The sequence below is a fragment of the Heterocephalus glaber genome, unplaced genomic scaffold (genome assembly GCF_053883595.1).
Source record: "Heterocephalus glaber isolate CG9 unplaced genomic scaffold, H.glaber_assembly_v1.0 deba00001532, whole genome shotgun sequence".
NCBI classification, from domain to species: domain Eukaryota; kingdom Metazoa; phylum Chordata; class Mammalia; order Rodentia; family Bathyergidae; genus Heterocephalus; species Heterocephalus glaber.
The window spans coordinates 4,122,228-5,275,660 of record NW_028258330.1 but is presented as its reverse complement, the minus strand read 5'-3'; the positions used below and the strand labels follow the sequence as shown (position 1 = coordinate 5,275,660).

At 43.3% G+C, this 1,153,433-nt stretch overlaps 9 protein-coding genes, 1 long non-coding RNA gene, 2 other non-coding genes and 6 pseudogenes across 34 annotated transcripts; 12 read left to right on the top strand and 6 right to left on the bottom strand.

Annotated features, from left to right (window-relative positions):
• Positions 1 to 14,214: 14,214 nt before the first annotated feature.
• Znf133 (zinc finger protein 133) lies at positions 14,215 to 32,549 on the top strand. 5 transcript variants are annotated; one of them, XM_004840868.3, is made up of 5 exons: positions 14,215 to 14,330; positions 15,708 to 15,780; positions 27,097 to 27,223; positions 27,937 to 28,032; positions 30,633 to 32,549. In XM_004840868.3, exons 3-5 carry the CDS (start codon positions 27,103 to 27,105, stop codon positions 32,375 to 32,377), a joined length of 1,962 nt encoding a protein of 653 aa, XP_004840925.1. In that variant the 5' UTR covers positions 14,215 to 14,330; positions 15,708 to 15,780; positions 27,097 to 27,102; the 3' UTR covers positions 32,378 to 32,549. The 5 variants fall into 5 exon arrangements, with proteins under 5 accessions (XP_004840925.1, XP_004840923.1, XP_004840924.1 ...); XM_004840866.3 differs by having other exon boundaries at positions 30,630 to 32,549; XM_004840867.3 differs by lacking the exon at positions 15,708 to 15,780 and having other exon boundaries at positions 14,287 to 14,330; positions 30,630 to 32,549.
• Positions 32,550 to 44,827: 12,278 nt separating this feature from the next.
• Dzank1 (double zinc ribbon and ankyrin repeat domains 1) lies at positions 44,828 to 99,272 on the bottom strand. Of its 9 annotated transcripts, none has more exons than XM_013070752.3 (20): positions 99,135 to 99,272; positions 96,791 to 96,907; positions 92,873 to 93,026; positions 86,523 to 86,637; positions 85,101 to 85,197; positions 83,132 to 83,259; positions 80,713 to 80,804; positions 78,174 to 78,291; positions 72,290 to 72,403; positions 67,139 to 67,231; positions 62,563 to 62,685; positions 61,666 to 61,830; positions 60,187 to 60,370; positions 58,231 to 58,334; positions 54,635 to 54,709; positions 53,994 to 54,090; positions 53,461 to 53,555; positions 50,990 to 51,070; positions 50,038 to 50,156; positions 44,828 to 45,997 (listed from the first exon to the last, which is right to left on the bottom strand). In XM_013070752.3, the coding sequence occupies exons 2-20, from the start codon at positions 96,897 to 96,899 to the stop codon at positions 45,757 to 45,759; spliced, it is 2,304 nt and encodes a 767-aa protein (XP_012926206.1). In that variant the 5' UTR covers positions 96,900 to 96,907; positions 99,135 to 99,272; the 3' UTR covers positions 44,828 to 45,756. The 9 variants fall into 9 exon arrangements, with proteins under 9 accessions (XP_012926206.1, XP_012926207.1, XP_004840926.1 ...); XM_013070753.3 differs by having other exon boundaries at positions 96,791 to 96,921; positions 99,135 to 99,195; XM_004840869.4 differs by having other exon boundaries at positions 98,742 to 99,138.
• Positions 55,721 to 55,800, top strand: LOC147824627 (small nucleolar RNA U2-19). Its single transcript, XR_015442127.1, has one exon. It is a non-coding gene; the product is annotated as a small nucleolar RNA U2-19 (small nucleolar RNA).
• On the top strand, positions 55,897 to 55,968 carry LOC147824626 (small nucleolar RNA U2-30). Its single transcript, XR_015442090.1, has one exon. It is a non-coding gene; the product is annotated as a small nucleolar RNA U2-30 (small nucleolar RNA).
• Positions 99,273 to 99,502: 230 nt separating the features above from the next.
• Polr3f (RNA polymerase III subunit F) lies at positions 99,503 to 113,066 on the top strand. 2 transcript variants are annotated; one of them, XM_004840876.4, is made up of 9 exons: positions 99,503 to 99,684; positions 100,644 to 100,761; positions 103,803 to 103,870; positions 104,468 to 104,535; positions 106,610 to 106,722; positions 109,489 to 109,632; positions 109,858 to 109,965; positions 111,183 to 111,374; positions 112,591 to 113,066. In XM_004840876.4, the coding sequence occupies exons 1-9, from the start codon at positions 99,623 to 99,625 to the stop codon at positions 112,666 to 112,668; spliced, it is 951 nt and encodes a 316-aa protein (XP_004840933.1). In that variant the 5' UTR covers positions 99,503 to 99,622; the 3' UTR covers positions 112,669 to 113,066. The 2 variants fall into 2 exon arrangements, with proteins under 2 accessions (XP_004840933.1, XP_087045168.1); XM_087189042.1 differs by lacking the exon at positions 99,503 to 99,684 and adding an exon at positions 99,775 to 100,034.
• On the top strand, positions 106,013 to 106,595 carry LOC106009030 (single-stranded DNA-binding protein, mitochondrial pseudogene; annotated as a pseudogene).
• A 2,296-nt stretch (positions 113,067 to 115,362) lies between the features above and the next one.
• Positions 115,363 to 125,222, bottom strand: Rbbp9 (RB binding protein 9, serine hydrolase). The gene is made up of 5 exons (XM_004840877.4): positions 124,508 to 125,222; positions 123,193 to 123,235; positions 122,167 to 122,272; positions 118,891 to 118,976; positions 115,363 to 118,498 (listed from the first exon to the last, which is right to left on the bottom strand). Exons 1-5 carry the CDS (start codon positions 124,814 to 124,816, stop codon positions 118,272 to 118,274), a joined length of 771 nt encoding a protein of 256 aa, XP_004840934.1. The 5' UTR covers positions 124,817 to 125,222; the 3' UTR covers positions 115,363 to 118,271.
• A 69-nt stretch (positions 125,223 to 125,291) lies between these two features.
• Sec23b (SEC23 homolog B, COPII component) lies at positions 125,292 to 158,197 on the top strand. Of its 7 annotated transcripts, none has more exons than XM_087189035.1 (23): positions 125,292 to 125,412; positions 125,655 to 125,775; positions 126,827 to 126,881; positions 128,119 to 128,342; positions 129,829 to 129,886; positions 132,810 to 132,866; positions 134,088 to 134,174; positions 136,156 to 136,392; positions 136,498 to 136,583; positions 138,220 to 138,364; positions 138,885 to 139,043; positions 139,173 to 139,288; positions 143,349 to 143,472; positions 143,772 to 143,852; positions 146,077 to 146,166; positions 147,158 to 147,264; positions 149,158 to 149,311; positions 151,490 to 151,567; positions 152,762 to 152,923; positions 154,126 to 154,212; positions 156,418 to 156,573; positions 156,978 to 157,043; positions 157,783 to 158,197. In XM_087189035.1, the coding sequence occupies exons 4-23, from the start codon at positions 128,119 to 128,121 to the stop codon at positions 157,870 to 157,872; spliced, it is 2,364 nt and encodes a 787-aa protein (XP_087045161.1). In that variant the 5' UTR covers positions 125,292 to 125,412; positions 125,655 to 125,775; positions 126,827 to 126,881; the 3' UTR covers positions 157,873 to 158,197. The 7 variants fall into 7 exon arrangements, with proteins under 7 accessions (XP_087045161.1, XP_087045162.1, XP_087045160.1 ...); XM_087189036.1 differs by having other exon boundaries at positions 128,108 to 128,342; positions 157,783 to 157,953; XM_087189034.1 differs by lacking the exon at positions 126,827 to 126,881 and having other exon boundaries at positions 128,108 to 128,342.
• On the bottom strand, positions 157,967 to 160,899 carry LOC147824625 (uncharacterized). Its single transcript, XR_015442053.1, has 2 exons — positions 160,299 to 160,899; positions 157,967 to 160,217 (listed from the first exon to the last, which is right to left on the bottom strand). It is a non-coding gene; the product is annotated as an uncharacterized LOC147824625 (long non-coding RNA).
• Positions 158,400 to 161,197, top strand: Smim26 (small integral membrane protein 26). Its single transcript, XM_087189044.1, has 2 exons — positions 158,400 to 160,071; positions 160,867 to 161,197. Exons 1-2 carry the CDS (start codon positions 159,954 to 159,956, stop codon positions 161,055 to 161,057), a joined length of 309 nt encoding a protein of 102 aa, XP_087045170.1. The 5' UTR covers positions 158,400 to 159,953; the 3' UTR covers positions 161,058 to 161,197.
• Positions 161,198 to 171,621: 10,424 nt separating this feature from the next.
• On the top strand, positions 171,622 to 296,953 carry Dtd1 (D-aminoacyl-tRNA deacylase 1). Of its 2 annotated transcripts, XM_021255117.2 has the most exons (7): positions 171,683 to 171,777; positions 176,463 to 176,553; positions 177,414 to 177,633; positions 177,742 to 177,977; positions 193,731 to 193,837; positions 279,130 to 279,303; positions 296,429 to 296,953. In XM_021255117.2, the coding sequence occupies exons 3-6, from the start codon at positions 177,425 to 177,427 to the stop codon at positions 279,280 to 279,282; spliced, it is 705 nt and encodes a 234-aa protein (XP_021110776.1). In that variant the 5' UTR covers positions 171,683 to 171,777; positions 176,463 to 176,553; positions 177,414 to 177,424; the 3' UTR covers positions 279,283 to 279,303; positions 296,429 to 296,953. The 2 variants fall into 2 exon arrangements, with proteins under 2 accessions (XP_004840943.1, XP_021110776.1); XM_004840886.3 differs by lacking the exon at positions 177,414 to 177,633 and having other exon boundaries at positions 171,622 to 171,777.
• LOC106009031 (ribosome biogenesis protein NSA2 homolog pseudogene) lies at positions 180,738 to 181,589 on the bottom strand (annotated as a pseudogene).
• On the bottom strand, positions 193,764 to 197,097 carry LOC147824623 (melanoma inhibitory activity protein 2-like; annotated as a pseudogene).
• A 31,832-nt stretch (positions 296,954 to 328,785) lies between the features above and the next one.
• On the top strand, positions 328,786 to 329,263 carry Scp2d1 (SCP2 sterol binding domain containing 1). Its single transcript, XM_004921062.4, is given in 1 exon segment — positions 328,786 to 329,263. A coding segment is annotated over 1 exon segment (375 nt). The 5' UTR covers positions 328,786 to 328,888.
• A 122,074-nt stretch (positions 329,264 to 451,337) lies between these two features.
• LOC101722380 (serine/threonine-protein phosphatase 2A 55 kDa regulatory subunit B alpha isoform pseudogene) lies at positions 451,338 to 452,926 on the bottom strand (annotated as a pseudogene).
• Positions 452,927 to 566,178: 113,252 nt separating this feature from the next.
• LOC101702265 (trinucleotide repeat-containing gene 6A protein-like) lies at positions 566,179 to 585,039 on the top strand (annotated as a pseudogene).
• A 78,605-nt stretch (positions 585,040 to 663,644) lies between these two features.
• Positions 663,645 to 1,151,257, top strand: Slc24a3 (solute carrier family 24 member 3). 3 transcript variants are annotated; one of them, XM_087188635.1, is made up of 18 exons: positions 663,775 to 663,986; positions 740,694 to 740,822; positions 942,866 to 942,983; positions 949,122 to 949,198; positions 1,028,064 to 1,028,138; positions 1,032,274 to 1,032,358; positions 1,032,645 to 1,032,748; positions 1,098,484 to 1,098,558; positions 1,108,378 to 1,108,403; positions 1,112,987 to 1,113,040; positions 1,118,714 to 1,118,847; positions 1,120,966 to 1,121,126; positions 1,121,839 to 1,122,109; positions 1,129,957 to 1,130,123; positions 1,132,426 to 1,132,540; positions 1,133,914 to 1,134,026; positions 1,148,367 to 1,148,432; positions 1,149,395 to 1,151,257. In XM_087188635.1, the coding sequence occupies exons 2-18, from the start codon at positions 740,784 to 740,786 to the stop codon at positions 1,149,542 to 1,149,544; spliced, it is 1,830 nt and encodes a 609-aa protein (XP_087044761.1). In that variant the 5' UTR covers positions 663,775 to 663,986; positions 740,694 to 740,783; the 3' UTR covers positions 1,149,545 to 1,151,257. The 3 variants fall into 3 exon arrangements, with proteins under 3 accessions (XP_004840944.1, XP_087044761.1, XP_087044762.1); XM_087188636.1 differs by lacking the exon at positions 663,775 to 663,986 and adding an exon at positions 696,315 to 696,332; XM_004840887.4 differs by lacking the exon at positions 942,866 to 942,983 and having other exon boundaries at positions 663,645 to 663,986.
• Positions 997,797 to 1,010,367, top strand: LOC106009032 (ataxin-3 pseudogene; annotated as a pseudogene).
• Positions 1,151,258 to 1,153,433: the final 2,176 nt, after the last annotated feature.

Here is a 1,153,433-nt window from a genome sequence, read left to right as displayed (position 1 = left end):
CATTTAATGCTTCTCTTTATTCCTGGTAATTTTCCTTGCTGTAAAATATGTTTTGTCCATCTGTAATCCCAGTACTTGGGAGGCTGAAATAGGAGGATCACTGTGAGTTCAAGGTCAGCCTGGGCTACCTAGTGAGTTCAAGGCCAACATGAACTGCATAGTGAGACCTTGTCTCAAAAAACCAAAAAAACCAAACCAAAACAAAAATATCCAGAAAACAAAAAGCTATTTTGTCTAATATTAATGTAGCTATTCTACTTTCTTTTGATTAGTGATAATGTGGTATATTTCACTCCATCCCTTTACTTTTAATATGTTTGTGTCTTTGTATTTAAAGTGGATTTCTTGTAGAAATCATAGTTATGTCATTTATTTTCATTCATCCTGTCATTCTCTTTCAATTTTTGTGTTTACACCACTCACACTTAAAGTAATAATTGATATAGTTGAATTAATATCTACCTTATTTGCAACTGTTTCCTATTCATTCCTCTTATTCTTTGTCTTTTCTTTTTCTGCCTTCTGTGGTTTTAATTGAGCATTTTATGATTCCATTTTCTTTTTTTCCCATGTTAATAAACTAATTTTGCAAATTTTTTAGTGTCTTCCCTTGTGTTTACATTTAAACTAGTCTAAATTCACTTTCAAATAACAATGTACTACTTCCAGTGTAGGTACCTTATAGCATCTTTTGTAATATATTTGTCCTTTACTTTTTAATGTTAATTCCTAGGGCTTTTTTCCTATGTATATATTTCTTCCCTATGCACATAATGTACTTTAAGAGAAAAATACATACTACTGTTTTTTTTACTTAATACAATGACAACATGAGATAATTTCAAATAAGATTATTCATTCTATTGATAGCTACATACTTATTTCTACTATATAAAAGTAGAATAGAGAAAACACATGAATAATGTATAGGCACCAAAAAGCCTAAATTTTCATATATCAAGAGCAACTTGGCCCTTAGCCTGCTGTATAATTAGTTAGGTGATCTCATTGGGCTATGTTAATATTTTTGAGTGCCTATAAAAATCCTTAATTAAAAGCATTAAAGTAATTATGATACTTATCCCTTAGTTTCTCTTTCTATGTAATGACTCTTAGGGCAGAACATCTTCCTCAGGGCATGATAAAAGATAAAAGAGAGATAATAGTGCAAGATATAAAACATCCAAATAAAGCACATTATGCTGAGTGCAGTAAGTCAGGCACAGAAAGACAAATCCTGTGTGACCTCACCTATGTGGAATGTGAGAAAGTCAAGCTTAGAAAAGCAAAGGGTAGACTGGTGGTAACTGGAGCTGCAGATAGGGGAAATGGGGAGATACTGGTCAAAGGGCACAGAGTTTCGATTAGGATGAATAATCTCCTCAGATCTACTGTGGTGACTACGGTAAATAAAAATGTATTTTATACTTGGAAATAAGATAGAGCAGATCTCAAACTCTTCAACACACACACACACACACACACATACAATAAGTATGTGCAGTGACAGATACGCTCATTAGCTTTGATTTGATCATTTCATGGTGTATACATCTATCAAACACCATGTTATTCACCATAAAAATATATAATTGTGTGTGTTGATTTTATCTTGATAAACTTGGAATAAAATTAAAGAACACATGTAAATTATTAGGTTCCAAACTTAATTTAAAATTTTTTTTTTGAGGCAGAGTCTTGCCAGTGCAGCCCAGGCTGCCTTGAATTCAAAGCAAGCCTCCTGCCTCAGGCTCCCAAGTGCTGGGATTACAGATGTGTGCCACCACACCTGGCTCAAATTTAAAATTTAAGTTTTTATTCTTATCTTAGAATTTTCCTTGGGGAAGTAGCAAGACACCATGAAAAGAGTGACTTTTACACTTAAGCTTAAGCCCTGTCTCTGGCCTGTGGGAAAGGTTCTGAGCCTGTGGTCTCCTCTGCCAGCTGCATGGAGGCTTCCTGGACACGGGTGGCAGGGCACTGCCTGGAGTTGGAATCAGGCATCCCGAGACTCCCAATGGGCAGATCTTGCAGCCGATGCTGATCAAGAGAAGCTCGGCCTGTGGCACTGGTGAGACAAGAGAATAAGAAGTGCATACTCCATCTCTGCCCCCTGCCCTGTTCCTGCAGAGTTCCCGAATCTCCCTCACAGGCAGCACCAGGAGAATTCTGTTCTTTTGTTTCGTTTTGTTTTTGGGGGCAGGATCTCCCTTTGTAGTTCAGGCTGGGCCTGAACTCATTATGTAGCCCAAACTGGCCTCAAACTCCAGGTGATCCTCCTGCCTCAGCCTCCCGAGTGCTGGGATTACAGGTGTGTGCCACCACCCTCGGCTGAGAATTCTCTGTTCTAATGCATGGTCTTTGTCCCTGTAGCTCCTGAGACCTTTGCCATGTTGGGGAGTGATAACATCTGATACAGGCTCTGGAATCCCTGGACATTCCTGGGAGATAGCAGCAGCTTTTGTTCTGCTAAGGTGACTCTGGGGGCTCCTGGGCCTCTGGATGGGGGTGATGGGGGCCGTTGTCAGGGAGCCAGCCATGTGTTTTGAGGGTGGGACTTTCTTGTTGGGACTTTCTTTTTGGCCTTTCCACCCTTCCTTCCCTTCTTTTCTTGCTTTTGTGTGTGTGTGTGTGTATATGTGTTCTGATTTTTGCTTTTTTCAGACAGGGCCTCACTATGCAGTTTAGGATGGCCTTGAACTCACTATATAGCCCAGGCTGAACTTGGGGCCATCCTCCTGCCTCAGCCTCCCAAGTGCTGGGATTACAGGCATACACCACCATGCCCAGCTCCCTCCCCTCCCCTCCCCTCCCCTCTGCTCTCCTCCCTTTCTTTGTTCTCTCTCTGCTGAGGATGGAACTCAGGGCCTTGCACCTGCTAGGCAAGTGCCCTACTTCTGAGCTACATCCCTAGCCTCCAAAGGCTAGGGCTTTCAGCCTCATCCCCCATATATAGACAGACAGACAGACAGACAAACACACACACACCCCTCTGTGGAGGGGAGGGGCGAAGGCCAAGTTGGCCAGTGTAGTGCGTAAGGCCTCTGTAGTAACACCTCCTTTAGCACCCAGAAGGATGGGGAATTCGAGGCTCAGGGAATCCGAATGGGGAGGTCCCTGGAGAGCGAGTCCAGGAGAAGGCGGGGAGCCCCTGCCCTCTCACCATCTCCCTCTCCGTCTCCTCACCTGGCTGCCATCTATACTCGCCTGTCAGCCTTTATCATAAATGGGTAGCAGAAGTCAGGCATCTCCTTCAGCTCAGTGAGCCACTCTAGCAAGCCCAGGAGGGGGTGGCAGGAGCCCATAGCCCAAGCTAATGTGGATGGTGACCAGCACAGGTGACAAGCTACTACCTGTGGCAGTGTCGGAAGAGGGGCAGTCTGGGCGGACTGGCCTGTGGGAAGTGACCCCCCCATGTCCAGGTAGATAGTGTGGGAACTGAATCGGGATGAGGAAAGCACACTCAGGGTGTGTCTGGTGGGGCATGTGTGTAACCTCAGTGCTGTGTCTGGTCCCTGCCCCTTCCTCTCTGAAACTAATCCCTTGGTGTACTTCCTGGCCTTGGCCTCTGCTAACTGAGCCACTGTCCTCTGCCACACCCTCTGCCCTGATGTTCCTACCTGGAAGCCAGGTAACCATGGTGCAAATTCCCTGAGACCATAAGCCACAGGAACCCAGTCCTTTAAGCTGCAGGGGCCGGTATTGTGCCCCAGGGAGGGAACAGCTGACTAATACAGGGACCAATCAGAGGTCAGGTGACAGGAAAGGGCATAGCAGACTAAGAGGACAGTCATTCCTGATGCTAGGGTCCTAGAATCCAGGAGCCTGCAGGGAGAGGAAGGGGCTGGGGCAGGAGACAATAAGGTGAGTTGGACACAGCCATTCAGGCGAAGGTACCCAGATCTGGAGCAGCGGGAAAATGGATATGGGTAGACCTCATGGCCACACAGACTTCGGAGACTGCAGAGCCATTGTGCTTCCAACACAATGGAACAACAGGACAGCATAGGTGACAGGAGCAAGAAAGCTGAGCAGATGGCAGAGAGGATGGCCCTGCGTCAGGCCAGACCAGAAGTCCTCTGTGCTTTGAGGAGCTCAGTTTCATTTGCTTGTTTCGTTGCAGACACATAGATGCTAGCTGTCTCCTCCCAAGAATGACTTCATTCTTAGGACCTGGTGTGGACTTATTCACCACTGGCGTGAGCCCTGATGTCTGCATGTAGGTGACAGTGGTGTGCGGTGTCACAAGGGAAACAGGCAGAAAGGAGACAATTATGAAAAAAGTTGCATTCTTGCTTCTCTCTTGGAAGGACATGTTTAGACCTCATATTACATATGAGTGGGCAGGCTCCACACTGAGCAAAATGAGAGGGGGCAATTCACACCTTGCGTGGTGTATAAATAAATAGTATGAGAAACCTCAGACAGATGGCAGTCATATGCCTTCAGGAAAGCAACATCTTTTTCTAATTTGCAGAAAGATGCTGTCTGGGCTACTAGGAAACGCTCCCCCCATCTCCCGCCGTGATGGGAGGCTGATGTGAAACACAAGAGCAGTGACAGTCCCACCACCTGGAAGTTAGCACAGTCCCCCCAGCCAGTGGCTGCCTCCACACCTCCAGCACTGGCCTGGGACCCAGTCCTGAGCGAGTGCCACAAAAGCTGTGAGGCGTCAGCAGCAGTGCTGCTTTACTGCCAAGCAGCTGGGACAGGTGGAGCAGAAGCCATCTGTGCTCTGGTGCCCCTTGAGGATTCTCATCAACCCCTTATATGAAAAGGTTTTCTTAAGGGAACATCTATCATCATGGACAAATTCTATGTTAATATTGTAAAACTGATTCCAGGGAAGAGATGCTACTCCATCCATCACATGTAAACATTCTGTGTGTGTATGTGTGTGTGTTTATTGCCTGCACCAGCTTGGCAACTGCAAGCTCCTGAGAAGGCAGAAGTCCTGTCTTGCTTATTGCCAGATCCTGAGTGCCTAGAACAATGCCAGGTACATAGTAGCTGCTCAATAAATACTTTTTGGCTGATCAAACACATTTTTCAGCCCTTTTTTTCTCTTGTATTTCTGAGTGAACCCAGGGCCTTTGCACTGAGCTATATCCCTAGCCCTTTTTTTCCCTTATTCCTTTTTGCTTTGTTTTGAAAGGGTGTTGCTAAGTCTCTAAGTTGTATAGATGGGCTCCAACTTGGTATCCTTCTGCCTCAGCCTCCCAAATAGCTGGGATTACAGGCATGCACCACCACATGAGTCTAATTTTTCAGCCTTTTAAACTATGATTTGAAAGAAATGGGAATGAAAGGAAATGAGGAAATGGCCCCACTTACGACTATCATGATAACCATGTTGCCAAGCACAGTTACAATTTATTGAGCAACAACTGTGTGTTCTGATGATTTAAACACAGGGACCTGTGGAACCTGTTGCAGGTTAAGAGATGTCCCCAATGTACCCCAGTTCTAGACTCTGCATGGTCTCCAAAGAGCCCTGCAGCCGCCCCATTCATTTGGTCACTGAGGTCCTTCTGCGCTGACAGACCAAGCAAACTAAGGTCATATTCTCGTCCTTTCAAGACAATGTCTGTTCATTTACCTCATTCAACAGTTGTTTTCTCAATCACCACATTTTGCTAGCAGGAAACCCCTGAGCAGTTATGCAGAGGCCTTGCCCAAGCAGTGTCCCTTGGATGCTACTTGGGTCTCTAAGGTCCACACCTGGTCAGCAACCAGGCTGTCCCAGGCTATGACGCCCCAAATACTTTCAGTGTGCTATTTTTAAAATGCTCATCGTATAGAAGCTTTGATGAGGACAAGGGTTGTGTTTTGCTAGTAGTATAAAACATACAGTAGCTGGGGCCAGGGATTTAGCTTAATTTAGGTTCAAAAGCACAAGATCCTGAGTTCGATCCCCGGTACCCCCCCCCAAAAAATATATACAGTAGCTGGCACATAGTACATGCCCCCAAAATTGAGCAAAGCTGGCAGTGGGGGTTCATGCCTATAATCCCAGTACTCTTGGAGACTGAGCCAGGAGGATCACAAGTTTGAGCCCAGTCTGGGCAATTTAGCAACTTAGCGAGGCCCTGTCTCAAAATATAAAATAGAAGAGCACTGGGGACAAGCTCAGTGTAAAGGCCCTGGGTTCCATTTCTAGCAACAAAACCAAACCAAACCCCTGCTGAGTGAATGGATGAATCCTTGCTCTTAGCACTCTGGGACAATATTGCCCCCCCTCCAAGAGAATGGCTTTTAAAACTCATCTGCATTTTAAAGCAGCGTATTATTATGGAATTCTAATAGTGTCTTTTTCTTTCTTCTTCAATATTATCCATTGTTAGAATAGACCAAAAATTTCAATCTCACAAATATTTGGAGAAATGCAGGGGCCGCAGATCCTCCAGGCATAGCCACTGTCCAGGGACTGCCAGGTTGGACCAGGAGCCGGGACTGCTCCGGGAGCACCTTGTCTCGGGCGGTCCCTGCTGGCATGGGCCGGAAGCGGCGCGCAGGATCCGCCCAGGCTTTACCTGGAGGACCTCAGGTGAAAGGTCAAAGAACAGCCTTCCATCCCGGGAAGGGCCCTGGAGACACACACTACAGATGGGGAAACAGGCCCAGAAGGGTCACCTGGCTTTTCTGTGGTCACACAGCCAGTTAAGTCTGGAGGGGCAAGAAATTGGATTCCTCACCTGTGTCTCCCATCAACGGGGGGTGGGGCTGGGGGGTGGGTGTGCCTCAGTGGTGCTGCGCCTGCTTGGAAGCGCAAGGTCCTGAGTTCAATCCCCGGTACTGAAAAAAGAAAAAAAAAATTAGCAACTAGGTGGTGAACCCTAATTCTAGTCTCTTCCAGCTTTGTGAAAATTAACAGTTAACCATAAATCTGTTGTGCCTGTTTCTTATGATTGATACCCTCAGCTTCATAGCTATATTGGGAACCAGGCACATGTTCAATGCATTTCAAAAAGCATTGCTTTTGGATTTCAGGGTCTCCACTGGCATGGATTTCCTCAAGAACTGGAGAGATCGCCTCTGCCCAGACGTTCCTTTCATAGGTCTCATAGTTTGAAGGCCCCACCTCCAGCCCCCAGTATTTGGGATCAAACCCAGGAATTTGCAAATGCTAGGCAAGCTCCCTACCACTGAGCTACATTCCTTCTTGTTTTTTGTTTTGAGACAGGTTGGCTTTGAACTTGCAGTCCTCCTGCCTCAGCCTCCCAAGTAGCTGAGATTACAGGCATGTGCCAACACCTGAAGGTTTTGAATCTACCAAACAAAACCCACATTAGAGTAAAAATACATTTTCTCATTTTAAAAAGTACAGACACATCTACCATTATGCTATGCTACTGATATTATCAAATGAAATTAAAAATTAAAATAGTAACTGTGCTGGGCATGGTGGCACATGCCAGTAATCCCAGCACTAGGGAGGCTGAGGCAGGAGGATCACCACAATTTCAAGGACAGCCTGGACTACATAGTTCAAGACCAGCTTGAGTTACAGAGGGAGACCCTGTCTCAAAGAAAAAAATAAAAGCTAAAATAGTAACTGTTACATGGTAAACATGTTAGAAATGTTGGCTATTATAATTAAATGATAATAACCACAACAGGTAGGTCAGTCTGCACAGGTAACAGAGTATACCTGGAGGCCCATAACCCTAGGCTGGATGCGAACTGAAACCCTCAATCTCCCATGCTGGGTGGGGGGACATGCTTTTCCTATATAGAATGGTAATTTTTTTTTTTTTGAGACATGATTTCACTATGTAGCTCAGGTTGATCTTGAACTTGCAGGGACCTCCTGCCTCAGCTTCCTTGAGGGCTGGAATTACAGGTGTATGTCACCCTCCCCAGGTTCCCTCCTGCCACCCCTGGCCGCAGGTTACCTTCTCCAAGCTCTCAGGGCTCTTCGCATCTCTGAACAGCTCCATGACACTATGACCAATGGTCACCTCTCACTGTCAACCAAATACTGTGCTTTTTCTTTTTTCTTTTTTTGGTACCAGGGATCAAACTCAGGACCTTGTGGTTGCAAGGCAGGTGGCAGAACCATTGAGCTAAATCCCTGGCCCTGTGCTTTCTCCTTTTAAAGTAGGACCCGACTTGAATGCCTTGTAGCAACAGAGAGAGCGCTGGCATTGGAAATCATAACTTAGAATAGTAAGAATCACAAATGGATGCACGGTCTGAAAGCAACTCCCAGAGATGGTCCGTGGTACCAGGGAAAACTCAGTAACTAACAGTACAAGGCAGAAATTGGGCACCACTGAACATGATGTGTCCTGGGAAGGAACCAACTCCAGTTCCCTAAGGATGGACCAGGGTTGGAAAACCTGAACATAATCATGTGGAGACCGTACACAGACTGGCCCCCCACCAAGAAATGTCCAGCTATACTCCAGATTGTCATAAAAGACAAAACCAAAACAAAAGACAGAAATATTTCATATTCTAGGGACAAGACAACTAACCCCAATCCTGGTCTAGATAGAACCTGTACTCATAGAAGGAAAGGCTATGAAACACATTATCAGGTTGACTGTCAACTTGCAATATAGAGGGGAGGGTATATGAAAGTATTGCATTAAGGTTCAGTGGACTGAACCTGAAATATTTTTTAATATAAAAGTCACTTGCTGCGTGGCATGTTTCTTTAAACAGAGATAAGCCGCACTGTCAGTAACAGACAAGTGATGGCACTGTGTGAGAAGCCACTGGAAGGTTAGCCTGGCAGATGGGTGAGGGGCAGTGAGAAGGGCAGGCATGTATCCCACCCGACAGGTACTGAGTGCTCTCCATGCCAGATGCTCCGACTGCTTCCCAAGCAGTACCACAATATCACTGTTTTCTACTTCATTCCTTTCTTTTGTGTTTCTTTTTACTCTGCTCTTCTAATGTGGGTTGAATACTTTATTTTACTTTTAAACTTTTTCTTTCAATAACAAAGTCATTTAATAGTTAATTTGCTATGGTTAGAGGTCTGGTTTTCATATATAGTGTTATTTTTGTTTCTAATGTAAAACAAAAATGGCCAGAGCTTAAAAGGTTGAGTTTCTTACATGCACCACTAAAACAATTTCTTGAATCATTAATTGAGATGATTTAAGATGCTAGAAAGTAGTGTTTCAATGTGGTCTGCTCCTTAAGGATTGAAAGCTTGCACTCTGGATGGGTCAAATGAATCCACAGAATTGTTATCAGATTGGCTGACAGAGGCTCCACTTTTCAGAGGTCAGGAAAAATTCTTGAATTAGGACCAGAAGATTTGGCCTTCTAGGGTCATTCAGAGTTCATGGTTCTTAACAGACAGAGCTGAAGGAAGACAACACTGTTTGTTTGTTTTTTTGGTATCAGGGATCGAACTCGGGACCTTGTGCTTTCAAGGCAGGCAATGGAACCACTGAGCTAAATCCCCGGCCCAATACTGTTTTATTATCTTCCAAGCAAGGGTGCTATGGAGGGAATATTCCCTTTTTCCTGCCCCTTCTTTTGGTCTTTTTCCTAAAATGATGAGGTGACCACACAAAAGCTCACATTATCAATTCCCAGTTCCATACCCCTATTTGGCTTTCAGTGTTGTTCTCCCAGGATTTCTTTGTGTCCATTAGAGTCACCTCATTTTCCTTTTGATACAAGGTCATCTGTGGTTAGAACTAGTGAGTTGGCAGCTTTGCCAAAGCATTAACACCCTATGAACAATACATGTGGCAGGATCGATTAGGAACAAGGACAAAAAATAACTATCATTTGTAGAGAATCCTCAACCAGCTCCTTATTAGGTCAAACCAAGTCTTCTAACAGAAAATTAAACAGTTGAGTTTCTCCACCTTGGATAACCCATTGGCTTGTTCTTGAACTTTACTAGTCAGAAGCAAGTACCCAAATAGCACCAGACAGGACAGCTAGCTCATAGGTGCCACCTTGTTGGGCCCATGTCTACCCCAAATCAGTTCCTTGTCAGCATTTTTGCAGCACACGACTTAAAGCTTCTCTGTTCTGTTTGTATAGCAGACACAGGTTATGGGTACCTCAGTTGTCATCATAAGGGACAGGTTTCAAGCGTATCCTGTAGGGCCTGGGGAGCGGCTCTGTGTTGGAGCAAGTGGTTGGCCTGCATCAGGCCCAGGGTTCAATCCCTATCGTCTAAAGCAAAACAAAAAAATGTATCCTACTAAATCCACACACTCAAAACTAAGAGAGAAACATGGACACCAAACAATGGAAAGTATACCTATCTCCAACTCCTCTGTGGAGGTCTGTACTTCAACAGCACACTGATGAACGAGGATTAGCGTATTCCCCCTGGCTTGTACCACCAGAGGTTCAGAGCCGCCTGGCAGTGAGACATCTGATTTACAGCCCTGTCATAAATAATGACATAACCCATTGTTCAGGGTCAGAATCCTTTTCTCCAAAAAGATTCCCAAATCCTTTTCTCATATACATTTAACATTTCTAACCTATTAATTTCATTTTACCTCAAAGGTGATTACTGAATGTTATTAACTCTTGAGGAATATTTTTGTGGTGTCAGGCAGAAACATAAATTTTTTTTTGGTACCAGGGATCGAACTCAGGACATTGTGCTTGTGAGGCAGGCACGGTGCCACCGAGCTAAATCCCTGGCCCATACATTAACATTTTTAATGGAATAACCTTATCACAGTTTTTGTAGAATACCCTAATAAAAGATACCTCACTGGTATTCCAGAGAAGGACAAATCCAACTCTCTAAAAAAGTTCCTTATGCATCTGTGACCTTATTGACTCTGAAAAATGAGTTGCCTATGTGAAGATTAGTCTCACGATGGTCGGAAAAATAAATACAAGTTTTGTGACTTAAAGTAGTCACCAAGTGAATTTGTTCTGCTGGCCATGATAGAATAACTGGTACCATACTGCTACTCCCACCATAGATAAAAAGAGAAAGTAGGAGGTCAGGCATTGGACCACAGGTGGCATAAAACTGTGACCTCAAGAGACGGGAAACTCGTAAGTCTCACACTTTCCCGGACATGATATGGGACAGTGGGGCCAAAAATATGGTCCCACTCATGTAAGGAGGCAGAGGACTTGAGGATAGTAAAGCAGATGAAATTTATGGAGTAGATCAAGTTACAGCTGTAGAAAGGTCTATTTCAATCCCTTAAGAAAGGCATCTGATGTGGCTCCTTGTTGTAGTCAGGGTCTGCAAGGAATAAATTTAATACAGGACACATAATTTATAGGATTATTTTATAATATTCACCCAAAAAGTTAAATGCAGAGGAGTGCAAGAGATCTGTCCACACACCAGAGACATGAAGGAGCCAGCCGAGGGCCTGGATCCCACAGCAGTGTCCACAGAAATCCAGCTGGAGGCCTAGAGTCCAAGGCAATGTCCTGCATGAGTATGCCAGAGGAGTAGAGCCCATGGCAATGTCTTACACAAGTCCGTATGGAGGACCTGCACCCAGAAGGCCCAAAGGCCAGTGGAAGCTAGAAAACCTGCACCAGCAGGGTGAAGGATTTATACCACTAGGCTGAGGGATCTACACAGGAGCCAGGAAGTGATGCTCAAGGCAAAGATCAGGGCTCCCCTAACAAGAACAGCAGCTATTCTCAGCAGCAGCGAGGCCCCGAGATCCTCCTCTGATGAGAACCGAGAACGGCCAAGTTTGCATCAGGAAAACCAAGCTTCTCCAAGAAAATCAGCAGCCAATGATCTTCCCCTTCAGTTCTTTTTATGCTGTTGGCAACAATCCTCACAGAGGTCTTCCACATCCAGACCATGCTGATTCAGTTCAGCTGGGCATTCCAAGTTGGCCATTCTTTAATGCACCACACTCCTTCTTCAACCTACCTTTCCATTCATTGTTCATGCATTAGTCACATGTACCTTAATCTCTTGGTAAAATTTATTCTCACCTAGAGACTGCCAAACCCCAAGTGATCACACAGATGAACTCTAAAAGTGCCAGACAAGCCATCAAACTACTGGTGGTGACCATAATTTGCTATCAGAACCTGCTTTCACGTCAATGGTTCAAGAAATCTTCGGAGGAAGAGCTCACTCCCTTGAACTCCTGGATCAGTCAGGAAGAGAGTTCTTTGGTCTCTGTGTAGGTAGGGCCAATGTTCCTATTCCATCAGAAGTAGCTATAGAAGATGGAACTTTTCTTTCTACTCCCCTCAAAGAATTTGAGGGACCGGGGCTCTTGGGGGGAATAGTACAGTTAGAAACAAGATGCTCAGTGAATCACTCCCTTTCCTTCATTCAACTGTAAAAACCACACCACCTTAATGATTATCCATGTTTCTATAATCCTAAAACAGGGAAGTTGTATGAGCCACTTCCCTTCTCTCCATTCAACCATAAGCCAAACACCACCCTAATGATTATCCAGGTTTAAGCTTAGGAGGTCGCAGAAATTTCTGCTATTAGAGAGAAAGACAGTGGGAGGCACCTTGGATCAGTGGTGTCTGACCCTCTAAATACCAGAAGCCTGTGAGTAGTCCCTTTTTTTTTTTTCTCCTTTACACTCGAGTCCTGTTCTTTCGCCCACCAGTCCCTTTTTTCCTTCACCCTTCTCCCTGTTCCTGATACTGTCCCATAATCTTCAATAAATGTAGCTACTTACTACATACTATGAGGTGTACACTTGACAATTTTTGTCATATACAAGAAATCTGGACTATTTTTGGCTCACTCAACACAAGTGTGTCACACTGTCAAAAAAAAATCCTGACATAGCCCAGAGGTTTTTAGCAAAGATTTTACAGCACCTATTTTAAAGATATTAAATGAACAAATAGGGGTGGAATTCCTTGCTGAAAAGCAGAAACTGTGGGGAAAAAAACCTAAGTGTGTTTTTTAGTTTGTTGTTTTAGACAGGGTCTTGCTATGCAGTTCAGTCTGGCCTTGACTCACTATGGAGCCCAGGCAGGCCTTGAACTCAGTGCAGTCTTCCTGTCTCAGTCTCTCAAATGCTAGGATTACAAGCGTATGCCACCACACCCAGCTGAAGTGGTAATTCTAGAACTAAAAATATAATAAACGAAATTTAAAAATTCACCAAATGCATTTAAAATATTGAAGCTGTTAAATAAACTTGAAGACAAATCAATAGAAATAAATTTGACAGGCCGGGGATCTAGCTCAGTGGTTCTGGTGCTTGCCTTGAAAGTGCAAGGTCCCGAGTTCGATCCCCGGTACCAAAAAAAAATATTGAAGAAAACTGGGACAAAGCCTCAAATGGCACAATTATCAAATGGTCTAACATGTGCATCATTGGAGATCTAAAAGCTGAGTGACTTGGTGAGCAAGTCTTGGGTGGAGCAGAGAAAGATGTCAAGGAATGGGCTCTGCAAGACTGGGTACTTTTGGGTCAGAATTGAACTAAATTCATTATGAACAATGCAGCCTAAGGTAAGAGAAAAGAAAAAGATTCATCCTTAAAGAACTAAGAAGGAATTTGAGGTTATTCTCATCTCCTGGCCATGCAGCCATTTCCTTGGCCTTCCTAGAGGATGAAGTGTCATATCACATCACAGTGGATCTGAGGAAAGTGGGTCCCCAGGAGGAAAAGCCCTCCCAGGAATGAAGAAGGGCTTTCCTTGAGCTCCCAAATTGTTGCATAGCCCTCTTCTCGACCAAAATCCTGTACAAAGTTCCACAGAACCAGATCAACAGGTATGACCAGGAGCAGCTCCAAGCCATGGCCTAAGATTGAGGCTTCTGTCTCCAGGAGATGAAGAATATATAACCTGTGATTTCCTTGATTCCAATAAGAGGAAAAAGCATTCAGAGGACCCTCAGAGGGCCTTTGTTTCCAGGCGCGGTCTCAGAAACCCGGTGTACCAGGTGTGAACCCAGAAACCAACCAGATAAAAAGTTAAGTCTGGTCGCCACAGACACCAGATACCCCTGGAAGCCAAAAGCAGCACCCCTCACCCGTCACTTCCGCTCGCGGCAAGGTGGGCCGAAACAGGATGCGGAATTCACTGTGGGAGTCACTGAGGAATGTCTTGGAAGCAGAGGGATTGAGCGAGAAGGTCTCGGCAGAGCGAGGACCTTTACCTAGGTGGCTCCATGTTTTATGAACACGGTTTTAAGAGAAAGGAGATGTACAGTGGCGATTCTCCAGCTGACAGAGCCACGCTACCCAGGAGCATCGCGCTTCGGGTTGCGCCGTGCAACCTGGGAGATGTCGCTCAGGGGCGGAGCATCCTGGGAGGTGTGACTCTGAGCGGAGCATCCTGGGAGGTGTAGTCCCGGCGCCCTCTTGTAGGCGATTCCCCAGCTGGTGACTGGAGCGATTCCTTGTTCTTTGGTGGCGCTGGTGAGTGAAGCTTCAACTCGGGATCCCTGCTGCAGCCATACCCTTTTCTGCCCGGAAAGGAAGGTCCTGAAAGGCTGGTCTGTGGGAAGAGACCGGGGTCGGTGCGGATGCTCAGAGAGGGAAGTATGAGGGGACGCGCCGGCTGCTCGGCCATGCTCTCCCGGATGTCTTATTTCAGAGGTGTAGGCGCGCGTCTCGGGGGAGTTGAGTGAAACTCAGCCGTGAAACTGGGTGGTAGGTGGGTGCCAGCCTCAGGCCTTCTGTCCGAAGATTCTTGTGGGTGGGGACAGGGTCGGCCTAAGTTGAAACTGCGGTTTAGAGAAAGGGGTCGTTCATGCCCTAAGTTACCGGGCTTTGATATTCTCTAGACTGTGCATGGGACTGTTCCTAGGCCCCTGTGTCCCAGAGGTTTGTCAAGTTGGGAGCTGGAAGTCCTTGACCCCAGCTACCCTCAGGTCTTGCTGAGGCAGAGTGGGCAGGGGGAGCTTAGCCGATCAAGCTCAGGTTCGATGGATGTGCAGTGGCCGCAGTGCCTCAATCTTAGAGTCTCAATTTGTCTGGCTGCCCCTGGGTTCCCGCCTTGTAGGAGGAAGCTGAGCTGGGGCCCACTCCCAAGATTTTCCAAGTTCCTGACGACAATCACTGACCACAAAAATCACAGGATTTTAAATCCCACTTTAATGTTTTATTATGGACAAATTTCAGATAGCCAGAAGTAGCTAGAACTCCACAGACTTGTTACCCAGATTAAACACTTAACGACCTCATGACCAATCCTGGTTTATCTCAAAGTGGGCACACACAGAATCCTTAGAACCTTCAAGTCTCTACAGCCACATTTCTACCAGCTGTCACTTAATAGCTCTGTCACCTTGACCAGGATACTGATCTTATTGCACCTTAATGTTTTCATGTATAAAATGATAGGAGCTTCTGCTTCATTGGAATGTTATAAGGATAAAATGAAGTCAATCTCTTCTGGTGCCTGGACCAGTTTCTGCTGTATACTCAGTGCCCAATAGGTCTTACCTTTTGTTTATGGTAACAGGTGCAGAGAGGACCATCTCATGCTCAGTGACAGCAGCTTGTCAGGGCAGCCTGACTACATCCCAGTTATGGGTTGTGGCCCACAATTCTTTCCTTCTATTTTGTGCCAGATGCCGGGGATTTAGCTCAGTGGTTCTGCCACCTGCCTCACAAGCGCAAGGTCCTGAGTTCAATCCCCGGTACCCCCCCCCCCCCAAAAACCCCATATTTTGTGCCAGATTCATTCTTGATGTCTTTAAGAAAAAGGAGGTGCCACCCTATCGGAGCTTGAAGACTTTTGGTGACTTTCCTGAACCTTTTTTTCTTTGGTTCTTATTCTGCTTCCCTTAGCCCCTGGATGCCCAGGGAGGACTGCCTGCTGGGGAAGGGGAGGACTCCCAGGTAGTTGGCTGCTGAGCTTCAGGTGAGTGTCGTTTACCTTTTGCATCCAAATTGAGTAGCTCAGTGTTGACACTGCATATCCTACAGTGTCCTGTCAGGAGATCAGAGCCCCAGCTGGTTCCTCTAGGAAAACTGGCCCAATCTGAGGGTGACATTTTCACAGGGAATATTCTTCAGACCTGCTGCCCCTGTACATTACCTCTCCATCCCTGCCCCAGCATTCCTCTTCTCAGCATTGGCTCAGACTGCTCCTTCACAGGGCTTATTGGAAGCTGTGATTGTCTGTCTGCATTCACTTCCTGTGGCTTTTGTTGCCCTCACTTAACTCTTTCCTGCTAGAATGACATGCAGCAAATCCGGCGACATCATTTCACCTGCAGATACTTCAGTGGGCATCTCTAACACATAAGAATGTATACACAGCCAGGCATGGTGGCACACACCTGTAATCCCAGCACTTGGGAGGCTGAGGCAAGAAGATCATAGTTTGAGGCCAGCCTGGGTTAGATAGTGAGGCTGTCTCAAAAAACCCCCAAAACTGCTGGGGATTTAGCTCAGTGGTGCTGCCGCCTGCCTCGCAAGCACAAGGTCCTGAGTTTGAGCTCCAGTACCCCCCCCAAAAAAAGGAATAGAAAAAAAAAAACCCCAAAACAGAACAAAACAAAAAGGACATATCTACAGTTTTACTTTAACAAACATACAGTTTCAACAGATGCACAATTTCAGTGTTACACCTAACAAAATTATTAGTTCATTAATATTATTTAGTACCTTGTCCAAATTTAGTTTTGACCAATTTTTTTAAAAAAACCTTTTGGCCCTAGTTAGAGCAGCTCTGGTCAGAAGCAGGGGAGGGAGAAGTATCTCAACTCAGCATGATGGTTTCCCCATCTCTGCCTCTCTCTCTTCCTGTTTCTTTGGGCCTTGCTGACCGCTGCAGCTTCTGCCTCATGATGTAAGCTGGACCTCTGAGTTTTCCTTGCCTCCTTGTTCTTTCCTGACTTTCATCCCATTTGATTGGCTCTTGATCCTTCCACCTGTGCATCCTTTGCAATCCCTTTTCCTTCCCTTTGTCTCCATTTCTGCTTTATACATCCTCTTTGCCTTTCCTTTCATTAAAGGTTAAACTCCTTGACAGAATTATCTGTATTTGTTGTCAGTAAGGAATTCTCAGTTCTGCCTACCAAAAAAAATAATCCTTGTCAAGATCACTTTTATTCTCCCTCTGACTAAATGCCACAGTTCTCAATCATATTTTACAGAGTTGCTTACTTCGTCTTTAAAATATCCTTCATATAGTTGCTCTTGGCTTCTGATTTTCCTGGTTGTCTTCCTACCTCATAGGCTGCTCCTCTTCTGTCCTTTTTGCTGGCTCTTTTTCTCTTATGCCTTTGATGGTCCTCTGAAGTTTTTAGACCTCTCATGCTCTCTGGCTGTATTCATGATACAGGTATGGACTTTTGTACAAGTGGCGGTGTTGACTCAAGGCTTTAGACACCAGCTCTCTGCCTACAACCCCACATCCAAGTCTCTTACTGTCTCCCCACATTTCCACTTAGACATCTCATGGGCATCCCAGGCTTTCTCCACCCAGTGGAGCATAGGTAATTCTTTCAAGTGAGGCAGAGACCTGACGACTTCTTCCTTTAGATTGTTTAGCCTTGGAGTTATCCTTGATTCCTTTCTTTTTCTTAGACACTGTCTACAATCAGTAAATTTGGACTTTACCAGTCTCTCAGCCCTGCTGCTTCCTCTGTGGTCCAGGTCACCATTCCACCCGGCTTACAGATCTCAATGAGGCTATAGTCACTTGGGGATTCATTAGGGTTGTATTATGCAAGGTGGTTCCTCTCACTCAGGCACTTCAGTGGGTTGGCTGAAAGGCTGGGGATCACCTGGGACACTGGGACTGACTCGTCACTACATGCTATCTCCAGCAGGGTAGTTGAACTTCTTACCGAGGCTCCCAAGAGTGAGAGTAGTCTAGCCATCTTAAGATTTAAGCCTATATGTGGCACAGTGTTACCTGTTACAGTCACTGCTTAAAGCAGACACAAAGCCAAGGCGACCTGAAGGAACTCCTAGTGGTTAAGTGCAGAATGATTTTTTTATTTATTACTTTTATTTGGTGTTTTGAGTCGGGGTCTTGTTATGTAATTCAGACTGGCCTTGAACTCACTGTGTTACTATGTTCCCTAGTATTTTATTAAGCATTTTGCTTCAGTATTTGTAAAGAATAACTGATCTGTAATTTTCTTGTTTTGGACTGTCATTGAGTTTAGGCCCTGGTCTTTTACTTGATTTATAAAAAGAAAGGGAAAATTTTCTTTATTAGTGCTTAGGACAGTATTTGGAGCATTGCGACTATTAGGTGGAAGGTTTAGTACAATTTCCTTGTGACCATCTATGGTCAGTTTTGGTTATATTTCCTTGGAAATTATTTACTACATCTAGGTGCACAAATTTATTTGTATATATTTGCAATAATTTTTGGTGATTCAGTATTTCCCATTTGTTATTTCTTGTTTTGAATATTTATGTTTCTGGTTTATTGCACTTAGCACAGTATCTTCTGGATTCATCTGTATTATACTGTGTTTCAGAGTTTCCTCCTTTTCAGGCTGAATAGTATTCTATTGTGTGTATATATGTACCACTTTTTGCGTATCCATTCATCTGTTCATGGACACTTGGGTTGTTTCTTTCTGGCTATTGTAATGCTGCTATAAACACAAGTGTACAAATACAGATTTGAGTTATTGCTTCCAGTTCTTTTGGACATATAACCATAAGTGGGATGGTGGGTCACATGATAATTCTATTTTTAATTTTTTGAGGAGCTGGGCATGGTGGCTCTTACCTGTAATCTCAGCACTTTGGGAGGCCAGGGCAGGTGAATCGCAAGTTCAAGCCCAGCCTGGGCAATTTAGTGACTTAGTGACTTAGTGATTTAGTGATTTTAGTGACTTAGCGAGAACTTTCTCAAAGAAAAAAAAGGTGAGGGGGCTGAGGATGTAGCTCAGTGTGAAGGCCCTGGGTTCTGTCCCTAGTACTGTATCATGAAAAGAAAAGAAAACATTGTGGAATTGCTGCACTGTTTTGAGGCTGTCCCCTTTTATAGTCCCACTGTAATAGACAGTAGTTGAGCCACACTTTTGAACAATCTGATGGAATTCTGGTATGTTTAAGTCTAATGATGGTCCTTTTAGTGAATGTCTTGGAGTTATGAGTCAACGTTTCTATCTTATGTCATAGGCCTTTCATATATAGATTCTGGTCATCTGTTTTTAAAATGTTTTCTTGGATTATACTTTAAAATATTTGTTCTGTTTCATTGTTTTTGTTTTTGTAGTAATTATGGAAATATCCACTTTCCAAACTTCTTTCCCTCTGGTCCTTTTTACTTCTTTCTTCACTTTTGTATTCTCTTATTTACTGGCTCTTCTTCAGTTCCCATAATGCTTTCATTTCAGTCTATTCTTCCTTGGATGTCTTGTAATTTAGTCTTAGAAGCAAATTTGAGCAGACAGAAGAAGGAATCAGTGAACCTGAAGATAAAGCAGTTAAAATGAGGTCTGAGGAACACAGACAAAGCCTGAAGGAAAAGTCACAGACTGTAAGGGATCTGCCCCAGACCACCAATTGGACCACCTGTGGGAATACGGAAAAAGGAGAAAAGGAGGGATTGTCTAAAGAAATAATGGACAGAGCTCCCTAGATTTGATGAAAGACATGAATATGAAGATTCAAGCTCAACAAAGTATAAGTGGAAGAAACCTATCCGAGATACATTAGAATCAAAACATCAAAAGCCAGAAACATTCGAGATAATTTTGAAAGCTGTGGCTAGGGATTTAGCTCAGTGGTGCCTCTGCCTGCCTCGCAAGCACAAGATCCTGAGTTCAATCCCTGGTACAAAAAAAACTGTAAGAAAAAAGCAGTCCTATGTACAAAGGCTCCTCAGTGGGATTATCAGCAGATTTCTCATTAGAAATCAGATCAGAAAGCACTGGGTTGATAATATTTAAAGTGCTAAAAGAAGAAAACAAAGCTGCCAAAACAGAACCCTGTATCTGGCAAAACCGAGGGAGAAATGAAGACATTCTCAGATAATCAAAAGCTGATGGAACTTGCTTCCACAGACCTAACCCTGCTTGAAATTTTAACAAGAGTCTTTAAGGTTGAAATGAAAGGGCACCAGTTACTTGAAGCCATATAAAGAAACTTCTCTGCTAAAGGTAAATATGTAGGTGGTAATAACTAACTTTGTTTTCTGCATGCCTCAGGGGACTATTGTATTTTTTTAAAAAAACAACAGTAATCAGTTTGTTTTTTTTTTCCAGTACTGGGGATTGAACTCGGGTCCTTGTGCTTGCGCAGCAGGCGGCGAAACCACTGAGCCAAACCCCCGGCCCCAGTTTTTGTTTTTGACCACACAGTGCACAAAGGTGTGACTTGTGATGTCAGTAAGTGAACAGAGATGAGGAAAGAGCTGTAGATGAACAGAGTTTTTGAATGCTATTGAAGTTCAGCTGATAATAAGTTCAGCAGGCTTTGAACTTTAGAATGTTAAATGTAGTCCTCATCTACTATCTAGAATATATAAAGAACTCTAAAAAAAATAAGACCCCTCAAATTTAAAGACTCAATCCAAAAATGGGCATCTGAAATGAATAGACACTTCTCAGATGAAAAAGTAGAAACAGTAAATAAATATATGAAAAAATGCTTAACATCACTGGTCATTTGTGAAATGCAAATTAAAACAATGCTCCAACTCACTCTGGAAAGAATGGCTGTTATTAAAAATCAACCATATGGGCTGGGGATTTAGCTCAGTGGTTTTGCCGCCTGCTGCGCAAGTGCAAGGACCCAAGTTCAATTCCTAGTACCAAAAAAAAAAAAAAAACCAATAACAAATGCTAGAGGGGCTGAGGGGAAAAAAGAACCCTTTCCACTGTGGTAGGAGTGTAGACTGATGCAACCACTGTGGAACTCAGTGTGGTGATTTCTCAAAAAACTAAAGCTAGAGGTTCCATTTGACCCAGATATTCCCCTTCTTGGTATCTTCCTGAAAGAATTAAAAGCATCATACCACAGTGAGATATGCACAGCAATATAGCAGTACAGTTTGTAATAGCTAAATCTTGGAAACAGCCCAAATGCCTATCAACGAATGGATAAAGAAAATGTGAGGTTTTTTTACACAATGGAAAATTACTCTGGCATAAAGAAGGATGAGCTTCAGACACTTATAGCTGGATGGACAGACTTTGAGACCATACTCTTAAGTGAAATAAATTGGGCACTCATGTTTAAATACCACATTGTTTCTCTGGTATGAGTAATCAAAAGTGGAAATAAGAACTAAAATGTACAATAGATATTGGGAAATGGGAAGAAAATGTATAAATGAGAAGGGGAACAAAGGAGGAGAAAGGGAGAAAGGAAGGGACAAGGGGAAAAACAAAAGAAAATAGAAGCAAAAAATGGAAACAAAGCTTTTGTACGTAGGGAGGGGAGGGGGCTTAAGGGGAGGGGGATGGGAAAAAGGGTGTATCATGTACAGGTGGAAATTCCCCACACTGAGTGTCATCATTATCTAGTCCTAAAATGTACCAATAAGTGTTTTGACATAAAAAAATAAAGTTTCAAACGTGTAAAAAAAAAATGTAGTCCTTGTGATAACCATAAAGATAGCCATAAAATAATAGAAAAGGAAATAACAGAATTTAAAAGTTGTACTAAAAAAAATCAATGAAAGACTGAAAGGATCCCAAGTTCTATTCCCCCCCCCCAAAAAGACTGAAAAGAGACAGTAATACAGAGAATGAAAGTCAAAAAAGCTACAAAACACGTAGAAAACAAACAAAATGTCAGGAATAAATTCTTTCTCACCAGTGATTTATATGTAAATGGATTAAACTCCAATTAGAAGACAGACTTTGGTACAGTAGATTTAAAAAAACAGAAACCTGATTCAACAATATACCATCTACAAGAGATTAACACTAGACACAAAAACATAAAGTTGGGTTTTTTTTGGGTTTTTTGGTACCAAAGATCGAACTCGGGACCTTGCACTTGTGAGGCAGGTGGCAGAACCACTGGGCTAAATCCCCAGCCCAAGACATACAGTTTTAAAGTGAAAACATAGAATAAAATATTTAATACAAATAATAACCAAAGAGAGCGGCATGGCTGTGTAATACCAGGAAAAAACAGACATTACTTTAAAAAAGACTGTAAGTTCCAAGGTCCCAAGTTTGATCCCCGGTACCCCCCCCAAAAAAAAGACTGTAAGTGAAATGATTTACTAATAAAAGACTTAATACAGCAAGAAGACATAAAAAAAATACACATTTAACACACCTAATAATAGACCTGTCAAATGTTTGAAGCAAAACTGACAAAATTGAAGGGATAGACAGTGGTACAATAATAGTTGCAGATTTCAGTATTCTACTCAATAATGGATAGAATAAGACAGAAGTTAAAGCATTAAGAATTTGGACTGCACAATAAACCACCTAGATCTAATACACCTAATGTTCTGCCCAACAAAACCGGGATGCACATATAAGTACACATGGGACATTTGCCAGGTTAAACGATATGTTAGGCTACAAATTAAGTATCAGTGGGTGTTAGGACATTAAATATGGGTCTTATGGTAACCATAAAGAAAATAGCCATAGAATATAGACAAGGAAGTAAAAACAAAATTTAAAGTTGTGTAAAAAAATCAAGTAAAAACAAAAGGAGACAATCATGCAAGAAATTCAGGACAACAGATTAAGATAGATAGTATAGAAAGTATCCTTAACTACAATAAACAAAGTTAGAAACCAATAATTGGGGCCGGGGATTTAGCTCAGTGGTTCCACCGCCTGCCTTGCAAGTGCAAGGACCCGAGTTCGATCCCTGGTACCAAAAAAAGAAAAACAAACCAATAATTGGAGGAAAACTGAAAATTTCACAAATGTATGGAAATTAAGCAATTTACTCTTAACCAATATGTAAAAGAAGAAACCACAAAGGATATTAGAAAATACTTAGGGACAAAGGGAAACAAAAACAGCATACTAAAGCTATGGCATGTGGCAAAAATGTTTAGAGGGAATGTTTAGCTGAAATGCTTACATTAAAAAAGAAAAATGGGCCGGGGATTTAGTTCAGTGGTTCCGCCGCCTGCCTCACAAGCTCAAGGACCCGAGTTCGATCCCTGGTACCAAAAAAAAGAAAAACAAACCAATAATTGGAGGAAAACTGAAAATTTCACAAATGTATGGAAATTAAGCAATTTACTCTTAACCAATGTGTAAAAGAAGAAACCACAAAGGATATTAGAAAATACTTAGGGACAAAGGGAAACAAAAAAAGCATACTAAAGCTATGGCATGTGGCAAAAATGTTTAGAGGGAATGTTTAGCTGAAATGCTTACATTAAAAAAGAAAAATGGGCCGGGGATTTAGTTCAGTGGTTCTGCCGCTTGCCTCACAAGCATAAGGACCGGAGTTCAATCCCTGGTATCAGGAAAAAAAAAAAAAAATTAAAAAAGAAAAAAATCTCCAGGCATCAACCTAATTTTACAGCTTAGAGAAATAGAAAAGGAAGAACAAGTTTATCCCAAAGCTAGCAAAAAGAAGGAAATAACAGACATTTGAACAGAGTTAAATAAAATATTTGAAAAATAATAGAGGAAATTAATGAAACTTAAAATTGTTCCTATGGTTTCTCAAAATTCATAAACCTTCAGCTAGATTGACTAGGGAAACTCAAATTACTAAAATCAGAAATTAAAATGAGGACATTACAACTGATTTTACAGAAATAAAAATAATTGTAAAAGTACTATGAATTATATACCAACAAAATGGGTAATTGGGAAGAAACAGACAAATTTCTAGACACAAAATTCATTAAGACTGAATCATAAAGTGAAGGGAGGGGAAGGGGAAAGGAAAAGAGGGAAAGGAAAAACTATGAGAAAAGAAAAAAAATGGAAATGAAATCTATGTAAATAGGGAAGGGTGCACAGGTAATGGAGAAAAAATAAGAACCAAGATATATCATGTACAGGTACAAGCACCCAGTGATAAATGTAAACGAATTGTATTCCTAAAGTGTACCAATAAAATTAATTAAAAAAAAAAGACTGAATCATGAGAAAATGGAAGTTCTGGCTAAGTCTATAACTAGAACATGCTTGAATTGGTAGCTTGGACTCTGACAAAAGCCCTGGACCTGGTGGCTTTACTGTGAATTATAGCCAATATTTAAAGAACTAACACCAACCCTTAAACGTTTCCAAAAATATTGAAGAGGGAGCACTGCTTACCTCATTCTGTGAGACCAATATTACTCTGGTATCAAAATCAGACAGAGACGCTCTAAGAAACCACAAACATAAGAACAGTTGATGAAAAAAACAACCCCTCAACAAAATACTGAATTCAGCAGCATATGAAAAAAAAATTATACACCATGACCAAGTAGGATTTATTTCTGGAATGTAAGGATAATAATTCACCATAAAAATATCAAATGTAATATATTACATTAACAGATGATGGGGGGAAAAGCACATGATCATCTCACTTGATGTAGAAAAGCACTTTAAAAAATTCATCTTTTAATGAAAAACACTCAACAAACTAGGAATAGAAGGAAACTATCTCAACAGAATAAAGACCATATATGAAAATCTCACAGCTAACATAACTGCAAGGTAAAAGATTGAAAATTCTAAAATCAAGAACAGGAGCCAGGGATTTAGGTCAGTGGTTCCGGCGCCTGCCTCGCAAGCGCAAGGACGGGCGTTCGATCCCTGGTACCGAAAAAAAAAAAAAAAGAACAGGATAATGATGCCCACTTTTGCCACTTATGATCAACAGAGTATTGGAAGTTCTAATCAGATAAAGTAGGTAAGAAGGGGGAGACATCGGAATTGAAATGGAAAAAGTAAAATCTGTTTGCAGATACGATGTTATACATCGAAGACCATAAAGATCACATGCATACACACACACATCTACTAGGATATACAATAGCAACACTTAAAATCAGTTTGTATCTGTACACTAACAATAAATAATCCTAAAAAGAAATGAGAAAAATAGTAATTCCATTTTAGGACCGAAGGAAGAAAATACCACTGAAAAAACTAAAGAAGTCATAAATAAATGGAAGACATCACATGTTTATTGATTGGAAAACCGGCAATACTACCAAACCCATACACAGATTCAGTGTAATCAAAATCCAATGACTGTTGCTTTGCAGAAATAGAAAAATTCATCCTAAAGTTCATAAGGAGTCTCAAGGAGCTTTGAATACTTAAATCATGAAAAAGAACAAAGTCGAAAGACTGACAGTTCCTGATTTCAAACTTTGCTACAAAGCAAGAATAATCCAAACCTTGGTACTGGCATAAAGAGAGACTTACTAGATACCGCTTTGTAGCCATTAGCATAGCTGTTATAGAGAAATAGAAAGCAGTCAATGCTGGTGAGAATGTAGAGAAAGTAGAACCTTTATACATTGCTAATGGAAATGGTATGGAAAACAACACAGAATCGCCACCTGGTCCAATAATTCCTTCCCTGGATATACAGTATACTCATAAGAATTGAAAGTAAAAACTGATATTTATACATCAATGTATGTGGCAGAATTATTCACAATAGCCAGAAGATATGTCCATTGATAAGGAATAGATAAACAATGGATATATATGCAGTGAAATATTGCATGCTTCTGCGCGGATGAGTTTTGGAGAGATGATTGCAAGTGAAATAAGCCAAACAAAAGAACATATATTCCGTGATTCCAATTAGTCACATAGAAGAGCCAAATATATAGAGATGGAAAGTAAAATGGTGGTGACTGGGGCCACCCACTCATTCTCCCCTTTGAGGGGAGAATGGGAAGTTAGTCGAGGTTCCTGCCTTCAGTATGGAAATGCAGAAAGTGTGCTGGAGATGAATAGTTTTCATGGGTATACAACATTGTGAATGCCCTTAATGTCATTGAACTGTGTACTTTAAAATGGTAAAAATAGTAAATTTATGTTCTGTATATTTGTGTTTTAGTCATGGTAAAAATTAAAAACCTTATAGAGGCTGCTGCTCCTTTCCCATATTGTACTAGTAGCTGTGCTTTATCCCTCCAGGGGTCCTCCCTGCCCGCAGTGGCCTCCATGCTTCCTTCGCTAGTAGGACACTCATCTCTGCGCCCCATTGCCTCATCCAGGGTCCCTCCCACTTTCTTCTTCCCTCTGTTCCCTTTCTTTCTCAGACCATGCTCCCAGGCCCAGAGTTATGCTCTATCCCAGTGTGTCCTTCATTCTGAAACAGTGCTGAGGTGATAAAAAGAATAAAACTGGGCAGGGGGACAAGGACAGGTAGAGACAAGTTTCTAGGTTAAATGGCCAAGTTCCCCTGTGAGCACCCAGCATGTGACAGGAAGTTTAATGGACTGTGACCCACGTCTCATGGGTGAGAAAACTGAGGCACTAGTTGGTGGCAGAGGTGGCCTCAAGATACTTGGTTTGAGTGCCTCCCTATACCCTATCTGTCTCTGTCCGGCCCAAGAAGGCTGCGGCTTTGGGATTTGTGAGAAGGATCAGTTGAAGTTTAATCTGTGTATGGAGTAGTAAGAATTTCCATCACCCAAATGCTTCAACGCTATTGATTAGGTTAGGCCAGTGGTGATGAACCTATGGCACTCATGCCACAGCCAGGTATTTGTTATCACTGAAAGCTCTAAAAGGTTCACCATTACTGGGTTAGGCTATTTGATCTTCTTTTTTTTTTGTACGGGGGATCGAACTCAGGTCCTTGTGCTTTCGAAGCAGGCAACAGGCAGCGTAACCACTGAACTAAATCCCCAGCCCTGTTCTTCTGAGTTTGTAAACAGGCCAGGGATTTAGCTCAGTGGTGCTGCCACCTGCCTCACAAGTGCAAGGTCTCAAGTTCGATCCTCAGTACCAAAAGAAAAAAAAAGTAATAAGTTTGTAAACAGAACATATGTTCTAAATGTGTAAAAACAAAACATCTGTTAAGCTTTAATGTTTACTTTCCTTGTGTTGTTTACCCTTCTGCCTAGATTTAAAGTTCCTAAAATTTAAGGGCATTTACTTTTGGTGTGAAGGCCCCAAGCAGCCCACCCAGGATTTTGAATGCCACTGGCTGGGTAGAGACAGGGGCATAAAGGTCTCGGAGGGCATGGTGCCACCTTCACACTCAAGTGCATATCCAGAGGTCTCCTTGCCCCTCACCTGCGCCATGATCCAGGATGGCTCCCTGGTGAGTGGGGCTGTGCTTTGTGTTCTAGGCACACATGGCGTTCAGGGATGTGGCTGTGGATTTCTCCCAGGAGGAGTGGAGCTTGCTGAGTCCTGCTCAGAGGAGCCTGTACAGGGAGGTGATGCTGGAGACCTACAGCCACCTGGTGTCTCTGGGTAAGTGTGCACTCTTGCTGCTGGGAAGTTTGGGTTGTGCGGGCTACCATCTTGCTTTCTGACTTGGACCCTGGGTTGGACTGAAAAGCAAAAATGTTGTGTTCTGTTTTCCTGGGAAGGTCTGAATTTGTAAAGTTGAAAAGGGGTAGGTACATGAGAGCAAGTGAGTAAGCATGTGGGGTGGGGGGAGAAGTACCCTCTATTTCTGGTATTTCTAAGCCATTTTTTTATAGGTCAGGGCTCTTTTCTGGGGTTAACTTCTTTTTTAAAAATTCTTTTATTGGTGTATTTTAGGTATACAATACATTTACATTTCTATAAATTTTTTTTGTGGTACCAGGGATCGAACTTGGGACCTTGTGCTTTCGAGGCAGGCAGCAGAACCACTGAGCTAATTCCCCGGCCAGGGGTTAACTTCTTTAACTGGTAGAGGTGCCTCCCCCCCACCCCAGCATGGACTAGTCAGGGGCTCTTCACTGAGCTTACCTCCCATCTCGGCCTCAGGTCTGTGTTCTACCCTTTGCACTTCCTCACTCAGGTGGGGCTGTGATCCCAGAGCCTACTTTTTTGTTTTTTATTTTTTGTTTCTTTGAGGCAGGGTCTCACTATGTAGCCCAGGCTGGCCTCAAACTTGCAGAAATCCTCCTGCCTCACCATCCAGAGTGCTGGGATTATAGGCATACATTTACCTTGTTTTCTTTTCATGTGAGCAGGAATTCCGTTTTCTAAACCAAAACTCATCACACAGCTGGAGCAGGGGAAAGAAATGTGGCGAGAAGAGAGAAAATGTTCACTGGCCACCTGTCCAGGTGAGTGGAGGAAAGCAGACAAGTGGGACCCAGGCCTGTCAGCAGCTCAGAGAGCTGGGAGAGACATCGACCAGGTGCAGGGAAGGATGCCACTCTCCTGACTCCTTGGCCCTGCATAGCACATTCTGGACCATCATCTTCATTCACAAGAGGGCTCACTGGTGTCTCCTGTTTCTCTCCTCCTCTAGCCTTTTGTCCCCCCTCATTTATGGGTTCCTTTCTCTTGTTGCTGTTACTAAAAAAGATTAACAAGAATATAACAAGAACTAGAGCTAGGGAGAAAAGGCAAAACCCATCAGAGGGAAGGAATACTCAAAAGCCATTTGAGAGACTGAGATGGGATTTACAGTACAGACCAGCTGTTAAAGTTTTTTACACAGGTAACAAGCCCTGAGTGCCTTTTGGTCCCTCTTACACATAACCTAGTAGCCGAAGCTCCTGACTGTGGTTAGCTAGACTTTTCCTTTAGAGCTCTTTGAAGCAAGAGCAATTTCCTTCAGACAGCAGCCATTGAAGTCACTAGGACTTTGATACTTATTTTGTCTTGAACCCAGGGCCTTGTGCATGCTAAGCATGTGCTGTATCATTGAGCTACAGCTTCAGTCCTCAGTTTTTAATTAGAAATTGGATATTCTTGAGTTTTTAAATCTTAAATTTATATCAGCGCTCATTAGTCTCTGTAAACTTATCAGTATGGGAGCACCTGTAGATTTACAATAGTTTATAAACTGCTGGGCATGGTGGTACACGCCTGTAATCCCAGCACTTAGGAGGCTGAGGCAGGAGGATAGTTGCAAGTTCAAAGCCTACTTGAGCTACCTAGTGAGTGCAAGACAAGCTTAAACTGCATACCAAGACCCTGTCTCAAAAAAAAAAAAGTTTATAAATGAATTCATTAATCTGATAATATTTTGTGTTCATTTTCTCAAACTAAATAGTACTAGAGTGTACACATAATGGCATTTTACAACCATCTGAAAAGACTGACCTATGGAAAACTGAAATTTTGTTTTCTTGCTTCTTCTATTATTCTACATAGATGTTAATATTTTTTTTGTACCTGGTATTTAAATCAGAACCTTGTGCTTACGAGGCAGGCATGGTGCCACTGAGCTAAATTAGATGTTAAAATTAACAATTTCTCTGTAATTCTGAGTTCTGCTTCATGTAGATAAAAGCCCTCTGTTTTCCGTGTGGGCAAGAAGTTAGTGTTGGAGGCCTTGGTTCCCACAAGGGTGGGTGGGGGTTATTTCCTCTGTCAAAATCACCGTCACCAAATAACCCAGAATAGACACAGGAATGCCTTCCATGTGCGTGAGCAGATGCGGGTGTCAGTAGCACCCGCTTCTGTCAGATCAAGAGGGAAACAGCCTGCAAGTGGTGTCTGAAACCACCCTCCAGCTCCAGAGTTGCCAGAATCTCAGGGAAGTGTCTGGAATCCCAAGTCAGCTCTAAGTTCTGGAACCTCAAGCAGCCTGGGTTAGAAAATTAGTGAAACAGTCAGGGTTGAGTCACAGATGAGAGAGGGAGCCGCTGGGCCAGCCTCCCCAAGTGGCCCTGAGTACCTGAGCAGGACTTCTGTAGCGCCTGGGTGGGGAGGGAAGGTGGGAGGTGGCAGACTGGATCCAAAGTCCCTCAGATGGAATGTTTAGGATGGAAAATTCTGGAACACAGATGCATACCCAGCTCTAATAAATTTTATCATTCATTGATCTAGAAAAGAATATTTAGGTAGATCCAGTAAGTTTCTCAGATACTAGTTTCTCTCCCTCCTTTATCCCTTCCTTCCTTCCCCCTCTCTCTCCTTCTCTCGTCCTACTTCTCTCTCTCATTGCAGTGCTGGTCATTGAACCTGAGGCCTTGCACATGCTGGACAGTTGCTCTACCACTGAGCTATATCCCTGCCCACCCCCCACCTTATCCACTGATTGCTGGGAAGAATTTGATTTACAGTAATTACAGATGTTAGCAGAGCTTAAAGATTGGACGGAGGCACCAGGAAGGAGCCTCTTTAAGACAGTGGGGGCTGAGGCTGTGTTTGTGTTGTGCACTGCTGCAGGCCCACTGCCTTGTAGAAAGCCTGGCACACAGTCACCCTCACATACACACTTGTTACCTGGTGGCCAGTGCCAGTGCAGGTGTCTTGTGCACTTTCCCTGAGTGCTCTCTTATGCTGCTTCCTACACCAAGGGATTCTCTATCCAATCAGAATGACTGCTGTCAGTTATCCCTTTGTCCCATAGGGACCTGGGTCCTGTTGCTCGACAGCTGTTAGTCCAAATAACAACTTGTGCATGGAGCTTCTGCTGGTGTGTGGTTGTGAGTTAGGAGGTAACAGGAGTGGTGATTTGTAGACTGTTGCATATTTACACACCGGGAGCTGCCTGTGATGCTTTGTAGCCTGTGGTGTGGAGTGGGTTTTCTGGATGCAGTAGCTGATGTAACATGGAGAGATGGGCCAGAAGGGAAGTCTTGGTTGGATCTCACCTAACTTTCAGGCTCTTGAAGAACAGGATTGAGTCTCACCACTGTTTAGGCAGAATCGCTGGGGCTGCCCTCAGAAGCCTTCATTCTGACTTGGGCTTTTCTCTCTGCAGCAGAACCAAAGCCGGAACTCCAGCCAGGTCCTTTCTGCCCCCTGGATTTCTCAGCTCAGAAATTCCCTGTGCAGCATGTGCTGTGCAGCCAGCCTCCCTGGCTATTGACGTGCTTGTGCACAGGAAGTCCTGTCCTGCCAGGGGCTCTGTGCCCGGAGGACCTGGAAGACCAGCAGAAGCAGCCGCAAGCCTCACAGGGGTGTGCTTGGAGTGCAGAGGCCGAGAGTGGTTACAGCAAGGGCACCAAGCCTGCCTTTGGGAAGACAAAGAGGAGGACTTTGGGCGTGTTCTCCAGGCCACCGCAGAGACAGCTGGTCAAGGCCCTCCGTGGGGTGGAGATGGAAGCTGGCGCCACTCCGCCGGGGACCCCCGAGGACACAGACAAGTTGCTGAAGAGCATCGAAGTCTTAGGGTTCGGGACGGTCAACTGCAGTGAGTGCGGCCTGGGTTTCAGCAAGATGACCAACCTGTTGAGCCACCAGCGCATCCACTCGGGCGAAAAGCCATACGTGTGTGGGGTGTGTGAGAAGGGCTTCAGCCTGAAGAAGAGCCTGGCTCGGCACCAGAAAGCTCACTCAGGGGAGAAGCCCATCGTGTGCGGCGAGTGTGGCCGGGGCTTCAACCGCAAGTCCACGCTGGTCATCCACGAGCGCACGCACTCGGGCGAGAAGCCGTATGCCTGTGTGGAGTGCGGGCGCGGCTTCAGCCAGAAGTCCAACCTCATCATCCACCAGCGCACGCACTCAGGCGAGAAGCCCTACGTGTGCCGCGAGTGTGGCAAGGGCTTCAGCCAGAAATCAGCCGTGGTCAGGCACCAACGCACGCACCTTGAGGAGAAGACGATCGTATGCGGGGACTGCGGCCTGGGCTTCAGTGACAGGTCCAACCTGATCTCGCACCAGCGCACGCACTCAGGCGAGAAGCCCTACGCATGCAAGGAGTGTGGCCGCTGCTTCCGACAGAGGACCACACTGGTCAACCACCAGCGCACACACTCTAAGGAAAAGCCATACATATGCAGCGTGTGTGGGCACAGCTTTAGCCAGAACTCCACCCTCATCTCGCACCGCAGGACACACACTGGGGAGAAGCCCTTTGTGTGTTCTGTGTGCAGCCGGGGCTTCAGCCTCAAGTCACACCTCAACAGGCACCGCAACATCCACTCTGGGGAGAAGCCCATCGTGTGCAAGGACTGCGGTCGGGGCTTCAGCCAGCAGTCCAACCTCATCCGGCACCAGCGGACACACTCGGGGGAGAAGCCCATGGTGTGCGAGGAGTGTGGACGCGGCTTCAGCCAGAAGTCCAACCTCGTGGCGCACCAGAGGACACACTCAGGGGAAAAGCCGTACGTGTGCCAGGACTGTGACAAAGGCTTCAGCCACCAGGCTGGGCTCATCAGGCACAAAAGGAAGCACTTGAGGGAGAAGCCTTACACGTGCCGGCAGTGTGGACTGGGGTTTGGCAACAAGTCCACTTTAATCACGCATAAGCGGGTCCACTTGGAAGGGAAGCCTTGTGTCTGCAGCGAGTGTGGCCAAGGCTTTATCCAGAAATCCCTCCTGGCTTTACACCAGCTGGCACACAAGGGGAAGACGCCTTACGTGTGCAGAGCCTGCGGGCAAGGCTTTAAGCAGAAGTCTCAGCTGAGCAGGCACAGGAAGACAAAGTGTAGCCACCACAGACTGCCACTCCAGGCCAACTCTGAGGCTGGTTCTGGGCAGGCTTCTGACCTCTTGGATTTACTTTGAGAGTGAAGCTGGTACAGAGGACTAACAGTCAAAATTTTTACACTGCCATGAAATGGAATAGAAAAAGATACTCCGTAAGTGGTCAGAGGACATTGACTTAGTTTACTTTCTCCCCACAAAGTGTTTTCCATGTTTTGTGGCCTTTTGTTCCAATAAACTGCTTCTTTCCAAATCTGGCTGTGTGACCTCACTCACTTGTTTTACAGGGGCCGAGGATTTAGCTCAGTGGTTCCAGTGCCTGCCTCGCAAGCACAAGGACCCAAGTTCAATCTCTGGTACCAAAAAAACAAACAAACAAAAGTGTACGACCTTCACTTGTCTTATAGGACAGAAGGAAGGATACAGATACCTTGTACTCTTGTGTCCACTGTTCCGCAGCAAGCCAGTCCCTTAGCAGACTCAGGACTGAGTCACCCATGCAGGAATTAGACAGCCTGGTTCTTTGTGTGGGAAGAGACTAGGGACTGTGTACAGAGATTTCAGGCAACAGAGGGAATCCCCCAGAAAATGGCTCCCTCCAGTCCTGTTTCATCTTGCAGCCATCTCCTTTCTTGGTCTCTGAGGCAGCTTCCTGTTTTGCTTTTCTCTTAGCTCTCATAGTTCTATGTGGTTACCTTTTCTGAACCATCCCTAATTACCTTTATTGCTTTCCTTAAAGTTTTGCTCCCTGGTCCTCCATCCTGGGGTCCTCTTACCGATACATTGTCCCCAGCACTCCAGGGCCTGGTCATGCAGCTACGACTGCTCAGTTCTTTTTTTTTTTTTCTTTTGGTATCAGGGATCGAACTCAGGTCCTTGCGCTTGTGCAGCAGGCGGGGAAACCACTGAGCTAAACCCCAGGCCCTGCTCAGTTCTTTAGTCTCAGAGTCTTGGGTCTCAGACACACCAATATCAGACACCAAAATGTGAGTAATCACTCATACCATCATATCAGTATACAATAACTATATGGCAATATAGCCATGTATCTTCCTGAGCCTCAAATAATAGGGATAAGACTCTGAAAGCCACACTCCCAAATCAGTCCTGTGATACCAGAGTTTAGGACTTAATCATGTTCCTCAGCATTCCATCCCAGGACCCCATCCCCATGCCAGCCATCCCATTAACTGGTCTAAGGTCCCTTACCCCCATACCCTTGATAGTTTTCCAATTGCAGAACTAAAGATATTTTGCCATATTTAAAGATTCTTAAACCATACCTCTTCAAGTGTGTTCCAGTCCAGAGAGGTTTTATTCAAAATAAGTGGCCTTTAAAGATCATCTCAAAGGTGTGGCTCTAAGACCCTGTTCTTGATTTTTTTTGGTACCGGGGATCAAACTTGGGACCTTGCGCTTGCGAGGCAGGCGGTGAAGTCACTGAGCTAAATCCCCGGCCCTGTAAGACCCTGTTTTAAGACTCTAGGAAGATTTAAGTGTGTTACTCCAGGTTGCACAAAACAGTTTCTGTGACTTTTAAATCCCATAGCACAGTGAAAACCCAAACCAGAGAGGCCTGGCTTGAAGATCTTTGTGGATGTGGTTTTATCTGATGGAATGAACTTCAATAAGAAGCATAGGAAATCCATAAGATTTGCAATCGAGACACCAGTATGGTCTGAAAAGGACAGAAAGTGCCTTCCTTTGTGTGGGAAGGGAGGCAGGCAAGCAAACAGACCATTTCCCATGGAAAAAGGAGAATAACTCAGAATGTAGACACCAAAGCTATGGAGAATCACTGGGGTGGTGGGTGCTGGGCACTAAGTAAAGAGCTCATGGCATGTGCTTGGCTGAATTTCAGAATGTTTTAACTGGCACCTGGTTTGCTTATTTTCCCATTTTTTAAATAGAAACATTTATTGGTCTTATCCTATCCTTGAATCAAGACTAGATATTAGATAATGCATCTTTAGTTTAAAGGTCTTAAAATATATCTACATTTCTACTTGATTTATGGGGCGAGATCCTGAATTCTGGGCCAATGCCATCATGAGACAAGACTTTGGGTAGGTCAGGAGGAGGCATGAGTATTTATTTCACAAGGGACAGACAGGAAGATTGGTGTTCAGAGGGTGAACTATGGAGAGACCCTCCAGAATGGACATGACACTATCAAGTCTTTCCCTCACTGTATGTGCGTCACAGGATGCAGTCTGCTTACCCTACTCCAGGGAATCTGGGCCAGCTTCAATGACTTGGTTGATCAAGAGTTTAAGGGAAGTGGTATTGTGTTCATTTTCTGTCACTGTGACACAATACTTAAGAATAACAAAAGAGGAAAGGTTTATCTTGGCTCACAGTTTTGGAAGTTTCAGCCCACAGCTAGTTGACTGCACTGTTTTTGAGTATGAGGTGAGGTAGCCCATTATGGCAAAAGGGCATAGTGGAAGAACACTGCTCACCTTATGGCACCAGAAAGGGAAAGAGCCAGAGAGGAAGGGGGTGGAGACAAGATGGAGTCCCCAAGGATGTGCCCTTATAACTCACTCCCTTCAGCTAGGCTCCACCTCCTGTTTCCATCACCTACCAATAATGCCATCAGATTATGATCCATCAATGGATACATTCCAGAAGCCCATTGGCTGGCAATCAAGACCCCAGACTTGGCCTTTGGGGGATGTTTTGGATGTAAACCATAATAGACTTGGGGCTGTACAGACTGGTTCATATGAAACCTGACACTTTTTCTTTTTTTTTGGTATGGGGACTGAACTTGGGACCTTGTGCTTGTGAGACAGGTGGCAGCACCACTGAGCTAAATCCCCGGCCCCCTGACACCTTCTATTCTTTGATCCCTGCCACAATGCTGTGGAAATGTTGAGCCATGGAGAAGCCTCATGGTGGTCAGCACCACCTCCAGTCCATTTGAGTTGAGTTGTTGGATATCCTGTCCTGTCAGGCCTGCAGATGACTGAAGCCCCAGCTGACATATGCAGCCATGTGAGAGACTTCAACTGAGAACAATTCTGATGAGCTGTCTGTCAGCTTCCAGAACCATGAGGGATGATGATAATAAAGTTGATGTTCAACCTCTAAATTGTAGGATTGTCTGCAACACAGCAGTAGTTGATTGTAATGCCTTTGTAACCTAGGGCTGATTTTTCTATGACTCAGAATCTCAAAATCATGATGAAAATGGATCAAATTTTTCTACAGAAAAATAAATTGTGCAAGGCAACCCATACCTTCACCCAAAACCTAAACAAGACAAGATGGAGGGAAATAGAAGTGAAGTCTGAAAAATCAACAGTGCAACAGAAGATACTCAAAATATAAGATCAGAAGATGGTAGAATGGTGTGCAGCAGAGGAAGCCTCTCTGAGATTTGGTGTCCTGACATTGGAATATAGTGGCGTGAGGAGGAGGAAAGTGGGTCTCCAGGACCTAAGAAGGATCTGAAGCAAGAATTGAAGTCCATGGGGAGAGCAAAGAGAGAGACTTTAATGAAGAGGAGGGAGATGGCAAGCAGCGCTTCCTCCCACATCCCAGACTCATGATGTGGGAATGGCAGCTCGAACCTGCAGATGTATGGTGACTACTGGCGACCCCAGAGGCCTACACAGAAAAACACACTAGTGGAACAGAGTAGGGGAAACAGCAGACTGCAGTGGCTGGTGAGTTATTTGGGTTCAGACGTCACCAAGGAGAGGGAGATTGGCTGGTAGCCATCTTGGAGAGGGGCCAGCTAAGCTTGGAACTCACAACAGCTAGAGGCCAACTCCATCTAGTGGCTCCCAGTGTCTTGGTGAAGGTGCCAAGTTCAAGTCAGCAGGAGGTCAGGGAGCAGAGTTCAAGTTGGCAGGAGGCACACAAACTATTGGCAGGCTCCAAAAATCCAGCTCCAGCCTCATAGCCAGAAACTAGCTTGAACTTCAGTGGAATTAAAGGTGTAGGCTGGCTGAGATTATTCACTACCCCACCATAAAACTACAGCTGGCTTGCTGGGATTAATCAATTTGGCCCTAGACTCTGTCTACCCATGTAGCAATGGGTACCAATGACAGAAGAGACAAAACTTGAAATGGACTTTTTTTCTCTTCTCTTTTTTCTTCTTTTCTGGTTCTTATTCTTGTTTTGCTTTGTTTTTGCTAGATTATCAGAACATGGTTTCTAGGGGTTTTTTTAGTTATTCTGTTCATTCTTGTTTTTATTTTTCCCTTTTTCTCTCTTGTCTTCTTCACCAGTTTCCCAAAATTTGCACAATCTTCATTTCTCCTCTAGCCTTGCTTCTTTTTTTTTTTGGTACCGGGGTTTGAACTTGGGACCTTGTGGTTGTGAGGCAGGTGGCGGAACTACTGAGCTAAATCCCCGACCCCTGTGTTACACTTTGTATTTATTTGTAATTTTAATTTTAATTTTAATTTTTAGGTACCGGGGATCAAACTCGGGTCCTTGCGCTTGCGAGGCAGGCGGCGATACCACTGAGCTAAATTCCCGGCCCCGTGTTACACTTTTTAAAAGAAGCAATAGCAAAACATATTTTGAGAAGAACAAAGTTGGAGGACTATGCTTCCTAATTTCAAAACTTACCATAAAACAGTAGTCAAGTAATTAGTGGCAATTCTTTAGCATAAGCCCAACATTAGAATTTTCTTCCAAAATTGCCTAGGAAATGTGATTTTTCATCCAAATTTACTCAAAAATTTGCTTTTTACACCTAAACACAAACACAGTTTTCCTTTTAATATGGCCCAATTTTTCATCCAAATTTGCATGATAAGATTTTCTGGATATAATAGCACACTATATTTTTCTTCCAGTGTGGTCTTGAAAATAGGATTTTTTTCATCCTAATTCATTAAACTTTGTAGGCTTTAGGAAATAATTCATATGCCATTTTTTTCCTGAAATGACCTATTAATATGATTTTTTTCAACTAAATTTGCTCAAAATTTTAGGATATGTGTCATAAATTGTATGTCACATCATTTTACAAAATTACCTAGAAATATACTTTTGATACAAAGTCATTCAAACCTTGGACTTAAGGATGCACAAATCCTCTGTCAAATTTCCTGATAGGGTCAAGAAACATGACTCTTGAAATCTAAATTCACATACCTAGTGGGGCTTTTGTTTTTTGGGGGTTTTTTTGGTACTGGGGATTGAACTCAGGTCCTTCCGCTTGAGAGGCAGGTGGCAGAACTACTGAGCTAAATCCCCGGCCCTCCTAGTGGGGCTTTTGGAAAAAACTTATATGCAAGATATTTCTTAAAAAAAAAAAGAAAAAGATATTTCTCCCCAGATTCCCTAGAAATAAGATTTTTCATTCAACTCTGATTAAAGTTGAGGGCTTGTTGAAGCTAGTCCCACATCAGATTTTTCTTTTAAAATATGTAGAAAATATGATTTTTATCCACTCAATAATAGGATTTTTTTTGCCATACATCTTATACAACAATTTTCTTCTAAATGTCCTGAAAATGTGATTTTTTTCAGTCAAATTGGCTCAAATGGTGAAGCTTTTGGACATAATTCCTATGCTAGGCTTTCCTTCCCAAGTAATCTAAAGATGAGAATATATGATCCAAATTTCCTTAAATTGTGATAGGGAGGGGGGTGGTACCTGTGTCAGATTGTTCCTGGTAAATGGCCAAAAAATGTTGTTATTAAAATTTACTAACATGGTGAGATTTTATTTATTTATTTAGGTTTTTTGAGACAAGGTCTCACTATGTAGTTTGGGCTGGCCTTGAACTCACTATGTAGCCCAGGCTGGCCTCTGCCTCTCAGCAACCTCCTGTCTCAGCCTCCTGAGTGCTAGGATCATAGGTGTGTGCCACCACACCTGGCACATTGTAAGATTTACTAGATAAATCCTATGCCAGATGTTCTTCCAAAATGGCCCCCAAATGTGATTTTTTTTGTTTTACAAATCCAGATTTAGACCAACAAGTAGGTTCTTTTTTTGGTACCGGGGATCGAACTTGGGACCTTGTGCTTGTGAGGCAGGCACTGGAACCACTGAGCTAAATCCCTGGCCCTACAAGTAGGTTCTTTTGACCTTAGCCCTATGCTAACATTTCCTTCCCCAAAGTGAATTTTTAGATACAAGTCTAATCCAAATTTTTTCCCCAAAATGATGCAGAAAGATAAGTTTCATGGAAACTGGCCAGAAACATAATTTAAAAAAAAATTCAAAACAATGACAGTCTTTATTTCTACAACTGGTCATGTGGTTTTACGTGGTATTATAACTATGCTATTTTTTTTTTTGGTACTGGGGATAGAACTCGGGACCTTGTGCTTGCAAGGCAGGTGGCGGGACCACTGGCTAAATCCCCGCCCCTATAACTATGTTTTTGTACTATGTAATTTGTATTCCCTTTGCCTTCCATAAGCACCTTGACTATTCGTGGTTATTTGACCAGTGGGGTGACCCATACTTTCATTTCTAAAGAGTTGGGTCATTAGCCATCTTCCCTATATTGGGTGTGATTTTCCATTGTCTTTCAATTACAGGACATGTGAGTACTGAGAAGTATCCCAGAAGACATCATGCATTCCAACTTCCCCTTTATATTCAGATCAGATTGATGTAATAAGGTAAAGTCCTATGGAATGAAGAGATTATCTTCTTTTGGGTTTTTGTTTGTTTGTTTGTTTGTTTTTGTACCAGGGATCAAACTTGGGACCTTGCCATTGTGCAGTAGGCAGCGGAACCACTGAGCTAAATCCCCAGGCCAAGGAATGAAGAGATTATCAATGTCCGTGCAGCCAGATTATGTCATGGGGCAGGAAAAGTTACATAACCCTCATATTAGACAGTGAAAGTATACTTCAGGGCCTGTCAGGTGAAAACAAATTGCTTTTGATGATCTTACGGAGAAAAAAGGTATAGAGAAAAGCAATCAACCAGATTAACAGCTGCATATCAAACAGCAAATGTATGATTTACTCTAGCAAGGTAATGACAGCTGTAATTACAGAGATCACCTGATTAAGTTACAAGAATCCAGTTCCACTCTCCAAATACCATCTCTTTTCTGTCAAATAAGCAAACTTCATAAAGGTGTGTTTAGGAAGCACCACCTTGGCATCTCTGAAGTTCTTGATGATGGACTCATCACTATAGTGATATAGTAATGCTTTAGTTTACTACTTTGATAGAGGCAATTAGAATGGTATACACTTGGTTTTCAATAGAGCCTTTCCCTTACAATAACAGCCCTTACTTTACAAGTCAGATAAAAATTGTGGGAATTCTGATAGTTGTGAGAATTCTGATTGTTGTGAGGATTCTGATAGTGGGTCCAACTCTGTGTTCTTAAACTAGGGAATAACAGGTTCAGGGAAACACCCGGCTGTGTAGAAAAGGACCTATTGCAAAACAACCCTGACTACCTGACCTCAATGAATTCTTACTTTGATAAACCACAGTAGTTAGTGTCAGGTTAGACCCACTATTCAATAATCCCCAATAAATGTGATTATTCCCCTTCTTCAGTGCACACATACCTTATAAATGGCCACAGGTTATTTGGGGGATGGTTACAACTCTCTAGTATATGTATATACATACATTCATATACACACATACTATGTATATAAATATTGAATGAAAGCTGTGTAACAGGGTCTTTCTTTTAGGTGATATAGCTTCCCCCCCACCAAAGGACTTTGGGTCTGTGAAATTATTCATATCTAGGTGTTGGGAGCAATGCTACATAATTTTAGGGAAAAATCATTTGGTTAGCTCAGTTCTCCTGCCTACAGCCCAGCTATGGAATTCCGAGACATAATTCCATTTTGGCCTCCAGTCACAATTGAGACCTCAATGATCCGGTGATGCTCCAGGACAAGAAACATCCTGGGAGCTGAAAACATCCTGGGAGGAACAAACATCTGCTCAGTTCCTCGTTGTTCTTGGATTGTTACATTTTATTTACACAGGATGGACTGAACTCTCTGCAAGTCATATGTTACATTTGTTTCTCCCGATGTACTGAATAAAAGGTGGGGTAAACTGGGGACTTTTGTCTTTGCCGTCCACAGCAGCACTGATCAGACCCAAAGGTCAGCTTCTTAGTCTCATTTTTTTACCTTTCCTGTAATTCGCCTTGTGCTGCCTTGGCTCACAGGAGACTAGGACTTACTGAAGAGGTTCTAGTAACGTCCCCTTTCCCTGTTCCCTACATCTAGGAATAGTCAAGGGGCCATGGCTGTCTGTTGTGATGATTCAAGTCAGACTTTGCTTCACTAAATCTAGAGCTTTTCTGTTTATATGCTGCCCATCACTTTCAATTCTCTTTTTTCTTAGTACCGGGGATCAAACTCAGTACCTTGAACTTGCAAGGGAGGCGGTGGCACCACTGAGCTAAATCCCCGGCCCCCATCACTTTCAATTCTTGGAATACCGAAAATCAAATACCTTTGCCCCAAGGATGGTGGCATACACCTGTAGTCCCAGCACTCAGGAGGCTGAGGCAGGAGGACTGTCACAAGTTCAAGGCCAACCTGAACTACATAGTGAGACTGTTTCAAAAAAAAAAAAAAATCAAATACCCAATAAATGGCAAGGTTCCTATGGTTTGGATTATTCTTATAATTGCTTAGGTGCTGTTGATCATTATAGTAATCAAGGGTTCCTTGTCTTTGTCAATTAAATGCTGCCATTTGACCCTCACAACACCAGGATCTTGTTACTGTATTCTGTTGAATTCAGAGAGCCCAGTAGTTCACACTGTCACTTTTGGCTCACAGAGAACAGTCACCTCAGGACTCATTAAGGATGCCAGGGCTACCTTCACAAATGCATTTCCCACCACCTTAGTGAAAGTAGAAACACTCAGGGAGTGGACAAGCAGGAAAATCCACTCTGACAGCCTTCCTTGTCCTTTGGATACTACCTTAGCAGCAGCTTTTCATCCTCAGCACTAACGATACTTGGGGTTGTATTACTCGTTTTCTGGGATGGCTGACCTATGCATTGCAGTATAATCAGCAGCGTCCCAGGTCTCTACACACTAGATGCCAGTCTCTCTGATGTCCCTCACCCAGGGTAACATCCAAAAATGTCTCTACATATTACACTCAGGTATATGTCCCTCAGGAATAAGACTACCCAGGATGAGATTTTCTTAGAAAATGATGTTTCAACTGACAAAGGAGTCTCAGTAAAATATAGGGGTTCAGGGACAGGACCCATTTCATTGATATCTGTTCATAGGTTTCTATCCCAATTGTCAGGCTCCTTTCAGAAACATAATTTTGATCATAATTTCATGTCATGCTTTCCTTCCAGAATGATGTTAATTTTTTAAAATCCAAATTTCCTAAAACTTGGGGCAGGAACAGTGGACATGAGCTCACCATGCTTTTTCCTGAAATGAACCCAAAATGCAGGTTGTTATCAATATTCATTCCATTATGGATTTTTTTTGTACATAAACCCAAAGGCATTTTTCCCAAAGTAACTGAGCAACATGATTATTCATTCAAATTGGCTCAGACTATCGATTATTTTGGGTCTTTATTCCAGATTATTCTTCCAAGATAGACTTTTTAAAAATCAAAAGTCTGGGCCGGGGATTTAGCTCAGTGGTTTCGCTGCCTGCTGCACAACCACAAGGACCCGAGTTCAATCCCCGGTACCAGAAAAAAAAAAAAAAATCAAAATTCTCATATGTTTGTTATTTTGTTGTTGTTCAATGATTTTTAAATCCTGGTACAGTGAATTACTGTTTAAATTGGGATACTATTTAAATAGTGAATTACTAGTGAAAAAAATACACATGAATCCATACACCATTTTCCAACATAAAGGACTCTTCTCTCCAAGATTGACCAAAGGCTCTCAATAGTTGTTTGTTTTTTCTATACTTGGGATTAACCCAGGGCCTTCACACTGAGCTATGTCTCCAGCCTTTAAAATTTTTTAAAATTGGAGACAGGTTCTCACCAAGTCACTAAGTTGCCCAGGCTGGGCTCAAATTCACAATCTGCCTGCCTCAGCCTCCCAGAGTGCTGGGGCTCTCAGTTGTAATTAAAATTAATTTTAATTTTAGTTTTTATTAGTACATGTTTGCAGTACATAATTATTACATTCACTGTGAAGAGTTGATATATGTACATAGTGCATCTTTTTTTAACATATCCTTCCCCTCCCCTTCAATAGTTTTAAACTTACTAGTTTAGTCTGTTACCTGTTGCTATAACAAAATACCAGAAACCAGATAATTTATAAAGCATAGTCTGTCTTATGGTTCTCAGTCTGGGAAGTACAAGAGCATGGGGCTGGGTTCTGGTGACGGCCTTGTTGCCTTGTTGCTGAATCATAACGTGGTGTGGGGTATCATGTGGTGAGACAGGAAGTGTGAGAGCATGGGCTCTTCCTCTTCTTAGGAAGCCACTAATGCCATCTTGGCACCCCTGACCTCATCTAACCTTAATCACCCCCCAAAGTCCCCACCTGCAGGCAAGATCAACTTATCAATTCGGGAGTTAAGTTTTCAACTTGTGAACTTTTGGGGGACACATTCAAATCACAGCACTCACCAGCAAAGCTTTATGATTTTTCCAATAATAAATATGCACCTTCTGTTCATACTCTTGACCCCGGGGGATGACATCAGGCAGCAGGACAGGAACTGTCCCAATGTCCCTGCCCTTTGGTGATCTCTCTATATGAAAAGTCATACACTTGCTTGTACAGACTGCAGTGATTGGGGTGGGGTGAGAAAATGACACAAAGTACAAATAACAAAATAGTCAGATTCCACCCTGCTATCTGCTGTGTGCCCTGGAGAATGGAGAACCAGGGGAATTAACTAAGCATTTACTCAGGCCCAGAAAGACAACTCTTCACCAAGCAGCCCTGCTTGGACTGGCTGGAAAGGAAGGCATCACCTCTCTACTGGGGGTTTCTGGGGCCAACCACAACTTCCTATGGACCCGAGAGGATGTAACAGGGGCTCCAGCTCCTGAACTGTTGTGCCTGTGAATGTCTGGGTCACTTGGGGCTTTTCAGAGCACCCTAAGAGTGTGCCCACATTCTGAATTAAGACAGCACTGGCCAAGGGTCTGGAAAGCATTCTGATTCTAGGGCATGTAAAGACCTTTTCCAAATCATTAAGAACAAATAAGGAACCAAACTTGCCAATAAACACAGGGGAAGTTTCTCACCTCAAGGGAAGATAGGAATGGAGCCTTGTGGTGACATGGGACAGGACACAAAGCAGGGACTCCCCCTCTGAAATTAGTGGCTGGGCATCGGGAAGAGATGGCAGTGGGTTCAGATCCAGGGAAGACAGTGGTCTTTGTCACCAGCACTGGACGGTCAGCTGACTGCTGTCCCCTACTTGGCAAACATGGTGCTGGCTTGGTGCCAAACACCACCTGCAGGGCCTGGCTGGGCCAGAGCAGTGACCCTGCAGCTCCCACCGGTGTCCGCCTTCAGCTCCCTCACAACCTGGATCAGGCATCTGTGCAGCCCCCTCTGGGCAGGGCCAGCTGGAGGGAGTATGGAAAGCAAAGTCACCAGTGCCCCCAGATCGCACAGAGGGGCCACAAAAGCACTGTGCGACGCTGACACCAAGAAGGGCAATCTTCATTTGTAAGCACCTGCTGCAAGACTCCTGGCCTCCAGGATGGACATCCCCATTTATCTGCACTGATCCCCACTTCACACCCACCTGTACTGCCTGACTTTGGGCTTGGGTCACACTTGGGGCCCTGCCCCACCAGAGGGTCTCGTCCCTTTAGCAAATCCTTTTCCATGTCACTCATCACGGCTCTGCCCCTACCCCAAGCACTGACACACTGTCATAGGAAAAGAAAGCTTCACAAAGGACAAGAAAATAACATGACTTTTGAAATTGGAAAGGCCTGACCTTAAAATGTGTTTGATTTTCTTGAAACACATAGTTCAGTATTTATAAAGTCCTTTATGTGGCCCTGTGGAATTTCATCAGCAAGTGCGTTCCTGCATCTTGCTTGCTTAGTGAGGCTTGACTGTGCCCAAAGGAAATTTGGCGGTGATGTGTGTGGCTGTGGGCGTTAGAGAAAGGAGGAGCCCCACTATGAGATGTCCCTGGTCCAGCTGGTGGGCACTGGGGGCCTTTTGGGCTCAAGGTGGGAACAGAAAACCCAAGGGACATTGACAAGCCTGGAGGGGATTGTCCCTGGAGCCCACAGGCCCATCCTTCTCTGGGGAAATCCTGGACTCCATCACCTCCCCCTGCACTCAACCCTGCGGATCCCAGGCCTGCAGGATGTGAGAGTAGTGTCAGGGCCACACCAAGCTGCAGGACACTGAGCTGTGGGTGGGCCTTCCTTCCTTCTGAATCCCACAGCTTTTCCCTCAGTCTGGCCCTAAAGGGAACCATGACTGTGGGCAAGGTGGTTCCAGCTGCACAGCCAGATCAGATGATCATGCTTCCCGGTCCTTCCTGACGCTGCCCACCCATACAGTAGCTCCTCACACAGGTGACCCAGGGCTCTGCTCTGAGGACACCGAAGCACCAGCACAGGTCAAGGCAACAGCAACCACCACCAGGTCTGTTGTTTATTGTCCTGAATGAACTATTCTAAATGAACAAATGCCCTGTTTACATCAGTAGAACAATTCCAAGGCTCTACTACTACAGCATTGCAACCTAGATTGAAATCATGACCTCAAGAAAACAGTAAAAGTCATGCATTCCTGCAAATGGTTTTACTGAAGCTGGGCTGCCAGCCAGCAACAAATGATGGTAACCAATGAGTTCAATGTAGAAATTTAAAGTTCAATCTTTACATACTAATTTGAGGCCACCTACAAGATGCACAGCAGTGTGCAATTTGCTGCTATTGTGTTAATGAGGGGAAAGAACACATGTATGTTATACATGCACTGTGCGTGGCCCATGACATGTGTCCTATGTGTTTTTATCCAACCCTAGGATGATACAGCCAGCCCTGGGCTCTCTGGTGCCCCTGAGGAGGGAGGGATGGGAGGGAGACTGCTCCACAGACTACTTTATACCTTTCAGCTCTGAACCATCTGCAATTATTATCTATTGAAAAATAAATTAAAAATTAAAAGTGAAATTCCCTCCAAAAACCCCAGCAATAAACCATTAAAAAGTATGCATTAAGTTCATCACATTCCAAGGTATATTGGGAGCAGCCCACATGGTACAAATGGCTTCTACTAATCAAAAAATAAAAAGATTTTTTTTTTTCATTACTGAGGATTGAACCCAGGGCCTTCACACTGAGCTGTATCTCCTGCCTTTTTTATTATTCTGAGACAGGGTCTTGCAAAGTCACCAAGCTGCCCAGGCTGGGCTCAAACTTGATGTCTTCCTCTTCCTGCCTCAACCTCCTAGAACACTGGGATTACAAGCATGCATCACCATGCCCAGCTCTAAAGAAAGAAAAAGAATCTTAAGAATTTCTCTCCAGCTCAGTTCCCAATCTCAGATGCACACTTCAGAAACAGGACAGCCAGTGCTGAGTGGCTCCTTCTGTGAGGACCAGCAGCTGCCTTGGGCCTGACAGTCATCTGGGCTGCAGCTCTCAGGCTGGCTGAGCTGGTCCCCCAGCTCCTGGCTGAACTTAGCATCAAAGAGCAAGGTGACGTGGTGGTCCTCCCTTTCCAGAGCCAGGTTGTGGGCTGTCTGGCCTCGAGTGTCCACCTTCTGGAGGCTCGTGCTGTACCTGTGAAGGAAACCAGCAAACAGAAAGCCCTGAAGGGCTCCGCATAGGATTCTGAGTGCCTGATTCCTCCCTGCCTCGGAGGTCAGTCAGCACCTCCCAGCTGGGTCTCCCCAGCCTCCCTAGGAGGCCACCATGACTGTGGACCTGTGTGATTTCAACTGGCAGGCCCAGCATCAGTTCCCACTGCACCAAAATCCTACAACCTACAGCCAAATGTGGGCACACTCTCAGGGTGCTCTGAAAAGCCCCGAGTGACCTGGACATTCACAGGCACAGCAGTTCAGGAGCTGAGGCCCCTATAACAACATCTTCTCGGGTCCATACCAGGTCGCAGTGGCCCCAGAAACCCCTAGTACAGTGGTGACGCCCTCCTTTCCAGCCAGGCCAAGCAGGGCTGCTTGGTGAAGAGCTGTCCTTCTGGGCCTGTATAAATCCTTAGCAATATCAGACCAGCAAGTTCGATGTGACCAAAGGGGTCTTGGTTTTACTCACTGACCTATTTAACCAGGGAAACCCTCTCGAGCGTCCCCCCACCCCTTCCCTTGGAGAATACCGTGATGTGGTCAGCTTTGATACACAATGGAGTGCAAAAGTCTAGAAATATTCATTTTTTAATATGAGAAATCCACAGAAGTCTGGTTTGTAGCTGACTTAGTAAATGCTGATAAGTTTGGGAAATGTACTGAACATGGAGACATCTCTAGCCCAGAGCTCTTGGGCACCATCTGCACAGGGACTTGGTATGGGCAGCTCCTGCTTCTGTGTGGGGAGAGCAGTGTGCTTTCAGTGAGTTTGCCCGGCATGATGGGAAGATCAACCCAGCAGGCTGGCCTTCGAGGTCAGGGCAAGTGCATCTGGCTGTTTCTGCAGCTTTCCTGCTAAGGTCTGACCTGGTGAGGGAGACTTTGATGGCTGAAATGGAGGATGGGTTGGTATGTGAATCAGTAAAAGGCTCCTGAATCTGAGGTAGCAGGAGAGAGGGAAGGCATGAACCATGACTGGAAATAGCAACGAAGTAGGCAACTGAAGGCTGTGCTCTCCCAACCCACCATCTGCCTTTGGTACCCCCAACCCCAACACCTGCAGCCTAAGTTTATTCCAGTAGAGAAAGGGCATGGTGGCCTCCTCTCTGAAGAGTATGAGGTGAGCCCTTCCATTTCCCAGAATCCCCTGGTCCTAGCCTGGGAGTGGCGCCATCTCCCACAGAGCTCCTGGTTGACAGGCTCCACTGGGGTTTGGAGCTCCAACTCATCCAGCCCATTCCCCTTCCTCAAATATGGCAGACAATAAAGGGTCCTAGAGGTCTCAGAAAAATCTGCAACATCAAAGAGAAAAGCAAGCTAAACAAGAAATTTTTTTAAAAGACAAAAACCTAACTGGTCTCCTCAGAATGATTTAAGACAATATCACAAAAATACGAGCACATAAAAAGGAAGAAAACAGAACAAAAGGGAGCTCTTAGAAAGGGAAAATGGGACTGCTGAAATAAAAATTACTCAGTGGGAGGGATGAACAATTAAGTTAGGAGAATCTTTTAAAATATAGAAAGAGAGAGATGAAAAATACGGGCAAAAGGAAAACAAAGAAGACACAAGCAATCAATTCAAGAGCCCACCCTCCAACTAGTAGCTCCAGAAGGAAAAAACAGAAAGAGTGGAGGGGAGAAAAGATATCAAAGGGATGATAGAAAAAAACTGTCCTGAGCTGAAGAAAAACATGACTTTTTAGACTGAAAGGACTGGGTGAATAAAAAAATCTATAAATACACTTGTGAAATTTAACACCAAGGGTAAATGCTTCCAGAAAGAACAAACAAACAGCTCACAAAGGAACAAGAATTTGCAATAGAATTTTCATGGCTTATCCTGGATGGTAGAAATCAATACAGCAAGGATTTCCAAGGATCGAGGAAAAATTAGTTTGAACACAGAAATAACAGACAAGTTATTCATCAAGTGTCTCTGAAGCCAGAGATGCAGCTCTGTGTAGTGTGCTTACCTAGCAGGTGTGAGGTCCCGGGTGTAGTTCTCAGTGCTACAATCAAAAACCTCAGAAAGTTTATATTCATTCTCTCTCTCTGGATCAAACTCAGGGCTTCACACGTTAGGCAAGCACTTTACCACCCATAGTCCCATGCATCCTTTCTGAAAAAGCAGCTTGAGGACACACTCTTGCTTGATGGGAGTCAAAACCAAGAAAGAGATGGATGCCAATGAAAAGAAATCCCAAGAGAAAAAAAAAAAGAAAAAGAAAAAGAAATCCCATGAGAACAACTGTGCAGTCAGCAAGAAAAGCTGCCAGGTCAAATCTGTGTAGAATGTGTACTCTGAAAAGAAGGTTTCTAAAACGAATGGCACTTAAAAAGAAAGAAAGCAGATGGGATTGTGGATGTGAAGGCATGTTCTTTTCCAAACTGTGGTTGAGGGGAAGGATTCAGAAACTCCAGGAAAATCAAAGACTTAGAAAAATTGCACAAATAGCTGGGAGTGGTGGCACATATCTGTAATTCCAGCACTTGGGAGGCCAAGGCAGGAGGATCACCATGAATTCAAGGCCAGCCTGGGCTACATAGTGAGTTCAAGGCTGGTATGAACTACATGGTAAGACCCTGTCTCAAAAACCAACCCCCCTAAAAAACATAGAAAACCCCCAAAACAAAACCCAAAACAACAACCACAAAACTGCACAAATTGTTCTTGGTTTGAGAAAGAAAATGAAATGTGACATACTTCTGAATGACTTGTAGAGTGTATGGAGAATCTGACATTTCTGCTAAGAAAATTTTACTTTGAGCAGCCTAAGGATCATGAACAATCTTACACCAAGAAAATAAAAACCCAGCACACCACTTGGTTTTGCAATGAAAGTATTTATAGTCCTATTACAATGCAATTGGCCTTGGTTGCTTTTGAATTGTTGCAACCAGCCTATGGACAAAGGATAGAAGTTTATTATGTTAACACGAGTGGAGACAACTGGGTCAGCCTTGTAGACGCTAACTGTGTGCTAGTGAAAGTTGTGAGGTGCGGTGAGAAGGGAAGAAGCGGTAATGGTAGGGCGTACTATCCTTCTTTTGCCCACAAAGCAGCCAAGAGCTCCCACTGAAAAGTGATAGTCGAAATACAGCACACAATCAAAACATGAAGGCAAGGCAGAAATGACCAGGTGAGGGCAGCAAGCAAATCATCATCCCTCAAGCAGAAATCAGCAGAGGACGAGCTAAATCCGGAGTCCGGATTAGGTGTGTTGTAGTGATGGAAATACACCCGTTATTATTGGCTCCCTGCAAAGTTTAAACATTTAAATGTAGCTGTTTCTGTCTCTGGAGATAAGGAAGTCGGGGCAGCAGAGGGTGGCTACATCCTCCCACAGGATCTGATTTTTTTTTTTATCATGTGCACACTTTACTTTGATAAAATTAAAGTTATTTGGTATGTATGAATTATTTTCAGGAAACATAATTTTAAAAATCTTTCTGCCAGATGTATCATAAATAATCTCGCTCTAGACCAAAATGGAACATGCTGCTAGGGAACAACTTCGCTGCTACTACTCTGTATCTAAGCAAGTCTGTCCTGACTACTTCCAGCCCTGGTTGGGCCAGGTGCTTAGCAGTGTTTTCTGACCTCGCCCTCTGTTCTGCCACCTTTATTTTCTTGTAGCACTTGGCATTCTCTGAATTAGATTCTTGGCACTACAAACAAACAAAAACCTCAGAAAGTTTATATTCTCTCTCTCTTTCCGCCACACACACCTCTGTCTCTTGTCTCTTTCTCCAGTGAGTTAACAAAATGTATCACCATTTATAAAGTATAAAAGTGACTAAATTAGGCAACCCAGCAGGCCATTTAAAAATTTTTGTTTGACCCGGCCAGGAAAACAGAAGCTGCAAAGCTGGTGTAAAGGAAGAAGTTGATCAGAATGGCTGAGGGTTCAGTGGGCAGGGGAGGTGGCTCAGAGTCCACCACAGAGCCCTAGGCCGAGCTCCACCACAGGGGGCCCAGCTGTCCCTCCCACAGTGCAGTTCACATTTCACTTACAGCCCCCACTGCTGGTCCACATCCACTCCTCTCCCAGTGAGAACTGGAATGGCTTCCTGGTGCTTATTTAAGGCAGCAGCAGATCGGCCCGTGCTGTCACTGCAGTCAGGATCTGTATCCTGCAGCACATGGGGAAGGAGGAGCTTGCTACAAAACCCTGACCAAAGAAGCCTCCTGTTACTACCCTATTAAGCATAACACAGGTCCTGTAAAGAAATGACAGAGCCGGGAGTCGGGATTTAGCTCAGTGGTTCCGCCACCTGCCTCGAAAGCATAAAGTCCCGAGTTCAATCCCTGGTACCGCCCCCCCCCCCCCCACAACAAAAAAAAGAATGACAGAGCCAGACCAGAGGGTGCATGCCTGTAATCCTAGCACTCTGGGAGGCTGAGGCAAGAGGATGGGAAGTTTGAGCCCAGGCCAGGCAACTTAGCAACTTAGTGAGACCTTGTCTCTAAATAACAAAAAAAATTGGGGAAGTAGCTCAGTGTGAAGACCTTGGGTTCAATCCCCAGTACTGGGGAGAAAAAAAAAGGGAAGGAAAGAAAAAAGAAAGAAAAGAGAGGAAACTAGGTTGACTTTAGGTCAAAGGAGAGGAGAACCAGGAACTTTAAGACCCAACTTTACTGTAATGGACCCAGCTGCCAAGGCCAGAGGAGAGAGGTCCCTGCATCAGCAGGGGCGCCACCCTGAGCACTTTGGTTTCTTTGGGAAAGTAGGTTGAAGGTCACATGGGGTCATGGACCAGGGACTCTCTGTCCAGCCTTGTGCCTGTTACTTGGGCTCATCCGTGCTTGTCCAACTACTTTCTTTGCTATTAAAACCAAAAACGGTAATATATTACTGCAAAGCTTTTGACGAGCCATTCTCAAGGTGGACTACAGGGGTGGGGCTCCACCGTCTGGCCTGGGTTTCCTGCTCCGGCTTCTGGCTGTGGCTATGCTCAGGGCTCACCTTGTCCAGCAGCTGTTCAAGCACAGAGACTCTTTTGTCCCCTGCCAGGCCCACTTCTTCCACCCGATGTCTGCTTCTAGGCTGCAGGATTACAGAACAAGTTACTTCCACCACTCCCAAAGCCCATGCCAATGAGTCCAAGGGCAACACTTAAGGCCAGCCCTTCCTCTCCAAGCTCAGTGCAGCACTGACCACACTGGGGGACGAGTGTGAGAGCACACACATGTGTCTGTGTATGAGTGTTGTGTGTGTGTGTGCACATGGTCTTCAAGGGCCAGCAGCACAAACATCCATATCTAACATCAACCTTGCTGGTCTCCAAAACCTTGCCTTGGGCACAGGTCTGCGCTGACCTTGTTGTATGACTGTGAGAGACCTTACAGACACCCAGGAACCCCACTGCAGCTTCATTAAGCACGTTTCAGGAAAAGCAGCCAGGTGAACCCTAAAATGGACTGTTCAGTGCCCACGGCCCGCCTGTGTGTGACCATTTGGAACATGTGCTCCCCTGAGAAGTGAGTGATTCGACAGCCAGCCTCTTGCTCAGAGAAAAGAGCTCTCATTTATTTATCACCACAAGTCTGAAGAATTTTCTATTTTCTATTTTTCTTTCCTATTTTTAAGATGCTCTGAATTCTTCTTTATATATAGTTTTTCTGTGGGATTTCAAATGCTGGAAGGGTGAAGGAAACAGTCCACAAAGTAGGACGCATTCCTTTCTGTAATATTCTGCCCTCGGTCCCCAAGACAACTGCGGTGGTCACAGAACCAGCACTGCCCAGGTGTTGAGTAGAGAGACAATCCACTCCTTCTGCTCCTGTGAGTCCATGTTGTGGGTCCCCCCATTCTCTGCCCCTGCTCTCTGAACACAAGCTCCCCTACTTCTAATCCCTAAGGCTCCAGGAAGGGCAGGGGGGCTCTTTATACCAGTTGTGTCCCTTATGGGAAAATGTGTAGCATGTCAGCTTCATGAAGTTGAGATATCTCTATCTTCGGCTCATGTTTTCTTTTCACCATCTAAAACCACGACTGGAGTATGTGTGCTCAAAAGTAACCACTGAATTAGTGAATGAACCTCAGCCCCTAATGCAAATGAGAAAGTAAAGGGCCCATAAGGGGACTCAGGTCACATTGGTGGAAATGGGAGGAATCTCAAAGCTGTAAACTGCTAAATTCGGGGAGCTCTAACTGGATAAAGAAAATGTGGTTTTTTTATTAGAATGGTGTACTACTCAGCCATAAAAAATGAGAAATTAGAGATATTTATAGCTAAATGGATGCACATTGAGGCGATACTCTTAAGTGAAATAAACAGGACACGTGTAAATACCGAATAGTTTCTCTAGTGTGAGAAACTGAAAGTGTAAATAAGGACTAAAAGGTGTAATAGATAATGTGAAATAGGAGGAAAAGGAGCAAAATGGAGGGGGAAGTGTGGGGGGTGGGGAAAGGAAAGAAGGGAATGGAATTAATATGAGAAAATGAAAAAATGGAAACAAAGTCTTTGTAAATAGGGAGGGATGGAGGGGTTGAAGGGAGGGGAGGGGAAGGGGTAAAAATAAGGACCAAGATGGATTATGTAAAGGTGCAAATTTCCAATGATGAATGTCATTATATTGTATACCTAAAATGTACCAATAAAATAATAGTTAAAAAAATTCGGGGAGCTCTAAACTTCTCTTTACTCATTACAATATTTCAAACTGGGAGAAAGTGGAAAAGCATACAGAATCATATGCCTTTGAATGTGAAACAGTTCTAAAGTCTTCCTCCCAAATCGAGTGGTGCTGATGGACATAGGTGTGTTATTATTAGAGGATAATTGTGAGTAGCTGAGATCGAGGGTGTCTGTCTCCTTCACTCCCATGTGACAAGGGAGGAGGCTCATGCTCTCTGCTTAAGCCCTGAAAGGACAGGTTCACCCAGCGAGGGCTCCTACTGGGGCCCAAGGAGGGAGAAAGGCCAAACCCAGACCCTGAAATCACTGGGTAACGAGAGCGTGTCACAGCACCAACACCCTGGCCACCAGAGTTAGGACCCTCACACTGGCAATGCAGGAGACCCAGATGCTTTCTTTGCCAAATGCCTCCGGGGAAGCCTGTCCCACAGAAGCACTGTCCACCCACACAGGGACTTTGGGCCCTCACACCCGAGCCAGGCGCAGGTGCTAATCTAACCAGCCCTTCACTTGTCAAATGACCAGGCAACCAAGGACCCAACCAAATGCAAGACAGAGAGAGGCAGGCAGACAAGGCTGACCCCAGGATAAACAGGCGGACCAGGAAGCTGATGAGACACCAACTCTAATTCACAATCTGGGGATATTTTAAAGGATTCTGCTCCCATGAAATACAAATATGCCATTATAAGAAATGAACAGATAACAGAAATATTCCATTTAGAAAATATCAAAGTAAATAGAAAACGACAGTCTGGAGGAACAAGCCACCAAGGCCAAGGAGCACACGTACCCTCGGCTGCTCTTTCTTTATGTGAAAGTTTTTGGTTTTGATGTTCCTCATCCTCTTGACCTCAGAGTCTGAGGGACTCTGGCTGTAGTCACTCACTGAAATGACAGAGACAAGAACCACAATAGTCCCTCCCCACTCCCCCCCCATAAGGAGCTACTGCCACACCCCTTGAAGGTCAGAGGGACAAAGTGGCCTTTATGGAACCTTGCACTGGACCTGGCTGGCAGAGGGACTCCTGAGCCACCCCCCTGTCCAGGAGCCAGCATGTGAGGGGGAGGATGGACACAGAAGAGACTTCAACTTTCAGGCTTCGAAGGGCCCATGGCCCTCACCCCACCATGACTGTCCCCAACCCCATGAAGGTTTCAAACATCCCACCTCTGACTTTAGAGAAGCCAGACAAAGGAAATTTCTGGGAGGTGACAGTGAGATTCGTGATACGGCTGGAAAGTTGGTAGCAACTCTCTGCTATCCTGGGACATCTGTGAGTCTCTGGCCTATGGCTGGAAAATCTCTGGGAGGGCAGGACTCACCCAAGCTGGACCTGCTGCCGTAGAGGCCATCACCACCCTCGGTGATACTGCTGAGAAAGCGGTTGCTTAAGTCCATTGCTTTGCTGAGGTACAGGTTCTGACAGGGAGAAGAAATCCAAGCACAGGCTGAAGAGGCGACTGTGTCTCCATGGGAAGAAGAGGCTTCCTGCTGACCTGGTCCTTCCTGGGGGCCCAGGCCTGGGCTGCCCTCCTGCCTCCTCCCTCCCCAGGCCACGTGGCCTTCCGCCTCCTCCTCAGCTCCTCAGCTGCCCTCCATGGGCTCTCTCTGCCATGGTATCCCAACAGGCCTCTGCCAGTCACCATCACCCCATGCCTGAAGAGCTGTGTCCCTCTCCTGGGATCCTGTCAGTGTCCTGGAGTCAGGGTAGCATGTGGGGGAGTTCTATGGCCTCAGTGAGATTCCTGGTTCTGTCACCTACTAGCTTAGTGGCCTAGGAGGAAGCAGGTTCCTTAATTTCTCCAAGCCTCAGTTTCCTCACTTATGAAGTGGTCGTGCCTGTAGTCACATTTCATAGTACTGTACTGGGACACTGTTCCTTTCTATTGATGACACAGAAGTGTTTCCACAGTTCCCAAGTTGAGTCCATTCACAAATGAGTAAATTCTGAGGCTCTCCTTACCTTGTTGGAGACTTGAATATAATTCAGCCTGATGCTAACTTCACAGCCATCTTCATGGACAGTGGCAGAGATGAGCTTTTAGAAGAATTTTAAAGAGAATTCACAACTGTGGGTACTTGGACTCATTGACTTGCACCATAGTCCAGAAGATCTGAGATGTTAAGTTCTAACTTTAATCAAATTTCTTTTCTCTCTTTCCTCAACACAGACTTTCTTTCCGTTTTTTTTTTTTTTTTGGTACCGGGGATCGAACTCGGGACCTTGCACTTGCAAGGTAGGTGCCGGAACCACTGAGCTAAATCTCCGGCTCCTTTTTTTTTTTTTAAATGGTAATGGGACTCAAACCTAGGGAGCACTGAGCTACCTCTCCAGCCCTTTTGATTTTTTTCATCAAATATTAACACAAAAGAAGGTAAGATAAGAGAAACAGGGGAACAAATACTTGATCAAATAAATAGAAAATATTCAAGGCCAGCCTGAACTACATAGGGAGAGCCTGTCTCAAAACAAACAAACAAACAAACAAAAAGATAAGTAGAAAACAAAGAACAAGCCAGTAATCTTAGCTACTTGGGAGGCTGAGGTAGGAGGATCTCAGGTTTGAGACCAGTCTGGGAAACTTAGTGAGACCCTATTCAAATAAAAATTTTAGGCCGGGGATTTAGCTCAGTGGTTTCACTGCCTGCTGCGCAAGCACAAGGACCCGAGTTTGATGCCCAGTACCAAAAAAATAAAATTAACAAAATAAAAATAAAAATTTTAGAAAAGGGCTGGAGGCACTCCAGTGGTGTATTAGCACGTGGCACTTATAGAAAAGGACTGGAGATGTAGCTCAGTGGTACAGCACTTGCCTAGCATGCACAAGGTCCTGGATTCAACATACACACATACACATACACATACACACACACACACACACACACACACACACACACAGCTGGGTGTGGTGGCACATCTCCATAATCCCAGCACACAGGAGGCTGAGGCAGAAGGGTTATGAGCCCAAGGTCAGGCTGAGCTACACAGCGAGACCCCCCATCTCAAAATATAAATAAATATTCTCTGAGATCTGCTCTTACTGAAGTGGATCAAGGATGAAAATAGCCAAATGTGAGCATCAGAAGACCTCCCAGTCTCCCTGATGCATGGTCTCTATAGTTCTGGGAAGCAAGTCTGTACAATAAAACAGTAAGGGCTATGTCCAATGTGTGTGTGTGTGTGTGTGTGTGTGTGTGTGTGTGTCTGTCTGTCTAATCATTTCTGAGTAATGATAAGAAAAGGTTTTACTACTGTCCTTTGTAATTATAAAGGTTTTTATACTTGACCTGAGCTCAGAATTAAATAAACAAACAAACAAACAAATAAATAAGGGCCAGGGATTTAGCTCAGTGGCACCACGCCTGCCTTGCAAGCACAAGGTCCTGAATTTGATTCCTGGTGGGGGGGGACAACAACAAGGAAAAGAAAAGAGAAAAATGGCAGACCCATATTTAGCCATATCTATAATTCCACTATTATAACTGACCAAAATACTTCAATCAAAGGATAGATTTTCAGACTGCATTAGAAAATTTACACGTTCTTCAAGAGACAAACTATAATCTTTTTTTTTTTTTTGGTACCGGGGATTCAACTCAGGACCTTGTGCTTTCGAGGCAGGCGTGGTGCCACTGAGCTATATCCCTGGCCCGTGAGACAGACTTTAATCAAACCATGAGACTGGATGTCATCACCTTGGAAAAAGTGACCTGTTAATTGAGGGGGGCAGGCCTTGGCACCAAAGGACAGTTGTCATAACTAAAGGACAATATCACAGCTGAGCAGCTTTCTCTGTAACGGGTAGAATGAGTTTAGACTCAAACAGAGGAGGGCCGGGGATTTAGCTCAGTGGTTCCGCCACCTGCCTTGAAAGCACGAGGTCCCAAGTTTGATCCCCGGTACCAAAAAAAAAAAAAAAAAGCTATGAACAGAGGGTAGATCATGTTTTCAAGAAGGGTCAGATAATAAATATTTGAGATCTTGTGGGCCATGAATTCTCTATCACAAAATTTAATATTGTGTTGTATACAAAGCAGCCACAGATAACATATCAATGAATGGCTGTAGCTCTGGTCCAGTTTTATTTTGTAAAACTGAGCAGCAGGTCAGATTTGTCCCAGAGGGCAGAGCTTGCAGACCTCCAAATGAGACTGAAGAATTTATAAAGTGCCAAAACCACTTACCAAAGGAAACGGAGCAATACTTGAAAATTAGGCAGTTTTTGTGGCCCAGTGTGGTGGTACACACCTGTAATCCCAGTACTTGGAAGGCTGAGGGAGGAGGATCGCCATGAGTTGGAGGCCAGCCTGAGCTACACAGTGAGTTCATGGCCAGCCTGAACTACATAGTGAGGCCCCGTCTCAAAAATAAAAAACAAAAAACACAAAGCAAAAAACCCAACCAAACAAAAACCCTCAAAAAGAAAAGAAAAGTAGGCAGTTTTGATGACCTATTTGGTAGCAGAGGAGTGGATAGCTGATTTGAAAAGGTTCCTTTAGGTCTTGGGACAAACAGAGGCAAGGTTTGCACATTGCATTGTGTTCTCATGATGGTGATGCAGTGCTAAACGAAGGGCACGGGGCTTGGGATCTGATGGATCCACTTTGAATCTGAATCCTCTGAGACCCAGCAGGGCAAATGCAGCCAGGTCACCAAACCTCTCTGGGCCTCAATGATCCTGGGTGTCACATAAGGCTTGTTCTGCACACCCACTGCTATGCAGAATGCCTTGCCACTGATTATGTTCACAGGCTCACATGGCCTCGGCTGGGAAGACTGACATGGGTAGAGGTAGTGGGAAGCTTGGGGGCCAGAAACATGTAAAGTCTGGCACTAATCTGCCTGGCCCCTGAGCTGGGATGACTTGAGGACTGGGTGCAGCTCGGGCCATACACAGGCCCCCTCATGTGGCTGCCCCAGGAGGCTTGTGCTTCTCTCAGCAGGGAGACTGGGCTACAGGACCTGCTGGAGGTGGGGGTGCTGAGCAAGAGAACCCACATGGCCTGGTGTGACCAAGCCCACAAGCCCCATAGCATCTCTCCCACCATGCTCTATTAGTTGACCAGTCACAAACCCATTCAGATTCATGGGGACATTTGCTTGAAGGGCAGACTGTCAAAGAATCTATGGTTATTTTTAATAAAAATGGCCACAAAGGTAATACTCTTGCTTTGCAGGGTTGCTATGAGGACTGGGCTGATGGACACAATGCTGTTACAGGTGCACTGCAGGATGGAAACTCTTACACTCAAATACTAGTGCTGTTAGATATTAACACAGCATGTGTTTTAAATGTACAGTGCAGCTGCACTAAATGTTTTGGGGTTTTTTAGCTCCAGCCATTGGGATTTCTGCCATATTATGTGGTACTGAAAGCATGAGATGTTCAGGATCTTCCTATCTTAGGGTGGGTGCCACAGAAGCAGACCCTGAGACAGTCATCAAGAGTCCATGATTATCAGGGCAGACAGCGAGGAAGGGCAGAGGGCAGAGCAGGAAACGCAAGAAGTCAAGCAAGCCCCGAAGGAAGCCAGACCCCTGGGTGGCCTCTCACCTACCTTCCCCATCCTGGGCTCTGAGACCAGGGCCCGGAACTCAGGGTTGTTCTGAGTGTAGGACCGGAGGTGAGCAGAGATGTGATCCAACTGTTTTCTCCAGTATCCTAAAAAAAAAAAAAAGAGAACCCAGACATACAGATAATTCTCCTGAGTCTGAGAAAAAGATGGGTCATGTGGGACATCCACTCTCAAGGAGGCTATTTTCCTTTCCCAAACCTTGCCATGCTTTTTCCTTATTGAATCTCACTTGTGCACCAGAATTTGTTCCATCCTCCCCTCTCCAGCTTCTTATTATACATGATGAGTCGTAGAATATTGGAAGATTGCAAAAGAATATACTTTGACTGCCACACATGAAACCCTTCTTTTTCTATTATTCTTTCACATTTAACTTATATAATTTTTGAATATACACTTTGGGTTTGGCAAATGTATACATCCCGATTAACATACAGAACATTTTCATCACTCCAAACAATCTCCTATGTCCCTTTATGGTCTGCAAGGGGCTTGGACACATTTGGCTTAGTTGCCACTGAAGGATGGAAGGCACCACACGAGGCCAGATGCTGGCTTCTTGTGTGCTAGTGGATGTTGCAGAGGCCTTGGGTGCTGCACACACTGGTGGTGTGGGTCAAGAGCCATGGAAAGGATGGGCCATCAGCTGACCACACACCATACACCACATTTTGTAACCCATACTACACAGTGCTGGATTCTCAGTGGAAGTAGAAGCAGAAGTCTTCCATCTTCGGGCCTAATCCCAGAACTGTCACGTTGTCTCCTTTACTATTTCCTATGGGTAAAGCAAGCTACAAGGCCAGTCCATATCCCAAAGGAGGGGAAACAGCCATGCCTTAAGGCCAGGAGGGATGGGATCTACCACAGCACTGATGGAATTACAGGTGTGCGCCACCATGCCTGGTTAGGGAAATATTAATTAGAAGAATAATGAGATGTCACTTTGTACCCACAAGGATGACAATAATGAAAAAGTCAGATCATTACAAGTGACAGCAAAGATGCGGAGATGTCAGAGCCTTCATGCACTGTTAGTCAGGATGGAAAATAGTACAGAAGCTGGAACACAGCCCAGAAGTTCCTCAGAAAGTTCAACATAAGGTTACCATGTAACCCAGCAACTGTACTCCTGTGCATGACCCCAGGAGAAACGGAAACAGCTACAGAAAAGCAGATGCTCACAGCAGCACGATTTGTAAGAGTCAAGAGGTGGGAACAAGTCCCATGTCCACCAACTGATGGGTGGATAGATGGGATGGCATGGATTCATGCGTCATCTTCTATGGGCATAGAAAGAAAATGAAGTACTGGGCCTGCTGCAGCATGAATGAAGCAGAACACTGCACTGGGTGGGAGAAGCCAGCTACAGAGGGTCACCTATTACTCGTTTCCATCTGAGGGCAATGTCTAGAAGAGGCATAGCCCTGAAGCCCTAAAGACAGAGTGGGTTTGTGGTTCCAGGCCACGGGAGGTGGGACATGGGCAGTGACACTTAAAGAGCATGGTCACTTCTGGGGGGTACACAAGTGTTCAGGAGCTAGTGGTGCTGGCCGAAGGGTGCTGTTGATGGAATTCACATCACTGAATCGTACAGTTTCTAATGGTTGACATGGCAGCTTTCATAGTGTGTGGATTCTTTCTCAATTGAAAGACAGGAGCTGGGGTGGTGACAGCCATGGTGTAGACTCAGCACATGTCTACTGTGTGGACAGGGCGAAAGGGCTCCACGTGTGCTCTGTGATTGGCGAGCTAGACACAGGGTTACGAGTTAAAATATCAGAGTGTTGAGGGCTCAAGGAAGAGCCCAATTCTTCACACAAAGAAAATGACTTGAAAAGGGAAATGTAAGGGACTTATCTCCTGCACGTACATAAACACTCACTAAGGAGAGACACGCGGGTCTCCTGGCCCAGAGGAGGCCTCGCTGGGCCTCACCTCTGCCTGGGCTGATGGCCATGAGTGGGGGCATGCGGCCACGTGTCTCCACCTCCGGCTCCTTCAAGGCCAGCTGCCTGCCAGACGGGTAGAAGAGGCCCACGGTCTGGGTGCCCACATGCTTCTTAGGCCCAGCATCAGCGCTGGGCAGAGGGACAGTTAGGGGTTGCCAAGCATATCGGGGCTAGAATGAGGCAGAAAACAGTTTTTTAAAATTAGGATATCATTTAGTTAATCATCCACCTCCATTTTACTCATGCAAAGGGATTCTAATCAGAAAGAAAAGCACCTCCAAAACTCTGTTCTTTCAAAGACATCCCTGCCCCAACTTCCTGGCTTCCATTTTTTTCCTGGCAATTCTCAGCCTGATCCATGAAGCCAGCCCCTTTTCTTTGTTCATTTATTGTCTCAAATTCCTCTCCTGCCCAGAGCCTAGGCCATATCTATCCTCTCAGTTCCACAATCCAATGGAACATAGACTTCCCTCTGCAACTACTCAACACCTGATATTTAACTACTGGGCACCAACATTTTCTCTGGTATACTCTTGCATAGGGATCTGGGGGCCTGAGAGGATCACCATGTAAGGTTGTATAGGCTGTATACTGTACAATGTCACGTATTCTAAAGAGGTGCCATTCACATGCTGGACAAGGTATATATTTGCATATTAGTACAATTTTTCTGGGAGAGGTAAGAAAATGTCTAACAAATTTCATGTACTATAATCAATTTCCAATAGATGGCAGTCAAGTGTCTGGAGAAAAGACCACCTTTGCTTCATTTACACAAAGGCATCATACGGGCTAGTAGTGGTCCCAGGAATCTTCTAATCTGGGTCACAAAGGCCATGAACTCCCTAAAACTGTGTGGAAGGTGCTGAGCACATGAGCATTCCCTCCAGTAACTGTTAGCTTTCAATTCTTTTAATACAGAGATAAGAAGAAACCTGGAAAATCTTTATGGAGATTAGAAAATTCATAAAGGCTGGGAGGAAGCTGGATGTTAGAGCTCAAGTGCTTGTGCCCATGACCGTGTGACGTTTTCCTCAAGCTCTGCCCAGGTGCTGTAAACAGCCAAGAGCAATCGTCAGTACATGAAGTAAGCTTTCTGCACTACAGAAGAGCAGTGGAAAGGTCACAAGACGCAACCAGTACAACTCAAGGGAGGTACATTCTATCTTTGAGATCCACTCAACAACACTACTGCCATTCTGCCTGTTGCCTGCAAACACTAGTCAACTTTAATCTACAACAGCCAAATGTATACTTACTTAGATCTTCGATTTTTGAAGAAATTTGCATGTTTAAAGCCTAAATTGATTGAGTGTAGCCACATACACATCTAGTTGAAAGTTCATGAGGACAGCCTAAAGAGTCTGGCTCTCTTGCCCTGGGCTGCTGAGTCAGGGGTCTGTGTGCAGAAATTCAGAGCAGTGCCCTCCCCTGGCACCAGTTCTGACCACAGTGGAAACCTCACCTGAGAAGTGGGGTGCGGCTCCCCAGCTAGGACAGTCGGGCTGCCATCCAGGCTCTGTCTTGCCATGGAGTTCACACAAACGCCACAGGTAGCACAGAATTGAGCAGATGGGTGATTGCTGGCCCCACATTTAGGGCAGATGGAGTGGCTAGCAGAAAGGCCAAGCTAGAGGAGAGAGGACATTTTTGTATTAGAGCTATAATTTGCCCACAAAAATTTTTTTTATACCATACTAGCCAAAACAACATGTGCCCATGCCCTTTGACCCAGCAACACCACCTTCCAGAATTCATGCTATGTGTGGACAAGTACTCAAAGAAATATATTCTGGGGCATCTCTTAGAGCAGTAGAGTTTCAGAGGAAATAACAGGAAATAACCTATGTGTCCAGCAATAGGGGATGGGTGACCTAAAGGCATCATGGTTTGTACACACAGACATGGGATATTATGACGCTACTGGAAAGAATGAAGACATGTTGCTGGAGGAAAAGGATTGGATCCTTGTTTATGGTAACACCAGCTCATTTATAAATGTACTAATAACGAGCAGAGCAACTCAGAAACTGAGTGGTAGCCATTACTTCTGGGGAACGGAACAGTGGAGCTAGATGAGAAGGGAGATAATCCCTCCTCTAAACCTTTTGAAGGTACTCAGACAAATAAACATATAACTTTCCATGTTTTGTTTAAAAGGTAGGGAAAACACGAGTCATAAAAGAACAAATGTCAATGGTCAATAAATGAGTACAACAATTTAACCTCAAAGAAATGTGAGTCGAAATGGCAATGATAGACAGTGCTCAGTGTAAGAGAATCTGTCATCTGTCTCCAAGCTCACAGTGGCCACAAGAGAAGAGCCTGGCCTCCTGCAGGAAGGGGGTGCTGCACTACCCACCTTGGCTCCACACCAGTCGCAGAAGATTGCCTCCCCGAGGTTGTGGCAGCCACATCTGCACCAGGAAGTGGTCTCCCCTTTCTGGGTCAGCAGAGGGGGTGCTTTCTCGCCACTGTTCCAGGACTGGTGAACAAAGTGGCATAGATAGGCAGGATCAACCCCATATTCTCACACTCCCACCCAATCCAACAAAGGAATAAACAATGCAAGCCCCCAAACAATGCAAGCCCCCAAACAATGCAAGCCCAGGAATATAGAAATTTTTTTGCCAAAGAATAAATCTATGGTGCTCTTCACCATTTCATGAATTAATTCACACACTCCTTTACAGATCACAGGAAATCACAGACACGGAGAGTCTTCAATCTCTTGCATGTCAAAGGCAGTGAGCCTGCTGTTGATGTCACAGAGGAACAGCAGTGCATGGAGAACTCGACTACCTACCATACCCTAATGGAGGGTTAGCCTCTGTCCTTTGGGTTCTGGTTTCTGTGGGAAATGTGGGTTTATTTTTTACCCCTGACACATGAAAAGAATTTTCTTATTTTGGAAGGGAGACCAAATTGTTTCATGAGGACCTCTGAGACTGCTGGGTAGGCTTGGATTGGATCTTTGCTCCTGCCACATAATCCCATTTGCCTAGGAAGATATTTCCCCATTTCCCAAGTGTGGACAACATTTGAGAGTGATAGCTGCCTGGTCACCTACCATGTGCTGGTGCCATTCTGAGCACTGTCCCTATACGCTCTTGTTAACCTGACAGCAATCTGTAAGATGAGTGTCATCACTGTCCCATTTTACAAAGTGGGGGCACAAAGGGGTGAGACCCAAGATTTAAGCCTAGGTCCCTGACATGAAAAGCCTTACTGTCATCCAGCATCGTACATAGCCCCATCACTGTGACAGCTCCTCGCAGGCCTGTGGACGACTGATCACAAGTAAGCACCCAGGGGCCAGGGATTTAGCTCAGTGGTTCCAGCGATTGCTAACCAAATGCAAGGTCCCAAGTTCAATCCCTGGTACCAAAAAAAAGACCTAAAAAAACCCCCAAGTTGCCGGGGATTTAGCTCAGTGGTCTCACTGCCTGCTGCGCAAGTGCAAGGACCCGAGTTCAATCTCCAGTACCAACAAAACAAAACAAAACAAAACCAAAAAAAAAGCTTTTGGGCCGGGGATTTGGCTCAGTGGTTCCGGTGCCTGCCTCGCAAACGCAAGGTCCCAAGTTCGATCCTCAGTACCAAAAAAAAAAAAAAACCCAAGTAAGCACCGGGGACATGGGACACAGGCTCAGTCTTCATGCATCAGTGCCCTGCCCTGACATCATGTCTGGTAGACCCTGATTTCTTCAAAAGGAAGACTGTAAGTTCACATCTGGCATGGTGACATGTGGGAGTCATTCAGATATTTACTGAATCAATGAATAATTGATTTAGTTGATGGCCGGAGGGTATGGCCACATATCCAGTGTATCATGCTAAAAAAGTAAACTCAGGGAAAACATCTTCTCAGGACAAATTTTCTTTTCTTTCTTTCTTTCTTTTTTTTTTTTTTTTTTTTGAGACAAGATCTTGCTTTGTGTTCAGGAGGCTGGCCCTGAACTCACTTTGTAGCCCAGGCTGGCCTTGAACTCGTGGAGATCCTCTTGCCTCTGCCTCCTGAGTGCTAGGATTACAGGTGTGTGCCACTACACCTGGCCACTGGACAAATTTTCTTTTCAGATGCCCAGTTCAGAGGCTGTATTTGACCAGCTGTATCCTGTATGGCATCAGGGCGCTCTGTTACCCTAAAACAAACTATTCCAGAAAGAAGCCATGTAAGCCCCTAACATCCACAGCCTGGGGAATTCTGTGCAATTAGAGCTATTTTCATTTCAATCAGTTTAGTGTTAAATGGGATTTTGATATAAAACTGGCTGACCTGGATTTCTAAAACAAAGCTGTTAAAGCTGTCATTGAAAGGCATCTAATATAGGTTCTAATATAACATTGCTTTAAAGAAAGAAAAGTTATCTTACCCCATCATATTAATGCTGCACAACAAAGAAAAGACGTAAATCTATCAAATTGAACATGCACTGTTGCTTCTATGACACTATAATAAATACATTCTAACATCTAAATTCTCATAAATCATTCAGATACAATTTTTTAAAATTCAATTTTGAGATTGTTCCTAAAACATTTTGTTGATAGAAGAGACCTAGAAACAAATATATCACTGATAGTTAATAACATCGATTTAAATTTTTAACCATTTATATAAGCCCAGAGCCTGAGAAAGGGTATCTGAGAAAATAAATATTTTTCTTGTCAATTTACGTAAACTTAACACCAAGAGGACCTTGTACTTGCCAGGCAGGCGAGGTACCACGGAGCTAAATCCCTGGCCCTATTCTTTCTTGTACTTTAGAAAACAATATTGGGAAATTTCATGGTGGAAGAATGATAAAGGGGCCAAGGATTTAGCTCAGTGGTTCCGGTGCCTGCCTCGAAAGCGTAAGGTCCCAAGTTTGATCCCTGGTACCAAAAAAAAAAAAAGATATAAAGTCTCAAAACATAGTTCTAGATAACTATCAATAAGAGAGTACCTGAAAATTATACCAGTATATCCATACTGAGGAATGCTATTCAGTGATCAAAATTGTTTAAAAATATATTAATATATGCAATAACATAAGTGAACCTCAAAAATATTCTGCTAAGTTAAAGAAACAACACACATACAACTACACACTTCTATAAAAGACAAAACTAAAAAAAAAGACAAAACTATAGTGTCAAAAGAGATGAGTATTTTCTGGGGCTAGGGATTGGGGGGGCTCGACTGCAAAGGGGCATGAGGAAACTTTTTAATGTGAATTAATTGTTCAGTATCTTCACTGTTGCTGTGGTTAAAATAATTATATATAATTATGTGTTAGGCAGCTTTCCACCACTGCGACAAAATTCCTGAGCTAATCAGTTCATAAGGAGGAAAGGTTTGTTTGGGCTCATGATTTCCAAAGTTTCAGTCCATGGTTACCTGCCCCTGCTGGTTTGGGAGGCAAATTACAACATGGTCAGAGTACACAGTGGAGGAATCCCACTCACCTCATGTGGTCAGGAGGCAAAGAGAGAAACAAGAGGGTCCAGGCCCACTATCCCCTCAGTGGCGTGCCCGAGTGACATAACTTCCTTCCATAAGGTCCTGTCCCTTGAAGGTCCCACCATCTCCCAATAGCACCATAGGCTGGGAACCAAGCCCTTACCACTTGGACCTTCAGGGACACTTCCAAGCCATAACAATTACCAACATTCATCAAACTTGACAATTAAGATAGGTGAATTGAACGGTATATAATTATACCTCATTAAAGCTGGGAACAAAAATAGTTCCTCAAATCAACTGGTCTCACACTGTCAATGATGAGACACAACTTAGAAAGGTATTGAGTGCAGCTCCCTTGTTATGGGTTGAAATGAAACCTGTCTTTTGACATCCTCACCCTCTGTGGCTCATAGAGCGATCATATTTGGAAACAGTCTTTACAGAGGTGGTCAGATAAGGATGTGCTAATTAGGATTGGCCCTAACCCAGTATGAGTGGGGTCCTCACAGAAAAGAGAAATCATAGCACACAGGCAGATACACACGGAAGGAAAGTGATGTGGAGTCCCACATGCGACAGCAAAGGTAGGGACAGGAGTGATGCGCCCAGGAGCCACGAGAAGCATGCAGCCACCAGATGGGAGGACAGTGTCCTGGGTCAGTTCCTTCAGAGGGTGGGAGCCCCGTGACACCTCGATTTCAGACTCTGGCCTTCAGGACTGTGGGACAGCAAGTTCCTGCCATCTTTAGCCACCTAGTTGGTGGCAGCTTGTTTCAGCAGCCGAGAAACACATCTTCTCTGGTCTGATTCTAATCAGGCTGACCACACTAATCATCACACAGAGTACAGTTTCCTGAGGAATCTTTGAGATGAAAACAACCCATAGTCAAAAATACACACAGTGGCCCTCACGAAGCAAGGCCCTTTCTTCTAAGTTAACCAGTAAATGTGACTTCTGAATACTTTTAGGCTGAGGCAAGAGTTACAGTACCTGGAAGTAATTTTCAATCTCATGACAAACATTTTATAAACATGAAGTAAATCATCAAAACTGAACCCATAAACAGTATATACAGTGTGTATTCTGTCTTTCATTTCAACACTCAAAGTGGACTGGCGGGAAACCTAAGAAATAGGTGACTATGCTGCTCTTAACTTCCAAAAGCAGCAGCCAGCAGGCACACACCATATGGACACGGCATATGTATGGGTCCATATCTCACTGGCTACACCAGCCACCAGGCAAAGTTCTTAAGAAATGGTAAGAAAGCATCAATTTTACTGAAGCCTCTTGAAGTTAGGACTTTGCAGACAGTCTATAGTGATGGATGTATAAAGCCCTCTGTACACACAGAATCCTGCTCTCTCATGGTTATCACAAGAAGTTTCTTTTTCCTTTGGTCCTCCTCCCTGCACTGAAGATCATTTCTCCATTAACACTGAACATCAGCAGCCACGAAATCATGCTTGGCACACACAGGCCACCTACCTCTTGTGGCGAAGGCAGGGCCCCCTCGCAGGTGACACAGTATCTCAGGTGAGCAGGATTCCCCGTGCCACAGGAGCGGCAGATCACCTTCTCCTTTCAGCAGAGAACGAGAAACACAACACAACTGAGCAAATGCTGGTGCAGCGAACCCCCTCTCAGCATCTTTTCAGCCACCAGCCGGTTCCAGCCCCACGACACCCACACCCTGTGCTGTGGGCTGGTTTCAGAATTATTACAACATAAATAGTGTCAGGAAAATGAACACAGTTTTGAATGAAACAAAATCACAGACAAACTTAAAACAGTACTCATTTGATCTTTAGAGGGCAATCTGAAAGTTTTGCCCAGATTTTGTCTAGGCGCCCACCCCAGCTGACATGGGGCACTCAATAGGCAGTAGGCTCACCACTTCATGGCTTCAACAGGAACTGGAGACTCAAGATCAGCAAGAGCTATCTGTGTATTTGGACTGGGGTTTGTGTGAAATGTGCATTTAGGTTTGTTCTGTAGTTTCTCACTTAGAAATGGAAGAAGTGCAAGATTGTCTTAGAAGGGGATTGGTAAGTGGAACTTTCTTCGTTAGGAACCTGGTATTAAATTGCAACAGAGAGAGAGGGGGAGGGAGGGGGAGGGGGAGGGAGAGGGAGAGAGAGAAATACCCTAGTCTAAAGAGTTCAGCTATGAGAAGTTTTCTAACACTCATCGTCACTGGGATATTCTCTACTCTGAGGACACCGTCTTTTCAATTTTCTATGACTAACAATGCTCACATTTTCTACTCCAGGACCATGGTCCCCAGCCCTGAAGCTGACAGAGTGTCCTGAAGCCAGTACAGGTAAAGAGGATGATCAAGAAAAAGCAAGCCTAGTGACTGGGTTTTTATCTCTAGTACCACCAGGTATTGGATGTCCAAGGGTTTCCAGGTCTGGTTAACTCTGTTTCCTAGAAAATTCCAGGCTTGCTAGGGATCTGTAGCAGCTCAGGAAAACAGTTTTTAACACAGGTAAATCCTAAAGGGCACAGGCCCACTTACTGCTAGACAGCATGGTGGAGAATCACAGTCCTGTTCCCCATGGTTCCTGGCTCTTCCTGGGTCCCGAACTCTTTAGTTACTTAAAGTCAGCATATCATAAGCTGCAAGTACCAGGTCTCTTCTGTGAGATTTGGGGAGCAAGCTGCCTGGAGATGTTGCCTCGGACAAGATCTGGTGAAACTCAATGAGAAATGAGACAAATTTCCTGCCCTTGTGTTAAAAAAAAGTGCTGACCAAACAAAAATTATCTCATTGTTTGCTGCAGAAAATCCTTCCTCTAGGAAGAGAAGATGAAGCCCCCAAAACTGCTCACTTATCAAGTTCAACACTTTCCTTTGAGACCCTCACCTTGAAATCCAAACCTTGAAAATGGAGGCTTTGGCCAATCCAAACTCTGCCTGATCCCAGCCCTGACTACAAAACCATTTAGTTTTCATTTTAAGTAGTGAACTTTATTGTATAGAAAATGCTAGGCTCATAGTAGAATGGAGCAGAAATTATAGAAGCTTCCCATAAACCTTTGTCACCACACTTGTCCAGCCTCCCTCACCATAGATGTGAGCACCACAGTGCAGCTGTGTGACAGTCAACCATCCTGCAGGAACAGCTCATTACTCCTCACCATCCCCAGTTTATACTGGGGGCTGTTTGTACAAAACTCTTTTAAAATCATCTCATTCCAGCAATAAATCCCTATACTCCCCTGAAAGAGTGGCTGCTATCAAGAAATCAACCAATAACAAATGCTGGCAGGGGTGTGGAGAGAAAGGATCCCTTCTCTATTGTTGGTGGGAGTGTAGACTGGTGCAACCATTGTGGAAATCAGTATGGAGATACCTCAAAGAACTAGGGCTAGAGGTCCCATTTGACCCAGGTATTCCCCTACTGGGTATCTTCCCCAAAGAATTAAAAGAATCATACCATGATGATATATGTGCACCCATTTTTATAGTGGCACAGTTTGTAATAGCTAAAGCTTAGAAACAGCCCAAGTGCTCATCAACTGGAAACTGGATAAAGAAGATGTGGGTTTTTTCTTTTTTTATAAAATGGAGTACTACTCAGCCATAAAGAACAAGAAGGTAGAGATGTTTATAGCTAAATGGATGCATATTGAGGCCATACTCTTAAGTGAAATAAATAGGACACACATGTGTAAATACCGAATAGTTTCTCTAGTGTGAGAAACTGAAAGTATAAATAAGGACTAAAAGGATTAATAATGAATAATTGATACTTTGAAACAGGAAATGGTCCAAAGGGGTAGGGGTGGTGGGAGGAGATGGGGAAAGGGAAGAATGGAAAGGAAAAATTATGAGAATCAGAAAAAAAATGGAAATGAAGTCTATGTAAATAGGGAAGGGTGGAGGGGGTGAAGGGCGCACAGGTAATGGGGAAAAAAATAAGAACCAAGATACATCATGTACAGGTACAAGCACCCAATGATAAATGGAAACGTACTGTATACCTAAAATGTACCAATAAAAGAATTTAAGCAAAAAAAAAAAAATCCCTATACTCTTCCCTATCATCTCTTTTCTAATCTACTACAAAGACTCTCAAAGTAGTGATCTGCTTCACTGCATTGGGCTTACTAAACATAGTTTTCTTGGTCAACAGATTTTTCTGTGGTTTTTGTGGTGGCTTTTGACACCATGCCGTGATTTACTTCTTCCCAGAACAGTGACCATGACCTCCACTTAGAAATCAATGGTATCAGCTGGGCATGGTGGCACACGGCTGTAATCCCAGCTCTCAGGAAGCTGAGGCAGGAGGAGTTCAAGGCCAGCCTGGACTACACAGTCCAGGGTCTCAAAAAAACAAAGAAATCATTGCTATCACAGCCCACTGCCTCAAGACTTGCAGATATTCATGGGGATGATGTGACATCGAGGTTACCATCTGATGGCCTTAGTGAAGATGCTAAAAAGCTATGATGAGGACTTTTAGGAAAAGTCAATGCCCTTATTTGCCATCTCATCCACGGCATTTGCAGCATTCAGTATTATGGAGTTGAATGGTTCTAAGCAATTTATGGCAGTAGAACCCACTTAGTCAATGGGGTAAAACTTCTTTATGAAAGATTTGGAAGATGAAGTAATTGTCAAAATCCCAAGTACTAAGCTTTAAGTGACACAATAATTTGAGGAAGGATGTTGGGAACCAACTAATAGGTCACTCAGAATTAATCTGCCTAGAACATCTCTTCTTCGCTGCTGACCCTCCCACAAACACACACACGGGCCACTTCTCCCTATCCTGGAAGAAGAGGGCCCCTCCTGGGTTTAATGGTATTAATCAACATAGAAGTCTTGTGTTTAGCCTCAATGTAGGATTTACAACAAATTAAAGGGGAAAACTACTTATACCTTTGTATTTCTCTGCCTGCCTACAATATGGGAGGAAATACAGATTTCAAATATTGAAGATAGCATGATACCTATTGAATTTAGGACACAGCTAACACACCTATTCTTCCTGTTTTGAATATCTCAAGGTGTAAATGTATTGACAAAAGTTGGTTCTGTTGAGATTGACACAAAATCCAAAATGCCAGTGGCTTAAGCCAGAGAGAAGTTGATCTCTCTCTCTCCCCTTATGAGAAGTCTGGAGACAGGCTTCCAGGCCTGTTGGGTAACTTCCCTGGGGTAGCTTTTAAAGTTGCTTAAAACTGAAATAGTCATCTAACAAAAAGCTTAGTCAATTTTCATCCACTTGACTTTGACTCAACCAGTTCTGCAGAAACTCATTTCTGAAGGTTTAGATGGCTTAGGACACTAGCAAACTTTTCATAGTGAAGGGAGCTTGGAGAGGGAAGAGAAAATGGACTTGTCTTTTTTCGCAACAGTTTGCCTATCCAGAATCTACAAGGTCTTTTTAGGAGTGTCTGTTATGGTTTAGGTAGGAAGTGTCCCCTGAAGAGTCATAAATTATTGAGGGCTTGATCCCCAATGCAGCAACATTTAGAGATGGGTCCTGGAGAGGTGACTGCATTATGAGGGCTCTAATTGCACCCATGGATTAATCCACTGAAGAGTTCATAGCTGAAGGGGCTGCTGGCAGGAGGGGGTGGTCACTGGGGATGTGTCTTTGGAGGGTGCATCTTTTCCTTAGCCCCTTCTCTGTATGTCTCTCTCTGTCTCTTTTTTTTCTCTTTCTCTCTCTTCCTCCTCACTCCTCCTCTGTACTTCCTGGCTGCCATGAAGTGAGCAGCTTTCCTCCACCATGCCCTTCCACCATGATGCTCTGGCAAGGAGCTAAATGACCATGGACTGAAACTCTGAAACCACGAGCCAAAATAAGCTTTTCCTTTCAGTTATTTTCTCAGGAATTTTGTCACAGCAGCAGAAAGCTGATTAACACAGTGTTATCTTCTAACTGTCCATTAATTCCACGCATTTCCCTTATAGCTAAAAACTCTTCCATTTTTACCCTTTAATTGAATCTATTTTATCTTCTAGTGACCTTTACTTGGGGAGAAGGAAGGTGGATGGGACTATAACTGAAAAATTGAGAAAAAAGTTTTATGCTCAATGATTCTATAAGAAAAATATTTCACAGTATCTGTCTAGCAACATTTTTTAATTGTATGTGGCAAAGTGTGAAGTTGTCTTCCATGCAATTAATTCTAATCACTTTTTATAGATAGTAGGGACCTATAATCAAATAAAGCAAACAAAAACAAGAAACCACTTTTTTTTTTATACCAGGGATCAAACTTGGGTCCTTGTGGTTGCGAGGCAGGCGGCAGAACCACTGAGCTAAATCCCCGGCCCATGAAACCACTTTTAAGATAAGCATGAAACCACTTTAAGATAAGTCAATATTAATTGCAAGATTGAAGTTTAAATAAGCAAAAAACTGTCTAAGTCAGCTGTAGTGTAATTTGTCTTCCAAATTCATGTTCAGGGAATATATTTCTAAGTATCTCTCTTAATATTATAGATCCTATTGGCAAGTTAAACACTTGGGCAATATGCTTTCCCAAAAATTTGATGGATTTTGTTATAGCTGTTAGCTTACCAATTGTTAGCTCGTTCCACCAGTGGAAGAAAGACATTCTAACAGTACTTTCTATGCATTTCATTACTGTTTTTTTACAGAATCACTTTCATTACCTTCAAGTGGAGGCTGGCCTGGGGCTGCAGCTGTAGAGCAAGTGGAGCCTCGCACACCACACAGATGGGGGTGTTCATGGGCACCACGTTTCCACATTCTGCACACGAGCCCATCTGTGCAAGGGAAAAGGCCGGGTTTATCTCAGGATGCAAAAATGGAAGGGATGAGTAGGTTTTGGAAGGTCAGGTTTCATTTTCTTGTGTAAAACAAATTTAAAATAATGACCTTTATTATCATTTTACTCCTATTAAGAGTAAAAATGTGTTTATTGTACCAAAGTATTAAAAAAGAAAAACGTCAATAGGAGATTAACTCACAACACAGCGGAGTAAGGAGGTGGATAAGTCCTCTCCCCAAAGAGTAATCATAAAGTTGTAGAAAGCCGTATACAGCCAACCATGGTGGCACCCTGGGAGTCAAAGGTGGACAATAAACTGCAAAGTCCTTGAAGATGGCAGCACTCCAGCTAAGAGCACTAAAGTCTGTGTGGCTCTTGCATAGGGCCTCGTCCCCTGCACCCCCAGCTCCATCTGGGTGGCAGCTCTGGGAAAGGACAGGCTGTGAAGAGTGCAGTTCTGTGGCTGCCGGTGGACAGGGCTTCTGCCATCTGGAGCCCTGTTAAGACTGTCGCCTCAAAAATTAAAAAAAAAAAGATCATGTCCTCAGTGGCAGCCAGCAGCGAGGATCAGGGCTTCCCCCAGCCTGAGATTCCAGTCCTGGGCACAGTGATCAATGGGTCTGGAAATGCCCAAGGGTCTACAGGGCATGCAGGAGGTGACTAACTAGGAGCTGAATATGCCCAGATGTCCTCAGGTAACTGAGGCAGCATAAACCAGCATGGCCCCAGTCACCCCGATGCCCCGGCTGAGCACGTGGAGGGCAGGGCAGCTCGGGAAAAAGCAACAGTTTGGGCAAACTTGGACTCAGTCTGACATGTGAGGTCCCACCCAGCCCACATAGGCCCATCAGCAGGCAGCGGGGTGCGCAGTGCTGGAGCACAATTTCTCCCCAGACTTCAGGTGGACACTAAGATATACAGACCCAAGGGTATCTCTAGGGCTAAATATAAAAACCAGAAAAACCTCCTAACATTGTGGGGGAGACAGACAGTGAATATTTAATTCAAGTAAACAAAAAAACAAAACAACAATCCTAGAGAAGAAAGTCAGAATCCAGTGTGAGAAACTGAATGTGGAAATAAGGACTGAAATGTATAATGGATATTGGGAAGTGGGAAGAAAGTGTTCAAATGGGAAGGGGAACAAGAGAGGAGGGAGGGAGAAAGGAAGGAAGCGACAAGAAAAAAAGTGAAAATAGAAGGAAAAATTCGAAACAAAGCTTTTGTACATAGGGAGGGGAGGGGGCTTGAAGGGGGTAAGAAAAGTCAGAATCCAGAGTTGGGACAGTTTATTACCTAGCTGTCCAGCAATGCAGAAAAATACTTAAGGGACATGCAGAAAAACAGGAAAGTGTGGCCCACGCTAAGGAGAACTGTCAAAAGAAATGGTCTAAGTAACCTCAGATATTAAATTGAGTAGACAAAGATTCCAAAGCAGCAGGCCAGGGATTTAGCTCAGTGGTGCCACCGCCTGCCTCGCAAGTGCAAGGTCCTGAGTTTGATCCCCGGTACTAAAAAAAAAAAAAAAGATTCCAAAGCGGCTATTATAAAAAATATTCAAAGAGCTAAAGGAAATTATGTTTTAAAAATTAAAGAAAGTATGATGACAAGATTTGATAAATGTGGAATCTCAATAAAAAGATAGAAATTATTTTAAAAAGAACTATGGCTGAGATGCTGTATCTCAGTGGTAAAGCACTTGCCTGGCCTGCATGAGGCCCTGGGTTTAATCCCCAGTACAGGGGTGGTGGTACATGCCTGTAATCCCAGGACTCTGGGAGACTGAGCCAGGAGGACTGCAAGTTCAAGCCTAGCCTGGGTAACAGCAATTTGGCAAAACCTGTCTCAAACAAAACAAAACAAACCTAATTCAAAACATTAAAACCTGGTATTGAAAAAGTAAAATGACTGGAAAGAAAAAACCTCCTTAGAGGGTCTCAAGAGTAGATCAGAGACAAGAGGAGAGAATCAGTGACTTGAATAGAATTCAACAGAAATTATCCAATATGACAACAGAAAGAAAAAAGATTGAAGAAAATGAGCAGACCGCCAAACACCTGTGGGATGACACCAAACATGATATACATTTTGTTTTTCTTTTCTTTGTTTTTTTTTTGAGACAGGATCTCACTGTGTAGCCCAGGCTGGCCTCAAACTCATAGCAATCCTCTTCCCTCAGCCTCCTGAATGCTAGGATTACAGGCATGTGCCACCATACCCAGCTAAGCATACATAATAGAGAGAAAGAGGCAGAAAAAGAATTTAAAGAAACAATGCCTGAAAACTTACCACATTGGAAGAAAAACATTAATTTATAGATCAAATAAATTCAATCACTCTCCCCCAAAAATAAACCCAAAGAGAGCCACAGGTTAATACATTATAATCACTATGTTGATTTTTTTTTTTTTGGTACTGGGGATTGAACTCAGGACCCTGTGCTTGCCAGGCAGGTGGCAGTGCCACTGAGCTACATCCCCGGCTCAATTTTATTTATTTATTTATTTATTTGAGCCAGGGACTCACTAAGTACTTCAGGCTGTCCTTGAACTATGTATCTCAGGCTGGCCTCCGTGATTCTCCTGCCTTAGCCTTCTGGGATTGCAGGTATGCACCACCACATCCAGCTGATGAGTGTTGAAGATAATGAGAAAATCTTGAAAACAGCAAGAGAAAAACTACTTATTACATCACTGGGCCGGGGATTTAGCTCAGTGGTGTCATGACTGCCTCACAAGCACAAGGTTCTGAGTTTGATCCCCAGTACCAGAAAACAAACAAAAAAATAAAACAGAAAGAATTCTGTGTCCAGCAAACTACCATTCAAAAATGAAGGGAAAGTAAATATTCTCAGATAAACAAAGCAGAGAAATGGCAGGTAGACATGTCTTATGAGAAGAAAGTGACAACTGATGAGAATCTGAGCTCATAGGAAGAAATAAAGGACTAGATATAATAAATATGAGCATAAACACAAATGGATCCATAGACTTTTTTTTCACATGATATGAGCTTGTATAACTACATTTTTTCAGTTTGTAACATATATACTATATATATTATGTATTACATTATATTACATACATTTATTTACATTCATATTATATCTATGTTATATAAAAGATATGAAAAGAGAGGATAGGGAGATATATTGGGGAAAATTTTTTTATTCTACTGGAATTAAGTTGAATTATTCTACTTTGATAAATTAAGGTTCATATTGTAATCCCTAGAACACCAGATAACTTTAAAAATAGTTTTAAAGAAATCAATGGAGAAATTAAAATGTCACCCTAAAAATTACTTAGCACAAAAGAAAGCAGTGAAAGGGGAAACAGAGAAACCAAACATTTTTTTAAAGACACAAAACAAATAGAAAACAAATAGCAAACTGCCATCTGTTAATTTTACCACGTAAGTAGTGACACTGAGGGACCAGATGGGACACCACACACAAAGAGCAAAGACTGTTGGTGTGGATTAAAAAGCAAGACTCAGCCACATAGCTTGGACTCAAAGACACAAATGGAAGGAGAGAAAAATACAGAAAAAGGCATGCAATGCAAGCAATAACCATAAGAATGCTGAAGTGGCTAGTAGATATTAGGGAGCAATGAACTTTAAGACAAGAAATATTTCTAAAGATAGAGACATTTTATGATGATAAAAGGGCCAATAAATCATGAAGGGATAGTAGTTACTAGTGTAGAAGAACTGTGTTAGATAATTCAGGCTGCTGAAATAAAATGCCAAAAACTGTGTGGCTTATAAATAAAAGAAATTTTTTTCTCATGGGTTTTGAAGGCTGGGAAGTTGGAGGTCAAGGAGCCAGGAAATTTGGTGTCGGGTGAGCACCCCCTCTCAGGCTCTCTACTTCACAGGCAGTGCCTTCTATGCAGCTGTGTCCTCACAGGTGGGAGGACGGACAGTCTCCCTTGGCCCCCAGCCCTCCACATTGGGGATGGAGCCCAGGGCCTTCACACTGAGCAGCATCCCCAGCCTTTTCTCACCCTTGGGCTTTTTTTTTGAGACAGGGTCTCGCTGTGTAATCAGGCTGATCTTGAACTCACTATGTAGTCCAGGCTGGTCTTGAACTCAGGACAATCCTCCTGCCTCAGCCTCCCAAGTGCTGGGATTACAGGCATGAACCATCATGCCCAGACTTTTTTTTTGGACACAGGGTTTGTTATGTTGCCTGGCTGGGCTTAAACTTGTGATTTCCTTCCCTCAGCTTCCCAGCATACTGGGATTACAGGTGTGTGCCACTATGCCAGGCTTCTCTGCTAACTAACTACAAAATTATTAGTATGGTAACATCAATTATTACCTATACTTAATCAGCCAAAGCCTTTAAATTTAAATATACTGATCTATAACTTCTTTGAACAAAATTATATATTTTATGGATATATAGATATAAAGTAGTAAATATTTTTATCCGTATTTAATTCTAGAATCTATTTCCTTACTGTATCCAGGTTATGAGCAAAAATATCAAATTGGTGGAAACATTTACTTATTCATGAATGTCTCATTAAAACAATAAGATTTCAAGGGCCTGGGGTGTAGCTCAGCGGTTCCAGCACCTGCCTCACAAGTGCAAGGTCCCAAGTTCAATCCCTGGTACCAAAAATAAAACAATAAGATTTCAAGGTCTTCTTGAGTCTGAGTCTTTGTAATTTCACACAAAAGAAATGGCATTGTAAGTCGTCCTCCTGCCCTGCCTTTTTTTTTCAGTACTGGTGATTGAACCTAGGGCCTTTGCACTAACCTAAAATCTCTAGCCTTTCTTTACTTTATGTTATTTTTTTGAGACAAGCTCTTGCTGACCAAAACAGAATTGAATTTGAAACAGCCAAAGTTTTTTGTTTTTTTCGTTTTTTGTCTTCAGATAATATCTTTTCACTTGTGAGCAAGAGTCACAAGAAGGCCTGAGGTCAGCCTTCCTCATGGGGCAGCTGGAGCTCTCTCTTGGCCTTCAGAGTAGGTTCCTTCCGAGAACAGTTGGGACAAAAGGCAGGCGCTAGAGGCCACCTTCTATGTTTTCGTGTATCCTCTCATTCCGACTCAGGTGTGGTGGTTGTAGGAGTGAATTCAGCAAGGTGCTTCAGGCAGAGGTGGGTGGTAGAGGCCTGAGCCCCTCCTGGCTCTCAGATTCCCACTCCCATTCCCTTTCTCATCACAGCTGGAGGAGCATTTTCCGTGGTCTTTGGTCTGGCCAGCTGTAGCCACCACACGGGAGGCGTGGGGAAGAACCATGCAGGGCCCTCTACTCCTTCTTAGAGCTGCTTTCTCAGGGATGAAGCTTCAGAGTCAGCAGATGAGGGCAAAGGGCCCTTGCCTTGCTTCTGAAGGAGAGCAGTGTGGTTTTCCAGTTGCAGCCCTGTGCAGCTATTCTTCTGCAAGCCAGAGCTCAAGAGACTGTGTGGCTGGAAGTAATAAGAGCATCCCCCAGAGGACACCTTCTGAAGACTCACAGCAGGACCTCCCACCAGGTGGGGAAAATTCCCGATTGTGCATTCTGGGATCAAACTTGCAATCCTCCTGCCTCAGTCTCCCAGAATGCTGACATTACACATGTGTACCACCATGCCCAGCTAGTTTTTTCATTCTTAAGGAGGAATCTGGATAGTAAGAGATTAATCTGCTTGTAATTCTTTCCGCAAGTATTTGTTTGTGGTTCATGTGCACCAGGCACTGTGTTATTGCCCAGGTAAAGATGAAGAAAACCAACGAAAGATATTCATAAGAATTTTGTGGCTCACCTGCGCTCCTTCAGGGGGTGGAAGACGACAGCCAAATATGGATGGGACAGGAGCACCACACTCGTGACAGAATCTAGCGAAAGGATCCGATGGGCGGGGGGCCAGGCAGTGGGCACACCTGCAACAAAACGGGTTCCTGACTGGCCAGGTGCGGATGCCCCACATTAAGACTGTGAAATCTCAAAGTGTTCAGATGGTTTAAAAAAATGAAACAAAACACAAGCAACCACCCTGCGGCTAGGGAGCAAGTTCAAGGCAGGAAAGGACTTCCCGAGCTGCTTCAGGTGGAACAGACTGTGGAAAAGTGTGTTCGCAGCCCTGGGGAGCAGCTGAGGGGAATTCGTGGCAATGTGTCTTTTACTGTAATAGAATTTTATTTAAATACACACTGTATTTTTTTATATGTCCTCTTACCAAGACAAAATTGAATTTGAAATGTCCAAAGTATGTAAGAAAAATCTCTCAATATTTGGAAATTTAACAAAAGACTTTGGACTAACCCACAAGACAAAAACAAATAACAAGGGTAATTAGAAATGGTTTGAACCAAATGAACATATCAAAATATGGCTGCTGCAGGTGAAGCTATACCCATAGGGAAATGTGTATCTCTAAATATCTAAACAGTATTAGAAAATAAGAAAGGTGAAAGGCTGCAAGTCAATGACTTAATCTCCAAATTAAAAAACTAAAAAAAAGCCCCAGTGGGCATTTGTAAAAGTTGAAAGGCTGATTTTAGAATTTATTTGAAAATGAGAAGGACCTAAAATAACCAAAACAAGTTGTTTTTTGTTTTTACAAGAACAAAGCTGGATGATTTACAATCCTTGATTTTAAAGCTTATTATAAAGCTACAGTAATCAAAACAGTATAGTAGTGAATAAATACAAGGAACACCAATGGAATAGAAGCCAGGATCTAGACTCAAGCACATATTGTCAATGAGTCTCAAATATTCTAAAACTAATCAACAAAGAAAAATAGTCTTTTAAAGAAAATCTACTAGAACAATTTGGTGTCCATATACATAAATATGACCCTTATTCATATGTGAAAATAAACTAAAAGTAAACCACAGATCTAAATATAAGAGATATAATTATAAAACTTAGCTGGATGTGGTGGCGCACACCACAGGATGCTGAGGTAGGAGGATCGCTGTGAGTTCGAGGACAGCCTGGACTACAAAATGAGACCCTGCTCAAAAAAAAAAAAAAAAAAATCCAACTACAAAACTTCTAGGAAAGGACATAAGAGAAAACTTCAGTTCATTTGAAAAACATCTTGGGTTTGGGAAAGAGTTCTTGAATACAAGAAACTAAGAGTGAAGTGTAAAAGAACACAAATAAATTAGGTTTCATCAAAATGAACAGCCAGGGCCAGGGATTTAGCTCGGGGTTTCTCCACCTGCTGCGCAAGCGCAAGGACCCCAGTTCGATCACTGGTACCAAAAAAACCAAACAACAACAACAACAACAAAAAACCCAAAATGAACAGCCAAAGACTGGAGAGAAATATTTGTGAAACATATCCGACATGTACAACTATAATAAAAAGACATATGACCCAAGTTTTTAAAGGGGAAAATTTTTGATCAGACATTTTAACAAAGCAGATGCATGGAAGGCAAATAAGCACATAAAAGATACTTAGCATCCTGGAAAATGGGGAAATATAAATTTAAAAAACCACAACAAAGACCATTATGATCTCACAAGAATGACCAAAATTTTAAAAAGTGTTGATGAGGATGTAGAGAAACAGGAATTCTCAAACACTGCTGACAAGAATGTAAAAATGGTACCACTACTTTGGAAAACAAATTAATGGCTTTTTAACAAGTTAGATATATATCTATCATGTGACCCTGTCACCCTCCTTCAAAGGATTTATTATCCCAAGGGAAATGAAGGCATGGGGGCCATGGTGACTTGAACCTGGACACAACACACAGCTTCAGGGAGTGAGTGGCAAACAAACTGCAACGTATACAATGGAAACCCGGCAAGACTCAGACTAGCCAGGCAATGAAAGCAGAGACATTTGATACAAGCAACAACACAAATGACTCGAGAAATAATTAAGCTGAGTCAAAAACGAGCACAGACTGAATTACTCCATTTATATACAGAATCAAGTGCTCACTTCAGCAGCACATATACTGAAAAACAGATTCAAATGTAAACTACAGTGGAGTGACAAGAGCAGGTCAACAGTCGCCTGGGCCTAGGGAGGGGTGAGAGGGTACAGGGTAGAAACTTCTGGAAGGATGAATCTGTTCATTTGTGGTGATAGATTTATATATGCATGCACTGAACTTTTTTTTTTTTTTAAAGACAGGGTCTCCCTATGTAGTCCAGGCTGGCCTTGAACTTACTATGTAGTCCAGGTTGGCTTCAATCCTCCTGCCTCAGCCTCCTGAGTGCTGGGATCACAGGCCTGCACCACCATGCCTGGCTGTTATGTCCCATTTTTAAGTTCTCTTTGACTGCAATGTCTCTCTGTTGGGTTTAGGCAAAGTAAAGAGGGTGATACATACTTGAGAAAGTCTGTCTGCCTTTGGATTCTCATGATCTCCGTGCTTGTCAAACTCTTCTGGCCTGGTATGTGTGCAAAACCAGGCGACTGAAACTAAGAATACAGATTGATATAAATACAGACATCGGGCCAGGGATTTAGCTCAGTGGTTCTGCCACCTGCTTCTCAAGCACAAGGTTCTGAGTTCAATCCCTGGTACCAATAAATAAATAAATAAATAAATAAATAAATAAATACAGACATAACCTCAGTGTAAGTTGGTAATGGGTGTGGGAGAGTAAAATCTCATTAAAAATTCATTTTAATGTTCATTGCATAATTCCCAGCATTCATCTTTTTCAAACCCATAATGGGGAAGGATCTAAATATGACTCCAGTATCCAATTTAAAGTGCTATTCATAATCAGATATGTATATTTCATTAAAAAGGAAGGTTTACCAAAAAAGACAACTGAACTTACCATCAGACAGATCAGATTTTATTGGGTTTTTTTTCAGATCAGATTTTAGAAGTGAAGAACCTAAGTTAGCATCCATTTTTATTGGATTACATTTCTGAGAAAAAGTCAAAGGACTCATTTAGAAGAACAAGTACAACAACTACCTGCTGCTGTCCAGAGACACTTAATTTACGTGAATCCATTTTTATATTTGAGCTTTCACTTTGTCCCAGGGACTGCGCTAGATTCAGGGAGGGGGACTAAGATAAATATTATGTGGTCTCTGCCCACAAGGAGCTGGACTCGTGTCCTGTGTGCAAAATAACAGAAACAGGGGGCTCAGCAGGGCCCCACACTTGGGTGGAGTCCCAGAGGAGCCTAGGAAAGGGAACAATTGCTCCACTTGCCCTAGGGAGGAGGGCTTTTTGGGTGGTAACAATGGAAGTGTGCCTGGGAGAGTAAAGAAAAGTTAAGCAACTGGCAGGACAGAAATTCCCAAGGGTACTATGGCAGGGCAGGGCAGCGCACAGCCCAAACTGAGACTCAGATGGCTTGATATGGTCCAGAGGTCCCAGTGGCAGGAGAATGGCATGGAAAGACAGGTGAAGGAACATGGAGGGGAAGAGCTAACCCAGAGGGAGGGTCCGGTGGCTGTGACATGTGCGTGGCGTGTTGTAGTCATCATCAATGTGACATTCACAATGAACCCTATGAGATAGATCGTATTATTTCCATCTTATTTTTTAAAACATCTTATTTTGATATAATGTCAAACTCACAGGGAAGTTGCAAGGATAGTATAACTATCTCCTGTCCAGCCAGCCTGAGCAATTGTTGATGTTTATATTTTTCTACATTTTCCTGCATCTTCTATCTGTGAATCATGTGAGAATAAGCTACAGTCACCTGATGTCTCTTTGCTCCTAGCCACTTAAGAGTGTGCATTCCCCAAGAACAAGGCCACCCTTCTACACAAGAGGGTATCGAAGCCAGGAAAGCTAACTCTCTAACCCACAGCTGGACCTCACTGACTGCACCAAGGATGTACTTTACAGCTGTGTTTTTCCCAGGCCATGCTACTACTACATTTTGCATTTGGTTGTCACGTCCCTTTTGTTACCTTGGTCATGCATTTTGGCACAAACCGCAGAGAGGACTTTTGTGCCCACCTCAATGTGCTCCCCATTTTTGAGCTGAGGGTGCCAAGGCAAAGAAATCCTCGAATGAGTTCCTATAACAGCACATGTAGTGAACTCAGGTTGACCTGTCTGCTGTAGGTTCCTGGTCTACCCCAATGCCTGGGTGCTGAGCTTAGGGTGTTAAGCTTTATTCTGTGGGTGATGGGGAGCCTTTGGAGGTTTTTAAAATTGCTTTTGTGTTACATCTAATAGTCCATACCAGAAGCTGAAAACTGGTGATCTATTGGCTAGGTATAGTGTGCCACTGAGTTTTTTTTGGCTCATATACCATGTACACTGGCTCCCACCATGTTTCAGAGGTTGACTTAGTTTCCCAAATTTTAAATTGGGTTAGTTACTGAGCATAATGGTGCAGGTTTCTGGCTTCTCATGCAAATCCATCCACTGTGGCAACCCTGAGCCTGCAGTCCTTCTTGCTGGTGGGCATCTGGGGCCAAAGAGAGTAAGTGATGTCTTTAGCCAATCTCCACATCATCAAAGGATCCACAACCATGCTTCCTTCTTGATTCTCTGGCTTTTCTTCCTCTACATAACCTCTAAGTGGAGGATTTTGTCTGGTGCCACCTTCTTTTCATTTTGTTTCCTTGATTACTACCTGCCTACCCACGACCCCAGCAAAGTGTCAGTTCTGTGACTATGGAGACACAGCATCCTAGCACTGGAGTGGGGGGTGGGGGTGGGGTGCGGGCACATGGTCAAGAGGCTGCCTTACAGCCTTTCCTGGGAAGCATTATAGGCATGGGAGGTATTCTGGTACCCAAAGAGCTTCCTTATAAGTTACCTGGGACTGGTGGGTGAGCAGCCTAGAACTTGATCCTTCACAGTGAGCTGAGATTTCCAATGGACTCTTTGAGAAACGAAGATCTCTCAGAGCTTTCAGAAGTGTAGATCTTTCGCCTACCTTGAGGTCTACAATTACATTAAAAACATTGCTCTGTGAACGTCTGTAATTACATAAAATCATGTGAATTTGTCTTCAACGTTGGAAACCTTTCAATAGGGGGCCAGTGTCAAAACATTCTTTCCCAAGAAGTAACATTCTATAAATGGCCCCCTCCCCAACTCAGTGAAGTAGACCTGAGAAAGACATAATAAGCCCAGGCTCAGAAATTAATCTTCCCTGCTACATTCTAGAGCATTTCACGCCAATCTGGGAAAACAGTGATCCACCTGAAAGATTAGCAGGAACATTATTTCTCAAAAGAACACACTGAGCTGAAAAATGTCATAGCAACTTCCTCTTTGAGTAACTACTGCTTACTTACTGGGAAATCTAGTTCTCTAAAATCAGAGGGCATCAGAAACTTCGGTGTTTGAAATCACATTGGTAAGAGCAAAATATAGGCAACTTATAGGTGGTACGTGCCTATAATCCCAGCACTCTGAGAGGGCAAGGCAGGACGGTTGCAAGTTCAAACACAACCTAGACAATTTAATAACTTACCAAATCCTTCCTGAAAGAGAAAGAAAGAGAGAGGAAGGAAGGAAGCAAGAAATAAAGAAAGGAAAGGAAAGGAAAGGAAGGAAGGAAGGAAGACAACCAACTCCCTGACTTTCAAAATCTAAGTCTCTCTGACATAGGGAAGTAGCCTCAGTTTCCAACCCTGGTGCCGAGTGTCCATACAAAGGTTTCTGAACAAAACACTGCATATCTATCTCAGCAGTCTCCAAGGTGACAGAATTTTAGTCCACACCTGATGTTGATCCCTTTACACAGAGCCCAGCCTTGCTTTAAGAATATCAAAACTCTGCTTTAATTCATATTTTATCCAAACCCCACCCTTCCTTCAAACTCTACAACTCTTGTCCTTTCCTTTGTTTGGTGAGACATCCCATGGTCACCTGAAAATGACCTCCCTCAACGTCACGAATCAATATGTCTAGTTTGCCAGGCATGGTGGCAAATGTTTGTAATCCCAGAACTCAGGATGTGGGACTGTATGATTCCAAATTCAATTACTCCCCTAGCCTCTATTGTATTTAAAAATTAATGGTTAAAATGTGCTTGCTAGTTCTGGGATAATAGATAAAATCTGTAGCAAAACAAAGTTCCTAAGTAAATTACTCAACCCCTTGTTTGTCTGGAGAACGAATGTTCCTGGGCCCACTGTCGGGAGAACAATCCATCAATGTGTCTGCCAACCATCAGTACGTGACGGTCGTGACCATATGGTCGTGACCATTACTGTGTATGTCTGCTGACCATCAGTAAGTGACAGTCGACTACTAACCTTTGTTCCTTTTTTTTTGTACATCTACGTGTTAAACTCCCCCTCAACCCCCTATAAAACAGCCTCGGACTCTGAGCCGGTTGCCTCTCTAAGCTATTTTGCTTTGGGAGCGCCGTCTGGCCAGACTAATAAAGGTCTGTTTTATTTTCCAACTTGTCCGGTGTGTTCCTTCCTGGGTGTTCGTCGCTGCAGTCAGCTCCTCGGAGCGTTTGGTAAGGCCCTCGGTCTTACAAGGAGGCTGAGGCAGGAGGATTGCCATGAGTTCAAACTCAGCCTGGACTACATCAAGAGACCCTGTCTCAAAAAGTAAAAGAAAAAAAAAAAATCTAACTTTCTTGGACTGTTTGTTTATCCCTCATGGCATTAATCTGTTAGCTAGGACTGCGCCAAAATTCAAATTCTAGCCCACTTTCTGGCTCCAGGGTTTCTTATTCCAACACTTATGCAGATAAGCACACACGCAGTGACCACACACAAAACTTGTTTGGTGGGTCTTATCTTTGTTCTATCACATCATACCTGAAAACTTTCGAAGGTTAACATTCCAACCAGGTTTATTTTCAGCATTCTTACATTTCTTTCTTACTTTTGGTCCAACAAATCCATTTTTTAATTCCTAGGAACAGAAAGATGTGTGTCACTTGAAACTCATTTTGAATGCAAGGACTAAAACTTGCATGACAGGCAACATCACAGTGCATGTTCACTTGAAGGGGTGAACAGTAGTTTTCACAAAGTGCCTTTTTTCATGCTACACTGGAAACACAGCTTTGTCTCTGGGCTGTCTGCTTAGCTGCCCGTCTGCGTGGCAGTCCCTCCCCAAAGTCAAGCAGAGACAGAGGAGGCAGGGACTCCAATGTATGGCAGGGTACTGCAATTGGGGAGGCAGTAATATCAGGGGTCTGTCAGATCCAGGCAAAAGGTGGTGTGGGGTTAGACCAAGACAGGACTTGTTATGCGACCTGTCCACATGGTTCTTAAACACCTTCCTCCCTGGGCTTTCTTCCCATGGACTTTGACCCCTGGCAGATTCGAACCTGAGTGCCTGCTGATGTGTGGGTGTGGCCTCTGTGGCTTGCTCCGCCTCTACAACACTCCAGGCCCACTTCACCGCTGCACCCACTGCCTTGGTCCCTCAGCCTCCTCTCTGGGACCAGGACCACTGGGGGGCTTAAAGGACACCCCAAGGACTTCCTCTGTTGCTCCCCCATGACTGAGGCCTCTTGGCTGGTGACTACCCACAAGCCAGCCCTCCCTGGGCCCTGCTACCTGGCTCTGTCTCACTGTTGCCAATGACCCAGTGACTGAAGTGCCAATTGTCCCTCTCAGGTCAAATGGACTCTCCAAAGAGTCCAGGATTTGCGAATGTTTGGGCATAAAGAGTTCAACATAATAGAAGTCAAGGCCAAGTGGGGCTTCTGCTCGCCTGAGGAATCCATTCCCCAAGTATAAACCCACCACCTTTTCCCGCCTGGTCCTGAGCAAATTCTTCTTGATGCCCGGAAGGACTGGCAGGGAGCCGGTCAACACATGTGAAGAGCAATTTTCAAAGGGGAATTACGGGTGCAGTAGCAGAGTGCAGCACACAGTTTAATTTAGCTGCAGTTTAAACCGTGGGGTGCAGGGTCACAGATGAAGCATGAAAAGCTGACTGAGGATGGGAATGGATCCCTTGGGAGGCAGGCTAGAGGTTTCTGCTTTCTTTGGTAGGTAAGGAAGAGTCCCGGAAGCACAGGGCATGGAAATGATACTGGGTAGGGATTCTAGGCTCCAGGAATTCAGACGATGCAGCAGGGGTGACTAAAGGCTAGGGGATCGTGAGGATACCGCACAATGGTTCACATTGACATTAGTTCTAAGGACCTGACTGCGAGGAGCGGTGACGTGAGGACAGGGAAGACCTTCCCACTGAGAGGGAAGGGTCCAATTTTCATGACTTGCCTGCTTTGAAGAGCCTTTGAGAACATTTTCAACTCTGTCTCCAGAAGAGGCTGGGCTTGGTGGTTCATAGTCTACTTGGAACACCTTTGTGACAATTCCACTCTGTCTGTTGTCTCTGAAAGTTATTTTAGAAGGAGGAGGAGGAGAAGGAGAGGGGAGGGGAAAGAAGGAAGGAAAGAAGTGAAGGAAGGGAGGAAGAAAAGAAAAATCTGTGTTATACAATGCTTCAGAGATAAAGATGGCTGAAAATGGAATACTATGCCTCATTAGGTCATATTTGCTCTTGAAACTAAACATATTTGAACAAAAGAAAAAAAAGAGGCTAGCAATTAAGATGATTCTACTTAGGGCTGGGGATTTAGCTCAGTGGTTCGGCTGCCTGCCTTGCAAGCATAAGGTCCTGAGTTCTGTCCCAGGTACCAAAAAAAAAAAATGATTCTATTTAAAATTCCTTAGCCTAGCCACTAAATTTACTATATTTTAAAATAAATTGGTGCTATCAAGACATGATTTTTTATTGCTATGTAACGAATGACCCCAAAATGTAGGGCCTTAAAGCACCAAGCTGAGAGCCTGGCTGAATAATCTCAGTCAATCTCTCTTTCTCTCTTCCTCCCCTGGCCCTGAGTATGTCTCGCTGGTCACTTCCAGCCAGTGGTTCTGCTGGATCTGCCCAGCACCTAACACTTTTTAATTTCAGTTATCTTCTCTCTCCAGTGCCTTTGCTTTGTTCTTAACATTTTATCTGTTTCACTCGCAATTTCTCAGATTTCTTACGAGCCCATTACTTATGCCTTAAGATGTCTGAAGCTTTAATAAGTGTCCCAAATGGCTTAAAATTCTTAATGTAAATTCTTAGGAATGCATACACATTGATTGCAAAACAACTGTGAAATGTTTAACATTAAACATACAAGTCTTAAGCTATGTTTTAGAATATGGAGGAAAAAATTCTCAGAAATACCCAACTCATCTACACAACCACTACTTACCTATGAGTGATGACACTGATGATATAAAATGCTAGGCTTCCCTGTGCTCAGTGGACAGGTGCATTTTTGGTGGCTGGAGTGACACCCCCCCCCCCAGGTGGCTGAATACTGGGAAGCACTTCGTAAAGAAAATACAACTAAATTCACGGATTCGTCACTCTGGATACACACATAGATGATCTTCTTCATGAATTGCTTGCTCAACTCATTCACTGCAGGAGCGGCCTAATGTCCTGCTCACCTGTGGTCCCAAGGGCCACCTGTCCTGGTCAGCATGCTTCGCTGACATCACCGACACCTCCCAAGGATCATTTGGACACCAGGTGGCAGAGAGCTCCCTGAATGTGCGCTTCCAGCCCCACTCTGAGCTGGTGACAAGTACAAGCTGCTCCTTCCTCACTGCCTCTACTCCTTCAAAGCTGGGTTCTCTCCCCCATCACATCTGGCCTATCCTTGGGGACCCAGCTAAGGCCTCACTCATGGGCTGTGTCCCAGCCAAGAACACCCCAGGGACCACTACTGCTAAGTAGCAGGATTTCATCCAGTTACAATCATGAAAGGATTCGGCTTGGAACTGTAGTTACAAATCCTATTCAGAGCCCACATTTCATTTGAAATACACACAAACTTTTGTTAGGGCTGGAATCAGAGGCCTTAAATGTGTATCTTAGAGAGGACCAACATAAAGTACATTTAAAACAAGTTTGTACAGTTCTAGCCTCACAAAGCTTACTATCTCCACAATAAAATGCCAGAATTACAGAATGACTCCATGGAAGTTATAAAGCTAGATCTATGGGAATCCCACAACTTGGTCTAGATCAGGTTTTCTCAACCTGCTGAAAAGTACTGAATTTGGGGCTAGATATTTGGTGTCACAGCAGCTGTCCTGTGTTTTGTAAAACAGCAGCACACCTGGCCTCTACCAGCTAGATGTCACTAGCACACTACCGCCCCTAGTTGTGACAACCAAAATGTTTCCAGAAGTTACCAAACATCCCCTGGCCGGGGGTGGTGGTGGGGGGGAGATTCCCCTCATTTGGACCACTTCTGTAGGAACAGGCAGGGATGAATGGAAACCATTTACTCACCCACACAGAAACGTGGCCAGTAGAACCCTTGCCCTTTGAGTTGGGTCACACGCAGCTATCTTTTAGCCCTGTCCTAAGATTTCGAATAATAACAAACAGCAACAGGGGGATTTAGCTCAGTGGTTTCGCCGCCTGCTGCGCAAGCGGAAGGATCTGAGTTCGATCCCCGACACCAAAAAAACAAAAAAACAAACAGCAACAGTAACAGCCCCAATAAGGGTGAGCCCGGATGGCCTATTAAACGTCATCATAGGGCCGGGGATTTGGCTCAGTGGTTTCCGCCGCCTGCTGCGCAAGCGCAAGGACCCAAGTTCGATCCCCAGTACTGAGAAAAAAAAAAAAAAGTCATCACAGATCTCCATGACAGCTGCCAAATTCTAATAACCTCATTCAACAAGTGGGGAAAGTGGGAGTTGAAGATCATGTAGTTCACTCGAGGTTGCAGAGTGGACTATGGAGCTAGGATTAAAATCCAGATCTGCAGGTCTCTGGTCCTGTCCTCCTTCTACACTGCCAGCCACCCCAACCCTCCAAACAGTTTTCTTCTCGCTTTTGTGGCTTCCCCTGGGGCGTCTCCCCCATAGCACAGCAGGTACTTCGCTGCCTCCTTGGATGTGCGTTTACACAACAAACTTGAACTGGGACCCCTAGTAGGGAGTTCTTATTTTCAGGCACACTGCATATCCCAAGGGACTACAGACAGGTGCCTGATAGTTTTCCTTTACTGTTGCAAAACTGGTTCTGCTGAAGATAATAATTCTCCTCAGAGGACTCTGAGTCCCCCAGCTAACCATCTTCAGTTCAAAGCACTTCTGACCTCTGGCTGGCTTAATTTCTTATGACCCCTATTTAAGGTCAGAGAGAGGGCAGCCTGCACATTCATTCCTGACACACTGCAAAATGCTATTAAAAAAATAAACAATTTTATTGAAGTAAAATTTACATACCACACAATTTACAAACTTAAAGTGCAGGATTCAATAGATTTTCACACCTGGAAAGAGTTGGAGAACTATAACCACAGTCAAACTTGGGTCATTTTTATTACTGAAAATTGAAACACTACCTACCAGCTGACATCTCTCGATCCTGCCCTCTGAACTCTAGGCAACCACTGAGCTACTACTCCCTATTTTCATAGATTTTCTTTTTCTGCGAATTTTTTTTTCCAAAATAGACCACACTCATAACAACAATAAAGACCTTGACACATCCAAAGAAATGTAAATCCTGGAGAGTAAGCTCTCACATCATATTGGAGAACAAAAGAAACATACTTAGAATATGATAACTTTTTTCTTTCTTTCCCCTTTCCTATTAAATTTTTCATATAAAGGAAACCATACTGTGTTTAAACTGTGTGTCTGGTTTACTTCACTTAAACTTATGGTCTCAAGGTGCACCCTTTTTCCTACAAATGCCTCGTTTGTCTTTCTTAACAGTACAGTGGTACTCCATTGTGTGTAAATATCACATTTTCTTTAGCCATTCATCTGTTGATGGATATAGAGGCTGCTTCCAAGATTTAGTAAGATGCATAATGGTATTATACTGAAAAAGGACATTGCTGATCACAAAGGAGGCTTCTAAAGCAAGGCAAAGGACACCTGTAACCCCAACACTCTGGGAGGCTGAGGCAGGAGGCTTTCCAGTTCAAACTAGCCTGGGCAACTTAGTGACTTAGTGAGACCCTGTCTCAAAATTTAAAGAGATGAAATAAAATAAAGGGCTGGTGATGTAGCTCAGTGTAAAGGCCCTGGGTTCAATCCCCAGTACAAAAAAAAAGCAAGACAGAAATCAGAGAGTATATAGACCTTGGACCAGATCATGGATATGAGCCATCCACAACTGACAACTTTGTCCCCTTCCTGAGATGCTCCCAAGTTCCTGGCCACTTGTCACCTGTGCCCCTTTCTGACCATTCTCTGATGTGAAATTCATATGTCCATGTCCATACACAGATGCACACATGTAACTACATGAAATCACACATATGACAATGCTTTTATTCCTTTCTTTCCATCCTAGAACTTGACAGTTTAATAAAAATATATTTCCAAAAAGCTGTCAGCCAAAATTCTATAAATGGAAACATTTTCCTATCATTTCATGTTGGTTGTGGTCAAAACTGGCTGCATATTGGCATCACCAAGTCCCACCCAAGAGACTGTTGCTTCATTGGTCTGGGAGTGGCCAGGATGAGCACCAAGCACAGCTCCCTGTGTGGCTCTAATGTGCACCTGGGCTTGGGAGGTGCAATTAGGGGCCAACATACCATGCCCTCCTGCACCCAGGCCCTGAGAATCCCTTCCCACTCTTAATTGTGCATGTGGCCGTGTGACATGCTATGGCAAGGAAGCAAATATAACGCAAGCAGACACTGGAGAAACATCTGTGGGCTTGGCCTTTCTCCTGCTGCTTTTGGAGCTGAGGTAGGATGGCCCACTAGAGACGGCATGTGCAGCCAGCACCTAACACCAGCCATGCAAGTCAAGCTTTCCTAGACCATCCAATGCACAATGAGCCAAAATGTGACCACAGCCACATCAACGATCCTGGGCAAGACCAGCAGAAGAGCTACCCTGCTGAATGCAACCTCCTGACACTGACACCCACAACATAATGAGCAAACGTAATGGCTGTCCCTGGGAGACACAAGTTTTTGAGTCATTTGTTACGCAGCACTAGCTAACTGGTTCAGCTGCCAAGGTTGAGCAGCACTCGGTCTATGATAATTTCAGTATCCTTTATTTACTATTTATTTAATTATTTAGTATTACAAAAGGGATACTCCCCATTAAAGTTTGGAAGCTGTTAAAATTAACAAGAAGCAAATAACAAACATACATGGTATTATCACAGAGACAATGACGGCTAAAGTTTGGCATGTTCTCTTCCAGTCTTTACACTATGCATTGTAAAACATGGTTAGAGGGCCGAGGATTTAGCTCAGTGGTTACGGTGCCTGCCTTGTAAGTGCAAGGTCCCGAGTTTGATCCCCGGTACCAAAAAAACCCAACCCCCCCCCAAAAACTATGGTTACAGTACTATAGTGATATACACTTGTATCCTCAATTTTTCACTTATCATAAACATTTTCTTACATCATTCAAAATTTCATGACCATAATTTCTGCTCTTAGTAGGTTAATGACCTTCAATCATTAACAGTCTCATCTAAAGTCCTTTGTAACCTTATTGGAGAAACTACTTTGCCAGGCATGGTGGGACAGGCCTGTAATCCCAGCACTCTGAAAGGGGGAGCCAGGAGGATTGCAATTTTAAGTCCAGCCTGGGCAACTTAGGCCCTGTTCCAAAAAAAGAATAGTACACGTGAAAGCCCTGGGCTCAATCTCCAGTACCACATAATAATAGTAATAATGATGATGATGATAGAAATTCCTATATTTAGTAAAAATAATTACAATATGTATATAAAGGGTTTTAAAAATTATTATTTTTAGATGCCAAATATAAAAATCATCTTTGGTACACAAGTTGCCAATCTCTCCAAAAAGCCATGCAGCAGTTCAGCCAGCAGGGGGAGCCTGGGGTGTCTTTTGAACGTACCTGAGCCAGCCAGGTACTGTATTTGGTTTGGGGCTTAAACATGTTCTTCAAAAGTGGTCAAACCTGTTTTGCTGAACAAAGCGATTCTTGTATCACAGCCACAAGACTTACTTAACATTTGAGGTTTGGGTATTTTTTTTTTGCTCCCTCACAACAGATAATGGTTTTCTGGTTAAGTGGTTTTGCTATATTAGTAAATGTGAGTCCCTGAGTAGAGAAGACAGGATATAGTTTTAAAATTTGCTAATGTCCACCAAGTTGAAATGACAGTAGCTCTGAAGGTCAGTGAAATCAGTACAAAAAGGTTTAGAGACTGACGGTGGTGGCTGTGGGACACAGGAACTTGGGGAATACCAGAATCCCTCACTCAACATGGTGCCCTTATCGGACCCAGTGAAGCTCTTCAAAGGTCCCAATCCAGAAGGTCTCTTCCTTCCCCAAAACCCAATATGGAATGTGAAATAAAAACATTATTAATATAACACTTCATACAGCGGTACACTTAGGATTTGAGTATTTTACAGTATACCTCAACAAAAGGCAAATAAAACACAAAAGTTACATACATATGATGAAATTAAGATAACTTTTATCATTAGTGCCCTTCTAATGCAGCACTGATTCTCACAGAAAGAAACAAAATTAGAACACAATGTTACTATATTATAAACCAGTTTTACACTGAGTTCTTAACTTACTTAGACACTGCAATAGCTTTAACTTGTATTTTTCCATCAGGCAGAGTAATAGGTTTTGTATACTTAAATGTATTATTTTCACCATAACCAATTTTCTTCAGAAATTCAGGTTTACTGCCATCCAGGGTGTAATATATGTTGACATCCGGGGTGTCTGAAAAATCCAAAAGAAAAAACTAAAGTAGCAAGCCATTAAGTAAGCCTATAGACTATTTATTCCAGGAGATTTTATATACGTTGTAGAAGCAACAACTAACAAAAATCCTGTTCTTTCTCTAAATTAGCACAGTGTTACAGGAAAGAGCTCACTTCATCTGCATACACGAGGTGGGTTCTATTTCATACCTAATTTATAGGTGAGGTAAGTGAATCCCTGAGAGATTAACAGGCTTGCTAAATAACAGAGTTGTGGTTTGACTTCTACTAGGTTGGATCTTTTGTCCAAGCTCCTAAACCTCTGAGCTCTTTGTTTCATCCATAGGCACTGGTATAAATCAAATAGGAGTCAATTTTGAACAACAGAAAACAGAAGCTAGCCGGGGATTTAGCTCAGTGGTTCCACCACCTGCCTCGCAAGCACAAGGACCCGAGTTCGATCCCCGGTACCAAAAAGAAAAGAAAACAGAAGTTAATTTTTAAATCATCTCTTTGTTTTATTTTGGGGTGCTAGGGATTGAACCCAGGGCTTCACGCATGCTTGGCAAGGACTTTTTTTTAATTTTGTTTTTTTTGAAAAAGGGTCTCGCTATGCAGTTCAGGTTGGCCTTGAACTTACTATGTAGCCCAGGCTGGGCATATTCTGCCTCAGCCACCTGGCTTTTAGGCAAGCACTCTTATCACCAAGCTACAACCTTAGCCCTGGGCATTTCGTTAAAAAATGCTGTTATATTTTATGCGGACTTGATAAATGATTCCTGTACTAGAAAAATTTTTATTTTATTTATTTATTTTTTGAGACAGGGTCTTGCTGTGTAGTTCAGGGTGGTCTTGAACTCACTATGTAACCCAGGCTGGCCTTGAACTCACAGTGATCTTCCTGCCTCAGCATCTTAAGTGGCATGCCCCACCAAGCCCAGCTAGAAAAAATTTTCAATGCAATAAATTCATATGATTCAAAATTCAAAAGGTTAAAAAGGCCTATACAGGCTGTACACAGGATTTAGCTCAGTGGCACTGATACCAAAAAAACAAACAAACAAAAAAGGCTATGCAATAAAAGCTCTCCCTGCCAGCCTCCACACTAGCTATCAAGAGGCAACCAACAGTATCTTCAGCACCCTTCAATATTTTATATTCATGTAAACATGGAAGCACATATTCTTATTTACCCTTTTTATACCAGTGCTGGCCCTGTTCCACACATTCCTGTTTTCATTCAACAGTATGTCTTGGATACTGTCCTATTCTGATAACATAAAAAGCTTCCACATTCTTTGTTACAAGTGCATTGCATTCTCTTATTTAAACAAATAGTAATTTAACCAATTCACTACAACAGATATTTAGGCCATTTTCTTTTTCCTTCCCTGCCTCTCTCCATTCCTCTATTCTTCTTCCCTCCCTCCCACTCTTCCTTTTTGCAATTATAAGCATTATAATTAATAATCTTGTAAGTATGTTATAAAGCAAATATGTAGAAATAGTACTGCTGAGTTAAAACATATGTCCATTTGTTTTTTGTTTTTTGTTTGTTTGACAAGGTATTGCTATATTGCTCAGGCTGGCCTCAAACTCAAATTCTCCTGCCTCAGCCTCCCGAACAGCTGGGACTGTAAGGACACATCATCAGCCTAGATTTCCATTTATAATTTTAATTAATATCTCCAAGCTGCCCTCCATGGGTGATTAAGCAATTTATACTGTTACTAGCAATGCGTAAAGTGCTTGTTTAATTACAACCTCCAACAGACAATGTGGAACCAATATTTCTTTAAATTTTGTTAATTTTCAAAGTTTAAAAAGTAGTACCTTGTAGTTTCAACCCACCTTTGTTGCTTTTTTTTTTAATATGGTGCTGGGGATCAAACTCAGATCCCTGTGCATACTAGGCATGTGCTCTACCACTGAGCTACATCCCCAGCCACTTTTCTTGTATTTTGATAAGATTTAAATTCATTTAACAAATATTTCCTGAGTACCTATCATGTGCCAGACTCTGTTCTGGGGACCGGAGACACACAAATGACCCAGGTCCCTGCTTCCATTTCAGGAAGGTCATAAAAACAGTAAATGAATAAACAGGTAGATACAGTTTGTCAGATGGTGGTTAAGTGCCCTGGAATGAATTAAGCAGGGCATAAGACTACCCAGTCAGCAAGTGAAAGAACAGCTAGAAGCTATCTCTTCAATTATATGACAGACATTTCTATTTCCTTTCTTATAAAATGTCTTTTCACAGCCTTTGTCCATTTTTCTATAGGGTTAGTTTCCTTTTTGGTATTGAATTGTGGAACCTCTTTATTTATTTGACATTTACTTGTTAAAGAACTTGGATACTCTGTCATTCATATCATCACTTGTCAGTAGTCACCTAACTTCTCTTCAGAGCTATGGGTACCTGTGTTAAAATTTTTATTTTGACGTATGATTTTTTTTTTTTTTTTGTACTGGTTATCGAACATGGGTCCTTGCGCTTGTGCAGCAGGCAGTGAAACCACTGAGCTAAATCCCCGGCCCTGACATATGATTTTTAAAAACCATATTAGCTTTTAAGACAAAGGAGGACATAGTATAGTGCAGTGTTGGCGAACCTGTGGCATGCATGCTGCAGGCGTAACACAGAGCCCTCTCTGTCAGCATGAGAGCTAAGTCACCCCAACATTGCCCCATCAGTGGGGCACTGGTTAACAGTGCACAAAAGCATGCTAAATCCACCCTTTCACCTTACAATAAAAATCTGTTTGTATCATCAAAAGCTCTGTTATTGTGTTTTTCTTTTAAGACAAAAGATGTTAATGTAGGAGTTGTTTTTTCTAAATTAAAACCTCAGTATTCAGGTTTAATTGCAGTGTTGGCACTTTGCGATAAATAGGGTTTGGGGTAGCAGGTTGGGCACTCAGTGGCTAAAAGGTTTGTCGTCACTGGTGTAGCGTAACATACTCTTCCCTGGAAATTCTTGGTCTAGGAAGTACAGGGTCATACTACAAATGCAGATAAGTCGTCTGCATACATTTCAGTTATTAACATATAAAATTGGAATCTGTAAGTCTTTTCATACAAATATTTGTCCATGTTTTATTTATGAACGTTTACTATGCTAATTACATATGTATATATACATGTATGTACATATAAACTCATACAAATACATTTAAGAGTTTAAAGAATATTACCAGGAAATATATTCAGTACTTTATTTTTGCAATAATAGTTAAGATTTGTTTTACTAAACGTTATACCCTGAGCACTTCACATATATACCAACTCATTTAATCTTCACAATGGCTCTAAGTGGTAAATATGATCGTTCTCATCTCACTGTGAGAAAACTGAGTTTCAGAAAGACTATGTCATGTGCCAGAGGTCACTAGAAGTTGTCAAAGCTTGGATTCAGACTCTAGCCTGCTACATGTTAGCATATTAGCCTATATTAATAGGACAAATTTATTATTCCAGAAAATACTGATCATCTTGAGAAAGAGTAGGGAAGGAAATAGACATCTTACCTTGGCGGAGTAAAGACAGTGCTTCAGCTATGCACCCGCACAGATGAAAGTTTAGTCAAAGCTAACCATTTTTATCTGAAGATATGCCATTCTATAAGCCATCAAAGAGCAACACTGTTTCAAATTGTGGAAGTTTTACAACTGCCTAAATCCTGATTATTGAAAACATGCAAAGAGATCAAGCAGCAACCACATGAACACAGAGTGTTACAAGGTTATTTTTAAAACAATTTCAAATACCTGAGATTCCTACCTGATTTCATTTCCAAAAGAGTATTATTATCAATTTCATGGTTCGCTTTTCCAGGCTGAGGTATTCGCAGTGGTATGATCTGAGGGACACACACTGAACCAGCCGTCATGTTCGCTCCTGAAATCAAAAGACTATATAAAAATAAATGCCATCATATAAAAACTGAAGAGCTGAAGCTCATTTAAATGCAGCAAAAGGGCTGGGGATTTAGCTCAGTGGTTCCAGTGCCTGCCTTGCAAGTGCAAAGTCCTGAGTTCAATCCCCGGTACAAAAAAAAAAAAAAAAGGATGTATTAAATGCAGAACTAGTAAAATCTAAAGACAACATTGCTACTATGCTACCTGCAAATATCAGCATTTTTTTTTTTGAGACAGGGTCTTGCTCCGTAATTCAGGCTATCCCTATGTAGCCCAGGCTGGCCTTGAACTCGAGGTAATCCTCCTGCCTCACCTTCCCGAGTGCTGGGATTACAGGTGTGTGCCACCACACCTGGCTTATCAGCCTATTTTTAATTGAAATAATTATTATATTTCAGCTGCATTTTTGCTGATGAGGTCTTATGAGGGGATTTATCTAAACATCTCACTTTTTAAGCAAGAAGCAGGAATGATGGACCAAGGAGTTATTTTAAGTGACTAACACAGCCAGGCATGGTGATGCATGACTGTCATCCTTGCAATTGGGAGGCTGAAGCAGGAGGATCGCTGTGTGTTCGAGACTAGGCTGGGCTACATAGTGAGTTCAAGGCCAGCCTGGACTGCATAGTGAGACCCTGTCTCAAAAAACAAAAATAAATAAATAAATGACTAACACAGAACAGAGACCATCACTTCCTGACCTCAGTTTCCCTTAGAAAATTGAAACCCTTTCTTGCCTCTGATTAATGTTCATCTCTTTTGACCTCAGGACAAGTAATCACACAGGATGAACAGAAGCAACTTTGTATGCAGCATGAAATGTTACTTTATTTTAAGATTTATTAACATTAATTAATTTTGGGGGGGGTTTTTTGAGACAGGGTCTTGCTTTGTAGTGGAGGCTCCTCTTGAACTCACTATGTAGCCCAGGCTGTCTTTAAACTCATGACAATCCACCTGCCTCAGCCTCTCAAGTGCTGGGATTACAGGTGTGTGTCACCATGTCTGGCTCCCAGACCCTTTATTAACATTTTTTTATTTTTTATTTTGAGAGAGGCTCTCACTAAGTTGCTAAATTGCCCAGGCTGGGCTGGAACTTTTCCTTCTTCCTTTCTTTCTTTTCTTTTTTGGTACCAGGGATCGAACTTGGGACCTTGTGCTTGCATGGCAGGCACCAGAACCACTGAGCTAAATCCCTGGCCCTTCTTTCTTTCTTTTGAGGCAGGGTCTCTCCCTTTGTAGTTCAGGCTGGCCCTGAACTCACTATGTAGCCTAGGCTGGCCTCGAACTCAGTGATCTTCTTGCCTCAGCCTCCCGAGTGCTGGGATTACACGTGTGTGCCACCACACCTGCCTATTTATTTCTTTTGAGACAGGACCTTGCTAAGTAGTCCAGGCTTGCCTTGAACTCATGATGATCTTCCTGTTTCAGCCTCCTGAGTACTGGGATTACAGATGTCTAGCCACCCATCTAGGCTAGAATTTTTGAGCCTCCTGCCTCAACCTCCTAGAGTGTTGGAATTACGGGCTTGCACCACCCTAACTGGCTATAGTCTACTTTGTGGACATTTTATTATTTACAATTTCCACTTACCTGTATAAACTTATTTATGAATTTGTTTGGGCATTTAGGCTATTTCTAGCGTCTTTTTGGTACTGGTTGTGGCAATGCTAATGCTGCTGCTCTGCACATTCTGGGGCGGGGGGAGTTGAGCTTCCCCAGATGAAGGGAAGAATACAAAGTGCAGATATTGACCGTGCAGCACCAGGGCCCAAGCGATTGTAGCCAGTCGTGGGAGGACTTGTCATACTCACATTTCCATTCAAGTGGGAGGAGTTACAATAGAAATACTTGAAAATTATAAATAAACATAGAGAACAATTCGCGCGTGGGAATTCGTAGCTGCCCTTGAGAGGTCGGGGTGGCCAGTTGTCCTCAAGCAAAGGGGAGAAAAAAGCCGACTGGAGAGGCACACTGCAAATGCAGCCAACAACACCCCTCCCCCACCTCCCAGCTCTCTCCACCCAGACGCAGAATCCTGTCCGGTCCTCCTTCTCTCCTCCCCCGCCCATCAGAGACAATAGAGGACACCACCATCCTTTGGTTGGCGCGATGGAGGCCCTTCTCCTTCTCCCACAGAGGAGATCGACATCTGGACCCTCAAAGCATCCCCGCCATGGCCCCCGATCCCGCCACCAGCCCCTCACCTCTAGCTTTCTCTTTCGCCGCCACCAGGGTTACCAGAGACGTTGCGAGGCGCACCACGCCCGCTGGGCAGATGATTGGTGGAAAATCAGCTTCCTAGCAACTAGCCCCGCCCTCTCCGCCGAGCCGGGTGACTGGTACCCTCCCGGAGTTACTTCCAGTTGGCTTTGCTGTGGGGAACCAAGAATATGCCTTCACAGAGGTTGGAAAGCGCTGAAAGGTGCCGTCTGTATTCAGGATGACGGAACAGGGTTCTTTGTCCGACAGGCATTGCTATTCCGACCACGAATAAGAAGCTGTAGCGGCGCCAGAAAGTGGCGCGGGGCAGGCATAGCTTGGCCGCCTAAGGCAGACAGGCAAGGAAGGACCGGCTGCGACTCGAGAAGGAAGCCCCTATGTCCCTGACCCGGCGCTCTCTCCCAGGGCTCCTGTTGTTCTGTGGCTGGCTTCCCGGCGAGTCTCTCCTTCCGGGGCCAGGGACTGCGCCGTCATGGCTGAGGTGAAGGTGAAGGTGCAGCCGCCCGACGCGGTTCCGGTCGAAATAGAAAATAGGTGAGCTATGGAGGCTCTGGTCGAGATTCAGGACCCCTGCAGGCGCCCTGTCATTTGGGCTGCGGACCATTTCTTTAGGGGTTCTTAGAAGAGGCTGGATGAGCACGCGGGACAGTGATTCTGGTCACGCTTCCCCACTCCTCAGAGAGCGGAACTCTAAGTAATGTTCAAAACGGGTTTGACAGCTCGCAGTTTTACCCCGGAACCTAGAAGTTGTGATGTTGCACTTCCCTCGGTATTAAGGCAGTCAGTTGCCCGACGGAAGACTTACGTTTTCCCTGTAGAACTTGTGGACACACGTAGTAGTCCAGGATTTTCTGTAACTCCCACAACAGAACGTTTGGATGAAGGTAGGGTGCAGTTTGTGATTACAAAGCAACAGTACGCCAAATGGTTTAGGTGGACTGTTGAAGTCAGGATTCTAGGGGCACCTAAAGCCTCTCTCAATTTTATAATGCACCGCTATTTCTAGGTTATAATAGTCTTAAAATAGTCCAAATTTCTCATGCTGACATGAATAACATATTTATTAATCATAAGACAAGATTTGGACTTGTTTGGTAGGCATAATCCCCCAGACAGGCCCCAGTTATGGTGAGTTATCACAATAAATTTGGCCTCCCACCAGAAATGTCCACATTTACCTTCTGCTTACAGACTTATGGCTTAACTTTGTTTTACATATTCCAGCTGATAAAATTGAAGTCTTTTCTGTTTTTATGAGACTTTGCTCTAATTTCAAGTTCATATTTGTGAGGAATAGAAAAATTCTCTTTAAACAACACTAAGAAAAGCATATTCCTCAGTTTTTAATGTGTTTTGGTTCAGAACTGTCATAGAAAGCCAGATTGTCTGCCAAATGTGGAAAAATGCACAATTTCAAACTCTCTGCTTGTATTTTTCCTTTACTACCCCTTGAAACAAGAAAGCATGAATATTATTAAAACCTTTGTTTCTAGGATCATAGAACTATGTCACCAGTTTCCTCATGGAATCACAGACCAAGTAATTCAGAATGAAATGCCTCATATAGAAGCCCAACAGCGGGCAGTGGCCATCAATAGACTCTTGTCCATGGTAAGGAAAATCCAACTGGTTTAACATGCAGTAATTACTTATTATAATTGTCATTGCCTCCCATTATGTAGTTGTGATGGTTAATTTAATTTGTTTTTATTTATTTAATTAATTAATTAATTAATGTTTGGCACTGGGAATCAAACTCAGGACCTTGCACTTGCAAGGCAGGCATAGTGCCACTGAGCTAAATCCCTGGCTCCTAATTTTATTTGTTAACTTGACTGGAGCTGGGATTCCCAGATGTCTGGCTAAACATTTCTAGGAATGTTCTGGAAGAGATTAGCATTTGAATTGGTGAACTAACTGAGGCAGATGGTCCTCCTTGATGTAAGTGGGCATCATCCAGTTCTCTGAGGGCCTCAATAGAACAAAAAGGCAGAGGAAGGGTCAGCCTACTCTCTACTTGTTTGAGCTGGGACATAAGTCTTCTGCCATCACTACTCATGGTACTTACGGTCTTTAGATTCTGATTGGAATCTACACCACTGGCTCTTTGCTTCTCAGGGATTTGAACTATACCACTGACTTTCTCAAGTCTCCGGCTTGCAGAAAGCAGATCATAGGACTTCTCAGCCTTCATAATTACATGAACTGCAAATGTAAAATAAGTCTCTTTCTAGTGAGAGATGTGTGTGTGCGCGCGCGCATGTGTGCACCTGTGTATTCTTTTTCTCTGAAGAACCCTAATGCACTAGCCATAAAACTAGGAAGTGTTTACACTGTAGTTGTGTCTAGTAAGATGTCACCAAGAATCAGCTTAGACTTCCTGAATTAAAAAAAGAAATACTTAGGGGCTGGGGATTTAGCTCAGTGGCATTGTGCCTGCCTTGCAAGCGCAAGGTCCTCAGTTTGATTCCTGGTACCAAAAAAAACAAAAAGAAAGAAATAATTATTACTGTTGTTTTTTATTAACCTAATTGTTGGGTAGGAGCACCCAGGGATAGTCTGTTCTTACCTTCTTTTTGCTTCCTGCTACTGGTATTGGAGCATTCTGTGTAATATAGCTCCCCTCTGATTTATCTGAGTCATCACAGAGTCTGTTTATTAGGGTATCCTTCTCCACAGTGTCACTGAGTTTTCATTTCAGAAGCAGCAGTTCTGAGCCTCTGGGTGGAAGTGCAGCTCTCAGCCCCTACACACATCCAGTAGGAGTTTTCAGAGAAGCCCTTCTCCTTACTCTTACCTGTTCTGTCCTCCTTAAGAACCTGGGGCCCTAATGCCATTTTCCTCCAACTTTACAAAACACCCCACCTACTAGTACTGTACTTCATGCAGTAAATCTTCTTTCTTCTTTGTTTCTCTCATTGTCAAAATTCCCATTTCTTGAGAGCATTTCCATTTGTAGGCCACGTGGTATCTGTCACATATTCTCTGCCTTTGTGTCCAGGAAGCCACCCAGAGACCCCAGGTGGGCCATAGGTATCTCGTACCTTACTACTCCTATCTCTTTAAATGCCCAACAGATAGAGTGGAAGTTGGTTATGTGCTTCCCTTTTAGAATTTGGTTTCTGAAGGCTGGAGTTGTGGCTCAGCATAGGTGAGGCCCTGGGTTTGATTCCCAGAATGGCAAAAAACCAAAAATTATGTGTTTCCTCCCAAATGACCTATCATATAGCACCTGGTACAGTACAGGTGTTCAGTACGTGTTTGTAGGCAGAGTAAATGACCAAGCAGAACCTCTGAATTAAGCTTTGTGGTCCCACATTGCCATTGGTAGAGGTGACAGAGGGAGAGAGTTGCAGTTTATCCAGTATGTAAATCACTCTTCAAGTCTTTAGTCTTCCTGGTCTAACACATGGGGACAGGGACCTCTCAGCCATTTGGGTTCTCCTAAGGTGAGAGCCACTGAAACTCAGAAGCATGGCAGAGCATACTTCATCTTGCTTTTGGCTCATTGTATAAAAATAATATTACTCCAGGGCTTTTATCCATTGGTTGACCTCTGTGCCTAATTTTCATGTAATAAAATAAAAATTATATGCATCAGTAAATGTAACTACTTATAATTTTATTATTGTGTTATTGAATATTTATGCATGTTTAGTTGTTTAGCCTTATCTGACATTTTTATTTAAACAGACTATATATATTACATACATGTTTTTATTTTACTTTAGTTTTTGGTCATTTGAGACAAGGTCTTGTTAGGTAGCCCAGGCTGGCCTCAAACTCATGATCCTCCTGCTTCAGCCTCCTGACTTCTGGGATTATAGATGTATGACACTATACACAGCTTAAACAAATTATGTTTTAATTTTTATTATGTTTATTTCCTTACATATTGTCTTAGTTATTTTTCTCTTATTGCTGAGACAAAATACCTAATACCCAAAGTTAAAAGAGGAAAGGTTAACTTTTGCTCACTGTTTGTAGAGGTTTCAGTCCATAGTCAGCTGGCTCCAAGGCAGGGTGGCACAGCAGAGGGGCATCACAGGAGAAACAGTTCATGACAGGCAGAAGGCAGCAATTAGCAAGTGACAAGCAAAAAGCAGCAACCCTCTTTTTGCTCCTTATGTCCTATTTTAAGGTGGGTAGCCCTCACATCCAGGGTGGGGTAGTCTTAATCCTAGCATTGCACCATGAATCAACCCCAGCATCACATCCTGGATCCCAGACTCACACACCCTAAATCCAGCCACCAAAAAGCCCCGCCTATGACCACATGAGGTTTTAGGGGGACATGTGGATACAAGCTATAACACATATGTCATTTGGATCGGAATGTAGATTTTTGTTATTTTAAAACTCCTTTAAACTTTTTTCATGTATTGATCGTATAACCAAACCAGGATCTAGCATGTAAGAAGTTGTTAGTATTGATACTTTGAAATATTTTGAGATAAGTAGTTAAGTTTTGCAAAGTACATTGTATGTGATATATAGGCAAAAACTTCAGTTTCGGGTCATGAAACTAACAAATGTGGGAGGTAGACTATTTTAGTCTCCATAATAAAAATATTAATGCATTAATATCTGATGTTGCAATTAATATATCTCCAAAATAATTGACTTCTATATTCTATTATTAAAATCCTTAGGGTCAGTTGGATCTCTTAAGGAGTAATACAGGCCTTTTATACAGAATAAAGGACTCTCAGAATGCTGGGTAAGCATCTGCTTTTTTTAATTTTAAGAAAATTTTAATTATCACAAAAGTAATGTATGTGTTAGAAAAAAGCTGGTAGGAAACTGTGTAATGTAAATGTGTCCTGTATATCCTCCCTGCTTCCTGTCACATATTCCATTTCCCAGCATACCCTCTCTTAGTAATGTAGTGTATGTCCTTTTATCTAGATACATAGACATATAAATACTCATGGATGATTACATATGTATATATAAATCTCTTTTCCTTTCTTTTTGTTTAAACAAAAATGGGATCATGCTATCCATACTGTTTGTAACTTGCTTTTTTTCACTTATTGTATCTTGGACATCTTTTCATGTTGGTACATACAGCTCTGTCTTTTTTTTTTTTTTTTTTTGGTACCGGGGATCGAACTCGGATCCTCCCGCTTGCAAAGCAGGCGGCGGAACCACTGAGCTAAATCCCCGGCCCCTAGCTCTGTCTTATTTTTAAGGTAAGCCTGTTTAGTAAATAAGTCAGTGTGATGGCCTTGTCTGCTAATTTATTTAAATAGTCATGTAGATTATTAGATTAATCTATACCCTTTTCCTTCTTAACTCTTTTATTCCCCTGCAGTAAAATGAAAGGATCAGATAACCAGGAAAAACTAGTATATCAGATCATAGAGGATGCGGGAAATAAAGGTAAGCCTGTGAAGGATGAAGCGGATGAAGTTTAGCGTGTAGAGTGTCCTGCTGTCATTCATGTGAAAAGGAGGGAGGGAGGGAACAGAGTGAATACCTCTAAAATGGGTAGGCTTGAAGGATACTCAAGGGTGTCACCATTTTGTGGTCAGAGATGGGAAGAAACCTCTGAATTCTGAGCCACATGAATGAATTATCTTTTCAAAACTTAGATTCTTTTTTAATTGTCATTTTTTAGCTATATGACTGTCTCCATCCATTTTCTGTTGCTATCTAGTTAAATACTACAGATAAGGTAATTTTATAAAGAAAAGAAATTTACTTGTTACTGTTCTGGAGGCTGAGAGGTCCAGAGTCCCAGGACCACATCTAGTTAGAGCCTTCTTACCTTACCGGTGGGACTGCTGTGTAGAGTCCCAGGGCAGCACAGGGCATCACACGGTGAGACAGCAAGCTCGCCATCAAGAGCTCATTTGGTGAACACAACTCTTGACTTGGTAATGTGGTAGCACATGGGTGGGTAACCCAGTCACCTCCCATAGGTCTCCCCTCTCAAGTGCCACTAACATAAGGCTTTGGGGATTAGGTTTCCAACACACGAAATTTGAGGGATACATTTGAGCCATAGCAGTGATTTGGATGAGTTACTTAAATTTTGTGAACCTCCATTTCTTCATCTTGGTGTGGATAATAATAACTCCGATTCCTGCAAGAACCAGGATGACCTATAATGCAGCATGGCAGTATCTTGACCCATGTTCCTCAGCAGCTCTATCTCCCTAACCCTCTTGATGAACCGTGCCAAGACTGCAAATATTACTAGTTGTGGCACACATCTGTAATCTCAGCACTCTGGGAGGTTGAAGGATATGGATCACAAGTTTGAGTCCAGTCTGGGCAATTTAGGGATTTAGTGAGACCATCTCAGAGTAGGAAAAGGGGTGAGGATGTAGCTCAGGGTGAAGGCCCTTGGTTCAATTACCAGTACTGGGGAAAAAAAAACAAAAACCTTTTTGTCAAAGGATTTGCCGTCAGCTTTATTTTGGTAGTTTGGGAATGAGGCATAGCTGTAGGAATAAAAATAGGAAAAAGGGGAAGAAGGAACCTAGACAGTGGGGAATTTTGGTGTTTCCTCCGCCTCTCCTACATTATCAGGTGGAAGAGCCACCTTTGAGAAAGGGCACCTGGCCATCCCCGCAGCAAGGCAGGGAAAGCCAGAGTTTTCGGCGCTGCTCAGTCTTTGCTGATGGGAATAAGGCAGCATTTTTTTTTCACAGTAACACATTTCAGATTTAAGCCCCTTAATAGCACTAATATTTATTGAGCCTTACCATGTGTTAGGAACTATTTTAGAACTTTAGAATATTATGTACTTCAGTTCATGAACTTGACTCCATGATTCTGGTCACAAACTGAGTTGGACAAGAACCAAGTCAAATTCAATGGGGGAAGAGCCCAAAGATTAGGTTGTTAAAAAAAAGAAAATAGGAGCCATGGTTTTTGTAGACCTGTGCTTTGTCAGTGTGTAAGACATGAGTCTGAAGTAGCCAGCAGTTTGGTTCTTGAAAGATCTCTGAATCAGGTGCAGTTGCTTGGGTGAGTGGGTCAGGACCCTGTCATGAGACTGGTGGAAGGAAAAAATCCAGTCACTGTATTTTCTCTAGCAACAAATGAGATGTGGCGATTAGGGGACAATGAAGCATACCAAATAGGTGATGTCAGTCAAAAGATGACACGGCACTGAATACCAGTGTTTTGGTCATGTCTTAGAGATATAGTATATCAGCATGTGAGAAACGGGTCTTGAATTTTTGTGGAAGGGAAAGTAGACTATGATGAATACATGAATAAGAATAATGTGAGGTGACAAGCCACAACTATCATAGCTAATAACATTATCTTTTTGAGTGACCAGAAAAAAGAAAAGGAATGAATGGATATTCTTTGGCCATTGTTTGATACAATCTCATTTCCAATCTTTATAGTTTTAAGGACAAGAATTAAAATGATAATTTATTAAAAGAAAAGAAAAATCTATAAACACTATAGTTTAACTTACTTTACTTTGTTATAGGAATATGGAGCAGAGATATTCGATATAAAAGTAACTTGCCATTAACAGAAATCAACAAAATTCTAAAGAATTTGGAAAGTAAAAAACTTATCAAAGCTGTTAAGTCCGTAGCGGTGAGTAGCTTTCTGTTTCTTCCCCCCAAATATTCACTTGTTTTTCCAAGTGTATTTCAAATTTTATTCTTTGACTTATGTTGTGATTTAAACATAATTCCAGCACTTGGGAGACTGAGGCTGGAGAATCTCGAGTTTTAGGCCAGCCTAAGTGGCTATATACTGAGTTCAAGCCTGAACTACATAGTGAGGTCTTGTCTCAAGAAAGGAAAGAAGTAGCCAGGCGTGGTAGCGCACAATGTAATCCTAGCACGCGGGAGGTTAAGGCAGGAGGATTGCCATGAGTTCAAGGCAAGTCTGGGCTACATAGTGAGTTCAAAGCCAGTTCAAACTACATAGAGAGACCCTGTCTCGAAAGAAAAAAAAGGAAGGAGAAAGGGAGGGAACAAGAAAGAAAAAAAGAAGGAATGATTTGTATAACTAAAGGCAAAAGGAAATGTCCATAGCATTGCAGTTGAGTTGATGAAGGTCTTTCCATGAGGAGTCTGGTTAATCATTGTGATATTGCTATATTGTACATAATGCACTGAAATTAAACATTTATGTAAATGATGGCAGGTGTGGGCTGCAGTGCAATTGAGAAACAGGTTAAAGGTCCCCTTCAAGACTGCCCTCCCTTTCACCACCAGTCACAACTTCAGTCCACCCACACTTTGACCATCTGGCTGTGAATTTGGGTATTCCAGTGACCCCTTTGGGCTTGATAATTTGCTAGAGCAACTCACGGAATTCAAGAGAGAACCATACTTCTCATGATGCTACTATTATAAAGGACACAAAGAAGCAGCGAACTGAAGATGGGAGGGTTCCAATATGAGGCTTCTGTATCTTGAGGATATATTGATATATAATTACCAACCATGGTAGCTGTCTTAGTTACTTTCTCATTCCTGAGATAAAATACCCAACACCCACAACTTAAAGGAAGAGAGGTTTATTTTGGCTCATGTTTTCAGTCATCAGCCAAATTTATGGTTGGTTGGCTCTAAGGAAGGAAGGGATTGGTGGAAGGGCTGCAAAGGAAAGCTATTCATATCATGGTGGCCAGGAGGCAGAGAGCAAAAGGGGGAGCTGGGAAGGGAGATGCACCCTTCCAGGTCACACCCCTGATGACGCCTCTTCCAAACAGACCCCACCTCCTAACGGAAAGTCAGCTGTAAACCCCCATGAGTCAGTCACCTTCCAAAAGCCCTGCCTGTGAGCACATGAGGCCTTTGGGGGACTGTAATAGAAGCTCCCCCAAGCTGTGATAGAGTTTTTGTTGGGGTTTCATTACATAGACATGGTTGATTGTATTCTTGGCCACATGACTGAATTCAAACTTTAAATCTCTTCCCCTCAAGAGGTTAGACTAATATCACATGAGTAATATCACATGATTCAAAGCTCCAACCCACTAATTGCATGGACAGCTGCCATCCCGAAGCTACTTAGAGGTCCATCAGGATCCACCTTATTAACATAAACCCAGATGTGGTCCAAGGGACCTACCATGAATAACAAGGGTCCTCTTTTTGGGAAGTTCCAAAAATGTAGAGATTGCTTTCAGGAATGGGGAGAAAGGCTAACGAATTCCTTATGAAAAAACAGTGAGATTCAGGTTTCTCACTGTTGGGGTACAAAATTATGGATAAACAAGGGAGGAGGTTAGGATGATCATATGGAATGGATTACAGTTGAGAACATCAGTATGAAATCATAGTTGGTTTAGTGCAGGTAGTTCCTGTAGAAATATTTATGATATATACGTATATATACAGGAGTTGGTATGTACACAAATGTCTTTATCCTGTCAGCTGAGATGGCCTGGAAGCAGCAGGACCCAGGAGCCGTAAACATACCTAGCACTCAAGTCTTGCTTTCTAGTGCCATTCTCCAATAGAGCGAGCCAGAGCTCCTTGGAGTAATGGCTGATTCCAGGACTTAGGAAATACAAAACCTGCTCCTGACATATGGTCACACAAGAAAGTTGTACACATGCACGCACACACACATGGATGCACAATGTTGGAGGCATGTCCAAGGCATACAAGAACCAACTGAAAAACTTCCAATGCCCAAAACTGAAACAGTTGGAATAACAAAGTAGTATTGGATTGGAATTCATACTATAAAATAAATATCATGAGTCCATACAGATATTAAATGAGAAATTGTCACAACTAAAAGGACCATAAGACGAGATGGCAACTGCTTGTAATGTAGTATCCTGGGTGGGGTCCTGGAGCAGAATAAGGTTGTCAGGGAAAAACTCATGAAATCTAGATATAGCATGGGCTTCAGCTGATAATGCTGGGTCAAAGTGGGTACAGTGGGAGAGCCTGTAGTCCTTACACCCAGGTTATCTTGAGTCCAGGGGTTAGAGACCAGCTTGGAAAATACAGTAAGATGCCACCTTAAAAAGAAAAGAAGCCAAGCATGGTGGTGCATGCTGGTAATCCCAGGACTCAGGAGAGCTAAGGCAGGATGATTGCCATGAGTTCGAGGCCAGCCTAGGCTACATAGTGAGTTCAAGGCCAGCCTGAATTACAGAGCAAGACCCTGTCTCAAAAAAAAAAAAAAAGATTTATGTATCACTAATTGTAACAGGTATACCATACTAATTCAAGATGTTAATAATAGAGGAAACAGAAAGTCTATAGGAACTCTCTATCTTTGCAATAATTCATTCATCTAAAACTGTTGTAAAATATAAAGTTTATTTTTAAAAAAAACCTTTTTTTGGAAACTGCCATAAACACACTAACTGTACATATTCTTTCCTAGGCCTCCAAAAAGAAAGTATATATGCTGTATAACCTGCAGCCAGACCGGTCTGTGACTGGTGGGGCCTGGTACAGTGACCAGGATTTTGAATCTGAATTTGTAGAGGTGCTTAACCAACAGTGCTTTAAATTCCTACAATCCAAGGTGAGGCATAACTGAGGAAATGTCACAAGTCCTTTTTAAAAAGTTTCTTCATAGAAGATATTTAGTCTTATATATCATATTTTGTAAGATTGAATCTAAAATGCGGAAATTGGTCATTTTTACTGAACACAGTAGTTCTGCTGCTGATTTGGCTCTATATAAATTGCATTCAGAAAGCACTCATCAGTATTCTTGCTTAGATCTCCTATATTTCAACCCCTACAGGCAGAAACAGCTCGAGAAAGCAAACAGAATCCAGTGATTCAGAGAAATAGTTCATTTGCCTCATCACATGAAGTGTGGAAATATATCTGTGAATTGGGGATCAGTAAGGTCAGAGCTTGCCTTCATACCTTTTCAGATAAAACTTACTCTTCAGCATGAGGATGTAGTTCACAATGTGTTCCTGTCATGTTTGACCCAGACCCTTCTCCTGTGATGGCCATGAGCACTCCTCAGAACCTGCTCAGGGGACAACACTATCCATTGGGCACTGTCTAGTCTGTTCTCAAGCTGGGGACACAGGCAGTGGAGTGCAGGCTTGGCTGCACAGTTTACCACCCAGAGTCAGGACACCTCCTCGGGGAATTTAGCAAGTGTGCAAAACAGCAGGCACCTTGTCAGTTGTCATCACCTGCATTTTCTTCCTTAGGAGACGTAAGTGATGTCATCGGCATGACCCTTTGAGGGTCTGCACAAAGGACAGTGATGTTTGTCATACTCAGCAGGACTCAGGTGGCCCTTGGACAGGTCATCTTCACTGCCTGGGCCCCAGATTTCTCTCTTACAATGAACTAGGAACTTTGACGATTTGGATTTTGTTGTTGGTTTATTGCTTTTTTTTGGTTGAGCTTTGGTTTTGTGTGTGTGTGTGTGTGTGTGTGTGTGTGTGTGTTACTAGGGACTGAATCCAAAATCTTGATACTGAGCTACATTCTCAGCCCTTTTGTTTTTTTGGTAAATAGGTTCTCACTAAGTGGCTGCCTCAGCCTCCAGAGTGCTGGGATTGCAGATGTGCAACATCATGCCTGGCAAGAACCTATTTGTTGTCTAGACTATCTTTCTGCTCAGGCATTTTAAGACTTTGCATCAAATTCTTATCAAAGATGTGTTACTTTAGGGGTGGGTGTGGTGGCTACTCAGTTACCCAAGCTACTCAGGATTCTGGGGCAGCAGAATTACAAATTCAAGACCAGCTGGGCAACTTTGCATGAGCTGCACTCAAACTAAAAAGGGTTGGTGATGTAGCTCAGTGGTAGGACACTTATCTAGCATGTGTGAGGTCCTGGATTCAATACTCACCTCTGCAAAAAACAGAAAAAGCTACTTTAGGATGGTGAAGACATCAGATAAGGCTCAGAGGTTAGACTTCTGTCCCTAGCATTTTGGTGGTTTGTGCTGATTTGGACCATTGTTACCCTCTGTGTACTTTCTATTACTCCTCTCCAGCACCATGTTTCCTCATGTCTCCAAGGAGTTGTGTTTATAACACCCCCCCAAAGGGTATCCCCTCATGCATTTTGTGTCCTTTCTAATGTATCGCTTTTTAGGTAGAGTTGTCCATGGAGGACATAGAAACCATCTTGAATACCCTCATTTATGATGGGAAAGTAGAGATGACAATCATTGCTGCAAAGGAAGGCACAGTTGGCAGTGTAGACGGACACATGAAACTATACAGGGCAGTCAGTCCAATCATCGCACCCACAGGCTTGGTCCGGTCACCCTGCGGACTCTGCCCGGTAAGTTCAGTGACTTCACTTTACCCTTGGGTACCACCAGGCACAGATGCCACCTAAAGAAACAGAGCAAGCATGCCCCAGTTTTCCAGACTTGCGGGGTTGACCAAGAGCTGCTAAAACTTCCACATAAACTTGATGAACAGATCTTTAGAAAAAAAAAATCATTGCCTTACATCTTTAATGGGATAATCAGGTTAAGGATAGTTGTATTTTCTGCTCTTCATCCTGAAATGCACTTTTTTTTTTTTTTTGTACCAGGGATTGAACTTGGGACCTTGTGCTTTCAAGGCAGGCAGTGGAACCACTGAGCTAAATCCCTGGCCCTGAAATGTACTTTTTGATCAGGGCTAATCATTTAATCTAAGTAGGGAAGGAATTGAGATTTTTGGAGAACTTATCATGTGTCAGGCTAATCAAAGATTTTCATATGTGGTCTCATTAAGTCCTCATGTCTTTGAAGCTAGTGGTGTTACTTTCCCTAATGCAGGGACTTGGGGCAAGGGATATAGCTCGGTGGCATGCCACATGCTTACTTTCAAACTAAGAGTAAGGACTTTTTTTTTTTTTTATATCGGTCATGGAAGTAATGTCTTTTCTCAGTATGCCTTGGCATTTTCTTTCATACATGTCCAGGGAGTTGATTAGCACCAAGTGTGAGTTGTAGGGCTGGAGATTTAGCTCAGTGGTTCCGTCGCCTGCCTCAAAAGCACAAGTCCCAAGTTCTGTCCTCGGTACCAAAAAACAAACAAACCAACCAAGTGTGAGCTGTAGGTACTGAAGTCACTGCAGAGAATTAGAAACTCTTAGGCTGCTCATTTGGGCTGGATATTGCTATACTGACCCCTGCTTGTATGCCTAAGTGCTCTATGTCCTGGTTTTAACTTCTGGGTAAAAGGCTTAACATTGTGGGAATTGTGACCAGAATCGTGGATGGGGATGAAGGTAGCTAAACATGAGCATTCAGCTAGTTATCATTAAGTCATTCGAATGTATAGGTCTCCCTCTTGCATTGCTCTGCTACGTGCTGTGGCCATGTTCATCTTAATGCTCTGTAAACTAACTACGTGATTGCAGAGCAGGCCCAATTACAGTATGTGAGTATTAAACATAGCCCTAATCCCTTTCAGTTTGCAAATAGATGTTTGGGTCTTGAATAGCTGGGTCAGGTTGGACATAAACTTTTATTTATTTATTTTTAACTTTTTTTTTTTTAAAGGTCTTTGATGACTGCCATGAAGGCGGTGAGATTTCACCCTCTAATTGTATTTACATGACAGAGTGGCTTGAATTTTAATAAAGAGCTGTGAACTTTACTGACATTTTGCAAATGAGGATACTTCATGAACAAGTAATTGAATTCATAATGGAACTTCAAATTTCCTTGAAAACATACTTCACAATAATGGATACAGACTTGCTGTTGTGAAGGTTTTTTCTCCTTTACTTTATGAAGACTAAATTTGTATTGGTGGAATAGCCACCAGAAAATGGGACAGACCAGGCTTGTGGAGAAGCCCACTCTGAAGCACTGGAGGGTCTCATCCTTTGATGTCTCAAGATTTTGGAGGACTCAAAGAAAAGGAAGCCAAATGTTTACCAAGCACTATGGTAATGGCTAGAGCACAAAAATGTTCATTTTAAGGTTAATTTGTTAAAAGTTTTGATTGGAAACATTCATCTGATTCACTCTCACCATTTGTGTTTTCTTTTCTCAGTGGTTTATGATGGCAGGAATATAGCAGAGCTGGGAATGTACACAGACTTGGTACATGCACTGGGGAGTGGAACATCCTTTTCTACATGCTGTTAGTCCCTTTTTATGCAGTATTTCTTTCAGGACTATGCTGCCATACTCACCTTGATCCCAAATGGTGACTGTTTATATTTTCAGTGCAGGGTATATTTTCAGTGCACAAATATTAATGATCGTTTTCATCCTCAAGGGAGTATTTTCACTCTTCCTCTATTGTTAAAGGCTTGTTTCATTCTGTGTCTCAATTATATTCTCCCTAGAATTTCTCTTAGATTATTTAGTGTGCAGTGTTTGTCCCATCCCACCACCCCACCCCGAGCAGACATACACCACCACTCCAAATATGAGTGTTGGAACCTGATCTCCAAGGTGGTGGGTTGTTTGTTTATTTATTTATTTATTTTGGTACCGGGGATCGAACTTGGGTCCTTGAGCTTACGCAGCAGGTGGCAAAACCACTGAGCTAAATCCCCGGCCCGAGATTTTTTTTTTGTGGGGTACTGGGGATCGAACTCGGGTCCTTGAGCTTGCAAGGCAGGCAGTGTGTTTATTTTTTGAAACAAGGTCTCGCTATGTAGCCCAGGCTGGCCTTGAACTCCCAGTGATCCTCCTGCCTCAGCCTCCTGAGTGCTGGGATTATAGGTGTGTGCCACCACCAAGGTGATGGTATTGGACATGGGTCCTTTAGGAGGTGATGGGTCATGAGGGTAGAGTCCTCATGAACTGGACGAGTGCCCTTATAAAAGAGACCCAAAGCAGGCATCTTGGTTACATCTGTAATCCCAGCTACTCGGGAGGCTGAGGCAGGAAGATTGTGACTTCAAGGCCAGCCTGGGCAACTTAAGTGTCATAATAAAAAGTGCTGGGGATATAGCTCAGTGATAGAGCACCTCTGGGTGCAGTCCCCAGTGTGGAAATACAGAGAAAATAGGGAGCCATCTGTGACCCAGGAAGTGGCCCCCACCAGACACCAGGTCTGCCAGGGCCTTCATGTTGGACTTCTTGGTCTTCTGAAATGTGAGAAGTAAAATTTTACTGTTGAGAGCCACTTGGCTATGATACTCTGTTATAGCAGACAGGATGGACTATGACAGTGTCTTGTTTAAAATTAAAACAAAAATAGATCAATGCCCTCTGTTTGAGGGGTGGAGTGGGGAGCATTCTCTTACTGTTTTGGATTTCTTTTTCTTATTCTGTTCTAAAATTCATGGTGTGACATGTCAAAGAAGAAAGCCATCGCTGTGCGACAGTCCTTGTTCTAATAGCACATTAGGCTGTTTAATGTACTGTTGCATGGAAAATAGCTGTATGGCTCTTTAGGACCTCAGCTGTTGTTTCTGCATCCATCCCACACTCAGGAGGCTGAGACAGGAGGATTGCCCGGAGTTTGAGGCCACCCTGGACTACATAGCAAGACCCTGTTTCAAAAAACAAGAAAAGTTTTTGTATCCAGCCAAAAGTATGGAACCAACCCAAAAGAATTCACACTTAGTTCCCACTAGGAGGTGAATTCTAACACTAGTTTGGAGGTGCTCTGAATGAACAAACAACATCAGAAGAGTTAGAGATAAAATATTTTGGGATCAGTAAAATAAAATGGAGCTCACTGGCCCATTTTTATCAGAGAAATTCTTTGTTCATTTCTCTAGATGACACTAGTCACAGAGATCATTTAAATATTGGCTGTATATAAGATACAGAAGGATCCAGGAACCAGAAACTACAGGGGCTCACATGGTAATAGCAATGTCCTTTGGGGCCTAGCAAAGAGGCACTGGCTTTATTTAATAAGAAAATTTAATTTGGAGAAGAGTTCTAAGAGGAGAAGGAAATGATTTATGTTTGCATTGTGTCTTGGTGGCCAGTGATTGATTTTTAAAATATAAAATAGTGAAAACAAGAGTATTATTGCCTCACTAGAATAAAGAGACCCTTTGAACTTTTTTCCATAGTATATTTTTTATTCTGAACATCAACTAAAGGAGAAAGCACCTCTGATGTAGTTAAATGCATTATGTATCCTACAGATAAACTGACCAAACAAATTGTGAGTCTCTAGACTCAGGAGAACTCCAAATAGTGAACTAGCAAGTGAATCCCTAACCCTTACAGCAGATTTTCATTCAGTGTTAGATGTTTTGTTCTCCTGAGGGTAGATGCATATTCCCCAGTCTGCTGAGGCCCTTTTGGATGTAATAATAACCCATGGAGAATAACAGAAATCACGAGAGTCCATGATTCTGTGGTTTTTAATGAATACATGGATTCTCACAGGAAACTGATTTAGTTTGGCAATATAATTTTTACAGGCCCAGGATTTTGATGATGATTAAGCAATTTCGTCAAAAAATTTCAAATTGAAAAAAAAAAATTTCAAATTGAGTCACTCCTGCTTTGAATTCTTACTTATAATTAGACAGTGGGTGAGGGGAGGAAGTAACATTGTGTGCTGTGGGCCAGTGCTGCCCAGTAGTTTTCTGCCACAGTGGAAGTGCACTATCTCAGCTGTCCAGGGAGGGAGCCATGAACCAGCAGTGCCTGTTGAGCACCTGAAACACGGCTTGGGTGACTGAACTGAATCTTGCATTTTTTAGCTACCTCTACCTGTGGTTACTGTACTAGGTAGCACAGCTCAACAATCATGCAGGCTTATGTAATTATTGTAGGAATGAAGAATATCAGAATTAGTCTTTTCTCAATTGTATATATTTGGATTTTTTTCCTATGAAAGAAGACAGTAAAGTATTATAAACAGTTGTTTGTGTACATTTATAGTTTTTTAAAGAAATAAAGCAAAGCAATAATACAATTATTAATTTTCAATGATTCAAGTAGAATTAAATTCTGATTATAAGTTTGGTCAAATCAGTGCTAACCAGTCTCTAAGAACATTATTCTACTAATGTATCTAATTTGCTTTTTACTAACTTGTCAAATAAGTTTTGTTCACTTTTAATTATAAAACTATTATATACATGTTCAGTGTAACAAATTCAGATAATCTCCATGTGGATAAAATAAAATGAGGGCATCTATCACACTATACCTACTAAAATTTTCATTCCCCAAGATAATTGCTGTTAAATGTTAGAATGTCTTTTCCAGACTTTGTCTTATCATGTCTAGAAACCAAAAGACTTTGTCTTAAAGTGGCTCTGAATCCCCTGTAAGCATAAACAGTATAGGAAATCACATTTCTGCTTCAGACCCAAATTCTCCAACATCGAGTGTGAATTCACTGGAAATCGAGGTGATATAAAGTAGCCAAAAAAATGTTGTGAATTAAAAAGTTGGTTTTGCTGCCTGCCTCACAAGCGCAAGTTCCTGAGTTTGAGCCCCAGTACCAAAAAAAAAAAGGTGGTTTTGTTTTGAGGTATATGATCAGAAAAAAAAAATCTTGGAATGGTTCAGAGAACTCTTTAGGAAGTTAAGAGGGTGAACTCTGCAGAACAAAACATGACATGGTGCATGCCTGTAATCTCTGCCCTTGGGAGGCTGAAACAGGAGGATTGCCATGAGTTTGAGGCCAGCTTAACCTACAAATCCTTTTCTTTTTTTTTTTTTTTGGTATGGGGCATTGAACTCAGGACCTTGCTCTTGCAAGGCAAGTGTGGTGCCACTGAGCTAAATCCCCAGCCCTAGCTTAAGCTACATAGTTCAAGACCAGCCTGAACTACACAGCAAGACCTTGTCTCAAAAAAAACCCCAACTCTACCCCCCCCCAAAAAACTATGAAGGGTGGAAAGGTATTCTGTTCCTAGTTTTTTTGTTTGTTTTGCTTTTCGGTTTGTTTTATGGTACTGGGGACTGAACTTGGTCGGGGCCTTCACACTGAGCTACATCCCCAGCCCTTTTAAAAATTTTTTATCTTGGCCCGGGGATGTAGCTCAGTGGTTCTCCCGCCTGCCTCACAAGTACAAGTACCCAAGTTCGAGCCTCGGTACCAAAAAATAATTTTTTTTTATCTTGAGGCAGGGTCTTGCTAAATCACTAAATCACACAATCTGGGCTTGAACTTCTGATCCTCCTGCCTCAGCCTCCCAGAGTGCTAGGATTACAGGTGTGTGCCACTATGCAAGAAAGGTTATTTTTTGTTTGTTGGTTTGAGGAGAAAGGCTATTTTTAAAAATACTTAAGAGTAACCATTTCCAAATTGCTGCCATGTATTTAATGCTTTGACATGTTCATTTTGGTATTGTTAGGCTTTTCTTGGTCTTTATACAGAATTATCCAAAAGCACCTGGGTCAGCTAATGCCTGTGGCCATGGTCACAAATGGATGACTTGGATCTTGCCATGTGTGCAAAATTTTTAACTTTTACAGTGTGCTTTCCAACTATTATAATCCATATAGATATGAACTGGGCATAGTTTCTGGACACAAGGATTATAGATACATGTGTATATTCCCCAAGTTAAAAAACCACAGGATGAAGATTTTCCTGGAAAAATCAGAAAATTGGCCAGACCTTGTCACATTTATACTCAGCAACAACTCAAGCAGGGCATGAGCTCTCTGCATGGCCCAGGTCCCATTACTCTTGTCCTGTACCTATCAGTCACTCAGTGGATATTATACAAGGCTGTGCTTCTGCTCCCCGCCTGACTCAGGCACTGCCTGCCTCAGCCTCCTTGTGTGTTGGTCTCTCTCAACCTGTCTGAAGGACCAGGGGGCAGAGGGCAGTGTCACTGGTGAAGGATTTAATATCCTGGGTCCACTGAAACAACAGTAGTGTTCTGAGCTCTAAGCCAATTCTCTGGACCTGTAGTCACATTTCCTTTCCCTAAAGCAGAAAAGTTCTATTTCTATAAGGAAAAGATTACAGCTCTCTAACATTATTTAGTTTAAATCTGGACTGAGATCAGGGAACCTGGGTTCTATTTCTGACTTACTCTCTTCAGATAAGTAAGGACAATTTAACTGTCCTTAGGTCCCTTATCCATGGAAGAAAGACTGCTGTGGTTCATAGCAGTTTGGGAAGATTTACATTCTGCAGAAAATGGAAATGCTGTTTGTTACTTAGTGTGACTGGAAACTTGCATCCTCAGGCACCTCTGAAACCTAACAGTGTTTTATGCCTGGTAACTTAAAGTATCACCACTCGCCCCCTCCACTGGGATGCAGGGTAGCAGGAGCCTTCCTGACTACACAGGCACTTGCAGCATCGACTTAACCACACTGAGCAATTCATGGAACTCTGTGTTCTGAAAGTGACCGCGGTCAGTGAATTTGTATAGCTTGGCCCCCAGCCTATCTGCCACTTCTTGTTGTTCCTTCCAGGGAAGGAAAGGGTCGTCCATGGAGCCGAACTGCACAATGTGAGGGCAGTTGGCCTTGATCTTCTCCCACTGCCAGGGGCGGTTGAAGTATCCTAGGGGGGTAAAAAGAACCTCTCAATGCCCATGGGGAGCCCCTGCCACTCTAGACACCCTACGATACCCAGTGGGGACCCTTGTAGACACAGGACCAGTGCCCTCTTGTGAGTAAGAAGCACCTTTTGTTTGTTTGTGGACACTGATAACAAAGCTCTTGTGGAGAGGGAGTAAATGGCCCAAATAAGACTAGGCTCTAGGGTTCGATTCTAGACTTAGGGCTGAAAAGAGGCCACCATTCATACCTAATATATCCAGAGCTAGGTGGAAAGTATTTCTCCTATGCTATTAATTATTTTCTTCTGCTATCTGAAAGATGGGCCTGTTTTATAACCTGAACAGCCCTCTGTCAGGGGAAGGGCTTTCCTGGGATGTCTGGCTTCAGACTTACCACTTGCGTGCTCATTTTCATCCCCCAAGTCTGTTGTGTATGCAGACACTAACACAATAGCATAGACACGATGTGTCTCTGCATACCTGGAGAGTGAAAAGTGGTGTTAGCCAAGATATGTTCGATCTGATCACCCCAAGTCAACAAACCACACAACTCACTGGATAGAGCTTACCAGAAACATGTGCTATAATCTATTGAGGTTGATGGAAAAATGGCAAGAAGACTGCAGAACTGTAGCCCCAACCACAGCTGTGTGATGAACTCCTGCAGTGTGGGGGTGGGGAGTGCTAGGGATTCAACCCACAGCTTTTGCACTGAGCTGCATCCCCAGTCCCTTTTTAAATTTTTTATTTTGAGACAAGGTTTCACTAAACTGCTAAGGTGCTCAGACTGGGCTTGACCTTGTGAACCTCCTGCTTCAGCCTCCCACAGTATTAGGATTACAGGTGTGGGCCAGCTAAACTCCTACTCATTTTTCAAGGTAACCCAGACCTCTTCTGCATTCCTTTCCAAAAGAAGAAAAATAGGCCCAGGGATTTAGCTCAGTGGTTTCACCGCCTGCTGTGCAAGTGCAAGGACCCAAGTTAGATCCTTGGTACCAAAAAAAAAAAAAAAAAAAAAGAAAAATATATGTAACCATTTTTTCTATGTGCATCCTTCCACCTTTAATGTGCATTGGTGTTACTTAGTTGACATGCAGATTCCCAGGCTAAGCTCCACAGCATCAGATTCAGAGGGGTTGGGGCCCAGGAATCTGCATTTTAAGGCATGCCATCTTCCCTAACCCAGGTGACTAATGCAAGTGGTCTGGGAACCATTTTTTAAAAAATATATTTTAGGGGCTGGGGATTTAGCTCAGTGGTTTTGCCACCTGCTGCGCAAGTGTAAGGACTTGAGTTTGATCCCCAGTACCAAAAAAAAAAAAATATATATATATATATATATTTTTTTTTTATTTTATCCCTTCGCCCCTCAAGCCCCCTCCCCTCCCTATGTACAGAACCTTTGTTTCCATTTTTTCCTTCTATTTTCACTTTTTTCTTGTCCTTTCCTTCCTTTCTCCCTCCCTCCTCCCTTGTTCCTCTTCCCATTTGAACATTCTCTGAAGGCCATATTTGAAGAAACAGTGAAATGCCAGAAATGAACCTGTACTACTTGTGTTATGCGACGTCTGTGTCTCCCCTGATCCGTCAGCTCCTTACAGGCAGGTGTGATTGATCTTAGTCCCTGGTCCCCAGTATGCTGCCCAGCAAGTGGTACCCAGCCAACTATCTGAAGATATTACCTCCCTCAGCAAAGACCAGGCTAAGGAAAGATGTGGAACTGGGATATTTTCACGAGGCTTCTGTGCCAGGAAACACTTTGGGTTGGCATTTTGTTCTTGGGGTTAAACTTTTATTCTCAACTCTTTAAACTTGAAAAATATCAAAATTACAGCAAAGTTGAGAGACCAAAAAGTACCTAGATTCATTAAATTTTCCACAGCTCACTCTTGCTTTAGTATTTACCTCCCAAGAACAGAAGACTGTTCTCTTACATAAACACAATACTATTATTATAGTCAGTAAATTTAACATCGACATCATAATATTATCTGTATCCCCCCCCCCCAATTATACCAACAATGTCCTTTAAAACTGGTTTTGCAATCCTAGGTCCAATTAAGGACCATGTACCCATTTGATTTTCATGGCTTTACAGTCACTTTTCCATTTTTTACAAAATGACACTGGCATTGTTTAATATGAGCTGAAGCCAGTTGTTCTGTGCACTACCCCCTAATCTGGATTTGTTTTTCCTCATAATTAGACTGAGATTAAACATTCTCAGCAAGAATGCTCCCTAGGTGGTAGCATGTCCTTCCCACTCCATCCCTCCATGGACACAAGGTTTTTTTTTTTGGTACTGGGGATCAAACTTGGGACCTTGCACTTGCAAGGCAGGTGCCGGAACCACTGAGCTAAATCCCCGGCCCCAGACACGAGGTTATTGATGAGGTTAGGTGTGGTCACTTAAGGTCATCTCTAAGGCACTCCCCATTGTAAAGGCACAGTTTCCCTTTGTGATTCATAAGAAATGAGGGGGGGGGAAGTTCCCTTACAACCTTACACTGTAGGTTCCCCTACAACCTTACACTGATAGTTTTGCACCTGTTTTTCTCCTTGCCTCCTTAATTTTAGAGGTCAGATCTTAGAAAGTTGTGCCAACCCTGCACTAAATTCAGGGGTCTTATAAAGAAGACAAATCTTCATGGATAATATATTTTTTTTTTGGTGCCGGGGATCAAACTCAGGACCTTGTGCTTTCGAGGCAGGCAGCAGAGCCACTGGGCTAAATCCCTGGCTCAAGAAGGCAAATCTTTACCAGTGGGTGACTTGAGAATAAAATCAGCCTTCAGTTGGGACAAACTGCAGCAATAAAGGGATCTCTTTATTTTCCAGATAAGCCCTGGTGCCTTATTAACATCTAGCACACCAGGACTGTACCATAATTGAGCAACACTGTACTCCAAGGTGTTACTATTACCATAGCTTTGATCATGCAGCTGAAAAATTATAGAATTTGGCAAGATTCCCTAGCATGCAGGTCATTGATACCCTGAGTGACCACTTAGGATCAGCGGCCATACAAATAAAACTGTTATCCTTTGTCATCCAGTGTAGAGAATATGGGAGAACCCAATCCCAACAGGCCAGCTCTGCCAGCAAATCCCCTGCTCCCGAGCTATAGAAGGAGACACAACGCTCTAATGAAGAGCACCCCTGAATTCTACAGACCTGTGGGGGTGGGGGGTGGGGAAGGTTTGCAGTAGGTAGAGGTAACAGCCCCTACTGCCAACAAATACTTATGGAGCATCTGACATATGCCAGACTCTCTTCTAGGCCCTAGGGTTTCATTCTCAGAGAAAACAAAGTCCATCTTCATAAAGCTTACATTCTACTGGCAGGAGAAAGACAGGAAATAAAAAGGGTTTTGGATGATGGAAAGTACTAGAGATAAAGGGGCCGGAGCCAACTGTTTCATTTGGAGTGATGGGTAACCTTGGCTAGGAGGAGAGAAAGGAGTGGGTAGAGACAGCAGAGCCTAGTAATGGGAAGCTGCTGGGATTTGAAAAGGATCACTGCATCCAAGTTTAAGCAATCAATACTTTTTTCAACCCACTAACCAAACCAGGAAGGAATTAAGCCAGATCATGTTACCACCGCTGAAGTCAGTACTGGAAACTTAAGGTAAGCCGGGGCTCACAAAGCAGGCAGTCCCAGCAGCACGCACCTCATGGCTGCGATGGCCCCAGAGCTGTGGCCTATGACGATGGTCTTCTCATCACACTGCAGCTCCGTCTCCATGAAGGGCAGCCAGATGCTCTCCCGGGCTGTAACTGAGGTTCAGGGTAAGATAGTGTCATTCGACAGGGACAATTTCAGCCTAATATTCCCCCACTTTTCTAACAGACAACTTGACTGATTGGCTGCTCCCAGCTTTTAAATGGTACAGCTGTGCAATTGTGATGGGGCTGTTTTAACAGAGCCTGAGGTTTACATGTTGCCAGTTGAAAGACCTAAGTCTATAGTTTGAGTAAATAGTTTTGCTTTTTCTTTGTTTTTCTATGTTCTTGTTTTAAAAATACTGAGGGAATTAAAAAAATATAATTCAGAAGTTTTAATGTAAACTTGCAAACTTAAAAACTCTTGAAACATTCTAAAATATATGTATTACATGTTTTCCAGAGATAATTCATAAGCATACCCAGAACAAAAGGAACATTATTACATTTTTAAATATTTGGGTCTCAAACTGTAAGGTTGTATCATATCTCTAACTGAACTGGAACACCTACAGATTTCGCCTGAAAAGTATACCTCTAAAAGAGAAAATTAAGTTGCTTACAAAGTTTAAAATTAACTTTTACCAAGCCCAGGTGTTTTTCTTGATGCTTACTAGCATTTTCTATGTTTTCTGGTTTATACCCTCCTCCCAAAGCTACTTGCCTCATTCATTCTTAGGTATATATTTATCTTTGGCTTCTCTACTATGATATTTCTGATCTCTACCCTGCCCCTCCAAATGGTGAGATCAAAACCTAACAAAGTGAGGCTATTTAAAAACAAGTTTAGGGTCGATCACAGTGGTGCATATCTGTAATCCCAGCACTTGGAAGGTTGAAGCAGGAGGATTGCTGCTAGTTCAAGATTAGCGTGAGCTACCTAGTGAGTTTGAGGCCAGCCTGAACTACAAAGCAAGACTCTGCCTCAAAAAATATAACAAATAAAATAAAATAAAAACAAGTTTAAAACTTACTTGGGTCAGGCATGTTTTTGGCCAAACACTGGAAACCAGGTATCTATAGTACAAGAGGGGGAAAAAAGCTATAATAAAAAGCTTAATTGCAACTAATACTTTACTAATATGAAGAGACACCTGATATGACCTTTATCAAATGAATAAGTACTTGATTGTATTACGAAATGAAATGGGTTAAGTAAGAGCTCCAGGATTCCATATGAAGGGCCGGGTATTTAGCTCAGTGGTTTCGCCGCCTGCTGCGCTGCGCAAGCACAAGGACCCGAGTTTGATCCCCGGTACCAAAAAAAAAAAAAAAGGGATTCCATATGAATATACCATCCTTCCTCCTAAACCCTATCTGTATGTATTCCCTTATCTAGTCAGCTTGGTAAATCTCTACAGAGAACTCTACCTGCATTTGCGTATTTGTGTTTATGTCTAATGCACACATCTATAGAGAGAACATAAAGGAAAGTGTTCTCAACAGACTGATTTGACTTGGAACCAAGCCCACTGTGCCCCAGGGAGTCAGTGAACCTTGGTACAGAAATCTGGGCACCCCCTCTCCCTGGACAGTCGCAGAACTGACCTTTTGGTTTGAAGCTCTGCCCATGGTATTGAGCCACACCTTGAAATTCTATTTCTGAGGTCTCCTATTATATTGAATTTATTTACTCGGTTGGATATATTACTCTACTGAAATTCTCTTCTAGGGGTTAACCCAGGAAACAGTCTAACTGCTAGATTATGGAAAAGGGTTTTAAGACAAAATCCAGGTGCACAAGACAACCTGTAATAGGGTACCATCTTGATAAAGTTCATAGCCAAATTAAACAATATATTTTATAGAGTACATACATGAGTTGTAAAAAATAATTTTTAAGAGAAGCAAATGAAAAATAACAGGATGTGTTAGTGATTCATTGCATTATCCTTACTAGAAAGTTCCATGTTTTTTGGTTTATACTCACGTGTTACATACATGCTTTGTATATACCAAGTATTACACATAAAACGTTTTTAAAACTCGGGAGCAGGGAGCACTTAAGATATAAAAATGGAAAGCCCTAAATCTGAACCGGCAGCAAGTCTCTGTAATTCATAGTTCCTTTTACTCTAAAAACTGAGCCCTCAGAAAAGTCTTCTAGGCAGTTTTGGCAACCAGAATCTCAGCCATCAATCCCAGAGTTTGAGACAGAGCAGCAGGAGAGGAAGGGAAACAAGCAGAGCTTCGCTGGAGGCGGGACAGCTACTCACGCTCACTTCAGCCCTCCGTCCCTCCCCGCCTTCCCTCTGCTCCGGGGGGATCTGAGGAATGCCTGAGTCTTACCTGCTCCAGCGCCCTCTTCACCCAGCCGTACCAGCCGTGGGTGGCCACATCCCCGCCTCCGTTCCCGGGCACAATCACTGCCTTGCTGGGAGCGGCCATGAGTGCGCGGACCAGGGATCTGGGAGCAGAGGCACCTCCGGCCCGGCCCACCCGCGGGGACTGGGGAGCCGAGCGCGCGGACTCCGGTTTCCAGGACTCACAGGGCCGCTCCAGGAACGGGGGACGCGTGTGCCTGACGTGACAGGAAGGAGGTTGCCAGAGATCAATCACAATGTGTCTTTTATTGCAATACGTTTTAAACTGAATCATTAACCGATCACACCTCGTACAGTATTGCTTCTTAGGTTTGTATGGTACAGAATGTCTCTACCTCCAAGTAAAATTAACAAGGTGATTTTCTTTAATTTAAATTTTTGTTAGTGCATGTTTGCAGCACAGATGGTTACATTCTTCGTGGTGAACTGCTAGTGTTTGCCCCTTGTAAGACAGTGTGAAACGGCTCTTATGGCTGCAGAAAGTTAGACAAATACGACAGTTCTGTTACTCATCTCCTTGTTTAAGGATGAGAGGGACGGTCACGTAGAGGGACTGCGCTAGTGCTTGTCTCCGTGAGAGCGGGAAGCCATTACAGCAGGTGAGAAGAGGAAATCTTGTCAGGTTAAATCTAACTAGATTTATACCTAACTCACTAGACTAGGAGACTGCGCCCACGAGCAAGTGCGCATGCGTCCCCCTTCCCGGACACTCTCCCCCCCGCCCCTTCCGCACGCTGACGCTCTCTTTCCGGCAGCCTCGGGTTCTTCCGGCGGCACCGCTCCTACGTCCGGGGTTACACGTCATCCTTCTTACTTCCTCGCATCTAAGGCAAGGAGGCTTTCCACTGATGCAAACTGACGTCAAAATGTGTAAGTGCGACCCCTTCAGGAGCTATATCTAGGGAGCGGCCGGGCAGGCGCTGAGGTTTTCTGAAGCTGAAACCTTCAGGGGTTAATTTAAGGAAGCGTGTGTTCTGAGGAAGTGTGGTTTTCAAGTGCGAGGCACTACTGTGTTGCCCTGCTCCAGCATGGCGGCGTGGCTTCTCTAAATGTGTCACTTCCCCTCTTCTGTCCATACGTGATCTCTGACTGGCTCCTCTACGTCTCCGTAGCGTGATGCAATGGGGCACCGACCAATTGGCTGAGAGCTGAGTTGGACTTGGTGGGAGCCAGAGCTGGACTTTTGCATCTGTTCGCGCGGACGGCTCAGGACAGGTGTGAGGCATCGTCCAGGTGAGCCGCGAGCAAGGGCGACAGAGAGCTGAGAACCAAATGCTGGGAGAGTTGGGGTCCTTTGGGGATGAGGCCTTTTCCTGGCAGGGAGGGGAGCCGGAGGGAATTGATGACCCGGGAGTCCGAAATTGAAGTGTCCCACGGCAGTGGACCGGGTCCTGACTTCCCAGCCTCCAGCCGGAAGGACCCACTCCCGTATTATAACAAATGCAGGAGAGGTTTGCTTTGTGACCGGTGGAAGTAGAGCCCGGTCTTTAGACTTCCGACGAGGATTGAACTTTTCTTAATCTTGTCGAAGTGGGGTCTCCGTGTCCCCAAAAGTTACGTCTTGGTGAGATAAGAATGGTTCAGATTTCTCGATGCAAGTTCTACAGTGTCTGTCCAGGGATTTCGTTCAACTCACCAGTTCATTCATTCAGCTATCGCCTTCTCAGATACCCTTTGAAAATTTGGTAAAAGCCATGGACTCATCTCCTTAGAAAAATGTATACATTCTCTCCTGCACACAGTTTCGAATGCAGCTTCAGAAGATTGGTAGACCCTTAAGTTTTCTTTGTGTGCCCATGGTTAAAAATCAGTAGTCTAGGGGCCGAGGATTTAGCTCAGTGGTTTTGCCGCCTGCTTCGAAAGCGCAAGGACCGGAGTTCGATCCCCGGTACCAAAAAACAAACAAAAAAATCAGTAGTCTAGATGAGTGAGAGATGGTGGCAATGATAAGGGAGCAGGTTTTAATATGTAGGTAATTAAGAACTAGTGCCTTTTAATAAGGAACTAGGTTGAGAGGGGAGCAGTCAGGTAATACTTGGTGATAATTGTGGCATTAGAACTTGCTCTCGTTTCCACCTGATTTATCCCGGAACTCTCCAGGAAGTTGCAGAAGCCTCTTTGTGTGCAATGCTTCAGGTTCCTTATTTTGCTGGGAATAACAAATATGGTTTAGAGTTCCAGTTGGACCACGGATTTGAAATTTTCATTGCCTGGGTCCTATGTAGTAGAGTAAATTATTTGCTTTTCTAATCATGTAATATTATTGCCTTAATCCACTTCTCAGAATAACATGGAGACAATTGTTATCCAGCACTGCATGAAGTGGACATGATGACCATGTTAGTATCACAGATTTTCATTTTATTAGTACATGTTTGTGCCACATCATGAACACATTCGTCGTAGGAAGTTGGTACATGTATGGGATACATCTTATTTCTTTTTATTTACGTCCTGTTCTTTTCAGCCCCTTCATCTCTTAGTTCCCTTCCCATTTGCAAAAGATGTATCTCCTTATTTCCTATTATCTTGTATTTTGCTCTTTGATTTATTTATGTTTTGGGTTTCTCACGTTAGCAAAACCATATGATTTTAAAGCTTGTGTGTCTGATATATTTCACTTAACATTATGCTCTCAAGGTGCATGCATTTTCCTACAAATAACTCAAGTTTAACTTTTTCATGGCAGAGTAGTACTGTTTTCATTTTCTTTATTTTTTAAGTACCACATTTTCTTTATTCATGGTTGATGGACATATAGGCCACTTCAATTATCATGAATTTTAAAATTTGCCTTGTTTTCTGCTTTTCTTGAGGGGTTTGTTCCCTTGAATCCCAATAGCTTGGGTGTGTGTAACCTTAGGTTTTAGGACATGTGTAAGAAGTATGAGAATACAGTGAAATTGGGAATCATTTGGGTTTGAAAGCTTGGTCTGAGAACTATTTTATTGACCAGAGCCTTTCAAGACATGAGCACAAGCAACCATGGTGAGGAAAGAGATCCAGGTGAGACTTGGGATAATAAACTGTCCTCTGTCATTTTGATCAGAACTGGTTACCATAATGAACTGGACATTCGGATCAATACATAGTTCTTTTCTCCACAGTTAAAATGGAGAAGGGACAGGACACAAAAAAACATGATTACTTGGAACATAATGTTTAATATAGTATTTACCTTAGTTGAGTAAGGAAGGAATGGTATCAGAGAGGAAGATAGTTAGATGTTGAAACAGGGTTTGAGACTCCCCTTGAGACTCCCCTTGAAGTTGCCTTGACTGAGATGATGTGTGATCCGTGAGGTTTAAAGTAGTATTAAACTGCAAGCCATTAGAGATGGTCACATCATTGTAAAACTCCCACTTCTTTATTTTCTTGAGTGCTAGAGACAAGTACTAAAAGATAAGTGTGAACTAAGTGACTTTTGGGGTCAGCAGAAAGATAGATACTATTATCCTACAATGACAGGTCTTTCCCATGTTGGTATGTAAGAAACACTATAAGACCATCTTCTTTTTCGAGGTTTAGATGAGATTTTCAGGTAAAAGTAAAACTTTAACTTTAGTTCTCTTTTAGATGATGGCAACATATCTGGAGTTCATTCAGCAGAATGAAGAACGTGATGGGGTGCGCTTCAGTTGGAATTTGTGGCCATCCAGCCGTCTGGAGGCCACGCGAATGGTGGTCCCGCTGGCCTGTCTTCTTACTCCTTTGAAGGATCGTCCAGACCTGCCTCCTGTACAGTATGAACCTGTGTTTTGCAGCAGGCCCACCTGCAAAGCTGTCCTCAATCCACTTTGGTATGAATTCTTTTAAAAATATTAAAATGGTGAATACAGTAAGTTACCATCTTTATGCAAGTCATTCAATTTGTGCAAGTTGTCAAATTTGAGATAGATAGTAGTTGATGATGAGATTCTTAGGGGATGTGTGTTCATAGAAATCTCCCTGGCCTGACATTCCAGGTAAAATTAGAATCTTACAGGAATGAGGGGCAGACGTAGAGGGTGAAGATTTGAAAGTCACTGTTTTGGTGATTATTTCTTTGGTTTTGGCTTAACTATAGACTTTATGAGGTGTCTTCTAAAGTATTTTCCAAGAACATTCAAAAAGTTTAGGCTATATTTTCACACTTAACCTGGTGTGATGCTGTGTGGACAGAAGTAGTAGGGAGAAAAAATTTTAACTTAGTAATTTTTTGATATCTGAGATAGTGACCTGTAATATTTTACATACATATGGGTGTTATTGAAAGCCTTTATTTTTATTTTATTTTATTTTTTTTGAAAGCCTTTATTTTTAAAAGTAATTTATTTTTTGAGATGAGAGTCTCACTGTGCTGCCTAGCCTCATCTTGAACTTGTAGGCTCCTGTCTCAGCCTCCTAAGAATTTGGGTCTACAGGAGTGTAACACCGTCAGCTGAAATAATTTTGAAACAGGTGGAGGGTATCAAAGTAAGAGAACATTTTTACATTATTCCCTTTCTTTTATTTAACGTGTCAGTATTAAAACTATTGCTCTGCTTTTAAAATGATAACCACTGCTTAATAATTTTCTGAAAGTAGAAAGGAGCATTAGAATCTTCTATTATTAAAATGTAGAGTTTCTTGTCTTTCTTTTTTTTTCTGTTTTTTTTTTTTTTTTGGCACCAGGGATCTAACTCAGGACTTCGTGCTTGCGAGGCAGGCGGTGGAACCATTGAACTAAATCCCCGGCCCTCTTCTTGGTTTTTTGAGCTGGGTCTCACTATGTAGTTCAGGTTGGTCTTAAACTCACAGCCTCCTTGTGCCTCAGCCTCTCAAGTGTTGGGATTACAGGCATGTGCAACCATGTCAGGCTTGAGATGTATAGTTTAGGGGCTGGGAATTCAGTGGTGCTGTGGCTGCCACACAAGCATGAGGTCCAGAGTTTGATCTCTGGTACCAGAAAAAAAAAGACATTAATACTTGCACATACCTGAACAACAAACATGTTAAAAAATTTAAGAAGACAAGGTTAAGATAACAGGCAAGTCAGTAACCTAAAATGTATGTAAGCCAAGGCATTTAAAAATTAGGGGATTAGAAAAGAGAAAAAAAGACTTACTCATTCTTCATTGCAGCCTTTGATGGAAACTATTGGTGTACTTAATCAGCTAGAATTCTATTTGCAGTGAAATTTTGCAAGCTTTTATCTTATGCACATATATACAAGCACATGTCTGTGATTTATTGAGCTTCAAACTTACATTTGAATGCTTTAAAAATAAAAACAGTACCTCCTGATGGTATTTTTCTTTCTCACAGTCAGGTTGATTATCAAGCAAAACTTTGGGCTTGTAATTTCTGTTTCCAAAGAAACCAGGTATGTGAATTATTTTTTAAAATAGGTTATATGTTTTATTTTAGCTGTACTGTGAAAAAATGATGTGAATGTGAATTTCTGCCCACTCCTGGGCAGCAGTTTCTGCCAACTCAGAGTGATGGCTTTGTTAAGCACAGTATTGCACGCTGAACACTTGGGCCTTTTCTGTTGCATGATTTCATTGTTTGAGTCCTGGTCATTTGTTATGGATGGCTATGGAATTGTCTTCTTGAACATTTTCTGTAGGAAGTAGAGAAAATAGGTCAGTTGTTCGTATTTGAGTTGACTGTGGTATTTTCTAATTGAATGATGGATGTCAGTTTTCATTTCTGATCTTTCTAACTAGGATCCAAGTATAAGTATCAATGTGGAGCCCGTTTTGATTTGGAGAATTTAAAAATTCAAAGAACCTCACGTGACAAAGTGACTTCTCTCTCTCTCTGTTTTTTTGTTGTTTTTTTTTGGTGCTGGGGCTCCAACCTGGACCCTTATTTATACTAAGCACATGCCCTACCATTAAGTGATACCCCAGGTCATAGCTTCACTTTATAACTGTGTCCATGATGGGAATGTTCTAAAACTGGATTGTGGTGATTACTGTACAATTCATTTACTCATTGAATTGTACACTTAAAATGGGTGAATTTTATGGTCTATAAATTATTTCCTAAGTACAGTTGTTAGAGGAAATTAATCACACCAACATGTACACCGTTCTAACAGCTCTTAAGCTATCAATAGGATGTATTTATTCATTCGTCTGATCAGAATTATAATCATTCTCAGATACAGCACGTAAAGACAGTGATGAACAGTATGTAGTTGATGACTGACTATAGGTTCAGACTAGAAGATTTTATTCAGGGTTTATCTCCATAAGGGGCTGGGCAGGTAGCTTAGTGGTAAAGCACATGCTGAGCATGCATGAGGACCTAAGTTTAAGTCTCAGCACTGGGGAAAAAATTTTCTCTGTCAGAGATTCAGAAGTGTATATAACTGAGCATACTGGCACATGTCTGCAATCCCAGCACTCTAGGAGGCTGAGACAGGCAGATCAAAAGTTTTAGCTCAGCCTGGGTGACTCAGACTTAGTGAGACTCTGTCTCAAAATTTTATTTTATTTTATTTTTTTTGGTACTGGGGATTGAACTTGCAACCTTGCGCTTGCGAGGCAGGCGGTAGAACCACTGAGCTAAATCCCTGGCCCTCTGTCTCAAAATTTTAAAGCACCTATCCAGGTGTGGTGGTACATACTTATAATCCCAACACTTGGGAGGCTGAGGCAGGAGGATCCCTGAGTTTGAGGCCAGCCTGGGTTACATAGTGAGACCTTGTCTCAAAGACAAAACAAGGAAGCTGCAATGTGCCATGGATTGGAGGAGCAGGCAGTGGCGGGGAAACCATTCTTTCATACTTTGTTTCAGGTCTTTGTGGAGTGTCTGGTGTGTGTCTGAGGCACTACACTCTGCTTTGGGAAGCGAGGAAGAATTAAGAAGGGTCCTTGCCTGGAGAGGGAGAAGGGGGGTAGTAATTGAATGTGACTGCATGCCAGGTATCTAGGGCAGGTCTTTTCTATATGCCAGTACATTCTGGCTTCGTAAGTACTTGTGGAGGGACTGTTGTCAAAAAATAAAACTCCATGAGGCTATGACATGAAGGAACTTGCCAGAACAGTTTAAAATCACTATACAGTAGACCCTTGACTTACAAACTCAACTCATTCTTGAGGTCTGGTGTTAACTCATGTGGGTCGATTGAAGGCTTAGGCTCCTCTACACAGCCTTCAAAGTCTCTCTCCTGTATACAGGCAGATCTCAGTGTCCTTAGAGAGACATTGGCCCAGGATTTCTCAGTTAACCCCAGCACAGGAAAGGATGTTGTATTGGTCCTTCCAGAACTCTTTTTTGTTTGTTTGTTTGTTTATTTTTGGTACTGGGGATTGAACTCGGGTCCTTGCTCTTGCACAGCAGGCAGCGAAACCACTGAGCTAAATCCCCGGCCCCCTTCCATAACTCTTGAAAGGTTAAATCCATCTATCTGAAAGCACAAGTGGCCAGCATTTGGGTTGTAACTCAAGACTTTGGTTGTAAATTAAAACTAAAATTCTGGTAGTAACCCAAGATATTTGTATGTCATGCCAGTTGTAACTTGAGGGTCCACTGTAATTCAGTATAGTAACAGGAAAGATACAGAGAGGGAAAGATCCACCAACCATTGTCTCTTCCTTAGTAGTTGGAAATGGGAGGTACCTAATCTTTTACTTTGAAGAGATGCTCTAGCATTTAACAGAATCCAACAACCATTTCTGATTTTTTTTTTTTTTACGGGGATCAAACTTGGAATCTTGTGCTTGCGAGGCAGGCAGTAGAACCACTGAGCTAAATCCCTGGCCCCCATTTCTGATTTTTAAAAACTTCCAACAGCCAGGCACAGTGGTGCATGCCCATAATCCTTTCTGAGTTGGAAGCCATCCGGGGCAATTTAGCAACACCCTATCTCAAAAACTAAAAGGGGCTAAGGATGTAGCCCAGCTCTAGAGCACTGGCCTAACATGCAGGAGGCCCTAGGTTCAATCTTCAGTTCCACAGATAAATTAAATTAAAAATAAAAAACAGCCAGGCGTGGTTGCACACGCTGATAATCCTAGCATTTGGGAGGCCGAGGCAGGAGGATCACCATGAGTTCAAGGCCAGCCTGGGCTACATAGTGATTTCAAGGCCAGCCTGAACTTCATAGTGAAACCCTGACTCAGAAACAAAACAACCTTTCCCAAAAGATAAAAAAATGTTTGCACTTTACTACATTCAGAATTGATGTCTGTGTTTAATATCATTTATAAAATTCTAAGGCAGGCTTGCATGCTGGTTAAGAGCTTTATTCAGACTGCTTGGGTTTGATTTTCAGATTTATTTTTTATTTCCAGTGTAAGTTTGGGCAAGTCACTGTTTTGTACATCAATTTCCTCATCTTGAAAATTAAGGTAATGGTATTGTGTGTCCTTGCTGGGCCTGGTGTGAGAATTAAACTGAGTTCAGAATGTAAATGCCTCAGTGGAGTGGTGCACACGTTCTGTGTAAGTGCTTGGTGCTATGTTGTTCCTTCACCTTCACCTGCCCTTTCCCAGGAGCGGCCCAGAGGTCTGTGTGTCACAGGCAGACCTGAGCTTTTGTAGCCCTCCCAGCTGAGCCCTGAGAAATTGAACCCCTCAGTGAGTGGAGAGCAAGCAGATGAGAGGTGACCCCAGGAGAAATGAGGGCGCTCCTGCCCACTCTCCCACCCTCTCTGTAGCGGACACTGGGTGGATGAGCAGCCCTTGCCAAGCGGCTGGGAGTGGCCATGGGACCAACTTTTCCTGTGTGTCTCTCATGCCTTCTTGCTGCACAGATGAAGCCCTACTCTCTGGGAGAAGCCACTGGGCAGTTGTGGCTGGCACAAGGTAGCGCTGTTTTGCTGGCCCTGCTGAAACCCCTCCTGGGGTCCTGACTGCTCCCTCCTGGCCCTGTCCCCCTATAGCTGTCATCTCCTGGCAGGACTTGTGTTTGGTCACTCTGAGCTCATTGGCCTACAGTGAGCCCCTGCTAAACTTGGGGAGAAACACCTAAACTTTTTTTGCGGGGGGGACTGGGGATCAAACTCAGGACCTTGGGATTGTGAGGCAGGCGGCGGAACCACTGAGCTAAATCCCCAGCCCCTAAACTTTTGTCTTTAATAGAAATCTAAGGAGTATTAGAATTAAAATAAGCCCACAACTATGATTTTGAAATGTTTCTACAGAGTTTTTTTTCTAAAAAAGAAAATGTCTATGCCATTATGTTAAGTGCAACTTAACATAGAGTGTCAACTTAAGTAGACAAGTCTAGAGGGAAATATCCCAAGATGTTCATAGTAGCTGCCTCTGAGAGGATTTTTTTCCTTCTGGTTTTCTTTTCCTGAACTTTCCAGTTTTTCTGCATAATCATAACTAATTTATTGATAATGACTAAAATAATAAATCTAACTAAAGGCTTTCATCTTCTATATAGACTGTTGGTGAGACAGGTAAATTTCAGCCTTTAATTTGCAAGACAGTGCTTAAATAGATTCTAATAGTGTGTGTTCACAATTAACAAGTGGTCATAACCATTTTTATCAGTGGAAATGACAAGTGTCACATAAACACCTTTCACCCTGCACAGAACATTGTTCTCCATTCTCTTCACAGTTCCCCCCATCGTATGCAGGCATATCTGAGGTGAACCAGCCTGCCGAGCTCATGCCCCAGTTCTCTACAATTGAGTACGTGGTACAGGTAACTTCTCCATCTTGTGTTTGCCGAACAGTGTTAAAAATTGATTTTCTCTTGAAATCCTTTGAAGACTGTGTCCCTTACCTGTCTGGGGGACTGAAAGCTGTGAGGGCAGCAGATCTTACACATGAGGTTATGGAGTGTAAACTTCTGGTACTGTTTTCAGGTTTTGACGGAAGGCTGTAAAAAGGCGGAACTGACTAAACTCTAAATGTGTCCTCTGCAGCCATGTTGTGTTTGTCTTAGTTGATCAAACTCCATCTTCTTGTTTACTTCATTTTAAAAACTTAGATTTGACCAGGGATTTAGCTCAGTGGTTTTGCCTCCTGTGCAAGCACAAGGACCGGAGTTTGATCCCTGGTACCAAAAAAAAAACCAGATTCATCCTGGACCTCTGCCTTTCACGCTCCAAATCTAATCTAGTAGTTTTTCCCATTGTCTTACTATTTAAAATTTACTTGGAGGGCTGGGGATTTAGCTCAGTGGTTTTGCTGCCTGCTGTGCAAGCGCAAGGACCTGAGTTCGATCCCTGGTACCAAAACAACAACAACAACAAAATTTACTTGGAATCCACCCACCTTTCTCTCTCCACTCCTGCCACCCTGGGCCAGGCAGAACCCTCGCTATTACTTTAGCAGTCTACTAACTGCTCTCCTTAGTTTGAACATTATTGTTTGTATTTTATTATTTTACTTTATTTTTTACATTGCTGAGGATTGAACCCAGGGCCTCATGCATGCTAGGTAAGCACTCTACCACTGAGCCACCTGCTCAGCCCTGCCATTTGTGTTTTATTCTTAAACTTAACTCCTTAAAAATATATGTAGCCTGGCTTGGTGGTACTGCCTGTAATCCCAGCACTCGGGAGTTGGAGGCCAGCCTGGAATATGTAGTGAGTTCAAGCCTAGCCTGAACTACATAGCAAGACCCTGTCTCAAAAAATAAAAAAGCAAGGGGCCGGTGATTTAGTTCAGTGGTTTTGCCGCCTGCTGGGCAAGCGCAAGGACCCGAGTTCGATCTCTGGTACCAAAAAAAATTAAATAAATAAAATAAAATAAAAAAATAAAAAATAAAAAAACAAAAACAAAAAAGCAACCAAAAAACATGTGCCTTTAGTTTTTTAAAATGGCACGCAAGTATTAATACTGCTTGTGTCTGCAAAATGAAGGGGAACAGATAATTTAACTTTTCTTTCTGTGCCTCATGTGTTTTTGCTTATCTACATTTTCTGTATTTTCCTCCTAAAATGAAATGGATTTGTTACATAATAAAAAATTAAAATATTAAAAGAAATATTAAAATATTTCTCTGTTCAGAAACCTCTAGTGGTGGCAATGGCTCCCCTTTTCACCCGGAGTGAAAGCCAGTCTCTTCCTGGTGCTGTGTGTGACCACTCCAACCTCAGTTTTCACTGATGCCCTTGCGCAGCCCCATGGGTGCCTCGACTCTTCAAGCGGCCTGGGTGTTAGCTTTCTCCTCAAGCTGAGCCTCTTTCTCTGCATCTGTACTGCTCCATCCCTCTCCTCCTCCAGACAGTGACTCTTGCTGAGGCTGCTATGACCTCTCTTTACTACATGAACCTGCCCCCTCTGCATTCATGGCAGTCACTGTCCTCAAAAACTCCCTAGCCTGAGAAACTTGCTTCTTGAGACAGTCAGGGATCTGTGTTCTTGCTGTTTACTGAAGTGTTCCAGGACCTGTACTGGGGATTGAATTTAGGACCTTGCAGTTGGGTGACACTGAGCTAAATCCCTGGCCCAATAAATTGTTGGATACAAGTCCTTTTTTTTTGGATGCAAGTTGTTTTGATGCTTAATGTGTTTTAGTGGAATCTGAGCCCAATGAGATAAGCAGAGATTTGTGTAGATATCCTTGCCAGTAAGTGTAGATGAAGATGGCTGTTTTGTATCTGATTTGCTTTAAAAATAGCCAGTTTTGCATAGTATTTGTATACTGATCATCCTGCTTTCTCCTTTGCCTGAAGCGAGGTCCTCGGTCCCCTCTGATCTTCCTCTATGTGGTGGACACGTGCCTGGAGGAAGATGACCTTCAGGCCCTCAAAGAGTCCCTGCAGATGTCCCTGAGTCTCCTTCCTCTGGAGGCCCTGGTGGGCCTCATCACTTTTGGGAGGATGGTGCAGGTTCATGAGCTGAGCTGTGAAGGAATCTCCAAAAGTTATGTCTTCCGCGGGACCAAGGATTTAACCGCAAAGCAAATACAGGTTTGTGCCTTGTTCCTACAGAAGCAGGAGCAAGGCTATATCTTAACAATGTAACCAGTCCTTAACTTTTACTTTTCCAGGAAATGAGGTCCTTTTGTTTTTTAGGATATGCTGGGCCTGTCCAAGCCAGCCATGCCCATGCAGCAAACAAGGCCTGCACAGCCTCAGGAGCACCCTTTTGTTTCCAGCAGGTGAGAGATGGGAGCTGCTGTTACACATACTGTAGTGGGTGTGGGGATAGCCCAAGGAGGCAGGAAGAGCAGTTTTAGGCCTAGTCAGTATTTGATGTTTTATCGGAACATTTTTGGGACTTGTACTCAAACATTTCCCTCTTCATGGACACATGGGTGGTTTTTGGTTTTGGTTTTTTCTTGGTTTAATTTTTTTTTTTCTTTTTTGTACCGGGAATCGAACTTGGATCCTTGTGCTTGCGAGGCAGATGGTGGAACCACTGAGCTAAATCCCCAGCCCTAAATTTCTTTTTTTTGTGTGTGCAGTACTGAGGATCAAACTCAGGGCCTTGCAAGTGCAGTGCCACTGAGCTAAATTCCTGGCCCTGTGTTTGTTTATTTTGCAGTATTGGGATTGAACCCAGGTCCTTCACATTGAGCTGCATCCCCAGCTCTTTTTAAATTTTTTATTTTAGGGCTGGGGATTTAGCTCAGTGGTTCTGCCGCCTGCCTCGCAAGCACAAGGGCCCAAGTTCAATCCCTGCACCAAAAAAAAAAAAAATTTTTTTTAATTTTAGGACAGTCTTGCTGAGTGGCTGTGTTGCCCAGGCTGGACTCAAACTTGTAATCCTCCTGTCTCAGCCTCTGGGAGTGCTAGATTATAGGTATATGCTACCATGTTGAGCTTGCCATTGTCTTTTTTTTTTTTTTTGAGACAATCTTGGTCTGCAGTTCAGATAGGCCTTAAACTCACTACGTAGCCTGGGCCTTGAACTCGAAGCAATCCTGCTTCAGCCTCCTGAGTGCTGGGATTATAGGCATGCACCACCACAAGCTCGATTGTCTTTTTTTTTTTTTTTTTGGTATTGGGGATCGAACTTGGGTCCTTGTGCTTGCGGGGCAGGCGGTGGAACCACTGGGCTAAATCCCCGGCCCTCCATTGTCTTTTTTGATCCTTACATAAAACTGGAACTGACAGTTTCTCATTTTGGTGATAAAACAAATTTATAAACATGTACTCACTTCCCTCAGCCCATTGAGTACCTCATTCTCCTCTGAGCTGAGTTAACATTTGGCAGACTTGATAGCTTGCCTCACCTGACATGCTGGGGCTGTCCTCTTACTCTGCCAGTATTATTTGTAAAGCTCAGAGGAAGCAGAAACTAAACCTTTAGCATGATGCCCATTGTCCACAGAAGTGGACCTTCTAAGGACTGAATTCCCCATTAGGCATGGCCTTAGGATTGCTTTGCTACTTAAAATTTAATTAAACTGACTTGTCCATTTTCAAATTGATTTTTTTTTCCCACACTACATGTATAAATTGCCAAATGTTAGGTTAAATTATATTCCTTGGCCAGGTGTGATGATGCATGCCTGTCATCCTACCACTCAGGCTGCCAAGGCAGGAAGACTTGAGTTCATGGTCAGCCTGGGCTCCAAAGTACAATGCATGGTGAGACCCTTTCCATCAGTCAATTAATAAATTAATAAATTTTCTCAAAATTGCCCTGAATTGTTTTGTGTCTATAGTTGGAGGTATGTTTTTTCTACGCTGAATAATTATTTTGTAGAGCAGTTACTATGTGTCAGCAAGAGTAACAGATCAGAGTACTTTATTAACCCACCATTGATGTGTCTACCCCAAACTGTACAGGTTTCTGCAGCCCATTCACAAGATTGACATGACCCTCACAGATCTCCTCGGGGAGCTGCAGAGGGACCCATGGCCGGTCACTCAGGGAAAGAGGCCTCTGCGGTCCACTGGGGTTGCGTTGTCCATTGCCGTTGGCCTGCTGGAGGTAATCCAGGATTTATGGGTGGCCGTGCATGCTGTGCCAGCTTGCTCCTAGAAACTGCATTTATTGGCTTTGTTTGAAAATTTTTCGTGACCTAAGCCATCCCACTGTGCTATGTATCAGGAAGCGCTTTAGTCATTATCCACAGTGAAGGGATCCCTCAAATGCTTTAAAAATGTCAGAAGTTTTCATGGACAAATAAGTGAATTAGAGCAATGGCATGTGCTCACAGTAAATTAATAAAGTGTATAAAGCCTTCAGATTGGGAGAGAGTAAATGCTACTTTCTGCACACTTGCCTGCAGATTCTCATGCAGAGATACCTCATGCTTGATTGCTTGCCCTGGCCTGGGGTATAATATCTCCCATGTTAACAGCTGAAGAGGCCTGGGTGCAACATCCAGCGCACATACCAAGAACAGCTTTAAACAATTCATCTTTGGAGTATTTCTCCAGAGAAAGAAGAAACTGCCCTTGGACATGGGGCTGTTCACATCTAATAATGCTGCTGTTTTCTATTTCAGGGTACTTTTCCAAACACGGGAGCCAGGATCATGCTGTTCACTGGAGGGCCCCCCACGCAGGGGCCTGGCCTGGTGGTGGGAGATGAATTAAAGGTTCCCATTCGTTCCTGGCATGATATTGAGAAAGATAATGCACGGTTCATGAAAAAGGCAACAAAGGTAGGTTTAGGTCTGGGCTTTGCTTGACTTAGCTCAGGGTAAGGTGTGGGCTACTAGAGTGACAGCTGCTGTGCTGTGGTGTAATGATGCCCTTGGCTGAGACCATCCTCTTCTTCCTCCTCTTCACAGCACTATGAGATGCTCGCTAATAGAGCTGCTACAAATGGTCACTGCATTGATATTTATGCTTGTGCCCTTGATCAAACTGGACTTTTGGAGATGAAGTGTTGTACAAATCTTACTGGGTAAGTTAGGAATGGGCATCTGGGCAAAGATTTTTTATTTGCAGTCCTGGGGGTTGAACCCAAGGCTTCATGTATCTAGGTGAGCACATTACTGCTGAGCTGTACCCCGAGCCCAAAAAAGTGTTATATTAAGAAAGGAGAACAAGTACTGGAGCTGTAGGAATGGGTTAGCTTTCAGATGGCTCAGTGGCTGGGGAGAGTGGGTCCCATGGAGGAAGAAGCTGTGATGAGCAGGAGGCCTCAAGGGTTCACTACAAACAGGTTGTATCACAGTAACTTCATTTCTTCCTTAGAGTCATTAGACCTAAATGGAGACCAGGCTAAGCAATCAAGCATGAGGTATCTGGCCTTCAGCAGGCATTTCTTTTGGAGAAGGGACAATAATAGGTTGTGAATGCTGAAACAATTAGGAAAAACTTGACCTGGCCAAGCCACCGTACTTTATAACTAATACTGAGCACATGGTCAGCACCTGACTCAGAGACTCATATTGTACTTGCAGGTCAGAATGCAGAGCAGGACTCTTACCATGTGTGGTGCTTGCACCAGCACCTGGGACGTGACCAGGAATATACTTCTTGGGCCTTATCCAGACCTAGAGTCAGATGCTCTGGGGACCCAGCTTTCCGGAGATTGCGATGCACAGGAAAATAGAAGTAATGCCAATGCCAAGCACTGGTCTGAAGCTGGCTACATAGTAGAGTCACCTGAGGAGTTTTATTTGAGTAGGGTCTCACTGTGTAGTTCAGGCTGGCCTTGAACTCACTGTGTAGCTCAGGCTGGCCTGGAACCCACATGATCCTCCTGCCTCAGCCTCCAATGTGCCAGGATGATAGGTGTGTGTCACGGTGCCTGGCACCTGAAGAACTTTAAAAAGCTGTTCTTGTTTTGAGTCTTGCACCACCTCCCCGCCCCATACTGTCATTTAGATAGTGTCTGGCTTGGCCTGGACATCAACATTTTTAAAAGTTTCTCTAGGGACTCTAACATAGGGTAGAGTTTGGCCACCACACACATCAGCCTCACCTGCAGCTCATTAGAAATTCAGCCTCCTGGTCCACACTGTACCTGCGCTGGAACATCCTGGGTGCCTTCTGTGTCATGGGCACTGTGGTGTCGACCATAGGTCTCCAGCATTAGAGAAGTGAGACAAGGGAAGGAGCCATCCCCTGTGTCCCGCTGAAGAGCCCAGCACCCAGAGGAGCAGTCACGAGCAGTGTCCAGGGCTTGGGCCTGTCCTGACCTTGCCTCCATCCTTTCTCCCAAAGAGCCAACTGAGCACATGACTGGTGGACACACTCTGTTACCTTCTGGAGTGTCCATCATGGAGCAGAAGCACCCAGCAGCTCCTAAGCTCAAGAGAGCCCCCAATGGAAAAGGGAAGGCCCTGGATCTAGTTCTGAAACCATGTTACCACTTAGTCACCCAGTGACCCAAGACCACACCTTTCCAAGCCTCAGATGATGCATCTCGGCTCACCTGGTGGGTGTTGGAAAGGTGATGAAACCACACATGAAAAGACCCCAAATCCATGTGAGCCCCAGTGAGGAAACCATCATGAAGTGTTTGGAGCTAAAGAAAAAAAATGCAGTTGTTGCTCCTCTCCAAAAGAAGTACAGCCTCCTGAGCCTATTCGACCTCCTAAACCATAGCATGCATTTGCTGAAGATCCCAGGTGACTGGCACACATGAAGCAGATGGAGAAATGCTGGCATAGAGATGTGACTGGGCCTGAGGGTTTACATTTTAGCCAGCTTCTGGTCCTCACTGAGGAGGGGAAGAGGTGGAACCCAGGCACTAGGAGCTGTCCTGGAGAGCAGCAGATAAGTTAGGTGATGGGACTAGGGCCCCCGGCTGGAAGTGCATGAGGGAACTTTATTCAGTAAGATGATGAGCTCTTGCGAGGGGCCTCCGGGAGTTCCTGACTTGAAGCACTCAGAGAAGCTCTACTGCATTGGTAAAGTCAAAGATTCAGTTTTGAGGCAGTGGACTAACTTGAGAGGCTTTCCCCGCTGATTTAGCTATTCTCCCGTACCAAAGAGGCAAAGAGGTAACTGGTTGATATGCAGGAACACTCAGCTCAAACTCAGTTTGTCCTCCTTCTGTAACCCTCAAATGTGCAGGGATTTTTTTTCTTTTGTCCTACCAGCAAGTGAGCAGTCAGTTCTTCAGTGGACACCTAGCTGGGCATCTCTAATTTAATTCTGACTCCACCTACCTGGAGATAGTACCAGACCCTACAGATGGAGGGTCAGTCACCAAGACCTCCCCCCAACCTTAGATGCCAGTTGGAAGCCTCATGTTTCACAGCTTTGCTGTAAACCAGGTTCCAACAGCTCCTCCTGGGCTTCAATTAATTTGCTCAGGCAGCTCACAGAACTCACAGAAGCACGCACTTGCGCTTAGCAGTTCATTGTGAAGGATATTACAAAGAATACTGATGAGGATGCGTAAGGGAGGGTGAGGGAAGGTACGCAGCTTCTCCACACTGATGAGGATGCGTAAGGCAGGGTGAGGGAAGGTACGCAGCTTCTACGCACTCCTGCACCTCACCCTTCAGGCCCTCCATACAGTCAGCTACCCACAAGCTCTAACCCTTATCCTTTGGGGTTTTTAGTTGAGATTTTACTGGCTAGGCATGACTGAAGCATGGACAACCAAAAATGTAACTGGACAGAAGTGTGTGAACTAAGGCTAAGACACACAGCGAGCCCTGTCTGCCTGTGATTCTTGGCTTCTGTACCATTCATTCCTCTTGAATGTGCGGCATGCTCCCTTCTGAACCTGTCAGGCAAGGTAGGTCAGAGAATTTCTCCACGGCTAGTGCCAGGACGGAAGAGAGAGGAAGAGTACAGTTTCCATGACCCACTGGAGAAATTGTAGTTTCTGTGACCTGCCTTGGGCAGGATGTGAGAGCCAGGAACCGTGGACAAAAACCAAGATACACGTGTATATTGTGGCACAAATTTGAATTGGCAGGCTTATTGATGAAAGGATACTTTTTCTGTTTTTAACTTTTTTTTTGGAAATAATTACACTCACAGAAATTGTGACTGTTGGGGCCGGGGATTTAGCTCAGTGGTTCTGGTGCCTGCCTCGTAAGTGCAAGGTCCCGAGTTCCATCCCTGGTACCAAAAAAACCCCACCAAAAAACATAAAGAAATTGTGAATGTGATGGGAGTACACAAAGGCCCTCCAGTACTCTTCATGTAGCTTCTCCAACTGGTAGCCTCTTACATGAAATAGTGGTCTGTCAGTACCAGAAACTGACGTGGCACAGTACAGTTAACTGTACTGCAGACTTTATTTGGATTCCCTTAGGTTTTATGTGCAGCCATTTTCCCCTATTTGTTATGTGAGTATATGTAATTCTGTGAGATTTTGTCATCTCTGTAGAGTTGCATAATCAGTACAGTAATCAAAATATAGAACTGTTCTTAAAGATTCTTTGTGTAATGTTTTAGAAATAGTTCTTTCCTAAATACAAATTGAACTTGCCATTTTCCACTGGAGTCAGTAGCACCTTTATGTACATGGCATGTTAGCTTTCTGTCGCTGTGACAAAGTGCTTGACGTGAATCAGCTTAAAGGAGGAAAGATTTATTTTGGCTCCCTTTCAGAGGTTTTAGTCATGGTTGGCTGGCTCCATTGCTTTTAGGTCTACACCAAGGCAGAAACTCCTAGCAGAAAGGGCCGGTGGAGTCAAGCTGCTCACCTCATGGCCATAAGGAAGTAGAGACAGAACGCTGGAGAGGAAGGGCCCAGGGACCTGATGTACCCCTCAAAGGCTCCCCCCAGTGACCCATGACTCCATCCCAGCCTCGCCTCCTGGCAGCCCATCCAGCTGAGCTCAGGAATGGGTTAATCACTGATGAGCAAGATGCCTGGGACCTTGTCTGCCCTCTGAACATTGCTGTACTAGAGGGCTGGCTCTCAAGGCAAGGACCTTGGGGAACACTTCACATTTGAACTATAACACTTGGCTTTTCCTGTTTCTTTAGATTATTGATGACTTCCATACATTTTGCTGCCCACTTTCATTGTCTTTCTTCTCACCCAGAGGCCACATGGTGATGGGAGATTCTTTCAACACCTCCCTCTTCAAGCAGACCTTCCAAAGAATTTTTAGCAAAGATTTTAATGGAGATTTCCGAATGGCTTTTGGTGCTACTTTGGAAGTAAAGGTACGATAGACTTAAAGTGTTGGTGGCATTGGAGAATTGTCATGAGTTCAGTGTTCAGACCACTGGTGACCTCAGCCTGCTGGACACAGGCATGAAAAAGCTGTTCAAGGGTCCTGACAAAATGGCCTAAGGGTTGCTGGTTTCCTGCAGGCACCACTCCACTGGCTTTAATCCAGTCAGGGTTGGAGGGGGGACTGGGTATTAGGAGCAGCACTGTGGCCCAAGAACAGGTAGCCACTGCCCTGGTCACCCTCCCCTCAGCTGTCTCTAACCTTGTGCTCTGCTGTGATTTCTTTCAGACCTCTCGGGAGCTGAAGGTTTCAGGAGCCATTGGTCCATGTGTGTCTCTGAACATGAAGGGACCCTGTGTGTCAGAAAATGTAAGGAAAACCCCATCACCCTGTCCTGGCCTGCAGTGATGCCTTTAGGGTGTCATGGCGTGACAGTCTGTGGTGAGGAAGGAGCACTGAGCTGTCCATCCCTCTGTCTGAAAGATCAGAGGAGGGACTGAGGCCAAGCGAGCTTGTGTGTGGCTGAGGGGCAGAGCTGGCCTGGAGCAGCTCGATCCCAGGCCTCAACCCCACCACCCACATGGGAGTGCTGTGCCCAGGAGCCTTGGGGCTCCCTGTTGCACAAGGCCAGCAGCCAGCAGAACCCTTCAGGAGTGGACCACGGGCTCTGTGCTCGTAGGTGCCAGACAGCAGAGACCGCCGTGGGTTGGATGGGCAGTGGCTGATACACATGCCAACATCTGTGTTCTCTAGTAATAGATTGTGTGACCACAGTTCAGCTGTCATGTGGGAAGAGTGGCTCTGCTGATGGCCGGAGTCCTCTGATCAGCTGCCAGGAGGCCCATCCTTGACCATTTGGGCCCATGCAGCCTCTCCAGGGGGATCTTAGGCTGGGTGACACAAGCATGTCCTTTATCAGTGGTCTTCAGTGGGAGGGCGGACTATAGAGCTGGCTAAGGATTCAGGGCACAGGTCTCCCACTCAGTAGCTGTGTGGCCTGGGCAGAGCGTGTTTATCTGGGAAATGGGGATCACGTCAGTATCTGCCTCACAGCATTGTTTGGAGGAGGAAACGAGGTTGTTCAGATGATGCAGTTGGCGTAGGGCCCAGCACACCATCTGAGGCCTATCTGATTGTCCTTTTCAGGGGTGAATCTAGGATGATGATTTCTCATTCTGTTTTTGTAGTTCTTCCAGCAAGGCATTTAGAGGGTAAATGCTAAAGAAAATAATTTGTGTATTATAGAGAAAATGTTCCAGGGTATAGGAGGATTTGGGTCACCCTGCCTGGTGCCTAATGAAGGCTTGGTAAGATGAGGGAGGGAGGGATGCAAGCTCCTTGACTTCCTGGCATGTTCGTGGGTGTGGCCTGTCACCTTGCAGCAATTGGAAATGCATGCTTCTTGTGGAAAAGGCCTGAAAAAGGGAAGGTGAACAAAAAAAAAAAGGGAAGGTGAGCACCCATGAGTCCATCTACCTTGAGGTCCGGCTTAGGATGCACTGGCAGAGGAGAGTGCCCTCCCCGCTGTGGGATTTCAAAGAAACTCCCCACCTTGTGACTTGGCCACTGTCCTGAGATTGCTGCTCCTGCTGCCAGGTGCATACAGCCCTGAAATGGCTCTGTGGAGACACCAGACAGTGCCCATTGTGCTTAGCTGACCAAGCAGCAGGGTGTGTTCAGAGTGACACAGGTGACTCTCCTAATACAGAAGCACTTTTTTGTTTTGTTTTGTTTTTGGCAGTACTGAAGATTGAACCCACGGCCTTCATACTGAACTACATCATAAGCTTTTTTAAATTTTCATTTTGAGACAGGGACTCTTTAAGTTGCTAAGTTGCCCAGGCTGGTCTCAAATTTATAATCCTCCTGCCTCAGCCTCCCATAAAGTTGGGTTTACAGGCGTGTACCACTGCACCTGGCTGCATGTTACTTTCTAAGCACAGCGTTCTACAGCTTGATGAGATGTAGTGTGTATACTCAGCTTCTCTGTGATGATGGAATGGCTGTTGCAGTCCAGTAATTTCAGTGAGGATTAAAGGTGTTTTCTAGTGACTCTGGAATTCACATTTCATTGAGTCTCATATTTCTCACTGGGAGCTGTTTAATCAATAAAAAGCAGCCTTCATGCTGCTACAATCTCTTGAGTTCTCTCACTGAGAATTTATATATACCTTTTGCATAAAAGCATGGAGTTAGAAACTAATACTTCATATCTAATGTTCTTCAGCTCTTGTTTCTTGTTTTAATAATGATGATAAAAGACGTACATAAAACTTTCAGTCCAAGAAGATAATTCTGTTTCCTACTGTAAGTTTTTGCCCAATCTTGATTTGATTTTGTTGACTTGAGTGTGTATAATATATCTGATATTATGAAGCTTGTTCTGAGTGTCCATATAAAAAGCTTAATTTTAAAGTACTGTTAATGTACTTCTACTCTATAATTGTGCTTTTCTCGGTAAAAAGATTTCACTGAAATTGACATTTTCACATCAAAGATGTTCAGAGTGGCCTGCCCTACTCCTCAGTACCTTTCACCAGCAGTTAAGCACAGGGTCAGTGTTTTGAGTTTTGATTCCTCTCCCCACTCCCAGGAGCTTGGTGTAGGAGGCACGAGTCAGTGGAAGATCTGTGGCCTAGATCCCACGTCTACACTTGGCATCTACTTCGAAGTCGTCAATCAGGTGGGTTGGATTTCTTCTCATGTCTTTATGTCATGGAGTTCTGTTTTCTGATTTATTATAAACCAGAGTTCTCACTTTTTTTTTTCCTTACAAACACATTCTGCTTTAGTATTGTACCAGTCCTGATGCTGGTCTGGCATGATCTTCTTTTAACCCTTCAGGATTTAGGCAGAGTCAGACAGCAAATTACTTCTGTTGCCTTATTGTTGAACTGATCAGGGCATGAGAGAGTCATGGGTTTTACCAGCCATCGCAGTGTTAGGCTTTCCCTGCTATTTCATTATGAAAAATTGTAAGCATATGAATAATAGAATTATGCACTGAATACCCATATATCCACCAACTCAATTTTGTAATCAACATTTTAGGGTAGTACTTTGTTATTTATCTGTTGATTACTCTTAGTTTTTATGCATTTCAAAGTGATTTATGATCACAGGTGTATTTCATCTGCATTTCAACGTGCATGGTGTTCCTTGGAGCTTGGTCTGGTTTGGTTTTTCCCCTCAGTGCTGGTGATGAACCCAGGGCCTTGTGTATGCTAAAAGCATAAACACACACTCTACCTGAGCTACACCCCCAGCACCAGGAGTTCAGTAATAAATGTGATTCTTTCTTTCTTTCCCTCCCTTTCCTTCCTTTCCTTTCCTTCCTTTCCTTCCTTCCTTCCTTCCTTCCTTCCTTCCTCCCTTCCTCCCTTCCTCCCTTCCTCCCTCCCTCCCTCCCTCCCTCCCTCCCTCCCTCCCTTCCTCCCTCTCTTCTCCTCTCCTTTCCTCTCCTCCCCTCCCCTCCCCTCCTCTCCCTCTTTCCTTTCTTTCTTTCGCAGAAGTTAAATACAGTGAACTGTGCACTTCCTAAGTGTACCATTCAAAATGCAGCAAGAACCTCACCATCCTCGCTGTTCGTTGTTTTAGGAGACCCCAGTGGGCTCTGTGGCTGTGTTTAAGTCATGTCTATGACTATAACAGGTGTGTGGCCTCTCGCCCTGCAGCACAATGCCCCAGTCCCCCAAGGAAGCAGAGGTGCCATCCAGTTTGTCACACAATATCAGCATTCCAGCACACTGAAACGCATCCGTGTGACCACCATTGCCCGAAAGTGAGTCACCTGCTTCTTTTCTGTTGAGCCCCTTACTGGTGGTTTTCCTGTGAAGAGATGTTTTAACATCTGTCTGTTGGTCTTTCTCATTCCTTCAAATAGTGCTCCACAGTCCTCCCTGGCTCAGTAGCTTAGAAGAAAGGAGGCAACACTCTTGGCTAACCCAGTTGGGCCTACAGGCGCTTGCCTAGAAGAATTCACTTCCAGTAGGAATATAGTTCATTGCAAGTTGCTTTTCATAGCCTGCTGTGGTGGTACATTCCTGTAATCCCACCCCTCTGTAGGGACTGAGACAGAGGATTACAAATTCAAGGCCAGCCTGGGCAGCTTAACGGGGCTGTCACAAAATAAAAAGAACTGAGGATGTATCTCAGTGAGAAGGTTAGGTTCAATTCCAGGTACCCCTCCAAAAGGTTATTTTTCATTATTTTAAATTATATAAGCAACTGAAATACATCCTCCTTGTTAAAGATTCAGGTAGAATGTAACTGCAGGTGGTCTTCCATATCTGAGAGTTCTATGTCCAAGGGTTCAGCCAACCTTCAATGGAAAACATTTGGAAAAAAAATACAGTGTCTATATAAACATGTACAGATCTTTTTCTTCTTGTTCCTTAAATAAAACAGCATAACCACTATTCACATAGTACTTACACTGCATTAGTTAATACTGGTAATTTAGAGACAATTTGAAGTATGTGGGAGTGTGTTTATAGATTCTTGCAAATGCTGTCCTGTTTTCTGTAAGGGAGTTGAGCACCCATGCATTATGTATCCCAGGGGGAGTGGACCCAATCTCTGTGGACACAGTACAGAGAAGACTGTTTCTCCCCAGAGTGAAGACTGTTTCTCCCCAGAGTAAAGGCTGTTAATTGGTTCAGCCTCACAATCTCATTTCTATGAAGCTCTATACTGTAGGTATTTATTATATACAGATGCAACAGCTTGTCACATTTTATGTGTATATTATCTGTATTTGTATCAGTGTTTACCTGCAACTTGCAAGCCTGTATCTTGTTTATTTTGGTGCTCATGTGGTGTTGGATAGTTTGGATGGCACATATACGAGCACATTTCAAGCCTTGCCTTCCAGCATTGCTGTGTTCACGTATCTAGGTTGTTGCATACATGGTAGTCTCTTTCCAGCCACTTCATAAAAGTGAGACTTAAGTACTACAAAACTGCTCTCCTGAGAACCTCATTTGCGCTCATCCCATAGTGTGAAGCAAGTGCCCTGTGGCTTCATTAACGAAGGATATTTCAGTCTTCACCATGCCAATACAGAGCATTATCTCCCTTTGGTTATGTTTTCCTTTGGTCAGTGAGTTGACTCTTCCTCTTTACTGGCCATATGGATTTCTTTTATGATAGTGTTCACACAGTTTTGTAAAGCCTATTCCTTTTTCTTGTTCCTTGATATGCATAGGCTCTTTATATATTCTGGATATCATTGCTGTGTATATTACACATACCTGTTCCTGGTCTGACTGCTGTCCCTTAGGTTTGTTCATACTATTTTGTTCATCTGGAAGACATGGGAATGTGTGCTAATTGCTTTTTTCCACAGAGAAGGAAGGTCATTTTGGGAGTTTGTAAACATTCAGAGTTTTGTAAGATAGCAGTGAGAAAGGAACATTAGATAGAGACTGCATCTTTGCATGTCCACCATATCTCGTGCACGTGGTGGGAGCTCCTCTGTCATTGCTCCTTTGAGTTCCCAGGTGTCAGAGATCATGTGAGGGTGACTGAGCGGCTGTCAGGCCCCTGTCATCCCTTACCTGTTACATGAATGCAGTCAGATCTATGTCATCATCCGCGGAGGACCAGGATCTGTGCATGTCTGGGTCTCTGATGGCTCCTAAATGGCGCACAGCACTAACTATGGAATTGTCAGTTGGGCAGATGTGCAGAGCCAGCTCCAGCTCATAGAGGCTGCGTTTGACCAGGAGGCTGCAGCGGTCCTGATGGCGAGGCTTGGAGTGTTCCGGGCAGAGTCGGAGGAGGGCCCTGACGTGCTCCGATGGCTGGACCGGCAGCTCATCCGACTGGTAAATTGGGGTTGATAGCACTGGGTTCGGCCTTGTTCGCTGCTTTACCTTGTAGAAAAGAAAATTGTTACTTAAACCAATTATACATCCTGCCAGCAAAAATTTATGCCAAAGTGGATGGGGGCTGGGGATTTAGCTCAGTGGTTCCACGGCCTGCCTCGCAAGCACAAGGACCTGAGTTCAATCCCCAGTACCCAAAAAAAACACAACAAAGTGGATGATCTGAGAGTGATATGACAGACACGTTAATTGTGCCTTTTCCCCTTGAGGGGTGTCATTAGAATAGGTAGGAAGAAACAGCGTACTCAGAACATGGGAGGATGCAGGTCTGCTGGTGTAGGAGTTGCATTAGATGAAGGCTCCCAGCGTGCATTTGTGACCAAAAGCCCCAAAAGAGGACCTGGTGAACTCGGTTCAGCCCTGTATTTGCCCCCTGCCATCTCTTGGAGCTGTTTGTCAGGAAGTGTCAGCATTCCCATCAGAATTTGAAAATTGTTCCTCCAGGATTTCAAAGGGGTGACAGGTGAGCAGAGAGTGAAAGGATTGGCAAAGGCTTCATGTGAGAAGTGAGCCTTGAATTAGACCTTTTTGTACAGAGCAGGGTGATAGGAAAGGGAGGTAGCCATGCCCTTCAACTTGTGCTGGGGACAATGAAGGAATTACTGTCGCAGGGGCTGGCTGGCCGTGAGGAATGGAGGGAAGGAAGGTACACTGGGATTGCAGAATGCCTTAACTTCAGGGAGAGAGGTGGGACAGCGTGAGGTTCCTTAGGGAGGGGTGTGATGTAGGCACAGTGCTCTTGCTCACGCTTAACATTGGCATTCCAAGTGGATTGCAGGGGAAAGGCCAGTGTTATGACGGAGCATTTTACAGGGTCCAGGGAGCTGAGACCAGGTAGTGGCAGTAGAAATGGAGAGAGCAGAAGACTTGGAACTACGAAGTGTGCTAAATGAAAAACTGCTGAAATGACTATATAAAAGTTAAAAAGCAGGGCTGGGGATGTAGTTCAGTGGTTGAGTATTTGCCTGGTATGCACAAGGTCTTGAGTTCAATCCCCAGCACTGGGATCAAAAAAGGGTCAGCATTGTCTCACATTTCAAGTCGGGTAACTGCAAACATTGTGGTAGAAAATGGGGAAGGAGAGAACTTTAATGTGGACAAAGGTGATTTTTTTTTTAATACAGTAGCTTATTTTTGATAGATTGAATGTGATTTTATAAAAATATATACAGAGTTGGCCTGGTGTCTGTAATTGCAGCACTCTGGGATATAGATTTATGTTTATATGGAAAGCAGTCCAGTAATTAAGTGGAAATCCCCACTGGAGCTCAGGCTGGCCCTCAGAACTGGACACCATGAGGAAGATTTGGAGTCATCGGTGTGGTTCTAATGTTCATTTGTTACCAATGCAGCAAGGATGAGAGCAGGGGCCACGAACCCACCTGTGATCACTCCCCAGAGAGGAGTCATGAGGAGAACAAGGAGCCACTGAAGAAGGCAAAGAAGTCTTGGTTGGAGAGATGAGGAGAAATAGGAAAGTAAGGTTTCAGTAATGGAAAGGAGATCAGATTTGGTAGGTAATTCCTAGTGATGGGCTTCTTAACGATGGACAGAGGCCCAGCCCTTGGGAGGCTGAGGTAGGAAGATTGCCATGAGTTCAAGGCCTGACCATGGTGAGTGAGTTCAAGGCCAGCCTGAACTGCACAGTGAGATCCTGTTTCAAAAAAACAATGGACAGCCTAGTCCACTATTGGCCGGAGGAGAGGTGTGGTCAGAATAAAGACAGGAAAGGAAGAGAAAACTATTGTTCAGAGACCTGCCACTGAGAGGAGAAAAAACTGCACTGCAGCAGAACAGAATGTGCATGTCCCTGTACTAATTGCTAGTAGCATGGTCTTGCAGGCTGTCATGCAGGAATGGTGCCTAACAGCCTGGCAGCTATTGGGGGTGGGATGGCCTGGCTGGTGCTGCCTGGGAGCTGCTGGAGATGCAGAGCCGCCAGCTCCTCCTCAGTCTGTTCTTGCTGTTCCAGTCTAGAACTCACAGGAAATGGCAGAGTTAAGGTGGAAACATTAAAGTGGGAACATGGCTCCTAGTCCAGGAGTTTTCCATGTAACACTAACTCAAGTTTTCTTCTCTCTCTCTCTCTTTTTTTTTTTTAATATTTTCTTTCAACAGTGTCAGAAGTTTGGACAATATAACAAAGAAGATCCCACTTCTTTTAGGCTATCAGATGCCTTTTCTCTATATCCTCAGGTGAGAGATGCACATTTCAAGGGCTGGGATGTAGCTTCATGGCAGGGCGCTTGCCTAGCACACATATGGCCCTGAGTTTCATCCCCAGCACCACAAAAGGAAATAGAAAAGAAACAAGCTAATATAAGTGTGAGAGAAATAAACTATTCTCAGGGTAAAATGAAGACTTCTGGGGTTTGAGTCTCAGACTGTAAGTGATGAAGGTCAGTGGGGCTTTGCTTAGTGCTGATTGCTGGGGTTACCTGAGCAGAAGCCATCGAGTACTCAGCACCTTTCTCAGTGCCAGGCCCTGCTCAGCACTTCTCAGATGACCCTAGCATGTTCAGGCACCCGTGTCCCACTGGTTGAGGCCTTGCAGTATTGTGGGAAGAGCCCCACACTGGCCTTGCTCCTGCTAATCATTGATGGCATCCAAGCCCTTATGCATTTTGGTTTCTTCATCTGTGGAAGGGATGAGTTGGTCTGCAGTCTCTTTAAAGCCATGAAACCTATTCTTCCAGAGGGCCCTCCAAAAGCCAGCCCGAGACACAGATAAACTGGGTGCTGCTGGGTCCTCCAGAGCTGAGACTGAAGAGCCAGGTGCAGCGCCCAGTTGAGGTCCTGTGGTACCTGCTGTGGCCATGCATTTGAGGGTGGAAGTCAGAGCAGCTCTACCACGCAGAAAGGGTGAGGCTTTGGGCCTTACTTCTGTACTTCAGTTTCCTCCTCATTGAGAGCTGGGTTTGGGATGAGAACCTGCTGCGCAGGGTCCTGAGTTCAATCCCTGGTACTGAAAAAAAAAAAAAAAAAATTTTAACAGGGCCGGGGATTTAGCTCAGTGGTTCTCCTGCCTGCCTCCCAAGCGCAAGGTCCTGAGTTCGATCTCCAGTACCAAAAAAAAAATTTAACTGTGGTAGAATTTACCATCTTACCCCGTTTGAAGGGTACAGTTGTGTGATGTTAATTATATTCACATTATTGTGCAACAGATGTCCAGAATTAATTCATCTTGCAGAGCTGAAACTCTGCACCCTTTAAACAATGACTCCCCATTTCCCACTCCACCAGCCCCTGCTGCCACCTTCTGCTTCTGTCTCTGTGAACCTGGAGGCCTTTTCAGAGTCTGGGTTCTCCTTTGGAGAAGATCTAAGGCAAGTCTGCTCTCTGGGTACTCACAGTTATATGCGTTTGTCTTTTTCCCCTTTGTGAATGCAGTTCATGTTCCACCTCAGAAGATCGCCCTTTCTCCAGGTGTTTAACAACAGTCCTGATGAGTCGTCCTATTACAGACACCACTTTGCACGGCAGGACCTGACCCAGTCCCTCATCATGATCCAGCCCATCCTCTACTCCTACTCCTTCCATGGCCCGCCAGAGGTGAGGCTAGGCATGCCAACTTCCCTTGGAGCGGCAGCTGCCTGACTGGAGGGTTTTTCTAGAAGCTTCCTCTCAGCAGACCTGGAAAAAAGAGAAAATTGTGAATTTTTGTAGTAATTTAGCATTTCTGACTATTTAAAAAGAATCCATAGGCCGGATTCTTGGTGGTGGATGCCTGTAATCCCAGCACTTGGGTGGCTGAGGCAGGAGGATGGCCATGAGTTGAAGGCCAGCCTGAACTATATAGTGAGACCCTGTCTCAAAAAACCCCCCAAAAATTAAAATAAAAAGAATCCATAGAAAAACTCTAAAGACATATAAAACAATGTTTTTGTGGGACATAGAAGTAGCTACAAAAAACTTTTTTAAATGGGTGCTTTTTTTCCAATGAGTTCACATATTTTGACCAGTAATTACTTCCAAGTCTCACAAAGTGTCTGGAAAAGTACTCCTAGATAAAGAAAAAGCTATGTGCAGAGAAACAATAAATGAAATCCTATAACAGAGAATTATATAACAATCCAAATGCTTAGTAGTGGAGAAATAAGTAATCTAAGAAATACATAATTTATGTAACATAAAATACAGAAGTCCTTATGAGAAAATGTTACATGGAAAGAAAGCAGAATCTTTCCTAAAAGAATATCTGTGTGAAATAGAGCATTGCTCAATTTGCAGGTAAAGTCAATTATGATCTTTACAAAAAAGAGACTTTTCTGAGTTGTGTTTTTTAGAAGACTTCAAAATAATAAACTCTGGAAATAAACTAAAATATCAATATTTGTTATACACGGGTACAAATTTTCTTAAATTTAGTATAAGTTTTATTATTAAAATAAAAATAATAAAATATATTTTGTAGTGAACTTTAAGAACTTGTTATTAAATGCTGCTTGCTCTCAAGTACAGCTAAAGTAGATTTGAGAGAAAGATCAGACTGATAAGATGAATATCTAACACTAAACAGAATATTCAGAATCATTTCTGGGTCCTGGATCACAAGATGCCACTCGCTTCTCTTCCCACCTGGTTGTCAGGGGCCTGTTTCTCCTTGAAATTAAGACTTGGAGCCCCTGGGCTGGGGAGCAGAAGAGGGAGCCCTGTGGTGTAAGGGTTGGTCCACCCCATGGGCCCTGGCGTGGGGCTGCTGTGGCACCTGGGGGAAGGACAAGGACCTATGCCTCTTCTCTCTCTCTCCCTAGCCGGTGCTCTTGGACAGCAGCAGCATTCTAGCTGACAGAATCTTGCTGATGGACACTTTCTTCCAAATTGTCATTTATCTTGGTGAGGTAAGATGACGTTATTGGTTTCTTTCCTGGCTGTTGTTTCTGCTTCCCTGTTACTTGTGATTTTGGGTTTTTCATCATATTTGAAGCAAGAATTCTGTAGTATTTGTATACTTCACAAGAGTAGTACTTGCTGTAAGAAAGTCTCAAGTGGGCCAGGGATTTAGCTCAGTGGTTCCACCGCCTGCCTCACAAGTGCAAGGTCCCAAGTTCAATTCCCGGTACTAGAAAAAAAAAAAAAAAAAAGAAAAAGAAAAAGAAAGTCTCAAGTGGTCCTTTTAAATCACTGTAATTTATTACTTTCTGAAATTGTTAGGTAAACGAGTTTATTCCTCCTCAATAAGCTCATTGTACAGACTGCTGTTCTTAGTGTTCTGTGAGGGGTGGGTTGGAGTCTATAGCTTTTCTCTGGTGGAAGACCCTGGCATAGGGACAGCACACTGGGTCCGTGAGTCCCCAGGGTGGCTATGGGTGGCTTCAGGGAAGAGAAGGTTTCTTTTTTTTCTCAAAGGGGTTTGTGCTCTACAGAGGGAATGGCTCCCCTGAATTTTTGCATTGTTATGAGGGGGGAAAAGTATTCTGTTCTATGCTGGTTTTTTTTTTTTAACCACACTAGAGATTGAACCCAGGGAGTGCTGAGTTATACTCCCAGGCCCTTTTGAAATATTTTTATTTTGAGACAGGATCTTACTAAATTATCCATGCCTTGAATTTGTGATCCTCCTATCAGCCTTCCAAATAGCTGGGATTACAGGCATGCACCACCCTGCCTAGTGGAAAAAAACGTTTTAATTCTCACTGTATTTGGTGACACTCTTTCTTCTGTTGTATGTTCTTTCCATTTAGAAAGCTGCTTTTGGTGATTGATTTGGCTTCCTAGAGTCCAAACAATGCAAATGATTACAAATGTCCTGAAAGAATATAAATTATGTTTTTAAATTTCCTGAGTAACTTAGGAAGTATTAATTTTCAGATACTAGTAGGTGTTTCATAACTTGAAACTCTTAACCTGTCAGCACTTCTGCTGGCCTCTTGCTCACAGACCTGGGCCATCCGGTGACCAGCAGCTGCACCTCCTGGTGACTGAGCTTCATCATTCCTTACTGCACCCCCACCCTGTTCATTTACTTATTTATCAAGCACCTTTTTTGGCCAAGGGAGGAGTTCTAAAGAGGAAGATGAGGTGTTTTTCCATTTGTTTATTTCTTGCTCTTCAGAAGCCCTGAGTCTGCTGGCTGTGGCTGTTCTTGTTGCTGAGGGAACTATGGGCACTTCCTCTGGCAACCAGACAGTCACTCAGAAGATTGAGATGTGGACAATGGTGGCTGGCACTGCTCAGAGGGGAGAGTAGACTGTAGTGGGAGGCCTCTGAGGACAGCCCTCAGGTGCCACAGTCACTGTTCTGATTTGTTTTGGTTTGGTTTTGTGGTACTGGGGATTGAAGCTGGGCCCCTTTGTACTAAGTTAAGTTACATCCCCAACCCTTTTTTGTTTTTTGAGATAGGATTTTACTAAATTGCTAAGTTGCCTAGGCTGGCCCCAAACTTGTGATCCTCCTGCCTCAGCCTCCCAGAATGCCAGGGTTATAGGCGTGCACCATCATACCCGGCTCTTATAGCTTTTCTCTTCCCCTGCCTAGAGAGGAGTAGGGCTGGGGTAGGTCAGTCCCACCCGGCCAGCCTGCCTACCTGCCTGAGGGCAGCAGTGTGGGTGCTGTTGAGTAGACAGAAGGGGGCATGGCTTTATGTTGGCAGCGGCAGATCCTCTCCCTCCAGGTGTGAGGAGTGAGGGACTAGGCTGGGGCTAACAGTGGAAGTGGACTGGAAGAAAGGCCAGGCTCCTTTTTTTTGGTACTGGGGATTGAACTTGGGACCTTGCGCTTGGAAGGCAGGCTGTAGAACCACTGAGCTAAATCCCTGGCCCTGGGCTCCTTTATTAACCAGTTGCTTTGTACTTGGGAAGGGACGAGGGACGAGGCTGCTGGCTGACATCTCTGAAAGGAGCTCCCAGGTGGTGTGCTGGACACCCCCTCTCTGGCCCTCCCTGCCTCTCGTCCTCCCAGCCAGCTCTGCCTTTTGGAATCCCCATGTTGATATGTGACTTCACCAGAACCCATCCTGGGAGGTGGTGCTGGAAGGCCTGGAGCGGGGATGGAGGCCACCATTGTAGCCTCCCCATGACAGTTCTGGTGAGGTTGTTTCTGTGCAGACCATAGCCCAGTGGCAGAAGGCCGGCTACCAGGACATGCCTGAGTACGAGAACTTCAAGCACCTGCTGCAGGCTCCACTGGATGATGCGCAGGAGATCCTGCAGGCACGCTTCCCCATGCCGCGCTATGTCCACACAGAGCATGGCGGCAGCCAGGTGAGCCAGCTGTCCTTGTGTTCAGAGCTGATGGAGGGCTGCGAATCCAAGCAGTCGTCACTGCTACATGTGGTAGAATCATTGGCAGATGGCAGCCTTCTAGCTGTGACTTCTTTTTACATGAATATGTTGGTGTAGAAGGATAGGGCCACCAATGTCCTGGGAGGTTTCAGACGTGGAGAGCTGGTCCGCTTAAGCTAGGGAGGTTCTTGTGTAGTGAAAGATTTCTGATATAGGGGCTGGGGATTTAGCTCAGTGGTTCCGGCACCTGCCTTGAAAGAGCAAGGACCCAAGTTCGATCCCCGGTACCAAAAAAAAAATCTAAAAGATTTCTGATATAGCCAAGAAACCTGATTAAACTAATATTAATGCCACGTTTAACATTTGAACTTCTTTTTTTAAAGGCTCGATTTCTTTTGTCCAAAGTGAACCCATCTCAGACACACAATAACCTGTATGCTTGGGGACAGGTAAGAAATTGTCAGGGATTTGGAAAGGAGGGCAGGCTACATTTTAAAAACTTGTTTTAAAATCCCATCAACCTTGACCCTTTAGTCTTGAGACAGAAGAGTAACTTGGGTAATTTTGCTGAGGGGAAGAAACCTGACTTGTAATGACATATTGAGGTGGGGTGGAGCCGCTGCCCCTGTGGGTCACTGGTGCAGTGTGCAGTGTGGTGAACAGGGTGTGGCTGGGGTGGGACGCGGCCTGCACCTCTGCTCCGCTCCTGGATAGTGGCAGCGGGCAGGCCCCCATCCTCTCCTGCCTAGCACCACACAGCAACTCCTGCCCACTCCTTTCATCTTGGTGGGATGCCTCCTTTAGCTAGTTATTCCCAGTATGTCTCTCCAGTGACTTCTCATTGTTTTCTTGTAATATTTTTTTTAAATGAACTTGTTTTTGAGATAATCGTAAATTATGTGCAGTTGTAGGAAATAATTTAAAAAATGAGATCTCCTGTTACTCTTTCCTCATTTTCCACTAATGGTAACATCCCAATGTTAAGTGACATGGAAAGGTGTATGCTCGAAACTATGTCTGCACAGTGGAGTGGCCTGGTCTCCGGGGACCTCACATTTTAGTTGAGAGTAGCAGTTACCCCGGCAGAGGTGACACCTGTGGATGCTCTGAAGTGGAAGGTGCTAAACAGCTCCTAAATTCTACCCAGCTTCTGGTCTTTGCCGTTGAGCCTCCTCCATTGCATTTCAGGAAACCGGAGCGCCCATCCTGACGGATGACGTCAGCCTGCAGGTGTTCATGGACCATCTGAAGAAGCTGGCCGTGTCCAGTGCCTGTTAGGTGGAGGGCCGGCTGGGATTAAGAAAAACCCTGTTTAGTGTGCTCACTGTTGTTTATAAAGGCTTTGTAACATTCCCTTCACTTTCCTGGCAGCTTCTTTTTTTTTTTTTTTTTTGCCACTGGGGATCAAACTTGGTATCTTTCACTTTCAAGGCAGGTGGGGGAACCACTGAGCTAAATCCCCAGCCCCCTTGGCAGCTTTTAATAAGTAAATCAGAGTAAGTTTTGTATGTAAGTCTGTAGGTTATAATTTATTTGTCTCCCTTGTATACGTCCCTTTTCTGTATCATAAAATTGTAAGGTCATAAACGTTTTAGTGGATGTTTATGTGCCTTTTGTGTCCTAACTTTTTAGTCTCTATGAAATCAGAGATAATGTATTTTGGCAGCTTGTTTCGACTCAAGTATTAAGGATCATAAAGGAAACAACTGGATGAGGAAAGCACTGGCTAAAACAATGCTAATACACATTTGATTCCCTGAGGTCTCCATGTGTCTGTGGGTTAAGTGACTTCCTCAGAAGGCATTTTCTGAACTTAGTACTCACTGTCTAAATATTAGGAAACCAAGGAAAAGTAACACACGTGTGAAGCTCTACTGGGGCCAGAGGTTTGGGGCCTGCCTGAGTAAGTTGCCTGTCCACAGTCCAGCCTGGATGACATCAACAGTGGTTGATGACTTAAGTGACTCCAACACTGACAATGCATCTGTCTTGGGTAAAATAACTTAAACAGGTGCTTTTAAAGAGCAAAAGCCTTAATTTTGAAAATTTTTAAATTAATTTTTAAATTTTATCAGTATTTGCTTTGTGGTTCATGCTTTTTATATTTTAAAAAATCTTTGCTTATCCCAAGATGGCAAAATTTTCTTCTTTGATTTGTTCTAGATTTATAGTTTTTGGGGGGTTTTTTTTGGTACTGGGGATCAAACTCGGGACCTTGCGCTTTCGAGGCAGGAACCGGAACCACTGAGCTAAATCCCTGGCCCCCTAGGTTTATAGTTTTAACTTTACATTTAAGCCAGTGAAGCCTTTAATTTTTGGAGGTGTAGATTTCCGTAGGCAGAACACCAAGTTTTAAAGGCTAGGCAATGGTCAGGCATGCTGGCGCACGCCAGCAATCTCAGCACTCAGGAGGCTGGGGCAAGAGGATCACCGGAAGTTTGAGGCCAGCCTGAATTACATAGTGAGACCCTGTCTCAAAAAACAAAATAAATAAATTAAAAGAAAAAAAAAGGATAAGCAGTGGAAAAGGAGCCCTGAAAGAGACCAAAGAGTAGCGGGAGGAGAGTGGGTTGTCAATGTTAAATGCTTTTTAGCAATTAAGTTTGAGTATGGGTGAAAAAAACAGGCCAATTTACTGAGCCTACTTTGGACCAAGCAACAGCCTCGCTCTCTCAAGTTGCTCAGTTTCTAGGAGCGTGGGTGGATTATACTTTAAGAAATGTGTGAATAAGAAAAGATGAAGGTGCACAGAGTCAAAGATTTTTTTTCGGTTTTCTGACGTGGGCACACTTGGCACGATGAAGATAAAATGAACAATGAAAATAAGCGGGCATGGGGCAGCACTGGGTGTGATTGGTAGGTGAGGCCTCAGCAGGAGGCTGAAGAATGAGACCCAGAGCACAGACGGGGTATTAGCTTTGACTTGAGCTACCCGAAGTTGACCCAGAGTTCCAGATTGGAAAACTGGAAAGATGAGGTGCAGAGAGAGCCACAAATAGCATCTTGGCAAATCCCGTAGGCTGTAAGAGGAAATAGAATTAACGTTTTCAAATACCATCTGGCCTATGTAAGGCAGGCATTGCAGTTATGCAAGTGAGAAGTTAATGCTCAGAAAAGCTGTCAACTGTTCCCCATCACGTGGCGTGCAGGGTGGCCTGCCCTCTGCTTGGCATCCGGTATCCCCAAGATCCTAGCCTCGGAGATGGAGTGGACTACATAATCCAACATGCATCGCGGCAGCCGGACGTGGTCGCTACGTTAGTTCCTCATTGGCGACGGCAGCGGATATCACGACTGACGACCGGAAGGCCTGGCTCCGCCTGCGCTTCGCGAGACTCAGGCTTTCCAGGCGAGACGTCATGCAGCCGCAGCGTGCCGTGTCCGGGTACCGGAAGCTGTCTATGGTCTACGGGCTAGGCAGCTGGACCCTGTTGGGTTCTGTACTTTACTTTTACGGGAAGAAGAGGAAGCTTTCAGGTAGGCCTGTCTGCCGAGACCTTCCTCGGGATCCGCTGCCCTCCGCGAGGTACCCAAGGATCAGGGACGCGACCTCTTGTGCTGTAAATCCTCAGGTCTATTCTACAAAAATGGTCGAGGCGGTTGTTTGCCGCATGTTATGCAATCTGTAAAGAGATGCCAGGAGATGCCCTTTAAATGCTGTCACTTAAACCTTATTTGTTGAATAAGGTCGTCCCCATACTCACAATTGGAAGAATCTGTAAAGTCCGAGATGGAATTTCAGAGACCTTGGAGTTGGCATAAAGAACTGAGGCTGTCATTAGCTCAGGTCGCACATGGCGAGCAACAACTTCGGAACTTTTAGCAGTTGAGGGATATAAAAGTCTTCCCAGTTACTGGGAAAAGGGAACCACAGCGCCATCACTAAGTGCTGGAAATCATACAGAGGGAAGAAAGTTGATGGGTGTGGTTATCGGGCTGAGGGGTGGGGAAGATGGGCGGTAACTGATAGAATTGCAGAACCTCCAGTGGACAAAAGTATTGGAAAGTTAATCGTGTTGCTGGTTGGGCAAATACAAGTTCAAAAAAAGCCGCTGAATTCTATCTTTTAAAGTGAGATAATTGTATGTTAAGTATATTTCAATGAAACATCATGAGTACTGTCAGTGACATTGCAGTATTAAATATCTGGAACATGTCTGTAATGTCATGTTTTTCTTTTTTTAAAGAAAGAAAGTGATAGCTGGCATCTGATACCATAATTTTTAATTTAGTCTATTTCTGAGACTTGAATGATTGGTCTCTTTAATTCAGGTATTCCTTTTCTTTTAGAAGGTTATGAAGTAGAACAAAAGGATCTCCCAAGAAGTGAAATCGCCCCCGAACCCTCGAAAGGGTTTTATGTGGAGACAGTCGTTCTATATAGTGAAGATTATGTTCCACTTTCTGACAGGATCCGTGATTTTGTGAAAAAATGGACTGGTGATTCTGGTTCAGAACCATGATTGGCTGCTGAATTCTAAAAACAAGGACTTTGGCTCAGCATATAAATATGATAGATGCCTTGATTTCTATTTTATGTTTGTGGAAAGCATATATTTATGTTGTGAAATATGAAATAAATATTTCCTTGAAAGAAACTAAACTTACATAGTTCAAGAGGTATTTTCTATATGGGGAAGGGTTGATATGAAATTTCATAGAGGTTCCATAAGCTCAGTTTTTTTGAAACCAATGCATCTGACTTTTTTTGCATGCTGCTATTAAAGCCTTAGTGGTCCCTTTAAAGTTAGTAGCTGGGTGTAGTGGCACACACCTGTAATCCTAGCACTCCAGAGACTGAGGCAGGAGGATGGTGTAACTACAGAGACGCTATCTCAAAAAGGAAAAACAAAAACATTGCAAATAACTGAGCCCCAGATGCCAGCAGCAGAGACCTCAGCTTTCCATGGGACATGAGCGGTAAGAACAGGTCAGTTGGATCAGTTTGGTTGGCATTACGCTGATGAGCAAGAAACAGCACAACAGTGGCCAGGGAATGTTAGAGGAGCTGGTCAGTGGGAACAACAGCATGGCCTCAGGGGAAACGTCATTTCAGAGTCTGGAAAGGGCAAGAGCTGAGGGACCTGTTATGTGGCAGGTGAGATCTGTTTGTTCATCGATCACACCTACGATACACTATTGGACTTCTCTCCCCTGGCACTTACCCAGTACCCATGAACTAACTAGCGGGACTACAGGGGACACTTGGCTTTGCCTTCCCTGAGACTTGGTGGGGTTTATCTGACAGACCACCGAATTGCCCTCCCTCCCATTGAAGGGCAGCCGTCTCTTGGGCTCCGAAGCCATCTCTGTCGAGTGGTGGTGCTTGGACCCTGTAGCCACTTCATATACATCTGGAGCTGACACTGCTGCCTTTCTCATGAGCCTGGTTTTTTGTTTTCTTGGAGAATATTTGGTTTCTGAAATAGTCTGAAGTCCTTCACTCTGGACTTATCTTCCTGTTGTTTTTCTAGTCACCATGTCCTGTCACTTCAGTATCACCCACTGTCACACATCATTTAGTGATGGACACGTTCCTCAAAGCTTATTGCTAGGTGACTTCTCATCACGTGAACGTCATCAAGCTGACTCAGGACACCAGCTGTATGGAACAGACCTGCACTGCTGTTACTGTGCTGGAACACAGTGGTACCTGTGTATCTATGCATACAAAGTACAGTAAATCACCCCATAAAAGGTTTAAAATCAGGTGGCCTGCAGGGTGTGTCGTGTGAATGATGTTTCCTGGTCAGGAAGGTTCACTGGCTGGTTTATCTGAGTTGGAGGCTCGATAAACACTACACTGCAGCTATCCTGAACTCATCAAACTACTTTTCTTCAGTAGTAAATTAGCTTACTGCAACTTTTCTGTTTTACAAATTTAAATTTTTAAAAATTGTTGACATGTAATAACAGGTTTTAACACAAATATGTTGTATAGCTGTATAAAATTATTATTATTATCAGTAGTAGTAGTAGTGCTTAGGATTGAACCCAGGCTTTGACACTGAGCTACACCCCCAGCCCCCCCTTGTTTTTTTTTTAATTTTGAGAGTCTTGCCAAATTGCCTAGGCAGGGCTTGAATTTATAATCTTCCTGCCTCAGCCTCTTGGGTGCTGGATTACAGAAGTATGCCACCATGTCCTGTCCTTGGGTGACTGAGTCCGGAGGATCTGTCTGAATTTAAGACCAGCATGGACCACATAGCAAGACCTTGTCTCAAAAAGCAAAAACAAACAAAAAAAAGAAGTGGCAAAACCCAAGTGCTAATACAGTACACTGGGTTAAACAAAAGGAGGCAGGTGTAGAAAAGTAAACCATATAAGAAGATATGTGTAGGGCCAGGGATTTAGCTCAGTGGTTCTGGCGCCTGCCTCGAAAGTGCAAGGTCCCGAGTTCGATCCCTGGTACCAAAAAAAAAAAAAAGAAGAAGAAGATATGTGTAAAGGAATTTATTTATTTTTTGGTACTGGGGATCAAATTCAGGTCCTTGCGCTTGCCCAGCAGGCGGTGAAACCACTGAGCTAAATCCCCGGCCCAACTCTTTTTTATTTTTTGAGACAGGGTCTCTTTTTTTTTTTTTTTTTTTTTTTGGTACAACCAGGACCTTGTGCTTGCCAAGCAGGCAGGCAGTGGAACCACTGAGCTAAATCCCTGGCCTAAGACAGGGTCTTACTGTGTATCTTGGGCTGGCCTCAGACTTAAGATCCTCCTGCCTCAGCCTCCGAGTGCTGGGGGTACCTTTGGTAGACCTCCACATCTGGCCAAGACCTTCTTGAGCTCCTCTCCATCTCTAGTGTACAGTTATTTCCTCCTGGTGTAGGGTGGGGGTCTTACACCTAAAAGGTTTACCTTTTGCTTGCAAAAAGGAGGTCAGAGCACCCCTCCTGTGCCTGCTGTTATTTGAGTGTCTTTATTTATTTATTTTTTTGGTACCGGGGATCAAACTTGGGACCTTGCACTTGCAAGGCAGGTGGTAGAACCACTGAGCTAAATCACCAGCCCGAGTGTCTTTATTTTTTATTTTTTGAGACAAGGTCTTGCTATGTAGTTCAGGCTGGCCTTGAGTTCACTGTGTAGCCTAGGCTGGCTTCGAACTCCCAATTATCCTCCTGCCTCTGCCTCCCAAGTGCTGGGATTACAAGAGTTCGCCACACACCTGGCCTCAATTTCTTTAGCTCAAAATAATTTTTATGTTCAAGATGGCATCTTTTGGGGAGGTGAATGTGTACTAAACCCTTAGCTACCAGGTTGCTTGGAGTGTGGGGCCCATTTAACCAGCACCTCATGGAGTTTCACTAAACATTATGTTTTCTATAATCCACTTTTTAATTGCAGTTGTGTGTGTGGTGCCAGGAATTGAATCCAGGGCCTTGTGCATGCTAAGCAAGGCCCCTCCCAATAACCTTTACCCCAGCTCTTAATTACATTCTTAACATCCACTATCATTTTTAATTTTCAAGTACTCTTCCTTGCTCTCAGTTCCTTTGTGGTATTCTATTTGTTGGTGAACATATTTCATCATCACCGCAAATATTCCACTTAGTTTTACTGCTTCTTGCACTGTCGCAAGTTCCCCTCTGTTGTTTGTTCTGCCATGTCTCTAGTTGGAGGTATCTGTCTCGAGTCCCCTCTCCGTGGAGAGCAACAGTCTGAAACCCTTTGGCAGCCCAGAGGTGGGTGGGTTAGGACCAGATCAAGGCCAGCTCTCTGATGCAAGGTGGCATGGTAGCTAAGTTCTTAGTGTTGCACCGAGAACTGGAGCTGCTTCATGCTGAAAGGAATGTGGGCAGGGATACTGGGAAGTGTCCGGAACTGAAGGGACGTAGAGGATCTGGCTGGAGAGAGCACAGCAGCAGTGGCTTTCCCAGTGTACAGTGAGGGGCCACTAGATGTCGCAGGGACCATGCTGATACTGCCTGCACTCTGCCTGGGGCCCCTACCAACAAGGAGTCCCTGAAGAGTCTGCTCCGTGGCTTCCCAGAGCAGCCTGCTGTCATTAGTCACCCCTGCATCTCAGTGCTTCTGCAGATACTGGGCTGACATAAGCCTGGGGCCTTGCCTCGAAGGAGGATGGGAAAGTGATTTTCTGACTCTCAAGGTAGAGGTGTCAAATTTTGAGGTCAAATATAGAAAGATGTCAAAGATAGGAAGGAGGTTCACAAAATGCAAGCAGGTGAATACCACGACAACTATCTGCATTGGTAGGTCAGACCCCTGGAGAAGGACTCCTCCCTCCAGCTTCCCACCAGGGGGCTGCCGGGTTGGGGGCCCTCTGGCTTTAGGGAGGCTGGAGATGATGTAGGAGCTCAGGGGGCTTGTTTAGAATTCAGGATTTTCCATTTTCAATCCAGTGTAATTCCCCATCTCTGCTCTGGCCAGCACACCTGGGGCGCCAGAGCAGAAAGCTCCGTCTCCTGAGGAAGTGCAGGCATGAGGGTGGACACGAGCCTGCTGCTGCTTCCGCAGACTCAAATGTCCTCCGTGTACACAGCCACTGCCACCCTCCAGCTCACTCTACCCGTGGCCTCCAGTTTCTGTGCACTGTACATTTCTGGGGTGAAGTGGTGGCTCCTTATGAGTGTGCCCTTCAGCTCTTCGTGTCCCAGCCCTTCCACATTGAAGCCAGCACCACTCTGCCACCTGACTTCTGTTTTGTAGCTTAGTTGTGCTCTAGCGAACACGTTGGTCTGCCTTTGTTGCTGTAACAGTTGAAGTTTGCGTTTATGTATAAAACGTCTCTCTATATATTTTAGAGATTTTTTTCCTTTTTGAGATGGCAGACTTGTTATGTTGCCTAAGTTGACCTTGAACTCCTGGGCTCTAGCGATCCTCCTGCCACCACCTCGAGTAGCTGGGACTCCAGGTGAGACACTGTGCCCAGCTTGTGCATATCCTTAAATATCTCAGAATATGTTTCCTTTCTGTTGAAGACACCTCAGCTCTAGTAGGGAGGATAATGTGGTCAGCAGAAGGGAGTGGAGGGGCTGGTCAAAAGGTGGTTAGGAGGAGTAAGCACTGGGTTTGGTTGCACAGTGTGCTGACTAGTTAATAATACTGTATTGTATTCCAAGAGCTGAAAGAGAAGTTCTAAATAATAATGATAGTAATATATTAATAATAATACTTGCAGTGCTTGGGATCCAACCCAGGGCCTCATGCATGCTAGGCAAGGACTCTACCACCAAGCTTCATCTCCAAGACAGTATTTTAAATGTTCTCACCACAAAGAAATAATTGATATTTTAGGTGATGAACATGTTACTTGGCCTGATTTGAACCATCCTCAACGTATACCTATATCTAACATCATATAACTCATAAATATATACAATTATTATTTGTCAATTAAAAATAAAACAACACTCATTAGTGGTGCCTGTAATTCCAGCTACTGTACTTGGGAGGTTGAGGCAGGAGATTTGAAAGTTCAAAGCCAGCCTGGGCAATTTAACAAGACCCTATCTCCAAATAAAAATAAAAAGGATCTCATCCTTGGAGGTACCAGGACCTGACTGTTTGCTTAGTTATCAGTTCTGCCCTGTAATTGCTGCCTACCACCAAACACCATTTTCTTTTCTTTTGAGGCGCAGGGTCTTTGTAGCCCAGGCTGGCCTCAAACAGTCAGGGAAACTGTTAAAGAGATGAGATTATCTGGAATGTGTGTGTTCGCTGAAGTGACCTTGGCTGCATGCCTTTCTGTATGGAGGTTGGCTACTTCCTGACAAAGGAGTGTACAGAGATAACTGTTAACACCCAAAGGACTGATTGCTTTCAGAGTCCAGCGCAGCCTGAGGATGGTCCTTTCAGCCACGCAGGCCTGTTGGCACCAAGTCACTTTTGTCTAAAGGTAGAAGAATATAAGGAACTGAGAAACCGGGTGTGGCATGGCCTTTTCTCTCTTGCCTGCCCAAGGCTCTGTCTCATGCAAGATCCTTCCCTAGAGGATTCCCTTTCATCTTTCCTGCTGTCCCTTGCCTTGTTGTATGGTAATATTATTTGACTATGTTCTTATCTGCTGTACTTTTATAATAAACTTTTATCATTTAAAAATCATTGTGTAGGCCGGGGATTTAGCTCAGTGGTTCCGCCGCCTGCCTCAAAAGCACAAGGACCCAAGTTTGATCCCTGGTACCAAAACAAAAAAACCCCCAAAAAACAAACAAACAAAAAAAATAAAAATCATTGTGTGGCTCTTCTCTGTTCACGTGGATCCAAACCTCAAATTTCTGCAGCCACATATATGTGACTCCTTTCTGTCAAACAAACTCATGGTGATCCTCCTGCTTCAGCCTCTTGAGTGCTGGGATTTCAGGTGTGCCCTACCACACCTGCCCCTAAACACCATTTTTATTTTTATTTTTTTCAAATGAAAAAATGTACTTTATTCAGGTTAGTCGTTGTTTTCTAGAGGGAAAATCTGTGACTAGGTGGTAAACTATCTTCTCCATTAGATAACCCTTTTAGACCTTCTGATTCTGTCAAAGGTGAAAAAGGTCAGCATACTATGAATAAGAATGCAAATAATTCTTGTCTATAGACGTGTAAATGATTTCTACCAACTGAACTCCTTCCTGCAGCCCAGTTTTGCCTCCCCTTAGCACACTCACTTCAATATTTCTAAATCTGCTCGTGTGACTTTTCTTTGGTCCCCTCTAAAGTGATTTAACACCTCACTCCACTTCTTTATTAATAATTAAATAGAAACCTTAACATATTGTCTTTTTTTATATCTGTGCAGATTGATGACTTTATAAATGTGTTAGCTACCTTTCTCTCTCTCTCTCTCTCTCTCTCTCTCATTGCTGAGACAAGATACCCGACACCCAAAGTTGGAGGGGAAGGGGTTTATTTGGCTTACAGTTTGTGGAGGTTTCAGTGCATAATCGGCCAGCTCCAAGGCAGAGGTGACAAACAGGCCTCGGAGAGGAGAAACAACATGGAGCCAACAAGGTAGCAAAGGTAACGAGAGTTACCAGCATCTTTCTGCCCCTTTTATCTTATTTAGACTACCGGGATTAGGGAGGTGCCAAACTAATATCTCACATGTACTGGTTTAGTAATCACACGCCCTCAGCATCATGCATTCCATATTCAACTACCTCTGAAAAAGAAAAGCCCACCTCAGCATGAGGCTTTGGGGGACATCTAAACACAAACCATAACAATAAATTATCTTCTAACATGACAGAAAGTACCAGCAACTGTGATATTTCAAAATGTCACCAGGCAGGGTCTGGGATAGTCTCCCTATTGAAGAGATGGGGATCTCAACCTGCCCCAGGTAGGTTACTGCCTCTCTTTCTCTTCAGAAAAGCGTTTCAGGATATGTCCACGAGAGGCACCAAAAGATTTATTACCCAGAATCCAAGAACTACACAGTGAGAAAAGAGTATGGAGCTCAAGGGTGAGATACACTGTGGTCTGGGCTAGGGCGTGTTTTTTTGGTGGTGGGGTAGCCTCAGACAGATGACCTGGGACTCCGGTTTTTTGAGTTATTTATCAGTAATTTACCTAGAGTCTATTTCCTTAAGTGATGGAAAAACTATCAATGAGGTTAAAATGCAAACCATTCACACACGTTGGACTGGAGCTATGGTTGGTACTCAATAGTGCTGTTTCTCTGAGAGTGGAAGTCTTTGAAATTTAAGGATTTATAGTATCCAAAGAAAAACACAGGCTAAATTTATTTATTTATTTTTTTGGTACCGGAGATCAAACTCTGGACCTTTCACTTGCTAGGCAGGTGCCAGAACCACTGAGCTAAATCCCTGGCCCCTATGATTTATTGTATCCTTAAGACTCTTAGGAATTTAGGAGTGAGGAGCCTAGAAGGAAAAAAAAAAAAGAGCCCTAGGGGTGAAAACAGCATTGTAATCTTGGGTAACTTTGATAATGTCTTAAAGCTGCAGTTTGTCAAAATCACAATTTTTTTGGTTTTTTTCAGACAGGGTCTTCTATGTAGTTCAGGCTGACCTTGCACTCACTGTGTAGTCCAGGCTGGCAATCCTGCCTCAACCTCCCAAGTGCTGAGATTACAGGGGTGCACCACCACACTCAGCCAAAATTACAATTTTAAAATGAAAATGTCCTTGTCTCATTTCTACCTATCTTTATTTCTTCTATCCTACCTCAAAAACAAACACAAAAGGTATTTATTTAAATTTACTAAAATGGTTAGAAGGTTTTAGGTATCTAGCAATTCTGGCCAATGGTTAATAGCTTCTCTACATTTTATTTTCCTGGTATTGGGGATCGATCTCAGGACCTTGTGCTTGTGAGCCAGGCACAGTGCCACTGAGCTAAATCCCTGGCCCCTCTACATTTTATTTTCAGTGTTTATTTGGCAAATCAATTTTCTTTTACTCATATTACTATTTTTGAAACCTGGTACCAGTGCAGTTTGTGGTCTTTTTCCAAAACAACCTACATGCTAATTTTTAGGTTAAATTTCTACTTTAAAAGATTTTTTTTTTTAAATTTTACTCAGGACCTTGCACTTGTGAGGCAGGCATGGTGCCACTGAGCTAAATCCCCCCATTTGAAGAAATTTAGTAGACATTAAACTATACAAAGATACAAAAATAACATAAAACAACCACTACCTATTATCTAGAGAACTAGCCTTTTAGCTGTTAATATTTTGTAAAATTTTTAGGTCTTTTTTCCACATAAAACATTACAGGTGAAATTTTCCTTCCATGTAATCCCATCACCCATATTCTGCAAGGTAACCAGTATCCTAAATTAGCATCGTTCCAGTTGATTCATCATTCATTTACAAAAGATCTATATCTACTCTCTTTTTTGTTTTTTGGTACCAGGGATCGAACTCGGGACCTTGCGTGGCAGGCGCTGGAACCACTGAGCTAAATCTCCAGCCCTTTATACATTCCCATGCCAATGAACTTTTAGGCTGTTTCCAGGTTTTTTAAAACTATTATAACAATGCTACAATAAACATCTTAACATTGCTCTCTTTGTATACAAATGCCAAGGGTATTTTCTACAAGTGAAACCACAGTGTCTTGAAACATTTTGTTAGTGGCTATACTATCCTAAGATTCACTTGTATTCCTTATTTCCTTCATACCTATCATCTCTTGACAGAATCAAACTTTACAGTTCCTAATCTGATAGTTAAAAAGTGGTTTATGTGGTTCTAATCATGGTTTTAATGTGCACTTCCCGGATGACATGAAAATCTGAGGTATATGTGTATTTAATCATTCACATTTCAATACCCTCAATACATATGAGAACTTCCCCTTAATCAACTGGGATTCAAATTATGCTCTGTTAAGCAACTTCTGTAGTTAACAAAAAATACTGGGCATTTCTTCAAAAGATAGTTATATGCAAGAAAACTCAAGACAGAGGTTCACTTCAGTATATAGCCATGCACTGTATAATGATGTTTTGGTCAACAATGGACCACACATATATCAGCTGTCTAATAAGATTATAATGGACCCGAAAATGCCTATTGTCAGTGACATTGTGCCCATTATAATGTAATACCTAACATCATGCTTAGACTGGGGCTGCAGCTCAGTGGTAGAGCACTCACCTATAGTGTACAGGTGATGGGTTCTTCAGCACTGCGGCAATCACCGTGGCAGCGATGGTAAACACCATTTTTAATAACAACAACAATAAATTCCTTATATATTAACATGAGAACAATGAGTTTACATTCGATGAAGGTTCTGGAAAGTTCCACTGCACACTCCTGAAAGAGTAAGAATGAAGAGCTGGGTGTGATGGATGGTGCATGGCCCAGCTGTGTGGGTCTCGTCTGTCTTTGTTCTGGGTTTCCAGCATGGAGCGTCTCGACCTCTTAGGAGTTGACTGCCTCCCTTTGAAATCTTTGTTCCAGCTACAGCACACGCTGGAGCTCTGCTGGAACTGTTTTTATCAATGGTAACAATTTGGTAAGGTGATAATTGTGCAGCCCTCAGCAGCCTTCTACATGGTTTTCTGTGGTCTATTTCATTCAAATTTCCTAACCCCCCCAAGAAGGGGGTGGGTAAGTATTAATATTCATACTACATAATTCTAGAGTCATACGCCTGTACTATCATGACATGACATGGCTAAGTCAAATGAATAGCTATATAGTTAAACGGCTATTTTAGCAGCACATATTTATTTATCTATTTATTTATTTTTGCCCCACCAGGGATTGAACCCCCGGGCTTTTGCGCTGAGCTCCATCCTCAGCCTCTTTTTATTTTATTTTATTTTTTTGGTACCGGGGATGAACTCGGGTCCTTGTGCTTGTGAGGCAGGCAGCAGAACCACTGAACTAAATCCCCGGGCCCCCTTTTTATTTTTAATATTTTGGTCCTGGGGATCGAACTTGGGACCTTGCGCTTGCGAGGCAGGCGGCGGAACCACTGAGCTAAATCCCCGGCTCCTCCCCTTTTTATTTTTAAATTTTGAGACAGGAGCTAACTAAGTTGCCGAGGGTGGGCTTGAACTTGCGATCCTCCTGCCTTATCCTCCTAGAGTGCTGGGATCACAGGTGTGCAACACCACAGGAGTTGCCACATCTTTTGCATCTGTCTGGCCACGGAGGCAGAAAGGTAAGGGAAGAAGAATTTGGCAGGATCTTGGGGCAGAGTGGGAAGCAGAAAGTAGAAACACAGTTAAGAATAGGTCAGGCCAGGTGGGGTTTAGCGCTGATGGCTCTTAGGGCCGGGGACAAGGAGGGACAAACCAGTGTACAGATCCCAGTAGGTCGAAGGTTTATTTGGGGCCGGTGATGTAGCTTAGGGGCGCTGCGCCTGCCTGGCAAGCGTAAGATCCTGAGTTCAATCCCCGGTTCCGGAAAAAAAACCACCCCAGAATCGGGTAGGTCGAGACAGAGAGAGTAGTCTGGACAGGCTCTGAGGCTCAGCGGAGGCAACCCTGGGGGCAGGGGCGGGGCCTATCTCTGAAGGGCGTGGCGTTCTCAGGTTGCAGATGGGCGTGACCAACAAGCTCGCAGCCAATTAGAGGGCGGGCATGGCCAACGTGGGTGGGGCGCCGGCGTCCGGGTCGCTCGGGCCGCGCACGCGCTTCAGGGTGTACCCGCGCAGAGGGCGCCGGCTTGGAGCCGTCCGCCGTGTAGCCAGCCGCCCGCCCAGCCGCCACCATGAAGGCCGTAGTGCAGCGCGTCACCCGCGCCAGCGTCACAGGTCAGGCTCCGCGTCTACACGCTCTCCAGGTAGCGGCCCGGCCAGGCCCTGAGCACGTGCTGGCCGCTGCGTGTCTGCCTCCTCCTCGGTGCCGATTCGACCACGCGGGTGGCCGAGCCCGCGCGCCCCGCCATCCACCACCCGCCACCCGCCCGTCGCGCTCCGTGAGACCAACGCGGCGCCGATCGTTTCCGGGGCGGTCTCCTCCGCCCCCTCTGCATCTGTCTAAGTTCACGGAGCCCGGTTCCCTATGCATAAAACGCATAGATTCGAGCCTGGCTAGCTGTGTCCACGCAGGGGACCCCCCCCCCCCCGGGACCCTGCAGCCAGGGAACCCCCCCAAAGCAAGCAGAGGGGACATCTCTGTCCCACCCAACCCTGGTCACCCCTTGAACACCCTGGTCTAGTTGCCACTTTCATCAGAGGCCAGAGCCGTACTGTAGCTAATGTGGTTATTCTAGACACCCAGACCCAGGCCTGATAGGTACTGAATGAAACGTTTAAATGACAAGTGTTACATTGTCTTTTAGTCTTTTTCTTTTTTTTTTTTGTACCGGGGATTGAACTCAGGTCTTTGCGCTTGCGTAGCAGGCGGCGAAACCACTGAGCGATTTAAATCCCCGGCCCCCTTTTTCATTTTTTATTGGCAGAATTAACATTGTTTCAAGCCCGGTGTTCTGAATTCAAGCTATTCTAGTGACTGAGGCGAAAAGATTGCTCTGAAATCCAAGAGTTCAAGGCCAGCCTGAGCAACAGAGACCCTTCCTCACAATAAACAGTATATACATGTGTATATATGTGTATATAAATATTTAGAAAACAAAACTCCCTAATGAACCAACTAAAACCATATATTTAGATCTATTTTTCAACCCTGCTTAATGGTTTGTAAGCTGTTCAGGTAACTGGTTTTGGAAATAGTCTTCAGTAAATATTTAAGTTTACAATAGCTGGTGTGGAGATTCTTGCAGTCTCTTTTATTTTTTTCTTTTTCTGGGTTTTGGTACCAGAGCCTTCATCTTTGAGCTACATCCCCTACCCTTTATTTATTTTTAATTTGGGAGACAAGGCCTCACTAAGTGGCCAGGTTGTCCAAGCTGGGCTAGTACTTTAGATCCTTCTGTCTCAGCCTCTCAGAGTGCTGGGATTAACAGGTGTTCAGTCTGCAGTCTGCTTTCCATGGTCATCACCAACGATTTAAGTTTCTGTCCCCTGAACTCTCCATCCAGTGATCTGGAGTATTGAAAACATGTTTTTATTCTGCTGAATAGAGTTTGAGTTCTTTTAATTGATTACTTAGATTGTATGCTTTTAGTTTAAACCAACCAACCTGTGTATTTAAAAAGATAATGTAGGTTGGGAACCATTGGAATTTCAATATTAGAGGGACACTTACGTTATCCAGGGTATCTAGTTGAATTGCAATGAAAGAGATTTTCTGGTTCTTAAAATAGGTGGCTGGATTCACTAAAATGTGACATCATTTGGGTGACATTTTATTTGAGAATCTAAAATAGCACTTCTTATTTTATGATAATGACAGAATACATAATCACACATTTTTATGTGGCATATTTACTTTGTAAACTTGGTCTGACACATTTAATGCTTTAGCATAATTACTGTTAATGTAATTTTTATTTTATTATTTGTGATGCTTGAAATTAAACCCAAGGCTTTGTGTATAGTGCTAGGGAAGTGCTCTACCAGGGAGCTACAGCCCCAGCCCTGTGCTAATCTAATTTAAAAAACTCTATTATAGAGTTTTTTCGAACAAACTCATTTGGCTACATGGAACAAATAACACAATAACTCCCGTGTACCATCACTAAGATTTAACAACAATAGGAAAAAGGCAACCAGGGGTGTTGGGACACACTGTAATCCCAGCACTCAGGAGGCTGAGGCAGGAGGATCACTGTGACTTTGAGGCCAGCCTGAGCTACATAGTGAGACCTTGTCTCAAAACAAAAAAACAAATGGCCTAATTACAGAGCTCATGGATTCTTGAAGAGGTTGTAGAGCTCATGCCACTCATTTATGGAGGAAATGACCAAATAGCTCTTTTCTAGCCTTGTGATCTTTTTGTTGAAAGTGTTTATTTTCAGTTATTTCCCTTGGAAAAGCATTTGTTTATAATAGAAGGCCCCTTTGATCCTAGGAATCCTTCCCCTTGTCCTTGGAGGAGCTACAAGACGAGTCCTCACTCTGGGTCGTGAATAGGCTTTGAGGCAGAATTTATTTCTTAGAAAGATAATAAATTACAAAAATGTTGACGCTCTTTGATGGTGACTCTTTTAAAGACTGTACTCCAAGATGATAATTCTAATTGTAGAAAAAGCTTTATGTTACAGAGATTTTCACCACACTTTGATTTATTGAAGGGAAGATTTTGAAACAAGCCATTTGTCCAGCGAAATGGGTGGCTCATCAGTCAGTGGTGAGGACGTGGCTGTTAAAGCTGTTCAGAGGAAGCTTGTGACATGGAGAAGTTCTTATGCAATAATAAGAGAAAAGATGAGATAGTTTTTATCTCATTATAAAAAATCTATTATTACAGTAGTTGAAAACAAATATGAAGCAAAATCTATGAATACAAAATATCAAAAGGAAATGATTGAAGTATTAAAGTGCTTGCCTTTTTTTCTCTGTTTCTTGTATTTTACAGATTTTCTGTAATGTATATGCATTGTGGGTCTATATGGATGTGGAGATGAACCTCTGTAACTTTTCATTTTTAAAACTTGGGGAAAAACTTAGTATGTTGATTGTGTAAGACAATAATGTTGAAAATAGTGTTGATTTAAAAAAACAAATAAGCCAGGGGAATTTTTTCTTTTCTTTTTTTTTTCAGTTTTTTGAGACTGGGGTCTCTCTGTGTAATTCAGGCTGACCTTGAAGTCACTCTGTAGCCCAGGCTGGCCCCAAACTTGTGGCAATCCTTCTGCCTCAGCCTCCTGAGTGCTGGGATTATAGTGTGTGCTGCTATGCCTGGCTGGCTTTTTTCTAAAGCACAGCAAACAAGTCAAGTAAAGCCAGTTACTTACTGCTTATTTCAGGAAAGATTATTTCTTTTTTTTTTTGGTACCGGGGATCGAACTTGGATCCTTGCGCTTGTGAGGCAGGTGCTGGAACCACTGAGCTAAATCCTCAGCCCCCAGGAAAGATTATTTCTTTTCTAGCTTTAGAGTTGTTGGCTCATACCACAGTAAGTCCAACATAGTCCATTATAAAAAGAGCAGCGCTGAAGAAAATACTAAAAATTTAGCATAACAATGAGGGAATCAAGCTTTGCTGAGATTTCAGGGACAGATTGATGCTGGTATTCCCCTGGGGTCAGACAGCTGAAGGAAGAGGGGCACATGTGGGTGTGTGGCCCTCTGAGGTGTATTTAGGTACATACATATTATCCAGCAGAACAAGCGTCAGGAAGATGGAAGACCCTTCTAGTCCTGCTTGGAATATTAGGTTAGAACATGGTGAAATAAAAAACAACAATAATCTAGTGACATTTGGCAAAATGTTGGCTGAAAAAGAGGAAATTATCAGGATCACCATTTGAAATATGGATTCAGATCCATTATCAGAATGGTGAATTTTATACTTTTTTCTTTGGTACACGGGGATCGAACTCCGGTCCTTGTGCTTGAGAAGCAGGCAGCGAAACCACTGAGCCAGATCCCTGGCCCTAGAATGGTGAATTTTGGCTAAGTGCTCTGTCCACATTTGTGAAATTGTCTGATGATAGGAAGGCGGACACTTGAGTCTAAACACACCCACAAATGCTCCTGTGTGCTCGGAGATGTTTTCTGGACAAGATGACAATTCCAAAAGGTTTGGCGCTCATCGGCTTGGAAGGTGACTACAGTACCAGCCTGGGAAAGGAGGGCAGTGTGCTGAGGAGAGGCCAACACAAAAATCAGGGTTTTTTTTGGTACCAGGGATCAAACTCGGGTCCTTGTGTTTTGTGCAGCAGGCGGTGAGACCACTGAGCTAAATCCCCGGCCCCTGCAAAAATCAGTTTTTAGGTAGAATGTATTTTTTGTTCTCAGTAGTAATTAGGAAGAACAGAATTGTTCTTATGATGCAACCCTTCTCCATGTTGTCACCAGATTTGCTGGTTTCCTAGAAAAGTTGGACCCTCGCCTCTGACAGCTAATCCAAATTCCCTCTGGGAGGAAAGTGCCATTATGCTTTTTACAAACCAGACCCCAGAAAATTTCAGGTGTTTCACCCCAGGTAACAGATGAAAATGTGGTCCTGCAGTCCTGCTCAGTGGTTGCTAACTTTGTAGCTCCCATTCATTCCAGGTATAAAATCAGAATGGAGCTGCATGTGGAGGTGCACACCTGTGATCCCAGCACTCTGAGAGGCTGAGGCAGGAGGATTGCAAGTTTGAGCCTAGCCTGGGCAATTTAGCAACTTTGCAAGACCCTATTTAAAAAAAAAAAAAAAAGGGCTGGGAGGTACAAAGGCCTTGGGTTCAATCCTCAGTACCACCAAAGGAAAAGAAAATTAGAACAGATCGGAATGTTTTGAATCTTACTGCTTGTATGCACTGCCATTCTTGTTTGCTTACAATTGACCTTAAACAGAGAAGTGTGAAGTGAAGTGTGTGCACTGTCAGACTCAGTCCCAAGTTGCTGCAGGGCACTTCTGAGTCAATCTTGTTTGGTTCCTTCCAGTTGGAGGTGAGCAGGTGAGCGCCATCGGCCGGGGCCTCTGTGTGCTGCTGGGTATCTCCCTGGAGGACTCACACAAGGAGCTGGAGCACATGTGAGGGGGGCCCTTGGCTCTGCGTGCGGATGCGGGTGGGGAGGCTGGGATGCGCGTCCCTGTTGCTTTGATCTGTTGCCGAACTCTCTGTAGAGTGTGATCTCCCTGTGTCTCAGATGACACCCAGAAAGGTGGCTGCGAAGTCAGCAGCCAGTGGAGCACAGCTTGGCCTCCATCTCTGTTGCTTCTGAACCTGCAGGCTCACTACCCCCACCTTTCCCCAGTACTGGGACTGAACCTAGGGAGTTTACATTGAGGTACCTCCCCACTTTTAAAATATACATTCCCTGGGCTGGGCTAGAACTTTGCATCCTCCTGCCTCAGCTTCCCAGAGTGCTGGGAGTACTGGCATGCACTACCATGCCTGCCCCCCTTTTCTCTTAATGCAAAAACCAAAGCCCCTGTATAGGGGTTCTTTTTGAAACTTGGGCAGTATGACCTGGGCACTGTGTACACATAGTTCACAGTGGGGCACTGTGTACCCCATTGTTCATTGTTCACACCAGGGAGGCAGCTCCTTGCCCCAGGCTATGCACACTAGAGGAGGCTTGAGCCCAAGGGGAGTTTGCTGCTGTAGCCTGGCTCACTCTCCTTGGGGGATCAGCCCTGCCTGAGTTCGCATGCATCCCTTGTGGTATGTTGGCTTCAGATGCTTGCCACTGTGTACCTAGCCCTTGGTGCCCAGAGCCTGTGATGACCCCACCCAGCTGTCCCTGTGTTGGTGGAGGGATGGGAGTGCCCAGAATTGACCCATCCTGAAGGGCACCAGCATGTCAGAGGGTTAGGATTCAGCTTCTGGGGAGATGCTTCATGGTCCTGAGTCTGACTCATGATTGTGACCTGCCCCACTTCCTTGCCAGGGTGTTGTCCCATGTCAACCACAGTAGGAGAAATGGCCCCATGTTTGGGCAAATCCTCCACCTGGAGGAGCAGGCAGCACAGGTTATCACTGCAAGCCCAGTGCCTTCCAGGAGCTGTGAATAGAGGCGCTACAGGAGCAGAGACCCCAGAGCAGCCTCCTGGGACAGGGCTGCGCCCCAGCGGTGGTACACATGAGTCCTGGCCAAGGTCATGCCTTCCGTGAGTGGTGGCTCCATTCCTTCCCTGGCAGCAAGCTGGGGACAGCTGGGATACATGGAGGGTGGGGCCCTTGTGCTGTTGCTCTCACTGCTCTCTGTTCCCCGACAGGGTCCGAAAGATCTTGAACCTGCGTGTGTTTGAGGACGAGAGCGGCAAGCCCTGGTCCAAGAGTGTGATGGACAAGCAGTACGAGGTGCTGTGTGTCAGCCAGTTCACCCTGCAGTGTGTCCTCAAGGGCAACAAGCCCGACTTCCACCTGGCCATGCCCACCGAGCAGGCCGAGAGCTTCTACAACAGCTTCCTGGAGCAGCTGCGGAAGACTTACCGGCCCGAGCTCATCAAAGGTGGGCTTTGGGGCTGGGGTCCTGGCAAGGCACCCCTGAGATCAACAAGCACCTGGGAGGGAGGTGGGGACATCCTGGCAGAGGGGCAGGGTCCACAGTCACAGCATCTCTGTGTCTGGAAAGTCCTTGTGGATGCTCATTCCCCCTCAGAGCACCATCACAGTGGCCGCTCCTGGACTTAACACACATCCTCGGGGTGCACTGGACACCATTGCCCTCCTTCCCACTGTCCCATTTGGAAATGAGGTACCCAGAGGTGTGTGGCGTCCAGTGTTTCCTTGGTTGCCTAGGCCAGCGCCATCCAGTAGGAGTAGAGTGCAGGCCCTAAATGTGAACCTAATATGTGCTTTAATTTCGAGTAGATGTGTTCCAAAAAGGAAGAGGAAGCAAAGGAAATTAATTTAGAAATGTATTTAGCTTGACTAAATATATACAGAATGTTATGATTTTTACCATGTGATCAGTATAAAGAGTTATGTTATAGTTGACATTATTACTATCTTTTTTTGGCATAAGAGTCACAGCAGAAGTGAGAGGAAGTACAGAGGTGTCACGTTTCACAGCTGATGAACCCATGTAATCACAGCCATCCATACTGTACCTGAGGTCATGTGCAGTGTGTGTATCCTGTGGGCTTGGATATAGTGACAGTGACACACATCTACCAGGACAGTGTCACAGAGTCCCTTCACCGTGCTCCCCTGTCCCCCAAACCCTGGCAAACACTAATCTTTTGACTTTCTCTGTGGTTTAGTTTTCCTAGACTGTCGTGTAGTTGAAAGTATGTGGCCTTTCATGTTGGCTTCTTTCAGTTTTTGTTTTGTTTTTTTAGTGTAGTACTGAGGATTGAACTCAGGGTCTCTGCACTGAGCTACATTTCTAGCCCTTTTGATTTCTAAGACTGGGTCTCATTAAGTTGCTGAGTTGCCCCGTTGGAGTCCAACTTGCTATCCTCCTGCCTCAGCCTCCCAGAGTGCTGGGATTACAGGTGTGCACCAGTTCTTTCACTTACTAACATGCACTTAAAGCTTCTTTATCACTTGATCGCTCCTTTCTTTATAGAACTGATAATATTCCACTGTCTTAGTTGTCCCACAGTGTGTCTATTCATTTACTGCAGGATGTCTTGATTGCTTTCAAGTTTAGGCAATCATGAATGAAGCTTCCATAAATATACACTTGCAGGATTTGTGTGCATGTAACTTTTCACTTCCTTGTGATTGCTAGATCAGATAGTATGGTTTTGTTTTGTTTCTTTTTTTTGGTACTGGGGATCAAACTTGGGACCTGGCGCTTTCAAGGCAGATGCTGGAACCACTGAGCTAAATGCTCGGCCCAGATAGTGTGTTTTGATGTATGAGAAAGTGCCTATTATACCACTTTACATTCTCACCAGCGGTGAATGAGAGTTCCTGATGTGCTTCCCACCCCCTCCAGCCTTTGGTCTTGGCATTGTTTGCAGTTTGGCCTTTTTAAAGATATTGAGGTAGGCCCGTCATGGTGGTGTATGTCTGTAATCCCAGTGCTCGGGAGGCTGAGGCAGGAGGATCGTTGCAAGTTTGAGGCCAGCATGGGCTACATATTGAATTCAAGGCCAGCCTGATCTACATAGCGAGAACTTGTCTCAGAAAAACAAAAACAAAAAGATGTCAAGTGGGATCTCTTTGGGTAGTTTTATTTACATTTCCCCACAATGAATGATGTGGAGCATCTTTTCATCTGCTTATTTGCTATTTGTATATCATTTTGGTGAGGTGTCTGATAAGGTTTTTTGGCCCATTGTTAAAAATTGTATTGTTTGTTTTCTTCTTGCTGAGGTCTTATAGATATATACCAGTCCTATTAGACAAATACTCACTTTGCAAAAGTTTGTTTATAATCAGATCCGTCTTTGGCCAATATTTCCCTCCAGACTGTGGTTTGTCTTTTCATTCTCTAAACAGTGTCATCTGCAGAGCAGAACATTGTAATTTTAGTGAAGACCAGCTCATCAGTTCTTTCTTTCATGAGCTATGCCTTTGGTGTTGTACCTAAGGAGTCATCACCATCTACAGCATCATCTGGTCTTCCCCTCTGTTACCTCCGAGCATTTTTATAGTTTTGCATTTTACTTTTAGATCTATGTGTAGTTGTTGTAAGAAGTGTAAGTTTTGTGTCTAGATGTAGTTTTTGCCTGTGGATGTCCAGTTGTTCCAGCACCATCTGTGGAGCCTCCTTTCTTCATCATATTGGCTTGGCTTCTTTGTCAAAGATCAATTGACTAAGTTTACTTTGGTGAATTTCCAGGCTTCCATTGATCTGTCATTCTTTGCTAATACCACCCTGTCTTAATTACTGTAGCTTTGTAGTCAGTATTGACACCACATAGTGTCAATCTCAGCTTTGTTTTGTTTTTGATAGATACTCTATCAAGTTCAGAAAGTGCACCTCTATTCCTAGTTTATTGTGAGGGTTTTTTTGAGACAGGATCTCATTATGTAGTTGAGGTTGGCCTTGAGCTTGCTATGCAGTCCAGGCTGGCCTCAAACTCACAGTGATCCACCTGCCTCTGCCTCCTGAGTGCTGGGATTTTAGGAGTGTGCCACCATGCCTGGGTGCTATGAGTTTTTATTGTGACTGGGTATTGGATTTTGTCAAATGCTTTTTCTGCATCTACTGATGTGATCATATGATTTTTCTGTCTTTAGCTTGTTGATGTGATCAGTGACATTAAGTGATTTTTAAAAAATGTTTTTACAATTTAATAAATCTCTTGATGACTGCAGTTATGAAAGTTGTAGTAGTATTCACAGTAATGGTGGTTTTCCTGATTGGTCTGTAGTCTTCAATAAGTGTAAGAAGTTATTGTATGAAACATCTGTCAAACCGGTAAGACTGCATTGATGGATCTATCATTCTCAGGACTGTTGGTTACCTGGGCATATTTACCCCAAATAACCTTGTCTTCTTGTGTCACAAGGCCCAAATCACTCACTTTCACTTCCATCTCTGTACCTTTGGTAATAACACCCAAAGTTGTATGTAGTGGTGATGAAGGATTTTTTTCACACCAAGTATTGGGAGGCAAAAGGTGGCTTTAGTTCAGGATGTGTTACATGGGCCTTCTTGAAATGTAAGCCCATTGGCCTAACGAACCTTTCATATTTAGGTGGTTTTCTTGTAAAGCCATCTCCAACAAAGCAGACTTTGGTAACCATCCTCTTCCATGCCTTCTTTTTTCTCTTCCCAGTTTGAATAACTTTTAATACTTCCGTCTCTGCCTGTGCACAAAGTTTGGGCAGAGGGACTTCCCATTTTCCCACCTTTTCTTTTCATTTTTGTTTAATCATGTTGGAAAGTACTTTTGCCCAAGACTGTCCAGCAGATAGGCAGGTACTGCTCCTTGAGGAGTCTTTTTGTCATTCTTTTGTTTGGTGTTTCTCTTTTCATGCATCTTGATAGTCTTAATTTGTATTTTCTTGGCATGGCGCTGTTTATGGTAGAGTTTAGCTTTCAGGCCAATCATTATTTTTGCCTTCTTTGAATGTTCATGAGCCTCTTGAGTTTCCTTCTTTTTCTCATGGTAATGCAAACATTACCCGTAACATTTACAGTGTAATTCAGTATATTCATTTTGTGGTATGATGACAGCTGCAGAGCCACCAGGGCCACCCACAGGCACTTGAAGAAAAGTGTCAACTTTGGGGTCTCTCAGGCACATGAGCTGACTCCTACATTAAGTGATTTTTGAATGTTGAACCAGTCTTGCTTGGTTGTGGTGTATAGTTCTTTTTATATGCTATTTGTCCAGTTTGTGTGTGTGTGGATATGTGTGTATATATTTATTATTATTTTTATTATGTGGTGATACTGAGGAATGAACCCAAGGCTTTTGCATTGAGTTACATACCGAGCCCTTTTTATTTTTATTTTGAAAGAAGGTCTTGCTTAGTTGCTGAGTTGCCCAAGTGGAGCTCAAATTTGTGATCCTCCTGGCTCAGCCTCCCAGAGTGCTAAGATTACAAGCATGTACCACCATGCCCAGCTTTGATTTGCTAATATTTTGTTGAAGATTTTTTCATCTATATTCATGAATGGTATTGGGCTATAGTTTTTTTTTTTTAAGTGTATGTGCTACTGGAGCAAGCACTATAGTTTTTTTTTAAATAATGCTGTTGTCTAATCTTGATATTAGGGTGATTCTGGCTTTATAGCATGAGTTAAGAATACTGTCTTAGCATCTATCTTTTGAAAAAGATGTTTGGTCAAATTTACCTGTGAGCCCATTTGTTTTTAGTGCTTTCTTTTTGAAATGTTAGTAACTTTTGATTAATTTTTTTTTTTGGGTGGTACCAGGAATTGAACTCAGGACCTTGCACTTCATAGGTAGGCACAGTGCCACTGAGCTACATCTTAGCCCCTTTTGATTAATTTTTTAATAGATAAAGGTCCTTTTATTATTTATTTATTTTGAGTTTTTGAGACAGGGTCTTGCTATGTATTTCAGGCTGGTCTTGAACTTACTATGTAGCCCAGGCTGGCCTTGAACTTGGGCGATCCTCTCCTGCCTCAGCCTCCCAAATGCTGGGATTATAGGTGTGCACCACCATGCCCAGTGTAAAGGTCCTTTTAGATGAGATCAGCATATTCAGGGTCCTACAGCCGTTAAGGGCCCTTTTAGATTGTCACTTTCTGTAAGAGTTTTGGCAGCTTATGTTGTCCTAAAAATTGGTTCATTTCATTAGGTTATCCAACTTGTGGGCTTAGACTTGTTCAAGATAATCCCTTATCCTTTTAATACCCTTGCATCTGTACTGATGTCTCATTTTGTTGTTCATGTTAGTAATTTGTGTCTTCTTTTTCTTAGCCTATCTAGTGGCTTATTGGTTTCATTTATATTCTTAAAGAACCAGCTATTGGTTTGATTTACTCTGTTGATTTCCTGCTTTCAGTTTCATCAATTTCTGTTCTAATTTTTAATATTTTTTTCTTCTACTTACTTTGGATTTAATCTGCTCTTTTTTTTCTTAGTTTCCTGAGGAGGAAACTTAAATTACAGATTTTATTTCTTCTTATCTAATGTGTACGTTCTGGGATTACAGGCAACCACCACCACACCTAGCGTGACCTATTAAAGTAGGACGTCTTTTTCAATATCCAACTGCAGTATTTCCTTTTCTTGTCATGTGCTTTTACAGATATCTAATTTTTTTTTTTTTGGTACCGGGGATCGAACTGGGGTCCTTGCACTTGCTCAGTAGGCGGCAAAACCACTGAGCTAAATCCCTGGCCCCAGATATCTAATTCTTGTTGTTAACTTTGCAGTGTTTCAGGTTCTTTAATTTTCTCTCTCTGCATTGAACAAACCCAGACCCTTTTCCCATAGGGCTCTTCTCAGCCGCGGTACTGACAATTACAAGGTGGCCTTGGGGTGCGGTAGCAGAGCCCACCTTGTGGATCCTCTGTTGGTCAGGCTTGCTGCTCTTTGTCCCCTTGGCATTTTCTTTGGGATCTCCCCCTTGCAAAATGTGTCCACTTGTCTCATGGACATGGGGTCCCTGCTAGCTGCACTGTCCTTTGCCAGTGCCTGGTGGCCAGTGTGTTCGCCAGTCCTGGGAATCCAGGGCACTCTGTCGGATCTCCATGCTTCACCCCACTCTTTGTCCTTTTGGTTCCTCCTGCTGCCTCTGCTGTGAACAGTCAGTCTCTTCTCAGATGAGGAATTAAGTTGGTTTCTGTGAGGAATTCTTTTTGCTGAGCCCCAAATCAGTTACTGCCAGCGTTGTCTTCTCTGTTGTCCATGTTGGTGGAATCATCCAGTTTTGAGTAATCTCAGATGTATATTAGAAGGCACTTTAGCTGTGAGCACATTGACCGTTATTATGGAACTCTTGAAAGAAAACAAAACAGCTTTCATCTGAGTCCTTCAGGAGGAGTGTTTTATGTTATTAGGTGCTTTGTGTTCCTAAAAATACCTGTCCCTTTTTGAAATGATATGTATTTTATCCAGGGAATTATAGGGAGTGCCTGGAATAATGTACTGTAGACAATATAATTTTATAATGGATCAGAATCCTCACTCATGGGATGTGATACATCTGATCATTTTTATGAAAAGTCTACATGAATTATGCAGAGTTTTAATCGAAATCTATTTCCAAGTCTTTTGGACTTGCAGAAAGATTACAGTTACATCAACAGTGCATAATTCTTTCTTTTGGCCTTAATTCTTTTGCAGCTTTCGACAGAACAAAATGCATAGCGCATGTTTTGCACGTTTGTTGTCTTTTAGTTAATTTGGGGAGTTTGGCTTGAGCTTCCCTGTGGAGAGCCCTGCTTTGTGGAAGGGATGTTGGAATGTAAGTGAGCTGCTAAATGCTTCTTTTTATTTCGGAATTTTCAAGTCCCCTTCAGTAGCTTTAGAAGTTTAATTAGATTTAACATTTCTTTTCACTTCCTTCTCCTGTCATGACTGAACATTGATTTTACATTTCTATTTAACTTGTTTCTCTTAAGTATTGTTGAAGAGTGAACAGAAGGTCGTTGTCCCTTTCATTCCTCTGTGTTTCCTCATGCCCCAGCCAGCGCCCAGCTGATTAGAGGGATTGCCATTACACTGCCAGCCTGATGTTCCCCATCCCCAGCCAGTACCCACCTGGGCCCAGACACCTGCTTGTTGGCCCTTCTGCTGGTGCCAACCCTACAGTGGCTTGTGTGGCTTTGCCCAGCAGAGTCTGCTGTCCCCGGCTTGCGTAGGGATCAGATCTCTCTGTCCCCGGAGTCAGAGGGAATGGGACACCTGCGCCCAGGCAGGGTGGCTGTGCTTGGGCTTGTGCTGTGTGGTGGGGTGCAGGGCTTTTGTTGGGGCTTCTTGACTCATCAGGCCAAGAGTGTGGTTAATTCTGATGCTCACCTTGTCTGCACCCTCACCTCAGTTAAACAGAGATTGGGGCTGCCAGGGCATAAGTCAGAAGCATCCTCAGGTTCTCTGGCCTCTCCTCCTTCTGTTGTAGTGACCCAGGCACTGGACAGGTCGGCCTTGGAGCAGAGGTCAGGCTGTGTAGGGCCCCCCAGGCTGGGGACTGAATCCCTCACATTCCTGGAAACCCCAGGCAAGCGGGCTGGCAGGTGCCCCTGAGAAGCAGCCCCAGGGCAGGGTGGTTGTCAGTGTGCCTGTGGATGACTTCCTGAGGTAGATGAGGCAGGGGCTAGAGGATGCTGCAGACCTTCCAGGTGTCCAGGGAAGACAGGGATCCCAGCTTCAGCTCACGGGTGGCTGCCTTGGGCCAAAGAAGGGCAGGGACAGATGTGGGTGGAGGAGAAGGAGAAACAGTAACCCTGGAACACTGCTGGCCAGGACAACCTGGTCACTGGGGGCACTGCTGGCTGCTGTGTTTGTAGCAAGGACAACATGAGGCACTGTCCGTGCAGAGACCAGAGAGGCGAGAGAAGAGACAGACTGTAGTGTTAGGAAGCACCTGTATGTGACCCTTCTCAAGCTCTCACTGTGGCCCTTGTGTACCCTCCTCCCTCCCTGCTTGCCTCTCAGATGGCCTTGGTGCCCTCAGCCCCTTCTTCTCTGCCCCACTTCCTTTCTCCTTCCCTTCTCTGGGGTTCCCCTTGGCCAGGCATCTCAGGAAAGCTGTGTTTCCAGCTCAGAACTGGCTTCTAGAGCTAACTTCCTGGAACCTGGAACAGAACAGGACATATAAAGGCTGGTCCCTAAGGCCAGGCCTGGGGAGTGGCGCAGCATGCACTTGCCATCTGCATTGGTCACAGTGGGCCCGTGGGGTACCAAGAGGGGTGTCTTAGTTACTTTTCTCTTATTGCTGAGACAAAATACCTGACACCCAAATTTAAAGGAGAAAGGGTTTATTTAGGTTTCAGTCCATAATTGACTGGCTCCAAGGCAGAGTAGCACATGGGAGAGGGGCATCACAGAGGAGAAACAATTCATGGTGCCCACATGGTAGCAAAAGCAAGATGGGACCTTACAGCATCCCTCTGCCCATTTTATCTTATGTAGACTACCAGGATTAGGGTGGTGCCAAACCAATCAGTGTACTGGTTTAGTAATCACATACCCTGAATCCCAGCATCACACACTCTAGATTCAGCCATCTCTGAAAAAGTCACCTATGACCACAAGGCTTTGTGGGGACATTGAGACCCAAACTATAACCAGGGGACATAGAGGGGAGCTGGGCCCATGCCAGAGAAGGACTGTCACAACATGTGCCAGTCTCTAAGCTCTACAGCTGAGGACCCTGCTACTCTCTGAATGTCCCTCATCCTCTGCCTCTTCTGATCCTTAGGGAATGACTCCTGTGCACAAGGCTCTGCTCTGAATCATATGCACTGGGCCCAGGAAAGTATTTGTTTAGCAAATCAGAAGCTGCTGCGGAATGAAAACGAGCTACCTGTGTGTTCTCTGCGGGGTCTAATGCGTCATGGGAGTCAAAGAGCTAGAGGAGCGTGGGTAGACACTTTGGGGGTGCAGCTTCTGCTCCTCTCCGTGTGGGACATCTGTCACATCCAGGCCTCCTGCAGCTGCGTAACACAGAAGGTGCCAGGAGCCCGAAGCCATGTCTAGTTCCTGCTCTGTGGTTAGCATTTGATTTCTATGGATTTAATTTTCTACTCTTTTTACCACTGAAATCATTTTAGCAGCATGAGTGAACTTTCAGCAGAAGTCTGATTTATAGGCTTTGGCAAAGACTGGGATGCCAGAGTCATTATTTTTAATATCAATTTAGCAAACTGCAACATGGGTCGACATCTTCAGTCTTCCTGAGTGGCCGGATGGGCAAGATGCGTGGGACCAGTACCCTCCTGAAGGAGTTTGCCATGGAGGGAGCCAAGATTGCTGTTGGCCAGTTGGTTGGCATTTCCTGTCCTTCTTTCTTATTCCTTCAGTCTCTTCAGTAGTTTACTTGCTGGCTTTCTTGTTTATTCCTGCAGCTCCCTGTTTTGGCTTTACCCTTCAATTGTCTCCTCTAACTTAGCTTCCATCTTCCCACTTTCGTATTTAATGCCTTCCTTTCCATGATTTCCATGATTTACTTTCTGGGTTCTCCATTGTGGACAGCAGCCTAATCTTACCAGTTCTTCTTTCTGCTCCCTAAAATCCTTGTGTGTCCTGCCTCAGGAGCAGTGTTGGTGCCTGGTGGTGATCTGGTGGCCCTGTGGTGACGGCAGAGTGTCCTGCACATAGGAGGTGCCTATTTTTTTTTTTTTTTTTTTTGTACTGGGGATTGAACTTGGGACCTTGTGCTTGTGAGGCAGGTGGCGGAACCACTGAGCTAAATTCCCAGCCCTGGTTAGTACTTTTTTTTTTTTTTTTTTTTACACTCCTGGGCCTTGTACACACCGCCTTGTTCCCAGTCCTGTTTTATGTGATGTGTGCCCATGGGTCCAGGGACACGAGGACAGGCTCTTTTCAGTGGCTCTGCTGTCCCATCCACCTTCCTTTTCTGCGATAGTTTGGATCTTGAGCATCCCCCAAAGGCCCCCATGTTAAAGGCTGATTCCCCAGCCTGTGCTGCTACTGGAAGTGGAACCTTTAAGAGGTGGAACTTAGTGGGAGGAAGTGAGGTCATGAGGGGGTGTGGCCTTGAAGGGGATATTGGGACCGCACCCCTTCTGGTCTCCCTCTCTGCCTCCCAGCCACCACCATGAGGTGAACAGTTTCTGTCACCACATACTCTATACCTGCTTTGCCTCATTCCAGGCCCAAAAGTAACAGGGCCAACCAACTGTGGACTGAAAGCGTGGGCCATACTAAGCCTTTCCTCATTCTAAGTTGGTTGTCTCAGGTATTTGGTTATATTAAGAGAGAGCTGGCTCACACACTTCCTCTCTGGGCTCCTCCCTCCTTATTTCCTCCATCCTTTTTTTGTCATTTCGTAAGCACTCTGTGTACTTGTGTTCATGAATTATAGACTCAGTTCTTTCTTGCCTTATGGCATCTGTTACAGCAGCTCAGTTTGAGAGAAATAGGACACTACTTTAAAAGACGGTACAAGTGTAGGTGGAAAGAAGTTCCTGTTTGCCACTGTCACAGTCCTAGTATACACGATGGCTGCAGATGAGAGGAAAAGTCTGAACTACTCAGCAGGAAGAATTCAAGGTATTACTGATCCAGGGCCTAGGAATTAAGAAATATTGATAAATTACTTGATTCTTGTTTTATGTTCTTCAAACCAAGGCTTTCCTGAGTCAATGGGTAGTGTAAGTGGTGTAGCCTGAGTCATCCTTTTCTTTTTTGTGTCCTGGCTGAATCCTTCCAGTTTATACTAATCCTTTTCTCCCTCCTTCCTGCCTCCCTTCCCTTCTTTCTTTCTGGGATGGAAGGGCCAAGGGGCCCAGGGCCTTGCATGCGCTAGGTAAATGTTCTTCCACTGTACTACACCACCAGGCCCTGATTAATCGCTTCCAGTGTGGAGTTTTACTGTCACTTGAGTTGAGAGTCAGTCACTTCCTGTGCCACGGCATGCCACCTGTGGGCTTTCCTTACCTCAGTCAGTGACAGTGCCAGCCTTCCAGTGGCTTAGGCTACAAACCTCTCAACTGAGCCAACTAAAATCTTGCATGGAATGTTAAAAAAAATTATATTTTTAACTTTATTTTGAAGTAATTTAGAATTCTGGAAAGGTTTACACAAGGTGTCTACTTCATCTAGCATCCACTGATAACATGCAGTGCAGTTATCAAAGCCAGGATTATAGTGTTGATAACTTACCGTGAATTCAGCTGCAGATGCGATTCAGATTTTGAGGTGGTCCCACCGGTGCCCTTCGCCTGGCTGAGCATCCAGGCCAGAGTCCGTGCTGCCTTTGGTGAGGCCTCTCCTCAGACTCCTCCAGCACTAGGCGGCGCCTCAGGCTCTTCTTGTCTTTCTGCCTAGGCCCCTTTTCTGAGTCACTTACTTATAGGACACCAGGACTCCCCTCGGTGTGGCTGTGATGGCTCTCTGGAGGCTTGTGCCCTGCATTTTGGGCAGGGTGCCCCATAAGTGATCCTTCACCCTTCTCAGTGTAGTATGTTGGGTACAGGATGTAACTATGTCTCGTTCTCTGTGACACTTCTGCCGGCCTCTTTGTCATTGGAATGTGTTGTGTGGCGTTGCTTTGACACTATGCAGATATCCTGGTACTCATCATAAGTCTCCCACTCCTGGGAGCCTCTGTCCCTGGTCTTGGTCTGCAGTTGGAGCCTGGAGATATTTGCTCCATCTTTTCAGTGTCTTGAATTCCTGCTTAAGGAGGGGGAGGATTGTTCGGGGTATTTCAGTCACCCAGCTGTGGGAGAAGGTAGTCCCCATGTGATCTTTTTTTTGGTACTGGGGATTGGACGTGGGTCCTTGCGCTTGCAAGGCAGGCGGCGGAACCACTGAGCTAAATCCCCGGCCCCATGTGATCTTCTTAAAGTTAAAGAAGTGGGCTTCCCTTGCTTATTACCAAGTCAGAGTTTCTTTTTTTGAAATTAGGTCTCACTGAATAGCTCAGGCTGGCCTTGAACTTGTGGCAATCTTCCTGCCTCAGCCTCCCCAGTGCTGAGATTACAGGCATGTGCCAACCACGCTAGGCTTAGAGTTTCATTTTCAGACAGGCAGGAAAGCAAATTTTTTTCCCCCAGTATCTTTTTCAGTAAATGTTAACCCTAATCGTGAACCATGCTGATTAATCCTCTGGTCACTGTCGCCTGTGAGTTACCAAGTGTCCATGTAGAGTTTTGCATTTGTATTCAAAGGAGGGCCTTTGCTTACTTTTTTTTTTATTCATGTCCAATGTTAGTATTAGGGTAATACTGGCTTTGCAGAATAGATCAGAAAGCTTTTAATTTTTTTCTATGGTCTGGACTAATTTAAATGACATAGAATTATTTGCTTTAATAAAACTTGTTAGTAAGGGCCGGGGATTTAGCTCAGTGGTTTTGCCGCCTGCTGCGCAAGCGCAAGGACCCGAGTTCGATCCCCGGTACCAAAAAAAAACAACAAAAACCTTGTTAGTAAAATCCTGTGGGCATGACGTCTTTGGCTGTGGTCAGTTTCCCAGCACCTCTTGGGCCCAGTGGGCACCTAACATTGCCTGTAATCTCCTTCCTGTCTGGATTTTAAAATTTACTGGCAGATGATTTTACAGACTTTTTTTAGTGCCTTAGAGAGACCTGTCTGTCTAGAGTTGTAGCCTTTTCCCACTGAGGTTTAGATATAGTCCCCCTTTTTCTCCTTAGTGTTGAGTGCTTTTTCAGCAAACTGGCTTGAAGTTACTTCATCAAGGCTGGTCATTCCCACATCTCTCATTTCATTGTTTTGCTTTAATCTGTACTTTTCATTCCATCATCTTCACTTTTTATCATGCAGCTTCTTTTCCTGGTTCTTTATTTCATTAGCATTGTAGAATCATTTTTTAACAAGTGAACTCATGACCCAGAGCTTTAGAATTTTTCGATCCCCCTTCCCTGTCTCTCTGGTCCTTTGGCAAATCCTCTCAAGGAACGGGGGACAAGATGGTGCCACTTCTGCTGTAGCTGCCCAGCCCAAGCTGTCATCGTATCTCCTCTGAGCGGCTGTGACAGTCCCTTTCCACCTCCAGTGGGGTCTCCCTCAGACAACCACTCAGCGAGGGAGCTATGTCCGCCCCAGTATAAATGCTGCAGGGAACACGTGGAGTTGGGAAAATGTGAGGGATCACTGGGTCTCACTGCTTCACAGTAATTACAAGCATAGCCGTGTGTGTGTGCCTGTGTGCATGCGTGTGTGCACAGTCTGGAGGAGAGGGCATGTGGCTCTCTGAAGATCATGGCTCTCTCCCCACAGGGGTCAGGAGCAGATGGAGGGTGGCTCCAAGCTTCTCTCTGGCTGTGGCTGCCCCTGCTTATGTTCTCTGTCCCCTGAAGCTGTGACCTGGTCAGAGCCCTGCTGGGAAGCCCTCAAGGCTGCTCTGCTCCGAAGCTAGAGACTGGTTCTCTGGGCTGTTTCGCATCCATGTCAGACCCCAGCCCAGCCCAGGACAGCAGGGGCTGTGCAGCGAGGACAAGTGACAGTCCTAACACAGCAATCTAATACGAATGCCAGTGGCCATCGTGGGCTCTGAATCTCCCGTTATTGTAGCCCCAGGGAGAATAATGGGCCATGGTTCAATTCCGTATCGCTTTTGAGTCTCCAGGAATTGAAGTCTGAAATCAGATCCTGCAGTATGATGACCCAGAAGCCATCTCTCTGGTTGCTTACTTTCTGGGTGTCGATGCCCAGTTGAGTCTGAGTGCATTCAGCAGCTGTATCTGAGCTGTGTCACATATGTGTCCTCATAGGTCCCTTGGGCTTTGGACACTGAGGTATCCTTGCACAGCTCCTTAGCTCCTTGTTAGAAGACCAAGCAGCCTCTGACTGTCTGCAACGTGCTCACAGGCAGACTGAGGCCAGGAGGTGTCTAGAGAGCTCCCACCGACAGAGAAACCCTTGCCTTACATCTCCACAGGGGGCACAAGGGTCTGGTCGCATGGAACCCAGAACCTCAGAACTTAAAGTCAGCTGGGACCTCAGCCCCTCAGAAGTGAGCCTGGTACTGGGCCCATGCGTTAGTTCTGGGTTTGGGATTGAGAACACCCCCAGGTGACAGGTACCTACACTCTCGGGGACCCAGGGAGTATCCCTGGACTCCAGGGCTGGCCTTCCAGCTACCTCCATCCTGACTGTGGAAGGTCCCTGCTTCCTGTGCTGTCCACCTAGGCCTGGCTCTCATGCACCCAGACACTCAGCCTCAGTGCCTGAAGGACCTGTACGGTCCCTGTTTGCTGCCAGACAGATGTGTTTCCAGCCAAGTCCCCAGGGAAGGTTCTTTTCCAGAGTCCCTGGTCTCTGATGAGGGCCAGAGCTGGGCATCTGCTGCCATGTGGGAATCTTTGTCCCCCAGGATGGCTCACGACTCTGGCCAAGTGCTCTGTGAGGCAGGGATGCCAAGGTGCCCTCCTGTTACCATGGAAGTGGTGCCACAGCTGGGGAAAGTGCTGTCCTAGATGTCACTCCCATATCCTTGGCATGACACTGCCCAGCAGTTCGGCAGGGTGCTGGCCTGGCCTTGGCTTGAACCCCAGTGTTAGGGTTACCAGCACTGACCTCTCGGCTCTGTGAGAACTCCAGACAGATGCACAGGTGGAACAGAGGAGAGGGGCGGGGAGAGCTGCCTATAGGGGATGTGCTTGGGCATCGGCCCAAAGCTCCGAGTCCAGAACTGATATCCCCTCTGCCACCCCAGGGGTGAATGAGCCCCAGTAGGTCATGGCCACGCTTTGGAGAGCAGAGGCCGAGAAGCAGTGCTGTGTTTCTTTCCTTCTGCCCATTTTCCCCAGCAGCTTGCCCTGGGTGGTGTTTCCTGAGTCTCCCCTGGTTTGCCCATGTGCTGCCATGGACAGTGGTGGGCATGATGACAATCACTCACGTGCACCCCCATGACTCCCCAGGACCCTGAAGAGGCAGGCAGTCTGGCACTGTCCAGAGGGGCATGGACACCAGCCTTGTCAGGTAAATAGAGAGTCCTATAGTGCTGGGCTAAGTCTCTGGCTAGGGACCCTGGCAGCCACTAGGGGTGCCCGGTTCCCATCTTGTGGGTGCTAGCAGAGGATCCTGCCTACAATGTGGCCATGACCACACTCACCCTGCCATTGTGGGTAGAAGGACCCTGAGACTTGATTAAGCACAACTTGATTATATCAACCTAGGAGCCCAGATGTAGATTTGTAGATAGATTTTTGTCTTTCCTTTTAAAAACTGTTTATTTTCCCTGGCCAGTATAATTTTTATTGGGGACTTCACCCTTTGACCTACACTGGAAAAAAAATGTTACCATTTTAAGACCTCTTAAAACATGTCTTTGGATTTATTGTGGGTACAAATGGAAATTCAGATAATAGTTCTGTTCTTAATTGAAGGAAAACAGGAAAAGAAAATAAATTCTTGCTACTTGGAATGATAAACAGGCTGAAATGTGTGCTGTATATCCTGGCAACAGAAACTCAAGGTCGGAAATAATTCCTTTCCTCCTGAGCCTGCCTTCAGTCTCCTGAGGAGTGCAGTGCTGAAATTTGCTAATTGTAGCTATAATTTTAGCATGCAATTAAACACATGGTTTCCTTTGCAGCTGATGTCTTTTTTAGCTAGTCTGACACAGATCAAATAAAAGCTTTGGATGTGAATGGCCACTTCAGTCTGACAGGAGGTCACTGAAAGTCACCATTCTCTGGGCACATTTGCTCCCCGGTGGGCCTATAAAAATGGTAGAGACAGCTTGGGCGCTTCTGGTACAATTTCCAGGGCCAAGTCCTGTCCTTGGGCCAAAGAAAACCAGCAGTTGGTGTGTGCCTTTGTCTAAGTCCTGAGATTAAGCCAGATCACCAGAGGAAGTGCTCCGGGCAGAGTAGAATCAGAGGTGGAGGGTCATGGTGGTGGGGACAGGGGCTCACAGAGGTCCCTTGGATTGGAGGAGTTGCCTGTGAGGCTGGCCCGAGCCCAGGAGGAGAGTAGCCTGGTTCTCCTGGATGGAGCAGGGACATCCAAGACCTGGTGCTGACACACTGGACCTGCGGTTTGCGTTCCTGCCACCTCACATCCTGTCACCTGTCTCCTGCGGTGTTAGAGGACACCTTGGGGACACAGCAACATCCATGCTGTTTTCTGCTCTTGGATTCTCCTCCCAGGTTTTTGAGTCCTTCAATGTTTTTTGGACAGAGCCCCCTGGGTCTCTGGCTCTGTAACGCTGTGTGTTGTTCTTTCAGATGGCAAATTTGGTGCCTACATGCAGGTGCATATTCAGAACGATGGGCCTGTGACCATAGAGCTGGAGTCTCCGGCTCCCGGCACTGCCACCTCTGACCCAAAACAGGTAAGTCAAGGGCTCGGGCTGTCTCCTAGGTTCTGGTAGCATGTTCTGGCTTTGGTTTAATCCTCAGTTAGCCGTGAAGGAAGCACTTTATTGCTGCTGCTTGCTTTTATTGTAATACCTCTCTTCCCGAGAGTGTGCATCTTCCTGGGCCTGTGGCTGGAGAAAATGTCCTGGCAGAGCCTGGTCCTGGGCTCCTCCTGGTCCTGAGCCAGGTGCTATGTGCCCACCTGCCACTGGGTGGCAGCAGAGCAGCGATCCTGGAGGGCTCTGCCATGCAGGAAGAATGGTTACCTGGAGGGCTTTTGTCCCAGGTGTGGTGGATGCTCCGCCCAAGGATCTTTGTGGATCCTCCTGTTTCTAAACCCATGTCTGACCTGGTTTTATTGCCAACTCTGTAAGCTTTCAGCAAAAAATGTGATTAAAACAGAAAGGAGATGTGTTGGATGTCCTTGTAGCCTGTGTGGTCTCAGCGTGCACGACACACTTTTAAGGGCTTTAATCACTCAGCACCAGGTGGGGGAGCCATAACCGAGGGAGCAGTTCTTGTTTGTGCTTCCCGGCTGAGGTGCTGTACAGAGGGCCATGCCGGACGTGCTGGACCCTTCTGGCGGGGTGATGCACAGAGCTACGTTTTTAAGGGGACCAGAAGCTTTCTCTTCTGTCCCTGACACTTTGTACTGATGTAGAAGTGGGGAGTCTGAGAAGTACTAGATTTCAGGCGTGGCCACTGAGGGTCTTGGAATTAATAATAACATTGAAAACATCACAAATGAACCTGTGTAGTGGCACACATCTGTACTCTCAGGGCTTGGGAGGCTGAGGCAGGAGGATTCCCAAGAGGTAGAGAGCAGCCAGGGTCCCTTCACAGTGGACTTGGCCTTGCTTCCTCCTTGAGGGTTCCTGGGCCTAGGCTGCCCTTGCAGTCCTGTTCCCCAGGGTGCTTTTTCTCTAGGTTTTTCTCCTGCCTCTGGCTATTCCCTCTGGCTTTATTTGATCATTATTCTGTTTTTTGATGTATTATTCTGCTTTAACTCTATTTCAAGAAAAATTTTAATCAAGCCTTTTCATTCTCAGTGTTTTTTCTGGAAATGGTAGTGATGCCTTCCACCTTTGGGATCTGCAGCCTTCTTTCTTTTTTTTGAGATATTTCTTTTTTTTCATGTTTAAATTCTCTCTCTCTTTTTTAAAATTTAAATTCTCTTTATTTACTAAATACTATGCCTGAGAAAGAGCGGAAGTGCAGAAAGTGAGGGAGACTGTGGGAGTGACTCTGAAGGGAGAGCAAAGCTATGGCCCAGCTTCCTGTTGTGGGGCTGGGTGTTGAGTATCAGGCTCCTTGGGAATCTGAGTGGATCCCAGAGGAGCCCCTGCTTTCAGCTTGTGGGGGTTGGGGAAACCTCAGCTCCTGTGGGAAGAGACTGAGGAATAGGCCATGGGGAATAGACGTTTGTCACTGGGAATGCTGGCCGTGGGTCAGGGAGACACCTGAGGGGCCAGTGAAGTGGACATGCTTTGTCTTTGTTTCCTGGAGGAGGCAGAGGAGAAGCAGCAGGACCTTTCAGGACCTGGGCCACTGGGGGCCTTAGAAACGATGGAGCTCCACCTGGAGGAAGGGCAGGAGGAATAAAGGCCTGTGCTGGGGCTTGGGTTTGGGCAGGCAGAGCTGAATGAGGCCCAGGTGAGAGGCTCTGGATGGGCTTCCTGGTCCTGTTGGAGTCTAAGCTGAGCTTACCGGTGGCTCCTCCCACAGTGTCTGAAGAAGGGTGAACAGATCTCTTTTGCAGATGTAGGACGACCCCTAGGGGAGGGACCCTGTGGGGAGCGCTGTCTAGCAGATGCACTCTTTGTGACACTGAGTGTGGCAGGTTCTTTGCCCAAAAGGGGAGCTTTCAGCTCTGCTGCACTGAGGTGTTGTCTGGTGCAAACATTGGCTCTTCTTAAATCCTGGAGCTCTCTCTCAGCCATGTGAGCTGCTACCCAGTTCTCACGGGCCTCTCTCTGCAGGGAGGTGAGCTGCCATTGGTAGAAATGGATGGTCCTCTCCCATTCCTCCTCTAAATCTTGGGCTCGCTTTCTATAGATCTTCAGCTCTTCAGCACCTTGGTCCATCTCCTGCAGGGTGGACAGTTTCTGCTCTTGTTCTGCCCAGGATTTCGCCTGCACTCTCAGTTTCCTGTGGCAGCTCAGGACTGTTTGTTGGTAAACTTGGGTCCTCACTGTGCGCTTTTGCTGAAGCTTCTACCACTCCCTTTCCAGCTGTGTGTTTGCTGACTGCCAAGATGCTCGCTGAGTCTGGAGATGTTGCAGAGACTCCGCCAGTTCTTCTTCAGTTTTCTCAGCCTCCAGGAGTTGAGTGTGAAGTTGATTTCTTTGTTCTTCCATGGTGTTTAGGGAAGCCTTTAACTGAGCACCTTAGACCAGTTTCTCCAAAGCTCTTGTTGGCCAGTGACCTAAGCCAGGACCATTTTCCAGTTGACTCCTCATTTTCTGCTGCCGGTTCCCAGTGTGTGTGATGTCTTCTGGGTGCCTGGGAACCCAGCCTTTTGTGGTGATGAGCAGGTGCTCAGTCAGAGCCTTGATGTGTTTCCCTTTCTCCCAGAGCAGTTGTTCTGCTTGAGCCTGGGAGTCTTGCAGCATGGTCATCTGTGAGGTGAGTTCACTCACCTTCTCTTTCCACCCTTGAGCTTCCTGGAAAAGCTGTGTCTAGTCTTTCTGGAGTTGGGCGTTTTCCCTCAGAGCATCTGTCATTGCTCCCTGCAGACGTTCTTTGCTGATGTTCAACAGTGTGACCTTGGTTTCAGCTATTTCCAATGTGAGTGAGTTGGATTCCTCTGTTAGGGACCGGATCCTTTTGGAAAGCTCTGCCAACCTGAATTGCTGGTATTGAAAACGTCGTGTTTGCTCTTTGAGCTCTTTGAAGAGAAACCTTATCTTCTCTTGAAGTTTGGCTCTGTCCCTGGCCGCCTTCTTATAGGCTGCCTCCCAACGTTGTGCTTCCCTGGCCTCCTCTTCTAGGCGGGGGTCCTTGAGAGCTGCCTCTAAGTCTTTGTGTTCATATTGAACTTGGCTGAGTTTGTCCGAGAGTTGACATTTTTCCCGAATTAGTCCTGCAAGCTGGAGACCAAGCTGTTTTTCTCTCCTCACTGCAAGCCAGCTTCGAATGGAGCCAAAAGTCCTCCATGAAAGTTTGAGAAGAGTCAAAAGACCCACAATGGCTGGCCACTCCATGGCACAAGGCTGCCTGGGCAGTTGGCTCAGCCACTGAGTACTGGCCTAGAATGTTTAGGGTTTGGTCCAGAGCCTGGCAACAGGAGCGGCCCACTGCTGAGCCTGATGTGGGGGTGGAGTGAGGGGCACATCGGGTACAGGCCCTGGCAGGCATCACGGGCTCCCTTTCCCACTGCTGGGGGATCGTCAGGGCTGATATTGTGCTCTCTGTCCTGGAAAAGCACAGGTCCATGCACCTCCGTGAGCCTTTAATTTGCCCTCTCCACCCCACCCCACCCCCTCCCTTTGGTTCCACCTGGGTTGGTGCTGTTGGAAGGTGTGGCACAATCATTTTTCAGACACTTTGGGTATGTGTATCAGTGTCTAAGAAATAAATCTTTCAAAGACATATAGCCTAAAATACTGCCAGACCAAGTATCTCTTCATAAGTCACTGAAATTATCTTGACAAAAAGGAAAAGTTGACCTCATTTCTTCTGCCATCACTAGACATTTTATTCTCAAATTTATCTACATAAACACACCTTGATCTCAGGGCCGTTTCTTGGTTTTTCATATGCCAGACTTTCTTTTGTCTGCTCCCGATCTCTCTATTTATTCTCTTTCCTTCTGTGGCTCATTTTCTCTTTTCCATCCCCTAATTTTTTTTCTTTTGGTATCTCATTCTAAAATGATATTCTCAATCTGTATATCCTCCCTGAGGGATTTAGTCAACTTTCACATTTTTCACCCATCATTTACTATCTCTCACATCTCTGCCTCCATCCAAGGTCACCCCTAAATTCCAGCCCCACATATCTGGCTTCATGTTAAATACCTTCACTGAGGGCCTCAGTCTCTGTATCCCAAACAGAACCCATCTTCCCCTCACCTCCTCTCTCCTCCTTTTTTTTCTTCAAGTCTTTGCCATGGCCTTTGTATTTTTCCTCTTGTCTGGAATGTTCTTTCTATGCAGTTTGTCCTCACCTGGATAACTTTTCTCATTCGTGCAGGTTCACATTAGTTGTTTTTTTTTGAGAAGCTGGTGTGACCTGCCCCTTCTCTAAGCTCCTGCATACCCTGCTCACCTCCAGTCACTGGACACCATAGTGTAGTTTAATCCCTTGTCTCTCTACCATTAGACAGTGTGTTCTTTCAGAGCAAGACTACATGTAAGCACATTCAGCATTCTACCCTCAGGATTTAGCACAGTTCATGCCACATGCTAGGAATTCAGTAAGAATGAAATTTTTTGGCCAGTTGCTTTTAGGTAACCAATGTGACTCCTTCTTTTTGTTTGAGAAGAAATGTACTTACTTAATGTTGAGTGATTTACAATTCTTTATTTTTTTTCTTTCTCCTATTTCTGTTCCCTAACCCCATTCTTCCTCTGTATTTGAAGGTTGTTGTATTGGGACTTATCTAAGTGAAAGGCTTAACTTGCTTATGTTGGTTGGTTTATTTTGAATAAATAACAAAAAAAGAGATAATGATGTCTTTTGTGTGTGTGTAAAACACTTCCCAGTTGTATGAAATTTCATGAGACCAGAATCTTGAGTATGGTGTGAAATGAGAAGCCATCCTCACCAACCCACCAAACTCCCCCTGGAGAACTGCACAATTTTAGGGCTAGAAGTCACGTCAGCAGTAACTGACTCACAGCGTGCTTTGATCCATGGGTACCATGCCTCCAGATCTGTGTTGTCTCCTTGAGAGAGTCTGGGTTGAACTTTGAGACCTCATTTTTCACGTACATATCCTGTAAGGGTCAGCGTGGGCAGCAGCACTCTCAGCAGAGACACCGCAGAAAGGGTGAGCCGCAGAGGTGATACAGGATCTTTGGAATCAACATATACATCTTTCAGTAATGACAGCAGCTTGTCATTTTTCCTAGCAATGTCTCTCTTAATTTCCGGATGGTCTCTAGACTTAGATGTTTCCATGGTGTCCTCTCTTAGAGCCACTCCCAGTTTGAGGGAGATTTTCTTTTTTTTTGAAGGATTATGACTTTATTTGCATTTCCCTGATGATTAGTGATTCTTAAATGTGTCTGCTGGTGATTTGGATGTCTTCTTTGGAGAAATATCTATTCGGGTCTTTGCCGGTCGTTTGGTTTCTTGTCATTACGTAGTTTGGGTTCCTTATGTTTGGGATGTCAGACTTGCTAGGATTTGAATGCGGCTGCTCCTCCAGCATCCCTTATTGGAAGCTTGGTGCTCAGCGTGACAGCGGTAAGAGGTGGTGGCACCACAAGACATGGGGCCTGGTGGAATCCATTGGCCGCTGTATTTGGAAGACACTGAGATCACTCTTGTGGGACCTGAACTAGTTCTGGCGAGCGTGGTGTTACAACATACGTGCCTTGCCACCTTCTGAGTCTGGGCTCCTGTCTTGCCAGTGCTCTTGCCATTGTGATGCGACCACCATGAGAAGATACCAGGGGAGTCCTCACTACAACTGGCACTGCGCTGTGTGAACTTTTAGACTCCAAAACTGTGAACTAGGGAGATTTTCTTTGTTCATTCTAATAAACCAAAGTTAGTTTGTTCCCCACCAATGTGTCCATGGACTTTATTCTTCATCATCTTCAGGACAAGAGCCCGCAGAGGTGATACAGGATCTTTGGAATCAACAGATACATCTTTCAGTAATGACAGCAGCTTGTCATTTTTCCTAGAAATGTCTCTCTTAATTTCCGGATGGTCGCTCATCTCTCGCAGGTCGCTATGGGTGGATGGGTGCCTCGGGACCGCAGACGGCTTCATCTTGCTGATTTCCTGTTCTGTTGGGTTCTCTAAGTTGAAATTCCTAACCGCTCAAGCCACCGCAGCCCCCATGGTCTCTATAACATGATGGACTCAGGTTCTCGACACACCTGCAGCCTTCTTTCAATGATTACCCTGAGTTTTCTTTTTTAGGTTAAAGGGTACAAAGATGCAGTTATCTCAGATAAATACATTTAGAGATGCAGTCTCTAAGTCCTGAGAATTGTAGTGAATGTCATACCGTGCTAAGGTTTTGTTAAGAGAGTAGATTTTAGATACTGTCACTGCTTGCATAAAAAAGGTAATTAATGGCCAGATGTAATGGTGTATGCCTATAACCCCAGCACTTGGGAAGTTGAGGCAGGAGGATTGCCAGCCTGGGCTACATAATGAATTCAAGGCCAGCCTGAACTACGTAGTGAGACCCTGTCTCAACAAAACAAAACAAAAAAATAAGAGACAGGAGTAGGGTTGTAGTTTACTTGCTTGTGGCTGATCACTTCCCTGTGATAACTGTTCAAAGATGTTGTGGATCCCTGAAATATATTAATAAATAAAAAACCCAAACAATTCAAAAAACAAAAGACAAGTAGGCAGTTTTTAGAACTTCTAATAAACATGTTCACTTATTAGTGTAAAAGACTTGTGGCCATTTCTGAATCTGAAGGAGGGTTTCTGTACATCTGCCCAAGTTATCCAATTCCAATTACAAGTATTCGTTTTTTCTGATCCCAGAAATGTGTCCCTTGGCTGTCCAGCAGGTGGCAGTGAGCGGGCAAGGCAGGGCCTTGGTGACCTGCGGTGCTGGCCTCCGCCTGCTGTTCCCTTCCTGTCCTTTCCTGTCCCTTCCCATCCCTTCCTGTCCCTTCCAGCAGAGCTGCTTGGCTGGCTTCTCTGTGGATGGGGAGGGCACAGCCAGGTGCACTTTGCCAATGGATAAACATGTGCTCAGGCCAGGGATTTAGCTCAGTGGTTCCACCGCCTGCCTTGCAAGCACAAGGTCCAGAGTTCGATCCCCGGTACCAAAACAACAACAACAACAACAAACAAAAACGTGTGCTGCCATTAATCACACTTTTAATTCTGAGTGTTTTATTTCCCCATTATATCCCACTGCTGCAATTACAGTGCAGAAAAGTGATTCTTTTGACATATCTCTGCATCATGGAGAAATGATTCTTTTGGACTGCTGTCTTTAGATGTAGGCTCTTTAGACAAGCATACACGTGAGCAGTGTACGCCTGGTGTGGGGTGTGTGGTCTGACAGACTGGGCTGTGGCCTTGAGGATCCTGAGCTCTAGGAAGGTTCGGTCATTGCTGTCACTGCTGGGCTGGGCCAGGCTGGGCTCCTGGGGACCGGGGCTTTCACTGAGCTGCATGATACCAGTGGAGAAGGGCTTCTCGGCTGTCCTTTTCAGGCTTGTATGTCAAATGGGTAGTCTTATTACCCAGGCTCTACTAATGGGCGGGAAGCTGCTGACGGTGTAGACTGGGCCGGGGAGTGACTCGAAGTTCGCCTGTCCTTGCCGGTCTCTGCAAGTGCTCTTGGCCACATTGGCAGCACTCGTGTCACATGGATCGCTGCTGGTGGGTCCCACAGTGGCTCTGACAGGGAAGAAAGCATGTTAGCTTGGGCTGGGTAACCTGAGTGTGGAGGGGTGGCATGTGTGTGACCACAGAGGGGGCTTCTGCCAAGCAGGGTGTTGGCATTTGAGGCCCACCTGCCTGCCGTTGTTGCCATTAATTCTGCTCTTGTTTTAAAACTTTTATTTTATTCATTTTTCTGTGGCACTGGGGATTGAACCCAGGGCCTTTGGATCAAGTTCCATCCCCAATCCTTTTTTATTTTTCGTTTTGAGACAGGGTCTCACTCTGTCACTAAATTGGCCAGGCTACTCAAACTTCTGATCCTCCAGATGCTAGGATGACAGTTGTGTGCCACCACGCCCAGCCTGGTCCCATTCAATTAGTGAGGTTGCAAGCCTCACTAACTGGAAATGCTGGGAGGAGCTAAAAAAACAAACTTCCCAGCACACATTCTTAGTTAGCTCATGCTCATTGAGACCACTGGGATGAGTTGACCCATGAAGATGGGGGCTACTGATCTTACAAAGCCTTCACTTTTACGCTTCCCTGAATAACACCATCGCTTCACCTGTAATCTCTGCTCTTGTGTCATCAGCCAGCAGCCGTCACTGAGCTGGGACCTTGGCCCGTGGGGACCGAGATGTTCCTGGATGAATGGCAAGAACAGCCCTATTCGCTTTCCTCCATTTAGACTTTTCCAGGGATGACACGGCAGCCGGCTTGGTAATGTGTGCTGTGGGGTCTAGGGGATGACTCGGAGGACAGATGAGGGCATGGGTAGGTTCTGCCAGGGAGCCCTGTTGCAGGTGCCTGATGTGCCTTCCACACCGCATGCATCCGTCTGGGAGATGGGGCACCGAGAAGCATACTGAGTGAAGGAAGAAGTAGGGAGCCGCTGCCCAGCTGGGTTACCTTGAGGAAGAACATTTACATGGGTGTCTCTGTTCCCTCGTCTGCTGTTGTTTTCTGCTTGAACCCTGGACTCTCGTTCCCTGATGTTAGTGGCTTTGGCATCAGCATCTCCATGGCCTGACCCAGGCTGTAGCTCTTGACTTCCCAAGGGGTGTTCACCAGTCTGGTTGCTAAAGCAGTACCCAGCTTTGGTCAGTTCCGCCACTCGTACTCAGCCATTTTGTCACAGGCACGTAGTGAACACACGTTGACTAAAGTCTTGTTGTGTTTTTCCTGAGGTGTTACAGTTGTGGTTTATTACGGTTGTGGTTTATATCTGGATGTTCCTCAAAAGCTTCATGTGCTCCAAGGTGGGGCTTCTGAAAGGTGATTGGACCATGGGGTGCCATAGGCCAGTGTGACGCAAGGAGGCAGGGCCTGGTTGGAAGAGGCAGATCAGTGAGGCGTGACCTGGAGGTGTGTTTCCCTCCTTGCTCCTCCCTTCTCTCTCTGATTCCTGTCTGACATGCTTTCCTGCCTCAGAGCCAGCTGACTACGGGCTGAAATGGGAACCAAAATAACCCTCTCCTCTTTCAAGCTGTGGCGTCTGATGTTGTGTCTCAAGTGATGAGGAAAGTGACTAAGACAGTCACTAAAATGTGACAGTGGGCTACTACCAGTTGCTTCTTAGATGCAGTTTTGGTTGTTGCTATTGTTTGGTCCTTGTCATAGCTGGCTGTGTTGGTGATGCAGATTTCAGGACCCAGCCCACTTCCTCAAAGCCTTCCCCTAATACACAGATACACACAGACACACACACACACACACACACACACACACACACACCCTTCTGTCAGGCCCACAGAGTCATGCCTGGTTTCTGATCCTTTTGGACTGTACCTCTGCCCACCTTTGAGTTTGGACAGCAACACCGTCTTCTGGGCCATAGACTGGGTGACTGCTGTCCCTGCTCGGGCAGTCAGAATCCATCCCCTGGTCTGGCAGTGCCTGGTGGGAATGTGGCTCTGCATGCGTAGCTGACTGGTAGGGAAGGTGCCACCCCGGTGCTTCCGGACAGGCTGGCCTCTTCCTCTGGGAGAGCTGCCCAGGGTTGCTTTCATTTTAGCCTTTAATTTGCTTCTGTGCAGACGGTTGTCCGAAGTCAGTGTAGACTTCCCAGGGTGTATGTGATGGCTCGCTGCATGGGGACCCAGTGATTGATTGGTTAGCTGACCTTCGTCTTACCTTTTTAAGCCCATCTTGCATATTAATGAATTTGCAAAAATGGAAGTGTGTTCCCTGCTTTTGGAATTTGGCTGGTAAATTTAAAACTATGAACTGCTCCTCTTCTACCTTTGACATAGGTAACATTCCTAATTTCACCAGAGCAAAACATCTGTTTTGCTTTAAGCCAATTTCTCAGGACATTATTGGGTTAGTGCGTTAAAAGTTTAAGAGCCGGGCTGGGGATTTAGCTCAGTGCTTTGCCCGCCTGCTGCGCAAGTGCAAGGACCTGAGTTAGATCCCCAGTACCAAAAAAAAAAAAAAAAAAGTTTAAGAGCCTTAGGGCCGGGGATTTAGCTCAGTGGTTTTACTGCCTGCTGCGCAAGCACAAGGACCCGAGTTCAATTCCTGGTACCAAAAAAAAAAAATGTTTAAGGGCCTTAAACTTGTGTTTCAGGCATATTCTTATTTTTTTTTAACCTTATAAATTCATTTGTGGGTGTGTTTAAAAAGAACCAACAAACTCCTGGTCCTACTGATTTGACCAGCCAAATATTAGTAGCATCATCCCTCTATGGGTTTATACATTGAGCATAGCAGTAATTCAGTCCTGTGGACTCAAGATTTAAATGAGGAATGCCTAGCTCTTTAGGGAAAGTATTAGGAGCTTCACTGTCCCGCATAATTGAAGAAAAATGTTCTGCCATTCAGTGGTGTTTTGTAGAAAACTTTGTTCAAACATTTGCATCAGTAACAGAGAAAGAAGAATGGTCTAGAAGTGATAAAAGTAAAAACTGTAGCTCTTGCTGTGAGTGTTTTACAGGTCCACCCATAGATGAAACACTCAGCTGCACTGAGATGTTGCCAGGGTGCTGGAGAAGGCATGAATGGGTTTGAATCCTGTCTTCAAGAGGCCAGGATGGGCAAGTGGGGTGCTAATTAGATTGAGGGGCTCTTAGGGGTTCACAGGCTTCCCTGAGCTCATCTTCGGGTTATTTTTGTGTGAGTCCTCTACTGTGTACACAAGTGTGTGTGTGCATATGTGTGCCTTTGCTGGAGAAATGAGAGGGACCTGGGCTTTTGTCACATTCTCTGAGGCCGGAAGCAGCGCAGTACCGGGGTCTGAGGGCAGCTAGGTGCTAGTCCACACAGTCCTCCATTGGAGCTGCTGGGGAAGACTGAGAGCCCTGCATCATGCCATCCAGCCCGAAAGCAGGGCTTCGGGCACCCAGGCTTTCTGAACCAGAGTTCTTGTGTCTGGGTGTGAAGTGAAGATAGCAGCATGTTTGAGCGCTGCCCAGGTTCCCGTGTGCTCTGGGAGTGCACCGCCATCTGGGACCTGCTGGACCAGAGGCCTGGATGTCGCTGTCTTCATCTGCTTCTGTGTCGGTTCCTTCTGGAACGCTCTGCCCTCCTCCCCTCCTCACTGCTGAGGGTCTAAAAATACTTGGCAACCTGTGGCCTTGTAGTGCCCGTGAGCAGGGCGGCTTGGCCTGATTGTTGAGGTCACACGTGAGGCTGTTCTCTCAGTCCTCAGGACCTTCTCAGTCTCCTCTCCTCCACCATTTATGAAAATGTTCTCAGAGCTGGTGCCTGCTCTGCACAATTACAGAAGTGTCAGGAAAAAGCCGAAGGAGCGACAGCACTCAGTGCCTTAGTGACTGGTGACTGGCCCTGCTGTGAGTGACACTGAGTCATGTGCTGCTGCGGCAAGCCAAGCCCGACATGCGGGGACATGAGGAACACTCCATGGCCAGGCAGGTTGCTTGGGCGTGGCCTCTTGACACTTTGGTTGGAAAGTCATTTACAGTTCTCAGTTGCATGGGTTCTGGGCGTGGAGCACCTCACCCGTGTGCTGATGTTTGAAGGGCACCCCAGGGTGACCAGTGCCCTGACCTCTGCATGCGATTGCAATTTAATGAAATGTGTGGATGTCAGGCACCCAGGCAGTTGGCTGATCTGGTTTAATTTTACACTTAAGCCCACACAGACATTGCTAAGGGTTCATATTTGACAGTGTATTATTACCTAGACAGTTTATGGTAAAAGCTTTTCATGGTGAATCAATCCTAGACTGGTTTACTGCGGATCAATTGCTGTTTCTTGAATCAGCATCATTATTTTTTATCCTTAGCATCTCTCATCATCCACCTGGAACGAACTCCTTCTTTGTCTGCTGTTGCATCTTCCCCACCTTTAAGGTCTGTTTTGGACAGTGGCTCCTGCAGGATGTACCCTCTGTGCCAGCTGGGCTGCCTTCTCGCCTCTGACTTTCTGAGGCGTGGGGTGTGAGGGTCCCTGCTGGCAGTGCCTTTGAGCAGAAGCCTGCACCTGTTTGTTTGTTACCTTGTCTGTGTGCTCAGCAATCTGCTCAGCCCTCTGCCCGCGTGCCTAGCACTCTTGTCCAGTCGTCTTTCTGTCCACTCACTTCCCTGGTGCTGGTGTGGTGCCTGCCAGGGGCTGGTCCTGGTGTGGCCCTGGTGCTGAAGGGCACCGGTCCTCAGGGAGCTTGTGGGCTGGTGGGGAAGGTGCTGATTCCAGTGTGGTGTCCATGGCTCGGGCTGAGACATAAGCAGGGCCGGATGCTGAGAAACACTGCTGGGTTAGGCCCCTCAGCTGCAGGGCCCTCCTTCACTCCAGCGGGAAGCCAGTTCAGATGTTTGCCCAGTTTACCTCCAAGACACAGGAAAACTTTAATTATAAAGAGATATTTTAAAAAGTCCAAGAAGCAGCACTTATATTGAATTTGATTTGTGTATACCATTTTAGCTAATTTGTCCCAGAAATTTCTAAATTTAAGTCTTAAGAGCTTGTCAGAGAAGAAAAGATTTATTTTTTGGAAAAGCGTGTTCCCCGGTGTTCCTTGGTCTTGGAAATTATGGGAGGTCATTCTCAGGACTGGGAGGCTGTCTTGGGGCTGTGGGTTGCAGGACAAGGGTCTCATGGGGTCCCCTTCACACCCGATTCCAACAATCCCAGCTATTTTTTCTTGTCAATAGGAAGCACAAAAGCCTACCCTTGTGTGAAGATTCTCCTGTGACTGCTTTCCATAAAGTGGGAAGTCAATTTCCTTTTCCATTTTCAATCATAAAAGTGAAGCCCAGAAGCCGCCCTTTGTGTGTAATGGAAAGATCTGAGCTTGTGGCCCCATTTCCATTTCCACTGCTCCTTCCCAGCCAGAACGCGATCCCCACATCGCATCCCCAGGCGTGGACCGTGGCGGGAGGGCAAAGACTGCTGTTGACCATCGGTGCCGCACTGGGTCAGAGAGCCTTTGGGGAGAAGCGCACTCTCGTACAGTTTCCCTCCAGAATCCAGGCTAGCGCTGGCCTTGCACTCCATGGATTCTTTTTTCCAGGTTTATGTTGTCCCTTTGTCCCCTTCATTTTCTCCTAGGAAGAGTTTCCTATTATTGTGATTATTACTCTAAAAAAATTTCAAGCAAGCATGCATGTATTAACTGGAAAGTACCAATTTAGAAATGCTGTTTTTTAATAGAACGCTTTTATAGTATTCCTGGAGAGAAAAGGTATTTTTATAGAAATAGTTCTGTTCCTGTCTTTTATTTTTCATATGAGCCCTTATAATATTTTATATCAATTTTTGTTACATGTGATATGTAAAAATCAGTATTCTTTAAAATTTTAGCAGTTTAGGGCTGGGGATTTAGCTCAGTGGTTCTGCTGCCTGCCTCGCAAGCACAAGGTCCTGAGTTCAATCCCCATTACCTCCCCCCAAAAATTTTAGCAGTTTAAGATGCACTAAAAATACTTTTAGTTGTAATTTCTCAGAGAGGGCTGAGTCCTGCCAGACGTCATAAAAACATGTTGATCTACTTTTGCACACATCATGGAAAACTTGAATTATCTTGGGTGTATAGACATAAAGGTTTTTTTAATATTATGGGAAAATAAACATAATATAAAACATATCATTTCAGCCTCATGTAAGTATTGGTTCAATGTCATTAGCACATCTATACTGTTGTGTGACCATTGTTACCCTTGTCCATTCCCAGACTCTTGAAATTACACCCATTATTAAAAAGTATCTCCTTTTTTTACCCGCCCCCCCAGCCCCTAGGACCCACCATTTCTCTTTGAATTTGACTATTGTTAAGTATCATATGAATGAAGTCATACGGCATTTGTCCTCCAGTGACAAGCCTTTTTCATTTAGCATAACATTTTCAAGGTTCATTCGTGTCACACCTTCTGTTCATAGCATGCCTCAGAAGTTGCTTCCTTTTAAGGGCCAAATAATACTACATTGTACATATATGCCACATTTTGTTTATCCATCTACCCATCCGTGACCATTGGGTTGATCCACTTTTTAGCTGTTGTGAATATCAGCACACAACTATCTCTTCAAGACCTTCTTTCAATCCTTTTGGGTAAGTACCCTGAAGTGGAATTGCTGAATCATGTGGTAGTTCTTTGTTTAATTTTTCCAGAAACTGCTGATGCTGTATTATTTCCCACAGCGTCTGTACCATTTTGCATTCCCACCACCCATGCCTGTACCGCCCTGTTGGAGATGGTGCCTTTGACAGATCAGGGGAAAAATTGAGTAAGAGGTTAAATTAATTGGAGAGGCTTCAGTTTTATACATAAGCAAATAAAAGTTTCATACAGTGTTAATTAAAAGAACCTCTTGTTTTGAGCATTATTCAAAATTCACAGTATTCTTTTGGTGAAGTTATATTATGGTTTTATTTTATTTTTATTTATTTAGATTTTTTGAGACAGGGCCTTGGTATGTAGTTCAAGCTGGCTTTAAACTCGTGATCCTTTTGCCTCAGCCTCTGAGTGCTGGGATTACAGGTGTGCACCACCATGCGTGGCTGACATGATTTTAAAAAGAAATCATGACTTAGGAAATGACTATGGATGATGCTTCTGTGTTTTATTTACTAATTTAAGATAGCAAGTTGTCTTTGAAGAATGCTTTTGGTTATTAGAATGTTGTGCTATGTAATGATATTCCATTTGATTTTAATTTCAGCAATGACAGAATATGAACCCAGAATTTTAAAGCCTGTAATGTGGTCTAGGAAATGAGGGTCTAGTGGGAATGCTTCCAGTTCAGCATCTTTGTTTTCTGAACAAGGTTGTGAACGTTCTTAAATTAATCTAGATACAAATAGCTGTGATTGCCATGGAATTTATGTGAGTGAAGATAGCTGACCAATGAGTTAACCCATTAGCAGGCCACTCCACCCTCAGATGAACTGGACTAGTTGCTTTATCTGCCTGAATTTGCTTTCTTTTTTTTGTTTTTTTTGCCACTGGGGATCGAACTTGGGTCCTTGCACTTGTGAGGCAGGCAGCAGAACCACTGAGCTAAATCCCTGGCCCTTGAATTTGTTTTCTTCGTGTACTGAGTGTAATGATTTCTGTTTATCACCAGGACAATGGCAGTTTTAACTATGGCCATTTTTCTGAAATACTCATTTTTATAACTTTGTGCTGTTGCAAACTGCAAACCCACATAAGAAGAGAGGACACTAAAACAGAGTGTCACATACTACTTCCCCGGGGCAGTGACTTGGGCACCGCAGGACCTGCACATGTACAGCGTGTTCCATGTGGGTGTCCCTGTGTGGGTGTCCTGTCTGGGTTGGCGACTGAGGCCCCGCCTTCCCCACTGGATGAGCTTTTACTTTGTTCTCATTCATTCTCTAACACAAATAGGCAGTGTGGCAGTAAACATCTGGTGCAGAAGAATTTGCTTTCTTGTGCAGGACAGTGACAGAACAGTGGCAGAACCATCTCAGCGTGAGGAGGCGTGGGAGCTTTTTTTCACCCCCGAGAAGATTTTATCACAGCCTGACAACCTTCAGCACTTTTGCTTTCTTCTCAGAAGTTCCAGGTTAATGATTGTCTGAGTTCAAGTATCTTTATTGGGATTGCCTTAGGAAGTGCCAGCTGAAGGTCATCTCTCCAGGTGCTGCCTGGCTGGGCAGGAGGCTCCTCCAGCTGCTCACCCAGGAGTCCAGCTCCCTCCAGCTCCTGTCACAGCCTCCCTGTCCAGGGCCCAGAAGGCTGGAGAGGCCTCCTGCGTTCTCACCACCCCCTTTGTTCCTGCTCCTGTCTGAGTTGCCCCTTCAGGAGAGATCGGGGATGCTGGGGCCCTTGGAGGCTGGAAGGTGTCACTTGTCAGGGCTGCAGCCCCCACATCACACACCACACACCAGGCATTGGGAGGATCGAAATCGAGCCCCTACCCCACCTGTCTCAGCACTGTCCTTAATTGGGGCCAGGTTAGAACATTGGTACATTCTGGTACCAACTAGTACCAGAGCCCTTCCAGAATGGGTTTGGTGTCATTTAACTTTTAATGGCAGTATTATTTTTTGTTATTGCTTTCCGTGAATTCTGTTTTAAAAACATTTTTATTTTGACCTAAGTTTAGTCATACAAAAAGAGTTGTAAAAATAATGCACACAGTGCCAGTGTCCTCTCACCCAGCTTTGCTCTGTGTTTGCTTGTTGAAGGGTGTAAGCCCATACATATGCACTGGTATGGCGCTCATCTTTGGACCTTATTCCAGTTTTGTTTAAGGCTATTCTCTTTTGACTACAGCCAGAGCTGTTCTTGGGTTCGTGCTGGCTTGTCCCTGTCACTTTTGTGCGAGTTGCTCTGGGACCATCCTGGGATTGCAGCTTGACCCTTTTGTGTGAGGGACACACACCCCAGCCTGGGCCTTGGCATTGCATGAAACTACTTCTCTGTTGATGCTACAAAATCAACCAAACCAAAAAAACAAAAACAAAACAAAAAACCCCAACAACAACCAAAAGAGGGAGTAGCTTTTCTGATTTTAGAAAATAGACACAGAAGCTCCAGTAGCCCTGGAGATTTTGAAGATAAATATGACCTAAAGCTCTATGTTGACCATTACTTTTCCCTGGTCATTCAGTCCTCTGTGGCTGCAGAAAACACCTCATCTTAACTGACTGGGGCACCCACAAGGGTTGGCCACCAAAGGGGTAGATTTAAGTCAGCAAGCGCTTGTCACCTACTGAGGTCTGGAATCCTGGAAAGAAGTGCAAGTGTGTTAGCCACCTGTCACGGTAACCATTGAAACTTGGTGGTCTGGAATGGTAAGTGCGAGTTACCTCAAGGGGTTTTAGGGCACCTAGCTGGGGGCTTATGCTCAGGGCCCCTGTAGAGATGGGAGGCTCCACCCTCAGGACGGCTCATTCACATCACCTGCGGCTTGGAGTCTGGCTTTGGGCAAGAGGCCTTGGGTTGTTTTGCAGTGGCCTCCATGCAGGGCTGCTGGACGTGGCTTGTGAGCTGGCATTTGGCTTCCCCAGGAGGGAGCTGCTCAGAGAGAACAAGGTGGAGGTCACAGTGTCCTTGAGGGCCCAGCTTCGAAGATCACTGCATCATCCCCACAGCGCCCCTTGATTAACTGCTCAGCACCATGCTGTACTCAGGGGCCCATCTTGGACGCTGGCTACCACAGTGGAAGACAGAAAGGTGGAAGCGGAGACTGAATCAGAAGGCTGGGTCCCCTACCGACCCCTGTGTCTTGCAGGGCGGGGATGGAGGAGCCATTTCCTGAGCCATCTGCCCTGCAGTGGGTGTGTGGGGGACTCATGGACTGAGGAGGAGGAGGTCACCTGGGAGATGGGTGAATTGTGTGGTGCATTCTGGGAATGTTAATTATGATCATGGGAAGGGTTTTTAAATGCATGGAGATTTGTTCAGTATTTAAACCTGGATGTGACTGAGGATATTTTTCAAACTGCATATTTTAAGATTGAACTTTATTTCTGTGCTGGGTAAGCACAACAGTGACTGTGAACTCCGTTGTTACATGGAGTTGTACCGCCTACGACCATCACCTGGCCACTCCTGTTCCTGGCCTCCATCTCCCTGTGTGGCTCAGAGTTTCAGTTCTAAAAAACTCCCTCCTCCAGCCCTTTCATTGTGGTGAGGCAAGAGCTCACCTGGGCCTGTTCCCTCATGGGGGTTATTGGGGTGTTCTGAGTGCTCGGCCTGGGAGAACCGGGTAGAAAGTGAATTTACTGTCCTTTGAGGTCATAATGTTCCCAGCAGTGCTGTCTGTCCCTAAATAGGATCAGGCAAAGGCAGTCCTTAGGTAGGAAAGTTTGAATGATCATAAATATTCGGGCCCAGTGTTTTAAAAATAGGTTTTCTTGGTCAATATTGAATTGTCTGCTTACACGAGGTGATTACTGAGCACCCTTCTGCAAGGGAATTTGAGGGAAGAGCATTTTGGGCAGAGGGCATGAAAGGGTATGTGAGTGTATTTGTTTTGTAAAGATTTAACTATAGGTTTAGATGTGCACCCATAGCCAGTCCTTCCTCTGTTTATACTTATTTTTATTTATTTATTTTTTTGGTACTGAGGATCAAACTCAGGACCTTGTGCTTACAAGGCAGGCAGCAGCATCACTGAGCTAAATCTCTGGCCCCCTCTATTTATACTTAATTTCTAATAATTAAAAGCTTGTCATGCTTTATGGCTTTTGCCATAGATAGTAATAGATGAAAATGTGAGTGAAATTGGACTTTCTTTTCTGAAGTGAAAGAATTCTCACCTCTGCTTCACTTCTCCATGGCTGCGGGTGCCGGGTAGCCTGAGCGCAACCCCAGGTGAACACACAGCTAACCTTGTTGGGCAGTAGAGGGAGAAGAAGATCGATAACTTGACGCTTCCCGATACTGATGTTCACACCATCTCCACATCTTTGGCTGAAATTCACGCCCCTCCTGGAATCCAGTTGATCCAGCACTGTATCCAAGTGTGGCTGGACTTCTTCCTGTGGTCTGTCTCTGGTGTCTTAGTCGTTCTGTCAACCTCTGTGCCCATCTCCCACCATTACCACACCATCGTGAGTGCTGTGGTATGGGGTGAGACTTCATCCCAAGCACAGTGTTCCTTCTGTTTCCTCCTCTTAACTTAGATTAGCTGTTCCAGGGCCTGGGCATTTCTGTCTTAGTTTTAGGGAAAGCTTGTCTAAGAGTTTGATAGCAGTTGAATTAAGCCTGTATTCAGTTTGTAGAGGCCTAACTTCTTTACTGTGTTGAGTCTTCTAATCTTTAAGCATTGTAGGTCTCCATTTATGAGACTTTTTTTTACAAAGTACTTATATTTAGAATCTAGAAAGAGCATATACAAATCAGTAGCAAAAACGGCTGAAAAGCCACGTGAAACTGGGAAAAGGCCATTAACAGGCAATTCCCAGAAGTACAAATGGTGGACATTAAGATTTGAGAAGAATTTGGGTGTGGTGGCATACCCCTGTAATCCCAGCACTCTGAGAGGCAGAAGTAGGAGGGCTGCATGTTTGAGCCTAGCAACATAATGAGATCCTGTCTCAAAATAAAAGTTAAAAAGGGCGGGGGCTATAGTTCAGTGCCAAGGCCCTGGGTTTGACACCCAGATTAACATTCCCTTCAGGACTCTTATCTCACGGTTGTTTTTTATTGCTGTCCAGGGCCCAGGAGGGGCTATGGTGCAGGTGGGACCATGCATCTTCCTCTTAGTCCCCTTGGGCACACGGGCTGTAGTGAGACTCAGGAAACGGCAGGTCGTGGTTTCTTGGCAGTGAAGCTTAGTGTTCAGTGTAAGCTGTGTGGGGATCTGCTCCTCGCCCCTGCATGGCTACACAGGCTGCCGCCCTCACAGGCTGGGTGGCTCTTGCCCTTTCCCTTTACCTCCACTCTGCCTCCTCTCTCTGCCCATCCTTCATCCTTCCCACACTTCCTCTACCTGTCCGTCCTTCCTGGCCTTCATCCCTTCGTATTCTTTGAGCATCCACTGTGTTAGGGCTCTGTGCTTGAACTGAGGACGTGAAAGGAGAGCCACCTCTGCCCACAGTTTGCTGCAGGGCCGGAGAAAACACAGCATTTCCAGCCCATTTTGAGCTGCATGCATGTGCATGTGCACACATGAGATATGTGTTTGTACACAGAAGTCCCCCCTTATCCAGGGGGATGCACTCTAGGGCTACAGTGGATGCCTAAAAGCAGGGTGGTATTAACCCTGCACAGTGTAGACTGTGTGTTCTTTTACACACATATACAGGGTGACTCATCCCGGGCAGCACAAGATCTCATCACACTACTTTAGGATAGTGCACCTTGAAAAGCTAAGAATTGTTTTTTTTGGAATTTTCCATTTCATATTTTCGGATCCCAGTTGACCATGGATAACTGAAACCAAGGAAAGTGGAACCACTATGTGTGTGTGTGTCGCGGGGGGTTTACATGGATGGTCCCTGGGGCTGGGTCAGGGGTCTTGGTAGCAGTACCTGGGCTCGCTTCTGTGACTGGCAGGTACTCTGGCCTGCCCTGGCACCTCCAGCAGCAGTCAGGCCATCACTGGGGGGGGGTGCCCCCTGAGCACTGTGGTGATGCCTGGTGGCATGCTGACTGGGGGTCGACCTGGGGCCCCAGCAGGCCCACACCATGTGGCAGTGTCCCTGGGCTGGGCGACAGGACCTCCCCTGTCTCCACACCTACGGGCTGTTCAGACACCACGTCCCATGACAGTGCTGGGGAGGACTCCAGGGGACAGGAGGGAACTGCTGTGAGGCCCTGTGACAGTTAGGTTCCAGGAAAAGCCTGGCTCACCCAACTTGGTTCCACACGTTTCCATCAAACCATGCCCTGAGCTAAAAATGCCACAAGTAGTGTGGGTGACAAAGTGAACTGTCACAGCATTTGGGACTTCATTCTGAGCAGCAGCAGTGTGTGGTGTTTGATGAAGTACCTGTGCTTTGCAGCCTTCTTCGCAAGGGTTATTGTGTAGTCCAGAATTTGCAAAAATGAACTATACAAGTCAGCCTTCATAATCTCCTCAGTAATTGTGAAATGTCTTTACTAAAGGATTCTTGTGCTTTTTGGGGTTTATTCTTAATAATCTTTTCCATGTTACTTGTAAAATGTATCTTTTTATCATCTTACTTTGAAATAATTTGATTTACAGAAGAGGTACAAAGATACTAATGGGACTTTTGTACATTCTCTATATCATTTTCCCTAATGTCTACATCTTTCATGAGCACAGAGCTATTAAAAGTAACATGTTAACCTATAATTCTAGAACTCTGGGAGGCTGAGGCAGGAAGATTTCAGGTTCTAGCCCACCCTGGGCAACTTAGTAAGACTCTGTCCCAAAATAAAAAATAAAAATGGGCTGGGGATGGAGCTCAGTGTGAGGTTCAATCCCCAGTCACACACACATGCACGGAGGAAGTTACCATTGGTACAATACTGCCAACTGTTCAAGGATCAAAGCCAGGGTCCTGTCGGATGATGCCCAAGTTAGTTATTGGAGGATGGGTGATTGCCTGATTGTGGGTACAGCGGAGGATGAAAGAATAAGAGTAAAGAATAAAGAGATAGTTTTTTACTCTGGGGGCCAGGAATTGATCTTAGCTCTATTTTGGCTAAGACCATGGGTTCTGGATTAGTCAGTATTTATGATTATACAAAATAACAAGGGGGTAAAAGCAGATGTAGTTAATAGCAGAATTAATGCACTAATGAGCCAGGCTTAAAAAGGAGGAATGATGTTTTCTTGTGAAGGACAGGTCACAGTTAACAAGCCACCTGTTCTCTCTTGCAGGTCATAGCTAGCAAGCCACCTGCATTATCTTTTGCTAATGTTTGACCTTAGAGAATGGCTGCACAGAGTCATAATTCCTCAACTATAGTGTCAGCTTGCTATTAGAGATGTCACAATCTTATTGATCATTGAGACCTCAGTTGTGACCATTGGCATAGGGAAGTTGTCTGTACACCAGCCAAAGGCTCATTTAGCAAGTCATACTTAGGCCTTGAAATGACTCATAATTTTAATCAATAGCCAAATTCATAAGCCAACTCAATAATATCTAAAGCCTGCTCAGTGCAGTTTCAAGCTGGTCGCCTATAGGGTCCCACATTGCATTTATCATGTCTCTCTGGTCTCCTTCTCAGTCTATTTTTGATAATGTGTAAATCCAAGTTTGCAGAAGTCCTCTGAATGTAGTTTTGTTCCCCAGTTGAAGTCCCCGTGCCCACAACTGTGACCTGGCATCTTCTGCTGGGGGCCTGGTACGTAATGGCCCTGTGGCCCATGGCAGCTGCTGTTCTGATGGTGCACGAGGCATGGCTGTGGTGTTTGATGTGTTTTTCCTTCCTCAAGGAGAAGCTTATCCTGGGTCCCCACTGTTTGCTCAGTTCCAGTTTCCACATGTGGGTGTGTGTACCAGAAGGTGCCTCAGACATTCAGGGAGACCTGCTCCCCACCTGGGACTCCTGGCATGGGGCTCTCTTTTACATGGGTGTCAGCTGTGCCTGGAAGAGCCTGGACCCCACTGTGTAGTCTGAGCACAACAAATTGTACTGCCTCTGGTAGCCTGACTGCCATGGGGTGACCTTCCAGGGCTCTGGGGTACACTAACTGGGGCAGTGGGGGGGCAGGTGTGCAAAGGTAGCTCTTCAGTTTTCACAGCAACTGCAAAGAATTCCTGTGGAGTCTGTGTGGAGTTGATGTTGGGGATAAATAGACAGTGGTGGGAGGTGGGTGGCAGAGGAGGGAGGGCTGTTGTAGTCAAGAGCTTTCTGTAAAGGTGTATTGGTTACCAGGCTCTGGAGCTGTGGCTGATTTTTTGTGTATTTACCTCCACAATCCCAGTGTATGTTCATGTGCACCCCTGTGCATGTGAGACACACACAGACACACACAAACATACACATGAGGGTGCTGCTGGCCGAGAATGTTTCTAGGAGGTAGGCTTTTAGCACTAACCTCTGTGCATCCCGACAGACTGAGGGATGGTTACCATCTTACATTTTCATAGCACATTGTAGAAATTCCAAAACCCACCTTGGGTTCCTTCCTGCTAATTAGACACAGTTTAAATTTCACTGGTGTCTGCATCTACGTCTGCCTTTGTCCCGGGACCTGTCGTGGATGCTAGGCACACTGTGTCTTATGGTCTGCGGGTTTCTTAAGTCTTCCTTTGCTTTTCATGACTCCTGAAGCCTTGAGCTGGCCAGTCACCCTGTATGATATCTTGGCTTCTCTTGTAATCAGATGGGGTTCTGGGTTTTGGAGGAGAGCACCCCAAAAGTGAAGGCCTTCCCATTTCATCATATAGCTAGTGATGTTAACCTTGGTCACCTGCTAATGCAGATGCTGCCTGCGTCTCTCCTCTGTAAGGTTAGTTTTCGCTTTCCCTGCTCTGTCCTTCCAGAGTGAGTCACTAAGTACAGCCCAGCCTCAAAAAGGTTGGAAGGATGATGCCTCATCTCTTCAAGGGAGAAGTATAAGGAGTAATCAAAAAAAAAAACAACAAATGTTTAGAATTATTACAATGAAAAATGCACTGCCATGAATCTCCCTCAAAATATGCCCCCTCGTTTCAAGCACACTTATCCCATCATTCCTGCCACTTTCTGAAGCAGTTCTGGAAGTCCTCTGCCATGTTTTTATGAGTTGTAGTCAAAAATACGTGAATGCTGCTGCTGAGTGCTGTCCAGTGGGAAGGCAGGCTCATAAAAACATCAATGTGTCCTCATCCACCTTATTCATTGTGTGACTTCTGGTTCTTCCTCAAAGTCAAATGACCATGAAAGGTCATTCTGAATTGAGTCAGGACATTGAGGCAGCCATAACACCACAACTAAAGACATGAAAGAGGACTTTCAGAGCTGCTGCAGAAAGTGGCAAGAACAATGGGATAAGTTTTTAAAAAGTTGGTGGGGGGTTGTCAAAGAGTTTCATGACAATGTGTCTTCTGTAATGCTTTTTAAAAATTTAAACACACACACCAGAGTTTTCAGCAACACTGCATATCTACATATGGTATTTATGCAGTGGTAGAATACACAGATAAAATTGATTTTCAGATAAACAAAGATTCTCTGCAATGTTGATCAAATCCGCAGCCTTGTGCGTGCTAGGCAAGTGTTCCACATGAGCTACATCCCCAGCCCAACAAGGAATACTTTTTTAGTGTAGGTCTCTTGTTTGAACTTCACCTTTAACTGGACATCTGTATTTTGTTCAGTCTGGCAACCCTAATTATTTGAAGTTCTTCTGTGAGAAAGATTAGTCTCTTCCCCTCAACATTTAATTTTCAGTATGGTTTCATCATGTTCTTGGTATGGTTTTCTTCCCATTTTCTGTCATTTCTTAGTAGAGTTTGAGATACTTTAGTGATGATACTTTGTGTACTTAATTTTCTTTTAAAGCAACATGGAAAAGAATTTTGTTTGATTCAAAACAGGAAATCATTTGTGTGTGTTTTAATCAAAGGATTTTCTCATTACATGAGCCAAAAGGCACATTAGTTTCCAACCCCTATAAAAGAAACCTAGAGTTGAAGGAAACAAGAGATTCTGCCCAATTTCCAAGTGCAGAGCATGGGAGAGGCAGGGAGGAAAGGCACGGCCATTCCTGGAAGCGGCCCCAGCTAGCAAATGGGTTCCGTCAAACTTGGCAGCGTGAGCGCTGGGGATTGCTTAAGACCCCGACCTGCAGCAGGTGTGAGAGAATTCTAAGTGGATGTGGAAATGAAGGAGGGCAGGGGCAGGGGGATGCTGGGGGAGCTGTGTAGTTTGCTTTTAAAAGAAAACCAGATCCCTTGTGTCCTGGAACCTGGTCAGATGGTGGTGTTTTTCATTAGAGCAGCAGGTTTGAAGCTGTGATTACCCTGAATGTTTGGTCTCTGCAGCTGGTACCCATCAGAAGCAGGTGTTCCAGGAGGCAGATGAGCTTTGAGATGGCCCAGGTCCTCCTGGAGAGGAAGGTGCTGCTGTCAAGGGGCCTCATGGCCTTTCTAGAGCGGAAGCTGATGATGGGGCGGGTGGAGAGGGGGTCTCTGGCTCTTGCCTTCTTACCAGCTCACTTGAGAGGGCTCTTGTCACTTGGGGTTGAGAAGATTCTGCCTGGCACACAGTAGGCACTGTATTGCTTGTTGATGGAAGGAGGACATTCATTCTTTGCCTGTCACATGTTCAGTGATTGTGACTCAGATCCGTCAACCTTACCTGAACTGACCCCCGTCCCCTGTGTTAACAGCTGGGGTCACTTGTCATTCTTACCTAAGTCAGTTTTCCTTTGTACGGAGCCTGACTCCACAGGAAGCCTCCAGCATGCCCCAGGGTGTCCAGCGTTCTCTCTTCCCAGTGCCTGTCCTTTCTCTCCAGCTCTGCCCTGGGTGCTCTTGCTGGTGCTGCGTCTCCAGTGCATGACTCATCACCTGCTCTGCCTTTGTCCTGTCTGTGGGGAATGAACACACCCCGGCATCAACCTGGAATGACCTGCATGTCCCCAATAGGGAATGCTCACGGCTACCAGGATGCCCAGGGTAACTGTTTAAAGTCTGCACATGTGTGTAGTTAATCATTCTGGCTGGGGCTGCCCATTCTTTCTCCTAGGAAAACAAGAAGCATAGCTCTTAGCACAGCTCTCAGAAGGTGTTTCCCCATGACTTTTTTTTGGCTCTTGTGATGTTGTTGAACAGAACAACATATGTTTGTCCATGTGTTTATATTTTTGAGGTCCCAGATGTCTGTAGTACCAGTTTTTATTATCTAGTTTTGAATTATGTTTTGAAACTTAGCACATGTTGGGATATTGCCGTGGAAATGAGTGTGGGGCATTACCTGATCATAGTTGAGTCTGACAGGCTGTCTGGGGTTTTGTGTGTTCTCGGGTTTCTGTTTCTGAGATGTCAGTGTCAAATGCACAAACTGTAAACAATGAAGCCTGTTCTGAAGGGCTCTGAGAAGGAGCAGGAGTTAGGCTCTGGAGGGAAAGCGCCACCTCAGGAGTCACCTCCGGAAGGACAGTGGCTTGGCCCTTGTACAAAGGGAAGGCGGGAGCCAGGCTTTGGGGCTGTCCTTCACTGTCCCCTTGTCTCCTGACCACAGCCACCACTCCTGGGGGACAGGACCCAAACCCCCAGGAGTCCCGGTGAAGGGTCCCCTCAGGCCACATGGTCTTGCTGAGTGAAGCAGGCAGCAGAGTCCTTATCACCTAGGCACAATCTGCACTGCTCTGGTTGCTCTTCTCTCCGAAGAAAACTTGGGCAGCTTGCCTAGCCCTCTTGCAGATTGTCCTGCCTCAGCTTCCTGCAGCTGAGCAGGAGGTTGTCCGGAGGTGTTCTCCTTGGCTGTGATGCTGTTGAGGTGAACACTTTGCAGCTGTGCCCTCCTGTTTTCAGGTATCTCCCTGTGTTCTGTAAGGAGCACTTCTGAGGAGTTTCTCTTTAGTGCATGCAGGAGGTGCCACTTTGAGCATCAAGGAGGGGACTCCACAGAGCTCCAGTTCCAAACTTTACTGCATGTGTAATTCTGCCCGACACCAGGGACAGCATGAGTTCGATGTCGCTACTGGGGTAGTGGGCACAGAGGGCTCTGAGCCGCATCTGTGTGTGTGTGGCAAAGGGTCCCCCAGCTCCCAGGAGCCCTGGGCTGCACTGTGGAGCCACAGCCCTGGAGTCATACGTCTGTGGGCTGCCCTGGGTGCTGGTCCCCTCTGAGAGGTCTCTTCGAACCTGGAGGAAATGGATTCCGCTTCTTGGCATCAGCCTTCGAGTTTTCTCTGCAGAGTTCCTTTTCTTCCCATCGGGTACAGGGTTGTGCTGTCTGCTTGGGCTCCTTGGGTGTCCCTGCTTCCTTGGCCCCTAGCTCATCTGTGACCTCGCTGGTCTGTCCACATCTCAGTGTTGATGAAACATGCACGGCTGACTGGGTTGTGCACGTGCCTTGCTGGACCTGCTTTTAGTGCTTTGCCCACTTCTTGCCCCCCGCCCCTCCCTTGTATGTTAGGTGCAGTGACCCATATTTTTCATCTTTGTGTCACTGCCAAACTTGAGTCCCTGTCCCTTTAACTCTGAGCTGCTCTGGTGGCTCCAGGGTCTGCATCCCAGGGGTTTCTGCACTGAGCTGCTTCATGTGTTTCACCCATTTTGATTGCAGCAGTCCCCTCTGTGAATCCATGTTGACTCCTGTCCCATAGGGTCGGGATCAGATGTCAGCACAGACAGGTCTCCTGCTGCTTGCTGTGGAAGTCCTCAGCCGGTGCACACCCCTTGTCCTCAGCTACCTGGCTGCAGGGGAGCACGCCTGCCCTCCCCTTTCCACCATGGCTATGTCTTGGCTCTGGGCCAGCTGTGTCCTACTTATGTGTGCAGCTGTTTGTGAACACTGTTGTCGCAAAGTGTCATTTCCATGTGACTTCTCGAGCTCATCCCATGCTCTGTAATTATTATATTACCAGCCCTTTACCATGAGAAGCAGAACTTACACATCCATGCAGCACTTATCGTAGTGCACACAGCAGGCAGCTGACAAATACTTGGTTTCTGTTAGAGTCCTAAACAAAGTCATTCCTCTGGATAGAGCGGTGTTGCTGGCGTGAGAACATGGACTGGCTGATTCCCTGTTCACATTCAGTCTTGTTCGGATTATATATTATTTATTTAAATTCATTTTCATTATGGTATAGTTATATAAATACCTTATGAATACTTTAAATTTAATGTGCAGTTTTTTTGTTTTTTTGTTTTTTTTTTGGTTTCAGGAATTGAACTTGGGTCCTTGTGCTTGCGAAGCAGGCAGTGGAACCACTGAGCTAAATCCCTGGCCCAAATTTTTTTTTTTGGTACTGGAAATCGAACTCAGGTCCTCAAGCTTGCCAGGCAGACACTGTGCTGCTGAGCTACATCCCCGGCCTCTCTAGTCTTGTTATTCATGGGTGCAGGAGAACTCCACTTGGAGCTAACCAAGCAGAAGGACAGAAGAGCTAGGAGAGGAGACCTTGTAAGGACACTGATGTCAGGATGGTGGAATCACTGTCATCGTCAGCATTGCCCGTGATAGGAACATGGGAGACTGGTGTGCAAGTGGCATCCACAATTGATGATTTTACATCATTTCTCTTAGTGGTCATCATGTGGGACAACTCTGCAGGTTCTTAGGGGTCTGAATGGTGGGGCTGGGGTCTGCAGCCTCATGGAAATGGGGACTGAGACATGCTTTGTCTCTCCTCAGTCAGCGCCCCTTGAAACTGTGCTGTGTTAATGACCTGGAACCTGCAGGGGATGTGGCTTGCTCCGGAGGTAAAGGATGGTGACAGGAGAGGATGCCTCCTGTGACATTCATAGCTCCCCGCTCATCCTCTAGTATTTGTTTTCTGCTGAGACCTGGATCTCATAACAGTTTAAATCTTATTCTCCTACTTTAGCAGCTGATTTAATTGCAAATACTTTAACAAAACATGTTTAGAGCATTGCATTTGTGAGGAGTCTGGAGTCACGCAGAGGTTCTAATTGATTCCTGTGCAGAGTGAATATAACTCTCCAGTGAAGGGCCTTGTTTTCATTATTTTTCAAGGCCTTTATCTGTTGGAATCAACACAGAACAGCTTAATGTTTTTGGCCAATTGCACTCTGAGTTACAGTGCTTTTTTTAAAGTACTGACTTCATAACCTAGAGGCTGAGGCCAGAGTGAGCCAGATAACTCACTCCTGTCCAGTTTATTGCATGAGGCATTACAGACAGCTCCTCGTGGTCATGTTTTCCTTTTCATAGGCTCTGTCATTGCTTTAATTGGTTGCTGTTAGAGCAGATGTTTTAAAAGGAGTATTTTGGGAATCTCCACACTGATTCCATGGTGGTTACACCAGCCTACACTCCCACCAACAGTGGAGAAGGGTTCCTTTTTCCCCACAGCCCTGCCAGCATTTGTTATTGGTTGATTTCTTGTTTGCTAGGCAGGTGCAGTACCACTGAGCTACATCCCGGGGGCCCTGATTGATTTCTTGGTAACAGCCATTCTTTCTGGAGTGAGACGGAATCTCAGTGTTGTTTAAATTTGAGTCTCCTGAATGGCCAGTTGAACATTTTTTTCATATATTTATTTGCTGTTTCTACTTATTGCATGAGAAGAGTGTCTTCATTTCAAATGCCCATTTTTGGACTGGGTCTTTAAATTTGAGGGGTCTGATTTTTTGGAGTTCTTTGTATATATTCTAGATAGTAGTCCTTTGTCTGAGGCACAGCTGTGAAAAGTTTTTTCCTACACCATTGGTTATCTCTTCACTCTGTTGGTGGTTTCTTTTGCTGTGCAAAACCTTTTTAATAAGATGAGATCTCAGTTGTTGATTCTTTGTGATAGTTCCTGTGCATTTGGGGTTTTGTTCATAAAGTCTGCCTACACCAGTGTCTTCAAGAGTTCTACCTATTTTATCTTCCAGCAGAAGATATTTCTGTGTTAATATTTAGATCTTTGATCCATTTTGATTATAGCTTAGTGCGTGGTGAAAGATATGGGTCTGGTTTTAATGTGGAAAGCCAGTATTTTCAGCACCATTTATTACAGAGGCTATCTTTCTTCTAGTGGAGGTCTTTGGCTCCTTTGTCAAAGATAAGGTGGCTAGGGGTGTTTGGAGTTGTTTCTGCATCTTCTAATCTGTTCCATTAATCCTTGTGATGCCCCCTGCTTTGCCTTTATTGCCCAGAATTGCTTTTGTTATTCTATGTCTCTTCTGGTTCCAAATGAATTTTAGGATTGTTTTCTCTAATTCTGTGAGCTATGCTATTGGTATTTGATTGGGATTGAATTAAATCTGTGTAACAATTTTGGGAGTATGACCATTTTCACTATATTGGCTCTTTCTAGCTAGGAGCAAGGGATATCTTTTTGTTTTCTTTCTTTCTTTTTTTTTTTTTTGGTACTGGGGATCGAACTCAGGTCCTTGCGCTTTTGCAGCAGGTGGTGATCTTTTTGTTTTCTGATATTATCTTTGATCTCCTTTTTCAGAGTACTGTAAATTTCCATGTAAAAGTCTTTTACTTCTAGAAGGAGTATTTGGGCAGGACCGTATTTGCTTCCTTTTTGAATAGTTGTGGGACATTTATGTCTACCTTTTTAAAAAGCTGTGGGCTGGGGGAGAAGAGCAGCCCATGGCCCTCACCAGGGGAAGTGAGGTTGCTGGGGAAAGAGGTTGGGATCAGGAGGCATCACCTGAAAACCCAGGTCAGCATGCAGAAGCCTCCCTGTTGACAGCTGTAGAACATTCAGTAGCCACCCAGAGGTCAAGCCCTGAAGGATGGCTCTTACAGAGGCAAAGCCAGGTTTATGCTGTTCCATGGTAAGCAGAATTAAAAAGAAGATTGTCAGCCTGGTAGAGAGAGCTCAGAGCCAGCAAAGGCCTGTGCAGCCCCAACACCTGTGTAAAGTAGGGAGCTAACTTCAGACCTGGAAATGACGTGATGCTGTTTCACAGGACAGTGCTGCTGATAGGGTGCCTGTAAATAGCTGGTTTTGGTCATTTGAACTTGGAACACAGAAAAGCTTATCCATACTCATTTTAAAAAAAAGGTTTATTTCTATGTTTGGGTCAAAATATACTTCCTAAATTGCTATTTCATACTGTTTGCAGAACAATATTATAACTCAGCATATTGAAGATTTTAGATGTAGAAAAGGTCACTAAGGATGACAGCATTACTTTAACAGTTCTTATTCTTTTTTTTTTTTTTTTTTGGTACCGGAGATCGAACTCGGGTCCTTGCGCTTGCGCAGCAGGCAGCAAAACCACTGAGCTGAATCCCCGGCCCAGTTTTTATTCTTTTGTACTGTTTCAATTCTCTTTTCTCCCCTTTTGAAAATGTGGCTACACGGGGAGACTCAATTGCTTAACCCTAAAGCAGATACTTCCTAAGCCAGCAGAACATCATTGCTGGAAATGGCTGTCCCTGCACTCCCTGCTAATTAATTGATAAATGAGCAGATCTGGGACCCCACCATTGTGATTGTGTGGTCAATGCTCATTCTAGTGAACTGGAAAAAGAATGCAGAATTAATGACTGGCCTCCCTAGGTCCCACAGTCTCTTGCTGCTGCGTCCAGCAGTGAGTGCGTGCTGTCCCCACGCTGGGCTCTGCCTCCTCCTTTTCGTCACCTGGCTGAGCATGGTGAGCTCTTGGTACCTGACAAGCACTCAGTGACTGTCTGTGTTATGGCCAGGTTTGTGTGTGCCGGGAGCAGCTTATCGATGGAGCATCATCGCAATCGCTGACTGCGAGTGGCTGCTCCGTTTGTCCTGTGTGCCTCAGTCTTGAAGCTCTAAGATTGTCTTGGATGTTCGTGTGACTTGTTTGTCTTTTGATGTCTTAAACCATTTGAAAGCAGTTGATCAATCTTTTTTATTTTCTTCTACTTGATACCTACCGAAAACCTTACAGTTAATAAAATGCTGAACTTTTCAGGAATGAAAAGTGCCATAAGTGGAGGCACGTGGCAGAATGTATCTATGAATCATATTTTCTTTTGTGACTCTGTTACTCATTTTTACATTTCATCAAGGGAGTTTGTGGGAGGGACTTAATTCTTACCCAGTTCTTGTTCTTTCTAACTAACATAAAGGGAAAGGTTCCGAGTGATGAAGATTTCTCTTGTCAAGTGTATGATTCTTGCCCTTTTTAGAATAGTGTTGAATTATTCCAGTTGATTAGAAAAATGGTTTCTTTGAAATACTGTCATTGTTCTCAGTCTTTTGGCTATGATCGTGTGAAATACTGTCTGTCATTCATCACCATTAAAAGTGTTTTAACTCTTTAAAACCTGTTCGCCTCTAAAACAACACTGAAACCCTCCCCTACAGAGTGGAGGAGACTGCACTTGTTTCTATTTAGGGAACATGGAAGCATGGAAGTCTTTCTATCAGTGATTACAGTGTGAGGTTGATGGCTGAGTCAGAGAAGAATATTTTTCAGCCAACTGTCCCACTAAGTCACCCCTGCAACATTTATCTGATTAGTTTTACTCATTAAAAAAACTCCAAAAACTTTGTACCTAAAATAAAACCCTCCATTAAGATATTTTTCTATTTAGAATTCAGTTTTAAAACTCTAGTATGATCATTCCACCTGAGAGTCACCTTTTCAAAAATATTGGCCTTGAGCCAGGTGTGGTGGTACACTAGGGAGACTGAGGCAGGAGGATCATCAGGAGTTCGAGGCCAGCTTGGGCTACGTAGTGTATTCAAGGGCAGCCTGCACTACAAAGTGAGACCCTGTCTTAAAAAACAAAACAAACAAACAAGCAAAAAAAAAAATTTGCCTTGATTGGGAGATGATGCCCAATTTCTCTTTTTAAATTATCGGATTAAGCCTGTCAGGTTTGTTTTTTCTCAATTGCATTGATAAATTTTATATAGATTTGTATCAGGTACTTTAGTGATTTTTTTTTACCCCCAATTTACTGTGTTGACTTGAGGATATAAATACACACAGGAACTGCTGCAGTTGAGCTCTGGGCAGTGGTAACTTCACTGACTCACAGGCCCAGCTGTCTTGACTTCCTGTGGTTGCTCACAGTGTTTAAAGTAAGCGACAACCCTGAAATCATTACCAAAAGTTTATGATTTAAAGAAGAAAAAGGAAGAGGGAGAGCGAGGAATAGAAACAATGCTGTTTAAATTACAACCTGCCTGTAACAGTCCCATAGAGGGCAGTTAACCCAGGTCACTTAAAATATGGCCATAATACTGAGAGTTAAAAATAAGTTACTTGGAGAGGACTTCAAGAACAAATATCAGAAAGTCCAAGCGAACTTAAAAGTACATCAAAGGGATCATGGGGTTGCATGCTTAGTTTCAAGTGTTCCTTTGCGGAAGGTCGTTGGTTCTGTGACCCCAGATTGATTTTGAGTCCCCCTTTGGATGAGGCCTGATGCGGTCCCCCTGGGGGATGTGGCGCCCTCCTCTGCTGCCTCTGTTAGTGGGGGAGGGGCCCTAGATTGGTGACAGGCACTGCCCTGGCTGCTCCAGGCGTCCTAGGCCTACAGCTCTGGGAAGAATGTCCTGTGTGGGCCTCACAGGTCTGCGCTTTGGTCAGACCTTGTGCATTGTTGCAGAACAGTTGACCTCCCAGACTGAGTGGTTCAGACAACAATCGAGGTCGTCCACACACACTTCCAGACATTGGTCAGTGGCACAGCCTGTCCTGCCATTGTCCCTGTAAGGTTAGAGATTGACACGGCTGACGGGACAAAGATTCTCTGAGTTCTGCCTGGGGAGCTGCCGGGTGGCTGCGCAGGTGTGATAGAGAGAACTGTGTCCTTGGTGAATGTGTGGTATGGGTGTTTAACTTAGACTTGCTGTCTTTAAATTGATAACACTCAGCCTTGTTTTTACACAGGAGAAAAAAAGATCACCTTTATTTCTACATTACACAATACCAAAATGCATGTAGTCTTTCCTCTATGTAGTTCTTTATTCCTGTGCCTTCTGTAGCATATATGCCCTTCCGTACCTATGTATATATTCCCAAAATGGGATCACACCATACTGTTTCATAACCTACATCTTCCTATGTATGACATTGTGGACACTTTTGCACATCTTCAAATGATCTCTTCCACCCTTGGTTTTAATGGCAGCCTGGTGTTTGGCCATGGTTCATTTACCATGGTTCATTTACGGAATTCACCATGGCTGAGCCTTTGGCACAGGCACTGGCTCTTCCTCTTAGGAGCAGGACTGCAGTGAACTGTGCTGTGGGTTATATCTTGCGCCAATGCAAGGCTGACTCTTGGCATAAAGCCTCAGACCTGGGACTGCTGGGCAGGAAGCACAGACAGCTCAGTGCTTCAGTACTGCTTGTCAACTGCCACCTCCAGGAGGTTTGTACCTTTTTCTTTTTTGAGATGAGATATTGTTCTGTAGTTCAGGCTGAGCTTGAACTTACTGTGTAGCTTAGGCTGCCCTCAAACTTGTGGCAATCCTCCTGCATCAGCTTCCTGAGTGCTGGGATTACAGGCGTGCACCAGCATATCCAGCAGGATGTTTGTACCATTGCTATTGTACCATTGGCAACGTTCACACCATCCCCATCCCCACCTTGGATGCAGTGCATCATTGGGAATCTTTGTCAGTTTGATAGGTGAAAAATGTGGAGTCATAAAGCAGATTTTGACTATCTAGAGTATGCCTCAATTTTTAAAAGAAAGCCAGCTAATTTCTAATTGCCCAGAGAAATGGGGGGAGGTAGGGAAGGAATGGGTCCAGACTGTGTGGCAGCTGCCAGGTGATTCAAGCAGAAACCCAAGCAGCCTCCCCAGTAAGAAGCTGTGTTCTCCACCCCATGCTGTAGCCATTAAATTGGAAAATTGACTGTGTTGTATCTCAGCCCTCATTTCTCTTGGCCCACCCAGAATCTGCAGGTTCTGCTGAGCAGCGAAATAGGCCAGCACAGAGAGCAGAGGCAGAGGGGCTGCGCATCCCTGACAGATCAATTTGTCTTCAGCTTGCTGGAAGCAGTTGTCCTGCCTGTTTCCACGGCTGCCGCTGCCTGTGACCGTGCTGTCTCGGTCCTGTCTGTCCCTGCCTCTGCAGCTGGTTAAGTGTGGGTCCGAGGCTGGCAGGGCTCTGAATTCCAACCTGGGTTCTCGGCTCGAGTGCACAGGCTGAGTCCTTGTGAGCCCTTGGAGCGACCCCATCTCAGGCCCCAGATGGGCAGGAAGGGAGGAGAAGGGAACTGACATTTACTCACATCCAGCTCCTCACCAGCATTCTCTTGGTTTCTTATTACTTTCCCCCACCCTGAAAAAAAGAAAAGAAAGAGGCATTTTGTATATATTATTTTCTTAAAACTTTCTCTTCCATGTGAACTTTATGAGCAAAGGGTTATTTCTTCCTTAGGGCGTTTATTTTCTCTGCCATGACCTTTACAGCTCTTCACAGCTCTTCACAGCCCATGTGCATCGTAAATGGTTTGAGGCTTCAGTGTGTTGTTTCTATAAACCTAAAGAAAACACATGAACTTTTCCATTGAGGGCGTGATAACGTGGCATGTGGTTTCTTTCTCTTTTCGTGGACTGGCGCCCTGCCTGCTGATGCTGTTGCTGAAGACTTCAGGCTGTCTCTGTGCAGCTCTGTGTTATTCAGGGAGCCTTTCAGTGAAGAGATGCTCCTGGTTTATTTTGCTGGCTTTTTCTCTTCCCAGAGCAGTTTCTCTTATTTATGACTACAGACATGGACATGGAGTTGGGGAAGGTGGTGGAACTGGCTATTGTGCCCGAATGCCTACCCTGGGCCCGGTAGAAGCTGGGCAGGGCTGGTGCCGGGGTGGAAATCTGTGCACAGGAACTGCTTCTCCAAGGCTCTTTCCTTGGGTGTCCAGCAAACGCTGATGAATGAAGATGCTTCGCTTTCTAGAGTGTTTGGAACTTTCCACAGATCCATCTCGAAGGTCACCTGCTTCCATTTCACCATGGGGAGGGCAGAGGGCACAGGGGCTGAGCCAGATAACCAGACCTTGAATTGTCTGTTTGCTTTCTTCTCTGCATCCAACCAAACTCGTATCCAAATGTGTCTACAAAGAAAGTTAAAAGTCAGGAACATCCACGCTAGCCAGGTTTATTCCATGATTTGAGAAACAGGATTGCTTTTAAACAGTGAGACCTCAGCTCTCAGTGGGCACACGAGTGTGATCTTGAAGGAGCCATTGCAGCATTGGTTCGAGGTTCTCTGGTGTTAGGGAAATAAATTATAAGTGCAGCCCTTCCTGTGACTTTCCAGAGGTGTCCACGTGGGGACCTTCTGAGTAGGAACATAGAAGAAAGGCCTGGAAAAGTATTTAAAGCTAAGAGGTGCTGGCCCTAACACCAGCAGGGCAGGTAGGACAGCAGGCAAGACAAAAGATGGTGCTGTGTGGTATGGGAGGGGCCTGTCGAGGACAGCCTTGGGTTGATGGGCATCTTGAGAGGGCCTGGGGCCAGGTAGCCATCTGTCTGCCCCTGGGCTAAGCCCAGGCACCTGAACAGGAAGAGAGAGCTGATTTCAAAAGGCTTCTCCTTGAAGGATGGACAGTTGTCACCCCCGCTGGTAAATCAGCTTCTTTGTCCCCATATTGCTGTTTCTTTGGAACTTGCCTCTTGGGGTGAACCACTGCCTGTTTTCCCATGTGCCATCAGAGATGTGGTGGCTCCTGAGTCCGGACATTTGCCATTTCTGGCATCTCACCATAATATCTTTCAAGGAGTTTTCATTTTGAAACTTGATTATATGTGAGACCATATTATAACTGACCTGTGCTAAAAGAGATCTGAAAAGCACATCAGCAGTGAGCTTTTAGGGTTTAAAAGAGGTGTCATCTAAACCCTGGAAGTGGAGATGAAGGTGGCAGTGAGCTGTGTACCCTCAGGGGAGGCACAATTTTCTGCTTTGGTTCCCTGTCATTTCCTGCCCTGCCCCTTGTCTCACCTGTTCCTTGTTCCTGCACAGCCTGCTGTCCCTTTTTCCCTCTCTCCCTGCTCACCCCAAATTCCATGAGACAGAATTGATTTTTCTCCGGTTTGTTTTGGGCTTGAGATCAGTAAGCTGTTCCAGAGCAGGCTCTTCTCCTCACTGGCTGGTTCCTTGGCCTCTTGGGCCTCCTTTCTTCTGCCTTGTTTGTCTAGTTTTCCATAAGGTCGCTTATGAGGAATGGAAGGAAAAATTGGTGAGACTCTGGGCTCCCTATCAGTGAGGGCTCTTGGTAGAGAATTTGCCATTTCTTTGTATTCAGAGTTAAACCCACACTCAGCCACCTCCTTATCCAGGGCTTCCAGGGAGCCAGAAACTTATTTCTGGTTTTCCCAAAACCACACTTTTGAGTTGTAAACCCTTTCTTGATTTGCATTTTCTTTGCATTGAAAGGCCTGTTGCCTGATAACTGTTGCTATGGGAATGATACCTGTGGTTAGTGCTGTTTCCAGTCACCATATCAAAAGCATCAGATGCCTATTTATTCATGGTGTGGAACCAGGGTCTTCCTCTACAGCAAAGGAGAGTGACTGGTGCTAGTCTGTTCTCTTCTGTGTTACTGTAGTCGGGATCTACAAGACACTGACCCAAACTGTGCTAGTGATTTTAATTTGCCAATGGTGTCTTTCATTTTCTAGGCAGTCTTGGAACTTGAGATACTGCTTGTTTTGAAGAACAGATATTAAAGATGAGATTTCAAATAATTACCTTTTTTAGTATGATTTACATGTAATCCTGACCTGTCTGATTGTCAGGGGGAAAGAATAGATATGCTGTTGAGAACTGACCTAATGAGTGTGGCTGTGTTCTGCTTTTAGCTTCTGTCTGGTAGGTAGTGATCTGCACTAGAATATTTGAGGTGCTAGGAACAGGTGTCCTCCTGAACGCTGCTGTGCAGGTTGGTTAGAGAGTTAGGCATGAATAAGCAGGCACGAGCTGAAGCTCAGGGCTCAAGGCAGTCGTGCTACACCTGACTGAGGCTGTTAGGGTTTTTATCTCAATGTCCCCCAAGAGCCTCATGCACTCATGGGCAGGGATTTTGGAAGGTGCTTGAATCATGAAGGTGCTGTGGCTGGATACAGTGCTAGGAGGCAGTGTCTGATGGGAAGAGGCTGAGCAGGGGGCATGGCCTGGAAGGGTGTGCCACCTCCCCAGCTTCTCCTTTCTCTCTGCTTTCTGGGCTCCACACTGGAGCAGGTTTCCTTCCACCATGCTGCTTCTGCCTTGGAGCCGGCCAAGTATGGACTGAAACCTCTAAAAAATTTGAACCAGGGCCAGGGATTTAGCTCAGTGGTTCCGTTGCCTGCTTTGCAAGCGCAAGGATCTGAGTTTGATCCCCGGTACCAAAAAAAAAAAAATTTGAGCCAAAATAAACCTCTTCTTTAATTTGTTGGTGTCGGGTACTGAGTCCCAGCAATGAGAAAGTGACTAAGACAGAGGTGTAGGAGCTGTTACTCACTGGGTGAGCATCCATCCTTCAGAAGTACTGCTCCAGGACTGGTGTATTTAGCATTGCTCAGGAGTTAAACTTCGGACACCTTCCCTAGTGAACGGGGGCCCAGATGTAAGCAGGTTTGTGTACTCTGTTTGTGTAGGGACAAGCAGATATGGGAGCCAGGCTGCATTTTCTGAATACTGTTAATTTCACCGCTGGGAGCCCATTTCTTACAGCTGCAACACGATTTAGCAGATCACTAATTTTACTCCTGGACGCCCACTTCTGACTTTCATTTGGTCATAGCTTGGCCTCTTGCCATACTGTGGATAACCGCAGGCCCTGGCATGGCTGCCCAGGAGCATGGCTTCCTGATTAAAGCTCGAGCTGGCCCTCCTGCTGGGTGATGACCAAGTCCTCAGTATCCCCACTGAATGGGAGGCAGCAAAACAGCCACAGAGCTGCCTTCTTACTGCAGTCTGAGATGAGGTGACCCTGAACCAGTGGAGGCTGGGGCTTGTACCTCCAGGGTCAGAAGTAAGAAGTGCACCTGGTCAGAGTGGGTGATGGATTGAACTTCGGTGTTGTCTTTTTTTTTGTGGGGGAGGGAGATGACAGCACTAGGATTGAACTCGGCCTGAGCTATACTGCTGAGCAGCACTGCACCCCTTGGCAGTGTCAGTTAAATGCTTCCCTGAATTGTTGAGTTTACCTGTCTCACAGGGACAGCTTTCTACACCCAAGAAGTTTGCAGTTGATTCCTGGCCTTCAGATACCACTGCGGACAGGGGTCTCTTGTGAATGTGCATCAGTAGCCATGGGTCTCATAGTGGATTTTCCCTTTGAGGTATTGGGTGTGGAACTCAAGGCCTCATACATGGTAGCCAAGTGCTCTCTCACTGAGCTGCATTTCCAGCCCTTTTCATTTTTAATTAATTAATTAATTAATTAGTCTTTTTGCAACAGTGTTTCTCACTGTAGTTCAGGCTGTCTTTGAATGCACTATGTAGCCCAGGCTGGCGCTGAACTTGTGAGGATCCTCCTGCTTCCTGAGTGCTGGGATTATAAACATGTACCACCATGCTTGGCTTATTTTTATTTTGAGACAGTGTCTGAGTCATCCAGGCTGACCTCCATTTTGTGATCTTTCTGACTCAGCCTCCTAAGTATCTGGGATTACAGATGTGTAACACCCCGCCCAGCTCATGATAAATTTTCAGGGTTTTTTTTTCCATAAAATCAACAAATAACCAGTTGTATGAATTGAGTGTTCTCTCGTCTATATCCCAGTGATTCTCTTTACTTCTTTGCATTAACCAAGAGTTAAATGGCCTGAGGACTGAGCCACATACTTTTACTCAGATTCTCAATCAGGCAGGAGGTGGGTAGAGGTGGACGGTCTGTCATTTCTGGGGACTGGTGCCAGCTGGGCATGCTGAGCCGCTGGGAGATTTGAGACATTTTATAAGCAGTCAGATTATTTATAGTCTGGTTTGCTGACAAGGTGTGCACTTATTTTGAGCATTTTAATATGAAAATCAGAGGTGGCCTTTCACACACATTTTTATGACAAGATGCTGTCTTCCTGGGCCATCGTTAATTGGCCTAGATTCAAGTTCACTTCACTGGAGGTTTTTGGAATCCATAAAGAGTCTTTTTTGGGAGGAAGGTGTTTTGCTGGGAAGTTTTAACATGTGGAAATAAAGCATTATTACCTAGAGGGGAATTGGGGTAAGATGAGAACAGGCTTCTTGCCCTTTGAACAGAGAAAGAAGAAAATAGATCAAGCATTGAAAGAAAGAAAACCCCCCCACCATTTTAGAATTCTGAATCCAATGAAGTTATCCTTAAAAAGTGAAGGATGAAGTCAGGCATGGTGGTGAACACCTATCCTAGGACTCTTGGAGGCTGAGGCAGGGGCATTGCAATTTCAGCCCATCCTAGAGAACTTAATGACTTAGTGAGCATTTGTCTCAAAATTGAAAAAACCCACCAAAACCAAAAACAAAAAACATGAAAAGGGGTGGGGTATAAGTCAGTGTGAAAGCCCTTGATTCACTCTTCAGTATGGGGGAAAAAAGTGAACAAGAAATAAAAGACTGTCACAAAAACAAAAACTGGGGGAATTCACGGCCAGCAGACCTGTTCTGCAAAAAATGTTGAAAGATCTTCATGTGGAAGATGATGTAGGTCAGAAAGTTGGGTCTGCACAAGGAAAGTCAGAATCTCAGAGAAGGAATACAGGAAGATAAAAGGATCTATTTTTCTTATTTTTAATTGACCCAAAAGTTAACTGTTTGTTTAAACCAATTATGGTAATGCTGTCCTAGTGACCATGGCATGTGGGTAATGAAACGAACGGAAGCAGTGTCACAGGGATGGGAGGAAAGAATTAGGGACACAGACGATCCCTGGCTTACAGTGCTTCTGCTGAGCATTTTTTGATTTTATAATGGAGTAAAAGTACTATGCATTCAGTAGAAACCACACTTTGGACTTTGAATTTTGGTGTTTTCCTGGCTAGTGGTTGGTGATGTGCTGTGATTCCCTCTCTCTCAATGCTGGGCAGCAGCCCCAAGCCCCAGCACCCAGCCAGCCACAAGATCACATGGGGACCCAGGTGAGACTCCTCAGTGTTCCGTGTCTTGAAGCCATGGTGCTCAACAGGTTATGCGCATTACATGCATTTTCCACGTATGGTATTTTAGGCTATAGTTGTTATAGGTATTGACCATATAGTGGTATTTGAAAGTAGGCCATATCTATATCTATATCTATTTATCTATATCTATATATCTATTTTCTTTTCTTTTTTTTGGTTCCAGGGTTCGAACTCAGGGCCTTGCACTTGTGAGGCAGGTGCAGTGCCACGGAGCTAAATCCCTGGCCCCTGTCTATATCTATTTTCTATCTGTCTGTCCATCTATCTATCTATCTACCTATGGCGATCACTAAAAAAACTTTTATAAAGAAGTGTGATCCATTGAGAGAGCAAGCACGCATCTGTGAAGGTATGTAGGCCAGCCCTTCCCTTTGTGTGCTTATTTCCTCCCACTTTAGGCAATAGTTGCCTCTTCCAATTCTAGATCACACCACTGCTCTGGGGCGATGAGTGACATGATGTGTGTCCCTTTGTCAGATATTTCTGTAGTCCCTGTTGCTCACTTTTGCACCATGATGAAGTTAAAAAAAAAAAAAAAAAGGAAGTCAAACCCTTGTAAGCCAGTGACTGTCTGTGTGAGGACGAGTAGGCAGTTCTGGACTTCTCTGATGAGAGTTTTTCCATCGGCTGTGAGTGATGGCCTCCTGGTAGAGTGCTATCGGTACATCATGAAACGCTGTCACATCCTGGGCAGCTTTTTTTTGGGCAGTTGAGGGCTGTTCCTAGGGCACTGCCTGTATGGAAATAGGACCTGGTAGCTCTTTAGTTGGTGCCACAATTGGCCCCAGAGGAAAACAGGCCCCCCGATCATGAGCAGATGGAGTAACTCCTTATATTCCTCTGTTAGCATTTTTTTGTGTAAACCATTTCCATTTCATTAGGGACCTCTTCTGGGACCTGCCATCCTTATTTGAGTATTTCTCTGACATTTCCAAGACATTCTGAATATTTCAACTTTCAAGGTTATTTTTTGTCCCACAATTGTGGAGCAATTTTCATTAATACTCAACAGCAAAGCAATAATTGTCTCTCAGAGGAAATATGCCGTACCTCCATGGGTAGACATTTTCTGGCCCAGAATTCCACTGGTTGCTGCTGGATGGGACCCACAGGCTTCTGCCATTTGGCATACCCCAAATACCCCATCTGGCATAACTTCTGCCTTCTGACATACCCCAAATCATCTTCATGTGGAGCACAGGGCCTCCAGGCATTGACTGAGCTGCTGCTTCTTGTAATTCAGACATAGTCGGATGATATTCAGGTTCCATTCAAATGTCACCTTCTTTTTAGTTTCATGATTAGGAGCTAGTAGTGTTCCCAGAGGTGGGCTCTCCATTCTCCAAAATTTGAGCAACTTGATGAGTGCTGGGCTTCTTGCTTGGTTCCCAGGGTAGGTAGTGATACCAATTAATTTTTGTTGCCTCTAGAATGTCACAGGTGGCTCTTTCTGAAGTCATTCTGTTATGGCTTGTATTTAGATGTCCCCCCCAAAGCCTCATGGTTTTTGGAGGTAGCTGAATCTAGAGTGTGTGATCGATTCATAGTGCAGCGTTAGGCCTGAGAGCACTAGGATTAAGGATATGAGTGCTACCCACCGTAATAGTATGAATAAGATAAAAGCAGAAGGAAGATGGCTGTTGAGGTCTCTTGTTGCTTTTGCTGTCTTCCACTGCCATGAACTGTTGCCTCTCTGGCACTGTCCCTTGGAGCCAGCCGATTATGGACTGAAATCTCTACAAACTGTAAGCCAAATAAACCTTTCCCCCTTTAACTTTGAGTGTCAGATATTTTGTCTCAGCAGTGAGAAAAGTAGCTAAGACACATTCCTCAGAACTTTACTGCTTGTATGGCACTTTGAGTGTTTGCTGGATTTATCAGCCAACCTCTGTGAGTTCTGTGTGTCACCACTGCATTTAATTCAGCCCCAGCATGCACTTCACTTTCTGATGGTATCAGCACGGCTTCAGTGTAGAGTGTTCCCACACTCGGATCTTGCCTTAGTACAAATCCCTCCTAGCCAAATCAGAGCAGTAAGTTGGGCCAATTCACATAACTGCAGCAACACAGTAAATGTAAATTAGGATCTTATCCTGGGTAAGGCAAGCTGAGTTGACTCTTTTTTAAGGTAGATATTGAGAAAAACCATTTACAAAACCACTACTGGATACTAGTCTCTTTTAGCTTGTGTTTTTGTTACTATCAGAACCCTATCAGGGACCATTAGAGGTGGTACTACTTCATTTGAGCCTCAGTGACCTGTAAGTATCCAGAGCTATCCACTTTTTTCCCCCTTTAAACAGACCTATTGAATACAACAAAATTCTGCTTACAAAGTGACCTGGATCTGCTGCTTCAAAACATGATCCTTTCTTACTAATATCTTGATAGGCTGGTTAAAAAGCAACTTTGGTTCATTTTTTTTTTTTTTCTTTTTGGTACCGGGGATCGAACTCAGGTCCTTCCACTTGTAAGGCAGGTAGTGGAACCACTCAGCCAAATCCCTGGCCCTTAAAAAGCAACTTTGAAACAAAACAAAAACATGTCCATTGCACATTAAATGAATGGCCGAATGTATTGGCTTTCCTGTCTCTGAGACACAATAGCTGACACCCACAACTTAAAGGAAAGGAGGTTTCATTTAACTCACAGTTTCAGGATATTCATTACACAGTAGGTAGGCTCCAAGGCAGAAACTTCATGGCATAAGAGTGAGGTGGAGTAAAGCTGGGAAGCAGAATGGGGAACAGTGCTGGAGAGATGGGCAAGGGACCATATATAGTACCTGAGGTCACACCTCCACGATCCCTCAGACACACCGAAGAGCACACTTTACTAATCTGCTAGACATTTCTTAATCCAGTGAAGTTGGCATATCAGGACTGAAGGTCACAGTCCACCCCTTGTCATCTTCACACTCAGACACATCAATAAACCATACTTAATCTCCAAATAAGGACATTAGGAAATTAATAATTCAGCCTTTCATAATATAGCTATTTTGCATATTAACTATAAATGCAATAATCCCTTCCCCAAAGTTCCAGCATTTTAAAAAAAAGTCCAGGTCTTTTCTGAGACTCAAAACAAATGAACTTCTGTAAAAATAAAAAAAACAAGTCACATAATGTCAAGGTACAATGGCACAGGGTAAACATTATCTTTGCAAAAGGAAGACGAGAGGAATAGAAAGGAATTGGATCAAAGTAAGACCAAAAAAAGTAGCAGGGAAAACATTAGGTTCTATAGCTCCCTGCCCAGTATCCAGGGCACATGGTGGTGAAATATGAGTTCTAGAGGGCTCAAGTGGCCCCACCCCCATGGCCTTGTTTGTTGCAGCCCATATGGCTTCTCTCTTGACTGGCCCCACTCCTAGGCTGTAGCTTTCCTCAGCAGACATTCCAGGTTCTTGGCATTTTCTGTCTCCACTGCATCTTTGACTTTATTCCCACAGCTTCAAGCACTGCCCTCTTATAGGCTCTTTGCCTGGCCTCCCAGGCCTTCCTTTGAAATCTGAGTGAAAGTCTTCCTGGTCCCACAGTTCTTGCATTCTGCATGCCAGTAAAAATAGCATTATGGCCCCCTTGGACCATGGCTACAGCAGCATCTGAATGCTGGGATGGCTGAGCACAGTGAAATAAATCCCAGGGAACTAATTCTCTAGGAGACTCTTGTTGAATAGGCATCTGGGGATTCTCTTCTCAAATGAAAGGTTTACACTTTCCATTCTGGAGCCTGCAATGTCTGGGGTCTTGCTGATTCCTGAAATGCCCTCCAAGTAGTTTTTTCTCTTGTCCCTCTATAAAAGTACTTGCTTTTTTTTTTTTTTTTTTTAAATGGTGATAATCTCTTTAGCAACTACCCCTCCTTTGACCCCAACATGGCTCCTTCTTGGACAACATTTAAAGTTTGAGACACGTTATTGCTGAGTCAGTAAGTTGCCCAGCTGTGCTCAAACTTGACCCTTTTGCCTCAGCCTCCAAGAATGTTGGAATTATAGATGTGTGCCACCATGCCCAGCTTGTTTCCTAGAATTTGAGGAAGCTTTTCACAGAAGGCTGATTGGATTTCTGCTTCCTTGGTCTTTAAGCAAGGTGTCATCTCACTCTGCTTCTGAGATTGTTCAGTTAGTTATTTCTGCTCTCACCATTTACCAAAAAAGCAATGTGATGTTGGGGGCTGGTTTCAAAGAGAGTAAAACAGAGCATCTTTTTTCTTTTTGGTACTGGGGATCGAACTCAGGTCCTTGAGCTTGCAAGGCAGGCAGCGGAACCACTGAGCTAAACCCAGGCCCAAAACTGAGCATCTTTTAAAATTAGAAAACCTGTGCCATGGCTCCCAGCCCAGAGGAGACCTCCAGATTGGCGCGCCATGGCTCCCAGGCAGGAAGAGGCTTCCGGGTAGGTGTGCCGTGGCTCCCAGCACAGAGGAAGTGAGCTGCGGGTGCCGGGACCCCCCCCCCATGTCAAAATGAGAAGACAGGTAAACAAGCTGCACAACCAGACTTCCAGATCACCTACAGCAACCCTAAAGGGAAATGAGATGGAACACTCTGATATTCAACCACCTGGACTCCCTGAACTAGCAACAAAAGAGGATCTGGAAAAAATGAAATCAGAAATAATTTCTCACATAACAGCAAAGATTGTGCCCACAGTGCAAGACATGATTAATAAATCTAGAGAGGATACAGATAAAAAAATAGAGGATCTGAGGAACATGATGGAATGCCAACACCGGAAACAAATTGAATCCATAAAACAGATTCAGACAGATTTCCAGGAGATTAAAAACTCCATTGAAAGTCTATGCTGCAGAATGAGCCAATGTGAAGACAGAATTTCAGATACAGAAGATAAGATTGAAATTAGTGACCAGGAAAAGAATAAATTCTTTAAAATTGTAAGGGACCATGAGAAATCAAGCCAGCAACTGCTAGATGATGCAAAGAAGAATAACATAAGACTGATTGGAGTCAATGAAGAAAGAGGAGAGAGTGCAGATGACATAAAAAAACTGTTTACAGAAGTGATGGCAGAAACTTCCCAAGCAGGGGAAAAGAATTTGACATACAGATAAGTGAGGCATATGGGACTCCAACTAGCCTTGATAAAAAAAAAATCTGCACATAGGCATATAATTGTTAAGATTCAAGAAACCCAACAGAAGAACAAAATTCTACAAGTAGTTAGAGAAAAGAAACAAATCACATACAAAGGAAAGCCCATCAGAATCACAGCAGACTTCTCAATGCAAACCCTCAAGGCAAGAAGAGCTTGGAATGATGTGTTTCAAGCCCTAAAGGAAAACAACCTCCAACCCAGGTTGATGTATCCTGCAAAACTATCTTTCAAAATTGATGGAGAAATAAGATACTTTCATGACAAAGAGCACCTTAGGAACTTCATGAATACCAAACCAGCACTCCAAAAAATTTTAGACAACATCCTAGGAACAGACAATGAGGATCACAACCCCAGGAAGCCCAGCAGAATGAATCCACCAGGCACAACAAGAAATTAAAAGCAAAGGGGGAGGATCAAACAAAAAGAAAAAGTCATGACAATGATAAGTCAATATGAACCAGTTATAACCATCCATGTTAATGGTCTCAACTCACCAATCAAATGAAATAGACTGGCAGAATGGGTCAAGAAGCAAGATCCAACAATACGCTGCATATAAGAAACACACTTAATTCAAAAAGAAACTCATAGACTGAAAATTAAAGGGTGGAAAACAATACTCCATGCAACGGAAACACAAAAAACGGCAGGAGTAGCTATCCTCTTTGCAGACCAAGTGGATTTCAAACCCACACTGATTAAGAGAGAAAGAAGGACACTATATCCTTGTAAAGGGAACAATCCAAGAGGAGGAGATGAAAATCATAAATATCTATGCACCAAACACTAGTGCACCCAACTATATAAAACAAATACTAATGGACATGAAAAAGCATGTAAGCACTAATACAGTAGTAGTGGGGGGACCTCAGTACCCCATTGTCACAAATAGATAGATCAACTGGACAAAAAACAAGCAATGAAATACTAGAACTCAATCAAACTTTTGAACATATGAACCTAACAGATGTTTACAGAGTGTTCCACTCCACAAAATCAGAATACACATTCTTTTCGGCCACACATGGGTCATTCTCCAAAATAGGCCACATACTCGCTCATAGAACATATTTAGGTAAGTGCAAAGGAACTGAAGTTATCCCCTGTATATTATCAGACCATACTGTGATGAAATTGCAGATCAACAGCAAAAGAAACTGCAAAAACTTCATAAACACCTGGAAATTGGACAGCGCACCTCTGAATAACCAATGGGTCAGAGAGGAAATTAAAGAAGAAATCAGACAGTTCCTTCAAATAAATGACAATGACAGTACAACATATCAGAATATATGGAACACAGTGAAAGCAGTCTTATGAGGGAAATTCATAGCAGTGAGTAATCATATTAGGAAAACAGAGCGAGCCCAATTAAACAACCTGATGCTGAACCTCAAGCTTCTAGAAAGAGAACAGCAGGACAAACCCAAAGCTCATACAAGGGAGGAAATTATAAAGATCAGGGCAGAAATCAATGCAATGGAGACTAAGAAAACAATACAAAAAATCAATGAAGCCAAGAGTTGGTTCTTCGAAAGAATCAACAAAATTGACAAACTCTTACCCAACCTTATCAGAAAAGGGAAAGAAAAGGCCCAAATCTATGCAATTAGGAATGAAAAGGGTGAAATTACAACAGACCTAGCAGAAATCCAGAGGATCATCAGTACCTACCTTGAGAATCTATACGCCAATAAGATAAAATAATTACTCAGATAACAGCAAAGATTTTGCTCATGGTGCAAGACATGATTAATAAATCTAGAGAGGGCACAGATAAAAAAAGAGGATCTGAGGAACATGATGGAATCTCAACATAGGAAACAAATGGAATCCATAAAACAGATGCAGACAGATTTCCAGGAGATTAAAAACTCCATCAAAAGTCTGTGCAGCAGAATGAACCAATGTGAGGGTAGAATTTCAGATATAGAAGAAAAGATTGCAATTAGTGACCAGGAAAAGAAAAATTGCTTTAAAATTGTAAAAGAACACAAGAAATCAATAAATGGTACTGGAGAAATTGGGTTTCAACTTGCCAAAGACTAAAACTAGACCTACGTCTCTCACCATGCACTAAGCTAAAATCAAAATGGATTAAAGATCTAAATATAAAAACAAATGCTGAACTGGCTGCAACAGAGGTTAGGTCGAACTCTTGAAGACATGGGTGTAGGAAAAGACTGAACAAAACCTCAGTTGCCCGTGAACTAGCACAAACAATCAACAAGTGGGATCTCTTTTTACTAAAAAGCTTCTGCACAGCAAGAGAAACCACCAGCGGTGTGAAGAGACAACCCACAATGTGGGAAAAAATCTTCACCTGCTGTTCCTCAGATAAAGGTCTACTATCTCAAATCTATAAAGAACTTAAAAAAATCAGACCTCCCAAATTTAAAGACCCAATCCAAAAATGAGCATCTGAAATGAACAGACAGTTCTCAGACAATGAAGTAGAAATAGCAAATAAAAATACGAAAAAATGTTCAACATCACTGATCATTCGAGAGTCGCAAATGAAAACAACACTGAGATTCCACCTCATCACAGAAAGAATGGCTGCTATCATGAAATCAACCAATAACATGCTGGTGGGGCTGTGGGGAAAGAGGAACCCTGCTCCACTGCTGGTGGGAGTGTAGGTTGGTGCAACCACTGTGGAAATCAGTATGGAGATACCTCAAAGAACTAGGACTGAAAGTCCCATTTGGCCCAGCTATTCCCCTGCTGGGTATCTTCCCCAGAGAATTAAAAGAATCATACCACAGTGATATATGTGCACCCATGTTTATAGCAGCAGAGTTTGTAATAGCTAAAACTTGGACACAGCCCAAATGTCCATCAACTGGAGACTGGATCAAGAAAATGTCTTTTTTATAAAAATAAAATGAAGTACTCCTCAGCCTCCAAAAAGAGAAATTAGAGATATTTGCTAAATGTCTCAATGGATGCACAACTTGCTAAATGGATGCACATTGAGGCGATATTCTTAAGTGAAATAAACAGGACACATATGTGTAAATACTGAATAGTTTCTCTAGTATGAGAAACTGAAAGTGTAAATAAGGACTAAAAGGTATAATAGATAATGTGAAATAGGAAGAAAAGGGGCAAAGGGAAGGGGGAAGTGGGAGGGGTAGGGGAAAGGAAAGAAGGGAATGGAATTAATATGAGAAAATGAAAAAATGGAAACAAAGTCTTTGTAGATAGGGAGGGGTGGAGGGGTTGAAGGGAGGGCGGTGGAATGGGGAAAAAATAAGAACCAAGATGGATTATGTGAAGGTGCAGATTTCCAATGATGAATGTCATTATATTGTACACCTAAAAAGTACCAATAAAAGGATATACAGAAAAAATAAAATAAAATAAAATTAGAAAACCTGCCAGGCATGGTGGCACACAACTGTAATCTCAGCACTTGGGAGGCTGAGGCAGAAGGATTTCTGTGAGCTCAAGGCCAGGCCAAGGTGTGTAGTGAGTTCAGGGCCAGTCTAGAATATATAGTGAGACCTTGTCTCAAAAATCCAAAATAAATAAAATTAAAAAACAAAAAAAATTTGGGAAAGTCCCTACACCAGGTGTTTTAGAGTGAAGCTAAAGTTATATTAGCTCAAGAACGTATTTCCCTGTCCTCAAAAGATGCTTATTCTTAACTCCTGCATCTCTTGAGTACTATTGATTGCTGCTATGCTGTACAGAGTGCTCTGGACACTGAGTGCTTGGGCTTGAGGGTGGGCAGACATCAGGCAAAACATCCTGCCAGACAACATCATCACAGCCTGAATTATGCTGTGCACTGTGAGTGTCACAAGAGGGCGAGTGTAGACTTGGCTGGGTGTTTGGAAAGCTTTCCTGAGAAGGGAAATTGAGCTGAAGTGTAAGGGGTGTCAGCAAGGTGAAGTGGAATGGGAAGGGTGTTTCAGGGAGAAGTAGCAGCTGTGCAAAGGTCCTGAGACAGGTGGACAGGATGGTACTGGGGTTGCCTCATGTCACGTCAGGGGGTTGGTGGTGGTCTTTAGGCATAGCTAAATCCACTTTGGGGCCTGAACAGTTACCTGGGTGTCCAGAGGGCCCCTACCCAGAATAATCTACCTCACTAGGCCAGAGTGCTGCATGTTCTTTGTGCAGCATGCTCCCATTTCATTTTCTTGTGCTAGGTCCTTTAGTAGGAAGCCTTCATGGAAGGGATCTGAGCAAAGGTTTCCTTCCTAGGAAAGTGGTGCCTGCTTGGGGAGCCCACATACTGGGAGGAAAGGCAGTAGGCATGAGAGTGTGTGGGGTGGGAAGATGGGGCTGGGGTCAGGATAGGTGGAGCCAGCAAGGGCTGAGAGGGGGTGACCAAGTGAAAAATCAGAAATTCGGAGCCCTCTCAAAGCGTTACAGACCATTATGGGAATTGAAATTAGAAACATTGTATGAATTTTTAATATTTCTGCTAGGAACAAGACTGTAGCTGATAATGTTTAATGCATGGAGCATAATAGAGAGCAACTCAGCTGCTTTCTGTGGCCTGGTTTTTTTTTTTTTTGGTGCTGGGGATTGAACTCAGGATCTTGTGCTTGCAAGGCAGGCTCAGTACCACTGAGCTAAATCCCCAGCCCTTCCCTGTTTTTTTTCTTCCAGAAGTGGGGTTCTATTTTAGGCCTGTTTTGGGGAAGTTGGTCCTACTGGGAATGAGACCTTCAAGGTAAGAGGTGTCTTTCTGACCTCTGTGCAGAGGGGCGTAGAGTGAAAAGCCATTGCTATGCCCCAGGGTTGTGGATCAAAGGTAGAGGACTTGCCTGGAGGCACAAGGCCATGGGTTGAGTCCTCAGTGGTGCCCCCACCCCAAATCCCCAAAAAATCAGAATAACAAAAGAGTGCTTATTCTTAATGACCTGGCTCCAACCCCCTTTTGTATATTTGTTGTGTGAAATTTGCAGGGGTTATATGCAGCTTGGTATTTATAGATTCTTATACCAGATATTCATAGAATCAACTGGATCTCTGCTAGGGACAGAAAAAGAGAGTGAAATATGTATTAGTCTTTTTGTTTCTTTTTCTTTTTAGCATTCATTTCAGGGGGGCTGCATCTGTGATGGTAGCATGTTCCTTGAGTAAAGTCTTTCTCCACCACTATACACAGATTTATTTACTTGGACAGGGACATGGGAGAGAGCAGGAGTCTTTGTCATTGATAGTATTTTAAATTGACAGTAAAAACCAAAATGACTTCGAGTAAGTTTTATTGTTGTTTCAAAACTGTCTGGACCAGTGCTGGGCAATAGAATTTTCTGTGGAGTTGGAAATATAGCGGTACCTTGGTTCACAAACTTAATTTGTTCTGTGATTTTGGAAAAGATGGCCACATTTGTGCTTGTGTTGGAAAGATGGCCATAGTCATGTTTGTCTGGAGTTTGCAAACAAAAATGAAATTTTGCCAAACACTTCTGTTTGCAAACCAAATTGTTTCCAAACAAGTGTTTGTGAATAAGGTACCACTGTATTCTACTTCTGTCCTGTCCAGTATGTGATTCGCCAGCCTCTTGTGACTGTTGAGCACTTTAAATGCAGTTCACAGGACTGTGGAACCTGAAACTCAGTTTTACTAAGTTTGAATTTAAACAGTCACCTGCAGTGGGTTGGCAGCTCGCATGTCCACCCGTGGCCCACAGTGTTGGGGGGGGGTCTTGTGTCTGTAAAACAGAGCCAGGTTTACGCTGCCACATATCTTTCAGTACCAGTGCAGTGAGCAGAGTGGAAGGTAGAAGATGTGTCTGTGTCAGAACGTGCACCCTCATAAGGTGCAGTGATGGTGAGTAGAGCACTTGTGATGCACCCCAGAAAGTATGAGTCTGGCCCCAAGCTGTGCTGTCCCTCATTAGTCTTCAGCCAGGGTACACACTGGCCTACGCAAGAACCTAGTTGAGGCTTCCCCTTTTCCTGTGTAATTAAGTGTTAACTTGATACCTAAGACAAGGAGTTGGATGTTTGCAGATTCTATGCTTCTTTTGTAAGTGACGGAGGTAATGAGTTGGCTTCTATTGTCCGATATTTCTACTGGCATGCAGATGTTGACCATTTCTATCAGCCACAGACCCTCTGTCTTTGCTTCCTTTGGCCAGTTGCTGGTGGGATGCCTCTCACCTGCAGTACTTGGGCAAGTTGGTGGGGAAGAAGAGGTCATCTCTGGTGACTTCATCTAAGGTTAACTGGTTTCACCAGGGCTAGAGTAGGCCTGATTCACAGGTAGGATCATGCAAGGAAGAGCACAAATGCTCCACTGACTGCTGATCTGGTGGTCTGAGGTCAGTGACTCAAGGGGACAGCTAGAGTTGGAGCCCGCCTGATGCCTGGGGGGCAGTGCTGTGGTTCCTGACGGCTCTGGGCATTGGGCACCACACACGTGGAAGCTACATTTACTTTTATAAACTTGGCTGACAGTGTTCCTGCCAAACAGGGTAGAGCTGCACATGAATTCATCAACACCCTTTCCTACTAAACTGTGTCAGACCTTGATGTCTTGAATGTAGTCTATGCTATGTGTACATTTAGATATTTTTTATAAACATGACATGGATATCAATTAATCTTTTCTTGTTTAATTGGTATCTGAATAACCACGATTCAGATTTTTGATAACTTATAAATTTGGTAACAAAATTAGTGTTCATTAAACTGCATGAATGAACTAGAGCCTTTGGAGGAAATTAACACTCACCAAAAGCCACACTCTGCCCTGGGGACAGGCCTGGGAGTGTGTGGGTCGGGAGCATGGTGGCTGAGAGTCGGGGGGAGTCCAGGGTCTCCCCAAGAGCACGTTGTGGAGCCTGAGCACTTGTGTGAGTGGCCATGAGCTGACTCTACTGACATCCCGGTGGAGAGAAAGCTGGGCAGAAGTGATTTTGCTCAGTTCCTGTAGTCTCCTGGGATTCAGGCACCTCCCTGTGTAAGAATGGCTGGATCAAAGGCAAGGGACCCAAGGATGTCCCATCTCCATCTCAGCGAGGTCTTCCTGGAAAAACAACTGACGCTGTGCTGCTTTAAGAATGTGTTGTGGCAATGTTGGAGGCAAAGTGCTGAAGGACAGGAACCTGGAACCCTGAATATGCTGTAAGAACACAAGGTTGTGCTTGTGTGGCTCAGTGTGTTCTTAGGGTGTGTTTCTGGTGCATAGACATTTGAGCCTCTTACGCTATTGGCTCCTGGGCTGTGTGGCTCGGTGGTGACATGGCTGATTGAGCCTTTAGTGGAAACTACTGGAAGAGGGTGGCTGGCTTATTCCAGGTGGTTGTTTTCAGGTCTCTTTCCCTTAGGTGTGGAGGGAAGATCAGCAATGTGGAAACTGCTGTCAGCAGGTGTGGTTTGTGCTAAAGGTCTAGTAGTGGGTGGCTCAGAGTGGGCAGGCCTAGGGTTGTGATCAGCCAGCAAGATTTCAGCCCTTCCCCTGTGACACGGGGAAGAGAGACAGCTGCCTGTGCCAAGGATGGCATTGTGGGCCACACTGGGCTCCTGGTGGTGGCTTTGCCTTCCCTGGCAGAGGTTTACTTGGGGGATCGCTGCACTTTGGTCTTTGGAAAGTCTTATTATGAGGAGCATCGTTGTAGCTGGAAGGCAACACAAAATTTAAAACTCAAAATCTCTGCTGCTGTTAAGATTTTCTTCTTGTGATAGGGAATATCATCTGGAAGTACCTTCTTTTGGGCTGGGGCTGTAACTCAGCAGCAGAGCGCTTGCCTAGCATGCATGAGACTCCTGGTTCAGACCCAGCGTGGTGAAAATAAATTTTTTTTGGTAATTGACTTCTATACAGGGGGTGGATTGCTCCTAGTTTGGACAACTCAGGGTTTCACAGTAGACTTTGGGGGAAAACAAAGGAAAACTGGGCATTGTTTTTAATGGGTAGAGGTCCCAGTACCTTTAAAAAATGAGATTTGATGCCTTTTTAAAATTTATTTTGTGGTACTAGGGATTGAACCCATGGCCTTTGCATTTAGCTACATCTCTAGCCCTTTTTAAATTTTTTGTTTTGAGATGCGGTTGCTCTGAGTTGCTAAATTACTCAGGCAGGCCTCAAATTTGTGATCCTCCTGCCTCAGCCTCCCAGAGAGTTGGGATTACAGGCATGCGCTGCCACACCAGGCTGAGATGTGCTGCATTGATAATAATGAGGGAGCTACATCCATAGAGCTAGATAAGGAGCTAATCTCTTTTAAAAAAAACACACGCAGAAAATTACTTTTTCTGTCTGTTCTCTGAGGCAGATTAAATGGAGTGCATTTCCAGCAGAACAACACTGTGTGTGGATGATACACCAGGATGCAGTGTGACTCAGTGTCTGTAATTAACCCTGTCCTGTATCCCAGCCTTGAAAGGAGGTGCTGCTGCTGTAATTGAGTTCTTTTTAATCCTTTTAGCAGTGCATTTCCATATTTTAATGGCATGTTCAGAACCCGGCAGGGGAAACGTTTCTGAGTGTTGGCTCCCGGCCCTCAGGTGTGCCCCATGGAGACTCAGGTATGCCCCATGGAGACTCAGGTATGCAGGGCTGACAGCAGTCTGAGCTGGCGAGGGACGTGAGCGGGACCATGGGGCTCAGCTTGTCGCCTTTCACCTGAGTGTTCCTCGCCTTTAAGCAGCTCTGATCTTTTGGAGAAAGAGAGGGAGGCAGCATTGTGCTGGTCCCATCCTGTGCTCCCTGGCACATTATCAGGACTGGAATTCAAGGCGGAGGGACAGATGTGCTGTTGGACAAACACGTGGTAATTTGGGGAAAACCAAGACCTGCTTGATCTTCAGTCAAGTTTCTCTAGTATAAACAGCCTCTTCTCGGTCAAGCAATCTTTAAATGCTTGTTTAATCCACAGGTTGTCATGTAAGTAAAATAACTTGGGATGCCTTTGAGCAGACTGGTGCTCCATGCCCTGCCCTGGACCAGCTTTCCTCTCTGCCCTTGGAGCATCTGTCAGTCTGTGCCCAGCAGCATACATCACAGAAACACGTCAGTCCTTTGGCCTGGGCAGCAGGCAGCGCTGTGACCCCAAGGGCACCAAACCCTGGTTGTCTGGAGGCTGCCAGCACCTCTCTGGGTGGATTGGCAGCTGGGTTCATGGGAGGTTCTTGGGAATCTCGTGCCACAGCCTTCTCATCCTCTGTTGGGGGTGAGTCTTAGAGCTGAGCCTCTTTCTCTCCATGAATGACTTTGGCACAGAAAGGTTTACAGCATGTGATCTCATGTACACATGTGCACACGCACGCGTGCGCGCACACACACACACACACACACATGCACTCAGTGCTGCCTCCTTTTCTTCTCATATCAGCTGAGGCTCAGAGTAGAGGGTCCTAGAACAGAGGCGGGAAAGGCATGCTTCTCAGTGCCCGGCCTGTATCCTTCCCCACAGCATGCTGGTCCTCAGGAAGCTGCTGTCCCGCAGGGCCAAGGGCAGAAAACTCCCAAGCCCTGTTCCTGTCCTGTTGGCCTGCAGGCCTCCTGGGACAGGGCCTTCCTCTGAGTGTCCCTGTGAGGACTGGCATGAGGGTACCATAACAGCTCCAGCCATGTCACTGACTCTGAGTGGGCAGGGCCGGGACTGTGGCCCTCGTACCCAAGGGTGGTCAGGATGTGTCTCTGCCTCTTGACATGTGCCTGGTTCCTGTTGAGATGTGGTGTGGCTGTAAAGGGTGCACTGGATTTCGATGACTTCATACAAAAGAACCTAAGATAGCTCGTTATTAATTTTTGTCTAATATAGTATATTAAAATTTCACCCTTTTACCTAACATGCCTACTACAATATTTACAGCCTCACTTGGTGCCCTTATCCGTGGCTCGTGTTATGTTTCCACTGGACAGTGTTGGTCCAAGGCCCATGGGCTTTAACTGTGTTCTGGGACAGCCTTGTAAACTGGGTGCTTTGACACAAAGCCGCACTTGCTGGCCTCTAGGCCTCATAAAAGGAGAATTTTCTCTCAGGACTCTTAACAGGAAGGTTACAGTAAGGGAAGAGTGAGAGTGTGTGTAGATATATGAGTGTTTGGATATGGGGTTGGGATACGTGTTGGGCTGCGGACTTTGAGATTACAGTGACTTCCATCTTAATTGTGAACGGTACACTCTCCTCTCCCCATCTCTTTCTCCTTTTCTCCAGAGAGTATAAAATGGAAAAACTATACGGAAATTTATTGCTATCATGAAATGTTTTGACCTCGAGAGAGCAAGAATGTATGTTTACTGTGAAAATTTTGTTTAAATAAACATAATTAAATGCAGGAAGGTGGTTTTTGTGATGACTGGCTTATTAGTTACTTTATTTATTCATTCATTTTTTTTGGTGGTACTAGGAATTGAACCAGGGCCTTCATACTGAGCTATATCCCCAGCCCTTTTTAATACTTTATTTCCATACAAGGTCTCACTAGGTTGCCTAGGCTGGGCTTGAACTTGTGACCCTCTCGCCTTAGCCTCCCACAGTGCTGGCATTATAGGTGTGTGCCACCACACCTGCCTTAGTTACTCATTTTAAAGAGAGAAATGTGGTTCAGGAGTTTTCCTCAAATGATATCTGTTGTTTATTTAAAAAGCAACTTCTCTTTGTTCTGATTGATGATATTATGCTATTTTTAAGGTAAATGGAATATATTAGTTGCTGCCTGGGCAGGGAGAGGTCAGTAAGGGAAGAAGAGTGCTTTTCCTGTTAATGGTTAAATTATTTTTCTTAAAAAGTGGAACTTAATTCTCATACAGATATTTGATGAGCAGATAGGGAAGTGTGTGTGTCCCCTTGTGGGGACGAAGCACAGGGCAATAGGTGTGGAGGGGCGGAGATGGGCAGGAACGGAGCGAAGGGTGCGTGGTGAGTGGACGGATGGAGTCATGCCACAGTCTGAGATTTCTGCTTCCACAGCAGTCACTTGCATGTTCTCAGCCTTCTAATATCCAGTTCAACAGGGTCTGGGCCCTACTCCGTGGTAAAGGGCAGTCGCAGAGACCCTTCCCTGGACCAGAGGGTTCCCAGACCAGGCCAGGCAGCACTCAGGCAGCTCGCCATGTCTTGGTCTCCTTCTCAATCCTGGCTACTTTTCTCCACAGAACAGGTCATTTGATCTTTTCTAGTGTTTGTGTTTCCCTAGGGCCTTGGTTACTCTTGTACACTAAGGCAATGCTTCTAAGATTGCACAAGGCCACATTCTTTCCCATCCTCCTTGTCCTCTCCTTGCGTCCTAGCTCAGCTCCTTCCAGATGCTGGCTGTTTCCTCCTGGCTGGGCCTGAGTGCCCCTCAGGGTGTAGAAGGTGCATGCTTAAAGTCCTGCTTCTCTGCCTCTCTGTATTTTACATAGTTGTTTCCATTAGATTTAAAAAAATACTCATGTTGGTGCATCTTAAATCACCATAAAAGTTCCCACTTTCCCACTTTCTATACTTAGTTCCTCACAGACCTGTGCTGACACTTTGGGGCTGCATGGCTCAGAGGGCAGTCTTTCCAGCATGACAGTCAGGGTGAGGATATGATGTTCCCCCTTCCTGTCCCCACCAGAGTGGCTATGGGAACTTAGCCTCTTTCTCCATAGTCTCCATCACTCAAGAAAGCTGTGTAATTAAGTAAATGTGATGAGTTTGTAAGGCAGATACAGTTTTGAGATAGATCCTGTACCTTAGCTCCACCCCCACCCAGTTGGCCACTTCGGAGCCCCTTCTCTGTAAAACATTAGGAGCCATGTTTGCCCTTCAGTAAAAAGTGCTTCTCTTAGACTGTTCAGACTCTTCATCTGCACATGCTTTTCAAGGAAGACTGATGAACATGGTGGGTTATTTCCCAGCCTCTGTTTCTTAAAAGGCTCTCTGAAAAAAACTGTACAATATGTATGATGCCCATTTGCTCAAGGATATTTTTGGTCTTATGGAAGAAGCAACTCCTGTGAAAGGGCATCACCAGACTTTCCTGAGTCATTTCATAAAAATGGACTCATTTACAAGCTACTTTAAAAACAATGGGCTGGGGATTTAGCTCAGTTGTTTTGCAGCCTGCTGCACAAGTGCAAGGACCCAAGTTTGATCCCCGGTATCAAAAAAACCCAAACCCAAAAACAAACAAACAAAATAAAAACAAAGACACCACCCCCCCCAATCCTGTAAGTTTGAAAAAACATTTTCCAAGCCCTAGCCAATTTCCACTTGCTGTAGCCTCATGTACCCATGATGCAGTTTGTAGTGCTGGTGTATAATGGTGTAAATGTCTTCAAAGATTCCCTGGGGAAGCCGAGAGTTGACAAGACGGAGTAGGAGCAGTGGAGAGGATTTAACAAACTGCTTCACACCCATGAGTTAGGGGCCAAGAGGGCAAGATGATTGTGTGTGTGTGTGTGTGTGTGTGCACGCGCGCGCTCAGTGCCTGGAAACCCACTTAGAAAAAGGACAATCTAAAAACTTTAGGCTTTAATTTTGTGTTTTTTTATTCTAGATGTATTAAGGTCAAATACTTAGTCCTCTTGTATTTGAAGATTTGATTACTTTTGAAGGTTCAATGCGATCACTTCTGTCATGAATCGAGCAGCTCTATATGTCCAAATTTGAGGTACTTTTGAGCATGAAGGAGACAATAGGTGTGAACTGCAATTGTCCTGGGCACACAGAACACATGGTTGTCCCTGTCATGAGGATTGGTTTAGATTATTCATCCTAAAATTAGCAGCCTTGCTGGAACTGAAAGATTAAATCTTTCTATTAAACCTGGGTAGATTCAGTCTCATGGACCAAATCTACACTTAGTTTGTATTAATCACTTTCCTGTCATAGAGACACAATATCCAACACACAATTTAAAGAAGGAGAGGTTTATTTTGGCTCACTGTTCTAGAGGGTTCAGTCCATGGTTGGTCGGCTCCAAGGCATAGACAGCATGATGGAAAGGCCTGGTGGAGGAAAGCAGCTCACATCATGGTAACCAGGAAGCAGAAAGAAAAGAAAGAAGTCAAAAACAAGAATATACCCTTCCAGGACACACCCCAGTGACTACCTCCGACCAGGCCCCACCTCCTAACAGTACATTTAGCCATGAACTGAACATAGTCCACTGTGAATATGGAGTACTCTTGACCCAATCACCTTCCTAAAGCCCTACTTCTGAATACATGAGATTTTAAGTGGATATTTTAGATCTAAACCATAACATCAGTCATTTCATAAAAAATACAACTTTCCAGAAAATAAAAATGGCATTACATGTTCAGAAGCTTTTAAACATATTTGATAATTTTCCTTTTATGGACGGTGTTTGAAGATAAGTAGTGACTGTATTTTGTTAAAGACTCACATACAAAATAAGCCACTTGTAGAAAATTACCTCAGAGGTTAATTAATTTCACCTAAATCTTTAATAATCAACTTGTTATATAAGACTGATAATTCTAATAAAGTTTTACCACATGAAACAGAATTTTATTCAGTAATACAACAAGCTTTATAAGATATAAAAGAAAAAGTCAAATTTTAATAGAATTAGCCTTAGAAAAATGACTATAATTAAGACTTGACAATAGCTTATCAGAATACACAGGAAAATGCTCATCATACTGCTTCTGAAATGGCAATCCTTCAGTAAAGGTGGTGCTGATATCCAGTGGCTTGGAATAAGTTATATTTGTTTTGCTTTTAGTCTGGTGCAAGGTAAATTTCCTTCTTATTTTTGCATTTGGAAAAAAGCAGAAGACTCAAGACAGTATTTGAAAAAAAATCATGATTTAATGTCATTTTCTTCTTAGGAGCTGTTCTGGCACAGTCTTCTTTCCAGGTGAGGGGCAGTGTCTGGTTGCCTTGACGGCCTCCCTCCTCCAGTGCATTTCCTCCTTCTGGTCTAGACCTTCATTAGGAGCCAGCCCGAATCCAGCATGCTCTGCAAATCTTTTTCTACCAACTCAAATTTGCCTGGGTTTTCCTTTTTTTAGAGCACTTAGAGACTCAGTTAGTGGGGATCACATCTAGCAGTGATTCATCTGTGTTTTATAGCAAGAAGTTTCGGTTTCCCAAACTTCTCTCTTGTTTATACTTTCTGTGATCATAGTGATTAGCACAGTAAGAAGCCCATAAAACATCCACAGATGCTTGCCTTTATGGCTGAAGGATGCATAGGGCATCTGTTTGATAAGTTCTCTTAGTTTGTTTTGTATTACTATGACAAAATACCTGGGGCCAGATGCTTTATAAGGAAAAAGGTTGCTGGGCATGATGGCACATGCCTGTAATCCCAGCATTCGGGAAGCTGAGGGAGGAGGATTGCTGTGAGTTTCAGGCCAGCCTGAAATACAAAGTGAGACCCTGTCTCAAAAAAAGGAAAAATGTTTACTTAGCTCACAGTTTGGAAAGCTGAAAATCCAGTATTGAGTGGTCCATCTGGCCTCTGGTGAGGGCCTCTGACTGTGTTGGAGTGTGGTGGTGGTGTCACACAGTGGAACCATGTGCAACCATGGTGGTGGCAGGTGTGGAAGAGAGAAGTCACATAGTGAGAGAGGAGGTGGGAGAGGGAGCTGAAAAGGCCAGACTCATGGTAACCTGCTTTCACAGTAAGCAGGCCAGGCCTGTGAGATCCAGCCTTTCCCTCTGGACTGACATAAATCCTTCGGGAGTGGTGGTGTGTAGGGAACAGGGGAAGGGGACATTACCAGAACCTCTGCAGTTAGTCCTGGTCTCCTGCGAGCCACAGCAGCACACGGCGAATTACAGGAAAGGTAGAAAAATGAGACTGAGAAGAAGCTGAGCTTTGTGTCTGATCCGTGCTGCTCTGGGCGGCAAAGACAGAAGCCCCCAGCTTACCACACCTTTTATTCAGTACCTGGTAACAAATGACTTGCAGAGAATTCAGTAGTTCACATTGGGATAAACAAGGTGTAACAAAAGGCTTGCAGAGAGTTCAGTACATCTCGGGTAAACAAGATGTTAACAGTCCAAGAACAACGAGGAACTGAGCAGATGTTTATTCTCCCAGGATGTTTCTTGTCCTGGAGAGTCACAGCATCACTAGATCACTGAAGTCTCAGTTGTGACCGGAGGGCAAACTGGAGTTATTCTGTAGCTGGGCTGTAGGCAAGAGAACTAGGCTAACCAAATGATTTTTCCCTAGAATTATGTAGCATTGCTTCCAACAGTGGTGGTCCCTATGATCTGATCACCTCGCAGAAGGCCCCTCTTACAGGCTCCACACCTGTCACCTGTGACACTGGGGACCACCCTTTGGCTTCAGGATTGGAGTCTTATAAGGAGCACACACCTAGATCCTTCGCATGTGCAGCTCACAGCAGGCTCTGTGCTCCCATGAGAATCCAGTGCTGCTGCTGATCTGACTCACAGTAGGTGGAGCCCAGGCCATGAAGGAGCAGTAGGAGCACAGCTTCCATGCTTGCTGTCACTCACCTCCTGCTGTGAGGTACTGGGCTGTGGCCTGGCGTTTGGGGACCTCTGTTATAGTCCACCCAGAACCACATGAGTCTGCTTTCAGCTGAGGTGTGTGGGAGGCCTAGCTGTCACTAGTTCTCTCGGAGATGGGGGATCTGCGCTCTCTCCCTCACAGCCCGGATCTCCATTTCCTCAGCATTCCCTCTGCTCCTTTGGCCTCTGCCAGCTCTCTTGCTGGAAAGCTACCAGGCCACCCACCGCCAGGCCAGCTGGGCATCCTTTATGGGTCACTCTCTGGATGACTCCTGCTTTGGGCTCCTTTGCCAACTGCTCTGGGCATTTCTGGAACTGTGTCATGTGGTATCTGCCTTTGTAGGTGTACTGAACGATGATGAAAAGCTTTATTTTTAGACAACCATCTTCTTTCCTAAACCTTTTTACTCTCCTAGAATTATCTTCTTGTTCATTCTTCATGGGGTTCCGAAGCTGGTTGGGTCCTTGATTCTGCAGTGGTGTGAATGAGGGGCCCCAGGGGTTGCCATGTTTCCTCTGAAAACGTTTCCCACTGGATGGGCCTGGCAGGTCACAGTGCCCTCAGGGTGGAGGGTTGGTTGAGCTGGCCAGTGTCCTGGGTCCAGAGAGACTGGGTGGTCCCTGGTGCAGGGCTCAGGACTGGAAGGATCCTCTGCCTGAGTACCCATCTCCATCTCCGTCTCTACCATTTGGCTTCGTTCCTCCTCTGTGCAAGCCTCCGATGGTTCTTCTGCACTGGTCCTCCCTGGACCTTCTTGGTCTCATCCTGGTCCTTCATTCCTTCCCCTTGTTTGGAATGAGATTTCTCTCTAGTACAGTTTGACCCATTCTTCAAGGCTGCACCCAACACCATGGAGTGTTTGGCTTTGGCAGGTCATGGTGTTCTCTCCTCCAGGTCAGGTCCTACCTCCCTTCATTGTGCTTCTCGGTGAGGACCTGGAAGCCCTGGTCTGACCAAGGAGCCCCACCCTCAAGCCTGCACCTCAGAAACGAGAGCCTGGGAGGCCTGGTGCCCTCAGAGCTTCACTTCACCTGTCTGCCAGGTGGGACTGGCATTGAGGCCTGGTCTCTGCATGGGCATCACCGGCACAGGGTGGGATAGCTGAGGAAGGCTGCCTGTCATGTGAACCAAGCATGTAACCTCTTGGTTTCCTTCTCTGTGACATCAGAAGCATGTAGTAGACATGTATTTTTGGACCAAATTACTGTCTCGACTTTTCAACTGTCAACCGCTTATACTGTAGGTTTGTTTATTTACCTGTGACCCAAGCGCTGTTTCACTGGGTTTCATGTTCTAACACCTTGCCACAGTGGTCATGCTGAAGCTTCTTTACTGACACGAGGCCCCGTGGCCTGTGCACATGACTTCCTGCTCTGTGGTGGATTCTCTTTTACCTCAGGTGGCTTTTTGTTTTGTTTTTCATTTGCTTGGAGCTGATGTTAGAACTCTGCCATTCCTAGGTATTCTAGTTAGGCCACATGGGTTCTCCTTGGTTCCTCTCCATGTCTCCTGACCATGTCGGCGTCTGTCACAGTGCAGCCCTGATGACAGGGTTAAAGGTCCTGCTTCCTTCAGTGCTGCCCTTGACCAGTGCAGGGCCACCTGCCATTAGCTTTCCTCCAGGTGGGGCATGGTGAGCCTGTCCTTGTGGAGGACTCGGGCTCCTTCTCTCGGTGCCTTTGATGAATCATCCAAGTCCTGGAGACATTTAGAGAATTTTCCCTCAGTGAAACTGTTTCAACCATGCTTGTTTCAGTGGGTGGAACCTTCAGGACCTCAGAGAGAGACTGGTCACCTGGGCATAACATAAACCGACATCTGTTGATGACAAAGTCTGTTCCCTGGAACCCCAGCTCCAGGTCTTTTTGTCCCCAGGTGCCAGCGAAGTTACAGCCCGAAGACTGGGCGGGGCAGAGAGGCTCTGCTGTTTTCCTATCCACCATCGGTCCAGCTATGCCTGTGCCTATCATCCCTGACCCTAGTATTTACTCAAATCCTGTCCCCTCCTGCCTCTCCAGGGCCCGAGCACAGCAAGTTTTGCCTCCGAGCTCACACCCAGAGGACCCTGTTTTGGTAGAGTGCCTGTTTCCCAGGCCACTCCCTTTTCTGGCGCCCCTGCACACCACTGGCTGAGCAGCCTTCCCACCCACAGGAAGTAGGGATCCCCTCTGTACCTCTGCTTCTTGCAGGCCTGTCTACAGCCTGTCCCACAGCTGTTGCTTCAGCCATGCTTGGACATGTGCTGGGCTACAGTGTAATGGGTAGAGAAACATCAGAAGAGGCTACATGCCACCAAGATGCAAAGTAAAGAGGACAGTTTGGTATTTCTATTTTAGTGGAGGGTGGGGAGATGTGGAAACCATTATTTAAAATGAAGCTCTGGGATTTTCTGTGGCTATAATCTATAAAATGATGAGTAGTCAAAAGTTGGCAAAGATGTTTTTTGCTCTCTCCCTGGTTACAAATTCTTTGAACTCTGAAATTGAAAAAGTCCTCCATCCGCTCTGAAGGTTGTGCATCAGGTTGTGATTCAAGGCCTTCTGTTTAGCTCAAACAGCAGGACTTATTTTCCTCACTGCTTTTCCTTGCGGGGGGACTCTGGTGCCGACTCTGGATGTGCAGAGATTCTGGATGCATCTAGAGTCTGTTGTTGGCACTAACTCTTACCTGTCAAGTTTGAAACACAAGTTGAGAAATTTGGGGTTAGACCTCATTTGTTAAGAGTCTGTGCTGAGGAAAGGCCAGTCTTGCTGTGCCCTAGGCTCTTGGGATGTTCAAACTTTTTTTGAGGTGTTTGATGTTCATTAAAACCCAGCATGTTCAGTGTCACCTTCTCTATCCAAGTTCAAAACCATGTATGTTTTCAAGCAAATGTAATCCAAGTCCATCCAAATGTTGACTCAGGGTCTGCACCCTTCCACAACCTCAGAAGTGTTTGGATTCTCTCTTTAAGAAGAGCCTAGATAACATTTCCTCATTTCCCAGTCGGGGGAAATAATGCATTAAGGCTGGGAAAGGAGTTTGAGTTCTGAAATGTATACAGATTCTGGTTGGTGACTGTGGAATCAGTGAGATTCACGGGGGCAGTGTGTCATTATTTACTCCCTCTCCCTGTGACACGCACCACTTCTCATGGGTCTCTGATCAACCCAGCATTGTTTGGTAGGCAGGTGGCCTCATCTAAGATCTGTTTTCTAACCCTGGAAGGTATAGATGTAACCTGCTAGAGATATTTGGGGCTTATTTTTCTTTTTTTTTTCTCTTCTGAAACATTTTTAGAAAAGAGATTTTCCAGTTTTTAAAAAATAATCTGTTAGGGCAACCTATGATTTTGTAAATTTCAACTTAGGTAAAAGGATAGTTTATTATCTATAATGAAACCAGTTTATTTCCTTTCAGGCTTGGAATTTTCAGAGTTCTTGTTACTTTAATCATTCATACTCTGACCTGTGACATCTAAGAGTTTAGGCTAAATGTAATCCTCTAGAAATTTTAAATAAGTAGTTACTATATGTTAAAAACTTCCTTTAAACTGGGAAGAAAATACGGTGTTTGATAGTCCAGGATTTGAAATTCAAAAGGGTAGGGTAGAAATTCATAAGGGGTAGGAGGATGTCGACAAAAGATAGGATTTAGCTAGCATGAGTAGGAAGCATGTTTGTAACCCTCCCAGGAAACAGCCGAAGAAAACCAAATGAAAGGAAGCATCAAGGGACTCAGTTTAAGACTAGAGTTACATTTTAAAAAACCAGTTGTTAACAGTTTATGCTACTCAATCTTGGATTGATTTCATTAAAAATATTCAGAAATAACAATGAGCTTTGAAGGTTCAGGTAATATTTGGTTGCTGAATGTAATTATTTTGGATGAGAAGCTAAAATTAGCTATGAATTGGTACAGGGAAGTTAACTGGAGAGCCACTTCAGATTTCTGGAAACTGTGGTGTGTGAAACCATCAAGTGTTGTGGGCCTTAGTGGCAGCAGCCCTCAGGGGCCACTGTGACAACCCTGAGGCAGCAGTCACCGAAAGTGTTGACATGTGGCAGAGTCCATGATTCTAGGTGAAGGAAAATTTAGGGAGAAATGTTTACAGTTTGGAAAATTTGAACACAGAGCTACCTTTAGTGTGTTGCTTATGTCCAGTCCAGTCTGTAATATCATCTTGGTTGTTGTTGCTGTAGAAAGCCCTGCTTCGCAAAGATAAGATGTTGGAAAAGGAAGCTGGACTTTCAGTGTTTGGTGGCAATCTCAAGATTTATTTTGCCTTGACTAATCCAGAAGGTATGGAGGCTTAAAGCTATCTCAAACGTACTTTTAATGCCGCTGTCACTTGGATTCTCAAGCACCTGATCTCCTAGCATGGACAAACTTGATTCATCTGGCTTACTCACAAAGGGGTTGCAGAATCATTCCTTCCCAGTTCAGGTGTCTTCTGCAGTTAGGAAGTTATGCTCAAACCCTCTTGAAAGCTGAACTAAATGATCATGCACCAGCTGGGAGAAAGAAATGTCTTGCCTCAGTCTTTCACTTAATTCCAGTTTGGCTTTGAATGGATCCACTTTATCTGCCAACTTGAACACAGTTGTCATCACCTCCTGAAGTGACAGATTGAGTTCATTGAGCAGGTTGAATATGTCACATGAGTAAACAAGTTTTGCAACACATTCTGTGTCACTGAAATGTGCTGCCAGGGTTGACTTTTTCTAAAAGAAATCTCTGGAGTGGATCTTGTAACTCAGAAACTTTGGCCAGCGATCTACCTTTAGAAAGCCATCTCACTCACTCTTGTATATAAAAGAAGATGTTGTGTGCTTTTGTTTGTTTTCTCACAGAAATGCATGAACAGAAGTGAGGTAAGGGTGTGTAGCTTGATGTGATTGATACTTTTAATCACATCCTGCAAAATGTCATTCAGCTCAGGTTACCACTTTTGGCTAGGCAGCATTTCTCTGTGCATGACACACCATGTAGACTCACATTCAGTAGCAACCTCTTTGACTGACTAGGGAAACCAGAAAGCTCTCCAGTCATGATAGCCACTCCACCCATTTGTGTGATGACACAGTATGACCAATTCAGTTTTCTTAATATGTAATCATTGAATAGTTCTGCACCAGTGGTGTTGGTTGTACAAAAATACACATAACATCCTCCTGAAAAATATATCGCACAAAAACAAGCATTGTTGCCAACATTGGAAGACTCATCACCCTTGGTATACCACAGTGAGTATCCCACAATGAGTCATTAATCCTTTCTCACAATTGTGCCTTGGTATCCTCTGCTGTTTCAGGTGGTACCTGAAGAAGAACATGTTACTTTTTCAACTGCAACCTCTACTAAAAGTTCAGGATGAATGTGCTTAACAGCAGGCAAGATCAGCTCTTCATCAGTCACAAAGGGCTTCTTAGCTTTAGCAATGCACTTGGCCACTGAGAATGATGCTCTCAGTGCACACACATTTGAGGAAGTGGTCACATTCAGTAACTGCTTCTGTTGTTCATGTTTACTTTTATTGTTATTATTATTTTGAATAACTCGAGGGCCTTGTCTTTTAATGCAAGGTGCTTGGTCTCCATGTGGCAAAGCAATGTTTAAGGTTTCGTGGCTTGGTTGGAGAGCTGGTCACTGCGTATTATACAAAGTGGGCTTGGAGAATGTGAATCACCTGCTGCCATGAACCTGTAATTTATTTATTTATTTTAAAATTAATTTTATTGGTACATTTTAGGTATACAACATAATGACATTCATCATTGGAAATTTGCACCTTTACATAATCTCTCTTGGTTCTTATTTTTTCCTCATTCCCTTGCCCTCCCTTCAACCCCTCTATCCCTCCCTTATTTACAAAGATTTTGTTTCCATTTTTTCATTTTCTCACATTAATTCCATTCCCTTCTTTCCTTTCCCCCACCCCTTCCACTTCCCCTTCCCCTTTGCTCCTTTTCTTCCTATTTCAAATTATCTATTACACCTTTTAGTCCTTATTTACACTTTCAGTTTCTCACGCTAGAGAAACTGTTCAGTATTTACACGTGTGTGTCCTGTTTATTTCACTTAAGAGTATCACCTCAATGTGCATCCATTTAGCAATAAATGTCTCTAATTTCTCATTTTTATGGCTGAGTAGTACTCCATTTTATTAAAAAAACACATTTTCTTCATCCAGTCTCCAGTTGATGGGCAGTTGGGCTGTTTCCAAGTTTTAGCTATCTCAAACTGTGCTGCTATGCACATGGGTGCACATATATCACCATGGTATGATTCTTTTAATTCTTTGGGTAAGATACCCACCAAGGGAATAGCTGGGTCAAATGGGACTTCCAGTCCTGGTTCTTTGAGGTATCTCCATACTGATTTCCACAGTGGTTGCACCAGTCTGCACTCCCACCAGCAGTGGAGCAGGGTTCCTCTTTCCCCACAGCCCCGCCAGCATTTGTTATTGGTTGATTTCATGATATCAGCCATTCTTTCTGTGGTGAGGTGGAATCTCCATGTTGTTTTCATTTGCATCTCTCGAATGACCAGTGATGTTGAACATTTTTTCTTATTTTTATTTGCTATTTCTACTTCATTGTCTGAGAACTGTCTGTTCATTTCAGATGCTCATTTTTGGATTGGGTCTTTAAATTTGGGAGGTCTGATTTTTTTAAGTTCTTTATAGATTTGAGATAGTAGACCTTTATCTGAGGAACAGCAGGTGAAGATTTTTTCCCACATTGTGGGTTGTCTCTTCACACTGCTGGTGGTTTCTCTTGCTGTGCAGAAGCTTTTTAGTAAAAAGAGATCCCACTTGTTGATTGTTTGTGCAGTTCACAGGCAACTGAGGTTTTGTTCATAAAGTCTTTTCCTACACCCATGTCTTCAAGAGTTCGACCTAACCTCTATTCCAGCTGGTTCAGTGTTTCTGTTCTTTTTTTTTTTTTTTTGGTACCAGGGATCAAACTTGGGTCCTTGTGCTTGCAAGGCAGGCGGCAGAACCACTGAGCTAAATCCCCGGCCCATTTCTGTTTTAATATTTGGATCTTTAATCCATTTTGATTTTAGTTTAGTGCATGGTGAGAGATATAGGTCTAATTTTGTTTTTATAGGTCTAGTTTTAATCTTTGGCAAGTTGAAACCCAATTTTTCCAGCACCATTTATTAAAGAGGCTATCTTTCCTCCAGTGAAGGTGTTTGGCTCCTTTGTTGAAGATGAGATGACTGAGTATGTCTGGAGTTGTTTCTGTATCTTCTAATCTGTTCCACTGGTCCTCAGGTCTATTTCTTTGCCAGTACCATGCTGTTTTTATCACAGTAGCTTTGTAGTATAGTTTCAAGTTGTGTGTTGTGATACCCCCTGCCATATCTTTGTTGCCTAGAATTGCTTTTGTTATTCTGGGTCTCTTCCTTGAACCTGTAATTCAAATAGTGCTCTTGGTATTTTCTTTTAAGTGAAACTTTCTTTTTGTTGGTATCTTAGAGTCTTCTGCTGTCTCATTATCGAGTCTTCCTTTTCAAAGCTATCCAGTGACATTTGTTCTTTACTCATTTTGGTGAGGGTTAAGCATGGTTTTACCAAGACTGTGACTGAGACAAATGTACAGTGTGGGAAAGAAGCACAGACAGAAGTGGTAAATAAAGTAACGGTCAGGTGATAGTCAGACTAAAGTAAGTGTCGGATACTGACTTAAAGTAGTCATTAGATGCAGCTGTGCAATTGAAGTACATCATCTCACCATTGTGCAGCCTGCCACCAGGTGCAGCTTACTTGTCAGTTGCTGCTCATTAGTGGGATTTTGATCCAAGCATGCAAGCAACTGATGTGTTTTGATCTCTGCATAGTCAGACATCTCTGCTAATATTCATCTAGATTTGCAGCCACTCCCCAGGGCTGCCATCACTGCCTCAGCTCCATTTCGGCTCTTCAGGATTAGATTCCCACAAGGAACGTGCATCTAGATCTCTGCATGCACAGTTCACTGTAGGATTCTCACTCCTATGAGAATCTAATACTACTGCTGATCCAGCAGAAGGTGGAGCTCAGGCAGTAAAGCAAGCAGTGAGAGTGACTGTAAATACAAAGGAAGCTTCACTCATTTGCCACTGCTCACCCTCATCTCTGAGACACAGTAGCTACACCCACAATGTAAAGGAGAAGAGTTTTAGTTTTGGCTCACAGTTTGTAGAGGTTTCAGTCCATAGTCGACTGGCTCCAAGGCAGGGTAGCATGGCAGAGGGGCATGGCAGAGGAGAGTGGCAGCAGGAAACAGAGAGAGAGAGAGAGAGAGAGAGAGAGAGAGAAAGAGAGAGAGAATATGAATATCAAAGGAGGAATGGGAAAGGGATAAACATCTACACAGTACGTTTCCAGTGACTGCCTCTTTAGACCAGGCCTCCGCTCCCTAACAGCAAGCCAGCCATGAGCACCTATGATCCAGTCACCTTCCAGAAACCTGCCTTGGAGTGCAGGAGGCTTTAGGGGGGCATCTAGATATAAACCATGATGATGGTTTTGTTTTCTGAGCCTGAAACACGTAGGAACAATATCTAAAAACAGAAGATGTAGTTATTAAGTTAGTTAGGAGCCCACCCCTAGTGCCTATCCAAACTGTGTAGAGGAAGGACGTAGAAGGAAGAGAGGGACAGAGAGGCCCCTACGTTTTTGTAGCTTTTCAACACCCAGCAAGCCTTTCTACTAGAAACCAGGCCCAAGGAAGAGCCTGGAGTTTCAGCCAATCGAGTTCCTTCCTCTTGTGGAGAAGCAGAGGTGGAGGATGCAAGGCTGGGAGACAGATGACAGCCCTGCACTCCTATGCACACCACCAGCCCCAATGCCATCTGGGTAATTCTGGCTGAGAAGTAGAGCTGCAGAGAGGGTGGAGAGAAGACACCCCTTGTCCAGGTGGCCTTCAAATTGGAATGTTGGAGGAACATGATGTGAGTTTGAAAGTGGCCTGTGTTTGGGGTGATGTGCTTCTCTGTGTCACCTTGGGCACTGCCTCCTGTCTGCCCCAGTCCTTGCCTGCCAGAGATAAGTGCAGAGACTCTGTTTAGGAGGAAAATTATTGAGCTATCTGGTGCCAAAGCCACCTTCAGCCCTGGCAGCTGCTCAGTGGTCAGGAGTCCCTGATGAAAGTCACACGAACCCAAAGCAGGCTTGTGGGTACTCAGAAAACACACTGGACAGAGGCTGGGCAGGTGGTACAGAACTTGTGTTCACTACATTTTTGTAATTTGTGTGTGATCTGAGGGAGGGGAGTGGTGGTGTTTATTGTCTTCAGCCTTTGAAAATTTTCAGTCCAGAACCTCAGTTTTCCCACCACTGTGCTGGCTGATGTTTTATGAATTGGCCTGAATGGCATGGTCTTAGATTGCTGGAGTTTAACATTTTTAAGAAGAAGAAAGGCAGATCCCACTGGTAAATTATTTACTATAAAGATGCACTATAATAAGTGACCATCACCTTGCAAGTCAGCCATAATTTATGTATCATGTGAACCTAGAATGATTTGGGATCTATAATGGACACTAAATATGACATATACTGTCATTTGTCTTCACATTGGCCTGAGAAATAGAAGGGCTCCCTCTTCTTGCCAGATTTAAAATGTCAGGAACTCTTGTTTCAGTTCAGATGAATGGGGATCAATTTCATTTCTGTGTGAGATTTCCAAGGAGGGAAATCTGTAAGCTGTCAGCAACCTGGTGCAGGCCTTCCCAGCCAGCTGAGCCTCAGTCTACTTCTGAGGTGACGGGGCCTGGCAGGCCCTGTGCTTGCTATTCTTTTTTTTTTTTTTGATGGGGAAATTTTTAAAATTACAAACTTAAGGAAGAAAAGGGGCAAAGGGGAGGGGGAAGTGGGAGGGGTAGGGGAAAGGAAAGAAGGGAATGGAATTAATATGAGAAAATGAAAAAATGGAAACAAAATCTTTGTAAATATGGAGGGATGGAGGGGTTGAAGGGAGGGCAGGGGAAGGGGGAAAAATAAGAACCAAGAGAGATTAGGTAAAGGTGCATATCTCCAATGATTAATGTCATTATATAGTACACCTAAAATGTACCAATAAAAGGATATACAAAAAATAATAAATTACAAACTCAATCCATTTGGTGTATTTCAAAAGATGCAATACTTTTCTTTATTTATCAGTGAAAGAAGTTAAAATTAACTTCAAAAAAGAAATTAGCAAATGGCAAACAAATTTCCTTGAAAGTCACAGTCACACACAGAGTGCATCCTAGAAGACAGGAGGGGCAAGGCAGCTTCCGCCCACTTTCATGAGTTTCATCAAATACTGGATCTACTCAAGGGTGGAGAGATAAAAAAGGCAACTTTCAAAAAGGAGTACATTATTAAATGAGGCATTTACTATACCCCTTCCTAAGAGCACCAGGTAGGGCACATGTCTTTCTAAACTAGATCTAGGAAGTGGAATGTGGAATCAATCCGTCCTCCTCCCCTAAGGGCTGTCCACTGGTTAATGAATTAAAAAAACAAGACTACAAAACAACCCCCCCACACTCTCCTCCAAAAAAGAAGGGGGGAAAAATACTAGGATGTCCCAGATTACTCTCAAGTGGAACCAGGGAGCAGCTTCAGCAATTCGAATTAGTCTGTTACAGAGTCATCACAAGCATGCCTTAGTTTTTAAACAATAACAAAAAAAGTTGTTTTGAAACAACAAAACAAAAACTAGTACTGATCACTTTTCTGACAATCACAATACTCAAAATTAACTAGTACTGGGAGGGCTGGGGGGCATACCTATTGGCCTTGTCTCACACAAGTGCATGTGGGTAGGTGAAGGGCACTTGTCATTATTGCAGAAACGAATTTTAATTTTTAATCTTTAGTTTGATTTAAACATTGCTTTTAGTATGATGCCGACACCAGCTGTGCAGAAAGGGATCCGGAGAGATGTTCATAGCAGCACACACCTGCAGCTCTTCTTCAGTTCTGGAGGTTCCAGGGCAGCCAATATTGCTTCATCAAACATATTCTTTAGGCCTTTGCGTGTGAGTGCAGAACACTCCACATACTTGACAGCCTTCAGATCTCGGGCCAGCTTTTCAGCAGTCTCTGGAGTGATAGGTTTCTGTTTGTTCTTGGCAAGTTTCTCAATAATAGAGAAACTCTGAGATCAATTTGGGTCCCAACAAGCAAGAAAGGAGTCTTTGGACAGTGGTGAGTTATCTCAGGCATCCACTTTTCTTTCACATTTTCAAATGAGGATGGAGAGACCACTGAAAAACAGACTAGAAATACATGTTTGTGGATAACTCAGTGGTCGTTATCTGTCATACTCTTGTCCTAAGAAAAAAATTGAAGAGAAGTCAACAAGTAAACCTCAGTGTCCTTAAAATCCTTTGCTCGCTATTCTTGTGGGATGGATAACATATGGGTTTATATTTTTATTTGTGGTTTATGGGAATATACATGGTACCTCGGTTCACAAACTCAATTCTTTCCACAGTTCTGGTTGCAAACCAAATTGGATGAGAACTGAATCAAATTCAATTGTTAGGTTCAGTGTTGACCTTATGAGGAAGCTTGATTCAGTTCTCATCCAGTTTTTTTTTTTTTGGTACCGGGGATCGAACTCAGGTCCTTGAGCTTGCACAGCAGGCAGCGAAACCACTGAGCTAAATCCCTGGCCCATCTCATCCAGTTTGGTTTGTGACCAGAACCATGGAAAGAATTAGGTTGTGAACCAAGGTACCACTGTAGTTATGAAGCTGTGAGATGTGATTGAAAAATATGGTGTGTGTTTAATTTTTAAAATGTATTACAGTGAAAGACACACTGCTGTGAATCCCTTTGCTTTAAACACACTTAACCCATGGTTCTTGCCACTTTCTGAAGCAGCTCTGGAGGTCTTCTTTCGTGAGTGTCTTTAGTTGTGCTGCAGCTGCCTTGATGTCCCAAATGGATTCAAAACATTTCCCTTTCACGGTTATTTTGACTTTCGGGAGGAGCCAGGAGTTGCACGGTGCTAGATCCAGTGAATGAGGTGCACACTGTTGTGTTTTTACAAGCGTGCCTTTCCATTGGATGGCATTCAGCAGCAGCATTTACTGTATTTTTTACCACAGCTTTTAAAGACACTCAGAAAAGAGGACTTCCAGAACTGCTTCAGAAAGTGGAAAGAATGATGGGATAAGTGTGTTCAAAGTGAAGGGGAGTGTTTTGAGGGAGTTTAATGGCAATGTGTCTATTACTGTAATTCTTTAAAAAAATAATTAAATATTCACCTTATTTTTTGATCACCCAGATATATTCCTTAGCTTCTTTCCTGTTATCAAAGGTTTAAATTAGCTAGTTCCTGTTAGGCAACTCTGGCTCGTTTCTCTAATCTGACAGTGGCCTTTGTTCTGTAAGATGCTTCGGTGTTTTGAGGTCCAGTGGTACTGTGTCCTCACTTTGAACTCTCTAAGGTGCTTCTGGTTTGGCTCACTCTTAGAACCCCATACAAGTGACACTGTTCACAGGTGACTTGCACCTCTGAGGAACATCAGTGCCCCGTGGTATTGCCACAGACTCAGTCTCCCAGGTTTCATTGTGCTTTAGCAGGTGTCTCACAAAAACCTTCAAGAGATTGGCAGCATTTTCTCTGTCCTGCATCTTGATCTGTGTCTGGCATGGTGCTTTATTGTTGAAATTCAGATGGAATTTCTGTGCTGGTTAATCTTAGTTGTTAACTTAAGGGCCTCCTGGACGGGTGATTGCATCATGGGGGTGCTGTATTCCTCAGTGGATTAACCCCCTGATGTTCATAGCGGGTGTGCTGTGGGGAGGTGGGGCCCTGGGAACCCACCTTTGGAAGAGGTATCTTTTGTTGGTGCTCTGCCCTTGTGCTCTGCTTCCCAGATGCTGTAAACTAAGCAGCTTCACTCCACCACACCCTTTCACCATTATGGAACCAGTTGATTATGGACTAAAACCTCTGAAACCATGAGCCAAACTAAACTTCTCTTTTTGTAAGTTGTGAGTATCAGGTATTTTGTCCAGCAATGAGAAAGCTGCCTAGTCACCTTCAGGGTGGTTGCAATAGACTCTGAGCAGTGCTGGGAGCCACCCACCCTCCTTCTCCATCCTCATCTTTAGCCATCCCAGGCTGGTGGCATTGTGGGCGGTTCTAAACAGCTGACATCTTTGTGCGTGGCCCCTTTCATCTGTACTGTTTTGTTGTGCCAGGATATTAGATTGTCCCCAGTTCACTTCTTTGAGATCCCCCCAGGTTCAGGGCTGTAGCTGAATGTTCAGGTGTGGAGTAGGGAGGCCACTGGTATAGACATTCTGTGTGTAATTGATTGAACCTGAAATTTAAACATTCATCTTGACAGTCTGACCTTCCTAGTGACAGCAGAGGCATTTTCTTTTCATGCTTTGTCAAGCCCATTCTTCATCTATTTGTCCAGAAATGTTCCTGATCTTGATTTAATAATTGAAAATCATGCAATTTATTTGTCGACCTCTGAGCTCCATATTGACATTAATTTTCATCTCAGAATGGGACTAGGACAAGTAATCTAACACCATAAATTCAGCAAAGATGAGGGTTGCCAGTGAATGGGTTCTTCTTATCAGGTTTTGACATAACTCAGCCAGTTGGTTACATCGGTGTAAATGTCAGCTGTTGTCACCGAAATATAGGTGCCTTACAATGGACACGAAGAGGCTAAAGATCCTGAAAGTGTTTCTGAGGGAGCCCTCCTAGAGTGACTGGGAATTCTCCTTGTCAGGAATTTGGGCTCCACAGGGACAGTCGATCCTTGGAGAAGTTGATACTATTCCCGATATTTTCTCTTCCTCTCTCCCATGCCTTTTCTTGGGAGACAGAAATCTGCTGCATTGCTCTCCTTCTTGTGCTAATCGATGTCTGCACTGTGTCCTCTCTGTCAGGCCTGGCCCATCATGAGTGCTGTCAAGTTTTCACACCCTCTGCCACCAAGCAACCACTCAGGGCTAACTTCACGTGGTTCCCCAAACACATGCTCTTTCTTTTCAGGATGAAGAGATGCGAATTCTAGTTTTGATTACTGGAACTATTTATTTTCCATAGCAGCACCTCATAGGACACATCGGTCTGTACAGAATTTATATAAACAATCCTCTTTTTATGGCCATTTAGATTGCCACACTTTTTTTCTATTATGAAAGCTGATGCAGTGAACGTTCATTTGCTCGTGTCTTTGTGCTTGGTACCCAGTTATTTCCCACGAGATAAATCCTAGGGGAAATGGCTGGGTCCTAATGTGCATACGCTTGGCGCTTTGAAATGTGCATTGCCAGGTTGTATTCCCAACACACTTCTTGTCACAACACGAATGTTCCCGTCCTCAAACCCACAAAGGCTGTGTGTTGTAATTGTTTAAGTCCTTGTCAATTTGATGAATCATAAATTATATTCCACTGTTTGTGTTTGCATCAATTGACTTGCTAGTGAAGTTGAACTCTTTCCTTCATAAGCTTATTAGGCATTTGCATTTCTTCACATTTTTTTTTTTTTTTTTTTGGTACTAGGGATCGAACTCGGGTCCTTGGACTTTCGAGGCAGGCGGTGGAACCACTGAGCTAAATCCCTGGCCTTCTTCACATTTTTAGCATTTCCTGTGAATTTGGATTTGAGGTTTATATACATTTGATTACTTTTCATTGGGATTGTTATTTCTCATTTAAGAATTAGTTTTAGAATTTGTTTAACTCATTTTTCTAGTTACATTCCTTAACATAATTTCCCTTATACGCTTTCAAGAGGCTGGGGTTCTTTTATGGGTATATAATTTATTAATTTTCTTTTCTTTATTTTTTTGGGTGGTGCTGAGAAGTACTCTTCCTGTGAGTTACACCTCCACCTTATTCATCTGCTTTTTAAGGGTGGGAATGGGTATAATCCTCTCCAGTACTTGCAGGCTTAGGAGTGTCTTGGTTGACACAGAGTGTTGGGGTCACCACCAGCATTCAGACTCTGCCTGGATGATTCGTTGTCCTCATTACAGTCTTCTTTTTGTCCACCCACCTGTCTGGTCATCCTGCAGTCATTGTTGCATCCATTCAGGATGTAGTTGATCATGTTGTACTGTCACCTGGCTGTGTGTGGGCATTGGAAGAGAAGTGGTGTGGAAGAGAAAGGAGGGAACTCGGTGCCAGTCTTATCTGAAATTCCCCCGTGGTTCAGTTCAGTGTATACCTGAGTCTTTTGTTGGCCCATGGAATGTCCTTCAGTAATATCTTTGCTTATTGCTTTTCCTGCATTGGCTTTGATCCCTCCATTTACATTTCTTGTCGTACGGAATTCCTTCATTGAATTTCCAAGCTTCTGCTCTCTTCATTTAGCACTTTTTGCTCTGAATATCAGAAGAATCACATGAACTGATATTTCTGTTATTCACTTTGTTTTCTATAGTATTGGATCCATTAATTTACCTACTGTATGCATTTTCTCTTTATTTAAATAGTAATGTACATAATTCAAAGTCTACAATATTTGAAGGTTTATAATGAAAAATAATCATCAGTTTCTCTGCCCTTTTCCTGTTTCCCACAAGCAGCCATCTTTAATATATTTCAAGCTATTTCTTTAGTTACTTTCTTCTCCATCCCTAAATAATAAATTGTTACTATTTCTGAATTTATTAAAGTTTGACAATTTTTTTTTTTTTTTACTCTAGATGAGGACCTAGCACTGTTCATTCCCGTCCCCCACCATCTTTCTGGTGTTACGCTGTCATTATTTGTCACTGAAGTAAGAAGCAGTATTTATATTGACCTGACTCTGCTAGTCAGCACCAAGCCAAGTTATAGCCTATGATTTTGATCCTGGGAATGTTTGCTTGCCTCTCTTTTCTTGCAGTTCTGCTGAAAGTTCTGCATTTACTTTGCCCTCTCCCAGACCTCTGGTTCCCAGCCTTTTCTTCCTTCTTGTGGACCCCTCCCTCTGCACCCCTCCCTCTGCATCCCTCACCAGCCCCCTGAGTGGTCAGCTACTCTCCTGGCTGTGAACCCCCATCCTGCCTGCATTTGACCACAGCTTCTCCCCCAGCTCGTGCCCACTGCTTTCTAGGTCCCAGTCTTCCTCTTTTCTGGTTTGTAGTTGCTTTGTACACTAAGTCTTCATCCTTCCAAATCTCCTCTCTTGGCATTCATACAGCATGTGTAAACCAATGGGAGAGAACAACACCTACCCTCTTTTCCTTAAGACTGTTACAAATCGAAGAAACATTTTGAATCATTTAAAGAGCACTATTTGTGTAAAATATTTATGAACAGCTTTCTGTTACCAATTAGGCACTGGAATACCCAAACTGGAATTGTTCAAGTGTTTCCTTAAACTTTGCTACAGTTCATGCTTATTAGCCAGATATGTGCCGGCAGTGTGCTAGATGTGGACTAACATGGAAAGTACATGGTGACTAAATTGTTGCTTATTATATTTGCCTCCAGATCTTCTAGGCCTAAAACGTAATCCTTGTACACAGGCCCGGAGGAGGAGGGGGGAGCAGAAGGAGGCAACCAGTTGTCTCCTGTCCTTGCTTCTCTAAGAAGAGAGGCATGGCTGCATCTCTCCTAGAGCTCCTGCAGTTTTATGATGATCCAAATTGCAGGAAAGCCAGGCCAGCTTGGGCACCAGTAGTGTGGGAAATGCAGTTAACACCTCGCTCTCAGTCGGGTTAGAGGTCGGAGTGCAGCAGAACAACAGTCCTGGCCACCGGAATGTGGTGTTTGCCCTTGCCTGTGGGTCAGCAGTGTTCAGTGAATGAGCATAAAAATATCACAAGATTGTACTTAAACTTGCTCAGCTTCCCCTTCAGGTATAGCATTTTTGGTGCCTTACTAAGGAGGGGCTGTAATCCTAAATATCCCCCAGGGAAGGGCAGTAATCCTAAACATCAGCTATAATCTCTGGCATCTAGACATTTGGAGCAGCTTTGGGTTCTGGTCAGCAAAGGCCCAGATGGTAAGTTATGCATCATGAATTATCACATTAAGATGGATTAATTTCAACCCATTGAAAGTACCAGTGGTTTGGGTCTCCCCAGAGTGAGCCAAGGAGGAAGAGGGCCTGAATGGAGTGTAAATGATCCCAGGGTACCTTTGGGGACCTCAGAGCACACATCTGAGAGCTGGCCCTGCACTCAGGCCACACACCCTCCTACAGCCAGGTGGCGCCTTGACAGAGAGGAGCAGGTGCTAGAGGTGAGCACTGTGAGGCTTCCCGGGAAACTGCAGGTACCCTTAGGCCAGGCTAGGAGACATAGGGGCTCTGGCAGTGTCTGTGGCAGGGAGCTAACTCAGAGGACTCAAGGGCAGCTGTACCAACAGGGAACACTCCTGAGCCAACCTTGAACCTCTGTTCTGTCCCACTGGTCCTGCAGCTGGAGCTGGTCCAGTGTGTGCCTGTGCAGCAAGGAGTAACCAGGGCAGACCTGGCTGGGTAAAAGCAACAGAAAGAGTCCAGACTTACCCCCTTCTAGGGTTTGCATGCCTTAGAGGGTTTTTGTAAACAATGTAAATAAAATTAGCATGCACAATTTCAGATGGGGACAGATGCTTTTTTTGCTTGATTTTTAAAAATTGTCACAAAAACCTCAAGCAGAGTTAATAATGTATGAAAATTAGGTACCATGTGTGTGCTTTGCTTGGTAATGTTTTTATTAAGCAGCAGTTGATTTAAAAATAACACAAGGCAACAATTGACATGATGGCAGTCTGCAGTGTGTGGGGAAACATCCTCTGAATGTCCTCAGGTTTTCCATTACACTGGGCCGTTTTTACAAATGGTTTCAGCATGATCACATGATACAAAATTATATCATGCAGTTTGGTCAGACAGACTGTCCAAATATAAATTCCAGTGACTTTTTAAATGAGTCAGTCACCTGGAGAGAGCCTGTGGGAGGAAATTCTTGCTGGTAGGCTCAGTGCCATGGTACATTCAGACTTCCAGCCCCTGAGAGTCCCACCACACCAGTCTTTTGCTGATTGAGGTTTGTCTCCCCCTCTTGCCCATCCCACCCGCTTAGCTGGCCTGGAAGTAGCAGACAGAAATAGGGATAAGAAAAAAGGTTACAGACCCTGAGGGGGCAGGTTCCAGTAGCTCAAGAGATGTCACGTTCTATACACGTGGTCATTTGGTTGGCTGGGAATGTGTCCTCCCCCAGGGTGAGTGAGGGTTGCTGTCCTTTGCTAAATGATTGGTTCCTGAAGATGTCTCAGCACCTGACAGAAGGCCATGGGCTCCTTCCACCCTTCCAGGCCCTTTGTTAGTGATGAAAGGTGGCCTTCCAGAAGCTTCTGTGATCTAACAGAGAGGCTTTGTGAAGTTTAATAATTTAGCCTGCACCCAAGGAGGTTCGTTAGTGACTTAATTTTAATGTATCTTACAGTACACTTTACTTATATGTGCCCTTGAAATCATTAATTATTGAGGAAAACAATTATCTAATGGTGTTTGTGTTTATTTCTGGGGTGAGAGAATGATCACACAGGTAGTGAAGCGGCTTGACAAAGCTGTGGTATTTGCTGCTTGTGGTAGGAGTCATGGAAAGACAGTGAGTGTTGTGGAGAGAAAGTTCTAAAGCCAAGGAAATGGGGAATTGGCTCCTGGATCGGGGTGTTTCACTTTTGGCTGTACATGTGTCCTTACTTCTGCAGGGACCTGCCTGGGTTTGTACCCCTCCACAGTACCCCGGGATGGCCCAGTGGCCACTCCTGATATCACCAATGCCCCTGGTGTGGACTGTGCCCTCAAGGTGACCATGCCTCATGATATTTTAAGAAGAAATTGCGACTTGTGCCAGGACAGTTGCTTGGAATCTCTGCAAAGAGTTGGTCGAGCTTTCTTGTCTACACTACGGTGTATAAAAATCACAGTCACTGGCTTCATGGGTCTTGAGTTTTTCTTTTGTTATTTGCCTTGTTAGAGAGTTTGAGAGTTTGCGTAGATAAAGGATGGAGAAGCCTGGTAGGAAATGATTAGCATTAAAGCAACTCAGTCAGGTACATCCTTGAGCAAGAATAGGGACCTCAGTGGTCCCCAGAAGCCTCCATGCAGGTGAGTGTTTGCTCCCAAAGGAGCCAGGAGTCCCAGGCCCTGATTCTGTGCCCAGGCTGACTGCAGCCTGGATGTGATGTTGAGGGGGTCTCTCCACTCACTGACTTCATCTTGCTCAGAAGCAATCTGGGAATATCTATCTATCTGCTCTTAATTTCTTGGAATCCTAAAGAGAAAGAGTTGCCCATCAGAATCCAAGGATTGTTTATTTCCTAAGTGTGAAGATGGGCTTCAGAGAGCCAAAGTAAAATTTCAAGGGATGCACATGGGCTCTTTGAGGATGGCAGTGCTCTTTTTCTAAGTTGTAGGCTCAAATTAGAGAAAGGATAAGACCTGTGTTGGGTTTTGTAGGACTTATCACAAAAATATGCCATGGGATATCATGCAGCTGTAATTTTTCTCCATCCTTCCCGAGTTAGTTGGAGGCAAGTTTTAAAACAGTCCCACCGTCTCTAAGAGTGGGCCTTATCTGCTTTGTCTGAAGCTATGCACAAAGGGTTTGGTTCTGTGGATCCCTTCAAAGTTCAGTCTATGTCTGATGATGCAGTAGGTCAGGGTGTCCCCCGAGAGTCGGGCAGTGTGATGGGACAGCAGACCCAGGTCCTCTCAGTGGCTCCACTTGTGTCCTTTGAGCCTTGGTAGAGGTCACTGGTTGCTGGGCTCAAAGCCTGTCTGATCTTTTCCAGTGAGGAGACCTTTGGGAACCCGGAGCCCGGCTGCACTTGAAGGGCTGAGCACCCCCATTCATTCGCTGGGATGTTTCCTGTGGCTTGACCATGTCCACAGAAGCCTGGAGTTATTCATCTCATGTCTTCTGTCATTGTCATGCTGGATCATCCCCCAGTGTAAGGGGGTTGGTCAGTCTTTAAAGATGCTAGGGAGTGACGCTATGTGTATGCAGAACAGGGCAGATGACAGCAATGCCATGCTTATTGGCTGCTTTGAGCATCTCTTGGCTCCTCCTCCTCGTCCCTGGGCACAGTATTTGCTGGAAACTAGGCGTAGCCATGGGCATCAGAGTCCTGAAGTCTCTGTTTCTCTTTCTAGTGAATTACTGCCCCCTTAAGACAGAGATCGTCCAGCTCTAAAGGCAGATCCTTCATCTGTTGGTGGTGGCATGCATATCCTCATGCTGTGTGGGTCCCCAAAGTCCCCACCCCCCAGCCGATGGCCAGCCTGCTCTTCCAAACAGCACCAGCCTGTTCATTCATGTCTTCACTCATCCATCTTGTGCTCTGTAGGTGCCACAGTGTGCAGCCACACACGGGTAGGTGTCTGAGGAAGTGGGAACTTGGCACTCTCCCGGCACCCATACCCCATCTGCTGTGTGGCCCTGAGGCTTGGCCCCAGGTCCTTGTGATGGGCCCAGCAGCAGTGCCACCTGACAGGTGCTTCAGCACCTGCCTGTGAGGCCCTAGCATAACTTAGACACTTTCACTGTCTCTCTTTCCAGCTGCCCCATGTGCCTGGGCCTGTGGTTGCTTGGGCTCTCCCTGTGTGGCCCCTGGCCATCTTATCTTCTGCCATCTCTGCATACCATTTTGTGCTCACATGCACTGCACTGCCTCGTGCTCTCTGCCACTGAGTGCCTGGCAGTGAGGCATGTGTCCCAGGAGAATGGGGAATATCCTGGGCCCCCCCGGATTCCTCTGTATTAAGGGGATTGTGACAGTGTCCGTAGGACTCTTCTGGTGCTGAGAACAGGCCTGCCTTATGGTGACTGGGTTTCCAGTTATTTTTCTGGTGGATGGTCAGGTTCTGCACTGTGTCCTTGGTACAGCGGCCATGTAGCTGGTACTCAGTGAATTCCTGTTAAATGTAGTTATTGGGTGAAGGAAGGGAGATCACGTGGCTCCCTGGAGAGAATGTGGGCCCAGTGTCCAGGGCCCTTGGTGATCCCAGCCACTCACACACTATAGATCACCACGCAAGCCTCCCGCCTCACCGTGTCATGTTCTCTGTCAGTGCAGTGGGCTTTCAGCTGCAAGTGCCACAGACTTAAACATTAAGGACTGAGATTGCCTTTCCCAGCAGGAAGCTGATTCACCTGCCCTGGCTCTGCAGGGCACTCCGAAACTGGGGCCCCTGAGAGGCCCCTTCTCACCATTCTGAAGCACTAGGTCCTTGTCCTCACCCAGGACAGGAAAGGGACAGTGTCTCCTTGCACCTGTGCTGTCAGGGAGGGAAGCCTTTCTCCGAAGCTACCCGCAGCCCCCTCAAAGTCCCGCTGGCTCTGCCGTATGACAGGAGGACCATGTGTCACCAGGTTGAAGCAGGAGGCTGCTCGTGCCAGGAGGGAGGGAGGAAGGGGTTGGGAGGTGAATGGGCTGTAGTATAGGAAGTTGACAGTGTCTTCCTGGTGGGATGTTGATGGCACAGCTCTTAGTGGGATCTTAAGAGCCAACAGGATTGCATAGTGGAAATGTGGAGTGTCACCTAGCAGGTGACTCATCCACCCATTGACATCATACCTCTGCAGATACAGGTCTGAAAGCAAATGTGGGTGCCCTGAGGTGGGTGCAGCCTCTCCAGTGTAGCCTCAGTCTCCGCCATGTCCTATTTCGTGATGCATAGATACTGGGCTCTTTTTCCTACCTGCCTGTTCCCTCAAGGCATTGAGGTCTGCAGCAGAGCATAGTAACACCTGTGTTTCACTCGCTTATTCTTTTATTATGCAATTAGACCCTGAGCATCTTCATTAAAAAGAGTCCCTTGTTGGGCTGGGGATTTAGCTCAGTGGAGCAAGCGCAAGGTCCTGAGTTCAATCCCTGGTACCAAAAAAAAGAGTCCCTTCTTAGTGAGTTTAATTGTGAATTGGGGGTTGGTCGTGGGTCTGCCAGTCCTCTTTTGATTGCCCCCGCTTTCCCAGGTTCCAACAGGAGAGGCGCAGGCGGACTGGAGGTTGGTCCCATGGCCTGTGGTTGGATTTTTCCCTAAGGTACTAGAGTTGGCATAGACGGTATCTCCTGTGCAATGTGGACTCTCATCAGTAGACTGAAAAGTGAGCAAACCCCGGAAGTCCCTCGTTACAGTGTTCACAGATCATTCGTTCACAAACTGTAGAGTGTCCTATTCTCTGTTCTCTTCAATGTGCATTTCCTATTACTTTGAGAGCTGTGGACATTCTGCGTGAGTCCAGACACAGTGCCAGTTTTTTGTTGTTGTTCTCTTTCTTCCTTTTTCATTTGTTTTCTCAAAGAAAAAAAATCCAGCTGCTTCCTTGCCTCAAGATACGAATTCTGCCTTCTGGCTGCATTGGATTCCCAGTTTTCAGAGAAAGGCCTCAGTTTCCTGGTTTGGTTTATGGTGTTCTCACAGAGAGCTTTACTTGGTGGCCTGGAGCCCTGGGGCTGAGGTTATTTTAAGATAAATGATGCAGGAGAATCGGCTTCGCAGAGTTGGTGGAAAGGGGGCACACCTGTTGCTTAAAGAGTTACGGTGTGATTTGAAACCTGGGTTTAGGAAGGTGAGGGGACAGAGCTAAGGTGGAGTTCAAAGCCATGTTTGTGGGTGGTGGTGACTGTGTCAGTGCTAGGTCTCGCTGGCGCTGTATGGAGCTCAGAAGCCTCAGGGAAGCCCATATTGTCCGGTGTCTGGAGCCGAGAGGAGGGTGAACCACAAGGGAGGTTTCTTCTGCTCTTGTCACCTGTGATAGTCACATTTCCTGTATTTTACCTCTAATGAGGACAAGCAAAGCAAAATGGAGAGGGTATCTTTTGTTTTTTTTTTGAGAGGGTATCTTTTTAAAACAAAAATCATGCTTTATCCGCATCTGACTTGGAAATTGTTCATGATTATACATGTGTGTGATTGCATCTACACACGTGTAATATTCATGAGTAAAAACACAGAGACTGTCATAAACTGCTTATCACGGTTCGTTGCAGAACGCTGACTCCTGGAGTTTTAAGATTTAAAATAAAAAGACCCTAGGGTCCAGAATGGAATGCCAACTTCATGTTTTCCAAAATAATTAAAAAATTTTCTAAACATTTTAGTAAAATACACATAAAATTCACCATCTGTGCCATTTTTTAGAAGTGTATAGTCTCTATAGTGTTATGTATTTCACATTGTACAGTCAGAGAAAGACATCAAGGAGCTCTGTGCAGTCACTTCCCAGATAGTAAAAATGCTAACTTTTTTGCCATTTTGCCCCAGATCATTCCTACTTAAAGCGCTGCTGCAGGAACTGTTTGTTACCAGGCCATGGTGAGCCAGGGCTGGGCTGGACCTCAGCTACACTGCTCAGCTCGAATTTCATTAGGGGACTCTTTCTGCTGCTGATTGTTTATCAAGCCATTGGGTTGATAAAAAGCAGCAGAACCAGTCTGGTGTATCACTTAGCTCAAAGTCTGTCTGTCACAGAAGCAAGATCTGGCAGGTTGTGTAAAGTGACTCTTTTGGAGACTCTTGTGGAGTAGGGGCCAATAGGGAGAGGCTTGCCCTTTATTAAATTTCTTTTCTTTTCTTTCTCTCTTTCTTTCTCTTTTTGTACCAGGAATCAAACTCAGGGCCTCGTGCTTGCTAGGCAAGTGCTGTGGCACTGAGCTACATTCCCAGCCCTAAATTTCCTTCTTTTCACTTGATTGAGAAAACATTTGTGACTTGGTCTGGGAAGCAGATGGAACAGATGCCTGCTTTGGTCCAAAGAAACCCCATGGATCAAAACATGGCCAGTCTATGGGGTAGGCTCCTCAGCAGGCCTCTCTCAAGCAGCTGTACTGCTGCTCAAGAGTGTAGGATGACCCCAGTTTCTGTCCTTCGTTGAGTCTGTGGTTGCTTTGATCCTGCTGGGGACATTTCCAGGGAAGAAGTAGGCCCTGGCTCTCCAGGGGTTAAATGTCACAGGCATGTCCCTCGGCCAGCAGAAAGTCTGAGCAGGTCCCTATGGCTGGTGGTCTACATGTAGATGCCATGTGCCTGCTGGGAACATGTGCCTGGGTGAGCCAGGCTTCAGCCTCAAAGAACAAACCTGGTAACTGAGACTGTATTCAGTATGCTTAATGTACCTCATTCATGTCCTTCTCCGTTATCTAGCAAATACTGAAGTATTTAGAACATTCTTTAGAAAACAGTAAGTGGGAAGACAACTTGATGTGAGAAAAAGCTATAGAGCCATCCAAGGAAACAGTAATGGGCTAAAAGCTTTGCTATGAATAGAGCTCTTCTACACCTGCAGATCCCCATATCCCCTCTGCTGAGTAGACCAGGATGGGGAGGCCTCCGAGAGGACCAGGCCGGGGGACCAGGCAGTGACAAACTGCACATTAGGCAGTATTGTTCCATTCACTTCTGTTGAAAAGAAGTGGCCCCAAATACCCCAGTCTGCATGCTTCAGTGAAAGCAGCAGAACCGATCTGGTGTATCACTTAGACATCTAATCTAGAAGTACTATTCCTAGCAGTATTGTTCCATTCACTTCTGTTGAACCTGGTCCAGTTGGACAGGAAGTATGCATGTGGCTGTCTGTGCTCAGGGCTCAGGTGGCCATTTGGTCAGTGTCCTTTGTGTTCTTGGCATAGCTGAACTGTGTGGTGTGCCAGGTACCCAGCAAAGGCCTTGTCAGTGGTTTCCTCCTGGGTGGCAACTGATATGCTGGATATCTAGGTATGTGTTCATGCTTGCAAATGGTTTTCTTTTTCTGTTTCTAAATCAGCTATCAAAGTTGGAGAAGCAGCAGCAGAGGAAAGAAAAGATGAGAGCCAAGGGGCCCTCAGAATCCAGCAAAGAGCGCACCACTCCCCGGAAGGAAGACCGTAGTGCCAGCAGTGGGGCAGAGGGTGATGTGTCTTCTGAGCGAGAGCCATAGCCACGAGAGTCGAGGCTGCAGGTGAGAGTCAGGGGAGGAGGAATGAATGGAGGATGGGATGGCTGTTCATGGAGGTGAAGGTCATTTGGTGGGCCATGGTATCCATTGGGATGCAGAGGACGCAGGTGGGTGGGAATGTCGTAGGCCTTGAGATTGCAGAGGGAGGGGGACACACTTGTACCCCCTGCTCCATTGCTGCATTGGCCACAGCTGCTGCAGGGTGACATGTGTGGAGCACCTGAGACACCTGGTCCAGCCCTGTGGCTGTGGATGCTGTCATCACGGTGCCCTCATCCGGTTCTCTTTCTGCAGCTCCCTGCAGGCCATGTCCTCCATAGCCTCCATGCCTCCATTTCCTTCCTCATGCTCTGCTGTCCTTACCTTCCTCCCGCATGCGACAGCCACTGTATTCCTGAAATGGAGCCTTATTTTTCCTCCTTTTCATGGCCAGGCTGTTCTGGGATTCACTGTAGCAGTAAGCCCTGCTCCCTGCTCCCATGGTCTGATCCAGCTACCCCAGGGCGGGGCTGAGGGGGTGGCCTGGTAGCTCCAGGAGTGCAGAGGAGAAGTTATAGTGGGTATAGGGGGAAAGTCATACTGAAAGATGTATGGGAAGTGGCATTGTTTCAGCTTGGTGACCATGTAGGTGTTGGGGGAGGCATTTAGCGTGGTTGGGGATAGGAAGGACACATGGAAAGTGGGGGTTGCTGGTGGTGTCTGTTTGGGCCATGTTATGTTTGAGGCGTTCATTGGTAGCTGAGGCAGTGTCAGTGGTTTCTGGAGCCTGGGTTTAAAGCTAGGAGCGAGGTCTTGAGCACACATTTTGGAGCCTTCAGCTCATAGACACTGGTTCAAACAGCAGACAGGCTCATCCTGGAGGTGCCAGACTGAGAGAGGAGGGTGCTTGCAAGGTGCTTTCTACCTTCTCTTGCCTTCTGAGAGGGAGCGGGGCTGGAAGTCTGTCTGTGGCATGGTCTCTGGGATGTGTGTGGCAAATACTGAGATAAGTGAGTAAAGACTGGGCACAGTGTACCTCTCCCGATGGATAGACAGACTCAGGATGGAGCGAGTCAGCACTGACAGTTTGGAGCTGGCTGGTGGACCCTCCTGTCTGAGTCCCCATCTCTGGGTTCCTCACAGTGTAACCTCGGGGAGGTGACAGCTCTATGGTAACTGGTCTGGTCACACTCTCACAAGAGTGACATGTGGGTCTGGGGGAATCATGTCATGCTGGGCCTCACTGGTCACAGCCACAAGCCCAGCTTTTTCTCCACCTTGATGCTCAGCCCTGAAGCCTTTGATTTTTATTCATGGGCTGAAAACTCTGGTGTGGGTTTGGGAGAGCCATTAAGACATGGTGTTAGGTGTCTAAATGTTAAATATTCACATGCTCATGGTAACATTAAGTGACATTTATTCCTAGCGCTTCCAAAACCTCATGGTGACTCGTGCCTGTCAGTAGTCAGTTCTGTCATCGCAAATGTTGCTGGTGTGACTGACCGATCATCTGTTGGGAAATCCTTAGCACAGAGTGGAACGCATTACCCTAGGACCAAGCAGGCAGAGCAGATCTCAAGTTAGTTGTTCCTTTCTGCTCATTAAGGGAGTAAATCAAGTAGAGCAGCAACTCAGAGGCTCCTCGAGGCCTGATCCTCATCCTATGGTCTCCACCTGACAGTGACCAGGTTATGTGATTTCTGCTTCCTTGGGGTTGCTTCCTCCCCACTTGGGCTTCTGGCCGTCAGCAGTGCTGCTGTGACAGGCGCAAGGTCAGGACCCGGAGCCGCCTGAGAGGGAGTCAGACCGACCCACCCCAGGGTCCGGGAAGCACCTTCTCCAGCAATCACTTATGCCAGAGGCAGCAGCCCCAGAGTCAGGGTGAGGACGGATGTCAGGGCATGGAGGGGGCCTTGTGAGTTGCCCTCAGTTACCTCTGAAACACCTGCCATAAGCCTGCGACCTGGGAGGGGCTATGGTACTCCCGCCTCCCATAATTCAGCCATATTCCGGGGACTCAAAGACCCTGAAGGGGCTGACATAAAGGACACTTGGTACTCCAATTACAAGTTTGCCTTTTTTGTTGCCCCTTCTGATGAAGTGTGTCATCCAGCTGACCACAGAGTCACCACAGATGTTCAGATAGCATTCGAGCTGAGGTGGTGACCGCTGGGAGGTGAACTTGGCACTTTCTGTACTCTGCAGAAACAGCCCCCCTGCCCCGAGGGAGCAGCTTCTTTGGTTTTCTTGAAAGACAGAAAGAGCTCCAGGGAGCCTGGCAGGCCCGAGGGCAGCAGCTTTGAGTTTGCAAGATGTGAGAGGCAGGAAAAGGCAAAAAAGAATGAGAAACTGCATGATCTGGGGCCTATTTTTCTTTGAAAATGAGTCAGAAACCTTCACAGCTCAGAGGACATTCCCAGGAATCGTCAATCCCTATCATGTTACAAACGTTCCTTCTTATTTTATCAAATGGACATCAAGCTGCTAAAATTAACTTGTGGTTTCGTCCTGTGCCACAGTCCTTCCCGCTCCTCACCTTGCTGGGGGATTCAAGGTTCCCCAAGAGGATGTGACCTGGCCGTTTCTGCTCTTGCCCTGCACCAGGCCCGAGGCTCCTGCTTTTGCCCTGCAGTTCCAGGCACTGCCTGCTTCTAGTGTTTACTCAGCTGCTGGAATTGAGGTGCAGGGGAGCGGGCTCCCTACCAGCACCCTACCTTTCTGTTCTCAAACGTCAGCACACTTAGAACCAGAGACGTGTTTTGTGGAAGCTGCCACCTACCTGTTTGCTTTTCTAACTTGACCTTTCTCTGAGCAGCGACATGTGTCATGGTGGAGCACATTTCCTCCTAAGGAGCAGAGCAGTTGAGTGTGTCTGTGCATGCGTGCGTGCGTGTACGTTCTGTTGAAAGGGCCCGTTTACTGCTTCTCCAGCCCGTATAGGTACTGTGTACCCCATGTGGCCATTCAGACCACTTTCCCACACCCACCTGCTGGTATTTTGTGGTGTAAAACTAGCTATGCCTCAGAAGTGTTGTTGTTCTTTTTTTTAGTGCTAGCCTGGAGTTTGTTAAACACACCTTTAACTTGCCTGAGTCCACCTTGGAGTCACACCACACCTCCCAACACCACTTGTTCCCAGCTCACCTCCTGTCCTTGAAAGTGCGGTCACTAATGTCACTTGCCATAATCACTGAGGCCTCGTTGCCACCACCTTACATGGTTCCTTTTTTTTTTTGTAATTAATTTTATTGGTGCATTTTAGGTATACGATATAATGACATTCATCATTGGAAATTTGTACCTTTGCATAATCTCTCTTGGTTCTTATTTTTTCTCCATTCCCCTGCCCTCCCTTCAACCCCTCCATCCCTCCCTATTTACAAAGACTTTGTTTCCATTTTTTCATTTTCTCATATTAATTCTATTCCCTTCTTTCCTTTCCCCCACCCCTTCCACTTCCCCTTCCCCTTTGCTCCTTTTCTTCCTATTTCAAATGATCTATTACACCTTTTAGTCCTTATTTACACTTTCAGTTTCTCACGCTAGAGAAACTGTTCAGTATTTACACATGTGTGTCCTATTTATTTCACTTAAAGAGTATCACCTCAATGTGCATCCATTTAGCAATAAATGTCTCTAATTTCTCATTTTTATGGCTGAGTAGTACTCCATTTTATACAAAAACCACGTTTTCTTTATCCAGTCTCCAGTTGATGGGCAATTGGGCTGCTTCAAAGTTTTGGTTATTGCAAATTGTGCTCCTGTGAACATGGGTGCACATATATCACTGTGGTATGAGTCTTTTAATTCTTTGGGGAAGATCTCCAGCAGGGGAATAGCTGGGCCAAATGGGACTTCCAGTCCTAGTTTTTTGAGGAATCCTTATACTGATTTCCACAGTGGTTGCACCAGTCTACACTCCTACCAGCAGTGGAGCAGGGTTCCTCTTTCCACACAGCCCCGCCAGCATTTGTTATTGGTTGATTTCATGATAGCAGCCATTCTTTCTGTGGTAAGGTGGAATCTCAGTATTGGTTTCATTTGCATCTCTGGAATGACCAGTGATGTTGAACATTTTTTCATATGTTTATTTGCTACTTCTACTTCTTTGTGTGAGAAATGTCTGTTCATTTCAGATGCCCATTTTTGGATTGGGTCTTTAAATTTGGCAGGTCTGATTTTTTAATGTTCTTTATATATTCTAGATAGTAGACCTTTGTCTGAGGAACAGCAGGTGAGGATTTTTTCTCATATTGTTGGTTGTCTCTTCACACTGTTGGTGGCTTCTCTTGCTGTACAGAAGCTTTTTCTTTTCCATTTAGTTTATTGGTACATTTTAGGTATACAATACAATTACATTCATCATTGGGATCTTGTACCTTTACATGATGTATCTTGGTTCTTATTTGAGAAGCTTTTTAGTAAAAGGAGATCCCACTTGTTGATTGTGCTAGTTCATGTGCAACTGAGGTTTTGTTCATAAAATCTTTTCCTACACCAATATCTTCAAGAGTTCTACCTAGCCTCTGTTCCTGCCAGTTCAGCGTTTCTGTTTTAATATTTAGATCTTTAATCCATTTCGATTTTAGTTCAGTGCATGGTGAGAAATATAGGTCTAGTTTTAATCTTTGGCAAGTTGAAACCCAATTTTTCTAGCGCCATTTATTCAAGAGGCTACCTTTCCTCCAGTGAGGGTGTTTGGCTCCTTTGTCGAAGATGAGGTGGCTGAGTGTGTTTGGACTTGTTTCTGCATCTTCTAATCTGTTCCACTGGTCTTCAGGTCTGTTTCTATCACAGTAACTTTGTAGTATAGTTTCAGATTAGGGGTTGTGATACCCCCTTCCATGTCTCTGTTGCCTAGAATTGCTTTTGCTATTCTAGGTGTCTTCTGGTTCCAAATGAATTACTGGATTGTTTTCTCAAGGTCCATGAAGTATGCTGCTGGAATTTCAATTGGGATTGCATTGAATCTATATAGCAGTTTAGGAAGTATGGCCATTTTCACTATGTTGATTCTTCCTACCAGGGAGCAAGGGATGTCTTTCCATTTTCTGATATCATCTTCAGTCTCTCTTTTCAGAGTGCTATAGTTTTCAGAGAAGAGGTCTTTGATTTCGTTAGGTTGATTCCTAGGTTTTTCAGTTTTTTGGATGCTATTGTGAAAGGAATTGTTTGCCCTATTTCTCTCTCAGTGAGTCTGTTGTTTGTGTAGAAGAAAGCTATTGATTTTTGTGTGTTGACCTTGTATCCAGCTACTTTACTGAATTTGGTTATTAAGTCTAGAAGACTTTTGGTGGAGTTCTTGGGGTCTTCTATATAGAGTATCATGTCATCTGCGAATAATGACAATTTGACTTCTTCATTTCCTATCTTTATTCCTTTTATTTCTTTATCTTGTCTAATTGCTGTGTCTAATGTTTCCAAAACTATATTGAACAGGAGTGGTGATAGTGGACATCCTTGCCTTGTTCCTGATTTTATTGTGAAGGGTTTTAGTTTTTGGCCATTTAGTATGATATTGGCTATTGGTTTTTCATAGATGGCTTTTATCAGATTGAAGTAGAGGCCATCTGTTCCAATTATTTGTAGGGTTTTTTGTTTTTTTTTAAACCATAAATGCATGTTGGATTTTGTCAAATGCTTTTTCTGCATCTATTGAGATGATCATATGGTTTTTGTCCTTGGCTGTGCTGATATAGTGTATTACATTGATTGATTTGTGTGTGTTGAACCATCCCTGTATCCCTGGGATGAATCCCACTTGGTCAGGGTGTATGATCTTCTTGATGATCTTGTGCATTCTATTTGCCGGTATCGTTAAGGATTTTTGCATCTATGTTCATTAGTGAGATTGGCCTATAGTTCTCTTTTTCGGTTGGGCCTTTCTCTGCTTTGGGGATTAAGGTGGTGTTTGCTTCCAGGAATGAATTCGGGAGTATTGCTTCCCTTTCAGTTTCATTGAAGAGTTTAAACAGTAGTGACAGTAGTTCCTGTCTTAAATGTCTTCTAAAATTTAGCAGTGAAGCCATCAGGACCCAGGCTTTTCTTAGTTGGGTTTTTAATTACATTTTCAATTTCATTGATTGATGTTGGGTTGTTCAGAATTTTTAGGTCTTCTTTGTTGAACTTTGGTGATTCATATGTACCTAGAATCTATTCATTTCTTCTGTGTTGTCCATCTTATTGGCGTATAGGTTCTGGAAGTAGGTATTGATGATCCTCTGGATTTCTGCTGGTTCTGTTGTAATTTCATCCTTTTCATTCCTAATTCCATGGCTTTGGGCCTTTTCTTTCCTTTTTCTGATAAGGTTGGCTGAGGGTTTGTCAATTTGGTTTATTCTTTAGAAGAACCAACTCTTGGCTTCATTGGTTTTTTTTTGTATTGTTCCCTTAGTCTCCATTGCATTAATTTTTGCTCTGGTCTTTATAATTTCCTCCCTTGTATAAGCTTTGGGGTTGTCCTGCTCTTCTTTTTCTAGAAACTTGAGGTTCAGCATCAGGTTGTTTAATTGGGGTCGCTCCGTTTTCCTAATATGATTACTCACTGCTATGAATTGCCCTTGTAAGACTACTTTCATTGTGTTCCATAGATTCCAATATGTTGTATTGTCATTGTCATTTAATTGAAGGAACTGTCTGATTTCTTCTTTAATTTCCTCTGTGACCCATTGGTTATTCAGAAGTGTGTTGTTCAATTTCCAGGTGTTTATGAAATTCTTGTGGTTTCTTTGGCTGTTGATCTCCAATTTCATCACACTATGGTCTGATAATATACAGGGGATGACTTCAGTTCCTTTGCGCTTACTTAAAGATGTTCTGTGAGCGAGTATGTGGTCTATTTTGGAGAACAACTTGTGTGCAGCTGAAAATATGTATTCTGATTTTCTAGGGTGGAACACTCTGTAAACATTTGTTAAGTTCATTTGTTCGGGAGTTTGATTGAGTTCTAGCATTTCGTTGCTTATTTTTTGTCTAGTTGATCTATCTATTTGTTACAGTGGGGTATTGAAGTCCCCCACTACTATTGTATTAGTGCTTATTTGATTTTTCATGTCAGTGTTTTATATAATTGGGCATACTAGTGTTTGGTGCATAGATATTTATGATTGTCATCTCTTCCTCTTGGATTGTTCCCTTTACAAGGATGTAGTGTCCTTCTTCATCTCTCTTGATCAGTGTTGGTTTGAAATCCACTTGGTCTGCAAAGAGGATAGCTACTCCTGCTTTTTTTTGGGTTCCCTTTGCATGGGGTATTGTTTTCCACCCTTTAACTTTCAGTCTATGACTTTCTTTTTGAATTAAGTGTGTTTCTTGTATGCAGCATATTGTTGAATCTTGTTTCTTGACCCTTTATGTTAGTGTATTTGTTTTCTTTTTTTTTGGGTACTGGGGATTGAACTCAGGTCCTTGTGCTTGCAAGGCAAGTGGAAGAACCACTGAGCTAAATCTCCAGCCCGAGTCTATTTCTTTTGATTGGTGAATTGAGACCATTAACATTGATGGTTATAACTGATACGTATTGACTTATCATTGTCATGACTTTTCCTTTTTGTTGGATTCTCTCCCTTTGCATTTAATTTCTTGTTGTGCCTGATGGATTCATTCTGCTGGGCTTCCCAGGGTTGTGATCCTTGTTGTCTTTTCCTGGGATATTTTCTCAAATTTTTCAGAGTGCTGATTTGGTATTCATGAAGTTCCTAAGGTGCTCTTTGTCATGAAAATATCTTATTTCTCCATCAGTTTTGAAAGATAGTTTTGCAGGGTACATCAGTCTGGGTTGAAAGCTATTTTCCTTTAGGGCCTAAAATGTGTCACTCCAAGCTCTTCTTGCCTTGAGGGCTTTCGTTGAGAAGTCTGCTGTGATTCTGATTGGCTTCCTTTTGTATGTGATTTGTTTCTTTTCTCTAGCTGCTTGTAGAATTGTGTTCTTTTGTTAGGTTTCTGGAATCTTAACTAATATATGCCTATGTTAGATTTTTTTTGATCAGGGTTATTTGGAGTCCTATATGCCTCACTTATCTGTCTGTCAAGTTCTTTTCCCCTGGTTGGGAAGTTTTCTGCCATCACTTCTGTGAACAGTTTTTTTATGTCATCTGCACTCTTCTCCTGTTTCTTCATTGACTCCGATCAGTCTTATGCTATTCTTCTTTGCATCACCTAGCAGCTGCTGGATTGATTTCTTGTGGTCCGTTATTATTTTAAAGAATTTTTTCTTTTCCTGGTCGCTAATTGCAATCTTATCTTCTATATCTGAAATTCTGTCCTCACATTGGTTCATCTTGCTGCGTAACCTTTCAATTGAGTTTTTAATCTCCTAGAAATCTGTTTGCATCTCTTTTATGTATTCCATCATGTTCTTCAGCTCCTCTGTTTTTTTAATCTCTGTCCTGTCTAGATTTATTAATCATGTCTTGCAGTATGGGCACAATTTCTGCTGTTATCTGAGAAATTATTTCTGATTTCAGTTTTTCCAATACTCTTTTGTTGCCAGTTCAGGGAGTCCAGGTGTTTGAGTATCAGATTGTTCCATCTTGTTTCCCTTTGGGGTTGCTTTAGGTGATCTGAGAGTCTGGTTTTGAGACTTGTTTATGTGTCTTCTCACTTCAGTGGGGGGGGGGTGTGCTGCTGGCACCCACTTGGCTCACCTCATTGGTGCTGGGTGTGGTCTGCTCCTTGGCACTGGAGGCAGTAGTATGGTGGCCTGGAAGGCTCATCCTGCATGGTTATTTTCAAGATGAATTAAGTTTAAGAAAAAGTAAAGACATTATTTTGCCTTCCTTTGTCTGATGTCAACTTTTCCTTTCACGCTGTGACTCTGCCATGTTCCTATGCCTAAAGATCTTCATATTTCTTACAGCACATATTTGAGGAAGTTTTTATTTTGTCTTTGTTTTTGAAGAATAATTTAATTGGTAATGAATTCTAAACTTGTAGTTGTCATGGTTGACCTGGTTTTGAAATGGTTAGTAAATATGCTCTTTAATTCCAAGTTACAATTGGACAAGATACAAAACACCACAACAAAACAGGCAGCTGATGCAGGTGTTGTCTCCACCTGACAAAAGCCATGCTATCTCAGAGCAGGTGGAACTACACAAAACAGGCTGGGATGTTCCCAACATAGAGATAACAACTACAATGTGCAGCATCTTTTCAATGCCAAGTCACCTGAAAATATGCATACATCTGCCTCAATTGTTGCATGGACCCAACCAGAAATATTTGCTCTGACCCCTACAGATGATAGACATGCCAGACCTCTCTTCCAAAGCCCTATAAAGCTTCCTGCTTTTTCTTTGTTCAGGTCTTGTGGCCTCTTGCTGTACCTCTTTGTTTTCACTAGCTTGCTCAGGTGATCTCATCCCTCTGCACTGTTTGTTACGGTAGTTTTTTCCTTTCCATACTTAAATATATTATTCCACTTCATTTTTTATTTTATTCATTTTAAGTATGTTTTTGTTTCTAGCTGGCATGTAATTTTACATATTTATGGGGCACAGTATGACATGCATTATTAGATTAGGGTAATTATGTATCTGTCACCTCAGACAGATACCATTTATTTGTGTTGGGAGCATTCAAAATCCTCTTTACTAGTGATTTTGAAATAGTTTTGTCAACTGTAGCTATCCTCCTGTGCTATAAAACCTTAGCAATTATCCCTCCTGTCCAGCTGCACCCCTGTGCCATCCTCCTCCACACCCTTCCCAGGCTTAGGGAGCCACATTCGTTGTCTGCTTTTTTGAGATTGTCTTGAGCTTCTACGTACAGTATAAGTGAGAACATGCCGTGTTTGTTTTTCCCTGCCTGACTTATTTCTCTTAACATAATGTCCTTTAGTTTCATCCATGTTGCTGCAGATGAAAGGATTTCATTCTTTTCACTGCAGAATAATATTCCATTGTGTTGATATACCACATTTTTTATTCATTTGCTGATTCCATATCTTAGCTGTTGTGAATAACTAGAGATAATCCAGGCTACCAGGGAGGCTGAGATTGAGAGTTTGAGGCCAGCCTGGGCAACATAGTAAGATCCTATAACAACAACAAGAACAACAAAAATGACTAGAAATACGGGCTTGAAGATAGGTCACCACAAATATTTATTCCCTAATAAAATTTATTCCCAAAATAAAAGGCAAAGAGAAAAGCAATGGGAAAAGAAAAAGAAATGAGAGAGACAGAGACAGAGACAGAGGGGAAAGGAGAGAAGAATGAAGGGAGGGAGGGACGAGACAAACTCCAATAATTGCAAGGCAGTTGTAAAAGGTGGTGTAAAATAAGTAATAATTGCCAAGAAGAACTTTCCAAACTTAACAGTGGACACCAAAGGACAAACCCAGGAAGTTCAGAGCACACCAAGCAGGTACCACACCAGGCATATCATATTTAAACTGCAGAAAGCCAGAAAGAAAAATTTTAAACAAACTAGGGAATGTGCACACTACTCAGGTTCTGTCACCTTACTAGGCAGGTGATCTTGGTCCTCAGTTTCCTCATCTGTAAAGCAGAGCACTTGCCTCTTGTTCCCTCAGTTTACCCCAGATTTTCTGGCCGCTGGAGTCCCTACAGCTTGAGAAGTGAGAGCAGCGGCACCACGAAAGCCTCAGAGTTTGTCTTCATGTTCTGTCCTGGCAGCTGGCCCTGGTTCTGGCCAGGAATGTGGGCGAGCCCCAGGCTCCCAGAACATAAACCTCTCTCTTCTGAACAGTTTGTGGTAGTAACACACCTGAAAATCAAAGGACGTGGGATCAGAGTCAATGAGATTGTATATGTGAGGGCCCTGTAAAGCTTTGTAGATGTTTGTGATTCCCCAGTGGATCTGATGATATTCATTGACTTGGTTTGTTCCACATCACAGGGTTGTAGTTTACAGATTCAAAACAAAAATCTCTCTACTATTGTTAAGCAAAAGTATGCAAAACCCAGAAGGCAAAATTTGTCCCACTCAAAGACATTCTGTAGCATTGTCAGCATTGACAGTTGGTGTGTGTAGAGGGTGTGACTTTAACATATTCTTTTAATTAGGGCTCAGGCTCTGGAAAGGTGGAAGCAAATATGTAGAAAATAGGTAAATTGCAAATAATTTCTTTCCAATAGTAGAAACAGCTCCAAAGATTATAATTTTGTTGCCCTGTCAAATATTCCCTGGTATTGATGTAACTTTGCAATTTTATTCCAGGAATCTTCTTGCCACTGAATATATATGTATTATATATGTGTATACATGATTTTGCCAGTTGTATCTTCCTTTGAAGTAGCTTTACCATCTTGTTTTCTCCTTAATGAGTTACATAAATCTGTTTCATTGTGTATTTGTATGAGATTCATACTTAACATTTTTAAAAGAATACTTTTGACATTAAAAAGAAGCCAGTGAAAGGGGGCAGGGTGGGGATACCCCATATCGCCTATAGAGGACCAGTGATAATTACAGAGGTCTTCCCATATGAAACTATGCAAAGAAGAAGAGAGTAGTTTGCTTCAAGAAAACAGTCCCATTCACAGTAGCTCCAATAAATGAATAAGTAATTTTGTAACAAACCTGTGAGTGCAGGTGTCTCTTCAGGATATTGGTTTTTCCCATTGATTTTCTCTTGGCATTTTGGTTTGGAAAGTTCATATTGACCTATCTTTAAGCCCACTCATTTTTCCTTCAGCTTTGTGCAGTTTATTGATGAACCCATCAAAGACATTGTACATTTCTTTTATAGTGTTTTTTGTTTCTATTGTTTTCTTTTGCTTTTTTCTTAGAGTTTCTATTTCTTTACTTAAACCTGTTCTTGCATATTGTTTACTTTTTCCACTAGAGCCCTTAATATATTAATCACAATTATTTCAAATTCCCTGTCTGATATTTTTAACATCTGTGTTGGAGATCTGAGTTTTATTCTGATGATAGATTTAGGTTTGCTGAGCTCCTTGAATCTGTAAATTGTTTAACTTTCTTTTCATCCATGCATCTACTCACCCATCCATCTGCTCAATCCATTCACCTGTCCTACTCTCTCTCTCTCTCCATCCATCCATCCATCCATTCATTTTTCTTTCTGCCCATTCTCTTTCCCTTACCTGGAGAAGGTTCCTTTTTCCATATCTTCAGTGTCATGTATCACACTGTCCTTTTGTTAAACATGAGATCGAGCTACTTCCTCAATGATACAGAGCAGGCGTATTATGTTATTTACTAGTAGTGGCTTTGGGTCTTCTCCATGGGCAGACTTGGCTTCACCTCATTTGCCTTATTTATTAGGAAATAAGTTGGCAAGTCACTGGCCATGAGAAGTGACCTTCTTACTGAGGTGTAGAGCTAAGATTACAGGTAACCCAGAGTGTGTTCTCTACAGTAGCCACTAGCTCTATGTGAATATTTGAATGTCAGTTAACTGAAGTTAAATGAAACATAAAGTGTACATTGTCACATTCCCACCTGTGGCTGGTGGCTGCCATACTGGACAGCACTGGTGCAGAAAAGTGCTTTCCCTGTAGAAGGTCCAGTTGGACAGACTGATCTGGAGGGGCTGAGTTAGGCTCTTGAGGCCATCGCCTGAGCCACTCTCAGTTGTGTAAGACTGACGTAGCCAAATACATACAAATATCCATGAACAGTAGGTGGGGATTGAAGTCCAGCCAAAAAGAAAGCCCAGTTGCTCTCAGACTTTATTCCTTGCACTTTCAGTAACACCTTTTTCCCTCTCTGCTTGTTTTGCTGCATCACGCCAAGTTTTCCATTCTTCCCCTGTCCTCAGTCACACGAGGGCCGTGAGCAGGTGCACCAAGGAATGGTGTCTGCCTGGAGCTTGGCGTGGGGCTCTCTGGAGCCTGTAGCACTAGCAGGCCAGAGCAGGTCCCTCCTGACGACACGGACTCCAGCCACTCGTAGGTTCTGCATAGAATAGCCACACTCTTCTAGACACCAATGAGATTCCTGCCTGTGACCTGAAATAAATGATACAAGCTGAGTTCTTGGGCTGTGGTGTTCTGTATGTCTGAAGTTGTGTGCTAGCATCTCATGGTTGCTCCCTGGCCTGCAGCCTGAAGCAGGGCCACTGGAAGCTGACATATTTGAGTCTCAGTCTTGAAATGGGCTGTGAGGGATCCCTTTTTTCTGGTCCTGGGCCGTCCCACTGCAGAAGTTCCTGATGCTTGAAGGCAGGAAAAGAGAACCCCTGGGGAAGCTGGAGGAAGTTGGTGGTTGGTTCTTCCAAGGCTGCAAGTTGTGGTGCTCAGGTATTGGCAGTGCCTCTCACCTGAGTGCCCTGGAGTAGCCCACCTGGCCCACATGCATCTGCAAGTGAAGTCATCTCAGCAGCTCTTGGGCTGGCACATTACCACTCATCCAGGTTCTGAATTTCAAGCCTCAGTGGTCCACCCTTTTCTAGAGAATCATGTGTTCAGCAGCTTGAGCCTTAGTTCTGCTTGGGGCTTCTCCTCTGGCCAGCAACCCAACATCTAAGTTTCTCAGTAGTTAGGATGAAGAAAATGAGAAGGAATATTTAAGAATGAGATCGGAGATGGAGAGCAGCATCACTGACCATGTATTGTGGAGGGCAGTGCTTTCTTTTTTTTTTTTGGTACCTGGGATTGAATGGGGGCAGTGCTTTCAGTTGGTGTCTGCTGCCGGTGAGGCTCCATATGCAGTGTGGGATTTCGTCATTCATGGTACCTGCATCTGCATTAGGGTTAGGCCTGGCCATTGGGCGCTGTTGTAGTCAGGATTTACAAGGGAATAGGTTTAATATAGGACACATAATTTATAGGATTATTTTATAATATTCACTCAAAAAGTCAAATACAGAAGAGTGCAAGAGATCTCTCCACACACTAGAGACCTGAAGAATCCAGCTGAAGGCCTGGCTCCCCACAGTTAATGTCCCGCACAAGTCCAGCTAAAGGCCTAGAGCTCAAAAGCTCAAGGCAGTGTCCTCCATGAGTCTGGCCAGAGGTCTAGAGCCCATGGCAATGTTTCATGCACGACTGTATTGAGGATCTCTGCCAGGAGGCCCAAAGACCAGTGGAAAGCCTGTGCCATCTGGGTGAAGGATTTGTGCCACCAGGCTGAGGGATCTACACTGAAGCCAGGAAGCAATGCTCAAGTCAAAGATCAGAGCTCCCCCCGATGTGAACACAGCCATTCCCTGCGACAGCAAGGACCCAGCTCCTCCTCTGAGGAGAACAGCCAAGTTTGCATGAGAAAAACTAGCTACAGCAAGCTTCTCCAAGAAAATCAACAGCAAATGATCTTCCCCGTCAATTCTCTTTGTATGCTATTGGAATCATTCCTCAGGTGGATCTTCCATGCAGAACCATGCTGATTCAGTTCAGCTGGGCATTCCAGGCTAATCATTAGTTAATCCACCACAGGTGCCTATAGCAGCATGGCTGATTCTCACTTAGTTGGGAGCCCTTCATCTCTTTATCAAGTCCCTCTGTCTGGATGGTCTAGCTTAAAACTTGGAGAATCCTTGGGCCAAAACCTCTCAGGATCCCTTCTAATTGTGTTTATTTAGTAGAGAATTGGGCATCCTAAATCATCCTCATATAAAATTTCTTTTGAGAGCCATTTTTTTTTTTTTTTTTTTTTGGTACCAGAGATCTAACTCGGGTCCTTGCGGTTGCGCAGCAGGCAGTGAGACCACTAAGCTAAATCCCTGGCCCGAAAGCCATTTTTTAATTGCAAAATTAATACTCACCTATAGAAAATTTCAGAAATGCCAAAATACTAAGAGAAGAAAATAAAAATAATCTGCTCTGCATCATTCTAAGTAATCATTATTAACATAATTCTTTTGTAACATTTTTCTAAGCAGATAATTCTGTGTCTTTTCATCTAATTTTATATACTTTAGGACACATTGTACGTATGTCACCTTTTTTCATTAAACAGAATACCATGAATATTTTTATAAGTAATTCATTCTTCTATAGTAAACTTTATAATTTCCATCTGTACAGCAGACATTTGAAACATAAATTCATTATCCCAAAGCATTAAGAATGTAGAATATTGTAGAATAAATAATGGAAGTAAATATAAAAGATAGAAAAATACATTCAATCAGGATCACAAAGCTCATCTTAAATTCCAAAATAAAGATTGTAATTTTAATCTGTGCCAAGAAGATAGGTTCTCCAAGGCCAATGTGGGAAAAAAATTCAGAGTTCGATTTGTTGGCACTGCAGGTGGGCAGAGATATTCATAGGCCACAGGCTCTTACTTCTGAGCCAACATCTCCAGTATAATACAGGAGGAAGTGCGATGTTTCTTTGGTGGAAAACCAGAAATAACTTGTCCCCAGCAATGACACTATCTGCAGTCCACCAGCTGGTATCTTAGATGCCTCTCAGGAAGGTGTGCAGGGCAGTGGAGGGGCATTTTAGAGGGCAAGGAATGTGGAGAGAAATCAGTCCCTTAAGTAGTCACAGGGAGTAGGTGTGGCTCCACCTGGCCTTTCTCGTGTGGGCACTGGGCCTCAATACCATTCTAGACACAGAACTGGCACTTGCATCAGGCCAGTGTTGAGGGTATCAGGAAGCATGATGCAGGAGTGGCATCATGTCAGTGGCCCCGCCATTGTCAGAATTTTTGCCTTTGACTAAAGTCCACCCAAGGTGTAGATGTGAGGGGACAGAGCTGCTCTATTGAGCTTTGGGATTTGGTGTGACTCCTGGATGACAAACACTTGCATCCCAAATTGTGGCACTGTCAGCTGGTTTTTGTTGTAGCCTCAAAATTACAAAGGGAAGCAGGAGACTGTGGGGTACCACTTCTGCTTATACTCAAAGCCCAGGCATCTGAAGGCATGTGAGGACACTTAAGGTCACATCTCCACTCTCAGGGACATGCACATAATGGGCCACGATTATCTAAGAATAACTTAACATACTCAACCACACACGCACAGCATGGACAAGGTCATGCAGCAGGTGTTTAGTTTCACTGTGTCTCAGTAAACTGATAAGGCACTATAATTGCTATGAACTAAAGAACACTGGAACCTTTTAGTAGCTGTATTTTCTGTATTTGCTATGTAGCTATAGTTGCTGTTTTGCTGAAGGAATAGAGACATGCAGCTCTTGAGCTCTGGAGCTGCAGCTCCAACTCTCAGCTCTCATGCTGCCCTGATGTTGATGATTGACTCTCTGTGCTTTGTTCTTATTGGGGGAATTAATTAACTCACTCGTGAAAGACTATATGGGTGAAACAGATCCCTCTCCAGGTGCCTCCTGGGGAGGCTCAGCCTCAGCCTTCACAGAGATATTTACACATTTTATACCAAGAAGCAACCATCCTCTGAGTAGATTAAAAATTATCCTATGAACAAGCCTTTAGTTTCTGTCCCTATGCTTTCCTTAGTGCCTACCTAAAAGGATTTGGAAATGAAGCTTTATATCCATTTTTCAGGGTCTTTATCCCATACATATCTGTCATCTAACTTTGAGCATAAAGTTGATACAACTTTTATTATTTTAATGTCTGTGAGATCGGTACTGATGTTGCCTTTTTGATTCTTCATATTAATAATTTACATCTCTTTTTCTTGGTAAGTCTGGCAAGAGATTTATTACATTTTTTGATCTTTTCATTTCTCTTCCCTTTTTCTGTTTGAAATTTCATTGTTTTCTGCTTCTGCATTTATTCTCTTCTTTCTGCTTGTTTGGGGTTGTATCTTGCATTTATTATTTCAGTTTTTTAATGTGGAAACTAGGATCATTTATTTGATAGTTTTTTTCTTTTCTACTATAAACACAAAATGCTGTGAATGTCCCCAAGCACTGCCTTACGTGAATGCCAAAAATTTTAATATGTTGTATTTTCATTTACTTCAAAATGTTTCTTAATTTGCCTTGTGAGTTTTCTCTGATGCAAAGGTCATGTAGAAATGTGTTCAGATACTTTGGTGTCTTTTTGAGCCCAAAGAATGAAGTGGAATGAATGGAGACTCTTTAGCGAGCAGGTGCTGGGGTCTATACATGGCAGTGTGGCAGATTTTGCATAATGAAATGAAATGTGGAGAAGTGGTTTCTTCATGTGAGCTCAAGAGGATACCTTCAGCTGCTTTTTAAATGCTTGTACTGTATCTGAATAGGATCTGAAGGTGGATTTTGGAATGCTTCTTAGTAAAATGTCTTTTTGTTGCTTCTAGTGCATTGCCATTGGGCAGAACTGAATCCTGAAAAACTCAGGAAGCTGAGCACATACACTGCTTTAAGGATTTGGGACTGAAACATGAGAAGACAGAAGTAAGAATCTGGGAGCCCGAGTAGCCATGCAGAAGCACCAAAGGAACCTACATTTTCTTTCTTTTTTTAAAATTTTTTTAATTATTTTTTTTCCCCTGCATTTTCCATAGCTGCTGTGGTCCGGGATGGGGTGTGTGGTGGGGACTTCCCCAGCTCCCCACAGGAGGCTTTCCTGCTTTGTGCCATGTCTTGGCTTGCCTTTGGGACCAGCCAGCCCAGCATCATTCGTCATTATATCCCCTGTAGGATGCTCTCTGTGTCCATGATGGCCTCCAGCACATCCATGCTGCCCGTGTTCTTCCTGCGTGGGTCATAGCCAGGGCCTGCGGGAGGTGTAGGGAGGGTGGTCCTCAGAAGTCATGTGTCGTATGAGACCTTTGCATCTTGTAAATTTTCTTTTTTCTAAAAATAAATAATAAAACCCTAAATCTGAAGAAACTACTTTATTACCAAACAAATCCTGCTGTGTTTCTGCTGCATGTTGTCTGTAGAAATGTGGGGTGTCCAACTCTGCTCCAAGTATAGCCATGCTTCATTTTAGATAACCTTCTTTCAAGAGGCCTTCTCCCTGTGCCCCATAGGCCTCTGATTCCTGGGTGAGAACTTGTCTGTAGCAGTTTATGCTTCTTGACATTTTACTTGGCTATGGGACAACAGAAAAGGGGTGTGTAGCTGGGAAGGGAATCCAGCTTCAGAGTGGCCAGATCATTTCTACCAAGACCAAGTGTGGCTGCCACACCCTGTCCTTAGGCTAGAGAAAGGCACCCATGTGGGCTGTGCACACGCCCTTCTCCCCTCAGCTGCACAGCTGTGCATTTATCCTGGCCAGCAGGCCTGGAATGTGAAGAACCGTGTGCTGCTGAGGTTGTTTCTCAGGTTAATATTACTGCTAGCAGCACATTGATAAGTGGGCATTTTTGACATTATATATTAAAATATCAACAGAGTTGTCCTCTCCTGAAACATTTGGCTAACTGTAGAGGAGACATCTCTGGTATCTCAGTAATGTTCATGCTATCTACCCATGGCCTTTTTTTTTTTTTTTGGTACTGGGGATTGAACTCAGGACCTTGCGCTTGGGAGGCAGCATGGTGCCTCTGAGCTAAATCCCCAGCCCAACCCATGGCCTTTATAATAATTTGAGTCCCCCTAGGCTAACCCAGTTGTATACTTCACACAAAAACATATTAGAAAGCTTGAAAATAATCTTAAATGGCATCCTCAATGTACACTCAAATATTTGAGATAGGTGAGCATGGTAACTCACATCGCTAATCCTTGACCTTTGGGAGGCTGAGGCAGGAGGATTGCAAGTTGAGCCCAGCCTGGGCAACTTAGCAACTTATAGAGACCCTATCTCTAAATGAATGAATAACTAAACAAAAACAAATAGTTCTGGGGGTATAAAGGTGTGGAAGTCTTAAGTTCAACTACCAGTACCCCCCCCCCCTCCTCCAAATACCCAAATACTTGGAATATAGAGTTGGAAGATTTTCCAGATTGCTTTGTCCAGAGCCAGCACAGTTGTCCAGTGAAATCAATGGTAGTTTGAATCTCCCAGTTTGAAAACATTGTATCCTGGTTCAGATCTGGGTTGGCACTGGGGCCCAGGAAGCTCTCCTGTCTGTTACCTAAGTAACTTAGGTTCCACACAGTGAATTCAAACTCACTGTCAAGTTACTTGAACCTTTTCAAAGCTGTAGTGTTTGGGCTTACTGAACAGATTTGCCCTACATTTTTCTGCCACCCCACATTTTATTTTCCTTAAATTCTTTTATTGGTACATTAAATTCTTTTATCTTTACATTTATCATTGGGTGCTTGTACCTGTACATGATGTATCTTTTTTTTTTTTTTTGGTACCAGGGATTGAACTCAAGTCGTTGTGCTTGCACAGCAGGCAGCGAAAACTGAGCTAAATCCCCAGCCCTACATGATGTATCTTTGTTCTTATTTTTTCTCCATTACCTGTGCACCCTTCACCCCCTCCACCCTTCCCTATTTACATAGACTTCATTTCCATTTTTTTTCCGAGTCTCATAATTTTTTCCTTTCCCTTCTTTCCTTTCCCCTTCCCCTCCCACCACCCCTACCCCTTTGGACCTTTTCTTCCTATTTCAAATTATCAATTATTCATTTTAATCATTTTAATCCTTATTTACACTTTCAGTTTCTCACACTAGAGAAACTATTCGGTATTTACACATGTGTGTCCTATTTATTTCACTTAAGAGTATGGCCTCAATATGCATCCATTTAGCTATAAATGTCTCTAGTTTCTCATTCTTTATGGCTGAGTAGTACTCCATTTTATAAAAAAACCACATCTTCTTTATCCAGTTTCCAGTGGATGGGCACTTGGGCTGTTTCCAAGCTTTCACTATTACAAACTGTGCCACTATAAACATAGGTGCACATATATCACTGTAGTATGATTCTTTTAATTCTTTGGGGTAGATACCCAGCAGGGGAATAGCTGGGTCAAATGGGTCCTCTAGCCCTAGTTCTTTGAGGTATCTCCATGCTGATTTCCACAGTGGTTATATCAGCCTGCACTCTCACCAACAATGGAGAAGGGTTCCTTTCTCCCCACACCCCTGCCAGCATTGTTATTGTTTGATTTCATGATAGCAGCCATTCTTTCTGGGGTGAGTGGAATCTCAGTGTTGTTTTCATCTGCATCTCTCAAATGACCAGTGATGTTGAACATTTTTTCATATATTTATTTGCTGTTTTTACTTCTTTGAGAAATGTCTGTTCATTTCAGACGTCCATTTTTGAATTGGGTCTTTGAATTTGGGGGGGTCTGATTTTTTTCAATTCTTTATATATTCTCGATAGTAGCCCTTTGTATGAGTTACAGCTGCTAAAAATTATTTCCCACATTGTAGGTCATCTCTTAGCTCTGTTGGTGGTTTCTCTTGCAGTGCAGAAGCTTTTTAAAAAGATGAGATCCCAGTTTTTGATTCTTTGTGCTAGTTCCTGTGCTACTGAGATTTTGTTCATAAAGTCTTTTCCTATGCCAGTGTCTTCAAGAGTTCTCCCTAACTTACCTTTGAGCAAGTTTAGTGTTTCTGTCTTAATATTTAGATCTTTAATCCACTTCAATCTTAGTTTAGTGCATGGTGATAGATATGGGTCTAGTTTTAATCTTTGGCAGGTTGAAATCCAATTTTTCCAACACCATTTATTAAATAGGCTATCTTTCCTCCAATGAGGGTGCTTGGCTCCTTTGTCAAAGATGAGGTGACTGAGTATGTCTGGAGTTGTTTCTGCATCTTCTAATCTATTCCACTGATCCTTGTGTCTGTTTCTCTGCCAGTACCATGCTGTTTTTATCACAATAGCTTTGTAGTATAGTTTCAAGTTTTGGATTGTGATACCCCCAGCCATGTCTCTGTTGCCTAGAATTGCTTTTGCTATTCTAGGTCTCTTCTTGTTCCAAATGAATTTTTGGATTGTTTTCCCTAGTTCTGTGAAGTATATTGTTGGAATTTTAATTGGCATTGCATTAAATCTATATAGCAGTTTTGGAAGTATGGCCATTTTCACTATATTGGTTCTTCCTACCCAGGAACAAGGGATATCTTTCCATTTTCTTATATCCTCCTTGATCTCCTTTTTCAGAGTGCTGTAGTTTTCAGTGTAGAGGTCTTTTGCTTCCTTTGTTAGATTGATTCCTAGATATTTCAGTTTTTGGGATGCTATTGTAAAAGGAATTGTTTCCCTAATTTCTCTCTCAGTGAGTCTGTTATTTGTGCATGAGAAGGCTATTGTTTTGTGAGTGTTGACTTTGTATCCAGCTACTCTACCGAATCTGTCAATTAAGTCTAGAAGTCTTTTGGCAGAGTTTTTTGGGTCTTCTATGTAAAGTATCATATCATTAGCAAATAATGACAGTTTAACTTCTTCTTTTCTTATCTTTATTCCATTTATTTCTTTCTCTTTTCTAATTGCTGTGGCTAATGTTTCCAGAACTGTATTGAACAGGAGTGCCACCCCACATTTTATCGCTATCAGTCAATGCTTACTGAGCAGCTGTGGTCCGTCCCTGTCATTAGGGGTGATGGGGATTGCACAGAAGGAAGTAATGTGCTGGACACTTGCATGGCAGAGTGAGACCCACAGCCCTGTTCCTGGATCCCATTTTAAAGGGACACCAAATGCAGTGTGGATAGCAGCCAGGGCCAAGTGGAGCCCCTTGGAAAGAAGAGCTGAGAGAGTTGGGGCTCCTTAGCTTGGGGAGAATATTTCTGAATATTTGAAAACATAGACAAGACAAAGGGTCAGAAACAAAAGTAGCAATGGGTGTGCACTGACAAACACTGGGTTCTAACAACACCGATGCTGGGAACTCATGGCATTGGGTAGAACTTTGGTGCCTTCTTTTGTAAAAGATCTTTTGTTGCAATTAATTGGTTTAAACATCCTCCCTCTCAGTATCCAGGGAACACGGCAAATGTCAGAATGCTCACTACTTTGGTGGCACTGGATTGAAGTAAGTGTTTCCATCACCCTGAAAGTCACTTTCAACTTGTAGGGTCAGAGAAGCAGCAGGGAGAACCCCAAGCCTGGCTCGAGAGGGTTAGAGGTGACCCCAGAACATTGCAGTGACAGCAAAAACAAAGGGAATTTCCACCCTGCTGTAACCTCCTTTTCCAGGTCATTCCCAATTGTTACTGTGGGACTCTGGCTAAAATTAGAATCTGGGTGCTGTTCTGCTCGCAGAGTATAAAATGTACTGTCTTTACATTCCCTCCAAGGTCTCTGACTCCTGATTCTGCTTATTTATAAAGCTTGCTGTTTATTGTCCAGTAAAACATCATTTGAACATGGATGGGAGAAGAGAATCCTACCATGTATGGCTTTTCTGAGAAGCCTTGGCCATGTTTAGGCCCAGCACTTAAAACAGAGCACTATGCTGAGGACTCTGGGAAGCAGGCTCCGCTTAATCTTGCCGTTCCTGGTTTACTTTATAGGAGACCAGGCTCTGTGGCCACACAGCAAATAGACCAAATAAAGGCATCTCCAGAGCCGCCCCTCACGGCTGGTGGTCCAGGGAGGTCGTCTCCCCTAGTAAGCTGGCCCTGGCCATAGATGGGCACCAGTTGGCACATAGAGAAGGTGGTGCTTCGCTGATTCAAATGTAAAGAACAAATAGTTCCACCAACACTCTGCTTCCTCTTGTTAATAACTTAAAGCCAGAGAGATAATCTTTTCTATCATTAATTTGTCATTTTCTGCCCTTTTGTCAGCCAGGCACTTTCAGAATCTTTCATTTGCAATTCTTTGCTGACTTGAGTCCTTTAAAAATAGAGCTAAAGAACCTCAGAAATCATGGACCCTCTGCTTGTTTGTGTTAGGAAAGGAGAGTGAGGTGCTGTTTTCACCCTCTCCCGGGGTCCAGGCAGCAAGGTGTTCAATTTTTGGAGGTTCTGAAAGCCAACCTTAAGTTGGCATTGTGAAATTATCTATTAGTGATAGTACTTTAGATTTTAAATCTAAATTAATACATTAATTTGTATAATATAGTTACTATTTGTAGGGGCCTTAAAATAACTTGCTTTTGATTCTCCCCCAAGGTTGTGTGAATTAGTGGCTTGGTTGAACAGGCAGCAGGTGATGAGCAGCCTGACAAGGAGCTGCTGCTAACAGCCACCTGCAGCGGGGACACAGGTGGCTCCCCAGGGGACAGAGGTGGCCAGGTGACAGAAGGAAGCCAAGGAGGAAGAGGAGGAGGAAGTGACAGGTACAGCTGCCTCAAGGTTTGTGAGAAGTGACATCCAGGTAACTGCCAGGGGGTTGGTAGAGCTGGGTTTGGGGAAAGAGGAGGCACATGGAGGGGCAGGGACAAGTAGGACTTTAGAGGTGAGGTGGCACTGGACTGAGGAGGCGTGGCTAGTCCTACTAACACCCTTTGTCTTTGTCCCATCTCCTCCCATCTATTCCAGGCTGACTATCTTACTTGTCCAGTTTGTCCTCTAAGTGTGATGCTCAAGGAACGGATGCAGCTCTGCCAGTGTGGTGTGACCACAGTCCCTTGACATGGACAGCAGTGTCATGGTCTCAACAGGTCACCAGGGTGTGCAGACTTGGACTGAATCCTGGCCATGTTGTTGAACTGCTGCACAACCTTGGGATGGTTTACTTATCCTTCTGAGCTTCTGCTCCCTCACCTGTCCAATGGGGACATCACCTTCTATGTGGGTCACTTGAGAGCATGCCAGGCTCAGCCTAGGCCCAGACAGGTGTGTGCCCAGTGTTCGTGGTGCTGCTCCCATAGCCTGCAGGCAGTAAACACCCCAAGTTCACTCCATGTAACCCCATCCTCCATAGTGAAGACCCAAAGTGGGGATTTCGTGGTCTTCCTGGTGGGCTCAGCTCGGTCTGTCCATTGAACTGTTTCAGTGTGACATTGCTGTCCCTCTCAGCTGTGTCATTCCTGGACAGTGTTTCTCTGTCTTTCAGTCTTGGCTAAACACAGCACGTGGGTGGGTTGGTCCTTCATTAGCAGTCTTTCAGATCGGTAGCTGCATTACTTATCTAAAATTCAGCCCATATTCCTCCTTCCCACAGTGCCCATTCTTGCTGAAATCAAACCATACTATTTTCACAGCATTTTGGTGATTAATTCAATGATCTTGTCAAAAAATATTAGTACAGCACAAGGCGTTATTTGTGAACTCATCTGGCTTCCAACGATCACTGTGTTCTTTCCCACAGGCTCTCAAGCCATCTGGCCGCTCATCTATTCTAGAATGTTCTTGGGCGGGGGGTGCACATCTAACTGGGCTGTCAGCAGTATCTGCAGCCCATCTTGTTGAAACTGGGATTTTTGACATGTTTAGTTTCCTGATCCCCTTCTTCAGAATATTTTTCAAAGTTTTCAGTGGTAATTCTGTTCTGTGACCACATCATAAGTGAGGGAACCTTGTAAGTCTTGTCACCTACCTTGGAGTTCAAGTCCCCTTCTTTGATGTTTATTTTGCCTGTTTTACAGGAATAAGTTCAGTAACCAGCTTATTTCAGCATGTAACCGTGCCCTAGAGCCAGCCTAACCCTTTGACATTTGTCAGCTCTTGAAACCAGCTCAGCCTTTAGAGAGAGGAAGTAGCAGGAGCTGTGAAGCCGTGACTTCTACCCTGATGCCCAGGTAACCAGTTAGCTGGCTGCAGGGGCTGGCCACTGGCAGCAAGCAGGAGACCCTGAGTTGGGGACGGGATGGGCCTTGTCACTCACAGCAGCCACAGGACTGGCACCAGAGTCATATCCCGAACCAGGTGACACAAGACCAGGTGCCACAGAGGAGTCCTGAGCAGCAGCAGGGGCCTCTCCTGGCTGACATGCAGTCTCCACCCCTTGCTCTGCCACCTGTTTTCCTCCTGTGTGATCAACATGAATTGCTGCTGCATCCAATTTCAACCGTTGTGGCCAGGGAGGTCCTCTGAGCTGTTGAGTGTCATGAATCTTGCCAGGTCCCGAACCGTTTTTTAATGTACCAGTCAGCTTTCCATGGCCTCTACCTAAACACCTGACATCCACAATTGAAAGGAGACAAGGTTATATTGGCTCCGAGTCTCAGTTTTAGTCCATGGCTGGCTGACTCCTCAGGAGAAGCATCATGGCTGAAGGGTGTGGTGGGTGAAGCTGTTCCCTTCAGGGAAACCAGGAAGTGGAGAGGGAGGCAAAGAGCCAGAGGACAGATACACCTTCAAAGTCATCCCCCATGCCCCGCCCCCAGTATCTCCTTCAGCTGGGAATGAATGAATCCACCAGTCAAGTTAGTGCCCTTAGGACCTGGTCACCTGCTGGAAGCCATGCCTCTGAACACAGGAGCCTTTTGGGGGACGTTTCCTATGGAAACTGTAACATCAAAAAAAAGTGGGCTTTGCTCCAGGTGTCATCTCCCTCTGCCACGCCAAGCACAGACTCAGGCTCATTTGAAGGTCTAACATCTGACCCATTTGCCCAGTGCTCCTCCCCTTACGTGTACACCTTCTCTGAACCACTGGAGGGCGTCACCTTCACATTCCAGGGCATAGAAATACCTCTGTGTCTTTCCTGAGACAAGAAATCTCCTCATGCATAACCACTTCATGGTTGTCAGCTTCAAGAACTTTAATGTGGTTTTCTTTGATTTACTATTTGTATTCTACTTTTGTCAGTTAACACAGTATGTCTTTTTTTTGGTACCAGGGATCGAACTCGGGACCTTGCACTTGCGAGGCAGGCAGCGGAACCACTGAGCTAAATCCCTGGCCCCTTCAATATGTCTTTTTTTTTTTTTGGTACCGGGGATCGAACTCAGGTCCTTGCACTTGTGCAGCAGGCGGCAAAATCACTGAGCTAAATCTCCGGCCCCATTCAATATGTCTTTTTAAAAGCATTTTTATCCTTGGGTCCAGGACCTAGGAAGAATCCAGCTGCCTTGCTGTCTTCAGATCGGCCCAGGAGCAGATTGAAAATAATAGCATTCATACAAAGTCTGTTCTCAGATCACAAAGGAATTAAACTAGGATCGATAATAGAACAATATTTGGAAACTTCCCAAATATGTGAAGATTCAAGGACACCCTGCTAACTAATCCATGGACAGAGGAATTCTTGGCAGAAGTTTTTAAATATTTGGTTTTTTTTTTTTTTGGTGCCAGGGATTGAACTCCGGACCTTGTGCTTTCGAGGCAAGCAGTGGAACCACTGAGCTAAATCCCCAGCCCTAAATATTTGGAACTCAATGAAAATGAAAGTATAATTTATTAAATTTTGTGGGATGGAGCAAAAGTTGCTCTTAGAGGAAAATGTATAGCAATAAATGAATAGATTAGAAAAGAAGAAAGAGCTAAAATGAATAATCCAAGTGTCCATTTTAGCAATCTGAAAAAGGAAGAGCAACTTAAACCTAAAGTAGAAGAAAAGAAATTAAAAATATATTCAGTTTCACCCAAAGAAGTGGCTCCACTGTGGTGGTGTGCCACCATCCAGGTGCTCCATGTCCTCACGCTGAAGGCTTACAGTGATCCTACGAGCAAAGCCCTGTTGGGGTCCCCATTTCACAGATGAGACACTGAGGCACAGCTCTGGTTAGTACTTTGCCTAAAGCACACAGGTAGGAAGGGAGGAGTCAGGATTAGAATGCAGCAATTTGGCTCCAGAAAAGGCAGAGCCACCCAGCCCTCTGTCTTCCCCAGGAGGACCCTGCCTGGTCTTCTAGAATGATGTGTGAGGCTGGCAGTGCATAGCAAATAGGAAGATTTCACCATGGCTTGAGCAAGAAATACAGATGCTCTTCTGACCCTGGAGGAGCAGTCATTAAGGTCTGAGAAATCAAATGGGGACACTGCCAGGATATTTGTGGCAGATAAATTCCCTGCAGGAGTCCCTGGGGGATCCCGCCAGGCTCTCCTCCCAGTTTATCTGAAGCTGGGACGAAGGCGACCCTGTCTGGTGAGCTGCAAGGAGAATCTCAAGGACAGCAGCAGAGAGCCCATGTCTTTCAGCATGGTGCAGTGAAATAAGGTGATTTGGATTCAACAAAACTCACAAATCACAGGCCAGGAGGCCCTGGGTGAGGGGGAGGCTGTGACCAGGAGTTGTAGAGGAGGGTGCTGTCACAATGTCTGGTTCTGTGTCCACCACTCTGGAGGGGATCAGATGTCTGTGCCAGCTCCCCCCACCCCACCCATTCCTTTACAGATTTCAGATCCCAAGGAGGAGCTGACTTGCTGGGTCAGGAATGTGTTCTAGGATGGAGAACTACTTGCCTCTCAATTAGGTGGCGGCTGTTACAGAAATGAAGCCCAGGTGGTTCCGCATATCACACTGGAGGGAGTGAGGGACCTGGTCCTCCAAGGGTCAGCCTAGCTCAAGGCAGAGGCCGGAGGCCACATGCGCGTTAGCCTTCTCTGACCCAGGATGCATCACAGCACTGTCACTCTACCTTGTAGTTTCAGGCCTTCGGAGAGCTCTTAACTATCTACCCCACAGGCTGCAAGGACCTTCCCAGAGGAGGCTTTCCCAGTTGCCCTGAGGGGAGCCTGAGACTGGGGTTTGGGGGGTCATGGAAGTGGTTAGGAAAGTATCTGGAGGGGACCTATCACATGGTATGCCCTTCAGTGACGTCGGGTCCCCTCCTGCCTATCTCTTCTTGCTCTCCAGGTGTGAGGCATATCCTGTAACCCAAGTCCTGTAGACTTTGTGTGGCCCGTGGTAACCATCATCTCCTGGTGTTCAGGCTCTTGTAGTCTCCCATTACTGGATCAGGGCTGACCTTTGTGATTACAAGGACACAGTAGCATTAATGGCATGGGAGTCACAGAGCAGGGCAGAGAATGCCTTGCAGTTTCGACTTCCTGCTCCTGGATGGCTGCTACGGGGAGGATGCTCAGGGATCCCCTGGGGAAAGGAACTGGTGACAGCCTTGACTGTCAGTCTTGACAATGAGGTACTGCAATGGCTTGTCCTGCCCCCATACCTGTAGGTGACACAGCACCATCCAGCAGGTGGTCACACTGCCATGACCACACACCGCAGGTCTTCTTGTTACATGAGGAAAAATAAACCAGGATTGGCAAGCTACCACTCATGGACTGGTTGCTTGTTTTTATAAATAAAGTTTTATTAAAACAGCCATGTTCATTTGTTTAAATGTTTGTGGGCTTATTTGCCCCTCTGAGAAAGTGTATCAACCCTTTACCTAAGCAATTACTTTTTTTCCCCTCCCGACTTGCAGCTGAATGCAATAGCTAAGTGGCCTAATCCAAAGGACATTTATTCTTGAAGAACCAAGTCACCCAGTGACATGGAAGCTTGTGGAGAATTTTGTCAGAAAAACCATCGAGCTTTCTGAATTCTGCTCTGACCAAAGATTGGTTTATCCACAGCATTAGCCAGGAAGCCAAATCCATCTTATTGAGTCAGGGGACTTCCATGAAAGAACTTCTTATGGAAATGAGAGATGGTCAAGATAGCAGACACGGGGTGAGGACCAGAGACCTGCAACAGGGGAAGCTGTCCCCTCCAGCAGGGCAGGGAGAGGGAGGAAGCAGTGGCCAAAGCCCATTGGCACCTGGATCTAAATCAGCCTTATTTCTCACTTATAGATCAGGATCTATTAATAATTATGATTCAGGCTGAGGCAGGAGGATCGCAAGTTCAAACCTAGCCTGGACAACTTAGACCCTATCTCAAAATGAAACAAAAATAATTACAAAGGTCTGTGGATGTAGTTCAGTGTGAAGGCCCTGGGTTCGGTCCCCAGTACCATACACACACACCAGATTCAAGGTGCTCTAAGGAAGGATTCAGGTCTTGTTTGAACCAGTTATAGCACAGCAAAATTAGACACTAGAACCATTGCCCAGACTCTTGATACACATCGATCATCTAATTTTGCATGGCAGCTCATGGTCCTGTGTGTCAGTTTGGCATATATGAACTTTTTTTCTTGTGATTTTGTTGCAAGTCCCCAAACCGTGTCTTATCTCATTTTTTAAATCAGATTATTATTTTTTAGCTGAGAGTATCATATCTAATTGAAGGAGAGCTGCCTGAGTTTTTGCTGCATGTTTTCACCCTAAGAGAAGCCTGGAGTGTTCAGACTCTCTTCTGAAGTATAAAATAGCTCTTCTCTGGGGGCTCCAGGTTTTATATTTGATGGGTCAGACCAAAAGGGCCTTGAGAAAGCATCGAACTGAACAGGGTTCCTTCCCTCACCCTCCCTGCTGTCTCCGAGGCCAAGCAAACCCTCTGTGATTTGCAAATGTTGCCTTGCTGGCTCTGTCTGGGGAACATTGATCATATTGCTTGGCAACACACCCAGAACCAGCTTCCTTTTTTGGGTACCAAAACCCTGGCCCAGCTCCAGCCTCAGGTTAAATGTTTCAAAAGAGAGACCCAGCTTACTGGGACAGGCAGTCTGAGGCCTCCCTGGTACACAGCAGCTGCAGAGTGAGCTCCTCTGGCGCCTGTTCACTTGTGCCCTCGTGTCTTTTCAGGTACAAGTGCTGTTTAACAAATTACTTCAAGGTGAAGCTGTTTAAAACAACCATCTTATTATGCTTAATGGATTCAGTTTGTCAGTCATACTAGGGCGATGTCTCTGCTTCCCATGCCAAGGTCTCACCTGGGAAGACACCACTGCTGGGCGGCTCCACAGGTGAGGGCTGGAACTGTCCAGAGGCCTCCTCCATCTCCTGTCCAATACCTGGGCCAGGAGGGCTTGAAGACCAGAAAAGAGCAGCCACCTGTGGCTTCCTGTGTACTGGGCTTCCTTGAAACAGCATGAAAAATTATTACTAGTAGAGGTGACCTGGCCCGTGCCCCAAGATGGCGGCGGCCATGGCGCCCGGAAGGCCGGGGGTGGGGGGTGCGAGCCAACTGATGAGGCAACTCTGGGCGGCTGGCAGGGACAGGACAGGCCGACAACCGGTGAATGGGTGCCCGCCGCTTCTGCGCACCCTGTGGCTGGGGCTGAGCTGAGGCCTCTCCCTCCTCAATTTAGGGCGGAGGCAGCCCGTGCTCCTGGCTCCCTGGCCAGGGTGCTGAGGGAACTCAAAATGTGTCTGCTGGGGGATACAGGGGTAGGTAAATCAAGTATTGTGTGGCGGTTTGTGGAAGACAGTTTTGATCCGAACATCAACCCAACAATAGGGTCATCTTTTATGATTAAGACTATCCAGTACCAAAATGAGCTACATAAATTCCTAATCTAGGATACAGCTGGACAAGAACGATTTTGTGCCTTAGCACCAATTTACTACCAAGGATTGGCTGCAGCTATAATCGTTTATGATACCACAAAAGAAGAGACATTTTCAACATTAAAGAACTGGGTAAAGGAGCTTCGACAGCATGACCCACCTAATATTGTAGTTGCCATTGCAGGAAATAAGTGTGATCTTATCGATGTCAGAGAAGTCATGGAGAGAGATGCTAAGGACTACGCTGACTCCATTCATGCGATTTTTGTAGAAACCAGTGCAAAAAATGTGATAAAAATTATCATTATTAGTCGTCTTGGGGGTTGGTACATGTACATAGCACGTTGTCTTAATTCTTTTTCATTCCCTTCTCCTCCCTTTGCCCTTCCCCTCCCATGTCTTGGTCATCTTCCCTTTTGCAAAAGATCTGTCTCCCTGTTTCCTATTATCTTTTATTTTGCTTTTTATTTGTACTTTGAATTTCTCATACAGAGAAACCATGTGATATTTAAGCTTGTGCATCTGATTTGTTTCATTTAACATTATGGTCTCAAGGTGCAGCCATTTTCCTACAAATCACTCAAGTTTATCCTTCTTTATGGCAGAGTAATGCTTCCATTTTGTATAAATACCACACTTTTTTTATTTATTCATCTGTTTTTTCCAAGATTTAGCTATTGTAAGTTGTGCTACTATAAACATGGGTGTGCATGGATCATTGTAGTATGATGTCTGACTCTTTTGGGAAAATTTCTAGAAGGGCAATACTGGGTTGGCATAGTAGAATTTCTTACAAGGTCATTCGGGCTCCTGGAGCTGGTGTTTCAGTGAACCAGGCAGAAGCTGCATGGCTCTTTTGAATCCAGCCATAGAAGTCACAGTGTCACTTCTGCTGTTGACTGTGGCTCCAAGTAGCTGCAAAGGCTGCACAGGAGAGGGAAAACAGAGCCCACTCTTGAAGGGTGTATCAAAGGATTTTAGTGCCATGTTTTAAAACTTGCATACTTGCAAATGAGGGAATAGTTTCATTTGCCTGGCAGAAAGTGACATAAACTTCAATGCAGTGTTGGTTGGAAAAGATCCCCCCCCCCCCCCGCTGTCCCGACATCCATGTACATAAGCTAGGCTGACCAGAATTTCTAATTGGATGACAGAGGCCAGAGATTGACACCCATACATGTATATCTACCCCATATACATGCATATATATTTGTACCCCATAAATGTGTATAATTATAACTTGTTGATGATGATATTAATAAAAATAAAAATTTAAAAAGACCACAGTGGCTTAAAACAACAGACTTTGATTTCTCCTCACATTTCTGTGGGTTACCAGTCAGGTGGTTTCTCTGCCAGTCTCACCTGGGCTGTGGTTATCTAATGACTAGGCTGGGGCTGGGTCCAAGATGCCCTCTCACATGCCTGGCTACTGGGGGTACCTCTGTTCTGCCCTCAGTCCTCCAGCATGGCTTCCTCATAGCATGGAGGTGTCAGGGCCTCTTGGGAACAAGACTCATGACTCCACATGACATTACTTCAACCAGACCCTATTGGTTAAAATAATTCTCAAAGACAGCCCAGATTCAAGAGGGTAAAGAACTAGACTTCAAAGATGGAGTCTTGATGGGAGGGACAGCAATGCCATTTTGCAAAAGTGCATGGAATCATTTAGGATTCCATGGTAATCATTTCATGGGAATTCCATGGAATCATTCATTCCATGGAATCATTGATTCCATTGAATTCCATGGGAATCCTTGGGAATCATTATGTGAATGACCCACCATAACCTGTCATCTGGTGAACATGAATTAGCCAAGATATAACCCCAGTGGGAAAACCAAGCCTCTTCCTATAGCTCATCCTCTAGTGTTCTTTGGTGGCAAACAACAGAAGCAGATTCTGGCCAATGTGAACAGCATTCCTTTGAAAGGCATTAGAAGGCTCACAGACTTGATGGAATGGTTTTATAATGAGGCTTCAGGAATGACAAGAACAGGCCTCTCTGGGGCTCTTGGAAGCCAGGATTGATGTCAGCCTTTTTATGGAACTACCAGGGGAATGACTTAGTTCCAGCTGATTTTCTTTCTCTCTTTAGCTCTCTTTCTTTTTTGGTCTTGTGTCCTTTGGCTTAAAAGTCAGATTCCCTGGGGGGCCCTGGCCTGACTTGTAGCATGTCCCTACTGCTTGGGTGGGCTGTGGGGGTAGGGTCTTGATTGCTAGGAACACACAGAGGAGGATGAAGCAGTGTCACAGAGAAAAAACCCTAAGGTACTGTGGTAAAAATTAGGAGAGGTGCTAGGCAGGCAAAAATGTCAGCTGTCTACAGATTTCTGTCCATTCCCCGTGGGAGCTTATTTGGATCTTTTGGGCCTGAAAGCAATTTATGAATAAATGACATTATTCCTTCTCAATGCCTCTACATTTCCCCAAGAATGAAAACAATCATTAAAGCATTTTTCCTTCCTTTATCCAAAATGTAATCTTAGATAACTTTTGTCATGCTGGACCTTTTTCTTCAATTAATTTTTTCATTACATTTTGTTTTAATGGCCTCAAAATTCTGTGACAGGTTTTTGGTCACGTAGTTGTCACTAAAAAGTACTGAGTATAAAAATCAATGATTTAAAACTGCCACACACACACACACACACACACACACACACACAAACACACTCTACCCAAATGGTCCAAAAAACAGTTTCCTTTTCTTTTGAAGGCTTTACATGTATTGTTGTCATTAATGAGCCTTTTACTATTAAATTTAAAAGGCCAATGGAGACACAATCCTTAGACTATTCTTCCACCACTGATTAAGACTGGGTGGCAGGTACTGGGAACAATATTCACTTAGCCTCTGACATTTCTGGGCAGACTTGGTGACCTTGCCAGTTCCAGCTGGCTTGTTATCTACACTTTGGTGACAGCCAGGACAACTGTATCACATCACAAACAGCAAAATGACCTAGAGGAAGGTAGTCAGAGAAGTTCTCAATACCCATGGTCTTACCAGGAGTCATATCAATGACAGCGTCACTCAGGAATTTCAGGAGACATTCTGGCTTCTTAGTAGAATGGTGATCAGTTGTCTCCTTTGGCTCAGCAAATCTGCAAGGTGAGGTGAGCCATGTGACAGCTCAGTAGAGGGAGGGACATGGCCGGGACTGATTTGGCCTGAAGGTTCTGGATGGTCACCTGAGCAGCGAAGCCACCTCCCTTCACTGGTAGGTCATTTCCCTGTCACCAACCACGTTGCCAAGATGAACATTTTTGACAGGCATACTCTTGACATTAAAGCTCATGTTGTCCCCATGAAGTGTTTCACTCAAAGCTTCATGCTGCATTTCAACAGAGGTTGCTTCAGCTGTGACACTGATGGAAGCAAAGATGGCTGCCATGTTACGTTTGGGAACAACAGCCTTCACCTGGCCCACAGGGACATTGCCTGCACCTGCAGTACTATAGTCATCCTGGGGATGGACAGAGGGCTCATTAGCTGGAGGATATAATCCGAGCCTCCAGCAGTGTGGTTCCACAGCCTTGCCACCTTCAGGGTGATTTTCCATTCCTTGAGCCAAGGTGCTGTCACCATTCCAACCAGGAAATGGCATGGATGCTCCAGTGTTGGGGTTGGAGCCAGTTGTTTAATGCTGACACTGACTCCTTAACAGTTTCCTCACCTCTCTTCTGGCTGTAGGATGGCTTGGTGGAATCAGTGCTCTTTTTTCACACTCACTGTGTAAGCCTGAAGATTACCTCATAGGTCTACCTGTTCTGGGAGACACTAGCTTCACCTTCACCAATAGCAGCAACAATCAGGACAGCAGTCACCCAGAGATGTTCCTATCTTCATAGATTGAGAGTCTCTGTGTCTTGGGGCATCAGTGATGGTCACATAATACATTTGCTGGCTTCAAATTCCCACAGGGAGATGTTGATGGCAACACCACCCTCGTGGTCAGGTTTCAGGCATCCCAAGATGCAGACCAACTTGGAGGAGCCCTTTCCCATCTCGCCAGCCTACTCAGATTTCCCGATGGTTGTTCTGTCTGTCTGCTCAAACTCGAGAGGATTCTGTTGTCTGCAACTAAACACCAGCCTGGTACAACCACTCAGCAGTTCTCCGACTGCTGTTCTGTGCATGTGTGATGACAGGCTGTCTGCAGGAAAGAGCTGTACCATCTGGCTCTTCCACCAGCCTGGGAGGAGCATACAGACTGCTTTGGTTTCTTGCCAACTTCTATCTAGTTTGCCAGCCCTTTATTGATGCATATATAACACTTAAAAAGATGTTTCAATATCATAATATGTCTTTGGGTGAGGGACAAATTACACACACACTTTTAGGGAACTTTCATTGTAATAAAAAGCATTATTGTCGACCGCATAGTTGTAGATGAAGAACATAAGGAAGTCCTTCCATGGAGACGTTGTGGATCTAAACTAGAAGCACCATCTGCATCTGTAGCTTCAGCTCCATGAATTGTTCCTGTCCTCTCCTCTGGGGCTGAGTGTTGTGTGGGTGGAGCTGTGTCATTGTTGGTCTGGGATAAGTTTCTTCCCATTTCTGAACTGTCATCGAAATGGGGAAGGAGTCAAGGAATAAAGCGGCCCGAGGATAGTTCAATTTCAGGTCCTGTCTGTAATTGATTCTTTATTTTGTCTTGAATTAAGAAGCACATTTAAAGACAAGAGGCATATGGTTAGCAGCTAATTAACAGCCTTGATGGAATTCTTATCAATTCAGGAGATTGTGCTCACTGGAAACCATTGCCAGGTCCCTCTGTGAATAACCTGTGCTCTGTCTTCTTCCTTTCTGACTTCTGAAATATGTTGTGGAACTAAAAAGGGATTTAAGCTTGCACACCAGCTAAGAGGCAAACCTTGTAGGGCTGAAATCTGACTGCAGGACCCTGACTCCACTTTTTCATCTACTGGGAATGTTCTTGTTTTACATTCCAAGGTGCCGTGTTCTCTCCAACATCCAGAGACATCTTTGTTTGTCACTATCAGGGTTTTTTAACAAGAAACTGGGTCCAATGCTGTGTCCACTGGGGTGTGTGGGAGAGGAAGGCAGAGAACAAGGAAAGCTAGAGGGCTGGACATGGTTAGTCATTCATTGCGAAGAATCCAATTTTGCTTCTCCATCTCCTCAGTGGTAAGTGGGACAGTACTTGGATCAGGTGCCTGGAGCAGGACACAGTCATGCTGAACAGGTGAGTGCTGAACAGGTACATAATGAACAGGACTATACCAAACAGGTATATGCCAAAGAGGAGCATGTGTAAGGTGTGCACTGAACAGGTGTGTGCCGAGCAGGTGCATGCTGAAAAGTGTGTGCTGAACAGACGCATGCTGAAGAGCTCAGCTCAAAACATCTCATACCCTCTGCCTCTTTAAAAGTAAACACAAGAATTTCATTTATCATCTTGTGCTCCACTCTTGAGGATTCCAGAAATAGAAATTGTATGTACATTTATTATATATCAATATATTTTCACACATTTAAAACACTCATGTAACTATCACCCAAGAATCAGAATTACCACCCCCCCTAGAAGCTAGGTGGGCTTTGTTTTGGTCTGACTTCCTTTGCTCTAAATCTGAAGGACTGAGAACATTCTAATATTTGTCTTTTGTGAAAATATGCAGGTACTTCTTGATAGATGTGGCTTCTTTTTTTTTGGTACCGGGGGTCATCGAACTCAGGTCCTTGCTCTTGCAAGGCAGGAACTGAGCTAAATCCCTGGCCCAATATACAAGTACTTCTCTTGGATATATTTCTAGAAATATCCTTTAAAGCCCATTGTTGCCACTTCTAGAGATAAACCCAGTAAAAATATCCAGTGACCAAAACTACTGAAGATTGTTTTCCAGGGTGGGACCATTTGCTGTGTCTGCATTCACTGGCAGCATTATGAGAACTCCATGTTCCCACCCTCTTTGCCTCCCAATATTTCGGAAAAGGGAAAAAGCTCCCACTATGTAAATGATAAGTATTCTCACACATGTACACAGCATGCACTGGCCAAAATCAGAGTAATCAGCATTTCCATCTCCCTTTCCTCTCTTTGTTTGGAGCTTTGAGCTCCTCTCACTAGTTCCTGATAAAAAGTATAATAAGTTGTTGTGAACTCTGATTTCCCCATGGTGCTGCAGAGCTGCAAAGCTATTCCTGCCATCTCACTGTGTTTTAGCAGCTGTTATCCACAGATTTCCTCCCTGCCCACCCTCCCAAACCCTAGTGATCACGGTTCTGTGATCAGATCAACCTTTAAATGACACATTAATAAAAAAAGAAAGTGCAGATCATTTCTTCCTTCCCTCTTAGAAATCCTAATACAGGGATCCAGCTGCTTGACCACCAGCCCCATCCCCACTTCCCCTGCCCTCTCCCCGAGTGAGCGGCTGGTCCAACAAGACCCACAAGAGGTGCTCCGGCTGGAGAGGGAAGCAAGTGTCCCAACAGAAGCGGCAGGTCAGGACATTCCCATCTTGGAAGAATAAATTTCTGAGATTCCAAAAACTAAAACAACTTCCAATCAAGCATCTCAGCTTGGAAAAGAAAGCAAAAGTTATTTCTTTCTGACATACTGGAAGACAGGGTCAGTAGTCAGGGGATTCAGAAGCTGAATGCGTCTGTATCAGAGGAGAAGTCCTTCAGAGCACTACAGTGGTGAATGGCAGATTGTAGCAAAGAATCTGGAAACTTTCCAGAGAATTCTATCAGCAACAGACATCATTCTGATAGGGCTCCTTCTTACTTATACTTTAGGAATGAAAATTGAGCATACTAAAATGTAGCTTCTCTGTGGAAAGAGACAGGATACTATAAGTTTTAAATCTTCCAAACAATTTCTGTTGAAGCAAATTATCTCTTTCCTTTTGGACCTATCTTCCCTTCCTAGCTTGATAGCAATTATTTATCAGGTGTGTATTGAGTTCGCAGGTCTTGGTATGAATATGCAGCCCCATTTTAGTCTTTGGCCCCAGAAAGAAGGAGGACTTGTGTCATGGAAAACGTGCATGTTTTAAAACACTGCAGTCGAAGATGCAATCTGACTCAAAATCAACATTTTGAAGAAAAAAAAGAAGAAAAAAAAGAAAGATGTAAATACAACTCAATGGCTTTATTTGCCAAAGCAAAATTGTTAAGAGTAGAGTACATTTCTAGATTTTCTGCTTTCTAGAAGTTGACTTTTATTCTTTTCTGGAGGGGCATAATGGAAGGAAATTCTGATATGCTCTTCCCATTTTCAGTACAAATAAATATATACCTAAATAAACCCACCAGAATTTGGGCATGCTTGTCAATAAAAAGGAAACACTCATGTATTTAAAAATGCAAAGTCTTTTCCAGGCCATTTCCCATGGTGGTAGAGTTACAGACACCAGGGATCAAAGATGCTTTGTTATGTCTCAAGATTTTTTTTCCTCTTGAAACATTAGGAAATGATTAGAAATATTCTGAATCAGGCAAAAGACACTTTCCCCAAGAAATCATTGACAGCATCTTTCCATTTTCCATCCTGGGACCCTCTGTGGCCAATTCTCACAACTCAGTCCTTATCCCACACTTGACTGCTTTCAAAGTTAAGAGCACAAAGATAACTTGGTATAGTAAGGGAACAAAGAATGTATTATGTAGTAACCACTTTGAATTATTTCTGCAATAAAATTGATTGCATTGTGTCTTAAAAAATACCAATAGAGGGAGAAATTGATGCCCCATATAATTGAAAAGGGAAGTTTAAAAAAATACATCAATGTTATTATTTCATTTTGAAAAAGTTCAAAATCAGCTGGAGTCTTTTTGGGTGCAATACCTCCTTATAAGCAGGAGGATGATTTATGATCTAACTTTAGAAACTTGAGATGCACTTGAAGTTTCACCCAGCTCTGTGGGGGAAAAGTCTGCAGACAAGACATTCCCTGCACCAAAATGGTGATAAAGCACCAATTAGTGGCTGCGGCATGAAGTGGGAGTGTTTAACCTTTCAGGCATGCCAACAATGTGTTCCTTAATTCGAAAACAGGGTACAAAGTGTTAGCGAGTAGAGAACAGTAATCATTCATCATTCAACTTGACATATCTCTTTTACAGCAGAGGCAAGAGAAGGGATCCTCTCTGCTCCATTTATTCTGGCTTTTGTCTAACTTCTCTGAAAAAGGACCTGGTGCTCTAATGAGGGGTACCAGACACTGAAAATACCTGGAGATCAGGAAAAAAATATGCTGACAGCTTTCCCTAGGAGAAGCCCACCTTCCTCTGAGCTGCTTGGAGCAATTTATGTGCATTACCCAGCAGCAAGCCTTATTATCCCTCTTTGCAAATGGTAGAAAAGTGTTGCAGGAAGACTCAAAAAGCTCACTTGAGGCTACAAGAGAAGCCAATGCTCTGCTGAAAATAGAAACCGAGAGCTCTGGGAAACTCAGCCTGAGAGCATCCTTTAATCTCTGGACCTTTTTGTGTCTTTTTAGACAATAACCCTTTCCCTGAAAGACTTCTTTTCCTAATGACAGGACTGCTGACTCTCCCTCCAGAATGTTGTAAAAAGGTGATATTTAACTGAGGAAATTGAAACTCTAATTGGCCTCTCCTAAAGCAGGAAAATAAGTGCTTCACATTCCTTCTCTTGGCCAGATGTTTGTAGCTGTCCCTCTGGGATTCTACCCTGAGGAACGCTGAAGAGGCGAGCAGCCCGCTTGAGTCGGTCTGCTTACACTCTCAAGATTTGTTTTTGGTGCATGGTGGAAGCCATGGAGAGTTCATCAAGCAGACAGAGGTTTCAGGAAGGAGATTTGGGCTTGTATCACCAAACTTTGGGATGACAGCTGTCCCTGCATCTCTTGTCGTGATAAATTAGCAGCTTGAGGTGAACCGTCCATTTTTTAATCTAGGTTAATTTGTGTTAGTTGTGTTATTTGATTTGGGCAATGGAATTTTAGCAGAGATGACAGGAGCAAAGTCTTGCAATGATGTACTTGTGTGTGTAGGATGTCTTCTGCTATTGTGTTATAACCATCACCATGAGAAGACCATGGCCTGGAAACCTGCTGGTCAGAGGAGGATGAGAAACACATGGAGCCTGCATAGACCCCCCCCTGAGCCCAGCCTCAATGAGCCAACAACCAGCCACCCTAAATGCATAAGTAAAAATAGTAATTTGCTGTTGTGAGCCACTGAGTTCTGTGGTAGTTTGTTATGCAGCACAAAATGTTACAACTGACTGATACAGTACCACTGAAAGAGAATAAGTAGAGGAGGATCTACCTTAGTGTGCTTGCAAGCGTGTCCAGCTTGGGGCAACACATGGCAAGCAGCCAGCAATGCTGAGAAATTAAACTCAACAAAGTGATTGTATTTCATATCTTAAAGAATAGGGTGAACTATATTAAATGTTGTGAATGCCCAAACTGCCTACTAATACCTTACTTTTAATTGACAGTAAGTTTTTCATTCTTTTTGTATGCTTTTCCAATGACGTCTTTACCATCGTTTCCCCAATATGTTGGCATCTATCTGGGACATTATCCTAGCTGAACAGTATACCACCACCTAGATTCTACAGTTAACACTTTGTCTTTTCACATGTCTACCTATCCATCCTTTTATTCATCCATCAATCCATCCTATTTTTTTATACATTTCAAAATAAACTCCAGATGTTGGTACACTTCACCTTGACAATAAATTTTGAGACATGCATATACTCATCATTGCAAGAAGTTTTCTCAGGCGCCCTCCCAGTCCAATCTACCTTCCTACCCCAAAGTACTTCTGATTTTTTTCTACTTCACACTAGTTTTTCATTTGTGAACTTCATACAAACAGAATTATGTACTACATAGTCTTTTGTGTCTATTTCCTTCCATTAGCATAATATTTTTGAGATTCACTTATGATTTTCTGTAAGGGTCCTCAATTTTAAATGAATAATTTGGACAAGAATTTTGCAGACTTTGATACAGCAATCAGCTTTAAATAATATACTTGAAGTAAATAGCCTCTGAAACAGGGATCTCTTCCCTTGTCTGACAGAGACCTTGACCTCGACTTCTGGTGTTCATGTCTCCACTTCGCCTTGTTTAGGGTTAATGCATCTTTCAAAACTGCGGAGGTAACTTACTGATATTTGTCTCACGGGCACAATGCTTTTGATTTACTGAGTTCAGTTAGATGCAGGGGTTGACCAAGCTCTTAGGATTAATTGCATCTGGCTTTTCCCCGAGGGGTCGTCCGTAGTGTATACTTCACAGGCTTCAGACTACTGTGTCCCAGCTGAGGGTCCACGGGGGCGACTGAAGACTTGCAAGTTGGCCTCACTTTGTTCTGGTTGGGTAATCAGAGTTCATAGCAGTGCATGGGAAAAATTAAAAAGGTAAAGTCACATATACCTCCAGAAGAGTTAAGTGCCAGTGCTCCACCACTTTATTTCCTAGGTGTAGCTTGAGGTTTTAGCCACTGAAAGCAGTACTATGGCTTTGTACTGTAACCTAGCTGAGTTGGAACTACGTTTCCCAGAACCGCCAATCCGCAGACTTCTGGCATTGGCGAGGACCGCGCGACCTCGCGAGCCTCCGAAAGCGTAAGTGACGCCGTGCTACTTTCTCTGTATCTTGGAGGGTCTCTGCGGAGACCGGCGAGAGCTACAGCTCACAGGATTGTCATTGCTCAGTGGTGGTTGCTGGTCTTTGGGCTGTGGGTCTTCTCCTTCAGCTTTCTGGGCTTCTGTTCGCCAGCTCCACCGTCAACTTCCTGCCCACTGGGCCACCTGCCCTGTAAACCTCCGCCTCGCCCAGACAAATGAGCCGGAGTTGGCCCTGCAGCGCATGCAGAGGCTCAGACCCTAAAACAAACCCATATTCGGTGTCATTCATAATGCTGTGTCTCCCAGTATCCCCCGTGGCTACACCCAGCGAGGCCATGTCCCAGCACGGAGGATGTCCAGCGTTCACTGCTGACTTCTCCCTTTTCCTCTAGACGTCCCAGTTCGGTCCACATTCCTCCTTTGAAGTCAGGTAAAGGGGAAAATGGAAGCCCGGCCTCAAGGTGCTCTTGATGAACCTAAGCCAGCCCTGTTAAGGGGCGTGGGATGCAGTCCAAGCCAATGAGATGGGGGAGAAAGCGTGAAAAACAAATAGGCCATCCCAATAGAGACAAGTGTGGGAGAAAATGATTCTTTTCTACTCTGACTGTTGCCTCAAAGGATTGCAGCCATCCTGCAATCCGGGAAGATGCAGGTTGGCCTTAGTGTGACATGCAGGTGGCACCACAGGAGATGGAAAAGAGGACCTGAAATCTTTGAAGACTCATTGAGCCACCTGAAGAACCAACCTTCTAATAGCTTACTGGTTGCTCGGCATACCCCATGGGTGCTACCCATCTAGCCCTGCCTCAAGAACTCCTGTGTGTGAGATAAAAATTCACTTTACTTTGTAAGCCATTTGAGTTGTGGCTGTCTTAGGTGTTGGTAGCTGAAATTATCCTGAAGGTTATGGGGCAGTAAAAGAATGTACCTTTGTTTCTGACAACAGTTAAAAGAATTCTAAAACATGTTCTGGTTAATGTCATTGTCACTGGAAAAGTATATTGTTTGCATTAGAAAATTTGTGTGTCAATTTTGTTTGTTCAAAATCTGTTTCATTAGTTTATGGGCAAGTGTAACTTACACATTTTACCTAAGAAAAGATTACCAGTTGGGCTTGTGTATATATAAGGTATTCAGTGACAAACATAACTCTTCTATTTTAGGTAGCCTTGTGTCTTTGGGCCTTTCTTTGGTTTTATCCTAAAATACAAGCCCCCTTACATGGGCCAGGTTCCTCCAGTGATACATTTTGGATGAGGAAGGAGAGAGTGATCTGTTTTACAAGTTTTAAAGTCTAAGTAAGTTACTGGGGTTTTAAGAATATATTTATATATGAGTTGGTGCAGTTTAATGACTTTTCCATAAATAAATGTTCAGCCCTTGGCAGTGTAAGTGTAGTAGATTAATTGCATGATGGGTTCCAACTTTTCACTCCCTATATCTACCCTGTGCTGTGTAGCTCAGCACAGCAGTGCCCACCCACTGTGACACTTGGATTGTCCTGTGATGTTCTTTGGCCACTAGGTGTGAGCGGAGGTATAAAAAAGCACTGGCTAGTTGGAATTGTTTGCTTGTGTCTCTGGCTTCACTATGCCAGTGTGCTGAGGGTAGCCTGTGAGAGGACAAGTGTTCTCTCATAGTTTATAGGTAACTCCCAGAGGTGAGTTAGCCCAGAAGGGAAGAGGAGAATCACCCAACGGAACCCAGCCTAAATCACTGACCCATTCACGTATGAGCTAAATAAATGCTTATTGTTTTAAGTTCTGAGTTTGGGGATTTTTTTTTTTTGTGCAGTGTTATTGTGGCAATTGATACCTAAGATATCTTTTACCTACCCATCAGGGAAATTTTGAGATAGGCTGTAAGAAGGAATTAAGTGTGTTGGCTCTATGAGCAGTCAGTCACACCTTCTAGAATTTTGTTCGGAATTTACCCAGGAGTCATCGACTTGGGCATGCTCTCCTATTCAGGGATAAATGCAGAATTGTATATGTCTTTTAGGCCTTTGTCTATGGCCAAAAATGGGAGATCCCACCATGGAAACTCTCACCGTGGAGAATCTCACCATGGAAGCAGATCTCTGTTCTATGTGTCATAGTCACAAGTGAGTTATTGGAAGTTTTAGGAATGTACTTTTATATTAGTTGTGTATGATTCAATCAAGACTGAGTCAGCAGGCACCAGATGTCTGTGTAAAATTCCTACTGTGGTTGAGACTGTTGTTTCCCATGATGCTGATGGGAAATCATATGTGACAAAATTTAAATTAATTGCAGTTGAATGAAACTAAAAATCCAGCTCCCCAGTCACACTATCCATGTAGCAAATGCCCAGTGACCCCATGACTTGTGGCCACTGCTTTGAAAAACATAGATACAGAATGTTTGCATTATCCCAGAAAATCCTTTGAATAGTGCTGTTCTGAGTGCGTTTGTGAAGACTTCTTCACATATTTTTTTTCTGTCTGAACGTCTAGTTTCCACTGACTAGTTAGTTTTGACAGCCTCTCACTCTGGGAGAAATGATTTATTGTTTGCTAGGTTATTTTTCAAAACTCAAGCTAGCCTGTTTTGATGCCTATTGCATCCAGTGTTCTCTCAGTTTATAGATCATGAAGGTGCCATTGAAGTGAAGTCTTTATTTATTTCTTCAAGTATATCTACAGAGGAAATATCCAACCATTAGGGCAGTGTAAGGCCAGTACAGGGACCGAGGGCAGTGAGAGAATCCCCATGTTGAGCTGTAAAACTCCAGCTGAACCTTCAGGGGAATATGAGAAGAAAAGGAAGCACAAAAAGGAAATACTGGGCCAAACCAGGGAATGCCCATGTCCCACTGGGCAAGGTTCCCCTGTGTTTATCTTCCACCTCAACTCAGCTGGAGCTAGGATTGGGGGGAGGTTCTCTGGTTTCTCTGGGGTACTCTCTGGTTTCCTCAAGGAAGAAATTCCCCCATATAAATTTCTTCCTACACCATCTTGGCCTCTCTTTGCCTCTTTACTCACTTGGGTGGGTGACTTTTTGGAGAGATGAATTTGGAAGTGTAAACCAAGCTCCTCTGTGTCCTTAGCTTTCTCTTTAAAAGGCTAAGTATTACTGGATTACAGACTACGTTTTATTTATTTGGGTAGCTTCCACCTTTTGGGTATTGTGAAAAATGCTGCTATGAACACGAGTTCATGTAAACCTGTTTGAGACCCACTTTTAACCCTTGGGACTGTGTGCCTAGAGCAGGACTGCAGGGCCAGAGGCTGCACACTGTGTGATGTTTAGAGGAGCCACTTCTCTCTTTCCACAGTGGCCTCACATTTTGCACACCCGCCAGCAATGCCAGGGGCTGCAGTTCCTCCTCATCCTCCCCACACTTGCTTCTGTATTTGCCTGGTACTCAGCAGGTCTACAAGATGCTTAGCGGTGTCCTGCACAACAGACACTTAGCAAACAGAATTAAAGGAATGGGCAGAAAGGCATTCTTAGGGTATTTGAAACTCACATTGTCTAGATTCTTGCACAATTCCTAGGGAAATCAGGTGAAGAAAAGATCTCAGGTTCTGGGACATTTCCTCAGGAAAGAGGTCACCTGGCCCGTGGGAAGGGGCCCTCAGGGCTCAGGCCAGTGGTCACAGGAGCTGTGGGGGTGTGGACCCTGCCTATCTGCAGCAAGCAGCTTCTGTTTTCAGTGCCAGCTAATTGCTGCCAGATGGTGAAGCAGGGCCAAGGTTATGGTCCTTCCCATGGGTAAGAAAAGACAGAAATTTGGATCCTAACAAGTGACATCTCTCCCTTTTTGGACATCAGCAGTGGTGGTAGATTGCACTGTGGGGTCTGTCCTCCTCCCCTCCCTGCCACTTGCCTGTCATGGCCTCATGCTGGGTGGAGGGTGCTTTCTCTGCCTTTGACTGTGGGCTCAGCTTTGAGAATCTGTTTTGCCACTGGTCTAGGAGCAAGAATGGTGGTGACCCAGTGTGCTGCTGCCACCACTAAGGGAGGACACCCCCAGCTGGCCCCCTGGCCCCAGAGACACGTGTCCCAGGAGAGCCACCCAGCCCATCTCAGCCCAGGCCAGCTGACCCTGGCCATTGTGTAGCCCTGTGGGAAACAAAAGTGTTTTGCATTGAAGGAATCTGATCACCACCATGCTAGGCTGGCCAGAGACCGCTTTAAATCCCTTCCCCCGCTGTGCTTTTACACCTGCTTCAGGTGTATCATCATGGGTTGAGAAGGTCCAGTCAGCACAGCTACACCCTACAACTCTTATTCAGCCCTGCTTTTGACAAGCAACCACAACTCCTTATGCATTCTCACGTCTTATCCCTGGCAGGTAGTCACAAGTCCTTTTCACTGAACTCTGCCCCTGGAAAGTTCATCGTGGCCTTTTCCTTTCATAGCCCCCCTTTATGCTCAGGACCTTCTAGAAGACCCCATAGCCTATACGAGAGCGATCCAGTCTGGTCTCCAGTGCCAGGGCAGTGCCACTCAGGTTTGTTCTGAAATAAACCTGTCCCGTTGAGCTCATACCTTGGTTTCTTTTCCTCCTTTTTTCCTAACACATGTCACATGCTGCTGAAATTTTGTGGGCTTTGTTTCACTGCACAATGTAGCAAGAGTTAATTAATATAAGAAGTCACTAAAAAGTTAAAACTGCATCTCTGTCTAATCATGGCCCTTCTGATGAGGGTGAAAGGCAGCTCATTGCACAGCTCACCCTTGGGGTGTGAGGGAATTAGATCCAGGATCCCTCGAAGGTACCCAAACCCACTGTGCTCGAGCCCTTATTGAAAATGGCACAGTGGGCGGTAACCTACTCATAGCCTTCCGTACGCTTCACATGTTACTTCCAGTACCTACTGCAGTGTAAATAGTGCTTATACTGTATTGTTTAAGGAATAATGAAAAAAGTCTGTATGTGATCAGTAGGATTAGAAAATATTTGCAGTATTGGCTGAAGTGTGGGGTGTGGAACCTGCAGATATGGAGGGCCGACTGTGCTTCTGATTTGCATTCCCCCAAGGATGTCCAAGCAGCTTTCCTTGTGCTTATTGGCCGTTCCTACTGGGATTCCTTTGGAGGTAGAAACACCTATCTATTAAAGATAGAAACTCACAAAGGGAACAAACATCCTGTGTCTTTAAAGAAGGATAAATTTTGCGTCTTAATCCATAATGACAGTTCATCAACAAACATTCCAAAAGCACCAGATGAAACAAAATTCATGACTGAATTGTTCAAACCCATAAACTCTCAGATGCACTGTCACTAGCTGTGTGTCTCTAGCGAGTTACCTGGCCTCGTGATTTCCTCATTTTTAAAATGGGAACCATGTTATTAACTATATTAGACTATCATAAACATTTTACTATAGTGCTTGAAGATTGTTGCTGCTCAGTAAATATTATTCACAACATTATTAGTATTAATAATAGTTGATGCAGCTGTTACATCAATTTTTTTTTTTTTGGTACCAGCAATCGAACTCGGGACCTTCCGCTTGCGAGGCAGGCGGTGGAACCACTGAGCTAAATCCCCAGCCCCCTGTTACATCAATATTAAAAAAACTGTAAAAAAGCATAATCTTATATTCACACAAAATTTTGCACAAGAATGCTTATAGCAGCTTTAGTCATAATTGCTGAAACTTGGAAGCAATTAAAATGTCCCTCAGGAGGTGAACAAAGTGTTGTATAAGCATATTATGGACTATTATTTAGTAATTAAAAAGACCCATCAAGATGTGGAAAGACACAGAGGAAACTTAAGTGCGTACTGCTAAGTGAAGGAAGCCACTCTGAAAAGGCTGCACGATTCTAACCATATGACATTTTGGAAAGGGCAAAACTGTTAACAGTAAAAAGAGCAGTGGTTGCCAGGGGTTAGTAGGGAGCGAGGGATGAATAATTACAGCACAGAAGATTTTTAGGGCAATGAAACTATTCTGTATGACATTGCATTGGTGGCTACATGACATTCTGCGTTTGGCAAAGAACATGGAATCAGAGAGCCCTCATGTGAAGTATAGACTATGGTTAATAATGAGTCAACACCGGCACATCGTAATGAGTGAACCCCATTAATGTAAGCTGTTAATAAGGAAGAATTAAGCAAAAAGAAAAGGAGTATTTGAGAACTTTCTGATCAGTTTTTCTGCAAACCTAAAACTGCTCTAAAGAATAGTCTGTTAAAAAATGGAGAAAAAAAGCATAAGAGAAAAATTTTGCGTGAGAGTATTTAAAATCAATTTCTCCTTAGCTTGTACCATGTTGTTTCTAAAATGCGTGTGTAACTGTTTGTGATTGTAGACATGTTTATAAATTGTTAACTTTAGCTTGAGGACAATCATACGATTGTTTTTATCTTCTAACTTGGGAGAGCATGACAGTGTGTGCATGGGCATGTCACTCCTCCCGGACTGCACCTCACGTCAAGTGTTAATGAGCTGTGGAATCACTTGGTTATTGTGAAGGTGCAGACAGTAGTTTAGCAGGTTTGAGATGGGGCCCGAGATTCAATATTTCTAACCAGGCCCAAGGGTGCCACTGTTGCTGCTTCAGACTGTGTTTTAAGTAGCAAATGTATAAACAGAGGCACCTGAGTGTGTGGTCTCACCCGGGTGGGGTCATCTCAGCCAGTTCCTCCACTGACTGTGTCTGTCCATCTCTTGTGTGGAAAGATGACACCTGGCTATTTCAGGACCAAAGGTTTTTCCCACCAGACCTGACTTGCAAGCCCAGTCATTGTGTCTTCAGTACTTGATGTGACTAGCGAGGACCACATAATGCTGAGCACCAAACCATGCCACAGCTCAGGTGCTTAGAAGACCTGAATTGATTTCCATTGGTCTGCAGGGCAGTTGCTGCTGGATGATCCAGGTTGGGCACGGTGGGACTGGGTCTCCTCCTCCGTGCTCCAGCAGCTGCCTAGAGACCCCAGTGCAGGACCTTCTGAATACTCAAGATAGGACAATTCTGTCCTCAAGGAAAAGCAGGTCAGGTGCTAGGAGGGCTCAGATTTCTCTGGTGCTTGCTCTTCCCAAACTCCCTGGGGAACTACCTGCTGTCTTCATCTTAAATTCTCTGTCCAGATGTTGTCCACACCTGGTGGACTCGAAGTATGAACTTGGTTTTGGATGCCGTTGGCTTTTGTTCTTTGCCAGATGCTGATAATCCCACCTCATCCTTCACTGTGAATGTGCCAAAGCCTTTTTTATTCTTCTGCATTCATCCCACAGACAACAAAGCCGGCAGCAACTCCATTTAGCCCAGCTTCTCTTACAGGTGAGAGCAGTTCTGTGTTGGAAAGAACACAGTGGCTGACCCAACTGAGTGCCCAGTGGCCAAGTCTTCAACAATTTGAGTAAGAAAATTAACAATGATAGAAACAGGCTACAACCCATGGAATAAAATAAATATCTACAAGCTATACTGAGATAAGTAGTTGAACAAATAGAGTTGAGAGAGAAGGGGCAGTTCTTTCTTACAGCAGAATTCCAATTATTAAATTTCCAGAGAGTGATGGGAATGTAAAATATTTCGCGTGACCACTTGATACGTATCACAGCTTGCAGGTATGGACCATGGATGGAAGCAAAAATGAGCAGGCCAAAGATGATGCAGAACACATGTTTGTACAGGTCTCAGGGAACATCCTTTCCTATTTGCAGAAGCAGCCACAATAATTGCATTGGAGAAATCTGGTGGACACCTGTGTGATATTTCTACCCTCAATGCATAACCTCAGCTAACCATGAGAAAATGACAGGCTCAAAACAAAGCTAGTGTATGAATAACTGACACATATTCTCCCAGAGGGCGAAGGTCAAAATATGCAGACTGAAGAGCTCTCCCAGACTGCAGGGCACCAAAAGACACACTGCTAAAAGCAATGTGAAATCTGGATTGTGGACCAGAAAATGGACACTGGAGGGGCAACTGACGAATCTGCATATTGCCTCTAGATCAATTAATAGCACTGAGCTGGTATTAATTTCTCAGAGGAGATCACCATCCCATGGTTGCTACAGTGTTTGTATTTGGGGAGCTAGGTGCAGGTTATACATATACTAATTTTACAAACTTTTTGCAAAGCTAAAAGTATTTCAAAGTGAGAAATGAAAAGTAATAATGTGTTCTAGATCATCTGCTTCTGTTCAGATCTGGTTATATGACTTACTAGCTGCATGAATTGGGGGAAGCCACCTCATTTCTTCTTCCCTCAGTTTCCTCATCTGTAAAATGGGAATAAAATAGTACCCACCTCAAAGGGTTATAAGGAAAATTAAATGTGTTGATATATGTACAGTTCTTAGAACTCAGTACCTGGGCTCAGAGCAAGGGCTCTGAATTACATGTAATTGTCAAAATTATATAATTATTATCTTCTGCTGAGCCTAGTGTTATTTCTCCCTCTCCCTCTTTTCTCTCTCCTTCTCTCCCTCTCCTCTTCTCCCCTCCCTCCTTCTCTTTTTCCCTCTCCCTCTGGGAGGCTTCTGACATAGGTCCTGGTGCTGATTTTGTCTCCCTCTGCCAGCATTCTGATAAGACCAAATCAAGCATCAGATTTGTGCCTCAAGGATTATTTACTTTTAAAGCAACTGAAATAAGTTTTCCCTGTTAGAGTTGTGGCCTGGGAGATGCCTGCCTCGGAAAGACAATGTTCAGATGACCAAAGCAACCTGTGGGGCCCATTTCCCTCCTCCCTGTGGGAGGCTGCAGACCTTTTGGGTCTGTTGGGTCAACCGCCCTCGTTGGTTTCAGGTATGTGCATGTGTGCATGTATGTATCTGTCTCACAATGAACTGTCCCAGCCCTCATCTTGTGGCATATTTTAGGATTTGTTGGTCAATAAGACTGCAGCACACACACCAGCTTCAGTCTCTGCTTGGGCCTTGCCTTTGATGTCACAATCTGACTGTGTCTGTTAATCTGGCCACAGCTGCTCACAGACTAGAGCAGCAAGGTCAAGAGGACCAGTGAAGTATGATGTAGAGGAGGACAGACCATCCTTCCAAAAGTAAAGCTGGGAATAGACTCAAGGCGGGCCAGTTCAAGACTCCAGGTTCAGCTCGGGAAGTGGCCATGCCACCCACTGTGAACCTGTCAGGACTGCAGAGCTTCCCTATGCTAGAGGACATCAGCCATTACATCAAAGACATGGGTGCCCAGCTGGTGAAGAAAGTCAGTGCCATCTTTCAGCTGGACATCACTAAGGATGGGAAGACCATTCTGCAGTGCACCATTGACCTGAAGAACAGAGCTGGGGACATGTATCCAGGACCCGCAGGGCTCCTGGCAGACACTGTCTTCACAATCCCAGAGTCTGTCTTTATGGAGTTAGTTTTGGGGAAAATGAACCTGTAGAAAGCTTTCTTGGCTGGCATGTTCAAAGTGAGTGGCAAAGTTCTCCTCAGCCAGAAGCTGGAGAGGGTTTTCAAAGATTGGGCTAAGTTTTAAGCATGCAAAAACACGAAGGAAAAGAGCAATACTTCTCTCTGATGATAATATCGAATGGAAATCATGCTTAAAATGAAGATTAAAGTAAAGAGAACCTGATATTTTAAACTCAAATTCTTCCTACTCATATGTGATTAATTTTCCTGCTGCTGTATATGTTTGTGGTGAGAGCTGTGGAGCAGTAAAGAGCATTGGAGTGCATCACCTCAGATCTTGGTCTTTTAATTTCCCTAGCTCCATTTATTTTTTAATGTAACAATGAAGCCACATGTAGTCGGATGGGTAATTCTGTTAGTTGTATTTAAGTGCTCTGATGATTGAGTTCCCAAGAATTGTCAATTTTCCAAGTTTGATGCTTTGGGGAAAAGTGATTCATCGTGCAAATCTGCATGCCACCAGTAAGTTGGGGGAGGCGGGCTGCAGGGCTTTTAGTGGGTAGAATCCAGGTAGAGGGCAGCGTACCTGGTGCATTATAACTTCTGATGAAGCCAACTCTAGGAAAGTTGAAAGGTGATCTAAGCCAGTGGTTCTTAGATTGGGGCATGTGCCGGAGTCACCTGGAAGGTTGGTTCAGGTTCAAACTGACCGGGACCACCTCACATTCTCCACTCATTAAAATGCCTACTGCTGCAGCATTCCCTGGAGATGTTGATGAGACCAGCCTGCTGCTTGACTTCATGCAAAGCCATCAGTGTTGGCCACAGTTGTTCTCCTTGAGACCAGTGAGATGCTGCTCCTATTTGCAGGATCTCCTGGAGACAGATTACAAGGCCTTCTGTGAGTCATTTCTACAATATTGATGCTACTGGGAGGTTGTGTATGGAGGATTTTATAAAAACTGGAGGGATTTTCCCTCCTGGGATCTCTCTTTACCTATTGTGTGGGAGGCCACACTCTTAATGGGTAAGTGTGTGTGTGTCACTGGTTCCTATGTGGTCTGAGGGTAATTTTTGATCTTGTAGGTTAAATATGACAGCACAGACACTCCAAAACTCACAGGAGAGTTGTATCCAAACTGCTGTGCTGAGATGTCTGCCTACTGTCTTAGTCAGTTTTCAGTTGCTATGACAAAATACCCAAGACTGAGTAATTTACAAGGAGTTTATTTGGCTCATGGTTTTGGAGGCTGGGAAGTCCAAGACCCTGGGGATCTGACGAGGCCTTCTTGCTGTACCCTAACATGGCAGAGGGTGTCACACAGCCAGACTCACACCAGCTCAGGTCTCTCTTCTTCTAAAGCCACTAATGATCTGGTGGGGCCACAACCTCATGACCTCTCTGAACTCTGATTATTGCCTGAAGGCCCCACCTCCAAATACTGTTAACATATTGTGGGGATTAAGTTTCTAACACATGAACTTTTGGGGGGACACATTCAAACCAGCACCTACCAAATTATCCAGCCATTCCACTCATAGATATTTTCATAAGGCAGATGAGAGCCATATACACAAATACAGAACCTGGTATGATGTCCATCCATAGGGGAACTGGTGAACAGGCTATGGTGCTCATACCATGGAATACTTCTCAGCAATAAAAAAACATTAATATACATGCAACAAAGTGGAAAAAAGTCAAAATAATTATGCCAAGTGAAAGGCACCAGAAAAAACCAAACAGATACTATATGATTCTATTTATAAATATTAGAAAAAGCAAACAATAGTGACAGAGAAAAGATCAATGGTTGCCAGGAGACAGAACAAGGAGGTAAAAAAGATGGGGGGGGTGTTGTTAGGAATGGCATTGAGGAAACTTGGGGTGATGAATAGATTTATTATCTTGATTGTGGTGAAGTTTACAAGTATATGTATAGGTCAGATCATCAAACTGGACATTTGCTACATACACATGCCATTCATTTTGTGTTAGTGTGGGAGAATGAAGCTGTCTTGAAAACCTCCAGTCTGCTCAAAGCAAGGGCTACACGCGATTATGTTCCAGGGAGGACCTGTGCTCAAGAGTTCCTAAGTGCATTGTGGGTTGGTTTCCCAAGCCTACAGACTTGTGTGGCCCTGCTGGGACTTCCTGGGGTCTCCGTATTAGAAACAGGTAGGGTGAGGGCTTGTCATTCACACAACAGCATCTTCTCCCATGGTCACTCTACTCCATGGTGAGACATCGCCAAGGTTGGTAGTGGAGCTGGTGTGCTTTCTGTGTCTCTCCCCATGGGAGCCTTGAATTTGATGACCTGTGGGGTGTGCCTGCCATGCCCCTCACCGGGCAGCTGTGGCGATCCTAGGGCCTCCCCCTGACTGTGAGTATTGGTTGGGTTTTTAGCTCCTCAGGCCCTGGCTGCTCTGCTCAAGGTGCATTTATGAGCATCCAGCAGGGGGCAGGGCAGGTGATTGGGGCGTTGTGCTCTTATCTCTTTTAGGGGCAATAGCTCACCCAAGCCCTTGCTCCCAAGGACCCTGCTCAGACCTCGAGTCACCATAGCCTCTGTTAACTGGCCTTGAGACAGGGTTGCTTGGAGGCAGGGTATGGACCTAGCAAAAGGTGTTACCTAGGGTCACTCCTGGGCTAGCATCTGACCCATTCTGACGGGGGAAAAAATAGTGGTCTCAACCAGTCAGATTCCTTTCTTAGGAAGTTGGAATTGGGAAAAAGAGAGACTGAGCTACAAGCAAGCGGGGGGGATGGAAGCTAAGGCTGTGAGGGGCCTCAGGCTGTGGGGAGGGGGCCCCATGGCAGAGCTGAGGGGAGGTGTACAGGAGCTTGAGCAAGCAGAGCAAGCTGGTCAACCTAGGGAAATGGGACAGACAGCAAGCCCTGCTCAGTGAAAGGAAGCAAACCTCAAAGGCTGAGGTGCCATAGGTGAGGGGCGCTGGGAGGGCTCAGATTTTGCTGTAGTTTGGAGCTCAGGGTTACCACCCACATCTGCACTGTCACAGCAGTTACTGAGCTGCTTTCTGCTTGGCTTCCTCTTCTGGAAATTGCTGAAGAAGCCTAGCAGTGACCAAGGCCTGCTGGGAGGCACTATCCTAGGAGGGCTCCATAAATGGGAGCTCCTGGGTTGGGGGGACTCTTGCTGGCTCCCTATTGCCTCCCAGCAAGTCCACACCAGGGATTTGCACACCCCATTCCAGGGACCTCTCTGCCCACTGTCTTCTTCTACTCAGTTGGTGCCCTTGGAGGCCACACCTGGCTCAGGGCACACATTGGCCTTGTGTTGGGTCTGCCCAAATCCAGGCAGCACAGTGACTGTATGGTTTAACTGAGGCCATAAAACTGGGATTTGTAGATTCTCTTGGAAAACAGGAGTTTGGGTCATGCTGTACCCACGTTCTTTCTAGGCACTAGCCTGACTGGGGGTGAGACGGGCTCTCTGGACAGATTTAGATCACACTCAGCATCCTGGACCCTGAGGCTGTGTTTTGGGGGCCACCTGTCACGGGGCCACACTGCTGCTTTCTCAGCTGGCCTGCCTTAAAGGGCCCTGTGGGGATTTGTGTCTATGACTGCTGCTCCCCACAGTTAAGTGGTCTTTCTCTTCCCCTCACTGGAGAGCCCTGTGTTGATTTTCTCTGGTTGTACAAATTACTGCCAACTTAATCTCTTAAAACAATACCCATTCACCCATTATCTCTCAGTGTCTGTGGGGCAGAAGTCTGGTGGGCTCTTCTGGAATCTCATCTCTAATGCTTCTGGCCTCAGGCACTTGGCCTGGCTGAGCTTTCTCCTGGGACTTGAGTAAGAATCAGCCCCAAGCTCACTTGGGTTTTGGCTTTTCACGAGCATGGGCCTGAGATCCCTGCTTCCTTGGTGGGTGTCAGCCAAGGATGCACCCTCAGCCCCTCACAGCTCTCACATTCTTAATCAGGTCGCTTCTCCAGCTGGGAAGCCAGCCGTGGTGTATCGGTCCTTTCCCTGGCTCTGAATCTCTCTGAATTCTTCTGTTTCCATCTTCTGGCTCTAAAGGACTTGCATGGTTACACAGATAATCCAGGATCATCCCCTCTTTCAATGGCATCTGATTAGGAACCTTAATTATGTCTTTAAAGGTCGTTTGGACACAGAAGGTAATGCCATGGCTCCACCCCCAGTTCACACATTGAACCGCTAACTCCCTCTTTGGAGGTGGAGGCTTTGGGAGCGTTAGAGGAGGTCCTAGCGTTAGAGGGTGAGCCCTGTCTGTGTGATAAATCCTTAGAAGAAGATGAAGAGACTCAGCTACTAGAGCTCCGCCCTTCCTTACCACTGTGAGGCTGCAGCAGGAAGGCGCTGTCTGTAAACTAGGGAGGGAGCCTCCCCAGACTTGAGCACGCAGACACCCCTATCCCAAACTTCTCAATTTTCAGAGCAGTGAAGGAAAAATATCTCTTGTTTAAGCTGCCAAATCCAACTCATTTTGCTGTAGTAGCCTGGACTAAGGCAGGTGAGGTATTCATGGTTGAGAACCTGGAGCAGAGCCCAGGCCTGGGGTTTGGGATGTAGACTCCTGGAGGTCATTCTTCTACCTGCTCCTGGACTCCGCCACCTAAATCCTGCCACACTTTCATGAAGCTGCCCATGGGTCCATCGTCCATCGTCATCTTCTCCCACAATGTATGTGCCCTTCTTTTTCCAGCCCTGGGTTCTGACTGTGTGGGGTCACCCCATCTGGGCCAAATGAACATCTGGTTTGCTGAGGACCATTCTGGTTGACACCATCATCTTGATTTGAATTAACAGTGCCTTCTTCTTCAGCAGAGCTGCAGAGTCTCAGTGTGGATGGAAGTGTCCCAGTGTGCACGGCAGGCTGGCCGGCTCCCTCTGCACCTTCTAGGGCTGGTAGGTCCTGAGAGCAACAGACACTTGGGGTTCTTCCTGGTGCACCTTGGCTCATTCTCTCCATATCTGAGAGCCACTGTCGACTTCACAGATGTCTGTGGAATGAATGAACAAACGTTTTAACATTAAAAAATGCACATGAGAAAAAATTCAAACAGTACAAAAGAGCATGCAGAGAAAATTCAATTCTTCATCCTTCCTCCACTTCTCCCCAGTTTTCTCCCCAAGGCTCCCCCCAACTGCCAGCTTCTTGCATTCCTTCCAGATCTGCACACAGCACATTGTCCATGTGGGCATGGCCAGGCTCCCTTTTGTGCTGCTCGCTTTCCCACAGGGATGGAAGCTGACCACCTTGCATGAGTCCCTCCAGAGGGTGGCACATGGGTCTGCAATTCAAAGGTGGCCCTGAAGGTCAAGGGGCCTGACTTTGTCCAGTGGAGACCCTGCCTGTGTTGTTTAGAAGAAATCTGTTTTACGAGTGAAGGTGCAGAATGAAACCCTCTTCTTCCATGGTGGGATCTACTTCCCTCCCTGTGTCCTCTGGTCCTCAGTGTTGCAGGAACCAGGGGCTGGGCTGGGGCTGGGATAGCAGCTGAGGAGCAGGGGATGGTGGGAGTCAGAGTACTTGGGCCCAAGATTTATGTGAGCCCCTCCTGGTGGGCTCCCATTTGCCCACGGCCTGACAGAGTGCTGTGGGGTAGTGGTTGGGTAGGGGGCACTGAGTGCTTCCCCTGTGGGGCCTTGAGGGTAGCCTGACCTCTCCCCTGGCTTTAAAGCAGGAGCCAACAGACAGTGGCACAGGGTCTGCCAAAGGCTGGCACTGGGCAGGAGGGTGTGTCCTGCAGTGGATGCCAAGTCCATTAACAAGAATCTCTAGTTTCCTGTAGCCAGGAAGATTTCATTTATTTGCAAGAAACAGGGAAGGATAGGAAATGTATTCTGATAAAGGAGGATCACTTTTCTATTAGAGTTACGGGAGGCTTCCAGGAAGCTGTCTCTTTCCCCAGCTCCTTGGTTTTACCTGTGTGTTAATGAGACTCACGCTTACTTTTGTACTCCTACCAGGGGCAGAGGAGGGAAATCAGCCCAAGTGGATGTCTGGTGTGGACAGGAAGCATGTGGTCAGCTCATCTGTCAGCATCCTTGGAGGAGGATGACCTCCTGGCCTGTTTGCAGCCGGCTCTGCACCTCTAGAGGTACGCAATGTGTTCTGTGGAGAGGACCTGGGAAGCAGTGAGGGCCAGGCCCAGTGCAAATGGGAATCACTGTATCAGTTGGGTAGATAACTCACCTGGCACTATCCTTCACGTGCCAGGCCCCAAGCTCTCATGGGTGCCATGGAACTTCACCCCTGACACAGCTCAACACTGGAAGGCAAGCACTGAAGCTTGGACCTGATTGGGACAAGGAGTAGGGGCAGAGCTGGGCCAGCTGCCCAGGACACCATGCCATTCCCCTCTGATCAGGATTAGATGTGCTTTGTGCCCCCAGAGGATGGACCAAGCTGCTTATGGTCCTGTGGGGTCTCTTTAGGGTGTCCTGGCCTGCTGGAGGCCACCCCAAGATTCTGAGCCAGGAATTCCCTATTCCCAACAGGAATTGGAGCAGCACTGTCTCCACTCCCATGGGGACCCAATCACACCTGCTTAGGCTTGAGACCCAGAGGAGCACCAGCCCTGAGCACAGTGTTCTCTCTCTGCAGCTTCTGCCCTAAAGTGGACTTTGGATTCTTCCTCTGAGCAGCCCAGTTTCACCTGCTCATTGGCTGACTGACCAATGCATCCATTCACCTAATAGATGTTTATCAGGCAAGATATCACTTGTAATTGGCAGGGCTGGTGTGACACTGGGGTTCACCTCTTAGCTGTGAGGCTGGGATTGGCCCTGAATTCTGAGTGTCCTGCCGTCTCCCTTACCATCCTCGTTATTAAGTTTCTGGAAACCACTCCTGCTTCTGGCGGCTGGTGGCAAATTGAGGTTCCTCCACTCCTGGGCAACGCATTTCCACATGGGGGCTGTTGGGGAGATGAACAACAAACATTAAATAACCAGGTGAGGAAGCTTCAGAAAGGGAAGAATGTGGCTGGAAGGTCCTGGGGGATCAAGGAGGGGGTCCCTACTTAACTCCAGCTGGAATGTCCTCCCCATCCTGAGGTTTTATGAGGTGGGCCCAGGCAGAGTCTGAAGAGGTGGCTGGGTCTTGAAGGAAGTGCTCCTGTGAGTGGATTAATCCACTCATGAATTAGAGGATTCATGGGTTCTAGGGGGAGTGGTTGTGCTGTAGATTGCACCCTGCTAGCCTACTCGCTCATCATGTGATGCCCTCTTACCACTCAGACTCCCAGCCCAAAAGAAGGACCTCATGATGGGCCTCTCGATCTTTGAATTCCCAGCCTTTAGAACCATGAGCCCAATGAAACTTTATTCTTTATAAATCTCTCAGCCTGTGATTTTCAGTTACAGCAACAGAAAACAGACTAAGATGGGGACTGCCTACCTCTGATGTTCTACAGGCAGACCCAGGGCAAAGACACCAGTGCCACAGTCAGTGTGTGTCGAGTGACATGGGACTCAGGCAGGTGACACAGGGTTTGTTGTCAAGCAGGGCACTGCTGTGGGTGACCCAGGCTCAGCCCCACAGGGCAATCAGGGAGACAGTGTAGAACATGTCTCAGGGGAAAAGGAAGTTGCCATTTGAAGCCAATTCCTGTCATCCTTTAGTTGAGGGCTGGGCCAGGCACTGGGACTTTGATACCTGGTTGTACTGGGTCCTGAGGCAATGGCTGGAAGTCAGGCAGAGAGGACAAGGGCTACAGTAGGATCAGGCCAGGGCTCCACCTGCCCTACCAGAGGCAGGACAAGGGGCATGGACTGCAACTCTGGAACCATGCTGCCTGGGGCTGGGTCTCACCCCTTGGGCATTTCCTACCTATGGGACTTGGGGAAAGTTGTTTCATTTCTTTATTATTTATTCCTTAAACTTTTTATTGAAGATTAACACAGGGAAGGAGAAGTGTAAAAATCCTGAGTGCCTCTCAATACACTTTCACACAGCTGTGTAACTACCTCTTGGCTTAGGGAAGATGACGTGACTGGTACCCCATCCAGGTATGATCCCCTCAAAGGTAACCACCATGATGACTCTCGGTCTGGCACGGGAGATTTTAGTTTTGCCGAGTTTGTGTTTCATGGGGTGGAACTGCGTAGCACGCGTGCTCTGTTATGGAGTCTGGTCTGTCTACTCCACATCTGTGGCTGACATTAATCCACAGGGTTGTGCAGGTTACACCACATTTGTTTTATTGCTAAGTGCTGTTTCCTTGTCTTTTGGGTTGTTTCCAGTTTGGGGCAGTTTGAAACACTGCTGCTGTGAACCTTCTTAAATATCTGGGTGGCGAAAGTCTCACTAGATCACTTATATTTGTGAGTGTCTTCCCCATGTTTGCAGGGACAGCAGCGACATGGCATTGTGTACACAGCCGCTGCTCCATAAACATCTTTGTGGTGGGACCAGAACCAAGGCCAGGGCAGAGGCAGTCATAGCCACACCGGGCTTTGGCATCTGACCTGCTCGGGGATCTGGGACCTTGGACCCTACTTTCTGGATGTCGGAAGGAAACTCCATAGGCCGAGGAGGTTGAGAAAAGGAGCCTGGGAGGGATTTCTGGAGTGGGCTGTGAACACACGGGGACAAATGCCTGAGCTTCACTTCGTCAGGAGATCCCTCAAGTGTCTGCTGAGGGTCCTCATTTACTTTTCTTTCTTTTTTTTTTTAAAATTAAATTCTTTTATTGGTACATTGTAGGTATACAACACAATTACATTTCCCATTGGGAATTGTACCTTTACATAATGCATCTTCGTTCTTATTTTTTCCCCATTCCTAGCCCTCCCTTCACCCCCTCCACCCTTCCCTATTTACAAAGACTTTATTTCCATTTTTTCCATTTCTCATCATTTTTCCTTTCCCTTCTTTCCTTTCCCCTGCCCCTCCCACTACCCCTACCCCTTTGGACCTTTTCTTCCTATTTTACATTATCAATTATTCATTCTAATCATTGGTACATTTTAGGTATACAATATAATGACATTCATCATTGGAAATTTGCACCTTTACATAGTCTCTCTTGGTTCTTATTTTTCACCCTTGCCCAGCCCTCATTTACTTTTCTTTAGGAGAAAAACAAATTCTTCCAGACCTGCGACTTGACTAATCACAAGGAACATCTGTGGCCTCCTAAAAATATCTGCATGGTGCCATTTTGTGGAGCACAATATTTAGATAGCCGGTAGTGTAATTAAATCGATGTTTAGTTAACTCCTAGAAACAGCTGGAGGCTCCCAGAGCCCAGGATGAGATTTATGGGCAGCCTGAGTGGTGGGCTGGGAGCCGTTCTGCAGGCTCTTGGTCAGGGTGGGCGGGCTGGAGAGGCCAGAGAGGGGGATGTGAGGGACCAAGGAAACAGTGGCAGAGGACTTACTCAGGGCCGATGAATGAGGGTTATTCCCATGCTTGCCTGGCAGCCCTGGAGCGTTAGTTCCTACAGGGAGAAGGTTTCCCATAACCAGTTTGAAAGAGCTGTGTCTCAAAGGATTTGTTTTGTTGTCCTGTAGCCCAGGAGGTGACATGGGGTGAGGGGATAGTTTCCTAAAGATGCTCACTCAGTCTCTGGAGCACTCTGGATGCTGGTGGGGATTTTAGCCAGTGCTGGGCTTCCTCTTCCTCCTTACCAACAAAGAAAAGAACAGATTGGAAGCCATGTTCAGGCACAGGGTCTCAGGCCTTTTCAGTTGAGCAGATTCTCATTTGAGCCCCCAGATGTCTAGGAAGCTGGACGTAGCCCATGGGGCAGGGCCAACGGTAAGTCTCCTCTGGAGCCTGGGATGCCACTGACATATTGGGGCCTCTATGGGGATCCAGGTGCCAGCTTGGTGGGGTGGCATAGAGAGAGAATCCGAGTCTGGGGTCAGGGAGGAAGACCAGGGTGACACCTTGCCCTGCCCTCTCTTTTTTGGAATCTTGATGTTTGTATGAGGAAGAGGGACAGCCCATCAGTGTTGCCAGCCCCTAAACATTCATTCATTCATTCATTCATTCATTCTGTGATCATTACCCAGCACTTTCTGCCTAAGGCATCTACTTGGCCCTATGCTATGTCTAAGGGAGGAAATGGTGAGCCCAGTGGTTTCTCCCCCACCCCCGACCTGGCCACACAGTGATAAGGCTCGGAAGGGACATCCCAGAGGGTCTTTGTAGACTGAGTTGAGGTTGGCACAGACTTCCTGAAGAATGAGGTCAGAGCAATGAGCGGGAGATGACCTGAAGTGAGGCAGACGTGAGACCAGTCCAGGCAGGGGAAACAGTGTGTGCAAATGCCCTGTGGCTGGCAGAGCAGGATGAGTTCCAGGGCCGAAGATGAGCCTGGGGGATTGGGGAGCAGGGATCCTGTACAGGACAGTGGCAGAAAGGTGGAGGGTACAGGAGGAACCAGACGTGGCCTTTTAGACTGGGGCAAGACTTGGTGATCATCTTTGTGCCAGGAAACACCTGTGAAGGTCTGAACCCCATGTTGCCTCTGTCTTATTCTGGAAGAGAAGGTTGAGTGGGCAATGGTACTTTCCACTTGGGGTCCAAAGACCATTAAAGCTGGAATTGCCAAAATGTTTAGGGTGTTTTCCCTATTTGAAATCTGTGACCCCAGTCTCCTTCAGGCCCTGATGGTGACCATGATGGAGGTGGCTTTGTGACATTGCTGAAAGGACAATGATGAAAGACCTAAACCCATGACCTTGCTCCAGGGAACCAAGTGCATCATGTCAGTGTCTTCCAGGCAACAGCCAAATGGTCCATAAGGAGACATAAGGGGAGAAAGGGCCAAGGGAAGAAGGAAGGCTGCCATCTTGTGTCTCTTGGGGCTGCCATCTTGCTCCATGACTGAAGGCCCCAAATCTGTACTTAAGTTGCTGGGCAGTGATGCCATGGGCAGGGTGGGCACATGGAGTTGTGAGAAATGTGCTGGCGGATCAAAGGATGTGGTGGCATTCCAGTTCTGAGGCCGACTAGATCTGTGACACTGTCCTTGCCTCTTTAATGGGCTCTTCTCCTCCACAATGGTGAACACCATTTCCTTTGGCTATTTATGTTCTAAACATTGGTTGTTATTTGGGAGTTGACAGAGAAAGGGGAGGTCAGAGTAAGTAGTGGCAATTGGGGCACAATTGCTTGGCATTATAGTCATAGCTTTCCACTTATCACTGTATTTTTTGTTACTTATGCTCCTGAGGTTATTCCCACCAGGGTGAATACCTACACAGGTTTTGGCTTCAGAAAGGTGATGGTACTTCCTCCCACTTCCAACCCAGATAACTAAAAATCTAAAAATTGTACTAAGGTACAAGTCAGGTGGAAGACAGAGTTTGGGTGTTTTCTCCATCATGACCAGCTTCATGTCTATTTTGAAATGTTATTATACATAGTTGTGACCATTTTTAATGTGAGTTTTAATGATACGACTCTGGAATAGTTTAATATGAAATCATAACCAGATTTCACTTTATGCCCCCAAAGTAAAATAGGATCCCAAGAAATTAAAGATTATTCAGAATTGTGAGGGTTAAAAGTTATTAAGATCAACTGATTTGTGAGCTGTGTAGAAGCTCCTACCCAGGGGCTGGGAAAAGGAGAAAAACCCCACCAGCATTTGTGTGAACACCATGGCAAGGTCAGTCCTGACCTCTGTGAGCTGGGATTTACACAGTCTTCAGGAAAGCATCTCTCCAATAAATACAACTGACATGCAGCACATTATGTTGGAAAAAAACCCGGGGCACCTTTGACTTGTGTGTGGCCATGGTAGGTATTTGCTCTGCCCCCTGAGTCATTTAGAAGAAGAAAGGGAAAAGTCTTATCCCAGGGCACGAGGTCAAGGTAGGTCAGGATTTGAAAACAGACCTGTTGGACTCCAAACATCTTGCAGCAAGAGATTTATTGGCTCTGATCTCGTGTCACAAATTATTTTTTTAAAAAATAAAAGAACCAGACAGGGTTTTCAAACTATCTAGTCCAGGGATTGCTTTTTAGAGTTGAATAAACTGAAACCCAGAAAAGAAGGATCTGAAGGTGGACCTGAGCCCTGTTTCAAGCCAGCAGGAGATGACTTCCTGCATTGGTCCATTTTTTGTTGCTAATAACAAAGTGCCACAGACTGGGCGAGTTATAAAGAAAACAGGTTTATTTTGGATCACAGTTCCAGTCCAGTGGGAGGCATGACATCTCCTGATGGCTCCTTGCTGCCTGAGTTCTAAAGCATCATGAGCAAATCTGTCTCATCCCCCTTCTTATAAAGCCACCAGGCTTTCTTCACAGGGTCCACTCTGCTGTCCCCATCCTAACTACCTCTGCAAGGCAACACTTCTAAATACTCAAGTCAAATGAAGTTTTCTTCTGCTGGGGTCTCATAGACGTAAGAAGTCCTGCCACCTTCCCCTGGGTGTAGACAGACCATGCAGGAACACCAGACAGACACTTGGGATGTCCAGATTCTCAGTGAGGAGTCCCTGGAGATGGCCACAGACACTGCACTCCTCTGTAAATTTGGGGAGATCTCAAGTCAGGAGCACCTCGTGAGTCCCAGTTATCCTGTAGATCTATGAGCAAAACCATGACTGTTCCTGTTTTAAACCATGTTGTGGGTTGTTCCTTATGCCCTAATTATTACCTGGAAGACCAAGGCTGCTGTTTCTATCAAGGGAGGAAATGCACCACAGAGGCAAGTTGCAGCTCCTCCAACTTGCCACCCACGGTGACCCTGGGTCAATCCTATGACCCTCTGAGCATCTCCACCTGTAAGAACGGGGGTTGTGGGGCCAGGGATTTAGCTCAGTGGTTTCACCGCCTGCTGCGCAAGTGCAAGGACCTGAGTTCGATTCCTGGTACCCCCCCCCCCCAAAGAATGGGGGTTGTGTTCCCTGCCTCAGGTGGTCATTGCCAAAGTCAGCACCTAGCACCAGGCCTGGATGGTAACAGGACAGCAATCAGTATTGATGGAATAAGTAACTATTACTGTGAATCAGGCTCCCAGAGAGTGAGAGCAATGGGGGTGAAGATGAGCTGGCGAGACAATGGGGGCCCCAAAATGGGCAGATGGAATGGCACACAGTACTGTACTCCAGCCAGCATACAAGTGGTTGCCGAATGTGCATGTGTGTGGACATGTGTATGTGTGTGCAGGTGTGTATGTGTGTGTGCATTCAAATGTTCCTTTAACAAGGAAGCAGACACTTTCTGAAGCCTTGGCTGCTGTGTGTGGAACCTATCTCCTTGGGTGCTCAGGGGAACTCTTGTTTGCAGATCTTTATTTCATGAAGTTGTAGAGACATGCTACATACAGCTTGTTGGGGGTGTGGTTTTAGGCAGGCTATACAAGCCGAGGCCACTGAATCAGTGTAGTCTGCTTCTGGATCCTGTAGCCAGCTTGCTTGGGCTTCTACCCCATCTTAGCAACTTGAAGGAGCTTCCTTTCCAGTGAGCTTTTTATTAACAAGCAATATCCACAGTGCAGAGGCTGCACACGGCTGAGTGCATGGCTTGGTGAATTCCCCTAAATGGAAAACAACACAAATGTATCTTCACAAACCAGGTCTCAGGGGAAGAAAGTGGACATTCTCAGCATCCCAGGTACTCCCTATATGCCCCTTCTCTGTCCTTACCTCACCCACCACCCAGGACAGCCACAATCTCAAAATAACATAGTTTACTCTCCCCGGTTTGCTTGTAATTAATTAGAATCTTGCACTCTGCGTGCCTCTGTGTCTAAATTCTTCAGCCTGTCATTGTATCTGTGGATTTATGTATTCTTCTTTTCTTTTGAGGCAGGGTCTTGAATTCATGTATTCTTGCATACTGTATTCTGAGCCCTGCATTCCCTAGGCTGCATCATATCTTGTTTTATGAATACACCACTCTGTTGGAAAAGCGAACTGCCTTGTTTTCCCTCTGCTCTCACACACAATCAACACAAGACTCCTGTGACCTCAAAATGTATGGGGATTTCTCTTCACCAGCAAGCAATCAGCAATCAGCAAGCAATTCTGCATAACAGACACCAGCTGAGTGTTCTCTAGTTCAGTTCTGAAACCACCTCCCTGGATCTAGCACCAGTCCCACAGGCCAGGAGTGCCATTCCCCAAGACTGCCCTACCCCTTGTAAATCCTGGTGTCTTAGTCTCTTTCCTCATCGCTAAGACACAATACTGAACACCCACACTTAAAGCAGGAGAGGCTTATTTTGGCTCATGTTTCACTCCATGCTTGGGCAGCTCCAAAGAAGAAACAGCATAGCTGAGGGACCTGGTGGAGAAAAAGCTGTTCATGTCATGGCAGCCAGGAAGCAGAGAGCAAAGGGGAGCCAGGAAGGGAGGTGCACCTTTCCAGGTCACAGCCCCAGTGACAGGTCTCTTCCAAACAGACTCTACCTTCTAACAGCAAGTCAGCTGTAGCACTGCGTAGTCCAGTCACCTTCAAAAGCTCCACCTTTGAGTACTTGAGGCTCTTGGGAGATATCTAAATATGAACCATAACACCCCGGTAGTTTTTCCTATGATTCTGATGAACCAGCTATAAATTAGGATTTCTACAACACCCTCTTCAGGTGCTACTGATTTGCTGGATTGGTCCACAGAATCAGGGATATTACAAAGGGCATCACAAGGGAATCAGATGAAGAGGCAGGTGGGGCAAGATAGTCCTTGTCCTCTCTAGGTGTGCCACCCTTCAGCTATTCTCAGGCTCCCTGAATGCTGTCCTTCTGGGCTTTTAATGGAGATTTCACTGCATGGACGTGATTGCCAATAGCCTGGGTGGGGAGACCCAGCAAGGTGGTTTCTTTTCTTCATTCTTCTTGGCTTCTCTGTGCAGCCTTCCATCCTCCAGGCTTCAGGGTGGGGGCAGGACCCTCTGGGATGTGGAGGGTCTTGTGATCTCCTATCAGACCAGGCAGGTCAGGGAATTTCCCTATGGAAGCTAAAGGCAGCGCAAAATTAGGGTTTCCCCCCACCAAGGAGGGAGTTCCAAGCCAGGAGTTGTGGATGAAAACACACACGTATGATAAATCGCAATCACTGTTTATCCACTCTACTGTTGATGCATAGTCTCTACATTTGTTTCCCTTGACCCTATCTTCCCAGAAGGTGGCTTATTTAATTTTGTCCCAAATCCATAGATTGAAAGTTGCCTAGTTTGGCCACTTGTACTTGTAACCCCTCTGCCTAAGCTTCATAAGTAGTTTGGATTATAGGAATGTACCCTAGAAGGAAGATACTTTTGCAAGTTCGTATCCATTCCCCTCTGGTTTGCTCACACTGCTTCGTATCCTCACTACATAGATATAGATAGATATAGACAGATGTAGATGTAGATATAGATATAGAAAATAGATACAGCGGCCTCCTGCTCTCGGTGACCTACCGATAGCAGTGGTGGGTTGAGAAGTTTCTCTTGGGCTTTCCTGACTGCCAAGGTTGAAATCCCACCCACAGAACAAGCTTCCATTTCTACTGGTAAGAACCAAGCACCCTGGAAAGCATTCTGCCGCTTTTATTCCCCAGGGAGAAAAAAGGAACAGGCTTTTACTGAGAATAGATCTGCATCAGGAATCCAGCCATGCTTGGCATCTGAAGGTGGAGGTTTTCATTCAAGAGGGCAGAGACAGAAAAGTGCTCCAAAGCAAGAGCGGGAACCTTGGGCCAGGGATTTAGCTCAGTGGTTCCACCGCCTGCCTTGCAAGCGCAAGGTCCCGTTTGATCCTTTGTACACCAACCGCCCCCCCCCCAAAAAGAGAGGCAACCTTGACATGAACTCAGTGTGCTCAGGATTCTGCCTATTGCTGGCCACTGTGAGTGGAGTAAGAGCTGAGATTTGGGAGCTTAATGGCACCTGATCCTAAAGCGCAGTGCACCTTAATTTCATGTCTTATAGGAACTAATCACGTTACAATTAAAACCATGGCTTTCTGCTTTCTGAATTATTTTATTAACTCATTAGAATTTTTTTTTCTTTTTTTGTGCTGGGGATTGAACTCAAGTCCTTGCGCTTGTGCAGCAGGTGGCGAAACCACTGAGCTAAATCCCCCGCCCTAGAATTTTTGTTTTTCCTTTTTTTGGGGGTAGTTTTATTTTACTGGTACATTTTAGATATACATAATGATCACATTCGTCATAGGGAATTTGTACCTGTAATGACATATCTTGTTTCTTTTTTCCCCCATTCACCTCTCCTCCCTTCAACCTCTCTTCCCCTTCTTATTTACAAAAGCTTTATTTCCATTTTTTCTTCTATTCTCTTTCTTTTCTTGTCCCTTCCTTCCTTTCCTTCTCCCCTTTCCCTTGTTCCCCTTCCCATTTGAATATTTTCTTCCATTTCTCAACATCTATTACACATATACACCAGAGAAACAATGTAGTAGTTAAACATGGGTGTCTGATTTATTTCACTTAAGAATGTGGTCTCAAGGAGCATCCATTTAGCTAGAAATGTCTCAAGCTTATCCTTTTTATGGCAGAAAAGTATTCCACTGAGTAAAAATTGCATCTTCTCTGTCTGTTCATTGGTTGATGGGCATTTGGGTTGTTTCCAAGATTTATCTGTTACAAACTGTGCTAGCAACATGGGAATACATATATTGCTGTGCGATGATATTTTTAATTCCTTTGGGATGATACCAAGAAGGGGAATATCTGGGTCAAATGGAACCTCTAGTTTTAGTTTTTTGAGGAACCTTCACACTGATTTCCACAGTGGTTGTACCAATCTACACTTCCACCAACAATGGAGAAGAGTTCTTTTTTTCCCACAGCCCCGTCAGCTTTTGTTATTGGTTGATTTCTTTCTTTTTTTTTTTGGTACTGGGGATTGAACTGAGGATCCTGAGCTTGTGGGGCTGGTGGCAGAACCACTGAGCTGAATCCCTGGCCCGGTTGATTTCTTGATAACAGCCATTCTTTCTGGAGTAAGATGGAATTCGTGTTGTTTTAATTTGCATCTCTCAAATGACCAGTGATGTTGAACATTTTTTCATATATTTATTTGCCATTTCTACTTCATCTGAGAAGTGTGTCTTCATTTCAGATGCTGATTTTTGGATTGGGCTTTAAATTTGGGGAAGGGATCTGATTTTTTTGAGTTCTTTATATATTTTAGATATTAGTCCTTTGTCAGAGGAACAGCCGGCAAATTTTTTCTCACACTAGGGGTGGTCTCTTCACTCTGTTGGTGGTTTCTCTTGCTGTGCAAAAGCTTTTTAATAAGATGTGATCCCCGTTGTTGATTCTTCGTGATATTTCCTATGTGATTGGGGTTGTGTTCATAAAGTCTTGCCTATACCTATGTCTTCAAGAGTTCCACCTATTCTATCTTCCAGCATATTTAGTGTTTGTTTTAATATATATATTTTATTTTTTAATTTTTAATATATATATTTATTGGTACATTTTAGGTATAAAATACATTTACATTTATCATTGGGTGTTTGTACCAGAACATGATGTATCTTAGTTTTTATTTTTTCTCCCATTACCTGTGCACCCTTCACCCCCTCCACCCTTTCCTATTTACACAGAGTTTGATTCCATTTTTTTTCTCATAAATTTTTTTCCCCTTCTTCCCTTTCCCCTTTTCCTTCCACCATCCCCAAACCCTTGGACCTTTTCTTATTTCAAATTATCAATTATTCATTTAAATCATTTTCATCCTTATTTACACTTTCAATTTCTTACACTAGAGAAACTATTCGGTATTTACACATGTGTGTCCTATTTATTTCACTTAAGAGTATGGCCTCCATATGCAGCCATTTAGCTATAAATGTCTCTAGTTTCTCATTCTTTATGGCTGAGTAGTACTCCATTTTATAAAAAACCCCACATCTTCTTTATCCAGTTTCCAGTTGATGGGCACTTGGGCTGTTTCCAAGCTTTAGCTATTACAAACTGTGCCGCTATAAACATAGGTGCACATATATCACTGTGGTGTGATTCTTTTAATTCTTTGGGGGAAGAGTCCCAGTAGGGGAATAGCTGGGTCAAATGGGACCTGTAGTCCTAGTTCTTTGAGGTGTCTCCATACTGATTTCCACAGTGCTTGCACCAATCTACATTCCCACCAACAATGGAGAAGGGATCCTTTCTCTCCACATCCCTGCCAGCATTTGTTATTGGTTGATTTCTTGATAGCAGCCATTCTTTGTGGAGTGAGGTGGAATCTCAGTGTTATTTTCATCTGCATCTCTCAAATGACCAGTGATGTTGAACATTTTTTCATATATTTATTTGCTGTTTTTACTTCTTTGTCTGAGAAATGTCTGTTCATTTCAGATGCCCATTTTTGAATTGGGTCTTTGAATTTGAGGGGTCTGATTTTTTTCAATTCTTTATATATTCCTGATAGTAGACCTTTGTCTGAGGTACAGCTGCTAAATATTTCTTCCCATATCATAGGTTGTCTCTTAGCTCTGTTGGTGGTTTCTCTTGTAGTGCAGAAGCTTTTTCATACAATGAGATTCCAGTTGTTGTTTCTTTGTGCTAGCTCCCGTGCTACTGAAGATTTGTTCATAAAGTCTTTTCCTATCCCAATGTCATCAAGAGTTCTACCTAACTTATCTTCCAGCAAGTTTAGTGTTTCTGTCTAGATATTTAGATCTTTAATCCACTTTGGTCTTAGTTTAGTGCACGGTGATAGATATGGGTCTAGTTTTAATCTCTGACAGGTTGAAATCCAGTTTTTCCAACACTATTTATTAAATAGGCTATCTTTCCTCCAATGAGGGTGGTTGGCTCCTTTGTCAAAGATGAGGTGACAGAGTATGTCTGGAGTTGCTTCTGCATCTTCTAATCTATTCCACTGATCTTCGGGTCTGTTTCTTTGCCAGTACCACACTGTTTTTATCACAGTAGTTTTGTAGTATAGTTTCAAGTTGGGGATTGTGATGCCCCCAGCCATGTCTCTGTTGCCTAGAATTGCTTTTGCTATTCTAGGTCTCTTCTTGTTCCAAATGAATTTTTGGATTGTTTTCTCTAGTCCTGTGAAGTATATTGTTGGAATTGCAATTGGCATTGCACTGAATCTATATAGCAGTTTTGGAAGTATGGCCATTTTCACTATATTGGTTCTTCCTGCCCAGGAACAAGGGATAGCTTTCCATTTTCTTACATCCTCTTCAATCTCCTTCTTCAGAGTGCTGTAGTTTTCAGTGTAGAGGTCTTTTGCTTCCTTTGTTAGGTTGATTTCTAGATATTTCATTTTTTTAGATGCTATTGTAAAAGGAATTATTTCCAGAATTTCTCTCTCAGTGGGTCTGCTATTTGCGTATAAGAAGACTATTGTTTTTTGAGTGTTGACCTTGTATCCAGGTACTCTACTGAATCTGTCAATTAGGTCTAGAAGACTTTTGGCTGAGTTTTTTGGGTCTTCTATGTAAAGTATCATATCATGAGCAAATAATGACAGTTTCACTTCTTCCTTTCCTATCTTTATTCCTTTTATTTCTTTCTCTTGTCTAATTGCTATGGCTAATGTTTCCAGAACAATATTGAACAGGAGTGGTGATAGTGGGCATTCTTGTCTTGTTCCTGATTTTAGCATGAAATTTTTCAGTTTTTGACCATTTAGTATGATGTTGGCTGTTGGCTTTTCATAGATAGCCTTAATCAGGTTGAGATAAAGAGCTCCTATTCCAATTTTCTGTAGCGTTTTTATCATGAATGGGTATTGGATTTTGTCAAATACTTTTTCTGCATCTATTGAGATGATCATGTGGTTTTTGTCCTTGACTCTGTTAATATAGTATATTACATTTATTGATTTATGGATATTGAACCATCTTTGCATCCCTGGGATAAATCCGACTTGGTCAGGGTGTATGATCTTCTTGATGACACTCTGTGTTCTGTTTGCCAGTATCTTGTTGGGGATTTTTGCATCTATGTTCATTAGGGAGATTGGTCTGTAGTTCTCTTTTGGGGTTGGGTCTTTCCCTGGTTTTGGAATCAAAGTAACACTTGCTTCCAGGAATGAATTTGGAAGCCTTGCTTCCCTTTCAATTTCCTTGATGAGTTTAAAGAGTAATGGCGATAGTTCTTCTTTAAATGTCTTGTAGAATTCAGCAGTGAAGCCATCAGGACCTGGGCTTTTCTTTGTTGGTAAGTTTTTAAATTACATTTTCAATTTCACCCATTGTTATTGGGGTGTTTAGAATTTCTATATCTTCTTCATTTAATTTTGGCAATTCGTATGTCTCTAGGAATCTATCCATTTCTTCTGTGTTTTCCATTTTATTAGAGTACAGGTTCTCAAAGTAGGTATTGATGATTCTCTGGATTTCTGCTGGATTTGCTGTGGCTTCACCTTTTTCATTCTTAATTGCATGGATTTGAGCCTTTTCTTTCCTTTTTTGATAAGTTTGCCTAAAGGTTTTTCAATTTTATTTATTCTTTCAAAAAACCAACTCTTTGATTCATTGATTTGTTGTATCGTTCTCTTAGTCTCCATTGCATTGATTTCTGCTCAGATCTTTATAATTTCCTTTCTTGTATGAGCTTTGGGTTTGTTATGCTCTTCTTTTTCTAGGAGCTTGAGGTTCTGCATTAAGTTATTTAGCTGAGTTCTCTCTGTTGTCCTAATATGGGCATTCACTGCTATGAATTTCCCACATAGAACTGCTTTCATTGTGTCCCACAGATTCCTGTATGTTGTACTGGCATTATCATTTACTTGTAGAAACTGTCTAATTTCTTCTTTAATTTCCTCTGTCACCCATTGGTTGTTCAGGAGAGTGTTGTTAAATTTCCATGTGTTTGTGGGTATTTTGCAGTTTCTTATGTTACTGATCTCCAATTGTATTGCACTATGGTCTGATAATATACAGGGGATCACTTGAATTCTTTTACATTTACTTAGATATGTTCCATGAGCTGGCATGTGATCACATTTTTTGGAGAATGACCCATGTGCAGCTGAAAAGAATGTGTATTCTGATTTTGTGGGGTGGAACACTCTGTAAACATTGATTAAGTCCATTTGTTCAATAGGTTCGTTTAGTTCTAGAATTTCATTGTTAATATTTTTTCTAGTTGATCTGTCTATTTGTGACAGAGGGGTGTTGAGGTCCCCCACTACAACTGTATTAGTGCTTATTTGGTTTTTCATATCCATTAATATTTGCTTTGTATAGTTGGGAGCATTCGTATTTGTTGCATATATATTTAGGATTGTCATCTCTTCCTCTTGGATTGTTCCTTTCACAAGGATGTAGTGACCATCTTTGTCTCTCTTAATTAGTTTTGGTTTGAAATCTACTTTGCCTGCAAATAAGATTGCTACACCTGCTTTTTTCTGGGATCCTGTCACGTGGAGAACTGTTTTCCATCCTTTTACTTTCAGTCTATGGATTTTCTTTTGAGTTAGATGTGTTTCTTGTATACAGCATATTGCTGGGTTTTGCCTCTTAATCCATTCTGTCAGTCTGTTTCTTTTGATTGGTGAATTGAGGCCATTAACATTGATAGTTATAATTGACAGATATTGACTCATCCTTGTCATGATGTTTTACTCTTGTTGGCTCTTTTATTTCTTATCCCCCCCCCCTTTCACTTTAGTGTCTTACCTTGCATGGTGCCTTCTCTCTGCTGGGCCTCATGGAGTTGTGACCTTCATTGTCTTTTTCTAGGATATTGCTTAAAATTGTTTGGAGTGCTGGTTCGGTGTTCATGAAATTTCTCAGGTGTTCTTTGTCATGGAAGTATCTAATTTCCCCATTGATTTTGAAAGATAATTTTGCCTGATACAACAGTCTAGGTTGGAAGTTATTTTCTTTTAGGGCTTGAAATACTTCACTCCAGGCTGTCCTTGATTTGAGGGTTTGTGTTGAGAAATCTGCCATGATTCTCATGGGCTTTCCTTTGTAGGTGATTTGTTTCTTTTCTCTAACTGCGTGTAGAATTTTGTTCTTCTGTTGGGTTTCTGGGATCTTGAGTATTATATGTCTAGGTGTAGATTTTTTTTGGTCATGGCTGGTTGGAGTTCTGTATGCCTCACTTATCTGTATGTCCAATTCTCTAACTCTGTCTGGGAAGTTTTCTACTATTACTTCTGTGAACAGTTTTTTTTTTTTTATGTCAGTTGTACTTTCTCCTGTTTTTTCGTGGACTCCTATGAGTCTTATGTTGTTCTTCTTTGCATCATCGAGCAGCTGTTGGATTGATTTCTCATGGTCCCTTACTATCTTTAAGAAATCTCTGTTTTAGATGCAAATGAAAACAATGCTGAGATTCCATTTCACTCCAGAAAGAATGGTTGCTATCATGAAATCAACCAATTACAAATGGTGGCGGGGCTGTGGGGAAAGAGGAACCCTGCTCCACTGCTGGTGGGAGTGTAGACTGGTGCAACCACTGTGGAAATCAGTATGGAGATACCTCAAAGAACTAGGACTGGAAGTCCCATTTGACCCTGCTATTCCACTGCTGGGGATCTTCCCCAAAGAATTAAAAGAATCATACCACAGTGATATATGTGCGCCCATGTTCATAGCAGCGCAGTTTGTAATAGCTAAAACTTGGAAATAGCCCAAATGGCCATCAACTGGAGACTGGATCAAGAAAATGTGTTTTTTTATAAATGGAGTACTACTCAGCCATAAAAAATGAGAAATTAGAGACATTTATAGCTAAGTGGATGCACATTGAGGCAATACTCTTAAGTGAAATAAATAGGACACACATGTGTAAATACCGAATAGTTTCTCTGGTGTGAGAAACTGAAAGTGTAAATAAGGACTAAATGTATAATAGGTCATGTGAAATAGGAAGAAAAGGGGCAAAGGGGAAGGAAGTGGGAGGGCTAGGGGAAAGGATAGAAGGGAATGGGATTAATATGAGAAAATGGAAAAATAGGAACAAAATCTTTGTAAATAGGGAGGACTGGAGGGGTTGAAGGGATGGCTGTGCAAGGGTGAAAAATAAGAACCAAGAGAGACTATGTAAAGGTGCAAATTTCCAATGATGAATGTCATTATATTGTACACCTAAAATGTACCAATGATTAGAATGAATAATTGATAATGTAAAATAGGAAGAAAAGGTCCAAGGGGTAGGGGTAATGGTAGGGTCAGGGGAAAGGAAAGAAGGGAAAGGAAAAATGATGAGAAATGGAAAAAATGGAAATAAAGTCTTTGTAAATAGGGAAGGGTAGAGGGGGTGAAGGGAGGGCTAGGAATGTGGAAAAAATAAGAACCAAGATGCATTATGTAAAGGTACAATTCCCAATGACAAATGTAATTGTGTTGTATACCTACAATGTACCAATAAAAGAATTTAATACAAAAAAAAAAAGAAATCTCTGTTTTCATGGTCCTTAACTGCTATCTTGTCTTCTATATCTGATATTCTGTCTTCAGATTCTCTTAATCTGCTCTGCATGCTTTCAATGGAGTTTTTAATCTCCTGGATATCTGTTTGAATCTGTTTGATGAATTCCATTTCTTTCTTATGTTGGGCAATCATGTTTTCCATTTCTTTCTTATGCTGGGCATTCATGGCTTCCAGCATGTTTCTGATCTCATCTATTTTCTTATCTGTTTCTGCTCTAGAGCTTCTAATCTTATCTTTTACTCTGCTCACCATGTTTGTATTTATCTGGGAGATTATTTCTGTTTTGAAATTTTCTAGAGCCTCATGCATCTGCTTTGTTACTTCCTATGCTATCAGTTCAGGGTGTCCAAGTGGTTGCTTATCAGACTGTTCCACCTCATTTCCCCCAGAATTTCCTTTTTGTGGCATGGAAGCCTGTGTTTGTGCCTTGCTTAAGTGTCTTCTCATTTTTGTTTTTGATACTGTCCTTGGTTTAATTCCTGGGTTGATATTTCAAGATTGCTTAATGTGGGTATCTTTGTTGCTTGTGTTTAAAACCCTTGTGGAATGATTGCTTTTCAGAGGTGTCTTCCAGATATAGCGTGTGTTTGGGTTTTGAGACTCTAATGACTCTGAAGCTATTATATTTTTCTTATACTAGGAAGGAAAACTAATTAGATCAATCACAACATGTTAGCCCAAATGACATAGTCAGCAATACCATAGCATCAAGCACAGCTTAGAAAATGACAATCTGTGGTAGTTATTAATCTATCACTTTTAACTATGTGAGTTAAATTAAAACCGAGGACTAACCCAACATAAGTTTATAATGAATAAACTCTTCAATGTAGCATCTTTCCCCTTCAGGGTGGGGGGTCTAAAAGGAGTTGGGGAGGGAGGGACAGGTAGAAAGAACAGGTAAGATTAGCGGTGAGGCCAGAAGACACAGAAAGATCACACAAACTCTAAGAAGTTGTTAAAGGCAAGAGAAAATGGCAGAATGAAAGAACAAAGATGTGAATAGAATCACCTAACAGCAACAGGGAGGCTAGATACCAAATTTACTTTCCTTTAAACCTAATGATAATCAAGAGAAGGAAAAAGAGAAGAAAAGAACATTAAGGGAGAAATCCAAATTCAGTGCAGAAAGGAACAAATGGGGAGATGAGGGGCAGTGTGGGACAGTGAAAGAATGACAGAGAGAGAAAGAAAAGATAAAAGAAAGAAAAGAAAGAAAAGTAAAACTTTGAAGAGAGAAAAAAATAAAAATTAAGAATTAAAAATAAGAAAAAAAAATTTGTTTTCTTTTTTGCAAATAGCAATAGAAATTATGGGCCTCCTTCAGAGTATGTCTCTGCTGTCACAATAGGCAATGTAGGAGTCCCTGTGCATATACAAGTCAATGAGTCTCAGCAAGCCAGCAGCAGACCAAGTACAGTGGTCTGATGTGCCTTTATTGTAGAGATTCTCTTTACTTTTCTGCTGAGCTTCAGTTTTCTTCGAGGAGCCTGAGAAGCCCTCTTTCTGTTACTACCTTCTGCTCTATCTTGTGGCGCTCAGGACAAGGGTCTTTATAATCTCCTGTGCCTCTGTAGTGTGGGACCAGGTAGCAGAAAAGCCAGAAGGCAGGCGGCGCACGGTGGGGGGGGGCGGGATGGGGACTGAGCGTTGGAGGCACCCGCGCTGCTAAGCCGACCTCACCGTGCCATGGGCATGGCCTGGGACAGCCACAGGAGCTTCAAGCTGCTTGTCTTGTCTCACCTGGCTGGTCGTCGCAGCTTAGAGAGTGTCGGGTCTTGTTTTAATATTTAGATCTTTGATCCATTTCAATTATAATTGAGTCAAAGATAAGGTGGCTGAGTGTATTTGGAGTTGTTTCTGCATCTTCTAATCTGTTCCATTGATCCTTGGGTCTTTTTGTTTGTTTGTTTGTTTGTTGCTAGTATCATGCTGTTTTTATCATAGTAGCTTTGTAGTGTAATTTCAAGTCAGGGATTGTAATGCCCTCTCCTTGCCTTTGTTGCCCAGAATTGCTTTTTCTCTTCTAGCTCTCCTTTGGTTCCAAATGAATTTTAGGATTGTTTTCTCTAATTCTATGAGATATGTTATTGGTATTTTGACCAAGATTGCATTAAATCTGTGTAACAATTTTTGGAGTATGGCCATTTTTACTATATTGGTTTTTCCTACCCAAGAACAAGGGATGTTTTTCCATTTTTCTGATATCCCTTTGATCTCCTTTTTCAGAGTGCTGTAGTTTTCAATGTAAAGTTCTTACTTCCTGCATTAGATTGATTCCTAGGTATTTCATTTTTTTGGATGCTATTCTGAAAGCTGTTGTTTCCCTAAAATCTCTCTCAGTGAGTTTATTATTTGTGTACAGAAGGGCTATTGATTTTTGAGTGTTGACTTTGTAACCAGCTATGCTACTGAATTTGGTTATTAAATTTAGAAGTCTTTTGGTGGAGTTTTTGAGGTATTCTCTGTACAGTATCATATCATCACAAATAATGATAATTTGTCTTCTTCCTTTCCTATCCTTATTCCTTTTATTTTCTTATCTTGTCTAATTGCTCTGGCTAGTGTTTCCAGAACTATATTGAACAGGAGTGGTGATAATGGACATTCTTGTCTTGTTCCTGATTTTAGAGTGAAAGATTTCAGATTTTGACCATTTAGTATGGTGTTGACTGTTAATTTCTCACAGATGGCTTTTATCAGATTGAGATAAAGACCATCTTTTCTAATTTTCTGTAGGTTTTTAAAAAAAATCATGAATGGGTGTTGGACTTTGTCAAATGCTTTTTCTGTATCTATTGAGTTGATCATAAAATCATGAGTGATTTTTGTCTTTGGCTTTGTTGAAATGGTATTAATTTGCATATGTTGAACCATCCCTGCATACTTGGGATAAGACCTACTTTGTCATTGTTTATAATTTTTTTGATGATTTTTTTTGCATTCTATTTGCCATTCATTAGGGAGATTGGCCTGTAGTTCTCTTTTTTGGTTGGATCCTTCTCTGGTTTTGATATCAGGATAATGCTTGTTTCCAGGAATGAATTTGGGAGTATTGCTCCCCTTTCAGTTTCATTAAAGAGTTTGAGAAGTACTGGTATTAGGTCTTCTCTAAATTTCTTGTAGAATTCAGCAGTGAATCCATCCAGACCTAGGATTTTCTTTGTTGATAGGTTTTTAATTAAATCTTCAATTTCATTGACTGATATTGGTTTATTTAGAATTTTTATATCTTCTTAATTCAGCTTTAGTAATTCATATATATCTAGGAATCTGTCCATTTCTTCTGTGTTTTCCATCTTATTAGAATACAGGTTCTTGAGGTAGGTATTGATGATCTGGATTTCTGCAGGATTTGTTGTGATTTTACCCTTTTCATTCCTAATTGCATGGATTTGAGTCTTTCCTTTCCTTTTTTTTTCCTGGTACTGGGGACCAAATTCTGGACCTTGTGGTTGCCAGGCAGGTGCTGTGCCACTGAGCTACATCCTTGGACTTCCTTTTCTTTTTTTTTTTGGATAAGTTCGGCTAAGGGTTTGTCAATTTTATTTAATCTTTCAAAGAACCAACCCTTCAATTCATTGATTCTTTGAATTTTTTAAAGTTTCCATTGCATTAATTTCTGCTCTGATCTTTATATTTTCCTTCCTTGTATAAGGTTTGGGCTTGACTTGCTCTTCTTTTTTTAGAAGCTTGAGGTTCAACATTAAGTTGTTTATTTAAGCTCACTCTGTTTTTCTGATATGGGAATTCACCACTATAAATTTCCCTCATAAGACTGCTTTCATTGTGTCTCATAAATTCTAATGTGCTGTATTGGCATTATTGTTTAATTGTAGAAACAATTTCTTCTCTAATTTCATCTGTGATCAGTTGGTTTTTTTCAGCAGGGTATTATTTAATTTCCATATGTTTATGAAGTTTTTGTGGTTTCTTTTGGCATTGATTTCCAATTTCATTCCCCTATGGTCTGATAACATGGATGGGATAATTTCAATTCCTTTGCGTTTACTGAAGCATGTTTGATGGGGTAGTATATATATATATTGGAGAACATCCTGTGTGCAGCTAAGAAGAATGTATATTCTGATGTTGTGGAGTGGAACACCCTGTAGACATCTACTAAGTTGATTTGTTCAAAAGTTTGGTTCAGTTCTGGTATTTCTTTGTTGATATTTTGTCTAATTGATCTATTTGTGACAGCAGGGTATTAAAATTCCCCATTACAACTGTATTAGTGCTTATTTGATATTTCATATCTGCTAATATTTGTTTTATATAACTGGGTGCACTGATATTTGGTATATATATATATAATTTTCATCTTTTCTTCTTGGATTGTTTCCTTTTCAAGAATGTAGTGACCTTCTTTGTCTCTCTTAATCAGTCTTGGCTTGAAATCCACTTTGTCTACAAATAGAATAGCTACATTTGCTTTTTTCTGGATTCCTGTTGCATGGAGTATTTTCATCCTTTGACCTTCAGTCTTTGAATTTCTTTTTGAATTGTGTTTCTTTTATGCAACATATTGTTGGATCTTGCTTCTTGATCTCTTCTGCCAATCTTTTTCTTTTGATTGGTAAATTGAGACCATTTACATTGATGATTATAACTTATCCTCTTCATGTTATTTTTCCGTAATTGGTCCCCCTTTCACTTTTTCCCCTGATGTTTATTTGCTTGCCTTGCCTGGTGGGTTCATTCTGTTGGTTTGTGGAGTTGTAGTCCTCTATCTCTTTGTAGAATGTCCTTCAGAACATTTTGGAGTGCTAGTTTGGTGGTCATGAATTTCTTCAGGTGTTCTTTGACATGGAAGTATCTTATTTCTTCATCAATTTTGAAAGATTTTTGTGGGGTACATCCATCTGGGCTGGAGGTTTTGGGGCTTGAAATACTTCACTCCTAGCTTTCCTTGACTTGAGGATTTGTGTTGAGAAGTGTGCTGTGATTCAGATGGATTTTCCTTTATAGGTGATTTGTTTCTTTTCTCTAACGGCTTTTAATGTTCTGTTCTTGTGTTGAATTTCTGGAATTTGACTGTTATATGCCTTGGTGTAGATTTTTTGATCATGGCTAATTAGAGTTTTACATGCCTCACTTATCTATGTTAAATTCTTTTTCCATGCTTGGAAAGGTTTTGCCATTACTTCTGTGAACAGGTTTTTAAAAAAAATGTAATTTGCACTATCTCCTGCTTTTTCATTCACTCTGATCAATATTATGTTCTTCTTTGCATCATATAGCAGCTGTTGGATTGGTTTTTCCTGGTCCCTTGTTATTTTTAAGAAATCTTTCTTGTCATGATTGCTAACCACAGTTTTGTCTTCTATATCTGATATTCTGTCCTCATAGTGGCTCATTCTGGTGCATATACTTTCAGTGGAATTTTTAAACTTCTGGATATCTCATTGAATCTGTTTCATGGATTTCATTTCTTTCCTATGTTGAGTGTTCATGGTTTCCATCATTTTCCTAAGCTCTTGCTTTTAAAAATCTGTATCTGCTCTAGAGTCATTAACCATGTCCTTCATTGTGGTCACCATCTCTGGGATTATCTGAGAAATTATTTTTGATTTTATTTTTTTTAGAGCCTCATTCATCTGCTTTGTTACTTCCAGTTTTATCACTTTGGAAAATGTAGGTGGGTAGCTTTCCAATTGTTCTGCCTCATTGCCTTTGGTGAGCTTTATTGAGCTGGAAGTCTGGGCTTGCATCTTACTTTCATGTCTTCTCATTTTCTCTTTCTTTTTTTAGTTTAATTCTTGGGTTTATGCTTTTAAATTGCACATGGCAGGTAGCTTTAATGCTAGTATTGAGAACTTTTGGGAAATGACTACTTCTCAGAGATGTTTTCCAGGTGTAGCTGGCTTTTGGATTTTGAGTCTGTTGCAAGATCCTACTGATTCAATTTTTTGAGGATAAAAAGTTGCTGCCTATTTGGCCTAGCCTCGTGTTCTTTGGCACTGGCCTGTAGTATTGTTTATGACCCCCAGGCAATCTCAGTCTTTGCATACCAGGAAGAACAACTGATTGGAACAATTTGTCACCTTGGCTAGTCCAATCACTAATAACAATAGCATCAAAGACAGTATAGAAAATGAAAAACTGTGGTGACTATTAATTTGTCATCTTTAACCATATGGACTATATTTGTGGCTATATAACAAAATCTAAAACAAGCCAGAGAATTGTATATAGTAAATATGACCTCACTATGTCAATTTTTCCCTCAGGGGAGAAAATTAAAAGGAATTGGAGAAAATAGAAAAATAGAAGAAGAGGAAGAGATTAGAAGCAAGGTTGGATGATGAACATGAACTTTGGGAAACTGGTGAAGAAGACAGGAGCGAAAGAGAGAAGAAAGAAATAAAAACAAGAACAGAGCAAGATCTGCATCAGGAATCCAGCAGTGTTGGTGTCTTCTTCTTCTTCTTTTTTGTTTTTTGGTACCGGGGATCAAACTCGGGTCCTTTTGCTTGTGCAGCAGGTGGTGAAACCACGGAGCTAAATCCCCAGCCCCCAGCAGTGTTGGTATCTGAAGGTGAAGGTTTTTATTCAAGAGGGCAGAGACATAAAAGTGCCCTACAGCAAGAGAGGGAACCTTAACATGAACTAAATGGGCCTAGGAGTCTGCCTGTCACTGGCTATTGTGATTGGAGTAAGAACTGAGATCTGGGAGCTTAATGGCACCTGATTCTACAGTGCACCACAATTTCATATCTCACAAGGAAGTAATCACATTACAATTAAAACTATGGCATTCTGCTTTCTGTAGTATTTTATTAACTCATTTGAAAAGGCATTTTCAGGTTTACTTAGGTGAAGATTTTTTATCAGAGAGTACTCTTGGGTGAACACGGAAGGAAAAAACAGGGAGAAAAAAATGCCTTAATACATTTTAAATGTCTCGCTGATGATCTGATGTTTTTGATTTGCCTTTGGCTCCAAGTCACTGATGTGTGAGGTTCCTCCACTCCCCAGACAATGTTACCTTGGTGTCAACAAGAGCAGTGATCATGCTTTCTCATTCTTTAAATTTGTTTTAATTGACAAACTATAACTGTATTTATGAGGCACAATGTGATGTTATGATACATGTGTATGTTATGGAATAAGTAAGGTTAATTAACATATTCATTACTGCACATAATTTTCAGTTTTTCTGGTGACAACATTTAAAATCTAATCTTGGAGTGATTTTGAAACAATGCATTGTTAATTATGGTCACCATTCTGTGGAATAGGTCACTAAAGCTTATTTGTATCTTTGATCAGCATTTCCCCTTTTCCTACCCACCTGCTGCCCTCCACCTCTCCAGAACCACCATTCTACTCTCCATTGCATCTGTTTGATTTTTGAAATCCTTGCAAAAACTGGAACCATCAGCTCCGAGTTGTGGCTCTGGCTTTGCCAGCGTGGAATCCTAGCTGACTCTTGCTTCTGGAGGGCTTGGGAACATATATTTCATGTTCCTCTCATCCTCATGTCAATCAGCACTGGCTCCTGGATTTCCACCCATATTGCTGATACCTACAAGGATTTATCAAATATATGATGACTATTTAATTTAAAAAATCTCTTATTACAGTAAAAGACACATTGCCAAGAACTACAGGATAAATACTTTTGAAGCAAGGGAGAATATTTTGGGAGGGGATTAAACCCACAAAGTATAACACTGGGGCCCACAAACACATCCCTTACATTTTTATTTCATTTTATTTTATTTTTTGAGACGGGGTCTTGCTATATAGTCCAGGCTAGCCTTGAACTCACTGTGTAGTGCAGGCTGGCCTCAAACTCTCGGCAATTCTCCTACCTCAGCCTGTGCTGGGATGACAGGTTTGTGTCACCACCCCTGGCATCCCTTATTTTCTACTGTGAATTTTTACTTTAGCATAATAGTAGCTGGCTGTGTGTCTCAGTACCTTTGCCTGAGGTTTACATGCTTGGTACAGTGAAGAGCACTGTGTGTGCAAGTGTGCAAAAGTGTCAAACTGGAATTTTCACCCTAAAGATGCTCTCTCTAACAGGTTTTGCATGTTTACCTGAGCACCACAGAGGGTATAATGCACTCATACTATCCAAGTATTTGTTTTTTAAAAAAGTTTTCTTTTGATTTTTCTGGTAGAAGTAGCCCAATTCAGTACAATCGTACATGAAAATCCAGATTTTCAAGTTTTGGAGGAAGTCAGAAGTGAATCATCAGATTAGTCATGCATAGGTGATGATGATCCATTATGGTAAAATACATGCTTTCATAACAAAAGAGTGGTGTGGGTGTATGATGATGATGATGATGATAATGATTATGACTTTGGCATTGGCCATGTGAGCCAAAGTTCCTGTGACAATGAAATGGAGTAAGAATCGACTAATACCGACACAGAGAATGCAGACCTCTTTGATTCTAATGAAGAAATCAGCAATGTGAGTGCATATTTGACTAGTTGAAATGTTGCAATATGGTCATGCAATCAAATGGAATGATCCAATGTTAGTACTAGGTCCAAAAATATAGTGAGGATCTTGGCAGGGTGAAACCTATTGGACAGAATGCCAGCACTGCCATTCAGTGTTGGAAATTGTAACAGATGAAATGCTACAAGATGTTGTGAAATACACAAAGGCTAAAATGTGAGTAAAACGTTCTATATGCACCCATATCCATATTAAAAAATGTTGTATTATGACACCTCACTAGCTGAACTGAAAGCATTCATAAGTCTGCTGTACTTAGCAGGAATTTCTCATGGTAACTGCAGGAATGTGAAAGACTTATGGATAAGCAAAGGTCAAAATATGGCATAAAAATTTATGCCTTGTAGATATGAAGACTTATTATCCTTTCAATTTAGAAATTTACCCTGGAATTGATGCTGTGAACAGACTTGTTGCTCTCATCTCCCAAAGTAATTAGAATGTTTGTGCCATTCAACAATTGGTTTACCAGTTTCCAATTGATGTTACATTTGCTAACAGAGCACAAATTGACCAGTGTAGGAACTGTATGCAGGAACAAAGCAGAAATTCCAAATGAAATGTTGCAATTTTGAAACAGAGAATTGTATAGTACAATCTTTGGATTTCAGAAAGGTTTACATTGGCCTCAGAAATGGCAAAGAAAAACAAACTGGTATGGCTGATGTCAACATTGCACCATGATGGAAATATTGATAGGGAAACTTTGACAAAACAGAAACCTGAGATGGAAACTTTCTACAACAAAACCAAAGGCAGACTAGATGTTGATGATGAGTTATGCAGGAACTATCATGTCACTCAAAACACAAAGCATTGGTTAATGTTTGTTTGTGTTTTACTCAATCCTGAACATGTGTGGCATAAATAGTTTGATAGTTTACAAAGAAAATAACAAGTTCAAAATAGCACAGAGAAATTTTCTTAGAGGATTGGGACTGGAACTCATAAGAGATCATTTATAGCAGAGAAAAAACAAAATGTTTCGGCCCAGGGAACTACCCAAAAGTATTGTGGAGCACACTGAGGAGCTGATAGGTGAACAGGCAAGCACAGCATCCCAGAGACCTACTATAACAACAGGAAAACAAAAAAAGATGTCAACTGTGCCCTATAAGAAAGAACAGGAAAACAAAACATATGTGCTATTAGTGTGATACTTTTTTATGGAACATGCAATTTTCATATGTGAAGACTGCTTTGGGTGTGACAGTTGAAGCAAAGATTATTTTTGTTGTAGAGTTCTATTGGTGTTTTTACTGTAGTTCAATAGGTTTTTATTTCTGATGTTATCTCAGGTTTTGTAAGTAAGTATACAACTGATGTAAAAATGTTGATGTCTAGTATAAGCACTCAATATACATTTAATATTTTATTTTATTGATACTGTGTTTTCCTGCTAAGTCTGTGTTGTAGAACATAACAGGAATCTCCTGACAAAACAGGAAAAGAAGAAAGGTGACAAGAACGGCCTGTCACATAGGAAAGGAAAGCTAAGCACATGTGCTGCCGGTGTAAGTGAGATGTGTGCATGGAATATGCAGTTGTCATGTGTGAAGACTGCCTTAGGTATGACAATCGAAGCAAAGATTATTTTTGTTGTAGACTTCTATTGATATTTTCATTGTAGTTCACATAGATTTTTAAATTTCTTTTTCTTTTTTAGATTTTTAAAATTTCTGATGTTATCTTTTAGTTTTGTTTTTTTTCCACTACCAGGGATCAAACTCAGGACCTTGTGCTTGCAAGGCAGGTGCAGTGCCACTGAACTAAATCCCCAGCCCTATCTTTTAGGTTTTGTAAGCAAGTACACATCTGTGAAAATGTTGATGTTTATTCTAAACATGCAATACATATTAATAATACATTATTTTATTGTTATTTTATGTTTCTATTAACTACCCATTGTATAATATAGTAAGAACCTTCTGAAAAAATAGTAAGACCAGAGAGATGTCAAGTATGTTCTACAAAATGGTCAGGAAAGAAAAACACATGTGCTATCAGTGTAGGTGATACATGTGTATGGAACATGCTGTTCTCATGTGTGAGGACTGCCTTAGGTGGGATAATTGAAATAAAGAGTTTTTTTTGTAAAGTGCTATTGATATTTTCATTGTAGTTTATTTTTTTGAACATCAGTTAAACTTTTATTGGCTCTAAATGGAACAGTATTTTGAAAATCCTCATAGCCCATGGGCTCAATATTAGGGAAGTCACTGTGACATTGCAGCTTCAGTGACCTGATGCTTCATTGTAGTTTATATAGGAATTTATTTCTGTTGTTCTTTTTTAGACTTTGTGCATCAAAGAAGAGTTGATGTTGAAAATTTTGATGCTTTTTAAATAAACACTCAATAAATATTAAAAATTCAATGCTTTATTTTTCTGATTTTTCCTGTTAAGTACTCATTGTTTAATATAGTAAAACTCATAAAATTAAAATTAATAATTCATCAATAGAAATATTCTAAAGAATAAACTTAGGTGTGAGGGACTTTATGACAAAATTATTTTTTCCCCTTCCCCTGCCCTCCCTTTACCCCTTCCACCCTTCCCTATTTGCAGACTTTGTTTCCAATTTTTTTCCTTTTCTCGTATTTTTTCTTTTCCCTTCTTTCCTTTCTGGATTTCTTCTTCTTCTTCTTCTTCTTCTTCTTCTTCTTCTTCTTCTTCTTCTTCTTCTTCTTCTTCTTCTTCTTCTTCTTCTTCTTCTTCTTCTTCTTCTCCTTCTCCTTCTCCTTCTCCTTCTTCCTCTCCCTCTCCCTCTCCCTCTCCCTCTCCCTCTCCCTCTCCCTCTCCCTCTCCCTCTCCCTCTCCCTCTCCCTCTCCCCCTCCCTCTCCCTCTCCCTCTCCCTCTCCTCCTCCTCCTCCTCCTCCTTCTTCTTCTGTACCAGGGATCAAACTCGGGTCCTTGCACTTGCACAGCAGGTGGCGAAACCACTGAGCTAAATCCCCAGCCTGACAAAATTAATATTATGCTTTGCATTAATAGCAGTGTGTAATAATTTTTTTTTTGGTACTGATATTGAACTCGGGACCTTGCACTTGCAAGGCAGGTGACAGCATCACTGAGCTAAATCCCTGACCCATAAATTTTTAATTTAAACATTTACTGTATTTTTGACCAGCCCATTGATCAACCATTTATAGCAATTTCTGTCAAAGAAAAGTATGATGCTGTGTTCTCATTTACCATATTCCTCAGATCTGGCACCATGCAAATTCTGCCTCTTCCCTGAAGTTGAAATGACCATAAAAGGTAAATGTTTGGAATGGATTCAGGACATTGAGGCAGCCACAACAGTGTAGCCAGAGATACTCTTGAAAGAGGGCTTCCAGACCTGCTTCAGAAACTGGCAAGAATGATTGGATAAGTGTGATCAAAGTGAGAGAGAATTTTGAGTGGGATTAATAGGAATATATCTTTTATATAAAAATTAAACATTCACCTCATTTTCTTTTTTTTTCCAGTAAGTTCATTGGTACATTTTAGGTATAAATACAGTTACATTCATCATTGGGATCTTGTTCCCTTTACATGACGCATCTTGGTTCTTATTTTTTCCCCATTCCCCTGCCCTCCCTTCACCCCCTCCACCCTTCCCTATTTACAAAGAACAGTTTTTCCTTTTCTCATATTTTTTTCTTTTCCCTTCTTTCCTTTCCCCTACCCCTCCCACTTCCCCTACTCCTTTAGACCTTTTCTTCCTATTACACAATATCAATTATACATTTTGATCTCTATTTACACTTTTGGTTTTTCACACCAGAGAAACTATTCAGTATTTACACGTGTGTCCTATTTATTTCACTTAAGTGTATGGCCTCAATGTGCACCCACTTAGCTATAAATGTCTCTAGTTTCTCACTCTTTATGGCTGAGTAGTACTCCATTTTATAAAAAACCACATCTTTTTATCCAGTCTCCAGTTGATGGGCAATTGGACTGTTTCCAAGCTTTAGCTATTACAAATTGTGCTGCCATAAACATAGGTGAGCATATATCACTGTGGTATGATTCTTTTAATTCTTTTGGGAAGACACCCAGGAAAGGAATAGCTGGGTTAAATGGGACTTCTAATCCTAGTTGTTTGAGGTATTTCCATATTGATTTCCACAGTGGTTGCACCAGTTTGTACTCCCACCAACAATGAAGAAGGGTTCCTTTCTCCCCACAACCCTGCCAGCATTTGTTATTGGTTGATTTCTTGATAGCAGCCATTCTTTCTGGGGTGAGGTGGAATCTCAGTGTTGTTTTCATCTACATCTGTCGAATGACCAGTGATGTTGAACATTTTTTCATATGTTTATTTGCTACTTCTTCTTTGTGTGAGAAATATCTGTTCATTTCAGATGTCCATTTTTGAATTGGGTCTTTATATTTGGGAGGTCTGATTTTTTTGAGTTCTTTATATATTCTAGATAGTAGACCTTTGTCTGAGGAACAGCTGGTAAAAAAATTTTCCCACATTGTAGGTTGTCTCTTAGCTCTGTTGGTGGTTTCTTTTGCAGTGCAGAAGCTTTTTAAAAAGATGAGAGCCCAGTTGTTGATTCTTTGTGCTAGTTCCTGTGCTACTGAGGATTTGTTCATAAAACCTTTTCCTACACCAATGTCTTCAAGAGTTCTACCTAACTTACCTTCCAGCAAGTTTAGTGTTTCTATCCTAATATTTAGATCTTTAATCCACTTGGACTCTAGTTTAGTGCATGGTGAAAGATAGGGTTCTGGCTTTAATCTTTGGCAAGTTGAAATCCAGTTTTTCCAACACCATTTATTAAGAGGCTATATTTCCTCTAGTGAGGATGTTTGGCTCCTTTGTCAAAGATGAGGTGGCTGAGTATGTCTGGAGTTGTTTTTGCATCTTCTAATCTATTCCACTGATCCTTGGGTCTGTTTCTTTGCCAATACCATGGTGGTTTTTTTTTTTTAATCACAGTGGCTTTGTAGTATAGTTTCAAGTTGGGGATTGTGATACCCCCAGCCATGTCTCTGTTGCCTAGAACTGCTTTTGCTATTCTAGGTCTCTTCTGGTGCCAAATGAATTTTTGGATTGTTTTCTCTAGTTCTGTGAAATATACTGTTGGGATTTCAATTAGGATTACATTGAATCTGTATAGCAGTTTTGGAAGTATGGCCATTTTCACTATATTGGTTCTTCTTACCCAGGAACAAGAGATGTCTTTCCTTTTCTTATATCCTCTTTGATCTCTTTTTTCAGAGTGTTGTAGTTCTCAATGTAGAGGTCTTTTGCTTCCTTCGCTAGATTGATTCCTAGATATTTTCTTTTTTTCTTTTTTTTTGGTTCTGGGGATTGAGCTCGGGTCCTTGTGCTTGCGTAGCAGGCGGCAAAACCACTGAGCTAAATCCCTGGTCCCTCCTAGATATTTTCTGATCACACCATGTATTCTTTGGGGTTTGATGCTGGTGCTTTGATATTTGAGCTTGTCCAGGCAACAGTAACCATGTCATGCTCACTTCCTAGAGGAAGTGGTTCAAAGGAACCCTTAATAAGGAGCTACATCCCAATTTAAAAGGTGCTAAGGCACGTTGGAATCAGCGTGAGCTCATGACCCTACAGCTGCAGCAGTTGAGCTCTGCCATTCCCTGACCATGACCTTCCAGAAGCCCACTGCCTCCTCACACATTGTAGCCTGTGTCTAAACTCTTGACTTTTCAGTTTTCTGAAAATACTGTATTAAGTCTGATTACATCACTTTATTCCCCATTCCTCTCCAAAGTAAACCAAACAACAAAGCGCAATGGTTTTTCTGGGGGAAAAGGAAGGAGTAGCATCAGTGTTCAGATGATAGAGAGCTGTGGACACATTCACAATCTGTTAGTCAGGAAACCAGTCTGCAATGAAATGATCCTGAAAGGGCCAAGCCAGGCTGTCTTCTGTCTCTGCAATTTGTCCTCATCACACTTACCTCTTGGTAGGCTGTGCCATGGGTCTGGACTGATGGAAACAGCCTGCGGAGGAGATGCACAAAGGCTGAATTTCCTGCTGAATTTTCCCGATTTGCTCAGGGCTGAGCTCCAGCAATCGCAGGCAGAAGGCTTGTTCTTCATGGCTCCTCCTTGAAGGGCTGCCCTAAAGACCCCATAAAAAGGTTTGGTTCTACAGAGGTTTTTTAGAAAAAGCTTCAGGTAGCTCCCCAGCAGAACTTCACTCTTTGTTGTTAATAGCTTAGGTTTGTGGCTTTTCTATTCAAGGACAGAGTCTGTATCTATCCCTTTGGTTATGACCTTTGATTTGCTTTAGCCAGTAGCTGTAGAGGATAGTGAGGTTTGGGGTCTGCCTCCAGCATGTAGGTATGCCAGGACTTGCTTGCTGGACAAACACACTAGAGCTGAGCCATCCCTGTTGAGGGCCATATGTATGATGGTTCCCAGACAAGATCAGCAAAGTGCACTTGCCCTGATGGACGACAGGATGGAGTATCGAGCTGAGACCAGAAAATCACCTTGCTGAGCCCAGCTCAAATTTCTGACTCAGCATTGTGAGGGAGATAAATTGTATTAGAGAAATTTGTTACAGAGTATGCCAGCTTTCTGTTACTGTCACAAAATACCCGAGTGATTATTTTAGAAGGCAGAAAGTTTTGTTTTTGTCTCATAGTTTCAGAGAATTCAGCCCAGAGACATTGGCCCCATGGCCTTTTGACCTGGGGCAAAGCAGAACATCACGATGGGGATCATGTGATGGACCAAACTGCTCTCCTCATGGTGCCCAAAAGCAAAGAGAGAGACAAAAAAAGACTAGAGTCCCTGTCCTTGTCCCTTTCAAGGGCACATCTCCATGACCTAAATTTCTTCTGCTAAGCTCCAGGTCCTAAAAGTTCCACCCCCTCCCAGTAGTGCCAGTATGGCAACCAACCCTTTGATATAGGAGCTCTGGGGGACACTTAGCCAAAGCATAGCACAGAGCGATAGATAATTGACCATGTCATTTGAGTGATCCAGCAATTTATTCCAGGCATAGTGGATGGGTAGCACCTGTGGTCACAGCAGACAGCTCACAAGTCTGTATCACTAACCTTAATTCTCATAGGTAGCAGCAAAGGAAAACTGATTTGTCAATGAACTTAGGAACAGAGGAAAGCTGAAAGTTACTTCTGGCTCCAGTGTCTATTTCTGAGCTAAAGACCAAAATTAGTGGCTTGTCTGATCGCTCCTTTATCATCTCTCCTTTCTCTATCCCAACTCCCCTGTTTTTCCAAGGAAGCTGCTGCTCCCTGCCTCAGGTTTGCCTGTATTGCAAAGCCAATGTTTCTTCATCAAAGGCAGACTCCAGAAGCAAAAATTTCTGTGTCCTGACTATTTAGCTGGCTTCCAAGCCACTCAGGAAGCAGTGGGGTCTTGCCTCTATGTTGCTCTAAGTGGGAAATTAGCAAACACAATGTAGTAAAATTGCCCCAAATTGGAAGAATTATGGTGCGGATGTGAGATGGACAGGAGCAAAAATGGTAACCAGGAACAATGGCAGGCAATAAATGGAAAGAAATGAGAACTGCCTTGGTGACACCCAGGGCTGTGTCTGTCTTGCTGTTCTGTCTTCACCACATTCTCTCCCAGGCTGATTTTGTTTACCAAACATTTGCCACAGGCTGTCTGGCACCCTGTTCCCAGCCATGGGTTGAATAAACTCATTCTGGGATGTGCAGGCCCACAGTTCTCAGTACCAAGGTGGCATGAACCCAGGCTGACTCAGACTGGCCTGTACCATCTCTACCAGGGACTTGATGCTCTTGGAAGTCACATCCTGTGTCCACAGGGTGTTCTTAGCACCCATATGAGGGCACAGGATGGCTTAGGCTGGTGTTTCCCAGCCTGCAGTTGATTAGACTGGTGACCATGCAAACTTCTTTCTAGCCTCAATCCTGAGAGAGAGAGAGAGAGAGAGAGAGAGAGAGAGAGAGAGAGAGAGAGAGAGAGAGAGAGAGAGAGAGAGAGACAGAGACAGAGACAGAGACAGAGACAGAGAGACAGAGACAAAGATGGGGTGGGGGGTGGGGGGAGACGAGGGAATCTGCAGTCATGGTTGCCACAAAGAGGAGGGAATTGGGAGGCAGGCAGGAGAAGTTTTCTTCTTACTGAGTGTCTATATTTGGGAAGTTCTGAACTCAATGACTTTTAAAAGTCAGAATTAGACTCCTCAAGATATAATTATTCATAGGCTAATAGTAATTTTGTGGTGAGGCCTGGGATTTGGGAGAGCTGTCTGACTTGCTCTGGGACAGGCTGAGGAATCAAGAAGTATGCAGGACAAGGATTTTGAGATCATTCCCGCTGCTCTCCAGAGGAGCTGGCCAGCCCTTATCCTCTGGGAGGGCACAAGTAAGTATGCCAGGGCTTTTCATGGATGAGGTGGTAGAGAAGTGGCTTATCATATAGATGTACACTCTTTGCTTAACAGAGAGAATGCATGTGCTAAATTTGATATTTGTATTTCTTATTTGTCTTTTTTCCTTTTAGTGTAGTAAAATTTGATATTTTTTCCCATTAAGTTTATTGGTACATTTTCGGTATAAAATATAGTTGCATTCATCATTGGGATCTTGTACAATTACAGGAGTATCTTGGTTCTTATTTTTTCCCCCTTCCATTGCCCTCCCTTCACCCCCTCCACCCTGCCCTATTTGCAAAGACCTTGTTTCCATTTTTTTTCCTCTTTTCATATTTTTTCCTTTCCCTTTTTTCCCTTCCCCTACCCCTCCCAATTCCCCTGGTCTTTTAGACCTTTTCTTCCTGTTACACAATATCAGTTATACATTTTAAAAATTATAATATTAAGATCTAGGAGACATTACCACAGATTTTACAGAATTTAAAAGGATATAGAAAGCATATTACAAAAATCTTTTTTGAAATAAATTTGACAACTTCTAAGAAGTACCTTGGAAGACAAATTAATGAAACTAACTCTGGAGGAAATATAAAATTTGAATAGCACCTATTAAAGAAAGTATATTCCTAGCTTGAAAACCTACCTATATGACAACAGCAGGCTCATATACATTTTAACTGATAAATTATATCAAACATTTAAAGCAGAAAAAAGAAGGAGCACTTCTCCCCTCATTTTAGGAAATCAGCATGGTGCTAATCCTAAAACTGGATAAAGATAATAGAAGAAAAAAGTATGAACATAGATAGAAATTTATTTAGCAAAACAAATTCTTAGAAGTCAGACTGGCAGTATGTAGAAAGTGGTTTTGTTATAGGGATGGCAGTGTTGGTTCAGCATTGGAAGATCCACCCCCAAAAGTCATCATTTTAACAGAGGAAAGGAAAAAGCCATATGATCCTGTCACTAGTTGGAGAAAAAGTATTGGACTAAATTCTACAGCTGTTCATGGTAAAAGCTATCAGGAGCCTAGAAGTAGAACAGAAACTTCTCAACAGATTAAAGACATGTACTCCGTACTTCCAGCGAGAACGCCTTATATGAATGGAGAAGATACAATGCTTTCTCCTTAAGGTGGGGAACAAGGGCAGATATGCTTACTCTTTATCTGTCCATTAAACTTTGAAACCTAGTCCCCACCAAAATAGTCTGGCAATAAAATGACACAACTAGGATAGGATTGGCATGGCAGAAGCAAAATCTTTATATGTAGATGAAATGATCATCTACAGAGAAAATACTGAGAAATCTCTAGGAGCCCCTAGAACTTGTACTAGAATTTAGCAGGATTAGAAAACACAAGGTATATATAAAAATTCAGGTCTGTGTATACTTGCTATAAATGAAGAATTGGATATTGAAATTTAAAAGTTAAGTAGGAGTACAAAGGACCTAGAAAAGTAAAAAGAAAAAGAAAAAAACTGTGTTGGAAGAAATTTAGTGCCTAATTTTAAGACTTCCTCTAAAGTTACAGTAATCAAGGCAGTGTTGGTGTAAGGAAAGACATATAGATCATTTGAATAAAACAGAGAATCTAAAAATAGAACCACACATATATGGTCCACCGAGTTTTGAAAGATTATTTAACATTAGCATTTTATAGAATATAAACTCAATTCAAGAGCCAAGGAAAAGATAGTGTTTTCACCAAATGGCACTAGAACACCTGGTATCTGTGTATAAAAACTTAACCTCAACCCTTTTTTTCCATACATGAAAATAACTTGAAGGGATCTATGAACCTAAATAAGAAAGCCTAAAAGTATAAAACTTTAAGAAGAAATTATAAGGGAAAATGTTTATGAATTTAGGGTAGGCAAGAACTTCCTAGGATACAAAAAACATGATGTGTAAAGGAAAAAAGTTGATAAATGAGATTCTATCAAAATTTAGAACTTTAAATGACATCATTAAAATGAAAAGTAGTCCTTAAACAGACCATATTTACAATACATATAACCTATGACCAGAACATATAAAGAATTCTTAGAGCTCATTAATAGACAACCCAATTAAAATGTAGACATAAGAAGATGATAAATAGCCAGTATAGCACAAGGAATGGTGTGCAACTCTAGAATCAGAAAAATACTAATCAGTACAATAATAAGATTGAATTATACACTCATTAGGGAGATGAAGTTAAAAGTTTTAAAAGCCTTATTATGACTTTTTCTTTTTGTTGGATTCTCCCCCTTTGCGTTTAATTTGTCAGGCCCAATGGATTCATTCTGCTGGGTTTCCTGGGGTTGTGATCCTCATTGTCTTTTCCTAGGGTATTGTCTAAAATTTCTTGCAGTGCTGGTTTGGTATTCATGAAGTTCCTGAGGTGCTCTTTATCATGAAACTATCTTATTTCTCCATCAATTTTGAAAGATAGTTTTGCAGGGTACATCAATCTGGGTTGGAGGCTGTTTTCCTTTAGGGCTTGAAATACATCACTCCAAGCTCTTCTTGCCTTGAGGGTTTGCATTGAGAAGTCTGCTCTGATTCTGATGGGCTTTCCTTTGTATGTGATTTGTTTCTTTTCTCTCACTGCTTGTAGAATTTTGTTCTTCTGTTGGATTTCTGGAATCCTATGTGTAGATATTTTTTGATTAAGGCTAGGTGTATTCCTGTATGCCTCACTTATCTGTATGTCAAGTTCTTTCCCCCTCCTTGGGAAGTTTTCTGCCATCACTTCTGTGAACAGTTTTTTTATGTCATCTGCACTCTCCCCTCTTTCTTCATCGACTCCAATCAGTCTTATGTTATTCTTCTTTGCATTGTCTAGCAGCTGCTGGATTGATTTCTCGTGTTCCCTTACAATTTTAAAGCACTTTTTCTTTTCCTGGTCACTAATTGCAATCTTATCCTCTATATGTGAAATTCTATCCTCACATTGGTTCATTCTGCTGTGTAGACTTTCGATGGAGTTTTTAATCTCTTGGAAATCTGTTTGTATCTGTTTTATGGATTCCATTTGTTTCCTATATTGGGATTCCATCATGTTCCTTAGATCCTCTATTTTTTATCTGTGTCCTCTCTAGATTTATTAATCATGTCTTGCACCATGAGCAAAATCTTTGCTGTTATCTGAGTAATTATTTCTGATTTCATTTTTCCCAGATCCTCTTTTGTTGCCAGTTCAGAGAGTCCAAGTGGTTGAGTATCAGATTGTTCCATCTTGTTTCCCTTTGGGGTTTCTCTGGGTGATCCAGAAGTCTGTTTTTGAGACTTGTTTATGTGTCTTCTCATTTCCATGGGAGGGAGTGCTTGTGGCACCCACTCGGCTCACCTTCTCTGCCCTAGGAGCTTGGGATGGCGGAGGGGGAGCTTCCTTCTTGGTGCTGGGACTGGCTGAGCTTCTCTGCTCTAGGAGCCTGGGATGGAGGTGGGGAGCTTCCTTCCAGGTGCTGGGACCAGCTGAGCTTCTCTGCCCTAGGAGCCTGGGATCTAAAATTTGATTTTTAAAGGCTCAATATATGTTGACTATTATTTTTATGTGTAGGTTACACCTAATTGGCAGTGCCAATTAATAGAAAACAGGTTAGTTGAATTACCTTTAAATATTATAGCTACCAACTAATGGTCTTTCCTTATGTTGCATATTTTTTTCCTTGATTGAATTTGACTTTTTTTTTTTTTTTTTGGCACAGGGGATCACAACCTTGTGCTTGCGAGGCAGGCAGCGGGACTGCTGAGCTCAATCCCTGGCCTCTTGAATTTGATTTTTAACTTTGAATCTATGAGTATATTTTTGCCATTTGGAAAACTTAAATTTTATGTAATGAGCATTTTCTTTCATAATTTCCTCTTTGAATGTAAAAAGAAAAATTTCCATGCAAGATTTTGTGGATCTCTACTAATTCTATTTTAGTTTTATCTTTTATATCCGGCCTTTTAAGGCAGCTGGAATTTATTTTGGGGCCTACTGTAAGGTAGGTCCCTAACTTTTTTTTAGGAAATAGTATTTAGATGCTTGGATGGGGCCGCAGTTCTAAGTCCGGGTGGACACCAGGAAGAAGTCAGGCTCAAACATGGTTGGGATCTTGAGTCAAATTAAACTCTGTGCTGCACTGAGCCAGAGCACCCTCTGGGGTGGAGGTCAGGGCATTCAGCTGTTAACTAACAATATGCTTGGGGGCCGGAGATTTAGCTCAGTGGTTCTGTCGCCTGCCTCACAAGCACAAGGACCTGAGTTTGATCCCCGGTACCAAAAAAAAAAAAAAAAAGAAACAATATGCTGCCTCTCCAGACCATTCCACTAGACCAAGTCCTCAGAGAAAAGTTCTAGGCAGGGTGGCTGTAAGTTTCCCACCATCTAGGACAAATTTGAGGGTAAAAACGGGTGCCTTTAATCATTACACAGAACTGCTGGCATAAAATGGAATTTTCCCAGGCAAAGCAGAATGTTTTCTGCCTGCCTACAAAGGATGGGCTTTCCTTCCTCTAAGGACTGAAGATTGACGTCTTTTCCTTTCAGAGAGAGTTGCACTTGGCCACTCAAGTCCCTGGAGCTTGTATCTGGGCAAAAGACCACTGGCCAAGCCAGAGTCTTCGACAAGAAATATGTCCCTTTCTAGAGTGGATACAGGAATAGGAGGGAATTGAAGAAGACTCAACCTGTATCCATTAGGGTATATGTTATACACATTATTTTGTACAAAACAGAGACTTAAATGGGTTAGGAGTTATTTTCAGAGGAGTTGATAGCATTTCAAAGAGCCAGTTTGCACAATTGTGGATCTCTGCTAGTTCTGAATGTGGCAATTAATTTCTCAGGACCAAAATGGCCTCATTTTTCAGAGAAAGGATGTTCTGATTGGTTTTTTAAAGACAAGTGATAACTGTGAAGATTTCCTTGCCTGTCTCTCCCTGTTTCAGTACCAGAGCATGGCAGTAGCAAGCGTAGGGACTTGTAGGAAATTCAAACACTATCATAGCCAGCTGTTGGCTCTCAGGGTGGGAGCAATATGTGTGCTTTAGTTTTTCTGCAGGAGGTCGCTGCCAATCGCTCTATATGTGTGTCACTGTCCCCGCAGCTTCACTTTATGAGAACCTGGGGTGGGTGATGACTTGGGACTTTGACTAGGATGTAAATGAAACCAAATTCATGCTCTGGGAGCAGGTTCCTGCTTTTAAAGTCAATCCCATATCATTTACAACACCTTTTTGAGTGAATCAGAATAAGCAGGGCGAAATTTTTCACTTCAGTTTACTCAGTGCAAAAGTGGATGTAGAGGTTCTGTTTTCTATCCCAAGATACACTGGTCAGGGTGTACTTTTTACTCCAAAGGGTACACCTGGAAAGTGAGTACCATATAAAGAGGTAAACACTGCAAAAAAGGTCAAGAACAAACACTCCTATTGGTTTTCTGTGGTTGGTGTGACAAATCATCACAACCTTAATGGCTTTAAGTAATATACATTTATTCTTTTATCCATGATCTTAAGGATGACTTCCCCTGAGAATGGGTGCCTAGAAGGAGGGTGAAGGAGGCTCTGTTGTAGCCAAAGCACAGGATGCCCTCATGTCTCCTTGCAGTGGGTGTGGGCTGGTTACTAGTTAATCAAAAGTTACTAGTTCAATCTCATCTCTATAAACTGGAGAGGACTTGCCTGTTTTGTGAGTGACATCATCTTCCTTCTCTAGATATGTTCAGCCAGATGCACCAACTCCTGAGTTAGTCTTGAACCAGGGCATGCATGTTCACTAGGTTTCTCTGCAAGCTGAGCCAGAGGGGTCCTCTTCTTGGGGAGTCTAGTTGAGTCTTTGGGGGACCCACTGTGGTTCTGCCTTTCCCTCCACCCTCTTCTGCTCCCTCCCTTCTCTTCTACAAGAGTGAACCCCCCAAGAAGACCCCCTAAAAGGTCTCCTGCAAGGTCACCCATCCTAGTCTGCTTTGGAGGGACTCTGACCCCGTATAGTGACATCACTTATGACATCAAATGCTAAAAACAACCCTCAGCAGGGTGAACTTAGATTGGATTTGTGGGAGGATAGGAATTTTCTGCTCGACAGACAGCCCTTTTTTAGTGACAGTTCCAAGAAGTGTCTGATGTTGTTAAGTGTTCCGGGAGAGTGCCAGCTCACATTTCCCAGTGACATCTCCATTCAGTAGGCGAGAGTTTTTGTTTCTTTTTAAATTAAGGTATACTTTATATAGCAAAACGCACAGATTTTAAATGTACGGTTCCATGAGTTTTGACAAATGTACACGCCTGTGTAATCAACACCCTCATCATGATAGAAAACATCTCCCTCACTCTAGGGAATGTTCTTGTGCCTTTTCCCAGCCAATCCCTTTACACCCTCCTCGGGACAAACCTATTCCAATTTCTGTCCCCACAGCCTTCTGTGGCTACTTCTAGAATTACACACACATGGAATCATTTGGCATGGGCTCTGTGTATCTGGCTTGTGTCACTTAGCAGAATGACTTTGGGAGTCATCTATGTGACTGTATGTCTTCTTAGTTTTGTCTTTGTGTTGTTCTATGTACCAATGTTTATCCATTTTCCTATTGATGAATATTTGGGCCAGTTTTATCTTTGGCCTCTAATAAACGCCCAGGTGTAAGTATCTGTGAGAGCTTATGAAGAGATACACTCATGTGGACATAAAAAACAATGCCATTTCTTCTACATAACAAAGAGTAGAATTGGCAGGCTATAGGTAAATGTGTGTTTAACTCTAGAATATACTACCAGTTGTCCAAAGAAGCTTTATTTATTTATCTATTTATTTATCTTTCCTGGAGTAAGAGTTTGACTGTCTCTTAACTCATATTTAGAAAATGTTAGACTACATGGGAATATGGGAATTTCTCATGCTTTTTAATGAAATACTTGTGGTATTAGGTGAGGAGAAAATCATACTTCAGAAATGGGGAGTATAGGTTAAGGCAGCCAAACAAGCACCCACAAGGGTCATGCTTATCCTAAAGTTCATAGAAACCTGCATTCTCTGTGGTGTATCTGAAATTTAAAAATTTTTTGAAAGAAACCACCGTGGAGTTCAATGGATGCACCACTGACTTAATACAGCATTCTTCCGTGGTGGCTTTGAGGTCCTTTCCTCCTTCCTCTTGCTGCTCTGAGCTGTGTTGTGGGAGATTTAAGGATGTTCTAGAGAAGCAGAGGGCTAGCCACTCCCTGTGCTTTGCAGATTGCAACTTAGGTGCAGAGCAGTGAAGTGGCTTCTCTGAGATCACACAGCTATGTAGCAAAACAGACAATTACTAGGGCCCATTTCCTTAACCAGCCTTCAAGAAAAATGAAATCACACAGAGCAAAAACCCACGATCACTCTTCTTTGTCCCTCGAGTGGGAGCAATGGGAGATTAGCTAAATGCCCCAGCCTTTGTCAAGGGGAATTTGTGATGCTTTAGGCCTCCAGCTTGCCCCTGGTGACGGGGCAATTGCTATCAGATCCTCAAAGGAAAGGGGCCTTAATTTTCCAGGAGAAACTTCCACCTTTTACTTTAGCAGCCTCAGGATGCAGGCAGGCATACAGAAAATCCACATGGACAGAGCTGTTAGTGTACCAAAGGGGACGCCAGCAAGTGGCGATAGGGATTAGAAACACAAGCATCAGATTGTAGGAAACTGCCCAGAAATAGCAGCCTCCTCCAAACCCCTGACAGGGAGATTAGCTCGGAAGGGGAGAAGATGACAATGATGCCGGGAGATGTTTGGCTCCGTGTTCTGCCTGTTGGCAGAACGAGCATCTCTTCTTCCTGTTTGATGTGGGAGGTTAGCGAGGGGCTAGCCAGGCCCACATAGTGGATCTGCTGTGCATGGGCTGTGAGCTGATCCTGAGATGTTGGCTCCCGACACTGACGCTTGGCAGACTGAGACCCAGGGTACAGAGGTTGGTGCCATGGTGGGATGGCTTCCTCCCGAGGGTCTCAGCATGGTGGGAGGAGTCAGAGATCTGAATCCAGTTGTTGAACTTGCTATGAATCAGCTGTGGGCAAGTCTCTGCCTCACTGGAGGTCTTCCCTCATATGTAAAAGATTGTTCCCTCTTTCTCTCTCTCTCTTCCTTCCTTCCTTCCTTTCTCTTTCTTTCTTTCTTTCTTTCTTTCTTTCTTTCTTTCTTTCTTTCTTTCTTTCTTTCTCTCTTTCTTTCTTTCTTTCTTGTTTTGAGACAGGGTCTCACTATGCAGTCCAGGCTGGCCTTGAATTCACTATGTAGCCCAGCTGGGCTACAGCTTGCAGTGATCCTCCTGCCTCAGCTTCCTGAATGCTGGGATCACAGGCATGTGCCACCGTACCTGGCTATTCTTTCTTTTTCTCTTGATCCCAAAGCAACAATTAGGCACTTAATTCTGCACTCAGCATGAGGAGAAGCTTCTAGGATACAGAGTGAGAAAGGTTGGATTCTTATTCACAGGACACGGGAAAGGTTGCTTTCAGTGCTATTCTGTCTCAGCTGCATCTCATCTGTTCTTGCATTTGATTTCCTAGTACCTTCCAATAAAGAGGCAGAGTCTGATTCCCTAACTCTTGACTCTGGATTAGAGCACATGTCTTGCTTGGAACTGTGAAGTGAGTTGGAAGTAACAGTGTGCCAGTTCTGAGCCTAGGTCTTAAGAGGGCTTGACGTGTTTCCTCTTCATATCTCCGATACTGCCTTGAGAAGACATGCCAGGGTCAGCCTATTGGATCTGGGAGGAGGACCAGGGACATGTGACTGGAGCCATGCAGTGGAGGCTATCCTGCGTCAGCCGAACTTGGACAGAGATGCAAGCCAAGCCCAGATTAGCAGAGCCCATTCTTGGCCAAGGTGTTTGTTACCCACCATGGTGGTGACCGTGGCTGCTGGAGAGAGGTCAGGCAATCAGACAGTTTGGTTTAGAGGGATAAATACTCTGTTAGAAGTGAGCAGGGAAGAAAGGAGGAGGAGTGCAGCTATGCAAGTGCAGAGACCGGCTAAGCCCTGGATCACGAGAAACCAAGTCAGATGGGGTGGAGAGAAGGATAGTGGATTAGACTGAAGATCAAACGCTGGAAGCTTGAGTTTTTTCTCGTATGACTCACAGTTGTACAGTTGGCCTTTTGTATCAGCAGGTTGCACGTTCAAACTTCAATGACTGCAGATTGAAGATATTAACTAAAAACCGTAAAATCACAACAATAAAATACAATAGAAATAGCAATATACAGTGTAGCAATTATTTAACTAACGTTTCCATGGCCTTAGGTATTACAGGTAATCTAGAGATGCTGGAAAGACTGTTTGAGGATGCATGCTGGTTCTGTGTAAAACTGCACCGTTCTATGTCAATTGCTTCAGCCTCTTTGGCTTTTGATATCCACAGGGGTCTGCTGTGTGCAGACAGAGAGACAACTGTACTTTTCAGCTTGCACAGTGTTTTAGAAATTTTAAATTAGTTGCCAACATTTTTAAATGGGAAGATTTTTAATTAGAATCCACTTTGTTGTCTAGAAAGATGGGACAATCTGCTGATGCCAGTCTGAGGCTGGTCACAGATGTGCTTTAGAGGGACATGTCCTCTTTGCTGTGTCTCCTGGCCACTCCACTCCTCTCATTCATGAAGTGTCCTTCTTTCTTCTGCAGACATCTGAGGCTTCAGGTTCCGGAGAGGAGGACCCTCTGCAGCCCCTGCTGCTTCCATCAATAATCCCTTTCACTCCATCCAGCTGAGGCCACCTCAGCAACTGTGCTTCTCCTGATGACTGCATTTTTTAATTTTCAAGAGTTTGAATCAGTCTTTCGTTAGGCATCTGTTCTTTTTTATCTTTTTAAATTAAAATTTAATTTTGAGGTAACTAGATTCATATACAAATGGTAAGAAATAATAGAGAGATCTCATGTACCCTTTCTCTAGCTTTCCTTAATGACAACATTTTGCAAAACTACAGTACAATAATACAAGAAGAACATGGACATTGAGACATCTTACCGGCCATCTTGTTTAGATTGTCCTACTTTTCCTTGTACGTGTGTGGGTTTGTGTGTGTGTGTGCATATTTAGTTCTATGTCATCTTATCACGCATGGAGGTTTGTGTATTCACAAATGACACAGGACATTCCCACTTCCACAAAGATCCCTGATGTAGTCACAGCCATTTCCCCAGTGTTCTACCCTTCCTCACAGCCTTACCCTTTTCTCCATCTCTGTAGTTGAGTTGTAGAATGTGTAAGTTTGGGTTGGTTGTTTCGTCATTTGCTATCTTTTGCTTATTTCCTATTTGCATGGAATGTTTTTCATCCCTTTATCTTTGCTTTTTACTTGGGGAAGTAAATGAATTCCTGAAGACAGCATACTGTGTATACTGTGGATCTTGTTGTTTTTTAGTCTCTCCTGCCAAATTCTGTCTTTTTACAGTAGAGTTTAATTCGTTTGTACTTAAAGTATTACTGATTAGAAGGGATTTATTTCTGTCAGTTTATTATGCATTTTCTATATGCTTTATAGCTTTTTGTCTCTCATTTTCTAAATTGCTGTCTTTGCATTAATTGCCTTTTATAAAAAGGTTTTTGAGACAGTGTCTTGCCATGTAGTATAAGCTGGCCTTGAACTCACTATGTAACCCAGCCTGGGCTCAAACTTGCAATCCTCCTACCTTAGCCTCCTGAGTGCTGGAATTACAGGCATGTGCCACCACATTTCGTTGTTTTTATGGTGATAAACTTTGATTCTGTTTTAATTCCCCCTAGGTGCACATTTCTTGTGGGAATCTAATCTTGACAAAGGTGAGGTGGAGCTGAGGTGCCGATGCCAGCTGTGGGGAGTGTGGCTGCAAATCTAGATGAACATTAGCAGAGAGGTCTGACTGCACGGAGACCATAACACATCATTGTTTGCATGCTCAGATCAAAACCTCATTAATGAGCAGCAAGTGACAATTAAGCTGCATCTTGTGGCAGCTTTAAGTCAGAATCCAACACTTTAGTCTGCCTTTAGCCACCCATTACTTTATTTACCACTTCTGTCTATGCTTCTTTCCCATACTGCACACTTGTCTCAGTTAGTCTCATTAAACCTACAGCTAGCTCTCACCTAAATGAGTAAAAATCAAATGTTTCTGGAGAGGTTTTTGAAGAGAGGAAAAGGCCCAGTGATGAGATAGCAGAAGACTCTAAGACACCAACAAAAACAAAGCTGTATTTAAGAGAAAATATCAACAGTTCTACTTAAATCACAGGTTCATTGTAACAGGTGATTCACATTTTCCAATCCCATTTTGTATAATACATGGTGACTGGCTCTCGAACCAAGCCATGAAACCTTCAACTGCTTCACCACACGGAGACCAAGCACCCTGTCTTGAAAGACAAGCTTTTGAGTTTTTTTTTCTTTTAAAAAAAAGAGCTGCAGAAAAAAAAGTGAACACAAAAAGCAGAGATGATTGTTAAAGGCCATCACTTCCTCAAATGTGTCTGCATTGAGAGCATCATTCTTAGTGGCCAACTGCATTGCTAAAGCTAAGAAGCCTTGTATGACTGGTGAAGAGCTGATCCTATCTGTGACTAAGGAAATCTGTCCTGAACTTTAGGAGAGGCTGTAGTTCAAAAGGCGGTGTGTGTTCCTCTTTCACCTGGCACCATGACTAGACACACTGATGAAACAGCAAAGGATATTGAGACACAGCTGTTAGAGAGGATTAATTACTCACTGTGGTATACAATCCAGGTTGATGAGCTTACCCATGTGGATAACAAGGCAACAGTGCTTGTTTTCGTGACATACTTTTCAGGAGGATGCCTAGGGATATAGTATGTGCACTTTTGTTGCCAACCAGAAGTACCGCTTCAGAACTATTCAAGTCTTTGAATGACTGTATATCAGGAAAACTGAATTGGTTGTTCTATGTCAGTATAGGCATAGACAGAATAGCTGCCGTGACTGGATGTCTTTATGGTTTCACTACTTGAGTCAAAGGGATTGCTTCTGAATGTGAGTCTATGCACTGTGTCATACATAGAGAAATAGTGACTAGGCAGATGTCACCTGATCTTAACAACATTTTGCAGGATGTGAGTAATATTTTCAACCACATAAATATGCCTGCCCTTAACTCATGTCTGTTCATGCAGCTCTGCGAAGAGATGGAGGCAGAGCACACATGTCTTCTCTTGTACACAGAAGTGAGACGGCCTTTGAAAGGTAGATCACTGGCCAGAGGTTTTGACTTACAAGAGCCACTCCTGAGATTTCTTTTAGAAAAACAGACACCATTGGCAGTACATTTCAGTGACATAGAATGGGCCACAAAACTTATGCGACATATTAGAGCCTCTAAATGAACTCAATCTATCACTTCAGAGGAGAATGACAACAGTGTCAAAGTTAGCAGATAAAGTGGATGCCTTCATAGCAAAATGGAAATTATGGGGGCAATGATTGAAGATTGGTATTTTTTGACATGTTTCAATTAGTGAAAATTGTGAAAGAGACTGATCCAGGGACTTCTTTCTTCCAGCTGGTGCATAATCACCTATCTCAGCTTTCAAGAGGGATTGAGCCTTACTTCCCAACCATGAAAGACCCCTAATCTGGGAAGGAATGGATCGGTGACCTATTTGTGAATAAGGCAGATGAATCAACTTTGTCTATGCTAGAAGGGAATCAGCTGCTTGAGATTGCAAATAGTGGTGGCCTTAAAAGTATGTCTGAGACAACTTCAAGCCACCATATGTTTCACATTAAAGCCAAGATGGAATATTTTGATATTGCCATGAAAGTACTGAAAATCCTGCATCCATTCCAATACCCTATCTTTGTGAAGCAGGATTTTCTACAGAGATAGCCACTATAATGACAGATTATGGAATAGACTGAACATAAGCAATACATTTTGGGTGTCACTGTCTCACATTGCCCCCAGATGAGACCATCTAGTTCTAGGAAAACAAGCTTAAGGCTCCCACTGATTCTACATTATGATGAATTGTATAATTATTTCATTATATATTACAATGTAATAGTAAAAATAAAGTGCTCCAGTCTGTGGGAAAATTGTCTTCCACAAAACTGATCCCTAGTGCCAAAAAGGTTGTGGACTGCTGATTTAGCTTGTTGTAATAGAACCTCATAGCTTCCCCACAGGCTAAGTATTTTGTAATGTTTAGTCATACAAGCCCAATGTCTTTAAATAAGTTATTTTAATTTTGAAATAGTTTCAGACTTAGAGAAAAGTTTCAGTAGTACAAAAGAATTCTTTTACTCTTCACCCAGATATTCTAGATATTGACATTTTTTATTTGTTTAATTATTCATTAGTCTCTGTCTTTGACTTCCTCTCTCTCTGTTTTCCCTGCCCCATACTTAAATACACATTTTCGAAAAAGAAAAATACGTATCCCCAGGACACTCTTAAAAATCAGGAAATTAACATTGATACAATATTGTTGGTTAATCTATAGATTAACTAATTTTGTTCAGCTATAGTACTTTTTTTACAGCAAATTTAAAAAAATTTCATGGGTCAGGACTCCATCCAGAGACATAAATTGCAATTACTTGTCATGTCTGTACTCTCCTTTGGTCTGGAACCTGTCTTCAATCTTTTTGGCTTTCAGATGTTGACACCTTAGGAGAATATAGACCAGTTATTTTGGAGAATATCTTTCAATACAGTTTTTGTTTGATGTTCTTCATGATTAGATTTAGTTGATGAACCTCTGGCAAGAACACCTGGAAATGAGGAGCTTCTTTTTCAGCACATCATACAGGGAGCGAAGTGGCCTTTTGTTCCAAAATAGGTGAAGTTAAGACTGATCATTTTTTTTTGAAGTAAGGAAATCATCAAGTAGAATCTCTATGTTTTCCCATATGAGGGGTCCTGTGCTATACTTGGTGTCATCAATTTCTCTCCAACATTCTTCATGCCCATTACCCATGTTCTTGTGTCTAGGTTATGTGTACATTCAGGGAAGGACTATGCACATGGGTATGGTCACACATAAAGTAATACCTCAGTTCCTGAACACTTCTGTTCATGAATAACTCAGTTTGCAAACAGAAGCATTCATCAAAATTTTGCTTCTGTTCATGAACTCTCCATCGGATGGCAAACATGACTGTGGTCATCTTCCCCACACAAACATGAACACAGCCATCTTCCCCAGAATCGTGGAATGAATTACATTTGTGAACAGAGGTACCACCGTGTCTGAGTCCTGGTCTCTGAAATTGTATTAGGTGAGAATTCTGTTCTCTAGACAAGCTCCTTGGAGGCAGAAGATGCTGGGAAATGAGGATATGATATAGAGACAGGAATATCTCTCAGAAATAGTTTGTTCCACCAAGCTGTGGTATAGACTTATGCTTATAAATCTAGTGGGATCTATGCCTCTTTATGGAGGTTTTAGCTTTTTTGACCACAGGTGAGGTGTCCTGTTTGCTGTGCACATTGTTTTCTAACATGGTACTGCCCACAACTGCACTTAGAAGACTATTATTGTGTCAGTCTGGACAAGTTATTTAAACCCTTACATCTTAATCTCTTCAACTGTGATCCTAATATATACCTTTTAGTGTAATTATGAGGATTAAACCATGTGACTGCTATAGAATGCACCAAGTGCCTGAAACACATGAATGCTTGAGAAATATAATCTATTATTATCATTTTTTTGCAATGCTGGGAATGGAACCCATGGCCTTGCAATGCTAAGTGAGTGCTCTACCACCGAGCTACATGCCCAGCCCTACAGTATTATGCAATGCAGTATTGTTAATAGTAATAACTAAAAAGAAGTCTGCACTGTGAGTCAGGGAATCCATGTGTAAATTCCAGCCTAACCTCTACCTGGCTTTGTGACTTTGGCCAGTCAATCTCTGAGTCTTGATTTGCTGGTCTGTAAATCAAGAATGGTACTATTTTTCCTGGCTACCTCACTGGATCGTCAGAAGAATGAAGTGAGCTAAGGTAATTGAAAGCCACTGCTCTAGTGGAAGGATTATGCAAACATGAGAGGCCTCAGGCAATCTATCTTCTCTACCAGCCTCGCTGTGCATCCAGGAATTTGGTCTGTGACTAAGCCATGGAAGTGGAGCTGGAAATGTACATTGTTTGTGAAACCCACCATGAAAATGACTGGACCCATCGCCATTCCACATTTCTAGGGCAGAAGAGGTGAGCCAATCCCAGCACCCAGGAGGAGGCTCCCCCACTGCCATTCTACTACCCTCAGGGCAGAAGGGGTGAGCTGCGTGGGTGCTAGCAGCACCCTCACCCCACCGTGGAAATGAGAAGACATGTAAACAAGCCTCAAAAACAGAATTCCAGATCACCTACAGCAACCCCAAAGGGAAATGAGATGGAGCACTCTGATACTCAACCACCTGGACTCCCCAAACTGGCAACAAAAGAGGATCTGGGAAAAATGAAATCAGAAATAAATTCTCAGATAACAGCAAAGATTGTGCCCATAGTGCAAGACATGATTAATAAATCTAGAGAGGACACAGATAAAAAAATAGAGGAGCTGAGGAACATGATGGAACCCCAACATAGGAAACAAATGGAATCCATAAAACAGTTACAAACAGATTTCCAGGAGATTAAAAACTCCATCAAAAGTCTACACAGCAGAATGAACCAATGTGAGCACAGAATTTCAGATATAGAAGATAAGATTGCAATTAGTGACCAGGAAAAGAAAAATTTCTTTAAAATTGTAAGGGACCATGAGAAATCAACCTAGCAGCTGCTAGACAATGCAAAGAAGAATAACATAAGACTGATTGGAGTCAATGAAGAAAGAGGAGAGAGTGCAGATGACATAAAAAAACTGTTCACAGAAGTGATGGCAGAAAACTTTCCAAGCAGGAGAAAAGAACTTGACATATAGATAAGTGAGGCATATAGGACTCCAAATAGCCTTGATCAAAAAAAATCTACACATAAGCATATAATTGTTAGGATTCCAGAAATCCAACAGAAGAATAAAATTCTACAAGCAATGAGAGAAAAGAAACAAATCATATGCAAAGGAAAGCCCATCAGAATCACAGCAGACTTCTCAACATAAACCCTCAAGGCAAGAAGAGCTTGGAGTGATGTATTTCAAGTCCTAACGGAAAACATCACTAAACATCAAGTCCTAAAGGAAAACAGCCTCCAACACAGATTGATGTACCCTGCAAAACTATCTTTCAAAATTGATGGAGAAATAAGATACTTTCATGATAAAGAGCACCTCAGGAACTTCATGAATACCAAACCAGCACTCCAAAAAATGTTAGACAATATCCTAGGAACAGACAATGAGGATCACAACCCCAGGAAGCCCAGAAGAATGAATCCGTTGGGCCTGACAAATTAAACGCAAAGGGGGAGAATCCAACAAAAAGAAAAAGTCATAATAAGGCTTTTAAAACTTTTAACTTCATCTCCCTAATGAGTGTATAATTCAATCTTGTTATTGTGCTGATTAGTATTTTTCTGATTCTAGTGTTGCACACCTTTCCTTGTGCTGTATGGGCTATTTATCATCTTCTTGTGTCTACATTTTAATTGGGTTGTCTATTAATGAGCTGTAAGAGTTCTTTATATATTCTGGTCATAAGTTATATGCATTGTAAATATGGTCTGTTTAAGGACTACTTTTCATTTTAATGATGTCATGTAAAGTTCTAAATTTTGATAGATTCTCATTTAACAACTTTTTTCTTTTATACATCATGGTTTTGTATCCTAGGAAGTTCTTGCCTACCCTAAATTCATAAACATTTTCCCTTATAATTTCTTCTTAAAGTTTTATACTTTCAGGCTTTCATATTTAGGTTCATAGATCCCTTCAAGTTATTTTATGTATGGAAATAAAGGGTTGAGGTTAATTTTTTATATACGGATACCAGATGTTCTAGTGCCATTTGGTGAAAACACTATCTTTTCCTTGGCTCTTGAATTGAGTTTATATTCTATAAAATGCTAATGTTAAATAATCTTTCAAAACTCAGTGGACCATATATGTGTGGTTCTATTTCTAGATTCTCTGTTTTATTCAAATGATCTATATGTCTTTCCTTACACCAACACTGCCTTGATTACTGTAACTTTAGAGGAAGCCTTAAAATTAGGTACTAAATGTCTTCCAACACTTTTTTTTGTATTAAATTCTTTTATTGGTACATTGTAGGTATACAACACAATTACATTTCTCATTGGGAATTGTACCTTTGTATAATGAATCTTGGTTCTTATTTTTTCCCCATTCCTAGCCCTCCTTTCATGCCCTCCACCCTTCCCTATTTACAAAGACTTTATTTCCATTCTTTCCATTTCCAACACTGTTTTTTTCTTTTTCTTTTTACTTTTCTAGGTCCTTTGTACTCCTACTTAACTTTTAAATTTCAATATCCAATTCTTCATTTATAGCAAGTATACACAGACCTGAATTTTTATATATACCTTGTGTTTTCTAATCCTGCTAAATTCTAGTACAAGTTCTAGGGGCTCCTAGAGATTTCTCAGTATTTTCTCTGTAGATGATCATTTCATCTACATATAAAGATTTTGCTTCTGCCATGCCAATCCTATCCTAGTTGTGTCATTTTATTGCCAGACTATTTTGGTGGGGACTAGGTTTCAAAGTTTAATGGACAGATAAAGAGTAAGCATATCTGCCCTTGTTCCCCACCTTAAGGAGAAAGCATTGTATCTTCTCCATTCATATAAGGCGTTCTCGCTGGAAGTATGGAGTACATGTCTTTAATCTGTTGAGAAGTTTCTGTTCTACTTCTAGGCTCCTGATAGCTTTTACCATGAACAGCTGTAGAATTTAGTCCAATACTTTTTCTCCAACTAGTGACAGGATCATATGGCTTTTTCCTTTCCTCTGTTAAAATGATGACTTTTGGGGGTGGATCTTCTAATGCTGAACCAACACTGCCATCCCTATAACAAAACCACTTTCTACATACTGCCAGTCTGACTTCTAAGAGTTTGTTTTGTTAAATAAATTTCTATCTATGTTCATACTTTTTTCTTCTATTATCTTTATCCAGTTTTAGGATTAGCACCATGCTGATTTCCTAAAATGAGGGGAGAAGTGTTCCTTCTTTTTTCTGCTTTAATTGTTTGATACAATTTATCAGTTAAAATGTTTATGAGCCTGCTGTTGTCATATAGGTAGGTTTTCAAGCTAGGAATATACTTTCTTTAATAGGTGCTATTCAAATTTTATATTTCCTCCAGAGTTAGTTTCATTAATTTGTCTTCCAAGGTACTTCTTAGAAGTTGTGAAATTTATTTCAAGACAGATTTTTGTAATATGCTTTCTATAGCCTTTTAAATTCTGCAAAATGTGTGGTAATGTCTCCTAGATCTTGATATTGTAATTTAAAAATGTATAACTGATATTGTGTAACAGGAAGAAAAGGTCTAAAGGAGTAGGGGAAGTGGGAGGGGTAGGGGAAAGGAAAAAAGGGAAAAGAAAAAATATGAGAAAAGGAAAAAAGGGAAACAAGGTCTTTGCAAATAGGGAAGGTTTGAGGGGTTGAAGGGAGGGCAGAGGAAGGGAAAAAAAAAAGAACCAAGATACTCATGTAATGGTACAAGATCCCAATGGTGAATGTAACTGTATTTTATACCTAAAATGTATCAATAAACTTAATGGGAAATAATGTATACATACTTTAGGAAAAGAAAAACAGTATGATGTTTTATAACAGATGGTGTTACCCTCACAAGAAGGACCTTAGAGGATATCTTATATTGCAGAAAACCTACTACACTGCCGGCCCTTAGAGAAGAAATTAAAATGCATGTGCAGCAATCTTAACAACCAAGGTTACCCAAGCAGTGGTTCACCATTCAAATAAATGTCTGGAAGGTGATGGCCACCACTTTGAGCACCTCCTTGTAATTGTAGAGGCCAAAGGTAACTTGTTTTAATCTCATGATGTCTCAATAAATTTGGTATTAAAATATTTATACAGGTTTTTATTTTCCTGATGTATACATTTTTTGTGGACTCTGTATATATATCTTTCTTCTTAAAGTGGGGTTCTTGTGTACAAAATATGTTGGATCTGTTTTTCTTTTTTTTGGTACCGGGGATCAAACTTGGGACCTTGCGCTTGTGAGGCAGGTGGCAGAACCACTGAGCTAAATACCTGGCCCCTGTTGGATCATTTTTTAAAAAAAGCATTTCTAACAATCTTCGTCTTTAATTTGTATATTCAAGCCATTATTATTCAAAGGGATTATTGATAGAATTGTACCAAGATCTACCATATTTGTACTGTTTTCTATCACCACAGATTAATTTTTCCTGATCTTTAATTTTATATAAGTATGTAGTCTTTTAAAAATATTTAAAAACTTTAATTGACATAATGCTTTTAATATTTCAGTACATGTTTATGATGGCTAACTGGTACATCTATCACCTCAAACATTTATCATTTCTTTGTGTTGGGAACATTCAAAATCCTCTCTGACAAACTCTTTTAAAATATACAGTTAAATGTTGTCAACTATAGTTAACCAACTGTGGTGTAGAACATTCCAAGTTATTTCTCCTATGCAGCTGCACCCTGTACCTCTTAATTATTTTCTCTGCAGCTTCCCTAACCATTTCTCAGCCTCTGGTAGCAACTGTTCTACCCTCTGTACAGTGTTTTGTGCTTGGGATTGTGTGCTCGATATAATGCTTTTTATATTCTTCTCTGTTGTCGTATGTACTGTTCTGTAGTTCTTTTTTGCTGCAGATTAGTATTGCATTGTATGGATGTACTATGTTTCATGCCCCTACTGATGGATGCTGGAGTTATTTCCAGGCTTGGGGTATCAGGAGTAAAGCTGCTCTGAAGATTCCTGCACTTACCCTTTGGCACATCCACATGCTCACACCCCTAGAAGTGGAACTGTAGGCTTTGATGGATCATCAGTCCTCACGATTCATGAATTCTGTATTTGTGAGTCAGCCAATTTGATAAAATAGATTTGTAGCCTCAAAAATCAATGCTTGTGGCACTTTTGCTGTCATTTGTGGACATGTGCAGAAGGGTGGAAAATTGAGCTGCTGATATGATGTGAACTTTCCTAGCTGAGGTCAAACAAGGCAGCACTGGGCCTTCTCCTTTCAAACTGTGAACAAACATCCTTCTATGGTGCATTTAGTGCCATTCTTTTGCACCGTTTGATGACCTTGCTGCTTAAAAGGCCCCCCAGTGGAGTCCTTGAATGCTGTGTGGTATCCTTGAGTGCAAAATGGTTGGATGCTCCTTTTGGGGAAAATGTGTTAAGGGAGCTTCATCCAGTCATGAGTTCTAGTGCTTTTGGCCGTGGTTTAGTGTTAATGGATCAACAATATATATTAAATAAAATGTCTTTAACACACACACAAAACAAGGTTATATGTGATTGGTGACCAAAATCTTGTGACTAAAGCTGGCAGGAGCCCAGACCTGTATTTCCCCTAGGAGAAGTGGTTCAATATTCCCTAGGTCATTGCTCACAGTGACTAGATAGAACATAGCTACTGTGAGCCATGGGATCCACCATAAATGCAAGTCTAATAAACACTACCTAACAGTTTGTTAAAGTGGTTGTGCCACCCGGGGAACTCCTAAAACTGCCTCTGTCCAGGTCCCACTCAGAGCAATTAAATTAGCATTTCTGGTGGGGAAAGCCAGGGGCAGGGGCCTTAGGGTTCTTCAGGTGGTCCCATCCCGCACTGATCAAAATACAGGCAGAAGACAGAGCCACTGTCACATAGAGCCTGTATGTACAGCCACCACTTGATTTTACTGGAATGCACACTTTTTGGTTTCTTTTTATTCTGTGTTTTACTCTCTTTATGTATGATTCGTGCTTCTAACAACACAAGCAAAGGGAAAAACAACCATGTTCCCAGAATAGATATGACAAGGACCACCTCCACCCGGGCTGGAACTCTCACTTTTGGCCCTGGGTTCGATTACAAAGAGAGGAACAGGATTGCCTAGCAGGTACACATGCATTTCTCATGCCCTGTGATCTTGAGCAAAGGAGGGAGAAGAAGCCTTGTAACAATCAGAAAGTCACTGCAACGAGGAGACCAAGGCGAGGATTGATTGCCAAGTACAAAAGAACAGCTTTGCGCTATCAGGAAATCAGTGTCTCTACTCACAGCCCAGCAGGGCCAATTTCCATGGTTGTCTGTACAAATTTAGCCAAGAAAATAAAATTTTCACTCTCTCAAGAAGATTTGTTCTATTGAAATTATAGTTTCTAAGGTTATGTGGTGAGTTTCTAAGACCCACCTCTCTATGGTCTCCTTTACCAAGAGAAGCAGGAGCTGCTGATGGCACCCACCTTACCTGGGCTCCAGGGATCAAGAGAAGATTCCTACTTGCAGTATTTGCCCTGGGTTGGAAAACTCTAAGGTTTACCACTCAGGATTGATTAGGAAATTTCTGACGGGTGTCAGAGCTGTCCGGTGGTTCTCAAAGTGATTCCTGGATGAGTAGCATCAGCACTATGTGGGAACTTCTTTGCCCCCTTCACCAAAAAGGTGTTAGATAAAATACAATGAACGTCAGATAAAAAATGATGATTCTTTTTAAAATATACATATGTTCTATACAGTATTTGGGACTAAATACAAAGTACTTAAGGAAAAAGTTTTGTTGTTCAGCTGCAATTATATTTAAGTGGGAATGCTATATTTTTCTTTATAAAGCTGATAACTGCCACTCACTTCTGGCCACCCCTTCACCCCACCACTGGTTCTTGCTCTTCTGGAAGAAGCAACTTGTGAGCAACGAGATCAGCTTGGCTATGGTGTGTGGGGTGGGGATGGAGCCATGTAGCCAGCAGGGTCATCTTTTTCCTCCATCCACCTGCCCACAGCCATGACCTTAGGGATCCTTAGGCCATCAACAGACTCTACCAGTGTGTCCCTAGAACTTCCTTGGTTTTAAAATGGAAACCTGTGCATCCTGGAAGCCCCTCAGCTCTGATTGGTCATTCATGTTTAGGACAAGAAGAGAAAACTCTTTTATGGGAACCAAGGCCCACTACCCCACTAGTGGCCTCTTTTTATGGCAAAAAATTAATTGACAAGTAATAATTGTAGGTATTTGTGGGGTACAATGTAACATTTTGATACATGTATACATTGTGGAGGGATAACCTAACTGACTTTTTTTTTTGTGGTGAAAACTTTTAAACTTGACCCTTTTAGGAATTTTGAAACAGAAAAAAATGTCATTGCTAATCATTGCTGCCTCTTGTTTACAATTCAGAGGGAGGCCAAGGCTTTTGGGTTGTGACTGCTTCTACCTCCCTATGGCTGCATCCTTCCTAGACTCCCTTCATCCTCCACCCCTCTGCCCTCACATCCCACGTCCTCTCTGTCTTTCACAGTAGCACCATGGATGACAGAGGTGATAGATGGGACCAAGGGAAAGTGTATGAGTCACTTTCTCAACACTGGGACACAACATCACAACTGCAACTTAAGGAGAAGTTTCTTTGGCTCACAGTTTTAGAGGGCTCAGTCCACAGCGGGCTGGTTCCAAGGCATTTCAGCGTGGTGGAAGGGGATGGCAGAGGAAAGCTGCTCAACTGTGGCAGCCAGGATGCAGAGAAGGGAAGAGCCAGGGACTGGAATGTACCCTTCCAGGTCACACCTCCAATGACCCATCTCCAACAAGGGCCACACATTCGGCTATGAACTCATCAATGAATGAGTATAGCACCTCCAATTACCTGCTGAAAGCCCCATCTCTGAACACATGAGATTTTTGTGAGACACTTATGGAATCTAAGCCATAAGAATAAATTTGTCTCCTTTTAGGCTAGGAGGAAGCTGAGCTTCAGAAGGATTCTGGGAGGTTATCTGAGGCTTCATTTCTGTGTCCCTGGGACCTAGCTCAGGGCTGTGCACAACAGACCAGTCAATCCCAGGCCCCTGGACTCCCTTCTTCCCAGCAAAAAGTGCACATAGAATAAATATATAATGAGTAGCCTTATGAAAGAGCATTGAATGATGCACCAGCCCCTGGGTCTGTTTTCCTATCTGGCTCATAGAAAGCACTTGACAAATATTCATAGTGTGGGGGTTCTGCCTGCCTAATTATCTGGCCAGCAGCAACACCAGCTCTCAAACATTACTGTGGCAAAGGGTGGCCTGAGGATGTTCAGAAATACCACCCCTTGCCCTTGAATCAGATCCCAAGTGGTGATGGTGGGGAGGAAGATGATAAAGATGATCACCAACATTCTGTGCACTTGCTGTGAGACTTCCCTGATTGAGCCGCCAAATCTAGGACTATTGGGAAGAGAGTTGGTGAGACTTCCTTGTGCATACTGGTTGTTGTCTTGTTTTTGTTGGTTTTGTTTTGGTGCAAAATCTTCTTGTATTGCCCAGACTGGCCTGAAATTCTTGAACTCAAGAGATCCTCCTGGGGACAAAGGGGTTGAAGTGAGGGCAGGGGAATGGGGAAAAATAAGAACCAAGAGAGATTATGTAAAGGTGCAAATTTCCAATGATGAATGTCATTATATTGTATACCTAAAATGTACCAATAAAATTAATTTTTTAAAAAAGAGATCCTCTTTTCTCAGCCACCTGAATAGCTGGGACTGCAGGCTCGTGTCTCTGTGCCTGGCTAGGTCTTGGTTTTTAGATTATTATTGCAGTGATTTTTGCTGTGTAATAAGCTATCCCAAAGCACAGAGGCTTAAAATACTTATCTTTCCTATGATTTTGTGGATCAAGAGTTCAGGAAAGGCTTGGCAGAGCTGTTTAGGTCCCATAGACAAAAGACAGCTGGGGTTGTGGATATGTGGAGGTTCCCAAGCCAACCAAGTTGATAACGAAGCCTGACTATCCCATTTACCCACTCATGGGTAGTGGAGAAACTTTCCCTCTTTAGGACCTTGAACTTTACCTCTTTGACCCCTTCCCCGAGGTCTTGCCTTCCTCAGCGCTCACTGGGGGTGTCCACCCTTCCTGGGGATTGGGTTTGGGGTGGGTACAGCAGTGGGAAGAGCACCACCTGATCTTGGGGAGCAGTTTCTGAGAGACAAAGGCAGCTTCCACCCTGACAACAATAATTTCCTACGTGGAGCTGTGGTTGCTGTAAAACAAGGCCCCTAATGCTGATGTTCCTCCCACGGAGAAGGTCTATGTTTCTTCACCTTGAACCAGGATGCTGTGACTGCTGGACCGAAAGGACACAGTGAAGGGGACACGGTGCCCATTTCTCTCTGTCTTTTGAGATGTCCCCTCTGACTCCAGCTGCCACAATGTGAGGAAGGCCAGTGGAGCAGTACAGGCCTGGAGGAGAGGGAGCAAAGTCACGGGCACAGCTGCCTGTGCTGCCAGCTGGGAACGGAGAGAGTAGTGGCACATTGGCTCCTCTGTCACCAGGGAGCTGGCCGCATGGACCCCATGGGGACTGAGATGAGCTGTATCCCCATACCCTGCCCAGCCTACAGAAGTGTGAGCATTGATAAGGACGACAGATCAATCCTGTCTTTCTCTGCTAGGGCTCACATGCCCAAAGCTGTTCTCTGCTGTCCTAGGGCTGGGACATGGCAGGGGCCAGGAAACTTCGGGTGACAGAGAGAAAGCACAAGTTGTCTTGCAACAGCTGGATGGGAGGACACTTTGAAACTACCCATGCACACTTTATAATTTCCCACCAGATTTTGGCTGCCTTACCCCATAGGCAGAGCACTCAAAGGTAGGTGGAAAATGTGCTTATTACAAAGTAAGGCAAAATAATCAGCCAGCAACGTGTGACTCTAGATAGGAATCACAAGGAGAGTCCATTCGTTGGTGCTCCTTGACCCCAGCAACAAACAATTTAGCATGGATTCATAAATGCATGTGTCCAACGGGGTTTTTCTACTAGCATGCAGGGATTTGGGACATACTTTCTCATATCTTTGCATTCTTTGCTCTAAATCTGCCCGGTAGGTATTCCTTGGCAAGACATCTGTTATAGATACATTTTGGTGATGTGCTTGCAGCTCATGGTGATGTCCTTAAACTCTCCTGCCCCAGACACAAGGGTTAGCTGTAAGAGCCATACTTGCCCCTCATGATCTCACCTCTCAAGGTGAGGTTGATTGGTTTGGGGGCTGTGTGGATATAGGGTAGTGGGTGAGTGTTGAGTCCAAACTGCAATCTGTGCCTCTGGGGTGGAGGGGAGTAGGGAAAGCCAGGAGGCTTGAGGAGAAGGTGCAGCCTGTGCAGAGAGAAGCAGGGGCTGAGGTTGAGGAGGGCCCTGTGGCTTCAGGGCTCCCCAGGGCTCCACCTCCCTGCCGCTATTGCTCAGGGATCCCTGGATCCTAATAATAAGCCTCCTATGTTACATAGGCTGGGTCCATCTTTGCTATTCTCCACCACATTGTAATGTACAGAACTGCTGTCCTGGGGATTGAACCCAGGGCCTTTGCACTGAGCTACATCTCTAGTCCTTTTTTATTTTGAGATAGGATCTCACTAAGTTGCCCTGGCTGGGCTTGAACTTGCAATCCTCCTGCCTCAGCCTCCAAAAGCACTGGAATTACAGGCATACAGTACCATACCTGGCTGCATTTCTTGATTTATTGTTGTAAATGGACCATGAGATGTGATCTGAGTCCACTGTTGCCTATCTTTGCTGAGCCCTCTGTAGAGTACTAGGGAGACAAAAATGAGAAGCAGAAATTGCTATGAATGTGCCTCCATCCACTTGGGCCCTGGGAGTCTGCAGAGAACGTACCATGGGAAGATCTCAGACCCCTCACAGGACAAGGTGCCATGGCAACTGTGGATGCTGGGTGCCTAGAGGATTGAACTTCAGTGCTTTCAGTTCCAAACAAAAGAGAAAATAAAAGTCATCCACATTTGTTTTCTCCTTCAAAGGTCATTTTATTATTGAAAGGAAAATAATAACAGAGTCACAGAATTCATCTTTTATAAAACAGATCTGGGGGCATAGAGTGACATTTTAAGAAGGTGGAGAGGCCCAAAGGGAAACAAAGATGTGAGTAAACTTTGAGGCGATCGAGCTGGAACCTAGTAATGCGTTCACTTAAGATGCCATCAATGCCAATGGCAGCAGTTGAATGATAACTGAATTAATTCACCAAGCATGCAATTATCCTGTGCGGACTACAGACCCCAGTGCTAAGAGGTCACAGGAGCAGTGGGTGTGAGAAATGAGTCTCTGTACATGGAGAGTCCTTTTCCACCAGCTGTTTCAGAACAGATGTGTGCACCTGCCCTCCCCCTGCCAGGACCTGGAGAGGGAGAGTCATGTGAGATGCTGCCTTTGATGGGCTAAAAGTGCATATATCTTGATGGTGGCCATTCCTTCTGGGGTGAGACAGAATCTCAGTGTTGTCTTAATTCTCTAATGGCCAGGAATGGTGAACATTTCTTTATGTATTTATTGGCCATTTGTGTTGGTGAGTTTGTGGGGAAAAAGGAACCCATTTATATTGTTGGTGGAAATGTAAACTAGTGCAACCACTATAGAAACCAGTGTGAAGATTCCTCAAAAAATTGAGGATAGAAATTCTATTTGACCTAGCTATTACCCTTCTAGGTATCTTCCTGCCATACATACCTTTGCTTATAGCAGTACAACTCACAATAGCTAAATCTTGGAAGCTGCCTATGTGTCCATCAATAGATGAATGGATAAAGAAAGTGTGGTATTTACACACAATGGAATACTACTCTGCCATAAAGAAAGATAAACTTGAATCATTTGTAAGAAAATGGTTAGACCTTGAGACCATAATGTTAAATGAAGTAAATCAGACACAGAAGGTTAAATATTGCATGGTTTCTGTTATAGAGAAACCCAAAACATACATAAGGAGCAAAATAAAAGATAGGTAATAGGAAGTAGGGAGATAGATCTTTTGCAAGTGGGATGTGGATCAAGAGATGGAGAAAAGGGGAGAGAAGGAAAGGAAAGGGGATAAAAAAGGAATTAAGATGTGCTATGTACATGTATGAATTCCACATGAGAAATAAAAACATTAGGCACTGCAAACATGCACTAAGAAAAATCAATAGATAAAAGAACTACAAAAAGTTCATATATCAAACAACTAGGTCTGGCACAAAGTGGTGCACTCAGTCCTCAGATAAAGGCTGTCTCTGTGATCCAAGGGAGTGAGGCCCAGGGGTTGGAGTGCTGGGGAGGACTCCACAGAAAAAGTGAGGTTTGGCTGTTCCCCTAATGAGAAAGGAGAGATCCAGGGAGGGAACAAAGCAGCTAAAGGAGTCGGTGACAGACACAGTCATTGCTGCTCAGTGGCTGGCCTGGCAGTGTCCCTGGATGGGGAGCAGGGCTGAACTGTGTTCCCCAGAAGGGAGAATGGCAAGTACGCAGTGTGGTTTTGTAGTTACTTCCTCCAGGAGCTGACACAGTGAGTGGAGGGCTGGAGACTGGAGTTTATGGAAATCCCAGGGATAGAGGGTGTGTGTGTGTGTGTGTGTGTGTGTGTGTGTGTGTGTGTGTGTGTTGCAGAACACTGGGAGAATGCAATGCAGCTGGAGCAAGCCATTGCTTTGACACCAGCCAGTGTGCAAGAAATGGTGTCGAGCTGTGTGCACCCAAGTGAAGAGACAAGGGCAGATGTGACTTAAGAGGGCTCAGAAGAGCTGTCAAAGCTTATGAAGGAGCAAGAGCAGCACTGAAGTGTGGTCCATGGTCTCTCCCTTTGCTCTGGTTGCTCAGGGCAGAGGTTTCCTGCTGCAAGTACTCCAGCTCTCCACCTGAGGGTGCTCTCCCACATGCTGATCAAAGCTGGGTAAACTGGAAGTGAATGCCCCTAATGATGATGATAGTGGATGGGTAAATACCCCCACTCCTTCATGCCTGGCCCAAGGGGACAACTCTGAACTATGTTGTACGCTAGGTCCCACAGGGGTAACCCCGTAGATCCCATATCTCTTCTTGGCTGCCTTCCCTTCCCTGCCTAGATTCCCTACTGCTCTTGTGGGGCTTCCTAGAATCAGCAAATAAGCTTCTTACCTCCAAATTCTCACTTCAGGGTCTGTTTCTGCAGGATTCCAACCTAAGACAAATGATGAAGACCCTCTGTTAGTCTACATCTAGACAGTCTCCATTAGCACCAGACAAATCTGAATCACCTCTCTTTGGATAAGAAACTTCTATTCTTTGCCCCCTGGAGGAGTGGGGCTCCAGATGGTGACCAATTATAGCTGGCTTGCTGTGTGATGTTGCACAGTTCCATGCTGGTTTTGGGTCACCACCCTCCTCTGAGGGTCATGGTTCCTTCGGGTTTCTATCAGCAGGAGTGCACTGTAGGAATCAGCTCTGCCTTGTTGGTAGCTCTGTGGGTAGAAGAGGGTGCATGGTGGCCGGGTGGCATTTAGAGGCAAGGCCAGATCCAGGGATGGGGGATAGGTGGCAGCAAAGTCCTGGTCATATCAGTTGGAACGGCCTCCTTTCTTCAATGTTGGAGATGAATTTCAGGCTCTCCACTTCAGGAATTTGAAAGTCTTTTTCCAATCATGACTGTTTTTGAGCTAGCTGACATCCATACCCTTGAGCCCAGTGCCATACCCTGCCATACTGAAACTGCTCACATAGCCAAGTCTGAACATTTAGAGCCAGCAAAGGGAAGATTCCAGTAAAAGCAAACCAGGGAGGATGTCTAGCTCTTAGAAATCCACTTGTCTGTACACCCAAGACCAATAACTTTTAGTGTATGTGAGTAAAAGTAATTCATTAACTCTCTTTGTCTTTTTTGATTCTTCTATCCTAGCCTGACTCAATTATGGCTCCCTCTAGGGGAAGTCAACGGGGGCTGAGTTGGTTTCAAATAGCTGGTCCCAATGAAGGCAATTTAGTCCACACCAGAGGAACAATCAAACACCAAATGGCATCGAACATGTCAGATGAGTTGGAATTATGGATTTTGAGGATCAAAAAGTAATTCTAAATAACCAGAAGTACTGTTATTACCATCCTTTGGTAACACAGTTGACTGCTGTAAGGCTTATGGAGGCATTTTTCTTAGGCAATTTTAGTTCCGATAATTTTTTGAAGCTTCTTTGTAAGGTCATTGTCAAGCTCAAATCTCAGCTCATTGGAGGATCTAAAACAGACCTTTGTGGCTACAGTCCTCAGTGTGAAATCATCTCTATTTCATGTTCTCTCTGGACCAGTGCTTACTGAGAAGGTGACTTTGAGGACCAAGTTACAGCAGCAACATAAAAAAGGCCCATCTGTAATTAGCTGTCATGACAGGTTAACAGGGTCTTGACAGCTTTTTCCTTCCCAAAGACCCTAGAGGGGTCATAAGTGTCCAGCACCAGCAGTTCCTGTTAGCGGACTGAGAAGAGTTGGGGTCTCCCTATGGTGTGGTGGGAGCCTTTGATGGGAGATGAAAGCTGTTATGTGGGAGAGGAAGGAGGTTGGATAAAGGTACCAAACACAGCTGCAAAACACACCCCTTCTGTACAACATCTCTAAAATTTATGGGCAATCCACGAAGCACATTCATTACAGCTCTGGAAAATTGGATCTGTTGACTTCCTTGGATCTAAAATTATGAGGAAGTCATGGAAGCCAGAAGAGAGATGGACTCAGGTTGAAAGTGGAATTTAATCAAAACACATGCAGTGAATTCTTGACAAGGTGGGAACAGTGCAGTGGTGCTGGGTACTGGCAGAGCTGCAGGAGGGTCCAGGATTGATGCCATGGGTGCAGACAGTGAGAGGGGAACCGTGGGGTGCCCTGTGCAGGTGATCAGTGAGCCCCTGCTGCAACAGCCATGTGGGTTGTTGCTTACCTGTACCAGGCAGAAGCATTTGGCCCCAGGTGGGAGCAGTAAGCGTAGGTACTTAGGAAAGACAGGAAGGGCAGTGTCATAGGTAGCTGCTGACATTAGGGATTGACGAGCTCATGACACATTCAGGACGACACCTTGACATCGCTTATCTAGCAAACACTAAGCATTTTCATCAGATTTGGGGACAAGAGAAAGTACAATTGCCACTGCTACCCGACATTATACTCATGCTCACTGCAATAAGAAGTAGAGATGAGGTGTTTGGAGATGATATGATTACCTAGAAAGATCTAAGAAAATCAAATGACAAGCTATTGAAACTTGGATTTCTATAAAGGGGTCTGATAGAAGACAGAGATGAGGTATTTGGAGATGATAGGATTACCTGGACAGATTTAAGAAAATCAAGTTACGAGTTATTAAAATCTAGATTTCTTAAAGGGGCCTAGTAGAAGATCAATATGAAAAAGTCAAAAGAGTTCTTAAACATTAGCAACAATAAATTAGAAAATGTAATACATAATAGGATTCCTTAGTCATAACAATATAAAACACCTAATAATAAGTGTAATGATTGATGGGTAAGACCTATATGAAAAGAATTATGAATCCTTATGTTTCTCTCAATTCTCACTAAATTAATCCAAAAATATCAATAAGATTTTTTTAAAAAGCTAAGATGAGGAGAATGAGTTGGTCAGCTTCTTTTTGAAAAGAGCACTACAAGTTTTTTGCCTTTTCAGATAGAAGGGTCTATCACAAAGCGACAGCAAATTAATAGCCAAATTACAAGTTGTAAGTATGAAAGTATTAGGAGAAAATGTAGGAACATGTGTTAATAATATTGGGGTAGGAAAACCTTTTTAAATGTGACAAAATGCAAAAGAGATACTTGATAGATTTTGACTGACTACACCAAAATGAAAACTTCTATATACCAAGTGGGAATGTTAAACCAAACATTGCAACATAAATAACCAGAAAATATTTGAGAGTTAAATAATTATAAAATGAATGTGGCTAAATCATAAATTTATCACACACTTCAAAGTCCAGGTAAAGTATCTTGCATTTTGTTTTTCTACGCTGATCTCATCTCCTCTCCCAGGCCTCCATAATTTTGCCTAGTCCATTAAACTTGATATGAACCACTACATCAAGCAGTTTTTTTAGGTTGGTGCCAGCTTATTTGAATAAAATGCCTAGACTTTCTGACTTCTGTTTCTCTCTTCTTCTGCCCTAAGACAGAGCTCGATGTGAGGAAAGGAGGTGGCACATGAAGCCTTTTGACAGTAAGGACAAGTACAGGATTCCTTTGTTGTCTTTTGGATCTTTCGTCAGGTCATGGGCTGGTGGCTGCCTAGGTACAGCTTGTCCTATGCCCCTGATCCACTTTGGTTAGCATCTGTGGTGGAGGCCATGTTGATGTCTTGGGTTCTGGTCCCTCTTCCACGTTGGTCAGTGCTGGTGACCCTTTCTGCTGACCCTGTCCCACTGCTGCACTCCCTGTGGCCCATCTAAATCTACCTGGGTCTCTCAAACCCTGAGACCACCCTGCATCCCTATTGTTATTGGCTCTTTAGTTCATATACTCAGATTTGTTTGGTTCCCACTGACCAAATCAAAGGAGGCTATTTATTTTGGTGGAAAGGAAAAAGGTTTTGTTCAAACATAGCTAAGGGAGATGGAGGAACCGATATGCCTCAAATCACCATCTCAATATGTACAGGTTATGTATAAAGGTCTTGTATAGCAAGGGACAAAAGGGAGAGGGAATTCAATGTGACAACACACATCTTGGGATGGTTTTATTACTCTCATCCATCTTTCACCCTTCGCTTCCCCATGGAAAAGAAATTGGACCTCAACCTCCAGGTGTCAGCATCTGCATACTTCTGTGTTATTTACTATTCTCTTGTTGCTAAGACAAAATACTGGACACCCAAAGTAAAAGAGGAAAGGGTTTATTTAGTTCAGATTCATAGAGGTTTCAGTCCATAATTGGCTGGCTTGAAGTCAGGGTGGCAGAGTGACAACAGTTCATGGTGGATAGACAGTAGCAGCAACAAGGGACTTTAACAGAGTCTTTCTGCCTCTTTTATCTTATCCAGACTACTTAGGGAGGGTTGCACTCACACCCTTAATCCTAGTGCTCTCAGGCCTAGCCCCTCCATCAATCAATCACACACAGTAGATTCAGCCACCTCTGAAAAAAACATGAGACTTTGAGTGAACATCTAAACACAAGCCATAACAGGCATAATCTGTGCATTCATGGGACTGAAGAGAGGAGGGAGTGCTGGTTATGTGCTCAGCAGAGGAAAGTTTGGAGAAGCCACTTATCTCTAAAAGATAAAAACAATCAACTTTTAAAGTTCCATCTTGCTGCGGGGTTACCCTACCACAGTAACCCTTCAGTGAGCTCCTTATCTGTCCCCTCAGGGGCTCCATCCATGCTGCACGGTGAGGAGAGGTGTCAGATAACACACATGATGTCCAGTTAAATGACCATTTCAGATAAAGAACAGGTAACATTTAAGTCCATGTTGCCCGACTCAAATTATTAGCCATATAGACTCTTACTAGGTTTTTTGAACAAAGAATTGAACAAGATGTGTGAAAAAGATAATGAGGTTTTACATTTATTAATGGTAGGAAAATAAGTACACTGTGCAGAATGAGAGTAGGCCACAAAGTTAATGGTGGAGTCTTTTGTAGCTCTCATTCTTCAGCCTGATATCAGAGCTAGGCTGTCCTATTGAAAACCTGCTTAATTTTTTACCAGAAGAATTGAAGATAGCACTTTCTGATTGGGCTCAGGTGCAGGGCTTTTGCACATGTGTCCTGGGTCATTGTGATTGACAGGTCACGCCCATTTGTCTAGCCAATTTTCCTTGCCCTAATCTTCCACCCCAGTTACACTAGAAAAATCATTCATTGTTTTCCTAATTGGACATCCTGTATTATAAAGCTGCCTGGGGGCATTCACCTCAAGGCCCCTCTTCTTCTGCCAGGCTGTCTTCTCAGACATTGGTTTGACTTGGTTGTGTCAGCCAAGGCAGGCTGGGGCCGAGCAGGGGACATGTTCATGCATAGTCAGAAGAGAGGCTGAGGCCCTTCAGCCTCTCCTTTTCCCTCTATTTACACACTTAACTCATTCAATCCAGTGCAATGAAACTAAGACCTACTCCTCTCTACCCAGAATAGAGGGACCCAGTACTCTTCCATTTCTGTCTAGACTAAGGGAAAAAGATAAATACTTAGAAAATCCCTCTCTCTCTCCACAAAGTCTGGATCTAGAGCCCATTAACTTGCTATGAATTCAAGTCCTACTTTGAATGTTGGAAGCTGAACATTAATTCTTGGTTTCATTGCTATGGATAATTCTCAACTTTCTCACTGTTCTCCAACTCCAAAGGCATCTGAATTCCTCAGTCTGATTAGAGGAAAGGCTGGTAGGGATTCATCTTCAAGATGTTAAAGACATGATTTTTATACAAAATAAAGAGAACAGGTGTCAAAGATTTTATTTAGTTCATTAATTATTCAAGAATCCAGTCAGTTGTTAAAGGGATTCAAATCAGAATTTGAGTTACAGAGAGTTATATTCTCTTTGAGACAAAATTCATTTGCATTGCTAAGGACAGGAACCATTTACATCCCTACCAGTTGTCTTCAATTTAAGTGCTACCCCTACAGGCATGTAAAATAGCCTAATCAAGGGAAAGTCATTCAAAGACACACATCTCTGTAGAATCAGATAATCCCTGGAAGGTCCCCTAGGCAATGTGATGCTCAACACTTTACTGAAATGATATCCAGAGATCGCTTTTGTCCATGTGCTAAGTTTTGCATATTTTTTTTCTGAGAAAGTAGAGCCTCAAATTTTTTTTATCTTGTCACAATACTAAAAGATAATTCAAAGACAAAAAAATATAAATGGCCATTAAATATAAGACTAAATGCTCAATATCACAAGCATATACATGGATACATATTAAAATATTAGAGTTTTTACTAGTTAATATCCAGGGTGGGAGAAAAATTGCTGTTTGAACTGTAAATTAGTTATATTGTTTTGGAGTATGATTTAATAGTGTCCACGGAAAATTTAAATGTGTACATCTTTGACCTAGATGATTCTTTTATAGATAAACTCTCTAGAGAAATATGCACAAAAATGCAAATAAACAATTTTGAAATTGTCATTAATTTATTGAGCACCTACTCTGTGCTCAAGATTGGGGTAAATCAGTGACCAAATCAAGTAAAGATTTTTGCTCTTCTAGAACAAGTATTCTCATGGGGGCAGACAGACAGGAAGTGATGGATATGATGAATGTAAATTCTCCAGCGTTTTGGAGAACTGTAAGGGAGAATTCAAAGTGCTGTGAGTGGTTGGAGCTGGAGGTGGGAAAGGGGTGTGGGTATTAAGTAAGTTGGTCCACTAGGCCTCATGGAGAAGGTTAGACTTGAGCAAGCACTTCCAGGTAGTGGGACTGAGTCACCCAGATATTTGGGAGAAATCAAGGGCAGAGTTCTGAAATGGGAATGTGCTTGGCATATTTGAGAAATAGGGAGGAGAATGGTCAACTTGGAGCCAGGACTGAGCAATAGAAATGGAAGCCAGACCTTTTGTCTTTATGTTAATTGCTTCAGGTATTTCATTATAATAATAGAACTAACACAGGGAATTCTTGCTGAGCTGACTTAGGGTTCCTGCTGATGGCAAGCTAGGATGATTGGATATGAGGATTCTTTCTAAACCAATTCTTGTTAACACTGTACAACACAGTCCTGTTAGAAAACAGGCCCAAGGCTGAGGCTTGGTGGAGTAGAAGATTTATAATAATCTGCCTAAGGTTTGGACAAGGAGCAAGTCTTTGTTAACAGATCACAGACATATATTTATTTATCCATTTATGAAAGACAATCACCCTTCTGCCAGCCTCTTTCCATAATATCTCACTGCAAAAAATAGAAAAACTGTTATGAAATAGTAAGGATTATAGAGTCTGAGTAAGCTAATTGTTTTGAGAAAGGTAAACTGAGCAGAAGACAAACTGGCCCTGAAGGAAAGAGGATGAATTTGTGTTAAAGGGTAAGAGTTGTAGAAGGAGAAATGTAATATCTTTTCCCTCACCCATTGTGAAGTTCATGGCTGAGGCCTCCATAACAAAAGCTATATTAACAAGAGAAAGGCCCAACAGGTGTATTTTCTGTGTTAGATATCACAGAAACCTCAGAAATGAAGACTCAAAAGAATAGGGAAATTTCTGAATTTTTTGCTTAGGTTTGATGAAGAATAAATAGCTCTGTGCCTGTGGTCTTTCCTGCAGAAGAATGATTAGACAAAGAGGACATGATTGGATTTTAATAAGCTGGGGTGAAGCAAGGCCTGTCTGTTTTGATTCTTCTTGGTATCTCTGTGTTTGACTCCTTTCTTGGGAGGGTACCTTTCACATGAGGGTTTTATGACCTGCTTTAGAGGAAGATCAGAGAATTCTTTTATATCTTGCTTTGGGAAGAATGTGGGAAAAGGGAAGAGACCCTCTCTGCTTTGGCTGTTTTCTGAAATGTCAGGGTACCTGTGTTAGTCAGCTTCCCATCACTGTGACAAAATCCCTGAGAATAACAACTTAAAGGAGGAAGGGTTTATTTTGGCTCATGGTTTCAGAGGTTTCAGTCGGTGGTCAGCTGGCTCCATTTATTTTATTTTATTTTTTGGGCTCCATTAATTTTAGGCCTATGGCAAGGTAGAAGCATCGTGATGGAGAGTGCACGGCAAAGGAAAGCTGCTCACCTCTTGGCAGCCAAGAAACATAGATGGAGGTAGTCAGGAAGGAAGGGTCTAAGACAAGGTATAGTTGCAAGGGCATACCTCCGTGACCTACTCCCGTCCACTAGGCCCCATTTCTTAAGTGTCTGTCACCTGCCCCTAATGCCATCAATGGATTAATTCACTTATGAAGTTAGACCCCTCACCTTCCAAAAGCATGCCTCTAACATCACTGGATTGGGAACTGAGCCTCCAATACATGAGGCTACTGGGGAATATTTTAGATCCAAACTACAGCAGTACCATATTGTGAGGTGTGGGGTAATGTGTGTCCTGATTCCCATTAGATGTTGGGATTATTATTGGGGTTCCCAAGGAAGCACTTATTTTGACAGATGATGGAGTAGGTAGCCTATACCTACCCCAAAAAGAAGCTAGTTTTGAATATTATGACAAGATGTTAGAGACAAGGTGCTTTATGTTTAAGTTATCGATCTAGTATCAATTAGTTGTGCAGCCTTGAGCAAGTCACTCAAATTTCCAGCCTTTGCTCGACTTTTCAGTGAGGTAGAAGAATGAGTGGAATTGGTCCATTAGTAAGCAACTATGGGTTTTTGGATAAGGTTGTTATAAAATGAGACTGCTTTCTCCTGGTCCTGGGCAGTTTTACCCCACTGCTCCTGGGTACATGTCTGTGCTTTCTTCCATCAAGATGGTGGCTGTCTCTTTGGCATCGCTTTGTGTCTGTGGTCTTTCCTGCAGAGGTTTTCTGGTCACTTCTCCTCATCACTTCAACTTCAAACTCATGAGGTAGTGGAGATTAGTTGTTACCAGGATGGCCCATGGAGCTTGGAAGTTTTGAGTTTGGACAAGGATGAACCTGAGGGAAAGAACATTTTAGTGAGGTTATATGGGCAGCATGATGACCCACATGATGGCAGGTGGGACTTAATGGAGATCCTTTTTCCTCCTTCCCTTCTTTCTCCCATCCCCTTCAGGCCAGCTCCGCACCAGAATTGTGCTGCTTAATTATCTTTGCTGATAAAGATAAGTGGCAATCATTCAGCTCCAGAATGATTGAAAAGAGAAATTGGTGAGTCACTCAGGGACTTTTTCCAAACCTTGCTGAAAACTAAGCTGCATTTTTTATGACTTCTGTGCTCTGCAGAGACTCTAATTTCCCCAGTTGGTGACCATTACCATGCTTTATATAGAACAGTAAAACAACATGGCACATTAACCTTTGCGAATAACACAGTCAGACAGTGCCTTCGTAAGTAGTAGGCTCTGATGCAAACGCGAGAAAATGAGACACAGTTTTAGCACAGATTGCTTTCTATAACTCACCCCCCTGTGGCCTAAGAGTCACTCTGGAGGAGTCATAGACAATGCCAGCTCTGTCTCTGCCTCCTCAGAGTGGGGAGAGGGGCCATCTCAAATGGCTGGAAGGGATAGCAGGCTGTGGTATTTCACAGTCATCAAAGCCTCCTCTGCTGTCTTCTTGCTCTGCCCCACCACTGTTTCTCCCTGGATTGTTGTGATAGCTTCATACTGAGATCCTTGTTTCTACCTCTGCTCTTCAGGTCTGTTTCTAGAATCCAGTAGAATCCTTTGAAAACAAAGTTAGGACACGCCCCTGCTCCCCTATCTTCCTCCAAGTAGGGGACCAAGTCTTTCTAATGCCAGAGGGGCGTAGGCAGGCCTCCACCATACCTCCCTGTCCCCACTCCTGGCCCATACTGCCTTAGGGCTGGCTGTTCCCTCTTCAGAGAATACTCTTCTAGATTTCTGTAGGACTCCCTCCTCTGCCTTCTTCAGGATTTTATTCAAATGCCATCTTGTCACTGGGGTCTTTCTTGATCACTCCATCAGTATTAGTTTTCTTTTGCTGGAAAAAATACCCAACACTCAAAAGTTAAAGAAGAGTTTTGATTTGGCTCATGGTTGAAGGGATTCAGTCCATGGCCAGCTGGCTCTCAGGCAGAAACATCATGGCAGAAGGACATGGTGCAGTAAAGCTGCTTAGTTCATGGCAGCCAGAAAGCAAAGAAGGGCAACAGTGCTAGAGAGAAAGGGACAAGAGGCAAGATATAGAACCCCAGGTCACACCTCCATTATACAAGAATTGTGCTTTCCTAATCCTGTCGGTGGTTCCCAAGCCAATTAACTTGACAGTCCATTTAAAAAATTCCACTAAAGATACAAACATATCCTCCAATTCCCTTTCCTCTTTCCCAGTACTTATCCATATCTAATGTACTATTTTAAAATTTAAAGCAAACAATCCACTGGTTACTGTTGAAAATCACCAGTTTTACATGTAGTATATAAATAAACTAATTAATTAAAAATTATTATTTACTGTTTACCTCCTCCAAGTGGAAGTAAACATAACAAAGATGGGGATTTTTGTCTGCTTTTTTCCTGCCTGCTCTCTGGATTACGCCCTTTAGATCAGTGCTTCTCAGCCCTTCCTCAGCCCAGGAATCACATGGGGATGTTATTTAAGCCTTCTCAGTTTTGGGACAGGATCTGACAATTGCCAGGGGCTGGTGAGGGGCTGGTCTGGGATACAAACTTGGAGCCCATGTGGATCTGTGTCTAGAAGCAGGGCTAGCATTGTTTCCTTTACAAAGCCAAGTTTGAAGGTCCACGGATAAGCTGATCATGTCAGAGTCATTGGGGGAGCTTTAAGTAACAAATTCCTGGGCATCTATTTTGGAGGTTGGGATTCAGTAGGTTAGAAGTGGGACCTGGGAGTCTTGTTTTTAATAAAGCTCACCAGGTGATTCACATATGCAACCAGGATGGGTAAACGTGGATGGAGAGAAAGAAAAAAATCCCTCGCATGTGCAAATGTGATTCTGATTTTGCCAAATTGTCATCTAGTGAGGACAAAATGAAAATCGGTGTCTCAATTGAAAATCAAAAATTTTCCTTTTTCCTCCTCATTTGCATCATTTGGTTGGCCTCCAAAAGTGTAATGATTTCAACAGAGAAAAAAGGAAAATGTGTATAATCATCTTAGACTATCCCCATTCATCACTTAAAATTTCTACTTAGTATTATGGAAATAGCACAAGCATATGGTAAACATTTCAAGCAGTAAACTATGAAATGGAGAGAACTTTTCTTCTATCCTGAGGATCTAGTCTCATTCTTTGGGAGAAGTTGTTGTCAACTGTGTCTTGTGGATATTTCCAGAGAATTCATACACACACACACACACACACACACACTTTTTTCCATTGTAATAAAAGGGAAACATGACCAAATTCTTTGTTACCAGGCTTTTTCTTATTACTGTAGGTCTTGGTTAGCCATGGATGACAGATTGACATCTCCTATTCTACCTGCCTCTCCCATTGAGTAGTGGGATTTATGCTCCTTTGCCTTGAATCTAGGTGGGCTTGGGACTATGTTGGAAGTGACTACCTCCTGAGGCTACATCATAAAAAGCTAGAGAGCTTCTAGCTGGACCTCCTGGAATGTTTCTCATGGAGTCCATCATACTGTGAGAAAGGAGCAAGCTACATAAGGACCTCATGTTTAGGTTTTCTGGCCAACAGCTCTAGCTAGAGTCCCAGCCAACAACCAGGATCAACCTGCAGAAATGGGAGAGAGGGAGCATCCAAGGATTTTAGCCTCCAGCTTTTAGGCTGCTCCCTCAGGGAGCAGAGATGAGCTGTTGGAGCTGAGAAAACAGAGCCCTGAAGATTGGTGCCTGGCATGATGAGCACTGCTGAATTAAAAGGACCTAGAAAGGTTTTAGCAGCTGCCTTAGAAACAGGAGCTTCCTAACTTCTGCTTTCTCCCCCAAGTTCTCTTTGAAGTTCCCTTATCTGACTGAGAAGACTTCTTCTAAAAGAAATACCATTGTCTTAAATTCCCTCCCTAGGCATCACATCAAATAACGAGGAAAGATTCCACAGCAGAAGGCATAAAAGATCTCCACAGCCACACAGACTTTTCATCTCTGAGGATATCTCAGAGGCTTTGCCTACATAACACCACAGTCACCTTCCTTCAAATCCTCCAGGACCCAGAGCCACTTTGTCCGGAGCTGTTATCTGTCCTCTGAGTTCATAATAATCCCCTCAAATATTTATTATCTCTCAATATTTCCTTCATTCCGCCATTTCCTCCTCTCCTATGAGGAAGGAAATATATGTTTCTGAATCCCATTGGGCTATTGGATAATCACTCTGATGCCACTAATAAATCCATATGCCATTCTTTCCTGTAAATCTGCTTCTTGTCAACTAATTTCAGTGAGCTTCCAGAGTTCCCACCCTCCAACTATATTCTGCCCAGAAACTGGAGACAGAATTTCCTTCTCCTACTGAAGTCTGTACAGCAGGAGCTGTGGGAAGATGGCATAACCTGAGTGTCCTTTGTGGTGACCTGGAGCTGGTCATGTTGTGTGAGTTAATCTGGGCTGTGAATTGCTGCTGTACTAAGCAAACTTTCACATCATAGAATTTCACATCATCAATACTTATTTCTTACATTATGGTCCAATGAAGGTCAAGTGGTTCTCTTCTATATCCTGACTCAGGGATCCAATTCCTTTCAGTGTGGCAGCCTTTCTGTCTTCAAAAGCCTCCTTGGTCTCCTTTTCTGTATTCTCCTCATTTATCTGGTATAGGAAGAAAAAGAAGATTGGAGAATCACATGGGAAATGGTATGGCTTAGCCTTAAATGAGTTATGTCACTTTTGTCCACAATTCTTTGGCCAAGACCCAAACATATGGCCCCATTCTAACTACAAGAAGTCCTTTTTTTGTATCCAGGGAGAAAAAAACAAGATTGGAGAGCTCCTGGCCTGTTTCTGCCACAGTGGTGCCTCAGTTTCCTCTCTGTGGATGGGGATAATATCAATATCACCAGATTATTTTAGGCAGAATTATGCACTACATAATACCATGTTAGCCAATAACATATCACATATACTATGGTGGTCCCAGAAGATTATAATGGAGCTGAAAAATTCCAATCTTCAGTATTTATATGGTATTTTTTCTATGTTCAGATATATTTAGATGTGCAAATATTTACTGTGGTGTTACAACTGCCTACAGTATTCAGTACAGTGGCTTGCTGTGCAGGCCCGCAGCCCAGGAGTAATAGGCTGTACCATACACCTGGTGTGTAGTAGGCTGGACCATCTAGGTTCACATAGGCACACTGAGCAGTGCTGGGGCAATGAAAAAATCACCCAATGATGCCTTCTCAGAATACATCACTGTAGCTGAGCTCTGCACGACTGTATTAGGGTGTTTCAGAGAAAGTCTCTGAGATGACGATCACTTTCCATCATCAGTCTGGGGTCTCATGGAAAATGGGCAGTAATAAAGCTTCACCCCTCCCCTGGACAAAGCTAACTACCACTGCCCAAATCCCAGCAATTGCTTCTTCCCCAGTGGGCAGAACAACATGCTACCCAAAGCAGCCCTCCCCTTTCCCCCATGTTATTCAAGCTCAGAGAAAAGACTCTTGGGAGCACAGTTGGCCCCTTATTAGGCAACGTTTAAGAGGGACATTAGGCAGAGAAGCACTTGTGCTTTCTCTCTTGTGTTGGCCTATACTGGTGGCTGCCCAGGCTCTGTTTCCATAGCAGCACATACATTTCATATAAAGGAGGAAGAGGAGAGATTATGGTAAATTAACTGAAAACAAGGAATGGCAGCTCTTTTCCAAGCCTGGCAGCCCACCAGGCTTTTGTGTCCATTTCTTCTATAAAGTACTTAAACTCTGGGGGCCCTCAGTCTTTTTGTTGATAAATAGGAAATGATGATAATACCTGAGATGCCCAGCCAAGCAGTGGTGAGGGTCAGAAAAGGAATCACTCAGAGGGCTTCATACACTACATATGGGGAAGAGGGGAGTGTGGCCTTTCTCCTTTGATTGTTCCAGAAGCAATGGACAGTAGTCTTATCATGCAACTTTAAAAACTCACAGCCATTTTCCTGAAAGTTTCTGAATATGAAATTTGGAAACTATGGCAAAGGAGAATTACAACTCCTGTTTATTAAATAATTTCCACATTGAGCTGATCTATTCCCATAGCGCAGGGTGCCTAGAAGGTCGTGCCTTCCAGTTTGCACTGCAGACAGCCAGGCTCCAGCTTGGTCCTGCTGCTCTTCGCTCTGCTGGTTAAGCAAGAAGCTCAGCACGTGTAGGACATGTGCCAGGGCCTTAAAAATGCCCATTTCCTTTGACCATATAAATTTCCTCCCAAGAATCTTCCCTAAAGACGTCATCCTAAACACAGCTCAGATTTATGGCTAAATATCCAAGGAAGGCTGCTTTAGATTTATTTATAAAAGTAAGAAGTTGAAAATATAGATGTCTGTCATTATGGGTCAGTAAATCACAGAGCATTCAGGCAGTAGAATATTATGTGACATCTAAGAATAATGTTTATGTTATACATTTAATGACATAGAAAATTGCTTATTACATAAATGTTCACAGGATTGTGAATGCCACATATAGTTTTATCTCAACTGTGTTCAAAATTCATAGAATAATGACAGGAAAGAAATAAGCCCAAGTGAGCTATACTGGTTCTGGGCAGTAGAAGTATAAGAAACTTTATTTTCCATGTTTTCTCTCTCACTTTTTCTGTATCTTTGAAACTTTCTACGTGGAGCAAAATTTTAAAAATGAAGTAAAATACTGAACAGAGAGTTCAAAACCCTACAAATTTCAGCTCCAATAAACAATCTATTTTATTTTATTTTATTTTAATTTTTGTGACTCTGGGGATTGAACCCAGGGCCTTCACACTGAGCTATATTTCTAGCCATTTTCTTTTCTTTTTTGAGGCAGTTTTGCTAAGTCTCTTAGGCTGGGCTTGAATTTGAGATCATCTTGTCTCAGCATCCCAGACTGCTGGGATTACAGGCATGCCCCACCATGACTGAAAAAAACTTGTGTGTGTGTGTGTGTGTGTGTGTGTGTGTATGTGTGGTGTCATCGATGGAACTCATGGCCTCACACATGCAAGGCAAGTGTTCCACCACTGAGCTTTACCTTAGCGGGATATTCCCTATCTTAACTTCTTTTGTCTCAGTTAATTAGTTTCATTTGTTCTTCTGTATAAAGCTTACATCGCCATTGATGGAATTCAATTTAAAGCATATGAAAACTGGAGCCACCCATTCAGTGCAGCTTCCTGTGCCAAGGAATCCTAGGAGGAACTAAAGGGAACATGGCTCTTGTATTAAATTCTCACCTTCTTTCACAGGTCAGGGAGCACATGTAAACATTTTTCACAATGTAAGTGCATCTTTTGCAAACAATATGAAAAGAAAAAGAACCACTGTTATGGGTTCAATTACAGTTGCAGCCTGGGCTATAGCTTGTATCGTAAGTGTTCCCCATGGTCCATGTGGCTTACATTCATGTGATTTATATCTAGATATTCCCCAAAGCCTCATGCACTCAAAAAGGGGCTTTTGGAAGGCAATTGGATTATGAGAGCTCACAAATGACTTGCCCTTAGAAGGTGGTGTGTGGTTGGAAGAAGTGTGTCACTGTGGATGTGGCCTGGAAGGGTACATTTCCCTCCAAGACTGCTCTCTCTGCTTCCTGTCTGCCAAGAAGTGAGTTGCTTTCTCTGCCATGCTCATCTGCCATGCCATCTTGCCTTGGGGCCAGCTGACCATGGACTGAAGCCTCTACAAACTGTGAGCCAAAATAAACATTTCCTCTTTCAAGTTGTGGGTTTCAGGTGTTGTGTCCCAGCAATAGGAAAGTGGCTAAGACAGCTTAGTCCCCAGCATAACCCTACTGGGAAGTGGAAAAACTTTTAAGAGAGGGGAACTAGTGAGAGGTCTTTAGGCCACTGGGGGAGTGTCCTCAATGGAAACCTGGTTCCTTCCTCTCAGGTTCACTTCCTGGGCATGTGGTGAACATGTTCCATTCCATGCTCTTGCCATGATGTACAGCCTCACCATGGGCCCGAGAGCAACAGGGCCAACTGATGATGTACTGCAACCTCTACAACTACCATCTAGGTACAGTATGATCTCAGGCATTTTGTTACAGCAATAGAAAGCTGACTAAGACAGCCTTTTAGAGATGACCTACCCTAGACAATTATACCAATATAGAGAGCTGAAGGGTTGCTGAAGATGTAGATTGAGTTTTCTTTAGAACTTGACGACAATCCCTATGCAGGCTCAGGGAGCTTTGCGTGAGTAGCTGAATGTCCCTTGGAGGAGTTTACATGGAGAACAGTCAATGAAACCAGCATATAGCCCAGGTTTCCATCATCTTGTCTCCTTTGTCTGTTCTTGTTGACTGCCTCCAAAGCCCTCTGAAACTTAAGTCACATATGGAAAGACTTCCGAGAAGAAGCCAATAAAGTCTGATGTATATCATTTAGTTTACACATTCATGCCAGAAATAATGGTAGTGATATTATTTGTTTTAAGTTTCAACATTTCACAAGGCCTCACAGAGCCCTTGACAAAGAAGGCCATACAGATATTTACCCTACATCTCCCCTGGTAGGAAACATGAGTTGAGGATTGACTTCTTTTATGAGAAATGGCCTCTAAACTCAAAATAAAATTTGAATTTTTCCTAGGGCTTGGGCTCAGTGAACACTTACAGTGTGTGCTGATCCTAGGAACCTCAGAGATGGCCATGCTTGTTTTAGCCTGTTTTGTGTTATTATAAAAAAAAAACCTGTGCTGGGTACTTTATAAAGAGAAGAGGTAAATTTGGCTCATTGTTTTGGTAGCTGAAAGTCCAAAATTGGGTTGGCCCATCTGGACAGGCCCTGGGGAGGGCCTTCTGGCTGTGTCATAACATGGCAGATGTCCTTGCAAGAGAGGGACACCACATGGTGAGATAGGAATCAGAGAGCAGGAGGGGCCAGGCTCACTGTTGTATAACAACTTAGTCTGACAGGTGCTAAATCAATTCTGCAGAATGAAACCTACGTGGCAAGACTTGCAATCATCTTTTTACAAGCACAGTCAAGGCCCAGCCACCTCCCACTTGCCTTATCCCTCAAAGGTCCCTCTATCTTTCAAGACCATTACACTAGGCACCAAGATTCCAGCAATAAACCTTCAGGGTAACCATGACAACACTCAAAAGACATCTCCATGTCCAGCACATTTTGCTGCTCTCTGATCTTTTCTGGCTAATGTCTGCCTTCATATATCAAGGAAAGCTGATATTTAGTCTATGATGGGATCTTGAACTCTCTGGGGCCAAGAGCAGTTGTTAAGTGGATGGCTTTATGGGGGACAGTCTAGCTTGGAGACACAGCCACCTTTTGGTTGCATTTATAGGACTGTCATTTCCTGGCATCCCTCAGTACGTGGTTATTGGTTCCTAGCATTTGCCTCTGTCCTGTTCTGCCTCCACAAGTAGCTCACCAGCTCCCCTACCTTCCTGGTATCATTCTCAAATTTTTCTTATCTGTTGTACCAGTTCTGGTAAAGAACAAGCCTTTCTCATTTGCAGCCCATATATTAGAACCCTAACCTCGAACCTAAGTTTAGACCTTTTGGGTATCAACTACTTCTAAGTCTGACCACTGCCCTCTCTGGTGGGGGAGTCCACAGAACAGTGGTAAATCTGCTGTTAAATTCTGTATTTCTGGCTCTCAGCTGCTTTTCAAATTTCAGCACACTGATGACCTACCAAAGACAGCTACAGGGAGTTGCTTCCTCCTCAAGAAGAAGCTTGCTAGGGGATTCAGACCCACTCTGTGGGTCCAAGACATGAGGGTAACTAACTCAGATGGCTGATATCTGAGTTGGCGAGGTAAGCCAGGGCAAGTTGAAGAGTGGCCTCCTGGGAGGATTTCCATTGACACTAGCTTGTAGTCACTTTCTGGGAGTGAAACTGAAAGAACAAGATCCAGAAAAAAAAGATAGATCTCCTTGCAAGAAGGGCAGGTAATTCAAGAAAGTAAAACCAAATCACCACGATCCTGTTGCATCCTCTGATGATGAGGGTGGCACTATCAGAGAATCTTCACCAGTACCACAACATGTCATAGTCTTTGGGGAAGCATGTGTACGTTCCCACCTAGAAACACAGAACTTAGATCATCTAAGGTGAATGCCTACCATATGTGGGGGTGCTGGATGGTTTGTCCAGATTGTGTCCTCCCGAAGTAACGTTCTCTTCGTTCTGGCCTGAGTAGGAACATAGCCCTTCCCCTTAGCAATATAATTGAGAAAAGACTGGTATTCAACAAATCTTCTTAAAGGGTCTGGATTATAAAATGGAAATATACACTGAAAGGAACCATAAATTACATAATCTGACTGTAAGATCGAGTTTTTTTTTAAAAAATTTGTTCTTGACTTAGGATGCTCTGCAGAGAATGTACTCTTTTTAGACCATGGCTTGATGCTGCATCAGATACTGAGTAGTCCATGGGTGAATTTTAGCAAGGTCTATGAATTCTCTGATATTGTAATACAATGTTTGGGTGTGTATGTCCATTTTTTTGGAACTAGAGTCCATAGTTTTTCATGAGATTTTCAAAGATGCCTTTTGAATCCTCAAAGGCATCTTAGTCCAATACACTGGGCATCTCAGCTCTTCAAAGCCAAGAGACTACAGGCCAGAGACACTGGCTGGAACTGCTCTCCAGTTTCCTTCCCTGGGTGACTGACTCCAAGAATGATCATCTACTTCAAATGAGCCAAACCACACTGATAACAAAACACAGCTCCACTAGAAATGGTTTCACAATATTTGGGACTGTGTTTTATTACAAGCCAACCTCTTCCTGGCTCTGAAAAAGCTTCCATATAAATCAAAGGTCTTCATTTTATGCTCTAAAACAAGAAACAATTTTGTTAAAAGTCCTCATAGCTTTTCTTCCTGGACTTCAAATGAATTGGGTCTTTGGAGTGTTAAACAAATTTTGTCTTTATAGACACTCAGTGGGGAGAACTTTAATTTTAATATGTTTCATGTTCTCAGAAGTTTAGGACAATTAATATCATGGAAACAATACCATATATAGTCCCAAAGGATAGCTGAAAATATAAAATGATACATTACCTTAATTCTCCCCAATGAATGGCCTCTCATGTTTGCCAGCAAATGTGGCTCATGGGTAATTGGCAAAATCACACAGATTCTCCTCCAGAGAATTCATATTGGGTATTAAGAGATCAGTGACAAAAGGAAAAAAATCCTCATTCTGGCTTGATTAATCAAACTTTGATAGTGACTTTAGTGACTAATGGGATCCTTATAGACAAAAATAACAGTTTACATCCTGGTGTGATAGTGTGAATGTGTCCCCCAAAAGTTTATGCATTGGGGATTTCATGTCCAAATTCATATGTTAATATTTTGGAGGTGGGGCTTTGGGAGGAGATTAGAATGAGATGAGATCATGAAGGTGAGGCCCCCAAGATGGCATTAGCAGCTTTTAAGAAGAGGAAGATGGACCTGAATTAGCATGCTTTCTACATCTTGCCATGTGATGCCCTTCCTGTGTCATGTTTTGCAGTAAGAAGTTCCTTATCAGAAGCCAAACAGATCCCAGTGTCATGATTTTGCATGTCCGGAACTGAAAGCCAAATGAACTTCTATTCTTTATAAATTACCTGGCTTCAAGTATTTTGTTATAGCATCAGAAAACAGGCTCCCAGAGAAAGATGCTACTGTTAGAACTGAGAGGCTAGAGTTCTGGTACTGCACTGGCCATGAGCAAAACGTCCAAACATGGTCTGTCTAGATGACTGCCGAGGTTCTCATCTGTGGAGAGCTCAGCTTTTATTTCTATGAGTCTGTTGACTGTGTAAGTTTGAATGACTGTGATAAAGCTTTGGAGAGAGCACATGACCTTAAATATTGGTAAAAAACCAAGAGACAAGGCTATTTTAATCTGGGTTGAGGTTGTACTAGAGACCTTAAAAAGTCAGATTTTACAAAATTGTGACAGTGAAGATAATTCACTATCCGAGATGTTCATGTGGGAAGTTTCAGATTTATCAGATAACCCTCAATTCCCTGTGTGTCTTTAACTCCATCAAAACAAGCACACAGGGACCAGTCTTCAGAAACAAGAAAATAGTGTGGTCATACTTGTTACTTAGGGTCACAGTTTTCACTTCTCCTCTCATCTCTGCTCAGGTGTGCTCTCCTCTTCCCTCATAGCATTGATCTGAAAGAATAGTCATACATTGGATGATTATGAATGACATTTTGGGCTTATTTTTCTATGAGGATTCAGATTATCTCAGCATCTCTGCTCAGAGACAGGCACAGGTGCCAAGTTAGGGAAATATTACCTTTATAAACAGTTCTACATTGAGACTTGAGTAATGGACTAGCAAAGCAATCTTCACTTGCAGATGTTGGTTGATAGCTGGAGCAATCTCTACCCAATGTGCCAATCATGTTTTGCTCCTCCTCTTTTTTCCTCAACAACCCATTGTTTGCAAAACCTGCAGAAGCCTTGGCCCAGTGTTAATTTGGCAAAAGTTGGGTGTCTCCACCTACAGTGTTTACCAGCAAACTTGGGTTTGAGCTCTAGAAATATTTTTGAAATTTTCAGCAACCTCATTACAACTGTGATCCAAATACTATTAGTATTTCCTAATGGAGCCAAGAAGACAAAAGTAGAGAACAATAAGGAGACATCCCGGTGAAAAATAAAACCCACCATTTTATCACTCTATCACTGAGTTTTGCTTACGTCCAGCCAGTGTACTTAGACATTCTTGACTAGAAAGGTAGTATTTCAAAATGTTTTTGAGTAAAACAATTTCTAGCCAATATTGTCAAACACAAGTGTTGTGCCAATTAAGACACAAATGTAAATCAGATTCAGATATCCTATCCTAAATGAGTTTAGAGGGAAGATGAGTTAATAAATAATAAGGATGTGTAGTGGTTTGGTTTGGGAAATTTGAGAAGGGGGTGCTGAGCCATGGCCCAGGGGTGGAGATGGCCAAACTTGCCCAGATCATTGTAAGCATAGCTTGATTTGAAACCAGGCTGAATGGATAAAGTGGAGCGAGAACTCCTCATGTTTTTGTTATGCTAGGCTGGGACAATGATGACCTTTTTCAAGCTAATAAGTTGGCTGCTGACTCATATGCAGCTTTTGGGCTGTTGGGGCCTAGTGTTCAGAAGGCTCCCAGGAAGCCATGTCCCAGTTGGACTGTCTTTTGAAACTTCTGAGATATTTATTAAACACCTGCTCTGTAACAAAGCTCTACAAGTCATTGCAAGAGGTGAAAGAATTGCTTTTAAGGATCGTAAAGTGTAGAAACAATTGTAGATGTCTTAAGGGAGATTCAAGGAAAAAGAAAATAGATGAAAAAATCTTGGATGAATGTCACTATCTGTTTCTGATAAAGTTTTTTTTATAAACAAATGTTCATAGTAGCTTTTATTAAAAATAAATTTTATTGGTACATTTTAGGTGTACAATATAATGCCATTCATCATTGGATATTTGCACCTTTTCATAATCCATCTTGGTTCTTATTTTTTCCCCATTCCCCTACCCTCCCTTCAACCCCTCCATCCCTCCCTATCTACAAAGACTTTGTTTCCATTTTTTCTTTTTCTCATATTATTTCATTTCCTTTCCCCTATCCCTCCCACTTCCCCTTCCCCTTCGGCCCTTTTCTTCCTATTTCACATTATCTATTATACCTTTTAGTCCTTATTTACACTTTCAGTTTCTCACATTAGAGAAAGTATTCAGTATTTACACGTGTGTCCTGTTTATTTCACTTAAGAGTATTGCCTCAATGTGCATCCATTTAGCTATAAATGTCTCTAATTTCTCATTTTTTATGGCTGAATAGTACTCCATTTTATAAAAAAACCTCCACATTTTCTTTATCCAGTCTCCAGTTGATGGGCAATTGGGCTGCTTCCAAGTTTTAGCCATTACAAATTGTGCTGCTATGAACATGGGTACATATATATCACTGGGGTATGATTTTTTAAATTCTTTGGGGAAGATAGCCAGCAGGGGAATAGTTGGGTCAAATGGGACTTCCAGTCCTAGTTCTTTGAGGTATCTCCATACTGATTTCCACAGTAGTTACACCAGTCTACACTTCCACTAGCAGTGGAGCAGGGTTCCTCTTTCCCCACAGCCCCGCCAGCATTTGTTATTGGTTGATTTCATGATAGCAGCCATTCTTTCTGTGGTGAGGTGGAATCTCAGTGTTGTTTTCATTTGCATCTCTCAAATGACCAGTGATGTTGAACACTTTTTCATATGTTTATTTGCTATTTCTACTTCTTTTTTTTCCTCCCCTATTAAGTTTATTGGTACATTTTACGTGTAAAATACATTTACATACATCATTGGGATCTTGTACCATTACATGAGTCTCTTGGTTCTTATTTTTTCCCCTTTCCCTGCCCTCCCTTCACCCCCTCCACCTTTCCCTATTTGCAAAGATTTTGTTTCCACTTTTTTTCCTTTTCTCATATTTTTTCTTTTCCCTTTTTTCCTTTCCCCTACCCCTCCCACTTCCCCTGCTCCTTTAGACCTTTACATCCTATTACACAATATCAATTATACATTTTTAAAATTGCAATATCAAGATCTAGGAGACACTACCATAGATTTTACAGAATTTAAAAGGATATAGATGGGAAATTCATAGCAGTGAATGCCCATATTAGGACAACAGAGAGAACTCAGTTAAATAACCTAATGCAGAACCTCAAGCTCCTAGAAAAAGAAGAGCATAACAAACCCAAAGCACATACAAGAAAGGAAATTATAAAGATCTGAGCAGAAATCAATGCAATGGAGACTAAGAGAATGATACAAAAAATCAATGAATCAAAGAGCTGTTTTTTTGAAAGAATAAATAAAATGGATAAACCTTTAGCCAACCTTATCAAAAAAGGAAAGAAAAGGCTCAAATCCATGCAATTAAGAATGAAAAAGGTGAGAGAAGCTCAGCCGGTCCCAGCACCTGGAAGGGGGCTCCCTGCCTCCATCCCAGGCTTCTAGGGCAGAGAAGCTCAGCCGGTTCCAGCATCCGGAAGGAAGCTCCCCCACTGCCATCCCAGGCTCCTAGGGCAGAGAAGGTCAGCGGGTCCCAGAACCTGGAAGAAAGCTTCCCTGCTGCCATCCCAAGCTCCTAGGGCAGAGAAGGTGAGCCGCGTGGGTGCCAGAAGCACCCCCTCCCATGGAAATGAGAAGACAAGTAAACAAGTCTCAAAAACAGACTTCTGGATCACCTAGAGCAACCCCAAAGGGAAACGAGATGGAACAATCTGATACTCAACCACCTGGACTTTCTGAACTGGCAACAAAAGAGGATCTGGGAAAAATGAAATCAGAAATAATTACTCAGATAACAGCAAAGATTTTTTTCCCCATTAACTTTATTGGTACATTTTAGGTATACAATACAGTTACATTCATCATTGGGATCTTGTACCATTACATGAGTCTCTCGGTTTTTATTTTTTTTCCCCTTCCCTTGCCCTCCCTTCCCTATTTGCAAAGACCTTGTATCCATTTTCTTCCTCTTCTCATATTTTTTCCTTTCCCATTCTTCCCTTCCCCTACCCCTCCCAATTCTCCTGCTCTTTTAGACCTTTTTATCCTGTTACACAATATCAGTTATACATTTTTAAAATTACAATATTAAGATCTAGATTTTACAGATTTTACAGAATTTAAAAGGATATAGAAAACATATTACAAAAATCTTTTTTGAAATAAATTTGACAACTTCTAAGAAGTACCTCAGAAGACAAATTAATGAAACTAACTCTGGAGGAAATAAAAAATTTGAATAGCACCTATTAAAGAAAGTATATCCCTAGCTTGAAAACCTACCTATATGACAACAGCAGGCTCATATACATTTTAACTGATAAATTATATCAAACAATTAAAGCAGAAAAAAGAAGGAACACTTCTCCCCTCATTTTAGGAAATCAACATTGTGCTAATCCTAAAACTGGATAAAGATAATAGAAGAAAAAAGTATGAACATGGATAGAAATTTATTTAACAAAACAAACTCTTAGAAGTCAGACTGGCAGTATGTAGAAAGTGGTTTTGTTATAGGGATGGCAGTGTTGGTTCAGCATTGGACGATCCACCCCCAAAAGTCATCATTTTAACAGAGGAAAGGAAAAAGCCATATGATCCTGTCACTAGTTGGAGAAAAAGTATTGGACTAAATTCTACAGCTGTTCATGGTAAAAGCTATCAGGAGACTAGAAGTAGAACAGAACCTTCTCAACAGATCAAAGACATGTACTCCATACTTCCAACAAAAACTCCTTCTGTGAATGGAGAAGATACAATGCTTTTTCCCTAAGGTGGGGAACAAGGGCATATATGCCTACTCTTCATCTGTCCATTAGACTTTGAAACATAGGTCTAAACCAAAATAGTCTGGCAATAAAATGACACAACTATGATAGGACTGGCACGGCAGAAGCAAAATCTTTATATGTAGATGAAATGATCATCTATAGAGAAAATACTAAGAAATCTCTAGGAGCCCCTAGAACATGTACTTGAATTTAGCAGGATTAGAAAACACAAGGTATACATAAAAATTCAGGTCTGTGTATATTTGCTATAAATGAAGAACTGGATATTGAACTTTTAAAATTATGTAGGAGTACAAAGGACCCAGAAAAGCCAAAAACAAAAACAAAAGCAGTGTTGGAAGACTTTTAGCACCCAATTTTAAGACTTCTTCTAAAGCTACAGTAATCAAGGGAGTGTTGGTGTAAGGAAAGACATATAGATCGTTTGAATAAAACAGAGAATCTAGAAATAGAACCACACATATATGGTCCACTGAGTTTTGAAAGATTATTTAACATTAGCATTTTATAGAATATAAACTTGATTCAAGAGCTGAGGAAGAGATAGTGTTTGCAGCAAATGGCACTAGAACACCTGGTATCCATATAGAAAAAATTTACCTCGACCCTTTTTTTCCATACATGAAAATAACTTGAAGGGATCTATGAACCTAAATATGAAAGCCTAAAAGTATAAAACTTTAAGAAGAAATTATAAGGGAAAATATTTATGAATTCAGGGTAGGCAAGAACTACCTAGGATACAAAAACCATGATGTATAAAAGAAAAAAAATTGATGAGATTCCATCAAAATTTAGAACTTTAAATGACATCATTAAAATGAAAATTAGTCCTTAAACCAACCATATTTACAATACATACAACCTATAACCAGAATATATAAAGAATTCTTAGAGCTCATTAATAGACAACCCAACTAAAATGTAGACATAAGATGATAAATAGCCAGTATAGCACAAGGAATGGTGTGCAATTCTAGAATCAGAAAAATACTAATCAGTACAATAACAAGATTGAATCAATACACTCATTAGGGAGATGAAGTTAAAAGTTTTAAAAGCCTTGTCATGACTTTTTCTTTTTGTTGGATTCTCACCCTTTGCATTTAATTTGTCACACCCAATGGATTCATTCTGCTGGGTTTTCTGGGGTTGTGATCCTCATTGTCTTTTCCTAGGGTATTGTCTAAAAGGTTTTGGAGTGCCGGTTTGGTATTCATGAAGTTCCTGAGGTGCTCTTTATCATGAAAGTATCTTATTTCTCCATCAATTTTGAAAGATAGTTTTGCAGGGTACATCAATCTGGGTTGGAGGCTGTTTTCCTTTAGGGCTTGGAATACATCACTCCAAGCTCTTCTTGCCTTGAGGGTTTGCATTGAGAAGTCTGCTCTGATTCTGATGGGCTTTCTTTTGTATGTGATTTGTTTCTTTTCTCTCACTGCTTGTAGAATTTTATTCTTCTGTTGGATTTCTGGACTCCTAACTATTATATGCCTATGTGTGGATTTTTTTTGATCAAGGCTATTTGGAGTCCTATATGCCTCACTTATCTGTATGTCAAGTTCTTTTCCCCTCCTTGGAAATTTTTCTGCCATCACTTCTGTGAACAGTTTTTCTATGTCATCTACACTCTCTCCTGTTTCTTCATTGACTCCAATCAGTCCTATGTTATTCTTCTTTGCATCGTCTAGCAGCTTCTGGATTGATTTCTCATGTTCCCTTACAATTTTAAAGCAATTTTTCTTTTCCTCCTCACTAATTGCAATCTTATCTTCTATATGTGAAATTCTATCCTCACATTGGTTCATTCTGCTGTGCAGACTTTCGATGGAGTCTTTAATCTCTTGGAAATCTGTTTGTATCTGTTTTATGGATTTCATTTGTTTCCTATGTTGGGGTTCCATCATGTTCCTCAGCTCCTCTATTTTTTTATCTGTGTCCTCTCTAGATTTATTAATCATGTCTTGCACTATGGGCACAATCTTTGCTGTTATCTGAGAATTTATTTCTGATTTCATTTTTCCCAGATCCTCTTTTGTTGCCAGTTCAGAGAGTCCAGGTGTTTGAGTATCAGAGTGTTCCATCTCCTTTCCCTTTGGGGTTGCTGTAGGTGATCTGGAAGTCTGTTTTTGAGGCTTGTTTATGTGTCTTCTCATTTCCACGGTGGGGGTGGGGTGCTTCTGGTGCCCACGCGGCTCACCTTCTGTGTCCTAGGAGCTTGGGATGGCAGCAGGGGAGCTTCCTTCTGGGTGCTGGGACCAGCTGAGCTTCTCTCCCCTAGGAGCCTGGCATGGAGGTGGGGAACTTCCTTCCAGGTGTTGGGACCGGCTCACCTTCTTGACCCTAGGAGCCTGGGATGGTGTCCTTTCTACTTTTTTGTCTGAGAAATTTCTGTTCATTTCAGATGCCCATTTTTGGATTGGGTATTTAAATTTCAGTGGTCTGACTTTTTAAAGTTATACATTCTAGATAGTAGACCTTTGTCTGAGGGACAGCAGGTGAAAAGTTTTTCCCACATTGTGAGTTGTCTCTTCACACTGTTGGTCATTCCTCTTTCTGTGCAGAAGCTTTTTAGTAAGAAGAGACCCCACTTGTTGATTGTGCTAGTTCATGGGCAACTGAGGTTTTCTTCATATAATATTTTCCTACACCAATGTCTTCAAGAGTTCTACCTAACCTCTGTTCCAGCCGATTGAGCATTTCTGTTTTAATATTTAGCTCTTTAATCCATTTTGATTTTAGTTCAGTGCATGGTGAGAGATATAGGTCTAGTTTTAATCTTTGGCAAGTTGAAACCCAATTTTTCTAGCACCATTTGTTAAAGAAGCTATCTTTCCTCCAGTGAGGATATTTGGTTCCTTTGTTGAAGATGAGATTGTTTCTGCATCTTCTAATCTGTTCCACTGGTCCTCAAGTCTGTTTCTTTGCCAGTACCATGCTGTTTTTATCACAGTAGCTTTGTAGTATAGTTTCAAGTTGGGGGCTGTGATAACCCCTGCCATGTGTCTGTTGCCTAGAATTGCTTTTGCTATTCTAGGTCTCTTCTGATTCCAAATGAATTTTTGGATTGTTTTCTCAAGATCCGTGAAGTATGCTGCTGGAATTTCAATTGGGATTGCATTGAATATATATGGCAGTTTTGGAAGTATCGCCATTTTCACTATTTTGATTCTTCCTACCCAGGAATGAGGGATGTCTTTACATTTTTTGATATCATCTCCAATCTCTCTTGTCAGAGTGCTATAGTTTTCAGAGAAGAGGTCTTTGATTTCTTTAGTTAGGTTGATTCCTAGGTATTTCAGTTTCTTCGATGCTTTTGTGAAAGGAATTTTTTGCCCCATTTCTGTCTCAGTGAGTCTGTTGTTCATGTAGAAGAAAGCTATTTATTTTTGTGTGTTGACCTTGTATCCAGCTATTTTACTGAATTTGGTTATTTAGTCTAGAAGACTTTTGGTAGAATTCTTGGGGTCTTCTATATAGAGTATCAAGTCATCTGTGAATAATGACAATTTGACTTCTTCATTTCCTGTCATTATTCCTTTTATTCCTTTCTCTTGTCTAATTGCTGTGGCTAATGTTTCCAAGACTATATTAAACAGGAGCAGTGATAGTGGACTTCCCTGTCTTGTTCCTGATTTTAGTGTGAAAGGTTTTAGTTTTTGACCATTTAGTATGATATTGGCTATTGGTTTTTCATAGATGGCTTTTATCAGATTGAAGTAGAGACTGTCTATTCCAATTTTTTGCAGAGTTTTTATCATAAATGCATGTTGGATTTTCTCAAATCCTTTTTCTGCATCTATGGAGATGATCATATGGTTTTTGTCCTTGGCTCTATTGATATAGTGTATTACATTGATTGCTTTGTGTATGTTGAGCCATCCCTGCATCCCTGGGATGAATCCTACTTGGTCAGAGTGTATGAGCTTCTTGATGATCTTGTGCATTCTATTTGCCAGTATCTTATTAAGGACTTTTGATTCCATGTTCCTTAGTGAGAGTGGCCCATAGTTCTCTTTTTCGGTTGGGTCTTTCTTTGCTTTGGGGATCAAGGTGATGCTTGCTTCCAGAAATGAATTCAGGAGTATTGCTTCCCTTTCAATGTCACTGAAGAGTTTAAACAGTAGTGGCAGTAGTTCCTCTCTAAATGTCTTGTAGAATTCAGCAGTGAAGCCATCAGTACCCGGGCTTTTCTTAGTTGATAAGTTTTTAATTAAATTTTCAATTTCATTTATTGATATTGGGACATTTAGAATTTTTGTGTCTTCATTATACTTTGGTAATTCACACATATCTAGGAATCTGTCCATTTCTTCTATGTTTTACATCTTATTGGCATATAGGTTCTCAACATAGGTATTGATGATCCTCTGGATGTCTGCTGGGTCCATTGTAATTTCATCCTTTTCATTCCTAATTGCATGGATTTGGGCCTTTTCTGTCCTTTTTTTGGATAAAGTCAGCTAAGGTTGTCAATTTTGTTTATTCTTTCAAAGAACCAACTCTTGCCATCATTGATTTTTTTTGGTATCATTCTGTTAGTGTGCTATGCACTGATTTCTGCTTTGGTCTTTATAATTTACTCCATTGTATGAGCTTTGGGCTGGTCTTCCTCTTCTTTTTCTAGAAGCTTGAGGTTCACCATCAAGTTGTGTAATTGAACTCACTTTGTTTTCCTAATATGAGTATTCACTGCTATGAATTTCCCTTGAAGGACTGCTGTCATTGTGTCCCATAGATTCTAATATGTTGTATTGTCATTATCATTTAATTGAAGGAACTGTCTGATTTCTTCTTTAATTTCCTCTGTGACCCATTGGTTATTCAGAAGTGTGTTGTGCAGTTTCCATGTGTTTATGAAATTCTTGCAGTTTCTTTTGCTACTGATCTCCAATTTCATTTCACTATGGTCTGATAATATACAGGGGAGGAGTTCAATTCCTTTGCAGTTACTTAAACATGTTCTATGAATGAGTATGTGGTCTATTTTAGATAACAACCTGTGTGCAGCTGAAAAGAATGTGTATTCTGATTTGGTGGGGTGGAACACTCTGTAAACATCTGTTGAGTTCATTTGTTCAAGACTTTGATTGAGTTCTAGTATTTCATTGTTTATTTTTTGTCTAGTCGATCTATCTGTTTGTAACAGTGGGGTATTGAGGACCCGAACTACTATTGTATTAGTGCTTATATGACTTTTTTCCATTAAGTTTATTGGTACATTTTAGGTATAAACTACAGTTACATGCATCACTAGGATCTTGTACCATTACATGAGTATCTTTGTTCTTATTTTTTCCCCCTTCCCCTGCCTCCCTTCAACTCCTCCACCCTTCCCTATTTGCAAAGACTTTGTTTCCATTTTTTTCCTTTTCTCATATTCTTTCTTTTCCCTTCTTTCCTTTACCCTACCCCTCCAACTTCCCCTACTCCTTCAGACCTTTTCTTCCTGTTACACAATATACATTATACATTTTTAAAATTACAATATCAAGATGTAGAAGACATTACCACAGATTTTACAGAATTTAAAAGGATATAGAAAACATATTACAAAAATATTTTTTGAAATAAATTGGAAAACTTCTTAGAAGTACCTTGGAAGACAAATTAATGAAACTGACACTGGAGGAAATTTAAAATTTGAATAGCATCTATTAAAGAAAGTATATTCCTAGCTTGAAAACCTACCTATATGACAACAACAGGCTCATATACATTTTAACTGATAAATTATATCAATCATTTAAAGCAGAAAGAAAAAGCCATATGATACTATCAGTAGTTGGAGAAAAAGTATTGGACAAAATTTTGCAGCTGTTCATGGTAAAAGCTATCAGGAGACTAGAAGTAGAATGGAACCTTCTCAACAGATAAAAGACATGTACTCTATACTTCTAGGAAAATGCCTTATACTAATGGAGAAGATACAATGCTTTCTCCTTAAGGTGGGGAACAAGGGCATATATGCCCACTCTTCATCTGTCCATTAAACTTTGAAACATAGGCCCAAACCAAAATAGTCTGGCAATATAATGACATGATTAGGATAGGACTGACAAAGTAGAAGTAAAATCTTTATATGTAGATGAAATGATCATCTACAGAGAAAATACTAAGAAATCTTTAGGATTCCCTAGAACTTGTATTTGAATTTAGCAGGATTAGAAAACACAAGGTATATATAAAAATTCAGGTCTGTGTATACTTGCTATAAATGAAGAATTGGATATTGAAATTTAAAAGTTATGTAGGAGTACAAAGGACTTAGAAAAGTAAAAAGAAAAAGAAAACATTGTTGGAAGACATTTAGTACCTAATTTTAAGACTTTCTCTAAAGCTACAGTAATCAAGGCAGTGTTGGTGTAAGCAAAGACATATAGATCATTTGAATAAAACAGAGAATCTAGAAATAGAACCACACATATATGGTCCGTTGAGTTTTGAAAGATTATTTAATATTAAAATTTTAGAGAACATAAACTCTATTTGTGAGCTGAGGAAAAGATAGTGTTTTCATCAAATGGCACTAGAACACCTGGTATCTGTATATAAAAAAATTAACCTCAACCCTTTATTTCCATACATAAAAATAACTTGAAAGGACCTATGAACCTAAATATGAAAACCTGAAAGTATAAAACTTTAAGAAGAAATTATAAGGGAAAATGTTTATGAATTTAGGGTAGGCAAGAATTTCCTAGGACATAAAAAACATGACGTATAAAAGAAAAAAATTGATAAATGAGATTCCATCAAAATCTAGAACTTTATATGACATCATTAAAAAATGAAAAGTAGGGATGCCGAATTACCCCACTGCAGACAGGCAGGTCTGCCCATGCCCAACCTAGGTCCTGAGTCGCACAGAACACACCAAATCAGCCCGCTGCAGACAGGCAGGTCTTCCCCTGCCCTACTGAGGTCCTGAGTCGCACAGAACATGCTGAATCAGCCCGCTGCAGACAGGCAGGTCTGTGCACTCCCTAACGAGGTCCTGAGTCGTGCAGAAGACACTGAATCACCCCCCTGTAGACAGGCAGCCACCTGATTCCACACTACAAAGATGCAGAGGACACCAGACCACCAGACTAAGGTACTGAGTCCCACTGTTCCCAGCCCAGAGGTAGGAGCTTCTGAGCCATCGTCCCACTGCTCCTGGTCCAGAGGAAGGGGCTTCCCAGTCACCATCCCGCCTGCTGCTCCCAGCCCAGAGGAAAGGGCTTTTGGGCCACCTTCTATCCCGCTGCTCCTGGCCCAGAGGAAGGGGCTTCTGGGCCACCATCCCTCCCATGGCTCCTGGCCCAGAAGGAAGGGCTTCTGAGCAACCATCCCACTGCTCCTGGTCCAGAGGAAGGGATTTCCTGGCCACCATCCCTACTGCTGCTCCCAGCCCCTGTCCCACCTCACCCAGCTCAGAGGAGGTAATCCGTGCAGGCGCTAACAGCCCCCCCACCCCAGTCGAAATGAGAAAACATATAAATAAGTCTCAAAACCAGACTTCCAGATCACCTACAGCAACCCCAAGGGAAATGAGATGGAACACTCTGATACTCAACCACCTGGACCCACTGAACTGGCAACAAAAGGGGATCTGGAAAAAATGAAATCAGGAATAATTTCTCAGATAACAGGAGAAACTGTGACCCTAGTGCAAGATATGATTAATAAATCTAGAGAGGAGCTCAGGAACATGATGGAATCCCAAGATAAGAAACAAATGGAATCCATAAAACAGATGCAAATAGATTTCCAGGACATGAAAAACTCCATTGAAAGTCTACACAGCAGAATGAGCCAATGTGAGGACAGAATTTCAGGTACAGAAGATAAGATTGCAATTAGTGACCAGGAAAAGAAAAATTGCCTCAAAATTATAAGGAAACATGAGAAATCAATCCAGCAGCTGCTAGATGATGCAAAGAAGAATAACATAAGATTGATTGGGCTCAATGAAGAAACAGGAGAGAGTGCAGATGACATAAAAAATCTCTTCACAGAAATAATGGCAGAAAATTTCCCAAGCAGGGGAAAAGAGCTTGACATACAGATAAGTGAGGCATATAGGACTCCAAATAGCCTTGATCAAAAAAATCTACACATAGGCATATAATTATTAAGATTCCAGAAACACAGCAGAAGAATAAAGTTCTACAAGCAGTCAGAGAAAAGAAACAAATCACATACAAAGGAAAGCCCATCAGAATCACAGCAGACTTCTCAACACAAACCATCAAGGCAAGAAGAGCTTGGAGTGACATATTCCAAGCCCTAAAAGAAAACAGCCTCCAACCCAGATTGATGTACCCTGCAAAACTATCTTTCAAAATGGATGGACAAATAACATACTTTCATGACAAAGAGCACCTTAGGAACTTCGTGAATACCAACCCAGCACTCCAAAGAATTTTACACAATATCCTAGGAACAGTCATTGAGGATCACAACCCCAGGAAGCAAAGCAGAATGAACGCATCTGGCATGACAAGAAATTAAATGTAAAGGGGGAGAACCCAACAAAAAGAAAAAGTCATGGCAATGACAAGTCAATACGTTTCAGTTATAACCATCAACATTAATGATCTCAATTCACCAATCAAAAGAAATAGACTGGCAGAATGGGTCAAGAAGCAAAATTCAACAATATGCTGCATACAAGAAACACACTTAATTCAAAAGGAAACTCATAGACTGAAAGTTAAAGGGTGGAAAATAATACTCCATGTGACAGGAACTCGAAAAAAAGCAGGAGTAGCTATCCTCTTTGCAGATCAAGTAGATTTCAAACCAACACTGATTGAGACGAAGAAGGACACTACATCCTTGTAAAGGGAACAATCCAAGAGGAAGAGGTGACAATCATAAATATTTATGCACCAAACACTAGTGCACCCAACTATATAAAACAAATACTAATGGACATGAAAAGTCATATATGCACTAATACAATTGTAGTGGGGGACCTTAACACCCCACTGTCACAAATAGGTCAACTAGACTAAAAATAAGTAATGAAATACTAGAACTCAATCGAACTCTTGAACAAATGAACTTGACAGATGTTTACAGAGTCTTCCACCCCACAAAATCAGAATACACATTCTTCTCAGCTGCACATGGGTCAATCTCCAAAATAGACCACATACTCACACACAGAACATGTTTAAGTGCAAAGGAATTGAAGTTATCCCCTCTATATTATCAGACCATAGTGCGATCCATAGCAAAAGAAACTCAAAAAATTTCATAAACACATGGATATTGGACAACACACTTCTGAATAACCAATGGGTCACAGAGGAAATTACAGAAGAAATCAGACAGTTCCTTCAATTAAATGACAATGACAATACAACATATTGGAATCTATGGGACACAATGGAAGCAGTCTTATGAGGGAAATTCATAGCAGTGAATACACATATTAGGAAAATAGAACGAGCCCAATTAAACAACTTGATGCTGAACCTCAAGCTTCTAGAAAAAGAAGAGCAGGACAACCCCAAAGCTCATAGAAGGGAGGAAATTATAAAGATCAGAGGAGAAATCAATGCAATGGAGACTAAGAGAAGGATACAAAAAATCAATGAAGCCAAGAGTTGGTTCTTTGAAAGAATCAACAAAATTGACAAACCTTTAGCCAACCTTGTCAGAAAAAGGAAAGAAAAGGCCCAAATCCATGCAATTAGGAATGAAAAGGGTGAAATTACAACAGACCCAGCAGAAATCCAGAGGATCATCAATACCTATGTCCAGAACCTATATGCCAATAAGATGGACAACACAGAAGAAATGGACAGATTTCTAGATACATATGAATTACCAAAGTTGAACGAAGAAGACCTAAAAATTCTGAACAACCCAATATCAACCAATGAAATTGAAAATGTAATTAAAAACTTATCAACTAAGAAAAGCCTGGGCCCTGATGGCTTCACTGCTGAATTCTACAAGACATTTAGAGAGGAACTGCTGCCACTACTGTTTAAACTCTTCAATGAAATTGAAAGGGAAGCAATACTCCCAAATTCATTCCTGGAAGCAAGCATCACCTTGATCCCCAAAGCAGAGAAAGACCCAACCAAAAAAGAGAACTATAGGCCAATCTCACTAATGAACATAGATGCAAAAATCCTTAATAAGATAATGGCAAACAGAATGCAGAAGATCATCAAGAAGATCATACACCCTGATCAAGTGGGATTCATCCCAGGGATGCAGGGATGGTTCAATATATGCAAATCAATCAATGTAATACACTATATCAATAGAGCCAAGGACAAAAACCATATGATTATCTCCATAGACGCAGAAAAAGCATTTGACAAAATCCAACATGCATTTATGATAAAAAGCCTACAAAAAATTGGAATAGATGGTCTCTACCTCAAACTGATAGAAGCCATCTATGAAAAACCAACAGCCAATATCATACTAAATGGTCAAAAACTGAAATCCTTCACACTAAAATCAGGAACAAGACAAGGATGTCCACTATCACCACTCTTGTTGAATATAGTTCTGGAAACATTAGCCACAGCAATTAGACAAGAGAAAGAAATAAAGGAATAAAGATAGGAAATGAAGAAGTCAAATTGTCATTATTTGCAGATGACATGATACTCTACATAGAAGACCCCAAGAACTCCACCAAAAGTCTTCTAGACTAAATAACCAAATTCAGTCAAGTAGCTGGTTACAAGGTCAACACACAAAAATCAATAGCTTTCCTCTACACGAATGACAGACTCACTGAGAGAGAAATAGGGCAAACAATTCCTTTCACAATAGCATCCAAAAAAATGAAATACCTAGGAATCATCCTAATGAAAGAAATCAAAGACCTCTTCTCTGGAAACTATGGCACTCTGAAAAGAGAGATTGAAGATGATATCAGAAAATGGACAGACATCCCCTGCTCCTGGGTAGGAAGGATTAATAGAGTGAAAATGGCCATACTCCAAAACTGCTATATAGATTTAATGCAATTCCAATTGTGATCCAAGCAGTATACTTCATAGACCTCGAGAAAACAATCCAAAACTTCATTTAGAACAAGAAGAGACCCAGAATAGCAAAAGCAATTCTAGGTGACAGAGACATGGCAGGGGGTATCACAATCCCCAACTTCAAACTATACTACAAAGCTACTGTGATAAAAACAGCATGGTACTGGCAAAGAAACAGACTTGAGGACCAGTGGAACAGATTAGAAGATGCAGAAACAAAGCCAGACACACTCAGACATCTCATCTTTGATAAAAGAGCCAAACACCCTCACTGGAGGAAAGATAGTCTCTTTAATAAATGGTGCTGGAGAAATTGGGTTTCAACTTGCCAAAGACTAAAACTAGACCTATATCTCTCACCATGCACTAAACTAAAATCAAAATGGATTAAAGATCTAAATATTAAAATAGAAACTCTGAACCAGTTGGAACAGAGGTTAGGTAGAACCCTTGAAGACATCGGTGTAGGAAAAGATTTTATGAACAAAACCTCAGGAGCCCATGAACTAGCATAAACAATCAACAAGTGGGATCTCTTCTTACTAAAAAGCTTCTGCACAGCAAGTGAAACCACCAGCAGTGTGAAGAGACAACCCACAATGTGGGAAAAAATCTTCACCTGCTGTTCCTCAGACAAAGGTCTACTATCTCGAATCTATAAAGAACTTAAAAAGATCAGACCTCCCAAATTTAAAGACCCAATTGAAAAATGGACATCTGAAATGAACAGACATTTCTGAGACAAAGAAGTAGAAACAGCAAATAAATACATGAAAAAATGTTCAACATCACTGGTCATTTGAGAGATGCAAATGAAAACAACACTGAGATTCCACTTCACTCCAGAAAGTATGGCTGGTATCATGAAATCAATCAATAACAAATGCTGGCGGGGCTGTGGGGAAAGAGGAACCCTGCTCCACTGCTGGTGGGAGTGTAGACTGGTGCAACCACTGTGGAAATCAGTATGGAGATACCTCAAAGAACTAGGACTGGAAGTCCCATTTGACCCTGCTATTCCACTGCTGGGGATCTTCCCCAAAGAATTAAAAGAATCATACCACAGTGCTAAATGTGCACCCATGTTCATAGCAGCACAGTTTGTAATAGCTAAAACTTGGAATCAGCCCAAATGCTCATCAACTGGAGACTGGATAAAGAAAATGTTTTTTTTATAAAATGGAGTACTACTCAGCCATAAAAAATGAGAAATTAGAGACATTTATAGCTAAGTGGATGCACATTGAGGCAATACTCTTAAGTGAAATAAATAGGACACACATGTGTAAATACCAAATAGTTTCTCTGGTGTGAGAAACTGAAAGAGTAAATAAAGACTAAATGTATAATAGGTCATGTGAAATAGGAAGAAAAGGGGCAAAGGGGAAGGAAGTGGGAGGGCTAGGGGAAAGGATAGAAGGGAATAGGATTAATATGAGAAAATGGAAAAATAGGAACAAAATCTTTGTAAATAGGGAGGACTGGAGGGGTTGAAGGGAGGGCTGGGCAAGGGCAAAAAACAAGAACCAAGAGAGACTATGTAAAGGTGCAAATTTCCAATGATGAATATCATTATATTGTATACCTAAAATGTACCAATGATTAGAATGAATAATCGATAATGTAAAATAGGAAGAAAAGGTCCAAAGGGGTAGGGGTAGTGGGAGGGACAGGGGAAAGGAAAGAAGGGAAAGGAAAAAATGATGAGAAATGGAAAAAATGGAAATAAAGTCTTTGTAAATAGGGAAGGGTGGAGGGCATGAAGGGAGGGCTAGGAATGGGGAAAAAATAAGAACCAAGATGCATTATGTAAAGGTACAGTTCCCAATGAGAAATGTAATTGTGTTGTATACCTACAATGTACCAATAAAAGAATTTAATACAAAAAAAAGAATAGTAGTCCTTAAAGAGACCATATTTATAATGGATATAACCTGTGACCAGAATATATAAAGAACTTTTACAGCTCATTCATAGACAACCCAATTAAAAAGTGGACGCAGCAAGATGATAAATAGCCAGTACAGCACAAGGAAAGGTGTGCAACACTAGAATCAGAAAAATATTAATTAGCACTATAACAAGATTGAATTATACGCTCATTAGGTAAAAATGTTGTGGTTTTTTTGTTCCAGGGATTGAACTTGGGACTTTGTGCTTGCGAGGCAGGCGCCAGCACCATTGACCTAAATCCCCAGCCCTATACTCATTAGGGAGATGAAGTTCATGACTTTTTCTTTTTGTTGGATTCTCCTCCTTTACATTTAATTTCTTGTCACACCTGATGGATTCATTCTGCTGTGCTTCCTGGGGTTGTGATCCTCTTTGTCTGTTCCTAGGATAGTATCTAAAACTTTTTGGAGTGCTGGCTTGGTATTCATGAAGTTCCTAAGGTGCTCTTTGTCATGGAAGTATCTTATTTCTTCATCAATTTTGAAAGATAGTTTTGCAGGGTACATCAATCTGGGTTGGAAGCTGTTTTCCTTTAGGGCTTGAAATACATCACTCCAAGCTCTTCTTGCCTTGAGGGTTTGCACTGAGAAGTCTGCTGTGATTCTGATGGGCTTTCCTTTGTATGTGATTTGTTTCTTTTCTCTAACTGCTTGTAGAACTTTGTTCTTCTGTTGGGTTTCTGGAATCTTAACTATTATATACCTATGTGTAGATATTTTTTGATCCTGGCTAGTTGGAGTCCTATGTGCCTCACCTATCTGTTTGTCAAGTTCTTTTCCCCTGCTTGGGAAGTTTTCTGCCATCACTTCTGAGAACTGTTTTTTCTTATGTCATCTGCACTCTCTCCTATTTCTTCATTGACTCCAATCAGTCTTATGTTATTCTTCTTTGCATTGTCTAGCAGCTGCTGGATTGATTTCTCGTGGTGCCCTACAATTTCGAAGCAATTTTTCTTTTCCTGGTCACTAACAGCAATCTTATCTTCTGTACCTGAAATTCTGTCCTCACATTGGCTCGTTTTTCTGTGTAGACTTTCAATGGAGTTTTTAATCTCCTGGAAATCTGTTTGCATCTGTTTTATGGATTTCATTTGTTTCCTATGTTGGGATTCCACCATGTTCCTTAGATCCTCTATTTTTTTTTATCTGTGTCCTCTCTAGATTTATTAATCATGTCTTGCACTATGGGCACAATCTGCTGTTAACTGATACATTATTTCTGATTTCATTTTTTCCAGTCCTCTTTCATTGCCAGTTCAGGGAGTCCAGGTGGTTGAGTGTCAGATTGTTCCATCTCATTTCCCTTTAAGTTTGCTTTAGGTGATCTGGAAATCTGGTTTTGAGACTTTTTTATGTGTGTCCTCATTTCAAGGTGGAGGGTGTGCTGCTGGCACCCATACGCTCTGCTCCTAGGCACTGGGGGCAGTGGTACAATGGCCTCGAAGGCTCATCCTCAGTGCTGTGGGCGTTCCTGCCCTTTGGCATGGGGGAAGTGGTATGGTGGCCCGGAAGGCTCACCTCGTCCTTGGCACTGGGGGTGGCTCTGCTCCTTTGCCCCTGTGAAAGTTTTTTGAACTAGGAAGATTAACTGGATTCTTAATTTGATAAAGGTGATTATAGGGGACACTTCCTGTTTTGGGTCACTCTGTGTCTGTTTTTAAATTGGCTTAGGCCTTCACCAACACAGCTCTCCTTGGCTACTGCGACTTGTTCAGGAGTGTACAAAGGACTGTCCTTTGGGTCAGGGTGATGCAGGATATTTCTTCTGATTCCTAGGAAAGCAGCTACTTGGAGGGTTGTTTTCCTTCTGTTGTATCTGAATAAGAAAATATAGAGGCATCTGGTGGCCACCTTGGGATGATGAAGAGAAGGGATCTCAGGTGTAGGCTGAGGAGAGAGATGCTTGGTTGTGTCAGACCTTGCCTGAACCTACTCTGGGACTTCTACTATATGTTATAAGCCAGTTTGAGTTTTGTGTTACTGAAAACAGCTTGCTAACTAATTCAACTCATGCAAATGCCAACCTTAAACCAAGAGGAACCATCACTTTTAATGGAGAAACATAGGAGGCATTAAAGTCAGAAATGAGAAAAGATTGCCACTGTCTTATAATTCAGTATTGTTTTACACATTATAGTCAATGCAGTATGACAGATGATGAATAATTTCTGGAAAGAAGAGTTACAGATAGATATTATGTATAAATCATAAATTTTCTATTTGGATGGAAAACTTAAAAGAGTCAGCTGAGAAACTAAGAGAGTTCAGAAATATGGCAAGAAATCAACTATAGTAAAGAATCTATAATTTCCCTGTACATCAGCAATAGTCAGTTTTAAAATATGATGGAAAATGAGTTAATTCTTAATTGAAACAAATAATACATAGGACTCATTTTATTTTATTTTTTTTTTGTTAAATTCTTTCATTGGTACATTGTAGGTATACAACACAATTACATTTCTCTTTGGGAATTGTACCTTTACATAATGCATCTTGGTTCTTATTTTTTCCCCATTCCTAGCCCTCCCTTCACCCCTTCCATCCTTCCCTATTTACAAAGACTTCATTTCCATTTTTTCCATTTCTCATCATTTTTCCTTCCCCTTCTTTCCTTTCCCCTGCCCCTCCCACTACCTCTACCCCTTTGGACCTTTTCTTCCTATTTTGCATTATCAATTATTCATTCTAATCATTGGTACATTTTAGGTATACAATATGATGACATTCATCATTGGAAATTTGCAACTTTACATAATCTCTCTTGGTTCTTATTTTTCATCCTTGCCTAGCCCTCCTAGGGCTCATATTTTAAAATAATAGCATTTAACAGACAACAAACATTTCAAAGCTATATTGAATAATCCATAATGTTAATGTTAGTCTGCTTATATACTACTGTCAATCCTAACAAAAGTTGTATAATCATTTTTTAAACTCAGGAAGGCAATGAGTTCCAAAAGCTTAAACAGCTGAAAAATTCTTTGTTTCTTAGCTTTTATTTGTCCAGAAATTTATCATAAGAAAATTACTATAGATCTGTTCAAAGACTTAGTTCTGAGGATATTCATGGAGATATCTTCTATAAAAACAGGAAATAATTGAAGTGTAGCACAAAAAAGATTAGGTAAATAAATTCCTTAATGTTAATACACAGTGAAATAGTTTGCAATTTTTAAAAAGATTGTAGACAAGGGTATTTGTTGCTTTGGAAAGGTGTACTGTTATGATGTAAATGAAAACACAGTTTACTAATAAATATGTGTTCAGGGACCTCGTAAAGCAGATGTGACACAACAGCAGGTGGAGATAGGAGGAAGGGATTGGACTGGCATCCTATAGGATATCACATGGTATGGAAGCTACATGTTTGGAATGTGGTGATTCTGAGAGGAAGGGCAGGGAGAGAGAGAGAGTCAAGGGCAGGGAAAGCAACCATTGGCTTATATGTATAATTCTGCCCTGCAGCTCCATGGGTCTTTTTGGTTGGATTTCTTGTGGAAGGAACATGGGATGGAGTTTGTACCATGTCACCATGGATGGGGGGGGAGTGTATTAGTTATCTATTTCTGTGTAACCAATTACTCTCAAGTTAAGTGGCTTTTATCTCACAGCATTTATTATCTCTCACATTCTCTTAGAGTTAGGAATTTGGGGGCCTCTTAGCTGGAATGTGCTGGCTCAGGGGTTCTTGTGTTTCTTACACTTATCAGGGGTGGAAGGACTCTGCTTTCAAGCTCATTCATACGGCTGAAGTTGGGGGAGACTTGCTGTGTGGGTCTTTCCCTCAGGCTGCTTATTACAAGACCTCTACCCTCTTGAGAGAGATCCCAAGACCAAAGCCATAGTCCTTTCTAAGCTAATCTCAGAAGTGACATATTATATTTCTGCCATATGCTGCTGGACACATAGACTAACCCTGCAATGGGGGAGGGAATTACACAAAGGTGTGAATATCAGGAGGTCACCAGGGCCATCTTGGAACCTGTGGGAAGAGGAGAGAGCTGGAGAAGGAAGGGGAGGAAGCTATGGTTACATGATGGCAGAAATTTGGTAATATCACAGGTACTATGTTGAATTAGAAACTTGAGTTTGGAGCTGGTCCTTCAGGGAGCATCTCTAATGTCACCTTTTCTCCTGATTGTGCATAGCCAGGTGAGTCCTCTCCCCTATGTGAGCCTGGGAGATTTGCAATAGCAACAAAAGCTAGATAGACACAGTACTGAAGAGAAGGGAGGAAAGAGAAAGAAGAAGAAAAGATCAAAGCAGAGCCTCAAGGAAAGAGAAATCAGGGTGTGAAGAGCATTGCATGCGGTGACACAGTGAGCTAGGAGCTGAGGGAATTTTTTGAAACTTTTATAGGTAAGAATCCAATCCCTTTAATGTTCTTTTAGAGATACAGACTGTTCTAGACTTCAATGGTATTTTGGCAAAAGCTGATACTTTGACTGGAAGAAACAGAGGACTTATGGTGTGTGTGTGTGTGTGTGTGTGTGTGTGTGTGGCACACAGGTAGGCCATGAATTTGGCTTTGAGCATAAAATCACAGCAAGCACTGTCTTAGTGATTATCTCATTGTTGGAACAAAATACCTGATGTCCATAAGTTAAAGCAGGAAATATTTATTGTGGCTCACAGTTTGTAGAGATTTTCGTCCGTAGTTGGCTGGCTCCAAGGCAGCGCAGCATGGCAGAGGTGAAACAGTCCATGGCATGTCAGGCAAGAAGCAGTGAACAATAAGCCTTCTCTTCGTTTTTTATTCCATTCTGCCTATTGGTTGGTGCCACCCATGCTCAGGGTAGGCCTTCCCATTAGCCACACCCAGAACTATGCTAAATCCATGAGTAGGCTGATCCTGTATCACACACCCATAATCCAGTATTACACACCTATGATCCAGCCACCTCCCAAAAGCCCCACCTATAAGCACATGAGCCTTTGAAGTGGGGGGAACATCTAGATGTAAACTATCATAAGCACCAACAGGAATGCTGTGAGGCATCAAGTCCAACCTGCCTATTTTGCTGATGTGAAAAGTGACATCAGTGCCTTACTGAACTACCTAAGATTACAGGGTCATTGGCCAGTCTCCAGGCTCCTTCCTTCTTGCAGATGCTGAATTTGGGTGTAATCCAGGGCAGATCAGCAAAGAGATGAAAGTGTAACCCTAGGTGTTCCCCTCCAGGATTCTGTTGTCCTTCTACATGGGTCCAATTCAGTGTCTCCCCCACCCTCCTCTGTGTGTCCCTACTTTCATGCCCCATTTGATATTTGGAGACTGTCCTGAGTACCAGTGATGTGAATTTCTCTTCTGGACGGCTTTCCTCTAATTCAAGGTCTGAGAACATGCAAGGATATTAACAGATCAATGCTTTAAAAGCCCAGTTTAATACAAGAAGGAGCAGGTGCTTGATATGTCCTTCAGCCTGAAAACAAGTGAGTCATTGTGCTCCCTGGTGACCAATTTCCTGAGAGATTACCTTGTGAGGACAGATCAATCAGCTTCTGAGGAGATGTCAGGATGTTTTCTCAGACCCTGAGAGTACCAGGGATGGTTTAACTTCCTTATTGTGGACCAAAACTTCTTCATGAATTTCCCACATCATCCAGCTTGAAGGGAAATGTAATAATTCTAGGCAGTTGTGATTCTAGAAGTGTGATGAAAGGTGTATTTCCAGCTGTAGTTTGGGCTGTTGCCTTTTCCTCTCAGGACCCCTGCAAGGCAAGACCATGATGGAGACTGAGTCTGTCTTCACCCCATCTCAGCCCTCCACCCCTTCTTGGACATCTAGGGCTCACTTGCTGTCTGGGTGTGACCTGAGAGTCCTTTGGGTTCACCACCTTCCCTGTCCCCTGGAACATGATAAAGCCTAGACCTCAGCCTCCTGAGGAGGATGAGCAGGATGAGCTGCATGGCTAGGGTCTGGGCTGCTTTTGTCCAGCAGCTGTGCCATGGGGCTGGCTCTGATCGGAAGAGAAGAGTAAGATACAAAGGACAATGAAGTGAGGGTGTTAACTAGTGTGTCTCATTCAAATGGGGGCATTTCTAGCTGAAGCTCAAAGCTCTGTTTTATAAAGGGCTAAAGCAGGAGAACTAACATTCTGATTATGTTTTCCAGCAGGGGATTCCCAATGCTGGGTCTTCTCAGTGCTGGGTCTTACTAATGTTGGGTCTTTCCAATGCTAATCCTTCCCAGTGCTGTGTCTTCCTCATGCTGGGCCTCCCCAAGTTGAGTCTTCCAAACATGTACAGTTTTCAAAACCTAGGAATCTATTAGAACATTGGTTAGAGTGATGGAGCCCACTTTGTGGGTTTGATACATGGTTTACATCAAAGTTCGAAGTAGTTAATTTAAACTACAGTTATACACAACAGTGTAATACTAAGTTGTAAAAGGTCCTAGAAAATGATATACTTATATACCTCCATCACACTTGTAAAATTAAAAGCAACTAGCTGGGAACAGTGTTGCACACCTATAATCCCTGTACTCTGGGAGGCTGAGGCAGGAGGATCACAAGTTAAAGCCATGTGGGGAACTTAGTAACTTAGGGAGACCTTGTTTCAAAAAAAGGGGGATGGGTGCTGGGTATGTAGCTCAGTGTTGAAGGCCCTGGGTTCAGTCACCATTACTGCAGAAAACAAAACAAAAAATATATAGTAATTAAAATAGCACATTTTTAGAAATACATGTGTTAAGATTGTACTCAAAATAAGAAAGTAAATGTTAAAGTCATCATATCACAGAACTACATGTATATCCATGTTTATATCAGCACTATTTATAACAATTAAAGTTTGGAAACAGCATCTATGTCCACCTACAGATGAATAGGTAAAGAAAATGTGATATTTACATACAATGGAGTACTACTCTGTCATAAAGAAGGATAAACTTGAGGCATTCATAGGCAAATGTGTGCAACTTGAGAAAATAATGTTAAGTGAAATAAGAACCTTTAAGAGAACTTGAGAACACAATGTTAAGTGAAATAATTCAGACACACAAGCTTAAATATCACATGGTCTTTCTTATATGAGGAACTGTTTCTCTCTTGCTCTCTTAAGGGAGCAAAATAGAAGACAGGGAGTAGGGAGATCTTTTTCAAATGGATGAGGGAACAGAGACGGAGGCAGGGAGGAGAGGAGGGGGGGAAGGGGATGCAAACAAAGAATTGAAGGGAGAAAGTGATGAAAATAGAGCTTCTGCAATTGGGAAGGGGGCCAAGTTGTGGGGGGAGGGTAAAGGATGGAAAACAAAGCAGAATGAAGATGGGTTGTGCATACGTAGCAACTCCCCATGATGAATGTGATCATTATTTACTGCAGACATGTACTGATACATAAAAGATAATAAATAAAGAAGAAAGTAAGTGTTAATCCTGTGGTTACACTGACTGTAGAAAGATGGGGAGAGGGTGGAGGGAACCACAGGTGTAGATATAAATTGGCAGTATTTTGGATCTTGTGATCATGATATACTCACAGATGTTTATTATGTTATATTCTTAAAATAATATAAATTATGATAATGTAAATTAAAAGGTACAAGGCAATTATAAAAATGAGCTATTGATTTAGTTAACACTCATTTGTATGCCAGGTATTGTTCAAAGCACTTTATAAATAGCATCAATTCACTGAATTCTTAAAATCAGGTGGGGTTATTATCATTTCTGTTTCCATGAAGAAGTAGAGGTACAGAGAGGTAAAGTAAGTAGCCCAACATCACACAGCTGAACCAGGATTCTAATCCAAGCACCACCAGAGTCCTGCTGTCTTAACCACAGTGTTATTGAGTATAATGCTCTTCTGTGAACCTGACATCAAGAAACAGAGAAGAGTACGTTTACTGATGGAGCCAATGTTACAAGAAGCAAGTATGCATGAAGAGGGGAGTGGAGATGCCTGGCCTCAGCCTGGAACAGATATATCAGATGGGGTTCCAATGGTTTCCAATTTGACCTCTAGCAAAGTCTTTCTGGACTGATTCTTCAGGATTTGGAGAGACATTGCAGACTAATGGAGGATAATCTATTGACAGAGTGTGTCTATTTTAAAAAAAATTCTTTTATTGGTTCATTTTAGGTATACAACACATTCACATTTCTCATTGGAAACTTGTACCTTTACATGATGCATCTTGGTTCTTATTTTTTCCCCATTCCTAGCCCTCCCTTCACCCCTTCCACCCTTCCCTATTTACAAAGAATTTGTTTCCATTGTTTTCCATTTCTCATCATTTTTCCTTTCCCTTCTTTCCTTTCCCCTGTCCCTCCCACTACCCCTACCCCTTTGGACCTTTTCTTCCTATTTCACATTGTCAATTATTCATTCTAATCATTGGAACATTTTAGGTATACAATAAAATGACATTCATCATTGGAAATTTGCACCTTTACATAATCTCTCTTGGTTCTTATTTTTCACCCTTCCCTTGTCCTCCCTTCAACCCCTCCATCCCTCCCTATTTACAAAGACTTTGTTTCCATTTTTTCATTTCCTCATATTAATTCCATTCCCTTCTTTCTTTCTTTTTTTTTTTTTTTTGGTACCGGAGATCGAACTCGGGTCCTTGAGCTTGCGCAGCAGGCAGTGAAACCTCTGAGCTAAATCCCTGGCCCCTCCCTTCTTTCTTTTCACCTATCCCTCCCATTTCCCCTTCCCCTTTGCCCCTTTTCTTTCTATTTCACATTATCTATTATACCTTTTAGTTTTTATTTACACTTTCAGTTTCTCTAACACTAGAGAAACTATTTGGTATTTATACATGTGTGTCCTATTTATTTCACTTAAGAGTATCGCCTCAATGTGCATCCATTTAGCTATAAATGTCTCTAATTTCTCATTTTTTATGGCTGAGTAGTACTCCATTTTATAAAAAAACCCCACATTTTCTTTATCCAGTCTCCAGTTGATGGGGATTTGGGCTGTTTCCAAGTTTTAGCTATTACAAACTGTGCTGCTATGAACATGGGTGCACATTTAGCACTGTGGTATGATTCTTTTAATTCTTTGGGGAAGATCCCCAGCAGGGGAATAGCGGGGTCAAATGGAACTTCCAGTCCTAGTTCTTTGAGGTATCTCCATACTGATTTCCACAGTGGTTGCACCAGTCTACACTCCCACCAGCAGTGGAGCAGGGTTCCTCTTTCTCCACAGCCCCGCCAGCATTTGTTATTGATTGATTTCATGATACCAGCCATTCTTTCTGGAGTGAGTTGGAATCTCAGTGTTGTTTTCATTTGCATCTCTCGAATGACCAGTGATGTTGAACAATTTTTTGTGTATTTATTTGCTATTTCTACTTCGTTGTCTGAGAAAAGTCGGTTCATTTCAGATGTCCATTTTTGGATTGGGTCTTTAAATTTGGGAGGTCTGATCTTTTTCAGTTCTTTATAAATTCGAGATAGTAGACCTTTGTCTGAGGAACAGCAGGTGAAGATTTTTTCCCACATTGTGGGTTGTCTCTTCACACTGCTGGTGGTTTCTCTTGCTGTACAGAAGCTTTTTAGTAAGAAGAGATCCCACTTATTGATTGTTTGTGCTAGTTCACGGGCTCCTGAGGTTTTGTTTATAAAATCTTTTCCTACACTAATGTCTTCAAGAGTTCTACCTAACCTCTGTTCCAGGTGATTCAGCATTTCTATTTTAATATTTAGATCTTTAATCCATTTTGATTTTAGTTCAGTGCATGGTGAGAGATATAGGTCTAGTTTTAATCTTTGGCAAGTTGAAATCTAATTTTTCCAGCACCATTTATTAAAGAGACTATCTTTCCTCCAGTCAGGGTGTTTGGCTCTTTTATCAAAGATGAGATGACTGAATGTGTCTGGAATTGTTTCTGCATCTTCTAATCTGTTCCACTGGTCCTCAGGTCTGTTTCATTGCCAGTACCATGCCGTTTTTATCACAGTAGCTTTGTAGTATAGTTTGAAGTTGGGGATTGTGATACCTCCTGCCATGTCTCTGTCACCTAGAATTGCTTTTGCTATTCTGGGTCTCTTCTTGTTCCAAATGAATTTTTGGATTGTTTTCTCGAGGTCCATGAAGTATGCTGCTGGGATCTCAATTGGGATTGCATTGAATCTCTGTAGCAGTTTTGGAAGTATGGCCATTTTCTCTATACTGATGCTTCCTACCCAGGAGCAGGGGATGTCTGTCCATTTTCTGATATCATCTTCAATCTCTCTTTTCAGAGTGCTATAGTTTTCAGAGAAGATTTCTTTCGTTAGGTTGATTCCTAGGTATTTCAGTCTTTTGGATGGTATTGTGAAAGGAATTGTTTGCCCTATTTCTCTCTCAGTGAGTCTGTTGTTTGTGTAGGGGAAAGCTATTGATTTTTGTGTGTTGACCTTGTATCCAGCTACTTGACTGAATTTGGTTATTAAGTCTAGAAGACTTTTGGTGGAGTTCTTGGGGTCTTCTATGTAGAGTATCATGTCACTGCAAATAATGACAATTTGACTTCTTTTCCTATCTTTATTCCTTTTATTTCTTTCTCTTGTCTAGTTGCTGTGGCTGTTTCCAAGACTATATTGAACAGGAGTGGTGATAGTGGACATCCTTGTCTTGTTCCTGATTTGAGTGTGAAGGATTTCAGTTTTTGACCATTTAGTATGATATTGGCTGTTGGTTTTTCATAGATGGCTTCTATCAGTTTGAGGTAGAGACCATCTATTCCAATTTTTTGTAGGCTTTTTGTCATAAATGCATGTTGGATTTTGTCAAATGCTTTTTCTGCGTCTATGGAGATAATCATATGGTTTTTGTCCTTGGCTCTATTGATATAGTGTATTACATTGATTGATTTTCATATATTGAACCATCCCTGCATCCCTGGGATGAATCCCACTTGATCAGGGTGTATGATCTTCTTGATGATCTTCTGCATTCTGTTTGCCATTATCTTATTAAGGTTTTTTGCATCTATGTTCATTAGTGAGATTGGCCTATAGTTCTCTTTTTTGGTTGGGTCTTTCTCTGCTTTAGGGATAAAGGTGATACTTGCTTCCAGGAATGAATTTGGGAGTATTGCTTCCTTTCAATGTCATTGAAGAGTTTAAACAGCAGTGGCAGTAGTTCCTCTCTAAATGTCTTGTACAATTCAGCAGTGAAGCCATCAGGACCTGAGCTTTTCTTAGTTGGTAAGTTTTTAATTATGATTTAAATTTCATTGGTTGATATTGGGTTGTTTAGAATTTTTAGGTCCTCATTCAACTTTGGTAATTCATATGTATCTAGAAATCTGTCCATTTCTTCTGTTTTCCATCTTATTGGCATATAGGTTCTGGAAGTAGATATTGATGATCCTCTGGATTTCTGCTGGGTACATTTTAATGTCACCCTTTTCATTCCTAATTGCATGGATCTGGGCCTTTTCTTTCCTTTTTCTGATGAATTTGGCTTAGGATTTGTCAATTTTGTTTATTCTTTCAAAAAAACAACTCTTGGTTTCATTGATGTTTTGTATCATTCTCTTAGTCTCCATTGCATTGATTTCTCCTCTGATCTTTATAATTTCCTCCCATGTATGAGCTTTGGGTCTGTCCTGCTCTTCTTTTTCTAGAAGCTTGAGGTTCAGCATCAGGTTGTTTAATTGGGCTCGTTCTATTTTCCTAATATGCGTATTCACTGCTATGAATTTCCCTCGTAAGACTGCTTTCATTGTGTCCCATAGATTCCAATATGTTGTATTGTCATTGTCATTTAATTGAAGAAACTGTGTGATTTCTTTAATTTCCTCTGTCACCCATTGGTTGTTCAGAAGTGTGTTGTTCACTTTCCAAGTGTTTATGTAATTTTTGCAGTTTCTTTTGCTATGGATCTCCAATTTCATTGCACTATGGTCTGATAATATACAGGGGATAACTTCAATTCCTTTGCACATGCTTAAACATGTTCTATGAGCGAGTATGTGGTCTATTTTTGAGAATGACCCATGTGCAGCTGAGAAGATTGTGTATTCTGATTTTGTGTTGTAGAACACTCTGTAAACATCTGTTAAGTTCATTTGTTCAAGAGTTTGATTGAGTTCTAGTATTTCATTACTTATTTTTTGTCTAGTTGATCTATCTATTTGTGACAGTGGGGTGTCGAGGTCCCCCACTACAATTGTATTAGTGCATATATGACTTTTCATGTCTGTTAGTATTTGTTTTATGCAGTTGGGCGCACTAGTGTTGGTGCATGGATATTTGTGATTGTCATCTCTTCCTGTTGGATTGTTTCATTTGCAAGGATATAGTGTCCTTCTCTGTGTTTCTTAATCAGTGTTGGTTTGAAATCTACTTGATCTGCAAAGAGGATAGCTATTCCAGCTTTTTCTTGTGTTCCTGTTGCATGCAGTATTGTTTTCCACCCTTTAACTTTCATTCTGTGAGTTTTATTTTGAATTAAGTATGTTTCTTGTATGTAGCATATTGTTGGATTTTTCTTCTTGACCCATTCTGCCAATCTATTTCTTTTGACTGGTGAATTAAAGCCATTAACATTGATGGTTATAACTGGTTCATATTGACTTATCATTGTCATGACTTTTTCTTTTTGTTAGATTCTCCCCCTTTACATTTAATTTCCTGTCATGCCCAATGTGTTCATTCTGCTGTGCTTCCTGCAGTTGTGATCCTCATTGTCTGTTCCTAGGATATTGTGTAAAATTTTTTGGAGTGCTGGTTTGGTATTCAGGAAGTTCCTAAGGTGCTCTTTGTCATCAAAGTGTCTTATTTCTCCATCAATTTTGAAAGATAGTTTTGCAGGGTACATTAATCTGGGTTGAAGGCTGTTTTCCTTTAGGGACTGAAATACATCACTCCAATCTCTTCTTGCCTTGATCGTTTGTGTTGAGAAGTCTGCTGTGATTTTGTGGGCTTTCATTTGTATGTGATTTGTTTCTTTTCTCTAGCTGCTTGTAGAACTTTGTTCTTCTTTTGGGTTTCTGGAATCTTAACTAATATATGCCTATGTGTAGATGTTTTTTTTGATCAAGGCTAGTTGGAGTCCTATATGCCTCTCTTATCTGTCTGTCAAGTTCTTTTCCCCTGCTTGGGAAGTTTTCTGCCATCACTTCTGTGAACAGTTTTATCATGTCATCTGCGCTCTCTCCTGTTTCTTCATTGACTCCAGTCAGTCTTATGTTATTCTTCTTTGCATTGTCTAGCAGCTGCTGGATTGATTTCTCATGGTTCCTTAAAATTTTGAAGCATTTTTTATTTTCCTGCTCACTAATTGCAATCTTACCTTCTATATCTGAAATTCTGTCCTCACATTGGCTCATTCTGCTGTGTAGACTTTCAATGGAGGTTTTGATCTCCTGGAAATCTATTTGCATCTGTTTTATGGATTCTATTTGGTTCCTATGTTGGGATTCCATCATGTTCCTCAGCTCTGCTCTAGATTTATTAATCATGTCTTGCACTATGAACACAATCTCTGCTGTTATCTAAGAACTTATTTCTGATTTCATTTTTTCCAGATCCTCTTTTGTTGCCAGTTCAGGGAGTCCAGGTGGTTGAGTATCAGAGTGTTCCTTCTAATTTTCTTTGGGGTTGCTGTAGGTGATCTGGAAGTCTGGTTTTGAGACTTGTTTAGGTGTCTTGTCATTTTGACCCGGGTAGGGGGTGCTGTTGGCGCCCATGTGGCTCATGTCCTCTGAGCTGGGAGTGGTTGGACAGAACAGTTGCAGAAGCCCCTTCCTCTGGCCAGGAGCAGCAGAACAGATGGTGGCCCGGAAGCCCCTTCCTCTGGGCTGGGAATGCTGGGATGGATGGTGGCCCGGAAGCCCCTTTCTCTGGGGCAGGAGCAGTGGGACCGATGGTGGCTCGGAAGACCCTACCTCTGGCCTGGGAGTGGCGAGATGGACAGTGGCCTGAAAGCCCCTTCCTCTGAGCTTGGAACGGCAGAATGGCAGCTCAGAAGCCCCTTCCTCTGGGCCAGGAGCAGCAGGACAGATGGTGGCCCAGAAGCCCCTTCCTCTGGGCTGGGAGCAGTGGGATTGTTGGTGGCCCAGAAGCCCCCTCCTCTGGGCCAGGTTGTGGCAGGATGGAAGGTGGCCTAGAAGCCTCTTCCTCTGGGCCAGGAGTGGTGGGACGGATAGCGGCCCGAAAGCCCCTTCCTCTGAGCTGGGAGTGGTGGGATGGTGGCTCAGAAGCCCCTTCCTCCTGGCAGGGAGCAGCGGGATGGATCCAGAGTGTATCTTTGAGTTTCCCTCAAGTCGCCTGGCAAGCTGGCTGCTGGTTGGATGAAGTTAATGCCTCTCTCTGTTTTACCTGAAGTCTGATCACCTATTGAGAAAATATTGCCTTTTTAAATTAAATTGTAACATCTCCTGCAATAGAAGTCAATGTTTGTTTGATACTGTACCTGGTGATGCAGTGCAAGTAGGTGTGCAGTTTCTCCATCAGTAGGAAGATCCAGGGTAGAACCTCCTTTTCCTTTAAGTCAGAGGTTGCCAGAGAGTGGTCTCCATGACAGCAGGACCAGCATCCTTTGGGAAATATTTAAAAATGCAAATTCTGGGTCTCACTTGCATTCTATGGAATCTGGAGCTCTGGCGGTGCTGTGAAAGGTTTAACAGCTGGCTCTCTGAAAGAGACACGTCTACACATTTATTATAAATTTGCTGATATATAGGATATGTGACACATAATTTCCAAACAGTAATAAAATATTCAATTCTCTGTACTATAAATTTTACATAGCCAGTTAGTTTCCACAGAGTGCTTTCATTGCTTTTTGCCAAACTTGCGTATTAGAGACAAGCTATGGTTGCTGATGAATGAGCACAGTTCCAACTTGAATGCTGCTTGATGGTTTTGTTTACAGTAAGGAGTAAGAAGAAAATGAAACAAAAGGAAGACATGGAACCATTCTATCATTACGTCAGGATGTCACTTCTTCAGTAGTAAGTGACTTCTGTGCTGAATCAGATCATAGTTTTCAATGTTGTAAAACTCTTTTCTCTTTAACTTCTTTTTAATTTTTTTTTGCTATGCACAATGTATTAGCTGCAGGGTAATCAATCTGTACTACTAAAATTTTCTCCATCATTTTCTTAAGTCTAGACAATTAACAAAATAATGCAGCAAGCCCAGATTTGCAGCATTGGCTCATTTCTGTGGTGTAAATACTCCCGACATGGCCAGTTTAAGGTACAACTTGACACCGCGTAGTGTAGGGGTGGCAAAGAGTAAGTACAGCACCCTGTCCTCCACTGTCTCATCTGACAGACATAACAGGCATGTGTGGGAGAGCAGAAATGTGCACTAAAACAGTACGGAAGTGTTTTAATGTCTTGGTTTTTAGAATAATTCATTTAATCATTTTTTAATGATTTATGTTTTAATGAGGGATGTGTTTCATAACTGGCTTGAAAATTTCTGAAAAAGTAACAGTCAGTGCTGGTGAGTTGCTCTGAGTCTCTCCAAGACATCCTTGGGACTACAAACCTGGGTTTTAACCAGAGCTTTGAATCACTTCTGGGGAATTCTGATCCTGCCTATTTGTGAGAACAGTAACTTTAGCAGATGCTGAGGACAAGAGCCACCTGGTATATACTTTGTATCTGGCCAACTGCACGCTACAGTCAAATGTTTAAGCAAATTCAGATTATTATTATTATTTTTTTTTAGGTAAAGAGTGGGATGTATATAAAGAACAGAGGGATGAGTTAAGTTTTAACTTTGGATCTTTTATTTTTGTTTCTTCCAGATCTGGCCCAGTTTGGGAAACTGTTAATAGATGTCCAAATAAATCTTTGTCTGAATTATGACTCAGTTTATTCTCTTGAAACAAAATGGCACAGCTGCTTAGATGACTTATCTTCTGAGCTCTAATAAACCTGGTTGGTTGATTTATTGCAGATAGGTAACTTAATTAAATATCTTGTAAGCAGTTAGACAGGGCTAGCCCAGGAGGAGCCAACATGGAGGACAGTCAAGGAGCCAACACGGAGGACAGTCAAGACACATTCACTGAAGGCCAGAATTGAAAAAGGAGAGAAACTACACACCCTTGTGCTTCCCCTGGTGATAAATAGCAGTGATTGATATTCTAAATAGGTATCAATCACCTGGATGAGGGGTCACCGTCTTAACCCAGACTCTCCAGGAAATATCCCTGACTCCCACCCTTACTGAAAATCCTTGTATGCTTGCTATGTGTCTTGCCCCCCGATTTGACCCCCATTTAATATTACCTGGGTGACTGTACTTGTAATCTCATTGGTTGGTCATGGTTTTGCCCCACCTCATGCCCACCTTGTAAATTTCCATTGGGTCTTATAGTTTTGTCCCACTTTGTATCTGCCTCACCACATGGCTTTGCTGTATAAAACATCTTTGAAACGTGGACTGGGTGGGCAACCCACTTTCCAGTCCCCCTTCTGTCTCTCTTAGGCAGATGCTTTCTTACTCCCAATAAATTTCTTCTACTCTTTATTTTTGTTTGTTACTGTACCAAAATTTTTATTAAAATTAATTATACATTTTTAACCTTCCATGTATAATTTTTTTTTAGTTCTTTTATTGGTACACTTTAGGTATAGAATTCATTTACATTTATCACTGGGTGCTTGTACCCGTACATGATGCATCTTGGTTCTTTTTTTTTTTTTTCCTCTCCATTCTTTGTCACTTTTATTCAGTAGTAGTTTTTTTTTCTCCTTATTTTCATTGCCAGACATGGCAAGGAGTGATTACAGCCAATTGTTATTAAACATTTGTTAGCAACATACACCCCCTTTACCACTGACCCCAAACTCACTCATTTTGTGTGCTTTCATTCATTTTTCATAATATATCACCACCAAGACTGGGTGGAAGGGGCAAGGGTAAGAGAGATGAGGGGGGACAGTCCAGGAGGCCAGAGAGGAGGAATGCTACAAGCCACAGTAAGAATGAGCTGTATTTAATTTAAAAAAGGGGAAGGGGTGTACCCCACAAATAATACAGTGACGAGGATACACAATTAAATCCCATAGCATGACTGAAGGCGTTCACTGTGTTTGATGTCATCACAATGGAAGGCATAAAAAGTGGAGTAAATCAATGTCGACACAGTCCAATCTAGTCCATTAGGCAAGATGGTGCAAGAAGTCATTTAAATTAAAAGTGCCCCACCCTTACCTAAATGGCTAGCAGACGTGGAAAACACAGTGAGGAAACCACAGAGCTTTCTCCATGTAGCTATAAATGCGTGTTGTCAAATGGCACACTGTCAAACACTGGAAGGGGTGCCGCATGGACCTCTCTCTTATAGGTACGAATGCTAGATTCAACTATCTCAACTAAGCAGGAAGTGGGCTCTTCTGCTAGGAATGCCAACTCTAATTCACTTTGTATTGAAATATATACAGATTGTTTGTAGTAGCTATAGCAGTGATGTTTTCCTTGGGGTGCCAGGCTGTATGAAGGATTTTCTTGTTGAAATCTAGGCTGTCAACACTTATTTCATCTTTCTTTCGCTTGCCGCTTGCACAGACTTTGCGTGGCTTCAAAACCGTGCGAGGCTTATTGTTTTCTCGTGATGTTTCTAGGGTCATATCTTGCTTTGTGTTCCTGTCGAACATTCTGAAGAAATTATTGCAAGATCCCGTCATGACAACACTGTCAGATCCATTCCAACAACATTCAAATTTCTCAAATATGCAGTCATTTTCATACAGTGAACAAAGTTTTCTTCTGAGGCATTCATGCACCTGGTATGTTTCCACAGGCCTGTTTTCCATATTTAAATCCCAAATTTTGACTGACAAATAATCTCTAGTCATCATATAATGACCACTATAGCTGAATTTTACATCAGAAATAGAGGAGATGATTTCGGAAAAAAAAGACTGGTTACTGGGGTCTTCAGGTTCTTCAAACAGTTTAGAGTGCTATCACAGAGGGGCTACGCCCTCATGTCACAGAGCCGAATGGTTCCTTTACTGCTGCTGTACACAAACATGTTACAGCTGTTGGGATGGAATTCTGCAGCTGTGATCACTTCTGTGAGCTCTTCCATGTTGGCAGGTTTGATATCCACAATATTAAAACTCCTGTCTGTAATTTCCAGGTGCCAAAGATTAATCTGCAAATCATCTGCAGATAAGTAAGTTTCATAATCACTACTGATAGAAATGGAGTTGATGTGGTATGTATGAGCATTGGCGAATATTCTTCAAGGACTGGCCTCTACCATTAGGTCCATGGGCCTGAAGACTGGCATTCGTAGTGTAGTAACTGTAGTAGGATCTCTACACCTTCCATCCTCTTCTTTCAAGTTATACCCTTCTAGTCTTTTGTCCCTTTCACTGATTTTCCATAATTTTATTGTTTTATCATTGGTAGACAATAGAAACTGAGCAGCATTTTTCTGGGGTAACCATCTAATTTTGTTGATCTTTTCTTCTATTTCTAAACTTTTCAAGTAGTCAAATTCAGGTTCATGGCTCTGGAAGGTGCTGTAAACATTATATTCTCCTCTGCTATGAGACTGGATTTTGTTCTCCTGCTCCTGTTGAAAGATGACAACTCTACCACCTTTATCTCCTGTTGCTAGTAATTCTCCAGAAGGATTAAATTCTACTGCAGAAATTATATCTGCTTCTGCTACATCGTCATCTACTGCTCCTTTCACCTGAGAAAAACACCACTGGATATCATTCCCTCCTCCAGCTCCTGCCATGTCGCGCTGCAAATGGTGACCCTGCTGGCTGCCTCGGGGTCTCCGCTTCCCGAACTCACCCCCCTCACCTGGGGATGGGGGGGTCGAGGGCGCGGATGGCGGTGGGATGGCACCTGCGGGGGCCGGTCGGCGGAAGGAGGGGCGGGCGGATCGCCAGCGGGATGGTGGGCTTCAACTCTGGGGCTTTCCCGCTCGTGCTCCTTTTGTGGCGGCGGCAGCGGCAGCGGCTACGAAGGCGACGGCGGCGGGGGCCTTGGTTCTTATTTTTTTCCCCATTTCCTGTGCGCCCTTCACCCCCTCCGCCCTTCCCTGTTTACATAGATTTCATCTCCTACTCTTAACCTCCGTTGTTCCTAGAATTCATTCTTCGATTTCAGAGAAGACGAATTCGAGTTTCGGTATCTAGTAGGTTTGGGAGTTACATCTCTTCCCCCTATATCAGATTTACTCAACAAATACTTATTATGCACCTAGGATGTGCCAAGCATCATTCTGGGTGTTGGTGAGATAGCCTGGAACAAGACAGGTAAGTCACCCAATCTCAAGGTCTTTGGAGGAAGAAAGGGCACCACACCAAGTGCATGCGCAAGTAAGCAAGATAACTAGTACTGGAACCACTACAGGCTAACGAAACAAAACAGAAACAAACAGAACAATCAAACAAACCAAACAAAAAACAGAAGGAAATCATGTAGTAGAGGAGGTTGAGTGGGAAGGGGCTATGTTTTTGTTAGCCCCTTCCAGGTGGCAGTTAAGCAAATGGTGAATCCAGCCCCGTAATTACCTGGACAAAGAACATCCAGGCACCAAGGACAACATTGTAAAGGTCTTAAAATGGGAACTGGCTTGATATGTCTCAGGTCTGCCTGGCAAGGAAGTCGATATGGAGGGACAGTGTGCAAAGGCAGGAATGATTGGGGATGTTTGGAAAGGCAGGAAGGCAGGGCCAAATAAGACAGGGCCTTCTGGAGCATGAGAACATTCATATTTGATTCTAAGTGATGGGAAGCTTATGGGAGGCTTAAAGCAGGAAGTGACTGGTACAATTTGAGCTTTACGAAGATCACTAGCTTCTGGAAGGAGGATGGGCTGCAACAAGCCAGACTGGAAGCAAAGACACCACTGGAAGAGTGTTTAAAGGTCTCAAGGACCAGATAACACAGCTCAGAATGGAAATAGCTAGGGTGGGGAAGGTATGGAGGAGGAAGAACAGGAGCACTGGCAGGAGGTTGTGACAAAGTCTTAAAGACACCTTGGGGACCATTAATCCTACCATCTTTAAGCAAAGTAGGCTAGAGTCCTTTGTTTATGCCTACTAATGTCTTCCCCCATTGGGTGATCTACCTTCTTTACAGAATCATGCACACAGGAGGTACCAGGAAGGTGTGTACTAGGAAGGTGGTGGGCTCTTACTTGAGTAGGTGGCTGAGGAGGTGTCACCCAGGTGTCACTTCACAGAGACTAAGAATAGTCCTCTGGCGCTAGCTCCATGAGGAGTTAAGGTGGCTAAGGGTCCACAATGAGTTAAGAATAGAGCTGCTCATTAGCACACTGTGCCTGTGTCTAGGGGGCTGCAGTGACTGCTGCTGTGAGTTAGTACCATCTCACCACGCATGCATTGGGTGGCTGGATCCCCTGCAGGGGCCTGGGAACCTTCACCTTTCCCAAGCAGCCTCAGTCGGCTTAATGGTGCATTTTGCCTGGATTGCCAGGATAATTTTCCAAGGGCTCTGGCCTGTAGGTTGTTTACCCCGTGGTTAAGCGATAAATGCCCTTAGATGGACACAGAATAGGGCCGGGGATTTAGCTTAGTGGTTCCGGTGCCTGCCTCGCAAGCGCAAGGTTCTGAGTTCGATCCCCAGTACCAAAAAAAAAAAAAAGAATAGGAACCATAACAAGAAGAGGGGTAGGGGTGGGGGTAGGGGTGGGGGTGGGGGTGGGGGTGGGGGTGGGGGTGGGCTGGGCGCATGCTCCTCAGCCGGGGGCTGTGGGCGTGCTCAGGGCGCGCCCCCAGCTCCCTGGGCAAGTCGCCTTTGGAGCAGCATGGGCAGAGTCCGCCAGACCCGGACCCTCATCCTGCACTGGGAAGGTCCCGATTTTTTTTTGCGAAGAAACATCACGGAGAGACAGAAGCAAGAATGTGTGTTCCTTTAAGAGCTAACACTATAAAATTCTTAAAAGAAAATATGGGGGAAATCTTTATGGCCTTGAATTTGGCGATGGTTGCTAAAATATGACATTGAAGCGACAAGTAATAAAAAAAATAGATGTACTGAACTTCAAAATTTAAAAAAGTACATCATAGGATACCATCAAGAGAATGAATAGGCAACCCCAGAATGGGAGAAAGTATTTGCATATCATATTCTGTGAAAGGATTAATATCCAATCCAAGTAAAGAACTCCTACAACCCAACAGGAAAAAACCGATCTAATTCAAAAATGACCAAAGGATATGAATAAACTTTCTTCAGAGAACATATACAAATAACCAAAAAGCATTATGAAGACATGCTCAACTTCATTAGAAAAATGCAAATCAAAACTACAGTGAGATACCACTTTGCACACACTATGATGGTTATCTCCTGCTACCAAAAAAAAGGAAAATAATATGGAGAAATTAGAACCCTGCATTGGTGATGGAAATGTAAAATGGTACAGCTACTGTGGAAAACATTTCATGGTTCTTCAAAAAGTTAAAAAGAAGGCCAGTTGTAGTGGATGCTTGTAATCCTAGCATTTGGTAGGCTGAGGCAGGAGGATCGCTGTGAGTTTGTGGTCAGCCTGGGCTACATAGTGAGATTCTGTCTCAAAAAAGAAAAAGTTAAAAAGAATATGACTTAACACGTCTACTACTACATTGTTAAGTATACATCCAAAAGTGATGTGGTATAGAAACTATCTAAATTCCAAAACTTAGTAGTTTAGCTCTTACCTGTTGTCAGAAAAATAGTCCATTTCTGTTGTATTGTTTAACTATCATCATCCCCATTAAACTCAATTGACCATTCGCCTTTGAGGAAGCAGAGAAGATATGATGAGCTTGTGACTTCACAGTTTCTAGAAATGAGTTCTGAAGATTTGGATTTGGTCTTAGTTTTCTCTGCCTCACTTTGAAAAGCTGTTGACATTTATCTCAAACTCTTTGCTTCCACCAATCATCTTTGCAGAATTTAGCCAACAAAGATACATTAAACACTTGCTCTGCGTAAAGCATTGGGAAATATCCTGATTGTTTCTCCATCCTCAGCATGAAGAAAATCTGAGACTTCTGTGATACCCACTAGGGGGCGGGGGAGAAGATTCACAAGGAGTTTTCAGTCTGTTGCTGAGATTGTCTCCCTGATCCATATTTTAAAAATTGTTTAGCATTTGATTTTTATTCACTGATTTTAAAAAAATCCATGAACGCAATATTGTCTCACTTATCTTAGCATTCTCCAAGAATATAGCATTCTAAGTGTTTTCCGTATATGTCTTTAAGTGTCAAGGCAAATTTATTGCCATGAATTCTGTGAGTGCTTGAGGGAGAAGGCTTTCTGCACGTGCTGAAGCAGAGCATCTATATAACACAGACTTTCTTTGATGGCTCATGTTCATCATTATGACCATCAATAATGACTTCATACCCCTTGAAGGGGACGCTATGCTTAATGAATCAGAGCATTGCACCAGTTTCTTCATTCCTCCTTTTCCTCTTTGGAGAACTAGGTCTTCTGATGAGTGTTTTGCATCATTAACACCTACTAATGGCACCCAGGAGTCACTCTTCACAGCTCTATTTCTTTGTAGAAAGTGAGTGCATTTAAGAAGATGGTTCTTAGATGACAGATGTTGTCTAGTAATCTAGTTCCCTAGCCAGCCATTACTGGAAGCAGAAATCTCTGTTTTTCTACCTGTTTGAACAGTGTGCAGTATATGTGACCCGCCCACATTTGCATATCATTTATCAATACAAGCCCTTGTTTTATGAACCACTGGTCCTGGTTCATAGGAACCATCCGGGAAATCAGAGAATACAGAGGTGCCATCTGATGGAATGAGAAAAGTCATATGCCTCCTGGGTCATTCAAGCAGAAGCCGAAGGGAAAAATTGACTTGAGCAGATAAAGACCCCCAATAAATAAAACTATGTCAGTGAGGCCTCTGTCTTCACTGTCCACCACAGGGCCTATGCCACCCTCTCCAAGTCATAAGTCACCTTGGTTGTGTGGTGGTTTAATTTTAATTGTGTCAACTTGACTGGCTTGGGAGCCACCCACAGGATTAGTAAAGCATACTTCTGGGTGTGTCTGAGTGAGTCATGGAAATGTGACCTTGGTACTATATATGGTCTCTGGCCCCTTCCTCTCTGGCTCTGTTCCCCTGCTCTGCTTCCTGGCTGCCATGTAGTAAGCAGCTTTGCTCCACCACATCCTTCTGCCATGAAGTTTCTGCCTTGCAGCCAGCTGACCATGGACTGCATCCCTTGAAGCCTGAGCCAGATCACACCACTCCTCCATTGCATTGTGAGTGTCAGGTATTGTGTCCCAGTGATGGGTGCATGTGATGGGAACTCTGTGACAAACAGGCACAGATGCATCACCCTCAAGTTCTCCCAGAACTGGTTTGTGCAGTAACAAAAACTGGATCCTAGGAGAGGTGACTTGGAATCTTCTAGGGGTGTCATTACCCTGCCACAGGAGGTATTAGCTGCCTTGTTTCAGGGTCTGTGACAAGAAGCATCTGATGCAATCATTTACATTAAGAAATAAATGATGTCTCTCTTCTAGTCCCTGGATTTCTACACTTGGAGGGGGTTTTCCAGTGCATAGTGACGGATGTCTCCATCTTAAGCAGCACATTCACAGCAGTAAAATCACAAGCAGCTTGGAGCCAAGTGCTCTCGACAGGCCAGATACCAGAAATATAGGTGGGACTGTCAAGGCTGCCCTTTGAACTGACAGAAGAGAGATGAACCAGTAGTGTCCACATTTTGTCTACTGTTTGTTTCCTTCCTTTGTGAAAATATGCAATTAATCTGTGTCTATTTATACACAGATGCATGTAATTTTCTTTTTTTTTCCTGGAAAGGTCAAAATTGTCATTGTCTGTGTTGCATCAAACTGATACAGCTCTGGCCCCTTCTGCTGTATTTCTGTGGTAATTGGTGCTTCAACAAATGTGGATGGAATAGGATGAGACCACCTGGGCCAGGTCCAGCTGTTTTTCCAGGTAGAGATGAGTCAAGGCTGCCTTGGGCTGTTGGCTCCGATGTGCAGAGAAGTCCCTGGTCGAAAGACTTTCTATTGTTCCTTGTTTCTCCCTAGGCTCTAGGGACAGGCATGCCCCCTGTCCTGTGGGAGAGATGGTTAGCAAAGCCTTTGAGCTGTGCAAATCATGGAAGTGGGTCTTCCCTGTGCTCCTGACACAAATCATGGAGTCCATTGGTGAGTAGGAGCCCCACTGGTGAGTAAAAGACTGGTGGCCCAGGCTCAGGATGCAGGAGTTTCACAAGGGGTCCTTCAAGGGCCTTATAGTGAGGTTTAAAGAAACAGGAGAGAAGCCTAAAAAAGCAAACAAGACAAAACCAAAACCAAACAGCAAAATAACCAACCAACCGACCAACCACCAACATAAGTTCAAGAATGAATGCCAAACCAACCATTGTCCCACCATAACTCCACCCTCACTCCTGCCATGTGAACAGTTCAATTCATTGCTCATCTCTCTTACATGGAGGGTTTTGGGAAGGGAATGAACACTTGTGGGAGATTGTCAGCACCTGATCCCTTATTAATATGCCTGGAAGATCTCTCCTTCTAGGTGCAGGGACATTTTCATAAAGCACAGTGTCCAGGGAATGCTTTGCAGAGCTTTCTGAACACCATATTTCATTTGTGGAGGGGAAAATTCCTGCATTTAACTTCTACCTCCTAATCTTGGGTTGACAGAAACCAGAAAACTCCTCAATTTCATGTGTTTATTTCCAAACACCCTATCTCAGCCAAGTGTCTGGCTGCTCTGTTCTCTAAATACTGGGCTCCACCATCATGCCTGGTATTTCTTTTCTCTCTCTGTGTGTTGGCTGATGCTTGTGTTTAAAATGCAGGCTTTCAACAAATTGCATTCTGATTGACTGACCTGGATTTCTGCTGGAGAGCGGAACACTAAAGCCAAATGAATTTGATCAAAACTCGCTATGCTGGGTTCTTTTAGTTTCTTTTAGAAGCAGCCTCCAGCATGCTTTATAAGGAGGGTGGAGAATGTTATTTAAGAAGAATGGTACAAGCTAAAATCACAGTAAAGTGGGCCTTAGAATTGAATGAAATCTCGGGCTATTTTGGCTATTCTTCTTTAGAGAGATTCTGTTGAGGCCGTGATTCTAAGTTCATAAAATCATAGGCCTTTAAATGCCTGGAGGTTGTCTTTTGACTTTGTGTTCACCCTGATCTTGGATTTTTAGCTTGAATCTCACACTCATCAATCTCTCTGTCGTGGTTTGAACGTTCCCTCTGAATCAATGGAATCTCTGTGCCATTGTAGCTGTGTGAAGAAGTGGTACTTTAAGAGGTGACTAAATTTTGAGGGTTCTGCCTTCACCAATGGATTCAGGCCATTAACATGTAATGCCCGAGATGTCACGAGACTGGGTTGTTATAAGTCCACCCCTTCTTGTCCTTTCCCTTGAGGGCTTGCACATTCTTCTTCCATGTTCAGACAAAGCACGGAGACACTCACCAGATGCTGGCCCCATGTTCTTGGACTTCCAGCCTCCAGAACCATGAGAAAAATAAACTTTCATGGTTAATAAGTTACCCAGCTCCTGGTGTCCTGTTATAACAGTGGGCAACAGGCTAAGACACCATGTAACTGTGGATCGTGGGATCCAAATTGAAGTGTGGTTCCATGGACTTCATAATGAGACTTGGAAGTGTTGGGAGTAAAGTGGTTTTACCAACCAAAGGGACAGGTTGGCAAAACCTAGGGATTCGTAACTGTTCTCATGGACCCCAGTCTAGGCTATCACCAGTCCAGCCTTCACTGAGCCCAGTGGCTTCTGGATGATTTCTTGGAATCAAGGCATTTCCTCTTCCCGTCCAACAGTACTGCCTTCCCAGCAATTGTCACAAACTTCTCCCCCATATAAACACTTTTATGCTGTCCTTGTTTTTGAAATAAACTTTTGATTTTTATGATAGCTTTCAATTTATGGAGAAAGTACAAAAGAAGAATGCAGTCCCTATATCCTTCAGCTCAGCTGGCCCATCACTAATATTTAATATTAGTGTAGGGCTATTGCCACAGCAAAGAGCCAATACTCGTGTTATCATTGACTAGAGTCTATACCAGTGATGATGAACCTTTTAGAGCTTTCAGTGATAACAAACAGCCAGCTGCAGCACATGTGCCATAGCTTTACTACTACTGGTCTATCCTTTATTTAGTTTTGCTTAGTTTTAACCTAAAATCTTCTTCTGTTGCATGATCCCATCCAGGATACCACATTACACTAAGCAATCACATCTCCTTAGACATTTCTGGGCTGTGACAGTTTTCAGATGTACTTTGGTTTTGATCACCTTGGGAGCTTGGAGTATTGCGACCATGTTCTGTAGGGTGGTCCTCTACTCAGATTTGCCCGATCTTTGTGATCAGACTGGAATGATGTGTCCCTGAAAAGAAGGAAACAGAGGTAAAGTGACATTTTCCTCCAATCATATCAAGGATTTATACTATTGAAGTGACTGGTCACTTTTTTTTTTTCAGTACCAGGGATTGAACTCAGGACCTTGCGCTTGCCAGGCAGGTGGGGCACCACTGAGCTACATTTCCGGCCCTGACTGGTAACTTTTGATGTGCTCCTTCATCACCTGGCTGAGGGAGTGTGTGTGTCAGATCTCTTCACTATACAGTGACTTCCTGTTCCTGTCCCTCTTTGGAAGAGGTCACTGTCGGTATCACCCACTCAGCAAGTGGGGAGCTGTGCACTCTCTCCTTGAGGCAGGAGTACATTACAAATTATTTAGAATTCTGCCCAGAGATTTGTCTCTTCTCCCCTTATTTTAACTTATTCAAATCTTTATTTATATTAGTATGGATTCATGGATATTTACTTGATACTTTTAGCTATAATCCAATACCAGTTTATTTTGTTGCTAAAATTCTTTCAGCTTTGGTTATTGGGAGCACTTTCAACTGGCTCCTTTATCCCTGTCAGTGTGGTTTGGTTTTTGGTTTTTGTATTCCTATTTTCTTGTGGCATAAGATGTTTCTGGTTCATCTTGCATATTTCCCACCCCATTCCTAAAATCAGCCATTTTTCTAAGGAGCCCTGGTTCCCTTTTTATTTACATAGCTACTTAGGTGACCACTGCTTCCTTCTAATCCCTTTATTAATGTTGTTTCACACATTCATAGTACAGTAAGGTTGTTTTATCACTTTCTGTGTTTGAGGCTGGGATCTCTTGACATAATAAATTTTTTTTAAATTGCATATGTCAAGTTTTTGTTCTTTGTGCTGTAAACGTCTATGAGTTTTGGCAAATGCACACAGTTAATGCACACATCACTATTACAGTATTGTGGTCTTCTGAGCTTCTGAATATCGACCTCCCTTCTGAAAGATGCCCATGTTCTCGACTCTGGAAACTACAGGCATATTATCTTACATTGTAGAAGGAACTTTGCAGATGTGATTAAGTTAAGGACATTGAGATGGGGAGATTACCATGGATCATGTGAGTAATTATTCAGTTTTTCCAGGAAAGAGACAGAATTAGTAGCTGGGATTTGATGGAAGCTTGAGGTTGGAGGGATATGAGGAAGGTGCTGTCATCATAGGTATGAAGTCCCTAAAAGCTAAAAAGGGCAAGAAGATAGATTCTACCTTGCAGCTTTCAGAAGGAGTGCAGCTCTGCTAACATGCTAATTTTAGACTTCTAACTACCAGAACTAGGAAAGGGTAATTTTGTGTTGTTCAAAGCCACTAAGTTCATGGCATTCTGTTGCTTAAGCCTATATTCATGTAGAATGGATATAAATATTTAGTACTTGAAAATGAGGTGCTGCTTAGTCACTATCTAAAAATGTGGAAGAAGCTTTGGAATTGAGTAATAGTTAAAGGCTGGAAGAATTTTGAGGACAATGGAAGAAAAAGAACAGGTTTCCTTGGACAGATTGATGGTAGAAATAAAGATGAAAGAGCTGCTAAAGACTCTGCCTGTGACAGCTCAGGAGGATGGGAGGAGCGTGGTTGAGAAAGTATGTATCATCTTGGAGAATTCCTGTATCACTATAAACAGAGAGAAGAAAAGTAAAGATGATCCTGGTGAATACTTAGAAGGGAATGAGAACAGGTTCTTGGAAGTCAGAAGAAAGGATATCTTTGCTACATCGAGGCAAAAAACAGTTGGGCTTTGTTCTATGATTGTGTGGATAGCAGAATTTGAAAGTGATGCTCTTATAGATTTAGCTGAAGCTATTCCCATCAAAGTGTTGAAGATGCAGACTGGTTTCTTCTTTCTGCATATGCAAAATGTGAGAATAAAAAGATAAATTGAGGGTAAAAATGTTAAGCAAAAAGAAACATATATTTGGTAATTTAGGAAATTCTTATCCTATCTGGATTCCAAAAGACACTGGGAGGAAAAGACTTGGTGCCAGAGGAGAGTGCACTGGAGAGAAGCACAACTCTTTGCTGGTATTTCAGAAGGAAGAAGAGAGCGCAGTAAGTCCCACACAGGACTTGCTGAAGAGATTCAGCTGTGACTGATGGGTCTCCCAATCGTCTCAACAGAAGCCAGCAAAATAGAGATGGGATCAGCCAGGAGGAAATCTGGAAGAACCTCTTAACTAGTGGACTGAGTCTCCATGCATACATGGGAAGACCCACAGGTTTTTGTTATGTTTTACTACCAAAAACACCACCAGCCACTAAAACTGTTCTGTTTTGCAGAAATAAAAAACTAACATACCTACCTAATGTACGAGTTTCTTATTTTTATCAGAGTACCTTTTATTGTTGATTCTTTTTTTTTTTTTTTGGTACCGGGGATTGAACTTGGGATCTTGCACTTGCAAGACAGGTGGCGGAACCACTGAGCTAAATCCCCAGCCCTTGTTGATTCATTTTAAAAAGCAGCATTTATACCTAGCTATTTTTTAGTATCCTTCTAGCTAGCTGTGATCATGTTAAGTTCTGGGTGATGGGAAATAAACAGAAGCCATGAGGACTTTTAAAGAATGTTTCCTTCAGGTGAGGAAAGATGGCCAGAATATGCCTCTCTGGCCCTTTCCTTTTTTTATTTCTTGTTGAAATGTATCTAGAATGGCTGGACCTTCAGCAAATATCATGGACCATGAGGATAAGTTATATGAAGAGATTAAGTCATATAATGAATAAAACAGAATAGAGAGAGCGGAAGAATCTATGTTCTTATTATGATTAATATCTAAAATGCCCCCACAGGTGTATATGTTCAGAAGTGGGGCTTTGGGAAGGTGACTAGATCATGAGGTTGCTAAACTCATTAGTGGGTCAAGCCATGAGTGAGTTCATAGCTGAATGTGCTGTTAGGAGGCAGGGCTCAGTTGGAGGAGGTAGGTCACTGGGGGCAACCTTTGGAGGGTATATTTTTCTCTCTGGTTCTCTTTACTGCCCAGTTACTTGAGGCAGCAGCTTTTTCTCTGCCATGCCCCTCAGCCATGATGCTTCTTCCTTGGAGCCAGCAGACTGTGGACTGAAACATCTGAAACCATGAGCCAAAATAAACCCTTCCTATTTTAAGCTGCAGGTGTTTTGTCCCAGCAACTTTCCAGAATAGCTAATACAGTTCTCAACTATTTTAGACCACAATGGTTGTACCCGGTGCAGACCATTAACCTTCAAGATCAGGGTCTGAATAGTTTTCTACTGTTGTGTAACAAATTGCCACAAACATAGCAGTTTAGAACAACACAGATTTATTATATCATAATTTGAGTGGTCAGTTGTCTAGGTCTAGGTTATCTGGGTCTTCTATTGAGGGTCTTGTCAGGCTGAAACTGAAGTGTTCACTGGGGCTGCCTGCTCACTTGAGGCTTTTGCTGTTCTTTCAAGGCCACTGGTTGTTAGTGTAACTCATTTCCTTGTGTTTGTGGGACTTGCGTCCCTATCACCCGGAGGCCACTGTCAGCAATGAAGAGCCACTCTTAGCTTTCTGCTATGGAGTTGCCATAGGCAGCTTGTGATGTGGGTGTTTACTTTCTTTCAAGGCAGCCTTTTTGACTTCTAATCCCTCATGAGTCTACTCTGATGGAGTCTTATATAATCTAACCCAATCAAAGGATTAGATCTCCCCATCTCCTGTTATTCATAGTGCAGGAGAGGGAAATTCTATAAGGAGTGTGCACCGTGGGGTGGGAATCTTTAGATTCATCTTCTGCTTGCTACATGGGACAACAACCAGTGTCTCAAACAGTGCATAGCAAATGGTTGTTTGGGAAGTTGGCTTAATCACCCCAGAAGTGCTCTTTCTGGCTGGTTCTGTTGCTTCCTTGCTACTGGAAGGGAAATTGAGCCAGAGTTATGGAAAGATCAAGAGTTAAGTTCTCGTCATATTTCTGCAGAAGTTTAGGCAATTCAACAAGAATAATGATGAAAACTACTGTCACTAAAATTTACCAACAGCTAAAGCTGTTTACATATATGAACTAATGGGACCTTCATAATAAGTCTACACAGTAGCCACTATCATTTCTCTTTTGGATGGGGAAAAACTGGGGCATAGGGAAGTTAATACCTTATTTAGGCTTAAACAACTAACAAGTAGCAGAGCCAGGTTTTGAAACAAGGCAGTCTGGAGTTCATGTATGTACTTAAAGGAACTCTACTGTGCATACCAATCATCAGAGAATCTTTTTTTTTTCTTTTGAGGCAGGGTTTCCCTTTGTAGTTCAGGCTGGCCCTGAACTCACTATGTAGCCCAGGCTGGCTACACAGCAATCCTCCTGCCTCAGCCTCCAAAGTACTGGGATTACAGATGTGTGCCACCACATCCGGCTCTTCATCAGAGAATCTTGTCAAAATTCAGATTCTAATTCAGAACCTCTCAAGTGAGGTCTGAAATACTACATTTCTAACCATCTCCAGGTGATGAAGGTCCATGGGCCACATTTTGAGTAGCAAGAGTATAAACTACTGGGCTGTGTTGCTTTGGCAACATTTGCTGAGTACATCGATCCCTAGTGTGAATATGCTGGTATAAGGTGTACATACATGAGCCTGCACGGATAGCTTCAAGGTTGGGGGAGGGGCTAAGACTTAAGTACTTACGGGATCATGATGAGGTCTTTGGTTTTTCAGGCAGTGCCAATTCTGGATTTTGTTGTTTTCACCTTCCTCTGGTCCAACGCTAGCAGACACTCTTGAGGTCTGGCCCATTCCCTTGAGTATTCCCAGAAACTGGCTCTTTGCACAGCCTTTGCTGAGGCTTAGATGACAGTATGGACAAGGTAGAGAAGTGTACCCCAAATAGTGCATGTGAAAGTTTATTATACTTCTTACTTATAGACTCAGAACCCGAAGATCACAAGCCTCTGCAGCATTATTTGCAGTACACACCAGGCACTCATCCAATGTCAAGTGACTGCATATTAGTCTTAATCCAGTTGTCAGCAGAGTTTTATGATGGATGCGAATTTAAAATGGTCATTAGTGACTGGGTCTCTATTTTACTGTGTTCTTGGAGGAGGACTTCAAAGGAGGTGCTGGTCATTTTTTTGGGGGGGGGGTTATAAAAGCCCTTTTATAAAGGCATTTTTAAGCAAAACAGAAAAAAATTTTACAAAAGAAAAAAAGATACAGAAAAAGAATAACTTGCTTTGAATGTCCCCAAAGAGAAAAATAAAGGGGACAATGCCAACATGCTCAATGATAAGGGGTTCTTTTTCTTAAGCAAAGGATACACATACTTAAAACAAAGCTCAGGAGCAGACACACAGTCCTGGGAACCTTCAACAAAAGTAATGGAGGAGTTTGTTTTTTCTTTGTCTATGCAGATACATACAGAGACTGGGATATGTAAAAATTAAGTATCACAAAAGACCATCACACAATTCTACCAATGCATGTTGCATCTATAATTCACAAACATGGTCAACAAAATCATGTTCACTTCAACCCTATTTCATTTAAATTAAAGAAAAACCTTTTAAATAAAGTAGTTACATTCAAACTTTAATGGTCACTTTTAAAAAAATTTTGGTACCGGGCATTGAAATTGGGACCTTCCACTTTCGAGGCAGGCGGGAGAACCACTGAGCTAAATCCCTGGCCCTACGTGCTGGTCTTTATGTGTGAGGTTTTTTTTGGGGGGGGTACCGGGGATCGAATTCCGGTCTTTGCGCTTGCGCAGCAGGCAGCGAAACCACTGAGCTAAATCCCCAGCCCAACGTGCTGGTCTTTAACTCATGCTGTCCTGGCAACAGGAGAGTAGCTTGTTTCCCCAGAGTCCTAACAACATTCTGTTGCTATTCTTACTACCCAAAGCAAGCTCGTTATCTTCTGATTTATATCTCACACTCTTCCTGTAGTTCACACAGTTGTTTACTCCTGCATCTTAACTATTCATGGATCAATCACTGTTTGGCACCGACTAAAAGAACTTTATGTGAAAATAGAAATGCCTTACATCCATGCTGTTCAACATGGCCTCCACTGGTCATATGTGGCTAATGAGCCCTAAAAATGTGGCTAGGGCAGTTGGGAAATTGAGTTTTACACTTTACTAAATTTTAATTGAATAGTCACATATAACTCGTGATTACCATATCACAGAGATCTAAACTTAATTCTTTTTTTTTTTTTTTGAGACAGGGTCTCAATATGCATTTCAGGCTGGCCTTGAACTCGTTGTGTAACCCAGGATAGCCTTGAACACACAGTGATTCTCTTCCCTCAGCCTCCCAAGTGCTGTTAATTCTCACATTGATGCCTCAAAACCGACTCTCTCCAAATTAGTTTCCAGCTGACTACTGAATTTTCTTATCTGACTTCAATGACCCAAAAAAGTTTCACCTAGAACTCTTTACTAACCACATCTGAACCCTGACTGCTTGAGTACCTAACCTCATCCACCTGATTGCCTCTGCCTACTATCATTTGATATTTAGAATATTTGAAGGTATGAAGCATACTTTGTACTTGGACCTCTCTAAACCTTTGTCTTCTCTTCCCGTCTGCCTGGAATCCCATGCTTGCTTTTCTGCATTGCCAATTCCTGGTTATTCTTCAAAGCCAGCTCAGACTCTGTGAAGCCTTGCTTTGTTCTCCTAAAAGTGGACCATTTATCTCTCCATGATATTTCATGGATAATGCAGTTAAGAGTACTCATTTCATGGCACTTCAGCAGATGGCTTGTATGACCTGGTCTGGGCTGATAGCTTTAAGGAAGCAACTCTATTTTATTCATGCTTGCATTCTTTATATCTATGTCTAGATCATTTCCTGGTGTGCAATAGATACTCAAAACAGGTGTAATGAATAATCTGAAGGGATGTCACTTGGAAGTTTGCCCTTCTAGGCAATGCAATGAACTCATGGAGAACAGATTAATTCAAAGTTCACATTGCAAGTGGTACTTCTGTCATTTTCAGTGTAACTTGGCCAGGAAAGGAATTATGTTTGGCAGAATCTGTGCTGAAGACTCTGCTTGCCCTGCTCTGGAACAGATGGGAGACAGTGCAGAGCTGAAGATGGAGCATGAGACTGAAAGTCAAGAGAGCCATCTTGCAGCCCTGGCCATGTCACCAGCCTAGCCTCTTTGAGCTCCAGTATTTTTTGCATAGTAGAGCTCTTGGATTTGAGAGTCTTCTCAGCCCCAACTGACTCTGATTCCAATTGTTGCATTCTATATGAGGGATTTCTCTAAAATTCTCCAGCTTCTCAGGAGAAGTGAGAACCATGATGGAAGTAGTGATGGATTAGAAGAACCAGTCCTTTACTGTGGGCAGAAAACCTTGACTTCACCTCATGTGCATGTGCTGTCCTTATCTGTTTGTTAGGTAAAAATCACACCAAAATTTGGCTTGAAACAAGAATTTGTTACTATTTCTTGTGCTTTTGTAGGTTTGCTGGGCAATCTGGGCAGATTTCCTGTGGGATTTCTTGGGCAGTTATAGTCAGATGGTGGCTGGGGCTGCACTTGTCTAGGGGCTACCTAGGCTGGATGTATGAGATGTCTCATTTATATGGCTCACGGTTGATGTAGGCTTTTGGGTGGGGCTGGTATGTGGCCTTTCTGTATGGTTTGGCTACAATTGGCATGACCATTGGGGGAGGGCTGCCCAAGACATTTGGAGTTCACATCTCTTCACAACCTGATTTAATGTTTGTCCTGCTGGATTTTAGTCTTGTTTTGGTTCGATTTCTTTCTTTTTCATATTCCTCCCTTTTGGAGAGGGAATGTTTATCCTACGCTACTGTATGTCAGCAGTATTTAACTTTCTTTTTGAGTTTTACAGGGCCTCACAGCTAAGAGTTTGCCTTGAGTCTCAGAGGAAACTTTGGACTTGGAATTTTCAGCAGTGCTGGAACTCTTAAGACTTTGGTGACTCTTGGAGATGGATTAAATGCATTTTGTGTAATGAGATGGACAGGTGGCTTTTGGGGGCAAGGGGTAAAATGTTATGGTTTACTTCTAAAATGTTCCCCAAATAAAAAAAAATGTTCCCCAAATGTCTCATAGGCTTGGAATGTGATTGGATCATGGGGATGCTATAGCTGAACATGCTGTTAGAAAAATAGGGTTCTGGTTGGAGTTGGATCACTGGGGGAATAAACTGGAAGGATGTATTTTTGTCCCTGGCTTCTCCTCTTTCTGCTCCCTGGTCACCATGACATGAGCAGGTTTCTTTGGCCATGCCTTCCACAGTGACATTTCTTTCCTGGAGCCAGCCAACCATGGACTAACTCTCACTACAAATAATGAGCTATATTAAATCTCTCCTCCTTTAAGTTATGGTGTCTGGTATTTTGTCCCAGCAACGGGAAACTCACTCTTTTGAGAAATGCATTAATCTATTTATAAGGGCTTCATCTTTATGACATAAACGTTTCATTTTATACCTCACTACCCAATGCTGCCACTTTGGAAGTAAGCTTCAGTATGAATTTTGGTGAGGGACAAAACATATTCCAACCAGGGCAGCAGAGCTGGCAGGGGAACTCCCTCTCTCCTAGAAAAGAATGCTTGAGACTTTTGTTAATTTACAAAAAGTTGAAATAGAGTCTCCCTAACTATCCCAGACTAGACTCAAACTCATGATCTTCCTGCCTCAGCCTCCTGAGTGCTGGAATTGCAGACATGCACCCCTGCACCATCACCATTCTTCCTTTGATAAATTTCTAACCAGTCTGTACATCCCTCAGTATTTTGTTAACTTGGAAACTGGGTCTGCAGGCACACTCTGTAGCACTTGTCACATTCTGCCCTGTGGTGTGTCATAAACTGCAAAGGGAGAAACTTGCAGAAAGGCCTTTCTGTAAAATCCTGAGTCACCCTCTTGCGCTGGTGGTTGTCACCCCACCCCTGAACTCTCACCGAGCATAGGACCTGAGTCTTCCTCATCTCTGCATCTTGCTTGGGGATGTACCTGCACACAGGCAGCTCTCAGTGAGCTGGAGGCTGAAGTTGAAGAGCTCCACACTGTCTTGCTGACAGTTTCCTTGGAAATTCGTCCAGGAATCTCTGACTGGTACTAAATTCAGTGCTTTGAAGATGTTTTTCTCCTAAAAGGGAGCAAGCTGTCTTATTGCCTTTGATGGATTGGTGACCAAGCTGGAGGGAGGAGAGGTGATTCATTACAGAGGTCAGGGGATTGGGGAGGGAGAAGCCTGTACTGGCTGTGCCATGGGGGAGCCACCCCAAGTTCGGGCTTGTCATGCTTCTTGCCTGCTTTAATGGGAGTCGTTAAGTCCTGTGGCATGTGGCCCTGATTCTGTCCTCTTAGAAGCACATGAAGATTGGTTGGGGACAATCCAGGTTCAAAATATGTCTTCAATTTGTCATGATTTAATTTTCCTTTTTAGGTACTGCTCTGTGTATGTATATTTTATGTGTCGGATGGAGGCCTGGGAATTAGATAACATGGGGACCATTGGCTGCATGATCACATGTTCTTGGCTCTTTCAGCATTAATGTCAGTGGAAAAAATGCAAAAGCAAAAACTGGTCCCTTTGATGGCCTTCTTTACTCTGTTTCTCCCTCTCCCTTGAATTGTGGGGTTCATCTCTTAAGAATGACCAAGGCAAATGGTTCTTCTTAGTGTAATGGCTCTTGCTTAGTAGAGACTTAGGGGCAACAAGAGTGGTACTTTCTGGATTGACAAAGCCAGACAGTTCTCAGGTCCTGAGATTCTAGTTACGGCATCTGTCTTGAGCCTCAGATAAGGAACTTGGGTCAGGCAGTTTTCTGGAGGTGATTCCATGAAACAGGATGAGACAGAGGAAGGAGAAAGAACCAAACTGAGAGTATGTTGCTCTAAGCAGCACAGCTTGACTTTTCTCAGAATTTGGAGAAGCACACAGAATGTCCCTATGCTGCCATTAGTGTGGCAGCTTCCAGGGTGTAAACGTCCCTGCCACCTGGGTGCTTCTGTGTGGCCTGGAAGGGAATTGCTCTGCTGTGGGCTCTCCTAGGGGCACACAGGAGCACAAGTGATTTTTGCTTGGGGCGGGAAGCTGCCAGTGAGAGGTGCTTTTGAGCCAGCTAGCATCAGGTGGGCTGAGCAGACTTCTGAGACTGTGTCCAACTATGAGGAGTAGTGCGTCCCTAGGACTTACTCTCTGAGAAGCAACAGCAGCAAAGAGATAAGGGGTGAGCTGAACTAATTCCATCATGTTTGGGACAGACTTGTTACCATGCAGAAGAACCATCACTCATGTCTCCTCCTGCCTAAACTTTGACCAAATTAAGGTGTTTTCTCATTTGAGACCAAAAATACTACCCACAGCCTACTATTTGAAGAAAAAAAAATATGCCTGTCCTTGCCTCCCTCATCTCTGCTTTCTTCCTTCCCTCTATATTCTCTCTACTCCTCTCTTTCTTTCATTTTCCTCCCTCTCCTTTCTCTTCTCTTTCATTTTCTTCTTTATCTTCTTTCCCTTTCTTTATTTCCACAGTTACTATTTGTTCAATTTCCAAATATTTAAAGATTTTCAAGACTTCTATCAGTCTCAAAACTTACATATTTCCAGTTTAATTCCACAGGTTAGAGTCCATTGCCTGGAGAATGCATATTTTATATGAAATGAATTATTTTACATTTGCTGTGATTCATTTATGGCCCAGAATATGGTTTTTTTCTTGGTGAATGTTTCATGTGTATTTATAAATAATGTTTATTCTGCTTTTGTTGGATGGAGGTTCTATAAAGTTCAATTAGGTTCAGTTGGCTCATAATGTACAGGTCTCCTGTATCCTTAATTGCCCTTTTATCTACTTTTTATATGGATTACTGAGACAAGAGTGATAATGTCTCCACCTATGATTTTGGATTTGTCTGTTCTCCTTTCCCATTTTTTTAATATATCCTTTTATTGGTACATTTTAGGTCTACAATATAATGACATTCATCATTGGAGATATGCACCTTTACATACTCTCTTGGTTCTTATTTTTTCCCCTTCCCCTCCCCTCCCTTCAACCCCTCTATCCCTCCCTTTTTACAAAGACTTTGTTTCCATTTTTTCATTTTCTCATATTAATTCCATTTCTCATATTAATTTCTCTTCTTTCCTTTCCCCTACCCCCCCACATCACCTTCCCCTTTGCCCCTTTTCTTCCTATTTCACATTATCTATTATATCTTTTAGTCTTTATTTACACTTTCAGTTTCTTACGCTAGAGAAACTATTCGGTATTTACACATGTGAGTCCTGTTTATTTCACTTACAAGTATTGCCTCAATGTGTATCCATTTAGCTATAAATATGTCTAATTTCTCATTTTTTATGGCTGAATAGTACTCCATTTTATTTTTAAAAACCCACATTTTCTTTATCCATTCTCCAGTTGATGGGGATTTGGGCTGTTTCCAAGTTTTAGCTATTACAAACTGTGCTGCTATGAACACGGGTGCACATTTAGCACTGTGGTATAATTCTTTTAATTCTTTGGAGAAGATCCCCAGCAGGGGAATAGCTGGGTCAAATGGGACTTCTAGTCTTAGTTCTTTGAGGTATCTCCATACTGATTTCCACAGTGGTTGCACCAGTCTACACTCCCACCCACCAGCAGTGGGTCAGGGTTCCTCTTTCCCCACAGCCCTGCCAGCATTTGTTATTAGTTGATTTCATGATAGCAGCCATTCTTTCTGGAGTGAGGTGGAATCTCAGCATCGTTTTCATTTGCATCTCTTGAATGATCAGTGATGTTGAACTTTTTTTCATATGTTTATTTGCTATTTCTACTTCTTTGTCTGAGAAATGTCTGTTCATTTCAGATGCCCGTTTTTGGATTGGGTCTTTAAATTAGGGAGGTCTGATTTTTTTGAAGTTCTTTATAGATTCGAGATAGTAGACCTTTGTCTGAGGAACAGCTGGTGAAAATTTTTTCCCCACATTGTGGGTTGTCTCTTCACACTGCTGGTCGTTTCTCTTGCTGTGCAGAAGCTTTTTAATAAGATGAGATCCCACTTGTTGATTGTTTTTCCTAGTTCATGGGCAACTGAGGTTTTGTTCATAAAATCTTTTCCTACCCCAAATGTCTTCAAGGGTTCTACCTAACCTCTGTTCCAGCTGGTTCAGTGTTGCTGTTTTAATATTTAGATCTTTAATCCATTTCAATTTTAGTTTAGTGCATGGTGAGAGATATAGGTCTAGTTTTAGTCTTTGGCAAGTTGAAACCCAATTTCTCCAGCACCATTTATTAAAGAGGCTATCTTTCCTCCAGTGAGGGTGTTTGGCTCCTTCGTCAAAGATGAGGTGGCTGAGTGTGTCTGGCGTTGTTTCTGCATCTTCTAATCTGTTCCACTGGTCTTCAGGTCTGTTTCTTTGCCAGTACCATGCTGTTTTTATCATAGTAGCTTTGTAGTATAGCTTCAAGTTGGAGGTTGTAATACCCCCTGCCATGTCTCTGTTACATAGAATTGCTTTTGCTATTCTGGGTCTCTTTTTGTTCCAAATGAATTTTTGGATTGTTTTCTCAAGGTCCATGAAGTATGCTGATGAGATTTCAATTGGGATTGCATTGAGTCTATATAGCAGTTTTGGAAATATGGCCATTTTCACTATGTTCAGCCTTCCTACCCAGGAACAAGGGATGTCTTTCCATTTTCTGATAGTCCCTTCAATATCTTTTTTCAAAGTGCTATTGTTTTCAGAGAAGAGGTCTTTGATTTCTTTCATTAGGATGATTCCTAGGTATTTCAGTCTTTTGGATGCTATTGTGAAAGGAATTGTTTGTCTTATTTCTCTCTCAGTGAGTCTGTTGTTGGTGTAGAGGAAAGCTATTGATTTTTGTGTGTTGACCTTGTATCCAGCTACTTGACTGAATTTGGTTATTAAGTCTAGAAGACTTTTGGTGGAGTTCTTGGGGTCTTCTATGTAGAGTATCATGTCACTGCAAATAATGACAATTTGACTTCTTTTCCTATCTTTATTCCTTTTATTTCTTTCTCTTGTCTAGTTGTTGTGGCTGTTTCCAAGACTATATTGAACAGGAGTGGTGATAGTGGACATCCTTGTCTTGTGCCTGATTTGAGTGTGAAGGATTTCAGTTTTTGACCATTTAGTATGATATTGGCTGTTGGTTTTTCATAGATGGCTTCTATCAGTTTGAGGTAGAGACCATCTATTCCAATTTTTTGTAGGCTTTTTGTCATAAATGCATGTTGGATTTTGTCAAATGCTTTTTCTGCGTCTATGGAGATAATCATATGGTTTTTGTCCTTGGCTCTATTGATATAGTGTATTACATTGATTGATTTTCATATATTGAACCATCCCTGCATCCCTGGGATGAATCCCACTTGATCAGGGTGTATGATCTTCTTGATGATCTTCTGCATTCTGTTTGCCATTATCTTATTAAGGTTTTTTGCATCTATGTTCATTAGTGAGATTGGCCTATAGTTCTCTTTTTTGGTTGGGTCTTTCTCTGCTTTAGGGATAAAGGTGATACTTGCTTCCAGGAATGAATTTGGGAGTATTGCTTCCTTTCAATGTCATTGAAGAGTTTAAACAGTAGTGGCAGTAGTTCCTCTCTAAATGTCTTGTACAATTCAGCAGTGAAGCCATCAGGACCTGAGCTTTTCTTAGTTGGTAAGTTTTTAATTATGATTTAAATTTCATTGGTTGATATTGGGTTGTTTAGAATTTTTAGGTCTTCCTCATTCAACTTTGGTAATTCATATGTATCTAGAAATCTGTCCATTTCTTCTGTTTTCCATCTTATTGGCATATAGGTTCTGGAAGTAGATATTGATGATCCTCTGGATTTCTGCTGGGTACATTTTAATGTCACCCTTTTCATTCCTAATTGCATGGATCTGGGCCTTTTCTTTCCTTTTTCTGACAAGGTTGGCTAAAGGTTTGTCAATTTTGTTGATTCTTTCGAAGAACCAACTCTTGGCTTCATTGATGTTTTGTATCCTTCTCTTAGTCTCCATTGCATTGATTTCTCCTCTGATCTTTATAATTTCCTCCCTTCTATGAGCTTTGGGGTTGTCCTGCTCTTCTTTTTCTAGAAGCTTGAGGTTCAGCATCAGGTTGTTTAATTGGGCTCGTTCTGTTTTCCTAATATGTGTATTCACTGCTATGAATTTCCCTCATAAGACTGCTTTCATTGTGTCCCATAGATTCCAATATGTTGTATTGTCATTGTCATTTAATTGAAGGAACTGTCTGATTTCTTCTGTAATTTCCTCTGTGACCCATTGGTTATTCAGAAGTGTGTTGTTCGATTTCCATGTGTTTATGAAATTTTTTGAGTTTCTTTTGCTATGGATCTCCAACTTCATTGCACTATGGTCTGATAATATACAGGGGATAACTTCAATTCCTTTGCACTTGCTTAAACATGTTCTATGTGTGAGTATGTGGTCTATTTTTGAGAATGACCCATGTGCAGCTGAGAAGAATGTGTATTCTGATTTTGTGGGGTGGAAGACTCTGTAAACATCTGTTAAGTTCATTTGTTCAAGAGTTCGATTGAGTTCTAGTATTTCATTACTTATTTTTAGTCTAGTTGACCTATTTGTGACAGTGGGGTGTTAAGGTCCCCCACTACAATTGTATTAGTGCATATATGACTTTTCATGTCCATTAGTATTTGTTTTATATAGTTGGGTGCACTAGAGTTTGGTGCATAAATATTTATGTTTGTCATCTCTTCCTCTTGGATTGTTCCCTTTACAAGGATGTAGTGTCCTTCTTCGTCTCTCTTAATCAGTGTTGGTTTGAAATCTACTTGATCTGCAAAGAGGATAGCTATCCTGCTTTTTTTCGGGTTCCTGTCACATGGAGTATTATTTTCCACCCTTTAACTTTCAGTCTATGAGTTTCCTTTTGAATTAAGTGTGTTTCTTGTATGCAGCATATTGTTGAATTTTGCTTCTTGACCCATTCTGCCAGTCTATTTCTTTTGATAGGTGAATTGAGACCATTAACATTGATGGTTATAACTGAAATGTATTGACTTGTCATTGCCATGACTTTTTCTTTTTGTTGGATTCTCCCCCTTTACATTTAATTTCTTGTCATGCCAGATGGGTTCATTCTGCTTTGCTTCCTGGGGTTGTGATCCTCAATGGCTGTTCCTAGTATATTTTCTAAAATTTTTGGAGTGCTGGTTTGGTATTCAGGAAGTTCCTAAGGTGCTCTTTGTCATGAAAGTATGTTATTTGTCCATCAATTTTGAAAGATAGTTTTGCAGGGTAGATCAATCTGGGTTGGAGGCTGTTTTCTTTTAGGGTTTGGAATATGTCACTCCAAGCTCTTCTTGCCTTGATGGTTTGTGTTGAGAAGACTGCTGTGATTCTGATGGGCTTTCCTTTATATGTGATTTGTTTCTTTTTTCTGACTGCTTGTAGAACTTTGTTCTTCTGTTGTGTTTCTGGAATCTTAATAATTATATGCCTATGTGTAGATTTTTTTTGATCAAGGCTATTTGGAGTCCTATATGCCTCACTTATCTGTATGTCAAGCTCTTTTCCCCTGCTTGGGAAATTTTCTGCCATTATTTCTGTGAAGAGATTTTTTATGTCATCTGCACTCTCTCCTGTTTCTTCACTGACTCCAATCAGTTTTATGTTATTCTTCTTTGCATCGTCTAGCAGCTGCTGGATTGATTTCTCATGTTCCCTTATAATTTTGAAGCAATTTTTCTTTTCCTGGTCACTAATTGCAATCTTATCTTCTGTACCTGAAATTCTGTCCTCACATTGGCTCATTCTGCTGTGTAGACTTTCAATGGAGTTTTTCATGTCCTGGAAACCTATTTGCATCTGTTTTATGGATTCCATTTGTTTCCTATGTTGGGATTCCATCATGTTCCTGAGCTCCTCTCTAGATTTATTAATCATGTCTTGCACTAGGGGCACAATTTCTCCTGTTATCTGAGAAATTATTTCTGATTTCATTTTTTCCAGATCCCCTTTTGTTGCCAGTTCAGTGGGTCCAGGTGGTTGAGTATCAGAGTGTTCCATCTCATTTCCCTTTGGGGTTGCTGTAGATGGTCAGGAAGTCTGGTTTTGAGACTTATTTACATGCTTTTTTCATTTCGACTGGGGCGGGGAGCTGTTAGCGCCTGCACGGATTACCTCCTCCGAGCTGGGTGAGGTGGGACAGAGGCCGGGAGCAGTGGTAGGGATGGTGACCCAAAAGCCCTTTCCTGTGGGCTGGGAGCAGCCGGAGGGATGGTGGCCGGGAAACCCCTTCCTCTGGACCAGGAGCAGTGGGATGGTGGCTCAGAAGCCCCTCCCTCTGGGCCAGGAGCTGTGGGAGGGATGGTGGCCCAAAAGCCCTTTCCTCTGGGCTGGGAGCAGCAGGCGGGATGGTGACTGGGAAGCCCCTTCCTCTGGACCAGGAGCACTGGGACAAGGGCTCAGAAGCGCCTACCTCTGGGCCGGGAACAGTGGGACTCAGTACCTTGGTCTGGTGGTCTGGTGTCCTCTGCATCTTTGTAGTGTGGAATCAGGTGGCTGCCTGTCTGCAGCTGGCTGATTCGTCGTGTTCTGTGCCACTCAGGATCTCGGTAGGGCATGGGCAGACCTGCCCATCTGCAGCGGGGTGATTCAGCATCTTCTGTGCGACTCAGGACCTCAGTAGGGCATGGTACTATTGGATTTTTGTATCTATTTTTATACAGTGACCATTGTAGTTTTTTATACATCTTTATTTTATCACAGTCTCCTTCAAATAATATTATGCCATTTTAAGTACAATAAGAATGTCAAACTGATACATTTATGTGTTCTCTCATATTTTGTTATTGTTGGCAGATATTTTACTTATGTATATTTTACTAACCTCGAAATATATTGTTGCTATTTTTTTCTTTAATAGCCAGTGATATTTAAAGTTATTTAAAATAAAATGTTCTTCATATTTTCCCTTTGTTTTACTCTTTTTAAAGTAGATACAAATTTCTTATACTTCTGCCTGAAGAACTTCTTTTAGCATTTCTAGTAATGATAGTCTACTGATAATGAATTCTCTCCATCTTTATGTGTATGAAGAAGTCTTCACTTTGCATTCGATCTGATATGATAGCTACTGCCTTTTAGTACTTTAAAATGATTATTCCACTGTCTATCTGCTTGCATAGTTTTGGATGAAAAGTCTGTTGTAATTACTATGTCTATTCCCCTTTATATGATTTTTTTCTGTCTGCCTTCAAGGTTTTATCTTTGTATTTCAGCAGATTGAATGCATGTGCTTTTGTGTTTGTGTGATATGTTTACATATGTTTTTGTATGTGATATGTTTTACATATGTTTTATGTGTGTGTTTCCTTGTGTTTATGTTTTATTTTTACACTTATCAGGGTAAATTGTGCCTCCTTCATCTGTACATTATAATCTTTTGTTAATTTTAGAATATTCTTGGCCAATATTTCTCAAAAACATTCCTTATTCTCCCTCTTTTCTTCTCTTGGGACTTCAGTTGCATGTATGCTAAACTGCTTGATATTGTCCCACAGATTTTGCATGCTTTGTTCTACTTTTTCATTCTTTTTTTGTGTGTTTCATCATATATAATTTTTACTGACCTACCTTCAAATTCATTGGCAACTTGTTCATCTGGGTCCAGCCTATTATAGCATCATAGAATAAATTCATCTCTGTTATTGTATCTTGTATTTCTAGCATTTACATTTGACCCTTTTTAACTCTTTGCTGAAATTCCGTATTTGCTTATGTATGTTGTTCACTTTTCCCATTAGATTTTAAAAAACATCTTAATCATGAGCATTTTAAAGTCTATGACTGATTGCTCTAAAAGTTAAGCCATCTCTATGTCAGGTTCTGTTGGTGTTTTAGTTTTCCACAATGGATGGTTCTTTCTTATGTTTTTGTGTACCTCAAAAGTTTGTATTGCACCCAACACATTGGACGTAGAAAAAAAAACCCAACAGACTTAAATAAATAGTGTTTACCCAAGAAATGGACAGGCCTCTCTGTCAAGCTGTTAGCATGAGTGATTGAATAAATCTACGCAGTCATTGATTTGGGTTTTGATTTGTTGCTCCTGCCATTTTTTCAATACATTGCAGTCTTCAAATTCCTTCACCAATAGGATGCTGTTGTCTTTGTTTATTGTGGGAATTGGAGTGCTTGAGGGGTTGTTTCAGTGTTGTTGTTCAACCCTAAGCTTTTAGCGATTTCTCCATGCTGTGGCCCTCCCCCATAGCGTTCTCTGTTGCATTTAACTTGGTATTCATGATGGGGCCGGGGATGAGAGTATCTCATATTTCCTACTCAAGCTTTAGACTTAGGCAGAGTCTCTGCACCAGAATCTCAGGGATGGATTTTATTATCATATCTCTCTATGGAAACCAAGTTCTTATTTTGTATCTGTGTTGGGTCTCAATTGGGAATGAGGATTTGTCAATAGAAATCCTCTACTTTGTATTGGTGCAGGATTTTAGGCGGAAGAGCATTTCCTTTCCCAGTCACCAGCTTAACACCTGCTTCATCTCAAGGAAGGGTCTGGGAAGTGGGCAGGTATTGTCCTCATAAACCAGTGGCAGCAGATCACTTCCTCCATGCCTGTGTCACCCACAAGGGCTCATTCCATTCTTCTCTTGCTGCTGGTGAAGGCCCATGGCAAAGAACTTGTGAGCGAGTGTATTTGGGAATCCCAGTAATTCTAAACTGATATGCTGGTGAGGTCTTGACCTTTTAGAATTCACTAACATTTTAGCTGATTTCTAAGAGGAGGGCAGCCCCTCCTCTTCCTGTTCTTTGACAGAGGTAAAACAACTTGAGTGTTCCCTCTCTCCTCAGCAGGGCTTTTCCCTTTGGAAGTTAGGGTGAAAAATTCCTTTGCTTGCCTTGTGAATTCAATAGGAGTGGGCTAAAAGCAGTTATGATTTTATAGATTTCCTGGCTTTTTCCAGGCTTTGTTATAGTAGGAAGAAGTGTCCTTTGTGGCTTCTTCCATTCCAAGTGGACATAGAGCAACTATTATTTGAATGTCAATTATATGAAGAAAAGTGTGGCAAGTCCTACTGGTTGACTCTGCACTGACTTGTCTCTTCTGATAAATTCTCCCTTAGCTGCCAACTCTTTACCCACTTCTTTTGATTTTTGGAAAATCCACTTCCTAGATTTGCCTCTTAGCTTTAAGCACTCAGAATCTTTGGGAAAACTGTGTGCCATCCTAGTTCTGTGCCCAGCCATCTGAGACACCATCACCTAGCCCTAGCCCAGCACCACTAGCCTGGGAGTACACATCTGTTTTGCCACCTAGGTCACTGCAACAGAGTGATCAGGCTGTGATCAGAACAGCCAACTCAGTGACAAAATGGACCAGGTCACGTGTACCTTTTATCTTGGGGCCAATTTATACTCTCCAGTTGTGTCTGGAAGCAAGTCTCCTCAACTCCAGATCTCAATTTTTTTGGCTGTAAAATTAGAGATTGAGCTAAATTCTCTTAGAATGGGTGATCTCCAGACTGTAGTGGGCCAATAATTCTTGGAGTTTTGGAATCTCTATGGACACATGCATTTTTTTCATTCAAGAGGTAGTTAAATGGCAACTACTATCATGCAAAGTTGGGAGAGATGTTCTGTGTTAAGAGTGTTGCTGAGATTTGGAAAGAAGGAAACTGCTGCTGAGCTTCTCTGGTTTCCAGACAGGGTCACTAGCCCTGTGCTACCCCAGGGAGGCTCATGCAGGACAACTCAGACCTCACAGAGCTTATTTCTTTTTTTAAAATTTTATTTTATTGGTACATTTTAGGTATACAATATAATGACATTCATCATTGGAAATTTGCACCTTTACGTAATCTCTCTTGGTTCTTTTTTTTTTTTTTTTGGTGCCAGGGATTGAACTCGGGTTCTTGCGCTTGTGCAGCAGGCGGCAGAACCACTGAGCTAAATCCCCTGCCCCCTCTCTTGGTTCTTATTTTTCCCCCTTCCCCTCCCCTCCCTTCAACCCCTCCATCCCTTCCTTTTTACAAAGACTTTGTTTCCATTTTTTCATTTTCTCATATTAATTCCATTCCCTTCTTTCTTTCAACCCCTCCAACTTCCCTTTCCCCTTTGCCTCTTTTCTTCCTATTTCACATTATCTATTATACCTTTTAGTCTTTATTTACACTTTCAGTTTTTCACACTAGAGAAACTATTCAGTATTTACACGTGTGTCCTGTTTATTTCACTTAAGAGTATTGCCTCAATGTGTATCCGTTTAGCTATAAATATCTCTAATTTCTCATTTTTTATGGCTGAGTAGTACTCCATTTTATAAAAAACTCCACATTTTCTTTATCCATTCTCCAGTTGATGGGCATTTGGGCTGCTTCCAAGTTTTAGCTATATGAATTGTGCTGCTATGAACATGGGTACATATATATCACTGTGGTATGATTCTTTTAATTCTTTGGGGAAGATCCCCAGCAAGGGAATAGCTGGGTCAAATGGGACTTCCAGTCCTAGTTCTTTGAGGTATCTCCATACTGATTTCCACAGTGGTTGCACCAGTCTACACTCCCACCAGCAGTGGAGCAGGGTTCCTCTTTCCCCACAGCCCCACCAGCATGTTATTGGTTGATTTCATGATAGCAGCCATTCTTTCTGTGGTGAGGTGGAATCTCAGCCTTGTTTTCATTTGTTTCTCTTGAATGACCAGTGATGTTGAACATTTTTTTATATGTTTATTTGCTATTTCTACTTCTTTGTCTGAGAAATGTCTGTTCATTTCAGATGCCCATTTTCAGATTGGATCTTTAAATTTGTGAGGTCTGATCTTTTTAAGTTCTTCATAGAGTCAACATAGTAGACTTTCGTCTGAGGAACAGCAGATGAAGACCTTTTCCCACATTGTGTGTTGTCTCTTCACAGTGTTGGTGGTTTCTCTTGCTGTGCAGAAGCTTTTTAATAAGAAGAGATTCCACTTGTTGACTGTTTGTGCTAGTTCATGGGCACCTGAGGTTTTGTTCTTAAAATCTTTCTCTACCCCAGTGTCTTCAAGAGTTCTACCTAACCTCTGTTCCAGGCGATTCAGCATTTCTATTTTAATATTTAGATCCTTAATCCATTTCGATTTTAGTTTACTGCATGGTGAGAGATATAGGTCTAGTTTTAATCTTTGGCAAGTTGAAACCCAATTTCTCCAGCACTATTTATTTAGTAAAAGACTCTATCTTTCCTCCAGTGAGGGTGTTTGACTCCTTTTTCGAAGATGAGATGGCTGAGTGTGTCTGGAGTTGTTTCAGTATCTTCTAATCTCTTCCGCTGGTCCTCAGGTCTGTTTCTTTGCCAGTACCATGCTGTTTTTATCACAGTAACTTTATAGTATAGTTTCAAGTTGGGGATTGTGATACCCCCTGCCATAACAGAGCTTATTTCTTGAACTTCTCCTCAGGTGTCTGCAGGAAGGAATGGTTTTAAGAAAGAGACATCAACTCAAATTAGACTCATGATTGCCTGGTGTCCAGGGCAGAAGAGTTAGGTTTCAAAGAGGATAGAGCTTTTTGGAGTTTTAAGGTCTTCTGCTTTCTTGATTGTGGCAGTTGTTATATGGCTGTGTATGTTTGTTTAAACTTACTGAACTGTATATTATGCATTAAATATGTTGTATGTAAACTATATTCCAATAAAATTGATTTGAAAATTGAAGACCACTGTTTCAGATCAGTGTTTCTCAAATTCTTGAGTATTCATGTTCTTTTTCATTACACTAAAATCTAGATCAGTGTTTAGTTACTTAGAGTTAAAATATATATATATATATATATATATATATATATATATATATGAATATATATCTCTAAGAGATGACATATCTCCAATAGATGGGAGGTAGGGAAGGGGAGGGGACAGAGTAAAAATAAAGAGTATTAAAAAATGCCATGTACACGTACCAATTCCCCATGATTAATGTAATCATTATATACTACAAACATATATTGATAAAAACATTACAAATAAATTAATTATAGAGGGAAAGGGCAGATCAAAACAATGGTAATATAAGGATATGTTTATTATTTTGGATACCAGGATAATAAAACAAGTACGCAAATTCCAACAACTCAGAATTTGTATTTGCATTTTTTCCTTTTTAATTTAATTTGTGTGTATGTGTGTGTGTAAGAATAAAATATTGGTGACACAGTTGAAGTTTCCTTTTGCTACCCTCACTATTTTCTCTCTCTCCATCTCTTTCTCTCTCTCTTTTCTTAGATGCAATAGTTTGAAAGTTTGGTATACAGTCTTCTAGTCCGCTTTTTAGATATCTTTTCACACACACAGACACACACACACATTCTTCCTAAGAATGTTACCTAGTATTATTTTGAATTTTATTTGTAAATTTGTGCAGTAAGTTTTAGAGAACACATATCGTTTTGAAATTTTCTTTTAAAATCAGCAGTATAGTTTTATAGTATAGTATAGTATAGATCTATTCTGAAGTCATTGTTCTTACTGTTATGTGGATTTCCATCCCACTAATGTACCACAACATGACTGTGATCTTTCCTGAACATGTAGCAGGGTTTCTCTAGTTTCTTTAGTTCACCTACAACTAAAATCTGTGGATTACAGAGCTGGGATGTGCTTTTTTATCTACAGAAGTATGTCCCAATTCTCATACAGAGATTCTGATACACATACTTTCTCCTATTTAGTCTAGTGAGAGTCACTACTTTAGAACTTGATTTGGCAAATGGCTTCTTAAAAAGCCAAGAATAAATATTTCAGGTGTTTCTGGCTAAGAATCAAATATTAAGAATATTAAGTAGGAATTCCAGTATCCATTTAAGCTGTAACAAAAATGTGGAAACCTTTTTGTCTTAGTCAATTTTCTGTTGCTCTAACTGAATCACACCAATTGAGTGATTTATAAAGAAGGAAGTTTGCTTGTCTCATGATTCTGGAAGTCCAAAGCTTGGTGCTGGCATTTGAGACCCTTGTTATTGCATCATAGCATGTAGAGGGTGTCACATGGTGGGTCAGACAAACACACAGGCTTAGGTCTCCCCCAGTGTATCATGAGGGCTCTGCCATCCTGACCTCGTGTAGCCCTAAAGATCTCCAAAGATTCCTCTTCCAAATTCATTAACATCTGCACTTGGGGATAAAGTTTCCAACATGTAAGCTCTTGAGGGGCACATTCATATCACAGGGCCATTCATAGCATGCAGATGTGCAAAAATGGCAGCTGACCCCTGAACTTCAGTTTGCTAACCTCTGCCCTATGTAATCTTCTAGTTATGGAATGAATTTAATAATTTATAGGTAGGTGCTGGGGATTTAGCTCAGTGGTTCTAGTGCCTGCCTCGCAAGCGCAAGGTTCCGAGTTCGATCTCCGGTACCAAAAAAAAAAAATTTATCGGTAAATGAACACACATGTTGCTACAGCTACACAGTGCTTTTAGAAGTGTGAGAGATTAGGTTTTTGGCACATACTTTTGTCTGTGGCCAGCTCAGGAGAAGTGGCGTTCCATTTCCTACAAGGCTACTGTTGGTGCTGGTCTTAGAAGCATTGCAGATGACATTGACTGCATCCATCTCTACCCCAAGGTGAACCATGTCTCATTGCCATCGCAGAGGGTGCTGTGCTCCTTCCTTGGCGAGTGGACCCACAGCAGGGGTGCACTGTCCCTAGAAGGTCTTTGGAGGAACACAAGGGTATTGACTCTCCACAGCTCTACTTCAAAGTTGCATTGGCCAGGGTCTCCCCATGGGTCTCAAGGACAAAATGCTGTGAGGTACTTGAAGGCACAGTGGAATGGAGAGCCAAAGAAATGGGCCGAGTTGGGAAAACATGAAGTCAGCAGTTGTCAAAGGTGTTGCCTTCATCTTTCTAAAGATAGGGACAGGATGGGATATAGGAAAGGCTGATATGACAAAATTTACCCATCCCAGGATATTTCTTGAGACTATTAGGAGAAGTAGGATCAACAGACTAGATGACAAGTTTTAAAAAGCTATGTGCATGAGCCCAATGCTGTTGTCTTCCTGTCTTACCATCCTCACTGCCTGTTACTGTCCACTTCTCCAGATTATAAGAGCTCACTTGGCATTTTCCTCCACAAAACATACCCCTTAATCCTGTCTCCATACCATCCATTTGTCAGAAGTCAGAGAAGAAATAAAGACGAATAAAGAGGAGGTACAGTTCACTCAAGTTCTTAAAAACCCAGTACCTATTGAGCCTCTCCCACATCTGTGAGATAGGCTCATGCCACAGCTGGGTGAAGCAACCCTACAGAGAGAAGAGCTGAAACTGTCAGGGATGGTGGAGTAGGTGAGCCTCTGGGCTTCTCTTCTAGAGCTTTCTCCACAAGCCATCTGTCTTGGCAGTGACGTGCTCCAGGCTTGAGTTTCTTCGCTGGCAGAGCTGGTAACCAGGGGCTGTTTTGCTAATCTACTGACTCAAGCACTCTGCTTTTTACCCAGAGAAAATGACTCAATAATGAAATCCCACGATCCCCCGGAGTTCAGATGCTTTGCCACCCACACATAGAAGGCTCAATTAAACTGTTTGTGCCTTGGCCAGTGTTTTCTCAATGGTTTTGTGTAGTATGGAGTTTATCCCCTGCAGAGATGGAGTACCACTGAGAGGGACTTCGAAGGAGGATTCTGTGAATAAACAAAGCTTGCCTGTGAAGCAACCATCCATGCACTTACATACTTAAATTCCAGGTATGGCTGGGAAGAGAAAGTGTCAAGTATTGTTAGGCTCCTGTATTTATTCCCATCTTTATAATATGGACTCATTGGACAGTACCCTCTGGGCTTTGTAGATGCTACTTCCTGAGCCAGAAACACGTTTTTCCTTGATTGGTTCTTGATGTGGCTCTCACAGTGGCTCTGTTGTGTTCTTGCAGCCCCCTGCAGTTCCCCATTACAGGACTTGTCCCAGTGGATTGTAATTGCTCGTGCACTTATCTAAGTGCTCCATTAGATCAAAAATACCTGCCTCATGGCTGTCCTCATGGCCTGGTGCCATGCCTGGACCAGATTAGATGGTGCTGAAATGGCCCTGATGGTGCACAGACTCAGTGGGCAGAGCCCAGGGGAGCATCAAGGTTGGAAAGGCAAGAGCAGTCCCCAGGCCAAGTGGCATGGTGAAGGAGAGGTAGGAGAGGCTGGCAGTCAGGAGCCCAGGACATGGAATCAGCCTTAGAATGAAATTCTTATTGGCTGGTATTCCGGGTGCTGGCTGCAAACCAGGCCAGGTACCCCAACATATTCCCTGGATGTGGCTGAAAAAGAGGAGGGATGGGTGGAATTTCAAGGTGCTGGCTGGGCTAAAGGCTCAAATCCAGGCATGAAGGGTCTTAGATGGCTCTAGAAACTCACCCTGAGGGAGTCCTATGCTTCAGGACACTAGCTAGGGCCTGGGGCACACTGGGATGTGGTTCCAACCTGGAGACTCCCACAACTTGGGCTTGTGAAATGCTGAACACCAAATGACTCGAGTTCACAGCCAGATTCCTCCAGGGTTGGGCCCCTGTGAAGGGAGAAGACACACACAGGAAGGTTGCAGGTCCTGAGAGGAGCTAGAGAGAAGGAAATAAAAAGGCTTCATGAGATTGGGCTCCTCCAGAGCAGAGAGTAGACCCTAGGGCAAGGATTCCAGGGCAAGCAGTGAAGGAAGGAAGTGGAGGGGTGGGGATAAGACAGGGAAGGGAAGACAGACATTTCCCTCTCTTTACCTGTGACTGTGAACAAGCAGCTGGTCCCAAACCCAGCTGGCCCTGTTGTGGCGAGCTCAGAGAAGGGTCCTCACACAGTGGAAGGGTGGAAGTGGACACACATACTCAGGACCTCACATCTCTCAGATCCTTCACAGTGAGGGTCCTGCCCTCTCCCAGGACACAAGCTTAGCCCCAGCCTCTGCATCTGGATCCTGAGGGCCTGTCAGTGGTGGCCACCTAATGAATATTTATTTAATGAAAGAGCCTCCTTGCCATTGCTTTTCAGCTTGGTTGTTGAAATCAAGATGGTACCAGGAACGGTGCTGATCTTCAGGATCTCCCTAAGATACTTTTAGAAACAAAAGGTAAAGGTTTAACATTTCTGTACAGAAAGACAAAAGCTGCTGGGGCTGGGGTTCAGATTGCTCAAAAGGGAGCCAAAGCCCCTCAGGTGGACTTTGGACAAGTCAGTTCAGAACACAGGAGGCCAGCAGGACAACCCAGCAGGTTGCAGTCTCCTGGGGCAGACAGGGAGATGGGAGCTCATGTATGTGTAGCTGGGACAATGTTCCTGCAGCACAGATTTGGTGCTGTACTCTTGTACAGACCAAACCATGTCCCTGCTTGTTTTCCATCTCACCAGAAACTGGTGTGAGCATCCCAGGCTCCCTCAGGTCATGGTTTCCACGTTGGTGGAAAGCCTTTAGGGAGCCTTTCCAAGGCCCAAAAGTTTGAGGCAGATGCACTGTGTTCTGATGGAAACCTGAGGCTTCTTGGATGAGAATGTTTCACCTAAAACATGAAGCTTCAGTTCTTCCAAATTTCAGAGAAGTTGCAGACACAGGATCTTTCTTGATGCATTTCAAAGTGTGTCCAGATAGCCGGTTGGAACAGGCATGTGGCGGCCTGATGCCTGAGGTTTCGCCTGCAGACATCTCTCATGTCCAGTTCAGATGGGACTGGAGGTGTCACCCTGGGAGCTTGATTTCCTAAGGATTGGGCTGCAGATGACTCTCCTTCAGAGGAAATGCTCTGGGCTTCATTTGTGAGATGGTGACACAGCCTTCCTCTGAAGATCCTGGCAGGATTGAGGCCATCCCCCACAGAGCATCCGGGAATGTAACCTGATCTCAGGCCTGGGCTCCATGTTGCATAAGGAGAGCATCTGCTCAGCCTGCTTCCTGCGTGTCTTTGGCTTTAAGTTGAAAGGCCAGGGCCGGAGCCTGTGGGTTCTCTAGCAGGGAGGACTGGAAGAAAAGGGACCTTTTTTGGTCCCTCTCAGAGGTTCTGGCCATTCAGTGGGAGCAGGGCCAAGCAAGGGGGAGGCAGCGGAGCTAGAGGACACCCAGCCGCAGGCTCTGATATTGGCAGCTGGGCAGAAGTTTGCTGTGTTTCCTTCTGCAGGACAGCAGGATCACCCAAAAACCAAGAAGGGGCACTGCAGAGATGAGACTGGGATCCTTTGTCAACCCTAGTGGCACTGTCCATGCCCCATGGTGATCCTCAGGGAGGCAGAGGCACCCACCTCTCTAGTGAAGTGGTTTCCATTTTTGCCCTCGAGGTTATATACCCACCCCAGACCTCATCCTTGAATGTGGCATTTAACTGCCCACATGGTATGTCCACTCAGAGCCCAGTGGGCATCTTATCTGTCACACATCCAGAAACTAGCTCCTGACCTACAGGATCCAGTCCTCCCCTTTCCTGTATAAGTGCAAATCAACCCTTCCCAGAACTCAGACAAAACATTTCTCAGTGGCTCTAGGCCTCTTCCTGATGTTCACACTATACACGAAATCCGTCAGCAGGTCCTGGTGGCCTGACCGTCAGAGTACACCAGGATCTATCCAGTTCTTACTGTCTCCACAGCCACCATCCTGGACTGAGCTGCTGTCACCTCTTGCAGCAGTGTTGAGCAGTCCCATCTACTCATCTACCCCTCAGCCACCCTCTTCAGCACAGCAGCTGGAAACACAGGTCGGTTAGGGCCACTATACAGTGGCTTCTCACTGTGTAAGAATACAATCTCAGTCCTGACTGTCACCTGGCAGATCCTGCATGCTTCTGTCTCTGCCAGCTCTCTGACTTCATTTCCTGACCTTGCTTTGCAAGTTCCTGCCTCAGGACCTTTGTGCTTGCTACACTTCTTGTTCAGCTAACTCCCTTGGAGAAGTCAGATGGTGGCTCCATGATGGCCAACACCTTGGCACTTTGTCCCACTTACTGTGGTTGCTCGCATTTAGCCATGGCTCCCAGTCCTCACTTTTCCAGCAGCACAGATGGGTTCCTCCCATGAGCACCTGCCTCTCCCTACTTAGTGTGCACAGTGCTTCCATGGAACAGGCCAGGAGAATTTGGAAATTCCCCCAGCTTCCATGTCCTTTGTATGGACCAATTTGTAGGCATATTTTACTGGGTTTCCCAGAGTTCCCCAGCAAGACTGAATCTCTGTTGCCCCTGATTATTAGCTGATTTGATTACATCCCTGTGACTTGCTTCCTTTCCTTCCCTGTCTCACTTCCCTGCATTCCTGTGTTTATGGGGGTCACCTTCCAAATAAGTCATTTGCTACCAAGTCAGCATTTCAGAGTCCCCTTCTGGGGATTAAATGGCAGTCACCTGATGACCAGAAACTCAGTATACAAATAACTACTGTAGGTCTGGAAATGTGAAGATAGAGGTTACATAGAGGCCAAGAAAGAGGTGCTATGAGTCCATGTAATCTCTCTCTCTGCTTCCTGACCACCATGAGCAGCTTCCTTGCCACATGCTTTTGCCATGATGTTCTGCCTTCCCACTGGCCTAAAAGTGACAGATCAACCGACTATGGACTGAAACCTCCAAACCATTAGGCAGAACAATCCTTTCCTCATTTTGTGTTGAGTGCCTCAGGTGCTTTGTCACAGTAACAGAAAGCTGACGAGCAGAAGAAGATTTTTGGTAGTGGAAAAGGAGAGATGAGATGAAGAGAGGAATGGCCAGGAGTTGGGCCCCTGTCCAGACTCTTGGAATGTTTGAAACCCACAGTAGGAGATCCAGGGACAAAAGGCTAAAGTAAAGATCTTGTTTTCCCATGGCATGTGTGTAAGGTGCTGAACATGAGTAGCTGTGTTTAGGTGCCAGGCAATAGTGTGCAACACAGAGTGGGAGCATGGAGTCCTGTTCCACTCTGAGAATTTGGGAGCTAGGATTTGAGCAACTCTGGGAGGGGGGACACACATGAGTCTCTGTGCAGAAGACAGACACTGACGGTAGTGGCCAGGGACTGGGATGAAAGCTGCAGCAGAGGAACTGGGGACACCATCTGAGGGATCATCCCCACAGTGTGGGATGAGATTTGGGGGACTTGCTAGCTCATACCCAGACACAGGCTTGGAGCTGAGAGGGACTGACCTGAGTGTCCTCAGGATGTTCAGGAAGGGGTGTCTGGGGACAGTACAGAATTTCAATATACTCTCAGCACCACCATGTTTGGTAAAATGTGATGGCAGATGTGTGTGGCTGAAAAATGAAAGACATGGTGAGGGAATAAGGTGGACATTTTAACTGAGTACCCAAGTTGTTCTGATGCAGATTATCCCCCCAGCCACCCATTGGGAAAAAAACCTTGTTTAGGGCATGTCTGCTACGTGACTCTTATCATCTCTGGGGCTTGTGTGTGCATATCTCCAGAGGAGAACAAGGACAGGAATGTTTGGTGAAATAGGCCATCTGGCTTTGGTGTTGCACCAAGGAACATGGGATATTCTTGAGGACGTCATCTCAGGCCTGAGTCTCTCTGGAAGGTGCTCAGAGCTTCATGGTATGAATTTTTAACAACCTTCATAAGAGACTTTGTAATTCCTTTTGGGAAAATTATCAGACTTCTAAACACTACAGTGTCCAATATATTTTCATTTAAAAGTGTTTTTTTTTTTGTTCCCCACTTAGGGAAATACATGCCTACTTGGAGAATCAAAGAAAAATTTGAACAATCAAATAGAATTAAGTCACCCTACACCCTAATACTCAGATATATTCAATAGTAATGACATATATGAGAAATACATTAAAATAGTGAATTATCAGTGCTTGCATTTCTTCTGTCTTTTTTTTTTCTTTTTAAAAAATTCTTTTATTGGTACATTTTAGGTATACAACACAATTACATTTCTCATTGGGAACTTGTACCTTTACACGATGCATCTTGGTTCTTATTTTTTCCCCATGCACATGGTTGGGAGTGTAGACTGGTGCAACCACTGTGGAAATCAGTATGGAGATACCTCAAAGAACTAGGACTGGAAGTCCCATTTGACCCAGCTATTCCCTGCTAGGTATCTTCCCAAAGAATTAAAAGAATCATATCACAGTGATATATGTGCACCCATGTTCATAGCAGCACAATTCGTAGTAGCTAAAACTTGGAAGCAGCCCAAATGCCCATCAAATGGAGACTGGATAAAGAAAATGTGGGTTTTAAAAAATAAAATGGAGTGCTACTCAGCCATCAAAAATGAGAAATTAGAGACATTTATAGCTAAATGGATGCACATTGAGGAGATACTCTTAAGTGAAATAAACAGGACACACATGTGTAAATACTGAATAGTTTCTCTAGTGTGAGAAACTGAAAGTGTAAGTAAGGACTAAAAGGTATAATAGATAATGTGAACTAGGAAGAAAAGGGGCAAAGGGGAAAGAGAAGTGGGAAGGGTAGAGGAAAGGAAAGAAAGGAATGGAATTAATATGAGAAAAGGAAAAAATGGAAACAAAGTCTTTGTAAATAGGGAGGGATGGAGGAGTTGAAGGGAGGGCAGGGGAAGGGGAAAAATAAGAACCAAGAGAGATTATGTAAAGGTGCAAATTTCCAATGATGAATGTCATTATATTGTAGACCTAAAATATACCAATAAAATAATATTTAAAAAAAGAAGGAAAGAAGGGAGGGAAGAATGCAGGGAGGAGGACTAGAGAAATAAATCTCACAAGGTACCATTTGATCAAGGGTCCATGATTAACTCAGGCCAGTGATACTGAAAGGGCCAGTGCTTCTGCTCCAGAAGGATCACACCACTTAAGAACTTACTAGAAATGCAAATTCTCTGTCTCCATCTGATCCTAGACTTAGCGAGGTTCTGTGAGTGATCCCAGTGGTCCAGGAGGTCCAGATGCCTGCTAACCCTGGAGGACCACTGGCTTAGGCTGACTGATCAGGCTTGCTGCTCTCCGTGCTGGGTACTGGGAGGAGGTGGGGCTGGTGTCCTTCAGGAGCTTCCGAGGTGGAGAGAGGATAAGGAAGTGCTCACAGCAACATGGTTCCATGGAGAATAGTTATACAATCTAGACAAAAGCAAGAGGTCAAAGGAAGAGGGTATTAGGAGCATCTACAGCAAAGAGAAATCAAAAGATGGAGAAAAAAAGAGAGAAAACCCAAAGGAGGTAAAAAGAGGGAAGAAAGAAGTTCTGGCTGGGCCAGAAGCCCAGCTCTGCAAGGCTCTTCCTTGATGGCTCATCAGCTATTTCTCTGCAGTCTGGCCAGCTTACTAACAAGCCCTAGGCATGGAGACAGGCTCTCATTAGCATGGCTGATTTAGTAGGCAAGCGCCAAGAGTGGAAAGCCCAAATCTCCTGGAGGTTTTGAGGTCTCCCTGCAAATGGAAAATTGGAAGCCTAAACATCTCAGTTGGATGCTTTTGCCAGGGCAGGTAGCACCCCACCTGTGGGCACCTCTGCAGGATCAACAGAGAGGCTGTGCCACCCAGGGAGGCTGCAGAGTTTCCATAGCTGTGAACAGCCACTCCTCAGGTCAGATGTGCAGCTTTTCCTAAGCAGGTGTCAATGCAACACATTATGACCCTCCCCTCACCCCATCCAAAGCCACATTTTGTTTGCTTGCATATACAGTGTGTGGTGTTTTTTTGAATCCTCTACCAACTTCCTCTCTTCACTCCCCATTTTGCAGTACATTAGTTACCATGGAAACAGTGAGGCCTCTGTGGGATGGGCAGAGCTTAATTGTCTGTTACAGAAAGTCAGTTCAAGCAGTGGTTGGATATTTTATATAAATATAAATATATATATAATTATGAAACAGGAGTCTAAGGAAATTTTGATGAATTAAGGAACTTTCCAAGGAAATAATACACACATAGAATTTAAAATGCTAGTAATGTGGGACCCACCCTGCATACCACCTGGGCCACACATTATGACTCTCCAAGAAAGAAGGCAATGTTAGGAAAGGGATCCACAGACCAGAATGGAAGGGATGCTGGCATGGCAGATGGGAGATCTGGATTCCTGCCCTGGGCACATCCCCAAGATTATATATTACTCCCTGGGTAACCAGGACAAACTATTTTACTTCTCCAAGACTATTTCCTTATCAGTGAGAAAGTTGAACAAAGGAGTCCTTACAGTGCCTTTCTGTGTGCACATTCTAAGGCCAACTCTGCTTGGTCAGTCTGTTTAAAGGAAGACTACCATCTGGTGGTAAGGGTAAATCAATTCATTCACTGATACATTTATTCATCAATTTCATATATATCCATGTTCAGCCAGACTAACACTGCATGAATTCTGCAAAAAGTTGAGGCATTGAGACTTCTGTTGGACAAGATTTTCGGAGTGAAGAGGTTCAATAGCCTGGAAATATAGTGAGACATAGTGGAAACATGGCCTTGTTTTTCATGGTTAGCTCTTTGATCTCTTAGCCAGATGTACAAACACAAACCGAACCCCAAAGGACAATTCCACAACTCCATCAATCAGGCGCTAAGCCCCAGATGACCAATTCTTGTTTCTACTTCAACAGTCCCATTGAGGCAGTGGGATTTATCTTTCTGAATTACATAATTTTCCTTCTCAACTCAAATGTCCCTGCTGAAAAAACATCAGCTACTCCTGCCAAATTATCCAAAAATTCAGGATTAAAGAGATTAACTTAGTCTAGAAATTTCTCTGAGCAGCATTGAAAATAAACCTATGTACTAAGGACGATGACAAACTTTTTTTGTTGTTGGTAACATGTAGATGAAAACTAAATAGGATCTAGCTTCAAAAAAAAAGCTATGTAATCTTGAAAACAAATAATTTATTTTCTCTTTTCTGTAAGGTAAATTCAGAACTTTCTTTCACCAAGATGATCAAAATTAGGTGCAAATATCCAACTTGAATACTTACAAAGTTGTTAATTTAGACAATTTCTAAGAATCCCATCTATCCACTGCAAATCAACTAATTTCAAAACAACTTTCTTTTTAACCTTCTGGAGTGAGGATAAAACTCAATTTTTTCTAAGAAAAAGAAGAAATGAGTTCAACCACAAAGCCTGGGTTATTTCTCCTAAGTTACTGGGTGAAAGTCAAGGTCCCAGGGTCCTTTGACTTTATGACACTCACACACTTGGATGGGACCTTGTTCTCCCAACACCAAACATTTGAGTGTTTTGAGTGTTTTATAGACCAAACATTTGGATGCTTGGATACATTTTTTCATTTTCCATCTGGAAAAGAATGAACACAGTCTGAGGTTTGTCTCTCAGACTTCCTAGAAGATGACCTAGGATGCCTTAGGAAAGGCAGCAATTCAAACCAGCACAATCTGCAATGGCTGCCCTTGCAATCAGGTTCCTAAGAGGCATCCATCTTAAATAGCTTTGGGCACTGGAAAATAAATGGATGATGAAGAAATATGGACAGAACTGAAAATTTACTTTGAGCCCACTCAGTGCTGGGCACTTTTAGATATAGTAACACAACCTAGGGTACCACTGGGCTCCATTTTATACTGAAGGAAAAATGAAGTTCTATGTGGTGAAATGACTCACTCAAAGTCACAGGGATGGTCAAGATCAGGCATCTTCTCAGGTTCTTGGAAAGACTGCAAATATAGTGTCTGCCACACAGATGTCAACTTTCAACCATTTATTTAGTCACAGACAAAAGTCAAGCCTGAAGAGTTGTGAAAAGCCACTGCTCTCTGCTGCATATACATGATGGGTGTGGTCGCAACACGTGTGGGCCATCTCTTCTCCTGGTCACTCTGCCGTGTCCCCCAACTTCCCTCTAGGTAAGTCAGTGACCCTGACAGATCTCTCTCAAAGCAGTAGAGAGCTGAGTGCTCACAGATGAAAGCCAGACACCATCCTTCATCCCTCACACCAGGCTACACGCGGCTGCTACTTAAACTGAGACGCTTGGATCGAAGGGAAGATCCAAGAGCAAAATTTCCCACATTTAGTGGAAAAACCAATCAACTTGAGCTAATTCACTTTTCCTTTGCTGCCAGCATTGCTGGAAAGAATGGAAAGAGGATCAAAGTGAAGGGGTTGAAAGGAAAGAACAAATGTTTGTACTCAGCAGAGGAACTCACTGTATTCTTCCAGCTCAGGAGTGGACTAATAATTACAGTCGGTCTTCCAGATTTGTGTGTTCCACAACTATGGATTCAACTAAAATTTTATATAAATATATATCTGAGCAAGTACAGACCTTTCTTCTTGTCATTATTCCCTAAGCAATAGTGTATCAACTATTTACATAGAAGCTACATTGTAAAAGGTTTCTTAAGTAATCTAGTAACGACTTAAAGTGTACAGAAGGATGTGTGTAGGTTCTATGCAAAAACTGCATCATTTTCTATAAGGGACTCTAACCCACCTTCAGAGTTTGTTACTCAAGAGGGGTCCTGGTACTGATCCCTGGGGTGCTGAGGGGCAACTGTGCATAAATCCAAGCCAGACAAAGTGCCAGGGCCACACTTAGAATCAATCATAATTAAAGCTAAGCTTCTCCCAATTGGCTGCATTTTCAACATGAACATTTTATTTTCACCCTGATGCACTAAACTGTGACCACTGTCTTTTCTTCACCAAATTCCTCCGTATATTAGTGAGAGGATACGTAGGAGTTAGCATCATGTTTGTAGACAGTGTCTGGCCTGAGCCATTGTGCTTGTCTGGCTGAACTCAGAGAGTTTCTTAAACACAGTTGACCTCTGCCTGCCTAGAGTTCAGAAAGGCTGTGATGAAATGGCTTCCACCATCTTCAGGGACGTCACCAGCATCTAAATGATCAAATGGTACCCATAAGACAGAGCAGCCTTGGGCTTCATCTCTGCTGATTGGATAAGAGCTCAGTTGTGACTCAAACTGAGGCTGCACACACTCCTCCATTCAAGTAGACAGCTTGTAATCATGAGATAACAGGCATGTCATCTTGCCTCTACAAGTCCATTACTGGAACCATAAAGTGGGGGAAAATGCATCTAACATAATTGTAGCATAGAAAGCAATCAATTAAACCTACAGCCTAGCAAAATGTTAGTTATTCACTGTATTTTCTTGAGTGGAAGAGACCAAGGTAAACTTCAAGAGTAATAGGCTTGATCACAATAACACCACTATTTTTTTTACTTAAATTCTTTTATTGGTACATTTTAGGTATACAACACAATTACATTTCTCATTGGGAACTTGTATCTTTACATGATGCATCTTGGTTCTTATTTTTTTCCCCGTTCCTAGCCCTCCCTTCACCCCCTCCACCCTTCCCTATTTACAAAGACTTTGTTTCCATTATATTCATTTCTCATAATTTTTCCTTTCCCTTCTTTCCTTTCCCCTGTCCCTTCTACTACCCCCACCCCTTTGGACCTTTTCTTCCTATTTGGCATTATCAATTATTCATTCTAATCATTGGTAAATTTTAGGTATACAATATAATGATATTCATCATTGGAAATTTGCACCTTTACATAATCTCTCTTGGTTCTTATTTTTCACCCTTGCCCTGCCCTCCCTTCAATCCCTCCATCTCTCCCTATTTACAAAAACTTGGTTTCCATTTTTCCATTTTCTCATATTAATTCCATTCCCTTCTTTCCTTTCCCTTACCCCTCCCACTTCCCCTTCCCTCTTTGCCCCTTTTCTTCCTATTTCACATTATCTATTGTACCTTTTAGTCCTTATTTACACTTTCAGTTTCTCACACTAGAGAAACTCTTCGGTATTTATACATGTGAACAACACTATTTTTAAAAATTTTATATTATTGGTACAATTTAGGTATACAACATAATGACATTATCTGTCTGTCAAGCTCTTTTCCCCTGCTTGGGAAGTTTTCTGCCGTCACTTCTGTGAACAGTTTTTTTATGTCATCTGCACTCTCTCCTGTTTCTTCGTGAACGTCAATCAGTCTTATGTTATTTTCTTTGCATTGTCTAGCAGCTGCTGGATTGATTTCTCATGGTCCCTTACAATTTTGAAGCAATTTTTCTTTTCCTGGTCACTAATTGCAATCTTATCTTCTGTATCTGAAATTCTGTGCTCACATTGGCTTATTCTGCTGTGTAGGTTTTCAGTGGAGTTTTTAATCTCCTGGAAATCTGTTTGTATCTGTTTTATGGATTCCATTTGTTTCCTATATTGGGATTCCATCATGTTCCTCATCTCCTCTATTTTTTAAAATCTGTATCCTCTCTAGATTTATTAATTACGTCTTGCACTATGGGCACAATCTCTGCTGTTATCAGAGAAATTATTTCTGATTTCATTTTTTCCAGATCCTCTCCTTTCCCTTTGGGGTTGCTGTAGGTGATCTGGAGGTCTGGTTTTTGAGACTTGTTTACCTGTCTTCTCATTTCAATGGGGAGTGGGTGCTGTTGGCACCCACATGGCTCACCTCCTCTGTCCTGGGAGCAGTGGAACAGCAGCCTGGAAGCCCCTTCCTCTGGGCTGGGAGTGGTGGAATGTTGGCCTGGAAGCCCTTTCCTCTGGGCCGGGAGAGGTGGAAGGGCCCCTTCCTTCTTCTTTTTAGCACATCTGACACCATGCTGCACACACAGTTCATTGTTTTTTAAAAAATATACAACTTTATTGACTTCCTATACTGTAGTCCCTCATTTTAAGTGTTCAGTTCAATGGTTTTTATAGTATATGCACAGATTTGTGCAACCTTCACCACAGTCAATTTTAAAAACACTTTATCAACTCCAAGGAAATCCCATAGCCTTTAGCTATCAACCCTATCCCCCTTATAATTAGCAATTGCTAATCTACTTTCTGTCTCTGTAGATTTTCTGTTCCAGATATTTTATATGAAATGAGCAATGCCGTGTGTGGCCTTTTGTAATGGATTCTTTTACTTAGCATATTGTATTCAAGGTTCATTAATGTTGAGACATGTATCAATACTTAATTCTTTTTGATAGCCAAATAATATTCTATAATATGGTTCTCTAATATTTTGTTTATCCATTCATCAGTTTATGGACGTTTGGTTTGTTATTACATTTTAGGTTTTATGAGTAATGTTGCTACAGACATTTTTGTACAGGTTTATGTTTAGGCATGTTTTCACTTCTTCCAGACATATACCTAGGAGTGGAATTGCTGGGTTTTATAGTGATGACTCTATGTGGTCTATTGCTTTAAACTGCCATTACCATTGGGAACCTTTCTCTGTGGTGAGCTTTCTCAAGTCCTTGTGCAGACCAGCTCTGGGAGGAAGCTCTCATTTGAGGGCAATGTTAATGGGAAAAAGGGTTGTCTTTCTCTCAACAGATTGAGGTGCATGTAAGAGTTCTGGCTCAGGTCAGCCTGGTCACTGTAACCTGAGCTCAGGATGACCAGGGCACAGCCTGGCTTCTGGTTGCTGGGGTCTGCTCTTTGCTGCTGAGGCAAGCTACACCCCTGAGGATGGGGACAGCCAGGGCCCAAGGTCCCCTATGCACACACTGCTTCAGGGAAGCACTTGGAGGAGCAGAGCAGGAAGCCACTGATGCTGAAGTGCAGGGCTGGTCAGAGAGAGGCCAGTGTAGATGTGTGTGGGGGGATAGATCTAAAATTGGAGACAATGTGAGTGCTGTTGAAAAGCACTGGACAGAGATCTATCCATGAGTTAGAATTAAGTGCCAGGCTTCATCTACACACAAAGTTTCTCCAGGACAGTAGCTCTGAGAGATCATTGGGAAGAAATGGGATGCCACCCCTAGACAGCCTAGTTCCATGTGTCTGGGTGAATGTGTGGATTCTTATACACACTGTGCAGGCTTGAGAATTTCTCTTATTGATAGGACAAAATACTCCACACCAGAAACTTAGAGCAAGAAGAGGTTTATTTTGGCTCACATTTCAGTCCATAGTCAGCTGGATCCAAGGCAGGGCAGCATGGGAGAGGGACCTAGCAGAGGAGAGCTGCTCATGGCATGGCAGACAGGAAGGAGAGAGAGAGAGAGAGAGAGAGAGAGAGAGAGAGAGAGAGAGAGAGAGAGAGAGAGAGAGAGAGAGAGAGAGAGAGAGAGAGAGAGAGAAACAAGGGAGAGGGAGAGCCAGGAAGGGAGATATAGCCTTCAGGTCACACCCACAGTGACCCACCTCAGGTCTTCCTCCCAGACCCCACCTCCTAACAGCAAGTCAGCTATAATGTCCCTATGATCCACTTATTCTCTATTATATAATTATCTATTATGGCTTGTATCTAGGTATCCTCCAAAGCCTCACAAGGTCATAGGTGGGGCTTTTCAGAGGTGGCTGGATCTAGAGTGTGATACTGAGATTAAGGGTGTGTAATTACTAAATTAGTCCACTGATTGGTTTGGCATAGTTCTGGGTGTGAATAATAGGAAGGCCCATCCTGAATGTGAGGGTGTGTATCCTGGATAGAATATAAAGAACAGGAAGAGGGCTGCTGTTGTCACTTGCTTCCTTTGTTGTCACTTTGCTGCCTTCCTGCCTTCTGCCTACCATGAGCTGTTCCTCCTTTGGATTCCCCTCTGCCACCCTGCCTTGCAGTCAGCTTACTATGGAATGAAACCTCTACAAACTGTGAGTCACATAAACCTTTCCTTCTTTAACTTTGGGTGTCAGATATTCTGTCTTAACAACAAGAAAAGTAACTAAGACAGTGTCCAAAGGATTGCATGAGGTTTTAGGAAGACATCTAGATACAAACCATAACCAGAATTATTGCCATATGATGGGACCTACATGTGCAGGCACCTACTGCAGGGGTCCCTGCTGTGCCCAGCAGCGGCCAATTCTGCATCTCAAGGCTGTGAGTCAACCAGTGAAGTGGGCCCTACATCTTGATGGGCTTGGGTAACACAGCAGCCCTCATGCTGTCAGAGTAGAGAAATAGCCCAAGTTGTCCAATGGGAGCTTCCTGTGAGGAGCCTGAGCTGGTTAGAGCCAGATTGGACTAGATTAGCTTTGATGACCTTGCTGCAGCTCTTTCATATCAATTTGAGATGTTCCAAGTTCTGAAGTTTCTCAGGGGAGTATTCAAGGCAATCGCTCTCCTGTCTTCTATAAAACCATGTATTATCCCTCCTCCCTGATGAGATGTTCATGGATGTGTCCAGCACTTATTCCTGTTTCATCTGGAGAAAATAGAAATGTGAACAGAGGAAGACTTTGCTCAAAGTAGAAATGAGGTCCCAGGGCATGAAGAACCTGGAAGGAAGAGGGGCAAGGAGGAGAGGACATGGCAAGAGGAAAGAGGGATGTGGACAAAAGAAAGGAGAGGGGAGTAAAAGAAACATAAAGGGAAGGGCAACAAGGAGTGGAAAAGTGGGTATCAAATGGTTCTGGGCTACTCAGAGTTGCCAAGGAAGCTCCTAGCAAAGGAGGAGCTGGCCTCTTTGTCTATTGGGAGGCAATTATCTGCTGTCTCCTCCAAAGCATGGAGCAGATGTAGCTCCAACATTGCCACTGATTGACTGGCCCATGGTGGAAAGTGCTTTGAACCTTGCCTGCCACACACAACATTTATGAGCTGGGAGGCAAAGTGAAAGGAGAGGTGAGTGGGATCCCTGTTTGCTGTGGGAAAAGGCTGCACTAAAACCAGGGTGCAGCCAGTGTTAGAGTTATGGCTGGTGTCTTCCTGAGTCAGGGTGGAGGTGGGTGGCTGCTCTACATGGACAAAGTAATCTTCTGTTAACCTCTCTTCCTATGGATTCGGTTTATGTATCTCCTTCTGGCATTTGATTCATTTCAGGTGAAAAGATGGCTTTCTTGGAATTAGCCTTGGTCTCCGCGTTCATCTCATTAGCACTGACAGCTGATCACCACACATCTCCTTGCCCTTCCCTGGCAGCCATTTGGTCTGCTTGGTTCACCAAGGCCTCAGTATGAATGCTGTTCATTCATTCATTCATTCATTACACACACACACACACAAACATAGACACACACACACACACACACACATACCCTACACACCTCTGTTGGACCAGGCAGTGTAACATTGCTGCTGAGGGGACAATGGTAAACACAGCTCTACTCCTTCAGAGCTTATGGTCTAGTATCAGTTCTCAAGCCCAGTTTCACTTTAATGTCACTTTGAAACACTCCAGCCCAGGCTTCCTCTCTGACTTACTGCATCAGAGTCTCTGAATTGAGGGAGGGTCCAATTTCTAAAGCTTGTCCAGACTCCAAAGGCTCAAAGGCTCCTCCAGAGACACAAAAGAAGCGGGCTTTCTAAGCACGGGTATGACTTCAGTCCTCATAATTTCACCCTGGCCCTGTCATGGGGCATGAAAGTTCACCATTTGACTTCCATCTCTGCCCTGGGTAGCATTTCCTCCCAGCTTCTACAGCTGCTGGACAGCTCCTTCTTCCAGCCACCCAACCCCGCTCCTCCTGCTAGCCCTGGCTTTAACTTCTGGAGCTTTAGTAACACCGTGTCATCCTTTTGTCCTGCAGGTAGAGTGACCTTGAGCTGTCATTAACCCTTGGTGGCTTCTAAGCTGCTCTTCCTCCTTGTGACCTATCTCCTAAATGAATCCCTTCTGTATGAGAAGTCTAGGATGGTTTCTGTTGCCCTGAAGGGACAGAATGAAGTTCTCACTCCCTGTCCATTGGTGCATAGGGAGGCAGCAAGCAAGGGTTCTGGAAAAGGATATCCACATCATTTGAAGCATCCAGAGCAGGATTTAATAGGTGGTCCACAGCCTACTTACATCCAAATCACCTGGGAAGTGACTTCTGGATGACTCCTTTAATGTGCTCAATTGAATTTTCTGGCTGGAGTCAGAAATTATCAACTTGAAGAGATTCTTTCCAAGGTCTGTGTGTGTCCTGCTGCATATAACCATGTGGCTCTAGAGAGCTTCCAATGGCTTGAACCATCAGAGACCCAAGTGTGCTTCTCAGCCTAGGCTCAGCTCTGCTCTAACTCATGCGTTCTCTGAGCAGGGCATGGCCTCTCCCCATGTGGGACAGCTCAATGAGCTACAACAGGGCCATGTTGGTGGAGCAAATGCAACTCTCCAAATATATCATAGTGGTTTTGGAGCCAGGGGAGAGGTTCAGTGCATTAAAGTTGTGTGACTTGTCAGAAAGCAAAGGGCATGGCACCTGGACTCTTCCAGACCTGCTTTAGGCTGCAAGCTCAGGAAACCCTGGGTGAACACTTAACCTCTAGGGATGTTCAGTTTCTTGATAGCCCTTGCTGGTGTAGTAGTCAAGAAGAGCATTGGCACAATAGCCACCACATGTCCAGCACACAGTAGGCACCCTTATCAGAGTGTTGGAGTGGTCTCATTCTTATTCTCCCTTCCTGCTCCAACTTGAGATGAGTGTAGAGCAAGAGAGAGTGAAAACCAAGACCTATGTGAGTTTCTGCTGGCTTCATCACTCCCTCTTCTCTCTCCTTTCATGGTAAGCCAGGGATCCTGCTGCTTGCTGTGGATACTTTCTCTCTGTAAATTCCAATGACAGGTGATATTAACCATTTTTTCCCTTATGTGCTTACTGCTTTTGTAGTTAATCTCTTTTGTGGTTAAGGATTGTACATTTCAAAGCATCTTTCAGGAAATATCATAGGTATCCCATAAATATGGTTTTATTTCAATTACTCCTGCAGCATTGACCATGATCTGACCAGTAGGGTTGAATGTGCCAGGTGTGAGCCCCTGAAGGGGGAGTTCTCGCAGGTACTTTGCCTGCAATAGGAGTAGTTGCCATTAGGTGGTGGTGTGACACCATGGGACACTACTGAAGTTATTTGGAGCCTCAGTATAGGAAACTGATATGAAACTACTATCACCTTGACCTGGTTCAGAAGAAAAAGCTCTTAATAAAAAAACTGCATTATAAAACATTTAGCTAATCACCAGTTAACCGCCTATCCTGTGATTTCTCTGCCTAGTATTTTTTTCTAGCACTTAACATTATATTATATTATATTGTATTTATTATAGTATATATATTTTTGAGACAGGAATCTTGCTATGTTCCCAGGCTGAACTGAAACTCCTGAGTAGCAGGGAGTCTCTTCATCCAGGTTAAAGCAAATTGTTGTATCAACTACTCTCCTACTCTATCTTTTCTGTGGTGATGGAATGAAACCCAGGGCCTTACATGCACTAGGCAAGTGCTTCACCACTGAGCTACAACCTCAGCTCATCCAATACTTGATATTTTAAATGGTGTCTTTTTTTTACCCTTTTCTTTACTTACATTTCATTCAGTCTACAAATAACCCTTGCCATCCTATGATCCTTGACTTTTTCTTAGGATGCTGGCTTGATATCATTTCCTTTTTAGGGTAAGGTGTTTTCTCTCCAGTTTGAACTCTGTGCATTATTCACTAATATTTTGCTTCCTGTGGAACAAATAACTAACTAATACAATAACTGTTATGGTTTGTATCTGGATGTCCCCCCAAAGCCTCATGAGCTCATAGGTAGGGCTTTTCAGAGGTGAATGGATCTAGGAATATGGATTAAGGGTGTGTGATATCTGAATTAGTTTCCTAGTTGGAATAGCATAGTTTTAGGTGTGGCTGGGTGGATTTACTGATGAGGGAAGCCCTACCCTGAATGTGGGTGGCACCAATCAATAGGCTTGTAGACTGGATGTAATATAAAGGGATAGAAACAAGGCAGGCTCACTGCTTCCTCTCTGTCAAGCCATGAACTCTTTCTCTTCTGCCATGCCACTTGCCTTGGAGCCAGCCAACTATGGACTGAAACCTCTACAAACTGTGAGGTAAATAAGCTTCTCTTCCTTTAACTTTGGTTGTCAGGTATTTTGTCTCTCCAATAATAAAAGTAACTAAGACAATAACATTTTTTATTTTCCCTCCAAGGAAATTCTAGAATTTTCCAGTCAGCACACTGCAGCCACTCTCTTTTGGGAGGTTGTTTTACTTTCTTGCTATTGGAACTGAGCAAAATGGAGTAGAGATAGAATTCAAAAACATGTGCAGCCATGGTTCCCTCATGAGGTTCTCAGGAGAACTTCACGCAGATCAGGAACCATTGTAATTGTTTCCCTAAGAACAATTATGAGGTTATGATTACTAGGAAGACCTCTCTGTCCTTCAAAGTGCAGTCTACAAAGTTTAGGTATGTATATGAGAAAGTATGTATATGTATATTGGGGGTAAAGTTCAAGTGCAGAGGTCAATGTCTGCGCCTGGACCCCTTTCCTCATCCCGCTATTCTTGAGCCCTGAAGCCCGAGCTTCTCTGTACTTCTTGGGACCTCACCTCCAAGAATAATATGGTCCCATGCTTGGAAGCACTAATGGCAATAGGATGGTGGCCATTGGAAATGTCTGTCTTTGCAATAGTTCCTGCAGACAAGGGGCAAGGCTAGTAAAAAACACTTATGGGAATAATCCTAGCTGATGACATTGTGTGGCAGCTGGCCTAGGGGTTTTAATGCATTATACCCAAGCCCCCCATGCCCACTGGTTCTGGTTATCTATTGCTATGTAACAAACCATCCCAATACTTAGTGGCTGAAAACAACCACTGTTCTATGATCTCTTAGATTTTGTGGGTCTGTTTAGCCCAGGTTCAGCTGGGCTAGTCTTTTCCACCACAGTCTTCAATTCAGGTTGTTTGGACCTATTTAGCTGGTAGAGGGCCTCCTCTGGAAGGTTCAAGATGGCTTCAAACCATGTCTGGTGCCTTGGCAGAGATGGCTGGGAAGTAGGGCACAGCTGGAGGTAAAACAGAGCATTTCCATGTGGCCTCTCCAACATGGCAGCCTCAGGAAGGTAGGGCTTGTTACATGGGCCCCAGGGCTCCCAGATAGAATGTTTCAAGAAATCCAGAAGGAAGATACAGGTCTTCTGACCTTGTCTTGGAATTCCCAGAACATTACTCTGTTACATTCTCTTGGTCAAGCAAGTCACTGAGAGAAGCAGGATATAAAGAGATCCTGCTATCCATGAGGAGTGGGAAAGAGTCTGGCCATTTTTCTCCTACCTCTTCTGCTTTATATTCACTTTTTTGGTATCATTTATTACCTTCTAACATATTAGATACTTTGCTTATTTCTTAGGTTTTGTACTTACTGTTAATCTAGTAATACCTGAGCAGAAACTCCATGAGGGCAAAGATCATTGTCTATTTCCTTCATGAAAAGACCCTAAAAACATAGAAATCACATGTGGACCACAGTAAGTACTGGACTAACTGTTGAATACTGAATGAATTGTTTCACTTACTCCTCTCATGACCTTCTGAACAGCTAATATTATCTGTTTTAGAGATGAACACATAGAGATTAAAACACTTGTTCAGGCACACAGCTAGTGAATGGTAGAGTCAAGGTTTGAACTTGGGTCTTTCTGATATGTCTTTTTAAAGGTATAACTACATAATTCTATACCAGGAAAAAAATCAACACACAAGAGGGCAGGCAAAGAATGGTAAATGTGGTCTTAACTTCACAACCCATGTCAGTGACTGACCCTGGGTTCATGGTCCTTGAAATGACTTGGGTCACACATTTTCACTGCCTTCTTTTTACACAGAGAAAGCAGATGTTGGAGCGCTGTGGGAAGTTTAATGTGAGATGAGCTTGCTGCTCCTGCTCCAGGCTGCCGGGCACTGAGAGACAGTACAGGACTTTGGACATGGAAAGGTTCTTCAACTGATTGTGATATCAAGCCAGCCTGGTGTGTGAGGAACAAGCAGCTTTCTGTGCTCCTGTTGAATAATCACCTGTAATTTCTGCCCAGCTATATTTAGACATGATCCACGGTCTCCGTGTTTGCCAAGGAGATGACATAACCAAGGGGACAGTGTCTCTGAAGCCACACAAGCAGAGCCTGATGTCTGCAGTCACACCTTTCCCATCCCTCCCCTCCCTCCTCAGTCCACATTTCAAGCTTCCCAGCATCTCCAGGAAGAAGCCAGTATCCCTGGACATCTCAGTGAAGTGACATCATAGGACATTGTCAAATCCAATGAAATCTTTTCCCTGTAAATGTTGGCATTTGGATGCCTGTGATTTCCTTCAGGAGGGAGGGCCAGGATTTGAGCAGGTGTAGACAGTCTCTGTAGCTTATCATATCTTTCTCCTTTCCTCAGCTCTGGGAAGCCCCTCCCCCCACCATGTTCTTTCCTGCCATGCACCCCTGGAGAGGCATGGTCTGAAGTGATATTGCTGTCTGGTGACTCTGGTGGGAAGAGATGTGGCAGAGCAGAGCTGGGTGGTACCAGGTGGCTAATGGGAACCGTGGCCCAGTGGGCTTATGGGAGGTAGTAACACACTATTCTAAGGTGCAGGAGACAGGATCCAGAGAATCAAGGATTGAGAACAAGATTAGATGAAGAAAAAGGAGAAGCTAACCATAGGATCAGGGATGGGAGTAGTTCTGCATCCAGGGCTGGGACCACTCACTCACTCATGGACTCTTTGTCTTGGCAAGAACTTACTAAGTGCCCAATGTTTGCTCAGGACTATGTTGGGCACAGGGAATGCAAGGCTGAACCAAACAATCATGTTCTTAGCATGTGGTGAAATCTCATAGCAGGGGCTGCTGGGAGGCACACAACTGGCAAATGAACATGCAGTCAGGTGTGATGTGTGATGGGAGGGTGGGAGGAGTGTGGGCTGTTACCTCTGACCCCAGGTGAGTCTGGAGGAGCAAGAGGGGACTGTGCTGTACCAAGAGAGAAAGGCATTTGGGAAGGCTGTGAAAGGGACATGCCTGGCACGTTGGAGGAACTAGGTGAAGACCTCCAGAGGCAGCAGGTTCAGCAGGGCTCCTGGCACAGTGAGCCTTTGTAGGATTTTACAGTCCCAGCCAGCACACTGCAGCTCCAACCCTAGCAACATCTGAAATGCATTTTACAGTGTCCAACCACTGGCAGAGGCCTCATTGCTGAGTCTGCACTCCTGCATGACAGGAGGCCTTTCCAGGAAGCCCCTCTGGAGTCCCCTGATGGAACCAGCCCCTCTAGGATGCTACCTGGATGCCACCTATGGAGCCCTGTACCTCCCATGGGTGCCATGGGACTGCTCTCTTGAGGTCTTGGGCATCTTCCATATTTGTATCCTTGGTGCCCAGAGTATGGCAAGGCACACAGTCCATGCCCGAATCAGTAGCTATGCTATGAATGAAAGGTGTCCCAGTTCTGCTGCTGTGTTAGAGACTCTCCAGCCTGAGAGCACCACTTCACCATGCTTACAGACTCTAGGACTCTGGAATCCAGCCGGGGCATAGAGTTATCAGGGAAGAAGAATTCAAGTCTAGGTGAGTCAGCAGCTGGGGGTCTGGCTCAATCAGAGGGTATGTTCCCCTCCTGTGTGACTACAGGCACCAGCTGCTGGCTGGGACTTTGCTGTGGTGCTGATTGAACCTCTCCACGTGGCTAGGGCATGTTCACATCATATGAAGAAGCACCTAGTGATACACTTTTAGGTTGTCGCCTAACAACACACTTTGGGCTGTGGGTCACCAGACCACTGAGATGTGATGCACACTTCTCATGGGAGGAGCAGGCTTTCTGTGGGGCCACGGTCTCTTCAGTTAATTGGAGTGGCTTAGTGTGCTATGCTGTTGGGGCCCCTTCTGGAGGAGCTCCTGGTGCATACAGCTGATGGGAGGAAAGGAGGCTGAGCATCCCCATGTGGACTGAGAGGGATTGGAGTACAGGGGGCCCTTCAGAATGCTGCTGCCCTGGAGCAAGGGAAGAAGCCTGGGTCCAGGCATGGGACAGAGGGAAACATGAAGCCTCTTTCAGTGATAAAATGGCACAGACGGGAGGGCGGTGCTGAGATATTAGCCTCCCCTTGTCACCTCAGGGGACCTTGACCTTACAACCCGAGGCCTGAGACAGGAGCATGTGTGCGTCTTGCAGGCTGAGTTGGGGAGGGGCTCTGTGCTCGGGTCCAGGCCTCGACCTCATTGTCTCCGAGTCAATAAGGGAGAAGTGGCTTTTGGATGAAGAGTGGGAGAGGCTGGAGAGCTCACACTGGCCCTGCATCTGTCTGGGTGCAGGTCCTGCCTGCTGGTCCTCTGAGGGCGGGGCCTTCCCTGGTGCCTTGGAGGCAGAGCTCAGACTGTTCTTTTTTTTTTTTTTTTTTCTTAAATTCTTCTATTGGTACATTTTAGGTATACAATACATCATTGGGTACTTGTACCTGTACATGATGTATCTTGGTTCTTATTTTTTCCCCATTACCTGTGCGCCCTTCCCTATTTACATAGACTTTGTTTCAATTTTTTCCTTTTCTCATAATTTTTCCCTTCCCTTCTTTCCTTTCCTCTTCCCCTCCCACTTCCCCTACACCTTTGGACCTTTTCTTCCTATTTCAAATTATCAATTATTCATTTTAATCATTTTAATCCTTATTTACACTTTCAGTTTCTCACACCAGAGAAACTATTCGGTATTTACACATGTGTGTGCTATTTATTTCACTTAAGAGTATGGCCTCAATATGCATCCATTTAGCTCTAAATATCTCTAGTTTCTCATTCTTTATGGCTGAGTAGTACTCCGTTTTATAAAAACCCCACATCTTCTTTATCCAGTTTCCAGTTGATGGGCACTTGGGATGTTTCCAAGCTTTAGCTATTACAAACTGTGCAGCTATAAACACAGGTGCACATATATCACTGTGATATGCTCTTTTACTTCTTTTGGCAAGAAACCCAACAGAGGAATAGCTGCATCAAATGGGACCTATAGTCCTAGTTCTTTGAGGCATCTCCATATTGATTTCCACAGTGGTTGCACCAGTCTGCACTCCCACTGACAACGAAGAAGGGTTTCTTTCTCCCCACACCCCTGCCAGCATTTGTTATTGGTTGATTTCTTGATAGCAGCCATTCTTTCTGGGGTGAGGTGGAATCTCAGTGTTGTTTTCATCTGCATCTCTCGAATGACCAGTGATGTTGAACATTTTTTCATATATTTATTTGCTGCTTTTGCTTCTTTGTCTGAGAAATATCTGTTCATTTCAGATCCCCATTTTTGAATTGGGTCTTTAAATTTGGGGGGTCTGATTTTTTTCAGTTTTTTATATATTCTAGATAGTAGTCCTTTGTCTGAGGTACAGCTGCTAAAATTTTTTTCCCACATTGTATGTTGTCCCTTAGCTCTGTTGGTGGTTTCTCGTGCAGTGCAGAACCTTTTAATAAGATGAGATCCCACTTGCTGATTCTTTGTGCTAGTTCCCATGCTACTGAGGTTTTGTTCATGAAGTCTTTTCCTATGTCAATGTCTTCAAGAGTTCTACCTAACTTATCTTCTAGCAAGTTTAGTGTTTCTGTTTTAATATTTAGATCTTTAATCCACTTCGATCTTAGTTTAGTGCATGGTGATAGATATGGGTCTAGTTTTAATCTTTGGCAGGTTGAAATCCAGTTTTTCCAACACCATTTATTAAAGAGGCTATTTTTCCTCCAGTGAGGATAGCTGGCTCCTTTGTCAAAGATGAAGTGGCTGAGTATGTCTGCAGTTGTTTCTGCATCTTCTAATCTAGTCCACTGATCTTTGGGTCTGTTTCTTTGCCAGTACCATGCTGCTTTTATCACAGTAGCTTTGTAGTATAGTTTCAAGTTGGGGATTGTGATACCCTCTGCCATATCCCTGTTGCTGGGAATTGCTTTTACTATTCTAGGTCTCTTCTTGTTCCAAATGAATTTTTGGATTGTTTTCTCTAGTTCTGTAAAGTGTATTGTTGGAATTTCAATCAGCATTGCATTAAATCTATATAGCAGTTTTGGAAATATGGCCATTTTCACTATATTGGTTCTTCCTACCCAGGAACAAGGGATATCTTTCCATTTTCTTATGTCCTCTTTGATCTCTTTTTTCAGAGTGCTGTAGTTTTCAGTACAGAGGTATTTTGCTTTCTTTGTTAGATTAATTCCTAGATATTTCATTTTCTTTGGAAGCTATTGTAAAAGGAATTATTTCCCTAATTTCTCTCTCAGTGAGTCTGTTATTTGTGTATAAGAAGGCTATTGTTTTGTGAGTGTTGACCTTGTATGCAGCTACTCTACTGAATTTGGTTATTAAGTCTAGGAGACTTGTGGTGGAGTTCTTGGGGTCTTCTATATAGAGTATCATGTCACTGTAAATAATGACACTTTAACTTCTTCCTTTTTTTTTTGGTCTGGACCGGGGATTGAACTTGGGTCCTTGCGCTTGCGCAGCAGGTGGTAAAACCACTGAGCTAAATCCCCGGCCCTCAATAACTTCTTCCTTTCCTGTCTTTATTCCTTTTATTTCTTTCTCTTTTCTAATTGCTGTGGCTAATATTTCCAGAGCTATATTGAACAGGACTGGTAATAGTGGGCATCCTTGTCTTGTTCTTGATTTTTAGCGTGAAGGTTTTCAGTTTTTGACCTTTTAGTATGATGTTGGCTGTTGGTTTTTCATAGATAGCCTTAATCAGGTAGAGATAAAGACCTTATATTCCAATTTTCTGTAGGGTTTTTATCATGAATGGGTGTTGGATTTTGTTGAATGCTTTTTCTGCATCTATTGAGATGATCATATGGTTTTTGACCTTGGCTCTGTTAATGTCATTTATTGCATTTATTGATTTATGGATGTTGAACCATCCTTGCATCCCTGGGATAAATCCGACTTGGTCAGGGTGTATGATCTTCTTGATGACTGTCTGTATTCTGTTTGCCAGTATCTTGTTGAGGATACAGCCCACGTTTTTTAAGTGAAGCTAAAATTCATCTTTGGCCCTCCCTAGTGTCTATTCCAGGGCAATTTCCTTCCCCACATTAGAAGTGGTCCTGTGAGTGTTCACTGCCCCTCTCTCAGCCCCTGGCCACTGCGGACCAGAGGACTCCAGGTGGCCTGTGCTTGATATTTTGTACATGAGCTGTGTGTCAGCCATTTTTGTGTCTCTGCGAGGAAAGAAGGGACCTGCTTAGCCTCTGCTGGAGGACACCCTGAATCAGCCCTAGGGCGAGTGGGAGGGGTGTTCCCTCCTCCACATCTTGGGTCCTAGGTGGGCAGCACAGGAAGGAGCCTGGCGCTTGCACAGGTGGCCAGCACAATGAGCTGACTTCTTCCTTCAGCCCTGCAATCCTGCTGGGAGGGATAAGTGTCCACCTCCCCAACAGCAGCCAGCAGACTAGCAGAAATACCTCCTTGCACACATGAGGCCTGTTGCAGACTCTGCCTGCCAGGGAAGCATTGGCCAAGCAAACATTCATGCAAAGGGCTGGGGGTCTGGGTATAGGGTACAAAAGCCCTGGGGTCCACATCTTCCTTCAATCCAGGCTTTACCTCTCAATGATCTTCCCCGGCACATAGCCCTTTGTGTCTCAGTCTGCCCATCTGAGGACTGAGGATGATGGTCTACCTACAAGGACCATGGGGAAGATGGAATGAGAGAGTGACAGCCAGGGTTGGGCCTGGGCTAGGGGACAGCAAGTGTCATAATGGCTGGATCCCTTGAGCTCAAAGTTCCACCAAGCAAAGGAGTCTCTAGCCTCACCCTCTTTCAGCCCTTGCTGTTCTTAGCCCCCCAGATCTGTGTTGCCCAGTTGGCAGCCACTAGCCAGGGGTGGGTCTCAAAGATCAATTGATTGGGCTGTAGTCCCAGTATTCTGGGAGGTCGTGGTGGGAGGATTTCAAGTTCAATGCTAACCTGGGCAACTTAGTGACTTAGTGAGAACTTGTCTCAAAAATAAAAAAGAATTTTAAACGGGACGCTGGGCATGCAGCTCAGTGCAAAGGTATGGGTTCCATCTGCAGCCCCACATGCACAAAGAAGATCAGTTGGTTAGGGTTAAAAATTATTTCCTCAGTAGTGTTGATCACAGTTTGAGTGCTCCATGGCCCTGAGTGGCGTGTAGCCCCCACACTGAGCAATGCAGGTATAGGGAGTGGCTGTGGTTATGGAGGGTCCTCCAGACAGTTCTGCCCTGCAGTTCTGAGCTTTTCCTTGCTCTGTAAATGTTCACTCCCCTTTTTCACTCCACACGGTGCTCATGGCCTCCCTCCTCCCTCCCGGCTGAGTCCCATGCACTGGGGGCTTCCATCCTCCAACTCTTCCCATTTCTTCAGAGGGAAGGAGCCACTGAGGCTGTGGCCACTGCTGGTCCCTTGCTGCCTCCCCCAGCCTTCCCCCAGTCAGGCTGTTGCTCTGCTCCAGGTGGTGTGGCTGGTTGCGTGAGGCTCTTCACTTCTATCTGGGCTCGGATCTGCTCTGCCTGGGCAAATTCTGAGTGCTGGCCTGAGAAGGCCAGCTTCCCAGGTGGCTCTGCCCACAGTGGGGCAGAAGTCAAGAAGCTGAGAATAGGCAGGCATATGTGGCTTCTGTCCACAGCCCACTGACCAAGGCAAGGTCCAGCACTGAGCCCAGATCTAGGGGCAGTGAGGCTTCTCTGCCATAGTGGAAAGGACTGCATAATTATAAGGCCAAGGGTGTAGACACAGGGAGGGCAAAGAGCTGGAATGGAGTCCAATACTGGTCAGGAAGTTTAGAACCCTGCTCTCAGCATCTCTGCCCTTTCTTGCCTGGTGGCCAGCTGCGGGTTCACTGGCCTCCCAGATCCTTCCACTGTTAGATGTCATTCTGTGTTCCATGAGAGATTCTTCTTACCCCTCCCTCTGCCCATACTTCCCGTGACTACTGCCATTCCAGCACAGCTTCAAAGATGGTGGTGCCTAAAGTGCAGTTTACTGAGAACTAGCTCTGTGTATCCACCCGAGGAATTTGCCAGCTGACCTAGTACCTGTGTTCTCAGATCCATCAGGCTTTATTGATGGTACCCTGGGCAAGTGAGAGCTGTCTTGGTTGGAGCCGGGGAGAAGAACACTTCTCGTGTGAATCTTGACAAATGCCTGCTGGACAGGGCTCTGCTCCAGCACTCAGGAGGTGTGCATAGGTGCCTACCCCATCATGGCTCACAGTGTCTCCCAGCTCTGGGGCCCCACTTTTTTCTTGTGCAGAGGAGGTGGCCAGGCTAATGGCCCTGATGGCTCTGAGACATTGTGGTCCTGAGTCATCACTCTGCTCCAAAGGGCCTTGTTTTCTGATCACTCTCTACCAACCTTTCCAACCTCTGTTCTCTGCCAAGGGAGCAGAATTCCAGATTCCCTAAAAGAGGTTTTGAGGTCTCCTTTTTCCAGAAGGTATACTGTGGGGATCTGCCTGTGGCCTGGGCCATGCCTAGACATTCCCAACTTGGGATACCATTGCTGTCTGCAGTGGTGGGAGAAGGTGTTGTTAGAACACCAATATCATGTTGCAAACTTAAGTCACACTCAACCAGATACTGATGGCATTCTCAGGGTAATGCAGCACCCAGAGGTGCTGGTTGGCAATGCAGAAATGTGATATTGGTTCCTAGGGCTTCTGCCCACCTCTCCTACACCCACATAAATACCAGAACAATGTGGGCTTTAATTTTCTTCAGAGGAACCCTGTGCTTTTCTTCCCCAGGAATCCAATTGACTAGCATTTATCTAGAATGATTTGCTGTTAGTTTAGAAGTGCATGTTTGAAGACAAGGATGTTTCAGAAAAAGGCCCAGAAATAGCTGGAGAAAATAATCAGTTTGGTTGCTTGCCGGCAACAACAATAGAAGCAGGTGGAGTGATTCATAGCTCCTGGGGAGACTGCTCCCTGCAGGATCCGGCCTGGGCAGCTCTTCTCGGAAGCATTTGCCAGGGTCAGGGCATCTACAAAAGGGCAGCAGCAGATGGAGGAAGAGTTGGAGCGGGAGGTGGGAGAAGGGGCTGAGGATACCAAAGGCTGCAGTTGTGCTGGCTGGGCAGGTGGACACCAGGAGGGTGGTGAATTTCAGACACAGATTGAGGGGGTGGAAGAAGGCCCAGCCTGAGGGGCACCTGACAGAGCTTGGGCTCTCAGAAACTAGCCAATGCCTAAATTCTGAGTGCTACTCAGGTCCCCTTTTAACAGATTCTGTGCCTGGTGCTCCTACTATGTGCAAGACACTAGGCATCCTCGGTGAACATAACCTGGAGGCACCAAGGTTGTTGTGACCATTAATTCAATATGATGCAATTCATGATTGTGCTGATAGAGATCTTGACACATGCTATTGTCTGCTTTCTTCCTCAATGAAACCTCAAAATGTAGATATTTCATTTTCATTTTTATAAGTGACTGCAAGTTTTCTAGTAGCTGCATTAAAAACAGAGAAAAGAAACAGGTGAAATTCATATCAATAAAATATCTGATTGAACCCCAAATATCTAAACTGTTATATGGAATCATTTAGGAATACTAATGAGCTATTTTGCATCTTTTTTTGTGTGTGCATGAAGTCACTGAAATTTGGTGGGTTTTATATTTAACAGTATATCTCAGCCGGAACCAGTTGTACTTCAAGTGCTCAAGGTCACATGTAGACAGCAGTGTCTGTATTGACCAGTGCAGGGCTAGAGACATGCACAGGGTTTCCATGAAAGTGGTGCAGGGGCATGTGACCAGGCCCCATCATCCATTTCAGGTCAGTTTCAAGGGCAAGGAACCACTGAGACTTAGGAAGAGAAATTGCCCTACCAGGTTTAAACACCAGGGGTGCCCTGTTCTTCCAGTGGTTGTGGGTGCATGGGGCAGAGGGGATTCTAGAGGTCAGCCAGGCAGAAGCCAGAACAGCAAGGTGAAAGCAGACTCCTGTAGCTCTGTCATTTGTTGAGGGAACCACCAGCATCTGCCAAAGTGGGGAGGGTTAGATGGTGAGAAGCAGGAGCCGGGTGGTGGCGGCCAAGTTACATTCTGTTGGGGGTTTGTGTTTTAGTAGACAACTCAACAAGCCTCCTAGAAGCTAGATTTGTGGGCCAAGATGGGAAGACAGGCAGAGAGAACATTTAGGGTACGGGATGGTGCTGGGGAAGGAGCAGCCAATTGGTGGTGGAGAGAGAGAGACCAAGGACTGGACTCTGGGATATCTTGGATTTGGGAGGGAGGAGGAGGGAAGCATCTACTAAAGTTGCCAAACTGTGTGATTTTTCTGCTCAAACCAGGCACCCTGGGGTGAAAGAAGATGGTCAGGAATCTGGAGCACACCGTCTCTGTTTTACAAACAGAGGTGCTGATTCAAACTCAAGAGGCAGCTAGAATGGCCCTCAAATCTCCTCCCAGACCTCCCTCTCTTCACCTCCCCCATCCCAGCTGGAACCATCTGCCTCCCTCTGCCCTTGTAGTTCCACTGAATGGGGGCCTTTCTTCCCATTTTTGCCTCTCCCAGTGGCTTTCTATTGCACCAAACACCTGTTCATGTGGGTGACCACCTGGAGGTCCAGCACACCTGTGGTGACAGGAAGATGGTTCCCAGTGCACATGCTCTAGCACTGTCCTGGTCCTCCCAGCTGCAGCTGCTGGTGTTTAATGACAGCCGTGCTTCCACTTGCACCAGAGCACCCCACTGTGCTGCTGAGAGGCCTGGGTTTCTGCTCTGTGAATCTTGCTTTCAGTACTAAGGGGGTCTAGACAGTGGTGGGACTATAAAGTTCCTGAGGCCTTGGCTCTCCAGACCCACGACCACTCTACTTGTGGGCTTAGGAGCTGGGTGTCTGCTGTCATTGGCGCTCTCCTCTGACTCTCTTGGAACTTAGCCACCACAATCCAGCTGGAGGGAAGATTAAAGGAGGAGCCTTTATGTGGAAAATTTACAGGGAGTAAATGGAGGTCGAGATCTGAGCCACCCCTGCTCAGGGCTTGGACACATGAGAGGGGCCATCTTGGTCCTTCAGCCCCCACGCAACTGCCCTGGCCAGCACCCCATGGAGCAGACATGAGCTGTTGCCCCTCAGCCCTGCTTGAGTTCCTATCCTATTGCATCATGTGTTGCTATGTGGAGGCCAATTGGTTGCTGTTTGTGAGCCATGAAGCTTGGGGTGACTTCCCACACAGCAATAACTAACTGATAACAACCCACAGGACCCAAGTGCCTTAGAGCAGGACCTGGCTGGGTTCACTTTGCATTCTCTCCGCTCACCTGGGACTTCTGAAGCTGCTGGAGAAATGCTGGATGCCAGGGAAAGGCCAAAGTAAAAAGCAGAGTGTTGTCCAGGCCAAGTAAAGTCAGAAAGTCTAGATTCATTGTTTAGAAATGTGCTCAGTAAAAACCAAAGCAAAATAGATAAGATTCCCCCTTTACAGATGAGCATCTGCTCTTTTGTTGGTCTCAGCTGACTCTGGCTACTGTTCCCCCCTCTCCCAGCTACCTTGTGCTTCTAGCTTCCAACACAGCCCAGCTGCTGTAAGCAGGGATCAGCAAGGGATAAGTGGCTTCAGGAATCTCTCAGCAAGGGACTCAGGACCAAGCCCTGGTGACCATCACCATGACAACCTGGTTTCCATGGTTCTATCACTAACCTTTCATTGCCAAAGATGACTGGATGAGCCTCAGCTTCTGGGAAGCCAGGAAGAGAGCTGGTGGGAGAAGTTAGGGAAGGAGAGACCCTGGGGGCACCACCCAAGTTTTACAGAGTGACAGGGTCTTTGGGAGCAGCGGGTCCTGACTAGTTACACCTGACCCTTCCTTGGGACATGGGCACAGTTTGTGGACATGGGCTTGGAGCTGCCAAGAAGCATGGCTTTGAGTCCTCTCAGGGGAAACTCCTTCCAGTCCCAATGGCTGCCGCTGCCTCCAGACCCATCCTTAGCCATAGAGGAACAATGCCTAGGGGCTGGGATGACAAGATAGGGGCAGCATCTGCCCTGCCCTCCACTCCCTGCCTTTATGCCAGTGGACAATTGTCCTTTGTCCTTTCCCAGTGGCCCAGAGACATCAGCACTCCCTGATACTTGGCCACTTCTAGGTGCATTCAAAGACCTCTTGGGTCCTGGAGGGCATCAGGTAATGGCCCTCAAAGTGGCTCATGGTGCTGTCCACACGTTCATGACACTTTCATAAGGCAGCACCATCCATGCCCATGGTTTTGTGTTTTACAGAAGTGTCAGTCTGATTGAAACTAGGAAGAAGTGTGTCCATTCCTGCAGAGAAGGAGCTAGAGGACCATGGCAGGGATTGTCCAGCGGCCACGTGTGCTGACTCTGCGCTTCTACAGCCGAGGGAGGGGAAGGAGCTGAAAGGCCCCACAGCTCTTCCACCTGAGCTTCTGCTGTTCCAGTGGTTCTCCAAGTGTGGTGTTCAGAGGAGCAGCACAGCCAGTAAGAAACACACATTCCCAGGCCCCTCTCCAGAGCTGCTGACTTGGAACTGAGGATGAGGCCAGCCAGCTGTGCCCTAAGAAGCCTCGGGGCTTGGGATGGTTGCTTCAGCTTGAGAATAACTGTGCTCTTGTCTCTAAAACATACACAGAGAAGCCTCTGGTCTATGCTTCTTTATCATATTTTTAGTTGATATATAATTGTGCATTTAGGGGTATCGTGTACTCTTTTGATACCTGCATATATTGTGCAGTGATCCAATCAGGGTAATTAGCGTATCAGTCACTTCAAACAGTTACCACTCTTCATGTGGAAATAGTCAAGGCCTTTCTTCTAGCTATTTTGAAATCACCCTACTGTGAACTACAGAACACTGGAATGGAATCCTACCCTCTAAATGTATTTTTGTATCTGATAACCAATCTGTCTGTGTCTCCTCCCCTTCTCAGTGTCTGGTAGCCATCATTTCTTTATTAGTACATGTTTGCAGAACATAATGAATGTATATATTCATCATGAGAAGCTGGTAATATACTTACTACATTTTAATCCCTTTTACTTCCCCTTCCCTCCCTCTTTCCCCTCTCCCTTCATCCCTCCATAAACTTTCTATCTGCAAAAGGTCTCCCTCCCCATTTCCTATCATCTGTCTTTTATTTTGTTCTTTACATTTATTTATACTTTGGGTTTCTTATATGAGAGAAACCACGCGATATTTAAGGTTGTGTATCTATTTCATTTCACTGAGTATTACGGCCTAAAGGTGGATCCATTTTCCTACAAATGACTCAAATTTATCCTTTTTCATGGCTGAGAAATGCTCCAGTACATACATATATATATACTGCATTTTCTTTCTCCACTCATCTGTTGATAGGCATCTCGGCCAGATAACCTCTATCCTACTCTCTTCTTCCATGACATCAACTTTTGTAGCCTCCACATAGGCATGAGAGCATGTGGCATTGTGTTTCTGTGCCTGACTTAACACCATACTGTCCTCCATGGTCATCCACCAGTGGATGAATAGATGAAGAAAAATGTGATATATATGTACATCATAGGGTATTATCAACCATAAGGAAGAAGTAAATTCTGTTGCTTTCAAGCAGGGTCTTCTTTCCTCCACGGTGACATTCTGAGCACAGGGTTCCAGAGCTCTGCATCTTCTGTGGCCCTCACAGCTCCTGGGCAAGGGCTGAATGAACCAGTTACTGGCCCACCCTGTGCCTAGAGCTTTATTGCCAACACTATAACTTAACGTTGGGGGCAGACAGAGTACGGAATGTCTGCTTTGAGATGATGGAGAATCGGGATGAACATTCTCTCCACTCTGCCCCGCACCGCTGGGATTTGGGGTTGGACTCACTCTCTTCCCAGTTACTAACTCCGCCACCACTCACCCCTTCCAAAATTCTGAGCTTGGATGTGAGCCTTGTAGGACTTGCCAGGTCTTGTAAATTTAAAAACCAAATTTAAGAGTTTACCTAAAGGAAGTGGTTAGCTCCATCAGGCCACTTGTGCATTCAGAGACCTGATATCTGTGGAGTCACCGTCCACTGCAGACACAGCAGAGTGTTGTGGGACACTTCTCACATGGCAAGTCAAGGCCATCTGTCTTAGCAGGACCCCTGGAGGTCAGACAGTGGTGCAGGGCACTGTGCCCTCTAGGGTTTAGAATGGGACCACCTCATACCTGCAGTGGCTGCTGCAGATGCTCACAGCAGGGCTGGGAAGACCTTTTGTCCCTGTCACTGTTCTGGGTCTTGGTGCCTGGTTCAACTGATGGCCTGCTGAAGTTGGGGTGGGGGCTGGCAGATTTCCTGTTCTTACTGAAGGACAGGGTCCAATAATTGTTCAGTCAGGAGATGACATGGAAGGGACTTGTGGAAGTTCTGCTGCATAAGTGACTTTACTGAAGGCCCTGGCCCTGCTGGGGCTTCTTCTCTCCTTCTTCTCTGGCCTGTGGCCTGGTCACATGGCAGATGCTGCAATTTCAGGGCCAGCCCTTGTGCCTGAATGCCCCGGTGTATCCCTGGGGTTGGGGGATGCTCCTGTCCTGTGGGACTGAGGGCTGGTGTGTGGAAGGCCAGGTGACAGAGCCACCCTTCTTTTCTTCTCCTTCCTCCCTTCTCCTTCTCTTCCTTCTCCTTCTGCTTCTCCTCCTCCTCCTCCTCCTTACCTTACAAAGACATTTCAGAAAGAGGAGTTCCAGAACTGCTTCAGAAAGTGGCAAAAAACCAGGGTATTTGTGTTCAAATTAAGGCAAAGTATTTTGAGAGGGATTCATGCCAATGTGTCTTTTACTGTAATAATTTTTTTTAAAAAAAATAAATATTCATCATATATTTTGATTGCATCATAAAAGATGACTTCTGCCCCAGTCCTTGGCTCCCTTCTGCCCTCACCTCCTCACTGTCCTGGTCCCTTTGCACTGGCCCTTGGAACACTCCAAGCTCCTCCCTGCCTCAGGGATCCATGCTGCTGTTCTCTGGGCCTCAGGTGTTTGTGCCCATTTTCCATGCCGAGGCCTTGGTGCACTAGAGGCTAAACTTACATGTTCTCTCCCAGAGTCAGTGGCCCTGGGCACTTGCTCTTACTCTTTGCTTAGTTCCATTCCTGGCACTTCTCTCTCCCTGAATCCCTTTCTACATTCCTGAGCATGCTTATTGCCTGTCCTCCTCTTGGGGACCAAATGTACAGAAGAAGGACTGAGTCCAGCTGATTGCATCCTAGGTCCCTGAAATCTCACCCGTGGTTGGTACCCCGTGAATGCTGGCAGACTGAATGCCAAGTTTGGAGGCAGGAGGTGCAGGGACTCAGGTCTGCCTGATGCAGACACCATGCCCCCTTCATGGCCATGCTGGGCAGGGAGGTGAGATTTAGCTGCTGAGAGGCCCAAGGTGGTCTGGAAGCTGGAGTTGACTTTTTTCCTCATCCTCCTTCAGACTAGTTCCATGCATCAACAGATCATTCTAACTGCTGAGTTCTTTGAAAATCATGAAACTGAATCAAAGTGGGGGGGATGACAATCCCTGATTTTGCCGTAAGTTACCTGATCTTAGAGGAGACACTCAATGGCTGTGCAGTGGGCGTCCTACTTAAGATGGTCTGAGTTACGGAGGTGTCAATTGCATTTTGGTGCAAAAGGTGACAGGAAGTCTCATCTTCTCTGGTGATGCCAGGCAGTGGCACAGGGCCCTAGGTTCCTCTCAGCCCAAGATAACAAGGAGAAAGAATTGATGTACTCAGCAGGACGAGTGGCCAAGCTATGCTATTCAGTAGGTTGAGTACAATAAATGCATTTTGGATGTACAATATTTTCAATCTACCATGGGTTTACTGGGCAAGTTGAGGAGCATCTGCATTTCATTTTGTCACATATGTAAGCCGGTGTGTTAGTTTCCAGTGGCTGCTGTAACACCTTACCACAAGCTTGGTGATTTTAAGCACATGTATCCTCTCACAGTTCTGGAGTTGAATCTGAAGTTAGTTTCCCGGGCCTTTGGTCTGGACAGAACCCTCCCACCAAGGGCTGTCGAGGAGAACTGGGCTTTGCATCTTCTAGCTTCTGGTGGCTGCTGGTGTTCCTGGGCTAGAGCCTGTGTCACTTGCATTTTCCACCCTGCACCTTCACCTCTGGGTGTGTTTGTTTTAGAACTGCCTCTGTCTCTTCCCAGGTGGGGTGAGATTGCATTTAGGATCTCCCAGAACAGAAGTATTCTTAACTTCCTCTCCCTGTTTACCATATAAGGTGATACTCACAAGTTCCAGGATTTAGGAGTTGGTTGTATCTTTGAGGCCACTGCAGATGAGAATCTCAATATCTGCTGAGCTCACTGTGAAAGCTGTTGCAGGACCCAAGGAGACTTGGAGTTCTGCATTGAAACTGAGCAATTCCCTTTAAATCTTTGCCCTTCATAGCTTCTAGAAGGACAGAGAGGCAGCACAAAAGTGGGTCCCTGTGGTGATGCTCAGGCTGCTTGCATGTGTGCCACCATGAGATAAGCAGTGACACAGGGAGGATGGCTCTGGCTTCTGTCCTCTGGGCATCTCTGGCCTGACAGCCTCTGTAGGTGTCACAGCCACACTCTGATAGCAGTTGCTTGAATTTGTGGGTGTTTGGCTGTGAAATTGAACAGACAAGACTAAAACAACCTGAGGGCTGTGGCTCTCTCACAGTTTTGCAAGCTCAGCAGAGATAAGCAATTAGCTCTGTGTGCAGAACACTGTTTCCTCTCTGGAAGGAAGACCACAGGATCTGTCCATCAGGAGAAGTCAGGTTCCATGTTTACAGCACACAGCATCCTGCAGGGCAGGGGAGGGAGGTGAGCAGAGGGGATGCTGCAGAGGCTTGTGGGCATGTCCTGGTTCTACCTGGAATCACTCAGGGAGTTTAAAAGCCCCACACCTGAGCCCCACCCTCAGAGCCCAGAACCTCCAATGAAATTGGTCTGGGTGTGGCCTGGGCATCAAGGAGATTTAAAAACTACCCATGACTTTAAAATAGGCTGTTGGAGGCTCTGGTTCGGTTATAGGCTTCACTCAGGTGTGGTGGACAGAATGATCTTAGACCGGAAGTTCAGCCGGATCATTGGATAGGGAGAGAGTCCAATAGAGCTCAGTCCTGGTGAGTTGTGGGCTTCCTTGGGAGTTTTAAACATGTGCACACACTTAAGTACAAAGCAGGAACACCGCAGCCTGCAGAGTTCTCTGGATTTGGGGCTCTGGAGACATGGCTCCTGGGGACAACCTCGGTTTGAATGGGCTTTGTTTCCACCTCCTCCTGGGGCACTGGCAGCTCTCACCTCCACACAGCTCAGTGCTTCTCAGATGGTAAAGTGCAAGTACAGATTCAGGTGGGGACAAGTGCAAATTGAGGGAGGCCGGCTGGAGCGGAGCCCGAGCTTCTGCCTTTCTCATGAGCTCCCAGTGCTGCTGCTGAACCTAGGTGCATTTCCAAAAGCAAGAGTTCAGATGTGGCCCAGCGAGCAGCTCATGAGCACCATGCCCAGGAGCTCCATGGGGCCCTTCCTCGCTGGGACTACAGATTTCTCTTCAAGTGTCAACGCCTCTCCTTATCTTACTTCTAGTCAGTTCTTTATTTTACCCTGCCCATTACTCTTGCCTGGTTTCTCCGAGTGGTACTTCAACTCCCTGGAGCAAGGGGTTCACAAGTATAATCACCTGCAGAGCTGCAAAAACTCCTGATGACTGGGTGCTGACTCCGAGGAGCCAGAGTCAGTGGTCTTAGGTATGGCCTGGGTGTGGAGCCTCTGGCCTAGAGCAGGGCAGAGTCTCCAAGTATGGTCTCAGGGCACCAGCATCCTCAGGTGCTAAGGATGAGTTGATCTGGGGTGGAGAGGAGGGCAGGGTGTAAAGAGAAACAAAAGAATCAAGATTCCATGTGCATATACACTATGAATGCATTTATTATGTGTTGTAAAAATACATTAAGAAAAAAATGCACATTCTCTGACCCTTCCCAGGCTTGCTGAATCAGGAGCTCTGGGGAGAGCCCAGGGTTTGTGGCCCAATGAGGGCCCCTGAGAGATTCTGGTGCACGTGTACTGTGTACTTTGAGAGCCACCTGTCACTTCTGGACCACTGCTGAGAATGGGGAGAGGAAGGGGCCTTGGTGGGGTCTCTCAGGAAACCCAGAGTGAAAGCAGGGGTCCTGAGGAGGCCCCCAGCATCCCACAAAGCTGAGGACCCTGGTGACTCAGAGGCCATGCTTGGGGGCTTGCTGCACTGGTGGCTTCTCAGGCTACCCCACCCCCACCCAGTGCACCAGCTATTTAAAGCCTTGCTGAATAATATTTTCCACCATGTGGCACAGACTTTCCTCGGCTTATCTACAGCTGTCTGGGACCCAAGTCCCTAGGGCAGATCTCTTATCTCTCTGTTTTTTTTCCCCTCCTAATTGAGGCCAAATTGGGTAGAAGTTAGGAGGGAGGGAGGGGAATGGCCTTGAATATTCCCTCCCCTTGCAGTGAAACCTCAGGGCCCACACAGCCTTTCCAGGCCCTCCCTCCATGCAGAAGGGATCACAGGGAAGGCGGATCTGTTGCCAAATGCACACAGCTTATGCAAGGAATCAGAGGGCAGCTGGAAAGGCACCTTGAGATGTCTGAGGTCCAGGGCACCAGCAGGCTCCCAGCAGTGGCCGGCAGATGGGCAAGATGGAGCAGCCTGAGGTAGAGGCCCTCAGAGAGGATGATCTACCCGTAGGCTCACAGACTCAGGCTGTGCCTGGGACCCTGCTTGGAGAAGGAGGTGCACTCTTCAGGCTCCCTGGGCCACCTATGGGGCAGGCTGGTTGGGGGGTGTTGATTCCACAGTATCATCATAATCATTGAGCCTATTCTCGGGGACTCTGGGCTGTCCTGATGGAGCTAAGAGCTGGGCTTTCTTTCCTATTCCCCCCTTGGCCAGATGGGGCTTCCCTTGGACGGTGTAGACCTTGGGGGAGAGCATGCTGGGGAAGTGGCCAGTGGCTTTTCCCCCACGGAAGAAATGTGCTTTGGTCTGGGCAGGCACCTGAGTGCCATGGGCACACAGTGACTGGCCAAAGCTTCCTGGCCAGCTCTGAGTGGACATGACCAGGGACTGTGCTGCATGAGGCAGAAGATCAGCAGTTAAGAACCAGGAGAGAAAACAGCGGTGTAAAATTCACTCACGCCTTGGGAAGTTGGAAACATGGCCACTCTCTGACTCAGTTTCCTCCACTGTAAACTGGAAATACTGATAGTGTATATTTTGTTGTGAGGATTAAATGAGCTACTGTATACAGAGAGTGTAACTCGGTGGTAGGTACAGTGCTTAATAAACAGCATTTTATTTCTGGAGAGGGCTCGGTGAGCTGTGGGCCTTTCTTGGCTCTAGGGAATATTGAGTCTGAAGACAAGAATTGGGCTGGGGGTGGCTGCTCGTGTTGTGATCCCCTGGTGTGATCCTTCCTGGAACAGCTGCCCTGCGGAAGGATTGCGGTGCAGAAATGTGAGAGAGTAATAAGATTAAGGTTTGAGATTCTAAATAAACCTGTGAAGCCCAGGAAGAGTTTCAGAGCCCAAGGCCTGGGGAGCCCCTGCAGGTCTCCCAGGTAGGAGCACTCCTCCTCATGCACCTGTGAGGCTCTGAGCCCGAAGCAAGCCCAAGGAGGGGTGCTAGGATGACTCCTCCATCCTCCCAGAGCCTTTCAGGGTCCCAAGAGGCAGGCAGATTCAGTGGCGAACTCACCAGGGAGGACATGGAGCTTGTGGGTCCCCAACCCAAGCCACTGGGGCAATGACAGCCAGGCTGGGGACACAGCCTAGCAGACACCAGTAACAACAGGTCCTGGCGTGGGCTCGAGATCCTGCTGGTACCTGAATACTCTACCTGGCCACTTCCAGTTCCTGCAGCCACTTTTTAAAAAGCTTCCAGCTGGGCGTGGTGGCAAATGCCTATAATCTCAGCACTCCGGAGGCTGAGGCAGAAGGATTGTTCAATGACAGCTTGCATTATACAGGGAGACTCTGTCTAAAAAACCAAAAGAGAACAAAGCAAAACAAGTAAGCAAACAAATAAAGAACAGTAATAAAAAAAAGCTTCTGCACAGCAAAGGAAAAAACCAGCAGAGCAAAGAGAATCTACAGAATGGGAAGACAGTTTTGTCAACTCCTCCTCCAATAAAGGACTAATATCTAGAATATATAAAGAACTCAAAAACAATTAGATCCTTGAAAATAAAAGATCCAATCAAAAATTGGGCAACTGAAATGAATAGATACTTCTTTAAAGAAGTACAAATGGCCAATAAATACATGAAGAAGGTTCAACATCTCTGGCCATTAGAGAAATGCAAAGTAAAACACTGAGATTCCATCTAACTCCAGAAATGACCATCATCAAAAAATCAATTAATAATAAATGCTGGTGAGGCTGTGGGGGAAAAAGGAACTCATTTAATTTGTTGATGGGAGTGTAAACTAGTTCAGCCACTATAGAAATCAGTATGGTGATTCTTCAAAAAGCTAAAACTAGAAATTCCATTTGACCCAGCTATTTCCCTAAAGACATCATAACACAGTGGTCCATGCATACTCATGTTTATAGCAACACAATTCATAATAGCTAAGTCTTGGAAGTAGCCTGTATGTCCATCAGCAAATGAATGGATAAATAAAATGTAGTATTTATACACAGTGGAGTACCACTCTGCCATAAAGAAGAATGAACTTGAGTCCTTGGTAGGAAAATAAACGCACCTTGAGACAATAATATTAAGTGAAATAAATCAGACACACTAGCTTAAATATCATGTAGTTTGTCTTATATGAGAAGTCCAAAATATAAATAAAGAGCAAAATAACGTATAGATAATAGGAAGTAGGTACATAGACCTTTTGCAAATGGAAGGGGAACTGAGAGATGGAGGGAGGGACAAGGGAGGGGAGAGGAAGGGGATGAAAAAAGAGTTATAATGTGTCATGTCCATGTACCCACTCCACATCATATTGATCATTATGCACTGCAAACACATACTAATAAAAACTGAAAAAGAAAATTTATAGTAATTCAATCATACCATTGTACAAATGAATGGGGTTTTACAGTACCATTTCCACCCACACACATGCAATGCTTCACTTGTATCCACTCCTCCTTACAGCACCCTCTTCCCCTTGACCTCTTCTTCCCTCCCTCTCCCTCCCCTGGACCCCTTTCCCTTCCCTAATAGTCCATCTTCTATTTCCAAGTTACCTTTTTTTTTTTTTTTTTTTAAGTTTCCACATATGAGAGAGGATGTGATACTTATCTTCCTGTGTCTGGCTAATTTTGCTTAACTTGATAACCTCTAGTTCCATTTATTTTTCTACAAATGATATGATTTCATTCTTTATCAGTCACCATTTATAAGCTCCCAAGGGAAATAGAAGGCTAGGGGAAATCCAGATCAAATCTGAAATGAGTGAGTCCACCCTGTCATTAAAACAGATGAAACCTTCTCACCCCCACTGGGAGGAATGGGAGGGTGACATGATTCGATTACATAATTGGGAAGAAGGCTGTGACACTGGTGCTCTTCCTTGGGGCTCTGAATGTCCCTGCTACCTGTCGATCCTCTTCAGGGGTCTCAAAACTCCTTTTCCACCTGGCACTTCCCCTTCCAAAGGTTGCTGCAGACTCCAGCTAGAGGACAGAGAGCGTTTCAAAGATGAGAAGCCATGCATGGAAGAGCGTTTTGTGGTCTAAGAGATGGGTAGTAATACTGCACACTCAGCCTGAAAGAGGGAAACACTAAATGAGGTGGGTGTGGGGGATTATCCTGAGAAGGACCCGCCAGTGCTACTCTGATTGTGCTCAATTTCTCCGTCTCACAAAGACTTGCACATGTCCTGTCATGTGACATCCTGTCACTGGCGATGTACTGCATAAAACAGGTGATTAGGCAGCTCTTGAGCAAGTCGTACTGGCTAATTCCTCTCATCAATAGGCTTTTCACAAAGCCCATGTACACTGCCCTGGGAAGCTTCCAATGGGTGATGGGCTTGACAGCAAACACTAGCCTCTCAAAACCGGGCCTCATGCTATTTAGGATTCATGCTTGCAAATGCAGCTTCACATTCACAGGGGAGGAGGCTGACTGCTATTCTATGCTGGGTTTGGCCATTTAGCATCACACATTCCACTCCCTGGTTGCCCTTACCCATTTGACACAGAGCTGGTTTAGGCTTCCCTCCTCCCTGGAGCACTGCCTCACCCCTTCTGTGCTCTGAGGTACTTCTGGGACTTCACCTGATGGGGGAGATTCATAGAAAGTGTAGGAGAGACAAAGAACTCCAATTTTCAAGTCAGATGAAGGCATCTGCTTTAGTCCCTGCACGCGGTGTATGTGGCCTGGCACACATTAGCTGGGTTTCCTAATCAGCTGGTCAGATGTTTCCTAATGCAAAACCCTGTCCCAAGCAGGGTGGCCTGCTGCACACTGCCAGGGCTCTCTTCACCTTGTCTTCTACGTCATCAGTTTCTGCTGGAGTACACTGGGAATGGTGGCTTGGGAGTCATGAAATGTGGTCGTGCTGGTCACATAGGTAGGTGAGAACAAGCACAGAAAGCTCACAACTGTGTCTATGGGCAGCCTCTGAGGCTGGCTTTGCAGCACCTAGGACATTCAGCCCTTCATCACTATGCTCCTGGCTGGGAGGAATACAGGACTGAATCATCCCAAAGGCCTAATCTTCATGGCACCTTCCAGGGAGGGCTGTGATCTCTGGGGCTATTGGGAAGAAGGAAGTTCTTGGACCACAGAATTGGATCTCAGAGTTGGAGCCTAGGAATGGAAGGCATTCAGGAATTTCAGATGGGAGAGCTGCCATTCTCTCCACCAGCAGACATGGGAAGGAAATGCATGGCCAGCCCTACCACCTCTATGGCAAGGGATGCCGCACAAGGGGAGCTAACATTATCCTTCTCTTGTCTGCTCACTTTCAGTCTGAGATAGTTCAGGGTCCCTAGCTGACTTCCTTATTAATCAGGCTCAATGTGGGTCCCCGGGGTGAAGAAGGTCCATGCATCTTCTTTTCATGGCATGAAAAGACCCTGTATCTGCTCTGGGGCTACCCTCTGGGGAAGTGTGGCTTTGATGTGGGGACCTCAGCTAGACTGGGTGTTAGGGCAGAGATCTGGGCTGGAGCCTCTGTGACTCCTGGCCTCATGCATGCTGCTCACACTACTGGGGCACTCTCCACTATTGGTATCCACAATCTGCTCATTCTTTAGTTTCCAACCAAGCCTCCCTGACTATACAAGTCCTTCTCTGAACTCAGATCTCTTAATGGCTCTACCTTTTTCTCAGTACTAAAACACTTACACACTGTCATACATTTTTAATTCTTTGTGACTATCTTCTCTGTTCCCAGAACCCTATACCAGTGTTTCTATTTAGCCACAATCTCATTTTGTCTCTGTTAAAGGTATTTGGCTATGTCTTTCTCCTCTGGATTATAGGCTACTTGTGAAAGAGGAAACAGTCCTTAGAACCTATATAGTGCCAAGAACACTCCACAAATATTAGCTGCTAGATGAGACATTTGTCTTTAGACCCTTGGCTATAAAATATGATTAAGAGCCCAGCATGGTTACTAACTCTCATTTGTATCCATGGCAGGTCCAGAAATGTCTGGCTAGGCCTCCTTGGGGAAAGACTTATCTGCAGCTGTAGGTAGCATGATCAGCAGGTGATCTTCAGCCACCAAATCCATCAGAGGTGCCTCCAGGACAGAGAGCCACCTCATATGGGGCTAACCTGTCCAGGGGTGATCTATGTGAAGTGACAGAGTGTGTGTGATGAAGACATAAAGGCCTGGCTGTTTCCATGAAACATGGGCAACTTTGAAAGCCATATTCATTCTACAACTCCCTACCAGGCTATTCAGGTCTTTGTTGGACCTGTCTCATGGTTTCTTCTGGGCCTAATCTTGGTTCCTTAGCCCTTCTTTCATAGTTTTGATCCCTAAGAAGGATATGACTCCTCATTTTCTATCTCAGTGACTGTTTCCTCTGTAAAATTAACCATATGTAAATACTTTCCAGGGGACAGAGTTTGATGAAAATTGGTCCCACCATCTATCCTTTTGTGAGTAAATATTGTCAGGAAAACACATGGGGGTGACAAGGTGAGTGACAGCAGCACTAGGAGCTGAAACCTGTTTAGTAACTCCTCCTCACTCCCCAGAGGAGAAGGGATGCTTGAGAAGGATAAAATCCTCTGGGTCCTCTTTTTAATTTTAGGAATTTTCCCCTCCTAATACTTTCCACATGTATCAGTTAGCTATTGCTTAGTAACAAACCAATTCAAAACCCAGTCTTTAGGTGATGATATTCATGTCATCTGGGTGTTTCTTCTTTGCTTAGCTAAACTCTCTCAGGCATATGGATATCTTCTATAGACTGGGTAATGATGTGGCTGATCTTGGCTGGATACTCTCATTTTCTTGGGATCTGCTGGCTATTGACTAGTATTTGGTATTTTCTTTATTGTCTGTCATGCTATGGAATTCTATTCCAGAGTTACTACCATGGCAGAGGCAGGTACAAGAAAGAGTGGAAACTTCAAGGTCTCTTGAGCAATGAACAATCTTTTCTTTCACATTCTCTTGGCCAAATGAAGTCATAGCCAGCCCATATTGGAGAGGTAAGGAAGACACTCCATCCCTTGATGGGAGGAAGCAGCAAAGTCACATTGAAAGTAGAGTACAGAGGATTTTTAGGACAGTGAAAGTACTGTGTATGACACTGCAATGATGGATGATACATGCCATTATAAATTTGCCAAAACTCACAGACACACAGTATCAAGAATGAACCCTAATGTAAACTGTAGACTTTGAGTGATAATGATTTCTCCATGTAGCTTCACTGATTTTAAGAAGTTGTATCAGTCAGTTTTCCCATCACTGGGAAACAGTACCTGACACTCACAACTTGAAGAGAGGTATGATTTGGCTCATGAGTTTCAGGGATTTGCTCCATGGTCAGTTGACTCCAAAGCAAAAACATCATGGGAGAAAGGCATGGCAGAGCAAAGATGCTCAGTCCAGTGCTAGACAGCAAAAGGTGAGAGACGAGATAGATCCCCAAGGCCACATCTCTGGAATCCACCCAGACACCAAGAAGTGTGCTCCACCAGTGCCCTGGCAGATCCCAAAGCCAATCACATTGACATCCTGCCCTAACTGCCACATCCTACCCCCTTTCAACTTCATGCCCAAATGCATCTTAAAGCATACTTAATCTTCAAATAAAGACAACACTAAGTTCATAATTCTACCTAACATAATATAACTGTCCTGTGTAAGCTAGGAATGCAACAAACCTTTCTCCCAAATCTCAATAGTTCCAGTATTTTTCAGAAGTTCAATTTGAAGTCTCTTTTGAGACTCAAGGCAAAGTCTTAGCTGTGAACCTTTGTAAAAATCAAAACAAGTTACCCAATCCCAAGATATAATGACACAGGGTAAACATACTAGGAATATAGGAATAGAAAGAAATAGGACCAAAGCAAAACCAAAACCCAGCAGGGTAAACATTATTTCTTGTAGTTTAATATCCAGCAACAAGGGCACATGGTGGTAAGATGTGAGTTCCAGACAGCTTGGCTGACCCCATTCCTATGGCCTTGCTGGTTACAGCCCACATAGCCTACCTCTTGGGCTGGCTCCACTCACAGCCACATCTTTCTTCTGCAGGTGCTGCATGTTCCTGGATTCTCCAATTTCCTGGGGCCTCATTGCACCTTTGGCTCATTTCTATAGCTTCACCCACTCCCTCCCAGGAGCTCCTTTTCTGGCCTCCCAGATTTTCCTTTAAAATCTTTTTTTTTTTTGGTGCTGGGGATCGAATTCAGGAATGTGTATTTGCGAGTTGGGTGGTGGCACCACTGAGCTAAATCCCCGGGCCCTATTCCTTTAAAATTTTTGACGCAGTAGCCACTGGCTTAGCCTGCCAGAGAGGTGAGGACCTCTCACCACTTGCCACATCCATAGCGGCAACCCGCTTAGCGGCACTGGCACCTGCACCCCCCTGCCCCTTTGCCTCTGGCCTCCTGGCTGTGTGGTTAAACTACAAAGACACAGGAGACACCAGACCACCATACTTGGTAAATTGGAGGGATCATCACCTCCCACCAGAACCTGGACTATCTTTAGGGGAAGGCAGCTGGAACCTGCAGTAGAACCTTGCAGAGTTTAAGTCTGCAGGAGGACAGGGAACTCAACTTGGGACTTGCAGCCAGAAATCTGCCTGAATCTCACAGCTCTGTGACTGGCTTGCTGTGACTCATTGACTTATATCTGCATACTGCTGCCCATGTTGTCTACTGTGACAGCAGAGACATACCCTGAAGGAAGCCCTTCATTTTTATTTTTTATTTCTTATTTGCAATTTTTTCTCTTATTTCTAATGTTTAATTTTTACTTTTTTCTACTCTTTTCAGATTTTTATTTTTCTCTTTTTTTCTCCCCCCCCCCCAAGTTCTGTCTCACACTGTTCTTCATCTCCCTTTTTGTTCCTGTTCTGGCCCTAAATCAGATTTCTTCTTTATTTTTCTTTTCTTCTCTTTTTCCTTCTCTTGATGTCATTAGTTTTAAAGGAAAGTAAAAAGTTTCTAGCCTCCCTGTTGCTCTTAGGTTGTTCTGTTCTCATCTTTGTTCTTTTGTTCTGTCTTTTTCTCTTGTCTTCAACAGTTTCTTAGAGTTTGTGTGATCTTCCTTTGTCCTCTGGCCTCACTGCTAACCTTTCCCTATCCTTCTACCTACCTATCCCTCCCTCCCTGACTCCCTCTAATTCCCCATCCCAAAGGGTAAAGTTGCTATATTGAAGAGTTTCTTCACTATAAACATATGTTGGGCTGGCCCTCAATTTTGATTTAATTCACATAGTTAAAGGTGATAGATTAATAACTACCACAAATTGTTATTTTCTAAGATGTAGTCAATGCTATGGTGTTGCTGATTATATCACTTGGGCTAAGGTGTTGTGATTAATCTAATCAGCTGTCCTTCATTGTATAATGAGAATGAGATAGCCTCAGAGCCATTAGAGACTCAAAACCTAAAGATCAGCTATCTCTGGAAGACACCTCTGAGAAGCAATCATTCCATAAAGGTTCTAATTACAAGCAACAAAGATACTTACAATACGCAATTTCAAAGTATCAACCCAGGAATTAAACCAAGGACAGTACCAAAAACAAAAAAATGAGAAGACATTTAAGCAAGGCATAAACTCAGACTTCCACCTCACCAAGGGTAAATTCTGAGGGACACAAGCTAGAAAAGTCTTATAATCAACCACCTGGACACCCTGAACTGATAGCACAGTAAGTAACAAAACAGACGAATGAGGCCCTAGAAAAATTCAAAACAGAAATAATTTCCCAGATAACTACAGAGATGATGAACAGAGTGAAAGACATGATTAGAGGCTCTAGAAGAGAAACAGATTAAAAAAAAAAATAGATGAGCTCAGAAACATGCTGGAAGCCATGAATGCCCAGCATAAAAAGAAATGGAAACCATGATCTCCCAAAGAAATGGAATCCATGAAACAGATTCAAACAGATATCCAGGAGATTAAAAACTCAATTGAAAGTATGCACAGCAGATTAAGGGAATGTGAAGATAGAATATCAGATATAGAAGACAGGATTGAGGTTAATGACCATGAAAACAGAGATTTCTTCAAAATAGTAAGGGATCATGAGAAATCAATCCAGCAGCTGCTAGATGATGCAAAGAATAACATAAGACTGATAGGAATCCATGAAAAAGCAGGAGAAAGTACAACTGACATAAAAAACTGTTCATAGAAGTAATAGTAGAAAACTTCCAAGACAGAGGTAGAGAATTGGACATACAGATAAGTGAGGCATATAGAACTCCAACTAGCCATGATAAAAAAATCTACACCTAGACATATAATAGTGAAGATCTCAGAAACCCAACAGAGGAACAAAATCCTACAAGCAGTTAGAGAAAAGAAACAAATCACCTACAAAGGAAAGCCCATCAGAATCACAGAAGACTTCTCAACACAAGCCCTCAAGTCAAGGAGAGCCTGGAGTGAAGTATTTCAAGGCCTAAAAGAAAATAACTTCCAGCCTAGACTGTTGTAGCCTGCAAAATTATCTTTCAAAATCAATGGGGAAATTAGATACTTCCATGACAAAGAACACCTGAGAAATTTCATGAACACCAAACCAGCACTCTGAGCAATTCTAAACAGTATCCTATGTAGGGAACAGGGAAAGGGGACGTTACTAGAACCTCTGCAGTAAGTCCTAGTCTCCTGTGAGCCACGGCAGCACAAGGAGAATTACAGGAAAGGAAGAAAAATGAGACTGAGAAGAAGCTGAGCTTTGGGTCTGATCAGTGTTGCTCTGGGATGCAAAGTTGAAAGCCCCCAGCTTACCACACCTTTTATTCCGTACATCGGGAGAAACAAATGTAACAAATGACTTGCGGAGAGTTCAGTACATTCACATAAACAAGACGTAACAATCCAAGAACAATGAGGAACTGAGTAGATGAACATTTTGTTCCTCCCAGGATGTCTTCAGCTGGTGTAATCTTGTCCTGGAGGATCACAGCATCACCGGATCATTGAGGTCTCAGTTGTGACTGGAGGCCAAAATGGAATTATGTCTCAGAATTCCATAGCTGGGCTGTAGGCAGGAGAACTAGGCTAACCAAATGATTTTTCCCTAAAATTAGGTAGCATTGTTCCAGACAATCCTAGAAAAAGACAATGAAGGTCACAACTCCATGAGGCCCAACAGAGGTGAGGCCACCAGGCAAGGCAAGAAACTAAAGGGAAAGGGGGAAAAATAAAATATAAAAGAGCCAACAATAGTAAAACATCATGATAAGGATGAGTCAATATCTATCAATTATAACCATTAATGTTAATGGCTTCCATTCACCAACCAAAAGAATTAGACTGGCAGAATGGATTAAGAAGCATAATCCAACAATATAGTATATACAAGAAACACACCTAACTCAAAATAAATTCATAGACTGAAAGTAAAAGGATGGAAAACAGTTATCTATGCGACAGGAACCTGAAAAAGCAGGGGTAGCAATCTTATTTGCAGACAAAGTAGATTTCAAACCAAAACTAATTAAGAGAGACAAAGAAGGTCACTACATCCTTGTGAAGGGAACAATCCAAGAGGAAGAGATGACAATCATAAATACATATGCACCAAATACGAATGCCTCCCACTATACAAAACAAATATTAATGGACATGAAAAACCAAATAAGCACTAATACAATTGTACTGGGGGACCTCAATACCCCACTATCACAGATAGACAGATCATCTAGACAAAAAATTAACAATGAAATTCTAGAACTGAACCAAGCTATTGAACAAATGGACTTAATAGATGTTTACAGAGTGTTCCACCCCACAAAATTAGAACACACATTCTTTTTGGCTGTACACAGATCATTCTCCAAAAGAGACCACATGCTAGCTCATAGGACATGTCTAAGTAAATGTAAAAGAATTGAAGTTACCCCTTGTATATTATCAGACCATAGTGTAATAAAATTGGAGATCAATAACTTGAGAAACCACAAAACCCCCAGAAACACATGGAAATTGAATAACACCCTCCTGAGCAACCAATGGGTCACAAAGAAATTACAGTAGAAATTAGACAGTTTCTACAAGTAAATGATAAAGCCAGTGTAACATACAGGAATCTATGGGACACAATGAAAGCAGTTCTACGTGGGAAATTCATAGCAGTGAATGCCCATATTAGGAAAACAGAGAGAACACAAATTAACGACCTAATGCAGAACCTCAAGCTCCTAGAAAAAGAAGAGCATAACAAACCCAAAGCTCATACAAGAGAGGAAATTATAAAGATCAGAGCAGAAATCAATGCAATGGAGACTAAGAGAATGATACAAAAAATTAATGAATCAAAGAGTTGGTTTTTGGAAATAATAAATAAAATCAATAAATCTTTAGCCAACCTTATCAAAAAAAGGAAAGAAAAGGCTCAACTCCATGAAATTAAGAATGAAAAAAGTGAAGTGACAACAGACCCAGCAGAAATCCAGAGGATCATCAATATCTACTTTGAGAACCTGTTCTCTAATAAAATGGAAAACATAGAAGAAATGGACAGATTCCTAGATACATACGAATTGCCAAAGTTAAATGAAGAAGATGTAGAGATTCTAAACACCCCAATTACAATGAGTGAAATTGAAAATGTAATAAAAAATTTACCAACAGTGAAAAGCCCAGGTCCTGATGGCTTCACTGCTGAATTCTACAAGACATTTAAAGAAGGGCTATCACCATTACTCTTTAAACTCATCAAGGAAATTGAAAGGGAAGCAATACTTCCAACTTCATTCCTGGAAGCAAGTGTGACTTTGATTCCAAATCCAGGGAATGACCCAACCAAAAAAGAAAACTACAGGCCAATCTCCCTAATGAACATAGATGCAAAAATCCTCAACAAGATACTGGCGAACAGAATACAGAGGGTCATCAAGAAGATCATATACCCTGACCAAGTCGGATTTATCCCAGGGATGCAAAGATGGTTCAACATCCATAAATCAATAAATGTAATACACTATATTAACAGGTCAAGGACAAAAACCATATGATCATCTCAATAGATGCAGAAAAGGCATTTGACAAAATCCAGCACCCATTCATCATAAAAACACTGTAGAAAATTGGAATAGAAGGTCTTTATCTCTACCTGATTAAGCCTATCTATGAAAAACCAACAGCCAACATCATACTAAATGGTTACAAACTGAAAACTTTAATGCTAAAATCAGGAACAAGACAAGGATGTCCACTATCACCACTCCTGTTCAATATAGTTCTGGAAACAATAGCCACAGCTGTTAGAAAAGAGAAAGAAATAAAAGGAATAAAGATAGGAAAGGAAGAAGCTAAACTTTCATTATTTGCTGACAATATGATACTTTATACAGAAGACCCAAAAAACTCTGCCAAAAGACTTCTAGACTTAATTGACAGATTCAGTAGAGTAGCTGGATACAAAGTCAACACTCACAAAACAATAGCCTTCTTATACACAAATAACAGACTCACTGAGAGAGAAATTAGGGAAACAATTCCTTTTACAATAGCATGCAAAGAAAATGAAATATCTAGGAATCAATCTAACAAAGGAAGCAAAAGACCTCTACACTGAAAACTACAGCACTCTGAAGAAGGAGATCAATGAGAATATAAGAAAATGGAAAGAAATGACTTGTTCCTGGGTAGGAAGAACCAATAGAGTGAAAATGGCCATACTTCCAAAACTGCTATACAGATTTAATGCAATGCTGATTGAAATTCCAAGAATATATTTCACAGAACTAGAGAAAATTGAAGGACCCTAGTTAGCAAGACAGACTCCATATTGCTGCTTGACCCACCTGCCTGCCCTTTAGATGAACTCAGAAGGAGAAAGCTTAGAAACCTCCTCCCCTTAGAGAGTCTCTCAGAAACAACAATTAATCAACTATTGTTTTACAAATGTTCTAACAGCAGGACGTTCCGCTTCTGTACCTTTCACTTGCTTTACTAGTTCTATCTCATAGGGGGGCTAAAAACTGTTGGCCTCAAAGGTGTATAAAATATGCTTGTCTCCCCCCAGTTGAGGCTCGAGTCTGATGCTCGGCTAGGGTCCCGGCCAGTAATAAAGTCCTGTGTGGATTTAATATCGGTCTCTGGTTGGTTCTCTCTCACTGGGTGTAACAAAAACAATCCAAAAATTCATTTGGAACCAGAAGAGACCTAGAATAGTAAAAGCAATTCCCGGCAACAGGGACATGGCAGAGGGTATCACAATCCCCAACTTGAAACTATACTACAAAGCTACTGTGATAAAATCAACATGGTACTGGCAAAGAAACAGACCCGAGGATCAGTGGAATAGATTAGAAGATGCAGAAACAACTGCAGACATACTCAGCCACCTCATCTTTGACAAAGGAGCCAATCACCCTCATTGGAGGAAAGATAGCCTATTTAATAAATGGTGTTGGAAAAACTGGATTTCAACCTGCCAAAGATTAAAACTAGACCCATATCTATCACCATGCACTAAACTAAGATCTAAGTGGATTAAAGATCTAAATATTAAAACAGAAACACTAAACTTGCTAGAAGATAAGTTAGGTAGAACTCTTGAAGACATTGACATAGGAAAAGACTTTATGAACAAAACCTCAGTAGCATGGGAACTAGCACAAAGAATCAACAAATGGTATCTCATCTTATTAAAAAGCTTCTGCACTTAAAAAAAAAAAAAGCTTCTGCACTGCAAGAGAAACCACCAACAGAGCTTTTCCCGATTTTGTCAAATGCTTTTTCTGCATCAGTTGAGATGATCATATGGTTTTTGTCCTTGGCTCTATTGATACAGTGTATTACATTTATTGATTTGCATATGTTGAACCATCCCTGCATACCTGGGATGAATCCCACTTGGTCAGGGTGTATGATCTTCTTGAAGGCATCTTTCTTCTTGTTCATGTAGGAAGAACTTGGTTCCTTTTTTATGGTGCTAATTTCTTCAGCAGCCACACTTCCTTTGATCCCAACTTTACACCTGGTTCCCTCTCAGCCAAAATTTAGGTGTTTAAAATTTTTCTGTTTTGGTTTTGACTCCAAATTCTCACTAAAAATCTGGCTAAAAGCAGCCAGCAGTACCTTGCGACAGCCTGAAATGTTGAGCTGCTTTGAAATTTCATCTACCAGATCTTAGTCTACTTTCAATCTCAGTCTCCTGCAAAATCTCAGGACATGGCCAAAGTGCAGATAGATTATACCACAGAATAGCACATATGCCCTCTGGTCCAACTGCCAAATGAAGTCCTCTTTCCCAACTGAAACATCCTGAACTTGGTCTTCTCTGGTTTTGAGCTTTGACCAGTATCATGCATCCAGCTCAGATTACAGGATTCTAAGGCTTCCCTAGCCTCTCTAAACCTTTTCAAATTCCTCCGACAAATCAGTTCCAGAGGCTTCTAAACCAAACGGTCAGGTATAGTCACAATGACACCAATTGGTACCAATTTTCTTTATTAGTCATCTTTCTTACTGATGTCACAATACCTGACACCCACAACTTAATGGAGAAGAAGTTTAATTTGACTCATGGTTTCAGGGATTCAGTCTATGGTCTGCTGGCTTCAAGGCAGGAACATCATGGTGGAAGGGTGTGGTGGAGCAAAGCAGCTTAGCTAATGATAGCTGGAAAGCAGAACCAAGGAACACTGCCAGAGTGGAAGGGCCCAGGAACCAGACATAGATCTCAAGGCCATGCCTCTGGGACCCATTCAGACCCATCCACAAGTATGCTCTATCAATATCTTGGCAGATCTCAAAGTCAATCAAGTTCACACTTCATTTAAACTGCCACAGAAATATATTATTTTTGTAAATAAGTGAGGATGTGTATGTGGCAGGAAAGGAAATATGGAAGCTCGGTATCTTTCATTTACTTTACTGTGAAATTAGGACTATTCTGAAAATAGTCTATTTTTAAAAACCCCCAAACCAAAACAAACACAGGCATGGATACACAGATCCTTTTTTTGAGGATGTTGGATGCAACCAAAGGACCATACCAGATCAGGTATCAAAGTGGCAGTTCTGATTGGTCCCATATATTGTTCCTGGCCCTCCTTACTCACCTGGGTTCTTGGGTTTCATGGGGGAAGGTCTGTGGGAGAGGAACATTTGGGGTCACAATGACTTAGGTGTTCTTGTATTTGTTCACTTTCTATCTTGCTATGTATGCTACACATCCCAGGGTTGCAAGAGGGAGCCTTCCTTCCTATTCTTTCCTTAACACACTCTAGGTACCAGAGAGAAGACCATGAACTTAGGGTCTAGGAGCCTCTTCTACTAGTCTATCAGCCACACTGGAATGCAGATTCAACCATGGCTGTCACCTGCCTTCTAACTTCTGATTGGCTGGAGCAGTCATGTGACTTTACTGAATAATACCTAGTCTGTTCACTCCCACATTCTGTCAGTCACCAGTCTGCTGTACAGTTCCTTGGCAGCATTTCTTACATCTCCTATTGAATAACTCTGTTAAATTCTTCTTCCAAATTTCCCTTACTTTCCTATCAGAGTTGCTAGCCTTGGTGCTATTATGTGAATTCTCTCCCCGTTCCTTTCCCTTTGGAGTCTTTTTTTCTTTCTAATGTTCTGATTTAAACTTTTTTGGCTTTAATTTTTAAATCAACACAAAGTAATATTGACTTTTTTGGCATAGCATTTGAATTCTCTGAAATATAAATCTATAAATGTCAACATACATATAAATGCATGTAACTGCCATTAGAGTTAGGATAGAAAATAGTTCCATCATCCCCCAAAAGTCCTCATTCTACTCTTTCATGATTTCATCCTCCCTCTAACCTTAACCCTGACAGCCATTAATTCATTCTTCACTAGTGTTGTATTTTTGCGAGTATCAAATCTAGTCACTCATTATATAAGCTTTTGAGACTGGCTTTTTTTTACTCATCATAATGGCTTTGAAGTTCATCTACATTAATGCTAGTGTATTACTCAGCTTTTTGTGGTAGGGACAAAATACCTGACATACACACCTTAAGAGAGGAAAAGTTTCTTTTGGGTCTTGATTTCAGAGGCTTTGGTCTGCTGGCTCCAAGGGAAGAACATCATGGCAGAAGGGCATGGTGGGAGGGGGGATGCTGCTCACCTTAGGGCAGCCAGGAGGCAGAGTGAGTGGGAGGAGCCAGAGAGGAAGGAGCTGTGGAAAAAATATAGTGCCCAGGGTCATGGCCATATGACACAGCCCCTTTAATTAGCCCCCACCTCCTAAGGCTTCATACCCTTCCACCAATGCCATCAAATTATGATTTAATCCAATAACAAAGTTAGACCCCTGTTCACTCATCTCTGGAAACACCTACAGACATGCCCAGAAGTGTGCTATACTACTGTCCTAGGTGTTTCTCTATCCAATCAAGTTGACAATCAGGATTAAACAGCACAACTGGTATCAAAAGTTCACTTTTTTTTGATGAGTAGTGTTCCATTAAATAATGTACTACTTTATCCACTCTTTGTGTGGATTTGCTTTCAGTTTTTGTGATTGTGAATGGAAATTCTATAACCATTTGATTATATGTTTTTGTATAAATATATGCTTTTAATTTCTCTAGGACAAATACCTAGGGATTGAATTTCTGGGTCATTTTAGTGCAAGTCTATAAGAAAATTTTATAAGTCCAAACTATTTTCTTGAGCAGCTGGACCATTTATACTTTTCCTTGTAGTGGTGTTCCAAATCCTTGTCAGCACTAGGTATTATCAGCATTTCTTAGAAAAACAACAGCTTTATTGAGATGTAGTTTATTGAGATAACAATTACCCTATTTAAATTATAAAATTCACTGGTTTTTAGCATATTCCTACATATTTGCAATCATCACCAATTTTAGAACATTTCATTGCCTCAAAAAGTAATACTGTATAGTTCTGCTACCAATTCCCCTTAATCTCCATCCTCAACTCTACCCACCAGCCCTAAGCAGTGACTAATTTTCTTCATCTCTATAGGTTTTCCTATTTTGGACATTTTATGAAAAAGCAATTATATAATGGTTCCGCTATTTTGTATTCTGACGGTGCCAGCCGTCACTAGTCGAACAGTACCTGAGAGGAGGGGAGAGGATGAAAGAAAAACACAACCTCTGAGGAAAAGAAAAAGGAGAGAGAGGCGGAGGAGAGACCCCTCTTCCCACTTTATTGCCCTTTATATACCTTTTCCACAACCCCCAACCCCTCCTCTGTACATAATTCAGCGACTAATTATTTTCCAGGGAAAAGGTCAAATGTATCTTTACAACTCCGGGAATAACATTCCCTTGCATTATAGACATTCGAACTCTTTCTATTTAACCACTCTCGTTACAAGTAACCATCCTTGTTTTTGTGCCAGCTGCATATCCAGGATTCATTAGGTTCTCAACAGACTCAGAGGTCTCTCAAGGTTATTTCAACCTTTCGCTCTCCACAGTATTCCTACCAACAGAGTATGAGTGTTCCAATTCTCCACATCCTCAAAGGTTGTCATTATCTGAGTTCTTCATTGGGACCATCCTAAGTTTTGAGAAATGGTATCTCTGCGGTTTTGATTTGTATTTCTCTAATGACTGATGTTTTGATTTGTATTTCTCTAATGACTGATGATATTGAGCCTATTTTTTCTGTTGTCCATTTCTATCATCTTTTGAGGAATATCTGAGTCTTTTGGCTATTTTTAATTAGCTGCATATTTTTTTGATGTCCAGTTGTAAGAATTCGTCATAGATTCTGGATACAAACCCCTTATCAGATATCTGATTTGCAAATATTCTTCCCATTCTATGGGTTGTCTTTTTACTCTATTGAAATGTACTTTGATGTACAAAAGTTTAATTTTGGTGAAATCTAACATATCTATTTGTTTTTATTCTGTTGCCTATGCTTCTAAGAAGAGTTAGAGAAAAATTGGTATTAACTTTCCTTAGACATTTGGTAGAATTCACCAGGGAATCTGTCTAACCCTGGACATTTGTCTTTGTTGGGAAGTTTTCCATTAATTAGTCAAGATCTCTACTTTGTTATGTGTCTCTTCAGATTTTCTATTTCTTTTGAGTCAATTTCAGTAGATCTTGTTTTTCTATGAATTTTTCCATTTCATCTAGGCCATCTAATTTGTTGTACAATTGTTTGTAGGACTCATAATTATTTTAATTTTTGTAATGTTGATAGAAATATCTTCTCTTCCCTATATGATTGAAGTTATTTGAATTTTATCTTTTTTTCTTCTCAGTCTATGTAATATTTTCTTAATTTCTCTTGGTCCTTTCAAAGAAACTAGTTTTGTTTCATTGATTTTCTCTGTTGTCCTTATTCTTTGTTCATTTATCTCCACTTTGGTCATTTTCCTTTCTTTCCTCTCATAGAAGGTTTAATTTACCTTTCTTTTCCCAATTGCCTACTGTGTAAACTTAGGATGAGTTGAGCTCTTTCTTCTTTTTAAAGGTGGCATCATAGCTATGAATTTCCCTCTCACCACCACTTTCACTATATTCCATAAATTATGTATGTTGTGCTTACATTTGCATTTGTTTCCATTTTTTTCTGATTTACCTTGATGTTTCTTCCTTGACTCACTGGTTAAGAGTGTACTATTTAATTTGCATTATTTGTGAATGCAACAGTTTTTCCTTCTATTATCAATTTCTACTTTCATTCTCTTATAGTAAGAAATGATACATTGAATAATTCTAAGCTCTTAAGACTTACTCAGAGCTTTCTCAAGGCTTACTCAGTCTTGTTTTGGGGCCTAATGTATGGTCTTCCTTTCCCAAGTTCTCTTGAGTAAACCACATACTCCACTGTTTTGGGTGGAATGATCAGGGTATGTGCTGTCTAAGTCCTATCTCCATACTGATCTTCTGTCTAGTTGTTCTAGCCATCATCAGAAGTGAGCTATTGAAATCTCCAACTATTACTGTAAAAAGGACTGTTTCTTCTTTCAATTCTATTAAGTTCTGCTTTGTGCCTCTTGAGACTCAGACATTAGTGTGTATATATTTATGATTGTGATAATCTTGATAAACTGATCTATTATTAACATATAATTTCCTTCTTTGTTGTTTTAATTTTACTTTTAACTGTGTGTTTGTGATACATAATTAGATTAATCTTGAGGAATTATATACAGTATATACAATTTTGCAAGCAGATTTATTAGGTAGGCTGGACAGTCCACAGTGGCAGTCTGTGCAGTGGAGAGCCAGAGGGTCCAGCAGCTGCTCAGTTCAAGAAGCTGGGAGCTGCAGGACAAGAGGGGTTGAAGATGCAGGACTACTTCAAGACTGAGGCCTGGACATTCCCCAGAGAGTCACTGATACGAGTCTGTGCTGAAGACTGAAGAAACTGGAATGTGATGTCCACCAGTGATGGGAGCAGAAGGCACACCCTTTCTCATGCACACCAACTTCCCTCTTCTCTCCATTTTATTCCATCCAGACTACAAGTTTATTCACTGGTGCCACCCACAAACAGAGTAGGTTGTCCCCCCTCAGTTTGCTAGTCTGCATGCCAGTCATCTGTGCAAGCACCCCCCAGACACCCAGAAGTGAGCGTCACTGGTTGGCTGGCCTTTCTTAAGCCAGTCAAATTGACATATTACAATTAATGGTCTTACGCTTTAGCCATTTGTCAGGCAAGGTCTTAAACCAAACCTTTACTGAGGAAGATTTATAAAATTGGCAAGATAAAGAATCAGAGGCCTTGTTGGTCACTGAGCATTTTGTACCCCTTTATATAGATAATAGAAGAAAATGAAAATGATGATTAAATACAATCATAGTAATCTGCCCAGTCAACATGGTGGGAGATAGATATTCAGCCAATAATTTTTTGTTGAGTTAAGTTTTTGTTTAAGGAGTATTATTTAGGTTGAGGTTCATTTGTTTTGCATATGGATATCAAATTGACATTTAACAAATGATCATTTAGGGCTGGGGATTTAGCTCAGTGGTTCCGCCACCTGCCTCGCAAGCACAGGGTCCCGAGATCGATCCCCGGTACCGAAAAAAAAAAAAAAAAAGATCATTTTCCTCCATTGGATTTCTTTTGCCCCTTTCTTAAAAATTAGCTGGCCATATTTATGTTGATCTATTTCTGGACTATCATTCTGCTCTACTACCTTAATTACTGTAGCTTTATCAAATGTAAATCTTAGTGTGACTTTTATGCATCTTTGAAAAATCACCTTAGCTATTCTAGTTCCTTTGCTTTTACGTATATAAATATTAGAATTAGCTTGACTATAATTATGAAACATTATTTTAAGATCATGCCTTATAGTACTTAAATTCCATAAGACATAAATTTATTTAAAAATGTATTTGTCTGGGAATTGCACCATCTACATCCCTGGAATAAATTCTCCATGTCATATTTTTAATACAATTATGAATTCAATTTGCCAATGTTTCTTTTACAATGTTTGCCTCTATATTGTATATAAAGTTAATCTAGAGTGTTTTGATTTTTACTTTTTTGGTACATCTTATTTTTCCAGTATGACTAAACTAGTTTCATTGAATGGATTTGAAATGATTCCCATCTTCTTTTTTATAGTCTGGAATAGCTTAACAAAGAAATTATCCATGTTTTTATGTAGACTTTCTGAGTCTCTGCTTGTCTAAAAATATCTTTCTTTTGCCTTGACAGATGATTGATATTGTGGCTGGGTATAGGAGTTTTGGAATATTGTTCTCATTCCATCATCTTTAAGCATTATTCCACAGTCTTACCTCCAGTGTCACACACAAGGTATCTGATGCCAATCTACTTTTTTTTCCATTGTAAGCAATCTGTCATTTCTTTCTATAAGCATGTAATATTTACTTTTCCATGATTAGAATTCAGAAATCTCATCGGGAAATATTGCTAGGGGTCTAGTTTTTTAAAAAAAATATGATTAGTTTACTTACGCTCTGTTGCTTTTTTTTTTTCTGTTGCTTTTTTTAACCTGAAGACTCAAAACTTTTTTCTCCTGACAATTTTTTAAAAGATTTTCTTATTTATTACTTCTCCATCAGTTCCTTTTTCCTCTTTTAATAAACTTTTGGATTTTTTTTTTTTTTTGGTACCGGGAATCAAACTCGGGTCCTTAAGCTTGTGCAGCAGGTGGCGAAACCACTGAGCTAAATCCCAGGCCCTTTAATAAACTTTTATTACTAATGTTCAGATATCCTGGATCTGTCTTCCATATCTCTTTTCTTAATGCTTCATGAATCTCACATCATTTATAAAATACTTCTTCAACTTGACCTTCCAAAATAGTAATTTGGTTCTTAGCAAAGAAGATTCTCTTAGTTAATCTATTGAATTTGTAATTTCAGAAAATAAACTATCCTACTTCTAGAAAATCTTTGTTCTGTGCTAAATTGAATGCCCTTTGGGAGTTCTCATTTGTTTTTCATTTAAATTCACATGCCTCTTCCATTAGCAGTATTTTAATAAGTCATCTACTCTCCTCGTTAAACTTAGTCTTCTCCCTCGGGTTGCTGAATTTCCTTAATTTGGAGGTTCTCAACCCCAGCCACACATGAGAAACACTCTAGGAGGTTTTGAAAATTCCAATGCCTAAGACACAGTGAAACCAATTAGTGAAGAATTTCTGATAGTGAAACTCAGGCATCAATAGCTTTTAAAACTCCCCAGATGATTTCAATAAATCAGCCAAAACTAAGCACTGCTGTCTCAATGGGTTTCATTTATGTCTACTTGTAGCCGTGTTTTCCCTTAGAATTTATACCTGTTATAATGCGGTGTGTCAACTGGCAGATGGCGTAAGAGGTGGAAGTGTTTGCTTGTATGAGGTGGTAGTGGAACACCATTTATGGGTGGAATTTCTTTGTCCTTAGGTCTCTTTGGGGCAAGTGACAATACTTTTACACCCACAGGAACTGGTGACAACATCAATGTGCAGCACTTCCTGGGTCACAACAGTCTATGGACTGGGCAGACCTTGTAAGGACCACAGACCACAAAGGAATCAGGAGTAAGTGAGTGCTTTCTCTCTGAAGGTGATTGTTTGTTGTGCCTTGAAAGTTGTGATATTCCAGATGGAGAGTTGGGAAGGGGAAGTAAACAGCCATAATTCCAGAATCGCCTCTCCCATTCCTGGGCAATTAAAGATATCATCATGATTTGAAATTTTAGAATCATATCACAAATATAAAGAAGTTCATAGCCTCAAATTCAGAACATCAAAAATCTCATGTATATCCATAAAACAGCATGTGTGAATCTCAAATATGCTAGGCAGTAAAAGCTTAAAATTTTTATTACAGTAAAAGACACATTGCCATTAATTCCTCTTAAAATCTTCCCCCTCTCTTTGAGCACACTTATTTCAGTGTTCTTGCCACTTTCTGAAGCAGTTTGGGAAGTCCTCTTTCTTGAGTGTCTTTAGTTGCACTGTTGTGGGTTCCTTAGTGTCCTGAATTAATTCAAAACATGGTAATTTTCATGGTAATTTGGCCAGAAGTCAAATGGTGCCAGATCCAGTGAATAAAGGATGAGGATACACCATAATGCCTTTATTTGATGGAAATTGCTATACATTGCTTCAGAGAGTAGCAAGAGTGATGGGATAAGTGTGTTCAAGGTGAGGGGGGAGATTTTGAGGAAGATTAATGTCAACATGTCATTTACTATGATAAATACTTAAAATTTAAGAGTTCAATGTATCTTGTAATCATACCTCATACAATGCTAAGAAGTCAGACCTAGGCTACCAATAGTATGATTCCATTTACATTCCATTCTGGAAAAGATAAACTATAGGGATGAAAAACAAATCTGTGGTTGCAAGGGGCTCAGAGTAAGGGGAAGGGATTAACCACAAGGGTACGTGAGGAAACTGGGTATGATAGATTCTTTTTATATCTTAATTGTGGTAGTGTTACTGTGGTTCTAGGTGCTATGGACTCCTCCCAGGGGCCCTTTCCAAGCTCTTGTTGTCCCAAAAAAGAATTGGACAAGAAATAAAGTTGCAGAGTTTTACATTTATTAAGTGTGTTAAAGATAGGAGGGAAAGGAAATGTGCTCTGCAGTGTGAGTGTGGGCCAAATAAAGTAGGAAAAGAAATAGAAAGAAATACACTCTGTAGAGGGCAGAGTGGGCTAGTGAAAAGGCTCACAGTGGCCATGAGCTTAATGCCTGCTATCTTTTATATCCCTATTCTGATGTCAGATCTAGGCCAACCTATCGAAAACCTGCTTGATCTTGTGCCAGAAGAACTGAAGATAGAATTCTCTGACTGGTGTCAGGTGCAGGGCTTGGAAGCTGTTCTGTGCATGTGTCCTGGCCTTGATTGACAGGTTATTCCTACTTGCACATCTAGTTTGCCACACCCTAATCTCCTGCCTCAGTGGAGGATGTAATAATTCATATTACATCATATTATAATATGAATCCTTCAAAATTTGTGGAACTGTGGATTAAACCTGGTACATTTTATCCAATATTAATTGTGCCAGAATAAACTCTCTTCAAAAACCAAAATCTCACTGTGCTTCCTGCATTGCACAGAGTGAGCCCTGCAGCTCCCCCATAGCCTCTCAACCTCTTAGCCTTTTTCCACTGTGTTTGCTGTGCCGTGAAATTCCCCTTTAACATGTGTATCTAGGATTAAATGCCACTTCCTCTGGGAAGCCTTCCATTTCCCTGAAAGACTCTCCTTGCTGCTTCTATTCATACAATCATTCATTCTATCACAGTCCTTGTGTGGTGTTGAGCTCCTTGCCTATATGCACATACTCCAAGTTAGACCATGAGATCAATTAAATTGGGGACTCTGTCTTATTATATCATGTGTCCCTATCATCTACTTCTGTTCTAAGTATTGAACAATCTATAACTTGGCAAAGATAAGGTAGCTGCCACCTGGCACATGCACCTTGCACATCAGGAATATGTGTTCTCAGAAAACTTCTTCAAAGGCCCTAAAAAACTCAGGAAATGACTGGGAAATTACTTCCCAAATCCTCACACTAGAGCACAAATGGTTGGCTGTGGAGCTCACAAAGAAGATGGACATGGCTTTGAGTTTTCAAACCAAAAAGTGAACACCTAGAACAAGATATTTTGAGAAGACAGACATGAGTTCCCTGGAAATCCATGGTCCATAACACCTCATCCATTTTTATAGGCACAATCAACAAGAACACATGCTCTATTTGCTTTCTGTGATTGACAATATAATTTCAGAGACTGATGAAAAATGTTTTCATCATGAGAATCAATACTTTTGATTTTGGCTGCTTTTGTGCTGGTCTCTCTCCAGTGGAAATATTCTGGGGAAGATGGGAAGATGTATGGAAACACCCTACCTCCTGGTATTTTAGCTTTCAGAAATCTGCTCATTCTAATCAAATCCTGCATTTATTTTGAAGAACTGGAAGGCAAGAGTATGGAATAAGAGAAGAGAAATGGTAACTTGGAGGCACTTGCTTTAAAGCTCTTTACCTGAACAAATAAGTTCACTTCTGCTTCACAACTGTATCTCTTTTCCTCCAATTCCAAGCCAAGTGTATCTTGTAAAAGCTCTTGGAGTAGTTGGGAAATGACCCATTTTCTGCTTAATCTGTACAACTCTCAGGAAATTCTCCTTCCAGATTAAGGATGGACCTCCTTCACGAGGAGGAAGGGCTCCATCACACTTAGTGGCCAAATTTACTAAAATGTTGTCATCTTAGGCTGTCCCTGCAGGTGGCCAGGAAATGCCACTTTCTCTATTTGTCTTTAACCTAAATTTACTTCCCTTTTTGGTTTAACTCAGTAGTGGAAATTTTCTCTCATTTCAAGTTTTTCCACTCCTTACTTTACGGTTGCATCTAAGATCTGCAGACAGAGGGCCACAGCGTCTGGGGGGGGGGGTAAGGGGGACACATTTCATTCTCAGTTCTTCTCCTTGCTCCACCATGTATCTTATGCCATTTAGCTCTTGGTCCTTGTCTCACGTGGGTTTTTGCCTCCCAGATCACCAATTCTCTCATTTATTCTTCTTTTACCCAATCATGGGGGCCTCTCTCTCCCCTCTGTTGTCATGCAGAGAAAGTTTTGTTCTTCCTGTGATTGTTTCAAGGATCTCCTAGGTTGTCTTGGCCCATCTGCTGAGAAGCCCTTTACAGCATCTCTTTCGTCATTGGAGGCATGGATTGAACCCTTAGGAAATGACTGTTTCTCAGGGATGTCTTCCAGGTGTTGCTGGCTTTGGGGTTTTGAGTCTGTTGCAAGATCCTACCTCTTCAATTTATTGAGGATAAGAAATTGCTGCCTATTTGGACTAGCCCCTGGTTCTTCAGCACTGGCCTATAGTATTGCTTATGAACCTCAGGCAATCTCAGTCTTGACATACCAGAAAGATCAACTGATTACAACAATTATGTCACCTTGGCTAAAGTGCAATCAGCAATAACAACAGCATCAAACATAGCCTAGAAAATGTTAAGCTATAACTATTGATTTGCCACTTTAACTGTATGAAGTCGATTTGTAGTTATATAACAACATGTAAAACAAACCAGAAAATTGTATACTGTAAATATGCCCTCAGTATGGTGATTTTACCCTCAGGAAAGAAAATTCAAAAGGGGTTGGGGTAAAATAAAGAAATAGAAGAAAAGGAAGAGATTAGAAACAAGGCTGGAGGACAAAGGAAGATTATGCAAACTTTGGGGGAGCTGGTGAAGAAGACAGGGAAAGAGAGAAGGAAGAAATAAAAATAGGAACAGAATAAAACAACAACAAAAACTAGAAACAATGATCACGGTTATATAAAAACAAGAACAATCAAGAAAAACAAAAACAAAAACAAAAACAAGAACAGGAAAAAAAAGGACCACTTCAAGGCATATCTCTGCTGTCAGTAGTAGACAAATTGGGCATGCAAAGCCCAGATCCATGTTGATTAATCCTAAAAAGTCAGCCATAGATTTATGGCTGGGTAGTGGATAATCCTAGAAAGCCTGCACCTTTAGTTCTGAAGCTCAGGCTGATTTCTGGCTTTGAGGCTGAAACCTGATTTGTTCAGCCTGCAACACTCTTTGTGTCTCTTTCTGGCTTAAACTCAGCTCCCCAAGGGCTTAAACTTGGCTCTTTGACCTTCTGCCAACTTGAAATCAGTTCTGCCTCACCCTGATGGAGCCAATCCACAGCTGCTATGAGTTCCAAGCTCAATTGGCCTGTCTTCAAAATGGCTACTGGCCAATTGCCCTCTTCTGGAGGATGTTTGAACTCGAATAACTTACCAGCCACTGTAGTACACTGCATCCACTGCTCTGTTCCACTGGTGCATTATTCTGTGGATGCCTCTGGGGTTGCCAGTAGTCACTGTGGGTCTGGGTCTGCAGGTTTGCGCTAGCCCCTCCTATGCTGTGAGTCAGGGCTCAGGGAGAAACTGCCACTTGCCACCTCCTCCTTCTTCTTCGAAATCTCTCTCCATGCTCTCCCCATGGGCTTCAATTTTTGCTTCTGATCCTTGCTAGGTCTTGGGGACCCACTTCCTTCCTTCTTCTCTTCCTCATGTTGCTACATTCCAGCATCTGTACACCAAATCTCAGAGAAGCTCTTTCTCTGTTCGCCACCTCACCATCTTCCTGGAAGATGGAGGCATGGATTGAGTCTGTGGAATTCTGGGGCCTCATAAAAGCGAGCATCGGGACCTTGGCTCCTTGGAGCCCTGGTTGGTACCTTGAACTCCTCATTCAGCTGAATGGACATGGGTGAGCTTTGTCCAAGTCCATTCCTTAGGGAAGTCATGAGATTCTAGGTCTCTAGATGCTACACAAACACATATATGAGGTTGAACGATGTGCAATTGTCAATTTTGTCGGCTAAATTGGTTTAATAATAGTAATTTTGAACTAAATTGAATTAAATACAATAAATATAGCGTGGGATATCCTATCAAATCACAATATACATTTCTCAGTCTATATACCAACTTTGCAAAAGGTTTTGTTGGAATTTTTCTTGCAAAAATTTCCCCCCTTGGTGACCTTTAGTTGTTTTTGTAAACTAATCAGAAGGGTTTGTGTATGTATATTTTAAAGAAATTGTTTCTAAACCATTGAAATGCTTCCTTGGGAGATTGTTTGACAGGTTAGAAAATGTTTCCAAATTTTTAAAGTGTGGAAATAGAGTTTTAATAGCTAACTCACAGGATATGCAGGAAAATCCACAGATGTTGCGGATCTCTTTTACAAATTCTCTCTTCATAGCACACATTTTTTTGAAAAAACATCTTTTCACTTTGTACTTAAATGTCTTTATCTTGAAAGGACAAGTAAGGCACTTCTTTTAAAAAGAAAATGTTAAATAGCAAAGCTGTGACAGTCATTTGCCATCACAGGAAAGGACAGCAAATTTGAAATACTGGTCTTTTTGCAAAAGAAAAATGTGCAATTCATTTTCCAATCTGACAATATTTTCAGTTCTTTGTTGTGACATAACCTACAGATCTTCATGTGGCTCAAAAACATTTCAAAGTCAGTCTTCTTTTATTAGGAAATATTGTAAAAATTCTACTTGATCTTAAAGATCTTTCTTTAATTTTTCAACATAATTGATATCTTGTAGTCCTTGGTTCACTTCTGGATGCAAGGGATTTGTAACGAGCATTTATGAATGATACTCTTTGTAAGTGTATTTCTCAGCTAATACTCTCTAGGTAGCCTTATCTCAGAATTCCTTTTTAACCTCATAAGACCATGTATCTAATAAAAAATCAATTGTTCAGATTATCTTTCCTTGTGTATCTTTATTATAGTGACTCACCAAAAGTACTTCTTTGTGAATTTCGTTATTGAAACCAATCTGGCAAACCTCATAAGCTAAAACTTGTTAGAAACATCTGGACTTGATCTGCTTATAATCTCCCATGCTGCATGCTTGCTCAAATCCTGGTTTCTTCAGCAATTTTTCTGTGAGAATGGCAGTGGTATTTGCTGACCAAGGGATGCATTTCAGTTTGTTGCTGTATCTTCTGTGCATTCTTCTAGTCACTTTTATTGTTGGACAAAGACAAATGCTATTCCAGAGATAAGTGGCTTTTTGTCCAGTGATATGTGGGGTTTTTGGGGAAAGTTTTGTGAAGTACTGGATAGAGACTTCACTGGAAAAATATTTCAGTACTTCTTGTTTTCCATGTTTTTCCAAAAATGTCTTGTTAAACATGATGGCCTCATCCAGCCCTCCTCAACTGAATTAAGCCCTACAAAAAAATGACTGAATAATTTCCCTGGATTCCTCCTTGGAGTACACAGACAGCTAATACTATTCTAGACACACATGGAGATGTTAATTCACCACACTCACTGGATGTTTAAAGTTAGGACTTAATTTCCTGGAATTCCAACTGAAGAGGATTTAAGAAAAAAACATTCCTGTCAAATTCTTTGCATTATGAAATTTCCACCCTTCCTTCAGTATCCCAGGGGATATGGTTGGCATACATATCCATTGGAGACCCCATGCCATCCCATATATTAACTACCAGAAGGTTAAGATTCTTTTCTATGTTTTTGAGTTTAAAAAATACAGGTTTAAGCATTTAGTTAAATATTTTCTTTCCATATCCTAAAGAACTGCCTGTCCTTTCTTGTGGGGTGTGGACATTTCACATTGGAGATCATTATAAAATATCACTGTACCTTCTATAGTCATCAAACCAGTAAAAGTCCTGCATCAAGAACTGAGTAATTTGGCAAGAGAGATGATTATGAAGTCTAATTTATATAAGAGTAAAAGGTTGGATGTCGGGAGCAATGCTACATAATTTTAGGACAAAATCATTTGGTTAGCCTAGTTCTCTTGCCTACAGCCCAGCTATGGAATTCTGAGACATGATTCCATTTTGGCCTCTGATCACAACTGAGACCTCAACGATCCAGTGATGCTGGATTCTCCAGGACAAGAAACATCCTGGGAGCTGAAAACATCCTGGGAGGAACAAACATCTACTCAGTTCCTCATTGTTCTTGGATTGTTACATCTTATTCACGCAGGATGTACTGAACTCTCTGCAAGTCATTTGTTACATTTGTTTCTCCCGATGTACTGAATAAAAGGTGTGGTAAGCTGGGAACTTTCGTCTTTGCCGTCCAGATCAGCACTGATCAGACCCAAAGCTCAGCTTTTTCTCAGTCTCATTTTTCTACCTTTACCTGTAATTTGCCGTGTACTGCTGTGGCTTGCAGGAGACTAGGACTTACCGCAGGGGTTCTGGTAACGTCCCCTTTCCCTGTTCCCTACAGTTGGATACACATGGAATCCCAGGTGGATTGTTCTCTTCGTTATGCAGCATTATTGCAGCAGGACCTGACTGATTTTGAAGAGCACACTCCAGGTAGCTGTAGCTATTAAATTCTTGGTTACAGAATAAAAGCCACATAGGAGAGGACTCAGCCATGCCCAGCTGGATCCAACAGATACAGGGCTGCCCTGCAGACCCATGAGTGCCATTACAATGAAATGACAAACTTTGCACATGAATAGAATAGGGGTCCAGCCTTAAGGACCCCTGCACTCTCTTATTCTAAATCCTATGAAGTGTTAGGAACACAGAGAGACTCAGATGTTCGTAGACCTTCTCCTGGCAATGCTGCCCACAATTACGTGGCTATGCCATGCTCATCAAATATGTTGGTGTGGGGCAACCATGTAATTCTGCAAGCCAGTCCCCAAATCCACCTTATTATCTCTTGTCATTCATGACTTTGGGATGAAAAAAAAACATATATCAGCCAGAGGTTGGGCAGGAGAAGAGTCACTATTAGGTTACAGAAATTAAGGGTTTCTGTAGGAGCTGGGACTTCCATGAATGTTGAAGGACTGAGGAAGCAATGGTCTGAAGGATGCTATGAAGGGTGACAGAAACAGTCACTCACAACTCAGGGCTGTTAAGACTGGGACTCACAGGGATGCCAGAGAAGCCGCCCTGCCTGGTTGCCAATGTGTGAGGCATTCTCATTCTTCATGTTGGACAGAGCTGCTGGGGTTGATGACCTGATTTCCTAAAAGCTGTGGCCTCTGCTTTGCTTCTGTCTTTTCATCTGTGTATTAGGACATATGGCTCCAGGCCCTGGGTAGACTCCTAGTGTTGCCAAGTAAGTAACAGATGATTTAGCCAAAGAGTGGCCTGTTTTGGGGGTTCTGAATCAGTCAGTTATGCTGCGATAATGCTATGTAACAAAGAGAACAACCTATTTCAGACTCCTGGGATTCCATGTGCAGCTAATCTTTTGCTCTTATAAAATTTAGATTTTATAACACCAGCTACTCATAACAAGGGTAAGGAGTGGGAAATCCTGCAGGTTCTCAGATGCTAAGAGGGCAAGAGAGATGGGAGCTCCAAGTCCACACTCCTGGCCTAAAGTCTCACAGGTTCCACAGAGTGCTCATGTCACCCTCCAGTACCATCCTGGGTCCTATGTCTCCTCTTCTGGATTCTGGGTTCCTTGGAGAGGGGCTGTCACATATTTTTGCTTCTTCAATTAACTAGCATTTTTTGCATGCTTTAGCAAAGCATCTGTCCACAGAAGGAATTCAGTGAGTTTTTAAAAAATTAAATTATTTTGAACTGGAAACAAGAAACTGAGAAAGTATTTAACAAGTTACACTAAGCCAGTAAACACCATCCTTCTTTCCCGTTGTTCAGGTTATGCATAGTTTGCAACAGGAATTCTTGCCTTACTCATCAAAGCTGTTTCCTTGAGCGACATGTATCTGGTTTGTCTCCTTGATTTGGGGCAGGGCTCTACTCCAACCAGATGGGAAATCATCTTTCATTTCTTATTTATTTATTTTGAAGATTTTTTTCATGAACTTGCTGTGAGAAATGGAAAGAAGAAAAGAGATTGGGGCTCCACACTCTTGTGGCAGTCCACTCTGAGGTAGCACATGACTTCCCTCTGATCCCATGGCACATTTGCATTTGGGAGAAGCTTTTGTGAGCTTGGTGGCTGGAATTTGCTTTTTCTCTCAACCCCATCCAGTCTGCCTCTCCCAGCTTCTAAAAATATAATCTTATTTTTGCTCTTCTTTCAACTTGAAATGGACGTAGAATGTAGACATCTCATACCATTTACGCTCAGAAGGCTGTCAGCAGAGGCGCTTCAGGAGAGAGTGTGTTTAATCTGGAGAAGGAAATAGAATGTACACACACTCGGCAAACTGAAATGTTTTACACTGGTTCTGGCTCTGGCCACTCCCATGTGTGGTAGCAACTACCCAGAAACAGCCATGAATTCCCTTCACAATTGCTAATGTTTTCCTGCTCCATAGACTCTGGGCCTGGCCAAGTCACCAAATCATCATTGGCTTGGATGGCTGGGTCAGCTTTGTTTGCTGATCCCCAACTTGGGGCAAATATCTCACAGCAAGTTTGCAGAAGAAATGAAACAAAAGTACCAACTTGCTGTGTGTTGGCCTCTTCTCTCACCTGGCCATGCTTGGCCCCCAAAGCCTGGTATGGTTGCTGTCAGGTCTTGTTGCTTCCTGGGGCAGTTTGGCAGTGTTTACCCAGGCTCAATCATCCCTACAAAACATAGCATGGAACATCTGGGCTTCTGCCTCAAGCACGTGTTAGGAGGAATCACTGCCAACCTGGAGGGCAGGGGAGCCTGCTGCCCTGGCTCCAGAGTTGGGCCCATTTTGGGAATGGGGTGGCCCAGTGGAGTCATCTTATATTCTTTGGTGGGTGACTTAAGAGCAAAGAGAGGTCATTTCTACAGGTCCACTGCTCTTCCTTTCCTTACTCCTCTTCCTTATCCTTATCCTCCTTTTCCTATGACATATGTATTAAAAGCTAAAAAGTCCATGAACTCCGGTGCACTGGCAGAGGAATGCTTGGTAAAGCCACTTTGATATACTTATTACCTTTCCACTCTTAGGAATAAAGTCAATAGCAACAACAATTCTACTTTTAGGAGTATCTTAACAATTCTACTCTTAGGAGTAAAGCCAATAGCAACGCACATATTTGTGTATCAAAAGCCATATACTAGAATGGATTTAGTAGCATTATTCACAGTCACTCTGTTATAGTTTAGATCTTGAATGTCCCCCAAGGCCCTTGCATTAAAGGCTTGCTCTGTGCCCATGGACTATGGGGAGGTGGTGGCACCTTTAGGAGGTAGAATCAGCTGGGATAAAGTGACATCATCGGGACCATGCCATCAAAGGAGACATTGGGCCCCACTTTCTCTTCTTCCTCTCTCTTTCCTTCCAGGCTGCTGTGAGGCAAGTAGCTTCTGCACTGTGTGCTCCCACCACGATGAGCTGCCTCATCAGAGGATCCAAGATTCTGGGGCCAACTGACTATGGACTGAACCCTCCAAAACTATGAGTCAAAGCAAACCTTTTCTCTTTTTAAAATTGGTTATGTCAGAAATTTTGTTACCATAATGGAAAGCTGAGTAGCACATGCCCCAAACTGCCTGTGTGCAGTAGAACTGATGAATAATCTGAGCTGTTCTTACTGTCTACAGCTATGAGAATAAATGAACTGCAACCTCATGCCCCAAAGAGTGAATCTCACAACATAACTTTGAACATAAGAAGCAAAGCATGCAAGAATGCATATTTTTGTGCCTGCTCCATTGCACAGAGTTGGAAAACAAGACACATTAGCTTATAGTGTTGGGAGGCAGGATGTGCTGGGACAGGTGAAACTTTAGGGTGGGGCCAAGTCATGGTCTCCTTCTTGTTCCTTTTGTGTAAGTCCATACTCATGTGTGCACATTTCCATGAGAATGCTATAGCCCAACATATGACAAATTAAAATAGAAAGCCCAGTATGACTGAGATTATTTTTCTGCTTCTTTTCCATACATGGGCTGTTGGCCGACAGGGGAAGTGGTAACAAGTACCCCACTTGCTCGTGGTACTTGACAGGATCCTTTAGGTAGGGGGCCTGCCCCAACTTCAGGTCTCAATCTCAGATCCAGACCCCACACTCCCCCTTTTCTAATCCCATCATCACAGATGTATGCTAGCTCCACCTCCACACCTTTTCCTCTCAGGCCATTGTGCCAATGCTGTCTCCTGCAGGGTGGGTGGTGGCAGGGCTGGCTTCTCCAGCACTGGGTTCCTCCTGAGGGTCTCTAAGCTAGAGCGTCTTCTCTCTATATCTCTGCAGTGTCTGAAATCTCCACATTAACTGATTCTTTTAGATTACAGCACTGAATGCTTACTTAAATGTCATGGTTGAAGGGGTGCACCAGTGTGTTTTATAATCCATCCATCCATCACCCTTTCCATGAAGGTGTCTTGTGGGTGAGTTAGTAGCTACCATGCAAGTTGGGTTCATTTACCTTTCTGCTGCAGAGGAAAGCACACACTGGGGAATGGGGCATCTCATAAAGAGGAACTGAGGTGCTTCTTGCAGAATATGGGCTTCTTGGGAGATTCTCAGATGGTTTGGGGGAGTGGAGGCTGGCTCTGGGTTGGTGTTATTAGGAAGTATAAGTGTTTGATGTTGAGAGTATCTGAGTGATTGTTATCTAGGCAGCAGGAGAATTAAAATGGGGCTAAAGTTGCCACTGGTAAAGAAACAGAGGATGATTATTAGTTAATTTTGTGGTTGCAGAGTGTCCTTATCCCTAATTAGGTTTAGACATAATTATAGAGGGGTCCTATTTCTGTCTTGTTTCACCCTGGTCACCAAGTGTCCTTGTCTGAATATTATTTATATTCTAAGAAAGTTATTTACATTTAGTCAGTTGGGAGCATTACAACTTGCTTATTGTTTGGTGTCAGCTGGCATGGATATTTTTAAACACACATACATACACACACACACACACACACACACACTATACTATATTCATATTCACATGCATACTGTCAGGTGAAAAAAAGCAGAAAACCAAGACTAGACCAGGCCACAACAAGCCTTTATTGCAAGGATGATCTGCTGGGCTGTCTTGGAACAAAGGAGAGACAAAAGCAGTATGACCGGGACAGGGAGTGCTTCTTATAGGAGCTGGGGTGGGGTTAAAGTGAGGTAGTGGCTAGGAACTGGAGGAGCCTGTGACATCACTAGTTGCTAGGAGGGGAGCAAGTATTAGGTTACTCTTTTGGTGGGAATAGGGGCATGCTGGGAAGAAGGAGGTTGTCCTTTGGTGGGAGAAGCCATTTTGGTGTGGCTTTAGGTAGGGAGCAGAGCATTATGGAAAGATGGCAGCTATTATATGAAAGCACACCAAGTCACAGTGGGGTGCCTGGGGACAAGGTGAGCACATACATGATTGACCCCTATGGTCATCCAGCCATGATGAGGCAGGGACAGGTAGCTTGGCTATTATTGGTGGCAGAGCAGCCCAACACCTGAGCGTGGCTCTGACAGCTGTTCTCTGCTTCCCAGTGCTGGGTTCATGCTCTGTAGATGGCCAGTGAGAGTCAGTAGACTCAAAGGAAATCATGTCAAAGTTCTTCATCAATACCTAACCAACAGGAAGAAATCCAGTCAGGCATTAGAGTGATCTGAAGGACAAGTAGGCCTGACATTGATGACAGTGGAGGAATGCTGCTCACTCACTTGTCCCTCTCTGTCTCTTTCAGGAAGACTGCTCCAATGGAGGGGAGTCACATGACCCAAGCTAGCCAATCAGTTTCTTTTGGCCAGAGAACTTGCCTTTCATTTGTCTCTGTTTGGTGTTAAAAATGGATGCCATTAAACAAGAGGCTAGACTCCTGTCCCTACATGTTGAGAGGAGATAAGGCCAGATCTCAGTGAGAGAGAATGCAAATGTCCAGAGAGAAAGAGGTGAGAAGCCATGTATCCTCTAGAAGAGTCTGTCAAAGAATTAGGTACAGACTTGTCACTCTGATTCCCAAATAAGGTGAAGGAAGGTTGTGATTGTCTATTCCTCAGGACTCATGAGCAAGCAAGAGTGATTTCTAAACTAGGGGCAAGAGGAAATCTGGAGACTGTGATTCTCACAGTGTGGTCCTCAGAGCAGTGGCTACAACAGCACCTGAGAACTTATCAGACATGCAAATTATCAGTGGTACCTGAGATCCAGAGGATCAGAAACTCCAGGGTGGGGCCTGAAAATCTGAATTATACCAATATTCCAGGTGATTCTCATGTCCCTCAAGGGTTGGTAGGGGCTCTTTTGATGCAAGTATAGAGGGAGTCCTCTGAGAAAGCTCACATAACTGTTTACTCCTTACTTTACAGCATAGTTTATAGTCAGTCTCTTTCCTCCATCTACTTGTCTTGAGGATAAAAAGCCATGACAAGCATCATTTAAGAAGCTACAATGGGGGATTTCCCCTTTGGGTTTCCATTACACCTGGGTTCTTTTGTGGTGTCAAAGCTAAATAAAGTTATAGACAAATCTGCAAGCAAAAGCGTTTGATTTAAGACTAAGAAAAATATTGGGATTGCAATCCTGGACATGTGGAGACAGGATGCCCTCCAGTATTTCTGAAGAGCAAAGGAAAGTTGGGGTTTCGGGTGGAGGAAGGAAGAAAAAACTACACAAGCTGTTTTGAAAGCAAGTTTGTCAGTTTTAGCAATACCTCACATCAGCTGGTAAGCCCTGAACAGTGAATGGGGCAGCTAGTCCTAATGTCACAGTGGACAGTTTCATCATCGGTTACTGGGTAAAGTTAGTTTTCTTAAAAATCACAGCAGGCCATCTCTTTGAATAGGCCTAGAGGGCAATTCCTGGAGCCATCCTTGATGACAGGAGCATTCTGCTCCATGGCCTCTTGGCTCTGTTTTAGATAGGTATAACAAGAATGCTTTCATTTCTGTGCTTGATTTTACTTGTGTTTTTTCCAGTCTTCTCCTAGACTCTCACAGACCTGTGAGGATACCACCCATCTTCAGGCTTTTGTCAGAGCCTAGTACCTCTCCTTTCTGCTTATGTAAACTCAAGTGGGCTCTGACTCTTGTGTGCCTACGCCTTTAAGGTGATAGACAAGTCTGCTGGGAAGGGGAGGGTGCCTGTGGGGAATGGTCTCACTCATCTTTGAGTTACTCTTAGGCACTTTGCAAAGTACTTCAAGGTCTGCCCAGGCTGTGTCCCTGGGGTTTCCACAGTTAGGAAGAAGATACACAGAAATGGAGTTGATTAGTTGGTAGGGTAAGTGAATTTCTTGATGGTCTTAGGAAATTACAGGTTATTCAAAATAGAAAATTGTTTTTACTTTTTTTTACTTGCCAAGTTTTCCAGTGCTTTGGACTTATTTAAATTCCTCAAGGGTTTTCAAGACTACCTCAGACTTGTCACCTACTACGTGCCCAACCCAACAGTCTTCCTTCTCCTTCTAGAAACTGCTGGCTAAGCAGCTATTCATCCAACATCACTGTTTTTCTGCACAAAGCTCTTTTTTGGGGGGGAGAGGGATATCCAGGGTCAAAGCACAAAACAGCCTTATTTCACAGTAAACAAATACACAAAACCTCCACTTCAATTCTTTTTGTGAAAACATAGGTGTCACCATTTATATGAACATCAAACAAAAATGAAAACAAAAAATTTAAATACAAAGCTCACAAAATATGTACATGATACAGAAAAATATGTACATATGTACATATACAGAAGAGTATAAAACAATATTAACAGAAATTTTAAAAAATCTACTATAGATAATGGAGATATTTTGTGTTCATTTATTACAAAATTTAATATTGGTAAGATGTGTATTTTTATCAGCTTTGGGATTGCATTGAATCTGTAAGTTCAATGCAATACCAATGAAAAACCCAGCAAGCTATTTTGTGGATGTTGACAAACTGATTTTAAAGCTTAAAGGGGAAGGCAAAAGACCCAGTGTTTAATGTAAACTTTAGATTGGTGAAGGAGGAGAATGTTGGAGGCTGACACTATCTGACTTTCAAGGTTTGCTAAAAAGCTACAAGAAAGTGTGGCATTGGTGAAAGAATAGACGTATATATCAATGGGATAGAATAGAAAGCCTAGAAATAGTCCTGCACAAATATACTCAAGTGATAGTTGGCAAAGTTAATACAATGGCACAAAGACAGTCTTTTTGGCAATTTATGTTGGAACAATTGGATATCTGTATAATAAGGAAAAAAATCTAGACATAGTCTCTACACTGTTTATAAAAATTAACTCAAAACAAATTAAAGACCTAAATGTAAAACACAAAACCATGAAACTTCTAGAAGAAAACAAAAAAAAAGTTTGTTTTTAGATAAAATACCAAAAGAATGAATCCATGGAAGAAAACATCAGTAAGTTGAACTTTATTGTAATTAAAAATTTCTGTTCTGCAAAAGACATTGTTAAGAGACTGTAAAGACAAACTGCAGACTGTGAGAAAGTCTTTGCAAAACAAATATCTGGTAAAAGACTTGCATCCAAAATGTAAAAAGAACCCATAAATGTTAACAATAAGAAAATAAGCATCTTCATTTGAAAATGAGTAAAAGATTTGAAGAGTCCTCATCAAAGAAGATTCACAGATGGGCAAATAAGCATGTGAAAATATGCTCAGCATCATATGGCTTTAGGGATTGCAAATTAAAATAACAATTAAATACCACTACACACCTGTTAGAATGGCTAAAATCCAAAAACTTGACAATACTAAATGTTAGCAGAGACGTGGCACAATAGAAATTGTCATTCATTACTGGTGGGGATGCAAAATGGTACAGCCACTTTAAAGGCAATTTGGCAGTTTCTTAAAAAGCTAAACATAGTCTTTCCATATGATTTCACAATTATGATCCTTGGTGTTTACTCAAATGAGTTGAAAACTGATGTCCACACAAAACCTGCACATGAATATTTATAGTAGATTTATGCATAATTGCCCCAAATTGGAAGTAACCCAGATATCCTGCAGTAGGTGTGTGAATAAACAAATCATGGTTCACCCTTGCAATGAGTTATCATTCAAGTACTGAAAAGAGAGAGAGGACTCTCCAGTGCATATTACTGAATGTAAGTCTGAGAAGGCCATATACCGTATGATTCCAACCCTGGGACATTCTTGAAGAGAAAAACTACAGAGACATAGTGTTTGCTACGAGTTCAGGGAGAGAGGGGTGGATGAACAGGTAAAGCACAGGGAATCATTAGGCAGTGGAACAGTCCTTTGTGGCACTGTAGCAGCAGATACTTTCCATCAACATCATGCATTGGCTCTAACACATACAACTTACAGCACAAAGAATGAATCTGTGCAAATTAAACAAAACACATTTTGAGTTTCAAAGTCTCTCTGCATTCACTTGGAATGTTTTGGAATGTTGTCTACATTGTCTAGGTTGTTCTTTTGGGGGCCTGCTTCTGCCTTTGCCCTCCATTCTATCTACTGCATGCTCACCAGGTCTGCCACTGAGTCCCCACCTGCTCTGTTTCGTAGTCCAGTAGTTCACTCTGGGCCAGCTGGGCCATCTCTGGAGCTCAGCATGTAGGGCTCTGTCATATTGAGTGAGTTGGAGGGGACAGAGGAACATCACTGGATCTCATGAAGGTAGGAACTAGGGCTGGATGACCACTTGGACTGTGACCCTCATTATGTCACTGGCCCAGATATGGCTATACCTGGAGTTTTGTCTTTGTAAGGGATGAGCCTCTCCCTCAGGACAGATGGAGAAATCCAGAGACAGATTCATTAGATAGAAATGGAACACTTCTAATTTATCAAGGCAAGAATCAAGGAATGGCTAGAAAAAATGTTTGAGGAAGCTTTACAACTAGAGTTTGTTGAGTATTTGTGAAGAAGAGACTTTGGGGGAATTAGGAAGAGAATCCAGCTAGTTCACAGACCAGGGAGCATGCCTCTTGTAGACCCTGGGTACTCATCTGCCGCCTCACCTCTCTCACCAGGTAAGGGTCTCAGCTGGGGTGTCAGCTGTAACATTTCCTGCCTACTTGCCATGGTCTGAATGTGACCCCAATAATTCATGTGTTTGAACACAATATAACAGGGTTGGGAGGTAGGGCTCTGCCCTCATGAATGGATTAATGCCTCTATAGGTAGGGCGTTTGTTTGGGAGTGAGTTCACTCCCTTCTGTCCTGCTGTGTGAGGACACTGCCTTTGTCCCTTTTTGTCCTTCTGCCTCCTGCCATGTGAGGATGTAGCAAGACAGTTCTCCTCAGATACCAGCACCCTGACCTTGGACTTTCCAGCCTCCAGACGTGTGAGAAAACAAATTTCTCTTCTTATAAATTTCCCAGCCTCTGGTATTTTATTCTGTTATAGAAGCATGGAATGGATAAAGCCATTGCTAAAGTCTAGCCAGTTTCTGCAGCTAGAGACAACTCAGCCCAGGAGGCCTTCGCTGAGCACAGGTTGCCTTCAGGCTACCTGCGGGGCTGCAGGCAACACTGACTGAGGCCCCTGCTCTAGGGTTTTGTTCTATGAAGCCAGCTGGGTTGAGCCACTCCATGGCATACCATGGCTCTCTTTGTTGAGCCATTCTTCAGTTTAGTGAGCTCTCCATGCCTCTTCCAAAATTTGATCTTCCACTTGCTTTACTTAAACTTGGTTTCTTTTCAATTTCAGAGTGAGCTGATGCACTGTTTTTACTCTCCCAGCCCTCTCCTGTCTCTCACCCCACTGGCATCATCATTTAAAGACAGGTGGCCTTTGCTAAGGTAGTCACATCCTGGTGCCAGGGCAGAGGCACCAGGTGATGTGTCACAAGGCCTAAAGACTTCAATTCCCAAGTGCCAGGTGGCCCTGCTCACTCCTGACGTATAGCCCCAGATGCGGTGAGGCCAAGATTGTCTCTGAGCTCTGGGGTTTCCCACAGGGACCTTCCTATTTAGCAAAATCCTCCCTTGAATGTTGTTTTCTGGAATTTTCAATAGCTAAGTGAATTTGTGCAGAAATGAACACATTTCTGGGATAGGAAGAGTTGGTTAGTCTTACAGAGCGGAATTAGGACATACTTAACATGCAAATATGAAGAAAGAGAAGTTTTCATCCACAGCATCCTTTTCTCTATTTTCAGGTGAGCAGCTGGACTAGACAACACTCATGATGTTGATTTTCAAGAGCTGGATGACACAGAGGTGGCCACTCATCATGGCATCATCATTAGTTGTATTCCTTCAAGCTGCTAAAACAAAAATGCCAGAGACTTGACGGGGCCCAGAGGTCTGCATGGTTGAGTTCTGGCAAGGGCTCTCTTCCAGATTGCAAATGGCTGTGTTCTCATTCTATTTTTTTTCCAGTATTGGGAATTGAACTCAAGACTTTGTGTTTACCAGGCAGGTGTGATGCCACCGAGCTAAATCCCCGGCCTTGGCTGTGTTCTCATTACATCCTCCCATGGTGGACAGAGAGGAAGTGAGCACTCTCCTGCTCTTTTAAGGGTGCTTATCCAATTGTGAGGACTCCCCTTGTCACCTCGTTAGCTCTCTAAGGTCCCAGCTCTATCACACTGAGGATTAGAACTCAGCATAAGAACTGTTGTGGGCCACATATATTCAGTCCATAGCACTGGTTACAGTAAGGAGAACACAAAGGTAGATGTAGCTAGTCTTACATTAAACAAAATGTATTCCATTATTTTTAATTGAATCATGATGGTTAGTAGTTTCAAAATAATTTAGTTTCAAAATTGAAAGTTTACAACATTTAGCTAATCCTATAATTTATTTTCAACTTACTAGTAGCATCACTCACTCAAAGTAGGATTTGTTGAGGGGGTTTTGCTGATGGGATCATTTATCATGGTGTGAAGGGCAGAAAAAGCCACAGAGGTAGTACAGCACACCAGGGTTAGAAAGCACGAGTGTTGTGATCCACACTTGGCAAAGGGAGCAGCAGTTTCTAGAAAGTGGAAGGAGAGGGTTCTGTGGGAAGAGCCACCTCTAAAGGGGGTATGACCTTCCACGGAAAAATGTAGCCAGTCTGAGGAGAAGGTGCCCAAGGAGACCCAGGAGTAAATATTCCACTGTATTCCTTTCTTTCTGCTAAGCTTTTGTTGAGTTACCCCTGCTAGAAGAATGCAGTGGACAAGAGGCCACTGGATGTGATACAGGCAGGGCAATCTCCTGAGCAGAGACCCTGGTGAAGCTGTGGTATGGTCTGACTGCTTACACCCTTCCCTCAGATTCATGTTTGAGATCTTAACCCCAAATGTCATAGTGTTAGGAGGTTGGGCACTTAGTATTAGGAAGCACTCAGGTCATGAGAGTGAAGCCTTCAGGAATGGGATTAATGCTCTTATCACAGGGACCCAGTAGAACTCTCTTACCCTCTTTCTCTTTCACAGGAACACAATTAAAAAGATGCCATCTATGAACCGGTAAGAGCGCCCTCACCAGACACCTGGTCTGCCAGCATTGATCTTGGACTTCTAAACTCCAAAACTGAGAATAGTAAGTGTTGTTTAAGTCACCCAGGGTATGGAATTTTTGTTGTACCAGATTCAGTGAGATTATGGAGCCGAAAACCTCCTGTCACCTAGTGATTCCCTGGTCATTGTAATGTCATAGAGCAATGCATTACTTATGCATTTGTGGTGGTGCTGGGGTGACCACACTGATTGCACTGCAAATTGAATAAAAGACTAGCAATTATGTACAGTACGGTTCATAATGTACATAATGATCATTATGCTAATGGGCCACTGCATTGCTGTTTGTGTATTTACTATAACATGGGGTGTGTGTGTGTGTGTGTGTAACTGGGGGTTATATCTCAGGTCTTTGCACTAAGCTATACCCCTTGCCCTTATGTTACTTTTTATTTTGAAATGAGTCTCACCATGTCACTAAGTTGCCCAGGCTGGGTTTGAATTTGTGATCCTTCTGCCTCAACCTCCCAGAGTGCTGAGATTATAGGCCTGCACTACCATGCCTGGCTTATACTACCCTTTTTATTGGTATTTTGGGGGTGCACTCCTTCTACTTATAAAGATGTTTACTATAACAGTGTGCCACATTACATTGGATACAACCCCAAACATCTCATATCCATGGCGTCTCTTGCTCCAAGTGGCCACATTGAGTGACTGACTCATGCTGCCTAGGTTTGTGTAAGTTCACTCTATGATGCACACACAACAACCAGATCACCCAGTGGAGCACTTATGTTTCACTATCCTTCTGAGAAACAGGACTATTGTTTAGCTGGTCAATTAATCAGCCCTGGAGCTGCCTTCTCTGAACTTCCTGTTATGTGAGATCATCAGTGCCCTTTGTTGTAGGCACTTATTTTATTGTTGCAGGCACTTGTTTACCTATGCAAAAATATTCCTCCACATCCCTGGATAAAAGAATACAATTTTGTTCTTCTGAGAGGAGACCCTCTGTCCTTGGGAGAGGTGGGCTCAGTTTCTACCATAAGGATATTAATTGTCCAGTGGATGGAAACAGAGGCCTTCGGGAGGGCTCTGGGAAATGCTCTTCTTCCTAACAAGAAAGAATCAGGTGGGCACAAAGATTTTGCCCCCTGCTACCTCTTGGAAACAGCCATATCAGGCTGGTAGGGAGGTAGCTGGTAACAAAATAGAACTGTAGAAGAACATCATGGAGCTTCTGAGCTGACCCTTGTACCACCTGCACTTAGGGTTTTCAGTTAAAGTCATTTAGTACTCTGATTTGCAGACACAGGTTAGGCATTTCCCTGCTAGAGATTATGTTGTACTCAGGCTTAGTCTAGGACTGTGGTGGGTGGCAGGGGGCTAGTAGATTTCAAGAGTGATGCAGATTAGTTTTCCAGTCCAAATGAAGAGGATGCATAGCATAATTTTTAGAGGTGGGGAATTGAAATGAACCAGACTACCCAACGAAGTGAGGGGAAACTATTCCCTCATCAGTGGCTTTGTAAGGCTCTGAAGCCCAAAGCAGTCTGGGACTGGGCATTGCCCTGGGATGTGGCCTTGTGTAGGAAAGATGTCCCAGATGACCACTGGAGTGAAAAAGGACAGGGGGACAGAGATTTCAGCCAGCCAGGGTAGGCCCTGGGAACCTCAAGATCAGGGTGCTCCATCAGGAATGGTGGGAGAGAGGCAGGTGCTGTTCAAGAGGACAGACAGGGCTATCTTTGGCAAACGGAAGTGGAGAATGTGGCAATTAATTTCAGTGATTGGCTGGTGAAGGAGGTCATAGGTTGCTATATCACTGAGGTGTGCAGCCCAGGTTGTACCACCAGACTAGGGTGGCTTGGGAAAATGGTGGGTGCTGCTGTGTTTATCCTCCCTCACATGTCCCCAGTAGGTTTGACCCACCTGGAAGTCAGCACTACTCTACATTTATCTGATTTCCATGTATGGGAATCAAATACTTGTTTTCAAAATTTAATTCAGCAGATGTTTGCTGAGCCCATATTCTGCCCCAGGCAGCTTGTGAGGCACTGGGGAGAGGGAATGAACATGTGTTGAAAGGAGGCTTGTAGGAGTCTACGTGAGCCACCTGTAACCCTTGGTGAGTAGTGGATTGTGTACTCAGAGGGGCTTTGAAGCTGACCTGTGCCAACTACTGGAGGGCAGAAAAAGAGACCCTTCTGCAGGAGCTGTACCCCACTCAATGGCTTTGCTGGAGCTGGAGACCACCCTGGAGGGACCCAGGACCCAAGAGGTAGGCAGGGATCCAGAGCTGCAGCTTGTGATGATTTCTGATCCTGTGCTTGGGGTTGGCTTGATTTTGTTTTTGATTTCCTTCCCAAGACATTCCTAAATTGGAACATCACTCTATTGTGCTAATTGTGACAGCGTGAGACCTCTGTCAAATAACTGCAGTGCCTGTGCTCTGGGGTTTGGAGCCCTTTGAGCTGTAAAGTGTGTTCTTTTACATTAACGAACACCTTTCGCCAACCTAAAATGCACCAGGGGTTCCCAAGAAAATGGAAAAAGTGGTTTCTCCTAAGTAATCCCTTCTCCCCACCCTTAATTTGGTTTGGGATAATTACAAAATGACTGAGTTTTCCCTAACTGAGGGAGATAGTGGGTGCAGTCTACTCCACCCATGGGCCAGAGCTTCAGATTGTACCAGTTTCTCAGTCCTTGGGGAACTGGGGTTGAATAATTAAATGGTGCTGGGTATTGAGAAGTAGCCATATGCCTTTAGCTCATTCTCATGATCTCATCCTTTTACATTTATTAACCTCTAGGCATGGTTGCTCCATAATGAACAGAAAATCTTGTCTTTGGTTTGCTTTTTGTGCGGCTTTACATGGTTCCCATCTGAAGTGGAGTGAGCCCAAGTTTGCCACCAGGGAGCAGCTGGTGGAGATGTCTGGAGCACCTTCACAGTGTAGGGGACAGAGCCAGAGCAAATTAAAAATCTCTGTCTTCTTTAAGTGAGGACTTGCAACTAATGTGCTAACTAAACTTTCTGTGGAATCGTTCATATAAGTGACTTGCTGTGTTTTTTTGGAATCACATCCTAAATATTAAAAAAATTCCAAAGCAATACCCATAATTGAGCACTTTTTATCTCCAAGCATTAGTTCCATCCCCAAGTAACGGTGTTTGGGAGACGTGGACATCAGTTGGTTAAGAGCCCAGGGCTGTGGACTCAAACTGCTGGACTAGGCATCCATGCAGGGCATAGGGGAATGTGAACATTTGAGTAAAACCTTCAGTTTATTTCTTCAGTCAGAAATGTTTTTCAGTTGGAAATCACCTCATATTTTTAGAGGAAGCGACAGACATGTGCAAAGTGTAGATAGAAAAAATTTTACTATGATTGCTAAAGAATTTCTCATGGAAAGCCATTTCCAGTAGAAAGTGGTGTTGTGTGGTCAGGTTTTGGACAAGAAAAATGAAATACACTGTTGGCTGAGATAAAATCAACCTCACGGAGAACAAAGCAGAAATACATTTATTTAGGGCTTATCAGGACTGCAATCCAGGAGAGACAAAATTCAGGCTGTCTTGAAAATGTGTTTGAAGTTTTAGAAGACAGTGGCCATTTCTATACCTTCAACTGTGAAGGAGACCATTAATTACATCTCTCATTTGTCAAGAACTGGGATTGGAGCTGCAAAGGTCAGACTGTCTTGTAAGAAAGGATTGGGTGCAGTCTCAGGAAGCAAGGGAATGGCTCCATTTGTGGCTGGAAAGCCTGGTGAATTTCATTTTGTTCAGCGGGGGTCACAAGGTCACCATGCACCCAGGTGCCTGTGCAGCAGTGTGTGTGCTTGGGACCCGTATAACAAGGCCTCTTGACTCCTCTGTAAATGCTGCACCAAAGCAGCTGCGCTTCACTTTCTGGAGGGGGCAGAAGAGGAAAGACAGATCAGTCCCAATCCTTGTATGCCCCATTGTGATCATCTTGTGGGATGGTGTCGGGAGCTTGAATGGTGCAGAGTGGCCCCATGAAGCCCTGGCCTGCCCTGAGCTGGCCAGTCCTGCCAGCTGTTGATGAATGTGTTCCTGTTGTGGTTGGAAATAGGGCGACGTCCTTGACCACTTGACCATGACAGCTGGTGTGGTCAGGAGCACAGAGGTGCCTCCTGCCCACCCTGCTGCCCTTCAGGCCTGGCCTCTTCCTCCGTTCTCCATAATGGGAAGGCAAAGGAAGGACTGGCTGACTCGGCAGGAAATAGGCCAGGCCCACCCTGATGCCATCTCTCCAGGTATGGGAGAGGCACCAGAAGTGTCAGCTGCTGACTTGGTCCAGGTAGTTTTTCTTTGCAGTGCTTGGTACTTCTCCTTTGCAATGGTTGGGGGATTCTTTTGTTTGAATCTTTCCTTTTTCTGTAGGGGTATAACATAGATTAAATCCCTAAAATACACTTAGGAGAATCTGGATCAATAAAATTTTACATGTGCAACCAGCACCCAGATTGGAATTCCAACTCTGTGAGTATCCCCGAAACCTCTCCCTGCTCCCCACCCTCTCAACCCTCCCCACAGGGAACTACCATTCTCACCTCTGTCCCCATCAGTTCACTTCTGTTCTGGAAGTCGTGTAGATAAAATCACACATGCACACTCTTGGGCCTGGCTTCTGTGCTGCCATGAATAACACTCATGTAAGTCTTTCATTCAGCATGGACTCCTGCTCTTGGGTTCTTACTAAGAATGGAGTCACTGGTCCAGAGGTTTGAAGAATTCAGTGTAATTCAGTTAAGCATGTGGGAGGTGGCAGAACACATACCACTTAGCTATGAATAAAACTGTGCATCCCAGGGTCAACCAATGGCAGGGCTAAGTGGATACTCACTCACCTCAAGGACAGGTGGTCACTGAAGGCTGGCTTTGAGCCTTTGCTCTGCCACTTTCCAGCTATGTCACTTGGGTAAGAGTATGAAAGCCTACTCTACCTCAGTTTCCTCATCTGTAAAATGTTCATAAAGTTGATGATGCTACTTCCTGCCTGCAAGTGTACCTATTTCACACTCTCTCCTCTATATGGCAAAATAATTCAACATAACTCTGTAGTGGTTAAAATAGTCACTGAGGGCTGGGAGGGTAGCTTAATGGTAGAGCTCTGTTTGCCTAGCATGTGTAAGGCCCTGGGTTTCATCCCCACAACTGAAAAAAAAAATTATACATCCCTTCTCTTGTTCTTTAGTTTTAAACCAATCAGCAATTTAAAAAGAAGAATTAAAGTACAGTTTTGAAGGTATCATTAGAATATGGTGAAATATTTCATGTATAAACTTAAATTTTCACTCATCAAACAAAATCAGGACACCTCCCATGGGTGCTCCAGCTGTGTCCTGTTCTTGACAAGGCCTGAGCTGTTGCCAGTCATTCTAGGTGTTTCACCTCCATGCAGGCATTGGAGGCCCAACCTGAGTCCCAAGGCCCAAGCAGGAGGAAGGATTCCAAGCTACAGTGAGCTTACTCTGGGAGCACATCCATGCTGTTGAGTGCACACGTGACAGAGGCCAACTCTGTTACTGAGAATTCTCCAAATTAACTTCCATTTAGAATGTAATATTTATTAAAGGGGACATCATGAAAACATACCAAATTGAAGCTTGGTTGTAAGTCACTACAAGGCAGCAATAACTACAGCTATTATTTTGAACGTCGTCTAATGTTTGAGGAGAAATGTTTTATTGCTGATGATATTTAGTAAAAAAGATGAAATCTCATTGGTATTATTACCCTATTGAGATACTCTCCTGATCATGCATCTGCTTATTTTCCCCACCCAGGCAGAGTTCTCCTACTTTCCCACTCAGCTCTGGGGCTTCTGAGGGACATTGAGTCATTGTCAGAGATTTACTGAGCCCAGCCAGTATGGGCACCACACTGACAGGGAGGACAGGGGTGAATACAGCAGAGTCCTAGACCTCTCAGAGCTTACACTGCAGAGTAGGAAGGGGAGGAGAGACCATAAAAAAATAAAAAAATGAACAAGTAATCCTACTATGCACACTGAGTGATGGATGTGTGAACACTGCCAAGCAGGACAGAGAGGGGGGTGACCACATTGTAGGGATGGTCAGAAGAAGTAATGTAGGAGGCCATGTATTGTTCAGCAGTGAAGGAGTGGGCCACATAGATACCAGGTAAACATGAAGTGCCTGGGCCCTGGCAGGAGGCCTTTGTGAGTGGCCAGGGCAAGAGGGGAGAGGAGCAAGCAATGTGGTTGTGGAAACAGGGGTGGCCATAGCAGGGGCCGTGAGCACAGTGGAGACACTGAGTGCCACCGAGGAAGATAGGAGCTCACCAAGGCTCTGATTTAAGCAGAGGAAAGACCAGCTCTGAATGCCTAGATTCTGCTAGAATCACTGTGGCTACTGTGCTGGAGATAGATTTCTAGTAGGTCAGGAATAAAGGTGTGGCAGTTAGTGTGGAATATCAACCTGATTGGCTTTGGGATCCATCTGAGGACTTGGGGAGCACCCTTCTGGGGATCTAGATGGATCTTAGAGGCATGAACTTGGGGTCTTTGTCTGGTCCCTGGCCCCTTTCTCTTTGGCACTGTTCCCTTGCACTGCTTCCCAGCCCTCATGAACTGAGCCACGTTGGTCCACCACACCCTTCCACCATGAAGTTCCTGTCTTGGAGCCAGTTGACCAGGGAGTGAATCCCCTTAAAACCTGAGCCATATTTAACCTCTCTTCCTTTAAGTTGTGGGCTTTGGGCTTTGTGTTCAGCAGTGGGAAAGCTGCCTGATATAGAATGGCAAGAGCAGAAACAAGAGAGCAGCCCAGGAACCCAAGTGAGAGAAGATGGCCTTGGTTACAGAGGAAAGAGAAGGCTGGATTTGTGCTGGAATAGATGGTATGGGTATGTGTGTGTGTGTGTGTGTGTGTGTGTGTGTGTGTGTGTGTGTGTGTGTGTGTGAAGGATGACCAGCTCTAAGAGCTTTGGCCTGGGCCCCATAGACTGCATTAAAGAATGCTTGGGAGCAGTGGGTTTACAAAGAATCCCACATTCAGTCTGCCATGCCTGGTTGGAAGGGCCTGTGATCACACCAGAGGGGATGAGGAGGACCCTGGGGCTGAGTGAGTGTGCAGTGCCCTGAATTCCGTGTTCTCTGCAAACCTGTATGTTGAGATCCTACCCTGCAGTGTGATGGTACTTGGAGGTGGCACCTTGGGAGGTGATGAGGTCATGAGAGTCAAGCACCATGAGTGGCATCAGTATCCTCTGCATGTGAGGGGACAACTAAGTTAGAAGTCTGTATTGCACCAGAGGGTCCTCACCAGAACCTGGCCTTTCCAGCACCCTAATTTTGAGCTTCTACCTCCAGAACTGTGAGAAATAAATGTCTGTTGTTTAAGCCACCAAGTCTCTGGTACTTTGCTACAGCAGGTCAAACAGACTAAGATGAGCACATTCAGTGGGTTAGGACAGTGGGGAAGAGCCAGTTGTGGAAACTTACAACAGAGAAGACAGAGGGCTGGAGGAAACAAGTGCTTCCAGCAGAAGGAGGGGACAAGGAATCTAGAAGGATGGAGGTGGGGAGGTGCCCTTGGGATTGCTGAGGATTAAACAAATTGATGGGCTTGAGACAGGGACTAGGCTCTGCAAGCTCTCAATGCTAGTAATAACCACTATTGCCAATATTAAGCACCACATTTAATTGTTTTAGTATTAATGTTTTAACAATTATCCTTACAAAGATATTAGTATTTACAACCCTGGGGCAACAGGGGGATGGTGGTTCTCCAAGAGCCGATAAAATCTTTCTACATGTTGAGCAGGAGAGAAGAATACTGATTTCTTCTTTAGCCTTACTATTTCTAGAGTCATGTTGCACATGCTCCATTCTAGAAGCAGCAGTTGCTCTGACTAGAACTTGTTTCCTGCCTTGCTGGGATGCTGTTTATCTCTTCTTTGTCCTCTTTCCTGACTGCACCATATGGGGCCATTCCTATGTCCTTTCATGCTTCTGCAGTGAATGGAGTGATGAGGTACCTACCCTCATGAACTACAAAAGCCACTTGTCTCTTTCTACTCTTGGTCCACTTCTTCTCAGCTCTGATTTTTCCTGCCAGATGAGTAAGTTCACTTACTTGAGGACCACATGTATGGCCTTTGCAAAAATACCCAGATGTCTATGACCCGAGAGTCTGGCAGTCTTACTTTGCTGAGAAATTGCTCTTGGTGTCTCATACTTGGGCCCCCCATCCTATAGGTAGGGAGAGTGGACATTCAGGTGGTCACTTATATCTACCAATCAGAAGCATCTGGCAGAATCTTAGTGTGAGGGTGTGATGGGCATTGTTGCCCTTTTTTCTTAAACCATACATGTCACCTCACTTGGCTTTGCCTGTTCCCACCTGGTCTCTGGCCACTGCCATGACAGCAGCTCCATAGGGTGCATTTTTAGGACAAAGAAGATAGATAAAAGTCTAGTCCACCTGGAGTCTTTGGGCCAACCTGGAGGAAGGTGTGGTAGCCTGAACTCTTGAGTATAGTCATTCAAGATGAGCCAAGGCTTCCAGGGTAATGATGAGCTGGCTATGATAGATATTTGTTATTCAAGTCAGAAAGACAGGACTTTTGATTACTCTGAACTCAGTGTTGCAATAAAGAGAAGCTTTGGGTTATTCCTCATGTGTGTTTCCTGTGTACTGAATGAGGCTCTAAGACACCTGGCCCCCACAGGCTGGCTCACATCCTATTTGGATATTGAATAATCATTTGCCAGCACTCAGGCCTGTCCTGCTCAGCTTCTGTGACAGAATTTCTGGGATGGATGGATTATAAGCACAGAAAGTTATTTCTCACTATTCTGGAGCCTGGGATGTCCAAGGTCAAGGTGCTGGCTGGTTGGTGTTCAATGAGGATGTTCTTCCTGGTTCATAGATGGCCATTTTCTTGCTATGTCTTTACATGGTGGTAAGGATGAAGGAGCCCTCTAGGTTCTCTTTCACAAAGACACTAATCCATCCATGAATGCTCTAACCTCATGACCTAATCCCTTTCCAGACCCTCACCTCCAAACACCATCATGTTGGGAATTGGTTTGTACCATAGGGATTGATAAGGAGAGGGCATTTTGTCAATAGCAGTGTCCAAAGCCAAACTTCCTGTCATTCCCATCCCAGAAGTTCTTTCCTGTAATGTGCCCTGTCTCAGTAAAGACAATGTCATTCTTCTATTAGTTCAAATTTTGAGCCTTTATCACTTCCCTCATATACTAAAATATAAATCCAGAATCTGATCATTTCTGAAATTCTCTGCCTACAGCCTGGATCTGAACTACCTTTGTTGGTCACCTGGAATTTTCAGGAGTTTCATAACTGATCTCACAGCTTCCCTGCTTACCCCTGCTCCCCACTCCCTTTTGTCATTTCTCCACCCAGCAGCCAGGGTGATCTGTTTTATCATAACAGTTCTACTCCCTGCTCAAGCCCTCTGATTGAGCCCATCATGCTCAGGCAACATCCTGATCTTGAGGCCCTGTGTGATCTGGCCTGGTTACTCCTCAGCTCTTACCCATCCTTTTCTCTGTCCTTTTCCCAGTGCCACACTAGCCACCTTGGCCTCCTTGATGTCCCTAGAGCAGGATGGGCACAGCTCAGTCTCAGGATCTTTTCTTCCACCAACTCTCCTTGCTAGAGGAGCTCTTCTCAAATACTCATGTGGCTGCTCACTCTGTCTCTTCTGTGTCACCTTCTTGGTAAGGGTTTACCTTGATACTGATGAGAAAGAGGGTGGGGGAGAAAGAGAGCAACTAAAGAATGACATTTCATTTATTTGGGAATAAGCAGGGAGCATTGCAATGTAGACCAGCACATCAAGGGCCCTGGATATTTTCAAGGGGGATTGGGTAAAGGGAAGCTTTTGAAGACAAAATGAGAAAGATTAAATGTTGTTTTGAAACAATAATTCTTGGCCACAGGATCAAAAGTTAATCCAAGGTTGAACCATTACTGGACACACACATTTGGAAAAGTGTTCTTATGCTTGGTTATGGTCCTGCAGGAGTCTTCTGTGATAGTTCTTGTTATCAAACACGTGTATGAGATTCCCTGCCTCAACACCTCCCTGTTTTATTTATTTCATTTTATTTTTAGGATGCTTTGATACAAGTGACTCCATTTTGCTTCTGACAATTCTCATACCACCTAGTGTACAGTTCAGTTTCCTGTCCCCCTGCTCCTTACCCTTTCAGCCCCTCCACCTCCCCTGTTTTGTTTCTCTCTATGTGACTCCTCCCCTGGAGTGCAAAAAAGTGATTAACCACGTGGACCTGAGGTAGGCCAAGTACATGCATAACTTGACTGTTATATCATAGCTGAGTGATGGAAGACACAGATCTGACTGCCAGTATCCTTGGCCTTCACAGTTGACTGAACATCATGTACATGATACATGACACAAAATAGGCTCAAAGGACTCATTTCTAATCTCTTGATGAGAACTATTTTCAAAGAGAAACTTATTCTTCACTTAGACTTTTGATACTTAGGGTACAAGTGGAGCTACTGGTGACTACTTGACCATTATGCAACAAGATGGTGTGACAAGATGATACAAGGATCACCAAAGGCCAAAAGGACAGGACAAGATGGCAACAGGATGAGGAAGAGCTTCTCCCAGGCACAAGTGGTAGCTGGGAGTCCATGGTCCAGAAAACCTGGCTTCTCCTAAAGCAGTGATGTCAAAATAACAAGACTGGATATGGTTTAATTAGACATTTCAAAACTTCTTACACATGCTGAGCCATTTTTACAGAAGGCAGGTTCAGTGTGAGATTTGAGGGAAAAACTATGCAACTGTTGATGCTGCCTTATTGCTTTTAACAGCAAAACCTGGTAAAATATAAATATCCTCCAACCATAAAATGAGAGGCTGAGTTATGGCATGTCCATGCATGAGCAAGTCATGTAGCCTTTAAAAATCATATTTCAAACAACTTTTAGAACAGTGGAAAATGCTCATGATATAATGTTGATACAAATTTATATAAACAGTGTAATTCTAATGGTGTGTTTTAAAAGTCTCTAGAGATAAAAGAGATTGGAATGAAATATAACAACACATAATAATGTGTTTCTCTGGATGGTGAGATCATGATTCATTTTAATTTTCTTTTTATTCTCATTGAATTTTTCCAAAGATTTTTTACTTTCATGATCAGAAGAAAAAGCAATTTTTAAAGATAAGAAAAAAGAAGCAGAGTGCTTTATTAGCATTTGGATCTGCAATGTCTCCTAAAGGCTCATTTATTAAAGACTGGGTCCCCTGTATGGTGCTATTGGGAGGTTCTAGGACCTTTGAGAGGTGGGGCTTAGTAGGAGGCCTTTAAGGCATTGTAGGCATGTCTCCAAGGGAGGGGATAGCAGGACCTGACTCCTTCCTGTTCTCTTTTGTTTCCTGGCCAGAAAATGAGTGGTTTTGCTCCATCGTGTTTTCTTGTCACGATGTGCTGCCATGCTACAAGCCTAAAGCTGTGGGACCAACCAGCTTTGATCTAGAGGCTCTGGGACCATGAGTTAAAATAACACCTCTCTCTTCATAAGCTGATCATCTTAATTATCTTGTGATAGTCACAGAAAACCGATGAGCATATCACTAATCATCAGGTTGAAACTTTCCTTAAAATTAAACTATCCTTTCCACATAAAGGCCCAGAAAGCATTCATTCCATTATGAATTAGAGTTGCCCCTGTATCTGTGTCCATCTTCTTTGTTGGTCCTGGGCTCCTGGATGGCAGAGCCCAAATTGAGGTCCTTGCTGATGATCCCTGTAGTGCCCTGAGTGGGACACGTCTGCCACCTGGTATGTACTTAGCAGGTTGAATTGCAAGTGTGTGGTCCAAGTCTGGCACTAATAGCTGCAAGAAGAGAAATGAAGAGATGAAAGGAGGCAAGAATTCACCCTAAGGAAGGTGCTTTCCAGGTGGAGTGCATGGATATTCTGCTTTGCCTCTCTGTGCCTCATTTTACTCATTTGTAAAGTAGGACTAACAACCATCATCTCCTCATGGCACTGAGTGAGGTTATATGGCTTAGCAGAGGTAAAGTGCTCTCAACAGCTCGGGGCATGTGGAAAGTGCTGGAGAAGCTGCAGTTCTGTTAGATGCTCTTGCACAGGCATCACCTTCTGGTAGAGCCTGTCAGCCCCAGCCGGGACCAGGCTCAGTAGCTGTGCAGCTGTGGCTGCGTTTGGCTCCTCCATCTCCTCCCACATTCTACTTTTTATCTGCTTGTTTGCAAACTTCTTTCCCCTGTGGAATCATAAACCCCCTGAATTGGGGAATTTATTAAACTTTATATTCCCTTCGATACATGGCACCTGGCAGGTACTAAATAAAACATTTAATTAACTTAAAATAATGTGTTTGTTTTTCTTCCCAGGTGCCCTGCTTTTTCTTTTTAAATCACAACATTCCTTAAACTCCAATGGAAATGCATTCTGCACCATATAACACCAGTTCTGAGGGAGTCAGCCTCGGCTTCATCCTCAAGGCAGGACTTTGGAAACGGAGCCAGAGGAGAGGGCTTCTGCTCATGGCTCACAGCTGGGCAGCAGTGACCACACCCTAGAGCCCAACCCTCAGGGGGACCCTCATAGCTATCCCTACAGACACTGATCATAAGTGCTTCCTCTTTCCAATCACCTTTGGGTGGATGCCCCTCTGTGGGTACAGCTCCTGGGCCCTCAGCAAATGTTCCAATGGATGCAGATTTACCGGTCATAAACTTAAGCCGGCCCTGGGCTGGACACACTTTCAGCCCATGCCTTGCCAGGTAGGTAGGGAGAATCACAGGATACATTCCAGAGCCAGAGGGAAACAGTGACCTTTCTTCCGGTCCTGAGGGAGGTACCCAGGAAGTTAAGGCCAGCCCCAAATTCTAATTCTGTCTTGCTGAGTCACTTGCCTTATTAGCTTAGGCAACTCCATTAACTTGGTCCTTCTGAATGCCACCCTCAGGCCCAGGGAGAAGCCAGTGGGTTATGACCTCCCTTTCCTGCAGCAAGGTGGGAAGTCATGGGAAATGACCCCTGCATTTTTCAAACATAAATGGTAATTGACAATAACCAGTTGCTTGGTTGATTTAGGAGCCTCTGGAGAAGGCTTCCTGTTTAACCTGTGAATAAGGCACTCCGAGTGTGATCGTGAGGTTGCTGTCATTCATCCTGGCATGGGAGCATGTGTTTGCTGGTGCCTGACTCATGGGCTGAGTTCGCCTGCCACCGGATGTCACAAATAATGTTGCTATTCAAAAGAGGAGGGATGTTAGCAGCAGGGCTCAAAAATGATTTTTTTTAAAAATTAAAAACCTTATTTATGTGTCTTCCTGAATATTCCAAGCCCTTCCAGGAGGAGACACAGTGATCTCTGTTTAGCTGGTGAGGTGGAGGAAACAAAAACCACATTATGTGTAATACCCCTGAAGCCAAATTACAATATTTACCTCTGCGTGTTAACTTGACATGCATAATTATCTACACTTAGAACAGAAAATGGAAGAAAAGGTTCAATGAGCAGCCACCTGTGTGTGGTGAATAATGTTGTTCCAACAGACACAAAAGTTGTGGGGGAGGATCCAGGAATGGGGGGAGGAAGTGGAGTTCTTGAGCATCCTTTGGAGAGAGAGGAAGGAGTGAGTAGGAGGGAGTCGCTGTGGGTGTTGGCCATACTCCAGAGGCATGGCTGGGAGCAGAAAGTCCCTTTGTGTGCCTCATCAAGGGTGGTAAGACATCCTTCAGCAATCAGATTGTCATTTCCCCCTCTGATGTCCCAAGGGTTCCTGTATCAAAGATCAGGATAAAGAAGCAACAAGGCAGCGCGGCAAGCTCAGGGCACATCCAGACTCCTGAGGCAAAGAATTAAGGGTCATTCTATGAAGGGCCCCCTTTGGTCTTTGTGGCTGACTCCAGATTGCCAAGGACACATGGAGACCCAGCAGTAAGGTACACATATTCCAGCTCTTGCCTTGGTATCACCTCCCCCATTCCCATAGTTTGGAGAGCTCTGATGCCTCTTCTGATTTTCCCTATGGAACGGAGCCAAACTCCCTTGGGCACACTGGCCACCTGCTTCCCCCTTTCCATTCCCTACCAGGTTTTCCAGGAATACTTCCTAATATATGACTTTCACATGAACCCATGTACCATTAAGGGTGGGCTAAGAAAAATTCCCATGTGCCAAACAGAGGATTCTACTGCTCCAGCTGCAACTGATTGGCCCAAGGAGAAGGTTCCTGCCTAAAGCAAACTGTTGAGGGGTTGGCTGAAGAGGTCTGTTTAACAGTACTGGTCCTAAATGCCAATTGATTATGCCAATCACAACCTCTCCTGCTCAGTTCAAACCCAGACATATGGTCGGCAACCCCAAGAGAAGCAGAAGCAGCAATGGCGAGTAGTCATCGCACCAACATAGCGAAGCCATGTTGGCCAATGGAGCAAAGACAATCTTTACACTGTTTGAGCTTGTTTCACCCCAGAGAGCCTGCCTTCTGCATGTCCATCCAGTCTGCTGAGGCCTGGCCCCTTTTCTTTGAACTTTGCACAACCTGCCCTTCTTTCACACCATTGACCAGTGTTGCTGCATTCATCAGTCAATTTCGTGTTACTGCAGCAGAATCCCTGAGGCAGCTGACTTATGAGGAGAAAAGGGTTATTTAGCTCATGGTTCTGGAGGTTCCAGTCCCAGACCAGGCAGCCCCATTGCTCTGAGTTCTGGTGATTGTTCCAGCTGGCAATGGTGGGAGGTGTGTACCAGTGTGAATGATTCACAGTATAACTCAGGAAGCAGAGAGAAAGAGAGAAGGCATGGGTGGGGTCCCAGAGCCGCCCTGGAGGCACATCCTCAGTGACCTAAAGGCCTCCCATAAGGCCCCACTCCCCTAAAAGTCTATGCTTTTCTCAGTAGCATCACATAGAGGACCAAGCTTCATGAATGGGACCTTGGGGGCCATCATCCCTCTCCAAACTATGGCAATGACCATGTTCCCATGTTCCTGTTCCTTGCAACCTTACAGAAGCTTAAGAATACAGAAAAGAACACAGAAACAATAATCCCCACATAATTCTAAAGCCCAGAAACTGTACCTTAGCCTACCTCTATTAATATTGTTAACCATATATACCTGTGTGTATATATTACATACAGTTGGGTCTATAAATTATATATCATGAGAATTCCCCATGTCCAGAAAAGTAGAAGTCCATGAGTGACATACTACAAAGGATTTCATTTCAGGCTAGACCACAGTTTATTGACCTAATCCCCTATTGGGTAATTACGTTGCTTCTAATATTTTACTGGTGTAAATATTACTGTGATGGCCCTCCTTATACATAAATCTTATTCTTCATCTCTAAATAGTAAAATTATCACTGGGTCTTGGGGGACAGATTTCTTACAAGCCTCCATATAGTAGGGTCCAAATTCCCATATTTGGCCACATATTGAGGTTTGCTGAGGAGCTTCAGAAAGTACTGTCTTAGTTACTTTTTTAGTCACTGGGACACAATAGCCAACACCCCTAATTTAAAGGAGGAAAGGTTTATTTTGGCTCACGGTTATAGTCTGTAGTAGGCTAGCTCCAAGAAGACTACACGGCAAAGGGGCCTGGCAGAGAAGAACTGCTCACATCATGGTGGCAGGAAAGCAGAGCATGAAGGGAGCAGCCAGGAAGGGAAATAAACCCTTCTAAGCCATGCCCCAGTGACCCACTTCTTCCACTACACTCCATCTTCTAATAGCAACCCCTATAATCCAGTCACCCCTATAATCCATGGTATAAACCATAATGGGTTCTCCACCCCAGAGATTGTGGGTAATGGGGGCTAAGGGGTGGCTGAGTTTAGAATTTTACAATTTTTGGGAAAGTTTCATGGGATTCTACAAGAAATGGGACTCTTTATGCTACATTATTTTGAGGGTTGCTTTCCCTGTTAGGTTTGGGGAGACTTTAGCTGTGTTGGGATCCTATCACCCCTTTGCTAATGGTGGCCCACTGCCTGATGACACTTGGATATCAACCTGCGTGGTCAGAGTTGTCCAGGGGGAAGTGGCTTTGGCCTTGTGCTTTCCATTGCCTTTCCCCCTTCTCTCCCAGAGTTTTTCAACTTCTTTCAGTCTTTAGATTTCTTATTGTGAAGCAGCTGGCCATACAAAGCAAGTGATTTGTAGGATAGGAGAGAAGTTCACAATGTTTCACTTTTCATAATAGACTGTCATCCTCTCACATAGCTATAAACAGAAAACAAAAGAGCGATAGCCACACCCAAAATATCTGCAGCCAGAAGACCTACACACCAAGGCAGTAGCAGCATATATCTCTAGAAGAAGACATTTAGTTTCTTGCATTTTTACTAGTGTGTAAATGACTGATATTCAACTCTGGTTTGGAATACATTTTTACAATTTGATATTGCCTCAAGATATTCCACCAAGACAGTGCCCTCAGAGAGCTATGAAGTTTTGCTTCTCTATCCTTATTTCATAACTTATCTTATCACTTGAAAGACAAACCCTGGAGGCAGAGAATCTCAAATTCCAACAAAACGAAGAGATTAAACTCTGCGTTGTCTGTTTGGAAGCTAATAATGCTGTCTTCCTCCCATGAGGCAAAGGACAAAAGCTGGGGACATGGTCTCCTAAAAGCAAATGAGGCTCTGGTACCCAGCTAGTGTTTGTCAAGCCTTAGGCCTTGGCAAATCTTGGGTGCCATCTTGAACTACAGGCTGTAGTTTTCTTGCAGACTTGCTTCCTGGTTCTGCAGTTTTCAGCTGTTGGCAGGGTCTGTTCCGGGCTCACGGACACTCCCATGACCCAACTGTTGAGCATGATTCCTACCTCCGGAATGGACGTATATAGCTCCTGAGGACGGACTCTTAAATATCCAGGAATTGCAAATCAGTTGTTTAACACCACCATTATTATAAATTAAAGTTTGTAAATCTATGGTTAAATGCATTATATTAAAACAAAGGTAAATATCATCACTCCTCACTTCCATGCTATTTTGCTACCTTTTTCTGTTTTGTATGATCTCAAGGTTATGAGGATCCATTGCTTGTGTGTGTGTGTGTGTGTGTGTGTGATACTGTTTTATGGTGTGCTGTAAACTGTGGAATCACTTTTGCAGCTTGGCCTTGGCCTCAATGGGAGTGTTTAGACCACAGGAATAGGAAATGTTGCACATCAAGGTTTTTACTCTTTTCCCCTAGAAAGCCAAGTGTGAAGCATTTGCCAGAACGTTGCTCATTTTGTCCCCCGAAAAGTCTGGAGATGTCTCTGTCACATTTTGTGTTAGGGGGTGCTACTGCCATCTCATAGGTGGAGGCCACGAGTGCTGATAAACACCCCACAGTGTACATAGCTGCCCCACAAGAAGTTGTCCAGTGCCAGGTGTCATTAATGTGCTCCTAAGGAGTCCTGAGCTAAGCAGACCAGATCACACCAGGTCAGCCTGCTTTGCCCTCAGCCTTCGAGCAGGGACAGAAGGACCATCAATGAGGATGAAGGATGGCAGGGCAGCACCAAGCTCCACTTCATCATTGTCCCGCTGGGCAGAGCAGAGTTGATTCTCCTCTAGGGGAAACTTCAAGGAGCACAAATGTCACTCATCGCTCAGTCCTAGCTCCACACTCTCTCCATCCTTTCCCAAAGAAAGGTGCTTGAGCTTTGAGGGTGGGTCCATTCCTTTTGCCAGAACCAGAAAAAAGATGAGTATGTTCCAAACTCCCAGAGCAGAAATCCCACTGAGTATGGTGCTTCCTGGTGGAGAGATTATTGTTGGGGGCTGGTCAGATAACCTTGCTGGGCAGCTGCATGGATATGGTGACATTGCTGGCATTGTACTTGGTGACACAGTCACCTGAGGGCTGTCACTTGGGTATGGACAAGTTCACACTTAAGAGGATCATCTGAAGAACTGATCCCGATCCCTCAGAGATCTCGTCACTGAAATGTAATCCATATTTTAACCTTGGACGCAGGTTTTTAAATCACAGTGCCAAGCATGTGACCTATGTGACACACTGTAGGTGCTTACGAAATACCTGAAGGAGGAGGAGGGGAGGGAACCGAGTCCGACCAGAGGCGGCCGCTAGGAGGAAGGCTGGGCTCAGGGCTCCCCAGGTTCCTCACACTGGCCACCCGCGGGGCGCGGGAGGCTGAGACCTCCGGGAGATTTCCGGGGGTGCCACGCGCCTCGCAGGGGAACGGTTGTCAAGGTCCTGCCAGGTCTGCGGTCCCAGTTGCTAGGGCCTCCCTCTTGGGGCGGCCGGCAGCGGCGCCCCCGGAAGGGGTTTCCGAGCGGGAAACTTCCGGTCTGGGGTCTGCGGCGGTGGCGGTGGCGGTGGCGGCGGGCGGCAGCGGGTCGGTATAGAAAATGGCATTGGTGTAGCGGCTCGGGCTTCTCCCCGCGGCGCTGCGGAGGGCTTGAGGCTCGCGAGCCTCGTTCACCGCGCCCCACTTGCTCGTGCACTTTACACACATGAGAGAACTGGAAGCTAAAGCTACCAAAGACGTACAAAGAAATCTTAGCAGGGCCAAAATCTATGCAAGATGGTTGGTGTGGTGAGGATATGCTATTGCCTGGAAATCGCCCTGATGGCTGGGAAGAGGAAGAGGATGTAGAAGTTGGAATGTGGGATAGTAACTCATCTCAAGAGCTTAACTCATCTTTAAATTGGCCACCATATACCAAGAAAATGTCATCGAAGGGAATGATGAAAGGTGGAAACAAGCAAGAAGAAGCATGGATAAATCCATTTGTTAAACGGTTTTCAAATATCAGTTTTTCGAGAGACTCACCGGAAGAAAATATACAGAGCAATAAGATGGACCTTTACAAGACAAACAAATGGAGATAGATAAACATAGCTTAAATATTGGTGATTACAATGGAACGGTTGGGAAAGGCCCAGGTTCTTGGTCTCAGATTTCCAAAGTCTTCCATGGCACGCAATCCTTATTTTGATAAGGATGGCATTGTAGCAGATGAATCCCAAAACATGCAGTTTATGTCCAGTTAAAGCATGAAGATTCCCCCTTCAAATAGTGCACTACCTAACCAGGCCCTTGGCTCCAGAGCAGGGCTGGGTATGCAAAACTTGAATTCTGTTAGAACGGCAATCCCAGTATGTTTGGTGTTGGAAACATAGCAGCACAACCCCGGGGCATGCAGCAGCCTCCAGCACAACCTCTCAGTTCATCTCAGCCTAATCTCCATGCTTATGTGCTTCCTCCATTACTCTCCCCTCAGGTAGCTGTGCTGAACTAGGTATCCCAACTAAACCACCTTTCTCAGATCTCCCAGTTACAGTGATTGTTAGCGCAGCAGCAAAGGATGCAGAGTCAGAGAAGCGTGCCTTCCGGTAACCGGCAGCAGCAAGACCAGCAGGGTCGACCTCTTAATGTGCAGCAGCAAATGATGCAGCAGTCTCGTCAACTTGATCCAAACCTGTTGGTGAAGCAGCAGACTCCGCTGTCTCAGCAGCAGTGGCTCCATCAGCCAGCCATGAAGTCATTCCTGGACAATGTCATGCCCCACATTACACCGGAGCTGCAAAAAGGGCCATCACCAATAAATGCTTTCAGCAACTTTCCTATAGGAAAACTCAAACTTGAATGTAAATATGAACAGTATTTAAGAGCCACAGTCAAGACTAAGGAAGTGGACTACAGTGGACAGCATTTCTGTGAACACATCTTTGGATCAAAACTCCAGCAAACATGGTACTATTTCAAGTGGCTTCAGGCTGGAAGAATCTCCATTTGTTCCCTATGACTTTGTGAACAGCAGTACTTCAGCCAGTCCTCCAGGCGCCATAGGAGATGGCTGGCCATGTGCCAAATCACCTAATGGCTCAAGCAGAGTTAATTGGCCACCAGAATTTCACCCTGGTGAACCATGGAAAGGTTATCCAAACATTGACCCAGAAACTGACCCTTACGTCACTCCTGCAGTGTCATAAACAATCTTTAGGGGCCGGGGATTTAGCTCAGTAGTTTCACCACCTGCTGCTCAAGCGCAAGGACCTGAGTTCGATCCCCAGCACCACAACAAAACAAAACAAAACAAAACAAAACCCCAAAAAACAATCTTCAATTAATACTGTTCGGGAAGTTGACCACCTCAGGGACAGAAACAGTGGGTCATCCTCATCCTTGAACACCATGCTGCCTTCAACTAGTGCCTGGTCATCCATTTGTGCCTCCAACTACAGCATTCCCCTCAGCAGTACAGCACAAAGCACTTCAGCCAGAAGTAGTGATTCCAAATTGACATGGTCTCCTGGTTCAGTTACAAACACCTCTCTGGCTCAAGACCTGCAGAAGGTTCCTCTGCCACTTAAAAAAAATCACTGCTCCTTCCCACCCACCTCTGGAACTGACTGGTCAGAAGCCACCTTTGTCTACGTGGGATAATTCTCCCCTTCTCATAGGTGGAGAATGGGGAAGTTCTGACACCAGATACACCCAAGGTTCCAGCTGAGGTGAGAGCAGCTCAGGGAGAATAACAAATTGGCTTGTTCTGAAAAACCTTACACCTCAGATTGAAGGCGCCACCTTGCGTACCCTGTCCATGCAGCATGGCCCGCTGATAACATTCCACCTGAACCTCCTGCACGGAAATGCTCTGGTCTGTTACAGTTCGAAAGAAGAGGTAGTGAAGGCACAAAAGTCTCTGCACATGTGTGTACTGGGGAACACTAATATTTTTGCTGAGTTTGCCAGTGAAGAGATCAGTCGTTTCTTTGCACAGAGTCAGTCCCTGACCCCTTCTCCTGGCTGGCAGTCTCTTCGGTCCAGCCAGAGCTGGCTGGGCTCCCTGGACTGTTCCCACTCATTCTCCAGCAGGACCCATCTCAGTCAATGGAATGGTGCTGGGCTGTTGGGAACTAACTGTGGAGGCCTTCATGGCACTTCCCTCTGGGGGACCCAAAAGCCTGTGGGGTCCCCCAAGCAGCAATGACCCCCGGGGAATTAGCAGCCCATCCCCCATTAATGCTTTTCTTTCTGTTGACCACCTGGGTGGAGGTGGAGAGTCCATGTAACGCCTTAGGTGTAGCCTCCACCTGTGACCTCAAGACTCAAAGGAAAGGAGCACTATGCCACCTGCAGCCAGGGCCACCTGTGGGAACAGCCCTTTTCTGCACATTCTCCACTTTGTTTTCCCTGAAACATATTAGTTTGAATACTTGAATCATGCAGACCAATATTATAATGTGAAAGGTATCTATCTACACTCCCAAGTGGCGCCATACATGCTAACTGTATAGAGTGAGCTCACTTGTGCATACTCATCATGTTTCGGCTTTGGATTCATTCACTCCCCCTGTTTTTGCAAAACCATTTTTTGGGCTGATAACGTATGAGCTTTTACCTTTGCACTGAATGATGTTCTCCATCTAATGGGCAATATGGCGGGCAGCTGTTCCAGTGTAAATGTTTACTCAAGGGTGTTCTAAAAGGTGTGCGCTCTACTATGCCTTGATGTTGCCTACCTTTATCACGGTATCGAGGAGTTTAAAAGATCAAGTGATGATACTGACTTAGGATTATTAATGAAAATACTGCACCAGTTTTTTCATGTTGTAAAACTAAAGAATCTCGCTCTGCAGTTTGAAAAACTGTGGCCACAGCTGTGACTTGCAGCCCACCTGCCACCCAGGACAGGCCCTGCACTTTGAATAGGCTTTCCATTTTGTTTTGAAGGTTTCCATGTTGAACCTTCTTGTATACAGATTTTTTGAGAAAAAGTGTTTACTCTTCCATCATTTAAAAAAATTTAAAAGACAAAGAAAAATGGAGGATGATTTTAAAGGTGCTTTCTCTCTCTGGGAAAAAGGAGCAGCATTTGGCCATGTTCTTTCGTTTTTCTATTCCTGTCCTAAATCAAAGAGCATGGTTCTCAAGAAAACCAGTTGCCTAGTTAAAAAAAAAAATCCCCTTGTAGTTTCTTATAGGAAAAGAAGGAAACCCCCACTTTTAGCACTGATACTACATATTGCTCTGTTAAAAGAATTTTCTCTGCCACAGAAAAAGAAAAAACAAAAAAAATGCTTAAAGCTGGAGTTTGACATTCTGCTTTCAGATGCTGTCTTTTTATTAGTGATGATGGTTTGCTAATAATCAATAGGTAATAGTTTTTTGTAACCCATTAAGTGGCTCTCTGTTTCTGCTCTCGTGACTGTGTTAATGTCTAACTGTTGTACCTTAAAACCAAAATCAGTTAACTATGCATACTGTAACCAAGGTATTGGGCTTACAGAATTGTTTGTTGTACAAAGAAAATTCTAAATGTTGTTGAAAACTAATGAGTTACACCATTTTAAAATTTCTTTCCTCCCTCTTTCATCACTCACAAATGGTATTATAATGCTTGCTTAGGCAGAGACTAAACAAAGGTAAAAATTTTAATAGTACAGAATTTGCCATCACTTCATTGCCTTGATTCTAACCGTCTGTGTCCTAAGATGCAAAAGAAGTCAGTGGCTTTTAACCATTTACAAATAGAATGTGATTATAAAATGTACAGTTTGGTTGTGTTTGAATTATGAAATTTTCTTCAGATATAATAAACCACGACTTTTTGGCTGCTCAACATTAATTGTCTCTTTTTTGTGAATTTATTTGCAGGCTCTTCTTTATAGTGAAAGTTTGTAAGTTGCTATGTATGAGGTTCTCATAGAGCAACCAGTTAAAAATCTAAGCAAATATTTGAACATTTTATCTGAACTCATCTGCAATTTCACCCTGAGATAATGTGAGAAGAATGGGAAACTGTAGCTTGCTCCTTTCTGTCCTCTGAGCATCTTTGGGCTCTTGCTGCCCACAAACTCTGTGACTTCATCTTCCCCACCATTTGTGCCCATCTCAAGCCTCAGCCAGACCGCCTGGACCTGGAGCTTGCGAGCTGATGGTGTGCTAGTGCTAACTCAGACCTCTGTCACACAGTGGGGACACATGCCCTGACAACATTAGTCCACGTGGGGTCAGGCAGCGCCTGTGTTGTGTTGCAGTGTGTGACTCCAGACCATGCTCCGGCTTGTAGGGTGTGAGCTAATGTTATCGGACACCTTCCTAGAAATAAATGTTCAATGCATTCAGTGTATATTGACTTCCATACTGGTTTTTCCAAAAACCAAATGTAGCTTTGAAAAACCATGTCTGGAGATGTTTGGATCTAACGTTAAGCTGATGACTTTGGGGCTTTGAGTAGTATATAATGACTTCAAAACTGCATTACTTGTATTGTTAAAGTGTTTGAGAGGTTTTTGCGCTTGTTATGTGGAAATAAAGTGTTTTATTTTAAAAAAAGAGAAATACCTGAAGGAATGAGTGAATAAGCGAATGAGTGATGAGTGAATGAATAAGGTCCAGAGATATAAAGTGACTTTCCAGGAGTCACACAGTGAAATAGCACAGCAATTTCCCTTCTTTCCCCCTCTTTTCCATTATGTTTCATTTGGGTTGATCCCATTCTTGGGGCTCTAACGTCCTCTTCCCAGCTGGATCTGTGTAGGGGCCTCTCTTTCCAGGTAGACCCCGAGGGCAAGTGGATGCTGGGACCACAGCACAGGAGCTCAGCCTAGGACTTGCACACAGTAGGAGATCAACAACATAGGCGTCAACCCTGTGTGTCCTGGGTCTTGGAGCTGATGCCCAGGGCTCTGTGTGGCTCCACTCATTGAGCTGCTCCGAGTCAGCCTGCAAGTTTTTGCTCTTGTTGGTGCCTTCTAATCTGTGGCTTGTAATTAGTTTCCTCAAAATTTCCACAGGGAAGAAATTGAGAAATCAAAACCAAAACAAATGTGTACATACAGAGTTGATTCTCAATATTCAAGTTGAGTTCTATAAAGTCACTGAAAACACTGAATTAGTCAGTACTGAGGAAATACCTGGCTAGGTTCGTGAGACCCTCTGGCCACAACACAGCCCTCCAGACCCCTGAACAGGCAGGGAGAATAGGGTCTGCATCCCAACATTTTGGTCCAACCCTGGTCCTCCTTGGGACATTTTAAATTTGTGAGTCTGCAAATCAAGCCAGTATGAGTCACCTTTTACTTTTCCCCTTTCATATGGACTAGTCCTGATTAATTTGTCCATTTAGTAAAAAATACTTTTTACTGTGTTCTAAAAATGAAATACAACTGATGCTGTTTTATTCCAAGAACAGGAAGCTCTGTAGTTAATGAGGCTTTTACATAAGAAAGCTTTTATGAAAACACCCTCTCTGACTACAAACACACAGAGATACTCATTGGGCAGCAACTCTATTTCAGGCATTAGAGCAGGCTTTGGTGGGAGCAGGCTTTGCATATGATGGTCTAAACCTTCAAAGACCATGGGTTAAACTCATTTCAACTTTTAATAAATTTTTCCATGTGACAAAGAAAAACTAATTTTCTTCCTACCATTTGTTTTGCTTAGCTCTTGCTATGATAATGCTGCAGTGAAAACCAAGCAAAAGTTCTGGTGGTGTACAATAGCAATGAGTACACAGGATGGGGACTCTGAAAGTCTCTCCTGGGCTCATGCTCAGGGCTGGGCTTGGCTGGTGTTCAGCTGATCTAGACCGGCTTGGAGTGGTGGCTGGGATTCTTGCTTTGTGTGCAGAGATTGGTTGAGATGGCTCAGCAATAGGCTACAACAGCGAGAGAGTCTGTTCCACATATCTCTTACCTCTTAGACCAGTGGACTCTCATGTGATGGCAGAGCTGCAGCATAGGACAATTTATGGGGCCTTCAAGGACCTAGTCTCCTTTCCAGTTCCTTCTGTGAGCTAAAGCAAGCTGCCTGGACAAGCCTAAAATTGAGGGGGCAAGAAAACAATGTCTTCTTTAGTGGAAGAGATTATAAACCTATGTAGCAAAACATATGAATGCAGAGAGGGCTGAAGAAGGGAAGCTAGTAATGCAATTCACTGCATCATTCATTGCTCTTAAGCCTCCTTCTAGAAATCCACTCCAGCTGAACAATAGACAGGATCACTCAGAGATGGCATCTACATCTTTAGGTTGTTTAGCTGAACTCATGACCTCGCCCTGGCTTTCCCCTCTCCTGGCCTTGCTTTTCTCAAATGGGATATGTGGCTGGAGATATCTGTCTGTGGCTGGGCCTGGAAAGCTGGAATTGATATCTTTATAATGTGCTGTCATTGTGAGCTCTCTGGAGGGGAGGCTCAGCTCCTTCCAAGTTGCACTCTACAAATTGCTAAGTCCCAGAGAAGCAAAATATTAATGGATAAATGCATTAGGTAGGAGGTGATCTTGAATTTGTGTGCTTGGTCCCCAAACCATCCTAGGAAACTCTTTGATTCAGGCTAATTTTTATCATTCTTTGGGTGGGAGTGTGTTCTGGTAAGAGGATTGGACAAGCTATGTTATTTCCTATAATGCCTTGCTAGAAACAGATTGATTTTTTTCTTCATGTAAAGTATGATACTTCCCTTCCATTAAACAAATTAAAATGCTTAGGTCAGGAAGGCTACACAAAGGAGCAGTGGCGTGCTGATAAATGTTTAACAACCAGTTCTCTGGAAGAAAAAGCCTGATCTGTTGCATTTGCCAATTTCTGTGTGTAAATCCTCCCACCATGGCTTAAGGATTCCAACCCCATGATGTCTCCCAGTGGAGAATTGGGAAGAGATGCACCCATAAGAGCCTGCTCCTCCCTACTGAGCTGGAATACTTGGGGTTTGTTTGTTGAGTGTTTCCCAGGGGAGAGGTGACAGCATGTGTGTCCCACTTAGACTTTCTCAGAAGGTAAAGTCAGAGCAGGATGAATCAAGGTGAATCCAGGGTACCAATGGGAAGAGATTTGTCTGAAATCAGGCAGTTTAATAATGATGATGACATTGTCTATTCTTTACCCTGTAGTGACTAATCAGCTGCTAAAGTATTTGGCTCAGTACTCCACAGCCCACTGACACAATTACTCCTCACACAATCCTATGAGGTGTGTTCTATTGGAGAATCTGAGGCATAGTTAAATAGCACCACCCTGGTCAAATAGTGAAGTCAACATTCAAATCCAGGCATTTCAGCACAGAGTCCTGGTGTGAAGACATGAACATATCCTGGCATTCTCTCACTATCAGAAAAATAAAAATCGATACCAGTCCCTCCTGTTTCTTCTTGTATGTGTCCTTGTCATTCTATTAGGTGGCCCTTATCTATGTCCTCCATTGGCAAATGAATATGTCTCATGCAAGACTGAGGAGCAAGCATCACCTTCCCCAAAATGTGGTGTGTTCCACTCAGGCTAGGACAGCAGTGAGCCTGGCTTGTACCCACTCACAAAAGCTGTTTGGCAAACCTTCCAGAATCCTGCAAGCTGTTATTAAAAGTTTAGTTGCATAAACTTACAACTATTGCATTAACAGTAAAGAGAATATATACATATATACATCAGTCATCTCTCCCTAAGGATTTTACTATACTCCGTTCCCTTGGGAAACCTGTGTCCAGGGCATCGGTACAGTGGAGGCACCTATGTGGTAGTGACCACTGAGCTTCTCCTTCCAACTACATGCTCAGTGACAGAAGAGTGGTAGCTTGAAGCTATCCATGGCAGGAATATTTCGACTTGGAAATCAGTAACAGCTTCAAAGCAGGGCTTGATTTATTATTTTGTAGATTTGCTAAACTTAAAAAGATGATGGAGAAAATGTTGCTAATGCAGGTTCAACTTAAAAGTGTGCCATGGATTCCACCGCTCCCAGGGCAGAGGAGGTGAGCCAATCCCAGCACCCAGGAGGAGCTCCCCAGCCACCATTCCACTGCTCCCAGGGGAGAGGAGGTGAGCTATGCAGGAGCCAGCAGCACCCCCATCCCCGTGGAAATGAGAAGACACATAAACAAACCCCCAAAACATACTTCCACATCACCTACAGCAATCCCAAAGGGAAAGGAGATGGAACACTCTGATACTCAGCCATCTGGACTCCCTGAACTGGTAACAAAAGAGAATCTGGAAAAAATGAAATCAGAAATAATTTCTCAGATAACAGCAGATTGTGCCCATAGTGCAAGACATGATTAATAAATCTAGAGAGGACACAGATAAAAAAATAGAGGATCTGAGGAACATGATGGAATCCCAACATAGGAAACAAATGGAATCCATAAAACAGATACAAACAAATTTCCAGGAGATTAAAAATTCCACCAAAAGTCTATGCAGCAGAATGAACCAACGTGAGGACAGAATTTCAGATATAGAAGATAAGATTGCAATTGGTGACCAGGAGAAGAAAAATTGCTTCAAAATTGTAAGGGACCATGAGAAATCAATCCAGCAGCTGCTAGACAATGCAAAGAAGAATAACATAAGACTGATTGGAGTCAAGAAAGAAAGAGGAGAGAGTGCAGATGACATAAAAAACTGTTCACAGAAGTGATGGCAGAAAACTTCCCAAGCACGGGAAAAGAACTTGACAGACAGATAAGTGAGGCATATAGGACTACACCTAGCCTTGATCAAAAAAAATCTACACATAGGCATATAATAGTTAGGATTCCAGAAATCCAACAGAAGAACAAAATTCTACAAGCAGTGAGAGAAAAGAAACTAATCACATACAAAGGAAAGCCCATCAGAATCACAGCAGACTTCTCAACACAAACCTTTAAGGCAAGAAGATCTTGGAATGACATATTCCAAGCCCTAAAGGAAAACAGCCTCCAACCCAGATTGAGGTACCCTGTAAAACTATCTTTCAAACTTGATGGAGAAATAAGATACTTTCATGATAAAGAGCACCTTGGGAACTTTTGAATACCAAACCTGCACTCCAAAAAATTTTAGAGAATATCCTAGGAACAGACAATTGAGGATCACAACCAGAGGAAGCCCAGCAGAATGAATCCATTGGGCATGACAAATTAAACACAAAGGAGGAGAATCCAACAAAAAGAAAAAGTCATGACAAGGCTTTTAAAACTTTTGACTTCATCTCCCTAATGAGTGTATAATTCAATCTTGTTATTGTACTGATTAGTATTTTTCTGATTCTAGAGTTGCACACCTTTCCTTGTGCTATACTGGCTATTTATCATCTTCTTGTGTCTATTTTTTAATTGGATTGTCTATTAATGAGCTGTAAGAGTTCTTTATATATTTTGGTCATAGAGGTTATATGCTTTGTAAACATGGTCTGTTTAAGGACTACTTTTCATTTTAATGATGTCATTTAAAGTTCTAAATTTTGATGGAATCTCATTTATCAATTATTTTCTTTTATACCTCATGTTTTTTGTATCCTAGGAAGTTCTTGCCTACCCTAAATTCATAAACATTTTCCCTTATAATTTCTTCTGAAAGTTTTATAGTTTTAGTCTTTCATATTTAGGTTCATAGATCCTTTCAAGTTATTTTCATGTATGGAAATAAAGAGTTGAGGTTAATTTTTTATATACAGATATCAGGTGTTCTAGTGCCATTTGCTGAAAACACTATCTTTTCCCCTGCTCTTGAATTGAGTTTATGTTCTATAAAATGCTACTGTTCAATAATCTTTCAAAATTCAGTGGACTATATATGTGTGGTTTTATTTCTAGTTTCTCTGTTTTATTCCAATGATCTATATGGCTTTCCTTACACCAACACTGCCTTGATTACTGTAGCTTTAGAAGAAGTCTTAAAATTGGGTGCTAAAAGTCTTCCAACACTGCTTTTTTCTTTTTCTTTTTACTTTTCCCGGTCCTTTGTACTCCTACATAACTTTTAAATTTCAATATCCAATTCTTCATTGAGTATGCACAGACCTGAATTTTCATATATACCTTGTGTTTTCTAATCCTGCTAAATTCAAATACAAGTTCTAGGGGCTCCTGGAGATTTCTTAGTATTTTTTCTGTAGATGATCATTTCATCTACATATAAAGATTTTTCTTCTACCTTGCCAATCCTATGCTATTTGTTTATTTTTATTGCCAGACTATTTTGGTTTAGGCCTATGTTTCAAAGTTTAATGGACAGATGAAGAGTAGGCATATGTGCCCTTGTTCCCCACCTTAGGGAGAAAGCATTGTATCTTCTCCATTCATATAAGGCATTTTTGCTGGAAGTATGGAGTACATGTCTTTGATCTGTTGAGAAGGTTCTGTTCTACTTCTAGGCTCCTGATAGCTTTTACCATGAACAGCTGTAGAATTTAGTCCAATACTTTTTTTTCCCCACTAGTGACAGGATCATATGGCTTTTTCCTTTCCTCTGTTAAAATGATGACTTTTGGGGGTGGATCTTCCAATGCTGAACTAACACTGCCATCCCTATAACAAAACCACTTTCTACATACTTCCAGATCTGACTTCTAATTGTTTTGTTAAACAAATTTTTATCAATGTTCATACTTTTTTCTTCTATTATCTCTATCCAGTTTTAGTATTAGCACAATGTTGAGTTCCTAAAATGAGGGGAGAAGTGTTCCTTCTTTTTTCTGCTTTAATTATTTGATATAATTTATCAGTGAAAATGTTTATGAGCCTGTTGTTGTCATATAGGTAGGTTTTCAAGCTAGGAATATACTTTCTTTAATAGGTGCTATTCAAATTTTATATTTCCTCCAGAGTTAGTTTCATTAATTTGTCTTCCAAGGTACTTCTTAGAAGTTGTCAAATTTATTCCAAAACAGATTTTTGTAATATGCTGTCTATATCCTTTTAAATTCTGTAAAATCTGTGGTAATGTCTTCTAGATCTTGAGATTGTAATTTAAAAAATGTATAATTGATATTGTGTAACAGGAAGAAAAGGTCTAAAAGAGCAGGGGAATTGGGAAGGGTAGGGGAAGGGAAAAAAGGGAAAGGAAAAAATATGAAAAGAGGAAAAAAAAATGGAAACAAGTTCTTTGCAAATAGGGAAGGGTGGGGGTGATGAAGGGAGGGCAGGAAAATTGGAAAAAAAAAAAGAACCATGATACTCCTGTAATTGTACAAGATCCCAATGATGAATGTAACTGTATTTCATACCTAAAATGTTCCAATAACCTTAATGGGAAAAAAATAAAAGTGTGCCATGTTTGTACTTGCTACATCATGAATAGCACAAAAGTTACACATTTCACCAATATTTGAAAACTATTATTCACTTTAGTGGAGGCTCCCATATTCTCGATGAACAAGTGACATTTCAATAAGCAGCTTTGGGGGCACTTTTTGTATCACTTTTGTCTGATTTGTCAACAAAAACATCAACTAACATCCCAGATGAAACTATATTCCTATTGGCTGCTCACAGATACAAGAAGTAGACAAAAAGCAATGAAAGAAATTTTCATTTTCAGCCAAGATTTATTCTCAACTAAAAAAAAATGGATAGAACATATAAAATTGGTTCTCAAAACATTGCCCACTAGGAAAAACAAGGAACAAATGAATCGAGATCCACAATCACCCCAGATCAATGCTAAAGTCAAAGTTTCAAGGCAGCCAGGCAGAGGAGGAGCTGGTATAGGGCTGGAGACAGAGGAACCTAGTAAAATCCCTGAGCCAAGGACATGGAGCTGGAAATGTAGAGATGCTAAGGCAGCTGCAGCATCACAGCAGTATATCAGAGGGGATACTCTTCTGACATTGTCCCCTGCATTTCTCAGAGTCCTTATCAGTGTTATAGCTGGGTATTCTCTGATCTCCAGCCATCTCTGTCAGGTTAAAGCCTGCAGAGTAAGTAATTGTCACAGACCTTCTGCATGTTGGAATGATGGACTAAAATAGAGAAGTGTGTAGCTTGAAATGCCCCCTTGTACACTGTAAACTACAGTGAGAGATCAGATTTGTGTATCATTGGACATTCTGTTAAACTTACTCACCTGGACAATGAAAGAGCTGGACTTGATTATTTGCATAACATTTGTGATGCAGCACCATGAAAGGCAAGGAGGCAGCAGCATGTGCTACTTTGCAATGCACCTTTCTCTTCTACAGATACAAAATGCAGGTGTCTCTGTAAAGACATCAGTGGCCATCAGCCTGAGCTATGCAGTGGAAGCTGAAGTTGTTATGTCCTTTGGATTCAGAGTTACGGACAAGTGGACAGAATTATTATTTCTTTATTGTATAATTATTTAAAATCATGTGTTCAGAATTGTGATGAGGAAGTTAGTGGGCTGATCAGCAGGCAGGGTGGGCTGTGCAGGGAAGGACTCAAGCACTCAGATTGGGAGCAGAGAATCCTGGTGCTGCAGCATCGGAGCACAGAGAGAGAAAGGTGGCCTCTGTCATTTCCCTAGAGGTTACTCTAGATGGCTGCTGCTAGAAATCATCCTATACCAAGTGCAGGCATCAAAGCCACAGAGACACACTCAACATAGAATAAATACTACTGTTATTGCTACTGAACTACTTTTAACCTGGGACTAACTATATTTGTGTCACCTGTGCCCTGGGGCCTTTGCATATGTCATCTACATAGGAGCTAGAGGCTGCTTCAGGTGCAAAACACAGGCTCAGAAAATTATTTCCTAAGATCTCCCCATAGTGTCTGTCTGACTCCAAAACTTGCATTTTTGACATTCATATTACAGAATGGTTCTTAGGGAACGGTACCATTAACCATCAGTGTCCACAGTGTGCTTGACTGTTGAACACTTACGTCAATGGATACAATAGTTTGTGTGCTCAAACCACCCTGCTGTGTAGGTGAGCGGTTTTTCCATTTGCCCATTGTGAATATAATAATACCCGCCCCACAGGGCTGCTGCTGGGTTTGGATGAGATACTCATGAGCTAAAGCACAGCTGCACTCACTGTTGCTGGGACTACTGTTGCCACAAACAGACCCGGGGCCAAGGAATCCTCCCACAGCAGCCCCTGAACTCTGTATGAGGTGTGGGCATGGTGAGGATTGAGGATCCTTGGGCAAATGTGCTGGCAGTTGGCAGCATCTTCTACAGCCACATTTCCAAGCCCTGTCGGGTGATGCAGGTGGCAGGCGACAATTCTGAGAGGTGTGTGGACACCTCTGAGGATATGCAACAGTGTCGGAGAGGGAAATCCTTGGGAAGACTCTGCTTCTCACGGAGCTAATAGGCTGGGTGGGGTGGGGGCCTTTTCAGCGTGGGGTGTTTGTGGCAGAGCATCCTCTCCATCCCCGCAGAGGGCTGGCCCTGCCCGCCCTCCACCGCCAGAACATGGCACCATCTCCCTCCATCTCCTCCACTGCATTCTCAACATCATGTCTTTTGGCCATGTTATGTTAGGGGTGAGATGATTCAGTTAAAATTTATGTGGAGAAACTTGCAACACTGAGGTGCTAAAACACCTCAATAGGGAACCCCAGCTATTTTAACTCAAAAATAATAATGCTTTAGCTATTGAGAATTCTCTACAGTGGATTATACTTGGCCTTCCTCTGCTACACAAGCATGTCACTCAGCCACAATGTTTGCAATCTGCCATGAAGTACTGTGCATGGTCACACAATACCTGCGATACTATGATTCATTTTGGCCCAGGCAGGGGTTCATTCCCTGGGTATCTTTAATGGCCTCTGAACCAAAGGAGGGCCTGGGGAGCATCTATTGCCCCAAATCCATTTCTTTCTTAATTTTTAAAATTTAAAGTTAAGAGTGCAAAATAATTTTACAATGAGCAGAATGATAAATGCCTGAGACCCTGTACCATCCAGCCTAAAAACTGGGATGTTGTGCTTCCTCTGGGCCCCTCCTGACCCTGTACCTGACCCTCATTCAGATGTAACCACTCCTTTGTGTTTGCAGCCATCTTGGTTTTATTTATAGTTTTATTACATATATATGCTCCACCCATCAATATGTCTAGTTCTGCATGCCTTTCAATTTTAAAATTTGATTCATACTCTATATTTGTTCTGGGATATGCTTTTCTCTCAACACTGATTGTGAGCTTCTCTCATTTTGTTCTGAGTTTGGGTAACTCATTTCCAAAGTTTGCTACCTATACCATCCATTATCTAATCTATAGTTTTTGTTTATTATTTTTTCTTGCATTTTTGAGGTTGTTTTTCTTTTCTTTTCTTTTGAAGTTTGATTAGATTGGAGGTTTGTTTTAATCATTTCATGTGTACTATATGTCTTAGTCTGTTTTCCATTGCTATAACACAATAACTGGGTCTGGATAATGTTTAAAGAAAAGAAGTTTGTTTAACTCACAGTTGTGGAGGCTGAAAGGTCAAACAGCATGACACCACCTTTGGGGAGTCTCCCTCTGCCCTGTGCTATGTCACATCATGATGGTAGCATCTTGCTAAAGGTGCATGTGACTGCAATCAGATGGAGAGACAGGAAGCTGGGAGACTTGGGAGGGACCACTCTTGCTCTTTGATAACAATTGCTTTCGTAGGAACTAGCAGAGTCCCAGGAGAAGTACCTTAACCCACTTCAAGGTAATGCTCCCAATAACCTCATTTCCTGCCACTAAACTCAGCCTCTTAAAAGATCTACCACCTCCAACATGGCCACACTGAGAACCAAGCTTCCAACAGAGGAAGGCTTGGGAACAAACTCAAGGTGTTCCAAATCATAGGATGGTGCCAATGTTAACACATTTTCTGAATTAAAAAATATCTGAAATTAATCAATATTTAAAATTTCTTCCAGTGGAAGAGTGGACTTTAACCAAGTGACTGCTCATCCTAACGTCTGAGATACATTTAATTTTTAGTATGTTAATTTAATCCCATTTTTAAGCCCTTCAGATTTTAAAAACTGCATTGCTTTATGGAAAGTTTGATTTGATTTATCCATGTTTTCATTGTCCACTCATCTTTTTTATATTCCATACCTTCCTTCTGGAATCATCTGCCCAAGGCATATCCTTTGGAATTTCTTTCAGGAAATGTTTATTAGTCTGTGTGCCCATATGGGTCTGAAAATGTCTTTATTTTGAACTTATTCTTAAAATACAGTTTCGCTACATGTACAATCCTATGCTGATTTTTCCTCAGCATACTGAAATGTTTTTTGTTATATTTTGACTTACTAGTTGATGATGTGGAGTGAAACCTGATTGCAATCATCTTTGTAGGTGACCTGCCTTTTCTCCCTGTGTGATTTAATATTCTACTTTGACACTTCTACATCTTCACTATTGTGCATGACTTTCTTGCTTCTAATTCTGCTTGGAATTTACTACTATTCCTTGGTTTTCTTCATGACTTTTGGAAATATTCAGCTATGATATTTTCAAATATAGCTTCTCCCTCATCTCCTGCAACAGGACTGAATGTATTTTAAAGTAATTGGGGCACTTGCACTGGGCACAGAATTAAGGAGCAGCCAAAGTCCAGAACTAAAGATATATTGTATTTCAATATAATATATTAGAAACAAAAACTTATGCAAACAAAACTCATGGAAAACAAAGTAGCAAAATTTTGAATAAAGACAGAATCTGGCAGTGCCATGTTGAGGCATTTGGAGCCTAAAGCAAAAGGGAAAATGTGCTCGGATGATTTTTTTCTTTATCGTTAATTCTTTTCTAGAATTAAAGTTCCTGAAAAATATCAAAAACTGAAAGTCTTTATATTAAAACTTGAAATTATTTTAAGTTTAAATACTTTATACCAAAGTCAGAATTTATTGTAAGTTTACATTCCTGGTTTTAATGGAAGTGAACTCATCAAAATATTTTCATGAAAACCATTAACCATTGAAAATACATAAAATCTTGTATATAGGGTGTACACTTTCCCTTTCTGGATGGTAGGATCTCTTTCTAGTGTTAGTTTCCATTGAAGAAGGTTATTTTTTAGGTAACAATGCAATGATATGCATTGTTAGTTAGATGATTTGTCCAAGACCATTCAGCTGGTTACAGGCAAAGCTGGGCCCGGAATCCTTATCTCTTACTTCTCAGCGGAGCTTTTCCAATTATACCCCACTTCCTGGGAACCACATTCTCACCTTATGACCAAACTGCAGGAGGTGAAGATGTATCAGGATCTGGAGGCTGGGAAACTATTGGAGAAGTGACAAACCCACCAGCTAACCTGGGCCATTTCTGGGGCTGTGACAACTGGGCCGGTGCTTGTGCTATGTCTCTGTTTCTCAGGCTCATCAAGGGCACTGCACAGGACACCAGGCCGGTCTTTGTGGCTCACTGTCACATGCTGAAATACTGGAGATGAGACAGCGCGAAGGTGGCTAGATCTGTATACTTGGTTGCTGAACCCAATCTTACACTAGATTGTAGTTTAAATAAACTTATGACATAGGTCACAGGTGTAAGAAGTGTTTCTAAGAGTTAACTCTAAAATTGAAACTATCCTACCCACTATCTTCTCTTTTTCTGTGAGTCCTATTGTTTCATTTTGGTAGCGAATGGCTGGTCTGGCTGGTGTTCCCTGGCAGAATTAGCTTAGCTGGAGAATGACTGGCAGGTATGGATCTCCTACTGCTGATGAGAAGCAACAACAGCTTTACTGGCTATAAATGTGATCCCTAAGGCTGAGGTGTCCCCAAATCTGTCTGACCCGAGAGCAATGGTCTGTTATTTCTTGGTTGCTAAACTTATCCATACGTATATGTGTGTGGGGTGGAATGGTGTTACGTGTGACTGTGTAGTGTGTATGTGGTATGTGAGACATGTCGTATGTGTGGCACGTGACTCTGCGGTGTCTGTATGATGTGGCATCTGTATGATGTACGTGCCTGTATGATGTGGTGTGTGACTGTGCAGTGTGTGGTATGTGTGTATGGTAAAGAGGAAGTCACCTCTGAACTGATGTTCTCAGACCCTCCATTACAGGGCTTCAGAGATGCTGATAAGAAATTTAACTATTAGACTTCTCAGCACTTGATTCTATGAAAATATTTTTCCCTCACGAGTCACGGGGCTTTCACACACTCCTCAGCGATGTCTCCTGTGGTCACTGATGGATGTATCACAGATAATCAGAATTTGCTTGAGCTAGGAAGTGGTTCACCATTGTACCACATACTGGAAAGAAAGCTCCACTAACCCCAAGACCCAGGATAATAATGCTTCATCTTTTATTTTTTCAATGAGAGGTTAATACTTATGGGTGTGTTAAGAATTCATATAACAGTTGAGGTGGCCAGAAGAAGATATTTCTAAACAGAGAAAAAGTCAGACAGTGCTTAAACATCTGTCCTGGACACAGGGCCAAAATTTAGACAAACCACTCTAAATCTGATCAAGTTCAACCCTCTTATTCCTTCTATGGTTAAAGTCAATAGGTCTTCCAAAACAAGCTCCCATTGTCTAAGATTTTATACTGTTGGTGAAAAACAAGCAAACACATTTTCCCTCTACTCTCTTGCCTTACAAAGAAGAGAACCACCAGCCCACGGCCGAAATTGCCTTAGAGAATTTCTAGACCTCTTGAAAAGCTAACCTGTGGCCCCAGTAGGAACCTGGCTGGGAAGACTTGAGTGATTTGTGCTCCACATAGCTGCTGTGGTTCATACCCGGGTCCCCACATTGGCCCTTCAGCATGATGAGGAGGTACCCAGCAGTCTTGCCAACACTGAAAACAGGTACATTGTCTACCTTCCCTACTCCTTACCAAGTTTAGAGCTGGATTTCCAAATACTCAATTGAAAAAAGTCTAGCTACATATTCTCCAATGCTATTCTCTCTGGCCCTTTGTGTCTATTTAGATTTTTGTAAAATCTAATATTCAGGTCCTTTGCAGAACCAGCTACTTTTCAGTACTCAGCTGTCACCCAGGGTTAGAGGGTCCATTGGTAAACACCACAGCTATAGGATGATTCATTACCAAATAAAGTCTTGTTGGACATCACTGGTCACCATAGCACGTACTATTCTCACCTGTGTCAGGCAGTGGAAACAATGTTCTTGAAGTTCTAATTCTCTGGCTTCAAGTTCTTACTACATTGTTGCTGTCTTTTCATGTTTTAAAATTTTGATATTTTTATAAATTGTATGTTTTCTTACTAAGTTATTATAATGCCTCTTGTTCCCTTCTGGTCCACATTCACACACATTCAAACAAAAGTTCCCTGATCTGTGATGGCCTTGGCCCTTCAACTGCTTTAGCAAGAATCATAATTTTATTGTCCCCGATTGCTCTTTGTATAGCATGCATCCCACAGCCAGTTTGGATGGTGTTGGCTGAGTCTCCATGTCCTTACACTTGTTCTTATTCTTGTTGTATAAATACCCAGGGTGAGGCCTGCCAGTTGGCAGTGGGTATCCAGGGCTGACAGCAAACAGGTGCAGTCCTCAGCTGGATGGCCACATGATGCTGGGAAAGGAGGGCAGCTCCCGGGCTTGCTAATGCTGGTAACTGAGTTCCAACTGCCTATATTGTGCAGGCAAATTAAAAGATGTGTCAGGGGCTTCTGAAAATGCTCTGGTGGTGATTCCAACAAAGGACAATCAAATCCATTTTTACTCCTCTCATTGAGAGGTGAGGGTTTAAGTCTCATCTCCTTGAACTTGGCTGAGGTCCTTGATAGTTTTCTATTGCTATGTAACAAATCACCAACAACTTAGCCACTTCAAACAGCACTCACGCTCTGTATAGGTCAGAAGCCCTGTATGGCCTCTCTAGGTTCTCTGATTAGGGTGTCACAAGGATAAAAGCAAGATATTGGCCAGCATTAATTCTGGTCTGGAGGCTCTGGTTTTTCCCCATGACAGTAACTTGTTATGTAACAATAGTAACTGGAACAAAAAAATTACCATTTTTCTCTCCCTGCACCTATGGAAGGGGTGGGATGCTAATCACATACCTCACTCCCTAGAAGTTCTGTATCAGTCAGCTTTCTCATTAATGATACTCAATACCTGACACATACAACTTCAAGGAGGACACATACAACTTCAATTTAGCTGATGGTTTCAGGGTATTCAGTCCATGGTCACAGCCTCCAAGGCAGAAACATCATGATGGGAGAGCATGGCAGAGCAAAGCTGCTCAGCTTATGGGGGCCATGAAGCAGAGCAGAATAGTGCCGGAGAGGAAGAGGCCAGGGACCAGACACAGACTGCAAGGCCACATCTCCATGACCCACCCAGACATATCCAGTAATGTCCTTTACTAATCTGTTAGGTGCTTCTTAATTTGAAGAAGTTGACATATCAGGATTAATGGGCATAAGTTCCAATATGTGAGGAGCCAAATTCACTTGAAATTATCTATTATTTATACTTCCCCTGTGCCAGACACTAGAAGTGCTGGGAATGTGGCTACTGTGTAGGAGGCAACATCTCCCCACATGGAGATTAGTGGTTAGTGAGGGGAAACCCACACATGTAAGTGTTAAAGACAATTTTGAGTAATAGCAACTCTTATAAGGAAATAGAACAGTGTGGTGTGTCCAGACCAAGGGTGGTTGAGGAGATGGTGAACCCTCCTTCCGATGATGAAGGCCTGCCTGAAGAGGTGGTAGCTAAAACTGAATTATAGTCACTTCTGCACTTACGTTTGTTTTGAAATATGGATTTGTTCCAATATGATTGATAGATTAGGAAACAAGTGTATTTACTTATGCGTGATTTCTTCTGCAAAAACACAAGGTAAATGCAGCAATTGGCAGCCAGGGAACCAAGCTGTTTAAGAACACACAAAAGACACACAAGGACCTCAGACTTCTTCCAGCTCTCTCAGCTCACATGCATCCCGATAGACCCATGCACACTCCATGACAGGACTTTTGTCTCATGCAGGTGGCTTCCACTATTCCGTGAGCAATAGTTCACAAGGTGCAGCTCCTTGGATGTCTGCTTCCACAAGCAAATGGATCAGGGCCAAGTCTCATTCACTGTCAGGTTGATCTATTTCTTGTCCGTGCCTGAGTAAAAATTCTGCTATCATTTTTATTAGCTTCTTTTTTTTTTGAGATGGGGTCTCACTGTGCTGCCCAGTCTGGGCTCTAATTCACAACCCTCTTGCCTCAGCCTCTCCACTAGCTGGGATTATAGGCACATGCCATCTCACCTAGCTGGTCCTTACCTTTTTAAGATAAGAACATTTTTCTGTCTTCATTTTCCCAATCAGCTCTGTGGGTTTGGTCACATGATTTTGCATAGCAGGATGTTTTTAGGAACACAGAAGTCATGTTGTAAGAGATCTAACTGTAGAAGATACTTTCAGCACCTAAGAGCACTGTCCCTGAGACAGAAATGAGCTACATATGCCTGAGGAACAATGTGACCCCTTGACACAGGAGAAAGGACCTGGGAGGAATTGGTGAGAAGCAGCCAGAAGGCCTATGCCACTGGGTCCTTGTCGTCAGGTGTTTGGATGGAACACGGTGGATGCAGTCAAAGATCACCTGGTAAGGATAGCCTGGACTGAAGAGGAGCCGGAGGTGGGGACAGGTCTGTCAGCAGCTTGTCCCCAAGGTTGCCCCTGTGGAGGGGCCACCAGAAGTCCCCCCTGGAAGCAGGAGGAGAGGAGATAGGTTTTCTTCATTCTGTTAAGTTCACTTCTTTTGTGTGGCACCAGGGCCTCAGAGGCTGACTGGGAGAAATTTGGTGAGTTCTGACAGGCATAGTCATGATGATCTACTCACCCTCTTCTCCCAGAGGGGTACTGTGTGCTAGGTCACATTGTGGTATTACATGGGAGTGTGTTCATCATGGGACAGCTGGAATGGAAACCATGTTTAATTTTGAATACCCCATTGATACATTTCATCTGACTTCACATTTATTGATAAAGAATAGACATTCATATGAGATCAAGGGAAGAAAATGGAAATGAAGATGCATGAGTAATATACTCAAGAACACAGAAAGTTCTAGAAAATGGCTGAAGAACAAGGCCCTCAAGATGGGATACAATGATCAGTTCCAAGAATGGGCTGGGCTTTCTCTCTCTTCTTCTTCCTTCTTTTCCCCTCCGCCCTCTTTATTCACTTCTGTTATTTTTATCCTGCATTATTTTCCAACCTGCATCCTCTATGGTTACTTTCTCATAACTTTGATGTGCAAAAATGGCTCCAAGTGGCTCCCCTGTACTCAACTGCCCATTGGCACCCACAACTGACCAAAAACTGCCTTTTTGTCTCATAGTTTTAAATCCTAGAACAAGAAAACATTGGTTTCCTCCAATCATTCTTTTGAACTGGAGCACATGAAGCATAAGTTGGCCAATCAATTGCCCTTGGGACAGATGTCCACCATGGCTTAACCACCTATGATACAGAGATCAGATAGGGTGACAGGGCAAGAGGCTCACTCACTTGGGGTGCATGAATGGAGGCCTCATTATTGGTGTGTATTCAGGGTGGGAATAAATTGGCATCTTTAAGACAACTTCTGTTCAGTTCATAGAATGTAATATTTAATCAGCTCTGGGATGCTTGAGAACCTGGTCTCCCTTATGAGCTTTGTTCCTGTTGGCCCATCTGTCAAGCAGTCACTATTTGACCTGCCTCCTTCAACAATTTCTCCTTGAGAAGATCAAAAGAAGCAATGTCTGTGATGGTGCTTTAAGTATGAAATGTCAACCTGAGTGTCCAGTGATAGGAAATTGATTAAATAAGTCATGACAGAACTGTGCAATGGAACACCAGCCCACCAATAAAATGCAGCTGTAGCAGATTATTTATGTGGCAAGATGTTTAATCTCTTGCTAAATGGAAAAAGTGTACACACATTATGGTTTATTTATGAGCATGCAGAAACACATATATTTTCTCTTCTTTGGCAAAATACTCACTTAAATAGCAGTGGTGGAACCTGGATGGTAATTGATAATTTGAAATTTTATCCTATTTGTTGAGCTATAATTTCTAAATTTTCTTCAATAAGTATTTATCATTTTTATAATAAGGAAAAGAAAAAAGGTTGTTTTAAAATATAATGTAATGCAAAGCTATAATTTCCTTAAGAATAGACTACTGGTGTTTTAAAATCCCACCACACTAAGCATGTGTAAGGGACTCACTAAATCATCTTGCACTCCCGGGAAGTTACATGCAAATACCCAAGTGTCTCTGCCTGTGTCTGTAACTGTGGAGATGAGGTTACCTGCTGCCCTGCTGTGAAGGCTTTCTGGAGCTGTGCTTACCAGGAGGCAGTGGTGACCCCAGGATGTACGATCTGTGAGCAAGGAAATGAGGCAGAGAGTGGAAGAAGCCAACAGCCCATGTGTGTTGAGCATGCTGCTGGGGTATAAGGGGCTTCGAGTATATGGGCTTCACCTGCAGAGACCTCTGAAAGAGAGGCCGAATGTCAGAGCAGTTCTCCTTGAGGAGGGAGGAAGTGGGGTGCACCTCATCCACTTCCATCAGCTGTTGTTGCATTCAGACTCCTTCCAGGGGTTCCTAACTTCCTGGCACTTCCAGCCTCCTTTGCCTGGGGTGAGAGATGAGAGAAAGCATTTGGTTTGGCAAAGACCTATAAGCTCTTGCAGTTGGAAGGCACTGATTGGGTTGACACCCACAAAAGTGATGAGTATCCAGGGAACAGGGGCCAGCAGTGTCCTTTGCCATGGCATTCTGCCTTTTATGATACATGTGCCCACTCCACCCTGATTTTACCCACAGTTCTACCCTGGTGGGCCTAGGACTGTGGCAGGAAGAGGTCAAGGATGCTCCATCTGTGGTAGGTCCAACCTGGAACCCTAGCTATGGCTGGGCTTTGGGCTACCCCATCTCCCACTTGAGCGACTGTCCCTGCTCACTCTGAGAATGTTCAAGATAAAAGTTGTGAAGTCTAGCCTTCAACGTTAACCTACTATGGATAGGAAAACCGAAGAATGTACCATTAACACGTGAATCAGAACTCAGAGATGATGATTTTGGCAAACTCTTTTTGTTTTTATGATGCTCTTGAGCTCTTCTGCATACAAGGCAGAATTCCATCAATCTGACAAGTTTATAAAACCCCTCAAAACTCATTTTATAGTGTGTTTGCAATTCCTCCAGCTGAGTTATTTATTGGTGATTTGTCCTTTCTTTTTGATGCTTTTCTTTCTGAGCTGGGGCTTATCTTCCCCAAAATAGGATTGCTAACTTCTTGGGGTACCTGTGTCCACTGTTTGTTAGCAGGGGAAATAAATATTTAATTATACCAAGCAGGTAGTAACAAAGTTATGAAACTTAGGGGCTTTAGTAGAATCACAGACTTTTAGAACTAGAATCTCAACCCTTTCATTTTATGGTTCAGAAAACTGAGGCCCAAGGTCATCTAACCAGTTCAAGGTAGAACTGGATGGATGGAACCCCCACAGCCTCTTCCCATGAAGTGCTTTCCTGAAGGGTTGATTGTCAACCTGTTCCGGCTGGTGGGGAAATGATGGTGGTTCTATAAATGGGCGATTCACACCAATTGTCGGGTCAGGCAGTTTCCTGTGATGGAATTTGATGGAATCTTTTCTCCCCGGCCTCTGAGAGCTTAGTGGTAATGCCACCCCCTGAGGTTTTCTGGGCCTTTTAGTGTCCTAGATTCCAGATTGATCAGGACTTTCTCCTTCAGAAAAGACTGACCAGTTACTTCAGAATATTGCCAATCAGCTACAACAGGTTGTTATGGGTGCCTAAGCTATTTTTGGAGTGTCAGGAACAGAGAGAAGTGATGGCTGGAAGCCAGCACACTTAAATTCTCTGGTTTGATACCTTTTCCACTCCCATGGGGGCAATTCTGAGGATGAATTAAATCATGTGCATAAAGAACCTGCTCCGTGGTAAGCTTTACTTTATTAGGGATTAAGTGTTCTGAAGAGAAATGAGGAACTGGCTTCTTGGAGGATTGAAGCAGGACTTCAGCTGAAGGTGAAATACAACCTGCTCGAGCTCCCTGCTGCCTGGTGGAGGAGGAAGAGCCTTAGCACTGGCCAGGATAGACAGGCATCTGATCTGAAGCTACTACTTCTGAGGTAGGAGGAGAGCAAATTTTATGCCTGGATTTTCAAAGTCAAAGCCCCTGAAAAGTGGCACAGTAAGGCTAAAGGAACAGGGCTTTGTCCCTCCTTAGTCCTACACCAGCACCCTGTGGACTGAGTTTCAGATGAGGACTGCTCTCCCTTGCCTCCACCTCCCTCCCTTTCCAGCATCAAATCAAGTCCTTGTGTTCCATGTCCTTCACTGGGGAGAGTCCAGCTCCTCCCTCTGGCCAACACCCAGCATCCAGGGCTCAGTTTGGTTTGACTCCTTTTGAGCCTGGCTTCTGTCACACAGAGTCAACCCTAGCCACATGTAGTCCTCTCTCACCCACATGGGATCTCTAGACCCAGCCTCAGTGACACCCTCTGGTCTTTGTGGCAAGAGAAAGTTTCTACCTCTCTCCCCAGACTGCTGTTCACAGCCTGAAACTGAAGAGCAAGAGCTGGGAAGTGACTGGTCCAAGGTCAGGTGTCTGCTGGTGGGAGAAGCCAGAATTTAAACTCATGTCTAATCTGTCCTCAAGTTCATATTCCTCCACCTTACTTTAGGTAATAAGTTGTAACACTTGTGGTTACAAAGAAGGGGACTGCACATCAAACATCTTTGACTTAGTGTTTTTAAAATGTATAATTGCCATAAAATGTGGGCTGACTCAGGGCACAAGTGGCCTGCAAGGGAGAAAGTAGAAATGATTGAAACCAGCAGGTAGACCTCAGATGACAATAGCACAAGGATCTCACTACTACCATCTTTTCCAAAGACAAGATAAGCACTTTCATGTTCCTGGGTTCCATCTTACAGAAGAGAATGAGAGGAACTGAATTTAAAGATGCAATCATTCATCTGGATGAGACTGTAATACACTAACTAAAGGAGACTGTCAACTCCAAAGAAATAGTTGTTATTTATTGTCAAGGATATTTCCCATTTGCTGTATGGAAGGGACATGGTGGATCCTTAGGGAGATTACATTTTTGTTGTTATTGAGAAAGCTACACTTTCTTTGCCTGTCTGAATGTGGAGTGTGTTAATTTATGGCTTTGTATGTGTTATTTAGGTGAACTGAGACTCCATACTGAGAAATGGGTCTCATGTTTCCTCTTGACTGGCCTAAGGTATGTAGTCAAAGAGTTGCTCTTCATTAGATCTCTCCCTGGAGTTCTGATGTAGTGACTTCAGGGACAGGACTTCTTTATTTATTTAATTTTTCTTAAGAGTAGGAAAAATTTATTGGGAGGAAGAAAGCTTCTGCCTAAGACAGATAGAAGGGTGACCAGAAAGTGGGTTGCTCACCCACCCCACTTTTCAAGGATGTTTTATACAGCAAAGCCATGTAGTGAGGAGGGTACAAAGTGGGACAAAACTGTAAGACCCAGTGGAAATTTACAAGGTGGGCATGAGGTGGGCCAAAACCATGACCAACCAGTGAGATTACAAGTACAGTCACCCAGGTAATATTAAATGAGTGTCAAATGGGGGAGCAAGTCACGTAGCAAGCATACAAGGATTTTCAGTAAGGGTGGGTCAGGGATATTTGCTGGAGAGGCTGGGTTAAGACCTTGGCCCCCCATCCAAGTGATTGATACCTGTTTAGAATATCAATCACTGCTATTCATCCTACATGGGTGTGCTAGTTTCTCTCCTTTTACAATTCTGGCCTTCAGTGAATATGTCTTCACTGTCCTCCATGTTGGCTCCTCATGGGATGGCCCTGTCTAACTGCCTATACGATATCTAATTAACTTACCTATCTACAATACTTTGGGATACAGGCTTTAACACTGCCTACCCAAGAACAATTAGAAAGACAACATTGGTGTCAAAAATCATAAGATCCAGGCTAAATGAGTCTTCCTATTGTTATCCTTTTTAGCCAAAGTCTGCATTTTTGACATTATAAAGTGCTTTTTCCTATGACTTTTATGATATAACATCCTGGTTTTCTCTTTTTAAATTATTAAACAAACAAACAAACAAACAAACACCAAGGAAGACATTTGTGTGATCTACTTGTGGGGAAGGACTTCTCAAATCAGATGCACCAAGTGTGAGCCTTGAGATGAAAATGAGGGCCATGGATGGCTGCACGGGTGCTTCATTACCCAGCTCCAGAGAGGCCCTTTACAGGCAGGCTCCACCAGATATGTACAGCCAGATGGAGGCACTGGATATCATTTTATAAGCAGCTTTCAAACCCATCATCATTTGCATTCCACATATCTTCCAAAATGTTGTTGTGGAAGCCTTTGTGAAAAGCTTTGCTGAAATGAAGATTTACTATGTCTGTGATATTCCCCTGACCAACTTACTGATCTAGTTGTACTACCAAACAGAAACTGGGTTACAGTTTGTCCGAGTTTGTTCTTAGTGAATTCATGTCAGTTACATGACCACTACATGTTCTTTTCTTGTTGTTTTGGGAGTTTTTTGTTTGTATTTTGAGACAGGGTTTCACTATGTAGTCCAGGCTGGCCTTGAATTTGAGATCTTCCTGCCGCAACCTCCCCAGTAATGGGGAGGCTCGTACCACCATGCCTGGCTTCACTACATGCCTTTTAAATGTTTGCCAAGCATTTAATAACCCATTCTAGACTTCCTGGTGATAACTCTCAACCTTTACAGTTTGCAATTTATTTTTCTTTTTAACAGTATGTCAAAAAGCCTTTCATTTTATACTTCAAATTCTCTAATAAAAACTAATGATTACCATGAAATCTTTTTTTTTGTATTAAATTCTTTTATTGGTACATTGTAGGTATACAACACAATTACATTTCTCATTGGGAACTGTACCTTTACATAATGCATCTTGGTTCTTATTTCTTCCCCATTCCTAGCCCTCCCTTCACGCCCTCCACCCTTCCCTATTTACAAAGACTTTATTTCCATTTTTTCCATTTCTCATCATTTTTCCTTTCCCTTCTTTCCTTTCCCCTGCCCCTCCCACTACCCCTACCCCTTTGGACCTTTTCTTCCTATTTTACATTATCGATTATTCATTCTAATCATCGGTACATTTTAGGTGTACAATATAATGACATTCATCATTGGAAATTTGCACCTTTACATAATGTCTCTTGGTTCTTATTTTTCACCCTTGCCCAGCCCTCCCTTCAACCCCTCCATTCCTCCCTATTTACAAGATTTTGTTCCTATTTTTCCATTTTCTCATATTAATCCCATTCCCTTCTATCCTTTCCCCTAGCCCTCCCACTTCCTTCCCCTTTGCCCCTTTTCTTCCTATTTCACATGACCTATTATACATTTAGTCCTTATTTACACTTTCAGTTTCTCACACCAGAGAAACTATTCGGTATTTACACATGTGTGTCCTATTTATTTCACTTAAGAGTATTGCCTCAATGTGCATCCACTTAGCTATAAATGTCTCTAATTTCTCATTTTTTATGGCTGAGTAGTACTCCATTTTATTAAAAAAACCACATTTTCTTTATCCAGTCTCCAGTTGATGGGCATTTGGGCTGTTTCCAAGTTTTAGCTATTACAAACTGTGCTGCTATGAACATGGGTGCACATACATCACTGTGGTATGATTCTTTTAATTCTTTGGGGAAGATCTCCAGCAGTGGAATAGCGGGGTCAAATGGGACTTCCAGTCCTAGTTCTTTGAGGTATCTCCATACTGATTTCCACAGTGCTTGCACCAGTCTACACTCCCACCAGCAATGGAGCAGGGTTCCTCTTTCCCCACAGCCCCGCCAGCATTTGTTATTGGTTGATTTCATGATAGCAGCCATTCTTTCTGGAGTGAGGTAGAATCTCAGCGTTGTTTTCATTTGCATCTCTCGAATGACCAGTGATGTTGAACATTTTTTCAGATTACCATGAAATCTTTATTTCTTATTTTCAGGATGTTTTAGCCCTTTCAATTTCCAGATGGTGTACTTCTTTCTGAAAATCAGAACCTTTGATCATTCCCAAACTCCAGCTATTGCTTACCTTCCTTGACCATTCTCAGGGGTTGGTATAGATTTCCGGTCTGCATCCTTCTCTTGGAAGCTCATTTTGGGTCCAGGCACTGAAATAACTCTGAGGCAACATTCTCTCTGACGTTTTATTAACTCGAGGCTGTCATACCCTGTGCCTGTTTCCTCTCAATTTTGCACTCTAAAATTAGGAAAATAAAATATGCTCATCATAAAATGATTCAAATATTACAGAAACCTATAAAAAGCCCCCTTCCTAGTCAATCCTAATGAATGTCCAGTGTGAACAGATTGGAATATGTCCTGTAGATATTTCTCGTGCTCTGATAGATATTCTTACATAGTTTTAAATCGAGACCCCTGCCCTTATATTGTGCTGTGACTTGGTTTCTTCACCTAACAATCTGATTAACATTGTTCCTTGAGTGTCACACAGCTCAATCTGTTTTAAGTAAGTACAAGGTATTGCTTTGTATACACTGCAAAACAATCCACCTGTATAGCTTTACATATGTCCTCTTTTTTGCTTAAAAATGAAACTTTTATTGTAGATAATTGTGGACTCATTTGCAATTGAAAGAAATAGAGCCATTTGCTGTACACTTTACTCAGTTTCCCTCTGTGGTAACATCTGGCAAACTATAGTGTCCTGTGAGAGCCAGGTCATAGGTGTTGGTACAGTCAAGGTATGCAACAGTCCTACCACCACCACATTTGTCTTCCTGGCCCTTCATTTTTCCACCTGCCCTCTCTAGAGATCAAAGGGGAAACTGCAGGTGACAGCTGACTGTCTCAGGGAGACACAGAAAGGGCTCTGCTCTGTCTCAGTCATGCTGCCATCTTGACATGGCAGTGGGTGCTTTATGACCACCTTCCCCTTTCATTCATCTTCACACACATTGACTACACGGGTAGGCTAAACAAACAACCATTGCTATTTTACACATTCAGAGACCTTGTGTGACCTGCCTCATACCTTAAGACTAGTTAGAGATGGGATGAGGCTGAAACATATGTCTCCTCTGAAGCCCACTGCTTATTACACCATATACATCAAACGTGGTAGGAGAATTGAGCCAACTGAGAAAACCACGGTTAGCATGGAGTGAGCAGTGTTAGCTCCCGTGGGTTTTCATATGGTGAGACAGAGAGAATGAAGTTTCTCTGCATGATTCTGGAAGCAGCGGGATTTCTGCTGATGCAGCGGAGACAGCTGAGATACACACACACACACTTCCATCCCTAAATGGAAGTCTGGCTTCTGAGCCCTGCTTGTGTGTTGGGATCACTTGGAGTGCTTTAAAAAAATAATCACCCCAAGGCCTCAAATGACAGGTAGTCTGACTCAGTTGTCTAGGACTGGAAAGTATCTCAGATGATTTTTTTTTTTTGTACCCAGGATCGAACTCAGGACCTTGTGCTTGTGAGGCAGGCGGTGGCACCACTGAGCTAAATCCCCGGCCTCAATGATTTGTTTTTTTGCGACAAGGTCTCACTATGCATTTCAGGCTGGCCTTGAACTCACTATGTAGTCCAGGCTGGTCTTGAACTCATGGCAACCCTCCTGCCTCAGCCTCCTGAGTGCTGGGATTACAGGTGTCCACCACCACACCTGGCTCAGATGATTCTAACATGCAGTTAGCATGAAGAACCATGGAGTGGGAAGGTAACCTGAGCTGTGAGCGAAGTCAAGCGTTGCCCAGTTTCCAGGAAGGAACACTGCCCTCTTCCCGAACATCTGCTCATCAGAAAGGTTTCTGATTCCTCAATCACCAAAAAAACCTCCACCCGGTGCAGAACCACTATTCAGATTTCTATCAGCTGTCCTGGCAGGTAATGGACCCTTTAGCAATCAGCACACAAGAGAGGAGCAGGAAACAAAGAATCCTCTCTTTGAAAAGAGGGAGCAAAATAAAAAGGAAGTACAGCAGAGTAGAACCTCAGAATTTGCTCCTAAGGGAAATTTCTCAGAGAAGTGTGACTTGATCCTTTGAGGAGAAAATTGCCGCTGGTCTCTAGGAGAGTCCGGGCCACTACTGGGCAGTCTTTCCAGGGAAGGGGACACTTGTCACCCCAGGGCCTCTAGATTCCTGTTGACCCCAGACTAGCCTTCAGGGATGAAGTAGTTCAGCCCACAGCCTGGCTCTGCTTCTAGTGCTGGAGCAGGGACCCTGGCTCCCATACTGTACTCCAAACCTCAGAAGCGCTTTCAGGAAACTCATATTCACTCAGAGGACATCTGTCTTTTGACAAGGAGCCAACTCTTGGAGGGCACCACAGAGTGGGCTGAAGAAACCATCTTTAAAGAAAGTTTTGTATTCTTTTCACCTATATTGGAAATCATTGAGCAATTCTCAGACCCTATTCACTCTAGGTGAAAGGTCACTTACAAGAAAATAATGTAGAGCCGGCGATTTAGTGTAGACCCCTGCCTCAAAAGTACAAGGTCCCAAGTTTGATCCCCAGTACCAAAAAAAAAAAAAAGAAGAAAAAAAGAAAAAGAAAATAACAGAATTTAAAATATAACCTATAATTTTTTTAAAAGTTTCATTTTATTCATATTTTAAAGATGGAGTCTCCCCATTCCTGTACCTCCTTTTTCTCTTCCTTCCATTCCTCCACTTCTCCCTCCAGCTCTACCACTGAGCTACATCTTCAGCCCTTTTATATTTATTTATTTTCGAGACAGGGTCTCGCCATGTGGTTCAGGCTGGCCTTGGGCTCACTCTTAACCCAGGTTGGCCTTGAACTCACAGCAATGCTCCTGCCTCAGCCTCCCAGTGCTGGGATTTCAGGTGTTCACCATCATGACTGGCTCATCCATGATTTCTGATTTACACAGCATAAAAGCCCATGTGAGGATGGTGAAGGCTGGGTTGGTGGTGGGAGTGGGTTTTCAGCCTCCCAGATGCACATGAGAATGAGGGAGATGAGGCTACAAAGTGAGAGTTCAGGATCTTTTCCAGAACAAAAGGGTCAATGTTGGAAAGTGACTCCCCAGCTTGACTCAGGGCCTGGGACTCGTCTGAGACGAGGGAAATTGTGCTGGTGACCTCTTGGTGTCTGTCTTCTGGTTGTATTTCCCTCTGACTTGAGATGTGAAGGCCATCACACGGTGCTTTGTTTCCTTGGACGGGTTTCTTTCAGACGGATCCTGCCTGGCTGCCTGTGACCCGAGTGTCCCCTTGGTCCAGAGAACCCAGACAACCTTGTCTTGCAAGTGGTGGTGGCACCCGTGACAGCTCCAACTCCCTGTGCTTCTAGCCCCTCCATCTAGGCAGATCTCAGTCTCCTACATTTAGACTCCAGCAGCTAAAGCACCAGCATCTGGCTCAGATTCCTGGGATGCTTAGGTATTCCCAGGCCCCCCAGGCTCTGTTTCACTAGCAGGTCGCCTGAGGCAGGCCTGAAGTCTTCCATAGCTTGGCTGCCCTTCATTCTGGGAGCTTGTGCTGGTCTACCTGACTGCAGGAACCCAGTGCCTGTGGGACAGCACCTGGTGGGCTGGGAAAATCCAGGACCTCTTTATATCAAGATCTGTCAAGGACCACAGATTGTGCTGTTTGAAGGCAGGAGGATAGTTCTAGTTTCACAAGTCTATGACTGGTTGATATCACAGCTTAAAAGAAAAAAATTAATATTAATTTAGCTCTTGAAAGTTAAAAGTATATAAATAACACACAAGTACTTATATTGGCCAGATGAGGCATTAGGGCCTTGTGGTGACTGCAGGAAAAGGATCACATGTCTCAACAATATTTATATGTATTTTCAAAAAGAAAGAAAGATACTTTTCTCACAAAACAAAAGTGACCAAAGTAGCTTTCAGGCCACCTTTCTGCAGCCTCACTTTTACCGCTAATATTCCCAAAATTTTCGAGTTTTTCATGTGGAAATAATTTTTAAAATTACTTCTTGTTAGAAAAGAATTTCTTCTCTTTTTATATTTTTCCTTTTATGATCCATTTTGGAGCTCCAAGCAGGAGCTATTAGAACCCCAGATTACCTTAGGAAAGAATCATTTAATATGAAAATTTTGTCAAAAGAGAGGTGAGTTCACAGACTAAAATTTCAGTCTAGCATTTTCATTTACCAGTGAGACTTCTTTATATGTATTAAGTTAGATTGTTCCCCTGTTGATCTCTAGAAGCAATAAAAAACAGAAAGAGAATGGCCAAGAAAAACATTAGAATTGTGTATAAAAGTCTCTCGAGATCAAGAGACCACTTGCAAATATCAGCAACCTGCTTCCCCACCCAGGTTGCCTGAAGCTCCATGGGTTGTCAGGGCCCTGGTTTCAAACTACCAAAAAATGGACACAACGAGTCCTCCTCATTTTAGGGAGAAAGTTAGACATCTGGATACTGGGAAGGGAAATTGTATCTTTTTAGGTGCAGTCATGAGTCCTTTAGTTGAGGTAGGGAACGTGTATAGAAGATATATGTGGATGCTGCACAGCCAAAGAGGTGGACTATACCAGTTACAAAGCTATGGTTTCAGTTCCCAACTCGCCCTGCCATACTGGGCTTTATGGGCAGGGACTCATTTCTGTTCTGCCAGCTTCTCTCCATCAGTAGGGGCATAAGTGGAAGACCACCAGGTTGGAGTAGGATGGGTCTGCTCATTCCTGTTTCCTTCTTGTTCCCACCTACTTCTCCACAATAGCAACAACAGTTTGTTCATATAGTAAAGGCTGAGTCTGGTTTGCAGTTTCCACAACATTCACAAAACCAGGCTTATCACATCCCTCTTCCAGTCACAAACATCAGCTGTCAGTGCTCCTCCTCAGAGGCCTCCATCCAGCCCCACAGGACCCTCCTCTGAGCTCAGACACCATCTCCTGATGTCCCTCCTCTGTGGTATGAGTTTTACCTGTGTGGGACCCCTCCTTAAGCATCTGTGTTCCATCAATTCCAACTACTTCTCTGGGACCCTCCAGTCCATGGGTGGTCACTGCTACCCGTACTTCTGCTTCCATGGCTCTTTCATGTTCTCCTTCAACACCAAGGTAACAATCCTTTGTACTAAGTTGCCTCAGTTTGGTTTCTGTCTCCTTACAGGACAATGATAGACCAGATGAACATTCAGGGTAAAGGAGAGATGAGCCATGCAGAATTGCTTATAGTTATAATGCTGTATGTGTCTACACCTACAGACATCTAGCTGAACTATAATCCATTGTTAGGGGTTCTGATGAGTATTTCCCTGCCTTGTCCACAACCTCAAATGGCCAACTAATTTCTGCCTTATGAGAATACCTTCTAATCTGCCCAACATTTGGGCATGACAGCATGGCTCCAGAAAGGCAGGGCATTCTTCTAGCCATCCTTGCATAAGATGTCTTCCCCAGCAATGTGCTGCATCCATTGTACACCTCTTCCCTGGGTGTTAAAGTGTGATATCTTTCAGGAAAAAACACTACCTCTGCTGGCAAGAGTGTGAGTTTGCTCCCTGCCTCTCACAAGGCAATTACACCTGAACAAAGTAGGCCCAAGTCTGCATACACTGGGCTAGCTTTTATAACTCTAAGGGGTATATAACCACACAGAAGTTATTTGTCTTCCTAGCTCAGTTAATTTTTGATTTTGTCTTCAGTATGAGGCACAAACAGACCTCTCCCCACTACCAATTCCTCCTAGCCTGCTCAGAGAAAGCTACACATAACTCCATAAATGAAGCAGTAATATGGGGCTGTTTAAATCCATTCTAGGAACATACACATTTCTCCCAGGAAAGGCTTTGCTAGAACACATGTCAACTTTATATTCCCCCAAAGAACATTTATCTCTCTTTTCCCACATCAACACTTAAGTTAACAGCGACGGGGGCCCTTGATTAATATATTCCCAGTTTATGTTGACCTTCTCCTAAGAATAAAATCAAATAGTACTCCTGAGTCAGAGGATGCCTGAGACCTTTAAACCACTTTTTAAGGGTTGTTGGGGGTGGGGTGGGGGAAGTGTTATTCTCAAAACTGGCTGCAGTTTGAGCAACTTAGCTTAGGATAAAGGCATAATTCCTTTCAAGAATAGTCATAGTGAGTGTTTAGGTTAAATAGTGTCCTACACACACCAAAAAAGTTTGTGTACACCTGGAACCTCATAATGTGACTTTATTTGAAAACAGGGTCTTTGCAGATGTAGTTACTTAAGATGAGGTAATCCTGAATAGGGTGGGTCCTAATCCAGTGATGATGCCCTTGTGAAAAGAGAAAACAAGGAGAACAAACACCCTGTGACAATGGAGGCAGAGAGGTCTGATGCACTTGCTAGCTAAAGAATGCCAAGGGTTGCTGGCAACCACCCAGACCTGGAAGAGGCAAGGGAAGATCTATCTCTAAAACACAGAAGCCATTTGACTCTAGCGACTCCTTGATATTGGATTTTTAGCCTCCAAAACTGTTAGAGAATAAATTCTATTGTTATAAGCCATTCAGTTTATGGTGATTTGTTATAGAAGCCCTGGGGAGCTAATACAGTGTGTTCTCTTCTCCCACCACCTGTGTGCTTTATTATTTTGCCCTGTCCTGTCTTCCAACACAGGTGTCAGTCTCATCTTGGTGCTTGAGCAGAAGTTAAATTTTGGAACAAGAGAATTTCAGTTTCTCTCCAGATAATTGGAGATAATCGGTCTGCTCATTGCCAAGAAATGACCTTTAAGAAAACCATAAAATACATCGTATAAATCGAAAAAGTATGTAATGTGTATGTACATTTTAAAGAATAATGATTATTTTATAAAAGCTAAAACTTGCCTTTGAACCCCTGGAGTTGCCTATTCATCCTTCCCTGATGCATCTCTCCATCTTCTGCCACAAATGTCAATCATTTTCCTGCTCTCTCTTTTAAAGCTTCATCATGTACATGTGCTTTTGATTTTTTTTTTTTTTTTTTTGGTACCAGGGATCAAACTCAGGTCCTTGCACTTGTGAGGCAGGCGGTGGAACCACTGAGCTAAATCCCCGGCCCTAATGTACATGTGTTTTTAAAAACAATATATAACTTTTTTGGAACTTTATTAAATCAATCATATCATGCTTTAGGCATTTCTTTTTCTTTCTTTCCTTCCTTCTTTCTTTCAGTACTAGGGATTGAACACAGGACAATCATAGTGACCTATATTCCTAGCCCTTTTTAAATGTTCTATTTTGAGAGAGAGTCTTGCTAAGTTATTAATTTGATCAGGCCGGACTGTAACTTGGGATCTTCCTGTCTCAGCCTCCCAGAGTGCTGGGATTATAGGCGTGCACTACCACCATCTGGCTCTTTAGACAACCTTTTAAAAGTTTTTCTCTTTTCCTACTCAACATTATCTATCTTTAAAAAAATTCATCTATTCTGATATTTAACTGCAATTATTTCCACTTTTTTCCTGCTGCATTATGGAGTATACAAACTCATTGATTCAGTCTACTTTCAATAGACAGTATTGTTATTCCTAGATTTCTGATTGCTGATACAATGATACAAAAAATTGTGCATTTACTGATGACATCTTTTTATTTTTAGACAAAGTGTGGCAAATTTGTTAGAGAAGAAATGCTGTCATTATATATATAAATTGTATGTAAATATAAATTTTAAAATTTATGTATATATAAGTTTTTAAAATTGTGTATATGGAGACTGTGTTCTTCTTAATGACAAATTATTTTCCAGAATAATTTAAGTGTATTATTCTCCACAACTAGGTATGAGCATTCTTCTTCAAATCCTCACTAACACCTGGTATTGTCAGACCTTTTAATTCATATTTTTCATTTGCATTTCTCTGATTCCTACTGAATCTGAAGATGTTTCTGATGTGTATGAGTTTTTTGCTTTTATTCCTTGTCTTAATCAGTTTGGGCTCTTATAGTGAACTATCATAGACAAAGTGGCTTATAAACAATAGAAATTAATTTTCTCCTGGTTTGTGGACCGAGATCCAGGTGCACGCATGGTCAGTTCCTGGTGAGGGTTGTCTTCTGGGAGTGCCAACCGCTGACTTTTCATTGTATTCTTTCTTGGCAGAAAGCAAGGAGAAGTTTCTCTGGGATCCCTTTTGTGAAGTTCCCTAATCCCATCCAGAAGGCTCTACCCTCATGACACAATCACCTCTCAAACTCTGTCTCCTTAGACCAGCACAGTGGGGATTAGAATTTCAACATACTGACTTGGGGGAACACACACATTCGCTCATTGCATTTCTTTTAGAAGTATCTGCTCTTGTCTACTAATTTTCTTAATATGTTATTTATTTTTCTTATAGATTTGTAAAAGATAATTACAAATCTTTTATTTTTAATTAATTTTATTGGTACATTTTAGATATGTATAATGATAACATTCATCATAGGGAATTTGTACCTGTACACGGTATATCTTAATTCTTTTTTTCCATTCTCTTCCCCTCCCTCCAGTCCCTCTTCCCCTCATTATTTACAAAGCTTTGTTTTCATTTTTCCTTCTATTCATTAATAAATCTTTTACTCAAATTCTTTGTGTTGTGGATGGGAAGCAGTTATCTTCCAATTTGTGGTCTGCCTTTTCATTTATTGGAATCTTTAATTGTACACAAATTTTGAATTAAGATTTTTTTCTCTTATTTTCCCTTTCTGGACTTGCTTAAATGATTTTTATTCTCTAGAAGAAGATTTTGAAGGCCTGGGTCACATCCCAGGAGCCTATAGTCTGATTTTTAGCACAATTTGTGTTGGAAAGTTCTATGTAAACTCGGCGTTGGTTCAATAATTTCATTAATAACTTCTCTAATATTTGTCTAATCTTGTGTTCCAGGCATACATCCACCCTAGTTATGTCAGTGTTCATGCCTTGACTCCCTGTGTACCTCTGGTCATATTGAAATTGGACTTTCCCCCTTCCCTGTCCTTATCTGGCTCTGCCATTCAAGGTGTGCTTCTCTTTGGCTTTGGGTTTGTGCAGAAGTAAAATTGTCTATTCCTTGAATGTGCAGGTGAATCCTGCTGTAAAACTGAGTCTGATATTTTATTTATGGAAAAGTTTACATTAACTGTTGAGTTTTACTAGTTAATATTACATCATTCAGATTTTTCTATTTATTCTCTGAGCAGCAAGCTTTGCTAAATTATGAATTTCAAAGAATGTGTCTATTTCCTCCAAATGTATTGGTATAGTGATAACATTCTTTAAATAAATCCTTTTCCTGTTTATAGCATTTAGTGAAGGACTTTTTTCATTACTTTACCACTTACCTACCTTCCTATCTTCCTCTGTCCTATCTTTTCCCTTCCTTTCTCTTTCTACTTGTCTTTTCTTTTGATCACTCTTGCCAGAGATTTGTGAATTTTGCTAATCTGGTTTTAAAAACCCTATTCTTGACATAGTCAATCATCTAAGTAATATCTTTGTTTTGTATTTCATTTATTTGGATTCTTTAGGGTTTATTTCCATTTTATTTAATTTTATTGGTCTCTTACTTATTTCTTAAATTGAATGCTTTGCTCTTTTCAGCATTACTACTTATGAAATATGTGTTTTTCAAGGTCATGAATTTATAAATGCCATTCTACCACTTTTATGATAGCCTGAGTTTTAATATGCAATATTTTATTATCTTTTATTAAATATTTTCTAATTTTCATTTATTCTTTGACTTCTGGGTTATCTAATAAATGCATATTATTTACAGATCAAATGGGATAATTTCTTATTCAAATCTCATCTTATCAGTTGTTAGTACTTGGTGTAATAATTATTCAAAGAGTTATGGTAAAATCTAATAGTGTAAGAATGGATAAATGGCTAAAAATGTTAAGTTTAGTATTATGCTTTTAGGTGCTTACAAGTTTAAAATTGTTATATCTTCCGGGTGAACTGATATTTCTACCTATATATTATGATACCTCAGCTATGAAACTATTTCATCTGAGAGTAATATACCTAATTAGTTCTCTTATGATTAGTGTTTCCTTGGTATATCTCTTCCATTTGTTTGCATCTTTAACTTTTCTATATGTTTATGTGTTAGATGTATCATTTACACAATATGTAACTGGATTAAAACAGTAAAAAATTTCTCTGGAAAATTCATTTACATTGATCATGATCATTGTGATTGATTTTGAGTTAACAGGAACTTACATTTTAAATAAAAGTGTCAAAATATTTATTTTAGACTTCAGTCATTCTCAGTAGTTTTAAATGAAGCTATGGGTCCTATGTGCAAAGCATCTTCTTAAAATATTTTGTTGAATTATACACTCATATACTCAAATAGGAAAGTAATACAATTTAATGTGCTACTTCTATACCTTGAGTTAGGTATGTGATACGAAAAATACCAAGAGGTCCTTTTTACCTTTGACTGCATGGCTTTATTAAGAGACTTTTGGGCTTCTCCTAGCTGCACACATATTGATCTGCTGAAGAAATACCCAAAAGGAAATGCAATAAGGAAGGACCTGTGCAATTGACAACAGAACATACATTCTGAAGACTGGGAACAGACGAGCTCACAAGCACGCACACTGTCCAGTGTGTGTTCAAAAAGTGACAGAGCCAAGGGTCATGAGAAACAATCACTGGCTGGAAGCAGCAGATAAACTGAGCCATGCTCACCAGTCTCCAGCCATGGGCAGATGGAGCTAGAAGAGACTGTGCACCTGCCTTGTCAGGTGCTAACAGGACACATTCACTCCAGGTACAGGGCAGCCACTATCTGCTTACAAGCCTGCTTGGCAAGAAAGGAAAGCTTTAACATTGTGTTTTACGTAGAAGGAACCACTGACCACACTGGTTACTTGCAGAGAAGATAGTTAACTTGTTGGAGACTGCTGAAAAGTTACAGAAATGGTACACCATCATGAAAGTGGACACTAAAAAAAATGATACCTGTTGTAGAGATCTTCATATTATTCTAGTTCAAATATATACTGAAATGGAAGGTGCTCATAGACAGTCAGGAACAACACTGCTATCCTTTGGCCAGTTCTATCGTTACTGTTTCTCTATTCATGCTAAAGGACCACTCTGTCTCCAGGAATTTTGTGATATAGCAAGTGTATGTAAAAATAATATTGAAATTCATATGTGTGCCTTTATATCTAAACTCTAAATATATTTTAAATGTATCTTCTTATGGAGAGCATAACACTCAGTTCCACTAACCCATCCTTTACTTTTCTACTATAAATTTTTACTTTAGCATAATAGTACCCATCTGTGAATCTCAGTACCTTTCCCTGAGGGATTCAGGCAGCAACCTTCATATTTACTCACTTGGTAGGATGAACAGCAAGGTGTGTACATGTGAGCAAAAGTGTCAAGCTGGGATTTGCACCCACATTATGTCCCATCTAATAGGTTTTGTGTATGTTTATCTGAGCACCACAGAGGTTATAATACACCCATACCACTCTAGGATTTGTATTTTTCCCACATTATGATTTATTCTCTAAAATACTTCATTAAAGAGTTCAATGATTTGCACTCAGAAGTTATACAGCCAAGAGGCAACCAAGTGTAATACAAAGAATTGGTCTGAAATCTTTGCAGTGAAGGCCATACAGTCTCTTGCTCCAGGGAAATAAGAACAAAAATAATTAAAAAAACAAGTAGATCCCTAAGCTCCAGAAATCTCGGTAGAAAAAAACATCAACAGTTAGTGAAATTGTAGTTGTTGCCATATCATGAAAAACAGATCTTATGCAAAATATTAAAATTAATACCCAGGACTTCTTTTGTATAGATGGTTTTTATTATAAACAGTAAAATACATTTAACCTCTTAACTATAAACCTTTAATGTGGAAAGGGTATCTAACATGAATTGTTTCAATATTATGAAGCAAAAAAGCTTAAGAACCTCACAGTGGAAACAATCCAACACTGACAAACTCTAGCGATCAAAGACACTTTCCTTTAGAGTAAAACAAGAACAATTCATAAATACAGGAAAAATGTCCTAGCTGTGGGTATTATGGGACAAGCCAACTTTCCAGACCAAAAGGCACTCACAGCTAGGGGTGAAACGGACTCCGAACTGAGCCAGGAAGTTGGGCTGGTTCCTTACAACAGTGGTTGCCTACTATCCAGTGGCAGAAGGACAGAGGAAACAGTGGGCAGGAAGCACCCATTCTCTCTACTTCCTGCTCATTTGCATGTACCGGCCACCCTTATTATTGCTTTGGTCAAGCAAGTGGAAGGCAGATCTGTTCCTGCTCAGAGCTGTCAGTCACCTCTCTATGCAAAGCTGCCCTGCGGATGACCCAGACTTAGTACTTTACCTGAGAGCCACTGGCCCCACATTTCCATGAGGCCACCATGACCACACACTTCCAGACTGCTTCCTGACTATGCCCTGGTCAGGATGGACTCTGACAGAGCCCATGGAGTTTCCATTGGCTGACTTCTGAACCCCCTTGACAAGGCAAAAGGAGCTCATATATCTCTATTTCTGGACTTGCTGGGAGCATGAGGGAATGTGCAGAGAGTAAGGCTTCTTCACTCCAAAACCACTGAGCCTACTTCAATGTGATACTGGGCTTCACCAGATGTATTCTTGTGCACTGAGCCGCTCCACCCATTTTGGGGGTTTAAAATTTTTGTTCATTTTCTTTAATGGCAGGTAAGGATTTGTTTTTTAAAAAGTTTTCTTTTGATTCTTCTGGTAGAAGTAGCATAATTCAATACAATGGCACATGAAAAAACAGATTTGCAAGTTTTGGAAGAGGTCAAAAGTGAATCATCAGACTATTCATGGATGGATGGATGATGATGATCCATTATGTTAAAATACATGTTTTTATAACAGAAGAGTGGTGTGAATGTATGATGATGATGATGACGATGATTTTGATGTTGGCCATGTGAGCCAAAGTTCCTGTGACAGTGAAATGGAGCAAGAATCAATTGATACAGACACAGGGAATGCAGACCTCCTTGATTCAGATGATGAAGAAAATCGCAATGTGAGTATATATTTGACTATTTGAAATGTGGCAAAATAGTCACACAACCAAGTGGAATGATCCAGTGTTAGAACTAGGTCTGAAAATATAGTGAGAGTTTTGGCAGGGGTTAAACCTATTGGACAAAATGTCAGCACTGCCATTCAATGTTGGAAATTGTAACAGATTAAATGCCACAAGATGCTGTGAAATACACAAAGGCTGAAATACAAGTAAAATGTTCTGTATGCACTAATAGGTATATTAAAAATGCTTATATTATGACACCTCACTAGCTGAACTGGAAGCATTCATAGATCTGCTGGACTTAGCAGGGATTTCTCATGGTAATTGCAGGAATGTAAAAGACTTATGGAAAAGTGATGGGTCAAAATACGACATAAAAATTTATGCCCTTGTAGATGTGAAGGCTTATGCTTTCAATTTAGAAATTTATCCTGGAACTCAGCCATCAGGTCCTTATTTCTATAGTAATAAACTGAATGATGCTGTGAACAGACTTGTTGCTCCCATCTCCCAAACTAGTTGGAATGATTGTGACATTTGACAAATGGTTTACCAGTTTCCAATTGGTGTTACATTTGCTAGCACATCACAAGGTGACCAGCGCAGGAACTGTACACAGAAACAAAGCAGAAATTCTAAATGAAATGAGACAATTTCAAAACAGAGAATAGTATAGTAAAATCTTTGGATTTCAGAAAGATTAACATTGGGTTCATATATGGCAAAGAAAAACTGGTACTGCTGATGTCAACATTGCACCACGATAGAAATATTGATAGGGAAATCTTGACAAAATGGAAGCCTGAGATGGAAACTTTCTACAAAACCAAAGACAGAGTAGATGTTAATGAGTTATGTAGCAGCTCTGATGTCACTCAAAACACAAAGCATTGGGCAATGGTTGTGTTTTACTTGATCCTAAACATGTGTGGCACAAATAGTTTGATAGTTTACAAAGAAAATAACAAGTGCAAAATATCACAGAGAAATTTTCTTAGAGGATTGGGACTACAACTCATAAGAGATAATTTACAGCAGAGGAAAAACAAAATGTTTCTGCCCAGGGAAGAAATTGTGGAGTACGCTGGTGAGCTGACAGATTAGCAGGCTGGCACAGCATCCCAAGGACCTACTATGACAACAGGAAAACCAAAAAGATGTTGACTGTGCCCAATAGGAAAGGCCAGGAAAAAAACATATGTGCTATCTGTGTATGCAATACTTGTGTTTGGAACACGCAATTTTCATGTGTAGAGATTGCTTTGGGTGTGACAGTTGAAGCAAACATTTTTTTTAATAGGGTTCTATTGGTATTTTCATTGTAGTTCACATAGGTTTTTATTTCTGATATTATCTTTTAGGTTTTGTAAGCAAATAAACAGCTGATGTGAAAATGTTGATGTTTATTATAAATGCACAATACATATTAATAATACTTTATTTTGTTAATGTTTTATATTCTTGTTAACTACACATTGTATAACATAATAAGAACCTCCTGATAAAACACCAAGACCAATGAGATGTCAAGTATGTCCTACAAAAAAGCAAAACACATGTGCTGTCAGTGTAAGTGATAGTTGTGTATGGAATGTGCTATTGTCATGTGTGAAGACTGCCTTAGGTGTGATAATTGAAATAAAGATTTTGTTTGATGTTGAAAATTTTGATGCTTTTTTTATAAACTCAATAAATATTAAAAATTCAATATTTTATTTTTGTGATTTTTTTTCCTGTTAAGTACTTATTGTTTATAAGTACTTATTATCCTGTTAAGTACTTATTGTTTAAGTACTTATAAAATTCATAAAATTAAATCTGATAATTAATCAATAGAAATATTCTAAAGAATAAACATGAGTGTGACACACCCATCTTTATGACCCTTTATGACAAAATTAGTGTTATGCTCTGCTTAAAGCAGAGAAAGCTTCTGAGTTTGTTACATTGTTTCAATAACATTTTTATCACTTTTGTCAAAATCTTGAAGTTCAGGAGTTGAAAGGAAAAGAAAACTTAATAATACAGTTACAATATCATGTACAATGATAGATCCAGCAAGTTTTTTACTTGTCGATTAACAATGAGCATTGATTTAATATCACAAATGCAGAGTATAGTGGGCACAGTACATTCTGGCTGGTGATGTTCCAGAGGTATGATATCAACCTTTTAAAATGTGACCATTCATCTGGGTGAGGTGGCACTTGCCTGTAATCCCAGCACTCTGGGAGGCTGAGGCAGGAAGATTACAAGTTCCAACCCAGCCTGGGTAAATTATCAACTTAACAAGAGACCCTGTCTCAAAATAAAAAATAGAAAATGGACTTCAAATTTAGCTCAGTGTAAAGGTCATAGCATCAATCCCAAGTACAAAAAAACCCCTGACTATTTAAAATTCTACTGAACAAAATTATAATGATAACTGAATTTCTTTTTGTAGCACTTCAGATTTATTTTTGTATGACAAAATTTCGTTCTGAAAATGATGATATTTGCTTCTTGCCTTGGTTTTAGCCAAATGCTGATTTAATATCCAGCTGTACTGACTTTGGCCAGGTGTATGTTTTGGTGTTCTTCTGTCCTCATATACCTGGAAAGAATAAGTGAGGGAGTAAAGCAAACCCTGGTTATCTACCTGTTCCTTTTCAACATCCTCCAAGTTGTGAGTTTGGCTAGGACAGTGGAAGTTATCTTTTTTAAAAAATTCATTAAGTTTATTGGTACATTTTAGGTATATATTATGATGTCATTCATCATTGGGAATTTGTACCTTTACATGATATATCTTGGTTCTTATTTTTTTCTCCATTCCCCTGCCCTCCCTTCAACCCCTCCACTCCTTCCTATTTACAAAGACGTTGTTTCCATTTTTTCCTTTTCTTAAATTTATTCCTTTCCCTTCTTTCCTTTCCTCTACCCCTCCCACTTCCCCTTCCCCTTTGGATCTTTTCTTCCTATTTCACATTATCTATTATACATTTCGATCCACATTTACACTTTCAGTTTCTTACACCAGAGAAACTGTTCGGTATTTACACATGTGTGTCCTATTTATTTCACTGAAGAGTATGGGCTCAATATGCAGCCATTTAGCTATAAATGTCTCTAGTTTCCCATTCTTTATGGCTGAGTAGTACTCCGTTTTATAAAAAAAATCCCACATCTTCTTTATCCAGTCTCCAGTTGATGGACAATTGGGCTGTTTCCAAGTTTTAGCTATTACAAACTGTGCTGCTATAAACATAGGTGCACATATATCACTGTGGTATGATTTTTAAAACTCTTTTGGGAAGATAACCAATAAGAGAATAGCTGGGTCAAATGGGACCTCTAATCCTAGTTTTTTGAGGTATCTCTATACTGATTTCCATAGTGTTTGCACCAGTCTACACCACGCCAACAATGGAGAAGTATTCCTTTTCCTCGACAATCCCCCCAGCACTTGTTATTGGTTGATTTCTTGATAGCAGCCATTCTTTCTGGAGTGAGGTGGAATCACAGTGTTGTTTTCATTTGCATCTTTCGAATGACCAGTGATGTTGAACATTTTTTCATTATGTTTATTTGCTGCTTCTACTTCTTTGTCTGAGAAAATTTAGGAATGAAAAGGGTGAGATTAGAACAGACCCAACAGAAATCCAGAGGATCATCAATACCTACTTCGAGAACCTATAGGCCAATAAGATGGAAAACACAGAAGAAATGGACAGATTTCTAGATACATATGAATTACCAAAGTTGAACATAGAAGACCTAAAAATTCTAAACAACCCAATATCAATCAACAAAATTGAAAACATAATTAAAAACTTACCAATGAAGAAAAGCCCGGGCCCTGATAGCTCTAGAAGACATTTACAGAGCTATTGCCACTACTGTTTAAACTCTTCAATGAAATTGAAAGGGAAGCAGTACTCCCAAATTAATTCCTGGAAGCAAGCATCACCTTGATCCCCAAAGCAGAGAAAGATCCAACCAAAAAAGAGAACTATAGGCCAATCTCCCTAGTGAAAATGGATGCAAAAATCCTCAATAAGATACTGGCAAACAGAACGCAGAAGATCATCAAGAAGATCATACATCCTGACCAAGTGGGATTCATCCCAGGGATGCAGGGATGATTCAACATACCCAAATCAATAAATGTGATACACTATGTCAACAGAGCAAAAGACAAAAACCACACGATCATCTCAATAGATGCAGAAAAAGCATTCAACAAAACCCAACATCAATTCATGACAAAAACCTTACAGAAAATTGGAATAAATGGTCTTTATCTCAATCTGATAAAAGTCATCTATGAAAAACCAACAGCCAACAGCATACTAAATGGTCAAAAAATGAAATCCTTCATGCTAAAATCAGAAGTCATGTTAAATTGAAAATATCAACAAATCAACAGATTTGTTGAAAACTATATTTTCCCTTAAACACCCGTTCTTTTTAGAAATGAGCATTGATTGCCTACCCCACTAACTTCTAAGTGTGTTTGGGTCTTGACTCATTGGGTCATTCTTGTGAACTCCCCAAAATTTGTTGGAATCCACTTCACTTCCATTGCTCAGTGGAATTGCACACTACCAAAGATACAGGATTCACTGAAGTCATGAAAGTGATATTGGGGAACTTCTGGGGCACCAGCGAGACACTTGACAAATGCAGGCCTGGCCATGTGCATCGGGTTAAGAGGGGAGGAATGGGAAGCTGGCCAGATGGACAATAGAAGGCACCCATCAGTAAAGATGGATTTTGATAGCAAAAGAAGACTAGGGACCTCAGAAAGCTGCCGATGCTATAAAATGTTTATTTAAAAAATCTTATCTCTTTACTAAGATAAAACATGATATAATACAACTGAAATAATAGATATTTATTGAATACTTATGTTGAAGACACTATTTTAAATATTTTTCATACATTAATTTAATTTTCCTCACAGCAATTCTGCCAGGGAGCTGCATTATTATTCTGATTTTATATATGAATGAACCGAGTTCAAGAAAGATCAAGTAAGTTATCCAAGATCACACAAATAATTAATGATTTAACTGGCGAGTCGATGCTATTTTAACAATTTCATTGACAAATTTAGACCTTAGAAGTAGCATGGATAGCCATTTTAAGAACTGGTACACTGTTATAATTATAAAGAAATTTAAGAAATTCTGACACTTTTATACACTTTAAATGTGCAGGCTCTGTTCCAAAGGTTTTGTACATCTTATTTAACCTTCAGAGCTCTATGAGGAAGAACTATTATTATCCCATTTTAAGGACAAGGAAACAGACTCCAAGAGGTTGAGGATTTTCTCAGATAAACACAGCTGGCAGGTGGTGAAGTTAGGATTTAATATAAGGCAGCTGGCTCTAGACTGCTCTGAAATTACACTCTGGTGCTGTTTCTCAGAGAGCAATATATTCACTCATAATACACATGTGAATGTATACATGTAATATAGACACAGGAGTAGGTTATATACAGATATAGACATAGGCTGTGAAACAGGCTGGATTTTCAACCTCATTAACATGGGAGTCACTTAGTAAAGCATATTTCTGGGTGTGTCTGGTTGGGTCATGGAGGGATGGCTTTAGGTACTGTGTTAGCCCCTTCTTCTCTGATGCTGTTCCCTACTTTGCTTCCCAGCCACCATGAAATGAGCATGAACTTCAGCCACACCCCTCTTCCACGGTGTTCTGCCTTGGGGCCAACCATAGACCGAACTCTCTGAAACCGTGAGACAATTCTCTTTCAAGTTATAAGTGTTGGTTATTTTGTACAAACAGTAAGAAAATGACTAATACAGGTAGATAAACATATTTTCATGTTGCATCTTTAAGATAAAGAACAAATTGGCTATTTCTTTTCATTCTTTGCTAGGACATGTTCATCTGTTTCAGGAAGAATGATTTCATTCTTTGAGGGTAAGGGCCAGCCAGATTGGGTTATCCAAGGACAGGCTGCTCATAGAAACTGTGTTAGTTCTGTTTCTACACTATTGTCTGCTCCAGGGAAATTACCTACAGAAGGGCCACTTGGGATCCTCCTACTCTGAGATGTACTTACCCAATGTTAGAAAGTTGTCATTAGAAGGTGTTTTCATCTGTAAGGTGGGAAAGAACTTCAGGAACTGTTAGGGAATCATCAGTGGATTCTGATCTAATGGAATTTTTTCCTCTTATACGATATACAGTGGTACCTCAGCTCATGAACTTAATTCTTTCTACAATTCTGGTCACAAACTGAACTGGACGAGAAGCAGATCAAATTTCCTCATAAGGTCAACATTGAACCTAACCATTGAGTTTGACTCAGTTCTCATCCAATTCGGTTTGCAACCAAAACTGTGGAAAGAATTGTTTGTGAACCGAGGTACCACTGTATATTTTTTCACTGTATATATATTTTCAATTTTAAATTTAGATAGAATTCATATATTATAAATTCACTTTAGCAAAGTGCACATTTGAGTGATTTCTAGTATATTCACAAAGATATGGCAACATCACTGCCACCTAATTCTAGAACATATCATCAACCCCAAAATAAAGTTCAGCCTCATTAGCATTCACTTCCTATTCTCCTCTTCTCTATGTCTCTGCAACTATGAATCTATTTGTATAGAGCTGAATTTAGTGAAATGTACAATACATGGCCTTTTGTGTGTGGCTTCTTTTTTTTTCATTAAGTTTATTGGTACATTTTAGGTATAAAATGGAGTTACATTCATCATTAGGATCTTGTACCTTTATAGGATGTATCTTGGTTCTTATTTTTTCCCCTTCCCCTGCCCTCCTTCACCGGCTCTACCCTTCCCTATTTGCAAAGCCTTTGTTTCCATTTTTTTCTTTTCTTATATTTTTTCTTTTCCCTTTTTTCCTTTACCCTACCCCTCCCAATTCCCTGCTCCTTTAGACCTTTTCTTCCTATTACACAATATCAATTATACATTTTTAAAATTATAATATCAATATCTAGGAGACATTACCACAGATTTTACAGAATTTAAAAGGATATAGAGAGCATGTCACAAAAATATTTTTTGAAATAAATTTGACAACTCCTAAGAAGTACCTTGGAAGACAAATTAATGAAACTAACTCTGGAGGAAATATAAAATTTGAATAACACCTATTAAAGAAAGTATATTCCTAGCTTGAAAACCTACCTATGTGACAACAGCAGGATTATATACATTTTAATTGATAAATTATATCAAACATTTAAAGCAGAAAAAAGAAGGAACACTTCTCCCTTCGTTTTAGGAAATCAACATTATGCTAATACTAAAACTGGATAAAGATAATAGAAGAAAAAAGCATGAACATAGATAGAAATTTGTTTAACAAAAGAAACTGTTAGAAGTCAGATCTGACAGTATGTAGAAAGTGGTTTTATTATAGGGATGGCAGTGTTGGTTCAGCATTGGAAGATCCACCCCCAAAAGTCATCATTTTAACAGGAAAGGAAAAAGTCGTACGATCCCATCACTAGTTGGAGAAAAAGTATTGGACTAAATTCTACAGCTGTTCATGGTAAAAGCTATCAGTAGACTAGAAGTAGAACAGAACCTTCTCAATGGATAAGACATGTACTCCATACATCCAGCAAAAACGCCTTATATGAATGGAGAAGATAAAATGCTTTCTCCTTAAGGTGGGGAACAAGGGCAGATATGCCTACTCTTCATCTGTCCATTAAACTTTGAAACATAGGCCCCAAACAAAATAGTCTGGCAATAAAAATAAACAAATAGCATAGGATTGGCAAGGTAGAAGCAAAATCTTTATATGTAGATGAAATGATGATCTACAGAGAAAATACTAAGAAATCTCTAGGAGCCCCTAGAACTTGTATTTGAATTTAGCAGGATTAGAAAACACAAAGTATATATAAAAATTCAGGTCTTTGTATACTTGCTATAAATGAAGAATTGGATATTGAAATTTAAAAGTTAAGTAGGAGTACAAAGGACCTAGAAAAGTAAAAAAGAAAAAAAAACAGTGTTGGAAGGCATTTAGTACCTAATTTTAAGACTTCCTCTAAAGCTACCGTAATCAAGGCAGCGTTAGTGTAAAGAAAGACATATAGATCATTGGAATAAAACAGAGAATCTAGAAATAGAATGTGTGTGGCTTCTTTCACTTAGTATCTTTCCAAGATTTATCCATGTTGTAGCATGTATAAATACTTCAGTACATTTTATTGCTGTTAATATTGCATGGTATGGGTATGCTAATTTTGCTTATCCATTCATCAGCTCATATGCAATTGAGTTATTGCTGCTTTTTTTGGTGATATGGATAGTGCATCTATGAACATTCATGTGCAAGATTTTATATAAGCCCAGGAATTAAATTTCTGAGTTGCAGGATATCTCTATATTTAATATTTTGAGGAACAGGCAAACTGCTTTCCAAAGCAGTTGAACCTTTTAACATGACCACCAGCAGTATAAAAGGATTCCAGCTTTTCTACATCCTCATCCACAGTTACCATCTGTATCTTGCTTATTTCCATCCCATGGACATGAAGTTGTACCACATGGTGGGTTTGATTTGCATTTCCATAAGAGCTAATGATATTAAATATCTCTGCTTGTGCTTACTCACCATTAGAATATTTTCTTTCAAGAAATGTCCACTCAAAATTGATCTGTTTTAGAGGAGCTGTCTTTTAGTGTTGAACTGTAAGGGTTCTTTATATATTATGAACATTAGTCTCTCATTGGTTATGTGGCTTGCAAATATTTTCTTTCATTCTGTGGGTTGTCTTTTTTTTTTTTGCTTTCTTTTCACTCTTTGCTAGGAAATGTTCTTGAAAATGCACCCTTTGAAGCACAACACTTTTCATTTTGATGAAATCCAATAAATCAGGTTTTGTACAGCTGTACTTTGGGTGTTATATCTAAGAAACGATTGACTAATTCAAATTTAGAAAGACTTATGGCTATTCTTTCTTTAAAAATGCTATCATTTTAGAGCTTACATTTAGGTCTTTGATTCATTTGGAATTAATTTATTTATATGCTGAAGGATTTGGTTCCAGATTCATTCTCTTTCAGGTAGATACATAATTATCCCAGTTCCATTCATTGCAGATGAAATACATTGATGTTTCCCATTGAATTTTCTTGGCACATTATCAAAAACTGATCCACCAAAAATATGTGAATTTATTTCAGGGCCCTCAATTATATTGCACTGATTTACATATCTATCAATGTGTCAATATCACACAGTATGATTATTGCAGCTTTTAAAATAAATTTTGAAATGAGGAAATGTAAGTTCTTCAACTTTGCTCTTTTCAAGTTTGTTTTGGCTATTTTGATCCATCTTATTGTCATGTGATTCTTAAAACATAGACCTCAATTTTTATAAGTTATAGATCCATAGCAAAATTCAGTAGAAGACAGAGAATTCCCATATATGGCCTATTCTTACTTACATTCAGCCTCTCTATCAAAATCTTGTGGCAGTGTAGTAGATTAGTTACATGCGATGAACCTATATTGACACATCATTATCATCCAAAGTCCAGAGTTTACATTAGGATTCACTCTAGGTGTTGTATGCTCCATGAATTTTGATAAATGTGTAGTGACATGTGTCCACTATTATAGTGTCAAAATATTTTCTTTGCTGTAAAAATCATCTGTGCTCCATCTCTCCACCTCCCTCTGCCCCAACTCATGACAACCACTAATCATTTCACTGTCTCCATAGTTTTGTCTTTTCTAGAATGTCATATATTTGAAATTACAAAGTATGCAGCTTTTTCAGATTGACTCCTTTCACTTAGGAATATATATTAAATGCTCTTCCATGTCTTCTGATGACCCAATCACTCATTTCCTTCTGTGCTGACTAATATTTCATTCTCTGGAAGAACCACTATTCAGCAGAACTAAAGAACATCTTGCTTGCTTTTAAATTTTGACAGTTGTGACTAAAGCTGCTATAAAACCTTCATGTATAGGTTTTGTGTAAACATCAATTTTCAACCCATTTGGGTAAATATAAAAGTGTGCAATTGCTGGGTCCTATGGAAGAGTATATTTAATGGTATATAAAGCTGCTAAACTGTCTTCTAAAGTGGCCACACCATTTTGTACTTCAATCATGAATGAATGAGAGTTCCGGTTGCTCCTCATGTTCTTCAACACTTAGTATTGTCAGATTTTTTACTTTTAGCCACTGCAATTTATAAATGGTAAATCTTTGTTGTTTTAATGTGCCATTGTCTAATGACAAATGATGGTGAGCACATTTTTATGTGCATATTTGCCATCTGTATATCTTCTTTGGTGAGGTGTCTGTTTGGGTTTATCACCCATTTCTTAATCTGATTGTTTATTTTCTTATTGTTGAGTTTTGAAAGTTGCTTGTGTATTTCAGACAGTAGTTACCAGATACATCCTATACTTATATGTCTTGTTTTCTTCTTCTGACAATGTCTTTCACAGATCAGAAGTTTTTCATTTTAATGAAGTTCATCTTATCACTTATTTCTTTCACAAATCATACCTTTGGTAATATATATATATATAAAGGCATCATTCCCAAGGTCACCTTGATTTTTCTCTAGTGTTATCTTCTAGGAGTTTTACACTTTTGCATTTTACATAGAAGTAATTACTATGGTTTGAATGTTCCCTCCAACTGTACAGTTAAAATTTGTTGCTGTACCAGTACCAAGAGGCAGGACTTTTAAAAAGCTGAATAGGTCCTGAGGACTCTATAATTGAATACTGTTGTCATGGTAACCTGTTAACTGTCACAGGAGCAAATTAATGATCATGAGAGTGGGTTCCTGATAAGAGGATGAGTTTGTCCAGTTGAGATATTCTCTATTTCATGTGGTCCCTTGTGCTTCTGACACAGGACAATGTGGTAGGAAGGACCTCAGCAGATGACAGTGACCTGCTTTTGCACTTAGCTTCCAGAACCATAAGCCAAATAAACCTCTGTGGCAGCAATGGCAAGCCTTTTAGAGCTTTCAATGGTAAACATCCCACTGAAGTACGTGTGCCATAGGTTCATCACCACAGCTCTATGTTTTATAATTTACTTAGTCTATGATATTCAGGAATAGCAGCAGGACACATACTAAAATAGTAATGATGGGATTTGAGTTAATTTTTGTGAAAAGTCTGTGTCCAGATTCACTTATCTGCAAGGGGATGTCCAATTGTTCCATGTACTGAAAAAACTATTCTTTGTCCATTGACTTGCCTTTCTTCTTTCGCTGAAGATCTGTTGTTCTATTTATGTGGATCTATTTCTAGTCTCCTTATTCCTTTCCATTGATCTGTTTGTCTGTTCTTTTATGAATACCATACTCTTAATTATTATAGGACTATATTATGTCTTATAGTCAGGTATCAACCGTCCTCTGACTTTGTTGTCTGTCAATATTGTGTTGGCAGTTCTGGGATTTTTTTTGACTTTCTAAAGTGTTTCAGAATCAGTTCTTTCATATTCACAGGAGAATTTTCTAGAATTTACATTGATATTGATTTGAAACTATAGATCAGCTTAGGGAGAACAGGCATCATGAGAATATTTAATCTTCCTATCCATATTAGGTGCATATACATTTCTCTACGACTTTTGATCTGTAGAAGTCTTTATTTAAAAGTGAATTTCTTACATGCAATGCATAGGTGGTTCTTGCTTTTTGATCCACTCAAACAATGTCTGTCTTGCCATTGGTGTATTTAGCAGACCATTGACATTTGAAGTGACTATTGATATAAGTGGATTAATATCTATCCTGTCATATTAATTAATGTTTTCTGTTAATTTTTTATTCTTTATTTATAATTTCTTGTCTTCCATTTATCTGCCTCTTGAGGTTGTATTTGAGCATTTTATATTATTTCATTTCCTTCCCTTTCTTAGAATATCAGTGATACTTCATTTTTTACTGGTTGTCTTATAGTTTGAAATATTCATTCAGAAGTAAGTCTGCATTAGTCAGCTTTCCATCACTGGGACAAGATATCTGTTATATACAACTTGAAGGAATAAAGATTTATTTTGGCTCATGGTTTCAGAGGTTTCAGTACATGGTTGGCTGGTTCCAATGCAGGAACATTATGGCAGGGGGGCACAGTGGAGGGGAGAGAGAGAGAGAGAGAGAGAGAGAGAGAGAGAGAGAGAGAGAGGAAGCTGATAAAGAGATTACTCCTTAAAGACACTCCCCCAGAGACCTACTTCCTTCAAATAGGCCCCACCTTCTAATATCTCATTCTGCCAATGACTGTGGTTAGTGCCCTCAGTGCAGGAACCTTTTAGGGGGCATTTTTGATGCAAACAATAACAAAACCTAAGTCCTCTTTCAGATAACACTATATTTTTTTCGTGGGCCATGCAAATACCTTATAATTACAAAGTATTCATATTTCCTCCCTCCTGTCCTTGTATCATTAATGTCACTCAGTTTAGTTGTACATAAACACACATAAGAATAAGTATTTTTGGCCAGAGATTTAGCTCAGTGGTTCCGCCACCTGCCTTGCAAGAGAATATGTGTTTTTACTATAAAAGTATATATAGTAATATACCGTCCCTGTTATTATTCCATTATAATCTTTGTTTTTATGATGTCAACAGAAATATCACTTTGACATTCCTGATTTTAATAATTTGAGTCATTTTTTTCCCCGTGTGAGCCTAGCTAAAGGTTAGTCAATTTGGTTGATGTTTTCAAAGAATCAACTTTTGGTCTCATTGACTTTTCTCTATTCTCATTTCTCTTATTTCTACTCCAGTCTTTATTTTCTCCTTCCTTCTCCTAGCTTGGGTGTAATTTGCTCTTCTTTTTTGCATCTGTTATTGAAGAAGGGTGTAGAAATCCCTAAATATTATTTTGAGTTGTCTGTTTCTCTGTTAAGTTATGCCATTTCTTGCTTCATGAATTTTGAGGCTCAATTGTTGTTAGGTACATATATGTTTGTAATCATATTTTCTTTCTTTTTTTTTTTTTTTTTGGTACTGGGGATCAAACTCGGGTCTTTGCTCTTGCGAGGCAGGCAGCAGAACCACTGAGCTAAATCCCCGGCCCATAATCATATTTTCTTGATGGCCTGGCACTTTTATCATTATAAAATGTTCTTTGTCTTTAGAAACAATTTTTGTTGTAAAGTCTACTTTATTTGGTGTTACTATAGCCACTCAGTTCTCTTTTGGTTGCTGTTGGCTGGGATATTTTTTTCCAGCCTATTAACACCCAGTCTATGTCTTTGAATCTAAAGTGCACACCTTGTGCATAGCACGTGATTCAGTCGTGCTTTTTTCATCTTTTCTGTAAATTTCTCTTTGAATTAGTGTGTGATCTATTTCCATTTAATAATATTAAGCAATAAATTAGGATTACATTTACCATTTTGCTATTTTTATTTTTATTTTACTTTTTGGTACTGGAGATCAAACTCAGTACCTTGCGCTTGTGAGGCAGGCAACAGCACCACTGAACTAAATCCCTGGCCATAATTTTATTTTTTATTAGTACATATTTGCACTACATAATGAATACGTTTGTTTTCTATGTGACTTTCATAATTTTTTGTTCTATTTTTCCATTGTTGGTTTATTTTGTGTTAAGTAAAAATTTTCATAGGGCATTATTTTAATTATCTTGTTACTTGTTTTATAAATTTTAAAAAGTTATTTTTTACTAAATTTTGGGGGGGATTAGTGTAAGCATTATAACAGTGTGTTTCAGATTAACACCTCCATAATTGCTGTAGTGTATAAAATTTTCACTTTTGAACACCATTCCTTCTCTGTTTTATCCTGTCATTGACATAAAAATCACACCTTTATACAATGAATACCCATCAACACAGATTTGTAATTATAGCTTTATGCATTTAAAAAAAATTGGATAGTATCAAAAAGCTATAGAGAGAAAACACATTTACACTATTTTTAAATATAACTACATAGTGACCTTTACCAGTGACCTTTACCTTTATTTCTTCATGTGGATTTGAGTTATGCCCAAGTATCTTTTTCATTTCAGCCTGATAGACTCTCTTTAATATTTCTATGCTTGATATTAGCCAAAAGCCCGAGAAGCGATCTCTCTTTAATATTTCTTTTAAAATTTTTATTATGATTATTTGAGATATATAATAATATTGTGGGATAGACTGATACCAAAATGATTCCTATATTGAAGCAAATTAACATTTATTAACTCACATGGTAGCTCTATTGTGAGAAGAACAGCCAAAATGAATTTATTTAACAAAAATTCTAAACATAGTCTGATTTTAATTATTGCAATCCTCATGTTGTACACTAGTTCTCTAGACATTTTCATCCTGTATCTCTGCTATTTTACATCCTTTGACCTACATCCTCCCCCCAGTAACAGCACAGTTTAAATCTTACAAATTGCATTTTCTGAAAATTTCCACTTAATATTTTCAGGCCATGGTTGACCATGAGTAACTAAAACTGTGGAAAGCAAAACCATGGCTAAAGGAGGAATGCTGCCCAACATTCTCTGTTTCCATTCATCCATTTATGGACACTTAAGTTGTTCACATATCTTGGCAATTGTGAATAATGCTGGCTCTCTGTGAGGTAGCAATTTCATCTTTGAGTATATAGTCAGAAGAGAGATTGCTCTAATTTTAATTTTTTTATGAACTCCTCAAACTGTGTTCTAGAATGGCCATACCAACTGACATTCCCACCGACAGTGTGCTAGGGTAGGGTTCACCTTTCTCCACACAGTTCTTATCTGTTGTCTTTTTTATAATAGCCATGCTCATATGCATGAAGTGATACATCATAGTCACTTTGGTTTGCATTTCCCTGATGATTAGTTATGAGGAACACCTTGTTATATACTGTTGGCCATTTTACATCTATTTTGGAGAAATATCTGTATAGGACCTTTGCCCAGTTTTTTAAAAAGCAGCTTGTCTTTCTGCAAAATTGCAAGAGTTCTTTATGCATTTGGATATTAACTCCTTATTGGATATGGGGTTTGGAATTTTTTTCCCAGTCTGGACATTGCTTTTTCATATTATTGGTTGTTTCCTTTGATGTGCAGAAAACTTTTAGTTTGTTGTAGTTTCATTTATTTATTTTCGCTCTTGTATCCCAAGCTTTTGGTGGAATATCATAAAGGCCAATTTCAAAGACCACTCCCTCTATGTTTTCTTCCAGGATTTATTTGGTTGTGGGTTTTTTACATCTAGATTGTTTTTCAATTTTAAGTGGACTTTTACGTATAATGGGAGCTGACAGACCAAGGTTTTATTTTTCATGTGTAAATCCAGTTTTCACAGCACCATTCATTAAAAAGACTGTGCTTTACTTATTGTGCTCTATCAATGCCTCTGTCAAAAATTAGTTGGCTGTGTATGTTAGAATTTATTTCTGGGCTTTCTATTCTGTTCCATTGGTCTGTGTTTTTGTTTTTATACCAGCACCATACTGTTTTAGTTATTATTGCTTTGCAATATACAGTAATACCTTGGTTCACAAATGCTTCTCTTTGTGAAAAATTCAGCGTGTGAACACAAATGTTCAGCAAACTTTTGCTTCCATTTGCAAACTCCTCATCAGGTGACAAACATGACCATGGCCATCTTCCCCAGGACCATTGAATGAATTAAGTTTGTGAACGGAAGTACTACTGTTGTTTTAAATCAGAAAACATGAAGCTTCCATCTTTACTTTTTTCCCATAGTATTGCTTTGTTTATTTGGGACTTTTGTTGTTAGTTCCAAACAAAGTTCAGGATTATTTATCTACTTTTTTGAAGAATGTCATTGCAATTTTAACAGGCATGGCATTACATCTGCATATTGCTTCAGGTAGCATGGACATTTTAACAATATTAATTCTTCTCATCCATGAATATGGGATATCATTGGATTTATTTTTATCTTAATTTCCTTCATCAATGTTTTATAGTTTTTAGTGTACAATTTTTTTTATCTCTGTTAAATTGATTTCTGTTTTATATTTTTGATGCCATCATAAGTGGGATTGTTTTCTTGATTTCTTTTTTAGTTAGATTATTTGTGTTTATAAACACTATTGACTTTGGTATGTTGATTTTGTATCCTTCAAATTTACCTCATTCATTTACCAGTTCTAATAAGTTTTTGTGTGTATGTGTGTGTTGGAATCGTTGGGCTTTCTACAAAGCCCAAATCTGAAAATAGAGATGATTTTACTTTTTCCTATAAAAATTGAACACTTCTTATCTCCCACCCCCTTTTGGGGGCCTGATTGGCTCTTGCTAAAACACCTAATGTTCTGCTGAATAGAATTGTTGAGAGTGGCATCTGCCTTCACTGGGTTTTAGTGGGAAAACTTTCAGCTGCTGCTCATTGATTGTGATGTAGCTGAGAGCCTTTCACAATGGTCTTGTGTTGAAAAATTATACTTCTATACTTAAAGTAAGCATTTTTATCGATAAGAGAAGAAGAATTTAGTGAAATGATTTTTCTGTATCCATGGAGAAAGTCATGTGGTTTTAATTTCTCAAAATGTGAAGTACCACAGTGACTGATAGATTTGTATGTTTTCAATGAGAATCAGAGAGCAGAAATACATCCCACTTGGTCATGATGTATAATATTTTAAAAATTAATTTTATCGGTACATTTTAGGTATACAATATAATGACATTTATCATTGGAGGTTTGCACCTTTACATAATCTCTCTTGGTTCTTATTTTTTCCCCATTCCCCTGCCCTCCCTTCAGCCTCCTCCATCCCTCCCTATTTACAAAGACTTTGTTTCCATTTTTTCATTTTCTCATAATTCCATTATCTTCTTTCCTTTCCCCTACCCCTCCCACTTCCACTTTCCCCCTTTTCTTCCTATTACACATTATCTATTATACCTTTTAGTCCTTATTTACACTTTCAGTTTCCCACACTTTCAGTTTTCCAAACTACTCAGTATATACAAATGTGTCCTATTTGTTATACTTAAGAGTATTGCCTCAATGTGCATCCATTTAGCTATAAATGTCTCTAATTTCTCATTTTTTATGGCTGAGTAGTACTCCATTTTATAAAAACACCACATTTTCTCTATCCATTCTCCAGTTGATGGGCATTTGGGCTGCTTCTAAGTTTTAGATATTACAAATTGTGCCACTATGAACATGGGTGCACATATATCACTGTGCTATGATTCTTTTAATTCTTTGGGAAAGATACCCAGCAGGGGAATAACTGGGTCAAATGGCACTTCCAGTCCTAGCTCTTTGAGGTATCTCCATACTGATTTCCATAGTGGTTGCACCAATCTACCCTCCCACCAGCAGTGGAGCAGTGTTCCTCTTTCCCCACAGCCCCGCCAGCACGTTATTGGTTGCTTTCTTGATAGCAGCCATTCTTTCTGAGATGAATCTCAGAAAAATCTCAGTGTTGTTTTCATTTGCATCTCTCAAATCACCAGTGATGTTGAAAATTTTTCATATGTTTATTTGCTATTTCTTCTTCTTTGTGTGAGAAATGTTTGTTCATTTCAGATGCCCATTTTTGGTTTGGGTCTTTAAATTTGGGAGGTCTGATTTTTTAAAATTTGTTTACAAATTTGAGATAGTAGACTTTTGTCTGAGGGACTGCTGGTGAAAATTTTTTCCCATATTGTGGGCTGTCTTTTCACACTGCTGGTGGTTTCTCTTGCTGTGCAGAAGTTTTTTAGTAAGAAGAGATCCCACTTGTTGATTGTTTGTGCTAGTTCACGGGCAACTGAGGTTGTGTTCATAAAATCTTTTCCTACACCAATGTCTTCAAGAGTTCTACCTAACCTCTGTTCCAGGCGATTCAGCATTTCTATTTTAATATTTAGATCCTTAATCCATTTCGATTTTAGTTTAGGGCATGGTGAGAGATACAGGTCTACTTTTAGTCTTTGGCAAGTTGAAGCCGAATTTTTCCAGCCCCATTTATTGAAGAGGCTAACTTTCCTCCAGTGAAGGTGTTTGGCTCCTTTGTCAAAGATGAGGTGGCTGAGTGTGTCTGGCGTTGTTTCTGCATCTTCTAATCAGTTCCACTGGTCCTCAGGTCTGTTTCTTTGCCAGTATCATGCTGTTTTTATCACAGTAGCTTTGTAGTATAGTTTCAAGGTGGGGGTTGTGATACCCCCTGCCATGTCTCTGTTAACTAAATTGCTTTTGCTATTCTGGGTCTCTTCTTGTTCTAAATGAATTTTTGGATTGTTTTCTCAAGGTCCATGAAGTATGCTGCTGGGATTTCAATTGGGATTGCACTGAATCTATATAGCAGTTTTGAAAGTATAGCCATTTTTACTATGTTGATCCTTCCTACCCAGCAGCAAGGGATGTCTTTCCATTTTCTGACATCATCTTCAATCTCTCTTTTCAAAGTGCTATAGTTTTCAGAGAAGAGGTCTTTGATTTCTTTTGATAGGGTGATTCCTAGGTATTTCAGTTTTTTGGATGCTATTGTGAAAGGACTTGTTTGCCCTATTGCTCTCTCAGTGAGTCTGTCATTCGTGTATTGTCATTCGTGAAAGCTATTGATTTTTGTGTGTTGATGTTGTATCTAGCTACTTGACTGAATTTGGTTATTAAGTCTAGAAGACTTTTGGTGGAGTTCTTGGGGTCTTCTATATAGAGTATCATGTCATCTTCAAATAATGACAGTTTGACTTCTTCATTTCCTATCTTTATTCCTTTTATTTCTTTCTCTTGTCTAATTGCTGTGGCTAATGTCTCCAAAACTATATTGAACAAGAATGGTGATAGTGGACATCCTTGTCTTGTTCCTGATTTTAGTGTGAAGGATTTCAGTTTTTGACCATTTAGTATGATATTGGCTGTTGGTTTTTCATAGATGACTTTTATCAGACTGAGGTAGAGACCATCTATATGAAATTTTTTAGGGTTTTTATCATAAATGCATGTTGGATGTTGTCAAATGCTTTTTCTGAATCTATGGAGATAATCATATGGTTTTGTCCTTGGCTCTACTAATATATTGTGTTACATTGATTGCTTTGGGTATGTTAAACCATCCCTGCATCCCTGGGATGAATCCCACTTGGTCAGGGTGTATGACCTTCTTGCTGATCTTCTGCATTTTATTTGCCAGGATCTTATTAAGGATTTTTGCATCTATGTTCATTGGTGAGATTGGCCTATAGTTCTCTTTTTTGGTTGGGTCTTTCTCTGCTTTGGGGATCAAGGTGATGCTTGTTTCCAGGAATGAATTTTGGAGTATTGCTTCCCTTTCAATTTCACTGATGAGTTTAAATAGTAGTGGCAGTAGTTCCTTTCTAAATGTCTTGTAGATTTCAGTGGTGAAGTCATCAGGACCCAGCATTTTCTTAGTTGGTATGTTTTTAATTATGTTTTCAATTTCTTTGATATTGGGTTGCTTAGAATTTCTAGGTCTTCTTCATTCAACTTCGGTAATTCATATGTGTCTAGGAATCTGTCCATTTCTTCTGTTTTCCATCTTATTGGCATATAGGTTTTTGAAGTAGGTATTGATCATTCTCTGGATTTCTGCTGGGTCCATTGTAATTTCATCCTTTTCATTCCTAATTGCATGCATTTGGGCCTTTTCTTTCCTTTTTCTGATAAGGTTGGCTAAGGGTTTGTCAATTTTGTTTATTCTTTCGAAGAACCAACAGTTGCCTTCATTGATTTTTTAATTGTTTTCTTAGTCTCCATTGAATTGATTTCTGCTCTGGTCTTTATAATTTCTTTCTTTCTATGGCCTATGGCCTTTGGGTTTGTCCTGCCCTTCTTCTTCTAGAAGCCTGAGGTTCAGCATCAGGTTGTTTAATTGGGCTCAATCTGTTTTCCTAATATGTGCATTCACAGCTATGAATTTCCCTCGTAAGACTGCTTTCATTGTGTCCCATAGATTCCAATATGTTGTATTGTCATTGTCATTTAATTGTAGGAACTGTCTGCTTTGTTCTTTAATTTCCTCTGTGACCCATTGGTTATTCAGAAGTGTGTTGTTCAATTTCCATTTGGTTTATGTAATTTTTGTGGTTTCTTTTGCTATTGATCTGCAATTTTATCACACTATTGTCTGATAATATACATGGGATAACTTCAATTCCTTTGCACTTACCTAAATATGTTCTATGAGCTAGTATGTGGTCTGTTTTGGAGAACAACTCATGTACAGCTCAACAGACTGTGCATTCTTATTTTGTGGGGTAGAACACTCTGTAAATATCTGCTAAGTTCATTTGTTCAAGAGTTTGATTGAGTTCTCATATTTCATTACTTATTTTTTGTCTAGTTGATCTATTTGTGACAATGGGGTATTGAGTTCCCCCACTACTATTGTATTAGTGCTTATATGATTTTTCATGTCTATTAATATTTGTTTTATATAGTTGGGTGCATTAGTGTTTGGTGCATAGATATTTATGATTGTCATCTCTTCCTCTTGGATTGTTCCCTTTACAAGGATGTAGTGTCCTTCTTTGTCTCTCTTAATCAGTGTTGGTTTGAAATCCACTTGGTCTGCAAAGAGGATAGCTACTCCTGCTTTTTTCTGGTTCCTCTCACATGGAGTATTGCTTTCCACCCTTTAACTTTCAGTCTGTGAGTTTCTTTTTGAATTAAGTGTGTTTCTTGCTTGAAGCATATTGTTAGATCTTCCTTCTTGACTCATTCTGCCAGTCTATTTCTTTTGATTGGTGAGTTGAGACCATTAACATTGATGGATATAACTGATACGTATTAACTTATCATTGTCATGGCTTTTTCTTTTTGTTGGTTTCTTCCCCTTTGCTTTTAATTTCTTGTTGCACCCAGTGGATTCATTCTGGTGTGCTTCCTGGGGTTGTGTTCCTCATTGTCTTTTCCTAGGATTTTATCTGAAGTTTTTTGGAGTGCTGGTTTGGTATTCATGAAGTTCTTAAGGTGCTCTTTGTCATGAAAATATCCTATTTCTCCATCAATTTTGAAAGATAGTTTTGCAGGGTACATCAGTCTGGGTTGGAGGCTGTTTTCCTTTAGGGCTTAAAATACATCACTCCAAGCTCTTCTTGCCTTGAGGATCTGCTGTGATTTTGATGAGCTTACCTTTGTATTTGATTTTTTTTGTTTTCTCTAACTGCTTGTAGAACTTTGTTCTTTTGTTGGGTTTCTGGAATCTTAACAATTATATGCCTATGTGTAGATTTTTTTTGATTAAGGCTAGTTGGAGTCCTATATGCCTCACTTATCTGTATGTCAAGTTCTTTTCCTCTGCATGGGAAGTTTTCTGCCATCCCTTCTGTGAGCAGTTTTTTATGTCATCTGCACTCTCTCCTGTTTCTTCATTGACTCCAATTAGTCTTATATTATTCTTCTTTGCATCGTCTAGCAGCTGCTGGATTGATTTCTCGTGGTCTCTTAAAATTTTGAAGCAATTTTTCTTTTCCTGGTCACTAATTGCAATCTTATCTTCTATATCTGAAATTCTGTCCTCACATTGGCTCATTCTGCTGCCATAGACTTTCAATGGCATTTTGAATCTCCTGGAAATCTGTTTATATCTGTTTTATGGATTCCATTTGTTTCCTATGTTGGGATTCCATCATGTTCCTTAGCTCCTCTATTTTTTAATCTGTGTCCTCTCTAGATTTATTAATCATGTCTTGCACTATGGCCACAATCTCTGCTGTTATCTGAGAAATTATTTCTGATTTTATTTTTACATATCCTCTTTTGTTGCCAATTCAGGGATTCCAGGTGTTTGAGTATCAGATTGTTTCATCTCATTTACCTTTGGTGTTGCTTTAGGTGATCTGGAAGTCTGGTTTTGTGACTTGTTTATGTGTCTTCTCATTTCAATGGGGTGGGGGTGGGGAGAGGTGTGGGAGGGGTGTGTGCTGCTGATGACCACGTGGCTCACCTTCTCAGCACTGGGAGCAGTTGTATGGAAGCCTGGAAGGTTCACCTCCTCTGGACTGGGGGCAGCCCTGCTCCTCAGTGCTCGGGGTGGTGGTATGGTGGTCCATAAGGATCACATCTTCTGTGCTGGAGCTGCTCTGTTCCTCAGCTGATGTATAATATTTTTGATAGAATGTTGAATTCATTCACTAATATTTTATTGAAGATACTTGCATCAGTGTTCATCAGAAATATTGGGCTACAGTTTTCTTTTCTTGTGGTATTTTTGTCTGGGTTGCGTGATGCTGACATCATAAAATGTATTTGGAAGTGTCTCCTCTGGGTCTATTTTTTGGAAGAGGTTAAGAAATATTGATAATAATGATTGAATACTTGGTAGATTTCTTCAGTAAAGCCATCTGCTCTTGGCTTCCTTTGTTAAATGATCTATAATTGTTTGTTAATTTCTTTATAAGTTATTTGTCTATGTAACTTTTTAATTTTTACCTGATTTAGCCTTGGTAGGTCATATTTTTTTCATTTTCCCCAAGTTATCTAATTTGCTGGCACATAATTTTCCACAGTAGTTCCTCAGGATTGTTTTTTTTTTTTTTCATTTCTGAAGTGTCTATTGAAATGTTTCCACTTTCTTTTTCTTTTTTTTTTTTCCCCCATTAAGTTTATTGGTACATTTTTGGTATAAAATACAGTTACATTCATCATTGGGATCTTGTACCACTACATGAGTCTCTTGGTTCTCGTTTTTTTCCCCTTCCCTTGCCCTCCCTTCACCCCCTCCACCCTTCCCTATTTGCAAAGACTTTGTTTCCATTTTTTTCCTCTTCTCATATTTTTTCCTTTCCCTTTTTTCCCTTCCCCTACCCCTCCCAATTCTCCTGCTCTTTTAGACCTTTTCTTCCTGTTACACAATATCAGTTATACATTTTTTAAATTACAATATTAAGATCTAGATTTTACAGATTTTACAGAATTTAAAAGGATATAGAAAGCATATTTCAAAAATCTGTTTTGAAATAAATTTGACAACTTCTAAGAAGTAACTTGGAAGACAAATTAATGAAACTAACTCTGGAGGAAATATAAAATTTGAATAGCACCTATTAAAGAAAGTATATTCCTAGCTTGAAAACCTACCTATATGACAACAGCAGGCTCATAAACGTTTTAACTGATAAATTATATCAAATAATTAAAGCAGAGAAAAGAAGGAACACTTCTCCCCTCATTTTAGGAAATCAACATTGTGCTAATCCTAAAACTGGATAAAGATAATAGAAGAAAAAAGTGTGAACATAGATAGAAATTTGTTTAACAAAACAAACTATTGGAAGTCAGATCTGGCAGGATGTAAAAAGTGGTTTTGTTATAGGGATGGCAGTGTTGGTTCAGCATTGGAAGATCCACCCCCAAAAGTCATCATTTTAGCAGAGGAAAGGAAAAAGCCATATGATCCTGTCACTAGTTGGAGAAAAAGTATTGGACTAAATTCTACAGTTGTTCATGGTAAAAGCTATCAGGAGACTAGAAGTAGAACAGAACCTTCTCAACAGATTAAAGACATGTACTCCATACTTCCAGTGAGAATGGCTTATATAAATGGAGAAGATACAATGCTTTCTCCTTAAGGTGGGGAACAAGGGCAGATATGCTTACTCTTTATCTGTCCATTAAACTTTGAAACCTAGTCCCCACCAAAATAGTCTGGCAATAAAATGACACAACTAGGATAGGATCGGCACAGCAGAAGTAAAATATTTATATGTAGATGAAATGATGATCTACAGAGAAAATACTAAGAAATCTCTAGGAGCCCCTAGAACTTGTATTTGAATTTAGCAGGATTAGAAAATAAAAGGTAAATATAAAAATTGAGGTCTGTGTATACTTGCTGTAAGTGAAGAATTGGATATTGAAATTTAAAAGTTATGTAGGAGTACAAAGGACCTAGAAAAGTTAAAAACAAAAAGAAAAACAAAAACAGTGTTGGAAGACATTTAGTACCTAATTTTAAGACTTCTTCTAAAGCTACAGTAATCAAGGCAGTGTTGATATAAGGAGAGACATATAGACCATTGGAATAAAACAGAGAATCTGGAAATAGAACCACACATATATGGTCCACTGAGTTTTGAAAGATTATTTAATATTAGCATTTTATAGAATATAAACTCAATTCAAGAGCCGAGGAAGAGATAGTGTTTTCAGCAAATGGCATTAGAACACCTGGTACCCATCTATAAAAAATTAACCTCAACCCTTTTTTTCCATACATGAAAATAACTTGAAGGGATCTATGAACCTAAATAAGAAAGCCCAAAAGTATAAAACTTTAAGAAGAAATTATAAGGCAAAATATTTATGAATTCAGGGTAGGCAAGAACTACCTAGGATACAAAAAACATGATGTATAAAAGAAAAAAATTGATAAATGAGATTCCATCAAAATTTAGAACTTTAAATGACATCATTAAAATGAAATGTAGTCCTTAAACAGACCATATTTACAATGCATATAACCTATGACCAGAACATATAAAGAATTCTTAGAGCTCATTAATAGACAACCCAGTTAAAATGTAGACATAAGAAGATGATAAATAGCCAGTATAGCACAAGGAATGGTGTGCAACTCTAGAATCAGAAAAATACTAATCAGTACAATAACAAGATTGAATTATACACTCATTAGGGAGATGAAGTCAAAAGTTTTAAAAGCCTTGTCATGACTTTTTCTTTTTGTTGGATTCTCCCCCTTTGTGTTTAATTTGTCATGCCCAATGGATTCATTCTGCTGGGTTTCCTGGGGTTGTGATCCTCATTGTCTTTTCCTAGGGTATTGTCTAAAATTTTTTGGAGTGCTGGTTTGATATTCATGAAGTTCCTGAGGTGCTCTTTATCATGAAAGTATCTTATTTCTCCATCAATTTTGAAAGATAATTTTGCAGGGTACATCAATCTGAGTTGGAGGCTGTTTTCCTTTAGGGCTTGGAATACATCACTCCAAGCTCTTCTTGCCTTGAGGGTTTGCACTGAGAAGTCTGCTGTGATTCTGATGGGCTTTCCTTTGTATGTGATTAGTTTCTTTTCTCTCACTGCTTGTAGAATTTTGTTCTTCTGTTGGATTTCTGGAATCCTAACTATTATATGCCTATGTGTAGATTTTTTTTGATCAAGGCTAGGTGTAGTCGTATATGCCTCACTTATCTGTCTGTCAAGTTCTTTTCCCGTGCCTGGGAAGTTTTCTGCCATCACTTCTGTGAACAGTTTTTTATGTCATCTGCACTCTCTCCTCTTTCTTCATTGACTCCAATCAGTGTTATGTTATTCTTCTTTGCATTGTCTAGCAGCTGCTGGATTGATTTCTTGTGTTCCTTTATAATTTCAAAGCAATATTTCTTTTCCTCCTCACTAATTGCAATCTTTTCTTCTATATCTGAAATTCTATCCTCACATTGGTTCATTCTGCTGCACAGACTTTCGATGGAGCTTTTAATCTCCTGGAAATCTGTTTGTATCTGTTTTATGGATTCCATTTGTTTCCTATGTTGGGATTCCATCATGTTCCTCAGATCCTCTATTTTTTAATCTGTGTCCTCTCTAGAGTTATTAATCATGTCTTGCACCATGAGTAAAATCTTTGCTGTTATCTGAGTAATTATTTCTGATTTCATTTTTCCCAGATCCTCTTCTGTTGCCAGTTCAGAGAATCCACGTGGTTGAATATCAGTGTTCCATCTCATTTCCCTTTGGGGTTGCTGTAGGTGATCCAGAACTCTGTTTTTGAGGCTTGTTTATGTGTTTCCTCATTTCCACAGGTCGGGGGAGGGTGCTTCTCTCACCCAAGCAGCTCACCTTCTCTGCCCTAGGAGCTTGGGATGGCAGCTGGCGAGCCTTCTTCTGGGTTCTGGGACCGGCTCAGCCTCTCTGCCCCAGGAGCCTGGGATGGCGGCAGGGGAGCCGCTCCTCTGGGCGTTGGGACTGGCTGAGGTTCTCTGCCCTAGGAGCCTGGGGTGCTTCCTTCCAGGTGCTGGGACTGGCTCACCCTCTGCCCTAGGAGCCTTGGATGGAGGTGGGGAGCTTCCTTCTGGGTGCTGGGACCAGCTGAAGTTCTGTCTATGCTTTATGTAGTGCAAAAGGGAAATGGCAATAAATGACACAATTTGAGTATTTTCTGAAATAATGTATAGTCAGCATTGTCCTGCACATCTGAAAGTGAATTGGTTCAGGTAACTGTAAACAAGAATGGAAGGAGAAAAGCATGTCTTCACACAAGCTAGTAATTATAACTTTGTGTTTCAGTTGGTTCTTTAGAACTGACTGGTGCTTATGGCTCTGCCTCAGCCAGGACCAGAAGCCCAGCCATCCCGGCAGGCCTTTTGAGCCCTTGTCAGGACTAAATATCTAAATATTAAAACACAAACACTAAACTTGCTAGAAGATAAGTTATGTAGAACTCTAGAATACATTGGCACAGGAAAAAACTTTATCAACAAAACCTCAGTAGCATGGGAACTTGCACAATGAATCAACAACTGGGATCTCATCTTATTAAAAAGCTTCTGCACTGCAACAGGAACCACCAACAAAGATAAGAGATAACCTACAATGTGGGGAAAAAATTTTAGGAGCTGTTCCTCAGACAAAGGACTACTATCTAGAATATATAAAGTACTAAAAAAACCAGAGAGCCCAAATTTAAAGACCCAGTTCAAAAATGGTCATCTGAAATGCACAGATTTCTCAGACAAAGAAGTAAAAGCGTCAAGTAAACATATGAAAAAATGTTCAACATCATTGGTAATTTGAGAGATGTAGATGAAAACAACACTGAGATTCCACTCACTCCAGAAAGAATGGCTGCTGTCAAAAAATCAACCAATAAGAAATGCTGCCGGGGGTGTGGGGAGAAAGGAACCCTTCTCCATTGTAGGTGTGAGTGCAGACTTTTGCAACCACTGTGGAAATCAGTATGGAGATAACTCAAAGAACTAGGACTAGAGGTCCCATTTGCCCAGAGATTCCCCTGCTGGGTATCTTCCCCAAAGAATTAAAAGAATCATACCACAGAGATATATGTGCACCCATGTTTATAGCCGCACAGTTCTTAATTGCTAAATCTTGGAAACAGTCCAAGTGCACATCAACCTGAAACTGGATAAGGAAGATGTGTGTGTTTGTTTTTTTTTTTATAAAATGGAGTCCTAGTCAGCCATAAAGAATGAGAAACTAGAGACATTTATAGCTAAATGGCTGCATATTGAGGCCATACTCTGAAGTGAAATAAATAGGACACACATGTGTAAATACTGAACAGTTTCTCTAGTGTGAGAAACTGAAAGTGTAAATAAGGATTAAAATGATTAAAACAAATAATTGATAATTTAAAATAGGAAGAAAAGGTCCAAAGGGGTAGAGGAAGGAGAAAGGAAAGAAGGGAAAGAAAAAATTATGAGAAAAGAAAAAAAATGGAAACATAGTCTAGGTAAATATGGAAAGGTGGAGGGGGTGATGGGCACACAGGTAATGGGGAAAAAGTAAGAACCAAGATACATCATGTACAGGTACAAACACCCAATGATAAATTTAAATGTATTGTATACCTAAAAATGTACCAATAAAAGAATTTAAGCAAGAAAAGGAAATTCCCTTTTCATTTTTTTAATCATTCTGTGTCCAGGAGTGTAATGTTTAATTCCCATGTTTGTAAATTTTCCAAGATTCCTCCTGTTATTGATTTCTACCTTCATACTGTTGTGGTTGAGAAGAGTACTAGACATTATTGCAATCTTCTTGAATTTGTCTAGACTTATTTTGTGTCCTAATATATGGTCCATCCTGGAGAACATTCCATGAATGCTGGAAAAGAGTTTTACTCTGCTGCTATTGAATGGAATATATGTGTTCATGTGGTTCATACAGGATAAAGTGTAGTTGAGTTCCAATAGATTCTTATTAATTTCTTGTCTTGGTTCCATTGTTGAAAGTAGGTTATAAGATCTCCTACCATTATTGTTTTGCTATCTGTTTTTTCTTCCAAATCCATGGATATTTGCTTCATATATGTAGGTGTTCTGATATTGGGTGTATCTAGATTTACAATTATTCTGGCCTCTGAATGGATTGACCCCTTTATCATCAAATAATGCCCTTGTTTATCACAAAAGTTTTGACTTGAGCTTCATTTTATCTAAATATAGCCACCCTGGTCTCTACTGATTACTATCTTCATGGAATGTCTTCCACTTTTGGCCTATTGGGTCTTTATTGCTAAAGTGTTTCTCCTGTAGGTAGCACGTGGTTGGATCTTGTTTATTATTCATTCCACCATTTTTTTTTCTTTTGGTTGGAAAGCTTGATCCATTTAGATTTAACTTTATTGATAGATAAGGGTTATCCTGCCATTTTGTTGTTTTCTGGTTGTTTTATAGATATTTCATTCCACTTTTTTGTTGATTTTTATGATTCGGTGGTTTTCTGTGGTGTCCCGCCGCCCCCATTTATATATCTGTTGCAGTCTTTTCCTTTGTGGTTATCATGGGGCTGACATTACATATTTCATAGTTATAATAGACTATTTTAAGCTGATAATAACCTAACTTCAGTCACATACACATGGTCTACACTAGTGCTGGCAAACCTTTTAGAGCTTTCAACGATACAGAGCCTGCTGTGGCACATGCACCACAAGTTCACCAGTGCTCTAGATTTTCTTCTCACTGCAATTTACATTTTTGTTGACACAAATTACATTTTTAAAATATTGTGTATTCCTTAACACCTTTTTGGCTTTTAACCTTCATGCTAGAGATTTGAAAGGTTTGCAAATCACCATTTTCATCATGAATTATTCTGAATTTGACTATGAATTTACCTCTAGCACTGAGTTTTATACTTTCACAATAGTAATTACCCTCCTTTCCTTCTCAGAGCTGAGGCAGCCCCTCCCAGGACATGAGCACTGTGACCATCCCAGCAGCCCTTTCTTTTTTCTCCCTTTTGCACAAAGCCTCAAGTCATGAGAATCAGTTTAGGACTCTTGCAGGTCTTTCCTGAGCCTATGCAGAGATGTGGGCATTTACCCTACATGTGTATGTGGTGGTCTATAGTCTCATGAATTTAGATGTTTTCAAAGCTCCCCATGGATTTCTCTTTAGGTTTTGCTTTTAAATTTTTGGTTAGTTTACTGTTTGTTCTGTGATTCCTGCCTCAGGCATGATGTTAAACATTTGTTGCTGATTATTTCCAACAAATCCCCAAGGGTAAAAAGGCTATTTGCATAGGCTGAGCTCTGAGACATGTTGAATGAAAAAGTCTTTCAGAGAACCATCAGACACATCCAGTAATGACAGTCTGCCTCTTCCCCTGGTCACTTGGCTGCTGGTTTTGTGAAAGAGGGCTACTGGTTGTCAAGGCTACCATGGAGCACGGAGGCAGGAGAGGGAACAGGGCAAGCTAAAAGGGCATACAACTCACTGTTCTTACTCAGTCTTAGCTATTTTTTTCTTGAATCAATGCTCCCCAGACTGATGGAGATCTTTGGTTGATTTTTGGCGTCCTGAAAAAATTGATTCTGACTGCTCTTCCCCAGTATTCTCATTGCAGGTATGGAGGGAGAGGGTTTTGGACAGGTTCCTTCTACCATCAGCAGAAGGTCCTGGAACTCTGAACAGCCTAAGGTAAAGTGTCTGTGTGAGATTTTGCCATATGATAGAACACTTCAGCAATCATGTCATGGGTGATAGCTGCTATATGAGGAATTCACAAAGATCAGGAGCATTCATGCCTGCGGTCCATACGGAGGTCAGTAATTTATCCTTCTCAGAAGCTGAAATTCTCTTATAGCTGCACATCACTGTGAATGATGATGTGGTAGTTCTTTTTCTTAGAGGAAGAAAAAACTGATGTTGTTATAAATGAAGGAAATGAAGGTACCTAGAAGTTGTGATATCCTCTTAGTTCTGCATCTCTGTGGGAAAGCCAGACTTAGCTCCTAGTTCCTTGAGCTTTGGTGGAATATTTGCCAATTGTGCTGGGACCAGAGCTTGTTGCTCAGAAGGGAATTAAAGGGTCAGCTGGGTGAGCAAGGAGCCCTTGTTGTACCCTCGGTGCTTTTGAGGTTTCTCTTAAACACAAAGAGGGCATGACGCTCATATTAAGAACAAAACATTTTTGAACTAGGACATTTTGAAATCTCAAGGCATTTAAAGAATAACACTTAATAGATCCGACCAAATATTTCTCATGAAAAACACTGCCAGTAATCAAATTAAAAATTGCATCTACCAAAGGAATTTGTTAATGCTAATAAACAAATTGGATATTAATAATGCAATGTGTTTTAGTAAAATAACTGTCTCTGCTTGATTATTGCACTTTATTAAAAGTGAATTTGGTGTGTAGATAATTGTGTGGTTATTCCATTCCCAATGGAATCCTAATTCTTTTAAAGACACAACTTAAAGTTTTATAATACTTGAGTCTTTGAGTGGTAGATTTCAGATATATAGATAGGAAATCTCATCTGTACTTGGACTACCAAGAGAATGTGGAAACACAGAGCCTTTTATTTCCTCTTTCCATGACTTCTTGTTATTGTTTAAGCACAGATTCCTTGAATTCTTAGCCTATAAAGAAGAGCTTTTCACAGAATCATAGAAGACTTACATACACTTGAGTCTCCTCTTATAGTCAGCCACAACTTCAGGAAAATACAAGGAATTTTTATAAAACTGTTGAATTTCCCCGTGATCATTGCCACAGAAATATCCATTAACAGATGTTAAAATTACTGGGTGAATTTTTGAGGAGAAACAATAAGATGTGCATAGTTCCAAAGTATCCACCTCAACTGTTAACTCCAAAGGATAAGGTTAATATCACCAGTAATAAGGCATAGCATTGATGTCATGGATCCCTGGGTAGAAGACACTGAAAAGGACATTTCCTTGCCAAAAAGGCATAATCTCAGGCAAATCATGGGGAAATGTCCAACAGACCTAAATCAAGGGCCATTCTATGAAATAAATGCTGTATGTTTTAAGAGTGTCAAAAGTCATGAAAGGGAAGAAAAGATTGAGAATTGTCACAGATTGGCCAAAATAAGGAGAAATAATAACTAAATGTGGGATCCTTGATAGAACACTGGGATAGAAAAAAAGATATCAGGAAAAAAGGGACTTTTTTTCTGGTGCTGGGAATAGAATCCAGGGCATTGCACATGCTAGGCAAGTGTTGTTTATCACCGAGCCATGCTCTTTAAATAAGGTCTGCAGTTTAGTTAGTGATATTGTACCTATGTTAATCCCATAGCTCTGTTATAAGGGGGTAGATGCAAACCTTCGTACAATTTTTTGCCACTTTTTGTATCATCAGTGTCCTGGTACCATTGGTGAATATTCCACCAACGCTCAACAAAAAGTTGACGCTCAAAACAAAAAGTTCAACAAAAATGGTTGCATCCACTTAATAACACCTTATTTTTCATTCCTCTAACAATTTTGTCATCTTAATTTAAAAAACTTGATATTTTTGGATATAGTATTGCAATGAAAACATGACTAATGGAGACTAAGGGCAAGAACACTGCTAACAAAAGGATTATGCCAAGGCCAGATTCAACTCTCATATTCTCATGATACTTTCTCAAAATTTGAGTTATACCTAATTTTGTGTTTTAGATTCATTATACACTGATGCTGTTACCGAACCTATGCAACTTACAATAAATGTGGGATTTAACTTCGAAGTTTTTCTTTTGAGTAGTATGTGAAATAGAAGGACTTTACTAGAACTCATAGTTTACTATTTTATGCAATAGCTGGAATTCTTACTCCACAGGAGCATAGGAATTCATAGCTTATTGGTTAGCTTGAATACTTAAACTCTGGAGACTTGGATTTGTTGGTTTTTCATATTTAAGAGATGTTTAAATTCAAATGAGTTATGGAAAGGTGGAAAGATAAAATGGTGCATGTAAACTTGAGTGTTGTCATGGGTAGTTGGCCATAGAAATAGGTGATTGATGCCCTGGTTTGGTTGTCACTAAAGTGTGTCTCCAAAGGTTCCTATGCTGGGAGCCTGGTCCTGTGTAGTGGTGTTGAGGTGGAGGAACTTTTAAGAGGGAGGTAGACTATGAGGGCACCACCCCATAACAGATTACTCCTGGGAGTTCTCACTCTTATAGGACTAGATTAGTATTATGAGGACAGGTTGTTAAAAAGGATGCACCACCCCTAATGTACTTGGCTGCTTTTTACCTAGCTATGTTGTGACACACCCAGGGGACCCTCATTAGGATGGTATCATGCTGTTTAGACCCTCCAGCCACCAGAATTGTGAACCAAATAAACTTCTTTATAAGTTATCTGGTCTCAGGTGTTTTGTTATAACACAAAATAACCTAAGAGAGTTATGAAATCCTAGTCATCTTGTCTATGGAAGTACCAACCAAACCTATGCTTCTTTATCGCCAGTGTGGACAGGAATATTCTGAGGGTTTCAGAAAAAGATGCTGAATTGGCAGGCCCGTGTTGAGACCAAGATTCTGCATTTGTAACAAGTTCTCCAGTGACACCAATAACTGTTGGTCCCTATTGCTCTTGGGACAACATTTTGAGTAGTAAGGATGTAAATTACCAGAGAAGAAGTGCTGTAGATGACTCCTGACTACCTCAGGTGTAATTTTAAACAAATGAATATTTACATACTAAAGACAGTATGGTGCACCAGTGAAAAAAATTCTGGGGACAAGAAGTGCTGTATGTGACACCACTCGTCCCTTGAATAACATCCTTAGGTTGCCTGAGATGTAACATGAAGAAAAGAGGTTGTGGATTCAGGCTAGGATTAGGTTGAACAAGAGAAGGGTAGGTGGAAACACGTCAGGCATACAGAAATCCCCCAGAAGGGTGTTTGCCACTGCCACCAGGGGGCGCCTCTCCACAGCCTTTCCCTGGCGGCAGCACTGAGTTGTTCAGTCCTGGGCCGATGGCACCTGCTGGGGCACATGGGGTCAGGAAATGAGCCAGCACAGCAGGAGGGGGCACATTCAGTCCCTTTAGGTCTCTGTGGTGATGAGGACTTAGCGATGGCTCATGTGTTTACAGTTCTTGGGTCGTTACAGCAGACAGCTGAGTTGGGTTGGAATTAGAGCGGATTCTGCAGTCTGATATGATTTGTTTGCTGGGATTCTCCTCCTCTGGATAATGCAGGGGACTGGCGTTTCCTTTGAAAGTTCTATATTTTCAAAATCTGTCCTTGCTGCAAATGTCCTACTGAAGAAGGGTTATCAGCTGTTCCCATCATCTTTGAGGAGACTGAGGCACAGGGAGAAGGGACCTCAGCTGAGACCTGTGGCCCAGTGAGAATCCCAAGTCCAGCCTCCTGCTGCAGCCAGCTCTGCTGAGCCCTGGGAAAGGAGGCTCTGGCACAAAGCTGCAGGCCTAGGGCTGGGAGGCAGCACCCTGGACGGCAGGCCTGGAGGCTGACCCTGCTCGGAGGGCTGAGGTCACACTGCACCGTCTCCCAGAAGTCAGATGTCAGCCACACTGCACACAATCAAGCTCCTCTCCAAAGTCTTTATTTTTTAAACTGAAAAGTGGGACACACTGATGGAACAAAAATAATTTAAAAAACTATAGTAGAGTATTAAATAAAAAGTGGAAACCCCTCTTTACTTCTTGCTCTCTACCCAAGTCCTACAACCCCACCTCCAGGAGAAGCCATTGCTGACCATTTAAAAAGCTTTAGAGGAAGAAAATTAAGTATCTGTAATTTGAGGAGTTTGTTCATTATATTACTATCATATATATGAAGAGAGAGCGCTAGAGGGAGAGGTGATTTTCCTGAACTTCACCAAATAGGATTACACAATTCATAGTGCACCTTCCTTTTTTTAAACTTAAGGTATATCATGACTATTGAGGTTTTGAAATTTTAAAATGTTAAAAATGTCATATTACAGCGACCCATGCATACCTATGTTTATAGCAGCACAACTCACAATAGCTAAATCTTGGAAGCAGCCTATATGTCCAGCAACAGAAGAATGGATAAAAAAAGTGTGGTATTTACACACGATGGAGTACTACTGTGCCACACAGAAAGATAAACTTGAGTCATTTGTAGGTAAAACAGATGCACCTTGGGACCATAATGTTAAGTGAAATAAATAAGGCATACAAGCTTAACTACCACATGGTTTCTTTTATATGTGAAACCCAAAATATAAATAAAGAGCAAAATAAAAGATAAGTAATAGGAAATAGGGCCATAGACCTTTTTCAAGTGGGAAGGGGATCCAGAGATGGAGGGTGGGGGGAGGGAAGGAAGGGAAAGGTGATGAAAAAGAATTAAGATGTATGATGTACATGTACCAATTCCACACTGGGGATGTGGTCATTATGTTCTGCAGGCTATACCAATAAAAATAAAAATTGGTCCTTATTTACACTTTGTTTCTCACACCAGAGAAACTATTCGGTATTTATTCATGTGTGTTCTATTTATTTACTTAAGAGTATCGCCTCAATGTGCATCCACTTAGCTATAAATATCTTTAATTTCTCATTTTTTATGGCTGAGTAGTACTCCACTTTATTAAAAAAACACATTTTCTTTATTCAGTCTCCAGTTGATGGCCATTTGGGCTGTTTCCAAGTTTTAGCTATTACAAACTGTGCTACTGTGAACATGGGCGCACATATATCACTGTGGTATGATTCTTTTAATTCTTTGGGGAAGATCCCCAGCAGTGGAATAGTGGGGTCAAATGGGACTTCCAGTCCTAGTTCTTTGAGGTATCTCCATACTGATTTCCACAGTGGTTGCACCAGTCTACACTCCCACCAGCAGTGCAGCAGTGTTCCTCTTTCCCCACAGCCCCGCCAGCATTTGTTATTGGTGGATTTCATGATAGCAGCCATTCTTTCTGGAGTGAAGTGGAATCTCAGCGTTGTTTTCATTTGCATCTCTCGAATGACCAGTGATGTATAATAGGTAACGTGAAACAGGAAGAAAAGGGGCAAAGGGGAAGGAAGTGGGAGGGCTAGGGGAAAGGATAGAAAGGAATGGGATTAATATGAGAAAATGGAAAAATAGGAACAAAATCTTTGTAAATAGGGAGGACTGGAGGGGTTGAAGGGAGGGCTGGGCAAGGGTGAAAAAATAAGAACCAAGAGAGACCATGTAAAGGTGCAAATTTCCAATGATGAATGTCATTATATTGTATACCTAAAACGTACCAATGATTAGAATGAATAATCGATAATGCAAAATAGGAAGAAAAGGTCCAAAGGGGTAGGGGTAGTGGGAGGGGCAGGGGAAAGGAAAGAAGGGAAAGGAAAAATGATGAGAAATGGAAAAAATGGAAATAAAGTCTTTGTAAATAGGGAAGGGTGGAGGGCATGAAGGGAGGGCTAGGAATGGGGAAAAAATAAGAACCAAGATACATTATGTAAAGGTACAATTCCCAATGAGAAATGTAAGTGTGTTGTATACCTACAATGTACCAATAAAAGAATTTAATTAAAAAAAACACAAAAAAATTGGAGGAAAAAATAAAGATCAGTTTATTATTTGCAAAAAGATGAAAAATTTTAACTTGATTAAAAACATGGAATTTATAAGCCTAATATTAACAAAATATGTGAACACAAATAAGCCCTGTGGCCCTTCCTGGCTCCTCTGAAATCCTGCATACCCAGGTGGAGGTGGCTACAGTAGAGCCAGAGGTGTTTGAGAACTTTCTGAATGATCCCGATAGTATGAGTGAATTGCTCAAATCGTGAATTCTTAACTTTGTATTCTGAGAATAAAAACATTTTAGTCTATTATTCCTGTGATTCTAAATTATTTTTTACAGAAGTTATTTTTTTTAAAAAAACAACACTACTTATGCATAGTGGTACTCAGGAGGCTGAGGCTGTAATCTCAGCACTCAGGAGGCTGAGGCAGAAGAATTGCCACGAGTTCAAGGCCAGCCTTGGGTACAATAGTGAGTTCAAGGCCAGCATGAACTAGAGAGACTCTGTCTCAAAAAAACAAAAAAAAAAACCCAAAAAAGTATTCATGCAAAACAAGAGATGTAGAAATATCTACAGGGTGTATTGTGTACTCTTTATTTCTTCAAAGCACCCAAAACAAATCAGTTGAACATATTGACAAATAAGAACCAGGTGTTATACTTTTCCTTTTTAGATTGCTTCTCCTACCCCCAGGATTCATCCAAAACACATGCCAACTTGCTCTTTTCTCAAGAACAACAGGTCTCAAACCTTAACATGGAAGAATCCCTGGGAGCTGGCCAGTAGTGCAGCATAGCAAGTCTCCTCATCCCATGTGCTTGGTGGGGCTGGGATGGATGTTTCTGCAGATACCTTTCATGCCCGGCAAAGTCGGGTCAAAATAAACTGTCAGGCTGGTGTGCATCTTTCTGGATGATGCCCGCTCTACTTCTTCTCCTTTACAAGACAAAGGGGTGGAAGGAATGCCCAGAACATGGGTTGAACTGCCATTTTCCATTACAGACTACTGCAAACGTTTCTGCATGTCATGGGAATTCCTCCAGCTTGTCTCAAGTTTCTCAGTGTCCCTGTCATCCTGCAGTCATAACCACCACTACCACCACCCAGCCTCTCCTTAAGTGGGGAAACCCGTTTGTGGAGCAGCCCAGGACTGTTTCAGTTTCAGCTGGAGTTCCTTATAAAATGGGCCAATCTGGGAGGTCATTCATTTGTCTCTGATCCAGATGCAATGGTTTGATTATTCTTGGCTTACACTAAACTTGGAAGAGAACTGAAGCATCAGGTAGAAAGAAACATACACCTACACAGAATGAAAAAGAAGAAACCTAGCCACATGTGCTGGTGTACATGCTGAGCCAAAACAGACGCTATTTACCTTCAGATCAAGGGCAAGCAACCATGACCTAGAGCCAGAGGGGAGGGAAGAGTTAGTTAGGTTGGGGGATTATTGCCTGGGAGCAGACTGGCACAAGGAGACATGGGGCAAGCAGGAAGTGTTCTGTCTTGATTTGGAACTTACTTGGTAGGGTGTGTACACAAACACAAAGCCACTGAGCTGAACGCTTAAGCTGTGTGTGTTATGCTCTATGCATACTGTATCTCAGTGAATATTTTTTAGAATATAGTGGGGAATATGACAATAGTCCACCAGGAAAAAAAATCTGTCATGTCCATGCAGGGAGTCAAAAATCACTAAACAAATGCACACAGTTGGGCAGACGAAAATTAAAAGCCGGGAACTACTATGAGACAAGCAGTTTCTTTGAATTACAGTCATAACCTGCACACCCAAACTAACTTGCTCCTGCCCTATTGGTGCTTTCAAAGGGTTTGGGATGTGGAGTGTGGACTCACTGCAGAGTAGGGACAGGTTTTTTGTCCTGTAAAGTGCTGCCCTGGCAGGAATGTCCAAAGAAGTAGTCTTATGGGGTCTGTGATAACAACAGGGGCGGGGATGGGAGCATGTTTGGTCTTGCTTGGTAATGTGGGGTTTCTGCAGATCTCTGTGAGGATGTGTGTGTAAGGGACTCACCTGGAGGTAGCCGAGCACCCATCAATACCATCGATGTGACAGCTTCCTGAGACTATGTTGGGGTTACAAGATGACAGGAGGCCTGGCTGTGAAGGGGGTGCAGCATGCGAGGTCTGTCCCAGAAATGGTCCATGGAAGGACTGCTTCCTTTTGTCCTTCCAACTGGCTGCGTTGCTCTTAGTGGGCCTAAAGGCTTCCCATGGACACCCAGTGGCCCTTATTTGCTTGGACCTCATCTTACGGAGCAGTCATGGCAAGCAAGCGGCTTCTGTGATTTTCTGCTCCTCCCCCTGGCCCCTTCCAACCCAGCAGCTTGTCTGTATGCCACACTGGCAGCATTTGGTGTTATGGAGACACAACCTCGCTTTGTTGTGAAAACTACTGTCCTGTCTGGGCACTGTGGGCAAGGCAGGCAGGAGAGCTGGAAAGATGAAGGGATGGCCCAGGTAAGGGCCCACTCACTGGAGTAGGAAGGCTTGGCCAGCACTGAGTCAGTGATGTGGTCATGGGGGCCCTTTGGATTTTTGTTACAAAGTCAGGGCTGGGAAAAAGAGGAACCACACTGATGCCTCACATCAAGCCCCACAACCTCTGAACAGGAGATGGACACTAATAATGGGGCAGGGACAGTGAGCCCACCACCCAGCCAACTGTGGAGGTGCCCTTCAAACACCCCTGTGTCCTTCCTGGAAGGCTGAAGGTGCCTTACCTCCAGGGTGATATCATTCTCAGACTTTCTCTGATCCTTACTGGAATCTTCTTAAGGACACCTGCACAAATTTGGACCAAATGCACACAGATGGAGGAATAAAAGGCAGCAGCCGCCTCAGGGCCTGTGAATATCCTGAGAGGGGAAGCTCATGCACAGTCTTCATCCTGGCTCCTGCATCCCGCTTCCAAAGTCCAGTCTCTGGCAGCATTTCCTGGACTAGGTGGGGCAGAAGCACAGTTTCCTTTGGTAGAGGAGCTTCTACACTTGCTTTTCTGTGCCTCTGGACGCTTGGCAGAGGTGACACGACATGACAATTCCCATGGGGGTTCCAGCCTGGACACATTCATCTGTGCTTGAGTCCTCCTTACTACCTGGTGACCTAAGCAAAGGGACACCACCCAGGCACCGTGGGAAGGTGCTCCGCATGTCTGGAAGGATAGGAGTTAAGTGTGGGACATACACAAGAAACAAGTCCTCCACTCTTGCTGGGTGGAATGGGAAGGGAACGATCTGCTGGTCCCTTCTGTGTCCCCACTGTCCCCAGCTGCTGTCCAGGACATTTGGGAGGCTGTAGCGAAGAAGGTCATCCACACACTGGGGCAAATTTTGACCTTAAGCCTGGGAAACCTGTACAGAGGTTGCCTTCCCCCTCCGCTCCCTAGAGCCAGGAGCCAGATTCCCCAATCTGATGAGATTCCTTGTGGTCACCCAGACAACTGGGTTCCAGGGGTTCCTTTTTGAACAAGACCTTTGTTTTCGGCCCCATCACAAGGGCCCCTCAGGGCTGTATGTGTCACCCAGCCAGCAGTCCTGAGGGGCACCTGGAAGACCAGGGAAGGCAGGGGAGGGGCAGTGCCTGGGAGGACAGAGCACCTTCTGGGGGGTTGGGAGAGGCTGGCAGGTCTCCAGGGCACCCAGCCTTGGAGGTAGAAGGAGGTGGAGGCAGGAGGAGGACTGGGAACTGTGGAATGCGGGGGCAGGGGCTCTCATCTCAAGGTCAATAGGCGATGCTCTCCCCAGGTTGGCCAGGGACCCTCGGTCCACCTCTCCTAGGGATCCTGGTAGTGGCCATTGCCCTCAACCACAGCCCTGGGCTCGGTCCAGCACATCAGGGTGCCAAGTGTGAGCCTGGGCCAGAGAGGAGAGCCAGGACACCCCTGGGGAGCCAACAGCCTGGCGCGCAGGGGGATCCCCACAAGGGGGCAGAGGGGAACCCCGGAGGCCGGCAGGAGGAGGCCCGCGCAGGCAGCCCAGCACACACTCGCGGGGCCCTCACTCTGGGCGGCGAGGGGGAGGGGGCTCACGAGACCCTGGGTTTCTCCCAAAGTTTCGGGCGAATCCTTTTCCGCGCACATCTAGCTCCCGCGCCGGAGTGTGTCCGTCCCGAGTAGGCCCCCTGCGCCGCCCCCTTCCTCGGGTACTGGAGGCCTACGGGATCGCGCACGGGGCCGAGTCCTGGGCACTGCCCACCGCCCGTGCGTCCCCCGCCGCCCGCCGGGCGCGAGCAGCCGCGCTCACCAGCGCTCCGCCCGCTCCGTGTTCCGGGCCCGGTGCTCCCGGCCCCGTGCGCGGACCGGGGAGCAGGCAGGAGGCCCGGCGCCACGGTCCCGCAGCCCGCGAGGCCGGAGCCCCCTGCCGTTCCTCCCGCTCCTCCTCCTCCTCCCCCTGCTCCTGCTGCCGCCGCCCCAGGCCGAGCGTGGGAGCCATGGCGCGCACGGAGGCGGCGCAGGACCCCGAGCGCAGGGAGGCGGCGACGCGGGCGCGCGGCGAGCAGGAGGCGGAGGCGGCGGAGGCGGTGGAGGCGGCGGAGGAGGGCTGGGAGGAGGCACCGGGCAACGGCAACGGAGAGGGCGACTGCAGCGAGCAGGGCGCGCCGGGGGAGGCGGCGGCGGCCGGGGGGGCGCGCGGCGAGGACGAGGACGCGCGGGTGCCGCGCGCAGGGCTGCCTCGCGTCGCCGTCCCCGCCGCGGCTGCTCGAGACAGCAGGCGCCGCCGCCGCCTGAGCAGGAGGAGGAGGAGGATGCCGCCGGGCAAGGAGGACCGCGCGCGCCCGGGTCGCCGCCGCCGCCGCGGGGACCTTCTGCTGAGCCAGCTGTGCTTCCTGGCCTCGGTGGCGCTGCTGCTCTGGTCGCTGTCGAGCCTGCGGGAGCGGAAGGGTGAGTGCGCGTCGCGGGGGCAAGGGGCTGCAGGGCTTCGGGGCCACCATCAGGGCTGGGCCAGGCGGGGGACCCGGTACCAGAGGAGGATCCCCTAGCGCCGCGAGTGGAGAAGCGGGCGGGCTTGGACGCCGGGCTGCCCTGGGAACCTCTACCTGTCTGTGTCTCTGCCTGGGTCTCCCTTTCCCTCAGGTTGGAGGGATCTGAGGTGACGGTGCTGGGAACACTTAGCCAACACCAGCACCCCCCCCCCCCCGGGCCAGGAGTGAAGTTGTGGCGCTCAGATGCAGCACCTGTGCAGGTGACCACCTGTGCACTCCGGTGTGAAAGGCTGGTGGGGCACCTTGTTCCTTGTTCCCATGTGTTGTCCCTGTGGAACAGGCAGGGTGAGAGGGTTAGAAAGCTCCTTGCCCCCTGCCTTTCCAGAGCAGGTGTCAGGAACTTTGGGTGGGAAAAAAGTGTGAGCGGGAACAGCCTGGGTTTAGCGTGGGCTTGTTCTGAAACTGCCTGAGCGAAGAGAGCTGGGAAGACCTGGACCGCGTGCCTGGCGCTCCGGGTGGACTCGCTTCTGTGCACGGAATGACTGGGACCGGGTGACCCGTCACTCAGTCTCTCCGTCCACTGTGTGGCTGGTCCTCTCCCTGCTCTTTCACACACAACTTGGGTCTTATCTCTGCCCTTGGCCTTTCCTGAGCTGAAATAGACCTTGTGCAGAGACATGTTCAGAACAGTTGTCCGCTAAAAACATTTCAGATTCTGCATGCAGCTGTCTAAAAGAGCCAAGGGAAGACTTGTAAAATGGTTTTCTATCCTAGCCTTCTAAAGGGCCAGGGTTTGTGGGCAAAGAGCTACACCCATGGTGAAAAAAAAAACAGTTATGATGTGTGCTGTGGTGTTAGGAGGGACATCGATCCGACCCAAGGTGTTGTGATGTGCAGGACAGCGGCATTTTAATTCTGATGGTGACATATTTAAAGGTGCCATCAATCAAAAAAGGGATCTCCTCGAATTGGCCACTGCTGTACCTCACGGTGGAACTGGACGGTCATTCAGATCTTCCCAGACCTCTCCACAGACTTCATCATATATGGTAATGAGACAGAGACCGTGTCAGTCCTCAGTGAAGCCCCGGGTGGGCTCCTCTCTCTCTCCAGGGCTTCTGAATCTCATATCTTCTGGCCTAAGGCTGTGATATCAGAAGGGGGCTGTGCCTGGGTGGAGAAGCAGGACCTTACTCCAAGGGCAGACTTGGACCCGACGGGCAGCTGGCTGCTGGGGGAGGCTCCCTAGGAGTGCTCTCAGTTTCCCTGAGCAGAGAACCCAACAGTTGACAGTGACTGCCGTCTCTGGCTGGGGGCATTTTTCCAGCACACTGGGCTCCAAGTCACAGGGTTCCCACCACTTTCTGGGATATAAAAGACATCATTCGGGATGGAGATCATCACCCACCAGTGAAGTCAGTCAGTGGCAGGGGACTGCCTGCCCCTTTCTGGGAAGATGGGTTACCTGGTGGGTGGGGGGGAGTGTCAGATACTCTGCAAACTTGAAGCCTGGTGACTGGACTGTCATTTTGGAATGGTTTCCCTGGCAGTGACATTTCTGTTCAGGTGCCACCAACTCAGATTTAGTTCCATAGCATATCCCTTTTTTTCATCCCTACTGCTTCCACCCATATTCTCTTCCTCCCTGCCTCCTTCTTTCCATCAGTGTCCGGTTTAGGAAAACCCCTGACCACCTGAAAGATCTAGTGGGGAAAAGCTGATGGTGCTAAGGAGGATGTCCGGCAGCCTCAGTTTCCCCCGGCATGACTTGTTAATTGTAATTAAATCTCTAATCATCTTTTCTTCTAGTAGATATGTATGGTTTCCATACACTATGCACAGCAGCAGTTTGCAGCAAGGCCAGTTTTCAAGATAATTTTTAGCAGATTAATGCATGTGAATCTGCAAATGATGACATTTTTGCTCAGGAAATAGTTATGCAGCATACAGCATACATAAACGTTCAAATAGTGACTCTTATTCTGGAAACTCAGGGGGCCACTGACTGAACTTAGTGGTCCTTTCAGTATGGTAAAAAGTTCAGAATTTAGCCTTGTTTTAAAGACATTGTGACAGAGAGGCTGAGTGATTGGCTTAAAGTCACACAGCAGTTGAGGAATAGAGGAAAAAACTAACCTGAAGTTAGGCTCTTTGTTCCCACCTCTGTTTCCTAGTATTTGTGCCTCCTTTAGCTTTGTAATATTTAAATAATTCCGGGGGTACCCGCATAATAATCAAGGGTAACATTATCATTTATTCATCGTAAAATCCATTCAGTGATTATTAAAGATAACTTTTCAGAAGCTTGTTTTCTAACCCATATAGATCTTTCTCTCTTTTTTTCCTATAAAAAGGACAGTTCTTTTACCAAATCAAACAGAGATGTGTGTCAGTTATGCTCTATAATGTTGTCTAGCGTTTCTAATCATATGGGATAGGAAATCCCTTTCTTGGCTTCTAACCAAACTCAGATTTGGTTATATACAGAAAAGATTTCAATATTTGCCTGCCATATAGGAAAGAATCTGTACTGACTTTTTCTGCCGAGATGGAACATGAGGGTTGTTTAATTTAGATCAGAAAGGGTTAGTTCTGGAATCAAGAAAAATCTTACTTCTGACAACAACGGAAGCAACAATAATAACTAGAATTTGATGGACTCTAAAGCGCCTGGCAATGTGCTAATTATTTGGACTCATTTGCATTGCTTTATTTTCTCTACAAATGCTGTATCCCAGAGGGTGAGCTTTTAGCGTTGGGAGAAGACAAGACTGGGGGGCCCTGTTCAGTTGTTGTGGGTGAAGATCTCATTTTTGATCTCTGTTTTCAGAGCCAATTGAAGTAAGGTGTTAGATTTGCTAATGAGGGTATTCTTTTATTTTTGCAATGATAATGGATTGTTTTTGTATGTTTTGAGTGGTTTAAAGTGTTTGATTTTTCTGTGATGTAAACTACCTGGCCATCTCTTTCCAGGAGTGGTGTGGACGGAGCCTTGGGGTTCTAACTTAGGAGGAATTTCAGACATCCTTTCTAGAAGTCCTCAGGAGGGTAAACAGTGACTGAGAAAGAAAACAATGGACATGCATAGATATACTTATTTGTGGTGTTTTCTGTGCCAGTTATTATTGCTGTGTAACAAATCACCCCAAAACTGAGTGGTATGAAGAATCCATTAACTTTTGCTCCTGGGTGCTTTGGGTCAGGCACTTGGGGCGTCTTGGCAATGGCTTTGCACCGCTGCATTGTCAGAGGCCTTAGCTGGAAAGGCTGCAGGGCTGGGCGTCTTGACAGCTGGATCCAGAATCATCTGAGGCAACATTACTCCCATGTCTAGGGTTGAGATGGCTGTTGGCCCAGACTGACACATGGCCTCTCCATGTGGTCTGTCCATGTGGCTCCGTTTGAACTTCCTCAGAGCATGGCAGCTGGGTTCTGAGAGCAAGAGTCCCAAGAGAACAAGGTACAAGGTCACGGTATTTTTATGTCCTTGCCTAAGAAGCTTCATAGTGCCACTTACTCTGTTCTTTCCTGGATCAGGTTCACAGCCTGGGACACAGAACCACCACTGTCATGGAGGAGTGTAGAGTCACACAGTCTGAAGGGCATGTGTGATGGGAGATAGGGTAGTGGCTGTTTGTGGAAATCCCAGGATCTGAAAGGACCATGGCTTAGGAGTGATTGGAGATGTGTCCCAAGGTGGTGAATGGTGAATAAGATATAAGAGGTGTATGTATGCAACCTTCATACATTTATGTATTTGAACTCCGCGCCCCCCCCCCCGCCTCCCGCAACACACACACACACACACACACACACACACACACACACATAGGAATGCATATGCCTGCTGTTTTTGAAATGTTTTCTAGTCCTGAAAATACTGCTGCTTGTCTTATATGGCTTGGGGCCCAGAGGTGATACTTGAAGAAGGGTATAGTGGAGGGGCAGACTACAGATTTACATTGCAGATCTGAGAACTCCCCTTTACCCTGGTCATAACCCATATTCGGAGGCCTTAGAGTGAGGCCTGCTGGGGCCTCAGCTGCATGCCCCTGTTCCACTGTCCCTTTTCTGAACCTCACTCTCTGGCCTTCCTTTTGCTTTGCAAGAGGGAACACGTTGGGCCATGTGCAGGTCCCATGGCTGACTCTGGTCCCCACCACAGCTAGTCCTTTGCTTCAGAAAGTCAGTCCTTCACATTTGCAGCTAGCCTTTCATATTGGGGCCCATGCGCTTCTTGACTAGTTCCCTGAGTTGCTCTCTGAATACACTGTATTTTCTCCTTGTGGAATTTACCACAGTTGGCAATTATGATGTATTCAGTCACAGTGTAACATTCCTCTTCCCTGGAGTTGGAGCTCCAGGAGGCCAAGGATCCTGTGAACTGTCCTCACCTCTGTCAACATGTCACCTAGCCCATTGATTATCTGCTTTACCAAATAAACTCAAACTATATTTATTAAGTATACAGACACATTTTTTAAAAGTTTGATTTTTTTTCTTTCTTTCTTTTTCCAACCTGGTTTGAAACTAGCCCACATGTTCTATACCAGACTCTAAGGCTTCGAGGCAAGGTTCAGCATTACTTTTTCTGTGTTCAGATCTGATAAGAAAGGGTAAAAAGTTTGTTAAATATAGAAGCTGTTTTGATTTTCTTTCTCTCTTTTTCTCTGTCTTTCTTTTTATTGAGAATTGAATTCAGGGCTTTCACACTGAGCTATATCCTCAGCCCTTTTTTATTCATTTTGAGATGGGGTTTTGCTAAGTTGCCCAGGCTGTGCTAGAACTTGTGATCCTCCTGCTCCAGAGTCCCAGAGTGCTGGAATTACAGGCATGGACTGCTGGGCCTGGCTAGCTCTCTTGATCATTGCAGTGCAGTGCCTGTGATAAGAACCTGTTTCCACATGTCAGGAACTCATTAGCTGGCACACACGTTATTTTCAGAATTTATAATTCTGCTCTCATTTCCTCAAGTGAGATATTGCCATCCATCCTTCCTGGGCAGCACTGAGCTAAGAGAGGTGCTGTGCTCTGCCTGGTGTCCATTGGTGAAGTGGCGGGATTTGAGCCAGGCCTATCTGCTGGAGTTGCACACCATTGCATTTTGCAGCTGAGGCTGAGGAGGCTGTGAATAAGAGTTGGGGAATCACCCTGCCTTTTCCAGTTATCTGAAGAGTACAGGAGCAACAGAAGGTTGGCTTCCCAGAAGCAGTATTTTAGAAACACATTGCTTTTCAACCTTTTCTATTTTCTGCACAAACATATATAGATGTGTCTCTTCCCTCCTGGCTTTTCTTAGCTGCTCATCAACCCAGATTTTCTCAAAGATTTCCTCTACTTGCGAGCTTTGGATCCTTGTGGGGAGATTTTTTTTACCCTGGAGGGTTGGCAAAGCCAAAAGAATTGCAAAACCAGCTATTTGCTGAGAATTCCAAGGCCTGGTGGAAGTTGGCTGATAGGACAATATTTTGGCAACCCTCTTTTTCTGTAAGGAGATTTCTTTTCCTTGAGAAAAATATACATTTTTGGTGGTGTGTGTGTGTGGGGTCATAGTCTAAAGTCTTCTCTAAGGGGAAACTGAGGAATGGGGAGTTTAGAAAATGTCCTTGGAGTTGAAAAGCTTGTGCTGCCAGGAAGGCAATTTGAGTTTTTCTGGCCTATTCCTGCCTTCGGTTTCTATAGAGCTTGTTTGGCAGTTATTTTTGCTTATTGTTTGTAATAGTTTCAAACAGGGTGTTATCCTGTAGGACTTGAAGATTTGGATTTTAAGGGCTCAGGTGTTGGAAGGTTTTTCTGTGAGCCAAGTGGTGATGGGCCACGCATCTCTTGAGGCTCTGCTGGCCCTTTCTGTCTTTTTTCCTCTTCTGGCCTAGGGTGCAAGGGGGATGTTGGTCTCAGGAGCATCACTGTCCCTTGCTGGCCTCACTGGCCCTGTCCCCACCACTATAAACTGTCCCTTTGTGGGTCCCCAAGAGGGAGATCCTGCCTGGAACCCAAGTGCCAGATGCCTCCATCCATACACTCATTGATCCTGTGGCAGGCTTTATGGCGGTTGCTGGTGTGACCACGGTGCTGGGAAGGACACCAGAGTGTCCATCTTCATGGCTTCGAGAGAACAGAAGTATTGAACAACTACTCTTCAAGCATTCTGAGGGATATGAGTGAAAAATCCAGTGTGGCACGGGGGAGGTTGTGATGATCAGGAGAAGCTGGAACCTGAAAAATAAAAGGAATGAGACCACTAAACAATGGGAAATAAAAGGCAAATGCAGAAATATGGGCAAAAGATACAGACAGACAGTTTACAAAAATGCAACTGCAATGCTCAGTAGACATGAGGAAAAATTTCAACCTTCATTGTCAACAGGGAAACCCAAATTTGAAAATAATGAAATGCCATTTTTCAATATTAGGTTTGCAAAAAATTAAAACGAATTAATTTCAGCTGTTGGTAAAGGTGCTGTACAAACAGCATCTCTTTCACTTTAGAGGAGGAAATAAATTGCTAGGTACTCAGACACTGCAGGGGACCATGATGAGGGCAGCAGATTCGTCTTTTTAGTGCAATTGCTATGTAGATGGAGCTGGAAGGGGTTGTTACCGCACTCAGCTCTGTATATTAGCCACTTGAAAAGGGTGTTGTGAATCCAGGGCAAGTTGTTGCAGCAATGATAAAGATTTACTTGGTAAGTCAGCAAGTCTGAGAAGACGGTGGGCTAGTGGTCTGAAGGACCCTCTTTTTCAGCTCAGATTTTAAACCATCCTTCTGCTGCTGGGTTGGGCCTTAAATGGTAAATAGGGCCTAATTCCAGGATGATGGAGGCTTTTTTTGGCAAAGGATTACAGTGTGGTTGAATACAACATGGCTGTTTTCTTTGAACCCTGTGTGGCGTGTGGTGACAGGATTAAAATGGCCAGATGTTGATTTCTGAGACTTTGGCACAGACTCTCCTTACCTGAACCTACCTGTGGTGCATGGAATGGGTTGGTCATGACCCTTGGAACTCTGGGGTTTGGGGCTTGTGAGGGAACTAGAGGGAACTGGCCTATGTCATTTCTGGAACTGCCCCCACAACTATAAGGTACTTTTAAAAATCACGATACCTAACAAGCATTCCCTGCCTGCCTATAGCCATTTCTTCCTAGGAGAGGGTGAATGAATAAAGTCATGACCCAGTTTGGGGAATTTCTCCTTTTGCAACTTTTGCAACATTTGCAACATTTTCATTTTTCCTTTTATATTTTTGCATTGTTTAATCTTAGCAGAAGTCTTTTTCACTTCAGCAGGCCAATCTGCCCCTGCAATTTGAAGCCATGGAGGACAGGAAAGGACAAAGAGGGGAGGAGGAGCACAAGTGATCAGAGAAGGGAGGTGTCACAAAGTGACATCAGGAAGTCAATAACGCCACTTTTCAGACAGAACACACAGCATTCATTTTTGAATATTTTGATTTTTTGCAAGCTAGTGGAATATCTGTTTGACAGTTGAAAATCAAGATTACCAGCAGTTGTAGCTACAGATGAGGATTTGTTAGTAACTTCCACGAGGGTGAAAATTGGATCTTTGGTGAGCTTGGTGGTTGTTATCTTCTAAGCAAGTTATTATCACCGGGGGAACTTTGACCCTCACGCATGTCTGAGTCCCACCCTGAGAGGTTCTGATGTACAGCTCCAGCATGTAGTGTGGGCATTGGGATTTTTTAAAGTGACATAGATGATACCAATGGGCAGCAGGGTTGAGTGGCCCTGGGTTAGATTAATGTTCCGTGTTTACCTTGTCACAGCCACATAAATGCTCTTAGTCCCTGAGCTGTGAAATGCATTGTGTTTCATTTTCCTGTCCCAAACATAAATTAATATTTGTCTGCTTAGTTTTCTAAGCCTTTTGGACAATTTAAGCCCAAGCTTTCTTCCACTGGCCTGCTCTCCTCTTAATGTGTACAATGTCATTAAGTATTCTTTCCAGTCTTATTCTTATTTTCACCAGATTCTCCTGGGCTGTCCTGGTCTGGACAGGCTGAGGGATGAGCCTGCTGTCCACCTTCCCTCTGGTGACATCCCTTCAGCTCGGTCCTGTGTATTTCTTTCTGTCCTCCATTATCTTCAAATCCCTGCTTCTTGGAAGCCATGCATGCCTCTCTTTTGGCTTATTCCTGAATTTTTGATGCACACTTTTGGGGCCCACATATTCTAGGTGCCTGCTGTGATAGGGAGCATGGGAAGTAAAGATTTGAGCCCTGTTTGAAAATATTCTTGCCCTTCCTGTGAGATAGCTAGGCTGGGTCTGGGATTTAGGTTGAAACATACTTCTCTGGGATTTTGAAGGCAGCGCTTGGATGTCTTCCACCTTCTGGAGATATGTTGGACAAGTCTGGTGCTTTGGTAGCTTTTAATTGTGTTTGGAATCTGTTTTCTCCTTTGAAGAGCTGGTGTGTTGTTTGCTTTGCTCCTAATGTGCTATTTGCTTCTGATGTTAGTTATGTCACAGTTATGTGATTGATGTGGGTCTGTGTTCATCCAATTTCCTGGATCTCTCCCCAAATTCTTTGAATCTGGAAGTGAATGCCTTTCAGGTCCAGGAACTTTCCTTTTGTTGATTTCCTCCTCCTCTGTTCTTGCCTCTGCCTTTCTGGGTGGTCTGTTATTTGCATGTTTGACCTCCTGAATTGATCTACTAGCTTTCTTATTCTTCCAATTTATTTAATCCTTTTGCTCTGATTCCTATAGATTTTCTTAACCATATCTTCCAGCTCTCACACTGTGCTTTTATGTGCTACTGTCGTATTTTCAATTTCCAAGAGCTCTTTTTTCCTCTGCAAGTTATTTTTAATAGCATTCTGTTCTGCTCCATCGATAGAATATTATTTCTTTTATCTTTGAATATACGCACAGTAGTCCTTGAAGTTTTCTTTGCTCTTCATGGACTGTTTTTCCAGGTTGCTGCTGTCCATTCGTTTTGTTCGGTTTTTCATACTATGGGCTTCTCAGATGTCAGGGCATCTCTGTCATCTGCCATCTGCTTGTATTTAGGTGGGAGCCATTGCATGATGATTGGGCACTGAGAAAGAGGGTCTTCTTGATTCCCTGTGTCTCTGGAAGAGGACCTGATGGGGCAGTTTCATTGGGCAATGATGTCCCATGATGTCTCTTGTTTTCCATCTTTATTAAGGTTGGTCACATTTCTCAGAGAAAGGTCATTCAGTGTCCTGCCTAAAGGGGAAAGACCTGTTACTTCGGGGGAATCCAGGGAGAGAAGAAGCTGGTACATTTTTCCTAGTTTCTTCCAGTGTTAACATTTTGCAAAGCTGTAGTGTAATATCATCACCAAGATCATGACATTGTATAAACCACATCTTATTCAGATTCCCCAAGTTTTACTTATGCTCTATGTGTGTGTGCATTTTGTTCTATACAACTGTGCTACTTGTATAGGTTTGTGTATCCCCTGCCACAGTCAAGATACTGGACAAACTATCCCTCCCTCCTGTTTGCTGTCTATATTAGTCATATTCTTATTACTAGGATAAAATATTTGACACTTACAATTTAAGGAGGCAAGGTTCATTTGGCTTGTGGTTTCAATGGCTTTAGTCCATGGTTAACTGGCTCCAAGGCAGAAATAGCATGGTATAAGAGCCTGGTAGAGAGAAGCTGCTCAACCTATGTTAGTCAGGAAGCAGAGAGAGGGTGAAGAGACAGGGTCGTGCTTCAAGTAGCTCAACTCCTAACAGCCCATTCAGCTATGAACTCGTTAATGGATGAATCCACTGATGTGAATTGCACCCCCATGGTCCAAACACCTTTCAAAACCCCATCTCTGAACAAATGAGACTTTAGGGGACATTCTAGATCCAAACCATAATAATCTCTTAGGTCACTCTCCATGTACCATTAGTGCAAAGAGAACAGTCTAGTTAAGTCACTTGTATTACCTATTCCAACAGTAAAGTAAATTAAAAAAATTATAACTTTAAGAATTAAGGAAAGTTTCACCTTCAAGAATATTGCAGTATGCACAAAGGATTCCTTATAAATTAGGCACAGGGAAAGGAGCCTCAAGTCAGTCTATGTTTGTGAAGTTAGGACATGGCAGATTTTCTTAGACAGTTCAGGTTTGGTAACACAAGCCACATCCCAGGTAAAGGCCATGCATGGTCTGTTGGCAGTTTTTTGATGGATAATTGTTTTCTGTCACTTGTACAATGTTTTTGAATGAATGTTCTATGTAAATGGTTCATTCTGGTAGTTTGTTCACTCAGGCAGCTTTGCCGTGTGCTGTGCAGTGTGACCTTCACCTTTACTTGTTTCCTGGATTCTTAGAGAAGGACATATTCTTGGGGTCCACTGAGTCTTAACGTCTCATTTTATGTTGGAGGGAATTGATCTCAAGGGAGGTGGAATTCTGACTCCTTGTTCAGTGAATACTTGTGAAAAAACAGCAGAACATTAAAGTGAGCAAATACATTTAATACAAACCAATTCTTGGTTAAAATCACTTCAAATTCTGAAATGTTTCTAATGTGCTGGAATTTTTCTGGATTTTTTTTTTTTGGATCCGGTGTACATGTGAAAAAATTAGGGACTTGGGGGGACAACTACTCCTTGTAGCAAATAAGAGATTTGTTTGAGGAGAAACACTGGCTGCTGGGACACTCCTGGCTTGGTGTAGGAGAGAGTTTGCATCGTTGTCACCTCATGCAATCCTGAGGATGATTGGGTGTTGTGAAATGAGCGGCTATTGGTTTTTCTTGTCAGGGGTTTTTAAACTTGCGAGTTGTCAACTTTTAAAAAAAATCTCTGCTTTTTTCATGCTGGGTTGTGATCTGAACATCACTTCCAAAGAAAGAAAAGCTTACTAGGGCTTTAACAGCCCAAGGTTTGCAAATCTGATAGTGAAGACCTCTTGATTGGGATTCCACTTTGGTGTCTGAAGTCATGTTGGGGCTGGAGTCAGTAAGTAAACTCACTGCACCTACTTTTAATAAATCTAGGTGATCTCAGGTCAGCTCCAGTATTTTCCAACTTTGTGGTACATTTCCTCCCTTATATGTCAAAATTGATATCATACCATATATAATAACTTAGATCTTGCTTTTATTTTTATTCTGCAGTCCTGGGAGCCATCCCAGGGCATCACACTTGCTAGGGAAGCTCTCTACCACTGAGCCTAAATACACAAATTTTTTAAACATAAAATTAATTTAAAATTTAAAAAGTACATATAATAAAATTTATTGACAGGATACAGAATAGCATCCCACTTCCTGAAACGCCCTCCAAACTGTCCTTTTGTGGGCACACCCTCCCCTCATCCCTGTCCTGCACCTGCTCTCTGCCAATGTACTTTTGTCTTTTTAAGAATGTTTGCCACACAGAATCCTGAAGTCTGTCATCTTTCAAGCTTTATTTCTTTTATTCAGTACCATTCCTCTCAGATTTGTTTCCTGAGTCAGTCAGTGGATCATTTTTTTCAAAGCCGAGTATTAGGCAGTTGCACAGATGTTGAAGTTTATTTATTCACTTACCTGTTGAGAAGCATCTGGGTTGTTTTTAGTTTGGGTAATTATGGGTAGAGGTGTTGTGCATGTTTTCATCTGAGTTTGGTTTGCACTTTTTTTCCCTGACTTTATTGCCCTGGCTGGGACCTTTGGTGCAATGTGGAGATCAAGTGGACCTCCTGCCTTGGCCTCATCTTAGGGAGGCACTTGGTCCTTCACTGTTAGGTATGATGTTTGCTGCAGGTTCTTAGTAAATGACCTTCATCAAGTTGAGCAAGTGCACATCTAGTCTTAGTTTGTGAAAAGGTTTTCCTCCCTCCCTCCCTCTTTTCCTCCCTCCTTCCCTCCCTTCCTCTCTCCCTCCCTCCCTGCTTCCCTCTCTCCTTCTTACTTTTGTTGGTTTGTTCACTCTTTCTTTCTTAATCAGGGATAGCCACTGAAAGTTGTCAAATACTTTTCTTATGTCATCTGAAGTGCACATGTGACACTTCTTCGTTAGACATTACTAAAATGGATCACATGGAATAAGTTTTGAATCTAGACTCAACCTTGATGCCCTGGATAAGCCACTTGATCATAGTATTTTTTTTATATTCTTGGATTTGATCATATTCTATCGAGGACTTTTTCTGTGATCACCTGAAGTATTGATCTGCAGTTTTCTTTTCTTGTACTACCTTTGTCTAGTTTTGCTCTCAGGATAATGCTGGCCCCATAAAGTGAGTTAGGAAGTACATATTCCCTCCTCTTCTGTTTCCTAGAAGAGACTGTTGAGTTGGTGGGCCTTGGCTTTTAGCTTGTAATAGGTATTCTCTATGGCATTAAACTTAAAAAATAATTTGTAATGTTTGCATAATGGTAATGAAAATCACAATATTTCTGTTAGCATCACAGCAAGTGATGTTTATTGGACACTTAGCATTCCTGAGAACACTGTTCCACGTGCCTTATTTGTCCTCATTTCCTTAAGCCAACAACCCTATGGAGGAAGTGCTATTATTTTCTCAATTTTGTATGCAGAGAGCAATAAGATGCAAAGAATAGAAGTAGATTGCTTGAAGTCACAAAGTTTCTATGTGACCAAGTAGGATTTGAATCCAGGTTGCCTGATTTCACAGCCCATGGACTTAACTATTACATCGTATGACTGAGTATATTATAACTTATTTGTTCAGGCTTCCATTTGGAATATTGAGTTTCTTGTGAAGATGTCATTGCCAGTTGCTAACAAATTCTTTAGGCTGGATTCTTATTTATTTATTTATTTTTAAATTTTTTTATTTTTAATTTTTAATCTTTTGGTACTGAAGATCAAACTCGGGACCTTGCGCTTGCGAGGCAGGTGTTGGAACCACTGAGCTAAATCCCCGGCCCCTTATTTTTTAAAAAAATTTATTTTATTGGTACATTTTAGGTATACAGTATAATTATATCCATCATTGGAAATTTGCACCTTTACATAATCTCTCTTGGTTCTTATTTTTCGCCCTTTCACTGCCCTCCCTTCAACCCCTCCATCCCTCCCTATTTACAAAGACTTTGTTTCCATTTTTTCATTTTCTCATATTAATTCCATTCCCTTCTTTCCTTTCCCCTACCCCTCCCACTCCCCTCCTCTTTGCCCCTTTGCTTCCTATTTCACATTATCTGTTATACCTTTTAGTCCTTATTTACACTTTCAGTTTCTCACACTAAGAAAATATTTGGTATTTACACATGTGTGTCCTATTTATTTCACTTAAGAGTATGGCCTCAATGTGCATCCATTTAGCTATAAATGTCTCTAATTTCTCATTTTTTATGGCTGAGTAGTACTCCATTTTATAAAAAAACCCACATTTTCTTTATCCAGTCTCCAGTTGATGGACATTTGGGCTGTTTCGAAGTTTTGGCTATTACAAACTGTGGTGCTATGAACGTGGGTGCACATATATCACTGTGGTATGATTCTTTTAATTCTTTGGGGAAGATACCCAGCAAGGAAATAGCTGGGTCAAATGGGACTTCCAGTTCTAGTTCTTTGAGGTATCTCCATACTGATTGCCATAGTGGTTGCACCAGTCTACATGCCTACCAGCAGTGGAGCAGTGTTCCTTTTTCCACACAGCCCCGACAGCATTTGTTGTTGGTTGATTTCATGATAGCAGCCATTCTTTCTGGACTGAGGTGGAATCTCAGTGTTGTTTTCATTTGCGTCTCTCAAATGACCAGTAATGTTGAACATTTTTTCATATGTTTATTTGCCATGTCTACTTCTTTGTGTGAGAAATGTCTGTTCATTTCAGATGCCCATTTTCTGATTGGGTCTTTAAATTTGGGATGTCTGATTTTTTTGAAGTTCTTTATAGATTCGAGATAGTAGACCTTAGTCTGAAGGAGCACTGGTGCAAATGTTTTCCCACATTATGGGCTGTCTTTTCACACTGTTGGTGGTTTCTCTTGCTGTGCAGAAGCTTTTTAATAAAAAGAGATCCCACTTGTTGATTGTTTGTGCTAGTTCATGGGCAACTGATGTTTTTGTTCATAAAGTCTTTTCTTATACCAGTATCTTCAAGAGTTCTACCTAACCTCTGTTCCAGCAGGTTCAGCGTTTCTATTTTTATATTTAGATCTTTAATCCATTTCGATTTTAGTTTAGTGCATGGTGAGAGATATAGTTCTAGTTTTAGTCTTTGGGAAGGTGAAACCCAATTTACCAGCACCATTTGTTAAAGAGACTATCTTTCCTCCAGCGAAGGTGTTTGGCTCCTTTGTCAAAGATGAGATGGCTGAGTGTGTCTGGAGTTGTTTTTGCATCTTCTAATCTGTTCCACTGGTCTTCAGGTCTGTTTCTTTGCCAGTACCATGCTGTTTTTCTCACAGTAGCTTTGTAGTATAGTTTCAGGTTGGGGGTTGTAATACCCCCTGCCATATCTCTGTTACCTAGAATTGCTTTTGCTATTCTGGGTCTCTTCTTGTTCCAAATGAATTTTTGGATTGTTTTCTCAAGGTCCGTGAAGTATGCTGCTGGGATCTCAATTGGGATTGCATTGAATCTATATAGCAGTTTTGGACATATGGTCATTTTCACTATATTGATTCTTCCTACCCAGGAGCAAGGAATATCTTTCCATTTTCTGATATCAACTTCAATCTCTTTTTTCAGAGTGCTATAGTTTTCAAAGAAGAGGTAATTGATTTCTTTTGTTAGGATGGTTCCTAGGTATTTCAGTTTTTTGGATGCTATTGTGAAAGGACTTGTTTGCCCTATTTCTCTCTCAGTGAGTCTGTTGTTCGTGTAGAGGAAAGCTATTGATTTTTGTGTGTTGACATTGTATCCAGCTACTTGACTGAATTTGGTTATTAAGTCTAGAAGACTTTTGGTGGAGTTCTTGGAGTCTTATATGTAGAGTATCATGTCATCTGCAAATAATGACAATTTGACTTCATTACCTATCTTTATTCTTTTTATTTCTTTCTCTTGTCTAATTGCTGTGGCTAATGTTTCTAAAACTATATTGAACAGGAGTGGTGATAGTGGACATCCTTGTCTTGTTCTTGATTTTAGTGTGAAGGATTTCAGTTTTTGACCATTTAGTATGATATTGGCTGTTGGTTTTTCATAGATGGCTTTTATCAGATTGAGGTAGAGACCGTCTATTCTGATTTTTGGTAGGGTTTTTATCATAAATGCATGTTGGATTTTGTCAAATGCTTTTTCTGCATCTATGGAGATGATCATATGGTTTTTGTCCCTGGCTCTATTGATATAGTGTATTACATTGATTGATTTGTGTGTGTTGAACCATCCCTGCATCCCTGGGATAAATCCCACTTGGTCAGGATATATGAATTTTGTGATGATCTTCTGCATTCTATTTGCCAGAATCTTATTAAGGATTTTTGCGTCTATGTTCATTAGTGAGATTGGCCTATAGTTCTCTTTTTCAGTTGGGTCTTTCTCTGCTTTGGGGATCCAGGTGATGCTTGCTTCCAGGAATGAATTTGGGAGTATTGCTTCCCTTTCAATTTCATTGAAGAGTTTAAACAGTAGTGGCAGCAGTTCCTCTCTAAATGTCTTGTAGAATTCAGCAGTGAAGCCATCAGGGCCCGGGCTTTTCTTAGTTGGGTTTTTAATTACATTTTCAATTTCATTGATTGATATTGGGTTGTTTAGAAGTTTTAGGTCTTCTTCATTCAACTTTGGTAATTCATATGTGTCTAGGAACCTGTCCATTTCTTCTGTGTTTTCCATGTTATTGGTGTATAGGTTCTTGAAGTAGGTATTGATGATTCTCTGGATTTCTGCTGGGTCTGTTGTAATTTCACCCTTTTTATTCCTAATTGCATGGATTTGGGCCTTTTCTTTCCTTTTTCTGACAAGGTTGGCTAAGGGTTTGTCAATTTTGTTGATTCTTTCCAAGAACCAACTCTTGGCTTCATTGATTTTTTTTTTTGTATCGTTCTCTTAGTCTCCATTGCATTGATTTCTCCTCTGATCTTTATAATTTCCTCCCTTGTATGAGCTTTGGGTTTGTCCTGCTCTTCTCTTTCTAGAAGCTTGAGGTGGAGCATCAGGTTGTTTAATTAGGCTCGCTCTGTTTTCCTAATATGAGTATTCACTGCTATGAATTTTCCTCGTAAGACTGCTTTCATTGTGTCCCATAGATTCCAATATGTTGTATTGTCATTGTCATTTATTTGAAGGAACTGTTTGATTTCTTCTTTAATTTCCTCTGTGACCCATTGGTTATTCAGAAGTGTGTTGTTTAATTTCCATGTGTTTATGAAGTTTTCGCAGTTTCTCTTGCTGTTGAGCTCCAGTTTCATCGCACTATGGTCTGATAATATACAGGGGATAACTTCAATTCCTTTGTACTTACCTAAATATGTTCTATGAGCTAGTTTGTGGTCTGTTTGTAGAATGACCTGTGTGCAGCTGAAAAGAATGTGTATTCTCGTTTTGTGGGGTGAAACACGCTGTAAAGATCTGTTAAGTTCATATGTTCAAGAGTTTGATTGAGTTCTAGTATTTCATTGGTTGTTTTTTGTCTAGTTGATCTATCTATTTGTGACAATGGGGTATTGAGTTCCCCCACTACTATTGTATTAGTGCTTATATGGTTTTTCATGTCCATTAGTGTTCATTTTATATAGTTGGGTGCACTAGTGTTTGGTGCATAGATATTTATGATTGTCATCTCTTCCTCTTGGATTGTTCCCTTTACAAGGATGTAGTGTCCTTCTTTGTCTCTCTTAATCAGTGTGAGTTGGAAATCCACTTGATCTGCAGAGAGGATAGCTACTCCTGCTTTTTTCCGGGTTCCCGTTGCATGGAGTATTGATTTCCACCCTTTAACTCTCAGTCTATGAGTTTCTTTTTGAATTAAATGTGTTTCTTTTATGCAGCATATTGTTGGATCTTGCTTCTTGATCCATTCTGCCAGTCTATTTCTTTTGATTGGTGAGTTGAGACCATTAACATTGATGGTTATAACTGATACGTATTGAGTTATCATTGTCATGACTTTTTCTTTTTGTTTGGTCTTCCCACTTTGCTTTTAATTTCTTGTCATGCCCGGTGGATTCATTCTGCTGGGCTTCCTGGGATTGTGATCCTCACTGTCTTTTCCTAGGATTTTGTCTAAAGTTTTTTGGAGTGCTGGTTTGGTATTCATGAAGTTCCTAAGGTGCTCTTTGTCATGAAAGTATCTTGTTTCGCCATCAAGTTTGAAAGATAGTTTTGCAGGGTACATCAATCTGGGTTAGAGATTGTTTTCCTTTAGGGCTTGAAACACATCACTCCAAGCACTTCTTGCCTTGAGGGTTTGCACTGAGAAGTTTGCTGTGATTCTGATGGGCTTTCCTTTGTATGTGATTTGTTTCTTTTCTCTAACTACTTGTAGAATTTTGTTCTACTGTTGGGTTTCTGGAATCTTAACAATTATATGCCTATGTGTAAAGTTTTTTTGATGAAGGTTATTTGGAGTCCTATATGCCTTGCTTATCTGTATGTCAGTTTCTTTCCCCCTGCTTGGGAAGTTTGCTGCCATCACTTCTGTGAACAGTTTTTTTATGTCATCTGCATTCTCTCCTGTTTCTTCATCGAGTCCAATTAGTCTTATGTTATTTTTCTTTGCATTGTCTAGCAGCTTCTGGATTGATTTCTCATGGTCCCTTACAATTTCAGAGAATTTTTTCTTTTCCTAGTCACTAATTGCAGTCTTATCGTCTATATCTGAAATTCTGTCTTCACATTGGCTCATTCTGCTGCATAGACTTTCAATGGAGTTTTTAATCTCCTGGAAATCTGTTTACATCTGTTATATGGATTCCATTTGTTTCCTACATTGGCATTCCGTCATGTTCCTCAGCTCCTCTTTTTTTTTTCAAATCTGTATCCCCTCTAGAGTTATTAATCATGTCTTGCACTATGGGCACAATCTCTGTTGTTATCTGAGAAAGTATTTCTTATTTCATTTTTTCCAGGTCCTCTTTTGTTGCCAGTTCAGGGAGTCCAGGTGGTTGAGTATCAGATTGTTCCATCTCATTTTCCTTTGGGATTGCTTTAGGTGATCTGGAAATCTGGTTCTGAGGCTTGTTTACCTGTCTTCTCATTTTGATGGGGGCGGGGGGGGGGTCATGTTCCTGGTGCCCACGTGGCTCAGGGAGGTCTAATTTTTTAAAGTTCTTTATAGATTCGAGATAGTAGACTTTTGTCTGAGGGACAGCTGGTGAAAATTTTTTTCCCCACATTGTGGTTGTCTCTCCGCACTGCTGGTGGTTTGAAAAGATTCCCCTTGTTGATTGTGCTAGTTCACGGGCAACTGAGGTTTAGATCATAAAATCTTTTCCTACACCAATGTCTTCAAGAGTTCTTCCTAAACTCTCTTCCAGCTGGTTTAGTGTTTCTGTTTTAATATTTAGATCTTTAATCCATTTAGATTTTAGTTTAGTGCATAGTGAGAGATATGGGTCTAGTTTTAGTCTTTGGCAAGTTAAAACCCACTTTTCCCAGCACCATTTATTAAAGAGGCTATCTTTCTTCCAGTGATGGTGTTTGGTACCTTTGTCGAAGATGAGGTAGCTGAGTGTGTCTGGAGTTGCTCCTCCTCTTCTAATCTGTTCCACTGTTCCTCAGGTCTGTTTCTTTGCCAGTTCCATGCTGTTTTTCTCACAGTAGATTTGTAGTATAGTTTCAGGTTGGGGGTTGTGATACCCCCTGCCATGTTTCTGTTACCTGGAATTGATTTTGCTATTCTGGATCTCTTCTTGTTCCAAATGAATTTTTGGGTTGTTTTCTCAAGGTTTGTGAAGTATGCTGCAGGGATTTCAATTGGGATTTCATTGAATCTATATAGCAGTTTTGTAAGTACGGCCATTTTCACTATGTTGATCCTTCCTACCCAGGAGCAAGGGATGTCTTTCCATTTTCTGATATTGTCTTCAATCTCTCTTTTCAGAGTGCTATAGTTTTCAGAGAAGAGGTCTTTGATTTCTTTTGTTAGGTTGATTTCTAGGTATTTCAGTTTTTTGCTTGCTATTGTGAAAGGACTTGTTTGCCCTATTTCTCTCTCAGTGAGTCTTTTGTTTGTGTAGAAGAAAGCTATTGATTTTTGTGTGTTGACTGTGTATCCAGCTACTTTCCAGAATTTGGTTATTAAATCTAGAAGAATTTTTGTGAAGTTCTTGGGGTCTTCTGTGTAGAGTATCATGTCATCTGCAAATAATGACAGTTTGACTTCTTCATTTCCTATTTTTATTCCTTTATTTCTTTCTATTGTCTAATTGCCGTGGAGAATGTTTCCAGAAGTATATTGAACAGCAGTTGTGATAGTGGACATCCTTGTCTTGTTCTTGATTTTAGTATGAAAGATTTCAGTTTTTGACCATTTAGTATGATATTGGCTGTTGGTTTTTCATAAATGGCTTTTATCAGATTGAGGTAGAAACTGTCTATTCCAATTTTTTGTAGGGTTTTTATCATAAATGCATGTTGGATTTTGGCAAATGCTTTTTCTCCATCTATTGAGATGATCATATGGTTTTTGTCCTTGGCTCTATTGATACAGTATATTACATTGATTTGTGTATGTTGGACCATCCTTGCATCCCTGGGATGAATCCCAATTGGTCAGGGTGTATGATCTTCTTGATGATCTTCTGCATTCTGTTTGCCAGTACCTTATTAAGGATCTTTGCATCTATGTTCATTAGTGAGATTGGCCTGTAGTTCTCTTTTTTGGTTGGGTCTTTGTCTGCTTTGGGGATCAAGGTGATGCTTGTTTCCAGGAATGAATTTGGGAGTATTGCTTCCATTTCAATTTCACTGAAGAGTTTAAACAATAATGGCAGTAGTTCCTCTCTAAATGTCTTGTAGAATTCAGCAGTGAAGCCATCAGGACCTGGGCTTTTCTTAATTGGTTAAGTTTTTAATTACATTTTCAATTTCATTGATTGATATTGGGTTGTTTAGAAGTTTTAGGTCTTCTTCATTCAACTTTGGTAATTCATACGTATCTAGGAATCTGTCCATTTCTTCTGTGTTTTCCATTTTGTTGGTGGAAATAGGTATTGATAATTCTCTGGATTTCTGTTGGATCTGTTGTAATTTCACCCTTTTCATTTCTAATTGCATGGATTTGGGCCTTTTCTTTCCTTTTTCTGATAAGGTTGGCTAAGAGTTTGTCAATTTTGTTCATTCTTTTAAAGAACCAACTCTGGCTTCATTGATTTTTTTTATATCGTTTTCTTAGTCTCCATTGCATTGATTTCTCCTCTGATCTTTATAATTTCCTCCCTTGTATGAGCTTTGGGTTTCTCCTGCTCTTCTTTTTCTAGAAGCTTGAGGTTCAGCATCAGGTTGTTTAATTGGTCTCGCTCTGTTTTCCTAATATGTGTATTCACTGCTATGAATTTTCCTCATAAGACTGCTTTCATTGTGTCCCATAGGTTCTGATATGTTGTATTGTCATAGTCATTTAATCGTAGGAACTATCTGATTTCATCTTTAATTTCCTCTGTGACCCATTGGTTATTCAGAAGTGTGTTGTTCAATTTCCATGTGTTTATGAAATTTTTGCTGTTTCTTTTGCTATTTATCTCCAATTTCATTGCACTGTGGTCTGATAATATACAGGGGATACCTTCAATTCCTTTGCACTTATGTAAACACATTTTATGAGTGAGTATGTGTGAGAACGACCCATGTGCAGTTGAAAAGAATGTTTATTCTGATTTTGTGGGGTGAAACACTCTGTAAACATCTGTTACGTCCATTTGTTCAAGAGTTTGATTGAATTCTAGTATTTTGTTGCTTGCTTTTTGTCTAGTTGATCTATCTATTTGTGACATTGGAGTATTGAGGTCCCCCACTACTATTGTATTAGTGCTTATGTGATTTTCCTGTCTGTTAGTATTTGTTTTACATAGTTGGGCGCACTAGTGTTTGGTGCATAGATATTTATGTTTGTCATTTCTTCCTCCTGGATTGTTCCCTTTACAAGTATGCAAGTGTCCTTCTTTGTCTCTCTTAATCAGTGTTGGTTTGAAATCCACTTCGTCTGCAAAGAGGATAGCTACTCCTGCTTTTTTCCAGTCCCTCTCACATGGAGTATTGCTTTCCATCCTTTAACTTTCAGTCTATGTGTTTCTTTTTGAATTAAGTGTTTTTCTTATATGCAGCATATTGTTGGATCTTGCTTTTTGGCCCATTCTGCCAGTCCATTTCTTTTCACTGGTGAGCTGAGACCATTAACATTGATGGTTATAACTGGTTCGTATTGGCTTGTCATTGTCATGACTTTTTCTTTTTGTTGGATTTTCCTCCTTTGTGATTAATTTCTTGTCCTGCTTGATGGATTCATTCTGCTGAGAGGGGTTGTGATCCTTGTTGTCTTTTCCTAGTATATTGTCTAAAATGTTTTGGAGTGCTGGTTTGGTATTCATGAAGTTCCTAAGGTGCCCTTTGTCATGCAAGTATCTTATTTCTCCATCAATTTTGAAAGATAGTTTTGCAGGGTACATCAGTCTGGGTTGGAGGCTGTTTTCCTTTGGGGCTTGCAATACTTCACTCCAAGCTCTTCTTGCCTTGAGGGTTTGTGTTGAGAAGTTTGCTGTGATTCTGATGGGCTTTCTTTTGTATGTGATTTGTTTCTTTTCTCTAATTACTTGTAGAACTTTTCTTCTGTTGGGTTTGTGGAATCTTAACAATTATATGCCTATGTGTAGATTTTTTTTGATCAAGGCTATTTGGAGTCCTATATGCCTCACTTGTCTGTCTTTCAAGTTCTTTTCCCCTCCTTGGGAAGTTTTCTGCCATCACTTCTGTGAACAGTTTTTTTTATGTCATCTGCACTCTCTCCTGTTTCTTCATTGACTCCAATCAGTCTTATGTTATTCTTCTTTGGATCATCTAGCAGCTGCTGGATTGATTTCTCTTGGTCCCTTAAAATTTTGGAGCAATTTTTCTTTTCCTGGTCACTAATTGCAATCTTGTCTTCTATATCTGAAATTCTGTCCTCACACTGACACATTCTGCTGTGTAGATTTTCAATGGAGTTTTTAATCTCCTGGAAATCTGTTTGCATCTGTTTTATGGATTCAAGTTGTTTCCTATGTTGGCATTCCATCATGTTCCTCAGATCCTCTATTTTTTTATCTGTGTCCTCTCTAGATTTATTAATCATGTCTTGCACTATGGGCACAATCTCTGCTGTTATCTGAGAAATCATTTCTTATTTCATTTTTTCCAGATCCTCTTTCGTTGCTAGTTCAGGGAGTCCAGGTTGTTGAGTATCATAGTGTTCAATCTCATTTCCCTTTGGGGTTGCTGTAGGTGATCTGGAAGTCTGGTTCTGAGGATTGTTTACATGTCTTCTTATTTTGACGGTGGAGGGTGTTTGCTGCTGGTGCCGGCGTGGCTCACCTTCTCTGTGCTGGTTGTGGTGGTAAGTTGGCTTGGAAACCTCCTACTTTGCACTCAGAAATGTGGCATATCGACCCGTAAGCCTCCTCTGCCCTGGGAGCTGTAGCACGTCGACCCAGAAGCTTCCTCTGTGCTGGGAGCTGTAGCACATGGACCTGGAAGCCTCTTCTGTGCTGGGATCAGTGGTAGGTTGGCCCAGAAGCCTCCTACTCTGCACTGGGAGCTGTAGCACATTGACCCGCAAGCTACCTCTGTGCTATGCTGGATTCTTAGAAGTGGTATTTCAGGCTTCAGCGCAATTCCATTGTATAAGCTAATGCACATTGCTTGCTGTATCGCCTTCCAGGGTTGTGAACAAATGTGAAATCCCAGTAGCTGTATTTGAGGCTCCTCACTTGAGTTTTCTTGACAGAAGTGAATATTATAATTATTTTATATCTTTTTATTTTTTATTTTCCACTGCTGGGAATTGAACCCTGGGCTTTGCACATGCTAGGCAAATGCTTTACCACTGAGCTACAGCCCAGGCCCTACGTATTTGTAATTCACTTTGATTCCAGAATGGTTCTATCTCATTTCTGTACTTTTCCTTCCTTCTTTATTAGTGAAGCTGAGTATTTGTGCAAATACTTATTGACCACATATATTTCATTGCTTGAGAGAAAGGGTTCTTATCCACTCCCCACTTTTTTCTAAAGGGATAATAATATTGGTAATAGTATTTTCTTAATGATTTATAGGAGCTTCAGATATATTCCACATAGAATCTTTCATCCTTTTTGAAAAAATTGTTTTGGCATACAGATTTTTTGTCTAGTGAAAACTGTATGCCTTTTCCTGGTATTTTTCATTTAGTCTCAGGTCTAGCATTAAAGCTACATATGTGTTCCACATGGTCTTTTGTGTATTTTCCTACTCTTTGTATAGTTTAATTTTTCTAAGAATTGAACTTTTTTTTTGTTTGGAATTTATTTTAACGTGAGATGAAGAAAGAGATGGGGTGGGCAGATCTCACAGCTAATTTGAGCTGTGTTTATTAGAAGTCTTTGGCCACACATTCCTCCTGTCATCTTTGCTCCATACTTATTCTCTGTTGTGCTGGTGGCAACTTTTGTGACATCTATTTTGTTTTGTTTACTCACTAATTAATTGTTGTAGTTTATTAGCATGTTAATTATCTGGTAGGGCAAGACTCTTTCCCTTTTGTTATGAAAATACCTCATTTGCTATTAGCACATGTTTATCTTTCCAGGTGAACTTTAGGATCTCTGTTAATATTCTCTGAAATCCCTCTAGGTTTAGATAAATCTGTAAATAGTTTGTGGGAAAATGGCATTTCACAGAGTTGATTCTTCCTACTCCCAGTGTGCTTCCTCCTTTGATCAAGGTGCTAAAGAAATCAGTTAAGATTCATGATTATATCCCTATCTCTTTCTTGCATTTATTTGTGAATGTTATTCCGGTATTTATTGGTACTATTGTTTTATTACTTATATAATCTTTTAACATATTTCTTCTTTATATTTTATTCTTAAAAGTTTAAAATTACATAATAATAGTAAAAATAAGTTTAAGATACAAACCAATACTATTAAATATTCCAATAAAGTTTTATTATTAAAGAATTTTAAAATTCATACTCTAGCTGAAAAAAGAATTTAACTGATGACCATTGGTTAAATTATTTTTCATTATGCTGTATAACTTTTCTTTTATTTCTAATTTTCTATTTTTTAAAATCAGTCATAGTTAAATGTGGCAAAATGTTTTATTAACACCTATTGAAGTGTTACTGCAACATGATGTGAATAGGTATCTATAGAAACTATTCCTGAAGGAAACCCTAAATAGATATGACCCTTTTAAAATTTTTAATATGGTATTGAATTTGATTTATTTTTAATTTCTATGAAAGTTTTGCTTTTATATTCTTGAGATAAGTTTGCATAGAGTTTCTTTGTTAGATTTTTGGTGTCGGGATTATACTGCCTGCAAAATGAATTGATTTTCATGTTTCTCTATGTTCCAGAATATTTTTGTGAATCATAGAAATTATCTGTAACTTGAGAGTTTGAAAGAGTATGTATAATAACACTGCACACCCTATAGTCTTCTTCGAAAGTAATTTTGAACACACTTCAGTTTCTTCCAGTGATACTTTTCTATGTGGTTAATTCATATTTTCCCAAAGAAGTATCAATTTCATTAAGATTTTAAAAACTAACACAATCAAGCATTTTTTAAATTAAAACTTGTTCTGTAATTGTGATTATATAACCTTTTTTCAGTACTAGCTTACATGTTTCTTCTTTTCCTCAGTTGAACCGGACTATATTTGATTTTATTAAATTATGTTTATTTATTTTATTAATTTATATTTATAAATTTTTCCTTTTTAAGAGTTACTAATTATGGCTTTACTATTTTTAAAAAACCTGTTACTTCCTTTGTTTTATTTTTTGACATGTTGAATTAAGTGATTTATTTATTTTTCTTCTTTTTTGATTGATGTATTTGACTTTGAGGATAGTACAGTCATTCTTGGTGCTTTACAAATAGTTTGTAATTGCAGTTTTATACTTTTCTGCAATTACTTGGGAGATAGGTTCTTTATTTCTAAGTTGTCAAGGTGTTTTTATGTAGGTATTTTTAAATACCTAAGTTTTTATTTTACATTGTCTGGAGAATGTTACCTTTGAATGTAGCTTTTTGTTTGTGTTGTGGTTTATGTTTTGTTGTGTTTGTGTTATGGTTTGTGTCCCCCCACAGCTTCACGTGGTCAGAGGTAGGGCTTTTTCAGAGGTGGCTGAATCTGGAGTGTGTGATGCTGGGATTAAGGGTATGTGATTGCTAAATCAGTTCACTGATTGGTTTGGCATCGCCCTAATCCCAGCTACCTGGATACAATATAAGGGACAGAATGAGACTTGTCTACTCCTTGCTTGCTTGCTTTTGCTGTCTTCTGCTTGCCATGAGCTATTTCTCCTGTGTTGCCCCTCTGCCGTGCTACCCTGCCTTGGAGCTAGCTGATTACAGACTGAAACCTCTACAAACTGAGAGCTAAATAAACCTTTCCTCATTTCACTTTGGGTGTTGGGTATTTTGTCTCGGCAGTGAGAAAAGCACCTATGACAGTTTGTTTTGGTCATTTCTCTTGGGACAAGGAGTATTTGTCATTCAGCTGTCTTCCAGGTCTGCCATCTCCTCCATCACTTCCCTCTGCTTGTCTTTTTCTTTTCATTCTACAGGAATCTCAAATTATTTTTCTCCTCAATGATTTCATTTTCATCACTATTGGCTCTTCTTTCTATTGACCCTTATCCCCAATTATGTTGTTTGCCTTTCTGGTTTTTTTAAGCATTTCAAGACATTTTAACCATGTCTTGTCCACCTATATAGTAGTTAACCTGGATTATAATCTCAGTCTTGCTCTCCAATTATTGATTTTTCTTTTTCATAGACCATTTATTTGGCATGATATTCAGATTACAAATAGGTTCTAAAATTTACTTCGGTTTCCTATAGTAAATTCTCCTTAAAAGAACAGAATTTCTCTTTCTCCTGTTGTGGAGAATTTTCAAGGTTTTTTGCACTATCCAGCTTTGTATGAAGATACCTGGGCCATGCACATGAGCAAACTTTCTTTTCCCTGCGGAGTGAACTGGCCACTCTCACCTGGCCACATCATGTCGGTTATTAGCATTGCTTATGCCAAAGGGCTGATTGACATATGTCTTAGTCACTTTTCTCATGGCTGGCTCAAAATACCCAACACCTGCATATTAAAGGAGGAGAGGCTTATGTTGACTCAGATTTTAAGTTTCAGTCCTTACGTGATTGGGTGGCTCCAGGCAGAAGCAGCTTGGTGGAGGAAAGCTGCTCATGTCATGGCAGACAGGAAGTAGAGAGCAAAGGGCAGAGCCCTGAAGGGAGATATATACTTCTAGGTCACACTTGCAGTGACTGCCTCTTGTGACCAGACACCAATCCAATAACAAACCAGGTGTAATCCAGTTACCTTCCAAACACAGGAGGCTTTGGGGCCATTTTGGGCTTAAACCATAACACTGTGCATGGTCTTTGGCTGACTTCCCAGTGTGAGTGTTGACACTTGTGGGGTTACTCAGCTTGCTTGAGAAGAAATTTGCTCCTGCTGCCTGGTAGTTTAAATATTGAGATGGAGCTTTAGTCATTCTATCTTCCATCATTGGATACCCCTTTTGTTTCTTAAATCTAGAGACAGTGCATGAAAATCTACTACCTGCTGTATATTCCCTTCCCTGGTTCTTACCTTTCCTCTTTTTTCTTAATCTCCAGAAGTCAGTGGTTTCTGGTCTGGTTGAGTTGCATTTCCAGGAATTGGGGTATCTAATGGGTGAGGATAGACAGACATAGTGGTGGGGTTCACTGATTGGTTTGGCATTGCCCTAATCCTGGCTACTCTTGACAGCAGTTTCTATCAGTAGCAGAAGCCTCATATTTCTGAAATAGGGATTCACACAGAGGGATCAGTCTGTATACCCTCCACGGTCCACCTGGCACATCCCAATTAGTATTTCAGGGGCTCATTCACATTCAGCATCTTTTATGTATATTTCCTTCAATGGGAATGTGGGAAAGAGTGAATCACATGCTTTTGCCTAATTACCATAATATCCTAGAATGCCTGTTCAAATTTTAACCTGAAAAATTTCATTTGTTTGCAAAGAAAAAGAAATTTAACTAATGGATAGTGTCAGGAGCAACTGAGTACATCTAATATTTACTAACTTGCTTTTGTCTTCTGCAGGTTTGCACTTCTCATATATGGCTTACTTCGCATAGTTATCTTACAGAACCATGGATTAGGGATTTCTACCCTCCTCATTTTAGTTAAAGTGACTTGCCCCACATCTCTCAGGTAGATTGTGATAGTTTTGAATTTACAACTTCTGAGTAAAAACTCTTAAACTATTTCCTCCATACTAAACATCTCTGAAGGGAGAGATGACTGAACGCTTCTGACAGGGAGTTTGACAAGAAATTACCCCAGTGCTGTAGGCAGAATGATGTCTCCCTCAAAGATGTTTATGCCCTAATCCCTGGAACCTGTGAATTTGTTATGCTGTGTGGCAGTTAAGGGGGAGCTAAAGCTGCAGACAGAGTTGAGGTTGCTGTTCAGCTCACCTTGAGTTGCATCTTACTCTGGGTTCTCATGGTGGTCCCAGTGCAGCCACATGGGTCTTTTTGGGTGAAAGAGGGAGGCAGGAGAAAGAGTTAGCCAGAGAAGGGGACTGGATGACCTATGGAAAGGTCAAGGTGATGTGAATTCTGGTTTGAAGATGGAGGGGGTCATGAGCCCAGGAAGGGGCAGCCTCTAGTGGCTGTAACACACCAGGACATAGATCCTTCTCTGGAGCTTCTAGAAGGGTCAAAGCCCTGCTGACATTTGAATTCGGCCAAGTTAATCACTTTGGGATTCTCAGTTACAGAACTGTAAGATCTGAGGCTGTTCAAGGCCACAAAAACTTAAGGTAGTTTATTATAGCAGCAATGGGAAACTCCGACTCAGTGTATCAGATATTGGTCACTGCCTGACTTTCTGCAAAGCAGACAGCTGGGAAGTCTGGAGTAATGGACTGTGTGTGTCCACCACACAGGGCCTTTATGCCAGCATTCACGTGTTACTGTTTGATGGTTATATATGGGTTTGCTCATTTGGTTGTCACCCTCCCCCAACTAGAATGTAAGGTCCCTTGAGCAGAACCTTGGTCTAGCGCCTTTCTGGCTGTGTGCCCAGTGTCTAGCATAGTGGAGAGGCTCAGCAAATATTTGTTGGATATTTTTGCCAGATAACATTGTCACCACTAACTTACATCTTTACAAACTATATAAGTGATAATAGAAATCGGAAGAAAAAAGAAACTGAGTTAAAATTATTGCAATCAAAATAATAATTTTCAATGTCCCTTTCTAGCGTTCAGTCATATGAAGAATTTTTTTTATGGATATAAATATCCCTCACTGAATGGTAAAAAAGGTGGCCATCACAAAATGAACATAATACTGCATGTTGCATTTTATAAATTGGGTGTTCCATGCTGCATTTTCATCACAATGTATTTTAAATAAAGATAACTATGTTTTTATTGTAATTGCCATTTCATAGGCTGGTTGGCATTCCATTGAATAGATAGGTCATAAATATTTATTGATGTTTATTTAAAGTATCATGGGTTATTTAAGATGTTTTATTACTGTTAATCAGACACTTGGTGTGTGAGTTGGCTACAGATCACTTCAACTCCGCAGGTGTTAGGGTGTTTGCAGCCATCCCCTGTCCTGTGCTAACTGGCCTGGCTGCTGATGCTGCTGGTGGAACTGGAGCGGAACCGGAGTGCGTCCGTGTGTCTGTGTGGAGCTCTGTCACCTGGCGATCTGCTGTGGAGTTTTTGAGTGGCATTTGATTTTTGTTTAAATTTATTCAGAGGGTGAACTCCACCTGGCACCAAGTGTCTCCACCTTGTCTCTTCCACTTGAGTTTGTGCTTCTACCTCAAATTGCTCCTCCACAGAAGTCCAAGGCCCTCTGTCACACACCAAGGTTGATACAGAGCACAGATGGGACAGTGGAGGCCAAGAAGAGCCACCAGCTGGAAGCCGAGGCATAAGGGTGGTTGCTATCAGGCGAAGACATTGCCTTCCACACATCATATGGTGCCCTTCGCTTTTTAAATAGGTGATGTTTTCCTTATCTTCTCTTTTTGACAGTCTCTTGGTTTTCCTACACACTGACTGCTCCTCTGATAACAAAATAAGAAGGAAAAACAAAATTTTAACCCCTGACTTAATTTCACAAGGACAGGGAGAAGTCTGGGCTGGGGGAGGGCATCTCCCCAGGCAGCTGTGATTGCCCAAGCCAGCAGAGTGCAGTGTGTTAAAATGAGCAGAGGTAAGCCGGAAGGAGAAGGAGGTCCACTCTGAGGCATCTCTGGACAGTTGTTTTGCCTAAGATGGCAAGAGCATCATCTTTCCATCTTGAGCCAAGCAAACCATAAACGGATATGTAGGCTCCCAGGGTGCTGTAAATGTCCCTTGGTGGCCTTTTCTTCTTGGGGTTTGCTTTCTAGTACTCAAGTGCATGGGAACTAGGGTATGAAGGAGGGAAAGAAGGAGCAACAGGAAGCACACTTGCTTGGTGTAGAAAGTTCTGAGCATCAGCACGGAATGAGGATCTATTCTAGGAGACACCAGGAATGACGTCTTTTATGTTGATGTTGTGCAGGACTGGTCTGTATTGTTCTGCTACCAGAGGACAGAGAAACTTCATGTTGCTCATGCAGCTTTATAGTTTCTGCCTTAAAAACATTTGTGGATAGGAAACTTGGCTCCCAAGGTCAGGGGCGTTGTCCAGAGCAGGAGTGCAGGACAGTGAGTCTAGAGGCAGGGGCCCTACTTCTGCACCTAGCTTCTGCATGATCTCTTTTGTTCTCAGTTTGCTTATCTATGAAATGTGAGCATTTGTGCTGAACTGTCTTTGCATTAGTAACACTAAATCTCTCTAATTTGATCATTAATTTTAAATCACTAGCCTCTTTGAGGATGTTGGAAATATGCATCCTTCTAAGGCTAATTTACAGCCAGAGCAATACAGTTTTGCTCCCAAGCATGCCCTGAATCATTATTCATTTTTATTTCATAAGAATTACTCTTGTAAATGTGATTTTCTGTTGGTTTCCGAAAGTCATTGAAATTGCACAGCTCGATGGATTTCTTTTGCATGTCATAAATTTCTAGGCATAGTAGAAGTCACTGTTTTCCAAAGAGAGGTCCTTGGAGCATCAGCATCAGCACCCCCTTGTGGTCCCTTGTATGGTTATTAGCAATGTGCAATCTTAGGTCCCACCGCAACCTGCTGGGTCTCTGAGGAGACCCAGAAACTCTGCTTAACAAGGTCTCTTATCACACAGGAAAGTAAAGTTTGAGAAGCATTGCTATGAGTCAGGACACAGGTGCTGAGGTTTTGCCCCATGCATTTGAACAAACACTCTACTCAAGCATACAGATTGACCATTACAGTTTGGAGCCCGACTATTCCCCAAAGGCCATGTGTTGAAGGCTTAGTGACCAGGCTGTAGCCCTCCTGGGAGGGGGTGGGACCTTTAGGAGGTGGAACCTAGTGGAAGGAAGTGAGATCATTGGGGGTGTGCCCTTGGAGGGGATATTTGGGCCCCAGCCACTTCCTGTCTCTTTCTCTGCTTCCCAGCTGCCATGGCCATGAAGTGAGCAATCTCTTCCACCATGGGCTCCCACCATGATGTTCTGTCTCACCACAGGCCCAAAGCAACCAAGGACTGAAACCTCTAATACTATGTGCTGAAATAAGTCTTTCTCCACATAAATTATTTATCTCAGTATTTTTGTCACAGTACTGGAAAGCTGTCTAACATGTTGACTGTACTTCAGACTGACAGGGCCATGTTGGAAATGCTGAGATCAAGACCCTTCTGAGTTAGTGATGCAGCTGTGTCTTTCTTGAGGGCCTAAAGGTATATATAGAGAAGCTGTGGGCCTTCTTAGGGCAGAAAGGAGAGTGAGCCTCCTTTCCTCCTGAAATGGAAGGCCAAACTCCCAGAGTTTTCAGGAATGGTGCCTTTATTGACCTCAGAGAGAGTTGCAGGTGCATGGGATATACTGGGGCACTGGCACGCTAGGAAGACAGCAGGCAGGGCACAGAGGGCTTTTCTGAGAGCTAGGAGGAGGCACAACATTCATGATTTGGCTGCCATCCCTGTTCTGCAGCACTGTTTTGTTGGCTGGCTCTGGGCTGTGACTTCCTGCACTGTGGAGATGATGGGCACCAGTGGGTGCTGCCAGAATTGAGCAGCAATATGAGCTGCTCTTTCTGGAGAGCCCAGCTGGATCTCAGCATTGGTCCAAGGGTTTGTGTTACTGGTTGAATCTGCAGAGTGACCCACAGCGCTGAGGGTGCTTACAGATGTTTGTTAGCATGTGTTTATTAACATGCTTGTGTCCATGCAGCACGCATACATGCACATACACACATGTGCCCTTGTAAGCATAGGTCCCCAGGAGAGGGCATTGTGAAGTTTCTGTGTTTACCCAGCCTTGCTGGCACTTACCTGGAAGATGGTGATCACATAGGACCCACCAGGCATTTCCTCACTGTAAACTTGCTCTCACTGAGCTCAGCATTGCTGTGCAGTTCCTCTTCCCACTCTGACCGCTGTCTCCCCTCAGAGTACTCAGCTCACTTCTTCCATCCTCTGTTGCCTTAAACATTAGCAGGGTGCCACTGGGGCCATCTGATGCAGTGGCACCAGCTCTTACCTGCACAGATGCCCAACATAGTGTGAGGAGGGTGAGACCCTGGCTGGGGACCATTTGGAGAAGGAGCTGCCCTTGCCCATATGAGCCAAGGTGCTGTCCACACAGGGTTTCTGTCTGCACCTGCCTGACCTCTGCTTTGTACAAAACCCAGCCCTTTAATCATTCCTGATGAAAAGCTCCTAGGATTGCCTGTAAACCAGGTCCCCTGAGTATCCACAACTGTGCCAGTATCCAGGAAGCAGGGTCTCTGTTCTTCCTCCTTCACAGTCATCCCAGGTGTCCCTTGGCTCTAGTGTCTCTGCATCTTCCCTCAGGCCCACTTCTTGTCACCTGGCACCTGCATGTTCTCAACCTGTTCTCACCTGTTTGGTTTCTTAGGCCCAAGCTGTTGATGGTTCCAGGCCACCACCCTGGATGGGTTTCCTGACACAGTGCTGTGCGGGTGGAGATTGCATTCGCTTCCTTCCACATGATGTACACAATGGGGCTGGACCTGGCATCCTGCACTTGAGGCCTCCTACATCTAGCTCCAGCCTGTCTCGGAGGGCCCAGCCTGTTCCACAGACTGGAAGGTCAGGATGTGTGTGGAGGACAAGTGAATGTGACAGTGTGCACTCTGGGTGATAGATCACGTAAAGAAAGACTTTCATTCCTTTCAACACTTGTGAAGTGTTCACAGAATGACAGGCTTGCAGATGTTTAATCTGGATCCTCTCTTGGCCTACCTCAACTCCTACGTCCTTGACCCTTTACTGTAGCTATTTGTCAGATTTTCCTTTTCAGACATCTTCATAATTAATTGGATAGAGTTAAGCTGACTTTTATTGGGGAGCAACTCTCTGTTGGTACCATTTGGAGCTACTAGGAACAGTCTTTGTCCTGGAGACACGAAGAGCCCAGTGGGAAGATGATGGGATGTAAACCAAAGGACAGGTGTGAATTCCCCTAAATGTGACTTTGGGGGACACTAGTTCCCACTGGCAGGGTTGTATGCAGCACACACCACAATTGGCTTGTGCATTCATATTTTAACTTTTTAACTTTAAAATTTCAAATCAACAAATAACACTTGGATACATGTAAGATATACAAAGTGATGATTTGATATGTACATTGTATAATGATGACTACTGACGTATTAATGAATACATCCATCGGCACCTTTGGTTACCATTTGTGTTGTGTGTGTGTGTGTGTGTGTGTGTGTGTGTGTGTGTGTGTTGTGAAGACACTTTAAATCTACTCTTTATCAAATTTAATTTAAACTACAGTATTAACTTCTTACCTTGTTGCCCTGGAACTCCACAACTTACTCATCTTAGGAAAACAAGTTTGTGCTGTTTGAATAACCTTTCATTTTCTCCCACCCTTTAGTCCTTAAAATGAACTATTATTGCCAAGTAATTAATAGATTACTTCCTGCTTGTGAAGATAGAAGACATTGCAGATAATGACGGTGTCCTCTTGGAGCACCTCTGTCCCTGTTCCCAATATCTTCACAACTTTCCAGAAGCCAGGCCATAATTAGATGGGTGAGATCTGGTTTATATCCATTTTTGCTTCTTCACAGGCAACATGATCTTTTACTATACTTAGATAGTAGCAGCCTGTGCATTTCAGCCTGCATCTTATGTGAGAAGTTGATCTACCTCCTCCTTTTCAATATCAAAAGGGTCTCCCAGGATATCCCATGTCCCTTCCATCCCCTGGCAGGGAGCCACAATCTCAGTTTCCTGACTTTCCAGCTTCCAGGTCGGTGTAATCAGTGGGGAGTTCAGGAGAAAGAGTACAAGAAGATTCTCTCTGATCCCCTCGCTCCCCTCCCACTCTGCTTCAGGCCATGTTCCTAGCTGTGTGTGTGTGTGTGTGTGTATCTGGGGACAGCCCTGCCCTTCATGACCTGTCCCAGAGCACCCCACCTCTTTTGCCTCTCCCTCCTGGAGATACTAGCAGTTCCCCCCTGTTGCTAATCTCTGGCATGCCTTGACATCCCCTCCAACTGTGCCATCACTTACAAAGTCAGTTCCTTGTATTAAATCCCCTCCATTTGAAACATCTACTCAGACTTCCATTTTCCTCTCTAGCCTTGAGCTCTGCCTCATTCATGTGGATATAACAGAGATTATTTTTCTCTTTTTAGCCCACCCTATCTTGTTGGACATTTGAGTTGTTTTTATTATTTTTCTAATCACAAATAGTGCTAGCATTGAATATTCTTGTAGACAGCCCTTAGTGCATATGTGTAAGGCAGTTCTCTAGTTGACAACAAGCAGTGGTGTCACCAGCTCAGTTATTTACCTTTAACACTGAAGGCTGTTCACATGGGCTCTGGAGCTCAGATGCTTCCACATTCCTGCAGTCCCTGGCAAGTGGCTATGCAGGGAGAAGACATCTAGTAAGTAGCTGTTGACTGAATGGAAAGAATGATATCTGTTTGCAGATGAGAAAGTGTTGCCCTGTTGACCTTAGAGGAAGCACTGTCAGGATTTTTGGCTTTATTTCAAGGCTGCTGACCCTGAACAGAGTACATGTTATTTTGGGGGCCTCCAATCCTAGAGTAGTTGATCTAGAACCAGAGTCTGTTGCTTTCTTCAGTATCAAAGTTTACAGTGAGTGTTGTGGCCAGTGTAAATGGAAAGGTACATTTTCCCTATGACAGGGACCAGGTATATACTGTGGTAAAGAACAGTGCTGAGACTTTGAGGCTGGATGCAGTTATGGATAGTGATTATTATGGGTTAATACCACAAAATATCTCAGGAGGAACCAAGCAGCTGCTGCTTGGAAAGCACAGAGTCCCCTTCCCTCCCTATGAGTTGATAGACACTCCCATTGTGTGCTGGTGTCTTCCACCCCACAAGGTGATTAGACAAGGAAAAATACTTAAAATGAACATCCAGGACACCTTGAAAACTCCACAGTGTGACAGAAACCCCATGGACAGAAAGAAATGCATACTTAGAAAGGAGGGAAGGGGTGTCCTTGAACATTGGATTAGTCTGTTTTCTGTTGCTGTAAGGAAATACCTGAATCTGGATATTTTTATAAAGAAAGAGAGATTTATTTAGCTCACAGTTTTTAAGGCTAAAAGCTCAAACAGCATAGTTCCAGCTCTGGTGAGGGCCTCATGAAATCATGGCAGAAATGAATGCAAAAGGGAGAGACTGCTGAACGGGACAAGAAGCCAGAGAGTATAGAGGGGCTTTGTACTCTTTATAGCAACCCACTCCCACAAATGCTGCAGGAACTACATCCATCCCTTTTGTCTGAGGGCAGTGTCTCTGGTGGCCCAGTGTCTTCTCACTAGTGTCTCATCTCTTAAAGGTCATCTCCCAAGGTCACCACACTGTACTACACCTCTGTCATGTGGACCTTTGGGGGAAAAGCTGCATCTGGACCATAGAGGGGATGGCTGATAGCTCAGTGTCTGCAGGTTTAGCAAGCTCGCTTTTAAAAAAATATTTGAGCTGATAGATTCTTTCTGAACTGTTAGAGAAGCAGCCCAGGCTCCAGACACTTCCAAATTCTGCAATTAAAATTAAAAAGCAAAGTTAATACATAACACTTGGCCTGAAATGTTGATAAATGATTGTCACACAACACGTATGTGATGAGGTCAGACCTCATGAATAGGGGAGTTGGTCCAGTGTGCCTCAGCCCCTCTTCCTGTATTCTTCAGATTTTGAGTTTGAGCACCGTCATATTTTAGGAGCTGCAGGTACTCATTCATTTTCCTTTCCAACGTAAAGCAAATTCCTTTCTGTGGTGGGAAGATGATGGGAGACCAGGAACTGAGCACCTGCTGCAGCTGCGCAGGCAGGCCCAGGTCAGGGTGGCAGCTGCAGCAGTGGTCAGGTCAGGACTGGGTTAGTTGGCAGTGCCATCTGCCACCTGCCTTCATCCACTTTGTCATCTGTAGGTCACCTTGCAAAGGGATTTCGTGAGCATTACCTTCTGAGGAGGCCTGGTGAGGGGCTTGTAATGTCACAGGAAACTGCTCTCAGGGTCAACATCTGTTCATGTCTCATGCAGCTCATCCTAGCAGCAGACACTCAGACACCTACAAGCCAGCAAGGCCAGGCTGGAATTTGGGGTGCAGAGTCAATCCCTCACATTTTCTCTTTGCACAGTACAACGGGCCCTCCAAACCTGTGGATTCCTCATCTGTGGATTCAGCCAACCATGATCAAAAATATTCAGGAAAAAAAATGATGTCTATATTGAACTTGTAGACTTTTTCCTTGTCATCATTCCCTGAACAATAGAGTATAACAACTATTTTATGCATCAGTGTGTTGCATTAGATGATCACAAGTAATATAGAGATGACCTAAAGTATATGGGAGGAAATGCATGGGTTATATGCAAAGTCTGTGACTGTAATGGACTTGTGCATTCATGGATTCTGGTGTGTGCAAAGAGTCCTGGAACCAGGCCCTTGTGAGTATCGAGCAGTGATAGGTGTACTTGCTCTTGTGCGAACACACATGTCATAATCAAATGACAAGTGTTAATGTGTGACTGGTTTCATTTGAGTTGCAGTTTGCCCCAGAGAAAGAACTTGGCAGGGGAGAGGTACCGCTCTCATTGGGCCCCTTGGTTCTGCCTCCTCTTTGCCCCATCCCTTGGCTTCCACCTCGGCTCTGACGGAAGCCTGGGCCTGCATCTTGCTTCCGTTGATTTTATTTTCTGTGGGTTTTACAAGTACCCGAGTCACTGTAACATTTTCCTGCTGCCTTTTCTATTTTCAACCCAAATAGGAAGTGACAAGGATGGCTTCATCACGGCAAGAACATGATTCATTTTGTTACTTTCTTTAAAACTCTTCTTTAAAAAAAACACATCTATAAGTGCATCTAGCATAAGTACTGTATATAGCTTGGTGAAAATTCATAAACTAAACACCACCTAGGGGTGACCATGGTTCCCCCTTCTATGCACATAGATTTGTCCTACCTGTTATTGTAAGTTATTTCAGGGTAATCTGTATATTTTCCTTTGCAGAATGTTAGGTTTGTGCGATTAGTCCAGTTTGGTTGTAGATTGCTCATGATCATTTCCAGTCACTGTTTCATTGTGAGAGTTGGTGAATGCTGGGTGATTTCCAGTAATTGTCTGCTATGAGTCCTGTTGTTCTGCACATGTCTTTCTGTGGTCATGTGGGTGCATTCTGATATAGCCCAGGTCTGGGAGATACCTGTGTTCAACTGCAGTAGATCTTACCAATCAAACTTCCAAAGTGGATGTACCTATTTAATGTGTTACTTAGATTTTAAAGAAAAGTGGGTCATTGACTTTGAAATTCAGTCAGATTTGTTGGGTAGAATGTGCTTACAGGCAAGCCATGGTCCAGAGAGCACCCACCCCCTGGGGAGGAGGTGATCGCCAGTGCCAAGGAATCCCAGCCCCCACCCTTTTCTGGAGTTGGGTCCTGTGGCATACAAGGAGGTAACCAGACCAGAGACACACCATTCACCCAAGGCGTTACTATTATTGATCCTCCTACTCTTCCTCTTTTCCTGCTTCCTCCCACTTCCCTTCATCTTCACACACACACACACACACACACACACACACACACACACCCCTTGTGTGTAGGAGGACCAGCTCCTAAGGTAGTGAGGCAGGCAGGGGAAATCACAGCGTGGAGAAAGGTGATAATTATACCCAAGAAAGTGCGATCTCAGTCTCGAGCTCTTCAGAGAAAAGCTTATTTAAGAGAAGAAAAGAAAAAATAAGAATGAGTCTTTCCAAAATTACCATGTCTGGGCTGCCGGTAAGTGCTGGCTCCTCTCCGTGTTCTTTGAGTAGTGTTGCAAATGTGCTAAGCCAGTGTTAAGCAGTATGGGAAGCGGCAGACAGAAATAACAGGTCAGGGTATCTCCTGAGTAAGGTGTTGCTTTTCTAGCTGCCACCCCTGGGACTGGGGATCCCGCCACTGTCCTCTGTGGGTGGGAGCTTTGAGATGGTGCACAGGGCTCACCCCTCACTGGCTGCACACAGGAGAGACAGGGTGTGGCTGGAGAGGAGGAAATTTCCTTGGGACATTTGTCAACCCACCAGAAGACACTGTCCCTTGGGCAGGTGACTCTTCACTTCTATTCTCCATCCAGGGTGGCAGAGAAGCCTGAACATCTGCAGCAGGCTAGAGTGTGCTCACCATTGATTCAGTCAGTATACCAACCCTGTCACATTGCTTTCACCCCACCGGGGGGGAGGGTGTCACAGGTTTGGGAGTCTGAGATCACATGACATGGAGTAGAGGGGAAAGTTCTGAAAGCCCATCTTGTCCTGTCCACTGGCTGCTGTCCGAAGCCCTCTGTGGAACATTGTTATGGTGGCTGCAGCCTGTTATAGGGCCAATCTCTGCAAGTGGAGGTGTACCCATAGCGACTGTTTCCATCTGTGGGTCCCATGCCCAAGACCTCTGCAGATCTCTGGTTCCCAGCCAGGCCCAGGAACTCCTACCTGCTGGCCTGAGGAGCTCTGTGGGTCTCTCTTGATGACTGTGCCCCCAGAAGCAGAGACTGTGAAGACATTGGTGGGGGGGGTCCACCTGGACACAAAGTGGGTGTCCTGGGAGCACACCCACCTGGCTGGGCACATGCAAGTGGGCAAGGTGGTTTGGATGGGCATTTGTCCCCACCAATGGCTCTTTTTACTTTTGGGCCAAGGACACCCCCTTCTCCTTGACAACTGCATAGCATAGGGCCCAGTTTTTAAATCACTTCTTGGGCTGTGTTGGGCCATGATTGTTGGTATGGAGAGTGTGATTTGGGGCTGACCTGCATCTCTCCATGTTCTCTCTGGATGCCCGCAAACCCAGGGGCCTAATGGAGATGGTCACTTAACATGGTGTGATAAGGATAGCTTCTCACATCCCCTTCTTTTAGTGTCTTCCAAGCATCTACTGTCTTGGGAGAGTCCGTGAACCAATAAAGCCATATTAATAAAGCACTCATCTCTTCCTTTTCCCTGGAAACTCATCATGGACCAACACAACTACCAGTTGGGTCTCTGTTCACCCTGCAATAACTGGTGTGGGCACCTGAGTTTCTATGGTCACTGCCCAAAGCAGAGGCTTGTGGCAATTCTGAGAGCCATCACAGCCCTAGCTGGAGGAGGTCCGAGGGTCTTGTTACATTGCAGTCATCTGCGTCCCCTCTGTACCACATTGTCCATTCACTAGCAGAGCTGGCTCTGAAACAAGCATTTGTATTATAAAGGCAGGCTCCTCTTTCCAGCAGATTTTCAATCCTAGGTTACTGGGAGCTCCAGGGACAGTAAAACAAGGTAGACAAGCTACGTGTGTTTCAGGGAAGCCAGTATGGGTCCTGCAGTACCCAAGGTCCCTTGTGAAGAAACAAATGGAAGAGGAACCATGCACTGCCTCCAAGAGGCATCCTCTTCTGTGGCTGGCAGAGCCTGATTTTTGTGCAGTTGAGTTATTGAGGGAGGAAGCAGACAAAGCCGGGATGGACACTAAGCTGGAGATGTCTTTTCTGCTGGTCTAGCTGATCCCACTGGGAGCTCCAGAGCACTGTGACATCTGACGCGGTCCTATCTTGGCCACAGGGATACACCTTTTGTATCTCTGAGTCTGCCACTCACTAGCCCCTGGCTGCTTCTGGCATGAGTGGAGGGATGTGTGTGGCCTCTCAGGTGAGGCTGCTTCTCTGGATATGGGGTGGCTTCTGGCAGTGGGGTGGTGTTTGAACAGGGAAGGGGCCTTGTGACCAGCCCTGAGCTCCATGCCCCCATGAACTGGCCTACCATGCACCTTTACCTCCCCAGCCTATCCTTGTGAACAGGGCTGCCGTGGACCAGCCCTTTGAATGAGGCCATTAGGACTGGTTGGTGGCCCTGTTTGGACTATGGTTGGTGTAGGGAGAGTAAGCCACCTATGTCCAAGGGCTCCAGGCTGTGAGGGGGCTGGACCTAGAGCCCACCTTCCTGGGGAGGAGTGTGAATCTGTAGAAGACTAGTGTTTGATGGCATCTCTGCCCATCCACGATGTATTCTCACTCAGTCTGCATGCTCTGGGACACCAGTGTTTGTGAGGATACCAAGCAGGGCTGCACAGCTCCTCCGGTGCCCCTGGAATCATGGCTCTGAGCTGTCTAATCTCATCTCACCCTCAGGCCAAGGCCCCTTTCTCAGGTTGTCCTGACCCTTCTTCTGGGCACTCTGTCTCTCCAGTGCTCCAGTCTTTTGCTGGGCTGTTGGTGGGAAGATCATACCAGTTTCATGCCGGCTGGTGTAGGTGTAGAATCGGGACATAGAGTCTGCACATCTGCAGGCCAAGTGAAGAGTCACATTTTTAGCAAAAGCAACCTCTTAAGTCCCAATTGTAGGTCTTCAGGGCTGACTCCTGGAAGATAGAGAAGTGCTTACTGAGCGGGCCCATTGGTGTTTCCCAGGCTGGTATGATGAGTAGGTAAGAGCGGCTTCTAACTAGCAATTTAATGTCTGTGTCAGTGATGCTTCTGGATGACGTTGGCATTTTCAGCTTTGTCCCTCCTTTGCTGAATTGAAGGTCTTCCAGGCTGGAGGATCTGAATCCACGTCAGAGGTTTGGCACACTTGGCTCCCATGAGAGCATTCATCATGAATAGTGAATCAGCATCCTGAGACAGTGGGTCACTTTCCTGCCAAATGGCTGTGCTTTGTGTCTCTGGAAAGAGGTGCTAAGAAGTGAATGTGAAGGGCTTTGGAGATGGTGAATAATAAGTGAACTTGATCCCACGGCAGCAGTGTGTCTGGAGACTAAATGGCTCCCTTTGATTGACCCGGTTATACCTGCAAGGTCCCGGACTGGTGCTTTGGAGAAAGCGATTGGCTTCAGCATATCTCTCTGGGCCTGGATGCTATCAGATTCCCAGCCACAGAGCCCCACTGTACTTTCCCATCCCAAAAGTGAGTTTTGGGTTTTGAGAATAATAACTCAAAAATTTTCCTGCAGAAGGTGAGGTGCAGGGCTGTGTGTGGCATACTGGATCCCAGATCCAGAGAGAAGATTGATTTACAACTCAGAGGGAAGGATGTTGGCATCATCTGGGGCCAGTCTGTGTGGGCCCTGATGGGAGGAAATAAAAACCCTAGTTTTTGTCTGTGTTTCAGCTCCATTCACTCGTTTATGCACTCAGTCGTGGAGCCAGCACCCAGCTGTGGTGGGAAGTCAGGTTTGCTGCTGTTGTGTTGGAGATGTCCCATATAGATTGGAGTTTGATGATAGAGGTTGGAGTACCCAAAACTGTACCAAAAGCAGCTGGAATTGCAGTAAACATTTTCTACACATGATGGTATCTGGAGAAATACCAATCATTTGTCAGTTGTCTTTCTGAATTCATAGGACAAGTTTCCTCACATCTTGATAAATAATAGTTTTCAGAAATTATAAGCCATCACCCTCCTGCAGATATGAAATAAACTTGTGCTAATGAGTTTTTTTAGGTCATTATGAATGAGGAAACTTTTAAGATGTTACACACATGTCAGAGGACAACCCCAAAACCAGACACATTTATAGATTAGGAATATTCAGGTGAATGTACAAATAGAGGAAAAATGGTTTTTTCCCACAGTTGAGGGGAGAAGTTAATTGAATCTGCTCCATAAAATTTGCATTTATAGGTAATTATTTTGTATAGTTATCAATTTACAGTGTTGTAAAATATCTCAAGGGCACTGAAAAGTTAGTCTAAAAGTGTGTACTGTAGAGAATGCGTGATTTTTCTATCAAAGCACAACATATTCTCTATACATAGTCTATACTCAGTAAAATTCAGTATTTTAAGCATTAAACTTACTCAGAAAGTGCCTTTATGTCTCCTTTTTACTATGTAAGTGGCAATAATAAAATTTTTTCATTTTGACTCGTTTTATGTCTATTTTTACTGTATTAAAATGGTGCTATCACTTGAGATAACTTGAAGAGTGGTTTTGGAAAATAACTGGTGAACTTTCCCTGTGTTTTTTCCCAGGACCTATATGAATGAGTAGAAAATATGGCTTGTAAGTACAGGTATTTAATTTATAAGATGTTAAATATATGAGTAATATGAATAACATTAGAATAGTAAATCTGTGAGCCAGAAATGAAGTGGCTCACACAACACAGAAGGTTCTAGAACATAGCTGTTGTGGGGTGGGCAACAAGACTTGTGGGAAAAGAACACATAAGAAACATCTAGATACTTCCAGAACACAATTCCTGAAAAATAATTGGGAATTTCTTCATGCATTATTTTTTAAACTCTGAGAAATTTTAGAGTAATTTGAGCAAAGCTGACATTTTTCAAAATTCAGGAAGACTCCAAGTCTTGGATGCATCTGTCTCATTTGCCTTTCTGGAGTTCATTCTGAAAGGATGTAGTTACCATGAACACTGAAAGGACTTGGGAATTCATCCAAGATTTACTTGCCTTGCTTCTCTCGTTCATCGTGAAATGTTTTTTCTTGGTCTTTGGGCAGCCTGTGCCATTAGCCCTTCTCTCCTGGTGAAAGGCCTTCCTTTGCCTTCCTCAAGCTTCCACACTCCCTGTTTCTAATCACCAGGGCTGTTCTTTCTTACTCTGGCCCCCTCCCACTGGTCCTTGAGGTGCTGCCTCATGCTCAGTGCCCCTGTATCCCAAAGCCTCCTTACCTTACATCCTCCTCCAGGGACTTGTGCAACCTTTGTCCCCAGGACAGTGATCTTACCTCAGACCTCAGGCATGTGGCCAACATTTCCAAACATTGCTGGACTTTTGTACTGATATTCTTACGCATCACACTCAGTATGGCTAGAATGTCAGTAATCACATTTCTTCTGGTGAAATGTACCTCCTTTTTAGACATATTATCACTGCATTTACCAAACACTGTCAATCCTTTCTTCTCAGTATCCTTCTTTCTGACTTTTCCTTTCATTCCATGGACACACCCTAATCCTGACCTTCTCCCTTCATCAGTTTGTCATTGCAATATTTTAATTCAGTCAGGATTCATTTAGTGCTTTGTGTGTGGAGACTGTGAGCCAAACACTGACCCAGCTGCTAATGACCCAGAGCAGAGATGCTCCTGAGAAGACGGACGTCAGACACTTGCACCATTGAGTGTATAATCACAACCAAAGATGAGTGCTAGGAGGAACGTGTCCTGAGAGCACGCAACAGGGAGCCTTAAATTACACGGAGGGCCAAATAAGGCTTCTCTGGGAGAGGGATTGTTGCATGGGGTCAGAGGAATGAGTAGGAGAGGCATTTGTATGTGAAGTTCAGGTGCAGGGGGACAGTTCACCAGGTGAGGACCCTGGTTTTGGCCAAGTTCACAGGTGGCTGAAAGCTTGGTGCCCTGGGAGACTGGGGGTGGAAGACTGTGTGGTAGGGGAAGCAAGTAGGGACAGAATAACTGAGCTGCACTTTGTCAGGTGTTTGTACTCAGGGTGAAGAGGGCTCTCTGAGGAATTTTAAGCCAGGAAGGGGATGACACGAGCAGATAAGTGTTTTCTGAAGGTCACTGTGTTATGGGAAATTCTGGATAATATCATAGCAGAGATGAATTTACAAGGAATTAGGAACTATACTTGGTCTGTAAATAATGAGAAAGAGGAATACCCAAGGAATGTACTGGCACTGACTACTTCATTTTCTTGGTTGGGATTTACCATCTGAATAAATGAGATATATCTTTCAGTGACCACATAAGGACAGAAGTCAAGGCCCAAGGTATAAGTTGGCTGGGCAAGATCAGTTTTTTTTGGTAAATGGATGACTGTGCAACAAATCTACTTTTCACAAAAGAAAATGATGAGAAGTCTGGCCCTTGGATCTGGGGGAGTCTTCTCCAAAAAGATCTTACCATGGACTTTCTCTGAGTTGTTTTTCTCCCTCACACTACTTTCATTGTCCTATAAATCAACACAAAATGTGTCCCACACTGGCCGCCATCTGGGATTCCTACAGGAAACATTGAGGTTTTCTCTGAAATGCTCAGGAAACTCTAAAGAACTTGATATATTTATCTGTACAAATATATAGAAATATATGTATTTAACCATTTTAAAGTTAGATTGTATGAAGCAATAATGACTAAGTAGCATCACTTCAGGTGATCAGAACAAAACATTTTAAGCCTTTGTGTTTTTAGCAAAGAGAGTTGAGGTACTGATTAAAATGTAATTTTATTAAGTCAAATGTGTATATTACAACATAAGGAATTACTCGAATAATAAGAATGGAGAATATGTTTTCCAAACCAAAAGAGGAAAGAATTAGTATATAAAGCCCAGACAATCCAAAGAAGAGAAAAAAGAACAACAAGAAGAAACAGAGGAAGAGAAAAAGCAGGATAAATAAAAGATGCAAAATGAGATGATATAAATAAGATTCAAATAGATGAATATAATGTAATTGGACTAAATTTCGTACGAACAGACAAGCTGGATTATAAAAGGCAGATTTCATCTTCTGTGCTATTTCAAGGAGGTAGATATATGTACAACATGAAGGCACAAATAGTTGAATATAAAAGAAAGGAGACAGATGTAATAGGCAAGCAAAAAGACCGCTGGGTTGGATTGGATATTACTATCCAATAGAGGAGCTTTAAGGGCACAAAAAGTCATTGGGATTGAGAGTGAGTACTTAACAGTGACTGTTATAGTTTACTGTGAAATAGAGCAGTTTAAAACTTGTGAGCACTTAATATCAGTCTCAACAGAAAGCAAAAAAAATGAAGGTATAATATGAAAAAATGAAAAAAATGACAAGTTTATAATGATACTGAGAGATTTTAATACAATTCTCTTTGTAACTGAATTCAGTAATAAAAATCCAATGGAAGATATAGAAAATTTGAACAAAGTTTCAATTTGATGGACATAATACAGCACCTTACTCTGAACAATATGGAATACATATATTTTTTAAAATATATAAAAGTAGAACATATATAAGAATTCACTTGCCAAGCGCCACAGTACAAGCCTGTAATCCCAGTTTCTTAGGAGGCTGAGGCAGAAGGCTTGCATTTGAGACCAGCTTGGGTAACTTAGGAGACCTTGTCTTTAAAAAAAAAAGGTCTTGGGCCGGGGATTTAGTTCAGTGGTTCCAGTGCCTGCTGTGCAAGTGCAAGGTCCTGAGTTCAATCCCCGGTACCAAAAATTAAAAAAATTAAAAAAAGGTCTGGAGATGGAGCTTATTGGTAGAGTGCTTTCTCAGTGCAAGGACTTTCCAGGTCCTGCAAAACTGAATGAATGAGTAAATAAATGAGATGAATGAGTGAATATATGTAAAAAATTCACCTTGTGCCTAGCTATAATGTCTCAAAAAAGTCATTGAATGCATCAGTATCATACTAACTGAATTGACTGACCACAGAGGCATTTATAGCCTTAAGTTATATGCGGATGTTCTGTCATGTCACCCTCTACTGTACAGTCACATTTCACTTAATGATTGGGGCTCATTCTGAGAAGTGATTTCGCCATTGTGGAACATCATGGGGTACTTACTCCAGCCTAGGCAGTGTGGCTTGCTACACACGTATGTGACATATACCAGCAACTGGTGTACTGAGTGCTTTAGGTGGAGGTGACACCATTGTATGTGAACACAGAAAAGGTACAGTGAAAATAAGGTACAAAAGCTAAAAGCAGTGTGCCTGTCTGGGCAGCCCCTACCGTGAGTGGGCTTGCAGGACCGGAAGTTGCCCTGAGCCACTGACTGAGTGGGCTGTGGACATGAAGAATGGCACACTCAGCAGATTTCATCAACACTGCATGCTTAGGTGACACTGAATTTACAAAAAAGTTTTTCTTCCTTCAGTAATAAATTAACCTTAGCTTACTGTAAGTATTTTACTTTATAAACTTTCTGATTTTAAAAAACTGACTCGGAATAACTCTTGGCTTGAAATACAAACACTGCACAGCTGTACAAAAACACTTTCTTTAGATTTTTATTCCATAAACTTTTAAATTTTTAAAAAACTTTTGAAATGTTTTTGTTACAAATGAAGACACAAGCATGCACACTTTCCTTGGCTCACACAGAGGCAGGATGATCAATGTCATTACTGTCCCTTCTATGATTTGTCCCCCTGGAAGGTCTCCAGAGGAAGGTGATGTGTGGAGCAGTCAACTCTGCAACATCAGTGCCACTGGCATCCTCCGGAGGGCACTGCCTGAGGCTGTCTTAGAGTTAACCATTTTTTAAAATAAGTAGGAGTATACTCTAGAACAATGATAAAAGTATAGCATAGCAAACACGTGCAGCAGCCGAAATGGTGCACAATCATGATGAAGTATAAAATGGATGGTGCTTACCTGGCTGCCAGCACATAGGTTTATCTGCACCAGCATTGCCATAGCAGGTGAGTGATGCTTTGTGCTGCGTCTTCACTGTAGACAGCAAGGACATCACTATGCAATAGAAGATTTTGGCTATATTAGAACCTCATAGGACCGCCCTGGGGTGGAAAGTCCTTTGTCTGAAATATAGTTATGTAGTGCATGACTGTATCATATCAACAATAAAGGAAGACCAGAAGTAGTGAACTGTTCATTATAAGAAGTTAGAGGAAAGAATATTAAATGCAAAGAAATGAGAAGAAAGGGAATAAGGTATATGAGTACAATCAGTGAAATAGAAAACAGATACAATCAATAGAGTCAATAGAAAAACATAATCAATATAAGCTGACAGTGAATTTAGTTTTTCCAAAAGAATGATAAAATACATAAACTTGGTCAGCAAAAATGGATAATATTGGGCAAAAAAGTGGAACCACAGACATAGGTATAGAGAGATTAGAAAGAGTAGTCTTTGCGAATAGGAAATCCAGGTAAAACCAACAGTTTTCTAGAAAGGTACAACTGAACAGCATGACCAAAGAGGACATTGAAAATTTAATAATTAAAATTTAGTAATACTGGGGCTGGGAATTTAGCTCAGTGGTGCCACCACCTGCCTCACAAACACAAGGCCCCAAGTTCGATCCCCGGTACCAAAAAAAAAAAAAAAAAATTTAGTAATACTAAAAATTTCAGTCAGTTTAAAATGTTTATTTAAATTTATTGATGTAATTTAGCACATGAACAGGTTAAAAAAACATGGTGATTTCAGTAGACATGGAAAAACATTTTAAAAGTTCAAACCAATTCTTTCTCTTTCTCTCCCTCTCTATCTGTATGTTTGTCTGTGTTTCTACTTTTATTTCTCTCTCTCTGCCAAGCAGGGGTCACAAAGAATATTCACCCAAACATGAAAATAAATATGATTACTAATTAAACATAAAAAGCACTTCCTTTAAATCAGAAATAAGTGATCATTATTATCCTTTCTAGTCAGTATTTTATCTGAGGTCATAGTGAATGTAATAGTCAAAAAATTGAAAATAAAAACATCTCAACATAAATACATTTATATTTACAAATATGATCTTCTAAATAAAAAAGAAAATATGCAACAGATAGTGAAAATTGATAAGAAAGTTCTTCCAGATAAAAGATGCAATAAGCAATATATACCAATCATCTGTAAATAAAAGGCTGAGCTATTTAGAAAGCAGGGCCAGTGCCGGGTGACTGTGTCCCTCAGTGGGCAGACGTCATCATTCAGCCTTCTGAGCGAGGTCCCAGGGTCCACTCCGAGGTCCCAGGGGGCACTCCACTTGTCCTTGCCATAGCTGCTTCCTTACTCACTTTGGTCAGTATTGTTTTGACTAGAACAAAAGGAAAGGGAAAAGGAAAATCTAAATCCAATTTCTGAAATGTCTTCAGCACTTTCTAGTGATCTGTGACTTTCTCAGAACACTCTTGAGGAGGGAAGGGTATAATCCTAAGGTAATAATTTTGTGGCTAAAAATTCAGGGCTCAGAGCCACTGAATGTTCCATTCCTGGCAGCAGGAGATGCTTCCCAGCTCTGTGCAGTATGGAAGCCAGCGGTCACATGTAGCCAGCCAGTCGAGTATCCAGCTGTGGAGTGGAGTTGTGCTCTGAGAGTGAAATACCCATCCAATTCTGAAGACAATATATTTTGTTTACATATGATAATGATATTTTATATATTGGGTTGATTAAAATTATTAGTTATTTTTACAAGTTTTTATACAAATAAAAACTCTACACTTGCGGTCCATTCCTCCCCACATTTACATTTTTGATGTCTTTATATGCTTCTATGTTGCCTGTCTCTTAACATATTAATGTAGTTACTATTTTTGATAGCTTTTTAATCTATATATTAAAGATGTGAATGGTTTATGCACCATGTTCATGGTGTTAGAACATTCTGAATTTGTACAGTTACTGTAACCAGTGAGTTTGATGGATTCTCATGTTTTCTTTTTACTCAATGCCTTATTTGGGGTTGAAGAAGTCCTTTTAGCTAAAATTAGTATAATTTCTTTTAGAAAAAATATTTTTATTTTTTTAATTTCATCAGTACATTTTAGGTATACAATAGAATGACATTCATCATTGGAAATTTGCACCTTTACACAGTCTCTCTTGGTTCTTATTTTTCACCCTTGCCCAGCCCTCCCTTCAACCCCTCCAGTCCTCCCTATTTACAAAGACTTTGTTTCCATTTTTTCATTTTCTCATATTCCATTCTGTCACTGGCAGACAGTTTAAAGCTACGGGTGAGGGTCACCTCTATTTCTCCAGGACAGCAGTGTCTAGGACTGCTGTGTCCGAATTGTGGGGCTTGGGTTTAGGCCCTTATTTCCTCCAGTCTCCCTTTTCTTCTGTCAGGGATTGGCGTCTTCTGTACTGTAGTTGGTTGAGAGCAAGTGAGAAGCCCCATTCTCTCAAAGGATGACTCGGTGCATGGTGGAGGTTTATAAAACTGACCCTGGATTCTTCTGCTTCTTATTTGCCAGTGCATTTTTGTTCCAGAGCATGGCATGAGCCCAAAAATTGAGGTGGGAAAATGGCTTGGAAAAAATTGACCGCACTGCTGCACTGGTGGCATTTGGCTTATTTATTGGAGCCAGAAATCAGAACCAACCTTCAGGCAAAGTTTTGCTGTTTGTCCTCCTATGGGCTTGTACTTTTCTAAAACATTGATTCTGTATGCTCAGCACCCCTTTCACAGTCATACCACAATTGTGCACAGTCCTAAAGATGGACCCTGCATGCTGAAACCGTGATCTTAGCATCAAGAAAAATTGTGATGGTTTTATAAACATTTTTTTGGTCAAATTGTTAAATACTTGTCTTGCAATTGGTTATGAGTATATAATAAAATGCAAAGTAATGACTAGTATTTAGCTAGTACACTTAATTTAGAACATTAGAAATATTGAGAATCAGTGTTTTATTTCTTTGCTTAAAAAAAAAAAGCCCTTCTTAACCCACAGTAGTTTGCACTGTGCTTACAGACTGGAGCAAGCATTCTTTTCGATGCTTTGGCAGTTGTCACACTGCTTTGTTCATTTATCTTTTGTGCTTTGAAATATTCCTAAGACTTCCTTTGGGACATCATTCTTTTTTCCTCATGACTGCTTTCTTCATTTGTGTTGATGAATTTCCCTCCACAACTCCTGTGGCTACAGATCCCGGGCCTCAGGAATTATTCCTACCATTGGCTGTTTCTTCTGCTTAAATTCTGGTCACATCTCATTTCTGAGGACTTTTCATGTCTTTGCTTTGCTGTTCTCTTGTTGGCCATTTTTCTTCTGATTGTCCATCTTATAAAATGTCACCTGGGCTTCATCCCTGAAACACAGGGGAGACACAGCTTCACCAGTTGCTGTCTCATTGGTCGACTAAGTAAGTGATGCAGTGGCCCATTGGGGCTGACTCTGCTGCTCCCTAATTCCAATGTACATGTTATTTGCACAATTTGTGGACACGAGAGCTAGCAAAAGAGTTTGTACCTTTAGCAATTAGTGTATTTAAGAGGCACTGGTATTATTTAACTATGTCATAGGAACTGAAATTAGTGCCTATCAGAACTCTCCAAAGTAAGGACTGCTTGTGCTCTGTGTGCCCAGAAGATTGTTCATGGGGGAGAGACACATCTGCCCCTCGGGTCTTTGTTTCTTGTCCCTTGTCTCATCTGAAGGGATACATTTCCTCATCACATTCCTCAAATGATACCTCGTGGGCATTCCAAGTGTGCAGGGGAGATACTCAGGGTCCAGTGGTCATTAAGTCATTTGATAGCCATGTGCCAGTCTCTGGTCTGGCTTGGGCTCTGTGCTAGGTGCTGGCAAGTTTACTGGCAGCTGAAAGTGCCTGAAATTGCTCTCATTTTTGGTTTTTGGCAGCCAACTTTCCAGCATATTTTCCAAACTGCTGCTTATACAGTTTGCACAAGATTTTACAGCTCCTTCTCACTTGGATGAGTCTGTCTTGGTTGCTGGGTTGCTCCATCCTTCAGCAGCATCAGGTCCCTTGAATGGAACACAGCCCCAGCTAGGTGTGCCAGTTGGGGCAGTCCATTTCTAAATAGAGCAGTCAGCTAATGGACAGCACCTAAGCTTGCATCATTTCTGGTTAATTATTCAAAGCATGTTCCCTCAAAGCCAGTTCCACTTCTCAGCACCTTCTGTCTTCAGGGCTCTGAATTGACTTGGGAATTATGGCTACCACTCTCTGTGGGGTGTGTTATCATTGACTTACACTCAGATGTCTTTGCCTGGAGGCTTAAATTCCACTGAAAAACTACTTTAATCAGAAGAGAGGTGTGGCCAGAAGAAGAGAGAGGTTCATGATCTTAGAGATTTAAAGAAAGTTCTAAGAAATCCTTTTGAGATTCTTTGCTATTAAGTATATTAAATAGTTTTGGCAAAGAATGTATTTGCTTAAGAAATCTAAAACACTTAGGAGAGAGCTCTCTGGCTTCCAGGGTGAAGAGAACCAAACATCTATGGAGCCAGGAGCCCTCAGAAGGCGTCCTACATGAACCTCATAGTAGCTATGTAGGATGGGAACCATTATGTGCACTTAGACAGTTGAGGAAACTAAGACCTAGACAGAAAGTTAAGATACCAAGGAGCTTACATCTGGCATGTGTTGTCAGAGTAGAATTTTAGTTTTTTAGTTTGTCTCGTCCCCAGATCTTTACATGAACCCATGTAGAAGTGATTGTAAATGCCTGGTGTGCTGACCACCACCTTCCTGGTTACACTCATCACTGAGAGCCCTCTTGGTACCCCAGCCTTATGACATGCTGCTGTCTGTGAAGACATTGAGGGTTCTCGGACTAGAAAATCCATGTCACTCCCTGAATGAAAGGCAGGGCAAGCAGAGAGATGGTGGGCAGACTGGCATAGGGAGTCATTGACTACTGGTGGGTAGTGGTAAGATCATTATGGTCACTCCTTGCCATACCATCAGAGATGCCCCTCCCACCTCCTGGCATCTTCCTGTGCCCACTATTTCTGTATTAGGGATGCTTAGAGAAAACTAAAAGTGTTCCCCATGGAGTAGATCCCACACAGGGAAGAACAAACAGGGACTTAGAAATTGAAATCATGTCTGTTTCGCTAGTATCTTGTTTGAGTTTCCCTAAATCAGATATTCATACAAGGACTTGGGTACAGGGAAGTGACCCAGGAAGCAAAAACAGAGGGAGTGTGGTAAAGGGTGTGAAATGGGGAAGTGCACTAATTAATCCAGACAGCCAATTTTAACCATTGCTGTCATCTGTTGAAGTCAGAAGTGGACTCCTGAGCAGGGTACTGCGGTACTTGGCTGTGTGGGGTCATAGAGGGCTAACACTGTGGAACAAGTGCAGAGCCACCCCACAGAGGGTCCCAGAAGCTGAGTGGTTTATCCACCAGATCTGGTCCCCTGTAGGCTAGGTTTGCTCCCTTCCCTCCCATACTGCAGGTGAAACCTATGCTTCTCCATTGCACAGATGCTGGAGATGGCCCTCGGGCAAAGCTGAGAGATACAGGTCTAGAGTAGGGAGGCTGGGGACAGGACACCAAACGGAGGGTGTCCACTGCGGCCACCATCTCTCCTCTGTATCTGGTGCTGTGGGGTGACTTTCCCAGATGGTGGGGAGATTTGAGCAGAGCCCACTTTCATTGCTTTAAAAGATCACCCAGATCTGCCTGCAATAGGCCCTGTGCACCCCCATGGCCCTGCTCCTGGGTTCCATTCTGAGTGGTGGTGTGTTGGAAATTTATGGTAGGGGTTGATTCTATCAAAGACAATGAAGAGTGTTGTGGTAGCTCCTAATAAATTCCTTGTTATCTTTTCCAACCATTTCAGGCCAGCATTGTTCCTCTGGACCCAGCAGGCCACATTAGTTAGGGCAAATGTTACCCCAGACAGCCATGGATGGAAGACAGAGGAGGTGTTGGGGCCAAAATAACTGGTTTTAAAATGGAGCCAAATAGTTTTTTCACAGCAGAAGGGCAGATAGGCAGCAGGGTGAACTCAGATGACCTTTGTACTAGAGAGATTCTCGTGGTGGGGGGGCCCAGAAGTCACTTTGCCACCAAAGCTTGGAAGAAGAAGAAAAAGCTGTGGTGGTGACAGGATAACGATACACTTGCGGTAATGGGCGCTAATTAACCCAGACAGCTGATTTTAATCATTGCTGTCATCTGTTGAAATCAGCTAGCTGACAGAGTGGCTCAGTTTCATCTTTTCCAAGAAGCAGATACTCAAAGCTGTTCTCTTTCCCCTTCCTGCTTCTCTTTTTTTTTGCTTAAAAAATGCCCACACTTGCAATGGGGGTACATTTTCTAAAAGCCCCTTACAGTTGATGCATTCTTTTACATATGACTGTGTCTCACTGGACTCTGTAAACTAGGCAGATGAAAGCTCCGGGGATTTATCATCTAACATCTTTTTTATGGGGCTCCCATGGTAAACTTTCAGTGGTCCAGTGGAACCTCCACTATGGGGAGGGTCAACCCACACTTTGTGCTAAATGTTAAAGGCATGGACAGAAGTGGTGGTGCTTGATTTCCCAAGCCTAAGCAGGAGCTCTGAGTGCATTTAGATTTCTAAAATTATGCAATGCTACTGTGCCTTGTGGAATGAAGCAAGGTCATGTGGCAATATAAGGAGCAGTTCCTGGATCCTTGGGCTTCCCACAGGATTGGGCAATGCTACTACCTTCTTTGTGCTTGTAGGCTGCAGGTGGGAGAGTGCCATTTATAGCCAGTATTGGGCATTGGCCCTGTGGCCTGCAGGCTTGTCTATTCCTGCTTATAGGGTTAAGTGGAAGAGGGGCCAGGCCTAAAATTTCACATCCCTAAAGACTTGCAATCCCAGGCTGCAGGGCATGTTCCTGAATGTCAATCCATGACCCAGCATGTTGAGTGTAAGTGAACTGCCACTCTTGGCCGCGGGGGTTAGCCGTTTCCAGGGCTGTCTCACATCAGGAGAGGCTTGTAATTGTGCTGGACACCAGGGTCTGATGAGGGCCTGTGAGGCACAAGCTGATAAATCCTTTGCCAGGGTCACCTTGGCATAGCCTGCTGCTCCCCTGAGCAGTTAGGACAGAACATCTAGGTTTCTATGTAGCTTGGTGGTCAGGTCTCTGATTGCTTCGCAGCTGCTGACTTTGAGTCACCTGTCTTTGCCTGTGGAATCATGGTGACACACCTTCTGGGTCTTCTGAGGTTGGGGTGCTCCTCCTGTCCTCTTGTCACATCTCCTCACTGAGGAACAACGGGGGACCCAAGCCACTCTGATAGGAAAGGAGCCAGGAAGTGCCAATGAAGGGGCCAGGTCTCCAGGAGCTTCCAGAAGAGGGAGAAATGAGGCATTCATGTGGGAGAGGAGCACAAAATCTGCCATTTTAGGGCCAAACAGAAATGGGGCTGGAATGCAAAGAGAGTGTCACCAAAGAGGAGGTGACTGCAGCTCCCAGTGTGCCCCTGTGCAGCTTAGCCTAAGAGAGTTGCTGCTCACTGAGCGGGCCACTGTGGCCTCTGCCTTTGGCCCATCCAGTGTATCTGGCTGTGTCTGGATCTGATGCTGGTGAGAGGTGGTGGGGTGTGATGGGGACTAAGCAGGAGAGGGGAAAGTTTCTTGGTCCAACACAAGACTTTTACAACACTGTATGCACCGAACATGTCCATACCCATCTCCAGCCAGTACATCACAGTGTGGTCCTGAGGGTGACAGTCTCCAGGCCACCTAGTATCCAGCCAGTCCTGGTGCAGCACCAGCCTGGCAGCTTCTGTGCTGTCATCACCTGGGATGCTCCAGGGGCTCTTGCACAGGTCCTGGGACACCCCTCATCCTCAGGGAGCTGAGGCGGGTACAGAGGGGGTACTCCAATGGGACACCATCCACTCATGCTCACCAGGCTGCCTGCTGCCTTGGGCTGGGGTTCCTGAGAAAGGATTTCAGACAGCAGGTTTGAGTCACGGCTTTGGGGACAAAAGTAGTGAACTCCAGTATCATGGAGTCTGTCATGCCTCAGTGACAAACTCAGCAGCTCTCCTTCCAGTTTAATGAATCCAGACCCTTGTGGCTTGTACAGCAAGTGTGATGACAAGTAATAAAAATGCAGAAGCCAAAGGAAGGAGTTTCTTTGTCTTTCTGACTCATGACTGTAGTCAGGGTGGCCACGAAAATTCTCCGGAGCTGGAAGAAAAGATTCTAAAGGACTCATGCGTGGTCTGGAAAGTGCTTGGATTCCACCAGGAAGGAACAAATTTCATAGGTACTGGGGTCCTGGAGTTTCCCCATGCCTTGAGGGCAGCTTGGTGGTCAGGAACCTGGATCTCAGAGCCATACTCCCTGGGGTCAGTGCTGATTGTGCTGCTAATGGGCTCTGTGACCTTGAGCAGTTGCAATGGTACCTTGGTTCACGAACTTTTCTTTCCACGATTCTGGTCACAAACCAAAGTGGATGAGAACCAAATCAAATTCAATGGTTAGGTGTAATGTTGACCTGATGGGGAAATTTGATTCAGTTCTCGTCCAGTTGGGTTTGTGACCAGAATCGTGGAAAGAACTAGGTTCGTGAACCGAGGCAAAACTGAACTTGACCTCTTTGTAACATGCTTTGTTTCTTTTTAAATGTAGATGATAATAATAATACTCCCCACACAGGGTTTTGAGAACTAAAGCTACTGTGTATAAACCACTTAGAAGACTGCCATAAAAGTGTTAGCAAGTGCAACCAGTTATTCTTATGCTACGTATATGATGGTGGAGTCTGCCCTTTCCCAGAGGTAGTAAATGCCTTTGACTCACTGGATGGGGATCCTTGGGGCAACAGTACTCACAAGGGTTGGAGGTTTATGACTATCATTACCCTGAAGGCCCCCCCCCCCGCCCCTTCGGGTGTGTCTGCATCTCATCTCCATGATTACCCTCTAAAGCAAGGGATGTATGTATGGTCACTCTTCCAGGGGACCTCAGGGAGTAGAGTTACTTAGTCATGGTGACTTGTCAGTTTGACCTTTGCTTCCTGTCTGGTGTGGCTGCTGTTGGGAGCTGGCTCTCCATAGGATGCCAGGTGCTTTCTTTAGGATAATGGTGGCTGGGTTTTCTACCCCTCCCTGGGCCTGTTCTCTAGTGGAAAACAGAATGATGCCCAGCAAAACAGAGTGCTGTTGTGGGAGAAGAATAGACTTCCATGGGTAACTGCTGGATGGATTTTCATCTTCATCCTCTCTGTGTGGCCCAGTGTGTAGGGGAGGAGGAAGCCATGGGATGGGCCCAAGAATTCTTGGGTTCCAGCACAGATGTAGCCTTTGACTGGCATGTGATGACATTGGGAAAGGAAGTATCCTTCTGGGGGTTTAATTTTTTAATTAATTTATTTATTTGGTACCAGGGATCGAACTCGGGACCTTGCGCTTGTGAGGCAGGCAGAGGCGCCACTGAGCTAAATCCCCAGCCCTGGGGCTTTTATTTAGTTTCTTAAGAGAGATAGACTAGAACTGTGGTATGCAGTGCCAGAGCCATGAGCTGCACTTGCTGGAGAGCCTTTGAGAAGCAGCTGCACATCAGATGTGCTGTGAGTGTCAAATGCATAATAGATTTGAAGGCTTAGTACAAAAAAGAATGTAAAATAGTTCACTACTGATTTTCTACCCACATGATGGAATAGTGTTCAGTAACTAAAGGGAATGGAATGATATACCAACACATACTGTAAGATGGATGAACCTTGAAAACTTTATTCTAAGTGAAATAAGCCAGTCACCAAAAACATGATTCCATTCATATAACATGTCCAATAGAGAGGAATCTATAGACATAGAAAGCAGGTTACTGGTGACCTGGGGCTGGACAAGGGTGTAACAGAGAGTGACTGCTAATGGGTACAAAGTGGCTTTCTGCCATGATAAAAATATTTAAGTATTCAAAAAATAAATGATGGCAAAGGTTATATAACTCTGTAAATATATTAAAAACCATTTAATTGTAAACTTTCAAATAGGTAAATTTTATAGTACATAAAGTATGTATCCATAGGGCTGGTAAAATATATTTTATAATTATTACATGTTGAAATAATGTTTTGGGTATGTCAGGTTAAGTAGAATATATTATTAAAACTAATTTCACCTTTTTGTTACTGCTTTTCTAATACGTCTGCTAGAGAGTCAAGAATTGCTTGTCCAGCTCACATTATATTTCTTTTTCTTTCCCATTAAGTTTATTGGTACATTTTAGGTATAAAATACAGTTACATTTATCATTGGGATCTTGTACCATTACATGAGTATCTCGATTCTTATTTTTTTCCCCTTCCCCTGCCCTCCCTTCACCCTCCCACCCTTCCCTACTTGCAGACTTTGTTTCCATTTTTTACTTTTCTCATATTTTTTCTTTTCCCTTTTTTCCTTTCCCCTACCCCTCCCACTTCCCCTGCACCTTTAGACCTTTGCTTCCTGTTACACAATATCAATTATACATTTTAAAAATTATAATATCAAGATCTAGGAGACATTACCACAGATTTTACAGAATTTAAAAGGATATAGAAAGCATATTTCAAAAATCTGTTTTGAAATAAATTTGACAACTTCTAAGAAGTACCTTGGAAGACAAATTAATGAAGCTAACTCTGGAGGAAATATAAAATTTGAATAGCACCTATTAAAGAAAGTATATTCCTAGCTTGAAAACCTACTTATATGACAACAGCAGGCTCATATACATTTTAACTGATAAATTGTATCAAACAATTAAAGCAGAAAAAAGAAGGAACACTTCTCCCCTCATTTTAGGAAATCAACATTGTGCTAATCCTAAAACTGGATAAAGATAATAGAAGAAAAAAGTATGGACATAGATAGAAATTTGTTTAACAAAACAAACTATTAGAAGTCAGATCTGGCAGTATGTAGAAAGTGGTTTTGTTATAGGGATGGCAGTGTTGGTTCAGCATTGGAAGATCCACCCCCAAAAGTCATCATTTTAACAGAGGAAAGGAAAAAGCCATATGATCCTGTCACTAGTTGGAGAAAAAGTATTGGACTAAATTTTACAGCTGTTCATGGTAAAAGCTATCAGGAGACTAGAAGTAGAACAGAACCTTCTCAACAGATTAAAGACATGTACTCCATACTTCCAGCGAGAATGGCTTATATAAATGGAGAAGATACAATGCTTTCTCCTTAAGGTGGGGAACAAGGGCAGATATGCTTACTCTTTATCTGTCCAATAATCTTTGGAACCTAGTCCCCACCAAAATAGTCTGGCAATAAAAATGACACAACTAGGGTAGGATTGGCAAGGTAGAAGCAAAATCTTTATATTTAGATGAAATGATCATCTACAGAGAAAATACTAAGAAATCTCTAGGAGCCCCTAGAACTTGTACTTGAATTTAGCAGGATTAGAAAACACAAGGTATATATAAAAATTCAGGTCTGTGTATACTTGCTATAAATGAAGAATTGGATATTGAAATTTAAAAGTTATGTAGGAGTACAAAGGACCTAGAAAAGTTAAAAAAAAACTGTTGGAAGACATTTAGTACCTAATTTTAAGACTTCTCCTAAAGCTACAGTAATCAAGGCAGTGTTGATGTAAGGAAAGACATATAGATCATTTGAATAAAATAGAGAATCTAGAAATAGAACCACACATATATGGTCCACTGAGTTTTGAAAGATTATTTAACATTAGCATTTTATAGAATATAAACTCAATTCAAGAGCCGAGGAAGAGATAGTGTTTTCAGCAAACGGCACTAGAACACCTGGTATCTGTCTATAAAAAATTAACCTCAACCCTTTATTTCCAAACATGAAAATAACTTGAAAGGATCTATGAACCTAAATATGAAAGCCTAAAAGTATAAAACTTTAAGAAGAAATTATAAGGGAAAATGTTTATGAATTCAGGGTAGGCAAGAACTACCTAGGATACAAAAGACATGATGTATAAAAGAAAAAAATTGATAAATGAGATTCCATCAAAATTTAGAACTTTAAATGACATCATTAAAATGAAAAGTAGTCCTTAAACAGACCATATTTACAATGCATATAACCTATGACCAGAACATATAAAGAATTCTTAGAGCTCATTAATAGACAACCCAATTAAAATGTAGACATAAGAAGATGATAAATAGCCAGTATAGCACAAGAAATGGTGTGCAACTCTAGAATCAGAAAAATACTAATCAGTACAATAATAAGACTGAATTATACACTCATTAGGGAGATGAAGTCAAAAGTTTTAAAAGCCTTGTCATGACTTTTTCTTTTTGTTGGATTCTCCCCCTTTGTGTTTAATTTGTCATGCCCAGTGGATTCATTCTGCTGGGTTTCCTGGGGTTGTGATCCTCATTGTCTTTTCCTAGGGTATTGTCTAAAATTTTTTGGAGTGCCAGTTTGATATTCATGAAGTTCTTGAGGTGCTCTTTATCATGAAAGTATCTTATTTCTCCATCAAGTTTGAAAGATAATTTTGCAGGGTACATCAATCTGGGTTGGAGGCTGTTTTCCTTTAGGGCTTGGAATACATCACTCCAAGCTCTTCTTGCCTTGAGGGTTTACATTGAGAAGTCTGCTGTGATTCTGATGGGCTTTCCTTTGTATGTGATTTGTTTCTTTTCTCTCACTGCTTGTAGAATTTTGTTCTTCTGTTGGATTTCTGGAATCCTATTATATGCCTATGTGTAGATTTTTTTTGATCAAGGCTATTTGGAGTCCTATATGCCTCACTTATCTGTCTGGCAAGTTCTTTTCCCCTCCTTGGAAAGTTTTCTGCCATCACTTCTGTGAAGAGTTTTTTTATGTCATCTACACTCTCTCCTCTTTCTTCATTGACTCCAATCAGTGTTATGTTATTCTTCTTTGCATTGTCTAGCAGCTGCTGGATTGATTTCTCATGTTCCTTTACAATTTTAGAGCAATTTTTCTTTTCCTGGTCACTAATTGCAATCTTTTCTTCTATATCTGAAATTCTATCCTCACATTGGTTCATTCTGCTGTGCAGACTTTCAATGGAGTTTTTAATCTCTTGGAAATCTGTTTGTATCTGTTTTATGGATTCCATTTGTTTCCTATGTTGGGATTCCATCATGTTTCTCAGATCCTCTATTTTTTAATCTGTGTCCTCTCTAGATTTATTAATCATGTCTTGCACCATGAGTAAAATCTTTGCTGTTATCTGAGTAATTATTTCTGATTTCATTTTTCCCAGATCCTCTTTTGTTGCCAGTTCAGAGAGTCCAGGTGGTTGAGTATCAGATTTTTCCATCTTGTTTCCCTTTGAGGTTGCTGTAGATGATCCAGAAGTCTGTTTTTGAGGCTTGTTTACTTCTCATTTCCACGGGGTGGGGAGGGGTTGCTTCTGGCACCTGCACGGCTCACCTTCTCTGCCTTAGGAGCTTGGGATGGTGGTGGGGGTGCTTCCTTCTGGCTTCTGGGACCAGCTCAGCTTTTCTGCCCTAGGAGCTTGGGATGGCGACGGGGGAGCTCTCTTCTGGATTCTGGGACCAGCTCACCTTCTCTGCCCTAGGAGCTTGGGATCAAGTTCACATTATGTTTCTGTTGGACACCACCCTACACCCTGTCCAAGGACCTTCCTGGCTCTAAAATTAGATTCTTCCACAAAAGAATCCTCAGGTTTGGACTTCTGATGACTCATCTGGTATGATGGCTAAAACCCAACTTAAAAAAAAAGGGTTATATTTTTTTAACACCATTTGCAAAAATAGCTTTTTAAAGAGAAATCCTGGAAGGAGTTACAGAGTCATATAAGGTGAGCCCAAGAGCCAGATTGTCACATTCTCCTGTCCCCATGAATCACCCCAACCCATAGATAACCATAGACAGGGCTGTTTAAACAAATGCACTGTCTGATGCTGAACACCATCTTCCTTCATGGACCCTTCTCCTGGAAAGTCAAGATGGGGCTGCTGCTGCTAAGCAGGAGGCCAAGGGGAGTAGGTAACCAGTCCCTGGTGTCCAAAGGGCTCCACACATGCCCATGTAATGGCATGATCTGGGCCTATGTTTCATGAGGTCGAAGAACAAAGTCAAGAACAAAGGAGACAGACCAGAGGAATTTTTATTAAGAAGAGATAAATAGCTACCAATAGTTGGGACCTGGAGGTGAGTAGCCACAAGGACTCTTTCCTAGGAGTTTTTATACCAAAGAATGGCTAGGGCTTAAGAGTACTGTGAATCAAACTGAGGTCAACCTATAGAATTAAAACAATCTTCCTTAAACTAAAAATGGGCCTATGAGGAGTTGAGGCACACAGCAGCCATATGTCTGTGGTTCTTGGGCTCTATTCTATCCAAATGGTTTATTAAAAGAGCAAAGTGAGGGGCCGGGGATTTAGCTCGGTGGTGCCACCGCCTGCCTCACAAGTGCAAGGTTCCGAGTTCGATTCCCGGCACCAAAAAAAAAACCCAAGAAAAACAAAGTGAGAAGGAAAAAATATTTCCCAGGTAGGCAGGAGCAGAAGTTGTCACATTAACCATCTGTCACCTTGCATATTTCCTAACTTGTTACATCCCTGGACTTAATTGTCCACCCAGTTCTTAATAACTCTTGATCTCAGGGTCTTGCTTATCTGACTCAGGCCTGGCCGTCCTGACTGTATCTTGGGCCTGGTCCCTCCCTGGCAGCCTACTACCCTATGCCTAACTTGGCTCTCTATAATACCTGAATTCCTCCTGTCCTGTGTGGTCCAGCTGGAGACTAGGGGAGCCTCTTTTATGAGTATTCTCCCAAATCTAAAGTGTCACCCCAAGTTCCCATGTGTGTGGAGGTTGATTGGATCACAGGGACTATAGCTGACTTGCTGTTAGGTGGTGGGGCCTGGTTGGAGATGGGTCACTGGATGCGTGGCTTGAAAGTGTGCATCTCCCTCCTTGGCTCCTCCTTTCTCTGCTTCCTGGTCGCCATGATGTGAGCAGCTTTCCTCCACCCAGGCCCTTTCACCATGCCATATCTGTCTTGGAGCCAGCTGACTAGGGACCAAGTCCTATAAAAACACCAAGCCAAATAAACCTCCCCTTCTTTAAATTTTGGATGTTGGATATTTGGTCCCAACAACAAGAAAGTGACTAAGACAGAAGCTCAATGTCCAACACAAAGCTCAGCCCTCACTGCCCCTGCAGGAAGGCCTGGAGACCATCTTGGGAAGCATCTGTTTAGTTGAGTCATCTTATAGGAATTACTACTTCTCAAAACCCTATTCTATCTGCTGCCCTTCGTGGGTGCTGTGGTTAAATTCAGAAGTCTAAGTTATGTCCCTTTGCAGAGGCACCTGACCCCTGCAAGATCTGGAGAATGTTGCTATCTATAAAAACCGTATCAAGCAGGGCTGGGGATTTAGCTCAGTGGTTCTGCTGCCTGCCTCACCAAGCACAAGGTCCCGAGTTCGATCCCCAGTACCAAAGAAGCAAAACAAAACAAAACCATATCAAGAGTAAACCTCCCACCAAATTACGGGATATGGTGACTATTTGCACTGTAAGAAGGAGTCTTCCCTCTGCTCCTCCTACCTGTGCCTAAGGCTGGAGAGTCTGGGCCTGAGGCCAGGAGCCCTGGTGCACCTGTGCCGTCTCCAGCACCTGCACATGGGCAGGTCCCTGCATGCACTGATGTTCCTGGACTTTTATCTCCCTTTGTGCTGTTTCATTGAAACACCTGGCACCAGTGCTCATGGTTTTAGGGTGCCCTTCTGGAAGCTAGCACCTGACTCTTGAACTTCTGGTTACTTCATACTCCATGAAATCATCTCACAAAGCTTTTTAGTAAAAGCTGCTTTTAACAGTTTCCCAGGGAGCAAGGCAAAACAAACTTGTCTGGGTCCTGTGGGTCTTTTAAAGTGATAATTAGATACATAGAGGACTAGCACATAGTAGAAACAGTAATGGCGAGGCAGATGTGAATGAGTGCTTGTTTCCTTCCTTGTGGCTTTTCCAGTAAGTATGAGGTTTGCAGAGGTCTCCAGAGCAGGATAGCAGGCACTGAGTGTGTGAGGGATGGTCACGCTCATAAAATCGATGTCTTCCAGATGGAGTCAGAGCAGGTGGAGATACTGGCCACTCTGCATCAGGGCCCTGTCTCTTTCTGGTGACAACTCACTAGAGAAATGATCCAGTTCAACTAGACCACTTTCATCTTATTCTTAGCACAGGGATGGGCCGTGCTTCACAATTAGAGTCAAGTCATCTTTATAATAATCCCGACTTCTCGAGGCAGAGAGAGCTGCTCAGATCACACTCCTCTGCGCCAAGTTATTTAATAGCTGTCCCAGGACAGGACAGGTTTTTGACATGGCTTTGCTACTGAGGGGCCCTCCAGACCCCACTGATGAGAAGCTATGTCCCACTGTGGTTCTGGGAGAGGAGCTGAAGTACAAGTGCAGCTTGAGGGATAGTGCAGGGCTGGGATGTGTGGTCTCCTCCTCCCAGAAGTCTCAGAAGGGATGGCTGCTCCACCTGCTGATGCCACCAGCAGGTCTGCTCCTCAGTGATGGGTTTTTGCAGCGTTTGTGGCCACGGTGTCAGAACTGGTTTACTCAGAGGCCATTAGGACACAGTACACACAATCTTGGAGGCAGAGCCCTGGGGAACAGCTGTGCCAGGCAAGGTTGGAGAACACATGGTGGCCACATGTGTGACCACATCTAGAGGGTACCAGTGTACATGTGAAGCTCGGCCCTGGCCCTGGCTATTGTGCTGATCTTCCTTGATGTTACTCTCAGACAATTCAGGGAGGTGTTATTAATATGAGATGTGATCAGAACATACTGTGAATATTTAAATACAAAAATTTATCACAGGGAAACACACATTACCATTAATCTCCCTCAAAATCCTCCCCATCACTTTAAACATACTTATCCCGTTGTTCTTGCCACTTTCTGAAGCAGTTTAGGACATCCTCTTTCCTGATTGTCTTTAGTTGTGCTCCCCCAGCTGCTTCAATGTCATGAATTGATTCAAAACATCAACCTGTCATGCTCATTTTGACTTTGGGGAAGAGCCAGAAGTCACACTGTGCCAGATCCAGTCAATAAGGTGGATGAGGACAGTGCTATGTTTTTAAGAGCCTGCTTTTCTGTTGGATGACACTGAGCAGCAGCATTCATTGCAGTTTTGATCTTACGTCATAAAGACACTCACAAAAGAGACTTTCAGAACTGCTGCAGAAAGTAGTAAGAACAACGGGATAAGTGTGTTCAAAGTGAGGCGTAGTATTTGCGGGGGGGATTCATGGTACTATGTCTTGTCCTGTAATAAATTTTAACAATTTAAATATCACTGTGTGTTTGATCACACCATGTATGTACTTACTGAGTCTTTGCAATGTTACTTCCTCCCAAAATTTTGTATGAAAGTGTTCAATTGCACAAAAACATCGAAAGAGTTGTACAGTGAACACCCTGACACTCACCTCCTCAGTTCCACCATTAATAATTTCTTGTATTTATAGCTTTTTTTCTTACTATGGTAAAATATCTTTTTGATGCCCCTGTCATATTTTGAAGAAACCTCCAGTGTCTTAGCAGAAGGTCGTGTTAGGCTGAATTTAGTGACCCCTGGAGTGGGATTTGGAAGGTGGGAGCCAGGATGGACTTTGCTGCTCCAAAGCCCATGAACTTGAGATGCACATTTTGGCTCTTCCAGGACAGTTGTCAGGCTGACGTTGGACTCAGTACCCTATGCAGTTTTGTCCAATGCAGAGACCTGACATATAGCTTGTGACCTTTGGCAAGTTGCTGGCTTAGGTTCTCAGCTATTTCTTTTTTATTTTGGAAGTAGGGATAACAGCACTGAACTCATGAAGCATTTGTCATATTAAGTGAGATGTCAAAATGCAATGAAGTTTCCCCAAACTGTGTCTGGCATGAGATAGGCAGACCCAGGATGGATGGCAAATAGTGGGAACATATACCTTTCAGAGTGCCCAGAGTATAATCTCACTGAGGGCAGATGTTACTGAAGTCAGAGTTGCATTGTAGTTGGGAATAACACTAGGAGCAAGAACAAGAATTATTGTAAAGTTAAATAAACCTGAATGGAACACAAAGAACCTGGGAATTTAAAAAGCATTCTCAGTTTACAACCTATGGATTCTTTGTATGAATTTATGAAAACAGCCACTCTGTATGCCTCCATGGAAGAGAATTTTATGGTTTATTGCTTCCTGTGAAGTGTCAAAGTTAAGAGACCACCATCCCCCTCTGAGACCCTTCAGAGAACACCGGTGGGACATCACTGCTGAGGCATCATTTGCAGTGTAGGACGTGGCTACAAGTGCTGTGGCCTCCAAGTTAGGAAACTCCTCTGGCGATGACGGACACGCTGCTCTGACTCAGTGACTTCCTGTTTGTCATCAGAGGAGATAGGCTGTCATCAGAGAAGATGGATCAACTTAGGACATGGATTAAAAGTGTTTCTAATTGGAAAACAAACCAGGGACTCTTGGAAGCATGAGGTAGCAAGGAGAGCCTTTCTATACCACTTCTGATGTCCTCAGCCCCTCAAGAGGCTCAGTACATGCTTCCAGTTGCCTGTGTGTCAAGTGACATCATTCACAGTGCTGTCCTGTCCCCAGTGAACATTCCTGAGGCAAGCAGTCCCCTCCAAGAGATAGATAGTTATTCTGGGAGCTCTGCATCTTTTCTGTCCCATTCACCCTTTTTCTCCTGTGAGGTACAGCTGGCTTTTGGGCTGCCTGGCTGGGGACAAGGTCGGATGTGTGAGTGCCTTCTCCACTCCGCAGACGGTCATGACTTGGCTGCTGTGGGTGATGGATCCTGAGAAGAGGGTGGGGACTTTCTGATGAGAAATCTTCCTGTCCAGGGAGGCTAGTGGACAGAGCAGCTCACATGGTGCAGGGCCAGCTGCTCAGAAGGAGTTTCATGCAGTGGTGGGACTAGATAGGTCAGAAAGTGGGAGGGCAAAATATGAACCAAAGAATGATGTTTGTCATGTCAGTGCTTAATGTCTTCTCAACACAAAGCCTTGATGTGACACAGTACTCATGACGCTTTTTGCCGTCAGAAGCAGAAAACATTTCAAAATGCCTAACTTATTGGGAGATTCACCCACAGATATTTCTGCAAGTAGCACGCACATTAAGGCTGGTGTGATCAGTGGACCAGTGGTCACATTAAGAACCCAGTTTCAATTTTTCCTGTCTCTCTTTCTATGTTAGCTCATCTAAAGATAGCTCTTCTTATGGTGCAAAAATGACTGTGGTGGTTCCAGGCATTGCCCCTTCCACAGAGGAAGGGAACAACATAGGACATTAGCAGTTCTTTCTGAAGAGTGAAAGACCATTCTTTCTAGAAGCTACTTGTGGACATCTCTTTTCATCTCACTGGCTGGACTAGGGTTACTTTCCACTCCTGACCCAGGCCTATTGGCCAGGTCAATCCATTTGCTGATTCTTCCAATGTGTTAAAATAATGGCAGGCCAGCCCTGGTGTTGAGCTGGGATCACACCACTCCTTCTCAGAATTTCCTGCTGTTGCAGTGAGGCTGGATGGGAGGGACGCTGAGGAACAAACAGTGTCCATGATCTCTACCATGGGAACATTTACTAGCCCCTGCCCCATGTCCATGACTTACCTCCCCTCTCACCATCACCTGTCTTTCTCCCTGTCCCTGCATCATGTTGAGAGGAAGTGGAAGAGCCCCAGTGCTTCTCTTTTTATACTTTGGCCCCTGTCTGAGGACTCAGTGTCGTGGCTGGCAGCAGCTGTGATTGACGGGGTGACTCACACAATCCAGAGAGAGTTGCTTCTCCACAGACAAATTGTGAGAAGTGACCTGCCCAGGCTTAGGTGGTATATGGTGGCTGGGAGAGACCTGCCTGCACTAGCCTGGCCCTGTCTGCTCCATGGTGTTCCCACTCCTTGCCTTCCTTTCCCTCTTGGTGGACCTCAGACTTGGGCTGAAAGGAAGAGGGCATTGGTCTTATCTTTCCATTCACCCTCATTCTTCTCTAATTACTCATTTCAGTTTCCGCCTTGGAGAGGTACAAGCAATGGGCCAAAGAGCAGGAGAAGGGGCAGAGGATGGAGGGTCTTTGTGTCAAATGGGAATGGCACTGTCTGCCCCCACCCAGTCCTGTCCTTCTCAGTGTGGAAGAGCAGGAGGATATTTTAGTTCTGGAGTCAGTTTCCATGGTGGGAGGAAGGTACATGGAAGAGGAAAATCTGCATCTCTGTGGCTTGGGACCATCACATTTCCAGCTTGCTTCAAGAGACTCATTTCCAGGAGGAGGCTAAGGTGACCTTCAGTAGCTGACATCATTTGGTGTCCCTCAGGATGTCCCCTCTGCCCTCCTTGGGTTTAAGTCACAGCAGACACTTCCTTGTGAATTCAGACTCCTGCTGTGATGCCAATGTTACTACATCCGTCCTTCTGTCACCTGACCCAGGAACTTCCCCACAGTGAGCACTGGCTTGACTCAGTCCACTACAGCATGGAATTTGGGGAGTTCCTGCTCCCAGGCAGCCCTCAACCGGTGGGAGACAGGAGCTGATCCAGATGTATCTCTGGGCTTCCTGTGGGATGGCGTCCTGATTGTCACCAGCAACCCCTGAAATGCACAGTTCTGTGTCCCTTTCACTCTTCTTCCCCTCAAAATAAACTATTTATGCCCAATGTTTTTCTCAGACCCTGCTTCTGGGGAAAACAAAACCAGGATACCCATCAATGTCAAAAGCACTGTATCACAGTAGAAAGCATCCCTGCATTGCCACCTGGGGCTTTCTGTTGTCTACTGACTCAGCCCTTTGGGGTCTGTGCACGGACTACATTGCCCCACTATCAGTGGCCTGGCTTCTTCCCTGCAGCCTGCACTTGAACCCCTTGTGCCCCACAGCCTCCTTATTCCCAGTTTCCCAATGCTCTTGTGGTTGGGTTGCTTTGATTTAGAAAAGCCATTTGGGAGGCTGCACGCTCACAGGAGAATGAGGGACATTTGTGCCAAGAAAACAAAGGGCTCTGACAGCACAGCTCAGTGGAGACAGAATAAAGGTGGGGAGGTTTCCATTTTGGAGTTTAGTGGACTTTACATGGCTGGGATGAAACAGTGGAAGCACAATCAGCTTCAGGTCTCAGTTTCCTTGTGTGTTGATTGCATTCTTTGACTCTAAGCCTCCGAGTCTCCTACCTCCAGGTTCAAGTCTGGAACAGAGCAAGTGAATGTTTCTCCTGGGAGCTCTGCCATAGATGGCTTGAGTCAGAGACTGGTGCTTCTCTAGACTGTATCATGGCCTTTGATTGGCATGTCAGTCAGCTTTCCATGACTGTAACAAAACACTGGAGATAATTTACAGAAAGGAGAGGTTTGCTTGGGCTCCGTGTTGTGAGGCAGTGTAGAGTGGTGGGGAGCCATGGGGGAGCATGCTCATGTCATGATGGCAGGAAGTGATAGAGAGTAAGGGGGAGAAGAGACAGGGTTCCACCATTCCTTTTTGAGGGCACAACCCCAGTGACCTAAAATATCCTAAAATCTCATCTCCACCACCTTCCAGTAGCACCAGCGTGGGCACTAAAAGCATGAGCCTCTGGGTGACAGTCAAGATGAGCAGTGTAGCAGTTGCCCAAGGCTCCAACTGTGCCTTGCTGGGTGGAGCTTCCTCCCTGAACAGATGGACAGGGTGGTGGAGCGTTACTCCCCAAAGGAAACTCTGAGGTTCAGATTAAGGAAGAAGGGATGCTGAGGACTGGTTAGTATAGGTACCAAACTCTCAGTGTAGTTTGCATTTTGATTTCCCAATAGAGACTTATAGAAGCCTTCCTCTGTGCAAATACTAGTGACCCACAGGGAGAAAAATGATTCAGGAAGCTTATAGTCTCATGGAGGAAATGATACACAGGGATAATGTAGGGCAATCATTGTTCGGAGACCAGTTTCCTGCTCTTTGGAGAAGATCACTGTTCTTCCTCCCTGTTCTCCTTGGTCTCCTCTTCCTCCTTCCCCTTCCTTCTCTCCACCCCTGGGGATCCTGACACTTGACCCTCTGAAGAAACCTGTTCACTAAGGACTAAGTGAAGAAATCACTTTCCATTCTTCTCCCCCGTCTGACCTCCCATGATATTTTCACTCATTGGCATGAGTTAAGAAAAACACAGAGTGAGGGGAATTTCAGCTCTTGCCCTCTTCTGTGATGGTGGAGACAAGGCAGCCCAAGAGGAAACAGCAGACAATTTTGTGCTTGTACTTGGGAATAAATTGGACTGTTTATCCAAGCACAAATGATGGAAATAGCAGTGATTTTGAGAAGCTGGGTAATGCAGTGTGGTCAAATTCTATTCAATTGGAAGCAGAAATGGGACTTTTAAAGAGAACTGAAGGTCCCCAAATTTGTCAGTTTGTTGATGGATGAGATGTGTGAAAAATAAAGACCCAGGGGCTCTGTCTAGAGAGCCCAGGATGAGGCAGATGGTGTCGCTGAGAGGGAAGGGATCACCTGAAGCTGGAGTCTCCAGACTGTCCTGAGGAATGTATATGTATTTAGAAATTATTTATCATTAATTCTGTAATATATTGTGTATGCATAGGTATAATGATATCTAAGCTTTGTACCTCATTATGTGTTTATTCAATATGCATATTTAAAAGAAAGACTGATTCAAACTCCATAAAACCTCAGTCCACCCCAGATTTTTATGCAATGAAACATATATTTAAGACGAAAAACTAATAAGCCATTTCATCATAATCACTTTTTCACAAAATAAAATACGTTGATTTTATTAAAGTATTATGAGTATTATTGTTTATGAGTACTATTTTCTTGAACACATGATTGAATATGTCATGGCTTTTGAAAATGTACCATACTTTGAAAAACATCTATTTGAAGATTTATTTTAGAGTTGTTTATTTTAATATTGAAATTTAATGACTGTCCTGTCTGAAATAGATAATTCACCAAGGTACACAAGTCCAAATGGTTGAAAAGCATCATAAGTATATCTGTTAAATAAGGATATTAATTTTCCCTTTAATTTATCAATTATGCAAAGACCACACCTTTTCTGGTTTCGCTTAATGGATCGTGCAACTTTTCAGATGTTGCATTTACATATTTTTAATAAAATGGGCTCAAAATTCATTTAGACTCCTTGTTTTACAGTGTTTTGAATCATATTACAGAATTTTACTTTCAAGTTTTTAGGTGGAACATAGAAATATTTTCAGAGTCTCTGGATATTTATCATTGCAAGGGAGACAACAACATTTCTTGATATTTGTTTTCAGACAGATCTTTGCATAGGACAAATTTCTCTAGTAAGTCAGTTACTTTATCAGTTGTTAAAATGTCATCTTGAAGGACATGTGTGTGGGGGAGTGGCTGGAGGAGGGGTGAAAATATCTGCTAGGCACAGACTTAGCTGATGGCCACATATCTTCCCAGAAAGCTTAGTATATTTATAGAAGTTGTCTTTTTATAGAGAAATGCATAATCCATTTTTAAGGTCAACAATTTTTAAAATTCTTCGCTAAAAGATAATCAGTGCTCATGGATGCAAAAATGTTTTCAAGGCAATGCCCCCATTTCACTTCAAAATATTGTAAAGAGTTTACTATTTCAGAAAACATTGGTGAATCCATTCAAGTAAACACATGTAAAGTGCTCCATGCTGTGGTATATCGCACAGGCCAAAGAGCTGGAAGACACCCATGTCTCTCCTGTGCTCCTCCTTCAGGCCTCTTCTCTGTCCACAAAAAATCCAGGAGTTGTGAACAGCAGACTTTTAACTGGCAGCCTCTGAAAGGTGATTTCCATTTCAGAGCCAGGGATCCACATCATATCCAGCATGTGCTGGTATAGTTTTTGTTATTAGCCCCATCTTTCCTCTTCACTTCTTTCTTTCCGGATTTGCCTTGAAGTCTGGCCCTGTTATAAGAAATTTCATAGAGATGAGTTGGCTTCCTGCCCTCAAGTCACTCAGGATCATGGAGTGGGTGAGGTATTCGCTACACAGTGTCCCTTGTCATCTAATAAATATTTGGTTCATTTCCCTCTCTCTCATCAGTTGCAGTGGGCATGGTTTAATTGCAATATTTGTTCCTGAATCCTGCATAATGGTTATCCAGACCCAACAGGCTTCTGCTTGTGGTGGGGCTTTGTGTTGGCCCATAGAGTTACTACACAAAGGGAAAAATGTCACTCATACCTTAAACCTCTTTGTCCTGCTTGATGGGACACACGACTGCTCAGAACATCACCTATGTCATTTCTGCCCCTGCCTTTTCACTTCCAAAGAATGGATTCCACTGGGGTTGCTCTATCCTGACCATTTAGAGGTCTCTGGGAGCGCTTGGAGCACTGCAGAATGCATTGCCTGGAAATTTGCAATTTCCTTTCTGAAAAGCAGCCCGGTTGAGGCACAAGTTTGCATGTAGTGACTCAGGCCCTTCCATGTATTTGTGTAAAGATGAGCAATAGTCTTAGTATTTAGAGTGATGCTTGGACCAGCAGCACTGGCATCCACTAGGAATTTGATAGAGATAAAGTCTCAGAGCCCACCCAGAGCTAGTATTACTCAGTATCTGCATTTTCACAAGGTCCCTAGGTTATATGCGTGCATGAATGCTAGGGTTTGAGAAGGCTTTTAGTAGAGCATAACAGAATATCACAGACCTGGTGGCTTAAGCAACAGGATTCTGGAGGCTGAGAGGCTGGGATCAGGCTGTCAGCATTACCAGATTTTGGTGTGGGCAGACTTCTGGGTTGCAGACTGCTGTCTTCTTATTGCATCTTCATGTGGTGGAAAAGATCTAGAGACCTCTCCAGTGTCCCTTTCTAAAGGCACTTGTCCTTTTCAGTGATTATACACTGGTCTCATCACCCAATCACCTCCCTAACACCCCTCCACCTCCTCAGTCCACTTTCCTGGGGGGGTTAGGATTTCAACAGATGAATTCTGAAGGGACAGACATCAATCGATTGAGAGAAGAAGCCCGGTTTTGGATATTGTGGACTGGGGAGGGCTAGGGAAGAGGAGTGGTTTGGAGGGTGAGTCTCTGAGTCTCTCCTTCTCTGTCTTTCTGAAATCTCTGAGGGACTGGAAGGAAACCAGTGCTTGGTCTGTGTTGTTTCCTGCTTCTTCCTCCTGGGTGGATTTTGAGAGCTTGCTTGGCAGAGTGCAGTCTTTCCACAAGGAGCATGTGGCCACATGTACGGAGCGCAGGCCCCACAGCCCCTCTTCACGCACAAAGGGTGGGAATTGCCAGGGGGCCCTCCTGAGACTTGCATTCGGGGTCAGGGGGTCAGCAAGGGGTCCTTTTGAGAGTGGTGCTGCTCACTGGAGCCTGCAGAATGCAGTCGCTGGCCTCGGGCTTATGCAAACCTGACCTCCAACCCCAGGGTGATGGCCCAGGGTGCACAGAGTGGAGGCAGCTGTGTAAACTGCAGGCTGGGTATTTTTAGCCTTGGTACAGAGCACTGAGCCGGCCCAGAGAGCCGGAGGCAGTGACTGTCACCAGCGACTCTGTTGTGTCCTTAACTGAGTTTTCTGGGCCTTCTTTCTTGGGTGATGCCTTAGGCATTCTGTGACTCAGTTTCTACATCTGCAAGTAGGGGGCTATGGCCACAGGTCTGTGAATAACTGGGAACGGTGGGCCTCTCCATCCCAGCGTTCAGCACTGGGGGAGGAGAGGTGCTCCCTCTCAGAGGAGCTGTGGGTCCCGAGAGGCCACTTCCTGGCTTCTGGAGCTCTGGGACAAGGTGGAAAGCTCAGCCCTAGGTTAGGTAGGAGTCAGTTATGGGCTGGGGTCCCCACTGGGCTACAGAAACATGGACACTGCTCCCTGGGGGAGGATGTGGGGAGTTGGCACATCAATGAGGGGCATGGCTGTTGATGTTATCCGTGCCCTGTTGGCTGCCCCGTCTGTCCAGATGTCCCAAGGAGTTAATCCCTCAGCAGAGCCCAGGCAGTCCTACCTCATTGCTGGGCCTGGGATGGGTCAGAAGCCTGTGGGACAAAGTCACACAGGAGATAGGGGGTGGTTTTGAGGTGAAGATGGTAAGCAGGGGCTGTTTGTCAGGGGGCACCCAAGGAGGGCTGCTCCTCATATCAGAAAGCCTTGGGTTCTCCATGCTCCAATCATGGAAAGGAGGGGGGAAGGAGGGAGGGAGACAGAGAGAGAGAGAGAGAGAGAGAGAGAGAGAGAGAGAGAGAGAGCCCACGAGCAGGACAGAGTGAGCACATAGCTCTGTAATGGAAACTTGGCACCCGGCCCCCTTTTCCTCTTGCTTCATGAATGCAGCTTGAGTCTGGCTTGAGAACTGGGTTTTCTCCCCTCCTAGCAGCACCCCACACCATCTCCATGGCCCACTCCCATCTCCCCTTCTTGGAGCCGCAATCATACAGACTGTCCCCCTTTTCAGCCGCCTCACCAACCCCCACCCCTCCCTTTGGCTAATTAGGGCAACATGCAACTTCCAGGGCCTGGCAGAGGAGGAGCCAAGAATGCGGTGGACAGGGGCCAAGTGTTTTTGTTGACATTGCTCAAGTGCAGCTCTGCGGAGCTGCCTCCTTGCTGTAGCAGAGGTCTGAGGGGGGATGAGGGTAGGGTGTGAATGAGGGGAGAGCAAAATGTGGGCACCTCTCCGGGTCCCATTTTCCTTCCCCACCCTCCCAGCTTCCCTGGTGGCCACCCTCTGCCCCTCAGACCTAAGTGCAAGGCTGTCACCCTTCATGCCATGCTGGTGGGACTAAGAAACCTACCCTGAGCAGAGTGCTGTGCACAGAGCTCAGTCTCATTCTTTTCTGGGGGGTGCTGGGCAGGTGTTCTTTCACGGGGTGATGCTCATACTTTGCTGCTGTTCCCAACCGTTTCTGGAGACAGGCCCAGTGAGACAGCCTTCACTTCTAACATATGATAAGGTGCAGATTGTATTATGAATTTACCAACTGTTATCTGGACAATGCAGCCAAGATGCGTTTCATCCCATCCAGATACCTACCAAGCATTTGAACACAGTAGAATAGGTTCAAATCCCTATTCTGCCACTTGCTGCCCATGTGACCTTGGGCAAGTTATTTAACCTCTGTGTGCTTCACTTGCAAAAATGGAGCTAATATGTCCATGTAGGATGATTGTGAAGATGAAGTGCATTGAAGAACAGAAAGCTCTTTGCACGTGATAGACACTGAAGCCATGACAACTGTGAAAGGTGGGGTGGCAGTGGGTTGGCTCAGCTCCTGTGCAGATCACTTCTCCTCTGACTTACCTACCCCAGAGGTGAGTTGGCCCCAGAAACTGTCCCTTCCTATCTCACTGGGAATTGTGTAATGACAGATGAACTAGGTATATTACTGTCAAATTTGTCCTCACTGGGAAAGAGATAAATGTAGGGCACTATTTTTGTCATTCTTGTTTCCCCAGACTCTTGTCTCTGTATTTTTGTATCAGTGGTCAAGTATATTTTTGTTGAGATAAAAGATTGTAGGTTTTGGAATCCAGAGGTGCTCTCTTAATAATCTCTAGTTCCTGAAGATATTGAATCATTATGTAAAAAAATCCTCTAATTTTATGCTACAATAGCTGGCTTTACTTTTACATCTCTTAATTGGTATCAGCTTTTCTCTTAGAATTACAGAATCATGGAAACTTGGCATAAGAAGGAACTTTGGAAGTCACTGGAAGGGATTGCAAATCTTTGGGGTCTTTTAGAACCTTAGAATTTCAGGTCCACAGACTGCTTTTCTCTGGCCCAGATTATGAGTGCAGCAGAATGCTCAGTGTGCCAACCATAGCCTCTGTCTCTCTCTGTAGATACCATGTGGGCTGGCAGATGCCACAGTGCCCTATCCATATCCCTTGTTCTGACCTCTTCAGTCCATACTGGCAACATCCAACTTCTAGAATCTGCATCTCATTGTCCGAGGCCTTTGCTGGTCACTAGAGCTCATTTGCATACCCAAGGGATTGGGGTAGAAACACTAGAGAATTAATGTTCTCTAGGCATGGCTTTCAACCCAGGAGTAGGTAGATAATGTCCCAGCTCCCTCCCCTCTTGGGCGTTGGACATGTGTGTCTACACTGGCTCCTAGAGCTTTCTTTCCAGAGGGGTCAAGGGGGGCTTACTCATTTTGGCAGCTGGCTTGAAGTACTTATTCTCTGCCTGACTTTACTGTTCCCATTCGAGTTCTTCCTAAAATCACCTCCCATATATACCAGCAGTGCCCACATCTTCCTCTCAGGGGCTACTTCTTTGGGGGAACCCAGCCAGAGACAGAAGAAATGCCTTTTCCCACATTTTGAGATAACTCTTGGTAATACGGTGTTATGTTCACATTTGGGACTGCATATTGGAGTTTAAGGCCACTGACATTATTGTTTCTTCATGACTTCTTGATACTTTTTCTTTATTTGGCATCATTCCTAATCATGTGAACCAACTAACTATTCAGGTTAGCCAGACTATACCTATGCCTTGTTTTAACTTTGAATTATCTCCTTGGTATTTTTGTGACAATTTTGGCTAAGCTGATACATGTGGCTACCACATGTTTTTCTGTGTTTCAAAGCCTAAAATTACTGCTTACTATAGTCTGTAGTATTCTTTAAAAAAAAACAACAAAAAACTTGGCAGGTGGTTTCTCCTGGTCAATATGCCTAAGTTATAATTAGATATTTTGTTAATTTTACACCAGAGAGCAGGACTACGTTTGATTGTGAAAGACCTCAGTGCATGAAGTACTACTGGCACTATGTGTGTCCTTTTGGCTTAAGTGAGAAGCCCACAAGCATGTGAGTTTCCAGAAACTCCCAGGAGTCTCACTTTATCCATCTGTGAAATGGGAATGGTGATTTCAGCTTGCACATAGTGAGTTCTTGCATTGAGCCAGTAGTGATTAGGTGTAGGAGTGCCGGTATTTATGTGTCCTCTTTCCCAAGTAGGGCCATGAAGATTAAATTCAATAATAAAGGAGCAACTGTCACCGTCATAGAAATGCAGAAGAGGGTTCAATGTCCTTCAGCTCCACATTGACCACTTCAGAACACCATGTCAATGCGGTTGGGTGCATGTTGTGGCCTTGTGTGAAGTCTGGGCCCACAGATTGGTTCCTTGTCTTGTATTTAGATCTGTTTTCTGACCACAGCTATTCTAGACATCCAGGAGGTCATATGGCCTCATGTCACTTCTTTATTTGGTGCCAAATTGCTACAAAGAGTCGTCTTTGCTGGCTGCCTTCATCTCCCAATGACCCCTGCTGTCCAACTCCGGTTATTGTTTCTCTGCCTTTGTCTTTCTGGATTTCTTCATGGTGGTCAAGACTCTTGATTCCAGTTTCTTGCATTCTTTTTTTGCTTCTCTTGCCTGACACCATGTAGCTTTGTTTGTTCCCTTCCTGTCCTTTGTCAGATTCTTGTACTCTGATCACTCTCTTTCTAGAGGAATGCTGAATTCTCCAAGATTTCTTCTTCATTCCTTCTCACTAGTCATCCTTTCCAGACATTTATGTTTTCATATAGGAAACATAGAAGCATCTGTTTCATGCCTTTCCCTGTTTGCTTATTCCTCTCCTGGTGCTCTCTGCAGCTTAGTTCTCTCTTCTGAGGTACCTTTGCCTACAGGAAGAATAGTTCCCTTCTGATGTTTTGCAGACACTTCCAGCTCAACCTATCCTATACATTGTAGACTGTGTTTCCACTTCAGATGTGCCTTTAGGTTTCTGGCATGTCTATCCCCACAATCAACTCAGGGCCCATCCTCTTAACATGCATTCTGTGGTTGACTTTTTTTTTTCTCTCTTGGTTTTTGGAAACTTGCACAATGGCTCTCCTACCCTATGCTCTGGGAATGGTGAAAGATGTCTTAGCTTGGTGACTCCCAGGAGGGAAAGCCTGACCACATGTTCAGGGGCAAGTGGCTGATTTGGGAGGTGGTTCAAGGACATGCTGGTGGGGGTGGATATGGGTTGGCTGCACCCAGCTCATGTAACAGATGATTGTGCCTGTCTCTTTCCAACTCCATTCTCAATGGTGTCATATTGGTACCTTGAACTTGCCCCCCATGGGATTATTTATACCGTGGAAATACAATAGCTACAAATCTGGAGTGTTTTCTCTTTTTTTTTGTTTTTGGTACCGGGCATTGAACTCGGGTCTTTGTGCTTTTGAGGCAGGCGGTGGAACCACTGAGCTAAATCCCTGGCCCTGGAGTGCTTTCTTACACAGAGAATTGGTGGTTAAGCATTTGTCAGCATGTCATTAGGTGCAGGAAATCAAGGCAAGCCAACAATCTTGAGAAATTGTGCTTTATCAAGAAAGTGGCACTGTAGACAATGAGAGCTTAAATTCACTGGGGAAAACTCTGGAATACACACCTCATTGTCATCCTACTTAAGCTTGTCATTTGTGGAGAGCTACCTCTGTGGGATCAGCAATAGGGGGAGCTCTTATCTGTTAGAGGCAAGAGGGCTTGAAGGGGTCTGGGCAGGGCTGAGTGAACAATGGCAATTAAGGCACTGGGTACCCAGTGTGGGTGAAGACCAAACCTCTGCTGTGAATGATGTGTGGTTATTGTCTTTTTCTCCCCAGAGCTTGACCTCATAGACCTTATAGGAGAAGACAGAAAGTGGATGGTGGGGAGAAAGCTAATGCAGATCAACGACACTTTGGCTTCTGACGATGCGGGACTTTGGAGCAGCAAGAACTGCACAGAACCAGGTAACAATGATGCCAGTAACCAGGCCATGTTTGCCATTTTCTTTGGTTATGGCCAAAGAAGGTCCAGATGCCATGTCTTTTCTTTGGGTTCAAACCCAGAGAGACCGTAAGGACATTTAGTTTTGGAGTGTAAGAAACGTCAAAGTGAGAGCCCACAAAATCATTGAGGTCTATTTCCACCTCTGTATTCTTTTCCCAGTGGAGTTGAGGGGAAGGTAAGTTGCAGTTGGATGTATCCTGATTCTATAGTGATAACAAATGTGGAGCTGGTGCCCACAAATGAGAAAGTGCACCTGGGGCAGGATGGGTGAGGATTTCAGTGACCCTCTTTGCTTTGATTTCTGGGATTCTCTCTGGCTGGTTTTTAATAAGGAGCCTCATTTCTGTCACAGCAAAGAGAATTTGGACCAGATCCTCAACTATGGTGCTGATCTTGGGAAGAGTGAATAGCATTTATGAGTTTGTTGTTATATTTGATATGTACTGTGCCTGTCTTTAGAAAGATATATGGAACATTTTACCACTAGTGTTACTGAACTGAACGTGAAAATAAATTCAAAGAGAATCAAAGAGAAGTAGGAATCACTGGGACCCAGCCCCTCAGTCCTTAGGGAAATGATGAGTCCCCCCTCTGGAGGGATGAAGTGGCTCATGGTTTAGACCAAGCTTGTTCTGGAAAGGACCAACCACTAAATATATTAGGCTTTGCAGAATATATAATAATAGTCTTCTAAAATGTTTCCTTAAAAAATTTGAAGCCATTCTTAACTCACAAGCTGCCCTGAAATCAGCTGTGGGATGCATTGGGTCTTGCTTTACTTTATTTACCACCCTGACTCAAACCCAGAGCTCTCCAGGGCCTCCCTTCTTGCCCTGGTATACACTTGGACCCTGCATTTGCCCCTTCCAAGGACTCAAGAGCACAAGAATATATTGATCTTACATCCAAAGACCTGTCTCAGTTTTAGTGTCATCGTGGATGGACATAAAGTCTTCATTGCATCCCAAAGACCATAGACTTTTGAGTGCAGAAGGTGTTAAGAAGTTGTATGCCTACTCTTTTTTGGAAGGTAGGGTAGAATTGCCCTTCCATGAAGCTGGAAGGAGTCAGAAATTGGTCCTCTTTGTGCCTACCCCCAAACCCTGTATAATTAATATTTCTCAAGTTGGAAAATTCAAATGTTATTGTGGCTGTTATTAAATGTTCAACAGACCTTCTTGAAGGTGAAGCACATGGCAGCTATCTTAGCTAGTAATGAAAATGGCATGGAAGGTCCAAGAGCTCCAGCTGAGGGGCCAGAGCCGTGTATATGCTAGGAAGTATAGAATTTTCCAAGAACTGGTCTGAAAAGCCGGGACAAGGACAGTGCAGGTTCTGTGCCAAGGACCCAACTGGCCGATCTGGTCTTGTTGTCAAACATTTTCAACATCTCTATCCACGTAATAGACTAAAATGTCAGAAGACAAGAAACAGGATTAGTGAGCCCAGTGACCACCTTTGGTATGGAAAGAATGGAGTCAGGTATGATATGGTGATCCACTTTCTGTGTTGGATCTGGCCATAGGCAGAGCTTCTGGGTATTTAATGTGTTGGGATTGTGTTTGGGGAAGGTGAGTGGTGTTGCTCACTGTATTAGAAGATACCTTTCTCAGAGTGACATGTATAGAATCATGAAGTGCATTAAAAGCTACATAATAAAGTCCAAGAGAGGAAATGACTCAGCTTTATAAGGAACAGGAAAATGTTCAGGTCCATAAAAAAGTACAGAGCCTGTGTCTTCTAAGATTGGCAGGGAGAACACATGGAAGAGAGAAGAACAAAAGCTTTAGGAAGGAAACAGAAAGCAGTAAATGAGAGTTCATTCCTTCAGCATAGAGCAGATCCAAAAAGAATATTGAACCATGACAGATGTTCTTGGTTTCCTTATCTGCAGACTGAAAGGGCCTGGGCTTCATTGCTGGGGCCCTTGATTTGGAAGCAAATTCTGGAGGGAAGATGAACATGCTTGAAACAAGAAGAGTCTTGTTAAGTCTTAATATGTCAAAGCCACACCCTTCATGAAGCCTGCTTGGACTTCCTGGACCATGGCAACCATTCCCTTTTCTGAATGCTTGCTATGAAAATCCTCTAGATGCATTGTGCGATGTGGACATTTAATGATGACTGAAACTCAGAATAATTCAAATTAAATAAAATAAAAATTTCGATTCTCAGTTGTACTAGTCACATGTCCAATACCAAGTAGCTACATGTAGCTAGTGGCTACTATACTGGTCTCATTAATTGTAGAACATTTCTGTCAGCACAGATGGGTCTATCGGACAGGCTGGTTTGGAAGATCCAGTTGTCTTGGACACGCTTCCTATCTTTCCAGCTCAGTTGCAAACATCTTAAGGGTGTAGAGTGGACACTGTCCTGGATTTGAATTCCAGCTTAGAAGCTGTGGAACTCTGGGCAACATAATAAGGTCCTCTGAGCCTATCTGCTTCTTTAGACATTGCGATAATCATTCTGACCTTTCACCACTGTGAAAATCGGTAATAAAGTTGTAAAGTATGTACAACTCAGTGCCCCAAGCTTGATAGATCTATAGTAGGAGATGACTCATGAACATCTCACTGTCTGATGGACGTGGGGGGCACCCATCTCCCCACTGTGGATGAATCACACTGCAAGATTCCTAGAGCCATATTTTCCAGCTGCTCTCAACAAGAATGGGCAGAATCAGCCTGTCTGCTTCTGTCCAGACCACATTCAGGTAGTCCAGGTCTCAGCATCAGCTGGGAAGTGAGTTTGATTACCATCTTTCTACACAGCCAAGCTTTGACAGCCTCATGCAGGACCAGCCCCTGCTGGTCATCTGTGTCTAATGATGATGCAGTCCAAAAGTGCCACAAATGAACATAACCCTGTGGTTTGCTGCCCTTCCTAGGATGCTGCCGGAGATCTGCTTCTTAGTTTTGACTGAACTGATGTTGTATGAAAAATAGTTGAGAGCCAAAGTGCTTTGAAAGCTCTGACACACTGTTACAAGTTTGGAGTTAAGTAGATCCCTGTCCCTGGGGAATGTGTGTCAAGACCCCTTGGATGTCTGACATTGCAGGTAATGCTAAACTCTATGTATACTTTAAAAAAAAATACAGATACATCTGTGATAAAGTTTAATTTATAAATTCAGCACAGGAAGAGCTGAACAACTATAACCAATATTAAAATAGAGCACTTAAAACAATATACTGTAATAAAAGCTATATACTACTTATGAATTGTTCATTTCTATAATTTTCCATTTAGCATTTGTAGACCATGGTTGACCACAGGTGAGCATAGGTAACTGAAACCAAGGTTGGCATAACAGTGGATGAGCGGCCACTGTGTTCATCTTCTCTACTTCTAACTGTTGAGTGAGAGGACTGAGTTAGAGTGAGCTAACAGCTGCTCCCTTTGCCATATATCACCCAGTTTCCCATAAGAGGCCCCAAGTCCATTTGTGTTGATTGAATATAATGGTGTCTGCTCTCAGGAGTTTCCATCCATTGCAGGAAGGGAGCCCTGTGGGTACTAGCTCACCCTCTCCTTTCCTATTTGCAGTGATGTCAGCAGCAGAATCTTCCTAACAGGGACCATGGGTCAGGGTCGGGAGTATTTGTCCAGGAACTTGAACACTTAGGGTGCCAGTGTGTGCCATGGTTATGTGAGCTGTAGTGTCAAGACCACAAGCAGGAGTTCATTTAACACTTGTCGTAAAGCACAGCCAGTTTCTACTTGGTGTGTCACAGGGCTCTCTGACTGCATTCCCAGAAGCCCTGGATTTAAATACCACGAGAGGAAGGCTGTAGGTTTGGTGATCGGAGATAGAATTGCCTGTTCTGGTTTTACTTTCTGTTGGGATATGGGGCTGGTTTGCTTCTCAGATATTCATTTCCTCCAGCTACTTTATTCTTTCCATTGCGCAAGTATAATACTTCCAAGAAATTTCAAGAAGAGATTGAAATAAAATTGTACACCAAGGCACCACTCACTTCCCTTCATAACTGCTTGTGTTTGAGATTCCATGCCATACCTTAAGCCTTCTTCTACTTTGTCTCCCAATCCCTGAAGCCAAGAGCCCAGAACACCCATTGTGTGGGCCAGGAGATGCCCAGGTTGGAGGATATAAAACGGCAGCACTGGCTGTAACTGGTGTTACCACAGTGGGATAGACATGCTTTTATAGCAGCTGCTTCTTTAAGGGTATATTGCTTTTTGCATTTTGGATTTTTAAAAAATTGGCATTCTTCCTGTGCCCCTCAAAGACCTTGTTTTAGTGGGAATTTGTGGGTTTTTTTTTTTTATCTCCAGAACTGCGTGAAAAAGACTGACCTCCAGGCTCCAATTTTTTCTACAGTTGTTCTAGCTCTCTGTGAATTTTTAAGTTTGTTTTCTTAGCCTGACACTGCCAATTTCATCTGAAGCCTGGAAACATACTGTTTTTTTGGCAAATAACACTTGAAATTGTTTACTCAGATTACCTATTAAGAGAAATTTAACTTTGAATAAATTTGATCCACAGAAAATTAAGTCAGCTAAATGTAATATTGAGGGTGTGGGGCAACTGTCACAGAAATGAATTCTTTGTGATATTTCTGTGTACACACTGCACAATTTTATTTAAACACTGCACAGTGTGTCTCCAGGAAGATCTATCATTTTTCGGTTTTCAGTTCTTTGATATTTTAAGGAAATGAGCTTTTCCAGAGTACCTCTTTTGAATAAACTTTGGAAGAAGGGAGCTATTTAAAATGATGGCCCTTGGTGTAGGCTTTGCTGTGAGGTTACTCAGACCCCTTGATAGAGGCTCACCTCACTCTGACTGCCTGGCTTAGTTGGGTCCAAGCCTTTGAAGGAGAGGAAGACACCTGAGGCTGTGTTGCAGGACCAAGGGGAGACCAACAGGGTGGTGGCCCTACGGGAACATGGCAAGAGTGCCCACAGATCAAGTGATCACAGGAATGGCCAGAAACCACACAGTCTAGGAGTGAAATGTGAATCATGAGAAAGAAAGGAAGCTAAAGGATCCCTAAGAGAGAAGCAGCATGAGGGTAGATTCAAATAATGAGGATAGCTTTAAACAAGAAGCCAAGCATAGTGGAGCAAGCAGAGAAATCCATTCAAGGCTCTGGCCATGAACAACATGACATTAGGGTTGGCTGCTTTAAACAGGGCCGGGCATGACCAATGTACAAAGTATGAAAGGCCCAACATTCTCATCTTTTATATGAAAATATCAAGGCCCACAACATGTCCAAGATCATGGGATTTATCAGAAGCAAAGTAGGGCCACCCAACTCCCACACGGTAGATATGTAGTGCATGCAAATAATTAGAAAATCTAATGTTCATACCATTTAGAATAGTACTGTCCAATAGAAATAATGTGGATAATAAATGTAATTTTGGATTTTCTAGTAGTTACATTGCAAGAATAAAAAGGAATGGTGACATTAACATTAATAATTTTTTTACCAAACATATGTAAAATATTAGGAATGACAAATTACAGCCATCTTAGTGTGATTCTTACTGGGTTTGAATCCAGGAAAGAACTAGGTTCTTAAAATCCATGCTTTATTTTACTAGCTCACATAACTTTCACTAACTTCTCTTTGCATTCATAATTTTTTTAATGATTCAAATAATAGCAGTTGGCATTCTTAAGTGGAACAAATTAGAAACTAATGTGATCTAAGTTTTAATTGTATCAAACTTTTTACTGAATTAGTTAGATAGGGTAATAGGAGCTGCTGTAACAGATTTGGTGGTTTTATATGAAACAAGCTGCTTTCGTTCTCATGTAGGATTCTGGTCTGCGGTTGGCCCTGTTGCAGGAAGTGGTCCATGAACTCCAGATCTTTTCATCTTTGGGTTTTCCCATCCTCAAACGTGGCTTTGAAGGCTCTGTATTTCTTTGCATTGAGAAGAAAGAACATAGAGGATTGTGGATAGCAGGGTTTTATAGGCTACAAGCTCAATTATGCTTTCATCTCATTGGCCAGAGCCCAGTCACATGACTTCTAACTGCAATGGAGGCTGTAATACATGCATCAGCAAAGTGTGTACAAAAATAAAAAATAAAAATGAAAAAAAGAAAGAAAACAGATTTGGTGAATAGCAAGGTATTTTTCTGCTAGATTAACTTCCCCAAACTTACTTTTTTAAAAGAAGAATTTAACTTTCTTGTATGCTTATCTTATTACAAAGGCAATGTACTCTCTTTATAGAAAAAATCATAACTCCAACTTCTGTCTTCCAATCCTAGCTTTGTCTTTTGACTTACTCAGCACAATTCTTGCCTGGTCGAGGCGACACAATTTGATTCTCTATTCACCTTGGAAGGGTCATCAGGGAGGTCAAAATTGTCCCAGTTGTGCCCATTTGCAAACTGCATCTTTTCCCTGGAAATGCAAGAACCTTGAAGTACTGAATATTTTTGTATAGATGGAGTCTTTGGCAATGGTGTTGAAAAAGTTTGAGTTCTGGAGTAAATCCTAAATCCCAGTTCCATCACATTCAGCCTATATAATATCAGGAGAATTTCCTGAATTCCTTGACCCTCATTTCCACCTTCTGTAAAATGCAGATCAAGATGCCTCCTTACAGGGTTATCTTTAAGTGAAGCAGGCTTTGTAAAGTGGCTGGGTCTTCAATCATTGTGTGCTTAATAAATTGTAACTGGTTTATCTTCGTTACCAGAAATCAATAGATGGTAGACAGATGGGCGCATTTCCAGGAACTTTACCACTCTTCAGGCACATTGGTATGGACAGGATTAGTAAGTTGGTTTTAAGGATAACTAAGTTGTTTTTTAATAGGTCAGCAACAATGAAACATTCTTACTCTGAGCTGAGCAAAGAAGATAGAGGTATTAACCAGGAGGCTTCTCACTAATGAGGTTCTCTGACCTGAAAGGCCACCATGTAGGCAGACAGGATGAAAAAGGGGTAGAAGATTTTCTTCATCATGCTAATGAAGAGTTTAAAAGTCTCAGGCTTTGGGAGGAAAGAGCCAGATGCTATTTACTTCTAGCTTTGACATGCTTTTAGGACTTTTTTACTGAAGCACTTAAAAAAAAATTTTAAAGCCTCTGTTCTTTAAATAGCCCAGGTGGCCTAATCTGATATGTGGCACCTGGAATTTTCTTGAAACACAGGTAAAGGATGATAAACTCTGCTTTTTAATGCAGGCCTTATGTGGGTCTATTTGGAAAGTACTTTAGATTTTCCAAAGTATTTACATTTCATGTTCATTAGCTTATTGGAACAGGTTGGCCCTTGGAACTAATACCTTCAGGCTAGGAACGACTGTATTCCAATGCCCAATTGATAGATAATTTAGATTGAGACCAATATAAGTTGAGTTAAAGAATTGAAAATCCAGAGTCATGAATGTGAAAAGAATTATAGGACTTGATGCATCTAGTGACTTCCAAATCCTTTCTTTCAAGCCAGGGCTCCACAAACAAAAGCTCTTGGCTAAACTGTGCTTGCTGTTTTTGCAAGTAAAGTTTTATTGGAACACAACCACACACATCCATTTTTGGGTTGTCAATGGCTTCTGTTGTCTAGAAGGCAGATGTGAGTAGTTCCAACACAGGGCCTTCAAAGCCTAAAATAGATGCTGTGGCACTTTATGAAAATGTTTAATGTGGCCTCTTGTTCTGGGCTCTGGGACTGGAGTCTTATGTGACCTGGAGGGGAGGTTGAAGCAGGAATTACATCCTTAAGTTCCTCTCTGCTGTCCTGGATCCTTTCTTCAGCTAGTACTGGTGCTGTATTTATTTCTAATATCACCCTGGGTGGGAGGCTGATACAAGTGCCCTCCCCTCCTTGCCTCCTCCATCCAACACACAGTTGAAAACACTTTTCTGTCCATGTTTTGGGAGTCTGTTTCAAATTTCCAACCCCCTAAATATTTAGCACTGCTGTGGTGGGCCACCCTCTTGTTGCAGAACATATGGGGTGCAGACCACCTGTCTAGTACTCAGGGCTCCTAGAATTGCTTCTCTTTTGGATCAGAGAGTAGAGATTCATTGTAGGACTGGCTGCTGCTATACCAGCCCATGCTGGTCTCCCTAGAGCTTTCCTGCAACCATGATAGCCTTCTTGGTCAAGGAGCAAATGCCAGGCCACGTCTCTCATGGCTCACTCATGGCTCAATGCAGGCTGGCACTAGAGCAAAGGCAGGGACACTGTGTACCCTCTTCCCCCAGGTTTAGGCTGCCTTCCCTCACCTTTTTGGGGGTGTGTAGTCAGTCTCTGCAAGTCTGGGCCTCCAGGAGGACATGCTTTGACCTCAGTGATCTCAGGGACCACAGGACCAGCAGTTGCAGTGCCTGGGCTTGTGAGCAATTCTCATTCCCTCACCATGTCTTTGAGCTGTTGGTCAGAGCCTCCAGGAAGAGGCCCCGACATCTAGGATTTTGCAGGTCCTCTAGGACTTGTCAGGTGTGAGGCCACCAGGCTCAGATCATGTGAGGCACCTGAGCAGGGTCTAAACCTAGCCTTCACCCCAGGACAAAAAACTCATTTCTGGGACTGGGAACCGGGCCTCTGAGCTTTCCAAGCCTCCTGGTGCTCTGGCCTAAATGATGGCATCCCCTCAGATTCCTGTGTTGAAATCCGCATCCTCAAGGTGAAAGTATCAGGGAATGAAAGAGGATTAGGTCCTCAAGTGGAGCCTGAATGACAGGGATTATTTCCCTTATGAAAGAGACCTGAGAATACATTCTCACCCCATTCTCCACATGAAGACAGTAACAAGGCAGCATCTATGAACCCAGATTCTGGCCCTCACGAACACGGAATCTACCAGTGCCTTGATCTTGGACTTCCGCCATTCACCACTGTGAGAGATACATTTGTCCTGGTGAGGAGTCACCCAGTCTGAGGTATTCTGTTACTGCAGCCTCAGTGGCTGCAAATGGCAGGTGAAACAGGGAGCAGCCAAGGCTGGGAACCATGGCCTGTGATGCCTGTGTCCCCTATTGTCCCCTCTGTGCTGCCAGGTGAGGGGCAGAGAGCTGGGCCTGAAGCCCATCTTGAGCCCTTCTCCCAGCCCTCCACTAGCAAATACACATGTGCATGCATGCGTGTACACACACACACACACGCACACACACACATCTAAGACACCAAACCTATTTTGCCATAGGCCCCTCATAGGTTCCAGCTTCCTTGGCAGCAGTTATTCATTTTTAGGCTCCATCCTGGGTGCCATGGGTCGTGTTTCTAAGCTCTCTTAGAGACATCAGGGTGGAATTTCACCCCAGCCATGTTTCTAAACCTCTCTGTATTACGTTTGGCAGTTAATGTTTCTGCCTTCTCTTGTCTGCAGATCTTGCCTCTGACTCAGTTTCCTTAATGGTTGCCTTCCTTACCTGCTCAGAAGCTGGATTGGTTGAATTCTGGGCTGAGTGTCCCTGGGACACAGGGCAGGGCCTCAGGGCCCCACTCTGTTCTTGAGCATACGTTCTCAGGCCTGAATGGATTCGGGCTGTTGAGGAGGATAAAGCCCAGTGAGGTTTAGCTTTTTTCCCCCACCAAAGGCTCCTGCAGTTTCTCTAGGCTCCACAAAACAGTGGGGGCTACGGGGAGAGAGAGATTGAGACACTCACTATCTTAGTTAATTTTCTCTCAATGCTGAGACAAAATACCCAGCACCCAAAGTTAAAAGGAGAAAGATTTATTTAGCTCACAGTTTGTAGAGGTTTAAGTCCATAATTGACTGGCTACAAGGCAGGGTGGTTCGTGGCAGAAGGGCAACAAAAAACATGGTGGCAGAAGACAGCAAAAACAACAAAGGAGCTTAACAGTGTCTTTTGGCCACTTTTCTTATTCAGACTACTTAGGGAAGGTGGCACTCCATTCACATCCTTAATCCTAGTGCCCTCCGGCCTAGCATTGCACCAAGAATCAATCACACACTCTAGATTCAGCGACCTTATCGCTTCTTGGCCTTTTGGCTAAGATCAAGTGTAGATTCAGCCACCTCTGGAAAAGCCCCACCTCATCTGCATGAGGCTTTGGGGAGACATCTAAACACAAGCCATAACACACACCAAGTGGGCCTGGGGATGGTCATGGCCTTCCTTGGGGTCAGTAAGCCAATTGCCACCCCTCCAGTTTGTGTACCTGGGGGCAGCCCTAGTGAGGTCCAAGACAAGGCCCATACCTCACCTCAGAGGGTGCACTTATGTAAGAGCACATCTGGTTATCCTGTGGGTGCTATTGAGGTTCCTGAACAATCCATCCGTTGGCTGAAATGTCTGTAATAGAACAATAAAATCTTTAAATTAAAGATTAGCAGCCCTTTTTAGAAGCTGACCCAGAACAAAATAGATTTGGGCTCAGCCCAGGGTCTTATCCATCCCTGTTAAGGCCTTTGTTCTGGAATCTCAGCCTGGGCTCCCTGGGCCACACCACTGGACTGGGGTCAGTAACACTGGGATGAGAAAGAAACGATGACAGGCGAGTGACCTGGGACGGACCACACCACTCTGGGGAGTCAAGACCCAGGGTGCAGAGAGTAGGCTGGCTTCATTAGAGCTTTTGGAGTTCCATCAATAAACAGTGCTCAAAGTACCCGTGGCCTGAGGGTTGTGAGGGAACCTGAAGATAAGGGGTTGCCCACATCTTATAACTGTAACCTACTCTTGTGTAGAGACAGAGTCCCATGGACCTGATACCAGGCACAGGCACAGACATTTAACCTCACAGAGCCCCCCCCTCCTCCCTGTGCAGAGGGGACAGACGGAGTCAGTGGGATAGGTGTGTGAGGAGCCGAGCACTTGGCAAATGCTTGGAGGTTGTATCCTTATTCATGCAGTTGCTTCCTCTCTTTCATTTCAAAGGCACAGAGATTTTCTACTATGGGAGAAGATGTATCTGACAGGTACTAATATCATAAAGGTACAGGTGGAAAGGAGAAATAGTCTTTGTTGTCAAAGCTTCTATGCTGGTCACAAGAACAGCCTTTCGTACCCAAATAGGTCTCCCAATGAATCTTTTATTGGAGAATAGGAATTCTCCTTATGCTGAAATCTTGTTGATTTTCCCTGGGAAAATCTGTAGAAAATCACTGGAGTGTGCAGAATTAGTACCAGTGGATGAAGAAGAGGAATTGAAGAGCTATGAATGAGCAGGTGGAAAAGGAGCAGGGCTCATTCTGTGCTTGGCTCTGTCCTGCCTCCTCTGTTCCGGTGACTATAACAAAATATTACAGACTGCGTAGCTTCCATACAACAGAAATGTGTCTGTCACTCACAATTGTGGAATCTGGAAGTCCACGCACAAGGCACAAGCAGATTCGGTGTCTGGTCAGGGCTCTCTTCCTTGTTAATAGAGGGCACCTTCTCTCTCTGTGATCACATGGTGTAGACTATGAGGCAGCTCCAGATTCTCTTTAACCCAGTTCTACCTGCTGCTGCCTTGAGGGTTAGGATAATGACATGCGAGTTTAGGGGGACATGAGCATTCAGACCACAGCACCCTTCTACCACTGTGGCTGTGGAGGTATGAGTCCACCCTTTGGGTGTCAGTTTGGTCAAATCATCCAAAGAGAGGTGATCGATGTTCCATGGGCATAGAAGCCCTTGTCTCCACTGCCTGCTCTGTTTCAACCACAAATCCTGGGCCAATGTATAAATTGAGTTATTTAATACTGAGTTTAAAGGAAGGGAAGTAGTAACACAGCTGTACTTCTTTTCCTCTCCTGGCCACTTTTATCCGTGGACCCTGGTTCTATGCAGGATAGTGGCCCCTTTGTAGAATCATTTTGTGTTTGTGGCTCAGAAAAGGATGTTTTCTTTAAGGTGTCGAGACCAAACAGCTCAGTGCCTGGTGGCTCTGTGTTCCCTGGGGGTTGGAATCCCTCAGCATTACCATTATAAATCTAGAATCATTGTTCTATCCGTGCCACAATTTTATGTGATGTTTATTTGAAAGTGCATCTTTTCTCTCCCAATTCAAGGAGGTCTTTTTGTCTCACTCTAGCATTTTTAGCATGAACATTTGAAAACAAACAGGAAAATAGAACTTTACAATGAATACCTATAGACCCAACACCAAGGCGCTATAATTTGCGTTTTGTTATGCCTGCTTTATCTCATTTATCTCTATCCAACCATCAATCTGTCCTATTTTAGTGAACTTCAAAGCAATTTTCAGAAATAAGTATGCACTCTTTCATGTACTTTAGTGTGCATATCTGTGTTTATTTCCCCTTCTTTTTGGGTTACATTTTTTGCACAGTGAATGCATATTTAGGTTACATTTCTGCACAGTGCATGTCTTCAGGGTACCATCAGTGAGCTCTGACATAAGAGTACACCTGTACACCCCAGCTTCCTTCATTCTAGGTAATTCTCTCATGTCCTTCCTCAGAAAACTCCCATCCTGGCCAACCTCATCTAAACACTCACCTGATTTCTATCACTGTAGATTAGTTTATGTTTGTTCTAGAACTTTCTGTGCCTGAGTCATATAATCTGTGCTCTTTGATGTAAGCCTTCTTAGAGCACTGTTTTTGGGATTCATCCATGTTTTTCTGCATAGATGTATTCTTGACTATTTGTGTACATACACATACATGTAAATATACATCCATACTCGCAGATAACATATATTCTATGATAAACCTTCCAGGTAAATGTTAATGTGTTAGTTGTGATCCTCTAAGGAAATGTCTGATAGATTTTTGCCCACTTTTCTTAGGTACTTATTGTAGGTCATCTTTCAAAGAGGCTTTTGTGATGTGTGGAAACTTAAAGCTTTTTTTATACTCCTAAACCTGTTAACCACTCTCCAGCTTCTCTCCAAAACAGAGCCATGATCTGGACTCAGAAACTCTGTGGTAACAGGAAGGGAAGGGATGGTGGGAGGAAGAATTTCCCTGAGCCTTCAGGCCTGTAGCCACTCTGGACTCTCTAGGTGTAATCTGCATATTCAACCTTCACTGTGAGAAGCAGGAGCTGAGGAGTGGAGGAAGTGCTCAGCCATCCTACTCTGCTGTGGAAGCTACTTCCTGGGTTAGGAGGCTGGTGTGGCTTCCTCTGTTGCTGAGCAGACTTTGCATTACAATCACAGCACCAGACAGAGAAAACCAGGCTTTCATCAAGCTCCTCACTTGGGGAATGGATGCCTGGTTAAGTGAGGAGACCAGGCCTCCTGCACTAAAGTGGGATTTGTATGTGTTAGGGTCTTTGGAAAGGGTAAGTGCCCTGTTTTCCCAAACAAACTCTGTACCAAAAGGAGCCCTTTGTTGGCATGGGTCCTTTTCATTTTTCATTTCCTACAGGTGATTATGAGTAGGTCACTGGAGATGCATAAATGACATGTGCAGCAATGGCACACACTTGCTGATCATAAATACATTGCTGTACCCATCTACTACTTTGACTTAGTTTTGTTCCTCTAGGAGCAGATACCAGGACAAGGACTAAGCTGAGTTTGGTGTGCTTAGGAGGTGATCCCAGGAAACACCAGTAGGGAGGAGTAGGGCAGTGAAACCAGGAAGAGAAGATGAAGTATCCAACAAATGATGCATCCTTAGCTGGGTACCACTTTGGGCAGCTGGGTGTGATCTGCCCAGGGAACCGCTGGATATAGTGGGGGACACACACTTCAAGGTCCTCCCAGCACAGTGCCTGGGAACTGGGATATTTACAAGGTATAATTGAAATACACAATGAATGTTTAAATTTAAAAAACAATTATTACAGCAAAAGACATATTGCTGTTATTCCCCCGTAAAATCCTCTTCCTTGCTTTGAACACACTTACCCATGGTTCTTGCCACTTTCTGGAGCAGTTCTGGCAGTCTTTTATGAGTGTCATGTTGTGTAGTTGCCTCAATGCCCTGAATCCATTCAAAACACTGACTTTTCACGGTCATTTTAACTTTGGGGAAGAACCAGATGTTGCACAGTGCCAGATCTGGTGAATAAGGTGAATGAGGACACACTGTCATGTTTTTATGAGCCTGCCTTTCTGTTGGATATCACTTAATGGCAACATTCAGTATAGTTCTGATTCCACCTGGTAAAGATACTCATGAAAATTGACTTCTAGAATGGTTTCAGAAAGTGACAAAAATGATGGGATAAGTGTGTTTGAAGAAGGGGGCATATTGAGGGGGATTCATGGCAAGGTGTCTTACTGTAATGCATTTTTAAAGTTTAAACATCAACCCTGTATTTTGATCACACTTTGTATACACTACCCCCCATCAGTCATTAGCCTGGGGCTGCTCCAAGTCTGTGATGTGTGGCACATCCAGCCTGCCCAGCACTCAGGTGACCAGAGCAGTGTCATGACCAGAGACGGTCCTCAGGTCAAGGAGAGCAGGTGCTGGGGACTAGAAGTTGGGCTCATACTTCCCAAAGAGCTAAGGGGGAGGGAAGGGGAGTCAGACACCTTTGGCCATGGCTAACCCCTTCTCCTTCCCAACATTGCTGAGAGGTTGGAACGTTCATCCTAACCCAGAAGACCACATAACTACCGTGCCCCTTCCTGTGCATATCTGTGTTTGCATGCCCAAGTACAGGTACTCACACTCACCCTGTTAGTTTTCACTGCCCCATGGTGCATGTTTGAACAGTGCCCACAGCTTGCCTGGCCACCATGCAGCCAGCTCAGGACTCTGAGAGAGTGCAGTGTCTGTAAAACCAGGGAATGTTTCTTCCTTTCTTGTTCATCTTTTGCCAACTCTGCCCATTCATTTGACTTTTGGAGACCCCAGGGAAGCTCAAAATATGTCAAAATTGCAAGAAAGGAAACAATAAAATCATACCTCAGCTCCTTCTGTGAGAAAATAGAGGCTTTGGTCTCAAGGGTGCCTTCACCAGGGCAGATCTTTTTATTTTGCAATCCACAGAAGTAAAAGAGTTATTTCTAGAAGTAGTGCCAGGGCCTGGGTCTGGAACTTGGGTAAACTTAGTGCAAAGACTTCATTTAGCCTTAACTGGAAGCTGGGAAATGTGATGTTGTCCAAACAGACTCGAGGGCCATATGCTGGCTTTTCTGGCTCTGGAGTTAAAAGGAATGGATCTATAGCCTCAGGCAACTGCTTAATCCCTAACTCACAGGGCTCTACCTTGTGTAAAATGTAGTTCATATTTCATACTAAATCATCTTTCAGAGTGCGCACATATATTAAAAGCAGGGAGCCCCATAGCCCTGGTGTTTAGTTCTTCCATGATTTTGTATTCTTGGCACCGCCCCCCATCCCTAAATGTGGGACACCAGTAGCTTGGTGATGTTCCTCAGATCAAAGCTTGGCAGGATGGGAGGAAATTCCTGGGTTGGGATATGATGTGTAGATCTCCAGAAGCCATGGAGTGAAGTTTCTAGAAGAACGATTGGACCCTGTGGTATTTGTAATGAAGCCCACAGCACTGTGATGTTTCTTTTGATAGGAGGTGGCCTTCCCTCTTCCCTCTTCATTCAGTATGGCTTGCTTCTAACAGAACATGGCAGAAATTGCATGTTGTCCAAAACTGAGTCCTGACAGGCCACAGAGCTATCATGTGGTTTTCTGTTCAGATGCTTGCTCTTGGGCCCCAGCTGCCATGCTAGAGGAAGCCCAGGCAATGGGAAAGCCATGGGTGGGGCTCCAAACAGAAGTCCCAGTGGGGGACCTTGCTCATGCCAGCTTACCTAGGATCTCTCCTGTGTGTGAGATTCCTCCTGGATGGCCCCAGACCTAGCCACTGTCTCACTGTGACTACATGAAGACCCTGAATAGGAGCAGCCTAGATGAGCCTAGTGGTCCATCCAGAACCATGAGAGAAAATGACAATAATGTTTCTTGCTGTTTGTCATGCAGCTGTGGTGACTGATACACACATATCCCCACTGTCACATTGCTGAATGACCTCCAAGCCCAACAGGGCGCCTGCTGTCCCTCTATCCATCTCTTGCTTCCTTCCTCAAGCACATGGATTCACACACTATTACTTCTGGGAAAGAAAAAGAAGTGGAACATCTCTCTGATGCCCAGTCTTCAGTGAGCTGCTATGGTTTGTGGCCTAGGGACAGACACAGGCTTCCAGCTGCTTTGTCCTGACTGGGTTGGGGCTTGAGACCTGCTCTGTACAGTCTTTCGTCCCATAGAGCACATGACAGCAGTAGTGACAGCTACAGACAACAGCCCTCCACATTATTCCATGCTCTGGGCCTGTGGGCCACACTGTGCTCCTAACTTGCTCTTTAGTCATGACCTCCACAACTGAGCCTTGGGCTACAGATGTAGCCAGGGGCAGGTGGATAGTGGTGGTGCCATTGTCCCTTCTAGTGCTGCAGTGCTGTGGAAGGCATGACCCTGGGGGCCCAGCCACGGTCTTTTCTCTTGCTTCCTCCCTTAAACCCCTCCCTGGTTCAGCATAAGAATGGATCTGCTATTTCTCCACTGGCTCTTGGGGAGAAATATGAAAATGCATGTGAAAGAACTTTGAGAATCTGCAAAGATTTTGCCAAAAATGGAAGCTACTGTTGAAGAATTAATGAGCAATTACCAAGTCGGATCGGGCAGGAACAGCACACCTTCACAGCTGCTTTATCTCCTCTTAGCCCAAGTCAGAGCCACAAACTCTCAACACTTGGAAATTTTGAACTTTGATGTAGCTCTGCAGCCCACATAATACCTGAATTTCCTTTGTAGCTTTACCACAAAATGCTCCTCTATCATGTCCTCGAATATCTATGAAGATAGGAAGCTTGTGCCCCACCTTCTTTATTCCCTGGGCAACTGGTATTATTAAAATTGTCTTCTTTTGAAAAGCCAAAGCGATTTTCCTTTTAGTCATTTTGAGTTCTGCAAAGAACATCTTACTGCTTCCCACACAGCACAATTTTGGAGGTCAGCTGATAAGTTCTTCCTGGCTCCAGCTTCTCTCTCTTCATTCTTTCACCTTGTCCTTGCTGTGGAATGGTTTGGAGACCCCTGTCTCCATTACCTTCTGGGCCAAGTGTTCATCTCCTCTTCAGCTCGCAGCCTCCTGTTCCATTTGAACAGCATGTGAAGCAGTTGGTGCTGATTCAGTCCATGCTCAGCTATTAGGTAGAATGGCTCCAGATGCAAACTTGGCATCCCTGGAGTAGAATTTCAACCAATGGGTTCTTTCCAGAGACAGATAAAGAAGCGAGCACTTGTTGAGCATCTTCATGGAGCCAGGCGGGGCCAAGTGCTTCACCTGCAGTGTTTCCTTGATTCTGGTCACGTGTCCATGAGTCAGGCATTCCAGGAGCACCCAGCAAGGGTGGGGCAGAGCTGTAGTTAAAACCTGCATGTGCCAAGTGCTCCTTCCCAGCACCTTCTCCTTCTTAGCACCTGCTTCTCCCTGAGCTACACTTCAGGGAAGAATTTCAAATAGATGCATTATTTTCACAAGTGCTGGGCTTTGCCTTGCAGGTGACAAGCCTGTGTAGGCTGGACCAGGGTGTTTTTGCTCACCATTACGTCTGGAGGGTGTATCACCTGGAATGTGGTAATAGCATCCCAAATACCTGTTGATGTTAAATCTTTGTTGAGTGAATGATGACTGGATGACTGAATCCTTGCAATTTCCTCTTGATGGCTGATGTTTTTCATATTTTATTTTGAAGCAAATAAAATTCATAAAACTATAGAGGAGAATATAATAAACTCCACTGTATTTACTCTGAAGAATTAATAAATATGAACATTTTTATGTAAGTCGAGTATCCTCTTATCCAAAAGGCTTGTGACCAGAAGTATTTCTGATTTGAGATTTAAAAATTTTTAAAAAAATATTTGCATATATAGAGTGAGGTATCTTAGGGATGGACCTCAAATCTAAATATTAAGTTCACGTATGTTTCATATCCATTCTTCTACATGTAGCCTGAAGATAATTTTATACAATATTTTAAATAATTTTGTACATGATACAAAGGTCAGGTGCGGAAATTTCCTCATCTGACAGCATGCCAACACTCAAGAAATTTCAGATTTTGGATTTTCAGATTGGGTGTGTTCAACCTGTATTTGCTTCTAATCTTTTTCCATTTATAAAAATAAAACACTGCAGATCAATTTTGCATCCTTTTTACTTTCCTTTTCAGATCTTCTTCCTCCAGAAGCAACCATTCTCCTTCTTTGAGGATATCTGGGCCGTGTTTAATATTTTTACCTCATGCATAGGGAATTCATAAGTGGTAAATATTTTGGGTGTATTTTAAAATTTATATAAATGTTATTCTGCTGTGTTGATATTCTGCAATGTTTTTCCATATATTTTTGAGATGTATGTGCATACTCTTAATTCATTGTAGTAACTATCTACGATTCCATGGTATCACCTGATGGCCACTTATTTTTCTGTCCCCAGTATTAAACCCATGGGCTGTTTTCAGTGATCTGCTGTGGATGACTAATATAATCATCACTCTAAGTTTTCAAGCAATGAAATTTAGAGCTGGAAGGTAAATGATCTAGTAAAGATGCCACAGTTTGGATTGGTTGCATGGCCAGAGAACAAACCCATACCTTCCATCTCGGCCAGGAGTCTTTCCCCCTTTTCCTTTTTCTTTTTTTCTTTTTGGTACCCGGGATGGAATGCAGGACCTTGGGCTTATGAGGCAGGTGGTGAACCATTGAGATAAATCCTAAATCCCCGGCCCACTTTCCCCGCTTTCAACAGGTGTCTCCTTTCCGGAGAGGAGACACATGGAAGGAAATATGGGATAGCTTTATCTTCTAAGAATTACAGGGAGGGGAATGAGTAGTGTTGGAGTCAAGTGTAAATGTCTAATGCAAAAGAGGTCACTCTCACTTGTTTCCAGGAAGAGAAAAGACTCATGCATGGTCAGGAGTTTTTCCCTGAGCCTGGGTCTTGCCATCTCTGTTGTTGTTAGGCATCAACAACACCTTACCTGGTAACTGCTGACCACTTACTCCTGGCTTCCTGGGTGACCGACAAGATAAGTGACCTCACCACTGCGAAGCTACATTTCACAAAAGCAGCAGGAAGCCATGGGAGACAGGATCTTCTGGCTCAGAGCTTCCAAAATGACCCAACCCCTGGAAGATGGGACCATTTCTGCTTTAAATTAACTTCTTTTTCTTATCCCATTTTGGCTGAATATAATGTCCCCATAGAGCAAGAGTTTAAGCCAGTTGACATCAAAAGAGACTGATCATTTCTTTCCTGCACTCCCTTTAAAATTCAGAGCTGTGAATAAGGTTAATCAGGTTTTACAAAGATAGCCTAGCTTCTGTGACAGTAAAGACCTTCTTTTTCCCTATCAAGGCAGAATCTGGTGTAATGGTGTTTAACCTGGCTCTGTAGCTTCCCTTTGAGAGGACTGGGGGAATTGGCATAGCGTTCCAGTTTCAATTTCCTCGTCTTTCAGGGCTGATCTTGGCCAGGTTTGGCTATGCAGGCCTGTAATCCCAGCTACTTGGGAGGCTGAGGTGGGAGGAGTGTAAGCTAAAGGCCAACCTGGGTGACATAATGAGACCCTGCCTCATGAAAATAAAAGTCTTAATGCAGATGATGTTGACATGTTAACCAGAAGAGTGAGTCTTGGGCTCCTTCTTTGCAGAGATGCTTCCAAGACCTTCTTTCTAATTTCCTATCCATCATTTGTTTGGATTTTTCATTTTCTCTTTTTTTTTTTTTTAGATATTTTTGAATGATGGCATTATTTATCAGGTTTATTTTGCTCTGAGATTCCTTTTGCCCATAGGGCCATATCTACTAGTACTAGGTAAGTGTTGGTTGTATATATTAAATTGAAATATTTAAATGCTAGATGATATATATATATATATTAATTTTTTAAAAATTTGTATTAGTACATATTTGCAGTACATAGTGATTATTTTCCTGGGGGGGGTACATGCACCCCCCCAAGTCCCCTGTCCCCCACATTGTCTGAGCTCCAGCCCATCAGCCCTGGATCCCTCCTTCTTCCTCAGTGTATCCTAGGATACTGTCCTCCACACACCTGCTACATCACCAGTGTGTGCCGTTGTTAGCCATTGGTAAGGTAGTGATTTAATAATAGCCTGCACAAGAGAGAGTGTCACTCAGTGTCTGAGTGAAGTGGGGGTCAGTCCAGGCATTTGGGGTAATTTTATTCTCCCCTTCAGCAAGGTGCAGGCTTTTTAGGGGCTTCCTCTTCAAGGTCAATGTGGGAAGGATCAGGGGGTACCTGTTTCTGTCTACTTGCTGCTGCAGATTCTTTATGACAGACAGATACAGACATCTGTTTGTCCTTAGAAGGACACTGCTTTTCTTCCAGTGCTCTCTCCAGCCAGCTGCCCCGAATTCTTGTGGTGACCCCACCTACCCAGGGTGAGGACATAGAGGTTCATCCTAAGCCGTCTTCTTTTGTATTTTCTTTCTTTTTTTTTTTCCATATCAGGGATCGAATTCAGGACCTTGCACTTGCCAGACAGCCAGGGGTGGCACCACTGAGCTAAAACCCTGGCCCCTGTATTTTTCTTCTTAAAAGAAAATGAATACAAAATATCCTCATGTTGTAGCCAATGGCACAGCACTTTATGAGGGGAAGAAAGTATATAAGAAAATGCTGCTTACGAACAAAAGCAGAGAAAAGGGGTGTTTTGGATTGGGAAAGAGAGGATAATGATGAAGAGTTATTCTTGGTCATCCTCAGTGCCTGACTCCTTCAGTAATCCTTTAAACTTGGAAAGGAGATTTTGGCGTCAACTGAGCTTCAAGACCCAATGGGTTTTTTTCCCCCTCATTAAATGCAAAGTGACAATTGTGTTTCTAAATTTAACTCTTCCTATTGGCTGCTTAGAATATTTGTTCAGGTAAGAGCCATGTGGGTTGTTAGCAGATCTACCCGGAGGATCAACCCTGCCCTGGGCTATCATTTCCCTGGGGAAGGATGCTCCCTTGGGGCCCACAGGTTTATGGCTCTTGGGTGTCACCTTTCTTTCCGTGGGATGATGTATTTCACCACCCCACCCCACCCCAGTTGGAGTTGGTTTCCTTGGCATTCTGTTAGTCTTTCCAGGAGCTAGGGCCCCAATTTCCCTTCAGGGCCATGCCCCCAGTGACCTCACTTCCTCCTACTAGGCTCTGGCTCCTAAAGGTCCTGCCACTTCCCAGCAGTGCTATAGGGCAGTGAGCAGGCAGGCCTTCATGGTCATCCAAGATCCAAACCATAGCACTATTTATGTAATCTTCTTCTAGGTTCTCACACCTGTGCATACCTGTACAGCATTCACCTGACCAGAGGAGCTGGGTTATTTGTACTTGAGGCACCTGAAGCCCAGGAGGATAAAGGACTTGTTGGAAGTGGCATTGCATGTCAAGAGTGGATGCCAGGTGCTGCTGCCCTGGGTGCTGCTGCTGTTCATGCCTAGGGCGTTGATGCTAGGATGGCTTATTGGGATAAACACTATGTCATGCTGCACTTCGTAGCATCTGTACAGGGGTGATGCTCCTGATGACCCTTCACTGACCCTTTCTCTGAGTGTTCCAAGGACTTGAGGCCTCTGAGTCTTCTCTAGGCTGTTCTCCACCCTGGTGAGGTTTGTTTGGGGTTGGGAGAGGGTTCTGAGTGAAATCGTGGAGAGAATGTAAAAGGCATTTTGCCATGTCAGCTGCGTTGACCTGGGATCATGCAGACTAGATTTAGGCCATAACCTTTCCATTAATCAGTTAGATGGGAACATTCATCCTCTCATCTTAGAGTGAAGATGTGAGCCACATCACAGGTTATTATGAAGAGTGAATCAGATAATATTTGTGATCGTGCCTTGTATTTAATAGTGCCAGGTGTACATGAAATGTTCAATCAATTACAGCCTCCTTTAAATCAGGTTTATTTTTTTTCTATGAAAGCATGTATAAATTAGATGATCTTTAAAGACCCTGCTTGCACTAAAAGGAAATGGTTTTATTTGTTAAGGGGAGGCATAAAATTTGTCTTCGTACAGATAGAGAGATTGCATAGGTGAGAAAAGACATAATGTAAGAAAAGCTGATATCTTGTTTGTAAAGACTTTTGCACAGGAGCATGCAAGTGGGGAACCCTTGGGGGGCTTTGATGAGTGCATGTGCCTGCATTAATGCCTTCAAAGACCAGGACTTCTTGGGCTATTTATCAAATGAATGATGCAGTAGGACACAAGATCCAAGCTTCCCTGGGTCCTTAGAGGTGAATAAGAGATAGTTGGGGGCAGGAGGGCACAGCCCTGTGGATGAAGACCTGGCTCTGGGTGGCTCTGCTTGAAGACTCATTGATCCCACTTGAATGAATGAGGACTAACACAAGCTGGAGAGCAGAGGCAGCATGGTGCACGCTACATGGACAACAGCAGCAACTTGGGAGACAAAGCTGGGGTGAGGCTTTCATGGTCCTCTGTGCATGGGAAACTTCAGGCACTACCGCCCGGGAGACACTGAACACTTTCAAGCCTCAGAGCTGCAGGGAGAAACCTGTTTAAGTCTTTGTTTCCTAAGCCAATTTGGTAATAGAATCCTTTTCTGGTAATTTCTTTTTTAAATTTGTATTTTTATTCGTATATGTTTACTGTACTTATTGAGTACGTATTGTAGGGAGCTGGTACATGTATGTAACACATCTTAATTCTTTTTACTTACCATTCCCCTTTCCTTCCCATTCCATCCCTCCATCCTCCTTCCATCTCTTGGTCAGACTTACCATTTACAAAAGATCTATCTCCCTGTTTCTTATTATCTATCTGTAATTTTGCTCTTTATTTCTACTTTGGATTTCTCATACATAGCACAACTCATAATAGCCAAATCTTGGAAGTGACTTATATGTCCATCAGCAGATGAATGGATAAATAAAATGTGGTATTTATACACAATGGAGTACTACTCTGCCATAAAAAAGGACAAATATGAGTCATTTAGGAGGATGGATGCACCTTGAGACCATAATGTTAAGTGAAATGAATCAGATACATAAGCCTAAATATCCCGTGGTTTCCTTTTTATGGTAGGTTTTGTTAACCTTTTAGAAATCTGGGATTTTGAACAACGTGCTTGGGGAAATGTCTTCCAGGATGTGACTTATTGGAAATTATGTTTCTTATTGAAGACATGCATAGACTTCCAACAACTTTCAAATCCATATTGTGGTCCTTGAAATCTCCCTTGGTGCATGCAGGTACAACTTTAGAGGTGCACATTAAGAGCCCCAGGAGTCTGGGAACCAACCTGGAAACCAACCTAGGAACCAATCTGTGGCAGTCAAGCAGAGGCTGGCTTGCTCAAGCTAATGCAGGACTGAAGCACAGTAGCTCCACCTCTTCAATGATTTCCCTTTCTGTGGTATCAGTTGCTTGCAATCAATCACAGTCCAAAACTGTCAAGTGGAAAATTCCAGAAATAAGCAAACTTTATCATGGTGAAAACTCAAGTTGTCTGTATCCATCCTGCCCTGAACATGAATTGTCCCTTTGTCCAATGTATCCACAGTGTATTAGCTACCTGCCTGCTAGACACTTGGCCAACTCAGTTATAAGATCACTGTAATGGCTTTAGAATGCTTGTATTCAAGTCACCCTTATTTGACTTAATAATGCTTCCAAAGCATGGGAATAGTGATGCAGGCAACTCACATAGTTCAAAGAGAAGCTGTAAAGTGCTGCCTTTAAATGAAAATGTGGAAGTTCTTAACTTAAAGAAAAAAAATCACATGGTAAGATCACTAAGATCAATGGTACAATAAGAGATTTGGGGGACTGAGACTACAGTCACATAAATTTTGTTACAATATATTGTATTCTATTTTACTATTAGTTATAGTTGTTAATCTCTTACTCTACCTAATTTGTAAATTAAGCTTTACTATAGATATATATGTATATGCAAAACACAGTATATCTAAGGTTCAGGACTATGTGAGGTTTTGGACTTCCACAGGTGGTCTTGGAAGGTGCCCCCTGTCGTTGCATTTTTCTTGTTCCTGAAATTAGTAGAAATGAAGAAGTTTTGAAAGTGAAATACCATCTTTATTTGCTGTACTTGATCTAATCATCTGTATGATGCAGAGGTTCCTATCCATGAATGGACAGAAGGAACTTAGACAGGAGAGGGTGGATAAGTACCAGGTGAGTCCTTTTCCCCTTCACCCAGGTCACTATTTTTGTACCATAGTAGTCATATTTTACTTCATTGCTATGAGATTTTCTAATCGACTGATTAAAAAATGCTTTGGAAGGAAAGGGTCTTTTTAGAGACTGACCAACTTTGATGTGACCAACTCCTTGGTTTTTAATTTCTTCAACTCTACATATGTCAATATTGCTCAAATCACCCTTGCAAAAATAATACTCCTACTTAGACCCAAAGTGGCTTTATTATGAATTTGTAAAAACCAAAGAGACTTATTTTGTTACAGATTTTGTGAGTCCAGAAACTAAATTTGCAAGTCTATTTTTGCAGTCCTCAGGCCACTAGCTGGGGGAGGTGACATCTATGTGTCTTCCAAGAGCAGGTGTTGGGGATCCAGATCATGCCAAGTCACCTGTCCATTTGCCATGTATTTGGCTGAGGACATAGAAGATAGATTTTAAATTTGATGCACTCTGCAAAACTGTATTGAGCTATTTTTTATTAAAGTGCCTAAAATCAGCTGTGTCGTTTGCAACTCAGGATGGTTGCAAGACTAAACAGGGTTGCAGTCTGGTCTTTATTTCATTGTTAAGGAGACTGTGTTATGACTTAAGTACCTCATTTATCTGGCATCCTGGAGAAATCGTTTCCGCCTAAGTGGCTGCTGCTGATAGTGCAATTCCATGCACATCTAGAAACTCAACAAATGTTTGTTGACTGTGGTTGAATGAAGGAAATGAAACATCTCTTCAAATGCCAGACTATTTAAAAAGAGCGCTAAGTCCTCAACCGATAACTTTCTAAAGTGACTTCTATACATTCTTCCCTTCTGAGTCACAGCACACTGAATGTGCGTTTGACTTTCTTGTGATCAATTAAGCTGTGGTTTTATTGAGGATATGTGTTACTGTACCATCTTGTCATCCAGATTGGGGCCTCCTTTTCTGTTGCCATCAACCCTACTGTCCCTTGTGCTGCTCCCTAGATCTGCCTTTAAAATGTTCACACCCTCTAGACCTCTAAAGACCCACGTGGATAGCAGATACCATGGAAGGATGATGAGCTCAGGCAGACTAGACTTGAAATCTGAGCCCTCCTGTGTTCCAGCTGCAGAATTTGGTCTGAATATGGGATTTTTACTGGGTCCTGCTCTGTGTAGAGGGTTAATTTAAGAGAGTGCTTTGTTGTCCCCTTCTTAGTCATGCGTATGTAGATGTAGAATTGTCATGTAAAGACAAGGGACCCTCCTGTCCACTAAGAGAGCTGGGCTTCTTGCCTCTACCCCCTGTGGGACATGGCCCTGGGAACAACTCTGGGGCATCAGGTGAGGCTAGGTGGCAGAACATCACACTCTGTTACCAGTGTCCTACACCCTGGGTCCTGACTGTGCATAGTGCGGAGAGTCCAGCAGAGACTGAAGAGACTATATTCAGCTCCTTCACTTTGCTTTGGGCATAGCCATGCTGGATACTGGAGGCAGCATGGGGAAGCACTGGCCTGAATGCTTGGGAAGGAGCTGGACCCACCTCCAAGCAACCTCACCTAGGTGTTTTGACCTTAATTGCCCATTTCCAGTTTCTCATTTTCCCACTGCCCCATACAACCTCCTCCTGCCATATTCTTGCTACTCAGTGTGTGGCCTGAGGGCTGGAGGCACCTTGCTGGCTGGGGGTGGGGGGGGGGCTTGTTATCCCTGCAGAGGCCCCACTGCACCTGGATCTGCTGGAGCTAAATGTGAACTTCACGAATCCCAGGTGAGCATGCATGCAACTGACTTGGAAAAGTGCTGGGCTACTGTCTGCTCAGTAAATATTAACTCTCTTCCTTTGTTAATATGGTGTAGGAAATAAAAGTCAGTCAGGCTCTGTGGGAGAGCTTGGGAGTGAGGAGTGAGGAGTGAGGTTTCAGGGCAAGAATTTCCTGAGCATTCTCCTCTCTGCCCAGGATAGTTCTCTGGATGCTCAGGCTTGCTCTGGGGCTGACCTGTTGCCACCTGGAGAGGACATTGGCCACTGGGCCCTATGGGTCCTCCTGGATGTCTGCAGCCACAGAGCCCTAGCTGGAGACAGCCACTGCCTGTGTTGCAATCACTCAGGCAGCACGAGGATAAACACAGCCTGGTGCTGCTTTCTGCTTCCAGTTACATAAGTGCTCTGGAGTCATGCTTTCCAGATGTGGCGTAGGGATACACTGCCCTCTCCTTGCACTACCTGTTTCTTTAGGCACGTTCAGCTTTTCTGGGGAAAGGTCAGAGATGAGCTCTGCAAACCACCAGGATGCTTTTGATCTGGGAAAATGCCTCTTTTGGGCTCATTTTAAATTGTGTTTATTTGCTTTCCTGGAGGCCCTCTGAGTGCTTTCATTTTTCTCTCTCTCTCTATGGAACCAATCTTCCCTCCCTCCCTCTCTCCTTTCCTCCTCCTTTCTTCCCTTCCTCCCTTCCTTCCTTCTTTCAATGGAGAAGCACAATTTTGGCCTTTGAGGCCTCTGTCTTGGTTGCTCACTTGTGTACAGAGCTGAGTTCAGATGAGTGAGGAGAGTGAGCAGGAAGCTGACCCATGCAGGCAAGGAAGGGCTCAGGGCTGCAGCAGAACCCTAAGCTTGCAGAGGGCAGTTTGGGCCTGCAGGGTCCACCCTGGTTCTCACTGTGCTTTGGGTCCTTCCAGGGCCACACAGGGAATCAGGACCAGTCAGTAGCAGGCATCTTCATGTGCCCACGTTCCCTTGCCCCCAGGCAGTCGCCTGGAGAAGAGGATGCTTGGAGATAGGAAGGACACAGTTCCAACCTTCAGAACAGCATGCTGAGGGAGGAACTCATGGGCTCCACTCAGAGCAATAAGCGCTGTGTAAAGGGTGTGCATGCTGGGTATGGCTGGGGTCCCGAGGAGGATGTGTGCAAGGCGTGGGGTGAAGAAAGACAGTGTTGGAGTCAACAAGTGACTCCACAGGAAGAGATTAACTTGGATCTTACCTGGGCCTTCCTTGCAGAAACAGAGGCTGTGAAATCAGTTCAGCTTGTTGGACATCAGCATATTAGCTCTTCTCTTTCTCCTCTGATCAGCAAAGAACTCATTTTGTAGCACTGGCTTCCTCTGCTCATTAAAATCCACCTTTCCTAAGTGTTACACAAAAGAAGTACAGTTGCTGCTGATGTCCTTGTTGGCCCCCAGAGTCCGAGGCTGCCTGTGTTCTATCTGTGCATCAGGACTGTCTTCCTGTGTATTCCCTCTCATTTGTCATGAGCAATGAGTAATTTTGCACTCATTTCCCACTCTCGTTCTCACTCATGTTTTCAACACTGGAATATTGGGTGGAAGCGAGTGTGTCTGAGAACAGGAGCTCTGGAAAAGGACTACATGAGCCCTGGTGGAACTGGATCAGCTAATTAATGGGATGTTTTTTGTTTTGGTTTTTTGAGACAGTGTCTCACTGTGTAGTTCCAGCTGGCCTTGGAGGCACTATGTAGCCCATTATGGTCTCAAACTTATGGTGATCCTCCTGCCTCAGCTTCCCGAGTGTTGGAATTACGGGCATGTGCTGTTATGCTCAGCAAGGGCCGGTGCTTTTACCAGTCTTGGAAGAGTTCTTTAGTAGTGCAAGGCTTGGGGCTCCATCTTCAGCTTTGTTCTTGTGTGTAAGCAAGGGCTGTTGAGTGTGCCAGGTACCGTCAGTGGGTCAGCTGAGGTATGGGAAGGAGTAGAGGAGGAAGGTCCAGGAGTCTGTCCAAAGACTGTAATAAGGGTGCTCAGAACAGCTTAGATGTGCATAGTTTTTATATTTATTTCTTTGATTTTCTAAATTAGAAGAGTCACTTTAGAATACACAGTTGTCTTAGAAAATCCAAGCATAACTGAACTATGTAGAATAAAAATTAAAATCCTTCTTCACTTACACTTTATCTCCTCTGACTGTGCTGCACATGAAGCAAAGCATATTGAGAGGGGACAGAGTCTGATGCTTGGTGACTTCTTTTCCTTCACAGGTATGCATTTTGATCATGCTGACACCAATAAGATGCTCTTTAAACTTTTATTTTGTTACTTGTTAAATGGCTGTCCCTGATTTCTTTCATTTTGTTGTTTTTTATTGCTGACAAGTGTAACAGAGAAGGCCAAGTTTATCTGTGCTTTTGCTTTCAGATCCCAAGCCTTCAGAGGCGTGCTTCTTCAGGCCACTACTATTTGAAGAAGGTTGGATCAGCAATGTGGTAGTTGCCTGAACCTAACCTAAGTTTCTTCCCTGGTGTCCTGGACTCTTGAGTGCTCTCACTTAGGTGAGAGGTGGCCTTTGGGTGCAGGAGGCAGGGAGTAGCCGTGGAAAGTGCTCGAAGCCTACCTGCCTGCTTGCTGCCATCCCCAGTGCCTGCTGGAAGAGTCAGCAGAAGCATGTCGTAACACACCTTGGCATCTTCCAGGCCTTGCCCTGCCATTGCATCTGGACGAGGGTCACTGGCTGGGCAGAGGCTTGAATGTGTCAGATGTGGGATTGACATGCAGTGTCTGAAGTGCACAGAATTGCAAGTTCTACCTTGTCATCTAAAACATGACTTGGATGTTCCGGCATCCCTGTGAATGCCTCAGCATGAAAGTTCTGAAGAAGAAACTTGCTTTGATCTTATGGGTCACTGAGCCAGCATCCTGGTGATCAAGTCCCCAGCTTCTGGGGTGCCCTCATTCTGTCCCAGCTCCAAGAGGTCATCTGCTCTGTTCTTGTTGTTTTTGCAAAGGGTCCTTTGTGTTGCTGACCTGAGACCCACTTATGTTTCAGCCCACACCTGTCTCCGTGGTTAACACAAGACAAGTTGATTTCCTCCGTGTCTGGAAGACCTGTTTGCTGTTCTTTTGCACCACAATAGGAACATGTGCATGGAAGTAGGGAGAAGAGTGTGTGTAGTGGGCCTCAGAGGCCTGAGGATGGGTTTGCTAGAGCACAGTAGTCTTAGGACCAGGTTCCAGGGCTAGAGTCTTGGAGCTCCCCACTTGGATGCATAGAAGGAGTTTATGTCAGGGATTTTCCCTTGAGCACCAAGTAGAAATGACGTGGAATGCTCTGCAAGGAGACTAGGTTTGTGCTACAGCCCTGGGGATCATGAGGTATATGTCTGGGCCCACTGCTCCTGGCCCAGAGGAAGGGGCTTCTGAGCCACCATCCCACTGCTCCTGGACCAGAGGAAGGGGCTTCTGGGCCACCATCCAGCATGTCACTCCTGGCCCAGAGGAAGGAGCTTCCCGGCCACCATCCTTCCTGCCACTCGCAGCCCAGAGGAAAGGGCTTTTGGGCCACCATCCATCCCACCACTCCCAGCCCAGAGGAAGGGGCTTTTGAGCCGCTGTCCCACCTCTCCCAGCTCAGAGGAGGTGAGACACACGGACACCAACAGCACCGCACCCCCCCACCCCCCAGGGTTGAAATGAGAAGACACGTAAATAAGTCTCAAAACCAGACTTCCAGATCACCTACAGCAACTCCAAAGGGAAATGAGATGGAACACTCTGATACTCAACCACCTGGACCCACTGAACTGGCAACAAAAGAGGATCTGGAAAAAATGAAATCAGAAATAATTTCTCAGATAACAGCAGAGATTGTGCTCATAGTGCAAGACATGATTAATAAATCTAGAGAGGAGCTGAGGAACATGATGGAATCCCAACATAGGCAACAAATGGAATCCATAAAACATGCAGACAGATTTCCAGGAGATGAAAAACTCCATTGAAAGTCTACACAGCAGAATGAGCCAATGTGAGGACAGAGTTTCAGATATAGAAGATAAGATTGCAATTAGTGACCAGGAAAAGAAAAATTGCTTCAAAATTATAAGGGAACATGAGAAATCAATCCAGCAGCTGCTAGACGATGCAAAGAAGAATAACATAAGACAGATTGGAGTCAAAGAAGAAACAGGAGAGAGTGCAGGCGACATAAAAAAACTTCACAGAAGTAATGGCAGAAAACTTCCCAAGTAGGGAGAAAGAGTTTGACATACACATAAGTGAGGCATATAGGACTCCAAATAGCCTTGATGAGGTATATGGCTGGGGCAGATGCTCCAAATTCCAGGGCTGTGGGTTCTTCCTGAAAAATGACAGTGCCTCTCCCTCATGGTTGTGGTCACAGGGGTGACATGGTGCTCTGGCGTGTTGGGGATAAGATAAAGACTTAGAGGCAAAGAAAGTGAGCAGGCCTCCCAGGATTTATTTAAGAAGCCAGGACAGAGAGCTGTCTGTACCCATGTTGGGGAATGGGCTATAAAACATTAGCATCTGATTCTTACGTGAGCAGTGGTCCCCTGGGCACGACAGGGGTTCTGTGTTTAATCAAAGGTATAGCTCAGAAGACAGTCAAGTAAAACGTTCCAATTTTGAAAATGTCTAGTGGTTCAGAAACTCTGGGGTTAAGTTCTGACAAGGGGAGCTATAAATCAGCCAGACGCTAAGCCATTTTGAGCTCTTGGGACAGGAGCAGCATTGGGTGGAGGCTGGGTTGGCGAGTGGGGTGCAGAGGTCACCAGAGCTGAGGTGGGTGCCACAGAGGAGGAAATGAGAATGATGTTGGGATCTCTCCCAACTTTCTTTGCAAAATTTAAAAAGCAAGCCCCCTTGATTTCCAAGCATGCTTGTGCATATTCATTAGTGACTGGACTCTCTGGAGTGGAGTCTCTTTGCTGTCACCAAGCTGGGCCTTCATTTCCATGTGCTTACTACTGTGACTCCCCAGTGCCTGCCTGCAGCCACCAAAAGGAGGTAAAGGGGAGAAGAGCACTCAGGGCAAAGAAGCACCATCCTGGGCTACCCTTTACTCCTGTGACCATGAATATTCAAGAATATCTAGGTCCCCAGCCACAAGACAGACCTGCTCACCTGCCCAATGCAAAGGACTCCATGGTGCACACTCTTCCTCCTGTGAGTTGCTGTAGACAGATGCACACACCTTCTGGTCTCTGGATGGGGAGGCTTCATTCTGGGCACCCGAGGTCAACTTGTATGTGCATCTTTCCTGGGAAGTTGAAGCCCTTTGCATAAAGGTGACCTCTGGCATCCATGCCCTGTGGTCCACACAGCTGCATACTTGGCCTTTGGCCACTATGACCTGCTCTGGCTCCCCCTGTCCTCCTCAGAGCTGCCTGGCCAGATGTCAGCTGTTCCCTACTGTGCTCCTTTTCCAAAAGCTTTCTCTGGGAGCCCTAGTTATTCTGCTTCCTGTGTGGCAGGCTGGAAGTGTGGGACCTGAGGACCCAACATAGCCCACGGCTGTGACTGACCCCTCAAGGAGGTGCCTGTCTGTACTGTCCCCTGGAGTTGCCCCACAGGATGAGGTCCCAGTGGTCTGTAGTGGCAAACTGCCTGATTGGCCAGATTTCCCCATCTCAATTCCTTCTTCCTTTATCTTCACTGACCAAATGAATTACTTGCATCCAGCACTGGTCTTGTTGTCTGTTTGTTGGGATCTGAAACCACCATTTTTACAGACGGGCAAGGGTAGACATAAAGGAGAAGTAATTAGCCATGATGACGGGAAGAGACAATCAGAGTGAGACCAGCATCTGGAGAATGTGGGTACCCTTGCAGGAGGAGTGACATGTTCTTGGAACATCACGTTAACTCCTCCTCCCTCCCAGGTCCATTTCCTGAGAGTAGCTGCAGGTGTAAAATCCAGGGTGGGAGCTATCATGTGAGCCTCTGTGTTTAGAGGCTGCAACTCTGCTGGGCCCTGGGTCTCTTGCAGGTTCTGCAGTAGAAGGGAATTGTGGAGAGGGCATCCCTGCCATGCAGCTGAGATACTTGGTATTGGTGGGACGAGAGAGCACAAGGATTCAGAGATGCTCTCGAGGGCCAGGAGAGAGGCTGACAGGTGCTGCAGAGCCCCTCTCCTGCCCATTCCCAGGCCAAGAGCCCACCTGCTATGGGACCGAAGTATCTTTCCAGTTCCGTGCAGAATGGCTGCCACTGTCTAAAATGGTGGGTTTTCTTCTTTGGGGAAGGCATTTTCCTTCTGCATAATTCTTTCCCCTTTTCCAGGGGTCCCAGTCTCAGGGATGTAAGAAATCCTTTGTGCCAAGTGCCAGAACACCCACTTCCTTCTCCCTGTCCATGTTTGCAGGACATCTTTGCCTCTTTCTGCCCTGGATGGTACAGTCAGTTTTCAAGAGTGAGGCTCACCTTCCTTCAGGGGAAGTAGAAATAGAAGACCAAAGTGAGTCTTAAAGAACCGTGGATTCTGCAGCCCCATGAGAACATAGTGGGAAACACCAGGAAGGATCGGGCAGGCTTAATTCTTTGCTACACACACACACACACACACACACACACACACACACACACACGTGTGTTTATTATTTTAAAAGTGTATCTCAAGTAAGCATTTTCCAGCAGAGCTGCTTTATAAATAAACCAGTGCTTCAGGCCTCTTGCTGTTCATAGGCCCTGCCCTTGAAACTTGGGTGTGGCTCTGAGGTTTGATTCCTTACACCCTGAGCTCCTGCCTGTCTCCAACTCGTGCACAGACAGCTCTGCCTCAGGCTCCTCGCCTCCCTTGGTGGCTGTCTTCAGAATCACTAAGGTGGTACCCTCTGTGTATGTGGCTCTTTGAGATGTGTAGGGATGCAGAAATGGGCAAAATAGTCTCCTCACCCTGGAAGGACAGGAGGCTGAAGGGAGAGTATTTACAGCATTCATACAGTTTACATACAGTAGTAGAGCATAAGCACTGACAAGTTGAAGCTGCCCTGGGTTGGAGAGAGTGAGATACTGGCTTCTGTAGTTAGGGGTCACGGGGAGGTGGTAATGGAGGCTGGGGGGACAAGGCAGCTTAGCAGGAGGTTCTAGGTGTTTACCAGATGACGCAGAATAGATTGGTATTTGGGCAACCAGCAAGTCCATACTGGAGTGTAGCAGCCTACTTGTGCCTGTGGATCATGGGGACAGGAGTTACTCCTAAGGGGAAGAATAGCAGAGCTTCCTCTTGCAGACCCCCAAGAGAGTGCTCCCGGGCTGCCTCCCTCTCCAGCCACAGCACAGATGAGAAAAGCTAGGTCCATCATGTGACTGCTCACCTATAATGATGTTTGCTTAAATCTGTTGGCATGTTGGGGCTGCACCTGGAGCCAGACATGCTTAAATACAATCTGGGCCGAAGGAGCTGGTGCCCTGTGTCCTGTGCCGCAGCTGTTCTGTGGCTTTGTTTCAGTTGGGTGCAAACAGGCCAAGCTTTGTCATTTGGAGAAGTAGCGTGCATGTGTTTTTGTTTCAATCAAAATATGGTAATTTACTAACATCATAAAGGTCTAGTTATGAAACTAACATGAGGATGACTGAGTGGAACTTTAAAGATTATTTCTACTTCATTTAGGAGATTGTTCCTCAGTGGCTATTCGGGGGCTCTTGGGTTTGGACATCTGCTCATTTTTCTGGGACAGATATTGTCATTCAGTTGGTTCATGCTATGGTCATTCTGTTTTGGGTGGGCTGACCTTTCTGATACCATGCAATTCTGGCTCTATGCCAGTGTCTTATGCAGACATGTATCACATTTGCTCGATGATATACATGCATGTTACATTACATTACACACACATTATATATAGACAGATGTTTCTGAGAATACAGATATAAGTGTGTTATATATGTATATCATATAGGTGTGTATTGTGTGTATAGTGTGTATAGATATATGTACATCTGTACACATATATGTATATATGTATTATACATAGTTTTCTTATTTTAGGGACAAAAATCATTTGGAAGTAGACAAACTCTTAACTCTTTGGCCCTAAAGACTTCATTATGGTCTCCATACAAAGGTATTACCTTCCCATCCATAAGCACAATACCATTATCATACTCAGTACCATTATCACACTCAAGAAATGAAAAATTTACCTTTAAAATCATACAAATCAGTTCTCTGTCAAGTTAAGACCTGAATATGGAAAGCATGAAGCATTATTACTAGTTTATCATGTGAATGTTACCAAGCCACTAGGTCACTGTTGTGCATCATGCAAGCACTGAGCTGGGCATTAAGGGGGCAAAGGGCATAGAATAGAATGAACTGGTTAAGATGCTAAAAATATGTAAAGAGAAAAAGAAATTTGAAGAAGCTCATGCTACATGATTTCAGCCTTAAAACATCTTGGAAAATGAAAAGCCACTTCTACTGCAGGCTAGGTCATTTAAGATTGTTTAGTTTCTTAGGTTTGTGAGGGATTTGTTGCATTTAAATGTGTTTATAATAATTAAATGTGTATGTTAAGGGACAACTTCCAAAATGTTGAATAAATACAGTTCCATTTCTCATCAAAACTAATGTCAGTAATATCTAATATATACCCACCCACATTCCTGTATCTCTCAGTTGTTCCCAAAAAACTATGATGGTTTTGTTTTTTAAATCTAGACTCCAGTCAAGGCTCCCATGTTACATTTGGTTACATTTTGGAAACAGTGCTCTGTGTTTTTTCCTCCTTACCACTGGTACTTTGGGGAGTCTGGGCCGGTAGACTGGTAGGATGCTGAGCTGCCTCTGTCCCTGTCTCTTCCTGAGTAGGCACAGGTTGAATGTCACTGGTAAGAATTCTGCATCCTTGTGCATGGATCCTTCCCAGTGGATCTCCTCAGGAGCCATGGCAGAAAGTGCATCTTCCTTCTCTCTGTCAGCTTTGGCCACCTGCTTCTGGTGTGTCTGGTGGATTGCTGCCTAGCGATGTGTGACTCTCCTAGTCCTTTCATCCCACAGGGGCTTTAGTACTCACAGATCGCCCTCACTAGATCACTTATTACATCAGGGTTTGCAGAACAGTGGTTTTCCTATTCAGTCACTTTCACATTGGCAGGCATTCCTCCCTAAAAAGATCTCTTCTCTTTGGCTTCAGGGAGTCCTCCTTTCTCCTCCTCCTCCTCTTCTTCTTTTTGTTTTCTTTCTCTTTTTTTTCTACAATGTATTATTGCCATTATTCTTTTGGAGCTCAGATTGTCTCAATTTGGGCCACGAGAACCTGTTCAAGCTGGCGTGTTCCTAGCAGACATTCCAATCTGACTGCACCGTGATGTCACTGCTCGGGTATTTTTTGACTTTCAAAGTCCTGGGATTTCTCTTTATACCCAGCCACCACTTGGTCTTGGTCTATGAAATCCAGTTAGAGGATAGCAATTTTTTTGTGATGATTTAGCATTATTATTATTATTGTTGTTTTATTTTTTTGGTACTGGGGATCGAGCTTGGGATCTTTTGCTTGCGAGGCAGGTGGCAGAACCACTGAGCGAAATCCCTGGCCCAATTTAGCATTATTCTTAAAACCCCACTGTTCCCTTGCATCCATCTATTGGGCACACTCTGGGGACACCATCCACATGCCAGGTTGGCCCAGCAGCTGTGAGCTTCTGGAGCCAGCAAAGCAGGGCTGGGTGAACTTGAACTCTGCCTTCCCTGGGCTGGCCAGGGCAACTCTCCTGTCAGTTGTAGCAGACAAAAAGACAAGAGAGTAGAAAACAGCCCATCCCAGGTGAACAAATTCTCCTTTGAGGATAAATGCAATCTTCTTTATTCTTTAAGCTTTCAAAGTGTTGAGAAGAGAGCTTTATAACAAGCAGAGTGTTAGGCATGAGCAAGTTTAACTATAAATGTGCTAACTGGGGTTAAAGTACAAGCAGCAGCTCTGTGACAGATATGCTTGTGGATGCCCCCACCTGAAATGTTCTAGAATTTTCTAGAACCCAAAGCTTTTACCCTGTGTTATTGTTTTTGTCAGTGGTTATCATGTCTTTTATAATTAAGATATTCTCAGATATGCTCAGTGGAATCAGGCCCCGTGTTGTTGAAGAGGGGAGGCCAGCAGTCAGGCAGCAGTGCCCCATGTGTCTGCTGCTGTCTAATTGTTTTTGCTGCCAGCTTTTCCACCACAAGTCCCACATCCAGTGGGTTCACTTGGAGATTAAGAGGGGAGGTTGAGGCCCAAAGGGGGCTTTTGTTACCATTTACACATTTTATAGAATCTTCTGTCAGAGACGCACTGGAAACCACACTTACCCACAAGAATGATGAAAAGTGAGTGCCTTGTATGCCAAGATGGCAGAAGAGTTAGCCTTAGCTGGAAAAGTGTTCCTTTCCCATGCTTGGTTTTAAGAAAGAACACTTTTTTTGTAGCTGTATAAACCATTTAATTGATGTGATCGTCATTGACATCAGCAGCAGCATTTCATAAAAGTCTATTAAATTAAGAATTTGCTTCCTGTCCTCTTGTAGACTGCAAGAGCACCTACCTGGCAAAGCCACTTGGGGATAAATGAGGCCATACATAACAGAGCTCCCAGCATAGTGCCTGGTACAGCATAAGAGCTCAGGAGACTCTGGGCACAAGTATGAAGTCTGTTTGGTGACCCCAGTGACCTGCCCTTGGAATACTTCAGAATGAAAAATGTTTGTCTTAAGCCATTAAATAATTCTGCTTATTTCAATTATTTGAGATCTCCAGGCTATCTGCTGTGGTGGATGATAAGTTATAAATAGTTGTCAGAGGACAAATTCAACTGTCCTTTACCCTCAATAGAGGAGGAGAAATTAGCCAGTAGTCTGCTTTCCTTGGTGCTCAAAGTCCATCCACCTCAATTTGAAACCATTTTTAACTTTAATATTTTTCTTACGTGCAGGGGGATTGGGCCACAAACACATTATTCTTGTAAAGTATAAACCCTTTGGCATGTATCGTGACATGTTTTTGTTGCTGTAATTGATGAATGGGATATTTAGCTTTTAAGAAACTGACTGAGACACATCAAGAGTTGTTGCAGTGCTGCCTGGGGTCCATCCAGCCTGGGGTCTGCTGTGCTCTGTGACAATGGCTGTGCTGTTTCCTGCTCTCGCCAACCCTACCCTGTGATGATCTGACATCTTTACCCACCTCTAGAGTCAGAGAAAATTGAATTGTTGATTTACAGATGAGATTTCCTTAGGGTCTGTCTATAGAATACTATCAGTTATGCAGCTGGACATGGGGAGAACCAATGATACTACTTTTTTTTCCCCAGAGTTTAATGCAATCTGACGCTTGGATTGGTATTGTGATAGCTGCCCTCCTGGGAATTGACTCTGACTTTTCTTCCGTGAATTAATTCTCATGGTATCTTCCATTTTCAGTCTTCAACCTGAAGTTGACATGGGAGCCAAGGAAGCTTTTCTGTTATGACAGCTCGCAGAGGTGAGGGCAAGGTAGAGCTTTTCTGTTGATGACACCATCCCATTCTTGCTTGTGCTGCTCATTCTCTTTCATTCCTGAAATACTTTGGGAGGCCTTAGGTCAGAGTGGGGCTACCCCATAAAGAGAAGGAATCCAGACTGCAGCCTTGAGTGCTGCCACAGGCAGGTGAGTGGCCCCATCTGGTTCTCAGGGCCCACAAGGATCTCCTCCAGTGCCCTGCCTACCCCTCCTGACCCTCCTTGGAGAGGAAGCAGAGACTAGGGTTGCAGAGATGTTGTTTTTTCTGAGTGTGTTCAAAGAACATAGATTCTCTGCCCAGACAGTCTGGGAAGCAGCAGATGGGATGCTCAGAAGGGATGATGGCGAGTTTCCTTGAGGGGCTATTTGCTAGGAGGGGCAGGATGAGGGAGGCCCGAGGAGATGCTGAAGCCCCACGAGAAGTCATAGTGAGCATTCACTGTGCCTGTACAACAGAGGAAGGAAGACGGGGCCCAGCACTGTGAGTTGTGGGTGCCAAGGATTTTGGAGCAGCTGTAGCTGGGCTAGAACCAGGGGAAGAGGGACCCTGGCCACCCTCTCCCCCAACCCTTTTCTCTCCTGTTGTTCACTTAGGAGCGAAGGACCAGGGAGCCAGGCAGGGTCTGCAGGTCTGCAGAACACAGAAAGGCCACAGGAAGAATTTCCAGCAGAGTTTTCCTTTTTTCTTTACACAGAACAAAGCTTGTTCCCTTTGTTTCATAGATATGTATTCTTTGGAAAGCCAGGAAAAATAAATCCTGCCAATAATTAGATACTGTTTAGAGATTCAATTGAACAAGTCTTTGCACCAGGAAAGAGACCCAGCCTGCCCCTTTCCAGAGGGTTCCCATTCCCTACACTTATTTTGATTAATGTTCCTTTATTTCCTTGATTTTATTTAGAATACCTCATGAATATTTAGCTGCCCAGTCTTGAGTAATTTTGCTCTGTTATGTTGTATCTAAGGGATGAGAATTTCTAAACTCTCTCCTCTTGGGATTGCTGGGGTGGGAGATTAAGGGAACCACCTTGAGCTTCTCCAGCTATTGAGAAGGGTGGTGTTGACTCCCTGTCTCTTCTCACTCCATAGCTAGGCAGAGAGCAACTGAGACACAGGCCAGCTCATTGCCTTGTTCTCAAGCAGGCACCAAGGGAAGGACCTTTGATCCCCCCGTGCACAAATCCCCCCAGATAAAGAAGCTAAGGGTGGAACAACCAAGATGCCATGGATGTCACCTTCACAGGCTTCTATGGTGAAAGACAAGAACAACTTGGTGTGTACCATGCACAGTTGCCCTGCACAGAGTCCCAGGGTAAACTGACACATCATACCTTTCAGACTTGAGTGAAGTCTTCTGTACCTTTGCTCTAGGCAGAGCTTGCTTCAGGACTTATTGTCCTGCTTCAGTATTTATTCCATTGACATGTGGTCTTTATCATCAGAATATCATCAGGATGTCACTGCCTTGGCCTCAGGACCCTCTGCTGTGTTCTGCAGTGGACACTTTTATGGCCTATACCCATATCCTCCTTATTTTGTCCACTTTCTTACAGGTTGTCTAGAAACATGTTTATCCCCTCAGTATATATTTATCAGGCATCCACCATGTTTCACTCATTTAGTGTTCTGGAAAATGAGGACAATGAGGACAAAACCAGAGCCTCTATCCATATGGAGTTTCTATCCAGGCCAAGGGGTAGTAGTAAAGACAAATAATAGACAATAAACTCACCTAAGTGAATATGAAAGATGTTAGAAAGGGTTTGATGATATGGGGAGGAAATGAACAAGGGAAGAAGGAAGAGGAGTTGGGGGAGTATGAAGTGTGTTGCAATTTTCAACCAGGGTAGAAGGCTTTGAAAAGATGATGTTTGAGAAATCTCATAAGAAGAGAGGGAAGGACCCATGGAGATAGTGATATGAATAGGCTTAGGTTTTACGGGATCCATAATATTGAGTTGATAATAAAATGTAGGGAGCAAATGGGCAATTGAGGAGACTATTATAACGATGCGGCTCACAAAGGAGAGGGAGAAGGATCAAATTGTGGATATAAGTTAAAGGCAATGGCAGCATCCTAGAAGGACAGATATGGGTGAGAGAGCCGCAGGGGAAGGGGATGCTTGACTTGAGCCAATGTAGAAGTGGGTGACAGGGCAGTGATGAAAGCATTGCAGAGTGGAGATCAGTTGCTCTGTTTTAGAAATGTTAACTTTGAGACCCGTTTTACACATCTGAGTTGAGAAGGATGACAATGAGTTCACATAATAAGTCAAAACTGGAGCTAGGGACTGGACACTGATGTAGAGGAAAGCTTGGATTTGTAGCCAGAAGTTGGAGGAGTCTCCACAGGAGTGAATGTGGACATAGTGGGACTAAGGACTGAGCCCAGGCACTGCAGGGAGCTAGCAGAGGGCATAGGGGAGCAGGAGAGGTGGTCCCAGAAGCTGGATGCACGGGGATATGGGAGTAAGCAGCCAAGTGCAGGCTGCCGACACATCAGGTGACTCTAGGGCTTTGAGGACATGGATAAGAACCAGCTAGGAGCTGGTAGAAGCAGAATGCTGATTGGAATGGGCCTAAGAGAGAGGAGGAGAAGAGAGACAGACCTGATAGGTCACTATTCTCGAAAGTTTTGCTACAAAAGGGTGAAGAGAAACAACAGAGTAGCTCATAGGAGAAGTGGGAATAAGAAGATATTTTACTTGTTAGAGAAAAAAATAGCATGTCTACATGTTAATAGGATGGCCCTTGTTCCTCTGAATTTATTGACTTTATAGAGTCTTTTGTTTTCTTTTGTTTTTAAATTAACTGATCTTAATCTTTGTCCTTTCCTTCCCATCAGTACAGTAGATCGAAACAGTTATCATTTGGTAAGAAATGCACAATAACGTGTTCGAGTTCGAGTTCCAGTTCATCTCTTCATGGGACTTGTATAAACCATTTGACAGGGCTTATCGAGTACTTTTGTTTTATCACCTTGCTCATCATTGTACTCTAACAGAGTATATAGCTATGGAAGCTATTTTCTGTGTACTGTTTTCTTTGTACGACTGTCATTTGTTCTTTGACTTACAGGACAGTGGAATGTGTTGTGAAATCATTCTTTGAGGAACATATTGGATCTGTTCTTCTGGATTTTATACCCCAGAAATAATTCTTTCCCCTTCATAGCTGAGTACCCAAGTCAGTTAAATTGTGGCTAAAAGCATGTTTATTGGTCCTGAGTGTGCTATTTGTTTCACCTGGTCTAAATAATGAATGGTGAGTGCTATCCTCTTACCTGAACTATTCCAAGGCTAAGGTTTTGCCCTTGTCAGTATGGAGGGACCCTCTGTGGTCTGATATATGTGAAATCTTGCTTGTTTCAGCTTCGAGACCTGTCATGTTACTGCATACCTGATGAGCAGTTGAAATCAGTGTTTTAATCATCTAGAATCTCTAAATATGACTTTAACTGAAAGGGCTTCTTAACATACAGCATGGCCCATTTTATGCTCCATCCATTGTAGCATGAATCCTGGGCTCACACACAGTCTTCCAAGACATGGTTAGGGCTTAGGAAAGAATTGTCTCAGTTGTTTGCAGGAGTAAAGTGCTGGCTGGGTGTCTTTCTGGAAGGTTTCCCTGGGTAGGGCTGGGCTGAGAGCGTGGTTTAGTGTCTGGATCTGAATACACTCAGACTCTGTGGGGCTGTTTTCTCCTTGCCGCTGAAGAGGTTGGGATCACTGCAGACTTGTGCCTTTGCCGGATAGATGACCTCCAACTGTCAAGAGTCTTAAGGGCACCTTTAAAGCAACTAGGATCTGATGAATGTGTTTTCAAATGATTCCCTTTACATAGAAGCCAGTTGGAAGGGGCTCCTTCTGGCCAAATCTAGGAAAGTTTGAAGCACTGAAACATTTGAGGATAGGAATGAAGCATAAACTTTGAAAAACTAAGACCCCACAATCCCATACTTACAGTAAATACATAAATACATTGAGAGCAAGTGGGAGAGGAGGAATTTTGCTGAGTACTGGCTGCTAAATGTGGAAGGGGTGCTGGCCTGGGAAATTCAGTTTCGCAGCCACCACAGTAAAGATTAGGTTAGATAAAAGTCATGGGTACATGCAAAACCTAGGGGAAGGTTTTGATGAAGAGGAGGATACCTGTCTGGTCCCAGTGTCCTCATAGGCAGCAAGAGATAGAAGCTGTAGAGTGACAAATCTGTCAATACTGAGACTAAAATTATCTTGATCAGAGTTAATTTCACCAGTGGTTCTGATGTTCTCCAGATGTGATGCCCAGGAGGGAAGGAACACACAGCCTTCATGAAGCTATGGGAAAGCAGCAGATAACCCTGGATGAGAGCATCCCACGGGAGCAAGGGATCATGTCCTTCAAAAATATCATTGCCATGCAAGAGAACTGCTCCAGATTAGAGGACGCTGGGAGGGAAGGGACAGTTGAATGCCAGAAACTGATTGGATTCTGAACTGGGAAGAAAATGTCCTAATGGACATAACTGAGTCACTTGATAAGTTTTGGATGTGGATGGTAGATTAAAGAAGAGTATCAATGACAAACTTAGCAAAATTGATGAGAGTGCTATTTTTTTTTTAATAAGAGAATGTCCTTATTCTGAGGAGGTAAACATGGAAGTATTTAAGGGTGAAATGTCATGATGCCTTTCACTCTTGGAACATCTCAGGAAAAAATGATATAGATAATTGGAATTTATATAGTTGGATAAACAGAACTATAAAATAATTGGACAGAATATTGACAGTGATGGGTTTATGAGAATTCCATACACTATTGTTTCAGTTTTTCTGTTAGTTTGACGAACTCTCGGGGGTCTTCCTGCCTCAGCCTCCTGAGTGCTGGGCTTACAGATCTGCACCGCCATGCCTGGCTCAAAAAGAACATTTTTGAAAAGCCTCTTTGTTCACTGATGGACGAATTGCCCTGCTCCTACAGGTTTTATTTGGTATCAGGCCTGTGTTGGGTCTCATTTCCTGTGCCACACAGATATGCCTTTCTTGTGCAGCTTCTGTTCAGGGGGCAGGCACCAGAATAAGGGGTCAACAAAGAACAGCCAAAGCATCCTATGGTGGTCAGTTCTCCAGAAAAGAGGATCAAGGTGAGAAGTGGCAAGGTGGCAGGTCCTTCGGATTGGGGCTGTGGGACAGAAATCTGGTGGAGGGAAGAGCTGTCCTGTGCTAACCAGGGAAAATGTTCCAGGTTGGGGACCAGGGCCTGCAAAAGCCCCCATTCAGGACAGATATGGACATGCCCGAGGGACAGAGGAGTATGTTGGGACAGGGACAAATGGTAAGCTTGGGCAGGGTTGGACCATCTGGGTCTTGTCAGTAAGGAGGTTAGGTTTTATTCTGAGTAGGAGAGGGAGCCAGTGGAATGTTGGAAGGATGGGAGTGACTGTAATAAGTTCACATTTCTGAAGATCACCTGGTCATCAGGTGGAGTAGAATCACGTGGGATGCCCAGCAAGAAAGAAGCCACTACTGTGGCCTGAGGTCCAGGCAGCTCTCACTGTATCTCCTCCTCTCGGTGCCAACATCTATACAGTCAGGAAGATTCAAGCAAACTATCTCTTCATTATTTTTTTATACCAAAACCTATCTTGAGTGCAATCAGTCAGTGCCTCTCAGCAGGTCTAAAAATTGACCAGATTTCTTTTTCCACCATTTCTTTGACACATGACAAGAATGACAAAAATGCATCTCTCTCCAATGATTTTGTTGTTGTTGTTCTTGTTGAGCTACTTTCAGGGATGAGTGTTGGGGAAGAATAAATAGAAACCCAGACTATGACTGAATACGCTCAGTTCCACAGAAAGAAAATAAGCCCAGGTTCCAGGGAGGTATTTGGGGCACCACTGGGACCCCTAAAGTAAGACAAGTGGCATTGATCCCATGGATGCTCTGGTGCTACACAAAATATTTTACAGAAAGCAGAGGCTGTGGTTTTCTTGCCTACTCATGGGTCCCACCTCTGCTTCTACCCTGTGTCACCAACTGCCCTTCGAGAACTTGGAGTCTGGACAGTTTAGGGAGTGTGCTCTCAACGGCCTCCTAGTTTCTCCTGCCCCTAGTGTATGTGAGATGTTCTGAAAGATTTCTTCAGTGAGCCAAAGGGGCTGGTAGCAGGTTCTTGTAGCTGGTGGCAGATGTTTTGTTGATGCTCTGTCCTGCCAGAAGATGTGAAGACCAGGGAAGCATGCTTCCAACCTCTGATTCTTCAAAGAGTGGGCAGCAAGTGCCAAACCTTTTCAACTTCTGTGTGTGTGTGTGTGTGTGTGTGTGTGTGTGTGTGTGTGTGTGAGAGAGAGAGAGAGAGAGAGAGAGAGAGAGACTTAGGGGATAGACACTTGGTGTCCCTACAAAGACTTTCAGCAGTGACCACGCAGCATGTGGTGGGTTACAAAGGTTGGTGTCCTTTTGTCTTCCCCGTGGTCTAGTGGCTTCCTGCTCTAACTCATCCCTCCACCACTTCCAAGGTGGCCACATTTGGGCCTGTGGAACAGATTTGCGTGGGGGCTTACACAGCCCTAGCACACTTGGGGGTTTTGGGGGGAAGGTAGAGGATTTAGTCTGTTGCAAATGACAGTGTGGGAAGAGGAGGAGATTGTTTCATCAGAGTGGTTTGTGGCATCAGTAACGACCAAAGAACCAGGAAAGAATGGAATTTTTAAAAAGAGCACATTTTTGTGTGGGAATTTGCATTTTGTTGAGAAAATAATTTATTGATGAATCCAGTCTTGCTCATTTTTTTTCAGTATAAGTAGTTGAAAATGATTGAACATAGTAATTTTTTAAAATGAAAAGGAAGGAAGCAATGTTAATATAACTGTTGCTTATTCTTTTGTCAGTCCTCAGCAGCAGTGATTTATCGTCTAGCACATGTGACTTCATTTTTTTTTGGTACCAGGGATCGAACTTGGGTCCTTGTGCTTGTGAGGCCAGGCGGCATAACCACTGAGCTAAATCCCCAGCTGTGACTTCATTTTTGAATGTAGCCACAGGTTCTTGGACAGGAATGAGGTGTGAGATCACACTGCCTTTTATTGTAAAAGAAGACATCAAACAAGATGGTTGCACAACCCTAGATACATAAAATATCAAATTGCACACCTTCAATTATTGAATTCATGAGATATGACTTGTATCTGAGTAAGTCTGGTAGGAAAAAGACAGCAAAAGAAAAATAGGCAGACAGGTTTGACCATGAAATAATCAAAATTCAAAAGTAACAGGAAATGAAACATACAAATGAGTGATCATTGTCCCCATGGCTATGGTCCATTTATTCTTTTGTTTTGTTTTGTTTCTTGGAGATGAAGTCTCACTATGCAGTCCAGGCTGGCCTTGAACTCAAAACAATCTTCCTGCCTCAGCTTCCCGAGTGCCAGGATTATAGACGTGTGCCACCATGACTTGTCTGATTTTTGAAAACAGTTAAAATGCTTTAAAAGTAGGTTTGGTGATTCAGTGATTGATGAAGAGGACAAATATCAACATAATAAAAACACTAATAAAAGAGTACTAAGAAGCATATAGAAGTTATCTATCTATCTATATCCAGTAAAAAATAAGAGATATTTTTTCTGAGATCTCATCTACACATTCCATAAATGATCATCTTTTTCACTTGTGAAATTAGCTAGCCTTCAAATACCAAGATTCTGTGCCAAAATAAACATTAACACGACTGCCTTAGGATTTGGGAACTACTGATGTAGTTAACTGTCTTAGTCGGGTTCCTCCAAAAGCAAACCTGGGTCAACCCAGTGAAGGCTCCTTGCCCATGATTCCCTTCTATCATTTGTTGGAACTGCCTCTCGGGGTGTTTGTTGGCATTGTTGGCCCAGTCTTGTCAGTATGTGGGCTGATTGTGTCCTTCCAGCCAGAAACCAAGCACTCAGGCAGAGAGTTAGAGTATTAATGCCAGACAGCCTTTGCTGGGTAGCTGTGCAGTGCCCAGAGACATGCACAGAGCAAGACAGCATCTGCCACCTTAGTCTAAATTAGTGCTCCCCAGAGGAGCTTCTCTGATGCTGAATGTGTTCTCTACGCTGTATACCCACACAGCCTGAAATAGGACTAATATGATGAGGACTTGAAATTTTAATTCAAATTAATTTTAATTTAAATGACTGAATGTGGCTACTGTCATGGTCAATGCAAGTCTAATAGAAGGCTAGGAAATGAACTCATTGGTGTTTCATCTCGAACTTGGGTATTAAGAGGACTAGAACAAAGTGAGTGCTGTCTAAGAGCATATCTTCACTGCCTGCTAAATCATCCATCTTTGCATGTCAGCTGGATAGGTATTTAGTTTCTCTACCTGATAGATGGACCTCTATATGCTCAGCAGAGGACAGTGGGGAGTCAATGACCATGTAAAAAAGCTCCATGTTCACTCATCCTCCTGAACTCAGGAAAGAATGATTGCTGGAGTCTTAATCAGTAGGGAATATATTCCTGGAGGGCTACACAGGCACTTGACTTGGGCCTGGTAAATACTCCTCAGGTAAAAATAGCTGCAAAGGAGTCACTGCAGTTACTCATTTTATTCAGTGTCCACTACTGCATGTATTAGTAGGGGATGATATGACTGAAGATATCAGTCAGGTCACTGAGTTAAGAGCATTTGGTAGCCTATTCACACCTGTTTCTGAAAAGTCTGTCAATTATCATTATGAAAAATGAGCAGTGGCATTGTAGAACGTAAGTGACAATTGTATGGGACATCTGACTTATCTCATGGCCTATTTCTCCCTTTCCTCCATCAAGGCAGGCATTGCTAATCAATTATAGTGTTCATTCTCTGGATCCTTCTTAACACTGCATTCCTGGCAACCACTGCCAGTTAACCAAGATGAGTCTGTTCAGTAAGAAGCAATTAGTCATCTTTGTCATTTTATAAAAAATACAGGGTGATTCAGATATAATTTATATGTAAGACATTTAATAGATAATTTATTGTTTCCTAGCTCCAGGGAGTAAGGGTGCTAACATTACAGCATACTTCTCTTCCTCTGGTTCTATTCATTATGCCAGGTCTGGGAAAACTGTTTCTGTAAATGAAATTTTATAGGGCACAGCCACACCCATTCATTTATGTGTGTCCATGACTGGTTTCATGGTAGAATAGCACATTCAAGACTGTGACCAGCAAAGCCTAAATTATTTATTAACTGGCTCTTTATAGAATGAGCTTTTTGACCATGGCCTCAGACTCTTCTTTTGATTTTTGTGTAAGGAGAAAGTCTCTCTTTCTGTTGGCACAGGGAAAAAGATTAGATTAGCCTGTGCCATCCTCCCCTGGCCTGAAGGATCTGGCAAGGCTTATCACTTATGAAACTTCTGATTAGTAAAGTGTGTATGGACTTGCTTTGTGACCACAATGGGAACTTTTAACCCAGAACAGTATAATTAATCATAGAGACTGAACTTCTTAAGTGTGTGAACTTGGGTCAGTTGGTCTTAGATTTACATTTTGAATCTACCACTTATCAAGTCCACTTAACTCCTCTCAGTCTGTTTCCTTATCTTCAATATAAGAATATTAAATTTCAATCTTTGTGCGTGGCCATTGAGATAAAGTGACTGTCAGGATTAAATAAGAACATGGAACAAAAGTGCTTATCTGAGTGCCTTACAAATATTGAAAGTCCATAAATTGTTGTTCTTAAAGCGGTATGTTTTGTTAAATAAAATCTACACTAGGAGAATGAGCTCTTGCTCATAACCAGCTCATATCTGCCGTGTGAGTGTCTCTATTCATGCCTTGGGGATCCTGAGGTATCAGTTAGCTATAGCTGTGTAACAAATCATCCTTAAACTCTGTTGCTTTAAGCAATAAACATTTACTTTGGCTTGTAGGTCCATGGGTCAGCTGGGGGTTATGCTGATCTGAGACAGGCTGAGCTGATGTCATCTGTGATTTTCCATGTGTCTGTGATTGTCTGGGGACTGGCTGGAGTAGGATGGCCTCATGCATCTTGAGGTTGACTGGCTGTTGGCTAGGACTTGTCTCTTGTCTCCCAGTGGATAGCTAAGTGGAGGCAGGGATTGAAAGTGTATGCGGCCTCTCAAAAGCCTATGCTGGCAAAGGCCACACAGCACCACTCCTACTGATCTTCATGGAAAAATCATGTCACAAGGATGGCTTGGGTTTAAGGGATAGCACCACCAAGGGGCAAGAGGAGCAGAGAAATCTGACTGTAAAGAATGAATGAAGAACTGGGGAGAATTTTCCAATTGCCTTTCACATTGGCTTTCACTAAGATGATAAAAAAAAAAGTAAAAAATCCATAGATAACATAGACCTTAACCTTATGAAATATTATAGCCTAGTCTCCAAATATTTTCAGCCACAGCATTTTAGCTTTATAAAAAATGAATATGACATCTTTACCTTTAATGGAAAGAAAATATGAAAAAAAATTTTTTTTGTTTTATTTTGTGACACTGGAGATTGGAGCCAAGGCGTTTGCATTGAACTACTTCCTCGATCTATTTTTAATTTGTATTTAGAGAGAAGGTCTCACTGAATTGTTATGTTGCTCAGGCTGGGCTTGAACTTCTGATCCTCCTGCCTCAACTTCCCAGAGTGCTGGTATTGCAGGTGTATACTCGCATGCCCAGCTAAAATAAAACTTCTTTTTTTGCATTGGGAAGTTCACATGGAAAACCTCAGGCCTCCTCTGCCATGTCATTCTTGCCATGACTGGCCAGCAGAGCCTCTGACATGACAGGATGTCCCTTCAGGTCCGGTGACCCACAGCCTGTGTTTCACATAACAGGTCAGCAAACCTCAGGGCCTGGTGGCTGGCTGCATATCCGCTTTCCCTCTGTGGTGTTTCACCAGCAGCACTGTCTTGGAATCCTTCCTAAAGAAGCCCTAGAGTCCCTTCCTTCTCAGACTTGATGAGACCCCGGGGCTGTACCAGCACGTTATTGGTAGGGCCACTTGCCAAAGGGAAATCGAGGCTGGCCTGCACATCATCTTGGCTCTGGGTCCAAGCACTCCTGGCTGACCTGGTATTTGGGTCTCTGGCTGTTCACCTTCAACCAGGTGTTGGGACTGACTGTTGAGGAGTGGAAGAGTTTGGGTTTTGGAGTAAACCTGGGTCCATAACATGGGCAGGTGACCTTGAGCAGGTGACCTAGAGAGGCTTCGGGTTTACATCAGTACAGTGGGAATGACAGTGGCCCTACAGGATGGGGCTGTGATGATGCCTGGGATTGTGATTGCCATGCCTCATACTTCTGTGCAGGAACAAGCACTCAAGTGATGACAGCTTGTATTATCACCATCATTTATGCGCCCGTCACACTGCAGCATGCCCCACAGCAGTGATTAAGGCTGAGCTACATGGCTGACTCCATCTCTTTAAAGGATTCTCCACTGCCTTTTAAAGGCCAAGCCTGGAAGGCTCAGCCTTAGTGGAAACATCTCTGGGTTTCCACAGAGATGTCATTTTTGATTCACACAGGGACTTTCCATATTTTGAAGGGGATAGCATCTCCTCAGCAAAGGGACACTTGGCAAGCTTCAAAAGAGCTATAAACTTGCTGAATTGTGGAAAGGCATTCTTGGGCACGTTGCTCCCAACAAACTTGACTCTGTTTTTAATTAATTTGAATACTTCCAGAGCTGCGTATTATAGCCTTGCCATCATATTCCCATTTGGAATTCACTGGGCTGTAGCTACAGTTCAGATAATTGAGTTCAGCCCTTGTTCTCATCACGGGGGCCACACTTTAGTTGGAGGGCAATTAGTTCACTTTGGTCTCCAGGTATCTGTTGGTTTTATTTTTTTCCCTCTACTCAGCATCTGTGTGGGTGTTTGTTCTGCAGAAGTACATAAATAAATACCCTCAATGAAGAATCCATGAGAATATTTATTCATAAGCCATCACTGAGTCTATATAACATTTCATAGGAGAACAAAGTGTCATCTCACTTGGTTTGCTGTTCAAAAACTCTGATATTTTCTGTTCTATTAGGAAAAGTAAAAGGAATGGGTTAGGAAAACTAACCCTAAAGTATGTCAGTGTTAGAAGAAACTGAAATTGTTAGAGAATTCTTGGAGTCACATTTCATTTGCTTCCCACATGGTGTTTAAAGCGATTCCACCCTGCTCTACCTGCTGGGTGGCAATGTATTCTTAACCCAGGCTGCAAGTTTCACCAAGCCTGGAGCCCAGCCCTGAAACCTACACAGAGGTGGGGGTGGGGCTAAGCTGCACACAAACTTTGTCACTTGATGCAACTCTGAGTTATTAAAGCTTAGATAAACCATGCTTAGCCAGCAGTATGTTAGGCAGAGGGAAAAAAAGGAGGGATTATAGATGAAATAAAGTGTCCTGCATAATCTCTCAAAGCCTTTCTTCTGAGGGTCTGTGAAGCAAGAGATGCTGGAGAAAGTGGCATTCCCACCAGAATGCCAGGTGACATTCCCAGCACCTGTGCATGTCTGCACAGGTCTCACAGCCTGTCTTCTGTCACCGGGTGGACCTGGTGGTTGGACCAGGTGATTAGATTTTAGGTGGTGCTTGGGCTTGAATTGCATCCCCCAAAGAAGATGTGTTGGCATCCTAGCTCCACCTCAGAATGTGACTTCCTCTGGAGACAGAATTAAGTTAAAATGAGGTCATTAGGGTCATCATTAGCCAGTATAACCGCTGTTCTTAAAAAGGGGGATATTTGGGCATGGAAGAATACACAAAGAGATTGCCATTTGAAGAGGAAGGCATTTATGTAGGTGATATGTTTATAAGCCAAGGAACACCAAAGATTGGCAGCAAACCATCAGAAGCTGGAGAGGCATAAAACAGATCCTCTTCTGTCTTGAAGGAGGAACCAGCATTGCCGACACCTTGGTCTTGGACGTCTGCCTCCAGAACTGGGACACACATGTTTCTCTTGTCACTTGTTCTGTGTGCCATGTAACAGTAGCCCTATTCATACAGGTGGCATCCTGACAGAGGGCAAGATTTCTCTCTGCATTGCTCTGCTGTCCTGTTTAGACCCTCCCACAACCTGTGCAGGTGGAAAAGTGGGGTAGGAGAGAGAAGGGACTGGTGTGGGTGCTAGGAGCTTCCAGGTCCCCCAGGAGAGGGTAGGAACCCCTAAAAACTGAGATGCCTGAGATATGTCTAATTCATACCCAGAAACAGCATGGCTAGCTCTATATTTCTGTCATCTTCCCATCTAGATTTTCTGTTTATAACAAAAATGGTAATAATATCAAAGAAAGTACAGTGGATGGGGTGCCTCCTAGCGGGAGTGGCAGGTCTGTGGGGTCATCTGTGTGCAGACCACATGCCGCATGGAGCAAAGTGGGTCTTAATGAACTCATCTTCAAGGGAACTGAGACGCTGGGGATAAAGTGACACATGGAAGGTGAACAGCAGAAATAGAGATCAAGTTCATGGCTCTTGGATGGTTGGTTGTGTGCTATCCCCACTGAACTGCCCAGTGAGTGTACCAGATACTGGCTAGTGTTGCTCAGCCACTTGAGAAAATACATCCATGGCCCACCCAGAGGGGCAGAATTAATTGGTTTAGGAATTCACTGGGAATGCATCTTTTTTCAGATCTACTAGGTGGAGACACCCCCACCCCCACCCAGTAATAGGACAAACCAACGAGCTATTTTAAGTAGATGCCAACCTTGAGAAGTCACTTTCTTCAGGGGCTCCTGATGATTGCCTGGGAGGTTATTTCTTGAATACTGTTTCCTGGGCCCTGCCTGGGAGTACCAGATCAGAATTTCTACAAGTGGAGTCAGGCATCTGTATTTCACAAACTGTTTGGCAGTCATGTAAGAATCATAATCTATTCAGGAACTGATACATACCCAGTGGAGTGTGCTCTGGAGAGATTCTAGTTAATAAAAGGCTCTTTCCTCTTCCCCTAAAGCCTGTGCCATGTACCCTGGGAATGTGGTCCTCTGCTCACTTAAGATCCCAAAGGCAAATATGATAGTGTCACACTCAAAAGGACGAAGGCCAGAATGTGAAGTCACTGCCCCTTCTTTCAGCAGCTGGGTTCACCTGCAGACACCCAGGGAATCTGATTTGGAATTTAATGATTTTGTAGAAGTCCTTCAAATGGAAGCAGCTTACCATTCCCTACATCCATAGAATACAGCCTCTTTTTTTATTATCTGGTCTTGTTCTGCGTTCTGTGTGGTTGAAGAAACTGAAGCCTTTATAAGAGGTGTGGCTACCTGTCCAGTCCCCGTGAAGGGCAGGTCTAGAGTTGGAGACTCGCAGTGCCAACTGGCATGTCCTTCAGTTGTTTCTCTGTTTCTGACCCTACACACATCTGACTGTGACCCCCTGGCGACACCTGTGCTCTGAGTGCTTCTTAGCAAGTCCAGGGAAGCTTTTCTTGGTCAGGCCCTGTGATAGCACATGGGCACTGTGTCCAACATGATTAAGAACACATCCCACTCTGAGAGCATGACCAGGTTCTAGCAGCGTGTCTGGGGAATGAGGGGCATGGCTTCTCCAGAAGGTGGCACATAGCTCTGGGGAACTCATAGTTCTGCAACCTATAGACATGTACATGAACCTCTGTCGGAGCACGTCATCATTCTGTGTGACAAAGGGACTTTGGAGAGATAGCATGCATGACATAATGACAATGAGCACAACTGTTGGGCTTGGAAGGCTGAGGTCTGAGTTTCGGTTCCACCCCTTTGTTGCATTGGGTGAGTGCATTGGGCTCTCAGGATCTCTATAAGCTTATCTCTGGTATGATATACATTTGGAGTATTTGTGAAGAGTAGATGAGATGGTGAGTATCAAAAACACTTTAAAGTTTTATAAAATATTGGTTATTGGAATGTTAGTATGCATGAGGTCAATATGGAAACTTAAGGTGAGCGCCAGTTTTGATTTGTATCCACAAGAACAGTTAAGTACCAATTTCTGTTTGTGGGTCTGATTTTCTTCTGCCAGTCTTTAAATAATTTCATAATGCAGTGCCCTATACAATGAGTTAAGCTTATTAGCTTTCTGTTCTTCTAGAGCTGAAAATCCAAGTCAGAAAATATTGGCAATGACAAAGAAGACTGGGCCATGGGCCAGAGCAGGTCCATTAGTAAATCAGTCTTTACATCTTTCCCAGGCACTGTGGGAAACTGGTCAGAGCCATGAGACCTACACTCTGTCAGTGTTCCAAAAATTTGGCCCTGGGTACTTGTCATGGCAAATTTCAGCTGAGTTGCCTGTGTTAATCTTTGGACAGATCAGATGTTTAAGATCGTATTCAATTATAATAATCATACATTGGAATATTGGGCAATCATTATAAAATTAGGCTGTTAAATATTAAATGACATGGGAACATATTTATGATAACTGTTTTAGTGCAATATGGAGATATATGTACCAAATGTTGATGTGTTTCGGGTGAAAAAGAAATTATTTTTGTTTTATCTTTGTCCCTGTTGGAGTTTTTAAAGGAAATGCTTATTTTGCCAATGAATGTGGCTTTGCAGAAGAGGTAGCACTTGGGGTGGGTCTTGATGGATGGTATAGGAATTTTAAAAAGTGAAGAGCCTCAAAAATGAGAGTAGCATCTGTGGTGACACAAGGAATGAAAGTCCATGGTCTGTTCGGGCTTGGCAGCAGTTTATGATGGACCAGTCCAGTTGATTGACAGTTACCAAGGCCATGTAACACAGTGACAGAGAGCAGGATGCTTCAATCACATAACCTGAGTTTGATTTTTGGCTCTACCATTCTGTGTGACCTGGGGTAGGTCAGTAATCCACTCTCAGCTTCATCTGTAAACTGCATAATTCTAGGACCTAGATATGAGGGAAGATCAAATGATTTCCTCCTGTGAAGTAGTTAGGCTACTGTGTAGAGTGCAGTGTGAATGTTTAGCAAGTGCTAGTGATGGTACTAGTTAGTCTGCTATATCTCATCATTATGACAGGCATCATGTTGGACCCAGCAGAACCATGCAGCTTTACTTTTTTGAGAGCTGAGGGAGAAAGAGAAATGGTGAGTGGAAAGTAAGAGTTCACTGAGGACAGTGACTTTGTTGGGATGTTTGATATTGTGCAGAAAAGGCAGAACAGAGACCATTGCCCTGGTAGGGTTGGCACTATATGTGAACAGTTCTGTTGTACTCAGAGTGTGAATCGAGTTCTGGCTGCAACAGAGAAAAGGACTAGAGAGAATTGGAAAACACTGTTGGGTGCATTCAATGAAGCCAGATGATGGAGGTAGGGCCTTATTGGGCCAGGTGTTAGATTTCTTAGCCATAAAGGAAAAATGATGAGGATGGGATTTGACAGATGTGGTAGGCTTGGTATGGGGAGACAGGACCTGGGCATGTTTTCTGAAGTCGTTGGGTATTTCCTGTGGACCTCAACCAGTAGTCAGGGTTGATCCAGAGGTATTTTGGACTTACATTTTTCGACAGCATTGGTAATAAGCTCTGTTCCCTGAATTTGGAAAGAATTGTTGTCAATTTTCCTTCTGGGAAGTGGTTTCTGGGTTGAAGAAACAAATGAGTGTGTGTGTGGACACCTCATCCTTTAGTGACTAGGAAGGACAGTGGGTAGTGATGGGAAGAGCAGTGAGCCAAGTCAGTTTTTAAAAGTTTGCCTGCCTCTTAACTTTTCTGAAGTTAAGTTTTGGCGACTACATTATTTTTGAGGCTTAATGATATTGTTGAAATATCCATTTGGCTAGGTTTCTATTGGAACCACAGTTGCATCTCTGAACAGTAGTTGCAGTTATTCTGAGTCAGAGGACACTAGTTATAGTTTTGTTATAGTTATAGTGAGTTATAGTTTTGTTTATGTACATATCATTCTCTTGGGTTGGGTTTCCCAAAAGTTAACTCTGAAACTAGGACTCAAGTTCAACTAGTTTATTTAGGAGATAACCAGGAAGTACGGTAGGGCACTGGGAAGTAATAGGCAAGGGAGGAAGCAAGCAAAGAGTGCAAGACTAAATAGGTCACTTCTATGGGCAGCAGGTGCAGCCCACTGGAGAGCATTGGGGTCTGCAGACAACACTGGTCTTTCCCTCATCAGGGTGAGGATACTGGGGACACTTGTCCATGAACTCTATCCACCATGGTTAATGGTTGCTTCTGGAAAAATCAGCTCCCCAGCAATCTTGTCTTCTCCATACAGTGGACTGAGCCTCACATGTGACCACAGAAAGCCCCCAGATGAAGAGAATCAGGTGCCAAGGGAAGGTGGATGGAACACCCACTGCTCCACATCAAATGAAGGACTGAGCAGTAAAAGTAATGTTGAGAAACTAGGTGCTTTCTCCCCTAGGACAGGAACAAGGCAAGAAAGTTCACTATCATCACTCCTAGTTAATATCCCAGTAGAAACCCTAGCCAATGAAGTAAGTCAAGAAAAGAAATAAAATGTGTACAGACTTGGAAAGAAGAAATAACACTGTTTTCAGATGATATGATTGCTTACAGAAAAATCTCAAAGAATTTACAAAAATACTCCTGGAACTAATAAGGATACAAGGAAACAAGAGACTATTACTTTTCTGGATACCAGCAACAAACAATTAATTTGAAAGTAAAAACACAATACCATTTATATTAACACACACAAAAGGAAATAGTATAAATCTAACAAAATAACATGCAAGACTGATATGAGGAATACTACAAAACTCCTTAAATCGAAGAACTACAGAAATGGAGAAATATTTCCCATGTTTATGAATAGGAAGGTTCAATATTGTTATGATGGCAGTTCTTCCTGACTTGAGATATTGACTCAATGAAATCTCAATCAAAATCCCAGCAAGTTATTCTGTGATGTTAGCAGTGATTTTAAAATTTGGATGCAGAGGCAAAAGACCCAGAATAGACTACTCAGAATTGAAAAAGAATAAAGTCAGAGGACTGACATTGACTTCCGCACTTTCTACAAAGTGAGAGTAGATGAATGAAGTATTGGACCAAGATAGCGAGTGCCAACACTGAGGACAATCCAGATGTCCTTCATAGGTGTGTGGATAAATAAACTATGGAAAATATGTACAAGGGGATGTAATCCAGCCATAAGAAGAAAAGTGCTATTAAGCCATGAAAAGATACAAAAGAACCTTTAATGCATATTGCTAGAGAAATAAGCCAATCTGAAAGGGCTACACACTTATGATTCCAACTATGTGACATGCTGGAAAGAACAAAACTATAGAAACAGTGAAATGATCACTGGCTACCTGGAGTTCCATAGGGAAAGGGGAAGGGAGGGGGAAATAGATGGAGTGTGGAGGAATTTAGGACACAGAAAGTGTTTTGTATGATACTGTAATGGTGAGTATGTGAGCTTATGCACTGATCAAAACCCACAGGGACCAGCAAAAAGCATGAACCCAATGTAAGCTGTGGATCTTAGTTAATAATAATAATCTGTCAATCAAATAATCTTTAATTGTTTGTTACAAATGTGTCTATCCATGCAAGAAGGAGGGAGGAGGATTTGTGAACACTATGAGTTCTGTCCAGCTTTTCTAAGAACGTAAAACTACTATGAAAAGGAAAGTCTAATAAATGAGTAAAATAAAATAGATATTATGGAGTTTTAAAAAATTAATATTTGTGAGTGATTAACTTATAAAATAAATTATAACAGAATTTGGGTTTTCCCATAAGAAAAGAAGAGTCCAGTGTAAGAAATTTCTGTTACAGACATCAGGAATGCTGTGTGTGGGGACATATGCAGTGTAGTGGAAGTCCTTGGGCCTGGGGTCAGCCCTTCATCCTTTCTGACAAGCAGTGGGCTTGAGTCATTGGGGCTGAGTTCAGCCTTTGCATCTGGTGGGGTTGTAGCAAAGGTGAGGGGCACTGGGTAGCACAGTGTGCAGAGCTCCGCTCCCACTGCTCTTGCACTCCCTCCAGACCCCTCATGCTGAACAGAATGCTTAGCTTGGATTCAGTCAAGACTCACACCATCATTGGCTTGTGTTCTGTGGCTGGGCTGCTGATCAATGACAGACAGCTCTTGTGGCAGGTCACAACAAGGTGGTAATTGACCCTCTCTGTCCCTCAGATTTTGCTGGAAGCCAAGGGCTCCCCAACATGGGGCTTGAGTTTCACATTGTGGCACTCCAAGCATTCTTTATGGGCTGGCAAAAGGAGCTTCACACTTCAGATGGGCTTCCAGAGGTGTACTGGGAATTTCCAGATGATTGGAAGTTCCAGAGTGCTCTCAGTGCCTCAGATAGCTTCTGCCACATGTGCAGTGGTGCCTGAAGGGGTAATCCCTCAGTCTCTGGAGGTGAGCAGGCATTGTGCTGGACACTGCAGATACTCAATGTTTCTATTACTGCAGAAATCTCTGCTGCTGGGCAGGACACAGAGAACGTTCTGCCTTTCATGCTAGTTACGCTTTCTATCTCCTCTGTGCATCTTCTCCTTCCTGATCACCCCCCAATTCCAGCCATTGATGTCTGGAAACCATTAGATCAATAGTTACCTTTCAGCAAGTCTGGCACAGTGCCTGATCCCTGCCTACCCAGTGGCTGAATACTCCTCTACTCAGTATCCAGGACCCCAGTCCACCTGGATCACCTTATCACCTCCACTGCCCAAAATGTGCTCTGGAGCACATGGAGTGTCCACATCGACTACTTGCTGTTTTGCAAGCTCCTGGATTCCACAAAAATGTAGGTCTCCTTTCATTTCTCCACTTGTGGAATTATCTCCTATCCTTTCTCTCTGGTCCTGTCAAAATCTCTTCCATTATGTGGCAAGCTTCTCTTTTTTTTTTTTTATTCTTTTATTGGTACATTTTAGGTACACAACACAATTACATTTCTCATTGGTAACTTGTACCTTCATATGATGCATCTTGGTTCTTATTTTTTCCTTCATTCCTAGCCCTCCCTTCACCCCCTCCACCCTTCCCTATTTACAAAGACTTTATTTCCATTTTTTCCATTTCTCATCATTTTTCCTTTTCCTTCTTTCCTTTCCCCTGCCCCTCCCACTGCCCCTATCCCTTTGGAACTTTTCTTCCTATTTTGCATTATCAATTATTCATTCTAATCATTGGTACATTTTAGGTATACAATATAGTGACATTCATCATTGGAAATTTGCACCTTTACATAATCTCTCTTGGTTCCCATCCAACTGAAAAGGAGAACTATAGGCCAATCTCACTAATGAACATAGATGCAAAAATGCTTAATAAGATACTGGCAAATAGAATGCAGAAGATCATCAAGAAGATCATACACCCTGATCAAGTGGGATTCATCTCAGGGATGCAGGGATGGTTCAACATACGCAAATCAATCAATAGAGCCAAGGACCAAAACCATATGATTATCTCCATAGATGCAGAAAAAGCATTTGACAGAATCCAACATGCATTTATGATAAAAACCCTACAAAAAATTAGAATGGATGGTCTCTACCTCAAACTGATAAAAGCCATCTATGAAAAACCAACAGCCAATATCATACTAAATGGTCAAAAACTGAAATCCTTCACACTAAAATCAAGAACAAGAAAGGATGTCCGCTATCACCACTCTTGTTCAATATAGTTTTGGAAACACTAGTCACAGCAATTAGACAAGAGAAAGAAATGAAAGGCATGCTTCTCGATTATCACTTCCTCACGGAAGCCTTCCATAATCACCCCACCAAAGCCAGTTTCTCCCTAGGGAGATGTTCTCATGCTGTAGATTTTGCTGCCATGCCATGCTTAGCACATCCTGCCTTATACGGAATAAGTCTGTGTGTGCTTCCTAGCCTCGCTTCCTCCTTTGGGGACAAGCACCCTGGTCCATCATCTGTGTAGTCCTTTGCCAAGCAGTGCATATGTGGCAAATGATAGAAACTCTCTTTCCAGAAGCAATTTCTAAAGTCACTTTTCTGAGAAGTTCTTTCCCAAACCATGCTAGCACAGAGCCAGTACTCCTGCATTGACTTTGCAGAGGGAAATCTGCGTGACTCTTCTGACACCAATCTCTTATCTCTGTGCCTTCAAGCTACATTTGGCCACACTGGTTGTGTCCTCTTCCAAGGGGTTTGGGCTGTCTGGCTTCCATCCTTCCAGCTATATTGCTTAAGTATCACCCACATCTCCCAGGGCCTGAGCCTGGATGCCTATGCCCGAGTGCTGGTGGTTCTACAACATCAGAAAGGACCACTGTGCTGCACCACAAAGCAAGCCAGAACCTCCCAGGTAATGGACACACCTGTGGACAGCCCCTGAGTGAGGCTAGAGTGTTGGTGCCCTAATGGGAGGAATAGCTCTGTGATTTCTGCAGTTTTCTGGCAAGCCCTGATGCCCATAGCAGCCACTGGCTTCGTAATGTGATAACTCAGCCTTAGCTGTGTCTTCTTCACTCCCCAATAATGACTTGTCTTAAATCTCTAAGTCCTGCCTCTGGAGAACCCACTTGCAGATGGATGGACTACCAATTAATCTTCATTGCTTACATTCTGGCTTCTTTGGTTTCTTCATCCTCTGATTAGCTCTGGTTGGTGTTTTGGCCATACAGTTTGCCACCTGTGATGCACACATCCTTAAGTGCTTAGCTGGAATGATTGTTTCATTCTTGTCCCAAGTTGAATCCTTGTAAATGGCGTGTTCAGCTTGGGACCCAGCAGAATAAGGAACAGGCCTTGAGCACTTGGGCCCGATTGGTGGCCACTCAGAGTTCTGGAAGAACGGTGCCGAGAGTTCTTGGCTGCAGTAGCTCTCCCTTAAGCCAGGGATTACTGAGAGTAAACCGCTCTGCTATTTATTAGGAATGAATTCATAGCCGGGGAGTTTATAAATGAAAAGTGGGAAATACTTTTTTAATGTGAAATTTCATTTTGTCCTGTAGTTGCTAAAAGAAAAAAAAAGAGTATTGGATTAAAATAGAATTTGGTGGAAGAGATCAGTTACTTGCAAAATTACTTTTTCAGATTTATTTCTATCTGAATTGGCTCCTAGTTTTCATTCCTTAGTTCCTTGGCTCTCTTGTTCTCTTTTTTCATTCTTTTCTTTCTGCCTCTCTATTCACCACTATTATGTATGCTACTGTATTTAGAAAATGTTGAGAGTTTTAAAAAAATACACATAATTTCACTGTTTGTGTTCGAATTCATTAGAAGTTTCTAAACAAAAAAGGACAAATATGTAGCATCTGTACTTGTGTCTCCCCTCCTCTATACCTGCCAGACATTAGTAATCAGTCACAGCATCCTTCTCATTCTTGAGCTCCAGGGAGACATTGCCAGTTGCTGGATATTAGCATAGAGGATAAAACTGTTGTGATCAAATGTAAATGATTAGATTGGGGAGACTAGTTGAGGCAGATACTTGATGTCCTATTCTTCTCATTTGTCCTTTGTTATAAGAATGAGGCTGAATGATTACCCCAGGAGACAGGAGGTTTCTTGGACAACTTCTTGAGTTCTGTGGGTAGAGTCATTTGGGAGTATAGATGGTGCTAAGTTTCCGGTCCACTTAAGAGAACTCCAAGAAAGAGTTCTCATCCTGCCAGGCCCTAATTTGAATTTTAGACTTTTACCAATAGGTGTAGGTAGGATTCTTGCCCTTTATCTCTCCTATGGATTTTTTTATTATTATATGTTTGTAATAATCATACTTACATTTTTTCTGGTTCATTTGTACATGTATGTATCATACCTTGCTCATTTTCTATCTCTACCCCCACCCTCTTCTCCTCATCCCTTCCTCATCTCAAAAAGTTTGCCTCCCTGTTTCCTATCATCTCTCCTTTATTTTATGCCCCCACTCATGTAAAAGAAACCATGTGATATTTAACTTTCTATATCTTATTTCACTTGATCTCATAGTCTCAGGATTAATGCCACCTGCTTTCTGCACAATCCAGCACCCTGAGCTCTGTGCCCTTCGGCTCTGAATGCTCTGGTATATGGCTGTGGCAATCTTTGTGCCAGGTAAGCCTTGGCCTCCATGGAGTCTCTTGGGTGGTGGGGTGTCTCCACACATTCACATCTCATCTTGGTCCTCACCAGAAACCTGGCCATGGCACCCACTGGGGTTCTCTGCCATGACTGAGCTGCTACCTCCAATCACAGGAGCCTTTATCTTTTCAGTCTTTGTGGTTCTTCAGACATCCAAATGCGAGATCATTTGCCCCAGAGTAGAAGCTCAGTGTTCCCTCTCTATCTCATCTCCACTCCATTGGTTGGACAGTGTCATGGCCAACCTGTGAGGTGTAGCTGCATTTTCTCCAAGATGAAATTTGTGATGAAACAAAACCTCATCCCTCTAACTTTCTGACAGTTTCTCCCTCCCCAGATTCTCCTACTCCCTTCCCCTCATGTCCTGTCTTGAGAATCAACTTGGCGAACTTCTTCAGTATTTGTTGTGTCACCTATTAGAAGTGATTAAACTTCTCATCAGCCCTCGTGTGTCAATCCCAGCCTCCCCTAAAATTTCTTTCTTGGGGTGACTGCTTGTCAGCATCTTTATACCATTGACACACAGGCTGGAGGTAGGAGTTTGTGTAGCTCTTATCTGTACACCCTTCCCAGGGTGTCAGGAAATGCTCTGTTACCTCAGTTTCCCCAAGGTGTTTGATTTGAGACAGGTGAAACACAATACTATCTGGAGACCCTGTGAGTTTAAGGAAGTATTGAATGTATGGAAAACTCCTTCATATGTGACTCCTTCACAAGTCCCATAGTCAGAAATCACAGCTTCCAGGAATATTCGCCATAGTGTCATTAATGCACCAAGAAGAAAATGGTGCCCTCAGGTTTTGGGTTCCTAAGTGAGATTCCTAAATGCAGAGCCTGAGTCAGGCATTCCTGAACATGTGTTTTATGAGGAAGACCTCTCAGGAAAGACCTGTGAAATGGAGAGAGAAGCAGAATAGGACAGGAAAGGGGCCAAAAAGGAGACATGACAGGCCCAGCCTTGGTGTGACCTATTGTAGACAAGTTAGCTCTGTAGCTTAAATCATACCCCAAGTCAGCCTCCCTGAGTCAAGAGCCCTAGTTTCTGTTTTATATTAATCAGTCAGTGGGTGCCCTGGAGCACAGGGTAAAGGCACAGCCTGCCAGGGGGCTCCACAGATGAAGGCATTTCCACAGAGTTCAAATCTTAGCCATAGCACTTATAGCAGATACAGGATGGTGGCAGCTACCAAAAGAAACCTGGGCCAGCATCAATGGCAGCAGTTGCTCCTTGCTCAGGACAAAGGAAATTGGCACTGATTAAAGGTTGCAGTTTGTAGGTCTTGTATGGAGAGCTTCTACATCCATCTTCTCATTTAATTCTTACAACAACCCGTGAAGACGTCATTATTTTTTCTGATTTTTAAAATTATTTTGTGATTGGGGGCTCAAACCCAGGGCCTAATGCATTCTAGACAAATCACTGAGCTACAGCCCCAGGCTGTTTCTTGGATTTTTAAATGGGGATTCTGAGCCTCAACAGATTCATGAGCTTTCTAAGGTCTGAGAAATAATATCAAGTCAAGAGTCCAAATTTGGACCTCAGTTTTTTATAAAAACTGGATATTGAACAAAGGGCCTTTTGCACTGAGCTATCTCCCCAGCCATTGATTGATTGATTGGTTGATTGAGACACTGTGTCTAAAGTCACTAAGTTGGCCCAGGCTGGAATTGAACTTGTGCTCTTCCTGGCTTAATTTCCCAGAGTGCTGAGGTTATAATTGCAACACTATACCTAGCTCCAAATATCACTTTCTTTGTTTCTCTCTACAAAGCCCTGAATCTGCATTGAACCTCATTGCTAAGTTGCTTCCTGGCCTGGGACCACTGTTTCAACATGGTGTCTTAAGCCCTCAGTGGAGAAGAGTTGTTGTACAGGAATTTCCTATACACTCATCTTTGAAAGCCTGTAAGGCCCTCATTCAGGCCCATTTGCTGTTAGGTTGAGAGTTTAGAAGTCAAATGATTTCTTTGCCAGCTTCCTACAAGATCACAGTAGATTCAGATGCCCAGCTTGGAAGGTAGGTCATCTGCAGGCAGGGCAAGCTGGAGATCTGATGTGAAGGGAGAGACAGTTTAATCACAGCAATTGAAAAAAATTAGCAGTTTTGTGCCCTTCAGCATTGAGAAACCTACAGATTAGCACTCTGATTTAGTAGGTCCCAAGAATGTTATTAGATTACATCCTAGGATTAACTTGAATTGGTCTGCTCATTTTTTCCATCAGACTTTAATTGAATATCTACCATGTGTCACATACCATGCCAAAGATACAAACTATTAAGGCATGGTCCTTGTCCATAAAGGGTCTGCATCTTAAAAACTGCTTGAACACAAAAAGGACAAAGAAGCAACAGAAAAGAGCAAGTGCCTTCCCTGTGCAGGAAGCTTTATCACATTAGCCAGACTAATAAAAATATGTGATCTGATAAGCTCATAGAAGGATGGCAAATGTCATTAGTCCCTGGGGAATTAAAATTAAAACTACCATGAGCTACGACTGCACACTTGCTACTGAGACTCTAATATCTAGTGGTTAGGATTTTGAAATGGTGCAGGCACTTTCAACACCAATTTAGAACTTCTGAAAAGAGAAAACATATACTTATTATCTGAGTCAGCCATTCTGCTTGTATGTATTTAGCCAAGACACATGAAAACACATGGTTATAAAAAGATACAGACATAAGCCAGATACAGGAGCAGGTACTTGTAGTCCTACTTACTCAAGGAGGCTAAGGCAGGAGAATTGCATGAGCACATGAATTCAAGGCCAATGTGGGCAGTAGAGCAAGATCCTGTTTTTTAAAAAAAGAAACTAAATATAAAAGAAGATACACACATGAATGTACATTGCAATTTTGATCATAGTATTCCCAAACTGGAAAAACCCCAGATATCTATCACCTGGTCAGTGCATAAATAAAAAGAAATACTGCCCAGCAACTAAAGCAATGAACTCCTGAAACACACAAGGGTCTCAAAAATAGGATGTGGGATGAAAGAATCCAGACACAGAATACTTTCTACATGACTTTCTTTGTAAGCAATTCTAGAAAATGAAAACCAAGCCATGGGAGCAGAGAGCAGATCAGTGGTCACGTGGGATCAAGTGAGGAAAAAGATCCTAAAGGTGCATAGGGAAACTTTTAGGGGTGACAGAATTGTATACTTTAAATGGCTGCAGTTTAGATAAATTATACCTCAGTAAAGTTGATTTTTCAAAAAGCAGTCAGAAAAATATTTAGCACACAGCATGTGGTCAGTGGATGGTGGATGTACAAAATAGGTAATAGGGGTTTGAGGTGTGGCTTAGTGGTAGAGTGCTTGCCTAGCATGTGTGAGGCCCTGAATTCCATCTCCAGCACCACACATAAATAAATAGAGGGAAGGAGAAGGAGGGAGAGAGGGAGAGAGAGAGACAGAGATGGAGACAGAGGGACAGAGATAGAGACAGAGACAGAGAGGGACAGGGGGACGGCAGAGAGAGAGGACAGAAAGAGACAGAGTGAGAGAGAGAGGGAGAAAGGAAAAGGAAGGAAGCAAGCAATTTTTCTGTTAGTATTTCAGTTATTTTTCTCATAGAAGAAATGTTTGCATTATGCACATTATTTATATTAAAAATAGTGCAAACGGATTCTTTAATGAATGCAACTAAATAAGTGGTTTCAGTCTTGTAACATACATGAATTATAGACCTGGTGAACCCATGCATAGGGGCCCTGTGTTCCAGATTCTTGCCAGCACACTTTTGAGATAGGCTTCACTCCTCACACATGTTACTTCTGGTCCTGTGGGCAGTGGCAAGGGATGGACACTAACTCAGCAACTCTGAGCAGAGAAGGGCCAACTCCACCTCCCTTCTTGGTGGTGGTTACGCAGAAGTTGCGGATAAGGCTGCTTTCTGCAGGAAGTAACTGTGTTCTCTTTTGTGTCTTGGCATCCCGTGACCCTGGTCAGACTTCCAAGGCTGGTCTGCCACACCCAGGCCTGGCAGAGGCAGGACATCTTTCAAGCTTCGAGGCAGGAAGCTGCATGTGGTTCTCATCACTGAATTCCGAGCTCAGCCTTCCTTCACCGCAGTTTCTGCTCTGCTGGGAGGCTCCTCAGAGACTTCATCCTCTAGTGTGGTTCTTGTATTAAATTCATGTCTGAGTTCAGAACACTTCACAAGAGAGCCCCTGATTAAAACCCAATAAAATGAGGTAGAGTGAAGATGATGCGATGAGGAAGAGCACCCGTTCAGAAATAGCTCATCTTAATTCCTGGGCTCTGCATTTTACATGTACTGAGATAAACAAGCGAAGCCTCCCCTTCTTCTGGAGTTGAGATTTGGTTCTCATCTCTGAGGCTGTGGGGGCCCCAGGTACCTTCAGTAGCCACTCCTCCAAACTCTGGGGAATCCCAGGCCCCTCTCTTTTTCCAGAGGTTTGGAACCTCATGACAGTCTGGTGAAAAATTGATTTAAATACATGAAACACCAAGAAGTATTTCAATTTTATTGAAGTAAAGTTATCAGTATAGTGAATAAACAACCTTGTGGTAGAATAATCTATGCACTTCTTTATTAGTACATTTAATAGTGAATTCTGGATGGTCCTACTGTCATTGTGAATTGTTGTGAGCATAAATGCTATTTTGAGATTCCTGCCACACTGTAATATACTTATAAAATACCCAAATGCCATTGGTGAAAATAAAGTCATGACAATTACTAATACTATGGACTGTACGGCCTACATTCACACTGGAAGGAAATGCTACATTTCAGATAAAAGATATGTTTAAAAAATATATTTTATTCATTCAACCTCACAGCCCCCACCCCCAAATTTTATTCTTAGACATCTTTGAGGCCTGTAGATCTCAGGAAGCCCTCAGTTAAGTTCATACTCCTACCACTTGGCATTTCCAGTGAGATGAATCATCTGTCATCCCCTTACCAACAGCATACATCACCTCCTACATTACAAAAATTGTGACAAAATATTTCAGACCTAAAAACACATAAAGAACAGTAGCAAGAATATCCATACACCAAACAACCACCTTACACAGAAACTATTTGCAAATATATTTTGAAATCCCCCATGGAATTTTCACTGCTTACAGTTGCATTCTGTTCCCTATCTCCCAGGGACAACCTCCATCTACAATGGGTGTTTGTAATTTCTATACATAGCTTTATGCTTTTACCACAAGTGTGTGTACCCATAAACACCACCAATTATCTGATGCATGTTTTTAAACATGGTATAAATGATCTGGCACTGTGTCTGTCAGTCTGCAACACACATTTCTTCCCAGGCCTTATCTGTGAGTCCATGCATGGGTCACTAGCTCTTTTCTTCTGTGAGAATTGGATAGATAGCACTGCCAGTATCCTGTCACATGACTATTCTGCATTTTGGTTAGATGTTTTCCTATTGATGGTCATTTGATTATTTCCAGTTTTTCAACATGACAGTGCTCCAGTGGTTATTTTTACAGTGACTCCTGGTTAGGGGCAGTTCTCCAGCAAATGAATGGCTGGATAATAAGTTATGTGCATCCTTAAGTTTCTACAGATTCTACCAAACTGCTCTACAGCATGGTTATATTGGATGATTTACAGTGTCACCAGCAGGACATGAGTTCCTGTGGCTCTACATTGTCCTCAGGACTCAGTATGATCAGACTTCTGACTATCTGCAGGATGATCATGTGCAGTGGCATCTCGGTGTGGTTTTCATTTGCATTCCCCTGCTGACTAGTTATAGTGAAATAAGTGAGAACCCAGCTGGAAAGGGGCTGATTTCCATTTCAAATGATGGGTAAAGCTGTGCAGACATTCCAGTGAGTCCATGGGAGAGGGTTGGACTGGCAGTGGTCTTGGCAACCTGTTCTTCAAACGTTGATTTTGCTAAATGGCCTTGCTAATTATTTTGATGTTGAGGTTTGGTAGCTGTCCACTCCTGTACTTTTAATTGTTACATATCACTTTTTAGTTCAGTTACCACCACTGCAGGTCCAGCTCAGGCACATGTGTCCTCTAGCTCAGCTGACTGGCTGAGGCTGTCCTCCTTCCTGTTGCAAGTGCATCATGTATTTTTCACTTGCATTGCTTCAAGTTCCAATTGTATCTTAGTTACTTTTTCTGGTTGTCAAGACAAAATACCCAATACCCAAAGTTAAAGGAGGAAAGGTTTACTTAGATCACATTTTATACTGGTTTCAGTTCATAGTTGGATGGCTCCAAGGCAGGGTGGGATGGCAGAGGGGCATCACAAAGGAGAAACAGTTCATGGTAGGCAGAAGGTAGCAAAGCAAGCAAGTGACCCAACTACAAGTGACTAGCAGCAAGTCTCTTTCTGTCCCTTTTATTGTACCCAGGCTACCTGCCCTTAGGGCTGATAGCACTCACACCCTTAATCCTAGCACCCTTTCCCCTAGCATTGCACCATGAGTCAATCACACACTCTAGATCCAGCCACCTCTGAAAAAGCCCCTCCTATGATTGCATGAGGCTTTGGGCAGACATCTAACACAAGCTACAACAAGTTGTGACTATTTTATTTAGTATTTCCTGTAATAATCCAGATCAAGGCCATGAGCTCCAATGCCTTAGGCTGAGGGAGGTGATGGATAAGAGGTGAGGTATATGACTTCAAGGTGGCAGCATGGGACAGGTCCTTCCTGAAGTCTGAGATTAGCCACACACCTCTGGCCTGGGTACCATATGCAGGCTCTGGAAGACAGCATGTAACCCTCACCTATCCTTGGGCCACTGAGAAGAGAGCATGGGGTTGAAGGTGACTCTTCAGGTGGGAACTTTCTAGTATTTCAGAAGTCAAGCACTTGATTAGGCCAGAGAGCATCCTCAGGCAGAAAGATGCAGGAAGCTAAGACAGGGATGGAAACTGTCACGGAGTCCCCCAAGTCGGAATTAATACCATTCACTGCAGGGAAAGAGCACGGAAGAATTGGATAGATAGTGCTGAGATGGATGGAGTCAGGGTCTCTATTTGGGGTCTGGCTGAAATCATCTGATATTTGAAACCAGACATATGAATGAGAAAAATCTTAACATCTCAACATGTGGGTGTTTTGACAGTCAACATGGAAAATTCTCAACATCTGAATCTGAATGGCTCAGCATCTGGGCCTGTGAATATCTCAAAACTTCAACTTGCAAATGTCCCAGTATCTCAACATGTGACTATCTTAACACATTAATATGTAAATATCACACCATCAACATCTGAACCTATCTCAAAATCTCAGTGCAGATGTCTCAACATGCAAATTGTACATCTGAACCACATGTGCAAATGCCTCAGTATCTTAATATGTGGATGTTCAACCTCTGAACATGTGAGTGTCCCAACACCTCAACATGCAGTGTCTTGACATCGTAGCCTATGATGTGTTGAGTGTGCAAAGATCCTCCTCTCAAATCCAATTCCTCAGACCCCTACTGGATTTTAGTCCCTCTTATAGAAATTCTGTCCTTTTGCAGATTAGCACTGGACTTCACTTGCAGAGAGATAGCTGGATGAGCTTTGTAACAATCCAGTAGATTTCCATTTATATGGAAATCAGGCTGCTGGTTATCTCAGAAGCTTCCAAATCCTTGTTCTAGTGAAGGCCACCCTGAGGCTCATGCCCTTCCCTGAAATGGCTTTGGAATTACTCCTATGATCCCACCCAGATAATTACAGATAAGATGAGGTCACAGATTAGAAACACACTGTGACTCTTAGAAAATGACAGTTGATTACAATGAGAGAAGGTAACAGTGGGTTCCCTGGGGTTAGGGAAGGCGAGTAGGATTGACTAGGAAGAGGCCCAGGGGACTTTCTGGGTACAGTTATGGTTTGCATCTTGATAGAGCTTTTGTTATCCAGGTGTGTTCTTTTGTCAAAATTCAGGGAATGTCACTTTAGGTGCCTGCATTTCATTGTACATTTTAAAATCATATCTCAACAGAAAAGTACTATAAACAGATATTGATATGCAATGTATGCTAAAATATTTAGGGACAAGTGTGCTGATGTCTGTAATATACTTTTAAATGCATTTTGAAAAGATAGATTGATGGATGCATAGATGGCTAGGTATGTGATAAAACAAGTGTTTTACAATGTCATGGTAGAATCTAGGAAATGAGTAACATTTTTTCATTTTCTTGCATATTTGAAATTTTTCCTTATATTCTCAGAAAAATAAAGTAGGTTGGGAAAACTAATGAGTTCAGGCATTCGGGGCTACCCACATCACAGACTCTGAGAACAGCACCCAGTTATATGTCACTCTCATACTCCATACTCATTAATGTCTTGGGTTATTTTTAGAGATCTTAAATTCTGGTCCATGTGTACTTAAAACAGTAAGAGAAGAACATAATTACTTTTGGAAATTTTCCATTAAAAATCTCTGCATTAAAAAAAAGTTGATTCTTAATTAAGGCTAAGCTTTAGATACCTGGAAAATCCCATTTAAACAAAATCTTGCACTCCCTGGCAGAACAGAGATGTCAGTTCCATTAGCATTTCTAGATAGTGGCCCTTATATCACCTTTTCTGTCATGTGGTTTCACGGTTTTTTTAGGGCATTGTTACATGTGTCATTCTAGGGTTCAGACAAAAGGCTTTTGAATCAGAATCATCTAAATTTGAATTTGAGTTTGACTGGTTGCTGGGTGTGTGACCATGCAAATACTTGATTTGATTTGTTTGGGCTTGGTGCTTTTCTGTGACAAGTGGAAATGCTGATCCCTAAAATATAGGCTTCCTAGGTTCTCAGCCAGGTGGCAGTTTATGCCTCAGCTCATTTCTTGGAGTCCCCATGACAATTCTCTTAAGGGGAGAATAAACACTTCGACATTGTCTTGGGGGCGGAAATGTTTGGAGGGGCTTTTTGAGTCTGCTCTGAACCTGGCCATGTTAGACAGCTTTATGCCTGAGGTTCAGGTTCTAGCTGAGGTTTGCAAGTCTTCTTAAGTTCATCATTCAGAATTGACAACCACATTTGTTTATAGACACTCACATGTAAGGGCATCCTAAAGTAGCTGGAGGACTCAATTTCATGTCTGCAAGTCCACTTCTGTTTCCCCATTAGCCAGTCTCCCCCAAATTCTGCTGGACAGTCAGGAAAGCCAAATGAGGAGGCACAAAGATAAATCCAACTGGAATCCCCCTGGGTCTTGGGGCAAACAGGATGTCATCTCATACTATTGAGCGTGGCAAGTTTCCTTGAAAATTATTCACATCTATTATGGAACAGTAAACATACAGGCTGAAATTACTCAGCAAACTAGCTGTAACCTTGGCAAAAATGGTGCAACTTCTGGGCTTCACTTGTGTCAGCAGGGATGCTTGGATTTGGGCAACCACTGCTAACAATTAAGGTCATACCTTAAGCACCAGCAGATATCATCCCAGCCACAAGCCTTCTGGGTTTGAGGGGGCCACCATTTGCAAATCTTGCTGCTCTTCACTCTCTGTATCCTCTACCTCCCCTTCCTCCCCACCTGGGACCACGTGCTGGTGAGAAGGCTGGAGCCACAGGCTGGGCTGTAGACAATGGGTCTGTGAGCAGCAATGGCCCCCGGTAGGCCCTGGGTCCTTCCAAACAGACTGTCCTTTTCTCCTTCTTTGGCCAAAGCCATAGGGTTTCCACCCAAGCCACTGAAGCATAATTGTATTACAGGTCAGAGTCTCTGCCTGGGACATAGGTGAGCTTTATATTAGACATCTAAGTTATAATGAATGTTCCTGCATCTACTCATCCAGAATTGGCAACCAGCTGTATTTGCAGCATAAAGGAAGGACAAAAAAGCGTTCATTTGGGAATAAAGTCAACTCCTTCAGTGCCCTGTCCATGCTGAGGCAGCGTGTGTCTGGCTGGGGATGCTCATTTGTGGCACTCCATGGCATAACAGGCATGGAAGGAGGAACAGAGTACACTGGGCCCAACCCCAGGAGAGAAGCCAAGGCCAAGGAACACACATCCTCATGGGGCTCATTGTTTTTAAAGCATGCGAGAGAATTACACAGACTGTTTGGAGCCTTAACAATCGCTTATTTTGTATTGAATGTTTTAAAAAAAGCAAAGGATTTTTTCTTTGTGTGTTACATGTATGCCAGGAAAAATAGTTCCTGGAGAATGAAAACAACTCGAGGGTCAGTTTGCAACTTGAGAGGGGCCTTTGGGTCCAGTTGCAAAGGTGCCATTTTCTCAGGAATAATGAGGCTGCATGTCCAGAGAGGAGACAGAGGCAGGCAGTGTGCTTGACACTGAACGGCTTCCTGTCTGCAGCTTCCTGCTCTCTTAGGGGACAGGGAGCTGCAGATGCAGCAAGGACTTTGCCTTTGGCCACAGGGAAGTGCGCTCCTGAATGAGTTAAGCCCTACTCCTACGCTTGGCCTTCTGAGGCCAGGCGTGGTGTCCACACTCGGCTCTAGGTTTCCCCAGAGCAGCTGACGATCACACCAATATGGTGCACCACTCAGAAGCTTCTGGACTGGCTGGAAAACTTACCCAAACCCAGGCTTTTTTGAGCATCACTGTCATCTGCAGGGCAAGAACCTGCCACACTACTTGCTGCAGGGGTGTGCACATGGAAGAGCCGCCGAAGCAATAAAAAGGAGAAAATTCAACTTACAAGTCCCCAGGGCTGCACCTGCTGCCAGCCACAGAACAGAGAGAGGCTGTCAGGGCCCATCTGTGGGCAGGATCCACTAGGGCTGACTCCTCCGTGGGGCCCACTGCTGGGCTGGATGCTGACAGGGTGCTTCCAGGATGCCCTGAACTTGATACCAGAGACAAGCAAGGAGAAGGATGTAGGAGAGAAGAAATAAAGATAAGTGGAAAGGTAGAAAGATAATTTAAAGATTGTACTTTTAAGAAAAACTGCAGCTTCAGGATATAAAATTTACATAGAGCTATTATCCTTCCAGGGAACTCACTCCAAAGAGTTCTAAGGCCTGGATCTGTGTCTTTCCCTCCCCCCGACCCCAGCCTTAAGAAAGTCCACTCTGGAGGGGCAGTGGATCTCAGCTTCAACTGCATATGAATGACCTACATTCACACACAGCCAACCAGAGGGCTACCACTGCCACACTGGGAACCCACATCCTACATTGCCAATCTTGAGAACCAAGCACACATACAAAGCCCCAACCCCTGAGCACAAGCCCTCCCTCTCTCTCTGCCTCTCCCTCGGACCCACGCTGTATTTTCTTGGAGTGTGTACTTTTAACATTCTGCCTAGCAAACTTCTTTATGCCTCTTACTGATGCATCTTAAACATTCTTTTTCTGTGACAGCGAACCAGCTGCCTGCTCTGGATGAGGTGAGCCCAGGGTCCCCATCTCCACTTTGTGGAGCCTGCTTGGTCCCTGCCTGATGACATGCCTATGGACCCCTTCAGCTTGACTTCCTTTTAAGCTGACATCTGGAGACACCAGGAATCAAGGAACAGTCTTGGGGCAGCACCCATCTCCTCTTTTGGCAACTTGTGGAAAATGATTCGAATTTCAGACCCTGTCCAGACCTGTGGAGTCAGGACCTCTAGGGGTGGTCCCTGGAATCTGAGTCCTCACAGGGCCCCTGGGTGAGCCTGGTCACCTCCTGGCTGCAGCTCTCTAACTGTAGTGGAACCTCAGTAGCTATTGCAGGAAGTGGATCCCTGGCTGGGGCTGGCAATCCCATTGTAGAGTTTCTTTAGTCTCTTTTACATTCTACACTCTTTCTATTGGCTTTAGTGAGTTGTCTAGCTGGGAGGGTATTTAGGAAAGTTGGGGCAGTGACCTGGCTAGAATGGGGCAGAAAGGGATTTTTTAAAAAAATTGCTACAAGAAAAGCACAGTTGGGCTGGGGATTTAGCTCAGTGGTTTTGCTGCTTGCTGTGTAAGCGCAAGGACCCAAATTTGATCCCCAGTACCAAAAAAAAAAGCACAGTTATTACTTAAATTGTATGCTACAGATCAACAAAAATGAAGTTTATCTAAGTTTGCTTTTTCTCACGCTTTTCATAAAACTAAGACAATGTCAGTGGTTCACTTCCAAGGCTGTTTTTAGTAATTATTGTCTGTGGAGAGTGATACAGGCTGCACCCCAACCTTGCTGCCCACAGCCCCTGGGAGGCTCCATAAGGCTCATACCCAATAGCAAAGGGCAGTGCTTTTCTGGTTCAGGGCACTACGCTGGGAAAATGAAGGTATTTTTTCTTTCTTTCTGACTTTTTTGTGACATGTGGGCCCAGGTATTATTTATTTTCTGGTTTTTCTCCCTGCCTCCAGGCAAGGACTATATTTAAGCCAATTCAAACTTTACAAATCTTAAAAATAACTCTCCCTTTGCTAACCCCTTCTAGGTTTGGCAGGAACTTCCTTGGAACAGGAAATCCATCTTTCTACCTGCCCACTCCTCGTGATTAACTCACCCCATGATCTTTCCTTACTATTTGAAGCTGTTGTAATACAGTTTGACAAGGTATTTGCTTTTTTGGTGGTGGTAGTTGGGCTCCTGTTTTCTCCCTCCATTGCCAAGGTCCTGATTTTCAATGAGGTAGAAGATTAACTTCTTTACGGGCAAAGCAGTCACCAAGGCCTCTCATAAATATTCACGCCTCAAGTGAGTTCATCTTTATCTAATTGTTCCTAAAAGTTATCCCAGCCTTCAGGAAGTGGAAGTGACTATTTTAAAGAACAACTGTCAGCCAGTAGCATAGGTAAACTGATAATCATCTCCTAAGTGAATTACTTTCACACAGAAGGGAGGCTTCTGGAGGGTTTTCTTTTCGTATGCTTCCTCTATTTAAGGAGTCTTTGAGTACATTTGTAAATTCTGGACTTCTCCTACATCTATCTGTAATAACTAGAACTTATTCTAGAATCCTTTTTCTGGCCCCCAAAACCATTGTAGTAATCAAACTCATCATCCCCTGAAAGGGGCCTTCCCTAAACCAGGCATCTTTCTTCCTGAGACTCTCAGTAATAATAAATGGTCATCTTTAGTCACAGAGAGATCTTTGGTAGAATAAAACTTGTTAGTAAATATTAAGGAAAGCATAGGATTTAGCAGTTGGGCTTCTTACTAAGGGGAAGGGTTCCCTTTGCTGAGAAATGGAAGGTGGAACATTCTCAGAAGGTAGCAGGTGAGTAGAAGAAAGATAAACGTCAAATGGTCTTCCATCCCCACCTTCCACTCCCAGCTGTCTATGTCCCATATCCCATCCCCATCTCTGGGCATCATCATTGTGGGTGTACATGGAGACAGCCCTGAAGGGGCCAACCCCGAGCTCTCTCTCCTTGGAATTCAGTGTACCAGTTGTGATAGAACTTCTAATAGTGACAAATGTCCTCTCCACTATTTGGTAGGATAGCCACCTGCCACTGCATCTACTGCACACTTGACATGGGGAGAATGCAGCTGGTAGACTACATTTTGAGCTTTATTTAATTCATATCTAAAGTGAAATGACCACATATAGCTAGTGGCTGCCATGCTGGATGGCTCAGAGTTAGAGGGAAGAAGTAGAGTTATCTGCACAATGTCCTGTCCTGATGATCCTTTGGTCAGTGGCCACAAAGAACAGATTAGCCCCTTCAAAGGGAACTCTTCAGTCTTAAATCTGGAAGCTAAGGGGAGAAAAGGCAATTGTTTTGTAAAGAAATGGTGATAATTGAAACTTGAAATTTTCACTGAGGTGAAACAGAGCCTTTATTATTAATATATAGGCTTGGGATGAATGTAAAAGACTAAAGAGAAAGGCCTACTTCTTGTTTTTGTTGTTGTTGTTTTTTTTTTAACCCTGTTTTGCCCACTAGGGACAAATGGCAAGTAACTCTTGTGAATGTCCTTGGGAAATGGTGGAGTGCACAGTTTTCTAATAGAGGCCCAGTCTCTGGATCTAGCTGTGGCCTCCCACTTTCAGTCTTACCATCTTGGGGAGCCACCCGTCTTTTGGAAAGGGATGTGATAGAAATGAGAAGCAGTTGACCTTGGTCTTCTTGGCCAGATTCATGCAAGGTTTGATGGGAGTCTCTTGAAACATCACAGACAAAGGCTAAAGTCTCCATAACTCTGTGCCAAGACCATTTGGCCTTAAAGTGTTGACTGTATCATCTGAGGAAGTTCATCCTGTTTGGAATGTTCCTTATCAGTTAACAATCTGCTGCCATCACTGGGTATCTGTTGGGAGGCAGGTCCCATGTTCCATGCTATGAGATTCAAGGAGCCATCATTTATAACCACAGAACATAGCACTATATTGTTGGAAAAATAAACTCTGTGCTCTTGGAATAAATGATAATGAAAGTTATTTTCAAGGTGTTAATTTTAAGGTAAAGAATAGGTTGTGTGTGTGTGTGTGTGTGTACATTTAGCTAACACCTTGGTGGAAATCAGTGGGACATAATTTATGCTAAAGTGATGCTGGGTTATTTTTAACCATCATGGTGGGTGTCTGTCCTGAGAACAGTCTGGTCATTGGTGGTGATGAAGGCCAGCACTAAGATAGATAAGGTATTCAGAGAGGAAATGGGGCAGACAGAGTTAAAAGCAGCAAATTGGGGCAGAACATGGCCCTGAGAATCTGGCATGCTTCTTCTTGTCCTCTGTCTCTGTCATTTTCCTTTCCCGCTGCTGGCTCCCCACCATAGTCCTCTTTTCACATGCCATTGCCCAGGCGTCTCCCACCCCCTTGCAGCCCTCTCAGCCTGGTGCTGCCTGCAGAGCCTGCTGTGTACCCTCTTTTTACCCATTTGGCTGGCATCTCCAGTGGCGGCCTCTGCATTCAACCGAGCTTCAGGTATTGGTCCTCCTTCTGGGGTACTTGGTGGGTCCTTCCCCATTCACTCTGCAGCCCAGACCCATTGGCTTCAACTTTCTTTCTGGAGCAAGTAGCCATGACATCTATTGGCCCTAACACCAACTTTGTGGCCAAGTGCTGTCCTATTTAAAGATGAGCATTACAGAAAAGTTCAGTGTATTCTGAAACAAAAACAGAGTAGGACCCCTCAGTGTCCAGGAGAATTTTCTAGTCCTGACATGTCAAAAGGGCAGGAACCAATTTGAAGGTGTTCTGACTGGCCAAATCTGAAACATTAACATCAAAATAAACAAGGATGGTAACAAGTTATAAGCCACACATTAAAATCAGAATATGAATCCACAATGGAATAAGTGAATAAATAATGGGAATGGGAAAATTCTTTTGAGTAGGAGAAATTATGGAATTTGAAAAATTGCCATTTGGTAACCATTATCATAATACAGTCATGTTCTCCTGTCTTAGCTTTAAGTCACTCTATCAAAATACCCAAGATAAATCTTGTATAAAAAGAAAGATTGTTTTGGCTCATGGAAAAGAGGTTCCAATCTATGGCAGACTCACTGCTTTTAGGTCTCTGGTGGGTGTGCTGATGATCATAGTGGGGACATAAGGCAGGCAGACCATGCACCTCATGGCCAGGAAGCAAAAGAGGAAGAGTCTGAAGTCCCATGATCTCCATCAAAGACACACCCCCAATGGCCTAAGAACTTCTCCTTAGGCTCCACCTCCTGAAGGCTCTACCAACTCCCAGTAGCACCACCTGGGGACCAAGCCTTTCAGATGGACCTTTGGAGGGATGAAGCCATGTATGGATGCAGCCATATACAGATGTCTCAGTCAAAGATGGACTGCATCTCTTATGGTGGTCCCATGAGATTATAATGGAGCTGAAAAATTCCTATCACCTAGTGACACTGTGGACATCATGATGTCATACAAGGTGATGCATCATTCTTGTGTTTGTGGGGCCGGTGGTATAAACAAACCTACCACAATGTTGGTCATATAAAAGTGCAGCAATAGAGTTATATACATTATGTATCACTTGATAATGATAATAAAAGACTGTGTTATTGGATTATGAATTTTCCATCCTATACTTTTATTGTTATTTTAGAGTGTACTCATTTTATTTATAAAATCATTCCCCATTAACCAATATGCCATGCTATGCCATGTTTATCAGGAGGTCATTCAACTATGTCATTTTCTTGTGGTTCGTTCATCATGGCTTTAGGAGCAATAGGATACATTTCTTTATTTTTTTAAATTTTTTTACAAAAATGTTTTGTGGTGCTGGGGATCAAATCCAGAGCTTCATGCATTTGAGGCAAGTGCTCTATCAGTGAACTGCACCTCCAGACTTTAGGCTTCATTTCCTAGAACATATACCTGTCAGAAAGCAGTGCACAGTTGTAATTGTTCCAAGCAAGAACTGTAAATGAATCCTAAATCTAGTAGATAAGTACTTGATGAATGGGGTATTTACATAGTCTCAAAGTCTATCCTGCAGGATACAGATTAATTACAAAGGAAAAGATAGTAACTGCAGTGCAGGAACCTGGCGGACCCTGCCCTGAGTGAGCATTCCAATTAGTGTCACCAGAAAGGGACATATAGGTCCTGTGCCCCTGAAGAAGGGCCAGTGTTGAGCCCTAGGAAAGCCGCAGCACCACTTCTGCGTTTGAAATATGTAACCTGGATACAATTGTGATAAATTGTCAGGCAAACCCAAGTTGAAATGTTCTACCAAATAATCAGCCTGTACTGTTACAAAATGTCAAGAACATCAAAGACAAAGCAAAACTGAGGAAGTGTCCTGGGTAGGAGGAGACAGGATGAGGCAGTGCACCATGTGACTCTTAGTTGAATCCCGGACCACAATTTTTTTCTTTTCCTATGTAAAGCATTAGTGAGATGATGAGCAAAAGGAATAAGGTCTGTAAACTGGATAAACAGTAATGCTGTCCCTGCTAATTTTCATCTTTTGATAATCTTGTGGCGATGTTATGGGAATGTCACTGTTCTTAGATAACACACTAAGATGATTAGGCACACAGGGCCATGCTACCTGGTCAATTGGAAAGGGCACAAACGACCTGTCTAGGTGTAGGTGGAGGAGATTCTCTGTGCCTTTATAGGTTGTGAGTTACCAGGGGATCCACATTTGTCAAGACTCCCGAACTATACGTGAAAACCTAGGCATGTTCCCATTGTAAATTATCCCACAATGAAAAGTTACATCAGAAAATGTTAAACACTTAAAAATTAATTTGGAAATTGCTTAGTATATAAAACCATTGCAGTGGGTATAAATCTTTACACAGTGGCTATTTGGGAATTCTAAGGTAGTTCCTGATCTGAGCACATTGCTATTATTTTATTCTGTAAATTTTGATTTCCTGTTCACATATTTTCCTCACAGCGTTTAGCATCATACAGGACACAGGAAATATTTGTCACTTGTTATTGATGATGGCTGATATCATTGACCTTATTGTACATTCCATCTTATTTGAGATCTGGTGGACAGCAGAGACATTATTGCTTCCTGGGAGGAGTAGAAGGTGACCCCAGGTCAGAACTTTCCAGGCACTCACACCATCTATGGCAACATTTTTCTCCCTTGAGAAATGTTCCTGCCATGAAACAGGCCATGTGAAGAGTGGCAAGATGGTGCCATGGTTCCATGGTATGGAGCTGGACAATTTGTTGATTCAGACTTCACCTTAAGGGACTCTAGCCAGCTTCCTGTCTAGTTTTGCTGAGGTTGGAGAATTTTATTGCTTTATAAGTCATACTCCTGTGCCAGGAATCTTCAGGTTGCTGTCATCCCTCCGCCTCCAAATCAGATGGAGTAAAAATGTCCTTCCAGTCTAGCCCAACAGGAGAAATAGGAGGTGCAAAGACATTGCCATATCTCTGAACCAAGGACTAAAGTTCAGGTCCAGGAAACAGGGTCAAGGTTGCACCATGCAAGTCTCTCTGGATCATGCCTCTAGTTGTTCAAGAAAAGAAACATAGCCCTCACACTGGGCCAGGAGGGAGGTCATGGTGCTGATTCCTGAACTTGAGCACATGTGTGAGTCACTTGGGAAATATTTTGACCCTTGTTTGCAGATGATGAAACAGAAGCTCAGAGATATCAATTTTCTAGAAGCTGGGCTTTCTTTTTCTAGGGCCCCTGCCTGTTGTAATATAGATTTTCTTACATACAGATCTTGAGCAAGGATTTGAATGTAGGTAATCTGTTTGGGTGTGAAGCAGGGAAGAGAAGGAAGCTTGTGGCAGCTGGGCTGCTATTTGCCCTGCTGTGGGTGCTGGAAGACAGTGTAGGACATGCATCTCAGCACTTTCTTATCCCTGGGGTACATAGGAAGTGTTTGCATATCCAGATTCCATTCATTGTAGGTTGAGGGCTGCTGGAGGTTGAGAGGGTGTTAATTTTGGGCACTGTTGCCTCTCACATGTTTGGAGAAGAAAGAGATGCCATTGTTGGGAGCTGGAAAACACTGAGAGGGCAAAGGCTGAAGAGGAGTGAAGCACACCAGCAGTGTCTGCCATGCTGCCTTCCAATGGCTGGACTGTATGGAAGACAGTGCCTTATTCACTTTCCCATTTCTGGGACACGATATCAACACCCACAGCTTAAAGCAGAAGAGGTTTATTTGGCTCATAGTTTCCAGTAGGTTCAGTCCATGGTTGGCTGGCTCTGAGGCAGAAATGACCTTGTGGAAAGATATGGCAGAGGAAAGCTGCTCACCCATGGCAGCCAGGAAGTAAGAGAGAAGGGAGGAGTCGGGGACAAGAATATATCCTTCCAGGTCACACTGCAGTGACCCACCTCCTTCAACCAGGCTCCACATCCTAACAGGACATTCAGCTCCTGAGTTCACCCATGTATGAACCCACTGATGAGTATAATACCACCACCCCTGATGTGATCTAGTCACCTTCCACACACAGGAGACCTTGGGGGGACATATCTAAACCGTAACAGAAAAAGAGTGCTGAGAAGAAAAATAGTACTGTGGACTACACTTTAAACCTGACCTTGGACTAGACACACTCTACCCTGAAAACTCGAGATTGGGCCAACTTAGAAGGCATTGGGAGTGGGGAGGGATGTCACTCCCTTGTTAGTTCCTGAGAGAAGGGTGTCAGTCTCCTGGGGTCACCATTACTGATAAACCCCACCATCCATCACCCAAATGTGGTGCACCCAACCCCTCCCCATCAACAACCCTTACATCCTCCATCCGGGTGAAAGCCTTAGATTGCCAACAGTTTTAGTGACATTTTCCCTGCCTTGGTAGGGGAGGTCCCAGTTAGCATCTCACATCTGAGGGTGGAAGCCCCTGGCCAGATGAAGTCAGCAAAGTCTTCAAACTCCCTGGCTCTGTTCCTCATTGCTAAAGCTGCATTTTCTTGGGATGCTGTAATGTGGGGAGAAGGCACAGAAGTTGAGGAAAGGCAGGAGTGAAGCTGTAAGGAGACCAGAAAGGAAACATTGCGAGCAAGTAAAACATCCTGAAGCACAGGAAGACAGGAACATCCCTCACCCACTGGGCCTCTCATCAGGCCATGTCTGACTCAGCCACATCAGCCCTTTGAGGGCGAGGGATGCTGTCTGCTATAGGAGGACAAGGAGCAAACTGGAAAACATGGGAATAAATGGCTTCAGGGGGAATAATGCTCTCTGGGGACAGGCTTCATGTGTTGTCTGATTGGTTTCTACAAAAACATAAATAATCAAAGTCTTAGAAAATGTCTTGTCTGTTTATTATGAACCAAGTTGTGCTAGAATGAGGAAGTTGAGATTGTTTTGTCTGAGCCTTGCTGATCACCGAGGTTTGCAGAATGAAGGCGCAGGAAGGAGAGTTTCCCTGGGAGAAACTGGAAAATGGAGACAGCTTTCCCTCTACCTGTGCAGCACCAGCGAGCAGAGAAACCAGGAACAAGCAGCACACCCTGTCTTTCTCTTTGGTGCCAGAATTACAAATTTAATCAGATGGCATCAGAGGGCAAATATTTGGACCTGGGTATGGAAAGTTCTTCTGATTCACCATTTCCTGTGGTGGCCCACGGCTGGATGGGACCACAAGGGAAATAAATTACACAGAGAGGGCACATGCCTGTGTTGGTTACTGAAAAAAGAAAAAAATGAAGAAAGAGGAGAAGGAAAGGGAAGAGAGTAGAGGGGAAGGGGGAGGGGAAGGGAAATTTAGCTTTGTGAATTCTTTGGGCCTTTTTATGAATGGGAAATCCTGGCCGTGGCTTTGCTCGGCCCTGTAGGTTGGCTCCCTGTCTTTGCTCTTTTTCTCTTCTCATGGTGTTGTTCTCAGGTCTGGTTTGGGTTTGTTGCTGGTTATGAGTTCCTCAGAGAGGATCTGACTTATACAACCTCATTTCCCCCTGGCAGACCTCAAAGGAGGTCAGGGCTCATCTGGAACCTTCCTTGTCTTACTGGCCAGGGTCGGCTCCAATGTCACTTCCTCTGCAGAGGCAGCACCCTGAGTTCATCTTAAACCAACTGGAAAATAGAACCTGGTTTCCATTCTTAAGGGAAGTGTGGGAGGGACAATGTGCCATATTGGTTTATGATGTCAAAGGCTCGGAAAACCAAAGATGAATGGTACTAAAAAAAAGTTTAAAAAAAGAGAGAGAGAGAAAGGAAAGAGAAAGGAAGAAAAGAGAAAGGAGGGAAAGGGAAAAAGAAGACTCCTACTTCTCAGAGAAAAAGGAGACAAGTCCCAGTGGGAAAAGCCCTGGTGGGAACTCCTGATCATTATCCTCATGTCCAGTACCCCACCTGACTATGGAAAATTATTCCAAGTTTTTGGACCTTGTTTCTTCATTGGAAGAAGAAGAACACTAGACAATGTGATCTCCAAAAGCTAAAAGGAAAACCAAGGAGAATGAGGACAAAATCCTAGGGCCCAGGCAGAGGGCATGGGCTGGACCTGCTGCCAGCCTCAAGAGGTGACTGGGCTGCCCAGGACCCCAGAACTGCCCTGACCCTGAGTTCCATGAGATTCTGTCAACCTCTTGTCTCTAGATCATCTGCCTATCCTTCACTGGGGGCATAAAGCCAATCACTCAGACTGTTCTGGGGTATTGCTTTTACTGGAAGGTTTAGGGGATAGCAATCACTGTACCCAAACAAACAAGGATACATTATCTAGTTAGTGTAAAATATGCTTGAATTTTAAAATAGATACTTCAAAGATAATGGCTAGAGATGGATTTCATGGCTGGATAAGTTTACTTTTAGTCTCTATCAGGGACATCTGGGTAAGAAACCAAGAAAGTGCCCCCTTTATGCCTTGGTGGCCAGAGAAGCCCACTGCCAGCTGAGTCCTCCCCAAACTATACCCTCACCATCTCCATGCCTTTTCTGGGTGTTCTTTTGTCTAGAATGATGATTTCTGATTCTTGAGGGACCCTCAGTTTGTGGAGGATCTGATCGTAGTGGTTATAAATAAGGACTTAGATTTTGCAGAGTAGTTGAAAGCATTCAAGCCCACCCAAAGATAGATGGCAAGACCGTGGATCTCCAGAGCTTTTGGAATCAGGGAAGATCTGGTACCTGCTGGGTGTCATTTTTCTGTCATGAATAGGTTTCTAGATTTGGTAGTTCCTGCTAAGATAGTGACCTGTTTTTAAGCCAAGAGAGTATGAAACTGTGCAATGTGGTAGGGTGAGGTGGGTGGAAGGAGTGTGTCTTTCTGTGGATCCTAGGTTCCTACTAGGGTTAATCACAGATTCTCTGGGGTTCTCCTTAGATTGGATATACTTACTAGATTAATCCAGATTCCTTACCCATGTAATTGCCACCCAGCCATCAATGTCAGCCTCTCACACTAACATGAATAACATCAAATGTCTGTGTTTGAGGTCCTAGTAAAGAAGGGCTTGAGGCTGGAGAAGCATAGAGCTCTGGTTCATCTTGTGATCTGAGGGAAAAGCAAAGAATTTCAGTCATTCTTTGGAAATGGGAGAGTGTTCCAGTTTCTCTGCTTATCCGACCCAAGGATAGAACTCAAATTTCTCCCTGGAGTGGGTTGAGAGAACCTCTTTTGCTTAGCTGGGTGGTCTTTCTGGTCTTGCATGAGTGACAATAACCTCATTAAAATGACATGTTTTTCCTGAGCTGGGCCACTAATGAAGCAGGCTGAATTTGTTCCCCGGAAAGTTAGGTAGAGCAACCTGTCCACCACATGCTCAGTCAAGTGGGATCCCAAGTATTAAGTGGGCCTCCCCTTTGTGCTCCATGATGAGTCATGCAGATGCAAAGCCTGAATCTTTCTCATCTCTCCTAGAGCTTTCACCTGTGATGGTGTCCCAGTCATCGCTGTGGGTGCTACATGGTTAAGGACCTTACAGTGCTTTATAATTTTCCCCATAGTTCACAGTGTAGTTTCACTTCATTCTCACCATAAGCATGTAGGGGAGGTTTGATGGCACTGCTCTCCAGATGGGAACTACAGTGTGGGTCAGAGAAGTTAAGGGATATGTCTGATTAGTAGCAGGATGTGAGATTCAAGGGCCATCATGGCCCTGGCCATTTCCATCACCCATACCCACTGAGTACCTGCATTCCTTTGCCTGAAGGCTTTCTCTGGCCCTTGAATGTGCTTCCCTGCCTTGTAGGGGACCAGAAGTTAGAAGAAGGAATGCTTCCTGTGGCAACCTGTCTTGTAGCAGATGAGAACTGGTGTATAAATACCCCAGCTCCCTCTCCCTTTGGGCAAGATAATGCTAAGACTCAAGGTCAATGGATGCACTTTCTGTTTTCTCAGAATTAAGGGGATTAAACCTGTTTCCTACTGGGACGGGTGACTCCAGGACACATGCTGATGTCTTCTCTTCTCACTTCCTGGTGATACTCCTTCACCTCCCAAAGCAGGGATGTGTATCGAAGTCCCTGCCTCACCATCTGCTTCTGGGAGGACCCAATCTCAAAACCCAGAGTCTTGGGCACTGAGTTTGACTTTTCCTGCCACTATAAAGGTGTTTCCTCAAGGAGAAGCCAGGGGTGATCCTAGGCTGGGGAGAACCTGTCTCAGTACTGTGAAGCAGAGTGCATGGTGAAGCTTCCTAGGTTTCCCTTCTTCCTGTCTTTTATGGGACCAAAAAGAATTATGGCCTGTGATATCCCGCCGACCTCCATAAATAGAAGGTGGCTGACATGGAGATGGGGTGGGCCAAGACCCAGAAGGAATCTCCAGTGTCACAGACTCTGGCCTGGGAAGATAGATGGTCCCTACATAGGTTACAGAGTTCATAAAGTGACTACATTTATTCTGCATCTGGCCTTATGGTACATGAGAGGAGAAAGTGCCGTATCAACTCCACAACAGATGTCGTAAATCATGGGAAGTGTGTCTCAGGCACCTTTGTGCTGAGGCCTGGAAATGAAACCATATGTCAAACCAGCATGCTGGCTGCCTTGGCCCTCATGGCCTGGCCTGTGCCTCTGGCTGTCAGGGTATGGCTGGAAGCCCCTGCTCTGTCCCTAGAGTAGGACCCTGCAGTGCATCTGGAGGCCCTTGGGAATCAGAGAAGCTCAGAAAAGTATGTCAGAATTCCCTGAGAAATATTTTTCACTTCGTGTAGGTGATCTAGAATTTTCTAGGAGAGAGAGGATGAACTTTTAAAATGAGGGTGAAATTCTTATGTCTTTTTAGAAGGTTCTTTGTGTGTCTGGAAAGAGATTGAAATAGAGATGTTGAGGACAGCTTGGCTTTCTTATTTAAAACCAATTGTCAAAGTCTAATTATTTTAACTTAATAAAAGTGTGTGTTTGTGCAAATGTGTGCATATGAGTATGTGAGTGCGAGTATGCACAACAGCATGCGGGTGTGCATAGACCTGTGTGCCGGTGTGGGTGTGCATGCTTAAGTCTATATTAGAAGAAAATGTATGAAAGTGAGACAAAGAGGAAAATTATGATGTTTTGTGGAATATATTGGCTATCTCAACTAATATTTCCTATAATTTTATTAGTTTGGCTTGCAATTTTATTTATTATTAATGAAACTGTCAATTTGGGAATAATGCTTTAGGAGTCAGTCACCCTATTCAACAAGAAACCAGGAAGTGCAAAGACAAGAGGAGCGCTGTGTTCAGGATTGCCACTGACTGCTAGTTCCTGGGAATAATAGTAACATAAAGGTGGGTGGAAGAATTAATTGAAACAATCAGACAAAATGAGACTCTGGAGTACTCTTTCACCTCGCTGTCTCTGCCTCCTCAGCTTGGCTGCTTGGGCAGACTCCAGTTCTCTCGCCCTGCTGGAAGGCTGATTCCAATTCATTATTTCTCCCTCTACCTCATGCAAGCCAAGAGGAAAGGCTACTTCCAGAACCAGAGCAATCCAACTTTTCTGAAAGGTCATTGCCATTTTCTTTGGTAGCTTCCAGCATAGCAGAAACACTTGGATGTCAACCCAGCTCCTTTAACACTGCTTCGAGCTGACTTCATTTGTTTGAGATAAAACTTCCCTCTTGATCCAGGAGCATTCACGGCTGAGTTGGCCATGAGACAGAGGACCTTGTGTTCCTAATTATTTCTGGATGAAAAGTACTGCAGGCAAGTGGAGATTCAGGGCAAGGATGGCCAGGTGGAGCAGTCACCAGTGTGCAGTGAATTGTAGAAATGAAGAGATAATTAAATTAAGAGTGCCAGGTGCAAGCAATGGAAAATAATCATGGGTGTTAATTATGCAGTCCAACCTCACAGTCCCGTGTCAGCACAGGGAATGCCATGGTCTGTCCATCATGGGGCGATTGAAAAGCTGGGGAGAGGCATATTCATGGTTTCTAGAGAATTTGCCAGGGCTGCCTACTTGGGATTCTGGTGAAGCAAGATTGCTTGTTGGTGGCAGTGTGTACATTTTCCCCATTTCCAAGGAGCCAGAGGGGCCATTTTGCTGTGTGTGGATGGCGTGGAGACTCACTTTGGTCCACGTGGGAATTTGAATGTGGTGGAGGTGATGGTTGAGTGTGACCTTTCCAGTTTAGGCACTTCTAGGGGTATTTATTCTCTTTCTGATTTGAACGTGACTTTAGAAAGTGACTTTAGGGCTCAGAGGCCATGTGTCCCTATCATGGAGGGAAAGAGAGAAATAGTAGGCTCATTGTATGTGGATGGCAGCAGAATAATCAGATGAATGGGTGCTGGTCCATGTGTAACACAAGCGAAGTGTGTGAAAGACCTGGATCTCACCTTCCAGCCTGCATGAGTATGTCTGGATAACGTTCTAGGACAGGTTAAACTATGGTGATAGAGGTCAGGTCTGTGGTTGCACAAAGGGAACTTCATATGGTAATGGAGATGTTCTCTTTCCTTCTTAGGTTGAGGGTTACTTGAATGTGAACATTGTTCAGAATTCATCCAATGTGCACTCCAAATCCCTGTGTTTTCTTGCATGTAAATAGCCTTCAATGAAAGACATGTGCAGGCAATTCCCATGGTTTGTTTATAGATGGATTTTGAACCCTGGACATTCTGTCTCAAAGATGATAAGGACAAACCTCCTGTTTGTGGTCCAGCCTCTCCCTGTGTACAGAGCTGTTCAGAAAAGTCTTTCCTTACTCAACAGGAAAATTTGAAAAAAAAAAAAAAAAGGGATGGCAAACTACAGCCCTCTGGCTAAATCTGCTCACCCACATCTTTGTGTGTAAAATCACATTGGGGCACAGCCACCCCCATTAATTTCCATATCTCGGTGGGGCTTTCTTGTCACAGTGACAGCTGATTTGATGTGGCAGAGACACACTGGCCCAGAGGCCAGAAGATTTACTTGGTCCCTTTACAGGACAATTTGCTGACCCTGGGGCTAAAGAATTATTTCTTTTTGGGACTTCTCACTTTAGATCCTTGTGGGTGGAGCCTGCTGCCTGGGACAGAGAAGCCCAGAGCCAGGGACAGCATGTGAGCGTAGTCACAATTGGGATAAGTGGGCACACATGGTTTCCATGGCCCGATGGGGACACACAGCTTGGCCTATATAGAGTTTGAAAAAGAAGTTTCTGGGTCACTGTTGTTGAGTGAGGAGGAATAAATTAGGCCTGGAAGCTATCAGTGGCCAAAACAAGACTCCTGTTTTAAACCCCAAGCTGTTGGCTGTAAATTATCCCTGTGTGGAAAAGAAAACTAAGCTAATTGATTGCGATAAAGTAAATGTGATCTGGTTAAACTTGGTCAACATGGTTGGCTATGTTTGTTAAGTAAATGAAGGAACAAATTGAACCAGTGCAAAAATTCAGGTTTGGATTTGTGGCTCAATGAGTCATCAAGTTGAAGATACTCTGTATTGTTTTTAGAATAAGGTTTAAACATCCCTTCTCTCCTTGACCTTCCACCCAAGATGAATGCTCAGGACCTGGCTGGAAGTCCCTGGAGGGTTTGATAATGAGCAACGAGGTCTCCAAGCTCAGTCTTTCTGCATTTTGCAAGTATTTATTTTCTGCATCACTTTGCTTTTTTATCCCATAGTTTCCGGAATTAAAGAGTTGGGTTTTGGGGAAGAGGGATCAATAGTTGTTTTTTTTTTAATGAAAAGAGTTAAATGTGATTGGTATCACCCAAAGCTTAAGAGGCTGACCCCTGCTCTCCTAAAATTAAAAAAGAAAGAAAGAAAAAAGAGAAAGGCAGGGAGCTAATTATAGGCCCCAAGAAGCCCACCTTGTCAGGGACTTGAAAAGTTCCTAGCAGGGCCTCTGCCCCCTATTAGGCTGTTCCTTAGTGAACTCAGGTTCAGTGGCTGGGAGTAGGTGAGGAATGATTGTTAGAAACGGAAAATTAATGTCTCATGTAGAGCATTTCAGAAAGAAGCCAGTGAATCATGAGTGGTAGGAATGTATCCTGCAGAGCACAAGTGTTGCTGGTCTGCTTTCTGCCCTGGGTTTCTCGGGTAGGGATTCATGGAGTTGGTCAGTTGTATAGGGTCAGAGTCTCCTCTGAGTCTGGCACTGTGCTGGGACTTGGAGCTGCTGCAGGAGCACTCCACGTGTCCCTGCCTTCCTAGAGCTTCTGGTCCCAAGGTGGGGCTGGATCAACCTGTGAGGAGAGGGCTGAGAATGGGGAGGGTAAGGCTGAAAGATGGGGCTGAGGGTGCTGGCTGTGCAGTGATCGTGGTCTTGCTGAGTTCCATACTTAATCCCACCCTCCATGGGGGACCATTTTTGACTTCTTTAGACACATTTTTCTTCTTTTGTGGGGGAGCCCAAGGCTAGCCAGATTGGTGGTGAATCTGAGCGGGGATGTGGTACCTACGCTGGGGACAGGGACTCTGGCCTTGGGGTGGGCTGGGGTGCAGCACACACTCAGACACTTGGGTTACCTGTGCCAGCTGGAAATCTTTCAGGACTGGCCTGATGCACCAGAGAATAGGGCCACTCTCTGCTTGTGCCACATGGTAGTGTCACAAAGAATTAAACCTCTGGGTCACTGCATCTGACAGCAGCAACAACACATGCACACATCAGAACTGTATTTTTTTTCTGTATAGCTTCAGCTATGGTTTTGAGGTTGAGGGAGAAATGATTTTTCATACTTCCATGAGATATTTATGAAGCATTTATTTTATAAGTATCCTTTCAGAATTGCTAATAATAAGCCTGTGATACAGATATAGGTCAATCAGGATTCTCTGTGCCTTCATTCATTCACTCCTTACCTCATCATTATGGAATGCACTGCTGAATGCTAAGCACCATGCTTGCTGCTGGGGAGTAAAGAGTGAGCAAAATAACCCCACCTTTTGCCCACAGGGTACTTACAGTTTAGTAGGGGAGGTAGGTAATCATGAATGACTGTTCAAATATGTGCTTTTAAATTTAGAAAAGTATTGTAAGAGATGTAGTACTATGAGATTACATAACAGGTCCAGAAACAGAGGAAAAAAATGACACTGGGATTGGACTCTACCAGGACAGTATCAATCAGGTGAGGGTTGGGGGAAGCTGTGCAAAGGGCCTGCAGTCTGCAGAGGCAGGGCACATTAGAGGACTTGAAAGAAGACTGCAGGGGTTGGGTCATAGTTCAGTGGGAGAACATATGTTCAATATGCCTAAGGACCTGAGTTCAATCCTCAGTGTCAGAAAATACAGACGAAAACAATGACACACTGCACAGTAGGAGGAAGATGGTGTGTGGTGCAGGATGAAGCTGGGGACATTGGCAGGGACCATGCTGAGCAGGTTCTGTGGGCCCTGACCCCTGGGACGGCAGGAAGAGGTTTCTGGTTGCTATACTGAGTGCACATGAAGAGGAAAACAGTTCCCCCTGCCCCAGCTATCTACTGGTTTGATTTTCTTCTTTCTGTTGTTCTCTGAGTTTGGGACTCTGGGCTGATTTAGTCTTAGGACCTGCTATGGGGTTCTTACTAAGGCATTCTAGGTGCTTACTGAGGCATTCTGGGTGCTTACAGGGGCATTTTGGTTTTTGGTCCCAGAAGGAGAGAGAGAGTGCACACACTAGTAGTGTAACATCATAGTGCTGAAGATGAGCTGGGGTCTCATGTGACTGTATCCTCAGAACTTTGGCCATGAAGCTTCCATTCCTGTTTTAAACCTGCCTTTTCCTGTCATATTCAGATGACATATAAAGGGTTGCCAAGGTAGCAGATCTTCCTGATGCAGCATTGAAGAACAGCTGTTTCCTGTGATCACCAGCCAGGCTCACAGCCATGGGCGCCAATGACCAGGAGCCTAAAGGTAGAGGGGGGAAAGTAGACAAAGTATGAAGGTGCCAAACTTAGAGTCCCCAGCAGATGTGAGCTGCTATTACAATGACTGGTGTTAGCATAATGCCAGTGCCACCAACAGAGATTTCTGCATTGCCCTCTCTCCTTTGTGAAATGCAATGGACCCTCAAGTTATGACCTGCCTGACATATGAACAACTTGGGTTATGACCAAAGTTTTAACTTATGACCAAAGTCTTGGGTTATGACTGGGACCTTTGTGCTTCTAGGTGGTCTCAGATACAGATTTAACTCTTAAAGAGTTCGGGAAGGAACATTACAACATCCTTGCCTGTGTGGAGTTAATTGAGAAATCCTGGGCCAGTATCTCTCTAAGGACACTGAGATCTGCCTGTATACAGGAGAGAGACTCTGAAGGCTGTATAGAGGAGCCTGAGCTCTCACAAATGAATTGAATTCATAAGTCAAGGGTCTACTGGATTCATTCATTCAATTCTTTCAACAGTCATTGAGCACCCACTATACTCTGCATTGGTATAGGTGCTAGGGCATACAGGGAGTCAAAATAAATCCCCAGTCACCATGGCACTCACATTCTGGTTGGAAGAAAAGAATAAATAAATACAAGCTAACAACAAATGCATGTTCTAGTAGATGATGATAAAAGCTGAGAAGAAAATTAAAGCAGGAGGAAGGAATGAGAATGATAGTGTTATGGCTTAGATCTAAAACATCCTCCAAAAGTTCCTGTGTATGAAAGGTGAATGGATCACAGAGTGCCACACTCATCAGTGGATTCATCCATAGACAGACTAAGGCCTGGTTGGTGGTAGTCACTGGAGACATGACCTGGGAGGGTGTTTTCTTGTCCATGGCTTCTCCCTTCTTTCTCTCTGCCTTCTGGCTGCCTTTGGGTGATCAGCTTTCCTTCAGTGTACCCTTCTACCATCCATCTCTGTCTTGAAGCCAGCATACCATGGACTGAACCCTCTGAATCCATGAGCCAAATAAACCCACCCTTCTCTAAGTTGTGGGTATCAGTTATTTGGTTCCAGTGACAGAAAGTGTCTAATACAGATGAATGAGATGGTCCAGGAAGACCTCTCTGGGATGCTGTTGAGCCACTATTTTCTGAATAGGGAAAAGGAAACAAGCAGATGTCTAGAAGCATGGACCAACAGGTGCAAAGGCCCCATGGCAGGAGGCACTCTCAGAATTTGAGAAGTGCTCTCTGGTGTTTTAAAACCACTGACACTTAATTGTAGCAGTGAACCACTCTTCTGGGTGGAGGAGGTAAGCAGCTTGGATAGAATGTTTGGCATCCATTTTGAATTTTCTTTCTTTTCCCTTAAAGGCTCTGATTCCCACCTCTTTCACTGCATCATCACAGCATAAGATTGTAGCCATTTGTGTACAAGGCAGAGGACCCAAAAGAAATGTCTGGATCATGTTAGCAAGTCATGGCCTTATTGTGTCTCCTTCCTGAAATTTTCAAGATTGACAAAAAACTGCATTTATGTAGCCTCATGGGCCCAAAGAGGCAGGTGTCCTGTTAAACATGGAACACAGAAATCAGCAGGAAGGTTGACATGCTAAAGTAGAAGTGGAAGGAAACATATCTTTGGATGATGGGAGCCACTCAAATGGCATTTGCAACGTTTGCTCCACATAGAACAGATGATGTACTGTGCTGCCTACATCCTTTCCGACATTCATGTGGACGTTTGCCATGTGTTGCTTCTCAGCTGGGGCCTGGGAAGCTTTCTTCAGCATGTCAACATCTTGTTAAACATGTCAGCAATTTGTGTGAGTCACTACATGAGAATAAATGTTGTGGATTTGGCTGATGGGTTGGTATTCCAGGGCCTGCAGACGTGGGAGAGAGGCCACTTCTTATCTGGATGGGAATGCAAACTCCAGAAAGAGTCTCCTGCCAGGATGCTGTTTGCACATGCAGGACCCAAGAGCGTGAGAGATTAGAGATTCAGCCACCATTTATGACAATCATGTGATTGATTGAAGCCATCTAGGAATGAGTCTAATTTATTGTAGTGGGAGGAAGAAGAAAATAGTCTTAAAGAGAAAATAAAGCAGGTGAACAATATCCAAGTGATTTAAATTAAGCAGCACCCTCATCTTTTTAGAGGACAATGCCCAGGGCTGTTATCTCTGACCTGGAGGCTTGGTGCGGGCAGTTGTGAGTATGAGTTCACGTGTCCTTCCTGACTTGGGAGATGCCCAAGCCCTGGGTGTAATGAGCAGCACTCTGCTCAGATCTTCTATGCTTTACCAGGTGATGCCCATGCGTCCCAAGGGGATCGGGCCTGGAGAACCAAACTGAACAATGGGAAGGGGAGAACAGCACTTAATTACTGCTTCCCTCTTACCTCTTCATCTTCTCCCACCTAGAAACTGATCTTTGAAACAAATATGGTAGATCAGGGCAGAGCAGGACTCAGGCAGGAGGCTGGATGATGGGTCTGCAGCTTGCCTGAATGCTTCTGGGTATTCACTTGAGGGTGGCTGCCCCATGTCTCTATGGCAAAGCCCACAAAATTATGAGCATTCAAGTCTGTACAATTGGCACTGACTCAGCTGCCAAAACATATTTTTCATCCGTTTGTGACAGAGGCTTCTGTTTAAATAGAGAAGTGAAGAGAGATGATCTCTTTTCAAAGTGATTCCAGCCTGATTCTTGAAGTGCAAGTGGTAGAGTCACCAAGTCTAATTGGAATGAATTGATTTATCCTCTTTGGCAGCCCTGATCAACAGCCTCCCAAGAGGTTAGGCTATAAATGGGAGGCAATCATGGTGATATACATATTTTTCTGGCTGCTGCGTGGCTAATCCAGTCATTTTTCCATAGGTATCACTTCAAATAGCTGATACTCCATTGCAGGTTTTGAATATTTTGTTTAACCCTTTGCTTCAAGAAGAGAAATCTGTTGGCTTTTGAATGCAGTAGAGTTATCAGAAAAGATGTGGGAGGCATGGTGTTTTCTTTAACATTTTTTGTATAGAAGTTATTTGTTTTTCCTTTCCTCTTGGCCAAAAATCCAATGGCCATTTACTCTTTGAAATGGCGTGTTTGTGTGTGTATCTTATATGATCATCCATGTGCATGCACTGATGCTCTGTGTGCTTGTGTCATCCAGCTTCAGGTGCTCATGGCACCCCTTTTGCTTGACCCACTGGGTTGGGGGCTTTATTGGAGTGAGCCTTGGGAAATTCACATGCCTCCCTCATGTGACTACTGATTCCCCCAGTTAAAAACCTCAAGAACTGTTGCTGAACTTGAAAGCTTTCTCCAGGTGTCAATTATTAATTTCTTATGAACTCAGCACTCTGAACTACATAGTGCTTCATCTTCACTTTCCTTCCCCACTGGCCGGCTCTGATGGCTTCATCAGCTTGGAAAGGTATCCTACTCCATCTCTGGACTTCCTGCCCTCAATAGCCTGCTTAAGGCATAGGGATTTGTGGATCAAATGGCAGTTCCAGTTTTAATTTTTTGAGGATGGTTCTTAGTGTTTTCCATAGTGGCTATATTCATTTGTATTCCCACCAACAGTATACAGGAGCTTACTTTTAATTGCATTTTCACCAATATTTATCTTTCTTCTTTATGTTAATAGTCATTCTAACAGGTATAAGATGATATTTCATTGTACTTCTGGTTTGCATTTCCCTTATGACTGATTGAGCATTTTTTCATAAACCCCTTGGCCATTTGTCTTCTTTTGAAAAATGTTTATTCAGAGCCCCTTTCCATTTTAAAATCAGTTTATTTGTTCTTTTGCCGCTGTTTGAATTTCTTATATATTTTAGATATTAACTCCTGGCCAGATATATGATTTGCAAATATCTTCTCCCATTCTATATGTTGTTCCTTCACTCTGTTGATTGTTTCCACAGTTTTTCATTGATGCAGTTCTGTTTATTTTTGCTTCTGTTGCCTATGCTTTTGAGATCATATTTCAGAAAAACCATTGCTCAGACCAATATCAAGAAACTTTTATCCTGTGTTTTCTTCTTGTCATTTTACAATTTCATATCTTACATTTAAGTCTTTAATCCATTTTGTTGACTTTTGTAAGTGCTGTGAGATAAAGGTCCAATTCATTCCTCACCACATGGATATCTAGTTTTCCTAGCACCATTTATGGAAGAGACTGCATGTTCTTGACACCTTAGTTGAAGATCAATTAACTGTAAATGTGTGGACTTATATATTTCTGTGCCTTGTATTGATGTAATGGTCTATATGTCTATTTTTATGCCAGTGCCATGTTTTTCTTATTACCACTAGGGTCGTACTTCCAATTTTGCCTTTACTATCAACATAGCTTTTGGAGTCTTTTGTAGTTTCCTATGAAATTTAAGATTTTTTTATTTTCTTTACTCTTTTCCTCCAGTATTAGGGATTAAATGCAGGGCCTCACATATGCTAAGTAAGTGCTATACCACCGAACTACATCCCCAGACTTTACTATTTGCCGATAGAGTCTCACTGAGTTGCCTAGACTGTTCTCAAATTTGCAATTTTCCTGCCTCAGCCTCCCAAGTAGCTTGGATTTTGTTAGGAATTTTACTGAATCTTTTATTGTTTTTATTAGTATGGACATTTCTATAATATTAATTCTTACAATCCATGAACAAGAGATGCATTTCCATTTGTTTCTTATTCTATATCTTTCATCAGTGTTTTATAGATTTCAGTGTACAGATCTTTCCCTCCTTAAATTTATTCCTAAATATTTTTGATGCTGTTGTGAATGGGTTATTTTCTTGATTTTCCCAGGTAGTCTGTTGTTAGTGTATAGATACACTACTGCTTTCTGTATGATGATTATGTATCCCACAACTGTACTGAATTGATTTATTAGTTATAATAATATTTGATGGAATATTTAAGATTTTTAATGCATAGAGTCATTTCAGCTATAAATAGACAATTTAACATCTTTTCAATTTGGGTGTCTTTCATTTATTTATTTGTTTGTTTATTTATTTATTTTTGCCTAGTTGCTCTGGCTAGAACTTCTAGTGTTCTATTGGATAGTAGTAGTGAGAGCTGACTTGTACATCTCAGGGGCAAAGCTCTCAGTTTCCCCCATTGATTATGATGTTAGCTATGGGTTTCTTCTAAGCAGTCTCCAATATGTTGAGGAAATTTCCTTCTGATCCTAATTTGTTGTTTTTATCATGAAAGCATTTGAATTTTATTAAATGCTTTTTCTACATCTATTGAGATGATCACATGATTCCTATTATTCACTGTGTTAATGTGGTGTATCACAGCAATTGATTTGCATATATTAAACCAACTTTGCATCCCAGGGATAAAGCCCACTTGGTCACGATGCATAATCTTTTTGATGTGTTGTTGAAATCAGTTTGCGAGTATTTTATGGATGATTATTGCAGTTATGTTTATCAGAGATACTGCCCTGAAGTTTTCTTTTCTTGTATTACCTTTGTCTGGCTTTGGTATCAAGGTGATATTGAACTAATAAAAAGTCTAGAAGTATTCTCTCTGGCTCTATTTCTTGAAAGAGTTTAAGGATTGGTATTCATTCTTTGAATGTTAATTAGAATTCAGCTGTGACGGTGTCTGGTCCTAAGCTTTTCTTTATTGGAAGTTTTTTTTCTTCTAATTACTGATTGAATCTTACTCATTGTTGGTCTGTTGAGATTTTACATTTGTTCATGATTCAGTCTTGATAGGTTCTGTGTTTCTAGGTATTTATCCTTTTCTTCTATGTTATCCAATTTGTTGGCATATAAATGCCCATAGTAATCCCTTATGGTCTTTAGTATTTTTGTGGTATCAGTTGTAATGACTCCTGTTATATTTATAATTTTGTTGAGTTTTCTGTCCTTTGTTCTTAGTCTAGCTATGATCTGTCAATTTTGTTTATTTTTCTAAAAAACAACTCTTACTTTCATTGATCTTTTCTATTGCTTTTGTCATCTTTTCTTTTAGTTCTGTTAGGATCTTTATTTCTTTCCTTTTGGTGCATTGGGCTTAGTTTCATCCAATTCCTTGATTGTACAGTTAGGTTATTTCAGAACTTTCTTTTTCCTTATGTAGGTATTCAGTACAGTAAATTTCTTTCATTGAATTACTTTTTTCATGTCATAATTTAGGGAATGTTATATTTCCATTTTCATTTTTCTCAAAATATTTTTGAATTTCTCTTTTGATTTCTCCTTTGACCCATTGGTTGTTCAGAAGTGTGTTGTTTAATTTCCACATATTTGTGAACTTTCCAATTATTTGTTGTTTTGCATTTTTCATTTCATTGTGGTTGGAAAAGATATTTGATATGATTTCAGTCTTCTTGAATTTGTTAATACTTGTTTTGTGGTCTGTCCTTGAGAACATTGTGTGTGTTCTCAAAAAGAATGTGTATTCATTCTGCTGCTATTGAATGGAAAGTTCTGTGCATAGCTGTTAGGTTCATTCAGCCTATAGCAGTGGTGGTGAATCTACCACCATGGTGGATCATGGGCAGCAGGCTGTTTGTTATCATTGAAAACTCTGAAAATTTCACCATCACTGGCCTATCATACTGTTCATGTCTGCAGCTTCTTTATTGATTTCATGTCTTTTTTTTGTACTTGGGATTGAGCCCATGGCCTTTAAATTGAGCTACATCCCCAGACCTTTTTTAATTTTATATTTTGGGATAGTGTCTTGCTAAGTTGCCAAGTTGTCAGTTGCCTGCATTGGGCTTGAACTTGCGATCCTCCTGCCTCAGCCTCCCAAAGTGCTGGAATTACAGACATGGCCCACCATGGGTGTCCTGATTTTCTGTCTTAGTGATCTACCCATTGCTGAAAGTGAGATATTGAAGTTCATCACTACACATTATTGTATTGTGTCTGTTTCTCCATTTGGTTTCATTAATATTTATCTTATATATTTAGGTGCTTCACTGTTTGGTGCATTTTGTTTACAGCTTCTTCTTGCTGAGTTGACCCCTTTATCATTACATATTTACTTTCTTTATCTATGACAGGTTTTTACTTAGAGTCTATTTTATTGGATATAACTATAGCCACTCCTACTCTATTTTAGTTAGAATTTGCATGAAATATCTTTTTTTTTGTTCCTTTACATTCAGCCAATGTGTGTCCTTAGACTTAAAATGAATCTCTTATAGGCAGCATATAGTTGGATTTTTAAAAATTCTATTCAGCCATTCTATATCTTTTGGTAGGAGAATTTAATGTTTCCACCTAAAGTAATTATGCACAAGCTAAGCTTTTCTACTGTTGGTTTGCTACTGATTTTGTTTCATAGTTCCTTTGTTCTGTGCTTTCTATTTTGCTATCTTCCTTTATGAATTTTATTGTGATGTGCTTTGATTCTTTTTTTATCTTTTGACCACAGGTTTTTCTTATGTAAACCAGGAGGTTTACATAAAATATGTAGCTATTGCAATTTATCTTAATCTGACAACAACTTGCCATTGACCACATAATTTTCATATGCTTCCATGTAGTTACTGTTATTTTGTTTCAACTGGAAGACTTTTGTTCAGCATTTTTTGTGGGGCAGATTTAGTAGGGATGAACTCACAGCTTTTGTTTCTAAAAGTCCTTTTTTTCTCAATTTTTGAAGGAAAAGTTTGCTGAATATAGTATTCATGATCGGCAATTCTTTTTTCTATCAACACTTTAAACATACCGTTTCACATTTTCCTGGATCATAAGGTTTCTGCTGAGAAGTCTACTGATAGCCTTTTGGAGGTTCCCTTGTATGTGGCAATTTGCTTTTCTCTCGCTACTTTCAAAATTCTCTGTGATTGTAATGTGTCTTGGTGTAGATCACTACATTTAATCTATTTGAGATTCTCTGTGGAATTCATCGACTTAAATGATTGTTTCTCCTTCCAGATTTTGGGAGTTTTCTGTCATTTCTTTAAATAAATTTTCTACCTTTTTTTCTTTCTTTGCTCGTTCTGGAACTTGTATAATAATATATTGGTTTGTTTTGTTGTGTATTGTAATTCCCATAGGTTTTCTTTACTGTTTTTTATTCATTTTGTTGTTGTTGTAATCATTCCTTGGACTGAATGATTTCAAGTCCACTAATTCTTTTGTTTGACCAGAAAAGCCTATTTTGGCATTTTTTTGGTCCAGTCATTTTGTTTTTTGACTCCAGAATTTCTATATAGTTCTTTTTTTATTATTTTTAGCTCTTTGTTAAACTCATCATCTTTATGTGTGCCTTATTTTCCTGATTTTGTTAGTTGTTTGTTCTCTTGTGTTATATGGAACTTTTTTAAGATGATTAGTTTTGATTCTTTGTCAAGCATTTCATCAATATCTATTTCTTTATGGTCAGTTAATGGTTCTTTATTTTGATCTTTTGATGGTGTCATGTTTCCCGGATTATTCATGTCCTTGTGGTGATATATTGGTATTTAAACATTTGAACAAGTAGGCTCCTATTCTAGACTTCACAGACTGACCTTGGTAGACAAAGCTCTTCATCATTCAGCTGGTTTACAGATTCTGAGCAGGCTATATGGTAGGGTCCATTGGCAGGCTTGGTGCTGGAGTTCTGATCAAGCTGGAGGCCTGGTGGCTGGATCCTTGGAGCCAGCTTGGAAGCTAAATCCCCCTAGGGTCTGGGGCCATGGTGGATAAATTAGCACTGGGACAGGCCTTGAGCCTGGGTCTGCTGGAACCTTCCCATGCCACATTCAATGAGGACAGGTCTATGTGCTGTGTTTACTGGGTCAGGGAGATGTAAAGGCTGGCCTGGATTTTGAAGCCATAGGAACTAGTATGGTTCTGGGTGGGTCTGGAGTCCATATCTGCAGGGGCTGACACATAGACTGTCTCTGCAAATATTAGTCAGATGCCTGAGACCATGGGGGCCTACATACAGTCTGGAGAGGCCTGGAGACTGGGTCTATAGCTGTAGGCCTGGAGCTAGGGCTTGTAGAGGCTGATATTGTACTATGATCCTGGAGCTGGGGGTTGCCAAGGTTAGCTTGGCAGTGGAGCAGGCCTGGACACTGGGTCTGCAGGAGTTTGCCTGGCCTAAAGATGGGCTTGAAGCCTAGGACTATGAGTCTGATCTGGTGTTAAGGAGGTCTGAAGCCTGGGGCTGCAGAGCCATCCTTGAGTTTGGGGTTGTGTGATCTCACCTGGCACTGGGATCCACAGTAATGTAGGATGCTTGATTCATTCTCCTTTCCCCCTATTGAAGGTATCTCTGCCCTGCGTACAGAGCTTGGGGGAGAGGTGACACAGGTGATATGAACCTGTCTTTCTTAACCTCACCACTGGGTCTTTTTCTATGTCTGTGTTACACCAGGTGCTGCAGTCTCTCATCTGGATCCCATAGCTTTTGTGAAGGTATTTTCTTACCTGAATTGTTCAAATTGATGTACTGATGCTTCTGTCAGAGGATGAGCCTGGGAAATTCCTATTCCACTATATTGATGGTGTTACTCTCCTTCTGTTTCTGCATGTTGTACTACATGCTCAGTGACAAATCTAGGAATGAATTTATTTTGTTTATTGCTGAATTTCAGACAGTGTCTGAAATATAGCTCAATAATACTTGTTCAATAGAAATTTTTAATTAATGAGAAATTCTACATTTCAATTATGATTTGTCCTAGATATTCTTTTTCCTCTGAACTTTATTAATGGCCCTGTCTCCAAGTCCTTACATCTCTGCTCTGAGAGTACAGGCTTTTCCTATCACTATTCTGTTATGAGAATTTTCAAAGAGCACCTTATTAAGATGAATTTGGCCATCAGCTGGACCCGTTCATTTCCATCCGTGCCCTACCACTCATTTCCCCATTCATCTAAGCTGGGAAAAAACACCTGTAAAAATAAGGCTGCTCCTTCCAGTGGGGTTGTCTGAATTTGGGTCCTTCAGCCCCATAGATGGGCTCAGTGCAGACAGTGTGGGCCCCCATAGATGGCAATGGCACACCTGCCTGTGAACCTCCAGGGAGAGTCTTCTCCTTTGGTTTCATTTTGTGACAAATGAATACTGATAATCACTAAGGTCACATGTCAATGAATGGCCTTCTCTGTCAGGCCTGGGTGCTGTACTGTGTTTACCCAAGAGAAGCTCTTCCCTAATAAGACTTAAGAAGCCTGCAGGACTAGACGTGCCCTTGACATCTTATCATCATTGCTCACCTGGTATATAATCCTGGGCTGTCCTGTCCTGTTGCTTAACTGATTTGAAGGAACCTTTCTTTCTGCCACCACTGAGGCTCTGTGCTTCTTAGGTTGGACCCCAAATGTGTTTTCCATTCTTTTTATAACACGGTATCCCAGAAAAGCTCCAGGCCACAGTGAATGTATTCGTCAGTGTCTTCTAGAGGATGATAATCAATAGGATACATTATATATATATATATATATATATATATATATATATATATATATGGATTTATTAGATTGGCTCCTACAGTAGGAGGGTAAAGAGTTCCACAGTGGCCTTCAGCAGGCTAGAGAACTGAGGAAACCAGTAGCTGCTCAGTCCAAGAAACCAGAAGCCTCAGAACCAGAAGGACCAAGAATGCAGCCTCAGTCTAAGGTTGAGGCCTAGAAGCCCCCTAGGGAATTGGTGGTGCAATTCAAAGTTCAAAGGTTTTTTTGTTTTTGCAGTACTGGGGATGCCTTACATGTGCTGGGGAAGTGCTCTACCACTGAGCTACATCCTTAACCCTGCCACACAATGTTAGTATAAAAAACCCTAAAGATTCCGCATATATATATACACACACACACAAAGAAAATTGTTAGCTCCAATAAAGAAATTCAGCAAAGTTGCCAGATGTGGAATCAACAAACAAAAATCAGTTGCAGTATTTTAAATGAACAATGAATCTGAAAAAATCTGAAAGAAAAATTGAACTTACAATATTATTAAAAATAAAATACTTAAGAAAAAATTTAATCCAAGGAGGTAAAAGGTTTGTATGCTTAAAACTATAATATATTGCCGAAAGAAATTTTAAAAAGATGTAGATAGATGAAAAGACAAATTGTGTTAATGAATTGGAAAATGTAATATTATTAAGATGCCAGTAGTACACAAAGCAGTCTACATATTTAATATGATCTGTATCAAAATCATAATGAGATTTTTAAAAGACAAAGAAGAATTCCACCCTAAAATTTATATGGAATGTTAAAGATCCCAAAATGCTAAACTGTGAAAGAGAATAAAGTTAGAGGTCTCATACTTACCTGATTTCAAAACTTTTTATAAAAGCTACAGTGATTGAAACACTTTGCTAGTTGTACATATATAAACCAATGGAGGAGAATAGAAAGTTCAAGAAATAAACTCTCACATATATGGCCAAATGATTTTCAACAAGGGTGCCAAAACCATTCAATATTTTTTAAATAATGTTGGGAAAACCTCATATCTACATGTAAAAGAATGAAGTTGTGTCCTTACTTCATACCATATGCAAACATTAACTCAAGATGGATCAAAGACTTATAAATATAAGATATAAATTTATAAAACTCTTAGAATAAAACATAGGAGAAAAATGTCATGGCATTAGATTTAACAATGGTTTCTCAGATATGACACCAAAATCATAGGCAATAAAAGTAGAAATAGATAAATTGGACTACATCAAAATTAAAAACTTCCAGGAATCAAGACACTATAAAAAATATATTTTCAAATTTTATAATCAATGAGAAGTTCCTATCTGGAATACATAAAGAACTTATACCGTTCAAAAGCAAAACAGCCCAAAATATCTAAATTTAAAAATGGGCAAAGGTATTCCATAGACATTTCTCCACATGTGCTCAACCCACCAATGAGTATACGTAAAGATGTTCAACCTCACCAAGCATTAGGGAAATGCAGATCAAAACCACAGTGAGATATCACTTCATGCCTAGTAAGATGACTGCTATATCAAAAAACAGAAAATAACCAATGTTGGTAAGTCTGTGGAGAAATTAGAACACATGCGTACCTTGGGAGGGAATGTCAAATGATCCAGCCACTGTTGAAAATGTTATAATGATTCCTCAGAAAATTAAAAATATAACTTCTTAGGATCTAGGAACTCCACTTCTAGATATATACACAGAGAACCATAAGCAGGGACTCAGACAGGTATCTGTGTACCCACACTATGGTGGCATTATGGACAGTAGCCAAAATGTGGAAGCAGCCCCGGTTGTAGTGATGGATGAAAGATAAATAGGATGTGGGGCATACATGAAATAGAGTATTATTTGGCCTTCAAAAGAAAGAGGATTCTAACACATGCTACAACATGTATGAACCTTGAGGAATAGGCCAACTATAAAAAGACAAATCCTGTTTGATTTCACTTACATGAGATAGTGTTGTTAAATTCATAGAAATACAAAGTAGAATGGTGGTTTTCAAGGGCTGTTCGGAGGGATCCTGGGGAGTTACTGTCTGATGGGCCTATATTTTCAGTTTTGTGAGATGAAAAATTCTGGGAATGAGTTTTGCAACCATGTGCATAAAGTTAACACTCTTGAACTGCACACTTAGACGTGGGTTAAGATAGTAAATATTATTATATGCATTTACCACAATTTTTAAAAAATCATCCATAATCCACAGATGGACCTCTACAATTGTTCTACTGTTCACATTAGATTTGTAGATTTTTATTTTCATTGTGTGCATACATGCACACTTCACACACACACACACACACACACACACACACACACACCCAGCATTGATTCTGTTCACCTGACAGCGTTGGAGCTTGTAGAGAAGTATAAATTACACCAGATGGTCTCTGTACACATGAGCAGAGAGAGAGAGAGAGAGAATCAAATCATTGCAGTGAAACCCAGTGATGCTCTTGTAATTAAGTACTAGAAATCTCTGGAGCCCCAGATTTAGCTCAGTGGTTCTGCCGCAAGGTCCTGAGTTTGATCCCCGGTACCAAAAAAAAAAAAGAAAACTTTAATTTATTTTAAAAAATGTATAATTGATATTGTGTAATAGGAAGAAAAGGTCTAAAGGAGTAGGGGAAGTGGGAGGGGTAGGGGAAAGGAAAGAAGGGAAAAGAAAAAATATGAGAAAAGAAAAAAATGGAAACAGAGTGTAAATAGGAAAGGGTGGAGGGAGTGAAGGGAGGGCAGGGGAATGGGGAAAAAATAAGAACCAAGATACATCATATAAAGGTACAAGATCTCAATGATGAATGTAACTGTATTTTATACCTAAAATGTACCAATAAACTTAATGAAAAAAAAAGAAATGTCAAGAATGACCAGGGCAGAGTGGGATGTCTTTGTAAAGAAGGAGGTGTGTGGGTTGAGTTTTGAAGCATTAGTACAAGTTTTAGAGGCAGAGAGAGAGGATCAAAGCATATTAGGAAGGATACTAACATTGAAAGGCACGGGATCGTGAAATATCTAGATGTGTTTGGGGCAGTGAAGTTCAGTGGCCTGCTGGGCACATTCGGTGGGGGCAAATAGTGGCAAGCCATGAGCCTGTGGGAGAAGTCTGGGGTGAGAGTTGGGGGGGCTTCAGTTTTCTGGCTGTTACCCAGCAGAAGGTTCCTCCTCCCACCCCAAGGTGGTCTTGTTTTTAATGATGAGAATACTTTGGCTGCAACATGACTCAGTAATAACCAGGAATTGGCTGTCGCTGCACAACTCCTATAGTAAACCTGAAGACCACCATTTGAAACTCTGAAGAAGGAAATTGCCCATATCCTGGCTCTCAAAGAGTGGTGCACTCTTTCTGCTGACTTTTAAACCTATGCACTTTAAAATAGATGAAGCATTGAGGTCACAGATGTTACTTATCTTTACCATCTAGAGTGGCATTATCTCATAATGTACTTTAAATTTCTTCATAGCTACATGAAAGAAAAAAATAAAATTGACTTGAATAATATACACTATTTTCCTCATTTTATTATTGAAACAATAGTATTTCAACATGAAACCAATATCTAATCAATGAGGCACTTAAACTCTCTTTTTATACTAAGCCTTCAAAATCTAGTATGTGTTTTTTTGTTAATTAGAGAATACTTCATATTTACAGCACATCTCACCTCAGATGACCTACATTCTGAATATTCAATAACCACCTAAAAAAAAAAAAATAACCCCCTGTTGCCAGTGGCTACCATCTTGTGACCAGGCCTAGAACATGCATCTGGTTTCAATCCAATCATGATACCCATGCGTTTCTCAAATTCTTTGGTTGGAATAAAACATAATTAGCATGAACACCCCTTCTTAAGACTTTGCACTCAGCACAGATCAAATTGCTTCTCTGGCACTTAGGAAGATTTAAGCTGATAGAGTGTGATTTTCACTGACACTTCCTCTTGCCAGGATCATATAGTGTCTAAAAAATATGCGATCATGTCAAATCATGGTAATTAGTGCCAGCAATCAACTCATCAGGGGCATGCATGCAGACTCTAACACCTCCGCTTGCCAGCCTTATGTGTGGATGTTCTTTTGCATTCATCCTAGCCAACAGAACTGAATCCTTCTTCAGGTATATATACTGGCCTGTTAGTGTAGGTGGGATTGAATTTAGACAAGAAATTGGCCTGAAGAGTATATGAGAAAGTGATCATTAACTTCATTAAATGTTGGACATAAACACATGAGCATGTGACAGACACTTTTGTAGCTATATTTGCATATTTGTGTGCATTTCAGCCCAAATCAGTAGTTCTTTCAGTCACAATGTAAGCATCTTCTACTGCTTTTCAAAGTTTTCCTCATTGTATGTTTTGCATATTTTCAGCATACAGATTTGGAACTCTTAAATCATACATTATCTGTTGCTCATTAGCAAAATTTCTTCCGCAAGCCATATGTTATTCTCCTCTTAAAATACAAATGATTTGTTTTCATCATAACCAGTTAGGTTCTTGCCAAAGGTTTAAAATAATCTTTTGAGATGGCGGCTCTTCAGCACAGCTCTCCAATCTTGATTTCAAACTGGTTGGAAACCACAACCATGAGAAAGAAAAACTGAAGGAAAACAAAATCCTAAAAACAACTTACTAAACAACACGTATTTGTTGTCTTCAAAAGAAGGGCTGGTTTTTCCTTATCTTTTATTTCTTAATTCTTTACAAATGCATTTTTTCCAAAATGTAAAGGGACAGATTGTGCTTTTTTAAAAAGTAGTAATTAGATAGTGGAAACAATGGAAAAATTGTAAAGTTTAAGGCTGGCAAAAATAGCCAGACTCTTTGCAGCTATTTGTATAAGTTGGAAACATCTAGAAAGAACATAATTTCGAATCATATATTGAAAAGCCCGCTAATTCTGGATGTAGCCTTATCAAAGCCTAAGGAGGGAGTATTATATTACAAGCTTTGCTCTCTGAGGACTCAGGGCAACTTTTACAGGAAGTGAGATGAATGCAGAAAGTGAGACAACTATAGGAAGTGAGACATTAACAGAAAATAGGAAATTTGGTTGCTCTCCTCAGCCTGGGTAAGGGAGAAAACCACATCATTTTCTTTAAATGCCGTTATAGAAGAGCATTACCTACCTTACTACATTTAGGCATCCTGTATATTTTCTATCTTGGCTTTTTTCTCTTAAATTATGACTTTTTTCTTTTTTACTTGTTTTAGGAATTGGAGCCTTGTCTCTTTTCCCATTGGTGATCTTTTCCTTTTGGCTAAACTTGGAAATCTCCTGACTAATATGTCTATATTACTTGATTGAACTTTAACACCCATGACTTCTTCTTCTTCCTCAAAAGAGCTTGTTGGGATTTTGTTTGGGATTGTGGTAAATATATAAATCCAGTTGGTGGGAACTAACATCTTAACAGAATTGAGTCTTAAAACATCTTAGCACATGAACATGACCTATCTGTCCATTTGGATGGATGTTTGATTTCTCTCAGCAATGTTTTACAATTTTCAGTGTACAAATATTGCCACATCTTTTGCCAGGTTTATCACATTCTTGATGTAAAACTGTGCTGCTTTTACACTTTTTCAGTTTTGATGTTTTAACTTCAGGTTTTGATTTTTCATTGATAACAGTTAAAATACAATAACACAATAGATTTTTGTGCTAATTTTGTATTCTCTGCCTTGTACAACTCATGTGTCATATCTGAGTTTCTCATTTACTAACAATAAAAGGTCATGTCTGCAGATAAACACAGCTTTACATTTTCTGTCCAATCTTATACCTATTCTTTTTCTTGCCTTGTTGCACTGCCTACCACTTCTATAATTTTGAACAGGAGTGCAGAGAATAGATACCCTTGTTTTTCCTCTTATTTGGTGAAAAGGATTTAGTCTTTCACTGTTTAATATGATATAAGCAATAGGTACTTTTGTAGATGCCCTTTGTCAGGTGAAAAATGTCCCCTCCATTCCTAATTTGCTGAAAAATTTTTTTTATCAGAAATGAATATTGGATTTTGTGAAGTGCTTTTAAAGTAACTGTTAAGATGATGCTTGTGTTATTTTATTTGTTTATAGTTTGTTAATCTTGGCCAGAAGCCAGATCTGGGGCATGATTAAATTCCTCTGCTTTGGTTCTCTTACCATCTACCCACATTTCATAAGGCTGTTGTATGAGCATGTGGCTGCCCAATGTCTGGCTGCCAGCACCTGTGCTTTTTGTTTTATAAATTAACATATACTAATTGTACAGATGAGTGGGGTTCACTGTGATATTTCCATACATGCGTATAGCACTGTACCTCTGTGTCTAATAGTTTTCTTTGGCTAGCAAAGCATGTTTAGCCTGTCCAGTAGAAGTCTGAAAGTGTGAAAATTACTCCCTTGCCCTGAAATCACCCTCACTGGAGACCTGTGGGAGCTGGTTTATCAGCATCCTAGTTTCCTTGCCCTAGAAGTGCATGCTGTACCCCACTTTGCAGAATGCCCCACAAGATGAAGCTCTGGTTGTGTGTGGTAGTAATTGGTTTAAACCCCACTTTTATTTATTGCTGCCACATAACTTTTTCATTCCCCTTCTGGTATTCCCAAAAACATTACTTGCCCCTGAATCTTTGTCTTAGTGCCTGCTTCCAGAAGAACCCAAACAAAGCCAGGGACTATGTGGGGACAATTCACAAGCCTTCAGAAGAGCAGAAATCCCTTTTTAATGTAATGTTATGAAAGAGGAAAGAATTACTGCCCGAAAGCTCTAATCTAAAGATTAGAGAGAAGCCTTGAGGGAAATGATCACAAAATAATCAAATTCGTGATGATCTCAGTAGAAATAAGCCAGCAAATGAAGAGTTCAGTCCAGGAAAGCAGATTTGCTTAGATTTTTCTCTCTCCTGCTATTTCTCCCAATCACTATATTTATGTAAGCAAGAAATGGATGCAGATATTGGAACTGTGGCTCAACAGCCTAAATTTGGCTTCAGAAATAAACTAGGCGGGATCTCAGAAAGACAGAAATGATGGGACACTAACCAAGGACTTGCCGTGGACTCCACAGAGTCAGGGTATCTTGGAAACAAGGCCAGGTCCTCAGAGAGAAGGAAAATGAGACAGCCCCATGATGCAGGGGCCACACCGAAAGGGTCAACTTTGAAAGGAAGTTGTTGCCAGCAAAGAGCACAAAGATAATGAAAACAAAGTGGACATTTAAAATCTACTGGGCAGAAGGAAAGATCAGAGAAGCTTATTTCTTTGGCAGATGAAAGCTTTTGAAATCTTTCTCACTCTGTCCTTTCGGAAAAGCTCAGCAGTGAAGACTCGGCTGTAGCGAGTTGCAGTTATGATGCTGGGAAGGAAGGTAAAGCCCAGATAGGGAACAATGTGGTTCAAACTGATCCACAAATATAGATCATGTAGAGCTTAGCAGTGTCCACAACAGTGATGTCCAGAGGGACTTCCTGCCTGGATGGAAGTGGTTCATCTCTGCAGTGTCTGGGACCATCATCCCCGGAGCCCCAGGTGGCTGTTAAACACTCAAAAAGGGACCAGTGGGACTGAAGCACTGAATTTTTACTTTGCTTTCATTTTAATCACTGTAGATGTAATTAGCACTCATGGCTGGAGGCTTTCGTAGCAGACAACCCATGTCTGGAATAGGCACCCCATTGTCATTTGAGGTGTCACAGAGGAGCCACTGGCCAGCCATTTTGAGACATCACATGGGACAGAACTGGAGGTCTGGGAAGAGCCAATGTTGTTTCTTTGTTTTTCAAAGGTGACCCCGGAAACTAGATTTGGCCAACATCTTAAGGTATGTGGAACAGTGCCCCAGAGTGCAGAACTCTTACAGGATACCTATTCCAAGTGTCCGTGGTCACTTGGGAGCTGGGCCATAGTCCCTAATGGAGCTCAAACTTTGTGAGGTTATATTCAGACAATGAGATACTGGGCTGACTAACTGAATGGCATCTCTACTGGAGGCTATCTTTAGGACAGCACAATTGGGGAACATCTTCATGCCTGTTACATTTGTCCTTCCTTCCTTCCTTCCTTCCTTCCTTCTTGAAATAGTTACCAATAAAGCACATGAAATCAGCTGTTGAGACCAGATGGTGAACAATACAGATCCAGTCTGTGTCCTCATCTTTATGGAGAAAGTAATTTAGCAAGAGGAACAGACGTCAGACCAATAATTATATTGCTTTACTTAATTATGACTATAAAAATATTAACAATAGAACAGAGTACAGTGAGAACTAGTAATGGGGCTCAGACTCACCTGAGCACAGCAGGGTAGTCTTCCTGTAGATGTCATTTTAGAACTTAGTGTGGGAGAAATGCTGCAGTAGGTTGGGAGAGAAAGAGCATTCCAGGTTGAGGGAACAGCACATGAGATGGCCCCGGGGATGGAAGGATTTGGAGTATTCCAGGAGCCAAAAGAATACCAATGTACCAGGATGGATTGAAGGGATAATTGTCAGATGGGAGAGCATATGGACGGGAGTCCCCTGTGATTTTTTTTCCCAACATTTATGAAGTGTGATCAAAACCTATGGTGATTGTGTAAATTTTTATAAATCAATTACTATAAAAATATTGCCGTGAATCCTCAGAATCTTCCACCTCACTTCAAGCCCTTATCCCATAGTTCTTGCTACTTCCTGAAGCAGTTCTGGAAATCTTCTTTCCTGAGTGTCTTTCTTGTAGTGTCATGGTTCCCTCAATGTCCTGAATGGATTCAAAACAATTACCTTTCATGGTTATTTTTGACTTTGGGGAAGAATGAGAAGTCACACAGTGCCAGATCTGGTGAATAAGGTGGATAAGGACACAGTATCATGTTTTTGCAAGCCTGCCTTTCTATTGGATAGCACTGGGCATCAGAATTCCCTGCACTTTTTATTATACCTGGTAAAGACACTTAGGAAAGATGACTATAGAAAGTGGCAAAAATGATGGAATTAGTGCATTCATAGCAAGGGTAAGTATTTTGAGGGAGATTCATAGCAATATGTCTTTTACTGTAATAAGTCGTTTTTAATTTAAACATTCTCGGTATTTTTTTTTATCAATCCTTCTATTGCCGGAGGTGGAATCCTTTGGTCATGCACAATAGATAGGTAATTCTCATGATCCAAGGGATAAGGGCAGAGGTGCCCAGCTCTTCTGTACAGTTCCTGACACAAGCGCCTCTGTTGGACTAGAGCCCGGACAGGACACTGCTAGAAAATGCTGCTGGAGTCAACTCTGTTCATTTCGCAGATGAGGAACATGAAGCTCAAGGCAAGTGTGGGACTTGACAAAAGTCACATAGCTGGCTAAGAACAAAGGGAAATTGGCACTTGGTCACCTGGCACCCTTGCCTCACTGAGGAGGAAAAATTCTAAATTTGCTGCCAAGCACTCCATGGCACCTCTTTTAGAATTCATTTCTATCCAGCAAATATTTTTGAGCACCTGCTTTATGTGCTAGGTTCTCTCCTGGGAGCCAAGACTATATCACTTAGCATAGTACCTGTGGATTTTTATGAATTTTTATTCAAACAATGAAATATTGGGCTGGATAAAGTTGATGACCTCTCTAGTCATGAAAAATCCTTAGGTTTTTATGACACCACACTAGAAGGATACATGGTCTTCTGTATAAAAGTGGAAAAATGAATGTTTCATGAGAGCTATTAAGTGTAGATGCTTGGTAAATCCAGCTTTGATGGACATTACCAGGAAAGAAATCACCTGTAGTCTCAGGTGCCTTAGTTTTGCCTACTTCCTTCTCTGCCCATAATCTACTTTGTACCTTTTACTTCTGTTAATAAGAACCATTTATTGGTGATTTGAATGTGGATTTTGATCCAGTTCCATGTAGAGGTCAGTGTGAACAGCATGGTTGTTGATGGGGTCCAAGGGACTGGTCAGGTGAGTTCTGTCCCTGGTATGACTTTACCTCTTGCACTGCATGCTGCCCCTCAAAGAGCGTTGCCATGGCTGGGGACATGAAGAGCTCCTCCATGAAGGCCTATCTCTTCCCCAGTTGAAAAGCAATTCTTCTACCTGGCACCCAAGCAAGATGGACTTGCACTCTTGGTTTTTCCCAAGCCTATTGTTGGTGAAATGATTTTATTTTTAAGTGCCAATTTCATGTCCTCACTCCTCTTTCTTAGGGTAAAACAGAAAGAGGAAGTAGTAGATGCACCCTATGGTGTCCTTCCCCAGTGATCAGTAGCCACTGCCCCAGGTGGCCGTCTGCCCACAGGATGACCTCTTGCTGCAAATCAGGAATTACCCTTGTCTCCCTTAGAAATGCCTAGCTTGTCTGGAGTCATAACTCCAAGGCCCATGCATTCTCCATGGTCCCTGCTCATGGTGTCTCTGGAGGGTCCTCTTCTAGTGTCCTCTCCAATGTGGTGGCTTGAGCAAGTATCTTCTTGTTGGTGTGGCTGACTCCTGGGATGCCCACTGTGGGGCTTCTTCCAGCTGTCCTCTAGGAAACCAGGAACCCAAAGCACTCCCAGCACCAGCACATCAATCTCAGTCTCTTCTCATTGCTTCTGGTAAAGTAAAACTTACAGGCAGAAGAATAAGATCCATGACTGAGAAAACAAAATTCTGATGAACCTCTGCTAGTGGCATCCTGGTTGCCTCAAATTCCTTTTCATTTTGAGACTTGGAATAAACAAATATCCAAAATTCTATTGGCACCCAGACCATGTTTATGGAAGGATTATTGAAAGTAAGAAGGCAAAGAAGCCACTTGGACTTGGTCACGATACTAGAAGCACAATTTCAGCTGTATACACCTTCACAATTGATGTTTTCTCTACATTTTCATTGAAACCCATTCTGACATAAATCACCTAACTCCCAGTACTACATTTGGCATCAGCATGGTTTCCAACCAGGTTAAAACAAAATCACAAAGCCAGAAGAAGCATTTGAAGCATTTAAATTTTATTTCTATGAAGGAAAATTATCAAAAGATGCAGCTGCCTGGGCTAATGGGATTTTACATGCTGGACAGTCTAAAATGAAGATTTAAAAAAATTCTTTGTTTAAAGGGAACTTTAGGTAGAAATAATGAAATGGTTTTAACACATGGTTTTGGAAATGTATTCATGTTTGTTCAGTGAACGATTTCCTGTGCTGAAGGATTGTGTTAATAAATACTCTGTCAGCAAATAGAATTTCAAAAAGGAACCTCTGAAAGTCTGATTTTGAATTGTGTCGTGGAACTTGGTGAAATGTTGTGCCTGCCCTTCCTTCTCATTTGATTGCTTTGCAAAGACCTTGGACTTCAGTCTAAGAGGCTTAACGGACTTCAGTAATATTGGGGTTTCCAACCCAAAGTACTCAGTATTTCAGTAGAACATCTAGTGCTCCTAAATATGTAGTGTGTGTGTGTCTGTGTGTGTGTTTGTGTGTGTGTGTGTGTGTGAAAGAGCTAGAGGAAGTATAATTCACCATTGGTGCCAAATCATACCACATCTGGAAGATTCCATTTTCTTTGAAATTCCACAGTAGTATCCTTGTACTTAAGTATGAGGACAATCGTGAAATTATAGAGCATTAAGTTGCATTAGAATTTGAGAGGATCAGTGTTGAATTTGGAGTTCAATGTTATGGCTTTTCTGCCTCTCTTTTCCTTTAATATCTGTTCAAAGACTAACATAATTGACCTTTAGCTCTTCATCTTGAGGCTCAGCTCAGTTCAGTTCACAAATGCATGTTGAGATCCCATCTATGTTAGTCCAGCATGACCACACAGGATCAGATTCCTACCTTCAAGGCACTTCAAGATAAACACATGTGTCGACATGCTCATTACAGCACAGAGTGACAGTACAGTCAGGAGGGTGGGGACCAGGTATAGGAGCATGACAAAGAAGGGAATGGGATTAGGTACAGGGGCCTGGGGACCCAGCAAGGCTCACAGCTTCCCCATGTCCTCAGTGGCCAGGTCACCTGGGTTGGAATAAGTCAGGGATTAGCCTGGACATCCCAATGCAGGGGTGAGGTTGTATGTATGTTGTAGAAATCTCCCACCTCTGTTAGAAGGTGTTAAGTCACAGCCCCTCCTCCAAGACCTGCTGCAGACACCCCTCATGGATCAGTCATGGGCCTCTTTCCTGTTGATCCTGGATGATGGTGAACCAGGCAGTTTCTCCTGTCTCAATAGGTTGTGGTCAGCAAGACACCTGTGAACAATTACCAGAGGGTCTGTTTCTAGAAACTGAGCAGGAAGGTGGGAACTCTTGTAGTTTGTTGACCCAGGGACATTTGGACATTCAGAAGAGCAGCACTCATTCTTTTCAGAGAGGCCCTGGATGGGTGATGGGAGTGTTGGCCATGCTGAGGGAGCACTGGAGAAACAGTTCTGAGAGGCTGCCCAAGAAGACCAAGGCAAAGAGTGAGCTAGTAGGCTTTTCTGTGAAATAATGGGGGTGGGGTTGTTGGGATCATTGGAAATGCCCTTCAGGTGGAAAGAATTTGTCATTTTTAGTGTCTCTGTGTCCAATGCCACGTCCTCATTTCTGTGTCCCTCCTGGGAGCTGTGGAGGGCAGGCTGTGCTCTAATGGAGCTGTAGTAGCTGCTCCAGGCATTCAGGAGGCCACCTGGCTAGGCAGAGCTTCCTTTCATGTCAGAATCAGAGAAGGGAAAAATAACAACAAAGCTCTGGCTTTAGAAGAGAACACCAGGAACAATGCAACAGACAAAGAGCTTCAAAGAGAATGAACGAATCACAGAAGTATCTATTTTAGAGTTTTTACTTTTGATTAATCTCAGGCATGGAAAGGAAAAAATACTAAACAAGAACAACAACAATAATAGTAATTATCTTTTATATGGGCCGGTTTTCTCCTGTTTCATATACATATTTTCCCTTCCTCCACCATATTGGTTGCTGAATCTTCCATATCTTGGCAAAGAAATGATGACAGTGATGTGTTTCTGTCATGTTGTCTGTGCCTACCCACCCCAACCACAGGAGAATTTAGCAGAAGGTGTTGATGGAACACAGGTCCTCCTACTTCTTTTTCTTTTGGTGGAAGTTGGCCTTCATGGAGGAAGGCTGCTGACAGCTATCGATTTGCTTTAGAAGTCAACTGGTAAAACTGGTTCCTCCTTTGAGCTTTCCTTTCCGTAACACTTAAAAAAAATATTATTTGCAGAGTCACTTCTAAGAGTGGGAGTGAAAGCCAGCTCTTAGTACCTCAAAATAAGTGGGAGGAAAACGTTAAGTACAAGTACTTCAGACATTGGAAATTTTTAAAATATTTTTTGTCTAACTATAAAAGAAATGCATGTTCATTGGAAAAAAACCTCGTTGATATAAAGAAACACTTTAATTACAAAGAAAAAAAACCCAATAATTTTATCACTCAGTTATACTGTGAACATTTGGTACATTTCTTGTCATTTTTATTTATTTATTTATTTATTTTTTGTTTGTTTGTTTTTGGTACCGGGGATCGAACTCGGGACCTTGTGCTTGCACGGCAAGCACCGGAACAACTAAGCTAAATCCCCAGCCCTCTTGTTATTTTTATATTGTTAAAAATTCTTAAGTATGTCTTTTAAAGAATACATAGATTTTGCAATTCACATGAAATTAATATGTGTAATAACTTTCTCCCTTTTTCCATATTAGGGTTGCTTTCAGTTTCTTGCCATAGTGTTCTAATGAGCATCCTTGTGTCAAAATCGGTGGCTCTACTTTTGTCTACTTTTGTGTCACTGGGAGAGATTCCTAGAAGAAAAATGCTGGCCAAAGGATGTTTTCAAAATTTAAGAAATCCTCTTTGTAAGAAGTACATCCATATAATGTGGCAAATAAAATATATTTCACCAAGGAAAAGAGATGGGACTTTGCTATGGTACAGTAGATCCATAGGATTAAAATTTGGTCCCCAGCGTGGAGGTTGGAAGGTGCTATGACACCTTAGAGGTCCTGATGTCACCAGGGATGTACTCTTGGAGGCAGTTCTTGTGCGATCCTTGAGATATCTCAGGGCTGTTAAGAAAGAAGCAAGTCTGGCCCTGTCAGCTCTCCTGCTTCTTGACTCGCTTTGGGAATCATCCTCTATCCACCATCCATCCTGGGTCCCTTACCAGGGCTATTTGGACTTTAGACCTTCAGAACTGTGAACTAAGTAGACTTCTTTTTCTTCCTAGATAGACTATTTCAGGTATATCCTTATGACAATGAAGAGCTGACTTGTAGAACCTTCATGCATTTTCACTTTCATTCAGGGAATATTCACTGAGCTCACTGACTATAAAGGAGACACCATGATGAACGTGATAACTGGGTTTGACTAAAGGGAGAAGACAGTCAAGAACTGCAGAGAATCAGATGTTTTCACTGAGTGTTCAGTTAAGAGTTCAGCACTCCTGGGTGTTGCTATTGAGAAAGACAGGTGAGAAGGGAGCCTTCCACTTCTTTAGGTTATAGATTCACAGAGTCCTTTCACAGTCAGAGCCAGAATGGCAAAGGGACACCTAACTCCAACCTTCTCCATGCAGAGGTCCAGCAGGTGCATAGGCCAGCAGGGGCCTCTGCATGGGCACAGGACACAGAAACTGGCCTGGGGGTTAAGGAAGCAAATACATGAGTATTTGCATGAAAGGGTGGGAGGCAGGATGACCCACCTGATCCAGTGAAATCGAAGGTGTTGGCTTCTGGATGGGACATACACCCTAGAACAAGAACGTTCTGTGTCTGACCAGATCCTCAAACTGGAAAAGGAGCAACTGAGTCAGGAAAATTGCAGCTCAGTTAAATTCAAGTGACTGTTAGAAAAAGGACCCAAGTAGAAAAATGCTTTACACAAATACAGCCAGAAACAACCCAGTAACAAGCTGGGAAATGGTTGCACCAAATTGTGGTGCATGTATAGTGTATAATACTGCACCATCATCTTAAAATCATGGCTGGGAAGAATTCCGATGACCCAGGAAAATCTTGATGGTACTATGTTAATTTTTAAAAATATGAGATTTTAGATATTAACACAGTACATATATGTATATATATAATATTTAATATATATTCATAAAATATCCTAGAATAGAGTGGTCCATATATTAAATTGGTAGTAGGATAATGATTACCTTTCACTTTCTTCTTTTGCTTTTTGAATCTTCCGTATTTTTTAACGATACATGCATTACATCTCTAATCTGAAAAATATGTAGACACCTCTTTGAATGCCAGGATTAAAATGATTTCATTGCACAGACTGTGAACGAGCAGCAGTAAAATAGAGGCATTTGTGAGAAGAAGATTGAAAGGAGCCAAGTAACAAAGCCAGTGCCATACAAGGAGCCCAGAGACTTGATCAAACATTTTCTTAGAGGCTTAGGAAAAATTCTTGTGAAGAAGCAGGAAATGGGGTACCCAGCGGAGAAGCAAACTCCTACCTCAACAAAAAGGCATTAGCCAATGTCCTTGAAGAATCCAACCCACTGCGCAGTTGTAGGCACCAAAAAAGAGGAGAGAAAGAAAGGGGGAAAAAGAAGCAGCCCCTTTACTGCCTATCTCAGGACACGTTTAGAGAAACAGAAAATGTTGTTTGGGGCTGCTGGGTGAGATGAAGGGCACTTGTTGCAAGAAAGGTTCCCACACTGGGTCCCACCCTCGGCCTGGATATGGTCCTTCTTCAAGATCCAGCTTCAACAGAAAGTGTGGGATTGGAAGGGACCATGACTCTGTGCACTGACACCTCTTTCTTTAGCATATATCTTCAGGACCCTATGGTGTCCTCATGACTGACAGGATAATAAAGTCAGTATTTGGGAAATATCAAGGTATATTTGGACTTTTCCTTGGATATCACTGGGCAGACTGATGATCCTTTGTTCCAGTCCTAGGCAGTGGACCTTTTATGTGCTTCAGGCAGCAGGAAGTGAGTTGGGTTTCCCAAGCAGCTGACAACTTTGTCACTGGGAGCAGTCTTGTTTTGATGCATGAGTGAGCTAGGCAAGCTTGATGTGGGAATGATCAGAGGAAAACAAATAGGGAGCAGCAGGATGTCACTTGGGAAGTGTCTCATCTGCTCTCCCTGCAATGCTTGAGCCACCTTTCTGTCACTTCTGATCACGGTGGGTCATGCTTTTGAGAAGCTGAAGCCCATGCTTTCCACTTTGGCTGCCTCCAAGGCAATCACTCTGCAGTACACGCTTGCTGTGGCTGTGGGCATGGGGCCTTGCCTTTCCCTTCCCACTCCCAAAGTAGTATTTGGTGAGCTTCATGATTGTCCCAGGGACTGTCATGGTGAAAGAAATTCACAATCTGAGCTTAAAAAAATGCTCCCAGAGAGCTTCCACCTCCCTCTGTCCTTAGTTTTCCTGTACCATATTTCTAACAGTGATCATGCCCTGTGTTTTAGCCTCTCCACGTGTAACAAGCTGAGAAACTTTCTGAAGCTATTTAACTACAAGATTATTGAGCATAGCACCAGGCAAATTTCGAAGCCCAGTAACTGTAGGACTTTAGTGCATTTGGTCTGAGGATTTATCTCATGCCATTTTTGTGGAATTCATCTAATACATCTTCGTTTCAAACCTAATGACATTAAGTCCCAATGAAATTATTCAGGCAGAGGGAGTGACCCAGACAGAGGAAAAAAAGCTGGGTTGGAGTGGCAAGACAGAGATGAAAATTCCCTGATAAAACCTTCCCATAGGACACAGACAGGAAAATAACGAAGATTGTGACCATTCAATTTCACTCATAGGTGAAAGGTCAAATTGAACAAGCGGAGAAGGAGGAGCAGGAGGAGCAGAAGGAGGAAAAAGAGGAAGAGCAGGAGGAGCAGCAGCAGTAAGAGGAGGAGGAGGAGGAGGAGGAATAGCAGCAGCAGAAGGGGCAACCAAACCCAAAAGCAGCAGTATGTCTGATGTAATGCTTTCAGGATCTTGCACAACACAGTATAAGAAGCTTATTTTCAATGCTTTGGCCTAATGTCTTTCAAGGAAGGAGGAAACGGGCTATTTGCTCATAGCCTGGGTCCCCTGCTCTTCTCCATATGTGAAGCCACAACTGAGCAGCATGCAGGTCATTACCTGGCTGGCTCTTGGCCACAAAGCTCCCAGTAACTGGCCAGTTGATGTTATTTTGTAGGGTTTCTTCTCTTCCATGTATCTCTGTTGGACACACTGGAGTGCTTTCAGGATAAATATAATGAAAATCAGAATTGGAAACAATTAGATGGGAAAGACATCCAAACTGGAGGCTTGACATCAAAGGGCAACATCTTGATATTATTGCTCTAACTAGTCACTAGATGGGACATTCCTGCACTCTACCAGCACCTGAAGTAAGGCTCAGCCTTTGTTCCAGGTCATTGAGAAAGGCCAGTCCCAGATGTCTAGTGCTGGGACTAGAATTTTCACAGCACTGGCCTGAATTTGTGAGTAGTTATATTTTGATTTTAGACCTTTTTCAGAAAACAGAAAGAAAATGGAAAAATGGGAACTTGGGTAACTCTCTGGTTTATGATGTTTTATGGGGTTTTCTTGGGTCAAACCAAGATGCAATGAATACTGGTTTTATAAATAAATAAGTGGTCACAGACATTGGGATTCTTGGTCTCTGTGACACTGGAAAAGAGCAGAAAAATTAAAGAAAAGACTGAAGAGTTAGAAAAGTTTCCCAATTCCTTATTAAGAAAAGAAGTCCTAAGTTCCCAGTGGGCCTTGGAGCTGCCCAGCCTGGTGTCCAGTTCCTTAAAAGTGTTGGTCCAGGAAGGTGGGTCAAATTGAGTGTTCTAGATGCACTCACTGCAACCTGTGTTTGTTTTGGCTTTTGCAAGGTAAAACACACACACACACACACACACACACACACACACACACAGAGGGAGGGAGAGAGAGAGAGAGAGAGAGAGAGGGAGAGAGGGAGAGAGAGACTTGCAGCAAGGACAGGCTTTATTGAGATAAAGAGGGTCACTGCCTGGGAAGTGCCAGAAGTAAGGATAGCAGAGAATGAGGAAGCTGGAAACTATTTTTGGATCAGGTCATCCAGTCCCTGATCACTAGTCTGTCTTGCAGTTGTACAAAGTTCCCTATGCTTTTGAAGCTGAGGGCCTTTAGGTCTGGAATGCTACATTCTATAAAAAGGAATTAAGCCAGGCCAGTTAATTAGGAGTATTGATATTTTTTGAAAGGCTAAGAGTGTGGGGAAGGGTCATAACTCATAGGAAGATGTCCTTCAGACTTTTCGTTATAGACTTTATCAAGGACACCTAGTCATCATGTTTGCCTTGACCTTCAGTCCCACCTTTGTAGCACAGAACGTGTCAGTCAGCTTCCCATTACTATAACCAATACCTGAGAGAACCAAGCTGTAGAGAAAAAAGGTATTTTGCCTCATAGTTTTGGAGGTTCCCATCCATGGTTTGTTGGCCCCATTGCCTTTGGGGCCACTGACCAGATAACATATCCTGGCAGAAGCATGAGGTGGAAATGAACTGCTCAACTCAAGCTGGGGAAGCAGAGAAAGCGAGAAGGGGCTGGGGTCCCACAGTCATCTTCATGGATACATCCTCAGTAACCTAAGGACCTCACACTAGTACCCCCATCTTCAAGGCTCCACCATCCCCCTACAATGCCATCCTGGGGACCATATCTGTAACACTCGAATGCCCAGGATCAAGACTGTGATCCTGACGATGGCATTTGGATTTGCAACCTTCAGAACAGAAGGAAAAACAAAAGTTTCCTTGACATTCTACTTTAGCTCCCTAGATAAGGAGCATCTAGTAAAGCTCTATGCTGGCATTGCATAATGTAAATGCATTGGAAAAAGTCTACTGGAAGCAATCAATAGGTTTGACTTTATAACATGTAAAATTTATCTCCGTGATGCTCACTCATGAACAGGATTAGTGGGCAGGCATCAAGCTGGGAAATGTTTGAGATGCGCATTACATCATGGAATAAAAAGATCAATATTCGTAATATATAAAGAGTTCATACAACTTGATGAGAAAAAACATCAAGACTCACAGTAGATACGCAGGTGACGGACAAACAGATCTCCAAAGAGGAAGCGTAAATGGCAAATCAGCATACAATAGGAAGTCTGGCCTCACTGGTTTTGAACAAAATGCAAATTGAAATAGCAGAGCAATATCTTTTCCCCTGTCAAACTAACAGAGATTCTACAATGGTGGACCAAGAATGGGGACAATGAGGCAAAATGTCCTATGCTATTCTGAGGCATAGCCTTTCTGGAAAATGACCTGTCCATTTGCATCAAGTGCCTTAGAATATGCAGATGCACTTTGACCCAGGAGATTGGCTTCTAGAAATGTATCCAGAGGAGGTCATCAGAGATGTGGGACCTCATTCATACACAAGATGTTAGCAGCAGACAATGGCTTTATTTCAGTGGCCAAAGTGCACCAAACTACAAGAGTAGCTAGTAACATGGCTTATTCATTGCACAGAATACAGAGCCATTAAACAGGACATGTGTGAGGAGTTGTTCATGGCATGGGGAGCTCAACGTAGAACATTAATTTAAAAGAACAAGAAAACGTCGCTCTGTATGTTATTTTACCTATATTTTTTAAAATGGAAAGAGATCAGAAGAAAATTTTCTCAATTGTCAGTTCACTTATCTCAGGGCAGTGAGAATACAGGGAACAAGTATTTCCTTTTTAACTACTTTCCCTCATTTTTCCAGAAAGGGTGCTATTTTTCTTCTTAAAATAGAAAAAAAAAATCCTTCATAAGTGTCCTTAGTCCGGATCAATGACTTTATGGGTTTGGCATTATCTTACAACATGTACTCAATCTGTGGAAAAATAACCCAGAAATTATGTAACACATCATATTATCCTTCTCTTTCTGCCCTGGCTGCCAAAGACCTAAGTCCAAATATAGTGCTTCACCAAAGTGAATAATTATCTTGACTTTGTATTGAGTTTCTCTCTACCTCTCTGTATCATTTTTTGCAATTTGTATTTATCCTTTTACTATAGTATCTTTAGTTGGTAATCACCTCTAGGTCTTCTTCTTTTGAATATAATTAGATTTCATTATAGTTCCTACAGATATACATAGAAAATTTTAGAGTCATTGAAAAGGCAGTGGTTTTGATATGTTTTCCAGCACGGAGTCTAAGGGACATGCTAAAGGACCAGTGGTATTGAGAGTGTGCACCCTGTGTGTTGTCACAGGCTTGCAAGGTGTTCACAATGACATGCCTCTGCTAGTTCTTCATTGTTCCTTGCAGAATATAAACCTCAAAGCTACATCCTTTCATGGCTAGTGTGTTATTTCAGAACTGATGTGCTTTGATTGTGCTATCCATGGTATGGCTGAATGACAGATGCCACACAACAAGGAATTCTGTCTCCATTTACTCTGTGAGGCAAAAGTTTATCACAGCCTCAGTCCGGTCCCCCACATGGCTACCCAAAAGCAGAGAGAGAAACAAATGCTTCAGCCGTACCCATAGCACTCATTTTTCCTGAAGAAAACTTAAACAGGTTGTCTACTTTGCACTTTAAGAAAAAATTAGAGTAAAACAAGTTTTCAACTAACTCTAGGTTCACCAGAATGTATACCTTCAATGTAGTTTGTGCACATCAGTAATATCTCATTAAGGCTTTTTTAAAAAAAAAACCGGTTGACCCTGGTGTTCTGTTTATGGATTTCTTCTTTCTCCTAGGCTAAGGTGCTGAAAATCTGCATGCATTTCAGAAAATTTGTTCTGTCAAATGAATTTTCTTATTATACTCCAATACCAGGAAATAAAACCTAAGCTGTACAATAAACCCACACTCTTACAATTTAATATACCCAAACAATGTCTGAAATTAAAAGAAAACCTGCCAGGCTGTCTGACCTTAGACCTTCTATCCTGTTTTTCCAGAGGTGAAAGGGCATGTCATGGTAGCTGAGCAAGACGTGGGGGCCAGACAGGCCTGGCTTTGACTTTGTCTCTCCCACTGATTAGCTCTCCGAGTTTGGCAGTGATGTTGAAATTCTCCAGGCCCCGGTTTCCTCATTTGAAAACCCACACAATAACAACAGGTAATGTGTTCCATGTCTGTGTTATGCCAAGGGGTGGGCTGGGTGCTTCATATCCATGTGGACTCTTTTCACTACCTCATAGAGGTGTGGTCATGGAGCTCCCATGACAAACAAGGAAGCTGAGGCACAGAACAAAGCACAACAACAACCAAAGCAGACAAATGATTTGCTGAAGTTCACACAGCTTGAAGGTGGCAGAACCAATTTCATTTTAGGAGATTTGGCCCTAGAACCTGAGCTTGTCACCACCCTGCCTTGGCTGGAAGCACTGCCCCAGTGGGTTCCCTGACCTTTAGATAACAAGGCACCGGTGCAGTGACTAATCCCCCTTCACCTGTCAGTCCAGACTGTGCCATCCAGCAAAGTCACCCTTCATGACACTCTTTCTATGAGTTGAGTAATGTTCAAGTTCAGCTAAAATTTCCATTTGATATTTCTCTAAAGGGAGTTTTGAAAACTTTATCACATCTGTGATCAGCTCAAATAAAATGCTTTCAAAGATGTACTTTCTAATAATACTTTACATAGCAAAAGAATGAATATTAACTTATATACCAGAGGTGTGATTGATAGATATTATCATCGATTATCTTGATGGGTCCCAAATACCCTCGCAAATTCCTTAGAAGAGTCAGGCTGAGAGGGACCTGACACACACAAAGGAGATGGTCACATGTAGATGGAGCAGTGGTTAGGGAGATGCTGCCATAAGCCGGGGGATGCCTGAGCTGGAAGAGGCAAGAAAGCATTCTCCTGAGTCCTTGTAGGGAGCTTGGTCCTGCTGACATCTTGATTTTGGACATCTGGCTCATAGAAGTGCAAGAGGATGAATTTCTGTTGTTTTAAGCCACCTGGTTTGTGGTGATTTGTGATCACAGTACTAGGAAACTACTGCAGCACCTCATCCCCTAGCAGACTGAGTGTGTTTCTATTTTTGTCGAGGCCGCCACATGTGCTTCTTCAGGTGATAAAGGATTTGTCCAGGCTCTTCTACAAAATGCCCATCATTTAAAAAATAAGTAGGACAGACTAGAAATTAAAGTGTTCAGATCACATTAGGATGTGGATTCTACAGGGTTTTGCCTGTCCATTTTAGGATCTTTGCTCTGAGTACCCAGAGACCTCCCTTTCAACATCTTTTAGAGTGAGGTGCTGAAAGTTGAGCCCCAAACAGCTCCTTATCCCCATTTTACTGATGCAAACCCTGGGAGATTGAATGGCTAACTCATTTGCCCTTTGACTTAGCTGAGAACTGAAAGAACGTTCTGCAAGGACAAGGTTATCCTATGTAATTATGAAATGTATCACTGTAGCCTCAGAAGGAACCTCCAGATGGTCATTTTGTGTATTAATCAGCTTTCTTGTCTCTGAGACATGATACCCGATGCTCACAATTCAGTTTCAGTCCATTCTGGCTCCAAGGTAGAGACATCATGGTGGAAGGGTGCAGTGGACCAAAGCTGCTTAGTTCATGGCAGCTGGGAAGCAGAGCAAGGGAACAGTGCCAGAGCCCAGTGGGTGAGGAACCAAATATAGCAACCAAGGCAACAACTCCAAAACTACCCAGACACGCCCAGGAATGTACTTTACTAATCTGCTTGGCATTTCTTAATCCAGTGAAGTTGATATGACAGATGAACAGTCACAAGAAGAATTCTATTAATTTCATTGTACCCTCAAATATTTCTTGTCTACCACAAGAGGTATCACTGTGACTGGGCAAGTATGAGGGACTCAGAAGGTGTTATAGTCCCAGCCTCTGTCATTATGGGGTTCATTAGGGAGGTGAGCTTTCTGTACCAAAACAAATCAAAGCAAGCCAGGTGTTTGAATGTGACAAATACACACCAGTTTTGAAGGACAGATCACTCCCTGGGAGTCAGAACCTATTGTATGGCCCAGCTTCACCCCTAACACCTCAGTTGTCCCTAGGCGAGGTTTGTCACTTCTGTGGACCTTTAGATTCCTAGCTGCAGAATAATAGGGCACAGGGAGCTCAGTGATTATCAGGGTCCTTTCTGGCTCTAGATGAGATCCCTGCAATTAGAGTGCCTGAGACTGGGCTGGAACATGACCTCCTTGGATCTCTAGTAAATGAGACTACTTCAGAACCCCTGATAGTCAGTTTGAACCTTTCTAAGAACCCCATATGATCCTTTTGCTGGTTCTGGTTATTTGTGAGCTCATCATCCATGACCCCCTTCTTGAGTCCTCAGGGTCATCATATGTTAGGGTTTGGAAGACAACAGCTCCAGCTTCATAGCAAGTTTTAATGTGTGGCTTACCAGCACCTGAGTCCATTTCTGATGAGTTTGAGTGTTTTCCCTCTACATTTACCTTGGTGGAAGACTTGATCAGCAACATCATAGCACATAGCAACTCTGATCTCAGCCAGTCAGACAGTCAAGTCCACTTGCACTTGGAATTTGATACAAGGACAAGGGAAGGGGAAGAAGGAGGAGGGGCTGGTCTTGGTGACAGCTTCTTCCACTCTCCAGATACAGCAAGTTGCACTGAGGTGTCATGTCCACTCTGCAGGCTGTGACACTGATGCAAATAATGCTATGTGCATTAGACTTGAGACATGGGTGAGGGGAAAAATAGGCGTATGAATGACCTTAAATATTAACAAATTGAATTTTATCCTGAAAACAGTAACAGTGGCCAAAAGGAAGTAACATGATCATATTTGCATATTGTAAGGAGTTCCTTTCTCAACTATATTGAAAATAGATCAGAGACAACTTTGGGTTAAATACAGTACATTGTATATGATTATCTGTGTCCCCTCACAAAACACATGGACATGATAATAATAGAATTAAAAAGACATCAACCTATGAGTACAAAGAGAATGGAGAATGGTGAGCAGAGGAAAGATGTCAACTCAGTTTCACAAGATGTCGAGGGGATGAAGAATGACACCTGATCCCTGCACCAGAGACAGCTGGGTCCCTGCTCCTCAGGATGGGAACCGGGAAGGCAAGTTGATCCATGCTGCAGACCCCTCAACCTGAGAAATCAAGGTTCCAGGGCCCCCTGAAGATGTAGACTTGGGGAAGGGATGAAAACAGAAGAATCTGTTGAATTTTTATTGGGAATAATCGCATAAACGTCTAGATGTCCTCTCTTACTGTGTCACACAGTCAACCAGGCTCACCCTAACTCCAGCAGAAGTCCAGAGGTGCATTCTCTGGGTTGAGTCAGAAACATACTCCTGAGTCCAGTATCAGCCCATGCCATACTACGAAGATGAGAGTAAAACCTCCGTACCAAATGGTGAACCCTGGCTTGGCTCCCAGAAGCGGAAACCAGTCCTACACTATCTAGGCAGGAAATTGGAGGGAATGGGAGAGTCCCACTGAGGGAAACTGATCACCTCAAAAGAAAAGACCAGAGTAATCCCAGCATTGGAAATCTCTGAGAGGTCACTGGATCCCTGTCTGGTCACTCTGCCATGGAGCCCCAGGAGACAGTCTGTTCTTCTGCAAAGACAGAGTTTTCAATAAACCCATCCCTCAAATATGAACCCATCCCTCAAATATGAATGACCAACAAAGGATCATCAGCCAAAGGACCATCAGACCATCAGAAATTGAAATGAAAAGGGAGGACAAAAAGGAATTGGAAGGAGACAGAGATGGTGTGGCATGCACGGAAACATGGAGAAATAATAAGACATAAGTCTTGGGTATATGAGAAGTTACTGCACTGGGAACAAGAGCGGCATGTTATAAAAAAGGCACATTCAGAAAACATAATAGAGCTTTTGGAAATAAAAATAAAATAGCAAAACAAAAAGTTCCATAAAATAGTGGCAACATAAATTTGAAATGTCCTAGAAAATAGAATAAAACTTCAATGAAATGGAATAAAATAGGAGGGAAATTCGAGGTCTGGCCCATGAAATCTAAAATGCAGATAAACAAGTATAATAGAAACAAAACAGAAATAAGAGAAAGTGGAAAGAAAAAAGAAATTATCAAAGAAAAATACAAGAAAATACCCAACTCACAGATATGTGTTAGAAAAGACTCGCTGAGTGTCCATCACAGTAGATTTTAAAAGGTCCTCATCAAAATACTATTTCTCCGTAAAAGAAGCAGAGGTCCCTGGAGAAATGGTTGCTTCTAGGGTAGGGGCTGAAAATGTGCAAGGTGGAACGTTGTGTCAAACCAAACAAGAGCTCAGTTATTGGAGTCTGAGTCATGTCCGCAAAATGCAGGAGCCAATTTGAAGAGATTCCTACTGGCTAAAGGTGTGAGAGCCCAGCATCACTTAGAATAATGACAGTGGTGCACCAGATGTGTTTCAAGCCACGAGTCCATAATGATTCTCTTCAAAACAGAACAAGTAATTGACTACCTTTGGAAGATGTTAGGGATGCAACTCATTATTTTGAAAGCTGGCAAATAAGGAAGAATCAAGTGCTAATTTTGTCTTTCCTGTAAAACTGTGGCCGAGGTGACCATACAGTGTCAGGGAGCAAGTTTCTCTCTATGCAAGTATTTCAGCTAAGATATAAGACATGGAAGCAAAGAAGAACTGTGCTGTGTCGAATACCCTAGGAAAAGGAATGATCCAGGCCAAGGTCCCCGACTGTGGCTCATATCACCAACACTACAATGGATGTTTTGTGTCTCCTGAAGGAACTACATGCCACCACCTTCGAGGTCCTACTGCCAAATCCCCTCTCCTGTTGGCACAGGCCAGGCAATAAAAAGCTAGTTGCTCATGGTCCTGGCTGTTTGAGAAGAAGAGAATATTTAAGGCTGAGGCTCAGTTTACATTTAGTGTGAAGATTAGGGATCCAGCATCAAGACTTTAACAGGTGATTGATATAATATTTAATAGGTGATCCAGGACCTCCAAGAGAAAGTTCCAGAATCTCTGCCTGGAAAGAGTGTTGGAGGATGGATCCAGCCATCCATCTGTAAGGGGAGCAGCTCTTCTGCCCTGAGACCACCCTGGGGAAGGCAACTGCCCTTCCCTTCCCTGGCTCTTCCGTGGAGTGGCCATGTGTATGGCTCCTCTTCTGCCCCCGTAGGCTGACACCAAGGCCACACAGGCTCAGGGACATAGCCATGGGTCTCGTGATACTTAGTTTGGTTTTCTGTAAGAACTAACCTTGAACCAGGGCTTGGTTTATGAAGTGATCCCAGGAAGCAGAGCGAAGGAGTGAGCAGGGGAGATGAGGCTTAGTACCAGAGTCAGGGAAGGAATCACTGTGGTGGGTGGCTGGGGCTCAGTCCCACAGGGACCTCTGGGACACTAAGGAACATGCCTTGGTGTCTCCTATCCAGGACCAGAGCCAGAGTGTCTTTCTCCATAGGAGATGGTCACCCTGGAGTCTTGCTGAGCATGCTCTCTGATCAGTTATCATATGCAGACTGGGTGAGCCCAGGTCTCCCATATTGAGTCCATATGAGGCATGGCTCAGAGCAGAACAGGCCCAACCTGTCCCTGTCACTGGGTTTGCAAACACTGCACTAACTTGCCATTGGGGATTTTGTGGGGAGTGAGAGCAGCTGATTGGTGGCACAGGTATTGTGTGTCAGGAGCAGGCAGGGAGGTGGCCAGGGCTGTGCACCCCAGAAAGAAGTGGGGATGCTTGTGCTCAGTGTGCCAGCAGGGATCCAGCCGCTGACCTGGGCTGTCCTCCTAAGTTCAGCATCTTCTGCAGCCGCCTCTTATACAGGGCTAATTCTGCCCCTGGCCTGGAGGCTGTGGTAAAAATGCTGACAGTAGTTGTTAACTCTGGCTGCAAGTTAAGGTCCCCTGGGGAACTTTAAAACTATGGATGCCTCTGTCCACTCTCCAGAGCAAGGAAGGTAATTGGTCTGCATCCTGGCACAGGGAGCTTTAAAAACCTCCCCAGGTGTTTCTAATGAGCAGCCACCATTTATAAGAAAGTTCTGCAACCTTAGGCAGGAGTCCCTGTGGCAAGCAAGTATTAATTTAGCAATCAGGAAGGAATTTCTCACTTCTGTATGAGACCCCACCCACTGACTCGGGGGAAGGAGACCCCAATGGAGGGATGTGGGAGGAGCCCTTGGGCTTGCAGGGCTCTGGGGAAATGAAAGAGACACATAATTGTAATTTATTAGTGATTGATAAAGTTGAAGCTGGCTTCTCAATCCCACCTGACCACAGACCCTGCGTGCCAGCTGTGCCTCTTCCATTCACCAAGCCTCAGCTTCCCAATTTGTAAAATGGGTATAAGCGAACTCATATGAACTGTGTTCCTAGCATGCACAGGGCAGAAATGTGTGTGGCTCTGGCCCCACATCCAGCTGGACTGGGTCCAAGTTGTAAACAGCATAACAAAGAAGTTTTAGTTTTTTTCTGCTGTGCTGGTCAGTCAGAAACCACGTGAGAGAGACATCTGAAGAAACAAACTCAGGAGAGGGATCTCTCTTCTTCCATCACTTCCTGCTTGGCCCTCTCATCCTCAACCACAGAAATTGCTACCTGCAAGCTGGGTAACACCAGACTCTGTCTGAAAGAGTTGGCGTAGTCATTAGGATTCAAGAAAATGAAGCAGTGCCACTTGCTGACTTCACAGGATACCAAGAATGCACTAAGCAGGACTCCCCCAGAGGTGTTTCTAAGAGGCCTATGCAGCAGGAGGTTTGCAGAATTGTTTGCCTGGTTCCCAAGGGCTCAATTTCTGTTTCAGTGTGCATACTGAGTCGTGTTAATTCTCTGGAACCTGACTTGTTACTAACAGCATTGTCCAGACCTTGAGCCAGGACATTACGAGAAGCAGGAGAGCTGCCCTAAGAGAAGGCGGCATGTTTAGGAAGGTCCCTTCTACCTCCGACAGTAGTTCTGTTCTGTAGACCTTTGGAGGTGCCGGGTCCTAACAGAGCATCACAATCTGAAGACTGCTCTACCTGGGGAGCATACTGGTTAGTGCAGATGTCCAGTCCACATGTTCAGAATGAATTCATTTTGGTGTGTTCATGCAGACACACACATGCATGCATGATACCCATGCACATATGACACATGAATGCAAATGTGTGTGTACACAGTGAGAACTTGTACACAGTCATGTATGCATACATGTACTCACATGTACACATAAGCAGATGTGTGCTCACAGAATCTGTAGTCATGCATGCACACTGTACACACTTGCATACATAAGCAGACATGTGTGCACATAAAACCTGTACACCCTCATGCATGACACATACACACATGCACACATAAGCAGTGTGCACCCATGCACACAGATACATGTATATACACTCACACATGCATGGCTACACACAGAGACACACATGACACATCTTCCTTCTGGTGTTTCCTGTCTTAGTGCGGACATCAAGCTGTCTTCTTGTCTTTGCCAAAATATCTGGTGATTCTTTTTATTCCCTTATTTTTCTGTTCTTTTTACCTTTGTCTAAACAGTAGAAAATATTTTTTTCAAGTTACATGGGCTAACAGAATGAGCCCCTGGCGCAAGGAGACAGTAAAAGCCACAACTGTGGATAGGATGAACACTCACACTGCAGGGGTCCCCAAACTCTGTGTGCTCAGGGAAAGCACTGTGTTTATTTTCCTTTTCTCAGGTTCCAAGTGCACTGGTCACTGTAAATGTGGAGGTCTTTCAACTGAAGAAGCATCTGGAGGCTGAGGAACAATATACTGAGCATATAATGTGAAAGTAGAGCTAACTACTTGTATTAGTCAGTGCTTACTAGAGTCAGATGTAGAAGAGTACAGAACATCTATCTGCTCACTGGAGACCCGAAGGATCCAGTCAAGGTCCTGGAGCCCACAGCAGTGTCCAGTGCAAGTCTGCATCAGGGGCCAAAGGATCCATGACTGAAGTCTGAGGGCTTTGCCTGGGAGGGAGGTTAAAGGGTCAGTGCTAGAAGCCAAAGAGTGCGCCGGCAGACCAAAAGGCTGGTGCTGGAAGCTGAAAAATCTGTGCCAAAAACCAAGAGACAGCACTCAAGGTAAAGGTGATGACCAGCTCCTCTGAAGAGAACATCTGAAGCTCTTCCAAGGAAAACCAGCTGAGATCCTTCCCTCCCATTCTCCTGTCAACAATCCTCCCTAAAGTGAGCCTTCCATGCCCAGAACCATACTGACTCAACTCAGCTGGGCGTTCCCCGTTCAAGTTGACAGTTAATCAGTTAACCGCACTGCTGTTAAGAAGTTGATTTTCTGTCTCCCAACTTTTGGGATCCTGCGTGGACCTGAGAATTTGGGAAGCAGCCAACTCTGTCTGCTTGGCTGCTGTCCCTGAAAGGCCACCCTTCATACTGTCTCATAGCCTGTCCTGGAGTAACCTAAGCAGGATAAAGATCTCCTTAGGAAAAAGTATTTGCCGAAGGCTGGGAGGACTGGAAGCCAGTGGGAATCAGTTCCCAGATGTGCTCTGGTAGGACCTGCCGAGGTTCCCTGGAACTGGGCTCTTATCTGCCATCAGGGACATCCCTTGTTTCTAGTTAAAGATATGGGCCTGTGCGTTCGTGCATGGCTCTAATATCAGAGGAGAACAGCACATTTTCAGAGCCTTACCAAGTCTCTGCTGCTGCATACATAGAATGTAGAGGTAGCCCATCCACAGGAACATGCCAGGGTCCTGCCATTGCCCTGCTCCTCGTGGCTGAATCACACAAATAATGGAAAAGTTCCTCCCTACACTAGTTCCATCACAGTAGACAGCTATCTTTGGATTTTGTTTACATCAGTACAGTCTTTTAAAAATCTTTCCTTGCCTCCCTACTCAGTTTCTAGGATGCATGCTGAGTAGAATGGGCGTGAGCCCAGCCTGGCTGCAATCATTGCCATTGCTGCTAGCTGCCTTCAAAGGCAGATTCTGCATCTGCTGGATCCTGCTTTGCCTCTAACAGCTCCTTTCACACCAACAATATCCACTCACTGGCCTTGTTTCCTGAACTTGGCCGCAGCTACCCATAATGCATAGTGTTAATACTGTGTGTTCTGTATGAGTCTTAGGGCTCCAGGCCAGTGCTCAGGGCATCTTCAGCAGGAGCTGAGAAGTTCTCAGATGAGAACGAGGATGTGGTGAAACTGCGACTTCTGGGTGGCACTGTCTTGCCGCTGGGACTTGCCTACAAATGTTCCTTTGCCTCCAAATGACAGAGCTTCCAGTGTTGCTGGCCAGGGCACCACAGCTCACTGCGTGTGAATTTGCTATTGAGTGGGTGGGGATGGCCCGGACCATCCTTCTCTATATCTTTTTTTTCTTGTCGATTACCTTTTTATATTTTTATTATCATATATTGTCTTATGATGCTTCATATATATTATGTAACACAATTTAACTTTTATATCATAGGATTTTTTCTTTTTTTAGTACATGTTTGCAGCACATGTTTATATTCCTTGTGTGGAGTTACTACATGCATATGACACACCTTAATTTTTTTTTCATCTTTTTCCCCCTCTCTTCCCCATTAATCCACTTCCCATTTGAGAGAGATCTCCTAATTCCTATTATCTATCTTTCATATCATGCTCTTTAGTTATAATTTGAGTTTCTCATATGAGAAAAACCATGCAATTTTTAAGCTTGTGTGTCTGATTTACTTCACTTAATATTATGGTCCCATGGTGTATCTGTTTCCCTACAAATGACTCAAGTTTATCTTTTTTATGGGAGAGTGGTACTCCATTGTGTGTAAACACCACATTTTCTTTATCCATTCATCTGCTTGATAGACATATAGTCCACTCCCAAGATTTAGCTATTTTGAATTGTGTTCCTATACACATGGGTATGCATGGATCAGTGTAATAGTCTATATCTTATAGGTAAAAAAGATGAAGCTCTAGATTGGGGTTCTGAGTTCTTACCTACTTCACCTTCCATTGCTTCCTGGCCAGAAGGTCTTAGGCAAGTCCACATCTGTGTGTGTCTGAGAATGGAACTGTAACCTGCCCTGTCCAGGGAATGGGTGCAGGAAGACTGTACAAGCAATGGTGTCTTCTCACACAGATGTCCCGTGTGCACTTCGGAAGACAGTGGGCAGAAGCACAATAGCCTGGCCAGGGAGCACACACATTGTGATTTTCTCAGCTCCATCAAGCAGGGGATGCTTTCTTCCCAGTTGTAAGTTCTTCTCTTTCCCTCTAGGGTTTCCGTCACCTCCCTCTACTGCTAGGAATTTTAAAAGGGAACATAATTCTGCTTTTTAAAAAATTGAAATAATTTCCCCCGGTGGGCTACAATTACCATCAGGCAGAGTTTCACGTCTCCAAAGTTTACTAAATGCAGGCAGAGAGGAGAACTACACTGACAAAAGCAGGCACCTCCAGGATCTCCCACCATGTTCACCTTTCTCTCTCTTACCATCAAGGAAAGAATGATGTGCTGGATTGACCCTAGTGGTCTGCTGCATTTAACTCCTTTTATGTGCAAACATGGCGGTTTCCATGCTTGATCCCACTGAGAAAAGACAGTGACTCTTTAGGTCAGGGTTAGCAAAGGAGTCTTTGCAGCATGGTGCTGTGACCCTCATTTTCATGGGAGAGGGAGACCTGTGGGGTGCAATGCACACACACCCCTGTTATTCTGTTTCTCCCATGTGCAGGAACTGTTGTCCCTTTGTGATTCTGGTTCAGTCCCGGAGAGAGACACATGCTCATGGAGAAGGCAACAGGAATTGGACTTGAATTTATTGTGTCATTTTAATATGCTGCTCCCTTTCCTTGACAATGAGATTCTTAAAGGATTGCCTTCGAAGCCCTGCTCATCTGCTGAATAAATAATTCCCTGGGCCACGGGCTTCATCCATGGCTCTTCCCAAGGGCTGTTAATCTGCACTCCTTAGCGAGCCTGGTACAGCTACACCATCTTTATTTCTGGCTGACCCATAAAAACCATCTTCAGTGTGGCTGATTACAAGCACGTCATTTGATTTCAAGTTATGTCACCCTAAAGCAGGAGAACATCCTCACAATAAATCTCTCATTTGTAGTCCAGAGCTTTAGTGGGAAAGCCTGTGTGCCAGGAGAGGAGAGAGGGGGTGGCTGTGATTCCTTGGGCTGAGGCAGGCAAGGGCAGGGAGGCAGCTGCTGTCCTAGCTATAAGCAGCCACTCTGCAGGGCACACAGAGGACAGAGGCCCGGGGACAGTGTTGCTGTATTTGGTCCTCTCCGACTCCAGCCCCACACTAGCCCTGTCATTTTGCTGTGTGCTGAGACTCAGCTCTGGTTGGGGTTGGGTACTGGAGCCATTCTGTCCACCAGTACCTGTTCTACAGAACTTGGCTAAAGGAACCCCAGTTTTAGGTGGGGCTCACTGAGAAAAGCAAGGATTGGAGCCCAAAAGATGAGGGATCACAAAAGCTTTGCCTCCATTCAGACCCACATAGTGCGGTGTCCAGCAAGGGTCCTTATTTCAGGAAAGAAAACAGCTGGAGGAGGGAACTTGGAAGAGAAGGCAAAGGAGGGAGAAAGAGAAAGAGAGAAAGGGGGAAAAGCAGAGTGGGAGGGAAATACCCTTCTCCCACTTTATTTGAGTGTAAATTAAAGCCAGAAGTTGTATTGTAGGCTTTTAGAAGCCATTGGGAGTTAATGGGGAAATAGGGCATAAAAACGCAGCTGATCTATGTTAGCAGCCCCTCTCCCTGGAGAGGTCCCTGCCCCAGGTGGCGACCACACACACACACACACACACACACACACACACACACACACACAGGTGCACATGTACAGATACACACAGACACAAGCACACACACACATCCACGTGCATGCACATGTTCACCAGGCAGGTGTACACACTCACATGCACACAGACACACATGCACACTCAGACACTCTTATGCATACACATGTGCAGAACTTAGACACACATATGCACACACAGAGGCACATACACTCAGGGGCATACTCAAGCACACGTGGATACCCACACAGACAGTTGCACCCTACTCCATCCTCTCTGCTTTGAGTGTTGACTTTGGAGGTTGTCTTTGACCTGATCAGAGGTGGGGTTTCCAGAGAGTCATACTTTCCTCCCTCTGCCTGTCCTGAAGGCCCTAGCCCAGCCTGATACCTGTGTTGGAGGTAAAAGGATACTCTCAGCTGGCTTTAGGGTCAGGGCAGTAGAGCAGCCTTTTCCCAGGAGGTGAGGGTGACTGGCTGGCTGGGCAGTGGGAAGGGAGCACTGAGAAGTCTAGTGAGAACTGGAGTGTGTCCTTGGCTCAGCCCTTGTGTGTTGTCCCAAGGTCATCGATTATGTGAGCCTGGGTCCTCTGAGAGGCAGACACCAAGGCAGGATGTGTATGCAGGGATTTTATTAGGGAAATGATTGTAAAGAAAGCAAGAGTGTGTAGAAGGTGGGAGAGGTGGAGGACCATCCATCATCTGACCTTGAATGAAGGAGGGCAGTAGAAAGCAAGGTCGTCTGGAAGTGTCATTTGGACAGCTACAGAGGAGGACATTGGGCTGGACCACCAGAGAGTCACTGAGCACTGGTCTCCTGTCATACTCAGTTGCTGGCTAGGGCATCTCATCATGGGGCCATGGATCTCGTCACCCTGTGATCAGTGGGTGAGGCACACATCACCTACTAGAGGACTCACCAGAGCCTCCCTCCCTGGTGTCCTTGAAACTGCCCTGGGGACACAGAAGAGGTAGATGGAACACAGTGTCCTGCTAAGCTGAAACAGGAAAACAACAATTCATTTAAGAAATAGGTCCATTAAAAAAAAAAAGATAAATTCAGTTCAATAATTATTTGCTAACAAGGTGTTTTCTCTGTGTGAATTCAAGGGGATTTCTCTCCACATCCAGCTGGGTGACACATAGGCACAACTGTGACTGGCACTGAGAAATGTCAGGGCCTAAGCTGCGACAGGGAACCTTGAGCTTAGAAGTGAAAAGACTTTCTGGGTGGTGAGCAGAGCTTTCAACATTGCAAAGGATAATAGAATCGTTTTGTGTTGGGGTCTTAAAAGTGAGGCTTGAGTTCCACCATTTTCAGGTAAGTGGCATGACTCTGAGGGAGACTTTGCAGCCCTGGCTCTCCAAGCTGCCTGAGTCATTTCCCAGCCAAGGGTAGTGCTATGTCACAGGAGGGGGAGAAGCAGAGGTCTTCGCACTGAGGCCAAGGAAATACAGTGATGTCGGTGCAAACACAGTGCTCAGCAAACATTCAACTCCAAGGCAGATATTCTGAGTAGGGTGGATGGTCACCTTTCATCATGGTTACAAAGCCAGACACATACTTATAGGGGATCTTAGCAATCAGCCTAATCAACAGTGGAAATTTCCAGCGTTAAAAATGTTAACCGTCAGTCTGTCATCTATCACAAGAAGCAGTGCCTGAACACTTTCAGAGTATTTGGTGTTTTTTTTTTTTTCTATGACTGTCTTTGCATTGGCCTATTGAGCTTGCTCTCCTTATCCACAGCAGAGGACCCCAGGAAGATTTGGATTCTACCACTCTCTTGCCAGTCTCAAGCCCCAGGATTAAGTAAAACAAATCAATGATGGAAGGGAGTTTTTGGTCAGGAGCCTGGGTCTGTCTGCCCTGGGTGGAAGCACACTTGAGTATTACCTCACGGGACCGCAGCTGTGTGGCCTTGGGGATGCCTTGTCAGCCCTTGGTAGTCAGATACGTTATTTAGCGTGTGTTCACTGAAGCCTCTTAAACACAGATTTCTTGCTGTGAGTTGTAGAAAGTATAAATCCATGTGTTTCAAGCTTCAGATACTTTCTGCAAATGGTGGTGGTCTCAATTATCTGCATCTTAAATAGATGGAGTCTAGTTCCATTCTTCACGTAGCTCCATTAAGAGATAGATGCTTTTATCTGGCACAAGGAGCTGTTTCTCTAGGAAACTCTCCACTCAAGATATAAAGGAACATGTCCTTTCTCCACAATGTGGCATCCAAGGTGCTTCTGTTCTATATGAAGCAATATCACCCATGTCTTATTAGTAAACTGATGATAGATGATCCAGTCCTTGTGCATAAAACATTTATGCTTTATTTTCAGAATATAGAGATTGAAACTGGGTCAAATCACAGAGAGCTCTTCTATAAGCTAATGAGCTTACAAAATCCAGATCCCTGGAAATCCTGCTCACAGTGGTTTTAATGAATATTCCACAGGGAAAATGCACCAAGATTTTTTTTGTTTGGAACAGGCAGTGACTAAACTTTGGTCACTTTAGGTAAAATTTCTCCATTATGTGGACTATTAAACTTGCATTTGCATACCTTTGATTTTTTTTTCCATCACAATGGTTGGATTTTCTCTTTGAAAAGGAAGATAAAGGCAAAGCCACCAGCATTTTTCTGGGCCTTTTGGGGGTGGGCTGTGGCCTTTAGTGGGAATGACTCTAAGTAGAGATACCCACTTGTTTTAAAATATAATGTATCCATTGAAAAATTTGAAGTATGATAAGGCAATAAAGTAAGAGACAGCTACCATTGGAAAGACAACTTGTTACTCACAGGTCCCAAGAGGAGAAACACACAGGGCAGCTTCAGAACATCAGGGGACAGAGGAGGGGCTGTAGGAAAGAGCCTTTATTGTGGTTTCTTTGGAAGGAACAGGTAAGGCAGAAGAGACAGGCTCAGAATTGGGGGGCTTGTATAATTTCTGTGAACTCTGAGGTGATGTGGCCATCCTTAGGTTTTTGATACTTGGCCCTGGGTATGTAAGACAGGTGGATAGTGGCCACAGAACAGAGTATGAGAGCAGTAAAGGAGGCTGTGCATGGACTCAGGATTGGTTGGCTTATATCTGAGAAGTGCACCTCACCCTGGGTAAGTTGTTTGTAGTCATAGGAATGGCTGCCCTGGCAGGGGCAGGGACCCAATGGTCAGAAGACCCTCCAGTTGTCAAAGCATCAGAGCACAGAAAATGAAAGAATTGATTAATACACAGCCCCATATGGAAAGCCTGGTGCTGTATCAAACAAGACAGGTAAAGATTTAGGAACTACAGTTGTGTTCACAGAAATCCCCCCAAAATGGGAGGTTTTCATGGGCAGTAAAACCAAGGAACCATAGAACTTTATCTCCCATGGAGGTCAGTGAACCAGGAATCCATTGGTCCCTCTGGTCACTTCATGCTGAGGGCCTGGGAGGATGCTTCGGTGGAAGCAAATGGCTGGACAAGGTGTGAGGGAAAAGGGACAGTGCTTTGAATACATGAAGGGAACAAATTAGAAAACTTCAGCTCAAGAAAGTTTACATTGCAGGAATAACACTTCAGTTGCTGGATAAGATGGAGAAGTTTGAAGAACTCTGGTCTCTGCTGTTGGCATTGGTTAACAAATGACCTTTTGGTGAAAACTTATCATTTGCTCAGAAGCAACATTTAACTTTCCATAATACCTACAATGTCACATGGTATCTACCATGTCCCTCTTCCTCCACATACTTATAAATAGGCTATACAGGTGCCTCTGGGTGGCTATTCGTTCTTGGCTAATTATAAATGGATCTTATAGAGAGGAGTTTACTGATAGAACTCTCTTTTTTCCTAGAAGGGGGCGGTGCCAATTTAATGCCTGATTAGAAAGCCCTGTGTGCACGAGAAGGAAGCAGTTGACTGCAGAGTTGGGTTGGGGGACCCCTCCCTCCTTTTTGGCATCATAAAGCCAGGCCATCTCTTCCTGCTGTAAGGTACTGAACAGCCAAGAGTTATCTTGCCAACAGCCGAGAGTTATCTTTCCTTTGTAAATCTACACATCTTTCAACACATGCTTTTTGATTATTGGATCTAATTACCCAGCTTTAAATTTTGCCAAAATGATTACAAAATGCTGTCTTGTCTGTTTTGGGACAGTCTGCAATGGAGACAGAACAGGCTTTCTAGTCAGGCAAGCCCAGGTTCAGATTCTGCCTGAGCCATGTACTAGCTGGATGCACTTGGGAAACTCACTGAACTTTCCAGAAGCTGAGTGTCCTCTTCCTACTCCAAAGGGTACTGACTGTGTGAGCACCTGTCATCTCACATGTATGTTATTTACTTTTCTACATCAAAAACCCATGCAAAAACATTTTAATGAAACAGACATTTGTTGGCAGCATTTGTAGTCTATACTAAGTGCAATTTCAAGGAGAAATATTTCATGTGGTCTTCATCTGCCCACCATGAATATTAGAAGTCCAGAATGATCTATGTGGCTGGATGTTGTCACCTCTGGGTGCTGAGCACCTGGTCTGTGTTGTGCAGTTAGCATGAGCTCAGAATCTGCATAGCCAATTGTAGAGCTGTTTCTCTGGTACAGGGTGACCTGGCTAGGCCCCCACCATTGGCAGGCACTGATGCATACATTCAGATCTAAAGGTGACTGTTGTTTGCTCATCTGTCCAGTAAGAGACACTGATAGCTTGCTTTATCTGTGTCAGTGGTTATAGGGGAAACATAGAATAGAGAGAAGCGTTGTCCTACTAGCGTGGCTACATCTTCCATCAGAGCAGACACCCATGCTGGCCCCAACAGTGAACATTCATATTCTTGTTTCTTGGGTCTGCATGTGAAACTCTGTACCAAAGACCTACTGGTGTATCCTTCCCACCATGCTGACCTGTAGTTGGTAAGAGTGGTCTGTGGTCTTCCTCAGTCCAAATACATATGCTAGAGACAATGATAGTTAACACTTCAATGAGTGTGTATGGTGTGCTAGATCCCATTCTGATAGCAGCCCAATCAGTAACCTATGAGGTGAGGGGTATGACTATGTCATGCATTGACACAGTAGCACATGTATTTGCCCAGATGTGGTAGCCAAGGCTGTGAGAAGTCCAGTGCGTGGCCCAGGGTCACATCACACAGTTGGGGAGAGGAAGCAGCAGAGATGGGCATTGGCTGAATCCCCAGGAGCCTTCTGTTTGACCTGTGATTCTTCAAAGGCTGGTAATGGTCTCCTCTGATTTCCTGTTAAAAAGCCAAGCAGAGTTTCAGCTCACGGCCATGGTACTGGGTAGCATTAGGGTTCTCTGGTTCATTCTTCTGCACATCACACATAGCTTGAGGAAGAGAAATTGCTCTGCCTGTCCAGAGGGTCCAGCATGCTCCTGTGAACTCATAGGTCCTGGTACTCACAGGGACCCCTCCAAGAGTGCTTATGACTGGACGCCACAGGAGCCACATGGCCAGCAGAAGCCACTAGAACCGAGGACCTGGGAGATCTTATGGCTGTACCTCTCCTCCTACCTACTGCCTCCCACAGGTGGCTGTGTCAATGGCCACTACTATCCAAAGGGCCGCATCCCCTAGCTCAGCTTCTAGGGATAAAGGGACCCTCTCCTCAAGTTTAGTTAGGAAAATCCCAAGAAGGCTCTGATTGGCATCAGCTCCTTTCCCTGGACCAATCAGAGACCCAGGAAGTGAGGGACCATTTTTGACCCAGCATAGGCTCATGTCTACCTCTGACCTATTACTGCAGCCAAGGGAGTGGGCTCATATCGTAGGACACAAGCCTCATTGGATGGCAGGGCAAGAAGAGGAAGGAAGGAAGAGGGAGCAGTCCAGTCCCAAGGGGATGAAGAGCTGGTAGGCAGAAAAGCAGTGATTCATAAACATAGAAAAGCATCCTCAGAGGGTCCCCAGTGGGGCACAAATGGGGCAGAGTGACACAAATTGGATGGAGTGCTCTGCCCACATGAGTAGGAGGCTTGAGTGTTACGCTCTTGGGGAAAAGAGGAGGGATTAGAGGCTGTGGGTGGGGGGGGAGGTGAGGGAGCAGTGCCTCAGCTCTGCCCATTGTCCTCTGTCATGGGGAAGATGGTTTTCAAGATAGCAGACAGAGGTACCAGGGAGCCGCTGTGCTTCACACCTGTGCATCCAGGTCCTGTCCCCAACCTCCACGTCTTTCCACAGGTATCTAGAGCCCTGCAGTCAGCCGTGCTTGCCTGCCATGGCACAATCCCCGAAAATCCTCACCGTCTCTTCACCATGAATGGTGAAGGTGCACTACTGAGCCCATTGCAGGGAAAAGCTATGTTTTCAGGATGGTGTTCTGGATGTGGGTCCAGGGCCTGGGGAGTATGGTATTTCCTTGTGAGGCACTGGCCTTGGTGCACTGTCTTTGCTCCAGGTGTTGAAGCCAGTGGCTTGTGTTTTGGAGACGGTGACTGAGGGAGGAAAGTGAGTGACATTTGTCAAGTCCGCAGGGTCTGGCACTATGCATGCAGACCTCTGAACATAAAAAAGACTGACCAAGTTAGAATAGGCTGGCTTCTTGCCACTCTAGGAAGGCAAAGTGAACTTTGAAGAGAGACCTTCTTTGTGCACTGTTGTGGTTAGATGGGGAGGGTCCCCCAAAGCCTCATGTGCTCAGAGATGACTTCTGGAAGGTGATGGAATTAAGGGGTTTAAGAGCTGAGTTGCTGTTAGGGCTGGGGTCTGGTGTGAAGTGGCAGTACTGGCAGGGTGCATCTCCCTCCTCGGCTCCTCCCTTCCCTCTCTGCTTCCTGGCCACCCTCCTCTGAGCAGCTTTTCTCTGCCCAGGCCCTTCACCCATACCATTCATGTCTGCCACGGAGCCAGCCAACTATGGACTAAAAACTGAGGCCAAAATAAACCTCTCCTACTTAAAGTTGTGGGTCTCGAGTGTTGTGTTCCAGTAATGAGGAAAGAGACTAAGACGCACAGTCATTGTTTCTGAGTGATGTAGAAAGAAGGCCTTGGAGATCTTCAGTCCTGCTCCCCTGACCCACTAGCTGTTTGGGAAATGGCAGGCAGTGTGGACAGCTCTTGACTCCTTAGCCTCTGTGCCGCATACCCCACATGGCAGGCAGTGTGGACAGCTCATGGCTCCTTGGTCTCTGCATCCTGCATCTCCATACAGTGATTTGTAGTGTTCCTCTCATGGTTGCCTGGCATGCTTTAAATCACACCCAGGGACAAGTGCATGGCCAAGGTTGTGGCTTCCATGTTCTCCCCCAAAATGAGGATTGTAGGCCCTCTCCACTTCCTGTTTACCTGCTGTGTGTTTCCCCACTGCTCCATCTACCTGTCCCCAGGCCTGAGCCCCTGTCACATGGTGCCTACTATCATGTTGGTGGCCCTTTTCCTTGTGGAGCAGTGTGTGGTGTCACTGGGCAGTACCCACCAAGATTCAGGCCTCTCACCCCAGCAATGTTCTTCTCCTGCCAAGGCCTTTCAGGAACACGGTACCAAATCATTGTCTTTGTATTTTGTTCAGTATAATTCTTTTTCCTTCTGTAGAAAACACACACTCTAAACAAAAATCATACATTGTGAAAATAGCCTGTCCACCCCCGCCCCCAAGAGACCCTCACAGAGGTAGATTTGGGAGGTTTCTTAGCTCCCAAATGTATTTGTGACACTCTTTTGAATTATTTATATCTTATGTAAGATAAATTTTATTGGCATATGACTCATCAAGGCCCCACAAAACTGACTGTTAGTAATAGCCTGAATTCACCAAGAACAAACCCAAGCTCATTTCCTTCCAGGGACTTCCAAATCTACCATATTCTTTTAACTCCCCATAAGTTATGTTCATGAAGCCAGAACACTGAGGGGGTTTGCTCTGCATATTGGAGGACTTTGAGTCAGAACAAAGAGCCTTTTGGATTCAGGTTTGATTTGGCAAAGATTTGGGCCCTCCGTGCGCACATGGCTAACTACGGGCAATCAGAAGGAGCTGAATTCCATGACTGATGGCATTTTACTCCTTCTGAAAGAGGAAAAAGAATCAGACCTATCCTGGACAATTGGTCTTTGATGAACATGATTTTGGGCACTGAAAACAATGTAGAATTCGCATTTTTCTTCCTAGCTCAGTAAATGTAATTTATTGTAAAGCTCAGAGATACCAAATGTAAATTTAAGAGCAAAGCCATACCTGGTGCTTTACCATCACCATGCTGGTCCATCTGACCATCCATCAGCCCACTGCCTATCCTATCTTTGTGCTCCAGGCCATCCAGGTAGGAAAGCTGCTGGCAAGTGGGGAGAGAGAAGGAGACTTGAATCCAGAGATCTCTGGCATCTCTGATATTGGCAGCACCTTCAAAGTCCAGTGCCACAGAGCTATAGGAAAATAAGAACCTTGCCCCTCCTGGGTTTCCTCAAGGGCAAACTGCTTCGGCATTGTTAATTGAGCTTTTCAACCTTGAGTCAAGACAGAGCCAGCACAATTGCCTTTTCCTTACTTTTCTAACCAGAAGAGATTTGGTTACTTTGAAAAATCCAGAAATAGTTCCTGGAGGGGAGGCCTGGCTGTTATTCATTAAATCATGAGTAGAATCTCAAGAACTAGAGAAAAGTCCAGGGTTGAGGAACAGTGTCATCAGAGGACAGAGCAGGGAGTAGGGCAGTGTCCGGGACTCCCCAAGCCATCTGAGAAGATGACAGGAAGATGAAGATGCCCTTGGGGGATGGTGCTGGTGTGCTGCCACAGAACAGCCTTGGAGGCATTGGGATGAGAACCCACCATAAAGTAATAAACTGCAAATTGACTTTCAGAATGGCTGTACTATTTTGCATTTTCACCAGCAGTAATTAGGATTCCTATTGCTTTACTTCCTTTTCTGCATTTGGGGCTGTCAGTGTTCTGGATTTGGGCTATTCTTATAGGTGTGTCATCATCATCATTATTTTCCTAATGACATATGACATGAAGCATCCTTGCATATGCATATTTGTGATCTGTCATCCTCTTTGGTAAGGTATCTTTTCAGATCTTTGGCCACTTTTAATTAGATCATTTCCTTATTAGGTTTTAAGAGTTCTTTGCATATTTCACTTACTGTTTCAGTAACTGTTATCAGATATGTTTTACAAATATTTTCTCCCAGTCTGTAGTTTGTCTTTTAATTATCTGAGCAGCATCTTTCATAGAGCAAATTTTACTTTTATTGTCTAATGTATAATTTTTAATTTCTTGTCATTTATGTTTTATCTGAAAAGTCATAACTGATTCCAGATCATCCAGATCTTCTCTTATGTTGTGTTTTAGAGGTTTGTAGTTTTGAATTTTATGTGTGATCCATTTTGAGTAAAATTTTGTTAAATGTTCAGTGTCAGTGTTAGTGTTCATTTATTTCTCTGCATGTGGATGTCTAGTTTTCCCAGAACTGTTTATCCAAAAGACTATCAATACTGTCAAAGCTCAGCTGGCTGAATTGGGAGGGACTGCTCAGAGCCCCATTCCTGATTTTTCACCCACCCCTCACTTCCATGGTTACTGCAGCTTTGTAGTAAGTATGAAGGTTCGATATCAGTCCTCTGCCTTTGTTCTTCTCCATATCATGTTGAATATCCTGGGGGGTTGCCTAACCATATAAACTCTGGAATCACTTTGTTCATATCCATGAAATTGGTTGCTGTAATTTTGATTAAGATTGCATTTTATCCACAGTTTAAATCTGGAAGAACTGGTATTTTAACAATATCAAGTCTTCCTCTCCATGAACATGGAATATGTTTTTGTTGGTGGTATTATTCTTCAGTGACTTCTTTCCTCAGACTTTTGTACTTTTTAAATATAGATCTTCTACATGTTTCATTATATTTTGCCTACGTATTTTATCTTTTCTTTTCCTGGTGACAATATAGACAGCATCATGATTTTACTTTCAAATTCTGGTTATGCATTGTTGAGATATATTGTAAAGCAATGACTCTTGTATCTCTAACCTTGTATTTTATAATCTTGTTACAATTGCTTATTAGTTCCAAAAAGGTTTTATTGTTGTTTTTGATTCTTGGCATTTTCTACATAGATGATCATGTTGTCTATGGGAAAAATAGTTCTTTAATTTTTATATGAGTAATTTGTGTTTCTTTTTTTCTAATTTTTAAAAGTAGCTAGAGTTTGATCATTTTTATTAATCTTTTTAAAAGCCAGCTTTTGCCAATTTTTTGTATTTATTTTTCTACTTTCAATTTTATTGATTTTTGCTCTAAGTTTTATTTCTTTTCTTCTTACTCTGAATCTAATTTGCTTATTTAAAAATTTTCCTAATGTGGAAGCTTAAATTATTGATTTTAGATCTTTCTTCTTTGTTGGTAGATGTGTAATGGTATAAATTTCAACGTAGGCACTATTTTCATTGTATCTCATGGTATTTTTATTTTATTGGAGACATTTTTAAACTATAGAAAATTACAGAGATATTTAACATACCAACAGGAACTGACCATATCAGTGACCTTATATTTGCTATCTTGTCATAATAAAAGCCAGTATAACACAACACACAATGCAGACATTGTCCTCTTGATAAAACCAGTCCTAGTGACCCCTCTCCCACCCTAGGCACAGAGATTATCATGAAGGCACTGTGTTTCATTCCAACCCAATGACCTGTGCTGACCTAGCACTTTGGTTATTCCTGCATCAGTACCAGGGGTCTCAGAAAGCTGGAAAGAAGAGCATCAGAGCATCATTATCTTGGAAGATAGTAGAAGCAGAATTCATAGATATCTACTCCAGAAGGCATGGGCATGTATTTATGCACAATGTAGCTCTCTTTGTTTGAGATCTCCTAGAAACAGATCCATACTCAAGGATTCAAGGGTCAATGGTTGATTTGCCAGTGCAAGTCAAGGAGTGGGAATGTGAGACAAAGAAGGGGAGAATGTGGGGGAAAGTTGCATTGTCAAGGAACTTGCCACTGTAGATGACGGAAGCTTAATCCCTCTGGGAACTTGGGTACACATGAGAAATGAGGAAGCAGGATATTCACCCACAACATCCACAGCCGTGGATAAGAGCAGCTCTGGACACCAACTCAGCTGTCAAGACCAGAAAGAGACTGTAGGCAGAGAGGGCCAGGGGCCAGCAGCCAGAAATTTGGCAGGTGTGCCCTAGAATGAATGGTCAAGGTGAGGGGATGTGGGTGGTCCACCCACAAAGAGCATCTGTTAACACTTCTTGTAAGAAGTTCTTTTTCTGAGATTCAACTTAATAAGGCTAGACAAAGAAAAAGACAGTAAGTGCATCACTCCTACTGACTCTGTGACGCGTGCCAGGCCCTCGAGTATCATTCCCTCCTTGCAAGAGCCTACGAGGAAGCTCTGCTCCCTTTATCCTGGTAGTTCAGGTGAGAGTCTCGGGAGTTGAGCACTCAGCAGGAACATTTGCCAGCACTAGAATTCTGACTCACCTGCCTGGGACTCAGGGCTTTAGGAACTGTGGCTTCAGTAACCCTCAAAAACATCCAGGAAGGAAGAAGCTATGATGGCCCAGAATGCATATTTTGTGCCAATTTTTAGAGGGCAGAGTATAATGAGTTCTGGTAGTCTTTTAATTAAACATTGAAAAGTAGAAGAGGTTGAAAGCAAGCTGCCTCAATGGGAAAGCTAATGTTTACAGATTAGAAAACATGTAAAAGTCTGGAAATCAGGTCTCTTATTAGGTATAATATAATTACTGAATTTCCATTTCCTAGCAATAAGGAAAAAGATGTTAATTCTCTATCCATAGATTGCACATAGGCAAGTCATGGATTTGGTCACTGGCTGAAGTCTGTTGCCAAGGGTAATGTCTGGATCTTTGAATGGAAGCAACTGTTCCAGGAAATTGCTCTGTGAAGGATAGGGTTACTCTTTTTTTTTTTTTGTACCAGGGATTGAACTTGGGTCCTTGCATTTGGACAGCAGGCGGCAAAACCACTGAGCTAAATCCCCGGCCCTAGGGTTACTCTTTTCTGCAGGACTCAGGTGACTTGGAGGAACCATTTGACAGTAAATGTTAGAGAGATAATTCTTTGAGGGGTCTTGGCCCATTCTGCCAGAGTATCTGTCCACAGCTTAAACTAACCTGCTAAAAACAGAGAGCTCAGCTTTGCTGCCAGCCAGCTGTAGGAATTTAGACAATTCCACAGAGCCCTAGATTTACAGCGATTTGGGATAAGGTCCTATTCAGCTTTGTTAATTGCACATGGCGGACACATGAATAAATGAGCAATGAAGCCTTTGCCGAAAGCCCTTCATATGTGCCTACAGCACTCATTGTCAGAGGCAACCCACGTCTACCCCTAGCTCCTGCCGCCTAGGCCAAGTCTGGCACTTCACTGCATGAATTGGGTCAGACACAGGGAGCATATAAATCCACCTGTGGGTCCCAAAGAGCTAGAAGGGCAAGCAGAAAGGACCTTATTGGCTCACTTATGGTAACCATAGGTGGAGTACTAGATAAGACCCCAAATTTGAGTGGCTTAACATCATAGAGGTTTATCACTCCTGCAAAGCTCTAGACAGTATCCTACAGGCACCAGTCCACACAGTGACTCAGGAATCCAGGAGCCTTCCAACTCCCCCAGAGAACAGGCTGAGACCACAGAACTTTGCTCCTGCTAAGGAGATGGGGAAAGGGAGATGGTGGAGGATCATGAGAGAGATTTGAAGGGTCAGACCAGAAGGGCTGCATATCATTGCTGCCTGTGCATTATTGGCCAGAACTTAGCCACATGGCCAAACTGCAAGTGACGTGTGTGCCATGGGGCATGGGTTTTGGTGGAACCATAGCTGACTCTGTCTTAACAGTATGACAGCAGAAATGGGGCCACACAGCCATAATGAGGAGGCATGTATTCAAAGATAAAATTTAGTGGCTATAAATATAAATCCAAGCTTCTATAGAAAGCCTTTCTTCAGAAGCATGGGACAGAGATGGGGCTTCAGTGAATCACATATGTAAGTGGCTATGGGCTTTCCTGGATCTGCATTTAATGTACTGAGGGCTTCATGAGTGTTTACCAAGTGCTTTCTGCGTGGCAGGCTCTGTCCTGGGCTTCTGCCTGGATAATCTCAATTCATTGTCACAGCTGCCTTCTGAGGTTTGCATTCTCCTCATCTCATTTTCCAGATAAAGAACCTTAGAGTCAAGGAGATCAAGGTCACGGGGCTTGAATTTAAATCCCCCTTTCTTGTCTGGATTTCATGTCTTCCTAGAGGAAGGACTCCCCTAACCAGGGGAGTCATCTGGTCCCCTCCGCTCCTGCTAAACAGATGTCCTTTAGATGAATGTGGTTAGTTCTCAGTGCCACCCCCAGAAGATGGTGAGGGACAAGCATGATACCAATCCCTGTCCTAGATGGAAAATGGATGCCAGGTGCTGTTTGGCCTGGAGAATGGGCATGTAGGTGGCCACTGCATCTACTGGAAGAAAAAGAGGACCCAATGGACAAGTTTTCAGAGCCCTGAGTGGAGGACTAGGGGCTAAACAGGGACAGCGATAGCAGGCAATGGTCTGTTCAGCAGAGGAAAGACTTTTAAATTCAGAGATGAGAAGGTGACAGGTTCACCATCAGTGGAAGTATATACTCTGGTGCTTGGCGACGTTTGCTGCTGGTGTTTTGAGGGAATTTAAGCTGATCACTGGAAGGAGGTGAGCTGCTCCAGGGTCCATTTGCTTCTCTGCAAACCTGCTGCACCCATGGAAGAGCTTTGTGTCTACATTTGAGACACCTTGGGCAGAAGAGTAGGAAAGTGAGAGTGACAGGAAGAAAAGAGACAGACAGATTATATAGATAGGTAGATAAGATAGATGACATATACATAGATGATAGATAATAAATAGATGATAAAAAGATAGATAGAGCTTACCATTCCACCTCTTTTATCAGTGGCATTGACCCACTCTTGGGGTGGAGGCTCATGCCTTAAACACATCCCCTAGGTGCCACCTCCCCTGGGAATTAAATTCCCTACATAGGCTTTTTGGAGACAAGTTGCAAACCATAGCTCTGTGCAAATCAGCTTGGCCCAGCACTGGCACCACTCTGTGCTCTCTAAATCCTTGGCATTTGCAGGAGAGCAGGTCTTATGGCCACTCACCACTGTTCTGCTCCTGAAGGGAGGAAACCTAATCTTCCTGGATAGCAAAGGGCAGCTAAGCAGCAGTCACTCATACCTCCACCCTCTAGGTGCAGCCCTGGCTTGGACACATTTAGGGACCCACCCATTTTTTTTCAGGATCCTTTGAAAGCAGAGCTGAGAAACAAGGACTTTGACTGGAGTAGTGCATTAGGGAAGGTGTGGCAGGAAGCAGAAAAATCCAGACACCGTATTGAGTGTGTTCGTGCATAGGCAGGAGGGGCTACGTGGCTTTGGTATTGGGTAGAGTGTCCCTAGGCTGCAGGCAGCTCCCTGAACTCCCAGGGCTGGGCAGCTCCTTCAAGGCTTTGGAGAGAACCATAGGCTGGGAGCACTGCAGGGAGGGCAGGGGGCTTTATCTGGGGATGGGGACTGTGTTACCCAGCCATACTGAAATCAAGGGCTGAAGTATGGTAGCCTCTTGGCTGTGGGAGGAATGAGGCTCTGACACACTTTTCTGGGAGGATCGCTCTGATGGTGTCCTAATGAGGGGGCTTGTGTTGGGAACTGGGAAAAGGCCTTAGCCTCTGGCAGAAAAAGGAAAACTCTTAGGTGTCCCCAGCTGCAGGGCCAAGCCTGGGGGAGCCCCCAACCCATCACTTGGGCCCGGAGCCAAGTGATGCCTTGGAGCCTGGCCATTCCATTGGCCAGAGAGTGTCCAACAGAAGAGGAGAACAAGAATATCCTCATGGCCTGCACCTCGGAGCTGTGGGGAAGCAGAGGAAGACCTAGACCCCATGTGTTGTGTGTCCTCTAATCTGATCCCAGCCCCTCCACTGTTCAGCAGGAGGATCCACCCCTGCCTCGAAGGGCTTCCAGTGAGGCAGTGTTCATTCCAGATACTTTTCATATCGAAACTTTTGGAAAGGAACATTAAGTAGAAAATAAGGGGAAATGAAACACCTCTCTTCTTTATTACTTGTATCCATTCACTCATCCATCCATCCATCCATCCATCCAATAGCTCTTGAACACCTTCACTTTTCCCCAAGAAAAGAGATGAAGGGTCTAGAGCTCAAGGCATTCACAGTGTGGGAAAGAGTCAGAATGTCACTTTGGAAAGAACTAACATGGAGCACCCGTCACAGGTACCAGGAGTCAGTGCTGTGGTTGGAAGAGCTGGGTCCCTACAAGTTAGCATGGGGTCCCCCAGGGGAGCAAACTTCAGGGATGAGATGGTGACCCTCCCACTAAGCAGTAGTGCACTTGCTGCCACTATTCAGACTGCAGCCTTGGGCAATGATCAGACCCAAGATGGCACCCAGTATAACATGGGTTACAGCCATGGCCTTATCACCTCTTCTTCCTGCCCTACCACCAGCAATATTCTCTATGTGGCCCCATCTCCCCAACCTGACAGTTGTATGATGTGCTATTTGTAGTGAGAAAGAGAAGGTGGCAAAGGGAGGGAAATGGGGGTGTGGACAGAGCAAACCCTCCCTCTTATCACATTCTGTCTCACACAGTTGTGTCCAGTTCTTGGGGATGGCGGCCACCTTTCTCTTGACACCACAGTTTCCAGAATGTTTTGTGCAGACTTCAGAGGTCTTCCTAAGGCAAACTGGCTTAGGGGACACATGGTATCATACCTTGGTCCAAACTTTCAAAAGGTGCCCTTTGAAGGGCTGCTTCTGGGGGCCCTCCTAGTTTTCCATTTCTTTGACCCAGTGCTGAATACACAGGTGTGTTCATATGGTAAAAATTCATCAAGCCTGCAATTTAGGACTTGTGCACTTTCTTTATATGTGTGTCATACTTCAGTGAAATTTACAAAACCATTAAAGGAATAAGATGATGTATTTTGTAAATACCCCTTTGCCCAGTGTGGCTTGGCAAGGGGAGTGTAGGGCTAAGTTTCAGCACCCAGTTGCCCCTTCAGCCAGGGTCCTTGTGCACTGTACATCCTACACAGCCAAGCATGGTTCCCCTTCCTTAATGTACTGCATGTCTAGGATACTTCTTGCCATGGTGCTCTCTTGCCTGTGGCTGTCCACTTGGTCCATTTCTCCATGGCTCTGAGCCTCTGTTATCCTCTGAGCAGAGCCCACTCTCTATCTTCTTCACTGCTGGTGACAGCTTTGTTGTGTAACTCAGTGAGTGGTGACTGGTGCAGACTCAAGACTTTTGCTATTTGAACAAATCCCCTGCTTTTACCAGAGCACACAGCAGGTTGGGCCACAGTTCCCTGAGGTTGAGACATTTTTGATGGCTCCAAGTGCAAGTGGGCCTAGCAAATTCCAAAAATCACTGAGAGTCTGCATTTTCAGTTGCTGCTGAGTCACTCTGAACTACCTTCTCCTTGACCCCATTCTTTCTGCAGCTGTTTGTGTCTCCAGTCCTCCCTGCACACCTGTCCCAAAAGTGGACATCACAATCTTGGTCATGCAGTTGGCACCTCAGATTGCAGACTGTCAAAAGAGAATCATCTCTGTTTCTGTTTGATCCCACCAGTGGCACTCAGAAAGGCTCTAGACCCCGGAAAGGGAAAGGAGGAAACATTTACCAAAAGCCTCCCCATTCTTACTGGTCTTCTGGATGAGCCTGGGTCTGCCCACAGGTTAGAAAGCAGAACTCTCTCTGTAGTTGTTTTTGGAAACCCTGACTGCCTCTCTACAGCACAAGAACATAATTCTAAAGAAGGCAGGGAAGCATTGCATGCAGGAGATAACACACTTGGCTATGCCCACAGGGACGCCGGCTCTGTCCAGCTACAGCCCACCATTGGGGGAGCCACTTGGAAGAGATGGTACGCTTTATCAAAGACAGGTAGAATCTTTCAAGGCAGGACTACAATTTCTCAAAAGTTCACATCAATGCCTTTAACTCTTTAAGATATTACAGGGATCCATGCATACCTATGTCTATAGCAGCACAATTCAATAGCTAAATCTGAGAAGAGGCCTAGATGTCCATCAGCAGGTGAATGGATAAAGAAAATGTAGTATTTACATACAGTGGAGTACTCTCTGTCATAAAGAAGGATACACTTGAGTCATTTGTAGGAAAATGGATGCACCTTGAAACCATAATGTTAAGTGAAATAAAACAGATACAAAGCTTAACTATTGCATGGTTTCTTTTATATGATAAACCCAAATAAATGAAAGAGTGAAATAAAAGAGATAATAGGAAACAGGGAGATAGATCTTTTGCAAAAGGAAAGGGGACCAAGAGATAGAGGGAAGTAGAGAGTGGGGAACAGATGGAGATGTAAAAAGAATTAGGCTGTTCCATGTACATTTGCCAACTCCCCACAATGAATGTAATCAGTGTGTACTGCAAATGTGGACTAATAAAAATGTTCACCTTGAGACCTACCGTCTGCCCACCAGTGTCCCACTGTTTGGTCTAATGGTCAGAAGTCATCAGTGAGGAAGTTAAAGGAATGGAAAGCAGGTGGCTAATGTGGGGTTTTAAGATATTGAGGGGGTAGTACTGGGCAGAGGACACTTAGAGAGGAGGGGGATGTCAGGATCGGACTCCTCTGGGACCTCACTGAGCAGGGCTGGGGGATAGCCCACGGGAAGCAGTGGACCCTCCTGGAAGGGGCTGCAGTGAGCAGAGCCCCTGAGAGGGGAGCTGTTTGGCCATGTGCCTGGATCTGGCCCCTGAGAAAGGAAGCTGTGTTGCTGGACCCAGGGAACATCCTGTTAACTGCTGGAGTCCTTTGGGAGCCTGACCAAGTTCTGGAGCGCCTTGACTCCCGGCCCCAAAAGACAGGCTGCCAAGTATCCATGGAGATGTGGGGGGCATTGGCAGAGGGGACCCTGGGGACAGACATGTGGGACAGATTTGGCAAGGTTTGCTATACACCCAGGGCTCTGTCATTGCTGTTGCCACGTGATCCCTCCCCTATAACCCTCACCCCATGGACCAGCTCCCCCATAGCATAGCGGGCACATCAAACACAGACAACTCCTGGAGAGGGCTCTGGGGGCCTGAAAGTATTGCCAGCCTGCACTATCCGCCTTAAGAAAAAAAAATATTAAAACGTAACTGAAGGCTTCATTTACTGCAAGCATTTATTTGGGCAAAAGATTGCTAGCACCACTGACAGGACCATTTTTCTACTTTACAAGCTGCTATCTCCAAATTTTAATGAATTGTTCCTTGTAGCCATGGAAGAGCCTGGTGACAGGACCATCTCAGTTAGGGGCACCTGCCACTCTCCTTCATAGCACATCTGCCAGCTGAATGGCAAGAAGATACCACTTTGATAGCCTTGGGAGCCTGTAACCCTCTGTGCTGCCCCTCATAGGTGAGTGGAGATGCCATTGTTGAGTGATGGACATCTGGCTGTGCAGTGGGTGCACTTAAGGTGGTTAAGCAGCTCTTTCATACTGGTCATTCACTTTCTGTTATCCACAGGGATTCCAGGCAGGTAATTCAGTACAGTTAGGTGGAGAGATCTGGTCTTGATTTCAGCTTAGGACTCACAGGGTCCATGGTAGGATCACTGTCGGCCAGAGAGACTACTGTGCTGTGTTTGGGGTACAGCTGCTCTGTTAGGAGCTGGTTGAAAACTGCTTCAAAAATGTCATTATGGCCTTAGGGTGAGAGGGGGTCCTCTACAATAACATGTCTGTACTTGATCCCAACAAACTCAACATTTTTACAAATAATAGGGAATTAGAAAGTCAAGCCATAAAGAACTCTGGTGAAGACATAAAAAGCATAATTATCACATTTGCGAAAGGCTAACAGGTTATAGTAGTAACCTCAAAGTCTAATGAAGAATCAGGACTCTAAACTGTCTCTACAGCCTGCAGGGCAAAGGAGGAAATTTAATTAGGATAAGTGCAAAGCCCCACATGTGAGTTCCACAAACCAACAACCCAGTACAGGTTGGGTGAACTCTAGCTAAATCCTGCTTTCTTTAGAAAATGCCAGTTTGTTTTAGTTTTGTTGATGTTAGTGTGGTCAGATAAAGTTGGGAATCTGCATTTATAGGGATAATTTCTTTCCTGCCTCTTGCTGTGTATAGCCTTTTTGTGCTCTCCTCCTTGAAGACCTGGTCCTCATAGCTCATGCCCTTTCCCAAGCCAGGCATTTCAAGGACAGTGGAGATGCCATCATTGGCTGATCAACATGTGGCTGGGAGGAGAACAGATTCCCCGGGGCACAATGGGGACCCTGTTAGGAAGAGGGAAGTTAGAGGTGGGTGTCTGGTAGCCAGCCGAGTCATCATCCAAGGATGAACAACACCTACAAGACTCTGCTTCTGTGTCATTTTCTCACATAGCCTGCATAGTGTTGGGTTATCAGTGGGTTGGTGGATGTTACAAAGTTCATTTCTGATCATGTGGTTAGGTAGCTGGATAAACCTAAATGGTGGATGGGATGTGAAATTGTGGTAGAAGTTACCAGTGTGTGCCTGTGTCCCTGCAGCCTAATCAAGAGGTCATCAGTGAATACTTCACATGAATTCCCATAACCACCAAATTCTTGTATTTTTCCCCCTCTGGGTGTTCTCTAGCTTTGCCCAGCCTCCACCTAGAGCAGCTCAAAGTGCCTGGGAATTAGCACACCAGGTGCAATCTAAAGCTAGCAAGAGTTAAGAGGATATAAATGCCTGCTTCCTAGCCTCTCCAGGGAACAGTTCTGAGGTGACTGGGCCTCTCTTTCAACATTGCCCCAGAGGGATTGAGCCCTAGCTGCCTTGAAGGAAACAAGTTCTTGAAGGTACCTGGGACTTGCCACCTCCTTGTCCCCTCTTCTCCTACTCCCTCCCTGCCATGTCTGGGGTCACTTGCCAAACCCACACCTTATCTTGGAGTCACTTTCTAGGGGACCCAAATTAATTCAGAAGCTAAAGAATTAGAACTTCTTGATTGGGACACTAAAATGCTAAGTGTCCGCAGAATATATCATTGCTTCCTTAAGTAACATGTATTAAGTACACACAATGTACAAGGGATTAACTCTAGGTTCTTTTTTTTTTTTTTTTTTTGCAGTACTGGGGGTTGAACCCAGGGCCGGCCTATACACTGAGCTACAGCCCCAGTCTTTGTTTCTTCCTCTCTGTCTCTCTCTCTGTCTCTGAGACAGGATCTCACTAAGTTGCTTAGTTGCCCAGGCTGTGCTTGAACATACAATCCTCCTGCCTCAGTCTCCCAGAGTGCTGAGGATACAGGCATGCACCTTCATGCCCAGCTTGTGTTGATCACATTTATGATGTGGATAACCTGTGAGTTTATGGTTTGGAGGAAGGTGAGGGAGGTTCCTCTTCCCTGGGAGGGCTCCAGGCTGCCTGGCTGCCTAGTAGTGAAATCTCCCTGAATCCACTGTTCTGTACTTCTTCCCCATCTATATCTATAAAACTTTTCCTTAACCTTGAAGGGGAGACCCTTTAGAAAAAGACATTTGGAACACACATTGGGTGGACTTTGAAGAAGCATAGATAGCAAAAGAATGACCTTGAATCACAGGAGCAGACATTCACTCTCCTCCTTAATGCTCCCCCATGGCCCGGGATGGCCAGCATTTCAGTGGCCAGGCTGCCTCCCACGAGTCCCTCCGAGGCCACAGCAGCTCAGAGATCCTCTGTCAGCCCATGGCCCACACTCTGGGCTTGGGAAGGACAGGCTGACAGGGGCGTGGGATTGACTGTGAGTGGTGACCTTGAGCCTCAGGGTAGCTTTGACCTGGGAGTTGATGCAACACCCCAGCCACCGCTGGGCATGGAGTGGTCCCGGGGCTGTGTTCCAGAAGACAAAAGATGGTACTGTGACTGAGTTCAGAACCTCTCTGTTAATGTCTTGGGAGCTTAAGTATTAGTGCTTAAGCTTTCCCTTGGGATTAATGTAAGAGTAGATATGTGGCAGCTATGGTTCCTCTGTGAACTTTCTGATGCTATAAAAGGAAACACTGCAAAGGGCATCCAGAAAAATGTTTGAACCCAAGAAAAAAGTGAAAAGAATAATGTAGTGCTCACCAGCATGCAGCTGTAATGGGAAACCTCAATACAGTATCCCCGGGCCATCAACTGTGCAGCCTCATATTTTATTACCGAAGTCTAGCTACAGTGGGGCAAAGTGCAGGAAGATGGGGTTCTGGTTTCAGCTCAGCACTTAATTTGCTGTGTGACCCAGCAAAAGTCACTTTACCTCTCTGGGCCTCAAGAAAGAATTATACTGGGTCATTTTCAAGCTACATTTTTCTTTTTGCATGACACAAATTCAGACTAAAATAAAAATTATTCATGACCTACCTTTTAAAACTCAAAATGAAATTGTTTTATTGAAATCTATGAAAGAGAATATATGAACTGTTTAAATGGTTTTCTGAACAGAAGAACACCAAAGAAAAAAGTCAATACTGGTTTTTAGCCTTGGAGATATTCATAGCCAGGCATATTTGAGAAGTGAGAGAAGAGGGAAAGTTTCCTAAAGTTCCTGGCCCTGTGTGTCTGGCCATCTCGAGAAGCCAGGCAAACCCTAGCACCCTGACAGCCCAAGCTCACTGCACAGGGCACCAAGACCTGTCCTGACTGAATTGAACTGGATGATTAACATACTTTATTTAGTTGAGTTACTTTTAATCAAAAGTATATTCATGACCCTTTTTTTTTTTGCCATATTGGGTATTGAACCCCAGGGTCTCCACACTGTGCTACCTTCCTAGCCTTTTTTATTTTTTGAGATGTCTCACTAAGTCTCTAAGTTGCCCAGGCTGGGCTAAAACTTGCAATCCTCCTGCCTCAGCCTCCTAAAGTGCTGGGACTACAGGCATGCACCACCACACCTGGCTTCCTTTTAAAAGATATGTAGTGTAACTCTGAAAATCTTGGCCAATCTTGTTATTTCATCAGTGTCTCTAGTCTCCATTCACTGTTTTTCTAACACCCTCTATTCTCCCGTCCAAGTCTTCACCAGATAAAACCATCCAGTATTCATAAATTTCTTGTGGTCTTTTGACCCCTAGTATTAGGAACTGGCTCATTGCTGTTCTTCACATCTTCCACTAGTGGAGAGAGTGGGAACTTGGGCAGACTCCTGACACATTTTTCTTTGAAGTCCTGGGTGCATTGGAGACACCATATAAATGTTTATTGATTTTTATTGCACAGACTGTATTGACAAAATGAAATATTAAATAGAATCTTAGTATTGGGTGGAACTTAGAGGGTGGTTATTTCTCTATCCAAACACAGTGCTTTGCTAAATATTTAATAATATGTGGTCAATGAATATTTCTTTTAATATCATCAGTGTGATGTCTCTTTGGAAACTGAATATTGACTTGGGATCTACAGGTGGCCAGGGAGAGACTTGGGGAAACCTTCAGGTGATTTCCTTCCACCAATATCACTCACCTGTCACCCTGGCACACACCCTGACACAACCAAGCCTGAGACAGCAGCAGCTGCCAGGTGAGCCTGTATTCTACACATTCCTCAGCTCCATCACCTCTCAAACCTCATTTATCTGGCTCTGGGTCACCTAGGGGTGTTGTTAGGAGGAAGATTATGACTCAGTACGTCTGGGGTGAACCCAGGGTTCTCCTGGGCGGGCCAGGTGCTGGGGCATGTCCAGAAAGGCTCAGGGACCTCTCAATTAAAAGCAGCAGGGCCAGGACCGGGGTGCAGAATGTAAGGAGCCACCTGGTGGTGCAGGTGTGTGGCCAGTGTGACACCGAGAGCCAATGCCCCCTTGAATTCTGTGACTTCACTGTGTAAGCGGTCCTGGCCCTGGTAGGAAGGTGTTGGACCAAGGACTGGAGTCTTGTTCTTTGCTTGAGTTGTCCTAGAGACCAGTGCCTGGGGGAGCTGTCTCCGGTGCTGTGTAGCCTGGTGTGCAGTAGGCTGCACTGTATAAGAGTGGGCGATTCTTCCCTATGATGTCCCACAGCTGCAGTATCACCCAAAGCCACATTTTCCCCCGGCCTGTAGCCCTGCCCCTAAATGAGCATGATACCTGCAGGTCAGCATCCCTGGACTGTCCCATGGAGCAGTGCACCAGGCCCTGAGCATGACTAAGGCTTCTCACTAGCACCCACAAAGCCAGGGAGGCCACGTTGGGCAGGTGACGAGGGCAGGCATGGAGGATGACTGTCTATACCTGGGGTTTGGAAATCTAATTCAATTGAGTCACTTTCCCTAGGTTTAAATAGGAGATTCTGTCCTCACGTTGCCTGGTCCCTCTCTTTTAGTGTCTTATCCACCTCCTACCTCTTTGCTGCCCCCAGAGCCTGGCCCATCCCCCTGCTCCACAGGGTCAGGGATGTCCCCACAGGGAGAAGTCATGTTGCTGGCCACTCCAGAGCACCCAGGCAGAGGGAGAAAAGCGAGTTTTATCTGTGGTTTATTACTTATTGACTCGGAAAACTGGCAGCTGTTTGGAAACATAAATCTCTCCTCCTTTACTTGATGAAAATTTTTTAAAAGAGGAGAGAAAAGTATGCCTCTGAGAGGAAGGTGACAACTTGAGGGCTCCTTTCTTGGCCCTCTAACGGTTTCCACCTGAGGATGCCTTGCAGGCTTTCCCAGAGGCCAGGGTTCACCTTGCCCTGCATAAGGGGGAAGCTCATCCAGTGTTCCTTCCCCTGAGCTCCAGCCAGGGTCTTCCTGGCAATAACCAGCTCCACGAGGAAGAGAGAATTGAAAGCAGAGGTCCCGTGAGGACTCCTCCTGGTCCCCGAGCCTGAGCATCCTAGGTGGTGGAAGGACCACATTAGCTATGGTTGCAGGCCAGGACATAACCACCCTCCTTCTGGGCCTCGGTTTCAGTGTCAGCATTTGCATTTATGGTAACTTCGTATGGGAGCCTGGACCAGCCCCCATGTGTAGGGCTTTATTCTTGAAACTTTTGCTCAAATCCAGGTATGGGAAGAAATCTGGGAGGGAAAAACAATGTCAATTTCCTTTATTGTGTAGCACTGGGAAGGCCCTGACCAAAGAAATGCTACCTTAGCCTATTTTGTATTGTGATAACAGAATGCCACCAACTGGGAAAGTTATAAATCATAGAAATGTAGTTGACTTGTGGTTCTAGAAGATGGGAAGTCTAGTGGCATGGATCATGGGATGGTGGGAGGGGAAGTGATCTCCCACAAGACAGAGAGGGAGAGCTCGGGACCTTAGCAGTGGTGTGGAGGAATGAGACAAGGAAGGGAAGGCCGGTGGCATGGTCAGCTTTGCCAAACCTGTGACCTATGTAGGCAGCTGAGGCCCAGTCCCACCTAGGACTCCAGAACACAGAGTGGAATGGGCCTCTGACATCTACCTGGGGGTGAGGAGCCAGAGTATTTGTCCACCCACTGCCATCCCTGGCTGAGTGCTAATTCCCAGGCCCTTGGGTTGCTGTGGGCACAGGTAGAGAGGATGCATGCTTACACAGAGAGACAGAGCAAATGCTGACAGTGTTGGAGAAGTGCATGTCACCCTGCCCTGCAGGAACCTAGGGATCAGGGACAGTGCTGCTCCCTCCTCCTCTCTGCTGTCATCTGACCTGTGTTCTTCATGCAGCCTTGAAGCCCAGCTGCAACCCAGCTCTCAGGGTTGCATGTGATCCCAGTGACCTTCTTCCTTGGACCCTCTCCGTTACACACCTTCCTGCATCCTTGCAGGTAACCTCGCCCCTGTGGCTGACTCAGTGCTGTTGATCAAGGTCCCAGTTTCCCATCCTCCAGGCACATGGCAGGGTGACATTCTCACTCTCTTGAACCCACATGTGGTCATAAGGTGTGTTTTTGGCCAAGGAACGGTGAGCAGAAGCAAAGTATGTTGTCCTTTAAGAACCCAAGGGTGACTCATCACACCCTGCATGGTAGCCTGGATCACCATGGAAGCAGGGTTGGGGTGAACCTTTCCAGGGTAATTTTCATGAGCTCATTGCTCCTGCCAGCCCACACTGTTCACACATGCTGCGTGAACACGAGGTCCATGTGTGCCAAGTGAAGCCACCCAGCTTCCTGGGCTAAATCTTTCTGCAGCAGCATGTCACCTGCCCTGGGTGACATAGCATGGGGTGCTGAGTGCAGAGTTACCTGTCTTCAGGTCATCCCATCTCTTGGTACGGCCCCGGCTGGTTGCAGATTTCTCTCCTTCACTCATCACCCTTGCCTCCTCACTGCTGTAGGTTTCTGTTCCTGTGACAGTGTCTGGATTCCTAGCAGACACCTGGGTGTTCCCTAAAATGAGTATGGAGAAATTCTCCAGGCCATGTCTTTTAGCACTGTCCATCTCCTGGAAAAGTCACTCTTGTTAATTTTCAGGCTAACACCTCTTACCATTGCCTTGAAGAGAAAATAGAAAACACCCCCACATAGAGTTGGGATTCTGTGCAAAGCATCCTATTGTTAACTTGAAGGAATCCTGGATGGATTTCCTACACCACCACTGTGGAGACTTGGACCTGGTGAGAAGACAATGAAACTTTCTCTACAGAGGACCACCTGGTTTCCAAGGGCTGCCCCTTTGTTCACTTAGCAGCATATTAGAAACTCTTTTCTTGCCTATATAAAGAGAAGCCTCCCCATCACCTTCAGGAACAGTGTGCTGTTTACCTGCATGGATGTGCTTTCTTGCCCCAGACTTCTCTTAGGAGGCACTTTGGTGATCACAAGTGTATTCTTGTAACCCTCTTTCCTTGAAGCACATTCCTGAAAGTGTGCTCCCTGGTCCGGTAATCCCATATGAGGATCAAGGTGGTGAGATGGGGTGCACAGGGCTGCTCCCCCTCCTTGCCTGGGTGCAGGTGGACACCACATCCTCTCTGTCAGCTCACCTTTTGGTCTTAGAGCAATGCTATCTGCAGGTGTACATTCACAGATTTGTATAGAGAAAGACTCCCAGAATCCCTGCCCTGAAGCTTCTCTGAGCTGTCATTGTGCTTTTCTACTAGCAAATATCAAGGCAAAGGAGATCTGTTCATGTCCCTTCCATGACTTGTTCTAAGACAGCTCCCCAGGTGAGCAGAGTGTGAATGAGAGCTTGTCCCAGGTGAGGGACATAATGAGAGCTGTGGGCTGGACACTATCATGGCTCCTCCAGGACACGAGGGCAGACAGCCCATCTCACAGCACTGGGCATCTGCCAAGGAGCTGCGTTATGCAAGCAGGAGGCATCCTGTGCCACACGTTTAAGCGAGAAATGCAGGAGAAAAGTGGCCTTGTAGAGATAGCCAGGAAACTGGGCTGCAGGGCTGAGAAAGAAATGAGGAAGAGGTGTGAAGCCTCTCCTGGCCGGGTGGGCTCTGTGGGTTGGGAGTTCAGCATGGGCTGTTCTTTCCTGGCAGCTACCTGGCAGTTCTCCTAAAGATTGCTGGAGACAGCCCAGGTAGGGGAGGGAGGGGATCCTGGCATCTGACACCTTTCCTCCTCAGGATGAAAGCCCTGCTGGAAATAGTGGGCTGTTCACATGGAGCCTATGACCTGTGAGATCCACTGTCACAAGGCCTCTAGCAAGTTAATGGTTTTTATTGACCTTTGAAAAGGTCAATAGGTCCTGTAATGAGGTGCCAGGGAAGGTTCTTCAGCTCAGGGGTTGTCAGGGCCCCTGACCAACTCTGGCTGCTGGTAAAGATGCAGAATCTGTGTCTTAGAGCTGGAGGAGCAAGCATCTGGCTGTGCAGCTTTCTTGGGACTTGCTTGTCCTACTGGGGGCTCCTGAGACCCCAAGGTCAAATGTTTATGTACACCCACAAACACATGCATGTGCCCACACGTACACACAAATGCATGCAGTGCCAGTGTGCATGTGTGCTCGTGTGTGTATGTGTGTGTGCCAGATGTGAGCCCATTCATACACAAGCTCACCAAGGCAGGTCCCAGAAGAGCAAAGAAGTTGGCTGGGGGTGGAATGACCATGCGACATCCTGCATCAGCCTGAGCACACCCAGTCAAGTTCTGTGCTCATTCTTTTCCTCCTGGGGGCTGTTTTGTTAGCCCTTACTATCACTCCAATTAACAAAATCAACAGATTCTACATATACCATGCCTTGGTCTCAGGCATTCACAACTCTCCTTTTTATTAAGCCTTCAGATATACTGAGCCCAAGAGAAACAGGAGTGAGTATGTCCATTATACAAATTGAGACACTAAGGCCCACGAGCATACGATGACGCTCTGCTCAGGAGGTCACAGATTCTGCACAGGCAGTGGACCTTCATGTCTCTGTCCCAGCAGTACTCCCCCAAGAACCTTTGGTGGGTCCCTGCAGGTTGCCAGCTGTGCTGTCTGCTAGAACCTTGAGCAGTGGTGGATATACTCTATGCCCACATGCCCAATACATCAGCAGTGGCCACCTGGGGCTGCCCAGCACTGCACCTGAAATATGGCTAGTGTAACTGAGATCCTAATTTTTAAATTTTACTCCTTAAATTTAGATAGCTGCATGTGGCCAGAGGCTACCATATTGGACAGAACCTGAAGCAGGGGCACATTTTACAGAGCAGACAGCTAGCTCTTCTCTGCTCCCTTCCTCCCTAGTTCCATCCTGGTGGCAAAATCGGGACTGTGGAGAGCTGGGGGCCCTGGTCCAGGTGTCATTCATGGTTGTGGCCCTTTATATAAAGTCTAGTCCTCCAAGACAATTTGCCATTTGTAATAAATTATTGCTAGGAGCTTGGGGATAGTTTTTCCCCATTGAAACCCAGAAACACAAGAGACTCACGCAGTTGCATCTATCCACTGCAGTCCAGTCAGTGAGCAATGAGGTTTAGCTATGATACTTCCTGGGAAAGCCTAAGTTGGTGATGAGCCTGTCATGTTATGGGGCTGTGTGTGTGTGTGATGGATGCACACACGAGTCTGCCGTCTTCTAGGAAAACAGGAAATCTTATCTCTGCAGACCAATGTTCAGTCTCCTCCCCACAGCAAATGACATCAGTATTGCTCAGCGTGTTTCCCTTTTGTCACAGATGTCAGAGAATGTACTGGCAGCATCACTGCCGAACTATACTCCGTGGTTCATCTCTGGGATGTAATAGAATCTCACCCTCCTTCCTCTGGGCTAGCATCTCCACTGCTGGAAGCACATTAGCGTCAACGACAAGCTTTAAAAATACAACACTGGGCCCCAGACTCCATCCCAGGACAATGTAGCCAGAATGTCTTGGTGCAGACTAAGAACTGACATCTTCTAAAGCAATCTAGGAAGTTCCATTGTGTCCCCAGCTTGGATCATCACTCTGGGCAGTCTTCCTCCATGTTCTCCCTCTCTGTCTTACTCATATTTGATCTCCTTATAAGCTGACCAAGGTCTCTTTAGAAGTAGACCAGTACCTGGGGATGGTGGTATGCACTTATAATCCCAGCTACTCAGGGCAGACAGGCTGAGGCAGGAAGGTCACAAGTTTTCAGATCAGTCTGGGCAATTTAGCAAGACCCTATCGTGAAAAAAAAAGTCTAAGTATAATACTAAAATAAAAAAATTATTTTGTTCATTAGAGAAAGTACAAATATTTTTAAATGCATTTTCATTATCTGCATAGAGTTTGGCTTTTCCTAAACACAGGAGGCCAAATGATAAATCAGAACAGAATTTCTGTGCAGAGGGGTGGGGGCTGGGGTGTTTGGGCTTGAGCTGAGAGTAAAGCACAAGCTCTGCTCTGAGGAAGCCTCTCCAGCCCCTTCCATTCCCCTGGAAAGGTAATAAAGCATGTGCATTTGCAGAGCAGGAGCAAGTGTCAGAGTGGTCACAATGATGGAAGGCCTGGTTCCCAGGGCTTGGATAATCATGCAGGAGCTCATGAATCCTTAATGCAAGGCCTATATTTAGGCCAGGGTTCTGAGGACAATAGAAGGCTCCACAGAGATGCTGAACTCTTGGTGCCCTAGCTTCTGCAGGACCAAGACCTATTTAAAGCACAACTCGTCTTCTGATGCATGGAGATTCTGCTGAGCATGTGGAGCTCCCACCTGAAATCAGATAAGACCTCCTACCCAAAAAGTGTTTTAAAATTTATTTTAAAATATGATATGGATTTCCCATTACATGTCAGGCATCGACCTCTGAGCTCACATTCTACTTGGGGTAGACAGACAATATATACTAAAACAAATAATCAGAGTAATTACAGGCTGTGACAATTGTGGTGGAAGAAATAATTGGGGTGCATTTGATGTGTTTTTAATCACAGAAGTGACATGAGCTGATTTGCATTTTGAAAGATCACTGGTTGCTAGATGAGAAGATGGATTGTAGCGGGGACAAAGGCAAAAGCCAGGACACCAATAAGAGGCCACTGCAGTGGTCCAGGTGTGACTGTTAATTATGATCTGTCAAGTTGATGGATTAAGAAATGCCTATGGGATTAGTAAAGCACACTTCTGGATGTGTCTGGGTGTGCCATGGAGGTATGACCTTGGATACTATGTTTGGTTCTTGACCCCTTCATCTCTGACATTGTTCCCCTGCTCTGCTTCTCGGCCACCATAAATTAAGCAACATTGCTCCACTATGCCCTTCTGCCATGATGTTCCTGCCTTGGAGCCAACTGACCATGGACTGAGTCCCCCAAACCATGAGCTTAATTAAACTTCTCCTCCTTTAAATCCTGTCAAGTATTATGTCTGTCTGTGGGAAAGCTCACTAATACACCAATGAAGAGGTGGTGATGATGAAGGAGGTGAAAAGTAGAGGGTAGGTTTGCAACATTGGAGAATGACACAAAAGAACTTACTCATGATTTGGAATGAATAGCAGATAGAAAAGCAAGAAAAACTCCACAGTGTGTGGCTCACTGATGGGAAGGAGTCTTATGCATTTCCTGAGAGAGAAGAACAGGTATGGGTGGAACAGATGAGTGTAGGGGAAATACTGTGTGTACTGTTATCTAAATGATCTAAGTGTGCATGTCACCAAAGTATAGATATTCCCAGAGCTCAAGCCTGGAGATGCTCACTTCAGAGACAGATGCTTATAATTGGTGTTGAAAGCTGGGAGCTGACCTGGAAAGCTGGAGAAGTCACTAGAGGTGTCCTCCAAGCCTTCACCATATGGAATCCAGGAGCAGAAGTTCCAGTGAAGATAACTAAGATGGAGTGGCCAGTGGGGCATAACCTAGAAACCAAAGAAAGAGAGAGTTTCAGTGAGGAGGTGGAGGCCACCAAGGAATGCAAGGTCAGAGAAGCCACCTCAGAGCCCCTGGCACCATGCAGCCTATGGTGACCTTAGCAGGAGTGGCTTGAGTGGGAAGCTCAGGGTGGAAGATGGATCAAATGGGTGGAAGAGTAACTGTGATGAAGTCCTGTAATTGGAGCTTTGCAAGTTTGTCTGAAAACCAAGCGCAGACATGGTACGGTAACCAGGTGTCCAACACTGAACAAGAGAGGGAGTTGCTTGTAAGACAGAGATGTTCTGTAGCATCTTTGTTGGCTGATGGAAATGGTGGCATGGAAAGATGGAGTTCTGTGTGTCAAGGAGAGAAGGAAAGACTTGGAGTAAAGTTGGTGGAACTGATCTCTCTTCAAAAATAGCAAGGATGTTCAAAGGGAAGGGAGAACATAGGCGTGGATACTGGGAACCTGGGGAATTGGTGGGGGAAGAGGGGAGCCTGGTTGCACTTATATTTCCCAAACATAAGGCACAGTGATGACCTGAAGAGAAGACATGTTTGAGAGGAGAGAAGAAAGTATGAACCAGTCATCCCAAAGATCACGGGGCAAACTGACTGAGAAAGTGTGGATTCACCACCGAGGGTGGCTGGGGCCTTTTCTGCATATCAGTGGCCTGGTTAAGGTGAGGCTTGCTAGCTTAGGTGTGTCATCTTCTCTGGTCCCACTCATTATTCAGATGTGGCCCAGTGTAGGGGAGTGATTTGGTTTAATCATACTTTGAAGATTGTCTGCATGGCTATTATGCAAGACAGAGAGGTGGAAGGAAGACCGAGCATTTGAAAATAAGTAATTAGGATCAGTAGAGAGATCTAATGGGCAGCCAGGACAGTGGAGAAACAAAATCTGCTTGTCTGTTGATCAGCAAAACAGATGAATCAATAAAAATAAATGTGAGATATATGCCAATGGAATATTACTCAGCCATAAAGAAGAATGAAATCATGTATTTGTAGGAAAATGGATGACTTTGAAATCATGTTACGTGAAATAGGCCAGACACAGAAAGTTAAATATTGCATGAAACCCGAAATATATAGAGAAAGTAAAATTAAGGAGAGGGGGTGGGAAATTGGGAGGCAGACTTTTTGGAGATGAGGAAAAGAATCAGGGGAAGGAGAAGGGAATGAGAGGAGTAAAAGGCTGGAAAATGATCCTGATGTGATACATACATGCACCCATTCCCCAATACAAATGTAACTGTTTAACATCACAAACATACACTAATAAAAAATTTTTTAAAAAGCAAGGTGTTTGGAACCTAGATGTTGCATGCACTGAAATCATGCATTCTAACAAGAGCCACAGCTTAAGAGGGACAGGGAACAAGATCAGTGGGGTAAGCAGGTCAAGGCTCTGGGTGTTTGTGGCACCACGATTATGACAGGGACAGCAAGGAAGAGGCAGGAAATGAGCCTGAGGGTGAAAGTATGCACCTGGCAGGCAGGAGAGAAGGAGGAGGAGGAGGAAGAGAAAGAGGAGGAGAAGGAAGAGGAGGAGGAGGAGGAGGAAGAAAAAAAAGGTTCTGTAGGCCTGAGTGGCATGAACTTCCAAGGACCCAGGAGTTAAAGAAGAAAAGTTGTGACAAAAATCAATAGCTTTCCTCTACACCAACGACAGACTCACTGAGAGAGAAGTAGGGCAGATAATTCCTTTCACAATAGCATCCAAAAAACTGAAATACCTAGGAATCATCCTAACGAGAGAAATCAAAGACCTCTTCTCTGAAAACTATGGCACTCTGAAAAGAGAGATTGAAGATGATATCAGAAAATGGACAGACATCCCCTGCTCCTGGGTAGGAAGGATTAATATAGTGAAAATGGCCATACTTCCAAAACTGCTATATAGATTTAATACAATTCCAATTGAGATCCCAGCAGCATACTTCATAGACCTCGAGAAAACAATCTAAAAATTCATTTGGAGCAAGAAGAGACCCAGAATAGCAAAAGCAATTCTAGGTAACAGAGACATGGCTGGGGGTATCACAATCCCCAACCTGCAACTATACTACAAAGCTACTGTGATAAAAACAGCATGGTACTGGCAAAGAAACAGACTTGAGGACCAGTGGAACAGATTAGAAGATGCAGAAACCACGCCAGACACACTCAGCCATCTCATCTTCGATAAAGGAGCCAAACATCCTCACTGGAGGAAAGATAACCTCTTTAATAAATGGTGCTGGAAAAATTGGGCTTCAACTTGCCAAAGATTAAAACTTGACCTATATCTCCCACCATGCACTAAACTAAAATCAAAATGGATTAAAGATCTAAATATTAAAATAGAAACTCTGAACCAGTTGGAACAGAGGTTAGGTAGAACCCTTGAAGACATCGGTGTAGGAAAAGATTTTATGAACAAAACCTCAGTTGCCCGTGAACTACCACAAACAATCAACAAATGAATCTCTTCTTATTAAAAAGCTTCTGCACAGCAAGATAAACCACCAGCAGTGTGAAGAGACAACCCACAATGTGGGAAAAAATCTTCACCTGCTCTTCCTCAGATAAAGGTCTATTATCTTGAATCTATAAAGAACTTAAAAAGATCAGACCTCCCAAATTTAAAGACCCAATCGAAAAATGGGCATCTGAAATGAACAGACATTTCTCAGACAAAGAAGCAGAAATAGCAAATAAATACATGAAAAAATGTTCAACATCACTGGTCATTCAAGAGATGCAAATGAAAACAATGCTGAGATTCCACTTCACTCCAGAAAGAATGGCTGCTATCATGAAATCAACCAATAACAAATGCTGGCAGGGCTGTGGGGAAAGAGGAACCCTGCTCCACTGCTGGTGGGAGTGTAGACTGGTGCAAGCACTGTGGAAATCAGTACGGAGATACCTCAAAGAACTAGGACTGGAAGTCCCATTTGACCCTGCTATTCCACTGCTGGGGATCTTCCCCAAAGAATTAAAAGAATCATACCACAGTGATATATGTGCACCCATGTTCATAGCACCACAGTTTGTAATAGCTAAAACTTGGAAACAGCCCAAATGCCCATCAACTGGAGACTGGATAAAGAAAATGTGGTTTTTTAATAAAATGGAGTACTACTCAGCCATAAAAAATGAGAAATTAGAGACATTTATAGCTAAATGGATGCACATTGAGGTGATACTCTTAAGTGAAATAAATAGGACACACATGTATAAATACCAAATAGTTTCTCTGGTGTGAGAAACTGAAAGTGTAAATAAGGACAAAATGTATAATAGGTAATGTGAAATAGGAAGAAAAGGGGCAAAGGGGAAGGAAGTGGGAGGGCTAGGGGAAAGGATAGAAGGGAATGGGATTAATATGAGAAAATGGAAAAATAGGAACAAAATCTTTGTAAATAGGGAGGACTGGAGGGGTTGAAGGGAGGGCTGGGCAAGGGTGAAAAATAAGAAGCAAGAGAGAGTACGTAAAGGTGCAAATTTCCAATGATGAATGTCATTCTATTGTATACCTAAAATGTACCAATGATTAGAATGAATAATCGATAATGTAAAATAGGAAGAAAAGGTCCAAAGGGGTAGGGGTCGTGGGAGGGGCAGGGGAAAGGAAAGAAGGGAAAGGAAAAAATGAGGAGAAATGGAAAAAATGGAAATAAAGTCTTTGTAAATAGGGAAGGGTGGAGGGCGTGAAGGGAGGGCTAGGAATGGGGAAAAATAAGAACCAAGATGCATTATATAAAGGTACAATTCCCAATGAGAAATGTAATTGTGTTGTATACCTACAATGTACCAATAAAAGAATTTAATACAAAAAAAAAAGAAGAAAAATTGTGGTAGCAGCAGTGGTCACCTTGGTAACAATGAAAATGATCAGATGGCTTGAGTTTCTTACCTCCTGGGTTTGGAGCCAGGGCTCTGCTCAGTGCAGAGCAGCATCGTGGAGACCATGTGTCCTCTGCTTGAGAGCTTCAGCCTGGCCTCTGCAGCGCTGCTGTTGGAGCCAAGTAGGCAGACCCAGGTCACTCTTGCCCGGTGCCTTTATCTGAGGACGTCAGGTTCCTGAGGTCCAGCCCAGCTCTGCCCCTGTGTGCCTGGGTGAGTTTGCACTTGTGACTCTACCTCAGTTTACAGATTTGTGCAGTAGGGGAGTAAGTGTTCTTGATTCCCTGAGACCACTCTTGTTCTAGTCTTTTGTGACTTTGTGCGTCCATACCATAGCCATTGTCACAGCCCATCCAAGCGCTTCACCGTGGGCCTCTCCCTGCCCAGGCAGACCCCCACCCCTCCATGTGTCGACAACTGGCCAGCTCACCTCAGTGCTACAGGGTGAAGGCTGTACTAGGTGTGCAGGCCTCCCGACTCTGGGGTCCTGGTCTGTGCCTGGGCCCATCCACCCTTTTCTGTCTTGTCTTCCAGGTAGGGATTCAAGCTAGGGGCTGACATTGAACCCACAAAGGTTGGAGCAAGCATCCTTCCTTTCCTGACTGCTCTACAACAACCTATTGCATCTGGATCCAGATCAGAGACCAGGGGCCCCTTGGGATCCCAAGCAGAGATTAGATCTTAGGGACTCCAGGTGTAGGACTTTGGGGCAGACTTTTCTTCTCTGAGGAGGGGAGGATTGAGCCAGAAGGTCAGACTGCACTCCCAAGTGTCAAGACAAGGCTCTTCTCTCTCCTGAGCAGTATTGGCTCAGATCCTAACACCTGGGCTCCATCACAGTCTGGATATGGTGGTGCATATGCAGTGTTAAGGTTGTGCACTGATCTTTGTGCATACACGCATGCATATAAACAGTGTGTGCACACATGTAGACATGACTACTATTGGCTGATGCTGACAATGACAACACAAGGTGGCAGAAAAGAGACACTGGTGAAGAGACCCACCCATTGCCTCTGTGTCCCCTGTGCAGCCCTTGCCCAGGGAGATCTGGGTTCACCTGGGCTTCACCCTACACTGTGTCCGTCACACTGTGAATGTGACCACTGAATGTTCCCAGAAAGTGCCTCCCATAATGTGCCAGTGTGATCGTTATGGCACCAGTTGCCCCTGGGTATCCATGGACAGGTGCACTACAGAGCAGAGGTAAATGCCCCTCTGAGGTTGGGGAGAGGAGATCAGGCTGGCCCTGGCCTTTGCTCTTGTGACTGCTCACTGTTCTTTACAATTGGATCAGCCCTTCATACGATGTTTTGGTCCACAGGGACTTCTGATTAAAAGATGGATTTTCTAATGAACTTTTATTAATCTAGCAATCTGTCTGGATATTGAATTGTCATTTTTTGCTAATGGAGAAAATGGTTTGGTTTATTTTCCAGAATGATGAAAGTCATTCAATTTAATTAAACTGTCTGAGGAGATTTTCTACTTGTCTTACTCCACATGGGCCAGGAGGGAGCTGGCTGCATACAGCCTGTTGCCGCAGCAGCTGTGGTTCTTAAGCCAGGACAGATTTGGTGTTAGCTACCTGTGAAACTTCTAATGTGGTTTCCAGGACCACCAGCACCAGGATGATGTCCATGTTGTATGGTTTCAAGTAACCAAGAAGGTTCCCCAAGTCCCCAGGGGGCACCCCCACGGCCCTGTGCTAGGCATCCAGAGGATGGTGGGGGAGGCTTTTATGTCCCAGTACAAAAAGACAGCACAGTCTTGAACTCTAAAATAGGACAGAACACCCTAAAGGGAAAATTATTAAAAATCCAGAACTATTAAAGAAAATACTAACCACATTTGGCAGAACATTAACAGAATCATTCCTCATGAGCAAGAAGGATTCTACCCCAGTGATACAGGACTGTCTACCAGTGTTGTGCATCATGAGTCTCTGTGGACAAAAACATTACAGGAAAAATGTTTTTAGAGAGATTTTCAACTTTATTTTATATATAGTATTTGTGAGATAAGATGGGATGCTTTTAGCTATGTTTATATTTTGGAATGATTAAATCAAGCTAATTAACATATGCATCATTTCACATACTTGTTTTGCGTATGATGAGAGGACATTTAAGATCTATTCTCAGCAGATTGTCTCAGCAATTTTCAAGTGTACAATATATTATATTAACTGTTATAGTATTATTATTAGGCAGCATAAATTACAATACCTTTTCACTGACTACAGTCACTAGGCTGTAAAATACAGCTTTAGAACTTCTTCCTCCTGAAAATTTTTACCTTGGACCAACATCTCTCCATCTCCCTAACCCAGCCCTGGAGACTACCACTGTAGCTCTGCTTCTGTGAGCTCAACTTTTGAAAAGCTATTTGATATTGAAGGGAAGTGTACCATCTGGTATCAAAAGACTCTCTGACAACAGGGAGTCCTTAACAGAGGTAACCAAAAAATATGTATGCTCTGTAAAACTCACATCTAAGACATTGCATGAATACTGCAACCACTTTCCTTTTCTTTAACATTTTAAAGATCCTGGTGTGTAGCTGTTATGAATAGAAGGATAACCATTATTTGCAGATAATGTGATTGTATACTTATAAAATCATGAGAATCTATAGGTACTATCTTAAAATTAATAATAAAATTTTAAATGATCAAAGAGAAGATAAATGTGGTGGGCCGCCATACCCACCCCCAGCACCAAGGAGCAGAACTGCCCCCAGTGAGAGGAGGAACCTTCCAGGCCACCATGCCAAGGGCCCCAACAAAGAGGAGCAGAGCTGCTCCCACCACCCAGGAGGTGAGCTGCTCAGGTGCCAGTGGCACACATCCCTTGTCCCCCTGAAATGAAAAGTCATGTAAACAAGTCTCAGAACCAGACTTCCAGATCACCTAAAGCAACCCCAAAGGGGTCTACCTCTACCCAAAGGTAGAAAAATCTGATACTCAACCACCTGGACTCCCTGAACTGGTCATAAAGGTGAATCTGGAAAAAATGAAATCAGAAATAATTTCTCAGTTAACAGCAGAGATTGTGCCCATAGTGCAAGACATGATTAATAAACCTAGAAAGGACACAGATAAAAAAAAAAGATGAGCTGAGGAACAAGATGGAATCAGAACATAAGAAACAAATGGAATCCAAAAAACAGATGCAAACAGATTTCCAGGAGATTAAAAACTCCACTGAACATTTAAGCAGCAGAATGAGCCAATGTGTGGACAGAATTTCAGATATAGAATATAAGATTACAATTCATGACCAGGAAAAGAAAAATTGCTTTAAAATTGTAAGGCACTATGAGGAATAAATCCAGGAGCAGCTGGATGATGCAAAGAATAATAACATAAGACTGATCTGACTCAATGAAGAAACATGAGAGAGTGCAGATCACATAAAAAAACTGTTCACAGAAGTAATGGCAGAAAACCTTTGAAGCAGGGTAAAAGAACTTGACATACAGATGACAGAGGCATATAGGACTCCAACTAGCCTTGATCAAAAAAAATCTACACATAATCATATAATTTTAAGATTCCAGAAACCCGACAGAAGAACAAAGTTCTACAAGCACTTAGAGAAAAGAAACAAACCACATACAAAGGAAAGCCCATCAGAATCACAGCACACTTCTCAACACAAACCATCAAGGCAAGAAGAGCTTGAAGTATTGCAAACTCAAAGGAAAAGAGCCTCCAACCCAGATTGATGTACCCTGCAAAACTATCTTTCAAAATTGATGGAGAAATAAGATACTTTCATGACAAAGAGCACCTTAGGAACTTCATGAATACCAAACCAGCACTCCAAAATATTTTAGACAATATCCTAGGAAAAGACAATGAGGATCACAACCCCAACCCAGCATAATGAATCCATCTGGCATGACAAGAAATTAAACACAAAGGGGGAGAATCCAACAAAAAGAAAAAGTCATGACAATGATAAGTCAATATGAACCAGTTATAACCATCAATGTTAATGGTCTCAATTCACCAATCAAAAGAAATAGACTGGCAGAATGAGTCAAGAAGCAAGAACCAACAATATTCTGCATACAAGAAACACATTTAATTCAAAAAGAAACTCACAGAGTGAAAGTTAAAGGGTAGAAAATGAATGCTCTATGTGACAGAAATGCAAAAAAAAGCAGGAGTACTTATCCTCTTCGAAGATCAAGTGAATTTCAAACCAACACTAATTAAAAGAGACAAAGACACCACATCCTTGTAAAGGGAACAATCCAACAGGAAGAGATGACAATCATAAATATCTATGCACCAAACACTAGTGTACTCAACTAAATAAAACAAATACTAACAGACATGAAAAATCATATAAACACTAATACAATAGTAGTGGGGTACCTCAATATCTCAGTGTCACAAATAGATATATCAACTAGACAAAAAATAAGCAACGAAATACTAGAACTCAATCAAACTCTTGAACAAATGAACTTAACAGATGTTTGCAGATTGTTCCACCCCACCAAATCAGAATACACATTCTTTTCAGCTGCACACTGGTCATTCTCCAAAATAGGCCACATACTAACACATAGAATATGTTTAAGTAAGTGCAAAGGAATTGATGTTATCTGCTCTATATTGTCAGACCATAGTGTGATGAAATTGGAGATCAATTAGCAAAAGAAACTGCAAAAATTTTACAAACACATGGAAAGTGAACAACACACTTCTGAATAACCAATGGGTCACAGAGGAAATTAAAGAAGAAATCAGACAGTTCCTTCAATTAAATGACAATGACAATACAACATATCAGAATCTATGGGACACAATGAAAGCAGTCTTATGAGAGAAATTCATAGCAGTGAATATTCACATTAGGAAAACAGAGCAATCTCAATTAAACAACCTGATGCTAAATCTCAAGCTTATAGAAAAAGAAGAGCAGGACAAACCTGGAGCTCATACAAGGGAGAAAATTATAAAGATCAGAGCAGAAATCAATTCAATGGAGACTAAGAGAATAATACAAAAAAAATCAATGAACCCAAGAGTTGGTTCTTCAAAACAATAAACAAAATTGACAAACCCTTAGCCAACCTTATCAGAAAAAGGAAAGAAAAGGCCAAAATCCATGCAATTAGGAATGAAAAGGGTGACATTAAAATATACCCAGCAGAAATCCAGAGGATCATCAATACATACTTTGAGAACCTATATGCCAATAAGAGGGAAAACACAGAAGAAATGGACAGATTCCTAGATATGTATGAATTACCAAAGTTGAATGAAGAAGATCTAAAAATTCTAAACAATACAATATCAGTCAATGAAGTTGAAAACATAATTAAAAACTTGCCAACTAAGAGAAACTCAGGTCCTGATGGCTTCACTGCTGAATTCTACAAGACATTTAGAGAGGAACTACTGCCACTACTGTTTAAACTCTTCAATGAAATTGAAAGGGAAGCAACACTCCCAAATTCATTCCTGGAAGCAAGCATCACTTTGATCCCCAAAGCAGAGAAAGACCCAACTGAAAAAGAGAGCTATAGGCCAATCTCACTAATGAACATAGATGCAAAAATCCTTAATAAGATTCTGGCAAATAGAATGCAGAAGATCACCAAGATCATACACCCTGACCAGGTGGGGTTCATCCCAGGAATGGAGGGATGGTTCAACATATGCAAATTAATAAATGTAATACATTATATTAGTAGAGCCAAGGACAAATACCATATGATCATCTCAATAGATGCAGAAAAAGCATTTGACAAAATCCAACACACATTTATGATAAAAACCCTACAAAAAATTGGAGTAGACAGTCTCTACCTCAATCTGATAAAAGCCATCTATGAAACAGGAACAGCCAATATCATACTAAATGGTCAAAAACTGAAATCCTTCACACTAAAATCAGGAGCAATACAAGGATGTCCACTATCACCACTCCTGTTCAATATAGTTTTGAAAACATTAGCCACAGCAATTAGACAAGAGAAAGAAATGAAAGGAATAAAGATAGGAAATGAAGTCAAATTGTCATTATTTGCAGATGACATGATACTCTATATAGAAGACCCCAAGAATTCCACCAAAAGTCTTCTAGACTTAATAACCAAACTCAGTAAAGTAGCTGGATACAAGGTCAACACATAAAAATCAATAGCTTTCCTCTACACAAATGACAGACTCACTGAGAGAGAAATAGGGCAAACAATTCCTTTCAAAATAGCATCCAAAAACTGAAATACTTAGGAATCAACCTAACAAAAGAAATCAATGACCTCCTCTCTGAAAACGATAGCACTCTGCAAAGAGAGATTGAAGATGATACTAGAAAATGGAAAGATATCCCTTGCTCCTGGGTAGGAAGACTCAACATAGTGAAAATGGCCATACTTCCAAAACTGCTATATAGATTTAATGCAATCCCAATTGAAATCCTAGCAGCATTCTTCATGGACCTTGAGAAAACAATCCAAAAATTCATTTAGAACAAGAAGAGACCTGGAATATTAAAAGCAATTCTAGGCAACAGAAATATGTCAGGGGGTATCACAACCCCCAACTTGAAACTATACTACAAAGCTACTGTGATGAAAACAGCATGATACTGGCAAAGAAACAGACCTGAGGACCAGTGGAATAGATTAGAAGATGCAGAAACAACTCTAGACACACTCAGCCACCTCATCTTCAACAAAGGAGCCAAACACCCTCACTGGAGGAAAGATAGCCTCTTTAATAAATGGTGCTGGAAAAATTGGGTTTCAACTTGCCAATGATTAAACCTAGACCTATATCTCTTACCATGAACTAAACTAAAATCGAAATGGATTAAAGATCTAAATTTAAAACAGAAACACTGAACCAGCTGGAACAGAGGTTAGATAGAACTCTTGAAGACACTGGTGTAGGAAAAGATTTTATGAACAAAACCTCAGTTGCCCATGAACTAACACAAACAGCAACACGTGGGATCTCTTCTTATTGAAAGCTTCTGTACACCAAGATAAACCACCAATAGTGTGAAGAGACAACCCACAATGTGGGAAGAAGTCTTCACCTGGTGTTCCTCAGACAAAGGTCTACAATCTAGAATCTATAAAAAACTTAAACAAATCAGACCTCCCAAATTTAAAGACCCAATCCAAAAGTGGGCATCTGCATTGAACAGACATTTCTCAGACAAAGAGGTAGAAATGGCAAATAAACATATGAAAAAATGTTCAACATCACTGGTCATTCGAGAAATGCAAATGAAAACAAGGCTGAGATTCCACCTCACTCCAGAAAGAATGGCTGCTATCATGAAATCAGCCAGTACTAAATGGTGAAAAACTGAAAGGGCTGTGGGGAAAGAGGAACACTGTTCCACTGCTGGTGGGAGTGCAGAGTGGTGCAACCACTGTGGAAATCAGTATGGAGATACCTCAAAGAACTAGGACTGGAAGTCCCATTTGACCCAGCTATTCCCTTGCTGGGGATCTTCCCCAAAGAATTAAAAGAATCATACCACAGTGATATATGTGGACATATGCTCATAGCAGCACAATGTGTAACAGCTAAAACTGGGAAACAACCCAATTGCTCATCAACTGGAGACTGGATAAAGAAAATGTGTGTGTGGTTTTTTTAAAATAAAATGGAGTACTACTCAGCCATAAAACATGAGAAATTAGAGACATTCATAGCTAAATGGATGCACATTGAGGCAATACTCTAAGTGAAATAAATAGGACACACATATGTAAATACCAAATAGTTTCTCTAGGGTGAGAAACTTAAAGTGTAAATAAGGACTAAAAGGTATAATAGATAATGTGAAATAGGAAGACAAGGGGCAAAGGGGAAGGGGAAGTGGGAGAGGTAGGGGAAAGGAAAGGGAACGGCATTATTATGAGAAAATGAAAAAATGAAACAAAGTCTTTGTAAATGGGGAGGGGTGGAGGGGTTGAAGGGAGGGCAGGGGAAGGGGGAAAAATAAGAACCAAGAGAAATTATATAAAGGTGCAAATTTCCAATGATGAATGTCATTATATTGTATACCTAAAATGTACCAGTAAAATTAATTTTTAAAAAAAAGAAAATATAAATGTACAGGAAACATAACTCTACCCAATAGTGGCTGTGACTAGTTAGAAGATAGACCAAATCCTTGATTTGGATGATAACAATAAGGAAAAAGCTAATAAAGTAGCTAGAATTGAGTGTATCCAGGTGCAAACTATATAAACTAAACTTTTAACAAGTACCTAAATATATATTAAAGTATTTTAATAATTTGATATTCTTGGGTGGAAGATGGTTTACTTATTTTTAAATCAATTTTCCAATTTAATGTAAAAGTCTAGAAGATCTATTTTTAGATTTACCAAAAGACCTGAAAATATTTTGATGAAAAGCAATGAAGGAACATTTTTCCCTACTCCAGACCGAACTGTTCCTTTTGCACTTTTTAAAAACTACCACAGTAAGTGAGGGAGATGAGTGTTGCAAAGAGATGGCTTAAAACTTCAGAGGATCTGAGCTTATCTATAACAAAGAAGTCAGCCTTGTCTGAGGCAGCAAGGATTGTTTAACAAGGCATGTGGGGAAATTGGCAACTTGTTTCGGAGAATTTAAGTTTGACTTTCCACACCACATTACTCCCACTGCTTGGTCAGTCCCTACCGAGCCCTCTTTCTTGCTGGTGTTGTAGCTGGTTATGTCAGTTTACCCAGAGGTTCATTCTGATGAGCCATTGATATTAATCCAAGATGTTGGTGATTAAAAAATAATAAGTCTGAGCTTGCCTAAGGTGCAAATCCTGGACCTGATTAAGACAGAAGAGGAGCCCTGATGATCTTATTTAGCAAATGACTTTATCTACCCACCCCCTAAGCTGAGCAATATAGAACATTGCCTCAAATGTAAAAGAAAAAGCTATAAAACTGCTAAAATACAATATAGGAGAAAATCTAGGTGACCTTGGATTTGGTGATGAGTTTTTAGATGCAACACCAAAAAAACCCATGATTAATGAAGGGAAAGATTGATAAGTTGAGCTTCATTAAAATTAAAAACTTTTGCTCTGTGAAAGACACCATGAAGAGAATAAAAAGAAAATCCACAAAGTGGGAGAAAAATCTTTGCAAAACATGTAACATGAAGGACTGGCACCCAAATACATAGTTGTACCCACAGAGCAAAGTGAACGCTAAGGACAGTTGCTTCAGAGAAGAAGACTGCTATGATGTTTGGTAGGTTATACATATATCTTCAACTTGTGATGGGTTTATTGATAAGTCAAGGAGCATTTACATAAACTCTACATGTTGTCTACACTGTGTAGTAGAAAACCACTTAGACCTGATGAAAGAGTTAAATTACTAATACTGGGTTTTGTGGGTTTTGAAAATGAATGAAACAATGTGGTTATCATTTCACAAGGGACAGCCCATGCTGGAGGATAAGAAACCCTGCAGAGAAGTGGAACTCACAGGTCCCTGAATATTTCCTCTCCCCTTAGAAGGCCTTCGGGAATCTCATCCGTGCTGCCAGTGAGGAGTCCAGCCATTCCTATTTGTTGCCATCTGTCATCTTGATTATTTCTAGTGATTTCATTTAGTGATCTGAATCCAGAGATTGTCCATCAAAGTCAGGAGCCAGGGGTGACCTTGTATCCCTGCTTCTGACATTGACAAATGGCATGCCCCTCCCCCACCCTCTGGGAGAAATGAAGCACAGGCTTGGGCCTTATTGATTCCCCAGAACAACGGAAGTGTCCTTGGGGCTCTGTTTTTATGTCAGAAGTGGCCTTCCGACCTGAGTCTGGGCTGTAAATCAGCTGACAAAATGTTCCACTGCTGTCGTTCTCAGCGTGGCCCTTTGTGCTGTAGAGTTTTCTTATGTTTGACATGGAGAATATTCTTGGGGTTCAGCTACATCCTCTTGTTGGTGGGGGAAGGAGGCTTTTCCAAACTTTAACCTCAAAGATGTTTTCTGCACAGGGAACAAAAGAACTACTGGCTTGGATTGCTGGTGGCTTGGCTGATCCAGCTCAGAAAGCTGCAGCATGTCCCCTAGATGACCAGGCCCAGTGACATTTCCACCCACAGGAGTCTGGACCTGAGGTCACACTCAAGCAGTGAGCCAACCAAGAGCTTTTATGCTCTGAGAGAACTGTGCCTGAGGGGTAATTCAGGTTCACTGCCCATTAAACTCTGCCCAGCACTTCCCCATTACAGTCCTCTCCTATCCTTCCTCTTTGCTTTCTGTGATTTCAGTTACACACTGTCACATGGAGAATTTCAGAAATAAACAATTCATAAGATTTACACTGAACTCCATTTGAGTGTCCTGAGGCAGTCTGTGCCATTGCTCTGTGCCCCACCTGGGAGGTGAATTGTCCCTCAGTCTGCATATCCATGCAGTGTATCCTCCCACTGAGTCACGTAGCTGCCATCATGGTTAACAAACTGACTGTTGCAGTGTCATGGTGTCTCGGTTCAAGTGTCACTTATTTTTTACTTAACAGTGACCTCAAAGCCCATGAGTAGTGTTGCTGGCAGTTCAGATATTCAAAAGAGAGCTGGGATGTAGTTCCTGTAAGGAAAAAAGGGGAAGTAGAATATTTTGAGAGAAAAAATGCCAGTTACGTGACTTCATTACAGTACATTGCTATATATTTATGACTAGTAATTGTTACTCTCTTACTATTCCAATTATAAATTAAACTTGATCATAGGTGTGTGTGTGTGTTTTTGTGTATATGTGTGTAAGAGAACAGTGTCTGCCCTTGTTGTTTTTGCTACTTTGTGTGCACCATGTTGTCTCTCCTCTGCAATGCCTGTTTGCCATCCCTGCCTTGGAGCCAGCTGATTATGGACTGAAACCTCTGCAAACTGTGAGCCAAATAAACCTTTCTGTCTTTAAAAAAAAGAGAGAGAGAGAGAACAGTGTCTGTAGGGTTCAGTCCCACCCATGGTGGTGGAGACTTCTGTACCTGACCAGCAGCTGTGAATCAAGAGTACTTAGAGGTATTCAGTATCTCAAGTTCATGTGCATCCCCCAACACAGCCCAGCCTCTGGCACCTCATCTCCCAGGGTCATCAGCTCCTGTTATGAATGGTCGGCCTCACTGGCCAGGGCCAGGTCTCCTTGGGGTACAGAATGTCTTTCCTCTCCTAGAAGCCTCCCTGCGGTCTTCCAGTGGCCTCAGTCTTTGAGAATGGTCTCTTCTCCAGGCTGCTACCCTCAGGTCAAACAATAAAATATCCGGAAAGTCACAGCATGGGTTGCCTGAGACTTCTGTGACTGTGGCATAGGCATGTGCAGCCTCTGCTCTGAATCTGCATTGTCATTGTCTCAGCTCCTTTGTCAGGCGTGGCACCTGAGCCCAGCAGATCTACAGGTGACTTTCTGTGCCCTTCACTTAGTTAGCAAGCTTTGCGATTGCTCTGCATCTGTGTTAAGGGGACAGCAGCATCCCTGGGCTTTCCTGACTCTCTCTGGGTGACTCATACAGCTCTTGAGTCCTCCTTCTCACAGTGCAGGAAGAGGACTGTGCTGCTCCTCTCTTACCTGTGGGGTCTGGGCCTGGGAGTGGGTGTTAGTTGCTGCAAAGTGGCTGTGAGGGTGCATGAAGTATGTTGAAAGGGATATTAAACTGATGAGAACAGATATTTATTGAGTGATTACTGCATGCCAGATCTGGTTTTAGCACTTCACTTAGTGTCATGGTGTTTAGTGTTACACCTGGCCTCTATGATGTCTATGAGACCATAGCCACCATTTTGATAAGGAAATCAAGGAATTGCTAGCCTAAGGTTATCCACTTGGTATGTGATGAGCTCCAAGTGGGATTCCAGGAGCCCTGGATTTAGATCTGCCTAAAATTCCATCCTGTGGACTGGAGAAGAATCTGATAGGGATGGATAAGGAGTAGCTGGAGAGCAGAAATCCAAGTCTAAGATGTGGAGCATTCAGGGTCAGGAAATTCCAGAACAATGCAATTTCCTGGTTGGGTGTCTGGAGACATGGTGCCACTCCAAATCCCTGGGAAGGATACAGGACAAGAGCCCATCAGGGCCTGCTAGGTAGGGAGACAAAGTGAGTCTGTTTAGGGACACGTGGAGTCGGTTGGTGGTGAGACAGCTGGGGAAAGTACTCAGGGCACTCCCTGGAGATGTCTGGAAGGTTCAGCCAGCATTTCCCTCCACTGTGGGAGGCTGCTGAGCATTCTGGGGAGTCTTCTCCAACCTCTCTGGAGTGGGTGCTGGGCCGCTGCCTGGCTGTGCCCAGAGCTTCTCTTTCAACCTCTAGGTGCATAATCTTGCTTCTGGACGCAGTGGACACCTCCTCTGGAAAGCCACAGGGTTTCCAAAGTGCACTTGGACAAACTGTCCTCTCACCCCCTCCCCAGCCCTGCCCTCCCCCTCACCGTGCCCACTCCCTGCACACACACTTCCCTCCTGCTCGGTGGGCAAGCACTTCTTCCTCTCACCTGGACTCTGCTGCAGGCACATTGCTTGAGTCTCCATTTCTCTCCCCGCTTAGCAGCCAAAGGATAGTTCACAAGCTCAATTTGATTATGCATCCTCTAACTCAAATGGCAAGAATGGCTTCTCACACTCCTTCTTCCATTGCATGAACACCATGCTGACATCTCCCTATACCTCAGCTTCTCTGGGGTTTCCCCCTCCCAGGAAGTCTGCCTCCAATTACTCTTCCTTCATTTCTACTCCTCCCACCACCCCACCAGGCCAGGGGTGTCACAGTGCTCCTTATATGGGCTCTGGGAATCCCAGAGAGCCTCTTATTGTGCTCATCACTGTCGAGACTTTACATTCATTAGTGAAATTAAATCATCAGTTGCTCCTCAGTACGTAGTAATCTCTCTGCATGCCTAGTGTTTAGCAATCGGGAGGCAAATACAGGTGCTCAACAAATGCTGTCTATCTGGATGATTGGATGGAGAAGCAAAGCAAGCCTGAAAGGGCCTCACTTTCTTTCCCATTTGATGATTGGTCTTGGATCTGACATTGGGAATGTCAGAGCTCCAGGAAGGACTGAAGGCATAGTTTAAAGACACCCCAAGCAATAGAGGCTCGGCTAATGGGAGACTTAAACCAGTGTGCCCTAAATTCAATTGCAGAGTTTAAGATTCAATGTGAATCCCAGCTTAGAAGATAGGAAAGGTGCTGAGCCACAGAAGTGTGCCTAGCATTGCTGTGGTCTTCCTGCCAGCCCAGCTTGGCAGAGCTCACGATCCCTGTTTCCACTGCAGGGATCTTGGCTCTGTGGTGATAAATAACCTACTAATGATTAGCTTGTTCAGTCTAATTAATGACTGCTGAAGCCAGGCAAACCAGGGCCAGTGATCAGTTCTGATTCATTGATCAAACCATCCCTCTGATTACAGACACCAGAAGGCAGTGAGCCACTTGATCACTAGTGCTTCTCCCCCTGCCCACCTCATGGAGGTTGACATTTAGCCAGCATTAGCTCTTTGGCAGAGTTTTGGCTGAGCTTGGCTTTCCACAACAGTGAATAAAGGGAACCCCTTAAAAGAAAGTTCTTTGGAATTGAAACAAATTGAAATTAAATTTGGGCAACAACCAGCCTGGAACACCGGGCGTGGAATTTGACTGTCACATTTTGGGGCTTGTAAGGTTGTGAGTAGTGTGTATGTATATGTGTGTGTGTTAACCAAACCTAAATTTAGGATTTAGAATATTTGGCAAGATTTTTAGGGTAGGTGATATTTTTGTCAAGGATACCAGCTATTTTTCTTGCCCTGAGATTAAATGATGTTTTAGGTGCACACAGGAGCTGTCCTCTTTCCTGTGGACACCAGAGTCATTTCAGGAGAGAAGCTGGCAGGTCTACATCACCAGGAGGCTCAGCCAAGAGCCCCAAGGACTGGGCTTATGTGACCATTGTTTGGGGAGCTGTGAGAGACTGCCATGCTCATAGGCTGGCTTTTCCAAACTGCAAGACGAAGTTGGGTCCACACTGGGAGCACTGGTTTCTAGCTTTCTTCATAGGGCAAAGAGAAGTCTCAGAGTATCATGGGGAACTAAAAGCAAATTCTGTGATGGGCCTGAATATTTGAGAGAGAGGTTTCCTGGGAATGGATGCCCGGCTCGTGTTTAAAGTTTAGCTGGAAATAAAATGACATTAAAACATATACAAGAAAAAGATGGAATCACTGTATAACCCTGCAATTCTAGTTTAGGCTGTCTGTCCAAAAGAATCAAAATCGGGGTGTTTGCTTGCAATGTTCATGACAGCCTCCTTCCCAGTAGGAAGAGGTGAAAGCAAGCCAACTGTGTATCGACAGGTGAATGGACATCGACATCAATAGTAGATATACCCACAATGTGGTATATCTACTCAAGGAATAGTTTTCAGCCTGAAAAAGGAAAGAACTGGGGTTCTAGAACCTCATAACCTTGAGGACATTATGCTCAGTGAAAGACCCAGTTACAAAAAGACCAATACTGTATGATTCATTTGTATGAGGTTTCTAGGGTAGTAAAATTCATAAAGACAGAAAGTAAAATGGGGGTTTCTAGGGGCTCAGGGGGTGGGAATGGAGAGCTGTTGTTTAATGGGAAAAGGCTTTCAACAGTCCAAGATGAACAAGTTCTGGATGATAATCACACAGACAGGGTGAATAGACTTAACATTACTGAACTGTACATTTTAAAATGGTGATTAAGGTAGAAATTTTTGGGTTATGTATACGTTAGCACAACTAAAAAGGAAAATATTTAAAGATAAACCTTAAAAAGTACAGAATGATACTCAGTCACATCAATTATTAGCAGAAGTACAAATTAAAGCTACATTGGGCACCATTTTTCCTGTACCAGTGGCAAAGCTTATAAAGTTACATAATTCAGTGTGTTGGCAAAAATCTTGCACTGCCAGTGGTTGAAAGAAAAAAATTGGATAAGCCCTTTGGATGGGACAGGTGGAACATCTGTAGCCCAGAAAAAATTGACAGCTGCAGTCAAACACAGGCACACCAGGAATATTGTTTAAAATGACCATCAGGCTATGCATATCATGTTTATATTAAACATAAATGAGTTTTGTGTTTAGACTTAGTTGTTTCCCCAACATATCTCATTACATATATGCAAATATTCTAAAATTCAGGAAAATGTAAAATTCGAAACACTTCCAGTTCCAAGCTTTTTGAAAAAAAGGATATCAACATAAATTTAATTTCCATGAAAATCTTTAAAATATGTACAATTAGCCATCAATTACCCATCAATTTCCCTGTCAGGAGGTTACCCTCTAAATATTCTTGTCCAGGTATACAAAGATTCATGCAGAGGATCGGTTGCAGCCCAGCCTGCAGAGCACGTGACAAGCAGCAGGCTAGAAGTCCAACCCCCATCCCCGGGGCAGTGGTTCAATGAGTCAACCTTACACTCGGCCAGTGCACCAGGCGGCTAGATTCATGGGCCCATGTGCAGAGATTTGGGAGATGTGTCAAGTGAAAGTAGCAGCATACAATCCACTGAGTTTAATTAGCTGCCATCTGTGTAAAAAGAAAGGCGGCAGTATGTAGGCCTAAGTGCTTGATATGCATAGGGACACACTCAGGAGACTGAGCAGCCTGCCTGTATCTGGGCCAGGACTGGGTGATGGGGACACCATGCCTTCATCCCTTCAAGGACTACATTTCAAAAGCATGTGTCATTTATTCTGAATAAATACATGCTACTCAAATACACAAACACTTTTGTAGCTCTGGCTGTGATGACAAGCCAGCAACATCAGCCTCCCAGCTACCTGGAGGACTTTCTGATCCACAGCTCTAAAGAGCCAAACCATCCAGCTTCACCAGCTTCCAGATGACACCTGCCCCATCCATCTTCCCCACATTGCTGAAATCTCAACAGAGAGGAAGCAAGCAACCTGCCCCTAGAAGAGAAAGCCCTCTCAAGGAGACAGAGAGGGAGCCCCTCCATGCAGCTGGCACAAGCACTATCTTCCACTCCCTTGTCCCTAAACTTGGGTGCCTTTCACTTGGGGTGGGGGTTATCCCAGGTCATGCGCTATTGAAGACCTTGAATGATATCCTCTGTGGACATTGTTACCTGTGATGAGTCTGGTGCACGCTATCAGGGATGGCTGCAGTATGGGTGTGGGCTGTGGGCAGGTGGAAGAGGTACCGCTCTGTTCCAGGGTGCTGCCCTAGGTTCACTCCCCACCACCTGCCCCCTGCTTCCCTAGCATATCCTTGCCAACCTACAGAAGGAGATTCTCCCCACTAGGCCATGGCACTAATTGGGAGAAGAAATTGTTTTTATTAGTGCAGATTAGTAATACAGAACAGTGAGATTTGTTTTGGTGTATTGGTACATGCATGTAATGTATTTTATTTTCATCCCTGTTACCCCCTTCTGTCTCCTTCCACATCCCCTTTCCCTATCCCTAAAAGTTTACCTTTTAGTTTCCTGTCATGTCTTATTTATTTTTTAATTTATTCATTTGTTATGTGTGGATATAAGAGGAAACATGTACTAACTTTCTGAGACTGGCTTATTTCATTTAACACAATGGTCTTCAATTCCATCCATGTTCCTCAGAATGGTGATTTAGTTATTTATTGCTGAATGATATTTCATTGTATATATATAACATCTTCTATATCCATTCTCTTGTTGATGGGCGTCTAGGCTATTTCCACAGCTTAGCTATTGTGAATTATATTATTATAAAGATGGGTGTTCATGATCACTACCATTTACTGTCTAATTCTTTGGAGATTATACCAAGAAGTGGTAGAGTTGGATCAAATGGAATTTCTAGTTTTAGTTTTTTGAGGAACCTCCATACTGATTTCCATAGTGGTCATACTAGTTTACATTCCCACCAACAATGTAGAAGGGCTCCTTTTTTCACCACATCCTCACCAACATTTGTTGTTTTCTGTATTCTTGATGACAGCCATTCTGACTGGTGTGAGATGGGATCACAGCGTAGCTTTGATTTGCATTTCCCTAATTGCTAAAGATATTGAACATTTTTTAAATACGCTCATTGGTCTTTTGTAGTTCTTTTGAGAAGTATCTATTGAATTTATTTGCTATGATTTCTTTATTTGTTGGGGGATATTTAAGTTCTTTATATATTCTAGATACTAATCCTCTTTCAGGAGAGTAGCTACCACAGATTTCTCTCACATTCTGTATGTTGTCTCTTCACTCTGTTGGTTGTTTCCTTTGCTGCGTCAAAACTTTTTTATTTGATATAGTCTTATTTGTTGATTCTTTATATTATTTCTAAGCTATTGGGGTCACATTAGGAAGTTTTTGCCTGTTCTTATGGCTTCAAGTTTTCCTTGGACAATTTCAGTTTCCATTCTTCTGTTTAGGTCTTTGATCCATTTTGATTTGATCTTAGTACAAGGTGAGAGTTACAGATCTAGTTTCAATCTCTGCACATGGATATCCAATGGGAAAAAGAATTTTAAAAGTTTAAAAAAATCATTATCATAATAAATGAGATTCCTAAATTATAAGAACAGAAAGACAAGCCGGTGTTTGCCAAGGACTAGGAGTTGATGCTAGGATGAATAGCTGCCTTTGTCAAAACCCATAGAACTGTAAACCCAAGATGCTGAATTTTATCAAATGTAAGTTTTTAAGAAGTAAATGAGGATTTCCAAAAGGAAATATCTGCCTGCTAGTGAGATAAATTTGAAAACCAACAGCCCCTCGTTTAAGGGACCATGGTCCCCGGCTCAGCCCACAAGCTTCCTTTATTTGTTTACCTCTCCTTGTCTCCATCCATGGGTCCCACTGCCACATCACAGCAGTGGTTCTTGTCTCCTTGCAGATTCTTTCATGCTTTGTCCATCCAGTGGCTTCAGTGACCAGAAATATTTGAGAACACAGATGATGCAGTGTGGCTCATGTTGTGGCTAAAGCAGAGGACTTGAGTCCTACTGTCTGCCAGATTCCCTAGACCCACAGAATCAATAAAGATGTGGCACTGCATGGGGAGCCTGGAGTTTGGAACCATCAGGCTTGAGTGTAGATGTGGTGAGGTTCTTTCTTCAGCATGGAGCTTTGCCCCTTTGAGTGATGATAGAGGTACTGACACTAGGGTTGGTCAACTCTGAGACTAACTTGCACACAGTTACTTAAATGCCCAAATCTATAAAATGGGGGTAATAATAGTAATACTTTCTTTACAGAAGAGTTTAGAAAATGTATTAGGTAAATACAGAGTGTTAACTATTTCCTTGTAACCTTTCATTGGCATCTCTATGCCCAGTGCATAGGAGATGCTAAATGGACTTTTCTTGAATTGAATTAATGCCCTGTAATATAATAGTGAGAGTCTCAGACTGGAGACCACTGGAAATCTGTGTCTCCTTCCAAGACTGTTTTCTCACCACATTTGTTCTTTTTTCCTCTTCATATCTTAGTTTTCGTATATACAGCTCCTTTTTCCTTAATGCCCTTTGACCAAATCCATTTGGCTTTTCTTTACTGCTGACTATTTTAATAATAATGATAACAACAGTAGCACTTAACAGTTTCTGAACCAAAATATCCTTTGCCTGGTTGAGTAAGTGAGAAGACTGAGGCCTGGAGGAGACATATAGCTTATCTGTTATCCCCAACCTCATACATATTTAGTGGACCCAATGCTTTCTGGAGAACTAAATCCAAGCTTGTTGCACAGTAACCACAGCATGAGAAGACATCAAGAAATTCAATTTTGAGTCAATCACAACCCCTGTACCTGCTCAGTTGGCATGGGTTGAGAAGGTGAAGACATGGGTCTGTAAACCACATCAATTTATGAGGGAATTTACAGGTTAAGCCACAGCTACTCAATTCCAGAAATATTTGCCAATGTCCAGGATATTGATGCTACTTGAAAATCATGAATTTCTCTTCTAAGCCTTCTTAGAATGATGTTCTTTTTTGTTGTCAGATTCCCTATGGAAATTTGGTGCCATATGTTTTTTCCCAATGTGGCTATATATGAGGCATGTTTCCTTCTTCAAATTTGGGATGAATTGGGATGTGATGATGATCACCTCTGTGTATTTATGACACCACATCCAAAATAGATTCTTCCATAATATACCTGTCCCCAAAAGACCAGTGAGAATGATTAACAGAGACTTTCTTGTGCTAGGCAAGAGAAGAATTTGGGAGCCCTGGATAATGTGACTCTCATTATTAGTCTGGCATTTGTCCCACAGTCACAGTTCTGATTATGGGGCCTCAGGTAGTGCTCAGTTCCCTCATCCAGGCCAAGCAGAGTCTGGAAGGCAGGTGCTTTGAAGCCCTGACTTGGATCACTCATCCTGGCATTGCGCTTTGCTCACATCTGAGGATGCTACCTCCCCCTTCCTGTCTGAAACACTTCCATACCTGGTCTGAGAAGTTGGGAAGGGCATCTTTTATACTGCAAAATAAAATAAAAGCAAGGGAACTTCATTAGGGAACTTCCATAAAGAAGCCAGCATGGCACTCCAGCTCCACCCAGCCTAACAGAGCCCTGGAGGAGACACCTTGGGACTCTCAACTCCCCATTACAGGTGTCCCAAGGTTGCATAGTTTTCCTAGAATTCTGATTTCAGAAGTCATGCATGAGTCCAATGGGAAAATTGGCTAAACTGCACTTCAGCCTTTTACCGAGGGACAGAAGTACTTTGTTCAAGCTGCACTTATGGACAGTCTCAGAGCATAGTCCTGGATACTTTCTCATTGCTTCTCTCCTTTTCTACACTCAGGAAAGGAATAGGAAAGCTGTCCTTAGAACTTCAGGTGAGGGTGCATAGCCTAGTATAATCCATATATTCAAAACTGCTGCCTGTAATTTCTTGAACCAGAAGAGCATTATCTCACAATGAGATGGAAAATTACTAAACTGTGAATCCCATTGCAGAGAACAAGAAATGGACAGGTTGCCTGCCATCTCCATATAATTGGCTTGTCTTACTCAGCTTTCCATATGTGTGATAAAACACCTGAGAAAATCTACTTAAAAGGAGAAAAGGTTCATTTTGTCCCCTGGTCAGTTGGCTCCACTGTGCTTTGGGGCTGTGGCAAGAGAGAACAGCATGGCAGGGAGAGTGTGGTAGAGCAAAGCTGCTCAACCTCATGGCAGCCAGGAGGCAAAAGGGGGGAAGGGGGTCCCAATATCCCTTTCAGGCCACGACCACCCACCACCACCACCAATGACCTAACTTCCTCCTACTCAGCCCCACCTCCTAAGGGTTCCACAGCCTCTCAGGAGTGCCTGAGCCTTTGGGAGCCACTTCAGATCAAAAAAGATAGCAGCCTTGTTTCTTCTGTGAGTTTGTATTTTCTCACTGTATATGGATTTCCACATTTCAGGATCCTGAGTTAAGATCACATGTTTTAATGGCAAATATTTCACTTTATTGTAAAAATTATTTTAATTACCATTGCAGGATAAAGCAGCACATGACTCAAGAAATTTAAGTAAAGGATATAGTGATGTATTTGACATGGGTTTGTGTCCTTTATTGCTTGTTCACAATTCACATTTACTAAACATCTGCAATTTGTTGTACACATTTATATTTTTCTCTCTCTTATGGATCTGTTTCCCAATTTAGTTTTTCAAATGAGCTCAAGGGCCTTTGGATGTTCCAGGATACTATCAGCCAGAAGTCATGATTCAGAGCCACCAAGGTCCTTCCTGGTGGGATTTTAACTTCTGTCCAGCTTTCAGGGGCCCTGAGTATCTGTGGGTCCTGAACTGTCTTTGGAACGTGGAAGAAAATCTACACTATGTTCTGAAAAAGATTGGTGCAGAGGGTACTTTATGGCATGTGGTCTTTTTAATTGATGGTCTATGTGTTAGCGTATGGTAGGTGCTCTTTCTCTGGAAGGTGCTTTTCCTTTACTAATAATGGAGTTTGGTGCTGCCTCATTTTCTTTCTGAATCCAGCATTACATCTTGGAGGCATTGTGTAGAAGGAAGTGGAGAGTGTCTTTCAGAGTAGAGAAGGTTCCTGTCCTTGGGTATGTGTGCGTGTGATCCTGAATGGCTTACCTATCTCTGCATTCATAGACTTTCAGGGACACCCAGGAATGGAGGCCTAGGGCTAGCTGAGTGTCCGCAGGCTCACTTTTAGCCCCAGATTGTCCATATGAACACTGTCAGTTCCCCCAAACTGTCCTTCAGACCCCAAAGGCCATATGTCCTCCCATCTGTCACTCTGGATGGTGAGAGATGGAAGTCAGTCTTGAAGCCAGGGTTGCACCTCACCATTGCTCACCCAGAGTTCTTTGGGAATTGAGAATGTGGCTCCTGGCTAACTTCCCCAAACAGAAACTCTTCTCAAGAAATCAGGCAGCTGAATATGCCCCACCCCCCAGCCCCAGCCAGGTCTGCACAGCCTGAGAGAAGCAGACCACAACCTCTGGCTTCTTGCTACCAAACTAGCTGCTTTCCAGGCACAGAGGCACCCAGATGCCCCTCATGTGATCACGTACATAATTAACTACCTTGAAAACCTCCTTTGAGAGCAGTCGCATTTAAAACACTGAAAAAACCTGCTAAAAGACAAGACTTAGGCCTCAAGTGATCGATGCGGAGTTGTTAAGATTAGAGAGGTCAGGGTGAAGATTTCACTGATGCCCCAAATGTTAAAAATAAACATATTCTTCACTTTGATTGATCTGCACCTCAGACCCACTTTCCCGAGGGACATGGAAGGCCTGAACTCTTCTCACGAAGTGGCTGGGATCTGCCTCCAGGGCAGCAGGGGACTGGTCTCCCCACTCCTTGGTCCTTGCTGTCTCTCACGGGTTTTAAAAAAATGCATCTGTAGATTTTATATAGATACGATGACTGGCTTGTGAGGAAACTGTTCTTCTCTCTCCTCCCTCACGGTAATCTCTACAATTGTTCTTTTTTTAAATTCTGATTTTTTAATAGTTTTTCAAATGTTGTGTTATTGTTTTAATTCTTCTGTGTTAGTCAAATTATGGGGTGCAATGTGAAAATTCAGTCCATGTATACAATGAGTAATAGTCAAATCAGAGTAGTTATTTTTGATTAACACATAATAATTCTATATATTTATGGGGTACCATGTGATATTTCAGTAAATGTATATCAGATATACTGATCAAATCAGAGAGGAGAAAGTAAAACTACTTATATATAACTACTATGTATATTTTAAAATATGAAACATTAATAAAATTCAGTTTTGCCTTTTCTCCCTTTCCCACACATCAGGGTCTCATTTTTGGCAGTGATCATTGCAAGTGTGTGAACTAGGCCCTGCGGTCCTTGGGGAGTAGGCCTCACTGACATCCTGACATTTCAACACCAGAATGTGGCACCACTCATCTATTGCCCAGACCCCACCTGAGCTCCCAGGGGCATCCAGGGAGGACAGGGGCGTTTCTCTTCTTTCCCTTTATCTGTGTGCTTCTTGTTCTGACTTTTCCTGGCCACTGCGTTTTCCTGTGCATCACTTCCCCATCCTTGTTAGTTACCTAATCTGTCACTTATCTAGTCAAAAGTGGTTCTTTAGCCAGTCATGATGGTACACACCTGTAATACCAGGACTCTGCAAGGCTGAAGCAGGATGATCTCAATTTCAAGCTCAGCCTAGGCAACTTAGTGATTTAGTGAGGCCCTGTTTCAAAATCAAAATAAAACAAAGGGGCTGGGAAGGTAGTTCAATGTGAAGGCCCTGGAGGAGGAGACACCCTGGGTAGGATTCTCAATTCCCCATTAATCTCCACTACTAGATATAGATAGATAGATAGATAGATAGATAGATAGATAGATAGATAGATAATTACTTCAGATGCTTCTTGCTTCCCTCCCATGCCCTAATCTGTGTGTCTGCCATGCTCCCAAGTGGGTGGAACAGAAGTGCATTTGTCATCCATGCCCCATAGCACAGTAATGACCTCAAACCCTTGTCCTTGTCCTTGACAAAGGCTCTTGTCAAATCCTTGTCCTTGATAAGCAGAGGCAGCATGGGGAACCCTGAGCTCCTGGGAATCCTCAGCAGCTCCTCTCTACTCCCAATCACAGGCTTCCCAGAAGTGGGGCTAAGATGACTGACTGTGTCACTTACAGAGGATTCACTGGTAAGGGGCAGGGGAGGAGAAAGAGAAAGCACTGACTCAGGGCGTGACCACAGTGAGAGTCATGCCCAGGGCAGCTTCACTCTAGTAGGGGACTGTCAGATGTCAGTTCTGCCCATGAGATGTCCCCACTTTGCAGCCACCTGCCTCCATCAGTATTAAGGGCCCCAGGCAGGGGACATCAAGGCCCAGGTTCCTCTGAAAGTGCCCTGGGGCTGTCATTTGAAGGGAGAGGCAGGTGCTGGCTGTTGGAAGCTGATAGCACAGCAAAGAGGGAAGGGTGCAGGTGAAAGTCAGGGGGTGGGTGCTGGAGAGATCCCTCCTTGTCCACTGTGCCCCCATCTGAAAGCCAACAGGGGACATGGGTGATTTGAGGAGGCCTCCAGAGGACAGTCACACATGCCCTCCTTACCCTCAGGCCAGACATGTGCTTTATGGGAAGCAGGATAGTGCTTGGTAGAGAGGGTAGGAGAGGGAAAAACTGGATTTTTAATCTGGTTTTTAATCTTTGAGTTATGTGGTTTTGGGCAAGTTATTTGTGTTTTGGAGTAGAATCTCTACCTCTGTGCAGTAGTGACAGTTACACATTATCTGCCAGGGTGTTTGAAAGGCTGATCAAGACAATCCTGCCTGTTCTGAACCAGAGTCCTGTCTGTGGCCACTGCTCAATGTGTGAGAGGTCTCAGGGTCGCCATCTTGGCCATTCCAAGAGCAAAGAATTCTGGGGATTTACTGATGTAATAGATATCACCCCCTCACTATAATCCTTAGGTCAAAGGTCTAATACTTCAGGTTTCTGGATTTCATGTTTTTATGTTGATCATATCCATACAGTCCCTAGATTAAAATATTATATCCTTCATACTTGCTTAAATTCACTTTCAAAAAACATTTATTTTTTAAAGGTGATTTTATTATCTCTTACTTTAGCAAGATAAATGTTTTTACAATATTTAAGTAACTATTAACATTTTTAAAAAATTGTTTTTGAATGGCCTAATATCATCTCAGGCATCCTGGGAAGCTCATGGAACACAGTGTTTGGAATTTCCTACTATGTAAAGCTGTCCAACTATATCCAGCCATAGTGATGGGGCTTATGTAGCCCTGTAGATTAGGAACAGCTAAGAGTATAGCATTTCTAATCTTTCTAATAACATTTCCTATTTCTGATTGCTGGTATCTGACTAAGGCATGGAATTATTTCTGACCCTGAGGTTGCTTGAGGGGCTGGTGGCTAGCTCTTTAAATTAAATGGTTGGGTCTGGCCTCGTTGCCATGGTGACAGGAATCAGTACAAACTGACCAGGTAACCAGCTTGATGGGGAAGCTTCACAGGTGCCTTTCTCTGCCAGCCATCTCAGTGGTTCTCAGTCCCAGCTGTCATCTCAGATCACACGTCTGATGACCCAGCTTGGAGAAGCCTGAAGCCCAGGGATCCAACACGCATACCTTGGAGGATACACAGGGTGCGATGATACGTAAAAAGGAAGAGTTAAAAAGATAGACAAACAGAGTGAATGCTGCCTGTCTGTTTATAGATGGACAGTATGCAGTACAGAGTAGGCTCTCCAAAGCTTTTGTAGAATGAATAAACCAAGTAGTAAACCCATACTATAGAATAACAATCAGGCATCTTCTCCTCCATGTGCATTGATTGGCTATGCTCGGCACTCTGAGGACCAGCCTTGATACAGTGCAACAGTTTAGCTATGAGAAGTGCTGGCGGAATTCGAGGGAGTGGGCAGCAGATCCGTAAGAGGAAGAGAGTCTGGGCACAGACTCAGGAAAGAGGATGGAGTGCAGCATGGGAACTCGTGTGTGGAAGGTCAGGAAGCTGAGTTAGGGGTGGCTGTTCTGAGGGTAGACCAGGGACAAAACTCTCAGGCCAAACACCAGCTCACCCACTACTTCTTTCACCACAGAGAAAAGCAGTCAGCCCTCCACACCCTAGAAACATGGAAATAAGGCAAATGCTCTAAGTGTGTTCTATGGATAGGCCACTCTGCTCCATATCTGTGGCTCCCCTGGGGGCCTAGCACGGAAGGAAATACTCTCTTTGGCTTGCTTGCTGGACAGTGTAGCTCTTGGCTCTTGCACCCTAGGTCTGGCTTGTTGCATTCCAGGTTAAAATAGCTCATACTCCTTCCCAGCCTCCGTGGAGTGAGAGAGAGCCTGCAGTGGTGAGCTTCCTGGGAGTGAGCTGTCTCTGCTTCTCCACCTCAGCCACCAGGCCTGTGTGTGAGCAGCAGCCATCTGAGTTACCTGAATATCTAGACTCTGGGATTGCCCATCTGCAGGCCTGGCCCACCCAGGTCAGTTCTGCCCCAGGAAAACATTTAGAACATTTTAGTTATTTTTATGCAGGAGAACAGACTCTCCCTCTAGAAGTCAAGTTGGGGGCCCTTCAACAGAGAATCACCCCTCAGTAAGAAGGCTCAGTCTACAAGGGATACACAGTCAGGTAAGCAAACTCTGCAAATTTGGGTGTGTGGGGCATCTCAACAAGGGTGCCCAGTTTCATCCAAACCCATTATCTTGCAAGGGATGAAATCATCTGGGAAAGAAATTTCTTACTAAAATATGCAACTCTCCCCTAGATTCTTCTTTAGTCTTCAAAGGGAGATTTTGGAGATGGAAATCCTCCCTGATTTTAAATATCCCAGAGATGTTTAGGGGGAAGAAAAAGCACAGTTATTCCTCAGTGCCAAATCTGAATTTGGTTCTGTGCTGCCAGTCAGTTTCCAGGGCACACAGCCTAGATGGCAGCTTTGTTCCTGCCCAGAGTTTAGATTGGAACGGGTGCTAGAATGCCTGGTCCAGCTCTGGGCTGCAGTGGAAGGATTAAAGGAGGCAAAGCTTGCAGTGGTCACCCCTAAGTGGCCAGGGACAAACTTCCAGAAGCTGTGTGCATTTTTCCTTTTAAGAGATGCTTGCTCCTTTGAGGACTTGGAGCAATAGCTGCTCAAAGAGTTCGTCCCTAAAGCACAGATTCCAGGGTGAGTTGACTTGTCGGTGGAGAGTTCTCAGGAGAAGCGGGTGAGATTCATAAGGCTCAGCAGAAGGAGGCAGCACACATGAGGCCTTGGGTGAAAACTGGCCTCAGTCTGATCACAGGGCAACTCTGGGACAAGGATAGCACCACAGAGCTGTGCCACAGCCAATAGTGGGGACATCAGCTCATGAAGGGCTTCTGGGCCCGCACAACAGCACCTAGGACAGGGACAGAAAGCCTTGTCGTCCTATTTGGGCTTCACACTTACAGGGACACATTATTCATCCACTGCGAGAGCTCTCTTTGCCATCCAAGCCATACTCCTTAGCAGGCCTGACATGTTTTATGGTGGGATGGGGAGGAGGGTGACTACCTGCGCTGACATAGCTGGTCAGACTTAAATGCCTTCTCCTGCATTCTCCATTGTCGGCCACAGAGGCAGCCACTCAAGTATTCAGCCAGGGTCTTTAAAATGTGTGGGAAGAAGAATGGATTCCATTTGTTTCAAGGCACAACAGTTGCCCTAGGAATGGCAAGGCTGGCTGAAATGTGTGTGGTCCTTATCTCTCATGTGGAAGACTCCCTTCCCCTGCATAGCTTGTCTCATCCCAAGCCAGTCACTTGGACTTCCGACCTCTTCCCTGCTTCTTCCTTTCTGTGATTTGGAAATGGTCAACAAAAATGACAGTATGTTCCGTTCCCAATCCAAGTTGCTATTCTCATCCATCCCACGTGGTCCTAATATCCAAATAAATCCCCCACCAGGCTGGGGTGGGGCACCTTGCTGTCACCTGAGTGGGTATCTGTTTCCAAAAGATGAAGATGTAACCACAAATTCTGCTCTCAGGGCTAACTGGATGTAAGCTTCCCAGGAAAAACAAGATTAAAAAAAAAATGACATGATGAACAAAACCAGAAATGTCAGGAACACATTCAAGCCCAGGAAAAGGCTGGGAGAAGACAGTCCTGCAGCAGCCTCCTGCTCATGGTTCAGACAAGTCAGACATGCCTCTGGGTCACCCAGCTCCCCTCTGCTGGAATAGACAGTGGAAAGTTGGCTGCAAGTAATTGTTTCTGCAGCTTCTGCACTCCCTGCTCATCTCCAGCCCTCCTCCCTTCCCACTGACAGCTTCCCAGAGTAAGTCTTGTCTAGCATCTGTCCATCCTGAACACCAGCCAGCCTCTCTCAGTACAGCAATGACCCACAGGCCTGCAGGAGTCCCCAAACCAAGCATGCTCGGACACCCTTGAAGCTGCTAGGCACTGCACAGGGGTGTGGAGAGCAAGGTGCTGCCCACCACCTACCCACCAGCTTGTACGCCTGGTCTCTGCAGTGATCTAGCACAGGATTCCTTTAGGATGAGCAAGGGAATGTTGGAGGAAGAGGCAGTGACTGTGTGCCTCCTGGGTGAGCTAGCACTAGCATCTGTGAGAAAACGAGGCCAACAGCACCACTGGGAAAACCTGATGGCAGAGCAGGCATTGGGACTAGGGAAGTTAGGAAGTCAGGAAGGGCACTGAAGCAAGCAGAACCTTGGCAGGGCTCCTCAGCTCAGGGGGGCACTAGGTGCAGCCTGGGTGTGAGCTGCTAGGAGTGGAGGTGCCCCAGGGTCACAGTGAGCAATCAGGACATTCAGAAACAATCAGTGCAACAGGACCATTCTTCCTGTTTCTAACTTCATTCTATTGTCACTTGGGATCTTTCACAAACCCTGATACCAATGTTTCTTGCCTCACCCTTGTAAATATTAGAATCCAGCATCCCAGAACCACACACTGTGCAGATGATAACACGTGGCCCAAGCACAGACAGACTCACTGCAAATGTGCCTCATGTTTTTCACTGGGAGGCACATTGGGCACTGGGAGAGGCCAAGGTGATTGTTGGCTTGTTCTCAGCACAGGACAAATGTCAAGACACAGGAGGACATTGCCACCCAGAACTCCTAGCCAGGCCCTTTCAGGGTAGAAGGGCTAGGACCATTTCATCTGAACACCAAGCCTGGGATAGGACAAAGACATTCCCCACAAGGCCTGCAGCAAGACGCAAGACTGCATCCTCTGGTGCCTGCAGCACCATAAAAGGCGAATCAGGAAATCAGCCAAGTCTAGAGTTGGGACCCATTCTAGATTCTAATGCACTGTGAAGTTTCACTGCTCTTACCAATTCTGGGGGAAGTCTTTTCCTTCTGGAGAGAAGCAAAGCTCGCATATACGTAAGCACATGCTTATTTTCTCTGAGCCTAGGGAAATGTGGACCAAGTCACATTTGATGTAGGTTCTGAAGAGGCTTCTGTGGTGGGGAATAGGGCACTTGTCTTAGAAGATCTGGCCCCACGACCACACTTATTTTGTGAATGCACCTTAGTTTCTCACTCTGTGATACACAGAGCTCTTAGGGCTGTGGAGGATCAAGAAGTATAACATCATGGAACAGTGATACATGAACATATTAATAATGAATCCTGTTTCCTGCAGAGCTCAACTGTTTGTTTGAGGAGAAATTCATTAAAGGGCACCCACCACATTAGAGCACAGAGTGGCCCTGCTCCTCTCCCTTCTGCCTACCTCTCTGCTTTCCTCTCCAGCTGGTAGCCTCCCCTGTGATATGTGAGCCAGTCCTTCCACAAGTGTCCACTGGGGCTGACTCACCCTGCCAGCCTTGCCTGCTACTCCGGCATCCGGGCATCCTTTCTTCCCAACCTCATATTACTGCTCTATCTCATCTCTGTTCATAGCTATGGGTTGCTTACAGGGATAGTTATGGAGAAAGTTATCCATCCAGATAGAGGCAGAGGGGGCTGGGGATTTAGCTCAGTGGTTCCATTGCCTGCTTTGCAAGCGCAAGGTCCCAAGTTCAATCCCTGGTACCAAAAAAAAAAAAAAAAAAAAACAAAAAACAGATAGAGGCAGAGAGGCAGACTGCATCTTCCAAAACCACTTCAGTGACTCCTGGACCACGCAGCCTTCCAAAATCTTGGCCTTCCCCCACCAAGGATCTAGAGGTAGTCAGCTCTCCCTCCCCTTCAGACCAGCCAGAACTTAGCAACTTTCCAGTCCAGCAGAAGGCAGTGGAGATGCCTTGCCAGACTTCCCAGGTTAGGTTGTAAAAGGTCGCTACTTCCTCCTGGCTCTGTCTGATAGATGTACGTCACTCTGAGCCACTACATGAGAAATCTCATGCTACAGAGATCATGTGGAAAGAGCCATGGAGAAAGAAACCAAGGAGCCCCAGCTATCCCAGCCCCAAGGTGTCTGAGCCTCGCTAGGCCAGGTGTTGCACTGATGAGTAGGGCTGACCTCTGCGGCACCAGGTCTGGCCACTGCATGGTGGGAGTAGCCCAGTGAAAGCCCTGCCTGAGCCCAGCCTACCCAGAATGTGAGATGTAATAGCAACATGTTAGTGTTGACTTCAAGCACTGTGTCTGGCAATGATTCTTATGCATCAGCAGGTATGTGCAATATGCATGCATGCTGCCTTGGTTCTGGTTGCTGACATGAAGTACTGTATTAGCTGATTTTTTTTTCAGTTTATAATTTTTTTAAAAAATTCTTTTATTGGTACATTGTAGGTATACAACACAATTACATTTCTCATTGGGAATTGTACCTTTACATGATGCATCTTAGTTCTTATTATTTCCCCATTCCTAGCCCTCCCTTCAGGCCCTCCACCCTTCCCTATTTACAATGACTTTATTTCCATTTTTTCCATTTCTCAGCATTTTTCCTTTCCCTTCTTTCCTTTCCCCTGCCCCTCCCACTAACCCTACCCCTTTGGACATTTTCTTCCTATTTTGCATTATCGATTATTCATTCTAATCATTGGTACATTTTAGGTATACAATATAATGACATTCATCGTTGGAAATTTGCACCTTTACATAATCTCTCTTGGTTCTTATTTTTTCCCCTTCCCCTGCCCTCCCTTCAACCCCTCCATTCCTCCCTATTTATAAAGATTTTGTTCCTATTTTTCCATTTTCTCATATTAATCCCATTCCCTTCTATCCTTTCCCCTAGCCCTCCCACTTCTTTCCCCTTTGCCCCTTTTCTTCCTATTTCACATTACCTATTATACATTTTGTCCTTATTTACACTTTCAGTTTCTCACACCAGAGAAACTATTTGGTATTTATACATGTGTGTCCTATTTATTTCACTTAAGAGTATTGCCTCAATGTGCATCCACTTAGCTATAAATGTCTCTAATTTCTCATTTTTTATGGCTGAGTAGTACTCCATTTTATTAAAAAACCACATTTTCTTTATCCAGTCTCCAGTTGATGGGCATTTGGGCTGTTTCCAAGTTTTAGCTATCACAAACTGTGCCTCTATGAACATGGGTGCACATATATCACTGTGGTATGATTCTTTTAATTCTTTGGGGAAGATCCCCAGCAGTAGAATAGCGGGGCCAAATGGGACTTCCAGTCCTAGTTCTTTGAGGTATCTCCATACTGATTTCCACAGTGGTTGCCCCAGTCTACCCTCCCACCAGCAGTGGAGCAGGGTTCCTCTTTCCCCACAGCCCTGCCAGCATTTGTTATTGGTTGATTTCATGATAGCAGCCATTCTTTCTGGAGTGAGGTGGAATCTCAGCATTGTTTTCATTTGCATCTCTCAAATGACCAGTGATGTTGAACATTTTTTCATGTATTTATTTGCTATTTCTATTTCTTTGTCTGAGAAATGTCTGTTCATTTCAGATGCCCATTTTCAGATTGGGTCTTTAAATTTGCGAGGTCTGATCTTTCTAAGTTCTTTATAGATTCGAGATAGTAGACCTTTGTCTGAGGAAAAGCAGGTGAAACCAAAATTTGTTTCTCACAGTCTGGAGGCTGAAAGTCTGAGATCAGGGCACAGTGTTGCCATTTTCAGGTGAGGAACCTCTCCACCTACTTCTGTATCCTGCTGTCGTGGTGGAGACAGAGCAGGGAAGCTAGCTTGCTAGTGATCTCACAAGGGTACTAATCTCCTTCACTAAATTACCTCTCAGAAGCCCATCTCCTAACACCTTCACCCTAGAGTTAGGATTGCAGTACACCATGAGGAAAAAGCATTCAGTCCATTGCATGTGTACTCAGATGCATAGAAGTGCATCCATGTATAAACACGTAGACACACAGGTGTGTGCACATCTTACTATATACATGCAATGTACATGTATGCATGGTTTGGGGCATAGTTTGCCTTCTGTCATCCTTATGTTTGTGGTGTGTGTGTGTGTGTGTGTGTGTGTGTGTATCTGACTTTCCCAACTAAGCTGTACACTCCATGAGGCCAACTCTGTATTGTATATTCCCTTAATATCCTGTGAAGACTTAAAACAAGAGAGCCAATGTAGCATCTGTATCCTGGACTCGAGTTAAATTGATGGTGAAAAGTGTGCACATCTGTGTCCCTGAAAAGTCAATTACAGGATGCAACTGTGACCATAAACTGGAGTAATTCTGACATTGGATCTTTCTCAAAGGAACCCTGTATCCTTGGGAAGAGCCATTTGCCTGAAATTCCTGAGAAGAAGCCACTTGATTTGCTTCTGTGCCATGGACCCAGAGAAAGACAGTGCTGTTCTCTGCAGCCCTCCGGCCAGGGACACTGGACTGCGGCCTCTTAGAAGCTGTGAGGCCTGCCCCTGCTTCCTTGGGCCTGGATCCCTCCAGGATTTGCTGCTAAAGCAGTTCCTGTGCTCCACTCCTCATCTGAGCGTTACCTAGGAGATCAGAAATGTTTATGCAGATCAACCAGTTTGATGGTCTAATCATATCTGTTTGAGCAATGCAAGAAAATTTAAATATTAGGTTCTCTTATCGAATATAATGTTATTTGTATTCAAAAAGTGGCTCAAACATTGAAAGGATCATTTTTTAAAATAATTACTTAAATAGATTTTCTCCATAGATCTATATGAAATGGCCGGAAATTTAATGTTTATGAGAAAAGATCAAAGAAAGTCATGACAAAAAATTTTTCTCCAGTTTTTAAATATCTGCCATGTCATTTTACTCCATCCAATAGGTGAATTTAAACCCAACAGCCAGCCAAGGGATGAGCTACCATCCACCTTCTTCCAGGATGTGATGAACCAGTTCTTAGATGGTGGGGCTGGTGAGGGGATGTTTATTTCTTTGATCAGCCTTTTGCTCATGTGGCCTGAGATGTGTCCTGGTTCATGACAATAAATACATTGTTCTGTGGCCTCTGTCATGACCAAGGTCATTATATCATGGAGTTATGTTGTTCGATCTGTCTTTGCATGATTTTTGTCTCAAAATATTTACACAGATTACTTTAAGGGTTTCTTCTCATCTATTTTCAATCCCAGCAACTCTGCAGTAAAATATAATCCCACAAAGGACACAAAGATACCAGATGACACAAACCCAAAGTTCTGAGGGGACCCCAGGGGTCACTGGCTTGGAAAGGAAGATCTGTTCTCCGATGAAAGAATAACATAATGTGAAAACTTTTCCTCCTACTTTGTTTTGCCATTTTTTTCTTCACCTTGAACACAAATTGTGGTATTTGTTATCTCGGTCTCAATTAACTCAAGAACAAGGCATAATTTTCTTTTACTTTCTTTTGAAAATAAGTGTTTTGCCTTGCAAGTGCAAGGTCCGGAGTTCAATTCCTGGTACAAAAAAAATACGTGTGTGTGTGTGTGTGTGCATGTGTTAACACTTTTATGTGTTTTATGTAATGGCCAGACTTGGTCAAAAAATTTGTTTGCTGCCTGCATTTATTTCCTTTTCATAAAGCTTCACAAATTTGTCTGGACTCGAAAAGCATTTATAAAACACTCACTTTGTATTGCTGTGAATTTCAATTTGCTGACTTCATGTGGGAGATCAAAATCGGACCCTGATGAGGAAACTTGTAAGAGAGCCTTCTGATTCTGAAAGAAACTGGAATATGATTTCCCTCCCTTGGCTGTAACTGGTTTCCAATGTTTTCTTGCCTCAGAACACACATCTGTGCCTAAGAGCCTCCAGCATCACCTGCCAGAGACATCAGAGCTGCCACAGATGCTTGCTTGGAATGGCTTGACCTTGACATATTTATAGCCAAGGGCTTTGGGATGCTATAGTGACCCTTCCTGTAACCTCCTTGTGGTATTCAGTGCTCCTTCTGTCTAATCCTCGGTGTACCATGTACTTTAGCATCAAATGAGGTTACTTCCCAGTCTCCTGTCCTGTCTTGCCAGCCCATCCCAACAAGCTTCATCTTCCCTAGGTTTTTATTTACTGCTGGACCAGACAGTTACTTCATGCTGCATTAGTTCCGCAAAGTCTTAATGTAACTAATAGCAAGCTTTGGAAATCTTCATGTCAATTTGGTTTGTTGCAAATTTTCTTGCAGCAGGCAATGACAATGAATATAATCTGACTTCTAATCAAGGTAGAGTAGATTGTAGTGGATTAATACTCATGTAGATAGAATTATAAACTCAACAAAATAAAGAAGTTACAATGAATTAAAGTTCTGGAAAGTGAGTGGAGCAAGCAGAGGCTGGAGGCAATATGAGCTCTGAAGGAAGGAAGTAACATGGATGAGAGGCTCAGCACTTGGCCTTTCTCCTTAGGAACTCCATGTGTGCAGTCTGTGAGGATCCAAGCTCAAGCAGAAGCCCGGACTTTACTGAGCTGAGGCATCGGAGATTAGAGTCTGAAGCTCCCAGAGCAGCTAGAAATTTCAGGAACCATCAGAATGGAAGGAGTCACAGAGGGGCCCCTTAGGTCTTTGACTGACCCCTGAACGCTGCATGCTTGGGGAAGACTCCAAAAGGCCAGAGGGAGACAACAGCTGGAAGGCTGAATGGCTGAGAGGGAAAACAGGGAGTTCCTAGAGCTAAATGGGCTTGACAAACTGCTTAGACTTTTCATTAAGATCCCGCAAGGACCACATCCAAGACTAAAGGCACTATCAAAAAGGCCAGCTAGAATAAAGCCTGCTGCCACCGCAATGGATGACATTCAGTCATTCCAACAAAGCCAGAAACTTAAAGCCACCCCTAAGAGCCAACCCTCCAGTAATCCAACTTCTTTTTAGAACAAAATCCAAGGCTTTTCAGAAGAAACCAACAAATTCCAGAGTCTCCTCAGTGAACCATCCATGTAGTCAAGTATACAATAAGAAATTACCAGCCACTGATCAAGGAGATGATAAATCTTACTTTTGTCTTACCTGCTCTAAACTGCTCAGTCTTGCTCTGGTAACTGGAAGACAGCACAGTGACCTTCCTAAGATGTTTTCCTTATTTAACTTCTTGTTCTTAGTCTAGGCCTTAAAAGCCTAGTTTGAGACCAAAGCACATTATCAAAGCAAAAGGCACGTAGACTTTTTCATTTAAAACTATAATATACTATCAACAGAGCCCAGTGGTAATCCACAGAAATGGATAAAAGTATTATTTTTTTGTTTGCAGTAATTATGGTCTTCTCTTAATACCTGTATCTGTTCATAATCAGTGACAGATGTTTTCTAAAAGATGGTTTTATGATATTTTGAATCTAGATTTTTGACACTCCAACTTAGTTATCCAACAAAAAAGTCCCGAGTTCAGATCTACACTTAAAAGAATTCCAGGTGTAATTGGTAAATTCTTAAGTGCTTTGATCTAAAACTGCATACAAATGATAAAAAGAGATCTAATATGTGATAACATGAAAGGATAAGTGATTTCCTGAGGGTAACATCTGCATTTGCCTTCAAGGAAGAGCCCAGAGGTTGCCAGTACAAAATTGACAAGTTTGATTTTGCCAGATGAATTACCCAATATTTTATCTTCTTGAAATTTACTATGATTTTTCTTAGATACTTATTTCATTATCACAGACTAGATTTCAAGTTAATATTTTATGAGTAGAAATAACTTAACCCATATTCTTGAATGTATATAGTATTCTTGAGGGATTGTATTGAAACACTTTTAATCTGTTTCTCTCTTTGTGAGTGGGTTAGATTACAGAAAAGATACAGGTCAAAAGAAATGATAGTGTGGATCACTATCACCACAACCAAGGAGTTCCAGCTATTCTAGCATTTTAGAACTTTGTTATAAAAGCGTCAATGTAGAGAAATAAGGAAACATATGTCCCCATTCCCATTCTTATAACCATGGCAGATGTTGTCAATAGATTGAGATGCTCTACCACTCAGACTCAGCCAGTCATTCCCAGTCCACTGAAGAGATAGGAGATGAGACTTGTTTCCCATACCTGAAATGAACAACCATGGAATAACATGGGAAAGAAAGAGAGCAGGTTTTTGAAGGAAGCAGAGAGAAATCTTTGTACCTCTCTCTAGTTCTTTCTGTTACCATCTTCCCATGTATAGGTCAGTAGAACACAAAAGGTTACTTCTAGCTCTGAGATTTTATGATTTAACATTTAAAACTGTCACTGATTTAGAAACTTCCAGTCATTTAGCAAGCACACTTCATCTTTTGTAAAATAAATGCTCAAAGAATAAAAATGTCCAATGTGGATTTCTGTAGGGAATTACTACATAAAAGAACTATTTTAAGCTCATTTTTCCTAAGAAAATGTTGCATGAAGCCTCATCCTTCCCAAGGGCACCGAGGGAATGCACATGTTTTCTAACTATTGTGGGTTCTTGTAAGAAATCATCAAGTGGGCTTCTGTTTGCATCAACTGTTGGTCTGACTTTCTCTGGATCAATAAGCAGACCTAGGAACATAAGCAGTATAGCACCTAGATTGGACCCTAAGGTCATCCATTCAAACATTCTGTCTCTTTGTTGGCACCAAGGGACATTTTGAGGAATAAAGAAGTCCAAGAAAGGCATCCAGTCCTGAACACCACAGGGATATTTACCATAAATATTTTATTTTCTTTAATGAGAATTCATTACTGACATGGTCTTGATCATCCCACAGGAACAACAAATGCAAACTGTGTGCTACAGATCGGTCTCCTATCTGCTGCCATGTCTGAGGCCTGCACACTACATTATTCATGAGATCACTGTGCTTTCTACAGTAGCTGCTGGCTCAGGTACATGAGCAGTACCGATGTCGTGGTTTTTTATTATTGATACAAAAATATGTTTCTAGTTCATCAAATTACATTTCAGTGCTCCGCCAGGCCAAACATCGATGTAACTAATGATCAAGGCTCTTTAGTTCCAAAGAATGCCTGTTCCTTTCCAGGAGAAAAGCTTGTGGGATGATTGTTTAAAATCTCCTGCCAATATGAACATGAGAAAAAGAACTCTAAAGTGGAAAACAAGGAGCTTCTTCTGGGTGTTGGATCAACTTCAGCACCATGAAAAAGGAACAAGGGCAGTTTCCCAATCCGCGTTCAGGGGTTTGTGGTTTCATAATGCTAGCTAGATTGCAGGATGAATCATTTCTCTATAAATGCATGGAATTAAGTCCCCTGAACATTGCCCATAGAGACTATAGCCATTGTTTAGGGGGGAAATTCACCTGAATATGGATGCGTTCTTTGATGGAAAAAACCCCTAATCTTTGTTGAAATAAAGAGGTACAGGAATGCAGAATTCTCAGTTCCCTTGGTCTGAATTTGAGCATGCCAGAAGTAGACTAGGGGGTGGACTCAAGCGTGAAGAGTGTCTTTGGGAGATCCTCTTGGGTTACAGAAGTCAAGAGGTGGATTAGTGAGACAGGGAAGGAAAAGCAGCTCGTTACCAGGGCTGGGAACTCTTAATGTGTAGAGAAACCCTCAGGTTTATCCAAGTGGAGAGGAGGTTGGGGTATTTTTACACCACCCCCCATCAGACTTTGGTTGAAGGCTTCTGTTGGGAGAAAGAGAAGAATTAAGCCTCCAGCATAACCAGCCTGCAATGCACCCTTGCTCAGCTTTGGAACAAACTCTCAAGAAGAGATGTGAGAGCTAGCATATCCTTAGCATGACAATGGGCAGACCCCAGGACTGTGGGTAGAGCACTGATGTCTTAAATGCATGCCTTGTCCGTGTTTTTCCCTCTCCAGTACTTTTTAAAGTCAAGAAGAGCCACCACTTGATAATTACTTACCTGGTTCTAGGCTCTGCATATGTCATAAGCATCTTCACAATTAATCTTTACATAACCACATGAACTGGTGTTGTTTTCATTCTCCCATTTTGCATATTAAGAAAGTAAGACTCAAGAGGTGAAATCAGAACTCATATGTGGTAAAGGAGGAATTCAAATCCACGTCTTTGGGCTCTTATAAAACCATGGTTCCCTGTGGTAAGCAAAAGTTATCTCACAGGCGTTTGTCTGATCCAACTTTTTTCGATGGAGTTGACTAGTAGTACATTTTTGATTGATAGTTGGATAAGGCTCTTCTTTACCATAACTTGTTCTTACATCCTCCTTCATAAAGATATTTTTCCATGATTTTCCTTCCCTTCACTCATTGGCCCATTTGAATCTGAGCTTCTTTTCTGGTTCTTGTGGGGAAAGACTTATGCCCTTAAATACAGAGAAAGGGGAGTTGATTCTACCTTCTAATATGGAGGAATGAATATGCTAGAAAGTCAGATCCCACTTTGATCCTTGCTCCTCAGTTGATATCCATGTAGACTTGGGCTAGTTACTTACCTTCTTTGGGCCTCAAATTACAAATAAGTAATTTGAGGATAAGCTTCATATTATGTAGAACCAATGAAAATGTGAGAAATGCGCACTCCATATAAGTTAGATCTGTCCTTAAATTTAGGGACCTAAACTACTCAGATGATTTTGCAGTGTTATGTGTTCCCTTGCTCCCAATTTAACCTTTCCTGTAATCAGTATCAATTCCTTAGTGATAAAGATTATGGATCCTTTATCTTTCCATAACTTGGATTGAGTGTGGTATCTAGAACACGGTAAGGGCTAACTAAATATGTGCTTTTTGGCACCATATTGATTTGTTAATAAACTTTCCTAAGTAATTAAGACATAATCCTTAGAACCAGATACAGATTCAAAAGATGACTTCGGAGTAGCCTGCAGTTCCCTAGAACACCCAGCATCCTCCTTCTGCATGATAATCTCCATCTTGCCCTCTTGTGTACACTGACATGCCTCTAAATCATTTCCAGAGACAAAACATTAAGAAATTTAAGTTGTACATACTCAAATTGATCACCCGTAATCCTAAAATCTGAAATTCACAACAGTCTCAAATCTGAAGTTTTTTAAGCACCTGCATGGCCCCACAAGTGGAAAATTCCACACCATGAAACTTCATTTCATGCATAATGTAGTTTAAAATACTGTATAAAATTACCTTCAGGGTATGTGTACATGAAACATAAATGGATTTTGTGTTTGAACTTGGGTATCAACTCTAAGATGTCTCTTTACGTATAGGCAGAGTCCAAACAAAATTTCAAAATTTGAAACACTTCTGGTCCCAGTCATTTCTGATAAAGCTGCTCAACCTGCATGGACACAGGTTCTCTTGTGGATAATTTTGTTCAAGGACTTCTGTTATGAAAAATATGTTAACTTCTAAATAAATACTCATTAGGTGACTGTTGTGTGCCACACATTTTGCCATTCACCAAGAGACAGAAGAGTACACACCCTGCTACCTCTGTCCTAGTCTGGTGGAGAAGACAGAAAACTACCAAAATTTGTTCCAAGGTGAGCAAGGCGTTATGTGCAGAAGGCCAAGGATACCAAGGACCGTATAAACTATAGCATCTCTTGCGACAGGCTAGGATGTGCTGGGTAACAAACAACCCTCTCATATCTCAGTGGCTACAAAAACAATGTGTTACTTTTTATGCATCCTGCCTAAAAAAAAAAAGTCAGCATCAAGGTCATGGATTCTAATATGTCATTCAGGGTCCAGATTGATGGAAAATTCATCCTAGCACGTTTATAGGAATAATGAGATGAGAAAATGCAAGATGGCAAGTTAGGCCCTGACTTTCAGAGACAGCTGGCATACGTGTCATTATCCTGACATTTCACTGGCCAAACTAGCTTCATGACCCCACCTAACCATGAAAGGAGTGCAGAACATACGCCTAAGTCTCTGGGACAAAAAGAACTGGAATATTTGTGGAAAACCCTAATAGATGTCAGAGTTGTAATCCAGTTGTTGGGAATTTATTGAAATGCCCCCCCAACCCTATTTCTCAGCTAATAATTCTGCCTTTATATAAAAACTGCCTCCTGAGAGAAAGACCCTCACACTTACATTCGTTTCATTTATTTCATTCTCATGGACCCCTGCCTGGTAGGTGCTAGTGACAGAGAGACAAATGGCAGGGCTTTTGTCCTCAGGGAGCTCACAGTGTCCCAGGACCTGAGGTACATGTGGATAAGCACATGACTACAGTATGGATGGAAATCATTTGATGGGTGCTTTCATGGTACACTAGGTGCAGAAGAAGAATGGGGGAGTCTTTTGGGGAGCCCAGTGAACATGTCACCTGCCAGAGTTCAGAATGTTCCAGGCAGGGAAAGTGGGGACAGCAGGTTTTACTGGGGTGCAGTGGGAGGAGCAGTAAGGCTGATGAAAGTGTCTGAACAGCAATGTGAAGTCACCCATTGATGCAGGGAGGAGTTGGGCAGCATTGGGACCACATGTGGAGGGCAATGCCAAGAGGCCAGTCAATCGATTTGCACTGGGTGCTTTGTCATGGGAAGGTCACTGGGATGAGAGACTGCTGTCCTGATGGCTGCAGCAGCCCAGATTCCTTTGGCTCAGACATGGTGAAGGATCTGTCCTCTTTAGGACCTGCTAGTCTCTGTCCTGGGCTGTTGCTGGATAAACATGCAGTGAGCATGTCTAAAGATGGTATGGGCAGCCCTGCTGCATTTTCCCCCCAAATAAAACAAAACACTTTTCCCTTCTCTGTAAACCTCTGTTTAGACTCATCCAACTTGGCCTCGTGACCACAGCCAGGAGACAGAAGCAGGGCTGCTGATTGCTGTTGCTTTGGAAAGGGGGATCCACTCTGCTCTGGGCTTTGTGATTTCCTTGGGAACTGTACTGATGCTGCTGCTGGCCCCAGGGCTGGTGGAATGAACTAGAAACAAAAGTAGGAGATGAAAGAGAGGGACAGAAAAAGACTTCAAAGATATTTGAGGAAACTCTCAGTGAGGCCAGGCTGCCCCATTCTACCTGAACATGTAACTGTCCCCCAACATGCCACCTGAGCCTAAGCAATGTCCCAATGCCTAAACACAGGAGGCACATGCTACTCACACAATTCCTGTGACTAAACACCATCCTGAAGATGCAGTGGCCAATACAAGGGAAGAAGGAGTTGGCAGTTGGTGGATTTCAGCACCTAGAGCAGTGTGGCCTCTGCACCATGGACTACAGCAGCCCCAGGGAGCATGGTGGCAGGTGCTTCATAGACCACAAGGGTACCTGCAAGGATGGCATCAACACCCCCATTGACACTGAAGGAATTGGGGCTCTGCATGATTGAAGTGAGAATCTTGACCTGGACCTGGCTCCTCACTGTGGTCTCTGATCCAAAGCACAACCAGCTGCCCACAGGAAATGCCACCATCCCCAAGGCAGTGCACACCCTCCCTGCCACCTTAAGAAATGCCCTCAGTTCTTTTGGAGTTGGCATTAGAATGAGTTGGCACCTGCCCCACGGAGGGTGCTGTCTGTCCTCCTGTTCACAGATGAGGGAGCTGAGCCTAGGAATCACTAGGAGGGCCTTCCTATCCAGCACATCACCTGGGCTTCTTATCATCCTCCCGTGGAGATGCATCTGTTCTAAAAATGCAGGGCATTGGAGTATGGGGTCCATGTGGTCTCTGCTCTCCAAGCTCTTCCCAAACCCATGGGCAGCCTGTGGAGCTGATTTGTCCTCCCTGTGCCATCCCTGGGGTCTGCTGTGCTCAGGGTTCTCAGTCACACTGACACATCCAAGGCACCACTGCGTGCACTGTATCATCCCCTGTGCTTGGACCAGAGGGAGCAGTGAGGTGGAACTTCAGAGTTTGTGGTTCCGATGGCCAATAAGCCCATGGAGATCCAAAGAGATGCAGTAACATGTCACCAAGGCTCCCCTGCTACAGTGCTGGGATTGAGCTGCACAGCTGTAGATGAGAACACTTCCCTGTCTGCAGGTTAGGAAGAGGGTCTTCCTGAGAGCCTGACTCCACTAGCACCCCATCTCAGGCTCCCAGCCTCCATGATGCAGCGGGCAGGACCTCCCCCGGCTGCATAGAGGGTTCCTTCATGTCCCGCCTGCGACTGTCTAAGGCCTTCTCTGGCACTTGGGACTTGCTTGTCTTAGCCAGTGCAAGGGCATTATAATGGGCACTGGCCATACCCAAGCCCAGGTAGGTGACAGAAGGAGGATGAAAATGATCAGCAGCTTGGAGCAGAGTCCCTCTGGTCACCCACTGGAGCCCGCAAGCCCTGCTCAGAAAAACATTTTCCATTGCAAACAACAAAGTGCATCAGGTTACAAATGGATACTAATCCTACTGAAATGAAATTGTTGGGATGTTAGAAAACACATTAATAAGATTGTAGTTCTCATGCTTCCACATTAAGCTTTAAGCAGCAGTGAGGGGAGATCAGCTATCATAATGGCAAAGTGGCCAGGGTGAGCTGCAGAGACATAATGGTATGCCAGCCCTCATCTCCACAAATTCTGCATCTATGCATTCTAACAAGTGCAAATGAAAATATTTTTTAAAAATTTCATCTTTACTGAACATGTACAGAATTTTTTTATTGTTATTCCCTAAATGCTACAATATCACAACTACTTACATAGCATTTACATTGTATTAGGTATTACAAATCATCCAGAGATGACTTAAGCACAGGGGAGGATGCGCATAGGTTGTATGAAAATACCATGCCATTTTATATAAAAGACTTGAGTGTGTACAGATTTTGGCCTCCCTCGGGATTCTAGATCCAGGGGTGCCAAAGAACATCTCTAGTGTTAATATGTCCACGGGAGGCCAAATCTTGGGTCCTGCTAACACTACTGTGCTTTGTCCCTTACCTTCTTATTTGAAGAATATGTATGCTAAATTCTGGTTAGAGTTTTGTGAATCTAAAGATGTAATTGTTTTCATCCAAGTTAATGAACTCCATATTAACACTTGGCTCTAAAAGAGGGGCTAGTGACACTGTCCCAGCCTCAGGCACTGAGCACATCGTCCTCTGTACTGAGCTGGTTTTCTTTCTTTATTCTTAGCACTGCACGAATTTCCCAATGACATCTTCACCAATGAGGACAGAAGACAAGGGGCGGTGGTCCTCCATGTGCTCTGTGTAAGTACCCCTCATGCCTCTATCTGGAGGGCTGGCCCCTCGCTCCTGTCCACTCGCCTGATGGAATCCTCTGAGCCATGGTGGGACCATCTCAGAATGCACAAGCTTTTAAAGGCTGCAGGTTGATAAGCTAGATTACATCTGTCTGGACTCTTTCCTTCATATTAATGCCCAAGTGTGGGACCCTGACGTCAAATAGACCTGCTGTCCACTCTTTAGCCTGATGCTCTCTCCACTCACACAGCTCCTCGGGAAGCCCTTTGCCCAGAAGCCTGCCTAATGTGCCATGGTACTTCCTCTTACTGTCCTTTATTTTTCTCCATATGACCTGTATTATATAATCATTCTCTTATCGTCTGGGGACCTCATTCACCCATAAGCCCTATGGAGCAGCAACTCTGTTTTGTATCTAATTTTATTCCCACATCCATTCTTGGCTCAGGGTGGGGACAAACCATTTGCTAAGTTAGTGGATTAAACACAATGGCAACTAGAGTCCTGTCTGCTGTGTCAGCTGATTAGTAAGAGCTTGTTCCCTCCCTTCTGGCCTTGTAATGTCCACCATTGTCCTAGCATCTTCAGACCCAATGGGTCTGAGGTCTTTGATTTTCATTGTCCCCATCTGGAGAGTTTGGGTAGGGTGTTTGATGCATCTAAGGGGCGACTGTGGCACCAGAAAGCTACAGTTGAAGTCTGGACCAGGCACATCCCTGCTTCCCTTCTCTGTGACATTTCCTCCCTCTCAGAGTGCTCCTAATTCCATCCTGGTCATTTATTGCTATGAAACAAGCACCCTCCCACCAGTCACTATTTTATTTTGCTCATGGGTTCTATGTGTCGATTATTCCCAAAGGGAATGATAGGAATGCTGCTCCACACAATCTGTGGCCTTCAATGAACAACTCAGGTATCTAAGCAGCTCTGGTGCTGGAGGATCTCCTTGTAAGAGTGTTCTCCACTTTGGTAGCTGGTGCTTGGCCCAGGTTAATTCAGATGAGACATCAGCCAGATTCCTACCTGTGGCCTCTCCAATGTAGAAGTCAGACTTCTAAGTGGCAGCTTGGGGCTAGGAGAGGGAGGGTTATGGTGAACAAGGAGAATACCTTACAGCCTTGGAAGTCACACAGCATCTTTCCACTGCATTCATTGCAGTCACCCGCCCACCATGATCCAAGGGAGAGGACAGAGAACTCAATTTTTAACGCAGACAGTAGCCAGGCACTCTGGTGCTCTGGGGTCAGGTCGGACATGGCTTTAAGGCTCACTTCTGCTGTTCTTGTATTATGGCTTTTATCTAGATGTCCCACCAAAGCCTCACATGCTCATAGGTTGTGCATTCCAGAGGTGGCTAGATAATGGGTGTGTTACACTGGATCATGGCTGTATGATAACTGGATTAGTCTATCAATTGGTTTAGCATAGTTGTGGGTGATGGAATTAATGAAGAGGGAAGCCCCACCCTGAGTGTAGGTGACACCAACCAATAGGCTTGTAGCCTAGATGGAATATAAAGAGAAAGGAAGGCTGGCTACTGGCTGCCTCCTGCCTGCCACACTATGAATGCTTTCTCCTTGCTATGCCCCTCTGTAATGCCACCCTGCCTTGGAACCTACAATTCTGGACTGAAACCTCTATGAACTATGAGCTAAAGTAAACATTTCCTCCTTAACTTGCAATAAGTTAAGGACCAATAAGAAAAAACCTAAGATGCTTGGCTTGGTGAGTGGCTTCTGGCAAAATGCTTCACCTCTCTGGACCCGTAAGTCATCTGAGCTTGAGTCCCTTTCAGTGAGGGCAGTCAGGCCTGAACTATTTCTTCTCCCCCACTCACCCAGAGAGGGGAAAGCTTGGAATACCTCCTTTTAGCAAAAACATTCTCTAAAAGCACCAAATGATTGAGAACTTTGGAGCCCTCCAAAGTCTCTGCCCTTCTGAGAGTCCCATGCATTGAGCAATCAATATGGTGCCACCTTTGATCCCACACAGACTCCTCTATCCCAAAGCTGAGGGGACCCATGTGCTGAATGGGGTCTGGAATTTCTTGGTAACCATTAGAACTCTGCCACCTCGACATCTGAGATACAATATTTCTGCTCTCAGCACAAATGGTGAGGATGTTCACCTTCCCAGAGTATTCCTATGGCCTGCAGCTGGCCATGCCCATTGACCCCACCTCTACCTCCCTAGCTGCAGACCAAGACCCCTCCATTTCCCTCACTCCTCAGGAGCCTAGGGTCCCCATAAGGCTGCCAGGCTTTCATGGTATAGGTCCAAGCTGTCTAGAAAGCAAAGGAGGCAGTGATGGCAGTGTCATCCCCAGACACCTCCTTTCAATGGTGGACACAACCTGCAGATTGCACTTAGTGGCCCTTACCCTGGTCCTTGCTCTAGAATCCACAGAGCAAGGGATCAGTTCCCATTTCCTTACAGAAACCTGGAGTTCTCCACCCACATAGCCTGGAGCCTGCTTCCAGTCTGTGCAGGCCCCTTCCAAAGCAAGCTTGGACTTGCTGCCTGGGCTCCACATGTGTAAGGGTGGTCCAGAGCAGAGCCAGGTGGAGTGGGAGGCCACTTTTGTGAGCAGACACAAATGTTAGGGTGGACCTGCTGATGCAGCCCAAGGTCATTGAGGAGTGGCTCTAGCAGCATCCTGCCCACTACTGCCTCCTCTGCCAAGCCATAAACCTCACAGGAGATGCCCCTTTGGATGATGTTTAGCACACTGAACATCAAAAGTTGTATGGTGATTTTTTTGTTTGGTACAAGAATGAAGGACTCTTAATCCTCTTCCCCTACCATGTCACTTGGCACATTTAGGATGCTTGGGAATTGCTCAATGAACATCACTTAATGTAAGAACTGCTGCAAGGGCAAATGGTTGGCATTTCAGTGACTGGCAGGAAACAGGTGAATGCATGAGCCAAAATGTCAAGAAGCTAAATATGGACTTCCTTCATGTAGACAGGCAGAAAGCACTTCAGGAGCCCCTGGAGTATGAGAGCAGGGCAGGGCCCTCTGGATGGCCCAGAGATGCCCTCACCCTGTGGTAGCCCAGAGACTTGTGAGGAGAACTAAGTATAGTCCTCATCTGCCATGAATCACTCATGTTCAACCTGCAGTACAAAAACAATAGAAACACAATAAAGCAAAGCAACACGATGCCTCCCAAAAACTCTAACTCCTCAAAAACTGATTGCATGGGCACTGAAATACCGGGAGTCACAGCCAAGGAACTCAAAACCAAGTGGTCAAAATGTTTGAAGAGCTCAAAGCAGGAACATATATGCAAATTCATAAGATATTAAGGGAAATTAAAGGGGTTTATTAAATAGATAAAGGATTATTTTTTGGTATCAGGGATTGAACTAGGGACCTTCCTCTTGCAAGGCAGGCAGCAGAACCACTGAGCTAAATCCCCAGCCCAAGAATTTTAATAATAAAATGTTTGATGTGCTTAAAGAAGAAACAAGCAATAAACTAAATGAGTTAAATAATACAAAATATGAATGACCATTTTGGTAAAAAAAATAGAAATAATGAAAAGAAATCAAATACAGTAGAATCTCAAGATATGGAAAATTTAATGGAATGCATGGGTGGCAGATTTCATTAAGGGAAGAGTACTTGAAGACAAGGGTGATGTTGTAAGGCACACACAAGACACCATAGAAGCTGTATCCAAGAGCTGTTGGATGCATAGCGTACCAGCTGTGGTCTACTACCATGTGCTTTGGAGCTCATAGACAGGAAGGCCAAGGTGGTGCTCCTCTTGGAGGTATACAGGCAGTTTCTGAAGCAGAATGGAAAGAAGGGATCCAGGCAAGAGTGGGAAATCCAACCACACCCAGCACCAAGGATCAGAGACACTCCCAGTGCTGAGGAGTCTTCAGGGCTGCTGTACCACCGCCCCCAGCACTGAGGAGCAGAGCTGCTCCCAGCACTGAGGAGGGGCCTTCCAGGTCACCTTAGCACTGCACAAAGTGCCAAGGAGGTGAACCATGTGGGGACCAGCAGCACACTCCCCCTCCCAGTTGAAATGAGAAGACATAAACAAATCTCAAAACCAGGCTTCCAGATCACCTAAAGCAACCTGAAAGGGAAATAAGATGGAACAAACTGATACTCAACCACCTGTACTCCAAGAACTAGACACAAAAGGGGATCTGGAAAAAATGACATCAGAAATAATTTCTCAGATAATCTCAGGAGAGATTGTACCCATAGTGCAAGACATGATTAATAAATCTAGAGAGGACACAGGTAAACAAAGTAGAGGAGCTGAGGAACATGGTGGAATCCCAACATAGGAAACAAATGGAATCTATAAAACAGATGCAAACAGATTTCTGGGGGATTAAAAACTTCATTAAAAGTTTACACAGCAGAATGAGCCAATGTGAGGACAGAATTTCAGATATAGAAGATAAGATCGCAGTTAGTGACCAGGAAAAGAAAAATCTCTTTAAAATAGTAAGGAACCATGAGAAATCAATCCAGCAGCTGCTAGATGATGCAAAGAATAACATAAGACTGATCTGAACCAATGAAGAAACAGGAGAGAGTGCAGAAGACATAAAAAAAATGTTTACAGAAGTAATGGCAGAAAACTTCCAAAGCAGGGGAAAACACCTTGACTTACAAATGGGTGAGGCATATAGGACTCCAACTAGCCTTGATTTAAAAAAAAAAAGCTACATATAGACATATAATTGTTAATATTCCAGAAACCCGACAGAAGAACAAAATTCTACAAGCAATTAGAGAAAAGAAACAAATCACATACAAAGGAAAGCCCATCAGAATCACAGCACACTTCTCAATGCAAACCCTCAAGGCAAGAAGAGCTTGGAGTGATGTATTCCAAGCTCTAAAGGACAACAGCCTCCAAACCAGATTGATGTACCCTGCAAAACTATTTTTCAAAATTGATGGGGAAATAAGATACTTTCATGACAAAAAACACCTTAGAAACTTCATGAACACCAAACCAGCACTGCAAAACATTTTAGACAATATCCTAGGAAAAGAAAATGACGCTAACAACCCCAGGAAGCACAGCACAATGAATCCATTGGGCATGACAAGAAATTAAACACAAAGGGGGAGAATCCAACAAAAAGAAAAAGTCATGACAATGATAAATCAATATGTATCAGTTATAACCATCAATTCAACAATCAAAAGAAATAGACTGGCAGAATGGGTCAAGAAGCAAGATCCAACAATATGCTACATAGAAGAAATACACTTAATTCAAAAAGAAACTCATAGACTGAAAGTTAAAGGGTGGAAAGCACTCCATGCGACAGGAACCTCAAAAAAATCAGAAGTAGCTATCCTCTTTGCAGATCAAGTGGATTTCAAGCCAACACTGATTAAGAGAGACAAAGAAAGACACTAAAGGGAACAATCCAAGAGGAAAAGATGATAATCATAAATATCAATGTTCCCAACACTAGTGCACCCAACTATATAAAACAAATACTATCGGACATGAAAAATCATATAAACACTAATACAATAGTAGTGGGGTACCTCAATATCTCAGTGTCACAAATAGATATATCAACTAGACAAAAAATAAGCAACAAAATACTAGAACTCAATCAAACTCTTGAACAAATGAACTTAACAGATGTTTACAGAGTGTTCCACCCCACAAAATCAGAATACACATTCTTTTCAGCTGCACATGAGTCATTCTCCAAAATAGACCACATACTCGCTCATAGAACGTGTTTAAGTAAGCGCAAAGGAATTGAAGTTATCCCCTGTACATTTTCAGACCATAATGCAATGGAATTGGAGATCAACAGCAAAAGAAACTTGAAAAATTTCACAAACACATGGAAATTGAACAACACACTTCTGAATAACCAATGGGTAACAGACAAAATTAAAGATGAAATCAGACAATACCTTCAATTAAATAACTATGACAATACAACATATCAGAATCTATGGGACACAATGAAAGCAGTCTTATGAGGGAAATTCGTAGCAGTGAATACACATATTAGGAAAACAGAGCAAGACCAATTAAACAACCTGATGCTGAACCTCAAGCTTCTAGAAAAAGAAGAGCAGGACAACCCCAAAGCTCATACAAGGGAGGAAATTATAAAGATCAGAGCAGAAATCAATGCAATTGAGACTATGAGAATGATACAAAAAAATCAATGAAGCCAGAGTTGGTTCTCAAAAGAATAAACAAAATTGACAAACTCTTAGCCAACCTGATCAGAAAAAGTAAAGAAAAGGCCCAAATCCATGCAATTAGGAATAAAAAGGGTGAAATTACAACGGACCCAGCTGAAATCCAGAGAGAGGATCATCAATACCTTCTTTGAGAACCTATATGTCAATAAGATGGAAAACACAGAAGAAATGGACAGATTCCTAGATATATATGAATTACCAAAGTTGAATGAAGGAAACCTAAAAATTCTAAACAACCCAATATCAATCAATGAAATTAAAAACATTATTAAAAGCTTACCAGCTATGAAAAGCCCCAGTGCTGATGGCTTCCCTGCTGAATTCTATAAGACATTTAGAAAGGAGCTACTGCCACTATTGTTTAAGCTCTTCAATGAAATTGAAAGGGAAGCATACTCCCGAATTCATTCCTGGAAGCAAGCATCACCTTAACCCCCAAAGCAGAGAAAGACCCAAGCAAAAAAGAGAACTATAGGCCAATCTCACTGATGATAATAGATGCAAAAATCCTTAGTAAGATCCTGGCAAACAGAATGCAGAGGATCATCAAGAAGATCATACGCCCTGACCAAGTGGGATTCATCCCAGAGATGGAGGGATGGTTCAACATATGCAAATAAATAAGTGCAATACAGTATATCAATAGAGCCAAGGGCAAAAACCACATGATCATCTCAATAGATGCAGAAAAAGCATTTGACAAAATCCAACATGCACTTATGATAAAAACCCTACAAAAAATTGGAATAGATGGTCTCTACCTCAATCTGATAAAAGCCATCTATGAAAAACCAACAGCCAATATCATACTAAATGGTCAAAAACTGAAATCCTTCACACTAAAATCAGGAACAAGACAAGGATGTCCACTATCACTACTCCTGTTCAATATAGTTTTGAAAACATTAGCCACAGCAATAAGACAAGAGAGAGAAATAAAAGGAATAAAGATAGAAAATGAAGAAGACAAATTGTCATCATTTGCAGATGACATGATGCTCTATATAGAAGACCCCAAGAACTCTACCAAAAATCTTCTAGACTTAATAACCAAACTCAGTAAAGTAGCTGGATACAAGGTCAACACACAAAAATCAATAGCTTTCCTCCACATGAACAGACTCACTGAGAAATAGGGCAAATAATTCCTTTTATAATAGCATCCAAAAAACTAAAATACCTAGGAATCAACCTAACGAAAGAAATCAATGACCTCTTCTCTGAAAACTATAGCACTATTAAAAGAGAGATTGAAGATGATATTAGAAAATGGAAAGGCATCCCTTGCTCCTGGGTAGGAAGGATCAACATAGTGAAAATGGCCATACTTCCAAAACTACTATATAGATTCAATGCAATCCCAATTGAAATCCCAGCAGCGTACTTCATGGACCTTTAGAAAACAATTCAAAAATTCATTTGGAACAAGAAGAGACCTGGAATATTAAAAGCAATTCTAGGCAACAGAGATATGTCAGGGGGTATCACAATCCCCAACTTGCAACTATACTACAAAGCTGTTGTGATAAAAACAGCATGGTACTGGCAAAGAAACAGATCTGAGGACTAGCAAAATAGATTAAAAGATGAAGGAACAACTCCAGAGACATTGAGCCACCTCATCTTCAACAAAGGAGCCAAACACCCTCACTGGAGAAAAGATAGCCTCTTTAATAAATGGTGCTGGAAAAGTTGAGTTTCAATTTGTCAAAGATTAAGACTAGACATATATCTCTCACCATGCACTAAACTAAAATCAAAGTGGATTAAAGATCTAAATATTAAAACAGAAACAGTGAACCAGCTGAAACAGAGGTCAGGTAGAACTCTTGAAGACATTGGTGTAGGAAAAGATTTTATTAACAAAACCTCAGTTGCCCGTGAACTAGGAAAAACAATAAACAAGTGGGATGCCTTCTTACTGAAAAGCTTCTGCACAGCAAGAGAAACCACCAACACTGTGAAAAGACAACCCACAATGGGGGAAAAAATTTTCACCTGCTGTTCCTCAGACAAAGGTCTGCTATCTAGAATCTATAAAGAACTTAAACAAATCAGGCATCCCAAATTGAAAGACCCAATCCAAAAATGGGCATCTGAAATGAACAGACATTTCTCAGATAAAGAATTATAAATAGCAAATAAACATATGAAAAAATGTTCAGCATCACTGGTCATTTGAGAGATGCAAATGAAATCAACACTGAGATTCCACCTCGCTCCAGAAAGAATGGCTGCTAACATATAATCAAGCAAAAACAAATGATGGCAGGGCTGTGGGGAAAGAGGAACACTGCTGCACTACTGGTAGGAGTGTAGACTGGTGCAAGCACTGTGGAAATCAGTATGGATACCTCAAAGAACTAGGACTGGAAGTCCCATTTGATCCAGCTATCCCTCTGCTGGGTGTCTTCCCCAAAGAATTAAAAGAATCATAGCACAGTTATATATGTACACCCATGTTCATTGCAGTACAATTTGTAATAGCTAAAACTTGAAAGCAGCCCAACTGCCCATCAACTGGAGACTGGATAAAGAAAATGTGTGGGTTTTTTTATAAAATGGAGTACTACTCAGCCATAAAAAATGAGAAATTAGAGACATTTATAGCTAAATGGATGCACATTGAGGCGAGAGTCTTAAGTGAAATAAATAGGACACACATGTGTACATACTGAATAGTTTCTCTAGCGTGAGAAACTGAAAGTGTAAATAAGGACTAAAAGGTATAATAGATAATGTGAAAGAGGAAGAAAAGGGGGTAGGGGAAGTGGGAGGTTAGGGGAAAGGAAAGAAGGAAATGGAATTATGAGAAAATGAAAAAATGAAAACAAAGTCTTTTTAAATGGGGAGGGATGGAGACATTGTAGGGAGGTCAGGGGAATGGGGAAAAAATATGAACGAAGAACGATTATGTAAAGAAGCAAATTTCCAATGATGAATGTCATTATATTGTATACCTAAAATGTACCAATAAAATTAATTTTTAATAAAAGAGTGGGGAATCCCATGGTCAAAGCTATAGAGATGTGATGGTTCAGCGGGGATGGGGGGCAGAAAGGAAAAATGTGGTGGTGGAGACTGAAGGAGCATGTAGGGGGAAGAGCGGTGGGATCTCACATTGGGGGGCATCCAAAGGTAACTTAGCTGCCAGGATGAGAGTAGTGGGAAGCAAATCCTGATCTCAATGGCCCTCTGCCATCCTTCCTTGCCTAAGTTTAGAGCTAATCGAGGGCAAACATAGCTAGAGATGACCAGAATTGTCTCCCTAACTGACAATTGGGAATGGCCTGTGCAGTCCATGGGAGAAGGCTCAGGATCATCTGGGCAGGAGATTCTAGAATCCCAGCTGCCCCAAGGAGCTAGGGTCCATCTAGAAGTACACAGGGGTGGTGAACGTCTTCAGGCCATCACTGGGCCTCTGAAGAGTTGGTAGCAAAAGGGATGAATTTCTGCAGAGGATCCTAGTGGATTTGTCCTATCACCCCTGGCTTCTCTGAGAGGCTAGTGGCTGTCCTTTCATGGGGTTAAGTGGCTGTAATCACAGATCACCAGCAGAGCTCCAAGTGCCTTCCAGTCCTGTGCATCCTGAGCTGACTTCTCACCTGAACCTGTGCTCATAGTCTTCCAGACGGGCCCAGGAATTTGCTTTTCACCCAGGCCGGAAGTTTGAGCCTCAGCTGGACACGGATGTGGAAACACAGATGGTTCATTCTTTAAATTCTAAATGTCCAAGCTTGCTTCTATTTTCCTTTCATATGAATGCTTCCCGCTTTTGTGTGTGATTTGTGAAACTCAAAACAGCCATTTCTGGCTCAACTTGTCAAATTCCACAGATATAATTTCCCCTTAGACCTTTCTGTTTTTATGAATTTCAGAATTCCTAAACTCTTAGATTGCACTTAAAAGACAAGTTTCTAGTCCTCTCCTTGTTCTTCATGTGTGAGATCTTTACCAGTGGGAAAATCCATGATTTTTATGATTTTATCAACAATGAATACGCCCAAGAAAGCACACTTGTCTTAGAAATTGCTTTGTATCCCACTTTCATAACATTGAGACATTAAAGCTGGATTTCCTGGTAGTGCAGAATTTCGTACTCCTCATAAACTCATTGAGCCTGCCCCAAAGAGAGGAAGGAGTCAGGTAATTTTCTAGAACTGTGATTTATTCATGATTTATAAATATCTTGCAAAATTTTTCTGATTATCCTGCATGAGATTATCATTTCTCTTCCAGTAAAAGAAGCTTTAAATATTTGAAATTTCTTTCTCAAAATGAGTGTGGGCATCTTTCTATCCTGAAGAGATCAAACTCCATGGCAGGAATATTCTCTCTGTACCTGGTTAGCTTTCAAAAGCATTTTTTCTAAGCTTTGAACTTTTTCTACCCTCTTTTAACGTAATTCCTCTCTTCCAGCAGGCAGGTACTCCTATATGCTTGATGTAACCGTAGTATAAAATAGCACGACCTGAAAATTATTCTCTTTCCTTTAAAAGCAAATTCTCATTAAGTGAGTCTATTTGAGAGAAGGGCTGCTAACTGTCCAGCAACTCGCAACTGTAAATGGATGTACCCAGGAGAGAAACATAAGGGAGAGAGAGGGCTGGGGATGGAGCTCAGTGGGCGAGGCCCTGGGTTTGATTTCCAGCTTTCATATTGTGGGTGAGGCCCTGGATTTGATTCTCAGCATCATAAAAACCAAATAACACACAGCGATTCAAAAAAAAAAACAGTGTCAATAAGTGAGTTTCTGATATGCATCTTCATGTTCTCAAGCCTGGACTTGCTCTGAGAAGTTATTACTGGGGCTGCCACCAGGGCCACCTCAGGTTTCCCAGAACAGCAGAAGGGATGCACAGACCCTGTGGAAGCCCCTGGCCATCTGCCTCACCCAACTGCCCCTTCCAGGGATGTGGACCCCCTTGTCCGCATCTCCAGCTTCACTACACCCTGTGTCCAGCACCATTAGCGACTTGTGTGTAATGATGGAGATGGACTTTTACAGGTGGGTCATTCTGGAAGTCCAGATTCCTGTGCAGGGCCATCAAGCCAGGACTTCCACAGATGGAGGTCCTCCGGGAATGGCAAGGAGAGCCATTGATGTTACTCTTTTTGGTGTCCCCATGTAATGATGTCCAGGGCTTTATCCTAAGGTTAGCCATCTTCCCTGGCCCCCTCAACTCCCATCTACATTTCCATCTTCCTCCTCTAGCTCATGGAGTTTATCTTTTTCAGAAAATGGGGAAACACAATCTATGTCCCGATATTCAAGTTCTCTCTCAGTCCCAGACCAACTTTGGATTTTAAGAATGGGCTGATTTCTGTCTCAAGATCCTACACTGACCTCCTTGCTCCTCAGAGCTGCAGAGGAAACCATTTGGCAGTGGAGGAAGCCCCCGGGATAGAGGCAATGAAGAATGGGGCAGGAGGGAGGCTGTTTGCACAGCATCCTCCCTCTGGTTTGGGGGGTTTGTGGCTCTGTTCCCTATCTCCTTTATGTTGCAGTATCCTCAGCCCAGCAGGGTCCTAAGTGACTTCCAGCCTTCCCCATGCAGCCTTGTTCTCCCTGAAGATGTAAGACCCACTCCCTTCCACCTAGACACCATGTGAACTACACAGCTGCCCTGCCTGCTCTCTACCCACTGCCCTGGTCTATTTCTTCATTCCCCACCCGCCAAGTATCACATTGGCCTAAATCAGCTTTCTCCTCCCTGGCCATGGGTCACCAGCCCACCTGAGTCCCTGGTCAGGTCTTCACCTGTCAGCACTACTGATTCCCACAGTTTCATTGAGAAGCTTGGGGAGCAGGACAGCTCTGGAAGGGAGGATCTCAGCTCTACAACCCAGCCTCCCCTAACCCCAGCAAAAATGAAAGCTAATTGGGGTCCTTTCTTGAAGGAGCTGGAGGCTGGAGGAGCCCACAGCCCAGGAAGTGGGGTCCCTTACTCCCTCTTTCTCTTTACTTTCTGTCCTTGGGCAGGGAAAGGGTTTGGCTCTGGAAGCGGTCTCACTAAACAGATGACTTCCAGTCATCTCTGGAGAATGGTTTCCTTAGATGGGCTCCCCTGGGCCCAGGCTGCTTTTGTGAAGAGCCAAAGAATAAACAAGTTGATGCAGTAGCCAGTCCTTAGGGGCAGAGGGGCTAGGGGCCAGCAAGAGGAGAGGAAGCCCCTTCCCCAGTCCCTACCTCCCCCAGCCCTTTCTACATCCAAGCTCATCACCCCTCTGCCCTAGGGGTGATTCCAGGCTTGCCAAGGTTTGCTTTGGTTTCTTTGGCTCTGAAACTCAACTTTCCCCTCAAAGACCATCCCTGTCCAACTGGGCCTTCTGTGTGGATGGAGCTGCTCTGAGTCTGTGCTGTCCCATATGAGTGTCACCTGTCACAGGCAGCTGTGAGCCTGCAAAGGTGGCTAGTATGACAGAAGCATTGTGTTTTGTTTTATTTTAGTTTAACTAGTGTAAATGTAAATAGCCACATGCATCTGGGGATCCCCTAGAAGGCCTAGGCAAGCATTCCAACTCAGCACCTCAGCTCCTTTCCCTTATGCTGTCCACTGGAAATCAAGAAGCTGACATGGCTAGGAAGAAGGTCACTGGCAGAGGCTCTGCCCCTTCCCTCTGTCCTCTTAAGGGATGGCCTACTCTTGGCCTTGCCAGCAAGCCAGATGCATAGGAGGGGCTGCCCAGATTCCAGGCTTCCAGACAAAGATGTGACATGCTAGGGAGAGGAGGAATGCCCAGGGTAGGAGTCAGAGAATGTGTGAGTTACCAATGTGCACAGTTCTTTGGAACAAGCCCCAGACCTCCTGACCTCAGCTTGCACATCTGGAAAGTGCAGCACATGACAGCAGCTCAGTAAGTGTTAGGTATTTTGCTCTCTGCCTTCTCCCTTCCTCATACCCAAGAAAGGCAGCCATCACAAAGCATCTCCTGTCATGGGAGAGGGCCTAGGCCATTCAGATAGAGCCATCATCCTTAGACACAATATGACTGGTCCCCCCCAAGAGACCCCTCTGCAATGGGCATTTCCATTTGGCCCGGGCCTTGGAGGCAGGGTCTTCCTGGCTGCCATGGGGCTTTGAACTTTTAATTTTTTAAATCAACAAATAATGAGTGTGTCTATTTTAGGTATAATATGATGTTTTGACACACATATACATTTTAGAATGACCAAACCAAGCTAATTAATGTATTTATCACCTCACATACTTAAAACTTTTTGTGTTGGGAATAGTTAAAACCCTCTCTTTGAGACCTAGGCAGGTAGCTCATGGTAGAGCATTTGTATAGCATGCCCAAGGCCCAGGATTCAGTCTCAAAACTGCAAAAATAAATAAGTAAATAAAATTCACTCATTTAGCAATACAAGTTATATAATACATCATTATTAACTATAAACTAGGAAAGGCAGAAGTGAAATTATCTGAGGACATAGATTTAAGACTCCCTGCCTCCATCCCAGGGTCCTAGGGCAGAGAAGGTGAGCCGGTCCCAGCACCCAGAAGGAAGCTCCCTGCCTCCATCCCAGGCTCCTAGGGCAGAGAAGGTGAGCCAGTCCCAGCACCCAGAAGGAAGCTCCCTGCCATCATCCCAGGCTCCTAGGGCAGAGAAGCTGAGCCAGTCCCAGAACATGGAAGGAAGCTCCCCCGCTGCCATCCCAAGCTCCTAGGGCAGAGAAGGTGAGCTACGTGGGTACCAGAAGCACCCCCCCCACCGCCGTGGAAATGAGAAGACACAGAAACAAGCCTCAAAAACAGACTTCCAGATCACCTACAGCAACCCTAAAGGGAAGCAAGATGGAACACTCTGATACTCAACGACCTGGACTCTCTGAACTGGCAACAAAAGAGGATCTGGGAAAAATGAAATCAGAAATAATTACTCAGATAACAGCAAAGATTTTGCTCATGGTGCAAGACATGATTAATAAATCTAGAGAGGACACAGATAAAAAAATAGAGGATCTGAGGAACATGATGGATTCCCAACATAGGAAACAAATGGAATCCATAAAACAGATACAAACAGATTTCCAAGAGATTAAAGACTCCATCGAAAGTCTACACAGCAGAATGAACCAATGTGAGGATAGAATTTCAGATATAGAAGATAAGATTGCAATTAGTGAGGAGGAAAAGAAAAATTGCTTTAAAATTGTAAGGGAACATGAGAAATCAATCCAGCAGCTGCTAGACAATGCAAAGAAGAATAACATAAGACTGATTGGAGTCAATGAAGAAAGAGGAGAGAGTGCAGATGATATAAAAAAAACTGTTCACAGAAGTGATGGCAGAAAACTTCCCAAGGAGGGGAAAAGAACTTGACATACAGATAAGTGAGGCATATAGGACTCCACCTAGCCTTAATCAAAAAATATCTACACATAGGATTCCAGAAATCCAACAGAAGAACAAAATTCTACAAGCAGTGAGAGAAAAGAAACAAATCACATACAAAGGAAAGCCCATCAGAATCACAGCACATTTCTCAATGCAAACCCTCAAGGCAAGAAGAGCTTGGAGTGATGTATTGCAAGCCCTAAAGGAAAACAGCCTCCAACCCAGATTGATGTACCCTGCAAAACTATCTTTCAAAATTGATGGAGAAATAAGATACTTTTATGACAAAGAGCACCTCAGAAACTTCATGAATACCAAACCAGCACTCCAAAAAATTTTAGACAATACCCTAGGAAAAGACAATGAGGATCACAACCCCAGGAAACCCAGCAGAATGAATCCACTGGGCGTGACAAATTAAACACAAAGGGGGAGAATCCAACAAAAAGAAAAAGTCATGACAAGGCTTTTAAAACTTTTGACTTCATCTCCCTAATGAGTGTATAATTCAGTCTTATTATTGTACTGATTAGTATTTTTCTGATTCTAGAGTTGCACACCTTTCCTTGTGCTATACTGGCTATTTATCATCTTCTTATGTCTACATTTTAATTGAGTTGTCTATTAATGAGCTCTAAGAATTCTTTATATATTCTGCTCATAGGTTATATGCATTGTAAATATGGTCTGTTTAAGGACTACTTTTCATTTTAATGATGTCATTTAAAGTTCTAAATTTTGATGGAATCTCATTTATCAATTTTTTTCTTTTATACATCATGTTTTTTGTATCCTAGGTAGTTCTTGCCTACCCTGAATTCATAAATATTTTCCCTTATAATTTCTTCTTAAAGTTTTATACTTTTAGGCTTTCTTATTTAGGTTCATAGATCCCTTCAAGTTATTTTCATGTATGGAAATAAAGGGTTGGGGTTAATTTTTTATACGCAGATACCAGGTGTTCTAGTGCCATTTGCTGAAAACACTATCTCTTCCTCGGCTCTTGAATTGAGTTTATATTCTATAAAATGCTAATGTTAAATAATCTTTCAAAACTCAGTGGACCATATATGTGTGGTTCTATTTCTAGATTCTCTGTTTTATTCCAATGGTCTATATGTCTTTCCTTACACCAACACTGCCTTGATTACTGTAGCTTTAGAAGAAGTCTTAAAATTAGGCACTAAATGTCTTCCAACACTGTTTTTGTTTTTAACTTTTCTAGGTCCTTTGTACTCCTACATAACTTTTAAATTTCAATATCCAATTCTTCATTTATAGCAAGTATACCCAGACCTGAATTTTTATATATACCTTGTGTTTTCTAATCCTGCTAAATTCAAGTACAAGTTCTAGGGGCTCCTAGAGATTTCTTAGTATTTTCTCTGTAGATGATCATTTCATCTACATATAAAGATTTTGCTTCTGCTGTGCCAATCCTATCCTAGTTGTGTCATTTTATTGCCAGACTATTTTGGTGAGGACTAGGTTTCAAAGTTTAATGGACAGATAAAGAGTAAGCATATCTGCCCTTGTTCCCTGCCTTAAGTAGAAAGCATTGTATCTTCTCCATTCATATAAGCCGTTTTTGGAAGAAGTATGGAGTACATGTCTTTAATCTGTTGAGAAGGTTCTGTTCTACTTCTAGTCTCCTGATAGCTTTTACCATGAACAGCTGTAGAATTTAGTCCAATACTTTTTCTCCAACTAGTGACAGGATCATATGGCTTTTTCCTTTCCTCTGTTTAAATGATGACTTTTGGGGGTGGACCTTCCAATGCTGAACCAACACTGCCATCCCTATAACAAAACCACTTTCTACATCCTGCCAGATCTGACTTCCAATAGTTTGTTTTGTTAAACAAATTTCTATGTTCATACTTTTTTCTTCTATTATCTTTATCCAGTTTTAGGATTAGCACAAGGTTGAGTTCCTAAAATGAGGAGAGAAGTGTTCCTTCTTTTTTCTGCTTTAATTGTTTGATATAATTTATCAGTTAAAATGTTTATGAGCCTGCTGTTGTCATATAGGCAGGTTTTCAAGCTAGGAATATACTTTCTTTAATAAGTGCTATTCAAATTTTATATTTCCTCCAGAGTTAGTTTCATTAATTTGTCTTCCAAGTTACTTCTTAGAAGTTGTCAAATTTATTTCAAAAATGATTTTTGTAATATGCTTTCTATATCCTTTTAAATTCTGTAAAATCTGTGGTAATGTCTCCTAGATCTTAATATTGTAATTTTAAAAATGTATAACTGATATTGCATAATAGGAAGAAAAGGTCTAAAAGAGCAGGGGAATTGGGAGGGGTAGGGGAAGGGAAAAAGGGAAAGGAAAAAATATGAGAAGAGGACAAAAATGGAAACAAGGTCTTTGCAAATAGGGAAGGGTGGAGGGGGTGAAGGGAGGGCAAAGGAAGGGGAAAAAAATAAGAACCAAGAGACTCATGTAATGGTACAAGATCCCAATGATGAATGTAACTGTATTTTATACCTAAAATGTACCAATAAAGTTAATGGGGAAAAAAAGAGAAATTATCTGAGGACATGACCTTGTATATAGAAAACCCTAAGAGTAAAGTTTTAAGTTACAAAATCAGTCTACATAAATCAGCAGCATTTCTACACAGTCACAATAAACTATCTGAAAATAAAATTACAAGGATCTCATTTACAATAGCATCAGGAAAACACTTTGGAGTAAATATAATCAAGGGGGCTTTGAGATTTTTAGGGACCTACATGATCTGATCAGAAAGGTCCCAACCACAACTCACTCTCTGGGCAGGCATGTTTAGTTAAGGGATTTCACCCTGGAAGAGAAAAATGATTAGAACAGCTTGTGGAATTTGCTGTTTACTCTTGGAAAAGTGCTGAGCACGTCCTTAATTTGTCAGTGTCAACACAGAGCTAAAACTGGTGTCCAGAGAGGATTAGCACAGAGAGAGTAAATTATTCTGTTTCGACAGGTCTTAAGTCACTCGACCCCTCCTTGGCCCTGAGACTTCATTCAGAGGCTCACAACCATACAGGGGCCCCTCAGGCTCCCTGTGGGCTTGCTGGTGGGTCGACCGCAGCACCCCAAGGCCAGTGTAAAGCGTAACAGTTCCACACACACTCAATGAGTTTTAGGCCTGGCTTTTCCACTTCCTGGCTTGTGGTCACATGCAAGTTGCTTTGGCTTGTTGAGCCTTAGAGTCCTCATCAGTCGCTAGAGACAAACCCAGCACCCCCTTGGCAGGTTGCTTTGAAGGACATCCAAAAGCAGGTATGTAAGGCTCTTGGCGGAGCCTGGCACTGAGCAGGTCATATCCCAGCTGAGCCCCTTAGTACTTCCTACCTGTATATGCCTACCCAGCCTCCACCTGCAGCATCCCCTGTAACACTGGGTTTTTTCCGAATCCCATTCTTCCAGAAGGCAGGGCAGCCCCTACTTGCTAGGAAATCAACAGCCCCAGAATTAGCACTTAGAAGGGATCTGGTGATGGATAACTACCTCTACTTCCTCATGTCTTGGTTGGACTAACTGAAATGCACATTCTACCCTGTCCCCTAGAGTCCTCTGACAGGAGGAAGTTGTAATTGCCACCCCAGTAACCTACTTGATGACATGACCTATTGACTGCCTTTTGTTCCCCAATACATTTCCCATCTCTCTCTCTCTCTCTCTCTTTCTCTCTCTCTCTCTCTCTCTCTCTCTCTCTCTCTCTCTCTCTCTCTCTCTCTGACACCCACTTCCCATTCAGTAACTTGCACCACAGCCTGGACATCAAGTTCCACTTCTGGGCACCAGGCACTACCTACCATGCTCATTGTGCAAATTAGGTGCCCCCCACCCACCAACAACCATGATAGCACAAGAGATGAGGAGTCCTGTGATTGCAGTCCCTTCCTGGCACCCAGAGAAAATGGTGTGGGTGAGCTGACCTGTCATCTCTGATTCATGTCCTGAACCCAAAGCAAGATAGGAAGTATTTCAGGGACTGCACTTTGGAGCAGACGCTTTCAAAGTTAATTTCATCAGGTCCTCAATGGAGGTGATAGAGAGATAATTTCATGTTTTTCCTCATCCTTCCCCTGGAGTATAGAGACTATGTACCTTGCTTAGCTACCAGGTGTTTACATAAGAACACCAGATACCTGCAGCCTTCTGCATGTTCCTCTTCATCTTTATCTAATTATTACCACATCCACCTCTTCCACTCTTCAATATTTTAATTTGTTCTTTTTATTTTTAAATAGTAAATAAACTTACTCATTTATTCCTCTGAGATGGCATGGCCAGTCATCACAGAAAACATATAATACTTATCTACAGACTATTTACAACTTATAAGAATATTTTTCCACTGAAAAAATATAAGTACAAAAACTAAGTCAGCAATGATGTGCTGCCATTTGAATTTATTATATGTCATAGCCCAAAAAACTATTCAGCATTAAATACACAACAACTCAGTCTGGGTAAAATAGTCCATTGAAAGCTCTACTTTATCAGAAAATACCCCCATGTATGTTCAGTGTTGGGGCTTGGTGGTTTTTGCTCTTCGTCAGTATTATAGATTCCTGCCAAGTTTGTTCTCTGGAAAACCTCACTACAAAAGCTATGTTTATCATGCCTGAGACTCCAGGATAAATGTTCTCCAGTGGGAACTTTGGTTTTTATTTTATCTCTCCTTCTCCCTGTTATATACTCTGCCTCACCTCACCTCCCTGATACAACCTAAAGACTTCAGATAGGGGTTTCAAGTTTAACAACAACAACAAAAAAACCTGACCTTACAGCAAAGAAGCTTCTGCACCCTAGGAACCCAAATATGTACCATATTTCAAACTCACCATCCCAGAGGTCATCTTCTCTGCCTCCATAATGTGTGACAGAACAGCCCCATAGCCAGAACCTGCCTCCCCTGGAATCCGGCCCCAGACAAGGGGTCCAGACAGATACTTCCTTTGGGGAAGATCCCAAGAGGTGCTCCTGTGGCCAGGGCAGCTGGAGCTGATCCCACCGGAGAACTGGCCAATAGCAAAGCATATCTGCCTCACATTATCCTAAACAGGGTATAAGAGGACTGGATCATTTATCCATCGACTCCTGCTAAGCATTGGCTGAGGGTTGCTTGGAGTTCTTACCTCCTGCCATTTCTACTTGACTCCACAGTCTTGGAGCCAAGCAGGCCCCAAAGGTCTTATGCAAATAGACAGTCACTGTGGGCTGGGGTGCTTAGGGACATGGGTGCCCCGAGATGAGGACAGGCACCAGTAGCATCTACTATGACACGCACCAGCTCCTGCCCAGGGAGCTGCCCCAGAAGGAGCAGGCCTGCACCTGTGCCCAGACCCTGCAGTTCCTGACCAGTGGTAGCCTCTGGGTATTCTCCCCATCTCTACATCCCCAGGCTTGGAGAATATGATGAGCACTCAGAGGCCACCAGGTCCTCTTGGAGCCCCCTGAGGAAGGTTGCTTGGGCAGACCCTCTGGTAGCTTTCCATGGTGTCCCAACCAACTTAGAAGAGGGGGAGCAGGAGAAGATGTCTTTGCTCCCATCAGTGAGCTGGGGGAGCCTGTGGCATCTGAGTGAAAGTCCAGGCAGACCCTCCTGGGGTGTGCAGCAGCGTCCTGTGGTCCAACCTCTCCCAGACAGCTCTTTTTCCATCCAGCCCCCACATTTCCTGTTCTAGCCCATGAGCCAAGTAGAGTGAGGGTCAAGATGCCTTATCCCAAAGCATTTGTTCCCTTCTGTGTGTTTCTTTCTGCATTCTGGGTCTGACTATGGGCCTGACATGTCTCATTCATTCTGCCATCACTTTGAAGGATTGGTATGAAGGTCAGGAGTGCAAAGGCTAGCTAAGCTATCTCCTACCTGTGTGACCTTTAATTCTGTGGGCCTTAGTTTCTTCATCTGGGTATAGTGATGAGGCTAATAGCCATAAGGATATGTAAGAGAAAGCATTATAACCGAGGCTTAGTCCAGTGCCCAGCACATAATAGGGATGAGAAAACATTAACTCATATTCTGTTCATTGCTTCTACCCCAGAACAACCCCTCATCCACACACCACCCATATAAATGATCTTACTTGGTTCAGTCTATTCCCTCCCAGTCAACACCTGGCTACCCCAGCACCCTATCACCTCCTCATACCTGCTCTAAACTCCCCCCAGCAATCTCCCCACCCTCAGAGGTCAACATGGCCTGTTGGGAGAAGTGTGGATATCTAAGACTGCCTGAGTTCAAATCCTGGCATCACCACTTTTAGGTACATTCCTACCCAAAGCAAAGGCACAAGTTACTTTCCTCCTCTGGGTCTTGTTTTTCCTATGAAATGAGGATAACGCATGTATCTGGTTCATAGGGCTCTCTGGGTGAGGGTTAAATAAATCTGTCCCTGCCAGATGTGAAAAGGAGAGCCAGGCACTTAGTGCAGACTCAGTAATTCTAGTCAGTGTCACCACTATTATTTCAGGGTGTCTCCATACTCCATGTGCCATCTGTTTTTCCAGGGTTTTTTTCCTCTTCACCTGCACACCCATGTATTATGGGTCTTACAAAAACTGATCCTTCGCTCACCAAGAAATCCTAGGGCCTGCCTCCCCTCAGTGTCTGGCTGGAATCCCCTCACCTTTTGTTTCTTAGAATCCCACAAGTCCCGCTAGATTCCATCTCCTCCTAAAGATTCTCAGAAGGAAAAGTGGGGCTTTGTGCCAGCATTCCTCCTTGTGCTAACTCCCACCCCACCATCCTCTGTTCCTCTCCTATGAGATGTCACATCCTCCCCCTAACTGTCTTGGTGTTAGAGAGCTGGGGCCATGCCTGAATCATCTTTATGTCCCCATAATGCCCAGAATGGCCTGCCTCATGGAGGAATTGTTTACCGAATGTGCAGTACCTGAGTAAACAAACCAAGCAGTTATGCTCGATGTCTTGGCTGTTGGTCTGTCCACTTGGCTGGTAAGACCAAGTTATCAGCCAATGTTCCATCAATTGATGGCTCTGGGCTCTCCATCAATCCTAAGTATAACAAGATGGACTTTGGGGGCCAGGGCTTCTTGGAGAAACATGCAATGGGTGAAAAACACAGAACACTGCTGCCTATGGGGCAAGAAAGAGCAAGTCAAAGCAAGCACATGCAAATCATCTACAGCAATGGTGTACCTAATATCTCTGGAAGATGCCTAGGTAGCCTGGCATTGCAAAGACCTACTGACAGTGAGACCTTCTCCTGCAAAGATGTGTCTGTTTCACAATTCAGCAATGACTCAGAGTCCTTTCTGAGCATTTGCACAAAGACACAACAAATGTCAGCCTTAATGAGGATCACAATGTTCTCCAACTTCTATTAAGTTAAATTCTTTCCCTGAAGACCTGGCTTCTAACCACTAAAGAATTATTTCACCAACCAAACCCAGTGTCCCACATATGAAAGGTGCCTAAACATGTTGATTAAGGAGGGGTAGAGGTGAGATTTGGGAATGTGCTTTGGTTTCCTGAGCCCATTGGGCCTGGGATGCATCCAGGTGACAGCACACAGTCCCATTTCCCCCAGACTCCAGAACTCTGCCCAGTAGACGTCCCAGAGGCCACACCCTAAGTGACTCCTCCACTTCCCTGTGATTCCTGTTGCCTCTTTGCCTGTTCATATGTTCTAGAGGACTTTCCAAAATATTTTAAATTTCTGGGACTCTCTTATTCTCATACTTAGAGGAACCTCAAGGACCTCTAAAGTCTTTTGCCTTTCCAATTTGCATAACTTCTTTCTTGAGGAATTTGGAACCAGATCTCCAGGGTCTGGAGGGAGAACATTTGGAATAGACTGTCAATTATCAGTCCCCCCAGCCCCTTATGTTGGGGACCCAAGGTGAGACGAAATGTCCATCTTTATGATGAGCATGTTTGACCTTAACTATCGAAGCCACTCTTTGTCTGAGGGATTTATTTCCTAAGGTTCTCCTCACCATTTCTGCACAGACTCCTAGGAGTTATTTGCCCATAGATTCCTTAATGCAAGCCCTTGTACTCAGAAGTCTCCAAGCATGTATGTAGTTAGGTCCTAATGTAGCCCTCACCATTGAGCCTTTGGTTTGGATGTGTTTTACTGACTCTTGTAACGTGCCCTTGGAATGCTGAAGGATTCCCTGCTGCTTCCCAGAAACAGATTCCAAAGGGAATCATGGAATCTGCCCTGTCAGCTGTTTCATTAGCACTTGGATTGCTGTTGGTTTACACATGCAGGTGGAAGCTTGCAGAATTTCTTTTTCTTTGTTGAGCTTCTTAGAACTGCCTCTCCCTTTGTGTTGAGGATGGCAAGGGCTGGGGGGTTAGGTAGAAGTGTGTTTTGGGTGGTTGACATAACACCTCGCAGCATCTGCAGCTGTGACAGGACAATAGTTGTGGCTGGTGCTGGGCCTTCTTATCCTCTCCTGGATACAGGCCCATAGCCACTTGATTTCCTCGCCTTGAGTTCTGCACAGAATCAACTGGGGAAGAACCCATTACTGCCCCTACAGAGGGCAGACTCTGGAGAGTCATTTTACCCCATCCTCAGATCCAACTCATGGTATTGCAACTCTTGAGGAAACAGTGGGCAATACTTTTTAACATATGAGGCACAACTATTTGATGTGTGATTTGGAATAAATAGATGCACATATGTGTGTGAGGTATATGTATATGTATATGTATGTTTATGAGTGTGTGCACCTCCCTTAGCAACCCAGACAAAACGTTCTGCATTTAAAATGGGTCGATTTAATTAGAAATAGATCTATGAGGTATGAAAGGCAAAAAGGCTTTCATTCTCCCTTTTTATTGTTTAGCCTTCCCATCTCAGTAACTGTCACCACCATGCATTGGGTTGCTCAGGCTGGATTCTAAATCAACCTCGGTTTCCACCTGCTACCCAACTTATCAGCAAGTTCTGTGTCTCCACACCATCATTTCCCCTCTGTCTCCACTGCCCTGGCCCTTGATCAGCCCACTGCGTCTTCCACCTGGACCACTGCAAGAGCTTACAAATTGGTCTCTCCCTCCTGTCCATACTCCATGAAGAAGCCCAAGTGAACTTTAAAATGCACAAGAGAATCTGGACTGTGTGCTCTGGCCTTGACCATCTATCCAGGGTCATTTCCAGCCCCCACTTCCTAACCCTGAGGCCCAGACCTTCTTCCTGTGATTCAATATCCCAAGCCCCTCTTAGGTACTAGACACAGCCCCTTCTTTGATTCCGCCTTGACCCTACCCACTGCTCGCTTGTGTAGTCTCTCACATATGTCCCAATCCTGGCATGTGTGTCCCCTAGTGGGCTTCTTCGATGTTTTACCCTACTCTCTGCTCTGCTGGCAGAGGAATCAGACTTTTCTATACCAAAAATGGCAAAACATGTTCTCTTGTCTCCCTTCCTATAGTAAATAGACAAGTCAGCTCAGAGAGGAATCTGTACAAACTAGAAAGGGCTCAGCATGACTAAAGAGATGATTTACTGTGTCATTTCTTATAAAACTAGTTGGTCCTCATTAAAATAAAAATGTTGGAAGGAATTAAAAAGCTCTTCTGGAATATATTCATATAGACTTGTTTTCCTGATGCTGTTGGCATGGAAACACAGCACAAAGAGGGAAGGAAGGGCTGTCCTGTACCATAAGACATTGTTTTGCATTGTGATGTGTCTAGTAACAAGACACAAAGGAAGTGTACTTGCTGGGCACCAACAGGAAGGACATGCTGCTTTAGATGTCTTCAAATCAGCTGAGTGTGAGGGTCTTTTCGTCTTTGACTTTGGGGAACAGAGAGGAGAGCAAGCTTGTCCATTAAAGGAGAGAATGTTTCTGGGAAGGATATTCAGGTCTTAAGTGTGTTGGTTTCCATGACAGGTCGATGATGGTGGTTCATTCTTTCCCAGAGCCACTACTGACCTGCTCCATGACCTTGAGAAAGTCACTTGCGCTTCGGGGTTCTGGTTTCTTCATCTTTCAGATGAGGAAAATGTTTTCAAGGTCCCTTCTAACTCCAAGCTTCAGGACTGATAAGGCAGAAAAGGAAAGGTTCCTGGGTGTCCTGAAGCCCCCATCCTTGGGCATCTATGGTACTCTGGATTCCCCAGTATGCTCTCCTTCCTAGAATCCTGAAGGTCCTGAAAACACACCAGGAGGCTTGACACTGCTTTGGAAACCCTGTGGCAGGAGCTGGAACCTCAACTTGGGTAGATAGGCCATCGGTGCATCTCCAAGGTTAAATCGAGTCATATGACCAGTGCAGGCAGAGCAAAGCCCAGAGCTGCTCCCTGTAAGGAGCAGGCTTCAGGCACGTGTGTGCGCGTGTGCGCATGCATGCACACACACACACACACACACACACACACACGAGAACATTCGTGGGAAGGAGCAAGCTGCTAGTCCGTAACTGGTTCCAACTGCATGTGGCCCGGCTAACCCACATGCTGCAGTACATCAGTCCCACCTGTCCACAGTCATTAGGATGGGGCTGAGCACAAAGCACACTCCAATGCCCATGGCTCCTCTTTTGTGAGCTCAGCTGCCAGACTCATAGGCCATTGCCCCTGAATTGCATTCCTCAGCCCCCTACCGTGGATGCTGAAAGTATCCAAAGGTTTCCCATAAGTTTGCCCCAAAACAAACAACTGTGTAATTAGGAATTCTTCTCTCCTAGTAAGATGGTTATGAGAGAGTAGGAGAAAGAGAAAGTGGCCTGTGGAAAGATACAGGTACACGCAGCTGTTGGGTTGTTTTGCTCCCAGGCCTTTCAGGGATTAGGAAGTGGCACTGGCTACAGCCTGGTGTGTGGCAGCAAGTGGGCCATTGTCCCTGTACTCCCTCTCCAGGGAAGGTTCCAATCCTTCCACGTGTCTCCAGTCCTCCCCATCCCATAATGGAGGAGACTGAGGCTTTGGGAAGTAACTGGTCCAGGGCTATTAATTGACCAAGGTATATAAATACCTCAGGTTCAGTCATATGGAAAAAGGTTCAGCAAGAGCTTTGAAAATGAGGCTGCCGGTGGGGACAGGGAAGGACATGTGAGCTGTAGTCCTTACCACCTTGGAGCCTGGCCTCTCCCAGAGTGCAGGCTGGGAAACAAGAGACAGTAGCAGAAGTGTGAGTGGCTTTCCAGGCACTGGTGTGGACGTCCCTTGTCCTGAAATGTGACTGTTCTAGTTCTTGTTTTTCAGATGGCTAAACAAGGAAGGTTAACTGACCTGCTCCCTGTGGTGCACTTCTTACTTGTTCCTCCATTCCTCAGGGAAGAAAGTGGGGCACAGAGAAATTGAGTTATTCCCAGGGGGCTTGACCCAAGCCAGGGGTGGTCCCCAAGTTCCTCCAGGGAAGAAATTCCTTCCCCTGACACTGGTTCAGAAGGAAATCCAGACTTGAGCAGCAAGCAGGTTGATGTTCACTTTTCTCAGCCTTTCGACACAGATCTAAGAGCAACTTCCTCTGGCAGAGGACCCAGGGATCTAAGGGTAGAGGTGGGAACATACATGCTCCCAGGCCAATGTCATCTGCCCTTGAGTCTAACACAGAGGTGGCCTGGAACCCATGGATAGGCTCCACTCCATGCAGTCATTAAATTTTGCATAACACCCCAGTCAGGAGCTTTCCAGGGAGCACTCACAACAGCCTTGCTGACCCTTATTATACCAACCATTACCTGAGACACCAGGCAGTGTGTCAGGTGGAGGAGTTCAGTGGTAGATGGTACATGTGGGGCTTACACTCCAGCCAGAAAGATAGGTACATTAGAGACTATTATATAGCAAAAAGGCAGGGATTGCTGAGCCATTGTGTCAAACACTGCCAAGTCCCCTGTGGGCTGTGATTCATTCAAGTCTCTGGCCCTTGGCTGGGCACCATGGCACCCACTTCTCAAATGAGGACCTGAAGGACAGAGGTGGGGTAAATGCCAGGGGTGACATAGCTGAATGGTAGGGATGGGTTGGTATAATAAGGGTTAGTAAGGCTGTTATGAGGATTCTCTGGCAATCCCCTGACAGGGTTGTTCTTAGAAATTTAATGAATGGATGGAGCAGAGACGCTAACCAAGGGACAGACAGATGTCAGGCACAGCCAGTTTGGTCACGCTGACACGTACTGGCTAAACTCCAGTACCACTGTGTAACAAAGTTCCCTAATACTTAGTGGCTTGGAATAATTTAGCAGTCCTATGTCTGACTCCACTGGGCTCAGCTAGGTGGCTCTAGCTGAGGTCCGGCATGCAGGTGCAGTCAGATGATGGCTGGAGCTGGATCATTCCAGGCTCCCTCTGGGGCTGATCATTGTAATGACCTCCTCTTTCTCATGCCCAGAGGCTCAGCACTGCTCTGTTTGACTTCTCCAACAAAGGAGGCTGGGCAGTTTGCACAACAGCTCAGAGCTCCAAGAGCCAGGAAGTGGGGCTTCCAGACTTCTAAAGGGCTACCTCGGATCTGGCCAGTGTCCCTTCTGCCATATTGTACTAGAGAATGGTCCCAGGGTAAGGTCACACTGAGAAGAGCTCCTGGTATACTGTGATAGTATCATGGCCATCATTGCAAAACAGCCCACCAGAGCAGCCTTAGAAGATGAAATGTCTAAAAGGAGCCAGGTGAAGGGGTCAGGGCAGAGTATCCCAGGTAATGAGATCATCTAGGCAAAGACAGGTGAGAGAGGACATGAAACAGGTATGGCTTTACCAGCCTCTCACTGTGGCTGAAGAATTTGGATTAGGATGGACAATGGCAAGAACAGAGGGCAGAGGGGAGAGGCCTAGATTGCGCATCTTAACAGCACTGAATGCCACCAAGGGGACTTAATAAAGTGAGGAATTGATCCAATCACATCTACACTTTAGAAGAATTTTCCTGGTTATGAAATGGAGAATGAGCAGAAAGGGGTCGGTAGACCAGATGCCTTCCCAAGCAGTCCCACACTTCAAGGAGAGGAGCCGCTAGGCTGGACCCCAGCCACAGCTCAGACCTCAGCTCTGCCCTAGCCCTGAGTTCTTATCTGGGAGAGCAAGACTCTATCTGTTATGTTCACTTGTCTGAGGTTCCGGAAGCCTTAGAATAGCACTCGTGATAATTACAGAATCCCCACATGTATTGATGAGAAACAGCTACATAAATAGCACAGCTTGGTATTTAGAAAGTGCCAGTTTTCTGTAAATATAGAATTTGGGAAGTTACTGGCAAGCGGCTCGACCACTCTCTAAAACCAGCAATTGTCCTGTTGTTGCTCTTTCCAAGGGAGGTCATTTCTACCTGTGTCCAGTCCAATGACCTAACCAGGTACAAACTCCAGGGATCTGAGCCCAGGAGCAGGCATGCCCATTCTCCTCTGGAGTACAGATTCTCCTTTCTGACATCCAAAAAAAGAGTCTGGACAATTCCCACCATCTGTGCAGAGATTCCTGACCTCCTCAGTATCTCTGTAGCCTACAGATTGGAAACCAAAGCTCATTTATAGATTTAAATCAGCATGTCCTAAATTATTTTCTCAGACTCTAGTGAAAGAAAGTTGTAGATATTATGTGCAAAATAAGTATTCCTCAAGTATTTGAGAAATGCTAACCTATTTGTTTTCCAATTGAAAAGTTCCTTACACACTTTAGATGTGCTAATTTGGACCATGATTCCACATACAGGAATTATAATAACAGTTTTCAAAGCTTATTGCACAACTATTTTCTACAGAGTATTTTACAGGGGTTTTCCAAGCATCCTTCTGAGAGTAATCATGACTAGCCATCCCCAGGGCTCATTAATTGATCTCAACTCAGCTGTCAGAAAATAGGATTATATCAGTTAGCTTCTTCTGTGTAACAAATAGTTCTAAATTTTAGTCACTTAAACCAATAGTGATTTAATTGGCTCATGGTTCTGTGGGTCTGCAGTTTGAGCTTGGCTCAGCTGTGTGGATCTTCTGGTCATGGTTGACTTTCTCATGTGTCAGTGGCCAGACAGAATGGCTTTGGGCAGCTGGTTATGTGGCAGCTGGGCACTGAGAGCACCTGGGTCACATGCCCCGTCATCCTTATCAGGCCACTCCAGGTTGATCCACATGGCAGGTAGACAGGTTTCCAGGAGATTCACCAGAATCTGTAGGGCGTGTTGAGGCTGGACTCACAGCTAGAACAGCATCTTTTCCACATTCTGTTGGTTAAAGCAGTGCACAAAGCCAAGTAGAAATGAACCTGAGAAACAGTGGCTTCCAAATCTCCCTACAAGAATGTATCAGCTTTTCCATCACTGGCTGTTATGGCTTGTATTTAGATGTCCCCCAAACCCCTATGTACTCTTAAGGGGTGCTTTTGGGAGTGACTGGACCATGGTTGTGTATACTGGATCATGGATATGTGATACTGGATTAGTCTACTGATTGGTTTAGCATAGTTCTGAGTGGTTGGTGGATTTACTGAAGAGGGAAGACCCTCCCTCAATGTGGATGAAACCAACCAATAGGCTTGCAGCCTGGATGGAATAAGAAGGGAAAGAAGGAAGGCACATTGCTTCCTGTCTACCACACCATGAATTGTTTCTTCTCTGTCATACTCCTCCATGCCCCTCCTCTATGATGCCCTGCACTGGAGTCAGCTGACTATGGACTGAAACCTCTATGAACTATGAGCTAAAATAAACCTTACCTCCTTTAAGTTGTGAGTGCCAGGTATTTTGTTCCAGCAATGAGAAAGTAACTAAGTCACTGGGATACAGTACCCAATATGCACAACTTAAAGGAGGAGTGGTTTAATTTGGCTCACAGTAGAGAATTTAGTCTATGGTTGGTAGCAGAAGGGCATAGCAGGGAAAGCTGCTCACCTTATGGGAGCCAGGAAGTGAAAGGGGGACAGGGACAAGAATTTGTGACCTTTCAGGTGACACCTTAGGAACCCACCCCTCCATCTAGGCCCCACCTCTTCTAACAGCACATGAGGTTAGCATCCCCAAGGTCCAATCACCTTTCAAAGCCCCACCTCTGAATACATGAGATTTTAGGGGGTACTTTTAGATCTAAACATAACAAAGAGGGTCTTACAGGGATGGTTTCTTGGGAGCGCAAAGCCAGAAAGCTGTTTGCATAACAAGTGAAAGGTAAAAGGAGTTTTGGACCCACATCTCAGGTGCCAAGACGAGGAGGGGCCACTACAGAATCCTCAGGGTTAAAAGCACCCCTCGGACCACCCCTCAGTGCCCTCTGTGGAAGTGAGTCTAAACTTTTCTCCCCCAATAAATAATATATTCAGAGTCCATCAACCAGCAATAACTAGGAATGCGCTTGTGGTCATATATAGTAAAAGTGTTTTTGTTTATTTGTTCGAGGATGTAGCAGCCAGGCAGAACATGCCCAAAAGAATGTGGGGAGCCTCTCTGTAAAGGACAATTGGCCTTGGGCTGTGTGACTGTGAGGACAGAAGACAGAAGAGGCTCAGATCTGGGCTGGGTGAAGAGGCTGGGTGCTGCCGCACTGTGAGAGTCATTTGGTGACTGGATGTTCCCATAATGTCTATCTCGGACACCCTGAGATTTAAGCAGTGGTGCGTTTGTCAGTGGCAAGATGGCAGCCATAGTCACTTGACAGGCAAGATGCTGGTCATCTTGGGGACAGTTTCAGCTTTGTCCTTGCCCATTCAGACACATCTCCCAGAATCCACTGGGCTGTGTAGAAATATCAAAGTTCTATTGGAAATACTGTGATTTCATCACTTGTGAGGAGTTTGATTTCATTACAGGCCAAGATGGAAGCTGATCAGTAAGAGAAATTAGTATAAATATAGATAGATATAGGTATATTTACCTGTGTAGATACAGATAAATGTTCAACAAAGCTTTCATATCCATAAATACTTTTTAAACCATTGAAAATCAATAAGAAAAAAAACACTGACAATCTCACAGAAAGGAAAGGGCAAAAGATTTGAACTTCATATAAAAGGAAGTTTAAATAGCTAGTAAACTATGGAAAATTGTTCCATGTCACAAGTCATTAGGAAAATCCAAATTAAACCCATGATGCCATACCACAACACACTCACCAGCATGGCTAAGATGAGGCGGGCAGTACCAAGTGTTGACAAAGAGATACAGCAACAGGAAATCTTGTCTGATGCTTGTGGAAATATAAATCTATCACTCTGTAAACCTGTTTGGCAGTAAAGACTAAAACTAGGCAAAGGTCCACTCTACCACCCAGCAGTCCCACTTTCATGTATCAGCAGAAGGACATGTATGCACACTGAATGTGCTAGAATGTCCACAGCAGCCCTGCTCCTAATAGCCACATGCTGGAAACTACCCACCTGTCTGCCATTGATGGCAAGGATAAAGAAACCATGCGGCGCTCACACACTGTTCAACAGTAGTAATGATTAACACAGTGTTAAGCCAGATGCAAATGAGTACGGACTGTGTGATCCACTTGCATTAAAGTACAGAAACAAGAAAAAGAATCAGCAGTGATAGGAGTCAGTGTGTCAGTTGGTATTCTGTTGACCTGAAATAAGTCAAAATGACAATGAAAGGGAACTGTTTTGAATCCATTTAGGATGTTGAGTCGGCCAGGACAGCACAACTAAGGACACTCACACACTTCTCCAAAAAGTGGCAAAAATGGTGAGATAAATGTGTTCAAAGCAAGGAGGAGTATTTTGAGGGGGATTAATGACAATGTGCCTTTCACTGTAATACATTTTTAAAAACTTAAACACCCATTGTATTTTTTTTATCACACCTCCTGTGCCATTTGCAATTTAAAAGGAAGCATCCAATCAGAATCCCTGAGTTACTGGTGACCAGTTCTGCTTCCTGGCCCCTACTTCAGACCTGGGGTGTGAGACACAATGCTAGCGGTCAACCAGGTATAGGGACTTTTCCCACCCTCAGCCTGGCAGGGGTACACAGCCCCGAGCCTCCTTCAGGTTTGTGTAGGACTTTGATGCACCTGGAGACTGTCGCCTGCTGGCCTGCTGGCCACAGACATCTGTCATCGCCACAGTGTGGAACAGCAGGCACCATGGACATGTTGGCTCTTATCACCTGCTTCATTTCAGATTCAAAAATTATAACTTGAACAAGACAGGTGACCTACCAGGTCACACAGAAACCTGGTTAGTGCACAGCTACAGCTGGACCAGAATCTTCCAGATTCCAGAAGTTAGCTTTAAATGGGCACTCAGCAAGTAGTGCTCCTGAAGGGGCTCTCCCTGGCACAACAGGAACCATTTGCAGGCCTAGGGAAGCCCTGGGCTTAGAATCTCCACCTGACCACCTATTTGACATGCAAACGAATTCTTCTATCTCCCTTGAAAATGCAAAAGCTGTTCCTTTACACAAAGATGAAAGTAGGAGGGTCTCAGAGGCCAGCAACATGAATACCCCTGCATTGCACATTCCAGACAGTGAGTGAGGGACAGGGACAGTGCCACAGCCAAGAGCAAACCCCATGTGTGTCACTGGGATGTGTTAAGATGACAGGATGCCTGGCGAGGCTGTCTCCTGACATCCTGCTTCTGAGTCTTAGTCAATGCTGGGTTAATGGGCAAGTTTGCATTTGATTTGCCCAATTTCCAAAATTGTTTTCAGCAGTGGCAAAGGAAGCCTAGAAGGGGGAAGAAACAAACATCTTCAACCTTCCCTGCTTTAATGGGACAGTCCTAGCTTTTGGTTACACCAGCCAAAGATCAACTACAAGTGTTAATGAAAGAAAATCTGTCAGTAACAATGTCACTTTAAGTGTTCTTGGAATGTGTAGACCTTGAAGCAACTTAAAACTCCTCTTTTTGCCATCCATGCTCCTGCTTTTGTGAGACAGCCCTGCCAAGCAGTCCTGGGGCTGTGGGAGAAGGGGGGAGAGGGTGCAGACTAGGTGAGTGGCTGCTTTAAGAGCCCCCACATGTAAAGCTTGCAAATTTTTCTTCATTAAAAGCAACTTTTTGCTTTGTTCTCCTTTTATGGGGAACACATTTTGCTTAAACCTTCCAGCAAAAAGTACCTTTTAGGCTGAAGCCCACGACGGAAGTCTTTTGGACAGAAAAGAACAGTTTGTGTGAAAGACTTCATACTAATAGCAGTGATAATGCTGCCCAAGGAGGCTGCCTTTCAGGACTGTTGGAGCTGCCCTACCATTCCTCCAGCCTGGCTCACATTCTGTGCTCTGAGAATGGAGCTCCAGCCCCACCCAGCCTCTACCCAGTCGCTGCCTGTCCTCGGACTCCAGCATCCCTCCCTTTCTCTCCTATTCCCTGCTTCCTTTTTATGGTCAGGTAAAAAACTTTTTAAAAGCCTCTGTCCAAAATCAGCACTTTCTTCATTGCTCCTCCCAGGCCCACAGCATTAGGTGCAGATTTTCCTGTCCCTGACTAGGTACAGGTGCTGCAGGAAGGGGACTTTGAGGTGTGGCCTAGGAATGTAGAGTCCCTCCTTCAATCCCCCCTGTACCTGGAGTCCCTGACCAGTATCATCTCACAATTAGGAAGAGTCATTTCAAATCAGTCATTTCAAGAGAACTCAATTGATGCTTCTACAATACCTCCATTAAAATACAAAAGTTTTACCTGAGATTTCAAACTTGTTGGCAGAGGGACAGGATGGGCTTTCTAAATGGGTCTTGAGTCAGCCAATCTTGGAGGAATGGGAGCTGTGACTGGGGATCCTGCTCCATGTCCCCCTTCCAAACATCCTCCTGGTTCACGGACCACTAGCTGTCACATCCATTGTGGTCCTACCCTGAGTGGGCCACCAGACCTGCCTGGAGACAGAGGGAGCCCAGGACAGGATAGGGAAAAGCTGTAGCTCCCACCCTCCTGAGTCTATAGTGTAGAAGGATCCCAGCTCATGGCAATACCAAGTGAGTATCCACAACATCCCACCAGCAAAGCATTTCCAAATCACCCAGTTGGGGATAGGTGCAGCCAGGTGGAAGGTGGGCAATCAGGAGGAGAGAGATGGAGGTAAGCAGTGTTCAAGGGCAGTACCCAGAAAGGACCCAACCTGAGCAGGTGTGGGGTTGAGACTGAAGCTGAAGTTGCCCTCTCATCTATTCAGAAATGCTTGAGATTGTGGAGTGGGGAGACCATGCTTGGAAGTGTTTCTTTACTACTGAAGATATTTACAGTTGTCTTCCCTTATCCATGATCTCATTTCCTAAGGTTTCAGTTACTCAAGCTCAGCCATGGTCCAAAAACATTAAATAGAAAATTCCAGACATGGACAATTTGTAGGCTGTAAATACTTACAATAGTAGCATGATGAAATCCCTAGCCATCCTGCTTTTCTCGGGGACAGAAATCACCCCATGTGTGTGCTCCCCATCCACTGGATGCTTAGTAGCCTTCCATGTTATCAGACAGAGTCTCACAATCACTTTGTGCTCATGTTCAAGTATCCCTGATTTTACTTCATCGTGTCCCTGAATGCAAGAGTATGATGCTGGCAAGTTGGATCTGCCAAAGAGAAGCCCTAAAGTGCTCCCATTACATAAAAAGGGAAATGTTCTTGACTTGAGAGAGGAAAGAGTGCATGTAGGGTTTGGAACTGTCCTAGGCTTCAGGCCTCCCCTGGAGGTCTTGGAAGGGGTCCCCTGAGGATAATGGGAGATGACTGTAAATGAGTGATCACTGTGTTTGGAATCAGAATAAGGTACTGGTCATCATTTTGAAAACTAAGCCTCCTGTATCTGGACTTCATCCTCCTCCTGAGAAGCCAGACTTCAGAGAAATCTGCCCCACCAGGGGTGATGAGTTGGTGGGAAACCAAGCCCTGAGCTTCCAGGTAAAATCACTAATGTTTAGCTTTTGAAGTTGCCAAAATTTGTTTTGCCAGTTGTGGCAGTATTGTTCTTATGACCACAAGATAAATGTTCCTGTTTAGATGAAGTCTGGGCTAGGGGGCTGATAGTCCCCACAGAGTGAGGGCTGCTCCCCAAATGAGCCTGAGAAGTGTTTTAGTATCTAGTGTTAGATGATGTCTTCCCTGCTGTAATTGTGTCAGAGTTCAGCCCAGACACTAGCTATACTTGAGGGAAAAATGAAAGCAAAGGTTATTGAGTGGAGGGTTGGGGCAGTAAGGCAGTGTATTAGTCAGCTGTGTGTCACTATCCAAAACTATCCAACACAGGCAACCTATGAAGTGAAGAGAGGTTTATTTTGGCTCATGGTTCAAACAGTTCAAGTCTACAACCTGGTATCCCCAAGCCTGTGGGCTTTTGGTGAGAATGGCTTATCATGACAAGAACACATGTAAGAGCCAGGAAGCAGAGAGAGACCAGGATCCCCAATCTCCTGTCACCTAAGGACCTCCTCCAAGGCCCCACCTCTTAAAGTCTACAGAACCTTTCATCACCATCAGCCTAGTGACCAGGCCTTTATGAATGGACCCTTGGAGGACACAATCCATATTCGGACCATAGCAGACAGGGACAGGTAATGGGAAAGAAGGATGTCACATCCATCAGAGGTGGGCAGTCTGACCCAGTCCTCCTTAGCAGGATGGCCCAAAGGCATTACTAATGTCCTGTGAGTTCAGCATTCTCATCTGTGTAATGGAGAATAATGACACCTACCCAGAGCCTTCAAGAAATGATTGAATTCAACTTTGCATTTAAGGTTCTTAGGATGAGACAAGTAAGTGCTTTTATTATAATTATCCTGACCTTGTTTATTTTTCAAACAACCAGAGAGGTTCATCTCACTGTCTCCATTAAACAGGTTAAAGAGCAGAAGCTCTATGAGATGCAATAGGGCCTCCAGGGTCATCCATCTAGTGAGCAACAGGGCCAGAATGCGACCTCGTGGGTGCCACATCCTCGTTGAGTCATTGCCCCTGGAGGTGGCCTGTCTTGAGGAAAGGGAACAATCAATAGTGGTAGCTTTTTCAGAGCATGAGTGAGTTCTGGTTTTAAATGATGTTTCATGCAGAAGATTGGGCAGCCAAGGACACTAGGCTGTAAATCTGCAGCATTCGTTTGGAGGGTATGTATTGAAGCTCTCAATATACCAAGCCAGGCTGGGTTGGGGATACGCAGATGAATAAAGCCAGCATGGGCTAGAGTGCTGCTGCCACAGGTCCCTCCACAGGACCATGGGGTGGGAGTGATCCACCGCCTGGCAGGAAGGACAGTCTTTACCTAAGGAAGCCAACATCTTGCATCCTGGGATGAACTAGATACCACACTTTGTGGGTAGCATAACTCCAGTAATTGTTAGTCAGGTTGATCAATAAACCAGGTCTCCTAAACCTAGTGTATGTGCTGCACAAAGAAGAGTGAATATCTGAACATCACAACCCAGTCTTGCCTCAGGAGTAGTTGATAGCTGTAAGAATGATGTTTTCTTCTGCATTCCAGAAAATGGGGATGCAATAAGTTGCCCCCTTCAGACAGTGTCCTAAGAGGTCACACATTTATTCCTGGGATTCTGGAACTCTTCATCAGGTGAAGAGTTGGGATGTTACTGAGACTCACAAGAAAGTCAAACTTGTTATGTTACAGCAGCCACACTTCCTCTCCAACCAAAACACATGATCACCCAGTCTGACCACCCACCCAAGTCATATAGTTTACCTCTAGAGGCCTTGGGGCCACTTCTCAAAATCAAAACTACCCTTTAAGGACCTAGTCGGTCACACTGAAAGTTGCTAAAAAAGGGTAAGCTGCAGGCACTAAAAGCAATTCTAAAGGAAAGCAGAGACATTACAGAAATTCTTCCTCAAAGACCCTGAGCAGTGCCCCATTCATCTCTGGCCCTGCAGAAGCCCTTGAGTGATGAATCAGACCAGCAAGGAAGATGGAAGCTTCTTGTTCTCTGTCTTCCTTCTGAGAGTCCAGCTGTCCAGGCATGACACAGCTGTAGAGTCAATAGGAAGCTTAAAAATAAACAAATAGAAGAATAAAAGGACCAACTGACATGCCAGGGTTTGTGCGGAAAGGTGTGTGTGTGGGGTGTCTGCCTGAGTGACTTCTTTCTTGCACCAGACTAAAATTCCTAGGGTTACAGGTAGCAATGGGAGGGGAGGTTGATAAACATAACATCTGTTGCTCTTGTTTGGGCCATTTCTTACCAAAGGACAATAGCAATTAAGCATGCATCTGACAACCACCTGTGCAAAACTCTGATAAAAGCTTGGTCCATATGTCCAAGGACAAGACTTAAATATTGCTGCCTTCACTCTCCCCACTGGATCCAAGATGGCACAGTCAGCAGAATGGACCTAGTACCCTTGTGGAATTGAAGAGCATGAATGAGGTCATTTGAAGGAAGCACTATGAACTTGAACTCTGATGTCAGATTAGCTTCCTTGTCAGGGGTGCTAAGGGGAATTATCGGGAGAATAGAAGCATGGGAAGGGAGTGTAGGTGCTTCCTTCTAGCAACAGACCCAAGCATTAAGGAAGAATTGGTCTGTACAGGCACATTTATGCTCTCATAAAAAGATCTGGTAGAAGAAAGATCTCTTGGGATAACACCATGGACTACTGTTTGCTTTCATTCCTTCCCTAGGCTCCAGGTGGTGGGGAGGAGAGGATGGGTGTATAAGAGAATCATAGGAAGCAGCTTTTGGCTCAAGATGCTCAGCTTGTAGCATGTAGATGGGGAGGTGACACATAATGACATCCTAAAACTGGGTGAGCTCTGTGAGAGCTGATCTGTGTGAGTGAGTAGTTCAGACAGCTTGTGTGGACAATGCAACTCAGGAAGGAAGGCATTCCCAGCATCCATGGGGACACAGTTGTGCCCAGCTCCTGGCCTCTGAATGGCTCCTCTTCTGAGGCCATCCCTGGAGATGGCTGGCCCTGATTCCACACTTGAGCAGGGCCCTTCCCTCTATGCAGATCCTGTTTAATTAAGACCGGATAAAACAGCTGCTTTTTCTGACTCTTGCTCCCATATGGATTTGAAAGGAATCAACTAGGTCAGGCATGCTCTGCAGGCCCTAGGAATAGAGGATGTCAGCAGGTCCCCTGAGGCAGGAGTGGGATTTGGGGGTCTGGGCCCAGCTGCTATGCCAACCCCACACCCTCTGGTGTGTCCACAAAGTCCCCTGCCCACCCCTGGAGGGTACCTTATCCTCTTTCTGTATTGCTCAGGCAAAGGCAGTGATTGTTTAGAGGCATGTAGCTTTCCAGGTTCCTGGAGGAGACAGAAGTAGAAGTTTTGTTCTCTTGTTCACTGATAGCAAATCAATTGAAGTAGAATGCTTTCAAAGCCTTCAATGCCTTTGTTTTTCTTTCTTTCTTTTGAGCATTAGATTATAACCAAATATCATCAACATGTGAAGCAGAGCTGTTTCACAGAGATGGCCCAAAGAACCAGAGAAACCTGCTCCTGACCCCATAATTCTTCACCCTCCCCTCCCCCATCCTCCCAAGGCAGGGCCATGGAATTTGAGGACAGGTGACCACAGATGCTTTCTGGAATCAGGCTAGTGATTTTAAAACTGCTTTCCAGCTTGAAGTCTCTGGATTTTCCATGGCACAGTCACACAGCACTGAAACCCTCTGCCCAGGGGAGCCCATCAGGCCTTATCTCCAAACCTGGTCCCTGTGTTACCTTCTCCTTTTGCTGAAATTGGAGCTGCCCTTTGTGTAGGGCCAGAGCCTAGCAGCCTGGGTCCATCCCTAATATCTACACAGCCTCACAAAATCCTCTGCAGATCTTTCACTCTTGACTCCTCAAAGTGTGGCCATGACAACCAGTAACAGTGTCAGCTATGTGCTGGACAGAATCCAAGGTCTCAGGTTCCACCCAAAATCTACTAGGTCAGAATCCACCTTTCAGCAAGGTCACCAGGAGACATGCATGCATGTGACTGGGGGTACAAGTGACACTCAACTCTGTCTCCTTTTCTTCTCTGCTGCCAGGGACCCCATCTCCTGGGCCACTGCAGTCACCTCCCCTCCAGGTGGGCCATTTTGGGGCATGCAAACTCCAGAGTCCCCATAGAACCTCACCCGTCCCTTCTCTTACCACCTACCCACTCCCTCATTTCTTCAGACTGTTCCTTTGGAAGATTAATCACTGCTCATTGATGAGATCTTAGCTGAGAGGTCTTCTCCCCTCTTCAGCCACCTCAGACCTCCCAGGTCACATCACACGAGCGAGTAGCACTCTGTACCTGTCCTGTGGTAACCACTAGCACAAGGTGTAATTATCCATTCAGTGGGATTATTTGATGATTGTCTTTCTCCCTACCAGTCTTCATCTCTGAGAAGATAGAGACAGTGTCTCTTTCACTCTTCACTCTGCGCCCAGCACCTTTTTGTATGCCCCATAGCACTGAGCTAAGTGAGAGAATACAAGTACAAAAGATGCTGTATGATTCCAGCCATAGGAAATTTCAAGAAAGTACAAAGTAATGAGATTGAAAGTTGTTTCGTTGGTTGTCTGAATATGTGGGAAGTAGTGAGTGTTGGCTGCAAACCATCATGGAGAAGTTTTGGGGGACTGACAGACATGTTCTAGACAGGCTGTGGTGATGGTTACATGATTGCATAAATTTGTTAAAAAGTATAACTGTACAGTCACAGTGGGCAAATCTTATGGTATGTAAATTGCACTTCAACAAAGCTTTTCAGAAACAGATGCAGTACAATACAATGAGCCAGGACCTCAGAGATAACTATAGCTACACAGTTGCTGTCCTAGACCTCTCTCCTCCTTCCAGTGGAGAGCAGTGCATGCTCAACAGCAGCTGGGGAAAATGGCCAGGCCAAAAGCAACTCCCTTCCTCAGCCCCCTGCCCAGAGCTCAGCTCAGATGTAGATCCTGAAACTGCAGTTCCTTTGATGGTGTCCTGGAGCCAGAGCAAGGGAAAGATTCATGAATTCTAATAAGCTCCAGCCCTGGTCATAGCTCTGCCCTCTCTCTAATTAGAGTGGTTTCCTTTGGGCACAGCCCAGAAATCAGGACATCTTTGCAGGTATCACTGCAGACTTTAGCAAAATAGCTAAGTATTGGGAACTATGATGCAGTCCAAGATTTTCACCCCAGCTCATAGGAACTGACTGCCAGTCAAGTTTCATTATTTTGGAATTCCTCTATGGTCATTCTTTCCCCCTCTGAGTGTATGTGACCTCCACAGTCACCATGCAAGAGACTGCAATCCCAGTGTGTGAATTATATGGACCTGGCATAAGAAGTGGTGTTTAAAAGCAAGGCCCACAGTGAGTCCTTCTGTTCCAATGGGCCAGCATCTATCCGGAGTTGTTGGTGCTCCTGTCTTACATCTTTGGAATGGGCTCTGTGCTTCTAGGTAATATCCTTGTCATGAATTAGAAGACTTGGCCTTCAATGTAAGTTCACTGTTTTCCCATACCCTGACACTATAAATAATGGCCTTGGAAAAAATCTGTCATTCATTGGAAATTTTCTTTATTGCTGTTTTTTATAATTGAACAATCATGTATTACATGAGGATCAACTCTAGATGAGTCTAGGTGCTAATTTTGTAGTAATAAATAGATCCTAGGTTAGTTTTCTGTTGCTGTATACAAATTACCACAAGTGCAGAAGCTTAAAGCAATACCTATTTATTATCACAGATGTCAGGCAAAGAGTGGCTGGGTTTTCTGTCCAGGTTCACAGTGATAACATCAATGTATTAGCCATTAATGGAGGACATACTCAGGCCAAATGTCTCTGGCTCTTAGACTCTTTCACCAGGAAGAGTCCAACTTCCTTTGAGGGTTCACCTGACTAGGTCTGAACCACCAATAATAATCTCCCTATTTTAAGGTCAACCAATTAGAGCCTTTAAACTTTAAAATTTCATTCTCAATAGCACCTAGATTAATGTTTGACTAAAGATGGGACAGTGAGTGTACATCAGGAGTCCACCTTAGAATTCTGTCTACCACAAGCCCCGAAGTGTGTCATGGCACCTACATAATGAAGGACTGTCTGTTTCCCACACAGATACTCCAAGGTGGTTCCATGTCAATGCAGTGGAGTTAGCTCATTTCCATAGAGTCAGTGGTGGCACTTCCATTTTTAAGATGTGGCTTCCAAGATCTTCCTGAGCTCTTATAGCCAGCCAGCAAGAGAAACACATGGAGGACCATGATGTAAAATGTCTTAACAGAGTAAGCCTGAGCATGATGCCCATCACTTCTGCCAGCTCATATTTGGTTGGCTGAATTTAGTCACAGCATGGCACCTAACTGAAAGGAATGCCAGGACATGTTATATTTAGCTAGGTAGCTGCCTCTCAGTGAAGTCTTGACACCATGATTAAAGCAGCATCAGATTTTGATGGGTAGCTAAACAGACCTCAACTTCAATGAACTTTAAGGAAACAGTTCAGAATGAGTCCATTTAAACAAGGTGCACATTGCTCTCCAAAGCTATTTTGGCATATCATAACCAGTACCTTAGTTCTGACCAAAGGACAGATGTGATATTGAAAACAAATCAAACATATGTGTTACTCATAACTTAATTGCTCGGTGGGTATACTAGGTTCCTTCTCAAAGCCTTTGACCCTTTTGAAAATTCATATCCACTCCAACTGCTGAGTAGTTGGATGACTGAGATTACTTTAAATGATAGGATGCAGGTGATCAAAATCTGAATTCCAAACATATTCTCAAAATGGAAATCCTATAATTTTCCAAGATGACTACTTTGAACTGTGACATTCTTTTAAATATAGAAGTTCCAGATCTTCTGTTGTTTGAGTCACACTCAATCATTGTTAGTTCTTCTTATCAAGGAAAAGTGTGTTTAGGAGAAATACAAATAAAAGCTTTGAATTGCCAAGACAGGATTTACTAAATATGATCTTGAAATTTTTCTGAGTTACTTTCTCCATGCCAATCTAGATGAAACTCATGAAATACAGCAATTTCCTCCGTTTTCCTACTCATATTTTCTACTGTATGTATTTTTTTTTGTTGTTCTTTAAAAAGACAACAGATTTTAAAAAACTGGGGGAGGGGGACATTTGTCCTACTCATGTGTTGACTGGGAACACAGAACACACATAGTATCCTTGAGCTAAATTGTGTTGTGTCCTATAGAACTTGACACTTTTCTCCAAGGAGGTAAAGGGAGACTGCTGAAAGGGCAGCAGGCAGTAGTTTTGGAAGATTTTCTTTAGTGCATAGAATAAGGCTAATATTCAACCAGAAGTTTTGAAAAAAAAGAATCTTAGCTTTTGACTTATGTAGAACAACATAATCACAATTAGAGAAAGATGATGTTTGGGTGTGTGTATGCATACGTGAATGTGTATATGTGTAGAAGGAAAATGGATTCCTACTTTTTATTTGAATTTCATTTAAACACTAGGATGATGTCATAATGAAATTAGGTTCTTGGCCAATACAATTTCCTTTTGACTTTGATTAAGATTTAACCCCTGTCCTTCTCTCTCTTGCTAAATAGTCTCTTGTACTGTATTGTATGGTGTAGAAAAGTCATCCCTGAGTCTATTTGAGGGAGGAAGTATCTTTAAAGCCGTGACCAATTAAGGAACCATACTGAAAAACATTAAAGAGAGGCCGTAATTAAGAGCAGATGAGGCTTAGGGTGAGAGTGGAAGGTAAAGTAGACCCAGTGAGCAGTAAGGTCTGAGAGAAAATGAGAGTGGGGAGGAGAAAGGAGGCCAGAAGGCAAACAAATAAACTCTGCACTTTGAGAGTTGTGTTTGGTGCCAGGAACAGAAAACCCAAGGAATGGTGCTTGGAGCTCAAAGGTGCCTGTCCTTCTCCAGGAGGGGAATTCAGAGAAGTTCATTGGGGGCTAATGCAGTGCTTTTCATCTTCATGGATGAGGCCAGTCCCTCCATCCTTCCACTTAGCAAAGCTTCTCCTTTGGAAGGTTCGACATGGATGGTCCTCCTATCTTGGTTTTCAAAATGGAGGCTCTATTTCAGATTGAAGGCATTACTGAAGTCAGGACTTTAGGAGAGATAGTCCAGGAAAGCAGGGTGTAGGGTTCAGGATGGAATGGATCAGTCTGAGAATGAAGAGGGGACAGTAGATACCAGTAATGACACAGACTACTATGGGGTGACTATGGAGGTGAGGGCCTGAGGTAGGACAGACAGCAAGACTCTTTGAAAGGGAGAATTCAAGAGACTAAAGAGATCATCAAAAAGTATATTAAAATCTCCAAGCTTAAGAGGAAGTGATATTATTTTAAAATCAATTCTCCCCTCCTCTTCCCCATGCCATGGCTGAATGCCTTTCTGTTGCCTTCCTGATGGGCATAGAAGCATAGATTCCTTATTGGAATTGCCATAAGATGCTATGAGCCTTTTGTTGTCCTTTATGTGTGATTTTCTCCCAGGCTCCTCTGGAGAATACATGGAGGGCACTGTGCTCCCTGGAAAAACTGTGCTCCTCTGGCCCCTGGGGACTAACGTACTCCTATTGCCCACCCTGGGGATACACCCTCCATTCTCCTCCTCTGGGAGTCCTAGGATCAATTTCAAAAGGCTCCTTCATTACCTTTACACTACTTCCCCTCATTTCCTGGGGGACAAAAAAGGCTGATCTCAGCTGTCAGATCCTTTCTGGGCTCAAAATATATAAAAATCTCTCCAAGGCCAAAACATGTGAAAAATAGATAAATAAAAGCAAAACCTTGAAAAGTTGGCTTTTGTTGATTGTGCAAGAAGTGACTCACTTCTTTGCTGCTTGTGCTTTTATTTGCCTGGAAACCATTTTCAATATAGTTACCTTTCACCTCAGAGATTTCACTTTCCTTCAGGATCTACCTTTAGAGAAACATTTTCCCCCTTTTTGAATCTTATTGTTAGTGCATTCCTGGATAAATCGTCCCTCAGAAGAGCCAATCAGGCTCATCCCATTTCTTCTCTGGCTTCATCCAGGAATAGACAGTGAGCTGGTTCTTCTAAGCCTCTGCCTCCAAGACAGGGGAAGAGATATGAACACCTCTTTGTCCACATCCTCACATCTCCAGGACAGCCCTGCTCCTCTTGGTGTGTGTGGGTTAAACTCACCCCGCCATGTTGCTGTCTACCTCCTGCCTGGTAAGGGGGAGACCATCAAAACCTCTTACTGATGCATGTGACTTGTCTTCAGTACTAAATTGTCCAGGTCTTCAGAGTCCAGCTGCTCCTCACAGTGATCTTCTAAGAAGTTTCAAAAGTCAGAGGCATGTTCCCATTTTCTCTCACGTAGGACATCCTTGCCATTACTTTTTTGACAACAGAAACCATGGCTTCCCCGTTTATGATTGCAGCTGCTTCTGTTCACTTTTTCTTGGAAGGTTAAACATTTCTAAAGATCTTTTTTTGCCACAACCCTTGCCCTGTGATTCTCATGGGCCTGACTATCTCAGATGTCAGTTTCTACAAGCAAGAAAAGGATTGTGTGGTACCCTACACCTGCAGCATGCTGCTTCCTCAGAGGAAGGAGGCAAACTTACTAAGATCTACAGATCACAATCAGGAGGAATGCAGCATGGTGGGCACATGCCAAGGGGCACATGCTCAAGGCTTCTAAGAAACAACAATCATCCCAGGATCCTGGTGAGGCTTAGTGATGACCACAAAAGCACATTACTTTAGAGGCCCCTGGAGGTGATTTGACATTTCTTAAATAAACAAAATCAAATCCCAGGAATACTGGTGGATGAGGAATCCCATCATCCATTTCCAATCTGTTCCATAGTTCTCCTTCCATTAGTTAATTTCAACAGTGGGAAAGAAAAATAGTTGCACGGCTAACCAAATTACTCTAAGCAGAATTATAAAATTCTCCTAATTATGCAGAATTATAAAAACCAGTGGTCTAAAGAGATGTAAGGAGACTTGCTTTTATTGTACAGCACAGGTAACCTGCTCCATCCCCTGGGAAAATCAAGTCCCTCTTCAATGGAGCTCAGTTTCTCATCTATAAAATGACTATTATTACTACAGCATAGAGCATCATAAAACCAGGTCTCTTATTTGTTCCAGGGGAAAAGAAAGCCCCCAAATCAGATGACTGGAGGGCTTTATGAATTTCTCTGAGTTTTAAAGGACCTCTGTCCTCTGCATGACAAATATACCATACCAAGGATTTCAAGAAGCAACATTAAGGAAACTGTACTACTTACAATGATTGCAAAAGGACTTGCCATATGTCTTAGTCTGTCCAGGTTGCTATAATAAAATAGATTAGATTGGTTGCTTATAATTGACAGAAATGTATATCTTACATAAATCTGGATCAGTGTATCAGCAGATTTGGTGTCTGGTGAGGGCTTTCTGGTTCAGATACTGGCTTCCAGATGTGTCCTTTCATGGTGGAGGGGGCAAGGCAGGTCTCTAGGGCCTTGTTTAAGGACACTAATGATCTTTTTCTTCTCCTTCTCCTTCTCCTTCTCCTTCTCCTTCTTCTCCTTCTCCTTCTCCTTCTCCTTCTTCTTCCTCTTCTCCTTCTTCTTCTCCTTCTTCTCCTTCTTCTTCTTCTTCCTCCTCCTCCTCCTCCTCTTCTCCTCCTCTTCCTCTTCCTCCTCCTCCTCTTCTTCTTTTCCCTCTTCCTCCTCTTCCTACTTCCTCTCCTTCCCTCCTCCTCCTTCTCTTCCTCCTCCTCCTCCTCCTTCTTCTTTGTTCAACTGTCAGAATTTTACTGAGAACCCACTTGGTTCAAGCTAGCCCCTCTATTGCAAGTCTTCTCAGAACTTAACAGGCTTTCTCCAAACAATTGGGATCACATAGGTTCACAAAACATACCTAAGGAATAGAGCCTTCGTTGTTGAGCTAGTTCTGCATAGGTGATATTTTACTAAAATAAAAGTAAAAAGAAGAAAAACAAGTAGAGGATTATCAAGCCTCTGGCTGAAATGATAATGAAATCTAAGGTCCTTGAGTTCATTGATCAGTTATTATTTGTATTTTAATTATCTATTTTTAGTGTAGAGCAGATAATTATTTTCATTGAACTAACTTGAACCTACACCCAGATCCTCAACTGATACAGCCCCACTAATTTACAATACAGGAGTTTGAACAATTTATGGCGTTAATGGGGATACTCCAAAGAGAATAGTATGCTATTATGTTCAACAGTAATATATATGGCATATTTTAACAACATCTCATCTGGTACAGTGGACCCTTGACTTACAAACTCAATCAGTTCCCAAGGGCTGGTTGTAACTCCAGTTGATTGTAAGTCAATACAGCTGAGATCTGAATGTTTATCTAGGTACATGCTATAGATAATGAGAGGCAGATGAATCTTCCATTAACCTAATTAACCCAAGTTGTTCATATGTCAGGCCAGTCATTAACTTGAAGTTCCTCTGTATAATGGTTGTTTTCATTGGTGTATATTACTGAATAATGATATTCATTTTGGGTTATTGGTACACGCATATAACATATGTATTTTGATTATTTTCATCCCCATATCCCCCTTCCCTAAACTGCTCCCCTCCCCAATTGATTTCCCCATCTCTAAAAGTCTACCTTCTAGTTTCCTGTCATCTCTCATTGACTGATTGAGTGAGTGAGGGAGTGGTGCTTAAATGAAAGAGAACATGTGATATTTACTTTTCTGACAGTGGTTTATTTTGCTTAGCAAGATGGTCTTCAGTTCCATTCATTTTACTGAAAGTGACATGATTTTGTTTTTCTTTATAGCTGAGTAATATTCTGTTGTGTACATATACCACATTTTCTTTATCCATTCATCTATTGGTGAACATTTAGATTGTTTTACAGCCTAGCTATAAACATGGGTATGCATGTGCCACTGTAGTATGCTGTCTGTAATGTATTGGGGAATATTGCAAGGTGTGGTATAGCTGTATCAAATAAATGGTATTTCTATTTTTAGTTTTTTGAGAAATCTTCATTCTGGTTGTATTAGTTTACGTTCCCACCAACGGTATAGGTGGGTTCCATTTTTCCCTGCATCCTCAGCAGCAGTCATTGTTTTTTGTGTTCTTGATGATATCTTTTCTGACTGGAGTGAGATGAAATCTCAATGTAGTTTCAATTTGCATTTTCCTAGTGCCTAAGAATGTTGAACATTTTTTCATATTTTTTTGGCCATTCTTCCTATGAGAAGTCTCTGATTAGTTAATTTGCCCACTTATTGATTGGGTTATGGGGGGGTTGGTATTAAGTGTTTTTGATATATTCTAGATATTAATATTCTATCAGCAGAGTACCTAGCTCCCATTCTGGGGGTTGCCTCTTCATTCTGTTTTGTTGGTACCAGGCATCAAACTTGGGACTTTGCACTTGCAAGGCAGGCAGCGGAACCACTGAGCTAAATCCCCAGCCTGATTCTGTTGTTTCTTTTGCTTATTGCAGAAACCTTTTAATTTGACATTGTCCGATTTATTGATTCTTGATATTACGTCCTGTGCTGTTGTAGTCCTGTTCAGAAAGTCTTTGCCTGTGCCTGTCTTTTGCCTTATGTTTGTTTCTAGTGGTTTCAAAGCTTCTTGTATTAGGTCTAGGTCTTTGATCCATTTTTATTTGATTTTAGTAGAAGGGGAAAGATATGAATCTCATTTCAGTCTTCTGCATATGAATATTCAGTTTTCTCAGCACCATTTGTTAAAAAGGCTGCCTCTTCTCTGGGGTGTTTTTGGCCTTTGTCAGAAATCAGGGGGTATATGCACTTGGTTTGTTTCTGGATCTTCCATTCCCTTGGCGTACATGTCTATTTTTGTGCCAGTGCTATATTGTTATTGTCACTGTGGTTTTGTAGTATAATTTCAAATCTGGGATTGTGATGCCTCCAGCTTTGCTCTTTTTCCTCAGGAATGCTTTGGCTCTTCTAGATCTTTTGTGCTTCCATATGAATTTTAAGATTATTTTTTCTAGTTCTGTGAAGACTATTGTTGGAAATAGGGATCACATTGAATGTGTAGTCACTTTTGGTAATATGACCATTAACAATATTAGTTCTACCAATCCATGAACAAAGAAGGTCTTTTCTTTTTCTGTCTTCTTCAATTTCTTTCTTCAGTGTTCTTTAATTTTCACTGAGAGATCTTCCACCTTCTCAGTTAGGTTGATTCACAGGTATTTTTAAAATAATTGTGAATGGAGTTGTTTCCTGATTTTTTCCCCAGCAGGTTCATTATTGATTTTCAGAAAATATATTCATTTTTGTCTGTTGATTTTGTATCTTGAAACTTTGTTGAATTTATTAGATGTGTGAGGTTTTTAGGTCTTCTGTGTAAAAAAACATCATATTGTCTGAAAATAGGGATAATTTGTAACACTTTTATTTGTTTCTCTTAACTAATTGCCTTGACTTAAAGTCCAAATACTATATTGAAGAATAGGGTGAAAGTAGCTACCCTTGTCTCAATTCTGATTTTAGAAGAAATGTTTTCATTCCCCCTCCCCATTTGATATGATATTTTCTATAGGTCTGTCATATATGGCTTTTCTTAGTTTGAGGAAAGATTATTCTATACCTATTTTCATCAGGGTTTTTACCATAAAGGGATGTTGAATTTTGTTTAAGGTTTTTTCTTCATCTATTAAAATGGTAGTATGGTTTTTTATACTGTACTTGATTCTATTTATGTGGAATATTACATTTACTCATTTATGTATGTTGAAACATCCTTGCATCCCACGGATGAAACCAATTTGGTCATGGTGTATGATCTTTATAATGTGTTGCTGAATTGTGTTTTGCAAGAATCTTATTGAAGTTTTTTGCATCTGCATTCATCAAGGTTTTTGGTCTGCAGTTTCTTTCTTTGTCGAGTCTTTATTTGATTTTCATATAAGGGTAATGATGCCTTCATAGAATTTGGAACATTGTTTTCCTTTCTATTTCATGGACAAGTTTGAAGAGCATTGGTGTTAGTTCTTTAAATGTCTACCAAAATTTAGTAGTAAATTCATCAGTTCCTGGCCTTTTCTTGGTTGGGAGAGTTTTTATCACTATTTCAGTCTCATTGCTTATTACTGATCAATTTAGACTTTTTATATATTTTTGGTTCAATTTTGGTAAGTTGTATGTCTTTAGGAATTTATCCATATCTTCTAGACTTTCCCAATTTATTGAAATATAAGTTTCCAAAATAGTTTCTAATAATCTTCTGGATTTCAGTGGTGTCTGTTATAATTTGGCCTTTTTACTTCTAGTTTGATTCATTTAAATCTTTTCTTTCTTTCTTTTGGTAAGTTTGGCTAAGAGTTTATCAATTTTGTTTATGTTTTCAAATAACTGTCTCTTTGGTTCATTGATCCTTTCTATTGTTCTTTTAGTCTCCATTTCATTAACTTCTTTCTTCTCTGAGCCTTATTATTGCTTCTTTCTTTCTTTCTTTCATTTAGTTTTGAAAAAGGGTCTCACTTTGTAGTACAAGCTGATTTTGAACTCATTATGTCACCCAGACTGGCCTCAAATTTAAGACAGTTCTCCTGCCTCAGCCTTCTGAGTTCTGGGACCATACTTGGTTTGTGTTTTATTTTTTTCCTATACTGAATTTAGGTTTGGTTTATTCTTCTGTTTCTAAGATCTTGAGATGCATCATTAGGTTATTTGGAATTTCTGTTTCTCTGGTATAAACACTGTAGATATAAGTTTCCTTTCTAGAACTGCTTTCATTGTTCCCTGGAAGTTCTAATATGTTGTGTTTCAATCATTGTTTGATTCTAGGAACTTTTTAATATCTCCTTTAATATCTTCAGTAACCTACTGATCATTCAAAAGTGTATTACTTAATCTCCATATGTTTATGGAGTGTCTGTGGTTTCCTTTGCTGTTGGTTTCTAGCTTTATTCAATTCTGATCTGATTGTTTCAATTTCTTGTATTTATTAAGAATTGCTTTATGACCAAAAATGTAGTCTGTTTTAGAGAAAGTTGTATGGGCTTCCGAAAAGAAAGCATATTCTGCTACTGTTAGTTGAACAGTCTGTAGATATCCATTAAGTCCATTTGATCTATCATACAATTTAACTCTGATTCTTTGTTCATTGTCAGTCTAGTTGGCCTGTCCATTTGTAAGAGTGAAGCATTGAAGTCACTCATTATGATTGTGTTGGGATCAAGTAGTATTTCTTTTATAAAATTTGGTGCACTGATATTCAGTGCATATATATTTATAATTGTTATCGCTTCTTGGTAAATTTTTGCCTTAAGCAATATTTATAGCAGTGGCCCTCTTTGTCTTGCCTTGCCTGACTAATTCTAGCTTAAGTCTACTTTATCATATATAAATATAAATATTATTGGTTGGTTTGGAATCCAGGTGCTTGGAGTATCATTTTCCAGCCTTTCACTTTCAGTCTATGTCTTTGCAGGTGTGATGTGTTTCTTACAGGCAACATATAGTGGGGTCTTGGTTTTTGATCCAATCTGTCAGTATGTCTTTTATCTGCAGAGTTAAAAGCATTTATATTAAGTGTTATTATTAAAAAGTATGTTCTAATTCCTACTGTTTTGTTGTTTTTCTAGTGTTTGATTCATTCTTCTTTTTTATTCTTTCATCTACCAGTGAAATATGTTCTTTATCTTGTCCTTGTGGTTGTAACTATCTCTTCTGCCATGTGTAGGATTTTAAGTACCTACTACAATGTTATCATAGTGGCCATGGATTTCTCTTTTTTTAAAAAAAATTTATTTTATTGGTACATTTTAGGTATACAATATAATAACATTCATCATTGGAAATTTGCACCTTTACATAATCTCTCCTGCTTCTTATTTTTTCCCTTTCCCCTGCCCTCCCTTCAACCCCTCCATCCCTCCCTGTTTACAAAGACTTTGTTTTCATTTTCTCATATTAATTCCATTCCCTTCTTTCCTTTCCCCTAATCCTCACACTTCCCCTTCCAATTTGCCCCTCTTCTTCCTATTTCACGTTATCTATTATACTTTTAGTCCTTATTTACACTTTCAGCTTCTCACACTAGAGAAATTATTCAGCATATACATGTGTGTGTCCTATTTATTTTACTTAAGGGTATCGCCTCAATGTGCATCCATTTAATTATAAATGTCTCTGATTTCTCATTTTTTATGGCTGAGTAGTACTCCATTTTATTTAAAAAACCACATTTTCTTTATGCAGTCTTCAGTTGGTGGGGAATTGGGCTACTTCCAAGTTTTAGCTATTACAAATTGTGCTGCTATGTACATGGGTGCACATATATCACTGTGCTATGATTCTTTTAATTCTTTGGGGAAGATACCCAGCAAGGGAAGAACTGGGTCAAATAGGGCTTCTAGTCCTAGTTCTTTGAGGTATCTCCATACTGATTTCCACAGTGGTTGCACCAGTCTACACTCCCACCAGCAGTGGAGCAGGGCTCCTCTTTCCCCACAGCCCTGCCAGCATTTGTTATTGGTTGATTTCCTGATAGCAGCCATTCTTTCTGGGGTGAAGTAGAATCTCAGCATTGTTTTCATTTGCATCTCTCAAATGACAAGTGATGTTGAACATTTTATCATATGTTTATTTGCTTTTTCTACTTCTTTAGCTGAGAAAAGTCCATTTCAGATGCCCATTTTTGGATTGGGTCTTTAAATTTGGGAGGTCTGATTTTTTTAAGTTCTTTATAGATTTGAGATAGTAGACCTTTGTCTGAGGAACAGCAGGTGAAAATGTGGGTTGTCTCTTCACACTGTTGGTGGTTTCTCTTGCTGTGGAGCAGGTCTTTAAAAAGAAGATATCCCACTTGCTGATTGTTTGTGCTAGTTCATGGGCAACTGAGGTTTTGTTCATAAAATCTTTTCCTACACCAGGGTCTTCAAGAGTTCTGCCTAACCTCTGTTCCAGCCAGTTCAGCATTTCTGTTTTAATATTTAGATCTTTAATCCATTTTGATTTTAGTTTAGTGCATGGTGAGAGATATCGGTCTAGTTTTAATCTTTGGCAACCTGAAACCCAATTCTTCCAGCACCATTTATTAAAGAGGCTATCTTTCCTCCAGTGAGGGTGTTTGGCTCCTTTGTCAAAGGTGAGGTGGCTGAGTGTCTCTGGAGTTGCTTCTGCATCTTCTAATCTGTTCCCCTGTTCTTCAGGTCTGTTTCTTTTTCAGTGCCATGCTGTTTTTTATCACAGTAGCTTTGTAGTATAGTTTCAAGGTGGGAGTTGAGACACCCCCTCCCATGTCTTTGCTACCTAGAATTGCTTTTGCTATTCTGGGTCTCTTCTTGTTCCAAATGAATTTTTGGATTATTTTCTCAAGGTCCTTGAAGTATGTTGCTGAGATTTCAATTGGGATTGCATTGAATCTATACAGTAGTTTTGGAAGTATGGCCATGTTCACTATGTTGATCCTTCCTACCCAGGAGCAGGGGATGTCTTTGCATTTTCTGACATCATCTTCAATCTCTCTTTTCAAAGTGCTATAGTTTTCAGAGAAGAGGTCTTCGATTTCTTTTGTGAAGTTATCCCTGGGTATTTCAGTTTATTGGATGCTATTGTGAAAGGAATTGTTTGCCTCATTTCTCGCTCAGTGAGTCTGTTGTTTGTGTACAGAAAAGCTATTGATTTTTGTGTTGACCTTGTATCCAGCTACTTTACTGAATTTGGTTATTAAGCCTAGAAGACTTTTGGTGGAGTTCTTGGGGTCTTCTATATAGAGTATCATGTCATCTGCAAATAATGACAGTTTGACTTCTTCATTTTCTATCTTTACTCCTTTTATTTCTTTCTCTTTTCTAATTGCTGTGGCTAATGTTACCAAAGCTGTATTGAACAGGAGTGGTGATAGTGGACATCCTTGTCTTGTTCCTGATTTGAGTGTGAAGGCTTTCAGTTTTTGACCATTTAGTATGATATTGGCTGTTGGTTTTTCATAGATGGCTTTTATCAGATTGAGGTAGAGACCACCTATTCCAGTTTTTTGTAGGGTTTTTATCATAAATGCATGTTGGATATTGTCAAATGCTTTTTCTGCATCTATGGAGATGATCATATGGTTTTTGTTCCTGTCTCTATTGATATATTATATTACATTTATTGATTTGCATATGTTGAACCATCCCTGCATCCCTGGGATGCATCCCACTTGATCAGGGTGTATGATCTTCTTGATGATCTTCTGCATTCTGTTTGCCAGGATCTTATTGAGAATGTTTGCATCTATGTTCATTAGTGAGATTGGCCTATAGTTCTCTTTTTCACTTGGATCTTTCTCTGCTTTGAGGATCAAGGTGCTGCTTGCTTCCAGGCATGAATTTGGGAGTATTGCTTCCCTTTCAATTTTATTGAAGAGTTTCAACAGTAGTAGCAGTAGTTCCTCTCTAAATATCTTGTAGAATTCAGCAGTGAAGCTGTCAGGACTGGGGCTTCTCTTAGTTGATAAGATTTTAATAATGTTTTTAATTTCCTTGATTGATATTGGGTTGTTTAGAAATTTTAGGTCTTCTTTGTTCAACTTTGGTAATTCATACATATCTAGGAATCTGTCCATTTCTTCTGTGCTTTCCATCTTATTGGCATATAGTTTCTCAAAGTAGGTATTGATGATCCTCTGGATTTTGGCTGGGTCCATTGTAATTTCACTCTTTTCATTCCTAATAGCATGGATTTGGTCCTTTTCTTTCCTTTTTCTGATAAGGTTGGCTAAGGGTTTGTCAATTTTGTTTATTCTTTTGAAGAACCAACTCTTGGCTTCATTAATTTTTTTATCATTCTTTTAGTCTCCAATGCATTGACTTCTGCTCTGATCTTTATAATTTCCTCCCTTGTATGAGCTTTGAGTTTGTCTTGCTCTTCTTTGTCTAGAAGCTTGAGGTTCAGCATCAGGTTGTTTAATTGGGCTCGTTCTGTTTTCCTAATATGTGTAATCACTGCTATGAATTTCCCTCGTAAGACTGCTTTCATTGTGTCCCATAGATTCCGATATGTTGTTTTGTCATTGTCATTTAATTGAAGGAACTGTTTGATTTCTTCTTTAATTTCCTCTGTGACCCATTGGTTATTCAGAAGTGTGTTGTTCATTTTCCTTGTGTTTGTGAAATTTTTCCAGTTTCCTTTGCTGTTGATGTCCAATTTCATCGCACTATGGCCTGATAATATACAGGGGATAGCTTCAATTCCTTTGCACTTACTTAAACATGTTCTATGAGTGAGTATGTGGTCTATTTTGGAGAACGATCCATGTGCAGCTGAAAAGAATCTGTATTCTGCTTTGGTGGGGTGCAACATTCTATAAATGTCTGTTAAATTCATTTGTTCAAGAGTTCGATTGAGTTCTAGTATTTTGTTGCTTGTTTTCTGTCTAGTTGATCTATTTGTGACAGTGGGATATTGAGGTTCCCCACTACTATTGTATTAGTTCTTACGTGATTTTTCATGTCTGTTAGTATTTGTTTTATATAGTCAGGTGCACTAGTGTTTTGTGCATAGATATTTATGATTGTCATCTCTTCCCCTTGGATTGCTCCCTTTGCAATGATGTAGTGTCCTTCTTTGTCTCCCTTAATCAGTGTTGGTTTGAAATCTACTTGATCTGCAAAGAGGATAGCTACTCCTACTTTTTTTCAGGTTCCTGTTGCATAGAATATTGCTTTCCATCCTTTAACTTTCAGTCTATGAGTTTCTTTTTGAATTAAGTGTATTTCTTCTATGTAGCATATTATTGGATCTTTCTTCTTGATCCATTCTGTCAGTCTATTTCTTTTGATTGTTGAATAGAGACCATTAACATTAATGGTTATAACTGGTTCATATTGACTTATCATTGTCATGACTTTTTCTTTTTGATGGATTCTCCCCATTTGTGTTTAATTTCTTATTGTACCTGATGGATTCATTCTGCTTGGTTGGGGTTGTGATCCTCGTCTTTTCCTAGGATATTGTCTAAAATGTTTTGGAGTGCTGGTTTGGTATTCATAAAGTTCCTAAAGTGCTCTATGTCATGAAAGTATCTTATTTCCCCATCAATTTTGAAAGATAGTTTTGCAGGGTACATCAATCTGGGTTGGAGGCTGTTTTCCTTTAGGGTGTGGAATACATCACTCCAAGTTCTTCTTGCCTTGAGGGTTTGCATTGAGAAGTCTGCTGTGATTCTGATGGGCTTTCCTTTGTATAGGATTTGTTTCTTTTCTCTAAGTGCTTGTGTAACTTTATTCTTCTGTTGGGTTTCTGGAATCTTAACAATTATATGCCTATGTGTAGATTTTTGTTGATCAAGGCTAGTTGGAGTCCTATATGCCTCACTCATCTGTATGTCAAGTTCTTTTCCCTTGCTTTGGAGATTTTGTGCCATTACTTCTGTGAACAGTTTTTTTGTGTGTCACCTGCACCCTCTCCTGTTTCTTCATTGACTCCCATCAGTCTTATGTTAGTCTTCTTTGCATCATCTAGCAGCTCCTGCATTATTTTCTCATGGTCCATTAAAATTTTAAAGCAATTTCTCTTTTCCTGGTCACTAATTGCAATCTTATCGTCTATATCTGAAATTCTCTCCTCATGTTGGCTCATTCTGCTGTGTAGACTTTCAGTGGAGTTTTTAATCTCTTGGAAATCTGTTTGCATCTGTTTTACAGATTCCATTTGTTTCTTATGTTGAGATTCCATCATGTTCCTCAGCTCCTCTCTAGATTTATTAATGATGTCTTGCCCTATGGGCACAATCTCTGCTGTTATCTGAGAAATTATTTCTGATTTCTTTTTTTCCAGATCCTGTTTTATTGCCAGTTCAGGGAGTCCAGGTGGTTGAGCATCAGAGTGTTCCATCTCTTTTCCCTTTGGAGTTGCTGTAGGTTATCTGAAAGTCTGGTTTTAAGGCTCGTTTATGTGTCTTCTCATTTTGACGGGGGGTTGAGGGGCGGGGGGGCTGCTCCTGGCATCCACATGAGTCACCTCCTGTGTGGGAGCAGTGTTACATTGGCTTGGAATTCTCTTCCTCTGTATTGGGAGTGTGTGGCGCATAGACCCAGAAGCCTCCAATTAATTTCTTTATACTTAACTGGGAAGTTCTTTATTCATTCTTCAATTTTGAATAATAGTTGTGGGATATAATCATCTACATTGGCAATTGTGTTTTTACAGATTGAAATTTCAGTACATCATTCCAAGCCCTTCTGGCTTTAGGAGTTTCTGCTGATAAATCTGCCAACAATCTGATGAGTTTGCCATTGTAAGTGATGTGATATTTCTCTGCAACTACTTTTAATCCTTTTTGTTCTCATTTCTTGAAGTTTGATTATGACATGTTGTGGAAATGTGCCTTTCTTGTCATGTCTCTTTGGGCTTCTAAATACATTCAATTCCTGAATATCCATCTCATTCCCTACATTTTGGGAATTTTCTACTATACTTTTGGTGAATGGGTTTTCCATACCATTATCTTGTCTTTACACTGCCTTATTTACTCCTTGAAACCAGTAAGTCTTAAATTTGTTCTTTTGGAATTGTAGAAGAGCTCGTGGATGTTTTCATTACTTCTTTTTTATGTATTACTGTATGAATGCTCTAGTTTATCTACCTTGTCTTTAAGCCCTGATATTATTTCTTCTGATTTATCTTGCTTACTGCTGAAGCTTTCAATTAAGATTTTATTTGATGAATTGAGGATTTCATTTCCAGGATTGCTGTTTGGTTCTGTTTCAGAACTCCCTTCTCTTTACTGAACTGCTCATATTCTGTATTATCTTCCATAATTTATTCAGCTGTTTATTTTTATCTTCTTTGAGCTCATTGATCATTTTAACAATCAGTTGTTTAAATTCTTTGTCTAGACTTTCATCCATTTCAATATATGTGAGATCTGTTTTTGGGGAGCTGTGAATATTTGGAGGCATCTTGGTGCTTTATTTTCTCATGATTCTTTTAATTTGTGTGGAAGATTGCAGCTCATTGGGGATGAATATTTCTGTCAATATTGTATTGAGATCTTTTCAGTAAGTGGCTTTCTCTTTGTGATGTGCCCTTGGCTGTTTCTCACCATGAAAGCACCCACTCAATTCAACTTTCAAAGGTTGAGAGAGAATAACTACCAGTAATATCAACATCTAAAGAACCAACTATATATCAACAAGTAGTTTAAAATTTGTTCAAGATATTCACTACTATTTTACCAACCCAAGAAAAGAAAGGAAGAGTAAAAATGTAGGATATGCTAGAAAACAAAAAGAAAAAAGGAATCAAGTTTTAATGATAATATTTACATACAAAAAAAGAAAGAGGGACGGAAGAATGAAAAGAGGAAGGGGAGATTTGAGAGGGAGAAGGTATGACAGGGAAAAGCCAGAAAGCCCCCCTGACACTCAACAAGAAAAAGAAACAAAGTCCAGTATTCCTTCTTATTGTGAGCTTTATAATGGAGACTATTATTTCTCCCAGATTCTAGTGTCAATCACTGTCTGATAAAAGTGGAGGTATGAAAAATCATTTTTTAATAATCCAGAGTTCTCTTTATCCACCTCTGCCTAAGTACAAGAAGCTGTTTAGGGTCTTCTGGAGGCTAAGCTCCACCCCTCTGTGTTGTAGATGAATACACAGGCAGCTCCATCAGTGATGGGATGAATATACACCCACCATCTCAATCTTTTCTGTACCTGGGAATGAGGATGCTGGAGAAACCTGGGATGTTCACCAAATCTCTCTCACACAGTCCATGGACAGGTCTGGACCATGGCCAAACCATGCCATTGGAGGTACACCTGCCCAAAGCCCCACAGTTCACCAAGGCATGCCCTTGGGTATGTGCCTAGCCAGTGTCTTCACACTGCTACATATACTCTGGATGCCTCCAAGCAGAGCTGAGAGGGTTGGGAGCTCAGAGTCTGTGTTGGGATTAAAAACTGTGCACCAGCCTTCTCTTGATCCCTGCTCCAGTGACCCTAGACTCAGATTCCTTCTACCATAATACCCCACATGCCTGAACTCTTTTCTAGCCACAATACTCAAATTGCTATTGTTTCCTGCTTCCTGCCCTTTTCCTCACTAATCCCATTCTTGAGAAATCCTTCCTTATGATGTAATCACCCCCAAAGGCCTCATCTCCTGGCATCATCACAGTGGTAACATATGAATTAGGGAGGAAAAGAGATATACAGTCCATAGCACTGTGGACATTCAATTTTGCTTGTTGGGCTAGGGATGTAGCTTCATGTTAGAGGACTTGCTCCACATGCACAAAGCCCTGGGTTTGACCCCAGCACTAGGAAAGAAAAATAAAAGTTGCCTACTGTTTGTATTCTTCCCAGTGTACTTTAGGCATATGAAAAATACAAAATAAAACTCCTTCTTGCTAACAAAGTGTTCTAGTGGGAAAATTGTTCATGATGTTAATTATCAGCCTGTCTTATTAAATTGTCCTCTCCCCTACCCAATCATCCAAACTAGTGGAGAATTCAATCAGCTGAAGATTTTCACCATTGAGTTAAGTCATTTAATAAGTGTGGGCTTTTTTTCTGGCAAAACCCTAAATAATGATGTTGAATTAAGAAGGAGGCATTGTTTTTAGCTGGAGCATAAAAATGTTGCTGTAGTGGCCAATGTGTTTAAAAAGAAAAGAAGGGGAAGGAACAAAAAGCAGTTTCAGCTTGGCAGCTCAAACGACTCAGATTTGTCACTTCTACAGCAGGTTTATGACACCTGCCTTTGGCAGAGATTCTCACGATTCACTTCCTGTAATTCCTCCTCTGAGTAGGATTTTTTTCTCTTGCTGCACAGATAAGGGTGCATTGCATCCTTTCTGACCTCAAAACCCAAAGTTGTGGAAAAAGAAGTCTAATTAGAAGATAACAACAGGCAATCAATCATTAGGTCTCCAGATGCTTATGAGAGCAGAATATTCCCCACACTTTTCAAATCCCCTTAAAAAAAGTCTTCATTCTTGGTGGCCTAAAATGTTGTGTCTTCTCACAGTCAAACTGCTCTGTGGGCCTGGGCCACATGCTGCCAGTGCAATGCCCCAGGCCCTCCAGGGTGCTTGAGATCATTTCATATAGGGCTGGGGTTCCTGGATGATGCAGAAGTCTGCAGCTCACTGTCTTGTGAAGTTAAACTAGTCATCTTCTTTGCTCTTCTATGATGGTACTGTCTTGACTCCTGTAGGCTTTTGAGGTCTTTTCCACTTCCAAATATTTCTGGGAGCCTCTCTCCCAATTATCAGTCCCCAAGCCAAGATAACTCTGCCTGTCCCATGGGATGCTGGCAATGGTTTGGCCTGGCTCACAAGAACTCAGTATGTGCTTCCCTATCCAACTTGGTCCTGATGATGGCAGCCTAAAATCAGCCATGGCGGTAGTGTTTTCACCATGGAAATTGGCAAACACTATAAATCAGGGCTTTCCCCCTAGAATACCAGTGATTAAACAATTGCCAGCTCGCTCCTGTTTCCATCTGTTGTCATCTCCACTCCCAGCTCAGCAGCCATCTCTAGAGCCCCTTGCCTATTTCCATTTTATTAATTATGGGCTTCTGAAACCCAGACCTGAATGGGATGTTTGAAATATAATCCTATGGAAGTTTAAAAATACTTATGAGCAGTAATCTTTCCCCTTTTCAGTGAAGTCAGAAGCAGAATGAGTATGTATGGGTGCATGATGTGTATGCCCAACAGGTTATGTCCCTAAAGGGACATAACTGAAGCATGACCCAGGGTAGCTGATGGAAGAGAGAAGTAAGGATGTGGATTCCCAGGTTTACCTCTCCCTCATTCCCAGAAGAAACATCAGCCTCTCCGGGTCAGTTTGAGACTCACACGTGTACTCATTTTCTAAACCAGCTTTATTGAGGTAGAATTTCAGACCAAAAATGCACTATTTTAGAAACTTTAAGATAATTTTAAATTTATGGACAAGCTGCAGAATAGTACAGAGAATTCCCATGTACACTTCTCCTAGTTTCACCTAATATTAACAACTTGCATAACCATAGTACAATGATCAGAATAGGAAGTGACTTTGACTCAATGCTATGAATGAATCTATAGACCTTACCAAACTTTATTTTTCCCACTAATCTTTTCTGTTCCAGTGCAGGATCCCACATTGCATTCATTGGTATGTCTCTTTAGTTGCTTCTAATCTGTGATGGATCTGTGGTCTTTCCATATTTTTTGACCTTGTTGATTTTGAAGAGTTTAGGCCAATGATAGTGAACCTTTTAGAGCTTTCATTGTTAACAAACAGCGCTCTGTAGCACATGTGCCATCAGTTCACCATCACTGGTCTAGAGCATTTTGGGTTTTTCTCCTATTTTCTCATGCTTTGAAGTTTGTTTGTAAATTACAGTGATGGGCAATTTTCTATATATCATATCCAGAGTATGTAATGTTGCTATGTTTTATTACTGATGATACTGCACTTCACGCAGCATTGATGCTTTTGAAATCCATACATGTAGTTGTGTGAATGCACTCTGAAAAAAGGGGAGTTTATTCCTGTTTACTATGAGTAGAATTCCACTGTATGGGTATAGTGAAGTTTGCTTGTCCATTCACTGATGACAAACATCTGGCTTGTAGTTAAACTTGCTATGAACATTCACAATAGTGGCTGCAAAGGTTTTATTTCCCTTGGGTAAGTACCTAGTATGGGATGTGAATATTATTTTTAAAAGTACAGTGAATATTTGAATTAAAAATCATTAGATTGAAAGACACATTGCCATTAATTCCCCTCAAAATATTCCCCCTTGCTTTGAACACATGTATCCCATTATTCTTGGTACTTTCTGAAGCAGTTCTGGAAGTCCTCTTTTGTGAGTGTCTTTTTGTGGTTGCCTTAATGTCCTGAATCACTTCAAAAGTTTATGACAATTTCAGTCAAATAAAAACATTACTGTGTCCTCATCCACCTTATTCACTAGATCTGGCACTGTGAGACTTCTGGTTCTTCCTTAAAGTCAGCATCACCCTGAAATAAAGATGGAGTCCATCTTCCACTAGATACAAGGAGGCTCACTTTGTGCTCAGCATTTCCTGAATAAATTTATTCCAAGGAGAATATTTTAGCTCTGTGGTATTATCCTCAATTTCACAACAGCTAGGTGAAGAAGGAAGGATGCGAATGGCAGGAGGAGCTACTAGTAAAGTCTATAACACATTTTTATAGCAGCCTTCTGGACATATGAGTGACAGTGACTTTTTCTCTAGTAAAGTTGTAAGAAATGCCTTGAAAGTTTGGTGTTTGGAACTAATTCTATTTAACAGTCTAGAATGTCAGAGGCTCAGGATTGACCCCATAAATAATTGTATATGCAATTACAGTTAGAAAATTTAAAAAACAGTTTAATTTGAATTCTCTGTTGGCAGGTCTAGAATTAATACCAGATACATACCTTGCACTTTTCTTGACTTGATTAAGGCAGGAAGGTAATTCTATATTTGTTGTTGAGATTGATCTGCCAGATTGTAAAGCTGACCAACTTCTGCAGATGATCAAGGACCAACAGATGCATCAAGCAAAACTTACTGGAGAAGAATTAGCACAACTAAAAGAAGGGAATGATGAGTCAGGAATGTAGATGAAGATGAGCAGGATTTGCAGAGGGCTCTGGCACAAAGTTGTCAGAAAATTGACATGGAGATAAAGAAGCAGATCTCTGCAGGACTATTCACCTCTATTCATGGTAGTCCCAGAAATATATCTCAAAATGGTCCACAGACACCAGGCACAAATCTTACATCAGAAAGAGCTGAGAATCCTACTTGGAAAAGAGAAGAGCAAAGAACCCTACCTGGAAAAGCACCATCAGCAGCAGGCAGATTCACCATGTTGAAGGCCAACCACAAGATCAGTAGTTGGAAATGATCTAGGTCAGTGGCAGGGGGCCTAAGGCATGTGTGCTATAGTGGGTTGTTAGTATCATTGAAAGCTCTAAAAGGTTTGCCATCACTGATCTAAGTGATGCTATGAGAGAAGAAGAGAAGAGAGAAGAAGCTTCAGGCAGCTGTGACTGTATCTTTTGAAACTGTTACAAATAATTTGAAAACAGAAGGGAAAAGTAATACCTTTTAAAAATCATTTAGATATTCGTACTTTCCAATATCGGTCCTGTGTAATTACAGAATAGGATCCATTTTGGTAATGTGTCAAAGAGAACATTGTTCATCAGAGGAAATGTGCAGATATCTTGCAAGCAAAATGGTGAAAAAGTAGAAAATGGGTTAGTTGTAAGACTAAATAAGGATCCTCCAAATGCTAGCCAAAGAGGCAATCAGCAATTAAAGAAATTTAAAATTTAAAAAATCACCATGAAAGATAAATTTTTGAATCAATTCAGGAAATCAAGACAGCAACAACAGTGCAATTAATGACACTCACAAAAGAGGACTTCCAGAATCACTTCAGAAGTTGACAAGAATGATGGGATAAGTGTTTGAAATGAGAGAGATATTTTGAGGGAGACTAATGGCAAATTATTTTTACTGTAATATTTTTAATTCAAACATTTAATACATTATTTGATCACACCTTATTGCCACCAAACTGTTTACTAATGTGGCGACATATTCTAATTAACAACTTTTGAGAGTTCCAGTTGTCCCAATTTTTCATCAACACTTAATATTGTCAGTCTTTTTAATTCTAGTTATTCTAGTATGCTTGTAGAGGTATCTCATTGTGGTTTTTATTTGCATTTCCTTAATGATTAATGATGCTTAATATTTCTTCATGAGCATCTTTCTCATTTATCTTCTTAAGGAAGTGACTATTCAAATATTTTTCCCATTTTAATTAGTTTATTATGTTCCTCATTTTATTATAAATGCTCTTTATTTATATTGAATACAATCAATGTATAAGATATATTTTCAACTATTTTCTCCCAATATGTGGCCTTCTTTTTAATTTTTTAAGCAGTACTTGAAGAACAAAGGTTTTTATGGTTTGGTTTGGTTTCATTTTGTTCATTTTATCAATCTTTTTTCTTCCTTGGTTTTTCCTTTTGTGTGTTCTCCCTAATAAATCTTTGGGAAACACAAGGTCACAAATATTTTCTCACGTGTTTTCTTCTAAAATGACTTTAAAGTGGCAAGAACTCCTACCATCTTTTACCTTTTAATTTCTCTACTTACACCCTTAACTCTAATCCAATAACAAATTCTCTTCCATCCAGTAAGTGTACTGAGAATCATTAACCCTTTGGCCCATGGAAACATGTTTGTAATGGCCACAATAAATTTTTATTCTTTTGGTATAGATGTTCATGTGTTGGCTCCATTAGGGCACTTGCTACTCACACTTACTTTGGGTGTTCCCAAAGTTAAAGGACTTGGATGAAGACAATGGTATGTGTGCTTGGAAATACTTAACTGGTTCTCCCAAAAAAGCAAGTAAACAAAAGCTCTGATTTGTTATATTTGTAAATTTCTAGGATATAAATACTCAAAACGTGGCCAATTTTAAGCTATCAAAGTTACATCAACTGAATTGTAAAACTCCTAACAATTTAATAATTGGGTGCATGATCTGATGCAAGCCTGGCTCCCCCACACCACCAAGTGTAGGTAGCTTATTTGAGGTTTTTCCCAGGAATCAGAAGTGAGAGAGTAAAGAAAATAGGACAAATGGGAAAAAACCAAAAAGGAGGGAATTAGAGATCTGGTTAACAATATGGGCAACTGGACTCAGTCCCACTGTGGATTCTTGGAGAACAGTGTAGATCACAACTTGGAATTGTCCCAGTAGGGGCTGAGAAGGTAGGTTATTGCTTCACTGACTCCTACTTCTGCTATTTTGTGGACAGTTGTCCCTGGGTTGTTAAGCCCTGAGCATGTTCAGACTGCTCTGTGTGGGGGCTGAGGAACATTGCTAGTACTGCTGGGACCTCAGGCCAAAAGCAAGGAGCCACAGAGGAGGTGGGAGGCTGTCTTCAGCTGTCCATTGTCAGATTTGGGCTGAGGTGTACATCTGTTCTACTTAATATGCATTGTTGTTTTAAAACCCTAGATCACCGTAGTCAACAGTATCTCCTATTAGATCCACTGTCAAAGGCATCTGTCTCTACCTGATGCAAATATGCTGAGAAAATGTAACTGAGAAGAGGCACCTTTGTTGTCTGTTAAGCAATGTGTCCTTTATTGGCTGATACCAGCAGATTTAAAGTCTCCATCTGATCAGACCCTAGTGACACACTGACATTTCCTACAGGAACCATGATGTTCAGTCCTCTGTTCAGTTAGTTGACTTTGTTTTTTTTAAGTGAAGGGGAAATTATTCCTTTGTCCATTCCTAAAAAGATAGTAATGTAATGAGTAATAGAATCTAATCAAGCAGTCTCTCCATTCAGGCCGCTTGATGGTTGGAATTATGTGTATTGTGGCACATGAGGGTGGGGGGTGTCTTACAAACCAGCCGATAAGTTGTATTCAGATGTCTTTTTAATCACAGTAGGAACATTTTGCACTCTAACAGCAGTCTACCTTTGTGAGGTATTTCCACTGACTTTTCCTTGCTTGGATATCTGACCTAGTGTTTTTCTGGTTCTGTAAATCAAAGGAAATCTTATCATGACAAATAATAAGACAGTTTCTTATATGCACAAGTCCAGTCTTTCTTGCAGCAAAAGCCAATTGGCCATAGCTCTGTCTTCTCCACTGAGGAAATGTCCCACAGATGTGGAACAGATGGCCCAGATGTAGACAGCAGCTGCTTTTCAGTTGTAATTAACATTGAATCCAGGGGTGGGTTGAATTTACCATTGAGTTGGCCATCCCATTGACCACTGGGGTATCTAAAGTCATGTGTTTATTGGAATGTGAAGCTTGAATTGGATTTCTCTGGATGGGCAACAACTTGTATGAGGCAAAGGGAGAAAAGGAAACCAAGCTCTTTGTCTGGCAAACCATTCCTATGTATCTGCTTCTATGGAAGTGATCTCTGAAGATAGTCAGAGAGAAATAAGCCTGCTGACCTTTTCTTGTGATTTGGTAAAGAAGAGAGTATGAACACTTCACTAAGTCCATTTCTATCCAGTTGGTTCTACTTTTCTAACAAATTGATTAAAATAATAATGACCCTCCCACCAACAATTATGCTATCTAGCAATTACTGAATACACCATTTTAGCTATGTGGCAAGAATTTTGCAAGCATTAGTTTCAAAACAACCATATGAAGTAAATATTATTATTTTTCCAATTTGCAGACAAAACAATAACTAAAGACTTACTGAGGTTTAACTGTTCCCCTGCCTCCCCAAGCTGAGTTATGAACCCAGGTTACCTGATTCCTGCTTCAAAATAAGGCTACCTCATTGCCTCTGCTGCTGTATTCACAGTGGGGAAGAACTGCATGATCAGATAGCAAATTTCTCCCAGTCCTGTTTTATAAGGTGCAAGAGAGAATTGCACAAACTCAAAGATGCCACTGTTTTCCAGCCCCTTACATACTCAAAGGATGCCCTTCTTTTGGTTCTTAGTATGTTCTAGCCCAGCACACCTTTAGATGGCTGCTCAGCTTATTTACAACTCCATTTCTTGCTTTCTCTGAGCCCTGGGGGAGGGACCTCAAAGCATGATTACATTTCACTCCTTCCAGTCCCAGCTCCTAATGTTGGTGTCAACATCTACAAACTCCAGCAAGAGTTGCTCCTTCCCCATTAACCAGGAGAGCATCTCACATTGTTCCTATAAAAGCAGAGAGGGGGGCCAGGGATTTAGTTCAGTGGTTCTACCACCTGCCTCGCAAATGCAAGGTCCTGAGTTCGATCCCCAGTACGGAAAAAAAAAAAAATGCAGAGAGGATTTTTCATAGCACAGTTTGACAGCACCTTTCTCGAGCTCCGATTGATTTTTAAGGGCACACACCAGGTGATCAGGTCACAAAGAGGACACACCAAGACCAAGAGTCATTTCCACTGCCATTTCCCTGGGTTAACCCTGAGTTTCCAGCCAGTCTACATCATCCAGAGGAGAAAGAGCCCATGAGCCAAGCCAAGTTAATTGTCTGACAAGAGTGTTGAATCTCTTCATTAAAAGTCCGTAGTAATCATCTGGTAATTATTTCAATGGATTGTCATTGAAGTGTGAATTCGGAAGTGCTATAATAGGAAGCTTTGGTCTGGCTTGGTTAGCTGTACTAGATCTTAAGTGAGAAAACGAAAGTCAAAGTTGAAACCTCACAGAAGCATGTTAACTTTATTCATTTACAGAGAGCCCCAGACTGGACCCCTGCTCACAGCCATTCAGCTGGTTAGGCCCTGACTTTCATCACCAGGAGGATCCATGTAGCCTGTTACCACTAACATGAATCCCCCACTACTCCAGGAGCATGTGTTGGGGACTAGTTTGGTCCTGTCTGTAGCGTGCATTAGAGACACACAGTTAAGGATATTGTCCCAACCTGAGGAGGTTGCCATGGCTTCCAACTGCTGCCATGCTAGAGTCAGGGCTCCAATCTGCTAGGCCACCCAACCATCACTATAACAAACCAGAACAATGATGCCACTTAGCCTGAGTTTCTACATGACACAAATCCTTCCGTGATTGAACACAGAGTGATCCTCTCCACCGGGAGCAAAAAGACACCTGAAGTAGAAATGAGAAGCATCAGCATCGTCCTGAGCTGGGTGTGGTGACATACACCTGTAATCCCAGCACTCAAAAGGCTGAGGCAGGAGGATCATGAGTACAGGGCTAGCCTAGGCTATATAGCGAAACACTGTCTCAAAAATAAAACAAATAAGGGGCCAGGGATGTAGCTCGATGCTTCCGCCACCTGCCTCAAAAGCGCAAGGTCCCAAGTTCAATCCCTGGTACCAAAAAATAAAAATAAAACAAAACAAAAATCTTCCTGCTATTTGGTATGACCCAGCAATTTCTAGTATATATATTTTAATATATGTTCTGTCCAGCTGAAATTTTAAAATTGAACAGCATCTACTATTTGCCAATGTTAAATAAAATGTTTTACTGTCTAAATATTAAAACTGTAAATTCATTAGTCAAAAGCTGTCTACTTCAGAAGAGTACAAAAGAAACTTGAGAGTAACAGAAAAATGGCGATAAATTTGCAGAATGTTTTTCAGAATGCTATGTTTGTGTGCACAGAAATGAATTACTAAGAACCTTTTATTTCTGTATACACTTTTTTATTAATAGAAGATTTGTTTCATCCTCTTTCCTCCACAGAATAAGTGTTGAGTAAATATTTAGAGAATACGGGTTTGAAGAGGCTCCTGATTATGAGCCTGCTTTGTGTGCACGACTCTCAGGCCAGTCCTGCTCTTGGCTGCTGGCCATGCCTGGCTTCACTTCTACTGTTTGATGTTACCTGGCAGCTGTAGTGCCCATCAGCTCCCAAGGTTGTTTGCAGAGAGAATAACAAGAAAATGACAGGAAGGCAAAGATGCAAACATCTTAATGTCTTTAACTAGCCTGGTATCTTTCAAAGGGACTGTGTTGCACAGTAGCCTTCTCACTCATTGTGCCATGAAAATCCCGAGACTGCTGTGGCCTTCCTTGGAAAGGCTCCAGTTCCTACAGAAGGGTAGGAGGCAGGCCCTTCCCTAGGTTTGAACCAGAGAGTCCTGCCTTTTTGCAGAGTGAGTTTTTGAAACATTAAAGTCCTCCAGGAAAGTTAGCTCCTCCGATTTGTACAACACTTTCTCACAGTAGAAGTCATTGTCCTCATTTTATCCAAAGAACCTGAAACGAACCAGAAGCCCTCAGTGCTGGTAAACAAGCCATCTCCAGTTGTTATACAGAATTTGCAGAACTTCTGGACTATGCCAGCTGGGTTTACAATGAGGGGAAAAGAAGAAGAGTCACCATGAAGTGAGAGAGGAAAAAAGGGAAGAGCAAACCTAGGGAAGCAGGTGAGGTCATGAGACATCTAAAGCCAGGGCCATCATGAGCCACTCCTCCTTTCTTGCTATGAAAGAAAATTAGGGTTAGAACCATGAGCTCTCAATTGGATGGAGATACAAGCAGAGCTGAAGTGCAGCTTGTGCCATTTACTGGCTCTGTCCCTTCGGGCATGTGTTATCTCTGCCTAAGTTTCCATGTCAGAAAAGTAAAGATAACAGGAGTGCTTACCTCATGATGTAGTTAAGAGGATTAAGTTTTAGGAGGTATAAACCCATGATCAATGTTCAACAAATACCAGCAGCAGCATCACCATGGTTATCTTTGTTATCTTCATCATCATCATCATATCACAATCACTATCATCATCACCATCATCATCATCACATGAAACCATTGCTATCACCACCATCACAGTCACCACCATCACCATTACCACCAACATCACCAACACCGTCATCATTATCCTAAAGTTCACCCAGTGGAACCAACAGAGACTTCTGTTCAAGACAGCCTGGACTTGTGCATTTCAATAGCTCTGCATGGCATACAAGACTCTGCCCAAACTGCATATGGCCTGTCCCCCTAGCCTCATCTATCCCTGCTTCCTCAATCACAACGTACACTCCAGCAACAGCGAGTATTTGTAGTTTTCAGCACAAACCATGTTCATTCATGACACCATGCTTTTATTCATGCTGCTCCATTCCCCATTCTTCCCTGACTCGGCTTAATTCCTGTTCATCTTCCCGGACGTGGTGTGTTGGTGACTCCAGTCACCTCACTGTGCTCATCCGTCACTTACTCTGCCATAGTGTTAACAGTACCCACTCTGGTTACCTGTCCAGCAGATATGCCGGTGCTCCATCAGACCCTATGAATCATCTTTGCTGGTTTGCATGTCTATCCAACCACTCTGGTGTGCTTCGCTGCCAATGGATCACACTAGTGACCTTCAAAGAACTCTACTGAGCTGCTGAAACCATTTCTCCAATATGCACTGAGAGTGAAAAGTGCTGGGAATATGCATTTTCTGAGGTGGCCCATAGCCAATGACCAGCTGGTGAAGTAGTGGGAAAACCCAGCTCCTTTTCCTCAAGACAGGTTCTTATCTGGCTTGGATGGAGTCACACAAGCAGGGTTGACATCCAGTTTTTCTGGATGCTCCAGCCCAGGCTGAGGCATCACCTGGCCTCACTCTGCTCCTTCATTTCTTCCCTTTTGTCCTACCTTCCTTGCTACCTCATTGGCCTTCCATTGCATGTGATTCTCACCTGAGGGTCAGTTTTGGGGCATCTAACCACAGTGGCTCCTGGAAAGCAGGTGCCCTTCTTCTTGGATGGCCTCATGTCACCTAAGGAATGATGCCCTTTCTCATTAAACAATATCCTCTTAAATGGGTGGATGGAACAGCTGCTGGGCAGAAGAGAATTCCCCAACTTCTAGCCTAGAGTCTGCCAGGAGTGGGGCCATGTGGTTACAATCAAAGCCTTTGAGGTTGTAAGGCACAGAATTGGATGGATGGTGACTCTGCAGAGGGTATGCTTGCTGCTCCCTCAAACTTCAGTCTACTCACCTGTAAAATGGAGATCCTGTAGCCCAACTCAGAATGTCGGGGTGCAGAGTCCCTCTGTGGGAGGCTCCTGAAGTTCAGGTATGACTCACTCTTTCAGCAGCAGGGAGTTTATTCCTCTTCCCTGCAGTGAGCTGGGAAGGTGTTGGGGACAAAGAAGTGATAAAGGACTCCTGTCTTCATGAATGCATTGCCAAATTAGACCTGAGATAGATTTGTGTCCTTCCTCATCCTTCCACTCCTGGAGCCTTCTGTCCCTCCACCTCCCTTCTCTGTTCTTTCCACCCTGATGTCTTGGTGGTCTTCCCTGCTATCTCCTTTGCCTTCTCCCTCTTCTCTGTCCTACTTTGCATGGGAACACTAGCCTCCAAGGTCAGGGCTCCTGTGTCTGTGCCTCTGGCTTCCCAGCTCACCCAATGGGAGGCAGGACAGGAGGGAAGAAGGCAAGAGGAGAGGAAGGTTGGTTCTTCCTGCTCCCTCCTGGCCCTGCTTCCTGTCTCCTGTGATTGCAGACCTGCTGAGAAGCCCCCTCCCCAGTCAATGCTATGACAATTCTGCTCCTGCTTCTTGTGCCTCAGGCCTAAAGAAAGTAACAGCTCTCCACTGGTGGGAAATTCTAGATGCCTTGACAACCTGCCTTGATTCCCCAAGCCATACTGCAAATCAGCCCTTCATTATCCTCTGCAGTTAGAAAAATTATCTTTGGTTGAACTCTTTTGAATTGTTTCTCTTTGCTTCCTGGACACTTTGGGGAGTGAGTCCTTCTCCTCTATTTTGGACTTGTCCACTGGAGGAGTTCTATAGAGAACATACAGAGGCCTTCCCAGTAGGTTCCTTGGATGCTCTACATGAGAGCCCCTGGTAGTGTTAGGAATGCAGATCCTAGGCCCCTCCCAGATGTGCCAGTTAGGACTTCTGGAAGTGGTGCTGGGGTCTCCATCTGGATGCATTTCCCAGTGATCCAGTGGACATTTTATGCATAGTGACATAGTGACATATATGATCTTTTGTTTACACAGTAGATAAGAGATCTGGTGTCAGGTCTCACAAGTACCTACTTTTGAAGTTTAGTAGTGTGAAGTTTAGTAGTATGAATGACAGTGCAAAGATCTGTGGTTTTGATGGAGAACACTGCCCCAGATCTTGCCAATATGCAATGGCTTCTTGCCTGTGTTTATAGAGGACAGGAGCTGAACTCTAGTTACAAGTTATTGATAACAATGGCACAATGGGGCGACTATAGCTAACAGAGGTGCATAGTACAAGTACATAGTATATCTCAAAATAATTAAAAGGTTGCCTGCCTCACAAGTACAAGGTCCTGAGTTCCATCCCCAATACAAAAAAAAGAAAAAATTAGAAGAGAGGACTTTGAATGTAAAAGTTTAAGGTGATGAATATGCTAATTATCCTCAGGGGATCCTTACCCAATATATACATGCATCATGTTGGGGCTGAGTGGGGCTGTAACTCAGTGGTAGAGCATTTGCCTAGCATGTGGGAGACCCTGGGTTCCATTCCCAGCACAAAAGAAAGGATGAAAGGAAAGAATGAAGGAAGAAAGGAAGGAAGGAAGGGAGGAAGGGAGGGAAAGAAGGAAAGAAAGAAAAGAAATAAAACCAGAACACCACTATAGCAATACATATGTACAAATATTATGTCAATCAATGAATTAATTAATTAATAATAAAAAAACTTGTTGGGAACAAAAATGTAATTTTATCCCCTCCAAATCATCAAGCTGCTCAGTTCTTTCTAACCAGCGGGGATGCTGGGAGCTGCTGGACCCACCCTGAGAGCCGGTCTGCAGGATGAAGGTCTCCACAGCAGGGGAGCTAAAGTCTCAAGCAGACAGTGACAGTTCCCTCCTGAGCTGCCCTGGGCCTGGCTGGGGAGGTGGCTCACCTGGACTCAAACCCCACCTCTGTCACCGGAGTGGCCTGAGCCCAGGTCCTGAACATCCTGTGCCTCTATCCCCACTTGTGAGGCTGGGTAACACCAAGAGTTTCCTCCTGCAGGCCATGAGGGCAGATAGAGGAGGAGGCACTGGCCCATAGGGGAGACCTGTGGCCACTGCAGATCCATGGTTCCCAGACTCCCTCCATTGGTTACAAAGGGAGTTGGAGCTGTCATCCGCCTGGGTGAAGGGAATGACCTCATAGACACAGGAGCCAGGCATGCAGGAAGTGGACAATGTGTGGCAGGCTTTGGGAGTCAGGAGAGTGGAGGGGAAGAGGATGTGAGGGGATCTGGAAGCTTCTTCTTCCACCTGTCTTCCAGGGATGGCAGATCTCTCATTCCCAAGGCTCCAAACGGCGACTCCCGACATGGTAGCTCCAAGAACTCTGGACAGCCATGGATGCAGCTGGGCATCTGTTCTGTTGTTTTGGTGGTGCTGGGGATTGAAGCCTGGGCCTCGAATGTGTCAGGAATTTATCACAGAGCCACATCCCAGCCCACACCTGAGCAATGTGAAACCCCATTAAATAAAATAAGGAAAGAATTCGTGCTCACAGAGCAGGTGCCCTCACATGGACTCCTTTCCTTTAAACTCAAGCCCCTGCAGGACCAACATTTTCAGTTGGCAGTGACCCCAAAGACCTTCACAATCCAACCTTCCAGTGACCATGGCTGGAACTCAGGACAGGGTCCCCTAGACTTAAGAAGGCCGCTTGTTTAGAGTGGCCCATCTCTTCCTCTGCTCATTTCTCTCTTATATTGTCTTGAGCTCTTATAGAAGCGGGCTCTGAGATAAGGACTTGTAGGTGATGTTACTCAGGAGGTGGAAGGAAACATCACTGGGTATAGGAGGTAACTGGGGAAAGGAGCTGCCAGCAAAAGGTGCATGCACAGTGGGTAGAACCCTGGGCTTGTGCATGAAGTGAATCCAGCAGAACACTGTGGCCTCCCCACCCAGAAAGCCAGGGAGCTGGCACTGGCCTGCGGATCTCTGCAGTTCTGGGTGGAGGGAGCCCACCCAGGGTTAATGCCCCAGCACTTCCTGTTGAGAAGAGTCTGACATCAGAAAGTTGGAGGAGCCAGAAATTAATAAGACCTGAAGAATACGGTGGGACAGGGGACACTGATGGCCATTGGCTGCATTCCTCTTCCCTGCGCCCCTCTCAGTCCTCTGTTTCAGAAACCCTGGTCCTGTGATTCTCTTCAGTGACAGAGACCCAGAAGGAGAACCATGAGGCTCCCTGCTCAGTTCCACTCACACCTCCCAGGGCTGTAAGACCCAGAGCCTGTAATGGGAGAAAAGGCTTTTTAAAAAAATACTTTTTAAACAATGCTTTAAAAAGTTTATTTTCCAATCTTTTCTTTTTTTTTTGAGACAGGGTCTTACAGTGCAGATCAGGCTGGCCTTGACCTCACTATGTAGCCAGGCTGGCCTTGAACTCATGATTCTACTGCCTCAGCATCCTGAGTGCTGTGGTTATAGGTGTGTGCCCCCACGCCCAGCTCCAATCTTAATCATACAGTTTCTTGAAACTGTGAAAAAGACATGGTGTGATTGAGATCCCATCCTCTAGGAGATTAGAGCTCTCCCCTCCCAGCCCCAAGTCCTGCAGCCCCTGTCCAGAAATTGCTTCCCTTCCTGGGAGTGGAAGATGGAGTCAGCAGGGCCAATGATGTAGTAAAAGGAGATTATCTGTGAAAACTGCTGACTATAGATGCCACATAAAACACTGGGACTTCATTGGTGCTGCTGACATGCACTTGCCCACACAATTCAGGAGCACTTATGAGTATTGGCTTTCAGGCCAGTCTGTTCTCCTCCATTAAGTCACAGAACACTGTGATTTCTTGTTACCTTGGGTCTTTTTTAGTTTAATCCCCATAACTAAAGTTCTCTAGTTTTATTAGTTCCAATCAACCTTTCACATTGTGTGATGGGACTGTATTTACCTTTCTGAATCTCAGTTCAATAGCCACCTCTTCTAGGAAGCCTTCTTTGACCTTTCTCACTACCTCTGCCCACGAGAGTATCATCTTCTGTGTCCTGTCTTGGTTAGAAAGACAGAGGGCTGTAAGTGGAAATCTCAACTAATGGAGACTGAAAAAATAGGGAGTTCCTTTCTTCACATAATACGAAGTCCAGAGGGAGATGGTTTCAGTATTAGTTTACCTGGAGAACTATGTCCTTGGGTCTTGGTCACCCATAGATGTGGATATGTGTCCTCTTGCTTGTTGTCTTCTGATCATACATTGGCTGCTGCCATTCCATACATCACAACAAGGTAGAGGGAAAGGATGAATTTTAGTTGGATCTGTACTTTATTCTCATTGGCTAACACTGTGTCACATGGCCAGGACTAGTTCTAGGGTGTCTACAAAAGCTGAAGGTGATGTTACTTAGAACAACAGTGGAGTTGTGTCTTCAAGATTTAAAAAAAAAGTGGATGGCTCATGGATAGCGTCTATCACATTACTCTGTCCAGGGATCTTCACATCCTGGGTTAAGGGGAGCCACATATCTTGGGTGCTCCAAAGTGGACCTCAAGTCACTCTCCTTTGTCCAAGGACAGTGTCCTAGACCCTTGCCCCCACCAGTGCATCTAGCTTCAGGTCAACTCCACACATTATTGTTGAGTTAATAGGTAAAGAACTCTTCAAACCCTAAGCCATGCCTGTCTTGGAGTAGAATGGTCTTTGTCTTGGTGGCTTGGGTGTGCCTACCTGAGGCAGGTAGGAGGGGGAACTGAGAAGACAAGAAGGTCTACTTTTCTTCGTGCCTGGTAGTTTTCCGAGCTGGCTCCCTTGGAAGTGCCCCTTCTTTGTAGTTTCACTGTGATGCTTTTGTTGTTTGGGCTGCCTCTGATATCTACAGTCAACATATTTCCACAGTGATATGGGGTAGCAGATGGTCTCACAACCACAGGAAGCAGTAGGGTCTCTGGGTCCAGCTGAATGGCTGAACTTGGACTGGCTTTGGCTGGTTTGAGCTGGGTCATGTTGGAGGGTCAGCTTCTGGTCACCTGATCTCTGGTCACTTCAGCTGGGCTCTGTGCCACACATCTCTACATCCAGCAGGCCAGCCTGGGCATGTCCCCATGGGACATGTGTTGCCATGACGACCGTGTGAGCTGCTGTGCCAAAGCCCCCTTGTCTGCTTGTGCTCATCCCATGCCCTGAAAGCTGCCTAGAAACCACTGGGATCAGTCCACGCTGCGGGCTCCTTAAGGTGGGGGAAGCCACTCAAAGCCACATAATTCACAAGTGTCACATCTCAGACTTCACGTGAGACCTTTCACTAGTCCTAAGCACCCACTGAGGCACCAAGCTGTACCTCCTTCAGCAGCTGCTTGGGCCCAGTCATTGTTACTGAAGCACTTCTTTTGCTAGATGCCAGAGCTGACAACAGCAGCTCCATGAACATTGCTTTCCTGGGAACCCACTCACTTCCTCTAAGTCATTCTGTACAAGTGCCCCAGGACAGGTGGGTTAGGTGTGCAGTGGACACAGCTGCTGTTCTTAAGGAGGAGGGTGGCCAGGTCCATGGGCAGGCAAGTGTGATCAAAAATGTATGTATTACAGTAAAAGACACTGCCATGAGTCCCCCTCAAAATCCTCCCCCTCTCTTTGAACATACTTATCCCACAATTCTTGACACTTTCTGGAGCAGTTCTCGAAATCCTCTTTCCTGAGTATCTTCAGTTGCACTGTTGTGGCTGCCTCAATGTTTGGTACAGGAGATCGAACTCGGGACCTTGCACTTGTGAACCAGGCTCCAGAACCACTGAGATAAATCCCTGGTCCCCAAAACATTTCCTTTTCATGGTCATTTTGACTTTGAGAAAGAGCCAGAAGTCACATGGTGTCAAATCTGGTGAATAAGGTAGATGAGGACAGTGTCATGTTTTTTATGAGCCTGCCTTCCTGTTTGATTGCACTTGGTAGCAACATTAACCATGTTTATAACCAGTAAAGACTCACAAAAGAGGACTTCCAGAAGTGCTTCAGGAAGTGGCAAGAACAATGGGACAAGTGTGTTTGAAGTGAAGGAGAACATTTTGCAGAGGACTCATGACAAAATGTCTTTTACTATAAAACTGTATTTTTTATTTAAATATTCACAGTATATTGTGGCCACCCCTTTCTTGAAAACATGGCTCTTGCTCTGGGCTGCATATAGTCTGTGCCAAAGCAGAGATTCCCTCATGGGAGGCCCTGATGAGTTTCCATGGAGAACCCTCTGTGGTCATGAGACCTGAGCTAAAGTGCCAACCAACCCCTTTCTTCTGTAGACACTACTCAGTCCTTGTGACCAGGATGGGTCCATCATGGCTTGCTTGTCTGCTCCAAGCCTGTGGGGCCTGGATTCCAGGGTGTTTAGGGAAGAAATGCAGCATATGTGGGCCACCCCAGGATTTGGGCTATCTCAGGCATTTTTGAGAATTCAAACCTATCTTGTGTTTTGCAGTGCATCTTATAAAAATGATGATAATAGTAGACTATGAACAGCTGTGAAAAGCAACCCCAAAAGGTGGATGGCTGGTATTCTAAACTGTCCATCCCTCTGCGCAATTAGAGGAGATGGCTCATCAGTAGGTGAGCTAACGATGAAAGAGTGCGGTGGTAGAGTGGCGAGTCAGAAATTACCCGGTGGGGAGAGACAGCTATGTTCTTGACAAGGCCTGGAGAGTCGTGGGATCAAATCTAAGCCCCACCCTCACCCAGTCATGTGTCCCTGGGCAAGTTGCTCCATGCTCTGGGTCAGCTGAGAGATGAGACCCACAGGAGTTGGAAGAATTAAGCAACAGAATCATAAAGTACCCAGAGCAAGCCTGGGATTAGTGACTCAATAAAGAATGGCCAACATTATGATTATCATTAACATCAGTGACATTACCAACCCTCTGGAAACAGGAATGGTGGAATAAGTGTGAAAGTGCCTGACTCTTCAAAATGTCTGTTACAGTTGCACGGATAGTGCCATCAATACCACACTTCCTGTGGCCATCTTAAATTTGGACTTTGTACTTGGTTTTGTTCCTTTGTTCCATTTGTTTGTACAACTTGTTTGTTTGCATTTCCAACGGGAATCTGTTTTCCAGTAAAAGGAAAGAGATTTACAGTGGGGTGTCATAACTACTGTGGCAGCCTGGCTTCTCATGCCAAGAGGGGCACTGCAGCTGGCAAGGAGCCACACTGCTCTACAGGCCTCTGAGGGTCTGCAGCAGTGCCTTGTCAATAGTATCTGATTGACAGTGAGTGTTCCCACTTCTCGTGGCCTTGGGCTGGGTGACGAGTGTGGCTTTCTCCAGATGTCACTGTGGGAAGTACTGAGCATAGCAGATCCATCCCTTTCTCATCGAGACCTGAGCAGTGACACTGGAGTGTTCCATGGATGTTCCAGCCCCAGAATAAGGTCAATACTTAATATGGGAGCACATTCTTGGTGAGATCGCTGATGGACTCCTGCAAGACAGTGGCTATTTCAGAAAGTTGATTGTGTCAGTGACACAGCTTATTTAGGTCTTGGTTAATCCACAGATGTGTAGTTCTGTGTTTCAATTACTGAATTTGGATGTCCTTTCAAGGATAATGCTAAAACCTGTATATTTTTGGATCAGCCAAGCCATAAGGCAAAAGAGGACTTGAGTCCATTCTAATTTGGAAATGTGTTTTCTGGCTTATCCACAAGGGTACAAAACACAGCATTAATTATTTTTAAACTGACATCACAAACAACCCCAGGCAGATGATCTTGTACAGATTATGAATATATCAATCAATACAAATTATTTTTAAGATTGCTCTGCATGCCAAGGCTCCCAGCTCCTGAGAGATAAGTGAGCTATCAAACAGAGCCTTTATCTCTAAGATCTCCATTCACCTACAAAAATTATACAAGAATATGAATTCAGGGTGGAAAAATTAGAAAATATGGATAGCGATTTTAAAATACAGGCAGATTTATCATGAGGAGAAATATGGCTACTATTTTGATAGATGACCTTACAAACTCATATGCAAATATACTTATGTAAGTGAGTGTATGCACATATAAACCTAGACAAGTTAACAAAAAAGAGATAGCCCATATGCTTTTATAACACTTTTTATTTGGCCATGTATTTCTTCATCACTAAATGTGGATTTATATAATCTCCTTTAACAGCGTTTCATGAATCACAGTTTATGTAACCATCCCCTGTGGTACAGTTGGTTAGGTTTTGATAATTTATTACAGACAGCAGTTTGGGAACAAATATACCTATATGCAGATTTGTCTGATGCTTCCACAGAATCAAGTGTTAAAGTGTATACTTGGAATCTTGCAATCTGGTAGAAAAGACAAAACACATACATGTAAAAAGAAAACAACCTCAGAAAAAGGTGGCTGGGAATTAAATTAATGCCACAGTAGAAGGCTTCAGATCATTTCTTGCTTGGGTTGTGATGGGCTTTGTGAAGGTCATTGGTGAGTGACAGAAACTCAACTCAAAACAGCTTAAGTGTCAAAGGCATGTTATTGATCATGAAATTAGAAAGTCAACTTGGTTTCAGACCGAGCTGGGCCTAGGGTTTCATACATATCAGTCAGTGTGTGAGTGTGTGAGTGTATGTGTGTGTGTCAGCTTTGTCTCCTGGCTTGGTTTCTGGCTGTGTGAGCAGCATTCTCAGGCCAGCTTTCTCTCTATAGACCCTCTCTCATAAAGAAAGAGGCTGTCTCCCTACCTTCTCTATTTACCCCTATAAGGCCCCTTAGGCCATCTGCATGAGTCAAGTGCCTGTGCCTTGGGGTGAGGATAAGGGGATGGGACCAAGGGCCCCACTCTGGGGAGCAGTTCTCAACAGAAACAAGTGTGGGAGGTCAGTAATGAAGAGGACATCACTAGCAAGGATGTTAAAAAAGAATCATCCCCAGTAGATGCTTTGGGTTACTAGGCACAGGAAACTCCCGGTGAAACTGGCCTCAACAATTCTGTGGTATGGGAAAAGTCTAGAGGCAGAGTGGACTCTAGCACCATAAGATCAAGGCTCAGTGATGTCATTAAGGGCTCAGGTGCTTTTTGACTCAGTGTCAACTTCATCCCCAAGTTAGATCTCCTTCACTATAACTGCCAGTGGTAATTAGGAACCACAGCTTCCTGTCCACAGCTAGCAGCCCAGGGTCAGAAATGGCTCCCTTTGACAAGGTTGGTTGAATCTTTCCTGCTATCTGATTGGGCAAGCACAGGCCATGTGCTCACCTCTGAACTAGTAGCCATCACCAGTAGGAGTACTACACAATAATAGGCCAGTCACCATTAACTCATGGGAAAAATGGGGTCATCTTCCACATGTGGCATTATGAGTATTTGGATGAACTGGGATCCCTTTAAGAAATACTGAGAAGTGGATATTGGGTGGCCAACCAACAACACTAGAATCCAAAATTTTCTCCACTTCTAGAGAAAGTATGGGATTGAATGAGGTAGAAAGGCCAATACGGCCAGAAGTAGGAGTCCAGAGGGAGGAGAGGTCAGAGCCAAGCAGGATGTGGAAGCAAGTTTACAAAGTCATCCTGCAGGTCCCAGAGAGTAAGAACATTCAGCTGGATGTGTTCATCTATTTATCTTTCTTCCTATCTCTTGTCTTTATCATGCACCAGCCCTGTGCTGCCTTCTGTAGATACAGCAATAATTACAGATTCATATACTCAGAAACTTCTAGCAGAAGAGACTAACAACAGACAGATAAATTTAACATACACTAAAAAATAGGGAAAAAGGCAAGATAAAGGTGGTAGAGAGAAATAGAGGGAAGTTAAGTTGACATTGGAGCAGGGACCTCAGGGGCGTGAGGGAGTGGGCAGCAGGGTCTGGTGAACAGTGTTCTGGGCAGAGGGAACAGCAAGTGCACAGGCCCAAGGCAGCGTCCATAGCACACTTGGGAATGAATGGGTGGCAGGGGCATGGCAGGTACTGAGCAGGAAAGCTGGACTGCAACACATGGACTCTGCAGGCTTCACAAGGACATTGTGCTTACTCTGAGTCAGAGGCTAAGTTCCTGACCACAGAGGACATCACTGAAACAGAAGGTGGCAGAACCCTTACCCCTGGCTCTGCCTGAGTCTAACTAACTCTTCCCTCCTGTCTTCCAGGCCATGTACATGTTCTACGCCCTGGCCATTGTGTGTGATGACTTCTTTGTTCCCTCCTTGGAAAAGATCTGTGAGGTAAGCTCCTCACATTCTGTGCTCTTGTAGGTTCAGCTGCTTCTACAAGGTCTTGGGGTGTCTTAGCCACCAGGCATCTGCACACTGAGAGAGAAAGATGATCTCAGCTCCAAAGCTGCCTCTGTCCACTTAGAGTTTTATGATGCCAGTGGATGGCTGGACGTAGACCTGCAGGCCAGCCTTCCCCACTATATCCAGCCATAAGTGATGCTGCTCCATGGGCCCTTGGGCACTTGGTTCCAGGACCCTTTATGGGGTACCATAGTCCATGGACATCTAAGTCCCATGTATAAGATGGTGTAGTACCTGCAAACAACCTACACATATCCTCCTGTGCACTTTAAATCACCTCCAGGTTACTTATACCAATAGAGTGGAAATGCTACATAGATAGTTCTATTTTCCTTTTGTGGTGCTGAGGATTAGAACCCAGGGCCTTGTACATACTAAGTGAAATGCTTAAACACTGAGCTACATCCCCGGCCCTGTACTGTGTTGTCTAAGGACTAATGACAAAATAAAAATCTATACATGTTCAGTACATATGCAGTTATTTTTCAAATATTTTCCATTCACCTTTGGTGGAACATGCAGGTTCAGCACTCTCAGAGATAGAGGCCCCACTGTACTTGTGTTCTGCTTCCCTGCTTTCTTTTCCTCCTTGTCCTGCCCTTCCTTTCTTATGTCTTCCACCTTCTTCCTCTGTTTCCTTCTGCCCCCACAACCCTCCTTCAGTGACCCGTGGGATGCTAGGGTGAGACCCTCGTTTACCCACACCTCCCAGCCAGCTTCCTCTGTATCACAGAAATGTCCCATGGGAAAGCCCAGAAGACACTGAGATGAGAAACTTGAGCACAGAGGTGAGGAGAGTGTCTGCTTCTCTGTGACATATCATTCCAGCGAATGCAGGGCTGAACAGCACTTCAGTCCCTTTCATCGAAAAATATTCAGCCTATGCAGAGCTCTCTCATTCTCCTGCCTCTTTCATCTCTTTGTAGGTTCTGAAATGTGCTTTCCTTTATGTACAAGCTTTGCATTTGATTTATGTATTTATAATTCAGAATCTTAGTGTTCAGAAGAGTTTTCCCAGACACATTTTCCCACCTGAACCCCAATGTCTTATGCCAGTGATCTTCAAACCTCAAGGCCCTCCTCTCTCCCCCTCCAATTTTGCAGATCTGGGGTGACCACAGAGAAGGGCCAGGGTTTGTGATTCCTCTAAGTTCCTAGGTGATGCTGAGGCTGCTGGTCTGGAAGCCACAGTTAACTTATTGACTTACGCAGCTCTTCCTGCACCCTGGAAGGTGTTGGTTTTCTATGCATATAAATAAATAATCATTGCATGATAACCCCAAAGAGTTCATGGGAGTGAGACCCTCTGTGTGGTGACTGTAGGATAGGGAATGTGAGGTGGTGTCTGAGATACACTATCTACAGGTGTGGAAGCCCCTGTCACAGTGATTCAGCCTAGGATCAGGGTCATCATGTGTCACGGGGGAGGAAGTGTTCAGCACCTGTAATTGGGGTCTGTTGTGACTCTGAAATGCAGGTGTCCCTGAGTGTCCATGAACCATTAGTTCCAGGGCCCTTGTTGATGCCAAAACGTTCAAGTACTCAAGTCCCTTATATAAAATGACCATAGTAATTGCTTGAGAACAACTGTTGAGTAATGCAGATTCCTTTTCCAAATCACCTTTCATAGCTGGAGGTAGAGGCTCATTAGTCTAAAGCAATTACCATGGACATGACTGTGGTAATTGGACATGACTTGCACATACCCTCCTGTGCACACTGAATCTCTCTAGGTGACCTATAATACTGAATACAGTGTGGTGGGTATGTCCTGCTATATTGTTATTGTTCAAAATAACCAGAAAGAATCTGAACATGTTAAGTGTAGACTCAAATTTTTTCTGAATATTTTCCATCTGAAGTTGGTTGAATTCCCCCTTTCCTTTGTGTGAAATGGCAGTCCCTAGGTTTGCACAGCCAGGTCACATTGCAGAACATGTGAAGGTGTCCAGAGAAATCCTGTGAGGTAAACAGATGGATTCGGCTGCCCTGAAGCAAAGGAGGGAGAGGGGCACTTTCGGGACAGCAGCATGGGCACCAATCAGGAAGAAGAAGCGCTTGAAACTCCTAAGGATGGGAGGTAGCAGCTTCAGGCTGGGCAGAGGCTTATGAAGGAAAGATGAAGTTGGATAGAGAGGGAAGGAAGCTTCAGGGAGGTTTCCAGGGCAACAGCATGATTTTCCAAGCAGTGAAAGATGACAATGGACATAGGACGTGGCCCATCCCATTTACAGAAAGCACTGAGCCGCACTCCACCTGGGCCATGTGCTACACAAGTGCTGGGGAGTGAGACAGAGTACAGCATGGTCCTTGCCCCCACCCCACCAAGGTTGTAGCCCACAGAGCAGCTGGAGAAGGATGCAGTCAGCCCGAACATCCACGTGCTCTGCACCCACGCCTGCAATCACAGATGGAAAATGTTCTTTAAAAGTACACTGTTCTGTGTATGTATGGACTTTGTCTAGTCATAATTCCCTAAACAATACAGGAATAGTTATTCACATAGCATTTACACTGGGTTAGGAATTGTAGGAAATCCAGAGACGATGTACAGTATACAAGAGGATATGTGTAGGTTACATGCAGATACTACACCATGTTATGGTAGTAATTTGGGCACATGCAGATTAGGGCATCCATAGGATTCCTGGAACCAGCCCCCTCCATACTGAAGGCTGACTGCACATGGTGGGAGAATGAAATGGTGGGAACTGCAAAGTGCAGAGTGAGATGGAGTCTGCCTCCCGGGGGCCCGGTGTGGGCTGGAAGAGCAGTGCTTGGACTGAAGGTCATGCTGGCAAAGCATCTGAAGAAAGGGTATTTGGTCAGAGAATCTGAGCCCCGAATCAAGAAGAGGAGATCAGGGGCAAGCATCCCCCTTGGGGAGCCCTGGATGTCAGGAACTATTCCCTGCTTAGGAGGGAGCTGGGAAGACTTGCCATGATTGTGTCATGGTGGTTAGAAGTCTCAAGACAAGAAGACCCCCTACCCGGTGATTCTGAGTGCAGTAAGCTGTTGCTGGGGCTGGAACCATTAGGACCGGGAGCGGGGAATGGATGGAGATCTGGAGCAAGAAGAAATCAGTTGGATGGAGAGGGAAACAGGGCCCTTCTGCAGGTCTCCTGACCCAGTGAGACTGGATGCCCAGTATCCCTCACAGCCGCATCTTTCAGAATGGACCCCATGTTGGGGTCTCCTGAGCTCCTCCTGGGAAATTCTGCTGTCCAGGCCACAGCCAAGGGACTCAGGATTCCATATCAAATCACTCGTTTGGGTTCCTGCCACCATCTGTCAGCAGTGCCAGCTGCTCCCACTGTGGCTGAGCCCTGACTGTACCTGAGCAGCTGGAAAGAGGAACCGTGTCCACCAGACTGGCAGTGTCTTCTCTGGGCCTGCAAGAGGGAATTGGCTACTTCCCAGGCCGTAATGGAGGACAGAGAAACTGCCCAGCCCCCAGTGTGTATTCACCTTGTCTTTTTGCAAATCCCCTATTGGTGTAACAACCACAGTGACCTGGAGGGTCCCCTGTGTGACCTCTCTCACCCTTTCCTACTCCATCCCAGGTCCCCAGGCCACTCTGCCACCCAGTGTGTGAAGATCCAGGACAGGGCTGGGGAACTCAGTAGGGTGACCTCAGAGACACCCCAAAGCCTCCACTGGTCACCATGAGGCCTCACTCAGCCCAGGCTCATTGAATTATTCCAAATAATTCAGGATACTCTGCAGGCAGATCTGGATTGTTGGCACCTCCTTTGAAATCAGAGCACAGGCAGCAGGAAGGCAGGAAGGAGGCCCCACTAGGGCCTTGAGCCCACTGTCTATGTGGTCTCATACCACTGCTCCTTGCCTCCCTGTCATCCAGTGGCCCTGGGGGTATTGGAGTTGGGGACCTTGAAGTGTTTTGGGGACCTCTAACTGGTGAGGGCCTGAGGTTCCCTGGAGAAGCACTGAGCTCTATAACATGGAGCCCAGGCCCCCTACTCCCCTTCTCAGGGCGGGGTCATGGTCAGCTCTGTCTCCAGGTGAATCCTCCTCACCTGTGTCTGTCTTTGCTCCTCTGCAGCGTCTGCACCTCAGTGAAGATGTGGCAGGAGCCACATTCATGGCGGCAGGCAGCTCAGCCCCGGAGCTGTTCACATCGGTCATAGGTAGGTGATGAGCTGGGGACCGCTCAACCTCTCCCTGTCTGAGAGAAAAGAGCTCTGAGGACAGATTGTCCCCTGACCAGGACTGTCTGCTTCTATAGGAAATGAGAGTCAAGGGTCCCTACAGGACATCAGCCTCTCCCAGGGCCACTGTTTTATTATAGGGGTGGTTTACCATGCATGAAGGACCCCTGTAGACCTGGGAACAGTGGCACACATGAAGCATCCCCTGGGCCCCCAGGAGACAGAGCAGCCACCACAGTAGGCTGACATTGCATCTATGTTCCAGGTGTCTTCATCACCAAGGGCGACGTGGGCGTGGGCACCATCGTGGGCTCCGCTGTGTTCAATATCCTGTGCATCATTGGTGTCTGTGGGCTCTTTGCAGGGCAGGTAAGACCACTAGCTCCTCCTGGTCTGAGGCAGAGGGTCGTCCTGCTGGAGCACAACTCCCATCAGGGCCCAGCAGTTGGGATCTCACCCCTAGGAGGCTGGACCAGCTTTAACTAGAAACCATCCAGCCACCATATCTGTTCTCCAGGTTGGTGGAATGGAGAATTCCCAGGTCCACATAAATAATTAACCAACCAGAAAGTTATGGGTTACAGATTTGAAAGTGTCAGGCTCATTTTGTGTGATACTGATCCGCACTAGAATGACCTAAAACAATTTTAGAATGGTTTTGCCACAGAGGAAATAAAATAAATGAGAGAGAAAGACAGGAAAAGAGACAGACATTTTTGCTAAAAGCCATTTGCAGCCATCAGTTTAGGATGCGAACTTTCATCCCACAGGGATGGAAGATTTTATTTCTGTGTTTGCTTGAGCTTGCTGGGGAAGTTGGGGGGTGGGCGTTGCAGGCCTGCAGTTTTCCTAAGGAGACTGTTCCACTGCCGGGGGTGTTCTGGGGTCTAAATCCTTAATGATTTCGGGTGTCTGTTTGGGGAAGTTGTGGGGATTTACCCAAAATCACCAAGGTGTGAGGCTGAGCCAGGGGCACAAGGTGTTACAGCAGCTGTGAAGAGGGTGTGAGTTTGCAGTTGTCTGGAGTGCTAGTTTTCTCAGAGGGATTTACTCAGAACAGTGCAGTCCTGAGTCTCTGTCCAAACACCCAAGACTCAGTGTCCTCTAGAAAAGGCAATTCCTAGAAGTTGGCGGAGGTGACTCTACCTGTGATAGTGAGGAGCCTGGCGAGCCTAACACTTGGTCAGCAGCCTCCATGTGGTGGGTGCAGCATCCTGCTGGTTATTGCTGTTCAAGGCAAAGGGCTAGACATGCTCCTGTGTGGCCATGGCTCCTCCACTGCCAGCACCCCATCTCTCTGAGGTGGGCCCCAGGGTCTTCACACAGAGTGTGCTCTGGAACACAGCTCTTGCCCACAGCCACCAGCTCCATGCCCACTGGTTGGTCTGGGCAGCCTGGTGTGTGAGCTGCTTCCAGGCAACAGGTGGAGGGACACGTTGATCTGGTCAGGAATCCACTTCAGGTCCCCAGGTGGACTGGGTCCTTCTGGTGAGAGGGTCCTGGGAAGATGTTTCTGTTCATGATGATGAAGCTCTGCCCGACTCTCTAGGCTGAACATTTTCTATTTTCCAATCCTTTTTGTTCAGTGATCTGTTGTCTAGATTTGTGGGCTCACATTCTTCTGTGAGAATATCAGGATAATTAAATTAAATTTTAAAATTTATTATAGGAAAAGGCACATGACCATTAACTTCCTTCCGCGGAATACTCTCCCTCACTATGCACAAACTTATCCCATGGTTCTTGCCATTTTCAGCAGCAGTTCTGGAAGTTCTCTTTTCTGAGTGTCTACAAAATGTGATCAAAAATACAGTGAATGCTGCTGCCAAATGCCGTTCAACAAAAAGGCAGGCTCATAACAACACGATGCTGCGTCCTCATTCACCTTATTCATTGGATCTGGAGCTGTGCAATTTCTGCCTCCTCTCCAAAGTAAAAATGACCGTGAAAAGTAAACACTTTAAATGGATTCAGGATGTAGTGACAACTATGACAGTGTAACTAAAGATACTCATAAAAGAAGACTTCCATAAGTGCTCCAAAGTGACAAGAACCATGGGATAAGCCAGGCATGGTGGTGCATGCCTGTAATCTAAGCACTCAGGAGGCTGAGGCAGAAGAATTGCCCCAGTTCAAGGCCAGCTTGGACTACCTAGTGAATTCAGGGCCAGCCTGAACAATAAAGTGAGACCCTGTCTCAAAAAGAAAAGAAAAGAACAATGGCATAAGTGTGTTCATAGTGAAGGGGAGGATTTTGAGGGGGATTCGTGGCAATGTGTCTGTTCCCGTGATTTTTTTAAAAGTAAATATTCACCATATTTTTCGATCACACTCCATATGTGGTTAGCACTAAAAACCTGACTCTGCCTTTGCTTTCAGCACTGTTTGTAGGCTCTTGGCTCCCCTCTGCCTGCCTCTCCTCACCACTTTTCTGAGATGAATGTCACACCTGGGCTGTTGCTCTTAGCACTCTCTTAATTAGCATTGTCACCATTACCAGTATGATTATTAGGCTGGCCATTATTAATGTTGTTGTTAGTTCATTAGTCATTGGCACCTGAAGCTTGATTCAACAGCAAGCCCAAAAGGGGCGAGATAATACAAAGAAAGGAAACCAATGGTTGGGCAGTGTCTTATCAGCGTCACAGGAGGAATTTCTGAGGAAGCAGCCTGAGTTGGCATGTGATTTGGAATCAGCAGCAGTGCAGTCATCACTGCCTGATAAGAACACCACCCACATCAGGGCATACAGCTGCTGGACTTGAACTTTAGCAAAGACTGCTTTCTGTCACTTGACCTCTCCAGAAGAGCTCTGCTGGCTTATCTCAAGACCTGAAGGACTATAGAAAGAAGTGGTCTTGAGGGTGCTATGAGAAGCAGCCTCAGGATTCTGGTGCCTGGTCTTTCTTATGACTTTCCTGATCCCATGCCTGCCTGCTTGGAGATTTCTGAGGCCTTCTGCTTCTACTTTTCAGGGTTTTGTAGTATCCTTAAAGTCTTTGCAGAGGAAGCAAAATGATGTGTTGGAAGGAACATGGGCTGGGGAATCAGACTGGCCTGGGGTGGAATCCTGCCTCTGCCCTTTGCCAGCAGAGGGACTTGGAAGAAGCTACTTCAGCTCTCAGCCTGGGTTTCTCCTCTGTAGGATCAGGTCGGTGCCCCATTTCCCTAGCATTGCCATAGGGTTGAGACCTAGCGTGGTGGGGGCATAAGCTGCATGTGGCCCATGGTGGGCCAGTACAAATCAGATCCTGCATCAACTCTCAGGATGCCGGTCCCTGGGGTTCTCACCACCAAATTCTACCCTAGCTCCCTGTGGTACTCTGACCACCATTGGTGAGAGTATCTGACACACAGGGGTGTCCCCGGTTCCCACAAGACACAGGGTAGGACAGACAGGAAAGATGAGGAAGAAGCCCTCCTAAATGGAAATCAAAATGAGGTGTTTAGAGGACTAGCCCAGTGGACTGGTCCCTGTTTCTGTGCTGTCTGATCCGTGTATAGAAAAGAAAAATCAAAGAAATGAAAGCTGGCCTTGCATGTTGAAAAGCCCTCCCTGATGGGGCTGGGATGTGGAATGTTACAGCAAGGATGAAAATTGGGAATCGAAGTGATAAATAAATCCAGTCATGGGTCTCACTCAGCATTATTATTTATGTTGATCTGCACTTTCATTTGGCTGGGAGAATTCCAGGGAAGCACCCGGGGGGGGGGGGGTGCTCTCTCTACTGCATTTCGACATAAAGGGCAGTGCAGGACAAAGTCTGGCGCCCATCTGAAATTAAAGTAATTAAGCTACAAGGTTTGAGCTCCTGTCTCAATTAGGGTTTTGATGAATTCAGTGTAATTAAATGTCTGCTGTATTTGCAGTTTGCAAACATACCCAGTACTTCAGCGTTTGCCTAGGGTGCTTTGGGGAATTTTATGGGACAAAAAGGAAATTGCTTCTTAGAAGGTGGCTTAGAGTGGTTCTTGGCAACCTGGCAAGACATACAGGGCTGTGGTCCTACCAGTTTTCTTTATTTAAGAACAAATAATAAAAGCAACACAGAGAAAAACGCCAAGCTCTCCATGAAACCTACTCATGTAGTCTGCATATTTCGCTGAAATGACTTCATGCCAATTTCATAAAACAATGTGCTTATAAATTTAAATCGACCATTCTGAGCATGCTAAGCTTTAAATACATAACCACAAACAGAGAGTAAACAGTTTAACTGCATCCCAGATTAGGCCTTTCCTATTCCAGTTATTACAGGCGGGCAGATGGCTCCAGTTTATTATCGAGCATTCACACAGCAGCCCTGGCTGCCTCCTCACATGCCTGATGTTCTTTGGCAAGGGCTGGCTCATCTCAGCTGAGTTTGCCAGGAGCATTCTGTCTGCGCTGCAGCAGCACCCAGGGGCTGCACATCTGAGCTGGAACTTGCCTTCCTTTGGGTTTTCCCACAAGGAGACTCTCAGCAAGGGCTCAAGTACAAGTTGTTAACTGAAAGGAGGTCCCAGGAAATGCCCTGAGCATGGAGGAAGTGCGGTAGGGAAGAGAAGGCAGCTAAGACAAGTGTGTCAACAAATAAAGTATCACAACTGGGACTTAATTCATCTGTGGTACCTGGGCGATGCTGTGGCTCATGGGTGTGTATGTGATCTCACATACAGGCTGGGGAGCCACTGACTTCCATCACCCATTGATTAAGGACTCCTCTTAAGGAATGTGATTTCCCCAGCATTCTAACTTGCTGGAAACAGGCAGGGTAGACTTTAGGGCCCAGAGAAAACCTCTGGCAGAGTGAGATAGGGATAGGCCATTGAAAGGCCCTGAAATGGTAAAGGTGAGGAATTAGGAGTGGACCCATAAAGTATTCACTACAAACTCAAGAGCAAGTCTTTAAAATTAGTCACCCATTGGGTCTCATGTTCAACCCCAATGGAGGAGCCATAAACATTAATACGAGGCAAACAAGAGTCTGGTGCCAGAACATCTTGGATTTAGAGAATTACCTCTGGTGTTAAAAATAACAGCTACCAGCCAGGGATATAGCTCAGTGGTTCCACTGCCTGCCTTGCAAGCGCAAGGTCCAGAGTTTGATCCCTGGTACCAAAAACAAACAAACAAACAAACAAAAATAACAGCTACCAGCCGGGTGTAGTTGCACATGCCTGTAATCCAAGCACTTGGAAGGCAGGAGGATCACCCTGAGTTCGAAGCCAATCTGGGCTACACAGTGAGTTCAAGGCCAGCCTGAACTGCATAATGAGACCATGTCTCAACAAACAAACAAAAAATCCAGGTACTGTTTAGTAAGCTTCTCCCATGTGAGACACCACAGTTGATACTCTATAAATATTTGTAGAAATACACCTGCTGAGTTTTAAGGGAGTATTATCCTTACTAACAAGCAAGGAGATGGATTCTGGGGGCCAGAGGTGGATGGAGGTCTATGGAGATGGAAGGCTAGAGTTGAGATGAATGCTTTCCAAATGGGGAACCTATGACTTAACAAGTCCCCAGATGTAAGTATTGCATTCTTATGATTAGCCTGAGACTTTATTGTTCTTTAGAAGTTTGGAGTATGGGATCTGGAACAGACATGTCAGCAAGATGGTAGTGACCCAAGATCCATGAGATGCGAACACTTAGCCCAGCCATGGAGCATCTGGGACCTTCTTTTCTCATCAGATGGCATCTCCCACTGCGGGCTTTGGCTGCTGCCAAACAGATGGAAGAGTTGAGCAGAGCAGGGAACCACATACTACTCAACGTTGCCTTGAACACCTCAACTCCTGGCCTGCTGCTTCCCAGAGTAAACCCAGCACATCACCTAGGGCATCCCAATCCTGGAAGTCACTCAGATTCCAAGAAGGCTGGAGACTGAAGAAGGCAAGGCTGAAAACCACAGCACAACAGGGACCAATCCTAAAAGTCTGGGTTGCAGGCCCACCCTCCTCTGTATAGGCAAGGTGGGTGTGCAGGAGAATGAGTGCCCAGCAAAAGACTCAGGACCAGGTGCGAGACAGGCCTCCTCCAGAATGCAGGATGCTCTGACCCATGGCCCTGAGTGAGTGAAAGCGGGTATGTGGTACAGGGTCAGGTCTGCCTGGCACTGCACCATGAATAGTCCTCTCTCCATGCCGAGCCCTCCAGCTGGCCGTCGAAGCAATCTCCTTGCTGTCCCTTTGCTCTTCCCACCCCTCCCCCAAGGTCATGTTCCATCAGGGCCCCAAACCTGGTCTTCCCCACAGACACTGCTATTCCCAGGCCTGGAGTTCCATTTAGGTCACCACCTGGCTCTGCCCTGCTCCATTTAGATCACCTCTGCATCTTTATCCAAGATCTCTGATAGCTTTGACATTGGCTCACAGAATTTGTTCCTGGCTCGTTCTGCCTCTTTGAACTATCTCTTGAAATTAGATCCAATCTCAGATTCACATCTAGATTAGTTCAGTTTCAGGTAACAAAACACCCCAGCTCTAACTGGCTTCTCATATGTAGCAGATTTTTTGATGTCATTGAAAAATACAGAGCAACGTGAACATCAGCTCTGATTTGATCAGGGCTTTGGCACCATTGTTATTGTCTTGTCGCCTCTGTCCTCCTCAGGCTAGTTTTCTTTTGCAGCAGAACATGGCTGTGGCTGTTTTAGGCCTCATGAATACGTAATGAATACATACCATGCTGGTCAACAAAGAGGAAGAGAACATCTCCTCGCCCACAGCACTTGCCAACTTCCACTTAGCGTCAGCAAATAAAAATGAGCATGGGCCAACTGAGGCCCTCTGACCAAGATTTCTGGTGAAGGAACTAGTTACCCAAGTCCTTAGGTTAATCGGGAATAACCCACCCATTTCTTTCTTCTCCCAGTGATAAGACTTTGATCAGTTCTACCCTGAATGCATGGCTTTTTGTCCCTTATTCTTACTGGAAGCAAAGATAAATGAAAGGGTGAAGCCATTGCGGTATCAGGTTCCTTGATGGCTGCATTCCCTTGGGCCAGTGTCACACAGGTAGTAAAATGCATGCAGATCTCCTGTAGGTCTCTGTGTGAACATAAGCTCTCTCTTCTTTTTCTTTTTTATTTCCTTTTCTTCTCCCGTCCCCTTTTATTTAGAAAATAAACTAGCAGTGAGCTTACTGGGTTGTGTGTCAGGCATGTTTGTAAGAAATGCCAAACCTCTTTTCAAAGTGGCTGAGCCCTTTTCCATCCCACCACAGTCTGTGAGATTCCCATTGTAGACACCCTCACCAGCGAGCACTTGGTGTGGTCAGTTTTACTTTGCTCTGTTTTGCTTTAGTTTTAGCCACTGTAGTGAGCATGAGTCGCACCTTGTCATACTTTTACTATGCTTTTCCTTGACGTGCCATGATGGCGTACATCCTTTCACCTGCCTGTTTGCCATCTTGTTAGGTAAAATGTCTGTTCTGGTCTTTGCCTGTGTGTTAACAGGGCTTCTGCCCTCTTCTTCTCCATTGTCCAGTCTCTAAATCATCACCCTCAACCACTCCTCTGAGTCCTTCTGTCCAATTTGCTTTTATTTTCAAATCAATAGGAAGTAGAGCCATTAGAAATGACTGAGAGTGGTCTTGGTCATGTTTTATTAGTGCTGTTTCTCACATTTGGGTTTGGAGAGAGGTCTCAGCCATAGCACTCCAGTCGTGGAAAGAAAATGAAGAAGTCACTTACCTTGTATCTGGCAAACTCGAGAATGACAGTCACTGAGACCTGAGATGCTTCTTCCTAGAAAAAGGAGACTCTGGCAGCTGGAATGGGCATTGCTTCTGTGCTGTCAAGCCTTGTGTTGCTTCTGGAAAAAGAGTTTCCAGTCACTGCCTATATCCTTAGCACCAACTATCAAAGCACAGTGACCCTAGCCCCACAACCACTGCAGCTGAAGGTCCCCCACAGAGGAGAGAGCCTGTCTTTTAGGAACAATGTCTTTTCCCTCCGGAACACAATGGTCCTGGTGGTGTCTTCTCTCACAGGCAAGCAGGGCTCTTGTGGAAACTCACCATGTTCCCTCAGCCCTCAGTGAGCCCAAGCCAGGCCACCCCTTGGTGACACACAGGGAGTGGTCCAGCCTGTGTACACCCAGGCACCTCACCTCACAGGAGGAGCTGCTGAGTCTAGAGCTGAGGAAGGAACTCAGTGAGGACAAAAGCCAGGGTGGCTGACAGATGCCAGTTTTATTTATGTTTCTCCTTAACCAACACATCTGTGGCACTCATCTTGTGCCCAGCACTGTTCTCACAGCTTTACATACACTACTCAGTCTTGATCCTCAGGTAACTCTCTAGGGAGGAAACTGCAAAAGAGGAAACTGAAGCTCATGGAGATTCGTTGATGTGTCGGTCACAGATGTAGTGAGGCAGAAGACAGCACAGACCTGTGAGTTCTGTCACAAGCCTATCTCCAGGAGCCAATGTAGGTCACATGGCTCATGCATCACTCCTCCCTCTACATCACCATTGTCCCCACTGTCCCTTCGCTGCTAGACACCTCCTCACCACCATAAAGCCCAGGCTTGGAACATCCTTGCTGAGCTCTGTGGAAATCTCAAGGTGGACCCAGGCACCCCTTTGTGCCCAGCACTGGGCACAAAGACTCCAACCTTCAGGCACAGGCAGAACCTATGTACCAACGAGGGGAGGTAAGGAATTCCAGCCATGGCCTTTTAGCTCCACCCCAGAGTCAGTGGAAATGTTCCCATGATGAAGGGAATGGAAAGTCGATCAGGTCATGAACATGTGTGTACAGCAAGAAGGAGCACTCCCTGGTCTTATCTCCTGCCCACCCGCCATGTTGTCATCTACATGGCCACTCCAGGATCTCCATTCTGTGGGTCCAAGCAGCTGCAGTCCAGGTGTCCACAGCACAACCTGGATCCAGCGCCTGAGCCTGAGTTCCCCACACTGTCTTTGCACAATGTCGGTGAAAGGTGGTTTCTCTCTTTGTTGGCTGTGGATTTAAATTCAGGGTAATACTCCATTGTATTCTGGGGGAAAATGTTTGTTAAGGTCCTTCTTTGTGCAGTAAGTCCAATCCTTAATTCAACAAATGTGAGTGCCTACTACGCACCAAGCACTGCTGTAGACACTAGCAGGACTCCAGTGAAAAAATTACATTCTAGAATTTGGATCCAGGATGTTAAATGTTCAATAAGTATGACTGATTGTTGTATACACAGGTTGGTAGGTAGGAGGATGGATGGATGGATGGATACTGAGATAACAACATGGAGGTATAGTAAGATAAAGAGAAGGTATATTGTGTCAGCTGGACATAAATGCTGTGAAAAATAAAAAAAGCATATTGAATGCACCCTTAATGTGAGAGAGAAGATAATAAAAGAGTAGTATCAGTCATTGCTGTTCAGTTGGCCTGTGATAAGAGACAGACTGACTGATATGCTGCCCTTGGCACAGGGCAGGGGAGAATGGATATCTACTCAGAGAGACCTCACAGTGCCTGAAGCCTGGCGCACATATGCTCAGAAGCTATTAATTGGTGCCTAGGTAGTTAGATGAATGCAAGGAGGAATGTCACAACCTGCCATTAGGTACACTGAAAAAGTCCTAGAAGGAAATGCATTGGGCAGTGGGATGGGAATGACTGTCAAGGAAGGTAAAGAAGAGGATTTAGCTCATGGACCAATAGCTGGTCTTCACTGGCACCAGAAGATGGACCCAGTCTCCCAACAAAGAGGCCATTTACCTCATACGTGGCAGAGAGGGTACATTCCTTCTCTGTCCTGAATATGCATGAGCTGCCACTCCTTGGGAGATGAGAATGAAAACCAGCCTCATGTGCTTCATTTGTTTGAGCCTTTTTTCTACAAAATGAAATTGTGGCAGCAGTCAGGGCATGGAAAATAGAATGAGCACATTTGATGCAGTCGCCAGCAGCTGGGAGACCAGGGCTAGGTGCAGCTGGTAGAGTGTCAGACCCCTGGCTCCATCATTTCCAGGTTTTGGTCATTATGCACCAAGCCTTATTTTTCCACTCTCTTTCTCTGTCTTGGATTAATGCAACATGAAGCTTCTAGAAGCATGTGTGCCCTGGCCCATAGCATCTTTTTCTTTCCTTTATAAAAATCAATATACAGCTTTCTTTCTTCTGCTTCCAATTATTATTTATTTTTATTTTAAATTAAAAATGGTTTTTCTATTAACAGCTAATCTTTACTGGGGTCTCACTCAGTTAATATAACATTGTATGTATTAACTTCTTTAATCCTCATATCAACTCCATGGTATAGTTACAATTTTTCTCATTTCACAGATGGAAAAAGCAAGCCAGAGAAGGAGGGAGAGAAACTTGCCCCAGATCACACAGCCAGGAGTAGCAAAGCTGGGATTCAGAGCCAGGCGGGGTGGTCTAGAATGTGGGTTCTTCTCCGAGGCCACATACAAGCCAGGGGAGCAGTGGGCACAGGGGCCCCTGGGGGAAAGTGTAGAGCACATCTCATGGAGCCGGGAAGGGGTTCCCCAAATTGTCATGCAATTCTCCCTGGCCTGGAAGACGACATGCATGGGCTGTCCTTGCCTTTTTATTTTGGAAACTCTGGTAGAAAATGCTGAGCTTGGGTACCAGGTGGCATCGCTGAGTGGAGACCATGACTCAGTCTCCTTTCAGAAACTGAGACTCCATCCCAAGCCATGTGCCTAGATGACGATGACGGGCTGTAGGGGGAATTGGAGTGTAGTGTCCGGGTAAGGGATTTTGAGGCTCCTTCTGATACTTGATACTGCTGCACCGTGATGCTGTGATGTTTTACACACAGGATAGGGGTACTACACCTTCCTGCTGTCCTGGGTAAATAAGGGCTGTCCAGAAGTGATATCCTCAGTCCCTGCTGCCCATGGCTTCTGTCCTTCCTCTTGGGAGCATGGATGCTGCTTCAGGGACAAGGAGGAGAGATGGAGGGCAGTAGCCAGGCCATGGTTAGGTGACCCAGCAGTCAAGGCTCAGACCAGTCCCCGGGGAGAAGTTTGGTTTCCTTCTTAGAAGCACATTTATGGCTTGGCTCATGCTGCCTGGAGGGGGGAACAGGGACCCCTGAAGGGTTAGCTCAGCCTCAGTGCCTTGGGAAAAGCCGTTCACCATGTCAATGTGGGAGATATATGGCTTTCATGCCAGCAGGCCCAATGCCCTGGTCTGCTCAGCCTCATGCTACCCTGGGCTCTGGTTCCAGATCCTCCCAGCCCAGCCTAGATGAGACCCCAGTGCGCCCCCCAGACTTGGATAAACCCGTTTCTTGGGGTTCTCACCTTCATAGCAAGGCCCCAGAGGGCCTCGAAGCCCATGTCCAATGCCACTAAAGAAGAGTCGGCTCTACAGTGGCATGTCCCAAAGACAAGCCAAAATACAGGTTCTTAACTTCTTTGATGATGAGTTAAAAGAATCTTGAGCATCTGTCATCCCTCATAAATAAAAATGGATTTTAATGAAATGTGACTCTACAAGTGTTAGTAGAAGCAAATATTTAAGATGTATGGCTCCAATTCTAGCCCTAGGCAGACAGATTATAAATATTAGTCATCTTATATTAAAATGTCCAAGCTCTGGGCCAAGTCTGTTACATGGTTCTGTAGTTTGAGTGCCCATGTTGACATCCTGACCTCTTTACATCTTGACCGTATGAACTGTGGAAGTTCCATAATCTCACTGTGCCTCAGTTTCCTCATCTGTTAAGAATAGTAGTACTTTCTACCTAATAGGGTTGTCCTGATGCTCACATGTGTCTATATATTCACAAAAAAAGCTGAGCAGATTGTCACCAAAAGGGAAATGTCCATAACTCTAGCTAAGTGGGCATTTCATTTTCTCATCCCGAAGAGAGGGGTGCTATCCTTGTCCCAGCCTGAAGGCTGAGAAAGTGAAGTTTAAAACAGAAGGATGGGGTTGGGGATTTAGCTCAGTGGTTTCACCACCTGTTGCGCAAGCCCAAGGACCCGAGTTCGATCCTTGGTACCAAAAAAAAAGAAATACAATGAAAACAGAAAGGTGAAGCTGGGCATGGTGATGCACATCTGGAATCTGAGCACTCTGGAAGGCTGAGGCAGGAGGACCACAAGTTGGAGCCCAGCCTGGGCAACATAGTGACTTAGAGAGATCCTGTCTTAAAATAAAAACTAAAAAAGGGCTGAGGATGGAGCTCAGTGCAAAGGCCCTGGATTTCATCCCCTGAATTGGGGGTATGGGGGCGGGAGTCAGTCTATCCAGGGTCTTGAAGTGAATAACAGCAAGGCTGAGATCCACACTTAAGTGCACCCAAGCCCTACTCCACCCCTATGCAGAGGACACTGGGTAATGACCATCCTCCCCAAGGCTCCTGGGTTCATGGAGATGGGCTCCTGCCTGGGCCTCTCCAGTATCCCACTTTTCTCACACCCCACATCCTACCTCATCAGGATACTGCTCTCTGCTACACAGCTCCTGCCCTCAACCCACAGCACCCACCCAGACCTGGCTCAGCCTCCACCCCTGTGACAGCTCCCCTGGGGGATGCAGACCCTCTGTTCCCAGCCCTTGCCTAGAGGCCTAGGGTCTGTTCTCAGCCTCTGAGGGTTCCCTCCCAGATATCCCTGGTGCCTTTGGTCCCCCATCTGCTGCTCCATTGTGAGCATACCTAAGCTTGGCTGACAAGAGGTGAGGGAGCCCTGCGGGGCAGTGTGTACCCAGCACAGCAGTCTCCCTGGGTTGGGGTGCGAATTAATGCTCTTCTCAGCTAGCACAATGTGGTCAGGGTCCCATGTGTAGAATCTCATCACTATATGGATGTGTAAATTTAGGTTTTAGTTTAAATAGGACCATCAGAACATGATTAAGAGAGAGTAGATGGTATCCTCATTTTTCACTACTAATAAAAATTGGAATAGTGATGAGAACAGTAGAAGTTATTATTTTAGAAGTTATTATTTCTATACTATTTCAAGGGCTCTGGGCATGGTTGCTATGTTGTTTCCATACACTATTTTATGGGATCCTCTCTAGAAACCCTTGCAGAGAATACTGTTACTACCCCCATTTTATAGATGGGAGAGCAAGAGAGGTAGCTCTAGCAGAGCCAGTGCCAGAGATGGGCTTGGGAGAACTTTTACCCACCCAGGCTCCATAGTGACTTAGCTATGACAGCATCACTTCAAAAATCCCTCTTTCTTCTGCTGCACACTTCAAACCCAAATTTGGCCAGCTCCAGAATCCAAGCTGTGCCACTGTCCTCTGTTTATCCTTGTTTGCAGCACAACTTGTCCCGAATATTTCCTCCTCATAAGCAGCATCATTGGAAGGGTTCTCTGTCTCCAATGTGCAAACTCCCTGTCTCCTGCTCTGTGACACAGAAGCATGCCCCCATGCAGATGGCCCAGGGCACCGTGGGCTCCAACTCTGACTGGTAACAATCAGGAAACTGTGGCTGGTGATCACCTGGAAGGCCAGTTTGCATGCCCTGCCAAACACCCCCTTTCTGCTACTTTGGGGGTGTCCGCCAGCCATGAGTCTGTGCATCCCCACAGCACAGTCCACCTGAGTCGCATTTCTCGGGAGAAGCCTGGCATGTATATGCTGTTACATCCCAGTGAATAAGTCAGGACTCCATCTCTGGGAATGTCCCTCTCTTCCAAGCCCCCAAATGGCACAGCATGGCACCACCCAAGGAATCATACTTCAGACAGTGCAACCCTAAGTGTGATTCAGAAGGAAAGGATCCTTTTGCATAATTAAGTCTCAGGCCTGATTTGGCCAGAGTCAGGCCTTACTCACCAAGTCCTTTCTCCCAGGCTTGAATTTGGAGGGGGTTTTGGCCTGAGACCTCCTGGCCACCCCTACAACATCTTCCCACTGGGCAGATAAACTCAGGGGGCAGGATGGATCCAAACTCTGAAAGCCATCAGAAATCTTTTTTCTTCTGATGGAGGAATTTCCGGCAGCTATGGTAAGCACTCAATCTTTGCAGTTCCAACCTTGTGTACCTTAATCTCGCACATTTTCCAGAGAAAAGAGATGATGTGGAACAGGGTTGGTAGTGGCTATTTCAGGAGTTGTTTGCCTGCTTTATTGAACTTGTATCCTGCAGTCCCACCAGAGATTAATGGGCTTGAGAAATCATCCTGATGCCTTAAGCCTCTGTGAGCCCCAACGCTTGTTCACCCAGTGGGCTGGCTCTTGTCACACCACCTGGCTGTTGTTTGAAAGCAGGAAGTCTTTTCACCATCAGAAGACAGAAGAGGTTCCCTGTAGCTTTTAGAGTTTGGGTACATATTTCCCCTTCAGTCCGTTTTAACTTCTTAAGTTCTCTGTGCACCTTGGAACTAAGTGTGCTGTCACCAGCGTTGAAGCTAGGCAGGCAGTCATCCACTGGAACCCTGTGGCTTCCAATCACCTTTGTCCGTGTGCGCCAGTTCACCCCATGCCCCGTGCCCACAAGAGCAGCTGAGTCACTATCTCTGACATTTCTGGGCTCCACACAGCTCACAGCTCACAGCTCAGTGCTGCAATATCAGGCAAAGCTGAGTCTCCGGGGCCTGTGTGTCCTGACAGATGGCAGAGGTTTTTTGTTTTTTAATTTTTATTTGTATTAGTCCATATTTGCAGTACATAATGTTCGCATTCCTCGAGGGTGGCAGGTACATGTGTAAAACATGTCTTAATTCTTTGTCTATCCTTCCCCTCCAGCTCTGGTCCCCTTCCCACTTGCAAAAGGTCTGTCTCCCTATTTCCTATTATCTACCTTATTTTGCTCTTTATTTCTACTTTGGGTTTCTCATATAAGAGAAAGTATGTGATAGTTAAGCTCGTGTGTCTGATTTATTTCACTTAGCATTGTGTTCTTCAGATCCATCCATCTTCCTACAAATGACTCTTCTTTATGGCACAGTAGTATTCCTTTGTGGATATATACCCCATTTTCATTGTCCACTCATCTGTTGTTGCCCACAGGCCGCTTCCAACATTTAGTGATTATGAGTTGTACTGCTGTAAACATGGATGTGTATAGGTTTTCACATCCCTGGACAGCACCAGCATTTACTCAAGAATGGTTCTAGGGCTCAAGAATGGACAGGCCTCTGTTTTCATGGGGCTTATGTGCTGGCAGAGTTCCGATGGGTGCCCAGTAAGTACCAATAAATCAAGAAGGTAATTTCTGATGGAAGTGGCCCAAAGATAGAAAAATGGATTACAGTGGAGCCTACTGGGATGCGGGGGCAGCATGGGGCTACCAGAAGGCGGAAGCCTGTTGGAGGAGCAAACCTGGAGGCTGAGCCTGACAGGGACAAAGGAGAAGCCAGGTGAAGACCTTGATGCCCCGGGCTCTGTGAACTGCAGTGAAAAGGCCCTGAGGTGGGAATAAAGGATTTGGTTGGGGAAAGAGGCCAGGCCTGCTGAGACACAGAGCCCAGGGGAGAGGCGTGGCCAGGCAGAGCTGGTGTGGACCATGACGGGTTTGGCTGAAAGTAGGACAGTGCTCTTACCACTTTCAGGACTTGGGGCCACTGTCACTCATGAGAAGTCACAGAGTAGGATGGAGTCAGAAATCCAAGTCTTAACCTAGATCTCTCAAAGTGTTGAATGGCTCTAATCCAGACTAAAGGCCCATGGCAAACATCTGCCACATCCCCAGGTGTGAGGCTACCCTGGGCCAGAGCCATGGATGCTCTGAGTGTTGGTTCCAAATGCCCATTGCAGGACCCCAGGGGTTCTTGCAGCACCCACTGCCTCCCTGGACTCTCACTGCCTCCTGTCCTCACTGCAGATGCTCCCTTGCCCCAGCCGTCATCTCAGTCCTGAAAGTCCATGTAGTCCGTGGACCATAACCACACTCTCCTCACTGCTGTACTCCAAATCGCATCCTTTCCCCTTTGTGTTCTCAGCATTCCCCTCTTGCACTGACTATTTTAACTTACTGGTCCTGAGCGCGAGTGTTTGCCACCATCTCCTTCCCTCCCCACTCTACACGGCAACATGGTCTGACCACAGCTATGCTGCCTTGGGACTCAGCAGCTAAACTGAGAAGTCAAGTTCCAGTGCTGAAACACTGGAATTGATTGGACTGTCTGGTGGTTTATCATGAACACAGACTGGAACACTTGAAATCAGGGCTGTCCAGAGAGTGTCCACTTTGTTCTTCTGTCTCTTACAATTAAGTCACCATCTTAACAGGTGTTTCTTTAGAGCTTTCTGTTTACACTGAGTGCCCATCTCTTCCCTGCCTCTGTCCATGGTACCAGTGGAAAGTCTGTAGCTTGGGCCAGACTGGAGCTGGCTTCAGTCTCAATGCAAGGAGCAGACTTTATGGAGGGGGATGTGCTACACAGAAAGCATTGCATACATCTCCTTGCTCATTCCTTATAATCACACTGCAATTTGGAAAACAGGGACATTAGGTCAGTGTGTTGGCCAGTCTCCAAGATGGTGCCCCACAGACCAGACTCCAGCCTCCATTTGGGGAGGGACTTTTTGTCCCCCCACCCCTGAACTAGACAGGGCCAACCCATGTGTCCAGCAACTTGCTCTAGAGGTGGTAGCATGTGGCTTCTGAGGCTGACCATACAAGGGATGTGGCGTCCATCTTCCTCTCTTTGTTGGGCCTCTCTTGCTCTGGGGGAAGTAGCAGCCACATTTGGAGGACAGCCAAGCAGGCCTGTGGAGAGACCTGCAAGAGGAGATAGGGCCTCCTGGCTGCATGAATGACCCAAAACAGAAGTAGATCTTCCAGCTAAGTCATCTTGTCTGTGGCTCTAACCAAGATCTTTACTGCAATTTGTGAGAAAATTGACCCAGAATGACCCCGCCAAGTCACTTCCAAATTCCAATCCTCATTTGCAAGATAGCAAATGTTTATTGTTTGAATTTGCTAAGTTTAGGGACAACTCATTACACAACAATAGATACAGTGTAAGTTTTTCCCATTTGACAAATGAGAAAGCACACTCCAGATAGCAGATATTTGCTAATAAATGAAAGGGCAGGGAATCAAACACACATCTGTCTCCTACAAAAGTGTGTGTTCTCACCTTCCTGCATTGCTACCTGCAGCACTTGACTTTTAACAAGCAAATAATCTCAGGAAAAAGTAATAGTCCACGCTGACTTTGTCTTAACCATTGACTGGTCTGGATGCTGGATGCCCCCTAAGTGGACTGGAATGATCAAAGACCAAGCAGAGATGTGATTGGCACCATTTGTATAAAACATTTGATTGATCTGATTTCATTATAGCTCTGTACTCACCTAAAGCTGTCTGAAATTTATTTTTTTAATTTTTTTAAAATTAATTTTTTGATACATTTAAAGTATACAATATAATGACATTCATCATTGGAGATTTGCACCTTTACATAATCCATCTTGGTTCTTATGTTTTCCCCCTTCCCCTGTCCTCTCTTCAACCCCTGCACCCCCCCATCTACAAAGACTTTGTTTTCATTTTTTCTTTTTCTCATATTCCATTCCATTCTTTCTTATCCCCTATCCCTTCCACTTCCTCCTCCCACTTGCACCTTTTATTCTTATTTCATATTATCCATTATATCTTTTAGTCAATATTTACACTTTTAGTTTCTCACACGAAAGAAACTTCGGTATTTACATATGTGTGTCCTATTTATTTCCCTTAAGAGTATCACCTCAGTGTGCATCCATTTAGCTATAAATGTCTCTAGTTTCTCATTCTTTATGGTTGAGTAGTACTCCATTTTATTAAAAAACACATTTTCTTTATCCAGCCTCCAGTTGATGGGCAATTGTGTTGCTTCCAAGTTTTAGCTATCACAAATTGTGTTGGTATGAACATGGGTGCACATATATCACTGTGGTATGATTCTTTTAATTCTTTGGGGAAGATCCCCAGCAGGGGAATAGCTGGGTCAAATGGGACTTCCAATCCTAGTTCTTTGAGGCATCTCCATATTGATTTCCACAATGGTTGCGTCAGTCTACACTCCCACCAGCAGTGGAGCAGTGTTCCTCTTTCCCCACAGCCCTGCCAGAATTTGTTATTGGTTGATTTCCTAATAGCAGCCATTCTTTCTGGGATGAGGTAGAATCTCAGACTTGTTTTCATTTGCATCTCTCGAATGACCAGTAATGTTGAACATTTTTTCATATGTTTATTTGCTATTTCTACTTCTTTCTCTGAGAAATGTCTGTTCATTTCAGATGCCCATTTCTGGATTGGGTCTTTAAATTTGGGAGGTCTGATATTTTTGAGTTCTTTATAGATTCTAGATGGTAGACCTTTGTCTGAGGGACTGCTGATGAAATTTTTTTCCCCACATTGTGGGTTGTCTCTTCACACTGTGGATAGTTTCTCTTGCTGTGCAGAAGCTTTTTAATAAGAAGAGATCCCACTTGTTGATTGTTTTTGCTAGTTCATGGGCAACTGAGGTTTTGTTCATAAAAATCTTTTCCTATACACCAATGTCTTCAAGAGTTCTACCTAACCTCTGTTCCAGCAAGTTCAGTGTTTCTGTTTTTATATTTAGATCTTTAATCCATTTCGATTTTAGTTTAGTGCATGGTGAGAGATACAGGTCTAGTTTTAGTCTTTGGGAAGTTGAAACCCAATTTACCAGCACCATTTATTAAAGAGACTATCTTTCCTCCAGCGAAGGTGTTTGGCTCCTTTGTCAAAGATGAGATGGCTGAGTGTGTCTGGAGTTGTTTTTGCATCTTCTAATCTGTTCCACTGGTTTTCAGGTCTGTTTCTTTGCCAGTACCATGCTGTTTTTCTCACAGTAGCTTTGTAGTATAGTTTCAAGTTGGGGGTTGTAATACCCCCTGCCATATCTCTGTTACCTAGAATTGCTTTTGCTATTCTGGGTCTCTTCTTGTTCCAAATGAATTTTTGGATTGTTTTCTCAAGGTTTGTGAAGTATGCTGCAGGGATTTCAATTGGGATTGCATTGAATCTATATAGCAGTTTTGGACATATGGTCATTTTCACTATATTGATTCTTCCTACCCAGGAGCAAGGAATATCTTTCCATTTTCTGATATCAACTTCAATCTCTTTTTTCAGAGTGCTATAGTTTTCAAAGAAGAGGTAATTGATTTCTTTCATTAGGATGGTTCCTAGGTATTTCAGTTTTTGGATGCTATTGTGAAAGGAATCGTTTGCCCCCTTTCTCTCTCAGTGAGTCTGTTGTTGGTGTAGAGGAAAGCTATTGATTTTTGTGTGTTGACCTTGTATCCAGCTACTTGACTGAATTTGGTTATTAAGTCTAGAAGACTTTTGGTGGATTTCTTGGGGTCTTCTACATAGAGTATCATGCCATCTGAAAATAATGATAATTTGACTTCATTTCCTATCTTTATTCTTTTTATTTCTTTCTCTTTTCTAATTGCTGTGGCTAATGTTTCCAAAACTATATTGAACAAGAGTAGTGATAGTGGACATCCTTGTCTTGTTCCTGATTTTAGTGTGAAGGATTTCAGTTTTTGACCATTTAGTATGATATTGGCTGTTGGTTTTTCATAGATGGCTTTTATCAGATTGAGGTAGAGACCACCTATTCCAGTTTTCTGTAGGGTTTTTATCATAAATGCATGTTGGATGTTGTCAAATGAGTTTTCTGCATCTATGGAGATGATCATATGGTTTTTGTCCTTGGCTCTGTTGGCATAGTTGTATTACATTGATTGATTTTCATATATTGAACCATCCCTGCATCCCTGGGATGAATCCCACCTGATCAGGGTGTATGATCTTCTTGATGATCTTCTGCATTCTGTTTGCCAGGATCTTATTGAGAATTTTTGCATCTATGTTCATTAGTGAGATTGGCCTATAGTTCTCTTTTTCAGTTGGGTCTTTCTCTGCTTTGGGGATCAAGGTGATGCTTCCAGGAATGAACTGGGGGTATTGCTTCCCTTTCAATTTTATTGAGTTTAAACAGTAGTGGCAGTAGTTACTCTCTAAATGTCTTGTAGAATTCAGTAGTGAAGCCATCAAGACCTGGGCTTTTCTTAGTTGGTAAGTGTTTAATTATATTTTTCATTTCATTGATTGATATTGGGTCATTTAGAATTTTTAGGTCATCTTTGTTCAACTTTGGTGATTCACACATAACTAGGAATCTGTCCATTTCTTCTGTATTTTCCATCTTATTGGGGTATAGATTCTCAAAGTAGGTATTGATGATCCTCTGGATTTCTGCTGGGTCCAGCTGTCTGAAATTTAATGATTTTTTTTGGCATTGTGTTTATTTCCATTTCTCTGTTTTAAGATATTTAAAATCTCACTTAAATCCACTGCTTCAATATTCCATTTTCAGTTAGGACTTCTACAAATATTTCTCCACAAAGGTTTTTCTTTTCTTATTAAATAAAATGTAGCATTGGTGCAGAATACAATACCAACATATAAGTTCCCAAAGCTGACTTGAACTGATTCTCAGGGTTCTTAGTGATTCATATTCACAGCTGTAAGCAGTACCATCCAAGCCTGCCCTACAGACCATCCAGAGCCATAGCGTGTGCTGCCCTCCTTAAAAAAATATTCTGTACAGGGTAGGCTTTCTGACTTCTACCTTGGAGTCTCTGCTTAGTAACCTGAGTTTCCAGCATCTTCCCCACCATGTCACAACCAGTGAATTTTTAAGCTTGAGTTTTTCCCACCAATAAAGCCATTAAACTTGTCAAACCAAAAAGAAATCTAGTAAAATTTAATATCTTTAGAAAGAAAAACCATATTACCTATTAGACTGCTTTTCTGCCCGGTGCAATATGAGGGCAGGAAGAAAAGGCAAGAGGTTAGGAGGAACTTGAAGGCCAGAGTCTGCACCTCGCCCACCCTCCCTGGTGTGACGAGTGTGCCCACCTCGTGAGCCAGCTCTGATGCCTATCCCTGACTTCTGGCCTGGGAATGTCCCCAGCTTGGGTCCCCTGGTATCCCCCCTTCCCAGCTGGATTTGCTCTTTGGCCATGTTGAGCAAGGGCCAAGCAAAAGAAATTTGGCTGGACTGGCCAGCCTCACTGCCTTCCTCTCCTGGGGATGAAGCAGGCCTCTGACAGCATGCCCTACCCTCTCTGCACAGCAGGAACCCCAGAATCCCCTGGGCTGTAGGTGAGGTGCGCCTGCCTGTGTGGGCTTCACATGGACACAACCTCACCTGAATGCATGGGCTTGTCTTCTTCTAGTTGCTGCTTGCTGAGTGCTCATAGCCTTCCAATATGGGTGGCAGTGACTTATATCACGTAAATAACCATCTCTTAGAGGGATGATTCTGGTTGATACTGGCTCAGGCAGTGCCCATAGAAGCAGGAGCAGCAGCAGTTGGGATTGATTTTAATTTTTAGCCCAGGGTGATTCAAAATATTTTGAGGTTGAAACATGGAAACTCAAATTTATTGTTGGTGATTTCGAGCTCCAAAATAGCTCTAGGACCTCTCTCTGTATCTGAATCTGCTTCACAAACGGGATTTATCTGACAGTCTTGATGAGTGAGTTGTTAGAGCCCCCTGAAGTACTCACTCCTCTGTCCACAAATATAAATAGGAGGCATTTGTGTGTCCTTCGTGTGTAGGAGGGAGGTTAGAAGGGCACAGGGACACGTAGAGTGGAGGAGGTAGAGGGACAAAAGCCAAGGACGCTCAGAAACCATAAAGGAGTGGCTGCAGCCTAGAAAGATGTTAGAATCCACAAGATCCAGCCCCTCTTTTTACTGATGACTGAACTGAGGCTCAGAAACAGGACTGGCCTGTGAAAGCCAGAGCCCTGCATCTGTCGGAAGACACCTTGGTTTCCTGTGTTCTGCTTCACGTCCAGTCTCCTTCTGCCATCCCAGTGTGTATGTGGACCTTGTGTCACCACCAGTCAGTCTCAGCTACACTCCTCTGCACCACTCAGGCCTGTCCGTGTGTGTATGGGTGGACATGAAGACTTGGGAGAGAGATCAACAGATGAGTGGACCCCAAGGTTATCTTCAAGGAAGCCACCAGAAATACACCTCAGCTCGGAGACAGTCTCTGAAGCACACAGTGTGCATCTTAGGCTCTTTCTCATCATCACTGGGACAAAACACCTGACACAACTTAATAAGAAGGGTTTATTTTGGCTTATATTTTAGAAGTTTTAGCTCATATTTGCAAACCCAGAAATGGCATGGCAGAAGGATCTGGTGGAAGAAAGTGCTCGGGTCACAGCGACCAGGAAACAGAGAGAAGGGAGGAGCTGAGGAGGAGGGAGATGTACCCTTCCGGGTCATTTCCCCAGTGACCAGCTCTTCTAGCCAGCCCCCACCTAACAGTAAGTCAGCTGTCGCCCCCAAGAGCCCATTACCTTCCCAATCCCTGCCTTTGGGGGACCTTCTCCAACTAAACCTTAACAGCATGGGACTTGCCTCCTTTCCTACCTTGAAAGAGTTGAAACCAGCTCCGTTCAGATTTTAAAAATGCCTTCCTAGAAACAAATCCAGCCACTTGCTCCCACTGGACATCCTTCCCACCTGCTCACACCACCAAATGTTCTTCCTTCAGAAATCCCTCTTTGGTCACCCAAATAGTGACATTCCTTCCTACAGAGCTGCACTTAGTCCTGCCGTTAGATGGGGGTGGGGGGCTCGTCTAATGCCATGACCCCAGCCTCCTTCTCTGGGCCCCCCTTCCTCCCTGGCCTTGACTTGAGTCCCACCTTAGGACTTAGTTTGCAAATGGACATCGGATCCCTCCAGCCCAGATCTCCTGAGACAACCTCTCATTCAGGGTCTAAATCTCAAACTATACTCCCTGCTTGATAACCTGCCCTCCAACCTGAGCTCCCTGTGGGTGTGGAGTGCACCCTGTAGTCTCTGTCACCAGTGTGTGACGTCTCAGTCTCAGGTCAGACTCCACACCTGGCCACTGGCAAGTGTGACCCTTTCTTCCATTGCCCCTTTCTCTACCTGGCCCCTCTTTTCCAAGTTGTGACTCCATCACGTGTGGGGCTGCACTCTCCATGTTCTTACTGAGCCGACATCCCGAATCTCACTCTGGCTGGGCCCCCTTCCATGAGCATGTCCCCATAGCCACCAGCTACCTTTCGCTTGCCCACATCACACAGAGCTGAGCTTCATCTCCTCCCACTGAGTGCGTGCTGTTCTCCCAGCTGGATCACCCTTCCTCATCTCTGCTCAGTCCCTACCGTCTCCCAGTTCTAACAGTGCAGGTCACTTCCTGCAAGAAGTCTTCTCTGGTTTCATCAAGTGACATAATTCTTCACATTCCCATAGCCATTTGCTAGTCTTGCTTTGTTACTCACGCGTGCAGATGACTATCTCTAGTACACCCTGAAACTTATCTGACCCAGATTATTCTTCTGCTGTTTGCTTCCATCCCAAGGATGGCAACCTGGGAAGGAGGGTGTAGAGAAAACAGAGGAGCATGTGAATATTCATTAGCAGTGTGAGAATTTGAAAAGCTTCATGGAATTTGAAGCTACAGGTTGGCGAGTGACTGACAGCCGATGAGCAGCACAGCCGAAGGGTCTCAGCATGAGGTTCTGTAGCACTGGTACATTGGTACTAGTCCATTTGCTGGTGTCTTCTCATATCAGCATTCTCTGTTTTATGAAGAAGACCAGCTAAGTCATAACTTTTCTTTGAAAATTAGCACTTGTTCCACTTTCATATGTGCATTTGTTGCTTCTATAAAATCGCCATGGTGTAGTAAGCTTCTACAAAAAGAATAACAACGTGGTTTTGCTGAGTGAGTGGAAAGAGTATGTGTCATGGAGCCAGGGGGTCTCATTGATCTAAATTCGGTGCTCATTATCTGAGTCACTGCTGTTGGTAGGTTACAGAGGGACAAAAGTTGTCAACACACACAGCATCCACTAATGAACTGACCACTTTAGAGTACAGGCACCCTCATCTATCTTTCCCTGCTTAGCAATAGCATTTCTTCCCATCCGTTTGTCAACCTCTGTGTCCAGCTATGGCTGTTGGTGTTGTAACATCCCATAAAAATGCACACTGGCTGCAAAGTGAGGCTGGAAATCCCAAAAAAGCGAGGATGCCATGCAGCGGGTATGTTGGGGAATGGCATACATCCATGCACCAAGGCGCTAGAGAAGGAAGATCTCACTTGAGGAAGACACAAAGACAAGGACATGGCCACAGCCCTACATCCTTCCAAAGAGAAGGACTAGAACATTAAAGAATCAGGACAGGGACTTGAAAACTCGAGGAAACTTTTGCACTGTTTCCCACAAACTCTTTTTATGACTATATGGAAAATAAAGTATGAAGGCTAGGGAAGGAACGACTGTTATCTTATGCCCTTCTACAATTTATGGGGAAAGATGGCAAGGAACAGTTGATGCTGGGTTCCTCCCTTTCTGATTGTCACAAACAGGGTGTGGTTGCTCTTTGAACCCACATTTTAAGGAAACACTAGGCTTGCATATTTTATTTGGTAAGACAAAAATCTCAGTGCAACCATTTTTCACTTACACAGTTTCCCTCTGTTGCAGGAAGTTCACATGAAGTTATCTTTTCTCCACTAGCTGTCCTTGGGTCTATTATGGTTAGAAAATGGAAGAAGTTTTTCTTTGCAAAAGAGAGTGAGACTAACAGCATTGGTTTGGGGGGTCTTTGTATTGCTGTGGGTCAGGTAGAAGTACTAACATGAACCTCGTTGAGCTTGTCATCAAATTAAATAAGCATTCATTCATCTTGGTCATGAGCACAAATTCTCTATTTGAACTCACAGAGTCAAATTCTGGTTTTGAATTGCTACCAGGGAACTCAGATAGAAAACTGCCCATTCCTTTTCCTTGTAAGCTAGAGACAGTCCATGACTCCAATCCCAACAAAACAAGGAAAATTTGATGCTTTTTTCTTTCTTCCCCTTTTCCTTTTTCTTTTCTCCTCCTCTTCTCTTCTTTCTTTTTCTTCCTCATTCTTCTTGCCATTGTCCTCTTCTTCTCCTTCTTCATTTTCCCTTTTTTTGGTTTATGTTCTGTTCCCCACTCCAAAAATATTATTTCACTTACCCAGAGAGAAGTTGAGATCACACAGCTTCAGTTTCTCTTCTCCAGGCTGTGTAACACTGACATTGACATAAACCATACAGATGATCAGTCCTCTCCTCTTTGGCCCACAGGCCACGGCCCCTAGGCAACACCTGCCCTGCCTTCCAGCCTGGATGGCCATGGAGGGAAATGCAGGAATCTCACAGCATTGGATCTTGGAGCCTTCCAGCCATGTTCAATTTAGCAGTCCCTGGAAGCAGATCTTCAGGCAAAGATTCAAGAGCAGATGATTTATTGGGGACAAGATTCTGGACACTAGGCAGGGATAGGAGATAGGAAGAAAGGAGAGAAAGAAGGTGGCCAGCAGTCTGTGATCAACCAGTTCACTGCTCTGGGAATTGGGGACTCAATCTAGTGAGAGAATTCTGGGAGTTGGCAGGTGAGGTGAAGAAGTTGGGGTGTTTGCACACCAACTCCGGTCAGCCACAGGCGGAAAGTTGTTCGTGATGGTGTGATCCCAGTACAGCTAGCTACCCCTATGCAAGGACAGAGCAGGCTCAGGCAGCCTAAGAATGCTTGGGCAAAGTGGCAGGCCTAGGAGCTGGGGATCCAGCCTGTATGCATGGAAATCATTGAAAGAGACAAGATCAAGGCAGGTCATCAACAAGATACCACCATGTCTCCCACACACCACATTACAGAAACAGGGCAGAGAGCACAGCAACACTCCCCTGTGGTCAGGTAGGAAGGCCCCAGCTTTTAAGGGGCTGGGTTGTGCCACTGTACTAAAATGCTTGGACTGTCAACTCACAAATATAGCAGGTTGGGCTAGGTATGTAGCTTAATGAAAGAATTCTTGGTGAGCATGCACAAGGCCTGGGGTTCTATCCCCAGCACCTCAAAAGAAATGCTTCCAAGAGAAAAGGCTTATTCTAGCTCACTGTTTAGGAGGCTCCAGTACATGGTCAGTTGGCCACTTTGCTTTTGGGCCCTAGGGGAGGTGGCACAGCAAAGTGGGGACATGTGGCAGAGCAGAACCTCTCGATCCTAGCCAGGAAGCAAAAGAGAGGAAGAGGAAAGAGCTCAGGTCCCCCAGTCCCCTTCAAGGGCACTGCCTCTGTCACTTACAACCTCCCCAGCCCTGCTTTCATAGGGCCCACTACTTCCCACTAGGGATCAAGCCTTTGGGGACAGTCAAGTTCCAAACTGTAGAAGGTACTAAACTCCTTTTCAAGAAAAATGTGAGAAAAGGGGAACTGGGGTAGCATGAACAGATCTTGATCTAATTGATGCCATCCCAGAAAGAAGTCTTCAGTGTGATCCCACCAGTTTGCTAAATGCTACAGGTTTGTTAGTTTGGTGGACTAAATTCAAGACAAAAGATGACTGTCATCCAGCCTGTCTACTGCAAGAGGCCTCACTTCTCTGTCTCTCTCATTCATGTGGGGAAGGTTAAAATCTGTCACCAGAATGGTTCTTGGGACAGAGTGGAAAGGAAGTGGCTGCAACCTGTTGAGAGATTCTTTGAAGACTGGACCCAGATGCCACCACTAGGGCTCTGATCCCTCCCTCAGGACTCTCTAGGAGTCCTACTCTCATCAGGAGCCCTGCCTCGAGAGCATCTCCATTTTCATCACCAAAGCCACTGGAGAGATGGATCCAAGTGAGAACAGAGACCTGACTGCAGCAGCGCCTTTAGTCAAGGTCAAAACTCCAAAAGCTTTTGACCTTCAAGAATTGGAGTAAATTATTTCCCTCCAGCTGCCCTTCTACTCAAACCTTCCTCCACAATGGAAATACAGTAGTAAGGAGAGTGTAGGATCTTAGGCATCAAAGGAGACAGTGGGGGACTATTCAGCCCCAATTTTCTTGCAATATAGTATTCCTTGAAGGGGCACTTGGTGCCACTCCAATCAGGCCTGTCCCCAGTTACTTCCCAGTAACTGCTCTCTTGAGTCCCTGAGGACTTCCATATGGCTCAATCCACTGTGATTCCCAGCCCTCTTCTTCTGTGACACAGTACCATTGCATAGTTGCTCACTCCTTCCTGGGAGTGCTCTAATTCCTTGGCCTCTGGTCTCGGGATGACCCAGGCTGTCCTCGACCTCCCGCTGCCCTTCTCAGCCTCTCTGGTTGGTCTTTCTCACCTCCTCTGACTATGTTCAGTCTTCTGACCACTTCACCTTTCTCTCCACACACACCTCCAGGTTGTGGCTTCAAAAACCACCCAGCTGCTGACCACGTTGGTCCTGCCACCTGCAGCTGGCCTTATGTTTGGCTCATGGAAACCTTTGAGAAGCACCCATCTCAGGTGTTGTTCTGGTAAGCACCTGTTCTGTATTGAGGTGTGAGATTCTGTACATTCATCCCTCTCACACTGGCCTTGTTTGTTCTGGTGCAGCCTGTTGTCCTCTTTGTCAGTCTTGATTCCCTCACACAGAGAGAGTTCTCCTCCCTGTTGTGTGTCCACGAATCTGATAAGCACTTGAGAGGGGTGCCACTTTGCACCTATTGAGTGTTTGATGAAGGTTGATCTATCTCAAAAGTATAGATAAGAGTGCTGATGAGAACCAGGCCAGGGCAGGTGGCTCAGCACCTCCCCACACACCAACACTAACCTTCACCTGTACATATACGGCAGCATTGAGAATTAGACACTCAGATTTCTGAGTGTAGGAAGTGAAAGTGACTGACTTTCCTGGTTAATGTGTTCTGAAATGCATCCTAGTGTTGGGGCCGAGGCAGTATTCCCCACAGTATTTCCAGCCCATGGCTTAATGGCACAGGAGCAGTAAGTAGTTTGGGAGACCTAGGCCTTTTCCAATGGATGACTGGCTCCCGGGCTTCTTGACAGCCAGACTTCCTTAAACCTTGGACTAAACCGACTGTGATCAAAAATGCTTCCACCCAGCCAGGGGTGCAATACTCCCCTGACTCTGGTGACCCTCAGAATCTGCAGCCACACAAAAAATCAGATTTTGTACTTTTTGCCATTTCTATAGAATCGAGGAGGTTGGCAAGAATGGCATCTTGAAAAGAATGTGATTGAGAGTGTGATTAAGTGCTGGTGATCTGAAATACCATCTCTGCCGCTTGCTGCCTGTGTGACATTGAGCAGATTAAATTCTCTGTCCATCTGCTTCCTCATTTGGAAGATGGGTAATAACAATCATAGCTTTACCTTGTGGAGCCATTGCACCAGTTAAAGGGGTGAATACATGTGAGGTACTTAGGTGGCACCAAGTGTGTAGTAAGGACTCAGTGAAAATGACCTGTTGTCGTACTCTTGCCAGGAAGCCTCTTTCTCCTGGAACCTACTTCCTGCAGGGGCCAGACAAAGCCTGTCCTCTCCCAGTGCTGCCCCTTAGATCTTTCAACCCCTACTAAAGACCCATTCTGCTCCCTTCTGCTTTTCTCACCCACTTTGCACCTGCTCTGCTGGGCCAGCAGGACTGAGGACAGGGGAGAATGGGTGCAGCTGCACTGCAGCTCTTGCTAACCAGATTTGCAGCCCAAACTGTGGGATTGATCAAGTGTGGCCTGTGACCCTGAGGCCTCTATGAATGCTGTGTGGATTTGGGGTAAAATGCCACCAGCTTTATGGCTGCTGTGGCCTTGTCTCTGCTGCTAGGCAGATCCCTGGCCCAAATCAATCTGCTAGGAACACCGAGGCTGAGAACAAATGATGAGCAAGGTAGAAGGAGCATTTGAGGAAGGTCAAATGAGCCACTGCATTAGCATGTAACAATCCAAACTGAAATTTGCTGGTAGGCTGTGTGTGTGTGTGTGTGTGTGTGTGTGAGCACTCATGCATGTGCTGTGATTACTAAATCTCTTCTGTTTGCTGTCATCCAAGCCATAATCTTTCATTTAAGCCATAATCTTTTAAGCTTTATTTCACAGACTATGTGGTATTTAGCTTCATCCTTGAACAGACCTCTATGGGAGAGAGAATCTTTCCTATCAAGTGATATAATTCCTTTCACAGTTGCTTTTGTTATTGTTTGATTTAATTTTGTTTGTCCTTTTTAACATATATTACACATGCATTCTATTAGGGATGGAGCAGAGTCCAGAAATGTTAAGTGAATGAATTACATGCTATCATCTGTTGGGTGTTCTGGAAGCAAATGTTGAAGCAGAATTTGAGGTGCAGGAAACATTTAGGGATCAATGCCTGTGACAGGAAGGTGGAATCAGGCTGTGATATAGGATCACCAGAGCCCCCACCCACTGCAAAAAGAGTTCCAGAACAAATATTGCCCACATTTGGCTTAGACTTCGAGGATTTTATACCACTGCCTCTCTCAGGGTTGATGTCCTGGGAAGGAAGTGACCTGGCAAGGCCACCTGACAACCACACCCTTCCTGGGCAGCATGCTCAATCCTGGAAAGGATTTGAATGTCACTGCTCCATGCCCACCATATGTACTTCATGGCCCTGTGGAAGGAGCCACCCAGGACCTCAGAGCACTCCTGGGCTCCTGGAAAAGGGACAGCATATTAGGGACAGTGAGACAAAAGGATGGCAACATTTAGTCAAGCAGTTTGACCCTTGTATTTCAAGCCCACTATCTGATGAGACAGCTGACCTAGGCCTGCCCACTGGTAGGCACCGGGACTATGAATGAAAAGTATTGGTGGTCAAAATTGCCCCTAAGAAAAAAAGCTACAGGAAGTGTCCTGTTTAGAGAACACTGCAAAGTCTAGGGGCCATTCAGGGTTTTTGATCATTGATGATGATCATCAGTGCCTTCAGCATCTCCTTCTTCCTTAACATACCTTCAGCCAAGAGCTGAAAACTGGGTCTGTCCAGGGCACTGTGTGGGCAGCGCAGAACTCCTTTTGGTGCCTATTTAAAGAATGAAATGAAGGAAGGTTCAAACCACCGCCAGCATGTGCCTCCAGTCCCCCTAGATGGGAGATCCAGGCACCAATCATCTCTCCCTTGCAGGAGATCCAGGCACCATCATCTCCTCTTTCTTTCATCAGTCTGTATTTGCTGAGTGCCTACCTGTGGTGAACAAAACAGAGGAAGCCTCTGCCATCATGGGTTTTATTTACAGGAGGCCATCATGCCTGGCTCTGTTGGCCAAGTCACATGAATATGCCTCCCACACCCTTCATACCTCACTGTCTTCTGGGACAAATTTCAAAATGAGCCTGACTCCACAGAGCCCCTCTCATGCAGGCCCTTTGGAGTGGTCCACTTCACCTGGACTGTGGAGTTGGATGAAATTTCATTGTAGACAGAGCTGTGGATCATGCCTGGGGCTCCTTGCCAACATCTTTGTCCCTGCCCACTCCTAATGGGTCTCTAAAGCATCAAAGAAGTACTGGGCAACAATCCTCAGCATGGTGGCTGCCATGGACAAGGGGCCAGGCCCTCCTGCCCACTCCTGTCCAGAGAAGATAGGAGTCAGCAGCCCAGGTATCAAAGCAGGGTCCTCAGAGGCGTCCATAGAGCTGGCCTCAGCTTTGGACTCCCTTCCCTTGCACAGGCACACAGAACATGGTCCTTTGTTTCAGGGCAGAGATAGGAAAGCAAATGATGAGGCTGGCTGCAGGAGGGCCGTCCAGTCTCCTCAATGAGGCTTGGAGCCAGGAGCTGACCCGAGGGAAGCTGCTGCCCACAGTCCCGATCCCAGACCTCCCACACATCTACCTATGCCCAGAACCCATGCCCAGCCTGCACACTTTCCACCTGTCACAGCGGCCACGGGATGGAACAGAAAGACGGAGGAGTCCCAGCAGGGTCCTTCCGTCCCAGGTCAGACGGAGCTGCTGTTACATAAAGGTGGAGCATTGAACAAGACAGAATCGCTCTGAGAGCCTTGGGACTTTCCTTTTGATCTCCAGCTTCCAAGCCAGATTCTAGGGAACTTTAAAACTCCCCTCATCCTATTTTAAATGCTGGTGTTTCAAGTTTTAGTTTTCCTTTGGTTTTGGTTTTCCTCTCCTCACTTTGAATTGGCTTCTCCTGCTAGCATTTCCACTGAGCACCTGCTTCACCAAGTTGCTGAGGTTGAGTGCCAGCCTCTTCTACAACATCCAGTACTCATGGTGGGGACCCTATGTCCCAGCCCCAGGAGTGGAACAGGGAGGATGCAGATCAAGGGCAGGCTGCCTATATCCAAGTCCGCATCCTGCCACACTGGCAAGCTAGGGCTCCAAGCTGTGGCCCACAGACTCTAGTGCTGAAAACCAGAACTTTCTTACCCTTCTAGAAGGAGGAAGCCTGAGGTTAAGATGTTACCAGGGTTATCTTATTCCCGAACTCTCTCCTGGCTTGGAAATAGCTGTCTTCCTCATGTTCCTTTCTGTGTCTTCCCTCTGAGTGTCCTAATTTCTGTGTCCTAATCTCTTCTTATAAGGACCAGTGAGATGAGATTAGGGCCACCCATATGACCTCAGTGTTCCTTAATTACCCCTCCCAAGGTCCTGTCTCTAGACACACTCACATTCTGGAGCACTGAGTTAAGATGGCAACATATGAATTTGAGAGAGACACACTTTGGCCAGTAACACCCCTGTACTAATTAGATCATCTTAACCAACTATTTTGTAAGCTTCCTGTGCAGCTGTTTCCTCATCTGAAAAATGGACATAATAATAGTACCTACTTGGTGGTGGTTATTGTAAGGATTAAATGAGTGAATATTGCATTGTGTTGTGGTTCAAGTTTGAAATGGCCCCCAGAGCTTCACATGTTTGGAAGGTGATTGGATCATGGGGGCTTATAGCTGAGTTGTTGTTAGGAGGTGGTGCCTGGTAGGAAGAGGTGGTCACTGTGGGTGTGACCTGTGAAGGATGTGTCTCCCTTGCTGGGTCCTCCCTTTCTCTATTTCCTAATGGCCATGAGGTGAGCAGCTCTCCTCCACCAGGCCTCTCTGCCATGCCATCCGGCCTTGGAGCCAGCTGACTATGAACCAAAACATGAACCAAAATAAACCTCTCTTCCTTTAAGTTCCAGGTGTTGGGTACTGTGCCCCAGTGAAAAGGAAAGTGACTAAGACAGCATGAGTGAAGTAGGAGTTAGAGCAATATTGAGAATTATTTCAGAGGGAAGCTGAACAAATTCTCCACTCATACCTCTTTCTCTTCAGTGATCACAGGAGCAGGGCATGCCCAACCTTGTCCTCAGATCCAGACTGTGTTGGTGGTCAGTTATTGCCCCTGTTGGAGAGTGCCAAATCATCCAGACTCTCACAAACTAACTGTAAAGCCATGGCAGAGTGAGGAGCAGGGCAGGCCAGATCTCACAGCCACCTCCCTAGCCCATCTTCCCACCCCGCTCCTCCCCCATTGTGGTGGATTAAAACACGGCAGCAAATCTCTTCATCCTCCTTCCACCAGAAAATGGCATCTCCTTACCCCTCGTTAATTGTCACCAGCTCAGCAGTTCTCCTCCAGCAGATGCAATGAGTGTTTGTGGCTCCCAGGCCAGGTCACAAAAGGTAGTGTGGCTTTCCCAACTCTGGCTGTCTTGGGATGTAGACCTTTGGGCCCCTACAGCCAGGTTGGAAAGAACTTACCTACATAGAGAGTGGTGCTCATGGATCCTCAGATGTTTCTGCCCCAATTGAAAGTCCCCACCCCAGAAGCCAGACCTAAGAAAGAGCAGTTGCCAAGATCCCTGTCCCCCAATCCTCAAGCCAGCAAGTCATTGGCAACCAGATCAGAGATAAGCTGCCCTCATGTATCTATAGGATCCATGAGCATGAGAGTGACTGTTCACATCACCACATCTTGGATTCATGTGCCACCAGAGATGCTGGAGCACCAGCATAGAAATAGTATCCCCACTTCAGGCAGGCCTTGTGGTTATTGCTCATGGCATCCAAACAGGGAGTGGCTCAAGCCGCACTTTGGTGCCCTGAGTTGTAGATCTAACAGGATGAGCGCTAAGGCTTTCAGTACTTGTGTTTATGTTATTTTAAATTGCCTGAAGGAACTTTTGTCTGTTGGCCACTGGCAGTTGATTGTCTTATAGGCACACCAAGGCTGGTGATGGGATGGCTATGCAGGTGGAAAGTTATGAGTACAAATTAAATGAGGCTAGAGAAGATCTTGATGGGGAGAACAGTTGATCAAAAAAGAAAAGTAGAGTGGAGGCACACCTGTGGGGTTAAGATACTTTATTCTGCTATAAAAAACTCCCCTGGAATCCATCAAAAGGGTCACAGAACTCTCCAGTTCCCCTAAGACCCCCTGACCATTTCCAGAGGAATGAGACCATGTCTTTCCCTGGCTGACTTGCCCCACAACCCCTGGTGTTGGGGCAGCAGCTGGATGTCCCACTGGCCGACCAGCCCAAGGGTCTCTAGGCATAGCCAGGCTATAATCAAGCAAATCCTCCCATGTCATCTTTAATCTTTTTATCGGGCAGCTTCCAGCATGGTAGAAATAAGATTAAATGGTGATTCTTGTCCCTTTGGGATAAAAGAAATGATGATCCAGGAGCCTTAAGAGTGGGTGTGCCATCAATCTTCTTTGAGGGTGGGGAGGTTGAAGAGATCATGACTGCACCTGGGCATCTCAGATTCTAACACAAGACATTCAGCTGTACTCTGCAATGGGAAACCTAATGGACAGTGAGAGATTAGGCATTATTGAGAGAGGGGGGCTACAAGAATGAGAAATGACATTGCCAAACCCTCAGCAGCTCAACCTTAAGGCCTAATGACAAGGCAGAGGTTCACTGGGGAGCAGGCAGCTGAAAGATCCACACCAGCTGTCCTGTGATGTCACAATGATGACAGCTCATTTCATCAGTAGGGAGATGGGATAAAGCTCCAATTGCCTGGCCATTATCTGGACATTATTGGGTCTTCTGCCCTGTGTCTGCAGAGCAGCTGGGTGAATAACTCATTTGTGCTGTACCTGGGAAATGGACATTGAGTGTCTGTTGAAGCCTTCAGCATCAGAAAGGAAAGTAAGGCTTGCTAGGATAGAGGATGCTGCAGCTTTGGCCTTACGTTGACCCTGCCTTCCAAAGAGGAAGAAGGAGCCCATCCATGGTGGGACTGCATTTGCCAGAACAGATATTGGCAAAGCCTGGACATTTCTCAAAGAACCTACACTCTTTGCTTCCTGTAGAATGAAGTACTGTAGCACTGGCTCTGACAAAGATGTCTTACTGGAGAAGTAAAATTTTCTCAGCTGTCTGTTTCTGTCTGGAGTTGGTTTGATGTGAAATACACTGCTTAGATTTTCTGTTCTCTCTCTTTAGTGGCCGAGAGAGTTCATTTTCCAGACCCTGCGCATACATTGTTTAGATGTAACAAAAAGAGGCAAAGAACAGAATGTCTAGCAAGCAAAATAGAAAATTATCAAACTTCTGTCCACAAGGGCCCCTCATAATGGACATCCCCACCAAGGCTTTCTCTTTGGACAGCAGCCACACAGGGTGCTTGTGTAAATTCAGCACTTGATGTTATCAAATCAATAAGTGGATTCAAGTTAGATTTATTTTCCTCAGATCTCTTACCTGAATGGTCACCCCTTTTATTTCCTCACTATTACCCCAAGCTCTTAGACCTAACTGCCTTAGTCTGTATGTTGAGTTAGGGTTTGTTGATTGGTTTGGTTTTAACTACAGATACTTATTATTGTTTACCTAGGAAGAGACCTGGATCTTGAGACTCTTGGTCAGAGTGTGTTGGGCCTTGTCCCTTCAGAAATGTGATCGATCTTCTCAAACATGTGCTTGAGATACTCCTTTTCAGTAAGGTTCACAAGCCTACCTGTGCTCCCTGTGCCTGCTTCCTTCTCTATTGGTGCCTGTTTCATTGCATGTACACGTGAAAGGGGTGATCAAAGTATACAGCAAATATTTCAATTTTAAAAATTTATTACAGTAAAAGACACATTGCCATGCATCTCTCTCAAAATATTCCCCATGGCTTCAAACACACCCATCCCATCATTCTTGCCACTTTCTGCAACAGTTCTGGAAGTCCTCTTATGGGAGTGTCTTTACAAGGTATGATCAAAAACACAGTGAATTCTGCTGCTGAGTACCATCCAGTGGAAAGGTAGGCTTGTCAAAACATGTCACTGTGTTCTCATCCACCTTATTCAGCAGATCTAGCACCATGCAACTTCTGGCTTTTCTTCAAAGTTAAAATGACCATGAAAGGGGAATATTTTTAATTGATTCAGGACATGGAGGTAGCCACAACAGTGCAACTAAAGACTTTCATGAAAGAGGACTTCTAGAACTGCTTCAGAAAGTAACAAAAATGATGGGATACATTTGTTTGAATTTAGGGGAAGTATTTTGAGGGGGATTCATAGCAATGTGTCTTTTACTGTAATAAATTTTAAAATTTAAATATTCCCCATAGTTTACATATATATATATATATATATACATATATATAGCCTCATAGATCACTAAGGATCTTGTTAAAACACAGGTTCTCATTCAGAAGGTCTGGGGTGGGGCCCAGATTCTGTACCTCTCTCCATCCCTGAATGATGCTGCTGCTCCCCACACCCCATGCCACATTGAAGAACAAGGATGTAAGGTGGATTCAGAGTTCCTCCTCCCAGTCTCACCAGCTTCAACATGCCTCCTGTGCTTCCCTTCAGAGCCACTCCTTGCAGCTGCCCTGTATATGGAAGATCATTAAGCCCAGAAATGCCAGATCACCTAGTGGCCAATCCAAACCTGTCACTCTCATCAGACCCTGCCACCAAAAGTCAAAATTATGTTATGCTTCTTCCTTGGTCCTACGTCAGGCAGATGATGGATTCTAAGAAGCTATCCTTGGGAGTTCTTGTGTACTTATAAAACCAAGGATCCAGAAAGAGAACAGGATGAGCAAGCAAGAAGAAAAGTCCTGTGCCAGGGCTCTGAGCCTTCAGGAAATCCAGAGAGGCTAGGCTGGGAGCTGTCAGGAGAGCTGATGCAGAATGGGGAGCTGGAGCTGGGTGCTGAGAAGGTAGGTCAAGAAGGAAGCCATATGGTGACCAGAGAGAACATAGCCTCCTGAGGAGTGAGCCTGTGGCTGTAAGGGGCTAACCGGCTGAGATCTGAAATCCACACAGATTCCAGGGGATGCTGGATAATGTGTGTCTTTGTGAGCTGGTAACCGTGCTTAAAGATACTGCAGTTTCCTTCTTGTAATCAAACCATCCGCTGCCATTCACACCATTTGAGGGTAGGTTTCTGATCAGAAAGTGCTGTAAAGTGAGAAATCTGTTTTGGGGAGCATGGCCCAACATGATTTGCCATCATTCTCGAAGTCTGTGTACAGTTTTGAGAAGGTCATTTAGAACACACCAGGCTTTGGGCTAAACTGGGGAATAGAGTGCCTGGAAATAAACAATATTCCAGCCATGCTGGGTTACTTTACAACCGTGGGGCATAAAGATGAGTTCAGACCAGTTCAGTGGTATTTGTTCATTTTTTATTTTTATTTAGTTTTGTTCTTTTAAACAAGAAAAGGAGGGGCCAGGGATTTAGCTCAGTGGTTCCACCACCTGCCTCACAAGTGCAAGGTCCCGAATTCAATTCCTGGTATCAAAAAACAAAACAAAACAAGAAAAGGAACAAATGCAGTGATGAATTCAGAGTCCTTAAGGGAGCAATGGAAGGGGGTCCACCACATGGTTGGACTCTGGGTCACTTGCCCAGGAGACTTGAAAAGCCCAGTACCACAGGCCCATGTTATAGTTGTGTATTTATTTTGATGTTGACAACTCTCAAACCATCAACCTTTCTCACAATGAGTGGTTCCGGGCCCTTGGAATTTAATGTGCTGAGTGGCAGCATCTGGCATACTCAGGCTGGAAACAAGAGCCACGAAAGGATCATCAACCCTGTGGCTGTTTTTACACTGGCTCCACTTTTCAATAGCTTTAGGTTTTAAATCTGTAATTTTATCAGAGGATCATAATGCCCCCTAGAAGCATGCTTCCCAGAATAATAGCCACTAGACACACATGGCCATTTAATCTAAATTAACTAAAATTAAAAATTCAACCTGGATATGGTGGTGGTGCACACCAGTAATCATAGCCCTTGTGAGGTTAAGGTAGCAGGATTGTGAGTTCAAGGCCAGCATGGGCTACAAAACAAGTTTGAGGGAAGCCTGAGCTAACTAATGAGACAAAAATAAATGAAAAACAAAAAGTTCAGCTCCTCCTTCACTCCAGTTAAGTTCAAGCACTTAGTAACCACACATCGCTATGTTTAGTGACCACTATATTGAATACCACAGTAACAGATCATTTCCATTACCATTTCTAGGATCTAACCACACACCTTGTCCTTTCAGGTATGATTAGAATATGGGGCTCCCTGGATGTGAATCGAACATCTAGGGAATCAGAGCAATTCTGTGTCCCTGGGAAGAAAGACCACACCTGTAGAGCTCCAGGTTGACTGAACTAAATCCCAATAGGTGCAAATGCCTGGTGGCCAGGACATCCTTGGCTACTTAGGAGGAAGATGGGGAGCTGAAAAGCATGCTTTGTTCTCTTTTTCTGAATGAACCTGACAATTCCTGTTATCAGGTGCTAGGACACAGCCTTTGCACTCTCTAAGAGCCAAGGCCTCCAAAAATCTTTTCAAGTCTCACCTCCTATTACTTTTTTTCAAGAAGTTACTTGCTTTTCTCGGGTACCTCTAAGCTCTTGTTTTGAGGAATTTTTACTTGGAACCTGCCTTTCTGCCTTGACTCCTCTCTGATCCTTTGATTGGACTTTTTGGTTGATTTTATCTTCCCTGGGCTACTGATAATCATTTTTTCAAAGTTCTTTAATGACTGGCCAGCAGGCAAGGATACTGCAGTCTAGTATCTTATAACCCAAGTATATGATAGTGCACTATATGGGAAGGATGTTTAGACATGTTGGCTATGCTAAAATAAAGTGGTATGTGTGAGTCCATTTTTGCTGTGCAATAAGTAGCCCCTGAATCTCTCAGTTGCACACAGCAATGCACATTTCTTTCTTACATACCTTTCATTCTGGGGCCAGGTTGAAGTGGAAGCAATTACTCAGTCTTCTCATGATGATGGCAGAAATTCAGAAGGACAAGTGAAATATGCCAGGCTTTTTAATGCTAGGCCTATGATCTGCTCTCATCCCAGTGCCCAAAGTAAGTCACATCACCATGCCCAAAATAAAGGGACTAGAATATCCATTCTGTGTTTTATAGGAAGAATTATAAAGCTACCTGGAATATGATGTGAATCCACCATTGAGTAAAGAATTGGGTCCAGTAGTTCAGCCTGACATTTGTGTTAGACAATTTATCCAGATGTTGTAAAAAGAAAGAGAGCAGGTAATCAATCATATAGCTCACAGTCACGGAGTTCTGACTCCATGAATGAGCTCTGGATAGTATCATTTTTCTACTGGTGTGTAATAAACTATCCCAAAATTCCATGCCTTAAAACAACAACTACCTTAAGTAGTTCATAACTGTGTGGGTCAGCAATTTCAGCTCAATTCAGCGGGATGATCCCTCTGGTGTGGGCTGCTCCTGGCTAGATTTACTTACATATCTCCAGCAGGAAGTCTGTGCCTTGCTCTGTTCAGCAGACTAGCCAGGGCTTGTTCACACCGTGGTGGAAAATTTCCCAGCACAAGAGAGGATGCTCAAGGCCTCTTAGGTCCAAGGCTTGGAACTGGTGCCCACTGCTGCTGCACCTTGTGGCTCAAACCAAACAAGATTTGAGGGAGGTGGGGGAACGTAACCGACCTCTTGATGAGACAAATTTCAAATAATCTCGGGTTATTTTTGCAATCTACTGTGAATCCTGAATATATATTCCGCTATTGGGAATAACATTATAAGGCTTGGTCCCCATCCAGAATTTACTATATGGAGGGAATCTGAGGAGGAAAAATATTAAGTGATGGTAGAGTCAAGAGAAGCAATCTCCATCAGTAACTCTCTGTGTCATAGGACATGATTACATGTCCTGTATTACTTAATGACATAATATTAAAAGTATGCTAACATCATATAACTATTATGATGGCAGCTAGTTATTACTAATCTGCTATCACACCAGCCATCCACTGGATAAATCCACTGGGCTTGGGTTTACTAAGAAAATGACCCTGTTTGTCCATCTTCGATCAGTACCACCTGTCAGTTCTTTTCTAAGGAATGGAGTTGCAGCTGCTACTAACAGCTGTTAGTAGCAGCTGCAACAATAACACTAACCCCAAGTTCCTATAGAGCAATTCCTCATGGGTGCATTGTGTCAAACTACAAACACGCACTGTGTCATGTATCCTTCCAGGGGTATATTTATTCAGAAACAGTTGGCCAAAAGTGAAAGGCCAAGTGGTCACTCCTTAAAATATATATCTCTCCCTGGAGTCCTTGTTATCCACTTCATCCTACCAAGGGTTTTACTGCAACCCTGTCTCTCACTTCTGGCTTGTAAGATCTATCCATCTGGTTCAAGTTGCTTTTGGACTGTTCTTTATTCCTCCTTCACTGATTTCTATTTTTCTTTTTATTTATCGAAAAGAATAATTTGTTCATTTTCCCTTAGTTTTATAGAGCTGGCTATAGCTTTGCAGGACATCTGTTTTTGTTTTGGATATATGTTGGATATAGAATATATTTGGAGATATGTGTGTGTGTGTGTGTGTGTGTGTGTGTGTGTGTCTTTTGCTTTGCACTGGTTTTCTCTGACTCCTTTTCCTCTATGTCAGAGAGAGACAGGGCTGGCAAGTGTGAGTCTGGCGACCCCCTAGACCCCAGACCCACCGGATGTAACATTCCATAAGGAAGAAGGACCTGGGGTTTCCCACTCTGATATCATCTCCACTTGCCAGTGATATGAGCATTTTCACACAGGTTGAGACTATTTCCTTTAATTGGCAGCTGGATAAATTTTTGCTTAAAGCTACTTTAAATTGCTCCTACCTGTGCTAATACACAACCCCTTTTGAAATTCTTACCATTTATCATTACTCAGTTTTTTTACTTGCTCAATAAGTAGGACAGTTAAATATTTCACAAATCACTCAACTGAATATTTATTAAAGGAAGATACTATGATGTTCCTTCCTCCAGTAACTAATGTAGTGGGAAAATTAAAATAATGTTGGTCATGCATGGCTTACCCTTTCCTTCTTTGCTCCTTTTAGCTCATTGTTCCTTTATCCATTTTATCACAATGTTCCTGTCTTTCTGGTATTCACATCCTCAAGCTATTAACCAAATAAACACAAGAGTCAGGGATCTTTATGTCCATAGAAGGCATAGTGGTCTTGGGGTTCTTAAGGGGTTCTTTTCCAGTTTCTCCCCCATGACTCTGAAGCTGTGGGGTCTTTCTGTTGTACACAGCCAGCTCCACTTGGCAGCCTATATTCATATTGAAAAGGGGGAGAGACAATTGAAGGAGCATATTGCTCGTAACTGAGATACTCAAAGCCTTCTCAGTAGAATTGAAGGATTTAGGCTATAAAAACTAATTTCCTTTCACCATATTTATTCTTATTCTTGGTACTTGATGGAGAGAATGCTCACAGGATGTAGCAAGATGACAAGAGTCATTTTCTATAGAATTTTCAGGTTACAGTATAAGCAGAATGCTGGCACTAAGGAATACAGATTTATGAGGAAGTGCTAATAAGCTTAATGCCTCATATGAATCCTGGAGAAGACCTACTTCGAACCCAGAAGGGTAAGACTAAAAAATACTTACTCTTGAAGTAAGTTGTAGAGTTACCCTAAAGATGTTATGTTCAACATAACATAAAGATGTTCAGCATCCTTTTTGGGAGCCAACCACTTTGAACAAAGTACGAAAATAGATGCTTTTGAGAAAAAGATGGGAATTTGGTACTTCTTTTATGTGTAACTTATGTCATAGCTTTGCACAGGAAGGGTTACCCAAAGAATATTCCTGCTCTCCTTCACTCTCTTCTGGAACTTAGGCAAAATTTCTTGCTGTGCTGAAACACAGCAATAACCATTCACTTCCTTTTGGGCTGTCATGAATCTGAACAACACAATTTCAAGTCTTACCAAGAATGGCATATAGTTTTCTAGCTGAATTCTAAAATATTTTTGAGGAGCTTAGTGACTACCATAAGTTGAAAATTCATGCTTTACAATATTAAAATATATTGTCCTACCCTACCCTGAGGATTGAGATTTGATCAATTGGACATTGGGCTTGTTGCTAGGGGTTTGGTCTTGTGAGTTATAGGGGGAATTTTCCAGAATGGCTAGTTTTGGTGAAGTTACCTACTTGAAGGGTAGCTTACACAGATACAGGTGTGAAACCACAGGCTATCAGCTTCAAACCACAAAGCTGCTTGAAAATTTTTTGCTGCTCATAACCACACAGAACCTGCATTTTCCACCCTCTAAGTAGGCCCTGGGTCTTTTAAATCTCTGAAGTGTCCCTTCTGACCCAACAAGAGACACTGATTTAACAGTAGTATATGGACCAGCTCGCTTTTGTGAGAAGCACAGAAATCACTGTTAGCCAAGAGGAAGGGAATAAAGTGGAGGGGGGAGAGGTATAAGGGCAGCTAATAGGAGGATAGATATGATCAAAATAGACACAGTGAACCCCCCCCCCAATAATATAATACTTGGGTGGAAGGCAGGGCAAGGGGATGATGGGGTAAAAATGATCAAAGTATACTATGAGCATGTATGAATCTGCCAAAATAAAATCCATGAATCTATATAACCAAAATGCACTAACAAGAAAAGAAGGAGATGAAAAAAGAAGCTGTGTTTTGTACATGCACCAACTGCCCATGAGGAATGTAATCATTACATACTGCAGACATGGACTCATAAAAAAATTTTGTAAAAGATGTGGAAAAGAAAAAAAGAAAGAAATCACTTGACATAAACAGCACCCAGCTAAGCACAGGCCAAGAAGAGGCACTCTGGGAGAGGAAAGAAATTCTACTGCATTCAGACACTGTACTCTACTCCTCCCAGGACAGCAGGCTGCAACTAGGAGAAAACACAACTCAGGATGGAGAAAAGGACAGAACACATCCAGTGCGTGGCTTTTTGTGATGTTCCTCAAGGGACTGGCTTCTGCCTCACCTGACCCAGAGCACTGAAGGGAACAGAGGGCTGCACACTGTGGATGGCTGAGGAGTCCTGAGAACAAAGTTGGCCTGGCCAGTACCACAGATGACATTGTTATGGGCAGACACCAGGGGGAGCACCTGAGTTGAAAGAGGCAAAGTCCACAAGCTCAGAGAAGACACAGTTCCAGAATTTGAGGGGACTGTGGGATCTCCAGTGGGATCCATAGGCCTAAGTTCTCCCCTAAATGAAGACAGTTGGAGAGGACAGGGGAAAGTGGATATTTGTTCAAATGCCCAAATCACCGCAAAATACAAGACATTAAAAAAAGTAAAACATGGCCCAAGTAGAGGACAAAATAAATTCAGAAATGAGCCCCCAAAGAACTGGAAATCTATGAATTGGCTGAGAAAGAAACAATGACCATCATAAAGATGCTCAATGAGCTAAAGGAGAACCCAGACAGATGCTAAACAAAACCATGAAAATTATGATAAACAAAATGAGAGTATCAACAAAAATAGAAATAAAGAATGAATGAGTGAAAGAAAAAATGAAAACGGTAAACCCGAAGAAATTTTGTAATTGGAGGAACTGAATTGAATAAAAATCAATAGAGAAAATTAACAGCAGACTGGACCAAGGAAAAGAAAGATAGATCATTTGACCCAGTGCTCTGCCAGGCTGAATACTGGAAGTTCAACCCTAGCCTGGGCAACTTAGTGAGACCTTGTCTCAAAATAAAATGTAAAAGGTACTGGGGATGTAGGTCAGTGTGAAGGCCCTGGGTTCAATGATTGATACTGCAAAAGAAAAAAAATCATTTGAAATTATTGAGTTAGAGATAGAAGAGGCAAAGTAACAAAGAAAAATTAGAAAGAGCCTAAGAGATTTAAAGGCACCATCAAGTGGACCAATATTTGCATTATAAATTTTATAGAAGGACAAGAAAGAAAGAGTAGAGAGTGTATTTGAAGAAATAATGATCAAAACCTTCCCAAATTTGAGGAAGGAAATAGACATACAAATGTGAGAATCTCAAAGAATTCAAATATGAGTAACTCAAAGAAACCAAGACCAAGACACATTACTATCAAAAGCCAAAGGAAATAATATTGAAGATGGCAAGAAAAAAAATATTCATCACATACAAGGGAGTACTAGTGAGATGATTAATGGATTTCTCAGCAGAGATCTTGCTGGCCAGAGGGCAGTGGGATTAACTATTCAAATTGCTGAAAGAAAAAAACTGCCAACCAAGAATACTGTGCAGCAAAACTGTCCTTCAGAACTGCAAAAATAAAGACTTTTTGCAGATAAACAAAACTGCTTAAAACTGCTCTACAAGAAATTTAAAGAGAGTCCTTCAAGTTGAAATAGAAGGGTGATAGAGCAACATGAAAGTCTATAAAAACAGGTACCTGTCAGGAAAAGTAAATACATAGATAAATAGGGTCCTGTAGCATTGTAATATTTGTGCATTATTTAATTCTGATAGGCAATTTTAAAGACATAAGCATGAAAACTAACTATAAACTATTGATGAATAGGAAAAGTAGTCTAAGAGACTAATCATACAAAAGACGCTGTGAAAGCCACTTGGTTTTATACACACAAGATGTTCCACTTTGTATAGTAAAGTTATCCAGCTAAGGATGATGAAGACAGAGATTAATTCATTAAACAAAGATAGAAAATAAGATTTAGACAGCTTATGACTTGTAACTTTGTTCAACAGTGATATTAATAGCAGTGAGTTTTGTGAGAAGCAAGCCAAATATTCATGTTGTCCTAGCATGTTTGACTTGAAAGACCTAAATGACTTGAGAATTTGTGGTATCAGCTTCCAGAATCCAAGTCATCTGCCGCTTACACTATCAAGATAACTCTTTGTTTTGAAAGAGGTTCTGTTGGTAAAGATAAACAAGATAGGATCAAGGAGACCATTTGAGAAAGAAAAGGGTCCAAATTCTAGTCCTAGATTGGAATCCCCAACAATAGCACAGTATAACTCTCTCCACGTATCCCCTAGCTCTCTGGTATTCTTTATTACAACAGGATGGCAATTGTCCTTTTCCACTGTATTCAACAATATGTAACTTCATTTTTTTATTTAACTTCATTTTCATAGCTATGACATTAACCAAACTCCACTAAACCAAAAAGATTTTCACAGGATCTAATCAGACTAGACTGGGAAGGACTGACTTGGTACATGTACTGTCCAGGGAGGCATGCCCAGGACAAGAACATCCCCCACAACAGAACAGCAGGGAGAATGATCTCCACAGATGGCACTCTGGAAACAGCCACATGGAACATATGTAGGTCCAGGGGGGAGCTAATTGTGTGGATGGAATGTGTTTAGCTCCTTAGGGTTACAAAGAGATTCCATCAACAACCACTTTCATTATACACAACAGAATCATCAAAACAATGTCTGTATATGTGTGGTCGATGGATATCAGTTATTTTATTATAAAAGGATTGTGAGTGATAAGCAAAGTATTGTTTACAAACTCACTTACAGACATATCCATCATGAAATACTTAAAGCCAAAATATACCAACTCTTTTTATTTTGTTTAAGTTTGTAGAGTAATAACACCTTCTCTCCCTCTATCACATTTTAAGTGCTCAGGGAGAGCAGGGAAATAAATGTTGGGAAGATCATTCTGTGTGATTTAGTGTAGTGTTAGTAAGATTTGTGTAGAGGAGGAGTATGTTAAAATATGAGCTTAAAGAATTTTGCAATTATCTTTCATTCTGTTGTGCTTAATATACTTCTCAGTGAGCAACACAGCAACTGTCTGGTATTACCTTTGTCTCATAATCCAGCATCACAATCTTCTCTAAGACCAAGATTGGATTTCAATCATCTGTGTGTAATTCTAGGCTGTGGATGCTGAGATGATACTCACAGCCACCACACTGGTCCAGGCTGAAGCTCCCTGAGGGTCAGCCTAAGATGATGCAAAGGTTAAAAGCATGGGCTTCAACATGGGTGGATCTTGAAGACATTATAATATCCTGAATGAAATAAACCAAATTCAGGACAAATACTGTAATGACTTCACTTATGAGTGGGCAAATCCAGAGGCAGAGAGTGGAATGGTGGTTGTGAGGGATGGGGAAGAGAGAAAATGGGAAGTCAGTTTCTAATGGGTACAGAGTTTCAGTTCAGGAAGATGAAAAGTTCTAGAGATGGTTGGTGGTGATGGTAATGATGTTAATAGTTATGAGTTTTGTGAAAATAACCAGCCCCTCAAAGAAGCCCAACAATGCAAGTGCACATAGTACATTCGTGCCCACGAAGGGCACATTTGACAATAATCAAGATGATAAATCATGTGCAACATATTTTAACAATTTTTAAGTTTTTAAAAATGTGGGCTTCTGACTGTGACCCTGGATGTCACTCTACCACTCAACAGCAGGATCCAAAGAGTCTCTCTGCTGTCCTAAGCCTCCATCTCCTTTGAAAAATGGAAGTGACCATGGGCACTTTTGCTGGATTGTAAACAACTTAGAAGATGTGGCAGATTTGTTGAAGATACCCTATCCCCACACACAGCCTCAAACTCTGGGATTTGGGTCCCCCTTGACTCAGAATTCAAGGGCATGAAGTTGGGGCTCAATGATACTTATTCCTACACACAGAGTTCCAGGGTGGGTTGGGTGTGTTTGGTCCCTACTGCCTCAATCACCATTTACCACCAACATAGAGGCTTTGATCAGCCCAAATAGATCTCTTATAGACTGAATGTCAGACACCTAAAATCAAGATGGCAGTCAGGTGTGCTCCTTCCGGAAGCTTCATGGGAATCCATTTCCTTGCTTTCAGCTCCAGAGGCAGCCTAGAGTCCTTGATTGTGGCATCTTCCTGTGTCACTTCGGCTCTGCTGCCATCATCCTCTGATCCTCTCTCAAGGAACCAGATTACTTTGAGTACCCAGGATAATCTCCCCATCTCAAGATCCTTAGTTCAGTCCCTCCTGCAAAGAGAATCTGGACATCTAGCTGACTGCACCAGACAATCTGTTTTCTTAGGAGACCACTAGCCAGCCCTGCATGTCATAGCCCTGAGCCCAGTGGCAGGGATAAAGAGTGATTGTGCTAAAGATTAGGCACCCCTGACAACAGACCTGGCTTGTTGAAAGGTTCTGGACACCATCTTAGACAGTGCTTTAAAAGGTATGCATCCTGGCCCTGTAATTCTTTGGGCTGTTTGGATTCAATGACTGGGTCACATTGACTCTGCCAGTGCATAAGTTTATCTTCACAGAGAGGAATAAGCTCCCACAAAACAGAGACTTGCCTTCTATTTTGTTTTTATTAATTAGGGAAAATTTTTTATCTAATGCTTGCAAGCATGGGATTTTGAGTTGTTCAGCTAACTTCATTCCTGGGCAGATGAGTTTAGCAAGTTACAATAATCCTGGGTTGTCCATCCAAGTCTTTAAAGTGGAGATTGCATTGTGTAGCACTGCACTGTATAGCACATTGTGAACCTGGAATCTGAGATCAAGCTGTTGGGAAGTTTTCTGAGATATCTCTCCTGGGTTTATAGATGTCCACCTTTGCCCAGTGTTTTCACTTGATCTTCCTTCTAAATATCTCTGTGTCCTTATCTCCTTTTCTTTTTCTTTCTTTTTTTTTTTTTTTTTTTTTGTACTGGGGATCGAACTCGGGACCTTGCGCTTGCAAGGTTAATCTTCTTTTCCTACAAAGGCAACACTCAAATTAAATTAGGGTCCACTCTAATGACCTCATTTTAACATAATCACTTCTTTAAGACCCTGTCTCCAAATGCAACTGCATTCTGAGCTATTTGGGGTTACAGCTGCAAACTTCAGAGTTTTAGGGGGACACAGTTCAGCCAATAATAACCACCCATCTTAACGACCTCCACAAGAGTAAAATTAATTAAAGCACACAGAGAAAAGTCCCTAGGATGGTGCCTGACATTTCTAAACATTCAACAAATGCTGCTCCTGTTGCTGCTGCTATTGTTTTTAAAGAAAGTTTCCCCATACACCCTCCCACCCCTTTCAATATCTGCTATAAAATAGATCACATGTTTATAAGGCAAAAAAAAAAAAAAAAAAGCTGCCGTGGCCTTCCATTTTCTTTCAAGTTCCCTACTCAGCACTTAATTTTACAGGCATGGCCATTCCTAATACTGAGACATTGCCAACCAAAGGGAAGGCGATTTCAGTCTTTCCCCCCATGACAGTGTTTATATACTATTTAAAGGGAGGCCACCTAGCTCTTTGACGTGCTTATTATCAAGACATTCCTGACTCAGATTTTTCAGTCCAGCAGTCCTGGCTTTGATTTTCACAGACCGTGTTTGATATGGTTAGCTCATTCTCCCTAACTCCTGGGAGCCAGAGTTTTATGAAGCCAGAGTGCATAGAAAAACTGAAATAAAGAATCTCATTTACGGATTTCACTTCCCCAACTAGCACCAGAAATTCTGCCAGGACAACTCTAGTCCTTTTAAGGAGGAAACAAAGAAAACACCCCCACAGAATCTATCAAGAGACTTGTACCAAAATCTTCATGACAGCTTTAATCATAAAACGTCAAAACTGGTAACATCTCGCACATCCACCAACAGATAAACAGGTAACAAATGGGACACTGCTCAGTGATACAAAGGAACAAATCATTGGTACACACAACAACATAGATGGAGCTTCAAACGGTCTGAGTGAAATGTGCAGACACAAAAGAATATATGGTTATGAGTCTACTTTTGTTAACCCTTGGAACAGTGAAAAAATCAACTGTGCTGATAGAAATCAGCTCAGGGGTGGGTGGGGATGGGAGGAGTAGCTGACTGGAAGGTGGCTGGGGACACTTTTCTAGATGACAGAAATGTCTCTGTCATGATTGGGGTGGTAGTTAGATGGTCAAGCAAAACTGTTCATAGGTCAAGGAGGTATATATTTTATATGGGTGGACTTTAATGCCTATAAATTATACTTCAAAACTTTTTATTTAAAAGCCAATCGGTAAGTGAAACATTCAACTAAGATAGAAGAAATTAACCTAATTGTCATCACAAAATGTGTGATTTTTAAAAAGACATTTGAATTTTCGTATTTGTGCCTATGTTGTGTCATAGACACAGCCTATGTTGAAGTCATTGATGGCTGTAAAATTTGCCGGTTTTGAGCAGAAAATTTTTCTCTCTCTCTCCCTCCCTCCCTCCCTCTCTCTCTCTCTCTCTCTCTCTCTCTCTCTCTCTGGATGATTAGTTCTAGAAGACACATTTTCCTCTCCTACCCATAAGCTCATTGAAACAATATCCATGATACATGGGGAAGATGAATCCATCATTACCCAGAGGTCAGGAAGGCATACAGCATTTCCAGAGGATGGAGAAATTGATGCAGAGCCAGAAATCCTCCATCCAGAGCCCACACAGGCTTAGAGAGTTGAGGAGGAGGTGAGGCACATGAAGGCCCCAAGTCACTCAAAGAGATCTTTGCTTTCCCAAGAATGAGATAGGGGAAAGCCACTGTTTGCAAAGCCCATTGTTCTTAATGCACGCATGCATAATATTTCTTTCATTTCAAAATTTTTGGATTGTCCCCTATGTTTTTGCATGGATTCTTACATACTGCTAAGGATCTGGTGTGAGTGAATATTATTGCTCTGGCTGAGAAAGTGGAAATGAAATTGAAACCCACAGTGTATGCCTGATCACCTGGCAGCTTAAGGGCAAGGACAGGGTAACCTCAGGCCTCCATGCTGCACAACCTGGAAACTGGGAAGGATGGGGGACGAGGCTGGAGAACAGCGCCCCCCCATTCTCAGCTTCCTCTGCGCTGTGTCAGCACACTCCTACTTCTGTACTTTACACTCTGCCGTTTGATTACACTTCTGATCCCGTGAACACCTCAGGTACTAACTACTCTCTGTGTCTGTGGTCTTCATTTGCAAGCTGAAAACATCAGCAATACTTTGATAACATTGCCTCTCCCTGTGTTTTGCATAAAATATATTCAGATCTTCAGAAGGGTTTTGTGTTGTTGGTTGTTGATTTGTTGGTTGCCTTGGTCACCCAGTTCCTTTAGCTCTCTGCCTTATTGTTTAGTATAGATCAGGCTTAGATGTGTTTTTGATATATTCCCATGTTTTAATTCTCAGTTCTGTTAATATAGCAGGAATATTTTCCAGGGTGAACAATATGAAATGTGCTTTTGTTCAGTTTGCCCTTGCTGTAGGACTGATTCATGAGCATCACCTGCTCTCCCACCCTGAGTCATAGAAAGTACTTAAAATAGATTGTCTAAAATCAACTGGGGCCAGATGAGCCACAAAGACATAGCAACCAGTATTTTCAGTATATGAAATATTGTGTGCACCCCTTTGTGCATGAGAACATTGTGGCCTGCATCTTCATCTAAGAGGGGATGGATACTTCCCTCCAACCTGGAGCTTCCACCAAATACTCAGAGGGGTTGCGTGAGTCTCCATTCTATGTCAGATTGGCTCCTGATACTGCAACACTCCCTTCTTGGCCAAACAGCAGGAAGAAATCTTAATTTTAAGGGAACACAATCAACACTTCTTGTTCCTTGTTAATGAAACCAGAGAACATTGAGGTTTCCAGAAATATAAAGGGAATTTCTAAATCTATATCCAAGCCTGTGGTCTAACCAGTAGCTAGCCCTCCTATTTTTCTATCCCCTTTGTTTTCACCATCTTAATTTTCTGAGCAGCTGTCACCCAGGATTCCATTGCCAGGTCTCCAACACCTTGGGACATGTCTCCTTCTGCAGCCTGTAGTGTTATGGACACCAAATGCCAGTACAAGCACATATGTAATAGCTGGGACAGGCTTCACTCCACGAAGCTTAAGCTCAAATACTATACATGGTACAATCCACTGTCCAATTTCTGATGCCTGTGATCCATATAAATTTCCCTTTTGTTAACACTTCAAATACAGAGAAGCCATCCCAGAGAGCAAGTCCTACAAGTATGTGTAAGACATTGAAATGATACCTCAAGGTCCAGATTGTCCTTTTAGGTCTTTTAAATGAAAAAAATGAGGAAATGTTTGCCCCCTACATATATCTAATTACTAATCAGAGGGGCATAAATTGTAAAATAAATTCAGCACCACCCTGGGTTGGATTTCTTTATGCTTTCTTTTCAGCAGAGGGAATTTGTAAAGTAACAGGAATATTCTGATGTGGTTCTGTAGCAATGAATTATTTCCCTGGTTTCTTAAGCAGGGTTGGTGCTCAAAATAAATGCATTTCCACCCTCCCCTGTATAAGGGGAGTTTCTTGTTTGCAGCCGCAACACACACATGTGCACAAACATACACACACACATACACACACACACACACACACACACACGCATGCATGCACAGTTGTTCTGTGGCCCAAAGATCCTAGATCCTAGATGCTCCCACACCATTGCATGACTTCCAGACCTGACTTGGGAGAGGGCTGTGGGACTCTCACCAATCTCTTGTTCTTTATATTTTAATTTCATTAATGGGATTCTGGCCCATGAATTCTCTGTCCTCTAAACCAACACTTCTGACAGTATCATGTGCACATACGTGGCCTGGACACTGTATTAAGGTGCAGATTCTGATGCAGTAGGTCTGGACCAAGGCCTGAGAGTTGCATTCCTAACACATCCTCAAGAGACCTGATACTCCTGCCCAGGACCACATGGGGCCAACAGCAGGAGGCCTCTTAGCTGTGGAGAGATCATCTGTTCAGTCCTCCAAGGAATGTCTCCAATTCTGCACTTACCAGTCTCAGACAAAAGAATGAACGTTGTAAGCCATTTTAATCTTCCTGGAAAACTGTATAAATATAGCCAAGTTTCTGTCTATAATGCACAAGAGAGACAGCACACATAATTGAAATCTGCAGATAGTCCCAGACAGGGATTTTGCCATTAGTCTCAACCCCCTGCACCTGAGTTCTTACTGGCATTGCCAAAATGGACAGAAAGCCACATCAACTCCTGTTCCCATTCTAGTGAAGTGAAGGACAATTAAATGACCAAACGCTAGTGTTATAGATTTAGACTAAAATGCCCCCCCAAAGTCTCATGTGTTCAGCAGTAAGGCCTCATCCAAGGAGATGGGACTCAGGGGTATGAACGGGAAGGGTGCATTCTTGTCCCTGGCTCTTCCCTTCTTTCTCTGCTTCCTGGATGCCATGAGGTAAGCAGCTTTTCTCCACCAGGCCCTTCCGTCATGATATTTCTGCCTTGGAGCTAGTTGGTCATGGACCAAAGCTGTGAGCTAAAATAAACCTCTCCTCCTTTAAATTGCATGTTTCAGGTATTTTTCCCCCATGATAGGGAAGTAACTATGACAACGCTACATAATAGTTTTTTCCGATATCTCCAGTCTCTCTCCTCAAGCATCCCTATTTTGGAATGACTAATTCTTCTTACAATAAGAACACACATGTATTGCTATAGCCCCATTATCAATGTTCGGATAACTAGAATTTAATAAATCATCTTCTTGGTAACTTTATACTATTTATTGTATACCTTTTAATACATTATTTTGACAAGAAGGCTGTGGCATAGGAAAGGGTGCTTGGCACAGAAACTGCTTAAGAACCCTCATCACGTGGAACTTTGAAGAAACAACTGTGTTCAGCATTGTCAGTAATAATTAATGTGATCCTTCTAGGTCAGGGATCATAAGTTCATGGTTCTCCAAGGCCTGGGTATGCAGAAAAAATGAGTGAAGTAGTCAGAACCAAGGGAAACAATAACAGTCATAGATGGCAACTGACTCTTGGCTTTGGAGTTGGGGGCCCATGGTAAACTGAAGAACATATGCTCTTCATTTAAAGACGGTGCCTCTGATCAGCTCTGCTGTGACACAAGGTTGTCTGGTCTTCAGAGTTTTCCAAGAAAAGCCAGAAGTCTTGGCATGGTGGATCACTATCTACTGTTCCCTACAATTGTGATATACATGCTGCAAGCTATTTCAATCAACAAGTGACAATGAAAAAATAAAACTTGGACCAAACAACCAGAATAAAATGACACTTGATACCCAGCTTGAGATAATTAGTATTATTTTCCTTTGCCCTAAGAATATTTATTGCAAAATCACTAAACTTCCAACGATGTGCTTATACAAAGAAACACAAAATAGTTATTAATCAATACCCAAAATCTAATAAGTAGGCTCACCAGATTTAGCAAGAAAAATTTAGGACATCCAGTTAAATTTGAATTCAGATAAGCAATGGATATTTTTTAGTATATATCCCATATTTGATATAAATTTATATTTTTAAATTCTCTGATATTTACCTGAAATTCAAAATTAACTAGGCATCCTGTATTTTATCAGTGACCTCACTAATGCACAATCTCCAAGTCATGATGGAGTAGTTAATAGTAAAGTACAAATGGAATATTAACGATGATAACTGACATTGTAGTTGCATTTTTGTTTTGCTTTGATTGAGTAATATTTTTTTTAAATACCACATTTACTCTGAAAAGTGCCCACATGATTCAAATGAAATGCTCAACAACATTTTACATGTGGGCACACCCAAGAATCAACTCCACGATGGAGAAAGAGGACAGTCCTGGCCTCGAGGAGCCCCTGTGTCTTCATCCAGACTCTGCAGTTTCAGGGATCATTATTCCTAACTTGAGACTGCATGAATTACCATGGGCTGCCTTTAAGCCCATGAGGTTGGGTTGTATCTTAGTCAGCTTTCCATCACTGTAATGAAATACCTGAGGTAATCAAAAAGAGGAAAGTTTATTTTGGCTCACAGTTTCAGAGATTTCAGTCCATGGTCTATTGGCCACATTGCTTTGAGGGCTGTAGTGAGGCAGCACATCATGGAGGGAGCCATGGTGGAGCAAAGCTTCTTACCTTATGGTAGGAAAGCAAAAAAGAGAAGGGAAACACTACCACCCTCAAGGCCACACCCTCAGTGACCGATAATCTCTCACCAGACCATGCCTCTTAAAGGTCCTATCACCTCCAATAATGCCAAACTGGAAACAAAGCATTGAATTATGAGGACTTTTGGAAGACTTTAAGATCCAAATTATTTTTAATACTACAAATTTGTGTGTGTGTGTGTGTGTGTGTGTGTGTGTGTGTGTGTGCTTATTCAGATTATTGGATTATTGTGTAAATCCATGTTTTGGGTTAGAGCAGACACTGCTGGCTTCCAACCTCCAGACCTTCATTTCTCTATCTGAAGGGTCTTTCTGGCCACTGAAACCCCTCTGCCCTTGGGATAAGAATATACCAGGAAATTAACACTCCTAGGTACAACCCCAAGTTCTTACTGGGAGTGGTGGTTACCACCACCAGCTCCCTCTCTGCAGAAGGAAGAAATATTCACGTGGTCTCCTAGGGTCCACATGGGACTGAGCCCTGCTGGCTGCCTGGTGTGACTTGCTCCTTAGCTTCCTTCTGCCACCTGCCTACTTCACTCCCCTGCCTTGCACTAATAATGCTTCCCAGAATTACCTCCTCAGATAAACTACTTGCACTTAAAACTGGTCTGTTTCTAAATGAATCCCAGATAATACACTTCATTAAATGAAATTATTCTCAACACACTGCACTTTTCAACAACCCGTATCAAGTAGCTAATACTGCCACGGCTGCACTAGATGTGGCACATCCATGCCAGACAGCAGACACAAACGCCCCTACACCTGGTTCCAATAGTGGGGAGAGGGTCCCAGGGCCACAGCTGGCAATAGTCCTGTGGCCACTTGTCCCTCCAGCGGAGCTAACTCCCTGTGAGTCCCTATGCCTGTGCCAGTCTTCTGAACTCTCAAATTTTGAAGACCTAGCAGGTGGTAAGTTAAGATGAAAGCTATGCATTTAATGTTGCAAGTGATTGAAAAGTCACTTCTGAGGCCCATGTGACCTCCAAGTCATTATGTGACCATGGCTATTGTTCAGCATGCTCAATGAAGAGCCTTTAAGAGCTTGTTCCATGTCTGAGGTCCTGACACAGACTCTTTTTATTTGAATATATCACCAGAAGCAGCTTCTTTACTCATCATCTGTCCCACAAAAAGACCTAGAACTCAAAATGAGTTTTCCTAGAAAAATATAAAATTTAAAATATGAATTTATTCTATGTTCCTGGCTGTAAAGTCCATCCTACTTTACAAAGACATGGTATTGTCTCTGCCTGTAGCCCAGTTCTTCCTGTACATTTTTGACATTTAACTTCTTTTTTTAAATTAAATTATTTTATTGGTACATTGCAGGTATACAACACAATTACATTTCTCATTGGGAATTGTACCTTTACATAATGAATCTTGGTTCTTATTTTTTCCCCATTCCTAGCCCTCACTGCACGCCCTCCGCCCTTCCCTATTTACAAAGACTTTATTTCCATTTTTTCCATTTCTCATCATTTTTCCTTTCCCTTCTTTCCTTTCCCCTGCCCCTCCCACTAACCTTCCCCTTTGGACCTTTTCTACCTATTTTGCATTATCGATTATTCATTCTAATCATTGGTACATTTTAGGTATACAATAGAATGACATTCATCATTGGAAATTTGCACCTTTACATAGTCTCTCTTGGTTCTTATTTTTCACCCTTGCCCAGCCCTCCTTGCAACCCCTCCATTCCTCCCTATTTACAAAGATTTTGTTCCTATTTTTCCATATTCTCATATTAATCCCATTCCCTTCTATCCTTTCCCCCAGCCCTCCTACTTCCTTCCCCTTTGACCCTTTTCTTCCTATTTCACATTACCTATTATACATTTAGTCCTTATTTACACTTTCAGTTTCTCACACCAGAGAAACTATTTGGTATTTACACATGTGTGTGCTATTTATTTCACTTAAGAGTATTGCCTCAATGTGCATCCATTTAGCTATAAATGTCTCTAATTTCTCATTTTTTATGGCTGAGTAGTACTCCATTTTATAAAAAAAACCCCACATTTTCTTTATCCAGTCTCCAGTTGATGGGCATTTGGGCTGTTTCCAAGTTTTAGCTATCACAGACTGTGCTGCTATGAACATGGGTGCACATATATCATTGTGGTATGATTCTTTTAATTCTTTGGGAAAGATCCCCAGCAGTGGAATAGCAGGGTCAAATGGGACTTCCAGTCCTAGTTCTTTGAGGTATCTCCATACTGATTTCCACAGTGCTTGCACCAGTCTACACTCCCACCAGCAGTGGAGCAGGGTTCCTCTTTCCCCACAGACCCGCCAGCAATTGTTATTGGTGGATTTCATGATAGCAGCCATTCTTTCTGGAGTGAAGTGGAATCTCAGTGTTGTTTTCATTTGCATCTCTCAAATGACCAGTGATGTTGAACATTTTTTCATGTATTTATTTGCTATTTCTACTTCTTTGTCTGAGAAATATCTGTTCATTTCAGATGCCCATTTTTGGATTGGGTCTTTAAATTTGGGAGGTCTGATCTTTTTAAGTTCTTTATAGATTCGAGATAGTAGACCTTTATCTGAGGAAGAGCAGGTGAAGATTTTTTCCCACATTGTGGGTTGTCTCTTCACACTGCTGGTGGTTTCTCTTGCTGTGCAGAAGCTTTTTAATAAGAAGAGATCCCATTTGTTGATTGTTTGTGCTAGTTCACGGGCAGCTGAGGTTTTGTTCATAAAATCTTTTCTTACACCGATGTCTTCAAGGGTTCTACCTAACCTCTGTTCCAACTGGTTCAGAGTTTCTATTTTAATATTTAGATCTTGAATCCATTTTGATTTTAGTTTAGTGCATGGTGAGAGATACAGGTCTAGTTTTAATCTTTGGCAAGTTGAAGCCCAATTTTTCCAGCAGCATTTATTAAAGAGGCTATCTTTCCTCCAGTGAGGGTGTTTGGCTCCTTTGTCGAAGATGAGATGGCTGAGTGTGTCTGGCATTGTTTCTGCATCTTCTAATCTGTTCCACTGGTCCTCAAGTCTGTTTCTTTGCCAGTACCATGCTGTTTTTATCACAGTAGCTTTGTAGTATAGTTGCAGGTTGGGGATGGTGATACCCCCTGCCATGTCTCTGTTACCTAGAATTGCTTTTGCTATTCTGGGTCTCTTCTTGTTCCAAATGAATTTTTGGATTGTTTTCTCAAGGTCCATGAAGTATGCTGCTGGGATCTCAATTGGAATTGCATTAAATCTGTATAGCAGTTTTGGAAGTATGGCCATTTTCACTATATTAATCCTTCCTACCCAGGAGCAGGGGATGCCTGTCCATTTTCTGGTATCATCTTCAATCTCTCTTTTCAGAGTGCCGTAGTTTTCAGAGAAGAGGTCTTTGATTTCTTTCATTAGGATGATTCCTAGGTATTTCAGTGTTTTGGATGCTATTGTGAAAGGAATTATTTGCCCTATTTCTCTCTCAGTGAGTCTGTCATTGGTGTAGAGGAAAGCTATTGATTTTTGTGTGTTGACCTTGTAAGCAGCTACTTGACTGAATTTGGTTATTAAGTCTAGAAGACTTTTGGTGGAGTTCTTGGGGTCTTCTATATAGAGTATCATGTCATCTGCAAATAATGACAATTTGACTTCTTCATTACCTATCTTTATTCCTTTTATTTCTTTCTCTTGTCTAATTGCTGTGGTTAATGTTTCCAGAACTATATTCAACAAGAGTGGTGATAGTGGACATCCTTGTCTTGTTCCTGATTTTAATGTGAAGGATTTCAATTTTTGACGATTTAGTATGATATTGGCTGTTGGGTTTTCATAGATGGCTTCTATCAGTTTGAGGTAGAGACCATCTATTCCAATTTTTTGTAGGGTTTTTATCATAAATGCATGTTGGATTTTGTCAAATGCTTTTTCTGCATCTATGGAGATGATCATATGGTTTTTGTCCTTGGCTCTATTTCTATAGTGTATTACATTGATTGATTTTCGTATATTGAACCATCCCTGCATCCCTGGGATGAATCCCACTTGATCAGGGTGTATGATCTTCTTGATGATCTTCTGCATTCTGTTTGCCATTATCTTATTAAGGATTTTTGCATCTATGTTCATTAGTGAGATTGGCCTGTAGTTCTCTTTTTCAGTTGGGTCTTTCTCTGCTTTGGGGATCCAGGTGATGCTTGCTTCCAGGAATGAATTTGGGAATATTGCTTCCCTTTCAATTTCATTGAAGAGTTTAAACAGTAGTGGCAGCAGTTCCTCTCTAAGTGTCTTGTAGAATTCAGCAGTGAAGCCATCAGCACCTGGGCTTTTCTTAGTTGATGAGTTTTTAATTACATTTTCAATTTCATTGGTTGATATTGGGTTGTTCAGAATTTTTAGGTCTTCTTCATTCAACTTTGGTAATTCATGTGTGTCTAGGAATCTGTCCATTTCTTCTGTGTTGTCCATCTTATTGGCATATAGGTTCTGGAAGTAGGTATTGATGATCCTCTGGATTTCTGCTGGGTCCATTGTAATTTCACCCTTTTTCATTCCTAATTGCATGGATTTGGGCCTTTTCTTTCCTTTTTCTTATGAGGTTGGCTAAGAGTTTGTCAATTTTGTTGATTCTTTCAAAGAACCAACTCTTGGCTTCATTGATTTTTTGTATCATTCTCTTAGTCTCCATTGCATTGATTTCTGCTCTGATCTTTATAATTTCCTCCCTTGTATGAGTTTTGGGGTTGTCCCTTTCTTCTTTTTCTAGAAGCTTGAGGTTCAGCATCAGGTTGTTAAATTGGGCTCGTTCTGTTTTCCTAATATGTGTATTCACTGCTATGAATTTCCCTCATAAGACTGCTTTCACTGTGTCCCATAGATTCCAATATGTTGTATTGTCATTGTCATTTAATTGAAGGAACTGTCAGATTTCTTCTTTAATTTCCTCTGTGGCCCATTGGTTATTCAGCAGTGTGTTGTTCAATTTCCACATGGTTATGAAATTTTTCGAGTTTCTTTTGCTATGGATCTGCAATTTCATCGCACTATGGTCTGATAATATACAGGGGATCACTTCAATTCCTTTGCACTTACTTAAACATGTTCTATGTGTGAGTATGTGGTCTATTTTGGAGAATACCCATGTGCAGCTGAGAAGAATGTGTATTCTGATTTTGTGGGGTGGAAGACTCTGTAAACATCTGTTAAGTTCATTTGTTTAAGAGTTCGATTGAGTTCTAGTATTTCATTACTTATTTTTAGTCTAGTTGATCTATCTATTTGTGACAGTGGGGTGTTGAGGTCCCCCACAAAAATTGTATTAGTGCATATATGACTTTTCATGTCCGTTAGTATTTGTTTTATATAGTTGGGTGCACTAGTGTTTGGCGCATGGATATTTATGATTGTCATCTCTTCCTTTTGGATTGTTCCCTTTACAAGGATATAGTGTCCTTCTTCATCTCTCTTAATCAGTGTTGGTTTGAAATCTACTTGATCTGCAAAGAGGATAGATATTCCTGCTTTTTTGGGGGTTCCTATCACATGGAATATTGTTTTCCACCCTTTAACTTTCAGTCTATGAGTTTCCTTTTGAATTAAGTGTTTTTCTTGTATGCAGCATATTGTTGGATTTTGCTTCTTGATCCATTCTGCCAGTCTATTTCTTTTGATTGGTGAATTGAGACCATTAACATTGATGGTTATAACTGAAACGTATTGACTTGTCATTGCCATGAGTTTTTCTTTTGGTTGGGTTCTCCCCATTTACATTTAATTTCTTGTCATGCCAGATGGGTTCATTCTGCTTTGCTTCCTGGGGTTGTGATCCTCAATGTCTGTTCCTAGGATATTGTGTAAAATTCTTTGGAGTGCTGGTTTGGTATTCACAAAGTTTCTAAGGTGCTCTTTGTCATGAAAGTATCTTATTTCTCCATCAATTTTGAAAGATAGTTTTGCAGGGTACATCAATCTGGGTGGAGGCTGTTTTCTTTTAGGGCTTGGAATATGTCACTCCAAGCTCTTCTTGCCTTGATGGTTTGTGTTGAGAAGTCTGCTGTGATTCTGATGGGCTTTCCTTTGTATGTGATTTGTTTCTTTTCTCTCACTGCTTGTAGAACTTTGTTCTTCTGTTGAGTTTCTGGAATCTTAACAATTATATGCCTATGTGTAGATTTTTTTTTTGATCAAGGCTATTTGGAGTCCTATATGCCTCACTTATCTGTATGTCAAGCTCTTTTCCCCTGCTTGGGAAGTTTTCTGCCATTATTTCTGTGAAGAGATTTTTTATGTCATCTGCACTCTCTCCTGTTTCTTCATTGAGCCCAATCAGTCTTATGTTATTCTTCTTTGCATCATCTAGCAGCTGCTGGATTGATTTCTCATGTTCCCTTATAATTTTGAAGCAATTTTTCTTCTCCTGGTCACTAATTGCAATCTTATCTTCTGTATCTGAAATCCTATCCTCACATTGGCTTATTCTGCTGTGTAGACTTTCAGTGGAGTTTTTCATGTCCTGGAAATCTATTTGCATCTGTTTTATGGATTCTATTTGTTTCTTATGTTGGGATTCCATCATGTTCCTGAGCTCCTCTCTAGATTTATTAATCATGTCTTCCACTAGGGGCACAATTTTTCCTGTTATCTGAGAAATTATTTCTGATTTCATTTTTTCCAGATCCCCTTTTGTTGCCAGTTCAGTGGGTCCAGGTGGTTGAGTATCAGAGTGTTCCATCTCATTTCCCTTTGGGGTTTCTGTACGTGATCTGGAAGTCTGGTTTTGAGACTTATATATGTGTTTTCTCATTTCATCTGGGGCGGGGGGCTGTTAGTGCCTGCAGGGATTACTTCCTCTGAGCTGGGAGAAGTGGGACAGGGGCCGGGAGCAGTGGTAGGATTGGTGACCCAAAAGCCCTTTACTGTGAGCTGGGAGCAACAGGATGGATGGTGGCTCAGAAGCCCCTACCTCTGGGCCGGGAGCGGTGGGAGGGATGGTGGCCGGGAAGCCCCTTCCTCTGGGCCAGGAGCAGCGGGACAGAAGGTGGCCCAAAACTCCTTTCCTCTGGGCTGGGAGCAGCAGGAGGGATGGTGACCGGGAAGCCCCTTCCTCTGGACCAGGAGCAGTGGGACTCAGTACCTTGGTCTGGTGATCTGGTGTCCCCTGCGTCTTTGTAGTGTGGAACCAGGTGGCTGCCTGTCTGCAGGGGGGGTGATTTGGAGTCTTCTACGTGACTCAGGACCTCGGTAGGGCGTGCACAGACGTGCCTGTCTGCAGCAGGCTGATTTGGCGTGTTCTGTGCGACTCAGGACCTCGGTAGGGCGTGGGCAGACCTGCCTGTCTGCAGCGGGGTGATTCAGCATCTTCCGCGCGACCGAGGAGATCTTGATTGCTGTGGCTGGGCTGGGTGAGGCAGCTGGACGTAGCTCCTTGACATTTAACTTCTAGAAAACCAGAGCCTTTAGATTCCAGTGGTTTTTTCCCAGTACAGAAGGCCTGTAAATGTGTATTTGAATAATGGATGATGACAGCACCAAGACGTCCCAGGAAGGAGAACCCCATGTCAGGCCCTTGCTTGTCTGAACTACAGTGCCATCAATGTCTTCGGATGGATCTGGGGACACTCAGAGCCCTTTCCTGGCTCCAGATTGTGTGGCTGCATTTCATGAAATGAAAATTGGCTGTAGAGATTGTGTCAGCTCAAAATCTTGGAACAGAACTCATGTTATGATTTCTCAAATCTTTTTTCCATGAAATTTGTGTGAAATAACATTTCTCTGAGATGATAGCAGTTTCATGTCATGTAACTACAGCAGTGTTTTGTCTGTTTCAATAGTTTTTTTTTAAATAAAAGGCAACCTCTCAGAAATGGAGGGTGCTTGTGCCTTTTAAAATGTACCTGCAATGTCAAAGCCCATTATTCATCAGAAAAATTGTCATAAATACTATATTATATATGCACAGTATCTCCATAGGTATTGTGTATATTATTATGTATATAAGATCTATATAGGTTTACCATACATCTCCATATAAAACATAAAGTTTCATCATAAACAATTATTTTTAACCTCCTAGAGAGAGCCAGAATTCCAGAACAGAAGAGAATGTATTTTCCTTTGTTTTAAAACTGTGATTTTTTTTCTGCATTATGCCACTCTGAAGCTAAATGAAATTATGGGAAGGAAACTGAAACTGCATATTCATTAGAGAATGTGTGAAGTACGTTCCAGAAATAGAAACAGAAAAAGAAATATCAAGATGAAATTCCAACTGGGAGGAATTCCTAGAGCTATGGGGGAAAAGCAGACTTTGAGTGTGTGGAGGAGTTTGCCCTGGTGGATGGCTTTTTAGAATCCGCATCATCTGGATTATTGATTGATGAGATCGGGGACAAAGTTACTCACTGTTGATTTCCTCATGGACCCCTCTTCTGGTCTCTGCTTCAGAGTGACTCACCTTTCTTCCTTGTTGTCATTTTACAAAGTGTGACGGAAGATGAGCTGTATTTTCACCACTTGCCAGCAGGTGCCAAGGGCCTCCCACTCTGATACCAACAGGTCCATGTCTGCCAGGACATGTGCCCAGGGTCTCAGTCACATGGTTATAGCCTCCAAATAGACATTTTACATTTTTCAAAAAGATCCTTCACTGAGAAGCAAAGGGAAATGTGTGGACCCCATAGGACGGGGCTATTTGTGTTATAGGAAAGTGAAACATTCAGTTCTCAATGACACAATGTTTGTCTTTGAAAACCAGGTAAATGGATAAGTAGTTCCATTATTTCTTTAACTCAGTCTCTCCTTGAATATATCTATTCCTCCTAGAATATAGCTATGTCCATATTTGTAGTCCTTATGATAATCCTTTTTGCTTTGATTGCTTACCCTGAATCTACTTAATGAAGTTGGTTTTTAAATTTAACCGTGGCCACTACTTTTTTAAATCTTTCAGCATTCAATTATTCCTCTCTTTGGCTATAACCTCTACCATCCTTGCCCTAATGGCTTAAAATAATGGTGAAAAGTAAACCACAAATAAGTGTTTTTCATTGTAACCACCATTGAGGCACTGTGGCATAGTGCATAGACACAGGGTCCTAACACCCAGGCTTCAGGGGTTCAAATCTCACTCCTTCCCCAATACTGGTAATGTGATCTTGGCCAAATCTCTCAATTTTGTATAGCTCAGATTGCTAGCAAATGGGCATAAGCCCAGACTTACTAGGTTGCTGTGAGGATTAAGGAGATTAAATCCCTTTGGCTGCAGGAAGTGTGTTGTGATTAGCAGTGGAATAAGAAAGGTAGGTAGAGTAGGGGAAAGGAAATAAGGGAGTGGAATTAATGTGAGAAAATGAAAAAATGGAAACAAAGTCTTTATAAATAGGGAGGGATGGAGGGGTTGAAGGGAGGGCAGGGGAAGGGGGAAAAAATAAGAACCAAGAGAGATTATGTAAAGGTGCAAATTTCCAATGATGAATGTCATTATATTGTATACCTAAAATGTACCAATAAAATAAAATAAAATGAGAAAGTAGGTGGAAGGGGTCATGAGTTCATAATCAGATCCCTCACTAGAAATCCTGCAGGATTATGAATGATGGAGGTGGGGGGTACCTGTCTTCAAATTCCTTCTAGGGCATTGAAAGAAAATATTCCCTGTTTTGACCCCTTATTTGTGCTTCCGTTCCCACCTTCCCATCTATAGAAGAGAAAACTGGTTTTGCTAATGGTGGACTCTGAATCTGGGCTGAGATTTGATTACAGGCCAGACGTTAAAAATAATTCTCTGTATAATGAGAGAAAATATAGCACTATCCACTCATATCTGACACCTAGATCTATTCTGAGATATATTTCTTGAAGCAGTAGATCTAAGTGGATAGTTATTATACTTCCCTTTCTTATTTTTTATTAAATTTATATACATGCAGAGTTTAAAGAGGCAACCAGTTTTTAAAGCCTTATTATGGAAATCAACCACTGTCCAGTCCCACCAGCAGTTTCTGTGTCACTCGTCTATGGGATTCCTTTCTACTTGTTTGACTTTTGCTTAGTTTGCTCTATAAATGCTTAGACAATAGCTATTTGTTTTTTCAGTTGCAAGAATGTTCCATGACTTCATGGCATGAAGAGAGGGATTCAGGTTTCTTTTTGCTTCATTCAAACTCCATTATTTCCAAACAATTTATCACAGATTTGGTGAGATAGTAGTCTGCTTAATTTATTTTGACTCTGTGACCATGCAAGGGTTCATCTTCTAGGCATAGTTCTATGCTTTTCTTCGTGGTTCATAATTGCATGTTTTATTTGTTTGCTTAGTTTTCTATGTTCTGTTCCTAGAGTTCTCTAACTTCCTCTCTATAGGTTCAAAATTAGCAGACATTCCAGCGATTTTCTTCTTTTGGTATTACTTCTTCTGGAGTCCTCTGCTCCAGTCTGACTAGGTTACCCATTAATCCTACTGCAAAAGTTTCATTTTAGGATGGTCTTCTATCTTCCTTCTACAACCTTCCCTCACCATTATTCTGTACACCTCTTCTAATTATTATTACAGGTTCTAGTCCCTAAGTATTGGGGTTTGTTGTAACATGATGTATGCCCAGTAGTTTATTCTCTTGTGGGGGGAGAGTACATCCTCCAGTAACTTTTTCAGAAAGGGTGCATAGGGGATAAATTTTTTAAAACAACTAAACTTTTATATTTATTCATTTCTCACTCTTAATTAATAAGTTAGTTCAGCATAGAACTCCAGGTTGAAATCATTTTTCTAACTTTGAAGGCATTATCCATTTCCTTCTAGCTTCCAGTACTTGTATCTTTGTTGAGAAATTAAATATCCCTCTGGTTTTGACTGTTTTGATATAAACGTCTTTCTCTCTTCCTTTTTCTCTTGTAGTTTTTAATGACTGTTCTTTGTCCCAATGTTCTGAAAAGTTGTGATTATGTATCTTGCCTAGGTCTTGTTTGTTTGCACACTGTGCCAAATGCTCAGAAGGCTCTTTGACTGAAAATGCAGAAGTCCTTCACTGCTGGGAACTGCTCCTGAACCATTGATTTGATTGTTTCTTCCTCTCTGTTTTCTCCGTTTTCTGGAGCTTCTGTTCTACTGCTGGATCTCTGCTTTTCTGTTACGGTGCAGGATAGAATCAGCAGTAGTTGAGCTAATTGAGATGAAGGAGGGCACTTGGACATTAAATCTTTAAGCGGTCTTCATTTGTTCTGTTTCCAGGCTCATCTTTAGCTCCACTTCCAGAATTTCCCCCACTGCCAGATGGATGACCGATTATTCTTCTGTTTCCTGGCTTCCAAAATTTTGTTGCTGTGATCATCTCTTCTTTTTGGCTTGAGGGTTCATGTCATGTTTTTAAAATTTCCTTTACTGTTCTCTTGTTATAGTACAAGAAAGAACAACGGCAATGGTATATGTTCAATCTGTCTCCTGTAACTAAAAGCCCAAGTGATTGGTTAAAAGAATTCAGAACTGCTATTTGCCACATGTTGTAAGTCAGTTTGTTTGATTATAATAAATTGAATAAATATTCAAGACCTTTTATGACCTGCTGGTAAGTGAATTATTTAGTTTAATCTGTTCCATAGAAGGCGAGTGATGCCTATAGGTTCTGAGAGTTTACAGTACAAGGAGAGAATGATGAAAGAATAGAGAATACTTGCAATGTGTGAGTCCTCCGCAGGGAACCCTGGCATCAGTAACAGCTCTGCAAAAACTAATGGGGTAGAAGTAGAAAACACCTAAGTGTGGGTGTAACACGTGGGAGATTGCAGCAACAGACAGAGCCTGCCTTGTTATCTGTCTGTGGTTCTGTTGAAGTCTCATCTTTCATGATATTTGAGAGCAGAAAGCCTTCTTGTGGTTGGCTTCATGGATGGCAGAGCAAGCAGAGACAGCAGAGGTGCGGAAGGCTGCCCTGTCCTGGGATCCCTCTCCTGTCTGGCACAGTACGTGCCTGTCCTTGGTCTTTCAGAGTGCTGACATTTGCTGTGTCCTTTGTCACTTACTGGGCCAAGGGCAAGGGCAAAGGGCAGGCAGACCAACATCCTGTGGCTGTGGAGTAGTGAGTTCTCTGGGCAAGAGGGGGTGACAGCCCACTGATGGCTGCTGACGTGGCTCTGTGACCCTCCCAGACACCTTCGTACTGGTCCACCCAAGTGGACCTGCTCTGTACACAAAGGAAAATTACTACGTAGCCCTTGAGAAGAGACTTTGAAGGATTTACCAGGAAGTGACTCTTCCTCCCAGGCACCAGTATCCGCCTTGAGTCCCCACCTCATTCAATCTCCCTGCAGGGCCCAGTCTTGGCCCTTGTTTCTTTCTTTCGTTTTGTTTTGTTTTTACTTTTGGTACAGGGATTGAACCCAGGGTCTTTGCACTGAACTCTATCCCCAGCCCTTTTTTATGTTGTATTTTGAGACAGGGCCTCCCTAAGTCACTAAGATGCCCAGACTGGGCTCAGCCTTGCAGTCCTCCTGCCTCATCCTCCCAGAGGGCTGGGATTATAAGTGTGCACCTGGCCTTTTCTGATGAACCCACAGGCCTCTCTCCTGCAGTCACAGCTGCTCTAGCCTTCAGCAGTGTGCCTGTTGGCAAAGCCAGCATCTCTCTAAGGTGATGTCCCAGATGCTAAGAATAACATTTTCTCCCAATCACTGGCCAAATTGATTTAATTCTGGTTAACCAGGGGTCAAGTGCCATCAAGGGCAAGCATACAACAGACATGGGGCAAGGGGGACTACACAGAGCTTCTCTGTGTCCTGGCTGAGAGGGCTTCTCAGGCGTAGGGACGGCAGCAGGCGCCTGAGTCACCCATGGACAAAGTCCTTGGATGTTAGTGACACTGAGGCCGACCTGCAATTGCACCAAGGGTCCTCTCAGCCTTACTCCCTTCCTTGGCCCGCCCCACACCTGGGACATCCTGCCTGCTCAGCGTCATCCTGAGTCATGTGGGGTGGGCAGTGCTCCCTGAGTCTCTCTATTTCCTGTCCTTGCCATCTCCTCCACCGCAATTGAGATTCAGTCCTGCCTTTCTGTCTCAGAGGACCCAGAACAGTCGCCCAGACCACCAATGAACATCTGTGTGTTGGACGTCGGGGCCAGCACAGCCCCATACATAGGAGACCGAGTCTCTGGTTTGTCGCAGTCCACAGACCTCGCCCACACAGCCTGACCCCTGTGTCTCGTTCTGTCTTCTTGTCCCTTTAGGTGGTGGCCCTGTCCTCCTGGTGCCTGCTGAGGGACTCCATCTACTACACGCTCTCTGTGGTCGCGCTCATTGTGGTGAGTCACTGTCCCCTTTCCATCCCCTCCGTGCTCTGGGCCCCAGTGCTATGCACACTGAGTTCCACTCAGGGATTCTGGTGGCAAATGAGCAAGTGTCCATCTATAGGTGGAGGTGGCTCTTTGTTCATCCCATTGTCAGTCACCAGATCCCTACCTGGTTGCTGGGTGCTCTGAACAGGAGTTTCATCCTAGATGGTCAGGGTCCAGAGCATTTGTCACCCTCCCACCCATTCCTTCTCTGCCATGACTCCCTGGCAAGGGTCCCTGGCTTTGGAACTAACTTCTCCCCCTTGTCACTCAGCAGAGCCCTTCTGGGATATCCCCTTTCTCTCCACAGCACCCCCACCATGCCCTCACAGCTGTGATCTTAGCAGTGATGTCTCCCCCGAGGTCCAGCTGGGATAAATAACTCTACTAGGCATCTTCATGGCCTGACTCAACATGCCCTCAACCAAACTCTGGGTGTGTCCCCCAAGACTGAACCCTCTACCTTTAGTTCAGCCCCTATTCCCACCCTAGCTCCGCAGTCTAAAAATTAAGTTGATCTTTTATAACTTCCATTATATCCACTTGGCTTAACTGTCCTGTCAGTTTCTACCTTGTGAAAATCTCCCCAGGTGTTCCCCCATAGCTCTCCACACCCCTAGCCTGAACTGACAGGCAGCTGTCCCTTGGGTCAAGGCAGGTAACAAAGCAGTAACACTGTTGCGACTTGTTTCCCCTAACCCCTTCAGTTCTCAGAGCCATCCAAGTCCCTACCAAGCATGCCTGTGATTGCTCACCCCTTGTCTAACTGACCAGTAGCACCAGTGGAGAAAACCCAAACTCCTTAGCACAGCTACCAGGCCCTCTGAGAAAAGATGGACATCAAGTGTTCCTGGTCCTTGGGCTTTTGGATTTGAACTAGGGCTTGGGGACCAGGCCTTTGGGCTAGGGTTGCAAGTGCACTATTGACTCTTACAGACAGCAGGTCATAGGACTTCCAGCCTCCATAATAACTCAGCTCATACCTTATAATTAACATATTATAGTCTATTAATTCTGTATATCTGGGGAACCCTGATTAATACACCTCCTCCCTAGCTCTAATGGCCTTGGAGAAATCAGTCTCTGGATTTTAGTTGTCTTACCTAAAAGATAGGACTAAACCCACTAGAGGGTCTACTTGCCTGTTTCACAGAGCACTTGCCTGTAATTATTTCCTTGTAACTCTGTACCAACAAGGCAGAGATGACATTTGATACAAGACTTTCCACAAGGAACCAGGCAGGGCATTCAATTTCTGGCACTGGAGATCTTGGTTTACAAATCATCACCACCGTGCCCTGAAAATTGAGATGTACCTGCTCTGCACCTTTTCCTCCAAAGCTCCCAGGTTAAAGCATTGATAACCTGGGTGACCAGAGCCACTTCAAGAGCAGAAGGGCCCAGGACGCTGTGCTGGGACTGAGAACTGTGTGATCTTTTAAAGGCCTGCTTAGGGGACTTAGGACAGGCATGAATGCTGGGTTCCTACTCTCAACTGTTGCCTGTGACAAAGGTCTGAGTCCCATGGCCTTGAGGACTTTTTGCCTCTGCCCAGATGTCCAAAACACTTTCTAGCAGACTTTATCCTGCAGTGGACAGACCCAAGCTGGTCATGAGCCTGCCTGTCTTCTGCCTTTTTAGGAGACATTTGGGTGATTTTGGAAAATTAATTTTTTTTAAGAGACAAGGTGAGGGGATCAAGTAAATGAACAAAACTGTGGACCTTCCTGAATTCCAGAATGGGATGACGACACTCATAAAGAAAAAGTGATGAAGAGCATCAGAGAAGGTCAAGGTCTCCCTGAGCACAGGCTCAGCAACTCAATGACAATGCTGCCCATGCCGGTGGGATGCCTCCCAGACTGGGTGTGAAATAACACATCTTCCATCCCATTGATCAGACCTGTCCAAGATACAGAAATGTCATTGTCGCTAATGACATGTGAAGATGCACAGAGGCTTGGCTCCTAAGGGCTGCAGGTGACGCTCACCGAGCCTGGTCTTGGGGCTGAGCCGCTGCCCCTGCCCTCAGGTGCAGTGCCCAAGTCACAGAGCTGAGCCGGCTGAGCATGAGGCCACCCAGCAGCTCTGCATTTCCTGCAGACAGAACCAAGCTGCAAAGTCAAGGAAGCCTTTGTCATGGCCTAGAGATTTGGACTGTGTATCCGCAGACCCCTTGTCCAAGGTGGGCTTTGTGATTTTGAGGACAGTTGCAGTTCTCTGTTGTTAAGAAACAATGGAAAAGCTCAGGTTTGAGCCCTCTAGGCTAGCTTTTGGTCCTTCTCACTTCGATGGGTGTTCCTCCAACTTCTGTGTGCCCTGGAAGCAGCCACCAAGCCTATTTAAAATGCAGAACCCAAGCCAGGCATGGTGGTACACACTTGTAATCCCTGCACTCTGGGAGTCTGAGGCAGAACAATCTCAAGTTCAATCTGAGCCTGGGCAACCTAGGAAGATCTTGTCTCAAAATAAAAGGCTGGGATGTAGCTTAGTGCAAAGACCCTTGGTTCAATCCCCAAAACCATCAAAAACAAAATCCAAGCGTCCATGGTTAAGCAAAAACCTAGAGCACAGGCTGTAGGTAGGACCCAGGAAATTTCATTTAACCTGCATCTCCCCCAACCCCAGGGGACCAGATTCTGGTAGTGTGACAAGGCTTCTGAGAAACACAGCCTTAAATGTGTCGAAGACCTGCTCCTCGAGGTTGTCCTCTGTGGCTGAGCTGTTACAATTTCAGAGTCAATTTGAGATTCCCAGGGGAAAAGATCGTGGCAGCCCCTTCAGACCCCCCCGAATCCCGACTTGTGTTCATGTGCGGGATCACTGACAGTTAACTGGTGGCCAGAGTCTGGGGGTCATTTTCAACCCAGACAAAAACCCTGCAGAAACACAGTGCTTAGTAAAGTGGCTTTCACAGTGTCCCCACATCCACTCCCTGCCCCAGCCTCAGGCTGCCGCTTGAACACTCTGCAGCTTTTTATCAATATTTCTTATTCTCCTCTTACTATGTTTCCCCAAATGTCACGGTAACAAAATCATGTTCCCTCTGGTTTTCCTTATGTAACACTAAGCTTCTCTATTGGACTCTGCCACTGGCATTTAAAATTCCTTTATTCAAAAGCCCTTACTCCTACCCACAAAATAATCACCAACCTTCCCAATTTATTTAATTTTTAAAGTTTTTTTTTTAATGCTCTCCCCCTTCCATGTCTCTAAAATGTTCAGAAGGCGTGATTATTGGTCCCCTGAGGTTGTACAACAAAGAGCTCATTCACCCACAGAGCAAGTCCCATGTAAGTGGGTTCAGCTGCCGTTTCTATAGATGTCCCTGTCACGAGGCCCCAGAGAGTTGTGCAGAGGAGCCAGGGACAAGCACGGGGCCTGGAGATGCACACAGCAGGGATGCTGAGGCCAGAAGGTGCAGGGCAGCCTGGAGATGCGAAGAGCATCCTTGGTCCCAGGGTCCAGCGCAGACACAGTTGGGGCACATGAATAGGCCAGAAAACACAGCCCCAGGCGTGAGACACAAGTGCGTGTTCTGCAACCAACACAGCGGAACACTGCTCCTTTAGAGATACAAAATGGACTCACTTTGATATGGAGGTTTCACCTAAAGTTTGCTCTATTCTATTTTCTAGTTGATTTGTATTTTTTAAGGAGAAAGCAGAAGAAATTAAGATGGGTCATTGTCTAAAGCAATTAGAGTTTCAAAACATAAGGTGCAGGCCTCTTGTTGCCCTCTCCTATCCCAGCCAAGCGTCCTGCCAGGAAATGTCACCCACACCAGGCCCTGGACATTCTGTGTCCCCTGCGGTGCTTCCCTGAGAGCATCCTCCCCGCAGGCCCACAGATTGATGTCCAGGGGTCACTGCAGCTGCCACACCTTCTCTCCTGCCCTGTGGGCATTTGGGCTCTCTGTCCTGCCCTTTCTCCGAATTCCAGCAGGCCTGTCAGTCCCTTGTATTGAAATGTTACTGTAATTTACATAATCATGTAATTTACATAAATGCAAATGATTTAATACATCACCAGTCTAACAGCTGTCCTCAGAGAAATCCTGTTTTTACCTTTCTCCCTGAGCAGCAAGGGGAGAAATTCCCCAGGGAGCAGAGCCCTGTGGAACAGGCTCCCTGGCACTTGAGCCTCTCTCCAGATGATGGGCCAGAGAGCCCTTGGCCCCAGCTGGGTGGCCCCAGTTGTACTTCCTTTTCTTCCTTTCCCGGCTCGTTGCAGCACCCCGAGGTGAAGGGATCCCACAGAAAGGAAGAGACCAGGCTGGGGTGATGCACCTGCCAGATAGTCAGTGCTTTTCTAGTCACCAGCTTCAAGTTACTATTGCAAAATACCTGAGGCAGTTAGAAAGGAGATTTGCTCCAGTCCAAGGTCCAGTAGCCCCATTGCTCTGGGCCTCTGCCACATCAGGGCAGGAGTGTCTGGTGGCATGTACTGCGCACGTTATGAGCCAAGAACCATGAGAGAAAAGGAGACAAGGTCCCAGTGACCGCAGGACTTCCTGCTAGGCTGCTCCTCTTAAGGATCCCACCTGCCTTCTTACAGGGCTGCCCTAGGGACCTTTGGATCTCCATGGGTCTTTGGGGACACTCATCTATACCATAGCAGCTTCCAGCAGAATTCTGCAGCGATGGAAATGTCCAACTCTGTGCTGGCCATGTGTGGCTGCCAAGCCCTCGAAAAGCAGCTCGTGACACCAAGGAACAGAATCTGTCATTTTATTAATTTTAATCAAGTGACATTGATATAGCCACAGATGGCTACCATATTGGACATGTAGGTCTAGTGAACAAATTCTCCCATAGAAAATATACCTACATTCTCACAGACATTCATAACGTCAACAAGCAGAGACTCAGGATTCAATGGGGCTGAGCCATTCTTGCCTGTGTTCCTTGAACAAGGACCCAGGGGCAGCTGTCTGGAGGACACAGATCACGAGGAGGCACTGCTCAGCTTTGACACGGAAAATGACCTGGAGATCTTATTTGTGTGTGTGCTTGCTTTTGCACTGCCTGGTACAACCTTCATCTTCTGTATCCTAAATTCATTTTCTTAGCCTTGGCTCCCTGTGCCCTGCAATACAGGGTTAGCTTTTGTCAAGCCCTGACTCTAGGTTGTCTTTATTCTCTGCCTGCTTGCAATCACTGCCACCTTCCACCAGCCTGCTAGATGTCCTCAAGTAAGAATTCCCAGATCACCTTCACATGTAAACCACCGCAGTGCAGGTAGCAGACCGCTTTCTAGTATATCCCTCTGATTCCTCTCCTCCAATAAAAGTGCACTGGCCCAGGCAGGCATCTATACCTCCAGTTCCCAGGGGTGAAGAAGTGAGGACTCCAGCCCAATTGAGAGGTTCCCATGCTGCAGAAGGACAGGGTCTTTGGAATGCTGTTTCTATTTTATAAGAAGGAAAGGAAGATGTTCAAGGTTTCATACTCTTGAAAGAAAATAATGGTGTTGATTTTCTCCTATTATTTTCATTGCTTAAAATTCTAGCAGAGCCAGTGATTAGAATACAGGCTATGAAATCTTAAGCTTCGGCAACGCATCCATGCCTGGTTTGTGGTTCTGTCCGACAGTAAGCATGGCATGGGACACTGAGCTAGGCTATCCTTGGCCCCCAGGACACTCCCCGGTGTCTTCTCTCTGCTCTTCTATCTGGAGCAGCCCCTACCTTGCTAGTTCCTACTCTGACATCTGGGATCTCACCTGCCTGGTGTCAGCCTGTCTGCTAGGAAGAGACTAGAGCAGGTACCAGGATTGACAAGCCGATTTCCATGGAACCGAGCCAGTTCTCCAAAGCCTGGAGGAAATGAGTGATGTTTTTCAAATTCATTCCTGTCTGTTCATGGTTAGCCCAGTTACAGGACACATAGAGACCTTAGGGCAAAGCCAAGGATGGCACACCTGCCCGGCCAGCTCAGTGAACCAGGGGCCAGCTCCAGTCAGCATATCCCACATGATCTCCTAGCTGTCTCAGAGCCTGACCCAAACACAATCCCCAGAGCAAAGAAAGAAGAAGGCTTCCCAAGGCCTGCTCTTAGGAGTCACCCTGGGAAAGGCTGGGTCGGTAACAAAGGCCACAGTGGGTTAAGACTCACATGAATGGTGACTTGTCCCCAAGAAGGTACACTGGTGGGTACTGCCCCTAGAACACCACCTTGCCTCTGACAGCAGTAGGTTGGCTGAAAGCTCTCCAGTCAGCCTTGAGGTGCTTGCCCTCCTTCCAGGAGATTTATCAGAGCTTTGAAAACTGATAATGGATTTGAATTTGACTTCATTCCAACTTCACTCAGGAATGGCGGGCTAGGATGTAAGCGCCACCTAGTGGCGACAGTGAGGAACTGGCGTGCAGTCTTCATTTAGCCAAGGGGTGCGAATGGTTTCAGGTTTTCCTATAAACTAGGAATCCTATAAGGGTGATGGGAGTTTTTTCATGTTACAGCTAGAATATAAAAACTGAGGGTTGTGCAGTACTTACTTATCTCAAGAGAATTACATAAAATAAAATATGTAAGGAATAACCCATCACTTCCAACCGTCCCCAGCCTTAAGCAAAAGTAGCTCCTGTCCTTTTCAGTGTGACCATAATGCCTCATCACATGGTCCAGCAATGTCCCCTTGAAGGAAGATTCTGCAATCTGCACCTGTTTCCTCAATTAGAATTCTTTAATTTTTTTGTTATAATTTTTATGAGTGAACCCAGAGCCTTACCCGTGCTGCTGAGCAGCAGCCCCTGCCCGGCTTCCTCCTCCTCATTCACAGCACCACTGAACGCACGGGGGCGGTTCCGGACCCATTGACCGCCCTTCCTCACAAGACCCAAGCTTATTTCCGTATCGATTTTCTCACAGGCCTGATTTTCAGTCCCTTTCACCCATTTTATTGTTTTTGGAGTCCTCTTGTTTCTCTGCACAGTGCTTTCAAAGGGGAGAGACAAACCCACATGGTGTTTGGTCACTGGGCGCGCACAGCTGAGTTCTCGCCTTGTGTCCTTCCTTGCCACTATGTCCCCTGAATGATGAGGCGACTTCACACCACACATGGAGACCACAAGGAAGACTGCACCTGTTGTTGGGACATTTCCAGGTCCCTGCCCTTCCCTTTCCCTTTCTGGCCTCCGGAACCTCACCTCACACCCAGGGCTCCCACACCCGACCTCTCCACCTCAGCACGTGCTGCCCTGTCTTTCACGGGGTGTCTCACCCAGTCTCATCCAGCGTTGCCCACTATCTCTCTGATGTATTGAGCTCCCTGTAAATACTATTCTTGGTTTTGAGTCCTTTGTACAACGAAGCCCATTGTCATTTTTCTTTGATCCGATCACTGCAATAATCAATAACTAAAATCAGGGCTGGTTCACAGAAAGTATAGAAAAAGTACTTTCTCCCAGAGTGAGTGACCTCCCCAAGACTCCTTTGTAGGACCTTGCCCCTGTCTGTGGGAACAATCACACAGAGCAAGGGCATCCTAAAATCTGTGTTCATATCGTATGGCATTGCCTTTCTTCCCAGACAGAAGAAAATTAAATTGCCCTGTCTAATCAACTCTCTCCCAGTATCTTGTATTCTCTTAAGTGGCTATGAATTGATTGTTCCAACTCATCACTAAGACTAATATTGAATTAACTGATTTATAGAAACATTTTCCATCTTAAATAATTTGGCCTGTTCCATTATTTCTTGACAATTATTTTTAAAGCTGATGATAGAAGAGAATGGCAGTGAATGCCTTTGGAGAAATGGACTCCACACCTTCAAACCTAGAGTATTGATTTCTTTAATTATCTTCCCATTCCCATTTGACATTTTCATCCAAATGTCAACTTGTTGAATCTAATGACAAGGATGAGAGGAGTGGAAATGATGAGACCATTGTCTGTTTTCAATGGCTTGTTAGGAGGAACGAGGAATAAATAAACGTGGCTACTTTTTCTTCCTACTCCTTCTCTTTGGACCTCTCAGATAATTGGAGAGTCCTTTTGATGTGACTTGTGAGCTGCCTTTGAGGTGCTGTCTGTATTTCAGGACAGCTGGAGATAATGATGATCACCAGGGACTGAAGCAATGCCCACACTGTGAACGACATTTCCACATCATAATGGACTTTACACAGACTATCCCAGGACAGTCATGAGACAGGTTTCTGAGGGTTCCTTCCTGTGAAGAGACAGCCATTTAATACTGAAAGCAGTCACATTTCATTTCATGAGTGTAGCAAGAGCATTGAGCCATGTCTTGGGCTTCCAGTTGAATGAAATGAGTGTGCCCATTTGGTTTCTACTGGTCATTTGGACAGATAAGTGTGTCGTAAAAACAACACCAAGTTAAGAGCTGGGGCTGAGCTCTAGAACCAGTTCTACAGCAAAGTTGTTTCCTGCAACTTGACTCCTTATATAAATCAAAGGATCAAAATTGAGAAATGCTTTTCTATGATGAAAGGATGAGGGTTTAAGTCAATTAAATCTAATGTATTTTCCATGGGTCCTAACTGATGAGGAGGAAATCTGTTTGGCACCTATATCTCTCACTGCTTCTTACCATCCTTAACCCAAACCCTAACCAAAGGGTAAGCCAGTGGCTCAGGGCATGGGCAGCCAGCAGTGTTCAGCCAGGATCTGCAGGCACTGTTGATGCTGAATTTAATTTTCAGGTTCACCCTTTCTATGTGATGGCAAGGGGTGCTGATCCTCCACTTCTGGCTGGATGTAAATTATTTCCAGGAAGAAGAAAAGCCAATTAAAAGCAAATATTGAAAACACAGATTTTCTAGTGTATACATAAAAACTCTGATGGTGCTAAACAGTGCACTGCTGTGTAGAAACCTCACAGGTGGCATATAAGAAACCAGCCTTTGGGCATGGCCACTGGCCTCCTGCCTCCTCTTCCAGACCTCAGTGCTGTAATGCATCTCACTTTACAAAGCAAGGGAAAAACACTTGCTGTTACTCCACTGTCAGGCAAAAGTTACAGAAAGAGATGGATCATCTGCTGCTTCACTCCTCCATCCCAGTCCCCACCCCGCTCTGCCAATACCACCTTCTCCCAAGCAATAGTGGCTGAAGACTAAACCAGTACGAGGGTTTATTTGTTCTCTAGAGGAATTCTCTAGAGGAATAGATTTCTCTAGAGGAATAATATCAATGGGAAGTATTTGTATAATTACACAAGGAAATTTATTAGGTGGATCACAGGGTCAGAGGCAGAAGAATCCACAATGGCTGTCTGCACCCTGGAGAGCTGGATGATCCAGTAGCAGCTCAGCCCAAGATGAAAGCCATGGAACAAGAGGGATCCAGGGTGCAAAAGCAGTGCAAGGTCTAAAGCCTGGAAGCTCCCTGGTGGGTGAGCTTTGGACACTGAAGAGAATGGAGACATGGAGACTGATGTCCAAAGGCAACAGCAACAAAGGACACACCTGCTTAAGAAGACCGGAGCTCTTCAAATTGGGACACTTCCTCCTTCTTTCCCATTTTTATTCTACCCAGGCTGTTAGTGATGTCACCCACAACTGGGGTGGGTCATCCTGCTCAGTCTGCTGGCCTCCATGTCAATCATCCACAGAGTCACCCAGAATCTGCTAGGGAGATTAGTCTGGTTGACAGCTCACAGTTAATGGTCACCAAGGGAGTAGGCCTACAGGTGCTTCCAGCTCAACCCCAATGCCCAGTGTATCAGCAGCAGCAATGGTGGGCAACACACAATCAAAGCATGGTGCATGTGCACACATATATGTGTGTGTGTGTGATATCTAATCCCTCTTTTTTTTCCGCAGTTCATATATGATGAAAAAGTCTCTTGGTAAGTACCTCTTTTTTCCCCTCTAACAATCTCTTGCGATGTCAGAGCCAAATTATTGAAGGCCAGAGTTAGGATTCAGAAAATAAAGGAAATTGTCCTGATATCTTGGAAAGCTAGAATTTAAGATCTGGGCACGTCAGTGACCTTTAACCCATTAAAGTTCTGCCTGATATTGCAAAAAATTGTTACAGCTCTGAAAATCAGTGATTTTTATAGAAAAAATTCCCAAATTAAACATACAGAAGTATATTTGCATTTTGACCAACTGTCCCTTTTTGAGTTCTGAGCAAGTCAAATGTGTTTGAAATGGAAACAGAAATTGAGTGTGCTGTGCAGTCTTGTTACTTTTTTTGAATATTTGATCTTCAAGAGTCAAATGGTATGAAATAACTTCTTAGGAACAGGAGTGACTCTAGACTTTCATGGTATTACTACAAGCTAAAAATGAGCAAGAGCAAGTGGAGTTCATCTGCCAGCATTTTCAGGCTAACCCTTTGTTCTAACCCTTGTGAGAGGGGGCAGCTCTGTGTTAGAAGACACCTCTGAGGAGGCAGGTGACCTCAGGCCACCTCTGCAAAGATGACTTTCCAGAATCTGAGGATGGCAAATGACATGTCATATGCTAGCTATATGACATGTTTTTGATCTCCCTCTTCTCCATCGAAGAGGGCAGAAGAGGAAAAGCCAGGAGAGTGTCCTTTAAGACACCTGATCTCCACAGCAACTCATAAGAAATACAGAGGTCTTTTTGGAGTAATAGTGACACCCAGAAGTGACCAAGATGCCCGGGAGTGTCCCAGCCCAGAGGTGAGGAGGAGCTTCCTGATATCAGCAGGAACCAGTCACCCAATGGAGTAGTGGCCTTTCCTCCTTACAGCCTTGATGATAGATTGCTGCAGAAACAATTCTGTGCAAAATGGTGGCACAATTAATAAAACTGCTGCTCAGCCTTAGTGATCAGTTAGTGCTGCGGTGCGGCCTGGTGTCCCCAGACCTGCTCGTGATGCCACCCTGAGGACAGTGCAAGCGATGGTCACAGTGGATCTCAGAACTACAATGCAGCTGTTGAGCAGAGAAACACTGAAGAAGGCCATCGCAGGTTGGGGGTACTGTCACGAGGGAGCTCTTCTTCCATCTTAGTGGCATTGTCAGATGAAAGCCTTGGTGAGAAGAGATAATGGCGACCTCATGGGAAGCCCATTTCAGTCGTCACCATAGAAACGTCTTTTAAGGTATCTTAGATGGTACGGGGCAAGAAACAGATATATAGCATCTATTTCCTGTTCATCTTTCAGGGTTTCACGGAGATAAGTGAGCCATACTAGTGTAGGGCCCCAAGCCTGCAGCTGAGGGGGTCTGGATTCTGCAAGGAGACAGGTCACCAGTGCCCTCAGTCTGAGCACCAGGTTCCCACTCCTAGAGTTGAGGAGGACACAGATAAATAAGTTGCAAAGTGTGCCTTAGTCTGCCTGCAGGGTGTTGGAATAATTTATCATTCAGAGCCACAGCTCAATTCTAGGGAAGAGGGGAAGTTGCAGCCCCAGAATAATATCATTCCTGGAGTGCTGGCCTGGCCTGTTGCATAATTGTTGTTATTACATGCATGGGCTGACGGAGAGCATTTTTCACATGAGTGAGGCCGAGAAATTAAAACTGCACCATTGGCCCTTGACTGCTTTGGGACACCCAGGGATCTCAGCTCCTCATTTAAGGAATGCAAAATATATTGAACTTGAAGATATTGTTCACCACTCGCTTCACCTGCCCCCCACCCGGCCAACCCCAAGCAGTAATTTTACTGAAAAGCTGTGCTGCGCATACGGGCTGCTTTCGCTCTTTAAAATCAGAGCTTTCAATCTGTAATGAAAGCACAAGAACATTTCGATAATACCTCAAAACAGCAAATTCTAGTTCTTGTTAGAGACTATTCCAGCATGTCCTAGAAATTTCAGGGCAGGTAATCAGTTCACTCCAAATCTGCAAAGGAAAACTAATTTCAGCTGTGTTTATTTTGAAACAAGAGTGCTTTTCCGGAGGAAATGTGCTTTGCCAAATACAAACATGTTGTCCCTTGGTACATGGTGGGGGCTGGTTCCAGAACCCCCTGCAAATATTAAAATCTGTGAATGCTCAGGTCCTTTATATAAAATGTCCTATTTTTCATATAACCCACGCACACATTCTCCCATATACTTTGATCTCTGGATGATTTGTAATACCTAATACAATGTAAATCCTGTGAAAATAGTTGGAATACTCCATTATTTAGGGGATGGTGACAAGAAAAATTCCTGTACCTGTTCAGTACAAATGCAAAGTTTTTTCAAATATTTTCAACCCATGGTTGGCTGACTCCTCGATTCCTTGGATGTGGGACCCACCATCAAAGAGGGCGGCAGAGAGGACACAAAGACAAGGTATCCCTGTCGTATGTAGTTTAGAGTCCTTTACTGTTCCTGAAGCAGCATTCTTGAGGAGAGCATGTTCAACCCAGACATGGTGTGTTTTTACTGCCAGGCCACAGAGAACCCAGCCACAGTGGATTAAAAGAACAATGGTTTGTTTTCTCACATATCAAGTATCCCAGATGTATATATCACAACACTTCTTCATATCTCTTGGTCTTTCCCTAATGATCCCAACATATCTGCTGTGGTTCCAGCCATTAAACTTGTGTTGAAGACAGAAAGAAGAAAGAAAGAGGGGCACCCTTCCACTTTCCATCTCTCTGATCACTATTAGGTCTTCTTTCTTGACCTAGTAGATGGCCAGGGAAGTTTGAACCACCACTGTAGCCCAATCACTGTTCATTCTCTGAGACTCATCCTTCCTGAGATCAGGGGGTCCCCATTTGCTGCACTGCATAGTGGTGTTCTATTCACAGGCAAGAGGCAAGAGAGTTGCTTTGAGGCTCCTATCCCCAAAGATACTTAAAACAGGAAGCCTGGGGCACAGTTGCCCCAGAGCCAGGCAGGCAACACAGAGTTAAACCTGGCACTGAGCTGGAGGCAGAGGCAGGGGGCTGTCAGGTGATCATGGGGTCACTCTGGGATGCTCCTGGCACTGGGGAGGGGACCAGAGAAGGAGCCCTGAAGAGCATCGGTGACTGAACACTCAGCAAGGCCACAGGAAGCCTGGGTAGGGTAGCACAGAGAGCTGAGGACAGTCAGTATAAGGAGGGTGTGGGGAAACTGAGTCTGTGTACTCACAGGGCAGGGAACCCCATCCCACAGTTATCCCTGAAAAATGGCCAAGGAGAGCGCTGCACCAGCAGGGTGAATGGAGAGAGAATATAAATATACCTGTTTAGAAAGTGCTGGCCATAATTCAATAGGACAATAATTCAATAGGACAATAACATTTCATTGACGTCAATTCACTTTCCAGTGAACTCTCACTGATTCTATTAAAGAACATCATTCTTCAATGATGATCATCATTCTGAACAAAACCTCACTTTTGCCATAAAGTGTAAGCTACATACACATCTCTTTCAGGGGATGGATGATGTTAAATTAGAGACATTCACCAAGTGCAGTGGTGTGCACCCCATCCTGTGAGGAGTTTTGCTATGAGAGAGGCCAAGAACTGTGGCAGAAGTTGAGGGAGGTTGGACACCACACTTGCTTCTTCCCAACCCTGGAAAGCTACCTTACCCTGATAGCTACAGACATGTTTTCAGGGTCGTGGTGGGGACACATTTAAAATTTCCATCCCCAGTCCCCCATGAATAACCATCTGGCTTCTCTCCAACTCTTCTCTTTTATGAATACTACAACAACCAAAATCCTGTCTATATGTGTCCTTTAAACACTGGGCTCAGCATTTCTCTAGGACCAGCTTCTGGACTCAGAATTTGAAGACAGTCAGGAAAACAGAGATGCCCCAAATTTCCTCATGGAAACCCTCTAGTCACCCCCTCTCCAAGCCACAGCTACATCAAGTGGCTAATTCAGTTCTGCAGCTGCAAAGGAGCCTACAGGGAACCGTTCCCTGGGTTTTAGCTGGAAGTTTCTATAACATAAAAGTACTTGAGTTATAAGAAGTTGAAGGCACACGCCAGTGGATTTCTTTATGTTTTTCTGCCTTTCTCTCAACTGTTTCCCCTCTCACTCATTCCTACCTTCCTGCTGCTGACTCCCCACCTCCCTCCTCTCTAAGTCTCTGTCTGTGTGAGTATCTCTCTCCCTCTCTCCTCCCTCATATTGTTCCCACCCCTCCTCTATATCCAACAGTCCCCAGCTGCCCCATCAGTTCCTCCAGTTTCCATTCCCCTTTTGTGAATACACCTGGATAATCCAGGTAAAGGATTAGACTGTGGATGGATTCCTACTCATGGGCCTGTGTGCACCTTTCCAGGGGCTCTTTAGGTGAGCAGATGCCAGAAAGGAAAAAGTGCCTTCTATTTAGATGGGAAGGAGACAGGCTGACCACTGAGAGCTGTCTGTGGCATGGGAACATCTGCGACCAGAAGATGTTGGTGCCCAGCTGCCCAGCTGTCCCAGCCACTCACCCTCTGTCTTCAGAATGGCCAGATGCTGCCTCCCCAGTCATCTTTGTTAACTGTTCCTGGTTTTTTGCAGGTGGGAGTCTCTAGTCCTCGTGCTGATGTATCTCATCTACATTATCATCATGAAGTGAGTACAGGACATCCTTAATTTCCTGTCCCAAATTATCTCCAACAGCCAGAACCACATGAGGACATGAAAGGAGGAGTGTGGGGAGGTGGATGCATGACTGGCATCTCAGTCCCCACCTTCCCAAGCACACTGGGCCCCTGTTGGAATCTCTGTGACTTTGATTGATAACCACAGCAATGACCCTTCCAACCTGGGCCCAGTGCGGGAATCACAGCTTCCAGGTGTCCCTGAGAAGCTCTTTAGAACCCTTGCTCCCTCATAGGGATGGGCAGCCTTGCTTTGGCTTCACCTCTTTCCTAAGAAAAGAGGTGAAGCCAGTGAGTTCCATTTCTATGAAGGGTGAAGGGAGATGGGACTGGAGCTGGTTAAGAGAAGACTAAAACCTTGGAGCATGTGTCTGCAGACTTTCATTCCTCCTGTGGTCTTTGTCATTTATTGCTACAAAACAAATTGCTTCAAAACAGGGGTTTATAACCACAAAGATGTATCCCTTATGCCATTCTGAGAGTTAGGATCCCGGAGCTGCTTAATGGGGGTCCTAGCTCTGGTCTCTCATGAGGTCAGACATCAGCTGGGGCTGTCTCATGTCCCTGACCGCGACCCACAAACATGGCTGACAAGCTGGGAGCTCAGTTTCTCACCATGTGAGCCTCTCCTTAGGTCTACTTGAGTAGTGTCCTACAAAACCAGGGGTTCCAGAGAAAGAAAGCAAGAAGGACCCAGAGACTCCATCTATATGATCTCATCTCAAGTTGTACACCATCACGTTGGCCATATTCACTGAGTACAGGCCATACCTGAGGGCTCTGCATCATCTATTAAAGGTGCATTAGTCACTTGCCTGTCTCTGGGACCAAATACCTAACACCCACATCTTAAAGGAAGAGAGGTTTATTTTGGCTCATGGTTCTCAAAGATTCAGTCCATAGTTGGCTGGTTCCAAGGCAGAAATATCATGGTGGAAGCTGCTCACCCCATGGCAGCCAGAAAGCAGAGAGAGAAGGGAGGATCCAGGGACCAGAATACATCCTTCTAGGTCCCAGCACCAATGACCCATCTCCAAGCAGGCCCCACTTCCCAACAGCAAATTCAGCCAGGAACTCACCAGGGAAATCCACCGATGAACATAGCAGCCTCATGCTCTAATCACCATCCATAAGCCCCACCTCTGAATGCATGAAACTTCTGGGGGACATTTTAGATCTAAACCATAACAGAAGGGAATAAAATGTCAAAATATTTATTGATACAGTTTTAAGCCACCACATCATAAGTCTTCCCTCTCACAGTTGGGACCACTTACTATTTACATCAGGAATATTGCTGATGTGTCTGATATTCTAAGTCAAATGGAAGCAGGTTTTAAACCTCCTGGGATGTGCAGGTGTCACAGATGAGGGGCTTATAAATAATGGTATTCTAAGTCAAATGGGAGCAGGTTTTAAACCTCCTGGGATGTACAGGTGTCACAGATGAGGGGCTTATAAATAATGCAGAGCTGGAGCCACAGCCCCCACAGGAGCTGTTTCTGTGACTGAGTCAACCCTGTGTTCCCCAGCATATGCAGCCACAGGAGTGAGCACATTTCTAGGGTCAGGAAAGCAGGAAACTTTTTGATATAGTCAGTGTGGATGCAATAGGCAGATGCCTGGAGCTGACATATGTTTTCCTTGCTGGTGAGCACTAATTAAAGTTAATTCTGGTCACCAGTGATGAGACTCATTAGAAGCCAGTGTGGACATTGGAAAATATAACCAGTGAGCTGGCTTGACTGGTTCTAGGGTAGGTTCTGACCAGTCTCTGCCCACTGACAAAAGTATGACAGCATCTGCCAGAAGAATTGTCCGATGGCCAAAAGTATGGAGCCCAGCATTTCCCAGAGGACTTGTCCATTGACCAATGTAGACACAACATCAAGGTGTTCTTACTGGACATCACATTTCTAGACTAGGACCTAACATATTCTGGTGTTACCATGAGGAAACTGATGAAGAAACCCTACGTCACACACCATGAAACTAATCACTTTTCACTTAAAGCTTCACCAATCAGTGAGCTCTCAGGAAAACTAGAGTTGGTTCAAACCCTTTCCAAAGTTTCTAGACTCCATAGGAAATAGCTTTAAAGATGGAAGCAACCATCTTACTCCTCTTGTTCGCTTCCAATAGCAGAACTATAGAGAGAATCCATGCCACCGTGGGAAGACCTCAAATAATACACACCGCTTCCTTCAGGGTTTTTATTTAATGATTTTACTTTGTTTTTTTAACTTTTGGGGGCTCTAAGTTGGAGTTCTCAAAGAGTCAAGAGTTCTTTTTACCCCTTCAAGGAGGTAGATCTGCCCATGATTCTGGAAGAATTGTCATATGGTGTCTGCTCTATGCACTACACTGGCCTTGTATTTTGAGTCTGAGTTTTAATTTAAGCTTGTCTTGTCGGGAGTCCTCACAGATGAGTGGTCTCCAAATGCAGATTGGGTGAAGAGACAAGAAAGGTTGAAGAGCTTTGCTAGTTTGCCTCCTCTGGCTCTTGCATCCCTTAACCACGCCTTTTCCCAGCCCGTGGGTGGTTGGCTGGTCAACTGGACATTAATATGACCAGTGAGCACATCCTCTCCTCTTCCCCCAGTCCCACCACATGTGGAAGCTAAAGAGATATATTTCTGCTGAGGCCTCAGCTCTACCATCCTTCCAGCTGCTCAAACCAGCAGGATCCAAATAAAACTGCGAACAGCAGCTACTGCACTCGCAGAATTTTCTACATAAATCCGGGCCCTAAGTTCTAAATTGAAATCTCTGCTCTTTAGCTGTCCCCCTCTGCAATCAGAGGCTGTAATCATTGGGTTTTATAAAATCTGATTTATAAAATTGCATGCTTCACAATAAAGTAGCTTCAGGGTACAAGCACAAAATTTAAAACATTCAATTAAAAATATAAAACAGCAGCAGGGAAAAAAAAGAAAGAAAGAAATAGCATATATTAGAATCATCAGCTGCCTCCTTGGTAGACAGCTTTAAAATGACCTTAATCACCCTGTCTGCAGATCCAAAGGCAATGCTGAATAGGTCACTTAGATAGACCTCTTAAGGAACCGTGGGACATGTGTGGCCTTGGCAAGGATTGAGTTCTGCACTCTTGGGTCTCTTCTTGGGGACTTGTTCCCCAAATGAAGCAGCACAGTCTGGTGGGGAAGGTCAAGTGGTTCACAGACCCCACCCTGCCGCTTACCAGCCAGGGGAACTTGGCCAAGTTATTCAGCGATTTCCATCTCAGGCTCTTCTTCTGCAAAGTAAAATTAATAATAGTTTTTTTTTATAAAGATGGAATGTGACAGGTTGGTTAAGTTAGTCACTGGAATCTGGTTTCAACAGCGCCCTCATTGTATGGTATGAAGATCCTGTGACCTCAACTTCAATAAGAAAATAATAGGCAGTTGTACTTTAAAAAAACCAAAGCCTCTTGCAAGTCAATGTTTTTTGGTTAAATATCGTCAATTATAATTATGAGTGCATTTTAATTGTATAAAATAATGAGTTTCATAACAAAATCTTCATATATGCATATAAAATGCTTTGATCATATCTACCCTCTCTATTACTCTCTCCAGCAAGTCAGTACTTTTGTGGGAAAATGGTTTCTGAGTCCAGATGGCAGAAGCAGGATTTCTCTCTCTCTGTAGCAGGCAAGGCTATTCCCATTGAGCCAAGGAACTGGGGAGACTTTGTCATGAAGGAGAATGGTGAATAGACTCAAAAGTCAACAGCATAGTGTGACAAACCTCAAATGTTCATCATGAGCCCCAGTACCATCAGCCCGTAGTTGCTCCATCCACACCTTGTCTATCCCCTCAATATAATTTAGAAGCCCCAGGCATCATATTAATTTATCCATAAAAACCTCAGCATGTGTTTCTAAAAAAACTCATTTTGAACACAGCCACAATTATTATTATACTTAAAATTAATAATTCCTTAATATCATAAAACTTCCAATCAGTGTTCAAATTTCCATTCATGTCATATTTATTTGCAGTTTTCTTTTGATCTCATTAATGTCATAAATATTTTTAAAAATCAAAATTCAAATGAATTCTACTCATTATAATTGGTTGCACTATGTTTTGATCTCTTTTCATGTGTAAATTCTTGTGTGTGTGTGTGTGTGTGTGTGTGTGTGTGTATGCTTTTCCTTGCAATTTATTCTTTGATGGAGTTTGCTATCTTCCCTGAAGACTTCACATGATTTAGAATTGTTGATTGCACCCCAGGATGTGTGGCACACCCTGCTCCTTTGGCCCCTGTGTTTTCTTCCATGCAGGCCAGACTATGCCCAAGTGGGGGTGAGCCCTGCCATCAGGGGCACACTGATATCACCCTACTCTCTGTGATGTGGGTAGCCAGTGATGGGTGATGCCCATATCCCCTGCTTCCTGAAAGCTGTGAAATAGTGATGCCCTAATTCTGTGCCCACCTGTCAGGAATCATGTGGGTCTTCCAGGATCAGACTGCCCACCCATGTCATGGCCAGCATCCTTTTTAACTACTTTTCTGTTCTTCCTGCCGTGTATGAACCAGCAGTGGCTCTGGGAGTACAGGAAGAAGCTTACAGACAGCTCCTCTGTCTCTCCACGGTGGCTATAGTGTCCTTATAGGCAGCCCACCCCAGAGTGGCACTGACTGAAGAATCAGGCACAAGGATGCAGCTGGAAGAGACCTCAGGAGGCCTCAGGGCAGCAGCAGACAGGACATCACACAGGTTGAGTGATCTTTGAGCTGCTGATTCAGAATGGCTGTGGCTGGCTGCTGTTCCATGGGAGGCTGGAGGTCAAGTTTGGGGAGACTCCCTAGTTGCTGTTCTATGGCCAGTAATCCATGGAATCTTTAGATCTTTGAGCAGGCTGTCTTTGCCCATGAGTTTTCTGGGATTCCCTCTATAAGTAAAATGACCAGAACATTTGCTTGCCAAAAACATCCTAGGAGCTTGTACAAGCCTCTTCCCATCCAACAGCAGTCTGCTGGGGCATATGAGAAACATTGCCCAGGGTTTTCACTCAATTGTTTTGGACAGTGGTAGCCCATAATTTTTTCATAAAGTGGAAATCCAATTGAACTGGGAATTACAGTACAATAGTAGGAGTATCGCAGTCTAAGACCTAGTACCACAAGAAACCTAAGACAAAGACCTAGATAGCCAGCCAGCCTACAACAACTAGACCATGTGGCCCAGCCAGCAGGTGATGGCAGGATGCAACACCTCCTCCTTCTCCTGCCAAGCTGGTCTCTGCCAGCATAGGTCCAGGGAGGAGACATGGCCCCTGGAAGTGGCCACGGAGCTTATTACAGTCCTTCCCTATATACATTCTGAGTGAGGTGGCTCAGCCCCAGCAGTCCTACCATTCACAGGAGGAGTTGGCAAAGAACATAGTGCACCATTATTGGCTTCTCTGAATACAATTTTATTTTCACTTATCACATATCCTTCCATCAGGAAATGTAACCAGCTGTGTATTCTGACAGGAAGTGGGATAGCAAAGTAGGAAGGATCACAACTTAAAGTAAGGGGTCCCATTCCATGCCTGTGGACCAAGAGCTCCAGGGAGCTCTCAGTGGGATTGTGAAACAGAGGCATGGAGAATGCTGATGGGTTCTTTATGCTTACTGATTTGCTCAGATATAATGCATGCATACATCAGTGCTTCGAAAGGAGGACAAAAGGTGCTGGAAACATGGTCAATGGATTGGCCAACAATGCTGAGATTGATGACAACAGCAACTGCGATGCAACTGTGGTGCTACTTAAGAAAGGTAACCAGGAGGGAGGGAGGCAGGGAGGGAGTAAGGGTGGCAGAATGAGTGGATAGATAGGTGCATATGTGGATGAGTGAATAGATGGATGGATGGATGGATGGATGAATTGTTGAGTGGGTGGGTGGGTGGGTGAGTGGATAAGGGGATGGTAGATGGGATGCGGGTGAGAGTATGTGGGATGGATTGGAAGATGGATGGGTGAGTGAGTGGGTGAATGGATGGAGGGATGGGTAGACAGATGGATAGGGGATCCAGCTGACCTTGAGGAAATACTGCCTGTCCAAAGAGAGAGGACACAAAGACATCCAAATTTTCAGTCCTATCATCCTTCTTTTGGCTGCCTTATGGGACATCTCATGGTGATGAGCTGATCAGAAAGTCCTATGGAAAATCTTAGGGAGCTCCATGGAGAGTTTTGGGAAGCTCCATGGAAAATCTTAGGGAGTCCCATGGAGTCTTAGGGAGCATTTCTCCTGGAGGTGACAGGGAAGTGAGGACAGGATGGCTAATGAAAAGATCATGGGTTTTGAGGTGTTAGTTCTGTCACATTTGGGCTGCGTGACCATGAAACAAGTTATTCAACCTCTCTGAGTCTCACTTTTCTCTTCCGAGATTGGGAATTATTATTTCATGAGTAGAGCAGATAAAGTAGGCTCTGTAAATGACAGGTGTTACTAGAACATTACTGCCTATACCCAAATTCACTATCAGGCCGCATTAACTCAGTTTCCAAGCTGGAAAAGGAGATGGAGAATTACCTTTCCTTCCAAAGGTAATCTGATATTCAGTAGTTTCTTACAAAGCAGTGGACACACTAAAGGAGATAATGTGATGCTCTATAATAAATAATATTCTAACATCAAGGAACATAAAAATTTATCATTAACGTTGCCTGGAGTGTGTTTTATATTTCATTTAATTTTTTAAATTCCCCTTGAGGGCCTGGGGCATAGCTTAGTGGTAGAAAGCTTGCCTCATATGCACAAGGCACTGGGTTTGACCCCTGGCACCACAGGAAAAAAAAATCCCCTTGAAATGTGTCCCACATGGTTGCTTTGTAGAAAAAAAAATAAGTTAGAGCATATATAGGTTATTTTCAAATACATCTCCATCTTTAGACTATGTGGCTAATTATTCGATTTTGAAAATGAAATATTTGATATATTTTTCTGAATGATTATGTGCATGTTTAATAACAGACTTCAGCATGATTTTGTACCATTCTACATCATTTAGTTTATTTTCTTTTGGGTGCTTTATAACCACAAAAAGAATACTCCAAAGGAACCAAAGTCAGCTACCTAATATTAGTCAGGATTTCCAATATCATTTCACAGTGTGGTAGCTTAGAAAACAGGAGCAGATGCTGAGAGGGTCTATGGCCAGGTCCTCAAGCCCATGGGCACCAGTGGCCCATTCACAGAGCAGGCACAGGCCTCAGTGGCAATTCACTGCACAGGACCCACCCCAGTTCCCCTTCCGAGTGCTGGGTCTCTGGAGTGACAGCTCAGAGTGTGGCTGACCTTGCCTGGTCACCTCCACTCCTGGCTGGGCTTCAGGACGATGTGTCTGCTCAGCATGACCTCCGCTCCCACCCAAGTCTGTTCTGTAGAATTTGACAACTCAGTATGAACATTGTCGGTATTTATAGGGTATGTAGGGTTAATAAAGGTTATTTGGATTTTTCCCTTGCCCTGGACCTAAGTGGTGGGAAGAGAATCCTTTGAGGACAGAGGGGAATTCTCTTATGTTATTTATTCCTGCCATGTCAAGGAATGATGTTTGAGCTGTTTCAGGCTATTTGAGATGAGCTATTAATAAGACTATGGAAAGGAGATTTTAACTCCTCCAATTTTTTTTCACTGCAATTTTTCTTAGAAAGAATGGGAGGGAAAAAAGGAGGGAGGGAAAGAAGAAGGAGGAAATAAGAATAGAAGGGTGGATGGATGAATAGATGAATGGTGGGTGGGTGGATGGATGGGTGGATGGATGGGTGGATGGATGGATGGATGGCAAGAAGGGAGATGTGAGGTAGAAAGGAAGAGAAGATAAGAAGAATGAATGGTTTTCTCTTTTGTCCTCCTGGCTTCAGTGTTAACTTTTTCATCCCCCTAGCCAATTTCCACCGCAAAGCATCTGTAATCATGGTGGATGAGCTGCTGTCAGCCTATCCACACCAGCTGTCTTTCTCTGAGGCTGGCCTGAGGATCATGATCACAAGCCACTTTCCCCCCAAGACCCGGCTCTCCATGGCCAGTCGCATGCTGATCAATGAGGTATCTGGGAAGGCACAGTGCACTGTCACCAGACAGGAGTGGGGAACCACAGGAAGAAGAGAGATCTCCTCACTTGAAGTGTAACCCCAGAATATCCCTCAGCCCTTCACAACATTTCCTCCCTGCACCAACTCTGCATCCTGGTCCTATCTCTTCCCTCCACACATGAAAGACAAGTTCAGCTGCCAGCTGTCTAGAGAGACTTCCCTGTCCCCTTCAACCAACATATTTCCTTTATTCTTACATTTCACTAAAGCCTCCTAATGTGAGCTTACACAGAAGTCATTACTAGATAAAGGTTACCTTCATTTAAAGTAACCCTAAGTCTTGGACCTTATTTTCCTTTCTCTGGAGCAGCAACCTTATTGATACAATAGCCCATACACAGGGTGTGGCTTTCCCCCATAAGGAGCAAGGGAATTTATCCAATCTAGAGAAGAAAGATAACACCACAGAGCCCAGACATATCCTCGTCATAGGAATTTTCTCTAAAGGGATTTGCAAGCTCTGATGAGTTATAAAAGGTTAATCTTTCTGCCTGCAAGGTTGTCCAAGTTGTTTATTATTTGGGGAATCTTACAACTTGACTCCAGAACCTTCTGGACACATATCCTTGTCTGCAGCCTGGGGAAGATCCCAATGGCCTGTGTCCTGGGTATAAGGTACTTGCAACCCCTCGGCCTGGAGTGAGCATGTTCCTTTCTCTCTCCAGAGACAAAGACTGATCAACAGCAGGGCTTATGCCAATGGGGAATCTGAGGTGGCCATCAAGATCCCAATTAAACACACCATAGAGAATGGGACAGGGCCCAGCAGTGCCCCCGACAGGGGTGTGAATGGGACCCGGAGAGACGATGTTGTCGCCGAGGCTGGGAATGAGACAGAGAATGAGAATGAGGACAACGAGAACAATGAGAATGACGAGGAGGAGGAAGAGGATGATGATGATGACGAAGGACCATACACACCATTCGACCCCCCCTGTAAGAGGTCCTAAATCCAGGTGGGGTGGGAGCTGTTTCCAGGCCACTGAATGCATGGCCTTGACTTGAATGAGCTTTTCACTACTCAGTGTAAAAAAGTCTCTATGTGAATGTAAGCACATTTATATGAAGTTTACAGGTTTGAGGATGACCAAGATGGTGGCATGTGATCATGGTCTGAAATTTGGGCTCTGTGGATGCATTTTATGGGTGAAGGTCCTCTCTTAGCAATTTTGCAAGACCTCTTGGTGCTGAAGAGGAAATTCCCATGACCCCTGTTATCCAGGCACTTTGTTAGGGACAGGGGAACTTTGCTCCCCTTCCCCTGTCCCACAGCTGATGGAGGGCTCAACCTGGGGGCTCTTGCTCAGTTCCCTTTGTCCCCACTTCCTGTCCCTGGCCCCTATTCTCAGGTCCCCCTCTCCCATGATGTGCTATCCACAGGACAGGAGCCACAGGTGATGCAGACCTGGGTAAAAAGCTGGTCTGGGTGTCTTTGCTGGTAAGGCTGGCCAAAAACTCTCCCTAGACCTTGAAAAGAGAAGGCAGACAGACTATAAAAGCTGTCAGGACCTCAGCCACCAGGTCCAGCATGCCCTCTTCCTCTGACTGCTGCACTTGAATGTTCCAGTAATGTTGTCCACCCATTAACAGAATGGTGGACCAGGCCCCAAGAATTCTATCTCTTTACTAAACCATCTAGAAGCTTCTGGTTGTTTCTGGAAAGAGTGCAAAGAGTGCATTCACTGTTGAGTGTGTGAATTACTCACATATGTGAGCTCTTTAGGAAGTCTGGGGAAAGGCTTCAGATGTGCGTGTGCAGAGTCCAACTCCCATACTGTTTTCAGATGCAAGGTGTTCCAGTACTCTGAAAGTACGCCTCTCTGTGACCAGCAGGCTGTTCCTGAGCCTACTCAGGGCTCCAAAGATAGGAACCTCATTAGAAACTTACTAAAATGAATAAGAAAGTACTCAGCCAGACTCCTGTACTCCAGCGAGTTCCCTACTTGCCCAGGCAGTTAAATTGCTGCTTGTTAGTAGGTTATCTTGATAGAAAAAAACTAAACAGTAGTCCCCTTTTCTGTGGTTTTGCTTTCTGTGGTTTCAGTTACCAAAGGTCAGCTGTGATCAACCACATTCTGAAAATATTAACTGGAAAATGATGGAAATAAGCAATGCTTCAGTTTGAAATTGAACACCATTCTGAATAATGTGATGAAGTCTCACACCATCCTGCTCCTTCTCCACCAGGATATGATTGTCCCTTTATCCAGCATGTCCATGCTGTATGTGCTACTGGCCCATTACTCACGTGCTCACCATTGTGACTGCAATGGTGGCACAGCTCTGTGTTTCATTAACTCTTGTTTTCTTAATAATGAATGACCCCAGGGTGCAAGAGTAATGATGCTGGCAATTTTATTACAGTATACTATCAAAATCATTCTATTTTATTACTAGTTATTGCTGTCCATCTCATACTGTGCCTAGTTTATAAATTAAACTGTTCTAAATGTATGGGAGAAACATATATATAAAGATCAGCACTATCCATGGCCTCGGGCCTCCCTGGGGGTCTTGGAACCTGTCCTCCATAGATAAGGGGAACACTCTTATTTATCCATTTGCCACCTTTGGATGTGTTTCTTGGCAGCCTCCTTCCCTTCAGCCAGGTCACGGTGGTCTTAGGGAGTAAATGACCAAATACTGCACTCCTCCTTTGCAAACCCTTGTTTCATTTACTCTTGATGTGTAACAAATTGCTGCAGATTTAGAAGCTTAAAACCACACCCCTGGGCCAGCTCACCATTCTGTAGATCAGAGGTGCAGGTGGGTTCTCAGAGCCTCCCAAGGTCAGAGTCAAGGTGTGGACGGGGCTGTGTTCCTTTCTGGAGGCCCAGGGGAGAAACCATCCCAGACACCCACATCCAGGTTTGTGGCAAAGTTCAGTTCCCTGTGGCCCCATGTTCACTGGGCAGCTCCTTCCCACACCTCCAATCTCTCTGGCTTCCCCTGATGCTTTGAGGGATCCTGTGATTCGTTCAGGCTTCCTGTCTAGTGGCCCTACTCGAAGGCCAGCTGTACCGTGGGACACAGCACAGCCACAGGACTGCAGGCTCCTCCCATTCAAGGATTCTGAGGATCAAGCTGCAGAATCTTGGGGACCCATGTCAGGAACTGTGCCTGCCCTACCCTTGTGTTCAGAGCTCGCCATTGGCTGACCATACTCAAGCTCCAGAAACCCTTAATTTGATGAACTCTTTCACTGACAAAGGAAACACTCATGCCAGCTGAAGAGTCTGTGAGCACCAAGCACCATGTTGGCATCAGGAAAGCCCCACATCCCTAAGGGCACCCATCTTGGCAGACGAGGGAAGACTGCATGAGTGAGACCAGAGGTCAGCTCACATGGGCCTTGGTGGGACAAGGGCCCCTTCCTGTCACTCCTGCCACTTGTTCCTTATTCCCATCCTGGGTGAGAGTAGTGCCAGGGCCCCTGTAGGTGTCAGGTGTGGTCACATGTCACTTAACAACAAGCTTGCTTCTGCATGGCCAGGAGATTCTGCCATGGTGTGCACATTATGGTATGTATTTACACATGATGGCTACAGTGTCACTGGGCCATGTGATCTCATGGGACCACTATCGTATACATGGGCCTTTGTTGACCAGAATATTGTGTGAGGAGCCACTTGTCATGTCTCTGGGAAGAGCCTGCAGACAACAGAGTCCTCACACCCTTGGCCGCATATTCTGGCTTCACATGAGTTGGGGGATGTGGCTGCTGTCATCTGCCCTACTCAGTCCTGCTGCCCAGACATCAGGGGCTTCTGGCCAGCCTCCTGTCCAGGTGTCCTAATGCAGTCCAGACCTGATTCACAAGGCCAGGAGGGCCTGAGAGTCTGCATTTCTAACAAGCTGCAGGAGATGCCGGGACTGCCAGTCCCTGGGCACACTTGCAGTATCGAGGAAGAGAGTCCTGCTGTGACACAATGACCTTCACAGTTCTTCTAGAGGGCAGGAAAGCCCATATCAAAGCCAGGCTCTGGTCCAAAATGAGGGATGGTCTTCCCTGAATGACCGCTCTTCCCCTCATTCACAGCTGAAAAGCTCTGGCCTGGAGCTCACTGTGGGACCAGCGGCTGATGGACAATCAGGACCCTCCAGGGTGTCCAGAGGCTGGGGTGTGTCATGGGCCAGCAGAGGCATCAGGGTGCCAGGAGGGCTGTGGGTGGCTTGGTGGCGAGCGCTTGGCTGACGTGCACACAGCCCTGGGTGCCACCCTGAAAGATGCAGCCCAGGGCACAGACATGGCTCCCCTAGTGCTAAGTTCCTCGGGCTTCTCATGGTGATCCTGCAAGAGGCCTGGGCCACTTGTTTTGTCACCCAGCCACAATGCCAGCTGCAATAAGGACAGGACTGAGGTGGGTGTGATGAGCAAACATGCATGTGGAAATGTGGACACACAGTGTCTATATGTGTACGCACAGGTGTGTGCACAGGAATGTGTACATGAAGCAGCTGTGTACCCGGATGTGCAGCCTGCAGTACTTAATAGACAGATGTTGACGTAGAACATGCACATGTATGTTGGTTTTATGTATTGTGTTTTGTGACATAGGGGATTGAACCCAAGGCCTTTACACTGAGCTCCCTGGGGTGGAGAGGGGCAGAGTATTGCTAAGATGTTAAGCTGCCCAGTCTGGGTTCAAACTTGGGATTCTCCTGCCTCAGTCTCCCAGAATGCTGGTGAGGCATGCACCACCATATCCAGATATATTGTATACATTAAAAATAATATGTTGGTACATAGATCATGTATGCACAGATATTAATGTACCTATGTTTAAAGATGTATATGCTTTATGTATAGGTTTTATACATACAATATGCATATATGTTATATGCACCTATACATACTGTATTTACATTACATATATATACACAAATAGTTATCAATTTTTATCTTTTGAATGAAGAAAGCCTTTCTATTGGCAGACAAAAATGTGGTATAGGTAGACACATTTCCATAAAAAAGACTGGAAGGAAGTCCACCGAAACAAAATTATATTTTTCCCTGGTAGAATTATTTTTTTCTATATTTTCAATTTTAAATGTACATTTTTACCCTCATATAATCACAACAAATACAGATAAATATATATATATATATATATATATATATATATATATATGGCTGTAGGTCTAAAATATTGCACAATTATTTTTTCCTGTCTCCAATTGAATTAAACTTTCTACACAGCAGAATAAGGAACATAATTTAGAGCAAGTCCTTCTGCTCCTTGAAGCCCAGGCATCCACCGAGGAAACTCGCAAGGCCTTGTCTCCTCAGTGCTGACTGACTTCCATAAAGTCACACAGTCACATGGAAAGGCGTTTTGTTTCCTGAATTTGCTGCTGTGTCCCCAGCGCCTGGAGCAGGCCCTGCCACAAAGTGGCAGAGACGCTATGCAAGTGAATGAACCCATCCCGGCAGGCTGTTTGGACCAAATGTTAAGGGAACAAAACACGGAACAATGTCCAGAAGGGCTGCCAACTCTGTCAGAGAGGAAGGAAATTTTTGCCCCTTTGTTCAAGGATGGACAGCAAGATCAGCTAAGCATGGACCTGTGTGCGTGACTAAGCCTGCTCCGAGATCAAGTTTCAAAGGTGCCTTTGTGTGTCACTTGGTTTGCTTCAGGAGTTATATTTGTTTCCTGATGCTTAATGACATATTTCACATAGCACCCATTGAGTTTCTACCTTGGAGGTTGTCACTTGAAAAAAGCCTCACTGTAAAGCAAGCATCTGTGTCGTTTTGATGACACTGGAACTGTGTTTTCCCAGCATCATGTCCTCTGGGGTCAACCTGGAGTATCTGAAGACAGCTGAGGGGGGACCGTGCACGCCTGCCATGATATCTGCTGCTCACATCCAGCAATGTCATTCCCCAAGCTCTTGCAATCCTAGGATCTGCCTTCACCTTCCTCCTCTCTTGTTCTCTGGAGAATATTAAAGAGCTAGGCTGAGGTCATTCCCTTCCTCACATGTGTTCCTTGGAGACCTGGAGTCAGGAGTGCATCTGCAGCCAAACCAAGCCTGTCTCTGCAAGGGTGCTCCCCCAAAGGAGGGAGCAAGGAACCCTAATAGCTCCATGGGCCCCACTTCTGCACCCTACTTTGGGGCTTAGGAATGTGCAGAATTCCCAGGTACATTTGAGATCCAAAGACTTGACCACGTGCTGGATCCTACAGCATTGGCAACCCTTTGGATACAGCTCAATGATGGTGTGAACCAGCTGGACGCAGCCCCCAGTTTCATGGTCCACCCAGCCAGTGCCACACCTCAGATGTAATGAGATACACAGTGGTCAGCAGGGACACTTCCCCTCTCTTAGTAATGTTTTCTCTTTGCTGTAATCTGCCTTTGGTGGTAAGAGGCCCTAGATTCTCTGCAGCAAATGATTTCCTGTGGTTTGTCTGGTCAGGTTGTGTTAATAAAGCCATCACTATTAACATTATTCATATGTGAGTGTGGTTCCCGGTGCCATTCATGACTTCCGGAAGTCATGATGGACAAGCTCATGAAGACTCCTGTTCCCAGAGAGCTCATATTCTAATTGGGTGGGAAGGATAAGCAGGGAAACTGGCAGGTGGAGCCACCTCAGTGGGAGGGAGGCAAGGTTTTACTCTGAGGGCAGTGGAAGTTTCTGGAAGGTTCTAAAACAGTTTCCTTTTTGAGACTCCCTCTCTGGCTGCTGGTAGCAAACACAGATATAGGGCAGGAGTTCCGCTAGGAAGCCAGGTCCTCAGCCAGAAATGGACGGACAACCCAGCCCCAGGAGAGGCCTAGGGACTGAGGTCCATTGGGCAGGTGGCCAGAGGTATCTGTGGTGATGGAAAAAAAAGAATAAATCAGTGATTGAGGATTCAGACTGGAGCACCTTGCAGGCTTAGTGCTCCCACTGCCATGCCAGCATCACTGTGTCACCTTGTTTAAATCTCCCAGCCACAGAGTGGTACTGTGTTCACATTTTGCAGATGAGAATACTGAGGCTTAGCAAGGTTTAAATAGCTGAGCAGCTCAACTCCTAAGCCTCAGGGTGAGGCCCAGGCCCCACAGCTGCTGATGTGAAAGCCCCTCTTTCCCTAGAGACCACCCTGCCTCAGCCATGTGAAGGAAGTGGGGTACGAGCAATGTTAGGTGACATTTCTGCTCTATTTTAAGAAACTATTGATAAGCCATTAAGAGGTAATTTGAAGTAGAACTGGATATTGGTTTAAAATATGAAATAAGTGAAGCCTACACCTGTAATCCCAGAACTCTGTAAGGCTGAAGTGGGAGGATCTTAAGTTCAAGCCCAGCCTGGGCAACTTAACTACTTAGCAAGACCCTGTCTCAAAATGATAATAATAATAAAAGTTTAAAATGGCTGGGGATGTAGCTCTGTGCAAAGGCCCTAGGTTCAATTCCTCATACCATATATATATATATATATATACACACACATAAAATAAACTTCATTAAGCCTTTCATTTATCACTGTATAAAATATAGTGATAAAAATTAGGTCCTTAACTCTGGTGGGAATATAAAATATTTTGATGATTTTGGAAAACTTCAGTTTTTTACAAAGAGGAGTAAACACCCACCCCACCACTCAGCAGTTGTCCCTCTGGTCTTCACCTAGGAGAAATGAAACCATGCCCACAAAAAGACTCTAGAAAAGTGCTGGTGGTGCCTGCAGCAACCCGAATGCCCAGCCCTGGGAGAATGGATCCACACATTGTAGCATATTCATCAGGTAGACTACTACACAGCAATGAAAAGGGATGAATCATTGATACATGAATGTATCTTTAAAAATTATGCTGAATAGGGCCGGGGATTTAGCTCAGTGGTTTCGCCGCCTGCTGCGCAAGCGCAAGGACCCAAGTTCGATCCCTGGTACCAAAAAAAAAAAAAATTATGCTGAATAAAAGAGGGTAAACACATAAATATACTAGACAATTTCATTCACTGGAAGTTGGAGGACAGGAAAATGAATCTGTGGTAGTAGGAAAGAGGTGCAGGGAACTTTCTGGGAGATGGAGATGCTCTGTACCTCAATTGAAGTGGGGAGTACACAGGTGTTTATTTCCAGAGTTAGAGCAAGATGGTCATGAAAGCTAAAGAGAGCTGATATATTTGTCAAATCTGAGGCCACAAGGAACTCGTGACAATATAATCACCAAAATAGGGTTTTCCAGATGGCTCTGGAGCACAACTGCCAGGGGCAGCACAGAGGTGGGGGCGTCGTCACCAGCAGGACCTTCTTGTCCTCAGCAAGCAGGTAGGGAGCCAGGAAGCAATCGCTACTTTGCAAATCCTTGTCAGCATGGGCTGCAAACACAGAACTTCCACTAGACGGCACTGTGTTGGCCGAGGCGTCATGATTTGAACAAACTGCTACCAAACCAGGCCTAGGACAGAGGAAACCCATGGTCTCTCTGGATCCACAGCCCACACTTCAAACCCCACACCCCTTTTGTGTCTTGAGTCTCTTCCTTGTCTTTTCCACCTGCCCACCTGCCAGACCAGCCCCAGCCCTGTGTGACTGAGAAGTGACTCATGCCATTATTTCTGAGACCTAACTAGCAGGTGGGCAGGGATAACTGTTTGGTTCTCTTCAGTTCTTTTGGGTTTGGGGAGTGCTGAGAAGCCCCTTGAAGTCTTTAGGAAAAGACCATATGGTGGGAGCAGTGGGGAAGTGAGCCAGGTAACAAGGCTTAGTTCTGGGGGAAGCAGTCCGGGGACTCACTGAACAAAGATTGGTGCTGATTTTTTCACCTTTTTCATTTTCCCAGCCGGCAAACTGGAAACAGTAAAATGGGCATTCACCTGGCCACTGAGTTTCGTCTTATACTTCACTGTCCCCAACTGCAACAAGCCCCGCTGGGAGAAATGGTTTATGGTGACATTTGCTTCCTCCACGCTGTGGATTGCAGCCTTCTCCTACATGATGGTGTGGATGGTGAGTACGGGGAGGGCCTCGTGGTATTGCTAGATCTCTGTGGAGCAGAAGGCACACTGGACTAGATGGGAATAGGAGTTGAGGCTTTAGTCCAGCAGCTGTATTAGCCAGCTATTGCTGCAATATGCTATGTAACAAATCACCCCTATACTCAGTGGTTTAGAGTCAGAGCATTCATTCTGCTCACGCATCTCCAGGTTGACTGTAATGTGATTAATCATAGCTGGGGCTGGCTATGCAGCTATGCTTCAAGCTACAGGAGGGTTACATTTGACTCAGGCAGCTGGCTGAGTCCATATCTATTCCATGTATTGATTTCCTCTGGCCAAGGGCTGCCTGGGGAATGCTGCTGTCCTGATGTTTGTTCACTGAAATGTAAGAGGGTCACTGGAAACATTAGATGCCCCCAGGTCTTCACATGGGCCTGGCTTGCCTGACCACTGCTCCCATGCATACTCCATCAGCCAAGTCCAGTGTCCATGGCAGGGGACACACACTCCAACCACTCTAGTGGAGGCAGAGCAGAGCCACAGGCTGAGGACATGATAAACTGGGGGTGGTGACCACTATCGCCTTCCCCTATGTGATAGTCAGCTTTTGTCACTGTGACCAAACACCTGAGGAAAACAACTTATAGGAGGAAAAATACACTGTATCCTGATTCATGATTTCAGTGGGTTCAATCCATGATCAGCTGGCTTCAAGGCAGAAACACCAAGGTAGGGGAAAGCTGCTCACCTCATGGCAGCTGAGAAACAGAGAGCCAGAGAGGAAGTGGTGGTGACCAGATATTGTTCCCAAGGTCATGCCCCCATGACCTGTCCCCTTCAGCAAGGCCTTGTCTTCTGGTTCTATTACCTTCCAAGAATGCCATCAATTACGATCTCATCAGTGGATTAATCCACTGGTGAAGAGCCCTCATCACTCAGTTACCTTCCAAAGCCCCACCTCAAACAAACAAGAATGGAAGGGAGGAAATTTTACATCTAAAGCACAGCACCCAATATTTCCGAGTCAATTTCTTCAACGAAGAGGTCATGGGATTGGGTGACTACTTGAAGTCCCTTCTGAGGCTGAAATAACATTTCAATGATTGGCATGAGTTAGGAGGTTATGGCTCAAAAAAGCTCTGCTAAGGTCATTTTAAGAAACCCAGGCATGCACCATGTACTGCCCACTTATGACTATTGCTTTTTAACCGGGGAGCAAGCCAGATTTATTAGACTTGGAGTTGGGGAGAAATTAAAAGCCATGACAAAATTATGCAAATCCAAATTAACCTTGCTTGAGTATTAGACAGAAATGTAATATAAATTCAGGAGAGATAAACTCAGGAGCTAAAAATAGCTCAGAATAGGTTATGTTGGAAGTACAGTAATAGCAAATGTATAAACTTGACACAACAAATTCATACTTATCCCTTGTCTTGACAGCACAGTCAAACCGATTTTTTTAAAAACTGAAATCTTACAGCCAGTAGTTTCTCCGTCATCCTTAGTTCATGAACATTCTATCTGATGCAGCCACTGAGCACTGTCTGACCTGTGCTTGGGGTGAGGACCTGAGTCCTCTGTGTTTTTTCTTTTTGACACCCACTGACCAGAAAACTGGGCTGGCTTCATCTTCAAAAGCCTCCTCGCCCCTGGGGAGCTCTGCTGAGTCCTGAGAAATCACTGATAGTGGGGGAGAAAACAGGCAAAAGGAAGAAGCCTGGGCCAGCCTCTGGGTGACTGATCCCCAAAGTCCAACTCAACCACAAACACCATAATAACAGTGAAAGCGCACATGGCCCATCGGGTTAGAAAGACCTCAGACATCACCTGGTCCCACACCTTTGTCACTCCCAGCAGCCTTCAGCTTGGGCACAGGCCTCCCTGGGCCTCAGTTTCCCCTCTAAAGGATGGAAATAGCATAACATTTACTTGGCAGAGTTATTATGAGAGTTAAAGTAACTAAAACCCATGAACAACACTTTATCCTTAGGCACTTAGTGCCTAAGTGCTAGGCCATCATGAATTTGGATATTCTCCCCCAATATTATCTCTGCCTAGTTCTACTTCTCCTCCTGAGAGCTGCCCACCTGGCTCGTGAGAAGCCAGAAGGCTGCTCTCTGCTGGAAAGGCTAGAGTCCATCACCATAAAATTATCACTGTGTCCCTTGCCTGTATATTAACACAGACAGCAGATGCTGTGCCCAGAGAGGTGCCATAGGCTAGAATCTTTCCTGAGTGTTGGTCATGAGATGCCTGGGCAGGTAGGACTCCCAAGGGCCTCAGTCACTGCCTCTTCTTGCTTCTTCCAGGTCACAATCATTGGCTACACACTGGGGATCCCTGATGTCATCATGGGCATCACCTTTCTGGCCGCTGGAACCAGCGTGCCAGACTGCATGGCCAGCCTCATCGTGGCCAGACAAGGTGGGGCTGCCGGGGACAGCAGGGGAGGGAAGTTGGGAGGGGGCTGTCCTGTCTGTGGGGGGTCCCTACAATTAATGGTGCAGTAGATCACACTTGGAAGGAGGGACAGAGGACCTGTGACCTCAATGCCAAGAGAGTCATAGGCTTCCTAAAGTCAGAAGAGCAAGAAAAGGAGCAAAAGTTTCTATGCACAGAAGGCAGGGGTGTTTACCTGAGCAGTGCCCCCAGCCCCTCTGGTTATATTGGCATCCTTTTACTATTAAGACTAACAAATAGCAATCGCTAATCTTTACTGAGTAAGGCACTGTAGGTGCATCATCTTATTAATATAAACAACAACTCTATGAGATAAAGGCAACTATTCTCTCATTATACAGATAAGAAAACTGAGGCTTAAAACTGAGGTCATACCCAGTACTAAAGGCCCACCCAGCTGCTGTGACCCTCCAAGAGACAATTCCCAGGTCTCTTTCTAGCATAGGCCCCCTCTCCTTCCAACCAGGCTCACTGCTGGCTGTCCAGAGACACATGTGCCCAGGATGGCCTTGCTCTTCTGGTGCTCCTGTCCTTCCCACCAGGTTGAACTGATGCTGGGAGGCATTTTTAAAATTTTTACTGCTGCACATTTGCAGACCATCACAATCCCATTCATCAGGGTGCTACTGTGTGCATGTAACACATCGTTCTGTTTACATCCCCTCCTCCTCCCTCTCTGGGTCCCCTGGAAGGATTTATTTTATGTTTGTCTGTGTTTTGTTTTGTTTTGTTTTTTTGGTACCAGGGATTGAACTTGGGTCCTTGCATTTGCGAGGCAGGTGGTGGAACCACTGAGCTAAATCCCTGGCCCTAAAACTTACCTTTTTTTTTTTTTTTGGTACTGGGGATTGAACTCAGGACCTTGTGCTTGTGAGGCAGGAGGTGGCACCACTGAGCTAAATCCCTAGCAGGATTTATTTTAAACAAACACTGCACAGCTACAGAACCTCACAGTGTCCTCTAGAAATCCTCATGAAACTTTTATATCTCGGTGTCTTCTGGGTGCTGATTACCCAGAAGAAATGAGCATAGTGTGGAAACATCAGGAGGTGGTGCCAAAATGTTTAAGTCAGTGACCGCGTGAGCCACTTTATGGACGCTTTCTAGAGGGACGGCTTATAACTACCAGGCATTTTGGAACCATTTTTGGTCTCCTGAGTCCCCCATGGTGAATCAGAGATGGTGCTTGGAGAAAGGGTCCACAGCTCCATAGGATGTGGGTTGCAGGTTTGAGCATCAGAGTCAGTGTGTGAATTGGTGATGACCACAGCTTGGGGATGTCCCGCAGGGCCCTGGCCTCCTGCATCCTTCACTGGAGCTTCCTCTTGTCCTCACAGGGATGGGGGACATGGCCGTGTCCAACTCCATTGGGAGCAACGTGTTTGATATCCTGATCGGGCTGGGTCTCCCCTGGGCGCTGCAGACACTGGCTGTGGACTATGGATCCTATGTAAGTGACTTCTCCATAGTGTGCCTTAAATCCAGAGCCACATGCACTGTTCTTAGTGGCCTTGGCCACTGGGATTTGGTCTCAGGCCAAAGGATGTGTGGAAATAATAGAACATCAAGGGGGAAACAAGTTCTCCTGCCAAAGTCCTTCCGAAGTCAGGCTCCTGGGGACTTCAGGGCCCCAGCGCAGGGGTGGGAAGATGTTTTCTGTCAAAGGCCAAATAGTAAATATTTTAGGCCTTGGGGACCAGATGGTCTTTGTCACAGCTTAGAACAGGAAGCATAACTGTTTTAATATAGCTTTATTTCTAGAAACTGAAATTTAAATTTTTATAATTTTCACATTTCATGATATATTATGCTTCTTTTGATTCTTTTTTAGCCATTCAAAACTATCCAAACTATTCTAATCATGAGCTATACAAAATCAGTTTGGGGGCCAGATATGGCCCCTGGGTCAGAATTTGCCAGCCCTGGCTTTGGTATCTTTGTGCTTCCTTCATCTTATTACAGGTTAGGTGATGCATATGTGAGAGAAGCTGAAAAGATGTCATCCAATTTGGACACTGAAAGGGTGTCATCTGTAGGGTGATCATAGAATTCCAAATAACCTTGCTAAGTTCTACAAACTAAAGAATGAGACTGTTGTCAATCAGGCTCTTATGACTTGACTCAAATCAACCAAACTTACAAGAGTTTGATTTATAGGCTAGAATATCAATTGAGAATAGTAAGATATATAAGTAACAGGGAGAAGCATATTTATTTGGGAGCAATTTGTTCTCTTTTCCTGAAGAAAAGTCTTGGATGGGAGGTATTTTAGAGATTCCATGACCATCTTCAAGTTTTTTAATTCACCAGGGATATTCTCAGGAACTAACAGCAGGCTAGATTTATGGCTGGGGTTTATTACAGCAAAGTATATGCAGTAAAAGTAGCAGAAAAAGGAAATGTATCAGAAGCCCAGAGAGGAGAAACCACAGAGGAGAAGCCCAGAAGCAAGATGAGGTTTGCAATTGCTGTGCTCCTGGATTATGGGAGATGTGCTTCCTCTCTAGCTATGAACCACAAGGGTATATGTGACATGTCTCTGTCCAGGAAAGCTGCCTGGAGCCTGAGGGTGCTAGGAAGGGGGCTGTTAGGCCAGCACATCTGTATTCATGAATCTCAGAGCCAAGCACAGCCCCAGCCACACCTCACAGAGATTGCAGGCATCTTGGCCACTGGAACAGCATGCCCCATCACCAAGTGTGCAGGAACCATTATCACTGCCCAGTGACTCCAAGAGCTGCACTCTCAGGGCTCTGCCAGGCACCTCCCCACCCTGCCCCGGAGTCAGGCTGCCTCAGCACCATCTGCACAGAGTACAAAGTGCTGTTTGCTGTTTTATTTGCTAGAATAATACTGGTAACTACTCAGACCCTCTGCAAAGTCACTCATTCTGCAGCTGCAGGGACTCTGCCTTGCAGAAGCTCAGGGAGTGGAGCGTGTTCCATCTTGTGGTTCTGCCACCTTGGAGTTCTTCTCTAGCCACTCAGAAAGCAGGGACAAAGGCATTGAAGGCTGTGCAGCTCATTTCATGATGATACCTAGAATCATTTATGTCCTATCTGTCCCCGTCCTATGGTGTAGACAAGTCATATATACCCCACTCTATGCAAGAAGGGATTTGTATCATCAGTCTGGCTGTGTGCCCGTACCAAGGAAGAGAAGCAGACATGGGAAACTAACAGGCTGTCCAGGCTGGCATGTGTGGTTGGGACTGGGATCCAGAGAAGAGGGTCTGTGGGCAACCTGTCACTGAAGCACGAGTGCTGTGGGCATCTACCCCAGCTGGGCCCTATTTCTATCCACACTACCCAGAGGGTACAGGGTAACCCCCCTCCTCTGTCCCACATGCCAGCACACTGACCAGCCCTGGCATGGAAGCTCCTGTTCCTGGGTCACACGTGGACACCTCCCTCCTGTTAGTATATCCTGCCTGTTCTCACTCCAACGGCAATTATTGCCAATGATAACTTTCTCAGGGCTGGCTCACCACTTCTTTAAAATATATGTCATCTTGATGCTCTTCAGCCAATGCTAAAGAAATTTCTTGGGGGTCTTCCTACAACTAGTTAAGCTGGACCTTTACTTTTTATTCTTCTTTCTCTGATAGAAAAAACTCATGTGCTTTATAGAAAATCACAGGAAACTCTTGAGCTGCCTTGCACGGTAGAACTTTTTGTCTTGATGGGAAAGTGCTGAGCTGCACTGGCTGATACGGGAGCCACCAGCCACTTGTGACTCACAAGCACTTGATATGTGCCTGCTGCAAATCAAGAATCAAATGCTTAAATTTTATTTAATTTTAATGACTTTTAAGTTTATATACCCACGTACAGTTGATGGCTGCTTATTGGAACCAGTTCTAGAGGATGACATAAAAACTACCCACAATCTAATCCACAGGTGATTATTGGTAATATTTCAACATGTTTGTGTCTCTTTAGGTTGTTTTAGATAACTGAGATTACACCAGACAGACATTTTGTGCATTGCTTTTCATTATTATGTTAAAAACATTTTCCTTAAAATCTTTATTTTCAAAATTGACCTAATGTTCCAGCATATTCATCTTCCAAAATTTATTTAATCATGTTGTTGCTCTTTTTGAACACTTATGCTGCTTAGGGGTTCTTTTTTTTTCTTTTTCTGTTCTAAGTAACTATGCCTCTGGCATTGTTGTTTATCAATCCATATATTTTAGTTATCTCTAAAAAAAGTACATGAATCTATTTCTACATTGAATTTCAACTGCTTTTGGTCTCCTCTGCCAAAGATTAGAAGGCAGTGGCTAAAACCAGGCAGTAAAAAGATAAAAAATAAACTGTGTCCTAAATAACCCAGAAAATCCAACTCTGGATAACCAAGATTCACCATATATTGTCCAGGAAGGACGGACAGCAGGCACAGGGGATGAGAATCCTATCAGTGCCCTGATGACCCACCCTATTAGGCAGCTTCAGGTCACCAAAACTAAATGCCAGAGGCAACTCACTTATGAAGAGGGAAATGTTGTTTTGGCTCAGAGTTCTGGAGGTTTCAGGCCAAGTTCAGGATCACCATCATTTGGGCTAGTGCTTTGGATGGCAGAGTGAACATGTAGCTTATGAGCCTGGAAGCAGAGAAATAGAAAGGATGACAGGGCTCCCATTGTCCCTTGAAAGGCATAGCCTCAGTGACCCAAAGACCTCCATAAGAGGGGTTCACTATTAAACATCCCCAACACCTCCCAAAAGTTCCACCCAGAGCACTGGGCTTTTGGCACCCAGGGACCTTTGGGGGCACTACCCAAATGCAACCACACCACCATTGAACCTCTCCTTTATTTTGCTCAGATTATAGGGTACGGTCATGAAAGGCAAAATCAGAAAATTTCCAAAACAAAGCTAGACTCATCCAAGAAGTAAGCCAGATCCTGTAGCCAACTTTGACACCCTCCTGACTGAACATGGCCCCCAGGCCTGAAATTCCAATGCAGTTAGATGCACTGTCTTCACAAATAGCCCCCTAGCAGTCTACCCTCTGTCCTCTTTCCAACATTCTCCCTATACTCTCTAAGGGACAGAACATTAAACATGACTCTTGTGTCAGTAATTCCTACAGCTATAAAAACATGCCCTCTCCAGGTCACACCATCAAGTGACAGAGTGACATCAAGAGATAAAAATTCAGGCCCCATGAGATGTTTGGTCCATGTTCATATTCCATCTGACCATGACATAATTGAGTCACTCTGGTCATTTTGCTGGAATTGTACAAAAACCACATCTACCCCTGTAATTGGAGCTCTCCTTTACCCTTGATACAGAGAGGGAACACAGGAGAAGCAGCCATTCCATGAAGGGTGCTGTGGCACACATGAGGGTCATCTAATGGGAGATCTTGGTTGGGAAATTTTACACAAAGTATGTTATGTTGTATTTGCATCTGAATTTTGTAGTTTATGTCACCAGTGCAAGAGAGCGCTTCATTTTCTTCCAGAGAGACAAGCATCCATTGTAGATCTCTCTTTTGAAAGCAGAAACTTGAGTTTATAATCAATCAGTAGTTCATGAATCTTGATTTCACTGTATCCATGGTAGGAGGTCAGGGAACAGTTCCTTCTTCTCCACATAAAAATCCAGCTATTCCTGTGCCTTCTGTTGAAAAGGAGATTTTACTTTGAACTTTAAAAATTCAAAGGAAAAGCCTCTGCTTAACTCAATTTTTTGGTATAGGAACCATAGGAAGTCATGATGGTGTTTTTATTAAAACTGTGTATTCCAGAACCTATATTTCCTAAGTAGGGGTCACTTTTGATATTTTGGAAGTTAGTACCCTGAGTCAGGACATGAATGTAAATGAGTAAGAAACAGCAACAGAGCAGTGGGTAAGCCAGTTAGGTGAGTGACAGTCATAATGCCAGCCTCAGACCTGAGGACTGCTAATATGCTGTTTTTACTTAGCTCCCTCAACGAACTTGCTCTCTGCTTGGAAGGGCATTTGATGAGGGGAGAACCCCATGAGCAGGGCACCTGGAGTCTTGCCCACATGTCTGGACCCCTGGTCTTTCTAAGCACTGCCCAGTCATAGCTCCATACTGCCCAGAACCTTCCCTGGGTCACTAGCCCAGCACCTCCCCATGGCTGCAGTGATTGGCCAACTGTGCACCTGCCCTGCCCTGGAATTGAGACGGGAGGCTCCAGCACTTCATGTCTGCATCCATATAGCACCAATTGCTGTCTCATCTTGCACATAGCAGGACAGTTTCCATAATTAAACAGAGAACAAATGTCATTGCCCAGCTGTAGCATCAGGTAGCCCCCCATGCATCAACAGCTTCTGTGCACTGCACTGTGTTACAGCCCACCCAATATTCTGTGTTCATGGTGGGGAGCCAGAGCCATCAGTAAAAGTTGTTCTGTCTCCTGTTCTCTAGGGAGAGGATCAAATGTATTTCAGATAAAATATTTCCATCAAAAGCAGCTAAACCGCTAGAGAAAGATCAGCTGCAGTTTTCTAGAAACTTTGCCAACCAGACACATCCTCTTTAGGTAGTGAGAACAGTAGCCCAGGATCTGGCTCCACAGAGCAGAGCCCATGTTCTGCCTGGGAAATGGCCCTCTGCAGCAGACGACCTCACACCAGGTGACAGAGGTCCCTCCCAGTGGCTCCTGTCCTGTGCGTCTCAAGGCCATCCCCTCAGGTGTCAGCTGAGATATTACCTGTGACCGCCCACACCTGGGTCAGACATCACTCCTGTGTTTTCCAGCAGTTCCCATCAATGTGCTTGCCTTTTCCTTGGAAAAGTGTCAGCCTGTCTTATTCATTTACTATTTCCAAGTACAGTGCCTGGCACCTGGAATATGACCAACAAATGTTTGTTGGATGGATAGATGGATGGATGGGAAGGAGATCAATTGGTCTAAGGTAACTTTCCCATTATTGTCACCTGTCCTGGAGGCAGACACATGAGCAGAACAAAAGGAAGGAATTGGTGGGATTCCTGAGAAAAGAGCAGGAGCCAAAACCAACAGCAATGGACACACTGAATATTCAGTGAGCATCGGCTGTTCTCCAGGCCCTTGGGAACACCATGCACATAGGTCTCATCTCGTTGACCCAGAAGCACAGTAAGGGAAGGATTGTGTCTGCAGCCCATACTTATGCACAGCTGCATTGTGCCAGGAGCATTATAGCACAGGAATGAGCGCACAGACCAGAGCCTCCCTGTTAGGGCACACTGAGCATTGGGTGAGCAGAGAGCCACTTTGGAGGGCAAACGCCTTCCGAAGACAAAACAGGGGTGATGTGGTAGAGAGCAGGGGTTGGTGTCACTCTGAAGTCACTAGGTAGAGAGTGACTGTGCTGGGCTGTGAATGACAAGAGAGGGCCAGGCCTAGGACAGCTGGGAGTGTGCAGAGGGTGGGAGCATTGGGAAGAGGGGCTGCCGGTGCAGAGGCACAGAGGCAGCCTCTGTCCAAGAGCAGGGGCTGCCAGGTGGTGCACATGTGGGGATGGGGGCAAGGAGCACCCAGCCACCGGAGCTGGGCAGAGCCCAGGTTACTGTCTCGTGCTGCACCCTTCTCACCCCTTCTGAGGGCAGGGAGCCAAGGCCCACAGAGGTTCAGTCACAGTTACAGGCAGAAGACACAGTCCAATATTTTTCTGTGCAAAGCACTGAAGCCCCATGGAGAAGGAAGAGACCATTGCTAGACCCGGTGGTGGGCACAGGAGCATGAGCAGCCTTGGGGATAGAACGAGATGAGATCCACCCCGAAGTGTGAATCTTTGGTCCAGGTGGGACAGAGTCTGCCTATTAAAGCTAAGACAGCCTCATCAACTTCCTACAGAGAAGAAACTAGAAGAGGAGAGAACACCTCACCCCCGGATTCCCATTCTGAAAGTGCCACAGATGCTGTGGGGCTACAGTCATCCCTGCTGTGGACTGTCGTGAGTGGCCTTCCTACCTCAGATTCCTGCCTGAGGGTTAGAGGGACTAGTCTGGGTCTTTTCATGAGGAGTACCCCATGCTCCATCCCTGGTCTCTCCCTGGCTTTTATCAGGTGCTGCTAAGTGACCAGTTCCCCAAGCCCAGTGCACTGGGGAACATTACTGCAGAGCTGCACCCCGAGATGTGGGAATCATTTGGTAAAATGAATCTGGTTCCAGAAAAGCAAACTTGGGGCCCATTTGTTGCAAGCATTCAGTCAGCCCTCACCCCCAACCCGACTGCCCCCAAGGGAGAGGCTCTGTTACTGAAAGACACTCAGGGGCCTCCTCCCACATGGCACGGCGCTAACCCTGGACACATCTCTTCGTCTCTGACATCAGGACTGAGCTGCCTGTGTGGGTTTAATGGGTTCTCTCGACCTCTCCATGGACCTGCTGGCAGCTCTGAAGCAATTTTTCCATCTTGTCCAGATGGAATTTCCAAGTCATAATTATGGGATAATTTCCATCCAGGCAGCTGTCTTGTGCCTGATATTAGGTTCAAGCATTTGGTGGTGAGAGGTGAAGGCCCTTTTACAGATTTTGACATTTCTTAGCACTTTGTGACTTGCTCAGAAGCCAACTAGTTACCTAACTGCCTGAAATAAGATGTATTTCTAACAGTCAAAGTTGAAGAAAATGAGCACTTGTTGTCCCAGCATGATGAATGCCTGTACCATGAGATATAACAGAATGAGTGTCACCAGGCAGGCGGCAGGAAGCCAGCGCAGAGCTTGCATTGATGAGTTCAGGCTTAAAATGTGAAATAACTCTGGGAAGCATGGAGGGAGGAGGAATATCTGTCTTTTCTTTCCAATCAAAAATCCACCTGACTTCAGAATCCATAGAGATAAAAAGCAGAGGAAACCAGAAAGTCTCTCCCCCACCTTCTGCATGGCTCCCACTTTTTTAGATCAAGCATTCACTGAACACCTACTGTTGGCTAAGATGTTCTGGTAAGCAAGGCAGACCATCCTGTGCTGCTGGGATGGCAGCTAAGGAGGAGCCCAATGACGAGCAATTCCAGAGTGTAAAGCACATTTGTCTATGGGTGTGCTACGTGAAGGATGTAGCAGTGTGTGGCAGGGACTGGGGACCCAGAACCCTGGTGAGAAAGTGATATTTATTCTGAGAATCTGAGACAATTGGGGCTCACAGGTAGAGAGGAGTGAGGAGACTTTTGCCAAGAAGAGGAACAGCTGGTGGGAGACCAAGATGGCAGGCGTGGTAACCGAGGGACCCAAGGCTGCTCCTGTGGCTGGGGGCAGGGGTGGGGAGTGACAGACTAGAGGGATGGGTGGCAAGAATGAAGCCAGAGAGGGAGGCCACATAGTGAAGGGCACTGTTGGCCATGGAAATGGAAAGAATGAAGAGTATTTGGGAGAAGAAAGATTCTTACATGGAGAAGGGGTAGGAGCCAGACAAGACCAATGGCAGCAAGACCAACTAGGAGGCATTTTCATGAGAGAGAAAATAAGATGACTTGGATTTGGACAGTCGAATTGGCTATCTGCTGCTACCATAATCCTGTGCAACAGAAGGTCCCAAAACTCAGTAGTGTGCATCCATTAGATGTACATAAATTTCTCACTCTGCATTTGTGGAGTGATGTGTTTGGCTGATCTGAGGTTGGCTCCAAGCTTCAGGTGAGTCTGCTACAAGTGTCCCATCTTCAGACCAGTGGCTTCCTGAGACATACTCTCCTTATGAAGAAAGGCAAGAGCACAAGAGGCCACATCCACTCTGCAAACACATTTCCAACTCCTGTTTGTGTTGGACTTACTGATTTCCAGTTGTCCAAGGCATATCACAGGGTCAAACCCAACATCAGGAGACAGGGGAACACTTTTGCCCACCATGAGGCAACAGAAAGTGTGTGGATATGGTACTCACACAGAGGAGAGGAGAGAAGCAGCAGGGTACCAATAGCAACAGGAAAGATAGAGAACAATGGAAGCTAAGCAAGAGCCTGCAGAAGAAGGAAGAGCAGGACCTGATGGTGGATTCACCCTCAGCCCCTGAGCATCTGTGAACCAGGAAGTGAATCTGGAGAGACAAAGACCTGGCCTTGCAGAGATGTGTTAGCCATCATGGAAACTAGATTTTATTAGGAAGGCCATTGAGGATTTGATCAAGATAATTCACTTGAAGTTGTACAGTTTATTTAATGCTATTTAGGAATGCATTAGGAAGCAAGAGTAACAGAGAAGAGACAAGTCAGAAAGCTAAAGATAAGAGATGCTGGTGGTGTGAGCTAAAGTGGTGGGAGTGTAAGTGGAGAGAAAATGAGATGTTTTTAGGGAAGAATCAACATGATTTCCTAATGGAAAGGATAAAGAAAGAATAATTAGAGGTAACTTCTGGTTCTTTGTTGGACCAACTAAAAGCGCTGTGGGGCTATTAATGGAGGGGACCTTTAGGATGGGGAGGGAGCACATCCAAGAAGAAAGAGCAGAGGCCCCACTTAGTACAGGTGAAGTGTGATGTGTCTGAAGGTCGCCGCCGGATGGAGCTGTCACAGAGGCAGAGGAATGGTTGGTGGGAGGCTCCAGGGAGAGGTCTCCCTTGCAGGGCTGAACTTGAGAGTCAACAGCACCGATGGTTTTTAAAGGATGAAAGTCATAAAGGAAGTAAATGTAGATGGAGAGGAGAACCCAGAACCAAAACCTGGTGTTGGATGGAAAAACTACCTAACAACAGAGCTGGAGGAGGGCTCACCCAGAAATGAGGGGATTGGAAGAAAGTGAATCCGGAGCTGGAGGATTGCTTCAGCTTTTCCCAAATGCTTCTCTTCAGACATCAGCTCTCCCAGGAAGCCAACCCCAGCCAGACACAGACTCCCTGGCTGGGGGTAGGGGCTGCATCTCCTGAGCTTGTGCTGTCTGTACCCAGCAGAGGCCTGAGTGGACTGAATCCATGAAGCAAGCTGCTCTGGATGGCTCCCATGTCATTGTCGCTCACCTATGGAGCAGGCATCCTGAGTCAGGCTCCCAGTACCTGTAGCCTGAGTCCACCTGCTGGAATCAGCCTTCCCTTCCTGGAAATCTCAGGTGCAACCCTGGACAGCAAGGTGCTGGGCGGTTCCTACAGGCTGGAGAGGAGCAATCGTGTGCAGCTTTTGCAAAGCTCCCTGCATGAATGCTGTGTTGGTTTGGAGTTGGCCATGTCTAGACTGTTTCACCACAAAAATCAGCATAGTGACAGAATGCCACTTTCAAGCCAGTCTGCACACTATTCCCACAGGACTTGGAGAGACAGTTTGGGGCCATTTGGTGACATCTTAGCATCAGCCTCTCAGAGTTGCTGTAGCAGAGCACCACCCAATCTCCTTAAGTCTTGACCCCTAGATTTTAGCCTCTGGGTTAGGAAAATTGGGTGGTGTTTGTGGGAAGGAAGGATCCCGCCATGGCAGGACTGACCTGCAAAGCTGATTGGATTTCTCTGTTCCCATTTAGGTCCCCAGAAACTCCTCAGTCCTAAAACAAAGACTCGAGTGAAGAGGGTGTTCAGAGCAAGACAGTGCAGTGGGACAGTGGGACATCAGATGGGATGGCACGGCCAACAGCAGCCACATTAACAAGCCTGTCACCACTGCAGGTGCCTGGAGCTGAACCCCACTGGGGACTGCTAGGAAGTGGGGTACACCCTCATTTCTGAGTGACACTACTGAAAAGCCATGGGAACTAGGGTGTTTCTTCACTCCTGAGTCACTGAGGGAGCAGCTTCCAGAGCTAATACCGTGACCCTTCCATGTTCCTGAGCAAAGCTCGCAGGTACTGGCTGCCGGAAGCATCTGACAGCCACCAAAACAGTGACATCAGGGTTGGCGGTGTGGGCGGTGCCACAGTTTGAATGTGTCCCTAAAAGTTCATGTATTGGAAACTCAATCCTGCAAATGGCAAGCTAATGGCATTTCGAAGTGAGGAGGTGTTAGGACTGGATGAGGTCACCAGGGTGGGGCCCCATGGTGGCACCAGGGGCTTTACCAGAAGAAGAAGCGAGACTTGAGTTAGTGTGACTGCTCTATCTCATCAGGCAATGCCCTGTGCTAGGTCAGGATGCAGCAAGGGCCTCTCCGATGCCAACAGAGGCTGGGCTGGGCTGGATTCCTTGCTGTCCAGAGCCATGAGACAAACTTTAGTTCTTTGTACATTACCTGGTCTTGGATACTTTGTTAAAGCAATTGAAAATGGATAAGACAGATAAAAAATGGGAAGTGGCATGTGCTACTGTGGCTACTATGGATCTTACAATTCATTCAGGACTTTTCAAAAATGACAGGCAAGAAAAGCACAGCTGTGACTTCCAAGGGCTCAGAGGTGAAGAGGAAGACCTGGCTCTTCCCTTGTGCCTGGCAAGGAAACTCAGGGTCCGAGCTTGGGTTGAAGTGCCTACTTCACCCGTCACCAGCTTCACAGCCTGCAGTAAGTGCTTTACCTCTCTGAGCCTCACCTGTCTCCTCTCCAAATGGAGAACAAAACACATAGTGGTTGGGGGGAAGGAAAGGATGTGGGAACACCTGTTGTTGGGAACTTGCCGCTTTTCTGTGGGTGCTCACTTTCTCACCCCTTTGCATGGTTCAGGGAAAGAGTCCAGTCCAGTGGTATTACCCGATGGAAGCCAAGGTTAGGAACATCCATTTGGAAACTATGCCCTAACAACCGCCTAAACCACCTGAATATAAAAAGGCAATGCAACATGCAGCATGTGTTCCAGATTATACACAAATTAGCAAAAATCCAAGGGTTTCTTAGTTTTTCAAAAGAATTTGTTGGTTGGGTGGTGCTGACCTCAAGCTGTACAGGAGATGGGGAAATCAGAATGCTCTAGGCTGGGGGTTCTGGGTCCCCAATTGCACGTGGGTTCAGACGGTGCGTTGAACACTGCGTGGAACAAGTTGATCAGGTCTCTGCACACTAAAAACATGCATTCCCTGTGGGCTTTGTTCCTGCTCACTATAGAAGCAGCTGGCCTCTGTTTCCTCTGCAACCACTGCCAAGAAGAAATTGAAAGATCAGAATGCATTTTTCTGAACGTAAAAATATAAGCAGCATTAAACATCAGGACTGGATGACCTGGGAAGCACCCCACACGCTCAGCTGGTGTTGCCGTGAAGGGTTTCTCCATCTGTATTTTTGAGCCTCATGTCTTGGGGCAGCAAGTGAGGAGAGAGCACAGCTGCCACTGTGTGGATCTGGGGCACACAGGCTTCTTTCCAAGGTGATCCCAAGTGGAGAAGGGTTCAGTGCTATCACCTGGCTCAGCAGGCCCCAAGAAACTGGCTTTGCAGTCACCAAGGACAATTCTGTGGAAATGTTTCCTACTTCCACTGAGGTGTACATTACCTGAACAACTCATTTTTCAGAACTCAAATTGTTGGAAGGACACTGAGGATCTGTGTGTTTTGCTGTGTGCAGGTCATGCCTCAAAAGAAATGGTGGCCTTTTATAAAGACCAGCCTGGCCAACCATCCCCATGGTCAATCTCGCCATCAAAACCTCCACTCTTGCCCTGTGCCACCCAGTCTCACTGCCACCTACCACTCACACGCACGAGTCCACACACCTGCACACTCAGGGTGTGTAACAGGTGCCCACCTAAAATGTGTGGAGCCAGAGAACGAGGTGCTGGGATAAGGAAAACTCTGGACCTGAGTATCTGCATACAAGGCATTAGTGCCTGGGCACAGCCAGGAGATCAGCCCCATGTGAGGAGTGGTGAACCTGAACTTGGGGCAGGATGAGCAAAGCACAGGGGAGAAGGATGTGAGTACACCACCTGAATGGACTGAAGGTCCCATGTGGGGACAGGAGCATGCCGGGGTCAGGGGGGCAAATGGGGTAAATTGTTCCCACTTGGAAATGTTCCAGGTGCCCAACTACAGGGAAGAACTCTTGGATATGGGACAGTGATCCAGCATCCTTAGCGGAGCATGGAGCCACCTTCATTATCTTCCTCAATCGTATTCTTTTGACAAGAAGGCACCACCATGGGCTGATTTTCCTTTTGTTTTTGAACTATGAAAGCAAAATGCTCTACTAGCTAAGCTCAGACCAGAAGCAGCTTGCATGTCCATCAACAGAAGAATTAAACAAACCACAGTTTATTTATACTGTTACTGTATAAAAATAAATAAGCAATAACTCCATGAAAACCATGAAGGAATCTTAACAAACTGTGCTGGATAGGGGAACTCTCACACCAAGGAGTACATACAGTAGGACTCCAAGCCAGACCGCCCCACCGGTCAGGGAGACACAGCAGCACAGGCCAGAAAGCAGAGAGAGCTCTCTGAGAGGGCTGTGGATCGAGGAGGGGTTTGGGTTACATGGATGCATGTGTTTCTCAGGACCCATGGAACAGTGTCATTATGATTTGTGAATTTCACCATATGCATTTAAAAATAAAAGACACATGAACTACAACTGAACTCTATGCAATGAGATGCAGGGAGGTGCCTGAGTTGTGGAGGATGCTGGTATCATAGATTACTTAGAATTTCTTCACAAAATAACATGATATAATTCTTCCAACTTTTCTGAATGCTTGAACATTTTCATAAAAACATGAAGTTTGAAACAAGCTGTACCTGCTCATTAAAAAAAGGAGGAGACAGGGAATGTTAAAGAGTGTATCACTTCTGGAACATTATCCTGTAAATAATCAACTAGCTTATAAAAAATGAACTTCAGAGTCCCATCCTGAGAACCCCCAAAAATCAAAAGAAGAGGATTTTGATTTAGAACTTTCTCTAGATCTGCGGTTTTTAAACTTTCCTGTGCATCAGAATCACTTGGAGAGCCATTAAACAAGGAAGGCCAGGCCCCCACCCCAGAATTCCTGAACCAGGGGTTCTGGGAGGGACTGGGATCATGCATCCCTCACAAGTGCCCAGGAAACACTGCTGCCCCTGTCCAGGACCTTCCTTTGAGAACCACTGCTCTTGGGCACCCCTTCTATTTCTCTTGGGCAGCCTTGTGACCTTGGCCAAGGGCAGAAGCTTTCTACAGTGTGGGAGAAACACTACAACCTTTATTGGCCAAATCAAACCCTCAGTGGTCTGCCTGCTCTACCCAAGAGTATAGACAGTAATCACCTGTAGCTCTTTAAATGCAGTCCAAATTCATTAAAAATAACCAAGATTAAATATCTCATGCTTTCATTAAACAACCACATGTATGTACTGGTGCCATAATGGAGAACACAAATGCAGTACATTTCCATCACTACCAAAAGCTCTATTGAATAAAATTGTCTATAAGAATTCCAAAAATTGTATTACTATGAAATACATTACCCCCAAATCCTCCTATTAATGTCAGAAATGGAATTTTAACTCTTTCCTTTTCTACACTTGCTCACATAGCTTCTCATTCACCTGTGTCATCAAGGTAGGGAAAGCACAGACATTGTAATGCAAAAATGTAAAAAGTTTATTCCTGTGTTCCCATACCCATGTGATGAAATTTGGCCTAAAGGCAATATGAGTTTGTGAAAGCAGAGGCTCTGTGGAAGTCAGATTGACAGAGGTGTTGTGTGGAGAGCAACGATCATACAAAATATAATAGAGAATTTGAATGTTCTTGGGGCAGGAGTCAAGTTGAGGCACGACTGGTTGTTGAAGGTAAAGACCAGATTGGGCTGGGAGTGGACAAGACAAGGAAAAACTCCTGTTTCTAGGAAATATGTATCCCAAATCCAGGTTCAGCACGTGGCTGCCAAGGCTGTGGTCTATTTTTTGCTCCTAGAGTTGAGAGTTGCTTGTGTGCCCTGCACTAAGCAGTTGCCTTCTGGGGACATCTAACTGTCTGACACTTTCTTACAGATTCGACTGAACAGCAGGGGGCTCATCTACTCTGTGGGCCTGCTCCTGGCCTCCGTCTTTGTCACGGTAGGTATGCAGCATCTTTCCATTCTTGAATTCACTCATTGGTCCCTTCCCCGGGCTCTTTGGCGACCAGATGGGCTTAGCCTTTGGTGAATGGAGACCGTAGCCCCACTTCCCACTAGAAAGCCTTCCTCCTTTCTGCCGGCAGCCAGCCCTCTTATCAGAAGCAAGGCCACACCTCATGTCAAGCCCAAAACATTTTATCAAAACAAGGAGAAATTCCTACTTTTCACACATAATTAAGCATCAAGGGTAGATTCCAATTCACTGATTGCTCCAGGTTATAAAGCATCTTCATAAATCCATGCACATGCACAATACTCAGAGACTAGGAATATATTTTATTCACCATGTACTTTTTATACCACTCCACTATCTTGGCCATTGCTCCTGTTTGTGTAATTTTTTTTTTCTGTTTGTGTAATTTTATATTCCCAATTCTAGCAATGTGTTTGGTGGGAAAAACTCACACCAGTGCAGGGACTGACTACAGGAAGTATCCATTCACATACCTGCATGCTGCTGAATTTTCACATCCATAAGTATTGACATGCAATATGCTTTTTTCCTTAGTGTCTCAAACTATTCACCAAATTTCACCAATTTCATGTTGTTATTGTACATAGGCTGAAGTATGGGAATTCAGAAGGGCAGTCAAGAAACGAGAGAGGTGACTTAGGCTGAGTCTAATGTCAAGATTTTAGGGGAACAAGTACTGCTGACATGAAGGTGCAAGTTTACATACCGTATTTTTTCATAGCTTAGGAGGTTCCTCAAATCTGGTGTGAGGTGGAGTCCCAATACTTTCAATAGCCACACATTTTACCTAAATGCTTTGCCTGTTTACTTTCCCTTTGGGCCCTGTGAGGCAGCCAGGTGCTTGCAGCCAGAGACTGGGTCCCCTTTGAGGTCCTAGACAACTGTTCCCCTACCCTCACACCCTCTGATCCTCTGCATATCCGCAGGTGTTCGGGGTCCACCTGAACAAGTGGCAGCTGGACAAGAAGCTGGGCTGTGGGTGCCTCTTCCTGTATGGTGTGTTCCTCTGCTTCTCCATCATGACGGAGTTCAACGTGTTCACCTTTGTGAACTTGCCCATGTGTGGGGACCACTGATCTCGGCCACCGCAGAGGCCCGCTGGGTCCTTCCTTCTGTGCAATACGAGACCAGCCGCACCCTGAGTCGCACTGGCCCTGGGGCTGCGGTGCCATCTCTTCTGTGCTGTCCACAGGCCTCCGCTCCTGCCCTGGTGGCTCCGGTGTCCCCGCCATGTCCCTGGCTCCCTGCCTCCTAGTCCTACCTCCTGCCACCCCTCCCTGTGAAGACATCTGACACCCATGTGAATTTCCAAGCTCCATTTCTGAACAGTGACTGAGATTCTAGAACAAAACTGGCTGCTAACTGGCCTGAGCCAGGTACAACTTATCAAGGTTCCTCCTCCTTTTTTAAGTTATTTGATGGAAGACTACCCTAATTTATGACCTGAGACTGTGGAAGAAATAGGAGAGGATCCACGGATGACAGGGAGCATTTGGGATGGCATTGGCTTGGGAAGTGATGGAGTTTGCTGGGTTTAGGGGTTATTTTGTTTTGGGGGGCTCCTCCTTCTATTCCTTTTCTTCCAGAGGCGGAAAGCTTCCCTTCTGCCATCTCTCACTGGGCTCCAGATTGGTAACCCAAGTGGATGGCATGTCCTCGGGGGTGACCCCAGGCCCGCCGAATTTGCATGGATTAGTGCTTAATCCAGGAACTGCTGGGCTGGCTGAGGCCACCAAGAACAAATGCATGACATTTTCTGCCCTAGGACACCTGGCTAATGTCCCCAGGTGTTACCTAGGGGGTGCAAGGTGTTGGAGGAAGAAAAGCACTACCTACACTTTCCCTCCAACCATCTCCTCCTCATAGATTCTTTCTAGTTTTTCAAGCAATAGTTCTAGCCGGCCTGAGGCCTTTGATCCTGGGCCCTGGTGAAAACGTCCATCAAAAATGCACCAGGCAGCACCCACAGAAGCTTCCCCCATGAGTGAGACCTTGAGATGTGCTCTTGTTGCTTGGCATTTGGGGTGGCAGGGAGTGACCTGGAGGCCACCACTGCTATCCATTCGGGAGTTACAGACACTGGTTTCTTGGAAAATGGAGAGAAGCGCATTTTTGCACAGACCTCGTCAATTGAGTCCCAGTTTGCCACTTGGTATCGAGTACACTGGACCCTTAAGGCTGGCTCTTGGGCAGACATCCTGCCTCATGACGCCACTGCCAAGCTGGCCCAGCTCCACCCTCCCCTCCTGAGGGCTGGCCAGGAAGCAGACCCCAGGAAACCACAGAATGTGTTCAATGCGGACTCATTCTAGGGCATCAGTTGCTGTGAGGGGTTTTGCCAATCACTGCTCAACGGCCCTGCTCTATTTTGTATGATGCTGAATTATTACGCATACTAGTTCCACTGAGTTGAGACCCACCCATGCTTGTTACACTTGTATTTATTGAAACTGTGGATTCTTGCCCGTGCTGTCCCTTGCATTTACTTTAAGCACTGATCACGTAGCCCATTCATTCCATATGGTTTTCCCAGTCCCTTGTACACATTCTGATATGAATTGTAAAAATAACCTGCTACCAGTGGTTTGAATGTTTCTGGCTGGGGTGCAGACTGAGGGCAGTGTTAGCCGAGGGTGTGCCTGCCCAGCCGAGGAGCAGGAGAGGAGCCCACCCACTTGGGCTCTCGGAGCTGAGACACACTTACTGATTCTGTTGCACATTTTGCACTGGTTTATGACAATTGTTTTCTTGGATGGATAGTGTAAAATAAACTTCTCTGTTCTGTATTCTCCCTCGAGCAGAGTGCATTACTTTCTCCCCTGTAAAGTGATCCATTTCCCAGCAAGGAAGGAAAAATGATCACAGTTGCTGGGCAGCCTGGGATTTGTGCTGCTACTGTTTTGGTGTTGACTCACCTGGAAGGCTGGTGTCCATCTGGCAGATTGCAAGAATGAAGTAGCAAGTTCTGAGTCCTCTCCAAATCTGGGAGGGACTTTGGACCCATGGTCCTGTTGAAGCATAGAATACATGTGACATTATCAGTAATCCCTTCTTTCAGAGGGACCTGAGAGGAAGAACATCAGGAGGTCCTGTTGTTGACATTCAGCAGTGGTCAAGTTCTCCATCCCATCTGATTTCACACATTTTTAATCATGACCATTAAGAACTCCCCAGAACCAATTCCTGCAAAGAGACAGAAACACATAGGTGTGATAACCAATGTTCTGATCCTATGGGAGGCTCAAGAAATAATTACCTAGATCTAAAATTAGTAAACAAGACATGTTTGCTCCTGAAATGCAACACAATTTATTTACAGGAAGCAGCTACTGTAAGAAACAAAAGTGGCTACTGTAAGAAACAAAAAAGGAGAAAGAGAAAGACTTCCAGCAAGGGGAGGCTTTATTAAAATAAAGACCTGAGAGGGCCTCTAGCTCCCAAGTGTCACAACAGTGGCTCTCTTACAGAGAAAGGGACTTATAATGGGTAGCAAGGAATGAAAAAAATGAAAACTAACTATTCTGGGACAAGGTCATCTATCTTAGTCCTTGGTCACTGGTCTGTTTCCTGTTTATGCAGGGTTTCTTATTCTTGTGGCGCTGAGGGCCTCCTGGTCTGGAATGGTCTGTTCTACATACAGGAGTTAGGCCAGGCCAGTTATTAGGGGTATTGGTACTGTTATGAGACTAAGAGAATGTGGGGAAGGGTCCGCCGAATTCATGGGAAGATCCTTACAGCTACTAATTCACAGCATCTGCTTTATGTGACTGTTTAAAAATGTATATTCCTGGGGACAGGGAAATAGTAGGTGCTTAGCTTTGTTTTAAGTGTTTATGTCTTAGGATGTTTTACTACTATATTTGCGTATTCTACAAGTAGACCGTGGACACAGGTATTTTTTTTGTATTAAATTCTTTTATTGGTACATTGTAGGTATACAACACAATTACATTTCTCATTGGGAATTGTACCTTTACATAATGCATCTTGGTTCTTATTTTTTCCCCATTCCTAGCCCTCCCTTCAGGCCCTCCACCCTTCCCTATTTACAAACATTTTATTTCCATTTTTTCCATTTCTCATCATTTTTCCCTTTCACTTCTTTCCTTTCCCCTGCCTCTCCCACTACCCCTACCCCTTTGGACCTTTTCTTCCTATTTTACATTATTGATTATTCATTCTAATCATTGGTACCTTTTAGGTATACAATATAATGACATTCATCATTGGAAATTGGCACCTTTACATACTCTCTCGCTTCTTATTTTTCACCCTTGCCCAGCCCTCCCTTCAACCCCTCCAGTCCTCCCTATTTACAAAGATTTTGTTCCTATTTTTCCATTTTCTCATATTAATCCTATTCCCTTCTATCCTTTCCCCTAGCCCTCCCACTTCCTTCCCCTTTGCCCCTTTTCTTCCTATTTCACATTACCTATTATACATTTTGTCCTTATTTACACTTTCAGTTTCTCACACCAGAGAAACTATTTGGTATATACACATGTGTGTCCTATTTATTTCACTGAAGAGTATTGCCTCAATGTGCATCCACTTAGCTATAAATGTCTCTAATTTCTCATTTTTTATGGCTGAGTAGTACTCCATTTTATAAAAAAACCAAATTTTCTTTATCAAGTCTCCAGTTGATGGGCATTTGGGCTGTTTCCAAGTTTTAGCTATCACAAACTGTGCTGCTATAAACATGGGTGCACATATATCACTGTGGTATGATTCTTTTAATTCTTTGGGGAAGATCCCCAGCAGTGGAATAGCGGGGTCAAATGGGACTTCCAGTCCTAGTTCTTTGAGGTATCTCCATACTGATTTCCAGAGTGCTTGCACCAGTCTACACTCCCACCAGCAGTGGAGCAGGGTTCCTCTTTCCCCACAGACCCGCCAGCATTTGTTATTGGTTGGTTTCATGACAGCAGCCATTCTTTCTGGAGTGAAGTGGAATCTCAGCGT

Bases quoted from the DNA above. Each gene is read 5' to 3' on its own strand.
- Znf133 (XM_004840866.3), top strand. From the start codon at position 27,103: ATGGCGTTCAGGGATGTGGCTGTGGATTTCTCCCAGGAGGAGTGGAGC. The intron at 27,224-27,936 runs GTAAGTGTGCAC...TCATGTGAGCAG, and splicing joins CAGCCACCTGGTGTCTCTGG to GAATTCCGTTTTCTAAACCA. The intron at 28,033-30,629 runs GTGAGTGGAGGA...TTCTCTCTGCAG, and splicing joins TTCACTGGCCACCTGTCCAG to CAGAACCAAAGCCGGAACTC.
- Dzank1 (XM_013070752.3), bottom strand. From the start codon at position 96,899: ATGACGGCTGGTTCAGTGTGTGTCCCTCAGATCATACCACTGCGAATA. The intron at 54,710-58,230 runs GTAGGTGAGAGG...TTCTTCTAAAAG, and splicing joins CAGAGCCCAGGATGGGGAAG to CTCATCTCTGCCACTGTCCA. The intron at 45,998-50,037 runs GTAAGTGAAATG...TTTCCTTCACAG, and splicing joins GTGGACCAGCAGTGGGGGCT to GTACAGCACGAGCCTCCAGA.
- Polr3f (XM_004840876.4), top strand. From the start codon at position 99,623: ATGGCTGAGGTGAAGGTGAAGGTGCAGCCGCCCGACGCGGTTCCGGTC. The intron at 109,633-109,857 runs GTGAGGCATAAC...CAACCCCTACAG, and splicing joins TTAAATTCCTACAATCCAAG to GCAGAAACAGCTCGAGAAAG. The intron at 109,966-111,182 runs GTCAGAGCTTGC...ATCGCTTTTTAG, and splicing joins GTGAATTGGGGATCAGTAAG to GTAGAGTTGTCCATGGAGGA.
- Rbbp9 (XM_004840877.4), bottom strand. From the start codon at position 124,816: ATGATTCAGTTTAAAACGTATTGCAATAAAAGACACATTGTGATTGAT. The intron at 122,273-123,192 runs GTAAGTTTTAAA...CCTGAACCTCAG, and splicing joins CAAAAACATGCCTGACCCAA to TTACAGCCCGGGAGAGCATC. The intron at 118,977-122,166 runs GTGCGTGCTGCT...TTCACTCTCCAG, and splicing joins GGGGCCATCGCAGCCATGAG to GTATGCAGAGACACATCGTG.
- Sec23b (XM_087189034.1), top strand. From the start codon at position 128,119: ATGATGGCAACATATCTGGAGTTCATTCAGCAGAATGAAGAACGTGAT. The intron at 139,044-139,172 runs GTAGGTTTAGGT...TCCTCTTCACAG, and splicing joins TCATGAAAAAGGCAACAAAG to CACTATGAGATGCTCGCTAA. The intron at 139,289-143,348 runs GTAAGTTAGGAA...CTTCTCACCCAG, and splicing joins TGTTGTACAAATCTTACTGG to AGGCCACATGGTGATGGGAG.
- Smim26 (XM_087189044.1), top strand. From the start codon at position 159,954: ATGCAGCCGCAGCGTGCCGTGTCCGGGTACCGGAAGCTGTCTATGGTC. The intron at 160,072-160,866 runs GTAGGCCTGTCT...TCTTTAATTCAG, and splicing joins GAAGAAGAGGAAGCTTTCAG to GTATTCCTTTTCTTTTAGAA.
- Dtd1 (XM_021255117.2), top strand. From the start codon at position 177,425: ATGTCAACCACAGTAGGAGAAATGGCCCCATGTTTGGGCAAATCCTCC. The intron at 177,634-177,741 runs GTGAGTGGTGGC...GTTCCCCGACAG, and splicing joins TGGCCAAGGTCATGCCTTCC to GGTCCGAAAGATCTTGAACC. The intron at 193,838-279,129 runs GTAAGTCAAGGG...TTTCTAAATCAG, and splicing joins CCACCTCTGACCCAAAACAG to CTATCAAAGTTGGAGAAGCA.
- Slc24a3 (XM_004840887.4), top strand. From the start codon at position 663,851: ATGCCGCCGGGCAAGGAGGACCGCGCGCGCCCGGGTCGCCGCCGCCGC. The intron at 1,028,139-1,032,273 runs GTAAGCTCCTCA...GCTCCTCTGCAG, and splicing joins CCTTGGAAAAGATCTGTGAG to CGTCTGCACCTCAGTGAAGA. The intron at 1,118,848-1,120,965 runs GTAACCAGGAGG...TCATCCCCCTAG, and splicing joins TGTGGTGCTACTTAAGAAAG to CCAATTTCCACCGCAAAGCA.